The sequence below is a fragment of the Ambystoma mexicanum genome, chromosome 1q, assembly GCF_040938575.1.
Source record: "Ambystoma mexicanum isolate Mex_15411 chromosome 1q, UKY_AmexF1_1, whole genome shotgun sequence".
Classification (NCBI taxonomy): Eukaryota; Metazoa; Chordata; class Amphibia; order Caudata; family Ambystomatidae; genus Ambystoma; species Ambystoma mexicanum.
In genome coordinates this window covers 513,385,838-514,539,270 of record NC_090922.1, presented here as the reverse complement: position 1 = coordinate 514,539,270, position 1,153,433 = coordinate 513,385,838, and the positions used below count along the sequence as shown (strand labels likewise).

Here is a 1,153,433-nt window from a genome sequence, read left to right as displayed (position 1 = left end):
TTTTGATAGAGTTGTGCACTCAGTTAAAAAATGGTGTAAAGTTTCATGTTGATCTTGGTTGCAGCAAAACCTACAGAAGTTCTCACGCTCAGTAATTTGATGATGCTAAGCTTGAATTTCTTTGGTTTTACACAGGTTTAAGTGATATCGCAGTAAAATATTTCGAAATGTAGGATTTGGGAACTTAAGCAAATATGGTTCAACAGTTTGAAGCCTCTTTTCTATGAATGGGTTGTCTTAAATACCCGGTAGGTCTTGCACAGTTCTATAGTGTCCAATCGGATTGCCGTTGCCTAAACTTTGCCCTGGTCGGATTAGAGATTAGGAGGTCTTCTGTGATATCAGCTGCAACCATTACATGGTTCCTCCATTTTCGTGGATATTCATGATCGGAGCCAAACATATATTTTGATGTTTTAGTCACAAGCATGTTGGGCTGTGGCCCGTCAGGGATGAACGATCAGTGGGATGGCAGAATGGAAAAGTGAAGCTGCGATCACGAAGACTGAGGTGCTGTATAAACAATGACTGTGAGACTTGAATATAGACCCGCAAATGGCAGCGAGAAGAAGGGCAGTGTACACGGGCGGATAGGGCACAAAGAAGTATGAATGCGGGAGTCACAGAGGATCCAACTCGGACCCCATTAGATAGAATAGTTGGGTTGCCAGTAGTGTGGCAACCCCCTGCTGTGTTCCTAGCACCAGCATAACCAGGGTAGGACTAAATGCGGGATAGCCAGAGATCCAGGGATGGAGCTGGCCAACAGTTGGGGTTGGGGAGGGTGGGGGGTGAGAAGGAGTTGGGGAGTTTGCAGTGGAGTTTGCTAGGGAACAAGCTTATATTCACACGCTCCTGCGCATTAGTAGGACGACGAGAGAGGACAGAGGCGGGACGTGATATGGATGAGGGATGGGAGACCTTAAGATAGCAACCTGGAATGTCAGGGGACTCAATAGCTATTTGAAAAGAAACAAGATCGTGATGTACCTGAGGAGGTAGAAAATAGACATAGCCTTACTACAGGAAACCCACCTCACAAAAGAAAAACACAAGGTGATACGGAGAAAATGGAAGGGGACCACTATTGGTGCAACATACTCGGCATATGCCAGGGGGGTAATCACTTGGATCGTGCAACATGTACCCTTTCAGTTATTGCAGTCTACAGCGGAGTCGGATGGGAGAATGGTGGCGATACGGGGAATGTTGGAAAACAGGGAGCTGTGTATCATTAACACGTATGCCCCAAATCAGGATACAGTGGCCTACTTTAAGGCCCTGTACTGCAAAGTCAGCCCGTACCTGGGGGCTGCGGTCATATGGGGAGGAGACTTTAATTGCACGCTGGACCCCAGGATGGACAGATCAGACAAGAAACTAGACAAGCCTGCCCCCGCGGCCAAAACCCTGAAGACCCTGCTAGGCAACTTCCAGATGGAAGATATATGGAGACTGCCCCACCCACATGATGGACACTATTCACATTACTCAGCCCCACAAAATTCTGTGCACATGATTAGATTATATGTTCGCCAACCCGGAACTCACCGGGGAGATGGTGAGGTCGGAATACAAAGCAAGGGTCCTATCGGACCACTCACCCTTGATCTTAACGTGGCAACATCAGCCCCCCAGAGCCAAGATCCCAACGTGGTGGGTCAGAGCCGAAGCACTGAAAGATATAGAGTTCAGGGAGGACCTGAGGGAGGAAATAATAGAATATTTTGAAAATAACACTGGAAGCATAGCATCGGAAAGCACTCTGTGGGAGGCATTTAAGGTGGCGGTGAGGGGTGCAGCTTTATCAAAATCCAAAGGGCGCCAAGGGGACCTAATAAAAGAATTGCAAGAAACAGAAAGAAAACTAGAAGCAATCATGAATAAAGGGGACACCTCACAGGAGGATGGCGAAGCCATGAGCCAATTACGAGAATGTGGAGGGCATTGGGAGAGACTATGCAACTTAAACTATAAGAAATACATAGAAAGGCTACATGCAGGTGGAGATAAGCTGGGGAGGCTGTTGGTATGGCTATAAAAACATGAGGCGCCTAGACCAATGGTAAGAGAGATAAGGCGAGAGAATAGCCAAATATTGGATACCCAAGAGAGCGTAAACAGGGGATTTCTTAATTTCTACCAACCCCTATACGAAGACACTGGAGGGGCGGAGGAGAACGAGATGAGAGAGATATTAGAGGACATCGGGTTACCTAAACTGAGAGTAGAAGAGAAAGAGAACCTAGACGCACCTATTACATCAGATGAGTTAGAAATAGTGGTCAGACAATTACCCACTAGCAAAGCCCCAGGGGCGGACGGGCTCCTGTTATTGGCGATGTTAAATGAGGCCTTTGAGACAGGGAGACTACTGGAATCCCTGAGAGAGGCAATAATTATCCCGCTTCTCAAACCAAATAAGCCAAGCACAGATTGTGGGTCATATTACCCTCGGCCTCCTCTTCTCCTTCCCTCATCTCTGACTGTCTTTCTGCTATCCAGGAATGGTGTGCCGCCAACAACCTCTGCCTTAATGCCAGTAAGACTGAGATTCTACTCATCGGCACACCCACTCCCTCCTTCCATGCAGCTCTCTGGCCGGCCTCTCTTGGCCCTCTTCCTGCTCCTACCTGCAAGGCAAAAAACCTTGGGGTCATCTTCGACTCCACACTCTCCTTCTCTCCTCACATATCCGACGTCTCTAAGAAGTCACACTACCAACTACACCTCCTTAGGGGTATCCTTCCTTTCCTCTCCTTCCCCCAGAAGCTCACTGTCTCTAGAGCCCTGGTTCTCTCGAAGCTGGACTACTGTAACAGCCTCTACCTAAATCTGCCCGCCTCTACTCTCCGCCCTTTGCAACTCATCCATAATAGGACTGCGAGACTTGTCCTTGGCCTCAAGCCCAGGGACCGTATCTCTCCAGGACTGAAATCACTACACTGGCTCCCAGTGACTGCGAGGATCAAGTTCAAAACCCTTTGCATTGTCCACAAGGCCGTCTGGGGCCTTGGGCCAAAATACCTTCAACTCTCTCTTCCTAAATATCTCCCTTCTCGTGCTCTTCGCTCATCCGCCTCCAACTCTATCAGGGTCAGCCGCTTCTCCAAACAACGAGTCAGGGGAGATCTCTCCGCTGCAGGGGCCTCCCTCTGGAACAGCCTTCCTGCCTCCCTGAAACTTGAGAACCATCTCCGGTTCCGGAAGCACCTCAAAACCTTCCTCTTTGCCTCCGCTTTCTCTCCCCCTCTCCCCTGGTAAAATTACTGAAACTGCACTGAATCTGCAACTGGGCCACTCACCGTTCTCGGTCCTTGGCCCATCCACTCTCCCCTGCACTGCCTCCCTGGCAACTCCTGCACTGCGGGACTGTGTCTGTATCCCCACAGCCCCCCTTCCCAGCACTTGTCTGCACTTAACTCGCACTTGCCACCAGCTGGCCCTTGTTATTTATCCTGTATGCTATAACCCTGTACTGCACTTTTCCCTCTACCTTTCCCCCCTGCACTTTTCCCTTCCCCTCTACCCTTGCACTTGCGCGATCTGAATGACACCTGGCCTAGTAGGATCGTTGTCTGTCTCCCCTTGTTCCCCGCCCCGTCACGCCTTGAAACACTTGTGTATAGGCGCGTTACAAATGCCATATCATATCATATCCATGCTAAACCAGGATAGTAAGATACTCACAGCGGTGCTGGCAAACACACTTACAGGGTAATTCATAGAATTTCGCACAAAAGTGGCACACGCGGCTGGCGCACAGTGTGCGCGTGCGAATGTCTGCGCCAGCCGCGTGCGCTAAAATCGATTTCCGCGCACAGCGTATTCATGGATTTTAGCCTCCAAAACCAGCCGTGGTGCAGAGTGGCGCAGCGACCCTGCAGCAGCGCCAGTTACGCCCCCAAGAACGCCCTCGCGCAAGGAAAAGCCATCAAAATTCCCAATTCAGCGCAAAGGGCTGTGCTAACCCTGGACCAGTTTACAGGGCTGCCAAACAGCAAACGCCAAGTGGGGAACATGTATTACTGGGGTGCGCGTGAAGTTTCACACGTGAAAGGGCCTGTGCAAGTGGGGTACGTGTATTACAGGGGTTCACGGGAATTTTCACATGCGATTTCAGCAGGGTATGTGTATTACGGGGTTCGCGGGAACTTTCACACACGAAAGGGCCTGTGCGAGTGGGGTACATGTATTACGGGGGTGCGCGGGAAGTTTCACATGCGATTGGGCTGGGTACGTGTATTTCAGGGGTGCGCGGGAAGTTTCACATGCAAATGGCCTGGGTACGTGTATTTCAGTGGTGCGGGGGAAGTTTCCCACGCGATTGGCCTGTGTACGTGTATTTCAGGGGTGCGTGGGAAGTTTCACATGCGATTTCAGCAGGGTACGTGTATTACGGGGTTCGTGGGAACTTTCACACGCGAAAGGGCCTGTGCGAGTGGGGTACGTGTATTAAGGGGGTGCGCGGGAAGTTTCACATGCAATTGGGCTGGGTGCGTGTATCTCAGGGGTGCGCGGGAAGTTTCACACGCGAATGGCCTGGGTACGTGTATTTCAGGGGTGCGCAGGAAGTTTTACACGCGATTGGCCTGTGTACGTGTATTTCAGGGGTGTGCGGAAAGTTTTACATGCGATTGGGCCTGGGTACGTGTATTTCAGGGGTGCACGGGAAGTTTCACACGCGATTGGGCTTGGTGCATGTATTTCAGGGGTGCGCGGGAAGTTTCACACATGATTTTGCTTGGTACGTGTATTTCAGGGGTGCGCGGGAAGTTTCACACGCGATTGGGCTGGGTACGTGTATTTCAGGGGTGCGCGGGAAGTTTCACATGCGATTGGCCTGGGTACGTGTATTTCAGGGGTGCGCGGGAAGTTTCACACGCGATTAGCCTGGGTACGTGTATTTCAGGGGTGCGCGGGAAGTTTCACATGCGATTGGCCTGGGTACGTGTATTTCAGGGGTGCGCGGGAAGTTTCACACACGATTGGCCTGGGTATGTGTATTTCAGGGGTGCGCAGGAAGTTTCACACGCGATTGGCCTGGGTACGTGTATTTCAGGGGTGCGCGGGAAGTTTCACACGTGATTTTGCTGTCAGAGCGGGGAACGCGTATTTCGGGGGTGCACGGGGAGTCCTACACGTGAATTGGCAGTGTGGGTCCTCACAGGTGTCCCCTCTACCCCCTCCACGGCCCCTGCAGGCAGCCCACACCACAGGGGACTACCCCGCACCCCTGGTCATGTCCCACAGGCAGCACATCCACCATGGGCATGCCCCCCAGCCAAGCCACATGTCAAGTTTCAATATGATCACCAACTCATGTCTCCCAGCACCCCCACCCCCCAGCAGTGCAGGGCACCTGCCAGCAGGCCCCCACACATGTCCCACTCTTGTCCCCTTGCACCCCCACCCCCAGCAGTGCAGGGCACCTGCCAGCAGGCCCCCACTCATGTCCCACTCATGTCCCCCAGCACCCCCACCTCCCAGCAGTCAGAGGCACCTGCCAGCAGGCCCCCACACATGTCCCCTTGTACCCCCACCCACCAGCAGTGCAGGGCACCTGCCAGCAGGCCCCCACTCATGTCCCACTCATGTCCCCTTGCACCCCCACCCCCCAGCAGTTCAGGGCACCTGCCAGCAGACCCCCACTCATGTCCCCTTGCACCCCCACCCCCCAGCAGTGCAGGGCACTTGCCAGCAGGCCCCCACTCATGTCCCCTTGTACCCCCACCCCCCAGCAGCGCAGGCCACCTGCCAGCAGGCCCCCACTCATGTCCCACTCATGTCCCCTTGCACACCCACCCCCCAGCAGTGCAGGGCACCTGCCAGCAGGCCCCCACTCATGTCCCCTTGCACCCCCACCCCCCAGTAGTGCAGGGTACCTGCCAGCAGGCCCCCACTCATGTCTCACTCATGTCCCCTTGCACCCCCACCCCCCAGCAGTGCAGGGCACCTGCCAGCAGGCCCCCACACATGTCCCCCAGCACCCCCACCCCCCAGCAGTGCAGGGCACCTGCGAGCAGGCCCCCACACATGTCCCACTCATGTCCCCTTGCACCCACCACCCCCCCATCATTGACAGGCACCTGCCAGCAGGCCTTGACACATGTCCCCCAGCCAACACGTCATCACAATCCAGATCCCTGGCTCTTATGGCCACACAAATCCCACAGCACCCCGGTCCAAACAACCAACCAAGCTTTACATCCACTCCAAATTGAAATCCCCATTACATGATAGATCACAAATAAGCAGTATGCGCATGAGTACAAGTCTGTCCGACCCACACAATGGCAACACATGACTGAGAAAACCCACATTGTGACATGCATGAAACCAATGAGAGAAGACCACACATTGAAGTAAGAAACAAAAATGTAATCAAGTCAAAATGAAGGGAATGAAATAAAAATACACAATAATGCCAATAATAATGAAAATGCCACATTTCCCAAAAAATGATAAATAAAAAAAAAGAGAATCCAAATTAATCCAAATGAAAATGTGTCCAAAGTCACCGTCCAACAAAGCAAATCCAAAGGGAAAGAAAAGTGTAATATCCATTGCTCCATGGTGAAGAAAAATAAAGATGAAGGAGAAAATCCACTGTAAAACTATGTACAAATAGCAAATCCAGGGTCCATGAGCCCAACAACATAAATGAAACCTACAATGAAACCTACCAAATTACTAACTATATACAAAAATGTGGGGCATAGTCCATGCGCCCCAAATGAAATAAAAAAGAAATGAAACTTAACACTAATGAACTATATAAAATGGCGGCGGGCAAGTCCAATGGCTCACTTGTTAATGTCATGGGCCAGGGCATCATCGAACTCCTGTTCAATGTCTTGGAGGCGGGCCTGTTCTCTGGCCCCGAGGTCTCGCAGGGATAACGCCATGTCCACCTCCAACTCCCTGCGAATTCCCTCGAGGCACTCAGCCCGCCTCAGCGCCCTGCGCATGGAGTTCTCCGCCCTGACCATCGTGAGCCATGCCTCCTCCACCCGCCGCCGCTCCGCACCTATCTGCTGGCCCAACCGCTGCCACACGGAAGACACTCCCATTCCAGGGTCCTCCTGCCCTCCAGCCGATGCCTGCCCCTCTGATGTAGATTGCCCCGAGCCATGATGCCTCCCACGTTGAGCCTGCCGCTGCCTCCGATGCAACTGCCTCTGCCAGCACGACGGCATCCAGGCTGATGGAATCCACCGACGCCGTCCGTCGTGCACGTGCCCTGCTCGATGATGCCGGCACATCCTCCATCTGCTGGGGTCCAGTTGCTGTGGTGTCCACCCCTGCTGGACCTCCGACTCCTGACTGTGGCAGGGTTGGGATCCCCACCGAGCTGGCTGCGTTGGTCAGGGCAGGTCCACAGGGGGCCCTGGTGGCATCTAGGCCGGAAGACAGCATGGAGAACGACTGGCACATAGTCTCCACAGAGGAGGAGAGGGCCGCCAGAGTGGCCAACACATGTACAAAACCCCCAACCATGGACACTCCCAACTGGGCCACGTTGGCACGCGGCTCTTCGTGATGACGTGCGTGCTCCCCCCGGGAAGCACGCACGTCATCACGAATATCACGCGTGCGCAACGCAACACCAATCAGGACCTTCTCCATACAGCCAGGAGTCCCCTCGTCCACAGGTAGAGGAGTGTCAGATGACATGGACATCCCCCCCTACCTGCGAATGGGCCTGGGATGGGGCATCCCTGCTGGTTCATGGTGGTGCAGTCACAGGGTCAGGGACAGCGACATGCACAGGCCCCTCCGCGGTGACCTGTGCTGCCTCCAGCCCCTGGACTGCACCACTTGCACCAGTGGTACCACCCCCACCAGGCCCCATGTGCGGCTCAGTAGCGGCCTCCTCCTCCTCTGTGGAAACCACCAACCTGGATGGCTCCACACCGTCTTCCGCCGTTGCAAGCCCCTGTGGGGGCTCCCCCTCCCCTTCCGCTGCAGCCGTAGTGGCAGACGCAGCACCAGTCCCCTCACTCCCGGACGATGGTAAATTCTGGGAGGGTGACTGGGCCTTGCGTCGCCGGCCGGTGGGGACATCCCTGCCGCTTTGCTCCACAGCGCCGTCTCCGCCCTCTTCATCACTTGCCGCTGTGTAGAGGGAGACATAGAACACAAGCATCAGGGTACTGTACAATGGTCCCCTAGACATGAAGCAATAGCAGATGAGTGGCACTGTCAAACATCACTTCCATCATGTCCCTCCACAACACATGGGTCAGTGCAGGCAAAACACATGCAGTAACAGGCATGGCGCATGCTATGAACATTAGCATACATGTCCAAGGGACTCTTCAAACATACAATGCTGGTTTGAAACTCACATGCATCATGGGTCATGCCCATCACATGCACACACTTCACCCTAGTTTCATCCATCTGGCCTTGTACACCCCAGACACAGTGGATACAAGGATGAGTAGGCTGCATCAGTGAATCTGAACATTGTCACAGACATGTGTCATGCATCCATGGCATTTCCAAGTCACAGACATGCAAGTCAGACACACAGACATGGACACCATACATGTCCATGACAACAGCACCCATCTCTCACACCCCATCCATGTCCAATAACAGAGACAGCCATGCATTAATGTGTGCATTCCCCATGCTGCTCCGCATGTTGCATTGTAACACATGCATCAACCATGTGGTTCACACATTACTGGTCTCACATGCATGACCATGATGTCCCTGCACACACACATACGTACATGGCCTATGTCACACATACAGGCAAGTATCAGACAACCAGCACCCTGCAACATGCCCTGTCACACAGCAATGCTTGGCCACTTACCGCTCAACTCCGGACGGGTCTGCCTCCGAAGGATCTGGGCGTGGAGCGCTGGGCCTACGCGTTCCAGGACCCTCATCTGGATGGTACTCATGCTGCCCCGGCCCCCCTCCACGAGGCGCCGGGCCTTGTTGAGGGTCCTGGACCTAAAGTCCTCCCAGCGCTTCTTGACATGATGGAATTCGCGGACTGCCACGCCCTCTGCGTTGATGGCAGTCACGATGTCCGTCCAGATCCTGGTCCGTCCTTCCTTGTCGGCGCACGACCTTCTGAAGATGGCATCATAATGCCCCAGGACATGTTCCACCAGGACACCAACTTCGGTGGCAGTGAAGCTGGTGGCCCTCTGCCTCTCTGGCTGGGGGTTGCCAGTGCCGCCAGATGGTTTAGTGCTGGACATGGCAACCCCAGAGGCAGGAGTGGGTGGGCAACTGGGTCCTGGGGCTGGGCTGTGGAGCGATGGAATCCCAGTCGGGAGTCTTCGGTTCCAGCAGGGGTGGTCACAGCAACAGCACCCCTGGCTGACGTGCAGGCAGCAAATGGCAGGGCACGTGGGCAGCAGGCAATCAGGCAGCAGCAGATGGCAGGTGGGAGCGTGCTCGGGACTCTGGGGGGCAGTAATTCGGCCTTCTGGGCAGGAGCGTGGTCTTCTGTGTGTGAACGCGTGGCGAGCTTGATACGGAGTGATTTGGCACGTGAAAATCTTGCACGTCAGCGTGTAATTCGAGGAAAGGCCCTTAGCGCGTAAGCGCGTCAGCGCACGTACGCGATTTCATTGGACCAAAGGCCCTCAGCGCGTAAGCACGTCTGTGACGTGACGCGTGCAGGTGTTTCCCTCGTAGCACGTGATGACAGAGCACACGTGGAAAAGCTGCACGTCCGAGTGTCAGCACGTGTAATTGGAGGAAAGGGCGCGTACACGCGTATGTGACGTGTATGTGTGGGCCGGTTTAAAATGTACGTGTAGGATGCCATTTCCTTGTACGTGCTTTTTGTGGAGAGCGAGTGGGTGGATTCTGTACTTCTTGTCGGTTCACACGCGATTACTTCACAGCGTTTCAAGTTCGTACTCCCTGTTGCCTCTGACAGCTTTCATTTTTCTACTTTTTTTGGGCCTGTTTCCTCAAACAGTGTTCACTTCTCCTTTTGTCCTGTCTCCTCAGACAGCGTACAATTCTTCTTTTGGCGGGGGTGTTGCCAACGCGCACACATGCGTATTTTTCACATTCTTTTTCCAGGCAGATGGTGAGTTCCGCACGTACTTAGCAACTGCGCTTGCCCCGTGTGTCGCGTACCCCTTCAGAGGTCATTGTAGGCTGCGTGTATCACACGTACGCTTATTTTTGTGTTTCTGGGTGCCACAGCGTAGTGCGGGTCCACGCAGGTGGTCTATGAGGGGTTGCGTGCACGTTTATTTTTGTTTTTGGGCTGTCTGTGAGTTGCGTGACCCATCATCTTCCCCCAGGGGTCACAGACAGCCTTGTTAGAGCACTAGGGTACGAATTCCATCTAGTACCCTACCCCTTTGACCCCCAATTGCCCAGGACAATAGTTTACTGCTCCTCCCTTATGCACAACAACATCAGTGCCATGGTTGGGAGGCGACCAAGCGGTAAGGGAGGCAAAGGTGGCCGACCTTCAAAAGGTGGACGTGGTGGGCGCGGTAGGGGACGTGGCCAGGATTTGCAGGGTGCCCCTATACTCCCATGTGTGGCGGACCAATCAGGGACACCCATGACCCCCCCCATGGTTGAGGGAAACGTGGCTGAGACCATCCCAGCTCAGCCCTTGTTGGACCATCCCATTGTGGCACCTGACCTGGCACAGAATGACTCCCTGGCTGACTTCCAGGTCAGAAAGTCTAAGCCATGTGTGGCGGTACAAGTTGTCACCAAGCCATGTGGATCTGGGGCAGCTATGTCATCTGCTGCCCCAAGTATGCAGGGTGGTGAGGTTGCAGGGGCAGCTGCAGCTCCATCCGCCCCAGCTCTAACTCTCCCAGCCAGGACAGTGTCGGTCCTGGTCCATCATACTGATGTTCCCCCTGCCAACATCACACTTCAGACAATGCCTGCACCATGTCCTATGGTCAATGTGCATTCGCACACTCCAACAACCCAGACCACCGGTGATTCTGCCCCTAGTGACCAGAGCGGCGTTAGCCACTCTGGCTCCGATCGCCCTTCTAAAAAGAGGAAGAAGGGTGCTCTGGCACGACAGCTGAGACCCCAGGCACATCTACACACTCCGGTACCTCAAGGAAGCCTTGCTTCAATGATTCGGAACTTAATGCACTTGTGAGCTATGTGAAATGGTGGTGACTGCAGTGTCCAAGACCACACCTGGTCAACGTAAGGCACACTGGCAGACCATCGCCAACCACATAAGTGCCCTTGGATTTGTGAGGCGCTCAGCTGATGATTGCTACAAGCGGTGGAACGACCTGAAACGCAGAGCAAAGGACAAGCTGGCCTCAAGTCATGCCGCTACTCTGGTGACTGGCGGTGGGTCTCCACAAGAGGACAACGAACTCACTGAACATGAGTCTGTTGCTGGGACCTTCGTCACAGAGGAACAGATCCGAGGTGTGGGAGAACTACCCGATTATGACACATTGTCCGGTGAGTGCCCATGCGTGTGTGTGTAATGCATGTGTATGTTGTTTGGGTGACAGGTTCTGATTGAGTGCCAGGTGAGGGTGTGTGTGACTGAGTAGTATGGGTCACCCATGTGCTTCATCCAAAACATTCTGCGGCCTTGAAGTTGGGTGTGACACTATCTCTTCTGCCCACAGTAGTAATTTAGCGCAACATTACGGCAGTTGCCCTTGAGGTGGCATCATGCAACAACATTGTTTGTATTTTTCATTGTTCTTTCAGGCAGATTGTTTCAATTCTCCCACTTTTGCAACACATTCCTCAGCCCTATTGTGACATATGTGACATGCTTCTGTCATTGAAGAACCCTACATTGGCCCACATGTGTCACCTTGGTAGTTGAATGATTTGACCATTCAGGCTGAATGAGTATTGTCCTGATCACATGATGTATTTGGGCCTGTTTGAATGTGGAACATGCTGGTTGTTTCCTGTCCTGTTGAAGTGCACAACCATTGATGTGTACATGGCCCTGCAATCACTGTATTTTTGTACACTGGATGTGTTGCAGTGTGTGGCACATGGCGTATCTTTTCACACTATGTGGCATTTTTCATCTCTTCATGTCCATCTCACATGGATGGGTGACAGTACTCATTGACTGACATATGGATGTACTTGTGGAATGTACCATGGCTATGGTACATGCCATCTGTGTGATGGCATGTGTCATTTATGTGTATAGAACATGCCACTCACAGGCCAATGTGTGATGGCAGTGCTACCCAGCATGCAGCAAATGTGTTGCTCTTCCATCTTGGTGTCATCAGTGTCAGACTTTTGCCTCCCCTTCCAACTCTGTGACATTGCATGCATGGGAGGGTTATAGTCATGTGGGACATGTGTAAATCATGTACTGGTTCTGTAGCTTGTCAGGCCTATTTGTGTGCTATGGTGCTAATGCCTGTTTCCATTTTTTGTCTTTCATGTTTTTGCAGGGGATGACGCACTTGATGCTGTTGAGGTTGAGGAGATGATGCAGACCCAGGAGGAGCCTGAGGCACAACCGGCCACCAGTGGGGGACGTGGTGTGGTGGTGGGTGAGAACCCACTCTTGCTGCAGACGATTCTGTCCAGGGGTGTCTCTGGGTGCACCTCCCCAGACCTCTATTCAGGTGTTGATTCGGATGATGAGACCTATGTGGCATTGCAGCTAAGTGTTTCTGGAAGGGGTTCTGCTCTGTCCAACCCACCTGCACCAGGGGTAGAACCCTCTATGGGGATGTCAGTGTTGGTTAGTCAGCCTTTGGCGGTTACGGGTGCAGGGTCACACTCCACAACATCTGATCCTGTTCCTGGGCCAGCAGATCAGAGGGGGAATGCAGTCCTGCAGCCTCAGGCAGTGCCGGCACAGCAAGGCGCAGATCGCCTTGCCCCAAACAGGTGTGGTGCCCGCAGACGCAGTGGCCGTATGCCACCAGGCAATACCGCATGGGAACAATCCATTTACGGTATGGCAACCCAACAGGCAGCATCAGTTGAGATGATGGCTCAAGCAATGGACAGGGTGGCCACTTCCATTGTCCCCCCTGAAAGGCAGATGGAGCTACTACAGCAGGCAACAGACTCCATTTGCCAATCACACAGGGAAAGCATGTTGGCGTCCAACAGAGACAGATCCAACAGAGACAGACGGGCGGCACTGGAGACTCTACGCCAATCGATATCAATAGAGTCCCAGGGCCACAGGGAAGCCCTGAGGGTAGAACTCCATCACCTCAGGGAGACTCTTGTTGACCTTGAGACTTCCTCTAACTTGAGGACAGAACAGCAGCTGGAGCGGCTCACACGTTCGCTCTCAGCTGAGATGCAGGCAACTCGGGAGGAGATCCGGGCATCACGTCAGGTGCTGCATGGGGATCTCCGCACTATGATCCTCCAGAACGAGACCTTCCTCACCCGCATGCTTGCTGCCATGGAGGACCATACCAGGGCTTTGCGTGGGCTGCCTCCCATAGCACCACCACCTCCTGTGGCAGCAGCAGAGGTTAATGAGAGCAACAGCAGCAGTTCTCCCACATTGGCATAGCTGTGCAGGCCGTGAGCCCATGGAGGTGTTTTTTTTACCAACATACACACAGGCGGTTGTTGGCGCGCACCCTGTCCTCGGACCTCCTGGGTACCCCCCCAACCCGCCCGGCCCCCACATGGCCATTTTTGATTTTTGCTTTTTTGATTTTTGCTTTTTGATTATTTTTTAACAGTGTGTTGCCTTGTGTGGCTCCCGTGGGCATCCACTGTATTCCGTTGGGCAGATGCAGGCTTGTCCTGAGTTTGGGTTCGATGCTTGGGTTCGTGAGACACACACCCCTCCTGCTTCCCGTTTCCATGGGCTTGCAAAGGGTGTGACCAAGTGACAGTGATGTACACAGTGATGTTGGGCTCCCATGAGCTGTGTGGGCAGTCTGTAGTCAATACTGTGTAGACATTCCTTGTGTATATTGTTGTTGAATTGTACACTGCATGTTGGAATTATGTATGCTTCTGCTTCCATGTCTCCCTCTGAATTTGCAGGTTCATTCGTCATGTCTTCACAAGGCCGTCTACTTTGGAGATGGAGTTCATGTTGTATGCAGTACACAGACAAGTTTTGAAGTCTGCAAGACTACAGTTGGAAGGGGGCGATGTGGTGGCATATTCAGGTTGTAAGACTACGACTACTTTAATTTAGCACTGTCATGTTTTAGTTATGTTTGAGCTTGTGTGGCTGCATTGTATTGTTGCTAAGTATTTGGTCATGTGTGTTGTTAGTTCAACATTACTGGGAGCATATTGTGTGTGGCCAGTTTCCATTAGGGACACTGTACTTTGACACTTGTGTCAGGTTTTCGGGATTGCTTTGTTTGCTTGCTCTCACATAGCATGACATGCCATGGTGTGTTGGGTGGTGGTGCTGGGGAGGGGTTGGGTGACATGGCACTGTTCTCATGTTGTATTTTGCAAGGGGGTAATGCATTTAGCAGCATATGTGTCTTTTGATGACACAGCATTGGTGGTGTTTCTGTAGGTAGGGATTCACACATTGTGACACTTCCAGGTGACCAGTCTCAGGCTGTTATGGTTGTGACAGTTCACTGTCCCTTGTCTCATCATCGATTGTCAGCTGGTATGTGGCAGGGCTGTGTGCACTCCACAGGGGTGTGATTCTAAATGAAGTAATTAGCCACCAGCTGCATTTGGGCTTCCTCACCCCGTGCCCTTTCCCCTCCCATGCGCAGCGGACGTGCATGTGGTTGGGGATGTGGGGGTACCACCATGTCCACCGGCAGGCCCCGGCATGTTGCAATGTTGTGCAGGACACATGCTGCCACTATGATCCTGCACACTACTGGGGGAGCATATAACAGCTGCCTGCCAGAACGGTCAAGGGAGCGAAAGCGTGACTTGAGCACTCCGAATGTGCGCTCCACTATGCCCCGGGTTGCAATATGGGCTGTGTTGTATCTTACCTCGGGTGGCGTGGTGGGGTTCCGAATTGGCATAATCATGTGGGTGATCAGAGGGTAGGCACTGTCGCCTGGGGAGGCGGTGATGGGTATTATTAGTAGCGTTGTGACATTACTCAGCATCTGGCATGCATGCTTTTGCTGTGGCATTTATACTCACCGAGCAGCTATGTATCGCCATGCCGCCCAGCTTCTAGGTCCCGGTTTAGGGTTGACATTCTGTAAATGAAACTGTCGTGGGTGGACCCTGGATAGTTGGCATATACTGAGGTGATGATTCCCTTGGCATCACATACTACCTGGACGTTGATGGAATGCCAGTGCTTGCGGTTTCTATAGATGTGCTCTGATGCCCTGGGGGGACGTAGAGCCACATGGGTGCAATCAATGGCACCTAGGACTTTGGGGAATTGTGCCACCCCGTAGAAATCCTGGACGGCAGCCTGCCTTTCTGCAGCTGTTCTGGGCAGGTATATGTGCCTGCGGACTGATGGGCTTGCAGTCATGATGGCCAAGACCTGGTGTAGGCAGCATGACTGCGTGACCTGTGACATCCCCCCCACTATGGCACTTGTCCGCTGAAATGATCCGGTGGTCAAAAAGTGCAGTACATGGAGGACCTTCTCCAGGGGGCTGAGTGCTTGGGAGCAGAGGGTGGGTGATGTGAGGTCATCCTCCCACTCGCTGACCAGGTAGAGTATTATGTGAGGTGGAAACCTGTACCTCCCATACACCTGGTCATCAGGCATGCCAAAAGGCTGGTTCTGGGTGTGAAAATTCTGGGCCCGACTATCCTTCTCCTCCTGCGGTATCCCACGACCACTGCTGCTAGGAACGGTATGTTCATCCTGGCGGCTGAGCTTGCTTGTTGTTTGCACGCACTTTTATGCTGCACGGGTCCAAGTATGTCTGCTTCCTGCTGGTTTACTTGTTTCCGGATTAGCGCATCTTTTTTGGTGCCTGCGTGTGGGCATTCCACGCATTTGCCTCCTGTACTTCCCTGCCCACCCCCAGTAATACACGTACCCCGCTCGCCCAGGCCCAATCGCGTGTAAAACTTCCCGCGAGCCCCTGAAGTACACGTACCCTGCTCGCCCAGGCACAATCTCGTGTAAAACTTCCCGCGAGCCCCTGAAGTACACGTACCCCGCTCACCCAGGCACAATCGCGTGTAAAACTTCCCGCATGCCCCTGAAGTACACGTACCCCGCTCACCCAGGCACAATCGCGTGTAAAATTTCCCGCGTGCCCCTGAAGTACACGTACCCCGCTCGCCCAGGCACAAATCGCGTGTGAAACTTCCCGCGCACCCCCGAAATACATGCTATTTTTGACACAGCGGGTGTCCGTGTTTGTCGCGTACCCCTTTGCACGTCATTTGTCCTAGAGGGCCACAGTATGGGACATTTATCAGAGCTGTATATACAGGCTTTTTGTTAGCGCACATTTTTTAATGCGCAGGGACGCTACCGCCTGCCTTCGTGTGGCGGACATGTGTTGATGTACATAGTTGACTTTTGGTTTGTGTCATGAGATCGCCATTTCACTGCTGTGGGGTGGGTGTGTGTTAGGCAAAAACCTGTGCAGTTCCCTCTGGGACCACTGCAAAAGATTTAGGACTACAGGTGTTTGGCAGTAAACCCACTTGGTGCCAGTCTGTACCACACAGATTCACTTGGTAGCTGTGGCTGAGCAGTCAGACTTCCCTCAAGAAAAGTTAGGCAGTATGTGGAGTATACAAGATAGGGGAATTTACACAGTAGAACAAGAAGACACGCAACAGAGCTTGGGTGTAAAGATATATAGTTATTTATTTTAAAAACACATCTATGAAAAACACACTGGCACTAATACGGCAAACAACTTCAATTACAATTACTATAAGTATATGAATCCCCTAACACGTCTAGGTTCGACGGCACCACTTATTTGCAGACAGAGGTGAATGCTTTAACCTAGATGGCACTCTAATATTCGTTAGATCGGGAGAGAAAAAGCAGGGTATGAAACCAACTCGGTACCAACACTTTTACGAAGCAAATGCAAGACAAGTAAGGCAGGGTCTACTGTAGATCACAAAGTTCAGAGGCCAGGCCCACTCGGAGAGAGGCAAGGCGATATGTCCCAAAAAGTATCACAGTGGAAATACAATTCAAGTCTTCGTAGCAAATTGTCACAGAAAGGTTGGACCAGTTTAGAACAAAAAGTTAAGAAATTCTGGAGGCGACCCAATGGAAAGGTAAGGATTCAAGACACCTCACGCTAACCGTCACCAGGGAAGCCCGGCGGACACAGTACCTTGTAAGTGAAGAGACAGCTCCGGCGGGGGCAGTTGTTCCTGGTGGTGGATGCAAGTCGGGGCTTTGCTAAGAGATGAGATGATCTCGTCGTCGAAGGAAAGTTGAAGATCGTTGCACCACCAGGGAAGAGACCAGCCGCGGAGTGCTCCGTCACAAGGCACTACCTTTTGGTCGCGGTACGGGCTAGTGGCTATCCGGTTGCCAGGGTGCTCAGCACGGGCAATTCGACCACTACGCCCTGGAAGCGAAGAAAAAGCAAAGGGACTGGTTGTTCCCACCAGTCAGGGGAAGAAAACTCTCCAGCAGGGAGATCTCCTCTGTCGTTGGGAAGTGGTGAGTCGGTTCAGCAGGGCTCCACCGGAGGTGTCGTCGTTGCAGGTCGGCTCAGCTTTACCCTCGTCGGATTCTTAGGTCCTGTGGCGACTTCTGAAGATCCAGTCCCAAAAGCCCTGCTTTTATGCAGAAAACCCCCATTCATTCAGCCTAGCTGTCCATCAAAACACGCTAAGTGGTGAGCGGGGTGGCTCACCACTTGGGCCAATCACACCAGAGTGCGACTTGAGTTGGCAAGGCAACTCAGTCCAGGGTGCCTACACCCCCTCCCACGCCCCCTTTGTTACCCAGACAGAATGGCACCACTCTGGAGGGCTTCTGTGTAGAAGCCCGCCAAAAGTGGAACAAAGGGCTCAACCTTTGGTTCGGAGTTACAGAGGCGAACACGGATGCCATTTTAAAAACCGAGTTCTGGCAGAAAATACCACCCGGTGAGTTTATTTAAGATAAATAAACCGGCGGTATGTTAGAGACTAACGTGAAAAAGTATTAGCCTCCAACAATGGGAAGAATCCCATAGAAATATATTCAGGGCCGAATATAAAAAGTAGTTTCCACTGCCACCAGCCAAAACTCAACGAGGGGGGACGGGACAGTGCCCCCTCGACCAACAGACCCAGGGGTAGTCGAATTACCCCTACCAGTACGTCCACAATAGGATGGTTTGTACTGGTTCTGTTAGTAAATTGAGGTCTAGTAAAGCCAATGGTGACTTTATATGCCCTGGGAGACAGTAGTCAGTCCCAGGGTATGGAGTCTATGGTGGGGGTCACCTAGGACACCCTAGTGTTACGGCACTGAGGGTGCTGTGTAACACACATAGCAAAACACATGAGGCCCTATGGAGTAAAAGACCCCATAGCCCATCGAACACATTGACATTCAAAGAAATCTACCACAAATCATGTCCAAGAGTGGGAGAAAAGAGTCTCACTCTTGGCAGGATGAAAGAAACAAACTCCAGAAATCCAGCAAAGCTGCTGGGGAACTCACTAGGTTAGGAAATTCAGCCTAAACAGAGAATTCTCCCTAACACTCGCCCCCCCCCCCAGACTAAGGGACAGGAGGATTTAATCCACTCCTGGATCAATCTCATACCTCTAGTCGATGACATACATCCTAGAGAGACCATCAGCATTTTGGTGGTGACACCCTGACCTGTGCTCAATGGTGAAATCAAACCCTTGCAGGCAGATTGACCATCTCAGTAGTTTTGGGTTTTCCCCTTTCATTTGCATTAACCATCTCAAGGGTTGGTGGTCAGTCTGAATGACAAAAGTAGAACCATACAAGTATGGCCTAAACTTCTTCAGCGCCCACACGATAGCAAAGCATTCTCTTTCGATTGTTGCCCACCTTGTTTCAGGATCCTTCAGCTTGCGGCTGATGAAGCAGACGGGGTGCTCCCTACCTTTCCCATCCAGTTGACTGAGTACTGCACCTTTTCCTACATTTGAAGCATCTGTCTGCACAATGAAAGTTTGGTGGTAATCAGGAGCTCTGAGTACTGGGGCTTGGCAAAGAGCCTTTTTCAGGTTTTCAAAAGCCTGATTGCACTCCTCGTTCCATCTAATCTTTTTAGGGAATTTTGGAGAGGAGATGACATTCAGAGGAGAAGCTATAGTCCCATAGTTCTCAATGAAATTCCTGTAATACCCGGTGAGACCTAAGAAGGCTCTCACCTGGGTCTGAGTAGTAGGTGTTGTCCAATTTTGCACAGCTTCAATCTTACTGAGCAAAGGCCTTATTTCTCCACCTCCTACCTCATGTCCAAGATAGACTACCTTACGCTGTCCAATTTGGCATTTACTCGCCTTTATGGTCAGATTGGCTCGTCCAAGAGCCTGCAAAACATCTCTTAGGTGGGTTACATGTTCTTCCCAGGAATTGCTGAACACTGCTATGTCATCCAATGATGCCATGCAGAAGTCCTCCATCCCATTAAGAACCTGGTTTACCATCCGTTGAAATGTCGCAGGTGCATTTTTCAATCCGAAAGGCATTACCTTAAACTGGTATAAGCCAACTGGGGTAGAAAATACAGTTTTCTCCTTGGCATGGTCTGTCAGGGCTATTTGCCAATAGCCTGACGTCAAGTCAAATGTGCTGAGGAACTTGGCTGAACCAAGTCTATCCACCAACTCATCTGTTCTTGGCAAAGGGTGGGCATCAGTCTTGGTGGCTGCATTAAGAGCTCTATAGGCCACGCAGAATCTAAGTTCTTTAGATCCGACCTTTGGTACTAACACAACTGGGCTAGACCATGGACTAGTAGAGGGCTCTATTACCCCGAGATCAAGCATCTTGCTGACCTCACCTTTGATGTGGGTTCGTACATTTTCTGACATTCTGTATCCTCTGCTTTTGACTGGCAGACAGTCACCAGTGAGTATGTCATGCTGGCCCCAGGGGGTCAAGCCTGGTGAAAGTGAGAACAGAGAGGCAAACTGATTCAACATAGATTTGCACTCTTCTTGTTGCTCAGGTGTCAGATTTGAAGAGAGATTTACTCCTTCAATTTTTTCATCTAAAGGTAAGCCTCTGAGGAGATCAGGAAGAGCTTCACTCTCTTCTTCTTCCTCTGATGATGCTAGAAGCAACGCTCCTACATCAGGTCTCGAGACATACGCTTTGAGTCTGTTGGTGTGGAAGACGCTCCGATCCTCCTTGGGATTGCCCAAGTCCACCAGATAGTTGACCTCTCCGAGTTTACCCACAACTCTGAAGGGTCCCATCCATTTGTCTTGCAAGGCCCTCTGCCTTGTTGGGATCATAACGAGAACTAGCTGGTCTTGAGTGAACTCAACCATGTTAGCCTTTTGATCATGCCAGTGCTTGACCAATGCTTGTCCAGCTTTCAAGTTATCACTTGCTTCTGTCATCATGTGCGACATTCTCCTCCGGAGACCTATCACGTAGTCAGTCACTCTGACTGGCTTGGGGGAAGGAGCACTCTCCAACCCCTCCTTAATCAGGGCCAACGGACCTCTGACGGGATGACCATAGAGGAGCTCAAAGGGAGAATAACCTACTCCCTCCTGAGGGACTTCTCTATAAGCAAAGAGAAGGCATGGCAGTAGAAGGTCCCACTTCCGTTTAAGGGGTTCTTCTAAAGCACCTATCATGCTCTTCATGGTTCGGTTGAACCTTTCTACCAATCCATTGGTTTGTGGGTGATAAGCTGTTGAGAACTTGTAAGTAACTCCACAGGTTTTCCACATGGCTTTCATGTAGTGGGACATAAAGTTTGACCCCCTGTCAGAGATTACTTCCTTAGGAAACCCGACCCTGGTAAAAATACCAAGGAGGGCCTTAGCCACAGCCGGAGCCGTAACAGTCCTCATAGGAATTGCCTCAGGATACCTAGTAGCATGGTCTACTACAACAAGGATAAACCTGTTGCCTGAGGAGGTTGGAGGAACAAGGGGACCAACAATGTCAATCCCTACTCTCTCAAATGGGACTCCCACAACTGGGAGAGGCACTAAAGGTGCCACATTCTTGGAGCCGACCTTACCAGAGGTCTGGCAGGTGTGGCAGCTCCTGCAGTGTTTTTCTACTTCGGCCCCCATCTTCGGCCAATAAAAGTAGAGAGAGAGCTTTTCCTTAGTCTTCTTGAAACTCAAGTGACCAGCCAAAGGAATCTCGTGGGCTAACTGCAAGAACTGTTGTCTGTTCTCTTGGGGTACTACCAGTCGTTTGTAGTCTCCAGGTGCAGACTCGGTCGGTTCACTGTAGAAGAGGCCATGTTCCCAGTGCAACCTGTATTTCCCAGGCTTTTGCCCTTCAGCCTGAGCTTCTGCCTGGTGGGGAAGACCTTCCAGAGTTGGACATTCTCTCTGTCCCTTACTGAAGTCTGCCCTGTGGGGTCTACCTTCTGCCAGTAAAGACTGCAGCTCAGGATGGTCAACAGGATCCAGATCTCCAATGAGTTCCTGGCCTTCCATTAGCTCTTCCTCAGAGTCTAATTCTACCACACAGGGTTGTACCACCCTCTCAGCCTCAGTGGGAGAGGGAGTTACGGGTGTAACTTTGGACAACCGAGGGGAAGTCCTTGTTGGCTGCACTGAAATGCTGGCTTCTGGTTTCGGTATAGAAGTTTTAGGTTTCCCTTTCGCTTCTGATTTCTTTGAGACAGCAGCTGACAAGTCCAGTGGAGCAGGAGTGATATCTTTCTTCATCATCTCCTGGGGAGTACCTCTCATGGTTCTCTCCCTTGCAGGTCTGGTTAGCTCCTGTAACCGTTTACTAGGAGGTCTGGGGGTATGAGACACAACTCTGAGAGTTTTTAAATCGTTACCCAACAGAACTCGTCCTGGTGCCTCACTCTGTATGCTGACAGGCATCTTCACAGTCATGTCGTTACACTGGATGAGAACTGGTAATTGGGGAAGCATCTGCACAGGCCCTCCAGCTAACTTGGTGAGGCGTTTGGGTGCCTTAGCAACATCCTCAGCCTGAAAAAAAGATTTATCCACCACAGTTATGCTGGCCCCAGTGTCCCTAATGGCAGGAGTCTCCTGACCATTCACCTGGACACTGTCCTTATAATACTCTTTAGTATTATCTGGGATAGAATTATAGACATCTAAATTCTGTTGTTCCCACAAACTCAGAGACACTAAAGAAACACTGATTGAGACTCCAGTGGGTTCATCAGCCAGCAGTAGAAAGTTTCCACTTGCCATTTGGACTTCCTCATCTGGAGCGAAGGCTAAGGAGACAAGCTGGACCCCTGAAGGTTTACCCTTGCATCTGGGATCTCCTTTCACATGGTCAGTAGAGCCACAAACAAAGCATTTACGGAATGCTTTCTGGAATGGTGGCTTGTTCTGGCCTCCCTCTGGTTTGGCACCAGAAGGTACACTATTCTGCTGTGGTTTTCCTTGTGGCTTACCCTTCTGGTTTTGTTTGGGGCCCTCTTTGGAATGTGAGTCATTAGAATTCTCTTTTGAGTCTTTTTTAGGCTGTTTTCGCTCATCCTTTTTCTGAGTGTCCCCAGAATCCTTATGAGTAGCCCTGTTGGCAACCCACGAGTCAGCAGCCTTAGCTAGCTCCCTGGAATCCAATTCCTTTGAATCAGCCAAGTGCTGTCTGGGCTCAGGAGAACAGGCATCATAAATAGACTCCAACATAAAAAGATTCTTCATACCCTCATAAGTGTTCACTTTGTAACCCTTAATCCATCCCTCTAAGTTTTTCAACCCTTCACTCACTCAGGTAGCCCAAGAGGTACCATCATGCTTTTTGAGGGTTCTAAACCTCTTAAGATACTGGGAAGGGGTCTTCCCGAATCTAGCTATCAAAGCTAGTTTCACACTTTCGTAATCCTTCTTATCCACCTCCCCCAACTCCATTACCACATCAGTCGCAACAGGGGGAAGCCTAGAGAACAACCAGGGGAGTAACTCATTCCCTGTGATGTCCTGGAGCCCATGATTATATTCAAACAATTTCAACCAATCCAACACATCCAATCTAGGTTCATACATACCCACAAATTCCTTAGGCATCCGGGGTCTTTTGGGACTGGAACTTCTAGAGGAACTAGAGGAGAGAGAAGCATTTTCCACAGACAACTTTTTCATTTCCAACTCATGATTAAGTTCTATTTCTCTGAGTCTTAACTCAGCTTGCTTCTGCTCAGCTTGGGCATTCATTCTTCTTAACTCTAGCTCTTGGTTTCTTTAAGATTGGGCTAAAAAACTGTTGTACTCTAATTCTAGCTTCATTTTCTCAAGTTCAAAATAAGCAGGGTTACATGTGGGACCTGGTATGGGCCCCGTAGGTACAGTAGGTAAGGCAGACAGAGGCTCAGAGTGGCTAACTTCATTAGGTTCACTTTCCTCTTCTGACTCATTATCAAGACTTTGATTCAGATCAATACCATCACTGTTTTCTACATTTGCTGGAGAAGTTGGTTCCTCTGAACCAGTACCCAGACTTTGGTTTTCCAGCAATCTCGCTATCGGTTCTACTTTCTTGCCTCTTACAGAAAGATTCTTTTGTCTACAGAGAGCTCTCAAACTCTCCGTATTTTCGCCTAACAAGGACTCTTGGCTGTAAACTTCCATAGTAGACATGTTTTTGAAAGTTGCTTTTTTAGTGCTAAGCTTTGTGGTTAGTTATCCTAAAGTGTTGAAAAGCACTCTAAACTGTATACTCGATACAAATCCCACCGCTGTACACCAGTGTTAGGCAGAAACCTGTGCAGTTCCCTCTGGGACCACTGCAAAAGATTTAGGACTACAGGTGTTTGGCAGTAAACCCACTTGATGGCAGTCTGTACCACACAGATTCACTTGGTAGCTGTGGCTGAGCAGCCAGACGTCCCTCAAGAAAAGTTAGGCAGTATGTGGAGAATACAAGATAGGGCAATTTACACAGTAGAACAAGCAGACACGGAACAGAGCTTGGGTGTAAAGATATATAGTTATTTATTTTAAAAACACATCTATGAAAAACACACTGGCACTAATACGGCAAACAACTTCAATTACAATTACTATAAGTATATTAATTTCCTAACAATATTTCGACACGTCTAGGTTCGACGGCACCACTTATTTGCAGACAGAGGTGAATGCTTTAACCTAGATGGCACTCTAATATTCGTTAGAATCGGGAGAGAAAAGGCAGGGTATGAAACCAACTCGGTACCAACACTTTTACAAAGCAAATGCAAGACAAGTAAGGCAGGGTCTACTGTAGATCACAAAGTTCAGAGGCCAGGCCCACTCGGAGAGAGGCAAGGCGATATGTCCCAAAGAGTATCACAGTGGAAATACACGCTAGTCTTCGTAGCAAATTGTCACAGAAAGGTTGGACCAGTTTAGAACAAAAAGTTAAGAAGGTCTGGAGGCAACCCAATGGAAAGGTAAGGATTTAAGACACCTCACGCTAACCGTCACAAGGGAAGCCAGGCGGACACAGTACCTTGTAAGTGAAGAGACAGCTCCGGCGGGGGCAGTTGTTCCTGGTGGTGGATGCAAGTCGGGGCTTTGCTAAGAGATGAGATGGTCTCGTCGTCAAAGGAAAGTTGAAGATCGTTGCACCACCAGGGAAGAGACCAGCCGCGGAGTGCTCCGTCACAAGGCACTACCTTTTGGTCGCGGTACGGGCTAGTGGCTATCCGGTTGCCGGGGTGCTCAGCACGGGCAATTCGACCACTACGCCCTGGAAGCGAAGAAAAAGCAAAGGGACTGGTTGTTCCCACCAGTCAGGGGTAGAAGACTCTCCAGCAGGGAGATCTCCTCTGTCGTTGGGAAGTGGTGAGTCGGTTCAGCAGGGCTCCACCGGAGGTGTCGTCGTTGCAGGTCGGCTCAGCTTTACCCTCGTCGGATTCTTAGGTCCTGTGGCGACTTCTGAAGATCCAGTCCCAAAAGCCCTGCTTTTATGCAGAAAACCCCATTCATTCAGCCTAGCTGTCAATCAAAACACGCTAAGTGGTGAGTGGGGTGGCTCCCCACTTGGGCCAATCACACCAGAGTGCGACTTGAGTTGGCAAGGCAACTCAGTCCAGGGTGCCTAAACCCTCTCCCACACCCCCTGTGGTACCCAGACAGAATGGCACCACTCTGGAGGGCTTCTGTGTAGAAGAATCCCATAGAAATATATTCAGGGCCGAATATAAAAAGTAGTTTCCGCTGCCACCAGCCAAAACTCGACGAGGGGGGATGGGACAGTGCCCCCTCGACCAAAAGACCCAGGGGTAGTCGAATTACCCCAACCAGTACGTCCACAATAGGATGGTTTGTACTGGTTCTGTTAGTAAATTTAGGTCTAGTAAAGCCAATTGTGACTTTACATGCCCTGGGAGACAGTAGTCAGTCCCAGGGTATAGAGTCTATGGTGGGGGTCACCTAGGACACCCCAGTGTTACCGCACGGAGGGTGCTGTGTAACACACATAGCAAACCACATGAGGCCCTATGGCGTAAAAGACCCCATAGCCCATCGAACACATTGACATTGAAAGGAATTACCCATATTCATGTCCAAGAGAGGGTGAAAAGAGTCTCACTCTTGGCAGGATGAAAAAAACAAACTCCAGAAATCCAGCAAAGCTGCTGGGGGACTCACTAGTTTAGTAAATTCAGCCTAAACAGAGAATTCTCCCTAACAGTGTGCAAGGGGACATGAATGGGACATGAGTGGGGGCCTGCTGGCAGGTGCCCTGCACTGCTGGGGGGTGGGGGTGCAAGGGGACATGAATGGGGGCCTGCTGGCAGGTGCCCTGCACTGCTGGGGGTGGGGATGCAAGGGGACATGAATGGGGGCCTGCTGGCAGGTGCCCTGCACTGCTGGGGGTGCAAGGGGACATGAGTGGGGGCCTGCTGGCAGGTGCCCCTCAGTGCTGGGGGGTGGGGGTGCAAGGGGACATGACTGGGGGCCTGCTGGCAGGTGCCCTGCACTGCTGGGGGTGGGAGTGCAAGGGGACATGAGTGGGACATGATTGGGGGCCTGCTGGCAGGTGCCCTGCACTGCTGGGGGGGTGGGTGTGCAAGGGGACATGAGTGGGGGCCTGCTGTCAGGTGCCCTGTATTGCTGGGGGGTGGGTGTGCAGGGGGACATGAGTGGGGGCCTGCTGGCAGGTGCCCCTCAGTGCTGGGGGTGGGGTTGCAAGGGGACATGAGTGGGGGCCTGCTGGCAGGTGGACTGCACTGCTGTGGGGTGGGTGTGCAAGGGGACATGAGTGGGGGCCTGCTGGCAGGTGCCCTGCACTGCTGGGGGGCGGGGGTGTAAGGGGACATGAGTGGGGGCCTGCTGGCAGGTGCCCTGCACTGCTGGGGGTGGGGGTGCAAGGAGACATGAGTGGGACATGATTGGGGGCCTGCTGGCAGGTGCCCTGCACTGCTGGGGGTGGGGGTGCAAGGGGACATGAGTGGAGGCCTGCTGGCAGGTGCCCTACACTGCTGGGTGTTGGGGGTGGGGGTGCAAGGGGACATGAGTGGGGGCCTGCTGGCAGTTGCCCTGCACTGCTGGGCGGTGGGGGTGCAAGGGGACATGAGTGGGGGCCTGCTGGCAGGTGCCCCTCAGTGCTGGGGGGTGGGGGTGCAAGGGGACATGACTGGGGGCCTGCTGGCAGGTGCCCTGCACTGCTGGGGGTGGGGGTGCAAGGGGATATGAGTGGGACATGAGTGGGGGCCTGTTCGCAGGTGCCCCTCAGTGCTGGGGGTGCGGATGCAAGGGGACATGAGTGGGGGCCTGTTGGCAGCTGCCCCTCAGTGCTGGGGGTGCAATGGGACATGAGTGGGGGCCTGCTGGATGGTGCCCTGCACTGCTGGGGGGTGGGTGTGCAAGGGGACATGAGTGGGGGCCTGTTGGCTGGTGCCCCTCAGTGCTGGGGGTGCAAGGGGACATGAGTGGGGGCCTGCTGGCAGGTACCCTGCACTGCTGGGGGGTGGGGGTGCAAGGGGACATGAGTGGGACATGAGTGGGGGCCTGCTGGCAGGTGCCCTGCACTGCTGGGGGTTGGGGGTGAAAGGGGACATGAGTGGGACCTGAGTGGGGGCCTGCTGGCAGGTGCCCTTCACTGCTGGGGGGTAGGGGTGCAAGGGGACATTAGTGGGGGCCTGCTGGCAGGTGCCCTGCACTGCTGGGGGGTGGGGGTGCAAGGGGACATGAGTGGGGGCCTGCTGGCAGGTGCCCTGCACTGCTGGGGGTGGGGTGCAAGTGGACTTGAGTGGGACATGATTGGGGGCCTGCTGGCAGGTGCCCTGCACTGCTGGGGGTGGGGGTGCAAGGGGACATGAGTGGAGGCCTGCTGGCAGGTGCCCTACACTGCTGGGTGTTGGGGGTGGGGGTGCAAGGGGACATGAGTGGGGGCCTGCTGGCAGTTGCCCTGCACTGCTGGGCGGTGGGGGTGCAAGGGGACATGAGTGGGGGCCTGCTGGCAGGTGCCCCTCAGTGCTGGGGGGTGGGGGTGCAAGGGGACATGACTGGGGGCCTGCTGGCAGGTGCCCTGCACTGCTGGGGGTGGGGGTGCAAGGGGACATGAGTGGGACATGAGTGGGGGCCTGTTCGCAGGTGCCCCTCAGTGCTGGGGGTGCGGATGCAAGGGGACATGAGTGGGGGCCTGCTGCCAGGTGCCCTGCACTGCTGGGGGTGCAAGGGGACATGAGTGGGACATGAGTGGGGGCCTGTTGGCAGCTGCCCCTCAGTGCTGGGGGTGCAATGGGACATGAGTGGGGGCCTGCTGGATGGTGCCCTGCACTGCTGGGGGGTGGGTGTGCAAGGGGACATGAGTGGGGGCCTGTTGGCTGGTGCCCCTCAGTGCTGGGGGTGCAAGGGGACATGAGTGGGGGCCTGCTGGCAGGTACCCTGCACTGCTGGGGGGTGGGGGTGCAAGGGGACATGAGTGGGACATGAGTGGGGGCCTGCTGGCAGGTGCCCTGCACTGCTGGGGGTTGGGGGTGAAAGGGGACATGAGTGGGACCTGAGTGGGGGCCTGCTGGCAGGTGCCCTTCACTGCTGGGGGGTAGGGGTGCAAGGGGACATTAGTGGGGGCCTGCTGGCAGGTGCCCTGCACTGCTGGGGGGTGGGGGTGCAAGGGGACATGAGTGGGGGCCTGCTGGCAGGTGCCCTGCACTGCTGGGGGTGGGGTGCAAGTGGACTTGAGTGGGGGCCTGCTGGCAGGTGCCCTGCACTGCTGGGGGTTGGGGGTGAAAGGGGACATGAGTGGGACCTGAGTGGGGGCCTGCTGGCAGGTGCCCTTCACTGCTGGGGGGTAGGGGTGCAAGGGGACATTAGTGGGGGCCTGCTGGCAGGTGCCCTGCACTGCTGGGGGGTGGGGGTGCAAGGGGACATGAGTGGGGGCCTGCTGGCAGGTGCCCTGCACTGCTGGGGGTGGGGTGCAAGTGGACTTGAGTGGGGGCCTGCTGGCAGGTGCCCTGCACTGCTGGGGGATGGGGGTGCAAGGGGACATGAGTGAGGGCTGTTGGCAGGTGCCCCTCAGTGCTGGGGGGTGGGTGTGCAAGGGTACATGAGTGGGGGCCTGCTGGCAGGTGCCCCTCAGTGCTGGTGGGTGGGGGTGCAAGGGTACATGAGTGGGGGCCTGCTGGCAGGTGCCCTGCACTCCTGGGGGGTGGGGGTGCAAGGGGACATGAGTGGGGGCCTGCTGGCAGGTACCCTGCACTGCTGGGGGGTGGGGGTACAAGGGGACATGAGTGGGGGCCTGCTGGCAGGGGCCCTGCACTGCTGGGGGTGGGGGTGAAAGGGAACATGAGTGGGGCATGAGTGGGGGCCTGCTGGCAAGTGTCCTGCACTGCTGGGGGGTGGGGGTGGGGGTGCAAGGGGACATGAGTGGGGGCCTGCTGGCAGGTACCCTGCACTGCTGGGGGGTGGGGGTACAAGGGGACATGAGTGGGGGCCTGTTGGCAGGTGCCCCTCAGTGCTGGGGGGTAGGGGTGCAAGGGGACATGAGTGGGGGCCTGCTGGCAGGTGCCCTGCACCGCTGGGGGGTGGGGGTGCAAGGGGACATGAGTGGGACATGAGTGGGGGCCTGCTGGCAGGTGCCCCTCAGTGCCTGAGGGGTGGGTGTGCAAGGGGACATGAGTGGGGGCCTGCTGGCAGGTGCCCTGCACTGCTGGGGGTGCAAGGGGAAATGAGTGGGGGCCTGCTGGCAGGTGCCCTGCACTGCTGGGGGTGGGAGTGCAAGGGGACATGAGTGGGGGCCTGTTGGCAGGTGCCCCTCAGTGCTGGGGGGTGGGGGTGCAAGGGGACATGAGTGGGGGCCTGCTGGCAGGTGCCCTGCACTGCTGGGGGGTGGGGGTGCAAGGGGAAATGAGTGGGGGCCTGCTGGCAGGTGCCCTGCACTGCTGGGGGTGAGGGTGCAAGGGGACATGAGTGGGGGCCTGCTGGCAGGTGCCCTGCACTGCTGGGGGTGGGGGTGCAAGGGGACATGAGTGGGGGCCTGCTGGCAGGTGCCCTGCACTGCCGGGGGATGGGGGTGCAAGGGGACATGAGTGGGACATGAGTGAGGGCTGTTGGCAGGTGCCCCTCAGTGCTGGTGGGTGGGGGTGCAAGGGGACATGAGTGGGGGCCTGCTGGCAGGTGCCCTGCACTGCTGGGGGGTGCGGGTGCAAGGGGACATGAGTGGGGGCCTGCTGGCAGGTGCCCTGCTCTGCTGGGGGTGGGGGTGCAAGGGGACATGAGTGGGGGCCTGCTGGCAGGTGCCCTGCACTGCTGGGGGGTGGGTTGCAAGGGGACATGAGTGGGGGCCTGTTGGCAGGTGCCCCTCAGTGCTGGGGGGTGGGGGTGCAAGGGGACATGAGTGGGGGCCTGCTGGCAGGTGCCCCTCAGTGCTGGTGGGTGGGGGTGCAAGGGGACATGAGTGGGGGCCTGCTGGCAGGTGCCCTGCACTGCTGGGGGGTGCGGGTGCAAGGGGACATGAGTGGGGGCCTGCTGGCAGGTGCCCCTCAGTGCTGGGGGTGGGTGTGCAAGGGTACATGAGTGGGGGCCTGCTGGCAGGTGCCCCTCAGTGCTGGTGGGTGGGGGTGCAAGGGGACATGAGTGGGGGCCTGGTGGCAGGTGCCCTGCACTGCTGGGGGGTGGGGGTGCAAGGGGACATGAGCACTGCTGGGGGTGGGGGTGCAAGGGTACATGAGTGGGGGCCTGCTGGCAGGTGCCCTGCACTGCTGGGGGGTGGGGGTGCAAGAGGACATGAGTGGGGGCCTGATGGCAGGTGCCCTGCACTGCTGGGGGTGGGGGTGAAAGGGAACATGAGTGGGACATGAGTGGGGGCCTGTTGGCAGGTGCCCTGCACTGCTGGGGGGTGGGGGTGCAAGGGGACATGAGTGGGGCATGAGTGGGGGCCTGCTGGCAGGTGCCCTGCACTGCTGGGGGGTGGGGGTGCAAGGGGACATGAATGGGGGCCTGCTGGCAGGTGCCCTTCACTGCTGGGGGGGTGGGGATGCAAGGGGACATGAATGGGGGCCTGCTGGCAGGTGCCCTGCACTGCTGGGGGTGCAAGGGGACATGAGTGGGGGCCTGCTGGCAGGTGCCCCTCAGTGCTGGGGGGTGGGGGTGTAAGGGGACATGACTGGGGGCCTGCTGGCAGGTGCCCTGCACTGCTGGGGGTGGGGGTGCAAGGGGACATGAGTGGGACATGATTGGGGGCCTGCTGGCAGGTGCCCTGCACTGCTGGGGGGTGGGTGTGCAAGGGGACATGAGTGGGGGCCTGCTGTCAGGTGCCCTGCATTGCTGGGGGGTGGGTGTGCAGGGGGACATGAGTGGGGGCCTGCTGGCAGGTGCCCCTCAGTGCTGGGGGTGGGGTTGCAAGGGGACATGAGTGGGGGCCTGCTGGCAGGTGGACTGCACTGCTGTGGGGTGGGTGTGCAAGGGGACATGAGTGGGGGCCTGCTGGCAGGTGCCCTGCACTGCTGGGGGGCGGGGGTGTAAGGGGACATGAGTGGGGGCCTGCTGGCAGGTGCCCTGCACTGCTGGGGGTGGGGGTGCAAGGAGACATGAGTGGGACATGATTGGGGGCCTGCTGGCAGGTGCCCTGCACTGCTGGGGGTGGGGGTGCAAGGGGACATGAGTGGGGGCCTGCTGGCAGGTGCCCTACACTGCTGGGTGTTGGGGGTGGGGGTGCAAGGGGACATGAGTGGGGGCCTGCTGGCAGTTGCCCTGCACTGCTGGGCGGTGGGGGTGCAAGGGGACATGAGTGGGGGCCTGCTGGCAGGTGCCCCTCAGTGCTGGGGGGTGGGGGTGCAAGGGGACATGACTGGGGGCCTGCTGGCAGGTGCCCTGCACTGCTGGGGGTGGGGGTGCAAGGGGACATGAGTGGGACATGAGTGGGGGCCTGTTCGCAGGTGCCCCTCAGTGCTGGGGGTGCAAGGGGACATGAGTGGGGGCCTGCTGCCAGGTGCCCTGCACTGCTGGGGGTGCAAGGGGACATGAGTGGGGGCCTGTTGGCAGCTGCCCCTCAGTGCTGGGGGTGCAATGGGACATGAGTGGGGGCCTGCTGGCTGGTGCCCTGTACTGCTGGGGGGTGGTTGTGCAAGGGGACATGAGTGGGGGCCTGTTGGCTGGTGCCCCTCAGTGCTGGGGGTGCAAGGGGACATGAGTGGGGGCCTGCTGGCAGGTACCCTGCACTGCTGGGGGGTGGGGGTGCAAGGGGACATGAGTGGGACATGAGTGGGGGCCTGCTGGCAGGTGCCCTGCACTGCTGGGGGTTGGGGGTGAAAGGGGACATGAGTGGGACCTGAGTGGGGGCCTGCTGGCAGGTGCCCTTCACTGCTGGGGGGTAGGGGTGCAAGGGGACATTAGTGGGGGCCTGCTGGCAGGTGCCCTGCACTGCTGGGGGGTGGGGGTGCAAGGGGACATGAGTGGGGACCTGCTGGCAGGTGCCCTGCACTGCTGGGGGTGGGGTGCAAGTGGACTTGAGTGGGGGCCTGCTGGCAGGTGCCCTGCACTGCTGGGGGTTGGGGGTGAAAGGGGACATGAGTGGGACCTGAGTGGGGGCCTGCTGGCAGGTGCCCTTCACTGCTGGGGGGTAGGGGTGCAAGGGGACATTAGTGGGGGCCTGCTGGCAGGAGCCCTGCACTGCTGGGGGGTGGGGGTGCAAGGGGACATGAGTGGGGGCCTGCTGGCAGGTGCCCTGCACTGCTGGGGGTGGGGTGCAAGTGGACTTGAGTGGGGGCCTGCTGGCAGGTGCCCTGCACTGCTGGGGGATGGGGGTGCAAGGGGACATGAGTGAGGGCTGTTGGCAGGTGCCCCTCAGTGCTGGGGGGTGGGTGTGCAAGGGTACATGAGTGGGGGCCTGCTGGCAGGTGCCCCTCAGTGCTGGTGGGTGGGGGTGCAAGGGTACATGAGTGGGGGCCTGCTGGCAGGTGCCCTGCACTCCTGGGGCGTGGGGGTGCAAGGGGACATGAGTGGGGGCCTGCTGGCAGGTACCCTGCACTGCTGGGGGGTGGGGGTACAAGGGGACATGAGTGGGGGCCTGCTGGCAGGGGCCCTGCACTGCTGGGGGTGGGGGTGAAAGGGAACATGAGTGGGGCATGAGTGGGGGCCTGCTGGCAAGTGTCCTGCACTGCTGGGGGGTGGGGGTGGGGTGCAAGGGGACATGAGTGGGGGCCTGTTGGCAGGTGCCCCTCAGTGCTGGGGGGTAGGGGTGCAAGGGGACATGAGTGGGGGCCTGCTGGCAGGTGCCCTGCACCGCTGGGGGGTGGGGGTGCAAGGGGACATGAGTGGGACATGAGTGGGGGCCTGCTGGCAGGTGCCCCTCAGTGCCTGAGGGGTGGGGGTGCAAGGGGACATGAGTGGGGGCCTGCTGGCAGGTGCCCTGCACTGCTGGGGGTGCAAGGGGAAATGAGTGGGGGCCTGCTGGCAGGTGCCCTGCACTGCTGGGGGTGGGAGTGCAAGGGGACATGAGTGGGGGCCTGTTGGCAGGTGCCCCTCAGTGCTGGGGGGTGGGGGTGCAAGGGGACATGAGTGGGGGCCTGCTGGCAGGTGCCCTGCACTGCTGGGGGGTGGGGGTGCAAGGGGAAATGAGTGGGGGCCTGCTGGCAGGTGCCCTGCACTGCTGGGGGTGGGGGTGCAAGGGGACATGAGTGGGGGCCTGCTGGCAGGTGCCCTGCACTGCTGGGGGTGGGGGTGCAAGTGGACTTGAGTGGGGGCCTGCTGGCAGGTGCCCTGCACTGCCGGGGGATGGGGGTGCAAGGGGACATGAGTGGGACATGAGTGAGGGCTGTTGGCAGGTGCCCCTCAGTGCTGGTGGGTGGGGGTGCAAGGGGACATGAGTGGGGGCCTGCTGGCAGGTGCCCTGCACTGCTGGGGGGTGCGGGTGCAAGGGGACATGAGTGGGGGCCTGCTGGCAGGTGCCCTGCTCTGCTGGGGGTGGGGGGTGCAAGGGGACATGAGTGGGGGCCTGCTGGCAGGTGCCCTGCACTGCTGGGGGGTGGGTTGCAAGGGGACATGAGTGGGGTTGGCAGGTGCCCCTCAGTGCTGGGGGGTGGGGGTGCAAGGGGACATGAGTGGGGGCCTGCTGGCAGGTGCCCCTCAGTGCTGGTGGGTGGGGGGTGCAAGGGGACATGAGTGCGGGCCCGGCTGGCAGGTGCCCTGCACTGCTGGGGGGTGCGGGTGCAAGGGACATGAGTGGGGGCCTGCTGGCAGGTGCCCCTCAGTGCTGGGGGGTGGGTGTGCAAGGGTACATGAGTGGGGGCCTGCTGGCAGGTGCCCCTCAGTGCTGGTGGGGTGGGGGTGCAAGGGGACATGAGTGGGGGCCTGGTGGCAGGTGCCCTGCACTGCTGGGGGTGGGGGTGCAAGGGGACATGAGCACTGCTGGGGTGGGGTGCAAGGGTACATGAGTGGGGGCCTGCTGGCAGGTGCCCTGCACTGCTGGGGGGTGGGGGGTGCAAGAGGACATGAGTGGGGGCTGCTTGCAGGTGCCCTGCACTGCTGGGGGGTGGGTGTGCAAGGGGACATGAGCACTGCTGGGGGAGGGGGTGCAAGGGACCTGAGTGGGGGACTGCTGGCAGGTGCCCCTCAGTGCTGGGGTGTGGGGGTGCAAGGGGACATGAGTGGGGGCCTGATGGCAGGTGCCCTGCACTGCTGGGGGTGGGGGTGTGAAAGGGAACATGAGTGGGACATGAGTGGGGGCCTGTTGGCAGGTGCCCTGCACTGCTGGGCGCGTGGGGGTGCAAGGGGACATGAGTGGGGCATGAGTGGGGGCCTGCTGGCAAGTGCCCTGCACTGCTGGGGGGTGGGGGTGCAAGGGGACATGAGTGGGGGCCTGCTGGCAGGGGTCCTGCTGGGGGGTGGGGGTGCAAGGGGACATGAGTGGGACATGAGTGGGGGCCTGCTGGCAGGTGCCCTGCACTGCTGGGGTGAGGGTGCAAGGGGACATGAGTGGGGGCCTGCTGGAAGGTGCCCTGCACTGCTGGGGGTGGGGGTGCAAGGGGACATGAGTGGGGGCCTGCTGGCAGGTGCCCTGCACTGCTGGGGGTGGGTTGCAAGGGGACATGAGTGGGACATGAGTGGGGCCTGTTGGCAGGTGCCCCTCAGTGCTGGGGGTGGGGGTGCAAGGGGACATGAGTGGGGGCCTGCTGGCAGGTGCCCTGCACTGCTGGGGGTGCGGGTGCAAGGGGACCATGAGTGGGGGCTGCTGGCAGGTGCCCTGCACTGCTGGGGGGTGGGGGTGCAAGGGAACATGATTGGGGGCCTGCTGGCAGGTGCCCTGCACTGCTGGGCTGGGTGTTGGGGGTGGGGGTGCAAGGGGACATGAGTGGGAGCCTGCTGGTAGGTGCCCTGCACTGCTGGGGGGTGGGTGTGCAAAGGGACATGAGTGGGGGCCTGCTGGCAGGTGCCCCTGCACTGCTGGGTGGTGGGGGTGCAAGGGGACATGAGTGGGACATGAGTGGGGGTCTGCTGGCAGGTGTCCCTCAGTGCTGGGGGTGGGGGTGCAAGGGGACTGACTGGGGGCCTGCTGGCAGGTGCCCTGCACTGCTGGGTGGTTGGAGTGCAAGGACATGAGTGGGACATGAGTGGGGGCCTGCTCGCAGGTGCCCCTCAGTGCTGGGGGGGTGAGGAGTGCATGAGACATGAGTGGGGGCCTGCTGCCAGGTGCCCTGCACCGCTGGGGGATGGGGTGCAAGGGAACATAAGTGGGGGCCTGCTGGCAGGTGCCCTGCACTGCTGGGGGTGGGTGTGCAGGGGACATGAGTGGGGCCTGCTGGCAGGTGCCCCTCAGTGCGGGGGGGTGGGGGTGCAAGGGGACATGAGTGGGGGCCTGCTGGCAGGTGGCCCTGCACTGCTGGGGGGTGGGTGTGCAAGGGGACATGAGTGGGGGCCTGTTGGCAGGTGCCCTGCACTGCTGGGGGTGGGGGTGCCAAGGGGACATGAGTGGGGGCCTGCTGGCAGGTGCCCTGCACTGCTGGGGGGCGGGTGCAAGGGGACATGAGTGGGGGCCTGCTGGAAGGTGCCCTGCACTGCTGGGGGTGGGGGGTGCAAGGGGACATGAGTGGGACATGAGTGCGGGCATGCTGGCAGGTGGCCCCTCAGTGCTGGGGGTGAGGGTGCAAGGGGACATGAGTGAGGGCCTGCTGGCAGGTGCCCTGCACTGCTGGGTGGTTGGGAGGTGGGGGTGCAAGGGGACATGAGTGGGAGCCTGCTGCCAGGTGCCCTGCACTGCTGGAGGGTGGGTGTGCAAGGGGAATTGAGTGGGGGCCTCCTGGCAGGTGCCCTGCACTGCTGGGCGTTGGGGGTGCAAGGGGACATGAGTGGGACATGAGTGCGGGCATGCTGGCAGGTGGCCCCTCAGTGCTGGGGGTGGGGCTGCAAGGGGACTGAGTGGGGGCCTGCTGGCAGGTGCCCTGCACTGCTGGGTGTTGGGGGGTGTGGGGTGCAAGGGGACATGAGTGGGAGCCTGCTGGCAGGTGCCTGTACTGCTGGGGGTGGGTGTGCAAGGGGACATGAGTGGGGGCCTCCTGGCAGGTGCCCTGCACTGCTGGGCGTTGGGGGTGCAAGGAGACATGAGTGGGGGGCCTGCTGGCAGGTGCCCCTCGGTGCTGGGGGGTGGGGGTGCAAGGGGACATGACGGGGGCTGCTGGCAGGTGCCCTGCACTGCTGGGGGGTGGGGGTGCAAGGGGACATGAGTGGGGGCTGCTCGCAGGTGCCCCTCAGTGCTGGGGGATGCGGGGTGCAAGGGGACATGAGTGGGGGGCTGCTTGCCAGGTGCCCTGCACTGCCGGGGGGGTGGGGGTGCAAGGGGAAATAAGTGGGGCCTGCTGGCAGGTGCCCTGCACTGCTGGGGGGTGGGGGTGCAAGGGGACATGAGTGGGACATGAGTGGGGCCTGTTGGCAGCTGCCCCTCAGTGCTGGGTGTGCAATGGGACATCAGTGGGGGCCTGCTGGCAGGTGCCCTGCACTGCTGGGGGGTGGGGGTGCAAGGGGACATGAGTGGGGGCCTGTTGGCAGGTGCCCCTCAGTGCTGGGGGTGGGGGTGCAAGGGCACATGAGTGGGGGCCTGCTGGCAGGTACCCTGCACTGCTGTGGGGTGTGGGGGTGCAAGGGGATATGAGTGGGACATGAGTCGGAGCCTGCTGGCAGGTGCCCTGCACTGCTGGGGGGTAGGCGTGCAAGGGGACATGAGTGGGGGCCTGCTGGCAGGTGCCCTGCACTGCTGGGGGGTTGGGGTGCAACGGGACATGAGTGGGACATGAGTGGGGGCCTGCTGGCAGGTGACCTGCACTGCTGGGGGTGGGGGTGCAAGGGGACATGAGTGGGGCCTGTTGGCAGGTGCCCTGCACTGCTGGGGGGTGGGGGTGCAAGGGGACATGATTGGGGGCCTGCTGACAGGTGCCCTGCACTGCTGGGGGTGGGGGTGCAAGGGGACATGAGTGGGACATGAGTGCGGGTATGCTGGCAGGTGCCCCTCAGTGCTGGGGGTGGGGGTGCAAGGGCACATGAGTGGGGGCCTGCTGGCAGGTGCCCTTCAGTGCTGGGGGTGGGGGTGCAAGGGGACATGACTGGGGCCTGCTGGCAGGTGCCCTGCACTGCTGGGGGGTGGGGGTGCAAGGGGACATGAGTGGGACATGAGTGGGGGCCTGCTCGCAGGTGCCCCTCAGTGCTGGGGGTGCGGGTGCAAGGGGACATGAGTAGGGGCCTGCTGCCAGGTGCCCTGCACTGCTGGGGGTACAAGGGGACATAAGTGGGGGCCTGCTGGCAGGTGCCCTGCACTGCTGGGGGGTGGGTGTGCCAAGGGGACATGAGTGGGACATGAGTGGGGGGCCTGTTGGCAGCTGCCCCTCAGTGCTGGGGTGGTGGGTGTGCAAGGGGACATGAGTGGGACATGAGTGGGGGCCTGCTGGCAGGTACCCTGCACTGCTGGGGGGTAGGGGTGCAAGGGGACATTAGTGGGGACCTGCTGGCAGGTACCTGCACTGCTGGGGTGTGGGGGTGCAAGTGGACATGAGTGGGACATGAGTGGGGGCCTGCTGGCAGGTGCCCTGCACTGCTGGGGGGTGGGGGTGCAAGGGGGACCTGAGTGGGGGCCTGCTGGCAGGTGCCCTGCACTGCTGGGGGTGGGGGTGCAAGTGGACATGAGTGGGGGTCTGCTGGCAGGTGCCCTGCACTACTGGGGGTGCAAGGGGACATGAGTGGGGACATGAGCGGGGGCCTGCTGGCAGGTGCCCTGCACTGCTGGGGGTGGGGGTGGGGGTGCAAGGGGACATGAGTGAGGGCCTGTTGGCAGGTGCCCTTCAGTGCTGGGGGTGGGTGTGCAAGGGTACATGAGTGGGGGCCTGCTGGGAGGTGCCCCTCAGTGCTGGTGGGTGGGGGTGCAAGGGGACATGAGTGGGGTTCTGCTGGCAGGTGCCTGTACTGCTGGGGGGTGGGGGTGCAAGGGACATGAGTGGGGGCCTGCTGGCAGGTGCCCTGCACTGCTGGGGGGTGGGGGTGCAAGGGGACATGAGGTGGGGACTGCTGGCAGGTGCCCTGCACTGCTGGTGGGTGGGGGTGCAAGAGGACATGAGTGGGGGCCTGCTGGCAGGTGCCATGCACTGCTGGGGGGTGGGTGTGCAAGGGGACATGAGTGGGGGCCTGCTGGCAGGTGCCCTGCACTGCTGGGGGGTGGGGGTGCAGGGGACATAAGTGGGGGCCTGCTGGCAGGTGCCTCTCAGTGCTGGGGGGTGGGGGTGCAAGGGGACATGAGTGGGGGCCTGCTGGCAGGTGCCCTGCACTGCTGGGGGTGGGGTGAAAGGGAACATGAGTGGGACATGAGTGGGGGCCTGTTGGCAGGTGCCCTGCACTGCTGGGGGATGGGGGTGCAAGGGGACATGAGTGGGGCATGAGTGGGGGCCTGCTGGCAAGTGCCCTGCACTGCTGGGGGGTGGGGGTGGAAGGGGTCATGAGTGGGAGCCTGCTGGCAGGGGCCCTGCTGGGGGGTGGGGGTGCAAGGGGACATGAGTGGGACATGAGTGTTGGCCTGTTGGCTGGTGCCCCTCAGTGCTGGGGGTGGGGGTGCAAGGGGACATGAGTGGGGGCCTGCTGGCAGGTGCCCTGCACTGCTGGGGGGTGGGGGTGCAAGGGGACATGAGTGGGGGCCTGCTGGCAGGTGCCCTGCACTGCTGGGGGGTGGGTTGCAAGGGGACACGAGTGGGACATGAGTGGGGGCCTGTTGGCAGGTGCTCCTCAGTGCTGGGGGGTGGGGGTGCAGGGGGACATGAGTGGGGGCCTGCTGGCAGGTGACCCTCAGTGCTGGTGGGTGGGGGTGCAAGGGGACATGAGAGGGGGCCTGCTGGCATGTGCCCTGCACTACTGGGGGTGCGGGTGCAAGGGGACATGAGTGGGGGCCTGCTGGCAGGTGCCCTGCACTGCTGGGGGGTGGGGGTGCAAGGGGACATGATTGGGGGCCTGCTGGCAGCTGCCCGCCACTGCTGGCGGGTGGGTGTGCAAGGGGACATGAGTGGGGGCCTGCTGGCAGGTGGACTGCACTGCTGTGGGGTGGGTGTGCAAGGGGACATGAGTGGGGGCCTGCTGGCAGGTACCCTGCACTGCTGGGGAGCGGGGGTGCAAGGGGACATGAGTGGGGGCCTGCTGGCAGGTGCCCTGCACTGCTGGGGGTGGGGGTGCAAGGAGACATGAGTGGGACATGATTGGGGGCCTGCTGGCAGGTGCCCTGCACTGCTGGGGGTGGGGGTGCAAGGGGACATGAGTGGGGGCCTGCTGGCAGGTGCCCTACACTGCTGGGTGTTGGGGGGTGGGGGTGCAAGGGGACATGAGTGGGGGCCTGCTGGCAGTTGCCCTGCACTGCTGGGCGGTGGGGGTGCAAGGGGACATGAGTGGGGGCCTGCTGGCAGGTGCCCCTCAGTGCTGGGGGGTGGGGGTGCAAGGGGACATGACTGGGGGCCTGCTGGCAGGTGCCCTGCACTGCTGGGGGGTGGGGGTGCAAGGGGACATGAGTGGGACATGAGTGGGGGCCTGCTCGCAGGTGCCCCTCAGTGCTGGGGGTGCGGATGCAAGGGGACATGAGAGGGGGCCTGCTGCCAGGCGCCCTGCACTGCTGGGGGTGCAAGGGGACATGAGTGGGACATGAGTGGGGGCCTGTTGGCAGCTGCCCCTCAGTGCTGGTGGTGCAATGGGACATGAGTGGGGGCCTGCTGGCTGGTGCCCTGCACTGCAGGGGGGTGGGTGTGCAAGGGGACATGAGTGGGGGCCTGTTGGCTGGTGCCCCTCAGTGCTGGGGGTGCAAGGGGACATGAGTGGGGCCCTGCTGGCAGGTACCCTGCACTGCTGGGGGGTGGGGGTGCAAGGGGACATGAGTGGGACATGAGTGGGGGCCTGCTGGCAGGTGCCCTGCACTGCTGGGGGTTGGGGGTGAAAGGGGACATGAGTGGGACCTGAGTGGGGGCCTGCTGGCAGGTGCCCTTCACTGCTGGGGGGTAGGGGTGCAAGGGGACATTAGTGGGGGCCTGCTGGCAGGTGCCCTGCACTGCTGGGGGTGGGGGTGCAAGGGGACATGAGTGGGACATGAGTGGGGGCCTGCTGGCAGGTGCCCTGCACTGCTGGGGGTGGGGGTGCAAGGGGACATGAGTGGGGGCCTGCTGGCAGGTGCCCTGCACTGCTGGGGGTGGGGTGCAAGTGGACTTGAGTGGGGGCCTGCTGGCAGGTGCCCTGCACTGCTGGGGGATGGGGGTGCAAGGGGACATGAGTGAGGGCTGTTGGCAGGTGCCCCTCAGTGCTGGGGGGTGGGTGTGCAAGGGTACATGAGTGGGGGCCTGCTGGCAGGTGCCCCTCAGTGCTGGTGGGTGGGGGTGCAAGGGTACATGAGTGGGGGCCTGCTGGCAGGTGCCCTGCACTCCTGGGGGGTGGGGGTGCAAGGGGACATGAGTGGGGGCCTGCTGGCAGGTACCCTGCACTGCTGGGGGGTGGGGGTACAAGGGGACATGAGTGGGGGCCTGCTGGCAGGTGCCCTGCACTGCTGGGGGTGGGGGTGAAAGGGAACATGAGTGGGACATGAGTGGGGCCTGTTGGCAGGTGCCCTGCACTGGTGGGGGTGCAAGGGGACATGAGTGGGGCATGAGTGGGGGCCTGCTGGCAAGTGCCCTGCACTGCTGGGGGTGGGGGTGCAAGGGGACATGAGTGGGACATGAGTGGGGGCCTGTTGGCAGGTGCCCCTCAGTGCTGGGGGGTAGGGGTGCAAGGGGACATGAGTGGGGGCCTGCTGGCAGGTGCCCTGCACTGCTGGGGGGTGGGGGTGCAAGGGGACATGAGTGGGACATGAGTGGGGGCCTGCTGGCAGGTGCCCTGCACTGCTGGGGGTGCAAGGGGAAATGAGTGGGGGCCTGCTGGCAGGTGCCCTGCACTGCTGGGGGTGGGGGTGCAAGGGGACATGAGTGGGGGCCTGTTGGCAGGTGCCCCTCAGTGCTGGGGGGTGGGGGTGCAAGGGGACATGAGTGGGGGCCTGCTGGCAGGTGCCCTGCACTGCTGGGGGGTGGGGGTGCAAGGGGAAATGAGTGGGGGCCTGCTGGCAGGTGCCCTGCACTGCTGGGGGTGGGGGTGCAAGGGGACATGAGTGGGGGCCTGCTGGCAGGTGCACTGCACTGCTGGGGGTGGGGGTGCAAGGGGACATGAGTGGGGGCCTGCTGGCAGGTGCCCTGCACTGCTGGGGGTGGGGGTGCAAGTGGACTTGAGTGGGGGCCTGCTGGCAGGTGCCCTGCACTGCTGGGGGATGGGGGTGCAAGGGGACATGAGTGGGACATGAGTGAGGGCTGTTGGCAGGTGCCCCTCAGTGCTGGTGGGTGGGGGTGCAAGGGGACATGAGTGGGGGCCTGCTGGCAGGTGCCCTGCACTGCTGGGGGGTGCGGGTGCAAGGGGACATGAGTGGGGGCCTGCTGGCAGGTGCCCTGCACTGCTGGGGGTGGGGGTGCAAGGGGACATGAGTGGGGGCCTACTGGCAGGTGCCCTGCACTGCTGGGGGGTGGGTTGCAAGGGGACATGAGTGGGGGCCTGTTGGCAGGTGCCCCTCAGTGCTGAGGGGTGGGGGTGCAAGGGGACATGAGCGGGGGCCTGCTGGCAGGTGCCCCTCAGTGCTGGTGGGTGGGGGTGCAAGGGGACATGAGTGGGGGCCTGCTGGCAGGTGCCCTGCACTGCTGGGGGTGCGGGTGCAAGGGGACATGAGTGGGGGCCTGCTGGCAGGTGCCCCTCAGTGCTGGGGGTGGGGGTGCAAGGAGACATGAGTGGGACATGATTGGGGGCCTGCTGGCAGGTGCCCTGCACTGCTGGGGGTGGGGGTGCAAGGGGACATGAGTGGGGGCCTGCTGGCAGGTGCCCTACACTGCTGGGTGTTGGGGGTGGGGGTGCAAGGGGACATGAGTGGGGGCCTGCTGGCAGTTGCCCTGCACTGCTGGGCGGTGGGGGTGCAAGGGGACATGAGTGGGGGCCTGCTGGCAGGTGCCCCTCAGTGCTGGGGGGTGGGGGTGCAAGGGGACATGACTGGGGGCCTGCTGGCAGGTGCCCTGCACTGCTGGGGGTGGGGGTGCAAGGGGACATGAGTGGGACATGAGTGGGGGCCTGTTCGCAGGTGCCCCTCAGTGCTGGGGGTGCAAGGGGACATGAGTGGGGGCCTGCTGCCAGGTGCCCTGCACTGCTGGGGGTGCAAGGGGACATGAGTGGGGGCCTGTTGGCAGCTGCCCCTCAGTGCTGGGGGTGCAATGGGACATGAGTGGGGGCCTGCTGGCTGGTGCCCTGTACTGCTGGGGGGTGGGTGTGCAAGGGGACATGAGTGGGGGCCTGTTGGCTGGTGCCCCTCAGTGCTGGGGGTGCAAGGGGACATGAGTGGGGGCCTGCTGGCAGGTACCCTGCACTGCTGGGGGGTGGGGGTGCAAGGGGACATGAGTGGGACATGAGTGGGGGCCTGCTGGCAGGTGCCCTGCACTGCTGGGGGTTGGGGGTGAAAGGGGACATGAGTGGGACCTGAGTGGGGGCCTGCTGTCAGGTGCCCTTCACTGCTGGGGGGTAGGGGTGCAAGGGGACATTAGTGGGGGCCTGCTGGCAGGTGCCCTGCACTGCTGGGGGGTGGGGGTGCAAGGGGACATGAGTGGGGACCTGCTGGCAGGTGCCCTGCACTGCTGGGGGTGGGGTGCAAGTGGACTTGAGTGGGGGCCTGCTGGCAGGTGCCCTGCACTGCTGGGGGTTGGGGGTGAAAGGGGACATGAGTGGGACCTGAGTGGGGGCCTGCTGGCAGGTGCCCTTCACTGCTGGGGGGTAGGGGTGCAAGGGGACATTAGTGGGGGCCTGCTGGCAGGTGCCCTGCACTGCTGGGGGGTGGGGGTGCAAGGGGACATGAGTGGGGGCCTGCTGGCAGGTGCCCTGCACTGCTGGGGGTGGGGTGCAAGTGGACTTGAGTGGGGGCCTGCTGGCAGGTGCCCTGCACTGCTGGGGGATGGGGGTGCAAGGGGACATGAGTGAGGGCTGTTGGCAGGTGCCCCTCAGTGCTGGGGGGTGGGTGTTCAAGGGTACATGAGTGGGGGCCTGCTGGCAGGTGCCCCTCAGTGCTGGTGGGTGGGGGTGCAAGGGTACATGAGTGGGGGCCTGCTGGCAGGTGCCCTGCACTCCTGGGGCGTGGGGGTGCAAGGGGACATGAGTGGGGGCCTGCTGGCAGGTACCCTGCACTGCTGGGGGGTGGGGGTACAAGGGGACATGAGTGGGGGCCTGCTGGCAGGGGCCCTGCACTGCTGGGGGTGGGGGTGAAAGGGAACATGAGTGGGGCATGAGTGGGGGCCTGCTGGCAAGTGTCCTGCACTGCTGGGGGGTGGGGGTGGGGTGCAAGGGGACATGAGTGGGGGCCTGTTGGCAGGTGCCCCTCAGTGCTGGGGGGTAGGGGTGCAAGGGGACATGAGTGGGGGCCTGCTGGCAGGTGCCCTGCACCGCTGGGGGGTGGGGGTGCAAGGGGACATGAGTGGGACATGAGTGGGGGCCTGCTGGCAGGTGCCCCTCAGTGCCTGAGGGGTGGGGGTGCAAGGGGACATGAGTGGGGGCCTGCTGGCAGGTGCCCTGCACTGCTGGGGGTGCAAGGGGAAATGAGTGGGGGCCTGCTGGCAGGTGCCCTGCACTGCTGGGGGTGGGAGTGCAAGGGGACATGAGTGGGGGCCTGTTGGCAGGTGCCCCTCAGTGCTGGGGGGTGGGGGTGCAAGGGGACATGAGTGGGGGCCTGCTGGCAGGTGCCCTGCACTGCTGGGGGTGGGGGTGCAAGGGGACATGAGTGGGGGCCTGCTGGCAGGTGCCCTGCACTGCTGGGGGTGGGGGTGCAAGTGGACTTGAGTGGGGGCCTGCTGGCAGGTGCCCTGCACTGCCGGGGGATGGGGGTGCAAGGGGACATGAGTGGGACATGAGTGAGGGCTGTTGGCAGGTGCCCCTCAGTGCTGGTGGGTGGGGGTGCAAGGGGACATGAGTGGGGGCCTGCTGGCAGGTGCCCTGCACTGCTGGGGGGTGCGGGTGCAAGGGGACATGAGTGGGGGCCTGCTGGCAGGTGCCCTGCTCTGCTGGGGGTGGGGGTGCAAGGGGACATGAGTGGGGGCCTGCTGGCAGGTGCCCTGCACTGCTGGGGGGTGGGTTGCAAGGGGACATGAGTGGGGGCCTGTTGGCAGGTGCCCCTCAGTGCTGGGGGGTGGGGGTGCAAGGGGACATGAGTGGGGGCCTGCTGGCAGGTGCCCCTCAGTGCTGGTGGGTGGGGGTGCAAGGGGACATGAGTGCGGGCCGGCTGGCAGGTGCCCTGCACTGCTGGGGGGTGCGGGTGCAAGGGGACATGAGTGGGGGCCTGCTGGCAGGTGCCCCTCAGTGCTGGGGGTGGGTGTGCAAGGGTACATGAGTGGGGGCCTGCTGGCAGGTGCCCCTCAGTGCTGGTGGGTGGGGGTGCAAGGGGACATGAGTGGGGGCCTGGTGGCAGGTGCCCTGCACTGCTGGGGGGTGGGGGTGCAAGGGGACATGAGCACTGCTGGGGGTGGGGGTGCAAGGGTACATGAGTGGGGGCCTGCTGGCAGGTGCCCTGCACTGCTGGGGGGTGGGGGTGCAAGAGGACATGAGTGGGGGCCTGCTGGCAGGTGCCCTGCACTGCTGGGGGGTGGGTGTGCAAGGGGACATGAGCACTGCTGGGGGAGGGGGTGCAAGGGGACCTGAGTGGGGGACTGCTGGCAGGTGCCCCTCAGTGCTGGGGTGTGGGGGTGCAAGGGGACATGAGTGGGGGCCTGATGGCAGGTGCCCTGCACTGCTGGGGGTGGGGGTGAAAGGGAACATGAGTGGGACATGAGTGGGGGCCTGTTGGCAGGTGCCCTGCACTGCTGGGGCGTGGGGGTGCAAGGGGACATGAGTGGGGCATGAGTGGGGGCCTGCTGGCAAGTGCCCTGCACTGCTGGGGGGTGGGGGTGCAAGGGGACATGAGTGGGGGCCTGCTGGCAGGGGTCCTGCTGGGGGGTGGGGGTGCAAGGGGACATGAGTGGGACATGAGTGGGGGCCTGCTGGCAGGTGCCCTGCACTGCTGGGGGTGAGGGTGCAAGGGGACATGAGTGGGGGCCTGCTGGAAGGTGCCCTGCACTGCTGGGGGTGGGGGTGCAAGGGGACATGAGTGGGGGCCTGCTGGCAGGTGCCCTGCACTGCTGGGGGGTGGGTTGCAAGTGGACATGAGTGGGACATGAGTGGGGGCCTGTTGGCAGGTGCCCCTCAGTGCTGGGGGGTGGGGGTGCAAGGGGACATGAGTGGGGGCCTGCTGGCAGGTGCCCTGCACTGCTGGGGGTGCGGGTGCAAGGGGACATGAGTGGGGGCCTGCTGGCAGGTGCCCTGCACTGCTGGGGGTGGGGGTGCAAGGGAACATGATTGGGGGCCTGCTGGCAGGTGCCCTGCACTGCTGGGTGTTGGGGGTGGGGGTGCAAGGGGACATGAGTGGGAGCCTGCTGGTAGGTGCCCTGCACTGCTGGGGGGTGGGTGTGCAAAGGGACATGAGTGGGGGCCTGCTGGCAGGTGCCCTGCACTGCTGGGTGGTGGGGGTGCAAGGGGACATGAGTGGGACATGAGTGGGGGTCTGCTGGCAGGTGTCCCTCAGTGCTGGGGGGTGGGGGTGCAAGGGGACATGACTGGGGGCCTGCTGGCAGGTGCCCTGCACTGCTGGGTGGTGGGAGTGCAAGGGGACATGAGTGGGACATGAGTGGGGGCCTGCTCGCAGGTGCCCCTCAGTGCTGGGGGGTGCGGGTGCAAGGGGACATGAGTGGGGGCCTGCTGCCAGGTGCCCTGCACTGCTGGGGGGATGGGGTGCAAGGGAACATAAGTGGGGGCCTGCTGGCAGGTGCCCTGCACTGCTGGGGGGGTGGGTGTGCAGGGGGACATGAGTGGGGCCTGCTGGCAGGTGCCCCTCAGTGCGGGGGGTGGGGGTGCAAGGGGACATGAGTGGGGGCCTGCTGGCAGGTGGCCTGCACTGCTGGGGGGTGGGTGTGCAAGGGGACATGAGTGGGGGCCTGTTGGCAGGTGCCCTGCACTGCTGGGGGGTGGGGGTGCAAGGGGACATGAGTGGGGGCCTGCTGGCAGGTGCCCTGCACTGCTGGGGGGCGGGGGTGCAAGGGGACATGAGTGGGGGCCTGCTGGAAGGTGCCCTGCACTGCTGGGGGTGGGGGTGCAAGGGGACATGAGTGGGACATGAGTGCGGGCATGCTGGCAGGTGCCCCTCAGTGCTGGGGGTGAGGGTGCAAGGGGACATGAGTGAGGGCCTGCTGGCAGGTGCCCTGCACTGCTGGGTGTTGGGAGGTGGGGGTGCAAGGGGACATGAGTGGGAGCCTGCTGCCAGGTGCCCTGCACTGCTGGAGGGTGGGTGTGCAAGGGGACATGAGTGGGGGCCTCCTGGCAGGTGCCCTGCACTGCTGGGCGTTGGGGGTGCAAGGGGACATGAGTGGGACATGAGTGCGGGCATGCTGGCAGGTGCCCCTCAGTGCTGGGGGTGGGGCTGCAAGGGGACATGAGTGGGGGCCTGCTGGCAGGTGCCCTGCACTGCTGGGTGTTGGGGGGTGGGGGTGCAAGGGGACATGAGTGGGAGCCTGCTGGCAGGTGCCCTGTACTGCTGGGGGGTGGGTGTGCAAGGGGACATGAGTGGGGGCCTCCTGGCAGGTGCCCTGCACTGCTGGGCGTTGGGGGTGCAAGGAGACATGAGTGGGGGCCTGCTGGCAGGTGCCCCTCGGTGCTGGGGGGTGGGGGTGCAAGGGGACATGACGGGGGGCCTGCTGGCAGGTGCCCTGCACTGCTGGGGGGTGGGGGTGCAAGGGGACATGAGTGGGGGCCTGCTCGCAGGTGCCCCTCAGTGCTGGGGGGTGCGGGTGCAAGGGGACATGAGTGGGGGGCTGCTGCCAGGTGCCCTGCACTGCCGGGGGGGTGGGGGTGCAAGGGGAAATAAGTGGGGGCCTGCTGGCAGGTGCCCTGCACTGCTGGGGGGTGGGGGTGCAAGGGGACATGAGTGGGACATGAGTGGGGGCCTGTTGGCAGCTGCCCCTCAGTGCTGGGTGTGCAATGGGACATCAGTGGGGGCCTGCTGGCAGGTGCCCTGCACTGCTGGGGGGTGGGGGTGCAAGGGGACATGAGTGGGGGCCTGTTGGCAGGTGCCCCTCAGTGCTGGGGGGTGGGGGTGCAAGGGCACATGAGTGGGGGCCTGCTGGCAGGTACCCTGCACTGCTGGGGTGTGGGGGTGCAAGGGGATATGAGTGGGACATGAGTCGGAGCCTGCTGGCAGGTGCCCTGCACTGCTGGGGGGTAGGCGTGCAAGGGGACATGAGTGGGGGCCTGCTGGCAGGTGCCCTGCACTGCTGGGGGGTTGGGGTGCAACGGGACATGAGTGGGACATGAGTGGGGGCCTGCTGGCAGGTGCCCTGCACTGCTGGGGGTGGGGGTGCAAGGGGACATGAGTGGGGCCTGTTGGCAGGTGCCCTGCACTGCTGGGGGGTGGGGGTGCAAGGGGACATGAGTGGGGGCCTGCTGACAGGTGCCCTGCACTGCTGGGGGTGGGGGTGCAAGGGGACATGAGTGGGACATGAGTGCGGGTATGCTGGCAGGTGCCCCTCAGTGCTGGGGGTGGGGGTGCAAGGGCACATGAGTGGGGGCCTGCTGGCAGGTGCCCTTCAGTGCTGGGGGTGGGGGTGCAAGGGGACATGACTGGGGGCCTGCTGGCAGGTGCCCTGCACTGCTGGGGGGTGGGGGTGCAAGGGGACATGAGTGGGACATGAGTGGGGGCCTGCTCGCAGGTGCCCCTCAGTGCTGGGGGTGCGGGTGCAAGGGGACATGAGTAGGGGCCTGCTGCCAGGTGCCCTGCACTGCTGGGGGTACAAGGGGACATAAGTGGGGGCCTGCTGGCAGGTGCCCTGCACTGCTGGGGGGTGGGTGTGCAAGGGGACATGAGTGGGACATGAGTGGGGGGCCTGTTGGCAGCTGCCCCTCAGTGCTGGGGGGTGGGTGTGCAAGGGGACATGAGTGGGACATGAGTGGGGGCCTGCTGGCAGGTACCCTGCACTGCTGGGGGGTAGGGGTGCAAGGGGACATTAGTGGGGACCTGCTGGCAGGTACCCTGCACTGCTGGGGTGTGGGGGTGCAAGTGGACATGAGTGGGACATGAGTGGGGGCCTGCTGGCAGGTGCCCTGCACTGCTGGGGGTTGGGGGTGAAAGGGGACATGAGTGGGACATGAGTGGGGGCCTGCTGGCAGGTGCCCTGCACTGCTGGGGGGTGGGGGTGCAAGGGGACCTGAGTGGGACATGAGTGGGGGCCTGCCGGCAGGTGCCCTGCACTGCTGGGGGTGGGGGTGCAAGGGGACATGAGTGGGGGCCTGCTGGCAGGTGCCCTGCACTGCTGGGGGTGGGGGTGCAAGTGGACATGAGTGGGGGTCTGCTGGCAGGTGCCCTGCACTACTGGGGGTGCAAGGGGACATGAGTGGGACATGAGCGGGGGCCTGCTGGCAGGTGCCCTGCACTGCTGGGGGTGGGGGTGGGGGTGCAAGGGGACATGAGTGAGGGCCTGTTGGCAGGTGCCCTTCAGTGCTGGGGGTGGGTGTGCAAGGGTACATGAGTGGGGGCCTGCTGGGAGGTGCCCCTCAGTGCTGGTGGGTGGGGGTGCAAGGGGACATGAGTGGGGTTCTGCTGGCAGGTGCCCTGTACTGCTGGGGGGTGGGGGTGCAAGGGGACATGAGTGGGGGCCTGCTGGCAGGTGCCCTGCACTGCTGGGGGGTGGGGGTGCAAGGGGACATGAGGTGGGGACTGCTGGCAGGTGCCCTGCACTGCTGGTGGGTGGGGGTGCAAGAGGACATGAGTGGGGGCCTGCTGGCAGGTGCCATGCACTGCTGGGGGGTGGGTGTGCAAGGGGACATGAGTGGGGGCCTGCTGGCAGGTGCCCTGCACTGCTGGGGGGTGGGGGTGCAGGGGACATAAGTGGGGGCCTGCTGGCAGGTGCCTCTCAGTGCTGGGGGGTGGGGGTGCAAGGGGACATGAGTGGGGGCCTGCTGGCAGGTGCCCTGCACTGCTGGGGGTGGGGTGAAAGGGAACATGAGTGGGACATGAGTGGGGGCCTGTTGGCAGGTGCCCTGCACTGCTGGGGGATGGGGGTGCAAGGGGACATGAGTGGGGCATGAGTGGGGGCCTGCTGGCAAGTGCCCTGCACTGCTGGGGGGTGGGGGTGGAAGGGGTCATGAGTGGGAGCCTGCTGGCAGGGGCCCTGCTGGGGGGTGGGGGTGCAAGGGGACATGAGTGGGACATGAGTGTTGGCCTGTTGGCTGGTGCCCCTCAGTGCTGGGGGTGGGGGTGCAAGGGGACATGAGTGGGGGCCTGCTGGCAGGTGCCCTGCACTGCTGGGGGGTGGGGGTGCAAGGGGACATGAGTGGGGGCCTGCTGGCAGGTGCCCTGCACTGCTGGGGGGTGGGTTGCAAGGGGACACGAGTGGGACATGAGTGGGGGCCTGTTGGCAGGTGCCCCTCAGTGCTGGGGGGTGGGGGTGCAGGGGGACATGAGTGGGGGCCTGCTGGCAGGTGACCCTCAGTGCTGGTGGGTGGGGGTGCAAGGGGACATGAGAGGGGGCCTGCTGGCATGTGCCCTGCACTACTGGGGGTGCGGGTGCAAGGGGACATGAGTGGGGGCCTGCTGGCAGGTGCCCTGCACTGCTGGGGGGTGGGGGTGCAAGGGGACATGATTGGGGGCCTGCTGGCAGCTGCCCGCCACTGCTGGCGGGTGGGTGTGCAAGGGGACATGAGTGGGGGCCTGCTGGCAGGTGGACTGCACTGCTGTGGGGTGGGTGTGCAAGGGGACATGAGTGGGGGCCTGCTGGCAGGTACCCTGCACTGCTGGGGAGCGGGGGTGCAAGGGGACATGAGTGGGGGCCTGCTGGCAGGTGCCCTGCACTGCTGGGGGTGGGGGTGCAAGGAGACATGAGTGGGACATGATTGGGGGCCTGCTGGCAGGTGCCCTGCACTGCTGGGGGTGGGGGTGCAAGGGGACATGAGTGGGGGCCTGCTGGCAGGTGCCCTACACTGCTGGGTGTTGGGGGTGCAAGGGGACATGAGTGGGGGCCTGCTGGCAGTTGCCCTGCACTGCTGGGCGGTGGGGGTGCAAGGGGACATGAGTGGGGGCCTGCTGGCAGGTGCCCCTCAGTGCTGGGGGGTGGGGGTGCAAGGGGACATGACTGGGGGCCTGCTGGCAGGTGCCCTGCACTGCTGGGGGGTGGGGGTGCAAGGGGACATGAGTGGGACATGAGTGGGGGCCTGCTCGCAGGTGCCCCTCAGTGCTGGGGGTGCGGATGCAAGGGGACATGAGAGGGGGCCTGCTGCCAGGCGCCCTGCACTGCTGGGGGTGCAAGGGGACATGAGTGGGACATGAGTGGGGGCCTGTTGGCAGCTGCCCCTCAGTGCTGGTGGTGCAATGGGACATGAGTGGGGGCCTGCTGGCTGGTGCCCTGCACTGCAGGGGGGTGGGTGTGCAAGGGGACATGAGTGGGGGCCTGTTGGCTGGTGCCCCTCAGTGCTGGGGGTGCAAGGGGACATGAGTGGGGCCCTGCTGGCAGGTACCCTGCACTGCTGGGGGGTGGGGGTGCAAGGGGACATGAGTGGGACATGAGTGGGGGCCTGCTGGCAGGTGCCCTGCACTGCTGGGGGTTGGGGGTGAAAGGGGACATGAGTGGGACCTGAGTGGGGGCCTGCTGGCAGGTGCCCTTCACTGCTGGGGGGTAGGGGTGCAAGGGGACATTAGTGGGGGCCTGCTGGCAGGTGCCCTGCACTGCTGGGGGTGGGGGTGCAAGGGGACATGAGTGGGACATGAGTGGGGGCCTGCTGGCAGGTGCCCTGCACTGCTGGGGGTGGGGGTGCAAGGGGACATGAGTGGGGGCCTGCTGGCAGGTGCCCTGCACTGCTGGGGGTGGGGTGCAAGTGGACTTGAGTGGGGGCCTGCTGGCAGGTGCCCTGCACTGCTGGGGGATGGGGGTGCAAGGGGACATGAGTGAGGGCTGTTGGCAGGTGCCCCTCAGTGCTGGGGGGTGGGTGTGCAAGGGTACATGAGTGGGGGCCTGCTGGCAGGTGCCCCTCAGTGCTGGTGGGTGGGGGTGCAAGGGTACATGAGTGGGGGCCTGCTGGCAGGTGCCCTGCACTCCTGGGGGGTGGGGGTGCAAGGGGACATGAGTGGGGGCCTGCTGGCAGGTACCCTGCACTGCTGGGGGGTGGGGGTACAAGGGGACATGAGTGGGGGCCTGCTGGCAGGTGCCCTGCACTGCTGGGGGTGGGGGTGAAAGGGAACATGAGTGGGACATGAGTGGGGCCTGTTGGCAGGTGCCCTGCACTGGTGGGGGTGCAAGGGGACATGAGTGGGGCATGAGTGGGGGCCTGCTGGCAAGTGCCCTGCACTGCTGGGGGTGGGGGTGCAAGGGGACATGAGTGGGACATGAGTGGGGGCCTGTTGGCAGGTGCCCCTCAGTGCTGGGGGGTAGGGGTGCAAGGGGACATGAGTGGGGGCCTGCTGGCAGGTGCCCTGCACTGCTGGGGGGTGGGGGTGCAAGGGGACATGAGTGGGACATGAGTGGGGGCCTGCTGGCAGGTGCCCTGCACTGCTGGGGGTTGGGGGTGAAAGGGGACATGAGTGGGACCTGAGTGGGGGCCTGCTGGCAGGTGCCCTTCACTGCTGGGGGGTAGGGGTGCAAGGGGACATTAGTGGGGGCCTGCTGGCAGGTGCCCTGCACTGCTGGGGGTGGGGGTGCAAGGGGACATGAGTGGGACATGAGTGGGGGCCTGCTGGCAGGTGCCCTGCACTGCTGGGGGTGGGGGTGCAAGGGGACATGAGTGGGGGCCTGCTGGCAGGTGCCCTGCACTGCTGGGGGTGGGGTGCAAGTGGACTTGAGTGGGGGCCTGCTGGCAGGTGCCCTGCACTGCTGGGGGATGGGGGTGCAAGGGGACATGAGTGAGGGCTGTTGGCAGGTGCCCCTCAGTGCTGGGGGGTGGGTGTGCAAGGGTACATGAGTGGGGGCCTGCTGGCAGGTGCCCCTCAGTGCTGGTGGGTGGGGGTGCAAGGGTACATGAGTGGGGGCCTGCTGGCAGGTGCCCTGCACTCCTGGGGGGTGGGGGTGCAAGGGGACATGAGTGGGGGCCTGCTGGCAGGTACCCTGCACTGCTGGGGGGTGGGGGTACAAGGGGACATGAGTGGGGGCCTGCTGGCAGGTGCCCTGCACTGCTGGGGGTGGGGGTGAAAGGGAACATGAGTGGGACATGAGTGGGGCCTGTTGGCAGGTGCCCTGCACTGGTGGGGGTGCAAGGGGACATGAGTGGGGCATGAGTGGGGGCCTGCTGGCAAGTGCCCTGCACTGCTGGGGGTGGGGGTGCAAGGGGACATGAGTGGGGGCCTGTTGGCAGGTGCCCCTCAGTGCTGGGGGGTAGGGGTGCAAGGGGACATGAGTGGGGGCCTGCTGGCAGGTGCCCTGCACTGCTGGGGGGTGGGGGTGCAAGGGGACATGAGTGGGACATGAGTGGGGGCCTGCTGGCAGGTGCCCTGCACTGCTGGGGGTGCAAGGGGAAATGAGTGGGGGCCTGCTGGCAGGTGCCCTGCACTGCTGGGGGTGGGGGTGCAAGGGGACATGAGTGGGGGCCTGTTGGCAGGTGCCCCTCAGTGCTGGGGGGTGGGGGTGCAAGGGGACATGAGTGGGGGCCTGCTGGCAGGTGCCCTGCACTGCTGGGGGGTGGGGGTGCAAGGGGAAATGAGTGGGGGCCTGCTGGCAGGTGCCCTGCACTGCTGGGGGTGGGGGTGCAAGGGGACATGAGTGGGGGCCTGCTGGCAGGTGCACTGCACTGCTGGGGGTGGGGGTGCAAGGGGACATGAGTGGGGGCCTGCTGGCAGGTGCCCTGCACTGCTGGGGGTGGGGGTGCAAGTGGACTTGAGTGGGGGCCTGCTGGCAGGTGCCCTGCACTGCTGGGGGATGGGGGTGCAAGGGGACATGAGTGGGACATGAGTGAGGGCTGTTGGCAGGTGCCCCTCAGTGCTGGTGGGTGGGGGTGCAAGGGGACATGAGTGGGGGCCTGCTGGCAGGTGCCCTGCACTGCTGGGGGGTGCGGGTGCAAGGGGACATGAGTGGGGGCCTGCTGGCAGGTGCCCTGCACTGCTGGGGGTGGGGGTGCAAGGGGACATGAGTGGGGGCATACTGGCAGGTGCCCTGCACTGCTGGGGGGTGGGTTGCAAGGGGACATGAGTGGGGGCCTGTTGGCAGGTGCCCCTCAGTGCTGGGGGGTGGGGGTGCAAGGGGACATGAGCGGGGGCCTGCTGGCAGGTGCCCCTCAGTGCTGGTGGGTGGGGGTGCAAGGGGACATGAGTGGGGGCCTGCTGGCAGGTGCCCGGCACTGCTGGGGGTGCGGGTGCAAGGGGACATGAGTGGGGGCCTGCTGGCAGGTGCCCCTCAGTGCTGGGGGTGGGTGTGCAAGGGTACATGAGTGGGGGCCTGCTGGCAGGTGCCCCTCAGTGCTGGTGGGTGGGGGTGCAAGGGGACATGAGTGGGGGCCTGGTGGCAGGTGCCCTGCACTGCTGGGGGGTGGGGGTGCAAGGGGACATGAGCACTGCTGGGGGTGGGGGTGCAAGGGTACATGAGTGGGGGCCTGCTGGCAGGTGCCCTGCACTGCTGGGGGGTGGGGGTGCAAGAGGACATGAGTGGGGGCCTGCTGGCAGGTGCCCTGCACTGCTGGGGGGTGGGTGTGCAAGGGGACATGAGCACTGCTGGGGGTGGGGGTGCAAGGGGACATGAGTGGGGGACTGCTGGCAGGTGCCCCTCAGTGCTGGGGGGTGGGGGTGCAAGGGGACATGAGTGGGGGCCTGATGGCAGTTGCCCTGCACTGCTGGGGGTGGGGGTGAAAGGGAACATGAGTGGGACATGAGTGGGGGCCTGTTGGCAGGTGCCCTGCACTGCTGGGGGTGCAAGGGGACATGAGTGGGGCATGAGTGGGGGCCTGCTGGCAAGTACCCTGCACTGCTGGGGGGTGGGGGTGCAAGGGGACATGAGTGGGGGCCTGCTGGCAGGGGCCCTGCTGGGGGGTGGGGGTGCAAGGGGACATGAGTGGGACATGAGTGGGGGCCTGTTGGCAGGTGCCCCTCAGTGCTGGGGGGTGGGGTGCAAGGGGACATGAGTGGGGGCCTGCTGGCAGGTGCCCTGCACTGCTGGGGGTGAGGGTGCAAGGGGACATGAGTGGGGGCCTGCTGGAAGGTGCCCTGCACTGCTGGGGGTGGGGGTGCAAGGGGACATGAGTGGGGGCCTGCTGGCAGGTGCTCTGCACTGCTGGGGGGTGGGTTGCAAGGGGACATGAGTGGGACATGAGTGGGGGCCTGTTGGCAGGTGCCCCTCAGTGCTGGGGGGTGGGGGTGCAAGGGGACATGAGTGGGGGCCTGCTGGCAGGTGCACTGCACTGCTGGGGGTGCGGGTGCAAGGGGACATGAGTGGGGGCCTGCTGGCAGGTGCCCTGCACTGCTGGGGGTGGGGGTGCAAGGGAACATGATTGGGGGCCTGCTGGCAGGTGCCCTGCACTGCTGGGTGTTGGGGGTGGGGGTGCAAGGGGACATGAGTGGGAGCCTGCTGGCAGGTGCCCTGCACTGCTGGGTGGTGGGGGTGCAAGGGGACATGAGTGGGACATGAGTGGGGGCCTGCTGGCAGGTGCCCCTCAGTGCTGGGGGGTGGGGGTGCAAGGGGACATGACTGGGGGCCTGCTGGCAGGTGCCCTGCACTGCTGGGTGGTGGGAGTGCAAGGGGACATGAGTGGGACATGAGTGGGGGCCTGCTCGCAGGTGCCCCTCAGTGCTGGGGGGTGCGGGTGCAAGGGGACATGAGTGGGGGCCTGCTGCCAGGTGCCCTGCACTGCTGGGGGATGGGGGTGCAAGGGAACATAAGTGGGGCCTGCTGGCAGGTGCCTGCACTGCTGGGGGGGTGGGTGTGCAGGGGGACATGAGTGGGGGCCTGCTGGCAGGTGCCCCTCAGTGCGGGGGGTGGGGGTGCAAGGGGACATGAGTGGGGGCCTGCTGGCAGGTGGCCTGCACTGCTGGGGGGTGGGTGTGCAAGGGGACATGAGTGGGGGCCTGTTGGCAGGTGCCCTGCACTGCTGGGGGTGCAAGGGGACATGAGTGGGGGCCTGCTGGCAGGTGCCCTGCACTGCTGGGGGTGGGGGTGCAAGGGGACATGAGTGGGACATGAGTGCGGGCATGCTGGTAGGTGCCCCTCAGTGCTGGGGGTGAGGGTGCAAGGGGACATGAGTGGGGGCCTGCTGGCAGGTGCCCTGCACTGCTGGGTGTTGGGAGGTGGGGGTGCAAGGGGACATGAGTGGGAGCCTGCTGCCAGGTGCCCTGCACTGCTGGAGGGTTGGTGTGCAAGGGGACATGAGTGGGGGCCTCCTGGCAGGTGCCCTGCACTGTTGGGCGTTGGGGGTGCAAGGGGACATGAGTGGGGGCCTGCTGGCAGGTGCCCCTCAGTTCTTGGGGGTGGGGGTGCAAGGGGACATGACTGGGGGCCTGCTGGCAGGTGCCCTGCACTGCTGGGGGGTGGGGGTGCAAGGGGAAATAAGTGGGGGCCTGCTGGCAGGTGCCCTGCACTGCTGGGGGGTGGGGGTGCAAGGGGACATGAGTGGGGGCCTGTTGGCAGGTGCCCCTCAATGCTGGGGGTGGGGGTGCAAGGGGACATGAGTGGGGCCTGTTGGCAGGTGCCCTGCACTGCTGGGGGGTGGGGGTGCAAGGGGACATGAGTGGGGGCCTGCTGGCAGGTGCCCTGCACTGCTGGGGGGTGGGGGTGCAAGGGGACATGAGTGGGACATGAGTGTTGGCCTGTTGGCTGGTGCCCCTCAGTGCTGGGGGTGGGGGTGCAAGGGGACATGAGTGGGGGCCTGCTGGCAGGTGCCCTGCACTGCTGGGGGGTGGGGGTGCAAGGGGACATGAGTGGGGGCCTGCTGGCAGGTGCCCTGCACTGCTGGGGGGTGGGTTGCAAGGGGACACGAGTGGGACATGAGTGGGGGCCTGTTGGCAGGTGCCCCTCAGTGCTGGGGGGTGGGGGTGCAGGGGGACATGAGTGGGGGCCTGCTGGCAGGTGACCCTCAGTGCTGGTGGGTGGGGGTGCAAGGGGACATGAGAGGGGGCCTGCTGGCATGTGCCCTGCACTACTGGGGGTGCGGGTGCAAGGGGACATGAGTGGGGGCCTGCTGGCAGGTGCCCTGCACTGCTGGGGGGTGGGGGTGCAAGGGGACATGATTGGGGGCCTGCTGGCAGCTGCCCGCCACTGCTGGCGGGTGGGTGTGCAAGGGGACATGAGTGGGGGCCTGCTGGCAGGTGGACTGCACTGCTGTGGGGTGGGTGTGCAAGGGGACATGAGTGGGGGCCTGCTGGCAGGTACCCTGCACTGCTGGGGAGCGGGGGTGCAAGGGGACATGAGTGGGGGCCTGCTGGCAGGTGCCCTGCACTGCTGGGGGTGGGGGTGCAAGGAGACATGAGTGGGACATGATTGGGGGCCTGCTGGCAGGTGCCCTGCACTGCTGGGGGTGGGGGTGCAAGGGGACATGAGTGGGGGCCTGCTGGCAGGTGCCCTACACTGCTGGGTGTTGGGGGGTGGGGGTGCAAGGGGACATGAGTGGGGGCCTGCTGGCAGTTGCCCTGCACTGCTGGGCGGTGGGGGTGCAAGGGGACATGAGTGGGGGCCTGCTGGCAGGTGCCCCTCAGTGCTGGGGGGTGGGGGTGCAAGGGGACATGACTGGGGGCCTGCTGGCAGGTGCCCTGCACTGCTGGGGGGTGGGGGTGCAAGGGGACATGAGTGGGACATGAGTGGGGGCCTGCTCGCAGGTGCCCCTCAGTGCTGGGGGTGCGGATGCAAGGGGACATGAGAGGGGGCCTGCTGCCAGGCGCCCTGCACTGCTGGGGGTGCAAGGGGACATGAGTGGGACATGAGTGGGGGCCTGTTGGCAGCTGCCCCTCAGTGCTGGTGGTGCAATGGGACATGAGTGGGGGCCTGCTGGCTGGTGCCCTGCACTGCAGGGGGGTGGGTGTGCAAGGGGACATGAGTGGGGGCCTGTTGGCTGGTGCCCCTCAGTGCTGGGGGTGCAAGGGGACATGAGTGGGGCCCTGCTGGCAGGTACCCTGCACTGCTGGGGGGTGGGGGTGCAAGGGGACATGAGTGGGACATGAGTGGGGGCCTGCTGGCAGGTGCCCTGCACTGCTGGGGGTTGGGGGTGAAAGGGGACATGAGTGGGACCTGAGTGGGGGCCTGCTGGCAGGTGCCCTTCACTGCTGGGGGGTAGGGGTGCAAGGGGACATTAGTGGGGGCCTGCTGGCAGGTGCCCTGCACTGCTGGGGGTGGGGGTGCAAGGGGACATGAGTGGGACATGAGTGGGGGCCTGCTGGCAGGTGCCCTGCACTGCTGGGGGTGGGGGTGCAAGGGGACATGAGTGGGGGCCTGCTGGCAGGTGCCCTGCACTGCTGGGGGTGGGGTGCAAGTGGACTTGAGTGGGGGCCTGCTGGCAGGTGCCCTGCACTGCTGGGGGATGGGGGTGCAAGGGGACATGAGTGAGGGCTGTTGGCAGGTGCCCCTCAGTGCTGGGGGGTGGGTGTGCAAGGGTACATGAGTGGGGGCCTGCTGGCAGGTGCCCCTCAGTGCTGGTGGGTGGGGGTGCAAGGGTACATGAGTGGGGGCCTGCTGGCAGGTGCCCTGCACTCCTGGGGGGTGGGGGTGCAAGGGGACATGAGTGGGGGCCTGCTGGCAGGTACCCTGCACTGCTGGGGGGTGGGGGTACAAGGGGACATGAGTGGGGGCCTGCTGGCAGGTGCCCTGCACTGCTGGGGGTGGGGGTGAAAGGGAACATGAGTGGGACATGAGTGGGGCCTGTTGGCAGGTGCCCTGCACTGGTGGGGGTGCAAGGGGACATGAGTGGGGCATGAGTGGGGGCCTGCTGGCAAGTGCCTTGCACTGCTGGGGGTGGGGGTGCAAGGGGACATGAGTGGGACATGAGTGGGGGCCTGTTGGCAGGTGCCCCTCAGTGCTGGGGGGTAGGGGTGCAAGGGGACATGAGTGGGGGCCTGCTGGCAGGTGCCCTGCACTGCTGGGGGGTGGGGGTGCAAGGGGACATGAGTGGGACATGAGTGGGGGCCTGCTGGCAGGTGCCCTGCACTGCTGGGGGTGCAAGGGGAAATGAGTGGGGGCCTGCTGGCAGGTGCCCTGCACTGCTGGGGGTGGGGGTGCAAGGGGACATGAGTGGGGGCCTGTTGGCAGGTGCCCCTCAGTGCTGGGGGGTGGGGGTGCAAGGGGACATGAGTGGGGGCCTGCTGGCAGGTGCCCTGCACTGCTGGGGGGTGGGGGTGCAAGGGGAAATGAGTGGGGGCCTGCTGGCAGGTGCCCTGCACTGCTGGGGGTGGGGGTGCAAGGGGACATGAGTGGGGGCCTGCTGGCAGGTGCACTGCACTGCTGGGGGTGGGGGTGCAAGGGGACATGAGTGGGGGCCTGCTGGCAGGTGCCCTGCACTGCTGGGGGTGGGGGTGCAAGTGGACTTGAGTGGGGGCCTGCTGGCAGGTGCCCTGCACTGCTGGGGGATGGGGGTGCAAGGGGACATGAGTGGGACATGAGTGAGGGCTGTTGGCAGGTGCCCCTCAGTGCTGGTGGGTGGGGGTGCAAGGGGACATGAGTGGGGGCCTGCTGGCAGGTGCCCTGCACTGCTGGGGGGTGCGGGTGCAAGGGGACATGAGTGGGGGCCTGCTGGCAGGTGCCCTGCACTGCTGGGGGTGGGGGTGCAAGGGGACATGAGTGGGGGCCTACTGGCAGGTGCCCTGCACTGCTGGGGGTGGGTTGCAAGGGGACATGAGTGGGGGCCTGTTGGCAGGTGCCCCTCAGTGCTGGGGGGTGGGGGTGCAAGGGGACATGAGCGGGGGCCTGCTGGCAGGTGCCCCTCAGTGCTGGTGGGTGGGGGTGCAAGGGGACATGAGTGGGGGCCTGCTGGCAGGTGCCCTGCACTGCTGGGGGTGCGGGTGCAAGGGGACATGAGTGGGGGCCTGCTGGCAGGTGCCCCTCAGTGCTGGGGGTGGGTGTGCAAGGGTACATGAGTGGGGGCCTGCTGGCAGGTGCCCCTCAGTGCTGGTGGGTGGGGGTGCAAGGGGACATGAGTGGGGGCCTGGTGGCAGGTGCCCTGCACTGCTGGGGGGTGGGGGTGCAAGGGGACATGAGCACTGCTGGGGGTGGGGGTGCAAGGGTACATGAGTGGGGGCCTGCTGGCAGGTGCCCTGCACTGCTGGGGGGTGGGGGTGCAAGAGGACATGAGTGGGGGCCTGCTGGCAGGTGCCCTGCACTGCTGGGGGGTGGGTGTGCAAGGGGACATGAGCACTGCTGGGGGTGGGGGTGCAAGGGGACATGAGTGGGGGACTGCTGGCAGGTGCCCCTCAGTGCTGGGGGGTGGGGGTGCAAGGGGACATGAGTGGGGGCCTGATGGCAGGTGCCCTGCACTGCTGGGGGTGGGGGTGAAAGGGAACATGAGTGGGACATGAGTGGGGGCCTGTTGGCAGGTGCCCTGCACTGCTGGGGGTGCAAGGGGACATGAGTGGGGCATGAGTGGGGGCCTGCTGGCAAGTACCCTGCACTGCTGGGGGGTGGGGGTGCAAGGGGACATGAGTGGGGGCCTGCTGGCAGGGGCCCTGCTGGGGGGTGGGGGTGCAAGGGGACATGAGTGGGACATGAGTGGGGGCCTGTTGGCAGGTGCCCCTCAGTGCTGGGGGGTGGGGTGCAAGGGGACATGAGTGGGGGCCTGCTGGCAGGTGCCCTGCACTGCTGGGGGTGAGGGTGCAAGGGGACATGAGTGGGGGCCTGCTGGAAGGTGCCCTGCACTGCTGGGGGTGGGGGTGCAAGGGGGCATGAGTGGGGGCCTGCTGGCAGGTGCTCTGCACTGCTGGGGGGTGGGTTGCAAGGGGACATGAGTGGGACATGAGTGGGGGCCTGTTGGCAGGTGCCCCTCAGTGCTGGGGGGTGGGGGTGCAAGGGGACATGAGTGGGGGCCTGCTGGCAGGTGCACTGCACTGCTGGGGGTGCGGGTGCAAGGGGACATGAGTGGGGGCCTGCTGGCAGGTGCCCTGCACTGCTGGGGGTGGGGGTGCAAGGGAACATGATTGGGGGCCTGCTGGCAGGTGCCCTGCACTGCTGGGTGTTGGGGGTGGGGGTGCAAGGGGACATGAGTGGGAGCCTGCTGGCAGGTGCCCTGCACTGCTGGGTGGTGGGGGTGCAAGGGGACATGAGTGGGACATGAGTGGGGGCCTGCTGGCAGGTGCCCCTCAGTGCTGGGGGGTGGGGGTGCAAGGGGACATGACTGGGGGCCTGCTGGCAGGTGCCCTGCACTGCTGGGTGGTGGGAGTGCAAGGGGACATGAGTGGGACATGAGTGGGGGCCTGCTCGCAGGTGCCCCTCAGTGCTGGGGGGTGCGGGTGCAAGGGGACATGAGTGGGGGCCTGCTGCCAGGTGCCCTGCACTGCTGGGGGATGGGGGTGCAAGGGAACATAAGTGGGGCCTGCTGGCAGGTGCCTGCACTGCTGGGGGGGTGGGTGTGCAGGGGGACATGAGTGGGGGCCTGCTGGCAGGTGCCCCTCAGTGCGGGGGGTGGGGGTGCAAGGGGACATGAGTGGGGGCCTGCTGGCAGGTGGCCTGCACTGCTGGGGGGTGGGTGTGCAAGGGGACATGAGTGGGGGCCTGTTGGCAGGTGCCCTGCACTGCTGGGGGTGCAAGGGGACATGAGTGGGGGCCTGCTGGCAGGTGCCCTGCACTGCTGGGGGTGGGGGTGCAAGGGGACATGAGTGGGACATGAGTGCGGGCATGCTGGTAGGTGCCCCTCAGTGCTGGGGGTGAGGGTGCAAGGGGACATGAGTGGGGGCCTGCTGGCAGGTGCCCTGCACTGCTGGGTGTTGGGAGGTGGGGGTGCAAGGGGACATGAGTGGGAGCCTGCTGCCAGGTGCCCTGCACTGCTGGAGGGTTGGTGTGCAAGGGGACATGAGTGGGGGCCTCCTGGCAGGTGCCCTGCACTGTTGGGCGTTGGGGGTGCAAGGGGACATGAGTGGGGGCCTGCTGGCAGGTGCCCCTCAGTTCTTGGGGGTGGGGGTGCAAGGGGACATGACTGGGGGCCTGCTGGCAGGTGCCCTGCACTGCTGGGGGGTGGGGGTGCAAGGGGAAATAAGTGGGGGCCTGCTGGCAGGTGCCCTGCACTGCTGGGGGGTGGGGGTGCAAGGGGACATGAGTGGGGGCCTGTTGGCAGGTGCCCCTCAATGCTGGGGGGTGGGGGTGCAAGGGCACATGAGTGGGGGCCTGCTGGCAGGTACCCTGCACTGCTGGGGTGTGGGGGTACAAGGGGACATGAGTGGGGGCCTGCTGGCAGGTACCCTGCACTGCTGGGGGGTGGGGGTACAAGGGGACATGAGTGGGACATGAGTGGGGGCCTGCTGGCAGGTGCCCTGCACTGCTGGGGGTTGGGGGTGAAAGGGGACATGAGTGGGACATGAGTGGGGGCCTGCTGGCAGGTGCCCTGCACTGCTGGGGGGTAGGCGTGCAAGGGGACATGCGTGGGGGCCTGCTGGCAGGTGCCCTGCACTGCTGGGGGGTGGGGGTGCAAGGGGACATGAGTGGGACATGAGTGGGGGCCTGCTGACAGGTGCCCTGCACTGCTGGGGGTGGGGGTGCAAGGGGACATGAGTGGGACATGAGTGCGGGTATGCTGGCAGGTGCCCCTCAGTGCTGGGGGTGGGGGTGCAAGGGCACATGAGTGGGGGTCTGCTGGCAGGTGCCCTTCAGTGCTGGGGGGTGGGGGTGCAAGGGGACATAAGTGGGGGCCTGCTGGCAGGTGCCCTGCACTGCTGGGGGGTGGGGGTGCAAGGGGACATGAGTGGGACATGAGTGGGGGCCTGCTCGCAGGTGCCCCTCAGTGCTGGGGGTGCGGGTGCAAGGGGACATGAGTGGGGGCCTGCTGCCAGGTGCCCTGCACTGCTGGGGGTACAAGGGGACATAAGTGGGGGCCTGCTGGCAGGTGCCCTGCACTGCTGGGGGGTGGGTGTGCAAGGGGACATGAGTGGGACATGAGTGGGGGGGCCTGTTGGCAGCTGCCCCTCAGTGCTGGGGGGTGGGGGTGCAAGGGGACATGAGTGGGGGCCTGCTGGCAGGTACCCTGCACTGCTGGGGGGTAGGGGTGCAAGGGGACATTAGTGGGGACCTGCTGGCAGGTACCCTGCACTGCTGGGGGGTGGGGGTGCAAGTGGACATGAGTGGGACATGAGTGGGGGCCTGCTGGCAGGTGCCCTGCACTGCTGGGGGTTGGGGGTGAAAGGGGACATGAGTGGGGGCCTGCTGGCAGGTGCCCTGCACTGCTGGGGGTGGGGGTGCAAGGGGACCTGAGTGGGACATGAGTGGGGGCCTGCCGGCAGGTGCCCTGCACTGCTGGGGGTGGGGGTGCAAGGGGACATGAGTGGGGGCCTGCTGGCAGGTGCCCTGCACTGCTGGGGGTGGGGGTGCAAGTGGACATGAGTGGGGGTCTGCTGGCAGGTGCCCTGCACTACTGGGGGTGCAAGGGGACATGAGTGGGACATGAGCGGGGGCCTGCTGGCAGGTGCCCTGCACTGCTGGGGGTGGGGGTGGGGGTGCAAGGGGACATGAGTGAGGGCCTGTTGGCAGGTGCCCTTCAGTGCTGGGGGTGGGTGTGCAAGGGTACATGAGTGGGGGTTTGCTGGGAGGTGCCCCTCAGTGCTGGTGGGTGGGGGTGCAAGGGGACATGAGTGGGGTTCTGCTGGCAGGTGCCCTGTACTGCTGGGGGGTGGGGGTGCAAGGGGACATGAGTGGGGGCCTGCTGGCAGGTGCCCTGCACTGCTGGGGGGTGGGGGTGCAAGGGGACATGAGTGGGGGCCTGCTGGCAGGTGCCCTGCACTGCTGGTGGGTGGGGGTGCAAGAGGACATGAGTGGGGGCCAGCTGGCAGGTGCCATGCACTGCTGGGGGGTGGGTGTGCAAGGGGACATGAGTGGGGGCCTGCTGGCAGGTGCCCTGCACTGCTGGGGGGTGGGGGTGCAGGGGACATAAGTGGGGGCCTGCTGGCAGGTGCCTCTCAGTGCTGGGGGGTGGGGGTTCAAGGGGACATGAGTGGGGGCCTGCTGGCAGGTCCCCTGCACTGCTGGGGGTGGGGTGAAAGGGAACATGAGTGGGACATGAGTGGGGGCCTGTTGGCAGGTGCCCTGCACTGCTGGGGGGTGGGGGTGCAAGGGGACATGAGTGGGACATGAGTGGGGGCCTGCTGGCAAGTGCCCTGCACTGCTGGGGGGTGGGGGTGGAAGGGGTCATGAGTGGGGGCCTGCTGGGGGGTGGGGGTGCAAGGGGACATGAGTGGGACATGAGTGGGGGCCTGTTGGCTGGTGCCCCTCACTGCTGGGGGGTGGGGGTGCAAGGGGACATGAGTGGGGGCCTGCTGGCAGGTGCCCTGCACTGCTGGGGGGTGGGTTGCAAGGGGACACGAGTGGGACATGAGTGGGGGCCTGTTGGCAGGTGCCCCTCAGTGCTGGGTGGTGGGGGTGCAGGGGGACATGAGTGGGGGCCTGCTGGCAGGTGCCCCTCAGTGCTGGTGGGTGGGGGTGCAAGGGGACATGAGTGGGGGCCTGCTGGCATGTGCCCTGCACTGCTGGGGGGTGCGGGTGTAAGGGGACATGAGTAGCCTGCTGGCAGGTTCCCTGCACTGCTGGGGGGTGGGGGGTGCAAGGGGACATGATTGGGGCCCTGCCTGGCAGGTGCCCGCCACTGCTGGGGGGTAGGGGTGCAAGGGGACATGAGTGGGGGCCTGCTGGCCGGTGCCCTGCACTGCTGGGGGGTGGGTGTGCAGGGGGACATTGAGTGGGGGCCTGCTGGCAGGTGCCCCTCAGTGCTGGGGGTGGGGGTGCAAGGGATGAGTGGGGGCCTGTTGGCAGGTGCCCTGCACTGCTGGGGGTGGGGGTGCAAGGGGACATGAGTGGGACATGAGTGCGGGCATGCTGGCAGGTGCCCCTCAGTGCTGGGGGTGGGGGTGCAAGGGGACATGAGTGGGTGCCTGCTGGCAGGTGCCCTGCACTGCTGGGTGTTGGGGGGTGGCGGTGCAAGGGGACATGAGTGGGAGCCTGCTGGTAGGTGCCCTGCACTGCTGGGGGGTGGGTGTGCAAGGGGACATGAGTGGGGCCTGCTGGCAGGTGCCCTGCACTGCTGGGCGGTGGGGGTGCAAGGGGACATGAGTGGGACATGAGTGGGGGCCTGCTGGCAGGTGCCCCTCAGTGCTGGGGTGTGGGGGTGCAAGGGGACATGACTGGGGGCCTGCTGGCAGGTGCCCTACACTGCTGGGGGGTGGGGGTGCAAGGGGACATGTGTGGGGGCCTGCTCGCAGGTGCCCCTCAGTGCTGGGGGGTGCGGGTGCAAGGGGATATGAGTGGGGCCTGCTGCCAGGTGCCCTGCACTGCTGGGGGGTGGGGGTGCAAGGGGACATACGTGGGGGCCTGCTGGCAGGTGCCCTGCACTGCTGGGGGGTGGGGGTGCAAGGGGACATGAGTGGGACATGAGTGGGGGCCTGTTGGCAGCTGCCCTCAGTGCTGGGGGTGCAATGGGACATGAGTGGGGGCCTGCTGGCAGGTGCCCTGCACTGCTGGGGGGTGGGGGTGCAAGGGAACATGAGTGGGGGCCTGTTAGCAGGTGCCCCTCAGTGCTGGGGGGTGGGGGTACAAGGGGACATGAGTGGGGGCCTGCTGGCAGGTACCCTGCACTGCTGGGGGGGTGGGGGTGCAAGGGGACATGAGTGGGGGCCTGCGGGCAGGTACCCTGCACTGCTGGGGGGTGGGGGTGCAAGGGGACATGAGTGGGACATGAGTGGGGCCTGCTGGCAGGTGCCCTGCACTGCTGGGGGTTGGGGGTGAAAGGGGACATGAGTGGGACATGAGTGGGGGCCTGCTGGCAGGTGCCCTGCACTGCTGGGGGGGTAGGGGTGCAAGGTGACATGAGTGGGGGCCTGCTGGCAGGTGCCCTGCACTGCTGGGGGTGGGGATGCAAGGGGACATGAGTGGGACATGATTGGGGGCCTGCTGGCAGGTGCCATGCACTGCTGGGGGCGGGGGGTGCAAGGGGACATGAGTGGGGCCTGCTGGCAGGTGCCCTGCACTGCTGGGGGTGGGGGTGCAAGTGGACATGAGTGGGGGCCTGCTGGCAGGTGCCCTGCACTGCTGGGGGATGGGGGTGCAAGGGGACATGAGTGGGACATGAGTGAGGGCCTGTTGGCAGGTGCCCCTCAGTGCTGGGGGATGGGTGTGCAAGGGTACATGAGTGGGGGCCTGCTGGCAGGTGCCTTGCACTGCTGGGGGTGGGGGTGCAAGGGGACATGAGTGGGGGCCTGCTGGCAGGTGCCCTGCACTGCTGGGGGTGGGGTGCAAGGGGACATGAGTGGGGGCCTGCTGGCAGGTGCCCTGCACTGCTGGTGGGTGGGGGTGCAAGAGGACATGAGTGGGGGCCTGCTGGCAGGTGCCCTGCACTGCTGGGGGGTGGGGGTGCAAGGGGACATGAGTGGGGGCCTGCTGGCAGGTGCCCTGCACTGCTGGGGGTGGGGGTGCAAGTGGACATGAGTGGGGCCCTGCTGGCAGGTGCCCTGCACTGCTGGGGGGGATGGGGGTGCAAGGGGACATGAGTGGGACATGAGTGAGGGCCTGCTGGCAGGTGCCCCTCAGTGCTGGGGGGTGGGTGGGTGTGCAAGGGGACATGAGTGGGGGCCTGCTGGCAGGTGCCCTGCACTGCTGGGGGTGGGGGTGAAAGGGAACATGAGTGGGAACATGAGTGGGGGCCTGTTGGCAGGTGCCCTGCACTGCTGGGGGGTGGGGGTGCAAGGGGACATGAGTGGGGCATGAGTGGGAGCCAGCTGGCAAGTGCCCTGAACTGCTGGGGAGTGGGGGTGCAAGGGGACATGAGTGGGGGCCTGCTGGCAGGTACCCTGCACTGCTGGGGGGTGGGGTGCAAGGGGACATGAGTGGGACATGAGTGGGGGCCGGCTGGCAGGTGCCCTGCACTGCTGGGGGTGGGGGTGAAATGGGGACATGAGTGGGACATGAGTGGGGGCCTGCTGGCAGGTGCCCTGCACTGCTGGGGGGTAGGGGTGCAAGGTGACATGAGTGGGGGCCTGCCTGGCAGGTGCCCTGCACTGCTGGGGGGTGGGGCTGCAAGGGGACATGAGTGGGACATGAGGTGGGGGCCTGCTGGCAGGTGCCCTGCCCTACTGGGGGTGGGGGTGCAAGGGGACATGAGTAGGGGCCTGCTGGCAGGTGCCTGCACTGCTGGGGGTGGGGGTGCAAGTGGACATTAGTGGGGGCCTGCTGGCATGTGCCCTGCACTGCTGGGGGATGGGGGTGCAAGGGGACATGAGTGGGACATGAGTGAGGGCCTGTTGGCAGGTGCCCCTCAGTGCTGGGGGGTAGGTGTGCAGGGTACATGAGTGGGGCCTGCTTGCAGGTGCCCCTCAATGCTGGTGGGTGGGGGTGCAAGAGAACATGAGTGGGGGCCTGCTGGCAGGTGCCTTGCACTGCTGGGTGGTGGGGGTGCAAGGGGACATGAGTGGGGGCCTGCTGGCAGGTGCCCTGCACTGCTGGGGTGTGGGGGTGCTAGGGGACATGAGTGGGGGCTGCTGGCAGGTGCCCTGCACTGCTGGTGGGTGGGGGTGCAAGAGGACATGAGTGGGGGCCTGCTGGTAGGTGCCCTGCACTGCTGGGGGTGGTGGGGGTGCAAGGGACATGAGTGGGACATGAATGGGGGCCTGCTGGCAGGTGCCCTGCACTGCTGGGGGTGGGGGTGCAAGGGGACATGAGTGGGGGCCTGCTGGCAGGTGCCCTGCACTGCTGGGGTGGGGGTGAAAGGGAACATGAGTGGGACATGAGTGGGGGCCTGTTGGCAGGTGCCCTGCACTGCTAGGGGGTGGGGGTGCAAGGGGACATGAGTGGGGCATGAGTGGGGGCCTGCTGGCAAGTGCCCTGCACTGCTGGGTGGGTGGGGGTGCAAGGGGACATGAGTGGGACATGAGTGGGGGCCTGCTGGCAGGTGCCCCTCAGTGCTGGGGGCTGGGGGTGCAAGGGGACATGAGTGGGGGCCTGCTGGCAGGTGGCCTGCACTGCTGGGGGGTGGGGGTGCAAGGGGACATGAAGTGGGGCCTGCTGGCAGGTTCCCTCAGTGCCTGAGGGGTGGGGGTGCAAGGGGACATGAGTGGGGGCCTGCTGGCAGGGGCCCTGCTGGGGGGTGGGGGTGCAAGGGGACATGAGTGGGGGCCTGCTGGCAGGTGCCCTGCACTGCTGGGGGGTGGGGGTGCAAGGGGACATGAGTGGGGGCCTGCTGGCAGGTGCCCTGCACTGCTGGGGGGTGGGGGTGCAAGGGGACATGAGTGAGGGCCTGGTGGCAGGTGCCCTGCACTGCTGGTGGGGCGGGGGTGCAAGGGGACATGAGTGGGACATGAGTGCGGGCATGCTGGCAGGTGCCCCTCAGTGCTGGGGGGTGGGGGTGCAAGGGGACATGAGTGGGGAGCCTGCTGGTAGGGCCCTGCACTGCTGGGGGGTGGTTGTGCAGGGGACATGAGTGGGGGCCTGCTGGCAGGTGCCCTGCACTGCTGGGCGGTGGGGGTGCAAGGGGACATGAGTGGGACATGGTTGGGGGCCTGCTGGCAGGTGCCCCTAGGTGCTAGGGGGTGGGGGTGCAAGGGGACATGACTGTGGGCCTGCTGGCAGGTGCCCTGCACTGCTGGGGGGTGGGGGTACAAGGGGACATGAGTGGGGGCCTGCTCGCAGGTGCCCCTCAGTGCTGGGGGGTGTGGGTGCAAGGGGACATGAGTGGGGGCCTGCTGCCAGGTGCCCGGCACTGCTGGGGGGTGGGGGTGCAAGGGGACATAAGTGGGGGCCTGCTGGCAGGTGCCCTGCACTGCTGGGTGGTGGGGATGCAAGGGGACATGAGTGGGACATGAGTGGGGGCCTGTTGGCAGCAGCCCCTCAATTCTGGGGGTACAATGGCACATGAGTTGGGGCCTGCTGGCAGACGCCCTGCACTGCTGGGGGGTGGGGGTACAAGGGAACATGAGTGGGGGCCTGTTGGCAGGTGCCCCTCAGTGCTGGGGGGTGGGGGTGCAAGGGGACATGAGCGGGGGCCTGCTGGCAGGTACCCTGCACTGCTGGGGGTGGGGGTGCAAGGGGACATGAGTGGGGGCCTGCTGGCAGGTGCCCTGCACTGCTGGGGGTTGCGGGTGAAAGGGGACATGAGTGGGACATGAGTGGGGGCCTGCTGGCAGGTGCCCTGCACTGCTGGGGGGTAGGGGTGCAAGGAGACATGAGTGGGGGCCTGCTGGCAGGCGCCCTGCACTGCTGGGGGGTGGGGGTGCAAGGGGACATGAGTGGGACATGAGTGGGGCCTGCTGGCAGGTGCCCTGCACTGCTGGGGGATGGGGGTGCAAGGGACATGAGTGGGACATGAGTGAGGGCCTGTTGGCAGGTGCCCCTCAGTGCTGGGGGGTGGGTGTGCAAGGGGTACATGAGTGGGGGCCTGCTGGCAGGTGCCCCTCAGTGCTGGTGGGGTGGGGTGCAAGGGGACATGAGTGGGGGCCTTGCTGGCAGGTACCTTGCACTGCTGGGGGGTGGGTGTGCAAGGGTACATGAGTGGGGCCTGCTGGCAGGTGCCCCTCAGTGCTGGTGGGTGGGGGGTGCAAGGGGACATGAGTGGGGGCCTGCTGGCAGGTACCCTGCACTGCTGGGGGTGGGGGTGCAAGGGGACATGAGTGGGGTCCTGCAGGCAGGTGCCCCTCAGTGCTGGGGGGTGGGGGTGTAAGGGGACATGAGTGGGGGCCTGCTGGCAGGTGCCCTGCACTGCTGGGGGTGGGGGTGAAAGGGAACATGAGTGGGACATGAGTGGGGGCCTGTTGGCAGGTGCCCAGCACTGCTGGGGAGTGGGGGTGCAAGGGGACATGAGTGGGGCATGAGTGGGGGCCTGCTGGCAAGTGCCCTGCACTGCTGGGGGGTGGGGGTGCAAAGGGACATGAGTGGGACATGAGTGGGGGCCTGCTGGAAGGTGCCCCTCAGTGCTGGGGGGTGGGGGTGCAAGGGGACATGAGTGGGGGCCTGCTGGCAGGTGGCCTGCACTGCTGGGGGGTGGGGGTGCAAGGGACATGAGTGGGACATGAGTGGGGGCCTGCTGGCAGGTGCCCCTCAGTGCCTGAGGAGTGGGGGTGCAAGGGGACATGAGTGGGGGCCTGCTGGCAGGGGCCCTGCTGGGGGGTGGGGGTGCAATGGGACATGAGTGGGACATGAGTGGGGGCCTGCTGGCAGGTGCCCTGCACTGCTGGGGGGTGGGGGTGCAAGGGGACATGAGTGGAGGCCTGCTGGCAGGTGCCCTGCACTGCTGGGGGTGGGGGGTGCAAGGGGACATGAGTGGGGGCCTGCTGGCAGGTGCCCTGCACTGCTGGGGGGTGGGGGTGCAAGGGGACATGAGTGGGACATGAGTGGGGGCCTGTTGGCAGGTGCCCCTCAGTGCTGGGGGTGGGGGTGCAAGTGTACATGAGTGGGGGCCTGCTGGCAGGTGCCCTTCACTGCTGGGGGGTGGGGGTGCAAGGGGACATGAGTGGGGGCCTGCTGGCAGGTGCCCTGCACTGCTGAGGGTGGGGGGTGCAAGGGGACATGAGTGGGGGCCTGCTGGCAGGTGCCCTGCACTGCTGGGGGGGTGGGAGTGCAAGGGTACATGAGTGGGACATGAGTGGGGGCCTGTTGGCAGGTGCCCCTCAGTGCTGGTGGTTGGGGGTGCAAGGGGACATGAGTGGGGGCCTGCTGGCAGGTGCCCTGCACTGCTGGGGGGTGGGGGTGCAAGGGGACATAAGTGGGAGCTTGCTGGCAGGTGCCCTGCACTGCTGGGGGGTGGGGGTGCAAGGGGACATGAGTGGGGGCCTGCTGGCAGGTGCCCTGCACTGCTGGTGGGTGGGGGTGCAAGAGGACATGAGTGGGGGCCTGCTGGCAGGTGCCCTGCACTGCTGGTGGGTGGGGGTGCAAGAGGACATGAGTGGGGGCCTGCTGGCAGGTGCCCTGCACTGCTGGGGGGTGGGTGTGCAAGGGAACAAGAGTGGGGGCCTGCTGGCAGGTGCCCTGCACTGCTGGGGGTGGGGGTGAAAGGGAACATGAGTGGGACATAAGTGGGGGCCTGTTGGCAGGTGCCCTGCACTGCTGGAGGGTGGGGGTGCAAGGGGACATGAGTGGGGCCTGCTGGCAAGTACCCTGCACTGCTGGGGGGTGGGGGTGCAAGGGGACATGAGTGGGGCCTGCTGGCAGGTGCCCTCAGTGCTGGGGGGTGGGGGTGCAAGGGGACATGAGTGGGGGCCTGCTGGCAGGTGGCCTGCACTGCTGGGGGGTGGGGTGCAAGGGGACATGAGTGGGGGCCTGCTGGCAGGTGCCCCTCAGTGCCTGAGGGGTGGGGGTGCAAGGGGACATGAGTGGGGGCCTGCTGGCAGGGGCCTGCTGGGGGGTGGGGGTGCAAGGGGACATGAGTGGGGGCCTGTTGCAGGTGCCCCTCAGTGCTGGAGGGTGGGGTGCAAGGGGACATGAGTGGGGGCCTGCTGGCAGGTGCCCTGCACTGCCTAGGGGGTGGGGGTGCAAGGGGACATGAGTGGGGGCCTGCTGGCAGGTGCCCTGCACTGCTAGGGGTGGGGGGTGCAAGGGGATAGAAGTGTGTCCTGCTGGTAGGTGTCCTGCACTGCTGGGGGAGTGGGGGTGCAAGGGGACATGAGTGGGACATGAGTGGGGGCTTGTTGGCAGGTGCCCCTCAGTGCTGGGGTTGTGGGGGTGCAAGGAGACATGAGTGGGGGCCTGCTGGAAGGTGCCCCTCAGTGCTGGTGGGTGGGGGTGCAAGGGGACATGAGTGGGGGCCTGCTGGCAGGTGCCCTGCACTGCTGGGGGTGGGGGTGCAAGGGGACATGAGTGGGGTCCTGCAGGCAGGTGCCCCTCAGTGCTGGGGGGTGGGGGTGTAAGGAGACATGAGTGGGGGCCTGCTGGCAGGTGCCCTGCACTGCTGGGGGTGGGGGTGAAAGGGAACATGAGTGGGACATGAGTGGGGGCCTGTTGGCAGGTGCCCAGCACTGCTGGGGAGTGGGGGTGCAAGGGGACATGAGTGGGGCATGAGTGGGGGCCTGCTGGCAAGTGCCCTGCACTGCTGGGGGGTGGGGGTGCAAAGGGACATGAGTGGGACATGAGTGGGGGCCTGCTGGCAGGTGCCCCTCAGTGCTGGGGGGTGGGGGTGCAAGGGGACATGAGTGGGGGCCTGCTGGCAGGTGGCCTGCACTGCTGGGGGTGGGGGTGCAAGGGGACATGAGTGGGACATGAGTGGGGGCCTGCTGGCAGGTGCCCCTCAGTGCCTGAGGAGTGGGGGTGCAAGGGGACATGAGTGGGGGCCTGCTGGCAGGGGCCCTGCTGGGGGGTGGGGGTGCAATGGGACATGAGTGGGACATGAGTGGGGGCCTGCTGGCAGGTGCCCTGCACTGCTGGGGGGTGGGGGTGCAAGGGGACATGAGTGGAGGCCTGCTGGCAGGTGCCCTGCACTGCTGGGGGTGGGGGGTGCAAGGGGACATGAGTGGGGGCCTGCTGGCAGGTGCCCTGCACTGCTGGGGGGGTGGGGGTGCAAGGGGACATGAGTGGGACACGAGTGGGGGCCTGTTGGCAGGTGCCCCTCAGTGCTGGGGGGTGGGGGTGCAAGGGTACATGAGTGGGGGCCTGCTGGCAGGTGCCCTTCACTGCTGGGGGGTGGGGGTGCAAGGGGACATGAGTGGGGGCCTGCTGGCATGTGCCCTGCACTGCTGAGGGTGGGGGGTGCAAGGGGACATGAGTGGGGGCCTGCTGGCAGGTGCCCTGCACTGCTGGGGGGGTGGGAGTGCAAGGGGACATGAGTGGGACATGAGTGGGGGCCTGTTGGCAGGTGCCCCTCAGTGCTGGTGGTTGGGGGTGCAAGGGGACATGAGTGGGGGCCTGCTGGCAGGTGCCCTGCACTGCTGGGGGGTGGGGGTGCAAGGGGACATAAGTGAGGGCTTGCTGGCAGGTGCCCTGCACTGCTGGGAGGTGGGGGTGCAAGGGGACATGAGTGGGGGCCTGCTGGCAGGTGCCCTGCACTGCTGGTGGGTGGGGGTGCAAGAGGACATGAGTGGGGGCCTGCTGGCAGGTGCCCTGCACTGCTGGTGGGTGGGGGTGCAAGAGGACATGAGTGGGGGCCTGCTGGCAGGTGCCCTGCACTGCTGGGGGGTGGGTGTGCAAGGGAACATGAGTGGGGGCCTGCTGGCAGGTGCCCTGCACTGCTGGGGGTGGGGGTGAAAGGGAACATGAGTGGGACATAAGTGGGGGCCTGTTGGCAGGTGCCCTGCACTGCTGGAGGGTGGGGGTGCAAGGGGACATGAGTGGGGGCCTGCTGGCAAGTACCCTGCACTGCTGGGGGGTGGGGGTGCAAGGGGACATGAGTGGGGGCCTGCTGGCAGGTGCCCCTCAGTGCTGGGGGGTGGGGGTGCAAGGGGACATGAGTGGGGGCCTGCTGGCAGGTGGCCTGCACTGCTGGGGGGTGGGGTGCAAGGGGACATGAGTGGGGGCCTGCTGGCAGGTGCCCCTCAGTGCCTGAGGGGTGGGGGTGCAAGGGGACATGAGTGGGGGCCTGCTGGCAGGGGCCCTGCTGGGGGGTGGGGGTGCAAGGGGACATGAGTGGGGGCCTGTTGGCAGGTGCCCCTCAGTGCTGGAGGGTGGGGGTGCAAGGGGACATGAGTGGGGGCCTGCTGGCAGGTGCCCTGCACTGCTAGGGGGTGGGGGTGCAAGGGGACATGAGTGGGGGCCTGCTGGCAGGTGCCCTGCACTGCTAGGGGTGGGGGGTGCAAGGGGATATGAGTGGGGTCCTGCTGGTAGGTGCCCTGCACTGCTGGGGGAGTGGGGGTGCAAGGGGACATGAGTGGGACATGAGTGGGGGCTTGTTGGCAGGTGCCCCTCAGTGCTGGGGTTGTGGGGGTGCAAGGAGACATGAGTGGGGGCCTGCTGGAAGGTGCCCCTCAGTGCTGGTGGGTGGGGGTGCAAGGGGACATGAGTGGGGGCCTGCTGGCAGGTGCCCTGCACTGCTGGGGGGTGGGGGTGCAAGGGGACATGAGTGGGGGCCTGCTGGCAGGTGCCCTGCACTGCTGGTGGGTGGGGGTGCAAGAGGACATGAGTGGGGGCCTGCTGGCAGGTGCCCTGCACTGCTGGGGGGTGGGTGTGCAAGGGGACATTAGTGGGGACGTGCTGGCAGGTACCCTGCACTGCTGGGGGGTGGGGGTGCAAGTGGACATGAGTGGGGGCCTGCTGGCAGGTGCCCTGCACTGCTGGGGGTTGGGGGTGAAAGGGGACATGAGTGGGACATGAGTGGGGGCCTGCTGGCAGGTGCCCTGCACTGCTGGGGGTGGGGGTGCAAGGGGACCTGAGTGGGACATGAGTGGGGGCCTGCCGGCAGGTGCCCTGCACTGCTGGGTGTGGGGGCGCAAGGGGACATGAGTGGGGGCCTGCTGGCAGGTGCCCTGCACTGCTGGGGGTGGGGGTGCAAGTGGACATGAGTGGGGGTCTGCTGGCAGGTGCCCTGCACTACTGGGGGTGCAAGGGGACATGAGTGGGACATGAGCGGGGGCCTGCTGGCAGGTGCCCTGCACTGCTGGGGGTGGGGGTGCAAGGGGACATTAATGAGGGCCTGTTGGCAGGTGCCCTTCAGTGCTGGGGGTGGGTGTGCAAGGGTACATGAGTGGGGCCTGCTGGGAGGTGCCCCTCAGTGCTGGTGGGTGGGGGTGCAAGGGGACATGAGTGGGGTTCTGCTGGCAGGTGCCCTGTACTGCTGGGGGGTGGGGGTGCAAGGGGACATGAGTGGGGGCCTGCTGGCAGGTGCCCTGCACTGCTGGGGGGTGGGGGTGCAAGGGGACATGAGTGGGGGCCTGCTGGCAGGTGCCCTGCACTGCTGGTGGGTGGGGGTGCAAGAGGACATGAGTGGGGGCCAGCTGGCAGGTGCCATGCACTGCTGGGGGGTGGGTGTGCAAGGGGACATGAGTGGGGGCCTGCTGGCAGGTGCCCTGCACTGCTGGGGGGTGGGGGTGCAGGGGACATAAGTGGGGGCCTGCTGGCAGGTGCCTCTCAGTGCTGGGGGGTGGGGGTGCAAGGGGACATGAGTGGGGGCCTGCTGGCAGGTGCCCTGCACTGCTGGGGGTGGGGTGAAAGGCAACATGAGTGGGACATTAGTGGGGGCCTGTTGGCAGGTGCCCTGCACTGCTGGGGGATGGGGGTGCAAGGGGACATGAGTGGGGCATGAGTGGGGGCCTGCTGGCAAGTGCCCTGCACTGCTGGGGGGTGGGGGTGGAAGGGGTCATGAGTGGGGGCCTGCTGGCAGGGGCCCTGCTGGGGGGTGGGGGTGCAAGGGGACATGAGTGGGACATGAGTGGGGGCCTGTTGGCTGGTGCCCCTCAGTGCTGGGGGTGGGGGTGCAAGGGGACATGAGTGGGGGCCTGCTGGCAGGTGCCCTGCACTGCTGGGGGGTGGGGGTGCAAGGGGACATGAGTGGGGGCCTGCTGGCAGGTGCCCTGCACTGCTGGGGGGTGGGTTGCAAGGGGACACGAGTGGGACATGAGTGGGGGCCTGTTGGCAGGTGCCCCTCAGTGCTGGGGGGTGGGGGTGCAGGGGGACATGAGTGGGGGCCTGCTGGCAGGTGCCCCTCAGTGCTGGTGGGTGGGGGTGCAAGGCGACATGAGTGGGGGCCTGCTGGCAGGTGCCCTGCACTGCTGGGTGGTGGGGGTGCAAGGGGACATGAGTGGGACATGAGTGGGGGCCTGTTGGCAGCAGCCCCTCAATTCTGGGGGTACAATGGCACATGAGTTGGGGCCTGCTGGCAGACGCCCTGCACTGCTGGGGGGTGGGGGTACAAGGGAACATGAGTGGGGGCCTGTTGGCAGGTGCCCCTCAGTGCTGGGGGGTGGGGGTGCAAGGGGACATGAGCGGGGGCCTGCTGGCAGGTACCCTGCACTGCTGGGGGGTGGGGGTGCAAGGGGACATGAGTGGGGGCCTGCTGGCAGGTGCCCTGCACTGCTGGGGGTTGCGGGTGAAAGGGGACATGAGTGGGACATGAGTGGGGGCCTGCTGGCAGGTGCCCTGCACTGCTGGGGGGTAGGGGTGCAAGGAGACATGAGTGGGGGCCTGCTGGCAGGCGCCCTGCACTGCTGGGGGGTGGGGGTGCAAGGGGACATGAGTGGGACATGAGTGGGGGCCTGCTGGCAGGTGCCCTGCACTGCTGGGGGTGGGGGTGCAAGGGGACATGAGTGGGGGCCAGCTGGCAGGTGCCTTGCACTGCTGGGGGATGGGGGTGCAAGGGGACATGAGTGGGACATGAGTGAGGGCCTGTTGGCAGGTGCCCCTCAGTGCTGGGGGGTGGGTGTGCAAGGGTACATGAGTGGGGGCCTGCTGGCAGGTGCCCCTCAGTGCTGGTGGGTGGGGGTGCAAGGGGACATGAGTGGGGGCCTGCTGGCAGGTACCTTGCACTGCTGGGGGGTGGGTGTGCAAGGGTACATGAGTGGGGGCCTGCTGGCAGGTGCCCCTCAGTGCTGGTGGGTGGGGGTGCAAGGGGACATGAGTGGGGGCCTGCTGGCAGTTACCCTGCACTGCTGGGGGTGGGGGTGCAAGGGGACATGAGTGGGGTCCTGCAGGCAGGTGCCCCTCAGTGCTGGGGGGTGGGGGTGTAAGGGGACATGAGTGGGGGCCTGCTGGCAGGTGCCCTGCACTGCTGGGGGTGGGGGTGAAAGGGAACATGAGTGGGACATGAGTGGGGGCCTGTTGGCAGGTGCCCAGCACTGCTGGGGAGTGGGGGTGCAAGGGGACATGAGTGGGGCATGAGTGGGGGCCTGCTGGCAAGTGCCCTGCACTGCTGGGGGGTGGGGGTGCAAAGGGACATGAGTGGGACATGAGTGGGGGCCTGCTGGCAGGTGCCCCTCAGTGCTGGGGGGTGGGGGTGCAAGGGGACATGAGTGGGGGCCTGCTGGCAGGTGGCCTGCACTGCTGGGGGGTGGGGGTGCAAGGGGACATGAGTGGGACATGAGTGGGGGCCTGCTGGCAGGTGCCCCTCAGTGCCTGAGGAGTGGGGGTGCAAGGGGACATGAGTGGGGGCCTGCTGGCAGGGGCCCTGCTGGGGGGTGGGGGTGCAATGGGACATGAGTGGGACATGAGTGGGGGCCTGCTGGCAGGTGCCCTGCACTGCTGGGGGGTGGGGGTGCAAGGGGACATGAGTGGAGGCCTGCTGGCAGGTGCCCTGCACTGCTGGGGGTGGGGGGTGCAAGGGGACATGAGTGGGGGCCTGCTGGCAGGTGCCCTGCACTGCTGAGGGGGTGGGGGTGCAAGGGGACATGAGTGGGACATGAGTGGGGGCCTGTTGGCAGGTGCCCCTCAGTGCTGGGGGGTGGGGGTGCAAGTGTACATGAGTGGGGGCCTGCTGGCAGGTGCCCTTCACTGCTGGGGGGTGGGGGTGCAAGGGGACATGAGTGGGGGCCTGCTGGCAGGTGCCCTGCACTGCTGAGGGTGGGGGGTGCAAGGGGACATGAGTGGGGGGCCTGCTGGCAGGTGCCCTGCACTGCTGGGGGGGTGGGAGTGCAAGGGGACATGAGTGGGACATGAGTGGGGGCCTGTTGGCAGGTGCCCCTCAGTGCTGGTGGTTGGGGGTGCAAGGGGACATGAGTGGGGGCCTGCTGGCAGGTGCCCTGCACTGCTGGGGGGTGGGGGTGCAAGGGGACATAAGTGGGGGCTTGCTGGCAGGTGCCCTGCACTGCTGGGGGGTGGGGGTGCAAGGGGACATGAGTGGGGGCCTGCTGGCAGGTGCCCTGCACTGCTGGTGGGTGGGGGTGCAAGAGGACATGAGTGGGGGCCTGCTGGCAGGTGCCCTGCACTGCTGGTGGGTGGGGGTGCAAGAGGACATGAGTGGGGGCCTGCTGGCAGGTGCCCTGCACTGCTGGGGGGTGGGTGTGCAAGGGAACATGAGTGGGGGCCTGCTGGCAGGTGCCCTGCACTGCTGGGGGTGGGGGTGAAAGGGAACATGAGTGGGACATAAGTGGGGGCCTGTTGGCAGGTGCCCTGCACTGCTGGAGGGTGGGGGTGCAAGGGGACATGAGTGGGGGCCTGCTGGCAAGTACCCTGCACTGCTGGGGGGTGGGGGTGCAAGGGGACATGAGTGGGGGCCTGCTGGCAGGTGCCCCTCAGTGCTGGGGGGTGGGGGTGCAAGGGGACATGAGTGGGGGCCTGCTGGCAGGTGGCCTGCACTGCTGGGGGGTGGGGTGCAAGGGGACATGAGTGGGGGCCTGCTGGCAGGTGCCCCTCAGTGCCTGAGGGGTGGGGGTGCAAGGGGACATGAGTGGGGGCCTGCTGGCAGGGGCCCTGCTGGGGGGTGGGGGTGCAAGGGGACATGAGTGGGGGCCTGTTGGCAGGTGCCCCTCAGTGCTGGAGGGTGGGGGTGCAAGGGGACATGAGTGGGGGCCTGCTGGCAGGTGCCCTGCACTGCTAGGGGGTGGGGGTGCAAGGGGACATGAGTGGGGGCCTGCTGGCAGGTGCCCTGCACTGCTAGGGGTGGGGGGTGCAAGGGGATATGAGTGGGGTCCTGCTGGTAGGTGCCCTGCACTGCTGGGGGAGTGGGGGTGCAAGGGGACATGAGTGGGACATGAGTGGGGGCTTGTTGGCAGGTGCCCCTCAGTGCTGGGGTTGTGGGGGTGCAAGGAGACATGAGTGGGGGCCTGCTGGAAGGTGCCCCTCAGTGCTGGTGGGTGGGGGTGCAAGGGGACATGAGTGGGGGCCTGCTGGCAGGTGCCCTGCACTGCTGGGGGGTGGGGGTGCAAGGGGACATGAGTGGGGGCCTGCTGGCAGGTACCTTGCACTGCTGGGGGGTGGGTGTGCAAGGGTACATGAGTGGGGGCCTGCTGGCAGGTGCCCCTCAGTGCTGGTGGGTGGGGGTGCAAGGGGACATGAGTGGGGGCCTGCTGGCAGGTACCCTGCACTGCTGGGGGTGGGGGTGCAAGGGGACATGAGTGGGGTCCTGCAGGCAGGTGCCCCTCAGTGCTGGGGGGTGGGGGTGTAAGGAGACATGAGTGGGGGCCTGCTGGCAGGTGCCCTGCACTGCTGGGGGTGGGGGTGAAAGGGAACATGAGTGGGACATGAGTGGGGGCCTGTTGGCAGGTGCCCAGCACTGCTGGGGAGTGGGGGTGCAAGGGGACATGAGTGGGGCATGAGTGGGGGCCTGCTGGCAAGTGCCCTGCACTGCTGGGGGGTGGGGGTGCAAAGGGACATGAGTGGGACATGAGTGGGGGCCTGCTGGCAGGTGCCCCTCAGTGCTGGGGGGTGGGGGTGCAAGGGGACATGAGTGGGACATGAGTGGGGGCCTGCTGGCAGGTGCCCCTCAGTGCCTGAGGAGTGGGGGTGCAAGGGGACATGAGTGGGGGCCTGCTGGCAGGGGCCCTGCTGGGGGGTGGGGGTGCAATGGGACATGAGTGGGACATGAGTGGGGGCCTGCTGGCAGGTGCCCTGCACTGCTGGGGGGTGGGGGTGCAAGGGGACATGAGTGGAGGCCTGCTGGCAGGTGCCCTGCACTGCTGGGGGTGGGGGGTGCAAGGGGACATGAGTGGGGGCCTGCTGGCAGGTGCCCTGCACTGCTGGGGGGGTGGGGGTGCAAGGGGACATGAGTGGGACATGAGTGGGGGCCTGTTGGCAGGTGCCCCTCAGTGCTGGGGGGTGGGGGTGCAAGGGTACATGAGTGGGGGCCTGCTGGCAGGTGCCCTTCACTGCTGGGGGGTGGGGGTGCAAGGGGACATGAGTGGGGGCCTGCTGGCAGGTGCCCTGCACTGCTGAGGGTGGGGGGTGCAAGGGGACATGAGTGGGGGCCTGCTGGCAGGTGCCCTGCACTGCTGGGGGGGTGGGAGTGCAAGGGGACATGAGTGGGACATGAGTGGGGGCCTGTTGGCAGGTGCCCCTCAGTGCTGGTGGTTGGGGGTGCAAGGGGACATGAGTGGGGGCCTGCTGGCAGGTGCCCTGCACTGCTGGGGGGTGGGGGTGCAAGGGGACATAAGTGGGGGCTTGCTGGCAGGTGCCCTGCACTGCTGGGGGGTGGGGGTGCAAGGGGACATGAGTGGGGGCCTGCTGGCAGGTGCCCTGCACTGCTGGTGGGTGGGGGTGCAAGAGGACATGAGTGGGGGCCTGCTGGCAGGTGCCCTGCACTGCTGGTGGGTGGGGGTGCAAGAGGACATGAGTGGGGGCCTGCTGGCAGGTGCCCTGCACTGCTGGGGGGTGGGTGTGCAAGGGAACATGAGTGGGGGCCTGCTGGCAGGTGCCCTGCACTGCTGGGGGTGGGGGTGAAAGGGAACATGAGTGGGACATAAGTGGGGGCCTGTTGGCAGGTGCCCTGCACTGCTGGAGGGTGGGGGTGCAAGGGGACATGAGTGGGGGCCTGCTGGCAAGTACCCTGCACTGCTGGGGGGTGGGGGTGCAAGGGGACATGAGTGGGGGCCTGCTGGCAGGTGCCCCTCAGTGCTGGGGGGTGGGGGTGCAAGGGGACATGAGTGGGGGCCTGCTGGCAGGTGGCCTGCACTGCTGGGGGGTGGGGTGCAAGGGGACATGAGTGGGGGCCTGCTGGCAGGTGCCCCTCAGTGCCTGAGGGGTGGGGGTGCAAGGGGACATGAGTGGGGGCCTGCTGGCAGGGGCCCTGCTGGGGGGTGGGGGTGCAAGGGGACATGAGTGGGGGCCTGTTGGCAGGTGCCCCTCAGTGCTGGAGGGTGGGGGTGCAAGGGGACATGAGTGGGGGCCTGCTGGCAGGTGCCCTGCATTGCTAGGGGGTGGGGGTGCAAGGGGACATGAGTGGGGGCCTGCTGGCAGGTGCCCTGCACTGCTAGGGGTGGGGGGTGCAAGGGGATATGAGTGGGGTCCTGCTGGTAGGTGCCCTGCACTGCTGGGGGAGTGGGGGTGCAAGGGGACATGAGTGGGACATGAGTGGGGGCTTGTTGGCAGGTGCCCCTCAGTGCTGGGGTTGTGGGGGTGCAAGGAGACATGAGTGGGGGCCTGCTGGAAGGTGCCCCTCAGTGCTGGTGGGTGGGGGTGCAAGGGGACATGAGTGGGGGCCTGCTGGCAGGTGCCCTGCACTGCTGGGGGGTGGGGGTGCAAGGGGACATGAGTGGGGGCCTGCTGGCAGGTGCCCTGCACTGCTGGTGGGTGGGGGTGCAAGAGGACATGAGTGGGGGCCTGCTGGCAGGTGCCCTGCACTGCTGGGGGGTGGGTGTGCAAGGGGACATTAGTGGGGACGTGCTGGCAGGTACCCTGCACTGCTGGGGGGTGGGGGTGCAAGTGGACATGAGTGGGGGCCTGCTGGCAGGTGCCCTGCACTGCTGGGGGTTGGGGGTGAAAGGGGACATGAGTGGGACATGAGTGGGGGCCTGCTGGCAGGTGCCCTGCACTGCTGGGGGTGGGGGTGCAAGGGGACCTGAGTGGGACATGAGTGGGGGCCTGCCGGCAGGTGCCCTGCACTGCTGGGTGTGGGGGCGCAAGGGGACATGAGTGGGGGCCTGCTGGCAGGTGCCCTGCACTGCTGGGGGTGGGGGTGCAAGTGGACATGAGTGGGGGTCTGCTGGCAGGTGCCCTGCACTACTGGGGGTGCAAGGGGACATGAGTGGGACATGAGCGGGGGCCTGCTGGCAGGTGCCCTGCACTGCTGGGGGTGGGGGTGCAAGGGGACATTAATGAGGGCCTGTTGGCAGGTGCCCTTCAGTGCTGGGGGTGGGTGTGCAAGGGTACATGAGTGGGGCCTGCTGGGAGGTGCCCCTCAGTGCTGGTGGGTGGGGGTGCAAGGGGACATGAGTGGGGTTCTGCTGGCAGGTGCCCTGTACTGCTGGGGGGTGGGGGTGCAAGGGGACATGAGTGGGGGCCTGCTGGCAGGTGCCCTGCACTGCTGGGGGGTGGGGGTGCAAGGGGACATGAGTGGGGGCCTACTGGCAGGTGCCCTGCACTGCTGGTGGGTGGGGGTGCAAGAGGACATGAGTGGGGGCCAGCTGGCAGGTGCCATGCACTGCTGGGGGGTGGGTGTGCAAGGGGACATGAGTGGGGGCCTGCTGGCAGGTGCCCTGCACTGCTGGGGGGTGGGGGTGCAGGGGACATAAGTGGGGGCCTGCTGGCAGGTGCCTCTCAGTGCTGGGGGGTGGGGGTGCAAGGGGACATGAGTGGGGGCCTGCTGGCAGGTGCCCTGCACTGCTGGGGGTGGGGTGAAAGGCAACATGAGTGGGACATTAGTGGGGGCCTGTTGGCAGGTGCCCTGCACTGCTGGGGGATGGGGGTGCAAGGGGACATGAGTGGGGCATGAGTGGGGGCCTGCTGGCAAGTGCCCTGCACTGCTGGGGGGTGGGGGTGGAAGGGGTCATGAGTGGGGGCCTGCTGGCAGGGGCCCTGCTGGGGGGTGGGGGTGCAAGGGGACATGAGTGGGACATGAGTGGGGGCCTGTTGGCTGGTGCCCCTCAGTGCTGGGGGTGGGGGTGCAAGGGGACATGAGTGGGGGCCTGCTGGCAGGTGCCCTGCACTGCTGGGGGGTGGGGGTGCAAGGGGACATGAGTGGGGGCCTGCTGGCAGGTGCCCTGCACTGCTGGGGGGTGGGTTGCAAGGGGACACGAGTGGGACATGAGTGGGGGCCTGTTGGCAGGTGCCCCTCAGTGCTGGGGGGTGGGGGTGCAGGGGGACATGAGTGGGGGCCTGCTGGCAGGTGCCCCTCAGTGCTGGTGGGTGGGGGTGCAAGGCGACATGAGTGGGGGCCTGCTGGCATGTGCCCTGCACTGCTGGGGGGTGCGGGTTTAAGGGGACATGAGTGGGGGCCTGCTGGCAGGTGCCCTGCACTGCTGGGGGGTGGGGGTGCAAGGGGACATGATTGGGGCCTGCTGGCAGGTGCCCGCCACTGCTGGGGGGTGGGGGTGCAAGGGGACATGAGTGGGGGCCTGCTGGCAGGTGCCCTGCACTGCTGGGGGGTGGGTGTGCAGGGGGACATGAGTGGGGGCCTGCTGGCAGGTGCCCCTCAGTGCTGGGGGTGGGGGTGCAAGGGATGAGTGGGGGCCTGTTGGCAGGTGCCCTGCACTGCTGGGGGGTGGGAGTGCAAGGGGACATGAGTGGGGGCCTGCTGGCAGGTGCCCTGCACTGCTGGGGGTGGGGGTGCAAGGGGACATGAGTGGGACATGAGTGCGGGCATGCTGGCAGGTGCCCCTCAGTGCTGGGGGTGGGGGTGCAAGGGGACATGAGTGGGTGCATGCTGGCAGGTGCCCTGCACTGCTGGGTGTTGGGGGGTGGCGGTGCAAGGGGACATGAGTGGGAGCCTGCTGGTAGGTGCCCTGCACTGCTGGGGGGTGGGTGTGCAAGGGGACATGTGTGGGGGCCTGCTCGCAGGTGCCCCTCAGTGCTGGGGGTGCGGGTGCAAGGGGATATGAGTGGGGGCCTGCTGCCAGGTGCCCTGCACTGCTGGGGGGTGGGGGTGCAAGGGGACATACGTGGGGGCCTGCTGGCAGGTGCCCTGCACTGCTGGGGGGTGGGGGTGCAAGGGGACATGAGTGGGACATGAGTGGGGGCCTGTTGGCAGCTGCCCTCAGTGCTGGGGGTGCAATGGGACATGAGTGGGGGCCTGCTGGCAGGTGCCCTGCACCGCTGGGGGGTGGGGGTGCAAGGGAACATGAGTGGGGGCCTGTTAGCAGGTGCCCCTCAGTGCTGGGGGGTGGGGGTACAAGGGGACATGAGTGGGGGCCTGCTGGCAGGTACCCTGCACTGCTGGGGGGGTGGGGGTGCAAGGGGACATGAGTGGGGGCCTGCTGGCAGGTACCCTGCACTGCTGGGGGGTGGGGGTGCAAGGGGACATGAGTGGGACATGAGTGGGGGCCTGCTGGCAGGTGCCCTGCACTGCTGGGGGTTGGGGGTGAAAGTGGACATGAGTGGGACATGAGTGGGGGCCTGCTGGCAGGTGCCCTGCACTGCTGGGGGGTAGGGGTGCAAGGTGACATGAGTGGGGGCCTGCTGGCAGGTGCCCTGCACTGCTGGGGGGTGGGGATGCAAGGGGACATGAGTGGGACATGATTGGGGGCCTGCTGGCAGGTGCCATGCACTGCTGGGGCGGGGGGTGCAAGGGGACATGAGTGGGGGCCTGCTGGCAGGTGCCCTGCACTGCTGGGGGTGGGGGTGCAAGTGGACATGAGTGGGGGCCTGCTGGCAGGTGCCCTGCACTGCTGGGGGATGGGGGTGCAAGGGGACATGAGTGGGACATGAGTGAGGGCCTGTTGGCAGGTGCCCCTCAGTGCTGGGGGGTGGGTGTGCAAGGGTACATGAGTGGGGGCCTGCTTGCAGGTGCCCCTCAGTGCTGGTGGGTGGGGGTGCAAGGGGACATGAGTGGGGGCCTGCTGGCAGGTGCCTTGCACTGCTGGGGGGTGGGGGTGCAAGGGGACATGAGTGGGGGCCTGCTGGCAGGTGCCCTGCACTGCTGGGGGTGGGGTGCAAGGGGACATGAGTGGGGGCCTGCTGGCAGGTGCCCTGCACTGCTGGTGGGTGGGGGTGCAAGAGGACATGAGTGGGGGCCTGCTGGCAGGTGCCCTGCACTGCTGGGGGGTGGGGGTGCAAGGGGACATGAGTGGGACATGAGTGGGGGCCTGCTGGCAGGTGCCCTGCACTGCTGGGGGTGGGGGTGCAAGGGGACATGAGTGGGGGTCTGCTGGCAGGTGCCCTGCACTGCTGGGGGTGGGGGTGCAAGGGGACATGAGTGGGACATGAGTGAGGGCCTGTTGGCAGGTGCCCCTCAGTGCTGGGGGGTGGGTGTGCAAGGGTACATGAGTGGGGGCCTGCTGGCAGGTGCCCCTCAGTGCTGGTGGGTGGGGGTGCAAGGGGACATGAGTGGGGGCCTGCTGGCAGGTACCTTGCACTGCTGGGGGGTGGGTGTGCAAGGGTACATGAGTGGGGGCCTGCTGGCAGGTGCCCCTCAGTGCTGGTGGGTGGGGATGCAAGGGGACATGAGTGGGGGCCTGCTGGCAGGTGCCCTGCACTGCTGGGGGGTGGGGGTGCAAGGGGACATGAGTGGGGGCCTGCTGGCAGGTACCCTGCACTGCTGGGGGTGGGGGTGCAAGGGGAAATGAGTGGGGTCCTGCAGGCAGGTGCCCCTCAGTGCTGGGGGGTGGGGGTGTAAGGGGACATGAGTGGGGGCCTGCTGGCAGGTGCCCTGCACTGCTGGGGGTGGGGGTGAAAGGGAACATGAGTGGGACATGAGTGGGGGCCTGTTGGCAGGTGCCCAGCACTGCTGGGGGGTGGGGGTGCAAGGGGACATGAGTGGGGCATGAGTGGGGGCCTGCTGGCAAGTGCCCTGCACTGCTGGGGGGTGGGGGTGCAAAGGGACATGAGTGGGACATGAGTGGGGGCCTGCTGGCAGGTGCCCCTCAGTGCTGGGGGGTGGGGGTGCAAGGGGACATGAGTGGGGGCCTGCTGGCAGGTGGCCTGCACTGCTGGGGGGTGGGGGTGCAAGGGGACATGAGTGGGACATGAGTGGGGGCCTGCTGGCAGGTGCCCCTCAGTGCCTGAGGAGTGGGGGTGCAAGGGGACATGAGTGGGGGCCTGCTGGCAGGGGCCCTGCTGGGGGGTGGGGGTGCAATGGGACATGAGTAGGACATGAGTGGGGGCCTGCTGGCAGGTGCCCTGCACTGCTGGGGGGTGGGGGTGCAAGGGGACATGAGTGGAGGCCTGCTGGCAGGTGCCCTGCACTGCTGGGGGTGGGGGGTGCAAGGGGACATGAGTGGGGGCCTGCTGGCAGGTGCCCTGCACTGCTGGGGGGGTGGGGGTGCAAGGGGACATGAGTGGGACATGAGTGGGGGCCTGTTGGCAGGTGCCTCTCAGTGCTGGGGGGTGGGGGTGCAAGGGTACATGAGTGGGGGCCTGCTGGCAGGTGCCCTTCACTGCTGGGGGGTGGGGGTGCAAGGGGGCATGAGTGGGGGCCTGCTGGCAGGTGCCCTGCACTGCTGAGGGTGGGGGGTGCAAGGGGACATGAGTGGGGGCCTGCTGGCAGGTGCCCTGCACTGCTGGGGGGGTGGGAGTGCAAGGGGACATGAGTGGGACATGAGTGGGGGCCTGTTGGCAGGTGCCCCTCAGTGCTGGTGGTTGGGGGTGCAAGGGGACATGAGTGGGGGCCTGCTGGCAGGTGCCCTGCACTGCTGGGGGGTGGGGGTGCAAGGGGACATAAGTGGGGGCTTGCTGGCAGGTGCCCTGCACTGCTGGGGGGTGGGGGTGCAAGGGGACATGAGTGGGGGCCTTCTGGCAGGTGCCCTGCACTGCTGGTGGGTGGGGGTGCAAGAGGACATGAGTGGGGGCCTGCTGGCAGGTGCCCTGCACTGCTGGGGGGTGGGTGTGCAAGGGAACATGAGTGGGGGCCTGCTGGCAGGTGCCCTGCACTGCTGGTGGGTGGGGGTGCAAGAGGACATGAGTGGGGGCCTGCTGGCAGGTGCCCTGCACTGCTGGGGGGTGGGTGTGCAAGGGGACATGAGTGGGGGCCTGCTGGCAGGTGCCCCTCAGTGCTGGGGGGTGGGGGTGCAAGGGGACATGAGTGGGGGCCTGCTGGCAGGTGGCCTGCACTGCTGGGAGGGTGGGGTGCAAGGGGACATGAGTGGGGGCCTGCTGGCAGGTGCCCCTCAGTGCCTGAGGGGTGGGGGTGCAAGGGGACATGAGTGGGGGCCTGCTGGCAGGTGCCTTGCACTGCTGGGTGGTGGGGGTGCAAGGGGACATGAGTGGGGGCCTGCTGGCAGGTGCCCTGCACTGCTGGGGGGTGGGGGTGCTAGGGGACATGAGTGGGGGCCTGCTGGCAGGTGCCCTGCACTGCTGGTGGGTGGGGGTGCAAGAGGACATGAGTGGGGGCCTGCTGGTAGGTGCCCTGCACTGCTGGGGGGTGGGGGGGCAAGGGGACATGAGTGGGACATGAATGGGGGCCTGCTGGCAGGTGCCCTGCACTGCTGGGGGTGGGGGTGCAAGGGGACATGAGTGGGGGCCTGCTGGCAGGTGCCCTGCACTGCTGGGGGTGGGGGTGAAAGGGAACATGAGTGGGACATGAGTGGGGGCCTGTTGGCAGGTGCCCTGCACTGCTAGGGGGTGGGGGTGCAAGGGGACATGAGTGGGGCATGAGTGGGGGCCTGCTGGCAAGTGCCCTGCACTGCTGGGGGGGTGTGGGTGCAAGGGGACATGAGTGGGACATGAGTGGGGGCCTGCTGGCAGGTGCCCCTCAGTGCTGGGGGCTGGGGGTGCAAGGGGACTTGAGTGGGGGCCTGCTGGCAGGTGGCCTGCACTGCTGGGGGGTGGGGGTGCAAGGGTACATGAGTGGGGGCCTGCTGGCAGGTTCCCCTCAGTGCCTGAGGGGTGGGGGTGCAAGGGGACATGAGTGGGGGCCTGCTGGCAGGGGCCCTGCTGGGGGGTGGGGGTGCAAGGGGACATGAGTGGGGGCCTGCTGGCAGGTGCCCTGCACTGCTGGGGGGTGGGGGTGCAAGGGGACATGAGTGGGGGCCTGCTGGCAGGTGCCCTGCACTGCTGGGGGGTGGGGGTGCAAGGGGACATGAGTGGGGGCCTGGTGGCAGGTGCCCTGCACTGCTGGTGGGCGGGGGTGCAAGGGGACATGAGTGGGGGCCTGCTGGCAGGTACCCTGCACTGCTGGGGGTGGGGGTGCAAGGGGACATGAGTGGGACATGAGTGCGGGCATGCTGGCAGGTGCCCCTCAGTGCTGGGGGTGGGGGTGCAAGGGGACATGAGTGGGAGCCTGCTGGTAGGTGCCCTGCACTGCTGGGGGGTGGTTGTGCAAGGGGACATGAGTGGGACATGAGTGGGGGCCTGCTGGCAGGTGCCCCTCAGTGCCTGAGGAGTGGGGGTGCAAGGGGACATGAGTGGGGGCCTGCTGGCAGGGGCCCTGCTGGGGGGTGGGGGTGCAATGGGACATGAGTAGGACATGAGTGGGGGCCTGCTGGCAGGTGCCCTGCACTGCTGGGGGGTGGGGGTGCAAGGGGACATGAGTGGAGGCCTGCTGGCAGGTGCCCTGCACTGCTGGGGGTGGGGGGTGCAAGGGGACATGAGTGGGGGCCTGCTGGCAGGTGCCCTGCACTGCTGGGGGATGGGGGTGCAAGGGGACATGAGTGGGACATGAGTGAGGGCCTGTTGGCAGGTGCCCCTCAGTGCTGGGGGGTGGGTGTGCAAGGGTACATGAGTGGGGGCCTGCTTGCAGGTGCCCCTCAGTGCTGGTGGGTGGGGGTGCAAGGGGACATGAGTGGGGGCCTGCTGGCAGGTGCCTTGCACTGCTGGGGGGTGGGGGTGCAAGGGGACATGAGTGGGGGCCTGCTGGCAGGTGCCCTGCACTGCTGGGGGTGGGGTGCAAGGGGACATGAGTGGGGGCCTGCTGGCAGGTGCCCTGCACTGCTGGTGGGTGGGGGTGCAAGAGGACATGAGTGGGGGCCTGCTGGCAGGTGCCCTGCACTGCTGGGGGGTGGGGGTGCAAGGGGACATGAGTGGGACATGAGTGGGGGCCTGCTGGCAGGTGCCCTGCACTGCTGGGGGTGGGGGTGCAAGGGGACATGAGTGGGGGTCTGCTGGCAGGTGCCCTGCACTGCTGGGGGTGGGGGTGCAAGGGGACATGAGTGGGACATGAGTGAGGGCCTGTTGGCAGGTGCCCCTCAGTGCTGGGGGGTGGGTGTGCAAGGGTACATGAGTGGGGGCCTGCTGGCAGGTGCCCCTCAGTGCTGGTGGGTGGGGGTGCAAGGGGACATGAGTGGGGGCCTGCTGGCAGGTACCTTGCACTGCTGGGGGGTGGGTGTGCAAGGGTACATGAGTGGGGGCCTGCTGGCAGGTGCCCCTCAGTGCTGGTGGGTGGGGATGCAAGGGGACATGAGTGGGGGCCTGCTGGCAGGTGCCCTGCACTGCTGGGGGGTGGGGGTGCAAGGGGACATGAGTGGGGGCCTGCTGGCAGGTACCCTGCACTGCTTGGGGTGGGGGTGCAAGGGGAAATGAGTGGGGTCCTGCAGGCAGGTGCCCCTCAGTGCTGGGGGGTGGGGGTGTAAGGGGACATGAGTGGGGGCCTGCTGGCAGGTGCCCTGCACTGCTGGGGGTGGGGGTGAAAGGGAACATGAGTGGGACATGAGTGGGGGCCTGTTGGCAGGTGCCCAGCACTGCTGGGGGGTGGGGGTGCAAGGGGACATGAGTGGGGCATGAGTGGGGGCCTGCTGGCAAGTGCCCTGCACTGCTGGGGGGTGGGGGTGCAAAGGGACATGAGTGGGACATGAGTGGGGGCCTGCTGGCAGGTGCCCCTCAGTGCTGGGGGGTGGGGGTGCAAGGGGACATGAGTGGGGGCCTGCTGGCAGGTGGCCTGCACTGCTGGGGGGTGGGGGTGCAAGGGGACATGAGTGGGACATGAGTGGGGGCCTGCTGGCAGGTGCCCCTCAGTGCCTGAGGAGTGGGGGTGCAAGGGGACATGAGTGGGGGCCTGCTGGCAGGGGCCCTGCTGGGGGGTGGGGGTGCAATGGGACATGAGTAGGACATGAGTGGGGGCCTGCTGGCAGGTGCCCTGCACTGCTGGGGGGTGGGGGTGCAAGGGGACATGAGTGGAGGCCTGCTGGCAGGTGCCCTGCACTGCTGGGGGTGGGGGGTGCAAGGGGACATGAGTGAGGGCCTGCTGGCAGGTGCCCTGCACTGCTGGGGGGGTGGGGGTGCAAGGGGACATGAGTGGGACATGAGTGGGGGCCTGTTGGCAGGTGCCTCTCAGTGCTGGGGGGTGGGGGTGCAAGGGTACATGAGTGGGGGCCTGCTGGCAGGTGCCCTTCACTGCTGGGGGGTGGGGGTGCAAGGGGGCATGAGTGGGGGCCTGCTGGCAGGTGCCCTGCACTGCTGAGGGTGGGGGGTGCAAGGGGACATGAGTGGGGGCCTGCTGGCAGGTGCCCTGCACTGCTGGGGGGGTGGGAGTGCAAGGGGACATGAGTGGGACATGAGTGGGGGCCTGTTGGCAGGTGCCCCTCAGTGCTGGTGGTTGGGGGTGCAAGGGGACATGAGTGGGGGCCTGCTGGCAGGTGCCCTGCACTGCTGGGGGGTGGGGGTGCAAGGGGACATAAGTGGGGGCTTGCTGGCAGGTGCCCTGCACTGCTGGGGGGTGGGGGTGCAAGGGGACATGAGTGGGGGCCTTCTGGCAGGTGCCCTGCACTGCTGGTGGGTGGGGGTGCAAGAGGACATGAGTGGGGGCCTGCTGGCAGGTGCCCTGCACTGCTGGGGGGTGGGTGTGCAAGGGAACATGAGTGGGGGCCTGCTGGCAGGTGCCCTGCACTGCTGGTGGGTGGGGGTGCAAGAGGACATGAGTGGGGGCCTGCTGGCAGGTGCCCTGCACTGCTGGGGGGTGGGTGTGCAAGGGGACATGAGTGGGGGCCTGCTGGCAGGTGCCCCTCAGTGCTGGGGAGTGGGGGTGCAAGGGGACATGAGTGGGGGCCTGCTGGCAGGTGGCCTGCACTGCTGGGAGGGTGGGGTGCAAGGGGACATGAGTGGGGGCCTGCTGGCAGGTGCCCCTCAGTGCCTGAGGGGTGGGGGTGCAAGGGGACATGAGTGGGGGCCTGCTGGCAGGTGCCTTGCACTGCTGGGTGGTGGGGGTGCAAGGGGACATGAGTGGGGGCCTGCTGGCAGGTGCCCTGCACTGCTGGGGGGTGGGGGTGCTAGGGGACATGAGTGGGGGCCTGCTGGCAGGTGCCCTGCACTGCTGGTGGGTGGGGGTGCAAGAGGACATGAGTGGGGGCCTGCTGGTAGGTGCCCTGCACTGCTGGGGGGTGGGGGGGCAAGGGGACATGAGTGGGACATGAATGGGGGCCTGCTGGCAGGTGCCCTGCACTGCTGGGGGTGGGGGTGCAAGGGGACATGAGTGGGGGCCTGCTGGCAGGTGCCCTGCACTGCTGGGGGTGGGGGTGAAAGGGAACATGAGTGGGACATGAGTGGGGGCCTGTTGGCAGGTGCCCTGCACTGCTAGGGGGTGGGGGTGCAAGGGGACATGAGTGGGGCATGAGTGGGGGCCTGCTGGCAAGTGCCCTGCACTGCTGGGGGGTGTGGGTGCAAGGGGACATGAGTGGGACATGAGTGGGGGCCTGCTGGCAGGTGCCCCTCAGTGCTGGGGGCTGGGGGTGCAAGGGGACTTGAGTGGGGGCCTGCTGGCAGGTGGCCTGCACTGCTGGGGGGTGGGGGTGCAAGGGTACATGAGTGGGGGCCTGCTGGCAGGTTCCCCTCAGTGCCTGAGGGGTGGGGGTGCAAGGGGACATGAGTGGGGGCCTGCTGGCAGGGGCCCTGCTGGGGGGTGGGGGTGCAAGGGGACATGAGTGGGGGCCTGCTGGCAGGTGCCCTGCACTGCTGGGGGGTGGGGGTGCAAGGGGACATGAGTGGGGGCCTGCTGGCAGGTGCCCTGCACTGCTGGGGGGTGGGGGTGCAAGGGGACATGAGTGGGGGCCTGGTGGCAGGTGCCCTGCACTGCTGGTGGGCGGGGGTGCAAGGGGACATGAGTGGGGGCCTGCTGGCAGGTACCCTGCACTGCTGGGGGTGGGGGTGCAAGGGGACATGAGTGGGACATGAGTGCGGGCATGCTGGCAGGTGCCCCTCAGTGCTGGGGGTGGGGGTGCAAGGGGACATGAGTGGGAGCCTGCTGGTAGGTGCCCTGCACTGCTGGGGGGTGGTTGTGCAAGGGGACATGAGTGGGGGCCTGCTGGCAGGTGCCCTGCACTGCTGGGCGGTGGGGGTGCAAGGGGACATGAGTGGGACATGGTTGGGGGCCTGCTGGCAGGTGCCCCTAGGTGCTAGGGGGTGGGGGTGCAAGGGGACATGACTGTGGGCCTGCTGGCAGGTGCCCTGCACTGCTGGGGGGTGGGGGTACAAGGGGACATGAGTGGGGGCCTGCTCGCAGGTGCCCCTCAGTGCTGGGGGGTGCGGGTGCAAGGGGACATGAGTGGGGGCCTGCTGCCAGGTGCCCGGCACTGCTGGGGGGTGGGGGTGCAAGGGGACATAAGTGGGGGACTGCTGGCAGGTGCCCTGCACTGCTGGGTGGTGGGGGTGCAAGGGGACATGAGTGGGACATGAGTGGGGGCCTGTTGGCAGCAGCCCCTCAATGCTGGGGGTGCAATGGGACATGAGTTGGGGCCTGCTGGCAGACGCCCTGCACTGCTGGGGGGTGGGGGTACAAGGGAACATGAGTGGGGGCCTGTTGGCAGGTGCCCCTCAGTGCTGGGGGGTGGGGGTGCAAGGGGACATGAGCGGGGGCCTGCTGGCAGGTACCCTGCACTGCTGGGGGGTGGGGGTGCAAGGGGACATGAGTGGGGGCCTGCTGGCAGGTGCCCTGCACTGCTGGGGGTTGCGGGTGAAAGGGGACATGAGTGGGGGCCTGCTGGCAGGTGCCCTGCACTGCTGGGGGGTAGGGGTGCAAGGAGACATGAGTGGGGGCCTGCTGGCAGGTGCCCTGCACTGCTGGGGGGTGGGGGTGCAAGGGGACATGAGTGGGACATGAGTGGGGGCCTGCTGGCAGGTGCCCTGCACTGCTGGGGGTGGGGGTGCAAGGGGACATGAGTGGGGGCCAGCTGGCAGGTGCCTTGCACTGCTGGGGGATGGGGGTGCAAGGGGACATGAGTGGGACATGAGTGAGGGCCTGTTGGCAGGTGCCCCTCAGTGCTGGGGGGTGGGTGTGCAAGGGTACATGAGTGGGGGCCTGCTGGCAGGTGCCCCTCAGTGCTGGTGGGTGGGGGTGCAAGGGGACATGAGTGGGGGCCTGCTGGCAGGTACCTTGCACTGCTGGGGGGTGGGTGTGCAAGGGTACATGAGTGGGGGCCTGCTGGCAGGTGCCCCTCAGTGCTGGTGGGTGGGGGTGCAAGGGGACATGAGTGGGGGCCTGCTGGCAGGTGCCCTGCACTGCTGGGGGGTGGGGGTGCAAGGGGACATGAGTGGGGGCCTGCTGGCAGGTACCCTGCACTGCTGGGGGTGCAAGGGGACATGAGTGGGGTCCTGCAGGCAGGTGCCCCTCAGTGCCTGAGGAGTGGGGGTGCAAGGGGACATGAGTGGGGGCCTGCTGGCAGGGGCCCTGCTGGGGGGTGGGGGTGCAAAGGGACATGAGTGGGACATGAGTGGGGGCCTGCTGGCAGGTGCCCCTCAGTGCTGGGGGGTGGGGGTGCAAGGGGACATGAGTGGGGGCCTGCTGGCAGGTGGCCTGCACTGCTGGGGGGTGGGGGTGCAAGGGGACATGAGTGGGACATGAGTGGGGACCTGCTGGCAGGTGCCCCTCAGTGCCTGAGGAGTGGGGGTGCAAGGGGACATGAGTGGGGGCCTGCTGGCAGGGGCCCTGCTGGGGGGTGGGGGTGCAATGGGACATGAGTGGGACATGAGTGGGGGCCTGCTGGCAGGTGCCCTGCACTGCTGGGGGGTGGGGGTGCAAGGGGACATGAGTGGAGGCCTGCTGGCAGGTGCCCTGCACTGCTGGGGGTGGGGGGTGCAAGGGGACATGAGTGGGGGCCTGCTGGCAGGTGCCCTGCACTGCTGGGGGGTGGGGGTGCAAGGGGACATGAGTGGCACATGAGTGGGGGCCTGTTGGCAGGTGCCTCTCAGTGCTGGGGGGTGGGGTGCAAGGGTACATGAGTGGGGGCCTGCTGGCAGGTGCCCTTCACTGCTGGGGGGTGGGGGTGCAAGGGGACATGAGTGGGGGACTGCTGGCAGGTGCCCTGCACTGCTGAGGGTGGGGGTGCAAGGGGACATGAGTGGGGGCCTGCTGGCAGGTGCCCTGCACTGCTGGGGGGGTGGGAGTGCAAGGGGACATGAGTGGGACATGAGTGGGGGCCTGTTGGCAGGTGCCCCTCAGTGCTGGTGGTTGGGGGTGCAAGGGGACATGAGTGGGGGCCTGCTGGCAGGTGCCCTGCACTGCTGGGGGGTGGGGGTGCAAGGGGACATAAGTGGGGGCTTGCTGGCAGGTGCCCTGCACTGCTGGGGGGTGGGGGTGCAAGGGGACATGAGTGGGGGCCTGCTGGCAGGTGCCCTGCACTGCTGGTGGGTGGGGGTGCAAGAGGACATGAGTGGGGGCCTGCTGGCAGGTGCCCTGCACTGCTGGGGGGTGGGTGTGCAAGGGAACATGAGTGGGGGCCTGCTGGCAGGTGCCCTGCACTGCTGGTGGGTGGGGGTGCAAGAGGACATGAGTGGGGGCCTGCTGGCAGGTGCCCTGCACTGCTGGGGGGTGGGTGTGCAAGGGAACATGAGTGGGGGCCTGCTGGCAGGTGCCCTGCACTGCTGGGGGTGGGGGTGAAAGGGAACATGAGTGGGACATAAGTGGGGGCCTGTTGGCAGGTGCCCTGCACTGCTGGAGGGTGGGGGTGCAAGGGGACATGAGTGGGGGCCTGCTGGCAAGTACCCTGCACTGCTGGGGGGTGGGGGTGCAAGGGGACATGAGTGGGAGCCTGCTGGCAGGTGCCCCTCAGTGCTGGGGGGTGGGGGTGCAAGGGAACATGAGTGGGGGCCTGCTGGCAGGTGGCCTGCACTGCTGGGGGGGTGGGGTGCAAGGGGACATGAGTGGGGGCCTGCTGGCAGGTGCCCCTCAGTGCCTGAGGGGTGGGGGTGCAAGGGGACATGAGTGGGGGCCTGCTGGCAGGGGCCCTGCTGGGGGGTGGGGGTGCAAGGGGACATGAGTGGGGGCCTGTTGGCAGGTGCCCCTCAGTGCTGGAGGGTGGGGGTGCAAGGGGACATGAGTGGGGGCCTGCTGGCAGGTGCCCTGCACTGCTAGGGGGTGGGGGTGCAAGGGGACATGAGTGGGGGCCTGCTGGCAGGTGCCCTGCACTGCTAGGGGTGGGGGGTGCAAGGGGATATGAGTGGGGTCCTGCTGGTAGGTGCCCTGCACTGCTGGGGGAGTGGGGGTGCAAGGGGACATGAGTGGGACATGAGTGGGGGCTTGTTGGCAGGTGCCCCTCAGTGCTGGGGTTGTGGGGGTGCAAGGAGACATGAGTGGGGGCCTGCTGGAAGGTGCCCCTCAGTGCTGGTGGGTGGGGGTGCAAGGGGACATGAGTGGGGGCCTGCTGGCAGGTGCCCATCAGTGCTGGTGGGTGGGGGTGCAAGGAGACATGAGTGGGGGCCTGCTGGCAGGTGCCCTGCACTGCTGGGGGGTGGGGGTGCAAGGGGACATGAGTGGGGGCCTGCTGGCAGGTGCCCTGCACTGCTGGTGGGTGGGGGTGCAAGAGGACATGAGTGGGGGCCTGCTGGCAGGTGCCCTGCACTGCTGGGGGGTGGGTGTGCAAGGGGACATGAGTGGGGGCCTGCTGGCAGGTGCCCTGCACTGCTGGGGGGTGGGGGTGCAAGGGGACATGAGTGGGGGCCTGATGGCAGGTGCCCCTCAGTGCTGGGGGGTGGGGGTGCAAGGGGATATGAGTGGGGGCTTGCTGGCAGGTGCCCTGCACTGCTGGGGGTGGGGGTGAAAGGGAACATGAGTGGGACATGAGTGGGGGCCTGTTGGCAGGTGCCCTGCACTGCTGGGGGGTGGGGGTGCAAGGGGACATGAGCGGGGCATAAGTGGGGGCCTGCTGGCAAGTGCCCTGCACTTCTGGGGGGTGGGGGTGCAAGGGGACATGAGTGGGACATGAGTGGGGGCCTGCTGGCACGTGCCCCTCAGTGCTGGGGGGTGGGGGTGTAAGGGGACATGAGTGGGGGCCTGCTGGCAGGTGCCCTGCACTGCTGGGGGTGGGGGTGCAAGGGGACATGAGTGGGGGCCTGCTGGCAGGTGCCCTGCACTGCTGGGGGTGGGGGTGCAAGTGGACATTAGTGGGGGCCTGCTGGCATGTGCCCTGCACTGCTGGGGGTGCAAGGGGACATGAGTGGGACATGAGTGGGGGCCTGCTGGCAGGTGCCCTGCCCTGCTGGGGGTGGGGGTGCAAGGGGACATGAGTAGGGGCCTGCTGGCAGGTGCCCTGCACTGCTGGGGGTGGGGGTGCAAGTGGACATTAGTGGGGGCCTGCTGGCATGTGCCCTGCACTGCTGGGGGATGGGGGTGCAAGGGGACATGAGTGGGACATGAGTGAGGGCCTGTTGGCAGGTGCCCCTCAGTGCTGGGGGGTAGGTGTGCAAGGGTACATGAGTGGGGGCCTGCATGCAGGTGCCCCTCAATGCTGGTGGGTGGGGGTGCAAGGGAACATGAGTGGGGGCCTGCTGGCAGGTGCCTTGCACTGCTGGGTGGTGGGGGTGCAAGGGGACATGAGTGGGGGCCTGCTGGCAGGTGCCCTGCACTGCTGGTGGGTGGGGGTGCTAGGGGACATGAGTGGGGGCCTGCTGGCAGGTGCCCTGCACTGCTGGTGGGTGGGGGTGCAAGAGGACATGAGTGGGGGCCTGCTGGTAGGTGCCCTGCACTGCTGGGGGGTGGGGGTGCAAGGGGACATGAGTGGGACATGAATGGGGGCCTGCTGGCAGGTGCCCTGCACTGCTGGGGGTGGGGGTGCAAGGGGACATGAGTGGGGGCCTGCTGGCAGGTGCCCTGCACTGCTGGGGGTGGGGGTGAAAGGGAACATGAGTGGGACATGAGTGGGGGCCTGTTGGCAGGTGCCCTGCACTGCTAGGGGGTGGGGGTGCAAGGGGACATGAGTGGGGCATGAGTGGGGGCCTGCTGGCAAGTGCCCTGCACTGCTGGGGGGGTGGGGGTGCAAGGGGACATGAGTGGGACATGAGTGGGGGCCTGCTGGCAGGTGCCCCTCAGTGCTGGGGGCTGGGGGTGCAAGGGGACATGAGTGGGGGCCTGCTGGCAGGTGGCCTGCACTGCTGGGGGGTGGGGGTGCAAGGGGACATGAGTGGGGGCCTGCTGGCAGGTTCCCCTCAGTGCCTGAGGGGTGGGGGTGCAAGGGGACATGAGTGGGGGCCTGCTGGCAGGGGCCCTGCTGGGGGGTGGGGGTGCAAGGGGACATGAGTGGGGGCCTGCTGGCAGGTGCCCTGCACTGCTGGGGGGTGGGGGTGCAAGGGGACATGAGTGGGGGCCTGCTGGCAGGTGCCCTGCACTGCTGGGGGGTGGGGGTGCAAGGGGACATGAGTGGGGGCCTGGTGGCAGGTGCCCTGCACTGCTGGTGGGCGGGGGTGCAAGGGGACATGAGTGGGGGCCTGCTGGCAGGTACCCTGCACTGCTGGGGGTGGGGGTGCAAGGGGACATGAGTGGGACATGAGTGCGGGCATGCTGGCAGGTGCCCCTCAGTGCTGGGGGTGGGGGTGCAAGGGGACATGAGTGGGAGCCTGCTGGTAGGTGCCCTGCACTGCTGGGGGGTGGTTGTGCAAGGGGACATGAGTGGGGGCCTGCTGGCAGGTGCCCTGCACTGCTGGGCGGTGGGGGTGCAAGGGGACATGAGTGGGACATGGTTGGGGGCCTGCTGGCAGGTGCCCCTAGGTGCTAGGGGGTGGGGGTGCAAGGGGACATGACTGTGGGCCTGCTGGCAGGTGCCCTGCACTGCTGGGGGGTGGGGGTACAAGGGGACATGAGTGGGGGCCTGCTCGCAGGTGCCCCTCAGTGCTGGGGGGTGCGGGTGCAAGGGGACATGAGTGGGGGCCTGCTGCCAGGTGCCCGGCACTGCTGGGGGGTGGGGGTGCAAGGGGACATAAGTGGGGGCCTGCTGGCAGGTGCCCTGCACTGCTGGGTGGTGGGGGTGCAAGGGGACATGAGTGGGACATGAGTGGGGGCCTGTTGGCAGCAGCCCCTCAATGCTGGGGGTGCAATGGGACATGAGTTGGGGCCTGCTGGCAGACGCCCTGCACTGCTGGGGGGTGGGGGTACAAGGGAACATGAGTGGGGGCCTGTTGGCAGGTGCCCCTCAGTGCTGGGGGGTGGGGGTGCAAGGGGACATGAGCGGGGGCCTGCTGGCAGGTACCCTGCACTGCTGGGGGGTGGGGGTGCAAGGGGACATGAGTGGGGGCCTGCTGGCAGGTGCCCTGCACTGCTGGGGGTTGCGGGTGAAAGGGGACATGAGTGGGACATGAGTGGGGGCCTGCTGGCAGGTGCCCTGCACTGCTGGGGGGTAGGGGTGCAAGGAGACATGAGTGGGGGCCTGCTGGCAGGTGCCCTGCACTGCTGGGGGGTGGGGGTGCAAGGGGACATGAGTGGGACATGAGTGGGGGCCTGCTGGCAGGTGCCCTGCACTGCTGGGGGTGGGGGTGCAAGGGGACATGAGTGGGGGCCAGCTGGCAGGTGCCTTGCACTGCTGGGGGATGGGGGTGCAAGGGGACATGAGTGGGACATGAGTGAGGGCCTGTTGGCAGGTGCCCCTCAGTGCTGGGGGGTGGGTGTGCAAGGGTACATGAGTGGGGGCCTGCTGGCAGGTGCCCCTCAGTGCTGGTGGGTGTGGGTGCAAGGGGACATGAGTGGGGGCCTGCTGGCAGGTACCTTGCACTGCTGGGGGGTGGGTGTGCAAGGGTACATGAGTGGGGGCCTGCTGGCAGGTGCCCCTCAGTGCTGGTGGGTGGGGGTGCAAGGGGACATGAGTGGGGTCCTGCAGGCAGGTGCCCCTCAGTGCTGGGGGGTGGGGGTGTAAGGGGACATGAGTGGGGGCCTGCTGGCAGGTGCCCTGCACTGCTGGGGGTGGGGGTGAAAGGGAACATGAGTGGGACATGAGTGGGGGCCTGTTGGCAGGTGCCCAGCACTGCTGGGAGGTGGGGGTGCAAGGGGACATGAGTGGGGCATGAGTGGGGGCCTGCTGGCAAGTGCCCTGCACTGCTGGGGGGTGGGGGTGCAAAGGGACATGAGTGGGACATGAGTGGGGGCCTGCTGGCAGGTGCCCCTCAGTGCTGGGGGGTGGGGGTGCAAGGTGACATGAGTGGGGGCCTGCTGGCAGGTGGCCTGCACTGCTGGGGGGTGGGGGTGCAAGGGGACATGAGTGGGACATGAGTGGGGGCCTGCTGGCAGGTGCCCCTCAGTGCCTGAGGAGTGGGGGTGCAAGGGGACATGAGTGGGGGCCTGCTGGCAGGGGCCCTGCTGGGGGGTGGGGGTGCAATGGGACATGAGTGGGACATGAGTGGGGGCCTGCTGGCAGGTGCCCTGCACTGCTGGGGGGTGGGGGTGCAAGGGGACATGAGTGGAGGCCTGCTGGCAGGTGCCCTGCACTGCTGGGGGTGGGGGGTGCAAGGGGACATGAGTGGGGGCCTGCTGGCAGGTGCCCTGCACTGCTGGGGGGGTGGGGGTGCAAGGGGACATGAGTGGGACATGAGTGGGGGCCTGTTGGCAGGTGCCCCTCAGTGCTGGGGGGTGGGGGTGCAAGGGTACATGAGTGGGGGCCTGCTGGCAGGTGCCCTTCACTGCTGGGGGGTGGGGGTGCAAGGGGACATGAGTGGGGGCCTGCTGGCAGGTGCCCTGCACTGCTGAGGGTGGGGGTGCAAGGGGACATGAGTGGGACATGAGTGGGGGCCTGCTGGCAGGTGCCCTGCACTGCTGGGGGTGGGGGTGCAAGGGGACATGAGTGGGGGCCAGCTGGCAGGTGCCTTGCACTGCTGGGGGATGGGGGTGCAAGGGGACATGAGTGGGACATGAGTGAGGGCCTGTTGGCAGGTGCCCCTCAGTGCTGGGGGGTGGGTGTGCAAGGGTACATGAGTGGGGGCCTGCTGGCAGGTGCCCCTCAGTGCTGGTGGGTGGGGGTGCAAGGGGACATGAGTGGGGGCCTGCTGGCAGGTGCCCTGCACTGCTGGGGGGTGGGGGTGCAAGGGGACATGAGTGGGGGCCTGCTGGCAGGTACCTTGCACTGCTGGGGGGTGGGTGTGCAAGGGTACATGAGTGGGGGCCTGCTGGCAGGTGCCCCTCAGTGCTGGTGGGTGGGGGTGCAAGGGGACATGAGTGGGGGCCTGCTGGCAGGTACCCTGCACTGCTGGGGGTGGGGGTGCAAGGGGACATGAGTGGGGTCCTGCAGGCAGGTGCCCCTCAGTGCTGGGGGGTGGGGGTGTAAGGAGACATGAGTGGGGGCCTGCTGGCAGGTGCCCTGCACTGCTGGGGGTGGGGGTGAAAGGGAACATGAGTGGGACATGAGTGGGGGCCTGTTGGCAGGTGCCCAGCACTGCTGGGGAGTGGGGGTGCAAGGGGACATGAGTGGGGCATGAGTGGGGGCCTGCTGGCAAGTGCCCTGCACTGCTGGGGGGTGGGGGTGCAAAGGGACATGAGTGGGACATGAGTGGGGGCCTGCTGGCAGGTGCCCCTCAGTGCTGGGGGGTGGGGGTGCAAGGGGACATGAGTGGGGGCCTGCTGGCAGGTGGCCTGCACTGCTGGGGGGTGGGGGTGCAAGGGGACATGAGTGGGACATGAGTGGGGGCCTGCTGGCAGGTGCCCCTCAGTGCCTGAGGAGTGGGGGTGCAAGGGGACATGAGTGGGGGCCTGCTGGCAGGGGCCCTGCTGGGGGGTGGGGGTGCAATGGGACATGAGTGGGACATGAGTGGGGGCCTGCTGGCAGGTGCCCTGCACTGCTGGGGGGTGGGGGTGCAAGGGGACATGAGTGGAGGCCTGCTGGCAGGTGCCCTGCACTGCTGGGGGTGGGGGGTGCAAGGGGACATGAGTGGGGGCCTGCTGGCAGGTGCCCTGCACTGCTGGGGGGGTGGGGGTGCAAGGGGACATGAGTGGGACATGAGTTGGGGCCTGTTGGCAGGTGCCCCTCAGTGCTGGGGGGTGGGGGTGCAAGGGTACATGAGTGGGGGCCTGCTGGCAGGTGCCCTTCACTGCTGGGGGGTGGGGGTGCAAGGGGACATGAGTGGGGGCCTGCTGGCAGGTGCCCTGCACTGCTGAGGGTGGGGGGTGCAAGGGGACATGAGTGGGGGCCTGCTGGCAGGTGCCCTGCACTGCTGGGGGGGTGGGAGTGCAAGGGGACATGAGTGGGACATGAGTGGGGGCCTGTTGGCAGGTGCCCCTCAGTGCTGGTGGTTGGGGGTGCAAGGGGACATGAGTGGGGGCCTGCTGGCAGGTGCCCTGCACTGCTGGGGGGTGGGGGTGCAAGGGGACATAAGTGGGGGCTTGCTGGCAGGTGCCCTGCACTGCTGGGGGGTGGGGGTGCAAGGGGACATGAGTGGGGGCCTGCTGGCAGGTGCCCTGCACTGCTGGTGGGTGGGGGTGCAAGAGGACATGAGTGGGGGCCTGCTGGCAGGTGCCCTGCACTGCTGGTGGGTGGGGGTGCAAGAGGACATGAGTGGGGGCCTGCTGGCAGGTGCCCTGCACTGCTGGGGGGTGGGTGTGCAAGGGAACATGAGTGGGGGCCTGCTGGCAGGTGCCCTGCACTGCTGGGGGTGGGGGTGAAAGGGAACATGAGTGGGACATAAGTGGGGGCCTGTTGGCAGGTGCCCTGCACTGCTGGAGGGTGGGGGTGCAAGGGGACATGAGTGGGGGCCTGCTGGCAAGTACCCTGCACTGCTGGGGGGTGGGGGTGCAAGGGGACATGAGTGGGGGCCTGCTGGCAGGTGCCCCTCAGTGCTGGGGGGTGGGGGTGCAAGGGGACATGAGTGGGGGCCTGCTGGCAGGTGGCCTGCACTGCTGGGGGGTGGGGTGCAAGGGGACATGAGTGGGGGCCTGCTGGCAGGTGCCCCTCAGTGCCTGAGGGGTGGGGGTGCAAGGGGACATGAGTGGGGGCCTGCTGGCAGGGGCCCTGCTGGGGGGTGGGGGTGCAAGGGGACATGAGTGGGGGCCTGTTGGCAGGTGCCCCTCAGTGCTGGAGGGTGGGGGTGCAAGGGGACATGAGTGGGGGCCTGCTGGCAGGTGCCCTGCATTGCTAGGGGGTGGGGGTGCAAGGGGACATGAGTGGGGGCCTGCTGGCAGGTGCCCTGCACTGCTAGGGGTGGGGGGTGCAAGGGGATATGAGTGGGGTCCTGCTGGTAGGTGCCCTGCACTGCTGGGGGAGTGGGGGTGCAAGGGGACATGAGTGGGACATGAGTGGGGGCTTGTTGGCAGGTGCCCCTCAGTGCTGGGGTTGTGGGGGTGCAAGGAGACATGAGTGGGGGCCTGCTGGAAGGTGCCCCTCAGTGCTGGTGGGTGGGGGTGCAAGGGGACATGAGTGGGGGCCTGCTGGCAGGTGCCCTGCACTGCTGGGGGGTGGGGGTGCAAGGGGACATGAGTGGGGGCCTGCTGGCAGGTGCCCTGCACTGCTGGTGGGTGGGGGTGCAAGAGGACATGAGTGGGGGCCTGCTGGCAGGTGCCCTGCACTGCTGGGGGGTGGGTGTGCAAGGGGACATTAGTGGGGACGTGCTGGCAGGTACCCTGCACTGCTGGGGGGTGGGGGTGCAAGTGGACATGAGTGGGGGCCTGCTGGCAGGTGCCCTGCACTGCTGGGGGTTGGGGGTGAAAGGGGACATGAGTGGGACATGAGTGGGGGCCTGCTGGCAGGTGCCCTGCACTGCTGGGGGTGGGGGTGCAAGGGGACCTGAGTGGGACATGAGTGGGGGCCTGCCGGCAGGTGCCCTGCACTGCTGGGTGTGGGGGCGCAAGGGGACATGAGTGGGGGCCTGCTGGCAGGTGCCCTGCACTGCTGGGGGTGGGGGTGCAAGTGGACATGAGTGGGGGTCTGCTGGCAGGTGCCCTGCACTACTGGGGGTGCAAGGGGACATGAGTGGGACATGAGCGGGGGCCTGCTGGCAGGTGCCCTGCACTGCTGGGGGTGGGGGTGCAAGGGGACATTAATGAGGGCCTGTTCGCAGGTGCCCTTCAGTGCTGGGGGTGGGTGTGCAAGGGTACATGAGTGGGGCCTGCTGGGAGGTGCCCCTCAGTGCTGGTGGGTGGGGGTGCAAGGGGACATGAGTGGGGTTCTGCTGGCAGGTGCCCTGTACTGCTGGGGGGTGGGGGTGCAAGGGGACATGAGTGGGGGCCTGCTGGCAGGTGCCCTGCACTGCTGGGGGGTGGGGGTGCAAGGGGACATGAGTGGGGGCCTGCTGGCAGGTGCCCTGCACTGCTGGTGGGTGGGGGTGCAAGAGGACATGAGTGGGGGCCAGCTGGCAGGTGCCATGCACTGCTGGGGGGTGGGTGTGCAAGGGGACATGAGTGGGGGCCTGCTGGCAGGTGCCCTGCACTGCTGGGGGGTGGGGGTGCAGGGGACATAAGTGGGGGCCTGCTGGCAGGTGCCTCTCAGTGCTGGGGGGTGGGGGTGCAAGGGGACATGAGTGGGGGCCTGCTGGCAGGTGCCCTGCACTGCTGGGGGTGGGGTGAAAGGCAACATGAGTGGGACATTAGTGGGGGCCTGTTGGCAGGTGCCCTGCACTGCTGGGGGATGGGGGTGCAAGGGGACATGAGTGGGGCATGAGTGGGGGCCTGCTGGCAAGTGCCCTGCACTGCTGGGGGGTGGGGGTGGAAGGGGTCATGAGTGGGGGCCTGCTGGCAGGGGCCCTGCTGGGGGGTGGGGGTGCAAGGGGACATGAGTGGGACATGAGTGGGGGCCTGTTGGCTGGTGCCCCTCAGTGCTGGGGGTGGGGGTGCAAGGGGACATGAGTGGGGGCCTGCTGGCAGGTGCCCTGCACTGCTGGGGGGTGGGGGTGCAAGGGGACATGAGTGGGGGCCTGCTGGCAGGTGCCCTGCACTGCTGGGGGGTGGGTTGCAAGGGGACACGAGTGGGACATGAGTGGGGGCCTGTTGGCAGGTGCCCCTCAGTGCTGGGGGGTGGGGGTGCAGGGGGACATGAGTGGGGGCCTGCTGGCAGGTGCCCCTCAGTGCTGGTGGGTGGGGGTGCAAGGCGACATGAGTGGGGGCCTGCTGGCATGTGCCCTGCACTGCTGGGGGGTGCGGGTGTAAGGGGACATGAGTGGGGGCCTGCTGGCAGGTGCCCTGCACTGCTGGGGGGTGGGGGTGCAAGGGGACATGATTGGGGCCTGCTGGCAGGTGCCCGCCACTGCTGGGGGTGGGGGTGCAAGGGGACATGAGTGGGGGCCTGCTGGCAGGTGCCCTGCACTGCTGGGGGGTGGGTGTGCAGGGGGACATGAGTGGGGGCCTGCTGGCAGGTGCCCCTCAGTGCTGGGGGTGGGGGTGCAAGGGATGAGTGGGGGCCTGTTGGCAGGTGCCCTGCACTGCTGGGGGGTGGGAGTGCAAGGGGACATGAGTGGGGGCCTGCTGGCAGGTGCCCTGCACTGCTGGGGGTGGGGGTGCAAGGGGACATGAGTGGGACATGAGTGCGGGCATGCTGGCAGGTGCCCCTCAGTGCTGGGGGTGGGGGTGCAAGGGGACATGAGTGGGTGCATGCTGGCAGGTGCCCTGCACTGCTGGGTGTTGGGGGGTGGCGGTGCAAGGGGACATGAGTGGGAGCCTGCTGGTAGGTGCCCTGCACTGCTTGGGGGTGGGTGTGCAAGGGGACATGTGTGGGGGCCTGCTCGCAGGTGCCCCTCAGTGCTGGGGGTGCGGGTGCAAGGGGATATGAGTGGGGGCCTGCTGCCAGGTGCCCTGCACTGCTGGGGGGTGGGGGTGCAAGGGGACATACGTGGGGGCCTGCTGGCAGGTGCCCTGCACTGCTGGGGGGTGGGGGTGCAAGGGGACATGAGTGGGACATGAGTGGGGGCCTGTTGGCAGCTGCCCTCAGTGCTGGGGGTGCAATGGGACATGAGTGGGGGCCTGCTGGCAGGTGCCCTGCACCGCTGGGGGGTGGGGGTGCAAGGGAACATGAGTGGGGGCCTGTTAGCAGGTGCCCCTCAGTGCTGGGGGGTGGGGGTACAAGGGGACATGAGTGGGGGCCTGCTGGCAGGTACCCTGCACTGCTGGGGGGGTGGGGGTGCAAGGGGACATGAGTGGGGGCCTGCTGGCAGGTACCCTGCACTGCTGGGGGGTGGGGGTGCAAGGGGACATGAGTGGGACATGAGTGGGGGCCTGCTGGCAGGTGCCCTGCACTGCTGGGGGTTGGGGGTGAAAGTGGACATGAGTGGGACATGAGTGGGGGCCTGCTGGCAGGTGCCCTGCACTGCTGGGGGGGTAGGGGTGCAAGGTGACATGAGTGGGGGCCTGCTGGCAGGTGCCCTGCACTGCTGGGGGGTGGGGATGCAAGGGGACATGAGTGGGACATGATTGGGGGCCTGCTGGCAGGTGCCATGCACTGCTGGGGCGGGGGGTGCAAGGGGACATGAGTGGGGGCCTGCTGGCAGGTGCCCTGCACTGCTGGGGGTGGGGGTGCAAGTGGACATGAGTGGGGGCCTGCTGGCAGGTGCCCTGCACTGCTGGGGGATGGGGGTGCAAGGGGACATGAGTGGGACATGAGTGAGGGCCTGTTGGCAGGTGCCCCTCAGTGCTGGGGGGTGGGTGTGCAAGGGTACATGAGTGGGGGCCTGCTTGCAGGTGCCCCTCAGTGCTGGTGGGTGGGGGTGCAAGGGGACATGAGTGGGGGCCTGCTGGCAGGTGCCTTGCACTGCTGGGGGGTGGGGGTGCAAGGGGACATGAGTGGGGGCCTGCTGGCAGGTGCCCTGCACTGCTGGGGGTGGGGTGCAAGGGGACATGAGTGGGGGCCTGCTGGCAGGTGCCCTGCACTGCTGGTGGGTGGGGGTGCAAGAGGACATGAGTGGGGGCCTGCTGGCAGGTGCCCTGCACTGTTGGGGGGTGGGGGTGCAAGGGGACATGAGTGGGACATGAGTGGGGGCCTGCTGGCAGGTGCCCTGCACTGCTGGGGGTGGGGGTGCAAGGGGACATGAGTGGGGGTCTGCTGGCAGGTGCCCTGCACTGCTGGGGGTGGGGGTGCAAGGGGACATGAGTGGGACATGAGTGAGGGCCTGTTGGCAGGTGCCCCTCAGTGCTGGGGGGTGGGTGTGCAAGGGTACATGAGTGGGGGCCTGCTGGCAGGTGCCCCTCAGTGCTGGTGGGTGGGGGTGCAAGGGGACATGAGTGGGGGCCTGCTGGCAGGTACCTTGCACTGCTGGGGGGTGGGTGTGCAAGGGTACATGAGTGGGGGCCTGCTGGCAGGTGCCCCTCAGTGCTGGTGGGTGGGGATGCAAGGGGACATGAGTGGGGGCCTGCTGGCAGGTGCCCTGCACTGCTGGGGGGTGGGGGTGCAAGGGGACATGAGTGGGGGCCTGCTGGCAGGTACCCTGCACTGCTGGGGGTGGGGGTGCAAGGGGAAATGAGTGGGGTCCTGCAGGCAGGTGCCCCTCAGTGCTGGGGGGTGGGGGTGTAAGGGGACATGAGTGGGGGCCTGCTGGCAGGTGCCCTGCACTGCTGGGGGTGGGGGTGAAAGGGAACATGAGTGGGACATGAGTGGGGGCCTGTTGGCAGGTGCCCAGCACTGCTGGGGGGTGGGGGTGCAAGGGGACATGAGTGGGGCATGAGTGGGGGCCTGCTGGCAAGTGCCCTGCACTTCTGGGGGGTGGGGGTGCAAAGGGACATGAGTGGGACATGAGTGGGGGCCTGCTGGCAGGTGCCCCTCAGTGCTGGGGGGTGGGGGTGCAAGGGGACATGAGTGGGGGCCTGCTGGCAGGTGGCCTGCACTGCTGGGGGGTGGGGGTGCAAGGGGACATGAGTGGGACATGAGTGGGGGCCTGCTGGCAGGTGCCCCTCAGTGCCTGAGGAGTGGGGGTGCAAGGGGACATGAGTGGGGGCCTGCTGGCAGGGGCCCTGCTGGGGGGTGGGGGTGCAATGGGACATGAGTAGGACATGAGTGGGGGCCTGCTGGCAGGTGCCCTGCACTGCTGGGGGGTGGGGGTGCAAGGGGACATGAGTGGAGGCCTGCTGGCAGGTGCCCTGCACTGCTGGGGGTGGGGGGTGCAAGGGGACATGAGTGGGGGCCTGCTGGCAGGTGCCCTGCACTGCTGGGGGGGTGGGGGTGCAAGGGGACATGAGTGGGACATGAGTGGGGGCCTGTTGGCAGGTGCCTCTCAGTGCTGGGGGGTGGGGGTGCAAGGGTACATGAGTGGGGGCCTGCTGGCAGGTGCCCTTCACTGCTGGGGGGTGGGGGTGCAAGGGGGCATGAGTGGGGGCCTGCTGGCAGGTGCCCTGCACTGCTGAGGGTGGGGGGTGCAAGGGGACATGAGTGGGGGCCTGCTGGCAGGTGCCCTGCACTGCTGGGGGGGTGGGAGTGCAAGGGGACATGAGTGGGACATGAGTGGGGGCCTGTTGGCAGGTGCCCCTCAGTGCTGGTGGTTGGGGGTGCAAGGGGACATGAGTGGGGGCCTGCTGGCAGGTGCCCTGCACTGCTGGGGGGTGGGGGTGCAAGGGGACATAAGTGGGGGCTTGCTGGCAGGTGCCCTGCACTGCTGGGGGGTGGGGGTGCAAGGGGACATGAGTGGGGGCCTTCTGGCAGGTGCCCTGCACTGCTGGTGGGTGGGGGTGCAAGAGGACATGAGTGGGGGCCTGCTGGCAGGTGCCCTGCACTGCTGGGGGGTGGGTGTGCAAGGGAACATGAGTGGGGGCCTGCTGGCAGGTGCCCTGCACTGCTGGTGGGTGGGGGTGCAAGAGGACATGAGTGGGGGCCTGCTGGCAGGTGCCCTGCACTGCTGGGGGGTGGGTGTGCAAGGGGACATGAGTGGGGGCCTGCTGGCAGGTGCCCCTCAGTGCTGGGGGGTGGGGGTGCAAGGGGACATGAGTGGGGGCCTGCTGGCAGGTGGCCTGCACTGCTGGGAGGGTGGGGTGCAAGGGGACATGAGTGGGGGCCTGCTGGCAGGTGCCCCTCAGTGCCTGAGGGGTGGGGGTGCAAGGGGACATGAGTGGGGGCCTGCTGGCAGGTGCCTTGCACTGCTGGGTGGTGGGGGTGCAAGGGGACATGAGTGGGGGCCTGCTGGCAGGTGCCCTGCACTGCTGGGGGGTGGGGGTGCTAGGGGACATGAGTGGGGGCCTGCTGGCAGGTGCCCTGCACTGCTGGTGGGTGGGGGTGCAAGAGGACATGAGTGGGGGCCTGCTGGTAGGTGCCCTGCACTGCTGGGGGGTGGGGGGGCAAGGGGACATGAGTGGGACATGAATGGGGGCCTGCTGGCAGGTGCCCTGCACTGCTGGGGGTGGGGGTGCAAGGGGACATGAGTGGGGGCCTGCTGGCAGGTGCCCTGCACTGCTGGGGGTGGGGGTGAAAGGGAACATGAGTGGGACATGAGTGGGGGCCTGTTGGCAGGTGCCCTGCACTGCTAGGGGGTGGGGGTGCAAGGGGACATGAGTGGGGCATGAGTGGGGGCCTGCTGGCAAGTGCCCTGCACTGCTGGGGGGGTGTGGGTGCAAGGGGACATGAGTGGGACATGAGTGGGGGCCTGCTGGCAGGTGCCCCTCAGTGCTGGGGGCTGGGGGTGCAAGGGGACTTGAGTGGGGGCCTGCTGGCAGGTGGCCTGCACTGCTGGGGGGTGGGGGTGCAAGGGTACATGAGTGGGGGCCTGCTGGCAGGTTCCCCTCAGTGCCTGAGGGGTGGGGGTGCAAGGGGACATGAGTGGGGGCCTGCTGGCAGGGGCCCTGCTGGGGGGTGGGGGTGCAAGGGGACATGAGTGGGGGCCTGCTGGCAGGTGCCCTGCACTGCTGGGGGGTGGGGGTGCAAGGGGACATGAGTGGGGGCCTGCTGGCAGGTGCCCTGCACTGCTGGGGGGTGGGGGTGCAAGGGGACATGAGTGGGGGCCTGGTGGCAGGTGCCCTGCAGTGCTGGTGGGCGGGGGTGCAAGGGGACATGAGTGGGGGCCTGCTGGCAGGTACCCTGCACTGCTGGGGGTGGGGGTGCAAGGGGACATGAGTGGGACATGAGTGCGGGCATGCTGGCAGGTGCCCCTCAGGGCTGGGGGTGGGGGTGCAAGGGGACATGAGTGGGAGCCTGCTGGTAGGTGCCCTGCACTGCTGGGGGGTGGTTGTGCAAGGGGACATGAGTGGGACATGAGTGGGGGCCTGCTGGCAGGTGCCCCTCAGTGCCTGAGGAGTGGGGGTGCAAGGGGACATGAGTGGGGGCCTGCTGGCAGGGGCCCTGCTGGGGGGTGGGGGTGCAATGGGACATGAGTAGGACATGAGTGGGGGCCTGCTGGCAGGTGCCCTGCACTGCTGGGGGGTGGGGGTGCAAGGGGACATGAGTGGAGGCCTGCTGGCAGGTGCCCTGCACTGCTGGGGGTGGGGGGTGCAAGGGGACATGAGTGGGGGCCTGCTGGCAGGTGCCCTGCACTGCTGGGGGATGGGGGTGCAAGGGGACATGAGTGGGACATGAGTGAGGGCCTGTTGGCAGGTGCCCCTCAGTGCTGGGGGGTGGGTGTGCAAGGGTACATGAGTGGGGGCCTGCTTGCAGGTGCCCCTCAGTGCTGGTGGGTGGGGGTGCAAGGGGACATGAGTGGGGGCCTGCTGGCAGGTGCCTTGCACTGCTGGGGGGTGGGGGTGCAAGGGGACATGAGTGGGGGCCTGCTGGCAGGTGCCCTGCACTGCTGGGGGTGGGGTGCAAGGGGACATGAGTGGGGGCCTGCTGGCAGGTGCCCTGCACTGCTGGTGGGTGGGGGTGCAAGAGGACATGAGTGGGGGCCTGCTGGCAGGTGCCCTGCACTGCTGGGGGGTGGGGGTGCAAGGGGACATGAGTGGGACATGAGTGGGGGCCTGCTGGCAGGTGCCCTGCACTGCTGGGGGTGGGGGTGCAAGGGGACATGAGTGGGGGTCTGCTGGCAGGTGCCCTGCACTGCTGGGGGTGGGGGTGCAAGGGGACATGAGTGGGACATGAGTGAGGGCCTGTTGGCAGGTGCCCCTCAGTGCTGGGGGGTGGGTGTGCAAGGGTACATGAGTGGGGACCTGCTGGCAGGTGCCCCTCAGTGCTGGTGGGTGGGGGTGCAAGGGGACATGAGTGGGGGCCTGCTGGCAGGTACCTTGCACTGCTGGGGGGTGGGTGTGCAAGGGTACATGAGTGGGGGCCTGCTGGCAGGTGCCCCTCAGTGCTGGTGGGTGGGGATGCAAGGGGACATGAGTGGGGGCCTGCTGGCAGGTGCCCTGCACTGCTGGGGGGTGGGGGTGCAAGGGGACATGAGTGGGGGCCTGCTGGCAGGTACCCTGCACTGCTTGGGGTGGGGGTGCAAGGGGAAATGAGTGGGGTCCTGCAGGCAGGTGCCCCTCAGTGCTGGGGGGTGGGGGTGTAAGGGGACATGAGTGGGGGCCTGCTGGCAGGTGCCCTGCACTGCTGGGGGTGGGGGTGAAAGGGAACATGAGTGGGACATGAGTGGGGGCCTGTTGGCAGGTGCCCAGCACTGCTGGGGGGTGGGGGTGCAAGGGGACATGAGTGGGGCATGAGTGGGGGCCTGCTGGCAAGTGCCCTGCACTGCTGGGGGGTGGGGGTGCAAAGGGACATGAGTGGGACATGAGTGGGGGCCTGCTGGCAGGTGCCCCTCAGTGCTGGGGGGTGGGGGTGCAAGGGGACATGAGTGGGGGCCTGCTGGCAGGTGGCCTGCACTGCTGGGGGGTGGGGGTGCAAGGGGACATGAGTGGGACATGAGTGGGGGCCTGCTGGCAGGTGCCCCTCAGTGCCTGAGGAGTGGGGGTGCAAGGGGACATGAGTGGGGGCCTGCTGGCAGGGGCCCTGCTGGGGGGTGGGGGTGCAATGGGACATGAGTAGGACATGAGTGGGGGCCTGCTGGCAGGTGCCCTGCACTGCTGGGGGGTGGGGGTGCAAGGGGACATGAGTGGAGGCCTGCTGGCAGGTGCCCTGCACTGCTGGGGGTGGGGGGTGCAAGGGGACATGAGTGGGGGCCTGCTGGCAGGTGCCCTGCACTGCTGGGGGGGTGGGGGTGCAAGGGGACATGAGTGGGACATGAGTGGGGGCCTGTTGGCAGGTGCCTCTCAGTGCTGGGGGGTGGGGGTGCAAGGGTACATGAGTGGGGGCCTGCTGGCAGGTGCCCTTCACTGCTGGGGGGTGGGGGTGCAAGGGGGCATGAGTGGGGGCCTGCTGGCAGGTGCCCTGCACTGCTGAGGGTGGGGGTGCAAGGGGACATGAGTGGGGGCCTGCTGGCAGGTGCCCTGCACTGCTGGGGGGGTGGGAGTGCAAGGGGACATGAGTGGGACATGAGTGGGGGCCTGTTGGCAGGTGCCCCTCAGTGCTGGTGGTTGGGGGTGCAAGGGGACATGAGTGGGGGCCTGCTGGCAGGTGCCCTGCACTGCTGGGGGGTGGGGGTGCAAGGGGACATAAGTGGGGGCTTGCTGGCAGGTGCCCTGCACTGCTGGGGGGTGGGGGTGCAAGGGGACATGAGTGGGGGCCTTCTGGCAGGTGCCCTGCACTGCTGGTGGGTGGGGGTGCAAGAGGACATGAGTGGGGGCCTGCTGGCAGGTGCCCTGCACTGCTGGGGGGTGGGTGTGCAAGGGAACATGAGTGGGGGCCTGCTGGCAGGTGCCCTGCACTGCTGGTGGGTGGGGGTGCAAGAGGACATGAGTGGGGGCCTGCTGGCAGGTGCCCTGCACTGCTGGGGGGTGGGTGTGCAAGGGGACATGAGTGGGGGCCTGCTGGCAGGTGCCCCTCAGTGCTGGGGGGTGGGGGTGCAAGGGGACATGAGTGGGGGCCTGCTGGCAGGTGGCCTGCACTGCTGGGAGGGTGGGGTGCAAGGGGACATGAGTGGGGGCCTGCTGGCAGGTGCCCCTCAGTGCCTGAGGGGTGGGGGTGCAAGGGGACATGAGTGGGGGCCTGCTGGCAGGTGCCTTGCACTGCTGGGTGGTGGGGGTGCAAGGGGACATGAGTGGGGGCCTGCTGGCAGGTGCCCTGCACTGCTGGTGGGTGGGGGTGCAAGAGGACATGAGTGGGGGCCTGCTGGTAGGTGCCCTGCACTGCTGGGGGGTGGGGGGGCAAGGGGACATGAGTGGGACATGAATGGGGGCCTGCTGGCAGGTGCCCTGCACTGCTGGGGGTGGGGGTGCAAGGGGACATGAGTGGGGGCCTGCTGGCAGGTGCCCTGCACTGCTGGGGGTGGGGGTGAAAGGGAACATGAGTGGGACATGAGTGGGGGCCTGTTGGCAGGTGCCCTGCACTGCTAGGGGGTGGGGGTGCAAGGGGACATGAGTGGGGCATGAGTGGGGGCCTGCTGGCAAGTGCCCTGCACTGCTGGGGGGTGTGGGTGCAAGGGGACATGAGTGGGACATGAGTGGGGGCCTGCTGGCAGGTGCCCCTCAGTGCTGGGGGCTGGGGGTGCAAGGGGACTTGAGTGGGGGCCTGCTGGCAGGTGGCCTGCACTGCTGGGGGGTGGGGGTGCAAGGGTACATGAGTGGGGGCCTGCTGGCAGGTTCCCCTCAGTGCCTGAGGGGTGGGGGTGCAAGGGGACATGAGTGGGGGCCTGCTGGCAGGGGCCCTGCTGGGGGGTGGGGGTGCAAGGGGACATGAGTGGGGGCCTGCTGGCAGGTGCCCTGCACTGCTGGGGGGTGGGGGTGCAAGGGGACATGAGTGGGGGCCTGCTGGCAGGTGGCCTGCACTGCTGGGGGGTGGGGGTGCAAGGGGACATGAGTGGGGGCCTGGTGGCAGGTGCCCTGCACTGCTGGTGGGCGGGGGTGCAAGGGGACATGAGTGGGGGACTGCTGGCAGGTACCCTGCACTGCTGGGGGTGGGGGTGCAAGGGGACATGAGTGGGACATGAGTGCGGGCATGCTGGCAGGTGCCCCTCAGTGCTGGGGGTGGGGGTGCAAGGGGACATGAGTGGGAGCCTGCTGGTAGGTGCCCTGCACTGCTGGGGGGTGGTTGTGCAAGGGGACATGAGTGGGGGCCTGCTGGCAGGTGCCCTGCACTGCTGGGCGGTGGGGGTGCAAGGGGACATGAGTGGGACATGGTTGGGGGCCTGCTGGCAGGTGCCCCTAGGTGCTAGGGGGTGGGGGTGCAAGGGGACATGACTGTGGGCCTGCTGGCAGGTGCCCTGCACTGCTGGGGGGTGGGGGTACAAGGGGACATGAGTGGGGGCCTGCTCGCAGGTGCCCCTCAGTGCTGGGGGGTGCGGGTGCAAGGGGACATGAGTGGGGGCCTGCTGCCAGGTGCCCGGCACTGCTGGGGGGTGGGGGTGCAAGGGGACATAAGTGGGGGACTGCTGGCAGGTGCCCTGCACTGCTGGGTGGTGGGGGTGCAAGGGGACATGAGTGGGACATGAGTGGGGGCCTGTTGGCAGCAGCCCCTCAATGCTGGGGGTGCAATGGGACATGAGTTGGGGCCTGCTGGCAGACGCCCTGCACTGCTGGGGGGTGGGGGTACAAGGGAACATGAGTGGGGGCCTGTTGGCAGGTGCCCCTCAGTGCTGGGGGGTGGGGGTGCAAGGGGACATGAGCGGGGGCCTGCTGGCAGGTACCCTGCACTGCTGGGGGGTGGGGGTGCAAGGGGACATGAGTGGGGGCCTGCTGGCAGGTGCCCTGCACTGCTGGGGGTTGCGGGTGAAAGGGGACATGAGTGGGGGCCTGCTGGCAGGTGCCCTGCACTGCTGGGGGGTAGGGGTGCAAGGAGACATGAGTGGGGGCCTGCTGGCAGGTGCCCTGCACTGCTGGGGGGTGGGGGTGCAAGGGGACATGAGTGGGACATGAGTGGGGGCCTGCTGGCAGGTGCCCTGCACTGCTGGGGGTGGGGGTGCAAGGGGACATGAGTGGGGGCCAGCTGGCAGGTGCCTTGCACTGCTGGGGGATGGGGGTGCAAGGGGACATGAGTGGGACATGAGTGAGGGCCTGTTGGCAGGTGCCCCTCAGTGCTGGGGGGTGGGTGTGCAAGGGTACATGAGTGGGGGCCTGCTGGCAGGTGCCCCTCAGTGCTGGTGGGTGGGGGTGCAAGGGGACATGAGTGGGGGCCTGCTGGCAGGTACCTTGCACTGCTGGGGGGTGGGTGTGCAAGGGTACATGAGTGGGGGCCTGCTGGCAGGTGCCCCTCAGTGCTGGTGGGTGGGGGTGCAAGGGGACATGAGTGGGGGCCTGCTGGCAGGTGCCCTGCACTGCTGGGGGGTGGGGGTGCAAGGGGACATGAGTGGGGGCCTGCTGGCAGGTACCCTGCACTGCTGGGGGTGGGGGTGCAAGGGGACATGAGTGGGGTCCTGCAGGCAGGTGCCCCTCAGTGCCTGAGGAGTGGGGGTGCAAGGGGACATGAGTGGGGGCCTGCTGGCAGGGGCCCTGCTGGGGGGTGGGGGTGCAAAGGGACATGAGTGGGACATGAGTGGGGGCCTGCTGGCAGGTGCCCCTCAGTGCTGGGGGGTGGGGGTGCAAGGGGACATGAGTGGGGGCCTGCTGGCAGGTGGCCTGCACTGCTGGGGGGTGGGGGTGCAAGGGGACATGAGTGGGACATGAGTGGGGGCCTGCTGGCAGGTGCCCCTCAGTGCCTGAGGAGTGGGGGTGCAAGGGGACATGAGTGGGGGCCTGCTGGCAGGGGCCCTGCTGGGGGGTGGGGGTGCAATGGGACATGAGTGGGACATGAGTGGGGGCCTGCTGGCAGGTGCCCTGCACTGCTGGGGGGTGGGGGTGCAAGGGGACATGAGTGGAGGCCTGCTGGCAGGTGCCCTGCACTGCTGGGGGTGGGGGGTGCAAGGGGACATGAGTGGGGGCCTGCTGGCAGGTGCCCTGCACTGCTGGGGGGTGGGGGTGCAAGGGGACATGAGTGGCACATGAGTGGGGGCCTGTTGGCAGGTGCCTCTCAGTGCTGGGGGGTGGGGGTGCAAGGGTACATGAGTGGGGGCCTGCTGGCAGGTGCCCTTCACTGCTGGGGGGTGGGGGTGCAAGGGGACATGAGTGGGGGACTGCTGGCAGGTGCCCTGCACTGCTGAGGGTGGGGGTGCAAGGGGACATGAGTGGGGGCCTGCTGGCAGGTGCCCTGCACTGCTGGGGGGTGGGAGTGCAAGGGGACATGAGTGGGACATGAGTGGGGGCCTGTTGGCAGGTGCCCCTCAGTGCTGGTGGTTGGGGGTGCAAGGGGACATGAGTGGGGGCCTGCTGGCAGGTGCCCTGCACTGCTGGGGGGTGGGGGTGCAAGGGGACATAAGTGGGGGCTTGCTGGCAGGTGCCCTGCACTGCTGGGGGGTGGGGGTGCAAGGGGACATGAGTGGGGGCCTGCTGGCAGGTGCCCTGCACTGCTGGTGGGTGGGGGTGCAAGAGGACATGAGTGGGGGCCTGCTGGCAGGTGCCCTGCACTGCTGGGGGGTGGGTGTGCAAGGGAACATGAGTGGGGGCCTGCTGGCAGCTGCCCTGCACTGCTGGTGGGTGGGGGTGCAAGAGGACATGAGTGGGGGCCTGCTGGCAGGTGCCCTGCACTGCTGGGGGGTGGGTGTGCAAGGGAACATGAGTGGGGGCCTGCTGGCAGGTGCCCTGCACTGCTGGGGGTGGGGGTGAAAGGGAACATGAGTGGGACATAAGTGGGGGCCTGTTGGCAGGTGCCCTGCACTGCTGGAGGGTGGGGGTGCAAGGGGACATGAGTGGGGGCCTGCTGGCAAGTACCCTGCACTGCTGGGGGGTGGGGGTGCAAGGGGACATGAGTGGGAGCCTGCTGGCAGGTGCCCCTCAGTGCTGGGGGGTGGGGGTGCAAGGGGACATGAGTGGGGGCCTGCTGGCAGGTGGCCTGCACTGCTGGGGGGGTGGGGTGCAAGGGGACATGAGTGGGGGCCTGCTGGCAGGTGCCCCTCAGTGCCTGAGGGGTGGGGGTGCAAGGGGACATGAGTGGGGGCCTGCTGGCAGGGGCCCTGCTGGGGGGTGGGGGTGCAAGGGGACATGAGTGGGGGCCTGTTGGCAGGTGCCCCTCAGTGCTGGAGGGTGGGGGTGCAAGGGGACATGAGTGGGGGCCTGCTGGCAGGTGCCCTGCACTGCTAGGGGGTGGGGGTGCAAGGGGACATGAGTGGGGGCCTGCTGGCAGGTGCCCTGCACTGCTAGGGGTGGGGGGTGCAAGGGGATATGAGTGGGGTCCTGCTGGTAGGTGCCCTGCACTGCTGGGGGAGTGGGGGTGCAAGGGGACATGAGTGGGACATGAGTGGGGGCTTGTTGGCAGGTGCCCCTCAGTGCTGGGGTTGTGGGGGTGCAAGGAGACATGAGTGGGGGCCTGCTGGAAGGTGCCCCTCAGTGCTGGTGGGTGGGGGTGCAAGGGGACATGAGTGGGGGCCTGCTGGCAGGTGCCCCTCAGTGCTGGTGGGTGGGGGTGCAAGGAGACATGAGTGGGGGCCTGCTGGCAGGTGCCCTGCACTGCTGGGGGGTGGGGGTGCAAGGGGACATGAGTGGGGGCCTGCTGGCAGGTGCCCTGCACTGCTGGTGGGTGGGGGTGCAAGAGGACATGAGTGGGGGCCTGCTGGCAGGTGCCCTGCACTGCTGGGGGGTGGGTGTGCAAGGGGACATGAGTGGGGGCCTGCTGGCAGGTGCCCTGCACTGCTGGGGGGTGGGGGTGCAAGGGGACATGAGTGGGGGCCTGATGGCAGGTGCCCCTCAGTGCTGGGGGGTGGGGGTGCAAGGGGATATGAGTGGGGGCTTGCTGGCAGGTGCCCTGCACTGCTGGGGGTGGGGGTGAAAGGGAACATGAGTGGGACATGAGTGGGGGCCTGTTGGCAGGTGCCCTGCACTGCTGGGGGGTGGGGGTGCAAGGGGACATGAGCGGGGCATAAGTGGGGGCCTGCTGGCAAGTGCCCTGCACTTCTGGGGGGTGGGGGTGCAAGGGGACATGAGTGGGACATGAGTGGGGGCCTGCTGGCACGTGCCCCTCAGTGCTGGGGGGTGGGGGTGTAAGGGGACATGAGTGGGGGCCTGCTGGCAGGTGCCCTGCACTGCTGGGGGGTGGGGGTGCAAGGGGACATGAGTGGGGGCCTGCTGGCAGGTGCCCTGCACTGCTGGGGGTGGGGGTGCAAGTGGACATTAGTGGGGGCCTGCTGGCATGTGCCCTGCACTGCTGGGGGTGCAAGGGGACATGAGTGGGACATGAGTGGGGGCCTGCTGGCAGGTGCCCTGCCCTGCTGGGGGTGGGGGTGCAAGGGGACATGAGTAGGGGCCTGCTGGCAGGTGCCCTGCACTGCTGGGGGTGGGGGTGCAAGTGGACATTAGTGGGGGCCTGCTGGCATGTGCCCTGCACTGCTGGGGGATGGGGGTGCAAGGGGACATGAGTGGGACATGAGTGAGGGCCTGTTGGCAGGTGCCCCTCAGTGCTGGGGGGTAGGTGTGCAAGGGTACATGAGTGGGGGCCTGCTTGCAGGTGCCCCTCAATGCTGGTGGGTGGGGGTGCAAGGGAACATGAGTGGGGGCCTGCTGGCAGGTGCCTTGCACTGCTGGGTGGTGGGGGTGCAAGGGGACATGAGTGGGGGCCTGCTGGCAGGTGCCCTGCACTGCTGGTGGGTGGGGGTGCTAGGGGACATGAGTGGGGGCCTGCTGGCAGGTGCCCTGCACTGCTGGTGGGTGGGGGTGCAAGAGGACATGAGTGGGGGCCTGCTGGTAGGTGCCCTGCACTGCTGGGGGGTGGGGGTGCAAGGGGACATGAGTGGGACATGAATGGGGGCCTGCTGGCAGGTGCCCTGCACTGCTGGGGGTGGGGGTGGAAGGGGACATGAGTGGGGGCCTGCTGGCAGGTGCCCTGCACTGCTGGGGGTGGGGGTGAAAGGGAACATGAGTGGGACATGAGTGGGGGCCTGTTGGCAGGTGCCCTGCACTGCTAGGGGGTGGGGGTGCAAGGGGACATGAGTGGGGCATGAGTGGGGGCCTGCTGGCAAGTGCCCTGCACTGCTGGGGGGGTGGGGGTGCAAGGGGACATGAGTGGGACATGAGTGGGGGCCTGCTGGCAGGTGCCCCTCAGTGCTGGGGGCTGGGGGTGCAAGGGGACATGAGTGGGGGCCTGCTGGCAGGTGGCCTGCACTGCTGGGGGGTGGGGGTGCAAGGGGACATGAGTGGGGGCCTGCTGGCAGGTTCCCCTCAGTGCCTGAGGGGTGGGGGTGCAAGGGGACATGAGTGGGGGCCTGCTGGCAGGGGCCCTGCTGGGGGGTGGGGGTGCAAGGGGACATGAGTGGGGGCCTGCTGGCAGGTGCCCTGCACTGCTGGGGGGTGGGGGTGCAAGGGGACATGAGTGGGGGCCTGCTGGCAGGTGCCCTGCACTGCTGGGGGGTGGGGGTGCAAGGGGACATGAGTGGGGGCCTGGTGGCAGGTGCCCTGCACTGCTGGTGGGCGGGGGTGCAAGGGGACATGAGTGGGGGCCTGCTGGCAGGTACCCTGCACTGCTGGGGGTGGGGGTGCAAGGGGACATGAGTGGGACATGAGTGCGGGCATGCTGGCAGGTGCCCCTCAGTGCTGGGGGTGGGGGTGCAAGGGGACATGAGTGGGAGCCTGCTGGTAGGTGCCCTGCACTGCTGGGGGGTGGTTGTGCAAGGGGACATGAGTGGGACATGGTTGGGGGCCTGCTGGCAGGTGCCCCTAGGTGCTAGGGGGTGGGGGTGCAAGGGGACATGACTGTGGGCCTGCTGGCAGGTGCCCTGCACTGCTGGGGGGTGGGGGTACAAGGGGACATGAGTGGGGGCCTGCTCGCAGGTGCCCCTCAGTGCTGGGGGGTGCGGGTGCAAGGGGACATGAGTGGGGGCCTGCTGCCAGGTGCCCGGCACTGCTGGGGGGTGGGGGTGCAAGGGGACATAAGTGGGGGCCTGCTGGCAGGTGCCCTGCACTGCTGGGTGGTGGGGGTGCAAGGGGACATGAGTGGGACATGAGTGGGGGCCTGTTGGCAGCAGCCCCTCAATGCTGGGGGTGCAATGGGACATGAGTTGGGGCCTGCTGGCAGACGCCCTGCACTGCTGGGGGGTGGGGGTACAAGGGAACATGAGTGGGGGCCTGTTGGCAGGTGCCCCTCAGTGCTGGGGGGTGGGGGTGCAAGGGGACATGAGCGGGGGCCTGCTGGCAGGTACCCTGCACTGCTGGGGGGTGGGGGTGCAAGGGGACATGAGTGGGGGCCTGCTGGCAGGTGCCCTGCACTGCTGGGGGTTGCGGGTGAAAGGGGACATGAGTGGGACATGAGTGGGGGCCTGCTGGCAGGTGCCCTGCACTGCTGGGGGGTAGGGGTGCAAGGAGACATGAGTGGGGGCCTGCTGGCAGGTGCCCTGCACTGCTGGGGGGTGGGGGTGCAAGGGGACATGAGTGGGACATGAGTGGGGGCCTGCTGGCAGGTGCCCTGCACTGCTGGGGGTGGGGGTGCAAGGGGACATGAGTGGGGGCCTGCTGGCAGGTGCCTTGCACTGCTGGGGGATGGGGGTGCAAGGGGACATGAGTGGGACATGAGTGAGGGCCTGTTGGCAGGTGCCCCTCAGTGCTGGGGGGTGGGTGTGCAAGGGTACATGAGTGGGGGCCTGCTGGCAGGTGCCCCTCAGTGCTGGTGGGTGTGGGTGCAAGGGGACATGAGGGGGGCCTGCTGGCAGGTACCTTGCACTGCTGGGGGGTGGGTGTGCAAGGGTACATGAGTGGGGGCCTGCTGGCAGGTGCCCCTCAGTGCTGGTGGGTGGGGGTGCAAGGGGACATGAGTGGGGTCCTGCAGGCAGGTGCCCCTCAGTGCTGGGGGGTGGGGGTGTAAGGGGACATGAGTGGGGGCCTGCTGGCAGGTGCCCTGCACTGCTGGGGGTGGGGGTGAAAGGGAACATGAGTGGGACATGAGTGGGGGCCTGTTGGCAGGTGCCCAGCACTGCTGGGAGGTGGGGGTGCAAGGGGACATGAGTGGGGCATGAGTGGGGGCCTGCTGGCAAGTGCCCTGCACTGCTGGGGGGTGGGGGTGCAAAGGGACATGAGTGGGACATGAGTGGGGGCCTGCTGGCAGGTGCCCCTCAGTGCTGGGGGGTGGGGGTGCAAGGGGACATGAGTGGGGGCCTGCTGGCAGGTGGCCTGCACTGCTGGGGGGTGGGGGTGCAAGGGGACATGAGTGGGACATGAGTGGGGGCCTGCTGGCAGGTGCCCCTCAGTGCCTGAGGAGTGGGGGTGCAAGGGGACATGAGTGGGGGCCTGCTGGCAGGGGCCCTGCTGGGGGGTGGGGGTGCAATGGGACATGAGTGGGACATGAGTGGGGGCCTGCTGGCAGGTGCCCTGCACTGCTGGGGGGTGGGGGTGCAAGGGGACATGAGTGGAGGCCTGCTGGCAGGTGCCCTGCACTGCTGGGGGTGGGGGGTGCAAGGGGACATGAGTGGGGGCCTGCTGGCAGGTGCCCTGCACTGCTGGGGGGGTGGGGGTGCAAGGGGACATGAATGGGACATGAGTGGGGGCCTGTTGGCAGGTGCCCCTCAGTGCTGGGGGGTGGGGGTGCAAGGGTACATGAGTGGGGGCCTGCTGGCAGGTGCCCTTCACTGCTGGGGGGTGGGGGTGCAAGGGGACATGAGTGGGGGCCTGCTGGCAGGTGCCCTGCACTGCTGAGGGTGGGGGTGCAAGGGGACATGAGTGGGACATGAGTGGGGGCCTGCTGGCAGGTGCCCTGCACTGCTGGGGGTGGGGGTGCAAGGGGACATGAGTGGGGGCCAGCTGGCAGGTGCCTTGCACTGCTGGGGGATGGGGGTGCAAGGGGACATGAGTGGGACATGAGTGAGGGCCTGTTGGCAGGTGCCCCTCAGTGCTGGGGGGTGGGTGTGCAAGGGTACATGAGTGGGGGCCTGCTGGCAGGTGCCCCTCAGTGCTGGTGGGTGTGGGTGCAAGGGGACATGAGTGGGGGCCTGCTGGCAGGTACCTTGCACTGCTGGGGGGTGGGTGTGCAAGGGTACATAAGTGGGGGCCTGCTGGCAGGTGCCCCTCAGTGCTGGTGGGTGGGGGTGCAAGGGGACATGAGTGGGGGCCTGCTGGCAGGTGCCCTGCACTGCTGGGGGTGCAAGGGGACATGAGTGGGGGCCTGCTGGCAGGTACCCTGCACTGCTGGGGGTGGGGGTGCAAGGGGACATGAGTGGGGTCCTGCAGGCAGGTGCCCCTCAGTGCTGGGGGGTGGGGGTGTAAGGGGACATGAGTGGGGGCCTGCTGGCAGGTGCCCTGCACTGCTGGGGGTGGGGGTGAAAGGGAACATGAGTGGGACATGAGTGGGGGCCTGTTGGCAGGTGCCCAGCACTGCTGGGAGGTGGGGGTGCAAGGGGACATGAGTGGGGCATGAGTGGGGGCCTGCTGGCAAGTGCCCTGCACTGCTGGGGGGTGGGGGTGCAAAGGGACATGAGTGGGACATGAGTGGGGGCCTGCTGGCAGGTGCCCCTCAGTGCTGGGAGGTGGGGGTGCAAGGGGACATGAGTGGGGGCCTGCTGGCAGGTGGCCTGCACTGCTGGGGGGTGGGGGTGCAAGGGGACATGAGTGGGACATGAGTGGGGGCCTGCTGGCAGGTGCCCCTCAGTGCCTGAGGAGTGGGGGTGCAAGGGGACATGAGTGGGGGCCTGCTGGCAGGGGCCCTGCTGGGGGGTGGGGGTGCAATGGGACATGAGTGGGACATGAGTGGGGGCCTGCTGGCAGGTGCCCTGCACTGCTGGGGGGTGGGGGTGCAAGGGGACATGAGTGGAGGCCTGCTGGCAGGTGCCCTGCACTGCTGGGGGTGGGGGGTGCAAGGGGACATGAGTGGGGGCCTGCTGGCAGGTGCCCTGCACTGCTGGGGGCGTGGGGGTGCAAGGGGACATGAGTGGGACATGAGTGGGGGCCTGTTGGCAGGTGCCCCTCAGTGCTGGGGGGTGGGGGTGCAAGGGTACATGAGTGGGGGCCTGCTGGCAGGTGCCCTTCACTGCTGGGGGGTGGGGGTGCAAGGGGACATGAGTGGGGGCCTGCTGGCAGGTGCCCTGCACTGCTGAGGGTGGGGGGTGCAAGGGGACATGAGTGGGGGCCTGCTGGCAGGTGCCCTGCACTGCTGGGGGGGTGGGAGTGCAAGGGGACATGAGTGGGACATGAGTGGGGGCCTGTTGGCAGGTGCCCCTCAGTGCTGGTGGTTGGGGGTGCAAGGGGACATGAGTGGGGGCCTGCTGGCAGGTGCCCTGCACTGCTGGGGGGTGGGGGTGCAAGGGGACATAAGTGGGGGCTTGCTGGCAGGTGCCCTGCACTGCTGGGGGGTGGGGGTGCAAGGGGACATGAGTGGGGGCCTGCTGGCAGGTGCCCTGCACTGCTGGTGGGTGGGGGTGCAAGAGGACATGAGTGGGGGCCTGCTGGCAGGTGCCCTGCACTGCTGGGGGGTGGGTGTGCAAGGGAACATCAGTGGGGGCCTGCTGGCAGGTGCCCTGCACTGCTGGTGGGTGGGGGTGCAAGTGGACATGAGTGGGGGCCTGCTGGCAGGAGCCCTGCACTGCTGGGGGGCTGGGTGTGCAAGGGAACATGAGTGGGGGCCTGCTGGCAGGTGCCCTGCACTGCTGGGGGTGGGGGTGAAAGGGAACATGAGTGGGACATAAGTGGGGGCCTGTTGGCAGGTGCCCTGCACTGCTGGAGGGTGGGGGTGCAAGGGGACATGAGTGGGGGCCTGCTGGCAAGTACCCTGCACTGCTGGGGGGTGGGGGTGCAAGGGGACATGAGTGGGGGCCTGCTGGCAGGTGCCCCTCAATGCTGGGGGGTGGGGGTGCAAGGGGACATGAGTGGGGGCCTGCTGGCAGGTGGCCTGCACTGCTGGGGGGTGGGGTGCAAGGGGACATGAGTGGGGGCCTGCTGGCAGGTGCCCCTCAGTGCCTGAGGGGTGGGGGTGCAAGGGGACATGAGTGGGGGCCTGCTGGCAGGGGCCCTGCTGGGGGGTGGGGGTGCAAGGGGACATGAGTGGGGGCCTGTTGGCAGGTGCCCCTCAGTGCTGGAGGGTGGGGGTGCAAGGGGACATGAGTGGGGGCCTGCTGGCAGGTGCCCTGCACTGCTAGGGGGTGGGGGTGCAAGGGGACATGAGTGGGGGCCTGCTGGCAGGTGCCCTGCACTGCTAGGGGTGGGGGGTGCAAGGGGATATGAGTGGGGTCCTGCTGGTAGGTGCCCTGCACTGCTGGGGGAGTGGGGGTGCAAGGGGACATGAGTGGGACATGAGTGGGGGCTTGTTGGCAGGTGCCCCTCAGTGCTGGGGGGTGAGGGTGCAAGGAGACATGAGTGGGGGCCTGCTGGAAGGTGCCCCTCAGTGCTGGTGGGTGGGGGTGCAAGGGGACATGAGTGGGGGCCTGCTGGCAGGTGCCCTGCACTGCTGGGGGGTGGGGGTGCAAGGGGACATGAGTGGGGGCCTGCTGGCAGGTGCCCTGCACTGCTGGTGGGTGGGGGTGCAAGAGGACATGAGTGGGGGCCTGCTGGCAGGTGCCCTGCACTGCTGGGGGGTGGGTGTGCAAGGGGACATGAGTGGGGGCCTGCTGGCAGGTGCCCTGCACTGCTGGGGGGTGGGGGTGCAAGGGGACATGAGTGGGGGCCTGCTGGCAGGTGCCCTGCACTGCTGGTGGGTGGGGGTGCAAGAGGACATGAGTGGGGGCCTGCTGGCAGGTGCCCTGCACTGCTGGGGGGTGGGTGTGCAAGGGGACATGAGTGGGGGCCTGCTGGCAGGTGCCCCTCAGTGCTGGGGGGTGGGGGTGCAAGGGGATATGAGTGGGGGCTTGCTGGCAGGTGCCCTGCACTGCTGGGGGTGGGGGTGAAAGGGAACATGAGTGGGACATGAGTGGGGGCCTGTTGGCAGGTGCCCTGCACTGCTGGGGGGTGGGGGTGCAAGGGGACATGAGTGGGGCATAAATGGGGGCCTGCTGGCAAGTGCCCTGCACTTCTGGGGGGTGGGGGTGCAAGGGGACATGAGTGGGACATGAGTGGGGGCCTGCTGGCACGTGCTCCTCAGTGCTGGGGGGTGGGGGTGTAAGGGGACATGAGTGGGGGCCTGCTGGCAGGTGCCCTGCACTGCTGGGGGGTGGGGGTGCAAGGGGACATGAGTGGGGGCCTGCTGGCAGGTGCCCTGCACTGCTGGGGGTGGGGGTGCAAGGGGACATGAATGGGGGCCTGCTGGCAGGTGCCCTGCACTGCTGGGGGTGGGGGTGCAAGGGGACATGAGTGGGGGCCTGCTGGCAGGTGCCCTGCACTGCTGGAGGGTGGGGGTGCAAGGGGACATGAGTGGGGCATGAGTGGGGGCCTGCTGGCAGGTGCCCCTCAGTGCTGGGGGATGTGTGTGCAAGGGGACATGAGTGGGCGCCTGCTGGCAGGTGCCCTGCACTGCTGGGGGGTGGGGGTGCAAGGGGGCATGAGTGGGGGCCTGCTGGCAGGTGCCCTGCACTGCTGGGGGTGCAAGGCGACATGAGTGGGACATAAGTGGGGGCCTGCTGGCAAGTGCCCTGCACTTCTGGGGGGTGGGGGTGCAAGGGGACATGAGTGGGACATGAGTGGGGGCCTGCTGGCACGTGCCCCTCAGTGCTGGGGGGTGGGGGTGCAAGGTGACATGAGTGGGGGCCTGCTGGCATGTGCCCTGCACTACTGGGGGGTGGGGGTGCTAGGGGACATGAATGGGGGCCTTTTTGCAGGTGCCCTGCACTGCTGGGGGTGGGGGTGCAAGGGGACATGAGTGGGACATTTGTGTGGGCCTGCTGGCAGGTGCCCCTCAGTGCTGGGGGGTGGGGGTGCAAGGGGACATGAGTGGGGGCCTACTGGCAGGTGCCCTGCACTGCTGGGGGGTGGGGGTGCAAGGGGACATGAGTGGGACATTTGTGTGGGCCTGCTGGCATGTGCCCTGCACTGCTGTGGGGTGGGGGTGCAAGGGGACATGAATGGGGGCCTGCTGGCAGGTGTCCTGCAATGCTGGGGGGTGGGGGTGCAAGGGGACATGAGTGGGACATGAGTGGGGGCCTGCTGGCAGGTGCCCCTCAATTCTGGGGGGTGGGGGTGCAAGGGGACATGAGTGGGGGCCTGCTGGCAGGTGCCCTGCACTGCTGGGGGTGGGGGTGCACGGAGAGATGAATGGGACATGAGTGGGGCCCTGTTGGCAGGTGCCCCTCAGTGCTGGGGGGTGGGTGTGCAAGGGGACATGAGTGGGGGCCTGCTGGCAGGTGCCCTGCACTGCTGGGGGGTGGGGGTGCAAGGGGACATGAGTGGGACATGAGTGGGGGCCTGCTGGCAGGTCCCCTGCACTGCTGGGGGGTGGGGGTGGAGGGGGTCATGCATTGGTGATCAGTAGTGCAAGCGGACATGTGGCTTGGCTGGGGGGCATGCCCATGGTGGATGGGCTGCCTGCAGGACATGACCAGGGGTGCAGGGTAGTCCCCTGTGGTGTGGGCTGCCTGCAGGGGCCGTGGAGGGTGTAGAGGGAACACCTGGGAGGACCCACACTGCCAATTCACGTGTAGGACTCCCGTGCACCCCAGATATACACGTACCCCACTCACACAGGGCCTGTCGCGTGTGAAACTTCCCACGCACCCCCGAAATACACGTACCCCGCTCGCCCAACGCCAATCGCGTGTGAAACTTCCTGCGCACCCCAGATTTACACGTACCCAGGCCCATCGCGTGTGAAACTTCACGCGAACCCCAGGAATACACGCACCCCACTCGCACAGGGCCTATCGCGTGTGAAACTTCCCGCGAACCCCAGATTTACACGCACCCCGCTCGCCCAAGGCCAACCGCGTGTGAAACTTCCCACGCACCCCCGAAATACATGCACATGCTATTTTTGACACAGTGGGTGTTCGTGTTTGTCGCGTACCCTTTTGCATGACATTTGTCCAAGAGGGCCACCGTATGCGACAATCATCAGAGCTGTATATACATGTTTTTTGTTAGTGCACATTTTGGCGCACATTTTTTTCATGCGCTGGGAAGCTACCGCCTGCCTTCGTGTGGTGGACGTGTTTAGGCCTGTGCGCGACTTCGCCCGTGCGCTGGTTTGCCCTATTTGATTCCATGAATACGTGTTGTAGGCGAGCGTGTGGGCGTTCCGCGCACTTGCCTCCTGTACTTCCCCCCTGACGCCCACACTTTCATGCGGTGTTCCCCATTCCGCGTGTCACACCCCGTGTTACGCCTACTTTTGTTATGTGCGCCGCGCTATGTGCGCTTTCGCTGTGGCCGTAGCGCACGCCGTTAGATGACCTGTGCGCCGGCGTGCGCCATGCAGATTTTCAGCGCACATCCCAGATTTTACTCGTGCACAGACTTCCATGAATCGATGTGCGTGGGTTTTGCTGTGATTTTCGCACTTGCACTGCGATTCGCACGCTTGCGCGGGAATTTTCAGCGCACATTAATTCCATGAATCGGCCTGTTAGACTGGTCATAAGCAAACTCATACATCATGATCAGACTGGATATTTTCCGTGTAGAAGTATAGCCGATAACCATAGAAGGCTCCACCGCGTCATGGAATAGACAGAAGGAGACGCAAACAAAGTAGAAATTGTCTCATTAGACGCAGTGAAAGCCTTTGATTCTGTAAGGTGGCCCTGGCTGATGGCGATCCTGAAGGAATATGGAATGGGGCCTGGGTACTTGAGGTGGGTGAAACTGTTGTATAGCTCGCCGCTTGCCAGAGTCAAAACAGGAGCGATCATCTCAGACAAATGGCAGCTCAGTAGGGGTACCAGACAAGGCTGCCCGTGGTCTCCGATGCTGTATATCCTCGCACTGGAACCTCTAGCGATATATTTGAGGCAACAATATGAAGGGGTTGGGGTCCACACTAAGGAGGGGCCGCACCTAATATAACTCTATGCAGACGATATGCTGCTGTATCTGAGGTACCCAGAAGAAAACCTGCGTCATTCTCCGGCATAGCGGTTAACTCTAAGAAGTCGTACATATTTCCTCTAGGGAGATATAAAGGAATTGCGCAAGAAAACCTGCCAGTTCTACAAATACCCTGGGAGACTAGAACGTTTAGATACTTGGGGATCGCTATTTATCATGAGGTAGAAGATGAACACAAACATAACACAGAGAAAGCAGTAGCTAACATTGAAAACAGCATGAAGTTCTGGGCTAAACTCCCCCTGGCTATGATGGGAAGGGGGGCATTGTTGAAAATGGTTGTATTGCCTAGGCTGTTGCACTTTTTTGTGAATATCCCATATATGTTGCCCAAATGCTTCTTTGGTAAACTACAGAGCTTATGTAGAGGTTTTATCTAGCACAATACCAGGAATAGGATTGCCTTATGGAAGTTACAAAATGCGTATGAGAGAGGGGGCATGAAATTGCCTATCTTTGAGATATACCATCTGGCCGGGCAACTACAGTATGTGGCTAAATGGCAAACTGAAGACACAACACCAGAGGCCAGACTGCTGAGGTCTGAATGCGCACCGTTTTTTCTGAAAGAATTGATATGGCGGCCCAAAACGGAGTTAAAAGGGCAATCGAAGCTGGTAGAATTGGGATGGAAGACATGGCGCAAGGCATGTCAGGTCATGGAGAAGCCGACTATGTGCTCCCCCAAGTGCCGCTAGTGGCGTTGGGGATAGTGGACGAGCAACTAAGAAAGACGATACGTAGACACTGGGAACGGGTGGGCATAGCAACACTGGGAGATATGTGGCGTGATGGGAAGGCATTGGAATTTAACACACTAATGAAAGAAACTGGAGTTCCCGGGGCAATATATTACCTACACTAGACTGGTAAGGCAGATAAGAGCCTCATGGTCTCGAACAGAGCTAGAAGACCAACCAGACACGGCCATAGAGACAATATATGATATCTCGGAAGGATGGCATGAGGTATCCCAGATTTATGAACTGGTAATGACCAGGGTGGGAAAAGAGGTGACCCAGCTGAGACGGGAGTGAGAGGAGGACGCTGGGGAACCTATGCAAGACGGGCAATGGGAAAGAGCACAGAGGTACCAAAAGAAGGTGTCCAGGAACGCAAGACTACAACATATTCAGCTATATGTAACCCATAGGGCGTACATGAACCCTCAAAGGATTGCCCGTTTTAAGAGCACATAGACACAAACATGCCCCAAATGTGGGGAAGTGAACGCAGGGATGATACACATGTTTTGGGCATGCCTAGAGATTAGGAAATTCTGGGGGGGTTTACCCACCGCTTCACTGAGAAAGGTATTAAGCTAGATGTGTAATCGGTGTGGACATGCATGGTGGGAGGATTCGCTAGACCTCGTAATATGAAACATGTGTGCAAACTTAAGGACTTGGCTTACATTCTGGCCAAATGTAGAATAGCTATGGGGTGGAAAGTGTGCCAGAGACCCAGGATAGAGGTGTGGTGGCATGACCTAATGAAATGGGCTGAAGCGGAAACGGCAGCATGGTATGAAGCGGCTAACGGGGGAATGCTGATGGACTGGAGACCGCTAGTGGCCACATTATCTGAGTCCACCCAGGCCAGTCCAAGCGAACATGACACCTCTGGGAGCACGGAAGGAGGGGCACCCCTGGAGGAAACATAATTGAAGGTGCAATGGAGTAAGCTCGAGTTAAGGGGGTAGGGAAAGGGGATGGCAGTGGTAAATTCATGTTAATGCATATGATGTTTGGATGCTTATAACTTTCACTGTCGGGTGTGTTGTGGTGTTTGTAGACGGAAAATAATAAAAATTGTAAAAAAAAAAAAGCATGTTAGGCTCACTTGTCATGCAAAGCGTTCTATACAAAGCAAGAACTTTCCAAGTGTACATAGCAAATCGCGACAGAAGGCCTAATTCAAACCTTAGGAGGCACATGGGCTGACTCTTCAGGAGGCCCAGAACTTGCTTTCAATAGTAGCCCTCTATTTTTGTCCAGAACTGTTTGGTTCTTAATGGTGTGGTTTTAGTTCCATAGAAGATAATAGCAGTGACTTTTTGCATGTAAAATGTAATTACAGTGGAACAGGAGAATTTCCCAAACCTTGCTTGTATTATTAAAGCTTGAGACAACCTCATCACGACTTGGGCGGTAAATGTGGCAGATTATCCGCCGGACCTAAATAGCGCTAACGCCAAGGCACCCGGCGGATAATCCGCCAGATCACGAGTCATCGTGCATGCGCCCCAGTCCCTGGCGTTAGCGCAATTAGCGCGAACCCTTAAATCCGGCGCACCATGCGCTACCTCCACGTCGCGCTTATAGCGCGGGAAACGCGTCACCGCCGGAACGGGAAATAAAGCAGCGGCCATCTTGGAAATCACAATCCGTCGGATATCACAGCTACTGGAAGCCATCCACGCAATCCAAGGCTGGAAAATGAGTCAAGAGCGCGCACTAGGGGCAAGTATGCACTGGACAGGGTCAGGAAACCCAAGTTCAGTGACCAGGAGCTTGAGGTACGTGTGGAGGAGGCACTGACATACCATAATGAGCTGCAGCAGCGGAAAACCAGTGCCCATCGTAGAGGCCAAATATGGCGATCCGTCACCCAAAGGGTCAGTGCCGTGGGGCGCGTACCCCGGGATGGGGAGGACTGCCGCAAGCAGCTGAATGACCTGCGCGTGCGAGTGCTAGGCATCCTGTCCCAGCATAGGAGTGCAAGCAGGGCCACAGGAGGAGGGCCACCACCACCCCCACCCGACCTCACACCATGGGAGGAGAAATTGACGGGCCTGATCGACGTCGGAACCATCGAGGGCATTGGTGGAGCGGAGGCAGGGACTGGCATCGACCCAACGGCAGTTGAGTCCCATCCCCAAATACATGCATCTGAATGAGAGTGAAGACATCTGTCTGAGGCACTGCATACACCCGTAAGTGAGGCCCGCATCCCTAGAACGTTAGTGCTGCCTAGACGACCCCGTACGTGCAGTGCATGAATGACAGGGCAGGGGATAGACTCCCATAGCCATAGGACAGCTACGTAGAGTGGTACTGTGCATCAACACAACCACAAAAGCCTGAGCGCAGTCCACCCCAACCACGCGTTCCCATGCAGTGTACCTCCATGCACATCCACAACAAGCACCACATGGTGACTGAACAGAATGCAAGTTGAGTGCGTCATTGGTACTGTTTTCAATCACACTTGTTGGCATGACCTGCATCATACAAATGTATGTAGCATTGTACTCAAACCACCCCCTATGTACCCCACAGGCACACGTCGATCCTAACAGCACGGTGATGATGGGGATGAGGCCACACCGACAACGCAAGAACACAAGGGGAGTTGTCCTGACTTGAACAGTCAAAGCTAATTGCAATTTATTGGGATGCAAATAAAATTTGATATGTATCTGATACCCTGTTATATCTCTTATTTGTACATATCCAGGGGCAAGATGGGAGAGCACCAAGGAGAAAGAGTATACCACAAGTACTTAGTTAATATAAAACTGGGAGTATTTTTTATTTTCTTTCCTCAGTCAAATGTTCACTTTTAAACAAACAGAAATTGCATAGACCCATAAGTAGTACAGGGATTACGTTATACAATTCAAGACAACAAAAACAGATTGATGCATAAGTCTATCAACAGGTGACATTCTAAGAAAAAAAGCCTATATACACACAAATATCTTGTCATGTTTAGTACATTTCGTGTTCTTCTCATTAAGCACCTTAGATGAATAAAGGGTACGTGACACATGTACCTCTATCTAATAAGACCAACAGAACATTTTGTTGCTCTAACATAGAACCTTGGATAGGTCTAACAGAAGCCAGGCTAGAGGGTGACCAAAATGGATCGACGTCACTGACATAAATCAAAACCAATTGTAAAACGGGGACCTATAAACCCCTAAGTGGGGAAGGGACCCTAGACGTTTCGGCTAGACAGTGGATCACAGCCTTCTTCATAGATCCAAGGTTTGGAGGACCCCTGTAAAAGAGGAAGGGGTGCTATAGTTAAAACACCTTATGTGATGGTAGGGCATGGTATACAAACAGACTCCAAAAATACAATTAATAAAAATGCATACACTAGTATATAATGATAAAATAAGGACGCTCTGGTAGACTCATATTGGTGGTCAAGTACTGACCTTACACAGGACAAAGTCCTGGGTGATAGCCAACTGGCTAAAATGAAAATCCAGTGGATGACTAATGGAAGATGGTGATTGCTTCTGGAAAGGTGGAGCTGGAAAGCAAGGAAGCAAGTACAAAAGAAAGTAAGGCTCATGAGTGGGGAGGCCCCCTGTGGTGTAGTTACAGACAAAAGATAAGGGTGAGAAAGCAGGCAGACGGGGATAGTAACTTCGCAATTACCTGGAGTAGAAAATTATGACCCCGGCGCTTGGGCAATCAAAATATCGAGGGGCCCGAGTGGCCGGCTGAGGTAACTGGAGGACCACGGTGGACTGGGACCGCTCGAGTCTGTGAAATGAAGACCAAGATCAGCTTGAGTCTGTGACATAAATAAAAAATAAAAATAACAAGGCAAAACAACTGGCCTCCGATGGGTGGTAAGGAAAGCGTTGCACTCCTAGCTAGTGCAGAGGCAGTAAAGGAGGAACCCCAAATACCTGTAATATGTGAGCTGCGACAAACGCGTTCGATTTTGGGCTCGGCGGGGCACAGAATGAAGCTGTGTACACCGTGGAGACCCGCGCATGCTCAGATGTAACAGACTCCTAAGTCTCTGCGCATGCGCGTGGGGAGTGGTGCCCTTCCAACAATATGTTTACGTGGGGGCGGACAGTCCAGCTAATGCAAAGGCAGTAAAGGAGGAACCGTTGATATCTATACATTTCCGAGCTGCAGCATCCGCATACGATTGTGGGCTCGATGGGACATAGGAAGAAACTGTGTCTGACGTGCTGTCACGCGCATGCTCGGATGTCACGAACATACTATATCGCAGCGCATGCGCGTGGGAAGTAGTATCCCTGCAACAATGTGCTCGCATAAGGCCGAGCAGACCAGGGCCAGAATTGCCTCTGTGCGTATGACACAAGCGGCCCGCAGCGGAGGCGGGTCGGGAGACAAGGGGCTGCAGGTGTCGCCAGGGGCTGTCAGAGAGGTAATCTCTGTGGAGCCGGCGGGGGTCGCGGGGAAGGAGCGGGCTGTGCCCAAAAGGAATCCCATCTGGACCCCAAAGGCGGCAACAGCAAGTATTAAAAATGGTGATAGGGTTCTATTTCATTAAGTCCTGAGGTAATAGATTGAAGTTTGTATATCCACCAGCTTTCTTTAAAATTGAGAGAATTGGTAATGTTGCTGGTATTGTATACTTTATCTGCAACCCACCAAGTAAAGCTGTCTGGGCCATGTTGCAGTTCAAGGAAATGTGATACCAGAGGGGCCGCCACAGTTTTACAACGTATTCTCGAGCGGTGTTCCCCAATTCTTTTATGCACTGGTCTAGATGTTTGACCCACGTAGTGTAATTTGCAGGGGCATTCTATGATGTAAATTACATTGCAGGTCTTACAGTTGGAAAAGTGCTTGAGTTTCCATTCCTTATTGCCAATCATAAAGGAATTCATTTTCTTTGTCTGCTTGCATACAGTGCAGTTCCCACATGGGTAGTGGCCATTAATCTCTCTCAGGTTCCATAAGGTGGATCTAGTACAGCACCGTGCCTCCACCAGCACCAGCACCCCAAAAAGACGCCGCACCCAAGGGAGACAACCCAGGAGAACACCCACCTCACCCCAATGCAGCCCCGCCAGACAGCAGCAGCAGCCACATGGCCGCAGGGAGGCGACCGGCAGCTCACCCCAAGCCACCATCCACAGCCCCGATGCCGAGAGAGAGAGGTCTGAATTGGAGCCCGACGTGGGAGCAACACCTCCACGTGGGCATCATGCCGCCGCACTACGCTCTCACAGTAGTGGTGATGGAGAAGGGGTATCAACACCCCAGGGAAGCCCAAGCCCAGGCAGACAGCAGGCAGGGACTCGCCATGTGCCTGTGCGTCACTGCAGCACACCGCAGCCAGATGTGGACACACCGTCCTATGGGAGGCCAGAGGACCAGCAATCTGAGCCAGGCAGCCCAGTCCAGGCTGGTGGCTTCTCGCCATGCAGCCCTCCCCCCCCCGACAGCACCCAATTTGTGGTCCACCAAGTGACGCACCAGGGGAGCCCTTTGTCACTGGAGCAGCAGTCATGGGCCGACTGGACATCATCGAGGCCAAACAGGCCCGGGTTGAAGCCATGGCAAAGGTGCAGAGCAGGCACATAAAGGCTGTCAGTCATTCCATCAGACACGGGTGCAAATACGTGGCGTGGGACAATGCGCATACACGGCAAGTCGTACAACAATGCACCGCTGCCTTGACAGGCTTTGGGCAACGAGTCCGCGAGTTCACAGAGGCAGTGTCAGCACTTGCAGAACAGCAACGCGAGGCCAATAACCTCATGCGTCAGCACATGATGGCCAGCGCTTCTGTACCCTCTACTTCCACCACACCCACAGAGGATTCACTAGAGCCATCTCCGAGGTGCCGGTCCATGCGCCACCTGAGGGCACGCACACCGGAGGGGCCTGGGAGAGGGAACCGCCCGCGCCCATCCTAGTGGTGCATTGCATCATTGTTGTTGGCCTGATGAGGCAACTGCACAGTTGGGGGTTGTACACTGGGGGGAGGGGCATTCTTGGGTGTTCACTGGGGGGAGGGGGGATTGTGTGCTGGGTGTTTACTGGGGGAGGGAGGATTGTGTGCTGGGTGGTCACTGGGGGGAGGGGGGATTGTGTGCTGGGTGTTTACTGGGGGGAGGGGGGTTCGTTGTACGGAAAATAAATCACGTTACAAAAATCACAATGCATGGACAGTAGTGATTGTTACAAATGTAATTTAATGTTGAAGTGACATATTTACAATTTACCCATTACCCATTTCTAAAATAATCCATCAATCAATCCCTGTCTGGCCAACCTCCCCTCCCTCAGCCCAACGCTTTGTGCATGTGCAACACCTTCTGGCACTTCATCGCCCTCACTACCATCCTCAGGTGGCTGCACATGAGCATCAGTGGCACATTTCTGCGACAACAGATGTTGTGCAGCATTGCACATGTCAGTACAATTTTTCCAACTTTTTCTGGTGCATACATCATTGCCCCTCCCGTGCGGTCGAGGCACCGGAAGCGTGCCTTCAGCAGTCCAAATGCCCTCTCCACGCAGATCCGTGTACGGGCATGGCCAAGGTTGTATGCCCGCTCCGCCGCCGTGTGTAGGTGGGTGGCGCACAGGGGTCATGAGCCACGTGTACTGGGGATATCCAGAATCACCTGCAGGGGAGAGAAAGCCGGTATGGGGACAAGGTAAATCCATTGGGTGTACAGAACCCTGTCATCAGTGTGATTTAGCCATATTTGCCATTTGGCCTATCACATTGTGGAGTGTGCTGTCCTACGGGCACGATTGAATCAATGGGGTACTCTCCACTTGGTACGCCTATGTTTCTGTATGTAACAGTACTCATTCACTTGTCACAGGATAAGGGGGCCCTTCCATCTACGTCTGCTTGACAGAAGTGGCTGCCTCATGTGTCATTGCAAATCCATTTGGCTACAGTTGCATTTGCTGCTCTTCACTATTCTGTACTGTTCTCCATGCATTTCCATGGCCATTTTGGGGACAGTGTTTGTGGGATGTGCATTGTCATTACTTGGCCTACTTATGTGTGGAGCATTCGTGGATGTGCCCGCTCATGGTTTGGAATTTCATTACTGTCGGATGGGCCGGGTGGGATTTCTGTACTGTGTCAGTGTTGAGAGCCATGGTGCTACTCACACAGGATGCTTTGTTGTGGTGGGGCTTCCATATGTCACTGTGCCGCCACATGTCTTACATCCTGCATGGGTGTGTTCTGCTGTGTTGGACATGTCCAAGGTTCATCGTGCAAGGTGCTTGAATGCGTATGCTGCAGTGATGCTGCTGCCTATTGGGAATGATGGATTCTGTGACAGGCACCATCAGTTGTGGATTGACATGCTTTGTGGTATACATTTGTACTCGCCCAGTAGCCATGTGTTTTGGCCTCGGTGCCTTTCCATGTATGCTGGCAGGGTACTGTTGCGTAGGACCATGGAGTCGTGGGTGGATCCTGGGTAGCGGGCACAGCAGTGACTGAAGGTGAGGTCAGGACCACATGTCATCTGCACGTTGAGGGAATGGTACTGTTTACGGTTTCTGTAGGCAGCCTCATGTGCCTGGGGTGGTACAAGTGCCACATGAGTGCAGTCCAGGGCTGCTATTACATTCGGGACTTGGGCAATGGCATAGAATTGACCCTTAAACTGGTGCACCTGTGCCTGTGTGGCTGGCAATGCAATGTGTTCGTTCACATGATTCAACAGTGCATCAAGCACCTGTCCCAGCATGGCACTGAATGTGGACTGGGCCATTCCATGCATCATGGCAACGGTATGTTGGTAGCTGCCAGTCCCAGGAAATTGAAGCACAGACACGAGCTTCACAAGGGGAGGTACTGCCGTGCTGGTGGCTATGCGGCTGCATATGTCACCCTGGATTGTGTCCAGCAACTGGGTGATGGTTGCCCTGTCCAGCCGATATTCTGTCACCAAGTGACCATCGGTCGGGGCCCAGGGTGTTGGCCTGACCCTGGGGAAGACTGGCCGCCTTGCTGGTGCTGCTCTCGTCCTCCGTCTCCTCATCCCCACTGCCCCCCGCACTCCCAGGGCCCTGGCCTGGTTGACCGGCCTCTGTAGCTCCAGGCGCAGCAGGTAGAAGTCGACATCAAGGCTCCCGGCTCCAAATGGCAGCATGGTGTTGGGGTGGGTGTGTTGTGCATGGGTGGGTCCTTTGTAGGCCTCTGATTTGCATTGGTTCCACCTGGGCCCTCATTGCTGTCTCCTCCCTGCTCCTGCTGGTGTAATGGTGTTGGGAAGGGTGTGTTGTGCATGGGTGGGTCCTTTGTAGGCCTCTGATTTGCATTGGTTCCACCTGGGCCCTCATTGCTGTCTCCTCCCTGCTCCTGCTGGTGTAATGGTGTTGGGGAGGGTGTGTTGTGCATGGGTGGGTCCTTTGTAGGCCTCTGATTTGCATTGATCCCACCTGGGCCGTTATTGCTGTGGCCTGTGTTCTGTTACCTCCAGCTTTTTGCTGGAGGTATTTTCGGCAGATTATCCGCCGCTTTTCAGACACTAATATACGCCGGACTCGTGATTGCTGATGTTTTAGCGCTAATGGTTCCTGGCGCTGTTATGGCCGGCGCTTGTACAGCCGGCTGTCCTTGCGCCGGCTGCAATGGCGCCAGCGGTATTTGGAGTCGTGATCCGACCGACCCTTAAAATCGACGCTAACAGCGTTACCGCCGATTTTAAGGGTTACCGCCCAAGTCGTGATGAGGCCCAAGGTCAAACAAATCTTTGCTCGTAATTCCATTAAATATGGTTGAACAGCTGCATGGTTGCTGATATTGGGCCTCATTACGAGTATGGCTGCCTCCATACCGGGCTCCAATACCGGGTTCCTGCAATGAGGATTTACCGGGTCATTCCGACATAGGAGGACCTGGTAATTCCTCCTTGCAGGAACCCATCCCCATTCCCATTTGAGCCCCCATAAGGCTCAATGGGAATGGGGAGGGAGGTAATAACGGGCACATTACAAATGGCCCGTTATAAGCTCCCTCTTCCCCTCGCGGGACCCTGTAAGGACACCTAGTTTTACCAGGCGTCCAGGAACCCATCCCCATTTGAGCCCACATAGGGCTCAATAGGAATGTGGAGGGAGGTAATAACGGCACATTACAAATGTCCCGTTATTAGCTCCCTCTTCCCCTTGCGGGACCCTGTAAGGACGCCTAGTTTTACCAGGCGTCCAGGAACCCATCCCCATTTGAGCCCACATAGGGCTCAATAGGAATGGGGAGGGAGGTAACAACGGGCACATTACAAATGGCCCGTTATTAGCTCCCTCTTCCCCTCGCGGGACCCTGTAAGGATGCCTGGTTTTACCAGGCATCCTTACAGGGTCCTGCAAAGGGAACCTCGTAATTGCGCATCCCGTAATGAAGGATGCCGGTCCCGTATCGGCACCCTTCATTACGGGAGCGTAAGCCTCCTAATGAGGCCCATTGACTCCCAAATATTTATGTTCATCTATGACCTCTAAAGGTCTTCCGCCCAAAAGCCATTTGATACTAGATGTTTTTCCCAATTTTTTCGGGCGATAGCATAGAACTTTAGTTTTTCTCTACATTGATTTGTAGCAAGTTTTCCCCCGCATATTCCTCCATGGCAGATGGTAATCTCTGGATACCTCTGGGTGTCTTTGACAGTACAACGAGATTGTTTGCGTATAGCAGCCATGCTACCGATGATAAGCCTAGTCAGGGAGGGTCCCCTGGAATTGAGGCAAAAATGTATCCCATATCAGCTATAAAAAAGTTGAATAAAGTGGATGCATCCCTGTTTTAGCCCACGATAGAGGCCGAGAGTTTTCCTTGCATTGTCAATCTGACATGAACAGAGGTTTTTGAATGTTGTTGGGTGATCAGAGCTAAGAGAGATGGAGAACAGGCTGCATTGCTCAGTTTGGCCCGCAATAATGACCTACTATCAGAATCAAAGGCGGACTTAAAGTCCACATACGCCATATAAATGGGTTGATTAGAACTTTTGATTTGTTACTGAATTGCCATTATTATGGTTAAGTTGATTGCCGTGCCAATACCAGGAATGAAGCCCATCTGATGCGGATCATATAACTTATTCTGGATGATCCACTGATTGTGATCCCTCAACATCAGTCTAGAAAAAGCTTTCCCCGGAACATCTAGCAGTGCAATTGGACAGTAGCTGCCAGGAAGTTGACGATTACGCTTTTTTGAATATGGGAACTATCATGGGCGTGCGCCTGGAAGCTGGGATCTGTTGGGAGTCAATGTCCTTGCTAAAAATTAGATGTAATATCTGAACCCAAGATTCAGGATTGGCCTTAACGATGTGATTAACATGGCCATAGGGGCCCGGGGCTCTCAATCTACTTAATTTAGAGATGTAATATTCAATGTCTTTGCTGTCAAAATCAAGGGAAAGCTTAGTCAATGATGTACCAACAGCTTCTGCAGCAGCCTGGTCCTGGCAGCCATAGAGTTTTGAAAAGTGCTCAATCCAGGTTCAGTGACAGCATTTATTTGCAACGAGGGCTGGGACGTAAGTGTGGTCTGATTAAGTAGTTGCCATATGGCTCCTGAGTTCTTAGGTGCAAGTGCTCGTAGCATTTTCTCTCCATCTTGTTGGTACCGGTAGCATTTCCTAGACTTTAACCAATTTTTGAATTCTGACTTCAATCGTCTTATTCGTATTTACTGGTCTAGTGGGTGCAGGTTTTTTTATGCGCCTAATCGCTTAACAAAGGATGGTTTTTTTGTCATTGAAGATCTGTATCAAATAGATGTTTATGCTTGAACATCAGTTTGTTTGGTTTTACCTGAACCTCAGTAAAAAGTTGAAGAGCTGCTACATAAAGCCTGTCCGAAGCAGTCACTGCAGACTTCTCAGGTGCTTTGGATCTTAAACAGCAATACCGATCATGAAGTTTATCAGTAGACCACCGCAATCGATTGCGGCCACTAGTCATAATCACTTGAGTGCTCGGGCATTCATCTAGGTGAGGGAAGGTAGATACGTTCCAACACCAGGATAAGGATAATTGATCGTGATCACTGGCACATTGTTCTTTAATACTAAAGTTGTTGATAAGTGATAACTGTGTATATATAATCAATGGTGGCCTGCTGATTTTGGTGACGCAAGTAAATCCCCCTCTAATGCTCCATTAAGCATTAGTAATTGTCTGTTCGCCATGAGTTTGGACCACCTGTGAGTTAAAATCATGTCATGTTGATTTTTATTAGATAGGCAGTGTATGTTCAAGTCGCCGACAACAAAAATGGTTGTCACTGATGAATCAGAAGTAATTAGATCGAGCAACAATTCAATATCCGTAAAGAAGGCATCGTCATAGATGGCTGCAGGATTCATATTTACTAATGCTATGGAGATGGTTTGGTTCGGCCCATCTCGTCTATCTTAGGCCAGACGAGATTTTAGAAGCCACAAGTAGGCCTGCCATTGGTCTGCCCTTGGGTTGCTGTATTACTGGTATAGTTGGAATGCTATAATCATTCCAAACTGGAATGTCCACCAACCAAGTTTCCTGCAATGCTATGATGTCAAATTGACCAAGGTCATGAAATTTGTTGTTAATTTAATGGCTTTGGCCACGAGTGGTCCAGCTAATTAGTTTCATTTTACGAGAGCAATCAGTTTGTAATGGTTATGAGACAGAAATTAATCATCTGCAGTCATCTTGTCTGTTAGCAATGGAGTTAATTTAATAAGCAGGATTTAAAGTACAAGTTATTCTAGAGTCCAGCATTTGACCCACAAGATGGAAGTTTTTTGGGTATACAGTTTGTTTCTTCATATCAACATCCTTTTTCTGAAACGATTCGTAAGAGAGGATGAATCCCAGATCAAAGATAGATTGTCTAGCCTGCCGTATTAGATTAAGGACTACACCAGACTGAATCCACAATCTAGCGCAAGAGAGATTTGACTCATGGAGAAATTCTACTTGATCTATATCAGAGGATTATAAGTCCTCTAGGATGTCAGAAAAGATGTTAAGTATGGAAGTTCGGTTAAGATCGTAAACATCATAGGGTCCGGGTCTACATTGTATTATTAGTGTGTGTGAAAATGTTGGCCACAACTGGGTCCATTTATACCTTTAATAGCCTTATTCAACGCGTTGCGTTGGCCATTATCTTTGGTTGTTGATTGCAAAGATTGTATCTGTACTTGACTGGACTGCTGTGAAGTCAGTACAGATTGTAAACTAGACAATATATGGGCATGTGCAGTATTGAGAATATAATGATGCACTGACTTTTCTATTTCAATTATTCTCTTTTCCAAAGTGGAAAGTTCCTTCTCTCGAGGACGATTTGTTTGGAGGTGTGATTACGCACCACTATTTTCAAAGCATGTGTTTTTTTGCAAGTTCTGCGGTTTGAGCTTTTTGTCTTTCAATCTCATTTAGGACCTCATCTAAAGGCTCTTGTGTGGTTTGAGCGACGAGCAATTAGGTTTGAACCTGATTAGACAAAACATTGAGCCTAGCCATATCTGTGTACTTTTTGGTGATAGCAGCACTCATGTCAGTCACTTGGTTTTTTGTTTTAGTTAGGTGTTTTTAAAAAAACCTTTGGAAGCTGCTTGTTCTGATAAAGAAGTAGTCTTTATATTTTTACTTTTCTTTTCCTGTGGTGGAAGAGCTAAAGAGCTAGCAGGAGTTCTAATGGGCTTGCAGAAGATGGTAATGTCCACTCTGTCCTTATTTTGCATGTGCTTATTTTTCTTTTGGGCATCTCCTTAGACTTATTTACAGATTATGTTGAACCGGCCTTAGTAGGATTAAGTGCACCGGCTCCATCAGTAGCCGTGAAAATGGAACTCGCTACTAGTATAGGATCGATCACAACGCTGGGGGCTAGTGCATGGGCATCAGCGACCATCGATATACCAGGAGCAGAAGTCATCACCGAGTGATGAAGGCTCTCACAAGTGCATGTTTTAATTATAGGCTTTTCCAAAGTACACATTGCAGAAGTTACCGAAAGACACTGTGAGCCTTCACAGGGGAGCTTTGGGATCACCATACGTTGAATCACCAAGGAGAAAGTTATGTCAGTTTGGTGCCGGAGTATGTTTTCCAGTAAACTAGTTTGGGTGTTTAGTCTGGCGTCAAGAGTTTCATAAAGTTTAGAGAAAGAGGAAAGAGCCAAATTCATGGCTGTTAAAGTAGATTGAAGTAGAATAAATGAAGATGGTGAGGTGATAGGGGATAAGTGGGGGTTATCCTGACTTGGATCCTTCAAAGGTGAGGGTCGAGAAAAGGATATAGATAGAGCAGACAAATTATGTGCAGTATTTCCAAACATTATTGGAGACTGCAACAGATTCAAGTGGTGGGTTAAATTAGATTGTGCATGCCGGGATGCAGAAGGACTGTGTGCCAGTAAAGGGGGGGATGTACGCATCTGCATTGAAATGTTTGCAAAGTTTGAATTCTCAGCCAGGGGGTCAAAATGTTTTGCTTTGGCGGGTGAATCAATAATAATCAAGTCATCGTTGATAGGAGGGAACAAATACATTTTGTGCATCAAGGCAGTGGTTAGAGAACTTCATGATTGATGCGGCTCAGGGCCAGGTGTTCTTAAAAGTTCCTCTTCAGAACTTGTTTGTGGAAGACTTGCCGTTACAGGAATGGATTCCATAGTAGTGTCACTAGCAATTGGAATAGTCAGAATTGTGTTACCTGAAGTTTGAATGGGCAACGCACCGCAAGACATATCATTGACCTGCATGCTTTGACTGGGTCCAACAAACGTTTACCCGCTGACAGAGTGTGCTCTTGATTGGGTGGGGGGGTAATCTTTATGAAGCCGAGATTCTTGAGCAGCTTTAAAAGGAGTTTGTTTCAGCCGTTCAACAAGTTTTAAAATTTCCAGTTTCAACAGCATGGTCGTCTTTAGTGTGTACGAGATATGCTGAGGATTCTTCTGCATACATAGCAGCAGGGGAGCAATTAATCCAAAAGAATTCAAATAGTTAGAATCCTCGTGTTCAATGTGCAAAAACAATCAGGCTTTCGAGGCGGTACAACTTGAATTATCACGGAAGCTAAAAACAAAATAGACAAAAAAGCTTACCACAAGTGAAAAGAGAGTTTGGCCGACACCCGCCCACCTCAGCCCAAACAGCCACAACAGTTCTTGCCAAAGCTCTTACCCAAATGTGCAGGCACAAATGCTTGTGTGTTCTGATTAAATATAACGCTGGGTAATAGAGGCGGGGCTTGCTTTTAGCAAGTATAATGAAGCAAAATAACACCTATAAACAAAAAGAAAAGACCGTAATAAGTACTATGGTACAATAGTATATATATATATGTAGGATCAAGTCCATAAGCATACAACGCTTTTCTTTCTCCAGTCGTACCAATATTGTTGATCCTGTGCTCAGGGATCTGGATTCTCCCAGTCACAACAGCTCTTGCCAAAGCTCTTACCCAAATGCCCGCCTCTTGTACTTTCTTTGTTTCTCCCTCACCCTTATTATAATATCTTCAATGTCTATTCTCCTACAGTTCTTTGATGGTAACCATGGTGGCCTCAGCCTGTTAGATGCTACTCTCCCTCTCATCATGGTGATGGGTTCTTCTTCCGTTGTAGGATGAGGAGTCATCCTATACCATTTAGCACTTCCTTTAATGTATCTCTCCATGGTAACGAGTTGGCCACAGCCAGTTGTATTATACTCTTTACAAACCCATCCATACACTCCACTAATCCATTGGCCATGGGATGGTAGAGTGAGGTAACTCTGTGTTCAATTACTCTATCTTTTAAAAATTCTTGCATCCCTTCTGACATGAATTAAGCCCCGTTGTCGGATATTGTTCCTTGGGGATGTCCTTCTCTACTGAGTGCATCTTCCAAAAATCTCACAATTTTTCTTGTCGTAGTTGTGCCCTCCATTACTCCCCTTTCAACCCACTTTGAGGTGTAGTCCAATAACACGATTATATATATCTTTTCGGCATCCAATGTCTCGAAAGGCTGTGTAATATCTATAGCCAGTTTTTTCCACACCATGTGTGGCACATCGAATGTAATGGTGTAACCATTGTTTTCTTGCTCTTGTCACTTACTGCACACGCCTGGCAATTCCTTACCAACTCCTCAATTTCATTCCACGTCCTTGGCCACCAATAAAACTCCCTCACCATTCTTTTCGTAAGATTCCTTCCAAGATGACCTTCATGTGCCAAATCGATGATTTTTTCCCTTAATGTAACCAGTGGGATTATGCGATCACCCCTGAACACACACACACAGCATCCTCTGCTATTTCATTCCTAATTTGTGCATATTCTTTCAAAGTATGGTCAACTTTTGTCAATCCTTCCTGTACCACCTGGCACAGTAACCATTGCTCCATATCCTCTGCAGCTTCTTTGGCCCACTCCTCTTTTGTTCTTCCTGGTGCAGTATGTGCAATAATGCATCCCAAACCCTTCTCGTCAATATCATTTTCATTCAGATCTCCATCGTCCCAAGGCAGTCTAGAGAAACAATCTGCAAATATTGGTTTTACCAGGCATGTACACAACTCTCACATTGAACTGCATTATGTCAGGAATTCACCCTTCGAATCCTGGGAGATACTAAAAGTGGATTCTTGGAATTCAAGACCTGTATCAGCGGCTTGTGATCAGTTTTGAGAATTATTGGGAGGCCCCATATTAAACCTCTGAAGTGTTCAAGAATCCATCTCACTCAAAGGGCTTCCTTTTCTATAGTTGAGTAATTCAGGTCTGCTCCCTTCAGAACGCGTGAGGCAAAGGCAATTGGTACTGTACCCCTTTCCTGCACTTTTTCCAAAACAACACCCAACCCAATATTGCTGGCATCAACCGATATTATGTTACGGGCGGTACTGTTGAACATGCTCAAAGTTGGTGCATTGTTTATGCTTTCCTTAATGGTTTCCAGTTCTTCTCCTTCTTGACACGCTACAGACCACACAAACCTTGCTGACTTTTTCATGAGCTCTCTCATGTGCAGCATTTTGTCTGTAAAATGTGGTACAAACTTTGAATAGTATTCGACTAGTCCCAGGAAACTGCGCAATTGATCTTTATTTGAAGGTGCAGGCATGTTCGATATTGTTTCCACTAAATTCTTCTTTGGGCAGATTCCTTCAGAATTAATAATGTGCCCCAAATATGTCACTTCTCTCAATTTGATCTTGCATTTGCCAATCTTAAGAGTAAGATCTTTTTCCTGTATCACTTGCAGAACTCCTAACAATTTGGCGTTGTGTTCCTCTTCCGTCATGGTTGCAATCAGAATATCATCCCGGAAATAATATAGACCCTCAAGGCCCCCGAATAGTTGTTGCATCAGTCTCTGGAAAACTGCTGCGGCCGATGCTAGGCCGAAAAGGCAGACACCTACACCTGAAGGCTCCCAACAGGGTGACAAGTGAAGTTAAGTGCCTTGAGTCCTCATTTAGGACCACTTGATGGTATGCCGACGACAGATCGAGTGTTGTAAAATATTTTGCATGCCTCATGGTTGTCAGCATCTCTCCTATATCGGTAGGGGATGTCTATCAATCCAAATATTGGTATTGAGATCTCGATGTCGAAACACATCCTTATAGAATGATCCGGCTCGCGTACTATCACTATTGGAGATAGATACTCTGGAACACTCGACAGGCTCAGTTATCTTTCCTTTTGTATTTCTTTCCAAGGTCGCGTCTCACTTGGCTTAACTCACTAGGTTAGTGGTTAAGCCAAGAAAAAAACACACAGTAAGTATTCATAAAAATGGAAAAACCCTTTCGATCCCTTTGTAGACCTTTCTCAAATCAGGGCTAATTAAACTCTGATTCTTTAATGCCCCTTTTATTTAGCTTTAGCGGAAATAATCCGCTCTTCCAATGACGGGTTAGATCCCTGGGTCTGTCTGTTTCGTGTTTGTGTGCCGAGTGTGCGAAGGGGTGCACTGATTTGAGAAAGGTCTACAAAGGGACCGAAACATGTGTCATCTTAAAGGGCACCTCTACACATTAAACCTATTTTTTTCAAATCTAGGCGCAGTCTCAATCTGGGTTTTTCCATTTTTATGAATCCTTTTGTAGAGCCTCTCTAGTTCCCAGTGGAATGTTTCTCACTCTGTGTGCGATGGGCTTGGCACCTCTCTTCAGAACAATTCTATGTTTGAAGCTTTTGAGTATTCCGATGTTATCATTGAACACTAAAGGAAATCTTCTTGCCAGGCCTTCATTTGTATTATAATCATCGTTTGACACACATAATATGGGAATTGTTTCTTCAGGGTGTATCTTTATCCAAAGGGCTGCATGTTCTTCCCAACCTACTACTGACAAGCCTTTTTCTGCCACGTACAACTTCCAGTACGTTGCTCTACCTTCAAAATTGAGATGACCCCACTTATAGCCAATGATGTTGATGGGGCTCTTACCATATCCTGTGGTTTTGACATTGGTTGTCCTCAATTCTTCATAACACCCCTTCCAACTCATTGACAAATGCTGTGAGATCTACTATTGTGTACAGTGAGCCTGTGTCTACTATCACTTGCCTCAGTAACCTATTTACATACATGCACGCCCATGGACCTCTCCTTTCCCCTGAAGGGATTGTTCATATTTGTACTTCTTCGTGCTCTTCTCTGGGGCTCAAAATAAATAGCAAACTGCTTGGCCCCCATATTTCTTCCAATGCTTTGATGTTTACATTTACGGGACAGTTGTTTTCTTCATAAGTTCTGCTTGTTCAACCTATTCTCCCTCTTCCTCTTCCATTTCTGCAGACATTCCCAAACGCCCAATATTCCCACACCTGGAACATTCTGCAGTGTATGCTGGTCATTCTCTGTCACTAGTCAGGTGTCTGCACCAACCCCATTTGTGGCATTTCCCTTGCATCCTGTTAAATGTATCTCTTTCTCTCCTGGGTTTCTCAGCGGGTCTCATTTTGGCAGTGACCGTGGATATTTTCCTTATAAATGCTACTATAGCTTCTTCTCCAACCTCATCCTTTTCCGCTTGTACTCTTTTGATTTCTGTGGCATCTTGCTTGTTCTGTACTGCTCTCATACATCTGTCTCCTAACGCCATTGTCCTGGCGATTTCTACGGCCTGGTCCAGTGTGGGGTCTTTGGCCTGCCAAATTCTTTGTTGAATATGAGGGTCAGCAGTGTGAGGCACTAATTGATCTCTTAGATATTCTTCTGCTAAACCTGTGAACCTGCATGTTGCTATTAAACCTCTTAAAACTTCGATGTAGGTATCAACTTATTTTCCTTTATTTTGCTTATGGGAAAAGAAATGATACCTTTCAAGTACCATATTAGTTTTGTTCCCAAAATGTCTGGAGAGTTTGTGAAGAGCAGTTTCATAACGTCTGTTGCTACTAGCGCTCGTGGAGTCTTCTGACACATCATCAATATTGTTTTGATCAGGTAGAGTACGGAAAATCCTGAGTCCCTCAGCCCCTATGCAGTTTAACTTTTGCTCCTCCAATTACTCCCAGGTACACTTGGAATGTGGCCACTCATTGCTCCCAGGGAGTAGTGGGCTACCTGGATTTGCAAGGGATGGGAAAGGAGCAGGAGTGTTTTGCATAGCTTTATCCACCGTTGACTGTACTTTGTACACTGTGCATCTTTATTCCTTTGATGTATCTACCTTGTATTAATTGTATTATAACTGGCATGATGGGGTGTGTTTATCCTTTACACATCATACAATTTGTTACTGTTTGAAAGTTTGTGAGACTTGGTTAACTTGGTTACACAGTTATTGTCCAGTAGATACACAGTGTAGGCAAGCGTTTTTATTCCTGTGTTGATCCTTGCAGCAACATCGATGAGAAGGTCTGGGAATGACCATTATACCCTTATTGTGTTGCCATGGTGACGGACAACAGTATTCAGAAACAAAATGGCTGGCACATTCAGGGCATTTTGAAAGGTCCTTTTCTTTAAGGTGCAGGTCTTGCGTTGAAAAAATACTCTGTGCTGCACAGTGAGTTTCTGCATTTTATCTACTTATGATCACCCTTGCGGCCCAAACTTTTGCTGTCCCTCATGGATACCTGGCCTTGTGGAGCACTGACTATGTGGATGGCTTCGTAGCGTTACTTGTGTGTAGCACCTTTTCCGAACGGGTGTGGGTCTGCCCTCTTCTGGAGGCTCTCGCTCCTCGTCACCAATTGTTGGAGAGCGTACTTCAGAAAGTTAGGACTCCGAGATTGGTACTTAACTCTTATTTATTAAGAGAGCCCCCAGGTAGATGCGCTCCCCATGAAGACAAACTTCCACTCATTCCGACGTCGCTCTGAAACCCACATTGTTCAAGAACGGCATCAGAATCTACATCATAACAGGGGGGTGAATACCCCAAGCTGTAGTGTGGCGGAAACCACATGCCATTTCAAACTGAGTAGTGGGATGCTTGAAGTAAAGAGCTGTGGGTATGGGGCAAACTCCCAGGGGACCTGTAGCAGAGGAACTACTTGTGACTTTCTTTTTATGAGATATGTTGTGGAACCTTTTTATTGGTCATAAGATTTCGGACCTTTGTGTGTTAGTATAGCGGTAGTGTAGCCCCTGTTTCCCGGCCCTGGTCCATGTAAGGGTGTCCGTTTCCCTTCCCTGGGGCAGGAACAGTTCTCATGGGTACCACCATCCTCACTCCCTCAGCCCTCTGGGTAGGGAGGAGTGCTGCACTTGCTAAATAAAACTTCTGAGAACAGGAGATGGGCTACACCCTGGGTTCTTTGATCACTAAGGGACACAGACACCAGAGTGAATTTTCTAGGGATCCCAACAGGGACCCTTCTTTATTTAATAAAAAAAATTATACCTTTTATCTTTTCCCCTAGGATTCCTCTGGCGTAAGTTCCAACTGACCAGGGACTTGCTACATCAGCTCACCCTTCCTTGGAGGGGTCTTGGGGACCCTTAGGGTGAGTATGGCATGCCAGACAAGCTACCTAAACTCAGGTACCACCCACACGGAGTGTGAGGCTGAGGATGAACTCTGCAGGTGGTCGCATCTTGCTAGGTGGCCTCAGGCATGCCGCCACACTATCCCACTACCTAACACCAGAGTATCTCTCCTATACCCCCTATTTTAAATAATGGCCATCTATATATATTCTCCTACCCCTACTTAACATTAACCTCTACTGAACATTCCCTCTAATACTTACCCCAACTCTATACTTCTCCCCTACGTAACAATTACCCTACATAACATTACTTAAATAAATATATACATATAAATACACATACATATATAACTTACTACAGCTTTATAACATAAAACACTCACAATAAGGTGATTGCTGCAGTCAGTCACCCCTTCACTGTACCTTGCCGTCTGTCCCTGGTGACACTGGCTCTGTGCTGGCTGGTGCAGGGCTGGAGGCAAGGCTGAACGGTGGCCACCTGGTCCATGTGGCAATGCTGGATGGTAAGATGGTGGCTTTGCTGGTTGGGGGGCTTGTCCCCTTAGATGGATGATGGGGTTTGGTCTCTACTCTTTCTTAAGGGTGGCCAAGTTCACCACCTGATGCCACCCACAATCACTGTGCAGCAAGCGCTCTTCATAAGGTCCTATGCAGCCTCTTGGGTGAGTGGGGGCCTGCCCTCACTCACTGCCGCACCCCACGACCCTTCTTGGTATTCGGGGTTGTTCCCGTTGGCTGGGGCACCAACCCATGCTCACCACCACACCTGCACCCTCTGCTGCACCTGCAGCCTTGTTGAAATCTTCTGGGTGCACTCCGTCGGCTGGGGGCCCACCCAACATCAGCGCTGCACCTGTGGAACCATTTTGACTTCGGGCAGCGTCCCCGTTACCATGCGGACGCCGCAGCGTTCACTGCCATTTTGTTTATGGTGGCGTCCCCATGACTGCCGGAATGCCGCCGACTTCACAACCGCGCTCTGCGGCCTTACTGGGGCTTCGGGGCCTGCGCCCTCTGCAATGGGTCGTGAGACGCAGGGAGCGGCCCGCTGCCTTCGTCCAGGGCTTTCTTCACCTGGGCCACTCAACGGAGCAACCCGGGACATCTACCACCTCCTACTGTTCACCCGCGTTGGCAACGGCCAACCCTGGACTTCATGTTCACCGTTCCACCATCCTGGGTGGAGCCGACTTCACTGAGCTCTCATCACTTCACCTCCTGGGCTGCTGCTTGCATACGCAATCCAGGAGGACTTGACTGAAGGGCCCACCTCGTTGGCCACGAGGCGGGCTGTCAGGGGACACGGCTGGGCAGCCTGGTGTGGGCTGCCCCCCACACGTGGCCCAGGCCCAGTGTTCTTAGTTGCCCAGGCAGCACCTAGCACACTGCTTGAGCCATGGATTTCACTGGGCCCATCTGGTCTGGCCCCGTGGTCGCCTAGCTGCCCCTCGCATAGCAGCTCGGCCCCCTTCCATCAGTCTCTGGGGGGGCTCCTTATGCGCTTCCCAGCGCCATATTTGGGATTCAAATCCTAGGGGGCCGCTCGAGGCAGCGACTTCACCCCCCAGGTAAGTCTTTCTCTGCTTCTTCCTTCTTCCTCTTTCTCTCCAACTGTCTTTTTCTAACTGTTCTTCATTTCAAATCCTCTTTTGATTCTTTTCTCTACCCTGCCCAGCCCATTCCTGGGATTTCTATTCTATTGTTCCTTTCTTCTTTGCATTTTTCTTTCAACATTCCATCCAACCCTATGTTGGGCTGGATGGTTTAGTCCAAACGACACACACAGAGGACACATAATTAAAACACTCAATACACTTTTAATAAAACCTTTTTTCCCCTGGTGTCTGCGTCTTTATTTCTAGGTTTTCTCTCAGGGGACAAGCATGTAGCCACGCTAGCGAGGCCCCGTGGGGCCACAATCTAAGGTGGCCTGGAGCCAAGCAGCGTGATAAGATAGGTTGGAAAACATTTTTGGCCTTTGTTCAATCTTGTTTTGGATTAGAACAGGGCATCCCCAGCAGGACAAATACTTGTTAATATTAGAAATCTGTTTTCGTGTTATTCTCAAGAGGACACCCTCAGGTGTGAATGCTCTCGTACCCCTATCCGGGCACCTTTTTAAAAAAAATTAAAGTTGTTGCGAGTTGGCTTATTGCACATAGATCACACAGACTCTCACGTAGAAAATGAATCTTCTTTTATTAGTTACAACATAGATAGGATCAGATTTCAGGACACAGGCACATTGGGGAACATCCACCGGCCACCCTCTCGCTTAGCCAGCCTCTCACCAACTGTCATCCAAGGAACATCCAGCAGAAAACATGCATGTCACATTCTACTCCTAGAACACTCATGACATAACATCCATACTGAGCAGAGCCGATAGCAAAAAGGTACATCACAACAGTTTGTCTTTTACTATTTCTGGCTTGCACCACTAAGGGCCTGATTCTCATGTGGGTGGTAACTACCGAAAAGGTCAGGAAAAGCGTTAACCTTTTAGGTCATTAATACCTATTCTGAAGGTGGCGCATTCTTCTGAAGTCGGTATCAATGCGCCACTTTCGGAACATATGTGGCGGTTGCTAGGATGCGTGGGAAACCAATCTAACAACCGCCACATTCGTTACCTGCCATTTAAGACGGGTAGTCTTGTGGCATTCCTCCACTTTTAAATGTGCGTTAAAGTGGTGCACATATATGGTACCATTTTGGTGCCGGTATTGTGGCGGAGGACCACAGGAAGCCGTCGCAGTGCAGGTGGGTGGTGAAACATTAGTGTTTCGGGGTGTGGGATGGGTGGGGCACTGGTTGCATTGAACCCTGTCTCTCACCTGCATACTAGCACTACCTGAAATTTTTAAAAATTGTGCTGCACAAATACAGCACAGAGAAATGTCTCATTCCATGCAGCATTTTCGTTAAATAACGAATATGTCGTTATTTAAGGAAAGTGCTGCCGAGGCACTACGAGGACGCTCAGGCCCACTTGAGAATAGTGGTGGAGCCTGGGCGTCCAGATTTGGCTCCATGATTCGTGCTCTTTAGCGCGCTCAATGCGCCAACATCAGAATCGGGCCCTGAGTTATTTAGGTGTTATTGCACACTGACCCTCTTTATTAAATAAATGTAGTTAACAATACTGACCAATACCCAGCATCCCACAGAGAAAAGCCCAGCATGATCAAATTGCTGCATATGGCTTCCATGGGAAGACATCAGCAACTATTTCCATTTTCAAATGCTATATCTTAGTGTGGAGGATTATGGATGTCATAATAAAATGCTGTGACATCACAGCAGGGGATACAACATTTTCTCTGCCAAGTATTTTTGTTTCTTTAGGCTGATGTGGGTTGAGGGGTGAGGAAAGCTGGCACCTCATTAAAGGTTTGGAGGAATTTCATTTGTAAATATGGCCAAACTTGTTTACCATTTCCACCACTCAAAATTAGGGTAAATCTGCCAGATTACAAGTGGTTGAATGGCAGTGTTACTCCCCATTCCTGGAGTTCATAGGAATCCATTGGTGATTTGGACGATTTTTCGCTGGTGGCGAATCCGGCCATGGTAAAATCCCCCTTTTTTTCTTAAGGTATACCATAGGAAAAACCTACAGCAAGCACTGGAAGTGTTTCCTTCAGTTTACCCCCAACCTTGCCATTTAGTGGTGCAGAAAATTGGCAGCCATGAAATTACCACAACTTAAGTGCCATTTTTCCAGCATTGCCAAACTTGCAATGGGATCCCTGTACACCACTTTCAGTGATGGTCCATAACAGACAGTGCAGGGGTTGGATGGGCCCAGGAGCATCATATGCAACATACAATTGTAGATGAGAATGTTTCAACTACGGGGTGTATTTCACTCTGGGTTCTGAGTGACATAATAGACAACTCGAGCCGTGCTCTGTTTGTCTATCAGGTGTCACGTGGAACCCCTATCCCTGTAGTTGAAAGCTACCCATATAATTGTATATATATAATCATAACGATTTGGGGTGGTTGATTCATGAGGTAAAGTGATGATGTTTTTCAGATAACTCGAAACTCTTTCCCCAATTACAAATTCCACCCATCCAAAACCATGGTTTTGGGTAAACACAATAGCAATACAAGAGATGTAATCATTGGTCAAGGTGCAGTATAATACCGGACCGCCTTCAAAAGGGCTCGGCAGAGCTCGTCCTATGTCAGGATGCTTACGGGGGCCAGTATGTGTTAAGAAGAGTCGATCACATGTAACATTGGTGCTTCTGAGAGGGCAGTAGGATTGCGAAAGAGTCATTATCACCACGTCCCTCTTCTTTGTCTCAGTACTTACTTGTGTGGTCATCTACCTCTCCTCAGAAACCGTTCTTCTATTGTTATTCTCTCCTTCTTGTCCCACCCCTTCCTTAGGTTATAACCCCTCACCTACCCCACAAGTAAAAAAAAAATCTGCCGTTGGCAGGTACTTATAGCCTAAAATGACCTCTTCTCCCTCTCGTTGCAGGACTTTTAGGGGCAACGTTCAGATTACCTGTGGCCGGGATTGCCCTGCGGGCTTGGAGATACTTCCCTCGTTTCATGGCTCCTGGTGCCCCTGCCGGAAAGGGAATATTGGTTGAGGGTACCAGAAGCTACACTACTGCTTACCTACTGGTGTGGTCTTCTGACAGCATTCTGAAGCAGAGGCCATGCTGCAGCATAGCTTCTGGCGTGGTCCCACAATGAGGCGCTCACTGGCGGAGAAGACCGTAGGCGGCGGTCAGAACATAGGGGGTGCTCCAAGCACAGCTGGAGCACCGATCTGTCGCAAAGGGAACCCTGTACTCGGTCTGAGCTAATGGTAAGGAGTCAGGGGAGGATCAGCCTGACGTAATTCGGGAAAAGCTGCAGTGACATGCATGCGTCTGCATGGCAACAAGAGCTGTGTAAAGTAGAGCAGAAGGTGCACTCTTTTGTATTTTATATGCACCTTGTTTGGGGAAAGCTGTGCTAGACTGTGATCTGCCGGCGGCGATCATTGGGAAACACAAAGAGAAAAGGGTCATTTGGACACTTGTTCCTTTAGCTCCAAGTCCCCGGAGAGGACTAAGAAAAGGAGGCACTCTGGGGTGTCGGAAAGAAAGTTGTTTTTCAAATAGGCCATCAAAGAGGAGGGTGAAAAGAAGGAAACATTAAGCCCCCCCCCTCCTCTTCAGAATCCTCCTTGACCTCTTCATCCCACTCGTCTTTTTTGGATTCCTTGTTTTCCCAGGATGAAAATGAAAAAGGAAAATACCTCAACAAAGAGGCAGTGATCTCAGCAATAATCCAGGTGGCACAGTACATGGGGTTCACGGAGATGGACCCTCCACCGGTGAAAAATGCGACCAGAGTTCCAGCTCTGCAGTTTAAGCACACACTGAAAGCTGACCTTCACCTTCTGACGGAAGCAAAGGAGGATATTGTAATTGAATGGAGGAAACCTGCTAGAACTGCTGTACCCAGGCTTCTGGAAAAACTATGCACCTTACAGTGGGAGCAGAAATGCATGACTCAATTAGTACATGTGAACACTATCCTTCCCAGTCTAAGGGGCAGAACCTCTAGGGCTGCTAAAGAAGCCATCTCAGACACTACTGACAAAAAGGTGGCTGGGGCATTGAAAGAGGTGTATTGGAAGCACACCTCTCCTGCTGAGCAGCCACTTACTCATATTTTATGGCTGAAACAACGCTCAGAGTCCTGAAGTCATTGTCCAAAGCTCTTCAAGAGTAGTGCATATGGTTCCTGCTCTGCAATCGGTTAGAACTCATGTGGAATTCCTCTCAGTCAAAGCCTTTAATGGAGTCTAGGCCTCAGCATTAGCTATGGTTTCAACCATTGCAGTCTGCTTGCTGACGCATGCACATGAGGGACCGGGACAGCGAGTCAAATCATTGAGTAAGTACAAACTCTTTATATAGCTAAAGACTTTGAAACTCTCTGTAATTTCGCAGTGCCTCAAGATGGAGTTTCTCCAGAGCGTCATCCCTCTGATGCAAGACAAAGACTTCCTGACATCCCCTGGATCTTCAGGGTACTTAGATTCCCATCCCCATCCGACAGAAACAACAAATGTTCCTGAGATTCTCAGTGGAGGGGAACCACTTACAATTCAGAGCCCTTCCCTTTGGACTGAAGTCATCTCCCAGAGTCTTCATGAAAGTCATGGGACCAGGACCAGTGGTAGCTTATCTCCATCTGAAAGGAATTAAAGTATCCCCTTATCTAGATGACTGGCTGATAAAAGCATTATTGAGAGAATTGCTGATCCATCACATCACCAGACCTACAAGATCCTGGAGACAGTGGGATTCGTTATCATTAGAGAAGAATCACATTTGATTCCCTCACAAAATCTTCGGTTCATTGGAGCCAGATTCTGGACGGGATTGGGAGGGTCTTTCTCCTAGAGGAGAGAGAAACCAGGAGGCCTTCTGTCCTCATCCCAGGGGATAGAAAGTCAGTTCCCAGAGGTGCAGAGACACATGGCCTTGTGCATTTTACTAGTCATTAGGGCCTGCCTTCATATGAGACCTGTTTTATGTCATTTTCACAAGTTCTGGAAGGAGGAAGACCAAGGCTTCGAGGCTTTGCTTCAGGTGACCTCATCACTGTGACTCAATCTCCAGTGGTGGCTCCAGTTGGACAACCACTTGAAGGGTTTTCTCTTGAATCAGCCCTTCTCGGCCATTCTTACCACAGACGTTAGTATGGTGGGTTGTAAGTGGTTGTAGGAAATCAATCACAACAGGAGAAATTGTCAGTTTGGGAGGCATCTCGCTCCTTCAACTTTAGGGAATTGGCAGTGGAATATCGAGCCCTACAAGCTTTCTCTTCAACCCTAAATGGGAAGGCAGTGATGCTGCATGCAAACTATACCATGGCAGTCTCTTACATCAACATGAAAGGGGGGTCCTGCTCCAGGGCCTTGGCTCTTCTTGCAAATATCCTAGGGAAATGGGCAGAGAGGAACCTTCTATCCTTCAAGGTAGTTCACATGAGAGGGCTGGACAATGTAGTGGCAGACAGGCTAAGCAGGGGTTCTCCCACCAGTGGTGTGGGAGCTTCAGAGGGAGGTGTTCCTCAGCATTTGCAGGATATTTGGGACTCCCAGTGTTGATCTCTTTTCCTCACCCCAGAATTCAAAGACACCCAGGTTTTGTGCATGGTTCCCTTGCCAGGGGGAATAGAAACAATGGCCATTCTATTGCCCAGGGTCCTCTTTCATGCCTTCCATCCTCTCCCTATAATCCCGAAGGTGATCCTAAAGATCAAGAAATTAGAGGTAACAGTCAACCTGGTGGTCACTTTTTGATCTCGCAGGGGCCTCTTTCCCCTTCTCCTGGATCTCGCAATATCTCAATTTTTTCTTCTCTCGAAATATACAGTGCCCATCTTGCAGACTCAAAGCAAGAATGGTCCAGCATAGGGGGCATGAAAATTGAGCAGGAACAGTTGCAGTGGCAGGGTCTTTCCTGAGACTAGAGGGTGCATGGCCAGCTGCAATGTGAGGCGGATGTGATCTGAGAGAGCTCCCTGCTTGATCCGGCATATTGCGATCCTGTGTGAGACAGAGAGCTCTAGCTGAGGCGGAAAAGATCCCCGCAAATCCAGGAACTCCTGGGAAGTACATTGCCCTAATTTTTACTGCTGATGAAGGAGTATATGCAGAGAATTTGACCGTGATAGCAGACGAAGAGGAGCCCGCAAAATGGCGCCTGGGAATCCCGAGAAAAAGTGAAGACGTGGAGAGCTCCAACTCATAGCTGCAAGACCCTGCCAATCCTCGGGAAGGCCCGTAAGAGCCTGGAAGTGGCACAGCAGATGCGGAAATAAGTGGTAAGGACAGAACGTAGCAACCGCAGCTAGAGAGAAGTCCTTGTAGCGTGAAGGGCCGGTAACACACGGATGCACAGGGATAAGAGGGACGGAATACAACGCAGAAGGCCAGGCTCCCTGCGAGGCATAACGAAGAAGGACATATCGGTGGATGGGAGTCGGGTAACGACACCCGCCCCTGACACACACATTGGAATGGAGCTCGCCCAAGCAAAAGGGAATAAAAATACACGTAGCTCCATGATTGCCCTGTGGTGCATGGCGACCTGATACAGGGACAGCACCGTGGTGTAGAGGCTTCTCTGGCCCCCCCAAGTGCACACATAGTGAAGAAATAGCTCGGAGTATGCGCAGAGGACCCCCTCAAGATAACACACATTTAACTCAATGAAAGGCGGAAGAGGGACCCGGCGGACCACAGAGCCCCAGAACTTGCAGGCAAGGAAGAGAAAGAGAAACAGGCCAGGGGTTACTGAGGAAAAGACAGCCCAACAATGATAGCGAAATAAAGAAGCCAGAAAGCCGCACCGCCCAAAGAGAATCACACTATAGAGAGGAATAAACGCTGCGGCTACGGCAGAGTTATCAAACCCACTTATAGGAATACCAAACAGTGACAGCGCAGGTGAAAGTGCTTGCCTGAGGGACCCCAGGAGAGGGGAGGAAAAGAAAAAGCGAGAGGAACCAGCACCAGAGGATACACGAAACTGTAAGGATACTATGAAATGAATAATTGAAGAGACGCCTAGACCCAAGCCTACACTCAAATGGAGCGTAAGTGGGACAAGTTAACCCCAGCATCTCTCGAACCACCAGGAGCACAAGATATACCGCCAGCAGGAAGATAAGGAACATATCCAGTGAATGACCAGGCAAGAATAGAAACACGACAACCACAGAGCAAACACTAAAAGCTCGGATCCCTCTCATGAGAAGCAGCTGCTGGAACAAGAGAAACCAAGTGGCTCAGAGACCAAAGGGCACAGGCAACCAACCCAAATGTCAGAGGGGAGGAGGAAAACAGCAGCACAGCCCAAGCAGGCGACAATGGATACCTATGCAAGGAAAAATTAACCAAAGACAGATCCCACACATCCAGGAGAGCCAAGCAATGAATCGGAGGCCCAATATATGGCTGACGAAAATAAGATCCTGGAAGCGATTGCAGCCATGCGCACATCTATGGAGACCCACATAGGTGAGCTAAAATGTGATGTTTGTCTTCTACATCAGGATGTGCGTAATCTAGCCAGCAGAGAAGGAGAAACAGAGCAGAAGGTAGATGAGACAGCATCCATGACCAAAGAACTGCAAGCGACGGTCCAGAAACTAACAACAAAAATCAGAATGCTGCAGGAGAGAGCAGAAGATGCGGAAAGACGGGTGCAGAGGCGTAATATTGGAATCCTGGATTACCTGAGGGGGCAGAGGGTAGAGACCCTACACATTTTATTGAAAGCCTGCTCCTCCAAGAGATAGGGCCTGGGGCCCTGTCGCAAGGGTTCACAGTCGAAAGAGCCCACTGGGCCCTCACAAGGAATTCTCCCCCAGGGTCCCCCCTCCCCGAGACGAATTATAGCAAAAATTCTTAATTATTGTGACAAGGAGAAAATTCTGGCCCACTCAAGATCGGGTGGAGTGATCTGGAGGTACTCAGCAACTCTGGATATATATACCAAATTACACAATCCAGGTCCAAAGAAGGTGAGCTCAATATGTACCCACCAAAGAAAGGCTTAGGCGTCAAGGCATCAAATATATGCTCCTTTATCCTGCTAAATTGAAAATATTGTACAAAGGGAAATCACTTTTCTTCGAGACACCGGAATCAGTAAATGAATGGATGGATAAACAAAACCTGGGACAGACACCAGACACGCAAGAAGATACAACCCGCCACATCAAATGACACAATCAAACACAACGACCGTGAACATGACACTGTCGACACAACAGAATGGAGACAGCATAAGCAGGAACTATGCACCTCAAGTCTACAGCACTCACAAGTTAAAACCCCAGGCCAGCACAAGGACCATGAATAATACAAGAACCACATTCCACCTTTTTTGATTCCCCTGTTCAACTGGCCTGGGCACCCAGCCCCACATCCACTTTCAAATGGACTGAGAGTACTCTGTATTACTCAGCCACCAACTTCCTGAGATGCATTGGGAATCACTGGTGGTGTGGCCTCTACGGAACTACATTGGTGGGCTTCAAATTGAATGTTATGTTAGAGTTCAGTTGTTAACAACACAGTTCAGGAAATGCCACGACCGAAGCGGCTATAGAAGACGCATTTTACAAAAGTCCAAGGGTCAGTGTCACAATGGACGTCAAGTGGGAGGATCACAGAAAGACTAAGGGAAATGCAAAAAAAAGGAGAACAGAGAAGAATCCGAAAATTGCCAAGAGACCAGGAAAGTACACTGGAGAGAACAAATATGCCCAAACTAACGCAGAGACACAAACCGAACAGCACATCATCTAGGAATAAAGACATAGGGCCTCATTACGAGTCCGGCGGTAACCGAGGCAGTAAAACCGCCTGGTTACCGCCGGACTCGTATTACCATTCCGCCTCCGTGATTCCCGGAATTACCGGGGCATTACAACTCCGGTTTCCCGGGAATCACAGAGACGGAATGGTGTTAATCCCCATTCCCATTGAGTCCTATGGGACTCAATGGGAATGGGGATCATGGAAAAACCGGCAGCATCTCATAATGCTGCCGGTGTTTCCTCGTCCGCCTGCAGGCGGGCGGTGTTAAACCCGCCAGGTCAAACCTGGAGGGAACATCACCTCCCGCCTGCAAGAGTCGGGATCAGGCGGTCCAGAAACAACGGTGGCGGCGGGTTTACCGCCACCGTTATTTCCAGACCGCCTGATTTGTAATGAGGCCCATAGAACCAAGCATACACTACAGATGCCAGAAATCCTGAAAATGGCCGCGTGGAATGAACGTGGCCTGAACAACTATGTCAAAAGAATGGGATTGATGACATACTTACGCCGAAAAGCTATCCACACTGCCCTGCTCCAGGAAACACGACACCTGAGAAGCAGTCACGCATATTTAGCAAATGGAGAAGAAGAGGGTTCGGCTCAGCATATTCCAATTACGCCAGAGGAGTACTCATATGGATTGCCCCAGGAGTACCACTCCAAATACTAAACACACACTCAGACCTGGAGGGGAGAGTAATATTAATACACAGATTTGTAGATAAGGAAGAAATCTGCATAATCAATACCTATGCACCCAATCAGAACGCCGCAACATTCTACCGCTCATTGTACTCCATCCTGACTCCCTCCAATGGATCTGGGGGGGACTTTAATTGTGTACTAGATTCAACTCTAGATAGATCGGAGACCACACCCCGACCACTCCCCCCCATCCAGGGCGTTGAAAACATTAGTATGAGATCTGGAGCTCCAGGAATTATGGAGGTGATACACCAAGACAAACGCAAATTCTCGTTCTACTCAAGTGCACACAAGATATACACGAAAATTGATTGTCTTTACAGGGAAAGAACACCTGGGGAGTATAGTGGGGACCTATTATGAAGGTAGAACGTTATCTGACCACTCACCCATGATAGTTCAATGGACACTCGCGGATCATCCAGCACCTATTCCCACATGGAAACTAAGAGCAGAATCACTGCGAGAGAGTAGTTTTAGGGAAGAACTAAGACTCCAAACAGAACAATATTTTGGGCCCAACTTGGGAAGTGTTATAAATACACAAACAGTGTGGGAGGCTTTTAAAGTAGTTATACGCACGGCGGCCATAGATAGAGCAGGTGGAGTTTGAAAAGACTTAGAAAATCAAATATCAATAGTAGAAGATGAGATAGAGAAATTGGAGGGAGAGGAATCAATAGGAAAAGAAAAAGAAATTACCCTCATAGAGCTGAGGCAAAAGTGCATGAAACAATGGGAAAAGCTGGGCAACTTTAGCTTTGCAAAATATACATAAAAAAATACACGGGCAGGACGATACACTGGGGAGACTTCTGGCCTGGCTGGCCCAAGGCCAGAACACCAGGTAAGAGGCGGTGGAAATAGAAGACAAGTGCAGGAAGGTATGGAGATTGCAGTCAGAGATCAACAACACCTTTAAAGACTTCTGCAGTAGTCTGTACGAAGACAATACACAACCCAGAGAAACAAAAATAAGAGAAACCCTAGAAGACATAGGACTGCGTGTACTGACGGCAGAACAGATAGAGATGTTAGATACCCCCTTCACTATAGAAGAGATACAAGGCGTTATCACTACATTGCCCACAGGAAAAATTCCAGGAAGCGATAGACTTCCAGCTAAATTTTATAAAAAGTACACTGATTTAATAGCCCCGAAATTACTTTTAGTCCTTGAAGAGGCATATGAGATTGGTGCTATACCCGATACGATGGAACAGGCAGTGATACTCCCTACTCTAAAACCCGGAAAAGATAAAACCTGCGAATCCTATCGACCAATTGCGCTAATAAATCAGGACACCAACATTCTCACAGCAGTATTAGCGGAGAGGCTTAAAAAAGTTATCACCACACTAGTCCACCCTGACCAGACTGCTTATGTTCCAGGTAGAGCCACAACAGAAAACCTGATGCGTGTTCAGGCGGTCATAGACAGGACACAAGACAGATCAGAGGGCTGTTCAGTAGTGGCATTGGATGCCATCAAGGCAAATGATTCTGTGCAATGGGAATGGCTGTTTGCCACCCTGGAATAGTATGGGATAGGACACAGATTTAAGAGATGGATATGCATGCTCTATGCAACACCATCGGCAAGAGTCCACACAGGGAAACACATATCAGACCCGTTTCCGATCTGTAGAGGTACCAAGCAGGGCTGCCCTCTTGTCGCCCCTAATGTACATCTTTGCACTAGAATCCCTAGCGATATACATGAGGACATCATTTATAGACAATGGGCTACAAGTAGATGGAACCATGCATATAATATCCCTTTACGCAGATGACATGCTGTTATATATAAAACATCCGGAGGACAACTTGGAGACATATTTAGATGTACTGGAACATTTTGCACAGCTGTCAGGGATATCAGTTAGTAGGAACAAATCCTGCCTATTCCCCCAGGCAGGATGGGCAGGACTCCCCCCGTCTTGGCCTCCAATCGAATCCACATACATTTTGCTACTTGGGCATAAACATATGTCATGACATTAAAGATACTCATACCACAAACACGCTAAGGGCAAAAAAGAGTCTAGAGGCATCCATAACATTTTGGGAAAAACTGGCCCTGTCTGTGATGGGGAGAATCTCATTGGTGGAAATGATAGCTCTCCCCCGACTACTATATCACTTTATTACCTTACCGTACCTCATACCAAGGACATTTTTTAGAGACTTAAATTCAGCACTAAGTAGCTTTATATGGGGAAAAGGCCAGAAGAGAGTTACCGTGGATGTACTATGCAGATACTACTCGGAAGGATGCGTGCGCCTCCTGAACTTTGAGCTCTACTATCTAGCAGGACAACTCCAACACGTAGTGGTTTGGCTAGCAGACACAGAAACAATGGAACATGCCCTGTTGAGTGCTAACATAGCCCCTTACCTCCTTAAAGAAGTGCTATGGCTTGAGAAAGCGAGAATTGAATACCCTCCATCGCTCCTGCAGCTAGGTAAGCAGATATGGGATAGAACAAAGAGAATACTAAAGGTAGAAGAACCATCCCCCAGATACGATTGGCGGCCCTGCATGGAATCAATAGAGAACACCTCAAGCAAAGTAGAACATACTGGGAAGACAAAGGGCTGATCACAGTAGGAGATCTCACCCCCGTGGGGAAACTACTGTAGTTCCAAGACTTAGTTAAAAAGCATGAAGTACACCAGGCCCAATATATAACTTATGTGAGACTCATAAGACACTTGAAAGCCCGAAGGCCATCCCCTGCAGCTCTGGAAACCGAAAATCCTGTACCGGGGCTGTTGTATGATGTATCCGAAGGAAGTCGTATGGTCTCCAGAATATACCAGGCGCTTTTAGAAGAGAAACCCAAAGACCTACATAAAGGGAAGTGCCCATGGGAAGCAGAAATAGGAAGAGAAATCACAGAAAAGGAGTGGACCAAAGCAATGCTATACCCGAAAAGGGTGTCCAGAAACGCCAGGCTGAAACAGCTACAATTTGATATACTTCACAGATCATACATGACACCCAAAAAGATATCAAAATTCCCAGGAGCAAGTACACAGAATTGCCCAGACATGGGACATATGTTCTGGTCTTGCCCAAAGATCTGGGGATACTGGCGAGATATTGAACAGCGCCTGCGGAAGAATGGAAGAAAAGGCCAAGAATGGTCAACTGAGGCCTGCCTCCTAGGACTATATAAATACCCAGGGAAAGCCAGGGCAATGAGAAGAATGATAGAACTGGCATTGGCACTGGCCAAACAGCGAATAGCAATGATGTGGAAAACCAAAGAGGCACTAAATATAAAAATATGGTGGAAAGATTTGAAAAGATGGGCCGTGGCGCAGACAGCAGTGTGGTATGAAGCGCTAGGAATAGGAAGAAGAGAAGGTTCTGTAGGCATAACATAGTGAAATGTACTTGCACAAGAACTGTTCACCTCGCAAGACAACAAACCCCCCTGAATATGTCAATCTGTGAAAAGACATTGACAAAAGATCTAGAGAAAAATGACATGCTTAGCATCTGACACCCCACACCTACTTAAAGGATAGCTTGACCCAAGGAACTTGTAACCTCATACAAATATAGATCATGGACACAGTTACTGTTTGAGTTGGGATTAGGGAGGGTAATAAGTGGAGGGTGGGAAAGGGGATATGACAGTCGCTATATATCTGAACACTGATCAAACATGTTCAATTATACTCATGAAACTTCAATAAAAAATATATTTTGTAAAAAATTCCTGTCGCCTAGCCCAAGTTTATTGAGAATGTTTGAAAACCTTCTGCCTTGAAGGCCTATAATAGTCACTAGGGTATTTTTCAAGATAAGTGCACTTAGAAAGGAGTTTCCGTAGTCCTCTGATATGAGTTCCCAGCATCCTTTAGTTCCTTCAGGAGGGCTTTAATTTGGGTCTACCTTGAGGGCTCAGTGATCAGCAATCAGAGATGTTAGAGAATGGGTGGAGAAGTGCTTCTGAAGATTTGTACACTGGTGAACAGGCTTTTCAAAATGTTGTTTCTTGTTAGACAAGTGCTAGCTTAGGGGCTGCCCCCTTGGGATCTCATACTTGCATTGAAGGCATTGCAGTCAGCTCACTTTGAAGCTCTGGAAGAAATTCCTTTGAAATGCCTATCCTTAAAACTTTATTTCTGGTGGCCATAACTATGGATGGGAGATAGGGGGAAATGTGTGCAAACGTACAAAACTTCCTATCTAGTTATTCAGGAAGACGCCCCCCTTCCTAAGATGAGGCACGGCTTCACTTCCAAGTTTCATGTATCTCAGGGGGTGGTCTTTTTGTCCTTTATTTGCTAGTTCTATCTCCTGTAAGAGTTGGCTGGAGTCTACTGGGCATTCGCAGATCAGTTCTGATCTATTTATTATCTAGAATGGTTATAGGCATTTAGAAAGTCAGAGCCTTTTTGTGACTTTTGGAGGGGCACTTCTGGATCAGAACATCACAGTTCCCAAAGTCAGCCATTGGTGAGGGAAACCATTTCCATCACATACCAGTCATCAGGTTCTGACCCCCCCACCCTCTGAAAGTTCAGGGAAGGGCGCCGTAATAAATGCCTGTTTGGCTGTTTCATGGGCAGAAGCACAGGGAGTGCCTATTCAGGATATTTGCAGAGCTGTCAAACGGGCAGACCTGAATACTTTTATAAAGCACTCGCACTTACATTTGTACAGTTAGAGGGCAGGTGCTTTTGGAAGAAGGGGTTTGAGTGCAGGAATATTGTGAACGCTCATGTTTTAGAAGTGAAATGTTAATAAATTGTTGATGGATTGTGCGCATGGCATCAGTAGGTCATGTCTTGCCGTGGGCCCATTTACCACAAGTTGTATACCTCACAAGTAAGCACTGGGACGAGAAAGAGGGACATGGAAATAATGTGGGGGTTACTTATCGATAATCTTCATTACTCCTATTCCTTCTCTTCATCGTCACAATGACCCCCCCCCCTCGTGTCGACATGGCTGAAATGGGCAAATCATTGCTCATATTTAACTGATGGCTGTCAGGCCTGTGATAGGGTTATTACCGCAGGGAAGGGCAGAGAAAAGGGAAGAAAATAATAAAAACAGAAGTGGGGTTATTGAGGAGAGGTACATGACCTCAAAAGTAAGGACTGTGATGAGGCCGAGAAGGACTAGAGTAATGGAGATTACTGGCAAGTAATCCCCACATTCCTAAATTATGACACTGCCACATAGAGGACAGGGCTATAGAGGGTCCGATTCTGAGCTCAAAGCAAAATAGGAAAAGTATCATTCGATGATGCAATGACATTTTTCTTATATTTATATAAATATAGATTAACAAGAAAAGTGTTGGTTAATCGATGAATAACACTTTTCTTAATTTAAATCAGAATCAGGCCCAGAGTGTACAGCCAGCCCCGTCAGGCTGGGACCTCCGAAAGAACAGCCGGGCTGGTATGTAGGCTGTCACGCCGCTTGTTCTTCTTCTTGCTGATAGATTTTTATCCATCAGCGGTGATTTTTGGATACCGAGGCTTGAGCCTCATTACTCCATCTTCTCGGGTTGAGTATGTAGTCGTGGGTTTGTTTTCTTCTTGGTCTGTGTGGTCTTGTCACAGTAGAGCTGGTTTCACAGGGTCTTCGTTGTCACGCTTTGAGCGCATCTTGCTTTATTGCTACCGATGACGTGTAATGGCGCTTGTGAACTCACGTAGATTGACTGATTAAAAACATTAGAGCGTCACATCTACTCTGCACTGTGAACTTTGTCTCGATAACGTAACGCTAGAGTTTCCTTCCCACCAATGATGCTTGTTTCCTTCACATGCTCTTGTGCTATCTTAGTTTCTCTTCTAACCTAAATGAATGCCAGACCTGCAGTTTTGACAACCTTATCTCAGGTTATCAATTAGCTTGAAGTGTATGATTAACAGTTAAGACAATATCCCCGCAGCTGAACTCCGAGGGATTGTGGGGCAGGTACAAATGCCTTATAAATCACAAGTCAAATGCATTGCTGAACAGAGTTGCCTACAGCATCAAAGAGCACAGAAAAGTCATGATAAAAGGTAGTGATTCATCATTCTTACATCTTCACTTGCTCAAGATATTTGTTAAAAAGAAAAATAAGCGTTGGTTTGGGACTTAAACATCAAGGAGCGTTTGCTGCTTTTCTAGTTTCTACTAAATGGCGAGTGTGCTCGTGGTACAGCTATGTGAACAACCTAAATGCAGTGTTTCTTGAAAAAAAATCAAAATAAAACAGCATCCCGGTGAAATTACTAAGCACCCAGATTCACCTCCGGATCTTCTGACAACAACCTAAGGAAAAGGTGTCTGTGTGCGGGTCGGGTTTGGGTAGTTCAAGCTGCAGCCTGTTAGGCAGGATTTCATCTCACACAATCAACTCATGCAACCCCACTATATCCCAGGTGGGTCCTCCTCCTGGGTGGCTTTTTCTACAACACTAAGACCTGATTTTTTTTAAGAAGGCTATGTTTCCCTCCGCCCCACCCTTCGCTGAAAGTTTGCATTATTTCTCCTTTGCTGGAAAAGACCACATTAGACAGCACTCTTCCAGCCAATTCTAGACTGATCACTAACTTTATTGGGCTCTAATGCCTATTGGTCGTGCACACTAGAATTTATCGTAGGTATGGCAATGAACCAGCTTTGTTGCGTTTCTGGGACAACACCGGGAGATAATTGACGGGGGAAATGGAATCTTGTTGGTCATGGTTAATCTATCCAGACTATATAGCACTGTGGATCACAATATATTGTTTATCACCTTGGATCAAGTGATCCATGTCTGGCTCTGTTCAGAACTGGATCAAGTCTTTTTTGGAAGGATAAACACAATGTGTACAGATAGACCATTCCATTGTCTATTTCCCAGGACTTGTGAGGTGTCTTTGAAGACTAACCCTGCTTCCTCTGGTTCCTCTGTTCAATCTTCCATAAAGATTAAGTAAGTACGCAACTCTATGCCGAGGATATACACAGGCTAACATTCAAATTTAACGGAAGTACAGAGAATTTTACAGATTTATGGATTAGTTTAGATGCCACGCTAAACGGGATTAAGAATTGTAACTGTAACTGAATGCTCCAAAACAGAACTCAAATTATTCGGAGCCAAGAACCCGCAGAGTGTCAGAAGGATCTTTAGTCAACCTTTTCTTGCCCTCTTCGCCTCAGAGTACACTAGTTAAGAACTTTCTGTCCCGTTAAATGAGCAAGTGACCCCGTATAAATGCAGTGGTTAGCATCTGCTTCTGTCAACTCAGGATGCTGAGAAAGTTAACACTCCCAATATATGCTAAAAACTGGTCCTTGATTGTGGGCAAAGTTGCTAACCCCAGGCTAGATCATACTAATGTGCTCTCTGCCAGTCTTCTGGGTGGTTGATTGGTAAACTGCAAAAGACACAAAAGGAGTCAGTAATTCATACCATAAGAAAATTAGATCTTTGGGCTTACTGCACAAAGATACCCAGACTCGCTTTAAAGTGGAAAAAGTCGCTTTAATGTGACAGGCCAAAGCTAAAAAAAAACCGCTAACCTGGACCCTGGCCTTAGAGACTAACATAACCGTTTTTAAATAATTTTAAATTCCTCCCTTCCTATCCCATGCTCCCTTCCGTCTTCTTAAAATCCTTTCAACCTTCATTCCTGCTTTGTCACATCTTCTCCCCGAGGGCACGCCCCTCCTTCTTCATTACCTGCTCCCCCTCTTTGTACCCCCGGGGTAGCCCGTTCGTGCAAACAGCACCACCCCCTTCCTCTACCGCGCTAGTACCACATTGTGCTTCCCCCACCCCTCCTCCAAAGGGCCATGTCCCCGGCACCAGAAAAACCCTACTCTGAGGTGTTCTTTCTGCCCCACACCTAACCTAGGTTTTCTTCTATTTCAATGTTTTACTTATATCTTGCACTGCCAACATAGCAACCGCCAGGTAGTAGCTGTTTCCATACACCGCTAGATGCACCCTGTCCTCCCGAGAATCGAAAAATCTTCATAACTGTTTCCTTATACCCCCCGCTGCACTACCAAACTTTCCCCATTTCCCTGTTAATCTTCTTCATTGACATTTCCACTGCCCCTTCATTCACTGCCCCTCTCCAGATGTTCCTCGGCAATAAATTTGTCCAAACCAACCTTACCGTGGGCATACCTGCCTTAACCAGCTAAGGTCCCTTTTCATTTTCCTTAACAATGATAGTCATGTGTCTCTTACTAAGTTATTCTCGCCCGCGTGCACCATTCTTCCATCTGGAAATCCATGACGCTCCTTCAATCCGGCTAACATGGGCAGCAATCGGTCCCCCTTCAACGCCCCTGTCCCCGACCATCTCACTAGTGCAATATTGTAGCTGTAACCCAGTTGAGTCCCAAAAAATCCTTTTCTCCCCTTTTTCCCTGCCCACTTTACGATTGAATGTCCACAAATCCATATCTGCGGCAACTCACCACTCCTCCGTGCTACATCTGAAAAAGAACATTTGATGTGAGTTTCAAACCCCCCTCATCCCGCCCCCTGCGCTTTCCAACACTTCTAACCTGCCCCTCTCACAAACTCTCTGATGAACCCCTTGTACTTCCCCGACCTCCAGCGCCCCAAACTTTTAACCTTATTCTCTGATAGCCCCATCCTGCTACCCTCTAGTGCCGCCCCCCATCCTGACAGAATGAGTTGCAAAACCTCTGCTCTCTCCCCCATGGCCACCCAAGCCCTCTTCATGACCCGCAGAACTTGCGCTGCCGTTACTGCATCCCATCCTCTTGCTGCAAACCCCAACCCTTCTCTACCCTTACATGTCCCCCACCCAGAAAATCCTGTCCTCCCTGGGCACTGCTCCTTGCTACCTCTATCCAAAAGCACCCAACAGCCCTTTCCTTTCTGATCCCTCTTTGATTTGCAGAACTTCATCCACCTTTATTCTAAGAAATGAACCTCTCCCCACCTTAGACCTCCCTCCACTGCTATCCTGCTCCCTTCCCGTTCTCCCTTGCCCAACCTACCAGCACCTTACATCCATATCATCATGCTTCCCCCCACTGCACCAGGGGCCTTCCGTGCACCCGTGTCCATACAGTTCCATCTCAAACGGTGTACCACCCCCCTGGACCAGGGGCCAAACATGTGCCCCCGTCCATGCAGTTCCCTCTCCTTGCTGCTCCCCCCCCATTGCCCAGGGGACCAATCTTGTCCCACGTCCCTGCAGTCCACTCCCCATAACCAGCCACTTCACATAGCATCTCTGCACACTTATCCCTTTGTGTGCCGCTCTTCTTCTGCTCCTTCACCCAAGCACAAAACTCTGACATATCCCCTTTGTTCCCCAGTAGATACTTGAAAGACTCCTGGCCCGACTTAAATTCTCCCGGGCCCTTCTGCCGCCCTTGCCTCGTGATGTGGGTACTTAGCCCCCGCCGTATCCTGCACCATGTTTTCCACCCAATGGCGAACCAAGCCACTACCAGACCCTCGAAATGAGATACCCTCTTCACCTTTGTATGTCTCTCAGTATTATATTCCGGGTCGCTATCACCTCCTCAAGCAACCCTACAAGCCAGCTCACCTTGTCGTGCGGCAAGCGCGAGGACCCGGCCACCACATCCAACTGCCTCCCTAGAAAAGTCAACACCCCCACCGGTTCTTTAGTTATCCTACCACCCATGGCACTCCCCATTCCTGCATCAATGTCTGACAAGACCTCCACAACCTCCAAACTCGTGTCCCAACTGTTGCTTGCTCCCAAACCTTCCCTGCCCCCCTTTGTACTCCCTGAGGTGCTCTATGCGCAGACCTGCTCGCTGGCCTTTGCAGCGCCCAAAAACACCCCGGGGGGGAAACGCTTCGCACACACATAGGAAGAGGAAATGTGTGTGGAATGGCCTCACACATTTCCAGAGGCTGATCTCCCATCATTCATTTTCGTTTATCAAAAAAGCCCAGGCGAGCGCACACTTCCTGTGCGGATGGTCGAATTCCTCACAGCTACACAGAAAGGATTGTACCTCTTACAAACATTAGCCTGACAAGTAATAAGCTGATGAAGCGTTTTAAACAAAACCGTCTTCTAATGCATGGTAAAGGGTCCACAGTTCCTCAGCCACTACCTCCTCACTATTACGCAGGCCTCCGGGGTTATTTGGGCAAAAAAGAGCAGGCCTGTGCTTTATGTAACAGAGCTGGCATTAGCATTTCTTATTAGTGCTGGCCTGCAAATAGTGAAAATCATGGTGTGACAGTTTAGAAAGGGCGTTTGGCATAGTGGATGTACAATTTGAGGCAACTTCTTTGACTGCTTTTTGTGTTTAAGCGTGGGCACCGTATGGCATGCTTATTAGTGCCAAATACACAAAAGGTTAAAGTATGCTATTGTATGGACAACAATCAAAAACAGGCACATGTGCTGTTACATACGGGATCACCACATAGACGCCATTAACCAACAGTGTGGTGGCTTGTACACCGCACAAAACATTGCTGCACACATATCATTGCATTGATTTGCCATGGACTACTGTCTGCATGGTGACATACAATGAACTCTACTTTCCTAATCAAGGTGCCAAATGGCATTGAGTTGCCATCTGGTGTGTGCGGTAGGCAGTGGCTGGCGTGTTTAGACAATTAAAAGACCTTTGATGCTGATCGGGTGCATTAAACCATGTCCCAAAGCAGCCACTAGACCACTTAAGCAAGAAAGACAGTTAACCTTCCCAGGGTTGAGCCATATGTAACTAAAAAGTAATATACAAAAAAACGTTTTGGTATGTCAAATAACGAGTCTTGAAAATAAAGAAAATACTTTACAACTTCCTCTGTGTGGCATTTTTATTCTCTTTGAAGAATTCATATGCTTGGTCAGCTAACTGATACTTGTGCTGGTGAATACAAATGCCCCAGGTTCAGTTCTTAACACTGAAATGTTAAGCACATACTGTGTAAGAACAATGGCTTGTTAAATGAGCTATCACTTATAAATCGCCCCACTTGAAAGGTTGTCAACACAAAGAATGAAGGGCACAGGGTGTGGGACTCCAGAGCATCTCACACGCTGTGTTTGGAATATGCATTGCTTTGTTTGCATATTCCAAACGCATTGCCGTCATCCACAAGTCGGCAGAGAGGAGCAGTTGAACATCTCAGGAGCACCCTCCGGCACAGCGGGCTGCTTAATCTTTTGTCCGGCAAGGTCAGAGTAAGCTTTCTGGGTGGGCAACTTACTGTGCCCCCCCTGAGCTATTTCGCTCTGCACCCCAGGTAGTCTCCCGCTCTGCCGGGGCCAAGAAACAGGGCTGCCGGTAGATAATGTACAATGGCGCTTGTCAACAATGGTAGAAAAACCGTCAGAGCATCACATTTTCTATGCACTTTGAACTTTCTCTCGATAACATTGTTTTGGGGCATGGCCTGGCCACTGGAGCTGGCCCCATCAGTACTGGGCGGGCCAGCACCTCTCTTGGTTGCCTGGATAAGACCCTGGTAGGTTGTGCTGACATGGGCCTGGGGTTCCAGAGGCACTGTGGATTCCGGGAGCATCCGGATGTGTTGTGGCCTGGGCAGACCCAGGGCACCATGCTGGACATGCAGGTCCATGATCACATGGTGTGGGCCTGCAGGCCCATGAATGAGAGATGGACACAGGAGTTCCGTTGTTGGAATCCACAGCCGTTCTAAGGCATATGCGTGCAGGAGCTCCTTTGATTAGCATGGTGTCATGATGGCACCTCTTGGAAGGGCAATACACTTAGGAGGACCACACCACACTCCTCCTTTTCCATAGCAAACAAAACAAGTATCACTGAAGGGAGTGGATCAAGGGCGTGGGATGTTGAGGTCCAGCAGGTGCTCTCTGGTCATTTTCCTGCTTGCTTTGGGTTGTGCTATCCACACTTTCGCTACGCTCCCTGAGATACAAGAGGACCCACAACCCCCCACAGAGTGAAGCCTGCGGATCAAGGGCGTGGAGTGTTGAGCTCCCGCATGGGGTGTTGAGCGACTAAGGGGGTTGTCTACCCACTGTAATCCTCTGCAGCTGTTGACTGCTGATCGATTGGGATAAGAGGAGGAGTGTGGCAAGGGGGTTTGTTCGAACTGTTACTACTGTTGCTTTTGCCTCCGGTAGTCGCCCTCGTCACACATCTCCTTCCACTTTTTACCTGCCCTGTCACACCGATATGGAGGCTGTAACCCACACCCCCTCATCATCAGGCAGCCCTCCTGTAACAATCAAAAGCATTTGTGGTATGGGGATGCATAGACGACGGTTCCCGGTAGTTCCATACCGCATTGTATGGAAAAGAAAACTGACACACAGCTTGATTCTCCAAGAAAATTTCTCTGACGCTGGAATTGTCTTGAAGTGATCCTTTACCTGTCCCTGACAGGCAGCACTCACAAGTGAATGGGACTGGATTCAATCCCCACGCCCCCTGCCACAAATCACGAGCTTGCAACATACACAATTGTAATATCGAAATTGTCATTATGTCCTGAAGAAGGCTGGTGTATGTGACATAGACAGATTACCCAGCAGAAACTCCAGTAGACATGCTTGAAATTTCCATTGGACAATGAACGCTTGACAGCTTTATAAAAATGTAAAAGGCAAATTGTTATATCAAAAATGTATTGTTGATACATGCCAGTACCCCAAAATAAAAGTGCATTTATGTTTATTATAGTACTTTGCACTTAGGCCGATTCTTTCGACCTGTTTTTCTTAATGCAAATTCTTCTTTTTAATCAATTTGCACAGTATATATCAAATAGAATGTGAATGATTATTGGTTGGTTTGAGTAATTGGTGCTGAGGTTAGATGTGTGTTTGTGGGTGTGTGTGTGTGTATGCTCACTTTTTGGTAACTGTGGAGCTATTTTCTGCTATGTTTTTTATTAATGTTTTTGCATATCTACTGTGTCTTCCGATGCGTGAATAAAATTGAAAAATAAATGATGTTCAGATAACAATTGGGACTTGTTATTATCTGTAGGAGATTGTAATGTTAGATTATTTGTCAAATGCTATGAGAGGTGATATATACTTGGGGGCATATATAATTGCTTGTGTTCCAGCCTCCTTTGCCTTGCATAACCAAGAGGAAACTAATTGTAAAACGAAGGCGCCAGGATCCGCCATCTTAGCCACCGACCATGGTGACATTAAGACGGGGGCCTGCAACATGATGACGGGTGATGCCTATAATTTAAACAAGGAAATCAACTACTTCTTGGGAAGTACCTCGATGGTCAAGGGAAGTAATGCAAACGAGATAACCACGGAGGCGATAAGAGTGATGGAAGGAAAGGTGAAAGGGAAGATTTTGCAGCAGCAAAGATCGGTGCTGGAAAGGGCTGTTCAGTCCATTCGGCTGCTAGTCCTGGAAAAAGCGACACGCCTTTATTGGATTTGTTGAGCGATGGGGTGCTCAGTTGGGACAATAATCTTCTAGGTGTGTCCGAATTTATAAATATTACCCCCTTTTCAGTAACTGACTCTCCCCTTGTACTTATACCTGCACCCTTAAAGGCCTACCACGAGAATCAGACTAAGTCACAGGTGAACTGGATACATGATTTCACTATTGTGGCACCCATAACATCTCCAAACACAAACCTAGAAGGAACAAAGGTTGCTGTTCCTCAAATGAGATATACAGCTTCTCTGAGTATTACAGGGGGAGGAGGATGTCGCCGCTCAGGAAAACTCTGCCAATAATGTCAAAAGATGCTGCTTACCTTGCAGCTAACACAGGGGGTTTGACAATTGGGATATGATGGGTGATTTATTTGATATGATGGGTTATTTATAACACGCTCAATACCCAGAGGTTTCTAAGCACGGACCCTGGGGATCGAACCTGTGTTGCTCCGTGTCATTTTGCTTCCAAGGCGAGCACGTTGCCGCTGAGCTATCCTCCCGAGACAAAGCCTCCCGGGGAAGCCCCCCCCTGCGTAAACCTTCCAATCGCTGTGACCCGACCTGGATTGCCACTAAGTCCTGTCCCCACTCTTGTCCCTGTCGTCATTTCCAAGGACTCAGGGCTGCCAATGCTGTCTATTCCCCCAGGGGAGCACAATTTAAACTTTATTCACATGGGAGAACCGGAACTTCAACCACCGAACAATACCATTTATCAGCTACTGGCACCAAACACAGCATGCCGACAGACTGTGGGAGCACAGTTTGCATCCAACTGGGACCGCTTTAAGTATACAAATTGCATGCAGGCTCACAAAATCTAAATATGCGGGGCCGCAGTAAACCAGTTCACACTTGCACTAGTATCAGTTCAGGTTAGTCGATAGCACAGTTTAGCAGTTGGCAAAGCCACAGCAGGGACAGGGGGGCCACATCGGCTTAGTCCCTTGATGTTGGGGGAGGCAGTGAGACATTGGTAGCAGGGCGTCTAGGCTGTGCCTCGTTCCGGCTCCCCCCGGCGGGAATGACTCTGGATGTTGACAGGCAGGGGCGTTGCTAGGGGGGGGCTAAGGGGGCTATAGCCCCTGATCTTTTGGTTGTAGCCCCGGATAGAATCTCAGGAGCTACAGCCAAAAGGCTAGCTAGCCCCCAGTCCCAACAGTTCCGACATCAGCTTAGCCCCGGGTCTTTTCCAGACCTAGCAACTCCCCTGTTGACAGGGCATGGGGCAGCGTGTTACTCTCCCCCTCTCACAGCCGCACGAGCACCCTCTCAGTGGACGGTCACACCAAGGTCAGTGCTGGGATGATGGTAGGCCGTTTCAGAGAGGCCGCACGACGCAACAAGCAGGAGTTACAACCTTGCAGCATTGGGGTGTGTGGCAGCGAGACATAGTGGAATGGTGTGTGGGGGCCACACTCCTGCAGGCAGGAGTCATATATCTTCCCACAGCAGCAGGAGGACACCCACAGTCTCTCCCTCCCCCAGGTGGGAGATTTCTACTAACTCTCCCCCAGGCAGGAGTGCTTGCGGCCCTTTTCCTGACCTGGCCGCAGAAGCACTCTCTTGGGGTGAGCACCGCAGACCGGTGAGTGACTTGAAGGGCTTTGGCCACCCACTTGCCGGCAGGTGCTGCACCCCACCTTATTCCCTCACGCAGGAGTGCTCCTACTGTAAAGTTCACCTCACTAACTTTCTTTCAGACAGCTCCAGGAAGTGAACTTGCAGGAATCACTGAGTGTTCTCCAGTTTGGCACTGGAGTGTGCAAAGTGTCACTTGCTCTCTTATTTTCCTTCTCCTGGTTCTTCTTTAACTGGTTGTTGCTGACTCCAGCTATACACCTTCACCTGGTTCTTCTTTAACTGGTTGTTGCTGACTCCAGCTATACAGAGGCAACCTTCAGTGAAGACGGGCCAGAAGAGATAGTGACTTTCTAGTGATGGGTCCCTCTTTTGCTTTCTAAATAGTGACATAGATTGCAGCTGGAGGTGACCAAGAAACCGGAGAAACCGATCCGCTGCTTTCTTTGGCAAGACATCTTCAGTGGTGGTCTGGCTTTAGCCAGGGTCAACAGACGTGGGCAGGGCTGGGCTGCTGCCTTACAGGTTGGATCACCGGCCTCATGTGCATTAGAAGCAGCAGTGCCCCCCACCCCTCCATTATCTGAAGGATTTAGGGATGGATTTAGTATTGCTCTTCATAAAGGCAGCAAATGGGGACATTCATGCAGATAGAAGATGCAGGAACTAAGAGGGTCCGGAGCAAGTTTTTTCCCTTTATTGTCCTGGCCTTTTTACTGGGGTAGTTCAGGGCTTACTTTGCTGCCTTCATTATGTTGCTACTGCTGTTACATATGCTCCCAAGCACAGAGTACACAACGTTCACATGCTCTCCCCAGGCAGGAGCATACATCAATTAGAGGCTGCAGCATCTCTCTGTCGTTTGTGTTTCTTTTCCCAAATTCTGGACTCAGAGTGTTGCATTAATTCACAGTCAAGGCCGAGAACACAGTAGGATCTGGCATGCTCGTTGTACACAGGTGCGGGCAGCCACGCGACACCATTTCTTTCACCGCCGGTCGGCCCGGGATCTTCAGAGGGCCTTTTATATTTTATTTGCATCGTGCCGACATGGAACGGCCATGTTACACTGCTGATGCATGCCGGGGATCACGTTGGGGTGCTGCATTTAAATGTTCTTTTGAGCTCCTAACTTGGAGTGCAGGCAATTCACCCCCACTGGGCCAGGGAACATCGGGTTTGCGCGTATAGCCAAATAGAGCTCCTATGACAAGAGCGCAGAGCATACACCGCTGGTTGGTCTGGGATCTCCCTGGGAGCTTTGGCCATGAACCGCAGGTTGAAACTGCCGTCTGCGGGGTCCGCAGTGCTTAATTTGTGCCGGTGTTTGGCGGTGGCCAACACCGGCACTCTTTTTTTGGGGACCGAAACATTGGGCCGGCTGGCGCATGTGTAATTGCTTTGTTTGTTCATTCCAAGTTTCAACTTCCAACGTTCCAAGCTTCCAGTTCCATCATAAATCTTTCTGCTCTGCTTGCAGCCGGGCCTGGCTGGGCCTGGGAGTTCAGCACAACAAGGACAGCCAATGAAAACCAACATTCTGTTGATACTATGCAGTGTTTGATACATTCTGTATAGTAACACAGAATGTATAGTTTACATTGGCTGTTCTTGTGAGCCAGTGAAATGACATGGCGATGTGGGGCTGGGTGGTCACGTGGGTCTTTGTTGCAGAGCCAGCGGCGCCACCTCAGTACACTTGTTAAGGTGGGGGCGGCACTGCAGTCAACTCCGAGAGCCTCCCCTGCACGTGTGCAGCCTAGCCCTAGAGTTGCTGCAGCTGAACTTCCTCAGGGGCAGCCCGGGCAGGCCAGTCGCTGCTTGCTCTGCGGCACGCCGGCACCCAATGCGGTAGGTACGTTCTGATTAACTTCTTTTGTGATGTTGCATGTCGGCTAAGTTAGTAGCATTATTATTCAGGCGGGCAGCCGCCGTGGATGTTGTGACATCCATGGCGGCACCAGCGCCGTAATAATAATGTAAGTGTAAGACTAAGAGCTCTGCTCCCCTCCCTTTCCCCTCCCTTCCCTTTGACCGCAGTACTGTCACTGTGTGAGTGACCGTGTGGGTGCCGCCACGTGTCCCACTGCCTGCGGCCGCAGGCCAGGATGTGTCCCGACCCGAGCTGGGCAGTCACCAGGCAGGCTGCCAGGCAAATAGGCAATGCAAGTGTGTGTCACTCACATTATGATCCAAGTTGTGCCAGCTGCCTGCCAGGCCACTTACCTTACATGATTATTGCGGCGGGCCGCCGCCGTGGATATGCATATCCATGCTGGTGGCCCGCCGCAATAATCATGTAAGTTAAGAGTCCCCCCGGCTACCCCCACCCTTAGACCATGTGGTGTGCGTGTGACACTGACCGCAACCGTGGCCGCAGGCCGGGATGTGGTGGACCAAGCTTAGCTGGCTGGCTGACAGGCAGGCAGGCCGCGAGGGCTGAGGCAATGCGAGTGTCACTCGCACGATTCTTGCCAGGCCGCTGCTGCTTGCCAACATTATTATTGTGACATGCCGCCGCCGTGGATAGGATATCCACGGCAGCACCCCGCCGCAATAATAATGTAAGGTAAGAGTCCCCCTGTTACGCTCACCTGGTATCCACGGGACGCCACCCAGCCCTGGTTGGATGATTTGCACTCTCAAACCCTCTCCCGGTCCCTTGGTAAGGCCTCTGTTTAAAGATGGGTCTGCAATATAGGAGAGCTGGATTCAATACCAGATTGTCTTTATGTTTTCCCACCTCCCTTGGCCTCAGCTCCATCCTCCCCCTTGGGCCTTCTCCTCACCTTAATATTGTAAAAGGTGGATTCTCCATCCTGCTCCTCGTGGCAGGGGCGCGTAGATGTGGGGGGCGAGCAGCGAGCAAGTTACTTCACTGGTGCAAGCCCCAATGTAGGAATCAAGGCCTGCTGCGACTCCGTAGGTTTGCTGCTTTACAGTCTTTATATGTAGTTCTTATGTTCCTCTTAGTTCGAATAATAATGTCTTGCTTCTTTCCTTTTAGGTATGGAAAGTTATTTTGGTGTTGTCATGTTTGAAGATGAGCATGGGCCGGTAGGCAAAAGCGCGGTGTGCGCGATGCTGTCTGGTGAGTAATGCGCGATGCGGGCTGCTGTTTCGCCTTTTATATTGCTAACCTGTGTCTTTTCTCTCCTTGCAGGTTGTGATGTTCCTTGCCGAGCACCATAATGATCCAGCAATGATACTGACCAGGAGATGACTACCCAGGTAAGAATTGTGTGGCTTTCTTCATTCGGGAGGAAACGTGAGTAAACGCTTACTAATGCTATCTTTCTTTCTCCTCTTTCCAGGTTATGGTATTCCAGGATGCATGCGGTGCGGGATGATGGAGTTCGTACCTTCAGGTAAGTGGAACTGAAGTCAGCAATGGATTGAAGACATGATACTGTTCCAGGTAAGTTTCGTAGTGTTCTTTCTCTCTCTGCAGGTCCTTGGTTTCAGGTAAACTGGCATCAAAGAACTGGACACGGTGAGCTGCCCACAGCAGAATAACGCAAAGCATGTTCTGCTGTTTGGGTGTGGTTTAAATAGTCTCAGGTAAAGTAGTCCAGGTAAAATAGTCCCAGGCCTGCCACACCCAAAGTAGTCCAGGTAAAGTAGTCCCAGGCCTGCCACACCCAAAAGTCTAGACCGCATAGCTCAGTTCCTTGTAACTGAGCTATGTGTGTGCCTCTGTGTTGGCTGAACCCCCCCCAAGTTAAATAGTCCCAAGTAAATAGTGCCAATCTAATGTTGGTCTTCATGATGGTTATGAGCCTGGCACCAAAGGCACCAGGACTGACTCAAAGAGAGTCTTGGATGAGGTTTTAAGACCTTTGACCTGGCCCTAACTGGAAGGCTGACTTGCCAGTGAGGGCCAGGGGCAAGGGTCATGACACTCCCCTCCCTTTCACCGCAGTACTGTGGTGTGTCGTGGTGTGCTAGGCTAGCTAGTAAGCAGTTGAATGATGAGGTGCTTTTCAGATGTTTATAGTGTGTACCCATTGAATCAGGTGTGATGTGCACAACGTTCTTCCTGTGTTTCTGAACTCGCTTTGCCAAATCATGACGCACTTATAACATGTTATTCGGGGTGGTCCTTACAAGGTGGTTTAGTCGTTGTATGGCCAGTGAGTGGTGCGTAGATCAAAGCCTCCCGTATTTTGTCGACCTTCCTCCCAAAACATTTAAGTCGCATTCTACAGGTGACAGTTAAACACTGCATACCCCCATGCGCCTTATTGTCCGAAAGAATTCCAAACTGTTGAGGGATGTCAGCCCCCCTGCAGGGCTGAAATAGGTGCTCCGGGGTATTGCAGCTCTTGTTTGGATGCAGTGGTCTAGCTGAAGGCACTGCAGCCTCTGTCCACGCGACGGGCTGCAGTGACACCGCACAGTTTTCCCGAGCAATGGCTGTTTGGCGCGCGAGCCGCCGGGAGAGCTGTCCAGGGGTCCTGAACTCAAATCTCAGTTTATAAATAAATCTCTGCTGTTCCGGAGGGGTTCACTCGGTATAAGAACAGTCCAACAAATGACTGTGCCCCGAGAGTGCTCATCTTATGCTGGTAAAATAACTGACGCTGATGTGATGCCTTTAACTGTAGAGACCAGCAGATTTTTTTCTAAGGTAATGCATGTGACATGTATACAAAACGTGGTTGTGTAGTTTAAAAACATATTTAATCTATTTAATTTGTCTCAATTATTAGGACCACACCCTAGTACTGTGCTGTCGAAGCAACGAGTACTTGTAATGCAATAAACAGATGTTCACAGCTAATTTACACTTCTTAAAGCCTTGCAAATCCTGCGAGCTAAATAACAGTTTATTTTTCGACTGTTTTATACACTAGCCTAATGCCGGATTACACACCGGATGACATCATGTCTGCCTTTCTCGTCCCAGTGCCTACATTATGGGGTGAGTGTGTGGACAGGACCCTGCTGCCCTGTTCCAAGAATTAACTTATAAACTAGCCACATCTTACTGAGAGGTACTGGCCTTGTTACCAAGCACTGCTCCTATATACAAACCCTAGGCTCTTTCATCTTGATAAGTAAACTTTGGTTAGCAACGGGATTGTAGCTACCGCCTCCAGAATACTGTAGGTTGCAAATATTTTATCAAATGTATTATCACTTCGAAGACAGCAAGTATGGTCCAGACGTCTAACAAGTGTGGTCTAGAACTTGGAAGTGTGTCGAAATGCACTCTTTTGCCTCTGGGGTTGCTGGAATGCTGGAACCACTACACCTACCATAACAAGTTTTTCCAGCTTTAAAGCATTATACTTCCTCAACCCATGTGTGCCCTTCCCCATCCATCCCACTACTAGCCTGTGCCAGCAGATGCGTCAGCGCCAAACATGGAGCAGCAGCAGTGTGATGGGCTGGTGGTGGGGCGATCTAGGTCTAGCACTGAACTGGCCGGGGCCGCACGCCCAGCATTATGGGGCCGATATTTTTTGGGCGCTGGCACTTATTTTTTTTACAAATTAAGCACTGGCGGGGTGGGTGGGACCCAGGCAAGGCACTCACCCCAGTAGCTGCCTCCTTCACATTCGGCTCGCCCATGGAGTGAGCGATCACCTCCCTTTTTGACAGCTCTGATCATGGAGCACTTTCACTTCCATATACGTTTTTATGGGAGGGCAATATGGGCTCTTGCCCAGGGCCCTCACCTTGTAGGGGGCCCCACAAGGCAAGCTGATCTGAAGAAGATCCCATTGTTCACCAGTCTTAAATAGCACATGTCAGGATATTTTATGGGATGCTGCTGAGGCTCTAAACCCATTGCCTTTCTGTTTTGACAAATACATTCTGCCTTGATCAATTCATCATGTATTGCTTTCTGTGTTCACTGTGGTATACATAGTTTGTGTATTCCTTATGGCACAACTCTGTAGCATTATTTCCTTCCTGTGGTAATTATGTTGATCATGTGCAACAGGCAATGGTGAAATGCATATTGATAAATTGAGAGCCACAATGGTTCAGAAGTTAGCTCAGTGTGTGAAGCACCCATTGCAGAGATATGTGTTCATATGCAAAATTAGAACATCACATTCCAGCAAGGCTGGCTGAGCCTTTCCTATGTTTGAAGTTTATAAACCTGCCTGCATATGTACTTGGCTTTGCAGAACAACTCTGCTATTATCAGCAATGTGCCTGCACCAGATAGGGGTTGCTATATCATCCCTATGGTGAAGGTCTAGATATTGGTTTGTTCAAATGGGGTGTTTTGTTAAACCTAGGCAATCGCCTCCAACGATGGCATAAACTGTTAGTCCAAGAGGTGAATAAGTATCCACATTCAAGACTATGGAACGACAGCCTTCATGTTTGTATCCTGGATTTGCCAGCAGACGATACAGTGATCCTGGTCAAATCATCCAATATATCTTACATTACTGTGCTGTCTTCTGTGAGGTTTGCCTTCTTGCACGCTGCTGGTATCGTTTAGCCCATTACTTGATCTTTCTTCTTATGTAGGCTATTTGGGTGGAAGGCCTGGTAGACAGAAGAGAGGGGACCAGATGCTGCAGGTCTCAGGGAAGCATATTTTAAGGGCTGCTTGTTTGACACAAAAAACGGTTTGCTTTTTGGTAAAAGTCAAAGGTTTCTATGCACGTTTATACATGAAAATGTCACAAGCCATTGTTTTGGAAGTATTTAAAGCTTGAAAATACAAAAGACAAACCCAGATTAAATTTGGTAAATCACATTGATTGGTATGCTGGTTTTTATATACTTCCCTTGATTATGGAGAGAATTAAGCTAGAATCGTTCCCATTTTGCATAACACCCTTATATAATATTTTGTTTAAAAATGGTCATGTTTGGTAATGTGATTTGTGTACTTTCCAAGTCTGTTTTTTAATAAAATTAGACTGTTTTAGTTCATGGTAAGAAATGGAAAAGAAAGTGTTCAAATGTAGAAATTGCAGAGTTGGCACAAATACCAACTTCACCCTTTACCCCTTAACCAATGTGAGATCCTGGCATCTCATTTAATCTTGTATTGACTAACCTCTCAATATTGCCAGTCCCTATACCTTTCAACATTGTCAGCCCTTCCCACTTCTACTCTCAGTCTGTCTGGATAAAGACACCTTCCTGGTAGCTTCTAACCTGCTTCCACTATCCATGCTACGGTATGTGTAGCATTCTCCTTCCTTCCAATTGGTGGTCTCTAGCCATGCATGAGCACTTTTGCATTCTGTGAGGCAGCTAATGTGAGTTCTCTGTCTATTATGGGTTACATGTACCTTTTACACACGGTCCCGCATTAATACTACATCAACCTTCCTGGATGTTATTGATAAAACGTATCCTGTATGTACTAGAACAGTAACCCTTTGTAGACTGCTAATGTTGGTCTTCAAATGTTACTTGTTTATCTTTCTGATTAGAGCAAGAATGAAGAGGGCAAGGGGATTTATAGGAAGTAAACGTGCTTATTATGCTGAGAGACAGCATATCGACCTATAGGTTGTGAGCACGATGGGTGGGGGGCGTGACCAGTATTCTTGATCCCTTAATTCCTTTGGTTTGGTGGAGGGGGACCCCCAAAGATGTCTGTGCCCAGGGCCCCAAAAGTGCTTACGATGGCCCGGTTCACTTCTCTGCTTGGCTGCGCCACCCGCCACCACTTCTTCCCACCAGAAGATGGCGCTTGGGCTGTGGGCTTACCTTAACCCCAGCCGCACGACCACCCTCTTCACTGAGGGCCGCGGTCAGTGTGGAGTTACTGGCAGGGTGCTGGGGCTTCCACTCTCTCCTCTGCGGCAGTGGATGCTGCTTCATCTCTCTTCCCCCAGGCGACCGACCACACTGCAGGGGTTCTTCCACTCTTGGTTGCCATTGTTGTTGGGTATGGTGTGGCCACTGGAGCTCGCTCCATCAGTGCTGGGGTGCCAGCACCTCTCTTGGTTGCCAGGATCGCCCAGACTTAGAGTTGCAGGGAGGATCCTGCAAGGTAGTGCAGACACAGGCCTGGGGTGCTGGGAGCATCCGGATGGTGTAGTGGCCTGGCCGGATCCAGGCCACCATGCGGGCCCCGAGGGTCCCAGGTCAGCAGGACCTGTACAACTGTGATCACCCGGTATGGGCCTGCAGGCCAGGGCCACAGGACCATGAATGAGAGACAGACACAAGTGTTCCATTGTTGGAGTCTGCAGCCGTTCCAAGGCACATGCGTGCAGGAGCTCCATTTATTAGCATGATGTCATGACTGTCATGACACCTCTTTAAAGGGCAATACACTTAGGAGTGCCACATCACAAACATGACCCTAAAGCAGAGGTATTGACACTGTTTTATGCCACCCTCTTTCCCCATTGTAAACATTTTTTTTGTTTCTGGCCCCCCAGATGCCATATCTGCCAATATTTTTTAATTAAAAGTAGTCACCATACTCCCATTGTAAACAGCCTAACACCCATCCCCCACATATCCTGCGTGCCCCCTTACGAGGACAAGATCCACATTTTGATAGGGGTGCACTTGTATATGCCCATGTCTTCCTAAAACACACATTGTATTATACAAATGATACTACACCAATTTTGGATGGGGAAGGGCAGAAGGTGGGTGCCTTCCTGGCGAGGCTCCTCTGGGCAGAGCAGTGACCTGCTTAGGTAGATCATATAGTCAACTCCAGAAGGAAATCCATCTTTGAGCCACCCAACATTGGGAAGTCGTTCTGTGAATACTACAGCATGCTACATGCATCTAAGGGAGCACACTCAGAGGATGATATAAAGTGATAACTTCGGGGGGGGGGGGTGGCACTGTATTGGCCGTCACTGGAACAGAGGGAATACCTGGACAGGGAGGACTGTGGGACAAATCAGGGGGGTGATTAAAGAATTGCCTGGGTCCAAATTGCCATGCTTGGATGGCCTTACTGGCGAATTTGACAAAGCCTATAGTCATATAGTGGCCCCATATCTGTTCCAGGCATACCAGGAGGCAATGCAGCAGGGCACCCTCCCACCAACACTTCGGGAAGCCATTATAACGCTATTACACAGAGCGGGAACCTGGTGGACAACTGTGCCTCGTATTGGCCTATATATCTCATTAATCTAGACAATAAAATCCTGGCCAAGCTACTGGTGAATAGGCTCCTTCCCTTCATGCATGAACTGGTTTTAGCAGATCAATCGGGCTTCATACCAGGGAGGAACACCACCTACGGCATACAGCATTTTTCAGCCTTCTTGAAGGGGTGGACTTCTTGAAGGGGTGGACCGGGACGTCCTGGTGATTGCAGTCCTCTTAGATGACGAGAAGGCGTTCAACTTGATCGAATGGCCATTTATGTTTGCTACGCTTCGGCAAATGGGTTTGGGTCGCCAGTTCTTGGACTATGCAGTTTTGTTTTATGCCTCCCCCACAGCACGGGTAGCCATTAATGGTGAACGGTTGGCGCCCTACAACTTGTGAGAGGGACACGGCAAGTCTGCCCTCTCTCAACATAATTATTCACGCTCGCTATTGAGCCATTGGCTGTGGCGCTGAGAGAACGGCATTTGCATAGAGCTATTCAATTGTACTCCCATAAGGTGATTCTCTCATTATATGCAGATGATATTGCACTATTTCTGAAGAACCCAAGGGACAATATTAACCTGGTGATGAGACAGATTATACAGTTTGCAGAATTGTCCGGATTAAAAATCAACTATGACAAGTCAGTGATATTTCCCCTCACGGGCTGGTACCATTTGATGATGATTATGGGTTCAAATGGGAACTTGATAACACTAGATACCTGTGTGTGGAAATATCATGGAATCCAAAGGTGCTCTTCAGGGAAAACTACGGCAGGGGGTGGATAGACTGTAGGAGCAGTTGGGTAAATGGAAGGGTCTCCCCCTTTCCCTGATAGGGTGTGTGGCAGTTATCAAGATGGTGTTGTTGCCCAGGTTCCTTTATCTATTCCAGAATCTCCCCATAATTCTCCCCAAATGCTTCTTTAAGAGGCTACAAGAGATGCTGGTCAGATTTTTGTGGGTGGGAAAGGTCCTGGATACGTTGGGAGGTCCTCACGCAATCTTCTCAGAGAGGGAGGGGCCTAGTGTTTCCAGATTTTAAGCATTACTACTGGGTGGCGCAGGCCCACCTCCTATCATTCTGGTATGAAACGAGGCCCAGTAGGCCCCACGTCCAGATTGAGCGAGCGATAGCGTCCCTGCACCTACTGATGGCAGAGATTTTGGGAAAGCCAGACCAGAGGAAGGAAGGTACAGGGGTGGTTGCTAGCACATGTATGGCATGGAGGAAGATTGTGGACAAAATTGGGGTGGTAATTATGTACTCGTCAGCACTCCCGGTGCACCATATCCATGGCTTGGGGATCGCCAGTGAGCGAGTGTATTGCACCCTGCTGGATAAACTGTCAATAACGAAGCTAGGGGATTTGTATATAGACAATACTTTAAGCCTAGAGGACTTTAAAAGTAAGGGGGGGATGAGATCTCTAGATATATTCCTATATTACAGAATTATGAATGAATTCAAGCATTTTTCTCTTCGTTCCCACAGCAGCCACCCACCTTCCCTCTGCTGCACGAGGTGATGGAGGCACAGGGGAGGTGGAGGTGGATCTCCCAGATTTATGAGAAGTTGAGGGCTACCATGCCGCAGACAGGAGATAAAGCAAAGCAGAGGTGGGAGAGGGCACTGGGGATAGAGATTGGGAAGGAGACATGGAACTCCATCAAGGCCCGAACTCTGAGGGTGTCTAAATGCGCAGTATAAACACATAAACTTTAACTACGTCCCCAGACCTATGGTACTCCATCGAAATTGCATAACTACTACAGGGAGGTGTGTTGGGTGTGTTCCCATTGTGTGACGGCTGAGGCCGATTTTGTACATCTCACTTGTATATTTCCTCCTTTCATGCAAATTTGGGGGGAGCTGTTTGGCACCCTACCCACAATAATTAAGGAGGTAGTGGTAATGGATCCCCTATTGGCGTTGCCGGGCCTGCCCAGGAGCCTGGCTCGGCCGTATCAGCGTTTGGCAGGCTTGCTGCTGGTCCTAGTCTGGAGGAGGATAGCGATGGTAGGATGATGGGCCCGGGACTAAGGAGGGCACATTGGCTGGAGGATATCGCCTACTGTTACTATGTTGGGGGAGCCTATATTCTAACACTACCATTGCATGCCCGTCCTCCAGATGTGTGGGGCCGTATGTACAGTTCTTGCTGGCTGAGGGGGGAACTCAGGTTGCACTGGATTGTGGTGGCTGCACATGAACATGGATGATCAGGGCTCTCTCCCTCCTTATCTGGGTGTAATGGTGGTTTGGGGGCACTGAGATGGCGGGAGCCAGGGCATGGTAGAGGTGGCCTTACCAGACTGCTATAGGGACAATGGACAAGTTTATTTTGAGAAACCGGCAGCAGATGCGGACATGCATTTTTGTTATTTTTGCAGTAATGACACCCTTACATGTTTTGTTTGCTGTTGTTGGTATGCGTTTCTATACAAGCAATAAGGTTTATAAAACTTGACCCAGTTGTTCGCGTTTATGGAGGCGATAGCTGAGACACATGTATTTAATTTATGGTGCACATACATAAAAAAGCTGCTTAAAAGTGACCGGATATTCCTAAATATGACTAAATAAGGCCACAGGGCTCTGCCATTACTTTTCATTTGCGAAGTCGGTTCTACTGGTTCATTGTGTATGGGTTTATAGGGTAAGGAGAAATCATATTTCTTTACCCTGCTCTAGAAATTCGTATTTCATTTTGGCTCATTTTCACAATATCGTGAACGCCGGTGGAAGCTATGGAAGGTTGCAGCGTCAACGCCAGCACGCACTTTCGGTCAGGTGGCCTCGCAGTGCAGGAATTTATGTTTTGCTTTGAGACTCATGGCATCTGTTGTGATCCAGCCTCCGCGGCTCTGCGCGTGGGGAGACTGGATCTGCTGGAGCTAGGCCACGTGGCCTGCGTGTCGCAGCGATAGCCGGAGGAAAGAAGACACGCTGCACACACTGTCGTGGTTGGCTCGGAACTGCCTCCCATGCTCGGGGGCGGGGCTTTTATTATAACGCCCTGCGTCACCGCGTAGCGGGACGCAGGGCGGATGTAACATTCCTCCTTTATTTCAAACAAAGTTAACTATAACCAAACATGTGCCATAAACTTAAATTCAAACAAAAACTATTAAATGTTCATATACCAGGACCCTCCTTACTGCCAATCCGCCGGGGGCCGACTAACATACATAGTCTTTGAGCCTGGCGGGCGGTCTCGTAGCAGTTCTTAAACCATATCGCCCTCGGCTAGGGCTGACCCCCGCTGACCCATTGGGTGGCTCACCTTCTCTGTCCGGCTCTTCCCTGGCCGGCTCGCCCCACTGCTCCCATGTCCTGTCACCCGCTTCTGCCTCGTCCTTGAGGGGCGCGGGCTCTTCTTCGTTGGACTGAGATGCTTCATCATCCTGGTGTCCTTCGCCATCAGTCCACAAGTTGCATGGTACCGCCTTAAACCACGACGCATTTCGTGTCACCTGGCGGGATCCTCTCGTCACCGTCACCATGGTCCCATGCCTCGCACTGACGGTCCATGGGCGCTCTTCGTATCTGGTGTCCAGTTTGGACATTGTCGGATTTCGCAGCATGACCACCTGGTCGCCCACATGGTGGTCGGATGGTTTCGCCCTCCTTTTCGCACTCATGTGTGCATTGGCACTCGTTCTCCTTCTCTCCGTGCGTTCCTGATCGACCTCATCCGGTGTTTTGCTGGAGTGATGCGGGATCGATGACTTTATAACGGTGCCATACATGAGGTCGGCTGGCGGGACACCCGTCGTGCTGTGCGGGGTGACCCGGTAATTCCGCAGAAACCGGTCCAGGACAATTTTCCACGGGCTGGCGTTTGCCTTCGACACCCTTAGTACTTTGTTCAGGGTCCTCATGAAGCGTTCCACATCGCCATTCGCCTGGGGCCATCTCGGCATGATATGGTGGTACTTGATGTTTAGTTCTTGCAAATACTGTTTGAATTCCTCCCCTTGGAAAGGGGGGCCATTGTCGCTCTTGATGGTGGTTGGTAGACCATGGGTAGCAAACATTTTCTCGATGGCAGGGATGGCCACCTCTGCCGCTGTGGATTTCACTATCTTGACCTCGGGGTATCGTGAGTGGTCGTCGATAGCCACCAGGAGATATAGACCTTCTCGTAGTTTACAGAAATCGATGCTGATGGCATCCCACCGGCCACAGCCACGGTCCGCTGACTGAATGGGTTCCGGGTCAGGCGGGGCTCCGGTTATTTGGCAGGGTAGGCATGTGCTTATCAGATGTTCGACCTGTTCGTCAATCTGTGGGAACCACACCCGGTTCCTGATCCGAGCTTTTGTCTGCGCCATCCCTTGATGTCCTTCATGGGCCAGCGCCACAATTCTCCCTTGTAGGCTCGGCGGGATGACAATTCGATTTCCCCTGAGCAGCAGTCCGCTTTCGGTGATCGATAAGTCTTGTCTCACGGTGAACATCCTGGATAGAAAAACTTTCGCCTCGACTGTCCTGTTGTGGGTGTTCTTCATGAATGTCTTCCAGTCACCCGAAAGGATGGCGTCTTTCACGATGTCGCAGCAAGGGTCTTTGTGGGTTTCCGACTCAATGTCCTCAATGCTGACAGCCTTGGGCCTCATGGCTCGCACCACCTGGCATATGTGCTCCTCGGTCTCTTCAGCCACTTGGACTTCTTGTGAGGTTGCCGCTCGTGATTGCCTTGATAAAAGTCCGCCGGGTTTCCACTTCCCGGCTGGTAAGCCAGCTCGAAATTGTACTGCTGGAGGTGCAGCAACCATTTGGTGATCCGTGCCAGTGGACGTGACGACGTGCCCATGAAAATTGGCAGCAAAGGTTTGTGATCTGTGATCGCCGTGAATCTCCGTCCGTAGAGGTATAGATGGAAGTGGCGACACCTCCATAGCACGGCAATGGCCTCCTTCTCGATATGAGAGTACCACTGTTCTGTCATCGTGAGAGCTCTTGAGGCGTATGCGATAGGCCTTTCTCCCCCTCTCTGGTGACCTGCATGAGAATGGCCCCTAGCCCTACGGGGCTTGCGTCCACGAACAGTTCCGTCGGGAGCTCGGTGTCATAATACGCCATCTTCGTGTCGACGGACAGGGACTCTTTAATATTCTCGAAGGCCTCTTGGCACTCCTGCCCCCATTCCCACCTGGCGTTTAGTTTGGTCAGGTCATGTAGGGGCTCCGAGAGGGAGGCCAGATTTCGGATGAACCTACCGCAGTAGGTGGCCATTCCCAGGAAACTGCGCACTTCGGTGGGTGTCAGTGGTGGGCTTGCTGCTTGAATGTCCGCAACCTTCTGGGGGTCCGGGGAGATGCCGGTACTGCTGAATTTGTATCCAAAGAATGTGATTGCGATTTGAGAAACTCGCACTTCTCCTTATGTATGGTCAGTCCAGCGTCTTCCAACCTGCCCAGTAAGGCCTGGAGCCTTTTGAGGTGTTCTTCCCTGTCGTGGGAGTGAATCAAGATATCGTCGCTCATGTTGAGGACAGCAGGTATGTCCCGGATGACTTCTTGGATGGTTTGTTGAAAAACTTCAGTTGCAGACGAAATCCCGAAACTCAAGCGTTTGTACCTCCACAGCCCCAGATGTGTTGAGAAGGTTGTGATGTAGCGAGAGTCTCTGTGAAGTTTTAGCTGGTGGTATCCCGCTTTTAGGTCAACTTTGGAGAACACTCGCGACCCTGTAAGGTCGGCCACTATTTCGTCTAGCGTGGGTGTGATGTGGCGCTCCCGCTTGATGGCAGTGTTCGGGAGACGCATGTCTAAGCAGATCCGGACTTTTCCGGGCTTTTTGGGCTTTCTTGTCACTACCATCGGGGAGACCCATGGTGTCGGCCCAGTCACCTCCTCAATTATTCCGGCTTCTTCCAACGCTTTCAGTTCTTTTTCCACCTGTTCTCGCATGTGGAACGGTGTTCTCTTGTGTCTCACTGCCTTCGGCTGTACAGATTCATCAATGTGAAGCCTGATGGTCTTCCCTTTCAGGCACCCTATCCCCTTTTGCAGTTTGGGGTAGTGCTTCAAAATGTTCTCGACTTCTTGCACTTCATCGGCAGATGAATTTGACCAGACCCAGATCCTCTGCCGCGTCCCCACTCAAAAGTCATTCGATCCCTGCCTTCACGACGTAGATCTTTGACCATAGCTTGTTGTCGCCGTGGACTAGAGTGGTGCGGAATCTGCCGATGACTGGTAGGGGCCTCCTGCTGCCGTACGCAAACAACAGTGTATCTGTGTCCTTCAGATCCGGTTGGGGTCATAACGTCTGGAACATGCTTATGGGCATGACGTTGACGGAGGCTCCCATGTCGATGGTCATCCAAACCTGCTGATCTTGAATGTTCACCAAGCATTTTCGCCTTCGGAGGTTCTTTCTCTGTGGCGCCTGCCCCTGATCCAGCGCCGATACCAGGTAGACCTTCCGTCCTTTTCTCCCTTGTTCCTTGTGGGCTTCATGGTGTGAGCCTGGGACATCATCGCCCTCTTCCTCAGTAGAAGAGTTGGCCGTTTCGACTCATCTTGCGCTGGCCTGTTTCTTCTTTTTGTTTCTGCTCCTTTCCTGGGGACTCTGTGGGGGCTGTGCCGTGGTACCCACCGACCAGCATACCTTCGCATAGTGGTCCTTCCTACCACACGCCCCGCATATGGTGCCCTGCGTGGGGCAGTTCCGCCGCCCATGTCGCGGTCCCCCACACCATCCACACTCCGTGGGACCCGGGACACGTGGTTGCCACCTGTTTTGGCCAAAGCTACCACCAGACTCATCTCTCGTGAATTGTCTGTTGGTGACATGGGACACCATGGCTGTGGTGAGTGCGGGTTGCAGTTTGTGTAACGTTGCCCCCATGTTAGCAGCCCTGGTGTGTGCCAGTTCTCTTTGTCGACCCAATTCGAGAATCCGTTGGAGGGAGATTCCTTTCTCAGCAAGTACCATCCGCCTCAGCTTTTCTGACTGGATACCATTGATGATTTGCCTCCGGATTTCTTTTTCCACATTCGTGAACTCACAGGACATGGCTAGCTTCCTCAGCCATGTGTGGTAGGCGTCCAGTGTTTCTTCCTCTGCCTGTATGGTGGTGCAGAATATGAAAGTCTCATAGTCCGGGTTTAATTGGGGGAGGAAATGCGCCGTCAGGGCATCTTTCGCACTTGTGTATGCGTCCTGGCCATCGTCAACGTTCAGAGAGTTGAATATGCGCAGTACCTCATCCCCCACGTTTAACAGCAGATGGGACCTCATTTTCCTGGCAGTCGTTATGTCCTTGCATTCCATCGCCATTTCGAATTTCTGGATCCATAGCTGCCACCTGGGGCCAACTGACGACGGATCTGTGAAAGGGGGCGGGCCTGTGGTGATGACATCGTCAAGTTTGCTGCCAGTCTTGATGGTGTGCAGGGTCTTGGGGTGGACGTTCCGGTTGCCATAGTTGTGATTCGCTTGCCTCACCTCGGTGTCGTGGCCTGGGTGGCCCCTCCAAGAGCCCACCTGGGCCGCAGTGGTGAGGTACAGCGCACATGCCTTTCCCTGGACTTTCTGACCCCAGGAATGCGTCTGCAGAGTCTTGGCGCCACTCCGTCTGGGCAGGCCGCCGTATGTGGTTTGGGCCAGGTTCGGGGATGCTTTCCCCTGGATGCGCGGAGAAGAGAAGAAATTCTTTTTTTTTTTTTGTGGGTGGGGGTCACGTGCTTGTGCCCCCCACCGGGTGTCCAAAAATTGACTGGCGCTGGCCGTGGGCCATCCGTAGCTCGTTGAGCGCCAAGCGCGTGCGTGTTGAGTAGATTACCTCATCGCCATTGTTGTGATCCAGCCTCCGCGGCTCTGCGCGCAGGGAGACTGGATCTGCTGGAGCTAGGCTGCGCGGCCTGCGTGTCGCAGCGATAGCCGGAGGAAAGAAGACACGCTGCACACACTGTCGTGGTTGGCCCGAAACTGCCTCCCATGCTCGGAGGCGGGGCTTTTATTATAACGCCCTGCGTCACCGCGTAGCGGGACGCAGGGTGGATGTAACAGCATCAAAGTGTCAGATGCTCTTAAATCTAAAGTGCGACATTCATTTTCCTGAGGTCGAGGCGTAGGATCCCAGTGCACTGGGAGACTCTAAGCGTCAGTACTCTAAGACAGTATGCCCCTAGTACAGGGAACCAGCTCCAGAGCTAGAGGCCCTTGCATTCTAATAAACCGTGTCACTGCTAGTGCTATAACCCTGTGTGCTGCTATTAGTGTGGTTCATCTCCAGTACTATAGGCCTGAGTGACATTAGCAGAGTGGTTCTTATGAACTGGTGGCATCCTATTGCAGGGGGCATCCCTGGTGCTGGGGGCTGGCATGCTCGTATTACAATGGTTCATCTCCTATAGCATAAACCAATGGGCTCCTACTACAGTGGGTTATCCCTTATTAGGGTGGGTTATTCCTAGAGCTATACAGTGAGAAATATCAAGTGTTATAAAACAGTATGCTTCTATTCAAGTGGGATAGTGCTGTAAGCCACTATGTTCCTATAAGAGTGAGTTATCTCCAATGCTATGCACTAGTACGCCCCTATTAGGGTGTGCCCTCTTTATTGCGATAAACCATATGGTCCTAATAGAGAAAGTAATCTTCAGAGTGTTAAACCAATCTGATAATATTTCAGCAGGTCGATTCCATTTTTACAAACCACTGTGCTCCAATTAGAGTGGGTCATCTGCAGTGCTATAAACCACTATACTCCTTTTTGAAGGGGAGATCTACAGCTCTTTAAACCACCATGCTCCTACTAGAGTGGCACTTATACGGTGCTATACACTACTATGCTCCTTTTAGAGGGGGTCATCCCCTGTGCAATACACCAATATGCTTCTATTAGTATGGGTCATCTGCAGTGCTATTAACCACTATACTCCTATTAGAGGGGCTCCTCCCCTGTGCGATACACCACTATGCTCCCATTGGTGTGGGACATCTGCAGTGTTATAAATCACTATACTCTTTTTTTTTTTAACAGGACATCTACAGTTCTTTAAACCACCATGCTCCTATTAGAGTGGCACTTCTACAGTGTTATACACTACTATGCTTCTATTAGAGGCGGGTCATCCATCCCCTGTGCGATACACCACTATGCTCCTATTAGAGTGGGTCTCCTACCGTGCTATACAATACTCTGCTACTATTACAGGGTGTCATCCCCTGTGCGATACACCACTAGGCTCCTATTGGAGTGGTTCATCTGCAGTGCTATAAACCACCATGCTCTTATTAGAGTGGCACTTCTACAGTGCTATACACTACTATGCTCCTATCAGAGGGGGTCATCCCCTGTGCGATACACTTCTATGCTCCTATTGGTGTTTTTCATCTGCAGTGCTATAAACCACCATGCTCTTATTAGAGTGGGAGGAAGATTAAAAAGTTCAGCCCCTAATGGCGCCGCTCTTGTATGGCCATGGCGGCGCATCCATGACCGCTGCCCTAGAGTTTGCTAGAGAAACTGCTGGTTTACTTTCCGTGGTCTCATGCTATCTTACTTTCTCTGTGAATCTGAACTTGCCGGACCTAATGAGTCCTATCTGCAATTTGGATATCCATATTACAGGTTACCTTTGAAGTGCATGATTAAGAGTAAATATGGTATCCCAGCAACAGAGCTTCCCGAGTGATTCTGGGGAAGGTGCAAACACTATATAAATCCGAAGTCAATGGCATTGCTGAACAGAATTGCCTTCAACATAAAAAAACGAAAGAAAAATCATTAAGAAATGTGATTTTTTTTTCAACATATGTTGATCAAAAGGAAAATAAGTGCGGGTTGGGCTTAAACCCTCACAGAGCTATTTGGTGCTTTTCTAGTTGCAAAGCCACTAACGATTGTACACGTGGTAGAGCAATGTGTAAAACCTAAATGTATTTGTTCTTAGAAAAATATGCCACATAAAGTTGAATCTCATAAAGTCAACATCGGAAACCCAATAATTCTCAGTTGAAGTCCATTTCTGGGTGATATTTTCTGCAACATTGAGACCTCTTTGCAAAGGTCACTACCCTCAACCTAATGATCACCATCCTGCCTATACCGTATCGCAGCTTTCCAATCCTGCAAGAATGGTCAGAGCATCTGACCAGTCCCTCTGGCACTAGTCACACCATGTCAGTCAACCAAACCCATCAGACATCCAGCAAACAAGCCTTCAAAAATTTCCCAGTGGAGGCTATCACAAAAGACCTCACCAAACTCCACCTCTTGCCTGTCCCGAGCCTCATCACCAGCACACCAGCCCCTCGAAGGAGCAGGAGCTCCCAAACACTGCAGGAGCAGTGCCCCCCCCTCTGAGGAGACTCCCAAGCAAATTGCTGCTGTGACCGAAGCCCGAGGGCTTCACCCGACCGACAGCTGATTCACAGCTGTATCATCACTCACTCACAGCGGAATGCGCTAACATTGCCCGCGGCATCCTATCCAAATGCCAGGTTTGTTTTGTATTACTTGCTTTGTGCACCAGAGTGCATTTTGAGCATTGTCCACCATTAGCCGCCACGAGGAGTGAAACAGCCAAAGATGGCCGCTCCTGCCCACGAAGCAACACCGACATGCTAGTGAGCCCCAAGACCTGCATCCTGACCCATGGATTGGCCGCAGAGTGCATCAAATGAACCAATCAGCCACAGGCAGGTGGAAACTGGCCCACCCCTCAAAGGCTCACCATCTAAGGCTCTTGCCTGTCCCGAGCCTCATCCCCAGCACGCCAGCCCCTCTGAGGAGAAGGAGCTCCCAAACACTGCAGGAGCAGTGCCCCCCACTCTGAGGAGACTCCCAAGCTAATTGCTGCTGCGACCGTAGCCCGAGGGCTTCACCCGACCAACAGCTGATTCACAGCTGTATCATCACTCGCTCACAGCAGAATGCGCTAACATTGCAGTGGCATCCTATCCAAATGCCAGGTTTATTTTGTATTGCTTGTTTTGTGCACCAGAGTGCATTTTGAACATTTTCCACCATTAGCCATCACGAGGAGTGAAGCAGCCAAAGATGGCCGCTCCTGCCCACAAAGCAACACCGACATGCTAGTGAGCCCCAAGACCTGCATCGTGACCCGCGGATTGGCTGCCGAGTGCATCATATGTACCAATCAGCCACCGGCAGATGGAAACCGGACCACCCCTCAAAGGCTCACCATCTAAGGCTCTTGCCTGTCCCGAGCCTCATCCCCAGCACGCCAGCCCCTCTGAGGAGCAGGAGCTCCCAAACACTGCAGGAGCAGTGCCCCCCACTCTGAGGAGACTCCCAAGCAAATTCTTGCTGCGACCGTAGCCCGAGGGCTTCACCCGACCAACAGCTGATTCACAGCTGTATCATCACTCGCTCACAGCAGAATGCACTAACATTGCAGTGGCATCCTATCCAAATGCCAGGTTTATTTTGTATTGCTTGTTTTGTGCACCAGAGTGCATTTTGAACATTTTCCACCATTAGCCATCACGAGGAGTGAAGCAGCCAAAGATGGCCGCTCCTGCCCACAAAGCAACACCGACATGCTAGTGAGCCCCAAGACCTGCATCGTGACCCGCGGATTGGCCGCCGAGTGCATCATATGTACCAATCAGCCACCGGCAGATGGAAACCGGACCACCCCTCAAAGGCTCACCATCTAAGGCTCTTGCCTGTCCCGAGCCTCATCCCCAGCACGCCAGCCCCTCTGAGGAGCAGGAGCTCCCAAACACTGCAGGAGCAGTGCCCCCCACTCTGAGGAGACTCCCAAGCAAATTCCTGCTGCGACCGTAGCCCGAGGGCTTCACCCGACCAACAGCTGATTCACAGCTGTATCATCACTCGCTCACAGCAGAATGCACTAACATTGCAGTGGCATCCTATCCAAATGCCAGGTTTATTTTGTATTGCTTGTTTTGTGCACCAGAGTGCATTTTGAACATTTTCCACCATTAGCCATCACGAGGAGTGAAGCAGCCAAAGATGGCCGCTCCTGCCCACAAAGCAACACCGACATGCTAGTGAGCCCCAAGACCTGCATCCTGACCCGCGGATTGGCCGCCGAGTGCATCATATGTACCAATCAGCCACCGGCAGATGGAAACCGGACCACCCCTCAAAGGCTCACCATCTAAGGCTCTTGCCTGTCCCGAGCCTCATCCCCAGCACGCCAGCCCCTCGGAGGAGCTCCCAAACACTGCAGGAGCAGTGCCCCCCAATCTGAGGAGAATCCCAAGCAAATTGCTGCTGCGACCGAAGCCCGAGGGCTTCACCCGACCGACAGCTGATTCACAGCTGTATCATCACTCGCTCACAGCGGAATGCGCTAACATTGTTGCAGCATTCTATCCAAATGCCAGGCTTGTTTTGTATTGCTTGTTTTGTTCACTGGAGTGCATTTTGAGCATTGTCTACTATTAGCCGCCACGAGGAGTGAAACAGCCAAAGATGGCTGCTCCTGTCCACAAAGCAACAACGACATGCTAGTGAGCCCCAAGACCTGCATCCTGACCCGCAGATTGGCCGGTGAGTGCATCATATGCACCAATCAGCCACCGGCAGGTGGAAACAGGCCCACCCCTTTCAAAGGCTCACCATCTAAGGCTCTTGCCTGTCCCGAGCCTCATCCCCAGCACAACAGCCACTCGGAGGAGCAGGAGCTCTCAAACACTGCAAGAGCAGTGCACCCCACTCTGAGGAGACTCTCAAGCAAATTGCTGTAGCGAGCGAAGCCCGAGGGCTTCACCCGACCGACAGCTGATTCACAGCTGTATCATCACTCGCTCACAGCGGAATGCGCTAACATTGTTGCAGCATTCTATCCAAATGCCAGGCTTGTTTTGTATTGCTTGTTTTGTGCACCGGAGTGCATTTTGAGCATTGTCCACCATTAGCCACCACGTGGAGTGAAAAAGCCAAAGATGGCCGTCCCTGCCCACGAAGCAACACCGACATGCTAGTGAGACCCAAGACCTGCATCGTGACCCGCGGATTGGCCGCCGACTGTATCATATGCACCAATCAGCCACCGGCAGGTGGAAACTGGCCCACCCCTCAAAGGCTCACCATCTAAGGCTCTTGCATGCCCCGAGCCTGTCCAGAGCGGACAGAGCCCAGGGCCAGGACCGCTGCCTGTTCGTCCCCTCATCTATAGTGGACCTACTCCATCGCCATCGTCCGTCTCATATGTTCTGTTCGTCTTGTAGTACCGGTGTTTTATGTACAAGCGCCCTGATGCCCTCGGGCTACCGGCGCTATACAAAAACAAAATACAATACAATACAATTGCCTGGACACGTACTGCCTGGTAAGCCCCCTTTGGGTCGCTACTGTGTTATCCACATTGCATTGCTTAACCCTCCGGCTGATAACATTTCCGCTCTAATGTGCCCTCATGCCTTCTGCCCAGAGAGTATTCCATCCTATGAAGTTTCACCGCAGGTCACGTTGTAATTCATGGTTACTCCATTTGTGTCACCTCCGGTTTCACCCTTTAGCATGTTTTACCGTGCCCCCTCAATGCTTACATGCGACATCCTAACTGCATTTGAGTCCTTGCTTACCCCCCACTAGTCCCAATGCAGATATCATAATCTACCTATTGCTTCACCAGTCCCGCTGTTGAAATACTTGTTGAAATATCTCTCTTTATACTGCATTTTTAGTCCTGCAGTTGGAAATTAAACTAGCCTACTGCTACATTCTAGGCCCCATTGTTGAAATACTTTTTACACTGCATGTTTAGTCCTGCTGTTGGAAATCGAACCAGCCTACTGCTACATTCTAGGCCCCATTGTTGAAATACTTTTTTATACTGCATTTTTAGTCATGCTATTGGAAATCGAACCAGCCCACTGCTACATTCTAGGCCCAATTGTTGAAATACTTGTTCATACTGCATTTTTAGTCCTGCAGTTGGAAATTGAACTAGCCTACTGCTACATTCTAGGTCCCACTGTTGAAATATGTGTCCATATTCTGTATTTCGAGGCCTGTTGTTGGAATTTGTATTAGCCTAATTAGCTTACTGCTGTATCTTACTGTATCTCCAGTCCCCCGGCATATACTACAATGCCCACAGCCACCAGCAAACTCACTGCCCAGCACACCACATCACTTGCCCTTATTATCACACTAACTGCTCTCTCACTCTTCACCACACCCACAAACCCCAAATGAACACCACACAGCTCTGCCACCACACCCACACAACACAACCCCACAGAAACATATCGTTCCTTTACAAACATACGCTCCACTCCACCCTGCACCAATGTGCAGACTGGAAAGACTACGAGCACGCACACCGATTCCAGAACTCAGCACTCACCCCAGTCGCACAACTATCAGAAATTCCAGACTAGCCTCCCGCACCACGCACAAACACACTCATCAGGAGCACTCAAACACCAGCAACCAGTCATCGGCCATCCAAAACAGGCCCCACACAGCCACGACACACAATTCACCAGACCTCACCTACCCCATCACTAAAAAACCTCACACACCCAATAACATCAAATGCGCGCTCATCAATGGACGCTCCCTGCCAGCACATGCTACTGAAATCCACAACCTCATAACCGACAACAACATCGACTTATTAGCCATCAAAGAAACCTGGCTCCATGAAGTCTTTGGCCCCGCAGTCACACTTGCCCTACCACCAGGATTCACCATCCTCAGACAGGACAGAACATTACGGATAGGAGGCGGAGTAGCCATCAAATACAAAGAAAGCCTCCACCTTCGTCCTATCAGTCACCCTTGGACATGTAACTCTGACCTACTATCTGCTAAACTCACTCTGTCCTCCAACAGTACCATCAACATTCAAATATTGTACCGCCCCCCCAGTCCCCATTGACTTTCACAAACACCTCACCCACATACTGAGTAACAACATCAAAAGCTCTACAAAGACACTCTTATTAGGAGACCTCAATTTAGGATTTAATGATAAGAAAGACAAAAACGCAGATACCCTCACTAAAGAACTAAATGACCTGGGCTTCATCCAAAAGGTATTAAATCCCACTCACACGAAGGGCCGCATTCTAGATTGGATTGCAGACCATAATTGCCTCTCATCCATCACTGCCAACACCACCCTGCCGTGGACCGATCACAACTGTATCAAATTTACTATACCCATTACCAAATGCACGAAAACACTCACCCCGGCTACCACAGCACAAGTGAGAAGCTATAAAAAACTCACTGAGGATAACCTGCGCCCTTACCTAAACATCCCTCAACTAGCACCCCCCTTTGCCACAGATCCCATCACCCTAGCCAACATCTACAAGGACATTATCACCAAAGCAATTAACGAGATAGCACCCCTCGAAACCAAAAAGGAGAAGAAATCACTACACATAAATTCATGGTTCAATGAAGAACTCCAGTCACTGCGCACTTGCAAAAGAGCAGCTCTGAATAACTGGCAAACCAATCCTAGTGTCAACGCCAAAAATGAGTTCAACCGTATCTCTCATCAGTACAAAGCAGCCATCACATCAGCCAAAGCTAACGCTTTCAACACACGCATCTCCAATGCCAAATCGCACTCCAGAGAGATTGTCTCCATCTTCAAGGAGCTTATCGCCCCTCCCAACTCTCCCGGCGAAATAGTCAAAGATGAAGCATGGTGTATTAGCATCCAAGCTGCCATGTTACACAAAATTGACCTTCTCCAAAAGAAAATTGAAGACCACTGCAAAGCCCTACCTCTACAAACAGAGACGAAATCTACCATCTACCATACAATCAACTCTCGACTCAACCAACTCCATTAGACCTGTATTCTCAGTCAGGGATATCACCGAACAAGAAGTTCTAGACCTCCATAAAAATCTCAAACCCTCTGCCTGCAAAGGGGACATATGCCTTCCTAAGCTCATTAAAGACTAGACTGCGCTGACCGCCTCGCCCCACTTTTCATGGCCTTCATCAATGCATCTTTCAAAACTGGCATTATCCCAGCCAGCCTCAAAGAAGCCTGGGTCCGCCCACTCCTCAAAAAACCAACCCTCGACCCTCTTCAACCTAACAACTACAGACCAATAACCACAGTGCCATTCCTCCTGAAACTACTTGACAAAGCTGCTCACTGCCAAAGGCAACACTTTCTGAAAACCCACTCCATTTTAGGAACCAGACAATCTGGTTTCCGAAAAGGACATGGCACTGAAACAGCCCTGGTGGATCTAAAGAATCAGATCACCCAAATCATGGACAAAGGCAAGCCTGCCTTGCTGCTGCTCCTAGATCTCTCAGCCACATTCGACCTGGTTGACCACAAGACTCTCACTTCACACCTCACACACTCAGCTAACTTCTCCAAAGAAGCAGCTCTATGGATCACCTCTTTCCTCAAAGGAAGAGCCATGAAGGTTTTCTCTGATATAGCAAACGCTAAACCTACCACAATCCACTGCGGAGTCCCTGAAGGATCCTGCACAGCACCCACACTATACAACTTGTTCACGAAGCCCCTATTCAACAAGCTTGACTCTCTTGGTATCGCTTATAGTAATTACGCTGATGATACCCAAGTACTTCTTCCCCTCACTGGCTCATATCACGAAGATGCCAAGGCACTCCACTTGATCTACATCACCATCCAGGCTTGGATGGCGGTAAACGGCCTCTGCCTAAACAAGGAAAAGACGGAGATCATGATACTAGGCCAAAAAAACACGCTAACCAAGCTTGATAAACTATATGTCAACTTCTCCATTGACAACTCCACTATCCCGGTATCTACAGCAGTCAAAACACTGGGAGTATACCTAGACTCCTCACTAACCATGACCAGACAGGTTAGCGCCATGACCTCCTCTTCTGCACACACCACTAAACTAATAAACGCCATTAAACCATACCTATCCAAAACCAATTGCCTATCAATAGCCAGAGCAACCATTGGTGCTAAACTAGACTACTGTAATGCCCTTCTAGCAGGCAGATCCGAAAAAAATTAAACAGGCTACAAGTCACGCAAAACAATGCTCTCTGTGCTGCCCTAAGCATCCCTAGGAGGGAACACATCTCCCAGGCTAGACATTCAGCTCACTGGCTCCCGGTCAAAAAACGCATCACATTCAAAATACTCACCCTCACACACAAGTGCCTCTCACTATCCGCACCTTCACATCTATCTGAGAAGATCTGCAAACCCTCCTCCATACGCCCCACCAGGACACAATACTCTAACCAACTCCATGTCCCATGGATTAACAGAGCCAAAGCAGGTGGCCTAGGATTCCCATATATGGCTGCCAAAGTCTGGAATGCACTTCCCACAGACATCGGAGCAGAAAACTCACTTCTGGCTTTTCGTAGAAAACTGAAGACCCAACTCCTTGCGCAGTAAACCATAACCGCATCTGTAAATATGTTAACAACTGATGTAAATATGTAAAAACGACAGATATACTGTAACTTTATGCTCTTTATGTATATGGAAATAAGCTATGTATGTAACTAAGATATGTATGGAACAAGCGCCACGATGCCCAAGGGCTGATGTGCGCTCTACAAATCTGAATAAATAAATAAATGGGCTGATCTACCTCTGACAAATCAGGACTGCGACTCGCTTCACTAAGATGTCAACACCCTACCCTCACAACCAACATCAACTGCCATGCTCCAGTGAAACAATGCACCCTCAAGTCTAAACCTTCCTCACCCTGGTACACTCAAGAACTTCAACAAACGAACCATTATAAAACAAGAAAAAGGCTTGCCTAATTTCCTGCAGCACATCCGACCTTGCCCTGCTAAAGGAAATCTGTGTTAAACTCAGTCAACTGATCACCACTGCCAAGGCCAACTACTACAAAAACATCATAGGCAAGGCTAACAATGAAAGTCGAGTCCTCTTCAAAACCATGAAGCAATGTATCAACCCTCTGTCAGACCCAGCATTACAGCACTCCATCAAAAAATCCACTGCCATCAACTTTTTCTTCATCAACAAGATCAGCATGATCCGCTAGCACATAGACACCAATGCCACAACTGATATCACACTACACATCCCATCTCACAAAACCACAACTACCTGGATAACTTTCAAGACACTCACTATGGAACACCTCATTGAAACCGTAGTATCCCTCTAGGTCACATTGTACTTAGAGGACATGCCTCCTTGCTTCCGTACTCAAGAAACCTCTGACTGAAGCACTCCTGCCTTATCTGACAATCATCAATAGCTCCCTAACTCAAGGCCCCTTCCTCTCACTCCTCAAGACCAGACAAATCCTTCAGTTTCTCAAGAAACCAACACTGAACACTGATGATCTCAGCAGCTACTGCCCCATCACTCTTTTTCCCTTCCTAGGTGAGATCTTTGAGAAAGCAGTAGCCATGCAACTCCTCCACCACATTGAATCCAACAACCTTTTTAAGTCTTACCAGTATGGCTTCAAGCCGAGATCAGGCACAGAAACAGTTATGATGGCCTTAAAATCCTTGTTGATTACCATCCATGCCTCCTAGTTCTCCTTGACCTCTTAGCAGCATTCGACAAAGTAGAACACCAGACACTCACTGACTGTCATGATCCGCCCCTGGAAGCTATGGCACGATTGGAAAGCACTGCCACGGAGAACCTGACAGTAACGGCCTAGCCCTCAACCAATATGGCCGCCATCGCTATTTAAACCAGCCCCGCCTACTTACCTGCGCGTTGTATCTGTGATTTCCATCGATACGCTCGCTCGGCTACTCCTCCGAGTAGCCCCCCCCCCCCAGCCTCCTTCCGTACTCTACCTGCCCTGCACACCACTTGTCCAGCCTACGATTTACCTTGCTTCCTTCGTTCTCCGGCGTCTGCCGCTCTTCATTCCACTCTGTTTACTTACCTTCGGCGCCTCGCCGTTCCGACTCGCGGTATCCTCCGCCTCTCTCGCGCCTCCTTGCGTTCACCTCTATTAACTTCGGGGTACTGCCTATCCTTTGGGTTCGGGACTATCCATAGCTTTTAGTCTCTTCCTCTCTTTCTTATCGTTCTGCTTTCATCACTCTCTTCTGAATCATTTACGGATCCTTCTGTGACATCTCACATATGATTTATTATCCTGCCAGTTTGCTTCCTATGGGATCCTGAGAAGATAAGAGTCACCCCAGAACTTACCCGGTCTGCCTCTTGCAACTATACTCGACTCGAGTATCCTTCCTGGAACTGCCTGCAGGGTTTTTTGTGCCATCCATCAGCTTTTTCCCTGTCTTTTTGGGGCTTGGCTCCTCGGGGCCCCCCTCAAGACAGGTCCCATTCCCTGTCGAGGTGGCCTCCGAGGGAGCCAGGCCTTACTTGCATGACAGGAAGTCAAAGGAGAAACCATCTAAGGAACGTTCCAAGGTACTACGGAAGAAGTCATCCAGTGTCCCAGGATCTTCAGGTGAGGAGCAGGGGGCGGAAGGTGATCAACGTGACAGAATACAACGCCCGAACATAACCATGGCTTCTCTGGAACAGTACCAGGAGTTGGTTGCCGCCTTACAGAGTGTAACTCTAGAAGTACAAGCCCTGAAGACCGAGAACGCCGCTTTACGCCAACAAATGGTCTTCCGTAGAGATGACCAAGGGGATTTGCCGCCTATGCCTCTGACATTTGGAAAGTATGATGGTTATCCCGGCGGTCTAAAGGAATTCTTAGACGCCTGCCAAATTCACTTCACCTTTCGACCTTATGCCTTTGAAACTGCGAGAGCTAGGGTCGGTTTCCTTATCACCAACCTAACAGGGAATGCCTTGGCCTGGGCCACCCCTTTGGTGACCAGAAACGATCCCGCTGTGTCCAACTATGACCAATTTGTGGATCTCTTCAAGGGGAGATTCGATCGTCCTGAGGTCCTATACACCACTCTTGAGGCAATACTCGATGTGAAACAGGGGAACGCAGACGTGCAGACCTACATATCCCGATTTCTAAGACTAGCGGCGAAGACAGACTGGCCTGATTCGGCTAAGCAAACAATATTTAGGAGAGGTCTCCAGGACGAACTAAAGGACGGGTTGGCTAGGGTAGCTCGCCCACCGTCGTTCCAAGATCTAATGACACTGACCCTACAATTGGAATACCGGCTATCTGAACGCCGACAGGAAAGGAGGAGACCTCGGCTCAATCTACCATCACCTAGCCCTGCTCCACATCCCCCCAGAGACATGCCGACTTCAGAAGAACCGATGCAGATAGGAACAGCCCGAGGTCCTTTGACGGCTACCGAACGCAAGAGAAGGAGAGACTCCGGCCTCTGTTTATACTGCGGCTCCTCAAAGCATTTACTCAGGGACTGCCCGGAAGTCCCTCCACGAAGAAAGGAAAACTCCAACCCTCGGTCCTTTGCAAGGGAGGTCTCGGGGGAACAAGAAGCAGCCCTTGCAACCTTACCCGTCCCTCGGAACTAAGAGAAGACAACAGTCTAATGATCTTTCGAGTTCAACTATGGACTACAGAATCCTCCCCCATAGAAGTTCTAGCTATGCTGGACTGCGGAGCCGCAGGAAACTTTATGGATATCGAATGGGCTAAGGCACAACGAATCGCCATTAAACGCAAGGAGAAACCTATCCCTGTAGAAGGGGTAGACGGCGAGCCCTTGTCCTCAGGCCCCATAGATTCCGAGACTTTACACTTGCATTTGGTCTTAGGTGAACACCATGAATCTATGATATTTGACCTGATTCGAGCAGCACATTTTCCTTTGGTGATAGGGATTCCATGGCTCAGGCGGCACAACCCTCAGATTAATTGGACCACCAATGTTGTGCGTTTTGACTCTACTTATTGTAAGGATCACTGTACCATCAATCCCCCTACCCAGGGAGAGAACAGGGAGCACCAAGCACCCCAGTGTAAGGTGGTAGCTGCCATTCCCCTACGATACCAGGAATATGCTGAGGTTTTTCAGGACTCTGTACCCAAGCTCTTACCTCCCAATCGACCAGAAGACTGTGCCTTAGATCTCCTTCCAGGGTCCGTGGTTCCCTTTGGTAGAATGTATACTTTGTCTCCTTCCGAAAAACTAGCCTTACGGATCTACTTGGACGATAACCTTCAGAATGGACTCATTCAAGAATCCCGATCGTCCGGGGGAGCATCGTTATTTTTCATCCCCAAAAAAGACACCACCGAATTACGACCTTGTATTGATTACAGGGGTCTCAACCAAATCACTATGCGTGACCGCTATCCTATGCCTTTAATCAGAGACATTCTGGAAGCGGTCAGAGGGGCCTCTTATTTCACGAAACTAGACCTCAGGGGAGCCTATCATCTTCTCCGGATAAGGACAGGCGACGAATGGAAGACCGCATTTCGGACCCCATTCGGGTTATACGAATATCGTGTCATGCCCTTTGGTCTCGTGAATGCCCCTGCTGTTTTCCAAAGATTTATAGATAAGATCTTTTCTGACATGTTGTTTGTGTCAGTTGTCATTTATTTGGATGACATCCTTATCTACTCAGAAAGCCTTCAAGAACACCAAGACCATGTGAGACAGGTGTTACACCGACTCCTGTCTAACTGTCTTCTGGTCAAACCCGAGAAATGCCAGTTCGAAGTAACATCTGTTTCTTATCTAGGTTATATCCTATCCAAGGAAGGAATCCAGATGGAACCCGAGAAGATTAGAGCCATCATCGAATGGAAAGAACCTAGAGGTATAAAGGAGGTTCAAATATTCTTGGGTTTAGCTAATTTCTATCGCCAGTTCATCCCTAATTTTTCCGACCTGATGTTACCTATTACCAGTCTTCTCAAGAAAGGAGTTAAGTACGTTTTTGGTCCAGAACAGAAGAGGTCGTTTTTTCGCCTTAAGGAGTTATTTACTTCGGCTCCCATACTTGTACAACCTGATCAAACAAGACCCTTTATCGTGGAAACAGACGCGTCTGGAGGAGCACTGGGAGCCGTACTTCTACAAAGAACGGATGATGGCCTCAAACACCCAGTCGCATACTACTCAAGGACTCTGACGAAAAGCGAACGTAATTACTCAGTTCTGGAAAGAGAATTGCTTGCCATAAAATCAGCCTGTCAAGAGTGGAGGCACCTACTCTTGGGAGCAGCTTACCCGTTCCAAATACTTACAGATCATCGCAACCTCCGGGTATTGCAGCAGATGGAGTGTACCAATGCTCGACATGCCAGATGGGCCTATTACTTTTCCCAATTTGAGTTCACCATTTCATATGTACCGGGTACTGAAAACAAGATGGCAGACGCACTCTCCAGATGCCAAGGAGAGGAAGACAGCCTCCCACAAGAGCATGACCTCTTGTTCCCAAATCTGAAGATCATGGCTAGGGTCGTGCCATTTCTACAAGATCTGGTAACCCACTACAGTCATCTACCGGCCATACCCGCATCCATCACTCAGGCCAATGACGGTCTATTCTACCATGGTACTAAACTGTTTCTCCCTTCCAAAGAGCTTCAGGAACAGATACTTTCGTGGTGCCACGATACCCCCCTAGCGGGACACCCAGGTATCAAGAAAACACAGGAACTCATAGGTCGCAGATTCTGGTGGCCAGAACTACCCAAGGATGTAAAAAGATATGTAACTACCTGTCCCCTATGCGCCGCCAACAAGTACCAAACAGGCAAACCATTGGGCAAGTTGCAACAGCCTATCCTACCCACTAGACCCTGGGAACTGATTTCCATGGATTTTATTGTTGACCTACCGGAATCCGAAAATAAGACAGCAATTATGGTCAATGTAGACACCTGCAGCAAGATGGCTCATTTTTCTGCTCTTTCAGGTCTTCCGTCAGCTCCAGAGACGGCTTCGATCTTTCTCAGAGATGTTATTCGTCTCCATGGATTGCCTCGGACCATTATTTCGGACCGCGGAACCCAATTCACCTCCAAATTCTGGACATTACTATGTCACCAATTGGGTATCAGCCGAGCACTTTCCTCTGGTTTTCACCCCCAAACTAACGGACAAACCGAGAGACTCAATGCTGGGTTGGAACAATATTTAAGGTGTTTCTGTAGTCACAAACAAGAAAGATGGTCAGCCTTTCTCTCTCAGGCCGAATTCGCCTATAATAATAATTACCACACGTCCATTCTTATGAGTCCATTCTACTGCACTTACGGGTATCATCCACAACAAATACCCTGGACCGGAATGCAACCTACCCAATCTCCTGCCATAGACGACAGGTTGTCGGAACTCAAGGAGGTTCATAAAATGGCTAGAGAAGCACTGGAAGGCAGTCAGCTCACACAGAAAAGATGGGCGGATAGAAGTCGCCGATCCAACCCAGAATGGAAGCCAGGACAGAGAGTCTGGTTATCTACCAAACATCTTCCTAGATGGATACACACAGGCAAATTCGCACCTCGATACCTGGGTCCTTATCCCATCATCAGACAGATCAACCCTGTAGCTTATGAACTACGCTTACCTAAGGGTCTTCAAAGAGTACATCCAGTCTTCCACACCTCATTACTCAAGCAATACAAGGAGGATCCTTTTCACCGCAAGACTCAGAAGACTAAAACACCGAAGGTAAAGGAATCCCAAGAATACGAGGTGGAGTACTTAGTGGATTCACGTTACCACCGAGGGAGACTCCAATATCTGGTCCATTGGAAGGGATATTCCGAAGATGAAAGGACGTGGGAACCCAGATACCATCTTCACGCACCCAGACTCGTAAAAGGGTTTCATCGGAGGTATCCAGGAAAACCAGGGGGTTTCCGGGGAGAGAGAGGCCATACTGTCATGATCCGCCCCTGGAAGCTATGGCACGATTGGAAAGCACTGCCACGGAGAACCTGACAGTAACGGCCTAGCCCTCAACCAATATGGCCGCCATCGCTATTTAAACCAGCCCCGCCTACTTACCTGCGCGTTGTATCTGTGATTTCCATCGATACGCTCGCTCGGCTACTCCTCCGAGTAGCCCCCCCCCCAGCCTCCTTCCGTACTCTACCTGCCCTGCACACCACTTGTCCAGCCTACGATTTACCTTGCTTCCTTCGTTCTCCGGCGTCTGCCGCTCTTCATTCCACTCTGTTTACTTACCTTCGGCGCCTCGCCGTTCCGACTCGCGGTATCCTCCGCCTCTCTCGCGCCTCCTTGCGTTCACCTCTATTAACTTCGGGGTACTGCCTATCCTTTGGGTTCGGGACTATCCATAGCTTTTAGTCTCTTCCTCTCTTTCTTATCGTTCTGCTTTCATCACTCTCTTCTGAATCATTTACGGATCCTTCTGTGACATCTCACATATGATTTATTATCCTGCCAGTTTGCTTCCTATGGGATCCTGAGAAGATAAGAGTCACCCCAGAACTTACCCGGTCTGCCTCTTGCAACTATACTCGACTCGAGTATCCTTCCTGGAACTGCCTGCAGGGTTTTTTGTGCCATCCATCGGCTTTTTCCCTGTCTTTTTGGGGCTTGGCTCCTCGGGGCCCCCCTCAAGACAGGTCCCATTCCCTGTCGAGGTGGCCTCCGAGGGAGCCAGGCCTTACTTGCATGACAGGAAGTCAAAGGAGAAACCATCTAAGGAACGTTCCAAGGTACTACGGAAGAAGTCATCCAGTGTCCCAGGATCTTCAGGTGAGGAGCAGGGGGCGGAAGGTGATCAACGTGACACTGACAATCTACATCACTGCATGGGGATCAGTGAGTTTGTCCTCACCTTATTCAAAGCATACCTTGCAATCACCACCAGTGTGTACAAATAGATTCCTCCAGATCACCAACTTTATACATCAGCTGTTGAATCCTGCAAGGATCCCTCCTCTCCCCGTGATCTTCACTATTTACATGGAACCACTTGGAGCCTTCCTCACTCCACACAACATCCACATCCACCAATACGCAGATGACGCGCACTTCTTCCTCAAAATATCTTCCTTCAAAGACATCCACAGGATCAAAGTCTGCCTCACATTGATCTAGTCGAGGATGTCCAGTGGTTACCTGAAGCTAAACCCACACAAGACTGAATTCTTACTGCTGATCAACAACACCCTGACATCCAGAACTGTCTCTCTGCCATGAATCTCCAGGGCTTTACACCCCAGCTGGTCAGCTGTGCCAAGTCTTTTGGGTTTCACATCGACAAGAACCTCTCCTCCAACCAACAGATAGCAATAAAGACACAAACTGCTTGGTATTAACTTTCTTGCTTGTGGTAAATCCATCGCTTCATCCTAAAAACAGCTTCTGCTGTGCAAGCCTTGGCTCTCTACGACCTGGATGGTAGCAATGCCCTTTTGGAAGGCCTTCTGGTGACTACTCTGGCACCCTTACGATGTGTCCTGCATGCTGCAGCACAACTCAAAGGATGCTACAAATCTGCCCACATCACCCTGACCCTCATCAAACTGCAAGCCTGTATCATCTTTAAATCCGGCTGAATCATCTGCAGGCTGTCACCCTGAAGTTCCTGAGCTACCTCACTAAAAGACTCAGCATTGTCGGGGGCCTACGATCCACCAGAAGTAAGGATATGTGCAGACTTGGACTCTGCCAGTGCAGGAAGGAAGAAACGAGAAGACAGGCCTTCTCGATCTATGCCGCAAGATTTTGGAACCTCCTTCCAGTCAACATCAGACTCACCCACTCGCTTCTGCAGTTCCAGAAGGAGCTCAGGACCCTGCTCTTCAAGGAATGGCTCCTCCCTAACACCTAGGTCCACACACCCTCCACTCCCACCCTATCCGAGGCTGGGTGATCTGCTCCCCACTGTTATCTCCCCCAATTCTTTCTGGATCCCTTGCCACCAAACTGCCTGATTTCTCCCTTTTAATTCCCCACTCCTTTGTTTCTCTGCTTCCCTCAACATGTTCTTCCCCCTATGATTGTAAAGGAGTCAGTTGCTTGGTCTGAGCTCAATAAATACCCAAATAATAATAATCATAATATTAATAATAATAAGGATAATAATAAATACATATCCAATGAATCTTTGCTTTATTACAGGACATAGACAAAGCACCCATTATTTCCACTTTGCTGAAGAAACTCATCTTAGATGTTATTCTTCTAGCCAATGGCAGACCTATCACACACCTACCAAGTCTGTCCAAATTTAAGGAAAAAGTAGTTATGCTATCAGTGACAGTTTATGTGGGCTCTAGTGCATACATCTTCAGCACGCAATCCATATTTTATCCTAGGCATGGCACAGAAACAGCTTAGTTAGGTTGGGGACTATGCCCCAGCTATATTTGCCGGTGGCATTGAGATCTTATTGGCCATTCTAAACCCATCCACTGTGTTTGACACTGTGGATCACAATCTATTGCTACACACTCAGACCAAGTGATCCATGGCTGGCGCTATCCAAAACGGGATCATTTCTTTTTTTAAAGTAAGAACACAATGCATTCAGAAAGACCATTCAGTTGTCTAGTTCCAAAGACGTGTGTGTGAGGTGTCCCTCAAGGCTCACACCTTTCCCATATACGGTTTAATGTGAACCTGATCCCTTTATTCCATTTCTTAAGAGGGTTTCCGGTAAACATACACCTTAGGATGATGATGCTCATGTTGACATTCAGGTTTCACTGAAGGAAGCCACACTAAACAGGAACAATAATGGTTAGCTGAAACTCAGTTGCTACAAAACAGAGGTCATATTCATCAGAACCAAGGGCTCAGAAGGATCTGTATTCCTCCTTCCCTTGTTCTCTCTTTGCCCCAGAGTCCAGTGGTTAAGAACGTGGGTGTCCTATTCGATGAACATAGGATTTTAGGACTGCAGATAAAGGCAATAGTTAGCACCTGCTTCTATCAACTCAGGATGCTGAGAAAGAGAACGTCCGTACTTGATCCATAAAACCAGGCCCTGACTACAGGCACAGTCGTTGCATCTAGGCTCAATCCATCTAACACTCTATGTAAGTGTGCCAAGTGGGCTGATCAATAAACTGTATAGGGACAAAGTGAATCAGACTTGTTCATACCCTAAATTGTCGATAGGAGACACAATTCAGTTCAATATCTGTTTAAAAATGTCTTAACTTTGTTGCCCCTCCCTATGTTCCAAAATTTGACCTTGGAAGTGGGGATCCTGCTGCTGTCAGTTTCTCCTCCATTTAATCTGGTTTCGAAAGGAGGTCGCTGCTTTTCAGTGCTGTCAGCTACATTTTAGAATGGGCTTTGAAACAACCTGGGACACTACTCCTTATTCTTGCTGGGCTCATCTGAAATCCCTTCTTATTCTCTAGGCTGTGCAGTAAGCAGTGTCTAGAATCCCCAAGGAGTATGGGCGCACTATATTAAACATGCTAACCAACATAGGCCAGTGGCATGGATCTCGTGTGCCAATAACACTTCACAGGGTCAGTTAATGCCATCTTATGCCAGTGATATCCTCACACGTCAGGTATATTAATTATATGCTAAATAAAGTCCCACCTTACCAGGTCTTGCCATGTTATGCCAAGTATAATCTCACATATACAGACAATGCCATTGTTTGCCTGGTATTTCCTCAATTGTCAGGTATAGTTACAATATTTAAGGCACAGCTTGAGGTATTGATGAGCTGCCATCATAAGCTGCTCGCAGCCTTCAATTTCTCAAAAATGACATCTAATGAAAGTTAATGTCTAATATCTCTGGGATGGCCCCCATATTCTTTGTATATGAAGATACTGCCAAGTGCCGCTTTACAAGCCACAGAAATACACTCTCATGCAAATTGATACTCCCATTCATCATACAGCCACCATAAGCAAGCCGCAGCTTCCCATGTCCAAGTGCTACCATTGTATGCAAACTGTAGCCACCGAAATGCCATTCAATTCCAGTAAGTCCCTCATATATATTATAGATGCACCACTTGTAGTGCTACCATTTCTTTCAAAGTGCAGCCTCAGTGCTTTTGCCATGATGTCTAGTGCCAGCTGATGACTCAAATACCTGGTACATAGGCAAGACATCGGACCTCATTACGAGGTTTGCGGTAACCCTGTTTCCACGCCTGAGATTCCGGTGCCACTAGGACATTACAAGTCCAGGCGGCTGATTCGGGAAGTCCTCATTCCCGTTGAATGCCATGGGACTCCACGTGAATGGGTTCACAGAAGCACCAGCACTGTTTCTAACGGTGCTGGTGCTTCTGTGACAACTCTGCTTTCTGGGGCAGTTGTGCCTGGCAGGTCAAACCTGCTGGGCGCAAAGGCCCCGGAAAGCCGAGTTGTAGTCTGCCGGTCCGGAAATAAGGCTGCCGGTGGTGCAGATGTAGCCATTGTGTGCCAAGAACATCTTCAAATGCTGCAGTTATCATCTAATGTCATGTAATGCCTCACACACATGGCATCATCACCAAGAGTAAGGTGCAGCCTCATGTGCTGCCCTCTTATGCCAAGTGCAGTGTCAAATGCCCCATTAATATAATTTAACTCCAATTAACACCTCATAGACATGGTACAGTCAACTTAGGTATTGTGTCGTTTTGCATGTCTATGAATTGCCATAATCTACCAATCACAGCCTCTAATACCTTAGAAATGGTGCCAAATGCCAGTTAATGCCTCCTATTTTTATTTTTTTATTTAAAATGTTTTGTCGGTTATACTTTATGACCTTTAACACAAAATACAATCACTTTTATGATAGTGATAATGAATCTCCTAAACATCTTTGTCCATATGCTCCACCAGGTTCCCCCCTTTCATTCTGATCTGATGGGGGATCTGGATTCGTTGCTACCTACCAGCCAATATGATTGTCATTTATGGATAATCCTGGCAATAGTCCTCCCTGTGGTCTAGGGGAAACAACCTGGTTCATCCTCACAAGCAGATATTCGACGAACTTTAACAAATCCAGTGTTTTTCTTGAGGGGCAATCAATTTTCTTTGTAGTTTAACTTCATTGGTTAGTAGAATATTGAGTCTACAGCGCATCAAGAGGTCCCTATAATGGGATGATGAGAATTTCTTCAAGTAGAGTGGAGGCTCATTTACGATTTTACGTTCCCAAATAATGTTGTAACATAATTTGTTTCCTTGCTTTAGGCTACTTGTTTCGTCCCAATCGTTTTCCTGCAAGGTCTTTTTAGCTTTATTCAGATTTGTTCTCTTACGTTACATTGAGTTAGTACCATCTGACATTTTACTTTCCATGACTGCAAAATTTTGTCTCTCTCCTCCTGTTCCTCCAAAACTATCAAGGACCACATCGACTCCCTGGCTCCTGCCCTGGCTGACTTTTGCAACCACTCCTTCGCCTCTGGAGTCTTCCCATCCCCCCTTAAGCACTCCTTTGTGCACCCTCTTCTTAAGAAACCCTCTTCTGACGCCTCCTGCCCGGCTAACTATCGCCCAATATCCATCACTCCCTTCCTGGGCAAGCTCCTGGAGAAACTGGCCATCTCCCAGCTTAACCTCCATGCTGAATCTGTTGGCAGTCTTCATGATCATCAATCTGGCTTCAGAGCTGCCAGAAGCACGGAAACTGCTCTCCTGAACATCCGTGAGGACCTACTCTTGAACCTTGACTCCAACACTCCGTGTGTTCTCATTCTGCTCGATCTGGCCTGCCTTTGACACTGTCAACCATGCCATCCTGCTCAACCGTCTCCGTGATAACCTGGGTATCACTGGTCAGGCTCTGGCGTGGCTGACCTCTTTCCTCTCCAATCGACCCTCCCAGGTCCAACTGGGGTCCTTCCTCTCTGACAGCTTTTTCTCCACCTGTGGTGTCCCCCAGGGATCAAATCTCTCCTCTGGCTGTTCAACCAGTACCTGGCACTCCTTGCCCACCGCATCGCCGCTCTCTGCCCCAACTTTCAGTGCTATGCGGACGATACCCAGCTCATTTTCAGGCTACCCTCGGCCTCCTACTCTCCTTCCCTCATCTCTGACTGTCTGTCTGCTATCTAGGAATGGTGTGCCACCAATTACCTCTGCCTTAATGCCAGTAAGACTGAGATTCCACTCATCGGCACACCCACTCCCTCCTTCCCTGCAGCTCTCTAGCCGGCCTCTCTTGGCCCTCTTCCTGCTCCTACCTGCACGGCAAAAAACCTCGGGTTATCTTCGACTCCACACTCTCCTTCTCTCCTCATATATCTGACGTCTCTAAGAAGTCACACTACCAGCTGCACCTCCTCAGAGGTATTCTTCCCTTCCTCTCCTTCTCCCAGAAGCTCACTGTCTCACGAGCCCTGGTTCTCTCAAAGCTGGACTACTGTAACAGCCTCTATCTTAATCTGCCTGCCTCCACTCTCCGCCCTCTGCAACTCATCCAGAACAGAACTGCGAGACTTGTCCTTGGCCTCAAGCCCAGGGACCGTATCTCTCCAGGACTGAAGTCTCTACACTGGCTCCCAGTGGCTGCGAGGATAAAGTTCAAAACCCTCTGCATTGTCCACAAGGCCTTCTGGGGCCTGGGGCCTAAATACCTTCAACTCTCTCTTCCTAAATATCTTCCTTCCCGAGCCCTTCGCTCATCCGTCTCCAACTCCCTCAGGGTCAGCTGCTTCTCGAAGCAACGAGCTGGGGGTAGATCTCTCTCTGCGGCAGGGGCCTCCCTCTGGAACAGCCTTCCTGCCTCCCTGAAACTTGAGGAGAACCATCTCCGGTTCCGGAAGCACCTCAAAACCTTCCTCTTTGCTTCTGCTTTCTCTCTCCCTCTCCCCTGCTAATTCTTTGCTGAATCTGCACCGAATCTGCAACTGGGCCACTCTCGCCGACCTCGGTCCTGGACCCAGCCACTCTCCACTTGCACTGCCTCCCTGGCAACCCCTGCACTGCGGGACTGTCTCTGTATCCCTACACCCCTGTTCCCAGCACTTGTCTGCACTTACCTTGCACTTGCCACCAGCTGGCCCTTATTTATTTTATTCTACTTACCTTGTACTGCACTTCCCCCCTCCCCTCCCCTTGCACTTTCTCCCTTCCCCCTACCCCTGCACTTGCGCGATCTGAATGACATCTGGCCTAGTAGGATCGTTGTCTGTCTTCCCCTGTTCCCCCCTCCCTGCCTCGTCGCGCCTTGAAACACTTGAAACCCTTGTGTATAGGCGCGTTACAAATGCCATATCATATCATATCATATCATTGATGTTTTCGCCAAGATCTCAAATGGCGGCGGAGGGGGCTTCAAAATACATTTCCTATAAAAGGAAATAGTTTTCCACAAGACTATTGATCTTAGAGATTGGAGTCTTAACTCATGCCTGATCATCGAGACTGGCAAACAGCTTGGAAGTTTTAAGATCTTCCGCCAGAAAAAGCTTCTACGATATCCCAAGTTTCCCACTGCAGGTTTAACATAGATTCAGCACCATATGATAACATAGCCACCACTTTTTGTTTGTAGAAAGTTAATATTGGTGTTACTGAATACTTTCCGTATCTTCGATGTAAGGCTCTTCCCTGGTTTGTCAGTTTTAACAGTTTTACTCTAATGAGTAGGTATTGGCCATGCTAATTTATATTCTTGTTTATTCTTATTCCCAGGTATGTCATTGTCTCCACTGAGTCCAAACGTTGGTTATCTATAGACCAAACAAAGTTTTTTCTTTTTGGTTTCTTCCCTCTGAGTGACTTCCTTATTAAGATGACAGATTTCTTTATGTTTATCTTTATTTGGTTTCTATCCATATATTGTTTGAATTCAGTTATCTGTCGCTGAAGGCCTACGGCAGTTTGATCTATAAAGACCACATCATTCGCATACAATATCCTTGAAAGCTCCTCACCATTTATTTTCGGGGGAAAAACCCTGATCTTCTTCTGGGATTCCACCATGCCTGCCAGATATAGAATAAACAGAAATGGGGCTAAGGCACAGCCTTGTTTGATTCCTCTGGCTGTACACATTTTTTCCATGGTGGTTCCTCCTTTTGTTGTTATTATTTGTATTGATGTTCCTGTATATAATTCCTGAATTGCTTCCAAGAGATCACTTGGGCAGTTACAGCTCTTCAGTTTTGCTCATGGAAGATCTCTATTGACTCCATCGAAAGCTTGTTCCAGGTCTATAAAACCCAAATACAGACTTGTTTTATTTTCGAGGGTCCGAAGATTTAGTAAGTTCAGGATAAATAAGTTCAAGGTGGTACCCACCACACTCACAAAAGCTGTTTGTCGCTTATCTAATAAGCCTTCCTTCGTTGCCCAGATCTTGAGGTCTCTTAGGAGAATGGAAGCAAATATTTTTCCTATAGAGTCCAGGAGGGCGATAGGCCTATAATTTTTTGGATCTTCTCGATCTCCTTTTTTAAAAATAGGCACTACCAGAGCCTCCTTCCATGAGGACGGGATTTTTCTATTTTTCTTTATTTGCCCAAAAAGGCGTAGAATAAACTTTCCCCATTCTTCTCTGCTTTCTTTCAATAGTTGATTAGATACACCGTCTGGCCCGGCTGCTCGCGAAGAGCTAAGCTTATTGATAATACCCAAGATATCATTGTAATCACAGTCAATTTTCCAGGGTGATTCCCTCCTTTTCCTTTGGTGTATGCTAACATCTTCTCCAGGCATTGGGTTAAAAAGCTTAGTATAATGCTTTACCCAATTTTCTTTTGTAACCTGGCATATGGTCAGGGCTGATTGAAGATCCTCGCCTTTATTAATAATCTCCCATAAACTGCGTGTGTTTGTTTTTTGCAGAGCTGTTAACATTGTTTCTGCGTCGCATTGTGCACGCCATACTTTCGAATTAGACAGCACATTTTTGTATGATTGTTTACTTGCCGAATTGATTCCTCTTTGTTCGGTTCAATGCTTTGTTTTAGGCTTCTAAGTGCTGCAAGATGTTCCTTTCTCTTTGCCACCAGCTCTGCATTATATGCATGTTTTCTTGTTATGGTCAGATTATTTATACCCTTCTGTTGCACTTCAAATTCTTTGAGAAGCCATTTGTATTCGACCTCCTCGGTATACTTTTCGACATGATTTTTGTAACTGTCAGTCAGTTTGATTATTGTTGGTAACTTTATTCTCAGTCGATTTCTACCCCCTGTCACTTCAATTAGTGTTTGAGATGAGCCTCTGGGTGTCCCAGTGTCCCAATTGAGGTCGATTTCTAGAAGAGCATGGTCACTGGTTTTTTGCTTCAAGACTCTCAGCGAGGTTATCCAACTAAGGGTGTTCTCCGCTACAAAACAGTAGTCTAGGACAGCACTGCTAGAGCAATTAAACCATGTAGAGGCTCCTTGTAGGTCTCCTTTTGTCTGACCATTCAAGATTTTCATTTCTCGTATTTCCATTGCCTCCATCCATCTTTTCGCGTTCCCCTCCAGCTTGGATTTCGGTTTGATCTTTCCTGTTGAATCCAATAGTTTTAAGTTCAGATCACCACAGAGAAGAATGAGTTGATTTCTTTCCGTTATCATTGATTCATCAATTTCAGTCATGATATCGGAAAAGTAAGAGTCCGTTGGACAGTCCATTTGGCTACAGTACGTGTTCATTAACAAGATTCCCAGTTCCTGGGATTGCATCTTTTTCTTTAGCCTTAACACCTGGACATACAGATTGGGCGTATGATGACCTATTACGTTGAGGTCACTTTCATCTCTTATTAGTGTCAATAGGACAGCACGTGGCCTGCCTAGTGCTTCTTTCTTTGCTGGGTTCATGTATACCGCATAGCCTTCACAAATTGGGAGGTTTCTTATCCATGATTCCTGTAAACAGATGATATCATATTTTCCCAAAAAGGCACACACTCCTGAAAAGAGATTTGCAAAGCCCCTAGAGTTCCAAGAGGCTAGAAGGGACTTGCCCCTATCTGCCTCCTTCTTGTCCTATTGTCTCTTTTTTTTGGATTTGAGTTCACCATCTCCAGTTCGCTTCGGGGCTTGAACACTGCTTTTGTGTACTCTTTCTGTCGGTTTTGGTGTTTCCACCGTGGCCTTCTGTGTTGTTTTTGTTGACTTTGAATTGTCCACCGTGAATTTAATTTTTTCCCACTGGGAATCATTCCTGGGTCTGTGGTCCGCCATACTTCCAATCCCCTTCTCCAGAGGCACCTTTGCCCTTTGCCGTTGATAATCCCCATCAGGATACCTATTACGCTGAGTGCTCGTTGTATTTTTAGACGCTGGAGTCCATTCCTCGTCTTTCCCATAATCCAACTTTCCGTCTTTGTTGTTGTCCTCATGTCTCCGTTTCCTGTTGTCTCTTTCAGGTGTCTTATAGTCACCATTGCTAAATTCTTTTTGAGGTAATTTCGACCTGGAGATCTGATCTTCCTTTCCAGGGTATTCATGTGGATATCTTCTTGTACTTCTAGCCACTAGATCAATTTCTGATAATCTGAAGCCTGCTTCCGCTAGCCTTTCTTTCGCTTTCCAGATGGCCTCTTTTATCCTTTGTGAGGTAAGATGTAATATTATCACATCAGGTTTTTTTCCTCCAGAAATTTGATTATCAGGATGTCGTCTGTTGATATCTTCCTTAGGATAGTCAGTTGATTGAAGATGGACATCACATTTTTTCTATTCAGAATTATTCTTTTTGAATTCTTTGCCGCTCTTTCCAATTTGAGCATAAGTGACTCTTGAAGGGATTTTCTACTCCCTACCGCCTTTTGGTGCTGTTTATCTGTGTTGTTCCTTCTTTGCGGCTTCCCTTTGTCTCTAGAGTCAGCTTCCGAGGACCGTCTAGCTGCCCCCCGTCTCCAGTAGCGACGGTCTTCCAGTAGAGTCCAGAAATCCTCTTTAATACCTTGATTATTTACTTGAGCTTCTTCATTCCTTGAGCGTTTTCTTGCTTTCGCATTTTGCTGCCCTTTTCCTTTGCTTTCTTCTATTTTTCCTGTGGTTTCAGCTCTTGTTTTTTGGACTTTCTCATATTTTGTAACCCCTCTTGGGTATTTCCTTGCTTCTATAAACTTCCTTTCTTCCCTTTTTTCACTATTCCTTCTGTTACTTTCCATTTTTTTTAACTTTTTCCTCTTTTGCCTTTTTTTCCTGTTCATGATGGTATAACTGGTTATCAATCTGCTGCCATTCTGAGGGACTTATGTTTCGCCAGCGTTCGTCTTCTTGATGCTCTTCCATAACTTCAATCAAGTCGCTTAGATAGCCTTCAGTCTCTGATCCACTCGCTCTTTCCCCGATAGTGGGGCTATATAGAGTTTTCTTTTCACTGCAAAGGTCAATTATCTTCAATTCCAGCCTCGGTTTCTTTGCTTCGTTCCTTTGTGTATCTCTATCTGGCACTTTGATGTTTCTTAGGAAAGCTCTTGAGCCACACTCCTTTCTCTTCATTGCTTGGTTTTTCGGTTTCTTTCCCAGTTTATTATGTCGATCTTTTGCAGCTGTTTTTTCTCTTATTGTAGCTACTAGTTTATTTTCTTTTTGGGCTTCTTGAAACATTTCATAGCTTGGTTTAGAGCTTTCTTCGTTTGAGACCTTTTCTACCAGTTGTAAGGGGTTATTAGGAACCGAGGAGGATTTGTCTTCATGGACTATTATTGATTTTTTTAAGCCCTTCCCGAGGACAAGGGGTCCTCTTTTTACTGGCTTGCTAATAGTTTCCTGCACGGTGGCTATTGAAGGATCTTTTGGAGTACAAGTTTTTACTGGTTCCGCTCTGGGTTCGCCGGGCTTTGGATTGCTAGCCAGGGCTTGTTGAATGGATGGTATTAGCCACTTATGGGCTTCCAGTATTGCCTCCGTCAGTAGTTGCTTCTCCTGTGAATCACGGCGGGCTATATCACTTAGCCTATGCTGCCAATTATTGGACTTTTCTGCTTCCAAGTCCATTCTATGTTCAAGTCTTTTTAATGACCCGTCCATCTCCCGTATTTCTTCCCTTGTTTTGGTGTTTACTGCTAGGACCATTTGCAGAGAGTCATTTATATTTTGATATAGCTTAAGGTATGGTGCAATTGTGATATTCAAAGCCGCCATTGCTACGTTTTGTATGTGAGCAAAATCCTCCATTCTCCCTTTTTCACAGATCTCCTTAATTTTATCCAATGAGTGGTCATCAATCTTCATTTTCTAGTTTTCATAAGAGCCCCGGTTGGGAGATTCTTTGGTCATATTGTCATAATGATTTGCTTCAGTGATTATTACACTCTCTTTTGCTCTACGGGATCTCTGAGACCACGTCTCAATGGAAGCCTCCACGTCAAGTGCGTCTAATTTTTCTTTAATGAATGATAGACTTTGCCTTTTTTCCGACGTGATTTTTTCAGTCAGGATCGAAATGTCCTGTATGAGTTTTTCTGCCAGGCTTGAGTTGCTTTGTGGTACTTTCTCTCTGTAATTACGTTCCTCTCTTCCAGTTCCCGTTTATGTACCTGATGTGACCGCTGATCTTCCGCCAGCCCACTGGACGGTTTGATTTTTCTCACTTACAGAGGTTTCCTCTGGGTGTATTTTGTTTTTTCGACTCCCGGTAGATGAAGGTTTCCTGGAGTCTACCTTCTCTACCCAGAGGGATTCGTCCTGCCAGAGTTCTAGGTCCTTTGCACTGATTTCACCTATCCCAAATTTGTATGTAAACCTTTCCTGGGGCCGGGCGTGTGGATCCTCCAGAGCATTTCTCTCCTGCCTTGCCCGCCTTTTTTCTTGATTTAAAGAGATCTCCAAGGCATCAAGTTTTGTTGGAGTTTCTTGTGTGTCAGTGCTGATAGAAGTCTCTTTATTTACTGACTCTGATACTTCCACCTCTTTGATTAGAGTTTTGTTGTTAAGCCCTTGGTCTGGCTGTTTTATCCCAGGGATTTTTCCAACCCAAGGCAGGAGATCCTTTTCCCCATTATTCTCTACCTCAGAGGTTTTGTCAGGAATATGTTTATCCGCTTCGAATTGCTTAGGCAGATGTTGAACCTTCGGTGTAGATTCAAGTGTCAATTTTATTCCGCTTGCCATATTATTCATTAGCTGAGGCTCTTCTGGTAACTCGACCCCCCCACCCAGTTGAGCGGCTTGAGCCATCGGCCGATTAGTTGGGTTAGGTGAATCTGCAGTAGTGGGGTGAGCGGAATATTGCTCTGTTATAGTCTGATTGCTCTCTAAGTATGGACCAGATTCCTCTGGCAACGGTATTTCAAGGGGATTTTCTGTTTCTGTTTCAGGTATATTCCCTGTTGGCATTAGAGGGCTCTTTTCTAGTGTTGAAATAACCAGGTCTTGGTCCTGCGTGTTCCACTGTGCCTCCCTAGACTGTGTCTGCGGTCTTTCTTCCGCCGTACTGGGTGACACATATGGCATTATTGTGGGTTCCTGCGCTGATTCCGGGGAGTCTCCATCAATAAGTTGTCCCTCTCCTTTTGATATCTGAGCTTGTATTACCAAGTTTTGTTGCAGCTCTTGCGGGGGGTTTAATAGATCCCTATCTAGCATAGTCCTTTCCTTCATAAAAGGAAGTTTCGTCTACTTTAAGGTAGGTACTAGTCTCTCTTTCAGGGGGCGTTGTGGTGAGAGTTTGGGTGTGTTGCTGGATGTGAGGCCAGGCGCTTTCTTACCTGAAGCCTTGTTTTTACCACCAAATCCGTTCCCCCTTCCGCCGATTCACTAGTCAAGTGAACCATTTGGAAATTGTCGTGCAGCTCCTCTCGTGGCCCCGACGTCGCTACACGTCGATCCAGCAAACAGCCGAACAGCCAGGTAGATCTGGCATGGGCTTATCGCCGCAAGGGCGGCTGGGGGCTCCTTTTCTGCCCGCACTTCCTGGTGGGCGGGGCTTAGGTCCGCTGTGTTCGCCGCACCGGCGAGTGGAAAATAAAAAAAAAAATGTAAAAAAATTACACAGCTGCTGCTGCACTCCTGCGAACGCCGAACAGCCAGGTAGATCTGGCAAGCCCTTGTCTGGCAAGGGCTTATCGCTGCAAGCGCGGCTGGGGGCTCCTTTTCTGCCCGCACTTCCTGGTGGGCGGGCTTAGGTCCGCTGTGTTCGCCGCACCGGCGAATGGAAAATAATTTTTTTTTTTTTAAAAATTACACAGCTGCTGCTGCAATCCTCCTGCGAACGCCGAACAGCCAGGTAGATCTGGCACGGGCTTATCGCCGCAAGGGCGGCTGGGGGCTCCTTTTGTGCCCGCACTTCCTGGTGGGCGGGGCTTAGGTCCTCTGTCTTCGCCGCACCGGCGAGTGGAAAATAAAAACATTTTAAAAAAAATTACACAGCTGCTGCTGCACTCCTCTTGCGAACGCCGAACAGCCAGGTAGATCTGGCAAGCCCTTGTCTGGCACGGGCTTATGCCTCCTATACACAGAACAGTCACCATAAGTAAGATGTAGTCTCACATGTGCAGCTGTTGCCAACGTATGGTAAGCACATTGCCGCTGTAATTCCAATAATGACTCAAATGTCAGCTATAGTCACCATATGTAAGGTGCAGCCTCCCTCCTGGGATGCTGCTGCTAAAATCAAACTCTAGCCTCAGATGCCTGAATAATGTCATGTAAAGTCTCTTATGCCTAACACATACCTGTCAACCTTTTCAGTTGCCAAAGCGACTGAAAGAAGAATTTTGTTTTTGCAGATCAGAGCTCCATTGAGAGTAACACAAATCATTGATCCTTGTGTATATGGCTACCCACCTAGAAAGAGTGTTTCATATGGTCTTTGGAAAGAAAATATACCCTATGACAATAGGTAGTGTAAGTGTTGTTCACTATTGTTTAATTTTCTTTTAAATTGAAAAAACACATTATTGACAATAAAACATGAGTACCAAAACCAACAATAAACATTAGTGCCCTAACACAAGCGTGTACACACACTAAACATACAGAATTAAAAGAGAAGAAATCACAACAACCCTGTTGTACTGATTGTGATTGTAGCAGCTTGTAATGTCCAACACACCTACTGTCTTTGTTGTCTAAGAATGCTGTAGAGAGTTATTCTACAATATCCAACACCTTAGACTCGTAGTTGGCTGTGTCCTTTCATCAAACTCTACCCTACATGTTTCAACTATCTGTGTTGATATTGGGGTTTTTTTCAGGGACTTCTAAGTAGTAAAAGTGGTGCAGGCTTGGTATAGTTATCAGCAGAAATAAGGCACAACAAATTTGGTACGCGGTACCTCTTGAGAGCCAAAGTCTTTTTTTTTGTTTTTGTGGTTGCTAATGAATAGACATCAATTATTGAAAAGGCTATTTGTCCTTATTATTATGCTTCGGCTTGGCTTGGTATCGGAACAACAGATAGGTGCATTGGATTATGGCACTTTGAACACTTCGGGGTACACGTTGAAAATGAAAGGTACAGAGATCTTTATTTCCTCAGACATTTTCTGTAGCCTTTCGTGTAATTGCGAGCTGCTGCTACACATCGCTTCCAGGAAAGCCGTCAGTACTGGGGAGAGCTCCATTGACGTCTATGAACAGGAGAAGGGTGTTAGCGGGTGAGTGAACTGACTATGTGGGTCAAATGCGGGTGAGCTAACAGATATGCTGATAGCGTCACCTTATGTAAGGTACATCGTCATGCATGCAGGTGCTGCTAGATGCAATTTATTGCTTCATACGACTGGTAGTGTCATCTGTCACAAAAAAGGGATAATTATTCTAGGTCAAGAAATGTAGTTAATTGATTTATTTACAACAACAAAAAGTAGGTATTGTTGTCACTGAGGGCATAGTGTGGGTCTCACAACACAGAAGTGTGCACTCATAAATCTTTAATCGGAACCATGGTTATTGGGTTCGTGTCTCTCTCCTCAAAAATGTACCCACCCAGCAGTACAAAGTCATTCATGGTCTATGTGGTTTTAAGAGTCCTCACACTGTTTGCTTGGCTTTCTGTAAGCTGCTTCCTTGTCTTTCTGTCACTTGCCACAATGTTGTGAAGAACCTTCTAGCCTTCTGAAACACCTGTCACCACCACCCCTGGTAGCCTCAGTCATCGGCTTGTGGGTCAGGCATCAGATTCTTAATGCTGAGTTGGGGCCTGGGTTCTTGGGCTTCACCCTCATGCCGCTCTTCATTACCCTTGTAGCCTCCAAAGGTGGTTGACTCCTAACCAGACCACTTTCTGCCTTCCCTTCTGCCTTGGGATTTTCATTGGCCCACTAATTACGTCCCCTTTTCTCCTTTCAAGATTTTAACTACTTTCCTTCTCCTCCCTGGCTCACTTCCCCTGATCATCTTTTCTCTTTCTTCTTGTCACTCAACCGTGCTCATGTCTTCTCCACATCACCTCTTCTCTTCCTCTCTCTTTTGACCTTTTGAACCCTGTGCTTTTGGCAATTACTCCTTACCCTCTGCTTTCACTTTCCACTCCTCCTTTGCTCTCACACTTTCCTCATCCGTCTCTGCTCTCACTACTCACATCCGTCGGTCCTCCTTTGCGCACCAGCATGCACCACACTCCATCTCTCTCACCACACTCCTGCTTCCTTTTATTTGTTTGCCTGGTGAGCTATGATGCGCACATTTGATTACAGGATCTCCGCTGTGTGTAGCATGCAAACGGAGGCTATGATTGGGAGTGAGTCTCCAGGACTACAACGTCACACATTACGTGGCCCATCCTGCACCTCCACCATCCGAGTGTACTTTAACTCTGCCCTTTTACTTTCAGATTTGGGACTGCAGAGGCAATTGCTAAGTACTAGAGACACCTTCTCTTCTGATGGATAGCATTGTAAGAATACAGTTTCTGGGATACATGGAGGGCTAAGCAGGAAAGAATTTGTGGACAAGGTTTTCTACACAATTGACTTCTGCACCAGTTCTCTTCACATGTACAATGTTCCACTAACCATTTGATTTTTGTGCAATATGCTAATAGATTCTCTATGTTGCCAACATTGGCGCCTTGGGAAATCACCATATACCTCCTCTGCGGTCAAAATCACATAGCGTTTGGTAATCCCCAGTCCACTTGTCTAGCCACAAGCATGGGACTTCATGACAGAACTCTACCTCTCCAGCGAAGTGAACCCTGGGACTTTCAATGGGATGGTGACTCAGAAAGTCTACATTCACCTTGAGGCGACCTTCCTGGTGTTCAACAGTGAAGATGTGCAGCTGCAGGGCTAAGAACCATCTCATTGTACCTTTCAGATGATATTAAGTGGGGGATGGAAAGAAATATTAGACACCATGCTGGACAAATCCAGAATCACCAGATGCCTTACATCTCTGGCTAGGAAGGCCTTTCATAAACTGCTCCTTCTTATTTGATATATTTTATTGTTTAAAGCGTGGATCTAGCTCGAGAGCAGCGGAGTACTGTAAATAGTGTAATTGGCCAGCATTTGGACTGGCATCTTTTAACAGTAGCTCAGTAATGTGAGTTGCGGTCTGTGCATCCGTTTGTGAGCCCACTGGGATTAGTCCTTGGGTCAGATTGTGTTGAAAAAGCCACGTTTTGAGGGTTTTTGTGAAACTGCAGAATTGGGGGGCCATTCTGAGCTGAAACAAACTGGGATAGAGTTCCAGGGGATGGGTGCGTGACAAGAGAAGGATTGTTTTTGGGTCCTCAAGTTGTGATTCAAGCTGTTTGGTTGCTTTGCTGTGTGAGGAGCATGTGCCATCTGATGAATGGAGCTCAGCCGTCAGGTACACTGGTGTGCTACTCATGACTGCTTTGTAGATAATACATGCAGTCTTGATCAGTATCCTGGCCTAGAGAGGAAGCCAATGTAGTTCATGTAGGGTGAGGGGTCATTCAGTCAAATTTCCATGCAATCTTAATAAGGCATACTGCTCCGTATTGGACTACTTTAGGGGTGCAAAGTTAGCAGCTGTGAGCCCCGTCAAGAGAGTGTTTTCTGCATCAATGTGGGAGACAACAAGGGCCTGCACTACGGTCCAGGTGTCCTGTGATGGGATGAAGGGTATTATTTTGTGAAGGGTGGAGATTTGGAGCCAGGCAGTTTGGGCCTCTTGGCTATCTGTTTCTAGGAGGACAGGATGCTGTCAATGGTGAGGCCTAAGGATGTTGCTGAATCCCAGAGTTCAGGATAGGCACATATCATTACAACATTGTTGGACTCGTTTTTATTTAGTGGAGTGACCGATGTAGACACATTCTGTCTTGGGGGAGTTAAGTGTCTTTGATATTTGGAGACTCCTGCACTGCATAGTTCATGATTGCAAATTTCAGTCCCCTCAACAGCTCATGTTTTCAAAAGAAATTGATGCTATTTTGATTTCAAACCTTCAATTACGATTTACTGGATGCAACCATTTTGGCATGGCCTCTCTCTCTGGTTTCTCTACTGTCACAATTAGGCTAAAACACGTAGGCCTCACCAAACCCCTACTTGCTGGAAATATCATCCTAATTTATATAGATCTGAAGTGGAAATGGAACTGCTGAAGAACACTAGATTTGACTTTGTGACACTTAATGACGCCAGTGACACGACCCAACAAACACGTTGGTAAGCTGCAAAAGCAACGTTCAGGGGAGTAAAAGAAGGCTTCATGACCAAGAAACAAAAAGCGTGACTAGCAGCCATTGAAGCTTCCATCACATGGCTTGAGAAACAATATATAGAAATACCAGCAACACATCCAGTCATCTCTTGATAAAGTGAACACCGTTAAGACTAGATTTATTCACAAGAAATAATGGCGTTGCTTTTATGAAAATGGTAATAAAAGTGGGAAATTGTTGGCACACGTTACAAAAAACAGCTTTCAAAACACATCCCAGTGGTGAAACTGGAAGACAGCCATTTAGTGACCGACCAGTACAAATCTTTTTTTATCTTTCCTTAAATTCGACAAATCATACAGGGGGCATGATCATTTATTTCAAATGGCTTGTATTCCTAAATTGTCCTATTTGACACCTTTACCAGAGTTGCCCGATTTCAGAAATGGCAGTCTCTAAAACAATCTCTTCACTACACAATGGTGAGGACCCAGGACTAGACAGTTTCTCACCTGAATTCTTTAAGTTCACTCAAGAGACGATCCCGCCCCACTTGACTAAGCTACTTAACATATTCTGTCCACGTATCAAGTGTCAATTGTGTTTATCTGAAAATCAGGTAGGGGTTCCCTGTAAAGTCCTCTTACCACTTGTCACAAATCCTTAGATGTCGCCCCTTCTTCCATTAAGGGGGGCCCTTCCCATGGGGCCGCGTCGGTGCAGCCACAGTACAATAGTCCCCCTGGGGGTGGTGCATCGTAGGAGGCTTTCATGGGGAGGGGAACCCCTTATGAGACAGGGGATGCCCGGAGAAGGCTTTGCACTGTATAGCCGCAGCAGACCAGAAGACGATGCTGAGAGGTCGGGAAGCCACACAGCAGATCACAGGCTTCCTGAAAACCCCAGGAATACCTCGGACTGTGAGAGAAATATGCGGGTGGAAGGGCAGGTGCCGCAACCCAAAGCAAGTGGTGAAGAGGCGGGAAGAAACAAAGATGCCCAGATGTAAGGGTCTGGGACACGGATATAAACAAGAGAAATTTTGCAGAAGAACTTTCGCAGAGTGGCGAAGCATCTTCGTTGCTCCTCATAGTCACAGTACCTGGCAGGTACTGTGCATAGAGGAACTGTGCATAGGGATAGAAAGTGTGAGTCTGGGACCTGCACCCATAGAAGCAACCCAGTATTTTAATGTTGCTCTTCATATCTACAGTGCCTGGTAGAAAAGTAAGCCCAAGTGGACTGTGCCTAGAAAGCTGGGAAGTAAGAGAAACACCATAACTCTTCTTCACCACAGTACCTGGCGAGGAAGAGTGCCAGGTCGACCAACCGGGGTCTGGGACCAACAACTAAAGAAACAGAAGAAACCAGGGGGCGGGAGTCATCCTCGCTTGTGTTGTGGAACACTTGGAAGAAACTAGGGGGAGGGAGCCATCCCCTCTGGTGTTGTGGAACACTTGGAAGAAACTAGGGGGAGGGAGACATCCCCTCTAGTGTTGTGGAAAACTTGGAAGAAAGAAGGGAAGGGTGTGATCCCATCTGGCATTGCTGGACCATGAGAAACTGAGAAACTTGGTCAACACTTATTATTTTGGACTTTCTGACAGGTTCCTTTGTTTTTTAATGGAGGCAGGGACACCCCTCTTAGCATTAGGGATAGGTAGGGCTTTCCCTTTTCTTTTGGATACAATAAAAATGTATAGCAATCATCATGCCACGTTTGTGTGGATCTCTTACTTCTGCATCCTTCCACACCCGATCTCCTTATTAAACGAAGACCTAAACATTCTAACTGAAATACCATGTTACTTGTAACTTAAACTTAAAAAGGATATTATTCACTCAGGTCAAGTCGGATCTATTTACTCATCTGAACACAAACACAGCATGGGCCACATTAATGACATTGCAGACTCCATAGAGGGAAGGCCTACTCTAGTTTCTATCGATGCAGAAATGGGCCTATGATGGAGTCGAATTATTCTTCCTGACTAGACTCCCAAGAGAATTTTGAGTATATAAGGCCTTCATAGATTGGATGAATTCTTTATATGCAGCCTAATTGTAAATATTTGTGAAAGATTGTCCAATCTTGATTCCTTTTGCTTTAGCTCAGGGAACCAGGCAGGGTTGTCCTTGTCACTACTGTTCTATCCCTCACTTGCCGAATCAGGGATACACAAAGGCATTACACTCCGCAGAATGTAGAGCAAACCTCTAAAATGTGGATGATGTATCATTTGCACTAGCTCAAATAAATCGAAATAGACCTTCCTGAAAATTAAAACGGACTATGGAAATATTTCAATAAACTAGAATAGGACAGAGGTTCTTCCCATAGGGACTTGCTGACCACTTCTCGATCCCACCATTGCAGATCAAGTCCACTCTAATATAACATAGGGTTAAAATATGGAGAACATTTAGGCCCGTGGCAAAATCTACCTGTGATGTATTATGAGATTGATGGAGATTTAAAACACTGGGGAGGCCCTTTCTCTCTCATGGGTCCAAACTCCCTCTGTAAAATGTCTGCTTCCTGCAGATGTTTTACTTGTTTGATACGTTATTCACTGCAAAGATTCAAAAAGAATATCCAAATCACTTTCCACATGTTTGCGACAGGGAGGGAAAGCTAAAATGAGGTTACTTACAGTTTTCAGAGAAAGGAGCAAGGGTAGATTGAATGTCCCAAACAGAAAGCTGTTTTACCAGGCTTCAAAACATGCTCAATATTGAAGGTAGGGAAACACCTTTGTAGTCTCCTAAGGGGAACTTTCTCCTAAAACCTCTAGGGGTTGGGAATACATTATTTGAACCCGCCCTTTGACTAGAACTAATATGGTACAGCTCGATTCCAAGCAGATTTGGACAGCCATTCATAAAAGATAATATGACAAAACGGTCACCTTTTGATGGATAAAAACCCTAACTAGGATTCCATGGGGATTTGATACGTAAGTCATTGTTTCACAGTTGGGGTGCTTGACTCTTTCAGCACTTGCTCTCAAACCTTTAGCTTACCAAAAAGTGAGTTCTGGAAACACAACTCAGACATTGCTTATGGCCACTTTTGAATAATGAGCTGTGAGACGGGCATAGGCTTCTAAGTATCACACTTGTTTGACACGATTCACTACAGCTAAACACGTGACATCCATTGTTTACTCCATGCTTCAAGTAAGTCCACATGAGCTACTTCGATACTCAAATAAGCGTGGGAAAAATACCTACACATAAAAAACTACACATAAAAATTACGGATGAGCAATGGTCCAAAGGCAATCGACCTGTGGTCTCTGGGTTGTTGAGTTGGGAAACACCCATCAGATATCATATAAGTTAATGTATAGTGCATAGTGGCATTTTTCACATGCAAAGAATGTTAAACAGACGACGTCTGATCCATGTTGGAAGGCTGCCCTGAGATGGGCAGCTGTTTGCACATGATGTGGGCCTCTCCAGTTTTCAAGAAACTGGGGTTAGAGTCTCTAACCTTAAAGCACCTATCTCAAGGGCACCTCCACATGATTAGCCAAGTTTGGCCTTATGGGTCTCCCGACTCTGCAACTAAACGAATCTGCACGAAAAATCGATACAGTGAACATACAGAGAGTGATAATGAGATATTGGAAGGGGTTAAGAAATTATTCAAGAGCAGAATGGTTGGACCTCATCTCACATCTAGCAGCGCTTTTACGCCTCTTATTGAGAAGCAGAATTGCAGAGGAAGGAACTACCTTCTTGTGGGGCATTTTCTTGCAGTTGATCTGAGAGTGGGGGTGGGGGCTCTGTGTTGGCAGCATCAGACAAAGGAAGGAACTGGTGAGGGTTTATGCTCCATGCATATTTTGAATGCTTTTTTGAGCCATTTTGTTCATGTCCCATAGTTAGTTTTCTATTTTGGAAGATTTCATTTTGGTTTGCGTTAGGTTTTCTTTTAAAATACAAAAAAAGCTACTTTAAAACATGATTTCCATAATAGGGCTCACAATTCTCAGCAGTTCATGTTGGAAAATTGCACTGTTTAGCCTTTCGATCATACAGGCATCTTTGTTTGGCGCATTTGTTGATTCACCAAATCGTACATTAGCAGCATCCCTTATTTGGTCCTTGTACCCTTTTTATTTTCCCAGCTCTCCTGGCACATATGAGTACATCTGGGGGTATCTTCTACATACAAGCATAAAAGGGTGGAACCCAGTAGAAGATTATAGGGTCTTTCTAGGAGCAAACATCACGAATGGAATCAATTGATCCAATTTTCTTTCCATCTTCATCTACCAGTTTTCAAAGTAGGCTTTTGAATGTTTGGTTGGGGCAATAAGTAGGGGTACAGAGTGTTTAAATGTTTTGGAGGGCACTAACCTCTCCCATGACATGGGACATACATGTAGATCCTTGTTACAGAGATGTTGCTCTACACCAAAGCAATTGGCTGCAGATGTATCTTCCTGACTTAGGTAGTGTAATTGATTCCTTCAAGCTCACCATTGGCAGTGTGTCAGAACAATCCACACCTAACTTTCAGGCGGTGGAGTGGGGTGGTTAGCAGGTACAGTATACACTTTTCACAAACAACAGAATGAAAGAATGTCCACACATTATATTGTTATTAAAATATAATCTACATATGAGGAAAGTTAAGATATAAATGAATACGCTTACTGGCGATGCCATGATTTATCGCAAGTAAAACAGTTTCAGGAGTTTTCAGAATTCAGTGAGATTATTTACTAGAAGGGAAAAGCAGCAACGGGTAAGCAGCACACTTTTCTAATCTAGGTCAGACAGTTAGTGCAGATATGATACAGTTTCTGGCGGGAAAGCTACCCTCTGTGAAAGTTTCTCAAGTAGCAGTTTCTGGAGTTCCCGTGGAATAAAGCCAAAAGAAGACCCTTGGTGATGACGAAGGTGCTCAGAGATGAGAAAACAAAGAAAGAAAGGACTCTCCAGCAGCACCGGAGAGTCAAGAGAACAATACCCCCAGTCAGAAAGAGCATTTCTGCAAAAGCGATCTATTGGTTTCCAGAGGTGGTCTTTGTGCATGTTGTTTGGGTGGGGGGGCATTTTAGGCTCCAGCAATGCTATACCGGGGCTGGAGGCACCACAAGACCCCTGAGAAGGTGAGCTATTCATGATTTGGTGATTCCCAGGTCAAGTGACCGAGGCAAAGAAGCTGAAAGGTGGAAGCCATTGATGCAAGGTTCCCACATTGCTCTAGGGCAGAGGTTCCAGCTTCCAAGAATGAGGTCGGCTTGAAAAGAAAGACTCTAAGGAGGAACAAACAATGAAGTAAAGCTTGCAAAGTGACACCAGAGAGGCGCCAGCTATGGAAGAAGGACCAGTAGGAAAGTACAGCAACAAGGTTGCAAGACAGATGGCAGCACAGGCCCCTGGAGCTACCCAGAACCTGGAAATCGAACCTGAGTGTTTCCTGGTGTCATGGGATGAAGCATCTCTAGCCGATTCAGCATGGAGAGTCTTTAGAGTCCTGGTAGCGAAGAGGCACGCGCTTTTGAATCTGACAATGCAAGCTTGGTCAGGAGTTTCATGGAGACAAGGCTTTCGAGCAGGAGCTGTGATACAGTTGTTCCCAATGGATCAGGAATAATGGTAGAGTGTCAAATGATGCTGGTGCAGAGATATGGTCCTTCCTCAAGCAGCAGGGCCTTCGAGGCATGCAGGTAGGAGTAGGAGCAGGTATGAGTCTCAGCAGTAGATAAGGCAAGTGGGGAAGAGGGTCTGCTTTTATCCCGCTCGATGCGCAATGAGTGGGCATAGCACCCAATTACACACTGACAAACAGAGGGGTGGGCAGCCAATGACAGACCATCCCTCCAAACACTCTGGAACCATGCACTTTGGATGATCACTCACACAAAGGAAGTAAATCCACACTACCCCAAACAGGCATCTGCATATGTCAGGCTGGATTGGTGTCTGGCTGACCATAGACCACAGACCTGGGATCCATTAATCCAGTGGCCAAAGACGACCAGCTTCTCTCACATACACAAAAAGGGACAAGGGTTAGTCATTTCACCCCTAAGGTATTTGAAGCAAATAAAGACAACCTCCATTTTGTGGAATGGAGGAGGGGGTTAAGAAAAAGGGGGTTAAGTGCCCAGTTACCTCAAGGTTTGGTGCGTGATACAAATAATAAACAAAAACCCAGCCAGGTCAAATGGATTCCACTAGCCACTGTGTCAGATCAAGTAGAGGGTGCAGCAAGAATAAACTGTTATATTCTACATAAACATCACAGAAGCACACCACAAAAGTATGTCAAGAATGAAAAATCAGAATACATTATCTGCCACGAGAAAGGGAAACAAATTAAGTTCCTTTCTCCCCACCCTGTTCTCGCTGGCTGTACTGCCATTAGATGGGACATTCCTTGGCACCAAACTGGCAGCTGAGTTCAATAATCAGTGAAACCATTTGCAACTACATAATCAATTACTTCACTCTGTTTTAGCTGAAGCCATGTATGCAATGCTGGTCTCTCCTCTGCGACGCATCTGCAAGGAGAAAGGGGCAGATGTATGCAAAATAGACATTATATTCAATAAGCCTACCAACATGCCAAAAAAACCAAGAAATCTTCCTAATAATGCACAGGGGGGAGTTGTATGAACTCACCATCCTTGCATGTGGGGGACATGTATAGTGTGCTTAGCAACAGTTTACAAACCTTAAATGGATTAAAGCAAGGATGCGTGCTAGCAGCTATACTGTTCAATCTTGGATGATGCAGCAAGTTTTCATCTGCGTTTAGATCCAGAGGGAGGCAAAGACAACTATCTTACTTGGCCTAGAGTCATTGAGATCACGCAAGTGAAGGGTGGAGGGGAAAGTGCCAGGGGGAGGGGGGCGGGGCAAGTGCCAAACATTGGGATAAAACAAGTAGTGTTGCCAGCAAGTGGCAAGTGTGAGGGTTAAAGTGCAGACAGCAGGTGTCTAATAAGTGTAGGTAAAGGGACTGTGGGGTTACAGATACAGACCCAAGTGCAAGGATTGCCAGGAGGCAGTGCAGGGGTGCAACTCGGCGGGCAGGGACCTGGGCCCGAATTCAGAGGGTAACCAAGTGACCAGTGCAGTATCAGACAGGAGATTAGCAGGGGAGAGGAAGAGTGAAGGCAAAAGCAAAGAGGAAGGTCTTGAGGTGCTTCAGGAACTGGAGAAGGTTCTGCTCAAGTTTCAGAGAGGCAGGGAGGGTGCTCCAGAGGGAGGCGCCAGCCGAAGAAAGAGATCTGCCCCTAACTCATTGCTTGGAGAAGCGACTTACACTCAAGGAGTTGGAGGAGCGAAGAGCTCGAGTAGGAAGATACTTCCAAAGAGAGAGTTGGAGTTTTTGCGTTCCAAGGCCCCAGAAAGACTTGTGGACAATGCAGAGGGTCTTGAACGTGATCCTTGTAGCCACTGGGAGCCACTGGGGGCCAATGGAGAGATTTCAGGGCTGGAGAGATACGATCCCTGGGCTTGAGGCCAAGGACAAGTCTCACAGTCCTGTTCTGGATGAGTTATAGAGGACGGAGAGTCCTCTAGTTGGCTATGCAGTGGGCATATTTCTATATGATCACACTTCAAAGGCGGATTGCTGATATCCATAAATACTTTGATGTGCAATACCTGAAAAGTAAACGTGAAAAAACAAAAAATGATGATGTTCAACAACAAAGTTAGGAGTGGAAAACTTAAATGGCATATTGATGCCGGCCATATGGAGATCGGAAACTGGTACAAATACCTTGGGGTCCTATCAAAATGACTTACATTTTACTCACAACTACATGCATATCACTGAGAAGGCCATTTAGTATATGTCAGGATTATGGCAATGTTGTACTGCACTCTGTGATCGTATCTTAAGACTTGAGAAGCACACAAACTAAACATTTCTCTTACATATTATATTGGACTGAAGATTGGGCCTTTAAGAAACACTATTAGACAACATATTGAGGGAAAGTGCTGAGGACCACTATTAGTCCTATCTCCGGGCACTCCTGGGGAATTTATTTGGGGGTGATCATGGGCTTGCATGCATTGCAAAACATGCCCCAAGGGCGTGCTTAGACTCTGTACTTTAAAATATTGAACTCTGCGCCCCATACTCGTAAATCAGCTAGAAGAGAAGCCTGCCAAATGCAATGTTTGCTGTAAGTTGTGTCAACTGAGGATGCATAATTAATTATTATGAAACCTCTGCTCGATCAGTCACGTGATCTTGGTTCTATTTTCTATTTGCATAATCCTTCAGACAAATTCAGAACGAGCCTTAAAACTTTCTTTCCTTTGCAGCTCATAGGAAGGAACCTTGTTATAACAATTTATCAATATCAGTGTGGTGTGTGCAGTGCTCCATATCATATTTCTAAGTGGGAGCATTTTACTCCCTAATTTTTAAAGTTGGCAGTAAAACTATTTTTTAGGGAGTAAAAAAGTAAGTCACATTCCCAATGGGGGCATTTTATAAGCAATGTAAACATGTTTTAACTATAAAACAGAAATATTTTTGTAATGCATATTTCTTTACCTCCAATTATTCATTATTATTAAGAGATATAGGTTGACTTCCTCAGATCAGGCAGTAATAATAGCGGTTTCTTCCTGCAGCATTATGTGTGCTACTGTTCCAAAACTATCCATGGAGTTGTGTGGCTGAAAGCAGTGGGCCACGCTTCTATGTGTCACTTTTCATTTTTCTGTTGGGAGCATTTGTACTCACCATTTTTCTTTTTTGGGAGTATTTGCCAATTTTTAGGGAGTCAAAGTAGTCGAAACACCCCTTATCTGCAGGGCTGGTTCTGTCTTTCTGGTTTCCCTTTTTACCTGAACTCTGCATTGTTGAACGAAGACAGTAAAGCTGCTGAGGCAGCAGTTCTGTGTGAGGCACCAGAGTTGTCACATGGTACAGACATAATGGCAAGGAGAGAGTTTGGGCACAATGGAAAGCTATAGCCACTTGTCTTTGTTCATCTTTAGGTGGGGGCCTTCTAGCACGTTCGATGTGTGTGCTCAGCACAGCACAGGCATCTGCATTGACGACAGACTTATGCCAGACTTATGAACCCACTCGTTATGAACTGGACAGGGGAAGGGGCCATTTCCTTGGGACTGGTCAACGAGTTTTGATTCTCAAAGGTTCTCTGTCAGTTTGGTTGTGATCCTAGGTGCCTGGCCTACATTAGGTGAAGTCTGGTGGGTGGATCAGATGTTTTACAGCATCGTTCTGGAAGAGTGAACATGTAGCTTGGTAGACAGTACAGCTGTCCCTGTCTTTGCTACGAACTCAAAATGATGGTGTGGGCTTCATTTACCCGACACAGCCTAATGGGAAGACTAGATATTAGCTTTTGGGAAAGGGACAACTCTTGTGGCACAATAGCTGAGATTAAATCCAAATTCAGGATAAATTATCATTTTTGAACTTGTTTTATGGGCAGTCCATCAATCCAACTTGGTCTTTGCGTCTTATATAGAGTCTGTGAAGTATTCATATTATTCACATTGGGAAAACTATCTCCATGCTAGTTGTGGCACGGCTCATGGAGACACATCCTAGCACAACATACATTGGTTGGCATTGGAACTGCTGAAACTGCATCTTGAAACCTGGGTTCCTGGAGTGTCTCATGATCAGGACACTTAAACAATGATGGAGCATGATTTTGCAAGTAGGAAGCGTAAAGTTCCAGCACATGAGGAAAGAGGTGGCTGACCGTGGGTGGCCACCATGGACTTTCTAGGAGGTTGCGGGTCAGGTGATGGGTGTGATGGGCATATCTGCATCGACACACTACTAAAGGTATCAAAGAAGCTCAAGTTCTCCATAGCAGAGCGAGGCATCTTCCTAGGAGCTGACAAGGGCAGTATTTCATTTTCAGCTTGGGTTTTTCGGTGTTGCTTGCGACTCCTATATGCCTGAACTATTGCAATAAAATACAGTTAGGAAGAAATGGCATATGAGGAGGCACACACTGTCTATAAGTGTTGTTTGGTTATGAGCCCACCTATTCACTGTGCATGGCCATGCTAATCCCTGTGGCCATTCCACCTATCCCCACCCAAAACTCCTCCTCATGGTAACTCTTTGAGCACGCTTTAATCAAGCCTTGCCATCAGACTTTGCACTCGAAGTGCCTGCCAGGTTTTTTTTTTTAAAGCAGTCTTCTGAGAGTTTATGACTTAATTGGAGTTGTAAACACGCTGCTGGTGTAATAAAAACATCTTACCAGGCCTGCCTGATGTATAAGACATCTGCCTGTTGTTCACTGAAGTCCTGTTAAAAAGCCCAAACTAACAGAGCTGGACAAGCATCGGGCTCTATGGCATGTAAGTTCCACACGGATGCTCAGTTTCCATCACCCACTACCATTCTTCAAGCCATTCTTATATGTTGTGCAGGGGGAGGAGTGGAGCAAATAGAAAACGGTGGCTGGAGGGCCTCTTACCTACACCTGTGAAAACATGCCTGTACATGTTCATAATGAAAAGGCATTGTTCTGTGTAATTTTAGGATTTAAAATGCAAACAGGCACTTAGAAATGGTAAACACGTTTTTTGGGGCGCAGCAGTTTCAGTTGGGGAGTTTTTCTTAAAACCTAAGAGCACATATCTGATCAGAAAATCCATGTATCATAAGGAATGGGACGAGTGAATTCAGTGGAACCTAGGTAAAGGACTTCTGTTAGGCGAGGCAGCAGTAGGGTGCATAAATTATAATGGGAGAATGTGTTTCCTAATGCAAATTGAATGAGTGATATCCCTGGTTTTAGCTTGAAGGTTGGATAGCTTGATGAGTTCTACTGTGAACTTTATTAATTTCTCAGCATATTAGATACCCCACTCCAAAGATAGGTGAAACTTGTCTGTGATTACTGAACAGTGTTTGGAAAGGTCTGTATTTGGCCAACAGTGCACAATTAAAGTGCATCAGCCTTCAATTTGTGACGACTAATGTTTCTTCAGGGCATATGTGAATAACTTCCTCTCCACCCTGTGACCTCATCCTGTGGCAAACCCTAGATTCAGAAATATAGAGGATGTTAAAACTATAGATTATGACAGGACAAGTCTACTGGCCTCTGTATAGCAAAACAAAGAAAAGCAGCCAGCAAGGGAAGCTTTAACCCCACATGACTGCTCAAGAAAAGCTATGAAGCTTTCTTGTCAAATTCGAAGGGGGAGGGGGGGCACACATAGTAAAGTCCCATTCTAACTGAACAGCTTGAAAGGCCCTGATGGCAGGCCTGATTCTGAATCACCTTATTATCCCATTTTATAATCTTCAGACTTTGATTCCCAGAGTCTGGGAATTCATGATGCACAGACCCGGAATCCCTAGCCTTTCTCTGGATCAAGAGTCATGTCCCATTATCACCATGTGGGTAACCTCACCAGGCTGGTCGCTTGGTGATTGAGCATAACTGGTTTCTGAAAGTAACACAATTTTTTGGAGTACAGTAGTGGCTGTTGCGGGTGCAGACGAGTCTCTAGGAAGGGCCAGGCTTACCCCTTCCATAAAGCCTGTCCTCACCCACTTTACCATTCCCCTGCACTGAGTAACAGGAGGCCTGGCGCTGTGGACATGCCACACACAGAAACTGTATCCGTTACGGATTCTAGTCAGGTGAAATGTGTGCACATTGCCATGAATGCAGGATGAAGTTCGAGATTCGCACCCCAATTCCTCCTGCCAGGAACCTTCCTCATTTCATGTAAGTTTTGGCTTTCTTTCAGTAGCTAATGCGCTTTTTTTGCAAGGGTACACGTAAAGAATAAGGGTTGTCTTTTTAGGGCAGGCAGACTGGATGATCCATTTCAAAAGCTTCTTTTATAGAATTGACTGTTTTATCTTTTTATGGCCTATCATTTTGGGCATGCCAAAATACTCTATTATGATGCTACTGTGGTCTAGAGTTTTCCTAAAGCTGCAAGAATATCATTATATCACATGTTTATGCATGAACCCTCCCACTTCGAAGTGTGTAACAATGGTAAAATAACTACCAAATGTAATGGTGCTCAATTTATCAACATCAGAAAGATTAGGCGCTGCCAAGATTTGAACTTGGAAAGTGTAGGCAGGCCCATGTCACAGTTGAGCATTTAACTCACTGAGATATACACTTAGTGCAGATAAAAAGAAACATTTATCATATTTGCCTGCACCCTCTCCTGACCCCGTTCCTTCGAGTCCTTTTTCAATACAAAATATAACATTGATATTATCACATTTATAAGTGTGCCATGACATATTTGTCCTGCTTCTAAGCACTGTAATAAAAGGTGAAAAATTAGGTGTTATATGAAAAGAGAAATCTAATCCCCACAGTGAAAACCTTACCACAAGTTGCGGGTATGCACATGTGAGCAGAAATGTCTGAATGTTAGCATCAATAATTCCAAACAAAGGCTCAGAATGATGTCATGGTCTTAAATCAGTGTTGTCAGTGTTGATTTAAGCGTTACTGCTGTGATTCTTACTAAACTTCAAACATGCCCCTACAAAAATCATATTCCAAGCAGTTTCATTGCTTCTACAAGATCTGTAGTAATGTAATTAGTTTAGGCTATTCAGTGGCACTTGCATCACCTATAAATTGCAACTATTGCATTAGAGTACAAATAGGGAGAAGTGCATATGAGGAAGGACACACAACCTTGACTGCCCATGGACATGCTAAAAGGCCATTCCCACACAGTTCCTGCCCCTCCGCGCCCAAAACACCTCTTCTTGGGCCCTCTTTATGCTTGCTTTAATAAAGCCTTACCATCAAACTTTGCACGTGAAGTGCCTGCTAGTGTTTTTCCAAAAGCAGTCTTCTGAGAGTTAATGACTTAATTGGGGCTGTAAATACGCTACTGGTGTAATATAAATGTGATAACCAGGTCTGCCTTCAGCCACTCGATTTATAAGCACTGTGCATGTCCTTCACTGAAGTCCTGTTAAAAACGAGCATTGGCAAAGCCAACAGTTTTGGCTTGTGTATAGGTATTATACACATGCCAGGTATTGCTGTTAGATGCCCAGGTACCTGAACCATTTTGCACCTGCTACCATCAATGGCCAGTTAATATCACTATGGCAGTGACTGGGAAGTGCCCTTCCTAGGCCTACACACAAGCCCAAAAAGTTAGTATTGCCAGTGCTTGTTTAGCTTAGGTTCTGGTTTTAATTTGCCACTGTCGGGCATTCTAGTGGGGAGAGCCCACTCATTTTTGCTATTTTTTCCTGTGTCTTGGCCTATTTCTATCCCAGTTAAGCTTTTTTTTTTATTTTATTGTTTTTGGTTTATTCAGAAGAAAACCTTTACAAATTCAAGTAAGAAGGTAAAAAAAAGAATATATAAAACACATCAAAAATGAATAAAATTTGACAATTTCCTACTAAACTCTTTCAATCAAACAGACAATTCAATAAATACAATACAAATCAGAAAAAATACAATATTGATAATTAATAACACCATATCCAAAGCCTCTTTAGGGACTGTAACCCAATGTTGATATGCTATGTCTTTGTGGCCCTTATGAGGGCCAAAAATCACCCCAAACTGAATTTGTGTTGCCCCGCCATTATGTTGAGAGTTGGCAACAGCCATGTTTGTTCATGGGTAGGCTCAGGGCTCACACCCTAAATGGGGCGGGTGATTTCCCATCGCACTCTAACGCAGCATTTTGCACATATTATGGTGGGCAAGGGGGGGTCACGGACTCCAAATACTTTGCTAGATTTATTGGTTCTTCAGGACTTGGGAACTAGGCCATCATGCCTCGCTTGCTGGCACCAGACTGAAGTCTGCGCCTGGATCTCTGCTCCGCTCTGTAATCTTCCGCCCCGAGCCTGTTCATATACAGGCGTTCTTCTGTACCCATGTGGGGCGTCCCTCACCACCTCCAGTGACGCTTCCTACCTCTGCAGCGCCCCTGCAAAAGCAATTTTTCACGGTTCTCGCGTATTACGGTAGCTGCCTGTTTTTATCTCATTAACTGGTATAGACGAACCATTTCAACTTTTCAAAGCGCTTTAAAACTACAGAAACCTTACTTGTTAGGAATTGTTCTCCATTTTCTTCTATGGTGTCATGGTGTCCCTTGCGGGGTAATCTACTGTTTTATTTTTCTATTTCTTAAACAAAATAATTACCTTAGATATTTAGATTTATTCTTCTTGTACAACGTTTGAAAAAGGGAATATCATCAGTAAAATTATTGTTGCATGTCATCCCTCCTGGGACCATGGTAGCTCCTAGGATTTGTGTAATGGTCACATGGTGGCAACCATATGATCAAACTAATAAAAGCGGCGTGCCGTTTCCGGCTTGTCAGTCGACCAAGAACTGACTCCGGCGTATTCATTGTCCGCTCCATGCTGGTGCCACGCCGCGTGCCGAAGGCCTCCTGGCACGGCCCAGCATCCGGACAGTGCCCCTGCTGGGCAACACCATCGTCCCACAGTCTTTGGGGTGCCGTATGATAACGGCTATGGTTGCAGCTACGGCCTGGGTGCCCCTAGAGCCGAGGCTGCTGTATGCCCCCAGACACATTGTCCTGTTCTGGTGATCTGCAGTCCGTCCTCAGCATGATTGCAGAGCGGAGCAGTCGTCTGCTTGGTGACCCAGGCGCTTGGTGCGGCCCACCATGGTGACCATGTGGCGGGCCGCCGCAATAATGCATGGTAATTTCCATATTGTTTGCTTGTGCGTGTGTAAACTGCATTGTATTGCCACTCCGCCCCCTCCTAGGAGTGAAACCTGCCCAGCAACCAATTGGAGAGTCAAACTAGACTTAAACTCTTACCTAGAATCTGTTGTTCTTCCCATGTCGTTGCCAGGGGATTTATTTTTCCAGTAGTTTTTACATCGTATACAAAACAACGTAACAATTAAACAAAATTGGTATGTCGGCGACAGAATATATACTGATACATTGAATGCAATAAGTGGCATTCTATGGCCATACTATTCGCATGCCGTTTACAAACAGTAGTTGTCTGAAGGTTCACTTGCAACTGGCTCAGCAAGAGTTACATCAAAGTCCTGTATTCAGCCCTCACCGGCTTGATTAAAGAAAAGGAAAATTACAATAATACATTTAGAATAGGGGCACATTTAAATGCTCCCGTTCCTATTCACAGAAGAGGTAAAACAGACGAATAATCCCTGGGGTTGGAGCCATGTACGATTTCCTCTCTGCAGGTATCCTCTTGGGCAGTGCACCAGAGCAGGGCTCTGTACCATAAGGGTTCTATGTCCCTACATCGACAGTTCTTTTTTTGATAATTATTTTGTCGGGTTTTTTGTCAAAAAACCCATAGAACTCTGGGGTGTTCGCCCCCAATTCCCCTCGCCCATTATACACTCCCTATTCCCTTACTGCCCTTATATCTCCTTACCCACCCCATATTTTTTAAGAGTCTGTTTGGGAAAAATGTCATCGAAAAATGAACTGTTGATGTAACAACATCGTACCACCATGAGTGTGGGCTCAGAGTCCTCATATCCATTTATTTAATAGCAATTTGATGCTTTTAACCCCCCCCCCCACCCAGCACAAAAATCCACAGTCTTAATTAATGTATACACATCACCTAACAAGCACACCTGGTACTTCAGCTTCAATGTTTGCCAATAGCTCAGTGGCCATCTCCATTCAAAAGTGACAACAAGGCCAAGTGGATAAAATCAGCATGTCCTTCCACATGTAGGGCAGATATTTGATACAGCCGGGGCAAACAAACCCATTTTTGAAGGTGTGATGAACATTTGTTGCAGAAAAATGAACGGTATGAGCTTATGTCTATAGTTCATGAATATTTTCTTTGTCTGTTAACACACTCTAGAGTCTAGACCATACAGCATCAGCGATCTCCAAATTTAAATAGTTCCCATTTCACCTTAGCTAATGCACAATGACCTCTGCCTGACATCACTATTGCATAAATCGCAAATGCTTGGATGTGATTAGTCGACCACCAAGAAAGTTACTAAGGGATGTCCTACAGGGGCTACAATCTGTAGAGTAGTAATGTGTGTTGGCGAAGTATCTCCCATTTCTCTAAATTCCGCCAGGGTGAAAAATCTCGTCTCGGAATAGATTGTCCAATTTAACCAATCCAAATCTGGCCAGCTGCCTACATATGCCCCTATCAAAAGAACAATCCCTATGCCAGATCCTTTCAATAAATATTGAAGGGAAGTAGGACCGTGCTAGCTCATTGGCTACATGTGATTTTACGGAAAGAAAAAAATACCGAACACTTTTGTAACTAAAAATCTTTAATGAAACAAATAATTTCTTTTTAATTTGGGGGGACCCACCTAAGCCCCGTGTTTCCCTTCGTTTATAATTTCACCCAAACCCCTCCCCACCAGTTTTAACCCCTTGCCCCACCCCCATATATATATATATATTTATTTTAATCGATATTTTTTAAGAATAACTTTCCCATCTTTTGGGGCGTGGCTTGGACGGCCATGTAAAGGGTCGCACTCTGGAGGAGCTCCGTTGATCCTGTTTTGATCCTGATGGAAGGGTGCGTCCACGGGGGCCGGCCGACGCTGGAAATCGATGTCCAGGTGTGGGAATGCCACCACTACACCCGCTGAAAGTTTGTAATGTCTGGGAGACCCGGGAACCGAAATAAATGCGATTGACTGGGATGAGCCCCGAGTAGGCGGACAAGACAAAATGGCGGCGACACTTTGCGAACACCGAGGACCGTGAAGTCAGCGTCGCAATCACGAGTGCAGAACCCACGGGTCCCTTCGCTTGGGGACTAGTACACGTGAGCGCCGCCTAGGACGCACGGTGGCCCGGCGAGCAGGAGGGCCGAACGGATGTAGCTGTGACGACGGGACCGTGGGCCCGGTGGTTGGGGTGCTCTGGGCGTGTTGGATGCCCCATGGTGTGGTGGGCCAGGCTTTGTGCATTGAGTGGCGTGATTCCCCTTCGGTGCCTGGCGGGACGGGCCCCCGCCCGACTCATACAACAATATGACCACGAGAGGTGTGAAACCCAAGGCCAAACAGCCCACGATGGAGGCTTACGCCAAGTCCCCCTCAGGGGCGGAAGGAGGCAAGAACAAAGAGACCCCAGTGACGGTCGCAGAGTCGCCGGGCACGATACAGGAGGTGCTGGCGGCGATTGTGGACTTAAAAGTGTCATGGGAGACCAAGTTGGGCCTCGCCATGAAAGGGCTGCAGGAAGGCTTAAACCTTAAGATCGGTGCCGTCCAGGAGGAGGTGAATCTGCTAAGACTGGATGTGAGGGCGATCTTGGAGCGCACGGGGACCATTGAGAAGGAGACGGCCACGAACACGGAAGACTGCGCTGCTCATAAGAAGGAACTACACGCCCTTGTGCAACGGGTGGGCAACCTGGAGGACAGAGCGGAGCAGGCGGAGGGACGTGCCAGGCGCAACAATATTCGCATTGTGGGCCTACCTGAAGGAACGGAAGGACCAGACCCCACGGAATTTGTGGAATCCATGTTTTTGCAGGAGATTACCGGTGGGGTGCTGACCCAGGGGTTTGCAGTCGAGAGGGCGCATAGGGCCCTAACCAAGAGGCCGCCTCCTGGGGCCCCCCCGCGGCCGGTGATCGCGAAAATTCTGAAATACCGAGATCGCGAAAAGATTCTTGAATTCTTTCGAAAAGGGGGAACGATTGACAGAGGATCGGCCAAGATCACGGCCTACCCTGACTACACGCTACAAGTACAGCGGAGTCGGATGCACTTCGGGGCGGTGAAAAGGAGACTTCGTGAAGCTGGCCATCGCTACATGCTACTCTACCCGGCCAAATTGAAAGTTTTTTACAGAAACAGATCCCTGTTCTTTGAAACACCGACTGAAGCAATGGACTGGCTAGACGCGCTGGGCAGTCCTCAAGAACCGGGCATCCAGGCAGAGACTACGGAAGATAAGTAGCTTACGGCTGGGTCGCCTAGGGCAATGGGGCCGAGACATTGGGACTTGAATATAGTCATTTATACGGCATATGGTGCGTATGATGCAGTGCTGACTGGCTGGCCCATTGGGCGTGCCTACCCGTGGTTACTTGGTTGGGAGCTCCGAGAGGCTTCCTTTGTCCCCAGTAGTAACATATCTAGTTAGTTAGGTCGCTGTTAGATCGGCAACGCCCCGCGGGGTCCTACTCCTTGAATACGGGTAAGACCAGACGCGGGTGGGCCTGAGATCCAGGGATGGAGCTGGGCTTTTGTTGGGGTGGGATGGGTTGTTTGCTGTGGTGTGTAGTTGGGAAACAGGGAGGGGGGACGGGGATCAAGGATGGAAGAGCCGGCGGAGAGTTAGACCAAGGGAGCATTGGGGGGAGGGCGGGGCTAAGTATAGACCGAACTGATGGCATCGGATAATCTTTGCATAGCTACCTGGAATGTCCGAGGCCTCAATAGTTACCTCAAGCGGAACAAGGTAATGCTATACCTGAAGAGGATGCGGATAGATATAGCCCTGCTACAAGAGACCCACCTCACTAGGGAGAAATTGGAGGTGGTCAAGAGGAAGTGGAAGGGCAATGTGGTGGGTGCCACGTACTCGGCGTATGCTAGAGGGGTTATCACCTGGGTGGCGCCGCACGTGCCGTTCCGGGTGCTTGACTCGGTAGTGGACCCGGAGGGCAGAATGGTGGCGATAACAGGACTCCTGGAGAACAGGGAAGTACACATCCTCAACCTGTATGCCCCCAATCATGATACTGCAGCCTACTTTAGATCCCTCTATGGCAAACTAGGCCCCTTGGTAGGGGGTGCGATGGTGTGGGGTGGGGACTTCAACTGCGTCTTGGATCCAAAAATTGACCGGTCCGCTGATACCAAAGGGAAAATGTCGCCGCCGGCCAAGGCGCTCGGGACATTGCTGGGAGACCTGGGACTGGTAGATGTGTGGTGGAAACTCCACCCCACAGATAGGCAGTATTCGCACTATGCGGCGCCATACGATTCATACACGAGATTGGATTATGTGTTTGAAACTGCCGAGATAGCGGGTGAAATAGTGGGGGTGGAATACAAGGCCCGAGTATTGTCGGACCATTCGCCCCTGGTGGTAGAGTGGCGACACCAACCCCCTAGGCCTCGGGTCCCCACATGGAGGCTCCGGTCGGAGGCACTGCAGGATGAGGGATTCCGGGAGGACCTGAGGGTTGCCATCGGGGAATACTTTGAGATAAACACGGGTAGCGTGCGCTCTGTGGGAACTCTGTGGGAGGCCTTTAAGGTAGTGGTGCGCGGAGTGGCCATCTCTAAATCCAAAGGACTTCAAGGGGGTATCGAGAGGGAGCTTCAGGACACCGAAAGGGAACTGGAGAGCCTAGCTCGTCTCGAGAACGCCACTCAGGAAGACAAGACTAGGGCGAGGGACCTTCAGGTGGCGTGCAGTGCTCTTTGGGATCGACTATGCAGATTGAACCATAGGAAATACACCGAGAGGCTGCACGTGGGGGGCGACAAGCCAGGCAGACTGCTGGCCTGGCTGTACAAGAGCGAGTCCCCCCGGGTGGTTATTCATGAGATCTGTGGTGAGGACGGTTGTCTTCGCAACACTCAGGACGGGGTGAAAGAGGAATTCCTCAGGTTCTACAAACGTTTGTATGAGGACACTGGGGAGGACAGGAGTCAGGACATCCGGAACACACTGGAAGACATTGGTCTGCCCACCCTAGACGACCTGGAGCGGGAGGAACTGGACGCCCCTATCACTTCAGACGAGCTGGAGGTGGTGATCCGGGGCCTCCCCACGTGTAAGGCACCTGGAACGGATGGACTGCCTAGTGAGTTTTACAAGCTGTACGTGCAGGAGCTGCTCCAGCCGCTGCTGGCCTTGTTTAACGAGGCATACGAACAGGGAGAACTCCCGTTGTCCCTCCGTGAGGCCATGATTGTCCCATTACTGAAACCAGGCAAGCCGGCTGTTGAGTGTGGATCTTATAGACCTCTGTCCATGCTAAACCAGGACAGCAAAATACTCACGGCGGTGCTGGCCAACAGGTTGAAGAAGGTGATCGGCAAGCTGATCCACCCGGATCAAACGGGATATGTCCCAGGCAGAAATATCAGTGATAACCATAGGAGGCTGCACCATGTTATCGACCATACTAAGGACGACATGGGCGAGATGGCGGTAGTGTCGCTGGATGCGGTCAAGGCCTTCGATTCAGTGAGATGGCCTTGGCTGAAAGCGGCCCTGCAGGGATACGGCGTGGGCCCTGGGTATATCAGATGGGTCCAGTTGTTATATAGCAGCCCGGTGGCGAGGGTCAAGACAGGGGCCACAGTCTCGGATGCCTGGCAACTCAGCAGGGGGACCAGGCAGGGATGCCCTTGGTCACCCATGTTATATATACTCGCGCTGGAGCCACTGGCGATATGCCTGCGGCAACAATACGGAGAGGTGGGCATTAACACCGCCAGCGGCAGCCACTTAATATCTCTCTATGCGGACGATATGCTGCTTTACTTACGCTACCCGGAGGAGAACCTGCAGTACGTACTGGAGGTACTGGATCATTACGCTGTCCTCTCGGGCATATCAGTGAACCCCAAGAAGTCTAGCCTGTTCCCTCTGGGCGGGTACAGGGACGTCCCGCTAGAGAGGCTGCCTGTGTTGCCAATACCATGGCGGACCGACACGTTTAGGTACCTGGGGGTAAATATTTACCGCCGGACTGAGGCGGTACACAAGCATAACACAGAGAGAGCCATAGAGGGGGTCAGGAACAGCATGGCATTCTGGTCCAGATTGCCCCTGTCCATGATGGGGAGGGCGGCTTTGCTGAAAATGGTGGTCCTTCCCAGACTCCTGCATTTCTTCGTGAACGTCCCGTATTTGATCCCTAAGAGCCTATTTGTGCGGCTTCGTAGTATGTGTAGGGGCTTCGTGTGGGGTAACTCCAGGAATAGGGTGGCCCTGTGGAAGCTCCAGAACCCGCACGAGAAGGGGGGTATAGGCTTGCCCAACTTCGAACTATATTATCTGGCGGGGCAGCTGTTGTATGTGGCCAGGTGGTTGTCTGATGAAGATTCGGCGGAATCTAGGTTGCTGCGGGAGGATGCGGCCCCATACTTTCTGAGAGAGGTGGTGTGGCTACAAAGGAATAAACTGACGGGAAGAGGGCAGCTATTGAGGTTGGGATGGGAGGTCTGGCACAGAACGTGGAAATTGATGGGGGAGCCAGAACCGCTATCTCGGCAGGTCCCGCTGGTGGCCCTGTGCGAAAACGACTCCCAACTGTTTCAGTCTGTCCGTAGGCACTGGGAGCCGGTGGGCCTGGCCACGCTCGGGGACATATGGCGGGAGGGGGAGGCATTGGACTTCCAACAGTTGCAGGATGAGACGGGGGTGCACAGAGGCCAGTACATCACCTATGCCAGGGTAGTGAAACGAGTAAGAGAGAGATGGCCGGTGACGGCACTGGCAGATGACCCTGATGCCACCCTCGAAACTATGTATGATGTCTCAGAGGGCGGGCATGAAATATCACGGATATACGAACTCCTCAGAGCGAAGGCTGGGAAAGAGTTGCCCCAACTGAGGCATGAATGGGAGGAGGAGATGGGTGGACTCATGACGGAGCGTCAGTGGAAGAGGGTCCTGGGGTATCATAAAAAGGTGTCCCGAAATCCACGGCTCCAACAACTCCAGTTCTACATTACTCACAGGGCCTACCTGACTCCCCAGAAGATCGCACGGTTTGGAGGCTCGATCACTCAAAAATGCCCCAGGTGTGGGGAGGTGGACGCAGGGTTGCTACACATGTTTTGGGCCTGCCCGGAAGTGTATAGATTTTGGGAGGAGGTCAAGATGAAGCTCGCAGGTGGGGGAGTGGTGTTGGACGTGAGATCGGCCTGGTCGTGTATGCTTGGGATCTTCCCCAGGCCCAGACACTTTAGGCACCTGAGCAAGATGAGGGACCTGGCATATGTTCTGGCCAAACGCAGGATTGCCATGAACTGGAAATCGGCCAGCAGGCCGAGAGTGGAACTATGGTGGGCGGACCTCGTGAGGTGGGCGGAGGCGGAATCCGTGGTATGGTTTGAAGCGGTCACTAGAGGGGGCGAGGTGGAGATAGGGCCCTTGCTGGCCTGGCGACAATTGGTGGCCTCTATGACCAACCCACAACAGGGTTTGGACGAATCTGAGAATTCGGAAGACGGGCATACGGACAATGCTCCACCTGACGGTGCCCCGACTGAGGATACAAGGAAGCCGGCTCTGGCTTGATGGGGGTGGGGGGAGTTTTTTCGTATTTTCTTTTGTGTTTCTGTAAGTAATTAACAGTTGTATTGTGTTGTGTGTTGTTTGGTTTTCTAAAATATAAAATCAATAAAATATTAAAAAAAAAAAAAAACGTTCCCATCTTTGCTCCTTTCTCCCACTGCCCTCACTGGCATATCCCCAAATATCAATGCCAATTGTCCCATATATGAAAATGACTACATAGGTGGACATGCACCAAAGTGAAACAAGAGGCAACCCCAACAAATGGACACAAAATCCCATACAATTGCAAACTTGCTAGTTGGGGGTAAACGCAGCAGTCTTCATCACCAGCGCGATACATAGCATATTAAGGGATATCAGTTAATATCCCTTATATATCTTAAGATCCCTATTATAAGGCACCCAATTGTGCTTAGCCTACACATCTTCCCAAAAGTTACACTGAACACCTCTAGCAGTCAACATGGTGAGCTTTCACAGCTTTGGGAAAGAGGGCATCCAAGTAGGAGGTTGCATCAATAGCGATGGGGAAAACCAGCCTTACCTTGGGGAATTATTTTCCATCTGGAAGGAAACCGCATCTGGCATTGGATTCCCTTCTCACAGAGCCTCCTCTGGACGTTGTGGAAGGGATTCCTGGTCATCTGCACAGCTAGACTACTGTCAGGAAAGATGGAGATTGTGTCATTCTGCAATTTTAAACTTCCCCTTCTCTCATGCTGCTGTTAGAATCAAGTTGGGATTTCGATAGTAGAACATTCGGGCAAGAATAGGCCAAGAGAGCAGACCGGTGTCGGGGGTAGACCAGGTGCTCTATGGTCTAGCTCACTTAGAAAATTATAAGATAGCACTCAGTGACCTAAGATTTCAGGTACGTGCTTCTCAAGAATCATCTCTACACATCGCTGAATGGCTGTCTCCTCCACACACAGTTTTCTAATGTTACTGAGCCGCAATCGATTCTAAATCTTCAATTTTTGCCATTGCAGGAACCAGACATTGTTTTAGTGCAAATCAATTTGCGTTCAAGCTCCTGTGCTGCATCTTTAGCATCCCCCCCATGTGTTTTTCAGCTTCAGACATTCTCCAACAAAGTTAAGCAAGCTTCTTTTGGGATGCTTCCACCTTGTTGGTAAGAGTCAATTTTCAGGTCCAGCGACTGAAGTGTACCTTTTTTTTAATATCTTTATTATGGTTTTCATCGAAATACATATTCATCACACAGGTTCCAGTAAATAACAAACAAGAAACGATTGTAATCAATAATATCCTATAATATCAAAACAATAACATCATTTAACTATATCTCAAACCAACTTCTACTCACTATTTAAAACACCAGCATACTATCATCCTATGTGAATAATAGAAGAAAAGACATATACTATCTCACACATAACCATACAGTACATCACATGAAAGGCAGAGAAAGGGAAAAGAAAAAGAAATGAACAAAAAAAATAATTCTCACTCCCATCCCTCCCTTCCTCCACCATGCTAGTTTATCAGCCATATAATGCATTAAATGAGCCCCATAACGAAAGATAATCATCCTCCCTATCCTTGTCTGCCAACAAGATCTTTTCATACTCAGACAAAATCTGCCATTCCACCAATCAGTCTTCTACATTAGGTTTCTTCCAAGTCTCCCAGACCCTAAGAATCAACTTAATTGCTATCATCATAGCTTTATCAATCCATATATTATGCTTTCTAGTGTCCACACACCGTCCCTTATGTAGGAGCAAAATCACATTCGTGGCCGACCTCTGAATGATGAGACCAAAAGTCATGTCAATTTTATCAATGACTTCCTTCCAAAAGTCCTGTACTCTTGGGCAACTCCAAAGTAAATGTAAAAGGGTACCCCTACCTCTACACAACTCCAGCATTTCTCATCTGTCATCAGCTTCAACGTAAACATCTTCACAGGCATCCACTAGATCCTACCAACCACCTTTTGCCTCATTAAACACGCATTCATATCGATACCTGAATTCAGACCCACTCTAAGAATATCCCTCCATTCCTCCTCCGATATGACCACATTAATATCATTCGACCAGGCATCCCATAGCTTATCCATGCATCTGTATAACCTACTTCCATAGGCAAAAGTCCTGTACTCAGGGCCGGCCTTAAGGGCAACAGCGACCTGGGCGAATTGGCATCCCCCCTCAACCCCTGCGAGCCTCCCGCATGCCACTGGTTAACAGGGGGTGGGGCAGAAGGGGGCGGGGCCAGGATAGGCCACTCTTATTTTCCTCCTCCAGCGAGGAGGTTAAATACGGCGCTCAGCACCCCATTGTCATTGAATGAACCCGCTGCAGCAGGTGCATTCAATGACAATGCGGTGCTTGCCAGGCCTTCTGCCACTGCGCCAGCTCTTGGGAGCCCTTGAAAGACTGCCCCGAGCTGGCGTGGTGTGGGGATAATGTAGCTATTTCTTATGAAAAGTGCCCGCAGCGGAGGGGCGCATTTAAATGCACCCGCCACCACGGGCGCATTTTACAGGAAAAGGCTGCCTGCCGTGCCTTCTCCCACAACGCCAGCTCGGGGGAGCCCTTGAAAGACTTGCCTGTAACGCTCACCTGGCTCGCACGGAGGCGCTGGTCTGGTCTGGGTTGCTGTGGCCTCTTCAAGCGTGATGTGCAGAATTCGGACCACCAATTGAACAGGACCCCCAAATCTTGCTTGTCTGGCCCGTAGGAATATCCTTCTGCAGATGAGAAAGGGGATTAACTGTCTGCTGAATAGTGTGCTTGCTCCCTCCTTTCCCCGTTCGTTCTTCTCTGACTTCCTCCAAAACCCCCGGTTTAAGCTCACCTTATGGTTTGGAAGGATGAACTCTCCATCCTGCTTCTGGTGCAGGGGTGCGCATTCATCCAGTTACTTCACTGGTTTTCAGAATGGCGCTGGCAAATCCACTTGACTTTTCTGAGCGATACGCCGTAAGTATGAAGATGCAAAAGTTCAAGTGTGAGCCTCCTTTTATGTTGTTTTTCCTAACCTGTGATCTGTCCTTTATTTCAGGTGCAGAACAAAGGCGATGCTTTGAGGGGTTAAATTGCCGGTGGTAAAATCAGGTGAGTTGGTGCTGAGGGCGACCCCTCTAAATGACTTTATAATTCCCCAGTAATGTCTTTTGTCCTTTCCCCATAGGGGCCGGGGTGCGGTACCTGCCAAAGATGCGGCGCCGACCCGAGATGTGGAATGGTTCACCAAGAAAAGCCGGTAAGTAATATGGCTGAAAATTCGGCTTTCCTCTTGTGTTCCCTTGCTCACCTTTTGTCTCTTCTTCTCTCCCCTAGGTGCAGAGATGTGGCGACCGGTGCTGAGAGCCGCGATTGAGCCGGGCGGCGTCTCGGGAACAGATGAGTGAAGCGCGGCGCTGCAGCGAGCAACGCGGTGCTTTTAAATGGAAGTCTTCCTACAGGAATGCTGGCGTGAAGATTCCGGATGCAGGTAAGAAGGTTGAATAAGTTCTTGGTTTTCACCTTTCTCTTCTCTTCTTTCCTTACAGGTGTTCCAGGTTCGAGGCGGGCGTGGCTGGAGTCCAGGTGCAGGAGCAGACACAGTGAGCGTTCAGCTGCTGGGATGCAGAACAACACGAAGCACGTGTGGCTGTCCGGCCGTGGCTTAAATAGCCTTGGAAGAAGTTCCATGTGAGTGTTCTTCCACAGCCCCACCCAAGTAACAAAATAGTTCCTTCAGAAAAATAGTCCCTCCTAAGCCTCATTTGGCTTGGTTCTTCATGCAGCATGGTCTGCATCAGGTGAGTGTGCAGCATGGTCTGCTTCAGGTAAGTGCACCAAACACTTCCCCTTATGAGCCTGGCGCCCACGGCGCCAGGACAGAGTCCAAAGAGCCCCTATAAAGGGCTGCTGGGCTTTTACCCGGGGGCGTGATGCCTGCTCCCAGGGGTGCTGGGCCTGGCCTGGTGCTCTGGGGGTAGGCATCATGACATTGCCCGAGTTGGCGTGGCGGGGGCTAATGGTGCCCTGGGGGGCGTGGCACCCGGGGCAGTCGCCCGGCTCGCCCTCCCCCTAAGGCCGGCTCTGTATGTACGTACATTGTGTTCTTGCCCAATCAACAGCCTGCACATCTCTGGTCTCCCTTCCAGTGTATCATTCATCATACTCTCCTCTGATTAATTAATGAAATCAACTCTATATATTTACTCTGCTCTCTCCTCCCCAAGTTGAACTTAACTTGCAGTTCCTCAAAACTCAGCAGCCTGTCTCTTTCTAGTAAGTCACTTATTCTCAATATACCTTTCTTAATCCAGCTCTGCCAATGCAAACATGTTATTAAGTTGTAGCGTCTTATTAAGCCAAATAGATGTGTCACCACTGAAACCAAAACTTTGACCATGCTCTCTAAACCATGTCATTAAAGCCCGTCTAGTCGCTACTATTGATTGTATTTTTAACCGTTTATTCGACAATTTCCCCATTGTGTAATTATTATCTAAGTGGTAAGGAACACATACCTCCCTCTTCATATGTAACCAAATTGGGCCTTTGATATCCTCTCCTTCAAAATAGTGCAAACTTTTCTCGAGTAAAAAGGCCTTGTAATATTTCACCAGATCTGGGTAACCAAAACCACCCTCCTTAACATCTACATCTTGTAATAAAATATATTTCGGAATACGAGGTCTCTTACCTATTCCCCATAAAAAAGTTTGAAACACCTCATCAATCTTCTGAAATTGCTTCTTTGAAATCAGTAAAAGGTATTGACTGTAATGTATAATACCTTAGGTAAAAGTACAATTTTAATCGCGTCGATTTTCGCCCATAAATTCAAATTCAATCTTTTCCATTTTTTAAAAGTCGTCATAATTTTATCTATTACTTTATCAATATTATATTGGACAATTTTATTAAGATCACTAGTTATATGTATACCCAGATATTTGACTCCCTCAGGGGACCACTTTCAGTTCCAGGATCTCAAAACATTTCTGTCACACGTCTTAGATAAAGGAAAAATTTCAGTTTTATCCCAATTTACTTTTTGTACTGATAATTTACCAACTTCCTCAAACATTTGTTTCAATAATGATCACATACCTCTGCATTCTAAAGGAGAATAATCATATCATCCGCATAGGACAAAATCTTAACTTTTTTGTTCCCCACACAGAGTCCTCTAATCTCCCTACATTGCCTAATATATGCTGCTAATGGTTCCAAAGCCAAATTGAACAAAAACGGCGACAGTAGGCATCCCGGCCTAGTACCTTTAGGTAGTGGAAAAGATTTGGAGATCAATCCATTCACAAGTACTTTTGCCTTAAAATCATTATGGATACATGCAATCATCTGCATAAATACTGGACCAAACCCCATTTTCAACAATGTAAATTCGAGAAACTTCCAATTAACCCTATCAAAGTCTTGTTAAGCCTCAAAAAAACCCATGCCCCCACTTTTATTTCTACCATTAAGCACATCCATAATATCTAATACAGTCCTGATGTTATCATATCCAAACCTATCTGGTGTAAATCCTGCCTGCGATTCATCAATTAAATTCCCTATGCAGCACATCAACCTGTTTCCCATATTTTGGTAAAAATCTTTAAATCCACATTTAACAAAGAGATTGGTCTATAATTTCCAAATTCTTTATGGTCTTTGTCTGGTTTTGGAATCACAATAATCAAAGCATCCTTCTTTGACTCACACATTACTTGCCACAACAGAAAATCATTAAAAACTTTGCACAAAATTGGGGACAACTGAGCCACAATCATTTTGTAAAATTCCGAAACCAAACCATCCGGCCCGGTGACTTACCATCATTCATCTGCAAAATCGCATTATGAACTTCCGTGACATCAATCATCGATTTTAGCTTAATTTTCTTTTCAGTAGTTAACTTTGAGATGGTAATCTTATTAAAGAAGGCATTCATATCTTCACCACTAGGAGAAAGCTCTTCTCTATACAATTGCAAATAGAAATCACGAAAATACTCACAAATTTCTCCATTCTTGATCAAGGTATCACCTTCATCAGTTTGTATAGAAGTATTACACGTGTCAGTCATCGTCCCCTTAGGTCTATTGGCCAAAAGCTTACCATTTTATTACCAAATTCCCAGAATCTTTGTTTGGTATAAAACAATCCTTTGCCAGCCCGTGCTTGCACATGATTCTTCATCTCACCCTCCAGCTTTCTCAATTTCATTTTATTTGACTCTCTATCAACAATCGCACATGTCCTCTGTAGTTCCATAACCTCCTCTTCCATTCTTTTAATTATCTCTTTATTTTTACCTTGAACATGTGCCAACCTACTTATCAATTCTCCTCTTAACATTGCTTTAAAGCAGTCCCAAACAATTTTAACATCTACTGAGCCCTCATTTTCCCAAAAATAGTTCTTAATAAATGCCTTTAGTCCCGTGGTTACCGACAAATCTTTAAATACACCCGCCTGCATCCTCCATCGTTTCGATTTCTCCCTCGTACCCCTCATATAAAGTCGCATGTCAATCAATGCATGATCTGAAATACCCCTCTCCTTAATACTCGAGCCCACTGTCTGGCTGACCAATCTACTACTAATAAGGCAATAGTCAATCCTTGAGTACGAATTGTGGACTGGAGAATAGAAAGAGTATTACTCTTCTTATTGATGCATTTGCCGCCAAACATCCACTAATCCATTTGTAGATACAAAAGCATGAAACTCTTCACTAACCTTTTCATTACTATATCTACAATGTAATCTTCTGTCTAGTTTGCTATTCATGACCACATTAAAATCACCCCCAAAATCATATCTTCTCTCTCCATTTAATTGAGCAGATCACTCAACAAAGCAAAACATTGTGCAGTTGGCGAGCATGGAGCATACACTGTTCCAACTGTCACTTTCCTACGTCAATCAACAGTATACAACCTCATCATCCTTTATTGTTTTCTCTATTTTAATCGGTAACCCTTTCTTAAACAAAATGCTCAATCCTCTTGACTTAGAGTCGTAATAGTCAGAGACAACCTGTGGATATCTGGAAGTAGTCAAAAAGCATTCATACTGTTCATTCAAGTGAGTTTCTTGTAGGAGGACTATATCCCCCTTATTTCTCCAAATCCTTGCCAGTACCTTCCTTCGTTTAACAACACAACCTACACACTTCACATTCCACGAAACAATGGTCAACAGCTTCATACTTCTGTGTTCTACACTAACCTCCCTATATCACAATTCCAGCAAATAAACCATTTCAGATCTACCAAGCTAACCAACACTGCAATATGGAGAGTAAGAGGAGAGGAGGAAAGAAAACAAAGAAGATTAAAAAAACAAAGAACAACAAGACATTACAACATAAACCGACTAACTCTCAGAAACCAAGAAATATAACTCACATAATTCAAAATTTGACAACCATCAGACCATAAATGAGTTAAAATATACATACAAATGAAACATTTTCCGAACTATACTCACCAGTAGACCCATGCCCAAACAAATATAAAGTACAAGTAATGCTATTTTCCCCCAATTTACAGTCCCAATGTCTAAACCTCCCCCCCATTAATCACTATGAATCCATTTAAAGATAAGCAAAATCAGCTATTATCTCCAAATGAGTCAACTACCCTTCCCTAATAAATATATACAGAGTCGTTACCCAGACTAAAAAGATACATATCCACAGAAATCAATGAAGCCAATTCCCATTTTGAAATTCCAGCCTTTTAATGTCCTAAAAATAAAAACCATGTATTCCTATATCTACCACATATAACTTAGTTGTTACGTTCACCTGGTATCCACAGGGACGCCACCCAGCTGGGTTACTCGCTGGTATGCTTCTCAGCTTTGTCCTGATGTGGTCTGCGGGGAAGGTTCTGCCTGAAAATACAGGAGGACTGTGTTCAAGACTGACCGACTGGGGTAAGTATCCTCCCTCCACCCACGTATGCTTTCAGTCCCTCTGGCGCCCTCTCCTCACCTTGTGGTGGAATTAGGCGTGCTCTCCGTCCTGCCTTCTTTGCAGGGGCGCGTTGTCTTTCATGGGCGAGTGTTGTCCAGTTACTTCACTGACGCCGGCCCGTTTGATATTGTTCAGGTAGGTCTTATTGTTTGTTCTTTAGTTTTGTTGCTATCCTGCATGCCTTTCTTTGTTTAAAATGTCTCTTTTCTCCCTTAGGTATGCGGAGCTTCAGCATGGCGAACTGTCTTGGTTGAGCCCCGATGGTAAATGATGGTGCATTAAGAGCGCTGTGATGCGGTAAGTAAGCGCTATGCGCAGAGTTGCGAAGTCTTGCCTTTGCTAACCTGTGTTTTCCTTCCTTGTAGGTTGCGGTGTTCTTCAGCTCGAGTGGAATGTCCGGAGTGGTGCCAGCCGAGAGGCGACCAGCCAGGTAAGCCTTTTGAGCAGTTCGTAATTTGTAAATGTCTCTTGCCTCTAGCTTCCTCTTTCAGGTCGTTCTGTCCGGAAGGCGTGCAGATTCGAGGAAGCTGTTCTCAGTAGCTGCGAGTGTTTAAAGATGAAGACTGCAGGTAAGATGCTGCTGCTAATGATGTTCCTTTTGTCTCCTTGCAGGTTCTGCTTCTCCAAGGTTCGAGGGAATAGCTGGACACGGTGCGTGTCACGTTGCAAGCTGCAAAGTAACACGAAGCATGTTCTGCAGTCAGGGTTTGTTTTATATAGCCCAGGTAAAGTAGTACCAGGGAAAGTAGTTCCAGGCCTGCCACACCCAAAACACTAGACCGCATAGCTTGGTTCTTGGGAACCAAGCTATGTGGATGCCTCCATGTTGGCTGAAATAATAATAAAGTAGTTCCCAAGTACATTGTTGTTCATGGTGTATGAGCCTGGCGCCATAGGCGCCAGGACTGGCCCCATGAGGGCTTTTGAAGAGGATGCCAGGCTCTAGAGGCCCGGGTCCTGACTCCACCTGGCCATTGGGTTGCCAGAGGGGGTTTTGGGCGAGGGTTGTGACATTAGTATGACCATATTAACCCCTATATACTATTCCTCCTTACCAGTTCAGATATTATAACCACCTACGGTATACATGCATTTCGCCGACGGGAATCTCATCGTGGGACATTTCATCGCCAAAAACCATGGTTTTTAAAAAATATTTTAGGGGGAGGGGTTTTGTAGGGGTTGGGGTATTATTATTAAAGTAGGGAAGGGTCTGGGGGGGATTCCCCCCTGAAAATAAAAAAAAAAACAGGGTTTTTTGGCGATGCAAAATTCAGCGATGAAATGTCCCACGATGAGAATCCCGTCGGCGAAATAACGTAGAACCCCACCTACATGCCATAATCACTTCCCTTAACCTTAGTTGTTCTTATCACATCTCTTGAAGCTACACATTCTTCATATACTAAATAAATAAAACAATATAAAATATCTGAAATTGCCTCCTATCCCTACCTCACGCAATGAAATTGCCTTAATATCTGTATTATCACATATACAGCATTCCACAACCTCTCAAACAATCAACAAAATATAGAATTGCATCAAGACCCTTTCAACATCAGCAACACATGTAATGTCTTTTCGTAAGGGCAGACAACACTGCCCATCTTCTCTCTCTTGCAAGGAGACTTCCATCGAAGAAAATCACGTCACTCAGATAAGTAACATACTTGACTGCAGTACATTAAAAATAAGAGTAATTCACAGTTCATCCTTGCTTGGCCTCCCATGCCTCTTTGCAGATAGTCCAAAGAATTCCAATGAAGTATGTAAACCATAGTGTATTCTTTCAATGCCCCCCCTCTAACAAAGCAACTTTATAAGCTAGCAAAAAAAGAAGAAAAAAATAGAGAAAAAAGAAATTTGAGTGTGAATCCAACCAAAAGAGGCAGGAAGTGTACTTTTAATTTCCAGGGTGAGCGAGCCCACATCAGTTTCCAAGTGTTTCACCTGTGTTAACGTATTGTGTAGTGCAGTAGGATTATGCACATTATCAGGCTGGGGTCTAGCAACAGTTAAATTATCCAACTTGGATTGCAGCTTTCTTGGGGGTCTGTGGCATGTCCTATGAGTGGTCAGCCGAATCTGATCATATATTCTTGGGTAACTCCTCAACGGCAATTGCAATATAATTACAACTGTGTGCACAGGCCAACAATGGCGATTCTCAACCATCACTGATGTGTCAAGCGGGGGAGACAGGTGGTTGCCAAAATGAACAGCAGACAATTGGGGGGGCTTAAGATGCACCACGCACCGCAGTTAGGAAACAATTACTGCAGGCCTTTGAGCGTATACAAAGGAAAGTCGCTGTGAACCCACTGCAAGTGCTTCTTCACAGCCCGACCGCTCCACCAAGATCCTTACCGGCTTGCAAGAATCTGTCCTTCATCACGTTTAGCTTCTAGTTAAAAAGAAGCTGGAGCCCAGATGTGGCTGCCTCCGCTCTATGCAGCTGGGTGCTTGCACATGGGAATCGATCTACCCACCCATGCCTCAGCTCAGATACGCTTTCCGAGCCAGCATCCAGAACAGCTCAACTGGGCCAGTTCAGTCACAGCAGCCTTCTCCCAGAGTGCCTCTGCAACTCATTTCCAGCTCTTATTCAGGCTCAGACACAGGAGGAGACTTACGTATTTTAACGCTGCACCAGACCTCCAAGCTTAGGCAACCATCTTGGTCTCTGGCTGCTCGCATCACACCCTCCCCCTTTTGCCAGAGGACTTTTGAAAAGTCTTGACGTAGTTGTCACATTAATGGGATACACGTTGAAAGAACAATAGGAGTCAAAGACATTTTCCCCAAAGCTACTCCTTCACTGGATGTCGGTGTGGGGTTGCACATGGCCCGGGATGTTTCACTTTCCAAACTACCAATTTTAGTTTCTCCTGCTGACACCCAGGTAAACATATTCAGGTTAAGGCCAAATCACCCAAATGTATACCAAAAGTTCTCCAACTTCCTTCAAGTGTCAGGCTGGGTGGTTCAATTCAGTTTGGCTTCAGAGGTTACATAAGGCACATGCAGCTGCTGATCAGTACTCCAGGCCGTAGGTTACTAGAGTAGTTAAGGGGACAATAGAAATTGAAATACGATTTTTAGTTGGGTAAGTGAGAGGTAGAAACCAAAATAGGACTTAGGCGAGGTTGAAAATTGAAATAGGATAAATTATTGATTTTTTGGAAAATTCAAGACTTGGCTGGAGGCAGGCAGGAGTTTACCATTCAGGGAATGTAAATGACCATGCCATCTATGTGCGTCTACTCGAGAAGGAGAGAATCCCAGTAGCCATCTTGCATGACATACACACACACATGACATGTCTCATCAATGACTAGGGATGAGGAAATGACAGGGATTGTCATTTTGCGAGAATTACATACACTTCCATTTTTTATGTGGCTACTAAAGAGAGCACACTATGGAAGAGACAATCCCAGAAGTTATTTGAGGCAGACTATCACATCCAGTGACCTTGAAGGAGTGTGTGACACATGCCATCATGTTGTGGCTAGTAATAAGGAAACCAGTGACCACCTAGCATGACATAAACACATTTGATATTTCTGGTCATCGATTGGGCTGGAAAATCCAGGAATCGGTTGGAAGCATTCAGGATATTTTCATTCAGTGATTGGAACTGAGTATGCCATCGTTTTCCGACTACTGTTAGGGAGGAGAGAATTATGGACATGCTACTCATTAACTGGGGATGAGAGCATCACATAGTTTACCACTGATTCAGTGACCTCTTTGTATTATGTACATGCTTCTCATTGACTGGGGATATGAACATCACAGAGTTTACAGCTGAGTGGTGTAACTGAGTATGCCATTGTTTTGTGATTACCTAGGAGAGAACACTAGGGAAGAGAAAACCACAAATTTGGTTGGAGGCAGCGGGCGCCATTCAGTGGAGGTAAATGAGTGTGCAACATATACTATCTTCCTGTGGCTTCTTCTAGGGGGGGGGAGACTCTCAGCGACCACCTTGTTATGTTATGTATACTTGTAGAGCGCAGCATTCGCCCGAAGGCATCTTGGCGCTAGACCATCAGGCACTAACCAGAGCAGACAGAGACGAAATAGAATCTAAAACAGATGAGTCTTCAGCTGTCGACGAAAGGACAAATGGTTTTCAGTAGCCGGCAGCAGGAATGGGGGGGTTTTCCATGCCTTTGCTGCAGCCACCGAGAAAGCCTGCCCTCCTACAGGAGAGCACTTCACAAAAGGGACCCTTATAACGAGGGATTACTGAGAGCGGAGCACTTTACAAGGAACATAGGGGCAAAAAGTATCTTGGATATATTTGGCTCCTGTTTTATAGAAGGCTCTATGGACAATGCATAAAGATTTAAATAAGATACACTGGTCAATAGTAAGCCAGTGCAGCTGGCGAAGACATGTGGACATATCCGAGCTCAAGGGAGGATGTAACACCACCCTAACTGCCAAATTTTGTAGCAGCTGAAGGCGACGGATTAGATATGCAGGTTGTGCTAGATACAAAGAGTTGCAATAATCAGTACCAATCAAAATTAGAGAGGATACCACTCGAGCATGAAAATGTGCAGGGATGTAGGGAAGAATCTTACGACAAACCCGCAGCTTGAAATGTCCAGTTTGGCAAACAGTCGCTATCTGATCTTCCATCGATAGGAAGGCTGAGATTTTTACACCTAGATCTTTCACCACTGCTACCGGGGAAAGGCAAGGGCCAAGTGTGGACGGCCAGAAGTTAGGAGTCCAAAAAAGAGAGCTACAAGGAGAGCCTTCCACCAGAACCTCTGGTTTTTCTGCGTTCACCTTTAGCCAGTTGTTGGCCATCCATCCTCCCACGGCCTCAAGGCAACCTGTCAACCGGACAGCCATCTCAGAAGAAGAGAGATCGAGCCGCAGAATAATCTGCCTGTCGTCAGCATATAAGTAGTACATGACATCGTGGGAGAGGATAAGTCTCACAAGTGGCTGGATGTAGGCGTTGAACAAAATAGGGGATAATGTGGACCTTTGGGAGACTCCGCATGTCAGAGGAACAGGTTTTGAGCGGAAAGGTGAAAGATAAACGGATTGTGTGCTTCCTGCAAAAAAGGAGGAGAACCAGGCAAGCTTGTGTGTAAGAGAGAGAGAGAGAAAGAAAGGAGAACATCCCAGTGGTGGTTGGAGGCAGGCAGGATATTACACTTCAGCAACTGCCACAGAGTGTGCCATCTTTTCTGACTACTACTGTGGAGAAGGGAATCTCAGTGACCATGCATGAGATACACACGTGACATTTCCTGTCAGTGATTAGGTATTATATAATACCAGAGAATTACCATTCAGGGGACGTAAATGAGTGTGCCATATTTTTGCGGCCATCTAAAATACAAAAGAAAAACTAAAGAAGAAAATAATCCCATAGTAGGGCGCATATTACATTCCATGGCTGAATGAACATGCAAACCAAGTTGTATCTTCTTGTGGCAAGTTCTTGGGAGGAGACAGTCCCAGTGACCACCATTGCATAACAAACAGACATGTGACATTCCCTTTCCGAAACTACGGAGGAAACATTCAAATAATTGGTTGGAGGCAGGAATGAGATCATCATCCAGTGACTGCTCGAAGGTGTGCCATCCATCTTGGACTCCTTAGTAGAACATACGAAAAGTGCAATTCCTGAGCGCGTTAGGGGCAGGAGATTAAAGTGCATGGCAGTAATTGAATGTGCAACACATGCCATTTTTCTGTGGTTAGGGAGGAGAATTGGCCACCTTTAGTGCCAACATGTTTGAGAACCTGAATGTGTCAGTGGGAAGGGGCAGCATTCTGCTGGAGGGCGTTTTACACAACAGCCACATCAGGCAAAGGCATCAATCTCGCACTCAGCAACACTTTCTGCCACTCATCAATCTGCTGCACAAGATAATGAACTTGGTGTTCTGGCATTGCATTACCACCGGGGAGGGTGTTCAGTCCATTTTCTCTGTGGCAGAAAGAGAGCGAATAACAGATTGTATTTACTGGTGAGGTAGGAGAAACACAGTGTCGGAGCAGTAAAAGGGAATTTTCTGGTATCCGCCACGACCCACATCCTCTCAGTCATCAGACCCACCTTACAGCCTATGATTCTGGAAACCACTTAAGCAAAAGGAGAAGAACGATCTCATATGTAAAAATGCAAAGGAACCCTTGATGGAAAGACAAGCTACTCCTCTGAGGATGTAGTGTCTTTCAAACACAGCCTGGCAGATCTGAAAGTGTGAAACGTCAGCGGGGGGTGGGGGGGCAGCCACACCATTGCCTCCACCATCTTGAAGGCCAAATAAACATAGTAGGACTCGTCTTAGCCCTCCACGAAATTCCAAAATGTGGATTTTTCGTCAAACTAGACAAAGAATGACAACATCCCACTACCTCTACTCTACACAAGAAAGCTGTGCCGGTGGGAGGCTGAGACCCACTTGGGTACCACTTCTTTGTAGGACACACATGTAATCTGCTTTAGTACTACAGCTGGCCCTAAAGGTGTAACACGCAAAACTCTGCAAAAGCACAGTGTTTCAATTTTGTATTGATACAGACTGGTCCAGATTGGTTAAAAGCTCCTATTACAAATACAATAAGACCAATGAGGACAATATCGGAAAAGGCACCATGCCAGTCTCTGTCATGCCGAAATTAGTTTACATGTTTGCCTTGCAAGTACAAAAGCCTGGTACAAAAGCCAACATGTTTCACCTATAAGTGCTTTTTCAAGGGTTGAAAACAGTCTTAAAATGCAAATGTCAATCCTGCTCCATATATTCTTCTCTGGATACGCACCTGTATGATTTTTTTTTTGTAATTTGTTTTTTATTAATGTTTATAGAAGTAGATAACATGCTTTTCAACAGGTCTTAGCATTCATTAATAACGTATTGAACAATGCGTACCTTCATTAAAATATTTGTTCTTGTTACGTGAACATTGTAGAGCATTCAAAAAGACCTGATAAATTTTAATTGGAAGCAATGACAAGGACAACCTCTTGGTTGCCCATTCACATTAAACTTAGGTGAAGAGAAATATTAAGAAACTCACAAAAAGAAAAAGAGAAAACCATTTCCATAAACTGTTTGCATTCTTATTAATATTATGAAATTTATTTTTTAAAGGACAAAATGTTTTCCATAAAAACACATATGCATACAAAAATACAATTCAAAAACATTATGACCATATAAAACAATAAAAATAGAGCATGCCTAGCACACAGGTAAGAAACCAAAATAGGTTAAAACCAACCGTCAGTATTCTAGGATTCCAATAAGTATAGTAGTGCAATTGCAAAGCAATATGTAAGGCTTACATTTAAAATAAGCGTTGCTTTATTGACGCAGGGTGCTCGGAGGCGGATTCCGCGTGAATTGCGTCACTGTTGGTTGTGTGGAACGGACACTGTTGAGGGTTTAGAACACTTACAGGCCGATTCATGGAATAATTAGCGCGGCGCAAGTGGGCAAAAACGTGCGAATCGCAGTGGAATAGCGAAAATCGCAGTGCAAGTGCGAAAAACGCACGAAAAGCAGCGCACATCGATTCATGGAAGGCCGTGCGCGAGAAAACCAGCGGATGTGCGATAAAAAAGTGCGCGGCGCACGTTGGCGCACAGGCCATCTAACAGCGTGCGCCAGGTCACAGCGAAAATCGCACAGGCCACAGCGAAAATCGCACATAGCGCGGCGCACGCAACAAAAGTAGGCGGAACACGGGCGTAACACTCGGAATGGGGAACAACTTGCCAAAACGTGGGCGTCATGGGGGAAGTACAGGGCACAAGTGCGCGGAACGCCCACACGCTCGCCTACAACACGTATTCATGGAATAGAATAGGGCAAAAAAGCGCACGGTCAAACCAGCGCACAGGCACAAACACGACCGCCACAAGAAAGCAGGCGGTAGCGCCTCTGCGGCTGTAAGAAATGTGCGCCAAAAGGTGCGCCAACAAATAGCACCTATATACTGCCATGATGAATGTCCTATACTGTGGCCCTCCAGGACAAATGACGTGCAAAGGGGTACCCACAAACACGGACACCCGCTGACAAAAAATACATGTGCGTGTATCCCGGGGTGCGCGGGAAGTCTCACACACGATTTGGCCGGGTACGTGTATTTCAGGGGTGCGCGGGAAGTTCCACACGCGATTTCAGCAGGGTACGTGTATTTCAGGGGTGCGCAGGAAGTTCCACACGCGATTGGCCCAGTGCGAGCAGGGTACGTGTATTTCAGGTGTGCGCGGGAATTTCCCCACGCGATTTCAGCAAGGTATGTGTATTTCAGGGGTGTGCGGGAAGTTCCACACGCGATTGGCCCAGTGCGAGCAGGGTACGTGTATTTCAGGGGTACGCGGGAATTTCCAGACGCGATTTCAGCAAGGTATGTGTATTTCAGGGGTGCGCGGGAAGTTCCACACGCGATTTCATCAGGGTACGTGTATTGCAGGGGTGCGCGGGAAGTTCCACACGCGATTGGCCCAGTGCGAGCAGGGTACGTGTATTTCAGGGTGCGCGGGAAGTTCCACACGCGATAGTCCCAGTGCGAGCAGGGTACGTGTATTTCAGGGGTGCGCGGGAATTTCCACACGCGATTTCAGCAAGCTATGTGTATTTCAGGGGTGCGCGGGAAGTTCCACACACGATTACAGCAGGGTATGTGTATATCAGGGGTCCTGGGGAGTACCACACGTGAATTGGCCGTGTGGGCCCTCCCAGGTGTACGCTCCACAACCTCCACGGACCCTGCAGGCAGCCCACACCACGGGGGACTACCCTGCACCCATACTCATGTCCCGCAGGAAGCCCATCCACCATGGGCATGCCCCCCAGCCAACCCACATGTCACCTTGCACTACTGATAAACAATGCATGTCTCCCACCACCCCACCACCCCCCAGCCACCAGGGGCAGCCCCCACCAGGCCCCCACCCATGTCTCCCACCACCCCCACCCCCCTGCCACCATTGGCAGCCTCCACCAGGCCCCCACTCATGTCCCCCTGCACCCCCACCCCCCAGCATCCATGGTCACCCTCCACCAGGCCCCCACTCATATCTCCCACCACCCCCACCCCCCTGGACCATGGGCAGCCCCCACCAGGCCCCCACCCATGTCTCTCACCACCCCCACCCCCCAGCCACCAGGGGCAGCCTCCACCAGGCCCCCACATGTCTCCCACCACCCCCACCCCCCTGCCACCATGGGCAGCCCCCACCAGGCCCCCACCCATGTCTCCCACCACCCCCACCCCCCTGCCACCATGGGCAGCCTCCACCAGGCCCCCACTCATGTCTCCCACCACCCCCACCCCCCAGCCACCAGGGTCACCCTCCACCAGGCCCCCACTCATGTCTCCCACCACCCCCACCCCCCTGCCACCATGGGCAGCCCCCACCAGGCCCCCACCCATGTCTCCCACCACCCCCACCCCCCAGCAGTGCAGGGGCAGCCTCCACCAGGCCCCCACTCATGTCTACCACCACCCCCACCCCCCTGCCACCATGGCCACCCTCCACCAGGCCCCCACTCATGTCCCCCTGCACCCCCACCCCCCTGCCACCATGGGCAGCCCCCACCAGGCCCCCACTCATGTCTCCCACCACCCCCACCCCCCTGCCACCATGGGCAGCCCCCACCAGGCCCCCACCCATGTCTCCCACCACCCCCACCCCCCTGCCACCATGGGCAGCCTCCACCAGGCCCCCACTCATGTCTCCCACCACCCCCACCCTCCACCAGGCCCCCACTCATGTCTCCCACCACCCCCACCCCCCTGCCACCATGGGCAGCCCCCACCAGGCCCCCACCCATGTCTCCCACCACCCCCACCCCCAGCAGTGCAGGGGCAGCCTCCACCAGGCCCCCACTCATGTCTCCCACCACCCCCCAGCCACCAGGGTCACCCTCCACCAGGCCCCCACTCATGTCCCCCTGCACCCCCACCCCCCTGCCACCATGGGCAGCCCCCACCAGGCCCCCACTCATGTCTCCCACCACCCCCACCCCCCTGCCACCATGGGCAGCCCCCACCAGGCCCCCACTCATGTCCCCCTGCACCCCCAGCATCCAGGGTCACCCTCCACCAGGCCCCCACTCATGTCTCCCACCACCCCCACCCCCCTGCCACCATGGGCAGCCTCCACCAGGCCCCCACTCATGTCTCCCACCACCCCCACCCCCCAGCCACCATGGGCAGCCTCCACCAGGCCCCCACTCATGTCTCCCACCCCCCAGCCACCAGGGGCAGCCTCCACCAGGCCCCCACTCATGACTCCCACCACCCCCACCCCCTGCCACCATGGGCAGCCCCCACCAGGCCCCCACCCATGTCTCCCACCACCCCCACCCCCCTGCCACCATGGGCAGCCTCCACCAGGCCCCCACTCATGTCTCCCACCACCCCCACCCCCCAGCCACCAGGGTCACCCTCCACCAGGCCCCCCACTCATGTCTCCCACCACCCCCACCCCCCTGCCACCATGGGCAGCCCCCACCAGGCACCCACCCATGTCTCCCACCACCCCCACCCCCCAGCGGTGCAGGGGCAGCCTCCACCAGGCCCCCACTCATGTCTCCCACCACCCCCACTCCCCAGCCACCAGGGTCACCCTCCACCAGGCCCCCACTCATGTCTCCCACCACCCCCACCCCCCTGCCACCATGGGCAGCCCCAACCAGGCCCCCACTCATGTCTCCCACCACCCCCACCCCCCGGCAGTGCAGGTGCAGCCTCCACCAGGCCCCCACTCATGTCTCCCACCACCCCCACCCCCCTGCCACCATGGCCACCCTCCACCAGGCCCCCACTCATGTCCCCCTGCACCCCCACCCCCTGCCACCATGGGCAGCCCAAACCAGGCCCCCACTCATGTCCCCCTGCACCCCCACCCGCCAGCCACCAGGGGCAGCCTCCACCAGGCCCCCACTCATGTCTCCCACCACCCCCACCCCCCAGCCACCAGGGGCAGCCTCCACCAGGCCCCCACTCATGTCTCCCACCACCCCCACCCCCCAGCAGTGCAGGGGCAGCCTCCACCAGGCCCCCACTCATGTCTACCACCACCCCCACCCCCCTGCCACCATGGGCAGCCTCCACCAGGCCCCCACTCATGTCTCCCACCACCCCCAGCCACCAGGGGCAGCCTCCACCAGGCCCCCACTCATGTCTCCCACCACCCCCACCCCCCTGCCACCATGGGCAGCCCCCACCAGGCCCCCACCCATGTCTCCCACCACCCCCACCCCCCTGCCACCATGGGCAGCCTCCACCAGGCCCCCACTCATGTCTCCCACCACCCCCACCCCCCAGCCACCAGGGTCACCCTCCACCAGGCCCCCACTCATGTCTCCCACCACCCCCACCCCCCTGCCACCATGGGCAGCCCCCACCAGGCCCCCACCCATGTCTCCCACCACCCCCACCCCCCAGCAGTGCAGGGGCAGCCTCCACCAGGCCCCCATTCATGTCTCCCACCACCCCCACCCCCCAGCCACCAGGGTCACCCTCCACCAGGCCCCCACTCATGTCTCCCACCACCCCCACCCCCCTGCCACCATGGGCAGCCCCCACCAGGTCCTCACAATCCCCAATCATGTGCGTAATGGTCAGCCTCCACAGCCAAAAAGCCCTACCAAGTAACCCATTCACCCACATGGAAAAGGAAATCACATGTTACACCCCCAATGTTAATGAAGCTAATGAACCCATGTCCGTCACACACAATGGTTGCAATTGAATGGGAAAACACCCAACATGACATGCATGAAACCAATGAGATGATACCACACAGTGAAGTATGGAAACCGAAATTGTATTTAAACAAATAAAGAATGCAAAAGAAAGGAAACAAACTACAATGGGGATGAGAAAGAAAAAGCTGCATGTCTGTATAAAAAAAAAAATGCAAATCAGAATCCAAAAAAATGTCGTCCAAAGTCAAATGTAAAAAAATCTCCATGCAACAAAGAACTATGTAAGAAACTACCAAGGGTCCATGAGCCCAACTGAACAAAGGAAACCTACTAAAAAACCTACCTAAAAATCAACTATATACAAAAAGTGGAGCAGTGTCCGTCGACTCCAAATCATAATAAGAAAGAAAGGAAACCTAAAACTAAAGAACTATATACAAAGGCGGCGGGCAGGTCCAGCGGCTCACTCCGTGGTGTCCCGGGCCAGGGCATCATCGAACTCCTGTTCGATGTCCCGGAGGCGGTCCAGTTCCATGGCCCCGAGGGTCCGCAGGGACGACGCCGTGTCCTCCTCCAACCCCCTGCGGATTGCCTTGAGGCACTCGGCCCACCTCAGGGCCCTCCGCATGGAGTTCTCCGCCCTGAACATTGTGAGCCGCGCCTCTTCCGCCCGCCGCCGCTCCGCACCTATGGCGTGGCCCAACCGCTGCCACACGGAAGACACTCTCTGTCCTGGGTCCCCCTGCCCTCCGGCCGATGCCTGCCCCTCCGATGTCGAAAGCCCCGAGCCTTCATGTCTCCAACCATGTTGCTGCTGCTGCTGCTGCTCTGCCTCTGCCCGTGCACTGCCTCCTGCTGCCTGCACATCCTCCGCCGGCTGGGGTGCAGTTGTTGATGTGGCCACCCCTGCTGGACCTCCGACTCCCGACTGTGGCAGGGATGCCTCCTCCACCAGCCTGGCCGCACCGTCAGAGGCAGCTCCACAGGGCACCCAGGTGACTGATGGGTGGGAAGATGGCACAGAGGACGACTGGCGCGTAGGGGGTCCAGTTGAAGAGGGGGTCGGAGCAAGCCCCATCAGACGGAGGAATCCGGCCTGGGTGACCTGTCCCAGCAGGCTGACGTGGTCAACGAGCCATTCGAGATGACATGCAGTCTCTCCATGAAAAGACTGCAGGTCACCTCGCATGGCCCGTTGACGCAACGCCCCACCAGCCAGGACAGGCTCAACCCGGACCTGGATGGCCACGTCCGCAGGCAGAGGAAGGCCAGTTGACGTCAGCTCATCCCCTGCCTGAAAACGGGTCTGGACGTAGGCATGCCTGCTGGTGCAAGATGATGCAGGGACAGGATCGGGGACAGGATTGCACACAGGCACCTCCGCGGCGGCCTGTGCTGCCTCCTGTCCCTGGTCCTGTACTGCACCACTAGCACCAGTGGGATCCTCACCTCCAGACCCCGTCTCTGGTATTTGCACGGCCTCCTCCTCCACCAAACCCCCCACCAACCTGGATGACTCTGTGCCATCTTCCCCTGTTGGGCCCTGTGGGGTCCCAGCTGCCCCTTCTGCTGCCGAGGAGTCCAACTCCAACCTCCGCCTCTTGGACCTCCCCCCGGCAGCTGCGGCCTGGGACGCGGCACCGGACTCCTCACTCCGCAACGAGATGACAACACGGGAGGGGAGCCGGGCCTTGCGTCTCCGGCTGGCGGTCGGATCCCCGCCGTTGTGCTTCTCAGCACCTTCTCCGCCCTCTTCATCAGTTGACGCTGCAGACAGGGAGAAACAAAACACAGGCATCAGGGCACTGTACAATGGACACAAACACACATGACAGTTGCACATGAGTGGCATTGGCAAACCTCAGACATGGCATCACAATCCCCAACACACATGTCACTGCAACTCGCACACATGAGCCATACCACAGCCATATCGCAACTGCCACCACCATCCCTACACATACAACAGCAACAGCAGCCAAAGGGGAGCCAGACATCACATGCAACACAGGAAGTGCACCACACATGTACACACACCACCACACTTGCATGCATGTCTACACCTCTGCCAAGTGTCGCACTGTTCAGACGGGCATCCATGTCACATCTGCCAATCAGGCTTCCACATACCGCTGTCACATGCATCCATGTTGCATCACTGTTGCACCCTTGTCAAATACACACACATGCACATGTACACAGTGCTCATACATGCAGCCGAAAACAACATACATGCGTGACATCACGGACATGTCTACTTACATACACATTCATCCAAACATGTGTGCACGCACAACTGCATTTGCCATGCAAGCCCACACACACAAGCACCATCCATGTCTCACACATTACAGCCCTCGCATGTGTCAGCCCCACGGCCCTGTACACCCCCACCCATACTCGACCCCATACAAACAGATGTGCAACCTGCACACTACTGAATAATCACCACATGCACTGCTCACAATCAGGATGCATGTACACTCACCGCTCGACTCCAGACGTGTCTGCTTCTCTAGGACCTGGACGTGGAGCGCTGGGGATATGCGTTCCAGGACCCCCATCTGTTCTTCCGACAAGTGGCCCCGGCGCCCCTTGGCATCCGCTGCCTTCAAGAGGCGCCGGGCCTTGTTCAGGGTCCTGGACCTGAAGTCCTCCCAGCGCTTCCTGACATGTTGTAAGTCCCGGACTGCCACCCCCTCCGCGTTGATGGCAGTCACGATGTCAGTCCAGATCGGAGTCCGTCCTTCCTTGTCGGCGCGGGAACTTCCGAAGAGGGCATCATACTGCCCCAGGACTTGCTCCACCAGGACACCAACTTCGGTGGCACTGAAGCTGGTGCCCCTCTGCCTTTCTGGCCGGGGGTTGTCAGTGGTCACAGATGGTGTTTGCCCCGACATGACAACCCCAGAGGCAGGAGTGGGTGGGCAACTGGGTCCTGGGGCTGGGCTGTGGAGCGATGGAATTCCAGTCGGGAGTCTTCGGTTCCAGCAGGGGTGGTCACAGCAACAGCACCCCTGGCTGATGTGCAGGCAGCAAATGGCAGTGCACGTGGGCAGCAGGCAGTCAGGCAGCAGCAGATGGCAGGTGGGAGCGTGCTCGGGGCTCTGGGGGGCAGTAGTTCGGCCTTCTGGGCAGGAGCGTGGTCTTCCGTGTGCTTACGCATGGCCAGCTTGGTACGGAGTGATTTGGCATGTGAAAATCCTGCACGTCAGCGTGAAAATCGAGGAAAGGCCCTTAGCGCGTATGCGCGTCAGCACGCATACGCAAATCTATTGGACCAAAGGCCCTCAGCGCGTAAGCGCGTCTGTGACGTGACCCGCACGGGTGTTTCCCACACAGCACGTGATGACAGAGCACACGTGGAAAGACTGCACGTCAGAGTGTCATCGCTTGTAATTGGACAGCACGTCAGAGTCTAATCGCGTGTAATTGGACAGCACGTCAGAGTCTCATCGCGTGTCATTGGACAGCACGTCAGGGTGTCATCGCGTGTAATAGGACAAAAGTGCGCGTACACGCGATTGGCCTATGTACGTGTATATCAGGGGTGCGCGGAAATTTCCACACGCTATTGGACTGGGTACTGGATTTCAGGGGTGCGCGGGTCACACGCTCGCCTACAACACGCGCAACGCATTAATTTGCGCGCTAACAAAATAACAAGCTCAGACCCTGGATGAACATACCGTTCCTAGCAGCAGTGGGCGTGGCCTACCAAAGGAGGAGGAGGAGGATAGTCAGGGCCAGAATATTCACACCCAGAACCAGCCTTTTCGGGATGCCTGATGACCAGGTGCATGGGAGGTACAGGTTTCCACCACTCATCATACTGGACCTGGTGAGTGAGTGGGAGGATGACCTCACATCACCCACCCTGTGCTCCCAAGCACTCAGCCCCCTGGAGAAGGTCCTCAATGTACTGCACTTCTTAGCCACTGGATCATTTCAGCGGACAAGTGCCATTGTGGGTGGTGTATCACAAGCCACCCAGTCACGCTGCCTACACCAGGTCTTGAACATCATCACTGCACGCCCATCAGTCCGCAGGCACATATACCTGCCCAGAACCCCTGCAGAAAGGCATGCTGCCGCCCTGTATTTTTACGCTGTGGCACGATTCCCCAAAGTGCTAGGTGCCATCGACTGCACCCATGTGGCTCTACGTCCCCCCAGGGCATCTGAGCACATCTATAGGAACCGCAAGCACTGGCATTCCATCAACGTGCAGGTAGTATGTAATGCCAAGGGAATCATCACCTCAGTATATGCCAACTATCCGGGTCAACCCACGACAGCTTCATTTACCGAATGTCCACCCTAAACTGGGACCTAGAAGCTGGGCGGCATGGCGATACATGGCTGCTTGGTGAGTATGAATGCCACTGCACATGCATGCATGTCAGATACTGAGCAAGGTCACAACCCCACCAATGATACCAATCACCACCTCCACAGGGGACAGTGCCTACTCTCTCAGCCCCCACATGATGACGCCAATTCGGAACCCCACCACGCCACCCCAGGTAAGATATAACGCAGCCCACATTACAACCCGGGGCATAGTGGAGCGCACATTCGGAGTGCTGAAGTCACGCTTTCGCTCCCTTGACCGTTCTGGTGGGCAGCTGTTGTACGCTCCCCCAGTAGTGTGCAGGATCATAGTGGCAGCATGTGTCCTGCACAACGTTGCAACATGCCGGGGCCTGGCCGTGGACATGGTGGTGGCACCACATCCCCAACCACATGCACAGCCGCTGCGCATGGGAGCGGAAAGGGCACGGGGGGAGGCAGCCCGTACACAGCTAGTGGCTAATTACTTCACGTAGAAATCACACCCCTGTGGAGTGCACACTGGCCTGGCACATTCCATCTGACAATCAATGATGACTCAACCTGACACTGATCCTGAATGTCTGGAGAATGAACCGTCAAAACCATATCAGCCTGAGATTGTTCACCTGGAAGTGTCACAATGTGTGCATCCCTACCCACACAGACACCACCAATGCAGTTTTGTGAAGTTACACATTCAAGCAGCTAAAATGAATACCCACTTGCAAAATGCAACAAGAGGACAGTGCCATGTCAGCCAACCCAACCCCAGCACCGCCACACGACACACCGTGCCATGTCATGCTATTTGCAGGTAAACAAAGTAATCCCCACAACATGACACTAGTGTCACAATGTACAGTGTCCCTATTAGAAACTTGCAACACCTGAAATGCTCACAGTAATGCCGGACCAACAACAAACTTGAGCACGTACTACCATTAACATGACATCACAAATGTTAAATATTAGTAGTCTCACCACCTGGAAATGCCTGCACTCCCACCACTACCAACTGTGCAGTGTTGGCGCCATGTAGAGTTGTAGGTGCACTGCTGCCAACATGTACCCCATCTCCAGACTAGAGGTCCTTGTGTAGACATGAGGAAGGGACCTGCAAATTGGGAGGTAGACACAGAAGATGAGTTACACATCAATGCAACATGCAGTGTACAACACAACAGCAATATGCACTAGGAATGTATACACAGTATTGACTACAGACTGCCCACACAGCTCATGGGAGTCCAACGTCACTGTGTAATTCACTGTCACTTGGGCACACCCTTTGCAAGCCCATGGAAACGGGAAGCAGGAGGGGTGTGTGTGACTCAAACCCAAGCATCTGAACCAAATACATTACAAGCCTGCATGTGCCCAGCCACAATGCAGCGTATGCAAACACAGGAACCACGGAAGCCAACAAATCGTCCCAAAAAAATTGGGAATAAAATAAATAAAAATAAAAATAAAAAAAAAATAAAAAATGGCCATTGATGGGCCCGGGGGGGTTGGGGAGGCCACCCAGGAGGTCCGAGGACAGGATGCACACCAGAACCCACCTGCGTGGATCCTGGGAAAAAAAAACACCTCCATGGGCTCATGGCCCACACGGCTACCCTATTGTGGGAGTATCACTGCTGTCGCTATTATCACCCTGTGCAGCTGCATCCGGAGGTGGTTGCACTATGGGAGGCAGCCCACGCAAGGCCCTAGTCTGCTCCTCCATGGCTGCAAGCATGCGGGTGTGGTAGGTCTGGTTCTGGAGGATGAGTGTGCGGAGGTCCCCATGCAACAACTCACTGGATGCCCGGACCTCCGCCCTCGTTGCCTGCATCTCAGCTGAGAGCGTACGGGTGAGACGCTCCAGCTACTGTTCTGTCCTTTGGTGTGTTGAAGCCTCAAGCTCAACAAGAGTCGTCCTGAGGTGAAGGAGCTCCTGCCGCAGGGCTTCCCTGTGGCCCTGGGACTCAATGGAGATGGCCTCCTGCAGAGTCGCCAGTGCCGCCCGCCTGTCCCTGTTGGACCCCAACATGTCCTCCCTGTGTGACTGGCAGATGGAGTCGGTTGCCTGCTCTAGTCGCTCCATCAGCCTTTCAGGGGGGACAATGGAAGTGGCCACCTTATCCATGGCCTGAGCCATCATCTCGGATGATGCTGCCTGTTGGGTTGCCATACCGTAAATGGATTGCTCCCATGCCGTATTGCCAGGTGGCGTACGGCCACCACGTCGGCGGGCACCACACCTGTCTGGGGCAAGGCGAACTGCGCCTTGCTGTGCCGGCACTGCCTGAGGCTGCAGGACTGCATTCCCCCTCTGATCTGCTGGCCCAGGAACAGGATCAGATGTCGCGGAGTGTGACCCTGCATCCGTAACCACCAAAGGCGTAGCTGCCAACACTGACATCCCCATTGAGGGTTCTGACCCTGGTGCAGGTGGGTGGGACAGAACAGAATCCCTCCCTGGAACACTCACCTGCGACGGCACGTAGGTCTCATCCGAATCAACACCTGAGTACAGCTCGGGGGAGGTGCAGCCAGAGACACCCCTTGAGAGCACGACCTGCAGCACTTGTGGGTTCTCACCCACCACCACACCACGTCCCTCACTGGTGGTTGGTCGGCCCTCGGGCCCCTCCTGGGTCTGCACCATCTCCACAACCCCAGCAGTATCAGGTGCGTCTTCCCCTGCAAAGACATAAAAACAAAGAAATGGAAACAGGCATTAGCACCATGGCACACAATGAGGGCTGAGAAGCAAGAGAACCAGTACTTGTTTGACACATGTCCTACATGACTAAAACCCTCCCATGCATGCACCCTCACTGCGTATGAAGGGCAGGCAAATGGCACACACTGATGACACCAAGATGGAAGATGAACACATTTTCTGCATGCTGCCTGGCAGTGGCATCACACATTGGCCTGTGATTGCCAGGTGAAACACACATGCCATCACACAGATGGCATGTACCATTGCTATTGAGTGAAGATGTAGAGGAGGGCAGCACCTATTCATTCAGTCCAGTTCCCGCATGTAATAGCTTTTCTAATTCAAACAGGTCAGATTCTTCACCTGGAGCTGCCAGTCCAAAATGGTCCAATTGCACAGGGACATGTTTGAACAAATGATATCCAGGTAACAAAGTCACTCCACTTTACCATAGCCATGTCAGACATGTGACTAGAGGACTGCGACATGCCTAGTAAAAGTGGTGGAATGCAAACAATCTGACTAAATAAACAGTGAAAAATTAAGCAACAATGTTGTGGCAAGGTGACACTTCAAGGGCAACTGGCGTGCAGTTGGGCTAGATGTCTACTGTTGGCAGAAGGGATACTGCTATGGCCAAATGCAGCTGCGCAGGATGTATTGCATGAAGCACATGGCTGACCCATACGACTCAGGCGCACACACTCTCACCTGGCACACAAACAGAAGCCCTCACACACACCATGCACATGGATGACACACACATGCATGTGCACTCACCGGACAATGCCTCGTAATCAGCCAGATCTCCCACGCCTTGGATCTGTTCCTCCGTGACGTAGGTCCCAGCGACTGACTCATGTGGAGTGAGTTCCATGTCTACTACTGGAGACCCACCTCCAGTCACTAGAGTTGCGGCATGACTTGAGGCCAGCTTACTCTTTGCCCTGCGCTTTAGGTCATTCCAGCGCTTATAGCAATCATTGGCTGTGCGCCTCACGATTCCAAGGGCACTTACGATGTCCGCAACGTTCTGCCAGTGTGCCTGGCGTTGTGCAGGTGTGGTCTTGGATCCTGCAACAATGACCATCTCGTTGTCATGTGCGGACACATACTCGACAAGTGCATTCAGTTCGTCATCCGTGAAGCTGGGCTTCCTGGACGGGCCGGACTGTGTAGCCGTGTCTGGTGCATCAGCCTGTGCCGGACGAGCACTCTTCCTCCGCTTGGAAGGTGGTGGTGATCCTGAGTGTCCTGCGCCGCTCTGGACACTAGGGGCAGGAGCCCTGGTGGACTCTGTATCAGGAGTGTGGGATTGCACACTCAGCATGGGAGTTGGTGCAGGCATTGGCTCTAGTGTGATGGTGTCAGGGGGAATGTCAGCAGCATGGACTAGGACCGACACTGTCCGGGCTGGGTGTGTGAGGGCTGGGCTGGATGGAGCCGCAGCTGCCCCTGCAGCCTCTCCGCCCTGCCTACTTGGTGCAGCAGATGACCTTGCTGCCCCAGATGCACGTGGCATGGTGACATCAACGTGCACCAGCGCACGTGTCATAGGCCTGCTGACCTGGAAGTCAGCCATGGAGTCAGCCAGGTCTGGTGCCACAATGGGCTGGTCCAACAAGGGCTGAGCATGGATGGTGTCAGCCACATCAGCCTCAACGGGAGGGGGGGGGGGATTATGGGTGCCCTTGACTGGTCCTCCACACATGGGGGGACAGGCTCACCCTGCAAGTAACGACCACGTCCCCTACCGGATCCACCACGGCCACCACTTGTGGCTCTTCCACCTTTGCCACCCTTACGGAATCCTCGCCTCCCAGCCATGGCACTGATGTTAATGTGCGTATGGGAGTGGCTGGAAAATATTGTCCTGGGCAATTGGGGGTCAAAGGTGTTGGGTACCAGATGGTAATTGTACCCTAGTGCTCTTGCAAGGCTGATTGTAACCCCTGGGGAAAGATGACGGGTCACGCTACGCACAGGAGCCCCAAAAAAGGGAGATGACGTGCACGCAACCCCTCCTAGACCACGTGTGCAGAAAGAAAAACCTGCACTACGCTGTGGCACCCAGTAACACAAGAATGAATGTACGCGTGTCACACGCAGCCTAGAATGACCTCTGAAGGGGTAGGCTACACACGGGGCAAGCACAGATGTTAGATACGTGCGTGACTCACCGTCTGCCAGGAAAAAGAGCATGAAAAAGAAGCGCGTTTGGTTGGCAACACCCTCGCCAAAAGAAGATTTGTACGCTGTCTGAGGAGACAGGACAACAGTAGAAGGGAACACTGTTTGAGGGAACAGGCCCAGGTAAACCAGTAAAAGAGAAAAAAGAGAAAAAGCTTTCAGAGGTAACAGGGAATACAAACTTGAAACGCCGTGAAGGAAATCGCGTGTGAAACGACAAGAAGTACAGAATTCACCCACTCGCTCTCCACGAAAAGCACGTACAAGGAAATGGTGTCATACGCGTACCTTTTATACAGGCCCAAACGTCCAGCGTCACTTATGCGGCGTGTACGCGCTAGGGCCATTTCCACCAATTACACGCTTTGTCACTTCTGCGTGTAGGGCCATTTCCACCAATCACACGCGATGACACTCTGACGTGCAGTCTTTCCACGTGTGCTCTGTCATCACGTGCTGTGTGGGAAACACCTGTGCGGGTCACGTCACAGACGCGCTTACGCGCTGAGGGCCTTTGGTCCAATAGATTCGCGTATGCGTGCTGACGCGCTTACGCGCTAAGGGCCTTTCCTCGATTTTCACGCTGACGTGCAGGATTTTCACGTGCCAAATCACTCCGTACCAAGCTGGCCACGCGTAAGCACATGGAAGACCACGCTCCTGCCCAGAAGGCCGAACTACTGCCCCCCAGAGCCCCGAGCACGCTCCCACCTGCCATCTGCTGCTGCCCGACTGCCTGCTGCTCACGTGCACTGCCATTTGCTGCCTGCACATCAGCCAGGGGTGCTGTTGCTGTGACCACCCCTGCTGGAACCGAAGACTCCCGACTGGAATTCCATCGCTCCACAGCCCAGCCCCAGGACCCAGTTGCCCACCCACTCCTGCCTCTGGGGTTGTCATGTCGGGGCAAACACCATCTGTGACCACTGACAACCCCCGGCCAGAGAGGCAGAGGGGCACCAGCTTCAGTGCCACCGAAGTTGGTGTCCTGGTGGAGCAAGTCCTGGGGCAGTATGATGCCCTCTTCGGAAGTTCCCGCGCCGACAAGGAAGGACGGACTCGGATCTGGACTGACATCGTGACTGCCATCAACGCGGAGGGGGTGGCAGTCCGGGACTTACAACATGTCAGGAAGCGCTGGGAGGACTTCAGGTCCAGGACCCTGAACAAGGCCCGGCGCCTCTTGAAGGCAGCGGATGCCAAGGGGCGCCGGGGCCACTTGTCGGAAGAACAGATGGGGGTCCTGGAACGCATATCCCCAGCGCTCCACGTCCAGGTCCTAGAGAAGCAGACCCGTCTGGAGTCGAGCAGTGAGTGTACATGCATCCTGATTGTGAGCAGTGCGTGTGGTGATTATTCAGTAGTGTGCAGGTTGCACATCTGTTTGTATGGGGTCGAGTATGGGTGGGGGGGTACAGGGCCATGGGGCTGACACATGCAAGGGCTGTAATGTGTGAGACGTGGATGGTGCTTGTGTGTGTGGGCTTGCATGGCAAATGCAGTTGTGCGTGCACACATGTTTGGATGAATGTGTATGTAAGTGGACATGTCCGTGATGTCAGGCAGGTATGTTTTTTTCGGCTGCATGTATGAGCACTGTGTATATGTGCATGTGTGTGTATTTGACAAGGGTGCAACAGTGATGCAACATGGATGCATGTGACAGCGGTATGTGGAAGCCTGATTGGCAGATGTGACATGGATGCCCGTCTGAACAGTGCGACACTTGGCAGAGGTGTAGACATGCATGCAAGTGTGGTGGTGTGTGTACATGTGTGGTGCACTTCCTGTGTTGCATGTGATGTCTGGCTCCCCTTTGGCTGCTGATGCTGTTGTATGTGTAGGGATGGTGGTGGCAGTTGGGATATGGCTGTGGTATGGCTCATGTGTGCGAGTTGCAATGACATGTGTGTTGGGGATTGTGATGCCATGTCTGAGATTTGCCAATGCCACTCATGTGCAACTGTCATGTGTGTATGTGTCCATTGTACAGTGCCCTGATGCCTGTGTTTTGTTTCTCCCTGTCTCCAGCGTCAACTGATGAAGAGGGCGGAGAATGTGCTGTGGAGCACAGCGGCGGGGATCCGACCGCCAGCCGGAGACGCAAGGCCCGGCTCCCCTCCCGTGTTGTCATCTCGTCGGCGAGTGAGGAGTCTGGTGCCACGTCCCAGGCCGCAGCTGCCGGGGGGAGGTCCAAGAGGCGGAGGTTGCAGTTGGACTCCTCGGCAGCAGAAGGGGCAGCTGGGACCCCACAGGGCCCAACAGGGGAAGATGGCACGGAGTCATCCAGGTTGGTGGGGGGTTTGGTGGAGGAGGAGGCCGTGCAAGCACCAGAGACGGGGTCTGGAGGTGGGGATCCCACTGGTGCTAGTGGTGCAGTGCAGGACCAGGGACAGGAGGCAGCACAGGCCGCCGCGGAGGTGCCTGTGTGCAATCCTGTCCCCGATCCTGTCCCTGCATCATCTTGCACCAGCAGGGATGCCTACGTCCAGACCCGTTTTCAGGCAGGGGATGAGCTAACGTCAACTGGCCTTCCTCTGCCTGCGGACGTGGCCATCCAGGTCCGGGTTGAGCCTGTCCTGGCTGGTGTGGCGTTGCGTCAACGGGCCATGCGAGGTGACCTGCAGTCTTTTCATGGAGAGACTGCACGTCATCTCGAATGGCTCGTTGACCACGTCAGCCTGCTGGGACAGGTCACCCAGGCCGGATTCCGCTGTCTGATGGGGCTTGCTCCGACCCCCTCCTCAACTGGACCCCCTACGCGCCAGTCGTCCTCTGTGCCATCTTCCCACCCATCAGTCACCTGGGTGCCCTGTGGAGCTGCCTCTGACGGTGCGGCCAGGCTGGTGGAGGAGGCATCCCTGCCACAGTCGGGAGTCGGAGGTCCAGCAGGGGTGGCCACATCAACAACTGCACCCCAGCCGGCGGAGGATGTGCAGGCAGCAGGAGGCAGTGCACGGGCAGAGAAGCAGCAGCAGCAACATGGTGGGAGACATGAAGTCTCGGGGCTTTCGACATCGGAGGGGCAGGCATCGGCCGGAGGGCAGGGGGACCCAGGACAGAGACTGTCTTCCGTGTGGCAGCGGTTGGGCCACACCATAGGTGCGGAGCGGCGGCGGGCGGAAGAGGCGCGGCTCACAATGGTCAGGGCTGAGAACTCCATGCGAAGGGCCCTGAGGCGGGCCGAGTGCCTCGAGGCAATCCGCAGGGGGTTGGAGGAGGACACGGCGTCGTCCCTGCGGACCCTCGGGGCCATGGAACTGGACCGCCTCCGGGACATCGAACAGGAGTTCGATGATGCCCTAGCCCGGGACACCACGGAGTGAGCCGCTGGACTTGCCCGCCGCCTTTGTATATAGTTCTTTAGTTTTAGGTTTCCTTTCTTTCTTATTATGATTTGGAGTCGACGGACACTGCTCCACTTTTTGTATATAGTTGATTTTTAGGTAGGTTTTTTAGTAGGTTTCCTTTGTTCAGTTGGGCTCATGGACCCTTGGTAGTTTTTTACATAGTTATTTATTGCATGGAGATTTTTCTACATTTGACTTTGGACAAAATATTTTTTGGATTCTGATTTGCAGTTTTGTGTTTTTATACGGACATGCAGCTTTTTTTTTCTCATTCACATTGTAGTTTGTTTTCTTTCTTTATCATTCTTAATTTTTTTCAATACAATTTTGTTTCCATACTTCACTGTGTGGTATCATCTCATTGGTTTCATGCATGTCATGTTGGGTGTTTTCCCATTCAATTGCAACCATTGTGTGTGACGGACATGGGTTCATTAGCTTCATGAACATTGGGGGTGTAACATGTGATTTCCATTTCCATGTGGGTGAATGGGTTACTTGGTAGGGCTTTTTGTCTGTGGAGGCTGACCATTACGCACATGATTGGGGATTGTGAGGACCTGCTGGGGGCTGCCCATGGTGGCAGGGGGGTGGGGGTGGTGGGAGACATGAGTGGGGGCCTGGTGGAGGGTGACCCTGGTGGCTGGGGGGTGGGGGTGGTGGGAGACATGAGTGGGGGCCTGGTGGAGGCTGCCCCTGCAATGCTGGGGGTGGGGGTGGTGGGAGACATGAGTGGGGGCCCGGTGGAGGGTGGCCATGGTGGCAGGGGGGTGGGGGTGGTGGGAGACATGAGTGGGGGCCTGGTGGAGGCTGCCCCTGCCCTGCTGGGGGGTGGAGGTGGTGGGAGACATGGGTGGGGGCCTGGTGGAGGCTGCCCCTGGTGGCTGGGGGGTGGGGGTGCAGGGGGACATGAGTGGGGGCCTGGTGGAGGGTGGCCATGGTGGCAGGGGGGTGGGAGACATGAGTGGGGGCCTGGTGGAGGCTGCCCCTGCACTGCTGGGGGGTGGGGGTGCAGGGGGACATGAGTGGGGGCCTGGTGGAGGGTGGCCATGGTGGCAGGGGGGTGGGGGTGGTGGGAGACATGAGTGGGGGCCTGGTGGAGGCTGCCCCTGGATACTGGGGGGTGGGGGTGCAGGGGGACATGAGTGGGGGCCTGCTGGAGGCTGCCCCTGGTGGCTGGGGGGTGGGGGTGGTGGGAGACATGAGTGGGGGCCTGGTGGAGGCTGCCCCTGCACTGCTGGGGGGTGGGGGCGGTGGGAGACATGAGTGAGGGCCTGGTGGAGGGTGGCCATGGTGGCGGGGGGGTGGTGGGAGACATGAGTGGGGGCCTGGTGGAGGCTGCCCCTGCACTGCTGGGGGGTGGGGGTGCAGGGGGTCATGAGTGGGGGCCTGGTGGAGGGTGGCCATGGTGGCAAGGGGGTGGGGGTGGTGGGAGACATGAGTGGGGGCCTGGTGGAGGGTGACTCTGGATGCTGGGGGGTGGGGGTGCAGGGGGACATGAGTGGGGGCCTGGTGGAGGGTGGCCATGGTGGCAGGGTGGTGGGGGTGGTGGGAGACATGAGTGGGGGCCTGGTGGAGGCTGCCCCTGCACTGCTGGGGGGTGGGGGTGGTGGGAGACATGAGTGGGGGCCTGGTGGAGGCTGCCCCTGCACTGCTGGGGGGTGGGGGTGGTGGGAGACATGGGTGGGGGCCTGGTGGAGGCTGCCCCTGGGGGGTGGGGGTGGTGGGAGACATGAGTGGGGGCCTGGTGGAGGGTGACCCTGGATGCTGGGGGGTGGGGGTGCAGGGGGACATGAGTGGGGGCCTGGTGGAGGGTGGCCATGGTGGCAGGGGGGTGGGGGTGGTGGGAGACATGAGTGGGGGCCTGGTGGAGGCTGCCCCTGCACTGCTGGGGGGTGGGGGTGGTGGGAGACATGGGTGGGGGCCTGGTGGAGGCTGCCCCTGGTGGCTGGGGGGTGGGGGTGGTGGGAGACATGAGTGGGGGCCTGGTGGAGGGTGACCCTGGATGCTGGGGGGTGGGGGTGCAGGGGGACATGAGTGGGGGCCTGGTGGAGGGTGGCCATGGTGGCAGGGGGGTGGGGGTGGTGGGAGACATGAGTGGGGGCCTGGTGGAGGCTGCCCCTGCACTGCTGGGGGGTGGGGGTGGTGGGAGACATGGGTGGAGGCCTGGTGGAGGCTGCCCCTGGTGGCTGGGGGGTGGGGGTGGTGGGAGACATGAGTGGGGGCCTGGTGGAGGCTGCCCCTGCACTGCTGGGGGGTGGGGGTGGTGGGAGACATGGGTGGGGGCCTGGTGGAGGCTGCCCCTGGTGGCTGGGGGGTGGGGGTGGTGGGGGACATGAGTGGGGGCCTGGTGGAGGCTTCCCCTGGATGCTGGGGGGTGGGGGTGCAGGGAGACATGAGTGGGGGCCTGCTGGAGGCTGCCCCTGGTGGCTGGGGGGTGGGGGTGGTGGGAGACATGAGTGGGGGCCTGGTGGAGGCTGCCCCTGCACTGCTGGGGGGTGGAGGTGGTGGGAGACATGAGTGGGGGCCTGGTGGAGGCTGCCCCTCGATGCTGGGGGGTGGGGGTGCAGGGGGACATGAGTGGGGGCCTGCTGGAGGCTGCCCCTGGTGGCTGGGGGGTGGGGGTGGTGGGGGACATGAGTGGGGGCCTGGTGGAGGCTGCCCCTGCACTGCTGGGGGGTGGGGGTGGTGGGAGACATGAGTGGGGGCCTGGTGGAGGCTGCCCCTGCACTGCTGGGGGGTGGGGGTGGTGGGAGACATGGGTGGGGGCCTGGTGGAGGCTGCCCCTGGTGGCTGGGGGGTGGGGGTGGTGGGAGACATGAGTGGGGGCCTGGTGGAGGGTGACCCTGGATGCTGGGGGGTGGGGGTGCAGGGGGACATGAGTGGGGGCCTGGTGGAGGGTGGCAGGGGGGTGGGGGTGGTGGGAGACATGAGTGGGGGCCTGGTGGAGGCTGCCCCTGCACTGCTGGGGTGTGGGGGTGGTGGGAGACATGGGTGGGGGCCTGGTGGAGGCTGCCCCTGGTGGCTGGGGGGTGGGGGTGGTGGGAGACATGAGTGGGGGCCTGGTGGAGGCTGCCCCTGCACTGCCGGGGGGTGGGGGTGGTGGGAGACATGGGTGGGGGCCTGGTGGAGGCTGCCCCTGGTGGCTGGGGGGTGGGGGTGGTGGGGGACATGAGTGGGGGCCTGCTGGAGGCTGCCCCTGGTGGCTGGGGGGTGGGGGTGGTGGGAGACATGAGTGGGGGCCTGGTGGAGGCTGCCCCTGCACTGCTGGGGGGTGGGGGTGGTGGGAGACATGAGTGGGGGCCTGGTGGAGGCTGCCCCTGGATGCTGGGGGGTGGGGGTGCAGGGGGACATGAGTGGGGGCCTGCTGGAGGCTGCCCCTGGTGGCTGGGGGGTGGGGGTGGTTGGAGACATGAGTGGGGGCCTGGTGGAGGCTGCCCCTGCACTGCTGGGGGGTGGGGGTGGTGGGAGACATGAGTGGGGGCCTGGTGGAGGCTGCCCCTGCACTGCTGGGGGGTGGGGGTAGTGGGAGACATGGGTGGGGGCCTGGTGGAGGCTGCCCCTGGGGGTGGGGGTGGTGGGAGACATGAGTGGGGGCCTGGTGGAGGGTGACCCTGGATGCTGGGGGGTGGGGGTGCAGGGGGACATGAGTGGGGGCCTGGTGGAGGGTGGCCATGGTGGCAGGGGGGTGGGGGTGGTGGGAGACATGAGTGGGGGCCTGGTGGAGGCTGCCCCTGCACTGCTGGCGGGTGGGGGTGGTGGGAGACATGGGTGGGGGCCTGGTGGAGGCTACCCCTGGTGGCTGGGGGGTGGGGGTGGTGGGAGACATGAGTGGGGGCCTGGTGGAGGCTGCCCCTGCACTGCTGGGGGGTGGGGGTGGTGGGAGACATGGGTGGGGGCCTGGTGGAGGCTGCCCCTGGTGGCTGGGGGGTGGGGGTCATGAGTGGGGGCCTGGTGGAGGCTGCCCCTGGATGCTGGGGGGTGGGGCTGCAGGGGGACATGAGTGGGGGCCTGCTGGAGGCTGCCCCTGGTGGCTGGGGGGTGGGGGTGGTGGGAGACATGAGTGGGGGCCTGGTGGAGGCTGCCCCTGCACTGCTGGGGGGTGGGGGTGGTGGGAGAAATGGGTGGGGGCCTGGTGGAGGCTGCCCCTGGATGCTGGGGGGTGGGGGTGCATGGACATGAGTGGCGGCCTGGTGGAGGTTGCCCCTGGTGGCTGGTGGGTGGGGGTGGTGGGAGACATGAGTGGGGGCCTGGTGGAGGGTGACCCTGGATGCTGGGGGGTGGGGGTGCAGGGGGACATGAGTGGGGGCCTGGTGGAGGGTGGCCATGGTGGCAGGGGGGTGGGGGTGGTGGTAGACATGAGTGGGGGCCTGGTGGAGGCTGCCCCTGCACTGCTGGGGGGTGGGGGTGGTGGGAGACATGGGTGGGGGCCTGGTGGAGGCTGCCCCTGGTGGCTGGGGGGTGGGGGTGGTGGGGGACATGAGTGGGGGCCTGCTGGAGGCTGCCCCTGGTGGCTGGGGGATGGGGGTGGTGGGAGACATGAGTGGGGGCCTGGTGGAGGCTGCCCCTGCACTGCTGGGGGGTGGGGGTGGTGGGAGACATGAGTGGGGGCCTGGCTGGTGGAGGCTGCCCCTGGATGCTGGGGGGTGGGGGTGCAGGGGGACATGAGTGGGGGCCTGCTGGAGGCTGCCCCTGGTGGCTGGGGGGTGGGGGTGGTGGGAGACATGAGTGGGGGCCTGGTGGAGGCTGCCCCTGCACTGCTGGGGGGTGGGGGTGGTGGGAGACATGCATTGTTGATCAGTAGTGCAAGGTGACATGTGGGTTGGCTGGGGGGCATGCCGATGGTGGATGGGCTGCCTGCGGGACATGAGCAGGGGTGCAGGGTAGTCCCCCGTGGTGTGGGCTGCCTGCAGGGGCCGTGGAGGTTGTGGAGCGTACACCTGGGAGGGCCCACACAGCCAATTCACGTGTAGTACTCCCCAGAACCCCTGAAATACACATTCCCTGCTAAAATCGCGTGTGCAACTTCCCGCGCACCCCTGAAATACACGTACCCTGCTCGCACTGGGACAATCGCGTGTGGAACTTCCCGCGCACCCCTGAAATACATGTACCCTGCTCGCACTGGGACTATCGCGTGTGGAACTTCCCGCGCACCCTGAAATACACGTACCCTGCTCGCACTGGGCCAATCGCGTGTGGAACTTCCCGCGCACCCCTGAAATACACGTACCCTGATGAAATCGCGTGTGGAACTTCCCGCGCACCCATGGAATACACATACCCTGCTCGCACTGGCCCATTCGCGTGTGTAACTTCCCGTGCACCCCTGAAATACACGTACCCTGATGGAATCGCGTGTGGAACTTCCCGCGCACCCATGTAATACACGTACCCTGCTCGCACGGGGCCAGTCGCGTGTGGAACTTCCCGCGCACCCCTGCAATACACGTTCCCCGCTTGGCGTTTGCTGTTTGCCAGCCCGGTGAACTGGTCCAGGGTTAGCGCAGCCCTTTGCGATGATTTAGCGATTTTGATGGCTTTTCCTTGCGCGAGGGCGTTCTTGGGGGCGTTACTGGCGCTGCTGCAGGGTCGCTGCGATTCTCTGCGCCACGAATCCATGAATACGCTGTGCGCGGAAATCGGTTTTAGCGCACGTGCCTGGCGCAGTCAATCGCACGCGGACACTCTGCGCCAGCCGCTTGCGACACTTTTCTGCGAGATTCTATGAATTACCCTCTTAATGTTAGAATGTGAAAGTTTGCAGGAGCTACGTTGGAAATACTTTAAGGCATATAACAATTGTATAAATATGGCAGATCTCTCAATGATATGGCCAGCTTTTTTTTATGAATGCAACATTCATATGATATTTTACATTGTAAAATTTTATTGGAAATGTGCTGAAATTATACAGATATTGACATAAAATGTTTTAACAGATGAAATCGTTTTCAACGGTAATACGATTTTAAGTTGTGATAATTGATTAACTGTGTGGGACAATTGTAGAAGATGAAATGCATCTGTACATTTTAGTAATTTTTGATAAAAAATAATGATGTGTGTTTTCAATTGTGTATTATATAATGTTGTATATACAAGGCATTTTTTGCGATATGTTTATTAAATAAATAAGTATATCCTTATAGTCAAAGCATGCCCCAGAAATGATAAAAGTTCCCAGCCCATCAGAACGTGGAATGTGTACATTTGAAAGGAGAGAGGTTCGTGAAGGCTGGAGCTGCTGTATATTTGATGCTGAAATAGAGATGGTTTGTGTACTCACAGAGACTGTGTGCAGCTTAATACTGGCAGCGAGGACCTTGGGCGACCCAGGCCATCAGCTCCAGTCTCCCAGCATTCGCTTGTGTACATCACTGTGCGGAGCAAGCTGTCCTTGGAACATCGCTCTCCGCCGCTTAAGGGGCCAGCTCACCGACTCTCTGGCTCGAAGAAGGAGCCCTGATTTGCATGTGGGTGAATGATTAAGGATGGGCTATAAAAGAGGAATTAAAGGAATTATCAAATTGAATAATCAACTTTTAGTATTCTTTTAAGTGAATAATTGCATTGTTTTTCTGTTTTATTGTATTATGAACAATATGCAGTGTGAAGGTAGACAATGGTCATATTTTATGTTATTAGATCACTGAGCCTAGGAAGTAGTTCAATGATCGAATAATATTAGTGTTATGACAAGCACATTTTTGCATTGCTTTTCTGTTTTATTGTATTATTAACCATATGTAGTGTGAAAGGTTGGCAAGGTTCTTCCAAAAAACAAAGACGAGGAGCATGCGACACGTGCATGGTGCCGGCCAGCTCAGACGCATGTTTGTGGGCCCGCACGCTGTTGCCTAGCAAAGAGGCAGCATACTCGCCGGCAAGTAGCATAAGAAACTCTGAAGAGATTTTCACAGAGCTGGGAGGGACGATGGGAGAGGAGGTTTGTACAGTGAGATAAGGTGCAAAGAGACTTACACGAGAGGTAGGGGCTCCAAGAATATTAGAATTAAATTAAAAGGAAAACATTGATTTCCAAAGAACAAGAGGGAATGGGAGGGGACAATACATCGGAGCAGTTACTAGAGAGGCCTTCTCTGCCTTATAGATCAAGCAGGAGTAGAATATGTTGAATATACCTGGACCTCCATGGTTTCTTCAAACACTCGGGAACTGTAACGCTCACCTTGTATCCACAGAGACCCCACCCAACTTGGCTTGATCGCTTCTGACTTGGATTCACCTCCCCAGGGGACTCGCTCTGACGTGGATCTATTCTGCAAGACAGGAGTTCTGTTTTAGCCAGAATCTCCTTCTCTCGTGGCCCGCCTCCCAAGTGCCCCCCTAGCGATCCCCTTTAAGTCTTCCTCACCTTGTATTTCGATAAGGTGCGCTCTCTGTCCTGCTGTTCTGTGCAGGGGTGCGTCGTGGCTGGGCACCTTACAGCCAAGTTACTTCACTGGCGTGGGCCCGGTAGTCCAGTCCTGCTGCGACTCCGCTCTTGAGGTAAGTCTTTAGTTCTTAAAGAGTGAGTGTCTGTTATAGTAGTTGCCCAGTTAATCTCCTCCTTCTCTCGTAGGTGCAGAAGGGATGATGAAGACGTCGAGCTGATGGAGAGGGCGGTGCTCAAGAAGGTAAGTGAATGCGCGGAGCGTGGCGCTATGAGTGTCTTTTGAATCGGGCTAACTTATGCTATTCTTCCCTTGCAGGTCGCTGAGAAGTTCCTGGAAGAAGTGCGGCCAGATAGAAGTGGAACCTAGAGTCGAAGATGTCCGGACCGTTGTCGAATTCCAGGAGAGCTTCGGTAGGTAAGCGTGAGTCTGAAAGGCATTGGAATCGGAAGACGAACGCTTACTAAATTGTCCTCTTCTTTTTCGTCTCCCTAGGATGTTGCTTGCTGGTGGGGACGAGCTCCAGGGAAGACTCCGGAGCGATCGAGGAGCTGGATTGCTGAACGGGTAAGGAGGAATAATGGTGTTCTTATTCTTCTCTCCTTATAGATGTAGGCCTGGAATGCTGCGAGCAGGTCTCGGTGAACGTCACGCTGCAAGTGCAGAACGACGCAAAGCCTGCAGGTATCCCAGGTACCACCAGGGTGGACCACGCCCTAGATGCTAGACTGCATGGTTCAGTTCCGAACTCAACCTTGTGGGGGCAGCCATGTTGGCCCATTCCCCAATGGAAACTCCATCTGCCATACGAGCCTGGCGCCAAAGGTGCCAGGACTGGCTCCAGGACAGTCGAGGGGGGCATGATTGGGCCCTTGCAGGAACACTGTGGCGAGGGCCAGAGACCCCGAGTCCCAAAGCCAGGGGCTATGGTCGTGAAAGCAACCATGCATAAAGTGGCAGACTGGAAAGGAGGATTCCTACAGTGCTTATGGTGCAAACTTTGCCACAGATAGGAAGGACTCTCTACCATACCACTGTTTGGGACACGAGGGGCAAATTATATATAAAAGACTGCCTGAACCCCCAGATTCAGAACATGCAGAGTTAAATTAATTTGAGGTAAACTTACTTAGACATGACAAGGTTTTTATCATCAAGAAGAATCAAATCCTCACACGCTACCATTTTGCCACCTGGGATTGGAAAAGGAATAAATCCATAGAGGAGTTTGTGACTGATTTACATGGCTTGGCGATTAAGTGCACTTTTGTATACTGTAGTGAAGAGCACCTCAGGGATTAATTGATGATCAAGTGCAGCAGTCAGAAAATCTGTCAGGCACTATGGAGGAGAGGGGACATAATGTTGTAAAGGGCAATTGAGGTAGAGAAAAATCACAGAGCACACCGAAACCTGCATGAGAGAATTGGACCGTGAAGATGTTGTACCCCAGGGCATCAATGTAAATGTATTGGAGAGGTCAGAAAGGATAAAGGGAGTAACACAAATACCAACCCACTGCCTAGAAGGAGGGTGGAACAATGATCCACACAAGATTTGCAGTACACTGAGAAGTTATCATTGTGGTAGTACAGGGCATCTAGCCAGTGATAAGGAGCGCTTTGCTCTCCACATTGCTTGTCGAGAGTGTGCCAGGAAAGGCCACATCTCCAGTTGATGCAAGCAGTGGTCAAGTTTCTTAGGGAGTTTTACAAACGTCCACCTATGGTAGGACTAGAGGAGACTCACTCTTAGGTGTACAGCTTTCCAATTGTTAGCTTTGGCCTGAACTACCCAAAAGGTTTGGTAGCAATGGCTGAGAAGCCAGGCTTACTCTAGGAGGGAAGAGGCCGGTAGGTGGTACAAAGAACTTAGAGTAAACACATAGGCTGAACAAACACTGACACACTAAATGTTACAGGTTTCCCCCTTCTCACCTGTGTTGTTTATTGGAGTTCTTCGATGGAGTCTTCTTGCGCACAGTTCGGGTCTTGTATAAACCGGTGCGTACGTCCTCGGGTTCCAGCGTGCGTTCAGCGTTCCGACTCCTGGAACGTTCAGAATGTCCGGGAAGTCCTGGAAAAACGATGAAGAGGGCTACTCTGAAAACGGATACACGGAGATCCGGGATGCAAGAGGGGACAAAAAGGAAAGGAATGAATGAGGAGGAATAATAGGGGCCAGGAACCAGGAATCAAAGAAGTTACCAAGAGCAAACTACGGCAGCACACGTCTAGCCACTGCAAGCAGTAGTTTTGAGATGCCCAGGTCCGCGGGGGCGTGTCTTCTTTATAGAACGTGATGCGTCCGATGCGGAAGCTGGTAAACAGCGTTCCGTGTTTGAAGGCCATGTTGGGAGTACTGCTGAGTGCAAGCCCCTATGTGTCAGGGACCAGGAAGTCCAGAAGGGACTCATTCGATGGTTCATGACAGCATGCCTCCTCCGAAGGCCTGTTCCTCCGGGTTTGCCCGGGTATGTAAGATGATACCTTCTGAATAATCTTGGGGCATTTAGGTTTGAGATTGGGTCCCAGGTGTGTTCACTGGGAGAGTACCCTTTATACTCAACCAGATACTGTAGCTGACCACGTCTGTACCTGGAGTCACATATTCTGGACACTTCGTATTCCAGCTGGTCATCGACAATTACAGGGGTAGACCTTGGGGCAGTCCGGGAGGACTGGACGTATGGTTTCATTAGAGATGTGTGAAACACTGGATGGATCCTCTTCCAGGAGTCTGGTAGTTTGAGTCGGAAGGCCACTGGGTTTATGATTTTCTTTATGGAAAAGGGGCCGTAGTACCGGGGAGCCAACTTATTCGGTCGTAAATGTTGAGGCAGTAGTTTCGAGGATAGCCAGACCTTATCACCCACTGCATAGGAAGGCCCTGGTCTTCTTTTGAGTCTGCATAATGCTTGGTGTTAGTTCGGGCCCTTTCTAGGTGTTCTTTGGCTTCCTTGTGTACGTTGATGAGGGTTTCAATCCAGGAGTCGACTGTAGGTACTGGTGTAGGATGTGAGAGAATGGATGGCAGAACCGAAGGGTGGAATCCTTGGCTGCAAAAAAAAGGGATGGTCTTGACAGCAGAGTGATCCGAATTGTTGTAGGCGAATTCAGCCACAGGCATTAAGAGTGACCAATCGTCCTGGACCTTGGTGGTGAAACAACAAAGATATTGCTCTAGGGTTTGGTTCACACGTTCAGTATCTCCGTTAGTCTGTGGATCATAACCTGAGGAGAGGGGACGTTGGATTCCTAGTATACGGCATAAGTGTTTCCAAAATGGAGATATGTATTGAGGTCCTCTGTCTGATATGATTTTGGAAGGGAGTCCATGAAGTCGGAATATGTGTATCAGGAAGATCCCAGCGAGTTCCGAGGAAGATGGTAGTTTATACAATGGTGTAAAATGAGCCATGTGAGTGAATAAATCAATGGTGACCATGATAGTCTGTATCCCCTGGAAGGTGGCAATTCCACATTAAAGTCCGTAGCGATGAATTCCCAGGGCCTTGTTGGTAGCGTTGGTTGAAGTAGGAGACCCGCCGGTCTCTTGTTATCATACTTGTTTTGATTGCAGACTGCACAGGCTTGGATGTACAGTTGAATGTCAACTTTCATTTTTGGCTACCAAAATTGTCTTTGTATTAGACGGAAAGTGTTGGTGATGCCACGATGTCCTGAGTGAAGGGCATCGTGACAGAGGTTCATAATCCTTTGTCGTAGTCTCTGTGTGGGAATGACCAGGCCATTATCCTTGAACAAATACTCGTCCTTTGTTCTAAGATTCCATCGATTCTTCCCTGTATATTCCTTCCAGATCTCAGAGGACTGGGTTTGCATCCGAATGTTCCAGGAGGCTAATTGCTTGGGCTACAAAAATTGTGTGGGGAAACATCTTTGGGAAGGACCGATCTTCAAGAGTTTCCTAGTCGGGACGTCGGGATAAGGTGTCAGCAATTATGTTATGTGTTCCAGGTACATGATGGATCTGGAACTGGTACTGGGCGAAGAAGAAGGCCCAACGGGCTTGACAACTATTCCTACATTCCAGAGACTGTAAAACTTGAAGATTCCGATGGTCCGTACGGACCTGAACAGGATGTTTTACTACCAGGAGTAGATGACGCCACTCTGTGAAGGCTTGACGGATGGCTAACAATTCCTTTTCCAAAACAGAATAATGAGTCTCGCTGGGAGTTAGGGTTCGTGAAAGATAAGCGATGGGATGTTCTAAGTTGTCCTCTTATTCCTGCTTTAGAACTGCTCCGATGGCGTAGTTAGAGGCATCCATCTCCACTAGGAAAGGTCGATCGATGTCAGGTTGAGCCAGGATGGGGGCTTGTGTAAACTCCACCTTCAATCATTGGAACGCTTCATCTTGGGCTGCTGTCCAGAGAAAGGGAGTATCTTTTTTCAACAATGTCATGATCGGTTGAACTATCTCAGAAAAGGAAGGTATGAATTTCTGGTAAAAGCTGGCAAGCCCCAGGAAGGATTGAATCTGTTTCACAGTAGTTGGAACAGGCCAGGATAGTATGGCTTTTACTTTTGAATGGTCCATTCCAATTCCTTCTGGACTAAGGACAAATCCTAGATAGTGAACAGTAGAGACATGGAAAAGGCATTTCTCGTGTTTAGCCAGGAGCTTATGTTCACGTAGCCGCTGTAAGACTGACTTAACATGCTCTTCTTGCTTAAGATGGCCCTTGGAGTATATCCGAATATCGTCCAGGCAAACTATGACGAAGAGGAACAGCATATCGGAGAAAACCCGGTCCATGAAACGTTGGAAGACCGCTGGGGCATTGGCGAGTCCGAAGGGCATGACCAGGCATTCAAAGTGACCAAAAGGTGTTCTAAAGGCTATTTTACATTCGTCACCCTCCTTTATACAGATCAGATGGTAGGCACCTCTGAGATCCAATTTCGTGAAGACTACAGCTCCTCTCACTGCTTGCAGGATATCTGAGATTAAGGGCAATGAGTAGCAGTCCTTGAGGGTGCATTGATTTTAAACCACGATAATCAAGACAAGGCCTAAGCTCCTTAATATCTTTCTTGGGAACAAAGAACAAAGAAGCTCCCGCCGGAGATTTGGATGGTCGTATGGTGCCACTTTCAAGGTTGGTATCCAAGCATTCTCGGAGGGCCCTTTTCTCTGGTTTGGATAGAATGAACATCCTTCCAAAAGGAATCACTGCTGAGGGTTCAGTATCAATAGCGCAATCTTCAGGTCTGTGAGGGAGTAGGGCCTGAACTATTGCAGTTAAAAACACATCAGTGTAATCCTGATAGGCCCTGCGGACCTGGATAATATTTGAGACCGTGAATGGGCCTTGCTTGTCTGTCAGCGTACCTTCAGAAGATGTCGACGAGGAATCCAGGGATAGATAGTGAGACATACAATGCTCAGAACCAAGAAACAAGGATCCTGCTGCCCAGTTGATGTATGTGTTGTGCTTCTGTAACCAGGGCATACCCAGTACCATTGGATAATGGGCAGACTTTATGATGTCAAATTTGATCACCTCTCGATGATGGTTTATCGAGAGCTGGATCTCTTTGGTTTGTAGGGTTATGGGTCCTGAAGAGAGAGGTCTTCCATCGATAGCCTCTAGCTCCATATGGAATGTGGTGGGTAGTGAACCAATCTTGATCTATAAATATCCCCATGGCTCCACAATCCACCAATGCCAAAATGGGGTAGGTTTCTTTCTTGGATGGCGATAGAAAGGCCTGCAAGATCAGGTCCAGGAGAGTTCAAGGATTGAATGGATGTGGAGCAAACATCTCTCTCCTGAAGCTGTGCTCCATCTAGGATCGGGAGCTGGCGTTTCCCAAGCGCCGTGGAGGAGCTTAGGGACATTCTCTCACAAGATGTTTGTCTGAGGCACAATACATACACAGCCCAGAGTGAATCCGTCGCATTCTTTCTTGCGGGGAAATGGGTCCACGGAAGGCCCCCAGTTGCATGGGTTCTGGATCTGTAGTGGGGGCAGGAGTGGGCTCAGGTTTAGAGGAAGGTTCTATGGAGGTCTTTTGGTAAGGCACTTGAGTCTTCTTCTTTTCCGCCTTCCTTTCCTGGATACGGAAGTCTATCTGTAAAGAGAGGTCCATAAGAGCCTGGAAGGAATCAGGGCGAGCCACCCTGGCTAGCTCATCTTTTATTTCTTCATTCAGTCCTCTGCGAAAAAAAAGGGTAAAGCAGGCTTCTGAGGACCAATCTGCTTCTTTGGCCTAAAGCGTGTCACATATGTAAGCATATCCTGGGAACCTTGTTGGAAATCCAGTAGGCGTTCCTGGGCACTGTAGACTTGTTCTGGGCGGTCAAACATGGTCTTTAGAGCGTGTACGAACCCATCATAGTCATCCAGGAGGGCATCTCCAGAATTAACTAAGGGCGTAGCCCAAGTTAATGCATTACCGGAAAGATGCGAAATCATAAAGTCCACCTTTGCCCTGGGGGTAGAGAAGTAGTAGGGCTTAAAGGTAAAGTGGACTAAACACAAATCAAGGAATCCGCAAAGGGTTTTTGATGCGCCATCATATTTATCCACTACTCCGCCCAGCAATACGCTTTCCTTGGTCGCGGAATCACGTGACAGCACTAATTGTTTTAATGCAGCATTCTCGGCTTTAAGGTTCTGCACTTCTGTTGTTAACTCCTGCATGCCGCGCATGAGGTCTTGAACTGCCGCCTCCATGTCCGTATCAATTTCAGTTTGTTGGCGTCTCAATCTGTCACAGGTTTCCCCCCTTCTCACCTGTCTGTGTTGTTTATTGGAGTTCTTCGATGGTGTCTTCTTGCGCACAATTCGGGTCTTGTATAACCCTATGCGTACGTCCTCGTGTTCCAGCGTGCGTTCAGCGTTCTGACTCCTGGAACGTTCAGAATGTCCGGGAAGTCCTGGAAAAACGATGAAGAGTGTACTCAGAAAACGGGTACACGGAAATCCGGGATGCAAGAGGGGACAAAAAGGAAATTTATGAATGAGGAATAATAGGGGCCAGGAACCAGGAATCCAAGAAGTTACCAAGCCCGAACTGGGGCAGCACACGTCTAGCCACTGCAAGCGGTAGCATTGAGACGCGCAGGGCCGCAGGGGCATGTCTTCTTTATAGAACGTGATGCGTCCGACACGGAAGCTGGTAAACAGCGTTCCATGTTTGACAGCCATGTTGGGAGTACTGCTGAGTGCAAGCCCCTACGTGTCCGAGACCAGGAAGTCCAGAAGGGACGCGTCCAATGGTTCTTGACTCTAAAGTTATATAAATATTATGCTTTATTTTATATATACACTACAGTGAAGGTAAAAGGTAAGTATTGGAGCATTCAATTGGTAACTTTAGAAAAAAAAACTATTCATTATACACTAAGTAAATCACTTTGTAATACTAAGGATGTCAGAATGCAATTCAAAGGTCAGTAAAAGCTTTGTAAAAACTTTTCAGAATATCTGTTTCAGGTCGAAGTAAATGAAACTAAACCAACATAAGGTAAGTACATAATATACAATAATTTCACAGAGGTCAAGTCCATCCCTATCTAGTGACGAGTGTCTCAGATTGGAGGGTGAACGGCATAAAAAGGCATAGCTGTAGAAAGTTCAAAGGTTCCAGAGGAAGTCTTCTGTAGCAAGTAGGTAACAGGCTTTGTTGAAAAAGGGTCAGGTACTTCAGAGCAGTCTCCCTGTAGGCTCACAGGTGTTAGGCCTGGGCGACCGTGTATGGCCAAACTCCCAAACACACAAATCAGCACTCCGGCAGCAGAGCAACTCTAGGTACATTCTACCAGGAGTCTTACAGTACTTTAGGAGTAAAGACTTGGTTGCAGCACAATGCCCCCATGACGCAGCAGCAGCAGACCCGGTCACTGGATACTTGGTCAGGCAGACAAATGGAAGGATACTGAAATAGATCTCACAGCAGCAGTCGAGTGAAGAGGCTCTCAGCAACAGCTTATTCTCAGTTCTGTGATTTTGATGCCTTTTTTTTGCAAAGCACCAGTGAAGAACGATTACCGCCGAGTCCATCCTTCTCGCTTTCTCGATCCTGCATTCTGGTGAGGGGACGTCAAGGAGTGGAATCTTTTCTCTGGAGGTCCATTAGGAGTGCACCAAAGTTTCAGGAGGATTCGATCTATGGAAGATGATGCACTGCACAGTGGCCACAGGTCCCAGGGTATTGGCGGTTTGTAGCCTCTGAAGGTCACAGCTCATCGTGGGATGGCTAAAAATGCAGGTAGTCTCAAGAACGATGGGACCCACCAGTCTAAAGGAGAGAGACATCCTCTTTGGAGATCTGACGCTTGGAAGAAGTGGTCGAGCAGCAGTGATTGCACAGCAGGCATCTACGGTCTTCTGGAAGCGGTTGCAGACATCTCTCTTCTTCCTTCTCATCAATTCTTCTGTTCCACGGGTCAGCTTGTCTTCAACCATAGGATCCATGCCTAGAACTGGTACGAGGCAGGCACACTGGTTCGAGGAAGACAAAGAACAGCAGAGTTATGGAGTACTTCCCCGTTTCCTGTCCTCACAGAATCTTTTGGGGAGCCTTGGCGGCTTCCCAGAAGATTCCTGCCAAAGACAAAAGTGAAACCACAACCTCCCCAACCCAACAAAGCAGATGAAGGACCTAGAAGGGACAAACAAACAAGAAATGGTTGAAAAAGAACACAGTCACCATTTTGAGTCAATGGTGACCTTTCGGTGCACTACCGTGGCTGTGAGTGCAGCCTGGAAGTAAACATTGCACAAAAGTAAGTAGGATAACACCACTGCCACCAGCCATTCAGATTAGCTTGTCACTGTAACCAAAAGGTTACAGGAGCAGAGAGAACAGGGATACTAGGTAGCACCTCAGCACTCTACATAAAGTGGATCGTGCTGATCTCACAATAAGAAAGTTAGAAAGGATACTAAAAATCCCCCTGCTCTTGGGAATATTAGTTCTCAAATGGAAAATAACAAAAAATAAAAAAGGATGCCCAAGGGGCTCCCAGCCACATTGCACAGAGAGTTCTGTGTGTAGCAAAGGTCAATTACAGATGCCATGGACTTGGTGGAAAGCATTTCTCCAAGAAGTAGTTATAAAAAGAAATACAAAGTATCCCAACATCTAGGGTAAAAGAATGAGTGAGTGTGGAAAAAGTTTACAACTCACTCAGGGGAACAGACCAAAAATCCATAAATCCAGCAACAAGTACTGGGGGACTGGCATGTGGAGGAGATAATGCATACAATGAAAGTCTACCCTAACAAAGGTATTACAAGTAAATTCAGGTGGTTAGGTCTTCATTGAGTCTACAGGGATGAACCCAATGTGAAGAAGAGGTGGAAGTGAGGGTGGTTAATGCCATTGATGCACGCCTCAAGAGGTCAAAGCACTGCTCCATAATTAACGTGAACTGTGTTAGTGTTAAAATGTTGATTGATAGTGGGATGGATTATACTTTGATGGTTGTGGACGCATGGGCAGAGATATTGAATTGCTTTACTTTGCAAGAATCCACAATGTTCGCTCGTGCATATGGCGGGTCACCCATAGAAATTCTGGTGGCGTTTGATGCTGCCCTGCCATTTGAGAACAGAAAGGTGATGGGCTTTGTGTAAGTTACCGAATGAAGGGGTGATTTACTTTATATTGACATGTAAAAGCGGACTTGTGTTTAAACCAGTGTGGGCGGATGGATGCAAAGATGAGGGTGAAGGAGACTTACAGGAGATTGGGGCCTGGTACCCTGATGTGTTTAAAAGGCCCATGGGTTATTCTCAATGGGTTGGTATGTGCATGACATCAGGCCTAAAAATTGAGAAGTTTTGGTTAGGGCTAAAGTGCGCATATTCCCATGGCTCTCAGAGCATAGATAAAAGATGAGATCAAGAGATTAGAGAGTAAGGGGATAATAGAGGAGGCTAAGGTGGCTGAGTGGATACGCCCAATTGTGGCAGTGAGGAAGAGCAGTGGTGTGGTCTGGATGTGTGTAAATTTGAGAGCGCTGAATAAAAATGTGATCTCCAACAGGTTTCCACTTCCCAAGATTAACAAGCTGATTACGGAAGTTTCTGGGGCAAGAATTGTCTCAATATTAGACCTCAAGTCAGCTTAGCATCAAGTCAAATTGCATTCCCATTATGTGGAGCTGACCACATTTATAATACCATTTGGCTTACACTGTCAAACTGGAAACTATATCGTGCCTCCTATTGCTATGAATATATGTATATTTGGCCTACGCTAAGCTGCTAACAAGTTACTTGTGAAGAAATTCGTGTTGCAAGGTCCTGACCCTAGAATCAATGTAAACCGCCATTTTAGGTTCGCTCTCCCTGTAAAGTCACCCTGTGAGTTAAAATGGTGGACGATGTCATTCAGAATAGAACATGGTCGTCATGACCTCTGTGTACAGCTAATATGTTACTTGTCTGCAGGCCACTTGTTAGGGTCATGAACTGAGACCTTGTCCTTTGCTGACCTGTGTGTAATGAATTACCTGTGTCAATGAAGCTAATCCACGAACATATGTTAAACATGATGTATTCAAATACTGAACTGAGAACACTCGCTTGAACTGCATTGTATTAATGATTGAGAAAGACTCTATGTGGAATCCTAAAGTACATTGTTTCTGGGTAGACGTGTTGGCGAATGTATTAAAGGTAAAGCCCTAGGCATATAGTTGTATGAACCTGGCATGAACCCTAGATCAGTGATGTATTTATGGAATAGTTAACCCGAAGTAGGGCTGGACATCATGCTGAAAATTGTATAAAAGCCTGACTGTTTCAATGAATATTCGCACTCACTGAGCACACCGAACCACGCTGGAGTTCGCTGTGTTGTACTGAAGGCCGATAGCTATCTGATTTGTCTTTGACTTATTGTAACTGTTTAGCATAAAATAAAGACCTTTGTATGTTCCTTTTTAACCTGTGTTTGGTGTATTTCCTTTTGGGCTACCCAGCCTCATATTATTTCTTTGTTTTCACAGTTGGCACCCGAATAGGGACCCTCAAGATTGAGGCCGGATTGTTGAAGGTTGACACACGCTATTGGACTGGGATCGGACGGTGTGACATAAGGGGCCCCACTGAACGAGACGCGACACCTCAGCAGCGTTGCACGACCCGATCCCTGGACGATTAGCTTGTGGTCTGAGACGGCATCTTGACGATGGTCCATTTCTCGAGGCGGGCAGATTTGCCGAAATCACCAAACACAAGGTAATATTCGTTAGGTAAGTTCTTTGAAATCCAATCAGACCTTCTTAGGTTTGGTCAGGTGAGTCGTGAGCCGATTCTTAATTTAATCCTGACAATTTGAATTTGGCGCATTGTATCTGCAGACACAAATATTGACCAGGTAACACCAAGAATTTGATATGCCTGGGAAATTGTCTACCTGCTTTAGGGCATTATTCTGCAGTGATGGAAAATCTTTGGAATTTAGCGGTCCGGCACCACAGGAGGGGTCGCCGGCATGTACTATGTACTGTAAGCATGGCATTGGAAGTATAGTATTTAATGACATTTGACACAGACAAACTAGACATGTCTCTGAACTTCAGTGGCCAATCAATGGTAGTTTTGAGATCCCTCATATTGAATATTTGGAGTCAGTCTTGTTAAAGAAAAAGGCTAGACCTGCAGCATTTGATGTTTTGCAGAATTGGAAAAAAGAAGCGTTGCAACAGCTTAAGAGTAGGGAAAAACATGCGCGCCGTCATAAAATGAACGCTGAAAAAAGCGTTGTTATATGACCAGGACAAACAGTCTGAGTCGGTTAGGAATACAGACCGGGCTTTCTCACTCGGTATGCAGAAAATCTATCCTTCTAAAGAGCTTCATGTTTCTGATGAGTTTATTGACAAATTGCTAAATGAACGAAGGCCTGGTGCCTCTGCACCACCTCCGTATGTTCCTCTTCCCGCTGCTGTACCTCTTCCTGCTGTTATTCCTGCTCTTCCTGCTCAACCTGTTGTTCCTATTCCTCCGGTTGTTGTTCCTCCACCTGCTCCTCCGCCTCTTCCCATTGCACCGGTAATAGTACCTCCATTGAATTTGCCTGCACCCCCGCTCCCAAGTAGTCCTCTACCGCTTGTAGTTGATCAAGGTGCGGGGTCGAGGGTTGTAACTCGTAATACTGTTCCTACAGAAAAGAAACAGGATTTGTTTGCATGGGCTAAGCATTGTATAGAGAGGGATGATCAATCTAATGTTTTTGCCACACTTTCTAATATGGATAATTTTCCTGAGAAAAATGTTTTCATTGAAGGTTTAGGGATTCATTTGTGTGTAATGTGGGGAAGATTAAATAATGTAGATCTCCCACAAGGGTTAAGAGATTTAAACACTTTAGCATTTTCAAGAGACACTGTGGAGAAAGTAAATGAGCATGTTGAGAGGATATTTGAGTATAGAAAAGAGTTGGAAAGGTTACAGAATGAGGATGACGAAGGGGAAAGTATGTATGTACAGAAACGGTTTCTTCCGTGTTGTAAATCGATATCTGAGGAAACGCGAATTTGTACGAAAGACGCGATTAGATGTATTTCAGACATATCGATAACTCCAGTTGAGGTATATGACACATACAGTCAATATACGTTAGAAATGCAGAGGAAAGTGATACAGGTAATGGTAGAGTACCTGCAGGATGAGTGTGTAAAAAGGAAGATTAGTTGTCCCACAGAGTTATTGAGCATATATAAGAGAGCTTTTCACTTGACACTTCTTCGACTGCTTTAGCGCTCGACTTGGCTTTGTTGCTTAGTAAGCGTTCAGAGTTGCCTACATCTCAGTTCCCTATGAGAGGGGTTCCTCCGACATTTGTCCCGAAGGTTGAGATTGCAGCTGATCCTGCACATAATATAGTCACTGTGAACATTCCTGCACATTATGTATCACAGTTTGTTCATGTCCCGTTTTCAAGGCAGGAAGTGAACACCATTAGACAGTCTATTCCTGACATTAGGAAAAATCCGACAGGGTTCTATAAAGAGATCGAGTCCGTTTTGCAGTCCTCAGTATTCACCCTAGGCGATATTGATTTGTTATTCCCTGTACTCCTGCCCGTAGATTTGTGAAAACAGGTTAGAACTATAGACGACGTACCTGGGTTGGGAGATATGTGGGCTAACATAAATAGGCTTGATGGAGAAAGGCCAGCTGGTGAGAGACCGCCTCAGGTGATACTAACTTTGCCTGACAGAATCATTGCGAAATTAAAACCATAATTCCCGAAAAGAAAATTATTTGGGACAAGCTTACGGCCTGTGTCCAAGGGAAGTCTGAGGGTGCTACCGAGTTCTTTGATCGGTTCCAACAGGATTCTTGGATTTCAGTGGACAAGACTTAGGCACAGAGTCTGGGAAAAGATTATTTGTGGACAAATTTGTACGTGGATTGCTGCCTGACATCCAGTCATAAATGATGTCTTCCGAGAGCGCTTGGCAGGCGAAATCCCAATCAGAAGTACTGCACATGGCTCAGTACTTTGAGAACCGTGTCAATAATGAAAAAGATCGAGTCGAGAAGAGAAAAGGTGATTTAAAAACTAAAGTATTGTTACAAGAAATTGTCAGAGGCCCCAGAGGGGGTAGTTCACAGATTAGAGGTCAGTATGTTCCACAAGGGAATGTGCCCTCGGTTCCTGTGAACATTAATCAGTGTGCCTATTGTCGCCAGGAGGGTCATTGGCATGCACAATGCCCCGTCCTTCGACAGAGGTCGAATAACACATTTGGAAATATGGGTAGACGAGCCAGAGGTCGCCCGGGTGTAGGCGGCCCTGTAGAGGTCAGTTTTCACAGGATCCCCAGCAACCTTTTTCACAGGATAATCAGACTTCGAGTGTGGATACTAGAAACATATTTGATCATCCTTCTGCTGCATATCTATCTGAAGAGCTTCCTTTTGATGATATTTTGTTTCGTTAGGATTGCCCGAAGCAGGATTTGGAACCTACACCTATTCCCGTTAATCAGAAAGGTCCCTACGTTGAAATGGTAGTGGGAAATAGGAAACATCAGTTTTTGATAAGACACTGGAGCACAGAAGTGTTCCATTGATCATTCACGGGTTCCAAACATTTCACTGTCAGGGCAAACCAACGTTTCTGTAGGGTTTTCTGGCACACCAGTTGTTTGTCCGGTTTCTTCGCCGGTACCTATTTCTTTGGGTCCCTTTACGGACCACTGTCCATTTCTTTTGACTTCAAATTGTGGAGAGAATTTGTTGGGGTTGAATCTGTTGAAGGAATTAAATGCGGTAATTCATTGTTCTTCTGATGGAGTGCATTTGACGATTTCACCACAGCAACTTTCTGTTTCCCAATTCCTGACTAGACCTTTACCACCAGAATTCATTGATGTACCAGAGTGTTTATGGGCAATTGACGACAATGATGTCAGTGTTCTACAGATTGAGCCTGTTAAAATAGTCTTGAAACATGGAATTAAGCTGCCACGCATTCCACAGTATAAGATCTCAGTTGAGGGCGAGCGAGCTTTGAAATGCATTGTTTCCGATTTTGTGCATTGTGGGGTGATTGAGGAGATTGCAGGTAGTTTGTGCAATAGTCCAATTTTACCCATGTACAAGAAAGGCGATAGTGCAATTCCATTCCGTTTCATAATTGATTTACGTGCCATTAATAAAGTTGTTGCTCCGCAATTTCCAATTGTGCCTGATATGACAACAATATTAACCATGATTCCAGCTACAGCTACTTACTTTAGTGTTGTGGATCTGAAGAATGCTTTCTTTAGTATTCCTATACACAAGGATAGTAGATACTTGTTCGCGTTCACCTTAGGAGGACGCTCGTTCACATTTACTCGTGCACCTCAAGGCTACACAGAAAGTCCCAGCATCTACAGTAGGGTTTTGAAAGAACAGCTTGATACCCTTGAATTGCCCCCTACTTGTACATTGCTTCAGTATGTTGATGATTTGCTTTTAGCTGCAGACTCTGATAGCGCTTGTAAGGAGGGCACTTTGTTGGTGCTTATTCATCTAGCTAAGCATGGTCACAAAGCTTCACTTAAAAAGTTTCAATATTGTTGCCAGGAGGTCGCCTATTTAGGCTGTCTCCTGTCAAAGGAGGGAAGAAGATTGACACCTGAAAGTATAAAGTTAATTTCTGGCATGCCTGTCCCAAATACACAGAAGGAAGTTAGAGCCTTGATAGGTATGGCTTCTTACTGTAGGTTGTGGATCCCGAATTTCTCACTAGTGATAAAACCGATGTTGGCCTTGACAAAGAAGGGCATTTCTTCGCCATTGCCATGGAGCACAGAACACCAGCAATCATTTGAGTTGCTCAAGACTTCATTATGCTCGGCACCAGTTTTGGGCACACCAAATTACGAAAAGGCCTTTGTGTTGTTTGTGCATGAATGTTATGGATGTGCTTTGGCTGTATTAACGCAGGAACATGGAGGGAAGAATAGGCCATGCGGTTACTTTTCTTCCGCCCTTGAACCTGTAGCATGCGCTTTGCCAAGATGTTTGCGAGCTGTCGCTGCTGCTGCGTCTGTAAAGCAGAGTAAGGGAATGGTCCTAGGCCATGATCTAACCCTGATGGTGCCTCACTCTGTAGATGTTCTACTGAACAAAACCCAAACGCAACACCTCACTTCCACACGGTTGACGAGATATGAATTGATCTTGTTTGCCCCTCACATTCAAATTAAGAGGTGTTGTGTTCTTAATCCGGCTGAACTCCTACCTTTCCTGCAAAATACTGTTTGCGGTGACGAAGAGTCACATGACTGTCTGTATGCTACCGAACAAGAAACAAAGGGTAGAATTGATCTAAAGGACACTCCTTTGGATAATGCACAAGGGGAGCTGTTTTGTGATGGCTCCTGCTTCAAACTTCTGTATGGTACATCCACAGCTGCTTATGCAATCACTACATTGAGCACGGTTGTGGAGACCAAGAGAATTACGCATAACTCTGCGCAGGCCGCAGAGATTACAGCATTGACCCGAGCTTGTGAACTTTCCGAAGGGCTAACAGTAAACATATATACCGATAGTCAGTATGCCTTTGGAGTGGTTCACAACTTTGGGAGACTTTGTTCAGAAAGAGGGTTTTTAACTTCGCATGGCACCAAGATTCAACATGGCTCCCTAATAGTACAACTGCTCTCAGCGCTTGCACTCCCTACTCAGTTAGCAGTCGTAAAATGTGCAGCACATCGAAAGGTTATAGATGATATAGGAAAGGGGAATGTTTTCGATGATCAGATAGCTAGACAAACTGCCACTGATCTCTTCACGGAGATGTATGTTTCAAGGGAGACTGTAGATGTCTATGCAATGGATCAGGGCATTGGGTCTGTACGGGATATCAAGCTGATGCCACAGTAGAGGAATCTAAAAGGTGGGCTGAAGGCTTGGGAAAACTCGACGATGATGGGTGTTGGGTGGACATGGTTGAAGGGAAATGGCTACTTCCTGACGCTTACGTGATGATGATGGTCATCATGGCACACGGTCCTATGCATGTGTGTGCCCAACAGGTTACGAAAATGTTAGAGAAAGTTTGGGTAAATGACAAGATTTCGAAATTGCTCAGCGTTATGTTCAGAACTGCATGGTTTGCCTACAACATAATATGGGAAAGGGGACAGTAACTCCAAGGGGAAGTTTTGGGCCACCTTCTGTCCCCTTCGAAGTCATCCATTTTGATTTTATTGAAATGGAATGATGCAACAATGTAAAGTATGTCCTCGTGGTCATTTGTGCTTTCAGTAAGTGGGTTGAGGCTTTCCCTTTCAAGGATGTTACAGCAATGACCACTGTGAAAACCATGTTAAAAGAGTACTTCCGAGGTCGGCCACCAGGGGGCGCGCGGATGCAGACCTGGTCCGCGTGAGCTCCCGTTGCACGGTCCCCTAAATTGGTTTGAGCCCTCGTTTTTAGGGACCCCCCGGACTCAGAGCTGGCACAGAGGTGTCGGAAGGCCCCCCCCGCAACTCAGCGAAATCCTGTCCAAAATCGGACAAGTATTCCGGGAGAAAGAGACTTGGGCGCTTTGCGCCGAAAGCGAAACCAATCCTGCCCAGAACGGGCACCACGCAGCGGTGCTCAGAGACCTCGACAATCTTCGCGCGCTTCGACCCGCGGTGAGGAGGCACCACTCGGACACCCACGCACCCCACCTTCACAGGAACGACTCACTGGTGGAATCCGTGATCTCCAGCACCCAGCCGAGCCCCGCGCTGTGAACGCTCCCAAGAAACGTATGGCGCTGAGCACGTTAGCCGCCCTCCCCCAGCGACAAGGCAGAAGGCGGCCCTCCTCGCGACGCAGCTGCGGCGGACCCCACCGAGATACCAAGTAAGTGAGTGTACTTGCTGGCACTCCCCGCCTGCCCCCGCCTGACCCCAACGCGGTGAGCTGAGGCCCCACACGGAAACCCTGCTACGCCCGACTTCAACGGAATCCCCAACCACACAGACTTCCACGGGCAGGGCCCTGCTCTCCCAGGCCTACGGGTGGCACCCGCGACTTCCCTACGCTGCACGTGGTGGGAGGACCGTAGCCCCCGGACCCCGTGGACAGCTTTCTCCACGCATCCAAAACCAAAGAATACAAGCGCTGTCCACGGAGCCACAGAGAGAGGGACCCAGGAAGAAAAGCGGGACAAGCCCAAACACCTCCCGGGGAGGTCGGAAGGAGGGCGGGCTGCCGAGGACCCCCCGAAAGGTCCACGCGGCCCGTTGGTACTACCCGCAAGAAGTGGATGACCCCGAGACACGCATGCTGCACAGATCTACTGAACATTGCGACTTCGAGGCAATATAGAAAAGGAGTAGAACCCTCAATGCTTCACATTGCGAGCACTTTCTAGACTCAACTCTCCCCAAACTTACTGGAGATCCGCCTCGCTATACACCGCTGGGGGAATGGCCCCCTGACTCATCATTGTCCTCCCGGACACACCAACGACACCAAGAACGATACAGGGGCGTGTGCCTCCCCAGTGGTGTTTACGGTCCTGACGAGCGACCTCACCTACAAGTCTAGGATAGATTCTCACAAACGCATGAACCCCCAACAGAAGCTCGCCATTTACGCCTATAACGCAAATCCCGACCCCAGCGGCGACCTGAAGATGACGTCCCCGATGAACCCGACCCCGGACGGGGACACAGCGGCAACGAAAGGCGACATTGCGGGTTTGCTCGCAGAGATCAGGAACATAGGTGCCAACATTAGCGGAAAAATAGATAAACTTACACAGCGGATTGATAATATTGAGGACAGAGTTGAAGGGATAGAAAATAATCAGACCTCGATTGATACCCTCTAAACCCAGCTGTCTGTAAGGATAAGCGAGCTGGAGAAGAAGGAACAAGAGTGTAAGTTGAAGATGGATGATTTGGAGAACCGAGAAAGAAGGAATAATCTGCGTTTTTTCGGCATCCCAGAAAAAGAGGGGGAAACGGAAGAGGACCTGAAAACGACCATACACGATATCATAAAGCTCCTCGTTGCTGACGATAATATTGATGAACCCAAAACGGAACGCATCCACAGGGCGGGGGGACCATCCGGTGGACCCCGGTCCGTCCTCGCCCGATTCCATCATTATCAGGACAGATCGAGGGTGCTAGAAATGGCGAGGAACGGAGGCACCATCACCCTGAGCGGGGCACAAATAACGATCTATCAGGACCTCTCCTCTTTAACCCTCGGAATGAGGAAAATGTGCAAACCACTCACCACATGGCTTAAATCTCGGGACATAAAATACAGATGGGGATACCCCTTTTCTCTCTCCTTCGATCACGAAGGATCGAGAATCAGACTGAACTCGGAGAGAGAAATTAAGGACTGCATCCTTGACCTATTAGGTCACCAATCTCAAGAAGGATCGACTGACCACGCAACACGCGAAGACAGGGAATGGCGAATACAAGGCCCGAAGAGGAGGAAAGTCAAAGGCTCGAGAAAATACCGCAGAGGAAATGGCTCGCCAGAAGGACAGATTTGATCTCATCTCCTCGCAGCCCTACTCAACTAATTTACATGCCGGAAAATAAGACCGAAGGGCATCTCATAGGTAGGGTGTCTCGACCCTATCTGCGCACAATTAACTTGTACACCTGGAGGGGGGGTTCCAGGGGGCTCTAATGTTTATATTGATGTACATACTGCAAGGGGGCTGTGAAGTAACGGTCTCCACTGGTGGTTCGGTTATGGGCCGGTGCTCCCAACTCGGCTCAATCGAACGCCACCAAACACTTGGGGGGAGGGGGAGGGAGGGAAGGGGAAGGGGAATGGAAGCTGACTTCGCGTTAGCGATTTGGATGAGTAGCGTATACGGGGAGATGGGTTTGGGGTCCCCCGGTTATCACGGGGAAACAAGGGAAAGATCGGCGCGTCCTCATGACCTAAGACACCTCCGTCGTGATGACGGCTGAGGCATGCTCCGAGGGCATCATGAGGGTGGGTACATTGAATGTGAAAGGCCTGAACTCACCTACAAAAAGGTCCCTTGTCTATAGAGAGTTCAGGAGATCGAAACTTGATATCCTCCTCCTACAGGAGACCAAATTCCTGAGAGGCGAAGAAAGAACAATACTGGGGACGCGAACGGGGCTGGAGTTCTGGGGATCGGGCCCACTACGCAAAAGCGGGGTGGGGATCCTGATCAGGAAAGGAATAAACCTAATGGTCACGAAGGTGTGGTCGGATGTAGAGGGCAGAGCGCTACTTGTCAAAGGTACCATAGGTAAACTAGCTATCACGATAGCCACGATTTTTCCCCAAATGTAGGTCAGATCCGATACCTCTCCAAAACAATACCCAAAATCATGCTAGAAGCGACCGGCCATATGATACTAGGTGGGGATTTCAACATCTGGGCGGACCCCGATATGGATTGGCACCCCGGTAACCCCCAAACAAGAGACAAACCCACCGGGGACTACACCCAATTTAATAGGATGATGGAACTGTATGGCCTGACGGATGTGTGGTGCAGTATGCACCCCACAGATAAACGGTACACCTTCTTTTCAGCCCCACACAACACACACACCCGCATTGATTACCTCTTCTCCTCGAGAGACCTATGTGACACAGCCTCCTGTTCAGATATTGCTGCAATCTCATGGTCAGACCACGATATGGTACGAGCCGATTTGATGTGGGGCTCCCTCCCAACAGGGAGGGGTAGATGGCGGTGCAATGAATCACTTTGGAAAGATGCAGTTTTCAAACAAGAAATGCAAACCGCAATTGAGGACTACTTCCAACTAAATGATAACGGTGAGGTCTCCAAACAGGTTGTCTGGGAGGCGGCCAAAGCCACATGGAGAGGGGTCTTAATGAGGGAAGGGGCCAGTAAAAAAAGAGAGAGAGCTTTGATTGAAAATAGGCTCCGCAGGGAAATTACTCAACTAGAAACGGGAACGACCAAAAGTGGGGTTCCTGACTCTGAACAGGTCTTAGAAGCCCGGAAAAAAAGGGAGGAACTCCGTCTCCTAGAACATGACTTAATAGCCCGCAAACTTCTCCTTCTGAAGCAGAAGTTTTATGAGAAAGGGGACAAAGCGGACACGTTATTGGCAGCTAGATTACGGGCCCAGCAAGCCGACAGAAGGGTTCACGAACTAACTGATTCAGAAAACATCCCGAAAGGGGCCCAAACCACCATCCCAGAAAAATTTGCCGATTTCCTAGAAGCCTTGTATACCCCCGACGGAGATCCCGACACATCAGGCATCCAAACATATTTAAACGACATTGACATGCCCGAAATTACAGTCACAGAGGCGGAATCCCTTGACAGCCCCATAACGATTGTGGAGATCCATGAAGCCATAAAGAGACTTACACTAGGTAAATCCCCGGGGGAGGACGGGTATTCAGCGGGATTTTACAAAACATTCGCAACACAACTCGCTCCCTTCCTCACCAATCTCTTCAATCAGATCTTAGAGACGGGGAAACCCCCCCGACTCATTCACGAAGGCGATCATTGTGGTTATCCCAAAGGAGGGGAGAGACCCCACGAGATGCAGCTCATACTGCCCAATTTCCCTTCTAAACCTGGACGCGAAAATTTACGCTAGAGTCTTAGCTGCTAGGATCGAATCGTTCCTCCCCCGTCTCATCCACGCTGACCAAGTAGGATTCATAATAGGCCGCCAAGGCGCAGACACTATGCGCAAAACCCTCCACCTGATACACACCTCTCATAGCCTCCACACCAACCCTGCACTGCTTTCTATTGACGCCGAAAAAGCGTTCGATAGGGTAGAATGGGACTTCCTAATGAAGGTCCTTCAAAAAATAGGACTAGGCCCCAACATGCTAAAGGTATACAAGCGATTTACTCAGCTCCCTCGGCATCGGTCCATGTAAATGGAGAATACTCCAGGTGGTTCCGATTAACGCGTGGTACCAGGCAGGGATGCCCCCTCTCAGCTATTCTGTTCGCCCTGTCGCTAGAACCATTGGCATGCAAAATCAGAAAAGACCTTGGTGTAGAGGGCATATGTTTGGGAGGCGTGGAGTACAAGTTGGCACTATATGCAGACGACATACTACTGCACGTAGTCAACCCAGAGACCTCCATCCCTCAAGCCATCTTTCTACTCGAGGAATACGGCCGCCTGTCAGGGGTCAAGATTAACCGTGCTAAGTCTGTCCTATTCCCTCTGCAAGGCGACCCAACTACGAATGTGGAAAGATATTCCTCCCTGGGGCTAACGATCGAACACCACACATTACAATACCTAGGAATACAAATCACCAAAAATATTGACTCTCTCTACGAAGCAAATTTTCCCCAGCTTCTAACGAAACTCGGATCAGATCTCGCCAGGTGGGATAAACTCACGATCTCGTGGCTGGGCAGGCTCAATGCGATAAAAATGACATGCCTCCCGAGGTTCCTATACCCATTCCAGATGCTCCCAATCCGGATCCCACAGCAGTACTTCATAGAGGTCAAGAGGGAAATTCTAAAATTTCTCTGGCAGGGAAAGAAGCCCCGGATAGCTTATACCACCCTCACACTGCCCAAAGATAAGGGAGGGGTAGGACTACCTGACCTGAGAAAATACCATGCAGCAGCCCAGCTCCGTCTCCTTGTCCCCCACCTGCGCAACTACAGTGAACCACAATGGGTAGCAATGGACAACCACTACCTAGCGCCCGCAACACTTGGGGAATGGATGTGGGCACCACGGAAATGGGTAATGAGAAGAACGAGAGAACACCCACTATTCGTAGCCCTCTGGGAAATCTGGAGAGAGGGAGTAGATATGGTACGCATTACAACATGGCCGTCCCCACTGAGCCACTTATGGTCACCGGGTATCAACAATCATATCCCCAATGTAGAAAGATTCCAAACCTGGTACGAGGCGGGACTTGAGCGGGTAGGCCAACTTGTACGCAACGACTCCTTCATCACCTTGCCAGCTCTAACGGAGACCTTAAACATAGGAACCCTTTCCGCTTTTCACTACATCCAAATTAAAGGAGTCCTGACGAGAGATGTGTGGAAAGATAAACTGAGCAGAGACCTCACCCCATTTGAAAAAATGCTAGACTCCAAAACTGACAGGAAGGGGTTGATCTCTATAATGTATAAGTTGCTGTTGGAGGGCGGTACTGGGTCGACACACACTCTCCGAACACGATGGGAAAACAATATGGGGATTGAAATTGTAGACGAACTGTGGGACAAAATGTGCACCATGGCCACGCGCAACTCAATAGCAAACCAATACAAACTACACTCCATCAAACTCCTCCACCGTTGGCAATACGACCCATATAGACTGTCAAAGATGTACCAATCATCATCCCCCCCACTGCTGGCGCGAATGTGGTCAAACAGCCGATTATTGGCATATGTGGTAGGGCTGCCCTAAGGTTCAGATTTTCTGGGACGAGGTCCTTGGCTGGATAAGGCACACGGACGGGATCCAGAGAAATCCGACCCCGCAACTGGTGTTGTTTAGCCTTGAAGTGGAGGATGGCGAATGGGCGAAGGTCCAGGGAGTAGTCCCCCACCTATTACTTGCAGCGAGGGCACTAATAGCGGCCAAATGGAGATCATTGCTAACCCCGAATAAGAAAGAATGGATTAATGTCACCCTAAATCTCTGTACGATGGAAAAGATAACTGCATCACTCCATGGTAGAGCGTCACAATGTGAACTGTTATGGTCCGACTTCCTGAACGCATACACGTCCACTGCAGAACCAACCCAGTGTGAAAACAGGTCTCTGCCCTGAAGTGGGCCGGACCGGACCACCCCTCCTTTCACGAAACTATCCTCTCATCACCTTACCATACATCTCTCCCCACCCCGCTAGACGCAACCACCTCAGACAAACAACTACACCCCCCTCATCGACGCGCCCATAACTGAACTCCATTGACCAAACCCTGACCCACAACCTATACCTTGACCACGATGCCAAAAAATCTCCAAAAGATCAGTCTTCCATTCTAGGGGGGGAGGGGGGAGGGAATATTAATTCTAAAATTCTTGTGGGAAAAGGGAAGATATAGTTGTTTACACGGTTCGTCTCTCCATGTTCTTCTGATTATATATGCTCTTTAGTTGTATCTTCCAATCAACAGGAAGAACTTGACCTGAACAGGTACTCGTTGTTATTCCAAATGATATTCTCATTCTGTACTTCCTTGTTCATGTGAATGTTTACTTTGAAAACTCAAAAACAAATTTTAAAAAAAAAAAAAGAAAAAAAAAAAAAGAAAAAAAGAGTACTTCCCGGGGTTCTGGCTGCCAAGAGTCATCTGGTCAGACAATGGTCCACATTTTGTCACTGCTGTAATTCTGCAGATATGTGTGGCATTACATATTGACAAACGGTTCCATTCGGCCAGACACGCTCCGAGCGCTGGACTGGTAGAAAGACACAATGGTATCATCAAGAACAAGCTTGCAAAGACGTGTGTCGGCACCAAACTAAAATGGCCGGACGCCTTACCGATCGTGTTATTATCCATGCGTACAACCCCTCAAACTAAGACTGGGCTCTCTCCATTTGAGGTGGTAATGGGGAGACCTGCCAATACCTGGAACCTTCCAAAATGTCGTGCACTAAGAAATGTTGAAAATGTATTACTTTCAGATTATTGTAGCCAGTTGACTAAAAACCTGTATTTCATTTATCACCAGGTACATGAAGCTTTACCTGTGCGATACGAGGGCCCGGGCCACAGCATACGGCCAGGGGAGTGGGTGCTCGTGAAGTCCTTCGAGCACTCCTCCTGCCTTGCACCTCGGTGGCGGGGCCCATTCCAGGTCCTGCTGGTCACCCAGACAGCGGTGCGCGTCGCAGGCCGGAAGCATTGGATCCACGCGTCGCATGTCAAGAAACTTCCTCACCCAGTGCCACACATTACAGAAGAAACAGAGCCCCTCACTAACGCTGCAACCAATGATCCCAAAGCAGTAAAAAGCACTGAGAGTGTGTCAGAGAATCTCTCTGAGCCTGTGAGGCTTGGGGAAGCCACCATTTTGTCTCCACGCTCTCCAAAAGTTTTGCATACGGAAACTGCTGTCCCAAATCGGCATCTGCACTTGTCTCTGATACGTTGCTTCCAACAGGGAGTGATGACACATTGTTTCCGGATCAATCAATACCAGGAACAGCAATGTTCAATCTGCATCCAAGAAAATAGACATACGGCACGGTTTTGCTGTGCATCTGATAGACTTACGGCATGGTTTGGCTGTGCATTCAGAGAAGGAAAAGAGTCATTGAGGGCTTGTCTTTGCCCAAAATTTGAGGAAAGGGGATTCTGTTGGCTAGGGTTTTGGAAGGACTAAGAAGTCGCGCGGCCGGGAGGTCGCCAGCCAAAAACAATGGGGTCTTGTCGTTTGAAGATTGCAAAGCCTGCTACCGCCACCGCACGTATTGGACTTGTAAATGATCGTGTGACCAGCCAGGACAATGAACATAACATGTGGGCCCTGAAAACGTATTGCTGTGTTTTTATGATAATATTTGGTTTTATAATAGTCACTGTCTTAGGCCTATGGCACCTTGAGGAAACGTATCCTTTAGAATCTTTGCTACCGACTGAATATGTACCCACTGTTCCTACTCCTTTTGTATATTTGCATACCCTGTCTCTTAGAGACTCCCAGCATAGACAAAGGTACTATAATAATGCTTTGCTACTTATGAACGCTACGCATGCTATTTTTAATAGGTCTAACTGCTGGGTCTGCTCGCATTTACCGCAACATGGGGATAAGGGGCTAGGTTGGTATATTCATCCTTTACCAACTGCTTGTTATGCTTCTTTTAGAGCACTGTTCTTTGGCCGTTGGAACGATAGCATCTCGGGGAATTTTGATGGAACCAATTTGAATAGTTTCAAGAAACGTGTTCTGACTCCCCTGGGATGCTCGCTTTTCGTAAATAGGAGTAAGCTCAACATTGCTTCTATTAGGCCTTCTGATAGATTGTCTCATCCTTTCCAGTCTTTGATTTCCTTTAAAATGGCTCTGTTAGGCAATAAGGACGCCATGCCTCCTTCCTACACTGTTAACCATGGCCCCAATTCAGTTTCTTTTTGCATACAGAGGAATGGCACTCGGTCAATGGGGGGATTTTAAAGGTTGTGCCAACGTTGCGAATTTGACTGGGGAAGACAGACCTTTGTATGTAGGCGAACCTGTCTATTTCGTTTGCGGTAATGTAGCATTTCCATGGTTACCCAGGGATTGGCAGGGAACTTGTTATTTAGGGATCCTGTTACCTGGGGTGTTCATAGTTAGCACCATAGAAGTTTCAAAGGCTCGTCCACGGCGGGACGAGAACGGTGACACTCCAGCACAGGTCTTGGGAGATGTAGCAAAATCATTCCTTCCATTCTTTGGGCAGATAGCGAATTCCGCAGACATCAGGAGACTAGCGAGAGTACTGGAGAGAACCATCAACCGGACCACAGATATACTCTATAACATGACAGAGCAGAAAGCGATCAGATTGGTAGCACTTCAGAACCGGATGGCATTAGATGTCATTCTGGCTGAAAGTGGTGGAGTATGTAAATTAGTGGGGTCCGCTTGCTGTGTTTTCGTACCAGATTCCTCCTCAACTATTTTCAAGGCAATACAGAATCTTCACGTCCTTAGTTCAGAAGTGCATGTTCCCGAGGGAAACTGGGATCTTAGCGCTTGCTTCTGGGACTTCTTGTGATCTTGGGGTTGGAAAGTGCTTTCAGTCTTGCTGATTATTTTGGGAGTTCTGTTGTTCCTTTGTTGTTGTATCCAATGTCTACCTAGTATATGTTCGATGCTAGGGGGATGTTGCGCTCAGGTGTTAGGTACAATAGGACATAAAGACTATGCCCCAGATAAAACTTCAAAGGAATATGTACTGAAAGAGATTTTAGTAAACGATCTGATGGCAATAGATATTTCCGACAGCGATTCAAGGTGTATGGATGATGATGCATGGAGTTATTTGCAAGGAGATCAGATGTAGTTTAGCACTTGGCATAGGCCAAAAGGAGGGTTTGTCAAACTGGAAATTATATTGTGCCTCCTATTGCTATGAATATATGTATATTGGCCTACGCCAAGCTGCTAACAAGCTACTTGTGAAGAAATTCGTGTTGCAAGGTCCTGACCCTAGAATCAATGTAAACCGCCATTTTAGGTTCTCTCTCCCTGTAAAGTCACCCTGTGAGTTAAAATGGTGGACGATGTCATTCAGAATAGAACATGGTCGTCATGACCTCTGTGTACAGCTAATATGTAACTTGCCTGCAGGCCACTTGTTAGGGTCATGAACTGAGACCTTGTCCTTTGCTGACCTGTGTGTAATGAATTACCTGTGTCAATGAAGCTAATCCACGAACATATGTTAAACACAATGTATTCAAATACTGAACTGAGAACACTCACTTGAACTGCATTGTATTAATGATTGAGAAAGACTCAGTGTGGAATCCTAAAGTACATTGTTACCGGGTAGACGTGTTGGCGAATGTATTAAAGGTAAAGCCCTAGGCATATAGTTGTATGAACCTGGCATGAACCCTAGATCAGTGATGTATTTATGGAATAGTTAACCCGCAGTGGGGCTGGACATCATGCTGAAAATTGTATAAAAGCCTGACTGTTTCAATGAATATTCACACTCACTGAGCACACCGGACCACGCTGGAGTTCGCTATGTTGTACTGAGGGCCGATAGCTATCTGATTTGTCTTTGACTTTTTGTAACTGTTTAGCATAAAATAAAGATATTTGTATGTTCCTTTTTAACCTGTGTTTGGGTTATTTCCTTTTGGGCTACCCAGCCTCATATTATTTCTTCGTTTTCACAATACAGGTATAAGAGGATGCCATTTGGGCTTATTTCAACATACAGCATTTTTCAAAGGGCCATGGACAGCCTCATCTGAGGTTTGGTGGGTATTAAGTGCTATCAAGATGATATTTTGCTGTGGGGAAAGGCTATATCGGAACATAAGAACTTAAAGCAACACTGGACATTTTGGGTGAGGCAGATTCGGCGATGTCCATGGAAAAATGCAAAATCTGTACTAATAAAGGTAGATTATTTGGGGTACCAGCTGTCGGAGCAAGGGGTACGACCAAAGCATGATGCCATTGAGGCGTTTGCAAAGATGAAAACAGGATCATTCTTGGGGATGATGGAGCATTATGGAAAATTCATAAAGAACTTGGCTGATAAGACAAAGAGCTTGAGAAATGTAACAAAGAAAGGTGTTAGATTTCATTGGGATGAATGTTTTAACAATAAATTCAAGCTGATAAAGCAAAATCGGATGGATGCTCCAGTGTTGAAGACTATTTGTACACAGATGCCAGAGAGAATGGTATAGGCTGTGTTTTGATGCAACCAGAAGGATTGTAAATGAACATGGTGGAGTTTGCTTCTCTTAGTCTGAGGGATGCAGGTATTCAGTATTGGAAAGGGAGGTATTTGTGTGTGTATGAGCATTTGAGAAGTTCAAATAATATGGATGGGGTAGGTTATTCACTATTGTCACTGATCATAAGGCGCTGATATCAATATTTAGTAAAAGAGGACTTGATGGAAACTCCAGGAGAATGTTCGCTGGATAACTGGGATGCAGGATTGAATTTTGAGTATATAAAAGGGGAAAAGAATGTTGTGGCGGATGCATTATCAAGAAATGCAGTGGAAGGTACAAGTTGAGTCGACATGAGTGTAATGGCGTTCATGATGACAAGGAAGGTGAGGTTTTTGTGAACACTAAAGAAATTCATTAGAAGGTGTGGGCTAAGCTGTGAACCGGACAAGAATTACAAAAGGGTGGAGGAGTTTGTGTGTGGTGGTTGGCCTAGAGAAGAAACAAGTGAAGAGCTCAAAGGTTTCTGCAGAGTGAGGAATGAGTTAAGGATGAAAGGGAAGTTATTGGTTAGGGGCATCGAGTGGTTGTACCTGAGTGTATGACGGAAGGGATCCTGGAGGTAACGCATGAAGGTCACCTTTGACTCAGTAAGACAAAAGCTTTGATTAGGGAAGATTATTGGTAGCATGAAATGAATGCGGATATAGTAAGGAATTTGAGGGAATGTGAGAGTCGTAGTGTCAGCGATAAGGTTTTCCAGACAAGGGAACTGCCCATGAAGATAGCTCCAGTGCCTGACACAGTGTGGGACGTAGTGGCGGTTGACATTCTGGGTCTGTTGACTGTGAGAAGAGCTCAAGGGAGTTATATTGTATTAGTAGTGGATAGGTTGTCCAAATGGCCAAAGGTCTGTGTAATGACCTTAGTTGTGCAAGGAACATTATTCAGCTTCTGGAAGCTGTTATCTGGAGGGAAGGTTTCCCTAAATGGTTAATTACAGATAATGGTTCACAGTTCGTAGCCAAGGAGTTTCTTGAAGTAAATAGGATAAAACAACAATCTTGTATCATCCCAAAAGGAATGCTGTTGTAGAGCGGTTTAATAGGACCATAATGGATACAGTTAGAATTGCAACAGCCAATGGGGGTGATTGGGTACGTGCAGTGATGGAAAAGGTCTTGCAATATAGGCTGGCTCTGCATGACACCACAGGCATCTCGCAATTTGAGGGTCTGAGGAGACGGAAGCCAAATACATGATGGGGTCCTAAGTGATTGAACAGGGCAGGTGTGATGAACGTGGATGAAGAGGAGATGAGAACAATGAAACGAGGAGTGGCATCAAAAGAGTGGCATGGTATGCTGAAATGCATGCGCGACACAACCATGCCTATAGGTACTAGAAGAGTATTTCAACAGTCTCAAGTGCTGTGGTGGTCAAGGTAGAACTTAGGAATACAGTGAGGTTTGAAAACTGAGAACTATGGAACAAGGAAAGGGTGGCTTAAGTGCCATGGAATAGAAGGTTTAAGTTACTTAACTGTAACTATTGTTCTCAAGCATTGGTCTGGCATGGATTCACATGCTCATGAATATTCCCATTGTCAGGCTGGGAATCCTAGGTAAAAGAAAAAACAGTTTCACTTTAAAACTGTATTTCTCCTCTAAACCAATGATTGTCCTATGGATCATATATGCCCCATCCAATGACAGTCCTCTCCCTAGGTCCCGCCTCTAGCAGCCATCTTCAGATTTGGTAAGCACGTAAAGTGGCAGTATGACCAAGAAGAGCTACAGAGGGGACGGGGAGGAGGGAGGGTTCGCATGGGAATCTATGACAGACCACTGCTGGAGAACAATAGTTACAGGTAAGTAACTTAACCTTCTCCAGCATGGGGTCTGTCATGGATTCACATGCTCATGAAAACAGGTAACATCAAGGCTTGTTGATTTGGAATTCTGACAGAACCTTTGGCATGAAAGAGGGGTGCGTATGCAGCACCACCATTGATTCGTAGAAAGTCCGATATGGCTGCTTGCAGGACAGGGCCTGGATCTCACCCACTCATCTGGCTGAGGTGATGGCCACAAGGAATGCCGTCTTCCACAAGCTAAACTTGAGTGGGGCTTGATGCATAGCTTCAAAGGGTGCCCGCATATGTCTTGTCAGGACTACGTTGAATTCCCATGCCAGGGCAGGTGCCTTCACCGATGGGAAAGATCGAACAAGTCCCTTGAGAAACTCCTTTACGAGTCTGTGGGACCACAACAAGGATCTTCCTGGGGATCTGGTGTAGCATAAGATTGCCACCAGATGTACCTTGATGGACGCGTGAGCCGGACCAGCTTTTGCCAAGGAAAGCAAGTATGGAAGAATCTGCGGGGCCGTGACCCTCAGAGGGGTAATCTTCTGCAACCGGCACCACATAGAAAAAAAACACTTCCACTTATGGCCGTAGCACTTTAGGGTCGACAATGCCCTGGATTTGGCGAGGACCTCCCTGCAGTCCTCTGCCAGCTCATAGACCCCAAACTCTAAGGCTGCAGGAGCCATTTCTTCAGGTTCAGGTATCCTGGGTTGCGATGAAGGATTGTGCATTCTTGTGAGCAGATCCGGAAGTACCGGCAACTTGACTGGGGGCGACAATGAATGGGTGAGTAGGTCCTGATACCAAATCTGCCCCAGCCATGCAGGAGCGATAAGTATCATCCTCACTGACACTGTCTGGGTGTGTTGATCACACGTAGCAGGAGAGGAAACATGGGGGAAAAGCATAGAAACAGACCCTCCCAGGGGAAGGAGAATGCGTCCCTCAAGCTTCTCAGTTGGTGGAATCTACTGGCAAACTTCTAACATTTGGAGTTCGCCGCCGTGGCAAAAAGATCGATCGGGGGTCTGCCACATTTGATGAACAGTCGGTCCACCTGATCCTGACGAAGTTCCCACTTGTGGCAGGCAAGCAGTTACCTACTGAGGAAGTCTGCAATGGTGTTCTTGATGCCTGCCAGGTGGAGAGGGACGAGCAACTGTTAGGCTCACCTGGCTCCCACAGGGGCGTCAGTCGGACCCGGACAGCTGCAGTCTCCACCAACGTGATGCGTAGTGCAGAGATGACAGACTGGATTGTCCCTCCTAATCTCGTTTGCTTGACCCGTAGAAGTATTCTACTGCACCTGTGGATTCTAGCGATGACTCCCCGCTGTTCTCCCCACTAATCACCTCCAAAATTCCCTTTCAGTAATCTCACCTTATATTCTTGAAAGATGAGCTCTCCATCCTGCGTGGATTGCAGGGGCGCGTAGATACCAGTTACTTCACTGGTTCAAAGGCGTTGGGAGAGTTCCGGATGAGTATTGACTCTGAGGTTCCTGGCGAGGACCAGTAAGTATAAAGTTCATAGAGTTCAATATGTCCGATGTTCACTCTTGTCCCATTCCTATCTTATCTTGCAGCCGAGTCCGAGAGAAGGTGGTCTCATGGTAGCTGATGGCATGCAGGTAAGAGTCTGTATTACCCGACGCTGTCCGGTAAATGATGCATGTATTTAATGTGTTGTTTTCTCTCCGTTTACAGGTGCGGCGTATGAGGATGTGGAGAGTTAAAGAATAATGCCTCTGGTGGTAAATCAGGTAAGTCTATGGTGGTAGAAGAGATTGTATTTGTTGGCTCTCTCGGCTCACCTTGTTGTTTCTTTTTGTCCCGTAGGTGCCGGAATTCGGCGAAGAAATGATGGAGGCAGCGCCGAAGTGAAAGATGCTGTGAGGACTGGTGAGTATGGCGCGGCGCTGCAGCTGGCGATGCGACGCATGCTAAAATAACGTTCTTTCCAGGTTCGGAGACGTGATGGATCCGGAATCAGGTGAGGAACTGAAATAATGTTCGTTTTCTAATCATGCCTCTTTCCTCTTTTTCTAGGAGCTCCGGATTGAAGACGGGCGTGGCAGAAGACTGGATGCTGACTTGCAGGCACGGTGAGCGTTACACTGCTGAATGCAGAATAGCGCGAAGCGTGTGCTGCTGTTCGGGCATGGTTTAAATAGCCTTCAAAGTAGTTCCAGGTAAGAAGTTCCCCAGAACCACACCCGAGTAAAAAATAGTCCCTGTAGTAAAATAGTCCCATCCAGTCCTCACGTTGGCTTGGACTCATTTGCAGCATGGTCTGCATGAGGTAAGTAATGCCTATGGCGCTAGGACTGATTTCTATTATGAGCCTGGTGCCTAAGGCGCCAGGACTGAACCCAGACAGCCCCCAGCCGGGGCTGCTGGGGTTTTAATAAATATCTGGATGCCTGCTCTCGGGGCTGATGGGCTTGATCCGGATGCCCGGGGGTAGGCATCATGACAGCACTCCCCCTCAAGGCGCCTCCTAAAGTTGTTCTTCCCCTTGGTCCTGGTTTGTCTGGGAAGTTCCAATGGAATTTCTTCACCAACCGAGGTGCATGAACGTAGTCACTAGGCTCCCATGACCTTTCTTGTGGTCCGTAACCCTTCCAGTTGATTAAATAAAAAAGTCTTGATTTAACCATCTTAGAATCCAGGATATTTTTTACCTCAAATTCAGGTTCTCCATCTATTAGGATGGGGTCAGGTGGTTTGGTTAATCTTGTCCCGGGTTAAACTGGTTTTTAGAAGTGAAACATGAAAGACAGGATGAATCCGCATATTAGAGGGTAATTCCAATTTGACGGCCACCGGGTTGATAATGGCCTTAATGGTGTAAGGTCCCAAATATCTAGGATTGAAAGTCCAAGTTCCCTTTAGAGGTATGTGTTTTGTAGCCAGCCAAACTTGATCTCCAATCTGGTATTGTGGAGTTTCACTTCTATGTTGATCAGCATTTTTCTTGTATTTCTCTTTTGCTTGTTTCAAATGTTCTGTTGCCTCCTTAAAGGCTTGTGTAATAGAGTGCAGATGAGTCACTGCAGGCATTTCTAAGTGTTGAGGCGAATCGAGTTCTGAAGTTCGAGGATGATGTCCATATATGGTATAAAAGGGGCTTTGTCCGGTTCCTGAATGTACTGAGTTATTGTATGCGTATTCTGAAATCCATAAAATATCCTTCCAATCGCTTTCGGTTTGGTGTAGCATACAACGTAGGTATTGTTCAAGAGTCTGGTTGGTCCTCTCCGTCTGACCATCGGTTTGGGGATGGTGACTGGTTGATAACCTTACGTCGATTTGCACCAATTGACAACATTTCTTCCAAAATTGCGAAATGAATTGACTACTTCGGTCAGAGACCAATACGGAAGGAAATCCATTTATTCGAACAATGTTTTCGAGAAATTCCTTGGCCAAAATTGAAGCGGAAGGTAATCCTTTTAAAGGAATAAAGTGGGCCTACTTGGAAAAAAATCCACAATAACCAGAATGGTGTAAAATCCATTACATGGAGGTAGATCTGTAATAAAGTCTAAAGACAAGGTGTGCCATGGTGTAGGTGGAATATCCAAAGGTTATAAAAGGCCAGCTGGTTTTTTCCTTCTGACTTTTGTTTTGGGCGCAGATACCACAAGACATCACAAATGACTTTACGTCTTTTCGCCAGGTGGGCCACCAGAATTGTCTTTTAATTTTAGCTTCAGTTTTTGCGATATCTGGGTGTCCTTCCATGAGGGCGTCATGATAATCGGAGATGACTAGTTCTTGTAGTTCCTTGTGTGGTAGAAATAGACGTCCTTGATAGTAAGGTAGGTCATTGATGACTGAATAATCTTGGCCTTTCTTTACCCAGTCCTGCAGGGCTGCTGGATCGAAAAGTTGTTGGATTTTTAAATGAATATCTTCTAGAGTCTGTAGAGTAGTTATGCCAAGAATTCTTTGTTCTGAAATTATAGGCACTGGTTCCGGGTTCGAATATGCTTCTCCTATCCCTATTCGGGATAAGGCATCTGCCTTGCCATTTTTACAACCTGGTCGATAAGTGATCATGAAATCGAATTCGGCAAAGAATAATGCTCATCGAAGTTGATGCGATGATTGGGCCTTGGCTGTTTTTAAATACTGCAAATTCCTGTGATCGGTGATTACAGTAATGGTATGCCTGGCACCGAGAAGATAATGCCGCCAAGCCTTGAAGGCGGATTTGATGGCTAACAACTCTTTATTTAGTTTAACTTGGGTGCCGAGAACTTTCTGGACCAAAATGCTACTGGATGAAGTTGACCGGTTTCAGGATCCTTCTGGGACAGGAAAGCCCCCATGGCTAAACTGGATGCATCGGTTTCAACTATGTATGGAAGCTCGGGCGTGGATGCTTTAAGACAGGTGCTGACGTGAATTTCAATTTCAGCTCTTGGAAGGCTTTTTCAGCCTCTTCGGTCCACAAGAAACGTTTGTTTTTTCACAAAAGTGTTGTGATGGGATGTACAACATGTGAGAAGTCAGGAATAAATCTGCGGTAGAAATTAGCAAATCCAAGCATGCTTTCTACGCCTTTAACTGAACTGGGTGATGGCCATTTGAGAATTGCGTCCACCTTTCGAGAGTCCATTCGGACTCCTTTTGGAGTCAGGATAAATCCAAGGAATTCAACTTCTGTAGCATGAAAGACAAATTTTTCCAATTTTGCATATAACTTGTGCTGACGTAGTTTCTCAAGGATTGCACGAACGTGCTTAACATGGTCTGATTCTGAGGAGGAGTATAGAATATCGTCTATGTATACGACAACACAGACGTCAATGAGTTCTCGAAGGACATCGTTCATAAAATACTGGAAGGCTGCTGGTGCATTGCACAACCCGAAGGGCATCACCTGATATTCGAATAATCCGTACTTGGTGCAAAAGGCAGTCTTCCATTCGTCGCCTTTCTTTACACGTACCAGATGATATGCCCCTCGGAGATCTAATTTAGTGTAGATGCAAGCGTCCTTTACTTGGTCGAGTAATTCAGGGATCAGAGGCAATGGGTATCGGTTTTTTACCGTAATCTGATTTAATGAGCGGTAATCTAGGCACGTTCTAAGGTCACCTTCCTTTTTAGGCACGAAGAATAAAGCTGAGGATGCAGGAGACTTGGAGGGACGAATAAAGCCATTAGCAAGGTATTGGTCCAAGTATTGTCGTAGGTGAAGATTTTCGGGTTCCGTAAGGGCGTAGATTCTACTGCATGGGGGTTGTGCACCGGTTGATTTGACAATCGTATGATCTGTGAGGTGGTAATGTGTTTGCCTGTTCTTTTTGAAAAACATCCTGAAATTCTTGATATTCTTGAGGTAACTGCACGATTGGAGTAGTGACTGTGGCCAGGCCTTTGTTCAAGGTTTTTTCCGGGTAACAGGTGTGTGCACAATCCGGGAAGGTTATTCTCTTCTCTCGCCATTCAATACAAGGATTATGTGTTTCCAACCACGGGATCCCCTGTATTATTTGGAAATGCGGGGATTTGATTAAATCAAACACAATAGTCTCTCGATGCACATCTTGACCCAACAGTGTCATCTCTGTAGTGGAATGAGTTACAGGCCCAGAGTCAATTTCAGTTCCATAGACTGTGGTGATGACATCCGAAGTGGTCTTTTTGCAAAGAGGTAGATTCATCCTTGAAGCCAATTCATGGTCCATATAGTTTCCTACGACCCCGCTATCAATGTATGCCCTTACTGCGTGCATACGTGATGGCTGCCTTGGATCAATAAGGACCATTGGTATGATTAGGTGCGAGGTCTGAGTGTCCTTCTTTAAGCTCGGCAAGCGGACCTCTACGCTTGTCGGGTGTGGTCGTTTCCCGAATCAGGCTCTATTTGGCTTTTGTCAGCAACTCCGACCACTTTCTTGGGTGGTTTTATAGGGCATTCCCGTAGAAAATGTCCTGAGGTTCCACAGTACAGGCACAATTGCATCCGCCGTCTCCTTTCTCTTTCCTTTTGAGTTAAGGGTCCTTTAACCCCCCCGATCTGCATAGGTTCTGATGCATCTGTTCCTTTGGGGATAACGTTGGGTTTAACCAATACCCGATTCTCGAACTTAGCTCGATCAGCCTTTCTAATCTGAAGTCGGTGGTCTAACTGGACCACTAAGTTTATATATTCTGCGCATCCTGAGGTGGGTTCACAACTTGGGCCAAAACATCTTTGAGTTCTCCCCGAAGTCCACGATGAAATAATGTAATTCGTTTTACCTCTGGCCATCCGGTTTCAACCACCAACCTATTGAAGTTTGCGATATAGGTTAGCAGATCTTGGTTACCTTGTCATAGGGATAAAAGTTTGTTATCCAGGGCCTGTCCCTGTGAATGTCTGGCGAATAGTTTTTCCATGCTCAATTGAAAACCCTGAACATCCCGAAGAAGAGGGTCATCCTGGTTGACTAGTGGAATTGACCAATCAGCTGCACTGCCACTCAGATATGATAATACAAAGGCTACTTTGGCTTGGTCATTTGGAAAAGCTCCAGGTCTGCATAAAAAGTGCAAGCAGCATTGGTTCATAAACACGGCTTACCTCTTTGGGTCCCCAGCGAAGCGTTCCGGTGGAGCTAAAGGAATAGCCCCTGGTAAAACCACTTGCACAGGATTGCTCGATTAAACAGGAGTTGGATTCCCCCCGAGTCCAGGTAGGGGTGTTTGCCCAGCTTGGTTTTGCAGCAGTTGCCTAGCAAGATCATCAGTGCGCTCCTTTGAGACAATCAGTTCTCTCCTGAGGGCATTAGCCTCTTGACGAGCGGAGTGCACTTCCGCTCTAAGTTCCCCCAATAATTGGGCCAGTTGGTCGGTTTCTGAGGTTTCCATAACGCCCGGGTGGGGATTTGTAGAAAGGCTTTGCGTTCTGTTACACTCTCCTGGTTCTCACAGGGGCGTCGGTCGGACCCGGACAGCTGCGGTCTCCACCAACGTGATGCGTAGTGCAGAGATGACAGACTGGACTGGCCCTCCTAATCTCGTTTGCTTGACCCGTAGAAGTATTCTCCTGCAAGTGGAGAGAGGAGTTTAGCCACCCGTGGATTCTAGCAATGACTCCCCGCTGTTCTTCCCACTAATCACCTCCAAAATTCCCTTTCAGTAATCTCACCTTATATTCTTGAAAGATGAGCTCTCCATCCTGCGTGGATTGCAGGGGCGCGTAGATACCAGTTACTTCACTGGTTCGAAGGCGTTGGGAGAGTTCTGGATGAGTATTGACTCTGAGGTTCCTGGCGAGGACCAGTAAGTATAAAGTTCATAGAGTTCAATATGTCCGATGTTCGCTCTTGTCCCATTCCTAACTTATCTTGCAGCTGAGTCCAAGAGAAGGTGGTCTCGTGGCAGCTGATGGCGTGCAGGTAAGAGTCTGTATTACCTGACGCTGTCCGGTAAATAATGTATGTATTTAACGTGTTGTTTTCTCTTCGTTTACAGGTGCGGCGTATGAGGATGTGGAGTTAAAGAATAATGCCTCCGTTGGTAAATCAGGTAAGTCTATGGTGGTAGAAGAGATTGTATTTGTTGGCTCTCGCGGCTCACCTTGTTGTTTCTTTTTGTCCCCTAGGTGCCAGAGTTCGGCAAAGAAATGATGGAGGCAGCGCCGAAATGAAAGATGCCGTGAGGACTGGTGAGTATGGCGCGGCACTGCAGCTGGCGATGCGACACATGCTGAAATAACATTCATTCCAGGTTCGGAGGCGTGATGGATCCAGAATCGGGTGAGGAACTGAAATAATGTTCGTTTTCTAACCTTGCCTCTTCTTTCCTCTTCTTCTAGGAGCTCCGGATTCAAGACGGGCGTGGCAGAAGACTGGATGCTGACTTGCAGGCACGGTGAGCGTTACGCTGCTGAATGCAGAATAACGCGAAGCGTGTGCTGCTGTTCGGGCGTGGTTTAAATCGCCTTCAAAGTAGTTCCAGGTAAGAAGTTCCTCAGAACCACACCCGAGTAAAAAATAGTCCCTGTAGTAAAATAGTCCCATCCAGGCCTCACGTTGGCTTGGATTCATTTGCAGCATGGTCTGCATGAGGTAAGTAATGTCTATGAGCCTGGCGCCTCTGGCGCCAGGACTGATTTCTATTATGAGCCTGGTGCCTAAGGCACGAGGACTGAACCCAGACAGCCCCCTGCCGGGGCTGCTGGGGTTTTAATAAATATCTGGATGCCTGCTCCCGGGGCTGATGGGCTTGATCCGGATGTCCGGGGGTAGGCATCATGACAGCAACATCCCCTGCCTGAACAGTGCCACAATCCCTGAGCTTCCTTGCAAAGCACTGGAGATCGAGTGCCCCTTTGCTTCCTGATGTAGAACATGGTGGTGGTGTTGTCCGTGAAGATCCTCACCACCTTGCCCCTCAGAGACAGTAGAAAAGACTTGAGGGCCTAGAACACTGCACTTAGCTTTAAGATGTTTGATGTGCAGATCCTTCTCTTCTGGAAGCCACAGACCATTGGCGTGTAGATGTCTGTTATGAGCCCCCCAACCTTCCGGAGAGGCGTCCTTGGTGACGTATCCTGGTATGGCAGGATTTGAAATCCCATCCCCAGGGTGATGTGGGCATGCACTCCCCACCATTCTATCACCCGCCGGAACTCCACGTTGAGGGGATTCTTTTCCTCACAACTCCCGGACACGGGTATCCAACGTGCATCCAAGAATACCTGACGGACAAGGTAGATGGAGGATGACATCATGCCCAGCAACGACTTGGTGGCCCAAAACCGTGGCCATCCTCGCTGACGACAATCGATGCTCCTTCCCTTGAATGGCTGCTAGCCTCTCCTCTCGAGGCGATGCCAGGCAGGCCACTGTGTTGAGTCTGGCACCAAGGAACAGCACGTTCGGCATTCGCGTTAAGCAGAACTTGGGATAGTTTACAGAGAAAACAATCTTTGTCAGTAGCTGGACAGTCTCCTTTGTGTGCTCACTGGCCAGTTCCCGGGAGCGGGCACTTATCAACCAATCGTCCAAGTATGGGTATATGTGTATGCCCTGCAGATGCTGATGGGCCGCCAACGGGACCAGGTATTTTGTGAACACTCTTAGGGCTAACTTTTAGCCAAATGCTAGGGACTTGAACTGGTAGTGTTGGCCTTGTACCACGAACTGTAGGAACTTTCGATGCTTACTGCTGATGGGGACATGGAAGTATGCATCCTCTAGGTCCAATGATGTCAAGAAATCCCCTTCCTATAGTTGGCCGAGTACATGCTGCAACGTGACCATCCTGAGTTTTTTGGGGACTTCAAGTACTTGTTTATATGGCGTAGATCTAGGATGGGTCTCGAAACCCCCCTAACCCCCCTGTCTCCTGTCTGACCAGAAAGTATCTGGAATAGACTCCAGAGCCCTGGCACCGTTGGGGAACAAGCTTTATTGCCCCTTTCCATAACATGGCTCAAATTTCTTCCAGGGGCTGAGGGATGTGCTGCTCCCTACGGGGAACCAGTGGAATATGAGGACACCTGCTTTGGAACTCCATGGTGTGTCCCTGGGTGAGAGCGTCCGACACCCATCTGTCAGTGGTGATCTTCTTCCACTCGCTGAGGAACCCCGTCAGCGGGCCCCTCACCAGGGTGCACGAGTAGGGGCCTGACGTATTGGCCGGTTCAGGCTTGCTTGGGTGCGGACACCCTACCCTGTCATGGTGACGCTGACCTCCGCTACCATAGGCCTGAGAGTGACCCCTGTAGGCTTCCTGCATAGAGGATCGGGGAGGTTGTCTGTACAATGTGGAGTATTCCTTGGATGATCTGCTCGATTTCCCCCTGGAAAAAGCGAAAAGACGACAAGCGATGCTGCCGCAGAGTGCAAAGGGAATGCGCCATCTCCGTGTCCGTCTTCATGGCTTCAAGGGATTCGTCGACCGCCTTCCCAAACAGATTGTTTTTTTTAATGTAACTTTTTATTTGCATTTTTAAACACAAAAGTTCAAACATAGATGTGCCCCTCCTCCCCTCTCCCCGCTTCGGTCCGACGGTAGTCCGTAATCGAGGAGTGTTTCCTTGAAGCGGCCTGTTGCTCTGTGTCAGGGGTCCATACTTAGCCACAACCTTCTTGTCAGACCTTGGAAGTATCTCCCTCGCCTTGGCCCCCACAGGAGTTAGTCCACTATGCCCAAAAGGTGCATTCTCCTTGGGAACCATGATCTCCTCGCTCCCTCCTGCAGAAAATCCAGTAACCTCGATCAGTCTGTGCGAAACTTTGTGTTCCTCCTGGACGGAGTAGGTGAGCCACTCTAGGGCTGCCAAGTTCCAGATTTTCGCCACCCATTCATGTTCCAGTGGGGGATCTTTGAACTTCCATTTTTGCGCAAGCACAAATGTGCCCGCCATCATCATAATTACGTATAGCTTACGGTCCAGCTTCAAAGGAAGTTCCTTCAGGCACCAGTCGAAGCCCATCAGTGCCAAACCTCTATTTCCTCCACCCTTCACCCCCAGGACTTGCACTATTGCCTCATGTATGCCCCCCCCCAGTATCCGTCTATTTTGGGACACTCCCACCATATGCGGCTCCACCTTCCGTCCCCACTACATTCCCTCCAACAATGTTTCGGTTCCGCCGGGTACATTTTGTGAAGTCTTATAGGCGTTAAATGCCACTGGACAAGCATTTTTACCCAGATCTCCCGTACTTGGAGGGATCTCGCGAGTTTGGGAATGTAGGCCCATATTTTTGACCACTCCGTTTCCTCTATTGTGTGACGAGTGGATGCCTCCCATCTTTTCATGTGTGGCCTAGGGGGCGGATCTTCGCCCGCTTTTAGTTGCGCATATATGGACGCCACCACCCGTCTGTCCCCGGGATCCGTGTTCAGGTATTTTTCGAAGGGAGTTAGTTGGTGCGTCCCTGCTTGTTTCATTATGGGATGGAGTAGCCAGTGCCTCAATTGGACATAACGGTATCTCTCCCTATCCCCAGGGCGAAGTCTGATTTACATTGTTCGAATTGTTTGACCTGGTTCCCCTCAATCATGTCTCTAATTATTAGGCATCTTCCCTGCTGCCAGGATCTGAAAGCGGACATTTTGTGACACGGCGTGAATTGTGGGTTATCGAATATCGGGGTCAATGGAGATGGGTAGGAGGTGATGTGTGTGCGCTTCGCGGCCTCATCCCATGAGTATCCCACCAATGAGAGGATGGTGCTGCTGTACATTTGGGGTGATCTATCCACTTTGGGTTTCCAAAGGATCGCTTCCAAATTTTCCCCAGCTACTGCTCGGTCCATTGGCCTCCATATCTTTCCCCATTCCCGGATAACTCATCTGGGCTGCCAAATAGTAGACCCTAAAGTCAGTTTCCCCCAAGCCCACTCTAGAAGTGGGCAGTCTCATGAGTCTGGCGGCGTCTCTCAGAGCTCTGTTATTCCACACAAATTTACTCATAATTTTTTTCAATGGATCTGAATAGGGCAGGCGGTACGCAGACTGGGAGAACCGAGAAATCATTTCTAGGACATTTATGCGACCTAGCCATGTTATGGATATGGGGCCCCAGTCAATCAAATTAGTCTTGAGCTTCTCTAGAAGCGACGGATAGTTTGCTTGGTGCAGTTGCTCTACCGATTTGGCCAATTTGATGCCCAAGTATATTATAGAGTGTTCCACCCATTTGTAAGGAGAACCCCTTTTAAGGTCTTGAACTACTTCATTCGAGAGCATGAGATTCAGGACTTCCGACTTGTTCGCATTTATTTTTAGCCCGGCCACCGCCCTGAACATGTCGAGTTCCCTTTCTATTGCCCCCAGAGAGAGCTCAAAGCATATCATCTGCAAAAGCTGCTATTTTGGGAGTCTCACCTGCAAACTTAATTCCCACTATATCCTTATTGCAGCTAGGAAGGGTTCTAAGTGAACAGCATAGAGTATAGGAGACAGCGGGTACCCCTGCATGGTTCCCCGCTGGACTACACTTGGTCCGAGACTTGACCATTTATGGATAGCCGGAGAAGTGGGTGCTGATAGTTGGCCCTTACCCTGTTCATAAACTTGTTGCCAAATCCCATCTTGTCCATGGTTGCGAACAAGAATCCCATTCCACGCGGTCAAAGGCTTTCTCAGCATCTAAGGCCATGAGGAGAGCGGGGATTCCCTTCTTGTGTGTTTTTTCAATTAAGTGCACTATCCTCCTCACCTTGTCCCCAATAGTTCAGCCCCTAACGAAACCCGATTGATCTGGTTGGATCACCCGGGGGAGAATTTGGTCAAGCCTCGTTGCCAGGATTTTTGTGTGAATTTTGGCATCAACTTTGATTAGGGCGATTGGGGGGGATAGGATCCGCATTCTGTCTTTTTTGGGAATGAGGATCACCTTCGCCTCCTACATCGATTTGGTGATAGCCCTGTCTCGGCCGATCTGGTTGAACAGTTCGGTCAGATGGGGTATTAGCGTTTTCTCGTGGGTCTTATAAAACTCAGCGGAGAAGCTGTCTGGTCCTGGGGATTTATTAATTGGTAAGGTTTTAATTGCCAGTGGTGTCCTGCTGCAGGGCCTCCCTTTCCCCCCTGAGTTATTCTCACCAGATCAATCTTTTCTAGGTAGGATTCCTGTGATGATGGTAGCGGGTTGTCTGATCCGTATAGCCTGGAGTAAAATTGGACAAATTCTCTCTCCATGTCCTTGCTGTTGGTGCTATTCTTGCCCCCGTTAAGTTTAATTTTCAGGATATTTTTGTCCTTTTCTTCTCTCCTTAACAGTCAGGCCAATAAGTGGTCCGACTTGTTTGCTTTTATGTAGTATTTTTGTTTCAGGGATAATATGTTTTGTTTCGCCGTCCTTGTTTGTATTAAATTCTTGTTGGCCCTTAATGGCTCTGTACTCCCTTTTAGTGTCTGCGCTCAGAGAAGTCCCCATCGTGGACATTATCTCCTTCAGTTTGGCCTCTAGACGAGTCTCCTCTAACCTCAGTTCCCTATCTCTTCTTGCTTTCATCGCTATGATCTGTCCTCTTATCGTTGACTTGAAGGCATCCCATCTGGTCTGTGGGATTGTTTCTTTGGCCTTTTTAGACTCGAAGAAAGCTTCCATTTCTTCTGCAAGCTCTTGGACTAGTTTCTCATCTTTAAATAGGGGGCTTGGGTAACGCCACTTCCACAGGCCGGCTGTGGATCGGTTTCTCTATCAGATTTAGGGTCAAGGGCACGTGATCGGACAGTATGATCGTCCCGACTGAAATCGGGACCGCCCGCCCCTGCAGATAGCTCGAAAGCCACACAGTCTATCCTAGAATGCGTGCAATGGGTGTGTGAGTAGAAGGCATAGCCCTCCCTGTCCCCCTCTTGCTCCGTTCGGGCATCGACCAAGACCAAGTCTTGAATTTTCCCCCTGAGAGTCTCCTCTGTACCCCTAGCACTTTGTTGCTTCTCTCTTTTGTGGCGTCCCATGCTATAATAAAGTCCCCTGTTAGAATGATGGGGGTTTTCGCGAATTTTTTGAGTTTTGAGTCGGGTGAGAACTTTTTGGATGAATGCGTCTTGGCCTACATTTGGTACATATGGTGTCGCTACTGTGTAGGTTTCCCCATCTCCCTGACAGTGCTATTGCTAGGTATCTCCCTTGGTCATCAGTGTCTATCCCAATCAGGGCTAGATCCAGCCTGTCTTTCAGAGCCAGGAGAAACCCTCCCTTCTTGTTGGCTTGAGTGTCTTGGAAGTCTTGTGTACCCCCAGAACTTTATTCTTCTATCTTCTGTGTGAACGTGCGTTTCTTGTAAGGTTACTATGTCCGGGTGTTCCCTCCTAAGGTATCTCTCAATCCTTTTCCTTTTGGTTGGGGAATTTAGACCATTGACGTTAAGACATACGATCTTGAGTATAATACTGCTACCCATTGTCGCGTGTGTGTTTGCCTCTTAATTGTCTGAGTTTCAGGGCGAGTCTGAGGACGCGCCTTTGATTTCTCGGTTGTTCCCCTCTTGCCCCCATGACCTCAGTCCTGCCATCGTTCCAGACCTTCCCCCCCCTTTCCCTATCCTTCTGTCCCCCCTAAAATGGGTGAATTCAACTAGCCCCCCTCGAATCCTTGTCTCAAGAGTTGAATCCTTGAGTTGCCCCAGATTTCTCCCAAACCCATTCCAAGAGTCCCTATCCACTCCCCATCCCACAGGACCTCTGTAGGTCTTGTTTACTTAATCGTAACTTTACTTGACTTAGCTTGCGCCCTCCCCAGGAGCCCAGGTGATATGACACGAAGTAGGCTCCCTTGGTGCTTCGTATTCAGTCGGGAGTGTAGTTGGGTGGTTTGTTCCTGTTTTGGTACTTTTACTGTTGCCGGACCCCTGAGGAGTGGTTGGTGGTCCCCTTCGTGGGCCTTTTAGGCCTTACTGTGGTCCATTCCCAGGGTCTGCTGGTGTTTTGCTGAGGGACCGATGAGCGGGTTGGCGACTGGCCATCTTCTTCGATACGCAGGAGGGTGGCTCCTTGTTCATAGGATGTAATCCTTTGTTTCCAATGCCAGTCCCTCAGAAAGGATAGGATTGGGGCCATTCTCCTCCTCTTGATGGATTGTGGCAAGTCCTGGTAGAGGAATATTTGTGGTCCATTGTGTGTGATCTGCTTCGCTCTCCTGGCCTTGGCGAGCATTTTTTCCTTGGTGGTGTAGTCCTGAATGGCAGCCAGAACATCCCTCAGTCTCGCTCCTCGTTCCTGTCTGCGGGGGTAGAGTCTCTGGATCCTGTCGAATTTTATCTCCAGATCAGCGTTGGTTTCCAGGAGACCCATGAAGATGTTTTTAACCACGGTCAAGGTCTTGAGCTTGTGTGTCTTCTGGTAGGCATTTGATGCAGATATTGGACCTCCTGGACCTATTCTCCATGTCCATCACCTGTAATTCGAGGCTGTGGGTGTCCGCAGCCAGGGTTTCCAGCAGGGTGTCGGATTTCCTTGCATCTTCCATCAGTTTCTGGATCGATCTTTAGTTGGTGTATACCCTCTCTTCCATTTTATTAATGTCTCTTTATATCTCCTGCAATCGCTCTGCCAATTCGTCCCTCAGAACTTCCATTTGTTTCTGTACCGCAGAGGTGATCTTGTCTCCGAAGTCGTGGAAACATTGAGCATGGACTGCGTTACGGGTCGGCCCTGTTCTTCCTACGTAGGCCCTTCCCCTGATTCTTAGGGCCATTCTGCTATGTGGTGTCCTCCAGGGCGGGGGGACGGATTCTTTGGCCCATATCTTGGTGAGTGCGCATTCCTGGGGTTTTTTGGCACTTTTTGCTGCTATTGGGGGATCTTTTCCCATGATTTTCGACATTGTAAGTAAATGAGATATGTGCCAATGTCCTTGGGGTCCGCTTTGTTGGCTCTGGCTGGGCGCTTGTCGTGCTACGTTGGAGGATCGGCTCTGTACTTTGGGTTCACGGGTGCTCCCCTCTGTGCCGCGAGGGCCTCCTACAAGAACACTGTCTCCCTTCCTCTGGCTCTGGCGTGGATAGTCTGTTCGACGTTCCGTGGTTCTGCTACTCCTCAATGTTGTGCACCTCCTGGGTGATGTAATGTGTGCCAATGGTAGATGCACCTGGCTTTCTTACCACTCTGTTGCTGCAACTGGGCTGGGCAAATGAGACCTGGAAGCCCCCTGTTCCCAGCTTTGGCTGGATGCTATGGGTGACTACCCCGGCGGGCCCGGGTGCCATGATTCAGGTTGGGGCCAACACGCAGTGATAATCCGCTGCTTCTGTGTATCTGGTCAGTTGGCTCTGCTCTGAGGCTGCCCCTGTGATCCCCGGGCTGTCCTCACTCTCTGCACGTGCGGCTCGGTGTCGCTGTTGCCCTGGCGGTGCCTAGGGGCTGCACTCTTGTCTAGGCCAGATTCGAGTAAGCCGCGCCCAGGATCTTAATGTTTGGTCAGTAGGTCGGGTTGGTGGAGGTGCTGGCGAGGCCCCACCCTCCCAGCCGTGAATCTGCCTGCCTGGAGCGCAGGGATCGCGTGTGTTGGGTGCCCACTAGCGCTTACTGTCTCTTGAGGGCTGACAGGCTCGCCTCCAAGCCTCATCTCCTCCATGTCTCCCACAGCGGGCTGTCAGTGGCCTTAGCAGGAAGCTGTTCACTTTCCCCAAGTCGGATTGGGACTCCGGTGCTCCGGTCTTGGGTGTTGCCGTTTGTCTGGGCCTCCGGGTCCCCCAGATGGTTGGGTAGCACTCCACCCAGGTATAGTCCTAGGCGATGGGATGGGGCAACCGTGCTGCTGGATCCCTGCCTCGCCGTCACACTCGCCCCCCCCCATCCCTTTGCGGTAGATATTACTCCTTGGAAAGCAGGATGAGCTGGCAGGCTCTGCCGGTGGTCCGCCCGGAAGGGCGCTGCTACTGTCAGTGCTGGGCACGTGTGTGCTTCCTCCGTAGTGTCAGCAGAGGCAAATGATGTCAGAGGGGAGAGCCGGTAGTTTCTTTTTCTTGCCCCTATCCCCCGGTGTTGTCAGCACTGTTCCCTGGGCCTGGGGAGGGCTTACAAGTGCATTTCTGCTGCAATTGCGGCCCCGTGGGATTGGAGAGCGTTGGTTGCGGTGTTCCCAGCATCGCGGCCATCTTGGAATCCCCCATACACATTTTTGATGTCGAAAGGCATGTCCACCACCTTTGCATGATCGTCCTGGCGAAAGTTAGTAGCCTTCAACCATCCCTGCCAACAAAGGCAAACACGGTTTCCCATCTGCCAAAAGCCTGAGTCAGTGATGTCTAGTGCCACCTTAATGGCATAGTCGGACACCGCCTCCCCTTCCTGGAAGAGGGCGAGAGCCTTGGTTTTCTTGTCATTGCAAAACTCCCAGTCGTATCGGGACAAGATAGTCAGAGCATTAGCCGCTTTGATCGTGGATGCAGCTGTGTAGATGACTCTCTCCCCCACAGTGTCCATCTTCTTCCCCTCATTGTCTGGAGGGAGTGATGATTAGGATGCCCGGTTGGCTGAACGTTTGTGGCGGCCAACATTACCAAGTCCAGCGACGGTTATGACCTTAAACACTTGGGTGCAGAGTCCAGCACCCTGTATTTTTTCTCTAACCTGAACCGTTTGGTTGGAGACGTGCATGGGTTGTACACTGGGGCCATGTCTTCCTCTCAAATATCCAAAAAGGGTATAGCCATGATAGTCTTCCTCTTGCACTCCTCATGCTAATATAGGAAGCCCTCCTTTTTGGTTTCCTCGGGCACCAGCTGGAACAGCTCAGAGGTCGTGTGTGTATCCGGGTCTGCTGGTGGAGTCGGGTCCTGACGTGTTGGAGGAGGCTGATGAGGCGGCTGGGGGTGACACTTCCTCTTCTTGCATGGAGGCTGGTCAGGGGCCTGCGGAACAATAGGTGCCGGTGCTGGAGGCAGCCTCTGCTGGATCTCTATCACAAGGGTGTGGAGAGTTGACAGGGTGTCCATGGATATGCCTTTCGGAAGAAGAGGGAATGACGGAGTGCTAGGCCAGCCCCGACGTCATCCTCTTGTACTGCGTGGACAGACGCTTGGTTGTCGTCCGTGGAGATGTCTGCTGGCTGAATGTAAACCTTGGAGAGCTGATTTGGGGCCTCTCCACCCCCCACCCCTCCCTTTTCCCTCCTGAGGGCCATGTATCGGAACCAGAGCCTCTACGGCCGTGTCGTGCCTAGGAGGCAGAGATACTCTGCGCTGTAGGGACCACTCTAGTCGGGTCGGTACCACCCACCGCAGTGGTCGCCACATAGGATGTCGACAAAGCAGTTCACAGTCTTCGGCTGCGCCCGATGAGACTGTGAGGCCTTCTTCTCTTCTTCCGGCCTGTGTTTCTCTGATTTCTCTTGTAACTTGGCCAGGATGAAGGACTTCCTCTATGAGGAGGAAGCCGATGGCAGGCTCGCTAAGGAGGCAGACGGCGATGGCTCTTGGGGTCTATCCGACCTGGGATCCGTATTAGCGGCAAACCCAGCGGAATCGGTCTAGCGGTTCTTGGCCTTGTCTTGGACCCCCATAGACGGGGCATCCTCAAAGGACTTAGACCTCCTCCCGGAGGAAGACCACACCTCAGACTGATCAGTCCTGGGTGAGGTGTGACCCTGCTCGAAGCATGGGTCAGAGGCCTTGCTCGACTTGAGCCTTGCCGCAAGCCTTCAATACCTGTCTTTCATCTTCTTCGAGAAGCCCATGCATATCTCGCACCCATCCTCGTTGTGGTCCAGGTGCAGGCAGTATAGGCACGTCCTCCACGAAGACGTTCCTTAGTCTGCATTGGGTGCAGGGCCTGAAAAGTATCCTTCCTTCCTTTTTCTCCTCCATCATGGTTGGAGGACGCGAAGTAGGCCCAAGACGGCCTTCCAGAAACGTCGACGAACAATCGCCCTTGAGGGCGCGCAACTTCATCAACAACAGATTCCCGGTGCATGCCGATTAAGATAGCAGCACACGGGCTCAGATTGAACAAAAATAGCTCAGAGAGCAGCTTGAGGACTCCCAACACTGAAGCATGCATTAAAAATATGAAGATGGCCACTAGAGGCGGGGCTTAGGGAGAGGACTGTCATTTGATGGGCAAGTATTACCCAGAGGACAATGATTGGTTTAGAGGAGAGATACAGTTTTAAAGTGAAAGTGAAACTGTTTTTTCTTTTACCAAGGATTCCCAGCCTGACGACGGAATATTCATGAGCATGTGAATCCATGCCAGACCCCATTCTGGATAAAGGAGTATAACCTATCTATCAGATAGAGCTGCGCCAAGAGAGAATGGAGGGGATCGCCCACGAACAACCGGCCCACTCCAGGTGATGAAGGACGTGGTGCAGGGTGCCTCTAGGAGTAACAATCTGCGGTCCTGGACCATCGATGTAGGAGTGCCGCAGATGGCACAGCAAGCACGATGCCCATGAGCAACACGGTGCAGGAGTTGGACAAGCACATGTCAGCCACAAATGAGAACATCTCACAAGCCATTAGCCCTCACCCTACAGCACATCCGGGGTGGTGAACCACCCAGTTCTGTGTAGGACACCCCAACGAATATCTGTGGGTGAACACACCACCAAGGTGTTCTCAGCAGCACATCAGGCATCCAAGCACCCAGCCCAAAAAGGTGGCAAGTGGAGGAGATAGTGAACATGTACATATGACTGGCTGCAGTCCATGAGGGTATGGCGAGGGGATGTGTTGGGGATGAGGGTGTGGGGAGGCGATGGTGTTGGGGATAAGGGTGTGGGGAGGCGATAGTGCTGGGGATGAGGGTTTGGGTAGGGAATGGTGTTGGGGATGAGGGTGTGGGGAAGGGATGGTGTCGGGGATGAGGGTGTGGGGAGGGGATGGTGTTGAAGATGAGGGTGTGTACATATGGAATTAATCACTGTTGAGTCCAGTCAATGTATCCAGTGTTCATATACTTGAAGTGATGTATGTGCATTCAGTAAATGGTCACAGTTGTCCATCAGTTCCTGGCAGACAATGCATCCTTCTCTCGCCTACCCCCGTACATCCCTGGGTGCTTTGTTGTCACCTACAATTTCATCATCAGAGCCAGGTGGGGAATAGTCTTCATCTGGAGGCATCTGAATGTTCCGACATATGTACATGTTGTACAGCATTGCGCATATCATGAAGATTTTCCCAACTTGAGTGCACCAACTGTCAGGTGTGGGTACTTGAAACTTCCCTTTAGCAGTCCAAATGTGTGTTCAATTCATGTCTTGGTTCTCTTGTGTGCCTCATTATACGCTATCTCTTGCAGGGTACCAGGCATCCTCACAGGTTTATTCAATCAGAGTAACTGTGGATAGCCTGAGTCACCTGCAACACACTGAAAGGACAGTGTTGAACATGACCGTTTGTCTGTCGAAGTACATGTTTATTGTCCTATTGTGCTGGTGGCCTGTGTGTGCTGATCTGTGATTGTGGATGACGCACTGTACATCAATTGGGGTGGCGGAGCATTGGCTTTCAATGGGCACTTGCAGTAAGTCAGTGTGTATGGCATCATTGTTCATGTGTTTTGGTCTGTTTGGACATCACCTCTGAAGGTGACACTATGGAGATGGCTATAGGCCATTTACTGCCCTATTTTCATGCATTCATGTATTGGTAGGGAATGGCTTCTTGGTTTAGACAGGGGCCTTGATTGATGTGAATAATCGTATGCCTGCATTAATGCATACCAGGATGGCCTGTATAGTTTACTCAGGTCACTTTGTGGCCTGCGTAAAGTGGGTAATAGGCCATGGCCTATTCAATGCATTCCTGATTAGGTATTTTGGGACTTGTAGTTTGCGCACATTAGTCCTCATTCCTGTCTCCATGTGTGCCTCTGTGCCATATCATTGTGAGATTCACTATTTACACAAAATCCAGTTACACTGTTCTCTGTATGTGTTTATGTAAGCTGGTAGGGTGCTGTTCCTCAGAACCATGGCGTTGTGGGTGGCAGCTGGAAATTGCCCGAAGCAGTGGCTGATGATGAGATCGGCATTTCATGTTATTATATTGTTCATCAAATATTACTGTTTCCAGTTCGGATATGCCGGTTGCACTGCCTGGGGAGGCAGCAAGGTCACGTGTGCAAACTAGTGCTGCACTGATATTGGGGAACAGGGCGATGGCGTAGAAACGTGTCTTTGCAGCTTGCACCTGAGCCAGGGTGATGTGCTTATGGGCCTGCCTCATGAGAGCATCCAAGAATTGCTCCAGCACTTTTGAGAATGTTGGCTGGGACATACCATGCAACATCCCAACAGTGTGCTGGAATACACCCGTGACACAGAAGAGTAGGATGAATGCCGCTTTACCAGGGGTGGGGTGGTAGTTCTGATGGCGATGGTGCTCTGGAGATCAGCCTCAATCAGGGGCAGCAGGTCTGATATGGTGTGCCAGTCCAACTTAAAGAGTGTGACTAATTGTCTTTTTTTTCCCTTGTGATTTAGTTTACAGAAAACCTTAAACAACATTCAAGATCAAACAAATTGCATTCATCAAAAAATTAATTAATTTTCAAATTCATACATCTCGTACAATCAATAAAATTTAGAAAACAAACAAGTGCAATGAGGAGAGACACGTTCCCCCCCCCCCACATAAGTCTCGACCACAAGATCTCCTTTGAATGGCTTGAGCAAAAACGATCCCCTTCTTAGGAAATGAAGTCAATCTAATCACAGTTGACGAATGGCATTCTATGATCCAATGTTTTAATGTTTCCGTACTATTGTCGGAGCTACAAAAGTGACAGGCCATGGCCAGATCATCTACAGGAGAACAACTTTCCCAGTGTTTGATACATTCTTTGGACTTCATTTGGTTTAACCTGAAACGCAAATATGTCTCCGACATGGAAAACATTTAAGATATACATAAAGATTACCAAATGTTTGAGGGAACATTGCATACTCACGATAGGACAAATACAAATCCAAAGCTTCCATGGTCAGACTCCAGTCGTCCCTAAACAGTTTGGATTTTGCCGCTACAGGATTACCCAACAATTCCAACTCTGATGACCCAATTCTATCTAGCAGATTACCCATCGAACCTCTGAATAAGTTGACAGAGCATTTGACCATGATCCGATGGAAATCCACAAATAAGGAATTGTGTGGTGGAGACAAAAGAACATGCAAGATTGACAGCTGTTTAAAATGAAATCTGCCATTAAGTGAAATCAAGTTCAACTTTTGGTGAATAATTGCTTTGGGGATAGGACTTGAAAGCCCCAACACATTTCTCCAAAGGATGCCATGCATGGAATCCAGGCATGGGCTGAGAGTCACAGATACAATATCTAAATCATACAGTATCACTGGCTGGATCTTTCCCAGGTAGCATTTTATTGCCAGGAGACAGGAAAAATTGCATAGTTTCATAAAGATCCTCTTCATATGGTACTGTAAGGGCACCATTTTCTTTCTTAGCATGATACTCCACTCATTAATGGACAAAGAATGTGTTAAATTATAGCCCAAATAACAGAGTGAAGCCACCCTCTCAACCCTTCCAGGCCCCAAAGTCCACCACATAGTTTTAGGCTTCATGTTGGACGAGAAAACCACCCCCTTGGATTTTTATCCATTTGCCATAACATTATTTTTTAGGGTATACTGGTAAAAGACATTCAATTTCAATTGGAGGCCCGCAGAGTTTAATGCTATCATCCGCAAAGGCCAACCAGTGAAGTTTCAAATGGCCCAATTTTACCGGTATGATCTCATAATTTGCCCATAAATGCTCAATATCCCTTAGATAAAGATTGAAAAGTGTTCATGTGAGAGTACAGCCCCCAAGTTGGTAGAAATGAGCCTACATACAGCACCTTCCTTATTGAGGATCACCCTTTTTAAGCATAACGATAATGGTAGACTCAGCCCAAGAAGCAGGAAATATGTGAGATGCATACATTGCATGAAAATGGGGTTTGAAAAATGAGCCCAAGCAATGGGACCCTTTTTAATAAGAATGGTAGAAGCCCATCAGGGCCTGGGGCCCTAGATGGGTTAAATGTATTGATGGACCAGATTATATACTCGTCTTCCCAAGGACACAAATCATCTGTGGACGAATTCTCTAACCAGTTCGAAGTGTGGTAAGAATCCGCTGAGATGTTGAATTTCTTGGAATAGAAGGACACCCAAGCATCTTCTGGGATAACGTTCCCCATAATACCCTGCCTCAAACCTATTATTAATAAGAGACCAAAAGTCTCTAGAATAGGCGTTTAAGAGTCTTCAGCATAGCTTGGTTGTCTTTCAGCACGAGATCATACCTCAGAGATTTAACCAAGTTTTGATGTCGTTGATATCCCTGCTTCTTGAGTTTAAGAAAGTTGTTGATGTTTAGCTACCTTTTTTTCAACAACCTAATGGCACAATGTCTGGGGGTCTTGGAGATTTTTTATTTTAGAATTAATATAGTGAGGATATGTTTTTTTAGTACACGATTCAGAATCAAAAGAGATCTTTTGAATACACTCTTTGATAAGTGTGTCCGAAGGTTATCAACTAGTCAGGAGGTACTCTTACCCAGCGAAGAATCTTCCACCTTAGGAAACCAATCTTCCTGGAATAAATACCTTGCGAGTTTGACATACAACTTAGTGTCTCAATGGCAGGTTAGACCATGCCTATCCGATTTCACCAGAACTAGCATGGGACAGGCATTGTGGGCTTCGACAAATAAGTTCAACTTAAAATGAATTATCAAGTGATTACTGGCACCGGGATCATGGAAACCCATCTCACTACAATGGTGTATAATAGAAGTGGAAACAAAAAAGTAATCTATCCATGAATCCAGGTAACTCCTGTGCCAAGTGTAAATCGATTGACCATCTGTTGGCGTAACCTCCAGCTGGTGCAGGTCCCAATTGATCATGAAAGTGTCCCAGACCAGCCCCCTCATTAGATTTTTAGAAGAAAGAGGGGAGCAAGAGAGTGAATAATAATTATGACCATCAGCACAATTAGCATTACATTCTCCCCCGATGACCAGAGCATGCTGATGACCCTCTATCAACCAAGAATCAAACAGATCAGACAAACGTGAATGAAACCCCTGAATAGAAAACTTAGAAGGGTTCCAATAAACATTTACCAATCAGACCTGAGTAGCTGCGTCGGGGAGTATCACCTGCACCACCAAAATATCCTCTGCAGCATACCACAGCTTAGATGTAACATTTAACCTGTTGTCTATCGCTATGGCCATGCCTCCCCTAGGTCTACCCTTTAACCACAACATAGCAGAAACAAAAAAAGTACATACCCTGCCAGGGTTAGATTTCCCACCAACATAGCTTCCTGAAAAAAGAACACATTATAATAGCGTAAATCCAATACACCATGCCATATATGTAAAAACAATTCTCCAGCCAAACGCGTTCTAGAGTGTGACTAATTGTTCGTCAGTCAGTGTCCGACGGGCTGGGCGAACACGTGGTATTTGTAGCCTCCACAGCACACGTCTCCTCCATCTTTGTGGTGCCTGTCTCCTTCCCTGCTATGGCCTTGCATGCCGCAGTAGCTCAATAGCTACAGTAGCAGCTTGTGGATCCCATAGTTCATGTCTGGTTGTGGCTGCATGATGCTTGAAAGTGTGTTTGGGGTTATTATTTCTTCACCTGGATGCTTTTACCTCCACCATTTTGGTGGAGGTAACTGCACTGTGTTTTTGGCAGAATTACTGCCCATTTTTGGCGATATTACGGTGGTATTTCCACTTGAAATGTGGCTGAATTACAATTGTTTTTATAGTGCCAATTCCGCTGGTGGAATTAGCCCCAGCAGTAATTCCGTGGGTTTTCGGTGGTGATTCCACCAGTGGTAACAGTGGTAAATCCACAGGGACAAATTAGCACAAACCTCTAATGTGCGCTAAAAGTGGCTGTAATTCCATTACAACCACGTTTACAGTATTCTGCCGAACTCATACTGAGGTCCAATGTCATCTGTAAAAAGTGAGATCATATGGTGCCTCAAGGGAGTTTCAGATGTGAATTATCTTCATTGCCCCTATTTTTTGGGCAAAAGGTTCAATAACTTGGAAATGTGTAGAGATACTGGACACCCCTGTCTTTTCCGTCTTCGGGGCCAGTTCTGAGCTCATGATAAAACAAGTTTGGAGGTCCGACATTCTCCCCTCCAATTTCCAACACCACTATTCTGAAGTGGTTGGAAGTAGTGAAGGGGAGATGTCGTGCTTTCCAGCAGCAAAAGTTGCTCAAATCTTTTCTTGTGGCGGAAACATGTGCTCCAGTGCAATTGCAAGCATTTCTTAAAATGCTGCCACTTTTCTAATTTAAAAAAGTTTTCTTAACGTTCATTACACTAGAAAAGTGGTGCTGCTGTTGAAGAAATGCTATTTTTATAAAGGGAAAAGTGTGCAGTAGAGTTTAACAGCACTTCACAGGTGCCGTTTTTTCTTTAACTCCTTTTTTTTTTTTACACGTTCATCCAGTGCTGCTGGGAGGAGATCCCCTCCATGTGGCTGCCCTGCATTCCTGATGGTTGCTAGGGCTGTTGTCAAGCCATAAATCAGGCACATGCAAAAGCCGAGGCTTTCATGTCCCTGCACCACATTATCAGAATATGGGGTTTGTCAGGAAAGTGTTCCTCCTTCATGGAAGAAAACTTTCCTACGTTTGCATGCACCGCAGAATCGGCCCCCTAGTAAAACAATCTAGAGGATTCATATCAGGTTTTAATAGCAATGACATGTTGAGTTCAGGCCATCAACTGTGCGACCAGCCTTATTGTAGGGCGCTATTAAATAAAGTTGCTAAATGTTTAATCAAGATGTCTTTAAAAGTTTTATAACAATGGGGTAAAAACGCACCCAGCTCAGGAGCTTTCTTAATGAAGAACCAACTAGTCGGAGCTCCAACGTCTTCTGTAATGTGGGTTTTCAACGTTACTATATACTCTTTTGGGACACTAGGGAGGTCAAAATTGAGCAAATATTCATGAATACATTGACGTTCACCTAGGTCTTCAAAATATATATTTAGTGCACTATGCTTGAAAAAACAGTCATTTATCGGGTTGCATGAAATAGGCCTGCCCATCTTCAGTTTTAATTTTTGCAATGGAATTCCGACCTTGACTCGTTTTTAATGTATATGCAAGAAGTCGTTTGGCCTAGTTGCGTTCACAATAGTATACCTGTTTCAGGGCATGGAGATCTCTTTCAGCCCGATCAGTATGAAGTATGATATGATATGGCATTTGTAACGCGCCTATACACAAGTGTTTCAAGGCGCGACGAGGCAGGGGGGGGGGAGAACAAGGGGAGACAGACAACGATCCTACTAGGCCAGGTGTCATTCAGATCGTGCAATTGCAAGGGTAGAGGGAAAGGGAAAAGGGCATGGGGGAAAGGGAGAGGGGAAAGTGCAGTACATGGTTATTAGCATACAGCATACAGGATAAATAACAGGGGCCAGCTGGTGGCAAGTGCAGACAAGTGCTGGGAAGGGGGGCTGTAGGGATACAGACACAGTCCTGCAGTGCAGGGGTTGCTGGGGAGGCAGTGCAGGGGAGAGTGGCTGGGCCAAGGACCAAGAACGGTGAGTGGCCCATTTGCAGATTCAGTGCAGTTTCAGTAGTATTAGCTCCAACTGGCCTCTAACACATGAGGATTCTAGAAGAACTAGTCTGCTTATGATGTTTCATAATTATCTGGACCTCGTGCACATTTCATCCTGTTGTTGACCACATTTTATTTAGTTTTTTATTGTAGGTTTGTATTTGCTGCATGTACTTTTATGGCACTTTGTGGACCGAAATAAAGAAAGAAAGATGTTTCTTAAGATCAATAATTAGAGAGGTCAATCTCGTGATCGGACTTTGCGTTTTTAAGGGAAGCAGCTAAACTCATGAATTCCCCCAGTATAGCTGCTTTGCATGCATCTCAGATTACCTGAATTCTACAGTCTTCAGAAAAAAATATGAATGGATCTACAAATATTAATCCGAAGTAACGTGTCTTGCAGCAGAAATACATGCAACATCCATCTAAAATCTGGCTTAGTGGTTGGACTTTCAATCTTAGCTTTTAAGTGTAGTGGAGCATGGTCTGAGATTGTGTTGGGGAGTATCGATGCTTTTGACGCAAGCGTTAAAATAGCTTGCAATATTAAAAATGGTCTAGCCTAGTAGGACTATCGTAAAGGGGTTAACAGCTTTGCTCAGAATCGTCTAGCATCTTCAGACATGAGAGGAACAAAAACTACAAGTGTTGAACTAATGCAGATTTGCTCTTCATTAGTGTCACATCCATACTTTAGGGTGATCCAGTGGTGGATTCTAGAGAGTGTTAACGTCAGAAAGAATATCAACCCTCTGTGGATTCAGGAAGTCCCGGAAAAGTATCAGCAAAAACAAAGTAGACTTAAATCTAGCCAATTTGACTAGGTTATAGTCAATTCAGGTTTGATAACCACCAACCGCCCATCTGTATATTTCAGAACATCTCTCAATGGGAAATGAAATCCGAATTAACTTAACAAGGCTACTCTCCAACCTAGCAGATAGGTAATAATTTTTGCGGGGGATTTTCTTGTCGAAGAATAATGTCTACATTCAAATGGATCATGGCTGACTGTGACAGGGTCATTACACTGTAAGTTGTGTAAGAGGGAGATGGGGGACCTCCAGCCTCAGAGAGCATCCTCATGTGCCATGCATATGGATATTGGTGCCACTCTCTGCTGCAAAATGCCTCCCAGCACTTTTTCTGGACAGTGTTCCCTCTTTTCCAACCCCCACAGTGCAGCTTGGAGTAATCAAGTAAGCCTGGACTAGAGGCCAGTAGAACTGAACTAGGAACAGCCAGGAAATGAACTGGAAATGTCCCTGCATAACCAAACTGAACCACCAAACCCCTGATGGACTCAGGTGAACAAGGGGCCCCGCAGAACATGAACTGGGAGTGAGTTGTGATAATGCCAGTACTCTGGTTCTTGTCAAGTCGGGATGGGAGCTGTAAGGATGTCAACACAAAAGGTGGCATATTGGTTGCTATAAACTCATTTATAGTAAAAAAGAAAACCTCACTACCGCCATCTTCTAAGAGGGGTTTCCCTGCCTGAAACCAATACTAGAGGATCTGTCAAAATGTCCATCAAAATCAAACTCCACCATCCGGTGTCACAACACAATCTACTTCTATCCCTTACACTACAACTTAAGAATACTCCAACAGAAAGTTCTTTTTCCAGGAAAATGACTCCTTTCTCCTGGTATTCGAGTGGTGTTCCAAAAAATGATCTTTTGCAAAAGCATGCCAGGGGGAATGACTCCCTTTACCTGTCTTGTGGTTCCAACAAAACCTTTGTACAACTCAACCTTGGGGTCCAGGAGAATTACTCCCTTCTCCTGGTACTGGTCTACACACTCCTATATAGTTCACAACAAAACCAGGGGGAATGACTCCCTTCCCCTGGCATCTCTTGAGTATATTTAAAGGGCTTTGGATTCTTCACCAGGAGAATGACTCCCTTCTCCTGGTGCTTGAGAGGTCTTTTCCATATCTTTCAACGTGATGTTTATTTTGCCACTCTCTCGCGGTATTGGCAAAGTCCCAAATCCTTCTCTGGCTGCCAGTGGACTTATGCCTGCCACTGCAACAAGGATGCTTTTATGTGATGCTCAGTACACTTATGTTGAGGTCCTAGACCCTTCTCTTGCTGTCAGTGGACTTATGCCTACCACTGCGTCGAGGATGCTTTCCTCTGATGCTCAGTTCACTTATGCTGGGGTCCGAGACCCTTCTCTGGTTGGCAATGGACCTATCTCTGCCACTGCAACCAAATTCTCCTCCTAGTGTTAGGGTCGCCAACCCGTCTCATGTGATCAGTGGGATTATTGCTGCCACTGTGATAAGGAAGTTCTCCTTGGATGCTCACTCCACTCTTCCCAATAGTTTGGTTGTTACTACAGGACTAGGGAAGAGCTACTCACGCCTGCCTCTCTTTCATCTCTGTGTGCCCTCTCGGTCTCTTGTACCTCCCATTACCTTCTTTGGGACTTTGGTACGCCACCGGACTTCCTGGGACTGAGGTCTGCCTCTGCGGGATTCTCTCCTCTGCTTCCGCAACAGCGCAGCGGCTCTGCACTCTGCTGTACTACTCGGTTCTCTTTTCCTGCTTCGTGCTCGGATCCGCTCCAGCTGGACCCACAGGGAACTGCCTCAGTGATTCACTGGTGCCTTCCACTCTTCTGTATCTCTGATCAGCCGACAGGATTTGAAACTCCCACTCTGCATGGTTTCCACAACTGTTGCATCTCTCAGCTGGGCTTGACAAGTTCTTTAGCCCATCATCCCTTCTTATACATTGTTGCCAGTCCCGCCCTAGTGAATTGTCAAAGTCCTTTGTTTCTTTTGACACCTTTATCTTCATGCCTCCTCAGGGCCACCTTATCCCAGTACTAGCACAGGCAGTAATCGTCATGCCTTCTCTGCTCTTCTTCATCCAAATACTTTCTGTTTCGGCTGTATCCCATATACTACAGTAATACATGGGTCTACTCTCAAAGAAGTGATTTGGAATGGGGGCATTGGGGTGTGACATTGTTCAACAGGCTGTACCACTGTTGATTGTCCTTGTCCCCTGAGGGGAAGTCCCTCCCCATGATGTCCTCCCACATTAAACCACCCCTAGGGGAAAGATTGGGTAGTGGCCACACCTCCCTAGCATCATGGGAAAGGGTCACCCTTGGGCAGAAGTGATGATACATGGCAAATCATCACAGAGCCCCTTTCAGCCGGGGGTCAGAGACCTGCCAGGGAGAAATCCAGAGCCAGTTCTACCCCTGAGATGGACAGTAGCAGTTGGGAAGGCTCCAGTTCTTGTCCCTATGTGGCAGTGTATTTATGAGCTGTCCACCTTTGTCTCAAGCCATAGCCTCCTCGACAAGATGCTTGCCAGTATTTTTGTGTTTCTTCAAGTAACAACTCATCCAAACAAGAAACCAGCAAGAATCGTCAGTGTGAGAGCCATTAGCCAGCACCATATGCCAGCTGCAGGAAACACCAGGACCAGACCACCAACCAGACCACAAGCAATCAGCCCCCTAGGATTCTATGATTCCCCCACTGGCGAAGAAAGACCAGCGGAGAGTGGAGAGCTGCAGCCCCATCCATATGCAGCAGACGGGGAAGCTGCACAGTGCTGCCATTTAACAGCACACAAAGCCACTACCAAACACCCTAGATTACCAATAACAAATTCAGGGGATACAAACCCTCTCAACAACCCTCTTACCTTAGGGGCAACAGGACAAAGCCCCCTATCACGAACCTGAACATTCAAATTCCTGTGCTGCCATTACTATTCTGCAGCAGGCACGCGAAGATGAAGTGGACCAGGCTCAGCCCACTCCTTATAAACTTTGCTATCCACAACATGTCGCAGACAGGGAAGACCAGGCCTGATGGGCCATGGCCAGAAAACTAATCAAGGGGATTTCGGGGGTAGGTAAAAGAAGTCACTGGAAGCAGGGAGTGTGGATTACTCGGGTCAGGCTGTGGGGGGAAGGAGTTTGAAGGCCAAGAGGCCAGCAGGAAGGAGGTGGGAGCAGCGGAGTGTGGAGGCGATTTCCGGAGAAGGTGAAGTAGAGGCTAGTGAGTGAAAGTGATACTGCAGTGTGAGTGTGCGTCCAAGTGTGGCAAGTATTAGATACATTTGTGTAAGGAATGACTGAAGTGGGTGTAACTGCGTGAAAGGAGAATGACTGAGTAGAATGTTGGCAGAGTGGGAGTAGTTGTAGAGAAAAGGAGTAGTAGTGGTGCAGAGGAGGACGTTGTAGTGCAGAGGAGCATGGAGTTGTAGGGTGGTGCAGGGAGTTGTAGGGCAGAGCACGGAGTTGTGTGAAAGCAGGAGTAGGAATATATAGGAAGGAGTAATAAACATTGAATGGTGGAAGCACCGTCTAGACGGATAGAACATTGGAGGGACAAAGGAAAGGGACAAGACTAGTGGCAAGTAGCGATGTGGTAGGAGAGAGAGAGAAGAGAGTGAGCATGGTAGGAGGAGGACCGTATCTAACGGGGTGTCTACGAAGCACAATTCCCATATCCCAATACAACACAAACAACTGGATATTGTAAGGGTGGTTAGGAAGTGCATGGGGGAGTTTAGTGAGAAGGTATTCTGCCTTTAGGTCTTCACATCTAGTATAGGGCATAATTCGACAGTAGGGGTAAACCTTCTGAATCTACTAACCTGGGGTCAGGGATGCTTGGGTTAGGGAGGAGGTGATGAGAGAGTGAGAGTGAGAGACGGCCCTATGGCTGACAAGAAGTTCAATAAAAATCCTTGAACAGTCTGCGAGGCCTGGAGTAATTCTTGAGCCATCTGGGGAAAGGCTGCAGGGTGACAGGAGAGACAGACACCCTCCCCACACTGAATTTGGCAACACAACTCATGAACCTGTTCTTCGCCTCTACACTTTCCACTGCTTACTGTAAAATGTTGCTTCATTGTACAGCCTCGCAAGCACAGTAATTGGTCTGGCACTCCTACCGCTACTACTGTGTGCTGGCGATTCCCATCAGGGCCCAGCAGCATGGCCCAATATGCAACGAGCGCATTTCTGTAGTGCTGCCATTACATCTGCATAACTGACTGACGCTGCACTACAACCAAAACCAGCCTTCCTGTATGTAAATCAATACCTACAACCCCATTGCCTACCCAGGGGCTGGCCGAAGTTCTCACTCATCGTCAGCGATCATGTAACATTATGCCTTACGGAACCCTGCTGTAACGCCTGGCACAGCCGATGTGGCCTCCGGCATTACGGGGTAGGCTTTCCGGTTTGTGCAGGACGAACCACTGCTGCACTGTTTCACTTCTGGCTGGATCAACATGGACCCAGCTAGCGGGGTAGGTCACTAAATCTCTTCACTTGTAGACTAATCCAAGTAATTTGCACTCTACAACACTACTGAATTACCTACCTCTGTTACTGTCCCTGACTAATGCAACTTCTCAATCCTGTAACTGCTCTGTAATCTGCTGAGCATCATTTACCATGAGGCGAGGCTTGACCAATGTTGTGCTCCCACACTAATGCTCCTTTTATGCTCATTTTCACACCTGAAGAAGCCCCCAGTACCATGAGGCGAGGTTTTGCCCGATTGTGCACACATACCAATCTAGTCTTTATTCTCATTGGCACACCTGAAGTAGTCCCCCGAACCATGAGAGAGGCTTTCCAAGATTGTGCACACATACCAATTTTGTCTTTTATGTTCATTTGTACACCTGAAGTAGCCCCCTGTACCAGAGTGCACTTCTTCCATCTGCCATTATGCTGTAACCCTTATGCGCATTCTTGCACCTTGTTGACTGCACCATTGCACTTACTGTAACTAGCGCCTAGATGCCTCAGGGTTATGTGTCGCCATAAATGTAAAAATAAATAAACACCCGAGGAAAGCCACAGGGAGAATGAATAGCCTAAGCCCCTGGCTGCTACCACACCAGAAACCGCTTCCAAACCTGTGCTGGAAATTCAGACCGGCTTTGAGGGGCTTTTAAAGCGTCTCACCTGATTAACTCAGATCCTGGGGAAATTACAGGCAGATTGGTTCCTAGAGTCAGGTGAGTGCTGCAGCCAATGGAATGAGGTGAGGGGGAGGCAGAAACAGCAGGAACAGTATAAAAGGAGACAGAAGGAAAGGCAGAGTGTGGGTGCTTAGGTGAGGCCAGAGGAGGCAGACGAAGATACAAAGCAGAGTAAGGACAGTGAAGAGGTTTCATGAAGCTGGAGTATTCAAGCAACAAACAAGGTGAGGTATTTATGAAGGAGAGTGCTACCAGTTTGTGAAATTGAAGCAGTGAATGAGTGTTTATGAAGGCGAGGATAACAGTGAGGGAAGGGTTTGACATAGGAGTAGGGGAGTGAGGGTAGTAGGTGCAGTGATATGATATATTTTATTTATAACGCGCCTGTACACAAGTGTTTCTAGGTGCCACGAGACAAGGGAGGGGAGACAGATGGAAGACAATACAAACGATACTACTAGGCCTTGTGACATTCAGATTGTGCAAGTGCAACAGCGGGAAGTGCAGGGAGAGGGGAAAGTTCAGGGGAGAGGGTAAGTGCAGCTCAGCTCTGGGTAAGTGCAAGGAGGCAGCGGGCGGTGGGGGTTACAGTTACAGCCATTAAGTGTGCAGTAGGTCAGGCGGCAGTGCAAGGAGGACTGGTCATGGAGGAGCCTGGTACCCAGTGAGATCCAGAGGGTATCAAGCAACCAGCTGGCGCAGAAGAAAGGAAGTTAGCAAGGAAGTAAGAGAGAAGGAAGAGGAGAAAATTAAGGTCTTGAGCCACTTCCGGAACTTCAAGTGGTCTGGCTCAAGTCTGAGCGAGCAGGGAGGCCACTCCAGATGGAGGCACCTGCAGAGGAGAGAGTCCCCCGCTCTCTGCCTGGAGAAGCATCTGACCCGCAGAGAGTTAGAGGTAGCAGAGCAAAGGGATCTAGAAGTAAGGTTTTTAGACAGAGAGAGTTGGATATAGTGAGGGTCCTGGCCCCAGAAAGCCTTGTGGACTATGCAGAGGGTCTTGAACTTGATCCTTGCAGCCACCAGGAGCGAGTGGAGAGATTTCTGGGCTGGCGAGATGTGGTCCCTGGGTTTGAGTCCAAGGACAAGTCTTGCAGTCCTGTTCTAGATTAGTTGCAGGGGGTGAAGAGTACAGCTAGGCAGATTGAGAAAGAGTCTGTTGCAGTAGTCCAGTCTCGAGAGAACCAAGGCGCTGGGGACAGTGAGCTTCTGGGGGAAGGTGAGAAAAGGTAGCTTACCTCGGAGGAGGGGCAGCTAGAAGTGGGCTTTCTTGGTAAGGTCTGTGATGTGCGGAGAGAAGGAGAGAGTGGAGTCGCGGATGACACCAAGGATTTTTGCCTCACTGGAAGGTAAGGGGTCCAAGGAGGGTGGCCAGAGTGAGAGCGGGAAAGCCGGAGCAAGGGGTCCCAATGATAAGGATCTCAGTCTTACTGGCATTAAGGCAGAGATCATTGGAGGAGCACCAATCCTGAATCGTGGATAGAAGGTCAGGAATGAGCGAGGAAGGAGAGGAGGGCGAGGCAAGCCTGAAAGAGAGCTGAGTGTCATGTGCATAACACTGAAATTTAGAAGATGGGCCAAGGGGCCAGATAGACATTGAAGAGTCAGGGTGAGAGGATAGCGCCCTGGTGGACACCACATGTGGAGAGAGAGGTGGTAGAGAGAAAGGACACAAGTAGAACCTGGCAGGGTCTGTCCAGGAGGAGGGAGGTCATCCACGCCAGGACCTGATCCATGATGTCCAGGTTCTCATGGAGACCCCTAAAAAAAGCATCAGGGTGGCATGATTGCCCATATCAAAAGCAGGGGAAAGGTTAAGGAGAATAAGGACAGAGGGAGAGCTAGAATGAAGATTAGAAAGCAGATCTTCACAGGTGTTCAGCAGAGCAGTTACCGTGCCTCTGGCTGCTCTGAAGCCAGACTGATGGTCATGGAGACAACCAACAGATTCAGTGTGGAGAGTAAGCTGGGAGATGGCCAGCTTTTCCAGGAGTTTGCCCAGGAAAGGAGTGATGGAAATTGGGAGTTAGTTTTCCGGACAGGTAGGCTTGGGAGAAGTCTTTTTATTTAGGAGGGGTGCACAAGGGAGTGCATGAAGAGAGAGTGGAAAGATCCAGTGGCTAAAAAGTGATTACAGAAATCAGCCAAGGGTGGAGTAAAGGCGGCAATGTGGTCCTCAATAGTTCTGGACGAGCAGGGGAGCATGTGTTTGGATAATACTTTCATAGATCGGACTGGTCTAGAAACATCGTCAGGTGTTGTCAGCTAGAAGGAAGAAAAAGGAAGAGGAGAGAGAAAGGGTCTGTGAGAGACAGAGAGAGAGAGACAGAGAGAGAGCGAGACAAAAGCGAGGTAAGGATGTCATGAGTTTTAGTAGTGAAATTAGAAGTCTGAGCTGTAAAGAGGGTATGGGAGGAACAGGAGAGGTGGAGACTGCAGTAGGATTGGTCCGGTCCTTGCAGATTTTAAAGAGTTTGGCTGTGTTGTTTGAGGCCGAGACACAGCCTTGAATATGGACCCACTTCTTGGAGAAGACAGAGTCTGTATTGCCTTTGGAGCAGGTGGCAGGCCAATTTGTCAAAGGGTGCACCCAAGCCTTCCACCTCCTCTCAGCTACCTTGCTCTTGCGTTTCAGGACGGCGAGGTCAGAGTCATACCAAGAGTTGCTTGCATTTGGAGGTAGACTTCAGATGTATTCTCATGACAGGGGCAAGGATGTCCAAGGTGTTGGAGAGAGAAATTATAAGTTACTCACCGTAGTGACTAACGTACTCCTGGTCCATAGTCCCCTTTCCTCCATACTGCATGGGCGTCCCCTGCTAGGGATGGGAGACTGAACCTTTTCCACCAGAAAAAACCTTCTTCCCCTTTAAATTTAGAGGTGAGGCCCTGGCAGCATGCGGTTCCCTGACTCCGCCCCCCGGCACCACTCCTCAGTCCCCATTGATGCGTCGACAATATTACCATTGCCTAATGACACCAGTTTTTGTAGGGGGAGGGGGTGCATGGCGGGACGTATGGAGGAAAGAGGACTAGGAGTACGTTAGTCACTACGGTGAGTAACTTATAATTTCTTCTAAGTCACGTCCCCTTTCGTCCATACTGCATGGGCGATTATAACTGAATGTAGCTCTAGGGTGGATAGTGATCCTTCTTAAGCAAACAAGTTCCTTAGTACTGCCTGTCCGAAAGGTGCATCTGACCTAGAGCCGGCATCCAAACAGTAGTGCTTGCAGAATGCTGAAGGAGTGGACCACGTGGCTGCCCTACTGATGACCTGCCACAGGACATGTCTCTGGAATGCGAATGCCATGGCCTTGGCTCTGATAGCGTGGGCATACTTGCTCGCTCGAAGTGGCTTGTGCCGCCCCTCATAGGCCTCCTTGATAGCCGAAACCATTCACCTTGCTATAGACGCCTTGGAAGCCTGGTAACTCGGCCTTGACCTCCCCCACCCAAAGGTGAAAAAGAGAGCCTGCGACTTGCAGAAGCTCTTGGTCCTGTCCAGATCGAATTTCAGAGCGCACTTGCCATCTAGGTAGTGCAAGACCCTTTGAGCATCGTCCTTAAGGTCAGCAAAGAAAGTAGGTAACACTATCTCCTCTAAAGTGGAACGAAGATACTACTTTAGGTAAGAACGCGGGATGCCTTTTCAGGACCACCTTATCCCTGTGAAAAGTAGAGTAATGTTCTGATGTCACCAGTGTGTGGATTTCGCTAACCCTATGTGCAGATGTAAGACCCACCAAGAGAGCTGTTTTAATGGTGACCAGTCTGATGTCCGCGGACGCCATTTGTTAAAAAGGTTTCTGCACCCAACACTACGCTGAGGTCCCACACAGGGTGTGGTTTCTTGATAGGCGGGTGGAGCCTGGTGAGGCCCGGCCGATCAGATGTCGCTTAACCACCGGATTGGAGGAAGAGAAAACTTCCTCCACCAAGTTCTGGTAGACTCCTATGACCGTGTAGATGGGTACGGCATGTGCCTATTTGCACTCCAGAGTGTGAGAGGTGTACAGAGAAGGATAGCACATCGTCCAACGTGCAAGTAAGCGGGTCAACCTCCTTTGTTTCTGGCCAGTGCAAAACCTAGTCCATTTGCCTTTGCACCGGCTCCTAGTAGCATTGCTCCTAGTGCCCTGTATGATGTCTAGGTTAGCCTGTGACAGCCGCAGATGCTTTAGTGTGACCTTCTCAGGAACCACGCTGCGAGGGCTAACTTCTGCGGAGCGGGGTAGATGACCCAGCCCACCTGCTGTGATAGAAGATGGCCCGGGCCCAATTGAAGGTGAATGGGAGGCTTGTCCGAAAGGCTGAGCAGCTCCGAGAACCATGGTCTTGCAGGCCATCAAGGAGCTTATCAGAATGATGCTGAGGTGACTTAATTCTCTTATCTTGCAGATCACCCTGTGAACCAGGGGAGTGGAAGGAAATGTGTATGCGTTCATGCTGTTCCACTGTAACTGCAATGCGTCGCCCAGGGAGCCGGGGCCCTGCCCCTGCCAAGACGCAAACTGAGGGCCCTTCTTGTACCAGATGGCAAAAAGAACCACTTGAGGATGCCCCCATCTGCGTGAATGTCCCCTGAAGGACCCGATCATTCAATTGCCATTCGTAATTGTCCGCTCCCAGTCTGCTGAGCCTGTCCACCTCCAGGTTGGCCCACTCCCAAATGCTGACCGCTAAGCTGCACAGAGGAGGGGACCTGGTGCCATCCTGCTTGTTGATGTAGTAAATGCTGGCGGAATTGTCAGTTTGAATGAGAATCATCTTGCCGCTGATGTGGCAGAAAAGCTTTGAGAGCGAGCCAGATAATTCAGATCTAGCCAATTGATATGCGCTGCGGTTGTCCAGTGTAGTCCCACAGCCATCCAAGGAGGAATTTGTGGTAATGGTCACCTGTGGTGCTGCTTCCCGGAAGGGCCTGCCTGTCCGCAAGTTGCAGTCCGTGGACCACCAGAACCAGGTCCTGGTGGAGAAAGGGAGGAATGCTGGCAAGCTGCGCTTGGGTGCCCCGCTGCCGATTCCATGAGGCTGTGAAATGCAACTGCAACCTCCTCATTTTGAGCCTTGTGTGAGGAACGCTGCCATTATATGAGGTCACCTCTCTGCTGAGAAAATGACCTGTGGCCCTCTTGATGGCGGTGAACTTGTCCTCCGAGGGGAAAATTCTGTTGGAGCTCGTGTCCCAAATGAAACCCAGGAAAGTCATATTCTGCTTAGGTTGCAGCTGTGACATCTTGAGATTGATTGAAAATCCCAGTTCGTGGAGTGTGTTCATGAGGGCGGAGGAATTGTGCTGGACTGCCTCTGGGGATCTCGCACTGATGAGCCAGTCGTCCAAGTACGGGTAGACATGGTGACCATCGGCACTGAGAAGGGCTGCCACTGCATTCATCAGTCTGGTAAAGACCCTGGGGGCTGAGTTGAGGCCGAAGGGTAGAACCTTGTATTGGAAATGGAAGCCCATGATCCTGAACTGTAAAATGGACCAATGAGGCTGCCAAATTGGGATGTGTAGATACGTGTCCTTCAGATCCAGGGAGAAATCCAGTCTCCCCTGCACAGTGCCTCCACAATGAGAGTTGGTGTAACCATCTTGAATTTTTGAAGAGGGAGGCAGAAGTTCAGGGTGGAAAGGTCCAACACAACTCTCAGGCCAGCCTGGTTCTTCTTTTGTATGTCAGAAATCCTGGAATAGAAGAACTTCTTCCACTGCCTGGCTCTCTACGAGCGAACACATTTCTGCCAACAGAGTTGTTGTCCCAATCTGTGGGAGTGGAGGGGAGAGAGGAGAGGGCAGAACTGGTAGGCGGTTACCTGTGGACACTACAGATATGATCCAGGGGTCCACGAACCTCTGACGCCATGATTGCGCATGAAGGGCAACCTTGCCCCCACCGACGACAAGTGGATCTGAAGGGGTGCATCATGCCTTCTTTCCCTCTGAGGCTTAGGCTGAAGAGGTTGCCTGAAAGAAGCCCTTGCTCCCCCCCTTCTGCTGCTTGCACCGGTGCCGACTCAGAGAACCGTCTGGCTGTCTCGACCTCTGTTCCTGGAAGCCCCGGCAACCACCAAAGACCCGCCCCTTGTCGGAGCATTGATATGACTGGGTGTAGATCTTGGGCGTGGCCTTCGTGAGGATAGATAAGGACTTCACAGTTTGGGAATGGCTCTTTTTAGCGAGCTCCTCATCAATGGTGGAATGAAAGAGGTTGTCACCATCGAATGGAAGGTCCAACATGCGCTCCTGAACATGCGGGTTGATCTTGGAAGCCCGTAGCCAGGCAGTCCTTCTCATGTCTGTGGCGATGCAGATGGCACAGCATGAGTTGTCTATGTGCGCCACAGTGGACTCCATGATATCCTGGGCCGCCGTTTTGGCTTCTGCCAGCCCCGCCTTGAAACGTGCATGGCTTTGCACCGGAAGTTATGGAAGGAAGTCAACTATTTCCCGCCAAAGCCTCTGATTAACGGCTGCCAGCATGGCGTCTTCGTTGGATTGACGAAGGTGCAGTGAGGCATTGGAATAGACCTTCTTTCCATAAGCCTCTAAGATCTTCTGCGGCGATCACCAAAGAGTGTGGTTGAGGATGCACGGACAGCAAGAGTGGATCCCCTTCCAACTGCCTGTACTTGGCGTAGAGGTGCAGATGGATAGGCTGGGCCGAATGGGGTTTCAGCCATCCCTTTTTGCCCAAGGCGACAACGTCCTTCTGCATCAGGATGCCCGTTCTAGCCGCGGGGCGTAGAGTGAGGACCTCGGCCAGGACCCCCGCCTCCAGTTGTTCTACCTCAGGTTGTGGAAGCCCCAAGTATTCGGCCAAACCTGAGAGCCTTTCGTGAAAGGCCTTGGCTGAGGATGGCGTGTCGGGGTCCTCCTAATCGGTATCCACTAGGGTGTCCGTCTGGTCCAGCGCCGGTAGAGGAGTGCTGGGTGCCGAAGGCTGTGGTCTGAGAACCGGAGCCAGTGGCTGGTGTGGAACCATCTGAACTATGGGAGGCAGGGGAGCCAGCATCTAAGGACCCAGCATGGGCAGCAGGGGCTGCGCAGGGGCCTGAGGCATTGGAGCCATAGGAGGAATTACTATAGGCACCGGCAGTGGGACCGGCGGGAGCATGTCCCTGATTACATCCCGAAGGATGGCCCCCATCTGACGAGACCTCATGAGCGTGAGGAACTTTTCAAAAAACCTGTCCTCACAGGCTGGAGGGTGTAGGTGGTATTGACGGAGTAGCGGGCGGCTGCTGGGACCTGTGCATACTCTGCCTTGCTGTGTGGGGTAAATCTGCCCTGGGACACTGAAGGATAAGCTGTAGGCCACGTACCTGGTGAAGACCAGTCCCACCTCAAAACTTGTTCTCCCACCCGCTCCACACCAGGGGGTGGTATCAGACCAGCAGCCATTTTGTCCGGCGCAGCGGCCATTTTGTTGGGCTGCATGCCACATGCCTGCCTCGCTGGGACCGGCCTCCTTCAGGACTCTTGGCGGAAGAGCTTGAGGCCTACTCTGCGCCTCAGGACGAGGCCTGTTAGGCGTATTGCCCACAGCTGTGTCACCGGTAGTGCTGAGTACAGGCGCCCCCTCAGACATCTGTCCGGTACTAGCCCAGCCCCTCGGGTGGACACCCAGTAAAAAAACCTTGTGGTCCCTCAGCACTGTCTCCGGAAGGATCTAGCGACCCCTCGGCCTGGCGGCTGGTAGCTGAATCAGCCTCAGTACCACTGCAGGTACAAGAACCTGAACGGTCCCTTCTGCTCGGGCGTTTCCTTGGGAAGCAGTCACCGCTGTGGGGTGTGACGGAAAAAAGCAGCCCTATCTTGGGTCTTGATTTGTGTGGCCTTGACTTGTGTCTGACGAGGTTCTTCAAGTCCTCTGGAGGCGACTTCTCGAAGAGCTCCCTCCACCAAGCTAACCTGTTCTTCAGAGCGTGCAGTGTAAGCGCGTCACACGCGGTACAACCCTTGCAGCCATGATCAGGGCCAAGGCAGCGGAGGCAAAGAGCATGGGGTCAGACGTAGGGAAGAGCCCTTCGCAGGCTGGTAGCCCACTGACGTTGACATGCGCCCGTGAGGAGCGTGGTGCCAGAAGACCAAGTACCTGATTGAGACCAAAAAACAGAAGACAAAAGATGGAAGACAGTATTCGGGGAATAGCACGTGGAATTTCAAGGCAGAAGCCAAACCCAGAAGTGCTGTTGAAAGCGGTCCGTTTCAGTCGACGTGGAAAAGGGGTCTGGGGAGTGGCAACACTAAATTTAATTGGGAAGAAGGTTTTTTTCTGGTGAAAAAGGTTCCGTCTCCCATGAAGTATGGAGGAAAGGGGATGGGACATAGGAGTAAGATGCAGATTAGAGAGGGCTGTGTCAAAGTGGGAGTCAGCCACAGCAGTAGGAGGAACAGAGAAAGTTTAGGCAAAGGTGTCCACTGACTCTCGCTTCTTGGGCCGAATGACGACAATGAAGGTGGCAGTGGTGGGCTTCCTGGGGACAAGAAGTTTCAGGTGGGAGGAGCGCAGAAAGTGGTCAGTCCAAGAGGGAGGAGTGGTGATAGGGCTAGAGAGGGGGATGTCGGAGGAGGTGAGAACATCCAAGATGTGTCTGGCAGAGTGTGTCGGACCAAAGGGTAGAATGAAAAGAGAGAGAGAGAGTCACAAAGGTTGCGCAAGAGCCCAGAGGTGGGATTAGAAGCATCCACATTGATGTTGAGTTCTCTGAGGAGAAGTTGAGAGTAAGAGGCAAGGAGAGTGTGAGAAGGGAGGAGAGTAGTATAGCCCAATGCTGCGTAATGTAGGATGCACAGAAGGTGGAGGAGGGGAAATCACACAGTAGTGAACACAAGATGAAGCATTGCAGGTGACACATATATAATGACACCGCAGGGACAACAGAGATCAACACACAGGGGGACCAACTGAAACAACAGTAACCAGCAGTAGACGTGGGAAACTAGAGAGTGGGAGAGAGCCTAGTGGAACAACAGAGATATAATAACCAATGGAAACCAGAGCAGAGTAGGAGCCTAGAGGGGGAAACTGACCTAGAAATCACAGCAGTTAATTGTGAGGAGGCACAGCAGCCTTGGGAGACAGAAGAGGCTTCAAAAACACAAAGTACGGCTAACCACAAGGGGGGGGGGAAGGCCTAAGGGTGCCCAGAAGCCGAGCACTCCATGGGAATAGAGGAGGAGAGGGGGCAGTTGCACCAAATCACGGAAGCTCACTAAATGGCCTAGCAGCCAGGCATGCACAAAAGAGGTGTGCAATGGTAGACAGCAATGCACACATTTAGAAAGCACACCTAGCTTCGAATTTATAATTAAACACTAGAAAGCAGCACAAAATGGGGGATGCACAGATATAAAAGCACACCTAAATTCGAATTATAAGAAAACCCTAAGTACAGCAAAAAAAAGACCACAGTGCAGGATGTTGATTGCTTACTGGTGGGTGAAGGGAGGCGCCGCTGGAAGATGGCAGTCAGTACAGGGTAGGCGGCGGTGCCCTCACAGTCCTCACAGGCACGGACAGGACGAGACAGTGAGGGACTTGGCCCTTAGAGATGCTCCTTGAGGGGGCCTGCGCTCGCTTTCCGGCTCCTTCACCCTCTTGCAGGAAATGCTGTGGAGTAGCCAATCAGTGTGAGACTCATCCCTACAGAATCAGCTGAGGCAGATGCTGCGCGGGCGGCCATGTTTAAGAGAAGTCCTTCGCCGGGTCTCCAATGGTGCTGGGACCGCCAAGGTGCGATGAGGAGACAAAGACACCAAAGAGAAAGGAAGTGAAAGTGAGCGGGTGGTGAGATCGAGTAAGGATAGTAGAGAGAGGTGTAGGAGTGGGGTGTGACGAGAAGGCTGCAGGTGAGAAGTGAGAGGCGTGTGAACAGTGGGATTGAACAGGGCAGTATATATCTGGAAGGGTGAGCAGGGCACCATATCCCGGAGTAGGGGGTGTGAGAAGAGAGGTGCAGTGAGAGTTGAGAAGAGGGCTTTATTGGGTGTTGTGGGGACTGTAGTAGGGCTCTATGTGATTACTGTGCCGTGTTTAATGCACCACTCCTTGATCCCTTTTACACCCCCTATATATGCAGCGGGAGACCCCACAAAGCCACCTTACATGCATCATATATTCTACCTATTCCCTCACATATATATGGGGTGTAAAAGGGGACAAAGTAAAACAAAATAACACGGCACAGTAATTGTATAATCCCCTGTAGTATTAGTGTGGACGGGGGAGAGTAGTAGTGGTGTGGACAGGGAAGAGTAGTAAGGGTATGGAGAAGGGAGAGGAAGATCAGAGGGTGGAGTGAAGCAGAAGAGAGAAGGAAGTGCCAAGGAGTGCGAGGAGAGATGGTGGGTGAAGTCGTCGGGAGGAGATAAGGAGAGTGATAGAGACGTATAGAGCAAGGAACATCAGAGCGAGGTAGGAGAAGACCCAGTGGGGCTTGAGTCTCTGGAAGCACAAACCCTTATGTTACATGCGATTGGGGAAATTAGAGGAGGGATGACCTAGATTGTTATGAGAAAGATTTAGATGAAGAAGGCATTTGCAGTTACATCATCACAATGGGGTAAGACAGAATGTTAAACAGGAGAGTGTGTGAGAGAGAGAGAGAGAGAGAGAAAAAAAAAAGAGAGAGAGAGAGAGAGAGAGAGAGAGAGCCTGTCTTCATACCATTGATGAAGAGATCAGTCAAAACCCCTTACTCTGTTTTTTTGTTATAAAACCCTTGAATCTTTCTTGATACTCTGCAAGTTATTAAGTCCATCTGTCACACTAACCTAATGGCCCAGCGTTTTGTCAGTGGTAGTATTTGGACTTCAATTGTTGCAATATGATTTGGTCCTCACCCATGTGCCAGAAGGCCAAAATCACGCTACAATCACCAAGTCAAATAGAACTAAGTACAGATTTGGACTATTAGGCTGTTCGGTCTCCATTCACAGAATTCTAAAGTGGTGATGGAAAGACAGAAATGTGAGCCAATAGTAAACCTGCAACAAAACCCCTAGCTTCAACTTGTTTAAAGCCTCAAGTTTGAAAGGACTGAGGACATACCCTACCGAAAACATTTTGATTGGGGAAGAAGAATAATCTTTCACCATACCCCCACAATAGGGAAAGGTGGGCTAGTTTTGCTGGGGTGTTCTTAAAATGTATGCCAAGTGCACTTTAAGGTGCGCAGCGGTTGCTTCAATTGGTGGATGTCAGGAGCAAATCATTGGGCTAGGTCCTTCTTGCTGTAAAGTTTGGGTTTGTTGAGGTTGTAACCTGGTTGAAGGAGCAGAGAGGACGGTATGAAGGGAGGACAAGCTGGAAACGACAGGGATCAAAAGGCATGCTCGGGTCACTTTCAGACACGAGCGGATCTTGGGAGTGCGTAGAGACTTCCAGGCACTGGATGATATAACCAATGCTGGCCTTTGGGTGGGGGGGGGGGGGTAAGAAAACATGTGGCTGATGGGGACCATTTTGGGCCTCATTACAAGTTACGCAATGTAGTAAATTGTTGGGAGTTATTCCGTCACCACCACTTTAATTACTGCCAATATACTGCACCCCCGAATTCCGAGACCGAAAGCGAAGTAGCGGATTCCTCAGCAGCACAGGGCTAGAGGGGAAACCGCAGGAAATCCCTGGATTTGCTTCAGCAGAATTATTGCTTGTGATAAATCTACAGAAATTCCCATGTAGTTCTAAGGACTCCACAAATTTAGGTCAACTCTTCCTTATCACCACTTGGAATCTGGTGGCAAATCCAACAGACTGAGTGGCGGAAATAATCCATTTTTTTATTGATATAGCTGATATAAATCAACTTTGCAACATAGTATCTTAAAATTGAAAATAAATTAAACAAGTACATCATTAAATTCATACACTCTGGCAAACAGACAAGAATAAGCAAGAATCAAATCAGTTATCATAATTTTGTTTTGGACACTTTACACTGCACAACTGTCATGCCTGCCGGACATACCCCTGGACCAGGAACAACAACTCCATAAAAGATGAGATACGCCCACAGAACCAGTAGACCTTTTTACTCAAAATGGAGGTTGTTCGATACATTGCCCGGAAAACGACGTCTGCATTTTTCACGTCGTTAATTTTCACGTGATTTAGGTCCGTCATGTGTATCACGGCAGTGCGTACATAAGCAGCGTGGAAACTCCATTCGCTGCTTCTGATTAAGTCAATTTTGGCGTTTGTAGCTGAACCCCGGACCTGCGTTCTCGCATTCCTGTCAGCAAACCTCTTTGGCCTAATTTGAGCTTGTTTTCCTCCACACGCTAATTCCTGGGTTGCGTGTATCCTGTTCGCGTGCCAAATCTCCACGCGGACACTGTCTGCAAGCGCGGCTGTCCTGAGCTGCGTGAATCCTGTTCGCGTGCCAAATCTCCACGCGGACGCTGTCTGCAAGCGCGGCTGTCCTGAGCTGCGTGAATCCTGTTCGCGTGCCAAATCTACACGCGGACACTGTCTGCAAGCGCGGCTGTCCTGAGCTGCGTGAATCCTGTTCGCGTGCCAAATCCCCACGCGGACGCGGTCTGCAAGCGCGGCTGTCCTGAGCTGCGTGAATCCTGTTCGTGTGCCAAATCTACACGCGGACGCTGTCTGCAAGCGCGGCTGTCCTGAGCTGCGTGAATCCTGTTCGCGTGCCAAATTTCCACGCGGACGCTGTCTGCAAGCGCGGCTGTCCTGAGCTGCGGGAATCTTGTTCGCGTGCCAAATCTCCACGCGGACGCTGTCTGCAAGCGCGGCTGTCCTGAGCTGCGTGAATCCTGTTCGTGTGCCAAATCTACACGCGGACGCTGTCTGCAAGCGCGGCTGTCCAGAGCTGCGTGAATCCTGTTCGCGTGTCTGATTCTTCACGCGGAAACGCTGTCTACAGGCGCGGCTGGCTTGGCTGCGTGTATGCTGTCACGTGCAATCCTGTACGTGTTTTTCTGAACTCTTCAAACTTTTGGTACCTGTGACAATCAACAGGTGAGATTCTTATTTTGTTCTTTGTGGGAAAGGAAGTATTTCATGAACTATTGGAAAGGGAATGTGCACAGTACATTGGACGCTACCCTGTGGAGCACCAACCCGGTATCTAGCGAGAGCCTCGTGCCGTTCGGGATAAGTCTCCCTTACTAATCTTCCCCTTCCTTTGTCGTTTGTTCAATTCTTGGAACTCTTCAAGATATTGTCCTGGAATTCTTCAGTTAGCCTTAAGGTCAGTGTTTGGATTAATCCCAATTCTTTGTTTCTTAGTATTTAATTTGGGACAGTGTCTTATGATACTTATCTATTTTAGGCTTACTTCCTGTACAATTCCCACGCCCTTTCCAGTGATCCATCTCTCTGCCTGTTTTATTCAGTCAGAGAGTTGTATCATTTGGAAGGTCTAATTTGACCTGCCTTCAATCAAGTCGTGTGAAGATAGGATCCGGGAAAGCCCTACCAAAGTGTATCCTTTTTGGTTACTATATCCTTTTCAGTTGATACTTTGGTGATTTATGACAGAATCAGAAGCCATGGAGGGTACGGATCCTATAACCGTTTTGACTCAGTTAATTTCTGACTTGAGAAATGAAATGATTACGGCACAGGATATGCTACGGCATCGAATGGATGTTATGCAAGATGCCATGCAAGCCATTCCTCAGGGAGTACAGATTCCAGCAGCCATTGCATCTGGATCTGGGACTACGGCACCATCATTATCACAAGAACCTCTTAAAGTGGTTATGCCCACACAGTTTCCCTTGGCTCCTCCGGAAAGGTTCACAGGTGATCCTAAAACCTATAGAACCTTGGTTAATCAGTGCCGACTTCATTTCCTTTGCCGGCCTAATTCATTTCCTGATCTTACTACTAAAGCAGCATTCGTGCTTTCTCATTTGGGGGGTACAGCTGCTGCTTGGGCAAATCCTTTATTGGAGTCCAATAGCCCCTTGTTGTACGATTGCGATGATCTTCTGGCGGCTATGAATAAAGTCTTTGATACGCGCTATGCTACTCAAACCACAGATCTGGAGTTGTTGAATTTAAAACAAGGTACTCAACCTCTGTTGGCTTACATTGCGCGATTTAACCAATTAACGGCCGAAACCCGATGGCCGGAAGACAAGACGGCTGTTTTCTACAAAGGTCTTTCAGAAGAACTCAAGGACGCGTTGTCCACGGTTCCAGTGGTTCCTACAGGTTTTTCAGAATTTCTTGATTTAATTTTACAAATTGACGCCCGAAGAAATGCCCGAAAAGGAGAGAAAAAACCTTTTCTTCCGGCATCAGTTCGTTCTGATCCACCGGCACATTCTTCGAACGATCCTGAACCAATGCAAATTGGCGCAGTGAGAGGCCGGTTGTCTAAAGCCGAAAGAGAGAACCGAAAGAGAAATAACTTATGTATGTATTGCGGTTCCTCCGAGCATTTATTGGCGGCATGTCCTAAAAGATCAAATAAGCCTTCGGGAAACGCCAAAACTCGACAGTAGCAGGAGTCCCTGTGTCGGGTGTTACATCGGACTCCATTATAATTCCAGCACATGCACCGATAGCTGTTGAGATGATGTTACGTTTCAATGATTAAGACTTGGCTTCCAAGGCTATGGTTGACTCGGGAGCCACTAATAATTACATTGATATCACATATGCCAAGAAATGTTCTATACCCCTTATAGACAAGAACAAACCTAAAACTGTTAATAGAGTGGATGGATCAATCTTGATTTCCGGTATGGTAACTCAGGAGACTGTACCTATTCAGATGACTTTATCAAATGGTCATTCGGAGGAAATAGTCTTCGATGTCATTGCGGCTCCTCAATACCAAATTATACTAGGACTTAATTGGTTGACTCTTCATAATCCCGCAATAGACTGGGTTACGGGATTGATCCAATATCCTTCAGTTTTTGTAACGAACATTGCTTTACCAGCCAGGTGTTATCAAATAAATCCCATATGTTGGCCTCTATTGAGGGGATCTCTGCTATCAATGTGGTACATCAAAATGGTACGCATATACCAAGTGAATATGCAGATTTTGCTGATGTGTTTGACAAAGGTCAGGCAGAACAGCTTCCTCCAAATAGGCAATATGATTGTCCAATTGAATTAATTCCTGGAGCTAAAATTCCTACTGGTCGAGTTTATTCTTTAACTCTCAAAGAAGATGCTGTCTTGAAAGAATATATCGATAAAACTCTGGATATGGGATTCATAAGGCCATCTCAATCACCGGCTGCTTCTCCTTTATTCTTTGTTCCAAAGAAGGAAGGAGACCTAAGGCCTTGCATTGATTACAGGGCTATTAATGACATCACCATAAAGAATCAGTATCCGTTGCCTTTGATTAATGTCCTGTTAGACCAATTAGGAACTTCCAAGTACTTCTCTAAATTGGATTTGCGCGGCACTTACAATTTGGTTCGCATTTGTGAAGGAGACGAATGGAAGACCGCTGTCATGATCACTGCTTCCAAGGAGCCAGGACCAGCCCAACGTCCTTGGAAGCAGGCCCCTAACCCTAAGCCTAGGCCTAGGCACCAGCCGGTCCCCACTGGGACCTTTTGGACCTTGTCCTGGCGCCAGTGGCACCAGGCTCATTAAAGCCATCGGTCCCGGCACTGGAAGCGCCGGGCTCATAATATGTGTGAAGATGCTTGGGTGGACTTACCTGTGGCAGACCATGCTGCTTACTTACCAGCTACATAGGAATCCTCTGTAAACCGGAACTATTTTCTTACCTGGGTGGGGCAAGCTCCACGCCCTGGATACAACACTGGAACTCTTCTGGAACAGGAACTCTTTTCTTACCTAGGCGGGGCCGTGGAGGAAGACGCCTCATCACTCCTAGGCTATTTAAACCACACCTGATTGATGAAGCGTGCTTCGCGTTATTCTGCATCTGCAGCAGAACGCTCACCGAGTCTGTTCCAGCTTTTCTTCTTCCGATCCTGTACCTGCAAGAACAATACTTACCATTCCAGTATCCAGTCTTCAGCAGCGCCTGTAAAAGACAAGAAACAACAGGTTAGCACGGCGACTTCACATGCAACGCATTCCTTACCTGGTCCATCGGCAGCGACCATTTCTTCACGCTGCACCTCCGCCTGTGGAGACAAAAGCATAGTTATTACTTACCGGCAATCCGCGAATTCCGGATGTTTTCAACGCTGCAACCCAGCATCTGAAAGACAAAAGAAGAGACATTAGACAGGTATTTACTTACACCCATCGCGCTCGCCACAATAGAGCGCCTGCAACTACTCCGGCGTTTTCCAGCATCTCTTCAGCACGAACTCACAGCTGTAAAGAAAAGAGACAGTTAAAGCGCTTGCATTTACTTACGCATTTCCAAGCGCTTCTTTCCAAGGCTCTGGCTCCAGCTTTGCCTCTCTTCATTCCATCTTCTATCACAAGAGCCCTGCAAAACAAATAGAAGAAAGCATTATTCCGAGCCCTGTTCAATACTTACGTGTCCACGCACCTAAAGACTATATGGACTAAAAGGTGTCCGGAAACTCACCGCTCGTGCTGTTAACGGCGGTTGCGATCCTCTGATTGTAAGAGGCCTACGTTTCACCCAGTGAAGGAACTGGCAACGGCACCCTGCACCAGACGCAGATGGAGAGTCCAGCATTCACCTATCTAAGGTGAGCACGTTGACCTGGGGGCTCTACGGAGAAGCTTAGAAGAGAGAGAGAGAGAGAGAGAGAAGGACACTCAACTGCCCAGATCTTTAACCCCATATATTCTTTCACCTGCAGAAATCTCACCCTTCGAGTTCGACACACAGTGCGAAGAGGCTCAGCCCCAGAAGCCAATCGAGTCCTGCACATCACTTTTCGAGTCACAGACACCTTCCTGCCTAGACCAGCGCCTCCGTGGGAATCAGGTGAGCGTTACAGAACGCGAAGCCCACCACAAAACTCCTACCCAGGCGCAATGGAAACCTCGGACACAGACCAACTGGCCCAATTGCTTGGGGAACTAAGAGCAGAGGTACATGCAGCTCGTCAGGAAACAAACTCTTTGAGAAGAGAGCTGATAATATCCAAGGAGCGAACGGAGGACCTCGCTAGGCAATTACTACAAACGCAGGCAGGACAGACTCCTTTGCCCGCTCCAGGAGTAAGTTATCCTTCAGCATCCTCAAATCCAGTGCAAATCAATCTACCCGGTAATGTGCCTTTGGCTCCACCCGAACGCTTTTCTGGTGACCCAAAGAAATTTGCAGTGTTTATCAACCAGTGCCGCCTACACTTCTTATGTCGCCCAGCTGCCTTTCCAACAGACCAGACCAAGGTGGCTTTCGTGCTTTCTTATCTCAGTGGCAGTGCCGCAGATTGGTCGATCCCTTTGGTCACTCAGGATGATCCGGTCCTTCACGATTTTCAGGCCTTCCAGTCCAGCATGGAGAAACTGTTCGCAAGACATGCACAAGGGCAGGCCTTGGACAATGAACTCCTTTCGTTACGACAGGGTAATCAAGACCTCTTGACTTATATTGCCTCATTCAACAGACTTATAGTGGAAACTCAATGGCCGGAGGATAAAAGAATAACGCTTTTCTACAGAGGCCTGCGTGGAGAGCTCAAGGATGTGTTAGCTCAAATTGTGAATCCTCCACAAGAATGCTCAGACTATATTGACTTAGTTGTCCAATTGGACCACAGATTACAGAACAGGAAGGCTGATCGTTCCAAATGTGATACCCGAGTATTTTCTAAACCACAGATCTCTACTAGGGGAGCTGACACTGTGGAACCCATGCAAATAGGGGGCATGAAAGGACCTTTAACTCAAAAGGAGCAGGAAAGAAGAAGACAGCTGCAATTATGCCTCTATTGCGGAAACTCGGGGCACTTTCTTCGAGACTGCCCAGTGAAACCAGCTAAGAAGGTTGTAGCAGCCGCAGATACCTGTACCAAAAATTCTGAGCAGGGAAACGACCTAGCCCGACAAGTGTAGAGGTCCTCTTGCCGAGCGTTAAAATCTGTCCCGTGACCTCGCATTTCGTGGTGCCTATGGTCCTCATTAGCCCAGAACGTCTGGATCGTTTGCATGCAATTGAAGCTTACATCGACAGCGGAGCAATCGGTAATTATGTGGACCGTGAAATGGTATCAAGGATGAATCTACCTCTTGTCCCTAAGGCAGTAAAAGACGTCATTACTACAGTGGATGGCACGGAGATAGCCTCCGGACCAGTAACGCACGCCACCCAAGAAGTGACGTTAGTGAGCCAAGATGGACACCGGGAGAAAATCGTGTTCGATGTGATCAAGGCCCCTCAGTTCCAGATCATTCTGGGAATTCCTTGGTTAGAGAAGCACAATCCTCAGATCGATTGGCGAGCAAAGACGGTTCAGTTTCCAGAATGTTTTACCACTTGTTATCCTCGGCCTGATGTTCACTGGCAGCGATCTCTTCCGAGGTTCCCAAATTACCTCCCGAATACCAGGAATTCCAAGACGTCTTTCGGAAGGACCAAGCTAACACCCTGCCTCCTCATAGGTCCTACGACTGTCAAATAGATCTGATACCCGGAACAACTCCTCCTTGCAGTAGGATTTATGCCCTCACCGAGCCAGAGAATCTTCACCTCAGACAATATCTGGACCAATACCTAGCTAACGGGTTTATCCGTCCTTCAAAATCTCCAGCTTCCTCGGCTTTGTTCTTCGTTCTGAAAAAGGAAGGAGACCTTAGGACTTGCATAGATTACCGCGCCCTGAATCAAATCACCGTTAAAAACAGATACCCGTTACCTTTGATCCCTGAACTCCTGGACCAAGTCAAAGACGCATGTATTTATACAAAGTTGGATCTCAGAGGAGCCTACCACTTGGTACGAATAAAAGAGGGCGATGAATGGAAGACGGCCTTCCGCACCAAGTATGGGCTGTTCGAATATCAAGTGATGCCCTTTGGACTTTGTAACGCTCCTGCCGCTTTCCAGTATTTTATGAACGATGTCCTTAGAGAACTCATAGATGTGTGTGTTGTTGTCTACATTGATGACATCCTCGTCTATTCATCATCTGAAGAGGAACACCAGAGACACGTCAAAGAGGTTCTCGAGAGATTGCGTCAACATAACCTTTTTGCTAAGCTTGAAAAATGCGTTTTCAACGTAACTGAAGTTGAGTTCCTGGGATTCATATTGTCACCTAACGGAGTCCATATGGATTCAAAGAAAGTCGATGCAATCATCAAGTGGCCATCACCAACCTCTGTAAAAGGAGTTCAAAGCATGTTAGGCTTCGCTAAATTTTACCGCAGATTCATTCCTGAATTCTCTCGGATAGTCCAGCCCATCACCGCTCTGTTAAAGAAGAACAAACGTTTTGAGTGGTCTACTGAAGCAGAACAAGCTTTTCAGGACTTAAAAGCTAAATTCATTTCTGCACCTGTTCTAAAACATCCTCGCCCAGAACTCCCCTACATCGTGGAAACGGATGCTTCTAGTCTTGCTATGGGGGCAGTTTTATCACAAAGAGATCCGGTCACACACCAATTACATCCTGTAGCCTTTTGGTCCCGCAAATTCTCGGCTCCCGAGATCAACTATTCAATTACAGACAAGGAACTTTTAGCTATCAGATCGGCCTTTAAAGCCTGGCGGCATTATCTTTTGGGAGCCAGACACACAGTCACCGTAATGACTGATCACCGCAATTTACAATATCTGAAGACGGCCAAAGCTCAGTCTTCCAGACAGCTTCGCTGGGCTCTGTTTCTGGCTGAGTTTGACTTTATAATTACTTATCGACCAGGCAGTAAAAACGGAAAAGCAGATGCTCTCTCCCGGATGGGAGTAGATGAACATTTGACCAATCCAGAACCAATACCCATAATCCCAGAACAAAGGATTTTGGGTTTGGTCAGCGCTCAATCCTTTGAAGACATCAAGACTACAGTCAAATCACTCTTAACCCCGGCCGATTTGCAGGACTGGCAATTAAAGGGAAAAGAATTCTCAGTGGATCAAGACCGACCATATTTCCGAGGACGATTATACTTGCCCTGTGAGAAAATACAAAAACAAGTAATCTCCTGTTATCACGACTCTCTAATGGAGGGTCACCCTGGCATTACCAAAACCATGGAAAAGATCAAAAGACATTTCTGGTGGCCATCATGGAAGAAGGATATTAGAGACTTTGTAATCTCCTGCGGTGTGTGTGCCCAGAATAAAAGTCAGAAGGAGAAACCAGCCGGCCTATTACACCCATTAGACATCCCTCCCTGTCCATGGCATACCCTGTCCATGGATTTCATCACGGACTTACCTCCATGCTCAGGGTATAATACCATTTTAGTAGTCGTGGATCTATTCTCCAAGATGGCTCACTTCGTTCCCCTGAAGGGCCTACCTTCAGCTTCAGTATTGGCCCGAGAATTCTTAGAAAACATTGTTCGGTTACACGGTTTTCCCTCGGTTTTGGTCTCCGATAGGGGAAGTCAATTCATCTCCCACTTTTGGCGAAGTTGCTGTCGTCTAGCTCAAATTGATGTAAGACTTTCAACCAGTCACCATCCCCAAACTGACGGACAAACCGAGAGGACAAATCGGACTCTAGAGCAATATCTACGTTGCATGCTCCAACAAACTGAAAACCCTTGGAAGGATATTCTTTGGATCGCTGAATACGCTTACAACAATTCGACTCATTCTGGAACCGGGAAGACTCCCTTCTTCCTATTATACGGACACCATCCTAGAACCTCTAACCTGGATCCTCCCCAAGAATTCGAAACACCTGCTGTGGATCACTTGCACTCGGAGATCACTCGTGCTTTTAAGGAAGCCACTGCCCATCTGCAAAGAGCTAAAGCTCAATTCAAAAAAGGAGCAGATCGACACCGTAAAGAGGCCCCTCACTACGCAGTAGGAGACCAGGTCTGGTTATCCACTAAGCACCTGCCTCTAAAAGGACCCCGCACCTTCATCCCGAGATACCTTGGACCCTATCTCATCTCTGCCATAGTTAATCCGGTGGCTGTCAAATTGGAATTACCTGCGCATATGAAAATACATCCAGTATTTCATGTCTCCTTATTAAAACCAGTACAACCAGAAACCCGATTGACTGAACTCCCAGAACCTGTTTTGGTAGAAGGAGAACTTGAATTCGAAGTAAAGAACATCCTAGACTCCAAAATCTCCAAATCTAAATTATATTACCTGGTTGATTGGAAAGGATACGGCCCCCAGGAAAGGTCTTGGGAACCCTCAGAATATGTCCACGCACCTCGTCTGGTCAAGAAATTCCATCTGAATCACCCCGACAAGCCAAAACCCCCGGAAAAGACACGCTTAGGAGGGGCCTTGAGGGGGGGTGCTGTCATGATCACTGCTTCCAAGGAGCCAGGACCAGCCCAACGTCCTTGGAAGCAGGCCCCTAAGCCTAGGCACCAGCCGGTCCCCACTGGGACCTTTTGGACCTTGTCCGGGCGCCGGTGGCACCAGGCTCATCAAAGCCATCGTCCCGGCACTGGAAGCGCCGGGCTCATAATATGTGTGAAGATGCTTGGGTGGACTTACCTGCGGCAGACCATGCTGCTTACTTACCAGCTACATAGGAATCCTCTGTAAGCCGGAACTATTTTCTTACATGGGTGGGGCAAGCTCCACGCCCTGGATACAACACTGGAACTCTTCTGGAACAGGAACTCTTTTCTTACCTAGGCGGGGCCGTGGAGGAAGACTCCTAGGCTATTTAAACCACACCCGATTGATGAAGCGTGCTTCGCGTTATTCTGCATCTGCAGCAGAATGCTCACCGAGTCTGTTCCAGCTTTTCTTCTTCCGATCCTGTACCTGCAAGAACAATACTTACCATTCCAGTATCCAGTCTTCAGCAGCGCCTGTAAAAGACAAGAAACAACAGGTTAGCACGGCGACTTCACATGCAACGCATTCCTTACCTGGTCCATCGGCAGCGACCATTTCTTCACGCTGCACCTCCGCCTGTGGAGACAAAAGCATAGTTATTACTTACCGGCAATCCGCGAATTCCGGATGTTTTCAACGCTGCAACCCAGCATCTGAAAGACAAAAGAAGAGACATTAGACAGGTATTTACTTACGCCCATCGCGCTCGCCACAATAGAGCGCCTGCAACTACTCCGGCGTTTTCCAGCATCTCTTCAGCACAAACTCACAGCTGTAAAGGAAAGAGACAGTTAAAGCGCTTGCATTTACTTACGCATTTCCAAGCGCTTCTTGCCAAGGCTCTGGCTCCAGCTTTGGCTCTCTTCATTCCATCTTCTATCACAAGAGCCCTGCAAAACAAATAGAAGAAAGCATTATTCCGAGCCCTGTTCAATACTTACGTGTCCATGCACCTAAAGACTATATGAACTAAAAGGTGTCCGGAAACTCACCGCTCGTGCTGTTAACGGCGGTTGCGATCCTCTGATGGTAAGAGGCCTACGTTTCACCCAGTGAAGGAACTGGCAACGACACCCTGCACCAGACGCAGATGGAGAGTCCAGCATCACCTATCTAAGGTGAGCACGTTGACCTGGGGGCTCTACGGAGAAGCTTAGAAGAGAGAGAGAGAGAGAGAGAGAGAGAGAAGGACACTCAACTGCCCAGATCTTTAACCCCATATATTCTTTCACCTGCAGAAATCTCACCCTTCGAGTTCGACACACAGTGCGAAGAGGCTCAGCCCCAGAAGCCAATCGAGTCCTGCACATTACTTTTCGAGTCACAGACACCTTCCTGCCTAGACCAGCGCCTCCGTGGGAATCAGGTGAGCGTTACAACCGCTTTTAAGACGCGGTACGGACTTTATGAATATTTAGTGATGCCCTTTGGTCTTTGTAATGCGCCAGCCACATTTCAGTTCTTCATGAACGATATCTTCAAAGATATGATGGATCAATTCGTGGTGATTTACTTGGATGACATTTTGATATATTCATCATCCTTTCCAGAACATGTTAAACACGTCTCAGCTGTCTTACAAAGACTTAGAGAGAATAAACTTTTTGTTAAAGCCGAGAAATGTGTTTTTCATACACAAGAAGTGGAATTTCTGGGTTATGACATTACCAATCATGGTGTTCGAATGAGTCATTCTAAAGTGAAAGCTATATTGAATTGGCCTATCCCACACAATGTCAAGTCACTACAGTCATTTCTGGGATTTGCGAATTTCTATCGCAGATTTATTCGTTCTTTTTCCAAAACAGTGGCCCCATTGACAGCTTTAACTAGCTCTAAAATTCCATTCTGTTGGAACCAAAATGCCCAAGCTTCCTTTGAGAAGTTAAAAGAAGCATTTACAACCGCACCTGTACTTCAGCATCCTGATCCGGATGGTCAGTTTATCGTTGAAGCAGACGCATCCAGTGTCGCTACAGGAGCAGTACTCTCGTAGGTTTGTGCAGAAACTAAGGAGGAGCATCCAGTTGCTTTCTTTTCACGTAAACTTACCCCTTATGAACAGAACTATACTGTCACTGAGCGTGAATTACTTGCAATCAAAGATGCTTTCCGAGAGTGGAGACATCATCTTCTTGGGGCCAAACATCAGGTGATGGTGTATTCCGATCATAGAAACCTTCAGTCGTTTAAAACTATGAAATGTCTCACAGCTAGACAGGCCAGATGGCATGTGTTCTTTGCTCAATAAGATTTTCAAATTACTTATCGCCCTGCCAGACAACATGTCAAATCTGATGCTTTGTCTCGTATCGGTGAAGAGGTGAAAGAAGAATCATCGGTACAAAACAAGCTGTTGGCAGATCACGTGATATGTAGTTGTTCTGCACAACCGTCTCTAAAAAACGAATTACAGGAGTGGGTGAAACTAAATCCACAATTGATCCAAGAATTGAACATTGATTTATACAATGGTTTGCCTTTTAAAAAAGGAGTACTCTATCTACCAACTGATACCATTCAGAAAAAAGCCCTCAGTTGGGGTCATGATTATTTGATTGCCGCCCATGCTGGACAGAAGAAGACTCTAGAACTATGAAAAGATGGTATTGGTGGCCGTCTATAACACAAGATGTTATAAATTATGTTTCAACATGTTCAGTATGCAGTCAATGCAAGACTACTCCTGGCAAACCAGTGGGGTTACTCCAGTCTCTACCAGTTCCCAAAAAACCATGGGACATGACATCAATGGATTTTGTGGTTGAACTTCCAAGAAATAAAGGCTACGATACCATATGGGTGGTAGTGGACTACTTTACAAAATTGGCGCTTTTCATCCCCTGTATTGGGGTACCAACAGCTGCTGGTCTGGCTGATCTATTCATCCGGCATATATTCCGGTTTTTTGGTCTACCTTCAGTGATCATCACTGACAGGGGATCACAATTTGCGTCACGTTTTTGGAAGGCACTAAATTCGGCCTTATTAATTGATGACAGGTTGTCTAGTGCTTATCACCCTCAAACGGATGGACAGACAGAGAGTCAATAGCACTATGGAACAATATCTGCGATGTTTGTGCTTGCAGTTTCAGTCAGATTGGCTCAATGTGTTGCCGGCAGCAGAGTTCGCCTATAACAATTCCTATCATAGTGCTATAGGTACTTCACCTTTCTATGCTTTGTATGGGCAACACCCACGTTCCATTCCTTTTGACTCCAGTTTGTCTTTGGACACTCCTGCAGCAGGACGTACTTTTAGGGATCTTAAAAGTCTACAGAAAAAAGTTGAGCAGCAATTGGAACAAGCTAAAAAACGAGACAAGTACTATGCCGATGCTCATAGAATTCCTGCACCTGTCTACAAAGCAGGAATGAAGGTATGGCTGTCCACAAAAAACTTGAGAATACCCGGCAAAAGGAAATTGTTGCCTAAATACATTGGGCCATATGAAATTCTCCAAGTTATAAATCCGGCTGCTGTCCGTTTAGCTTTGCCACAACGGTGGCGAGTGCATCCCGTTTTCCACGTATCACTCATCAAACCGTGTTCGGATGCTACTAGATTACCTGTACGGCCTTTTGCTATTTCAGTGAAAGGGTCTGACGAATATGAAGTGCATGACATTCTGGACATGAGGTTGCGGTCTGGAAAACCATTTTATCTGGTAGATTGGAAAGGTTATGGTCCCGAGGATAGATCCTGGGAACCTCTGTTGAACATTCATGCTCCTGCTTTATTAAAGCGATTCCACTCGAAAAGGGGAGAAGCTGCTCCTTTGGGGGGGTGGCACTGTCATGCCTGCCGGACATACCCCTGGACCAGGAACAACTTCTCCATACAAGATGAGATACGCCCACAGAACCAGTAGACCTTTTTACTCAAAATGGAGGTTGTTCGATACATTGCCCGGAAAACGACGTCTGCATTTTTCACGTTGTTAATTTTCACGTGATTTAGGTCCGTCACGTGTATCACGGCAGTTCGTACATAAGCAGCGTGGAAACTCCATTCGCTGCTTCTGATTAAGTCAATTTTGGCATTTGTAGCTGAACCCCGGACCTGCGTTCTCGCATTCCTATCAGCAAACTTATTTCGCCTAATTTGAGCTTGTTTTCCTCCACACGCTAATTCCTGGGTTGCGTGTATCCTGTTCGCGTGCCAAATCTCCACGCGGACGCTGTCTGCAAGCGCGGCTGTCCTGAGCTGCGTGAATCCTGTTCGCGTGCCAAATCTCCACGCGGACGCTGTCTGCAAGCGCGGCTGTCCTGAGCTGCGTGAATCCAGTTCGCGTGCCAAATCTACACGCGGACGCTGTCTGCAAGCGCGGCTGTCCTGAGCTGCGTGAATCCTGTTCGCGTGCCAAATCTCCACGCGGACGCTGTCTGCAAGCGCGGCTGTCCTGAGCTGCGTGAATCCTGTTCGCGTGCCAAATTTCCACACGGATGCTGTCTGCAAGCGCGGCTGTCCTGAGCTGCGTGAATCTTGTTCGCATGCCAAATCTCCACGCGGACGCTGTCTGCAAGCGCGGCTGTCCTGAGCTGCGTGAATCCTGTTCGCGTGCCAAATCTACTGGCGGACGCTGTCTGCAAGCGCGGCTGTCCAGAGCTGCGTGAATCCTGTTCGCGTGTCTGATTCTTCACGCGGAAACGCTGTCTACAGGCGCGGCTGGCTTGGCTGCGTGTATGCTGTCGCGTGCAATCCTGTACGTGTTTTTCTGAACTCTTCGAACTTTTGGTACCTGTGACAATCAACAGGTGAGATTCTTATTTTGTTCTTTGTGGGAAAGGAAGTATTTCATGAACTATTGGAAAGGGAATGTGCACAGTACATTGGACGCTACCCTGTGGTGCACCAACCCGGTATCTAGCGAGAGCCTCGTGCCGTTCAGGATAAGTCTCCCTTACTAATCTTCCCCTTCCTTTGTCGTTTGTTGAACTCTTGGAACTCTTCGAGATATTGTCCTGGAATTCTTCAGTTAGCCTTAAGGTCAGTGTTTGGATTAATCCCAATTCTGTGTTTCTTAGTATTTAATTTGGGACAGTGTCTTATGATACTTATCTATTTTAGGCTTACTTCCTGTACAATTCCCACGCCCTTTCCAGTGATCCATCTCTCTGCCCGTTTTATTCAGTCAGAGAGTTGAATCATTTGGAAGGTCTAATTTGACCTGCCTTCAATCAAGTCGTGTGAAGATAGGATCCGGGAAAGCCCTACCAAAGTGTATCCTTTTTGGTTACTATATACTTTTCAGTTGATACTTTGGTGATTTATGACACAACAATTGTGAGAGTAAGCATGCTCTTCTATCTGTTCACTCTCTTCCAACATGATACATTATGTTTATGCATGAGTAGATAGCTGTTAATGTTCCTATATCATATTTGCATTACTCTTTTATTAAAAAATAATAAATACATTTGGCATTAAATCCACAGAAAAAAGAAAAAAAAAACCACAGAATTGCTGTCAAACTTGAAATTAGGCATATCGTGAAATGGAAGCAAAAGTGGCCAGACCAAGTAATTTATCTATTGGAGTGTGTGAGAGGTTGTTAACAAGGCAAAGGAGCCGGTTGAGCGCATCTCCTATGGAATGCGTACTGTTTGACGTCAAGAGCGTCCATGTTTTCAATGACAGTGTAGGCCACAGGACGGTTGGTGTTGTTGACCCAAATGTTAAAAACTCTCCAACGATAACCAAAATGGAGTAGGAGGTGAGAATTTGGGATGTTGTGTCTGCAAATACGGCACCAAAGCAGAGCAGGTAACTAAACACAAACCATACGTCCAAACAAATAAACACCACTGCAGTTTTACTTACAAGAAATACATTTTAACACATGAAAGTTCGGACAAGAAAATAATTTTACTTAAGCATGAAGCCATCATGGATTTTAAATATGTTACAGGTCAAAAGATTGTGTTAAACACTATGACGACTTATAACAAAATGTATGACCTACAAGGATAAGTAATGGCATATGTTGGGCTAAACATTTAAATTCTACAAAATTTTGCTAAGAAATCAGTACCTGGATTTCGGGACTGCAGGAAGACAAGGCATTTCTTAGTTTTTCAGTATGTGATCTCATAAAAATGGCAATTGCTTCATTTGGGGTGTTTAGAGCCGTGTGCGTGCATGCATTATGTATGTGTGCACAGAGACCAGAAAACCAGGCATCTCAAATTACCTGATTACAGGGGGAATACTACAAAAGAGTCCAAAACGTAATCATGTTATTCAGTATTATTATGTTTTTAATAAACACCATTTTGGAGAAAAAGAGGAGATTAGAGTGGCAAAAGCAGAAATGTTGTTCGGGTCCATCATACAGCTTACTCTACACTAACACGTATCTAGAATGCTCCATTGCAAGTCTACATACCAATCGCATAAAACACATATTTAAGGGAGTAGAATCCTTTCTGTATTCCGGCTCCGTATAACACAGGGACGGTGGCACGATTCTAGCTGCTGCTTTTTCTGAAATGTTTGGTGAAGGGACTGAATTTGGAGAAAGATAACTCCTTCCAGTGGAGGTTGCGAAGCAAAGAGACCCTGCTTCAATCACTTCCCGAGGATACTCCTTACTTTATTTTTTTAGGGCTTTTGAAGATGCGCACTATTTTGCAGGCATGCACTAGCCCTTCACCAACACTTCGCACAATACCCAGAATATGATCCTTTTTCTTACTCTCGTTGACCTCGCTCCTCAAGTTGGCTATCTCGTTCTGCATCATCGTTGCTTTATCTTGGAAGCCCTTTTCAATCAGCTCCTCTTGGAGCTTAAGCTTGCTTTCAAGCGCCTTCTCCGCCTCCTTCCTGATGTTTTCAGCCTCCTCTACCATCTTGGCCTGCATCTGCGCCATATTCTCCTGGTGGCTGCGCTCCTGATCCTTCAGCAGCTGCTCAGCCTGCAGGTTCCTCTCATCTGCTGCCTTTTTCTCTTGCTCCATCAGAGCTGCCCTCTCCTTTTCATCTGGGCATGAAACAGACAAGACAGGAGAAACTTAGTGGGAGGCTACAGTAAAATATTCAGAGCGATTCCAGTTACTCAGAGAAACGTTTGGCGTTGTTTGATACTCAAACTACAGAATATTAAAAGAAAAGAGGCGCATTATGGCAGTGCTTGTTCACACTTCACCAAAGAGCTGAGGCACAATTGCTTACTGAACGACATATTAAACAGTCTAACAGTGACAGTCTTTGCATTTTTCTAACACGGACAATGCAATGAGAGTAATAATAAAGACTATTGCCTTGAGTACTAATGAACAGTAATTTTTCATTCATTTATTTATTTTTCTATAAACTACCAACGTAAAATTAGTTCTTTTCACTGCCCATCGTGAAAGTGCAAATGCTCAATAAATGCCTCCAGGCCAGAGATACATGTCTAAGGGATAATATGATCTACAGTATGCATTGCTATGCTCACATAGTCCAGTTCATATTTTCAAACCGTCTGTAGGAACAGAAGAGAGAGTCTGACCGACATCTGATATCTCTCATAACAAAAGCAGAACCTTTTAGAGAAGACAAGCTGGTATTATTACCGAGGACATGCTCTTGCGTGCATTTTAGGCCTTACAAACTGCATATTTCTTACAGGAAGGTGTCAAGGAAAGTAAAAATCGTGGCCAGTCGTGGATTTTATCCAATAAATTATCTTCTAGCACAAGGTATTTTTGGATGCTAGTGCTTGTAAATGTAATATGTTCTTGACTATTTTTCCCATAGTGTTTCATTCTATGTTAATACTAAATTTCTGTGCATCAAATGCATTAAAAAGTCCTAACATGGGGGCACTGTGGAGCGGCGAGCGGATCAGGTTGTGAGCCTCTGTAGCTCTGCTCCAGCCGCGGACATCCTGCAATAAATATCCTGATTCCCCGGTGAGGGCAGAGTGGATACTGGCATCTACGGGTTGCGGAAGAGCCCCGCCGTGACTGGTGGGCTCTGTTGGTGAAACCGGAGCCGGGAAACCCACGTATTGCACTGTGAAAAGGCGGTGGCATGGTGGGCCAGATCCCATCTTAGAAACAGCAGCAAGTCACCACAAGGGTGACGGCATAGCGATGCAGGCTGCGGATCCCCAGACCACGGGGCTCCTTCGTAACTCTGCTGAGGGGAGAACAAGTAGGACCGGCAGGGGGTGCAGCGGTGCCTCCCGGGTGTCCACGCGGAGAACGGCTGACTCCTGTGGAAATAGCAGGGCCCAGGCCTTACCAAGGAACAGGTAGAGACAGGAGGCACTGGGGCCTCCAGGCCAGAGAAGACCGCTGCGACTGCGGGGACGGAGTGCCGCAGCGGGTGGAAAAAAGACCGTAGCCCATTGCGGTCTGGCTGTGCAGTGTCAGCAACCGGAGGAAAGGGAGCCGGGCCCGTGGCGGTTGCTGTTAGAAATCGGCAGAGAAGCCCGGGGCACACCGGCGCACAAAGCGGGTGTGGGCACGACAGGCACTGTTGTTAATGCTGCCCGGGCGGCGGCAGTGAAGTTTCTGTAGTAACAGTGCAGGACCCAGTGGAAGACTCATCATCTCCATTAATACGCAGCCTCAGTGTAAAGGGACTTAAACAGACTGCAGCGAGCTGGCTTGTGTGAAATGGGAGGTTTGGAATTGGCAGCAACAGGCGTATGACTGCCAAGAAAGACCCAAGTGTACAGCAAAGCTATTAGCCACACATCATCCCAATTGCTGCTACACACCCCGGGTGAAGGGAGGTTTTGGACGCGGTTTTCTCAGGGTGGCTAGACTATACATTGGCTGGGAAGGCTGGATGACAACAAGGATGAACGATGGTCGAAGAAGGTGCCCCGCCGGTGCCAGTGCACAGGCACATAGCAGCACTTGATAGATGAGGGTGTGCATATCTGGTGGGTAAGGCTCCCTGGAGCAAGGGGTGAAGTTCTTTGGCCAACAGACAGTGGGAGTGGAGAGATTTGTTTAACACCAGAGTGGGCCATTGGATGCAGTGCAAGATTAAACTGTGGTTCCAGAAAGGAGAGTGGTGCAAGGCGGCAAGCGACGCTGCAGATGGTACCTCCCAGATCCAGAAGAGGAGGACGACGGTGGGAGCCGCGAGCTGGGAGCACAGGTTGAGGGTTCATGGAGGGAAGAAGGTCTGTGCAGGCGGCTGGCCAAACTGGTAGCCATGGTTAAAGATAAACCCAGAAAAGTAGGGTTCAGGAACAAAATGGATCAATATACAGTGTCCTGTCCCCCCTCACCCCATCCTCTACACCCAACAGGTTTGCGGCGGGAGACAGGGCCCCAAGGACTCCCGGCTCTCTCTCAAGGCCATTGTGGGGGCCGTAGGGGAATCCAGGACCTCTATGGAAGAAAGAACTGAAAGCCTAGCGTTGGAAGTATCCTTTCTGAGGCAGGACCTGCGGAAGCTCGCCACAAGAGTTGCAGTGGCAGAAACCGTGTATTTCAGACTCGGAAGACGCTTTTAGACACCTGGAGAAGCAAATGGCTGCACTACACCAGAAACTCACTCACTTGGAGCAGAGGGCAGAAGACAGTGAGGGGAGATCACAGCGCAACAATCTATGCATTCTTGGGATGCTTGAGAAAAGGAGGGCCCTGGCATGGAACTGTTTCTGGAGCAGTGATTGGCAGACCTCTGTGCCCCGAAGAAGCTATCAAAGTTTTATTCCATCGAGAGAGCGCACAGGATCTCAACGGACCGCCCTGTCTGAGGGGTGCTTCTGAGCACTATTATTGCAAAGCTCCTAAATTATAGGGACATAGACACCTTATTGCAGATAGCGAGGGGCCCAAGCCCAATAACCTACAAAGGCACCAGGATCGGATTCTTCCCGGACTATACCAAGGAGGTTCAGAGAGCTGACCAGTCCTTCGATTCTGTCAAGAAAAATCTGGGGACTCTGGGGGTCAAGTACGCTCTCTTCTTCCCGGCGCAGCTGAAAGTGTACTACGAAGGGACAGTGCACCCGTTCAACAACCCGGTGGAAGCCTGGAACTGGATGGAAACTCAAATTCTTTCCGCCTCTGAAAAATGTGAGAAACCTGAAGGTGTCTCACTTACTAGTCCCCGGAGATCTGTCAGCCAGGTGGCCAGGACACGGGCATCGCTATTGGATACAGTTCCTGGAGTGGACTAGTGAGGGAGGATCACCAGGATGAGGGGTCCTCAGGGAGTGGAAGTGGGACATAGACGGGTGAAACGCGGTATCCTCTTCCTTACGACATCATTTCCCATCCAGCCCGGTAGGATACTCGGAAGCTCAACCCCCCCCCTTTTCTAACACAAACATTCTCCCACAGCATGAACGACAATGGACCAATACCCGAGCCATTTACCTGACATGTCCCAACACAAGGGTCAGGCACAGTCAGGCAATTACTGACAACTAAACACACCAGACCACCCTTTCCTTTCCTCATAGAGATAAAAGGCTGAGCACATGAGCACACTCCGAGCAAGGCCGAACGAATGAGGAAGCAGCCATTCCAGGTCAGCAGTTGAAACGCAGGAGAAAGGCGGCAAGACCTGAAAGGACGTCAAGGATGGAGTTGCCCTGGCCCTTTCCAATTCAGATCCGTGGAGCCTCCAATCAAAGATACGTAAGACTGGGAATCACAGCTGGCAGGAGGTGCGACGCATGTCAGCGGTACATGGCACCCTCCTGCACTGATCGCCAGGGCGGGGAAGACATGGTGGCCATCGAGGTACTGTCCTCGACTCCAGCGGGAAAAGGAACAGAGCAAGTTCAACACAGCTGGTGAGTCGGAAGCACCTGATAGTACACAGCTTGTGTTGGGTTCAAGGTTGCAGCAGCAACCATAAGAAGATAAAGTAGACAAGTCATTTGTGAACAAATAAAATCAGTACCATAGTCAGAGTGGTCCAGCGCCACGTGGGCGCTCAGTCGAAGGTCTCTGGCTGCTGCCCCTCTCCTGAACAAAGAGACTATGTTGAACATTACAAATAAAGGAAACTACAAGTACCAAGAGGCCACAGGGAAGGCTGGTATAAGGTGTTACGGTGGTCAGACAAGGGTCACGTTAAATCCTTTGTACAATTGAAAGTCCTTGACACATTGTAGACGTTTTGTTATTATAAAACTGGCGGTTGCACCCGACTGAGGGGAACACCGTGCAAACTGTGGCGATAGGCTAACAGAGTGACCCGGCGAGACGCGATCGCCCTTTGGAAGTCTTTTCATTAAGTTGACAAAAGTGTTATGTAGGTCTGAGCCCGGGTGACGGGACCTTATGTGAACATTGTGTGATTGTTTAAGAAGACATTAAGACTTACGATTATTATAGGAGAAGAAAGAAGCCAAACAAAGCGAACTGTATTACTGGGGCAAATGTGAATCTGGCTGAGGGATGCCTGCGAAAGCATAGTGATGATGGAACTGTGTTGAAGCCTGACTGGGGCTAAGAGAAAGCCTGACTGGGGGCTGGATGACCAAGGCAAGTGAATCCCGCATTAAGAGAAGTTTTAAGTGAACAGCGTTATTTTGGCAAATGTGAACCCAGCTGAGGGATGCCAGGAATTAGGGTGAAGAGTAATACACCAATGAACATTGTGACAAGTATGAACCCGACTGGGGGATTACCACAGTGAGTAACTGGTCTGAGCCCGACTGAAGGAGGCTAACATTGAGAGAAGGATCGGAGCCCGGCTGAGGGGGATCCAAGGGTGACAGGTATTCACCCACATAAAGATTACCAGAATGAACTTGGTTTTGTTGTTTTGGCATATCAGGACCTCTGAAGCAAGAGACTTTGCATACAAAGAGACTTGGACACAGAAGGCCCCGATACTGGAAAGAGGCTCTGATATCTCGTGCTGGAGAAGCCCAGGAGTGTGCAGTGCTCAGGAGTCCCGTCTTGTCCAGTGCTAGAAAATGTGGGGAAGGGAGACCTTGGCTATAACATCCCGACTCATTTTGTGAACACTTCTTTCTTTTCTTGCAAACACTATCCCACACTATTTTGCAACATAGCGGTAAGGATTGGCAATAGGTTGCTTAGTATAGGCCCTTTTTATTTGACTAGACACCACTTGGACTGTATTATTGTTTTGGTCATAGCTGGCTCCCATCTTAGATTTAGGTTTAGATTAGGCATTTATCTCACCCATTTTTACAGTTTAACGAACACCCTTGTACTGTGATCACTTGTGTCTGTCTTGCTTTGATACCATGCCTTCCTTACAAAATAGACTGCCAAACGGCAGGCCAAGGTCGGCCGCGATCGAGGGCCCATCCCCACCTTTGTTTGAAACACAGCCAGCAGAGCACTTAGAGGACGCTACCGCAGTGACAGATGGAGAAGTGGACTGAGCTGACTTCTGAGACATTTCCGGTTCAACCTAAATGTTTTTTCATGGGCTTCTACAAAATGAGGGCGTTTATTCACTGATGGCGGCTGGGAGGGGAGGCTCATAATGGCTGCCCAGATGCGCACCCCACCCATAAGGGGTTGTATTTCCTTGTGTCCAGTTGATGCAAGATCAGTGCGACAGGTGCTTCATGTTGGGGGCAGGGGGCGCGGGAGTATAGGGAGGGGTGTTTTTATGGTTTAAATCGGTTCTGTATGTCCCCCAGAATCATTCAAAAAGAGAATAAAAGGCCTAATGGTCAGATATGGCCATATTTCGGCTGTTCGAAAATACCGTGAGGGGGGATTGCGGTGGTCTCCCCCGCAGCCGGTCCGGAAAAATAAAAAGAAAGGAAATGACCCTGCTGCGCTGGTTCCTGATCACAGAAGTGAAAGGGAACAGGCGTTGCAGGGGCACAGCGAGTCTGCGGCACACAGTGAGGTGTGCTGCAGCAAAGTAAGTAGGAGGATGTGGGTGGGAGGGGCCAAGTCGGAAATGTTCAGGGGAGAAAGACCAAAGGTTATTTCAGAAAAAATATCTATGGTCTTTTCTCCCTCGAACATTTTCGTAAAAGGCTTTCAACCCCGATCCCTACCCGATTACTAGAGGAGGTAAGTCATGTTCTCCTGGGAGAGGTGTCAAAGCTTCACAACAGAGAACAAAAGAGCTTCTTGGGCAAGCCACCACATCTGTTTTGGGTGAAACTCTCAGGGTGTGACGCAAATACACAAATTGCTCTGCAGCTAATTTAATTACATGAGATTGGGTTGTGACAATGTTTATGCCACTATACCTAATTTGATGTAACTTTACATTTACATTGAACCAAAGTAATACCACCAGACAAATGAGGATATAAGGTTAAAAGGTATTTGGAACATGGGTGCCAGTACTTTTAAAGGTATATCCTGGTGTTGGAATTAATTTGATTCCAGCTGGCTATTTTAGGAAGGCAAGTGTGACTCTGACCTCCCCTGTTACTCAGTCCAAAGCTGTTAAGTGTCAAAATCACATTGCGGCTACTCGTGTGTCATTAGACCAGGCCCAGCAAAATACATGTGTGCACTATACTTTTCAGCGTGGAGCATTGGAAAGTGAGGCCCACTTAGCACAGCACACATTCTGGGAGGGGAACTGCCATTGTTTCTCATACCAAACAATCAAAAAGCTCAAAATTACACACCATCGCAGATGGCATTCTGTCACAGGCTCCAAGTATAGTAAATTAATTAATCATTGTAAATTTGCAATGTATTCAAGTTCTGCTACAGAGGAGAATTGAACATGTCTCTGGTTAGCGTTTTTGCCATTTCCTTAAACATGAGGGAAGGCAGTGGGGATAATTTTCTAAACCGAAAGATTGGTAATAGGTTGCAGGTAAAGTAGCCATTATAGTTACTGCCACTTTTACCAATCAGGGGGATTTTGAGGGATCTGCCAGGGGGATTGATCAGGCCAAGCAGACCAAGCATGTCTGCTGGTGTTACTCTTCGGTCTTGCAAATCCGACAGCCAACATGACTCAACGCAGCTAGTTCCACATTTAAAGGTAGGGCTCAGAATATGTGGGAACTCGATGTTGATTATTTAATACACTAGCTTGCCACTCTTGGTACCTTCAATATGTGGCATGATAGTCCATGTACCATGGATATGGAATGTCCCTCCCCTTTCCAGCCAGAATAAACACAAGGGTAGCTCTGCACCCCCAAAACCACAGCCCCGCCCTAAGAATTCTCTCTCACACACACAAACATTGCAGAATCCCTCAAAATATGCTTTCCATTGGCAGACCTTCATGGCAAAAAAATCCATCCTCCTAAAAACATCAGAATCATTCTTGAAGACGTTTGCTATTTATTCCTCCAACAACTTACCAGCAAGCTTTTTCTCTGCTTCACTCAGATTTTTATCTGCTTTTAGTATGGCATCAGCTTCCCCCCTTTTACTGACCAGGAACTCGTCAAGTGCCTCCTGAGCCTGTAGACAAAGCAAGACATGAGAGTTTTACAGGTACATTCTAATGGGAACAGGTGCCACGCACTACAGAGGAAGCCTCATTTATAAGGGGCTTGAGAACAAACCAAGATCAAAAGAACTTCATGTTCCTTGGATCCTATATTAATAACTGGCACTGTCAATCTTTCCACAATTGTGGACATTTTCTATATAAATGTTCTGGAGACATGGATTGCAGCGGACGGTCATCTGATGTTCTAGAATATTCACAAAGACAACATTAGAGCATTTTGGTACCTACCACAAGCCAAATATGTAACCTTGCCAAGTCTACACGAACATGGCCAATGACCCTTTCGTATATGGCCCTACCCCATCAATTTAATTTCGGAAAGACCCATTATTGTATGTGAAACCACAAAATCAGTGACATTTTGATACAATCATTAATGTTTACCCGTTAAATATAGGCCCACCCTCCCCGCCCCCTGTTGGTTGAAGAGACTATGAATGCATTGGTTCAGTGAGGGAGGCCTTGCTTTGATCTTGGGAAGGAACTCTTGTATTACAAACACACATGTAAATGCAGATAGATTATATAGCTTAATAGTCTGAGGTAGGGGTTGTTATTGATGAGAAATGATCCACCACCAAGTTATATGTTGGGGAAGGGTCATTATCCCAAGTGATAATGACCCCTCCTAAGGTCTATAATACTATAAGTGGTAGTACCAATACATGCTTTGGAGTTTTTGTGGCAGTTCAAAATTGTGCTTTAAGAGCGAGTAAAATAAACAGGGAAACTGAGTTGGTAAATTAAAAGGGGTTTTATTTTGTATTAGAACATGCAGATCGTTATTGACCTCTTAGCCAATCAGAATGTTTAGAGTGCAGTCCATAACTACTGGTATTGACTGCATTCTAAACATTCTGTTTTCAGAAGTAAACAGGGAAACAACAATGCAATTTCCATGAAGGATTTTTTTCCCACAAGACACTTCCTCTTTGGGAGACCCTTTTTTTTGCTTAGGATCAGGAGATATTGGAGTCAGACATGAAGTGCTTACAACAGTAACTATTTTGGAAAAGGGAACATCTAGGCCACAGTAACTTTAAAACAGTGAGTATTTTTGAACAAAGTGATAGGCCTCGGAAATATAAAACAAACAAGTTAACTCTAAATAAGTATCTCATTTGGAGCATCCACTTTGTCTGGCTTCTACAGACAAATACTACTCTTCAGTCTTGCCTTTGCTAATATGGCACCTTAAAGGAAATCAAACTTCACAGAGTGACTTCCAAAAATTAAGCAGGTTCTAAGAACCCACTTTATGTTTGTTTTCACACTCCAGTGGCAGCTGGTGCATTTTTTAATAGGTGGGGCATACACCTTTGCCTCAAGTTTGCAAGTATTTTGTATTTTGTATACCAGAAAAATTGCACTTGTCCATTAGGTTTGAGAATGTACTTTTAATGTACAATTTGAACACAAAGTTTGTGATAATCCTTTGAAAAGTGTGTCACAAGTATTAAGTACAAAATATGGAAAGCAACAGTTATCAATCTCATGCTCTGTTCATAACTGAACAATGTACATAGTATAAATCAAGAATTGCCACCACCGACTCATGTTTCGACCCGTCTGGGCCTTATCAAGGCTTAACATGGGCGAGTGGTTATTAAACAATAGTCTATAATTGCACATTTCATATCACCATCAAATAAGCACAGCGTTTGTTTTTAAATATATGCACAAGAGGAAAGGAGGGGTGTGGGAGGGTTTAGACAGACATCAAATGAAAATAAAAAATGAAAGAAATGGAAAAATATCTAAAAATAGTGATTAGTAAACAATTGGTTACAGAATCTCCATGCCAGTGTCACATGGAACTTCAATCAGTGCACTAGTTTAGCATAGTGACTTTGCATGCTTTATCTATGAGTTAAGCTGGACACCCACACTTCCAAGTAAGTGATGCGGCTGAATATGAAAGGTAAGTATTAATGCATGCACTACCATCATCTGGTTAGTACATTTTCAAAGTGTGCGTTTGTCTTATTCAATTCAATCCAATCCGTGTGTGTATATTCCAGTGTCTCTCATTATTCAACTTGGGTTGGACTCACCCTATTACATCAAGTTGCCTCCAGGTTGGAGTGGCTTATGCCTATTTAGGCCTGCTATCTTCAGTGATCATATTCTAAAGAATATATAAATAATAAAGTAAAATAGGTGCTATTGGAAATAGCGTGTGCCAGTAGCTCCAGTTATTGTGTCTATATTAGGGATCTTTGTTACTCACCACTACTCCTGGTGAAATATCTGAAGTTGAAATGGTAAGGGTAGTCGTGTTAAAAAAAATAGCTGTAATTATAAAAAGTGTTTGTCCCATTGCAGTTACATTTGCCCTAAAATACTTCTGTCTATCAGAGCAAAAGAAGTTTGTCCACGTTACAGTAAAGTGATTATAATGCTCACCTAGTTCCTGTATTTAGTACCAGTATATATGGGTGTCCTGTCTGGAATCATGCCGCCATCATTCGGCGTACTGCGTGCGTTTGTCATTTTGGTTATACTTTATAGCCAAGTTGTGACATCACGCGTACATGACATGCGACGTCCCACGCGTTGCGTCATGTTGATCAACACCGAGTTGTCCTCCACATTACCCGCAATTTGAATTTTTGATCATATCAATTGCATTATGTTGGTCCTGTATACGCGCATTATAACACTTATGGTGATATTAGCTTCCAAGTTGGTTGGATTGGGCAGGGTGTTCCTAGCATTTTCAAAATAATATGTTTAAAAATCCAGTGGTCCGTGTGTTTAGCTCCACTCCTCATCTCACTTTGACCAATTCCCAATACAATATGAGCATCCGAACTGTGACCCTGATTCACAGAGCTATTTCCAATGGGGTTTTGCATTATAAAATGCTTCTGTAAATTAGGCCCAGTGTCTCTTCGTATTGGTTTCTAACTAATACTCCAATTCAAAATTGAACATCTCATTCAACATTGGTACATTAGTGTGTAATGTAATCATGTGGTTGCTTATTAGCATCTAGTCAGCTTATCCTCAAAATTCTGCTAATCATACAATGTAAAGTTGAAAAGCAAAGTTTGTTCACAGATCATTCTACTAGCATACTTCAACATTATATAGGATATCAGTACCACATATAGTTAGTATAGGCCTATTGGGTTTATCTAGTCCTTGTTATCAGCCATGACTCTTATGCACACTCGCTATATGGCAGAAACCATAGTATTTGGTTCTAATCAAGGTTAAGATTCCTTCAATCTGATTAACATAAAATTGAGTTGTGTAACTTATGAGAAGTTTTATCAACCAAGTGGAGAATATCAAATCTGATCTTCACAAGAAAACATTAATTTCATGCTCTATTTTGAGACCAACAGTAGTACATCGCAGTTTACAAATTAGTCTTGATTCCAATTGTCTCAGCAACAATTTCTGGTCACCTCCTCTTCTGCCACATCTGGCCTTCTGGAGTCCAATGAATCTTATGTTTGCCTTGTCTCCCATCTGGTGATTCTCTTACCAATGATTGGTCAGTGGTAATCTCAAGTCCCGATTGTTCAAACTAGACATGTGTTCTCTTATACGAACACGTAATTCACAAACCGTACTCTCCACATACATTTTCGGACAAATATTAGCATATACTACGTATTTAGTACGACCATTTACGAAATATTGAATCCTCAATTCTATACCTCCATTACAGACAAAATTGAATTGTTAGGATGTGCATGTCTGCACATGCTATAGCTTCGACATTTGTGGAAGCCTTTATTCAAATGTTGCAACCATTTACTACAACTTCTTTCTTTCTCATCACTTGTTTTAAGAAATGATGGACTCAGCTTGTTCTTAATTGTGGGGGCCCTAGTGTATATAAATCTGGGCTAACACTCATCACGTTTGCTCCATCATAGAGGATTAGAAAATGCCATAGAAATATATTGTAGCTAGGCAGGCTGCACCAAAATGTAAGTCTAGTCATGTAATAACACTGATCATACCTGCTGTATCATAGAACCCCAGTAAAAAATGTCATGCCACAATAAGAAATGGCATGACTAATCGCATCAAAATGTCAGTGTAGTCATTCATGCTTGCTGTATCATGCTTTTAAAGAAAGCAGGATTAAGTGTTATTATGTGGCTAGACTGCCATTTTAGTGTACTAAGTCTAGTCATTTCTGACCATGGGATGACATTTTCTACTGGGCATCTATGATACAGTATCATGAATGCCCAGTGAAAATCTCTTCTCCTCCCCATCCTCCCTAGACAACACCATGCCCAAATCAGCCACCCAGGCTGGCAAAAACCCAACACAAGCTCACCCACATTCATTCACTCATTCAAACACACGTTCATGCAGCATTCACACAGCATTAATCTCAAAAAGCATTCACCTATCATTAATTGGCTCTTTCAAAACACATTCAAACAGCATTCACACAGCATTTACTCACTTATTCAAACACATATTCAAACAGCATTCACAGCACATACTTGCTCATTCCAACACACATTCACACATTGAAACAGCATTTATTTGCTCATTCAAACACACATTCATGCATCCAAACAGCATTTACTCACTTTTGCAAACACATATTCACGGATTCAAACAGCATTTTTACAGCACATACTCGCTCATTGACACACATTTACGCATTCAAACAGCATTTATTTATTTCTCCTGCATTGGATCTTTCATGGATTCACATGCTTAGAACATTCCCCGTCGTCAGGCCAGGAACCCTCGGTCTCTTTTTTAAAAGCGTTTTCCATTGGAAAACTCAACACTTGTGTCCTACCGACGTCCTTTTGGGACGCTTACGCATGAACCAATAGGACATAAGGTAGAAATAGACCTGCCCCCGTGGCTCCCTTCAGATTTCAACCATCTCCAAAGTAGTCTGGATCACCTCGTGTTTTCTACACTTGGTTAGGTTGTACTTTCTTTCCCAATGTCGGGGAAAGCGTTGTTCCGCTCATGTGCTATGTGTGGAATGAAGAAAGTTTATGAAGGGGACAGGCAGATGGACTGCCTATATTGTCTGTACCCTCATCACTCTGCGGACACTTGTGACATCTGCAAGGGGTTCTCGCAAAAAACGTTGAAGGACCGTAATCGGCGTCTGATATCGTGGCTGAACGAAGGGGCCTACCTGCCATCTGAGGTAGGATTGGTGCGCAGTCTGGCATCGAACAGACCTAAGTCCCCTGTAGTTCCTCGGCTGAGTCTCCAGCAAAGAAGCCACGGCCTAAGGAAAAAGAGTCATTCCTCTTCGGGGAAACATCTAGCGAAATGCGCTCCTTCATTGTCAAAGCATGGTAATTCGGACCAGGCCCCGGAAGCCAGAAAAATCTTTGCCTTCTTCTACTTCAAAAAAGGATGGAAAATACCGTTTGAGGCGCTCCTCCTCAGGTCTTCCTCGAGTAGGGAATCTTCGAAACACTGGTCTAGAGACTCGAAAAAGGTGGGATCGCCTAACAAGTCTGTGCCACAGCTGCCAGCACCGTCAACGGGAGTCCCGTCGTCGACGGCTTCACTACCGTCTGAACTGTCGATCCCGGCAGCGGTATCATCGACCCCAGTGATGGCGATCAACGAGGGAGGAGTGGAAGCTCCCAGGTTTTCATCGTCGACGGTTGATGCTCCAGAGTCTTGACAACCTGCGGTGTATGACGCAGTTCTACCAGACACCTTCTTGCAGCAGGAGTCCGCTTTTTCAGTGTTGTCGATGGAGGAGGAGCGAGAACCTGTGGTGCATCCAACAGATCTCAGTTTACAGGGCGTTGGCCCGTCAACAATGTCAGGGATTCAAAATGTTCCACCTACGGAGTCAGATCAAGGTCCTAGCGACTCCATCTCAGACATTTCATCGTCACTGTCGAGAGACCCTACGTGGGAATCTGATGAAGAAATAGAAGCTCCTAGGAGTCCGGCGCAACCGTCACCTCCGAATGACATCTGGGCCTTTCATGCAATGATGGCGAAAGCCTGTATTGAGTTTGGTCAGACCCCAGAGGAAGAACGGCACAAATGCTTCTTATTTGACCATATGGGGAAGAGAAGAAAGTCAATCTTCTCGGTTCCGATCCTGGACCACGTTTGGCAGGAAGGCTTACATACCATGCGCCATCCATTTTCAGAGCCTGCAATCAAGGGCAGGTTAGAGAAAAAAATGTAAGGCCCCGGACTCTACACCTAAGTGTTTGATCGCACAGCCCTCTCCTGAATCGGTGGTGTTGGCAGCGGCTAGCAGAAAAGCTAGATCACAACACAAAAGTGCACAACACCTCCGGACAGTTAAGTTAGAAGGCAGGACGACTTTGGAAAGACATTTTTAAAAGTGGGAGCGACGACCTTCAAGGCTGCTAACTCGTTAGCTATTATGGCACGCTACGACCGTGAAATGTGGCATCACCTGGCCCCCATCTTGGAGCATCTGCCCGAAGAACACCGAAAGACAGCCATGCTACAGGTGCATGAAGGTGAGGAAGCATCAAATCACAGAATCAACATTGCTGTAGATTTAGCGGAATCGGGGTTCAAGCAGATAAATAATGGGGTGGTGCTAAGGAGACTGGCCTGGTTAAAGTGTACAGACTTTAGGCCACAAGTCCATTACAAAGTGCTAGACATTCCCTGTGAAGGTGAACAGTTATTTGGGGAAAAGAAAGATGAAGCCCTCAAGGGCATGAAGGAGGATTCGGATACGGCAAGATCACTGGGGGCATTACAAAGTGGACAAGCGGAGCTTCGGGAAATTCTCAATTTGCCACATCCAGAGACCGGAACTTCAATAGATCGGCATACTCTTCACAAGGATACAGGCAAGCTGTTCAGGCGACACAGAGAAGCTGGAATTTTCAGACTTCTAGAAGGAGAGGACGACAGCCTTCGTCTCCCAAGAGTAAGCAATCGAAATCTCAGCAATGACAATCTTCAAGACGTCCTGGGAGGCAGAGTGGCCCAACGCGTTGATGAATGGGAGAGAATTACATCAGACCATTGGGTGTTGAACACGATGAGACTAGGCCACTCTTTACAATTCAAGGTCACGCCAACTCCAATTCCTCCCGTGTATTCAGCGCAACCCCATCTTCACATCTTACAGCAGGAGGTTGTGCTTATGCTGCAAAAAGGGGCAACGGTAAGTGGCGACCCATTCTGGACCTTCGAGCTCTCAACAAGACTCTGCAACGCCTGAAATTCAAGATGGTTACGCTTCAGGAGGTCATCCAGTCGATACAACTGGGGGATTTCTGGCATCGTTGGACTTGCAAGACACATATTTCCACATACCTATGTGTCGCCGACACAGAAAATTCCTGAGGTTTGTGGTGGGTCAGAGTCATTACCAATTCCGAGTGCTCCCATTCGGTCTAAAATCGTCTCCCAGGACGTTTACGAAAATGTTTGGCTCCGGTGGCGGCGTGGCCATGACGAGAAGGTTATCACATCTACCCTTACCTGGGCGACTGGGTAATACGGGGCTCATCGCCAGCATTGACGCAGGCAAGCCTCGACGTTACCATGCAGCTGCTGCAACGGTTGGGCTTCACAGTCAACTTCGAGAAATCCTTTCTGTCTCCCTCCAGGAGCTTGGTTTTTTTGGGCACGGAATTCCAGACTCAGTCGGGGCTGGTGAAACCTTCTGTTGAAAGAGTTCAAAAACTCAAGCAGAAAGCGGCAGAGTGGAGAGTTGGAACCAGAGGGTCAGTCAGAAGCTACATGTCGCTACTAGGAGCAATATATACAACAAAAGGGGTACTGGTAACGCAGGGGACGGCCCATGAAAACTCATAGGGAGTTAAGTCCTGTATGGGTCCTATTCCCGAAATAACCTCATTGGTTATGTAGAACACTACACCCATTTGTATATTTCAAAGTCATAACCTCACATAACAATTGAGTTTTGTGTAAGATAAAAAACATATTTAATACAAGATATTTGTACATACAATTAAGTCAAACATGTAATACACATACATAACAATAAGTGAAATCATTGAAATCATATATTAACTGGTTGAAGCCATATACTACACATGTATATAACAATAGGTGAAATCATTGAAGCCATATATTAACTGTCAAATCAACACTTTTAACCAAACAAGGCCAAAGGGCAAAAAAACAAAACAAAAAAAGAAAGGGGAAGATGCCGGACCAAAGCCGGACATAAGTAGGAGTTCTTAAATTGTTTTTAAGCTTACACTATTACTTAACAACAATAAGAGTTCCTAGAATACATATTCCTTTGAAAATGAAATCCCAGGTTGAAAATATTAGGAAGCTGGGATTGGGTCTGCCAACGCATCAGAGGGGAGTTTTCAGAACCCAAAGTAATAAATGCCATTGCTGCATGTCCTTAGCACATAAAGTACAAGGGGCAGGGTTCGAGACCCAAAATGGGTGAGGCGTGTTAGTTAAGAGCCTCCAATGTCCTCTGATCAAGAAAGTGCGTTTCGGCGGTGGTAACAGTGCGGAGAAAGTGGAATCTTCACAGTTGAAAGACTGTTCCGCCTTCGTCAGGGCAATGAGTAGCAAGACCCTGTTATAGTGAGATGAAGGAAAATAGAAAACAAGTGCATGAGGGTATAGAAGAAAAAAGAAAACGAATTGCTGTCAATAGAAATACAATGTAAAGAGGTTATGAAACAAACATACAAACTTGAGTTTCAAGTGTAGGGAAAATACGCAAATGTATGTGTGCAAGTATAAGACCATGGTCCTGTATGCACTGAACTGTTAAGGGCCATGTAAGGTTGAGCCTCTAATACAGGGAGTACTCTGACAAATTGCAGATGAATCCCTGTCTGGTAAAGTATGAATAATGGCCCCTGGTCCCTCCCAGGGGATCCTAAACCACCCAGGGCCCCGGCCCACCACATGTATCCCCGGGTGAGCCCCATGGTATGAGGGCACGGAGGGAGGCGGGAGAGGGGGAATATCCAATCATGTGGGGATCAAATAAAAGGGGGTGTAGCTTACCTAGAGTGGTACCAGGAGAACTCGCTGTAGATAAATCGGTCCTCATGTACTCAAATGAGAAGATGGGATGTGAGTCGAAACCAGCTGATAAGCTAAAGATAGCCGTTTAGAGAGAGCGCAAACCCTGATTGTGGGAAAACAGGAGGGACTGGACCTAAAGGAACCGACAAACATTTTTTTTATCATGAAAGGTAAGCACTCCTGTGCCAGAGGGGCAGGAAATACATAAGAGGTACCCCGATGCGCTGAAAGTGGAGGTTACCTTGAAATGGATCCTCTGCAGAAAGTGTTAGTGCGGGAGCTCGCTCCCCGCAAAGGGAGCGTCCGTGTCTTTCATAACATGGAAGCTGCGTCTCAAATCATGTAAGAGCACGTTCAGATGTGCTGGCTCTGAAGTGTGGAGAAAGAAAAAGGGAGAGTCTATGAGGCAGTGAAGAAAACGCATCTGCTGTAAGCTAAGTGCATCGCCGTCAAGGCCCGTGGAGGACCTGCAGTGAAACAAATATATATATATGTGTGAGAGAGGGTGAAATACCTGGGAGCGTGTTAGGAAGTAGCTCCGTGTCGTCTCGAGGGAACTGGAGCGGCTGTGAATGCCGTCGTGTCCCGTGCGCTGCGTTCGTGAAAATGCAGCTTCAGACTGCACTAAAAAAATGCGAGCTGACGGCGTCCGTTTCTGTGGCAACAACGTCACGTTCGGGAGGGCTCGCAAGACAGGGCCCGTATTGGTTGGTTGGAAAGGTATCCAATCCAAGGGCCCTATGGGGTTGCCAGGTCCGGGGGTGTGTTGTGGATAGCCAGTCAAAGTGCGGCACGTCCACATGTCGGAAGTGAGGCTTCAGAGGTGCCCTAAAGAAGAGGAACAGGGGGAGACATGAAGCCTGGATGAACCAGGAAATAAACGGCTTGGTTCTTCGTGAGTACCACATCGCAAAATCTAGAAGGGAAATGTGTATTCTATGAGCACTAAACTATATACACGTGAAAGTGCCTATGGGAAATACCGTCGCCCTCTACATCAGACAGTGTTCCTATACTCATACGTCTGGGGCGCGTCCCGCACATGATGACAGTGTTGGAACGGGTACCCCTAATTGGATGTAAAAAGTGACTGACATCGCGGGAGGGGAGTGTGGACCGCGTGTGTGAAAGGCGGACATCGCCCCCATCCACTATCGAAAGAAACCCCTGGGGGTGTCTCAAACGAAAAAATGGAGGGAAGGAGCCGAGACCACTGGTGTGTAGTTATGGATAAGTCAAAAGGCCCACAATCCCTGGTTAAAATGGAGATTGCTCGTTGAGACCATTATCCAACGAATCCAATCTGTAGATCCATCGCTTCTCTAGTTCCAAAAGTCTGTTGTGAATATTGGGACCTGTTTGTATCCTGTCCAGAACCCACCAAAAGATGTCATCAGGGGAATGTTGATGGGATAGATAGTGTGTGACTAGGGGAGGAAGTGTTGTTCTTGCATCGGATTCTAGAACGATGTTCTGATATTCGGGTGCCAACATTCCGCATGGTTTGGCCGACATAGCGCAGACCACATGGGCATTCAATGCAATATACCGCTTGGCTGCTTTTGCAATTGGATTGTTCAGCACCCATTGTCTATCACCAATCCTAAACGTTTGGATTTTCTTGGTAAACTTGCATACCGAGCAGGCCCCGCAGGGGTAGTGGCCGGTAACTTTACGCAGGTTCCAAAGACCTGTACGTGGTTGTATTCGTGTATATGAAGAGTGAACAAGGTGTTCCTTAATATTCCTTGTTCTTTTGAAGGCGAACCGAGGAATGGGTTCGTCCATGAGCTGTAGTTTTACAATAGGCCAATATTTTCGAATCACCTTTTTCAAATCAAAGGTGTTGGGGCCATGTGAAATCACACATGTAAGTCTTTCCTCATTGGATTCATTAGTGTCGGTTCTGGGTGTTAAAAGGAAATCTCGATTGGTAAAACGAGCCCTTTTGGTGGCATTATTAACCAATTTTTTGGGGTATCGACGACTTCGCAGGCGTACACACAATGAGTTTGCGTTGTCGTAAAAGTCATTGAGAGAAGTGCAATTCCTTCTAATTCTGAGTAATTGACCGTACGGAAGATTTTCTTTGATGTGTTGCGGGTGGTCGCTCTTATAATGTAGAAGTGTGTTGCGATCCGTGGTTTTTCGAAAAAGGTTACAAACTAGTTTATTATTAAGACCTGAAATTTCAAGATCTAAAAAGTGTATCTGTGTGGCGCTGGATTCCATAGTAAATTGAATATTGGTGTTCCGTGTGTTTAGCCAATCAAAGAATAATTGGAGAGATGTCTTGTCTCCGGACCAAATGAAAATGATATTGTCTATGTAGCGATGCCAATGGGATATCTTCGAGAGCCATAGGTTTGTTTGGCTGAAAACATGTTCTTCGAATGTGGCCATGAATAAAATTGCTAAACTGGGTGCAAAGGTAGCAACCATGGCAGTACCCTTGATCTGTAGATAAAATTGATTGTCAAACGTGAAAAAGTTTTTGCCTAAGGCAAAGGTTGCTAGTTCTATAATGAATTCTGGTGGCACCCGGGGTGAACCAGTGTGAATTGCCTCTTGTGTCAAATGCTCATATATACAGTCTATCGCTGCATCCTGTGGGACAGATGTATACAGGGCCTTGATGTCCATGGTTACTAACAGTTGTTCTGAGGAGTTGAAGTCCAACTGTTCGAATACTTGAATGGTATGCATTGTGTCCCGTAGGTACGACTTCGTTTTAATGCTTAGTGGTTTGAGAAAGTAATCGATAAATTGGCCTATTGGTTCTAAAATCGAGCCACAGCGGAGACGATTGGTCTCCCCGGTGGGTCCTCAGCATTTTTGTGTATCTTAGGGAGGGCATATAACAGGGTGTGCGACCCGAAGATGTGGTCAGGAAATTTGCCTCCTTGTCAGTGATCCAATCCCTTTCTCAGGCGTAGTTCACCATTTCAGAGATTTCTATTTGCATTTCTCTGGTGGGGTCCTTTCTAAGGGTTTGGTAACTGACACCATCTTGTAGTAGAGTCATGATCGTATGAGTGTATTGGTCAATGGTCATAAGCACAATCCCTTATCGGCTGGTTTAATTACCAGATTGCGATTACTCGATAACTCCTTCAGGGCTTTTCTTTCACCCGTGGTCAGATTCTGATGAATTTTGTTTTTGTGCTTCTTAAGCAATCTGATATCTCGCAAAACACACCTCTCGAAGGTGAGCAGGTCGTTAGGTACCCCTTTGTCTGAGGGTGTGAAAGAAGATTGTGGATGCAAACCTGTGTCTGGAATGATATCTTGACCATTATGATCCTGGAAAAAGACACGAAGTCTGAGACTATGCAGAAAACGGCGTATCTCCATTTCTGTTTTATACCAATCAGTGTCGCTAGTGGGTACAAAGGAAAGACCTTTAGTTAGAAGAGAGATTTGGCATGGAGAGAGATCAAATTTTGCCAGGTTGAAAATCGGTAGTTGATTGTTGTCCAAGGTCTGATTTATCGTCTGCGCGTCCTGGGGCGTCGTCGTTGTCCTTGATAAGGGGTGTTCCAAAATGGGGGACCCCATCCTCCTCCCTGTCCTCCTCTGCCTAAAAAAGGGAAAGATGGAGGGTAGGGGCCCTGAAAATGTGGTTGTCCGAAGTGTTGGGGCTGGTAGGGCGGGACGTTCTGGTATGGGCTTCCCCCTGAGGACCCAGAGCTACTTGATCCTGAGAAAGAGACTTTACCTCGTCTGCCTCTCGCTGGTGATTGGGGTGAATTCCCTTGTTTTTTTAAAGAATCAATGTAGCCGTCTACCGTATATGGATAGATAACTTCAGTCTTGAAATCTTTAAGGTCTTTGTTTAATTTGTTTGTTTTCTTGGTTAAGGTGTTAGTCTTAAATTGTTCAAATTGTTTATTAATGTTTGAGAGTTGTGTCTCAACTCAACTAGTTATGTCCGTGAGTAACGTATTATCCTTAAATTTTGTTTCTTCTAATGTTAAATTTCTCTGTAGTTCTATGCTGATACGTTGTGCAGTGTTAATAGTGAGGACCATCAGCTCCCGACTGCATTTGGTAGCAATGAAGCTGAAGTTGGAAGTGTACTCTTTATCTTCTAAGAATAACCTGGGTTCATTTCGCACTATGAGTCCGCTGGGTATAATGTTTTTTTTCAAATATTCCCTCAGGAAATGCCCATGGAGTTCAGTGCGAAAAGTCTTCTTTTTCAATTTCAATAAGTCCTCAGCTGTGCTAGATGAGGTGGAGGGCTGATTAGGGTCTGGTGGGTCAAATAGAGAGGGGCCGCGAGTTAACTCAAGGGTTTCCTCTTCTGAGTAGCTTAAGGTTGCATTCTCGGCCATATCCGTGTCTCCCGACCCTGGGGCTGCGAGCACACACAGGTGGAGGGGCCCAGGTGGAAGGAAAAACTGGTGGGGGACTGGAGTGGTCTAACTCTGGAGGGGTAAGGCAATGACAAGGAAGGAAATGCTTTACTTATAAGCCTGAGTGTGGCTATAGTATATAGGTCAGTGATGTCCCTGACCTGTGGGATACCCGACCACTGGAACAACCGTGGTTGTCTTGTAACATATGTTTCGAAGGGGGGGGGCACTCAGGGGTGGCAGTGGTCTGCCCTCTGGGTAGCGTACCAGTGAAGGGCTAGTAAGACTTATATATACAACAAAAGGGGTACTGGTAACGCAGGGGACGGCCCATGAAAACTCATAGGGAGTTAAGTCCTGTGTGGGTCCTATTCCCGAAATAACCTCATTGGTTATGTAGAACACTACACCCATTTGTATATTTCAAAGTCATAAACTCACATAACAATTGAGTTTTGTGTAAGATAAAAAACATATTTAATACAAGATATTTGTACATACAATTAAGTCAAACATGTAATACACATACATAACAATAAGTGAAATCATTGAAATCATATATTAACTGGTTGAAGCCATATACTACACATGTATATAACAATAGGTGAAATCATTGAAGCCATATATTAACTGTCAAATCAACACTTTTAACCAAACAAGGCCAAAGGGCAAAACTAGGAGCAATGGCATCATGTATCCCGTTAGTGAAGAACTGTCGTCTCTTCATGAGGCCAATACAAGAATTTCTAGTGGACCGGTGGACTCAAAGTCGCGGATTATGGTCCAACAAAGTGATAAACAGTGATTTACTAGAAGCGCTTTGGTGGTGGCAACTCTCAAGACAATCTGACACGAGGAATGCCTCTGCTAGAGCCGGAATTCCAATCTACAATTGTGACGGATGCCTCCCAAACAGGATGGGGAGCTCATCTGGGGTCCTTACAATTTCAGGGTCGATGGTCCCCAGGAGACTCAACCCTTCACATCAATGTGCTGGAACTAAGAGCGGTTCATTGGGCTCCGAAATCGTTTTTTGCCGCGCACACGAGGATCGGTTGTGAGAGTGTTGACGGACAATACAACCACAATGTTCTACCTCAGGAAGCAAGGGGGCACTCATTCCAGAACGCTCTCGAGCGAGGCTCAGGAACTATGGCATTGGGCCCTCAAACAAGACATCAACATCGTAACGTTTCACCTACAAGGGGTGATGAATGTACAGGCAGTCTCTCTCAGCAGAGAGATGAACCAACTCCACTAGTGGCAGGTAAACGATCAGCAGGTGTTGAGCATCTTCAGGAAATGGGGTCGTCCTTCGCTGGAACACGGGAGAACAAAAAGTGCAAGCAGATGGCCACAGCCCAATTCGCTGGGGGATGCGTTCTCCTTCCCGTTGACGGGCAGGTTCGCGTATGCGTTCCCTCAGTTTCCATTAATTCGGCGGACCCTCCAGTGGATTCAGAAATACCCATGCCGTTTGATTCGGATTGCCGCTCACTGGGCCAGGCAGCCGTGGTTTTCGGACCTGCTCAATCTATCCGTGGCAGAACAAGTGAGATTTCAATTGACGCCGGACCTTCTGTTTCAAGACAAGGGAGCAGTTTGGCATCACGACCCGGGCTTCCTCAGCCTGACGGCTTGGCTCCTGACTTCTCTGAGTTTGGTTTGCTGAACATTTCTAGAGACTGTCACCGCATTTTAGAGGCAGCGAGGGCTCCGTCCACGAATGTCTCATATGCATGCAAGTGGAAAAGGTTCTGTATGTGGTGTAAGGATCATCCGGGAGTAGACCCTTTAAACATTTCATCTGAACAAATTCTGCCTTATTTACTACACTTGGCTAGAAGAGGTTTGTCATTCTCTTCCAGAAAAGTTCACCTGGCGGCCATTTCTAAGTTTACTCGTAAAAGGCACTCGACTCCTTTTTTCAGCGATCGACTAGTGAAACATTTTCTCCAAGGTTTATTTCAGACTTTTCCTCCGGCCAAGAAATTCCCTCCTGGTTGGAGTCTCAATCTGGTGCTGTCAGGGCTAACTAATGAAGGCCCCGTTCGAGCCTATGTCGTCGACGCCCATGAAGTTTTTGTCATGGAAAATGGCTTTTTTGGTGGCCATTACATCAGCTACAAGAATGTCGGAGCTGCAAGCTCTGGTGATTGATCCTCCGTACTTATGTTTCTTCAAGGACAAGGTGGTGTTAGCGACTAACCCTCATTTTATTCCGAAAGTGCCAACTACATTCCATAAACACTCTTCTATTGGGCTACCAGCATTCTTCGCTTCAGCTTCCTCAGTGGCAGAGAGGGCTCTACATACGTTGGACGTCAAAAGAGCATTGAAGTTTGAGTCGTACTCAGGAATTCAGACGTACAAGACAGCTGTTTGTGGCTTATGGACCCTCAGTAAAGGGAAGAGCAATCTCCAAACAAGGACTGGGTTTCCTCAGCTATTGCCTTCTGTCACTCTAAGGCAGGGAAGCCTCTGGAAAGGCGTTCAAAGGCTCACTTGACAAGATCCACCGTGTCATCAGCGGCATTATGGTCGGGGATTCCGCTTGTGGACATCTGTCAGGCGGCCTCCTGGTCGGTGCTGCATACATTTACTCAGCATTATTGCCTGGAGCAACAGCATGGGGCAGATGTGCAGATGGGACGTGCAGTCCTGCAACACCTCTTTCAGTAAGGTAAGCCCCCCACAGAATGGGGAACCTGTTTTAATGTTACCATGGTTGATGCTTTCTTGCTGATTGTAGATTTGCGTTCCTAATGTATTGGTTTGCATTACACGCTACCATGTAAAGGGGTACTGCTTTGTAATCTATTCCAAGCATGTGAATCCATGAACGATCCAATGCTGGAGAAGGGAGTAGTTTCTTACCTGTAACTCCATTTCTCCAGCGTTGGTATCTTTCATTGATTCACATGCGCCCGCCGGCCTCCCTTGAATGCAAACGTGGTTATTGCCTCTATTTTGGAGGTTAAAATCTGAAAGGAGCCGCGGGGGTGGGCCTATTTATACCTTACGTCCTATTGGGTCACGCGTATGCGTCCCAAAAGGTTGTTGGTAGGACACAACGGAAAACGCTTTAAAAAAAAAAAGAGACCGAGGGTTTCCTGCCTGACGACGGGGAATATTCTAAGCATGTGAATCCATGAAAGATACCAACGCTGGAGAAATGGAGTTACAGGTAAGAAACTACTCCGTTATTGTTTATTTATATCGAGCTTATACACAGGTGAAGTGCTTCAAAGCACTTCAAGGTGGGACGGTAACAAGGGAATACAGTAATCATTCTTAGGCCTTGAAGTTCCGAATGATCTAAACAGTAAAACTAGCATACTAGACCTGACAACATTTCTTCTAGTGCAGTGCATGAAGTGGTACAGTTGAGACCAAGCTCGGGAGGGGGGGGGAGCACATGATGGGAGGGTAGTGGCGGGGGGACAGGACAGACGACTAACTGGACCTAGTACATTTAGGTCATGCATGCGTACAGACAGGAATCTATGTGATCACTGCGCCACCCGTAACTGAGCTGACGAAAATGTCGACGCCAACAACAGCACATTGATCAAATAGATCACTTTATGCACGTCCCCCTGCCTGCATTCCCTTACCCGACACCCGCACCCCACTTACATTTACGGCGGCACACTTCTGTGTGCCCCGCCGACTCCCCGCTATCCCTGCGGAGTCGGTTCCTCCCACTTACGTGGGTCGGAGCTGACGCCGAAGGGTGCTTTTTCTTGTTGTCGTTTACTTTGTCTCCCGCTTACCACAATGGTAAGCAGGGCACTCCCCCACAACCCCTGTTACTGCACCGAAGGAGAGTGGGGGGACACCCCAGCAACCCCTGCTCTGCTTGGGTGCAGTAATGGGAGTCAGTATTTTGTGCGCCACCAAAGTCGCAGTAACTGCGGGGGCGCACTACTGAGGGTGACATTTTTGTATATTTCCTAAAGTTAGAGGTGCAGAGACAAGGGTGGGGGCGGGGGGACAAAGAGCCCGGTCCAACAGGGCCCTGGGTTAAGTGCAGAGAGATGGCCCCGCTCAAGGAACGTAAGATGAAAGTGCAGTAATGTTGAACAAATTGCAGCGGCCCAGAGGCAAGTGCAAAAGACTGGCGGGGGAGCCTGGGACCTGCAGGCTCTGGAGGTGAACAATGCAACCAAACAGCAAAAAATGAACAGAGTTAGGGAGGAGAAGGAGGGTGGAAGGAAAAGAAAGGAGGTTAGCAGGGGACAGTGAGAGAGAATGAGGAAGAGAAAGGGAAGCACTTGAGGAATTTACGCAACTCAAGGTGCTCCGGCTCAAGACAGAGAGGCAAGGAGGCTGTTCCAGAGGGAGGCACCTGCAGAGGATAAAGATGTACCCCCACATCTCCGTTTGTGAAAGCGGCTCACGCGCAGAGAGTTGGAGAACAAGCAGAGGACTCTAGAGTGAGAGTATTTAAGAAGGAAGCGTTGTAGATAGTGCCGACTCATGCCCCAGAAAGACTTGTAGATTATGCAGAGGGTCTTGAACTCGATCCTTGCAGCCAAGGGGAGCCAGTGGAGGGATTTCAGCGCCGGGAGATGCAGTACCAGGGCTTGAGGCCAAGGATAAGTATTACGGTTCTGTTCTGGATGAGTTAAAGAGGACGGAGTGTAGGAGTAGGAAGATTGAGAAAGAGGCTGTTACAATATTCCAACCTAGAGAGAACCAGGGCTCTCGGGTGATGAACATCTGGGGGAAAGTGATAAAAGGTAGAATACCTCTGAGGAGGTGCAGTTGGTAGTTGGACTTTTTGGAGATGTGAGAGGAGAAGGCGAGAGTGGAGTTGAAGATGACCAAGATTTTTTGCCTCATTGGTAGGTGAGTGCGCAGGTCCAAGGGAGGCAGACCAGTGAGAAAGCAGGAGCATGGGTCCCAATGAGGACAATTTCTGTCTTACTGGCATTCAGGCACAGATCATTAGCAGCACACCAAGCCTGAATTGCGGATAGACAGTCAGGGATGAGCGAGGAGGAGCAGGCCGAGGTTAGCCTGAAAGAGAGCTGCATGTCATCTGCATAAAACTGAAAGTTAGAGGTAAAGGTGGAAATCCTGTGGGCAAAGGGGGCCATGCAGGTATTGAAGAACCAGGGGCAAAGGTTAGATCCCTGGGGGACACCACAAGTAGAGAGACTGTTTTAGCAGAGAAAGGGCCCAAGTTCTATCTGGGAGGGCCGGTCAGAGAAAAAGGAGGCGGGCCTCGCCAGGGCCTGATCTGTGATGCCCATGGTATCATGGAGACGGGTGATAAGGATGTTGTATTATACCATATCAAAAGCATAAGAGAGGCTGAGAAGAATGAGGACAGAGGGAGAGTTGGAGTCAAGATTCGAAAGCTGGTCTTCACGGATGTCCAGAAGAGCAGTTTCCATGCCTCTGGATGCTCTAAAGCCAGACTGATGGTCATGGAGACAACCAACAGATTCAGTATGGAGGGTAAATTGAGTGATAGCCAGCTTCTTCAGGAGTTTTCCCAGGAAAGGTGTGATGGATATCGGGTGATAGTTTGCCAGAATTGACGGGTCGGCAGAGGGTTTTTTTAGCAGAAGATGCACAAGAGAGTGCTTGAGAGGTGAGGGGAAAACTCCAGTGGCGAAAGAGGTTGCAGAGGTCGGCCAGGGCTGGAGCGAGAGGGTCAATATTGTCCTTGGTGGTTTTGGAACGGCAGGGGTCCATCTGTTTGGAGGAGGCTTTCATAGACCGGACTTGTCTAGAGACAGGTGTGACAGACGAGAAGGAGGAGAGGAGAGAAGAGGGGGAGTGGTGATGGAGCGCGAGGGGGGCCAAGAGATGTTGGTGCAGGGGGTGGATCAGAAGAGAAAGAGGACCGGATGTCCTGTGTTTTGGTGGTGAAGTTGAGTGATAGCCAGCAAAGGGCCTGGGTAGGTGTAGTAGAGGATGAGGCTGCAGTAGGGTTGGCCAGTTCCTTTCAGACTTTGAAGAGTTTGGCCTTGATGTTAGACACTGCGGAGATGCAGGCTTGAATGTAGACCCTTTTCTTGAAGCGGATGCAAAGTCTATATTGCCTTTAAAGAAGGCGGCGTGCCAGTTTGTACCTAAAGATCCCCATTTCCGTTCTGCTGCTCTGCACTTGCGTGTAAGGGCAGCCAGATCGGAGTCGTACCAAGAGTTTTACTTTTTGGCAGGCTTCAGTCGGACCCTCATGACAGGGGCAAGAATCTCAAGAGTGTTGGAGATGGAACAATGAAAGTTGGCGAGGGCTGTATCAGGGTGGGAGTCTGCCACAGGAGTAGAAGTAGGAGAGTAGGTGGAGGCAAAGGCAGCCGCTGACACTCTTTTCATGGGTCGGATGACCTTAAAGGCAGGAGGTGGTGTAGGTTGTGCTATTGCCAAAGGAGAATAGAGCTTCAAGTGAGAAGAGTCCATGAGAGTGAAGTAGTGAGAGGAATAGAGAGTGGGATGTCTGTGGTGATGAGAGCATCCAAGGAGTGGTCAGCAGTGTGCGTTGGACCAGAGGGTAGAATGGAAAGGAGTCACAGGTTTCGGAAATGTCCTGAAGAGTCAGGAGAGTCAAGATGGATCTTAAGATCCCCAGAAGGAGGAGTAGGGAAGAGGAGGAGAGGATAGAAGAGGCCAGGTCGGCCCATTCCGAGAGGAAGAGGGTGGACTGGCCCGGCGGCTGATAGAAGTTGGCCAGAGTAAGAGAGGCGACAGGTGAGAGAGAGCCTGCAGACCAGGCATTCAAAGGAGGAGTAGAACTGAGTGGGAATAATGGAAACATGGATCCACTCAAGAAAACAAATCAAGGCTTCTCCACCTCCTGGCCTGCTGGGCCTGCAGAGGATCGTGTAACCTTCAGGGAGGAGTGTCAAAACTCGTGACAGAGCTGTCCTTGAACCATGTCTCAGTAAGAGCAAGAACATCAAGGTCCAGGAGTTCCAGGTGGTTGCAGATGTCAGCGGAGTGCTTGACAGGAGAGTGAGAGTTTAGTGTGGCGACATGGAGCAGGTTGCCACTTTTGAAGGACTTACGTGGGGGATGCAGAGGACAGAGGTCCCCAATGCAAGTAGCATGAGTACCTGAGAGATAGAGGTAGTAGGAGGCAGAGGAGGCAAGGGAGCTCTAGATGCAGTGGCAGTGGGTGGCCAGGGCAGTGGGGGCTGACGAGGTTGTCAGTGTAGTGCGAGTAGGCAAGGGCGCCTGTACAGTTGAGAGCGACAATGGGGGAGTTCTGAGTTTGGTAGGAGGCAAGGTAGTCAGGGTGGGCATAGGTAGCAAGGGAGCCTGGGCGGCCGCAGAGGCTGGTGGCATGGGAGCCCGTGCAGAGGAAAGTTGAAAAGGCGAGGAAGGAGCCTATCAAAAAGTAAGAGGTTGGGTTGAGGCCCTTCTACTAGGATGGTACCGTTTTGATAGACATTTATGATGGCACTGAAGGTGGAAGAGGAGGCAACAAGGGCCTCCCAGCAGATGCCACCACTTGTGTGTGAGGAAGAGTAAGGAGAGAGCAAAGCGGCCATATGGGGAGTCCATAGGTCATGAGAAGGAACGACAAATAGAATGTTGGTGAGAGTCTCTGTGGTGGAAGCACTGACGTAGGCGTCAGCGATGGGAAGGCCTGGGTTGGAGGAAAGTATGTCCTTCTTGAGTTTCTTCCTGCCAGACCTAGTGAGAGGTGAAGGATAGGAGATGGAGAAACAGTTAGAGTAGATGGGAAAGACAGAAAGTGCCATAGTGAGGGGCACTGTGTGTGGTACACTTAACCAGGGAGAGCAATTGAGGTATGTGAGAGGAGGTAGGCAAGAAGGGAGTAAGCGCACAGGGAGACACAGACAGGATAGGGAAGATTCAATGGGAGATGACGAGGGTAAGGGAACAGATAGCAGACCAGAAACAGAACAGAGGGGGTACACACATTCTCATGAAAAGCAAATGTTACCACAGCTAAAAAGTATTTTGAACAGTAGCAAGACAATCGGGATGTGCACACAGCTACATTCGATTTTAAACAGCAGCAAGACAATCAGGATGTGCACAAAGCTGCATTTGAGTTTAAACAGCAGCAAGACAATCCGGATTTGCACACTGCTATATTCGATTTTAAACAGCAGCAAGACAATCAGGATGTGCAAAAACGATTTTCTTTTTAGGTCAAACAGGTATAGCAGCACTTCAGTACAGGGGTGTAGGCAGTGGAGGTGAAAGTCCAGGAAGGAAGTGGGTTTTAAGGTTTGGTGCTTTGAAACAAAAAGAGAAAGGAAAGTGCCTTCTGAAGATAGTTTATAGAGATTGTCAGGAGAGGCACGAAGGCCAGAGGATGATGCAGGGAGCATCATCTACACTGTACACAGCACATTCTCGTTCATTCAAATACACAAAGCCTTCATCTAAAAAATCATTCACACAGCATTTACCCGCTCATTCAAACACATATTCAAACAGCATTCACAGCACATACTCGCTTATTCAAACATACATTCACGTATTTAAACAGCGTTTATTTGCTCATTCAAACATATTCAGATTCAAACAGCATTTTTACAGCACATTCGCGTTCATTCAAACACACATTCACGCCTTCAAACAGCATTTATTTGCTCATTGAAACACATATTCGCGCATTCTAACAGCTTTTTCACAGCACATACTCGCTCATTCACACAGTCATAAATACATCCAACATACACAATTACATTTTCATTTCACTTACCTCAGATCAGCACCAGTCCAAATGCTGCTTCGGAGGTCCACTCTGCTCCCACGCACAAGAACAGAAACCAGGAAGCCGTTTCCTGGTTTCTGCACTTGCACGCAGGAGCCCTGCCTCTGCACTCCTTCAGCAGGAGTCGCAGAGGTAGTGGTCGCAGGGGAGTCGCAGAGGTAGTGGTCGCAGGGGAGTCACCAGGGGTCGCAAATGACATTCATGCCAACTAACCCCTAAACTAAATGTGTTGCCGACTGACTGGTGATAAGCACAATACAAGGCCAAGGGGTGGGAAGAAAAAGGAACCATAAACATACATGTATTAAGTCATAATCAAAGCCCAACATTCCATACATTGAAAGTCACAATATTCCCCTCACCTCTAGTACATAGTAACATGAATATTACAAATGTAGACCATAAATTACATACAACACCCAGAGGGAGGAAAAGGGGTTAACAGTTTAACAGCAAGTAAAAATATTATTACCAAATCCATAGTGTCTTATTCCACTCATAGAAAATACATCCAGTAATAACTACATAGTTAAATAATGTACCAGAGTGTAACACAGAAAAGAGGATTTAAAAAACATTTAAAATCAGCGGGACCAGCTAAAACTCCAATTCTTTGTAGGAATCTTCAGAGATAATGGGGGCCCAGGAAAAATATCAACATCCAGGTAAGTACCCATAAAGCTGTTAAAGTGGAGTTTTCTAAGGCGGTAAAGTTCCAAATAGGACATAATGGGACAAAGTCTTTAGCTGTGATGCATTACCATCTGGGAGGGTGTGGACCCGTTTTTTTAGTTTTAATAAAATGATATGGGTAATTCAGTTTCTCAAAGGGAGGTCTGTTAATCAGACCTCCTTTTCATTAAGGCTCCATGCCAAAATTACAGTGCCTTTGCTGACAGTGAGCATCAGCCATGCAGTGGCACAGGACAGGCTGCTGGAACACAGCTTTTGTGCAGGCAGGGATGGCTTTTTCATCTTCTGCACCTCTGTTTACAAACTTAACAATCGTGTTCACTAGTCAGTCTGGTGGCACATACATCTTTAAATATAAGCTATCCTTGGTTGTGGCATAGCAACTACTAAAACCAAACAATTAAAGAACCACAAAAATGTGATATCACACTAGTGTCACCTCTGAGCATGGCGCAGCTATGAGAGAACTGATGTGCATTGGTGTGTGGTCTGAATGTCTCTACAACTTCCATGTGGAACAATGGCCAGGATGCTGCCTCTTTGATCCAACAGAGGAAGGCTACCACCTTCCTCCAAGGGCACAGGACCATCCTTCAGGACGTCCCCTGGGAAACAGTGCTTCAGAGGCAGCACTGAAATAGCCACTCTCACACCAGGGTGCTCCTACCTCAAGGTGCTACCGGCAAGAGAACAATTTGAGAAGATATCAGAAGAAAATGTTCAGAAATGATCCCAGCCAGGGACATCTAGCCTATCCAGTGAAGAGGTCCGGACAAGGATGAAGGACAGCTCAGAAGGACACCCAAAAGACAAGGAACAAGTTACTTACCTGTAACTGTTGTTCTCCAGCATGGGTCTGGCATGGATTCACATGCTCATGAATATTCCCCGTCGTCAGGCTGGGAATCCTCGGTAAAGAAAAAATCAGTTTCAGTTTCGTTTCTGAACTGTCTTTCTCCTAATAACCAATCACTAGTCTCTTGGTCATAAATGTCCCCAACCACTGACTGCCCTCTACCTAAGCCCCTCCTCTGGCAGCCATCTTCAGATTTGATAGCACGTAAAGTGGCAGTAGGACCAAGTGAAGAGCCGCAGAGGGGTAGGAGGGAGGGTTCGCATGTGAATCCATGCCAGACCCATGCTGGAGAACAACAGTTACAGGTAAGTAACTTGTTCCTTCTCTAGCATGGGGTCTGGCATGGAGTCACATGCTCATGAATACAAGAATATATAGCAGTACACACATGCACAACCACAGGAGGTGGCAAGGCTCAACATTAAGCATTTCATCACTCAACATTAAGCATCTCTTACCTCCTCATCAGGCCCGCCTTCAGGCGAACAGGTTGCGCAGAACTGCCTGGCCGACTCTGGTCTCCTCCCTGGAATCCCAGTCGACGCAGTAGAATCTCGTGAAGGTGTGCGTTGACCTTCACATAGCAGTCCTGCAGATGTCCAGCAGGGGCACACCAGATAGGAACGCAGTGGTAGCAGCGATCACTCTGGTCGAATGGGCTCTCAGAAGGCCAGGCAACGGTCGGTTTGCCAACCGGTAACAGTGCATGATGCAGCCGGAGAGCCATCTGGAAATGGAAGCCTTCGATAGGGCCTTCCCTTGGTTCACAGGTCCAAAGTTCACAAACAGCTGTGATGTCATCTGAAAACTCTGTTCGGTCCACGTAGAACTTCAGCGCTCTAGCTACATCCAGCGAGTGCAAAGTCCTCTCAGCCGGCGACGAAGGTGATGGGAAGAAAACCGGTAACACCAAGGGCTCGTTGAGGTGGGAGTCCGACGGCACCTTGGGCATGAAGGAGGGATGCGTTCTCAGCACCACCCTCGTATCGTGAAAAGTCAAGTATGGAGGTTTACAGGAGAGGGCCTGGATCTCTCCCACTCTTCGTGCGGAGGTGATGGCCACAAGAAACGCTGTCTTCCACAACAGGATCTTCAACGGTGCTGAATGCAGTGGCTCGGCAGCCCCATGAGCCTGAACAGCACCACGCTGAGCTCCCACGCCGGGGCCGGAGCCTTCACCGGCGGGAATGACCGGAACAGTCCCATCATAAAGTCCTTCACCAGGCGATGGGACTAGAGAGATTATTGCCCCGGGGTCCTGGAATAGCGTGAAATCGCCGCTAGATGGATCTTGATGGACGCATGCGCCAGCCACGCCTTGGCCAGCGACAGTACGTACGGCAGCACCTGAGGGGCCTATCCGCAGAGGGTTAATCTTCTGTGCACGGCACCAGACAGAGAACCTCTTCCGTTTGTGTCAAGAGTCGAGGGCGCCCTGGCCTTTGCAAGCACCTCCTTGCAGTCCGCCGGGATATCGTACCCTCCAAACTCTAGCGCTTCAGGAGCCAGGCCTGCAAGTTCAGCGACGCCGGATCGTGGTGGAGGATGGCGCCTCCTTCTCTGATGAGGAGATCCGCGTCTGTCAGCATTTTGGCTGGGGGGGGGCGCTGACATGTCCAGAAGGCCCGGGAACCAGATCTGCCTCGGCCACGCCAGTGCGACAAGGATCATCCTGCAACGGGACCATTTGAGTTGGTTGTCGCAGCAGCAACGGCAACGGAGGGAACGCATACAGGAACAGGCCATCCCAGGGGAACAAGAAGGCATCGCCCATGCTCCCCGGCTGGGGAAACCTGCTGGCGAACCTCAGGCACTTGGTGTTCGCTGCCGTCGTGAACAGGTTGATCTGGGGATTGCCCCATCGTCAGAAGAGGATGTCCACTTGATCCTGCCGCAGTTCCCACTCGTGGCACGAGCGCAGCTCCCTGCTGAGTGCGTCGGCGATGGTGTTTTTTATTCCTGCTCGGTGGAAGGGTACCAGAAACATTCCTTGGGCTACGGCCCAATGCCACAGATCCTGGGCCTCCTTGGATGGGGCTGGGGATCTGGTGCCTCCCTGATTCCAGATGTAAAACATTGTCGTGGTGTTATCGGTGAAGATCCGAACCACCTTGCCCTTGAGGGACAGAAGGAACGACCTGAGGGCCCAGAACACGGCTCGGAGCTCCAGGACGCAGATGTGTAGTGACCTCTCCTCCGACAGCCAAAGGCCTCTTGCGTGGAGATCTCCAGAATGAGCTCCCCCCCATCCCTCCAGGGAGGCGTCCATCGTCACCGTCTCCTGATGGGACAGGGTCTGGAAGTCCATACACGCTGTCAGATGCGCGCGGGTGCCCCACCAACGGATCGCTCGTCGAAAGGTCTCGTTGAGTGAGATCCTGTCTTCGAAGTTGCCCGTTGTTTGCAACCAATGGGCGTCAAGGAACTCCTGCAGTGGTCGCATCCGTAGTCTGCAAAGGCGCACAAGGTAAATGCAGGAGGACATCATGCCGAGCAGGGACTTGACGGACCTCACCTTGGCCACGTCCATGGTCGACAGCCGTTGCACCTTGCCTAGGATGGCCTTTGTCCTCTCCTCCGACGGAGATGCTAGTCGTGCCACTGTGTCGAGCTTGGCTCCCAGGAACAGGGCGACTTGCAACGGTACCAGGTGGGATTTTGTGAAGTTGATCGAAAATCCTAAATCCGTGAGCAGTTGGACGGTCTTCCTTGTGTGTTCGACGGCGAGTTCCCTTGACTCTGCTCGGATGACCCAGTCGTCCAGGTATGGGTAGACGTGGATCCCCTTTAGGCGCAGCCACGCCGCCACTGGTGCCAGGCACTTGGCGAACACCCTGGGCAACGACTTCAGTCCGAAGGGAAGGGCCTTGAACTGGTAGTGCCGTCCTTGGACTACGAATCGCAGAAACCTTCGATGTTTTTTCAAGATGGGGATGTGAAAGTAGGCGTCCTCCAAGTCCAGCGACAATAGGAAGTCGCCTTCCTCCATTTGTTCCAGCACGTGCTGGAGGGTAACTATCCGGAACTTCTGGGACGTGATGTACTTGTTTAGACGATGAAGGTCCAGGATGGGTCGCCAACCGCCGGTCTTTTTCCTTACGAGGAAGTACCGTGAGTATACTCGGAGCCCCGGAGCCTCTTTGGGACGAGTTTGATGGCTCCCTTCTTAAACATTGCTCGTACCTCCAGTAGAAGTTATGGGATGTGGTTTTCCTTTTTGGCCACAGGTGGAATATGGGGACACTTTCTTAGAAATTCCAGTGTGTGCCCACGGGCCAGAGCATCCAGCACCCAACGGTCGGTGGAGATGGACTCCCATGTGCTGATGAAGTTCACCAGTCGGCCTCCCACCAGGGGTGCTCAGGTGGGGGCCCGACACTATGGCCGGTTCAATCCTGCTTGGCGGCGGCCTTGCCGCCCTGGCCTCCTTGGTGACGACGACGAGATCCTCCTTGCTTGCCGCGTCCCCTGTAGGCCTCCTGTGACGAGAGCGAGCCACCTGGTGGTATGTCGAGGAGCTGCTGTCAAATCCCTTGGAGGCACCCCGCTTGCCTCCGGAGCCCTGAAAGATTGTCCGTCGTTGCTGAAGAACGCCTAAGGCACGAGCCGTCTCCGTGTCGGCCTTGATGGCTTGCAGCGACTCATCCACTGCCTTGCCAAATAGGTTGTTCCCGTCGAAGGGCATGTTCAGGACCCTGGTCTGCACGTCTTGACAGAAATCGGTTGCCTTGAGCCAACCGCACCGGCAAAGGCAAACGCTGTTGCCCATCTGGTGGAAGCCGGTGTCGGCAATGTCCGTGGCCACCGTTATGGTGTTGTCCGACGCCACCTCTCCCTCCTGTAGGATCTCTAGGGCCTCAGCCCTCTTGTCGTCCGGGAGGAAATCCAGTAGGGGAATGATCTTAAACCATAGCTCCCTGTCGTAGCGGGCCACAATCGCGAGGGCGTTGGCCGCTTTAATGGTAGTCGCCGCCGACGAGATGACCCATCGTCCTATGGCGTCCAGTTTCTTCGCTTCGCCGTCTGGCGGAGATGTTGAAGTTGATACCGTTGCCCCCGCCGCTTTTTTCTTGGCTGCCGCAGAGGCAACAGAGTCCGGGGTAGGCTGTGCCCTAAGGCACATGGGGGCGGAATCCGGAACCCGGTACTTCTTCTCATATCGGTCTCTCTTGGCAGGGGCCTTGGATGGGTTCTTCAGGAGCAACAGGCCCTCGTACCAGATGTCGTCGAGTAACGGGACAGAGGATCGTCTTCCTTTTGGTCTCCCGTTGTTGATAGAGGAAACCTTCCTTCTTCTCTTCCACGGGGCAGAGCTGGAAGAGCTCGGATACCCTGGCGATCATGGCGTGGAAGGAGCCAATTTCGTCGGGCGGGGAGGCCCGAGCAGGTGGTGATGGAAGGTCCATCCCGTCGTCACCCGTCCCCGTCATGGCTGTCTCTGTTCCTGTATCATCCCCCGGCTCAGGAGATGGGGGAAGAAGGCTGTGCAGGCTGAGAAGACTGGAAAGGAGGGGGTGGATGAATTCTCCTCTGCTTGTTTGGAGGGCTTTCCGACGGTCCAGGCTCCGCTGGGTTGTTGGTTGGTGGTAAGGGCAACCTTGTCCTTATCTCCGTACACAAGGCCTGGATCGCCATCAAGATCGCCCCCGAGTTGTCTTGTGGCTCAGGGACCAGCTGCGACGGTTGGGGAGTGGAATCCTCCGCCTCCACATGTTCCTTGTCGCCACCGCTGTCGCTTGTGGGACCGGACCTCCTCGAACTTCTTGTTCAGGACCTTCACAACTCCAGCCAGTTCCTCTTCAGAGGCTGTATCTGTGTCCGTGATGGCCACCAAATTACGCCCTTGAGGGGTGTAGAAAAAATCCGAAACGGGTCCCCGTTGATTGGAAGTAGAAACGGTGGAGCTTAAGGCTCGATTGAAATCTCTTTGAAAATTCGCAAAATGCATAAAAGCTCGAGAGCTACAGCACGAGGACTCCCAACACTTGAACGTGCGGTAAAAATCTGAAGATGGGTGCCAGAGGAGGGGCTTAGGCAGATGTTCGAGAGAAAATTGTAGCTGCATACTCCTAGCAGAATTGAGGAAGGGGCAGGGTGTACCCTCAATATAACTCATGAGATGGCCAAAACCAGCCAGCCGTTCAATGACACAAATAGGCAGACACCGAAAGGTTTCGGTGATAGACCAATCGGTCTGGTTCTAGATACCACCAAACACACAGGTTCTCCCACATACTTTGTGTATTGGGCCGTCGACGGCTAGGGACCAGCCTACACCAGTCAAACCCACAATAGAATGTGCAGGGCTGGGCTCAGAGTGGGACCATGTTTGCAATGGCCGTTTTAGGCCTGGTGGGTGGTTTCTCCAAACAAAGGAAAGGCCAAAAAAAAACAAAATGGCCAAGAGTAGGACTGATGTGGTAAAATCCTCTGGAGGAACCAAAACTGAATTATAGCTATCAAAAGGTGGAGGGGCTGTGGTTGGTCAGAAGGAGACGGATAGAGGGTTGGCATTTTTACAAACAGATTTGTTTAAATAATAAATGAAACAGCCCATCTATCCCTAATCCCATGGTGTTTGCACTACCCAACACAATCTAACCAGGGTGCTCGTCGTCAGTGGGATTGTCCAAAAGCAATAATCTGTCCTCAGTTCAAAAATGACATTACTCTGTCCCAACCACTATTCAAAAAGATTTAAAGAAAATAGGGGTTCCAGGAGAATGACTCCCTTCTCCTGGACAGCCTTTTATAGCCTCATTAAGTCTGTCTTGGGATGGCTCTGATAATGTTCTGAATGAGTTCTTTCAATTCTTGAAAGGGGCTTCTATTCCTCCTTGGTTTACCCTTTTTCTTCTTGTTCGATTATAGTTTTTTGCAGCCGAAGAGCCTTGGCTCTCCTCAAAACCTATCAATGTCTCTCAGTTCCTGCCCATCTTCTGGAATACTTGGGGTCCTCTACTGGGCTAGGTATTTAGTCTCACACAAATCTTCTGTTATTTTGGGACAACTGGTCCCTTTCCACTTCTCTCTTTATCACAGACTTTCATACACTTGGTACCATACACAACTGTCTTCTTAGTCTTTTCCTCTCTCTTCCCAGTATTGACTGGTACTGGGAAGAGTATGATTAGTCTCTCGATGATCTTTATTAACTTGCCAACCTTTACTTCTACTAGGACGAGTATGCTTGGGCCCTTGATAATCTTTGTTAACCTCCCAACATTCATTTGTATTGGGACGAGTATGATTGGTCGCTTGGTAATCTTTGGCAATCTTCCAACAGTCACTTGTACTGGAACAAGTATGACTGGTCTCTTGGTAATCATTAGATTTGTGCCACTTCCCGCACCCAGGTCTCCCGCGGCTCCAGTTACCTCTTCCATAAAGGGTTGGTGTCACTGGTTCTTTCTGCAGGGTCAAGTTTGTCCGTCTGACACAACCTGTGTGACCTCCCGTTTCTACCTTGCGTGGCTCCGCAGAGTCCTTCCTGGTACAGTCTCTGTGTTGTTCACGGATCACTCTGTCCCCCCCTCTGGATCACACCACCGCCTCCGGGTCTTGTTCTGTCACTCAGTTCATCTTCCTGCTTCTGGAGTGCTTCTCTCTTCTCGACAACCGGACACTTTACATTCATCGACTTCTTTCCTTGCTCCTATTTGAACTCCCCATTCCTTGGTTTTTAGTTCATCATGTTTTATATTCTTTGTCTCTGTGGGGTTGGCTGCCAACCACTGAGTACTCTTCACGTTTCTTACATTCTTCTTTGTCACAGTATGTATGGTTGGTGAAGAAGGATTACTGCTGATATTACAGTAAGAAATAGTGACTGGTTTGCAGGGAATGTTTTGGTCCCTTGTTGTTAGGGTTACTTACTCAGGAAAGGTTATAGAAAGTTACTGTCCCCAAGAGAGGAGTCTCTCCCTGTGAGGTCCTGCTTGCTGCCACCCCTAGGGGGATTTTTGTATAGCGGGCTCTCCTCCCTAGCCTCACAGGGAAGGGCTCCCCTCTGGGGAGAAGGGACGAGATCGCGCAAATCATCACAGGTCCCATAAAAGGGGACAGCAGAAACCCTAATAATCGAATTCTACCATAAGAGATATTATGGCATTTTCAAACTAATACTACTCTCCAGACCAATGCAGGGATGATCAGCTAACCAATTTTATTGGCTAAATGTGTTTCAGTGGAGAGAAACATGGATGGTTCTAGGAGACTGACATGACTGCGGTAGAAAACTGGACTGAACCAGCAACAGGGTGCCATTTATTGTTCACTCCTCAATATAAAAGGATTATGCATTGACACTTGTGGTGTGTGCAGGGAGTGGGGGATGCCTTCAGAGACTGGAACAGAGATCCTGTGTCAGCTCTCTGGCTGCTGATTGGACCAATTCTAACAATATAAACATTAGGGGAGTCATGTATACAATATAATAATCTTTATGTTTTGCACTTTGTTTTTAAAGGTTCAACTTCTCCATTTTACACTTATCTTCATGGCTAGACAAATTCATTATTTTACATTTCTTACATTTTCATTATCAAGAATATATAAAGAATATATAAAATGTAATTTACAAGAGTGTAGGAACCCCTTTACTGAGGACAAACATGGTTCAAATAACCTGTTCTTTGGAATTTCAGCCACACAGGAGGGTATGCAACCACGTTTTAGCTCACTGCACCCTTCACAGAAGAGAAATAACCATTTGTATAGAAGTCTTGTGCCACCCACAAGGGCAGACCAGCACCGAAATGCTAGGCAATTGTCCTCAGAACAAGAGTACCATCAGCAACTCAAGACAAGTGTTTCAGCCTTGTTGGGCCTCCTCAGTGAGGTGAAGCGGACCACAATGAGCAAAATCAAAGTCACTTATTTTAATATGAAACATGTTAGGGAGATTTTTTAACAGCCTTCTGGTGAGGGCTTACCCTCTAACCTAAAGGTGAAACAATGTTACTCACCAAAAGGAAATAGTGGACTCTCTAATGGTAGTAACTTTAGCAGAGCAATCAGACGTAACTCAAGGATGGAGGAGAGCTGGCAGTGAAGTACAGTTAACCAAGGAAAACACCCACACAGGTAAAAATATTAACAATACACACATAATCTCTATCAGGTAAAATAAGTACTGGGTTAAACAAACAAATAAAAACAAAAATTGTCAGTTAAGGCCCAACCCACACGCCAAAATATAAGCGCCTTCGCTGATGAAACACACAGTAGATATAGGCTAATGGCAGGATAAAAAGGGGAACCCTAGATGATGATAAAAAAAGACAATAATAAAGTCATACTCAGGACCTCAGATATCAACACTTAACGAAGTCACAGTAATTTTTAAACCGCAAAGTATTCTAAATATTAAAAAAGCACACCAAATGTTAACAATAGTTGCTGGAGGAAAATGGGTTCAATACTTTTTTTTAAAATTTGTTTTACTTACTTATAGCAACTTATCAAATATTTTTAACACAATAATACTAATAATCATAAAATTACTAAATTAGAAAACACATTAAAAAGATGCAAATACATCAGATTCAATTTGCAAATTTACACTTATAACACACCAATAACTAATATTGCTACAATCATTTTTAAACGGTAAGAGCAATTAGAAAACCACAAAATACGTAAGGAGAGCAAGAGAGAGAAAAGAACAGTATTAATCAGCCAAACCTAACGCAGTTACCATAACTCCTAATTTAAGTGTTGTTTCCTCGCTTGAGATGGATTTTACATTTCCTTAACTTGTGGTAACACCATTTGTAAGAATTTCACTAGCACTATTTGCACCCTTACACGAGTGTTTGAAAACAACAATTGCCATATTTCATCGCTCTCCATGTCATTGTGTAATACAATCACTTTATCAAAACACATTTTTCTGACTCCACTTAAGGCTTTACATTCTACTATTAAATGTTGTAATGTTTCTCTTTGTTGGGGTACACAGCAATACCTACAATAATTTTGCAAAGGACATCTCGAGTGGTCCATAAGTTAAATCTGAACCTTAGATAATCCATAATGATCTTAGGCGATGGACATTTCACCAAATAGGACTCCATGATGCCAAATCTTTTCTACCAAAAACAAAGATATTAAAATCTTTATATTGTGTGCATCTTGTTTCATTCTCAGCCCAATCTACTAAATAGATTTTAACTTTTGCTCGATCCGGGTTTGATAGCAGCAACTCAATAGTCACATCCGCCTCCCCCAGCTTATCCATCACATGGTTCTGCCATGCCGTAGGAAATGCGCATCCGGATTTAAGCAAATTAAAGGCAGTTACCACCAGGATGCTAGCACTTTTTAAACCCAACAGACATTTACGAAAAAACGCACACTGTTTCCACAGCACCTGGGCATGTAAAGATAACAGCCCAAATTTGTGACGGATAATCGCTATCGGGACACTGTTTAGTAAATATAATATCTGTTTCCAATACAATGATTCCAGTGTGTCCCAGTACTCTCGTTTTTGTGGCAGCATTCCTTCCACTCCATATAATAGGCAGCACCTTCATTTTATAGAACAGCACCGTATGTTTCAAAGAAAATTTCCCATACTTGTTAATTAATATTCGCGACTGGAAGATTAAGTGCTGAAGTCTATTCCTAGCTGATACCCCATCCTCTCTCCTTACTAATTGCTACCCCTAGATGTTTATACTGGCTAACACTTAGTAATTTAGTGTCTTGTAACTTCCATGAGAGCGACTGACTCAGTGCACAGGACTGGGGTCGCACATTATTATTTGAGATTTCGCTGTGTTAAAATCACCAGATTGTTTACATGGACATAGTCCCCCAATTGCTGCAACATTTGTTGGAGGCCCTGCGGCGTTTGTGACAATAATACAAGGTCATCCGCGTATAGCAAATATGGGATTTTCTGATCTCCCAATCTCGGGGCATCCCCATTACAATTTACAAATTCTCTACCTAGATCTATGATAAAGAAGTTGAACAAGAAGGCTGCCAATGCGCAACCCTGTTTTAGGCCCCGTTTTGTCGCAATTTCTGGTGATAATTTACCATCTAGGGTTATACGAACTTTCATTGTTGTGTTCGTGTGAAAGAGGATGAGTGACATAAGCAAGTATGGACAGTCATACAGTTTTAACTTCTTATATAACAGGGATCTATCTACAGAGTCGAATGCGGCTTTGAAATCAATAAACCCCATATAAAGGGTCTGCCTTCGTTCAGCTTGCTGAGCTTTAATCATATTCAGTGTCAAGCTATTAGGGATAGTTCCCAGGCCTTTTACAAAGCCTGATTGCAGGGGGTCCGTTAGATTTTTACTCCTTACCCATAATTGTAACTTATCCAAGATTAAGCGACAGAACAGTTTTCTAGGCACATCTAGCAGCAAAATGGGCCTAAAGCTACTCGGATTCCCTCTGTCACCCTTTTTATAGTTATCACCCGAGACCATGACTTGGGTAGAATCTGCGTCACATTCACCAGTGAGAAGAATCGAGGCCCATAATTCAGGATGTTTTTTGAGTGCATAATTGGAAAGTCCATCTGGACCTCTTGCCTTTGAGTTACTCGCCGTACTGATAAGATGTAAAATATCAGATAGCGCAAACTCCAAATAAAAAGCAATCGGAATCGTCAGGTGCTCGAGAGTTTCATTGGGCTTCACTGAGGCATACAGTTTAGTGAAATAGGCAACCCACGTGTGCACTTGAACTTCAGTCCTCTGAAGAACGACTTGTGGTGCTATTACAGAGTGGTTTATGGCAGTCCACATTTTATTTTAGATATTTTTACTTGCTAGGATTTTCAGCATAGTAGCAGTATCTTCTTGAAACATTGCTGCGCAGTGACCCTTAATCCAGTTTCAATAGCGAGTTCTCAACCAACTGGATAATTGCTTTCTAGCGTCCCCAGGTTGTTTGCTCAGGATTCTCAAGTCAGCACGTAACTGGGCTTTCTTTTCTTTAACTACCATATCGTAGGTATGAAGATGACACTTAAAGCGGTTTATTTTAGGTTTTGGTTGCTGGAAAACCTGAAATAGGTCAGAATATACATATCTCATATTGTCTGACAGATTACCCTTATCGGATAGACCCATTCTTAACAGTCTCTCAAGTTGGATAACTTCCTTCTCCGACCATCATAATCGGTTCCCTCCAGCATTTACCACACATGAACCTTTCATGGAGATAAGAACAGGTCCGTCAGAAATTACACCAGACCCCCATTCCGCCATAAGCATGTTATGGTCACTCGCGTTAGATTCATTCACTCTAAAATTTGTCATTGCAGGCCACAAGATCTGATTCACGCATATATAGTCAATAACTGACGTACTTTTGCCTTTTTGCCAGGTCACTGCAAGAGGGATATCAGATCCGAAAGCCCCATTAAGCATAAGCAGGCCTCTGGCCTTCACTAAAGCGGACCATCTTCGATATCTTGCTTTATTTCGGTTGTCTAATTCCAGCAAACAATTTAGATTCAGATCATCCGCCACCATCAATGCCTAAATATTTTGGGCTTCCGCTACCAAATCTAGGATGGAATTTAGATCTTGAAAAAAAATGATCATCAGACATGGTGGCAATTGGGTTCCAGTATACGTTCAGTATTGCGAACCCTGCATTACCAATCATAACTTTGACCAGCAGCATGTATTTATTTGGCATGGCCCACAATTCAGATGACAAGCCTCTATCCATTTTAACCGTTGTTAAAATACCTGAGATCGGGCGGCCCACTGCGGGTTTAAGGCCTGGATTTAAATGTAATTCATAGTTATCCCAAATGGGTAACGTAGTAAGCCAAGTCTCTTGGAGCAATACTATATCCCATTTGCTCAGTTCACTTTTGTTGTTTTGATGCTTAAATCCCCTAGTGTTCCAGCTTACAAGAGACCCGGCTCCCCTCAGCCCTAACCTTGCATTAATTCTGTGTACACAGGCATCGACACACACCGAGCATCTGAGTGGGTTGTCTGTTCTGTGCTCTCTTACTTTCCACCAGTGTGCCATTCTGCTGAATCACCTGGTCATTAGGCAGATTAGGTAGAGGGCTGGGGCCTGACTCCACAATAAGGTCAAATCCCAATCTAAACAGTTAATCTTTCGCCTGCCAGATTAGATTTTGCACTACACGGGATTTCAACCATAGTCTTATCGAAGTTAACTGGTGTTTTACAGTAAATTCTACTAGTGCTATGTCAGAGGACACAATGTCCTTTAATTGGGGAACCTCAGAAAAGATGGTCATCGCTGCTCTTCCATTTAAATCATATTGCGTGGATGGTGGCTTCCTACAAGCCAAAACTAGGGAGAAGGCTGCTGGAGGTATCTTATATGGAGACTTTTGCTTTCTTACTTCACCTAGTTGTGTTGTATCGGACAGGGCTACTTGAGGTCTTTGCTGGTTATGTCCTTGCATCTTATTTAATGCACTCTCCATTAAACACATAATGGCATCAGACATCTCAGTTAATGCTCCATTATTTTCCTTTTGTGAAGGGTAACTTTGAGACCGTCTAGCGTCACCATGTACGAAATCGTTAGGCAACTCAGATTGCCTCAAGGGTACCTCAATCACCTTCGTCATTTGCCCTGTTACCTCCAATTTCTTATTTACCACCTCACCACTATTAAGTTCCTGTGATGCTTTAGTGTCTACTACACAGACGAGCGTCTGCTCGTGAGCTGTATAGCGCTGCTATTGGATTATTTTGTGTCGGGAGTATTGATAATGATGGACTAATTTTTGCCATATATGCATCTAGTTCTTTGCGAATTTCCATGCTCTGGGCAGCCAATACTGGGTCGTTTACGACTTTCTCTTGATTGAGCTGGCTGGGGGCCTCCTTAAGCAGCACACTCTCCTTGTTTATAACTTTCCCTTCTTCAATGTTTTTTGTACTTAATATCTCCATTAGATCAACCAACGGAGGATACTCCATTGCATGGAGAGTGGTAAAGTTAAGAGTTCCAGTTTTCCTAACTCACGCAAACTGCTGGTATTTTTGCTTTATGGCCTGAGATGCCATAGTAGTGTTACGTTTTGGTAGTGAGATAACTTTGAAAAACTGTTTCACCGAGGATTTCCCTATATTTTTTGGTAATGGTTGGTTTTTTGGTCGTTCTTTTAACCATTACTCACTTTTTTAAACTCTTGGCTCTCTGAAATGGAGGCCATGGACATATTTTTATCACACTCACGCACACCTTGTGCACCTGGGATTGTCTGGAGTTGTTTCTTTCGTTTTTGTCTTTACAGCTTCAACCACACTTTCCATTACCTCGTCATGAATTATGTATTTAATACATGGTACTGCTGACTTAGTGTCAAGCATTCAAAGAAGTATATGTACAGAGTACATATACTTCTTTGACTCATCAATGTTTACCCTTTTGTCTGCTAACCTCTCGGTTTGCGGGGCATTCAGCGATTGCCATAAAATGATTTTTTGCAGACTATCGCCATGAGCGAGCAATTTTTGCTCGCACATATTCAACGTTTTAGAAAGCGATAACATTGCTAAATTCATTGCCTGCAGCGACAGGTTATCCGACTGATGAATAATAAGGGATGTGTTGGTACTATGGTTGTTAGTAATCACTTTTATAGGAGATGGAGAGTCGTCAGAGAGGAGAAGGAGTCCCCACTGCTACTTTCCGAAAACATCACTGGGGAAGTTGATAGATGTTCAGTGGCAAAGATGGCTCTTGGAACTGAGGAGGAATGCTGCCAAGTAGATTCCGACAGCTCGATGGACAAAGAAAGCCATGCAACCACCAGAAAACGGTCCTACAATGAAAAATACAGCGGAGATGACCCAGGACGGCCCACAGGAAGAGGTATGATATTAGTGTCATAATACCTTTCTGGGCAACGGCAGCTTTTTTACACTAAGGTGGATGACCGAGCCAGTACAACGAGAAAACAGTCATGAAACAGCCCAGAAAAGGTGCCAGCACTGATGTCCCAACCCAGCCAAGGCGGGGGACATGGGGAGGAAAAAGGCATCCTAGAAAGGACATCCAGTGGCCAAAAATTCAAACAGGAGCTAAGGTAATGAGACATAAGCCCAGCTACTATGGCCAAACTTGGTCTAAAAATTGGAGCTGCAGTTTTTCAGCACCAAATCTTCCAGCAGGTAAGTAAACTTTGATAGGGGTCAGAAATGTGAGGCGGACACGTAAACAGAGTCTTCTCACAAGTTGCCATTTTATTGAAATAAAGAGTGAGATTAATGCCTATCTTGCCCTAACCTAACAAGGATTTCTCTGTCTAACAAACCAAGGCTAAAGGAAAATGACCTAATGTCCAAAATAGCTGTCCCTCAAACTAATACACAACAAAAGCATACAGGAATCACTTGGTGATTTAAACTTCACAAAATAACAAATTCAAACAAACGTTATAAACAGGCCTCCTTGTGACCAGGGTTGAATCCCCTTCCCCTGGATCAATTTAAGATGTTTCAACCAAAGGTTCAACATAGAAAAGGTATTTTCCAATGACAAGTGCCACTCCAGATATAACAAGGTTCATGTCATTCCAAAATTAATTCCCTTGACAGTCTTAGTTCAAAACAATATTTCTCTTTCTTCAAGACAATGGTTAAAGTTCCATAGACGTCTTGTAAACAAACGAAAAGGACTTTGATTTCACACACCAAGTCAATGATCAATATAATTGTTATTTTCTTTGCAGGTTAATCACTCTTCATCATATCACATTTCTTCTTCATACGAAACATCGTTTTATCAGGATGGTTTTACCAAGTTCATCACAAAATAGTAGTGGAATTGCCACTTTCTTTTCACCACAACCTTCTACCACATTCCATTACATCAAATCAACTTCTTCCTGGTCCAACCTCCTGCCAGGACTAACCTTTAAATGTCCCTTTCCTGCTAGAATCGCCTGCCAGGATAAATACTCCTAGTACTACTGCTTGTACTCAGTGGTGAGCCTTGCTTCAGACTTTCCACAATCAAATCTTCAAAGGAATAGTTACTATAACAACTGCTTCTCCTTTCCATGGTATACACGCCTACCAGGGTAAAAACTTACTACTACTACTACTGGTACTCAGTGATGAGGATTGCTTCACACTTTCCACATTTTAAATCTTCAAGGGGAAAGTTACTGTAACAACTGTTGCTTTGACTTTCAACAAAGAGGGGTATAACACTTCTTCCCCCAAAATATTAATAAATAGTAATAGTATAATAGTTGCTTGTTCTGTTCTTCTCTTTCTCCTTCATTCCAACCGCCTACTCTTGTTAAATTCCGAACACTACCTCAATTGCCGTCAGGCATAGTAATGTAGCCGCTTGTCTGTCTCATTCACCTCCCCTCCACATCACTGTTTTAGCACTTGCACTATCTGAAATGTCGCCAGGCTGATTATGATAGTTGATTTCTTTCACATTCTGAATGTATCACGGACTTGTAAGAATGTTCACTGTTTTTTGTCCCCATGTTCCCTCCCTTCCTTGAAGCGTTTTGAAACACATTGTCTATAGGCGCTATACAATTAAACTATCAATCAATCAAAACCAGGATACTGCATACATTGACACTAATTCTCAAATTCATTTGTTTGCCCTCGGAAATGCAGGTTACATCTCTCTCCCCCTTGATCCTTTCTACAAGGAGGGCTTTTCTCCTGCATTTTTTTTTCTCATCACCAATTAGCTATGGATAAAGTGTTTTACAATGTCTCCTTTTTAAGTATCCCTCTTTAGGAATGTTGTAGTCCCTTGAATTTGTGATTGCCCTTCTTTGGCTTAGGCAATACTGGTTACAATCTTCTCATCTGGTTACCATCCTGCTCAACCGCCTCTATGATAACCTGGGTATCACTTAACACTTCCTCTCAAAATTACCCTCCCAGGTCCAAATTGGGTCCTTCTCCTCAATCTCACGCTCCACTTGTGGTGTTCCCCAGGGGTCTAACCTCTCTGGCTGGCTTTTCAACCAAACCTGGCACCCCTCGCCCACCGCATTGTTGCTCTCTGCTCCAACTTTCAGTGCTATGCGGATGACACTGAGCTCGTTTTCAGGCTCCCCTCTGCCACCTCTTCTCCCTCTCTCATCTTTGACTGTCTACAATCCAGGAGTGGTGTGCTGCCAACAGCCTCTGCCTTAACGCCAATAAGACAGAGATCCTGCTAATCGGCCCTCTTCCTGCCCCCACTTGTGAGGCTAAGAACCTCTGGGTCATCTTCAACTCCACTCTTTCCTTTTCTCCACACATCTCTGACGTCTCTAAGAAGTCAAACTACCAACTGCACCTCCTCAGTGGAATTCTTTCTTTCCTCTCCTTCCCTCAGAGGCTCACTGTCTCTAGAGCTCTAGTTCTCTCTAGGCTGGACTACTGCAACAGCCTCTTTCTAAATCTGTCTGCCGCTACTCTCCGCCCTTTGCAACTCCTCCAGAACAGGACTGCTAGACTTGTCCTTGGCCTCAAGCCCAGAGATCATATCCCTCCAGCCATGAAATCTCTTCATTGGCTCCCAGTGGCTGAAAGGATTAAGTTCAAGACCCTCTACATAGTCCACAAGGCCTTCTGGGGCCTAGGTTTGCAATACCTTCAACTCTCCCTTCGGAAATACCTTCCTACGCTCTCCACCTCCAACTCCCTCAGGGTCAGTGGCTTCTCCAAGCAACGGTTTGGTGGTAGATCTCTTTCTTCGGCTGGGGCCACCCTCTGGAGCAGCCACCCTGCCTCTCTGAAACTTGAGGAGAACCATCTTCGGTTCCGGAAGCTCCTCAAGACCTTCCTCTTTGCTTCTGCCTTCTCTCTTCCTCTCCCTTGCTGATCTGCCTGTTTTTGCACTTGGCACCTGGCTACCCTCCGAATTCGGGCCCAGTTCCCTGCCCACCTGGCTGCATACCCACACTGCCTCCTGGCAACCCCTGCACTTGGGTCTGTATCTGCAACCCTACAGTCCACTTAACTGCACTTAACAGACACCCATTGTCTGCGCCTAATTGTTGCACTTGCCACCTGCAGGCCGCACTGTCTGTCGTTGTTTTGATCACTTGTTCAGCACTTTCCACTCTGCCCCTCCCCTTTGCACATTCCCCCTTCCCTCTCCCCTGCACTTGCGGGGTTCTCAATGTCACCGGGCCTAGTAAGATTGTTGTTTCGCCTCCCTTGTACCCCTCCCTTGCCTCGTCGCGCTCTGAAACACTTGTGTATGGGCACGGTATAAATAAAATATCATATTATGTGTTATGAGTAATCTTCTTATTTGTAAATTACATTCACTTTGTTTAAATATTGTTCCCTTGTGAGTCTGACAATACGGATTTCAATATTCTTCTACGTGTTCTCTCCCAATATTAGACTTATGTTTACTTTGTTTCAATTCAAAAGTTTGGTATTCTTAAGATTCACGCTGGGACAGCGGTCTGTTTCGGATTGCACCGCGGTTACCTTGCGAAGGCAAACTCACCCGTCTTTCCTTGCATCTCCGTTGGGCCTGCTGCTTCTTTCTATTCACTCATCGGGATTTCTCTGGCGCCTGAAAGGTCGGGTTATAGTCCCAGTGCTCGCGCTTCCTGTAAGCGGGGCTTTTAACACTGTACACCAAATCAGACTGCAGAAACTGGAGAGCTCTCTCCCTTGTGACAGCAAGTTTCAGTACCACTTCCCGCTGCACGTTCTCTGCATTTTACAGGATTCCCAACCTCTGCCACTTCCTCAGCACGGCGCCCCGCTTCCAACACAACAGCGGTCCCGTCTGATCTGACTTGCTTCTCACACTGCTTCTTCCACTGCTTCCCATCCACAACCTGCACCTCAATGACTTTTAAATGTTTAAACATCCCGCTTACATGTGGGTGATAACAACTAGACCGCTCACTACTCTGGATCCCTCTTCCTCATCTCAGTCCTAAGGGTATTATGGGACTTGAAGTACATAGTGTTCTTATACCGTTTAGATTATTTCATTCACTCTGAGTGATTTGTAAGATGTCTCTTTAGGGAGGGTTTTTAAAAGGACATAATGGTTCGTTCTTATGTTTATAATTAAAAAACAATGCAGAATGATAACTATTAGATGCAGTTGTCATAACTCTCTGACATATATATCTATATATATTGTATATATATCTATATGATACATTACTCACCGTAATCGTATTTCTGATGCTTGTATCTGCTTAGATTCACATGCTGTGCATAGGCCGACATCTAGTGGAAGCTGCGTAGTATTACAGTTTGTTTTTCGAAACTCGAAAATGGGCGTTGACCTAGGGCGTGCCAGTAATACTATTCCTAGTGTGACGTCCACTGTACCCATGGTCCCTCATGCGTGTAGGACCCTCAGATTGTATTTTTTCTGACATGAGGTAGCATGAGGAGTAGCGCGAGTACAGATTATCCAAGTAGATAGAAAGATAAGACTACAAGCATCCATGTGCCTTCTCTCAGAGGGGAGGAAGGGCGGGCGCATGTGAATCTAAGCAGATACAAGCATCAGAAATACGATTACAGTGAGTAATGTATCCCTTCTGAGGCTTGTGGAATCTGCTTAGATCACATGCTGTGCATAGATTAGCGAGCAGTGTTAGAAGAAGGAGTTGGGATGTGAGAAGGGTCATGAGCAAATAAATGTCTTAGAACCGCTTGTCCCACTTGAGTACCTGTCTTGGAATGAGTGTCAATGCAGTAGTGCTGAGTAAAGGTGTGAATAGAGCTCCATGTAGCTGCTTTGCAAATGGTGTCAAGGGGTACATTTGCAATGAAGGCCAGAGTGGCCCCAGTGCCTCTTGTAGAGTGGGCCCTTAGCGTAAAAGGCAGAGTTTTATCTGAAAGGGAGTAACACAGCTGGATACATTTGACTATCCATTTCGAGATGGGGCCTTTAGAGACGCGATCTCCTTCTCTGCCTGTAGCTACGGAGACGAACAGTTGATCTGTTTTTCTTAGTGGTCTGGTCTTGTCTACTTAGCTGAGGACCTCTCTTCGCACATCTAAAGTGTGTAGTTTCACCTCAGCAGAGCTCCTGGGTTCTTGGAAGAAGGCCGGTAGCTCAATGGACTGGTTAACATGGAATTTTGAAATGAACTTAGGTGAGAACCTAGGGTGAGTTTGTAGAACCAGTTTATCCTTATGAACAGTAAAGAAAGGATCCTGCACTGACAGAGCCTGAATCTCACTGACCCTTCTTATGGATGTAATGGCTACTAAGAAGGCAGTTTTATAGGTCAGGTGTTTGAGACTAGCTTTATGCATGGGTTCAAAGGGGGGCCCCATGAGTTTAGCAAGCACCACATTAAGGTCCTATCCGGTGGTGGGTTCGAAATTGGAGGGTGGAGTCTCTTTACCCCTTCCATAAAGGCCTTAACCACTGGTACTTTCCACCACAACACTGTTATGGGAGGTGGTGTAGGCTGGCAGCGCCGCCAGGTGTACCTTGAGTGAATTAAATACCAACCCTGCATCCAGCATGTGGAGCATGTACGTGACAATATTGGAAGGAGTGCAATCAACTGGGTTGATTTGTTTATTCTGGCACCAAATAACAAATCTCTTCCATTTATCAAAGAGACAGTGTCTTGTGTTTGGTTTCCTTGATTCCTTTAGGATATCCATGCATCTTTGTGGTAGTTTGAGATGGCCAAACTCTATGACTTCAGGAGCCATTCTGCCAAGTTCATCAAGCTGGGTTGAGAATGCACTGGTTGTCCGTCGTGCTGGGATAGTAGGTTGTGCCAGCACGGGTGTCTGATGGGTTCGCACACTGCCAGTTTGCGCAGGTGCAGGAACCACGGTTGTCTTGCCCACATGGGAGCAACTAGGATGAGCATCATCGATTCCCTGTGCATCTTGTTGACCACCTTCCTCATCAGAGGGGTTGGTGGAAAAGCGTAGGCAAACATCCCCGACCAGTTCATCCATAGAGCGTTCCCCATGGAGCCTGGCTGGGGGAACCTGGATGCGAATCCTGGGCATTGTCTGTTTTCGCCTGTGGCGAATAGGTCTATAGTGGGCAAACCCCACTGTGAGAAGAGGTCTCCTACGACTGCTTTGTGTAGACACCATTCGTGTTCTTCCGGGAGGGCATCTCTGCTCAAAGCGTCCGCTAGTGAATTGAGATCCCCTGGAACATGTTGAGATGACAGGTAAATGTTCCGTCTGAGTGCCCATGTCCACATTCTCTGGGCAAGCCTGGACAGATTTGGCGAACGAGTACCCACTTGTTTGTTTATGTAAAACATTGCAGTCACGCTGTCTGTTAAGATCTGCACCAACAGGTTCAACAGGTGGGGTTAGAACGCTCGAAGCGCTCTTAAGACTGCCAGACGTTCTAGCAGATTGATGTGGTTCTTGGCCACTCTGTGAGCCCAGAGACCCTGAGCTGTGTGGTGAAGGAGGTGTGCTCCCCACCCCGACAGGGACGCGTCCGTAGTGACTATCGCCTGTATCTCTGGATCGTAAAAGGGTTTCCCCTTTGACAGGTTCTCTCTTGTCCACTAGCGAAGACTTTTTACCAGTGTTGGCGAAACGACCACTAGATCGTCCCACTGACCACTTGCCCGAGACCACTGTTTCGCCAACCATTCCTGCATGGGTCGCATGCGCAGGCGTGCGTGGGGAACCAGGTAAATACATGACGCCATCATGCCTAGTAAACACATCACTTTACGCACCCTTATCTGGCGACCGGACTGATATTGAGGAATTTGCAGTAGTAGATTCCGAATTGTTTCCTCTGATGGAAAGGCTAACCCCTCTTGAGTGTTAGGACAGCTCCTATGAACTGTTTGGAGGTGCTTGGCACCAGGCTTGATTTTTTCTCGTTGATTGAGAAACCCAATTCGAGAGGAGGTTGATTGTTCTTTGGATGTTGGATCTGCAAATTACTGGGGTCTCCCCTGTGATGAGCCAGTCATCCAGGTAAGGGTCCAATGGGATTGCCTCCCTGCGTAGGTGTGCCGCCACCACCGCCAGTACCTTGGTGAATACCCCTGGAGCCGAGGCTATACCGAAGGGCAGCACCTTGCACTGGTAGTGCCGACTGTCCACCTTGAAGCGCAAGAATCTTCTGTGCGCTGGGAACATGGAAATATGAAAATAGGCATCTTTCATGGCCAATGTTGCCAAGTAATCTCATCTTTTTAGGAGGAGGATTACCTCTTGGAGTGTAGTCATGCGAAATTTTTGTGGCTTGACATACTTGTTTGCAGGGCGTAAGTCTAATACTGGGCGCGTTGTGAGATCTTTTTTGGCACAAGGAAGAAAGTTGACTAAATACCCTTGTTTACCTGGTTGCCCGGGACGAGTTCTATCGCGTCCTTTGCGAAAAGATTGACGATTTCCTCAAGGAGGATCTTTTGGTGGTCCAGGGAGTGTATTTTTTGTCTTGGAGGGTAGTTGCGGGGACGCTCCAACAGTTCGATGCAGTATCCCGTGGACACTGTGGACAGCACCCATCTGTCCTAGGTGATCCCTTCCCATGCCTTGGGGAAGGTGGAAATGCGCTCCCTTACTGGGGATGCATGGGAAGGGACCCTGAGCGGAGCGTCACTGTTTGCTCGGAGGTGTACCGCCTCTACCTGGGCTGCCTCTCCCGCTACTACGGCCCCTCTTGTTACCTCAGGCATAACTTTGGGTATTCTGTTAGTCCCCCCACCCCCACGATGTACCCTGCCCCTGTGAGTAATTAGAACCCCTCTGGGAATTTTGGCCTTGTGTGCAACGAAAATTATTATTCCCTCTTTGGTTGGTCGGTTTGTTAGTTAATTGTCCCAGGGACCTTAGGGTATCGTATTCTTCTTTGCCAGTTTTGAGTGCCTCCTCTACCGCTTTACCAAACAAGACATTCAGTTCCACTGGCATGTCGATAAGAGTAGCCTGGGTCTCGGGTTTGAACCCTGACTGTCTCAGCCAAGCGTGTCTCTTGACAGTGCTCTCTGCAATGAGCTGGCCTGCATTGTCTGCTGTGTCAAAAGTTGCTTTCAGAATGCATCCAGAAACCGATCTACCCTCCGACGCAATCTGGGCTAACTGGCCCTTTAGTGGTTCTGGTGAGGAGGCAATGAGGGCAGCTATTTGCTCCCATTGGTGACAATTATAACTTGCCAGCAGAGTGGTGGTATTCGCGATTCTTGCCTGGTAAGTGGAAGTGGAAGCCACTTTCCTTCCTAGACCATATATCCTCTTGCTCTCCTTGTCTGGGGGAGCTTCAGATGATGCTAGAGGTGTCCCTGCTCTTTTCCTGGTGGTAGTAATTACCAGTGAGTTGGGCTTAAGCTGACCCCTTATGTAAAGTGGGTCGGAAGGGGCGGCCCTGAATAATTTTTCAATTCTGGGGTTGACTGCCCAGGTGAGATTAGGGGTGAGGAGGGAGGGGTCAATTCTGCATTGGATAGACTTCAGAATTGGTATGGCTTGGGCAATGGACTTCTTGTCCCCCATGATTTCCTCTGCAAAGTCCCTCTCTTCTAGAGCCCCTTGAGTGTCTATCTGAAAGTGCTCTGCAGCTCTAGCTAAGACCTCATTCAGTAGTGGCTGATTATCCACAGGCGAGTCCTTGACCGGTGGATCTTTGGGGATAGGTGAATCTAGACTATAGGTCTCTGCCTCATCTCCCTCCTCCTCATCCTGGTCCTCGTCGTCTCAGTAATAACGACCCCTGCTTGGTCGTCCAGTATTTGTATGCCTGGATCTTCAGCATACTGATGGTAAGGTTGAACAGAGAGTGGGTCTGAAATCAGACCCTGTGCTGGAGTCTCATTCCGGGGTCTCTTACTAGGAGGCTGAGGGTCTTTAGATCCTGAAGGAGTAGAGGTGTTGTTACGCTCACCTGGTTCCTACAGGGGCGTCGATCGGACCCGGACAGCTGCGGTCTCCACCAACGTGATGCGTAGTGCAGAGATGACAATCTGGACTGGCCCGCCTAATCTTGTCTGCTGGACTCGTAGAAGTATTCTCCTGCAAGTGGAGAAAGGGATTTAGCCACCCGTGGACTTTAGTGATGGCCCCCCAACTGTTCTCGTTCTCCCCACTAATCACCTCCGATATCCCCTTTTGGTAACCTCACCTTATGTTTTTAAATGATGAGCTCTCCATCCTGCATGGCATGCAGGGGCGCGTAGATACCAGTTACTTCACTGGTTTGAAGGTACTGGAGGAGTTCCGGAGGAATATTGACTCCAGTGTCTATAAAGTTCAAAGAGTTCATTATGTCCCATGTTCACTCTTGTTCCATTCCCTCGTTAGGTTGCAGCTGGGTCCAAAAGAATATTGCCTGGAGGCAGCTGATGGCGTTCAGGAAAGAGTCTGTATTACCAAGCACTGTCTGGTAAAAGTTGCATGAGTTTAACTTGCTGTTTTTCTCTCCCTTTATAGGTGCGGCATAGGAAGATGCGGCGAATTAAAGGAGAATACCTCCGGTGGTAAAGCAGGTAAGCCTTTGGTGGCAAGAGATTGTCTTTGTCGGTTTTCTCGGCTCACCTTGTTATTCCTTTTGTTTTCCCCCCCAGGTGCTGGGTTTCAACGAAGAAAATGGAGGCAGCGCGGAGTCGAAAGATGCGGCGGGCTGGTGAGTATAACGTGGCGCTACTGCTGGTGAAGCAACGCGTGCTGAAATAATGTCCTTTCCAGGCTCGGAGATGTGCTGGGTCCGGAATCAAATAATGTCCGTGATCTAACCTCTTCTTCTTTCTTTTCCTTTTGTCTAGGAGCTCCGGATTCGAGGCGGGCGTGGCAGAAGACTGGATGCTGACTTGCAGACACAGTGAGCGTTACGCTGCTGGATGCAGAAAAACGCGAAGCATGGGCTGCTGTTCGGGCGTGGTTTAAATAGCCTGCAAAGTAGTCCCAGGTAAAAGGTTCCCCAGAACCACACTCGAGTGAAAAATAGTCCCTGTAATAAAATAGTCCCATCCAGGCCTTACGTTGGCTTGGACTCATTAGCAGCATGGTCTGCATAAGGTAAGTAAAGTCTATGAGCCTGGCGCCTAAGGCGCCAGGACTGAATCCAAACAGCTGTTGGGGTTTTAATAAGTATCTGGATGCCTGCTCCCGGGGCTGATGGACTCGATCCGGATGCCCGGGGGTAGGCATCATGACAGGTGTCCGGGGTATTCTGATAGCTCAGAAAATAGTCAGGGTTTTTCTCATAGAATTTAGCTATAAAAGACATTCTTCTCATCACCCTGTCGATGTCAACAGAGCTCCATTCCCTGGAACTAGGAATGAACACCTCTTGCTGAGGTTCTTCTTCTTTTCCCATATCGTGTGGAGTGGGAGAGACAACTTTGGGCCTAGTGACAGGGTCAGGGGTCTTCGATTTATCTTTATCCGAAGATGTATGTTGTCCTTCTGGACCTGGGGTACAGATGTCTTCTCTGATGACTTCTTCTGCTTTTTCTCCCCATGAGTAGAGGCATGTTTCCCTGAGCTTTTGGCCTTCTCTGAATCTTTCGACGCATGGTGCCGAGATTTGGGGGTGGTTTGCCTAGGTTCTGTAGCTTTCGAGGGTGTGCGTCGAGACTCGAAGGCAGACATGGAAAGGACTGCCGAAGCGGACTTTAAGCGTGCTGCTTGTGGGTAGAGGTCGGAATTGTCTTCCGACGACCATACCTCCGTAACTTTGGGGGGCGAGGCACCTTTGGAAATCGTGTAGGGTTGCCTTGTGTCGTGCAGCGATCTCGAACTGGAATGCCCAGAGGACAAAGTTTCTGTGGACTGCTCTCTTTGTGCTTCTTTCTTCTGATGACCCCACACGCGTGTTGAGTCTCGGCTGGGGTTAGTATGCTTAGGTGCTGTAGTGTGGGTAGCGCTCGTGTCGCCGGGTGTAGTGCCCATAACTGTTCCGCCGGACAATCCTCCGAGGCCGGGGACTTGCGCTTGGGTATCTTTCGACGACCCTGTGCCCTCGCCGTCCGAAACGTCGGCGTTGCTGCCATCACTGAAGGAACCCACCGCCTCCAGGGCCTCGAGCTGCCTGGTGTAATGGGCCCAACGTTTAGTGGAGCAGTCCTTTAGTGTTTTAGCTTTAAAGAGCTTACACACTCTGCAATTATCTTCGGGGTGATCCCTAGGCAGACAGAGATTACAAGTGTTATGCTTATCTACCCAAGGAAACTTACGGTTGCACTTGGGGCAGAATTTAAATGGAGCACTCTCCATATGTTACTTTATGGCAGCGGGCGAGTATATGTAGGAAATAAACGAGTGCGAGTGTGTCTGTGTGTGTCCACCCCCCACCCTCCCTACTTGCAGGGCCGAGGCCAGAGGCCTTCCGAGGCCCACGCCGAGGCAGGTGGCCTTCCGAGGCCCAAATCCGTCGTGCAGCCTCGACAGCTGTTCGTTCTTCAGACCGGCGTCGATCTTTGGAATCTCGACGTGGGACTTAAAGAACGGGGAATTTTAGATGAATTATGACAAAATGCCTGAAAGCCAGGGAACTCCGCAACTATGCTTCTGACCAGTATGGCAGAAAAAAAATATTTGAGGGTCCTACACGTGAGGTATCATGGGTACAGTGGACGTCACACTAAGGATAGTATTACTGGCACGCCCTAGTTTGACGCCCATTTTCGAGTTTCGAAAAACAAACTAATACTCTGTAGCTTCCACTAGATGTCGGCCTATGCACAGCATGTGATCTAAGCAGATTAAACAAGCCTCAGAAATATTATCTCATGTCCATGATTAGAAAGAGGGGTTTCATGCTTGACACCTTCATTGAGTCCGAGAAGGGAGGTCCTACTCTTACAACTTGCCATTAAGTATTCAGGCATTATGGATACCTCATCCTCAAAAGAGGATGAATACTGCGTCGCTCCTGATGGAGCCATCACATTCCCTGGATGGACTTCTCCTCCCATATGATCCTCCCATGTGATCCTCCCAACTAATACCACCCACAAGGTTAGGATCAGCTAGCGGCTGCCTTCCCCAGGCCAAATGGCAGGAGACTCTAGGCTGGGATCCGGTGATGGCTCTGCAGTATTCATCACAACTTGCAGAGTTCAACTGAATTCTAGCATAAACCAGACAGAACTGAGGCATGGTCACAGTCTCCCCTACATAACTCATACCACCATGGGATTGCCTAAACCAACCATAAAACCAGGGCACCTAAACAAAGGTTTTGCTGGCCATCCAATGAGGTTGTCCATAAAAAACAAAAATTAACGTGAAGCAACATCGGATATGTAATGGCCTGTCTGGGTTTAGGGGTTGGTCTAAACCAGGCCACACCACAATAGAGGATGTAGGGCTCGGCTCATTGGGAACCTATGCTTCTGCAATAGCAATTCTAGGCATTTCTCGTGGTTTTCCAAGATAAACAGATGGCCCAAAAACAAAATGGCCAGGAACAGGACTTAAAACATGTTAGTACTCCCACAGTGACTACCAATAATGTACATTAGGCTACCTATTCAGTGCATTGGTGTGCTCCCCTGGTGAAGCTAAAACTAAATTACAGCTACCACCAGCCTACTGTCTAAAACTAATGTAGGGTGATGTATTCACACCCTGACCAAAATGTGGAGCTTAAAAAGTACTCCAGTCCTAAGTGACATATCGGCTACCATAGAACCATATGCTAAAAAAGGGCTGCAGTGGCTGAGGGACTTCAGTAACAGTCCCTCTGACCACAAATACGGTCGGAGATCCTAAAAACCAAAGGGGAAAAAAGCAATTAAGTTGAGGGGTGCCCTAAAAGGGACAACAAAATCCCCAAAAATGTAATTCTTGCCTGGCAAAACATAAAAAATGCAAGTCGGTCAAGTCTTCTTTCTTACTTGACAAGCTATACATCTACAATTAATCCTGCCATACTCACAATATTCTAGTGGGTCATGATATATACAACTAAATATAGATATCACTCCAATAATCCCAATGCATTGATGGTGGTTTGCTGCCTACTGGAAGTATTTAATGCATTGAAGGACGGTTGGACAGATATATAGTATCACTTACTGCTATGGAACGGAGCAGTGGAGTGAGAGTTGCCCGTCCTTCAGATGATAGATTAAGGGGCTGATCCAGAACTTAGAAACCCAAACCATATCACAGTTCTCAGGAGCTGGCCCCTTTCAAAATACATGCATCTCACATGCCATGTATGGCCTCGGAACTACTACCAGGCTGCACTTGAAGTGTTCCCAGGGAGCATTTATTCCCAGAATGTGAACTTCGAAGGAAAGGACCCGTAGTGAGTAAGAGTAAGATTCTGATGCAAAGCAACCGATTTGACAGTCAAGGACATAGCAGGTAGATAGTATAAAGGTTGATATGGGTTGGGAGTTTTGTTAAGGTTTGCGATGGACTCAACATATGCTCTTACCATGTGATAATAGCAAAGAGCCACAGTTTCATGGAGGTGGTGCTGATGCTCTCACCTCAGTCTAAGGTGAACTAAACGTTCTAAGTGAACACACAACAAAATCCGAAAGAAAAGAGAAAAAGGAGACCTAATAGTATTGGATGCTTCGAAAAAATTATGAATGAATTGCCACATTTTGAGAAGTTACTGCTAAGTGAGGGTATCTATCAGAGCTTTTCCCATAGTGCAGGGGAAAATATTAAAGTGTAATGTGTGCATTATTGGATCTACAACATCTTGAATAAACAGTTTAGGCTGCATCCCGCACCCATCTAGATAATAGCTCCTTGAGTGTTGGAGCTTATGCACAAGGCAACATGTGGCAACGGAGGCAAAATGTCTACTCGGGTAACCGATTCGATTGTGGGTCAGTGACAAATCTACTAATGTTCTGGGAGCAGAACATGTTGTCAGTGGTAGTTATGTAGTTATGGAACTGCAGTATTGCTTGGATGACTAAGATCTCGAGGCAGCAGTTGCAGAGGTCGCACTCTCCTGCATGCAGATAACAGACTGCTACTTGAGGGTTGTAACTGGTCCGTAATGGGCCTCAGCTTAGGTCTTTTTAATTTACTGCCGCCATTCCCTTCGAGACAATGGGGGTCATTACGAGTTAGGAGGTAACCATGCCGCTATTAGCGGCATTGCTACCCCCTTACCGGGTACCGGGTCCCTTGAATGAGGAACTACCGGGCCATTCTGACCTTGGAGGGCCCGGTATTTCCTCATTCAAGGATCCCATCCCCATTCCCATTCGAGCCCCCAAAGGGCTCAATGGGAATGGGGAGGGTGCTAACAACGGGCCGTTAACAACTGGCCCGTTGTTAGCCCCCTGGTTTGCTTGCGGAACCTGCTAAGGGTGCCTGGTAAAACCAGGCGTCCTTAGCGGGTTCCCGCGAGCAGACTCGTAATGAGGCGGTAAGGGGTTGATGGCTCCGGCACCTCCGGCGCCGCTAACCCCTTACCGCCACACTCGTAATGACCCCCAATGTCCTAGCCTTGGCCCTTAAAAGGCAGGTACCATCAGGCTAGCATGCAGTGATTCATCTGCCAGTGCCTGCCTCAGTATGCGTCAAAAATGCTGGACCCTGCGGGCATCGACTAAAGAAGGGTAGGCAAATTAAATATAGTGCCCAATGTCTATCATTAAAATAACATGATGTTTCCCTCTTTAATGAAAAAACGGTGGTTAAAAAGGAACCTTATGGCCACATTTCCCTTCAAAACAATCATTTAAATTCAGTGAAAAAACTTCTTAAAGGGACGTTTTGGTTGTGACGCAAAGTAAAAAACACCTCCCTCCACAAAAATGTTGCCAGTTAGGATTTCTAAAGCACTGCACCACAACCATCGTGAAACCGCCATAATTGAAGACCCACATATGTAAACCCAAATGAGATGCACATAAGTAACCTTTGAATGGGACTTAAACAATGAAAAAGACCCAATTAAATGTTTTCATAATTTAGGCATAATTAATGGGTTACTTACATTTCATATGAGAGCCAATAAAGAAAAAGCATCTCACAAAGCTGATGCAAGAGAGGAATGGAACTTTTGGCTTTAGAGATGATTTTGAATAATATTTGTATCATTCCTAACCAGCAGTAAATGGGGTAGCATCATGGGATTTGTAGTCCAAAACATCTGGACCGCTGTAGGTTGCAGACAACCATCTCAGAAGAATCACCAGACAGAAGTCATCAACAGGGCCTGCAGGTGGCAGAATTTCAATGGTTTTAGGATCAAGGTGGACAGTTCAGGAATACAGGAAAAAATCTAGGGCACACTGTCCTCAGAATAATGTAATGTCATGAGCTATTTCGGTGACTTGTTGCGCATGGACCTGCAACAAAAGAGTGGGGTAGGGTTGTTAGTGGGATAGAGATGGAGGCCGTGTGGAACTAGAGGTGCTGAGTGCAGATTTGAGGTACCAGGGCCAACGTAGTTTGGAAGGGACACTCGGAAATGTGTTCTATGAGGAGGGAATAGTCCAATATCTGATAAATCACAAAGCTGCAAGGTCTGGTTAGAGGCAGGCTTTAAGGATGGAAGAGTGAATAATACAGCTACAGATGTGAGCTTGCTCATAGTTCCAGCAAGGTTAATGTTGTGTTGTTAAGTATGAAGTTGAAGTGGTCAGTGTGTAGCCCAATGCCCCCATTAGGGGCATATAAAGCACATTTTGTTTCATGATGGTACAGCCTGAATTCACCCTGGTCTGCACCTTGAGTTTAAGGGTACCCCTGTACGTGTGCCGCGGGGGACCCTTCAAATAAAAACATTACTGGAATTCAAAAGCGTGTGAGCTGGGCACCATTGGGACAGATAGAGATAGCCCGACCCTCACAAAAGAGGGCCAAGCCGGTGCTCCGCTCAGCGCCATCCAATATGAACACTTGGCTGACCCTGCATTGAATTTGTGGTGGCCCGCGGCCATGAGGGCACCATTCACTGTGCCTCACCACCACAGACCAGTCCCATTGCCAGGAGTGGTGCCACAGTTTTGTTCATCGGTGCAGCATATGCAGCCCAGCAACAAAGGACTTCAGGACTGCTGCTGCTCTAAAAGTACACCTAGAAACCCAGGAGTACTTTTAAGAGGACATCTGGAACCAAGTGCACCTTACAGCAGCACTGGCCAGTCTGTCTTCCAAGTAAGGACTCTTGTAAATATTTTTCAATTATACAGATTTACTTTTTAAGGACCATATATTTTATTGGAGGACCATTCTAACTTTTTTTTTTTAGATACTGTTGCTTAGGCTAAAGAACTGTTCATAGCAGGCAATGTGTTTACTCCCTTTTTTAAATAAAATTCTACTGGCGTTCTGGGACTGCTTCAATCCATATATACCATGTCTGATCACTAAACGACCAAACACCAGCATTCGTTTGTGCGCCTTTCCTTATGTTGTGCATTTAGCTTAACCTATTGTTTCTTTATGGGGGTTTTCTGTATCCCTTCACCTATTGCCTTTACTGACCCAGTCCTCACCCTAGTGTGGCACAACCAGGGTGATCTGGGCCCCTCGGGTAAGCAGGGAACGCTGAAGATAGGTAACAGGTGGAAGTACTAATAAGTCAGAAGAGTGTTTCACTGTGCCCGCCTAAACCGGTCTCCTGCAAAGTGTGATTAGAACCATCCCACCGCGACAAGTGTGTAAAGTAATCCAACCACCTTTCGATGTGCTTAAGGCACTGTCAGGTTTTAGTGCATTCGAAAAGATTAAGCATAAAAGAGGTCATACTTCTAGACAATCTCCACCATCCACCATTTTGGTAGTTTTTAAGGACATCGAAAGAAAAAAGGGGGTTAAATGACATATTCCAAATGCATTAAGAAGGATTTAAAACAGTTTAAAGCTTGGCCGTCCATGCTAATATAAGTGGTGAATATGTGGAGAAGAATGCAATAGCTAATGTCCCCAAGGAACTAGAGTGGATTAGCGTGACTAGTAAAAGGGGCTTTCCTCTGTCCATTAAGGAAAGAGGCTTCCTGTTGGGAAGAGCTGACAATCAGCAATTCCAAAGAAAATGTGTATTTACTCACATTCAAATTGACATGTCATTGATCAGATATCAAATGGGCTGATTAAGAGGAAGTAGAACGGGACGGACATTCAATGGAGGTTTATTGGTCAAGGAACTCTTTCTGGGCTGGTGAGCCTATCCACTCATCCCATGACACTTTTGGCAGTTTACAAGTAAAGAGCTGATACTAGCTCATTGAAGCTCAGCCCTTTCCAGATTTCAAAATGTAATTACTCTTTCAATGGTTTCTCCGCTTAGAGATGAAGTTCTACAAACGGCCAATGTTCCCTTGCCTGTGCTTTTTCTTTCACTGAAAGACTTATGGTATGTACGCCCCCAGAGCTCAGCTCACCTTAACACCTTTGTTCGGTTTCGACTGAAACAGATTCACCACTCTGCCGCGCTCCTGAACATATTTATCATACCCGCCAGGCTGGGCATAGACACCCTCTCTCAAATTCTCTTCAAGGGTGGCAGAGAGTTCACGGAGCAGCAAACGGCACTTCTCTAAAGAAACCTCTTCGTTCTTCTGTACCAGAACGCTGTAATATTTAGCCACTTCCTCCTGCACAAAAGATATAAACAAAAGTCAGGCAAGTTTTCCTAAAAAACACATCTTTAAGATCATATGGAATAGAACAGCACAGAGAATGTTTCACAAAAGTCATCAAGTTTAATTAGAGGTCTTGTGAACTGCAATCACCTAAAGCTCCATGTGCCTGCCAGCTAAAATCTCAACCTTGACTAGAATAAACACATTTTCAAGAGACCCCTCTCAATAAGGACAGCGTATGTGCTTCAAAAATGTCAAACAATGGATTCCAATGGGTTATCTGGGCATCATCGAGTCAGTAATGAATTACCCAAGGAACAAGGAGGCCTAAGTGGACAGTAACAGTAGACAGGTTCTCTCATGTACCCTGTCACCAATCAATCAAGGAAAGTGCCAACACTGTCCTTCACTTGTGGTCCGGCAACCACTCTAGCTGGATGATGGTTAAAGAAGTCTGATATTTTGAGACCATGGATTAGACCAGTAGGAGTCTGAAAATTCTAAAGATCATCAATCATTCAGTGGGAGATGGTATATTACTGACGATGAGTCCGCTTGAGATAGAGCAGTATTGTGGCATGCAAGCCATTGTCTGAAATAAAATACTTGAAAAACATTAAAAAGTAAGTGAAAAGAAGCTGGGAAGGAGTCCACGAAAATTAATAAAATTACAAAAGATTTAAGTATAACTAGCTTTTTAACCATTAGTGCAGTCCTGCACCTTTGTCACAGCGAATATGTTCCCCATGTGGTTTAAAACTATGTTTTTTAATTATCTATGCACAATTTACTGGTTTTATTTTGTTGGCCTAGGTTATCAATGAAGGGTTTGGTGTGGGCCAGGTTGTGTGTTGGACCAAAAGTCGAAGGTACAGCAGGCTATCATTGGCTGTGACGAAGTGCTCTGTTTGTCCAAGTTAGTGGATAGTGGGGTCGCAGAAAAACATCCTCAGAGATTAATGCTCACTTATATGGCGCGTTTAAGAAAATCTAGGAGCAGCGTTTCCATGGGGCTGGCAACGCTGGTTAACCAGTCTCCCATTGTGCAGGTGCTGAAGCTGCTGTGGAATCGATTTAAAGAACATGCAGGAGTTGGGGATTGCAATACGGCAGATGTGGTTCTTAAAGCTGCGGTCTAGATCCATTTAGGCCTAGAGAACGGGTTTACCCCAAAATAAAGGTAAACAAAGGTAGAATGCACAATTAGTGTGCATTCGGCCTGGAATAAAAGATCGAATACCATAATACCAAACAGGGTGTCCCCCACATACATTCGATGCCCAGCGGGGGACAAACAACCAAAATCCAAAAAGCTCAAATTACAAAAGTGGGCTTTACAATTTTGTAATTCTAGCTTTTTGAATTCAGTGTTTTAACATAGATCCCAGAGAACTACGATTCTCAGGTCCCTTGTGCAAAACTAGCACACATTATCCCCATTCCAATGAGGGTGGCTGAATGAGGGGCCAACGCCCTATTAAACCTCGAAGGCATAGTTAGTAGGTGATGACGGCAGGAGGAGAAAGGAAGGGCAGATGCTAGAGAAGGAGCTGGAGGAAGGAGACTGGAGCAGAGCCCATGGAGCATGGGGAGAGCTGGGGTGAAAGGGTGGAGGAGAAACCCAGAAGGCTGGGGTAAGAAGGAGACAGGAGGCTGTAGGGAGGGGAGGACCCAGAAGGATGATGAAAGTGGGAAATCAAGAGACCCAGTGGACTAGAAGGACCAAAACGCAGAAGGCTGTGTAGGAAAAGGTCGAGGGGTGGGGGAGAGACTGACCGAGAGGGATAGGAGAAGGAAGTACCAGAGGTGTGGAGGTGAGGAGGTACCCAAAGGGATGAAGAAGAAAGGGACAGCAGGGAACTGCAGAATCGGACTTGGTTTAAGCGTGAAGGAGAAAGCAAAAACAGGGAATTTGAAAGCCTGTATTGTTCTAGGGGATGTGCTCAAAGGGGTGAAGAGGTTAGGGAGGAGCACAGACAGCTGGTGTGAGAATATAGAGATGAGAGCTGGACAAGGAAAGGACAGGAAATAAAGTAAAGCAGAGTGGGTAGAGAAAGCGTTGAATGAGGTGAAGGAGTAGAGAAACATCTGGAAATGGAAGGGAAGACTGTCGGAAAGAAATAAGAGGGACATTTTGGATAACCTCATTGAAGAAGTTAGTGAAGAGTTAGAAAGGAAGACTAGTGAACTTGGGGAGAAGGTAGTACACAAGAGGTGTAAAGATTAATTTTGGCGAGGATAAAATAGTAGGCTTGAAAACAAAAAGAGCTTCCCATAAAAAGGTAGCTAATGAAGAAAAAAAGCTTTGTGGGAGTGAAACTTGAGGCGCGACACCAGGGAAGAGAGGGCTTGGACCAGGTGGCTGGTGGAGCCGAACCCTGACAAAGAGGAGGTAATGGGGAACCAGGTGGGAACCCTGTTCCGGCCTTAGTGCAGCCTCATCCCATCCTCTGGCTCCAATCCATCGAACAAGGTCAGCCTCTGAGGATCCTAATTATAGAACTTGAAAATAAGCTCCAAGTATGGCACTAAGGACCAAGGAGAAAAGAGTCTGAGAATTATAGGAAACAGGGTGCAGGAACCCTTAAACGCTAGACTGAGAATTCAAGAAGCGACACATCAAGAATAGCAGACAAAAGTGTGGAAAAACACTTAGAATCTGGGACTGTGAGCTCACAAATATTGTGTGGATTTGCTGGGGCACATCCAGGCCCTTGACTTATGGAGCACTGGCAGAACATTTGTTTGCACATTTTACTTTCACAAGAGACAACTTCTTCAGAAAGATTTTCCCACAGCACTACCCCGCGAAGGTTATGATCCATCCTGACAAATCACCATTTGTTTATTTTTACAAATTCTGTGCACTTTTAGTAATAACCCAATTCCCTGATCTGGCCTGTTTGTCAATCAATGCCTTCTGCATGACACAGCACAACAAGAAGCCATCCTAAGGTCGTGTAAAGGCTGTATCTAGATACAAAATACTATTGATAAATGTTTGGAGACTCAGGGGCACCACATATGAAGGATTTGCTGGCAGTCACAAAGTTTACAAAGGTGATTGGAAACGGTCTAGCATACAGACATTATTGAATCCAGGCATGATATGCCCGAGAACAATTCACCACAAAAAGATCAGTTTTATTGTTCGTTGAGGGCCACCGATTGGTCCAAAAGAACCAGGAGATGCAGTGTTTCCTACCTAAGAAACTGAAAAGATAACTCGTAGTAGGCAGCCGGGCCATCTTATTTCCACAGTCCAGTGACAAAAAACAAACTGGGAAAATCCCAAGTTGTTTTTGGAATCCAGATATGACTGCAGAAAGAAGGTGGTAAAGGAAGATTGGAAATGGACTGTAATGTGGCTGGGATTTGGACCTTCAGAGCATTTCTCTTTAACAATCAATCAGAAACTTAAGATCTTCAAAAACCAACTTTAGGCTTAATACACCAATGCTTTTTAACACAATACAATTATTTCCCACCGAAGGAGCTGAAGGTATTCTGTAAGCTCTTAATTTATAACCAGTTAAATAAACTCAAGCAATAAGGGGAACATTAGTGGAAGGGGGCATCACCATCACCTTTGCCAGACCCGCCCACAAGTTCTTCTAGTCTTTGTTAGCTGGTGGTCTTCTCATAACTTTGCTAGATGTTGTCCGATTCTGCTTGGGGTGGTGGTTCAAGTTCACTGGCGCTTTCCCTACTATTTTCTGGCTACAGAAGATTGTTTACCAAACACTAGTGAAGCGGGAAGGTCATGTCAAAAGGCTTGAGATGCATTGCACTGCAACCAGACAGCAACATCATTTGAACTTTATATTGGGACTGCAGTGTGAAGACTCCAACTCACATCAGCAGCTGAATAGGACATTGTAAAGTATATTTTGTCTCTCAAAAATGCTATTGCAGCCATAATACTTGCATCTGGTGGATTGTTACCCACACGTGTCCTTGATTAGCCTGTTTAAATTAAGAAATTGTTAAGAAACAGAACAAATAATTGAACGATTAATACAATAGATCAGCTGATGACATCACCATTAGCCTCTTTTGGTAATGGCCATCTTCATCCTTGAAGGAGCGATCCATGAAGATCTTTAGTGCTTCACCTTCACACTTCCCATGCAGGTCGGAGAGCTCTCGAACCTCTACCGGGAACTTGACCAGCTCGTTCAATTGGGTCATGTAATGCCCTAAGGCTTCCTTGACAGCTGCCTCGTTCTCAATTGTGGCCATCGAAAGCACTGCATTCTCCAGGCATGGCACAGCCCCACTCATGATTGTGTCCACGTAGCTCTTGACCAAGGTGCTGAACACTAAGAAGGAATTAACAACAAATGAATTAGGTGTGAGAACTTCACAATACCACAAAAGTAACTGTACCACTCCCCCATGCTCAAAAGACAACTTTACAGAGTGAAGGCTCAATGCAATTGTTTGGCCATTCAACTGTCAAGTAGTATTTTAGTTTATACGATGCTTCTCTCCTTTAGCAGACTTACTCCTCCCAGTGATCCGATGACCACCTTTCACCTTCTTTACCTCAGCCGTCTGAAAGACATGGTCACAGAACTTGTGAGTTTGCTGAATGAACTGAGGATCCAGTGCACTGTCAGGGAGCGATTCTATTTCGTTGAGCTCTTTCCCGGAAGCTGGACGGACAAAGACGAAGCAGTTTCGTGCTGGGAAGAAGTTCTGTATACACTGGCGGGGGAGGTTATATTCCATGACTTTCTTACTGACACCTAGAGCAACAAAAAAGAAGTGTTGATGGTGAGAAATGGTGGGTATGGAAAGGAAATAGCAAGCCTAGGTCTAAGGGAATCAGCACAGAACGTATTAATGAACTTCAGCCACAGATGTGTCCAAATGGCATTGCCACTGAAGGTAGTTTAGAGACGTTATTAACATTCGGCAATCATGACTGGTCCAGGAGCGAGAACAGAATGTCTACTAGAAGCTGCACTCACGACAGGTCCAATTTTATAAAACAAGAGAAAATGCGGTGACAAATCCTCCCTCTACTAAAGAAACCCACCCTGGATCATGGCAACATAGGTAACTATCTCCCGATCACCCATCTACCCTTTCTTCGAGAAAGCAGTAGCCGCACAACTGCAGCAACACATCGACACCAACAATCTCCTCCAAACCTATCAATCTGAGTTCATACCCAGATGCAACACAGAGACAGCAACCATACATGTGGTTGACGACGCCCCCAACATCCTTTCTGACGGCCACCCCTGCCTCCTGGATCTACTCAACCTCTCAGCCGCTTTTGACACAGTAGACCACGAGGCGCTTACGAACACCCTATATTGGCGCATTGGGATCAGCAACCTTGTCCTATGCTGGTTCAAGCAGGGGCGTAGGAGACACATAAAATCTGGGGGGAAATGGAACATCTTGGGGACTTTGCTACAGACACAAACCACTGATAAAAAAAGAACTGTCAATTTATTTGTAGTGAGTGATGATCTTACACGCGCTCTGTACACATGTTAAATTCTGTTGCTAGTGTTTTTATGTCAACCAGATCCATTATATCTTTGTGTATATTGCACACACAAACATGATTGAGTCTAATGTGTAATGTGAAAATTGGCGAGGTGGCTCAAGACAGACACCCAGTTCATCTGTGCAATTTCGGATGCAAGCGATACAAAAGACAGACAAATAAGAGTTTTAACATGATAATACCCACAGCATAAACACAGGTGTTTCGAGTGCCAGCGGTGTGTTTTTAATCAGAGCACATGTGAATTGCACATGGGATAAAGTATATTGCAGTCACCGACCGAGGAAAGCCATGACCACATACAGGAACAAAGCAGAAGCTCGAATCAAGGTCAAGAAACATACACTATACTATATTTTGTGTATCGTAGCAGAGTAACGATCGCTTAAAATGCATGGTCACCCCACTATCTGCTTTAATATTTGCAACCGAATTCGAATTGTGGCAGAGAATCTGGCAGAGAGAACCAGATCATATTGGGGGGGCTGTGGGGGGCAGATCTGTCCTGCCTTGTTTAGTCCAGTCTGCATGAACACCCAAAACTGTGAGAGTTAATATAGGAAGACAAAGGGAGAGCCTCAACAGGAATGCAGGGTAATCCACAGAGAGTGAATGTTACACAGCATGGGAACTTACCATTGTAGCCCCCAGAGGCGACTTCCGCACAAGGCACTCGGGTGAAAACCGTGCTTGTGAAAGAGGCTTAAATAAGAGCACCCAAAGCTGCTTCATGCCATTACAGGAAATAGGAGCGTGTAATTAATGAACTACTGCTTTCAAGCAAACACATGTTCTTTCAGCAGAGGTGACAAACCCAGCACATGCTGAACCCCAAAAGCAGAGGAATGCCAGTGTTCCAAGTATTGGCTCAGTCTGGGCTGGGTGTGGGTAGCATTGCAAGGGCACTCCTAGAATCTTCCATTCAGGCAAGGAATGGTTTAGTACCACTGCCAGGGATTTTCCCACAGAACAATTCCTTACTACTGTCGAGAAAGTGTGGCATAGCCTGGGAAAGCTTACATGCTACAGTGAAACATTGTCCTGTGTAGCGCAGTAAGCTTCGGATTAAGGGTGGCAGTTCTGCCAGGTTGCAGAACACACGTGCCTCTGTTCACTTTCCCCATTTAAGATACTTAAAAAGAGTTTCTAGTCCTAAAATGTATTATTTTCAACATCCTTCCAGATAGAAGGTCCCTTCCACAAATGTGCCTTGATTACAAAGGTGGGTAACCTTCAATTCTCTCCCAAATTTCCACCACTGCCGATTCCCATTGTTGTCCATTAATGGTTAGAACAAGAGACATGGGCGATTCTAAGCCTGGACATTTTCTAGGCCTCCTTTATGCACGCACATCAGTTAGGGGCTGGCAGCAGACTTTTGACAGGTGGTGCACGTGCACACCAAAGAATGTAAGGGGTGCAAATCAGTGGGCTGCTGTGAGATTACAGGCTGGCCTCTTTGCCTTGGCAGTTTCACGGGTGTTGAAAAGACAGAGCACCTCTTAAGCCAGTGGCCAGCGCTAAGCTTTTCAGTAATCATCCAAATGCCACACCTGCCCTAATGCCCGCACTGTGCTGCAGTTCCCCCATTGCGTTTCAGGGTAGCTGCAGGGTGACCGGGTCACCGTGACCCGGTCCCTGATGTGGCATGGGGCCAGGTTGGGTTACGGTACGAGTACGACTGTTCTCCTTTCACGCAGCCGACCCGACCCATCACCGCACCCATAAGCAGTAAGCACAGGGGCGTGAGAACAAAAGGCAGGATAGAAGAAAACTGGGACAGAGAAGGTCAGAAGACACATAGGCAAATGTGGAAGAAATAAAAAGTAGTTTCTATATTTTTAAAGGTGGATCAAAATTAAACACTTGTCCACCTATCAAATAAACAACCACTGACCTCTGCCCACACCCAAATCCCTGCTACAGGCATACCCCTGCCCACACCAGAATCCCTGCTGCAGGGCTCCCTCCGCCCACACCAGACAGCCCAGCAAGCAGCAAGTGAGACTGCAATGACTTGAATTTCGCTGGTTGCTGCTGCAAAAGCAAATAGGATGTGACCGTCCCTGCCCAGCCTGAGACTCAGCACGCGGCTTCGTTGCCTCAGTCAGCCTGTTCGCTCATGCTCCGTGCTCGCTTCGACAGCAGTAGTCAGCAGCACTGTGACTGGACTCCAGAGGCTCCGCAGCAGTAACTGCGCAGGGGCACATGCAGTTTGTTTCTCGCCCGGGACGTGCCTGGAGTCATGTGCGCAGGCGTGTGGCTCGGGCTGTGGCACGGCACGAGCAGAACTTTCGACTTTGCACGCAAGTGAAGTAAACATTTTTTGCACTGGGCTAACGGTGGCACCGCCGCAAACAGGAGACACGAGAAATCTCACCTTGAGTTTATGTGTAGGAACCCAAAGATGGGTAATTATTACAATTGCAAATCAACTACAGCAAAGTTAGATTTCTGTACTGAAGAAAGGTTTATGCCAGACTAACTTTTGTATCGTATGCATAAAGATATATAGGATGGTATGACGGCGTGTGGTGCGTCATACCAGCATTAAGGAGCATCCTGCCTCTGTGTGCACATTAAAACACACATCATAAACAGTGACAGATAGATGATGAAAAGTGGGGGCTGGCCAATTTCTGAACTGAAGAGGCTTAAATGTTTGCATCAATTATGCGGGATCAACAAAGCACAGTGTGGTAGACCAAACCAAACAAGGGGAGCTTGAGGGGTGTCTACACCCAAGAAAATGTTTGAAACATTGGGTTAAAATGATGCATTTTATGGCACTTTCTTTGCAAAATTGGGTAGAAATCCATACAGTTTGCAATTGGTTTTGTATGCAAGCACATGAAAAAACCCAATCGTTGCAAGTCACCAACCATGCACAGGAACATTTTCCAATACATGTCATGCCGTTTTTGCACACAACATATTCTAATATACAAATATATCCATGCTGGTTGTTACCATGTATGTCCATTCAGGCTGCACCAATATATGCCATTATTACCATATAAGGACTCCCAGCCAGTAAAAGAAAGTATGTTCAGGCTGACTATGCACCATAAATGTTATTACTGACTAGAGTGGCCTATATTTAATGTGCTTCAGTTTAGCCAAGTAGTATATTTGCTTTATCCTTGATGCATGGTCCTGTAAATCAAGGGCAATGCAAAACAAGCATTGGCAATGCTAACAATTTGGGCGTTTGTGTAGGCATGGGAAAGGCACTGCTGTATTGGTATTAACTGGGCGTTGATGGTAGCAGGTGCAAAATGGTTTGAGTACCTGAGAATCTAATAGCAGTGCCTGGCAAATGCATAATACTTATGCACAAGCCAAAACTGTTGGTTTTGCCATTGCTTGTTTTTAACAGGACTTCAGTGAAAGACACGTGGTGCTTTAAAATGAAGTGGCTGAAGGCAGACCTGGTCAAGACATTTTTATTACAGCAGTAGAGTGTTTACAACTTCAATTAGTCATTATTTCTCAGAAGACTCGTTTGAGAAACCACTCGCAGACACTTTGAGGGCAAAGTTTGATGGTAAGGCTTGATTGAAGTTAGCTCAAAGAGTTCCAATGAGGAGGTGTTTTGGGTGGGGGAAGGCATGAACTGGGTGGGAATTGCCATAGGAATTAGCATTGCCATGGGAAGTTTTCTGCACTGTGGAGCCCAGTGTGGGGGCAAGCTGGCTCCCCCACCTCTGGACACATTAGGGCATTTTTCAAAGGGTCTGTGCCTCTGAGAGGTCAGCAGGGTTGGGATAGACTCTGCCAGTCTCATATCAGGCTCTGATTAACCACTGACAAGACTCTGCAACAACCATATAAGTCTTACAGAGGTATTGGGCTGTTAATATATGTATTCTTAGGCCAGTTCATGTTTGATCTTTCTCAAGAGTGGATCACAGGGTGATATGCCTGGGAGGTTTGGAGTAGGCACATTTCACATTTTCAGATTTGCTGCAAAGGTGGAAGGCTATAGCTAATTTCAATATCAGTGTTCTTAATGCAACATGTGGATTCTTCCCTCTGTTTCAGAGTGGTAGGAGGCACCCCTTATTAGTTTTGGTTATTAGGTGGTGCCTAAGTGCCACCTATGAGCCAAAACTATTACACTGGATTACATATAGGAGAGATATAGGATATCAGGAGAGGCACACAGCTTGTGGGCGTTTGTTTATTGACTCACCCATTGACTACCCCATGCTAATAATCCCCATCGCCATACCAACCCACTACCAGCACCTTTCCAACCAAAACAAATCCTCATGAGAACTCTTTGAGCAATCTCTATCAAACAGTAACACCAAACTTTGTGCAGTAGAGGTCCTCATAGTGTTATTTCTAAGCAGTCTTCTGAGAGTTATTGGCTCAACTCCCCACCTATCCTGAGACTGGGGGATCTGTTCTCTCCTTTTTCATCCCCCGTTTGCTTGCATATCGATTGCTGCCAAACTGCCTAACCTCCCCACCCTCATTCTTCGCTCCCCAGTCCATTGAATCTCTGCTTTCCCCAGTGTGTACTTTCTCCTAAGACTTGTAAATCGCTTTGTTGCTTGCCGAAGCATGGCCTGTGCTCAATAAATACCCTAATAATAATAATAGAAATACAAATAATAATTGCAGCTGTAATTGTGTTACTGGTGTAATAAAATGTGTCTTAACCAAGTGTGCCTTCAGCCACTTGATTTATAAGTAGTGTGTGTGTCCTTGCATCTCTTCCTTGCACTGAAGTCAAATGAAAAACAAGCCTTCTCAAAGACAACAGTTTTGGATGGATTGTGTATAGGTATCATAGGCGTTTGCCTAGCACTGGTATCATTTGCCCAGGTGTTGACACCATTTTGCAGCCGCTGTCGTATCATGGTCAAGTATCACCATTCCGGCAATGCTTGCCAAATGCCTATCCCATGGCTACACAAAAGCCAAATCTGTTGGCTTTATCAATGCTCGTTTGTAGTGGTTTCATGCAGTACATATCACTCTTCCGTGTTATTGTGGGTTCATGCAGAGCATATCCTTTTTCCATGTTATAATGCATTCGAAGATGGAAAGTTTATATTTTACCCATTTCAAGTGTGCTTTATAAGAGGAGAATGTGCCTTAAAACCGAGTGTGGTTTGGAAGGTTGGCAAGAGTACATCCCAGCCTGTTAAGTGTTTTGGAAGGTCGGCAACACTAATTCTGAGCGTGGTGTGGAAGGCCAGCAGCAGGTACGTTTTTTTCTGGTTCTCTGGTTCTTTAGCTTAATAGGAGACACTGTTCGTTCTGAAAATGATGTTCCGTAATCGATTAGTAAAATCTACGCCATCCTGCGGGTCCAACTCCCACAGCGCAGGCGTGTGTATGTGTGTGTGTGTTATGTGTCACCTTAGTCACAGTATACAAGCTCTCAGAGTCTTTGACTTGCTACCACCCTAGTTATCAGGGATATAAAGCAGTCAAGCCAAAAGATGGGCCACTGTCCAATAGCGGCTAAGATCGCTCAGCATTGCCAGAGCTCCACGAGACTGCGTTCCATGGGCCTGTATAGGCGTGGAATGATGGTCTGTCGTTGAATGCGCTGCAAGCCCCCCCGCCCATCCTCAAGTGCGAGGCCTGGGGCAGTTTGTCCCTCCTGCAACCCCCACATGATGGCCCTGTGCCCGGCACTGGCAGCCATTCCTGGGTGAGCCAGGAAGTACGTGCAGCAGCAGCAGACAGTGGAAGTGCACTGTCTGTGCACAACAAGAGATTCTCGGGGGGTTGGAGGGTGAACATATGCCATTATATCCCCCCACTTAAAATTGTGGGGGGATTTGTTCCCCCTATTTCTCCCCCCCCCCCCCCATGTCCTACGCCCATGGGTTAAAGTCCTACTTCGCCAACCGCCAGCAGTTTGTTTAGATGGACTACTCTAGATCACCAATGCTACCAATCACCTGTGGAGTCCCGAAGGGTTTCATCCTCTCCCCAGTGATCTTTCATCTATACATGGAGCCGCTGGGAGTCATCCTAGCCACACACACAACATCCACCAATATGCTGACGACACACAGCTAAACCTCAAGATTGACAAGGGCATCCAGAGGCTCAAAACCTGCCCCTTGCCCATGCAGTATTGGATGTCCACTGCATACTTGAAGCTCAACCACTTCAACACCCAATACCTACTCCTCACTAAAAAACTGCACACCCAGACATACAGACCTTACTATCAACCATGAACTCTGAGGGATTCACACCTGAGCTCACCTCCTGCGCCAAGTCCCTCGGGTTCCACATCGACAAACACCTCTGCTTCAAGACACACATGGTTAAGAAAACGCAAGACAGCTTGATATCAGCTCTCCCTCATGCGAAGGTCAAGCCCTTCCTCCCTCCAGACAGCTTTAGATCCACCGTTCAAGCACTGGTCTTAACCCACCTGGATGGAGGCAATGCACTCCTCAAAGCCTCCCGTCATCCTCCCTTGTGCCCCTGCGAAGTGTCCTACACACGGCCGCATGCCTCATCAAGGGTCTAGGCAGATGCGCCCACATCTCCCCTGTCCTCATGGACCTTCACTGGCTCCCACAGCACACACGAATCACCTTCAAGTCTTTCTGCATCATCTATAAAGCAGTCACAATGAAGTCACCCAGCTACCTTGCTTAGAAACTCAGCATCTCTGACGGACCACACACCACCAGAAGCAAGGACACAGGCAGACTTGAAATCCACTGCTGGAAAAAGGAAAGGACCAGAAAACAAGCCTTCTCGGACTCCACCCCAAGACTATGGAACCACCTCCCGTCAGCACCTGACTCGCCCCCACACTGCTACAATTCAGAAAATAACTCAAGACCCACCTCTTCAAGGAATCTCTCTGCCTCAACACGTAGGCCATCACATAGCCCCTCGCGTCACCCGACTCACTAGACACCACCCAGCCTTCTCCTCTATGCCACCCCGTACAGCTGTAAACCTCCTCTGTGCCCCTCTATATCCCACCCCCTGCTGCATACCTGTTCTGTTGTTACCTCTTAAAAGCGCTCCGTTGCTTCTCGAAGTCAGGTATGCGCTCAATAAATACCATAATAATCATTATTATTAACCAATCTAATCAAAACATATTTGTCAAATAGTATATGACATAATTTTTACACATACATGTGATATTAATAGGCTTATATTGCACCAAGCCACTGCGGTAGTAGTTTCAGAGTGCCTAGGCTTGTCTGTGGCGTGGTGTATTATTCCCCGCCAGAGGTATCAAAGCCTTAGTATGCTGAAGGAAAGAAAACGAGCAAGGGAAAATAGGAGGGTGGGAAAGGGGGCGGGGGAATAGATTCCAGAAGCAAAGGGATGAAGGGAAGCAGTGGGGGAAGAATAGTGTGTGATAACAGGTGAGCATGTCAGTCCTCTTAGGTGAATCTAAGTTCTGTAAAAGAGAGGAGGAGGATGTCATTAAGTGTTGCGATAATTGGGTTGCTTCTCCAAGCCATTTTTCATTCATATCAATCGGTCTAGTGCCCCTTACACATTCAGACCATAAAACACAGCAGTGGGCTCTTTCTAACGAGTGTGCCAGTTTAACAATATATGTACCTCTCATAAGGATAGCTCATATTTTATTTATTTTCTTATTACTCTCTCACTTGGCTCTAGAGAAAAATGCACATCGTTTATCTAATTACTAGGGGTTTCTCAGCTGCCTCAAGAACCCTGCTAAAATATCCATGATTACAAGTAGGATATGCACATCGGAACCGCCAATCGAATTGAAAATCTATAAATAGAGTTAGAGTTGCCTTTTTTTGCTCAGATGATAGGAGGGGCCACTGCTTCAGAACTACAGATGGCTCCAAGACATTTTGTTTGAATTGGGACCGGGGACCCAGTCTTATGCCCCCTTGTTGGCCATCTTAATGTAATTAGGAAAGCCAGACTGCTTCCACAAGTTAATAGGGTGGCACTGGTCTGTCTGGGCATTACAAGATGGCCTTGCTCATGCCAACGAATAGGCCACATCCCCCCTCAGTCATCCTGCCATGTACCTCTGTCCTTCTAACCTTTTTCTTCTTTGTGGCACTGTGGGCCAACCACCCTTGCCTGATAATCTGTCGGAGAAGTTGGAAATATCACTGTTGCAAACTGAAATGTACAGGAGGAAGCCCAACCCAGCTTAAAAGGGTTCTACGTCATTTCGCCGAATGATTTTACATCGTGGGACTTTTCATCGCCAAAAACTCTTTTTTTTTATAATCATACCCCAAACCGCACCAAACACCCCCCATAACAAAGTAAAAAAAAAAAAAGTTTTTGGCAATGAAAAGTCCCACGATGTAAAATCATTCGACAAAATGCGTGTATACCCTTAAAAGATCATGTACACACAATTCTCCAGATCTGCTGTGGACACACAACCCAGTTACCACAACACTTTAGGACACATCCCTCTCCTGCCTTTTGCAGAATGATGGTCCTCCCAACAGGACTAACATGCAAGCAGGCTATCGCAAAACATTCTCTCCTCTATGCTTTTTCTTGCTCCATGTGCTTGAAGCATCTCTTTGCTGCTGTCGTATTCTCTTCCCCTCGCTCATTTTCTCGCCGGCAATATGCAAAGGCTGAGATACTTTTTATGGGGGCCATATTAAGCCAATGAACGGACAAGACTAGGTGCTTTGAAACTACTCGCTTGATGATATGGCACAGTACAAAAGCACATTACCATAACATAATTCTGAGAGGCAGATATATACGCCATCCATAGCTTTGCCCCTCTAACTGCCCAATATCGCACAGGTGAGAAACGATACGCATGAAGACAACCGTACTGCCCTTATCCCAGGCAGGTACACCAAGAGATGGACGCAATCTAAAGCTGAATCATGGCACGAGTAAACAAATCTAATGTTACTGCAATACATGTGTATGCACTAGACATGAAGCAAATATGCATTCAACATGAAGAACACAAACACTAGGTAACACATGCATTTATACATGAAATATATTAACATAGCATCCATAAGACATGAGCAATGTATGCAACATGAACCATACACAAATATAACGCGCTAAAATGGAAGCCACAATACCCTTCTAAGTAACTGAAAGACCTCAAGGCTTCACTAGAACTCAAAAAGGAGGAAAAAACAAAATACAGATGCGTGCAGAGCTCAGCCAGAAGCCGACAACCACAGCCAAGGTTACTGTGCATTAAGAGAGGGTCTGAACGCTGCAGTGAAAGCACGAGATAGCAATTTCCAGGACACAAGAAGGATACTCCCAACTTAAAGTTTTACGAGAGAACAACCAGCCTTTGTAACTAGGTTAAGGACAAGTAAAAGGCAAAAGACTCCATGGAGAATAAATCAAGAGTGTCCCCAGTGGCAAGAGAAACCATAACACTCACACAAATATTAGCTAAAGTACTAATAAATGTACAGTGAAATAATTCCAAACACAGTCCCGTCACACGTGACCCATAATTGGAGAACACGGTCTATTCATTAGTAGCGGACACAGATAAGTCACCAGCTTTACTCATTACACGTATCCCCAGAAACGAGATGCCACACAAGGCCAAATACAAAGGGATCACCCTGGCTCATGGCCTAGAAATGAGGGATGGTATCTTTAATTGAAAGGAAAGCAGTCCGTAGACCTCTCTCCCTCTACTCCTATCTAGCTTATGTCTTGACGACCTATCACTTGTCGAAGGTTGGGTAGTATGAAGCCAACCAATGACAACCCCTGATGTTATGCCAACCATTATGCATTATGTCAACCAATAGTTTATTGTAGAGATATCTTTTTACTGTTATCAATTTAGAGGTGGTCTCAGGAGGAGGCATCAGACAAGTGTCACGCAATCAGAACTTTAATCCTTATTTATTTATTTTATTATAGAGTGTATATTTAGTCATCATCATTAATCAAATCCCTGTACACCGCAGGTTTCTGTAATTAAGATTTCAGTATGATGTCAGCTATGACAAATATTGAGTATATAACCTGTTTTTGATAAACATGCCGAGAGAGATAACATTCTTTTGCTTTTATGCTATCCCTGCTTTATTTGGATGATAATAAAGCTGGGGTTTGCCTTGCACTTTGTCTATTTCCGTTATTGAGTCATGTTTGATCTGGCTCCAGAACCTCTGTGTAATTTGGGTTGTCCCAGGCCGTCTTAACAATAACATGCTCATTGTTTTTTTTAATAAAGTAGTTGATCACCTCTATGGATGTGTTGAGATATAGTTTATTGGACCACGTTTGCAAACTTTTGGAATAGCTATTGATGTCAAAATAATGGCACTCACTGGTTGTAAGATAACAGTAGCATGTTACCTTCCTTAAGTGTCACATTACAGCATGTAGACGAACACAGTTTATTTTCAACAATTGCCATTTTACAGATTGCAAAGCAATCTAATTGCAGATATTCAATCTCTTATGCGTTAATGCACGTTTTGAGTGTGAACGTTACTGGCTTTGACTAATGTGCGTCTACATTTCTTACATATTGTCCAGTTGATTTAACATAAAAATGTGCTAACTATGTGATTTATTAAGTGCAGTCCTAGCTATAGAGCAATGGAGCACTGTGCAAGTCAGACTGGATGAAAGTCATACTTATTGAACATAGAGTACTACTCATTATGTTATTGGAAAGAAGACTCTGTAGAAAGCATTGAACTGGGTGTAAAACTAAATATGGGATGGGTAGATGTGGTCTACTGGCTAAATTGCGAGGTATGGAGCCAGGACACCTATATTAAAATTGCCTTCTTCCCCACTTGAACAAATTGTGTGATAGTGGGCAAATCACCACTTCACTGTGGCTTACTTTGCCTCATAGCCACAACTCGGATTGCCTAGCATAATTCCTTTCTGCCTGGACTGTAAAGAGAAAATAAATAGCTGCATGCATACACGATTAATAGAATATAGTGTGGCACCATATACCATGTTATTTGTGATTTGCCATTATAAACTTGACCAATTATTTAGTTAACGCCACAAGCTCAATTGTTTGAGCCCATTCATGGCAACATCCTTTGTAACCCATGGCCCTCTCCACACAACACTTTGAATGTTCTCTTTATGTTTGAATAAAAGCTACTGCTAGTACCCAAACCAAGGCACCAGTATGAATGCCATTGGCAGACGACACATGTGTACTGGGATGGCCACCTTGATCATAGGTATTGGCACACCCCCTCATTGCATTATTGTGCCATGGGATCCTACTCGGCTTCAGTTGACTCTAGTCCGAGCCCATGTCACACTTCTGAGGAGGTAAGATATAAGTGGTGTGCATTCCTACAGAGATCCTGGTCTTTCTTGCTACAAGCCTTTGCAAAAACAGTTGGCTCCACCCCTGCTTTATCCCACAAAAGCAGTGCTCTTGGGAAGAAATGCTTTACATTACCACTCTTTAGTGCGAGCGAATGCTCCAGGTACTGCCTCTCAGACACAACCTGCCCATCGATCTTCAGCTCCAAGGTGAAGTCGCGTACCACCCACACAAAGTTCGGAAAGTAGCGAACAAACTGGCACTCATCCTCAATGTCGTCGTCCTCCTTTTGACTGCTGTTCGCCTTGGACTTGACTTTAATAAGCTCTGTGAGCTCGGACACGTAGCTGGTTACGGAGTTAGGGATGATATGAAGAAATACAATGGGTCAATGCGGAAGAACCACAGAGGTCTTCTCGGTAAGGGCGCTTTTCCCCTACTTTCCTCAGAGACATAATGTGTGTTATGAACAATTATTTCATCATTCTTCCTAATCCCTCAGTGCTTTGGGAACAAAGGGGCCTAGGCTGGAATCGTGTCTCGGACAGAACTCCTTGTTGTCTTAGTTAAGTTACTTTAACCCGTGCCCCTGGTAAATTGAAGGAGGAAGAGTGCTTGAATATGATAAGACATTCAGTGTCTTTATGGATAGAGCCCAAGGCTTGGCTATGGGTCTCCATGTCTGTATGTGCTCTGCCAGAGAAAGCGCTGGTTACACATACTGCAAGGACCCAGAAGCTATCCAATAAATATGAAGGAAAAAAAAACTGTCTCCCACAGAGTGGGTGCATAACGCACATGGACATTTGGTACAGGCAAAGATAAAACCACTCATGGGCCCTCATTCCGAGTTAGGAGGTAACCATGGAGTAAATAGCTCCATGGTTGCCTCCCAACTCGCCGGAAATCCGGCATGGTGAATGGAGTAATTACCGGTCCCATTCTAAGGTTGGAGGGACCGGTAATTCCCCATTCACCTTTTCCCTTCCCCATTCCCATTTCTGCCCCGTAGGGCTCAATGGGAATTGGGAAGGAGGTAATTACGGCACCGTAAATTATGGTACCGTAATTACCTCCGAGGTACCTTTGCGGGTCCCGTAATTTACTCCTGCTAAAAGCAGGAGGTAAAGAGGGACCCGCAAAGAGAACTCGGAATACAGAGGTAAGGGATTACCAGCGCCGGTAATCCCTTACCTCCAACCTCGGAATGACCCCCATGGTCACAAGGATTAATCACTTTGCTCCAATTGTTTTATAGGACAGGACAGACAATGAGCACAATCCATGATTAAAAGGGCACATTTAACAGAAGACAGAAAAATGCATGTTTGATTTTCATGGAGGCACAAGCTGATGAAGGTTGGAGCAGCTGTGCACCGGTAACACATCAGAGCAGTGTTAAACTAAGCCATTGTACAGCGAGTGGTTTGGCATCACCGGTCTCTTCACTTAGCATGTTGGGATTTGTAGGGCGATAATTAAAATGAGGAAGAGGAAAATACAAGTTTCAGCATGGAAAGTTAAAACCCTGGACTAGCTTAAGGTGTCGCGCATGGCATGGGCTGACTTGCCAGGTATGCTTTTTTACTTAACTGCAATTGGACGTGCCACAGCATCTCTCCAGTCGTTAGTGTCCCTCATCTTTTAGCACACGTAAATATGAAAAATATTTTTGGGAAGGAAGAGGGGCAGATGAAGATATTGTGGAATGTCTTATGGGAACAAACACTGAACAAGTGTGGTGGATAGAAAATCAGTTCTACGTTTGCATATGTTATACTAGTAGGCTTTTGTACTGCGTCAGTCACCACCATAGTGGACTGACAGTGCGGGGCATGCCAAAACGGGGCACATTGGACCACACCCAGGGTAACCAGACCATCTTGGGTAGAGTGGGATAAACACACAGAAGACACTTCTAAATATATGAGGGGAGTGAGGGAGTGGGTATATGAATGAGGCATTGGGGTTGTGTGGGAAACAAGTTGTAGTGGATAAGATCTATCTACCCATGTTGCCCACTAGTTGCTGTGTCTTTGGCTAGGAAACTTAGTTCTTGCCACCTCATCCAATCTGCACAGCCACCTCTGAGATGAAGAACACCTTTTCACAAAACATGCAAAAATAGTAAAACTTTCTACTTTTTTCAACTACATAAGAGGCTTTGTACTGAACTGTCATGTTTTAAGCAAATATGTATTTGTAGAAAGACAACTTTTTGGATGGACTGCACTCACTAGCTTCGGTGGTGTAAGGAAAATAATAACAAAACCTAAAACAGCCTGGCAGAGAAAGGAGCAAAGGAACAAAAATGTAATAAAACAAAGGTAAACTAAGAAGGCAATCAAGTCCCTCTGTGGTTACAGATCATGTGTATACAGATGGACCTGGCACAGTCAGCTTTCAGTTTCGCAACCTAGGTGTCCTTTCACCGCCCCCTCCCATCCCCCTCAAAACACACATTGACAGAAGGATACTGGAGCTGTTCCAGGGCGTACTGGTTGATGGTGCCCACACTGTTGTAGACAAAGGTGCTGCTCAGCAGAACAGCCAGGGCAAAGATCCAGGAGTCATTCTTGGCATCGCCCTAGAAAAATAACCAACATTCCAATTATTTGGGTAAGATGGAGAAAGGCAGATCGGATTTCCACGTGCAGCAGACCTACCCATCTACATGACTGTGGCCGATTTATTTTTTTATGAAGACAAACCTCAAGCTTTCCAGTGTTAATAACAAATCACACATCACTTTAACCTTTGGCTTTCCTGACGTCTACCCCAGCTTACCTTCTCCACATCACCTAGCCCTTCCGTGTCCAGCAGGACCAGGGTGTGTTTAGGTTTTTGGGGGTGAGGGACACACCACATCCATATTCCCTTGGTGTGAGACTGGATGGTGGATCCCAAGGAGAATCCTGAAAAAGAGAGCAGGATCTGTCATAGGAACCAACACAAAGAGCAAGAACTGAGCCCAGTGACAATCCTCGATGTTTACAAAAACAGGGATGATGACTCACCTTTTTTCTGCCCTGCCAATTTGTTCATTAGGTAGGACTTGCCCGTACGGTAGAGTCCAACAATGGATACCACTACCACATTTTGATTAATGCTCTGGAGGATATCTAAAGCGCGTGGATTAACCTGCAACTGCCCGTCTGCATGGTTATCAATGAGGCAGATGGGAGCATCCATGATCATCTTGAAGGCGCTTGTTCTTCAATGGGATGTTCCTGTGTCAAGACAAGTGCAATAAGAGTAAGGCCAACATTCAACCTCCTCGTGACTGATGCCTTACTAGATACAGCCAGAAGGAAACCATCAGTGATGGACAAGAAGAACAAAGTTGAAAGACTTTTCTGGGACAGGCATCTCTAGGCTACGGGACAGAACACTTGGTAAAAGAAGCATTGACTTGTTTTGATCAAGCTTTTTTTTTTTTTTTAACAGATGCTAGTGTTGATCTATGGATGGATAGAAGTCTAGATCAGTTTGATTCGGAGGGTGGACGAATGGGTTGTTGAGCATAATTGTGTAGATGGATGATGGGTGTTATTGTGGGAATTTATGCTATCGGTTGGATGCATGGTTTTATGTGCTGAAACATGACAGCTCCATCAGGCTTTGCTTCGGGTTGAACATGACGTACAGGTTTGCAGTGCAACTGGGGCAAGTTGAATATGGTTAGTGGGGTGGAGGGTACATGTCTCAGGGGATATATGTGAGCGCAGAGGGCTGGTGTCTGGAGCATACCACAAGTGATTGGCTTGAAAGGGATGGCCATGCTGCTGAGAGGTTTTCAAGAAAAATTGGGTAAAAAGCCATACAATCTACAATTGGTTCTTTAGGGGAACATATGAAATAATACAGTAGATACCATGCCACCAACAGTGCACAGGAGCATTTTACAAGATTTTCATGACGCCTGTGCCCAACAACATATATGCCAGTACATGATGTTCCACCCACAATACCCGACAGTTTAGGCGGACCATTCTTGGTCAATGTGCTGATGGTTTTGTAGCTGTGCTTTTGTTGAAGCCACCCATAGGAATGGTTAGACTAGAGATAAGTGTATGGGTTGGTATCCTAGTACAGTGCACTTTGACCACTCAAAGTTGAAGGGGATGGCAGGCTGCGTAACTCTTCCCCGAGGTCCACCGAACAGGGCCTTGATTAGATAGTGGTAGGCTATGGTAGGGGTTGGAGTATCCCGCGCTCTGCCTCTTTTGGTTTACATAGAAATTGATTCAAATGTTTCCTTAGCAAATTTTTCCAATACAAAGTTTATTCACAAAGTGGGTCACCCGACACGTTCGACCTTAGTCGTCCTCAAGGCCATTGTTCAACCAAATCGACATATTGATCATATCTGGCTCAAGCGCCCCGTAACAAGTATAATGTGCCAATTCACATGTGGATTGCAGGCAGGGTGCAGAATAGAGTATGATTTCTCTAACTGCATATGCACAACGGCTTTTGAAAAATAATGGCGCATGTTCAAAAGGACGTTCAATCCTCCGAATGCTCTGTGTTAATGCAGACACCAGGGGTATTTAGACCCATTACTGGATCACTGAAATGGTCATTTATCTGCATTGACACAGAGCATTCGGAGGATTTAACCTCCTTGAGGCCGACTAAGGTCAAAACACGTGTCGGCTGACCCACTTTGAGAATACATTTTGTATTGGAAGAATTATCTGAGGAAACATTTTCTATGTAAACCAATTAGTCTATCCATTTTTAAGAGGCAGAGCGTGGGATACTCCAACCCCTACCACAGCTTACCACCCAAACGAATGAGAGGGTAAATAATGTGTGCTCCCTTTTTATCCCCCAGAAAACCCCAAGGTGGAAAATCATTAAGCAACTCTTGCATTTTTCAGACATTTTTCTTTGCTAACCTCCTAATATAACCCAAAATGCAGCAAGTCCTTACACAGTACCCCCTACATTTTAAATGGCAGTGTTTACCAGCTTTAAACGTCAACTCTGAATTAGATTTTTTTTAGTTTTTTCCAGGTTTCCTCTCTTATACCCACTAACTTTGTTTTTCAAATTATGTAAGTAAGAAATAATTAGGAGAAAATATTGGCCCAATAAAGAAAGAAGGGCTGGCTTTTTCTTTTTTTGGGGTGGAGGGGGCGAGATCCACTACACAAACAAACTGGTGCTTAGTCGTTATGCTAAAATGGTGGCTAGTAGGCTGCCAGAGCTCAATGGGCAGGTCTAACACCAAAGTAGTAAGCCCATTGAAAGAGGACAAGCCAACGAGGGGCGGGGGGTCAATATGAAGAGATTAGCAACTTTCGGCAAATTTTTTTCTATCTCAACAGCTCCCTAGTGACCATAGTCCAATCCTTCTCCAACCACTCTTCTCTGCGTTTAGGCTTCACCCTCTGGCCTCTAACGCATCCACTTCACCAGCTCCCACCTCTCTTCCTCCTACTTCATCATTAAAAGAACATAAAGGGATGCTTCTATGGTCCCCTATTACAACAAAGTCAGGGCATGCCCCTTACCTCTGTCCCATTCTCATGCTATTGACTTTGCCTTTGCTAAATTCAGCAAAGCATTGGCAACCCCTCTCTCCCACCCCTTTGACCTACTCTATCCAGCATGCTCCTTCAATCCCTCTCCCAACCATCCAAAAACAAAGGGCAACAATGCATCTCAAATTATGCCACAAGCACAAACTCAGTCTCCTGCGCATCTCACAGTTTAGAGATTCCTGAATTACTTTTACCAATGCTTCCCCATCTTCTACATTTATCTATCATCTCTGTTTGCATCCAGGCTATGCATGCCCAACTAAACTAAGTTTCATATCCTCTTCCCTTGTCTGTGCCTACTGCTTCACCTCTACAATCACAGAAATATTGGAGCCCATGTTCACATATCTATCCCTCCTCAATCTCCACTCTACTCCCACCCCGTCTTAACTATAGCAGCTTCTGTCCTATCTCCCCTGCCTAGCCAATACCCAACCTCTGCTTAGATAATAAATCCTGCTCCGCATTTGCACATTTTACACCCCAAACACTTCGAGTTAACGCCCGTTACTCACTCTCACGTCTCCTCCCTCTTCAACCATTTGATGAGTTTGCATCTTCCGTGCCCATCAAAGGTTGCCATGGTCGTATCCATCTTGAAAAAAATCTACTCCTTGCACGAACAATCCCTCTTTCTACAGTCATGTCTCTATTTTGCCTCACCACTACAAAGTGCCTGTACCCGTTGTCTTAAACTGCATCATCAACTACCTTGACGTAAACGCTCTTGTCAACCTCCTCCCATTGCAGTTTCACAGCAAACACTCTGGAGATGCCTCCTAACCAACTCATGCCTCAATCCTTCTCCCTACTGCCCACCAGACACACCTGCCCTCCTTTGTGATGTATTATCCCTCCCCCTCTAAATTACACCCTCCTTGGATTTAAGGAAACCGTACTCCCACCTCCTACCCTACCCTCTCGCAGTGGGAAATGAAGCTTAGTCCTATGCCCCCTCCTTTTTCACTCTACTCTCTTTGTAAAAGAAATAAGGGCCAGGGTCCAAATACTTTCTAGCACTCATGTGACACTGCAGGTGGGCACCACTGCTGTCACCACCATAGATGCTCCCAACATTGTCAACATATTTGGGTTCTCACTACAGCTCGCACCTGCTCCTTTGGGTTGATGGATGCACTGCCTATCACCACATCATAATCTTAGACAGCAAATGTGCTGGGACTCAAATGTGTGCCAGGGCTCAGCACTGGGAAACACCCACACAAGTTAAGCACTGCTTCAGTGACCTGCTGGTACCTGAACAATATTGCAGTTCATTACTTTGCGGTGATGAAAGAGGGGGCAGTTGTGCTCTGGCCTGTACGGCCAGGAGAATATTCACACAGTGCCTGGCATTTCCTCACAGGGCGGATTTCACAACTGGTAGGAAAATAAATACAGCAGCCAGTACCTGTTTGAAGTGCTTTGGAGGCATCAGACAGCAGGTAGGACCTCAGAAGGGACGCCTAAGAAAGGTGGAAGCTCTTCAGAGCACGTGTCCTTCTATTTGGCCCGGAAGACTTGTTCACATACCAAGTAACATCATGGGGGGAAGTGTGGGGGATGGTAATGTGCAGCAAGCAAGATCTTGGATGTAAGAGGTGAGGACAGAGATTCGAAGCCATAACAATGGCAGTAGGGGCTATAATAAATATAAAACAAAACATAAACTGGTACATTTGAAAATATACAAAGAGTGAACACAGAAGCAACACTTGAATACATATGTTTCAAACACAATGGCCTAAGCCTACAAGTGAAAGCCAACCAAGCTCTTCCGGAAAAAAAGGTTAAGTTAATTTCCATGCCTTTGCTATCCCACCTTGGTGTTGATGCAGGTTTTAGTAACACCCTGACCAGGTCCTCTTTCAGAAAAGGACAAATAATTAAAGGCCCCTCAGAGGTATCAAGGGGGGTGGAAGGTAGCGATTTTCCTGGGATCAAACGCGCACGTTATCGTGTAATTGGGGGCTCCTGTGAACGGTAAGTGGTGTTGCGGTGTGTGGGGGATTTAAGTGACCTAGACCTGAACACATTTCAGTTCTAAATTATTTAATGTGAAGCTACTTTGCAGTCCATCCCCCCCGGGCAACTGGCTTCACTCAACTTATCTTGTCTATTGCCTTATTTCATCTAGAAGATATTTGTGGCAAGGAGCCTGAAAGTCCACACAGGGAATGTGCAAGAAAGCCAAGCAATTGGTGCTAAGAAGTAGCCATTTTTCGGGTGCATATGTCTGCCGTTATTCGGGCAGCCTGGGCCGAAAGTGGTGTGCGCGCACTGTGAAGCCTGATGCCCGCCTTATTCCAGGCTTACACGACATATGTGCCTAAAGGCGTGCAGAAAGCACAAGAGCATGGGATTGGCCCATATGTGTAGCATGGTGTGCACAAGGTGAGGGGGAGCAGGATGATGCGAAGTCGTCAGTGTAAACGACGCATGCGCGAGCCTCGTTTTGGGTCGCGCATGCACGTTTCGAATAAAGAACGTCCGTGCGCAGTTGCCGCCGGGACCCTGGAAAGCACGGACGTATGTGTCATGTCTCAGTGATTGTGTACGAGTACAGGGCGGCACGAGGCACGGGCTCGCCCATCACATTGGCGACGAGGCGGGAGCCAACGTAGTGAGCGGTTTGACACGCACCGATGTGTCAATTACCGGCATTTTCTTCTTTGTGCATCCCGAATCCGACGCGAGCGATGGCGATGACGTTATCTTCAGTGCGCAAGGCAATAGCAGCCCGCGAGGGTGCTTGTGCGCTGCCCAAGTTCTAAGGGGTAATAGAACACCTAATTTTTGGATCTTCTGCAGTTCTCCATCCCTAGAGGACTGCAGTGCAACCTGTAACCAGAGGATTCTTGGTGATAGGATGGCCATCTAAGCACAGAAGGCAGCCAGGCATTGGAACATCGTCGCAGCACTGTGTCACCTCTGCGCATTTGACCAGGTGCATCAACAATCTGTCCAAGTCAGGTTTGCAGGCCTCTAATTCTGTCTTGAGGTGCCTGTGCGACCTGTGAAGATGACGGACAGTGAAGGAGAAGAGACGGTGGCGCAGACATCAGGGTTCATTGTTACCTATGCAGGAATTTGACTTCGGGTCCACCTTCACAATTGGGCTCAAAATGGTTGCTGTGGATAAAAAAATTAGACATGTATTTCACAGCGACCAGAGAGACCAATGTCGATGCCAAGAGGGCGACACTGCTCTATTCAGCAGGGATGGACGTTCTCCGCATATATGAGTCTCTAAACCTGCAAGTACTGACATATGATGCCGTTAAAACGGCCCTCAAGAACCATTTTATTCCTTTATCTAACGTGGACTTCGACAGATTTCTATTCTGTGGCGAGAAACAGCGGGAGGAGGAATCACTTGACCAGTTCTGCGCACGTCTGCGGCAGATGGCTACCACTTGTAGGTGGGACAATGAAGAGGTTATGGTCCGCAACCAAGTGATCCAAGGGTGCAGTTAAGGCAAACTGCGCAGACAGGTACTGCGGGAGCCGGGTTTGTCTCTTGTCCAAATATTAGACAGTGGCAGAGTGTATGAGTTGGCTGAGACGAGAGGCGAAAAGATGGATGCAGCTGTGCGCCCGGGCAAGTCTGAAGAGGCATTTGCAGTGGGGAGGCAAGCATCGTCGAAAGCTTGATGGAGCCAGAAATGCCAGGATGCAGCTCCAGCGCATGGATCGGCGACTATTTGCCAGTACTGCGGGTATGATCTGCCCCACTCCGATGACTGTCCCGCCAAATCGAGAACCTGCGGCAGGTGCAATGGTCCTGGCCACTATGCCAGGATGTGACGAGCCCCTGCACTGGTTGCCACGCAAAGAGGACCGGCAAGGCCAAGTGGCGGTGGGTTTAGAAGACAACGCAGTATTGCGACACTGGAGCAAGACGGCCAAAGACTCAATATCGCAGAAGAAGACAAGGAGGAAGAAGAGTTTTTTTTATTTCGAATCTTGCGACAGGAGCACGGAAAAAGAGGCAGCCAAAGTGTGTGGTTGACATTCTAGGTGTTCCGACACAGGTACTGATAGATACAGGCGCCTCTGTCTGTGTGCTTGCCATCGACCACTATAAGGCAATCCCGGGGTCACCACCGTTGACTGTGTCAACGGCAAAGATTTTCACCTTTGGAGGTGACACTTCGCTACCCATTCAAGGGGTGTTTGTGGCACCTGTTACCAAGGGGGCCAAGACCATCAAGGCCCGGTTTTTCATCACAGACGTCAGCCCGCACTCGCTGCTCAGCTGCGCTGCGTCAGAGGCGTTGGACCTTGTGCACTTTGCCCTCAAGGTTTACCAGGTGGACATAGACCAACTGCTGGTCAAGTTTTCTGGTATCTTTCAGGGAGTGGGCAAGCTGAGGGGTCCCCCAGTGCGTCTTCACATTGATGACACCATCCGGCCCACTGCCCTCAAACATCGACGAATCCTGTTCCACCTCAGGGAGCAAGTGGAGAAGGAGCTTCAGCTTCTAGTCGAAATGGACATCATTGAGAGGGTGGAGGGGCCGACGCCCTGTGTCTCGCCCATCGTAGTGGTGCCTAAGCCGAAACAGCCGGGTGCGGAACGCATCTGCGTAGACATGCGCCTCCCGAATGCCACCATTAAACGAGAAAGACATTTAACACCGACCCTTGATGACATTGTGGGGGGAACTGCAAGGGGCCAGAGTATTCTCGAAGTTGGATTTGAGGTCGGGCTACCACCAGCTAGAGCTCCACCCAGATTCCAGATATATTTCAACATTTACCACACACGAGGGTCTCTATCAGTTTAAACACATTTCATCTGCAGCGGAAGTCTTTCAAAATGCCATCAGGGGAGCGCTAGCTGGCCTAAAAGGGGTACTCAATATGAGTGATGACATTTTGGTTTTTGCTGAGTCCAAGGCCGAACACATGAAGAGACTGGAGCATACTCTGTGAAGATTGAGCGAGTTGGGACTTACTTTGCACCGCGAAAAGTGTGAATTTTTCAAGGACAGGATTGTTTTTTTTGGTTTCATCTTCCATGCCAGCGGCGTCACCCCAGATCCTGAAAAGGTCAAGGACATCCGCGAAGCGGCGGCACCCCAGTCCCCCACAGAGGTACGTAGTTTCCTGGGGATGGTTAACTACTGCGGGCGATTCATTAAGGGGCTGGCGTCCCTGTCTAGGCCTCTCAGAGCACTGACCAAGAATGAGGCCACCTGGGTGTGGGACAGGAGAGAGCAGGAGGCGTTTCAGGAAATCAAAAGAGCACTGTCCGATCGAGTCACAATGGCGTACTTTGACGCCACTGCAGGATCGGAGATTGTCGTTGATGCCAGCCCGGTGGGACTGGGGGCTGTTCTTATGCAGGCTGATAACAGAGGCGACATACGCCCCATCGCATACGCGAGTAAAGCTCTCACGGACACGGAAAAACGCTACTCGCAGATCGAGTGGGAGGCGTTGGCCATTCTTTGGGGCTGCCGCCACTTTCATCTGTACATTCTGGGCAAGCCAGTTACGGTTGTGACCGACCACAAGCCGCTCCTGCCCATCCTAGCGGGCCTGTCGTCAAAGCCCACCCCCCAAACCCCCAAGGATAGAGCGCTGGATGCTTGCACTCATCGAGTACGGGGTCAAGCTAGTATACAGACCGGGGACTAATAATCCTCTCTGCGGGTTACCTCTAACGCCACCCAAACCACGAGCGGGCAGAAGGTCCCAGTGAGGTGTTGGATTGCCAAGAGTTGGTGTACCGCGTTGTGGAGAGCGCAATGCCCATGGCTCTGTCCAGGGTAGCCGTGGCCGAGGAGTTGTCGATGAACGAGGTGTTTCACATCGTCAAGGCTGCGGTGAGAAGTGGTGAATGGAAGGAGGTGCTCCAAAACAACTCCAGGCGGGAAGTGAGGGCTCAGAAGGACCTTCAGGTGCTCTGGAGGGTGAGGGACGAACTGTCGATATCTGAAGATGGCCTATGTCATTCCACAAGCCCTGAGGAACCGCGTCCTGGAACTGGCACATACGGGACATCAAGGAATCGCCAAGACAAAGGCGCGGCTCAGACCCAAGGTATGGTTCCCCGATCTGGAAAGCCTTGTGGAATTGTATGTGAAAAGGTGTTTGCGGTGCCAAGCGGCAAGTCCTGTTGAGAGGGCTCTGCCCATCAGTTCCATGGAAAGGAGTGAGAAGCCGTGGGGCACCGTCCATGCTGATTTTGGATCAACAGGAAGGGGCATGTACTTTTTGGCGGTGGTCGAGGTACCCGGAGGTGGAGGTGGTGCAATCAACAGCAACCGACCACACCACCAGGGCGTTGGACAGAATGTTTGTGACGCATGGCTTCCCTGAAATGTTGTGCTCGGACAATGGATCCCCATTCACGGGGAGCCAGTTTGCGCAGTACTTGAAAGAAAAAGGCATCCAACACCGGAAGGTCTCGCCCCTCTGGCCTCGAGCGAATGGGGAAGCTGAAAGAATGATGCGGACACTTAACAAAGTGTTCAGAATATCAGCCAATGGCGAGGATGACCTACAGCAGCAATTGGTCGAGATCCTAAGGGAATACAGAACCACGCCCCACCAGTCGACAGGGGTCGCCCCAGCCGAAGCGCTGTTTGGACGCTGCCCGAGAGGTTTGATACCAGAGAAGGAGGGCCAGGAACCCGGGGTTATCGACAACGAGAAAGTCCGGGAGGAGCGAGCTGCACGCAACGTGAAGGAGAGTGCGAGGAGGGGTTTGCAAGTGGTACTAGTTGCTCAGAATGAATGTACCAGAGGCTATCCAGTGCACAGAACACAAGAGTGTTCTGTTAGGATAGTGAGGACTTTGTAGTGTAGGACCGCTGTAATTGGTCAATGAAGCGACCATTATGTAATTTTTAGAGTAGTGTATAGTGATTAGCACCGCATGCATGAATGATGTGACTGGAATTTATTAGAGTCCATATTGGATCTGGTGGCACATAAGAGGGGCGAAGGATCAAGGATATTAATCTTAAAAAAAAAAGGCTCATATATCATCTTTCCTTAGAATTTTTGATTTGCCCCTGATGAAGAGTGTTGTACCACTCGAAACGCGTTGGGCCATACACAGTTTCAACATCAAGAATAAATATGAATTTTGGTTCTTGTGACCTACTTTGCCTGAATGTTGATTTCTTTAATAATTGACCTTTTTGAGCTTGGTTTAATGCAAAGGTTTCAAAAGATATTATTAGAAACACTGTTTAGAATACAAACTAATTGTTGGTCTGGTTTTCCAGACATTGGAAAGTGTGCAGGGGACGTGAGTTCCTTAATTGGGAACTTATCTTGTTTCTTATTACTTTGTGCAACCTAGGTGTCAAGGTTGCCTATCTCTCCTCTGCACCTCATATCTATTTCTATTTTCCTTAAATTTCCTACTTAGACAATAATCCAATACACTATTACCCACATTAATAGGGTGTGCCATATCCGTCCAATGTTCTCTTTTTTGTGTGTACTTTTCAAGCCATCTTTTATAAACATAGAAATATGTTATATATTTCTATGTTTATAAAAGATGGCTTGCATACTACACAAATCATAGTAAGGTACGCATACAAATATATAAATGCTTACATGCATTTATATATTTATTTGCGTGCCTTACTATGATTTGTGTACTTTGTTAGGCCACGGCCATCCCACAAGCCACGCCCCCAAATGAGGGCCCCCCCCCTCGAGTTCTTACCCCACTTAAAGCCCTGCTGACACTCATACTCTGCGGCAGGGATGTCACTGATGTTACAACAGAAGACTAGTGCATGTGTCCGAACCTGGCTGCTCAGATGCCTACCACCACACAAAGTGGGACACCACAGCCTGCCCAGCCACTTCTGTGGCCAAATATCAGTGCTTTTAGTGTTTGGAGGTGATCAGGCGCCGAACACTACACCACCGACTGTCCAAGCCCCTCCAGTTACACCAGGAGAGAGGAAGAGCTCTAGAATTTGTAGATCACTGCGCTTGTCCACAGTGCTTAGTGTTGCGTCCTGCAGCCGGTGAGCACTACCCGAAAAGACGGGGCCCTTCCATTTGAAGTTTAAATTGGGTATGTTGGGGGAGCTGCACTCGAATCAATCACTGCAACTGTAGGTATATGGTATATTATGATGAATGAGAGCCTAATCTTGCATAGTGGTTAGATTGTTAGTGGTCGAAGTGAGCGGGAGCAGTGCTCCAATACTTTTTAAAATTACCTTGTACAGCTCCTATACTTTTATTTTAAAAATAAACTGTTCCGGAATGGTTTTCTTGTAAAATAAAAGTGTAGGAAGAAGTTGAAACCTTCACTTTCAGTGCGCTGCACTGAACGTTCCATTAAACATCAGGTGCAAGTGTTTGGGGGTGGTGTATTGTGTGTGGGAGGGGTTGTGGCAATGGGGTTTGTGGGGAACAGGGGTGGGCCAGCAGGGAACATAGCTCCACTACTTCTTTTCATACACTTAGACCACTGTTGTTAGTGCTTTAATTAGACACTTGTGCCTTATATTCCAGGTGATTTTATTAAAACACTATAGCCGACATGTGTTTTGACCCAACAGGGGTCTTTTTCAAGGCGTGTATTAATTTTGCAGGAATAGTGAGCTCTGGATATTCATATTTTATTTCTATCGCGTTCATACACAAGTGTTTCAGAGCATGACAAGGCAAGGGGGGGCAGGGTAGAACAAAACAATGATCTTACTAGGCCCAGTGACATTGAGAACACGCAAGTGCATGGAAGAGGGGGAGGGGGGAAACGTGGAAAGTGCGGAGCAAAAGGAGAACAGAATAAATAATGAAAGCAACAAAAGTGGTAGTGCAGCCAGCAAGTGGCAAGTGCTGAGTTTAAGGCAGCATAGAGGGTAGGACAGATAAGTACAGGAACGAAATGGTGGGGGCTGTATGGGTACAGATACAGACCCCGGTACAAGGGGTGGCCCGGAGGCAGTGCGGGAGGGTGGCAAGGTGAGCAGGAACCTTGGCCCAGAGGACAGAGGGTGGCCAGGTGCACGGTGCCAAGAGAGACCAGATCAGCAGGGGACAAGGGGGGGGCGAAGGCAGAAGCAAAGAGGAAGGTCTTGAGGTGCTTTCTCAAGTTTTAGAGTGGCAGTGATGCTGTTACAGAGGGAAGCCCCTGCCAAAGACAGATCTACCCCATCAGATCTTTGAAAAACGACTAACCCTGAGGGAGTTGGAGGTAGAGGAGTGAAGAACTCGTTAGGGGAGGTATTTGGGGAGGGATAGGGATAGCTGAAGGTATTTTGGACCCAGGCCCCAGAAAGCCTTGTGGACAATGCAGAGGGTTTTGAATTTAATCCTTGCATCCACTGGGAGCCAATGGAGAGATTTCAGAGCTGGAGAGATACGATCCCAGGGCTTGAGGCCAAGGACAAGTCTTGCAGTCCTGTTCTGGATTAGTTGAAGAGGGCGGAGAGTGGCAGGTAGATTTAGAAAGAGGCCGTTACAATAGTCCAACCTAGAGAGAACCAGAGCTTGGGAGACCATGTACTTCTGGGGGAAGGAGAGGAAAGGCAGAGTACCTCTGAGGAGGTGCAGTGGGAAGTTTGACTTTTTAGAGACATCAGAGATGTGGGCGGAGAAGGAAAGTGTGGAATCAAAGATGACCCAGTGGTTCTTAGCCTCGCAGGTGGGGTTAGGAGGAGGGCCAAGGGAGGCCGGCCAAAGAGTGAGGGGAAAGGATGGAGAAGGTGCGCCGATGTGGAGGATCTCAGTCTTGCTGGAATTCAGACAAAGATCATTGGCAGAACACCAATCTCTAATGGCTGTAAGGCTATCATAGATTACTGAGGGAGAGGAGCCTGAAAATAAGTTGAGTGTCATCAGCGTAGCACTGGAAATTTGAGCAGAAAATGGCAATTCAGTGGGCGAGAGTTGCCAGGTATTGGTTGAAAAGCCAGGGCGAGAGGTTAGACCCCTGGGAACACCACAGGTAGCGAGCGAGATAGATGATAGGAAGGACCCCAGTATGACGTGGGAGGTTCGATCCACGAGGAAAGAGGCCAGCCAGGCCAGAGCCTGATTGCTGATACCCAGGTTAGCATGGAGACGATTGAGCAGGATGGTATGGTTGACTGTGTCAAAGGCAGAAGAGAGATCGAGTAGGATGAGGACAGTTGGAATGTTAGAGTCAAGGTTGGAGAGCAGATCTTCACGGATGTTCAGGAGAGCAGTTTCCGTGCTTCTGGCAGCTCTGATGCCAGACTGGTGGTCATGGAGACAGCCAACAGAGTCGGAGTGAAGGTTAAGCTGGAAGATGGCCAGCTTTTCCAGGAGTTTGCACAAAAAGGGAGCAATGGAAATTGGGCGATAGTTAGCCGGACAGGAAGGATCAGCTGTGGGTTTCTTGAGAGGAGGATGCACATGGGAGTGCCTCAGAGGGGAGGGGAAGGATCCTGAGGCAAAGCAGTGGCTGCAGAAATATCAGCAAGGGTGTCAATGTGGTCATTGATGGTTTTAGAGGAACAGGGATGAACCTGTTTTGATGAGGCTTTGATAGATCGGACTTGTCTAGTGCCCTCATCCGGAGAGAAAAGAGGAAAGGACGAGAAGGGATGTTGGGGGAGAAGGGTGGCTGAAGGAGGGTCAGCAAGCACAGATGGAGAGGGGAGCAGAGGGGAAGGGGAGGAGAGGCTGGACAGGATGTCCTGGGTTTTTGAGATAAAGTGAGAGGCAAAGGCATTGGAGAGAGCCTGGGAGGCAACAGGAGGGGTAGAGACCGCAGCAGGGTGGGTCAGCTCCTTGCAGAATTTAAAGAGCTCAGCCGAGTTATTAGATGCCGCCGAGACACAGGCTTGACTGTGGACTCTCTTCTTGGTAAGGACAGAGAGTCAGTATTGCCTTTGGAGCAGGCGACAGTCCAGTTTGTCAGAGGATGAGCAAGAAGCCCTCCATTTCTTCTGAGCCGCCCTACACTTACGTTTAAGTGTAGCTAAGTCGGAGTCATAGCTGAATTGTACTTGGCTTTGGACTTCAAACTGATCCTCATGACAGGGGCAAGTGCATCAAGAGTATCAGAACTAGAAGAGTAGAGAAGGGACAGGGCCGTGTCCGGGTGTGAATACGCAGCTAACCCGTTTCTTCAGCTGGAGACCACATCCAGCTGCGGAATCGAAAGATGCATTTCTACAGAAGTAGGGTCTGTGTTCCCTCTGTTCGCAATGATCGCGAGGACGACGGCTCAGGTCAGGAGACAGCAGGCAACCTTAATTCTGGTAACACCAGACTGGAATAGTCAGGCATGGTTCCCGGACCTTTTGGAATAGACGAACCACCGTTACTCCCACAATTCAGAGAGTTGATTTGGGATCCAGCGGGAGAGATTCATTCGCCGATTCAGGAAGGCAAGGCAACCTGAGATTGATCATGTGAGCAATTTCCGGACAACCTGGAAGAAGTCAGGACTTTCGGGGGATGCTAAGAAATTCCTTGAAGAGGCTTGTGCACCAGGTACCTGGAAAGCCGACAGGTTGGCTTGGGCACGGTGGAACAGCTGGTGTGTGGAACGGCACATATATCCCACTGGAGCGAATACAAATTCAGATAGCGCATTTTCTAGCGGCTTTGGAGACGCAAGGCAAAGCCTACAGAATAGTGAATACTTGTAGATCAGCCATTTCGGCTGGTCACCACAAGATAGAGAATGCACCAGTGGGCGAACACCCATTGGTATGCAAACTTCTCAGAGGGGTAAGACTTTTGAAACCACCGATGCCCAGGTATTCCCAGACTTGGGATGTTAATGCAGCAATGTATGTATTTACTAACTGGCCTGATAATGACCAGCTTTCAATGAAGGCACCATCAGCAAAGCTCACTACACTGCTTTGCCTTATATCTTGTAAGAGAGTGTCCGACGTTAAGGCACTCAAGGTGGACTGGAAGTCATCTGGCGCTTCAGGGGTCATGTTCCATGTTAACAAAAGGACTGAGACAGGGATTAAGACTGTTGCTTACTCAGCCTTTCCGGACCATCCCAGGTTATGTCCAATTTGTTGAGAATGCCACCAGTAGTGTAAGGCCGGCACAAAGGAAGCCATTCAAGGATGTTTCAGTGGCGACTCTAGCTAGATGGGTAAAATGGTGTATGCTACAAGCGGGCATTGACCTTGAGGCTTATGGGGCTCATTCGATTAGAGGGGCAATGGGATCATAAGCATATAACACACAGGAACCAGATTAGAAGACATTTTAAAAGTAGCCGACTGGTATAAAGAGTCAACATTCAAAGAATTTTACTTTAGGCCGATAGATCAAATGTCTACATTGGTGGCGAGTATGCTTTGAACTAGCATAATCCGAGCCTCCGGTCTTGAAACAGAATACTGATTTTCCATACTAACGTTATAGAGGGTGAAGATTCTGTTAAAGACACAGACGCAAAGGATTATCCCGCCCAGTCAATCGTCTTAAGTGTGAGTTGAATTTTGATGTAATGCATATGGAATAATCTGGCTGTGAGGAATCGTATTTTAATGATTGCCCACCCTATTGTAGCTAGCCTCAGCTTTGTTGTTTCATTATTTACTAGGAATGGAAGCTAAGGCAGCAGGATCCTGAGACAAGCAAGCAAAGACAACTTTATATTCAGCGTCTACTGGTTGGGATGAGTTAACAAGCGAGACAGACAAAGAAAGAGGAAGGACAAAGGAAGGAAGAGAAGGTTATGGACTAGCTGAGTGAGAGGATTGTTAAAACAATAAAAGTGGATTTATTATTGGTGTGATTTGTATTTTAAGATCTGAACTCCATGTAAGGTTTTACTTTAAAAAATGTATCACAATGGAAAATAAATAAATACATTTTTTTTAAAAAAATAGTCGGACCAGAAGGCCTCACTTGTTAATTTTTTCCCGGGCCAGGAAGTACTGAACATGGACCCTATAAAGCCTAGAGATTTGCAGGACAAATGGTCAAGACCGCACAGGGTTATATACTGACTAGGTGAGGCGAACAATTTAGTGGACCTGGAATGCCCCAAAGAGACTCTTGAAGTTTTCACATCAATAGATTCAGGGCGTTAATCCCTATAATGGAAATGGGAGCCTTGCTTTTGGCACCATAAGATCCCTTACTTGTTCCAAAGTGGCCCTTCAGATGGCTCCATTGATGGTGTCAAATTGCCCCCTCAACTGACCCGGCAACAGCAAGAAGAGATCTAAACTTTGCATATGCAATGTACCCCATTATTTCCACTGTCCCCAGGACTGACATCTTGGTGTCATAATGGCAGATGCTGGAGACAGTGTTCCTGCCAGGTCTAGGTGTTGCATGATGTCAAACAAATTGAGATCCCACATCCAGCCTGAGGTCAGGAATGTGTTTGAACTTGGGGCTAGTCCTTGATCCAACCCAGTGGTTTGGGTACCAAAGGCACGATTTGAGGTTCTACATGCCGTCATCAAGACAGATGCCCATCCCTTACCACAAACTAATGAGTTTGTGGACAAGCTTGGTGCTGCTGAGCACTTACGACTTTGCATGCTGGAGATCTCTATTCACCCCTGTAGAATTCTCTGTTTACAGTGTGGTTGGGACACATTCGGTCCACGACGAACTGGTGGCAGCAGATACTTTTCTACCATTTTTATTGTGTTGTATACTTTTACATTTTACGGCCTAATCTTTTTCGAGTACCATACTCCAAAATGGCAATGCCATGAGATTTTTGCAAGCCCTTTGGCTATCTTGTATTTCACAGGTGCGGATTTGCCATATACATCAAGCCCTTTCCCGGGGAAAGCGCCAGCTTTCCTGGGCAAATTGGCGGTCTGTGTGCGTGTGGCTGGTCTGGTCCCAGTCCACATCCATGCCAAATGGTGTCTGCTGCTGGGCAGATGTGGTGGCCAGAGGGTGTCCAGAATTGGACAGCCCCTGCAAGTATTAATGGTGCAGATCCTTCCCATTTGTACTCTCAGAGGCGACTCCAGCCCAAATCCTGGATAAAAGGGGGACTCCTGAAGCCATTGAACAGTTTGAAGTTGGAGCCAAGACCACAACGAAGAGGAGCACCCTGCTGAAGGTCCTGAACTAGATGTTGGAAGCCAGCCAGTATTGCTTTCTTCCCCAGTCCTGGAGAAACCCTGCTCCTTTGCTGATCTCCAAAAGGTCTTCATCAGTGCTTCAAACCCTGGACTGGTGGGAACAAACAGTCACAACCCCTGTTTAAGGATCCTGCTTGGAAGCCTTTGGAAGTGTTGTAGAACCATCCTGTTGGCTGACTAGTTTTTTTGTAGGCTTCCTTAGTGCATTGATCAGTGTTGAGCTGAGCCTTGGGACTTCTGCAGATCCTCGAAGAGTTGAGCCTTGGGACTTCTGCAAATACTCGACTTGTGAAACAAGAAGTCTCGCCTTGCAGTTGCAGCTCTCCAACACAAAGCGGAGCATTGTATGACCAGTTTCTTGGTTTCATCCACGAGTGTCAACTGCCGCCAGGGCATTGCCGGTTGCTACCTGCATAATTTCCTGGGGTCCTCTGAGCTCGTCCCCGGAGTGATATCTTCAGTCTAGTAGAGGCGTCCAGCTGTCCAGTATCCAAAACCAATCCATCGGAGTACGGAACTGCCATCTTGCAAGACTCAAAAACCGACACCGAAAGTGGCCTCTGCACAAAGATAGGAACAGTATCCCAACTAGTAGTACCGCATACTAAAGCCACTCTTCTAAAACTGAAATGTGAAAGTAGAAATCTTCAAGTTATTAAACAAAGAATAAAGCGTGAATATATATCTAAACTCTCACAGTTGATGTGTACCATGCAGGAAGTACCTGTGTTAGTGAGATTCCTGTCAAAGAGAGAAGACTTTGAACAATTGTCAGATGCTGTGGAAAGAGAGACCAAATGGTAAAGAGACTCTAGAGAACACAAACGGTGTCACCAAAAAGGATCCTCACAAGGAGGGAGCACTCACAAACACAGATCCACGGCCAACTAGTACGTAATAACCGTAGGAGAGAAAACTCCCCATGAACCATAAAGTTAACTAAATAACAAATACGGCCCCTGCATAACGTGATGATGTCATGAAAGGAACGCAATGGCATCACAGGAACGTGATGACGTAAATCATACCAAGAAACACAATGTAAAGAAAGGAAATGTGTCAATAAGACCATAGGGGTGCATCGAGGACCGATAAGTGTAACTAATTCAATTCATAAAGCAAATAATTGGTACAATAACTCCTAGATAACACATCAATGATCTCAATATAGTTAAAATACAAAAGAGAGCATCAATGCATTAGTAAACAATACATACATTTCAAATAGCATCAGGTGAGATGCGATATACGTAGAATACAACAGCTAGATGGAAGATTTTCACAGTAAGTTGGAGATCAATAGTTACCTAGAGGTCAATTAAAGAACATCATGGAAGAATAAAGGAAACAATGACACGACTAATTCGTCAAGTAGCATCAAAGTAAAGTCAGATGGTGGCGGTGCAGGGCCTTTCCGAACAGGTGGATACATGTCTGACCAAAATGTACGCCCCCAACCATGGGGCAGGAAAGTTTTTCCAGACTCTATACCCCAGGTTGGGCCCTTATAGGAGTAGGGGGAGGTGGCTTTAATTGTACGCTGATCCCTCTCTTGGACAGATCAGACACAAAATATATAAGGCCGGCTCCGCCTGCTAGGACCATAAATACGCTTTTGGATTCCTTCGCACTGGTAGATGCTTGGAGAGTTCTACATGCGGATACCAGGCACTACTCGTACTATTCGGCACCACATGCTGTGCAGACAAGAATAGATTACTTTTTCATAGGCTGCGAATCAGCTCACCTTATTACGAATGCACAGTACAAAGGTAGAGTGTTGTCGGATCATGCACCGCTTTGTTTGCAGAGGCAGTATGTGCCCCCAACAGCCCGGATCCCTACGTGGCGGCTCAGAAGTAAGTCACTGCAGGACCCCCCATTCTGTGATCGCCTCAAAGATGGCATCACTGATTATGTTTTGCATAATAAGGGCAGTGCCCCTAGTGAAGGGACCTTTTGGGAGGCACTGAAGGTAGGGATTAGAGGAATAGCCATAGCTGGGTCGAATGGTGTCCAAGCAAGCATAAGCAAGGATTTATCCTCCGCGGAGGAAGGCTTGAGACAGTTAGAACAATCCCAAGAGCAGCTACAGGATAAGAATGCGAGAGTCTTTGCGCTAAAACAGCAACGTATGGAATGTTGGGAGAGATTAGTTTTGCGAGATATTCTGAGAGGCAACATATAGAGGGGGCTAAACCTAGCCTCCTGCTGGCATGACTGTATAAAAAAGGAGGATAAACAGGGGCCCATACACTCCATATACACGAAACAAAGAGTTGTGTCATACCCAGAAGGGCGTCAATGAAACGTTTCAAGAATTTCATCAGAACCTTTATCAGAAGAGATCCCGGATATCAAGGACCCATATAGTGGAAGTGCTGGACAAGATAACTCTTCCAGTGCTTAGTCAGGAGGTGCAAGTCAGCTTAAAAGCACCCATCTTCCTCGAGGATACATTAAGCACGATTGTAACCCTGGCAACGGGAAAGACACTGGGGTCAGATGGGCACCCTAGTGAATTTGACAAGGAATATGCCCAAGAATTGGCCCGCACTTGCTTAGCATCTTTCATGATTCCTATGAGGCAGGGGTCCTCCCACTAAGCTTGAGGGAATCCATCATCATCCCACTTTTTAAACCCCACAAGCCTCCAGAAGAGTGCAGCTCTTATAGGCCTTTGTCAATGCTAAACCAAGACAGCAAGATACTTATATCGATATTAGCTAACCGGTTGAAAAAGGCGATACATAACCTAGTGCTGCCGGACCAAACGGGCTATATAACAGGACGAAGTATGTCCTGGAACTTGAGACGATTGCATCACGTGATAGATAGCACAGCATTCTGGGACACACTGTGCACCATAGCCACATTAGATGCAATTAAGGAGTTTGATTCATTTAGATGGGACTGGCTCTTTGCAACTTTGCGCAGCAGTATATCAAGTGGGTACAACTAGTGTATACTAGACCGATGGCTAGGGTTAAAATGGGGAAACATATTTCAGAGGCATGGAAACTTGAAAAAGGGACAAGATAGGGTTGCCCGTTGTCACCACTGCTTTATGTCCTGGCCATGGAACAGATTGCTCAGTATCTCAGGGTGGAATACACAGAGGCAGGTATTGAAATAGACGTGACTAGGCATCCGATATCCCTGTATGCGGTTGATACATTGTTGTATATTCAGAACCCTGCGGATAATTTGGAATTATTACTGGAAGCGTTGGCACTCTTCGCGAAATTGTCAGAAATTAGAATTAGCATGGACAAGTCAGCTTTATTTCCCTTGGCTGGTCTGCGCAGGTTAGACATAGGGGAGATACCAGTTCTAGCACTACTATGGGAAGTGAATACGTTCAGGTATTTGGGAGTCAATGTCTATCATGACCCTACGAAGGAGCATGCACCGAACACACTGAAGGCCTTGGAGGGTTTTAAGAGTACCATGAAGTTCTGGGCTAGACTGCCTCTCTCATTTATGGGGAGGTCTGCCCTGTTGAAGATGTTGGTACTGCCTAGGATGTTACACTTTTTTGTAAATGTCCCGTTCTACATACCTAACTTTTCTTTAAAAATTTGGACAGCATGTGTGGGTTCCTGTGGCAAAATGGACGGAATCGGATAGCGTTGTCTCTATTGCACAGGTCACGTGCTGAAGGAGGCATCAGGGTTCTGCAGTTTGAACTATACTATGTGGCGGGGCAGGTACAGTTTGTGGTGGACTGGCTGGCAGATGACCCCAGCCCGGACACTTTGATGCTGCAGCCCATAGGGTCGCAACACTACCTGAATGAATTGGTGTGGATTAGGAAACCCTGGGGAGGCCACTGGCCACATTAGTGTCCCTAGGAGTGAAACAGGTTGTTGGCGGCTATGAGGCTCACAGACCCAATCTCGGTGTAAATTCCACTGGTTTCAGAAGTGGCACCGTCAATGCAAAGCAGAAGGGGCATACGCACCAAATGGGAAACTTGCGGGGTGTCCACAATTGGAGACGTGTTGCAGGATTTGTCTTTTGAACCCTTCCAGAGCTGGCAGAGCGCACTGGGCTACATAAAGGCCAGTATCTGTTACATAGCACACTTAAGAGGGAGTGCGTAGATTGCCAACATACAGTGAACTGACAAGCAGTGGTAGATGTACTATATGATATAGTAGAACAAGGTGGTCCAGAAGGCCACTATGACCACCAGCGCTGATGCCAGTTAATACGATTGTAAATACGGCAGCGTTCAACTGAAAATTTGAGGGTGCCTAGACCAAGAACCCTCAGTGAGGAACAAGGTAAGTGTGATCAGTGAACTGCGCCAATTTTACAAATAATACATCAAACAATTGAATTATATTTTTAATTCCGTTCCACAACCTGACACGTGTTGAGAGCAAAGCTCTTCCTCTGAAGCTGTACATCAATTTACAATTAGAAAACATTTGCATGATCAACATTACATACATAGTATAACAATTGGACAAAAACATAGGGGTTGAAAGGGGATGGTAACCAGAATCATAAATGTGTAATGCATGACACCAGTGTTTGAATAAATTCGAATTTGCCATAACATTATGATCGGGTAACCATGAGAGATAGAGAAAAACATTTATTGAAAGTTGGTTAGATCAGTTACCGTTTCAGAATGACATCCATTCGATTCCGAAACCAAGAAAAGAAATAACAAAAAGCAACAAGAAAAAGAAAATAAGTGCGGTGCGGTGACTAGACAACCATGGATGAATTAATTGACTTATTCGCCAAAATTAAAATGTAGAATATCGAAGGATATATTTACCCAAAAACCTCGTCCAAGGTGAGTAATCTGTACAACAAGAATTAATGCCCAAAATCACAAATTGTTGCAGAAATCAATAATCATGTCATACAATAAATGTCACAAAAAACAAAAGTACCAATGTACTGCGCTTACCAATAGTGCGAATAATTCTAGGGAACAATTCCAGAACTAAATCAGAAATAAATTGAACATGACTTTAGTGTTGATACACATAACCCGGCCGAAAACAATTGTCAATGATAGGAGACACATTATATAATTGAATTGGAAGAAATTACCTTAATATTAATTGCAATTGACTAATTATGACAGCTGTTGATTTTGTTTTGTGACAAGATGTTGTTGGGAACATGTTAAAACCAATAAAATAAATAAAAAAACAAGATTAGTGTGAAGTCTACCTGCCGTCAGGAGCGTTTGTTTTAACCGGCGCTCATTCCAATGCGTGCTGTCACATTGAGAAAAGCAGCCGTGCATGCAAATCAGGAATTCTGATTACATAGTGAATGATGGACTTTTTTTTAAAGCATACTTAGTTCTGTTTCAATATGCATATACTAATGCTCCTTTGACATAAATATGGCAACACAAATGCGCATGTGCAATCGTGCACTTTAGCAACGAATGCTCAATTGGCCAGTAGTGTGCAGCGCTGTCACTTGCCTGATGAAGGCGCACTGCATGCACATGTTCCATTTTATTCTGAATGGCTCCTGCATGTAACATTCCATTTCCTCTGCTACCCCATTCCCACTTGCACTTCCCCTCCCTCTCCCCTCTTCATCCTCGGCGTTTTGAGACCGCCTTTTCAGAGGTGTAAAGCGCCATGTGTGGTAGCAATATGAGATCACATTTCAAAACAAACGACGCTGTTCGATTTTAATGGATTAACCTTTTTTTGTTCCTTAGACACGTTTCTTCATGTGGCACGGGAATGGCATTTTCCAACGAAAATAAAGAAATTGGTAATAGTCCGTTGAAAATTTGACAAACGCCACTGAGACATTTCAAAGTACTAATGTTATGGGTTTTTGCTTTTGGTCAAGAATAACTTCCTTAACAGAGCCTTCCACTTCAATCATCAGCAGGACCTCTGGGGCCCATGTTATGTTTTTGGCAGGAACATTCTTCTGGCCCTTACCCACAATTTCATTTCAGCCCTATATAAAGGCCGTTGTGAGGGGGCTAGGTTAGCGGATTGCATTCAGTATCAGGCCAAAAGGTTTTAGTCTATTCATCAAATAGAAAAATACCAATTTAGAAAGATTGTTCGGTCTTTCTAAATCAAACTCACGCCTCAGCCGCACATGACCCGACATGCATGCCAGGATCCGGAAGGGGAAGTTTTTGGCGCTGCACACGGCCAGCGAGTGGCCGTGGGGGGCAGAGCGCCTCCCCAGGGTATTTAAGGGGCCAGGGAAGGTTCGGGAGGCAGGCGACAGTTGGACTTGGTGATTGTCCCGCCCTCCCACCCTCTTCATTTTGGGTTAGGTCTGGTGTCTGGTTTTAGGAAAGTGGGATGGGGGACCATTGTACTTGGTTTCGGCGGGGGGGGTTTTACGTCCCAAGTCAAGGTCTTACTGGGTTTTTTGGTCTGTTAAGGGGCTACTATAGGGTACTTTTGTGTGACAGGTCGGGGCATCAGTGAAGTTGTAAGGTGCAATTTTATTGCTGATGTGGCAGGTCAGACTGGCTGCAAGTCATAGGCTGGGGGAGATTGGTGTAGAGTGGAATCTGAGGGGTATTGAAGTGGTCCTGGACTCCGGGGGCATGGCCCCTTTTGATGTGGGGGGAGGGAAGCACAATGGGGGAATGACACGGGAAAGGATGGGGTGGCGCTGTTTGCACAAGCGGGCCACCACGGGGGAACAGGTATTGAGCCTGGAGGGGCATGGCCCCGGGGAGAAAGCGGGACGCCTGGAAAAGGGGTAAGGAGACGGTAGGGTCCAAGGGATAGTTAGGGAGGAAATGGCTTTATTTAATTATTTAATTGTTGGGTAAAAAATGAGAATGTTTAATTATTTAATTGGTTGTTTAAAATATGTCTTTAGTTTGTAAGGCCATGGAGCCAGATAAGCGTTTAATTGTAAGCTTTGGCCTGTCACATTAAAGCGACCTTTTCCACTTTTAAATGTGTCTGGGTTTTTGTGCAGTAAGCCAAAAGAGTTGCCTGGGGAGAATAGGGGGTAGGGGGATTGTGTGGTGTGTGTGTGTGTGTGTGTGTGTGTCCGCCGTGTCCCGATTTTGGACAAATCGTGCCAGATAGGGTTGGGGGTAAGTACTGTAATTTTTCGCTTTCTTCTTTTAGACGCCTGACAAAAAGCGAAAATATGACATCGAACCTCTTGACGGTATTAGGTCAAAAGACTTTTCCTAAAGAAGAAAAAAAAAAAAAGAAGATCGATTTAGAAAGCCGCTCTGTGACTGCACAGAGCGGTCTTTCTAAATCAAACTGTGACGCTGCTTCTGCACACCAGTACGCGTAGGGGCAGAGAGGCGCGGGATCGCTGGGTAAGTGAATGTGGGGCCGTGTATGTCTGTATAGTAAGTAGTTCGGGGGGTTTAAACCCACCGATTTAGAAAAGAACTAGTGCGAGAGGGTGGGGATCACCTTGCAAGGGGGTGAGGGTGAATAGGTTATTTGCTAGCATTTTAAAGCTGACACAAAAACAGCTGTGGGGGAAAAAAGGAATAAATAAATGTCTACCTTTTTTTGTGTTTGGTGTTTAAAATGCAGAAATATGACACAGAACCCTGCATTCACATGGAGGTGGGTGTCACAAGCAAGAGTGGTTTCACCCTTTTCACTTTCAGCTCTAACCCATCTCGGAGTTGTAATGACAGCAGTGGAATGCGCTGCCCAGAATATGACAAGTTGCAAAATGGTCTTATTCTGGGCAGTGCTTTTGGGAGGGATCAACAGGAGTCCCTACCACGCACCATAGTTTGGAAAGTGCATTATTATACATCCAATATCCCTCGTAGAAGGTACCAAATAAACCTGTAGCATTGGGGACAGGCAGTCACGCAACGCTAGCCCCCAGAAAAAGAAGCCGAAATCTGCAATTTGGGTAAGTCACATAACGAAAACAACACAGAAGAAAACTGGTGTTCAGCCACAATCTCAGCCACTCACAGATCGACTCGCTTGGATACCAAGTGTGTAAGCACGACCCAAACTGCAACGTACAAATATATAATTGCGAACTGATTATCAATAAGATGCGCCTGAGACTCGGACAGTTACTCGCAGTATTACAGACGTGCTGCAGTATCCCCCTCCCCCCCAACCCTGACTCACCCTTGATTGGTTCGGGCTCACTCGCTTTGCTCAGTCACAATGGCATATCTAAGGGATATATTTAGGCCCCTCCACTTAAAAAAATTCACCAGCCTGTTAGGGAGAATTTTAATTTATGTGCCAATTCCCTCCAACCTTAGAGATCCCAGCTCTTTTGCTGTACTCAGGGCTTTTTAATTTTTACTCCTGAGTGAGTGGACCTTTACTCACTATGACTATGATTTCCTGTGTTCCTTGCTGTTTTATGGAGTCTGGTAAACTCCACAAGCATCTGCTTTTTGCATTGTGACAAACACCTTTTGTGCAGTGCCACTGAAAAGTCAGTTGGACTTCTCTTAATGTTTAACTATATTTTCGTGGGTGAACTACTGTTCCCAAGAATAGTAAGAGGACTCCTGTCTTACTTACCTTTACGGGTCCAGCACACACACCACCCTATGTGGAGTGCTGGGGGGGTTACATAGTAACACCTTTAACCCATCCCTCATGTAACATTTTGTTACACTAACTCACTTGAATGTCTGATGGCAGTGGTTTCTTTTTTACTACCTAGTGACATGTATCTGAAGTCTGATACCTGAGCTGCAGTGTTATGTTATATTACTTGGCATTTAGCGCTCTATATATCATTGGTATGACTTCAAAGCGCTTGTTGGTTGAATGCCCTAAGGAACCGTAGTTCTGGTCAGTAGAGAGAAATAGTGTCGTAAGGTACGTGGGTGCACCAGATATGTGTGCAGCCGATGTAATTGCCGGATGGTGGCTGCGTCCTAGCGTTAGGTGTGGTGCCGAAGAAATCAGTTGGATGTATGCAGTTAGGTGGTTGGACATCCAGACTGGGCTCTGGCTGTGTTAGGCGTGAAGGACGCATATGTGAGCAGCTAGGACGGAATGTGTTTGGCTAGCTGCATTTTATTAGGGTAATGAGGTGTTCATGGGGCCGTATTTGTATATGAACAGCTAGGCCAAATTAATCAGGGGTATAGCTGTGTTCTAGTTTAAAGATGGTGTATAGTAGAGAGTAAGCGTAGCAGTATGATATGATGGTTATAATTAAGGCGCATGAGATCAGGCACGTAAACAGGATGGCAGGGGGCAGAGCCGAGACACAGATACAGGGGGCTGGGCTTACAGTGACGGGAGGGGCGGGTACGGATACATAGCAACAGCATGGGGAACAGGAAAGCAGGGTACACAGTAATACATATGCTGCACCCAAGAGTGACCATTTTCTCAAAATGGCCCGGTCTATTTTTTCGCCATTTCTTGTTAGTTCGTTTCTTTTGAGCTTTTACTATGTTGTTTGCATCATGTTTGAGTCCTTTGTGTGTTTTACTTTGGCGGGCTTCAGCCCTGAAGCCTGGCCAGGCTCCAGTGTGTCTGGAAAGGCAGGAATTGTCAAAGGGTCCCGAAACATCCCTGTCCTTTGTCTCTAGGTGTGCCTGAGTGAAACCAGTTCTGATTGTACAGCCAGCCGCCCTGCTGTGTGATTACAGCCTAGGGCTGTGAATGAAAGGGAATTTGCATAAAAAGTGAGGTTTTTGGGACTAAAAGCAGAGTCGACCACTGGAGGACAAAATCTGAAGCAGAAGACGAGAGAAGACGCCAGCAGCACCCTCCTGGACCACGAAGTGCCTGGTGAAGCCCTGCAGCTGTGCTGACCCAGTTTTCTAATCAACAGGGAAGACCCGTGCAGGACGACTTCCTCCCTTAGGCTGGTGGCGCCAACTAGCCTCAAGACAAACTCTATTTTGGCACAACAGCCAACTTGCTGAGACTTTCCAAGGCTGCAGAAGCCCAATAGCTGGGGTACCTCAACCATCTTTGAGTGCATTGTCTTCCGAAGTGCAAATCTGGCCAAATCTTTGTGGCCATCCAGAGGACCCTAGAGAAGCAAGAAATATGCACCCAGTGTCCCCTCACCAGAGTCCAGGACCTAGGGATCAAGGAACATCTAATCATAGCTTTTAATTCTTATTTGGCGCTGAGAAAAAGGCACCAAAACTACAAAGAGCTGCTGAATTGAAGGAAATCCATTGCTGCCGAGTCCCTCTCTCTCTCTCTCTCTCTCTCGAGTGCTGCCGCAGGAACCTGCCAGACGTCCTCCCTTTGGTAACCACGACCAAGGAACAGGAACCAGGGTCTGCTGCATTGCACCCAGAAGAAATTCAGCTGGAACGACTACTTCATTTCGAAAGTACTGTAGGGCTTGAGGTATACTATCCTTTTGCCATTTGGGGTGCTTCCGACTGTTGGAAATGTGATTTATCCCTACACTGAGTTCATCTCAACTTACATGCAGTGGCCTTACAGCTTGTGCTTTATAAAGGGGACTCCTCTTGAGTTGCTGGGATTTCTCTTCTGAACACTGACTATTTAAAAACATTTTTCGAAGAAGAAGAGCATCAGAACTTTGACTTTGCCCATTGACTTTGGCTTTCCTGACTCCCTAAAGGCCGCCCTTCTGAACATATTGGCTTTGGCAGGGATTGTTCCCTTTCACGTTTTAAATGGTGAACACTTTAATGCTGGGATAATAGACCGCCTGCATTCCTTTGGGAGAATCTAACTGTTCTTACAGTCTGTTCCAATCTAACCCTAAACATTTTCTTCCTTAAATAATTAAATATTGCAAAGGTGATACCAATAAAAATGTTATACTGACCTCAACGGACGTCACCTCTGGGTGCTAGAAAATGTGCAACATATGAATTAATTACTCACCTGCTTTATTGTTCACTTTTTTAATTGAGTCCTAACTTGAGATTAATGTTACAACTAAGTGCTGCTTTTTAGAGAACGTGTGTTTACTTGGATTCCTGTATTTACTGATTTCATTGTACAGCTCTACAGATTACATTACCGCTTTTGAGATAAGCCTGGATGCTTAGTCACACAAACAACTTGTGTAGTACAATCATATTAAATGGTGGGTTACCTAATACTAAGAGATAGATCTTGTGTAGGCCCACACAAGTTGGACTGCACTAATTCTTACCTAACACAGCCGCCACTGACCCTGGGACTGTGCTGGGAGCAGGGTGGGGGGCAGGGAGGGTGCCTAGGGACTGCGGTAGGAGCAGGATGGTGGGGCATGGGATAGTGGGGAGAGCCCGGGGTCTGTAGTGGGGTGTGGAGAACCCAAGAACTGGGCTAGCAGTGGAATGAGGGAGTCCAGAGACTGTGATGGGAGCAGGTTGTTCAGGGTGCAGATATAGCGCGTGCAAGTTCATAGCCATTTTGACTTACTGTCCATTTGACATTTGGGGGTGGGGGAGCTCGCCCGGCCTGCCCACATTTTGCTCAGAGGGGCCTAAGTCAAAAAAGTTTGAAGACCACTCAAGTAAGGGAACTATGACAGATTTCCCCTAGAAGTAAGGGAACGTTGTACCCTTTAATTCCCTTCCACTTTGACCTCTGCTTTTAACCAATATTTTATGATTAAGTGTTACAAGAATACAACACTGGATTGCACGTATACACGAGCAAAAAGTCTGCAGGAGTGATCAAATCAGACTTTTTTTTAACTCATAAACAGCTACATAACTCGCACCCACCCCCTTTGTCATGAACTACATTTATTGCTCTATACATATTAATTATTCCGTGTTTTGCTTTCTCTTTGCTTACGTGCGCCCCTCGCTGTCTTCAGCCTTTGCCTTGCTTGCTCAGTAACTGTTCTTATGTATGTCCCCAGGACTTTTGCAACAGTTTACACAACTGCAGGCCTGGCCCCAGTCCCTCTTGAAGGGCGGAGGCGGGTAATCTCCCTCTATAAACTACAGACTGAATACACGGTCTAACTGGCCCCACCCAACAGTGTGTCGGTCCGCCCCACTCTTCCAACGGTTTCTGTAAGCCTTTTTTCCTCAACCCAATCTGCCCTCTATTTGAAGTTTGCATTTCCTCTTAAAACTATAAAACTACAAGCCCCAGAATACCAAGAAGACTCCGTTGACACGCCAGTCACTCTCTGCGAATAACATGTTCAGAGCTATTCACAAACGCTGGTATTTTTGTAACTGTTTAAATAAGAGCGAAAAAGATCCCCTGAGAACAACATAACTTATAACCACAAAACGTAACGGAAATAGTCGAATATATATCAAGAAAAATATGACACTGACCTGAATACAACACAGTCTCCTCGCGAACGAGAACTCGTCTGAAAGGACGGCTGCTGAACCGCCGCTCTGAACTCTCTCTGGTGCGCAGAAGCCCCTCCTTTCTCCGCATCTGATTAAGAATGAAACCGAAACCAAATACTTCCGAAGTGTCACTTTCGCTATTGAACGCTTGTGCAAGAAAACAGTGCCGCAGAGCTCCAAAAGCGCTCTCCGCTTCAGTAAACGAGACAGCCAGGGGAGTTTAAAGTGTATGCTTGCCCCATTTCTTTGACGAAAAAGAGGTAAGATTTTCACATTTCAAAATAGTAATGAGCATAATGCTGATAGATGATACATAATCTTTTTACATCTACCTACAATTTATTATTTTAAAAACACTCTACGGGCCATTCAAAAAAGAGCGTGGTTTACAGATGTGACCACTCCTGGGCTATCCTTTAATACCATAAACGTGGTAGGATGTGTTAAAGAAATCTGTATATGGTGAGGCGTCCTTAAAAGCAGCAGCCTGCTGCTGAATTCTGCAGGGTTGGCAAGTGTGCGACCGAGAGGGCATAACCAGCAGGCACAAAAAGGGGCATGACAGAGCAGAATCGCCTCTGAGGGAAGCTCTCACTTATATGCCATGCCCCCCAACCACCACCCTGGGCTAACAAGCTCGACCGTCTGGAAATCCATCCTGTGACGACCTCGGCCACTCTTTCAAATGTGAGGCTGACCCAACACCCGCCCTACCTTTTAGTGCATTTGAAATACATTGATAAAGTTTGGACATAGCTAAATACTTACAGGAAATCTTCATTATACGTAGCCCTACTCTTCCTCGTCACAGTATTTATTCTGTAGAGGCCATCCATTTTCTGGCAGAAACCTTTCCCAAATCTTTTTCTTTGGCTTGTCCCCCTCGCATCCCGGGGTATGAAGGACCTGACCTGTCCTATAATCCTCCTGGCTATACCAAAGGAACCAGGATGATCTTACTACCGGGGAGAGAGCTGGCTTTCCGACAAAGAAGCGTAGGACTAAGGGTAATGAAGATTAGGGGTAAGTAATCAGAGCATTACCTCCATGCCCTCCCTTCCTCGACCCAGTATTTACTCTATGAAGTATACCAAGAATCGACCGGCACATAATAGAAACGAAAACGTAATGACCTGCCCGCTGCACAGCGGGCACAGTAGCTATTCCCTGTAGAGTCACCAGCAAGTGGGAGACAAAAGGATGGGGGGAGGGTGAAGGACATCCTCATGTAGACCAACATCGGAGGGGTAAAGCCAAGCGCTATGGATAGATGCCCAGCAAGAAGGTTCAACAGGTCTACTTCAGGTCAGCCAATGGCCCCAGCCCTAAACAGCCACACCCCCTGGGATGTCCAGAGAATCACAGAAGTCCCAGGCAAAGACCAGGGAAGAAAGCAACCCTCAACTCGTGGGCCCCTAGGAATAACTGATCATGACAGGGGACAAGCATTCAATGTAGCATAAAAAGGTAACCACTGAAATGCTCTTCCCAGAGCTAGATGACTGGGAAGAGCCCTCCATAAAAGGCCTTGCACCAGAGAATAACTCCCAGAGTACTGCCCAGCGGAGGTCCAAGCGTGGGACTGCCCAATCAGTGGAAAAAAGGAGGACAAAGGGCTATAAAAAGCTTCCAGGGTCCTGGGGAGATGAGTGAGCACCAGTGCAGGTACTCTTCAAAGAGGCAAGAAAGGATGCTAGGGCTCCTAAACCCTGACCCCCACATAGGAACAAAGGCCACCAATGGGAGAAACTCACTGAACCGGGTGCAGGTGTCTCAAAAAGTCACCAACAATAAATCATGCCCTGCAGACTGCTGCCCCTTGAGACTCTTCTCAAGTGGGCTGAAAAATAACGCTCCAAATGCGGCAAGAACCAGGTGCCAAAGAGTGCCCAGATTAGAAGCTCTCCTCCCCCATCCCAGAGTATTGGGGTTCTGACAAGGAGACCCTTCTCAATGATGTTCCAATATTCTAAACATGTCACACTACCACACAACAATAACAGGACATATTCCTTCTGCAGGAAGAAGGTAGAAACCGAAAGAGAGTCGGCATTCCACCTGGAGGGGGAAGAGGCTTGGGATAACTCATAGACTCCACCTCACCTCTTGCAGTACTGTAAATCACTGAGGGTTACTGCCCACACCATTTGCCCACAATTTTAAGGATTCTACTAAGAACGGGCATCTATATCCACCCTCCCAGACAGCTTCAGTGGCACCATACCCAACGCACCTCACGAAAAGACCATTTTCAGGGCTCTGGAGCAATGCCATCACGAGCCACAGAGGTCTGACGCTGCTGTGGTAGAGGCGGAATGACTCAACTCTTAGGCCCTCCCCAACCTCTGAAAGCAGTGTAGGCCACTTTAAGGACACCCCTGGAGGAAAAGAAGACCAGGGCCAGGGAAGTCCTGAGAACAGGGTCCCTGTCCAGACAAGACAGAAACGGACAACGTCCTGACAGGGCTAAGTTCAGGAGGCTGCCAAATTAACAACCGAGCTACCTTACGTACAACCACGAGACACCCTATTTGATCCAGACAGGAGGAAACTTGTATCCCTGATACTCATCACCACCCAAACAAAGGAGGAGGGGAGCACCACCTCTCCCCCCAAGACTGGTCAGAAACTTGGGAAAGGTAGGAGGCGGATCCAGAAGCACTCACCCCCACCTGATGCAACCTACAACAATGCCAGGAAACCCAACCCGCTAGGGCAGCCATGGCACACCAAGCAACAAGGCATAGCCAGTAACTGAACACTATCCAGCGTGTTATAAATCCTCACAATGGCTGAACCACCCCGACCATAAAATCAGGAATACATCATAAAAAGCAGTTTGTGCATGTATCCCCTTAAAAAATGCTCAACACCAGTAATCTCCAACCCTCTGCCTTCCCAAGTAGATACTGCCTTTTTTATGAACCCGTGCCCTAAAGTCCCTTCCCACTTCTAGAGGGACTGCGGCCCTGTAGTGATGATGTCTCTGCAATCCTTTCATGATAAGCAGGTGCGAAATGCTGTGCATCGAAAATCTCTCAATATCGTTTTTTTTTTAGATGTAGCATGCCCACTTTTAAGAGTCGGCCCTGGGTGGGAACCAAACTCGCATCTGGGGGGCTCACAGTTCAATGCCTAACGCATTGTGTGATGCAGGTTCTACCGAAACAGTAGCCAAATAATGACATACATGGACAGTTCCCACCAATTCCAAATTAATTTTACAAACGTATTCCGCTGATAACAACACTTTTACTCCATAGCAATTCCTCCATTACATTCACTTTTTCCATTATAAATATTCAGAGCATGAAACTGACACAATCAGTTGGAGGTCAAATCGATTCCCGCAAGAAAAAAAGGTAACAAAACGGGTCTGGACAATCCATTCCAGAATGTGATCCATACTTGAGAGCTGCCTGGTACGCAATTACTTTCAGCTGTTGTGTTTGCAGTGTTAGCCTAGTAACCAGTGGGCAAACATTCGCAAGGAAAGGAAGAGCATCCCTGCCAACACAGAACCTCATTCCCCAGGCCTTGGTGCCTTGCAGAGAACCTCTACCATCTTCCCCTTGTTATCCAGAGTATTCATTCATCAGCAATTTGTTTTCTCGCAGCTTTTTTGCCGAAACATTTTGCTCGAAAAAACTCATCGAAAAATATTGAGGAGGGAGGGGGTTTAAGGGCATATAATGGATAGGTTGGAGTGGGGAATAGAGAATAAACAATAGGGGAGTAGGGGTTTGGGGGGACCTCCCAAATAAAGAAATTCAATTCATTTTTTCAGGCAAAAACGTTTGCCAAAAAGCACAGTGGAAAATAACTGGGGATGAATGAACATAGAACTGTTATCCAGATCAAACTCTGTCCGGCGGGTGGTAAAATAAACAACAACAAGCGAGTGAGTGAAGGCGGGAGATGGGGAAGCTTTCAGGTCTGCCCGCCTGCCAAATTTACCTTGAGGCAGCACTGAAAGCCTCTCTCCCACATTTCTTTTTCTTTTTTTGGAGGGTAGTGGGGGGAGGCGGTGTTGGAAGGCAGGACCCAGATTTGTATCTACTTGAAAAAAAACATGAAGCCCAGCAGAGCCTGCAAGAGGCCATGTCATTGAACTTAGGAATGGGGAACCACCAAACTCCATACACATTCTAGAGGCAACATATGAGATACGTAGAATAACACAGTGACAGCAGTCTTGACCTCCCAAATCACTATGACTTTAAGGCACCTTGGAGGAGCGTCTGCCACCCACACATTCCCATGCAATGCTCCTTCCTACCATTTCGGGGCGAGGGGCAGAGATAGGGCTCTCCCAGCAGCACCAGCATCCTGTCTACAGTGTTGTGGAAACATTTCCCAAAGTGTCGCTCAACCCCTATGCCATGCCTAAGTTGTCACTGCTGCAACCGGGGAAGAACCTGCAAGAAGCCTTGGCGGTGTTAAACCTGAGGTTAGGAAACATGGGGGACTGGACTCTAGGGAACTCTGCAGATTTCCCTGTGTGCCTTGGCACCCTGAAACTCTTTTATGTGGTCCTCATTTATGTGGGTACAGTGGTTTCTGGCACCTCTTACCCTGTATCCTGTGCAACCTGCCATCTTCCTTCTTTCTGTCCTAATTCCCCACATCAGCTTGAAGTAAAGAATCTGTTGTAAAACCTCGAGTGGTATTCCTCACTCTTAGCACATCTTCTATCTCAGTTCATTTTACATGTTTGCTGCTTTTTTAATCTCTAGCTAGCATAAATATGCTTTAAAATTCACTATTTTGACCCATTTTGTTCAATTTATCTTGTGGTAGAACCCTTAGAACCCCACTTATGGGGTTGGATTTGCTCGCAGAGTTTAATTTGGGGCCACTTTGAAAAACATTTCCAGGGCCACTTTTGATACCCAGTTGGCCCCTGAGTGGGGCACCATTAGACCCCATACACAGACTAGTGGCCACGTACATGAGATGTAGAGAATAACACCATGACCTCAGTCCCAGTCTCTCCTACTCACTGCGTCTGGCTCCTTGGAGAGGTGTCTGCAATCCACACATCCCCATGTAGCACTCCTGTCAATTTGGGATGGAACGGGAGATGGCCTGATCCCCCGTAGCACCACCCACCTGTCTACCGTGCTGAGAGGAGTCCCCAGAAATGTGTTCTCCTGCTAAGCCATGCTCAAGATGCCTCTGCTGCATTAGGGGCTGCACCACCAAGAGACTGGGAAGTCCAGCAGAACCTGCAAGAAGCTCTGTTGGTTGCAAAACCGAGATTGGGGAATCCACTAGCCCCCATACACAGAATAGTGGCCATGTACACAAAGACAATAAAACCATGACTGCAGCCTAATTCGCTTGTCACTGTGACCTCAAGGATCCTTGTCTACGAACCACACATTGTCGTGCAGCATTCCTTCCTCCAATGACCATGACTGCCCATTGTGTGCCCAGTAGAGCCTCCCAGGGTGCCCTATACTCCTCACACCTGGGATTGTCCTACCCTCGGGAAGCCCAAGTCCAGCAGGAACTGAGCGGCGAATCACAAAACAGCATTTATAGACTCGCAAAGCCCAGCAGGCGAGTCAAAATCTTCAGGAAAATAAAGGACCAGCCCAGCAGGCCTCTCCCAGGTTCAGTGTCTGGAAAGACAGAAAGGAAAAACAATAGGATTAAGGCATGGGTCAGGTGCCTTATGCTTCAGGCTATGAGTGGAGGAGGCCAAAGAAAGAGAAGATTTTTGGGAAAGGGTTCTGTTGGGAAAGCAGATGGCCTTTATCGAGTAAGTACTGTGATGAGGAAGAGAGGATGTCGAGGTATTGGCACAGCACGAACATTTGCACGAATGCCTGCAATGCACGAAGGCATGCACACAATTACCACATTGCCTTGCATACATCCATGTTTAATTCTAAATCAACCTTTCGCATGGTAACTGGGGCCATTCATAACATTTTTGGTGAACTGTTTATTTTCCATACAATGATCTCCCAAATTCCCTACTCTAATGAAAAAACGTCCTATTACGTGCATCATTGTTGTTCTGACCCAACCGGTTTCTCTCCTTCATTCTAATAATTCAAGGATGTTTTTCAGGGGAATTTCTTTTTTTTAATCAACATTCTATTCTCTTGTAAAACAAATAGATGTGTCCTCTTCTCTGTTTTGCTTTCTTAAAAGCCACCACCATGTTTGACACTGTGAATTAGGAACCAGAATGTTCAATATTTTTCTTCACCTACATAGCTTACACTGTTCCAGTTCTCTTTAATCTAGGACATTCATTTGGAAATCATTGATTTCACCTTTTATATAGGTTTACCTTCATGTAAGAAGTCAGCGGGTCCCATATCACTTGGCCTTTTAGATTAGAGCTTCTGTGATTAAACAATTGAGCTGGACCTGTTTTTTGAGTGCATACAGGTACTTTTTTGCAGTGAGATTTTATGTCAATGCACATATTTTATCTGCTATTTAAAGATCATTCCCTCCATGGCCCTCTCTTCTCGTCCCATCTGTGATATATGAAGACCCTCAGCCTTCCCCACAATCCATTGTTTGCATTGCTTTTAAAAGACAGGACGAATATCTGAGCAGTTGCCACTAAGTTCTAATAAAGAACTAGAGGGCCAGCATTCCACAGGAATCTGTGTCAGCCCTGGACGCCATGCTCTTAGTTACAGCTCTGTGTAAACCCAGGACGCCATGTTCGTGGTTACAGCAGCCTTGGAATCCTTCACTTTCTTGGGTACCCAGCAGCAGTTTGAAACAAAAATCTCCATCCTGTGTGCTGTCTTGCATTTTATGAGTAACAGGGGGACCTGCACAAATTAGATTTTATTTCACGTGTCAGTTTGGCACATTTAACGTATTTTCAGATCTGTATGTGTTTTTCTTACTGAACAATTCTTTAGAATTTCAGATGTTGATGCGTTTTACATTTGTTAACTGTCAATAGCATTGTTGTTTTTTCAATAGCACATATATTTGCAGTATTAAGCATTATCAATTGTATGTTTTATTATAGAATCTGTCCCTCTGCAGGTAAATGTGATATAAATGATATTGAACAGAAAATTGGGCATGTATGACAGGGGGCTTTCAACATTATTGAAAGAAACTTTTTGTGTGTATGTCCATGTAATCCGTGCTGAACAACAAAGTACAGCAACGTGCCAAGCTTTAGGTAAAATACATTTTAAAGTGAGTGCTACAAACAGCAAGACAACCATAACAGTATATTCATATCTCAACCATAATACCATCCAACATTTGGGAACAGTTAAGGGAGAGATTTTGCACCCAGCAGAGGGAGTGCTTCTCTCCACCCCCCATTGGTGGAAAGGACATCTTGCAGCACAACGTTGTATTTTCGTGGCCCATTTTTAATTTAGCTGAGAGTGCGAAGGAGTGCTTGGCAGGTTATGAGAGCAACAGCAATTGAAATGTAACACATCATTGCAAACATCAAATACTTGTTTTTATGGTGACTATGCATTGTCACTATTGTTATATACGGAGCAACACGAATAAAAGTGAGGCTTTTTTTTGGAATGGCATACACTGCTAAATGAATCCCTTCTAGGGCTCCCAGTTTTGCCAGATAAGTTACAATGTGATTAAGTGAGTTGTCCAAGATCACACACTTTGGTTAAGCGGGGAAGCTATGATTTTCTCCTACACTGAAATTCTGGCACTTGACCACATATCTTCCCAGCTAAAATTGGTACAAATATTTTTACATTTTTGGGCTTGAATACATAAAATAATGACTTTAAAAGTACTCAACTCACAAACCAACCTAACAATGTATATAAATCATGGTAGAAACATGTTGAACACAAAGAGTATGATTGTAGCTTTATAATCCTGATCCAGAATGAAAGCCTACAATTCCAGCATAAACAGTAATGTGAGCCTAAAAAACAATATCCTACAGACACCAACTGAAATAAAATGTATTTCAACGCCATTGATTCACACAGCCTGCAGATTGTTATGCACCACCCTGTCATTTCTAAGTACCCAATATTTTGATCTGGAAGTACTGGGAATTCCCTTCAAAGGCGAACCCACAGCAACCACCACTGGCAAAGTCAACAGGTCTGGCTTTGCACATGATGAAAGTATGATTTGTTTTGTCCACTGGTGTCTTTCCAAAGACATCCTATGTTCTTCATTACCAAAGTTACACCTACCGTCTTTGCTAATGTGTGGTTTCAAAGAAAACAGTGAGCCAGGTACCTTTCAGGGCGATTCAAGCAGCTATGTCATGTAACTCACATTGATTGTTAGGGTTCCGTGTATGCAGGCTGCTGGGTACGTTTCCATTGATACAGCTAGTACACACTTTACATTTTTCCTCACAAATACGTACATTCATTCTCACTCCACCCATGTTACCCTCTTACCTAGTGCTGCCAAGTCTGGGAAATTGCTTCAAGGGAAGTGTTTTCTATATTACTTATTACAGGTCTGTAAAGACTGGAGGAGGGTAATCTGTACTCCTGCCCTCTGTGGCAGAGTAGAAGCACAGAGCACCCCAGCCAAGGTTCTCTATATGGTAGCGAAGGAAGAGCAACCAAGGGGCAAGCTCTTGAAACACTTCTGTATAGGCGCGTTATAAATGCCTTATCAGATCATATCATATCGGGAGGTGATGCAGGCTGGTACTTAATTACAGTGTAGTCCCCAAGCCCCCACAAAGGAATGTCCCACACTGTTATGTGCTAACACAGTTCTTTTATATAAAAATAAGGTTCAATATATATGCATCAATTAATAACACACTTTGTACTCTGGCAAATCTAATATTGCAAATATATACAATATCTATGTGGTACCACTCTTAACTATTGACTCCTTTAAAATGAACCAACTGCTGACAGTTTCTAATGGCATACAAATCAAACAGTAATGTGTGTCAGCATAGGACATAGGAAGGAAGACACGTTAGGTTAAACAATGGCAGAATACTGACCCCCCTCTACCTAGAGGCAGTTCTGAGTGAGGATTCCCCCACCTGGGCAACTTGTAATAAAGTGTATTAACAAGCCCAGTCCATTAATGTTAAAATAGTCTTGTTTCCTGGTCAAAAATGTTCCACTAACCCAATGTACCTGAGTTAGCAGAGTTTCGTCGACGGATCCCTCGAGGGTGGACTCCCTTTAAAGCAGGAGCCACAGGGCATTGAGAGTCCTCGAAGAAATATGAACCTCGGCGCCGGGAGTCCTCGAGGAAGACAGTGCCGCAAAGAAGACTCAGTAAAGAATGTAGACCCGGCAGTGCAACATCGAGGATCGGCGTCTGATGTCGTTTGATCAGGACTCAACCATGGCTTGACTTTGGATCTTCACTTGTCAGCGTCTTTGTGGACTTCGGGTGGCGGGAAACCCACAGGGGGATTCGCCTCGGTCGTCAACAACCTCGACTTTCTCCGGTGGGACAAAGCGGTTGACGGTGATGGCAAGGCAGCCCTTTGGTTTAAATGTTCTTAGGCAAAGGTGGAGCATTGCGGCTCCGGTGGTCAAGCGGCACAGCATCAAGCTGTCCCCGCTTCTGTGCAACACGACTCGACTGGCTTCCAGCGGTTACGCAAATCCTCAGAATGACGGCAATGTACTTCGGGGGCCTCGATGTCCGGGTGCTTTACTTCAAGATTTCTCAGCGGACCCAGTCTCCGGTCGACAGTCTTTCGGGACTGGCTTCCAGGGTGCCTCGATGAAGATCAGCTTCCCTCGTAGCTCGAGGGAGAGGTCTCCTAGCAATGTCCTCTATCGGATCAGTCCTCGACAGACTCAACAGCTTTCAGATCGGGTCGAAGAAAAGCAGCAGCAATTCTTCTTCCAGCTGGGCTTCAAGGATAAGTAGCTTTAAGTTCCAACTTGAGCTTCTGAAACATGTTGGTAAGTGAGACGTCCCCAGATATACACATCTGTCCCCCATTCACACTGCTGAGCCAAGCTCAGTCAGTCAATCAGTTAGAAGGGCATTCATGCAGGCAGGCAGCCAATCAGGCTCACAGTGCATTCAGGCCATTCACTTCCACCAAGACACACAGCCTTTCAGCACACCACATTGCCTGCATGTCAGTTTCGGGCATGGCTGTCTCATTCTTTGTATCACACACACAGATACAGACATCCATAACATGGAATGCATATTGGTCACACACTCCATTCACCCAAGTCCCACCCCAATAGTGTACCCACAACATACAGTCACAGGGAAGGCTCCAGCCAGTCTGGCCTGGACTTCTCCACAATACCACATATGGTTCTTCCACCCAACAGCCAGTCAGGGGAAGGGACAGCGTCAGGGCCTCCCAGGACTTTGGGAAAACAAGGTAACAGGTAGTAGAAACCAAGAGGCCACAGGGGCCACCTTGTCTCCTATCAGGAATCCACTGATTCCTATGGCAGGGCCTGGGTATCCCAAAATGGAGGCTACTCAGAGCACCTGTCAATTCAGGATGGAGCTGCCACCAGCCCATAACCTGCTCTGTGGGCCACACACAGGTGCCCAAAAACAAACACTTGGGGTACAGGGTTGTACCCCCACCCATGGGTCCCACATGGACTCCTGTGCAGAAAACAACACAGAACACACACGATAAGGGAGTACAGAACAAGGACATGAGGCCCTGTCCGTCCAATGCATTTCCAGCATCACAAGATCCATGTCAGGGGGGAAATGGTCTGTGATTTTCAAATACATTTGAGCAATATGAAGACACAATACCAGTCGCTGTCCCAACAATTCAGTTTGACCCATGACTGACAACAAAAGGATAACAAGGTCAGGCCCATGCCCTTTCAAACCACAAGAAAAAAATATCAACATCTTCCAATTTACAGATCTGGAAAATTTGTTACGCATTAAGCGAAAGAAGAAGAAGAATGAAACAAGAATGAATATTGGTGTCTAGGGCCAGAAATGGAGAGGTTGGAGTACAGTGGGAAATCGTTGAGCATATTATTCCATCACAATTTATATTTGAGGCCACCTCTGACTGAAAAAACATACATGCACTGTATTTATTTTGAGAAACTGGGTTTTATTTGTATATTAACAAAGCTGTAAATGAAAAAAAAATGTTTGCAGCCTCCTCCATAGGAAATGCTGGGGATTCTCCTGCTTCTAGTCCACCAGCATGGCGTCCATGGCTGCCTCAGTTTGTGCTATCAATAGGCACAGAATGTTGGCCCTCTAGTTCTACGGAGTTGCTTAAAGACTTCCCAAACGTGGAGCTTTCTAGGAATTAAAAGGGAACAGACCTTTCTTTCTTCCTCATAGAAGACAAAGAAAGGTGGGAATACAGTTTTAGCCAACACAACAGAGCAGGTTGTCGTTTTGTTCTCGATTTCTAGCAGATACAAATATCGATTGTGTGCATATCGATTGTGTCAATCATTGTAGCCTATTTCTGTTCTCCCTATTTGTACAGCGCTCCATAGTTTCAGAGCTTGGTTTGCGTTTTATAAAACACAGCACATGCAGTTATAAAAGTAGCATAGGTTTGCTGATATTTACTTAGGCAAAAGATAAAAAGCACAACGTCTCTATTTACCTGGAAGTCATAGAAACAGCCCTTAGACAGTCTAGGGGTGGGACTTAGGGTTCTAGGTGATAGGCAGCCACCCTATCACCATCAGCTTAGTGCTGGCACTTGTAATCAGGGTGTGCACATTTTCCTCGAAAGCGCTTTTCATCAGGTCTGTTTTCTTGGGTCAGCGCTTCTGAGGTGTGCACTACTTTTTAAAGGAAAATATCAGGACATTTAAGTAGGTCGCCTTTTGTTTAAATGGAACCGTACCTGCAATTCTCTGGTTTGCAATTTAACTCCAGAAATAACACACAAAACTATTGAACACTAATTACTAGATTGCACAATGTTTATGAAGGAGGCGATTTGAAAGAATGATTTAGTGTCTGAATTTTATTGTGTCTGTCTCTCTCGTACCGCTCCCAATCCTTGGACCCACTTTGAGCATCTGTATGCTAGAGACTGAGTCCCTGTTGGGCTTACATGTTTAGTATCATCCGCCCTGCAGATCAGACCAAAGCGAACACAAAGGCAAACTCATTTCCATTATCTTCGCTCCGGGTCAACATTCCACAAAGATTAAAACTGTGGGGGTCGGGTCGCCACCAGGCATCATGGGTGAGAGAAGGGTTGTGCGGGTCCAGAGGTAAGTGAGCTGTCAGATGAAGGAGCGGCATTCCAGGCAGGTTGGGCTCAGGTTATGCTGCCATAGGAAACAAGTGGAGCCATTCCTCTCCAGTTTCATGTCCCCGACACCAAGAACAGTCCTACCTTGTGCAGATCAGTCCACACACCAAGGTGAAGATTCCAGGCAAAAGCGAGTGTTATCTTGACAATGTCTCTGCAGAATGATGTGCTTGCAGTGAAGTTCCTGCACTCTGAACTTTACTTTGCAGGAGCAACGCTGACATTAATTTGGACTATGAACTGGGACGCTTGACACTCCCTTTTGAAGAATTCTCAAGATTAATATGCACAGTACTTAACCATTCCCGAGGGCACGTGATTGCAGGGCCACAGTGACTATTGCGGTTTGGTGGCAATGAACTCCATGTAAGTGAGGGCAAGCATGTCCAGTGGAGGGGTGTGCAGAACTCTCTTAGCTTTGTCTGTTTAATCTTTCCCCACCCCTCCAGTAGCTGCATCATTGCCCCTACCCCAGGATATGAAATACCCTACTTTGTATGCATCAGCAGAGGGGTTGTACGCTTCTGTCCTTAGTGTATGCTTATGTCAAGGACACACACACACACCCTAACGCCCTCTATCCCTACTCCTACTTGATCACCGATTGTGCTGCTGCCAGGATCTCTGCCTCTTCATACAGCCTTCCTCCGCCCCCTGCAGCTGTATGGGATCATTAAAAGCCTCTATGGGCCGGTGGCCGTCTGTCATTGGCAGGTAGTGGGGCCGGCCTGTAAAGATCTGTCCAGGAGAGCAGTAATGCCCAAGTGCTGCATTTCTACTGCCTCTAGCCTGCAGCCGCTCCTTCTCACTCAGATGCATCTGGATGCTCTCCATCGTCCCCGAAGTTCAGACTGAAGAAAAATACATGGGCACAAATAGGCGGTCTGCCGGTAATTCCCCCAAAATACCAAACCCACACTGATTTTAAAAATATGCATTATATTTTCCTAACCAGCCCTCATTAATATTCTGCATTTTTCACAGAAACCTTTGTGTCACAGTTATGGACAGTGCCTTTGACTATACTTTCTAGCCTTGTTGTTTTCAGTTTGGCCTAGACTGGTCTAACGCGACAGATACTCTTTTTTGGAGTTGAAGGCATGTTCATTAGTCCCAAACAAAAGTTGGACTAGAAAAGAAATTGTGCTAAAAGATTAATTGTTACCTTAGTGGGTATAACATATTTTTAGATAAACTCAAAGCATGGTACTCTCGCAATTAACCAGAAATGTTTCAGGGCATGTTCTTTTGATGGCCATTGTGCGCATGTGGGCTCTTTATGAGCTATGCACCTTCTGTAGTGATTTGAGCTGGTGTAGACCAGCTTGTCACCCTTGGCCCTCCGTTTGAAATCCAATGGGTATGGTCTGGGGTTATTGGCAATTTTAAGATCCATGCAGATTTACCTATTTACTTTTTTTCTGTTGACTCCTATGGGGAACATTCTACTCTTAGGAAACTCATGCAGAACCAGTCCAGGGTCTCAGGGGCAAGGTGAGTCCTTGCCTCCGCCCTTCCCAACCTGGAAAACTTGTAGAGAGCACTTGCACGGTTCTATCCCCTCCAATGTGCAGGGTCCTGGGTACCAGGGCCTCAGTTGCATGGACTTTGCCCAGCTAGCTGGTCATCCCAACTAAGCCCTGGGGATGGTGAGGGATTAGAGTTTACCTCTTCCTTGGAGCTCCTTGTCATCACCTCTCTGGCAGAGGACTTTGGAATAGACTGTACTCCCAATCAGGTTCCAGTGAATCCTTCTTCAAGTACTGTCCAAAGATGAATCAATCAAGGGGAGGGCACCCCCCCTTATATAAGCAAAATGTCACAGTGGATTGGTCCATAACAAGGTAGAGAGTTAAAAACAGGGTTCTAGAAAGTGAACACTCCTGTGCTATGCTCTGCAAATAGTTCCCTTGGAATCATCTGTTTCTGCAAAGTCACAGGTTGGAAGAGGCAAACCCAATACCTCTTGAAGGGGAAGTTTCAGCAAAAGCGTCCTGGTTACCTTGCAAGGAAAGTATTCGGACCCTTGTTTATGAAAGGATCTCCCTCGTTTCTGCTGTGGTTATTACATGAGAGTTTTTATTTGCATTGAAATATGGTTTAGACACTTTGTCTATTAAGTGAAGGTCAGCCGACACGTGTTTGGGACGAGGTTGGGTAGAGATCTGATTGCAGCCCTAACCTCGTCCTGCGTGATTTCCCTTTCCAGCGCCTCTCTCTCTGCTTCAGATATGTGGGGAAGATTGACCCTGTCTAAGTAATTTAGTTGGAGCGTCTGTGATGGATTGTCGGCCGCACATACAGAGGAGTAAAAACGTGTGAATTCCCTTGCGATATCCTCATTCCTGGAACTAGTGCCCCCACCCGTCACCTTAATTTTCAATATTGTTTTCTCACTCAGTTCCCTTCTAAGCATTCTCGCCAAGAGATGATTCGCCTTATTGGCTTTAATGTAGAATTTTTGTCTAAGATATAGCAAGTTCCGTACCGCCGCTCGAGTCTGGATCAGGTCCAGTTGACCATGGATTGCCCTGTACGCTCTTTGGTAGCCGGGGTTTGATTTATTCCCAATTTAGCCATTATCCCTTTAAGTTCTTCTAGTCGTGCCTCTCCGAGTCTCAGCTCCCTGTCCCTTTTTGCTTTAATTGCTATTATTGTCCCCCTGAAGGTAGCTTTAAAGGCATTCCACCTAACTTGGAGTGTTGTATCCCCTACCGAATTATCTGTGAAGAAATGTTCTATTTCCTGGTCTACCTCCCGTGCCAATAATTGATCTTTAAAATGTGATGTTGGGTAGTCCCATTTCCACAAGCCTGGGGGTCTCCCCTTTGCTTTCAAGGTCATGGTTGGGGGAGCGTGGTCAGGGAGAACAGTGGTGCCTATGGAAATGTCTAGAGCCCTTCCCAGGAGAGTGGCTAAGAGCCAAATGTAGTCAATTCTTGAATGGGAGCAATGGGCATGTGAATAGAAGGTGTACCCCCCTTTCTCTCCTTGTATCTCCCTCCACGCATCCACTAAGGCCAAGTTACTGATTCTCCCTTTTAGTTCCTGGGTCGGTCTCCCCTGCAGGCCTGCCCCGCGCGCTCCTATCCTTGGCTTGGTTCCATGCTATATTGAAATCGCCGGTAAGGATGATAGGAAATTTGGCGAAGCTCTCAAGCTTTCCTAAAACCGTTTGAATAAAAGGGTTCCTGTGCTGTATTTGGGGCATGTAGAGTAGCTACCGTGGTCATCAGAGTCCTTCCCTGTAATATGTAGGTCTAACCCGTCCCTGAGAGCCAACAGGACCCCTACTTTCTTGTCAGATTGGGTGGCTTGGAGTGACCTGAAGTAAACCCATATTTTGACCCTCCCCCTGTCTATAGAGCCGATGTGGGTCTCCTGCAGTGTAACAATGTCGGGGCTTTTGAGGCCTGATGTAGCGCTCTAGTATCTTGCATTTGACCTGCGTCTTTAAGCCATTGACATTGAGGGAGAGGATCTTCATCACTCCAGTAGTAGCCATATCGTATGAGATAGAGCTGGCCTGATTTCGGACTCACACAATATAGTATCGTCGCCCTCTCTGGGGCTCCCTTGTTCCACCAGGGCTCTAAGTTCTGATTCACTTCTTCTGGCGCTCCGGGTCTCTCGAAACCCCCTTTCCACACCCCCTCTCCCTGGGCAGGGTGTAACGTCTGGCCTAAGGCACCCCTCGAATCGAAACCTCGAGAGTCATCCCTACGAAAGCCCCCCAACCAGTCCAATGCAGGATATCCCTATCCCATTCCAAGATATGAGTCTCCCTCCCCACGTCCCCCCAAGGCCCCTCTGTGTGCTTTAATAAAAACCTGTGGGCGTGACTATCCTGTGTTATGCTCTTGTGCCCTCCCCAGTCATCCTCTGCAGGAACTGTAGTGCTCTCGTCAGATCTGAGGTTCCTGTTCCTTCCTTGTCGGCGGTCCTCGTAGGTGTGGGTGGGCATCATTTTTCCTTGATTTTTTTATACCGGGCAGTAGACCACTCCCATGGTCCACAGCCCGTCCAATGGGTAGAGGATTGGGAGGGTGGCGGCGGGGCCTCCTCCTCCAGTCCCAGGAGGGCCAGGCCCTGTTCACATGTATTGATTTTCTGGGACTTTTCTTTCCAATCAAAAGTCAGGCCAAAGGGATGCAGCCATCTATACCGTATATCCTGAACCCTTAAGTAGGTCAGCACTGGTCCCATTTTTCTACGTTTGATTAAGGTTGCTTGGGCTAAGTACTGATATAATGATATCTCTGCTCCGTTGTACGTAATCTGGCCAGCCTTCCGTGCATTCGAGAGTATGTTCTCTTTCAGGACATAACTATGCATCGCCACCAGGACATCTCTTGGTCTTGCACCCGGTTCTGTCCTCTGGGTCCTACCCTGTGTATTCTGTCAAAGACCATATCTGAAGGCCCCTATGCGTCGAGAAGATCAGCGAAGATTCTGTTTACCACCTGGAGCAAATCCTGGGGGTCCTCTGGAAGAGCCTTAATTTGGATATTTGAGCGCCTAGACCAATTTTCCAAGTCTTCCACCTGGAGCTCCAGGTTGTATGTAGCTGTCGCCAATGTAACCAACAGGGATTTACACTTCCTCGGCCAGGACCTGGATCGCCCTCTCGTTCGCATCCACTCTTTCCTCTATCATGTTAATATCCCTCTTGATCTCCTGAAGGCCCTCTGCTAAATCCTCTCTGAGAGCATCCATTTGCTTTTGGTCAGCTGTTGTGATCTTCTCGACTATGTCCTCCAAAAGGTGCTTCAGCGTTGTTTGTGTAACCGGTTGTTCGATGTCCTCCTGTTCCGCCGGAGGATCCACCGCAGACCACTCACTGGGGCGTGCTCCCTGGAGATTCTTTGTCCTTGGCCCATATTTTGGCCAGTGCTCCCTCCTGTGCTCTCCTTGGCGGTCTGTGGGGGGGGCTGGGTGTCCTTGGACTTATTCTTGGACATGTCGCCGAAGTCTTGGGGCCCTACGGCAAGAGGATCACCCACTGTGGTCCCTCCGGATAGAAAATCTTCTGATTAGGCAATATTGTGGAGTGCCATTGTTGCTGTTCCGCTGGGCCCCCCAGCGCACGAAGCACCCGGGCGAGATGACAGGCAGTCGGTCACAGGGCCTCCCAGGCCCACGCTTGTCCTCTGTGGGGTCTGCTGATATTGCGTTGCCCGGTAGATGCTGCAGGCGACTCTGGTCCCACAGCAGCTGGAATCGTTGTTGTAGGTAGGTTCCAGGGTGCAGCCCCCCCCCCCTCGCAGGCCATGCCAACCTCCACCCCGGCCACCGCAGGTCCGGATTGCGGGATCCCACAGGCGGCCGGGCACCCTCAGGCACCGGGAAGAGCCGAGGCGGGAGGCTCTCAGGGGCCGGCGGCACATGTGGAATATCGGAGCAGAGGGCTGCTCAGGGGTCCAGATGATAGCTGCGGCCGCACCTCCAGGCCAGGTCCAGGCACCATGCACTCACTGGGAAGGGCCACCCAATGGGCTGCTGGTCTGCCCGCACTAAGTCTCCCCCGCCTTGGCGGGTAGTTGGAATGTCTGCTTTGTGGCCCTGCCACCGACCGAGGGCCAATGCACCCCGCTCTGATCGCCTGGGGAGGGCTAGTGATCAGTCAAGATGCTTGCAGGGCCTGGGGAGTCTGGAGCTCGGTGGTCGCGATGCCTAATGGCTCGCGGTCATCTTGGAAGTCTTTAAGCATCTTTTTAATGTATATGGCTATTGCTATATATAAGATACCCAATGGTATGGGATTGGCATAGATGTTGAGGGGTGTTAGTAAGCGGTCATTAAGGTTCGAATCAAGTTATTTAGGATGATTTCTTGGCACAGTCATGTGATTAGATGGTATAATCATGACTGCACAACTCTAATCTTTAAGTCATAAAATATTGAATTTAACGTTGTTGCTGTTACTAAAATGAGTGGATGAGACAAACCCCCACGATGATCAAAAGTTTTCAATCCTGCTCACAATCTTATGTTTATCATACATTTCCATATATGTACAAAGAAAATCAAATTCAACAACCTGTTTTGGTGCGAATGAATCAATTCACAGAAATACTCCCAGTTCCCAGGAATACTCCCAGATTGTATTCCTCGTTCATCTCATTGGTGCTAAACTGTTCAGTTCGTCCACCCAGAAGATCTCCCTTTGGTCCATATGTTTAGTCTGGTTGCCTCCCCTTTGGGATTTTTTGACCATTTCCAGCAATAATTCAATCCACTTTGGACAAAGCTTTGGAACATGATTGGATTTCATATAAAACACAAAAATATCTGACAAATGAACACCCTATAACATCAGTTTTCTATGGATTACCTAAAATTCATAAAACTTTAAAGGCACCACTGTTAAGACCTAAAGTTGAGGGAACAGAAAGCATTTTTAATCCACTGGCAATCTATGTGGATAAAGACTTACAACCGTTAGTACAAGCGACATCTACGTACTTAAAGGATACTACAGATTTTTTGAACAACCTAAAAACATTAACAAATATTCAAACCAATGATTTTCTTGTATCATTTGACGTACAGAGACCTCCAGTCATGATTATACCATCTAATCACATGACTGTCCCAAGAAAGTATCCTAAATAACTTGATTCGAACCTTAATGAACGCTTATTAACACCCCTCAACATCTATGCCTATCCCATACCATTGGTTATCTTATATATAGCAATACGCATATACATTAAAAGATGCTTAAAAAGATTTGCTTAGGACAAGCAAATTGATTTAAATTTTCAAAAACTCCAAATTGAAATCCATAAAACATTGGATAGATCATTCAGGAATATTTAAGATTGAGAAGAATTAACTAACAGACTTGCGGACAAAACCGCAAACGTTAAACTACAGAATGACGTCATCACATATTACGTGATGATGCGTATAAACAAAAAACAGCCAATTTGTTGGTACCACGCGAATCCAGTTTGTTTTGAAGATAAGTAGCGTGCACTAAACTCAAACAGGTAAGACAAGGAAAAAGACCATGAATTTTACCATATTTTGGGTAATTATTGATCTGGTTCTAAAAAGCTTATACCTGACATCCTATAGATCAAATCACTAAGGGGAACTACGGATGAATATTAAGATGGTGAAATTAGGGATGTTGTCCACCCCCTACTTCAATTGAGAGATTTAAGATCTTACTTAAAAGAACTGCAGAATTGCATACAACATATTCTTTGGGAGAAATTAGACACTTATAAGATACATATTCATACAATTCTTGACGAACCCCATTTTATTGCCAAATGAACAGGCATTCGTATCTTGAGGAAGAACTCCTTAGTATACTCTCCAGTGGTCATCTACAAATTATAAAGGTAAGAATTTAACCCTAACCTTAGACAATCTTATATTATACCTCAGGGAGAGGATTCTTAACCTCCTTGATGGGGATTTTAAGACATTATTTTATGTGTACAGATGGAGACTCTCTGTAAGAGTAACTAACAGAAAGTGTTGATGACATATAATTAAGTGAGGAACACTCACGAATCAACGGAATTGATAAAGGAAAGAACTCCTTGATTATTGATTAAAGTAAAATGCACTTGCCTCTAATAAAAACTCCACTGTGTGGGTGAATTAAGAGGGGGTAGAGAAGTATTGATTGCCCTTAACTATGGGTCAGAGAGGTTTTAACACCCTTTTTGGGTACTTTTTTTAGGGATAACCAACTAACTCCTGTGGCGATTGTAACAGATGATTCATAACAGTGGAATAGACATATGGATGAAACATATACAGGTGATTATATATAAAGTACATAATCAATGACAGAATACTAAAAGAAATATCAGTGTGAAATATTACTAAAACATCAATAATTGATTATTTGTTGTAGATATCAGGAAATTGAGTAGATAACTCCCGAAGAAGGGGGGGCAAGGACCCCGAAACCTATAGAGAAAATATTTAAGGATTGATTTTTTTCATCTCTACAAACACTCCTCTATGGAACCAAATACATAGGGGAATGGGTAGTACTCCTTGAAACATAAATTGTCTACCAAGATCACAAATTGTAATACAGTTGAAAAAGTTGAAAAATGTGTTATAATACTTTTGCTTGCGTTATAAACTCCATGTTGATAATAATTGGGAAAATCTTGTTATGAATAACATATAAGGTACTTCCCATAATTCATTTTTGTCTCTATAATCATACATAAAACTTTTTATGAAAAAAAATGTAAGTATGAAAAGTGTTAATTTGAAGTGAATACATGAATATTTGAAATTTTGGTTGTGATTACAACACAAATCGGGTGTGCAGGGGACGGGAGAGTCCCACAGGTGTGTGGACTCATGTTGTTTTCGTCATTTGTACATACAACCCAGTGTCAGGGTTGACTTTCTCCTCGACACCCCATTACTTGTCTTGAAAACATTAAAATATATTACTGAAAAGGTGTGCTCTAGGCTTCAAACAAGATTTAGGCTTCATACATTTCCCCTACTCTAACTTTACCCCATTCCTCTGTCTGCCTACATCAAAAGGACTCCAGTAATCAACACCCTGGTCTCAGGCAGCCATTGTACAGACATGGCGGTCTTTGAAGCACCAGTAAGTCATAGAGCATCTGTCATGACCCTTGCCCCTGGCCCTCACTGGCAAGTCAGCCCTCCGGTTAGGGCCAGGTCAAAGGCCTTAAAACCTCATCTAAGACTCTCTTGGAGTCAGTTCTGGCACCTTTGGCGCCAGGCTCTTGACCATCATGAAGACCAACATTAGAATGGGACTATTTACTTGGGACTATTTAACTTGGGGGTGTTCAGCCAACATGGAGGCACACACATAGCTCAGTTACAAGGAACTGAGCTATGTGGTCTAGTCTTTTGGGCGTGGCAGGCCTGGGACTACTTTATCTGGACTACTTTACCTGAGACTATTTAAACCACACCCAAACAGCAGAACATGCTTTGCGTTATTCTGCTGTGGGCAGCGTAACGCTCACTGTGTCCAGTTCTTCGATGCCAGCTTACTTGAAATCAAGGACCTGCAGAGAGAGAAAGAACACTACGAAACTTACCTGGAACAGTATCCTGTCTTCAATCCATCGCCGACTTCAGTTCCACTCACCTGAAGGTACGAACTCCATCATCCGGCACCGCATACGTCCTGGAATACCATAACCTGGAAAGAGGAGAAAGAAAGACAGCATTAGTAAGCGTTTACTCCCGTTTCCTTCTGCTTGAAGAAAGCCACACAATTCTTACCTGGGTAGTCATCTCCTTGTCAGTATCATTGCTGGAACATTACGGCGCTCGGCGAGGAACATCGCAACCTGTAAGGAGAGAAAAGACACAGGTTAGCAATATAAAAGGCGAAATAGCGCCACGCATCGCGCATTACTCACCGGACAGCATCGCGCATACCGTGCTTTCGCCTACCGGCCCATGCTCATCTTCAAACTGCATGACAACTCCAAAATACCTTTCCATACCTAAAAGGAAATAAGCAAGACATTATTATTCAAACTATGAGGAACATAAGAACTGCATATAAAGACTGTAAAGCAGCAAACCTACAGAGTCGCAGCAGGCCTGGATTTCCACAGAGGGGGGCTTGCACCAGTGAAGTAACTTGGTTGCTGCTCGTCCCCCACATCTACGCGTCCCTGCCACGAGGAGCAGGACAGAGAATCCACCTTCTACAACATTAAGGTGAGGGAAGGGCCCAAGGGGGAGAAAGGAGTTGAGGCCAAGGCAGGTGGGAAAACATAAAGACAATCTGGTATTGAATCCAGCTCTCCTACATTGCAGACCCATCTTTAACCAGAGGCCTTATCAAGGGACCGGGAGAGGGTACGAGAGTGCAAATCATCCAACCAGGGCTGGGTGGCGTCCCCGTGGATAGCAGGTGAGCGTAACACATCTCCCAGGGAGTGTCCCAGTTCCTTGAAGGAGGGGACAACTTTTCACAGGAGGATCAAAGATTTGGCTTCCTGGGTGGGACCCAATATGGCTGTTGTGGGTACACCCATCCCAGCCGGCTTTAATACACGTCAGACCCGATAATGAATGAGTCACTGCCCACCAAGTTGACAATAAAATGACATCAACGGCTTGTGGCTCTATAATTGTGTACTCTTCGAAGCCACCATGTACAAGCCAGACATGGCTTATATTTAGTATTTAACAACTGTCAATGGCTTTCGGAGGTACACAATTATGACAGTTTGAACCAGAGGTGCATACAGTTAACAAGCCACCTGTCTGAGGGAACTTTGGGTTTGAGCAGCTGTGCTCAGGAATGCACATGTGCCCTTTGAACGAGCCCTGATGTCACTGCAGGGCAGCTGCTGCGGATATCAGGAGACGATCACAGCAAGGTACGTGTGTGCATCATGCTTTTTGGCATTGAGCATTATGTCACCTGGGGTTGATTAGTAGATTCCACTTTAAGAAACGGAATTACCTGCATAATTTTATAAATTAATAATAATAGCTAAGGCTCTCGCTAGCTACATTCTCTTACAGTCCCTAATATCCCCCTGCTTCCTTTAACCCCTATCCCTCCCTCAACCTACCCTTTCACTCTGGTTGTCTACAAATCTCTCCTTTTTTCCGAGAGAGAGAGAGGGAGAGGTGTGTGTGTGTGTGTGTGTGTGTGTGTGTGTGTCACATTTTAGATCCTGATGTTATCATTTTTTTTAACCACATATCATACAGTAGTTTCTGAATACATTTCCAATAATTCAATTCAATGACAATCCAGATAGTTAAAGAGATGTTTCTTTATGTTTGTTGGTTTCAGGAAAATGCTGAAAATAATGCTTGAAATTACTTTGAAAACCAGAGAATTCCTAACCAATCCTTTTTTGATAATCCTGGTCTTTTATGCCTTGCCCAAGATTTATAAGCATGCCACGAAACCACTATTTAGACCAAATGTAGCTAGAACAGAAAATCTCTTTGACTCTCTATCCATCTATATAGACAAAGTTTTACAACCTCTTGCTCAGTCCACCGACACCTACTGTCAAGGATGGCTCTCTATTAAGAGTGGCACAGGACACCCAGGAAGGATTGGGTGGTTGTGCCAAAGTAAGAGGACAGAATAGTTCACACACAGCAGAAAGAAAGGAGAGCGAAGAGTAGACAAGTGTAGAAAAGGGAAAGGTACAGGATAGATTCCCTCTTGGGGTGTATGCAGTTATAGGAAAAGAGCATCCCACGAATCTTAGGAAAACTCTAACCTTCTGCACAGTTTGCTATAACAGAAGCCCACGATGTTTGCTCATGGCTTGGAACAACAGCTATGGGTGTCTGTAATGTAGAAACTTGACAAGGGAAGGGCAGAGGTTGCCTGACGGAAACCAACAGACAAGCTCTGTACAAGGGGTCTACAAACAGTACAAGAGAAGACACTAACCGATAAATCCAGGGAAAAGGAAGTCGAATAGCAAACTAGCAGAAGGAAATAAATGGGAAAGCCGTATAGTAGGATTGGATAGGAAGAAAGTACTGAGGGTTGAAAACAAGGAAGAGAGCAAGGGAGCAGCAGTCAGGGAAACAGAGGAACTGTAATATCTGAAAGTAAATAATGAATGTATACTGATTGGATAGGAGAGAACGGTAGGGTACAAGGTAGAAACTCTGAAAAGCAGGGAAAACAAGGGGCGAGCCCAAAAGGAGCAGGGCTGTAAGGAAAGAAGCCCCGAGGAATAAGGCTTAGGGCAGCGGAGTGAAACAGGCTGCACGGCAAGGAGCCCAGAAGGGCCGGGCAGCAAGGAGTGAGCCCTAATGGAGCAGGACTGTAAGGAAGGAAGTCCAGAGGGAATGGCGGAAGGAAGCAGCGGAGCGTGATCGGCTGCTTGTCTAGAGCTTGGAAGGCAATGGCGGAAGGTAGCAGCGGAGCATGATCGGCTGCTTGGCTGGAAGGCTATGGCGGAAGGTAGCAGCGGAGTGTGATCGGATCGGCTGCTTGGCTGGAAGGCTGGAAGGCAAGGACGGAAGGTAGCAGCAGAGCGTGATCAGATCGGCTGCTTGGCTGGAAGGCAAGGACGGAAGGTAGCAGCGGAGCGTGATCGGCTCGGCTGCTTGGCTGGAAGGCTGGAAGACAAGGACGGAAGGTAGCAGCGGAGCGTGATCAGCTGCAAGGCTGGATCCTGGAAGGCAATGGCGGAAGATAGCAGCGGACCGTGATCGACTGCAAGGCTGGATCCTGGAAGGCAATGGCGGAAGGTAGCAGCGGACCATGATCGGCTGCAAGGCTGGATCCTGGAAGGCAATGGCGGAAGGTAGCAGCGGACTGTGATCGGCTGCAAGGCTGGATCCTGGAAGGCAATGACGGAAGGTAGCAGCAGAGCGTGATCGGCTGCTATGCAGAGGAAACGCATACAAGGATACGAAGCTCGAAGCAAAAAGGAGCAGGAAGGACTCTTAATGCAAGAGCCTGAGCCCCTGCAGGCAGCAGCTTTTATACTGCCCAGCCCAGCACAGAGGCAGGCTCATTGGTTGCACCTGGCTAAGCACACCTGCAGACAATCGGCCACCTCCCTCTCTGTTCCTGAGCTGGTGGAAGCAGAGCAAACCCCTAAGGCTTCTGGGGATTGTAGTTCCGAAGATGACGAATAGGAAGGGCCAGGAATAGATGGTTGTAGTCAAGTGCATTGTGGTAAGTGTAGTTTCGCAAATGGGAAATAAAGTCCAAGAAGTGCATATCAGTTGATCCAAGAGTTTTCCACAGACAAATGAATACCAATTTGTCCATTTTGATCGCCAATGTATGCGCCCATGGCGCAGGCATGACACCTACCTGTAGGGGAGGCATGGTATCACAAGTATGACACTGACACAAAATATACCATTTGTAAAACCTTCATTAAAGTTTCATTGGGGTTGGAGAAACTCCTAATTTGCTCTATAGCTAGGATGGGAATAGTCTCGACCATCAAGTCCTAAACAAAACAGTCCTAGTTGTGTCCGTCAGATAAAATGGCCTATACTAACAAAAACCGTATGCCTGCCCTACAATTAGTACAAAAAGTGTGAAAAGGAAGTATGTATATAAAAGGAAAATCAGTGTTTGACAAAGAATACATTGGCTGGATTAGCTCTCCTCCCCACATGTAAACAGCACGGAAGAAGGCAGTCTCTACAGGCAGGGTGACACACACTGGTTCGGGTTTTAACATTGGAATCGTTGGAGCGTGGATTGAGGACCGCCACGTTAAAGGCTCTGGTTACAGTCTTTTCCCAAATAATGAAATAAAAGGTTCACATCGGTCCCCCTCTGCCGGGCTCCGACCTTCACAGTTCAACAATCACTTGCCGGGGCTCCCTTCCCAAGCCTTTTTACAGATCGGGTCTCCTTCAATCAGGCTCAGACTGCTTTGCAAATATCGAAGACTTAAGACTGTGTGGGGCTTCCTCTTCAGACCACTGCAGGACCACTTCAACTCTGAGTTTACTATTCAACTTTTTCTCTGACCTTCCCTCGGGGTTAACTTCATTCACTTTCGCTTTTAAAGTTCATTCACTTTTATCGCTTCAAACAATGTACCTTTCACAGAGACTTTGGAATGGGCTACTCCACTTCTCCGGACCCCTCCGTTACTTAGTATCACTGATTCTGCAGCCGTCTTCATCTTAAAGTTGATTCACAGGTCTGCCTTTCCTTATGTCTAATACAACACATGCATGCAGCCTTCACTTGAAATATATTGTTGCAAACTTCAATCTTTCTTAGCACACCAGTCTCTTAGATCGCTTGTCAACTCACCGGCTGTTTGCGGTTCTTTCTTTTCCAATTTCCAATTTGCAAGTCAAGGTTAGTACCCAACTCTGCTGTTCACCCGGGAGGGTCGCTGGTGTCCTAGGAACACAATGCAGCCTTCTGTTGTGGGATCTGGCCTTAACTTGTCTTTCACAGCCTTGTGGAGGCAACAACCTCCTGTAGGGAATTCTTGGGGTATTCGACATGCTGCTCTCACCCCTTGGCCCGTTGCTCTGCTCCACTAGGCTTGCCTTCGCCCGTGAAGTTCTGCTCGTACTTGTGTTCCACCTTGCTCAGAGTATGTCTTTAGGCTCCACCTTTTATCCGTGTGAGGAGAGCTAATTGGAATCAGGGGTATGTATTTGCAGTCAAGTGCTTGACCCGATTAGCGGGACATTACGATGTGCAAGAGTTAGCTTTGTTACTCTCCGTCGCCCTCTTCCTCGGCCTAGTGTTTATGCAGAAAGGGGGGTGGGTGGAGTTGGGTCTTCCCCAACATCCCTTTTAAATCGAAATAGATGCTTAGTAATGTTATAAAAAAGGCTATCCATTCTTTTATTGGGGACAATAGTAAATTTTCATTATCACTGGACATATCAGGTATTTTTCATAATCTGTCTAAATGCCATAATAATTAGAAAAAAGGTACAAATCATAATACAGAATAATATCACAATTAGTATTCCATGGAAACGCATACATTTTTTTGATGGCAATGCTCCTCTTAGATTCTGAGACCTCTCCATTTTATGTTCATTTTAATGTGCAACTCTATCATTTTTTATAGATCACACTTTTATCAGAAACTGCAACATAATTGCTATTATGACCCTAAAAAAAATGATTGTTCTTAGGATTGCTGAGAAATGTCACTATATTTACGTATCTTCTTCTTAAAGCTGGGTAAGACTGTATGTAATAGGTAGGAAAAAACAACATATCAGAGTGTGTATTGTTTCTACAATAGGTATCATGAAATATAAACTGTGCTTCTTTTCTTCTTGCTCCGATTCTTTTTTTCCCATTGTTCCTTTAGCCTGTCTAAAAAAGTTCCAGAATAACTGCAAGTCTATTCACTCCTTATCAAATTCGGAAAATATTGCTCCTTTGTCTTTTGTGCTCTTCATTTTCCTTATTCTTGCTAATCAAATGGTACCAATATTCCTTGCTTCATTAAAGCGGAAATAGTTTCTAAAATACCTTCATCCGCTTCTCTGGACATAGGGTATTGCTTTGCTTGTGGCAAACGAGCTCCTAGTTTAAGCTTGATTTTGACAGCTTCTACTCCTTTTATCTTTTAATAGACCCACATCACATGCACTTGTGATCCATAAAATATGTGGTACCTTCTGTGAGAAACTGGAGGGTGTTCTCCCATATAGACCCCGAGAATCCCCTATTCAGGTGTCTAGGGAAGGGCCTTTGCTTTCGGATCCCAATCATGGGGGGTGGACGAGCGAGGGAGGATCCCCTGGGTAGGAGACCCTGGGGTTGCACTCATGGGAAGACCCCAGATGAGACTCGCTATCCAAACGGGCCAGTAGGCGAAAAGGTTGAAGTCCCTGAGGCCTTCATGGGCTATTTGCATTCAGGGCCCATTCCCCCCAATGGGTTCATCGAGAAAGGGGAAGTCCAAACCCCTAGAATACCTAGGGAGGCGAACACCAACATTTAGGGATTACTATTACTACAACACCTCGAATAATAGCAATAGGAACATGCCAAACCTTTCTTTTGTTAAGTCCTGATGAAGCCCCACATCAAGTAGCAAGACCGAATATTCCCCTTTTTTACATTTTACCCTAAACCTCTCTCCCTCGACTTGCAGGAGATTTTTCCAATTTCACTCCTTCTCCCCCTCCCCATTTCCAACAAACACTGGGAAGAAGTAGAGGCGACTGAGAGCACTGAGGATTGCCTCTGGGGAACACCTTAAGGAACAGAGGGAAGACGGTTTCCAACCACCACTAGGTTGTCCCACTAATAGGGTCAGACAGGGCTAGGCAACTACTCCCACCTGACTCCAATTGACTTTCCCACCAAGTATAAAAGGTGGAGCCACAAGCCAAACTTTGAGCGAGCTGGGGATGCTGGAGGGAAGGTGGAAGCTAGGAGGAAGAAGCGGCAGCTGGGAGAAGAACGGAGTGTCTGGAAGAGGACGGAGTGCCAAGACACTGACCTTGTATTTAAAGGGGAGGGAGGGCTGCAGTGTGGCGAGGGAGCCGTGTGTCCAAGGAGGCAGAACAGGGTCAGCTGCAGTTTGCTGGCAGTGCCCAAGCAGGTGCTTGTTTCCTGGGTGAGTTACAGAATGCCATATGGCTGAGGGGCAGGTGGTGAGATCATGACCTCAGTCTGATCCCATTGAAGGACCTGCCAGCACTGTGCTACTCTGGGTTAGAAGGAGACACCCAGTGATGTGTGGGTGGCTGAAGCGGGATAACCTCTTTTGACAAGAAGAGCATCACAAAGGGAAACTCCCAAAATCGCTCTAGCGGAAAAGATGCTGCTGCAAGAAGCTTGCAAAGTGGGAGCAAAACGAAACTGATGCATTTTGTGACTTGTAGTTTGAAAATTTAAAACAAGAAGAAGCCAAAGAAACATTAAAAGTGTGTGCAGGCGAGAGCGGGGTAAGCAAGTTGAACGGCAAAGCAGAGGAACAGTTGAGCGGGAGATGTTAACTACGCAACGTAGAGCGGGAAGTCGAGACGCTGACAGGCTGAAGCAGTAAGTTTGTGGCGAGGGAGCTGTGTCTCCAAGGAGCTGGAGAGGTTAGATGAAGGGTGCCAAGCGGCATGCTGGACCCTTCCTTCCGAAGACCAGAGAAGTGCTTGTTACAACGCTGAGGCTGCGAGATTGCCTTTGAGCACCTGAGGGGCAGGTGTGCAAGACTCTGACCTCAACAAAGCTGAAATCGAAGAGCATGCTAAAGTATTCACAGTCGGTGAGTTCTGAGAAGGAGAGAACCTGGTATGTTATACGTGTGATTGTGAGGAGTTGGTGTCGCACGTGAGGCTATTCGTCGGAGTAAAGACGTTGGAAGTAAAAAGGCTTGATTGTGTTAACCGGCGAAGGTGTCGTGAGATAAGGCACGTTGTGGAAAATATGAAAATGAGATATTTAGTAAGAACATTTCAGGAATAATGCACAGAGGAAAGAATATGTGCAGCAATCCTGAAAGGCTAAAAGTAATACTCAAAATGTGTTTGCTGTTTTGATCGAGTGGCCGTGGGCCCTTCTTAGTGAACTTTTACTTTAATAGGAAACGAACATTGAAAAAGAAGACCCTTTTGTCAGAGTGGACGCGCAGAGGAGTGAGAATACTGTGTGGTTTTGAAGGTCTCTGTCAAGGCAATACTTAAAGAACCCTGCTGTGATAGTGATCACTCATGGGGGTGAAAATACTATGCGGTTTCGAAACTTTCGGACAGGTGAACATTGTGAAGTATAAAAGTTGGGGAAGGGAAGTCTCCCCAAGCTCTACCAGGAGGAGCTGGTTTTGAACATTGTGTATGTAAAGTACCAAAGGTTGGTGAAGGGTGTTCTCCCCAAGCTCTACGAGGTGGAGCTGTGCATCTGGAAAAGTGTTTTGGCTATCTGAAACGGTTTGAAGTCAGGCAAGGGCAGCTTGAGCAAGTAATTGAAAAGGAACTTTCAAATGAAGTGTGTGCTTGAAAGGTGCAAACCTGGGGTAGGGAATCTCAGGAGAATCCCTTAAGGAAGAACAGTGAAATATATTGAACATATCACATAGGGAAGGGAAGCCTATGAGACTTAAGATATATACTGCCATTATAGAGTTAGGGCCAGATAGGAAGTCTCCAACCTCAGTTAGGTTTAATAAAGGTTTTCAAAACGTGTGCCTTTGTGTCTGTGTCTTCACTTTCTCGAAATCTTCCTGAAAAAAGGACTGTTTCTTTTCTACCAGTACCATTCCCTGCAGTATTTGTTTATTTTATACTTTAATCCAGTAAGTGAGAGTTATAAAACATACTAACTCATCATCTGTGTGCTCATGTCAAATCTGTCAACCTGTATAATTCACTGAGGCTACCACTGTTCTCCATCCTCCTCCCTCATCATCTGTCTCATAAAGAACCATCATTTCTTCTCTGACCACTACTCCTTTTAACTCCAAGGGGATAATGTGCCCTTCCTCATCATCCACAGAGATTTCTGGTCTAAACAAAAACTCATCACGTATTTTTAAAGTTTACCGATCAGTTTGGGTAACCACAATAATAAAACAGTCACTCCATACAAAAATACTTGCGGGTCTAAAGGAACTTCTCATCATGTCTTCTGGCCTTTAAAGGCTAATATAAACTCTTTCACATTTATATAATGTTTCCCTCGAATAGAACACACTATTCTTTCGTCATGCCCTAATATATTAACTGGCGTCTGCCTAGAGTACAATAATGGCATTGTCATATTATGCTCTCCTATAGAGATTGGTAATTCATCTGTAAAAAGAACTTAACTCATCGCCCCAGAGAATCCCTGTGCATTCATGGCAATGCCTGACATTGGGTACACATTGGGTACACAATTGGGTACTCTCGGACACAAAAACAAGCCGCTCGAGTGTCTACAAGAAATGAAAATGTCTTTCCTCCTATCATCACCTTCACCCTTTGTTCCCCTTGGGGGTCCGGTGTCACAGATTGTACTGAACACATCAGGTTGCTCTGTGGGTTGTCCTATTGTGGATATAAATTCATCCTTGTACCTGTGAAAGGATTCCCTCCTACCGCACTTTGGGTGTGGGTGATTGCTGTGCTACTGTAGCCATATTCCATTGTGGTACCATGGCCTGTTGTGTCATGATGCCTACCTCCAAGGAGCCAGGTCCGACCCAGCAACCCCAGAGGCAGGCATCATTTCCCCCAGGGGAGTGCCAGCGGGCCCAAGCTGGGGCCCTTTGGACTCAGTCCTGGCGCCTTAGGCGCCAGGCTCATGTTGGACCTCTGTCCTGGCGCCTTAGGCGCCAGGCTCATAAAGCTCGACATGTGTTCAAGTGTTTTAATGTGCACTTACCTGATGCAGACCATGCTGCCACATCCAGGCCCTCTTGAGGCCTGAATAGGAACTACTTTACCTGTGGGACTACTTTCCACCCGGGTGTGGTCGGGGAAGGATACATACCTGATCGGAGGAAGGATACACACTTGGAACCTCTTCCAAAGCTATTTAAACCACACCCGATCAGCAACTCACGCTTCGCGTTGTTCTGCTCCTCGCAGCTGGACGCTCACCGTGTCAGCTCCTGCATCTGGACTTCAGCCACGCCTGTCAGCATCCTGGGTCACCTGCAAAGGGAGACAAGAGACCTACCAGCTAATCTGCACCACGGAGACATCACCGACGATCCTGAAAGGGAAGACATCATTTTTAAAAGCATTTCGTTACGATCGCTGCAGCGCTGCATTTCACTCACCTTTCCTGGGTTCCTCCATCTTCAGCAGCGATCATCCGGATACACAGCCACTTCCCAGAGCCTAGAGAAAAAGACAAGAATAAGAGGTGAGAGAAGGAAGGGAGTAGGAAAAGCTCAGTTTCCTTCTAAGACTTACCTGTTGGGTCATTCCCATTTCATTTCGGGTCTTGCTGCTTCCAAGCAGGACCCCGGCCCCTATGGGGAAAAAAGACAAAGACATTAGATGAGCGAATGCAAAAACATTACCTGAGCGCTCATCTAGGACTTACCAGATCTTTACTGGAACTGCACGTTTCACTTCGGGTCGGCGCCATATCTCCGGCATTCCGAACCCCGGCCCCTATGGGGAAAAGACATCAACATCAGCGCTTTGTTGCAAGAAGTCTCCAAAGGAATCTTCATTCATCACCTGAAAAAAGACAATGAACATTATTATTTAAAGCTTGAACTTTTGAACTTGCAACAGAACTTGTACAGCGCCTTACCAGTATAATCAAGCTTACCTGAACTCCCATCCAACCTCAATCCAGTGAAGTAACTGGGTTCAACGCGCCCCTGCGTCAGAAGCAGGATGGAGAGCTCGTCCTTTCAGACCCTACGGTGAGACTTCACGGGGAATCGTGGAAGGGTATCGTGGAGGGTTGGAAGAGAGTGGGAGGCTTGAGCATAACTCAGTCAGTAGGTAATACTCCCTTTTCACGCACAGGGGAATATTCCTGCGAGCCGGAGAAGCCAGAGTAGAGGGCCCTTCCTGTCCATCTTCAGAGTCCTGCGCTTCACCATTGAAGAAGCATCAGCACTTGAAGCCAGACCTGCGCCTCCGTGGGAATCAGGTGAGCGTTACAGAACGCGAAGCCTACCCACAATTTCCCACCTGGGCGCTATGGAGACTTCCGAGACTGACCAGCTGGCCCAGCTTTTGGGGGAATTATGGGCAGAGGTGCACTCAGCCCGCCAGGAGACTAACGCTCTCAAAAGAGAACTGTTCTTATCTAAGGAAAGAACTGATGACCTAGCCAAAAGGTTATTACAGGCCCAGGCAGGGCACACTCCTTTACCTAATTCCGGAGACATTTCCACATCAATGGGTTTGAGTAACCCGGTACAAATTAATCTACCTGGACACATGCCTTTGGCCCCGCCTGAACGTTTTGAGGAGGATCCCAAGAAATATGACGTCTTTATGAACCAATGTCGTTTACACTTTCTATGCAGACCCGGAGCCTTCCCTAACGACCAGACCAAGGTAGCCTTTATACTATCTTACCTCAATGGCAGTGCTGCCGATTGGTCTATTCCATTGGTAAATCAGGATGATCCCATTCTCCAGAATTTTCAGGGCTTCCAGGCCAGCATGGAAAGATTGTTCGCGCGACACTCTCAAGGACAGGCCCTTGATAACAAACCGCTATCCTTACGACAAGTTAATCAGGATCTTCTGTCCTACATAGCCACCTTTAACAGACTGGTTGTGGAAACTGGATGGCCAGAAAGCAAAAAGATCACATTGTTTCATCGAGGCCTGCGCGGAGAGCTTAAGGATGTTCTAGCTCAGATAGTAAACCCACCCCAGGTCTGCGCAGACTACATTGACTTGGTGGTTCAACTTGATCACAGACTTCAAAATAGAAAAGCAGATCGGTTCAAGTATGAAAACCGAGCACCGATCAAAACCCACGCTACCTCCAAGAGTACCGACGTATCTGAACCTATGCAAATCGGTGGTGTTAAAGGATCTTTAACGCAGAAAGAACGAGAGAGAAGGCGGCAAATGCAACTTTGTCTGTATTGCGGGACTTCCGGTCACTTTCTTCGAAATTGTCCAGTTAAACCACTTAAGAAGGTGGTTGGAGCTACTGATAATGAATTAGAGACACCTGATTCGGGAAACGACCTAGCCCGGCAAGCGTAGGGGTCCGCTTGCCGAGCTTGAAAACTAACTCTTGACCTCGCATTTCGTCATGCCAATGGTGCTCGTGGACCCAAAACAGCCTCAGCAGTTGCATGCTATAAAAGCATACATCGACAGTGGAGCTATTGGAAATTACAGACCGTGAATTGGCTTCCAGGATTAAGCTTCCTCTCCGCCCGAAAGTAACCCAAGATGTCATTACTACAGTAAATGGAACCGAAATAGCCTCAGGGCCTGTAACGCATTCCACTGTTGAAGTGACACTGGTGGGTCAGGATGGACATCGGGAAGCAATCGTGTTTGATGTGATCAAGGCCCCACAATTTCAAGTAATTCTTGGAATTCCTTGGTTAGAAACACATAATCCCAGAATTGACTGGCGAGCAAAGAAGATAAGTTTTCCTGATTGTGAACCAACTTGTTATCCAAGAAATCCAGCTATGGGTCTAGCCACAGCAACTTCCACCCTGTACAGCTACCGTCAGAATACCAAGAATTCCAAGAGGTTTTTCAGAAAGAACAGGCTAACACGTTACCTCCCCATCGGTTTTATGATTGCCAGATCGATCTGGTACCCAATGCTCAACTACCTTGTAGTAGGATTTATGCTCTTACGGAACCTGAGAACCTGCATTTGCGTCAGTATTTAGATCAGTACCTAGCCAATGGTTTTATTCGCCCGTCCAAGTCTCCTGTCTCTTCAGCTCTGTTCTTCGTGCCAAAAAAAGAAGGCGACCTTAGAACGTGTATAGACTATCGCGCCCTAAATCAAATAACGATTAAGAATCGTTATCCTCTGCCCTTGATCCCTGAGCTTATCGACCAGGTGAAAGACGCTTGTGTGTACACCAAGTTAGATCTCCGAGGAGCTTATCACCTGGTGCGCATAAAAGAAGGCGACGAATGGAAGACTGGATTCCGCACCAAATTTGGGCTCTTCGAATATCAGGTGATGCCCTTCGGTTTGTGCAATGCACCTGCCGCCTTTCAGTACTTTATGAATGATGTTCTTCGGGAACTTATCGATGTCTGCGTCATTGTTTACATTGACGACATCCTGGTGTACTCTTCTTCAGAATCTGATCACAGAAAACATGTTAGGGCAGTTCTTGAGAAACTGCGCCAGCACAGACTATTTGCAAAACTCGAAAAATGCGTTTTTCATACCACAGAAGTTGAGTTTCTCTGATTCATCCTGACACCTCAAGGAGTCCGAATGGACTCGCGAAAGGTGGACGCCATCCTCAAATGGCCATCTCCAAGCTCGGTGAAGGGAGTTCAGAGCATGCTCGGCTTTGCCAATTTCTATCGAAGATTCATCCCGGAATTTTCCCGAACAGTCCAACCCATCACCGCTCTCCTAAAGAAAAACAAACGCTTCGAATGGACTCTTGAGGCCGAACAAGCCTTCCAGGACCTGAAAACCAAATTCACTTCTGCACCTGTATTGAAGCACCCGCACCCAGATCTCCCGTACATAGTGGAAACTGATGCTTCCAGTTCGGCCATGGGAGCTGTCCTGTCGCAAAGAGCCCCAAAAACTAACCAACTACACGCAGTGGCCTTTTGGTCCACAAACTTTTCTCCTCCTGAAATCAACTACGCAATTACCGATAAAGAGTTACTGGCCATCAAATCTGCTTTCAAGGCTTGGCGTCACTACCTTCTCGGGGCAAGACACACCATCACCGTAATTACGGACCACAGAAACTTACAGTATTTAAAGACGGCCAAAGCTCGATCTTCACGACAACTCCGATGGGCTCTATTCTTTGCAGAATTTGATTTTGTAATTACCTATCGCCCTGGCTGCAAGAATGGAAAAGCAGACGCCTTATCCCGGATTGGCATGGAAGAACCTAATTCGAGCTTAGAACCTGTGCCCTTCATACCTGAGCAAAGAATCTTAGGCTTAACTTCATTGCAATCTATTGAGGATATCCAAATGCAAGTAAAACAACTTCTAGACTCTTCAACCTTACTGGAATGGAGTCGAAAGGGTCCTCATTACACCGTTAAGGATGACTTACCCTACTTCCAGGAGCGGTTGTTCCTGCCAAGTAAAGAATTGCAAGAACTTGTTATTGCCCATCATCATGAATCTTTAATGGAAGGACACCCTGGTATCGCTAAAACGGAGGAAAAAATCAAACGCCACTTCTGGTGGCCTTCTTGGAGAAAAGACATAAAGTCTTTTGTACTGTCTTGTGGAATTTGCGCCCAAAACAAGGCTCAAAAGAAAAGGCCAGCCGGCCTACTTCAACCCTTGGATATTCCACCGGCACCATGGCACACCCTGTCAATGGACTTTATAACGGATCTGCCTCCTTGTGCTGGTTACAACACAATCCTTGTAATTGTGGACCTATTCTCCAAAATGGCCCACTTTATCCCTTTAAAGGGTTTGCCTTCAGCTTCCACCTTGGCCAAGGAATTCCTGGAGAATATAGTTCGCATACATGGTTTCCCTTCCATTTTAATCTCGGATCGTGGAAGTCAATTTATCTCACATTTTTGGAAGAAGTGTTGCCAACTAGCACAAATAGATGTGTGGTTATCCACCAGCCACCACCCCCAGACCGACGGACAAACCGAGAGAACCAATCAGACTCTCGAGCAATATCTTCGGTGCATGTTACACCAATCCGAGTTAAATTGGAAAGACATCCTTTGGATCGCAGAATATGCATACAACAATTCAGTGCATTCTGGAACCGGACAAACCCCCTTTTATACTTTGTATGGTCACCATCCTCGGACCTCTGATCTAGATCCACCTCTGACCCTGGAAATGCCCGCAGTAAATCATCTGCATTCCACAATAACCCGAGCCTTCAAAGAAGCTGCAACTCATTTACAGCAACCCAAGAAAAAGTATAAAGAAAACGCTGATTTGCACCAAAGTAAAACTCCTCCTTACCAAGTAGGAGACCAGGTATGGCTAGCAACTAAACATTTACCCCTCAAGGGCCCGCGAACCTTCAATCCCAGATTCATAGGACCTTATCCCATCAAAGTTATAATCAACCCAGTGGCCTTTAAACTGGATCTACCGTCCAACATGCGTATTCATCCAGTTTTTCATGCATCACTTTTGAAGCCAATACAACCAGGAACCTGATTGTCCAAGCCTCCAGATCCAGTTCAAATTGAAGGGGAATTAGAATTCGAAGTTAAAGACATTTTAGACTCCAAGGTGGTAAAGTCGAAACTCTTCTATCTTGTTGACTGGAAGGGATATGGGCCTCAGGAGAGATCGTGGGAGCCTAGTAACCATGTCCACGCACCTCGATTAGTACAAAGGTTTCACCGGAGATTTCCGAACAAGCCCAAACCCCCGGAGGGAAGAACCTTGGGAGGGGCCTTGAGGGGGGGTACTGTCATGATGCCTACCTCCAAGGAGCCAGGTCCGACCCAGCAACCCCAGAGGCAGGCTTCATTTCCCCCAGGGGAGTGCCAGCGGGCCCAAGCTGGGGCCCTTTGGACTCAGTCCTGGCGCCTTAGGCGCCAGGCTCATGTTGAAACTCTGTCCTGGCGCCTTAGGCGCCAGGCTCATAAAGCTCGACATGTGTTCAAGTGTTTTAATGTGCACTTACCTGATGCAGACCATGCTGCCACATCCAGGCCCTCTTGAGGCCTGAATAGGAACTATTTTACCTATGGGACTACTTTCCACCCGGGTGTGGTCGGGGAAGGATACATACCTGATCGGAGGAAGGATACACATTTGGAACTTCTTCCAAAGCTATTTAAACCACACCCGATCAGCAACTCACGCTTCGCGTTGTTCTGCTCCTCGCAGCTGGACGCTCACCGTGTCAGCTCCTGCATCTGGACTTCATCCACACCTGTCAGCATCCTGGGTCACCTGCAAAGGGAGACAAGAGACCTACCAGCTAACCTGCACCACGGAGACATCACCGACGATCCTGAAAGGGAAGACATCATTTTTAAAAGCATTTCGTTACGATCGCTGCAGCGCTGCATTTCACTCACCTTTCCTGGGTTCCTCCATCTTCAGCAGCGATCATCCGGATACACAGCCACTTCCCAGAGCCTAGAGAAAAAGACAAGAATAAGAGGTGAGAGAAGGAAGGGAATAGGAAAAGCTCAGTTTCCTTCTAAGACTTACCTGTTGGGTCATTCCCATTTCATTTCGGGTCTTGCTGCTTCCAAGCAGGACCCCGGCCCCTATGGGGAAAAAAGACAAAGACATTAGATGAGCGAATGCAAAAACATTACCTGAGCGCACATCTAGGACTTACCAGATCTTTACTGGAACTGCACGTTTCACTTCGGGTCGGCGCCATATCTCCGGCATTCCGAACCCCGACCCCTATGGGGAAAAGACATCAACATCAGCGCTTTGTTGCAAGAAGTCTCCAAAGGAATCTTCATTCATCACCTGAAAAAAGACAATGAACATTATTATTTAAAGCTTGAACTTTTGAACTTGCAACAGAACTTTTACAGCGCCTTACCAGTATAATCAAGCTTACCTGAACTCCCATCCAACCTCAATCCAGTGAAGTAACTGGGTTCAACGCGCCCCTGCGTCAGAAGCAGGATGGAGAGCTCGTCCTTTCAGACCCTACGGTGAGACTTCACGGGGAATCGTGGAAGGGTATCGTGGAGGGTTGGAAGAGAGTGGGAGGCTTGAGCATAACTCAGTCAGTAGGTAATACTCCCTTTTCACGCACAGGGGAATATTCCTGCGAGCCGGAGAAGCCAGAGTAGAGGGCCCTTCCTGTCCATCTTCAGAGTCCTGCGCTTCACCATTGAAGAAGCATCAGCACTTGAAGCCAGACCTGCGCCTCTGTGGGAATCAGGTGAGCGTTACAGTTGTGTCTACACTTGCTGGGTTTGTGTTTGTTGTATAGGTACTTGTGATTGCATTTGTAATGGCAATTGCTGTGTTTGCTGTGCATATATCTGAGTCTGCATGTGATCTTGGGCATAATGCTCCTGCGGTTCTGTATTATATTACGGAACATAGCCAATCCCTCCTCTTGGAGCTTGCCAGTTTTGCTGCATGCCTCGTCTGCTTCTACATGTTCTGGCTATGTGTCCTATTTTCCTGCAATTCAAGCTTTGTTGCAGCTGTCTGCCATTAAATCCTCCTCTTACATGAGGGTTCTGAAATCTACCTCGTCCTCCTTATCTAGACCGACAGCTTTTTCTGCCCTAACTTTGCCTCCTCCTGCTTCCAACTCTCGGCTTTCTTCTTATTGTTCTCCTGCAATAATTGACAGTGATGCACAATCGTCCATTGTATTTCTGGCTATGGCTTTGCTTCCATTCCCACCTGTTTCTTCATTTGCCGTTGCACTGGCTCAGGCAGTCCCTGACACAAAATGTGGTAAAATAATGCTACCACTTTATCCCACGGTTCACGCGTCTCAAGACGGCATCTCTATTGAATATCTTGAATAAAAGCAACATGGTCTTCATCCTCCCCCATTTTCCTAGTCATAATCGCACCCATATCTGATGTATCGTTATATTGTACTCCAAATGCTGTCAGCTCTCTCCCCTAAAATAGCTAACAAGCCTTTCATGTCACCTATAGCTAACATCATGATTGATATCTTCCTCTCTAATTCATAGATCCCTTTTCCCGCATCAGAAGTTAAACTCAGTAAGTTACATTTTAAATTGTCTTTATCCTTTTGTGGCCATGGTAAATATTGTGGTCGTCCTCCCCCTTTCTCTAATAATGGAAATTGTGAAAGTCCTGGTCCATAATCACACCTGCCTACACTAGCCCAGCCCGTTTGTTTTCGTCCTGGCAGTACCCTCAATCTGCTTACTTAAGGCAGGGATAAATCCCATGCACTGCGTGATCATGCTTGTGATCGGTCCGTGTATAGTGTTGATTCTGGTGTTCTCGCTTTGGGGGTCCTCTAGATTTGACCATTTCATCCCCTTTTCTACATTCAATTCTGACATCATTATGCCCCAGCTTGTATAACTGTTATCCTTTTCCACATCATCAAGATCTTATCTGCTTGAAGACCGCATTAGATGCTTGTTTGTTATGACGTCATCTGACCTACCTCCTGTTTCCCTTGATAGAAATCCTTCTATATTCTCTTGGGTTTTATACCCTTCTTTATCCCACATTTGCCTAAATCCCCAATTATTTCCCCTACGTTTTCTGTGTCTCGCTCATCAGCCTTTGTTGATATTCCTGGTATTCCTTGCAGCTCCTTGCAGGGCTTTTGTGACCCTCTCCCTCAAATCATTCAATGGGCACTATGCTTCTATGACATAGATACCCTATCCCGTCATCTTTTAATCCCCTACTTCTGTTAATTTCTTCCTCTCTTTTCCTCATCTACCTCAATTCATCTTTCTCTCGCCTTCTTTGCAACCTACATACTTTCTTCATTCTTTGTGCTTCTGTCTCCTCTCGATTCTTCTCTTCTAAGTCTCACCTTCTCATTCCTTGCTTCATATCGTCTTTGTTCTTACCTTGGATTGCTTTCTTTCTTTCTCTTCTTTATATGATCTCTTCTTCTTTCTCTTTCTTTTCCTGCTCTTCTCTTTCTCGAACCCATCAATGTCTTTATCATACAGCTTAAGTAGTATTTGTCCTCCCATCCATTCATTCTGTACTATTGTTACTCCCTTAGCTTTATCCTTTATTTTGTTCTGTGTCTTTGCCTCTTCTTCTTTCTCCAACTATCTTACCTGTCCTTTCTATCATCACGCCATTTACTTTCATCGCATATCGATGTATATTTGCGTTCTCTGCTTCTGCTCTCTTCTGCATTATCCTCACTGTTATAAGCGGGGGGCTCATATGTCGGATTAAGGCACCACGCCGCTACTTTTAATTCCCTTCCCCTCTGTATCTTTACTCTTGTTTTCAGGAGGAGAAAGTGGAGCTGAAGCCGTTACATCCTCCCTCTTTGTGCTGATTTAAGAATCCACTCCTTCTCGGCTGGATCTTCTTTCTCACTCTGATATGTCTTCCATAACTCTAAAACAGCAAACCTTTTTTGGAACTTCTTTCCCTTATATGTGACATGCAAATATGGCATGTGTCGCAGTACTGTTTTTGACAACAATCCCTCTTGAGACCACGCCATAGTTGTTTTATTAGTTGTGCCTTGAACCCATTCCAAATGATATCTTTATCTTGGCTGAATATATTGGCAATGTCCTACATACATGTTAAAGAGGAGTGTCCCCCGTGATGACAAGTCAAATTCGACTGTCAATACTTAGCAGATCTTTTATTCTTCCATTTACTTTATCAAATATACCACACTGATCAATTTGAGCAGGCACCATCAATCGCCGCTTTTTATCAAAAAATCCAAATATTTTAACCAGTCTTTTTAAATCTATGCACCAATATTCTTTTTGTTTCTTCATTTAGACTTTCTATCAGTGTTTTGTATGTCGTTGTTTCTCATTGATATTTTAAGACTCTCTTCTTCATGTATTTCCTTTGATTTTTATCCTCCTAATTGATGTCAATCTCTTAATTAAAAAATATAAATTAAAAAATATAAAAAACACCTTAATTTTTTACTATCCTTTTATATCTACTAATCTAAATACAACATTTTATACTGACAGATGTATAGCCCTATACACAGGTGTGCTTTAATTTTCTGCGTACACCTTCCTTTACTATCTTTAGTAAATGTATCTCGTCTCATCTTTTACTACCATCTGATTGGCCTTGCCTCAGGAATCCTTAACACCCCTATTTAGAGTCTTTTTAGCACCTACCCTTCTGCACCTCTTGGAACCAGGAATCAAGGTATCTACTGCTTCTCTTTATAATCCCCCATAAATCCTGTTACTTGTATACATATTATTTACAACACAGTTCCTCCCCCTATTTTTGCCATCTTCGATGTTCTACTTACATCCGTGGCTCAGCTCGAGTCCCTCGGCATTGACTCTCCCTCAACCCCTGTGCGGGGACCGGACAGGAATTTCATCAAAGGGGACTTTTCAAACGTATCTTCTTACACGTTTGTTTGCGCGCCATTCTCCACAGGAAGCTCTGCGGTCATCTGGCTAATGGCGGGAGTAGTCGAGCATCCAGAGGTCTGGATATGGGGCTAGGTCGATTTAGACCTGAACCATTCCCACCATTACCAAATGTGCTCAAGCACCTTGGAGTGTCTCTTGAGCTAGATGGAATTACCAACAAAGACTATGGCAAAATGCTACTTTATTCTCAGTTAGCAAAGAAGGGCAAACTGGCAAACATCGGACTGATGTTAGCACGCACACACATACAAACTTGATTATACAGAGGTTATATACCTCAATATACGCCATCAGTGATATCATTCTACGTGGCAAACCATTAAACATATAGAGGGGAGGGATTGGTTAAGGGAACATATGTACCTATGGGATACATAGAGATTAGTGCATCATTGGCTGTCCCTTATCTGTATAGCATGCCTCGAACTAACTCTAAATATGTATAATACTGATTATAGCGGACAAAATGGCCATGGATTGGTATATGCAACATTGTATGGTAGACCACCCCATAGAACCTCTAATTGGTTGGTATTCTCACCCAACCTTGCACTTTCAACTCGTTAGCAGCACGTAGGCAAAAACGAAACCCAGGAATTTGAGTCATGCCAGACTACTCCCCACTTTCCAAATTAATCCATCATCTCGCGTCAGTCCGGCCATAAGCCAAAGTTTCCCGTCTGTAGTTGACCTTGTAGCCTGCTCTCTGTTCTGGACATTTGAGGGAGTGCAAGCACATCACTATCTTCATCCGAGGCTTAATGAATAGCCCTTGTTTTTAGACTTCTGAATCGCGTGTGTGGAGACCATACATTTTTCCATTTCGACCTTCCATTTACTGCTATTTGATTTAATTATACTGGGTGCTATTGCTCCTCTTGGCCCCTGGAGACTTGCTTACTCATCTTGTATTGACTTCATATACTTAATTGTCCAATACTGGGCACTTGCAGATGTTCTCTTTTTCTTTAATCTAAGGGAAATATGTCTTGCACATTGCTTATCCGCCTGCTCCCCTTGTGTTTTACACTTATTTCTTGAAATCGCATCCTTGACCCAGGCCAACATAGACATCTCTTTCTTTTGCACACAAGCCTGTCCTCTAGCGTCTCCTGGTTCTGCAACCTGGGTCTGTCTCTGAGGTAGCTGAAGCTTAACACAAGCCGTCATCAATCTTCCTATTATGCCTGTCCTAGCCACGTTATGTTTTCCCTTATAGCAAGTTTCTATATATATCATCTACCTTGCATTAATACTTATTTACGCTTATTGATCAGAAAGTAAGATCATCTTCTTTGTATATATGATTACTTTATCTTTAAGTACCTGTTTCTCTTGTTGCTTCAGTTACATCGTCACTTTTAAGTATTTGCATATAATTTCAGCATAGGTTTGTATATCTTCTTCAAGACATCACTCTGCTTTTGTCAGGTTTCACTTAACGCTCTATGAGGTCCATTGGTGCGTGTTGGAATCCTTCTATGCGGCCTCCATCTACCATTTCAGTTTGAGGATACATTTGGTATGGCTGCCGCAGTGCTTATCATCTCTCAAACACTCAATGCGGTACAGGGTCAGTACAGACCATTCATTGCTTTTCATCTACTGTTCCAATATGGCGGCGACCAGGGGACGGGAGTTAGGAAAATTGTGTCCACCAGCTTGTCTACACTGCCTAAACTCCCATATAGCAGTAGTGCGAACGAGCATCCAGCATTGATGCCTGGGGCTTTCTCAATATTATGTGAGGGCTTTGTGCCCTTGAACCCCCTGCCCCAGCTAGCACCATCCCTTGTCCTGCTGCTAAGTAACACTGGCGTAGCTGATGAAAAAGTGCTAGTCATGGCCATCTCCTACTTTGGTGACTTGGTGTGTTCCTCTCACTAATGACAATGGTCATGTGGCAGACATGAGACGTAGCCCTTGCATTGAGCAGCTATGTTAATGCTCCTCGCCAGTAGTCCGGTTCATTCTGGTAAATTGTGGTGAATCTGTTATTTTTCCATCTTTCATCGACGCTTCCGTTTTTTAACTGCATGCTGTACCATTGCTAGTGCAATGTGTGAAAAACCAGAAGGTGTTTCACAACCCAGTCCCCGTGGATCCCGTACTCAGGGGGCCAGGGAAGGGCCATCGCTTTTGGATCCCAATCCTGGGGGTGGACAAGCAAGGGAGAATCACCTGGGTAGGGGGTCATCAGGGAGTGTGGGAGAAGCACCCAATGGTCAGACACGGAATCCCCCTTGTCCAACCATTCTGGAAACCCCTGTTCCTACCTACTTCATTGATAACTACAACTCCCATCATTCCTTCCCACTGCATTTTTCCAAAACCACTGAGCTGAGGAAGAAGAGGAATGAGACTGTAAAGATTACCTCTAAGGTTTACCAGAACCATGTCACATTAATGAGGTCAGATAAAGTCAGGCACGTAAACCTAATGCCACACACCTGACATTTGTTAACACTCAGTATCGGGATAAAAGGTGGCAGGCACAAGCACACTCTGAGCGATCCTGGAGGCGAGAGATTGCAACTCTTCCTGAATTGCCACAGAGCAGGTTGATATTTAGGAATAGCCAAAAGGCTGTTCAGCCACTTACAGAGGTCAGAAAAGATGCTGGCGTGAAGCCTGCTTCACTGTATGGAACTGGTGACTGTGAGCACTCTGAGTCGGGACTCGGAAGAGGAGGAGGAGGGGCATACCTGCCAGGTGCTCCATGATTCCGGGCTGGGCGAAGAGCGAGTTCGAGTGATGACGTGCAGGGGAGTCTGAGGCGATGGCCTTGGACATAGTGAGACGGCGTTGCGGAAAGAAGGTTGAGCGAACACGACCGGTATGTGATGAAAGCCTTAGAAAGGGCCGGTCTGTGTTCAAAGGAAGCAAACCGAAGATAGTGCACATCGAATGTTACGCTGGTAAGCGCGTAACGTGAAAGACTATTACTGAGTGTAAAGACTAAACGGCTTTGACAAGTGGTCCAGCAAGGGGAAGTCGTCCATTCGAAAGACTGTGAAACAATGAATGTAAAATGCCAAAGCGGCAAAGTGAAGAAACACTGAGTGTGTGGGAATTTGAACAGAACCTAAAGAAAATCTGCCAGTACCACAATGCATCACTGCTAGATGCTATCTAGGTGTTGGGGAAGTCAAGCACTGTAACAAGGGGCAAGTCGAAATGGTCGACAGCCAGAGATCTTTTTATAGCATTTTTTCCGAATGGAATAGAAACTTGGGGAAGGGAATTCAAGGAGAAGTGAAATTGTGACAGGCTCGAGCCCTACAGAGGCAAACCTGTGTGGAACTGTGAATTGGTTACAAATTGGGAAGTGAACTGTTCATTGAGGCTCCGACATAGAGAGACTGAAAGACTTGTTGAACAGTCAAGTGGTCCCAGCAAGCCACAGTGTGCCAAACCTGATAGAACTGTGCCAGCCGCCTATTCATATGAACTCTCAAAACCTTTGTGCTATTGAACGTGGGGAAAAAAAACAATATTCAAGCCATTCTGGCATTTCATTTGCAAACACAATTCTTTCTTGACTTTCTTATACACATTTGTTATTAAAGAAGGAGGGCTAGGTTAGGTTTCTTTAGCATAGGCCTTTTTATTTTGGCAAAGACTGACAGTGACTGTTTTTTCTTTTTTTTCATGGTTGAGATTACTCCAATGTTAGAGTTGGGGCCAGTTAGGAATTACTCCAACCCTGCTGAATACCGAATAAATGTTTTGAAACTTGCATCTTTTGTCTTGGATATTTACTGTTGATGCCCTGCCTTCCTTACATATGTCTCATCTGCTTTGCCATTTCAGTATGTATTTGCGTTCAAATTTTTCTGCTCTTGAAGTCTGAAACTAGTTTGTCCGCAGAAAGCCTTTACGTTTTAAGAGTCAGACTGGCGCACTGTAAGGAATTTGAACATCCACACGGGGAGTGTGCGCTCACCTGGGCTTTTTTGATTTTTTTTTTTAAATGAATGATGGGTGATCAACCTTCAAAAATGTATGGGGCTAATCCTCACACATTTTGTCTAACGCTCGCCGCACAACAAACACATAGTCCAGTGTACTCTGGGGAACACAGCCGACAAGCGCAGTCCTCCCTGTCACATTTATTTGACAGGTGACAGAGAGGGGTGCATGAAAACATCCCGAGGAGAAAGGCAACACCTTCTTCCCCCATGGCCAGCCTCATTAAATATAAAAGGCTCCATGGAACCGCCCTGTGCTATTGTCTAGGTTCTGTGTGGTGGCAGCACATACTGATGAGAGTTAATTGAAGCAGGCCTACAAATAGGCCTGATCACAGAACTTAACAATGGGCAGGAAAACTAACACATGTTTGATATGCAATGTGTCACCTTGAAGCTAGCTCCCACCCCTCTGTATGAAGGACAGTGAATGACATGTCTGGGTCCACTATTTACCCTAGGCAAGCCCTGCAGAGCGGAGCCCTTTCAGAGGGACGAAGTATGTAATTTGAGGGAGACAGAAGTCTGCTCTCACCACAAACCTCAAGGAAAATCTTGCGCTTTGATCAAGAGCCACCGAGGGCTCAGTTAACCAGAGAGATACTTTGATCTACAACAGACAGGAAGATGGGTGGGACTTAGGAGTACATGTTGTCATCTCTTATCCTCCCTGTTGCAAAGCACTCTGGTCTTGACCTCACGCATAACAGAAGAATGTTGGTGGGGACCTCGGATTGGTTCTTTAAGGTAGACTTAGCCTGCACCAATCACTGGGGCCTATTTGGCTTTAAAAGAGGGCTGAGCCCCTCCCTTAGCAGATCATTTGACGACTTCGAAAGGAGTAAGAAGAAGGACGCATTTGAACCCTGGCTGAAGGTACAGTCTGCCTTACAGCTTCCACCAGTGAAGGAATGCCAGGATTTCCAAGAGGGAAACAAGATCACTCTCCTAAAAATCTCCCAGGGAACCGAGGGAAATACCAGACTCAGAGGACCCATCCAGCAGCTCCAGAACCGGTACCCAGCCAGCACACAGCGTGCCCTGCTAGGTTCTGCCAGCAAGCTTCCTAGGACTTGAATCCTTACCTCAACGAAGAACCATTACAGTGCCATCCAGCTGATTTAACTCTGATCACCGTTTGAAAGCAAGCCTGATTTTAAAATGCCTGACGCACTAGCGTTCCATCCACTCCGAGGCTGTTTACTGGTTGCCTAGAACAGGTATATCATATCAGCCTATTGTATCCGCCGGCAGGCAGAAGCCGGCCCAACGAGCAAGGCCCTAGAAAAAGGCCCAGTCTGCCCCTCAAGTCCCCACATTTCATCTGGAGGGGGCAGGAGCCCACCCTCCCTCTTCAACACACTGCAGGAGCAGCAAGTAGCAGCCTTGCCGCAGACTACCTTCACTGCGTTCTTCTACAGAGATCGGATGTACCTGCACTGAGACACTCCCAGGTGCAATCCAACATGAAGCCTTTCTTCAGCTAAGAACCATTATAGTGCCATCCAGCTGATTCAGCCCTGCTAACGTGTGCGATCCGCACTCTGATTACCGTTTGAAAGCAAGCCTTATTTTAAAATGGCCAGCGCAACACTAGCGCTCCGTCCACTCCGAGGCTCTTTACTGGTTGCCTAGCAACAGGTATACCATATTAGCCTATTGTAGCCGCTGGCAGGCAGAAGCCAGCCCATCGAGCAAGGCCCTAGAAAAAGGCCCTGTCTGCCCCTGTCTGACCCTTCGGACCCAAGGAGCCAGTCACCATACCCGTCTTACAGCAGAAATCATTGCAGTTCTTTAGTTTGCATTTGGCTACCACCCGGAAACCAACATCTACATGGGACAATCTAACGTGGAGCCGCTATCACTGATCACCGTATACATTGCTACGGTAAGCACGGCCTGCACCTTGTATTCTTTTAATGGCACGAGTTCACAGCAATCCTGCTCACTACCGCGAAATAACACTTTGTGATTTTCCTATAGTTACACCACTTCCTGGTGACTGCTTAGACAGCACCGCACGCTTACCGTAGATTATTCCTTGTCATGTTACAGATATTCCATTGGATGATAGTGTGCATGATGTTTGCTTGTATCTATTCATAGATTCTTTTTATTATGCTATTGGATTGACTCTAAGTACACCACAAGATTGTCTCTAATTATAACAATTGACTGTTAATAACGCCTGCACTGCTACTTCTGGACATAGCCACAATTGATTACGCCCATAGAGGTTTTGCCCGGTGATGTATATTTAGCTAACAAGCATACTGTGCCTGCTTGCCAACTTCACTGTTGGTCCTCACTGCTGTATGGTGGCTGCGCCCCACAAAATCTTGCCAACTAATTTTATTGCCCGCCTACTAGCTCACTTGGTAGGTCCTACTGCTGCAGCATACTGCCAATTCAACGGCCCTTTGATACCACCAGCACAGCCCTTCATTCATGGGCAGCCCTTGCAATAGCCTGCTATGTCATTTCCTTATTGTCATAGGATAGAACCCAGTGCTGCTCACACACTGACAGACATGGCTATCTTACGCAAAATAACTTTAAAGATGGCTACCATTGTACCTTTATTAAATAGTATAGCACCCACCAGATTCCTCCCCGCTCTCAAGCCCAACCCCCCACGCCTAGTCTTAATGCTGGAACTGTTGAAAGTGACCAATACCTCATTACTCCACAACAATGGATCAATCTTTATGCATCCAGACCAACACCTAACCAACCCTGCCCACTCAGCATCAGAAATGCTAGACTAGGATCTCGCCTGAAACATACAAGGACAGTCATTCCAACCTGTGCGTCCCGTCCTAAGCGTAAACATCTTTCCACCATCGATAAAGCACCCGTGGATCACAACAACCACCTCATCAACACCTTGAAACCACTATACACAATGAATGTAGACCTCCCAACACCTACCTATGATGGACCTCACATCATAGGGGCTCTCATAAATGCAAGGTCACTATCAGCTCACGCCTTAGACATAGCTCATCTTATAATTTCTAATCATCTCGATTTTTTTGGCAATTACTGGAACGTGGCGGCGCTAAGCCGCGGGACCGTCCCTATCCCTAGCTATCCCAGATAACTACACCATTATCAGAGCTGATAGAGAATCAAGCAGAGGCGGTGGAGTTGCAGCCATTGCTAAAAATCAATTAGGCCTTAGAAACATCACTAAAGAAACCTTCCCCTGAGGGGAACTTCTCTCTGCCAAAATCCCGCTTCATCTCCTATACAGACCCCCCAGCCCCTTATCCTCCTTCGAGGAGGACATCACCTTCCTCCTCACGTGCAACACCAAACCAAGCTCACAAATTGTACTACTGGGAGACCTCAACCTAGGCCTACGTGATATAAACGACACTAATGCAACAGCCATTGAGAATACACTCTCACACCTCGGCTTTGAACACCGGGTAAGTGGACCCACACACATCAAGGGTTGAACCCTGAACTGGTTGGCAGACCTTAACTGCACCACTAGAATCTTGGCTAACTCACCATGTGCCTGGTCTGACCGCCACTGCATCTCTTTCACCGTACAGGACAGCCTGTGCCCTAACCCAGGCGCCACTCTAGCCTCATAGGTCGTCTCAAGAAATAATCGCAACATTACAGTTGATAACCTACTTCCCTTACTAGATCCTATCACTAAGCCTTCCATTGGTTCAGACAAGGATCCTTCACTCCTACTGGACCTATACAACCAAACCCTACTACAGGCTATAAACAAAATTGCCCCCTTAAAAACAAGAAAAGCAAAACCAATAGCTGATCTAAACAAATGGTTCTCTGCAGTCCGAAAAACCCTACGCAACCTCAAAATAACTACATGGAAAAAAACACCTACTGACCTTAGGAAAAGTTCACAACTGCTGCGACTACGTACAAAGCACCCATAATACAAACCAAAAGAGAGATTTACAACGACAGAATACAAAATGCTGAATCTGGATCAAAAGTGCTCTTCACCATACTCAGGGAGCTGGAGACTCCTAACCGTCCCTTAGATTCCTGCACCAAAAATGCATCCTGGTGTGCTGATAACCAAAATGCCCTTCTGGACAGAATAGCTTTTCTATTTTAGATTGTAGCAGCCAAAAAGCAGAGCTTTACCTCAAGTACATACCTCAGTAAGCCGCTCAACCTGTCTCCCTTACAGTGTTGACCATTCCACTTCTCCCCAGTCTCTATCAAAGAGATAGAAGAAATCATAACTAGCCTAAAACCTTCTAGATGTCAGGGGGACATCTGTCCAGCCGCCACCATAAAAGGAGCAAAAGAACTAGCACCTTTCATCACCTCCCTTATCAATGCATCTTTTGAAACTTGCAGAGTCCCAAACAACCTCAAAGAAGCTTGGGTCATTCCACTCCTCAAAAAGCCGAACCTTGATCCAAACACCCCATTCAATTATAGACCTATAACTACAGTGCCATTGTTTTTGAAAATCCTTGATAGAGCAGCATGTATCCAAATTCAAAAACACTTAGAAGACAATAATCTCCTTGCCCTCCGTCAATCAGGATTCAGGCCTAGACATGGCACTAAGACAGCCCTCCTCGATTTTAAAAATCCACATGGACAAATCAAAAGACAAAGGCAACCTATCTATCCTCCTGCTGCTAGATCTATCAGCAGCTTTTGATTTAGTTGACCACAACATCCTCACCAAACATCTAAACACAGCAGCATCCTTCTCCCCGAAAGCTGCAGCCTGCATTCAATCCTTTTTAGCTGATAGGTCCATGAGGGTCTTCGCACCATCCGCCTCAGCTGAGCCAGTCCCAATCCTCCGTGGTGTGCCCCAGGGTTCCTGCGTTTCTCCCACTTTGTACAATATCTTTACGAAGCTCCTGTTTGACAATTAAGACGATTTGGGTGTCACGTATACTAATTATGCAGATGACACCCAAGTCCTCATAACTCTTACAGGATGCTATGAGAAAGACTTAAACGCTGAACGAAATCTATCTTCACATTCAGGCGTGGATGGCTGCCCATGGTCTCTGCCTGAATGATGATAAGACGGAGTTGCTGCTTATTGGCTTGCATCCTCTCCTAAACAAGCTCGATTCCCAATACAAATCTTTTAACATTGACGGAAACATCATCAAAGTCTCTAGCGAGGTCAAAACCCTAGGCATCTACTTAGATTCCACCTTATCCCTCACCATGCAAGTTAATGAAACAGCCTCAGCAACTGCATATACTACCAAGTTGATTAATGCCTGCAAACCCTTTCTCTCAACCATCAGTTGCATCACCTTAGCCAGAGCCCTGATTTTATTCAAATTAGAGTACCGTAATACCTTATACTTGGCTCCAATAATCGCAATCTGAACAAATTACAAGTGCTCCAAAATAACGCACTTACGCTTTGAACATCCCACACACTAACCACATCTCAGCAAACAGATGTGACACACAATGGCTACCAGTGTCAAACAGAATCCCACTCTGAACTTTGGCAATAACGTACAAATGCCTTTCGAATATGGCACCTGATCGACAAATTTAGCAGGAACCACTCCACTAGACCTACGAGAGCAAATCACCTGCACTGCCTTACGATTCCTAAGTAAAAACTACAAAAAGCTGGCAGGTCTAGTTTCCCAGTACTAGCTGCCAAGCTTTGGAACTCCCTGCTCATGGTACTCAAAGCTGTACCTTCTTTCTCGACTTTCAAAAGAAAAGTAAAAGACTGGCTTTTCGCCCAGCAAAACTAGAAACTGACCTTTGTTGTGCCTGACGATACTATTCCCGATGATACTATTCCCCACTAATGCCTATATCTGTATGCTATTTTTGTCCTAACTGCACTTCCTCAACTGTACCTCCATTCTACTTTGTAACCACTGCACTTGCTTGGCATGTTTACTTGATATGTAACACAAGTCAACTGCTCTATGTATTGTATTTAACCACTGCTCCCTTGCTCAAGCTAAAGCGCCCAGATACCTCAGGGTTCGGCGCGCTCTATAAATAAATAAACTAAACTAAACTTGAGTCTCTGAACAAAGTACAAAGCCGTTGCCTGCAAACACTCTCCTCAGCTTTGGGCCGTCTGCCTTAAAGGACGACACGAGCCTTGCGAAGGAGCTCGGAGGAGTGCCACAACAAGTATCAAACAGCGTCCATCTTTTGAGGATATTTTCGAGGCAGTCAAGCCGTCGAACCGCAACCGGCTGAGCCACTGACTGCTGTCATCCTGCAGTCACTAAAGCCTTCCAAGATGCCTCGACCAGTGTTCCAGATCCGCCAACCAGCACAGAGACAACAATTCCTGACCCCGAGCTGCCGTGTAGGCCAGCCTGCAGCCGTCCGTCCAGCCTCGCTTGCCGAAATGCCTGCTGTCTGATACCGGCAGCTGTCTTCCATCTTGAACTCTGTCGCAGGAGCTGCAAAGTATCCTGGAACCAACTCTACGCTGTCAAGCATCAAGATCATCTCAAGCACCAGGTACATTGTGGTTCTGTTCCCCGATCCTTCTCCGAAGGCCCCTAGTGACATTTACGACCCCTTGCTACCTTGGTGCTGAAAGCAAATAATCTTGAACAGTTAAGACTGATTGCTTTAGCGACTACCCTCCTGTCAGTATCCAGAGTGCATCCCTTTCCTTTGTGAAACTATCTCTCATCTGTGTTCCTTTACAGGGTGGGTTATATTTTGTAGTGTGCTAGAACTGTCTGTTGTAATAATAATGAAGTAGATATTTGTATACAACCTTGACTGGACAGTCCCTTTTATCATTGGTTAATAATTGTATTTTGGCTGTGTTACAACTAACCAACGATCCACGACCTTGTGGAGATAAGCCTGCTGTTTCTTCCTCGTTACCAAAAATTGGCAAGGAGGTTTATAATTTACTTGTGTTCCAATCTGTTCGGATGCCTTCTGGTGTACTAGAGGCCTAGGTCTGATTAATGGTTTAGAAACCGATATTCATCCCTGGACCACTAGTGCCCTGGAAGTTGATTCGTCACTGAGGCCTAGGGCTGATTAATGGTTTAGAAACCGATATTCATCCCTGGACCACTGGTGCCCCGGAAGATGATTCGTCACAGGCACCAATGAAAAAGTGGCTCACAGTTGCAAATGGCAATTCATTCCTTTTGTGACAGACTGAGTAGTACCCAAGGGTGTCGTTTTTGATAAAATGTGATGCAAATTGTGCATTTTAAAGAATATTGATACAGTAACTACTAGCCACATGGTGAAGTAACTTATCAAACTGGCCCACATGGGCCAAAAAAAGTGGCCTACTTTGACCAAATGAAACTGGCCCACACTAGCATTTGTGTTTTGGTTCGGGCATTGCCCTATTGCCCTAAAGGACTGTTCGAGCTTGTCTGTTTCCCTTTCACATTTACTCGCCCCTTTGGACGTCTCTTATCTGAGCAATTCAGCCAGTGCAAACATGACAGTTTGAACTTTGAAAGGGCTTTTTTTTACGCTGAAACAGGAACATTCATTTCAAGTGTTGCTAGAAAAGTTTTTTGCAACCGAAGTGAGGTCAAAGATCCGAGCAGGCCCCACTGGTCTCAGGACCTGAACCAGTAAGAGTGAGATTCAAGACGGCTCTGAACTTGCCAACCAGCCTATGAAGGAGAAGGTGAAACACGCGCGCATGTAAGTTTCCTCTCATGGCACCAAATTCAGTGAACCAAAAGGTTCATGCCTCCCAGAACCCTTAGCTCTTTAGGTTCACATAGCATCCGCGTGATACTCTCCTCTTTGCCATATGCCCTCTCCACCAACCCCTGAGACACTTGACAGGTTCTCGGCTTCCCCCCACAATGAATGCGGTGTGCAATATTCCATGCTACTCTTCCCCAAAGGATAATGTTCTGCGTGTATGTTTGAACATGTTAAATGTAAATGTTTTGGAGTTTGATCCGGTCAATGAGTTAAACATTTTTATCAAGGGTTGATACGCTGGTTTTCAGATGGACAATCCCATTGAAGTCAATGGAAGGAATCGAGCTGCTTAGGAGGGTGACATCAGTGCAAGATAGGGGAAAACCTCCCAACGAAGGTGAATTGACAGGTCAGCCCCTTAATCCCATCAGTCAATATTGAAAAGCACCCAGCGTTCAGATGGCTATCCTCATTCTTTGTCCAATATGTGTATAGTCCAGGCTCTTAGGTGGCACAAAGCCAAAACTATTGCATTAAAGTACAGATAGGGAGAAATGGCATATTAGGGGGGGGCACAAAACTCGTAGGTGTTGTTTGGTTATTTGCCCAACCATTGACTGCCCCTGACCATGCTAATCCTTATGGCCATTCCCACAAAGTTCCTGCCAATCACGGCCCAAAACACCCTTGAGCTTGCTTTAATGACGCCTTACCATCAAACTTTCCACTCAAAGTGGCCTATTGTTTTTTCACAGCAGTCTTCTGAGAGTTAATTACTTAATTGGAGCAGAAAACACGCTACTTGTGTAATAAAAATGTCTTAACCAGGTCTGCCTTCAGCCACGCCATGTAGAAGCACTCTAGGTGTCCTTCACTGAAGTCCTGTTAAAAATAAGCCTGGAAGTGTTTTTGTGCTGGGGAGTGGCATGCGGGTGACGGGTGTCATGGATGACAAGTGTGACATGACAGGCAATACAGTAACGACAGTTGCAGGAATGAGGAGACTGAAAACCAGGATGTGAGGTGGAAAAAACTTTGGCCACAAGCTTTATTTTAGTACCAGCCATGGTGCAAAAGAGAAACCAGCCATAACATCACATAAGGATAACAATACTATATTTTGGGGACAGAGGGAACAGGTGAGCGGGGGGCCCTAATCCCAATTAGGGGCCGCTCGAGGCTGATCCCTGCCGCCATTCATATGAAAGCTTGTGACAATTGTTTGGCCCCAGAGTGTGAGCTGTGACATGTTCATAAATTGCTTGTCTTTTGGAGCAGGTTCTGCCTGAGGTGGGGAGGTGTGCGCTTATGTGCCTTTTATTGCTGTCCAACCTGACCAGGTTTAGCACTTGCGCCCTCTCTCGCTCACAGGGTGATTTTCGCTGAAGTTATGGCTCTTGATCCACATTTCTTGATAAAACAAAACCCCCCGTTGTGAAGCCTTTCACTTGATACTCCTCGGGATGTGTTCTTAGAGCCATTTTGATTTTTTGATCATGTGTTTTGTAGTTTTCCATGGATGGAGGCGTTTTAGCCTCTTGGTCTACTCTTTGGAGATGAATTTGGCACTTTCTACACACATGATCCATGAGTTTTTGAAGCCCCCACGCTCCGTTTGTGGGCTAGTTATTTCCTCGGGGGTGGGTTCTAGGAGCCTTACTAGGGTCTTCCCTGCTCCTGATCCACTTGTGCTATGAGACCCCTTCCGCGCATTAGGCTGCTTGTTTTTACAGCCGGGGTGGGTTCAAAGAGCCTTACTAGGTTTTTACCCTGCTCCCGATCCACTTGCATTGTGAGACCCCCTCAGCGCTTAAAGCTGCTTGTTTTTACAGCCGGGGTGGGTTCAAAGAGCCGTACTAGGTTTTTACCCTGCTCCCGATCCACTTGCGTTGTGAGACCCCCTCAGCGCTTAAGGCTGCTTGTTTTTACAGCTGGAGTGGGTTTAAAAAGAGAGCCTTACTAGAATTTTCCCTGCTCCCGATCCACTTGTGTTGTGAAACCCCTTCAGTGCTTGTGTTGTACTATTTCGCTGCTGGGGTGGGTTCTAAGGGCTTAGCTGGGAACTTCCCCTGCCCACGATCCACTTGCGTACCCCAGTGCGCTTATCTTGGATAAAAAATGCGAGGGGGTGGGTTCCGGAGCCTTACTAGGAACTTACCCTGCTCCTGATCCACTTGTGGTGAGACCCCCCCTTCTGCATGCATGGAGGTGGATACTTGAGGCTTACTAGGACATGTTTCTGCTCAAGTTCCTCTCTCCTTTTCAGTTTTGTAAGACCCCTAGAGCTCCCACCTGTATTGATGTTATCTGGTGGATTCTGAGCGCCTGGGTCTTCTATAACTGTATTTTCCTAGAAGATTAACTAATAGACAAAAGACCCCCCGGTATTTTTTAAAGCCCTTCTTGGAGTTGAATTTTTATGTTTATTTTTAAAGTGAGGCGTTTTAGCCTCCCCTAATATTATGATTGTGTTCCATATTCTACCTGGCCCTCTCTATAGCTTTTCCTTACTGTTATTTGCAGGGTGGGAGGGATGGCTTTTTAGACCTGCAGCCGTCCTGCTGCTGTTCGTGGCTGACGGGGAGTAAGCATGAGAAGGGCCACCTTGCCCCCGCCAGATAAAGGCAAAATTCGTCCTGGGGGCAAGGCGGCCCTTTCTTTGAACTTCAAAAGGCCCCCGCCCTGCATCCGACAGGATGGGAACGGGGGCCTTTGAAGTATGGAGGGCAAGGTGACAGGGGGCCGCGACTACCGGTTGTCACCTGCCCCTCTCACCTCACCCTCCTGTGCGGGAGACGCGCTGTCTGGGTTCCTATTGTTAAGGGACCCAGCAGCCTCTCCCCCACCATGTGCATGCTAATTGGGGCAGCGCCAAAAGGCACTGCCCCACCGGACTTAGCACAAACCCCCCACCTCCCAGCTTACGGCCCCGGGCCTCCCATCCGGGTGGGCCCGGGTGTATAAGCCTGGAAGTGTTTTTGTGCTGGGGAGTGGCATGCGGGTGACGGGTGTCATGGATGACAAGTGTGACATGACAGGCAATACAGTAATGACAGTTGCAGGAATGAGGAGACTGAAAACCAGGATGTGAGGTGGAAAAAACTTTGGCCACAAGCTTTATTTTAGTACCAGCCATGGTGCAAAAGAAAAACCAGCCATAACATCACATAAGGATAACAATACTATATTTTGGGGACAGAGGGAACAGGTGAACGGGGGGCCCTAATCCCAATTAGGGGCCGCTCGAGGCTGATCCCCGCCGCCACCCTGAGGGGATGCTGACCGGCATCTCCCAGGTCCCCCCAAAATAGGAGATTATGAATTAAGTACAGCCTCTGGCTGCCAGGGTCCAGAAAATATTCCTGGTGAAGATGTCCATGCCTTCAATGGACAGGTGAACCCCGTCACTGCAGAACATGGCCTGGTTGTGTACCGAGATCCCATGTTTAATAAATTTGAGGCCTGAGAAAAGGCAGAACGTGGCCACAGCTTTGTTCAGTTTGCGCCTAGAAATCTCCATGGCTTTGTTGCACTCTGCCCCATGCCAGTGTTGGCGCAGGATGATTTCTGTCATCATCACTTCTGTTCGAAGTCTTAGCATGTGGGCCAGGGATCTGAGGGAGGTGCAGATTTCAGCCAGAAGAAGCTTCCTGCCCAGCTGAGGCAAGTCATTGCCCCCGAGGTGGATGATGAGATACTCGGGGGGGGGGGGGAAGCTGGCCCCCAGTAGGCCAGCCAATTTGTCGTGTAGGTCTCCCCAGCGCATGCCCGGCTTGCCCCACCAGTAGGTGATGGTGTCCTGGAAATGCATGCCGTCCTGGGTTTCCTCCAGCCATCTGCTGGCCCTGGTGATGAAAGAGTGACCCACGATCCACGCCGTCTGAGACGGGGGGTAGCCTGTGGTTAGAAGAAATGGGGGGGAGGATACTATTAGATCAAGGCTTTCCTGATGTATCTTTTGTAAGCCCCCCGATTTCCAACCCCCAATCCCTTTTATGGCTTTCTCTTGCAACCACCCCCATTTTTGTGTGTGAATAATTGCCCCCCCCCCCCGGCTGGGGCGCTTGTTCATGAAGGCCCTGGTGGTGCAGATGGGGCAATATCCTGTTTCCTCAATGCAGTACAGGTTGATGATCCTCCCTTTTCCTAATTGGTCAGTTTTGGACCTACACAGTTTCACAGCCATGGAGTCCTTCCCCAGGTGGATGTCGCCTATATCCAGCCCTTCCTCTGATCCTGTGTTTTTGGAGGCTATCTCGCTGATCCTGAACACCCCAAAGTAGTTGAGTGTGAAGGCAGCTCTAAATAGTGAGGTCTCATAGGCATTGTTGCATACTGCAGGGAGGGTGTCTAGCAGAATTTTTAATTTAGCAAAATTGAGGGGGCGCCTGGTGTCTGTCTTGACCCCTTCCATTTTGGACCAACCCTTGAGAGCATATCTGGTTAGTGCGCCGTGGGTGGGGTCGGGTGCCCCCGCTAATCTAGTGTAATATGAAACTGCTGCCAGATGGGATGAAGCCCATGCCTTCTTTTTGCTTTGTTTGAAAGCCCACTCCATAAAGTCATTGACATGGCTCTCCTGTATATCCCTGATGTTGGTGACTTTTGTGATGTTTCCAAAATCAGTCAAGCACTTATTGTACATTTTGGCAGTTTTCTGTGCAAGCGCCTTTTTGGCCAGTTCCCCTAGGACACCTTTAGGCTCACCTGTAGGAGTGTGGTGCCGGGAAAGGCAACCCCCTTTGCCCGGGCCCGGAGGGGAGGGTAGAGCTGGGAGCGGGCATCTCATGGAAGAGCTGTGACCGGCTGGCTGGAGGGGGCTGCCTTGGATGTGTCCGTGATGGCCCAAACCTCTTCTGGAACTGCTGTCCTCCTGGCTTCTGCCTGTGGGTTTAGTGCCTTGAAAGTGGAGAACTGAAAACGGGACAGAGCGTCAGCGGCCTTATTATCTTTGCCTGCAATGTGCCGCTCAATTATTAGAATGTTATTTTCCAGGTTGACTTTTGTCATTTCTCTCAACACTTTTAGCACCAGAGGGCAGGAGGCAGCACCCTTGTTTAAAATGTGTACAACCGCCATGTTGTCTGACCATGTGACCAGTTCTGTGTTGGCCAACAGGTCCCACCATAGGTAGAGTGCCAGCCATATGGGGAATATCTCTAGCAATGTGATGTTCCTGGTCCAGCCCCTCTGCTGCCAGCAGGGCGGCCAGTGGCCGGCGCACCACTTGTTACCAAAACATACCCCAAAGCCTCTGCTGCCAGCCGCATCCGTGAACAGGGACCTTTTGTTTGCCCCATTCATGGGTTTGCGCCATATCACTTGGCCATTGAAATTGTTAAGAAATGATTCCCACATGGCCAGGTCTTGTGTTATCTCCTTGCCCAATGTGATGTGGTGGTGTGGCTTTGTAACCCCCCTCATTTTTAGTTCCAGGCTCCTGTGAAAGGCCCGGCCTTGGGGCATGATTCTGGTAGCAAAGTTGAGCTTCCCAGCAAGGGACTGTATTTCCCGCAGCGTCGCCTTGTCCCTGCCTGTCATCCGCCTTATTGTCTGTAGAAGGTCCTCTATTTTGTCCCTGGGCAGGCGGCACTCCCCCATGGAAGAGTCAATCTCTATTCCTAGAAATGACAGGGTGGTGGTGGGTCCTACTGTCTTCTCGGGTGCCAGTGGAACCCCTAATTCCTGCATGGTTTCACTGAATGTTTTTATGGATGAGCTGCATAGGGGAGACCCTGCTGGGCCAGTGAAGAAGAAATCATCCAGATAGTGTACCGTTCTGGCTCTGGGCATGGCCTGTTGGAACGCCCACTGTAGGAAAGAACTGAACTGTTCAAAATAGGCACATGCGATGGCGCAGCCCATGGGAAGGCATTTGTCAAAGTAGAATTTATTGTCAAAATGGAAGCACAGCCACTGGTAAGTGCTCTTGTGCACGGGCAGCAGCCTTAAAGCTGACTTAATGTCCGCTTTTGCCATGAGAGCGTGTCTACCTGACAGTTTTACTAGGTCGACAGCATCTTGCACGCAGCTGTAAGAGACAGCAGCCTCCGTGGCAGGGATGCCGTCGTTGAAAGAGCTACCGGGTGGGTGTGATAAATGATGGATCATCCTGAATTCCCCCGGCTCTTTTTTGGGCACAATGCCCAGGGGGGAGCATAAAAACTCAGTGAAGGGGGGGTGTTGGAAGGGGCCCTCAATCCTTTGTAGCTCTTTATCTATTTTTTCGCTTATTATGGTAGCTAGGGATGAGGCAGATTGTAGGTTCTTGGGTATGGTGGGAGATCCCTGGCCCTTGAATGGGATCTGGAAGCCATCTTTGAAAACCTGAGCCAAGAATGCTCTAGCTGCTGGGTCAGGGTAGTTCTCTAACATTTTTAGCAGTTGGTCAATTTTTATTGGTGAGGCCCCTATTCTATAGCTAGTGCATGTTTTTGCCCTCAGTGACTTTTGGGCTGGGCCTGGAAGGAGAGGCTTTTGTGCAGTTGTTGCTGCTGTGGCCACCATTGCATGTGCTGCATTGGTGCTTGTATATGCACTCAGTGCCCTTGTTACATGACCCTCTGTTGAAGTACCAGCAGGTCCCTGGTGTGCTTCCTTTGGCCCCCCGGTGCTGTGGTTGCCAGACTGCCCCTGATTATGGCCTGTTTTTTGCCCCCCTGGGGGCGGTCTTCGAAAGGGGGGGTTTGTTTTTGTTAGTATTTATACTGTCTTGTTGAGGCCTGCGCTGGTTATGTTGCCTGTTTCTACCCCTTCTATTATACTGATGCTCATGGTCTTTGCTGCTCTGGGTGCTCCTAGCTAAGTTTTCTTTTAATACATGAAAAAGATACAATTTAGGGTCTTCCTCCTCCCAGCCCAGGTCAGGGAATCTCTGCATCTCCTTCCTGAACTCTCTATCATAGTTCAGCCAAGACTCCCCCCCTCTCCCCCAAAGGTATTGTGAATCTCCAAAATTCTGTGGTGGTAGGCAATCAGTGCAGTGCCCTCTTCTGGGAATTTTTCTAGAATTATTGTGGATAGGATTTGAAAAGAGGCCTCCCAATTCTGAATATTCTTCTCCAGTGTGGGCCTCTTTGCTCTCTCTTTTTCTTCCTCTTTCTTATCCCTTTTTGAAATGCCAAAACCTAATTCTTCATATTCCAATAGGTAAAAAATGTCAATAAATTGCTTTTTCCAAATCTTTCTCTTAATTTTCCGCTCAATGTGCCATGCAATGGTCTTTTTTAGGCTTCTATTTACACTTTTGCCGGCAGTGCGCCTCCCATATTTAGTCATATGTGGGATTGGAGACAGTACATCATTGCTAGGCCCAACCCATGCTTTAAGGTGGCCCTGGTCATCCTCGCCCCCAGATTCCGACTCTGTGTCTGTGCTGTCACTCTCGCTGCTGGAGCTGCTCGAGTCATCCCTGTGCCTCTTCTTTTTCCCAGCACCCGCACCCTTGTGCCATTTTAAAAATTGTTCTAGCATAGGCCCCAAATCATTGCTTTTCACAGTACCTGATTTAGCTTTTCTTTTGGTGCCTAGGTGGGTGTCTGAAGCGGCGGGCATGCTGCGGACGTCAAGGCGCTGCTTCTTCCTGGCCGGCTGCTCCCTTTCTGCTGGCACCTCCTCGCTGTCTACCTCCTCTTCCAGGGCGCCTGCGTCATCCTCGTTGAGGCTGGTGGATGCGAGCTCTGCCATTCTTTCCTGCACCACGTCCATGCCATGGACTGCTTCCGCTGCTTTGGCCCATTCCAGGAGTAATGATTCTTTCAGGGATAAGGCGTTGGCCATCTCTTGCCTGTTTGGGTCTCTGCGTGCTGGTTTGTAATGGGCTGTCCTTGTGTTTCCCAACTTGCTGTGTGGGTCAGGGTACTCTTTCCCCTCCCTATTGTAGTTCCCAGGCGAAGAGTACTGGGGTTCTGTGTCGTCCTGCTTCCAATGCAGGAGGACAGAAATGCACGCTGCCGCACTGGATTCTGGTGACCCCGCTGCCTTCTGGCCAGCAGTGAGTGCTGGGGCTCGGTGTCTTCCTGCCTCCGATGCAGGTCTGCCGAAATGTGTGCCTCAGAAAATTATGGTGTTCCGGTTGCCCACTGTCCAGCTGTGACTATTGGGGCTCTGTGGTGTCCTGCGTCTAGTGCAGGAGTTAAGAAATGCAAGTCGCACAAGATTCTGGTAACCCGGCTGCCCTCTGCCCAACTGTAAGTGCTGGGGCTCTGTGTCTGCCTCCTTCCAATGCAGGTCTGCCGAAATGTGCGCCTCGGAATTCCGGCTGTCCTCTGTCCAGCTGTTAAAGCCGGCAATCTGTGTAGTCCTGCTTCCCAAGCTGAAACACAGAAATGCATGGCCACCGCGAATTCTGCTCTGCTCCTTAGCTGCACGTTGCTTGTGACCTTTGACTCGGTCAGGTTTGGAATGCTGTGGCCTTTCTGTGTCAGCCTGCAGTCCCCCGCTGTATCCCCAAGAAGGTATTTTTAATTTATCTTCGCTGTCGTAGCACGATGTCAGATTAGGACAGGTCTCATACAGCAGTTGTCCAGCTGCATCTTGTCCTATGCATGTGTAGCGTTGATTTCCTCGCAAAACACTGGCATCAGCACCCACTGTTGAAACAATCACCTGGCTGCAGCTGGGCTCTTCCCTCGAAGAAATTCGCTCTGAGTGCAACAGTGTAGCGCAGGGTTAGTTTCTTTAAAAATCGCACTTCGATCGGAGGTGCAGGAGGGGCTGGGGAGCTTTCAGCCTTCTCTCCTAGGAAAGAACAGCAGCAGTGTGCCTCTCTGTCTTGTTGAAGCCTGCGGGGCTGGGGAGACCCACGCACCGACGGACCTTCACTGCTGCAAATATGTCCATGTCCGCTTTTTCTCCGCTGCCAGGAAAAAATGTCAGCTGGTCCCAGCAAACGGTGCTCCGTCTCGTCCTGGTGCTCCGTGTCGTCCTGCTCTTCCAGAGACTTGCAGCCGTCCTGCTGCTGTTCGTGGCTGACGGGGAGGAAGCATGAGAAGGGCCACCTTGCCTCCTCCAGATAAAGGCAAAATTCGGCCTGGGGGCAAGGCGGCCCTTTCTTTGAACTTCAAAAGGCCCCCGCCCTGCATCAGACAGGATGGGAAGGGGGGGCCTTTGAAGTATGGAGGGCAAGGTGACAGGGGGCCGCGACTACCGGTTGCCACCTGCCCCTCTCACCTCACCCTCCTGTGCGGGAGACGCGCTGTCTGGGTTCCTATTGTTAAGGGACCCAGCAGCCCGTCCCCCACCAGGTGCATGCTAAGTGGGGCAGCGCCAAAAGGCACTGCCCCACCGGACTTAGCACAAACCCCCCACCTCCCAGTTTACGGCGCCGGGCCTCCCATCTGGGTGGGCCTGGGTGTACAAGCATTGGCAAAGCCAACAGTTCTGGCTTGTGTATAAGTATTAGGCATTTGCCAGGCACTGCTTTTAGATGCCCATGTACTCGCAGCAGCAAACACCAATGACAGGCAGTTAATACCACTAGGACAGTGTCTGGCAAGTGCCTTTCCCATGTCTACACAAAAGCCCAAACTGTTGGCATTGCCAATGCTTGTTTGTTGGCGAAACACCTCTGGCTGTCATTAATAAAATGCAAAAATAGAATTAGTAAAATGTTATCAGACAAAGTGCATTCCCAGACTTGGAATTCGCATCTACCCTTTCAGTTAGGACTGCAAGCCCCAACATGCAGTGGGGTGCTATTGCATGAAGCACGGGCTGACAGATTGCCGGTATTACGAGCCGGTGGATTTCACATTGCGGTGGCGTGGGGGAGGGAATTCCCTCGCTTTTGGAGTTCACTGCTTTCCCCAGCTCGTGCCTGGCTGGGAGTGACTTGGCCTGCCACTTCCTGCCTTTTGTCGCAACATGTTTTTTTCCTCTAAACTGTGTGCTTTCACTTTCGGGTTGATTCTGGTTATTTCCGAGAAAGGCAGCCAGCTAGCGTGGAAGGAAACAGAGGAGAGCCGATTGACAGGCACATGCACCCCACAACCGCAGAGGCACCAAGCAGTGCAGTATTTTGCAAGGCGGAGCAGGTGAGTTTCTACTCTCTCTACTTAGACAAACATAATCTCGTGTGTCATTATGAAAATAGATTTATATAGCGAGGACCTTTGCAAAAGGGGAGTTGTAACCCATCACTCGTTTTTAGGACACAGGGAGTGCACTGTTATTCAGAGTAATACTTTTCGTCACTGTCCAAACGGCTACATAGCGCTTCTCCATGCGAGTGAAAAATGACACAGTTTGCCTCACCAATCCCACATGCCCGCAACAATCCTGGCTGCAGTATAGCCACAGGGCGGGAATGCATGATCCTTCTAAACGGACGGGGCGTGTTATGCTCGTGGTCACACTGCCGGTCTGGGCTGTGGGTACGCAGCGCACTGTTGTCTTGGCGTGATCACACGGCAGGAACCAACGCCGGGGGCACCCGGACTTATCATTGTGGACATGGTCACACGGCTGTACAGTTGCTTGGGGGCACCCAGGCTCAGCCTGCAGATTCGTTGCACACAATAAATGAGCCGGGCACAGTTTGCCATTCGTGGAGTCTGCCGCTGTACCCACGTGCCGGCTGCAGTAGGGGTCGGAGCCGAATATGGCATGCGAAACGTGTCAGTGGATGGATGCCACTACTACAAGTGCCACTGGCAGGTTCACATACCATGACAAAAGTCACAATTGAGGGAAAAAAACTCAGCTGCGCATGTCGCTACATGCCAAACAATGTAATAAAATTAAAAAAAACCTTCGATCTTTTCGTTTTAAAATGGATATGAAAAGTCATTGTTGGGACTCGAGTTGAAGATTTCCCTCTTTTGTGCGCTGTCATGTGCTGCTTCAACATTAGTCCTTTTTCTGTTTTAAGTCAAATCCTATTCTATAATACTCAATTTAAAAAACAGTTTCATACAAAACCTTTTACTGTCTAATGCTTACAATGTCTAATTGTATTGTTTACATGTTTTCCAAAACAGTATGCTAACAACAGTGAAGTGTGTGTTTGTGTGTAGATAATTTCATACTTTTCACACTTGACTGTATGAAGTGTGATAAATGCATTACAACTATATTTTACTGATAACATTTATAACATATTGCTGGGCATATGCAGATTCATGAAAACGTTTTCATTTACAAATGTTGCTAAATCTTCAGATTTAGGTTAAACAGTACATTCTGTCTTTCCCTATGGACGTTTTCAGAAGCTCTGCAAGGTAATGTCATTTTTCATTTGTATAGTACCTTTTCCTATTGGTATGGTCTCAAAGTGCTGTAGGATAAGGCTTTTGGGGGACTAAAGTCCATGGAATGCGTGTGTGAATTGTGGTCTCCTTTATGGTGCAAAGTCTGGGTGCGTCATTGCGCCGTGTCAATAAATACAGCTTTGTGTCAGCACGGAGGGCAGGTCACGAGCGGGGATTGAAGACCATACACGCTGTGTTTGTGTCTCTGTTCGGGGCGGGGAGGTCATCCGTGTACCCAGGCCCGCGGTCCCATCAGGACACCACATGAATTTTGGTTGATGCAAAGGAGGGCAGGGGTGGGCAAGTCTCTACTAGCTACCCATATCGAGCTGACATGTGGATGGCTGCTGTAGGATCGTCTCGATGGTATGCGCATGCAGGAAGTTGATTATATGTCCAGCTAGACTGAATTTTTGTCATTGGGGAGAGCTTCATTCTTATTGCAGAGGTGCTGTCCGATGTGTCGAGTGGTGTGTGGTGGCAGATGCATGTGGGTGGGCGGCCTTGCCGTAGTTTATTTTTCATGAGCATGGAGTTTGATATGTACCTGCATGCTCTGACTTGTTTCCTGGTTTCGTAGATGTGGCATGCATTCTGTCCTATTTTCTGCTGGAGTTTATTTTCTCTGGCCTCCAAGGCATAAATTAGTTTTCAACAATTGATTAGCAGAGTTTCCGAATAAAATGTTTCTTGATTAGCAAACGGACCCATTTGAATAGCAATGTTGTACTAATATTTGTAATGCAACCACAAGTTATTTGTACCCAATACATAAAGGGCATGATTCACAGAAGTGTTTTATAATGGTGTATTCCCATTGGAAAACGCTCTGTGAATCAGGCCCAATATGAGCAACAATGCATCATGTTTGTGTATCGCTGAAGATATTAGTGAGTGGAGTCAGGCTTTGCAAATTCTTTAAACTTCCATTAGACCTGCATCTTGTGTAACTTAGTTTACTTATTCAACCTAAGAGAAATTCACTCAACCCATGGCAACAGATGACACAAAATGTAAATGTGCTTTCTGTACAATGGTGCCTGTTGCCACAAACCAACGTTGTTTGGCACACTGCTGCTACACAGAGGCCAGCCATGCATATTGAAACTTTTATTTCACATTTACTGCAAAGTAAATGCTAAATAAAAGTTTAAAACATCCCATCTAAATGGTACTTGCCTCGACTATGTGAGTTGGTGAGCTCTGGATGAGTGTCTGTAAAATGTAAAAGGTTAGCTGCATGAATGGAAACAAATAAATAGATGGGTATGATAAGAAGGCTCTGTAAACAGTTTAGCCATCTCTCTCCTACAGGAACCAATATGTAATACAATAATAATCATAGAGTAAAGGGAGCTCTGGACGTGAACTACAGTGTATGGAAATGCAGTAGATCTGTAGATGTACAGACTGGATGGAACTGTTTATCACTACTTTGCGTAAACATCTAGTTGGCTTTGTATATTTGTTATGCAACAGGGAAGAAAATAAGAGACTAAGCAGAGTGGATGGTAGCAGGCAGAGAACTGGGCAAACTAGGTGGACTATTGTAGTTTGCGGCCATCTCACTTTCAGGGTAGCTGGTATGAAGCAACAGGCTGTTGCGAGAGAATGTCAAGGAGCATGGGATCAGCTCGGGTTGAGCACCAGTTTCGTAGATGGATGCAACCTACAGGTCACAGAACTAGGTATGCCATCAAAACCATTTGGCAGTGTGATCATGTACATTTTAAAGAGTGTTTGTTCATCAATATGATGCATCTTTCCCACAAAATGAAACATAGTTGGCGCTATGATATTTAGATACAGTAACCTAAACTTTACTGTAAACATTGAGTCAATTCTGTGTTTTACAGTATCAATACTGTAATTATGCATTATGTTCCAACTTACCTTTTTAGGAATGGAATTACATGACTGTCTCTTTAAAGAAAGCTAACACATACCAGTCTTTGCAAGATAGGATATAGTTACCTTAATAAAAGTATCATCCTGATTACTTCTAGTTTGCAATTACTTGAAGAAGAAAACAAATGTGACCTAGCACTCCCACACAGGACTTTGGCACTTAAAAGTGGGTAGATGATTACTGCTGCACTTTCTCACGAATAGCCCATTTGAACTTGCAGTGAACAAAGAACAGAGGGTGGAGCAAGGAAAGCGGGTGAGCTGTGCTTTCATTGAACAGGGTAAATTAAATAGCTAGCTTTGCTATGCAAGAGTACATTTAATTAGCAAAACTTCAGAATTGCATAGCAAATTGCTAGGCAACACTGCTTATTTTATGCCTTGGGTCTCGGTACATTTTCTTTGCAGGTTCATTGCTGCCCCGGCCTACCTGAGAGGTGTTATGAATATGAATGTGAATAACCCAATGTGAGGCATGGGTTTGGTGCCTAATCGAAGGTTTCAGTTGGGTTGGTAATGGTGTAGTTTCTGTTGGAGGTATTCCAGGCCTGTCTTGTGGAGGGCCCGGTGGGTGATGCACATGGCTTTGAAAGTGGCCCGTCGCCCGTCAGGGAACCACTGGAGGACACGGTGGGTGGGTGTTATGTGCTCTCTGAAGCCAAGGTTCAGGAAGAGCCTAGCAGCTGTGTTTTGGACCGGTTGGAGCTTTCTGAGTTGATATGCGGGGCACCAGGTAACAGGAATTGGCATAGTCAAGGCGGAAGAGGACGATGGTCATGATTGCAGTGACGCTGTGAGGGTATGAGGGGTAAGAGAAGATACGTCTGAGAATGCAGAGGTGTAGATAGCAAGATTTGGGCACAGAGTTAATGTGGTGAGAGAGTGTCAGTTCAGTGTCCATGATGCATCCCCGGTTCTTTACTACATTGGATGCGACACAGGGAGGACCTAGGGAGGATGGTCAAAGGGTGGCTTGGGGAAGAGCCATCTTCCCGCAGATCATGATTTCTGTTTTTACGGAGTTTAGGAGGCGGTAGTTGCCGGGAGGTCTGTAGTTGAGGAGAAAGCAGTGGGTAAGAGATGGGTTTTTGAGAAAATCACAAGGAGGTATTTGCAGTCTGCGTTGCAGGCTTGTTGCTCAGAGTGTGAGATGGAGAGGTGTGATTTGTGGAGGATGTCGATTCCGCCTGCTCTGCAAGTTCTGTTGTGGGCGATGAGTCTGTAGCCTGGGGGGAATGCCTTGTGTGCGATGGGTCGGAAGTCATCAGAGAACCAGGTTTCTGTGATAAAAGGGATATCTGGACTTTCAGAGGAAATGAGGTCGTATATGTTGTGTCGCTTTTTGGTTACAGATCTGGTGTTAATGAGGATGCATGAAAGTAAGGAGTGGGGGCAGGTGTGGTGGAGGGCAGGGAAGGGATCCTGTGGTGGGGCCCCATTGTGCAGTGTGAATATGGGAGAAGGTAGGGAGTGCAGGGAGTGGTACAGAGGGTAGAAGGGAAGAGGTAGTTAGGTGAGGGTGACCTGTCTCTGATGTCAAGGTGGGACGGGGAGGCTCTGAGCATTCTTTGAAGGTGAGAAAGGAGGGCTCGTGATGTACGGTTCCAAGGGAGGAGGATTGGAGTAGGGGAAGGGTTAAAGGGAGAGCGTGAGAGGGGATTGCAGGTATGGAGTCAGGAAGGTAGGGGGGCAGGAGAAGGTGCAGGTGGTAAATGGGGTCGCTGAGGGGGGTTGTTGATGAAAGGGGTTTGGAAGAAAGGAAGGGTGTAAGGTCTTACATGAAGCTGGTTTGCTGATTTCCAGGGGAATGTGGAGAGGGCTGAAGGGGGTTAGTGCTGAGGGAGTTTGAGGAAGTGTTGAAGATGGATTTCACTGTGTTGGGAGAGGTGACAGAATTCGTAATGGTGTAGGTGAGGGGTGCATGCATGGAACTGGGGGAGAGATGGGGAGAGGTGTGCAGAGATGAGAGGGTCCTGGTGTTTCAAATTCTATGTTTGAGGGAGTTCTTTGGCACCTGTGGCGTGTCTGGGAAGGATGGCGGCCGGCCCAGGAGTGGGTGTTGGTAAGGGAAGCATGAGCGGTGCTAAGGGATGCAGAGGGAGGTGTCTGAGGGGGGCAGTTCTCCCTCAAGGGCTGGATGTGTGGAGGGTGAAGGGGGATGGTCCGCAGAGCAGTTGGCCATATTTCTAGTGCGCCAAAGTGCCTCTCTGATCTGGGAGTTGGTTTTCATGGTGGATAACATGTTGCGTCTGCTCTGGTGGCTAGAAAGGCCAATGAGGTGGGAGGGGCCCTGCCCCATTATTGGGGTACTCCAAGGAGGCTAGATAAGGGAAGGAGGCAACGCTTGAGGCGCTGCTGTAATCAAGTTTATGGCTACAGGGGGATTCAATGCAATGGCTATTCTCAGAATGCAACTGGATTTAACACAGTAGTGACGTCCAAAGCGCTGCTAGCGTGGAAGCGTTGGAGAAGTTCAATTACAGCTAGAGTTAAACAGTGACTTCCATCAGAATGCAGCCAGGTTCAATGCAGCTCAGTGGCAAAGGATTAACACAGTGCCATGGTTTAAGCACCGATATAAATGAAACAGATGCTACCCTCAAATTACAGCTAACTTCAGTGCAGGGGCTATACTGAAAGACACCTAGAAATAACACAGTGGCAGATTCAAAGTGCAACTGAATTCAATGCAGCTAATTTCAACACAGTGGCTATACTAAAAGAAATCAGTTACTTTTTTTTATACAGTGGCTATTGTAAGGGTGCAGAAGTAGACTCAGGACACAAAGGTGGCATGCTTGCTGGTATAGACTTATATTGGACTGAACATAAGCAAGAACCCTACCTGTCCCTATGACTAAGAGGGGTTTGTTTCCCTGCCTCAACCAAAACTAAGGATAATGTCAGAATGTCTGCCAAAAGTATAAAGTGCACTGTCCTGTGTCTTAAACCTATTTACGTCACTTACGCTTCAATAGAAAACCTATAACTAAACTACACCTTGCTTAAAACAGGATGACACTTTCTTCTGGATGCTTTAGGCAATTCAAAGTTCCAAGTTCCAAAACAATATTGGGAAGGCGTCTCCCTCCCCGAGCTTCTCTTTAGGTTCTGTCTTCTGCCAAAGCATATGACTCCCTTCCTCTGGTCTTCTCGTGATTTGTACCAAAAGGGTCTTTCTTCCCCCCCCTTGGGCTTCCCGTGACTTTTGCCAAAGAGTCTCTCCCCTTGGACTTCTCGCAACTTGTGCCAAAGGTTCTTTGCTCCTGGTCTTCTCATAACTTATGCCAAAGGTTTTCTTCACCTGGACTTCTTGTGCTTTGTGCCAAAGGTTCTTTTCCTCTGGACGTCTCGTGGTTTATGCCAAAAGTTCTCTTCCCCTGGTCTTCTCATCTCGTTCTGTGAGACCAGATGCTTTTTTCAACTTTTTAAACATTTTTTTTTCTAACAATTTGTATTCGTTTTTACAACAAATCAACAAAAACAAACCCAACAGTGCATGTCAAATAACTTCATGCATCATATACAGTATCGTAAAACGTCTACTGCCTTCCCATTACCCTCCCCCTTAACTGGAGCCTACTCCAATCCGCCCTCTGCCGTTATTTCCTGTGGGGGTATCTCCCCCTCCGTAATGCCAGAGGAATCATGTTCACTTATGCAGGCCTGGGTGGACCCAGAGAGTGTGGCCACTAAGTGTCTCCAGGCCATCAGGCTTTCCGCTTCCTCAACCCCCTTCCCTATTGGCTGCTTCATTCCATACCGCCGTTTCCGCTTTTGCCCATTTCTGGAGATCGTGCCACCAGACCTCTACCCTTGGCCTGTTGTTTGCTTTCCACCCCATGGCAATTCTGCGCTTGGCAAGTATGTATGCCAAGTCCTTGAGTTTACTCACGTGTTGCAATTTGCGCGGTCTAGCGAAACCCCCTACTATGCATGCCCACACAGATTCCACATCTAACGTGATCCCCTTCTCGGTTAAACAGTGCGCTACTTCTCCCCAGAATTTTCCAATTTCCGGGCATGCCCAGAACATATGTATCATTCCTGCGTTCACTTCCCCACATTTGGGACATGTTTGTATTTCTGCGCTCTTGAATCGAGCAATCCTCTGGGGGGGTCATGTTCGCTCTGTGGGTAACATATAGCTTGATCTGTTGCAGCCTCGCGTTCCTAGATACTTTTTTATGGTATCTCTGGACACTCTCCCACAACCCATAATTCATGGGTTCCCCGGCTTCATCTTCCCAGTCCTGTCTCAGCTGGGTCACTTCCTTACCCAAACAAAAGGGGTGATGGCTGGAAGGTTTAGAATGAATCTTAACCTCTGGCATCGCTCTGGGCAACCCTCCAGACCATCACCTGCCAAGCCATTACAAAAGGGGAAAGACTGTATGCAAATCAGGCTTGGTCCCACCCCCAAAGGGGTATTCCAGCCCAAACTGCTAGGTCACTTACCTTCTGCACGAGACCACAAGCATCCCCAGACATGTTTCAGCCTTGTTGGGCGTCATCCGTGAGGAGTAGGTTGGGTCTCTAGGCCCAGCAGGCACGAGACCCACGTCTGGGCATACCCGCCCCACTCGGGGTGATGATAGCAAAACAAAAGGGGTGATGGCTGGAAGGTTTAGAATGAATCCTAACCTCTGGCATCGCTCTGGGCAACCCTCCAGACCAAGCTGCACCTCAGTGAGGAGGCCCAACAAGGCTGAAACATGTCTGGGGTTGCTTGTGTTTCCGTGCAGAGGGGACCTGGCCTAGCAGTTCGGGCTGGGCTGCTACCATTGGTGGCAGTACCAGACTGATTTGCCTATGGCTGGACCCCTTTTTGCAATGGCGCAGGCGGGATAAAAAACAGTGGTGTGGAAGGTTGCCCAGAGCAACGCCAGTGGTACAGATTCATTCGAAACCTTCCACCCATCACTTTTGTGGTCCCACTTCCTTACCCACCCTGGACATTTGCAGTTCATAGATTCGAGAGACCTCGTGCCCCTCCCTCTGAGATATCATAAATTGTTTCTATGGCTGTGTCGGGTTGGTCTTCCAGCACTATTTCGGACCATGTCTCTTTCACCCGCCGTACCAGTCTGGTGTAGGTAATATACTGCCCTAAGTGTAGCCCTGTTTCTTCTACCACTACGTTAAATTCCATTACCTTCCCCTCTTGCCATTCATCTCCCAGCGTTGCAGTGCCCACCGGTTCCCTATGCGTGCGAATCGCCTTCCTCAGTTGCTCGTCCACTCCGGTCAATGCCACTAGTGGCACTTGCGGAGAACACAGGGTCGGGTTCTCCATGACCTGACAAGCCTTACGCCACATCTTCCATCCCAGTTCCAACATCCTCGTGCACCCTTTTAGCTCTGGTTTTGGCAGCCATATCCATTCTTTCAAAAAGAACGGAGCACATTCAGACCGCAATAATCTGGACTCCGATGTTGAGTCTTCCGTTAACCACTTATCCACGTATTGTAATTGGCTGGCCAGATAATAAACCTCAAAGTTGGGCAATTTTATGCCCCCTTTATCATACATATTCTGCAGTTTCCACAGGGCTATTCTATTCCTGGAATTGTGCCACATGAACCCTCTACATATGCTCTGAAGTTTAACATGCTCTGAGCCCCATAGGGCTCAATGGGAATGGGGAGGGAGGTAATAACGGTCCCTCTTCCCCTTGCGGGACCTGGAAAAGACGTCTGGTTTTACCAGACGTCTGATCCGGGTCCCGCAGGGGAACCTCGTAATCGGCGTTCCCGTAATGAAGGGGGCCGGTCCCGTACCGGCCTCCTTCATTCTGGGAGCACCAGGGTCGTAATGAGGCCCTGTGTCTTTCAATGCTTCGTCTCTAAATCGTCACGTTGGGATCCTAGCTCTAGGAGGCGAGTATTGCCACGTTAAGATCAGTGGCGAGTGGTCTGAGAGGACCCTCGCTTTGTATTCCGACCGCACTAGCTCCCCCGTCAGCTCTGGAGTAGCAAACATATAATCTAGCCGTGTGTACAAGTTTTGTGGGGCTGAGTAATGAGAATAATATATTTCATGTGGATGGTGTAGCCTCCATATATCTTCCAGATGAAAGTCTCCCAACAGGGTTGTCAAGGTTTTAGCTGCAGGGATAGGTTTTTCTAACTTCCTGTCTGTCTGTCTACCCTGCGGTCCAGCGTGCAATTAAAGTCACCTCCCCATATCACCACTCCTCCAAGGTACGAGCTAACTTTACTATATAAGGTCTTGGAATAGGCCACAGTATCTTGGTTCGGGGCAAATGTATTGATGACACACAGCTCTCTATTTTCTGCCAATCCCCGTATCGCCACCATCCTCCCATCTGATTCCACAGTGGACTGGAATAACTGAAAGGGGACATGTTGTGCTATCCAAGTAATCACCTCTCAGGCGTATGCAGAATACGTTGCCCCTATGATAGTCCCCTTCCATTTCCTCATGATCACATCCTGTTTTTCTTTTGTGAGGTGTGTTCCTTGCGATAGGGCGATATCTATCCTCTGCCTCTTTAGATACGTCATGATCGTATTCCTCTTCAAGTAACTATTGAGTCCCCTGACATTCCAGGTTGCTATCTTAAGGTCTTCCATCTCTCATCCATATCCCGTCCTGCCTCTGTCCTCCCTTGTCTTCCGCACCATGCGCAGTAGCGTGTGGGCGTAAGCTTGTTCCCTGTCCCTAACTTCCCTCCCCCAATATAGCACTCCCAACTCCCCAACTCCCATCCCACTCCCAACCTGACTCAGCCAAAACCCAAACTCCCCAAATTCCACCCCCCCTAACCCCAACTGATGCCCAGCTCCATCCCTGGATCTCGGGCTACCCCGCATCTAGCCCTTTCCTGGAACCAGTACTCGGGACACAGCAGGGAGATATCACCCTACTGGTGATTCAACTACTCCAACTACTGGGGGTAGGCCGTGCCTCTTCCGTACCTCCTGAATTCCTGCTACAGTATGTCACACACTCCCAGCCCACATCTGGCATTACTCACATGTATATTCCAGTCCAACAAGTCCACATGACGTGAGTGCCCAATACTTAGTAACTACATCCCGATGATTTGCCCGTACACCACTTTGGGTCAGTACTACTATAATAACATCTAACTAAGCAAGCAGTAGCGTAGCGTTAGTTCACTTATCCTGATTCCCTCGCTCAGTTCCGTCTGCATCTTCAGGGCAGCCTTGGGCGTCCATCCAGCTCGTTGCCTCCTCTGGTGCTTCAAAGAAGAGTGCCCCACCCTTGTGGAAGACTTTAAGCTTCACAGGATACAAAAGTATGTATTTGAAGCCAGCCACTCTCTTTCGCCTTTTCACCGCCACGTAGCTGAGACGTTGCCTCTGTACCAGCATGGTGCAATCCAGGTACACAGTAGCTGTTGCCGATGCACGATTTATCGTTCCGCCCTTATGAAAATATTCTCTATCCCTGTAGTTTAAAATGTTGGTGATAATTGCTCGGGGAGGAGCTCCAGGTTGAGGCTTCCTTGTCTGGGCCCTATGCGCCCTTTCAACTGCAAACCCTTGGGAGAGCTTGCAGACACCGATTTCTTGGATCAGCATGTTCTCCACGCAGTCCGTTGGATCCGAGCCCTCTTCCCCTTCAGGTACTCCAATCACGCGGATGTTGTTGCATCTGGCTCTCCCCTCCGCCTCCTTCGCTTGATTTTCTGAGTGGTGCACCTGTTGTTTCAATATGTGTATTTCCTTGGCATTGGCGGTGCGGACCTCTGTATTAGTTTTTACTGTGCTTTCCAAGCCACTCGTGCGTTCCGCCAGCGTCCTTACATCCTGTCGTAAGAGGTTGACATCAACACCAACCGCGTCAATCTTGAATTCCACCGCCACTTTCAGCTCTGCTATAGCTGTGTCCAGTCTGATCCTCCATGAGGATTTCAGCTCCGTTATGGCATCCAGGATCAAGTGGTCATTCCGTGGCGAGGCCGCTGTCTCCTGTACCGTGTCCTTGGCCAATGTGGTCAAGTTCAGGGACTGCAGTGGCTTGATAAAGGTGTCCATAGTGGGCTGTTTCCCTTTAACCTGCCGCTTTTGAGCGCCATTGTTCCCGTCGTCCACCGGCTAGGCGTGCCTGCCTCACAAGGCCACGCAACACTTATGCAGAGTATGTTTCTAGGCCGAACACTGGCTCCCACCCAGCAAGAGCTGAGCCTAAAGTCGGTACAGTCTCACACGTGCTTCTGTCCATCAGTGGGCAGTTCCATCATGGGTAGGGTACTCTCATCTCTTATCTGCATGCTTCATTGACCATGCGTGGTCACCGTTTCCCTAGTGGGGGTCCTGAGTTCCTCTGCCTGCCAATCACTGCCCTCTATTCTATTGTTGCTGGGGCAATCCACCAGCACCCTCTACTGCGTGAATGAATATACAAGCAGTCCTGCCTGTTCAGCTCAGTTTATTCTGACTATTGACCATCATTGGTCCCACTCATTGAGGCACTCCTGTACCCCCGTTATGCCCACAGCACTTCATCTGGTCAGTGGCCGGGCGCCATTTTAAGTGCACGGCCCAGGATTCATGGAGCAGTCTGGCCCCACAGTCATCCGACTCCTTTATGGTTTGCTGGTATTAATTGCACACTGTGCACTTCTCCCCACAGTCCAATTTAAGCTCTTCACATCTGCGCTCGATCACAACCCTGCACTCTGCCTCTGCCCTTGTCCTTGTCGACCATCTTGTAACCTGGTCTACCACACGTATTGTTGTTATTTCACAGTCTGTATTGTATATTTTTGCCATGTTGTAACTGTATCTATGGCTCCGGCGCCCAGTTACCCCAGGGTTCGGCGCGCGGTACAAATAAACAAACTAAACTAAACTCTGCGTGCGAGCTGGTCGCTTTTCGGTCTGGACCCAATAGGGGCCTATCCCTTTGATTGTCCAGTGCGTAGAAGATGCCCCTCGCGCCTGGCGCAATGCACGAGGGGACCAGCTTGCCCGCAGCCCGCTCCGGCGCGTCTCTGTACATCATATAAATGTAGTCAGGGCTGTGATCACATTGGGAGCCCTTTCGTTGTCCCATGCAGGTCTCGGACTGCTTTCCACTTCATGTGCACTCCGGTGGTTCACAGTATATGTGTCTGCCCCTACACAGCTGTCCAAGCCGCGGCTGCCACAATTGGTTATAGGGCCTCGGTTTTTTACGTTCTATCTCAGCACGCCGTGGCTGCCTCCAGGTCTCGGATTCAGCGCGAGGCGCACACCATACAGGGCGCTGACACAAAGTATCTAGTCTGTGCGTGCTGATCTCTTTGTCCACCTTCAGGTCTCACAAAGCGACGTGCCTGCATCTCGGGCTCCTCATTAATAGATATTCCTGTGCACCACCCGGGCTCCTCTGCTTCCAACCGCGCCCTTCACTGCCAAAAGCTCGGTGCTGGGGGTCTATTCTCCGGTCAGCTTCTTTGTCTCATGCGGTCTGCCATTTTGGGATCGCCGCCCCCAACTTCGCTCGGAGTACTTTTTGCAGCTTACTCCCGAACCGCGTCAGCATAACACTTCATGGGCTGTTACGTGTAGTTTCCTCCTTCTAGGATCTTTACATGCCGGCTTATATCCAGGATTAATAACGGATCATCAGGAGCACACAGAGATACGCATCCGTTCACATGGCTGCCAGGCCACGTCCCCACGCTTTTCAACTCTGTAATGTATCTTACATAGGCCCGGTTCACTAACCTGTCAAGCGTCTTTCAGTCTCTCTGGGGTGCTCTTTCACCCCCCCCTCCCTTCTCAACTCGCCTCTGTTGATGTTTGGGTCCTTGATCCTTCTTACAGCTTTGCAATCTCTTTCAACTGGGCCATCTTCACTATCCTCCAAGACCTCTCTTTCAGTCTCTGTGGGCTCTCTTTCCCCCGTCGGTTCTCAACTTTTGTCTCTCTTCGGTCCCACTGGGACGAGGAAGATTTCTCTGCACTTCCTCCCAACCACAGCCTCTGGGTATGCCTGTGCCTTCCCAGTCCCCCTCTGCATACCTTTGTACTTGATCTGCGAGGGTTCCGTTCCTTGGCAACACCAGACAGCTTCCCCTGAGCTCTCGCGGTCTTCGTACAGTTTTCGGCGGCTGTACCATGCTGGTTTCTCTATCTATGTGCGTCGGGTCTTGCCTGGACCACTCGAGAGACTTTGCTTCTGCCACCATCCCCCGGATCCCACAGCCATGTAAGTCGTGGTGCTTCTCCGCCTTGCGGTTCTCTGCCTCTCTGTTCCAGGCAGTCGGGTCTGCCAAGGGACCTGTCCTCGGCAGTCGGCTCCCCGGCGGGAAGCTTCTCTGGGTTAGGACAGACTGCATGAGGGACTCTTGTGAGTGTTTATTTTCCTGAGTGCTTTCTAACTTCCAGTAGCTAGCATGCTCGTATCGGATCCGCATAGGGCTCTGCATCGCCCTGCTCTTCCTCGTGACACTACTTGTGAAATTATCCATATTTACTCTTCCCTCACTCTTCCTCGCATTGTGTTATTTGCCTGATAAACACAATTACTATGTATAAGGAAATTAGTGGAAGGTAGAGAAGAAAGAGAGGATGGCGGTATCTGAGTCCTACACATAGAGCTGGATACCTCATGTCTAACAACATGATGGTGTGTATACCGCATTCTCCCTCGACGGTCTTCACTCCTCCCAGAGAGGGGGTCCCCACCCATGGGATCCTACCACTGAGTACCACCCCCAGGGGGAATATCGGGAAGCAGCCTCACCTCCCCATACCCCATGGGAAGGGTCCCCCTCCCGGGGAGATGTGACAACCTTGAGGGATTTGTCGCACTATACACAGAGATGCAGCTACATCCATTGGCTATACTTAAAAATGCATCTGATATTTATAAAGTGGCTGTACTCAGAGATATGGTTAAATTCAACACAGTGGCTATACCCAGAAAATCATTTAAAATTGTAAACAGGGGCAATAAGTCCTGAGCAGTGCCTATAATAAAAAAATGCAGCTAAATTCAACAGAGGCTATACTAACGAATGCAGCTAAATTCAAAGCAGTGGGCATACTTTTAAAAAAAGCAGCTATATTCATCACAATGGCTATACTCAAGATGCCTTAGTTCAACACAGTGGCTATACTCAAAGGTGCGGCTAGATTCAAAAACAGTGACTATACTCAAAATATTAAGCTAAATTTGATACAATGGCAAAATCATAAGTGCAGCCGGGGTTAGGGAAACTACTGTGGTAATAAAATACTTAGGTTAGATACAAGACCATGCCAATCATTAAAAATGCTGCACTGGCTATGCAACCAAAATATTCCTTTCTTACCTGGAGTTGTCTGCGGACAGCTTTTGGGGGCCTGGCTTGGGCGCCCATGGTGAACAGGCAAACAGGTGATGGAGGTGCCCCACAGAGGTGCCCTTTCCCGTGGCCCTAAGCTGGCTGCCCGGGCAAGGCTGCCCTTGGTAGTCTCTGAAGTTAGACTTTTCTGGTCATGTGGGTAATGCACTGGGCAATCTACAGCAATGTGGGACGCAAGTGGATGAGGGGCACTGGGGAGAGGAGGGTCATGGGAAGGAGCTGTGTGCTGGGCGCACCAAGCTAAAAATGGCACTCGAGTACAGGGAAGGCAAAACAAGATACCAGCAATGGAGCATACCTTCTGGAAGATGCAGCACCATCAGGAGCGGCGAACAAATGGGCCAAATAGAGTCTGGTGCAAGGAGAGGGTATTTCCATTACTCTGAGTGTTCTGGTCACGTAGGTAGTGCACCGACCTCCACAGTACATAATGTATTATGTGCATTGTGCTTTTCTTTTCATTAACAAGGGGGTGCTTGCAAATCGGGAAGCTCGGAACGTGAGCTGTATTCTCTGGTTCAAGCCCAGGTTCCTAGCAGCCAGTTTGCTGCTAGCCATCACTTCCTACCTTCCCTGCTCCTCCTATATAATTCAGCGCCCCCTCAACTCTTAGCTCCCATGTAGTTCCCTACGCGGGTGCGAAGAGTGTGTAATAAAAAAAAACAAAGAAACTTATCTTGCTGTGTGGCCGGCGCTGCACAATAGTTTCCCAAGTTCATTTTATTGTTGATGACATCACAGTTAGCGAGAATGAGGGCAGTGATGGCAGTCATCTAAAACACAGCAGCAGTAAGCACACTGTAAGGACTACTGACTAGGAGAGTAAATGAAGCACATACAAAATGTCATAAAGCCAAAGTCAATAATACAGGGGCTTCATTATATACATGGATTTTGTTCATGTAGTCAGGAGCTGGTATTTCTTCATTTACAGCCATTGGCAGTTCCATGTGTGGTAGATGTGTGACTAGGTGGACCTCACTAAAAGAGAGATTGTTTTCCATGGGAGCATTAAGCATCTGTAGATAAAATTGGGATGATAAATCACTCAGTAAGCAAGAATGAAATCCGACAAGACGATGTAAATGCATGGCTTTTGACTCCAATCAGGCTCACCTACATAGAGAGCAGTAGACCGTGTTCCAAGAGACTATTAAGTCTCTGGACGTGAAATCGGGATCAGAGTTCCCTGGGTGGGTTAAAATTAAATGACACTACAATTGAGATGGACAAACTAAAACTGGGAGCTCAATGTTATGGGATTCAATATATGGTCGAGCAGTATTGTGGCATGGAGTGGTCTAGGTTACATTTCTTAAGGTGAGTTTTGCATAAGGTTTAGTCATTAGTGTTTAAATTAAAATGTGATCATGCACAAGGCTGCAATTGTGCTTTAGTGAGTACAGGGGACACACAGGACTGATCTGGGGACTCAATGTGGCACTGTGTGGCAGATTATCATTTGGGAAGTGTGTAAAAGCCCTTCCTTTTTAGATTTGTATTACTTAATAAAATGATGCAGGTAATTCAATCTGCTGATTGAGTTCAACACTAAAAGCACTGTGTGTATCTGTGCCTTGCTGCATCAGTATCTTGATCTGCAGTGCTTGCTCTACCAGTAGGAGTGAGCATGTTCAGACTTCGCAGGTTCCGATTTGACAGCTGCGGAGGCAGCCAAGTATATTCAGCACAGGGGATGAATTTAAGATATTCACCCCTGTACCAAAACTATGTTGATAAAAGTAGCCCAGGCTGGGGGCATGGCAAACTCTAAAGATAAGCTATGCATAGGTTAAGGCATGCTACTACTCATGATCATTGCAGCCACATTCAACTTGATATCGGATGTGTGTCAGCTCCTGTGAGCCAGCTCAGCTATGTAAGGTGATGTGTATTCTGACCAGACAGGTTGCACGTGCCAACTGACCGGACAGAAACCTGATTGGCCATAACTCTTCTTTGATCTCTTGTTGAGGGTAGGAGATAGCTGCCCCACAGTCAGCTATGCTGGACCCACCCATTCAAAGGGAGTATCATCACAACAGGTTGCTTCCTTTCTAAAGGTCTTTTCATCCTAGTGAGAATGAAGAGGGTGGGGTTAGAGTAAACAGGAGGGCTGTGTATAGTGGAGGAAGACTTAGATCCATCTTGTTTTTCTCTCCCTCTCTCCTTCCTGTCCCCTCCTCTTCTTCAAGAGCAAAGCACTTTGGGTTTGATGTCAGAAGGGCAAAGTCAACTGATTTCACAAACAGTGATTGGACCACTAAGGCAGGCTAGCTTTAGTCCGATCACCTGCATATGTTTACCTTTAAGAGAAAGGGTTTCCCGCCACTTCTTTGATTCTCTCCTGAACATAAACCTGAGGAGGAATTCATTTGATCTCTGTTGGTAGAGTTCATCTCTCCAAAGTACTCTGCCAGTGAGGAGAAGATTGAGCATCCAATGCAGAGGTGAGCGCTGCCATCGAACCATAAATAAGAACCATTAAGGATGGCATGCTGCTGGGATAAGACCTGCCTCTCTTCCAGCCAAGACCATACCCATGACCTCACCGCATTGTAGGACTCCTGGAGTTTTTGACCAGTATCTCCAAGTGCTTGGGAGAACAAAAATAAGGTCCAAATGTTCTCCCTGAGACCATAGACTCAAAGCAACCAGAGGAACAAGACAGCTAGGAAACCTGCGTTCATAACGTGGAACCAATAAGAGCTGTGATTCGAGAGTGTTCTATGTCCTCAAACCCACATGACCCATCAAGCTGCTGTTGGCACTCTGTCAATGAACCACTGTCCTGCATATTTGAATCTATTCCCCGCCACACCACGTTAGCCAATTGTGTTGTTGCCTCTGCACGAACTGCTTGCTCATAATTGCATCTGCCGCCTTTGAACCGCCGATCAAACTGTGATCTTCTTTGCTGCCAACACCATGGACCCAACCCTGGTGGCTCATCGAGCCCTGCCGATCGTACACTGCAGAGAGTCGCTCGAACACCACTGTGTATCCAGGCTCCAGCATCTTCGCCGTCAAACCAGCCATCAAACTGACCCTGATGGCCCTTACCATCCACAGCTCCTTAAGTGGTTTATCAAACTGATACAGCAGAAATGCAGATCCAGTCCCCAGCATCTTTGCAGTAGAACAAACTGTTGAACCTAACCTTGTGGCACTTCTGATTCGCCCTTCTCAAGCATTGTGTTTGAAATGCAGAGAGCCCCTGTTCAAACCCAGCTGAACACCCCTCCTTGCTATAGAACAACGTGATTGCTGCTCCCGAACCTCTGAACTGCATCCTCGAACCTGGATCCCCCTCTTCTGGGCATAGTCCCCTCAAAAGTCGTATTCAACAAATTAACCAGTTCCTTTCTCAGCAAACTTTGGGTGAGGACTTTCCACCCCTGGATCTCCATCAGCCGGGCTCAGACCCCATATGACAAGGGGGACACCCCACTTTCCCTTGTCTTGTAATGCTTCTTGCTTTCACAAATCTTGATTTCTTTTCAAACAATGCAGTGTGAATTTACCTCGATTAGGTTCCCTCTTGCCAACCCTCGTAACACACTGTTTACGCACTCATTTCACCAAGTGGGATTAATTTCCCTCAAATTCCCAATCATCAGTCGGTCAAAGACTTTAAACGGTACAGAGGATTTTACAAGACCCCTGTATGACCACTTTGACCTCTTCTCGCCTTTTCCCAAGGCTTTCTGGTTACGACAGTTACTACCATCGGGTAATCGGCCAGAGTTTCCTGTGTGAGCACCCACGTGGTGTCAGACTCCTCTGTTGCTGGTTTTCCCTCGTTTGTTAATAGTGTCTTTTGCTTTTCAAAGTTCAATTTAGCCGTTGGCTATTTTTCGTTCAACACAGTTCAGTTTCTTATCAACACTCCCCACGACTCACCGCTTGGCTTTCTTTCTTCTTTCAAGCGTTCCTCCCTGGCTTCGTAATCAGCGGTGGAGGGTCTCGTGCACCATTGACATCTGCCACAACACACGCTGGCTATTGTTCGCGGACGTATGTTTCCGTCTGCATAGGTTTCACAGGCCTTGGTCGGAAAGGGCAAGGGCGATTATCTCCTTGTCACCCTCTCAGTCTGCGCCGTCTTTCTCCTCCTCTTGAACTGCCGTGCTGAGTTAGCTCTCAGGTCGTGCAATCTGCCTTGCTCATCCTGTGCTCTTGTGATCCACCTTTTATCCCTGTGGGGAAGGGAAAGGGCAGTCAGGTGTGTGTGATTCTGGTCAATTTCCTGAATTTGCCCGACCCTTGCATTGGGACATGTCAGGTAAACAGCTTTGGTGTTACCCTGTTGTCTTCCGTGTTGTGTGAAAGTGTTCATGTGGAAAAAGGGGGGACAGTGTTTTGGAATATCCTACGTGGTAGGATGGGGAAAAGGTGTCAAAAGAAGGGGGATACAGCGTCTTGCCTGTCAGTATCCCCCCATCCAGGTGATCCTGCCTCACTGGTACAGCCCAGGAACTTGATTCAATAGTGATGGCCATGTCCTGGCCACCTGGATGACAGATCCCCGGGGACTAGCTAGGGAGACACCTTCAGGTTTCTCAAAGCGTCCAGCGTGAATTTGCCCGAATTTGTTATAGGCCTTCACTGCATATTGATGTCAGGTGTTGAGGCGTAGTCTGGTATAAGTAGGCGTGACAATTATGTGACCAGCGAGACCAAATTTGTTGTAGTCATTGCTGTATTCTGATGTGTGCGGGTGGCCATGCCTGCGGCCAGTGTCCGCTGGAGTGGTGCATTATATGTACCTAGTTGTTCAGGTGGAGAATTGTTGTATGTGCGCCCAGTCAGGTAGTAGCTTCGATTTCTGCAGCTGCGATAAAACGGTTAGCGACAGTCTATGGCTCACAAATTGTGCTAGAGGAGCACATGCTATACTTACAGGCTCTTCCAGGAGGCGCGCATGGCGAATCTGGCCAGATATAGCGCACACATTAAACCTTCACAATTCTTACCTTGTCATGGGTGGCCAGCCTTCTAGTTCATCGAGGCGCATTACCCACCCCTCCCTCCAGTCTTTCCAGTGCTATTGCGGACTAGTTCTGGATTGCCTTCCCGGAGTAGTGCACGAAAACCCCTCACTTGGCCTTCTGGTGCGAGACGTGGCCATGACACACAACATTTCTTCACATAATGGTAGTGTGTGAACCAGGTCATGAATGGCGTTTGGTATTGTGTGAGGTCGAGGTGCCAGAGTGTTGCATTGTGCTATATTTGCTTATTCTCTGTTCTTTTATCAGGGTTGGGTTTTGCGTAGTGTTTGTCTATTTTTTTCATTTTGTAGATGGTGTGTTTTATTAAAGTATATCTATTTTTCATGCAACCTTGATTGGACATTCCCTTTATTTTGGACTGTTATTGTTTGCTGTTTGAGTCGCTACTGAAACACATCACACCCTCTTGAAAGGTTATTACCATCCTTGGTCAAAAAACATTTGACCTTTTACTTTTGACCACATTATTTTGCGAGTTTGTTTGGTCGAAATTCAGTCAAATGTAATTATATATATATATATATATATATATATATATATATATATATATATATATATATGATGGGGTAAGGGAATAGGGGTGGTTGCGGGGGGTCTCCCCCCTGCATTTTTTTTTAATAATATATTTTTATTGGTTTTCTCAACAACAAAGAGCTCTGAAAAGAGATTACATTATGGCACATGCCCCTATCAACTTCAAACAAAGACCGTAACTCTCCACTGTGTTCACCCTCCCCCCCACCCCATCCCCCTCCCCTCCAAATCCCCCGTCTTGGGGCACAGGTTCCACGATTCCGTGGATAACTTCTTCGGGCGGCGCCGACCGGGCAAATAAACAGACGCAATGAGTCAGCTTTCCTTAGAAGCATAAAATAAGTTCAATCCTGAAACTGGTTTCGGGCCGGGTGGAGTGGCCGTATCACCTTTCTGGCTCTCAGTTTGTGCTGGCAAACACCTCTATGAATTGTAACCAGTTGGCCTCGAGTTGCGAGCTTGAGCCATGAAGTGCTGCTGTTAGTTTATCCATAAAATAAATATCCTTGGCCACTGTCACCCATTCTCTCCTCGAGGGGAGCGCTGCTCTCTTCCATGTCCTGGCCCGTGCAGCCCTAGCTGCTAGGAGTAAGGAGTGTGTCAAGTCCGGGAGCTTCTCCCAGTGCTCATCCTTTTATTGTAGCCCAAATAATAGTGTGAGTGGCTCCAATGGATAGACCCATTCTCCCGCATCCTTAAGCCATCTGAGCACCTCCGACCAATAGACTTGGACCTTCTCGCAGGACCACCACATGTGCCAATAATTGGTCCTCTCACCGCAACCGTGCCAACACAATGGGACAACGTCTGGGAACATCCTGGAGAGGGTGATCGGGTCATATTGCCACCTATGAAGAGGTTTGATGGCATGTGTCTTGTACTGGCAGGAAATAGATGTCTTGAATGCCCTGCTACATAATTTCCACCAGAGCCCATCCCCAATGTCCCGGCCCATGTCCCTTTCCCATTTCCCTCTAAGACTTTTAATCGATCCATCACGGGGGATTAAGAGAGCCCCGTACAGGAGAGAGATAAGGCCTTTCATTTCCGTGTGGGAGTCTAGGATTTTCTCGACTGGGGTGAGCTGCCTTTGTATGCAGGGCTTTAGCTTTGGTTTCATGAGAATTCCCTTAAGGCGAAGGTATAGAAGTGGGGAGAGCCTGCCAATTCCCAGAGCCTCCTCGAGCTCCTGGATGCTTATGAAGGTGTCCTCCCTCACCAGTTGGCCGACCCTGCAGAGGCCTGCGTCAAACCATGACTGATAGTGTTCGTGGCCTGGGATCTCCTCTAGCACTGGAGTGGACCAGATATGGCTCAGGGGCGAGGGCCATGTTGTGACTTTCTCTCTATTTCCCTTCCCCGCTAGCGCTTTCCACATTGTACCCAGTATCGGGTGATCCCTGATTCTTTTGGGGAGCTTTTTTAAGGGAACCCATAGCCATTCGCCTACAGTGACTGGGTGCAGGTAGTGATTTTCGGTGTATACCCATTGTTTATTGGGGTCCTCTCTAAGATGTGGGGCCAAGGCCCTGAGCTGGACTGCCCTATGGTAGACTGTCAGATCCGGCAAGGCGACCCCCCCTCTCTCTTTGGGGAGGGTGAGGGTCTCATACCCAATTCTGTGTCTCCTGCCCTGCCATCTAAACTTCATTATGCGCCTCTTGGCTTCTCTGAGGTATGTGTCTGGGGCTTCCAAGGGGAGCATCTGGAAGACATACAGCACCCTGGGGAGCAGGTTCATTTTTATAGCATTTATCCTTCCCATCCAGGAGATCTGTCCCTTCCCCCAACTCTCCATTTCTCTGAACAGTTTATCAAATAGTGGGGGGTAGTTGGCCTGGTTAAGATCCTCCCCGGGGCGTACTATGTTAATCCCCAGGTATTTTATCCCTTCTGTACAGATCTGCAGGCGTAGCGGGATAAGCTCAGTAACATTTCTATCCGTGTCAGAGGCAAACGGGAAAATCATGGACTTGCTAATATTCACCTTAAAGCCTGAAAATCGCCCATACCGTTCAATTTCCTGCAGGGCTGTCGGGACTGACCTTGTCGGCTCCCGGAGGTGGAGCAAGATATCATCTGCGTAAAGACCCAGTTTAAAGGTACGTTCCCCCACCTCAATACCCTGAACCTCTGGGGAGCCCCTGACATACTCTGCTAATACTTCCATTGTCATGGCGAAGAGGAGTGGGGAAAGAGGGCAGCCCTGCCTCGTACCTCTTTGGAGGTGGAAGACTCGTGACAGACGCCCATTGACTGTGACTCTGGCGGTTGGTGACACATATAAGGCTTTGATCGCTCGTATGATCCCAGTTCCCAGCCCCAGTTTCTTGAGTACCCCTTGGAGGAATCCCCAGTCGACCCGGTCGAACGCCTTCTCTGCGTCGATAGAGACCAGAACCGGGTTTCCACCCCTTGTCGCTGCCTCCCTCATCAGATGTAAGGTCTTCCGCATTGTGTCAGCCCCCTGCCTACCCTGTATAAAACCCACCTGATCGGGATGAATTAGCCTCGGCATATGACCGTCCAGCCTAGTAGCAATAATCCTGGTGAATAGCTTTGCATCCACATTCAAGAGGGAAATGGGTCTATAGGAGCGGCTGTCCGCCGGGTCCTTCCCCTCCTTCGGGATTACCGTGATTAGCGCTTTGCCAAAGGATGTGGGCGCTCTGCCTGTCTCCATTATGTGCGAGAAGAGACCTGCCAGGAACCCTGCCAGGAGGCCCGAGAAGGCCTTCTAAAAGCCTGCCGTGAACCCATCCTCTCCTGGGGCCCTACCCCTCTTCAGGCCCGCTATGGCTCTTAGTACCTCCTCCTCCGTTATCGGGGCATCGAGGATTGATGCTTCTAGGGGTTCAAGAGCCGGGAGGGTGACCCCCTTGAGATATTCATCCAAGGCTTCCTTCTCCGTCTCCCCCTCTCTCCCGTACAGAGCCTCATAGAAGGACGCAAATTTCTCTGCAATCTCTTCCGGGTCGGATACGTCCCCTTCTTCCCCACTACTTAACCTTGCCACCCATCTATCCGCCCTCTGGCCTCGAAGTTTTGCTGCCAGCATGGCATCCGCCTTGTCCCCTTTTTCATAGTATTTTTGGCGTAAATGTTGGAGTCCCGCTACAATTTTTCCCCATCTTCATTTCCCGCAATTCTTGTCTCTTTTCCCTAGCGATGCCCAGGTCCCTCTCTCTCTCCGTCTCCATCTTCCCCTCCGACCTTTCTAACATAATTATCTCTGATCTCAATCTGTGGGTCAGGAGGGTCCTAACCGTTTTTTTGGAGGCCCCTTCACTGATTAGTCTACCTCTCCAGGTTGCCTTTGCCGCCTCCCACACAATCTCCTTGTTGACTTCCCCCGTGTCATTTACCTCAAAAAATTCCCTGATCGCTGTTGCCATTTCTTCCTTAAAGACCGTGTCTCTCAACAGGAAATCGTTGCATTTCCATAGAGATTCCCTGGGTTTCAGGCCTGCCATACAGACGTCTGACCAGACCAGTGGGCCGCTGAGTGGAAAGTGTATCCCTTGCGCCTCGGGTGCAGCTCCCGCCATATGTCTACCAGCCCCTGCTCCCACATTATTTCCCGCAACGCCCCGTGAGGCGTTCCCCCACTGCTGTTCAGAGGGCCTGCGTTTCCACTATGGTCCAGCTCTCGGTCCGCCCACATATTAAAGTCCTCCCCCAGGAGCAAAAGGCCATCTGCTTTAGCCATCACCTCCCCCAGGGCCTCTTGGACGAATTCCCTCTGACCCGTATTGGGGCAATATATTGTTGCAAGGGTGACTCTGGTATTATGTAACTTACCGGACACTACCAGGGCCCTCCCATCCTCCCTCTCCCAAGTGGACACTTCCATTAATTTCTGATTCCTATGGAGCAGGATACCGACTCCTCCTTTCTTTATGTGGCCGGATGCCCAGAAGGTCTGACCCACGTGTGGTCCAGGGATGGCCCTCTCCTCCCCCCTCGCCGTCCTGGTTTCTTGTACAAACATAATATCCACTCTCCCGTTTCCCATTTCCTTTCCTAGGAGGGAGCGCTTCGTTGGGGAGTTAAGCCCCTTGACGTTGAGGGAGCCCATCCTAAGCGACTCGACCCGGCCCCTTTCTTCATTGTCTGCCATTGCTTCTCTCTGATGGATTATTTGTTTTCCCGGTCCTATAAGAGCCGCCCCGCTTCTTTACCACACTGGATATGACCTGTGCCCCAAGGACTTTGTCACCCCTCCCCTCGCCCCCCCCTCCCTTTTCTCTCCCTCTTACATGACGCCTGCCAACGGGCAAGCCACCAGGGTGTGAACATGTTCCTGCACCGCAGTTCTCTTGATGAAACTCGCGTCCCCGGCCGGGGTTGCTAATAAAACAATCTTGGTCTCCACGTTGGTTTGTCTTACTCCACCTGGTCCCCTTCGGCCTCCGATGTCGGGGTGTTTGGTTTCCTGAATTTCCTTCTGCCCTTTGTCTTCTTCTTCGTGGCCCAAGGGCCAACCGGTTCTCTCCTGGTGTCACCCGATGCTTGGGTGCCCACCTCGTCTTCCTCACCCAGGGCAACCCCCTGGATCACTTGCAGTACTTGCGAGGCCTCCTTGCCACTGGTCACTCTGTAGTCCACCCCAGCGCGTTCAAAGGACAGGGCGAAGGGGAAGGACCATCTGTATCTTATGTCTTGAGCAGTTAGCCACTGGGTGAGCGGACGACATTCTCTTCTGCGGGTGAGCGTAAGATACGATAAGTCCTGGTAGATCTTAATTGTGTCGCCTTCAAAAATAAAGCTCCCCAGCCTCTTTGCCTTCTCCAGGACCTCCATTTTCTCCCTATAGCGGAGGAACCTCACCACGATGGACTTCGGGCCTCCACCCGCACCCCCTCCACCTCGATGCGCTCTCTCCAGCTGGACCTCTTTGCCCCCCTCTAACGTGAAGAGCTGGTTTATCAGGCCCTGGACCTTCCTCCCCACATCCGCCGCTGTCTCCCCTCTCTCCTGCGACACACCCATGATACGCAGGTTGTTCCGGCGCTCTCTGTTTTCCAGATCGTCTATCTTCAGGGTTATGTCCTCATCTCTTATCTCTAGGTCCGTTAGCCTCGCCTCATATTTCATGTCCAGGAGGTCCGTCTGGAGGTGGTTGTTTTCCATCCCCTCCATTTTCTCCTCTAAGGTGTCCACCCTCCCCTTGAGATCCACTATGGGCGCTTGTATATCTGTCCGGATTGCCTTGATCTCGTGGAGGATGTCCGTGAGATCCTCCCTCGTGAGTGGTGCGGGGGGGGTTCGCCGCCTGAGGGCATGGTGTCTCTGTGGGCCTCCCTCGTGGCTGAGTGGGGCCCCAATGTCGGCGTGCTCTCCAGGGTCTGGGTGTCTTGACGCATCCAGGGGTGGTGCCTCCGTCTGGGGGGGCGCCTCGTGTGGGGGGGGGGCTTTTTCGTGTTGACAGGTGGGACCCTCGGGGAGAAGGGTGTCCGATCCCCGGCCCCTTCGGTGCCTCCGACCTACTCCCCAACTAGGTGGGGAGCGGGGGCGCCGCAATGGAAAGGTTGCGCGGGAGGGGAGCCCGCTTTCACTGCATCCAGACTGTCTCTTCCTGCCCACGCTCTCCTCACCTCCTCACTTCCCAGTCACTGTGGGGGGTCCAGGGCCGACGGTTTGGCTCGGGCTGCGGTGGATTGGGCTCTGGGTGGGCTATCTCCGGCGTGCTGACTGGCGCTCAACTGCTCCTCTCCGTAGCCAGTGGGGGCCCGCACCACGTCCCCCAGGGGCCGCGACACCCGTCCGGTACCCCGTGTCGGCAGGGATCACGTGTGGAGGGTCCTCGCCCCGTGTCTCCCTCTGTGGTGCTCTGGTCCAGTATCCTGGGTTGGCCGTTTCCTCCTGCGGGGGCGGCCGTCTGCGGGTCCTCGTATGGGAATCCGTGTTTCCACGGGAACTCGGGAGGGGCCCTGGGTCTCCCAGGGACGAGGAAGCGCTTCTCCAGAGCCCGCGGCCCTCTATCTCTTCTGTCGCCGCGCCTCCTCCGGGACCCGACTGTCCGACACAGGTCGTGAGCGCAGGGTGGGGGCGAGCGGCTCCACTAGTCCTCGTCGCGGTGCCGCGGGGTCGGCCGCCCTCGGTGTCTGGGGCCTCTGGCGTCTCCGGTGAACACTAGCCTCCGGTGCTGGGAAGCGCTCTGTGGGCCTTTCTTGGGGCTCCGCTTCCCGGTCTCACCCCGGAAGGTCTTCACTGCGGGTCTCGGGGTGGGGCCCGCTGCATTCAGAGGGGCACCCCACTGGCTGGGCTCGGTAATCCAGGCCGGGGACTGGTAGTATCCACTAGGCCCTGCGGTGCATTCAGGAGCGCAGGACTTACACGTCCAGCATGTTCCGCGCCCCCTGGTGGTCTCCCCCCCTGCATTTATAACTAAAATAAGACCAAACTAAATTCTGTCAATAGTGAAAAGGTCAAATATTTTCGACCAAGTAGACCCAAACCCTTGAGAGTATAGCCTTCCCTCTACCAGAAAAGGAGAAAGAGGTATATCTTTCATTTAAGAGATAGCTGCTGCTTTTTGTGGAGGCCCAGGCTGTAGCTTGGCTGGCCCACCATCAAGAAATTAGGCCTTCTCTCTACTGGCAGAAATCGGGACACAGTAGGGGGTTCCACCCAAGTAGAAGACAAAAACTAATGTTTACTTGTCTATTTGTTAACACTATGTTGTACATATTCACTAAAAAAGTTAATAAGTACAAAATATTTCCGATTTATTCACTACTGTCTGTTTTATTTAAGAAAGGGAAATAGAAAAAATAGGTCTGTGTTGTTAACTGGTCATCAGTAAAACTGAGTAAAGCCATGAAAGCTTTTGTTCAAAATGTCATTTTTGAATATTTTAATTAGTGATGATATATATGAGCAATATTTGGGATGATCCAAATCGTATATTAACGAAGGTGGGGTTTGAGAGTGCCTAATTGTAGAGCGGGTTGATTCAAGTGACCGAAGAAGGTTGAAAGTGTGTTTAAACTGCAGTGCTCCGAAGTGGTATGAGGACAGAGAGGATTTGAGGGGCTCAAAGGAGTGATTGAGGAGGGTCTGCAGGCAGGCAGCATAGGTTTTCGGGCTAAACAGCAAAAAAGTGATACGTGAGTTTACAATGGGAATAAACAGACTGTGTTACAATGATACAACACAAGGGACGTTTATTAAGTTGGAATGGGAATTAAATCACTGACAGAGTTGAAAGAGGCATAATATGAGAGATATGAGGATAGGGAGAGAAGGTCTCATGAGCTCAAAGGATGAATAATCATGGGTACACTGAAGATAAAGAGATGGCTAAATGAAGAACAGATAAAAATGGCATTTCAGTGCTAAAAGCAGTAGCTTAGATAGTGGGTAGAAGGTGGGCAACTGCCATGCACCAATCTCATCAATATGCACCTAATCCTGCATCACTACCGCTGAAGTTTCGCTTGATGCAACTGCTACTGTAGAACAAGGAAGTGAGGCTGATATAACATGTATCACCACATCTATGCATGTTACTGTGCTCATTTAATACAATAATGACCCCTTTGGTAGCTTGGATTGGAGCCAGTGCAGACCTGCATCTTCAACAGAGGGAAGTGCATCCGAAGGGTGGAGGCATCTCACTCCCCACAACACTGATAATAAACTGCATAGAGAAATACAGAGCAACATCCTTAATATTACTCTTTTAGAGCACCACGTTATCCTCACTAATCGCACAGTGCCATACTTGAATAACTGTCCATTTTATAGTTTAATACATTTGATGACTGTATTCATTGCTAGTGGGTTTGGAGGATCTACCTGAAGCCACCTAATTTGCCGAGGCTAAATGCAACCACAGAAACTGCTCACACAATGATCACGAGATACCTTTCAGCCAACCAGCTTGTTTCGCCAAACGAATTCTGGATCGTAAAGAAGTGACGCCATCAAGGATCTTCATTCACAGCCTCAGCTATTCCAGAGTGCACATGCTGTGGTGCATACTTCCTTGCTGCTCATGAAGGAAGCTTCTGGCAGAAGTTATAAGAGGAATATCTGACGAACCCGTGCTGCGATAAGTTGCATAATGGTAGAGCCTAGTGTTAGATGTACAGGGCACAGCCTTAGGACTCAAACGGTGGAGGTGCTGGCTGCAACTGGCAACATCTTCCTGCGGAGTGTGTGCCTCTTTATTCTCCGTTCATGTCACGTACACAGTCCGTCACCTCACGTGAGGGCAGGCACTAAGTTACAACATCCCTCCATCATAAACATTAAGCAACAAATACAAACACTTACTAGCACCCCCACAAGCCATCAATATAAAATTATAATGAAACACCCCATTGTTTTGATAGCATCAATCTCCCTCTTCTGTCACATAGTCGTTAATGTTCACAGGCATTCACCTAGCGGTCCTTGATGGGTATCTCTGTTCCAAACCCAGGCCTTCTTTATTTTGGATGGGCAACACCATCGGGGACTGTGGCGGACTCCTTACCTCCATGCCATGGTTGGTCCAGGGAAGGTAGTTCTCAGCCGTTGATCTGGCATCTGGCCTCTACATCTAACAGCGAGTTGCCATTGTTGCATTGTGAGCTGCCATGACCATGGAACCTTTTCGGCTAATAATTGCCCATGGTGAATACTCATGTGGCATAAACAATGTATGAATGGGCTTCCAGTTTCATACAAGAGCAGCATTCCCTGATTGTGTTTGGGATGATAACATTTTCCTCCAGGATGATTGCCTGTGGTTGTTGATCACCTGTTTCACATGGACTAATGTCGGATCAATTTCCTATGACTGTCCGTAATCATGCTCAGGCACCAGTGAGCAGACTTTCCTCTTCAAAAACACCTTGGCCGCAGACAAGCTTGTGGCTGTGTGCAGAGTTGTCCTGTAAGACATCAAGAACATGGTTGGTGCTGTCTATATTGGTGTGCCGTTTGCATACGCAATACAGAAAGCCTTGTTTAAAGTTTTCATGAACCACTCCATGTCAGCATTAGCTCTTGCACTGCACAGCATATTGTGGTGCTGCAGAATGTCATAGAAAGACAGGAATTTTGCAAAATATGCACCTTGAAATGGGGGGCTATCATATGTTCTCATCGTCTGTGGGAGCCTTTGATCTACAAAAATGTCCTCTATTCCCAGCAGGATATCAGGAGAGCTTGTCTACCACAACTGCTGGTTCTGCTGTATAGTTCTGAAGTCCATGCTCATGGCTTGCCATGGCATAGATGGCTGCATGGGCGATTCAATTGGGGGGGCCTCTGAATTTTACCAGTCTCCTGCATCACTGGCAGTTGGCCAACGGGGCACACAGTTCCTTCTGAAGTTCAGGGAAACAGACTTAGTGTTTCAGCCACTTGGTGCCCTGTGTGTGCAATGCTGATTATTGTTTGAATTGGGGATGGGGGATAGGGGGGCAATTCTGTAGGACAACCTCAAAGTCCATAGACAATTCAGTTTGGACCCTCCAAAGGCCATGCATGAATACCTGCGTATCTTCTGTATTGTGACTTATATCCACTAATAAGGATTTTCACTAACCCCTAAGATGTTCCATGGCCTTCTGCATGCCTCGATGCTGGCGGGTGGCTTCTGCAACGTCTTGCAAAGGCATACATTTCATAGCAGTCATCCATCTGATCATGCTCACCAGAGCTTTTGCCTCAACTTCCACTGCCTCCAGTGTCGACGCCTGAAGACCTGGATGACGCAGCAGGTAGTTCACGGGGTTACAAGCCGCTGCTTCAAATTGGACAGTGACCCCATAATCTGACAGCTGCAACATCCAGTGATCTAATGGGAGCAGTGTGCGAAGCAATGACCCTTGGAGAATTGGCAGTAGGGGTTTATGGTCCAACACGATCGTGATTGGATGATCAAAAATGCAAAGATGGACATGACGACACCACCGCAGAACAAGGAATCCCTCACACTCTATTTGTGAATGCCTCATTTCTGTTGGTATCAATTCTTTGGGAGCAAATGCCATGGGGCGTCTCACCCTGTCATTGTCCATTTGAGCTAGCATAGCCCTTATGCCCACAATACTACCATATACATATATAACAGACTGATTAAGATGGTTGGAAAATGCAATTGTGGTTTATTCTGCTACATTTGCTTTGGAGTCTTTAAATGCTTTGTTTGTGACAACACTCATTAGTGAAGGGGAGGCATGGTATCACATGTTTGACACTGACACAAAAGATACAATTTGTAAAACCTTTATTTAAGTTACTGGGTTTGGAAAAACTCCTACATCGCCCTGTAATAAGGATGGGAGTAGTCTTGATCATCAGGATAAACAAAACAGTCCTAGTGGAGTCCGTCAAATCAAAATGGCCTATGCTAAAAAAATAAAAATAAATGCCTGCCCTATCTCTTGTACAAAAAGTATATAAAGGAGATATGTATGTAAAGGAAAATCATTTTATTTATTTAATTTTTTATTATTTGGTTGAGAAAATGTTAACCTTTAATAAAGAACTAAAAGTATAGTAAAAGAATGTAACATACAGCGCATTTACAGTTAAAATCAGCGATACAATGATTCATTTTTCAATTATCAATCATACAGTGCTAAAACATATATCAAAACTGTGAAACATGCTATGACTCCTATAGATTGAGCGCTTTAATAAAAGATGGTATTCCAATTACTATGGAAGTGGTTCGCCCTGCCAAGCATATGTTCCAAGAAACATTTAGATCGGAGTGAGAGGTGGCTAATTGAAACAATTTACCCAAGTAAAGACTACGTGTATCTTGCAAAACCTACACCCTCCATAGTTTGGCGAGATAGTCTTATATCTTACCAAGATTTCTTTAGTTTTTAGCATACTCCAGTGGAAACGTGCAAAGATGACCCGGGTCAGTTTATCTGGGTAAATGCTCAGAAACCAGGCCAGTAGACCCATCGTTTGTAGTTTTCCCTCAGGTCTAGTAGGGAAGGATAAGAGTGAAATTGGTCCATAGTCGTGGCCCAGTCATAACGGGATTAAAGGGATTCAACTGCGCTAGGATACCAAAGAGCAATCTATCTTTTCCAGAACCAAAGTGCAAAGTGCTTTAAGGGCTCTCATTCTGGGGCAACTATCAGTCAAATAAAGTGCTCTAATGTCAACACATAGCTAGTTCTCAGCTGGGATTAAAACTTTTCTTAAGAGGGATTGAATTCTCCACTCAGCACATGATTTAAGAGAAAGTAAGCCCAAGTCATAACGAACCGCTGCTCCAGGAAAGCTCAGTGGTATGCTTAATATTCTCTTCCAGATTTTTGCCTCAACCACATGCAGGTGTTCCAGTATAGGGAATCGATGCGTCTCGATACCATAAAGCAGCTTTGGAATCAGCTTAGCTTCATAGTATTTTATCACTGGTTTAAGGGAAAATCTTAAAAATGTTGTCAATCATTTTTAACTGCGGTATCCGTTTTTCCAAAACTTCTTTCAGCCAGATGACACGGCTAGTCAGTGAAGATCTACAGTAGACCGGGAAACCTAAGTAAACCAGGGAGTCTACACATGGAATTATTGAATTACCAACGGACCACCTGTGAGGTCACTTCTTATTTCTGTTTAAAAATCGAATTATTTTGGATTTGCAAGGGTTCACTATCAGTGAGTGATCTTTCTTGAATTTCACAAATGCTGTGATGAAAGGCTGAAAGCAGATCTTACTTACGTCAAATAGAAAATAAACGTCCGCATAAGTAAGCCAATGGAAGCAAAACAGAGACAATTTCGGGGTAATCAAAGAGGTGTCCTGAAAGGCCTCCATAATGTCTGCCAAGTATAGATTGAATATACAAGCGGCAGCAATGCATTTTTGTCTTGCCCCTCCGAAAGTCGAGATTTTACTTGACAGTGACCCTGAGTTATTTAAGCGGACCTGATTTTCAGTTCTTAAATTAAGGGCCGTGAGCAGACTTAAACCCGCAGGAATTCCCCAGCTAGCTTCTTCCACAAGAGCTCTCGATCCAGTGAATCGAAAGGCAGCTGTTAAATCCAGTGAGACTCCATAAACAGCTTTGTATTTTCTGCTCCATGGCAGATGTTGTATGCTATTAATCACCAGGCCATTCAGTGTGGTCCCCATCTGTCTCCGAAAACCTGTCTGCCATTTCAAAAGTCTGCCCGTCCCAGCCGCCCAAACCTCTAGATGGTGTAGTACAATAGCAGCAAAGATCTTACTGTCTGCATCGAGGAGGGCGATCGGCTGGTAGCGGGCTGGATTTGTTCTATCTCCTCTTTTAAAAATAGGAACACTAAAGCATTGGACCGCGAGGGCGGGAAGACTCCAGATGCCAGAATGTTTGCAAATAGAATAGATCGGGTCCTAGACCAGACAATCCTGTCTCATTGTAGTACGCAGTTGGCCAGACCATTAGGGTGTCCTAAAGGAGCTAATAGAGTTGATTACTCTTAGACATGCATCCTCAGCAAAATTCATGTGAGTGATTACATTAGGGTCCCAAACTAAGGGAATCACGTTCCTAATAGAACCGTCACTATCTCCATAGACACTTCCAAAATACGAAACCCAGTCTTACTCCGACACTCCATTTATTTGGAGCAGCGATTGGGGAGCAACACTAGAGTTAAATATTTGCCAGAAGGCTTTGGAATTCTTGTCCTTCAGACACCATAGCATCGCCTCCCCATCCCTTTGGACTCTAACTGCATTAGACTGTTTGACCCAATTCTGATGGACCTGCCTTATTTTCCTAATGCTGGCAAGTGTTTCAGCAGCTGAGCCCTTGCCCCTTTTTTTAACTGGGCTTTATTCTTACGCATCAGTCTCTTACGAGCGGCCACCTCTTTATTGTTAACGTGCTTGTGCTGCACCCTAGATACCCTCCCGGCTCCTGTCTACACTGCCTCGCCCTCCTTAAGAAGGCGCCGTATTAAGCTACCAAATTCATTTGGGATAAGGGTGTTACATTTCCAGGAGAGATCAGTGGATTTCAGGTAAGAATCTAAGAGGGTATTCACCCTCGACACTTTACCCAAATTCCAGTGAATCTGAACTCCCCGAAGAGCTCACCAACAGGTCCGGGGCACATTCAGAGTGGGACATAATTCCACCCTGGGTTATAGTTTGGCTTTGAAAAATTTCAAAGTCCGCCTTTACCAAGGTAGCTAAACTGCGTAAAATTCATGGTCAACAAAGAAAGATGTGATCCAATGTTGAACTTAGTGCACCAAATTTCCAAGTCGTACAGGCTGGGGCATTATTGGATACAGCTTCATTAAGTGACCAGAGCCCAAAGCGTTCCATAGTCGAAAGCCACCTGGAACCATTCCTCCTTTTTGGAGGTAAATGGGGGACCCGAGCCAATGCAATCAGAATTTAAATCTCCAGCCAGCACAGTGTGACCACCCAGAGCGTGCCATTTTAAAGTAGATAAAGCAATAGCGCTGAGGAAATTCTCCAGGCACCCAATACCTTTGTGCCAATAAACATTCACCACCAGGAACTGCCCCTTGATTGGGCCCCCCCCAGTATTAAATGTGTAGCTAAAGCTCCATTGGCAATATTAAAGGATTCCTTTACTGTAATTGCTCCTGAGGAGCTGATTAGTGTTAAAAGACCCCCCGATTGGCGCCCCCTAAAATCCTAGGTTGCTAGCTAACTAGTAACCACAAAGCCATCCAGAACCGGTTACTGCGTCAATCATGTTTCCTGAAGGGTGATTGTAAGGCCCATCTTTAGCTTGATCCCTAGGGCAGGTTTTGAAAACAAGTGTCAATGCCCACTGGTATTCCAGGGTATAAGTGTGAACGGGTTGTCCCCCCGCCCCGGGTCCCAACCGCGACACCCTCGCCTTTCCCACATCAGGCACCAAGTAGCCACGCCCAATTATTGGTTTCCTCAGAGTGTTGCATCTTTTGCTTCAGCTCTGCAATCTCCTCCCGCAGCATGGGCATAGCCTCCACTATGTCATCACCCTGTCATGTCCCTCTGTGAACAGAGGGACATCAAATCCCAAAATTTGCAGATTATCAGTTTCTTTTAAAATAGACTCAAAAACAAATTTGGAATTAAAGACTACCATGGCTCTATCCATTTGACCATGATGAAGAAAGACTAGCCTTTTTAGGTCGCTTGAGAAAATCCTGCTTAGGTTTGGTACCTCTGCAAACAATTGAAGTATCGTAGATCGTCTCATGATCATGTCCTTATTCTCAGCTAGGATGCTTTCAAGTAATAGTATCGGACTTAAGTCTCTTTCCTCTTTGTGGAGGGAGTTAGACGATTTTCTGACGCTAGTGTTTCTCTGCAGATTGTTGGTTTTCGACCCATTACAAAAGGAGGGGTCCTTTGGAAACCTGTTTGGGTGTTCACCTGTCAACAGGCCCCTATCTCCCCCCAAAGAATAAGTACTCAAATCTTTGCCTGGCCCATTCCTTCCCAGCGAAGCAGGCCCGCCCATCTGAACCCTACATATCATTGGCTGTACCTTGCCCCCAGTCATAGAGCGTGCCCATGAGCATGCCTCCTTCCCGTTAGGAGCAAGAGTGGACGGCAGATCGGAGAGACCCAGAGAGTTATTCCATGTCCCCTGAACCCCGCTAGAAATTGTGACCTGTTTTTTCCCCCTCTCCCGGTTCCGGTTCTGCCTTCCCCATCTATCCCCCTCGGGCTCTCTAGGGTGAGTCTAGAGTTGCACTAATGGGGTTCAAGTGGGACGGTGTAGTTCCCTTACCTCCACCCCTGGTTGCCCTAAATCCCTGGTTACAAGTGAGGGATGGGGGATCAATGAGAGCTCTCCTGGGAGCTTCTTATGAGAGTCCCTCTATTCAGTAGCCTTGCGCTCTTCTGCACTAGCTGTCTTGGGGGATGTTCTAACAGAGCTTGCTTCTTTGGTGGAAGTTTTTCCTCTGAGCTTACCGGATAGTACATCCCTCACAAGTGGTTGCTTAAAACAAGTGTTCAGGAACTGTTTAGTCTGTGCGGAATGGTTTTTTGTACCTTATTTCCCTTCCCCTTAGGCACCAATTCAGGATTATTCTTTTCTTTCTTTACCTTGTGAGCAGGAATCGTAGTAACAATTAAAGGGAGGGTGCAGTTCCCATCTTATGTTTTTGGGCTTCTTCCACAGTTGGCCCAAACTCTGGAGGGACTGATGGTAGCCATTCTTTAACACATATTACATCATCCTGGTTTCCCCCTGCCCCCTTCAGTATTACGGGTATTGTCTTGGATTTTACTACCACAGTGAGCCCCATAGCAGTGTTTCCCACATTTGTTGACATACTTGAAGCCAGGGTAGCGGGAATCACATTATCTACCCCCCTCAAATTACTCTGGTTTGTTTTCTGCCTCGTGGTCGATGTGTCTTCTAGTTTACCCATTATCAAATGCAAAAGGGATGCATTCGCATTTACATCAGCTTTAAAACCTTCATATAATTTAACTATGATGCACAGTACTTGGTTAATTTCTAACAAAGTGTCATCTGATGCAATCTTCCAGCGCAGATTATTTCCTGATGTAGACAGGGAAGGTCTGCAAAGCGAGTCCAGAGTAGGGGGAGAAGCACAGAAAAAAGAGCAGTTTGATTCTCGTTTTAGCATGTCAGATTGGTCCATCGTTATATCATGGGTGGTGAAATTAAAAAGATCTGTGGACTCACACAGAGACAAATGATCGTCTTTATCCAACGAGACAGAGAGTTCTAGACTAGCAGTTTTCACATTACAATTTACGTGCTCCTCGAGAGTAAAGGAGTTTTTCAAAGACTCTGTTGACCTTAATGGATTCCTTTTGGGAAAAATGTAGTGATTAATTTACTCCTGGGTTCTTTTTTCTTTAAAAAACCCTTAGGGTTGCCCCGTAATATTGACTTTTTTGTTCCACCCTCCCCGTTCTTATATGGTGGCTCTGCCCCTGCCTCGGTTGTTGGCGGTGTGTGTTTAGGGGAGAACAGCAATGGGAGATTCACCCTCTTCAGCATTTCCTTGTCCGTAATATTTGGGCAGGGATTGATCTTTCTGCTAAAGAGATTGCCACTATGCAGAAGCATCTGCAAGTTAGAACAGTCAAAGGCACAATTTAAGCATAGTAATGGGACCGAAGCACAAAGCCTACAATCCCCAATAACCTAAAAGAAAGCACAGAATACAAAATGTATACAGTTCAAAGCAGTGCTAGCAATTAAGGGCCTGATTCATGGAATGTTTTGCTATGGGAATGCGCCATTATAAAACACTTCCATGAATCAGGCCCTAAGTGTCTCTACGACGGCTCCCAGGCTGTAAACTTGCAGTTACCGTCAGGCACTTAACTGGGAAGCGAAAACAGTTTAAAATGTTATAAAAATGTTGCTCCGAAATAGATAAGTGTCGGGAGGTTCCAAGGCACCCGAGCCGCAGTCGCCACCCCGCGCTTCAGTTAAAAAATCAAAGGGGGCACGATTCCTTTTCCTGGTTGGTCTAGGTGATCACAGTGCAAAGAGAAATGTAGCAGAAGCGCCCCAGGTTCACCGGCAGAGCTGGATGCTATCAATGCTAATACGCCTGGGGAACACAGGAGCCGGTATGCACAGACTACTTCAAGCAATGACAGCGACACAGCAGTAAGCAACTTTGAGTTTGTTGATGGTTCATTCTAGTGCATCGTAGTCAGCCGATTTCCAACCATATAGCTGTGCAGACGGCGTTGCAGAGTGCCCGCTTCCGCCTCGCCACCGAACACCAAACACTCGGCTCACTGCCACGCTCCGCTGGTGGTGAGCTGTTGGAAGCCTGAAGGCACTCATTCCTCATTCATGGAAATGGAGAACAGACTCCACGAACACAACACTGAGAGCACAGTGAAATATATTATTAAAATGCCGCTTGCACCAAACACTCAGGTCACTAAAGTAAAATCAGTGTTCAAACATAAAGAATAAATGTGGCTGAATCAGCTCTCCTCCCCACATCAGACAGCACGGAATCGGGCAGTCCCTGTGAGCAGGATGACACACTGGTTTGGGGTGTCAACACATAAACAGTTCAAAATGTGGATCGAGGCCCGCCTGGCCTCTCTTTCCAGCCTTTCAAACAACATTCAACAAAATGTTCATGCTGGTCCCCCTCTGTCAGGCTCAGACCTCTTCAAAACAAAGGTTCGGGCTGGTCCTCCTCTGTTGGACTCCGACCTCAAAAGTTCACATTGGTCACCCTCTGTTGGGCTTAGACCTCAAAATGTTCACCCCAGTCTGCCTCTGTCGGGCTCAAACCTTTCACAACAAGAAGTTCATCATTCTTGCAGGGGCTCCCTTCCCCAAGCTTATTACACTTCGGGTCCCCCCCCAGTCGGGCTCAGACCGTTTTCGGATGTCGAAGACTTTCGAATGTGCGTGGCTTTCTTTACAGACATCCGCAGGACCAATTCAAAGCAATGTTCAACGTTCAGCTTTTTAATTTTGATTACTACAATTTCACAGTTCATTCACTTTATCGCTCCAACAATGTACTTTTCACTGAGACTTTCGAGTGGGCTACTTCCTTCCGCCGGACCACTCTGTTACTCCGTATCGCTGATCTCACTGCTGTCCGTACTTCAAAGTTCATTCATGGGACTGCCTTTCCTCGCATCTCATCCACACGCGTGCAACCTTCTCTTGCGATATAATGTTGCAACTTCAATCTTTCCTTAACACACACTGGTCTCTCAGGTACTTTGCCAACTCGCTGGCTGTGTGCGATTCTTTCTTTTCTTTCCAATTTTCCAATTCACGAGTCAAGGCCAGTACCACAGGCTTGGCCTCGCCTCCCCAACTCTGCCGTTCACCCGACAGGGTCGCTGGCGTCCTTGAAACACAATGCAGCTTTGGGATTTGTCCTTCTCCACAAATCTTTTGCAGCCTTTTGGAGGCAACAACCTCCTGTAAGGGGACGCCTGGAGTTCTTGACCCGCTGCTCTCGTCCCTTGGTCCGTCACTCTGCTCCAGTAGATTTGCCGTCACCCCCGAAGTTCTGCTCTTACTCGTGTTCCACCTTGCTCAGAGTGTGTCTATAGGTTCTGCCTTTTTATCCGTGTGAGGGGAGCTAATTGGTTTTGCGTATATGCACTTAAAGTCAAGTGCCTGACTTTGCCTGACCTGATTATTGGGACATCTCCAGTGCGATGCAAAAGCGTTATTCTTGTTACTCTCAGTCGTCCTCTTCTTCGGCCGAGTGTTTGTGTAGGGGTGGGGGAGTTGGGACCTCGGATAATCCTGAAAAATAGAATGGGTTAGGTGTACAACAAAGTGGGGAATACTGCGTCCCACCATCAGCTGCCTAACCCCAACTCTCCGAAGACCCCTCACCTAGGTGATCCTCCCGCACTGGTCCACCCCCTGAAACTGGATCCAAAAGTGATGGCCGTGTCCTGGCCACCTGGATGACAAGTCCCAGAGGACTATCGGGTGAGACACCTTTTGGTTTCTCACAATAGCCATTTGATGTTTTTGGAAATATGATGACGAGTGGCTGCATTATTTTGGGCAAGTTCGAGCTAGAGATACCACAGAAATGTATTTACACTAGGAAACTGTGTACTTCAGAAGGAGATCTGGGATATGCAAAGTCATTGATGTCCACCACCTTCTGAGGATCAGCTAAGAAGACTGTGCCTTGGAATACAAAATCAAAGAATTGTAACTTGGACGGTATGAAAGGGCATTTCGTTTTGTGTAATATAAGTCCATTCTGATGTAATCAACTGAACCTCACTCGAAGTGTCTTCAGATTTTTTTTTCAGTTGTTCAATATATATAAGGACATCATCACTCCAATTAACAACAGGATCTAGGCAAGGTAGCAACCCTTTCAGCATATGTTGAAAAACCGCGGTTGCTGATGAGACCCCGAAAATGAGTGGCTTATATCTAAATGAACCTAATTGGGAGGAAAACTCACTATCGGGCATTAGTCTTTGTGTAAAGGCACCTGATAAATAGGCAGACAGCAAATCAATTGAAGAAAATATTTTTGTGTCTTTTAGATGAGCCATGATACCATCCAGTGCCGGCTGGGTAACTGCGTGTCCACAGCGATGCATACCTCACTGTGCTGTTTAGGTTTTGTCTAGCTCTTTCAGGTTCATCTTTCACTTTTTCTCTAAGATGAAATGAAATACGGCAATGCTGCAACGCCACTGACTGAATCATGTGCAGCTGCAATGTTTGACTTTGCAGGTACGCTACCCTTTAAAATAGGTTTTGAAACTAACCTCTAAACACTGGAATAAATCTGTTTTGTATTCATTAAGTGCTAAGTGGATAATTCAAGGATCCTCAGCCGTGTTTCAACTGAGCAAGGTGTCTTTTTACGCACTTGTAGCTTAAAATGTGGTGGAAGTGGAAGCTCTGTAGTGCAGGATGTGCGTTGGAACACTCCTTCCAGTGGTAGGGGTTGTTTTATCCCTGGGTGCTTGCTTTGGATGCAAGATGACACGGAGCAACACAGGTTCAATCCCTGGGTCCGCCCTTAGAAACCTCTGGGTATTAAGCGCGTTATAAATAACCTTTCATATCATATCATATCAAGCAGCACTGGAAGACTTGCTGATAGGATAGTAAACACACACTAGCGCGATAGCAACCACCTAGCAGAAAATGCAAAAATACACATTACTTGAAAGAACTATGAGAGAAAAATCATAACAGAACTTAGCACTAATAGCACTCTGACGGAGTATTGAGCTATTGTAGTGCAGGGTGCTAATACACAGACCGCTTTTTTGTTATTGTAATATAAATGGACTTTAAAAGAATCCTATTCAAGAATAAATGTAAAGTTTATTTGTATTTTCTGCAAGTCTTGAAATGAAAATAACATTTGCAAATCTCAGCAGAACAAGAGTCCAGGTTTAAGTGATTTATACCATGCAATTGCTGAATGTTATGTAATGTAAGACAAGAGGATAAAAGGAGAGATGTGTGTACAACTCGTTAAAGCAAACAGAAGGCTGATTTCAAGGTGATATGCACAGAGATACCAAGGGCAAGGCTGGGATCTGCTGGAGGTTTTGCACCTCACAACCACCCACCACGCCCCCATGGAACAATCATGACTTTAAAGGTATATTTTTTTGCCAGTTGTGGCACCCCAGTTTCCCATTGCCCTTTTGGTGCTATTTCCCCTTCCGGCAGCCCGATCTACTGATGTACTTCCTCGTCTCATAGTGAAAGTGCCTCCTGCAACCCTGTGTCCTTTGTCTAATGCATTATGGGACTCAGTTCCCTTGCTCCGAGCCATCACTCTCTGCAGTCCCTATTTCCAGGGTAAAGGGCTTTCATTCTTTCCTTCTGTAGATCCTGGAAAGCCTGGTCCATTCAGTGTGCCAGGGGACCATAGGCTCCATCTAGCCCATGTATCCCTGGACATATTGTTTTTCACTAAACCCTGTCGCTCTTTTCGTCTATTCTGTGACCCACTCCTGACATCCCTCACATCAACATGTGAAATGGGACTCGCAAGCAATAGGCCTCCCAAAAAGAAAGGCTTATCAAAATGCAACACTTCACTGCAAGAAATCAGCTGCCTACAGAAGGACAAACATAAAATACATAGATTTTAAGACCGAGATATATTTAACATGGGCCCGCAGTATAAGAATATTGTTACTCTCTTGCCAACATGGACTGGACTAGGGGAAAAGCCATAGAATTGCTGCCATTGCTTCCATAAAGCTGTGGTCCTGAGGGCAGTTGGCCATGTCACGCATGCCTTTGAAGGACAATAGAGGTTGGGCAGAGTGTGAGACATACCAGCTACAGGGGCCTTCAGAGAAACCAGTCTCTTGGGAAGTGCCTGAATTTTCCTAGTGATGAGGCTTATGGGAAGTGGACATTACAGTGAAGTAGTGCCTCCGTAAAGCCTAGCCTTTGACGTTGACTGGGGTCCACAACCCTGACCTAGTAGTGATGAACTTGATGTAACATTAAGAGGCGAGCTTGCTTGCTGTTGACTTACATACACCAGTGCCTTCGAAATCATTGCAAAGTAGATAAAGGTGTAGTTTCTACATGGACCCAATTGCTGTAAGAAGGTGTCCATGGCTGCCGTCTCCAAATCCCGCCTCCAGCTGAAGAACCATTCTAGTTGGCGGTTGAACCTGGACGCAAAGAGGTCTGTCGGGCAAAGGACCTATCCTCCGCATCAGCTCACGGAAAACTGAGCTGTTCAGCTTCCAGTCGCTGGGATCCCTGAGGTGTCTGGAGTTCCAGACCACCACTTGGTTGCTGACTCTGCCATGACACTCACTTTCCTCCAGGCAGACATGCCATAAATCCTTGTCAATCTACTCTAACCACTTGGAGTTCGTCCCTCCAAGATGATAGATGTATTGTACGCTGAGACAGTGTCCATTTTCAGTAATATGCAGCATTGCACACTGTCCCAGGTTAAACATTTGATTGCGAAGGAGCCTGCTAACAGCTCATCGCAGTGCTGATGCTAGGCCGAAACAAAGACACGTAAACTCCCACCTCTGGCCTCACCAGAGGAATTCGAAGAATCGCTGGTGCGTCTCGTGAATGGGGAGGCATCCCTCAAATCTATGCGGGCTAACCAATGGCCTTAGTGCAAAATGTCCCTGAAGAGATGTATTAAGTGTCGGTACACGAGAAAGGCGTTCAATTGTCTGAGATTGATCAACAGCCTGACCTTTTACTTCCATTTCACTTGGAGGACATTGCTTAGGAAGCTTTGCGCCACCTGCTGCACTGGTGGTATCACCCTTTTCTTTAGAAGCTCTCCTACTTGTCCAGGAGGCTTTGTTCCTCCTCTAACACTGCGAAAGCTTGTGGCGGTCTCGCATGCCTGGGCTCTTGAAAAAATTCTAGACAAAACCCCTGCCTCTTAGACCCAAGAGTCCACAGTAAGCTCCTGCCAAGCGCTTAGGTGCACCACAAGCCTGCCACCTATTGCAGGAATTACGTTGCTTGCTGGTGCACTGTGTGCATGCAACTGTACTCTCACCTGTGTTGGTGGCTTGTGTCCTGTTTCCACTGCGCAAGTCCCGGCCCCTGCCTCTTCCACAGGAGGGGAACAAAGGATTCGGCCTTCTGTCTTCCTGCTGTCACCAGTTGTTTCCTCTATAGGGCCTCTGGCCTCCTCAGCGGGTGACGGATGCGGACCCAGCTTCTGTCAGCCCTGGCAAATACCCGGGGTGCGAACACTCTTTTTAACGATGTCTGGCCTTTGTCCAGAGCTGCAAAGGTGCTAACAAATCGGGACATGTCTTTGACAAAATCTTCTCCAACAAAAGCCCTTTAATTGCTGCAGCAACCTCAGAGAATGCCAACTCCCTGAGTTTCAGGTCGATCTTTACTGAAATTGATCATCTGCACTCCGCTGTTATCGCACAGTTGGTGTTACCTATAAGACAAACCGCTCTTTGTGCCCAACCAGCCAGAATATGCACATCAATAGGTGTGCCCTCTTTGGCCTCTTCCACCATTTGTAAGTTCTTGGCCAATGGACCTACAGAATTGAGGCGGGCGTCCTGGCACGCTATCCATGAGTGGTCAATGCTCTTTTTCAGGTCCTTGGTGTACTTCGCCATAAATGTAAACATACGGGGGTCCACCTCCGGAGTGTCTGCTACTTTGGTGTAAAGTGCTATATAAACTAAATAAATACAAATACTTTATCCTGCAGAGAAGGTCTGGGACATTCTGCCTTCAATTTGTTCCTCGCCTCCTTATTTAGAGGCATACGTAGTCACTTGCTCAAGTATCTTCCGACCTTCGCCATGGGCTCCTACACCAAGGTTCTCAGGTGGAGTAGTAGGTCTGGATGGAAGGGGTCGTCCGGGGAACAATTTGTATTTCTTAACACTCTTATTGCGCCTTTTGCGCGGTTCTCCTTCCTGAGGAGTGGCCGAGCTCATGGAAAATGGAGAACTCTCAGTGCTGCTGGAATGCCCTTCAGTTCCCTCTTGGTCTTCCTCTGGGCTAGAGGGTATGTCGCCATCCCACCCCGTAGCGGCTTTAGGATGAGGCGAGCCCCATTGGAAGAAGAAGTATAATAGACCGCGGGGAAGGCGTTCTAAAGGTCCCCACACAATCATTATATTGTACACAATTTAGACATTTATACATAGTGTGCGTATATAAACAGATGCCATTTTGAAGATATTAGGTAGCCATAGTCGAAGCATAGGGCCTGCACAGCGTGCAGTATTTAGTGTGTTAGACACAGGCAGTGAGCCTGAAGGGGGTAATCTTAATAGGGCCAAGCGCTGACGAGAGAGGCATTTACAGAAACTTGTCTTTTTTTCTACAATTGTGGCTAATATGTGTGTTCTAGAAAGAATGTGTCCTGCAAGCCCATGAGACAGCACCGGGTGCCTTGGTGTACGTGTTATCACACACAGGCCAGAGCCGGCATCCGACCCCCAGACAACTAGAGCCCTGAATACTGAGGTACCAGGTGACTCCAGACCACCAACCATAAACCAATCCACCATAAAAGATCTAAGAGCATGGTTGTCCCACCTTTATTTCATAGGGACATGATTTGTAAGGCAAGGTACAGGGAGGGATAAATTATAGATCAAAAGCGCGGGTGGAAGCCTTGGAAGCCAAAAGACGCGATCGAGATGAGTGAAGGATGTGTGAGTTAGTGTCATCTCGAGACTCCCCCTGTGCCAGTCTTTGAGCATACCAGGTGCGTTGTATAATGATAGAGTACCACTGTACCGCAAATGTAGCTAATTGCTTCTTTGGCCTTGGTTCCCTATATACGATGAGCCCAGAAGATCCCACGTGATGGAAGATGGACAGACTGGGCTGGGACCAATGGCCTGGCATCCCCTGTGGTGTAGGCCGACCATGTTATAGGGTCGCACCAACCAGCCATGCGGGTTTCCACTGTATACAAACAACATAATCTATGACGCTGTGTCCCCTTTTAAGCTTCTGTTTACACCCTTTTTGGCCAGAACGTTCCATGGCAGCAGAATTATTTGCTGATGGACCTATTTTTGTAGAAATAAAACTTGTTAACCATGCAAGAGTTTCTTTGGCCTCTTTCCCTAGCGGGTTGTATTTTTTTCTGGTGTGAGCGTTTAGGGGCGTGCCTTCACATTCCACAGTGTCTTTCCCTTAGCACTCTTCTCTTTTGTGTGTCCTTTGCATGATGCGGACAATGGTTCGTGTAAGGAAGGCATGGTTTCAAGCAGTAAGACAGACACACTTGATCAGAGTACATGGGTGTTTATTAAACTTCAGTTGAGTTTGAAAAACGCCTATCTAATCCTAAATCGGAAGATGGGAGCAAACTACGACCATCAAAAAATAATAATGCAGTCCTAGTCGAGTCTGCCAAAATAAAAGGGCTATACTAATAAAACTATTGCCAATCCTTACTTCTAAATACAAATAGTGTGGGAAACAATGTTATACAAAAGAAAGGTGTTCAAGAAATGATATATCAGGATATTCAAGCCATTGGCTTCTCTTACCCGCTTTTTTCAGCACAGGACAAGGTGGCACACTTGAGCTTAGCACAGTCTCTGGCTTCTCTAGCACGAGGATGCAGTTCAAAACTTCACCATCATGGCCTTTTGTGCCAAAGTCTCTTTGCCATTCAGTCTCTTCTTTCACAGGGCCTGATGCAACAAGACAAACATCAGAGTTCCTTTCTTCTTAGAAGTCACATGTACAAATTCTCTGGTGATTTTTTTTTGCTCACCGCAGGTCCCCCTCTGCCGGGCTCAGACCCACTTTAACACAAAGCTTTCCATTGATCTCCCTCTGCCGGGCTCGAGCCAACTGTATCTACTTTGCCAAGCTTTCTTTCCTTCAAAAACCGAAGCCTTTCCACTGTGCTCAGGATTTTGCTCAACCTATCGCAGAGCCACTTCGATTCACAATTCTTTACAACTCGTTAACTTTCACATCTGCCACTTCGTAGCTGGATACCTTGCAGAGACCTTCGATTGACCACACACGCGGTGCCGGACCACTCTGTCAAAGGTATTGTTTCTTGGTTTCAAAGATCAATCACTCATCAGCAGTTCAACTTTACTTGCGTCTTTTATCACACACGTTTTAATAATGTTTGTTCCAGCGCTCACCATACAGTTTTGTTGCTTGCAACCTTGGCTTCAACACAGACTGATCTTGTATCGGTCTCCCCAACTCACTGGCTGTGTTGATTTCACTGATGCTGCTTTGTTCTTGGAGCCAAGATCAGTCCCATGGTGGCAGGTTCTTCTCCCGCCTTGATTATTGATGCGGGAGGGCCCTCGGTATCTCCGACACACAATGCAGGAATAGTCAGCCTGGTTTCCTCGTCTTATGCTTTCTAATCTCGAGGTTTCTTGAAAGTAACAGTTTTTTGTTGGAAGGATCAAGGGAACTTCCCTCCTTGCGATCGCCTCCTGTTTTGCCGTCTTTCTGCTCTGGTTCAGCTGGCATCTCGAAACTGCTGTTTCCTTGTGTGCTTTGCCTCGCTCAGAGTGTGTTCTCCTGCTCCGCCTTTTATCCGTGTGGGAAAGCTTTATTTATTTATTTAGATTTATAAAGCGCCCAGCGGCCCACAGGCCTATATATACAGTATATTCACTTAGATACAACTTAAGACAAATACTTCAAAAAGGCAGAATTACTTGTTCAAAGACAATGTTGTGAAGGTGTTCCATGGTTACAGAGGAACAACCTTAGAAACAATCAGGTACAGTCTCGTTGAATAGCTTGGTTTTTAGCGCCTTTCTAAACGTCGTGAGAGAGTCTTCATTTTTAAGGCTGGGTGGGAGGGCGCTCCAGGCTTTTGGGGCTAGCACTTCAAAGCTGGTGACGCCGGCTTTGGCTCTAATTGAATGCCGGGAGAGTATTGATCTTGTTTTGGTCTGTAGAACCTGATGGAACCTGATGTATTCGTTCAGCTAGGTAGGATGGGGCGGTCTGAGAGAGGCATCTGTGTGTGATCGTGAGGGCCTTGAATATTGTGCGCTCTTTGACCGGGAGCCAGTGGGCATCTTTTCTCGCCTGAGGGATGTGCTCCCTCCTAGGGATACTTAGGGCCGCTCTAGGGGCGTTGTTTTGCGTGGTTTGCAGTTTGTTGATGTTATTTGGCCGATGTGCCTAGGAGTAGGATGTTACAGTAGTCCAGTTTAGCACCAATGGTAGCTCTCGCAATGTTGAGGCAGTTTTTTGCCGATAGGTGGGGTTTCACTGCGTTGATGATTTTTGTCGTGAGGGCAGCAGATGATGAAATGGCAATGACTTGTCTTTCCATTGATAAGGTGGAGTCCAAGTATACACCAGGGGTTTTTGCTGCAGCAGAGACTGTAATAACAGTGTTCTCAATACTGAAGGAGCTGTATTTGTTGTCTAGTTTTTTTAGGGACTCTTTGGGGCCTACCAGTAGAATTTCTGTTTTTTCCCTGTTTAGACATAGGCCATTAGCTGCCATCCAGGCCTGGATGCGAGCATATGTCTTCTGGAGAGTGTTGAGGTCTTGCTCATAGTCACCTGATAAAGGGAGAAGTATTTGTGTGTCGTCGGCATAGTTGGTGAAGGCTATGCCAAACTCTTCTAGGTCGCTGAACAGGGTGAAGGGATTATAGAGAGTGGGGGGGGGGTGGGTGCATGATCCTTGTGGGACTCCACACCCAATGGGGGATGGAGTGGCTGATGCTTGGTCAGAAAAACCTCTCATGGTTCGGCCCTCTAAGAAGGATGTAATCTAGGTGGTTGCTTCTTGGGAGAAATGTGCAGTGTCCGAGAGGCGTTTACACATGATCTTTTGGACTACCAGTTCAAAGGCAGCCGAGAAGTCCAGGAGTAGGAGGAGTGAGGGTTTGTCTAAGTCCATGGCTTCAAGTAGCTGATTCTTAAGATCAAGCAGGGCTGATTCTGTGCCGTGTCGAGGACGGAGGCCAGATTGTCTTTTACCGAGAATGTCATGTGCTTCCAGGTAGGACTGGATTTGCAGAAAGGCAGCTTTGTCCAGAATTTTTAGCAAGTATGGAATGGTGGTAATTGGACTGAAGTTGTTGGGGGGAGTCAGGGTCAAGGGTGGGTTTCATTAGCAGCGGCCGAACCCAGGCTTCCTTAAGGGTGGGTTGGACGGTACTCGCAGCGAAGGAGGCATTAATAACGGTAGTGACAAATGGGCTAGAGCTGCTGCACAGTCTTTAACTAGACTAGCTGGGCATATGTCACCTTTACAGAGCAAAGGTTTAATATTCTCAGTAGGACTTCAGGTATTGTTACTTCCCTAAAGGCAAAAGGTTTAGGTGTGTTTATGCCTTGGGGCTGGCAAGGTGGCAGAGGGCAATGATATAGGTGAGGCAACCTTAGGCAAGTTGTTGAATCGTGTATTAATTTTTTTCCGGAGTGTTTTAATTTTGTCTAACATGGCATGTTGAATGTTGTTACACCATTTTGTTTTTCTCGGTTGGTTGTGTGGAGGTGGGGGGGATAGTCGGCTCATTATAAATGGCGAACAACTCTTTGGATTGGGAGTTGGCTTTCTCAATTCTAGTGTTGTAGGCAGACACTTTGGATGTGGAAATAGCTTTTTTGTATAGTTTTGCGGCTGCCAAGTAGGTATCTCGTGTAGACATGGAAGGGCTTTTTTGCCATGCGGTCAGTGCTACCCGTTTGGCGGTACGTAAATCTAGAAGCTCTTGGGTGAACCATGAGTTGGCATGAAGTATATTCTTGGCTCTTTTCTTTTCCAGTGGGGCTACAGCGTCTACTACCTCTTTAAGTGTGGCATTGTATAGTTTTACTAGTTCTGTAGGGTTATTTGATGTAGGATGTGCTAGGGCTGAGGTTTCAAGGAGAGGGTGAATTCTGTCCATGGTGACTAGTTTTTTAGACCTTGCCATGGTAGCTGGCACAGGTGGGCTAAAATTACCTCCTATTTTAGAGGGTATGAGGAAGTGCAGTAGATGGTGGTCGGTCCAGGGGCGTGGAGTGTTGGAGCTGATGTCCGCAGTACAATTGTGATTCGCTATCCGGTCTAATATGCAACCTTTGGTCTGGGTCAGGCTGTTGACTAGTTGGGTGAAGCCTAGACCTAGGACGGCTTTGGCGAGAGCTTTACCTTTCTTGTCTTTTGGGTCTTTGAAGCCAAGATTTAGGTCTCCTAGGAGAATGGTTATTGTGTTAGTTTTAAGGTTGTCACCTAAGATGTGTGATGTTGGATTGGAAATCGAGAGGGGGCCTGGAGGGCAGTAGACAATGTGTAGAGTTATAGTGTCATTTGGCGAGAGAGATATTTTTACTGATAAAGTGTCAAAGTTGTCTGCCTTAGCAGTTTTTATTTCCCTGGAGTTGAGGGTTTCCTTAAGAATTATTGTGACACCACCTCCTTTACTGGAGGTTCTATCTTGGCGGAAAATTATGTAGCCTGGTGGTAAGGTTTGGCAGATAGCTGGTCTAGAGGCTTTATGTAACCAGGTCTCTGTAATGGCTAGGATATCTAGATCCGGATCTGTAATCAGGTCATGAATCTCTGTGGCATAAGCTGGCAAGGACCGTGCATTGATGAGTGCACATTGGATTTGGGTAGTAGGGCTGTTACCTAATTTAGTTTTCGTGGAGATGTTGTTATTATTGGAAAAGGTGCTGAGGGTGTTTGGCATAGGAGTGGAGGCCGATGAGGACGAGTGGTGAGGTTGCTTTCCTGTTTTTTGGGAGTGGCTGAGATGTGGGCAGAGCGGGTACCTAGCCTTAGATTTCTCAGAGTGGCATGGGGTGAGTAAGGGCTTGCGCATCCTGAGGTGATTTGGGCATAGTGGTGGAGTGGCTAGGTGCGGGAGCTGGAGTGGCAATCTTTGCACTTGGGTTAGGGGTGCATATAAGAAGTGCAGGTAGGAAGGGTGTAGGTGATATATCGTAGGAACATGGCAGTGTGGGCGACATGTTGTGAGAAGGTGCTAGTGAAATGATACACAAGCAGTTCTAAATCAATTACAGTGGGCTAATGCTAATATGCACTGTAGCAGCGCAGGGCAGATACAGTGGCCTAGTACTGACAAGAATTGAGATAATACAAACTATTCTGAAGGGCTAATGCTAAGCAAGAAAGAGGAGCAGAGCCAGCCAAATACGTTAGGCTGGTGCTGGGCAGGACTTGGTGGTGATACATTCAAGTAAGGTGGGCTAGTGCTGGACGGCCCGTGCAATGTGTAGATGATGGACAACAATTGAGGCGATCAAGCACATTGGGCTAGTGTTAAACAGGTCTAGGGCAATACAATCAAAAACAGTGGCTGGTGTTAGGCAGCACAGCTGTGGCAGTACAGTTAAATGCAGAAGTCTAATGCTGAACAGATATGAGATATTGCAGTAAAATATTTAGGCTAGTGCTAGACAAGATTGAGGCGATCCGGTACATTGGGCTAGTGTTAAACAGGACTAGGGCAATACAATCAAAAACACTGGCTGATGTTAGGCGGCACAGTTGTGGCAGTACAGCCAAATGCAGCATTCTAATGCTGAACAGATATGAGGTATTCCAGTAAAATATTTAGACTAATGCTAGACAAAATTGGGCAGTCAAGTACATTGGGCTGGTGCTATGCAGGGACTTGAGCCAGTGCAGTTCAAGGCAATAGGCTAGAGTTAGTTAAGATATGATGCAACGAATACATTGGATGTGCTGTTTATGCAGAGGTCAAAGGCTAGCATACATATTCAGCACGTTTACACGAGACTTGGATATAACGGATATGTGTATATCGTATGGATGTCTTTGCAGGGTATACGGTTAGAGATATATTCATGGTGCAGCATAAGTTAAGGGTTCTGCTTCCTTGGAGAATGCGCTGTGTAGTAGCGTAGTCTGGGGATGCCTTAGCAACAGTGGCAATGCGGTAAACGGCAATGGCGCTTTAAGCATGGCTAGGAGACACAGCTCAGGAAGTGGGCACAGGTGGTAGGCGAGGTGGTGAGTGGGGGTTTGGGTATTGTAGATAGGAGCAGATACTCACGGGCTAAGGGAGGTAGTTGAGCCAGAGTTTCCTGTCGACAGTCTGGAAGGCAACAGACAGGCACAGACAGGCCGGGCCTTATGTAGGGGTGCCTTCTGTTGGGAGGCCGGCTCACGCCTTCCGGCTGAGCTACGTGCAGTATAAACAAACGGGCCAATGGTAGCGCGGCTCGGGCAGTGCAGTTGCTAGGCAACCTTAAACAGGAAAAGGCAGCGGCCATTTTCCGGGACTCCTCCTCGTGTGTGGACACTGTGGCGGGGTAGGGCTGCTTCAGACTTCATAGATGTGGGTTGGACATCCGAACTCTACAGCAGTAGTAGATATAAGATGGAGCAGGATTCACCTTACCCAGCGAGGAGGCGCATATGCATTCGGGAGATGTGTGAAGTACGAGGCAGCACGAAGGAGTAGAGCTTGGCGGTGCGGGCTGGGCTCCTGCCCACCCCAAGTTCGCGAAGTTAATAGAAGTCGGGTGTGTATGATGGTCAGTAATTGCCTGACCTCGCCTGACCATTGTATTGGGACAAGTCAAGGATTATGGCTCGTGTTAGTCTGTTTTCTCTCATAGTGGGCTGTCCATGAAAGAGTGTGTGTGTGTTGTAAAAGGGGTGAGGGTGGCTGAGTTCCTAAATATCCTACCCGGTAGTATGGGGTAAAGGTGTTAAAGGAAGGGGATACTGCATCTCGCCATCTGGTGTCCCACTCCCCGAAGACCCCTCACCCAGGTGATCCTCCCGCACTGGTCCACCCCCAGGAACTGGATCCAAAAGCGATGGCCGTGTCCTGGCCACCTGGATGACAGATCCCCGGGGACTAGTGTGTGAGACACCTTCTGGTTTCTCACATTCACCACTGGCCTGAAGTTCCTCCTGCCATTGCCTCTTGTGGGCTCTGGGCCTCAATGCTCTGGGGCCTTGCGCAAAGGCGACCCAGTCCAGGAGAAAGGCCACCTTATGGGACAACGGCCCTAGGCCTGCCCACGCTGCTTTCTCCATCAGCTGTCCCAGAGAGGGGTCCTTCAGAATGTTCGAAGGCCCTTCTCTGCTTTACTTGCTGTCGGAGGAGTTTCCTTCCGCCCAGGCCATATTGCGTGATGCACAGGAGACAGACAGCTAGCTGCCGCAAGGTGACTCACAGGCTTAGTTGGGCCTGTAGCTGTGCAGCAGTTGGTCTGGGCTTCCACCTATATTAATATCATATATTATAGGCATGTGTTGAGCAGTGCTTGTGTGCTGTACCAACCTCAGGAATTATTGGGTATGCCCTGTTCTACTTAGTGAGGCACTCTCTCACTGTTCACTACAGGCAGACCCCCATGCACCACTTACTGCATGGAGTGCTGTAAGTACACTCAGGACTGCCTGTCAATCACCTCAGCGCGATCAGAACTGCCAGAGCGGTATGTTTTTGCAGCCACTAGGTGGCATTGTCACAGGGACGCGGAGTTCCCTTTCATCACGGCTGTTGCAGAATACCCTCAAGGCCGATGGTCCGCCGTACGGAGCGATCAACCGGCTTCGTTACTGAATGCGGGAAGACAAAACTGTGACGTCTGGAACTGTCAAGATTTCCGAGCGCATAACCAGTTTGCTTCAATGTCAGTCGTTGTTCCACAGCTATGTGCTGCCTCCTGTAAACAAACCATTAACCAAGAACAAGAAGAGATACTCTGCAAACCTAACTACGTGTACCCTGCGCTCTAAAGTAACACTGTAGGCTAGTCAGTCAGTCAGTCACACATAAGACAATCAAAATAGTACTTATCTGCTGCTCGAGCAGAAACTAAAGGGTAAATGGGAAGGAGGAATTGTGAGGTGATAGGACCGTAACATCATTATTGGTGGACTAGGACACGTGTCATGCCTGAGGGCAATAGTTTCAAACTGCAAAGACTACATTGTCACAGAAAATTGTGTTTTTTTTTAGTTGTGATTAATGTTTTTTTCTTTGTTTATATCACTGCTCGAGTTTTAGAGAAGAAGAGTAAGCATAACACGAGCCTCCGGTGTTGACCTAGAATCTAGGGCTATGATACACTAGGTTCAGAGTTCAAGTGCACCGCCAGAATTTTCATTTTTTTTTTAAAATGTAATTTATTTTACCCCACAATGATTCAGATGGTGCTTTTAACTTGTTTAATGTCTCTGAAGTTAGTTAAACAGTACATTTTACATCAGCTAGTCCAGAGATCATGCCCCAAGATATAATTTTTGAAATATTCCTGCTCTTCTGCAGCTGCACAACGCACCCTCTTTTACTCTTGTGACGGCTGCGGCGTCTAAAATTGGTATTGGCCGCGACCACTGGCCTTCCTGACAGCATGGTATTGTGTTATTACACTGTGATAGTTCTTCTCGGTAGTTTGCAGAGAGGATTTGTGCATTTTATAGTGAGTCACTTTGCATTGCAAATTCAGACATGCTCTCTGCTATATACTATTGACGATGCAGAGACACAGAGTGGCATCTGATTCTTGGGCACAAGGGGCCGCAAATCATCAAATATTGACTGAAAGTGCCCCACTGAAGAAGGTGACTCCGATTGACACTTCCCCAGCCCTACTGGCCTTTTACTGGCTCAATTCATTCAGGGCATTTCCCAATAGCTGTGTAACCTAGTCTACCACTTGTGCTAATGAGTTTTGACAGCTTGCCCTGATGTTGGTAAATGTAATCTGTCAGGCTGATCTGGTGACTCCAAGTGACTGGGGTTGCTGTATTTCTAGATGTGTATGTATTATTTTCCAAACAATTGGGAATTGGCATTTTAGTCCACTTGATGTTATTGATGTGAAGGGGTACGCAATCCGCAAATCCCATAAGTCATGCTGTTGCAACAAACTTCTGTACCAAAGCTTTGTGATCCTGGTTGCAAGGTGTGATTTGGCTACCTAATCCTCTGCCAGGTTTGTTCTAGGGTTACCTTCCCGTGGCTGGTTTTGGACCACCCTCTCCCCTTCCCCAGGCATGCTACCGCTCTCATCACCCTGCCCCTCTCCCCCCACGGGCTGGCTCTGCGCTCCCCATCAACCCCCGAGACCCGCTGGTTCTTGGCAAAAGGACTTGCGCCGAAATGAATGCGGCCTGACTTTCCTGTAAACCCAACTCAACCCGAAAGTGGAAGCAAAAAATATATCTTGCGGCAAAAGGCAGTACGTGACAGGACAGGTTACTGCCAGCTTCGACCTCGAGAGGGGAAGCAACTGCGTGCTTTCGCTTTCGGATTGAGTCTGCTCATTTCCAGGAAAGCCAGCGGCGGCTGCGAGCGGAGACGGGAGAGCCTGCGCCACTGGCCATCCTGGTAGCCAATGATTGCCCAGCTGCCACTCAGCGTAGGGTGCAGTTGTTGTAAGGGTTCAGAACGCCGATTTTCTTCCAGGAATCACCTCTGGGGTTGACTTCTCAAGAGAAAGAATGCAGATACACACAGGAGGCGTTTGAAACTGCACATTTACAGCAGGCTTGTGGAAGACTTCCTAATTTGAATCGAAGGAGGTAAGCAAGCCCCATCCCATAATCCCGTCTTTTAAGGGGAATTTCTGTTTAAGATGCAGAAATGGTGATTCCCATTTTTAGTTTTGTCCTTTTAAAGTAAATTCCAGTTAGGTAATTGTAACGGAGAACAAGAGCATGTTAGTAACAAGGGGGTAGTGCTTTGGCCGTAGTGATGCATGGAGGCTTGTAATGGTATTATTGGTATTGCTAAATGTTTTTGTATTTCACCGCCTGCAGATAAAACCACTTAAGATCGAGTGAGGGGGCACAATGGGCAGTGGCGGCTCATTATTTTGGGCGATGTTGCGCCAATCCGCCCATTGGCCATTATGGAGGTGCCGAAGCCAGCTGAGGGAAAGCACTCCCAAGCACTCCTGGGGTTGACTTCAACTGTCAAATGAATGCGTGATTTCCCTTTGACAGTTTAAGTTCCCCAGTGTGCATGCCCAATGGGCAGTGCACAGTTGCAGGTGTTTTAGCTTTGCACAGCCCATTAGGGATGCAGGCGGGGAAAACTGGCCTCGTTGGCCCTTCCACGCCGTCCAACGCATTTAGGCCTCCCTTGGTGGCATTCGGGAGATACAGCGGTCTCCCACCCATGCCCCCAGGAAGCAGCTACCTGATCCTGTTAATGCTGTGTGCGAGTTGGAGAACATCAGTGAAGACAGTGTCGGGACCAGGGAAGCAGGTAAGAAATATGTGCGTGTAAGAATGTGTATTTGCGTGAGTGAATGAGAGTGTCAGTTGAACGAGAGTGTCAGTTGAATGCGTGCGTGGGTGTGCCCTAGACACACCGAGCCTGCCTCTGATTGTGCACGGAGAAGGGAGGGGGTCATCTGCCTGCCTCTGTGCACGCATGCACACAAGTAGAGTAACGTTGGGGTAGGGGTGTGTGGCTGTCATGTCTTGTGCTGATAAACCCCTCCGCCCCCATCACCCTCACTGTGAGGGTATGTGTTAGGGAGAATTCTCTGTTTAGGCTGAATTTCCTAACCTAGTGAGTCCCCCAGCAGCTTTGCTGGATTTCTGGAGTTTGTTTTTTTCCATTCTGCCAAGAGTGAGACTCTTTTTCTCCCACTCTTGGACATGAATATGGGTAATTCCTTTCAATGTCAATGTGTTCTATGGGCTATGGGGTCTTTTACTCCATAGGGTCTCATATGTTTCACTATGTGTGTTACACCGCACCCTCCGTGCCGTAACACTGGGGTGTCCTAGAGGATCCCCACCATAGACTCCATACCCTGGGACTGACTACTGTCTCCCAGGGCATGTAAAGTGACATTGGCTTTACTAGACCTAAATTTACTAACAGAACTAGTACAAACCATCCTATTGTGGATGTACTAGTAGGGGTAATTCGATTACTCCTGGGTCTGTTATTCGAGGGGGCACTGTCCCGTCCCCCCTCGTCGAGTTTTGGCTGGTGGCAGTGGAAACTACTCATTATATTTGACCCTGAATATAACTCTATGGGATTCTTCCCATTGTTGGAGGTTATACTCTTTCTCGTTAATCTTTAACATACCACCGGTTTATTTATCTTAAATAAATCTATCGGTTGGTATTTTCTGCCAGAACTCGGTTTTTAAAATGGCGTCTGTGTTCATCTCTGTGACTCCTAAACCAAAGGTTGAGCCCTTTGTTCCACTTTTGGCAGGCTTCTGCACAGAGGCCCTCCAAAGTGGTGCCATTCTGTCTGGGTACCACAGGGGGTGACGGAGGGGGTTTAGGCACCCTGGACTGAGTTGCCTTGCCAACTCAAGTCGCACTCTGGTGTGATTGGCCCAAGTGGTGAGCCACCCCGCTCACCACTTAGCGTGTTTTGATTGACAGCTAGGCTGAATGAATGGGGGTTTTCTGCATAAAAGCAGGGCTTTTGGGACTGGATCTTCAGAAGTCGCGACAGGACCTAAGAATCCGACGAGGGTAAAGCTGAGCCGACCTGCAACGACGACACCTCTGGTGGAGCCCTGCTGAACCGACTCACCACTTCCCAACGACAGAGGAGATCTCCCGTCTGGAGAGTCTCCTTCCCATGACTGGTGGGAACAACCAGTCCCCTTTGCTTTTTCTTCGCTCCAGGGCGTAGTGGTCGAATTGCCCGTGCTGAGCACCCCGGCAACCGGATAGCCACTAACCCGTACCGCGACCAAAAGGTGGTGCCTTGTGGCGGAGCCCTCTGCGGCTGGTCTCTTCCCTGGTGGTGCAACGATCTTCAACTTTCCTTCGACGACGAGAGCATCTCTTCTCTTGGCAAAGCCCCGACGTGCATCCACCACCAGGAACAACTGCCCCCGCCGGAACTGTCTCTCCACATACAAGGTACCGAGTCCGCCTGGCTTCCCTTTTTGACGGTTAGCGTGAAGTGTCTTAATCCTCGCCTCTCCATTGGGTCGCCTCCAAGCCTTCTTAACTTTCTGTTCTAAACTGGTCCAATCTTTCTATAACAATTTGCGACAAAGACTCGAAGTGCATTTCCACTGTGATACTTTTTGGGACATATCGCCTTGCCTCTCTCCGAGTGGGCCTGGCCTCTGAACTTTGCGATCTACAGTAGACCCTGCCTTACTTGCCTTGCATTGGTTCGTAAAAGTGTTGGTACCGAGTTGATTTCCCGTCCTAACGAATACTAGAGTGCCATCTAGGTTAAAGCATTCACCTCTGTCTGCAAATAAGTGGTGCCATTGAACCTAGACTTGTCGAACTATTGTTAGGGGGATTGATTTACTTATAGTAATTGTGATTGAAGAAGTTTGCCATATTAGTGCCAGTGTGTTTTTCATAGATGTGTCTTTATAAATAAATAACTATATATCTTTACACCGAAGCTCTGTTCCGTGTTTGCTTTTTCTACTGTGTAAATTGCCCTATTTTGTATACTCCACATGCTGCCTAACTCTTCTTGAGGGAAGTCTGACTGCTCAGCCACAGCTACCAAGTGAATCTGTGTGGTACAGACTGCTACCAAGTGGGTTTACTGCCAAACACCTGTAGTCCTAAATCTTTTTCAGTGGTCCCAGAGGGAACTGCACAGGTTTCCGCCTAACAGTATGGTAGGCCAGGGCATGACATTGCAAGTATTAATGGGCGTCATGAGTAAAGAACATATGAATTATATTTACTTTACTCTTGATGCTCATTTTGTTATGTGGCAAGAGTGGCCTACGTTGGTGGGCAGTTTGCATCATTATATCCAGACTGGCCCACCAACGAAGGCAAGTCTTGCTACATAAAAACAAAATGGTCATCAGTAGTAAAGCAAACATAAATGTTGTTGGCTTTTTATTGCTTTATTCTTGATGCCCATTAAAGCATGCCAGTGGCCATCAAGAGTAAAGCAAACATGATTCAGGTTCGCTTTACCCTTGATGTCCATTTTGTTATTACGTGGCAAGACTGGCCTATGTTGGTGGGCCAGGCCAGTCTGTAAATATTTGTATATATTCTTTACTGCATGTTAGGTAAGAATTGGTGCAGTCACACTGTGTGAGACTACACAACACTTATCTGCTTGGTATTAGGTAACCCACCTTTTGGTACAGGTCTGTACTAAACAAGTTGGTAGTGTGACTGAGCAGCCAGGCCTATCTCAAGAAGGGAAATTGTGAGCAGTAGAGCTGTACAAATGAAATTCGTCAATACAAGTAACCAAGTAACACTTAAACTCAAGGCTTCAGTTATAAATAGTTATTTATTTAATTAACATCAACTTTTAAATAAGCATTCTTTAAAAAGACAATTTGTTGTAACAATGTGAATAGGCTTTACAATTACTTTTCAGGATCAAAGCAAGTCAGTGGATAATCTTTGGATAGGCTTCTTACACAAATTCCTACACCCTGAGGTGACTTCAGTTACAAGGACAGTAATGGCATTTATATATTACACTAGTAAACTTTGCAGATTCTGAGGTTGTAGAAAGGCCTAGATTGGGGAAGGAGAAAGGTTAGAACCGTTTCTCTGTAAATGTGAGGACAACTAAGTCTTCCAATGAAATCTAGATAGGCCTTTCCCAGTAGTATCAGTACACAACAAGCTACCACCTATGAGGGAAAAACAATATCAAAGCCAATGGAGTTAGAAGAGTCTTCAGGGAACCAGGACATCCTTTAGGACACAGTCTATGGATCTGATGCACTTCTTAGATCAAAGTCTTGCACAAAGTTGGAGCGGTTCTGTAAAATCACTGTAGGGGTTACAAGCTGTGAACTTGTGAGAAGGGAGTTGGAATCAACTTGAAAAGAAGGTAAGCCAATGCATTTGAGAAAAGCGCGGCTACAGGCAGTGAGGTAAGTACCCCAAGCCTAACCAGTACCTCTGGTTAGAAGAGGAGTGGTCCAGCTGGATTCTGTCTTGCTACAGCGCTGCAGACTCTTGTCCCTGAACCTAATTTGTGGGGACAAGAGGGGGGATATCTGGAGGGCACCTGTGGAGGTACTTGGAGGTCGTCGGCAGCTACGGGTGCTTTTCGGTTCAGCAGCACTTCTCAGTTTCAGCGCTTAGCAAACAGCAACGATGCAGATCACGAATACCGGTTGGACTTTCTTCACTTCTTCGGTCCTGCACTCTGGCGAAGGGACTCTGAATCTGGAGGTCCTTCTAGCTGGATTCGTTACAGCTGCAGACATTTCACTCGACTACGGACACTCAACCACTGGTATTGGGCTTCCGAAGCAATGGAGAGGCACAGTCAGTCGGGGATGGTGGTCCAGTGGAGTTTGTCTCTGGGTTAGTTGCTCCCACTAACCGAAGGGGAGATGTTTTTCCATCCGGAGCTTCTCTGTCGAGGTGAAAAAGGAGTTCAGCACTGCGGCAGGGCTTCACCTGGCAAGTCAAAGGTCCAGGAGGTTGCATCAAGCTTTGTTCATGGTTTCTTCGTTGGGTGTTTCTCCCAGTGGTCGACTCTGCGTGTAGTCCCAAATCCTTCGCCTTTTAAGCACGTTTCTTCCATTAATGCACAGCCTAGGCTGTCAATCACACATCTGGGGGCTGTCCCTTCAGGACAGGCAGCCAGCCAATCAGGACTGGTTTCGTTCAGGCACTCCTAGAGACAAAGGACAGTGGAGTTTGGTATCCTCCCTCACATCCTGTTCTTCCAGACACACTGGAGCCAGGGCTTAAGCCCACCAAAGGCAAGACAAACAAAGGGTTCACACCTGTCTCAACGCACAGAGTAAAACCCAAGAAAGACCTCACAAAGAGAAAATGGCGAAAAAAGAAGACGGTCCGTGGGTGCCGCACTGCAGCTGAGGGTTCAGCATGCAGAATAAAAACACACTGGTAGGAAAAAGTAAACCACTGCCACCAGCCATTGAACGTAGTGAGGGTCATAAACATTTTACATGAGAATGTAGGATAAGGGGCTACTAGGCAACCCCCCCAACACTCCACATAAGATGGTGTGTGCTGGACCTACAAAGAGAAAATGTAAGTAAAGTCAATTTCACTTTACTATTCTTGGGAACTGCAGTTCACCCAAGAAAAGCTATTTAAACCTTTTGAGAAATCTAAAGGATTTCTCATTGACACTGCACTGAAGGTGCTGTGTTGTCACCATACAAAAGCAGATGCCTATGGAGTTTGTCAGACTCCAAAAACAGTGAAAACACAAAATCCAAATCAAGTAAAAACACACAAGAGAGTGTGAGAAAGGTCCCACTCAGGAGTTAAAATTAAAAAGTCCTAAATCCAGCAAAAGGGCTGGGAGTCTCTAAGGTGGGAGGAATTAAGCACCAAAATGAAATTCTCCCTAACACTGCACAGTACAAAATATATCCAACTGTAACCACCTTCTTAAGTAAAAGCACCTATATGCCTCTGGGTTTTGTGCGCTATATAAATTACTAAATAAATAAATATCCAGATTGGCCCACCAATGTAGGCCAATCTTGCCACATCACCGCAAAATGGGCATCAAGAGTAAAGCAATAAATAGGGGAGGGTAATTGCCCACCAGGTAAGTGATGTTGCTTTGAGTGACAGATCTATGGCTGATAAAGCTGATCTAAGACAAAAAAAAACAAAGAACCGGAACAATGTATCAAAAAAATGCTCTAAGGATTCACGTAAATGTTTGCGTCAACTTAACGGGCACTCCCCTGTAAGTAATGGGCCACTAGAGTAGGGGTCGAGTGGGAGAGAAAACGATTTGCCCCTTAATGACCCCACCTATAATTACAAGTTGGTTAAAAAAGAGGACCCTGCAGAAGTAAGAAATGTTGAGAGGAAGCATAAGAAAAAGGGTATTAAGGTTAAGTCCAATATATCGATATAGGACAAGGGTACTATCACTCAATCTTTAAAGCCTGTAAAAAACCTGGATAAGACAATTGGAAATTAGTATTTTGACAGTCCGCTCCGATACAGATACAGAGATAGAGATGGCTCCCAAAGGAGTTGGTGGGTCTCGGGACACAGGCCCCACCAATTCTTTGGAGGAAAGAGTTTGAAATACACAGGTTCTATATCCGGGGGTATCTTAAACACCTACGGCTCGTGAATTTATACCTAGAAATATGTACAAAAGCGAAAATGATGATATATGGGTGGCTTTGCCAGAAGATACATTTATACCTAAAGGCCCTCTAGTTTTAGAGAGAAAAGTTGTGTGATCAAATGATGTTATGACTTCTAAAGAGGTTCCCTCAAAAGGGGCTGAGAAGATTTTCCCAGTATTTTTCTCATTGGAAGAGCGTAGGAAAAAGGTGTATGAGAAAATCAGTAATGTTGTACCAAAAGTGGAAAATAAAATCGGTAAAACATTCACGCTGCCTAAAAGAGGGGACATACATTCTGTTCAAGATTCCGATTATGGTAAGGGTAAAGGTACAGTACCAGTGAAAAATTACATTTCCTAGAAGTTGAAAGGAAGTTTAAAGGTCAAGAATGTTTCCTCTTAAATAGGCGATATGTGTTGGCTCTATTCTATTGAATCCTGCATCTAGATTGTGTGCCTAACAACACTGAGTGCCCTAATAGCGTCACAGTGGTCGCAATACCACTTTAACATCTGGTCCTGAGTTATGGTTTCACATATTATTGGAATTATTTGAAATTGTTATACAATTGAAGATAATTCCTCCTACATGGAGAGAAGCAACAGTAGTACTTATTTATAAGTCAGGTGATAGATCGGAATCTCCCAATTACCGGCCCATCTCTTTATTGGATGGAACTTATAAAATCTTTACATCGCTGGTTCTGAAATATTTACTTAAAGAAACAAAAAGTACCTCTGTGTAGTGATATATTCCAATCAGGATTTAAGAAGGGTGTACATATCTCCCTGAACTGCTTCATTATATCACTCTTGACGAGTCAAGTGCAGAATGCAGGGAGACAAATATTTGTGGCCTTCCTCGACTTAAGAAAGTCCTTTGACTGTGTGAACTGGGACCTCTTGTGGATAAAGGTAAAATATCAGGGATGTCCACCTGCCCTGTTGGATATATTGAGGGCTCTACACCATGACACACGATTAAAGGTGATGTTGGATGGCAGTGAGAACTCCTCAGACAGGATACAGGCTGAGAGGAGTTTACGCCAAGGATGCACTTTGCCCACTTTCCTTTTTAATGCCTATATAGTGGAGGTGGGGACAGCCCTCCAAGGAGGGAGTCCTTACCCTCCTAAATTAGGAAACCTATTCATTCCTTATCTTCTATATGTAGATGATTTAGTGGTATTGGATTACATGCAAGTAGGTCTCTAGAGAGCACCAGTTGCAATTAATGAGTATTTTAGAGGTGTAGGCTTAGAAATTAGTGGTGCAAAATCCCAAATTCTTGTCCTAAATAAACTGAAAAAGAAGGAAACAAAGAAATTTCAGTCAGTGATGTAAGGAAGGCATGAGGCATGGCATCAAAGTAAGAAAGACACAAGTGATCGCAGTTGAAGGGTGTTTATCAAACTGTAAAATGGGTGTGATAAACACCTAATCTAAACCTAAATCTAAAATGGGAGCAAGCTACGCCCATCAAATAATAATAATAATATAGTCCTAGTGGAGTCTTGTCAAATAAAAGGGTGTATACTAAGAAAACCTATTGCCAATCCTTGCGCTTTGCTACAAAAGAGTGTGGGATCATTTTCCCAAGAAAAGAAAGAAGTGTTCACAAAAGGATAAATGCAAATGTTATGGCAGGGTCTCCCTTCCCCATGTTTTTAGCACAGGGCAAGGTGGGTCTCTTGAGCACAGCACACTCTGGCACGAGGTTACAGTTCATTTTCACTCATATCAGGACCTTCTGTGTCTAAGTCTCTTTCATGCAAAGTCTCTTGCTTCAGAGGGCCTGATGTATCATAAGCAACAAAACAAAAGTTCCTTCTATTTATCTTCACCTCTGGTGATTATTCTTCACTCTTGGATCCCTCAGCCGGGCTCAGGTCCTTCTCTCAACATTAGCCTTCTTCAGTCGGGCTCAGACCAACCACTCAGGTTCACACTTTCATCACAATGCTCACCGGTGTACTACTGCTCACCCAAATTTGCAGGCATCCCTCAGCCGGGTTCACATTTGCCTCCAAAACGTGCCAAATACTTTTTGAATGTAGAAGGGGTTTGGCTTGACCCTCGTGTGACCACTTTGACACCATACGCCGGCCTCTGCTTAGGCCTCTTGGTACTTGTAGTTTTTACAACAACTGAAGACTTTCGACAATGCACAGGATTCAACATAACCCGGTGCAGGACGACTTCGATTTATTTCCCAGTTGAACACATTGTCCTTGTTCAGGAGCAGGGCATCAGTTACAGTCCTTCGAATGAGTCCCCACGTGGCGCCGGACTTCTCTAACTCTGATACCAATTTTACTCACAAAGTTCACAAGGGTCCCCCTCTGCCGGGCTCAGACCCCTCTTAGGTTTCAAAAGGGCCTCCCTGTTCTGGGCTTGGACCCTTCATAAAAAGTTCACAAGGGTCTCCCTCTGCCGGGCTCAGACCCATCTCCAAGGTTCACATAGGGCCTCCCTCTTCTGGGCTGGGACCCTTCTCAAAAGTTAACAAAGGGTCTCCCTCTACCAGGCTCGGACCCCTCTCAAGACTCCAAAGTTCCTAAAGAAGACTTCCCTCTGCCAGGCTCTTCACAGTTTTCAAAAATATGTTTTTGGCTTCCAGTCCCAGAGTGCAAGGTCAGGATTTTGCTCACACTTCTCAGCTCCCCAAAACGGCATTTCCTGGCATTGGGAGCTGCAGGAGCCACACGGATAATGTTATGAGCTCAGGGTCTCTTCTGCTGACTCTGAGACCTGAGTTCGCCTGACTGGCCCAGCGAAGGAGACTTGTTGTGGGTACTGCCAGGCAACCCCAGATACCCCTGGTCTTGCCTTCTGGAGGTACAGCTCTCTCTCCACAATGCAGTCTCTCCTGGACTCAAAGGTCCAGTGTCAGGGCGGGTTTATCTTCCTCCAGGTCTCACAGGGTCTCTGCAGCTCTTCTGGCCTTCTTCTTCATGCACCTTCCAGCATCCCCAACTTGCTCAAAGTGTGCTCTCTTGCTCCGCCTTTTATACTTTCTGGGAGTAGTGATTGGATTCAGGTGTGCATAGGTGTGAAGGGAGGTCTGACTGTGCCTGGCCTCATTAGTGGGATAGTATGATCCAGAAAGGAGGGGGGGGTCTTCGTGTCCATGGTTCTCTGTCGGTAATCCTCCTCGTCCCAATCTCTCTCCTCCTCGTCCCAGTGGTTTTAGGGAAAAACCGTGTGGAGGGATTATGAGAGCTGTGGTTTTTCTGATGAATACTGCAAAAACCATGTGGGTTTTCGTCAGGGTGAAGGGAGTAACTGTAGTGTTGTGCACAAATGGGTTGTTGTAGGGCACGGGGTGACATATGCACTTTCCTTCTCCCGGTTCCCGTATGCTTCGCTTCCGAGTAGGGAGGTGTAAATCCATTGTTGCTCACAGTGAGTTGTCCGTGAGAAAGTGTCCGTGCCGGGAAAGGGAGGGGGTCAGGGTGGGTTGAGTTTCTAACCCTACTCGGTAGGATGGGGAAAAGGTGTCATAAGGAAGGGTGTACCGAGTCTAGCCATCGGGTGTCGCTATCCTACTCCCCAAGGTCCCCTTACTCAGGTGATCATCCCGCACTCATCCACCCATAGGGACTGGATCCAAGGGCGATGGCCGTTCCCTGGCCACCTGAGAAAGGGAGTCCCAGGGTTCCGACAGTGAGACACCATCGGGTTTCTCACAATGATTAATGACCAGAGATTAGAACAAGTACCACACTTTAAATATTTAGAAAATTGATTTTGCAGTAATAACCTATATAAAAAATGGGCTGTGGGTAAAGCTGATGTGATGCAGTTGAGACTATTGGACAAGAAATGTGGATGCTTCCCCCTTCGTCGCTTATTGACATTTTATTGCCAGAAGATTATCTTATGAGTAATCCATGGCTCAGAAGTGGATACTAATGTGGGGCTTTGGCCGCAGTTTGGGGGTAAGAACTGGCGTAAGGTGCTTTCTTACCACAGGGTACCACACTGTCAGCAATAAGACACATAACTTTGCAATTATATAAAAATTTATTAGAACCTCCATGCGGTTCCCTGTTTATAGAATTGCAATGTATATTGGGCCTAGGCATTTGTAAACCACTTTCTTTATGGGTTGAAAACTGTACTAAGATCATGGTTCACGAGGGATATCAGAGGAAAGTCTTTTATCTAGACCCAATACAGCAAAGAAACGCCTATTTGAAGTGGATTGGGTTGAGAATAGGACTGTGTGATCAATGTATAGAGTGTTTGAACACTTTGTTTATGAGATAAGGCCTGTTGGATCAATGAATGAGACATTGCACAAATATCGTAAAAAGTGTAGGAGAGGCTGGCTCTACTTGAAGCTGAACTTGTTATCAACACATATAGTGAAGGGGGCTAGAGAAAGCATTCCTCGAGCGGAGCAATTGTGTCGGTTCTGCCACAGGGAAATGGAATCCTTGTCTCATTTGGTAATTATATGCCCTCTACTTTGTAGAATGTGTGATAATATATTGGAGAAACATTTGTGCTCTACAAGACTTGGAGGGACTGATAGAATTTGGTACTTTGCTGGTGAATGCTGCTATGAGATTTTTAGACTCCATCTTCCCGGATCAATTGTGTTAACATATTAGATTGTGTGAGAAAGAAGGATTTTTAAGTGATAGGAATGTAGGATTTTTAGTTGTGATTAATTGTCTTTTATATCCGGTTAATAAGGAATTGTAATGTTCTTTTATTGGATTAATGGTGATGAATTATTGTGATGTTTTATTGCTCTTTTATTGCTGTTCTTTGCTTTTTATGAATTGTTTGGTTCTATGTCTATCATTGTCAGTAATGTTTATTACGACTGGTGTTTTTACGAACACATTTTGATGAAAAAAGTCATTGACCTTTTTATGTTATTATTTTGGGGGGTTCCCCCCAACAAGCACGCCCAGCCCCACCGATTTTCAACTGTTCCCAAACCCCCCAACCCCTTATCTTTCCTTTGCCACCCCCCAAAATTTAAGTGGGTTTTTTCGGCAAAGTATATTCATAAAAAAACAGTTGTAAAAACTTTTGTCAATGAAACAGCGCTATACCAATTGTTTGTTACACGTCCTGTGTGAAAAGTTTATTTTTGATGTACACTATAACACACCATAAATAAATAAAAAATAAAAAGCAAAAATGATTCATGTTTGCTTTACTCTTGGTACCCATTGTGTTCTTATACGCCAAGACTGGCCTACTTTGGTGGGCCAGTCAGATATATTTTTTACTGTGGCAGAGTTAAAAATTCTCCTGTGTGTTCGAAACTTGAATCTAATTGATTTTTTTCATGACTAACCCAACAAAAGCGATTTCAAATTACTTGGCTTTTAACTTTTCAAAAAGTGTACTGTAAAAATGATCATATGAACCCATTATTTAAAAAAAAAGTTTGAGTGTAGAACCGACCAACTCCAGTGAGAGAAGTGTACCAAAAAGTAGTGGAAGTGGGGCACAGAGTAGGAAGGAAGGGAGCAACATGCAACACATGTTTCAAGGGTTGCAGTAATGCTGATTGACAGCCAGGTGAGTTGAAACAGATTTCAGTTTAGCTGTAACTGATATCCGGTGGTAAAGCGGAGAACTTCACAAGGAACAACTCCGGAATGGTGAAAATGGTTGCAAAAAGTAGTGCAGCTGTTAACAGTAAGAAAATGAAAGTAGTGGAACACCGCTCCCAACTGTTCCCCCTCACGTTCGACTCCCCTCTTTGCCAGGCTCCCTCGCTATGCTCAAGTCGCTCACACATATTGGGGGAAGCATTTATGACCATCCAATTTAAAAATTCTCCAGCCACAACTGGAGATAGGAGTGGTTGGGAAAGGAGGCAAGACAACCTTGGGGGCAAATGGGAACAGGGAAAGTGGAGACATATTTGGCACCATGACGGATTAATGAAGTCTGCTAATAGGGGTCAGCTACTGGAAGGGTTCTATGTAACCAGTGGACCCATATTCAGGCAGAAATCTACATAGTTACAATGGGGTGACTGACTGCTGTTTTCCTCCCACCCCAGTAACACACCACACATTGCTTTTGTGTTGGCAAATAAAAGGCCATGGAATTTCATTTGTACAGATATGATCATAACAAGAACATAATCATAATCGCATATCATATTATACAGTACTTTTTTGCACCGGGTCCTGAGGTTTACCCCTCTGGCCGGTGCTGCCTTATTTGTCCCACGACTTGTGTGGTCCCCGTAAGGTGTCCTGTCTTCTCTTCTCCTTGTTATCTCCCTTTTTCTAGAGTGGGAGGGTTCTTGCAGAGAAGAAAAAGGATGAGACTCTGCATTTGTAGTGCACTCGTTTGTTTGGGACACCGTGCAGGGTCCCAAACTGATTTGTGCTTTGCTGCAGAATGGCAGCTCCTTATATTGGACCCAGGGGCTGGCCCTGCGTCTTTGATGTGCATGTGTGGGGGTTGTGGTGCCAGCCACCAGGCCGGCAGACGCCGATTGTCTCAGCACCCGGGGGGGTACTTCTTTGTTGTGGCCCTGCTTCCCACGTATCCTGGGTGCTTGGCACCTATTTTGGAAGGAAGGGCGAGGTGTTGTTTCACACCTCGCCCTTCTTTCTAGTCATCCCGGTCAGCTACTGCGTGTCGCCTTGTGGCAGTGGTGGGGGAACAGGGGGAGCACGGCCCCGTTTGTCAGGCTGCTGCTTACCAGGACTCGCTTTGTGCCTGGCAGCATTGCCCAGCACCTGGGGATGGGGACTGGGAGAGGTATATTTAGGCACAGAGCATGCACAATGGGCTGGTAATGGAGATGTGGGGATGCATGGAATTGACTGCCCACATTTGGAAAACTAAAGAGAAAGATATTAATAGGTTTGTAGGCAAAAGGAGAATTGTATTTGTCCACTGATTTTCTGTGGAGTAGGGGATTTCTCGTGGTGGAGGTAAAACATGAAGAACAAAGTACTGTTTTCGGATAAAATAATAGTTTACCTCCTAAATGAGGGTTTGGCATGCATGGCAATGAGACTAGTAATGGGGATGTTGCTTTTGAGGAACAGGGCACAGCGACTGGTAGTAAGGAACGGGTCCTGGGGCATGGAGGCTGGGAATAGAGGTGCAGGTAGGTTGATGGTGGGTGGGAATGGCGTCTGAGGTTCAGTCACCGGATAAATCCAAGTGCCTGAATCAATGCAGTCTGGGAGCTGCAGTCTTGGCTTGCATTAGTTTAATCAGTTGGCCTCACACAAGTGAGTGTGGAAGCACAGCGTCCTGGAAGGATGGAGCTGGTAAGTTATGGTATTGGGGTGGTGAGGTTGAATGGAGGCTTGTAATAGCAAGGAAGGGAAGGGGTACATGGAGACTGGTAATTGGGCTTGGTGCAAGACCATGCTAATGGACCATGATTATGCTGTGGTGGGGAGGGGGGTAATAATGCATCACACTATAGTGCTGGGAGGTCCATTATGAGGACTTTTCTAAAATGATGATGTAATAGGGATCATTGTAATGGGGAGCGAGCAGTTGGGGCATAAACTGTGCAAGAGCCACACTGTCATCCTAGCCCAATAATGGGAGTTCCCTAGCCTCTTTGTCCTCCTCTGAGGCCTTGCAGAGATGCAAATAAAACAATCATGTATTTAGTTAGGGACTTTGGGAATATCATGCCTAAGAAATGACTACACTGGCTTCACTAAAGCTAACACTATTGGCGATGTAAGAGATTATTTTTTTCACCTTCTATGTCTGGTTCTTTTTTTCACCTTCTGTGTCTGGTACTTCCCATTTGTGTCCTGACACTTCTTCTGGATCTGTAGATGAGTTCAGAGCCCTGCATTGTTGTTTGCCCTTCTAAATGCCCTGCAGGGACCCCCCCCACTATGCAGCGCCGCATCTCTTCCTGCGTCCTGTGGCTCCTTGTTCTTGTTAGTGTTGGCGGTCTCTCGTGTTTCTGATCGACATATTATGCTGCTGCTCCTAATGCTACACAAACCTGTGGGTTTGTCTTTTTGTGTGTCTTTAATCTACACAACCCTCCGTTATGCACAGTATGTGTGGTGGCCCACTCCCGGACCACCGCAGCGTGCTCCATCTGATGTCGGGGTCACCCGACAGTAACCCCAGGGCTGCGCTCACGCAGCCGACACAAAACAGGGATCACCCTGCATTCTCCGGATCACCGAGGTAACCAAGTGGGCTGGGGGCACCCAGCTCACAGCAGCCCCAGCTCTGGGGGCACCCAGGCCGGGGTTGCCCAGCCAGCCATGATTGCATAGCCAGGACACACAAGGGGGACGGTGTTGCCCAGCAGGGGCGCCGTCCTCGTGCAGGGCCCCGTCCTTGAACCTCCTACATGCGGTGTGGCACCAGCATGGAACGACACAGGAGTCAGTTTAGGATCGACTGACAAGCCAGAAACGGCTCCTCCATTTTATTTACTTGGTCACATTCTTCTTCTTCTTCTTCTTCTTCTTCTTAATTATCGGGTGCGTGGGCGGACCCACGCAGGCGCTTTCCCATCCTAAAGGATGATGTGCACCAGACCCACCAATCAATACTTGACTCACATAAACGCACAACTCCTCCCACCGCCCCGTCTGCCTTACAAAATCCAACATCACACTGTTCCTCCTCCTGCCTCTCCCCCCGTCACCTCCCAGCAAAGCCTTCCCACTCATCTCAGCCACACCCAGCGCAGACAACCAAACCCTCATCAATTCTCTCTCCACAACATGTCTCTCACACCTAAGCAAAAAATGTCCCTCAGTCTCAGGCACCCCATGTGACCATGAAACAACAACTGGGAGGTACCATGTCCCCAGAAGGGGTGACGTGCAACACTATGGAACTGAAAATATAAACCCTGAAATGGTCATAAAGGCTGTGGCTTTGCCATCTCAGACTAACCCTCAAATGCACTGTGGGAGAAGGCATGTGCAAAAAAGCCAGTTAAATTGCAAGGAATCCCGAAAGTAATTGGCATTACTTAAAAGGAACTCCCTTGCAGGTAAGCAGTTATTCTTATTCCGCTTCTGACAAGAAACGTGTTTTTAATCTCACATTTAGTTCTTGTATCAGGATCTAAAACTTTAGTAAAGCAGCCAGACATTGCCAAGAGCCTGCACAATGAAGTTTCGCAAAGTGATGACATTTTCATGAAGTAGGACTCCATTGCACATGGGGTCAGTGGAGGGAGAGAGGGAGGAAAGCAGGGATGGGAGTAATAGGGCCAGGAGGTGCAGCTATGGAATGGAGTGGTTAGCGTGTTGCTCCAGTCCCGGTGTGCCTGATGGTGGCATGTCAAGGTCTAACACAACCTAATGAGATGAAGACTAAACAGGAAGGAAGCAGCCAGCCAAAGTGCTGTATCCTTGTATGGATACAGAAACATTATGCTACAATGTTATTTTTGCCTCCAAGGTGACTTTTCAGCCAGAACTGAAAAGGGCTGCATAGTGTGGAAGTTGTTGCAAACAGCCCAGAAACTGGAACTATTCATTTGGCACTTGCCAGGTGTGAGCGCTCATGCATTCTTGGAGTTGTAGTCCTTGGTTTTTAATGTCGAAAGCAAACCTCCAAGTACTGGAAGTCATATAACATGTCAGCTGGGTAAGGGACATTACACGCACACATCACATGGGGCAACTGGCTTGTTCTGCCATTGTTGGCAGCTCTAACAGTGAAACCAAGCTTTAAATGCATCTGGAGTCTGAAGTGGCTTTTTACTGGGTGTTCACTGGCAGATAGGTTCATCTACTGTATATTACAAGATATTAGCACACCCTACCAATCTCTTGTCACATTTAGAAGAAGCTAAAGACAGAAGAGTTGTACTTCAAGAAAAGAACAGGAGGCTGCTCGGTTTAGCAACCTCCCAAACAATCGCTGAGCAACACAATTACCCATTTTTACTTGTTGGAAATATGCGTTTTTCTTTGTTATCTGTAAAATGTATTTATGTCTGTATCTTGTTGTATATACAAAGTCATGTGGCTATTCATATATTAATAAAAACCTAAACCTACCCAGGTTATCCAGAATGTATTTTCCTCCCTTGCATCTGACTCTCCTTTGAGAACGTACCTATTCTGATAAAATGGTCTGCACGTTTTGGGTAATGGGTTCTAACTCTCTCCTTCTGCTGCAGGTCCCACTGTTGTTCCTGATCCACGCTTTCCACACCACCAGTCGAAGTGACAATGCCTGAGTTTGACATGCCGGCACCCGTGTGCTTCATTGAGAACACCCCAGAGGGAGAACTGAGGGTGAGACAGGAGGCTCTGGAGATCCTGTCCAACATCACTCAGCCTGTCGTAGTGGTGGCCGTCGTGGGGCTCTACCGCACTGGCAAGTCCTTCCTCATGAACAAGCTTGCGGGCAAGAGGACAGGTGAGTGAGCAAGGGGTTATACCCCAAAGCCACCCTAATCTATGCGGATGCCCCCAATGTCAGCATTCTGCTGTGATCATGGAACTATTTTGTATTCCTTATTAGGCTATTGCAGACTTCAAATTTACTTGCAATTCAAGCAGTATGTATACAAATACGTTTTGCAATAGCATAAAAACACATTCACTTAAAAATGAACGCACATAAAATGCAAACATTGATTATCTTGAATCAATTTTTCCACAATTTACAGCAATACATAGATAAATATCTTAATTCTTCAAATAACTCTTTGCATATTGGAATCTTGGTTTAAAAAAAAAAACAATCTGCCTTCCTGTATGTTGTAATTGTAAGCCACTCATCCAGTACTGAATCATATGAGAATTGTGAGAGCATCTCTACTTGACATTACCTACCTTTAACACCATAAAGGTAAGACATGTTTTTCTGTGTTCATCTAATCGTGGGCAAGAGGAGAGAAAATAAATATCTTCATAAGCCATGGAGTCATAATAGCATATCCTTGCAGCTTCTGTTATACCAAGCCATGCGCCCCCAATATTCCAGTGTCGAATTCTGAACAGAGTGACATTAGTGACATTTTAGCACTTGTTTCCTTGCCTTTAGGGACTCTATTCTATATAGGACAAATTCACAGTGGCCAGTGTTCTTAAATGCTTCATAATTATGCTAGAAGCAATTCTACCAGTGGTGATCTAATCTCAGGCCCAATCTTAGCATCAGGGGTCGATGGAAGCAGAGGTTCAATGCTGTACACAAGCTTATGACTTCACAGGATGTTAATAGATGTTAGCTTTTCATTTATTTATATTGGCCGCATCATAAATGCATAGACTAAGACTTTTAGGATTTTTGCTAGATAATTAGTATGTAGAAGGCAGATGGATAAACCCCCCCACCCATAGATTTTATTGAAGAGGCAAAAAAACCCTCCCTCCTGGACCGTGGCGTACCTGCATGCCTACAGCCGTGACTTTGCGGATGGGCGCCCGCTGTCCTGACCCTCCTCTACCGGCATGGTTCTCCCACAGTGGATCCTGTACTTGCCCTTCCCATCTGCATCATTCTACTGGTCACGTGATACACAGCTTTTTTCTTATTTAATATCTGTTCCTTGGGGGTCTTCCTTCAAAGGCTATGTACGTATTAGGGAATTACAATATCTTGTTTACTCCTGTATACGACTGATTGTGACCATCTTGTGATCACATCTACACTTGTGCTACTGTTTTCCATGATGCAGTCCTTTAGCTCATTCTCAGCAGTGCCTTCCTGGCCGCAACCCTCCTAATGACATTAAGGCTTGTGCACCTTTTCCCTCTCTTGACGAGGGATATAAATTAGATTACCTAGATTATGTCAGTGGCGGGCGGTCCTAGCATTACGAGTGGTTCAGTGTCATGGAATAGTGGCAGGCATAGCAAAGGGAAAAGAAGGTAGAGCTGTAAAAACTGAAATGCGGGTAAGAGAAAGTATGTAAGGCAGCTTCCTTACTTTCTCTAAGCGCATTTCAGTTTTTACAGATCTACTCTCTTTTCTCTTTGCTATGCCTGCAATTATTTCATCACACTGAACCACTCATAATGCTAGGTCCTCCCCCCACTCACATAATCTAGATAATCGAATTTCTATCCCTAGTCTTTATTTGCTGTCTCCTGATCCCTCCTCTTCTACTATCCATATTGGGCTCCCAAATGCCTCCACAGTCTGTAATGCATCTCATCTTAGATATTCAGTTTACTTTTCATTTTCATAACTGAAACTTGTATTCCTCCCTCTGATATATCTACTGCACTTCTTTTACAAGTTCCCTCTCTAACGTCTTTCACTCTCCATACCACTCCATGATTTAACCACTCTTCCTACACTGCAGGCCCTACATTACTCCAGTCCCTACATTCCTCTTACTTACTTCTCCTTCTTTTGAATATCATTTCATTACTTGTTCCAAATCCCATCCCTTTACCTTTCTGGTGATCCGTAGTACCCCAGGCCCTCTCTCCTCTTTCTGTATTAATCTTGATTGTTTCCTCTCCTTCCTTCTTCCCTCCACCTTCCCTTTCTTCCTTGTCAGTGATTAAATTCTTTATGGTGCATCTTCTCCTTTCCTTCCATTGCTTGACTATTATGCTCTTATCCAGTACTGCTCCCCATACTCTCATCACCTCTGGATCTACATTTTGATCTAATTTTCTCCTATCTCCCCTCTACTTCATCTGTGTAAGCTACTCCATTCTTTGTCTCTCATGTGATAAATCTGATGTGCTCATCACTGTTTTCCCGGTGGTGACCTCCTCCCTTGTAGCAAGGGGACGGCAGCCACTACCTGATCCCAACCCTGGGTTGGCTGTGTGATGGAGGATCACAGGGGGGAGACAACCTCTGGGGAGATATCTGACTTCATCAGATGAGGTCCGGTAACCCCCACTTTCCGATGAATATCCCCTGTCTGATCCCTTGTCAGCCAATACCCCAATGGATGATTGCCATGCATCTGTTCCCAACACCCTTTAGGCCAAACTCACATCCATGACCTGATGAGTAAAAGCTCCAAGAAAACCCTTTTCAGTTCTAGTTTTCCTTCACATATAACTAATCTTCCCTATGGAATCATTTAGAAATACTCTCCAAGTATTCTGCATCAGAAACCATCAATGGACTTAAATTCCCACAATCGTCTAAGTAATGAGATGAGGAGAATGAAGGAATTGATACCGAGCGGCGGGAGCGTCAAGCTTAATGAGCGTGCTAATTGGTACCTGGCCTGTGAGATAGAGCTCAGGAGAAGACGTGGCATCTCCATTGAAGGCGGATGGAAGCTGGAGGCACGAGCCAGTGTGTGGAAGCTGGAGGCACGAGCCGGTGTGCGGGAGCTGGAGGCGCGAGCCAGTGTTGCGGAGCAAAGTAGCTCGCCAGCAGAGAAGGAAAGCAGCGTTGTGTGAGCAAGGCGTGCCGTGGAGATGCCAGGAACCGCAAGAGTATTCCTGGACAGTCGGGAGAAGCAGCGCTGTCCTTACCGGCAGCCGAAGGGAAACCAGCATGCAGGAACGGAGTTGCGAGAGAAACTGGAGAGACGTCAGAGCCTCCTAGAGCGGGAAGCAAGCGGAAAAGGTATGCTGCATAAGCGCGAGCAAGCAGAAGACACTACACAGAGACGGTGAGTCAGCCCAAGCAGAGTGTGGACCTTGGGGCATTTCGGTGACCGCGCCAAAGAGAATTTTAACATTGTGAAGTTACAGAAAGTGAAATGATAACAAGATTGTTTGTGAATCGAGAGAGGCAGAGTGCCAACCCGAATCCCAATAAGAAGTGCCTACAAATGTGGGGAAAACTTAAAAGAATTGTGAAACAAGCAGATAATACCATACTAAGAAAGGTATATGCTACTTGGATGTAAAGAGGAACTATACAATATGAGAAGTCCTGGCAAGCATACAACAGCTAGTTGAAACTACAAGAAGAGAAGTCCTGGCACAGGAGTACACCAGGCAGCTGTGAGTGCAAGAGAAGTCCTGTCAGGAGAGTACACCAATCAGTTGGAAGTGCATAAAGAGTCCTGGCAGGGGAGTATACCAGGCAAATTGCAAACCTACAAGCAGTGTCCAGCAGAAACAGTGTTTGTTAAACAAAGAAGGAACTTGTGTTAAAAGAAGGAACTTTTTTAAAAGAAGAACTTATAAGGCTGAACAGTTTCTGTCTAAAAGGATTGTTGTGGGCCAAGAAAGATACCAAGAACATTTAGAGCCAGAGACATGTGTGATACCAGAGAAGAATCCAGGGGAATCATCCTCTGGAACTAAGGTCTTTTCCATTTTGGAGAACATTTACATTGGAGCTGTTCTATTTCTATTTAAGAACACTTTTTGCAGATACAGGTTAAAGACATTTCCCTTTTCACTATATTATTTTGTTTGTAGTGTGAGGGTCAGGATAGAGCATTTGGACACAAGGGCGGCTTTTGATTGATGACATCCTGACAAAGACAGATCCTTAATTTCTGGTTTTAGGTAGGAAAACTCCTCTTTAGAATAGGGTCAGAGAGTTATTTTCCCAACTCACTTAAATGAAATAAAAGTCTTTGACCAAAAGCATGACAACTTTGTGTCCGGCTTTCATTTCTGACCCCTTACACTAACCATCTTCTATTATCATTCTCTACCTCTGCCTCCACTCACTCTGCTTCAATTATTCCTTCGCTCTGCTCTACCCTTTGTAATCGTAGATCCTTTGATGCTCCTACCTTTATCACTTCCTTTTTCTCCTCCCTCCCTTCCAGATTTGTCTCTCCTCTCTGCTAACTCTTCTCTATCTTGCCTCAATTCTAGTTTTACTGCAACCATTGACTTTCTCCACCCTTCTCGTCCCTTTCGTCCTTTCCGAAAACCGCTACTGCCTTAACTTACTCCTGACCTTCTCTCACTCTGATCCTCGATACGTCGCTCTGAAAGGCAGTGGGAAAAGTCACTCTCTTCTGGCGACTTAAATTACAAAACATTTTGCATCAATAACTATTCATCTGAAGGAGTCAGGATATTTCTCATTCTTTTCCTTATACAGTCGATCAAAAATTGAACCCTAGGATTGGGGATCTGCTAACAATGTAATACCCCCAAAACAGGTCCACATGTACTTGCCCACCAATTCAAGTCAGACTTTTAGACACTAGCTTGGACACCATAAGGGCTATGTTAGCAGCTTATTATTATTCTGCCACTTGTCCCGGCAAAGACATTAATTATGTTCTCCTTCAAACAACTTGCATCCAAATCCATGCTTAAGGGGAGCTGCATCCTACCCTCAGTAAACAAGTATGAGTCTACTCAAGGGCGGTGGGCATAAGAGTGCTCAAATGTTGGCCATAAATTTCTTCCACATATGAGAGAAGTATCTGTCTTACAAGAACCTATCAATTCACAGTGCCTCCTGTTCCATACAAACCCATGTATGAAGGCACTTTGTATTGAACTGCCAAGGGAATCCTTTTTGTGTAAATAACAATGAGAACACCTTGCTTTATTTGAGACCCCTGAAGGTGCATAAAGGTCACACCTGGCCTATGTAGAACGTGTGTTGCATTTCTGTAATACTGCACCTCTAAGGGTACAGATTAGCAACGTGATAACTTGCAGCCAGCAATTCCACACATGTTCTTAAATGTAATGCTGCCAGGACAGTATTTCTAGTCACAGAAATGTTTGTCATTGGTAGGGGTGTACCGAATAGTCGATGTAAGTATTCACCTGAATACCGAATAGTTCGATAAGTATTCGGCCAGAGCCGAATAGTTGCCTTTTTAATAAATAAAGTTATGCAGACAAGAAAAACACTTTGTAAATGAAAAACACACTTCAAAATATGTGCATCCATTTTTTATTGCCTTTCTCTTTGTTGCTAAAGAATATGTTTGTGTAAACCATGAAAGGAATACATTATCAGAAAATAAACCGTTCAAAAACAGCAGTTTCTATTTTTGTGAATTCATGGGTGTCGCTTATTGGCAGGACCCAAGTAACTAAGATTAGCCCAAAAGTCTAGCATGTATGTATACACACACTGTTAGAGGAGGCTTGGATGTGTCTACTTGTACTTTCAAATGTTTCATTTCGTGCCTTCTCCTTCTTTAGTCTTCTGGCTCCAGCAAGGCACTGAAATACAAAAGGGGTGATTACATCAATTAGCACCCTGCTGATCACTAAGGTGCTACTGAATACAAACCTCTGTGATGCTAAAGCCATGCTTTCTATCTGTGGTACTGAGTGGTCAGGAGGCATTTGAAAAATGTCTTTTCATGTATTGATAGTATTTTTCTTTGTTTTTCGGGTGTGGTATGTGTGTGGGGTTTTGGGCATGGTAAAAGACACCAGCTAAATATATAGGGCATGTTGAGTCCTGCATGGTTCTCAGGGGCAGTGCTGATTTCCAGATCCTTAAATGACATGTGCATGCTTAATTTACTTATTTGCTTCATTTGTACATCCATTTGTTCCAATGTTTCTGTAAACTTGCATCTCCTCGTCAGTTATATTAGTCTGCTTAGTTATTTTATTTGGATGAGAATTGGTAGATTGGAACCTGTAACTTCTCACAGAGGTCATCAGCAAATCAATAAGCCCCGAAAGAAAATACCCTTTTCCAGTAGTGACTTTGTAAACTATTGTTCCAGCTGAATGGTTTTCAACTGCAAAATACAAGGAGACAAGAGACATCTCATTGCACATTCAAAATATTGAAAGTTTTGCTTCAGCTCACCCCTCGCCAGCACATAGCGCCAGATTAAAGTCTATCTGTCCAGCACACAAAGGGCTCATACTTTGTTTGCACTTTGCACCCCTACTCTGTCTGCAGTCAATCAAACAAAGTGACAGCAGCATTTGTTTAATGAACCTTTTAAACGATTAACATGACATGCCTCAATGTTTCCAGGCACAGTCAAAGCAGTACTTAATGTATTTGGTATGGGGAACTATTCGGTTTCGAGGGTAAACTAATTAAGTATTCGGCTGAAGCCGAATATCTAATTCTAATTTTCATCCGGATATCGGCCGAATACGTACTCTAAACCGAATTTCGGTACACCCCTAGTCATTGATAACTGGAACTCCTAATTCTTCTTTATCTTTTGGTAGTTCCCATAAACTCATCCTATCCAGCTGCTTAGACTATTGCAGTTGTCCTAACCATGGTTTCTTGGCCATTCTTGACCTACTCACTTCAATATGTGCAGAATGCAGCTTCACACCTCCATGCCTGGGTATTTACCAACTCAATATTGGTAAATCAAGGGATCTTTGATAACACATACTCCCAGGAAAGAGCAATGGTTTTCACTACTCCGGCTATCTCAGTTTCAGGTTACAAACCACAATAATCAAAGTTAGTTTAGTAATCAGTATGGACTAAGAGTACAGTAGTTACTACGGTAAGCAACTATCTTTATCGTGCCCCCACCAAAGCCTAGAATTGGCAGAGGTGTTCATACAGTTTAGCGAGAAGTGGAAGTTAATGGAGTGGTATTGGGAGGAGTACACCCATTGAAAGATGGGAAAACATAAGTTTAAAAATGTTTAAGTCGGTATACTCCAATTGGTAAGCAATGTGATTGTTGGAAATGTGCATTTGTGTTTTGTACCCTTCTTTATTGTTCAGATTTCGGGGTGTTTTTTTATGATGGGTTTGCTCCTCCTGGCCTTTTTTGTGGGAAAGAGACTCTCCTATCCACCACCCCATCTTTTTCCACTGCCCCCTCTCCTTCCATATGTGATTAATCTGCAATGATTACCCCAGAAAACCTGCCGTGGGTCCCTTCTCATGTGGCCAGGGAATGCAGATACTTTCTGATCAAGACCCTGGGGGTGGTGTTCGGTCGGAGTATCGAATGAGGGGTGAAGCAGGTCGGGAGGATTGGGAAACCCTAATTTTGTCAGTAGGGACTTCAAGTCCCATAATCCTGGGACTGGGACGAGGAAGATGACTGAAGAGGTGCAGTATTATAGGAGTGGTTAGTAAATTAATGCAGATTTACCACACCCGAGGGAGACTAAGAGGCTTACAAGGCACTTTCAGGTGCAGACAAGTAATTGTAGTGGGAGAGAAGGAACAAGCAGCAGCAGGAAGCAGAAGCAGTGTCGTGTATGCAGACTGGCCAAACTACTGGAGGACAGAGAAGACGCTGGGACCATTGGGTGGCAGAGAGCAACTGTCGGTCCTGAGAGGGTCGGTGCCTCTCAAATCCTAGATTGCAGAGATTGCGCATCAGGAAGCGTTCGAGAGGGAAGATTGCCCTCTGACGATCAGGTCTGCAGAGGCTGCTCAGCAGGAAGTGAAGACAAAGGAGATTTTCCCTTCCCTGAGGCTGTCTCAGGCAGCTGGCGTGCACCAGAGAACCACAGCAACACGAGGGCTCCATTCCGAAGTGGCGTTTGCGGCAGCAAGCTAGAAGAAGGTTTCTGCATCAAACGAAGCCGAAAGAAACAGAATCCTGCAAGCGGCGAGATGATGTGACGAGCACGTCTTACCCAGTGAGTTCACAGCCTGTGTTTGGCCACGGAGCGCTCCTTCCCAGCCTGCGTAGGCAAGTAAAGTGTACAGTGAGTGAAAGACACTTGTGTGTGATTGAAAGTGACTGAAAAATCACTTTTGAGACTTGCGCTACCAAACCAAAGCAGAAGAGAAAGGGCAACGTGGTTAAAAGAGAAACCATACATTAATTGCCCAAACCAAGTGAGATTTAAACCAAAATAACAGATATTGATCGCCATGGAAAATGGTTATTGAAAGATTCCGTTTTCCGAGGTATATCTTGCTACATAAAGTACAAGAGGGTGGATTTAGATATCCAGTTCGTTTTAAATATTATAAAGGGTTTCTTATAAAGAAAGGCTTACACTATTTTGGTATTTTGGATGGGAATGGTCCAATTTGGTTGAAAAATGAAAGGGGGGTCTGCAAACCCTATACTCTGGATAATATATATATATATATATATATATATATATATATATATATATATATTGGAAAATATTTCAAGGAAAAGCATTAAGTTTCAACCAATTGTAGCAACTAGAAATTACTTGGTGACTTGGTTTAAGGAAAATAGTCATTATTTTGGGTTTAGTCATGAGGCATCCATATGGCATAATCAGGCCCTACAATTGCAAAACAAGTGTCTACAGTGGCAGAGCTGGATTAGGAGAGGGATCCTTAAGGTTGGGGATGTATAAAGGGGGACTAGGATGCTTAGCTTTGAGGAATTAAGAAGCAAATAGAATTTATCTAGGAGGGAATTTAATCGCTATACGGAGTTGAGTTCTCTTATAATTCAAGCAGTGACTATAATTGATACAGATATTGAGGACAGACAAGAGATTTGTAAGCTGTTCGATGGACCGGAGTATGGTGTATCAACTTATATTCAATTTATGAGCATGGCCGTAGAATTTGTAGATTTATGGTCAAGATTGAATGAAGTCTGGTCGGATGATTTAGGCCTAGAAATAACTGAGAAGGAATGGGAGCATCTACTTAAAGTGGGAGCTGAAGCAAAAACGTACATTACTTTGAGACTCATAAGGCACAAAATTATTGGGAGATTGTACTGGACCCCAGAAAGAATGCATAAACTTAAATTACTGGATGAGGATGTGTTGGAGTTGTGGTAGGAACAGAGGAACATTGCTGCATTTATTTTGGGATTGCTCGAGAGTGCAAACTTTTTGGAAGGAAGTTTTAGATAGGATAGATATCACCCTTATTATAACTATTCCCAGGTCGGCTGTGAGTATGATTTTACTACTGCGTGATTTTACTACTGCGTAGGGGAAGATGTACAATTGCAAGAAAGTTTGATACATGGGTTGACAAAGCTTTGATGGTCTGAGGAGTCATTGAAATTTTTAATAAGCATCTACTTTTGGAATTGAATAAGGAAAGTGTGGGTGACAGTCCAAACTAAATCATATATAGTGATACGATGCAGCTCATCCAAAACGACTCAACAGGATATCGGAGCAAAAAAAAATGAACATTCTAGGTTACAGGTCTATAATCGTGATGTGAAATTGAGAAAAACATACATATACATATATATATATATATATATATATATATATATATATATATATATATATATATATAGCACTTTTTGCGGCTTGTAACTCCACTTATAACTCCGCTTGCAAAAAAAAATATATGGCCCACTCTGAATGTTTTCGCAAAGTTTGGTGAGATTTGGTCCAGGGGGGGGAAGTTGTAGGGGAGGGGGCCCCAAAACATCTTTTTTTCCCATAGACTGAAAGGGGGAAAAACTTTGCGCACAGCTACAATTCAAACCGCTGGATGGATTTTCACCAAATTTGCGGCAGTTGCAGGGGCTTGGTCTAGAAAGCGTGCTTTTGTAAATCTGGTGACCTTCCGTGCAGTACTTTTCATTAAAATGACCAAAAAGTAGGTCTGAAAAAATTAGTGATATCTATGTCTGCTTCGCGGTTAGACTTCCCTGTTCAGTCCACGGACAAGACACCGATTGCCTAAGGGGCTGGCGTCATGACCGCAGACACGCAAAGTCTCTGCCGATTGGCTGCAGCGAGACGTGTTCTGCGTCAGATTGTTTGGGTGCGCCCGACATCTTGGATTTGCCGATAGCGGAGCGGCAACCAGCGGAAACATGCTATATTTATAAAACTCTTTTGCTGTGTCATAGAGCGTTGGGAAAGGTTCAGACAGTAAGACTTGGTTGATGAAAGTGTTTGTTTTGGCCGTTGGTCTTCATGATGTATTTTCTATGGCCACCTTGTACGCACAGAAAATGAGGGGTCTAATAGCAGTAGTATTTCAGTCCGTGCAGTGCACAGGGAACTTGTATTTGTTGTACGGACACACGTGGTGTTAGCGAACATTGAAATTGACAACATGCCGAAATTGAATGACTTTTTCCTACGGATATTGCATTCGTTAGTACGCTATGATGTATTTTCTATGGCCACCTTGTACGCACAGAATATGAGGGGTCTAATAACGGTAGTATTTCAGTCCATGCAGTGCACAGGGAACTTGTATTTGTTGTACGGACACGCGTGGTGTTTGTGAACATTGAAATTGACAACATGCCGTAATTGCATAACTTTTTCCTACGGATGTTGAATTCATAAGTACGCCGCCATGGGTGTGACATGCTACGGTGGTTGTGGCCAGGGTCTAAAGTCTTGGATGCATGGCCGTCGGCCAAAGGCTTTACTTCCAAGATTGTAGGCCCTGGCCACAACCACCGCAGCATGTTACACCCATGGATACACCCGTAGTATTGCGTATCGATTGGCTGGTTGTGGGGAGTGTGTACATCATGAAGAGGTTATAACTTTGTTGTTGGGCCATGTACCCAAGAACAAAGTTATAAGCACTGGACGTCCAAGCCACTGCACACCCATCATATGTAATATCTATGGACATACAGCTAGGAGTGCAGTCTCTGGCCAGAAGAGCGGCAACCAGCGGAAACATGCTATATTTATAAAACTCTTTTGCTGTGTCATAGAGTGTTGGGAAAGGTTCAGACAGTAAGTCTTGGGTGATGAAGGGGGGGCGTGGCTAAATGGCCACGTAGGAGGACGTGTCCGTGGAGAGCTCCCGGGATCCGACAATGATCCTTGCAGAAACTGTAGTTTCCAATGGACCTTGCACGCCAGCGACACAGCCAAGCGCTTATGAACATCTGATGAGCGTCTCGAGCGCGGAAGCGGTGTGATTGAAAGCCGAGACGGGAAGCCTCGGCCAAAAAAGAAGAGCGGGGTACCCGCGGCTGAGACGCGAACAAGATGGCGGCCCAGGACAAAGGGCCATAAAAGTGACCGCAGCGTTCGTTGGCGCCGAATATGGGAGCCTGGCGCTGTGACCCGTTGCCTCCGGTGGGAACGAAGGTTCGGCGCTGGATGGGTGAAGGCACCTTTTGGAGCAGCTGAGAGGAGTGGACTGGCCGGTAATACAAGCCCGGCGGCCCTGCAGCAAGATCGAGATGTCTAGGAAGCTTGCGGCTGGCTCGTGGCTCTTGAGTGGAGGCGCGACCCCCGTGAGAGAAGCGGGGAAGACGGGCTCGAGCCAGCAGCGAAGCAGCAGGAAGAGTCGGGGCATCCTTGGCGTGGCCGCGGCGGGCTCCGGCGGGCTTAGGCAAGCCCGAGCCCAGACAGTGAGGTGGGTTCCGACATTCGGCGGGTCATATGAGCCGCTGCCTGGAGTCCACCAGCGAGCGCACGGCCAAAGTACAGGAAGCCGGGGAGTCCGGACCCGGCGACAAACCCAGAGCGTCCCGAGGCCGGTGGAGCTACGAGCGGTGCACAGAAAGGTACTGCAGTGCACGGCCAAGACCGATATGGGCCTGAGCCCCTACACAAGGGGAATCCAGCAGTCCCACGGGCCACCACGACACGGTTCTGGTAAGGAAACTCTGGGGCACCAGATAGACTTTCGAGTGGACAGAGCACGGGCCGGAGGGGCCGCACTGGCACCGGAAGACAGGTCAGGGCCGGAGCCTGGACCCTGTGAATGAAGGCTGCAGACGCAAGCGTGCGTGGGTGGATATAGCCCACACTGGTGTTGCGCTGGGCCAACGGGATACCCGGGGAACGGTTGGGCCTGGCCGTGGCAATTTCGGGGGAACTTAGTGCGCCTAAAAGAAGACTGCATGCGGTGTGGTGGGCCCTCACGATCCCAGTGCACCAAGATGTCTAATAAACCCCCCAGACTTAGAGTCAAACAACCCACACTAGATGACTTTGCCAGAACACCAACAAGTGTGGAAGAGGCCAGGAAGATAGAAAAGTCCCCCAAAATGGGCCCTAGCCCCACAGGCAACCAAGAAGTACTAGAGGCAATTGCAGATCTGAAGGAGGCCTGGGAGACCAAACTGGGCCTAGCAATGGATAAACTGGAAGCTGCACTTCAGCTCAAGGTAGGAGCAGTGCAAGAAGACGTGAAGCTGCTCCGGCAGGATGTGCGGTCTCTGGCTGAGCGCACAGGTGCCCTAGAAAAAGAAGTGGCCCCAAATACGGCGGCCTGTGCGGCCCATCGTTCAGAACTTCATGCCTTGGTGCAGAGGGTTGGCAATCTGGAGAACAGGGCAGAGGAGGCGGAGGGGCGTGCCCGAAGGAACAACATCCGCATTGTTGGATTGCCGGAAGGTGCTGAAGGAACTAACCCCACCGAGTTTATCGAGTCCATGCTACAACAGGAGATACCCGGGGGAGCCCTATCCCAGGGGTTCGCCGTAGAAAGAGCGCACAGGGCCCTGATAAGGAAGCCTCCGCCGGGGAATCCCCCTAGGCCGGTGATTGCTAAGATCTTAAACTACCAAGACCGTGAAAAAATCCTGGAACACTTTCGAAAGGAGGCACGATACAGAGGGGGGCCATGCTCATAACAGCATACCCCGACTACACCTTGCAAGTACAGCGGGGCCGTATGAATTTTGGGTCGGTGAAGAGGAGATTGCGGGAAGCCGGCCACAAATACATGGTGCTCTACCCGGCTAAACTGAAGGTATTCCGCGGGAGCAGAGTCCTGTTCTTTCACACTCCAGAGGATGCTATGGGATGGCTGGACTTGCAGAGCTGCCCCCAGGAACCGGACATCCAGGAGAATGTTGGCAAAGATAAATAGCGTGTGGTTGGGGCTCCCTGAGCGCTATATCGAGTGACATTGGGACCTGAATATAGCTTCGAATATAAATGGCTGGTGTATACGCCTGGCGCAACAGTTATACTTAAGATCCGGGGATACCGGGAAATTTGCATATTGGTAGTGGAGCAACACGGAGCCCGACCTACTCACCCCCACCTAGTAGTTTAGGTAGGCCACTGGTAGTCCAGTGACACCCTGCTGGGCTCTGGGCCTGGGATCCCAGGGCAGAGCCAAACGTGGGAGGGCCTGAGATCCAGGGATGGAGCTGGGCATTTGTGGGGGTTGGGGCCAAAGTTGGGGAGCGAGGGGGGAGGATTGTAAGGGTGTCCAGTGGTTTGTAGTTGGGCATTTGGGAGCTGGGCGTTGGGTTAGAGGGAAGTTGGGCGAGAGGGAAGGGGTATCGAGCCAAAGAGCCGGAAAACGGATTAACAAGGGGAGCATTAAGGGTAGGGTTAGGATGGGAACAGTCCGAACAGATGGCATCGGGTAACCTCGAAATTGTGACCTGGAATGTACGGGGCCTTAACAGCTATTTGAAACGAAATAAAGTGATGCTGTACTTGAAGAGAATGCGTATAGACATAGCCCTGCTGCAGGAGACCCATCTCACTAGGGAGAATCTGGAGGTGGTCAGGAGGAAATGGAAGGGCAATGTTGTGGGTGCTGCGTACTCGGCGTACGCTAGAGGGGTTATCACTTGGGTGACACCGCATGTGCCGTTCCAGGTGCTTGGCTCTACGACAGACCCGGAGAGCAGAATGGTGGTGGTAACGGGTCTCCTGGAAAACAGGGAAGTGCACATTATAAATTTGTACGCCCCCAATAACGACACAGCGGCTTATTTTAGGACCCTTTACAGCAAACTTGGCCCCCTGGCAGGGGGTACGGTGGTGTGGGGGGGGGACTTTAACTGTACCCTGAATGGATAGGTCAGTAGACAAGGCAGGGAAAACGTCACCGGTGGCTAAAGCGCTGGGGACTTTACTAAAAGACCTAGGCTTAGAGGATGTGTGGAGAAGGTTGCACGCTATGGATAGGCAATATTCACACTACGCAGCGCCACATGATTTGTACACGAGGCTAGATTATGTGTTTGTAGCGGACGAGATAGTGGGAGCGGAATATAAGGCCCGAGTATTATCTGACCACTCGCCCTTGGTAGTAGAGTGGAGACACCAGCCCCCAAGATCGTGGATCCCAACATGGAGACTCAGGACCGAGGCTCTGCAGGATGAGGGGTTCCGGGAGGGTCTGAGGGATGCCATCGAGGAATATTTCAATATAAATACGGGTAGCGTACGCTCTGTGGGAACACTGTGGAAAGCGTTTAAGGTGGTGGTGCGGGGGGTAGCCATTTCCAAATCTAAAGGGCTCTAGGGGAGAAACAGAAAGGGAGCTGGAGGGACTCACATGTTGCGAGAACACTGCCCATGATAACAGAACCAAGATAAAAGATCTACAGTTCTTCAGCATGGGGTCTGGCATGGATTCACATGCTCATGAATATTCCCCGTCGTCAGGCTGGGAATCCTCGGTAAAGAAAAAATCAGTATCAGTTTCGTTTCTGATCTCTTTCGTAGTAGTAACCAATCACTGATCTCTGCGTCATACAGACCACAGCCAATGACTGCCATCTCCCTAAGCCCCGCCTCTGGCAGCCATCTTCAGATTTTTACCGCACGTTCAAGTGTTGGGAGTCCTGGTGCTTAGCTCTCGAGCTTTTGCCGCGTGTTTCGCGCTTTTTCAGGTGAATTTTCACATTTTTCCGGTTAATCGAGCCTCAAGCTCCACCGTTTCAACTCCCGTTAACGGGTACCTGTTGCGGGAATTTCCTACGCCCCTCAAGGGTGAAGATTTCGTCGAATCAACCTCTTGGAGGATTCCAGAAGATTCGCGGCCTACTTCGAGATGGCCCAGGACGCGAGTTTGTCACCCGGACCCAAGCTGTTTCGCAGCTGCCCTGGATGCGGGCTGCAGAATGTGTTTAAGGAGGACGAACATTCGCGATGCCTCTACTGTCTTCATGGGGACAAGACTCATGTAGAGAAGGACTGCCAGTTGTGCAAGAACTTGTCGGAGCGGACCATGAGGGACCGTCGATCCTGTCTCGCCAGCTGGTTGGAGAAGGGCTCAACGGGTGAGAAGAAGAAGAAGAAGGGATCCGAGCGGGCTTCTAAGTCCTGTGCGGGCGCCCCGGCGACGGGGGCCCAACACCAGGCCAAGCGCTGCGAGTCCGCTGGCTCTGGGAGCGCCGAAAGGTCGGGCTCTTCGGTCGCCAGGCAGGGCGCACCTTCCCCGGCACCGTCAACCACGAGCCAGCGCTCCAGTTCGGGGAAGAGGAAGTCCGAGACCCCGGCTAAGCTTTGGGAGAAGCCCCGTCCGATCTCAGGAGAGGGGGAGCAAGGCGTCGCCCCTCCCCCTAAAGAGAAGGCCCAGGACGCACCTAAGGTGGTGAAGGCCCCTACCCAGCAGGCAAAGGCCTCTATCGAGGCGATCGCAGAGACTCTGGCCAAGCCGGCAGAGACCCCGCCAGTGGAGACTGCCTCCGGGACTAGAGTTTCCCTGCCGCCAAGGAGGGAATCCTCTTTTCAGCCCATCATCATGGCCCCCGTGATGGAAAAAGGGGGGGGGCACGGTAGCCTCCTCGAGTCAGCCTCGGAGGGGGAACTGACCGAGGTCGCGATGAATCTCGAAGTACAATTCGAGAAGGTTCGGTCCCGCAAGGAAGATCCTCGGGAGATAACTGAGGAAGACGACGATGGCGAGGAAGAGCAGCCTTCCCTTCCGGCACAGCCGGAACCTAGGCCTCAGGATAGCTCGGCGGCCATTTTGTTTGCGATCCAGTCCTTATGCTCTGAGATAAGGACGAGATTACCACGGCCCAGGCCAGAGGACCCGGAACCTGGCCCGTCGGGAAGTCCTCAGAATAAACGACAGAGGACCCAACCCTCTCCTCCGCTCGCCCCCGTAAGGCCTGCAGTTCCCTCCTCATCCTCCCACGAGTCGGGAGATGATGGTGCAGTGGGCTCGACGACGGGTTCTGAGGGCGACGGCGACGACGACGGAACGGGTCTCCCGTCGCATGGGCATCTCCGCCCGACGAGATTGGCTCATTCCATGCCATGATCGCCAGGGCGTCTGAATTGTTCCAGCTCTGCCCGGAGGAGCAGAAAAAGGAAGGTTTCCTCTATCAGCGCCGCGAGGCCAAGAGGAAGACTGTCATTGCGGTGCCTCTAATCGATGACATCTGGGAGGAGGGCCTGTTGGTACTCAAGAACCCCTCCATGGCACCAGCCAAACGGGACCGGTACGAGAAGAAGTACCGGGTCCCCGAGACCGCTCCCCTGTGCCTCAGGGCCCAGCCAACGCCAGACTCGGTCGTCTTGGCGGCGGCGAAGAAGAAAGCGGCGGGGTCAGGAGCATCAACGTCGAATTCCCCTCCGGACGGCGAGGGAAAGAAGTTGGACGCCATGGGGTGACGGGTCATTTCGTCGGTGGCGACGAGGATCAAAGCGGCCAACGCCCTGGCGATCGTGGCCCGTTACGACAGGGAGCTCTGGTTTAAGCTGGCCCCCATTTTGGACTTCCTACCAGACGACAAGAGGTCCGAGGCCCTGGAAATACTTCAAGAAGGCGAGGTGGCGTTGGACCACGCCATAACGGTGGCAACCGATATTGCCGATACCGGGTTCCGCCAGCTGGGCAACAGAATTTGCCTATGACGACGGGGTTGGCTCCGGGCGACGGACTTCCGTCAGGACGTCCAGACCAGGGTTTTGGACATGCCGCTCGACGGCAGCAACTTGTTCGGGAAGGCGGTGGACGAATCCCTCCAAGCCATAAAGACGGACACGGAGACGGCCCGCACCCTAGGAGCCCTTCAGCAATGACAGCCCTTTCGGAGCTCTGGAGGCAGACAGGGGGCCTCCAAGGGATCCAGCGGTGGCTCGTCGTCCTACCGCCAGGCGGCACGCTCCTCGTCTCAGGAGGCCTACAGGGGTCACAGCAAGCAGGGAGCGCCTCGCCGCCGTCGGCAAGGTGGCCAGGGCGGCAAGGCCACCACCTCCAAGCAGGACTGAACCAGCCGTGGCCTCGGGCCCCCACCGAAGCACCCCGGTGGGAGGCCGGCTGACGAAGTTCGTCTGCGTGTGGAAGTCTATCTCCACCGATAGTTGGGTGCTAGATACCCTGGCAAGAGGACACTCTATCGAATTCCTGAAGAAGTGCCCTCACGTTCCACCTGTGGCCAGGAAGGAAAATCACATCCCGCAACTGCTGTTGGAAGTACGGGCGATGCTCAGGAAAGGCGCCATCGAGCCCGTCCCGAAGAGGCTCCGGGGCTCCGGGGTGTACTCAAGGTACTTCCTCGTCAGGAAGAAGACGGGCGGCTGTCGCCCCATCCTGGACCTTCGTCGTTTGAACAAATACATCAGGTCACAAAAGTTCAGGATGGTCACCCTCCAGCACGTGCTGGGACAGCTGGAGGAAGGCGATTTTCTATCGTCGCTGGACCTGGAGGATGCATACTTCCACGTTCCCATCCTCAGAAGTCGCCGAAAGTTCCTCTGGTTCGTCGTCCAGGGATGCCACTACCAATTCAGAGCACTGCCGTTCAGATTGTAGTCGGCCCCCAGGGTCTTTACCAAGTGCCTAGCACCTGTGACAGCGCGGCTGCGCCTGCAGGGGATTCACGTCTACCCCTACCTGGACGACTGGCTCATCCGCTCAAGGACGAGGGAACCCGCCGTCGAACACACTGCGAGGACCGTCCAGCTACTCAAAGACCTGGGATTCGCCATAAATTACCCAAAGTCCCACCTGGCGCCGTCGCAGGTGGCCCTATTTCTGGGAGCGAAGCTCGATACAGTGAGGCGCCTGGCGGCACCGTCGGAAGGACAGACAAAGACCATTCTGGGCAAAGTGCTGCGCCTGCTAGCCACGGACGTGGCCAGGGTGAGGTCCATCAAGTCCCTCCTGGGGATGATGTCCTCTTGCATCTACCTGGTGCACCTATGCAGACTACGGATGCGCCCTCTTCAAGAATTTCTCGACGCCCGTTGGATGCAGGCGACAGGCACCTTCGAAGACAGGGTCCCTCTCAACGAGGTGTTCCGGGGGGTGATTCAGTGGTGGGGCAATCGAGCGCACCTCACGGCGGGCAAGGACTTTCAGACGCCGGCGTACCAGGAGACGGTGACGACGGACGCTTCCCTGGAAGGTTGGCGCGCCCACACCAGAGATCTCCACGCAAGAGGCCTCTGGCTCCCGGAGGAGAAGCTCCTGCACATCAACATCCTGGAACTCCGAGCCGTGTTCTGGGCTCTCAAATCGTTCCTCCCGTCGCTCAAGGGCAAGGTGGTGCGGATCTTCACGGACAACACCACGACAATGTTTTACATACGGAAGCAGGGAGGTACCAGATCCCCCAGCCTTATCCAAGGAGGCACAGGATCTGTGGCACTGGGCGGCCGCCCAGGGGATGTTCCTGGTTCCCTTCCGCCTGGCAGGAGAAAGAAACATCATTGCCGACTCGCTCAGCAGGGAGCTGCGCGCGTGTCACGAGTGGGAGCTGCGCCAGGATCAGTTGGATCAACTCTTCCGACGATGGGGTAAACCCCAAATCGACCTGTTCGCAACAGCGACAAACTCGAAGTGCCAGAGGTTCACCAGCAGGTTTCCCCAGCCGAGAAGCATGGGCGATGCGTTCTCGTTCCCCTGGGACGGCCTATACCTGTATGCGTTCCCTCCGTTGCCGTTGCTGCTTCGACTCATCAACCAGCTCAAGAGGTCCCAGTGCAGGATGATCCTCGCCGCAACGGCGTGGCCGAGGCAGATCTGGTTCCCGGACCTTCTGGACTTGTCTCCAGAGAAGGAGGCGCCATCTTCCACCACGACCCGGCGTCGCTGAACCTGCAGGCTTGGCTTCAGCAGCGCTAGAGTTTGGAGGGTACGATATACCGGCCGACTGCAGAGAGGTTCTTGCAAAGGTCAGGGTGTCCTCGACTCTCAAATGCTGCGGTCACAAGTGGAAGAGGTTCTCTATCTGGTGCCGAGCACAGAAGATCAACCCCCTACGGATTACGGCCCCTCAAGTGCTGCCGTACCTGCTATCGCTGGCAAAGGCTGGGCTAGCCCATGCCTCCATTAAGATTCATCTGGCGGCGATCTCCAGATATACCAGAACCACAGGACGGACGTCCCTCTGGTCTCATCGACTGGTGAAAGAGTTTATGAAAGGACTGTTCCGGTCGTTCCCGCCGGTGAAGGCCCCGGCGTGGGAACTTAACATGGTGCTGACTAGGCTTATGGGGCCCCCATTCGAGCCGATGCACTCCGCACCGATGAAGTTTGTGTCGTGGAAGACTGCATTCCTGGTGGCCATTACCTCCGCACAACGAGTGGGAGAGATCCAGGCCCTATCCTGCAAAGCACCGTACTTGACTTTCCATGCCTCGAGGGTGGTGCTTAGGACGCACTCCTCCTTTATGCCCAAGGTGCCGTCGTGCTTCCATCTTAACGAGCCCCTGGTGTTACCTGTTTTCTTCCGTCTCCTTCGTCGCCGGCCGAGAGGACTTTGCACTCGCTGGATGTGGGTAGAGCGCTGAAGTTCTACGTGGACCACACGAAGAGTTTCCGGAGGACATCACAGCTGTTTGTGAACTTTGGACCTGTGAATCAAGGGAAGGCTCTCTCGAAGTCTTCTATTTCCAGATGGCTCTCCGGCTGCATCATGCACGGCCACCGGTTGGCTAACCGACCGCTGCAGGGCCGTCCGAGAGACCATTCGACCAGAGCGATCGCTGCTACTACGGTGTTCCTATCTGGTGTGCCCCAGCTGGACATCTGCAGGGCTGCTACGTGGAGGCCGACGCACACCTTCACGAGATTCTACTGCGTCGATCGGGATTCCAGGGAGGAGTCCAGGGTCGGCCAAGCAGTGCAGCGCAACCTGTTCGCTTAAGGTGAGCCTGGTGAGGAGGTAAGAGATACTTAATGTTGAGTTGTTGTATTGCTTAATGTTGAGCCTTTTGCCACCTCCCATGGTTGTGCATGTGTGTACTGCTATGCATTCTTATATTCATGAGCATGTGAATCCATGCCAGACCCCATGCTGGAGAAGGAACAAGTTACTTACCTGTAACTGTTGTTCTCCAGCATGGGTCTGGCATGGATTCACATGGGAACCCTCCCGCCTAACCCTCTGCGGCTCTTCACTTGGTCATACTGCCACTTCACGTGCTACCAAATCTGAAGATGGCTGCCAGAGGCGGGGCATAGGGAGATGGCAGTCATTGGCTGTGGTCAGTATGACGCAGAGATCAGTGATTGGTTACTACTACGAAAGACAGATCAGAAACGAAACTGATACTGATTTTTTCTTTACCGAGGATTCCCAGCCTGACGACGGGGAATATTCATGAGCATGTGAATCCATGCCAGACCCATGCTGGAGAACAACAGTTACAGGTAAGTAACTTGTTCCTTGTCCTGCAGTGCACTCTGGGAATAGGCTGTGTAGACTCAATTACAGGAAATACACAGCGAGGATCCACACAGGGGGCGACAAGCCGGGCAGATTGCTGGCCTGGTTGTATAAGAGTGAGACCCCCCGCTCAGTGATCAGTGAGATTAGGGGTGAGGGAGGCTGCATCTGCAACACCCAAGAGGGGGTAAACGAGGAGTTCCTTAAGTTTTACAGACAATTGTATGAGGACACGGGAGGATATGTGTCAAGACATACGAGACACATTAGAGGACATGGAGCTGCCCACCCTGGACGACCTAGAACGCGCGGAGTTAGACGCACCTGTCACCTCGGATGAGCTGGAGTTGGTGATTCAGAATCTGCCCACATGCAAAGCGCCCGGTGCAGACGGGTTGCCCAGTGAGTTTTACAAGACATACAGGCAGGTGTTGCTTCAGCCACTACTGGCATGTTCAATGAGGCCTGTGAGCAGGGGGAACTTCCATTGTCCCTCTGCGAGGCTGTGATCATCCCACTCTTAAAACCAGGTAGGCCGGCCGTGGAGTGCGGGTCTTACAGACCGTTGTCCATGATCAACCAGGACAGCAAAATACTTACGGCGGTGCTGGCTAATAGGCTGAAGAGGGTGATTGGGAAGCTGATCCACCCAGATCAGACAGGCTATGTCCCAGGCAGGAATATCACGGATAACCATAGGAGGCTACACCACATTATTGACCAAACTGAGGAAGATATGGGCGAGTTGGCCATAGTGTCACTAGACGCGGTCAAAGCCTTTGACTCGGTACGGTGGCCTTGGCTGAAAGCGGTCCTGAGAGGATACGGAATGGGACCAGGATACCTCAGGTGGGTCCAGTTGTTTTACAGCACCCCGATGGCGAGAGTCAAAACGGGGTCCACAGTCTCAGATACTTGGCAACTCAGCAGGGGGACCAGACAGGGATGCCCCTGGTCGCCCATGTTGTACATACTAGCATTAGAGCCGTTGGCAATATGCCTGCGGCAACAATATGGGGAGGTGGGCATTAGCACAGAAGGTGGTAGGCACCTGGTATCACTATATGCGGATGACATGCTCCTCTATTTGCGTTATCCGGAACAAAACCTGCAGTATGTGTTGGAGGTGATGGAACGGTACGCTACCCTCTCGGGCATATCGGTGAACCCTAGAAAGTCTAGTCTGTTTCCCTTGGGCAGGTACAGGAATGTCCCGTTACAGAGGCTGCCTATCCTGCCAATACCATGGCAGATTGAGAGATTTAGGTATCTGGGAGTAAATATTTACCACAAGATTGAGGCGGAGCACAAACATAATACGGAGAAAGCAATAGAGGGGATCAAGAACAGCATGGTGTTCTGGTCTAGATTGCCCCTGACTATGATGGGGAGGGCTGCCTTGCTCAAGATGGTGGTCCTGCCCAAACTCTTGCATGTTTTCGTGAATGTCCCGTTTTTGATACCTAGGAGCCTATTTGTGAAACTCCATAGCGTGTGTAGGGGTTTCGTATGGGGTAACTCCAGGAACAGGGTGGCCCTGTGGAAGCTTCAGAACCCGTGTGACAAGGGGGGTATAGGCCTGCCAAATTTTGAACTCTATTATCTGGCGGGGCAGCTGCTGTATGTGGCCAGGTGGCTTTCGGATAAAGACTCGGCAGAAGCCAGGCTTCTGCGAGGAGACTCAGCCCCATACTTTCTGAGGGAAGTGGTGTGGTTGCGTAGGGACATACTGGTGGGAAGGGGGCGGCTACTGCGGCTGGGCTGGGAGGTCTGGCACAGAACATGGAGGATGATGAGGAATTTGGAGCCGTACTCCCAGCAGGCCCCATTGGTGGCGCTGTGTGGGAACGACTCTCAAATACTTGAATCGCTACGTAGATACTGGGAACCGGTAGGCTTGGCCACCCTCGGGGACATATGGCAGGAAGGGGGGGCATTGGACTTTCAGAGGTTGCAAGAAGATACAGGGGTGCACGTAGGCCAATATATAACCTACGCTAGGCTTGTGAAAAAGGTTAGAGACAGATGGCCCGAGACAGTGCTAGCTGAGGATCCTGATGCCTCCCTGGAAACTATGTACGATGTTTCGGAGGGTGGGCACGAAGTATCGAGGATATACGAGCTCCTGCGAGCAACGGCAGGGAAGGAGCTGCTCCAATTGAAGCAGGATTGGGAGGAGGAGGTAGGAGGACCCATGACAGACGGGCAATGGGAGAGGGCCCAGAAGTACCATAAAAAGGTGTCCCGGAATGCGAGATTCCAACAACTTCAATTGTATGTTACCCACAGGGCTTATCTGACTCCCGGGAAAATTGCAAGGTTTTGGGGATTGGCTACGCAGCAATGCCCCAGGCTTGCCCGGAGGTGCACAGGTTTTGGGATGAGGTTAAAACAAAACTGGCTGGTGGGGGAGTGGTGTTGGACGTGGAATCGGCCTGGTCATGCATGCTCGGAATTTTCCCTAGACCCCGACATTTAAAACACATAAGCAAGATGAAGGACTTGGCCTACGTCCTGGCCAAGCGCAGGATTGCTATGGGCTGGAAGGCGGCCCACAGACCCAGGGTGGAGTTATGGTGGGCGGACCTCCTAAAATGGGCAGAAGCTGAATCTGTAGTTTGGTTTGAAGCGGCCACCAGGGGGGGGCGAGGAGGAAGTAGGGCCCCTGCTGGCCTGGCGGCAATTGGTGGCCTCTATGGCAAACCCTCACCAGAGTAATAACGAAACAGAGGATTCGGATGATGAGCGCTTAAGTATTGCGCTACCTGATAATGCTCCTGTAGACGACACGAGAGAGCCGGCTCTAGTTTGAGGGGGAGGGAGGTTGGGGAGTTATAATTGAAAATGTGATGGTTTAACAATGCTTTTTACGTATTGAAACAGTTGTAATGTGTGTTTTGGTTGGTTTTGAAAATAAAATAAATAAAAAAATCAAATAAAAATAAAAGTCTTAGGTGATGAATGCATTTGTTCTGGCGGTCAGTCTTCATGATGTATTTTCTATGGCCACCTTGTACGCACAGAAAATGAGGGGTCTAATAGCGGTAGTATTTCAATCCATGCAGTGCACAGGGAACTTGTAACTGTTGTAAGGATACGTGTGGTGTTTGCGAACATTGAAATTGACAACATGCCGTAACTGCATAATTTTTTCCTACGGATGTTGAATTCATTAGTACGCTGCCATCGGTGTGACATGCTATGGTGGTTGTGGCCAGGGCCTAGAGTCTTGGATGCATGGCCGTCGGCCAAAGGCCTTACTTCCAAGACTTTAGGGCCTGGCCACAACCACCGCAGCATGTTACAACCATGGATACACCCGTAGTATTGTCTATCGATTGGCTGGTTGTGGGGAGTGTGTACATCATGAAGAGGTTATAACTTTGTTGTTGGGCCATGTACCCAAGAACAAAGTTATAAGCACTGGACGTCCATGCCACTGCACACCCATCATATGTAATATCTATGTACATACAGCTAGGAGTGCAGTCTCTGGCCAGAAGAGCGGCAACCAGCAGAAACATGCTATATTTATAAAACTCTTTTGCTGTGTCATAGAGTGTTGGGAAAGGTTCAGACAGTAAGTCTTGGGTGATGAATGCATTTGTTCTGGCGGTCAGTCTTCATGATGTATTTTCTATGGCCACCTTTTACGCACAGAAAATGAGGGGTCTAATAGCGGTAGTATTTCAATCCATGCAGTGTACAGGGAACTTGTAACTGTTGTACGGACACGCGTGGTGTTAGCGAACATTGAAATTGACAACATGCCGAAATTGCATTACTTTTTCCTACGGATATTGCATTCATTAGTACGCCATGATGTATTTTCCATGGACACCTTGTAGGCACAGAATATGAGGGGTCTAATAACGGTAGTATTTCAGTCCATGCAGTGCACAGGGAACTTGTAACTTTTGTACGGACACGCGTGGTGTTTGCGAACATTGAAATTGACAACATGCCGTGATTGCATTATTTTTTCCTATGGATATTGAATTCATTAGTACGCCGCCATGGGTGTGACATGCTACGGTGGTTGTGGCCAGGGCCTAGAGTCTTGGATGCATGGCCGTCGGACGAAGGCCGAAGGCCTTACTTCCAAGACTGTAGGCCCTGGCCACAACCACCGTAGCATGTCACACCCATGGATACGCCCGTAGTATTGCGTATCGATTGGCTGGTTGTGGGGAGTGTGTACATCATGAAGAGGTTATAACTTTGTTTTTGGGCCATGCACCCAAGAACAAAGTTATAAGCACTGGACGTCCAAGCCACTGCACACCCATCACATGTAATATCTATGGACATACAGCTAGGAGTGCAGCCACTGGCCAGAAGCACTGACGGATACCACACATATAGAAAAACGCCAACTACCACACATCACTGAGGTGGTTGTGGGGAGACCCTGCACTCATGGGTGCATGGCCAAAGGCCATGCACCCAACAACAAAGTTATAACCTCTTCATGATGTATTTTCTGTGGCCCCCTTGTACGCACAGGGGTGTCATAAGGGTAGCATTTCAGTCTGTGCAGTGCACAGGGAACTTTTAACTGTTGTAAGGACAAATTGACAACATGCCATAATTGCATTACTTTTTCCTACGGGTATTGTATTCATTAGTACGCCGCCATGGGTGTGACATGCTACGGTGCTTGTGGCCAGGGCCTAGAGTGTTGGATGCATGGCCGTCGGCCAAAGGCCTTACTTCCAAGACTGTAGGCCCTGGCGACAACCACCGCAGCATGGTGCACCCATGGATACACCCGTAGTAATCCGTATCGATTGCCTGGTTGTGGGGAGTGTGTGCAGTCTTGGGTGCATGGTCGAAGGCCATGCCCCCAAAAGCACATTTGTACGTAGTGTAGTTATATGCCCCAATGGATGTCATATGGTGTGGTAGTTAGTGGGCAGGATGTTGAGTATTTGAACACAACAATAAGCACTGCAGTTGTAAGCAAGTATGGATTTTATATACTGTATACCCATACATTGATAAATCTGTGGCCTCACAGTCACGTCTGTAGCCTGTGGCTAAACTACTGCAGCATAGCACAGCTATACGTACACTTGTACTATGCAACATCATTAAGATGGTTGTGGGAGTTTGTATGTAGTGAAATTACAAGGCAGAATGGTTCCGATATGCTGTGGTTTTTCTGCCCAGGACCCAGAGTCTTGCCTGCATGCCCAAAGGCCATGCACCCAAGACTGAAGTCATAAGCAGTGGGATTATAAGTGAATATGGGTGTGGTGTAATGCGGTAGTTGTGTGCACGTCCTAGCGTCTTGGCTGCATGGTTGCAGATGATGGTCCCAAAAGTTAATTTATAAGTAGTTAATTTACAAGGACCATGGTTTTGATATGCAGCGATGGTTGTGGGTAGGAACTATACTGTTTGTACCTTGGGCATAAGGCATAGGTGGTAGGGTACACAACCAAGATGCAAGGGCCAGCCTACAGCCACTGCAGCATATTAGTACCATAGATTAGACGTGTAGGTTCACATGTGTACAAAATGACTGCCAAAATACTTACTCCTTACTTTGTTCAGAATCCATATATGTTTTAAATGACATTAGTACTTGGCAGAAGTATCCTTTTTTAATTTCTGTGATAAAAGGAAAAAGTATGTTAGTCTTTGCATTTTATGAAAACTTACTACATTGCATAATAGACGGTTTACTTTTTTTTTACCTCATATTTAGTTTACAAACCAGTGTACTGTGCATTCTGCTCAGTTTCTGTGTTTGCTTTTCTAATCCTTGGGTCTGGGAAAAAAAAATCCATGTCGGATTAAAAAAAAACCTTAATTTGCTATGATACTAACTACTTCCTTGTTTCCTTTGAGTATTTCCTTCATCTTTCTGAATAATGTTATGTTTGTTGCCTTGCTGGCGATTTGTAACAACAGTTAGATACCTCTAGGCGTATTCTAACTGTGCATTTTTTCTTATAGTTCTGTGATATTCATGTATTTGTGTCGTCGTTATATCCTCTTGGGCAGTTAGATACCTGTTGGCGTATTCTAACTGTTTGTAGTCTTTTCCATATTTTTTTGGTAGTCTTGAAGTACACATTATTTATTACATTTTGGCTTTAAGAAGATTAAATACGCATTTGTAAGATTAGCTGGCAATCTCTGCTTCAGAGTAATCGTGCTATCATTACATTCGAACCATCCACATTTCTTTTTAATGTATGGAGTGTAGTGACCTGCATTGATTGTAGCTCCTGCATGGTAGATTATACCTACTGTTGTAAAGGTTTTCTTTCCAAGTGACACTTGACTGTGTGTGGATCCAGTCAGTTTGTAGTTTTTGGTACCATCTGCATTATAACATAGAAGCATAAGTATTATGTAGGCACTATGCGATTGTATCAGTAAGGTGGAGCGATTGTCTGAATTACAAATAGTACATAATCTGCCATGGTTTGCATTCTGTACAAGTTGCTGAAATGGAATGGATTCACAATTAGGTATGGAAACATACACAAATCGCTCATTTGGGATTTGTTCCTGTATCACATTGTTACAGAGAGTGCATGTATGTTTCCACGTGCACAATATCTGAAAGATTTCATTTACAGGTATGCTTTTGTTTTCCATTACTTGTAGTAAGTACATTAGAAATTCTTGTGGATTTTCTTGTGACGTCATAGTGAATCTTGCCATTCCAGCACAGTAGTCCAATTCTTGCCTTATTCCATGAACACTGTATGTGTTGTCAGGATGGTTTGTTGCATTTCTATGAAGCACTAACATTTGCAAACACAATTGGTCTGTACTGTGTAAGTAAATATTGTTAACAATTGGTGGCAATTGAAATAGAATATTCATTGCTACATTTGCATAGCAACTTACCCCAGTTTCATTTGCAAATTTGAATGGACCAGCTAGTTCTCTATCTGAGGGCATTTTCCGGAGTTTCTGTTCCTTCTTTGAAAACGTACCTGGTTTACATTCCCTAGTAGGTTCTTCTATGTTTGTGGTAAATGAAGCTTTAGCCTCTTTTGTTTTCTTTGAGAGATTTGCTGTTGGATTCTGTTGCATTTCTGTTTGATTTAGTTTTCTTTTACCAGGTTTCACTTTATCTGGAACAGGATATTTTTTCAGATGGGGTGTACAATGACCGCAGTCTATTTTACTCTAGAATGCAAGGAATATCAGCTTCGACTTTACTTGCATCAAGGTTCATTAGCAATAGACAAGTGTATGTAAGCGTGATAATGCTACGTAGCTCATACCTTCTTTAAAGACTGGTTTTCCTATATCTATCAATGCTTTGTATAGTTTAAGACCTTGGGATTTATGAATGGTAACTGCATATGCAAGAGTTAGAGAAAATTGCTCTCTACGTACATACATGTCTTTGAAGAGAAGGAATCGAGCAATTGAGCGTCCTATCCTTTTCACTTCTGAAAGTTTATCAAAGCTAATATTGACAAACTGAATGTTGCTGTCATGTGGGTATGATTGAAAGCCAACAACTGTGTCCAGTGCTCCATTAACTAGCCCTTGCTCGACTTCAAGGTTACGTTTAAGCATTACTCTACAATTTAAGGATAATTTTAAGATTTTTTCCAACCCAGCTGTGTTGGAGATTGAATTTTCTAAACTATTTAGTCTTGTTGTGGCTTGCTCACGCATGGGGACTGCCATACCATGTACGTGTAGTTTGTCTGTGGCGCTAATTTCAATTATTGGTTGCATTTCTTTATTTAACATTGTTTCATTAAATTTGAAATAGCTTGCAAGAGTTGCCATTAAGGTCATACAATTGACAGTTTTGTGAGCAATTTGTTCCATAACATCAGTTGCACATGCATTATCGCTATAAAGTTCATGAATGTGCCGGTTTCTCAATACTGCTTGTGCTTCTTGCGATAGTACACCAATTCTAATACTTTTTAAGATGTTGGCATAAGTGATATCTGCAGATTGCCACATGTTCTCTGTTAATTCTCTGTATTGGAAATGTTGCCAAAGGTTGACATTTCCTATGCTGCCAACAGTTTTACGGCACAGTTTGTGGCCTAAGGTTTTAAAAATAGGCTCACCTTTCACTGATGTCAATTGTAGAAGATCTCTGAAAACGATAATGTGTTTCCCTGCAAAGAGTTCTTCTTTGTTACTTTTAAGTACTTTTTGCAATCTGAGATGAATCAAAGCCAACATAGGTTGGAGACCATGCTCACTTCATCTATTAGTAGCATTTTCATTTGTTTTAATACCCTGCGTACTTCCATTGCAGCTTCTGCAGAAAGTTTGTAATAGTCTAATTTATTTTGATGCTCTACTGGAAGCAGTAGTAATCGGTGTAAAGTGACACCGCCTATGTTGTAGGCAGCGAAACCTGTGGGGGCCGTTACAACAGCTGACAGTTTGTTGTTTGTCAGTTGTTGAAGGATCTTGCTCATGATTTTGATTAAGAATGTTTTTCCTGATCCAGCTTCACCACTCATGTACAGCAGTATAGGTTTGTAATTTTGGCAGGTGCATTCTTTATTTTCGTGTTGAACACCATGTACAATTTCTTTTGTTACGTCTTCAAAAATGGTGCTCTGATCTTTGTTAAGTTTTGCTTGTTGTACAGTTAAGTCTTCTGTATCTTCTTGATACTGATACATGGTGTTTTCTACTTCTGCCATAGCTACTTCTGCCTCATTTGCTATTAGTGGTTGTCCTAGTGGTTCTTGACTTCCTGTTACAGAAGGTTGACTACTGTCGGAAGAGTACTTATCTAGTTGGGCCTGAAGTTCCTCTTCATGTTGCTGCTCATTGTATAATATTGTTTTGTACTGCGTAAGGTTCACACCGGTGATAGCGCTTTCATTCGCTTTAAACGCATCTTCATAGCAGTCATAGGTATCTAGTATGTCTGCCTCTTTTCTCCATGGTTTAAAAATTTGTAACAGACATGTAATAAAGTTCGTTCTGTTGAGGCGTTTTTAATGATAGTTTTACATGATTAATTAAGCTTTGTTTGGTAAGTTTCACTAAGCTCCTTCATAATCGGTCACTCTATATCTACCTTTGCTTTCATCGGGTTTTATATTATTTTTGTAAGCAAAGTTTTGAGCTATGTGGTATAGGCACATGCTTTCCAAAGTGCTATTCCTGTTCAGATAGTATGTGTCCAGTAAATTGTGTTTTAGAATGTCTTGGCTGTTGGGCTCATTTCTGGCAGTTGTTTCTATGTCCGCCTATGATTTCAGAACTCTTTTTCTAGATTTAGCAGGACCAAGACTTAGCCATACCATGTTGTCTGATTTTTCCATACAAAGCAGTACCGGTTAAACGATCTGCTACTTCATAGGCGCCACATTCTCTGAGAGAGCATTTTTATGCCTATCCTGTACAATGTCTGTGATAGTGTTTTGTCTGATGCCAGGTAATCCAAGAGGTCTTGAAGGTCTGTTTTTTTCTGCTTTTGTGAAGTAGGCTGTAACATATCGTGCAACAGCAGTAGAATTGCTGCAATGTACTGCACATCTATGTTTGCATTCCATAAGAGGGCAATAATTGCATTGTAATCATTGATATATTTTGATTCTTCTGTTTTTTTAATGTAATACGTGTTTTTAGGTGATTTACCTTTAACACTATGTCAAACTGAAGGCATCAAGTTGTTTACTTCACCTGTTTCTTTAACTGGTCTAGGGAAACCAAAGCAGCATTTGGTGTAGTATTACCTTTGTTTTTGTATTTGCGGCAACAATATTTGCCACATTTGTGTCTTTGAAATTGTAAAATCTGCCCATGCAGCTCACTATGTGACTGTTGTGAAGGGATTTCACAAGTAAAATATTTTTGGAAAAACTGCAAAACAGTGTTATCACTGTCGTGACCAAATTTAGGTGCACCTTTGATCCATAACAGCATGCACTTCTCCAAGGGGAGGAACAGTTTTATTGCAAATAAAGTGTAGCATGGCAATGAAACGATGATGGAAATATCTTGCACATTAACTGGATCGAGAGAGCAAAGTTCTCCAGGTGTTAATATATCTATGTTGATTTGTTGCTGTTTGCTATGCGTAGGAACTCATGTAAATCTTCCCATACGTACTCTGCACAACTTAGTGTAACAAACCAAGTCGGTGGTCCAAGGTCTCTGATCATACAACGCATGTCTCTGTGCCGTCGGAACCAGTATTCCTTTGTACCACCCATGTTTGCAAACAAATTTGTTATACTTGACTGTAAAACCTCATCTTTTTCCTGTACTTTTTGTATTAACTGTGTAGCTGACATATTTTGAAAGTGAGTTCCAGATTTCAAAATGTGTGCAACTCCGTAACATAGCGTTGCTAATTCACTTTCATACAGTAGGTGGAATATGTATTCCAAATACATTCGTAATGAGCGGTATTCTGATGTCCCAATCTGAGTGGGTCTATCATTGTATCTTCCACCTTTGCCAGTAGGAAATAGCAGTGGAAAAGCATGTGCTTCTATACTTTTTTCCCATATACTCATTGGTGAACCTTTGGTTTGCCGGATTTGGTAAGTTTCTAGTGCATCATCTATGCTTTCATTGGAATGCAATGGATGAATTGTGTACTGGTCCAAAAGAGTGGATACTGTAGCAGGATCCAGAAGTTCAAATTGTCCAGTTTCTGATGGCTCTTGAATTATTTCCATTGTTTCCCTTACGCTTTCTTCAATATTTATTTCCTTGTAGTACTCGTTATTGTCTTTTAGATATTGCAATGCTTGTCTAACTTTATGTAAATCCACCATTTGTTGCCAAATTTGTTTGTCTTTTGTTGGTACACAATTTACCAAGACTATTAAAGAATGCTCTATTGAATGATGCCCTCCTAGAGTGTTTACATTTTCAGTTAGATCTAATGGCAAATAAACTACTTTGCCACAAATGCCTTTCGCCAATTCACAGGGAGGTAATTTTGCTGCTTTTGGACGAAGGCATATAATTGCTTTAAATGGGTGAACTGTTTGAATTATGATGCTCTCATACAAATTGAGTTGTTGCAGGATTTTTGGTAGTGGGAACAATTCCAAATTATTGGTAATAGCACGTGAAGGAGTGTGGTTGTTGTCTAATTTTGTAGTAGAGTAACTGCAACATATTAGGCGTTCAGTTAGTTCATATTTGTTTTCTGCTAAAAGGTAGAGTGCTAATTCAAACCATTTGGAATCTTCATTGTCTTCTATTTTGTATGCTATGTCCACATTTTTTGTGTTCCTTTTGTAAAACGTTCTGCGGCAACACACAAACACATGGTTTGGTACTTCAGCCGATGCCCTTTTAAATTTTAGTATTTCTTTTCTGTATGTGTGTAATAGAAGGTTGCTATGTGCAGATTTGTTGCTACTCTGCTGTAATATTTTGTAAGTGGCTTTCACTTCCAAAATACTTTCTCTGAATACGGTCAATTTCTTCTTGTAAGTATTTGGGTGTACCATGCAGAAGAGTGTTATTTAAATTGCCAATTCTGAAGCTGGACTTTTTGCATAGTATATTTTATACACTAGATTTTTAACATTTGAATGATGTAGTGATATCCTTTTGATATCATGGAAGGTGTTCTTGCAAATAGGCCCAGAAATGCAGGCTAATGAATGTCCTTGTAATTCTGTGTATTTGCACACTGGAAAAATATCCATATTTTGCAGCACTTTCATTTTACTTTTGTCTTTCCCTTTTACATACAGATTGAGGAACTGATGTAAGGATTTGAAAGCTTTGTTTGGAATGGCACACATTGATGTCCACAGCCATTTGTATACTGGACGGTGTGGTTCTGTCGAATCGCGAAGTAATTCTGAGTTCTCAGGGGATACTTTTGTAAGCAGTGTTTCTTGTTCCATGATGGTACTATTGATTTTCTAATACCCTCGTCCACTGCTATGGATGGCAATTGTGTTTGTTTGATTTTGTTTGTATGCTTCCTCATTAGAATGGTTCTGTGGTTGTCGTGTGCCTCCATTAACCTCCACAAACATTTAAGAAATTCTTTTTGTTCACATTCCGTTTATTGCTGAGTTTCTTTTGTAGTTTGGTACTTAGTTTTGTTAGTTATTTCATCCTACTTAACACTAATATAAACAACTTCCTTTTGAGAAGGATTGCACTGTCCACGAGAGCATGTTAGATTAACTTTCTACGGTAGGTTTTAAGGGGTGAGAATGATTTTGGTCCTCTTCTGAGTAGATTCTGAAGCACTCTGTGACGAAACATTTTTGCTAAAATACTTTTTTTACTATGGGTTCTTGTGACTATATCAGGATTATTAGGAGCATTTTTAGCTGTACTGGTAGCCAATTTTTTTGCGACGCTTTTTGTGTTTTGTGACACATTTTGATGGAGGAGGTAAAGTTTCGGTAGTTGAAGCTTCCTTTGTTTTGCTAAACGACTGCATTAGCTGGTTTGTTCTAACATTCTCTACAAGCTCCACTACAGATGGATGCTTACATTGAGCACTTTTATTTTTATTTGCTCTAGTTCTGCGTTCCTTTCTACGAAGTTGCTTTTTGGTAGGCATTCTTTGGTGTTTAAAAAAAGAAGGCATGCTTTGGTATGTTGTTCAATATATGTGTGCTGTGTGTTTGCGTGAATGAGTCTCATGGGGAAGCTCTTTGTCATGGTGTGTCAATGTGCATTGGCCTCTTACAATGATTTGGGAAGGCTATTTTACTGTTTGTATACTATTACAATGAGCTTCAGATGAGAGTACAAAGTGGCCTAGTGGTGACGAGAAGCATTATTAGTAAACGAAATGCCATAAACTTGAAACAGAAACTTCTTTTCTAGAACTACCATTCTAATCATTCTGTATGTTATTTTAGTTCCAAACACACAGGGATTTGTGAGCCATTCTGCCTGTTATTCTCTGTTTAATAAATGGGTATTTGTATGTAGAATGGTTCAGAAATCAATGTTTGCTTTGGTGTACAAATTAAATAAATAACCCACGCAGCCTCTTTGAGGAATAGTTACAATGTAAAGTTAGTACTGTGCTTACTTTTTTTTGCGAAATGACCAGGAGTCTTCAGATATGTCGTTTGCAGTGTAGATGCTGTTGATTCTCAGGAGAATAGTCTTCACTACGATTGAAAAAAAAAAAGAATTACTTTGTGTGTTTACAGCAGTGATGATACTGCACACATTAATTGTGCATCTTTCGTCAGAAAATTCTCCTTTCATATTTCAACCCAGTGCACGTGTGCACTTCACTCTGTGCAGCTTTTGTATGTTACTTGCAATATGTTACTTTCAAGTCCTTCTGAATTGAGAACAATTTTAAGGTTATGGTAATGCCTTGTTTTTTAAAAGGTATACTACCTATAGGGGAGAGGTTTGTATGTGATAGGGCATAATGGTAGATGTGAACAAATGTTCTACTTCCAAATTATAAGCACGATGCCGACACATCGGAAGACCCTCAGAGGGAGATGTCACCACAGCAATCGGGAGTGCTTATTTTTCTCATACCATCACATTACAAGTACCATTACTGTAGGCCGTACACAGTACACAACTCTGACATTTTCGAATGCAAAATCCAGTTTCACCCTAAATAGGCATGCTTGTAACGTATGTATAGGTTATGCGGAAGACAGTAAGAAGTTGTGCGGTTTGTCAATGATAAATCGGACATCTTGCACCTAAAAGGGCAGCGCTGGTATGTATTGCGTATGCACATTTAGCGGCATTAATTTATTTAAATTACATCATAAGGGTTGCACATGTTCTCTTATTAAAATATGCATACCTGTACTCTATACTCACGCATGTGGGCATGCATGGAGCTGCACATAGAAATCTGCAACACTTGCACAGTAGTTTGTGAAGTAGGTGCTTTGCAATGATATGCGACTTCCAGTCAGGGTCATTGACAGTACATTTGAAGTGCGCAATGTTGATGACGGAGTTAGATTTAGCGATGTTGAATGTGATTGATGGATGGTTGTGTGACTTCTTAGTTGTGTCCAATGAGGGACTCGATTTGCTACCGATGTGGAAAGGGTAGAAGGACTGGGTAAGAGCTACGTGCCGCATGTAGGCAACGCTTGTCCGCGCTTGGGGCGTGTCACATACGGGTTTCTACCGCAAATCCTGCATCGAAAGGGGACTGTAGACATCAGCCAATCAGATGTTCACATTACTCTTTTGTGTCGAAAGACGGTGCGTATACTGAAGATGGCAGAGGTGGAGAGCTTCAGGGTTTTGGTGCTTGGAGACATTTTTGTCCATGGCTTACAACACTATGCCGAGAGTAGGCATGTGGCACACCATTTCGATGTGAGAGGAGTTTAGGTGGTGTGGAGCGCTGACACTGATGCCAATGCTGCAGCAATTCTGCAAGTTTGCAGAGACATGCGTACGATGACCACTCCTCATGTGGTAATTTTGCACTACGGTGCTTGCCATTTGGGCTACGTGAATTCAGGTACTTTGTTGGCAGATTTGGGACAGTTGGCTGAAGCACTCATGAACATCTTCCCAACAACGAAAGTCATTTTTTCTGGTTTACTCCCTAGAGTAAAATGGGACAACAATTCTGTTTTCTGTCAGATGAAAGTATTGGGAGGTGTATCATCAATCGCGGCATGCGTGCTTTCATGTTACGTGCTGGTATGTTTTTCTGCAGCCACGATAACATTGTTCCAAGTAATGCGGATTATTTTGAGGCAGATGATGTTGCGCTATCTTATTTGGGAAATGCCATGTTCTTTTGGAATGTAAGGCTTGCTTTAGAGAAGGTTCTGTAATGGTTGTCGGAGTATAGTAAGCACAAAAAATACAAAAAAATAAACAAAATAACAGATGTCTGTAAGGCATCTGCCCAAAAACAAACAAAAAAACAGCTCTTTTCAGAGCCCGCCTTAAAGGGGAAAAAGGGGAATAATACTTTAATGTACCATCGTCATGCTCTGATCCCATACATGTCCACGGATATGGCGGTAGTTTGCAGGCTGCGCATATCTCAAACGGGGATTCTGGGGTGGAGACGCATGCAAATGAGAATGAGCGGAGCTAGGGATTGGTCAATAAAGTTCAGTAGGTGTGTTCTGAACAGCGAGATTCAGTAAGACCGTCTTCTCCCTGACAGGAGACCACACAGACATGGCTCTGCGTACTCGAAAACAGATTATTTGGATTTTGGGAGACTCATGGATACATTGGTTGAAGGTGCATGCAGAAAGCTGCCGTCTATCTGCAGATCTCAGATTTCCTCATGTGGAAGTGCACTGGCATGGCGTGCGTGGAATGAGGTGGCTGGACTTGGTACATCTCTGTGTTACTTTACTGACAGAGTATCCTCCAGATATACTTATCATTCATTGCGGAGGCAACAGTTTAGGCCATGTCTCTGGAATTTCTTTGCAATTTGCAATGAAGGAAGGACTTGCGAAGGTCATGGACATGTTTCCAAATTGTCAAATACTTTTTTCCCGTATTGCACAAAGACAAATATGGCGATGTTCTTCTGCATTTGGTCCACAAATGGAGAAAGCGAGACACAATGTGAATAAGGCTGTTTGTGCTTTTCTAAGAGATGTTGGCACGTCCTCATTCCACAATGAAAACATTTTGTTTCGCAGCTCTTTCATTTTTCGCAGAGATGGAGTCCATCTCACATATGCTGCCAATCAGATTTTTCTTTGCAATATACAAAATGCTTTGCAACCTCTTTTGCATTCACAGTAACCTATGTGACAATCCGTTTTCTCCAATCCACAGTTTTTGACCCACAAAACACACCACCGAAAGGCTCTTTTCAGAGCCACCACTTACTCCCAGCATCCACTTCATTGGGTTTGCTCCGCTTGCACCCTCCTTTTTTGTGTGTCATCTTTGATGTCCTGGGTGTTAGTGTTAGCAATGCACGTAGGTTGTGTGAGTTATGTTTGCATAGCTTACCATAATTGGGGAATGCGCAGGGTTTTTTGGTTTCACAGTGATGTGTAACATCCCTTTAACAAAGTTTTTTTTACTGAATGTACATATATGTAAATGGCAGTGAACGTAAACAAAGGGCCTAAACATGTGATGTCGTCGGTGATATCAGCAATGACATTTGAGAGGCCATCTTTCATGTTCTGGGTGTTCATGTTAGCAGTGCATAGTGGTGATGGCAGGTATGGCGCTTACTCTACCATAACTGGTGAATTTCAGGGGTTTTACGGTTTAACCTTGACGCATAATGGGGAGGTTGAAAAGTTTTTTGTAGTGAAGTGCACAGGTTTTTGGTAGGGCAACTTAACCATAACGTCCCCTAGTTTTTTTGTAGTGAATATATATGTATATACATACACATTACAAAAACGTGAGGCCTTAAGACTTCCAATGACTATTAGAGCATCCGCCTTAGCGAGTATTAAAACTAAATACAAAAATTGGTTGCGAGCTAAACGAGTGGAATTATACCAGAAGGATGGGTCACACATGTTGAAAGTGTTACAAACCAAAAATATAGCCAAAACATGGGCCATCGTGAATCAAGCCACTCAAGGCTCTCAAATTGTTATCCAAGCCAATGGAGTCACAGAGCAAAATTGGATAAAACATTTTATGGACCTCTATTCTCCTCCTGTGGGATGTGCATGTCTTGAATCTATCGAAGCACCCACTTAATTTTTCATTAAATTTGATTGGGATGATCTTTAATATTGTATAAAGAAAGCGAGCCAATCTAGGGCTTGTGGCCCAGATGGTTTATCCAATCAGACTCTGAAAAACATCCAGAACTTTGACCAAATATACTGTTTAACATGTTCACCTCTATAAATAATACCCAGTCTTTACCTCCAACCTGGCGGCACTCCATCATCGTGCCGATTTAAAAAGAGGGATCGGCTACTTCAAGTAGATATAGACCGATTGCACTCCTAGATGCCCCTGGAAAGATTTTTTGTCAAATATTGTTAAAAGAATTCAATGAATGGAGTCTAAGATCACAACTAAGGGATCCATTCCAATCTGGCTTTGTGGCAGGTCTAGGCACTACCCCTAATATTATTACTATGAATATGATCAAATCAAATTCTGCTACCCCGAATCAACCGCTCTATTTAGCATTTGTTGATTTCCGGGTTGCTTTCGATTCTATTGATCTTTTAATATTATATAAAAAAATAGTCTTGTTTAAGTGTCTGCAATCTCTACTTGCCTTGATTATGCTTCTGCATACTAAAACATCTATGCAAGTTAAACTGACCTTGGAAGGACAATTGTCTTCCTAATTTTCCACCCAGCGTGGCCTCAAGCGGGGATGCATTTTGGCATCCACTGTATTTAACATGTTTATACTAGACATGGTAGAAGCATTTAAAGATCTGATAACTGATCCTCCAAAAGGGGAAGTCAAAAGATCAACTATTATATGGAGAGGACCTTGTGCTTTTATCTCAGACACCTGTTGGATTACAAAATATGTTAAATCAACTTGATACTTATGTAAAGCAAAATAATCTTGTGATAAATACAGACAAAACTCAAATCGTGGTCTGTAGAGACAATGTTAGATCTAAAAAAATCTAAAAAGAGGTCATACAAATGGAAGCTGGAAAAAACAGAACTTGTTGACGTCCTCCGATATAAATATTTGGGAGTACTTATATCTGGTACAACGAACAATGTGATATATGAGCAAGATCTGAAATGCAAATTACAGACTTTAATTTTCCATGCTAAAATAGTAATTTGAAAATATGCAAAATATTCACTTAAGCATGTTGCCCTTTTTTACCAACAAAAAGTGATTCAGTATTAATTTATGGTTCAGAAACTAAAATTCCCAAAAATTCTAAGTGGTGGGATAAGTTCAAATCTCGATTTTGGAAGCAAGTTCTGTGTCTCCCTAATTCCACACCACTTCCGTTGATGCGATTTGAGCTGGGACAGTTGTCACTATACTCCCCAAACTGTTTGGAAAATGTGTACTATGTTAAGGAAATGTCTTTTTGGTTTATCTACGATCAATCTTTTAGGTGTAGTGGCGCAATACATGCTTTCTGCAAAGTCTTTGTTTCCTAGAGTCAGGTGTAAACATGCTTTAAGTGCATTAGCTGATGCCTCGTTAACATTAGGATTACTGCTACAAAATCCAGCTTGTGCCAAAATAAAAATCTACCAATTTGATTGGATTAGCAATCAGAGAAGATGTTTAGCTTATAAGGACTTTGATGCTCATTTGTTCGGGTATAAAAACAACTGTAAGAACAATGCAGACTATCTGATCAAATGCCCATCCCCAAACATCCCTGTACACACGCAAACAATATTTGCGATTTAGATTACATTTGTGGCACACCCAAGATGTGATGGCTAGGAGGAAGCTAATTCCACAGGAGCAACATTTTTGCCGATTTTGTAAAGATAGATCACAAAAAGAGACACTTCAGCACTGCATAGTAGTGTGCCCTATGTTAAATCACAAACGACAAACATTAAAAAAAAAATGTAATCACTTTATATTGCCCAATGGATTCATATCAGATTTGACAGCACATTTTTAGTCAAAATACAAAATTGGCAGTGAGAGTTGCAATAGTCAAGTATCTAGATTCAATTTTTCCACAACCAGAAAGCTAATTTTGAAAGAATAATACATCTGTGTTAGCCATTCCCCTGTTTCCTCATAAGTAGATGAGGAAACTATTAAATTGAATCCAAGTGGGAAATATGATCTGAAAAATGTTAATATGTAAAAGGTATTGTAAGATGTATATGTGATGTGTTTTTACAATGTATTTTAAATGAAACAAATAGTTATTTGTCTTTTTGGTTTTGGGTTTGATATTTGAATGGTTGATTTTATCAACTAACCAAATAAAAAATAAAAAAGCTTGATGGTTGCTGTCAAGTTGATTCTTGGAGTGTGGAAAAGTAGGAAAAAGCCTGTAGTGGAGGATTGATTGGTTGAAATGCAGATACTGTCCAAATCTGAGATGGTATCATTTGAAAATAAAGATTATACGGAAATATATCTTTCATGATGGGGTCCTTTTAATAGCCTATATGATTAGTTCTTTTAAAATGGTTGTGGTTATTTGGTGTTGTGTTGTATTGTCTGTAGTGTGGTTTATAGTGTGGTAGTGTGGTTTATCATGCTCGGCTTTACATTGGATTTTATATGAGAATAATGTTATTGGGGTTGTGGGTTCATTATTCGTGATTATAAAGTGCATTTGAAGTTGTTATGATTTTATTTTAAATGTTTGCCATGCTTATATGGTTTAATAGTCTGCTGCCTATGAATGTATTTGGATTCCATATGTGATTTATATATATTGTTAAAATCAATAAACAGATTATAAAAAAAAGATTCCTAATCTGTTGCCATTGTGGCTCATATGTTATACAACCTGTGTTGAACATTGGTATGAACTCACGTTATCCAAGTCAAAGGAAGATGATTAAAAGTCCCTTTACATATCAGTCATTGGTCACTTATGTAGTGGGTAAAAAAGAGTGTCACAATACAGAGCACTACTATAAATATTGTTGGCCTTGAGTTGTCTGAAGTTGAGAAGCTGCAATTGGTTGAACAATTGAAAGTTATAGTGAAACATATTTCAAATAATATTTAACCCCCAAAGCACTTGTGACTGTGAATTGCCTATTCGGGCAGGGGAGTATACCTGAACTGCAATCTGGTGAAGAAGTGGGCCTGGTGTGAGAATATACAAGGTGGAAATTGAAGAAGTGCTTGTAAGGGTGTACTAATGGATATCATTTATGTTGAAGGTGATACTAAATCTATTTGTGGCAAAAATAGTCCTGACCAAGACAATTATTGTTGTTATTGATAAACTGAAGAACTTTCCAAGGAAGGAAAGAAACTTTCTATTTTCTGAGTTGAAACTTTCTGTTGGCAAATTGAAGTTATACCAAGTGGAGTTGGAACTTTTGTTGACAAAGTGGAACTACATCAAAATAATTTGGAACTCTGCACTGACAAATTGAGGTGGAAAAACTGTGGTTGAACATTATTGCAAATCAGGATTTCGTTGTTCTCTTTTCTTTTCTGGGGAATTCTCCCAAGTTACAGAGAGAGACTGTGGTGGCATTTCAAATCCAATCGTTATTGTTTGTTGAGAAATGCTATACATTTCCTTGTTTAATGTCTGTATGTATACGTGTGAGGGACAGATATCCTTTGTTAGAGTATGTCCTTTAGTTTATTTTAGGCAGGGAAATCCTTGTCAGGGTAGGGATAGTGAGGCATTCATCCAACCTTATCTTTTAATAAAATGGGTTTTGTTGAGAAAATGTTACAAAGTTGTCTGCCTCCCATTTCTGACCTCTCACACCATACTCCCCCCACTTCCTAACTGTTACCATTTTTTTCAGATAAACTGGGTATAAGCCCAAAAACCTCTAGACCGTCTTACCTGTACAAATTGTAGAAGTCGCATCACATTTCTCTGAAGACCATCCACTGACTCCCTGTACATGATCAGCTGAAGATGAAGACCCTTTGCATTTTGTACTGGCCTACTGTGGTCATGAATCACAATTCCTTTCCATCATGTTCAACCACTAAGTCCAATCGCATAGTCTTTGCTGGTTCTCTTCCTGCACCATGAAGGTTTCCTGCTTCTACTGGATCAGCAGTGGCTGCTTTGGTCTATCTGTGTAGAAACACTCATAAGGAAATGTATCCCAAACTGCCAGATCTATTATCTTCCAAGGATTTCTCAAGACCTAGTTGTTAGCGCCAACAAATTCAAATTTCTCGCCATTTGTCAGACTGTAGCATAGCATCTTGACGTAGAGGTCTCCCTGGGACAGGGTTGACACTAGTCACAAAATTACACAATTAAATATACATATTTCACTGAAAATGCTTGCATACATGGAAGTTTCAGTCTCAAAATGTGGAAAGTTCTGAAACTCGCCAGGGAAGGAACCTATGCAATGTTTTTTCCATCCCCAATAGTTGAGTGATGTGCAGGTAGTTGCTGCTTGACGTGCTTCAGTGTGGTGGACATGAGAATGATTCAGGTTGCTTTCACATCTTCATTGCTGAATTTTAGGATTATGTAACTTTAACTTCTTTGCGTGTAATCTTGCAGCATGAATCTGGTCTTCCCTCTTGTTGCTGAGTTTGGAATTGTCTCTGAGATTGAGCAGGCATACATTGTCGCCATCTATAACCACCAACAAACCTGTGACTTCTAAGACATCTGTGATTGCAAGTCCACTCCATCAGTCAGTGCAATTGAAACATGTATTCACAGATATTGATTTAGGCTAACCCCTGTGTGAACTCAGTGGGCCATGCCTGGACTGCTATTGTTCTTTAGTTTGAGGCAGAAATCTGGATCCTTGACTATAGTGTAATCAATCAGTGCGTCTTCAAGGGGAGATTTTGGATTTAATGTATCCTTCTCTTGAAAGGCTTGCCTTCGGCTGCGGTTGAGCTTGACATTGACCGTTGGATTTTGTTCGGATGTGAAGTGCACCAGTGGGATATGGGATACAACTCTCTGCAGCCAAAACATACCATCCAGCAAATAATGAGTGGGACTGATGGCATCTATATTTCAGCTCGCAGTTACAAAGGAAGTTTAGGTGTTGGGCAGCAGAAATATGAACAGAGACAGGCAATCTATCCCCGAACCAATAGCTACATCGTTGATAGCAATGTTATCAAAACCCATGAATTAAACACAAAGCTTTTTGAGACTTTTGGCCATAAATGATGAGACATCTTATCTCTTTTATTTAATTCCCCACATCATATGTGAAATCTCTCAAATACTCGGGCAAGATGACTAGATTGCTGGCAGTCTTCAAGTGCTCTGCTTCAGTGGAAAAAGGAATGCAGCCATAGATCAAGCATGCACATGTTATCTGAAAGGAAAGGGTACCAAAAAGGCACGAGACCTTAGAAAGACCATGACTACTATACTTTTGTACGTTTCCTCTTCCATCCTGACTACAGTATTCCAGTCATTTCAAGACTAAGGAGCTCATTTTGAGCTTGCCATACCGTAAACAAAATGCACAAAAGCCTTACGTAAGGCTTTTATGCATTTCGTTTACGGTACGGCTCATTTACACATGCTTGTATGGCGAAGAGGAGGGGTGGTATGCAACTTAGTTTCTGCCGCTCCCTTCCTCTATGCCATACACATGCTCCGGCGTTTGCACCAGCATGGAATTTCATACTGGCGCAAATGCTGGGGATTTGTATAGATTCTGCTGGCTTTGTGCACCAGCAAAAATCCGGCAGACTCCATAGGAATCCATTGTAAATGCTGACTTCTATGTGTACATGGCAGGCAGAGTTTACTCAGTTTGAATGGCGGAGTGCAAAAGGGTGGCATGCAAGCGTGTATGCTCCCTTTTTCACTCTCTTTTTGCGCTCCGCTGTGCAAATGAGGAAAATCTGATGGCGGGAACCTGTATACATGAAAGTGTAAGCAAAACGGTTCACCACAGCTGATTCATGGGGAACACAAAAATGAGCCCCTAAGGGTTTTATGACCGTGAAAGAACAATTAATTGATTGAAACGTTAGTCCTTAGTAATTGCGTTCAGTTTGACAAAACACCCAAACGTGTACCTCCAAAGTAACATAAAAAATATCACTCCCCTTTATTAGATGAAGTGCAACCAATGCTTCGGAGAGGAGCAATTCAAGAAGTTGCAGGATTGGCGGAGAGACCAAAGGATCTACACAGCATAATTGGCAACATGATGCATTCAATTCTGTAGGTGCTTATCCAGCCCTGTTTTTTTTTCTTTGCCTTCTGGGATTTGTAGTTCCACTTTTCAATTATAAAACTGACTACAAGAGTTAGAATGCAAAGAAAAAACTAGGACTGGATAGGTCTGCACCTACAGATTGAAATGGATCATGTTGGCAACTATGCTAACGGTCACTGTACTATTCTTATTTTCTGTTTGAATGCTTTTATGGAGCGAATTTTGACCAAAAAATCTCCTTCTGCTATTACTGAGTGGAAGATATTTTGGGTGCTATTTAAGGAGGTTTAGGGAAGCGTTAATTCTTATGAGTAATCCAAATGTGAGATGTGGTTTAAGAGGAATGAGGATTTCACAGGCCAGGAGCTCAACCGGTACCGCTTGGCTGTAAAGGATTCTCCTATGCTGTATTTTTGTTTTATTCAAATAAGGTTTTTTTTATCTAACATTCACTGTGCACCCTGAAAAGTAGTCCATATCAGAATGTATCACCCTGATAAAGTGTGCAGCCAAGGAGGTGGCTCACAGTTCCTACTAGTTAAAAGCCTGCAGTTCAAACCCAAATATCAGCTTCAAGTGCTGACCACCACCCATCTCATTCAACTTTGTCCTCTGCGCGTCTTCCACTGTCTCCCACTGCCCCGGCTGCCCTCAATATACTTGACTGTCTCGCCAATGTAAATGCAGCTTGCCTTTCTCCTCAGCATTTTCAGCTGTCAGTGGAAATGAAGAAGGGACTTTGTGTATTTCCCTCCACTATTTCCAGGGCGGCCATCTTTTTAATGCATTTCTTTTTATTTAAGACATGGTCAGCCCACTCTGCACTCGCCTCTATAAAAGACACCACTGTTAATACCTTAGATGTTATGCAAGGATACTAATAACTTTAATAGGGTTGCAGGAAAGCGTTCCCATGCAGTAACAGTTCCAGAAACTGCTTTTGCTCACTCCTGCCTTTATGTTGGTCACCATGCTGTTACCACTCATGAAAGCGCGCCTGCGTGGTGATTACTCCCTATGCATTGGGTTACTCCTCATGTTAGCACGAATCACAGGGCCATCATAAATAAATGTAAACCAGAGATGGGTTGACAATGTCAGAATTAATTGTAATGAGAATTTGTTGACAAAAGTAACCTCATTGATTAGTCGTAATAGAGCTCAAACAAATGTTAACATGCAATTTAGACTGTATACATTCGAACGTCTGTTTAAGGTTACGTTGCACACCAGAAAAATAAATGTGCGACACAAAATGGCCAAGTGAGGACAAATACTGCAAATGGCTGAATGCAAAGAGATGATACAATCATTTGCTGTTACATTGTTTCTGGGTGGAGTCATTGTTTGCTGAGGTTATATGGGGAATTAACATTGTATCATGGCTAAAATTCAAGAACAACGTATCTGTTCTGTTAATTGATTTTTCAAATCAAGATGAATTCTTTTTGTACATAGTTATTTGGTTAAAAAAGGCTCTTGAAATGTTGTTTAAATAGAAAATGCATGGACTAGAGGAATAACAAGGACTGAGAAAGCTGGTCACGATGGAGAAAATCCGGTTAAAAGCATGAAAAAGACACTCCAACGGAGGATATCGGAAAACAACACAGGTCAATCAGACCTCTAAATTGGGATCTATGTGATATTAACGAAAATGATAACACTGAATCACATCGAAACTGATTCCATATCATTTTTAAAGGCTCTAAACACCCTCCCCAACATATTTTAGGACTGGTGCAATTATATAATCAAACCTCAGTCCTAGTATATTTGGGGAAAGTGTTGGATCGTGCCCTTAAAAGAAAATATGGAATCACTTTCGATGTGATTCAGTGTTTTTGTTTTCGTTAATATCACTGGATACCGTAAATTGAGCTTGTAGTACTGTATGAATCAATACAAAAAGACTGTTACTAAAAATAATAGATTTTAATGAACGAACCGAGAAAATCTAGTTATGAAAAGTGTTTACCATTACTTTGGTCTTCACACATTTGAAGAACTTAAAATGTATAAATGTTTCTAAACTTTATTACAAAGAAAGATTTTTTTTCCAGGGTTAAAGCATCTGTTGCGCCTCGCCTGGATTTCAGAGGCGTGTTTTAACTCCACTTGGACCTTTTCCAAATTCTTCTATTTGAAATGTCTGCAGCTCCCTGAGGCGTTTACTGAAGCCTTTCGCTTAGGTGTTGAGAGGCTGAGTCATCAGAACATAGTCATCATGCCAGTCATGTGGTGATTTGGCATCCGGCTGTTAGGGGAGATTTTCATTTGTATGCACAATCTACTTCACATGTGAGTCCCCAAACAATTTTTTTCTGGACATATGGATTTTCGGTCTGTTCCCCCGAGTGAGTGAGAACCTTTTTCCATACTCACTAATTCTTTTACCCTATCTTTTGGGATACTTTGTATTTCTTTTTATACATTGTTCTTGGAGCAGTGTTGCTGGGATCCCCTTGGGCTTTCCTTTTTATTTTCTGTTATAGGGAGATATTTGTATCTTTCCTTTCTTTTCCTATTGTGCAATCAGCACACCCCACTTTATGTGTAGTGCTGAGGGGACACATAGTATCCCCTTTCTCACTGCTCCTGGAATGTTTTGGTTAGAGTGGCAAGGTAACCAGAATGGCTGATGGCAATGGTTTTATCCTACCTACTTTAGTGCAATTTTTACTTCCAGGCTGTGCTCACTGCTGCGGTAGTGCACAGAAAGGTCACCATTGACCCAAAATGGTGGCTGTATTCTTTTTTTCGCCATTTCTTGTTTGCTTGTCCCTTCTACTGTGCTGCGTGAGGGAGGTCCTCGTTTGACTTTTGTCTTCGGCGGGAATCCTTTGTGAAGCATGCCAAGACTGGAGTTTGTCTGTGAGGACAGGAAACTGGGAGGAGGATTCATAAATTCTACTGTTCTTTGTCTTCTGGTGTGCCTGCCTGGAACCAGTTCCAACTGGGGGCTAGCTGTCCTGAAAGGACAACCACCACCCATAGTTTGAATGGTGCATGGATGCTGATTGGCTGGGATCCTGCATAAAAGGCATGGATCCTGAGCCTGACTACAAGTCGACCCCTGAAACAGAAGAATCAATGAGGAAGAAAAGGAGAGATGTCCACTGCCACTTTCAGATGACCGGAGATGCCTTCTGTGCAATCGCTTCTGCTCAAGCCCTTATTCCAAGCATCAGGAGAACTCAGAAGATGAGGACACTCCCCTTTAGGCTGGTGGGAGCAATCAGTCTTGGGATGATCTGCATTTCGAGCCATCCCACAGTGAGCTGTGACCTTTACTTGCTGCAAACTGCCAGTAGCCTGGGACCTGGGCCCACTGTGCAGAGCATCATCTTGCGAAGATCAAATCCTCCCAAAACATTGGTGGACTCCTGCCAGACCTCCACAGGCAAGATTCCACTCCTTGAATTCCCCTCAACAGAGTGCTGGACCGAGAAAGTGAGATGAATCGACTGGATGGTAATTGTTTTTCACTGGTGCTTCCCAATAGGCACGAAAATCACAGAATCCCAAGGAATCCTTTGCTGGAAGCCTGTTCACCCGACTGCTGCTGCGAGATCCAATACAGCGTCCCTTTTTCCATCTGCTTGATCAAGAATCTGATGACAGTCTGCTGCTGCAACAAGGGGGCATCGTGCTGTAGCTTCTTCTTCACTCCTAAGGTACTGTGAGACTCTTGATAGAACTTACCTAGAGCTGAATCGTTGCTCCTGTGTTGCTGGAGTGCTGATTCGTGTGTTTGGGAGTTTGCCCATGCATACCTTCGCCCAGGCCTAACACCTTTGTGCCTACAGAGAGACTTCTCTGAAGTCCCTGACCCTTTTTCAAACAAAGATTGTTACCTACCTGTTACAGAAGCACTCCTGGAACTTTCAGACTTTCTACAGCTGTGCCTTACCTGTTTTTCCCTCCAATCTGATTCTGGGACTCTCACATCTAGATATGGATGGACTTATTGCAAAGTATTTTATTTATCTTTTTTTGGTTTTGTTTCATTTATTTGTACCTGAAACAGATATTCTGAAAAGTTTAACTTACCTTTGAATTGCATACTGCCTTTCTGAAAAGTATTACAAAGTGGTTTACTAACTGTGAATAATGTATTGGTTTTTCAAATTACTCATTGCGTGTTCTAGTACTTATCTTTTACCTTAGTGTATATATACAATGAACCATTATTTGTATATACCTTTAGTGTGTCAGTGTTTCTTGGCTTCTTTGTACTGCCTACAGCCCTTTCATCCTCCTAAAATAATCATGGCTGCTTAGCCATTGCGACCAAAAAAACCTGTGTGGTTCAGGCCTATAATAAGATTTGGAGCCCTGTGTCCCAAGTTTGAGTCTTAACAAGTCCAACCATTGGTGTACTTTTGTAAAACTCCCTAACACAGGCGAACCACAAATGCTCCTTAAACTATAGGTCAACGCATTAACCATGTCAAACTGGAGACATTATTAAATAATACACTATTTTATTTTTTATGACTGGCTATTCCCTAATTTATTATGAAACACAAACCTGAGCTGTAAAATACAACATACCATGGAGGTAACCTAGGGTTTGGGGCTTATGATGCAGTCTTGCGGTTCTCTCAGGCATTTGTAATCCATATATCATCGCCTTGTGGTTTATTAATTCACCAGGATCCATTGATGGCAGCATAGGACTTTACTACACAATTAAGTTATGCTTTCTGGCCCCAGTTCAAGTAGATTTGGAGGGCATAATTCATGAGACAAGGTGGCTTTCTCCATGCAAAAGAAATCCAGAGCCAATCCCTCCACCCATGCCTTAGTGTTGGGCGTGTTCCCTACACCTAGGTATGCATTGACAGACTGGTCCCATTGGCCCACCCGATGCTAGGTTAATATGTGATGCAGTGATGCTTTAAGGACATTTTTGTTCAAATGCTATTTTAATATTTTCACTGCGGTTTCATGGGTGAAAAATGAGAAGTGGTTGTTCCAAGGATGGGTATTTCTTTGTGGTGCATCATCAATGCTGCCTGCGGTTTGGGCAGACCCCTGACAGCATTCTGCTTTCCCTTGCTCCTGGTTTTCATGATGGGAGACTAGTTACAGGGAAATAGCTTTATATCTGGCACTGATCAAAACACATCTCTTTGTGAGTCAGGGATGCCCTTTAATCTGCTCCAGCCCTTCCTTCCGTCATGCACCCTGCTCTCATTCTTTGGATAAGCTGCTTTACTGTGGTAAATCTGCAAACACAGTGACATTTGCATGTGCAAATTAACTTCAGTGAATCTGCCCACTTGCTGAACATTAGTTTGTTTCCTTCACTTGTGTAAGCGCTGGGAGCACAAAAGTAGAGACAACATTCTGTTTTGAGGAGGCTGCTGGTCACTTGACCAGGTCCTGCCACTTAGTTACTCTGCCCAGCACCAGTTTTCTCGCTTTCCAGACAGATACGTAAGGACTCCAGGCTAGCTCTAGACAGACCGCATGGAGGAGGCTACTGGTCATGTGAATTGGCCTTGCACTTAGTTGCTACGCCCTCCACCTATTTCACCAGTCCACCTATTTCACAAGCCCTCCTTAGATGTCCTCATCGACAAAGACATGGACCTCCTCTGTTTGTGCTTGTTCGGGCCTGGTAGGGTCAAGGTGCAGACGCGTTACGCTGTATTTCACTTACAAAGTAGTCACAACTACTACTGCACGCATTACAATGTGTCTAGCCCCCCACTCTCAAGAGTTTGAATTGTCAAGCACCCTGGGCAGCCCCAGCAAGCTACCCTAGCAAACCTCATCAATATTGACCATGCTCCCATCCAACACCCACTGCCCACATGCATCCACCCCCTCATGCTGATCAATGCTTACTTAGCTTTCGCTCATGCTGCTGCTAACCTCATCTTGTACAACAAACTTTATGCCCTGTTCCTCACTGAAACATGGTTTACCACATCCTGTCCCAAAGTTTTCGACATGCTACTTCCCACAGGCAACTGCATCCAACATGCCGACCAGCTACGAAAGGCAGGAGGTGAAGTGGCAATAATTCATAAGAGCGATTGGCCATGTTGCATCATCCCCTCCCCCAGGACAAGCTTGTTCGATCACTCGCCTGCCAGTTCCCTTTTATCAAGGAAACTGAGAGGATATGGTCTTCCCATACACAATATTTGGAACACACTCATGATTTCCGGATGTATTATTTTCAATGAAAGGTGGCTACAACCAAGTTAGCCTGAAAAATGAATGAACCTCGCCATAGTCCTGAAAATTCAAGTCCATTGGCAAGGTAGTGCCACATCAATCAAGTTGCACTCCACTATCACATATATATGAACCATTCCACATGTGTTAGTATGAAACAGCGGTTGGCTAAGTGGCCCCTTATTTATTTGCTATATTATCAAATGACTTCTGGCGAATTAATCTACAATTGACATTGATAAAGCATATTAGCAGGAGAGTACACATTTTACAATGTTAAGTGCATTCTCGGACAGTAAACATATAGATATACATACAGTGCAGAGAGACCTCTGTATTAAACAGACATGGTTTACAAAGAAATTCAAAATCAAGCAGTTAGTGCATACATACATTTGTAACAAGTGAGCAACCTATAAACTAAGAGCCTAATGTGGTCAGAACAACAGTGTCCGTGTTGTTGACTGTCATGAGTAGAGTCATTGGCTCTAGACCAGTCCATGTAATGTGCCCTGGATTCAAGCGTGTCCAGTTCATAGTCACAATGGGTGCGTAAAGAGCAAAACCACATCCTCTCCCCGTGTTTTCTATGTCCTTCTTCCCACAAGCAACTGCATCCAACATGCCGACCAGCTACGAAAGGCAGGAGGTGAAGTGGCAATAATTCACAAGGCGATTGGCCATGTTCCATCATCGCCACTCCTAGGGCAAGCTTGTTCGATCACTCGCCTGCCAGTTCCCTTTTATCTGACATGCAATTCACCACATTCCACCTCATCTTCAGACCACCTCACAGGAGTGACTCTTTCATTGCCGACATCTCCAACTTGCTCTCCTCTGCCAAATTAGCACATGTTAATAGTCTTTCACAGAGATTTTAAGTCCCTGAGTCTTATGCTGACAAACATACTCGAAGCACGCTTTTCCCAATGACTGGATCCATGGTCTTTAAACAAATTGTGCTCTCCTTCACGTACAATAAAGGCAAACGGCCGAGACTTAGGGCCTCATTCCGAGTCCGGCGTTAACCAATGGCGGTAGTAGCGCCTTGGTCGGCACCGGACCCGTACCGGCACCGCCCTGGTGGAATGGGAAATTACCGCCCTATTCCGAGTGGACCAGGGCGGTAATTTCCCATTCCCCAGGGCTCTTCCCCATTCCCAAATGAGCCCCCATAGGACTCAATGGGAATGGGGAAATTGCAAATAACGGTGACTGTACTTTACGGTCACCGTTATTGGCTAAAAAGCCCCTTTGCGCCCTCGTCCCTAACGCCTGCTAAAAGTTAAGGACGACGGCGCAAAGGGAACTCGGAATGTGGCGGTAAGGGATTACCAGCACCGGTCTCGTTAACGGTGTCCGGTATCCCTTACCGCCATACTCGGAATGAGGCCCTTAGTCTTTACATTACACCCCTTATTACCTCCTTAGACCCTACCCCACTTGGCTAGTCTGACCAATGTTTGGCAGGTCAGAAGAAGGACACAGAGTCTGACTGGTCATCTTACTGCTTTTTTTCATTAAACTATAGGGCTGAACTCCTAACTTACCCTATGCTAAGGGTGTTCCCTAACTAACAAAACTAAATAAGGTGCTTGTCAGTTGTCGGCGAGAGTCCAAATCTCAAACAGTCCACTGTCCCAACAAACCTATTCTGGCCCTACCACTATTATAACAACATAAATTAGAACAATGACTCCCTTCTCCTGTAGTTTCGTTTGTTTCCAAATTCAGGATTTTTTAATAGTTCTTGGTAATTTTATTTATTCAGTCCCCCAATTCTGACACTGGGTTTTTAGGCTATCAGCCATGACCGTTATTTGATTATTCTTTCTTTCTGATAGGATGACTTCACACGCCTTTTTGGACTTCCTTCTTGGCTTCCTGAATTCTTTGTTTTTATATCACAGTCTCTGGGGTTCCTTTGGGTTCTGTAAGGAAGGCCTGGTATCAACAGTAGAAAATGCAAGACAATGGATGCAAGTTTGAAAAACCTTTATTAAATAATCAGTGGGGTTGGAGCAATTCCTAACTGGCCCTAAACCTAACATGGGAGTAGTCTCGACCATGAAACAAAAGAAAAACCAGTCCCTTTCAGTCTTATTCAAAGCAAAATGGCCTATACTAAAGAAACCTAAGCTAGCCCTCCTTCTCAAACAGCAAATGTGTATAGGAAAGTAAAGAAAAGAAATGTGTTTGCAAAAGAAATGTCAGAATGGCTTAAATAATGGTTTCCTTCCCCACATTTCTACCGGGGGGTGTTAGGAGTTCAGCTGGACAAGTGGCTGTCCCAGTATTTCCAAGTTTAAAACACTCTAGCTTACTGGGACCTTTGAATGGTTCAACAGTTCCTTTAGGCGCTCTTCGCCACGCCATCAAATTCACAATGTTCAAAGTTCAGTTGCTTTCATCAAAGGTTCCATATATATTTTAGGTTCATCACAGTTCAATTCACTCACCACAGGGCACCACAGACTTCCCTCTGCTGGGCTCAAGCCTGTCCACTTCACAGTTCAAATCACCCTTACCATAGGGCACCGCAGGCTTCCCTCTGCTGGGCTCAAGCCTGTCCATTTAAGCAGACCTTGAGGTTCCCTTCCACAAGTCTTTAACACACTTGTATCATTCTCTGTTCTATAGGGCACAACAATCAGACTTTCGAGACTGCAAGCATTTGGCTTTGACCTTTGCATGACCACTTCGACTTTCCTTAGAACAGATTTCCAACTTTACATAAAGTTCCATAAATGCTTTGTACACTTTTCTTCTTTAGGCCGCACAATGTTCATAAACTTCTGCTGCAGCCTTTTCGCCAGGCTTAACGTTACAAGTATGTGCTTTTTTTCTTATTCACTTTCAATTTCAAAATGTCATTTTCAGGCTGCTTACGAAGTCTTTCGAGTGCACAGTCTCAACCCGCAGGATCACTTCCATATGCCACCTGCTTAATGGCTTCAAAATGATGGCTTCACTCCGCTAGGCGGTTAGCCCTCAACGTTTGATACTTTGTTTTGTAAAACACGACCGGCTCTCTCATCACTCACTGGTCGTTTTATCGAGGTCTTCACTCTCAACACCTTGCCGTTGCTTGCCTCTGCCGGTTGCCTTCCTGACCTTGCTCGATGATCAGGCGCCAGGGTGCGGGTGTGTCCCTTCTTCCGACACGCCTACTAGCACAGTAAGCTTGCAGTAAAGGGACAGCATGGGCTCATTCTCAGGATCCCGGCCACTCGGGATCTCTGCCTGTCAGTCATGTGGGTTTCCTATGTGGTTTCTCCTCGCTACAACAGCTCTGCAGAAATGAATCTGTTTGGCCTCCAGCCACGCTCAAAGTGTGCTTTCGACAGCCACCTTTTATTGCTGTACATTGAGTTGATAAATGTCAGGTGTGTGAAAGTAGAAAGGTGTGCCAGACCCTGCTTGACCTCAATAACGGGACATGGCTTTTGGGAAGCCATATAGGTAATCTGTACCTTCTCATCCCTCCTCTTCCTCATCTCAGTGGATTGATGAAAGGGCAGTGGGTAGGAATTGTGCGAGCTGTAGTCACCTGTTTTATAAGTAAGGATTGGGGTAGGTGAATGCGGGGAATACTGTCTCTCACCCTGGGGTGCTTCTCCCCCACTCCCCGAGCTTAGCCTTAGTTATAGGATGCTCTGCATCTGGTTTCTTATCTGTGTTCACCTGTTTGTGGATTTGTATGTCACGGGTCCTCTCTCTCCGCTCGGCCTCCTGATGCGGTGTGCGTCTGGTGTCTCCCTCTCACTGTGAACTCTGCATTTCTCCTTTATGACGTAGCTGTGGGATTTCCCTAGCTTGGGTTCACAGGTCTTCCTCTCTGTTTGCTGGACCCTCTGTAATCTTCCATAATTGTCTTTCATCCACTCAGTATAAGGCAATTTTTCTCTCAAAGTGTTTATCAAGATTTCCTGTTGACGATAACACATTTTTGTATGCTCTTCCGGCTTTTCCTTGCGGAATGTTTTTGAAGGTTTATTGATGGTGTGTTTCAGAAGTTTCTCATAGGAACTGGAGTCTGTCCCCAAAGGGGGAGACTCTCCCGGCAAGGTCCCGTTTGCCTCTACCCCTAGGAAGGGTATTGCGCCGCAGGTTCACCTCCCTTGCCTCACAGGGAAAGGCTTTGGGCAAGTGATTCCCATGTATCGTTACAAATTCCATCCGACTATTGATCACCCAATCGACTTCAGACAACAAAGATTAGGCTACAAACTGCACTCATTCAAAACCTTCCTAGTCAATGAGCTAGAAGCAAACTTTGCAGACCTCCCCACCACAGGGGAGGTATTGGTTCTCCTAGAATTATTGAACTATGAAACTGGTGGACACATATGCCCTTCTAAAAAAAAGCTAAGATGATAACATCAGCCCCTTAGTACACCCCTGAGTTTACCTCTAACAAAAGCTCATTCTGAGCCCTAGAGAAACAGTGGCACAAAAACCATAACCCTGGAGATCTCACCCAACTCAAATCTCCCTTCACCAACTGTAGGATTCTGATTACGGAGGCCAAAGCTGCTTGTTACTACACTCCCATTGCAGCAGCCTCTAACAGGAGCAAATCCCTCTTTATAGTAGTAAAGCATTGTACCAAACCCTCACCCCGGGTACTAGAATCTTGGGTAAGAATGTGACTGAATCAACAAATGTTTTATCAAGATAATTGAGAAAATCCAACAGATCATTGGATTACCCCTCACAGCACTAGCCCCTTTGCCCCCCTACCCCTTGCTGCAGCTGGACATGCAAAATGCCTCTCTGGATTTAATTATCTCCTCTCTCTTCCCCAGACTTTCTAAAAACAGTCGCCTTCCTCAAACCTACTTCCTACTTTGACGATATGATCCCAACCTCCATCATTAAACAATTGATTAGCCTGGGGCTCAACTCACTCCTCCGCATCATTAATGCCTTCCTCACAGGAGAGCAATTCCTGGACGCCCTCAAGATTGGTCTTAAGTGACTGCTTTTGAAAAAACCGACCCTAGACCCAGACGACCTGGCCAACTACCAGCCCATTGCGAAACTCCTGTTGACTGGCTCCTACCTCTTCGAGCAGACACCAAGCCATCCCAATGTACACGTTGCTTTCTAAATGACTCCCAGTCTTGTGTGGCGTCCTCTAAGGCGCCATCCTCTCACCAGTTTCAACCATTTAAATGGAGCCTCTGGCAACAATCCTGAAAGATCCTGATATATAGCCATTCACAAATAGGCGGTTGATACTCAGTTGTACATGAGAGTAAAAAGATCACTGGGCATCCGTTGTCTCCACGGTTATCTGGCCATCATCCAATCTTTGATGTTGACTGCCTACCTCAGACTTAACCCATCCAAGAATGAATTCATGCTTATCGGTTCTGCCTGCTAAACAACAACTTGTCCAAAAATGGATGGAAGCATTTGATCTAAAACTCTCGGATTCAGCAAAATCCTTAGGCTTCACCATTGACGGCAGCCTTGCCTTCCAGAAACACATAGCCAAGAAGGCCCACACACCCTGGCTCCCTTCGCATAATCAAAGCCTTCATCCCACTGCAGGACTTTCGGTCTTGCACTTCAATGTGGGAATCGCCCTCCTGATGGGGTTCCCAGCTGCTCACTCAGCTCCCCTAAAAGCAGTCCACCACGTCTTACTATGGGTGGGTAGAGATTTCAGTGACTCGCCCCGTCCTTCGCAAACTATATTGGTTTCCTCTCTAAGCCGGGATATGGTTCAAGACTGCGTTTATCATCTACAAGGCAGTCATGGGTAGCACACCAGTGTACCAGGCAGCTAAGCTCCACATATCTGGTGGCACATGCTTCTCAACTAACTGATTGGAATCAAAACTTGCCCGCAAAGAAAGGACCTGCAAACAATCCTTCTCTTCTCTTGCACCCACCTCTGGCTTTTTCAACAACACCTGGCCAAAGACTAATCCCAATGGATGCACAGCTATCCATAACTCACAGTACTGCGCTACTGCTAAATGATCCAGACCAAATGCTGGCTACACACACCCTGTACAGTGCTGCACTGCTCTTAAGCTAGGTCTGCGCTTTAAAAAATAAAATAACATTTAAAATGTCTGTTGGTATGACCCTTCTGTTCCTGAATCGCTTTATCTCTTGCCACTTTCTTTCCAGGACTATATCTCCCTCTCCTCTGTCTACCCATCGCTACATGCCTCTGTTTTTGTCTCTCTCTTTGTGTCTCGATCTTTCTCTCTCTTGTTCCCATCATTCATTCTCACTCCCCATCATGAATGATTTGTCAGTTTCTTTAGCGTCTACTTACTGGGGAATTACCGTCAGCCAACACTCTCAATGCTTAGCTTTCATTAACCAATTGGAATGTGCAACACTGTTCCTACTGTTAGACCAACATCTCGCATGGCTCCAGCCTGATATCTCCCATTCGATAATCTGCAAACAATCCTCATGGGTTTCTATGCTTCTTCTCACTACTAGTTGGTGTCATTCTCTCCTTTCCAACAAGTGACTTCTTGTCTAGCATTAAATTAAGTTATTTGAGAGTGTAGTTTCCAAGAGCACTGTATACGGAATGCCATCTGGTGAGGGTGGGTTAGCCTGACCTTTTTTTTATTTCATAAAATTATGTGGGTAATTGTGTTTCTGAAAAGGTCTGCTAATCAGATCCACACTTTCATAAATGCTCCATGCCAAAATTGTAGTGCACACATGTGCCTTTGCTGAGACAGTGGCACCGTGAAGGTTCAAAGGTCCCATTGCTTTCCTGACAGCTGCTGGAACACAAAGTGACAACTGGCAGAGGTGGCTTTTTTTATTTTCTGTACCTCTGTTTCCAAACTTAATAATTGTTTGCCTTAGTCAGTCTGGTGGTACGCACATCTTTAAATGTAAGCCATGCCTAGTTGGGGCATGTTGAGTATTAAGATAACAGAATTATACAGCCACAGCAATTTCATATCGTTCTAGTGCCAGCTCTGTGAGTAGGGTTCAGCTATAATGGGACTGGTATGTATTACAGTCTTGTCTGACTGCCACCACAGCTGTCCTGTGGGACAATAGCTAGGCTGCTGCCTTTTTATCCTACTGCAGGAACGGCAACACCTTCCTCTCAGCGCACATGGACCCTCACCAGGAGATCTCCGGAGGATTGGTACTTTAAAGGCAGCATAATCATAACAAAGCCATTCTCAAACCTGGATGCTGGTGTGAAAAACCCAAGGGCTTTTCCATAAAACCCCCCTTGGTATCCTCTTCTGGGGTAGCTCGGGAGGGGCCATTGCTGTTGGGTCTGGACCCGGTGAATGGGCCAGAGAAGGAGGAGGAGTCACAAGGTGAGACATGGTATCCCCTTTTTTCTTAACATCTCCATACCCGACATTTCCTCCACAGTAATAAACCTTTGTGAATCCTATACCAAGATCAAACGGAGGCTTAGGTGAACCAGAAAAAGGAGAGCACATATATCACCCCTTCCCCTAACAGCATTTTTTATAATGTTCCTACCATCACTAGTAAACATTGTAGTAAACATTACAACTCCCATAATTCCTCCCCACTGTTTTTTCCCAAACCACTGAGACAAAGAAGAGGCAAGTTGGAGCCATGAAGATACCCCATAGGAAAGAATTGATCATGTATTCCTATCGGCAGTCTCCATGTTGTCCCGTTATCAAGGTCAGGCAGAGTCAGGCAGGGCTGGGCAACCACTCACACCAGACTCCTTTTAATTCTCCCAGCAAGTATAAAACCTGGCGCACACAGGCACACTCTGAGCGAGGCTGGAGACCGGATAGAGCTGTTACTGTAGAGCCAAAGTAGCGAGGAGAAACCGAGTGGAAACGCCAGACAATTGAGCTGCAGATATCCCAAGTGGCTTAGGCATTGCTGGGGGGGGCTGAGGGGGCTGTAGCCCCGGGTCTTTTGGCTGTAGCCCCGGATAGATGCTCAGGTGTGACAACCAAAATGCTACCTAGCCCTGAGGCCCGCCAGTCCTGACATTAACTTAGCCCCTGATCTTTTCCAGACCTGGCAACACCCCTGCCACGCAGTCCGGATTCCGAGAGAGAGAGCCGAGTGCAGGTTGTCCCTTCCCGGAAGTCTTTGCAAGCTGGCTGGCGTGTCGGAGAGAGGGGCACACCTTCGCCCAGGTGTTCAAGGAGCAGGCCGCTCCCCCCCCGACTGCAGAGCGAGGTCAGGGAGGCAACTGGCAGAGGCAGCTACGGCCTCCGGGGAAGACGGGAGGCGCTGCTGGCAAGAACTTTGCACGCACGACCTGTGAGTGATGAAAGAGCCGGTCGTGTGTTGAATGAGGAGAAAGTCGTCAAATTTAAGATTACCCGCCTAACAGAAATGTCCATTTTGGCAGTGTTTAAACAAACAGCATAATGAAGTGGTCTTGCGGTTGAGACCATGAACCGACACAGAAATTACATTTTACAAGGGGAACGTTGCCAAAGAATAAAGGTCTGTGAGCAAGCAGTTTAACGGAAACAAACAGAAAAAAGCACATGTACCTTGTAATGGTAAGCCTCGGGAAAGGCTGCAGCAGGAGTTTGCAAACATAGTGAGTAACAAACATTGTGAAAGGGCCAAGGGGGCCCAACAGGAAAGTTGAACAAAGCATTTTTCAGAATTTTATGAGGAATTGGAAATCTGTTCTGGGAAACATCAAAGTGGTCATGTAAAGGTCTGAGTTAAATCCTTGCAGTCTTGAATGTCTTCGATCAGTATGTTCTAAAGAACAGAGAATGATATAAATGTGTTGAAAGCTTGAGGACGGGAACCCCAAGTTGTGCTTAAGAAGGAAGCATTGCAGCCCTGAGCCCCACTGAGGATAGCCTGTGTGAACTTGTGGTTAAGAGGGAAGCATTGCAGGCCCGAGCCCTACTGAGGGAAGCCTTTGTGAACTGATGGCGAGAAAACCCTATTGCAAGCTCGAGCCCGACAGAGGGAAGCCTGTATGAACTTGTGTTTAAAGACAATTCTAGAGAAGAACTGTTCATTGGTGCTATGTCCTAGGAAGCTTGAAAGACTGATGGAAGTATTCAGCTGTTCCAGTAAACCAGAGTGTGTTGAATTTGATGAAACTGTGCCAGCCACTGGCCCATTTGAACTCTCATTACCACTGGTGTTATTAAACGTGGGGATGGGAACTATTATTTAAGGCATTCTGAAAATTCTTTTGCAAACACTTTTCTTTCTTTATTTTCCTATACACATTTGTTGTTTAAGAAGCAGGGCAAGGTTAGGTTTATTTAGTATAGGCCATTTTGTTTTGTCTAAGACTCACAGGGACTGGCTTTTGTTTTGTTTCATGGTCGAGACTGTTCCCATGTTAGGTTTAGGGCAGTTAGGAATTGCTCCAACCCCATCCTTTATTTAATAAAGCTTTTTGAACTTGCATCCATTGTCTTTTATTCTGTACTGTTGATGCTATGCCTTCCTTACATAGACTTCTGGAGTTGGTTTGAAGTCAACAGGGATAGTAAGGGGGCAGAGTAAGAATAGCCAGAAGGGAAAGGTGGGTTGAGAGAAGGGTTCCACCATCTTTGTTTCTGTTAGGGCTCCCAAACGCTTCATTCTCTATTTTTTGCGGGACAAGGGCCTGGGCATGATGTTAGAAAGCAAATGGCACTTGATGCAACAGCCTGGATTGGACCCTTTACAGCAGACTTGCTTTGGACCAATCCCCTGTGAAGACATTTTGCCTTTATAAGGATAAGGATCCGTTAATTCATCTTCGGACCATCAAGACCATAAGTAGTCGTCCCTGGTCCTTGGTTGGTAATACAGTCCATTCCAACGTCCCTCCAAAAATGAGGTAAAGACAGAAGGCATCCAAGGCAGAGGCAAGCTCTGTCCCCTAACCATCCCCAGGGAGCAGTGAAGTTGAACTTATGTGGACCAATGCCTCTCGGCTGGCTTTGGAGCTAGAACTAGTATCCTTCACTGGTTGTAGTTGCCAGCCACCTTCCTAGAATGGAAGTGCAGAACTGACTGACTCACCGTGTCCTAGAAACCCTGGATTGGGCCTCCAAGAAGTCCAGAAGCAGCTTAGGCTCATGTTTCATTCCATCAAGAGGTCTGTGAGTCAGCTCCACCCTGCTCAATGCACTTCGAGCTACAACAGGATCAATAGTGCTGCTTTTGGCACTGTAGGCAAATTTTGAACTGTTTGCTGCACTTTGAGCCATCCAGACGTTTGCTGGCCCCATGGCCGTGGATTGCCTCGATCAACTCGATCGCAGGTTCAACATAGTGGGAGCAAGTGCCGACTCCACTGTTGAAAGCCACCAACCTTTGCATCTCACACAGCGACTCAACTCAGCAGAACCATCATTTCACTGCCAACTCTCCTGCCGTTCCAAACCATTGGAAGCCCTTGTGTCACCGTCTAGCATGCAGGCTTGACCCATCAGGAGCCCGCACCCGCAAACTGGCCCACCACTACTGAGATGACATTAACTGGAATGTCTAGTCATCAGTTTGACCACAGTTAAAGCACCTACAAACCCAGCTCAAAAAATGTCTAGTGCCAAAGACAAGAATAAAGGTACTGTGAAGTGGCCCTGTCCCTATAGTCCACTTTCTGGAACCATGGTCACTTTTAAGCTCACCTTCTCTGCTATGTACCAATAGACTTTTCTTTTACTGACTCCCATAAGCAGCTAAGCAATGCTGTGTGTAGACAATGGGTTAAAAATCCCTTCTGCAGTACTCACAATCCTTAGGTATGTACAATAAAAATCCAAGATGGTGGCCAGCTTCTTTCAAGGCTTGGGCCATAGGTCCACACAGGGAGTGTTGCGGTCACAGAGCCAAATGTTAGACACAACGTTTAACCAATACACTTCCAAGCCCAGGACATAATAAACCCTGGTTAAGTGAGGACACTCTCTGGAGGCAGTGCCAGCCCACTATATAAACAATTTGTCTTTTTGTACTGGTTGTCTGGAGTTCGAGGAGGATATTTGGAGAGAGTTGGAGGCGCAAACAGCAGGGGACTGAGGTAGAACTGGGGTAAGGAAGCTGGAGAAAGGTGGCCAGAAGGAAAGGAGAGAAGGTATTGGAGATGTGTAATACGATTGTGGGGAGGATCATCTGAAGTAGTGAGAAGTTGGTGAAGCACAGGAAAGAGGTGGTGAGGACAAACCTAAGAAGTGAAGAGGAAGTGGTGCAAAAAAAGTTGGGGTGGGAAGGATAATTACGACCAGTGAGGAACAGAGGTCTCTATCATGGTGGAGATTGGAAGGGGAATAAAGGAGGAAGAGGATGAGGGAAGCTGGAGGAGACGATAAAATGAAAGTAAAGGAAAATATGTTGTGTGTGTGTGTGTGTGTAGGTGTGTGTGTAGGTGTGTGTGTAGGTGTGTGTGTGTAGGAGAGGGAAAAGGAGCAAATAGCTCAGGATGTGGAAGATCCCCTTTGGCACAAGACAGTTGTGACTTGTCGAGGAGGACGAGAATAGGGTGTTGTGGACTAGATTCAAGACCATAAGACAGGGCAGTAAAGCAGACACCCTGATCCAACCTATAGAGGAGCATTTGTGGGCAGCCTCTTGGTGGAAGCTTTGGGCATACTTCCGATCTCAACAGCCTGAATCTCTGCCACTGCCCAGGCTTAAACTACAAGGACATGCAGGGCCCTAAGCCTTAAGTGAACTCTTCTCCCAGTAGTCGAGGACAAGAACCATAATCCCAGAATTTATTGGAAGAAGAGCCAAAAAAGAAGTGAAGTCCCCTTTCTTTTCTCTTGAGGTGATGGCTGGGGTGGACAAGGGATGGCCACTCGTGCCATGATGGTGGCCCTGGGGGTGGAGTGGGGACTCACCTTTACTCACCTTTAATACCCGGCTTGCCGCAGTATGTTGCAATGTGGCAATGTACTTGTTATCACCTTCGAGATATCCCCACGTTCCAACCCCCAACAACCATTACATGGTGACCCTTGTACATCAAAATAGGCAAGCAACACGAAAATACAGTCTCCATGGAGACTAGTAAGATGCAATGCAGACTGTGGGGGAATACTGACTGAGATTCAGACACCTGCGCTTTGGGGATCCCTAGCTGGCATCCCAAACAGAGAAGAGCAAATGGATCCACAGAGTACATTGATTGGACTAGCTCCACACTCACATAAGGTGCGCACAAATCAATACCAAGATGACGGTGCAGGTCTTCATTGACCTGTGCCATGCAAAATGGTGGTATGGCCCAGGGTTTCATGGGGTGGTTGTGCAGACGGCAAATCGCTTTGCAAGTGGCATGCTGAATCGCACCTGAAACCTGTTAGATTGGAGATGACGGGGATGCAGGATGTGACCTGTATAAAAGGGAAAGGTTTTTAAGTTGCAGTGTAGGTGTTTGGAAAAGGAGTGTATTTGAATGAGGCTGGCAGAGGGAGCAGTTTGAACGACAGTCAGAGGCTAGGAGGAAAGAAAAGAAACGTGAGAGGAGTAGTGAAGGCATATCAAATGGGAAGTCAAGGAGAAACATCTATTGGGGGAGAGGAGAAGGGTGAAAACAGAGTAGGAGAAGAGAAATCCCAGGGGGGTAGATCAGGAGAGTGAAGTCAGAGGACAGGACAGAGGATATTAGAGGGAGCAGGTGGTTGGGGGAAAGGCACATTTGGCTCACAGAGGACCAATGCGATGTCCTGTAATCTGGTGAACCCAAAGCCTACAGAAGTTGAGCCGGGGGCGAGTGGAGGAATGAGCGTGTGGTGAATTGGCGAGGAGGTGCAGGTGAAGCACAAACACAAAAAAAAGGAAAGGATAAAGAGGGCCTAGAGAAGGTTTCCTTAGTTTAGACACACTTGGCGAGGAATTGAGGAGAGGGAGTGTAGGCTGATGGATAGCAGAGCCAAGATTTCCTAGACGGGGAGGGGGCAAGAGTCTTGGAGGGAAGCGAGTAAAAAACATCCTAGGGGCCTCCAGTTTTCTTGGGAATATCAACCCTTCTGAAAGGTGGGCTCAAGTCTGATTTCTTAGGGAGTCCTCGCTGGCAATTACCACTGCAGGCCTGGGTCAATAGGAGGCTTTCTCCCCACTGTACGTGAGTGCAAAAGACCCACCTAAGATTGTATAAATACCCATAAAGGTAGTTCACACAAACACTGTGAATGATCGGGGAGAGATCCCAAGAAACTGGTAGTTCTTGTTGCAAAGCCAAGGCATCCAGAATTTCTAACTCAAATTCTTTGCTAACATTGTAAATATCCACAATAGACTGTCTGAACTACGATTTTACTGTTGTGCCTTTTGTGGAGTCCATTCGGCTTTGTGACAGGACCCTCAAATTCCTCTCACACTGTGAGTTCACTGAGAAGGGAGAATGTATTTCGTGAGAGCAGCCCGTGATTGAAGATTACGTCATCCATTTTGTTGAACCCAGAGACTTCTGTTAAACCCATAGATGGCCCTGTTTGAATCCCTGGACAACGACCTCACACTGTTGAGCTATGCGTTCCTTGGTTGACCTATCTCAGCTTGGGAGAGTGACAAAGCATTGGCACTTGCTGCTTACGGAAACACCATCCTGGGATTTTGTCACAGACTTTATGTGAAGGAGAGACTATTCCATTCTCCAGCATGGGGTCTGGCATGGATTCACATGCTCATGAATATTCCCCGTCGTCAGGCTGGGAATCCTCGGTAAAGAAAAAAATCAGTATCAGTTTCGTTTCTGATCTGTCTTTCGTAGTAGTAACCAATCACTGATCTCTGCGTCATACTGACCACAGCCAATGACTGCCCTCTACCTAAGCCCCGCCTCTGGCAGCCATCTTCAGATTTTTACTGCACGTTCAAGTGTTGGGATCCTCGTGCTATTGCTCTCGAGCGTTAGTGCTATTTTTCACGTTTTTTCTCAAAAATGTCTCTTTTTCGGTCAAAAGAGCCTCAAGCTCCACCGTTTCTTCATCCGATCAACGGGGACCCGTGTCGGATTCGTCTACGCCCCTCAAGGGTGAAGATTTCGTCGAGCCACGCTTTTGGAGGACTCCAGAAGTTTCTCAGGCCCATCTCGGGCATGGCCCAGGAGAAGGGAAGCTTGACGCCCGCGAAAGCTGTTCAGGGCCTGCCCTGGATGCCAGCTGAAGAATGTCTTTAAGGAGGACGAACACTCCCTTTGTCTTTACTGCCTACATGAGGACAAGACGCACGTGGAGAAGGACTGTGCGTTTTGCGGCAATATGTCGGAGCGGACCATGAAGGACCGCCGTCAACGTCACGCCAACTGGCTGCAAGGGAAGAGCCCGTCAGGCGAGAAGAAGAAGAAGAAGTCCGAGCGGTCTTCTAAGACCTTTGAGGACGCCCCGGCGACGGGGGTCCAACAGAAGGCCAAGCACTGCGAGTCCGCTGGCACCGGGAGCGCCGAACGGTCGGGCTCTACAGGCGCCAGGCAGGGCGCATCCTCCCCGGCGCCATCAACCACGAGCCAACGCTCTGGCTCGGGTAAGAGGAAGGCCGAGCACCCGGCGAAGCTCCTGGAGAGACCCCGGGCGAGCTCGAAGGCCCCATCGGAGGGGGAGCGAGGCGGTGACCCTCCCCCCAAGGAGAAGGCGCTGAGTGCACCTAGGGTGGTGAAAGCCTTAATCCATCCGGCTAAGGCCTCTATCAAGACAGTCGCGGCGGCCCTGGCTCAGCCGGTGGAGGCTACACCAGTGGTGGCGACCTCGGGGCTCAGAGTCTCCCTGCCACCGCGGAGGGAGTCCTCTTTCATGCCCATCGACAGGACCCCCGTGAAACCTCTGACGGAGAAGAAAAAGGGGGGGCAGGAGGTCGTCGTGGATTCGGCCTCAACCTCTGAGGAAGAGGTGATCGAAGTCTTAAGCCACGGCGTTGGCGTGGAAGAAGACCAGCCCGTCGGGAGGGACCCCGACGTAGGAGACGACGAGAACGTCAAGGGTGCCGACGGGGCTCCTGACCGCCCGTCGGACTCCCCTCAACCAGTGCCGCAAGACAACTCGGCGGCCATTTTGTTGGCTAGACAGTTCTTATGCTCGGAGATAAGGACAAGACTGCCGTTACCACCAGCCGAGGAACCGCTCCCGACGGGGGACCCGGAGCCAGGCCCTTCTGGGAGCCCTCCCCCTAAGAGAAGAAGGATTCATCCTCCACCTCCTTTTCAGCCATCGCGCCCTGTTCAGCCCTCCTCCCCGTCCACGACACGTGGGGATGATACGGGGACTGACACGGCTGCGATGGGTACAGGCGAAAAGGTTTACGACGAGGATCTCCCGTTGTCACCTCCCACCCGGGCTTCCCCGCCCGACGAGATTGGATCGGTTCACTCCATGATCGCCAGGGCATCCGAGCTTTTCCAGCTCTGCCCGGAAGAGAAGAAGAAGGAAGGTTTCCTTTATCAACGGTGCGAGGCCAAGAGGAAGACGGTCCTCTCTGTACCTCTACTGGACGATATTTGGGATGAGGGCCTCGCCCTCCTCAAGAACCCATCCACGACGCCGGCTAGAAGGGATCGGTACGAGAAGAAGTACCGGGTCCCGGACGTGGCCCCCTTGTGCCTTCGGGCACAGCCGACCCCGGACTCGGTCGTCTCCAGGAAGAAAGAAGGGGGGGGGGCGCGGACTCTACGTCGACCTCCCCGCCGGACGGCGAGGGAAAGAAATTAGACACGATGGGACGCAGAGTCATCTCGTCTGCAGCGACGACGATTAAGGCGGCCAACGCCTTGGCTATCGTAGCCCGCTACGACAGGGAGTTGCGGTTCAAACTGGCCCCCTGCTGGACTTCCTACCAGACGACAAGAGGGCGGAAGCCCTAGAGATCTTGCAGGAAGGAGAGGTGGCGTCGGACCACGCCATTACGATTGCGACGGACATCGCCGACACTGGATTTCGCCAGTTGGGCAACGGCGTGTGCCTTAGGCGGCGTGGATGGCTCAAGGCTACTGACTTCTGTCAGGACGTGCAGACCAGAGTCTTGGACATGCCGTTCGACGGAAACAACCTGTTTGGGAAAACAGTGGACGATTCCCTACAAGCCATCAAGACGGACACGGAGACGGCCCGTGCTCTTGGTGTTCTCCAGCAACGACGGCTGCCCTTTCGGAGCGGCGGAGGCAAACAGGGTGCCTCCAAAGGTTCCAGCGGCGGATTTTCCACCTACCGTCAAGCGGCCCGTTCGTCGTCACAGGAAGCTTACAGGGGACGAGGCAAGTCAGGCGGACCCCGTCGTCGTCGCCAAGGAGGACAAGGCGGCAAAGCCTCGTCGAAGCAGGACTGAACCGGCCGTGGGGTCGGGCCCCCACCGAAGCGCCCCGGTGGGAGGCCGGCTGGCGAGCTTCGTCAACGTGTGGGAGTCCATCTCCACCGACCGTTGGGTGCTGGACGCCCTAGCTCAGGGTCACGCGCTCGAGTTTCTAAAGAGGTGCCCGCGCGTCCCCCCTGTGGCCAGGAAAGAACATCACGTCCCTCAACTTCTCTTGGAGGTAAAGGCGGTGCTCAAGAAAGGCGCCATCAAGCTCGTCCCAAAGAGGCTTCGGGGCTCTGGAGTTTACTCAAGATACTTCCTCGTGAAGAAGAAGACGGGAGGATGGCGTCCTGGACCTACGACGACTGAACAAATTCATCAAGGCACAGAAGTTCCGGATGATCACCCTCCAACATGTCCTGGGTCAGCTGGAGGAGGGCGATTTCCTGTCGTCGTTGGATTTGGAGGATGCCTACTTCCATATTCCCATCCTAAAGGGACACCGAAGGTTTCTCAGGTTCGTGGTCCAAGGGCGTCGCTACCAGTTCAGAGCCCTTCCCTTCGGATTGAGGTCGGCACCCAGGGTGTTCACCAAGTGCCTCGCACCGGTGGCGGCGCAGCTGCGCCGAGAGGGGATCCACGTCTACCCCTACCTGGACGACTGGCTCATCCGAGCGAAGACGAAGGAGCTCGCCGTGGAGCACATGGCAAGGACCGTCCAACTACTCACGGACCTGGGATTCTCCATAAACTACGCCAAGTCCCACCTGGTGCCCACGCAAGACGCACTGTTTCTGGGAGCGAAGCTCGACAGTGTCGCTTCTGGCCTCTTTGTCGGAGGAAAGGACGAGGGCCATCTTGGGCAAGGTGCAGCGGATGCTGGTCGCGGACGCGGCCAGGGTGAGGTCCATCAAGTCCCTCCTCGGAATGATGTCTTCTTGCATTTACCTCATCCGCCTGTGCAGGCTCTGGATGCGCCCGTTGTAGGAGTTCCTGGACGGGCGCTCGATCCAGACGGCGGGCAGCTTCGAGGAGAGGATCACACTCAACGAGAGTTTCCGACGAGCGATCCGGTGGTGGGGCACCCGCGCGCATCTGACGGCTGGCATGGACTTCCAGACCCCCGGCCACAAGGAGACAGTGACCACGGATGCCTCCCTGGAAGGGTGGGGAGCGCACACCGAAAATCTGCACGCGAGAGGCCTTTGGCTTCCGACAGAGAAGTCCCTCCATATCAACGTCCTGGAGCTCCGTGCAGTGTTTTGGGCCCTCAGGTCCTTTCTTCCGTCCCTCAAGGGCAAGGTGGTGAGGATCTTCACCGAAAACATCACCACCATGTTCTACATCAGGAAGCAGGGCGGAACCAGGTCCCCAGCCCTGTCCAAGGAGGCGCAGGATCTGTGGCATTGGGCCGTTGCCCAAGGGATGTTTCTGGTGCCGTTTCATCTGGCAGGGATAAAAAACACCATCGCTGACTCGCTCAGCAGAGAGCTGCGCTCGTGCCACGAGTGGGAACTATGACAGGATCTAGTGGACCGCCTCTTCCGATGGTGGGGCACACCCCAGATCGATCTGTTCGCGACGGCGACGAACTCCAAGTGCTGGAGGTTCGCCTTTAGGTTTTCTCAGCCGAGGAGCATGGGCGATGCTTTCTCGTTCCCCTGGGAGGGCCTGTTTCTATACGCGTTCCCTCCATTGCCGTTGCTGATACGGCTCATCAACCAGCTCAAGAGGTCACGGTGCAGGATGATCCTCGTCGCACCTGCGTGGCCGAGGCAGATATGGTTCCCGGACCTTCTGGACTTGTGAGCGTCCCCGTCAATCAAGCTGCCAGTGGACGCGGATCTTCTCTCCAGGGAAGGAGGCGCCATCCTCCATCACGACCCGAAGTCGCTGAACTTGCAGGCCTGGCTCCTGCAGCGTTAGAGTTTGGAGGATACGACATACCGGCCGACTGCAGAGAGGTTCTTGCAAAGGCCAGGGCGTCCTCCACTCTTAAATGCTATGGACACAAATGGAAGAGGTTCTCTGTCTGATGCCACACACAGAAGATTAACTCTCTACGGATTACGGCTCTCCAGGTACTGCCGTACCTTCTGACGCTGGCCAAGGCTGGACTGGCGCACGCGTCCATCAAGATTCATCTTGCTGCGATCTCCCGATACACCAGAACCATGGGGCGGACGTCTTTGTGGTCTCATCGTCTGGTGAAAGAATTCATGAAGGGACTGTTCAGATCGTTCCCGCCGGTGAAGGCTCCGGCCCCGGCATGGGAGCTCAACGTGGTGCTGACCAAGCTCATGGGACCTCTTTTCGGGCCTCTGCACTCGGCTCCGTTGAAGTTCTTGTCGTGGAAAACAGCGTTTCTTGTGGCCATCACCTCCGCACGAAGAGTGGGAGGGATCCAGGCCCTTTCCTGCAAGCCCCCATACTTGACTTTTCACGACACGAGGGTAGTGCTCAGGACGCACCCCTCCTTCATGCCCAAGGTGCCGTCGGACTTTCACCTCAACGAACCCTTGGTGTTGCCTGTTTTCTTCCCGTCGCCTTCGTTGCCGGCCGAAAGGACTTTGCACTCGCTGGATGTGGCTAGAGCGCTGAAGTTTTACGTGGACCGCACAAAGTGTTTTCGGAAGACGTCACAACTTTTTGTGAACTTTGGACCTGTCAATCAGGGGAAGGCTCTCTCAAAGGCTTCCATTTCCAGATGGCTCTCCGGCTGTATCATGTGCTGTCATCGGTTGGCAAACCGACCGCTGCTTGGCCGTCCGAGATCCCATTCCACCAGAGCGATCGCAGCTACCACAGCGTTCCTATCTGGTGTGCCCTTGCTGGACATCTGCAGGGCTGCTACGTGGAGGTCGACGCACACCTTCACGAAATTCTACTGCGTCGACTGGGATTCCAGGGAGGAGTCCACGGTCGGCCAAGCAGTGCTGCGCAATCTGTTCGCCTAAGGTGAGCCTGGTGAGGAGGTAAGAATTGCTTAATGTTGAGTTTGATGTAATGCTTAATGTTGAGCCTTTGCCACCTCCCGTGGTTGTGCATGTGTGTACTGCTATGTATTCTTTATTCATGAGCATGTGAATCCATGCCAGACCCCATGCTGGAGAAGGAACAAGTTACTTACCTGTAACTGTTGTTCTCCAGCATGGGTCTGGCATGGATTCACATGCCAACCCTCCCGCCTACCCCTCTGCGGCTCTTCACTTGGTCATACTGCCACTTCACGTGCTACCAAATCTGAAGATGGCTGCCAGAGGCGGGGCTTAGGTAGAGGGCAGTCATTGGCTGTGGTCAGTATGACGCAGAGATCAGTGATTGGTTACTACTACGAAAGACAGATCAGAAAGGAAACTGATACTGATTTTTTCTTTGCCTGACGACGGGGAATATTCATGAGCATGTGAATCCATGCCAGACCCATGCTGGAGAACAACAGTTACAGGTAAGTAACTTGTTCCTTGGTTCACATGGCTAGCCTCTTCAGAGGAACCTGGAATGTGTACTATTATCCTCCCAAACCTTTAACTACCCTTAATAAACCAATAACTAATGTAAATTTGGGTTTGGGGTTGACACGCTAGTCTTCATGACACATATCACACCAAACAAGTGTTTCTGGGCTCGAAAGGATGTATGCGAACATTTTACTGATATGTTTCCACAGTGTAACTGTGTCACACACTCAGTTCTGTTATTATGGATAGTTAAATACATTCTGTAAGAGTATTTATTGGGTGATGCGTTTATTCTGTGTCAATAAACTATGGTTATCATTTTTACGTATCTAAGATAAAGCCCCACCTTGTTTACATTTTGATTGGCAGCGGTCCTGGTGCCGTCCTTTGCCATATAGGGTGCAGCATTTGATGTCTTGCTATCATGAATGCGTGTGTGTTTTGTAGTGGGAGCTCTCAGTCTGTCCAAAATCAAAAGGCCCCGTAAAGTGCATGCTCCTACGTATGTTTCCTGTGAATGGTGTTTGTGTCTGCGATTTAAAAACCTTTCTCTTTGTAGGATTCTCCCTGGGATCCACCATTCAGTCTGAAACTAAGGGGATCTGGATGTGGTGCGTACCCCACCCGAAGAAACCCAACCACACCCTTGTGTTGCTGGACACAGAGGGCCTGGGAGACGTGGAAAAGGTGAGTGCTCTGGCTGGGGTAAGGGACTCGGCAGGCGCCGGCTTCTGAGGTTAATCTTCAGGATGTGATTTAAATTGATTGCACCTCTTGCACATGTTCTTCGATCCTGCGATGTAGCTACGTGTTTAATGATCTCATGGACTGGTTGCTCTAATATGACAAATAGTCAAACAGTGAATATCAAACCCAGTCTCTGTTTAAGAAAGTTGATCAAAGATTCTGTTCTCCTCACTAGGGCGATTCCAAAAACGACTCTTGGATCTTCGCCCTTTCTGTGCTGCTAAGCAGTGCCTTTGTGTATAACAGCATGGGCACCATCGATCAGAGGGCACTGGAGCAGCTGCAGTATCCTTTCTGGGAGTGTTTAAAGGGAACCACTTTGTCATTTGCACCGGCTCCATTCCCATTAGCTGGAAATGGAAAGGAATCTCGCCAGTCAGAATACAGTTCTGAAAGAAATGTACATGATCTGTCTCTTATTAATGAAATTAAATGACACAACTGTTTTTCTGCTGTGCTTTTCAAAGTGGAAGAACGTTTTCTTGTGTCACATTCCCGTGTCCACCTCTGTGCCTGAGGGAGGATGGAGATCTGAGAGTTTGTGAGCTTACACTATCCTTTTTGCTCCCTCACTCTCAAGATGCATTTTCCATTTCTTTCTCAGGATTTCTCTGCTTCTTCCCTGTCTCCCACTCACTAACCACTCTCTGCCTTTTTGTTTTCTCGCTAAAGGTTTTTCCACCCTACTCCCTATGTTCCTATCTATAACTCCTTTCCTTTTCCCTCCATATTTAGAACTTTTTCTTTCTGGCTCTCATTTGCCTTGAAGGTGACTTTGTGTTCTACTAATACACCAGTTATGCAAGGGTTATGACTGTTTATTTCTCCTCCCTAAGAAGCAGATCAGGGTAAGTGAACTTGGGGTTTGAAAGCAGCATGTGTAAATGTGGATAATAACTTTCTATTCTTTTTCTATTTCTGGACATCCGTTATGGGACTTCTTCCTCCTCATTAACCCTCCTGACCTCCCATCCATTTCTTTAATTTTCTCAAACTGACCCAAAACGGTTTACTGACATTTTATCGAAGCCTTTTTTTTACCGAGGTCAGTTTTACTGAAAATAAAAAAAAATACTGAATTCTTTTTTTAAACCCCTTCCTTATTTACACCTATGTTTTAAATCCCACCCTAAACCCCTCCCCAGCCCTTTTAATCCCATACCCTCCCCCCATATGTAATTGAATTTCGGTATTTTTTCAGTAAAAATGTACCTCAGTCAAACTTTTTCAGTAAAATGACTGGGTACCCCCAAAAGTAGTATCATACTGGGGGACCTGTTCCACGTGCCAGTGGATGACTCCTGGCTTGAGTTTTGGGAGATTACCCATACTGAGAGACACATTTGAGCCAAAATGTCTGTACTGAATTCCTTTCATGCTCTCTCATTCAGTTCATTGACATTTCAGGAAGGTTCCTCAGATTTGTCCCCAACCTCATCTTTAAAGGTTTGATGACTCACTCCATCCCATAATGTTAGATGGTAGACATGCCGCCTCATCATTTTCTGTTGCATACAAAATGTGCCTCTATTTTAATGTACCATGCTCATGCTGTTTAACCCTGCTTTTAAATTCACTGTTTGAGCTTAAATCTGATAATGTTGATAGGTCTTGACCTAGGCTTCTCAATTTCAGTCCTGTCTGTTTCTTTTTGAGCGTAATGCATTTCCTCCTCTCCATGCTGTTTCAGTAACACCATCACGATGTTAGGCAGACAAACTGGTATCTATTGGCATTCTTTGTAGAGTGTCATGGTAATGACTTAGCGGGGAGATCCCCATTGGACACCCCCACCTCCTTAGGTCATTATCATAACACAATGAAATGAATAAATGAATACACAGACAACTGTATTAAAGTTCTTTGGAAAAAACACAAGGTCACAGTTTATTTTGGAGCAAGACAACTTGGGACGGTCCCAGCCACATTACAAACAGTCAGATACGGGTGAACCATGTCACCACTTTAGCCACTGGACAAACTGACAAAACTGCTGGTTATTCCAGCTATACTGGCACAGCCAGCAGGAACCAGGGGCACTGACCAGGATGATTGTTGGCCTAAAGCCCTAAGGAAGGGAGTCAGTGCCCGTCGAGGGATCGGCTCGAGCCCGGCCAATCCTGAGCCGCTGCAGCTGCAGCGTGAAGTACCTCATTGGCTAGGACCGCCCCGATACTCCGCCACGCTTTGATGGTGGCTGACGCTGCCATCAATGCCCCCAAACCCTAGGACCTTGCTTCTCCTTCAAATTTACTAGACAATTACAGCTTACCATACTCACCATTGAATTCATCTGCAACCTGTCCTCTTTAGCTCGCCCAATAAAGCCGTTAGGAAAACATTGTTGCCTTTATCAGATAGGTGGACCCCATCCGCTTCAAAATGGGAAGGCAAGGAGCTCAAACAGCAGTGCCCTACGTACCCCAGGCCCTCTGCCTTGGTGAATTTCGCAACACTTCTGTTGAGGTGCTTTCTGGATTTCTCCATGCCGGCTACAGAAATGGCGTCTCTCCATACTTGCCTTTGCACAACTTCTGACCAGAATATTTCTGTGCCTGGCAACTCGTGCGCCATTATAGGCAAAGTAACCTGTATTTGTGTGAGCAAGCGTCCGCGACCCAACTTGGCCAGATCGTTGCCCCCCCAAATGAATCAATAACCACCTTGGTGCCCGCGCCACTGGAGTCGCCAGTGAATTGCCGGCAGCAAGGAATGCCACCTCATGCCAGGAGTGCCCAGCCACACACACTCGGTACCCTTGAAACCCAGGTTGTGGCCGATCGTCCATTGCCTGGCCCTTTTTTCAGCGCGTGTCACAAATGAGTGGCCGATCAGCCATACTGCATCATCTAAGGGGAAAAAACATACCATACCATAAATTCTTTGATCCGCCCGGATCCAACACACACACTACTCCGCCCCGCCCTTGAGTGCCCTCTGTATCTAGTATTATTCAGGGGATGCATTATGCTGGGGGCGGACATACAATCGATAACGGCCCGACTCCCACCTCCCCACCTTCATGATTGCCCGGGGAGACATTCCCTGCTGAAAGGCAGTGGTAGCTGCGCCTATCCTGAAACTATGGGTGGACCATCCCTCCCCCTGAATTCCCAAGGCCTTCAAGGCCATTGTCAGCACCTTGCGAAATTGAAATACAGAGAGGGAGGAAGTGTCGGCGTGGGTTAGCAGGGGGCCAGCGCTTGTAGCTCTTATTTGTATAAACCTCTTGAAAAGGTGCACAGGGCAGCAATCCGCCAGGGGGGCCCCATGTAGGCATATGTGAAAACCTTTTCCCTGCTGATCCGTCTTGCTTTTCCTCAACCATATACTGACCCCTTCACCTGAGTCTTTGTGGAACAGGGATACATCACCCAAAGCAACGGCCCTCCCAGATGTGTCTTTCTTGGATGCAGAAACTAGCTCACTAATCCTAAAGGCCCCAAAAAAGGCCCATGCGAACGCCAACCTGAATAGCGCTGTTTCGTATTCACTAAAGCATATGCTAGGTAATGTGGCCAACAACCTCACCAATAACCCAAAGTCAATTGGTTTGCGCACATCCTCAGACCTTGGCTCCGAACGGGCACAGCCTTTCAATGCCGAGCGCACCAAAAACCCCTTTGTGGGATCACCTCTCCCCACCAATTTGGAGTGGAAGGCAACCGCCGCCAGATGCGACGCCGCCCAACTCTTTGACAATCCTTCTGAGTGTGCCCAAACCACAAAAGTGCGTACCTGTTCCTCCGCGGTCTGTTTTTCGCACTGTAGATAAGAAATCACGCTCTTGAACTTACCATAACCTTGCTGGTATCTGCATCTTACTCCGGGCGTGAGTGAGCGCTCACTCAACTCTGCGAGTGCCCTGTCCACATCACCAACTGCCACCATTCCTTTTTGAACTGTGCTCCCTCCAGCTTGCCCTCCGGGTGGGCATTCCGGAACTTGGATCACTGAAAGCGAGAAAGAGCGTCAGCAGCAACATTTGCAGTGCCCGGCACATGTCGAGCCCTAAATTCAATGTTATGATATAAACACACTTCCACTAGTTTTCTGAGCAAGCTCAACATTGCTGGGCAAGAAGCAGACTGTAAGTTAATGGCTTGTACTACCGCATTGTTGTCGGACCAAAAAAAGTACCCTCTTTGTTGGCCAGAATCCTAGGCCATAACAACAATGCGACTACAATGGGGAACATCTCTAGGACCATTATGTTTTTTGTTCTGCCCTTCTTGTGCCACTGCTGCGGCCACTTCTGAGCACACCACTCAGGCCCTAGGATCACACCGAAACCTTCGCTTCCTGCAGCATCCGAAAACATCTGTAGCTCAGCGCTGGTTTCCCACGGGGTTCGCCACATCTGAACCCCATTGAAGCTATCTAAGAATCTGCACCACATCTTTAAGTCCTCTTTGAGGGCAGCGCTTAATCTAATGTGGTGTTGCTTCTGAGCCACACCAGCCCGCTATGTAGGCTGTCCCGCTAGCGCCCCCTGCGTGGGCCGGTCAGCGTTTAGCTTTTACTGCAGCCACTCCTTCCCGAAGATTGTAAAATAGCTCAGCTGACCCCTGAGGGCCGCCTCCACCTATGCCATTCTGGCCAGGTTTCCTGTTCGAAATAACATTCTCAGCATTCAAGGGCAAGGTTCCATTAGAGAAGCAGCTCTCAAGTTAAATGGATATTTCATTCCTGGTTCACATGTTGATGTTTCAGTGCTGGCAGCAAAAAAGCTGGCCGTGGGTAATACATTTTACATCTATACAATGAGTAAGAAGTAGGGGTAAACAAAGCTAGCGGTAATCGGTTCCAGGGTGGTACCACCAAACCTTTAAATGAACATTGAGAATGCCTTGGTTGGTGTTTTGTCGCCATAACAAAATGCATGTGCACGTAGTAACTGTTACTTTAATGCCTCTCCACTGATCTTCCCTTACCATCAACTCAAGCATAATGAAACTTAATTTCTTCCCCTAAAATCAACCTCCCTTTTTGGTCTCCTGGCACATACCCCCTTAACCAAAACTCTGTATATTTCTCTATGTGCTGTGGGGGAACCATAAGAAGGAATCAGACTAGGATTAAGCATGCTCATAAGGTTTAATTTAAATTAAAAAAAACGTCCGTACAACCCTATCGCTATGAGGTTATTTCCCTAGCTAACAAACTAAACAAAGGGCTGCTTGTCAAATGTCCAAATTAATATAGTCCTCTGTCTGCCCAAAACCTACTTTTTATATGGCCCTCCCACTTAGAAAAAACACAACAAAAAATAGACCGTAGCAATAGCCCCTCCACTCAGGCTTTGCTTCGTCAAACTTCCTGGGTTTCCTCCCAACGAAATGTTCATAAATACAGATCTCCAGCCTCTTTGCAGGTTTTTCATGGAAAGTTGTACGTCTTCATACACATCCAATACCTTCCGTTCTTTGAAGTGAAGAAGGATTTTCTTAGTGCAATTGCACCACTTTTGATCTTCTATTTTATAGTGTTCTTGTTTAGGGTTTGGGTAATGGAACCCTGTATTGTCTATATATCTAGGGTTCCCCGAAGACCACTTGCCCGTTGACGTGCTTACTTCAAGGGTCTTGACTGGGCGTCTGCCCATATCCAGCGTTTGGAGTTCTCAGGCTCCCGTACCCTTTTGGCTTCCCCAGCCTTGTAAGTCAAAGTCAGTTAGTTCTTTAGAGATCCCCAAAGCCCTCTGCCCCCCTGATATATTTAATGCAGCTGGGACTTCTGTTTGGTGTTAGCACGTGTTCAGCATTCAGGTTTCTTGGTCTCCTGTAACCCTTTAGCTTCTCCAGCCTTGGAGTTCAATGTCACTTAGTTCTCTTGGGCTCCCCAAAGCCCTCTGGCTCTCTGGTTTATTTAATGGAGCGGGGTCTCGGTTGGCCATAAGCCTGTGTTCATCGTTAAGGTTTTCCAGGCTTCCGTAACCCGTTTGGTTTCTCCAACACTCGGGACACAGCAGGTCACCCCTCTCCTGGGTGTTCCCTTCTTGGGAACATGTGCTTCCTTGTTATGCCCGGCTAAGCAGTCAGTACGCTTCTCTTTCGGATGTCAGGGATGTGATCCCTCTGTGGCAGTCTGGTCGCTGCATCGGTTAACTGGCCCCAGGCCCACAACAGCTCTGGTGTGTTCGTGCCACCAGGTTAGACGGTCTATATACCGCCTCTGTCTCGTTCTCAGCTTCGGCTTCAATGCCATTTGCGACGCCAGCCTTCTGGTGTCTTACTAGCAATCCGCTCGCTCTCCACCGCTACCGCCAGCCCCGCAGTATAGCATAACTCCCCCATCCAGGACATCTTCCCATCAGAGGCTGGCCTCTGTGTAGGAGTCTCTCCTCCATTCCAGGTTCCTCGTCTTTTTATCTTTGTTACCAATAACGAAAGGTGTGTGTTGTTCCTCTTTGACTGTTGGGGTCACAGGGAATCCAGCATTACCTGAAGCCAAAGAGCTTAAAGTCCTGTCACGGCTATTTGAATTCAAAACAGAAGTAAGATCAGTCCTTTTGATTCCCATATATGCAGACAATGTATTCTTGATAGGGAGCTCCTTACAGGGATGGGACTCACTGTCCCCTAGAAGGGAGTCACTCCCAGTGAGATCCCACTTTCCCAGACCCTAGGGAGGGTCTTACTTAGCGTCTCACCTTCCTAGCCCCAACGAGGTGGCTCCCCTGTGGGGAGAAGGGACGAATAGTCTAGATTCGTCACAGTGCATACTGTACCCTTTCTTTCCGAACATGAAACATGAGCTCCTAGCCTCATCCTGTCTACACAAGACAAATGCTAGCTTCCATCCCTGCTCCCCTTCTTCCTCCAGCAAGTGCAACGAGCAGACCAACTATTGATAACTCAACCCCATGCCAACATTTCTGGCATACCAGTCCACTAATGAGTAAACAATGCATTTCCTTTGGCCCGTTTAAAAAAAGTCACTGTTCTCAAATGCCACCTTATCCTTTCCACCTCAAAAAACAGAAGGTTTCTACACCACCCACAACCAGCACCCCCACCTCCAGAACCCTCAATTTGTGGCATAGCTTGGAGGCGTTTTATGGTTTGACTAAGCCAACACCCCACAAACCAGGGGATGGAAAGCAGAGGCCGCTTCATCCCTGCACCCCTTTGGACACTATGTCACAACGAACCACAGACACCAGGGTTCTGTGAAACTGGTTGTTTTAATGCAACTGGCCTAACTTCACAATACATTGCCTTTACCTGTCTTGCTGCACATAAGGATAACTTTCTCCGGATCTGGGTCATTTTACTATGTGCCTCTCTTTCGCAGGCCAGGTTCCTGCCATTGGTCTCCTGCTCACCTCCCTCTGGACCTTTGGCTCGATCTCAAAGTTCTGACCACTCCTGGGCACACCATTTCTTTGAATTTGATTTTCCCATCCCTTCTTTCCCCCCATTACTGCTGCCACCCTTCCACCCTCTAGTTTGCCTAGCCCCATTCACATTTACATGAATGGTGCCACAGTAAAGACGTTCCGCTCTGTTGCAGCTGCAACACATTGACCCCCCATCCTTGCATCTTCCTCCTTTCCATTAGCTGTAAAAGAAAAACTGTTAGCAAGGATCTGCGTGAAATGACCGAGTTTAAAAGTCCGACCACCAAAAGTCTGATTCTTTTTCTTTTTTCCCCATTTGTTCGCATATATATATATATATGTGGTGGGAGAGCCCCCAAAGCCCCCCCACCTTACGCCTATACATTTTATATTACCTTTACCCCCCCACCCACATATATCTATGCGAACAAATGGGGGTCAGACATTTGGTGCTCAGACCTTTTAACCTCAGTCATTTTGGCCTAACCCGTTAGCAACCCTTACCCCAACTCCTTGGCAACATTCGTGGCCCCCAGAAGTTAACTTCTCTAGCACTGTTGTTTCTCTAAAGCCATGCTATGCCTCCATGTGCCCTCAGGTTTTCCCACGATTTCTTTAGGTAGTACCTAGTAGATGTAATTCCCTTTAATAAATAAATGTACCCCATCCTGTCGAAAACAATCAGACTTTCCTACCTAACACCCCCCAAACCAACCACTGTACACCCACTTTTCTCCAAAACGTGCTCCTCTCGCTGGTGATTTGTTTCCTTACCAGTATGGATCGCTAGGGGCTTAAGCTCACCGCTCTAAACCCTTCTGTGGTTGAGTTCTTCCCAGCTAGCTGCTCCCTTATATGACGGATGTATTTATTAATTCCTTTTATCATGGCGACCCACTGTGTCCTGGACTAAGCCATTCTTTGAAGTTGTAAAACCAACATATTTCCCATTCTAATTATACATTTCAAACAAGATGGGCAACAACTGCCTTGATTCCACACCATGGGTCTCCCGTTGTCGCATCCTAGCAGCTTCCCGCATGACCTGTTCTGCAGTTGCACTCCATCCCTGTTGGGGAGAATTCTCTGTTTAGGCTTTATTTCCTAACCTAGTGAGTCCCCCAGCAGCTTTGCTGGATTTATGGGGTTTATTTTTTTCTCCTGCCAAGAGTGAGACTCTTTTACCCTCACTCTTGGGCATGATTTGAGTGTGTTTCTTTGAATCTAGATGTGTTTAATGGGCTATGGGGTCTTTTACTCCATAGGGCTTCATGTGTTTTTGTGATGTGTGTTACACAGCACCCTCAGTGCAGTGACATAGGGTTGTCATAGTGACCCCCCAGTATAGACTCCATACCCTGGGACTGACTACTGTCTCCCAGGGCATGTAAAGTCACCATTGACTTTACTAGTCTTAAATTCTGAACAGAACCAGTACAAACCATCATATTGTGGACGTACTGGCTGGGGCAATTCGATTGCCCCAGGGTCTGTTAGTCGAGGGGGCACTTCTCCGTCCCCCCTGATCGAGTTTTGGCTGGTGGCAGTGGATACTACTTTTTATATTCAACCGCGAATATTTTCCTATGGGATTTCCCATTGTTTTGGGCTACTATCTTTATTTAATTATTTACGGTAGCCTCAAACATACCGCCGGTTTATTTAATTAATATTAATTCTCCGGTTGGTATTTTTTGCCAAAACTTGATTCTGAAATGGCATTTGTGTTCTCTTCTGTGTCTCCAACCCAAGTCGAGCCCTTTGTTCCACTTTTTGGCGCGCTTCTCCACAGAAGCCCTCCAAAGTGGTGCCACTATGTCTGGGGTGCTTAGGAGGGGTGGAGGGGTGGAGGGGAATTTAGGCACCCTGGACTGAGTTGCCTAGGCAACTCATGTCGCACTCCATCCTGATTGGCCCAAGTGGTGAGCCGGCCGGCTCACCACTTAGCATGTTTGAGTGACAGCTAGGCTGAGTGAATGGGGGTTTGCTGCATAAAAGCAGGGCTTTGGGGACTGGAACTTCAGAAGTCGCCACAGGACCTAAGAATCCGACGAGGGAGAAGCTGAGCCGACCTGCCATGACACCACGACACTGCTGGACTGCCTCACCACTTTTCCCAACGACAGAGGAGATCTCCCGCCGGAGAGTCTCCTTCCTTTGACTGGTGGGGATAACCAGTTTCACCGTCTTTTCGCTTTCCCGACGTACCTCGTGGCCGCCTTGCCCGTGCCAAGCACCCCAGCTACCGGGATACCACGTTTTACCACGACCGCGAAACCAAGGTACCACCTTTAACCAGAAAACTCTGTGGCTGGTTTCTTCCCTGGTAGTGCAACAACCTTCATCTTTCCTCCAAGTCGAGATCTTATCTTCCCCTGGACGACGACGCAACTTGCACCCACTACCAGGAACAACTGCCACCGCTGGAGGATCCTTCCCACTTAAGGTACCGTGTCCTGCCTGGCTTCCCTTGCTACCGACTGTACGGGGTAGATTTAGCCCCCGGCTTTCGAACCTGGGTTAGCCTGGGACACCTTGGCTAAACTTTTCTAAGCCTCTCTAAACTCTTCTTAAACCCTCTGCAAGACTTTCTAAGCCTAGTGTAACTGTGTGATCTTGGGCGCATTTGTGCTCTGCTCTCTCTAAGAGTGGGCCCAGCCTTTGGACTTTGGCTCACCAGTGACTTTTTGCTTTCTGCCTTGCTAACAGTGTTCCTGAATCATAGAGTGGTGTACCTCTTCATATTCTGTCTTTTTCCCTCCCTTTCTCACAAACTTATTAGAGTGCAATCTAGTTAAGCGCTCACCTCTGTATGAAAATAAGTGGTGTTTTACTGTGATTTGTCTAATAGGGAAAAAGGGGTGTATATATCTTATTAGTATATGTGTTTAGGATAAGTTTACAATAAGAGTGCTGGAGTGTTTCAACTGTGTGTTTTTAAATAAATAATTATATACTTTGATACCAAAGCTCTGGTCAGTGTTTGCTTGCATTATTGTATCTGAGTGCCTATTGAGTATACTTTGCATACTGCCTAACTCTTCTTGAGGGAAGTCTGACTGCTCAGCCACAGCTACCAGGTAAGTCTGGGTGGTACAGACTGCTACCAAGTGGGTTTACTGCCAACACCTGTAGTCTTAAATCTTTTGCAGTGTTCCCTAAGGGAACTGCACAGGTTTCTGCCTAACAATCCCACACGATGATCTAATGGCAACATAACCAGATCTCCACAGAGTTTACTTTATCGCCACCATTTATAGTGGACAGAGACATGCCACATTCTGTAATTTGCTGAATTAACACTGTAGTATTTTCAGTGCACCGAATCCTTGTCTGAGGCATATTATGCACCCAGCCAGGGTCACCAGACTTAGTCTGCTGGGAAGAGTAGTATGACGAAGGGTGAAGTAAGATGGAGGGAAAAGTGGGAAAGGAGTTTGAAGACACGGAGGAAGTTGGTCAGGGCTAAAATCTTGTCTTATTATTGATGTGGACTCTAAATGTGGGCTATCAACCTGTCGAGCTATCTACCATAGTAATAAATAACCATATTCCAATCTCCAACCTGCCTTATTCTAATTCTTTGGGGTGGCCAGCACTGGTCAGAACAAAGTGACCATAGTCCAAGATCACAAACAATAATAATGAAGAAATTACCCCTTGTGCCTCACCACACTTATGCTATGTGAGTAAATATAGACAGTCACATTGATTATGAATAGATAAATCAGTCTGTTTCCAAAATACTGTATTAACTTTACCGAATAGCCAATGTGTGTTTGGACCTTATACAAAAGGTCTTCCTCAGGGTGCTTGTTGACACAGACGAGAACCAAAGCACAAACCCCAAAGAACACCAGAGGCACCGGCACTGTGCATCATAGTGAGAGAGGATACTGAGCTATACGCAACCACACAGTGAGTCTGGCAGAGTTGTCGCTGTGAGCCTGCAAGGCCCCACAAGAGCATGAAAGCCCCCATGACCACCAGGGAACAGAAAGCAAGCCAAACCCACCCTCCTTAGAGAGATTTATTGGTGAGCCCCACCATATGAGGTGCCGGAGCACAAATTTGAACGCTGGACGGCCCATGCCTCCATTGTTAGTACACGGCGGAATTGTGTGGAAAAAGTGGGTGGGGCCTTGAGCACAAACATGTTATGGGTGGGAAAAGAGGGCTAGATTGACCAGGGTTAGGTGGCCAATCCCTAGTCAGGGAGGGAGATTTAAGCAGGGGACAGGAAACTGGAAGTGTGACTTTTATTTTTCGTGTAAGGTCAGAGGTGGATGATGAGCAAGAGAGCAGCAGGAGGAACGAGGGAGCAGCAGCTTGTGGAGGAGATTTGTGGAGCAGATGAGTTATTGGCTGAGTGAAAGTGGTTCTGCAGTATGAATATTTGTGTTGCGAGTGTGTTGAAAAGCTTCTGTTAGGACTGGGTGTGAAGTGAATGATAGATTGAAAGGAGGTTGTATGAATAGTTTGGGGGGTGGAAGGGAGTAGCAGTAGAGGAGGGGAGTAGTGGTGTGTAGGAGGGGTGTAGTGGTGAGGAGGGAGTAGTGGCATGAGGGAGTGGAGTAGTGGCATGGAGGAGGGAGTAGTGGCATGGAGGAGAGGGGTGGAGGAGTTGGGAGTAGGGGGGTGGAGGAGGGGCGTAGTTGGATGGAGGGGAAGTAGGAGTGTAGAAAAGGGGCCTAGCGGTGTAGAGGAGGGGGGAGAAGTGACGAATAACCCATTAGAAAATGTACCCTTGGATACAATTGGGACAGTTAGGAAGTCTCTTTGGGAGTTTATATAGCCAGCACATGGGTAACCACCTGTAGAGGAAGAGAGCGATTAGACAGAAGGGGTCAACATCCGATAAGAAGATGCACATGCCTGGGTTAGGGAGGAGGGTCAATACAAGACGAGAGAGAGAGAGAGAGAGATAGAGAGAATCCCTTCAGCCATCTCTAGGACTCTGAGTGATTTCTCTGCCATCTCTGACAGCCTCCAAGCCTACACCAGAGGATAAGCTCTTCATACCAAGGTGCTAAAACCTGTCCTTGACGACCAAAGGAGAGCAATTGAGAAGCTAATTTGCACTGCTAAGGTGAGGATGTCTAACTGTCGATGTGCCCTGAGGCCGCAGGTTTAACATTCCAGGGGGAGGAGGAGTAGGAAGGTCTTCACTGAAACGCAGAATGGAGGCACATCCAGTTATGATATTGGTTACTTGCACAGCGCCTAGAATATTTTAGGCTGTGTCAAAGCACTGAAGGAGACTGAAGGAAATGCAAACCAGTCAGTGTTGAGGGTGTTTTCTATGCTATATTATGTTAAAACGTTGGTTTATTTTCTTGCTGCGCCAGTCGCCTCTGAAATGGTCTTACAGTGCCAAGGCAATGTGCTCTATAATTTAGAACTCAGGTGCATGACAGTACATATATCCCACACGCGCACCTACGTTTAAAGGTGGTGTATGTGTTCTATGGTGTAACACTCAGAATCACAGAATAGTACAGTACAAATATTCAACAATCACCCCTAGGTATGAAGCTCCTGTATGTGCAGTATGGTGTAGCACATTTAAGCACAGCACAAGGCAGTACCGATACCCCACAATCATCCATAAGTGTGTAGTTTCCCTATGTTCTCTGTGGTGTAGTACTCTGAGGCACAAAGGCAGTACAAAAAACTCCACACTCTCCTTTAACTGAACAGCGGCCGTGTGTGCCCTCTGTGACCAGAATTCTACAATGCTAAACCAGCTGAGAACATTAAAGTAGAGATGTGCAATAAAAAGACTCTGAAGAATGAGCAAAACTGCTTCTGAGCAAATAGGATTTGCCATTTTGTAAAGGCCTGTGCTACTGTGTACAGTGGGGCTAGAGTTGTGGAATTGTGCCTGTGAGAGATTCTTTATAACTGTCTGACCAGGTTATAGTAAGTTCCGCAAGGATGTTGGCATTGACCTCCTGGGCAACTGAGAAGGCTATCCAAGGATGGGGATACCTAGGTCCTCAGCATTTAAAGGGTTCACTTAATGGTGAACACTGCAAGAACAGTCTTCCTCACCAGGGCCCTCCCATCCTGAATTTGTTACAACTGTCCATCCCTGACATCTTTATAGCAACCAACTCTGTCAGGGCTACACAAAGGAAATGCTGTTTTCCCCTTCCTCTTCCCCATATTCGCAGTCATTCCTTATTCTTGCACACTTGCATTTCTCAAGCAAAACCTGGGATTTCCCACCGTCCCATCGAGACAACATTGGGTAGGCTGCCGGTCACATGACCAGGCCCTGCCACTCAGTGGCTCAGCCAACCTCATGTTTTCGCGCCTTACACACCTCTACTTAAGGACTGCAGGCCACCTACGGGCAGACAGCATTGAGTAGGCTGCTGTTCACGTGACCAGGCGCTGCCACTCAGTTTCTCCGCCAACCACCTATTTAATCAGTCCTCAGGTGTACTCATCACCGGCGTTCTCAGCAAAGGACGTGGGAAGACAAGAACCTCACCTGTTTGTGCCTGATCGGGCCTGATAGGGCCAAAGGCCTGACCCGCTCCTGCATTTCACCTACAAGCTAATTGCTACTACTGCTACTCCCTCCACACTCTCACTAGGGCTCAAATGGCCAAGTGCCCTGGGCAGTTCCGGCAAGCTACCCTAGCGAACTTCATCAATATTGCCCTTACCCCCATCCAACACCCATGGACCACATGCACACGCCCTCTCATGTTGGATCAGTGCTCGCTCAGCAGTCGCTCACGCTGCTGAGATCGCTGACCTCATCTCGTACAATAAACTTGATGACCTTTTCATCACTGAAACATGGTTAATCCCATCCTCTCCACATGTTTCGACGGCCTCCTACCCCAAGGCTACTGCATCCAACATGCTGACCGGCCAGGAAGGGAAGGAGGCGGAGTGGCAATCATTCGCAGGAGTGATCGACCATGCTCCATCACCCCCTCTCCCAGCACAAGCTCATTTGAATTAATCGCCTGCCGGTTCCCCCTATCGCACAAGGAATCCATCACCTTCCACCTCATCTACAGACCACCTTGCAAGATTGACTCTTTCATTGCAGACATCTCCTCTGCCAAATTAGCACATTCAAATAATGTCTTTCTCTGTGATTTTAACGTCCCATAGTCACAGGCAGACAACCACACTCGAAGCACACTTTTCACACTGACGGCCTCCATGGACCTTAAGGAAATTGTGCTCTCCCTGTTGGGCTAAGTTTGAATGCAGTACCCTCTGGGAACACTACAGACAACTATGACTACAGATATAGGCACCCAACCTTTGGTATACGCTTGTACTACACAGTTTTGGTAACGTGTTGAGCAGCTAGGCTTATCTCAAGAGGAGAAATGTGAGCTGTAGTGGAGTTACACAAAGATTCACAGTTACTTGTATTCAAATAAACTCTTACACTCAAGGTTTCTTGCATAAACAATGAATAATGTATTTATCAGTCAGTTATAAAGCCTTCTTTAGAAGGGAGCAATAGAATAGTAACACCCCAATATACTTCAATACTGTACACTCTGAGTTTCTGGATCAGACACGGCCCTTTTGGGATGGCTCACAGACACAACCTACACCCACAGGTGACTTCAGTAACAAGGGTGCTGGGGACAGTAATACCTTACTGTTGGTATACAGAATACTCTCAATAGTTTGTAAAAGGCAAAGGTTATTAGAACACAAGAAATTACAAATGTTCTTAAGCGGGGCAAATACTTTCAGATAACAAGAGACAAGTCATTCAATTCAATAGGCTAAGCCAAAGTCAATGGGCCAAAGTCTTTGTATAGGATGCAGCACTTTAGGTAAGTAAATGGGAAAGTCTTTGCACAAGTTCTTAGGAGTCTTTGATAAAAAAAAGTACCAAATGTAGGGCCACAAGCTGATTAGACTTGTGAGTTGCAGAAGTTTCAAGTACTTCCCCAGTAAGAGGTAACTTCTCTTAGGCTAGTTTTACAGTATCTTAGTAAAGAAGCAAAAGATGCAGCTGAAGACTTCTGTTCCTGTACAGTTCTGTAGATCTCACTGTTCCTGTGCCTCAGTTGTGGCGACAAGAGGGAGGATGTCGGGGGACTCCTGCACTGTACTGGCTCCATCAAAGCTGGCAACCGGCAAACTTTACTTTCAGTGGCTGTTTCATGTTTCAGCTCATTGCGGTACAGCAAATAGCAATAAGCGTGGTTGCTGGCTGTCAAGGTGGACTTTCCTCACATCTGAGGTTCCGCACTCAACTGAGGGGGGGTTAGGCTTGGTCAGTCCTGCTTCGTGGCAGTTTGGAGGATCTTCCAAAAGCTTTTTGGCCAGTTTACAAGCAACACCCACAATCTGGTGTCCCTCTTCCTGGCTCTACGTTTTCCTGCAGCACTCTGAGGAAATGCAACCAGCTCTGAGATGGGTGTCCAGGTGGCTTACTTGGGAGTTGATTGGTCCCACCAACTCAAGGGGAGAAGTCGTCCTTGCAGGGCTTCTCTGTCAGTACGAACTTGGTGATTCGGACCTGCAGCAGGGCCTCACCGGGCAAACCAATGGTCCAGGAGTTGCAGCAGCTGTCCTCTTCAAGCTCTTGTTTGGTTCCTTCGTCCAGTGGTCGACTCTGCCTTCTAAGCCAAGAGACTCTTCTTTTATTCAGTTCTCTCCCATTCATTCCAGCCTAGCTGCCACTCACCCAGCAGGGTGGCTGACCTTGCCGGACAGTCAGCCAACCAATCATCACAGAGTGCATTTGGGTCTCCTAGGAGACTAAGCAAAGGGAGTTTTGGGCACCTCCCTCACTTCCTGCCTACCCCAGACACTCTGCAGCCAGAGGTGAATTTCACTCCTGAAGCCCGCCAAAGGCGAATGAACAAAGAGACCAAACCTGGTTTGGCGCGCAGAGAAAAACTCAAGAAGGACCTTTCCACAAAGAAATGGTGAAAAAAGACCAGGGACCATCTTAACAAAGGAGTCTCAGGTGCCATTTTGAAAAACATGGCTCCCGCGATTTAACGTTACCGGAGCTGCAAACAGTTCGCGGTCGGGGTAAATCATGGTAGTTCATTGCAAAACCACTGCCACCAGCCATTCTGAGAGGAAAGGGTAACATATGAATGCTACATGAGTAACTAGACATAGGGGATACTAAGTAACCCCTCCAGCACTATATTGTTAGATGGGGTGTGCTGAGTCTAGAATTTTATAGGACTAAGTGAAGTCAATTTCACTCCACTGCCCTGGGAAACAGTAGTTGATCCCAGAGAAGGTATTGAAACCTTGAGAAATCTGAAATACTTCCCTGTGGTACTTCACTGAAGGTGCTGTGTGACACAATTGTAAAAGATGATGCCTATGGAGTTGATTAGACTACATAACCAAAAATAAACACAGTGCATAAAATCACATTAAAATACATGATAAAGTGGGAAAAAGGGACTCACTCTCTCCAGGTAAAAAAAAATCAAGTCCTCAAAATCCAGCAAAGTTGCTGGGAGTCTCTAAGGTAGAGGGAATTAGCACATTTTTGAGAATTCTCCCTAACACTCCCCCAAGCACAACAAAGGCAACACCCTATACTTAGTCGTCAGATCATCCTCCTGCATCACCTGTGCAGACCCTATCCCACTTGAATGGTCTGACCACGCTGCCATCCCATTTTCAGTCACCTACTCGACTATGGCTACAAAGGCCAGGCGAAACGCCCCGTCACTGAACTCTGCTCATTCAAAACTTTCCCAGGCAATGAGCTAGAAGCAAACTTTGCAGACTTCCTGAACCACATGGAATGCCTCGGGCCGCCTTGAATTATTCAGCAACTCTGCTATGAAACTGGTGGACACTCCTGCCCCCTCAAATCCAGCCAGGCTAAGACCAAACCATCCGCCCCATGGTACAACCCCAAGTTAGCCTCCAACAAACGCTCAATCACAGCCCTAGAGAAACAGTGGTGCAAAAACCATAACTCGGTAGACCTCACTAACCTCAAATCTCTCTGCGCAAACCATAGGATTCCGATTACCAAGGCCAAAGCTGCAGACTACTCCCCGACCATTGCGGCAGTCTCTAACGGGAGCAAAGCCCTCATTGAAGCAGTAAAGCATTGTACCAAACCCTCACCCGACCCCGAGGTACCAGTAACTCAGAAAAAATGCAACAGAATCAACACATTTTTTATTGAAAAAATAAGACGATCTGAGAGACCACTGAATCAACCTCTCACAGCATTAGCATCCCCTTTATCCTGGCATGCACACTGCCACTCTGGACTGAATTCTCTCCTCTCTTTCCCCCAGATCTCCTAAAATGTATTGCCTTCCTCAAACCTACTTCTTACTGTGATGATATAAGTACGGCCTCATCATTAAACAATTGACGGGTCCGGCGCTTAATGTGCACCTCAGCATCCTCAATGGCTCCCCCGCAGAAGGATCATTCCCGGACACCCTCAAGACTGGTCTCCTAGACCTCTTTTGAAAAAACAATCCTAGATCCAGATGACCTCGGTCACAACAGGCCCATTACGAACGTAACGTTTATTGGCAAAGTCTTGGAAAAAGTAGTTGCTACACAACTGCTCACCAGAATCTAACGACTCCCCCTCCTAAATGACTATCAGTAAGAGTTCCACCAGTGAGTAGCATCAAGACAGCCACCTTCCAGGTGGTGTATGATGCTCTCCAAATCATGGATAAAGGCGACTCTTGCCTCCTCGGTCTCCTTGACCTCTCGGCTGCATTCAACACTATCGACCACACTCATGGTTCCAGTAAGTAGAGAATGGCAGTATAGAGTCGGAGTGAGTGCGTCCGAGGCGGCCGTCAGGCGGTGCAGCTTGATGTGCCCCTCCTTGTGTAGGGTGCCTTTCTCTGATTTCCACGTTGGCAGCAGTCACGGAAGCGAAGGTTGCAGCCGCAGCGAAGACCGCAGCTACGCATGGAGCCCAACTGCGAGGATAACTGCGTTTACCACGCTGTCCGGATCTTTTCTCACTGCTGCCTGCAGACCTAGCACCAGCCCACTGTATGTGAATCACCCAGCACTGCAGTGCTTTCCGCCGACGTTCGCCCTCGTTTGGCGGCCAACGGCTGACAGTCTGTAACTGGGTTTGAACGTAGATAACCAAGCACTTCCCGAGCATATTCTCAGCTTTCTGCAAAAGTGTTCATCTGACGCGGCGCCAGACTTGTGAGTAAGCAGCAAATGCCAGTTGTGGTATTTACTGGTGCCCATTTATGGCTCGTGGCTTTTTGCCGCCTTCCTTGAATCATGCCTGTTACCAGGCTGCAGTTTGGGGCAGGCATGAACACGGGAAAAGACTTGCCTATTGGAGGGGATACCGGCTCGATCCTAGGACTGGGTATTTCCAGTCCCTCTCCCTTCGCTTTGGGTAGGGAGGTACCCCTGCTACAATCACCACTACTGACATCTCTCAGGAATAATAATTGTTTATCTGACGTTCTAGCCAGGAGTGCCAAGCGCAGATTGAAGCTGCAACAAGAACAGCTTGCCTGCTCTGAACTTTTGATCATTAGCAAAGAGCTCCAGAACAAGCTCAATTTCGAGGATCATGTTGTTGACCCTCTGATATTAATGTCCAGGCTTGCACAGCCTACGGCAGCCAATCCCTTAGTCACTAAAGAAGGGATAAATGGGTCTGACGTCAAGATTAAGAAAGTGGATGACTCAGAGGGACACTCGGGAGCCCATTCAGTGCAAATGCTGCTGAAATCAATGGGGGATCAACTAGGACAAAATGCAGTGTTAAATAAGGACAGGGGGGGTGGCAGACCCCAAGATTCCAGAGCCTTGGCGACTTCATCAAGAACATTTGTTGCGGGATCTTGTGGCTTGTTCAAATATTAGGGATTTTCAGAGATGGGTGACATTCGTAGGTTCTAACACCCTCACCACATATCTGCCTAACCCCGAGAAGCTCAGTTCTCTGAAAGGGTGAGAATGGAAAACTCCATACAAACCTCCCCTTCTTCTAAGATCAGCCATCAACAGGGCTGTCAAACAGACCCTATAGAGTCCTGCCACGCAGGTGTGTCTCTTCAGGCAAAGATCGTCACCCTCGCATTTGGTCGGGGGGACAACACACCACGAGTGGTCACCATGCTGCTTACTAAGTCATTTTCTCTGGCTGCCCCTTTACCCTGTATGGACTTTCGACAAAGGAAATCTAAAATGGCCAGCATTGCAGACCCTAGCCTAAGGAGCTTTGCCATGGATCCAAGGAACTGTATCATCACGAATGTGGCCAAGCCAAATCAATTCGAATCTAGGGAGGCCCTAAAAAATAAAATCTTGGCCTGGTTCAATTCCAGATTGGGGACTAATTGTGTGAGAAAGCAAGACCTAAAAGTGCTCCGTAGAATTCAAATTGTTAAAGGGGGTCCTACCGACAATACTGACTGCATTATTGTGGCAGTTTACCGATGTATCTGAATAGAATTTCACTCTCACAGCACATATGCTCCTCCACTACCCTGAGAATGGTTTTGAATGAATTTAGTTAATTGTTATAATTTTGTTTTCTCCCTTAGTTGCATTGTTCTTTTTTCCCACTTTTTCTCAGTAACAGGCCCGTTTCAACCATGTTATTTTTTTTTTATTGTTAAGTTGTGTTTTGGTCCTGCTCAAGTTGTTTGTTTTTGTGTTTTATGACTGGACTGTCTCCTATATGATTTCTATTATGCACCCTGATGCCTACTGGCTTTCGGCGCTTTGTAAACATACAAATAATAATAATAATAATCCTTCTCTCCCCCCCTTGCTGACAGGACGGAATTCTCTGGCACTGTCCTGAATTTGTTTACCTCCAAACTCACAGGCAGATACTGGGCTGTCCAGCTGAACTTGTTGCGTTCTAACCAACTCAAGGTCCCCCAAGGCTCCATCTTCTCACCAATCCTTTTTAACCTGTACATGGAGCCTCTCGATACTCTCCTCAATGATTCCAATATAGCCATCCACCAATACGCAGATGATACTCAGTTGTACATGAGAGTAACTAGCGCACAGGACATCATTCGTCTTCACGATTACGCAGCCATCATCCAGTCCTGGATACCAACTGCCTAGCTCAAACTAAACCCATCCAAGAATGAATTTGTCCTCATCGGTCTTCCTGCTAAGAAACAACGTGCCCAACAATGGCTCAGTGATATGCGTCTAGAAGGATTTGATCCACAACTGTGAGACTCAGCAAAAACCTTAAGCTTCACCATTGACTGCAATCTGTCCTTCCAGAAACAGAGGCAAGAAGGCCCAAATAGCCTTGCTCAGAATCGTTAAGCTTGAAAAATTCAAACCCTTCATCCTGCCGCAGGACTTCCGGACCGTAGTGCACGCCCTTGTGGTCTCGCACATCGATGGGGGATATGCTCTCCTAACAGGGCTCCCAGCTGCTTACTTGGCTCCCCTAAAAGCAGTCCACCACCCTGCAGCACCTCTTATTACAGGAGTATGGGAATTTTACCGAATTACCCCCTCCTACGTGAACTAAATTGGCTTCCACTTCAAGCCAGGATACTGTTCAAGACTGCATGTATCATCTACAAAGAATTCACAAGTTGCACACCAGCATACCTGGTGTCTTAAGCTCCACATATCTGGTGCCACACTCTCCTCGTGCAGCAAATCGACCAAGCGGGTTGAATCACAACTCGTCAACAAAGAGAGGACCCACATACAATCCTTCTCTTGTCATGCACCCACCCTCTGGAACTCGATTCTGGTGTCTGCTTGGAATGCCCCCACAATTATCCAATTTCATTAATGCCAGCCGAAATCCAGGTTATCCACACTCTGTACAATGCTCTGTTGCTCTCGAACTAGGTCCGCGCTTTAAACAATAAAATCAATAAATTCAGACACCTTGAATGCCACAATGTTACCCACTAAAACACAACTTAAAAAACACCAATCTCTCATTACAGTGGCACACCTTGGACAGAGCTGCCAATATTCCACTAAAACAAAACACCCATATTGTCTTTCTGATCCTCTCCTTCTTGCCCCACTCTCTGGTCCATCCCCCAAGATTATATTTCATTTTAATGTAGGCTGTGGCCCCACCCCAAAAGCACTTCACATGAAATGCAATTCCAGCCAGCTTTCTGGTTATCGTCACTGCTGACAAACCTTTCAGTCAAATGCATCTGAAAATGTTTTTGCTTCAGGTATTGAAGCCATCGTCAACCTGTACCGGTCGCCTGAAGAAATGAAAAACACACTCTCTTGTATACCTTGTAGGTGGTAAAGTGACCTTTGACCAGCTCCCATACTCTGTTTCATATTGACCATAGTTCCTCTGGCATCTCCGTTAGGTATGCATCTGTTCCTAGGGCCAACCCATAAATCTTCCCTCAATATGAAAGAGCCTTAGCATCTTGTATATTATTTTTTACCAGTAGAATTAGTATGGCTATAAACAGGATATTATAACTTCCATATTGCCCACTGCCTCATTGTCATCCTTAAAGGTTGCTTTTCTGTGCATTGTAGCCAGACCCCATAATGCCAGAAACACTTCTAAGCAGAAGATTTGTAATAACAGTCTTCCTCCTGTCTTTCTTGAACACTTCTGGCCACTCCTCTGCACACTGATGGCCTCCACCAAAGCTCCACATTCTGCTGACAGTAATGCATCTGAAATAACCTGCACCATCATTTGTGCTGGGTTTCCCGCCACCCACATTGATGTACAACCTAATGACTTCTAAAGTCCAGACATGCTCTAAAGTCTGACCTTACTGCTCCAGGTGTGCATATGGTAGGGTGGGGCTTCTCTACCCCAGACACTTCTGTAGCCATGGGCATACAAAATCAGTGCCCTGGTTCTGCTACTGTTCACATGTATTTAGAGATTTGTGGCCCTGGCACTGCACCCTTCTCAAGTAACTCAGTTAATACATTTACCTTGCCCCTCAGCAGCCTCAACGGCATGGTCATAATTCCAATTTGGTGCCAAGAAATGTGATCTTTGACGCTGATGCCCTCTTGATTTTCCTGTTGCTGGTGGACCCCCGCTTACCAGCTTAAGCAACAAGCAGGCAGGAAATCTGCTCAATAATATAGCACACGGTGCAAGCTTGTGCTTAAATTGAACACCCAGATGTCTCCTGCAGAAGGGATGTGACCTTGCAATTTGGGCTGGTCTCCCCCCTTTTGGAATGAGACAAAGGCCAATTGCATTTGGGGGTGTCCGGAGAGGAATGCCAGATGTTACGATTCAATTGAACCACTCGAGAAGGGTACTTTATCCTCTAGAAAAGTGGCCAAGACAATCGGAATAACCATGTCCACATAGAGGTGCCTCTCAAATTGCAACGGTACTAAACCAAATCCCTGAGTATTTAAAGGCAGTAGGTAAAAAATCTGTTTGCCACAATTTTGCAGTATTGCTCTTTCCCTGCATCCTTTCAACATGTTAATTGCATGGTAAATAGTAGTAGAGTGAACCACCTCACAAACCTCCTGTTATGGATAGTCTTTTTCCAACTCTTATTCTGACAGGCCATGAATTAATCCAAACTCGCTATCCACCTTCTTTCACACCATGCCCCTTTTTGTATTTGCTGCTTGCACAAAGGATCCACTACTCTTCCTTCTGTCACTGCTTTGCCCAATTTTGTTCTATACCCTATTGTGTTGATTTTTTTACTCCCTACAAATTCTCCGTCACCTCTGTACTTGGAACACAGTGTATACAAACACCTATTTTAGATCACGATACCCCGCCCCCACAATCCTGTTTCTTCCGCTTCCTGAAGGAATACTGGGGCAGCCAAAAATGGTGGGCTTTCTATAATCTGGAGTAGGCGCTTTTCTGATAGTCGCTTCCTGCCAGTTCCCTCTCTTCTGGTTGTGAAAACTGTTAAGGAGAATGAGAATGTCACTAAAGAGTCCCTTGGAATACTCTTTCTTTAACTACATTTTCTTGTGAGAACTACAGTTCCCAAGAATAGTAGGATAACTTTTATCTTACTTACCTTTTCTTTTGTGAGTCCAGCACACACAACCATAAGCGGGTTACATTGTAACTCCTTTTTCAACTTCTCATGTAACCTTTTGTTACACTGACTAACTAAAATGGCTTGTGGCAGTGGTTACTTTTTATTACCTTTTGTGTGGGTTACTAGGAGGCTGATTTCTCAGCTGCGAACAGCACCCATGGGTGAAAACATTTTCAAAATGGCCCAAGTCTTCTTTTTTCAGCATTTTTCGTTTGTCAGTTTCTTCTGGGCTTTTACTCTATCCTTTAGAATAGGTTTGAGTCCTTTGTGAGATTTGCCTGCCCAGGCTCCAGTGTCTCTGGGAAGGCAGGAAGTGAGGGAGGAGCCTGAAAAATCACTGTCCTTTGGCTGTAGGTATGCCTGGCTAAAACCAGTTCTAATTGTGCTGCTGGCTGTCCTTGAGGATAGCCAACCCGCGGGTGATTGACAGCTCCGTGAGCGTGAATGAATGGGATCCCGCAGAAAAAGGCAGGGAATTTGGGACTACAGACAGATTCGACCACTGGAACAAGAAATCCGAAGCAGAAGACGAGCAGAGACGCGAGCAGCACCTTCCAGGACCGCAGATACACTGGTGAAGCCCTGCAGCTGTACTGACCCTATTTTTAAATCAACAGGGAAGATCTGCCAAGGATGACTTCCGGCCTTAGTCTCGTGGGACCAACTAGACTCAGGACCTTCTTCTTTTTGGGCCATCCCCTGATGTCCTGTGACCTTCCTGGACTACAGAACCCCAATACCTTGGGTACCTGAAGTACTATTGTGTGCATCATCTTCCGAAGATCGAATCCGGCTGAAACTTTGCAGGCATCCGTGTGGACCTCCAGAGGCATGAATTCTTCACCAAAAGTCCCCTCGCCAGAGTTCAGGACCAGGTAATCAAAGAGAATCCAATCAGCAATATTCATTTGTTCTTGGTGCTGAGAAAAAGACGCCAAAACCACAAACAGCCGCTGAAGTGAGCTGAGCACCATGCGGTCGACCCCTTCTCCCGAGTGCTGCTTCAGAAGCCCGCCAGAGGTCCCCCTCTTTCGTCATCACAACCAAGGAACAGGAATCCGGGTCTGCATCGCTGCACCTAGTAGGAAGCCATCTACAATTCCTTCCTCATCTTCAAGGTACATTTCTGGTGCTTCCCGGTTTCGGAAGTGCTGTTTTCTTCATTTGATATTTGACCTCAATTCCCCTGTGCAGGCCTTGCAGCTTGTGCACTATCAGGTAGGCTCCCCTTGAGCTCCTGTGTGTCTTCAAGAACCTCTGACTGGTTAACTAACTTTTCCTCTGAAGATCTTTATCAGAACTGTAACTGTCCATTTGACTTTGGCTGTCCTGGTTTCCCAAAGGTCCATCTTCTTGATTCCATTGACTTTGGCAATGCTGGTTCCTCCATAGGTTTTAATTGGGAACACTTTTATTGCTAGAAAACAGACTGCCTATATCCCTCTGGGAGAGTGTACTTGTTATTTACACTTGCTCGTTGTGTTCTGACTAACTCTGATACTTTTCCCTCCCATCTCAATTTTGCAAAAGTGGTACATAAGTGCTGATACTGAACTCGATTCATAGCACTGTGCTGGATATGTAAAGCATAGAAAAAGTGACTCACCTGCATTATTGGAATCTATGTGATCAGTGCGCCGGCCGTAACTGCCCTGATGAAAGTCAACGCCAATTACAGCACAGTGCAGTGATCACATAGATCACTTTAGCCACCTCCCCAAACCCGACCCCCACACCCCACTTACCTTCACGGCGGCACACTTCTGTGTGCGCCACCGACAGCCCGCTATCCCTGCAGCGTCGGTTCCTCCCACTTGCGTGGGTTGCAGCTGACTCTGCAAGTGCTTCTATTTTATTTAACTTTCTGCAAACCCCACACTGTTGGGGGGCAGTAATGGGAGTCTGTATTTTGTGCGCCCTCCAAGTTGCAGTGACTGCGGGGGCGCACAAATGAGGGCAACATTATGGTACATTACCGCATCATTGTTTCTTATCTAAAGTAATTCCATTTCACATTGAATGTTATTGTTAGTGGCTGCATTTTAGATGTTTTTGTGTATATCTAAATAAATATATTTTAATATAACTTTAAGTGAGTAAGTGTTTACTTGGATACTTGTAGGAATTGATTTATTTGTACTGCTCTACAGCTCACATAACCCCTCCTAAGATAGCCTGGCTGCTCAGCCACTCTACCGTCTTGTGTAGTGCAGGCATATTAAGAGTTGGGTCCCTAATACCAAGAGATGAGTCTTATGAAGTCCCACACCAGTTGGACTTTAGAAAAACGTACCTAACAAAAACCATCTTTCCCCAATTGGCTAAAACACTCTAGGTGAACACAGTGAGTCTATCCTTGCCCAGTATGAATGAACCTGGATAGTCATTGAAAGGAGTAGTAGGAAAGAGGCAAACTACACACCACTTGGGGGTGATAACAGTTTTGGTACTTTCCATTGGGGCCACAGATTGCATCCACTCCTTCTATGCCACATTTTGTTTGTGCCCCATTCTGGCTTCTATTTCTTCATCATACTGCAACCAGTGCAAACCCGGAAGCTCACCCGAGTATTAAGTGCATGTAATTACATGAAAGCAATACACCCCTCTGTGTCATTCGCAAACACTCGCCAACACTCGCCATGAGCACTGTTGGTGTACTATGCAACTCCTGCTCTTCCTCGTTCTATCCCCCTTTCATTGCACATTGTGGTGCAGAAGTATAAACCTTTCAGCATACTCCTTCGCCAATGATCACCACAAGGACCTTTCCAAAGACAACATGCCGGCGTCCTATACAGCCAGCACAGACACAAAAGAGAAAACACTTTTCTCTTTTAGGGAAGTAACTGAGACAGAGGTATTGGACGTCATCCGGAAAATCAGACCGTCCAAATATAAAGGCGATGCTTGCCCAGCCAATCTTGTCAAAGAGTTTGCGGACACCTTAGCCCCATTCTTGAAAACTTTCATTAATAACTCCTTCAATTCCAACACAGTCCCTGCATGCCTTAAAGAGGCGTGGGTTCGCCCACTTCTATAAAAAAAACCTACACTGTAGCCGGAAACAGCCAACAACTACAGACCTATCACCACAGTCCCATTCCTGCTGAAAATTCTGGACAAAGTTGCTTATACTTGAATCCAGCAGATTTTGGAAGCAAATGGCATCCTGGGCAAGAGGCAATCAGGCTTCCGCCCGGGCCATGGGACAGAGTCTGCCCTGCTTGATCTCAAGAGTCAACTCTGTGACATAATGGACAAAGGCATGCCAGCACTTCTCCTCCTACTAGATCTATCGGCTGCGTTTGATCTCGTTAACCATGATACCCTATGTAAACAACTCAAAAATGCTGCCCACTTCTCCCCTGAAGCCACAGCTTGGATCTCCTCTTTCCTTAAAGGGAGACTTATGCGGGCCTTCCCGTACCTTACATTCGCAGCAGCCACCACCATACATTGTGGTGTCCCGCAAGGATCCTGCACCACACTCACTCTATACAACATTTTTACCTTACCTCTCTTCAATGACTTGGATGATCGCGGCATAGCCTACACGAACTATGCTGTCGACACCCAAGTCCTACTCCCTTTCACCGGCTCCTATGAACAGGATGCAGCTGCCCTATCCAACATATACGCAGCCATTCAGACGTGGATGGCAGCGAATGGTCTATGTCTCAATGGAGATAAAACTGATATCCTCTTGGTAGGCACCAAAGACACGCTCAACAAACTCGACCCCCAATACAGGACTTTCAACATTGACAATACGCCTAGTCACTGTATCACTAGGTTTCTAGGGGTTTTCTTTGACTCTTCTTTGACCATGATGTGCCAATTGAGTGCCATTGCCTCCTCTGCAGCACTCACCACAAAAATCATCAATGCAGTCAAACCCTACTTGTCAACTCAAAACTGCCTTGCAATAGCCAGGGCTACAGTTGGGGCCAAACTCGACTACTGTAATGCCCTTCTCCTGGGAACTTCCTCTAAAAACCTCAACAGGTTACAAGTCACTCAAAACAATGCCCTCAGAGCTGCATTGAGCAAACCTAAAATGGAACACCTCTCGCAGGTGTGAAGAGATGTGTTCTGGCTGCCAGTCAAAGAGTGCATTCGATTCAAAACCATGGCCATCACACACAAGTGCCTCTCCCGCACTGCCCCCCCATCTATCTGAAAAGATTACCCCTACCACATCTGACAGACCCATTAGAACGCACCACTCCAACCAGATCTACGTCCGCACCTTCAAAAGAGCTAAAGCGGGAGGCTCCAGCTTCCAACATCTAGCACCCAAAAACTGGAATGCCCTGCCCACAGCACTCAGAAATTAAGCATCATATACAGTCTTCCGTAAAGCGCTTAAAAGGAAACTCTTCAATTAATTCATGTTTGGTAGACCTCGGGGCACTCCTCTGTAATGGTATGCAGCTCATTCCTAAGAACTGCCCCTGCGGCTGGCTTGGCTCTCTGTAACCACGGACCCATCATGTGATCTTGTTCCACTGTAACCAAGGAACACATTGCCAACCACACCATGTAACCTGACATTATTCTTGTTTCTTGCTCTCATTATTGTCTGCATTGTCATTACTCTGTACCCCTCTTGCAACTAAGTAAGCCTACTGTAACAGTGCAACGATGCCCTGGGGCCGTTTTGTGCCCTTTATAAATGTAAACCAATAAATAAATATTTCTTTACCGTATCCTTGCTTTTTGGTAAATTGTCGATTAAGGGCGTCTTCTTCCCTTTCAATTCTACAGTGCCACCTAAGCCCGAACCACCAACCCACACACGCTTTTGCCTTTTGTCTTATGTCTTCACGCTACTATCACTGGCCCAAATCCCTTCTCCGCTGTCTCTCTGTCACCTTGTTTATTTCCCCCATGTCCTACCATACCCACCCTTTTGTCCACTTTACCTCCACTCAATTCATCTCCACTATCCCCACGTCCTAATTTTTCTTCTATCGTGAAGACCATCACCAATGGCAACCCCCATACCTGTTTGACTGTCTGCACCTGCCTCCTGTTCTTTTTACCTGTACAGGACATCTTCTTCCCTGTTATTCCCACTGTACTGGGGTTTCGGGATGCACGTCTACCATAACACACACCTCTTTCTAGCACCAGTAGCCTTTTACAATCTTTTCTCTCTGTTAGAGAGATTTTTCAGTGTTCTGCTTAATCCCGCCTCCTAGTGAGACCCCCAGGACTTTTTGCTGAACTTCTGGAACTTATTCTTTTTTTATCCTGAATGAGGGGACACTTTTCTTCCTCATTCATTCTTTTCTGCTTTAATCATGGGAACCCTGTTCTGTATGTTTTACTTTCTTTTATGGAGTCTTGCTTTCCTCCATACCTTTTAGAGGCATCCGTGTTTCACTTTTGTAGCACACAGCACCCTATGTGCAGTGTTGCTGGGAGCCTTTTGGGCTCTCCTTTTTATATTCTTTTATTTTACTTAAAAACTACTATTCTCAAGGATAGAGGGATACTTTTTATCCTTCCAATTTGAGAGATGAGACACACCACCGTATTTGGAGTTCTGAGGGGATACCTAGTATCCCCCTTCTCTCTCACCCTGTAATGTTTTAGTTACAGTAGCAACCCTATAGTTATGGCTGGTGGCAGTGGATGTGTTCTACTGACTTTTGTGCAATTTTCCACCGCAGGCTGTATTCCCAGCTGTGGCTATGCACAAGAGGGTTACCTATGTTTCAACATGGTGGCTCCTTTCTTTTTTTCCATTTCTTGTGTGGTTTTTCTTTCTTGACCCTTCTTCTGTTGGCCTGGTAGGGGGCGGTCTTTATGTTAATTTTGTCTTCGGCAGGAACACTTTGTGTAGTTCGCCGAGACTCCAGTGTGTATGCTAGGACAAGAAGCATGGGAGGATCCCGAATCTCTGATATCCTTTGTCTGCTGGTGTGCCTGAAAGGGACCAGTGCCCACTGGGGGGCTGGCTGTCCTGATTGGACAGCCATCCGCCCCTTTCTGCAAATTGTAGGGAGAGTTTGCAGAGGATGAATGGGAAATCCTGATAAAAGGTGAGGTTCCCGAGGCAGAAGGAAAGTCGACCACTGGTTCAGAAGATCCGAAGTAGAAGACCAGAGACGCTGGCAGACCCTTCCAGTAACCGCAAAGAGACCACTGCTGTTCTGACCCCGTTTGTTTTCAAATCCTTCACTTTGTCTGGTCGGACCAACTAGCCATAAAACGACCTGCAGAACGAGCCATCCCTCGACGTGCTGTGACATTCCACAGCTGCAAACAGCCAATACCAGGGGACCTCTGACCAAATTGCAGTGCATTGTCTTCCCATGAACGAATCTTCCCAGAACTTTGTTGAGCTCTGGTTTGACCTGCAATTGTCAAACATGTGTCGCATGCATGACCCAGTGATTGGAAGTACCTCAGACTTGCTCCAGTTGACCCTATTCCCGGAGACTTCAGAGAAGACCCGGATGTCATCCATCAGGTAAGCCATGCTCGACTCAGGATCACGTACAACCACCAGATCATCCACATTAAGCCAGATATTGCCAGAACACTCCCCTCTTCACGGATATTTCCATTAGGTTCAGCATTATAGCCAACGGCTCCATCGCTAGAATAAACAATAAAGGGGAAAGCGGGCACCCTTGTCTTGCCCCCCCCTCTTCAGTTGAAATGATCAGAAACAAGGCCATTAGTGAGCACATAGATAGTGGGGCTTGCATACAGTAGCCCTACCAAATGCAGAAAAGTAGGTCCAAATCTCATCCTCTTCAGGCTTTCAAATAGGTAAGGCCACTCGATCCTATTGAAAGCCTTCTCTGCATCAAGGGAGCTTGCCACCACTGGAGCCTCTGTCTTACTTACTTCTTTGGTCAAAAGTAGCTTCTGCATGTTATCCGCCACATCATTCCCAGTTACAAAACCAACCTGGTTCTCGTGCACTAGTGATGGCACAAATGTCTCCAACCTTTTTGCCAATATTTTCACCAACAATTTAGAATCAGTATTTAGCAGGCTAATTGGCCTATAAATTCTTAAATGCTAGGTATATGAGAATAGTCTCTCAAATGCGCCAGCTCCTTAGATCATCAAGTGATGGTTAATTGTTCAGTGAGTCAAAGTGAATGAGTCAAATTAAATGTATTGACATAGTGTTATTTTCACACTAATACATCTGTAGTTATGACTCTTGTTTTCAAAAATTCACTCTGGTCAAGAAATAAATGTTGTTGTTTATACAGTTACAAATGTCTCAACACGTGTTTCCCCATTGCTAGTTGCAATGGTTCTTCAGGAGAAAAATAAGTGGTATTCAGTCTGTGAAAGGAAAAAATAGAAAAAGGAAAACAGGTTTAAGATTAGTGTTTCCCTTATCTGCAATTATATCATAAGTGTAACCATTTGCTTGTGGTTTTCTTAAATAAACATCTTAGATCAGAAATGTGTAGGCTTATCCCTGCTGTTATATCAGGCTTCACTATTATGTCCTTAACATTAAGCTGCAGGGAAGAGAAAAAGGAAAGGGAAAAAAGGGGGGGGGGGGAAGAAAAAAAGTATTCAAAAATGTTTTCCTTTAGAGTTTTGGCTTGAAGGAGAAAAATTAGCATGATGCAGCTGAAGTTTAGGCGGCTATTGGTAACTAAAAGTTGATTCAGATAGAGCTTACCATAGTTCAAGTTGATTCTTTCTCAAATCCGTTGGATGTAGTCTTGATAAACCTCCTCGGGTACTTTTGCGATGCTACATAGTTAGAATGCGCTATTTATAGTATGCAGGCTGGCGTAATGACGTCCTCCCACCGCGCGTAACGTAAAAATGCGTAATGTGATGATGTCATCCCGCCGAGCCGTCCGCCAAAGTACCGGCGGCCATTTTGGAGCATCCGGCATCCTTTATCGAGCCCAAGTTGCGCCTTGCCATCAACTATGCTTATAAGTAAAAAAATGGCAAAAATTAAAGTGTAAAGACTCCATGCAATGAAGTCAATGACTGCTGGTATGAGTTTTCAGTAAAGTCATTTACTAATGTAAGTTTTCAGTGTTATTTTTTAAATGGATTTATTTTTTTCTTTTCCTATGTTGGGTTCTCGCTAGTTAGTCTAAGGGAAAATCAAAGTTGATTTTTTAAGATAGTAGTTGGCTTTAATTGGCCTATAACCTGTACACTGCATTGGAGACTTATCCTTTTTCAACAAGACCGTCACCAGAGCACGTCTGATAGAGACTGGTAATATCCCTTTGTCGAATGATGCAGAGTACACATCACAACAGTTGAAACGCACATTTAAGCAGAATCCGATAAAACTCAGCCGGGAGCCCATCCACACCAGTCTTGTTACCCCTTAAATTTGAGATTGCAGAACGGATGTCCTCCAGTGAGATTGGTGCTTCTAACGGAGCAGCAAGATCTTCCGATAGCCGAGGAACTTGAGTGTGATTTAGAAAAGATGCAATTGTGTCGGGCCCACTTCCTGATTCAGATTCATATAAATGTTCATAAAACTCCTTGAACACTATATTAAAGTCCTTGTGTGCTAGCAGTAGGTTATTAGAGGAGTCCCTCACCACCGTAATAGTCCACCCACCTTCAACCTATGTGCAAGCAGCCTCCCAGCTTTTTCCCCATATTCAAAATAATTAATTTTACACCTGAACAATGCATAATCCCCCATGTCAGAGATGATCTTATTCAGTTCATACTTCTTCTTTCTGAGCTCAGATCGCACCTCCTGGTCCTGGCTAGCAACATAGCGCTGCACAAGAGTCTTTGCTTCCTTAGAAAGCTTCTTTATCTCCTTCTCTTTCTCCTTCCTAAAACGTCCAGTCCTTGACATCAGAAACCCCCGCACATAGCACTTCATTGACTCCCAAACCGAAGAAATGGAGACTTCATCAGTTCTGTTTATCGCAATGACACTTTCAAATTCATTCACAGACTCATCCTTTATTTGCTCGTTCTGCAAGACAGAAACATTCATCCGACACATGACCGTCTTAGTCAGTGTTATCGCCGTGAGAGGCGCATTGTCACTGGTTTATGGTCAGTAATCCCAATAAATGTCCAATGTCCAAGTCATAGCAACTTTGTGTCACACGACCAGATGTAAAAACATAATAAATTTGTGAGTAGACATCATTGCTAGCAGAATGAAAGCTGTAATCCCTTTCCGTCGGGTGCTCCAGGCGCTATGTCTCACAGGTGAAGCTCATCAATCAAGTTGTCAAGTGATCGTTTATTCCTTGTTGGCATTCTGAACTTGGCACCATTGGAGCGGTCAAGCATTGGATCCATTACAAGATTAAAGTCCCCCTCCACCGCCAAGATGACAGAGTCCACAGTGCTATCTTGAATGTGTTGAGCCAGCTCATGAAAAAAGAGTGGATCATCCAAATTACGGGCATACAAAAAGCACAGCAGAATTACAGTCTCTTGCATCTTAACCTTAACAGAGACAATCCTACCACCTGAATTAGAGCTGTTGGAGAGGACTTTTAATGGCAAGTTCTTATTGAACAATATGAACACTCTGCTCCTACTCGATGTGAATGCGGAAAAATATGTCTGTCCCACCCAGCTTCGCCTAGGTTTGCCAGCTTCAGCGTCATTGGGATGGGTCTCCTGAAGCATGGCAACATCGCAAGACATAGATTTCAGGCAGGATAATACTTTGGCACGTTTTACAGGGCTGTTCATACCATTAACGTTCCATGATATTTTCAAGTGTCCCACTATCGTGGTTTTCAAAGATGACAAATTTACAGAATGTGTTGAGAGAAAAATAAAAAATAAAAATAAAAAGAACAAACCCCAATCCAAATAAGGCATGGGTGAACAGGGAAAAACCTGTTAGAAGTCACATGTGGACAAACCGCTGAAAGGCAATACAACAATGCAAGAAACAGGAAAAAACAGAACAATGTAATACATTTTTGAAATATGTACACACCACCCTTTAGGTACTATGTACTGCAAATACAAATAACTTAGAAGACACCCTAAGAAAGAGCACAATGGAATCCTTAAAAGCATTCCAGAACTAGGTGTATCAAACCACTTCCACTGCTAATAATACCAAAATAATACAGCGCCCCCCAGGTTCAACACTTAAAAACTAACCAACACATCACCCCACCTCCGTACCTGCCCCACAGCTCAATATTGGAGCACATGCAAAATCAACAGATTGATCCGAGCAATCAATCCACGCTGTGAAGTGTCACATATAAGCCAACCAGTCAAGACCATGCACTGTCAAGTCATTACGGGGAGCCAGTATAAAACTCCATACACCACTCTGCACACAACTATAGATCCATAGCACATAGATGACTACTCTCAGGGAGGTGTGTTCCATCTGTTAGGGACAAGCTCTTAACCAGTGTGGGCATTAAGATGGGCTCTGGAAGGGCATCAATATATATTCAGTACCTCTAACCTCCACCCACCAGAAGCAACAAGAATAAAAAGCATAAGCACCTTATATGTCCAATGAAATAAGCTTTCCAAATCTGAAATGATGCAGAAAGTTTGGCAGCAAGTCTACCGCTCTGTGCACATCAAACAAAATCCTACAGGTTTTAGACCATAGGCAATCGGAATAAAGGGACAGGGACTAACAAACAATGTAATGTGACACAGCTTACCCACCAATCAACTACACAGCAGGAGCGCCAGAACTCAAACATACACACTCAGTCTAATGCAGTTAACACTCACCTTTGACATTGCCAGTTGTTTCCTTCGTATAATCAGTCTAGTGATGGGAAAACCGAGGCTCATGACGAAAACTGGTGGAATAACTTGTGATGATTGTGTCTGCTTTTACACACACATCGTGAGTAGTGGTACCTTTAAGTAGTCTTTTTTGCCTTGGTGTCTGGATATGTGCTCATACTGGTATTTTCATCGATGAGTTCTGAGAATGTATACTTGTACTGCAATTAATTGTTTTGCTTGAGTATGAACAGTTTGCATTTGTCCATGAATTGGTTATATTTATGAACAACTGTGTCCATTTCTATCTGTCTGTGCTATTCACTGCTTGGTTTAACCTGGAAGTTTAACATACCAGGGTTTCCTCAGCATATGAAATGAAGAACAGACTATCATGGACAAAGCTCCTCTTGGTTGGCGAAATGTGTAAGATATTGTATGGACTATTCTCAAAAAGCAACAGTGTGGTGGATTAATCCCTAAATGTTGCTTCACCTGCATCACTCCCATTTTAATCAGGAATATAACTGATGTTCTAATGACCCAGCTGCCTCAGTGGTTCAGTACAACAATGCCCTGATGCAGGCGATAAACACTGTAGCACCCCTTAAACTTTGGAAACATAAAACGGCCTCACAAATTGTTTCTCTCCCCACCTCAAAGCACTTCGACTGCTCAAACGTAAAGCAGAAACTAAATTGAACAACCCAACTGCTTTAAACAAAGCTACTTTCACCCTCGCCTCCAGCAAATACAAAAAGGCCATGCTACTAGATAAAAGTCCGACCTGCAATGCCAGAATCATGAATGCTAAATCAAGGGCTAGGGAACTCTTTTCCATATTACAGGAACTCGAGTCCCCTGCACCGCTCCCCACAAACTGTACACAGGATCTCACATGGTGTGTAAACATTCAAAATGCCTTACTGCTCAAAATTGAATCACTACAAAAAAAGATCAGCATCAAGAGAGACTCATTAAACACTACCGCCACCTCACCACACATACCTTTGCTCCAAATGAGTCCACATAATCTTCAAATTTAATCTGGTCACCGAAACTGATGTAAATCAAATCATTAAGGGCCTAAAACTGTTGCACTGCCAGTTATCTGCCCTGCAGCAGTGATCAAGGAATGTGCCGCCCCACTGGCACCTTTCATTGCCTCCCTCATTAATGCCTGCTTCTCCTCTTGTTCTGTACCCACCAGCCTCAAGGATGCCTAAGTCCAGGCTCTACTGAAAAAGAAAAAAGCATCCTTGACCCAGCTATCCCAACTAACTACTGACCCATCACCACCGTCCCCTTCCTACATAAAATCCTGGACTGCGCAGCATACTTACAGATTCAACGCTAACTGGAAACTAACAATTTCTTGGGCATACAGTAATCTGGTTTCCGGCCTGGATACGGTAAAGAATCTGCTTTGCTCGATCTCAACAACCAATTGGATGAAATCAAAGACTCTGGTAACTCAGCCCTCCTCCTCCTATTGGACTTATCGGCTCCCTTCGACTTGGTCGATCATCATATCCTTTGCCCTCACCTGGAGTTGGCTGCACACTTTTCACCAGACGCCCTCTAGTGGATCAATTCCTTCCTCTCGGAGAGAAGCATGAGTGTTCTCAACCGCATCAGCCCCCTTGGCCCTTGTCACATGCAGTGTCCCTCAAGGGTCGTGTCTCCCTCACCTTGTACAATATATTCACAAAACCTCTCTTTGACTTACTAGACGCTAAAGCAACAACTTACACCAACTAAGTAGACGACACGCAAATTCTACTACACCTCACTGGAAACTCCGGAATTGACACTAAGAACTTACACTCAGTCTACCCCTGTCTAGACTTGGATGACCTTCCACCTTCTTTGTCTTAATGATGAGAAGACTGAGATCCTTTTGGTCAGCTCTCTAAGCACACTTAACAAGTTGGACTCATCCTATAAATCCTTCATCATAGGGTAACGCCATCTATGCCTCCAACAACGTCAAAACCTTGGGCGTTTACCTTGACTCCACTCTGTCCCTCACACAGCAGGTCAACGTGATTACCTCCTCTGCAGCCTATACATCCAAGTTGATCAATGCATGTAGACCATTCCTTAACACCGAAAGCTGACTACTACTTCTAGGGCCCTCATCGGCTCTAGATTGGACCATTTTAATGCCCTATTTGCAGGCACCTCCTCTCGCAACGTCAACAAACTACAACTTATTCAAAACAATGCCCTCAGGGCGGCCCTCCACACACTGAGGCGTGACCATATCCTCAGCTGCAAGAAAAAGTGTTCACTGGCTACCTGTGCGAGAGCGTATCATATTTAAAACTCTCATTATGCATGAATTCCTGTCTAACACTGCCCCGAAAAACCTGACACACAAATTTGTCAAAACACAATCTTCAAGACGGACCCGCACCTCATACACCCACCTACTCTCCATTCTGCGCTTCCAGCTTCCCAGTTATAGCTGCAAAAAACGGGAACAACTTGCCACTTTACCTAAGAGCTGAACAATCATACTGGGCATTCTGGAAACAGCGCAGGACCTTAGTGTTCTCAGACAACAAGTTCCTTGTCTAACCAAAATCTCACCTGTATAAGTCTTTTTTTCTGTGATACCACCTTTGTAACTGGCGCCTTAATGCCCCAGGGTTTCGTGCGCTTAATAAATATAAAAAAAAATATCAAAATAAATATCAAAATAAATAAATGCCTGGCTGAACGATTCTGAGTGCTTATTGATGATCAGGATTGGAAGTATCGATGAGTTCAACAGCTGGAGATTATTTGGAGGGAGTGAGGTGGGTGTATTAGTTCATGAGATCTTGTCTATACCGAGAGAGATGTAGTATACAGTTTGGAAATGGCCAAGATTTCTATGACAATGGTTATCGGACAATGTGCATAGTTTAACAGCTAAATCGAAACTAATTAAATTAAAAGAAAGTTCAAAAGTAAAAATACAATGAAAATAAAATGTTATACCCCAGAAAGGAAAGTCAAAAAATAAAAATATAAAGCAGCTGAATGCATTTAAACCAAGATACAAAACAGCAGTTATAGAATCCAAATTGCAGCGAAAGCGAGTTAAGATAAAAAAATAGGGTTAATAATGATGTTACAGTGCGTTTACCTTAACGCCTAACGGAAGACGAGGGCCCTGAAGCATTTGTTCAAGCAAAGTAGTGATATGACATGGTGATTGAAATTCCTTGTACTCAGTGGAATTGAATATATTAATTTTGAGAATCTACCACAGCAATTATATTAAAGTACAAATAAAAGAAGATGGGTCACAATCCTCTTCCATAATAATGTACTTGAAGGATCTGCATTTTGACCAGCAGGATCTACTTAAGATGGTGTGCTGATGTTTTGGGGACATTCAGAATATGCTAGTATTAATGTATGTCCCATATTCAGGGTAGGAAGTCTTCCTCGTACAGTGAGTACTTTGCCTAAAGTGACACATTCATGGAATATGAATGCTTTAAGGTGAACATGGATGTAGGTGAAGACAAATTGATGAGCAAAGAAATATCATCCAATGTTGTTTGTAGAGAATTTAAGGAGATGCTCTCATAAATGCCAGCAGTGAATATCTGGATTGAAATGCTCAAGGGATTTAAAGACCTCACTTTTTATTTGCATGCACTTCATCCCTGTTCTTGGATTAATTACTTTGTGTTAGTCGTCGTTTGAATTTGGAGATAGACCAGACTAACTTTGGAATAGATACCAATCAGACCATGCAACTATGTTGATCACAGTATCTGTCCCTCCAAAGGAAAAGTGCCAAACCACGGGTGTGGAGGTGGGGAGGCCCCTATTTGAAAGAACTTGTGTTAATTCAAGGAAAGTGGGATGAGGTCAATGACTCTTATTAGACCAAGAAACCTGGCAACTGGTAATTTCCAGGGTTATAGGGACAAATACCATTTGTTAACATCAGTGGGGGCTGAAATATATATCTTTCTAGAGATAAATCTGGCACTGTCAATGGAAAACACCGTATCATGAGAGATACCTGTAACAAGACTAGTTACTGTACTTTATATTTAGTACAAAGGGCACATGAAACCATATCCCAGAGATAAGCAACCTGTGGGTAGTAGAGGGTAGCAGAGTTGTAGTCATTTGCTGCTGAACAGTGACATAAAGAATGTGGTGTCACTTTTCTGGAAGGAGTTATGCTGTCATCACCAATGGATCAATATCAACAAAGGTGGCAGCCTGGATACTCTCTGATTCTGTAATCATCAGTGAAATGAAGGTGATATTCCCTGCAAACAGGCCCTGTGACGTCCCTCGAAAAGCAAGGGTCTGATGCTTGTTAATCTGCTTAGAATCACATGCTGTGCATATGGTCCGACATCCAGTGGTAACCGAGTATTGCATCTTGTCTTTCGGCGACCGAAAGGGGACATCGGCATAGGCGTGTCTGTAACACTATCCCTATCGTGACGTGTGTAGTACCCAAAATCCCTCATGCGCCGAGGTCCTTCAGATTGTTTTTTTCCGCCCAGATAACTGGTCGCCCTATAGTGGAGCTCTTACTAGAGACATTGTTTATCTTTACCGAATTGTCAGTTTATTCCCTGTTAAGTCACTTCGCCCAACAAGCACATCTTCGACGAAGACTACGGGGGCCTAAGATCCGGCGGCTGGATTTTCCACGTGGTCGGGCCCTCTGGCTGACCTATACAGTAGGGAGAGCGGGGTCGGGGTGGCCATATTGTTTAGTATGTCTTTCCTCCTTTCCCTTCTTTTCCCTGTTGGTCTGTTCATCCTTCCCTTTTGATATGGAAAGGACTCCTTTTAGATTCTGCCCTAAGTGTAGGGTCAGATATCCTTTGAAGGACGAACACAGGACGTGTAACGCCCGTCTCCCCCTAGAGCACGACGAGAAGCGGTGTGTGGCGTGCAAACTCCTTTGGCCCAAGACCCTTAAGGAGCGCTGTGTAAAGCAGTGGGCCGCGTACGGTATGTCACGCTTGGAGCCCCCTTCCCCCACCACCACGCCAGCTGAAAGTGACAGGGGTACTTCGGATGACCAAACGTCCAATGCTGATTTTATAGACCTTGAGGTGGACGCTTCTAGGTCCTCCATGCCCGTCACCGACCCTTCCAGGCTCGACTCTTGTCTTGCTACAGGGACTACACCCGGCGACAGAGGCGTACAAGCGCATTTCACTAAGCACACAACCCCTACGCCAATTTCAACGTCTTTGTCGAAAAGGGTGAAAGTGCCAAAGAGGCTGCCGAAAACTTCACTGGTTCCCTCGGATCGTTCAGATCCAAAGCCTTCCCCGCATCCGCAGCAGCGTTTTGCGACTGGGCAATCTAAACAAACTAAGGGTGCTACTCCGAAACTTACACGTGTCGAAGTGCGGGAGCCCAACGCTTCGACGTTTTCCAAGGCCTCAGTAGGCCCGAAAACTACAGCTAGGCCGCTACCCGGAAAACTGACCGCTAGACCCCCTAGTGCCGTGGACGGTATTACAACTGCCGACAAATCATCTGAGCCTTTGTCTCATGACGATTCGGCGACTATCGAAAGTAGCATCGGAAGAATCACAGCGGCGGTTGGCCTTACTCCGGTTCCGCCTAAGGTTATTGGCCAAACCGCAGAAGTTTTTTCGGCGGATTGGGTTCCCGATTCCGTTGAGACTTACGAAGATAGTCGAGAGCCTCTTTCCGACACCCCGAGAGGTTCCTTTCAACGCCTCAGTGCGGAGAACGTCGTTTCTCCTCGCGTAGGCCCGTTTTGGTCCTCTAAATGGACTACAGAAATATTTGAGGGTTGTATGGGTCGGCTGGAGCAGATTATCAGTTCTTCGGATCATCCTCCCCCAGAAAAGGGCTCGGATAGACCCTAACCTCCAAATTCAGGAAGATCCGTCTCATGTTTTCCAACAAGAAGACGTGGTCCAGATGGACACTTATAGAGACATCTATAATGAAGAAGAAGCTTCTTTTCTCGAAAACTATGAGGAAGATCAACAGGATACTAAAGACAACTGGGAGGAAACCCAGCAGGAAGGTCAAGACCCTTGGACACAGCAAGATCAGGACACTGATGTTTTGTGCCTAGACTCTCCTCCGTCCACCCCGGCTCGCCAGGCCTCCCCTGTGGATGACCAAATGGCATTCAACTCCATGTTGAAGAAAGCAGCTGAAAATACCTGAGCAGGATTTCGTGGAGGATATTATTAAGGAAAAACCTCTGGCGAGTCAATCCATCCGCCTCCTGAACTCTGTTAAGAGACGGGTAGCTCCCTCATTGGTCTCACCTGCTCAACACGGGCAGTGAACCCGAGAGTCGAAAAATGATTTCGACCGTCTCCTTCCGACCCTCTATATATCAAAGGGCACCCCATTCCAGACTCGCTGGTAGTGACTACCACTCGAAAGAGGGCAGGGGTATCCCTTGCCACGGGAGAATCACCACCGGAGTCTAAGCAGCTGTATGCCCTGGGCAAACGTGTCACGTCAGCAGCTGCATACACCTTTCGGGTTACTAATAATACTACTCTATTAGCAAGCTATGCTGATGCCCAATGGAATTTTCTCCAGGAAGGCCTCCAAGAGGTTCCTGAACCCGCCAGATCAAAGCTTCTCGCCATTGTTTCGGAGGGAAGACTGGTTAACCAGAATGTGGTGAAGAACACACTGGACACTGCGGAAACTGCAGGCAGGTCTCTTGCACAAGGGACTCTAGTGAAAAGACAGGCATGGCTGCGTACATCAGGATTTAGACCTGAGACTCGGGCCTCCCTCATTAATAAACCCATTGAGGAGACTAACCTCTTCGGGAAAGCAGTGGGTGAAGCGCTGGAGACAGCCAAGAAGGAGCATGAGACTATACGGTCTCTGCACCAAATTACACAGAAACCCTCCTCCCAGAGGGGTAATAACTATCGGCAGTCCTTTCGAGGGTAAGCCCGTGCTGGTCAAAACAACTACGGCACGGGTAACTTCAACAGAAGTCAAAAATCTGGAAGCCCATCTTACGACCCCTCAAGGGGTCAGAAATGCGGCAACGGTAGAGGCACAGCCTATGGTCAGAAATGACCACCAAGTCAAGGTCCCCTCCCATGTCACCCCAGTCGGGGGGCGATTAAAATCTTTCCTCAAGGCATGGGAGGGGATAACTTCCGACCAGTGGGTCTTAAAGATGGTCACCCACGGTTATTGCATGGAATTCACCCGACCTCCGCAGTTCAGACCGCCGCGCTCACGGTGCCTTTCACCGGACCATCTGGAGATCCTTATCGAAGAGGTGGAAGCACCGCTGGGAAAGGACGCCATAGAAGCCGTCCCTATTCTTCAGGTAAATGAGGGTATTTATTCAGTGTACTTCCTTGTACCCAAAAAGGATCTCGCCATGCGTCCTGTTCTAGATCTGCGCCCAGCGAACAAGTTTATAACACCCCAGAAGTTTTGCATGGTAACACTGCAGGAGGTGATCCCATTGCTGAAACAAGGGGACTTCATGGCAACGTTGGACATGAAAGGTGCATACTTTCATATTTCAATGTTGCCAGCACACAGGAAATATCTAAGGTTCATGATCCAGGACAGGCACTACCAATTCAAGATACTCCCCTTCGGCATCGGCTTAGCACCAAGGGTGTTTACCAAAGTCCTGGCAGTGGCAGCAGCACACCTGCGCAGTCTATCAGTCCCAGTTTACCCTTACCTCGACGACTGGCTCATTACGGGGGACTTGTTCGACGCTTGTTTTTCGAACACTCAAAAAACAGTAGATCTCTTCAGCCTGGGTTTTTCAATCAATGAAAAGAAATCCAGCTTAGCCCCAGCCAAGTAAAACAATTTCTGGGAGCGCTAATTCGGACGGAAGACGGGAGGGTTCAGAACATGCTCTCTCAGATTCTCAATATGTAGCCAGTCGGGAGGTGACGGTACGCAATGCCATGCGTTTGCTAGGGATGATGGCGTCATGTATATACTTGGTTTCCCGTGCGCGGCTGCGCATGCGTCCCATGCAACAGTGGCTCAACAGCCAGTGGTGTCGGGCCAGGGGACAATGGGAAGATCTGTTAGTTGTCTCGCCACCCCTCATTCTCTCGCTGCAGTGGTGGTCAAGAGAAAACCTCTTGAAGGGAAAGACCTTCACCACCCCTGCAGTGGAAGCCACTCTAACGACAGACGCATCTCTCACGGGGTGGGTGGCTCACCTGCTTCAGCAAACAGCGCACAGTGTGTGGTCCCCTCAAGTAGCGGCCAATCATATAAACTTGCTGGAGCTATTAGCGGTGTTCAAAGCATTGAAAGCCTTTCAGATGCAACTGCAAGGGAAGACAGTGCTGATCCTAACCGACAGCACTACAGCAATGTATTACCTGAACAAACAGGGCGGCACTCACTTTCCAGGGCTATCCAAGCTGTCCCAAAATATTTGGATATGGGCTCTCAAACACAAGATGTTTTTGTTGTCCCAACATGTTGCAGGGGAACTCAATCTTCTGGCAGACGTACTCAGCAGAGATTTTCCTCTGCCAGAAGAATACAAATGGCGACTGCACAAAGACATTGGGCCTCATTACGACCCAGGCGGTCCGGAAATAACGGTGCCGGTAAACCCGCCGCCACCGTTGTTTCCGGACCGCCTGAGTCCGACCCCTGCAGGCGGACGAGGAAACACCGCCGGCATTACGAGATGCTGTCAGGTACCCCCAGAACCGGTCCAAGGGGAACCGTCTCTGGATAACTTGGTCAGGGAAATTTGTCTACGCTTTTCCCCCTGACTCCCCTTCTCAACAAGATAGTGCACAAGATGCACCAGGAACAAGTTACCATGATACTGGTGGCCCCCATGTGGGCCCGCCAACCCTTGTTCACCCACCTGATGTAAATGTCCCTCTCCCCAGCAGTCAAGCTACCCTGCACGTACAACATGTTGTCTCAGGACAGGGGGGAGACCCTGCACCCATGCCCACAAACTCTGAATTTAGCAGCTTGGCTCCTGAGGTCATAGAGTTTGGACACCTGCAACTCCCTCAGAGGTGCATGGACATACTCAGGGAAGCGAGGAAACCTAATACACGTTATTGCTATGCCAGCAAGTGGAAACGTTTTGTCATCTGGTGCAATTCACAAGGGTGTCAATCCCATTCGATTGCTCACCCTCACACACTGTGCTGTATCTAACCCACCTGTTGGACACTGGGTTAGTCTTCAATTCCCTAAAGGTTCATCTGGCTGCTCTGTCAGCCTACACCACATCACAACAAAAGGCATTGTGGTGAAAAATACTGGTGATTAAAGCCTTTATGGAAGGGGTTAAGAGGATTTATCCTCCCATCTCTCACCTAGCCCCTGGAAGGGGGTCTGAATGTGGTTTTGACCAGGCTCATGGGAGCTCCCTTTGAGCCTACGCATAAAGCAAGTCTGAAAGACTCAACTTATAAAACAGCCTTCCTAGTGGCTATCACTTCTATCAGAAGGGTTAGCGAACTACAGGCTCTTTCTGTTTTAGACCGCTTTGTTACAGTCCACAAAGATAAGGTAGTTCTGCGCACACATCCCAGGTTTGTGCCTAAATACATCTCGAAGTTCCATGTGAACCAATCAATTCGAACTACCCACTTTCTTCCAGAACCCTACTAACATGGCCAAAAGAAGCCTTCACACACTAGACGTGCGCAGGGCAGTCCTGTTTTACCTGGAAAGAACTAAACCACTAAGGAAGACTAAACAATTCTTCGTTTCAGTGGCAGCTGGTAAAGAAGGGGATCCTGTCTCTAAATCAGCTATCTCAAGGTGGATTGTCAAATGCATCACACTATGTTACACTCTTGCTAAGAGAGAACTGCCCTTCAAGCCTAAAGCTCACTCTACTCGAGGCACTGGGGCATCCATAGCATTCATTGTAAATGTTCCTCTTGAGTCCATTTGCAAAGCGGCAACCTGGAGTTCTGTACACACCTTTACAAAACATTATTGCCTAGACACTCATTCTAGGTCTGATTCTCAGGTGGGACAAGCAGTACTAAGACATCTTTTCTCTACTGTTCCTTCTCACAACCCACCTCCAGCTCCGGGTACTGCTCGCTAGTCTATGCACAGCATGTGATTCTAAGCAGATTAACAAGCATCAGAAGACATGCATTACTTACCGTAATAGCATTTCTGATGATTGTTTCTGCTTAGATTCACATGCGTCCTCCCTACCTCCCCGCTTGGGGTGGAAGGAACATAGACATCTTATTACTTTCTCTCTTTATGTACTCACTCACTATAGCCTTGGGCTCCCTCTATCAGAAAAAATACAATCGGAGGGACCTTGGCGCGTGAAGGATTTTGGGTACACCACACGTCACGATAGGGATAGTGTTACAGACACGCCTATGCTGACGTCCCCTTTCTGTCCCCGAAAGATAAGATGCAATACTCTGCGGTTACTACTGGATGTCGGACCATATGCACAGCATGTGAATCTAAGCAGATACAATCATCAGAAATGCTATTACGGTAAGTAATGCATGTCTTACGGGGATGGTGGGAGGCCCAGCAGGGAACACACAGTAAAGAATACTGTCTGCCTATTCATCACAGTGAGTGGCCCGAAGTTAAGAAGAGTGACACACACTTCCGGGCTCAGCATTCTCGTCCCAGTGAGTGGTCTAAAGCTAAGAAGAGTGATAAATACTCTGGAACTCAGCCTAAGCGTCTTGGTGAGATAAGAACTGGAGAAGAGAATTGCTATGGGTCTGCAATAAGAATAGCAAGGAGGAAAACAGAGAGTCAGAAGAAAGGGAATATGAGGTCAACTGTCTTATGCACAAAGAGTTGAAGAACTGTAGCAACAGAGAGAATAAGAACATAAAAAGAGTCACTCTGTCTCCCTAGTGGAGCGAGGAAGAGAAAGACTTTTAGAGACACAGAAGAGAGATCTTTTTCCAGGATTTTCAAAGCTAACAAAGCCGAGGAGGTGCGGCCTGCCAAGGAAACAAGCATGGGAAACCAGGACTGGGAAAAGTCCCCTACAAGAACTAAAGAAATTGCTTCACGAGATAGCCAAGCAATATCAAGATTGCATACAATCGAGGAGAAGGGAGTCATTCTTCTAGTCTTTTGTTGTTTTCGATTGATGGTATGGCTTAGAGTTGGATGGAGGGCAGACGGTTTACTTTTGGACTTCACAACAGACGAGCACCTTAGTTAGTTTGGTTAGGGAGGGAAACCCATAGACTAGGGATAGCAATGCATTTGTCTTTTATTATTTAAATCAAGAATCTTGAAATTACAAAAACTGGTCTGCCTCCTCCTTCCTTCTGCCCTAGCGCACACTCCTCAACCACATTCTTATGTATACAGGGTAACGGTAAACAGAAGATGTCTTCATGCCTGTACTTCTTTATGGAACTCAACCCTTTCAGATCAGAATCCTGGAAAATTGTGTTTTGTTCCAGAGAAATTGAGAACCCATCCTTTCACCAAGCAATAATCTGATTTCCAAGTGTGCAGTTCTCTAGTTCCGGCCAAGGCAGCCTCCTGCTGCCACTATTGTACTTTACAAATGCCTGTAATGTATTCACGTAACATTCCCCTCTCAGCCCATATATTTTCATTATTAGCACAAGAAACAAAAGCAGTTGGTTGATGTAGAGCATGAATGTGCCAACGTGCTACTTCTGGGTCTATAATATGAGTTTTGGTCTGAGATTTGCAGCAACAGCGTTTCTTTTTTTCCTGTGGGTCATTTTTGGGCAATGAAAATGTACCATATTATCAGTTGCCTCACGATTCCCCTCTAACCACAATGCCATCCTCTGTACTTTGTTTTCCTGACCCTTAACGCCCAGCTATGTGACAGAGCTGACAGAACGTATTAAAGTAAAGTCCAAACCTGCGAGCCGCACGGACACTGATGAGACTGCAGACTTTATGAGTTTCTTCCCCACTTTCATCTGGACAGTGCGGGACTTCACCCTAGAGCTGAAGCTGGACGGGCATCCTATCACGGAGGACGAGTACCTGGAGAATGCCCTGCTGCTTAAGAAAGGTACGTGTTTGTCTCTGTGTCTGTTTGTGGATTACTTAGCCTCCCCAAATTGGCTACATAGTTCAGGTGAGATTGGCCATCCCTGTTTGATTTCCTTAAGACCAAAGGATTTCAGTATTATTGGCAAGTACAAAAAGTGGGCAAGCACCATCCAGTGCAAAATGTTATATGATTCAAAACACTGCTGTATTGCGGCTCAGCCTCTCTTGGTTTGTGCTATAACCAATTATGCAACCCTATGTCACTCGTTCTTTTACCCTTTCTGCCTCTTGTCCTTGGTAGAAACTGAATGCTGAGGAATTGCTCTGTCCTTACACCCCCCTCTCTCCTCCAGTGGGGGACCCAGAAGATGCTCTGCTTACTTACAACCTCCCAATCACTTACGCTCTTGACTCTCTCATCCTCTCTAGCTATGCTATTCATCATTTCTGTTTCCATGCCAGATATCTCACTCACATGTACGCCCTTTAAACTGTCTCTAAGAGGGCTGACCTCCGATAGCATTGGTTATATGATCAGACAGCCAAAGAGCCTTACCTTTGTCAGCTTCCCCCGGTATAAGAAGGACACTGTCATTGCTAAATGCATTTTCTAAACCTCATGGCCATAACACTCACAAAGGTCTGCTCACCATTCTCAATAAATCTCTTTTTCCTTCAAACTCTGCCCCTCTAGATAACTCGTGAACTCTATGAGCATTTGCCTTTGTTTTTTTTCTGAGAAAGTTAGCACTATCCATTCAGATATTGAAGTTAAATCACACTTTTCTTCTATTCCTAATAAAATTTCTCTAAGAAGTGCCATTCTTTTGGCATTTCCGATACCACCTATCTTTCTCAGACCCTTACTTTTAAACTTAAATCTGACTCCTATTCTGCCTCTTACCGAGTTAAAGCTCTTTAATATCAGGCATTGGTCCATCTTTATTGTAATAGGCCATTGTCACTCCCCTACTTGAGCGTTCTTTGGATCTGTGTTTTCTAGCAAATTTCCAACCTACCTTTCTTTCCTGCCCCCACTAAACTTCTTGTTTCTGCTATCGTGAGCTAGTGTCAAGCCTTTATGTCCTTTCAGCGTCTAAATCTTTTCTTGGAGCGGCTTCCGCCCTGGTCGCAGAACAGAATCCTCCCCATTTTAGCTTGCCAGACATGGACGATCTGCATGATGAACCTTCTTGGCAGTGTTGTTGCCCGTGCTATGTTGAACCTGTTTGTGGCTTTTTATACCCTGAACCATGCCACCCTTTTTAGCTGCCTTCGCACTTGGCAGTATTGGGGCTTCAGCTTTTTCATGGACCTCATCCTTCCTTACTCCCCATTTCCAATCTGTTATAATTTACCATCTTTGTGCTTGTGTCTGCTCACCTGTGGTGTTTCTCAGCATGTATGTCTTGCTCTATCCTTTTTAATGTTTACGTTCAGCTTTTCGTAGCCTTAGTCTCACTATTCGAATTCACCTTTTACACCTTTGAAAACGCTAGTCCTGCTGCACTAAGCACTGGATTACACTGCATCTCTGTTTGTCAGCCATATGCTACTGGCTAAGTGCTAAGTTGATTAGGCAAGGCAGACATGGTAAGGGTAGTCTTTGTATGTCATCCTAGTTTGTGGGGTACTCGGTTCTGGCCACTATTTCATACCCAGTTTGTGTTAGAAATGTAAGCTTTATTTTTGATGAGCACCTACCTTGGCTAAACAAGGTCTCCTCTTGCAGTTATGTGCATCTTCTGCACCAAATCTTTGATTTTTCCTGTACTCTGGGTGCATTTCAGTGGCTTCGGCTATTGTACCGTTTCGCTTATATCCTTCCAACTTTCTGAGCCTAGGCATTCCCGCCTACAGTCTGAAATTTCAGTTCTGATGCTTGTTAATCTGCTTAGAATCACATGCTGTGCATATAGTCCGACATCCAGTGGTAACCGCAGAGTATTGCATCTTGTCTTTTGGGGACCGAAAGGGGACATCGGCATAGGCGCGTCTGTAACACTATCCCTATCGTGATGTGTAGTGTACCCAAAATCCCTCACGCCCCGAGGTCCCTCAGATTGTTTTTTTCCGCCCAGATAACTAGTCGCCCTATAGCGGAGATCTTACAAAAGAGACATTTTATACCGACTTGTCGGTTATTCCCTGTTAAGTCACTTCGGTCACAAGAACATCTTCGACGAAGACTGCGGGGTATTAGTCTACGGCTGTGGATTTCGGCGCCTAAGATCCGGCGGCAGGATTTTCCACGTGGTCGGGCCCTCTGGCCCTCCTGTACAGTAGGGAGAGTGGGGTCGGGTTGGCCATATTGTCGGTATGTCTTTCCTCCTTTCCCCTCTTTACCCTTTTGGTTTGGTCATCTTTCCCTTTAGCTATGGAAAGGAGTACTTTTAGATTCTGCCGTAAGTGTAGGGTCAGATATCCTTGGAAGGACAAACACAGGACGTGCAATGCCTGTCTCCCCCTAGAGCACGACGAAAAGCAGTGTGCGGCCTGCAAACTCTTTCGGCCTGAGAACCTTAAGGAACGCCGTGTAAAGCGGTGGTCTGCGTACAGCATGTCGCGGGTGGATCCCCCTTTGCCCACACCACACCCACTGAGAGTGACGGGGGCACCGCGGATGACCAAACATCCATTGTGGATGTTATAGGCCTCGAGGCAGACATTTCTAGGTCCACCACGCCCGTCCCCGACCCTTTAAGGCCTGACTCTGGTCTCGCTACAGGGACAACACCCGGCGACAGGGGCGTACAAACGCATCACACTAAGAAGATAACCCCTACACCGTTTTCAACGTCTTCGTCGAAAAAGGTGAAAGCGCCAACAGGGCTGCCGAAAATTTCGACGGTTTCCTCAGATCGCTCAGATCAAAAGCCTTCCCCGAAGCAGCGTCTTGCGACTGGGCAACCAAAATTAAGTAAGGGCACTACTCCTAAAATTTCACACGTCGAAATGTGGAAATCTGACGCTGCGACGGTCCCAAAGGTCGCGGTAGGCCCGAAAACTATGACTAGGCCTCTACCTGAGAAACCAACCATTAGGCCCTCTAGCGCCGCGGAAGGTAATATACCTACCGATAGACCATCGGAGCAACTGTCTCACACCGATTCGGCGATTATCGAAGACAGCATCGAAAGAATTACGGCGACGGTGGGTCTTACCCCGGTTCCACCTAAAGTCATGGGACAAGCCGGGGAAAAATCTTCAGATGCGGTTTGGGATCCCGATTCTTGTGATACGTATGAAGATAGTTAAGAGACTCTTTTTCGGCGCCGTAGGACGGAAAACCATGTTTTTCCCCCCGTAGGCCCGCTTGGGTCCTCTAAATGGACTAGAAATTCGGAGGGTGTATGGATCGGCTGGAGAAGATTATCGTTTTTTCTGATCATCCATCCCCAAAAAGGTCTCGGGTAGAGCCTAACCTCCATTTTCCGTCGCATTTTCAAGAAGATCAGTCTTCTGTTCCCATCCAGCAGGAAGACACTGTCCACATGGACACATTATAGGGACATTTATAATGAAGAGGAAGAAGCTTAATTTCTGCAGAATTCTGAGGAAGAACAGCAGGGTACCACAGACAACTGGGAAGAAACTCAGCAGGAAGGAACAGACCCATGGACACAGCAAGATCAGGACACTGATGTTTTGTGCCTAGATTCTCCTCCGTCCACTCCGGCTCGCCAGGCCTCACCTGTAGATGACCAAATGGCCTTCAACTCCATGTTGAAAAAAGCAGCTGAACACTTTCAAATCTCCACTCAAGAGGCTGTGCCTGAGCAGGATTATGTAGAGGATATCCTTAAGGAGAATCCTCCATCTAGCCAAGCCATCCCCCTCCTTAATTCTATCAAGAGAAGGTTGGCCCCCTCATTGGTATCACCAGCTCAAACTCGGGCAGTGAACCCAAGAGTGGAAAAACTATTTCGCCCTTCCCCTTCTGACCCTCCATACATCAGAGGGCATGCCATCCCAGATTCATTGGTAGTGACTACCACCCGGAAAAGGGCAGGAATATCCCTTGCCACGGGGGAAGCACCTCCGGACAAGGAATCCAAAAGACTGTATGCTCTAGGCAAACGAGTCACTTCAGCTGCCGCATACACTACGCAGATTGCTAATAATACCACACTATTGGAAAGCTATGCTGACGCTCAGTGAAACCTGCCTCAGGAAAGCCTCCAAGAGGTTCCTGAACGCGCCAAATCCAAGCTTCTCTAAATTGTAATCGAGGGAAGACAAGTTAACCAGCATGTGATCAAAAACACCCTGGACACTGCGGAAACAGCAGGCGGGTCTCTGGCCCAATGGACACTGCTGAAAAGACACGCGTGGCTGTGTACTTCCGGTTTTAAACCGGAAACACAAGCCTCCCTCATCAATAAGCCCATTGAGGAATCTAACCTTTTCCGGAAAGGGGTGGATGAGGCCTTGGAAACGGCTAAGAAAGAGCATGAGATTCTTAAGTCTCTGCAACAGATCACCCAGAAACCTTCCCCCCAGAGAGGTAATAACTTTCGGTGGTCTATTCGAGGGCAAGCCCCTGCTGGTCAAAACAACTATGGCACAGGGAACTTCAACACAGGACAAAATTCGGGAATCCCCGCATACTATCCTTCAAGGGATCATAAAAGCAGCAAAGGCAGAGGTAGAGGCCCCAATTACAGAGGAGCCACAGCCTCTGGTGAGAAATGATCACCAGATCCAGGTCGCCTCCCATGTCACCCCGGTCGGGGCGCGATTAACATCTTTCCTCATGGCATGGGAGGGGATAACTTCAGACCAGTGGGTCATAAAAACGGTCGCCCACAGGTACTGTGTGGAATTTGCCCGACCTACACAATTCAGACCGCCGCGCTCACGGCCTTTCACCGGACCATCTGGAGATCCTGAATCAAGAGGTGGAAGCACTGCCGGGAAAGGACGCCATAGAAGCCGTCCCTATTCTTCAGGTAAACAAGGGTATTTATTCAGTGTACTTCCTTGTACCCAAAAAGGACCTCACCATGCGCCCTGTTCTAGACCTGCGCCCAGCGAACAAGTTAATAAAACCCCAGAAGTTTTGCATGGTAACACTACAGGAGGTGATCCCACTGCTGAAACAAGGGGACTACATGGCAACATTGGACATGAAAGATGCATACTTTCATATTTCAATGTTGCCAGCGCACAGAAAATATCTAAGGTTCATGATAGAGGACAGGCATTACCAATTCAAGGTACTCCCCTTCGGCATCGCCTCAGCGCCAAGGGTGTTTACCAAAGTCCTGGCAGTGGCCACAGCAAACCTGCGCAGACTGTCGGTCCCAGTTTACCCATACCTCGACGACTGGCTCATCACGGGGGACTCATTCGACACATGTTTTTCGAACACCCAAAAAACAGTAGATCTTCTCTTCAGTCTGGGTTTCGCAATCAACCGAAAGAAATCCAGTCTAGTCCCCAGTCAAACAAAACAATTTCTGTGAGCTCTAATTCGGTCAGAAGACGGTCTCGTCTTCCCCTCCAATGAGAGGGTTCAGAACATGCTTTTTCAGATCCCTCAATATGTGGCCAGTCGGGAGGTGACGGTGCGCAAGGCCATGCGCTTGCTAGGAATGATGGCGTCATGCATATACTCCACGCGCGGCTGCGCATGCGTTCCTTGCAAGAGTGGCTCAACAGCCAGTGGTGTCAGGCCAGCGGACAATGGGAAGATCTGGTAGTTGTCTCGCCAGCCCTCGTTCTCTCTCTGCAGTGGTGGTCAAGACCTTCAACACCCCTGCAGAGGAAACCACTCTAACTACAGGCGCATCTGTCACGGGGTAGGGGGCTCACCTGCTTCAGCAGACAGCGCACGGAGTGTGGTCCCCTCAGGTAACGTACAACCATATAAACTTACTGGAGCTATTAGCAGTGTTCAAGGCCTTGAAGGCCTTTCAGGTGCAACTACAAGGGAAGACAGTGCTGATTCTAACGAACAGCACTACAGCCATGCATTACCTGAACAAACAGGGGGGCACTCACTCTGCAGGGCTATCCAAGCTGTCCCAAAACATTTGGATATGGGCTCTCAAACACAAGATGTTTCTGTTGTCCCAACATGTTCCAGGGGAACTCAATCTTCTGGCAGACGTGCTCAGCAGAGATTTCCCTCTGCGCGAAGAATAGCGGCTACACAAAGACATTGTGTCCAACGTCTTCGCAGAATGGGGTTTCCCAGAGATCTACCTGTTCGCTACTCAGGAGAACGCCCAATGCCAAGAGTATGCCTCCAGGTACCCCCAGAACTGATCCAAGGGGAACGGTCTCTGGATAACCTGGTCAGGGAAATATGTCTACGCTTTTCCCCCGAACCCTTTCTCAACAAGATAGTGCACAAGATGCACCAGGAACCAGTTAACATGATACTGGTGGCTCCCATGTGGGCCCGCCAACCCTGGTTCGCTCACCTGATGTAAATGTCCTTCTCCCCACCAGTGAAACTACCCTGTCCGTACAACATGTTGTCTCAGGACAGGCGGGAGACCCTAGTCCCATGCCCACAAACTCTGAATTTAGCAGCTTGGCCCCTGAGGTCATAGAGTTTGGACACCTACAGCTCCCTCAGAGGTGCATGGACATACTCAGGGAAGCTAGGAAACCGAACACACGTTATTGCTATGCCAGAAAATGGAAACGTTTTGTCATCTGGTGCAACTCCAAGGGCGTCAATCCCATCGATTGCTCACCCACACACATTGTGCTGTACCAAACCCATCTGTTGGACACTGGGTTAGTCTTCAATTCCCTAAAGGTTCATCTGGCTGCTCTGTCAGCCTACACTGCATCACAAGAAAAAGTGTTGTGGTGGAAGATACCAGTGATTAAAGCCTTTATGGAAGGGGTTAAGAGGATTTATCCTACCATTTCTCACCCAGCTCTTGGATGGGACCTAAATGTGGTTTTGACCAGGCTCATGGGAGATCCCTTTGAACCTATGCATAAAGCAAGTCTGAAAGACCTGACCTATAAAACGGCCTTCCTAGTGGCTATCGCTTCTATTAGAAGGGTTAGCGAACTGCAGGCACTTTCTGTTATAGACCCCTTTGTTACAGTCCACAGGGATAAGGTAGTTCTGCGCACTCACCCCAGATTTGCGCCTAAATTCACCTTGAAGTTCCATGTGAACCAATCGATTGAACTACCTACCTTTTTCCAGAATCCCTCTAGCATGGCCGAAAGAAGCCTACACGCACTAGATGAGCGCAGGGCAGTCATGTTCTACCTAGAAAGAACTAAACCACTGAGGAAAACGAACCAATTTTTCAGTGGCAGCTGGTAGAGAAGGGGATCCTGTCTCTAAATCATCCATCTCAAGGTGGATTGTCAAATGCATTACACTATGTTACACTCTTGCTAAGCGAGAACTGCCCTTCAAGCCTAGAGCACATTCTACTCGGGGCACTGGGGAATCCATAGCATTCATTGCAAATGTTCCTCTTGAGTCCATTTGCAAAGCGGCAGCCTGGAGTTCTGTACACACTTTTACAAAACACCATTGCCTAGACACTCTTTCTAGGTCTGATTCTCAGTTGGGACAAGCAGTACTAAGACATCTTTTCTCTACTGTTCCTTCTCACAACCCACCTCCAACTCCGGGTACTGCTTGCTAGTCTATGCAGAGCATGTGATTCTAAGCAGATTAACAAGCATCAGAAGACATGCATTACTTACCGTAATAGCATTTCTGATGATTGTATCTGCTTAGATTCACATGCGCCCTCCCTACCTCCCCGCTCGGAGTGGAAGGAACATAGACGTCTTACTACTTTCTCACTTTATGTACTCAAACACTATAGCCTTGGGCTCCCTCATGGCAGAAAAATACAATCGGAGGTACCTCGGTGCGTGAGGGATTTTGGGTACACTACACGTCACGATAGGGATAGTGTTACAGACACGCCAATGCAGACGTCCCCTTTCGGTCCCCGAAAGACCAGATGCAATAATCTGCGGTTACCACTGGATGTCGGACTATATGCACAGCATGCGAATCTAAGCAGATACAATCATCAGAAATGCTATTACGGTAAGTAATGCATGTCATTCTGCAAAGGTCAGTGGCTCGTCTTCCATTTGGTCTGTGCCATTCTACCCACATTTCTTTCTTATTGGGTAAACTTCCTTAGTTACCTGTTAAATAAAGGGTCCAGTTTAAGATCCTCTGTATTGTTTTCATATGTCTTTAAAAATGTGTCCCTAGCTCATTCCATTCTAAAATGTCCTTGCACTGTTTGTTGGGGTGACTTTGCTCTTCCAGTCTTGCCCGTCTTACTGTACCAGTATTCAATCAAGTCTGTGGGGAGAAGGATACTGCCTTTTCAGTACAGGCCTGTGCTCTCTGAAACCCTCTGACAATGGACATTTGTTCTGTCACTTCTTGACCTGTTTTCCTTTGGAAGCTTAAACTTGGCTTTACTCTGATGCCTTTCAGCTAACTCAGGCTTTCATCATTTTTGATGTTGATTAATTGGACACTATTACATTGGCTAAAAGTAAAGTTGCATATGTAGCAAGCGTATTTGTCATGCTAAGTATTTTATAGAGCACCTGTGCACCCAAAGGTTCTGCTGAGGTAGTGTCTAATCTAAAAAGAGAGGAGAAGGAAGATCATGCAAAAGAGATCAGAACATGATAATGAAAAAATATGGAGTGTTGTTCAAGGGAACAAAGATGAAGTGTTTGTTTGTTTTATTTATTTCTATAGCGCACCTTAACCCGGGGGTATCTGGGCCCATTCGAAAGTTGCAGATGTTACAGACATACATATATAATATAAAGCAGATTTACAGAGGCAAGATCATAGTTACATAATTACATTATTACAGCATGAACGATATGGAAGATATTACGTTATTCGGGTTTTGCTACTGTAGGTTCGGGATGAGGTAGGTAATACTACTCGGTTAGCCATTTGATGGAATTGCTTCTGAAGTTAGCAAATGACTTGGATCTTTTTAGGAATAGTGGGGGCGAGTTCCACAGCTGAGCAGCCATGCCAAGGAAACTAATTCCACCATATTTTTGTAATTTGTATCTTGGGACTATTAAGCCGAGTGTATTAGTTGACCCAGTGGCTCGGTTGGATGGATTTAACATAAACGTTTCTGTTAGATACCTGTGGGCCGTCTGATTCAGTGCTTTATATGTGATGTATATAGTTTTAAGTTCAATCTTGTCTTTGATAGCCATTTATGTTGTCTACTTGTTGCAGATATGTGAGCTCTTCTTGAGATACTCAGAGCTGATCTGAGAGCATTGTTTTGCAGGGTTTGTAGTTTATTGAGCACACATTTGCTGGCTCCTAAGTAGAGTCCATTGCAATAATTCAACTTGGACAGTATTAATGCAAACCCCAGAGTAAGGGTTTGCATGCCCTGGTTAATTTCCCGGCGAATGCTGTGGCTGAGGCCGTGGCGTTCACCTTTTCATGTAGGTTTAAGGTGGCCTAGAGTTGTTACCTCTTTGGCCACTGGGATCTTGTTTCCGTTGAAGGAGGTGTAGTCTGAGCTCAGTTTTTTTAGGTTGGCTGGAGAGCCTACAATCAGTAATTCCGTTTTGTCATCATTCAGGCAGAACCTGACCACAAAAATGATGGGTGGAAGGTTTCGAATGAATCTAAACCACTGGCAATTGCTCTGGGCCAACCTTCCACACCACCGTTTTTTAGCCCGTCTGCGCCATTGCAAAAGGGGTCCAGCCATGTGCAAATCAGTCAGCAGCTGCCGCCACCGAAGGTAGCAGCCCAGCCCGAACTGCTAGGCCAGGTCCCCTCTGCACAGAAAACCAAGCAACCCCAGACATGTTTCGGCCTTGTTGGACCTCCTCAGTGAGGTGCAGCCTGGTTCCCTGTGGTGCAGCGAGCAAGGGACCCACGTCTGGGCATACCCTCTCTCACAAGGAGAAACAAACTGACCACAAAAGTGATGGGTGGAAGGTTTCGAATGAATCTAAACCACTGGCAATTGCTCTGGGCCAACCTTCCACACCACCGTTTTTTAGCCCGTCTGCGCCATTGCAAAAGGGGACCAGCCATGTGCAAATCAGTCAGCAGCTGCCGCCACCGAAGGTAGCAGCCCAGCCCGAACTGCTAGGCCAGGTCCCCTCTGCCCAGAAAACCAAGCAACCCCAGACATGTTTCGGCCTTGTGGGACCTCCTCAGTGAGGTGCAGCCTGGTTCCCTGTGGCGCAGCGAGCAAGGGACCCACGTCTGGGCATACCCTCTCTCACAAGGAGAAACAAACTGACCACAAAAGTGATGGGTGGAAGGTTTCGAATGAATCTAAACCACTGGCAATTGCTCTGGGCCAACCTTCCACACCACAGTTTTTTAGGCCGTCTGCGCCATTGCAATAATTCAACTTGGACAGTATTAATGCAAACCCCAGAGTAAGGGTTTGCATGCCCTGGTTAATTTCCTGGCGAATGCTGTGGCTGAGGCCGTGGCGTTCACCTTTTCATGTAGGTTTAAGGTGGCCTAGAGTTGTTACCTCTTTGGCCACTGAGATCTTGTTTCCGTTGATGGAGGTGTAGTCTGAGCTCAGTTTTTTTAGGTTGGCTGGAGAGCCTACAATCAGTAATTCCGTTTTGTCATCATTCAGGCAGAAGCTGTGTGTGGCCATCCATGCCTGAATGATGAGATGGATTTTGTTAATTAATGCTACCAGGTACGTCATTTCACCAAAATGGCAGGGGTAGCGGAAGTGACATCACATGACCCCTGACCTCTGATGACATCAACGAAAGTGATGTCATTTGACCCTACCCCGAATGACATCACAGTAAGCGATGGAACATGACCGTTTACCCCTTGACAAAACAGGAAGTGGCATCACATAGCATTGATTCTAAGTACACTATGAACAATATGGTTACAATATCACTGTAATGTGATATACATTTCATACAAGAATGGATCACCATATGTATCGGCAGACAAAAACATGCTATAACTGCATCTTGCAACAAGCAAAATACATAGGGTCTCATTATAACCCAGACGGGACGGGGTTAACGGCGCTGTTAAAGGTGCCGGAGCCGTCAACTCCGTCCTGCCTGATTACGAGGTCCCCTCGCGGGACCCGCTCTGCACGTCTGGTAAAACCAGACGTGCAGAGCGGGTCCCGCGAGGGGGAGGGGGAGGGGGAGGGGAGGGAGAGGAGGAGAGGAGGAGAGGAGGAGGGAGCAAACAACGGGCCGTTCGTAATCGGCCGTTGTTTGCTCCCTCGCCCATTCCCATTCAGCCCTATGGGGGCTGAAATGGGAATGGGAACGGGGAAGGTCCGGGTCCGGGTTCCTAGAAGGAGGAATTACCGGGCCCTCCGAACTTGGAATGGCCCGGTAATTCCTCATTCTGGGAACCCGGATGCGATTTCGGCGGCAGCCATGCCACCAATAGCGGCATGGCTACCGCCGAGATCGTAATGAGGCCCATAGTCTGTAATGGATGCTTATTCTACTCTAAATGCTTTTGGAGGATTTTGTCTGCATTGTGAATTGGAGGTGTTTAAGAACAGACTAAATCGGTGACTCACCCCATGAAGTGTGCCTGAAATAAACCTTTAATGGGTCTAGCAATTATTGCATTGGATTTCAGAAAGACAAATAGCTCAAATAGCCACATGGCATTGGCCACAGCCCAGGAGCTTCAATTTGTAACAAAAAAACACAAAAAAGGAAAATGTTTTTTTTTTTTTTTTTTTAGGGGTAGCAAGGGAGACCACAGGAGTAGCAAGGGAGACATCGGGGGTCGCCACTGCGACCCCTGGCGACCCCTAAATGACGTCCCTGAATGCTACATCATCTTCATAAGTACCCGACAGCGGAAGGAGGATCTGGGTGTCGTCGGCGTAGTTGGTGTAGGTGACACCCAGACGATCCAGTTTATCGAATAAGGGCTTCATGAAGATGTTGTACATAGTAGGTGATACACAGGAGCCTTGGGGTACTCCACATGTGATGGGAATAGGGTTGGCTGCTGCTGATGGGGAGAAGACTCTCATAGTCCTATTATTTAAAAAAAGATTGTATCCAGGTAATGGCACTGTGGGAGAAGTGGGCTGCAGAAGCAAAGTGGTTGCATAGTACCTTATGGTCAACCAGATCGGACGCTGCAGACAAGTCCAGTAGTAGAAGTATGGCCATTTTCCCTTTGTCCTTTAGTTCATCAATCTGAGCTTTAAGTTCAGTGAGCATCGTCTTAGTCCCATTTTGAGGTCTAAATCCCGATTGGCGAGTTCCTAGGAGGTGGTTAATCTTTAGATATTCTTGGATCTGTAGATAGCTACTCTGTCCAGAATCTTTAATAAGAAAGGGACTGTTGTAATTGGCCTATAATTTGTGGGGATGGTCGGGTCCAGAGATTGTTTTTAAGTAGGGGTATGACCCAGGATTCCTTTAGGTTACTGGGTACCATGCCCAAAGTAAATGAGGCGTTGATTAGTTTGGATGTGAAGGGTGCTAGGTTTCTAGCAGCATCTTTAATTATTTGCGTCGGGCAGCTATCGCCTTGGCATCGTGTGAGTTTGAAGGAGGCAATGATTTTTTGTACCTCCAAGGCAGTGATTTTGGAGAATTTGAAGTCCTGAAGTGGATTGGTATTTGGTTTTGTGTCATGGTGGATGTTGCTTATGTTTTGTAAGTTTTTTTTATTTTTTCAGAGATTTTAGATTGCAGAGTGGCTATTTTATTGGTGAGAGCATTCTGAATGTTCGTGCACCAGAGTTGGTCCTTTACGCATGTATCCACTGGGGTGATGGGCGTCTCCATCTCTTTAAGGATCACAAATAGCTCTTTGGTGCTAGAAGTGGCCTGATTAATTCTATTTTTGATTAATCCCCTTATAGTGCTCAGTATTTCTTTCGTCTACTCAGTAGATATATTTCTTAGGTTTGTTTTGATTTGTAGCGGAGGTGGTGAGCTTCCAAATAGATTCTAGCTTTCTTTTTTCCACCCGCAGATTTTTTTATTCAGGAGTGAACCCGGAGTTCAAATGCGCTCTTGGTTTACCTTTGCAAAGTTTGAGAGGGGCAATGATATCCAAAGCTTTGATCATAGAGGTATTGTATATCTCTACTAGTTTGTTAGGGTCAGAGATTGTCCCCGTTGTCTGCGAGCTTTGCAGCCCAAATTGAGACATTTAATTTTTGGCGGAAGGTCAGGGAAAGTATAAAGTACCACAGGAGTTGAGTTAAAAGTGAGATTTATTGTTTGTTTGTTTGTTTTATTATTTGCAATACGCAAGCCTCCCCTCCGTTAACAGTGCGCAGCATTTACATTTACATGAGATGAGACATGAGAAAAATATATACATACACATATGTGAGGTGAATAGAGAGAATTCAAAGATGACACCCAGCTTGTTCGCCACCCATGATGGTGAATGTAGGGGTTAGGTTTACAGGTACACTGTACAATAACATTTATTTACAAAAACACAATCGTATTGCAATTATTTAAACCGGGATTTGTACTTCACAATCAGCTGTGCTTCGGGTGGGCATGGCACAGTCGCAATGTTCGGTGGCAATGGATCACTGCTCTGCACTGAAACGTCCAAAATTCCATATCTGTGCTTCTCTAACACAGCAACAATAAGGCCTTTCACAAAGTCAAACTGCATTTCATCATAGACTGGTTTGATCACCCATTGCTTACTTCGTTTTGAAAACACCTTAGTGTAGCGAGGCATCCTTACTTTACCCCTAGTCCTAGATTGTTCACGTCCGACATTGCTGTTATGGGCCAAGACCGCTAGTAGAGTGCGATGTTTCATGCCCCGAAAGCTAAAATGCAAGAGCTTTGGCCTGTACTTTAGGCACATATTGTAGAACACCTCCAAATCTCCTGTGTGACAGAATTCTGTCAGTCCTCTCAAATCTCTTGATATTGTTTTGTCGAAAACAATCTTCTCAATGGCTTTGTGTGTCGGTGAAGATGGAATCAACCACTTCTTCTTCCGTGCCTCCTCTGGGGACAAAGGGCCATGTTCACATTGGTGGAAATGTTCATTTGCTGTCCAGCGTTGAACGTTGGTACAGTAGTGCATCAGTGACCGCCATTTTTCAAGTAGTATTTCCACTGACCCCTCACAAGTTTTTGAGCTCCACCAAAGATGGTTGGTGATAGAATGTGACCACTGCAAAATACTTTCAAAACCTTTTTTTTTCCCTGCAGCCGAGATTTTGTTATTGATTGATTTAGCAAGATGCCATACGTCAAATTGATGTTTAATATGTGGGAACTGCTCTCTCATTGTCTTGGCAATTGAAACGTGTCTATCTGTGGCTATGAGGTCGATGTGCATTCCCCTCGATTGTAGATATTCCACTGATTTTATAAAACCTAGTTTCTCCATGGCCACTGAGGATGTACATTGTGTTACCTGCACGACCACCGAACTCACAATTTTCTTACTATCCATGTCCTGAAAGTGGTAGGTGCAGTACTTGGCAGAAAATCCAGGGCTGTCGCACTGTCCATCGCCGGCTAGCCTGAATCGTTTGCCTTCGAATGTACTTGCTAGAGACAATTGTTCAATTTTCCAAGCATCACTAATGGCCGGAAACAGATAATCACATTGGTATGTGTAGTACAGCGCTTTAGAAATTAAATGGAGTCCCACAAACTGAAAGAAGGCCTCTAACTTTCTAAAACTGGAGCCACTAAAAAGTGATGCAGCTGCACACAGTAGATTGCCTGCTGGCAGTTTCCCCAGCATCGGTTGTGCAGACCATGAGAACCTATGATTTAATCTATAGGCGGCATTTATTTTGACGTTACTGCCTTTTATTTGACGAGTCACATTAATCAATGGCTTCCCACATACTTTCCCTCTAAGGGAATGCACACATTTCAGCATACTTATAATTTCCATCAAACAACTGTCGAATACAATGTATTTGCTCTCTTTCATTAGACTGTCATCCTGCGTCAACGTTGTTTCGGCCTTTGACGTTGTGGAGATTTCAACACATTGGAAAGTAATATCGCTGATATCAAGTTCTGATGCGTCTATGGATGCTGCGGCTGGTTTATTCTCTGTCATTTCAACATCTATTACTTCAACATTGATGGGAGAACACAACAATGTCGACAGGTTTTTTGGTGGCAAATTTTTGGCGGGTGTAGATTGTGTAAATTGATCTGCAACTACTTCAGAGCTATCTTCCATACATTCAATAACATCTTCTTGTGGTGGTGCGGTCGCACTGTAGCTATGGTCCAATGCAACTTTGCTATAGTCTCCAAACACAATTAATTCATGTTATGGCCATTGGACATGAGCATCTCGAGCCTGAACAAGCCTCGCCTCAATTAATAGTTCCTCCATAGTGTACACGGTCTGGCAAGGCACATCTCTCATTCGCTTCACTGTCTGTGTGTGTATAGTTCTGACACCCACGGGTAACTGGAGGAGAGATTGGAAAAGGGATGTTCAGTTTAAACACAAGATGGAGTGTAGTAGAATTGACTGGAAAAAAACATAAAATAGTCCCCAGCACAAACATTTTTTTAAATTTATGAACTGTTTGTAACTAACCTTTTTTTGTTTTTTTTTCTTTGCAACTTTTTTGACTCGACCTTCAACATCTGAATGCCGTAGCTCAGATTTGTTTCCGCATGTCCTCCCTTCCTCTTGCGCTGCAACGACTATATTTTCTGTATCCGCATAGACAGCACGGAATGAGGCTCCATCGTCTCCCTGAAACATAGTACTTTCATTACTATGTATCAAAATATTGTTAGCATAAAACACACGTGAGGACGAACACACAGGTGCATCTCAATAGCCAAATATGATTTAAACATTGTGTGCAACAATCAAATGACAAGTATTCGACCAGTGATGATCTATTTCGATGGAACTGTCAGTATCCATACCTCTGGCTCTGCATGGACTGCCATGAATGGTTGTATTGGAGAGGAGGCATCCGCATCTCCCTGAAACACAGTACTTGCATTAGTATGCTTTTCAATATTGGAAACACAACACACACTTGGGGTCGACGGCACAGGTACATATAAAGAGATAACCGCAAAAGATGCATTGTCCAAAAGAATCAAGGAAAATCCAAATATGATCACATTTCATCGACTTATTTCAATGATTCCTTTACATCTGCATCATCTAAATGAGATGTTGTGATTGTGGTGGAAGCTTTGTCGTCTCCCTGAAACACAGCACTTGCGTTAATAGGGAAGAAAGTATAGCAAATGGAATCATGTTATATGATCACGCATGATGGAGCTGTCATTATCCATACCTCGTGCTGCTGAAGAATATCTATGGATGTTGCAAATGTAGTGCGCACTTCCGAAAGCTGTTGCGCCGATTCGTATACTTGAATGTCAGGCTCTGCATCAAGTGCAGGGGTTGATGCTCCATCAACTGCCTGAAACATAGTACTTGCATTATTGAGGATTACAATTGTGAAAACATAACACACACCTGGGGTCGACAGCACAGGTACATATTAACGGCTAACCACGAATGAAACATTGTGTAGAACAATCAAACGACAAGAATTCCAGCTCTGATGTTGATGCTCGATGGAGCTGTCAGTATCCATACCTCCTGATGTTGAAAACATCTAGAAATGTTGTAGATGTGGCAGACGCTTCAGCATCTCCCTGAAAGACAGTACTTGCATTAGTATGGGTAACACTAATTATAACTGAAAACAAACACCAGTGGACGATAACTAAGGTGTATATCAATTGGAAAGCAGTAACCAAACATTCGGTAAAATAATTACACGATAGAATAAAACTATTACTTGACATGCATAAAACAAGTATGTAACGGATTAGCCTAGTAAGATTACCTGATACGCGCTAGAAGTGGTTGATAACTGCGACCACGTCAAGGATGTAGAATGTTCTTGCTTCAGATTTAAGGGATAGTCAAGAAGTTGTAAAGGTCAATTAATGATTGATAATGAAATGCCAATATTAAAAATAGCCATGTAAGCCGACAGAATACTTGAAAAATGCTCAATACAGCACAGTTCCCTGTCCCCATATATATATATATACATGGCGTTTGTGGGTTATGAAATCAAAAAAGAATATATTGATAAATGTCATTATTCAAAAAACTATACACTCATATCAATATCGAAATTATTATAAGGGATAGAACACCTACAATATCAATTAATCCATTCGGCTACACACTACCGCAAGGCCGAAAGCTAAATCCGGACACTTGACTCACCGGTGGCGGAATGTGGACGAATAGAGTGGGAATAGCGTTTTCGCGCAATTTCCGTGTTGTTCGCCGTTTATTCTTCTTTGTTACCCAAGAAGTTGTGTACATGTCCAAGGAAAAGTGCCGGCTGCAGATGCGGTATCGATCACCCCTCTTGTCATCTAAGACTTGTTGGACTCTACTTTCCAGCTCATCCAGTGGATATCCGCAATGTCTGACCCATTCTCTTATTCGATCATTTTTCGGGAATACATGCATTGTAGTTCCTTCAGATTTCGCATGGGTCTTCGAAGGGCAACCGCTAATCGAACAGGCAGGCATTGTTGATAAATCTGAAAAGTAAATATCGACATTATTATACAATCTTCAAGAGTAAAGATTTGATACAAAAGTAAATGAATCATACAATGATCAGTGCAAGGTTTGTTTTGGTCGCAGGAACTATACCAGTTCATTATGTGCTGCTTAGTATTTGCATAAGTTGCAGAAATGTATAATTGATGTGACTGAAATCTGAACATGTGACTCGTCCCTTGGATGTTCTGTCTTGCACGAGAAGGAAACATGCTTACATTATAGACTGGACCCCCGAAGGATGCAATTCAATGACAATAGACACAGATGAAAATAAATAGATCTATTGATAGCATAGCAATGGAAACTCAAGTCAATAGCAATGAGACCAATGAACATAGCACTATTGTGTACTCTACTCGAAAATAGATAGAAATTTAAAAATCTGTGAAATATGACCAGGATACATGGCCTTACCTTGACCAACAAACAGTTGGATTCAGCAAGCAGAGCAGTATGTTGCGGGAGAATAGGTGGATGAATAGGTGGATGGCCACAGGTAGCGCACTGATGGGTATGCTCGAAGCGGTCACAGAAGTTCACGGATAGCACGACGACGAGCAGATTAGCATAGATCTCAGTGGTTCCCAGGTAGCACGTTCAGGAGTTGACTTGCAAAGCACAAAGATGTTCTCATGAGACATATCGAGTGGTTTTTATAGTATTAGAAACTGGGGTGTGTTTGTGAATGAATGACGTATGTATGTCGTGGTATTAGGGGGGCGGCCTGCTTGAAGGGGAGGCCTGCCTGGAGACACGGGGTCTGAAGAGGCCATGTGACAGATGGCCCCTTGGCGTGGGACACCTTTTGAAGTGTACATGCAGTTTGGCACATTGGCCTTTCTCGCCCCTGACAGCCCCCCATGCCAGCGCTCATCCCCGGGTGTGAACCGCCTTTGATAGAGGGGGGTGGGATGGATGGGCCAAGGGCGTGCAGATAAGGCACAGGAAGACTGCTGAATGGAGACACACTTATGTGTATTGCAGGGGGGCGGCCTGCCTCAGCGGAGGCCTGCCTGGAGACACGGGGTCTGAGGAGACCATGTGAACAATGGCCCCTTGGCGTGGTCTCCCTTTTGAAGTGTACATGCAGTTTGGCACCTTGGCCTTTTGCGCCCCTGACAGCCCCCCATGCCAGCGCTCATCCACCGGCGCGAACCGCCTTTATATCAATATACAGTATATCGCCTTTATATCAATGATAGTATATCGTTGCTTATCAATAACAAATGCCACATACCGGAGATTCTTGTGAGCACAGACCCACACTTCAACCGGTGTATTATAGTGGTCAAGACTGTATAATCCAATGGTAAATGTTGGTGTAGATATATGTGTGACTTTTATAGAGACATAACCTACTGAAAGACTTTGAACAAGTGTGTTTTAGTGCATGCATTATCGAGAATATGTTATGTTAGCTTAGATAGATAGTGACCACCCTGCTTCACAGCAACCAGACCTTCACCCATTCGGAGCACAGATGTCTGACTTCCATCCTTGAATGGAGACACACTTGATTCATTTAAAAAAATCGAGACAACCGTTGTTAAAATATATGTGGTGTTTTATTTTTATTTTCATGACACAAAAATACAAGACTTTAAAGATTATACAGGTCAGGTTGCAGCACAGCGAGAGAAAATCCCCGGTACTGACCGCTGTCACTCGGGAACGTTTCTCTAATGGCACGAACGGCACAGGCGGGTATCACTCTTCGAACGCGGTGTCCAAGCCTCCCGTGAAGCCACCATGTAAAGGAACGATAGGCCACCAGCCTGTACCACCTGTGAAAAGGAATGAAACAAACTGTTTTTAAATGACCAAGATAAGTTTAATAAACGTTTGTTGTCAATGACAATTCTTGTAACTAATGGCATTTTACACGGACAAATGCTATCTAGACAATGTGCACTATTCAGCGACTTACATGCGTTACAATGATATGTAGATGTAATTTTGGATATAATAGAAGACCATGAAAGAGGAGTGGCATGACAAGCAGAGTATACTTACTCGTTACTCGGATTACGAGGACGAACAGTTGCTCGAAGTTCGTGCATAAGCACCATCATTATTCTCAACACGGCCCGTGTGAGGCAGGCTGCCCTGAAGTCTGGCAGCTCGGTGATGCATTGCGGTCGTGGCTCGCCTTCCAAAATGTAGGCCAGGCATCCCGAGTTTTCTCGGCAGCAGCAGTTCTCGTCCTCAGTTGGCATTAGCTCGCACCGATTTCATGTGCACCAGGTGGAGACGCCGTCCATGCGACTAGGCCCAGGCTCTTCATCTGTTGATTTGTCCTGCCAACTGCCGTCCGAATCCCCATCGTTTTCGCGTGCTTCCCTTTCCAGTAGTTCCTCCTCGGTATACTCGGCTCGTACATGTAGGGCATTATTGTAGCCATTGTGTGTTAAACAAACTAAAATAATTTATAGCTGTGGTACTGGTATCTGTTTGCACGGGCTACAAGCAGCGAAGGTAGCTGACCAGAGCACAGAAATGAGTCACAGAATACTCAAAGTAACACAGAGAGAGGAATGGAATCGAAAATCTGCTGCTGTCTGTTGTGAAACGGTCTGTTTATACTTATTGAGGAAAGAGGCGTCCTGCCATTTCTATGGTGACACGTCATTAGCTGAAGCGCAGCGAATGTTGACACGAGACGTGCTTTGGCGTTGTGAAATGGGCGGTACACGTCTGCTGATGACAGGCTCAGGGGCGGGGGATATGATTTAGTGCCACAAAAGCAGGTCAGCCAGGGCGATCGGGGAAAAGATAGGATTATCAGAAAATGGCGGCTCCCTGGTGCTTGTTTTCGCTTGCGTTTAATGGACGAAAACTCGGGTAAGGTCCGTAGGAAAGTTTTCTAAAATCGAGCCACTTAGGCTAAAAAAAACATGGCCGACCCGTAGGGATAATAAACATTTTTACTAGACCATGCCTTTAAGGCTTTTACACCACGCAAAGAGAAATACACCGACACCGGCTTGTAAAGATTCCCAGAATCTTTATTACAAAACTGAACAGTTACAAAACAAAGTACACAAATAGCTATTTGGCCGTCAATACATCACAGAGACCACCAGCAGGGTTCAATGAGAGCAGTGATCAGGATTTGCTAGCTGGACATCAGCGTATTTATACATTTTCGTTATAACGATGTCCAGCCTCTTTCAAGTTAATCATGTACTGGGCTAGGGTCACGCCAGGTTCGTTATTAATTTACATATCTCTTGCATGCGGTTTACTTTTTAATACATTTACTAACAAACATTATTGTTCTCCAAGTTTTACTTTACACTTTTTACACATTGCTTTAATACAGGTCAAACAAATGTCTCGCATGTCGTATTTGGATAGCGTTATTGTTCTTGTATACTTGTAGGTTAACATCGCCAATTCAAGTAATCCCCTGATCCCGAGGTCAACAAAGGACAAGGTCTACATGACCCTAACATGTAGCCTGAAGGCAGGTTGGACATTAACTCTCCTTTGGAGGTTGAAGAGGTTAAAGCAAGAACAAGAGAACACAAGACGGGCATTTTAGGCCACAGGGTGACTTTGTCCAATTAACTAAAATAGCGGCTCTAACCTAAAATGGAGGCTTGATTCACTTGAGGTCACGACCTTGTAATACGGATTTCCTCGCAAAGCGACTGGGCATAGGCCAACATATACAATGAGGACGAAACAATATTATATCAGTTCTAACAAACCCTCCTTTTGTCCCATGCCAAGCGCTAAACTACTTTCAATCATTTTGCGATTAACTCCACATTTCAACGTCTATATACCCCGAATCAGTGTCAGACATATCTATTGCCATTAGATCAGACACTAGAGTTTCTTTCAACACATACTCTTTGGAAACCTTATCTGGGGTGTATTTTTTATGCCCTTATACATTTGTTGCTTGCGCGCAACACCCCCTAATACTGAACATATACCAGGAAGACACTGTATACAACAACAAAGGAATAGAAAACTTCCCAAGATAATCAGCAGGGCCGAAAACAACTTCCATCCCCACGACCGTTGGAGGTCCCAAAACCATGCACTAAGTTCCCAGTTTCCCTCAGGAACATGCACTTCTGAACTAAGAACATGTAGATTTTGGATAGCCCTAAAGATCTTTGGAGAGGAGTCTGGTACGTAAACACAGCAAGCTGACCCCACTAATTTACATACTCCTCCACACTCAGCCAGAATGACATCTAATGCCATCCGGTTCTGAAGAGCCACTAATCATCGCTTTCTGTTCTAACCTCATATTATAGAGTTTGTCAGTGGTCCGGTTGATGGTTCTCTCCAATACTCTCGCTAGTCCCCTGATATCTTCTGAATTCGTAATTTGCCCAAAAAATGGCACAAAGGATTTCATGATGTCTCCTAGAGTTTGCGCTGGAGTATCCCCTTTCACACCTCGTTGTGGACGAGTTTTCGAAATTTCTTCAGTACTGGCAATAAATACCCCAGGTAATAGAATCCCTAAATAGCAGGTTCCTTGCCAATCCCTGGGCAACCATGGAAATGCCACGTTACCGCAAACAAAATAGACAGGTTCGCCTACGTACAGAGGTCTGTTCTCACTAGTCAAATTCGCAACGTTGGCGCATTTTCTAAAATTACCCATTGACCGTGTTCCATTCCTCTGTATGCAGAAGGAAAGAGATTAAAGACTGAAAAGGACGAGACAATCTATCAGAGGGCCTAACAGAAGCAACGTTTGGTTTACTCCTATTTGCAAAAAGCGAGCATCCCAGGGGCATTAAAACACGTTTTTCAAAACTATTCAGATTTGTACCATCAAAGTTCCCTAAGATGCTGTCATTCCATCGGCCAAAGAATAGTGCTCTAAGAGAAGCATAACAAGCAGTTGTCAAAGGTAGAGGATGAATATACCAACCTAGCCCCTTATCCCCATGTTGCAGTAGATGTGAACAGATCCAGCAATTGGTTCTATTTAAAATTGCATGAGTGGCATTCATGATTAACAAAAGGGTATTATTCTGATAGTTCCGTCTATGCGAAGAATCTCTAGGCGATAAAGTATGCAATTGCACGGAAGGAGTGGGGATAAGAGATACATTTTCAATAGGTAAAAAGTCCTCTAGCGGATATGCTTCCTCCAGATACCATAACCCAAAACCAACAGTTACTAAAAATCCAGTTATTATTACAAAAAGGCAACAATACCCTTTGGAGGTCCCATTGCATGCTTGATCATTGTCTCTGCTAGTCACATATTTATCTGAAAGTTCGGTACAAGCGGTAGCGGGTGCAGGCATTGTAGTCTTCAATCAAAAAACACCAATTGTTCGTTTGCTGGCGACTCCAGTCACACGTCTTCTTAATGTCTTTCCCACAACCCTTAGCCAACAGAATCCTTCCGTACAGTCGGGCCAAAAGGCAAGCCCTCAAATGATTTCCGCAATCGCACAGTCAAACCGTGCTGTACGTCTATTTCCTTGGACGTAAATTATATTTCACAATTTCTGGTGCTGAAGGATCAGAAAACAAAGTGTCGTCACTTCCTACTGGAGGTGACGAGTAAACGGAAATGGGATCAGAAAAGGATTGATCCGGAAGTTCCACTGTTGGAGAGTGCGGAGACAAGATGGCCGTTTTGTCTGGCCTTGCGAATTCTGGAACGGTCTCTGATACTTTCTTGTCGGTTGTTGCTGTTTCAGGCACGTTGGTTACAGCAGTGGGAAGGGATTCTGTGTCTTCTGTATCGTATGGCATGGGCTGCGGGATCCGTTTGGTGTGCGTCGCATGGATCCAGTTCTTACGACCCGCTACCCGCACAGCAGTCTGGGTGACTAGCAGGACTTGGTAGGGACCCCTCCACCGAGGTGCAAGGCAAGACGACCTCTCAAAAAATTTTGTGAGGATCCAGTCCCCCGGTCATAGACTGTGACCAGGACCCTCGTATCGTACAGGTAATGCCTCTCGCATCTGGTGATAAATTGAAAACAGATTTTTAGTCAACTTGTTACAGTAATCTGAAAGAAGCACATTCTCTACATCCCGCAACTAGCTACTTTTTGGCATACCCCAAATATTAGCAGGTCTCCCCATTACCACCTGAAAAGGAGAGAGCCCAGTCTTAGTTTGAGGGGTTGTTCTCATCGACAGCAACACGATCGGTAAGGCGTCCGGCCATTTTAACTTGGTGCCAGCACACTTCTTAGCGAGCTTGTTCTTTATAATGCCGTTATGCCTTTCTACTAATCCGGCACTTTGGGCATGTCTGGCCGAATGGAACCGTTAATCAATCTGTAATCCTTTGCATATTTGTAGGATTACAGCAGCGATAAAGTGTGGCCCATTATCCGACCAGATGACTCTCGGCAGCCCGAACCTAGGAAAAAACTCTTTCAACAGAGTTTTTTGCCGTGGTTATGGCCGTTGCATCTCTAACAGGGTAGGCCTCAACACACTTGCTAAAAGCACAAATAACAACCAACACATATTTAAGATTATTGCAACGTTCCATTTCAATAAAATCAAAATGAATAACCTCAAACGGAACAGAAGGTGGAGCGAAACTTCCTCTAGGAGTCGAGGTACCTTTTCCTACATTATGCTGCAAGCAGACCATGCACCCTTGGACAAAGCGCTCCACAGTTTTGAAAATCTTATCATTGGCCCATACACTGTGTAGCATTTTAGTCAATTTACGCGCACAAACATGTGTCGGACCATGAGCCATAATAACCATCATTGTAATGTAGGCGTCAGGGAGTAACCATTTTCCTTCAACATTGTCCACCCAACACAGTTTCTCTTAAAGCATACATTTCTGAACTAAAATCAGTGGCAGTTTGCTTAGCTATCTGATCAGCGAAAGCATTCCCTTTTCCTATATCATCTGTAACTTTTTGATGTGCTGCACATTTTATGATAGCTAGCTGAACAGGGAGTGTGAGTGCTGAAAGTAATCACGCTATTAAAGTGCCATGCTGAATTTTCGTGCCATGCGAGGTCAAGAAACCTTGTTCTTTCCAAAGTCTACCGAAGTTGAGAACCACCCCAAAAGCATACTGACTATCGGTATATATATTTACTGTAAGCCCTTCAGAAAGTTCACAAGCTCGAGTTAACGCTATAATTTCTGCGGCCTGCGCGGAATTATGCATAATTCTTTTGGTTTCCACAATCGTGCTTAAAGTAGTAACGGCAAAAGCAGCTGTGGATGTACCATTCGGAAGTTTAAAACAAGAGCCATCACAAAATAGCTCTTCTTGTGGGCTATTCAAAGGCGTGTCTTTCAGATCGATTCTACCTTTAGGGCCTCATTACACGGACGGCGGTGGACCAAGGTGCTATTAGCCCCTTGGTCCATGCCGGTAAAATACCGGCACCGCCTTGGTGGAAAGGGGAATTACCGCCCTATTCCAAGGTTGGTGGGGCGGTAATTCCCCCTTCCCCCATTGCCCTTACCCATTCCCATTTTTGCCCCATAGGGCATAATGGGAATGGGGAAGGTGCTAATTACGGCACCGCAAATTGCGGTACCGTAATTAGCTCCCTGGTCCCTTTGCGGGTTGGTTTTTAACGCCTGCAAAAAGCAGGCGTTAAATTCTCCAACCCGCAAAGGGACCTCGTAGTAAGGCGGTAAGGTTTTACCAGTACCGGTAAAATACCGGTACCGGTAAACCCTTACCGCCGTCCGTGTAATGAGGCCCTTAGTCTCTTGTTCTGTCGCATAAAGGCAATCGTGTGACGTTTCATCACCATCAACAGTATCTTGCGGAACAGGTAAAAGTTCAGCCGGATTTAATACACAACACCTCTGAATTTGAATGTAGGGGGCAAACAAGATCAGTTCATATCTTGTCAATCGTGCGGAAGTGAGGTGTTGTGTTTGAGTTCTATTCAATAAAATATCTACAGAGTGAGGTACCATTAGGGTTAACGCATGACGCAGGACCATTCCCTCACTCTGTTTTACAGACGCAGCAGCAGCAGCAGCAACAGCTCTCAAACATCTCGGCAAAGCGCATGCAACAGGATCAAGGGCGGATGAGAAATAGCCGCACGGCCTATTCTTCCCTCCATGTTCCTGCGTTAACACAGCCAAAGCACATCCATCACGTTCATGCACATACAACACAAAGGCCTTGTCGTAATTCGCAGTTCCTAAAACCGGCGCTGAACACAGCACGGATTTGAGCAAATCAAATGCTGTCTGGTGTTCCAAAGTCCATGGCAATGGCAAAGAAATGCCCTTCTTTGTCAAAGCCAGCATTGGTTTAATCGTTAACGAAAAGTTAGGGATCCACAATCTACAGTAAGAAGCCATACCTATCGGGGCTCTAACTTCCTTCTGCGTATTTGGGACAGACATGCCAGAAATAGTCTTTATTCGTTCAGGTGTCAACCGTCTTCCCTCCTTTGACAGGGGATAACCTAAATAGGTGACCTATTGACAACAATATTGGAATTTTTTGAGTGAAGCTTTGTGGCCATGTTTCGCTAGATGACAAAGCAACAAGACTGTGCCTTCTTTACAGGCACTCTCAGAATCAGCAGCCTAGAGGAGATCATCTACATAGTTTAGTAACGTGCAAGTAGTAGGCAACTCGAGAGCATTGAGCTGCTCTTTTAATGCCCTACTATAAATACTTGGACTCTCAGTGTACCCTTGTGGTGCACGAGTGAATGTGAACGAGCGTCTACCTAGGGTAAAAGCGAACAAATACCTACTATCTTTGTGTATGGGAATACTGAAAAACGCGTTTTTAAGGTCAACAACGCCAAAATGAGTGGCAGAAGCCAGAATCATGGTTAGTATCGTTGTAACATCAGGTACAATAGGAAATTGAGGAGCCACAATTTTGTTAATAGCACATAAATCGATTATAAACCGAAAGGGACTCGCATTATCACCTTTTTTTGTATACTGGCAAAATGGGGCTGTTACATTGGCTACCCGTAATTTCCTCAATTACTCCACGATGTACAAAATCAGAGACTATACATTTCAAAGCCTGCTCGCCTTCAACTGAGATCTTATATTGTGGGATGCGAGGCAATTTTACTCCATGTTTCAGAATAATTTTAACAGGTTCAATTTGAAGATGCCCACATCATTATCATCAATTGCCCATAAGCATTCCGGAACATTACTGAATTCTGGCGGTAAAGGTCGAGTCAAAAACTGAGAGGCGAGTGATTGCTGAGGTGAAATTGTTAACCGAACTCCGTCCGGAGAACAATGTATTACTGCATGCAATTCCTTCAACAAATTTAACCCCAGCAAGTTCTCCCCACAGTTTATGGTAAGTAGAAATGGACACTGCTCCGTGAAGGGACCCAGTGTTTTCGGGACCGGCAAAGAGACCGGACAAACTACAGGTGTGCCTGAAAACCCTACGGAAACGTTGGAACTGCCCTGACAGGGGAATATTTGGAACCCGTGAATGGTCAATGGAACATTTCTGTGCTCCCGTATCTACTAAAAATAGATGGTTCCTATTTCCCACCGCCATCTCAACGTAGGGGCCTTTCTGATGAACGGGAATAGGCGTTGGTTCCAAATCCTGCTTCGGGCAATCCTAGCGAAACAGAATATTATCAAAAGGAAGCTCTTCAGAGAGGTACGCGGCAGAAGGGTGATCAAAAATGTTTCTGTTATCCACATTCGAAACTTGCTTATCTTGTGAAAGAGGTTGCTGTGATTCTGGTGCAAACTGACCTCTGCCAGGGCCCCCTACACCTGGGTGACCTCTGGATCATCTACCCATGTTCCCAAATGGCCTTTGCTGCAAGGTCGAACATTGTGCGCGCCAGTGGCCTTCCTGTCGACAATGGGCACACTGGTTAATGGTTACCGGAGCCAGGGGCGTACTTCCCTGTGGAATGTACTGACCTCTAAATTGATTACCCCCTCTAGGGTTTCTAACAATCTGTTGTAATAGGACTTTTGTTTTTAGGTCACCTTTTTTTCTCAAGTTTTTCCTTTTCATTATTCACACGATTTTCATAGTACTGAGCCATATGCAGTACTTCTGATTGACACTTCGCTTGCCAAGCGCTTTCGGAAGACATAATCTGTAACTGGATGTCAGGCAGCAATCCACGTACAAATTTGTCGACAACCAGCCTTTTCCCTGACTCTGTGCCTAAGTCTTTTCCACTGAAATCTGAAAATACCTGTTCAAACCGATTGAAGAAATCGGTAGAACCCTCAGACTTTCCTTGGACACAGGCCGTAAGCTTGTCCCGCATGATTCTTTTTTCAGGAACTATAGTTTTCAATTTTACAATAATCCTATCAGGCAAGGTTAATATCACTTGAGGCGGTCGCTCGCCAGCTGGTCTTTCTCTATCTAGCCTAACCATGTATCTCCTAACCCAGGTACATCATCTACAGTCATAATCCGTTTCCACAAATCAACTGGCAGGAGTACGGGAAATAATAAATCAATATCACTTAAGGTGAATACCGATGACTGTAAGACCGACTCTATTTCTTTATAGAACCCGGTCGGATTCTTTCTTACATCGGGAATAGATTGCTTTATGGTGTTTACTTCCTGTCTTGAAAATGGGACGTGAACGAACTGCAATACGTAATGTGCAGGGATGTCCACCGTGAGTATTCCTCGCGCAGCATCGGCCACAGTCTCAACTTTCGGGACAAATGTCGGAGGGACATCTCTCATAGGCAACTGAGGAGTAGGCAGCTCCAAGCGCTTACTAAGCAACAGAGCCAAGTCAAGCCCTAAGACAGTCGAAGAAGTATAAATCGAAAAGGCTCTCTTATAAACACTCAACAATTCTGCAGGACAACAAATCTTTCTTTTTACACACTCATTCTGCAGGTATTCTAACATAACCTGTATCACTTTCTTTTGCATTTCTAACGTATACTGACTATATGTGTCATATACTTCATCTGGAGTTATCGACATATCCGAAATCCATCTTATCACATCCTTGGTACAAATTCGTGTTTCCTCACCTTTTAATTCACTGCAAGGAGAAAACCGTTTCTGTAAGAACATAATACCTAAACTATCACCTTCTGCTTCCACATTCTGTAACTCTTCCAACTCCTTCCTATACCCAAAAATCCTCTCAACATGCTCATATACCTTCTCCGCAGTATCTCTGGACAACGCTAAGGCTTTCAAATCCCGTAACCCTTGTGGGAAATCTACATCGTTTAATCTATTCCACATTATACTCAAATGAGTCCCTAATCCTTCAATAAAAACATTTTTCTCAGGAATACCTTTTAAATTTTCGAGTGTGGAAAAAACATCAGCTTGCTCACCCTTCTCCATACAATGTTTAGCCCAAGCGATCAATTCATTCTTTTTTTCTGGGGACACAGTATTACGAGTCACAACCCTTGATCTCGCTCCCTGGTCTACTACAAGCGATGCAGAATCACTTGGAAGAGGAAGAGTAGGCACATTCTGAATATCAACAGGTGGAGGCAAGGGGGCAGGCAAAGGAGCGACGGCTGGAAGAACAGGAAGAACAGCAGGGAGGACCGGAGGAACTATAGGAGGGGGAATAACAACGGGAAGGGGCAAAGTGCCAGGAGGAGGGACGTACGGAGGTGGCGCGGAGGCACCTGGCCTTCGTTCATGCAAAAGTTTATTAATCAATTCATCTGACGTATGAAAATCTTTTGAAGGGTACATTTTCTGTAATTGAAACGGCCTGTCCGTGTTCCTAACTGACTCCAATTGTTTATTTTGATCCTATAACCGTGCCTTTTCAACACTTGTCATATGTCTACGCATATGTTTCTCTCTACTCTTTTGTTGCTGCAAAGCTTCTGTTTTCCAACTATGCAATGCGTCAAATGCTACAGGTCTAGCCTTTTTGTTTACTAATACAGACTCTAGATATTCTATACAAGGGATTTCAAAGCTACCATTGGTTGGCCACCGAAGATTAGAATTATGTCTGGTCTGTCTGTGCCAAATGTCATTAAATGCTATACTACCAAAGCCTTTCTTACAGTACATAGTACATGCCGGCGACCCCTCCTGTGGTGCGGGACGGCTATCTTCCAAAGATTGTCACTGCGGAATAATGCCCTAAAGCAGGCAGACAATTTCCCAGGCACATCAAAGTTCTGGTGTTACCTGGTCAAGTAATTGTGCTCACAAGTACAATGCGCCAAGTTCAAATTGTCAGGGTTAAATTAAGAATCGGGTCATGATTCACCTGACCAAAGGACTGGGAGGCCCGATCGGGTTACTAAGGACAATGCTAAGGACCCACGTGTCTGGCGATTTCGGCAAATTTACCCACCTCGATATATGGACCCTCGTCAAGACGTCGTCTCGGGCTACAGCTCACCGTTCAGGGATCGGATCGTGCAGTACTGTCGAGGAATTCACTTCTTGTCTAGAGGGGCCGCTTCTGTTGGCACCGTCCGATCCCGGTCCGGTAGCCGAGCCAACCTTCAACGAGACGAAGTCGATCTTGAGGGTCCCTATTCGGGCGCCATCTGTGGAATCAGAAAAATACAATATTAAGGCTTTTACACCAAGCAAAGAGAAATACACCGACATGGGCTTGTAAAGATTCCCAGAATCTTTATTACAAAACTGAACAGTTACAAAACAAAGTACACAAATAGCTATTTGGTCGTCAATACATCAGAGACCACCAGCAGGGTTCAATGTGAGCAATGAGCAGGATTTGCTAGCTGGACATCAGCGTATTTATACATTTTCGTTATAACGATGTCCAGCCTCTTTCACGTTAATCATGTACTGGGCTAGGGTCACGCCAGGTTTGTTCCTAATTTACATATCTCGTGCATGCGGTTTACTTTTTAATACATTTACTAACAAACATTAATATTCTCTAAGTTTTACTTTACACTTTTTACATATTGCTTTAATACAGGTCAAACAAATGTCTCGCATGTCGTATTTGGATAGCGTTATTGTTCTTGTATACTTGTAGGTTAACATCGCCAATTCAAGTAATCCCCTGATCCCAAGGTCAACAAAGGACAAGGTCTACATGACCCTAACATGTAGCCTGAAGGCAGGTTGGACATTTACTCTCCTTCGGAGGTTGAAGAGGTTAAAGCAAGAACAAGAGAACACAAGACGGCCATTTTAGGCCACAGGGTGACTTTGTCCAATTAACTAAAATGGCGGCTCTAACCTAAAATGGAGGCTTGATTCACTTAAGGTCACAACCTTGTAATACGGATTTCTTCGCAAAGCGACTGGGCATAGGCCAACATATACAATGAGGATGAAACAATATTATATCAGTTCTAACAAGATATCCTCTGATGCATTTAGCATAGGATCACAAGTGGTAGGATAGTCTACACCGTGATTTTGCGTTTGTTCCTAGTCTGACATGGTGGTGCTGTTAGGTTTAGATGGTTTTTTGAAGGTTTATTGGGAGGGTAAATGACAGAAGATAGTGATCTGTCCAGTATTGGGGAGTGGTGGCAGTAATTAAGGTGTCACAATTAAGGTTGGCTACCCATTCCACAGCCCTTCCTTTGTTATGGGTGGGTTGGCTAACTTTTAGGCTGAAGCCTTGTTCTGTCATTGTGTTGGCTAATATTAGTGCTTGGGAGTCGCTGGGGTAGTTCAATCCCAGATTACCCAGTATTAGGATATAGGATGATGTTTTGACACTGTCTGTCATTAGTAGCATCAGATCGTCCTCAAAGGTGCCTAACGGCCCGGGGGTTCTGTATACAAGCTAGATTGTTATGGTGTGGGAGTTGTCCATTGGTATTTTGGCAGTCAATAGTTCGCAGGATGAGAGTTTGTGCGAAGTGGCTAGTCTAAAGTTTAGGTTGGATTTTGCTATGATGGCGATTACACCGCCTCTACTCTTTTAACATTGTGTAATTATCTGGCACAGCGAGTAGATTTGATGGTCCTGCTGCAGCATGCAACCAAGATACTATGATGGCCAGAAAGTCTAGATTATCAGCAGTAATTATATCAGCAATGTCTGTCGCATGTGCTACCAGCGATCTGCCATTAATTAAGCCACCCTTAATGGACTGTGTGCCGATTTGCGTTAGGATGGTTTTATTAGGGTTGGTTGTATTTTTAGTTGAGACTTTCCTGGGTACGATGGTACCTTTTGTGGGGATGATTGGTGACAAGTTGTTGCTGGGTATGTTTGGCGAAGTTAGGAGTCTGGTTCCTAGTCTCTTGTTTCTGCCTTGAGTTGGGCAGGGATGGCTTGAGGCTTTAGCGTTGGTATAGGTTCCTTTATCATGATATAATAATTGGGTTCTGTCACCAAGTCTGAGGTTTCTAATGGGTGTCAGGCAAGGATGACTTAGTGGCCCTAGCTTGATTTGGGATCTATTTGCATGCCTGAAGGTTAATGTTGAGGCTTGAAACTCATTTCTCAAAGGTTACACATTTTTGATAGTTGAGGTTAGAGTTTAATTTCCGTAGGAAGGGTGTGGGCCTGATGGTTGAATTCAGAGCATTAAGATTTAAGGCAGGTAGGAATGGTGTTGCCTTAATGTCCTTCCAGTCGCAGTGCATTGTTGGACAAGGCTGGTGCACAGATCAAGCACTGTGTGCGATGGAGAGGAGCTGGTTTAGAACAGTAAATACGCTTACCAATGATAGAAACACAGCGTGCATGATATTTAAGGATGGCAAGGTTCAGGGAAGAAGGTTGGTGTTAGGTCTAAGGTTAGGTTAGAGTTCTAAGGTGGGGCAGCAGGCCTAACAACAGGGTACATAGGCTATTTCAGAGTAAAAGCAGCAGGCCTAGCAACAGGGTACATAGGCTATATCAGAGTAAAGGCAGCAGGCCTAGCAATAGGGTACCAAGGCTATTTCGGAATTAGGGCTTATGAGTATTCTCAGGGTAAGTCAATGCAGAGCATTGTAAAGTATTCTGGCATAGTATAAGGCAATTAGTAAATGAATCACTGAGACTCTTGACAAATTGCAATCTTAACAATGCATATCAATCCTACTCACAGGCATCATGCTGGGCAGGCTGGGCAGCCTGTGTATGAATCTCTCAGTGTGAGTTTAGCGGGAACAGTACCATTAAACTGTTCTATAATGCTATAAAGCATAACTTAAGGCGGAGACTAATGTTGTGGAAGTGGGCATATCTAGCGTGATGCAGTGTGGGCTAATACTGCAGTGGGTATGTGTAAAGCACAGCATGGTTTTGTATGATAGTCAATAGCGAGGTATGCGAGGCAACTAAACAGGTTGCAAAGTACCAGACTCTTTACTTTACGAAGAGATGAGAGAATCGTGGGACATGTGTGTGGAGGGGTGTTGCAGGCAGCACGCTTACTGGTTGTTGGATTTGTGATCGTGAGTTCTTGTGGATAGTTCATCTGGATCGTCCTCGTGTTGGCAGTAGTCCTGCGGGGTGTCTGGACCACGATAGGTGTAGCTGGTTGATTGCTAAATAGTTTCAGCCAGCAAAAGCTCTCCTTTGGCGCCTGCTTTTGTTACTTTTTGCAAAAGTCTAGGGTTAGAATGATGTAAAGAAAAATGCACAAGGTTTTCAACATGAGTAATTCTCAAGCACTGTGTGGCTGCTACACAGATACATTGTGAGTAAAAAAGATTTTTGAGAAAAATTTACTCCAATGCGCCAACCTAATTTCTAATAGTATTCAAAGGTAAGTCAATGAAACAACCAATTAGCACTGTTTAGTTAAAGTTTGATTCAAAAAGTTATTTTGAAAGAATCCAGTTCAGTGGTGATAGTGTTCTCAAAAATGTTCTTTATTTTTGTTATTTAGTTTGAAAAACAAATCATATCTAGCATGGTGTTATCATGACACCTTATGATCTTCAAGTCAGTTGTCATACACACATCCTTATTATGGTTCAGTTAATATAGCCTTAACTCGACACGTGTTTCCCCATTGAGTCTGTCAATGGTTCATCAGGAGAAGGAAATGATTTCTGACAAGAAAAAGAACCAAAAGTAAAGTTGTCAAAATCAGAAAAGAAAAATTGGTTTTGCAAATCATGTTAATTTATAATCTGAAAATGCGCCTTTGTAAATAAACATAACGTTTGACTCACCCTATTTGTCATTCAGTTTTAAAGATGTAACTTTCATCCAATTAATGTTTCAAGTGGCTTCTGGTCAATGACATATATTTATAGGGGGTCAGGTCCGGTCTGACTGAATGGGGATTTACCGGGTCATTCCGACCTTGGAGGACCCGGTAAATCCCCATCCAGTAAACCATTCCCATTTGAGCCCCCATAGGCTATATGGGAATGGGAAAGGCGCTAATAACGGGCCCGCAAATTGCGGGCCCATTATTAGCTCCAAGATCCCTTAACGGGACCCGCATAGAACGAGTGGTCAGACCAGCCGTTCCTGCTGGGACCCGCTAAGGGACCTCGGAATAGGGCTGAAGTTCATTTTATTAGGATCCAAAAAGATCAGAATTTCTACAGTGAAGAGAAAAGTACAAATAACCACTGTTTAAAAAAAAAGGGGGGGGGGGGTAAAAGTTACTTTCAAGCTTGGCATTTAAATCTATAGTTGCTTACCTAATAGTTACACAGTTCCAAACAAAGAAGGTGTATCAGCCATGATAAGCTGTGAAGAAAAGGCTGGGCCGGATGCACAGTGCAAGTGTTTGTGCGCGCGCTTTTTATATTATCAGCGTGACGCGCGGTGATGTTATCACGCCACGCTCAACGTTATCTAGCGTGATGACGTCATCTCGCATTGAAACGTTTTAGTCGCCCATTTTACAATGGGAAAAGCAGAGTTTCTGATTGAAATTTAAGGCAGATTTGTTTAAAAGATATTTTAGCATGAGATGGCTATTCAACCTTACTGATACATAGATTTATGCATCAATAAGTGAGCGTATGTATACGTTTAGAGTTTTTTTATAGAAAAGGAGTTATTAAGCTCAACATTATCTAGCTTAATGACATCACTGCGCATAGAAGCGTTTCTGTTGGCCATTTAACAATGAAAAAAACAGTTTCAGGTTGAAGGTTATTTTGGCAGATTTGTTTAATAAATATTGACACGTGTTAGCCTAAAATGGCTATTTTTACTTGCTGATACATTGATTTAGGCGTCAATAATTGAGTACATGTTTATATTTGGAATTTTTCAAAATTAGGAGTTATTAAGCAAGAGTTAAATGTTTATCCTGTCCTATTGGGAATTTCAATTTTAGTGATTGATAAATGGCAGGATATTAAAAGTGGTGTGGCATTCAAAACATGCAGACATATCTCATTGCATGAAACATATTAACATAGAAGTAGATGTCAAGAGAGAATGTTGCAAGCAGGTTCAATTAATACACAGTGTGATGTTAAGAAAAAGTATTTGAGTTCAGGTGGTTAGAAATACTATAGATACTTAATACATATCTAGAAGGAATAAAGAGAAGAAAAATAAGAATAATATCTACAACCAGTTATACATTTCAGTATCGCAATTCAGACCTGATACGCATGTGTCCATAATACAAATCCATTTGCATTCCTGTTTGCGTAACAGTTCTTCATTGTTTCCTCCAATGGGGGAGAGCATTACTTTCTCCAAGCCAAAGATTTTCAGGTTTGCGATTTCAAAAGTTGGGTGGTTTGTAATGATATGGACCGAAATGGGAGATCTGAGATCTTTGTTGCGAATAGCTCGTATATGTTCAAATATCCTCACCTTCAATTTTCTTATTGTACTCCCAATATAAAGTTTCCCACAGATGCATTCCATACCGTATACAACAAATGTTGAGTTACAGTTGATCATTTGATTAATTGGTTTCGTTTTTCTATTCGGAAGACCGATTTCCTTTTTCCTTGGTATAGAAATGGGCATAACTTGCAATGTCTACATTTGTAAGTGCCTTTAGTGGTAGACTGGAAAAATATCTTTGTTTTACTTGTGATTGGGCTAAGAAAGCTTGGTCTAATCACATTTTTTTACAGTTGGTGCTCTCCGGAAGCAAATACTTGGAAAGTTGTCTAGATGTTTTTGTAAGCTTGAATCTGTGAGAAGAATATTCCAGTGGCCGGATAGTATACGTTTGATTTTTGTTTAGCTTCTGTACTATATGTAGTGATGAACTGAGTTTTGGGTCTCGATGTGTCAGTTTTCGGTTTATCTATGAGTAGAGATTCTCTTGAGACTTGCTCTGCTTTGTTGATGGCAGTTTTGATGTTCCTAGATCCATAGCCTCTCTGTTGGAATTTATGGTAAATTTGTTGAAGATTTTCTTGAAAGGTGAGAGGTGTACTGCAATTCCTTTTGATTCTGAGGATCTCCCCATATGGGATATTGTTGATAGTGTATCTGGGGTGATGTGATGTAGCAAAAAGGACACTATTTCCAGCCAACGGTTTTTCCACAAATAGTTTCAGATTCAAAAATGCAATGTTTGTTGCACTGACTGATTTTGTAAAAGATAGATTATATGAGTTGCTGTTAAAATGGTTGATTGCTTGGGCAGCGTTGCTGGGCCCGAGGGCTCATTAGGCCCAGACAGGCACAGACAGGTTTAGCCCTTAAGTGGTGTCCTTTGGTGGTGTACCGGCTCACGCCGTCCGGTGGCGACATAGCGAGGAAGTAGAGAGGTTCAGCCAATCCACAGCTCCCACGTTGCCTAACAACGCGTAACATGCGAATAGCCGCCATTTTAGTAGGGATCCTCGTGTGCTGCTGGGCTGGTTCGGATGGTGGGGATCACAGCTGGGCAGGTACACTGCACACAGTCTTTGCAGAGCATCTGAAACAATCTCTGGGTGCTGTTGAAGCTGCGCTTACCCAGGCTAAATGGGGAGATTGGCTTGGCTGCTTATCTGGAATGTCGCGCTTCTCCTGAAGCCAATGCTGGTGTGGCAGGACGGGCTGCTGCCCTCCGGGGCTGCTGCTGAAGTGTGAGACAGGTCCATTCATGGGCATCCAAGAATGAGACAGACCAGCCTACAAAAGGGGAGGGACGAAAGCTGGAACACCAGAAAAGAAAATGAGGATATGAGAGAAAGAAAGAATATTTAAAAAAACGGACCACTCAAAAAGCCAGGTGCAAGGTTGCGATAGCATTATTGAGCAAAGCAGAAGGCCTTCACAAGAAGTGTATCCTTGAAAGGCAGCCAGTTAAGGGAAAGAAGAGTGGCATGAGAGTATTTGAGAGAGTTGATGAACAGTCGGGCAGCAATATTCTTAGTAATTGCTAGATGTGAGAAGGAAGCTCGTATTAAAGAGCCTTGCCATAGACTAAACAGGTTTGAAGACTGACATAAGAGATATGAGCAGCGAGAGTGATAAAATCGATGATCTGATTAAGAAAGCACACTGGTAATAGCATGGGGATGCACTTTGATTTGAGGAACAAGCGGGAGAGAAGCCTAGTTTTAAGTAAGTTTATAGCATTCACTATATAAAAAATATCTAATAATTATTAGCATTTTTGTATTGTATTGTATTTTATTTATTCAGCGCACCGAGCCCTGAGGCAACTGGGCACATTTCTTAGGTACAGACAGATATGCAAATATACAATTACAGGAATAAGAAACAAGTATTTTTAGGTAAGGATGGTAAGCAGAATGCATTGCGCGTATTTACAGAGAATTTACATATGTAGCATAGAGCGCGGAAGTATTTTCACAGAGTGCATGGGGTACGGATCTATGGATCTGTCTATGGATAGATGGTAAATGTTTGGGGTTAGTTTTCATTCAGAGTGATCCACGATTTGGCCCCTGTGCGGGATTTATGAATGGAGGTTTCAAACCTGATGTTGTGTGGTAATGTGTTCCAAATTTTGGCACCGAGGACTGGGAAGCTTCTGCCTCCTGCTTTTTCCAATTTGTATCTTGGTACGGTAAGGAGGTTCGAGTGGGCGGATCTGGTTTTTCTGACTGGAGGGTTGAGTTTGAATTTGTCAGATAGGTATTTAGGTGCTTGGTTCTGTATACATTTATGTACAAGGGAGAGCGTCATGAGTTTAATTCTTTGGTTTATAGATAGCCAGTGGACATTACGTCTCAGATCTAAGATGTGTAGTTTTCTAGGGAAGTTGATGGCTGCTCTGAGCGCATTATTTTGATATATTTGTAGTTTGTGTAGATTATGCTGACTAGTGCCTAAGTATAGCGCATTGCAGTAGTCCAGTTTGCTAAGTACCAAAGCTCTGGCCAGGGTGATGCAGTTGTCTGTCGTCAGGAAAGGTCTGCAGGCGTTAATGAGCTTGCATGTGTAGGCCGTAGTAGATGCAGTGGTGTTGATTTGTTTTCCATGCGAGAGGGTGGCATCAATGTGCATACCTAATGTTTTGACGTCTTTAGAAACTTTGATGCCATTGCCATCAATATTAAAGGAGTTACATTTGTTGTCCAATTTGTTGAGTCTAGCTTGGGTTCCTACTAGGAGAAGTTCAGTCTTGTCGTTGAGGCAGAGACCGTTTTGTGCTATCCAAGCTTGTATGATAAGGTAGATATTGTTGAGTCGTCGTGAGTCAGAGTCGTGGTTGCCTGTGATGTGTATGAGAATTTGTGTGTTGTCGGCGTAATTAGTGTAGGATATGCCCAGTTGGTCGAGTTTGTCGAAGAGTAGTTTGGTGGATATGTTGTAGAGTGTGGGAGAGATACATGAGACTTGTGGGACTCCGCATGTGGCAGTCGATGGGGGGGGTGCAGAGGCTGATGTTACAAACACTCTGGTTGTTCTGTCGTTAAGAAATGATTGGAACCATGTGATGGCGTCGTTGGAGAGGTGGGCTGCGGAGGAAAGTTGTTTGCAGAGAGTTTTGTGGTCGACTAGGTCAAACGCCGCTGATAAGTCTAGTAAGAGAAGGATGGCAAGGATTTTCAAAGTTGAAACATACCATAGTCGGTTCGTAACGTGTTAATGGGTCAAATTTAGAACAAATCTTATATCAAAAAGCACATAATATGCCATAATAGAAGTTTGTGGTGGTTTTGAAATAAGACATAGTTTATGGGTTAAAAAACAGCTGGGGGTCACCTACACAAACACTGTCTCCGCTCTGTGCACTTGGGTGTCCTGGTCAAAAGCTACTGCACAGTTATTCTATCTGGTGACCCTTCTAGGCTTCAGGGATGTTGAGGAATGGGACTCCTGCATTTCTTCACCTCTATAGATGGGGGACATTGAGTTGTCAACATCCCCAACAAGAAACATCAAATTGATGTGTTCTCACTCCATTAATAGCAGGATCCAATGAGAGTGGCTTGCTAAAAAAGTGTTCACCCTCTTTTACTGTTATTTCCAGAGGTCTCGGCTCACAGTGAAGTCACTTTGGGCTAAGTAAAGTATGTAGAGAGAATCAAAGATGGTGCAATTTATTTTTCATAAGTTAGTTCTTCCAGGCTCCCATAGCTCTACCCATGTCCAGCCTTCTAGGGAATGTATTTCCTTTACCTGTAGTTACTCCCCCCAGGCTTGTTAAATCTTTTTAAAGTAGGCTCCACTAGTCGGTTTATTTTCTCAAGCTAGCATTTAGAAATCACCCTGTTAGGGTGTACAAGACTCACTTGAGACACGATAAAGGGCTTCCTAGGCGGGCCTAAAATCGGATGCTAGCTGATCAGAGTGGGTACATTTTTCGCTGCAGCTACTGGTGTTCTCTGATCAGCCAAGCGGAGAAAGGCAAGGTTTTGAGCTTATAATCAGAACTGGTTATAACTCAATTTCTCTGCACATCACAATAGTCTCCTTTGGCAGAATATTGCTTCATCTTTAGTTCTGCATAGCATCCAATTTGTAGTGCCACCAGCCATGACAGTGCATTGAAAATGCAAATGAAATTTAACATGAGACGTTAAGAAATTAAGACCTGGTGTTGCTTGTAAATGTAGGCTTTAACCGACTATATTATTTAATAATCTACTTTTCAACGATATCATTTAGTATTCATAGGGCTAGAGGTGCCAATAGATATCTGAATGAGAAGTGTAGGGTAGGCATGGTATCACAAGTATGACACTGACACAATGGGTATACTTTATAAAACCTTTATTGAAATTGTTGGGGTTGGAGAAACTCCTAATCTGCCCTATAGCTAAGATGGGAGTAGTCTGGATCATCAAATAATAGATAACGCAGTCCTAGTGGAGTCTGTCAAATCAAAATGGCCTATGCTAAAAAAACCTAATGCCTGCCCTATCTCTTGTACAAAAAGTGTAAAAGGGAGAAATGTATGCAAAAGAAAAGATCAGTGTTCAAATAAATAAATATGCTTGAACCAGCTCTCACGTTAGACCTCACGAAGTAAGGCTATCCCTGCAGGCATGACGACACACTGTGGCTCGGCTTCCACCACAATAAACAGTTCCAACACGTGTATCGAGGCCCACATGGCCTTCCACGTTTAAGTCCGTTTTTCTTTAGCTTCAAAAATAATGTCTCATCAAAACAGTTCACAAAGGTCCCCCTCTCTTGGGCTTAGACCTCTCAAAAAATAAAGTTCAACACAAACTTGTAAGGGGGTTCCCTTCCCCAAGCTTATTTCACTCCGGGTACCCCTCGGTCGTGCTCGGACCCCTTTAGGATGTAATTCAACATGAACTTGCAAGGGAGCTTCCTTCCCCAAGCTTATCTCACTTCGAGTCTCCCTCTGTTGGGCTCGGACCCTTTTCGGATGGCAATGACTTTCGAAGTGCGTGGTTTACTTTACGGACCACTGCAGGACCACTTCGACTCAAAAATGTATAGTTCAACTTTTAGTTTCCCCTTTCTCAGAGTTACACAGTTCCATATCACTTTGCTGTATATTCGCTTTCTTACTTTGAGCAATTCACCTTTCACAGAGACTTTCGAGTGGGCTACTTCCTTTCGCTGGACCACTCCGTTACTTCGTATCCCTGAACTCGCAGCAGCCTTTTTACTTCAAAGTTCATTCACAGGTCTGCCCTTCCTCACGTCTCATTCACACACGTGCAGCCTTCAACTGTGATAACATGTTGCTATTTCAAACTTTAACACACACCGGTCTTTCAGGTTGCTTGCCAACTCACCGGCTCTATGCGATTCTTCTTTTCTTTACAACTTCCAATTCACGAGTCAAGCTTAGTACCACAGGCTTGGCCTCGCCTCTCTGCTGTTCACCCGGGAGAGTCATTGGCATCCTTGAAACACAACGCAGTTTTCACTTGCGGGATCTGGCCTCCTCCATGCTTCTCTCACGGCCTGTCAGAGGCAACAACCTCCATTAGGGAACTTGGGGGCGGCGGGGTTTCCGACCTGCTGCTCTCGCCCCTTGGCCGTCGCTCTGCTTCAATAGGTTTGCCTTCGTCCCAGAAGCCCTGCTCGTTCTCATGTTCCACCTTGCTCAGAGCGTGTCTTTGGTGTCTGCCTTATATTTGTGTCAGGATAGCTAACTGGTAACAGGTGTATTCACTTAGAATTAAGTGGTTGACTTTGCCTGACCCGAATAGCGGGACATGGCCGGTACGAGTCAATGTTGTTACTCTCATTCACCCTCTTCCTCGGCCCAGTGTTTGTGTAAAAAGGGGGATAGAAGTTGTGACTTCAGAGCATCCTAAAACAAAGGATGGGTTGGATAAACAAAATAGGGGGAGATGCCGTGTCTCACCATCGGTTGCCTCACACCCACTCCCCAAAGACCCCTCACCTAAGTGACCCTCTCGCACTGGTCCAGCCCCAGGGTCTGGATCCAAAGGCGATGGCCGTGCCCTGGCGTCCTGAGAGATCGATCCCAGGGGAGTAGCGGGTGAGACACCCTCTGGTTTCTCACAGAAGAGATAATACTCATCAGGCCATTAGCGCCTTTAAGGAAGCTGTCACAAAACTTTCTTCAAGTAATTTTATGTACTGTCTCCGGGATTATCCTTGAACTAAGAAGCATACCAGGACCGTGCGCTAAGTTTCAACACTTATTTGGGGTTTGTTACAAGAAGGGCTAGCTGAAATGCCAACTTCTCCAGCATGGGGTCTGGCATGGATTCACATGCTCATGAATATTTCCCGTCGTCGGGCTCGGTAAAGAAAAAATCAGTATCAGTTTCGTTTCTGATCTGTCTTTCTTAGTAGTAACCAATCACTGATCTCTGGGTCATACTGCCCCCAGCCAATGACTGCCCTCTCCCTAAGCCCCGCTTCCGGCAGCCATCCTCAGATGTTTACCGCACGCTCAAGTGTTGGGAGTCCTCGTGTTTAGCTCTCGAGTTTTTATTTGCTGCGTTTTCACGCTTTTTTCAGGAGATTTCTCATTTTTTCGGTTTAATTGAGCCTCAAGCTCCACCGTTTCCACTTTCCACAACGGGGACCCGTTTTGGAAGTCTTCTACACCCCTCAAGGGTGAAGTTTTTGTCGAGTTTCCACTTCTTGGAGGATTCCGGAAGATCTGCCGCCTACCTCAACGGCATGGCCCAGGACAAGGGAAGCTCGATGCCCGGATCCAAGCTGTTCAGGTGCTGCCCTGGATGCGGATTACAGAACGTTTTCAAGGAGGACGAGCATTCGCGATGTCTCTACTGCCTTCATGAGGACAAGACGCACGTGGAGAAAGACTGTGCGTTCTGCAAGAACCTTTCGGAACGGACCAAACAAGATTGTTGTTCCCGCCTCGCCGCCTGGCTGGAGAAGGGCACAGCAGGTGAGAAGGCGAAGAAGAAGTCTGAGCGTGCTTCTAAGTCCTGTGTGGGCGCCCCGACGATGGGGGCCCAACAGAAGGCCAAACACCGCAAGTCCGCGGGAACTGGGAGCGCCGAAAGGTCGGGCTCTTCGGCTGCCAAGCAGGGCGCTACTTCCCCGGCACGTTCGACCAGGAGCCAGCGCTCTGGTTCGGGGAAGAGGAAGTCCGAGAACCCGGGTGGCCGCTGGAGCGGACCCGGTCGATCTCGAAGGGGGAGCGAGGCGCTGACCCTCCCCTCAAGGCGAAGGCCCAGGACGCACCTAAGGTGGTGAGGGCCTTGATCCACCCGGCAAAGGCCACTACGGAAGTGGTCGCTGCGACCTTGGCGAAGCCGGCTGAGACTACGCCTGTGGAAACGCCCTTTGGGCCCAGAGTATCCCTGCCACCGCGGAGGGAATCCTCTTTCCAGCCCACCGTTAAGACCCCCCGTGAAGTCCCCGGCGGAAAAAAAGGGGGGGCGGTGGCCATTACAGACTCAGAGTCAGCCTCTAAGGAAGAACTGGTGGAAACCGAGAAGGGCCTCAATGAGAGGTCCATAGGCCTCAACGAAAGGTCCATAGGCCTCAACGAAAGGTCCATAGGCCTCAACGAGAGGTCCGTAGGCCTCAACGAGAGGTTCATAGGCCTCAACGAGAGATTTGAGAAGGTTCGATCCTAGGGGGCGGTCCCTGCTAATGTGATCGAAGATAACGACGATGACGACGAACAGGGCCCAGTGGAGCGGCCATCCCGTCCGTCGCAGCCATTGCCCGAGCCCCAGGATAGCTCGGCGGCCATTTTGTTGGCAATCCAATCCTTATGCACCGAGATAAGGACGAGGTTACCATGACCCCGACGGAGGATCCAGAACCAGGCCCGTCGGGAAGCCCTCCGAAAAAGCGGAGGAGAGTCCACCCCGCTCCGCCCTTCGTGCCGGCAAGACCGGTGGACCCCTCGCCAGACCCTAGAGAGGATATGGCGACGGATACAGCGACGGGGACGGACGATGACGGTGGCGATGACACAGCGGACATCCCGTCGTCACCCCCCCGCGGTCGTCTCCAGCCGACGAAATTGGCTCTTTCCACCCCATGATAACCAGGGCATCCGAGCTCTTACAGCTCTGCCCTGAAGAACAGAAAAAGGAGGGGTTTCTGTACCAACGACGAGAGGCCAAGAGGAAGACAGTCCTCGCCGTGCCTTTACTCAACGACATCTGGGACGAGGGGCTTGCTGTCCTCAAGAACCCTTCCACGACACCAGCCAAGAGGGACAGGTACGAGAAGAAGTACCGAGTCCCTGATGCCGCCCCCTTGTGCCTCAGGGCCCAGCCCACGCCGGACTCTGTCGTCTCGGCAGCGGCTAAGAAGAAGGCAGCGGGTGCGGCGGCTTCAACTTCCACTTCCCCGCCGGACAGCGAGGGCAAGAAGTTGGATTCTATGGGACGACGAGTCATCTCTTCGGCGGGGACGACGATTAAGGCAGCCAATGCCTTCGCGATCGTGGCCCGCTACGACAGGGAGCTCTGGTTCAAGATAGCTCCCCTGCTAGACTTCCAACCTGATGACAAAAGGGCGGAGGCCCTAGAAATTCTGCGAGGTGGTGTCGGATCACGCCATACCGGTGGTAACAGACATTGCCGATACAGGATTCCGCCAACTGGGCAACAGAGTTTGCCTCCGACGACAAGGATGGCTCAAGGCGACAGACTTTCGCCAGGACGTCCAGATCAGAGTTTTGGACATGCCGTTCGACGGCAACAACCTTTTTGGTAAGGCGGTGGACGAGTCCCTACAGGCCATCAAGACCGACTCGGAGACGGCTCGGGCCCTTGGGGTGCTTCAACAGCGATGGCCCTTTCAGAGCTCCGGAGGCAGACAGGGTGCCTCCAAAGGATCCAGCGGTAGCTCCTCCACTTACCGCCAGGCGGCCCGCTCCTCTTCCCAGGAGGCCTACAGAGGTTGCGGCAAGCAAGGGGGATCCCGCCGTCGTCGCCAAGGAGGCCAAGGCGGCAAGGCCGCCTCCAAGCAAGACTGACCCGGCCAGGTTGTCGGGGCCCCCACCAAAGCACCCCGGTGGGAGGCCGGCTGACGAAGTTCGTCAGCTTGTGGCAGTCCATCTCCACCGATCGTTGGGTGTTGGACACCCTGGCCAACGGGCACTCGCTGGAATTCCAAAAGAAGTGCCCTCGCATTCCTCCCGTGGCCAGGAAGGAGAATCCCGTCCCTCAACTGCAGTTGGAGGTAAAAGCGATGCTCAAGAAAGGTGCCATCGAGCTCGTCCCCAGGAGGCTCCGGGGCTCCGGAGTGTACTCAAGGTACTTCCTCGTCAGAAAGAAGACAGGCGGCTTGCGCCCCATCCTGGACCTGTGTCGGCTAAACAGGTACATCAAGGTGCAGAAATTCAGGATGGGTCACCCTCCAGCACGTGCTGGGACAGCTGGAGGAAGGCGACTTCCTATCGTCGTTGGACCTGGAGGATGCTTACTTCCACATCCCCATTCTAAAAAGGCACAGGAAGTTCCTCAGGTTCGTGGTTCAGGGACGTCACTACCAATTCAGAGCCCTACCATTCGGATTAAAGTCGGCACCCAGGGTTTGCACCAAGTGCCTGGCACCAGTGGTGGCGCGGCTGCGTCTGCAGGGGATCCATGTCTACCCCTACCTGGACGACTGGCTAATCCGGGCACGGACAAGAGAACTCGCCGTCGAACACACAGCGAGGACCGTCGGGCTGCTCACGGAACTGAGATTCACCATCAACTACCCCAAATCCCACCTGGTTCCGTCGCAAGTAGCACTGTTTCTGGGAGCGAAGCTTGATACAGTGGGGCAATTGGCCTCCCTGTCTGAGGAGAACACGAAGGCCATTCTGGGCAAGGTGTGACACCTTCTAGCCATGGACGTGGGCAGGGCGAGGTCCATCAAGTCCCTCCTTGGGATGATGTCCTCGTGCATCTATCTTGTACCCCTTTGCATACTTCGGATGCGTCCGCTACAGGAGTTCCTCGACGACCGCTGGTTTCAGGCGACAAGCTGCTTTGAAGACCGGATCCCTCTCGACGAGGAGTTCCGTCGGGCGATCCTATGGTGGGGTACACGTGCGCACCTCTCTACAGGCACAGACTTTCAGACCCCGGCGTTTCAGGAGACGGTGACGACGGACGCCTCTCTGGAGGGTTGGGGGGCCCACACCGGAGATCTCCACGCAAGAGGCCTTTGGCTACCGGAGGAGAGGTCCCTCCACATCAACATTCTGGAGCTCCGAGCAGTGTTCTGGGCGCTCAAGTCGTTCCTTCCGTCCCTCAAGGACAAAGTGGTGAGGATCTTCACCGACAACACCACCACGATGTTCTACATACGGAAGCAGGGAGGCACCAGATCCCCAGCCCTATCCAAGGAGGCCCAGGATCTGTGGCACTGGGCCGTCGCCCAGGGGATGTTTCCGGTTCCCTTCCACTTGGCAGGAATAAAAAACACCATTGCCGACTCACTCAGCAGGGAGCTGCGCTCGTGCCACGAGTGGGAACTACGTCAAGACTAGGTGGATCGGCTCTTTCGACGATGGGGTAAGCCCGGATCGGCCTTTTCGCGACGGCGACGAACTCCAAGTGCCAGAGGTTCGCCAGCAGGTTCCCGCAGCCGAGGAGCATGGGCGATGCTTTCTCGTTCCCTTGGGACGGCCTGTTTCTATACGTGTTCCCTCCGTTGCCGTTGCTGCTCTGCCTCATCAACCAACTCAAGAAGTCCAGGTGCAGAATGATCCTCGTCGCACCGGCGTGGCCGAGGCAGATCTGGTTCCCGGACCTTCTGGACTTGTCAACGTCCCCACCAGTCAAGCTGCCGGCGGACGCAGAGCTTCTCTCCAGAGAAGGAGGCGCCATTCTTCATCACGACCAGGAGTCGCTGAACTTGCAGGCCTGGCTCCTGCAGCACTAGAGTTTGGAGGGTACGATATCCCGGCTGACTGCAGAGAGGTTCTTGCAAAAGCCAGGGCGTCCTCAGCTCTCAAGTGTTACGGTCATAAGTGGAAGAGGTTCTCTGTCTGGTGCCGTGCACAGAAGATTAACCCTCTGCGGATTACGGCCCCTCAAGTACTGCCATACCTACTGTCGCTGGCCAAAGCTGGACTGGCTCACGCCTCCATCAAAATAGATCTGGCTGCTATCTCCCGATATACCAGGACTATGGGACGGGTGTCCTTGTGGTCTCATCGCCTGGTGAAGGAATTTATGAAGGGACTATTCCGATCGTTCCCGCCGGTGAAGGCTACTGCCCCGGCGTGGGAGCTTAATGTGGTGCTGACCAGGCTCATGGGGGCCCCATTCGAGCCTATGCATTCGGCGCCTTTGAAGTTCCTGTCATGGAAGACAGCGTTCCTCCTGGCCATCACCTCCACACGACGAGTGGGAGCGATCCAGGCCCTATCTTGCAAGCCTCCATACTTGACTTTTCATGACACGAGGGTGGTGCTGAGGAAGCAACCCTCCTTCATGCCCAAGGTGCCGCCAGACTTCCACCACAAAGAGCCCTTGGTGTTACCAGTTTTCTTCCCGTCGCCTTTAACGCCGGCCGAGAGGACTTCGCACTCGCTGGATGTAGCTAGAGCGCTGAAGTTCTACGTGGACCGCGCGAAGAGTTTTCGGAAGACGTCACAGCTGTTTGTGAACTTTGGGTCTGTGAATCAAGGGAAGGCTCTCTCGAAGACTTCCATTTCCAGATGGCTCTCCGGCTGCATCATGCACTAGCACCGGTTGGCAAACCGACCGCTGCCCGGCCGTCCGAGAGCCCATTCGACCAGAGCGATCGCTGCTACCACGGCGTTCCTGTCTGGTGTGCCCCTGCTGGACATCTGCAGGGCTGCTACGTGGAGGTCGACGCACACCTTCACAAGATTCTACTGCGTCGATCTGAACTCCAGGGAGGAGTCCAGGGTCGGCCAAGCATTGCTGCGCAACCTGTTTGCCTAAGGTGAGCCTGGTGAGGAGGTAAGAATTGCTTAATGTTGAGTTTTGGATGTAATGCTTAATGTTGAGCCTTTGCCACCTCCCGTGGTTGTGCATGTGTATACTGCTATGTATTCTTTTATTCATGAGCATGTGAATCCATGCCAGACCCCATGCTGGAGAAGGAACAATTTACTTACCTGTAACTGTTGTTCTCCAGCATGGGTCTGGCATAGATTCACATGCGGACCCTCCCGCCTACCCCTCTGCGGCTCTTCACTTGGTCATACTGCCACTTTGCGTGCTACCAAATCTGAGGATGGCTGCCAGAGGCGGGGCTTAGGGAGAGGGCAGTCATTGGCTGGGGGCAGTATGACCCAGAGATCAGTGATTGGTTACTACTAAGAAAGATAGATCAGAAACCAAACTGATACCGATTTTTTCTTTACCGAGGATTCCCAGCCTGACGACGGGGAATATTCATGAGCATGTGAATCCATGCCAGACCCATGCTGGAGAACAACAGTTACAGTTAAGTAACTTGTTCCATAACCTCCCTGGCACGTTCCTCCTCCTACTGTCTTGTCCTTCCTAGGGCTGACTGAGCCCACCAGGACCTTCCTTATCTAAGGGACTATTCTACACATTTTCCTCAGTCCCTCCTTGGCTACCTGCAGTTTCCACATCTTCTTCCTCTGTACCTTCATCAACTGGGGATGTTATCCCATCCATACCCTCTGATGGTCATCCCCTGTCTGTTCCAACTTCACCGTATGTTGTTACCACCTCCGACTCTCCTGGTCTTTGTGTTATCTTGTCTGGGCCACTACCTTTTTTCCTTGGTGTTGTAACCTCCACCTTCTCTCTGCCACTTCGCCTGTTGATGTTTCTGCTACCACCTCCTCCTCCGCACTACTTGCACCACATGATAGATATTACCTCCTGTGACATTTTCTGGCCCTGAGGTTATGACATCCTCCTCTTCTTTGGTTTTGCCACCTCCTCTGTGCCCTTGGTTTTACCACCTTTACTCTCCATTGTACCACCTCCTCCTGATTGCCATCTTCACTTCCCGATGTTACCGCCTCCTCCTTCAGTCTCATAGCTGTTGCTACCCACACCTGCTCTTCTCTGCTGCCAGTTCTCCAACCTCCTTTGGCACGCCAGCACCTGCTCTCTTCAAGATTCCCCAATCTCCAGCCACCAGCGATCTTGAGCTTTCTCCAACTCACACACCCTAACTGCGGTCTCTGTGTTTTATTCTCTTTCCTTATCTTCCTGGTTGGGACTTGTAGTAAGGGACTGTACCTGCGGTCTTTAATTAGGACAGATCTTTGATTGGTTAATATTTATATAAGCCGGTCAAGTGGCACAGCGAGTAGAGCGCCCGCTTTGACACCCGTGCAGAGCCTGTTAACGCAGGTTCGAATCCCGGCGGGGCCAAACTCAGCCTTTCATCCTTCCGAGGTCGATAAATGAGCTCCACACACCGTGGGTAATAATAAGCAGCGCTCAGATACCTGAGGGTTTGTAGCGCTATATAAAAGCCTAATTATTATTATTATTATTATTATTATTATATGTAGCCCGTAGCCCTATTAAGAATTATGTACTTGTCCCCTAAGGGAACACCTAGAAATAAAAACACAGACAACAGGGTTATAAAAGTATGTTTATTAAATGTGTAGTGAGTTTCTTTTTTTATGTGTGCGCTGTGTGTGTTTGGATTAAACCAACCGGCCCAACATGGGGTTGGATGGAATGTTTACAGGAAAGAAAAGAAGAGAACAATAAAACAGAACCCCCATGTCCACGAATGGGATGGACAGTGGAGAAAAGAATCTGGAGAGGATTTTGAAAGGAAAAGCCATTAAAGAAGACTGAAAAAGGTTAAAAAGTAAGAGAGAGAAAAGAGACTGCAGAGAAGAAGAAAAAGACTTACCTGGCAGGGTTGCTGCCTTGAGAGGCCTCCCCAGGGCTTAATTACACAAATGGCATCGGGCGGCACATGTGGAAGCCCTCAGAGAGTGATCCAGATGATGCTAGGGGCTGTAGTGGGTGTAGGCCAGCCTGAGGACAGACCGGACAACCCCAAAAGTTTCAAGGGCCCAGGCAGAATGCAGGGTGCTGCAAGGGCCAGAAAAGAACAGCTTAGGACTATAGACGAGGCTGCCCAGCTGTGCCCCTTAACAGCCCGCCTCACAGCCAGCGAGACAGGCCCATTATAAAAGTCTTCCCAGACTGCATATGCCAGGTACAGCCCGGCAGGTGAAGGGTGGCAAAGTCTGCTCCACCCACGAGGGTGGAGAGATGAATAGAATTCCTGGGCTGGCTGGTCAAGAGGAGGAGGGAAGGAAGTCATGAGATGCTCCATTGGGCAGCCAGGTGAAGGAAGGCCCTGGCTACTCGGCGGAGCAGCCTGGGTGAAGATCAGAGGCCTGCGGTGTGAGGCGGTGACTAGTAGTAGTAATCATTTGTATATCTCCATTATCCCATTAATACGGCCTAAACATGCCTGTGGTGGGAAAACTCTCGGGCGACCGAAGTCCAAGGTGCTGGAAGTAGTGTGAAGGCTAGAATGCTTGTGTGCCAAGGGGATGCAGCTTGATGCTGATATGACTGCGGGTGCGGCAGTGAGAGCGGCTGTGTCCCCACGGCACATGGGACGCTGCCTGAAGCAAAGATGGCAGCGTGGGTCGCATGGTGATGGGGGCAGCCCCCACACCAACAAGGCAGCCCCGAAGATGTTAAACAATGCGACAGGTGCAGCCAACGGGGCCCACCCAGAAGAGTAACGAAGTGCCGTGGGTGCGGCATTGAGCGCAGGTTGTCCCATGTGTTGGACGGGGCTACCCAGAAGAATGAATGGTGGGGTCAGGCCCCAGTCACACCAGGAGGCAAAGCTCCAGCTAGCCTGCAAATAGCAGCACGTTCCAGCCCTGCAACAGCCAGCCATCAGTGTGCTAACGCCATCAAGGAGAGACCCATGAAGGTACTGTGAAGGGGGTGATTGACTGCAGCAGTCACCCCAATGTGACATTGGGCCTCATCACGAATTGGGCTGTTTCCCAACGTTAAATCCACCGGGATACTGTCCAACGCAAGTTGCGTTCCTGCAACTCGGTCCGGTGCTACTAGCGCCAGATCCCCAATTGCCGGTCGGGGGGGGGAGTGGGGGTGGGCGGTAAGTCTCCATTCGCATTTGGTCCAATGGGGCATTTACCATGGTGTTATTAGCGCAGAATATGTGCGGAAAGTGGCCAGATTTACCTCCAGCCCAAAGCTGGAGGTAAATCTCCCACTTTCTGCCCAAACTCGGGATTGGGCAGAGCAGTAATGCACAGTAATATCATTACCGCTGCATTTTTACATCTCCGCTCAACCCGAGATGAGGCCCATAGTGTTTTGTGTTGTATGTAAAGATATATTTCTGATACTTGTGAATTTGCTTAGAATCACATGCTGTGCATATAGTCTGACATCTAGTGGTAATTGCAGTGTATTGATTTTTTTTTCTCGAAGATTGAATAGGGATGTTGACCTGGGCGTGCTGTAACACTATCCCTATCGTGACGTGTAGTGTACCCATGATACTCACGTGTTGAAATCCCACAGATTGTTTTTTCCTGCCATTCTGGTTGGTCGCTTTCATGCAGAGCTCGTATTAACGAGATTTATTGCTGTTCCACATGTCTTCACCACATCCTTAGATGGATTCTTTGATGACTTCCCATTTGCCGTCCTTCGATTGACTTTCAAGGGCTTCCGTCAGCCTTTGCCTTCAGGCTGCAGCCTTTACAGTAGGGAGAGTGGGGACCCTTATTCTTGACATTTATCATTAGAGAATGCCTTTTCTTTCCTTCCTCTTCCTTCACTTGTTTGGCTGCTCTTTTTCCACTTTACGATGGAGAGAACTCCATTTAAATGTTAGCCTTCCTGTAACAGGAGGTTTCCGTGGAAGGACTCTCATAGGGAGTGTAATAACTGATTACCTTGGGACCATGACCATTGGCATTGCAAAGCCTGTCGACTCTTTAAGTCCAAGCCGCTTAAAGAAAGGTGCACAAAGCATTGGGCAACCTACGCCATGCAGGCCGAGTCACATTCTCCCGCTGGTGCCGTTGCCTCAGACGAGGATTTCTCTAGCAGCCACAGCTCCAGTTCAGAGGCCGAAGACATTGTTGTGGAGTCGGCTGACTCCCACGTGCCTGTCCACAGCATGCTGAATACACTGCTATTGGGAAACCACCCTCTGGTGACAAGGGCATACATTCTCATACCAAGGCCAAACACACAACCCCACTGCCTTCTTCGACGTTCTCAGCGAAAAAGCCTCCGGAACCTGCAGGCCTGTCGAAGTTTTGGCGGAACCTGGTGAACCTGCGGGTTCAGGGCACGCTGTGCCTTCGCCGTCGCGGTTGGCACATGGTACTAAGTCTTCCCCTTCCCAGGGTGCCTCCCATAAAGTTATGATGCATGTTTCTGATGCATCGAAAGACATGCTGAAACGCGCTTCTTTAGGCAAATCGGACCCTAAATTGAAAGAAGAGCATCCTTAGGCCCTTTCACATGGTTCTGGTCCCCATAAACCCCCTTCTCTGCCCTCAGGTTATGCACAGGCCTCCTCCCCTTTGTCCCAGTCCCTACAGTGGCTCAAAAGCACTGCTCAGGCTGAATGAGCTTTTCCACTTCCAGATACCCTAGCCACTACTTCCTAGACTAGGGAAAGGTTTGAACAGTGCATGGACGAGGTATATGAATTTATTGGATTTTCAGATTAATTTGATGAAATTCTCAAAAGGTCCCGTTCCTTTGAGGAGGGTGATAGGCCCTGCAAGTCTCCTATGCTTCAGTCCCCTCTGGCTGACCCTGCTTCCCTTGAACTGAAAATGCCTGATTTTGTAATTTTTCAGGATGATCAGTATGATCAGGGTAATAACGTATCCTATGTTCCTGATTGTGATGATGGCGCCCAAGACCCCATTTCCCATGACCCAGATGCTTGGCTTACTACAGATGACCAGGGGAATTGGCCTACTAGCCCTGCTAATGAGGATGAGCCAGATAATATCTTGTTGGACACCCCTCCGCTCTCACAACCCAGAGAGGCTTCCTCTATTGATAACCAGCTGCTTTTCAGCAACATTCTTCGGAAAACAGCGGACCATTTCAAAATTGTCACTCAGGAGGCAGTACCTGACTCCAACTTTGTGGAATATATCCTCGAAGAAAAAGTTCCTTTCAGTCAGGATATCCCACTTCTTAACTCGATTAAGAAACGTATTGCCCCCTCTTTACTTACGCCCTCCCTTACTCTGACAGTGAATCCGTATGTTGAAAAGATGTTTGGACCCGCGTCCTCTGATCCACTTTATATTCAGGGATAATCCATCCCGGACTCCTTGGTGTTCACCACGACTAGAAAACGCACAGGTATTCCCCTGTCTTCAGCCGATTCTCCCCCTGATAAAGACTGTAAGAAGCTGTATGCCCTGGGCAAGTGAATTACGTCTTCTGCGGCCTACAGTACCTGCATTGCAAACAATAACATTCTGCTTGCTAGTTGCAGTGATGTCCAATGGGGCCTGGTACAGGAGGGTCTCCAGAATGTTCCTGAACCAACTAATTTGCGACTACTTGAGATTGTGCAAGAGGGAAGTCGCACACAAAACATCTTTAAAAAACAAACTTGACGCTGCGGAAACGGCGGGCTGGATGTTGGCAGAGGGAACTCTTCTGAAATACCATGCGTGGTTTAAGAACTCCGGGTTCAAACCTGAGATGCAGGCCTTGCTCATCAAGAAACCCATTGAGAAGAGAGCCGTTGCACTAGTGGCAAAGCAGTAAACAACGCTCTATAGAAGGAAAAGAAAGAGCATGAGACATTGAAATCTCTCAACCAAATCTCTAGCAGGCTGTATGTGCAACGCGGGGTATAAAATACCTGCTGCTCCTTCCGTTGGCAATCCTTCTACTGCATCGCTCAGGGTTCCTATGGTACAAGTGGATCACCCTGGTATTCTGGCCAAAGAATGTCCAGCGCTTATCAAAGCCCTCAACAACAGGGATTTCGGTGTGCAAAGGAAGGGGTAGAAATGCAGCAGACAGAGGCTCCTCTGGCAGCAAATGACTTTACCATTCGGGTTCCCTCCCATGCCTCTCCAGTAGGAGGTCGGATGACCTGCTTCACCCACGCATGGGAGGGGATCAATTCAGACAAGTGGGTGCTCAAGACTGTAGGCGACGGTTATTGCATTGAGATTTTTCAAACAACTTGATACCATCCACCAAAGAACAGACGGCTGTCTCCAGACCATCTCCTCATCCTTCAAGAAGAAGTGGAAGCCCTGCTGCAAAGTGGAGCGATTGAACTCGTCCCAGATAATCGGGTAGACAGGGGTGTTTATTCAATATACTTCCTTGTCCCCAAAAAGGATCTAACGATGCACCCTGGATTAGACCTGCGACCTGCAAACAAGTATGTCAAGCCTCAAAGGTTCAGGATGACAACTCTGCAGAAAGTAATTCCATTGCTGAAGCTAAGAGATTTCATGGCCGCCTTGGATATGAAAGATGCATACTTTTATAATTCAATGTTGCCAGTACACATGAAGTACCTAAGGCTCAAGATAGAGAACACTCCCTTTCAATTCAAAGTACTCTTCGGCATTGCCTCAGCCCCAGAAGGTTTTTACCAAGGTACTGGCAGAGGCAGCATCTCACCTGTGCAGACAGGCCGTTTGGTGTACCCTTATGTAGAGGACTGTTTGATAACTGGAGATACGCATCATGACTGTCTGGAGAACACCCAAAAGATTATAGACCTTCTGATCCAACTGGGGCTCTCCATCAACAAGTCGTGTCCCCAGCCAAGTGAAACCATTTCTGGGGGCACTAATTTGGACAGAAAACACACTTGTGTTCCCCTCCAACAAGAGGGTCCAAAACGTTGTTCCAGATCCCTCTTTGTATGTAGCCGGTTGTCAGATAACCGTATGGAAAGTCATGCGCCTATTAGGAATGATGGAATTCAGCATTTTCCTGGTTCCACACGCCCCTTTTCACATTCGTCCTATGCAGGAGTGGCTCACGGGCCAATAGTGTCAGGCAAGCGGTCAGTGGGATGATCTAGTGGTTGTCTCGAAAGCTGTCGTTCTGTCCCTGCTATGGTGGTCGAAGGTTAACCTTCTGAAGGGCACATGCTTCACCACCCCCGCGCTGGAGGCCACCACGGATGCATCCCTATCAGGATGGGAAGCTCGCCTTCTACACAAGACAGACAGCGCACGGCATGTGGTCACAATCAGTAGTGAACAAACATATCAATCTGTTAGAGCTACTTGCTGTATTCAAAGCCCTGAAAACCTTTCACACACAACTACAAGGGAAAACCGTTCTAGTGCTTACAGACAGCACCAGAGCCATATATTACTTGAACAAACCGGGAGGCACTCCCTCTCCAGGGATGTCCAAACAGTTTCAGAGCATTTGGAAATGGGCACTCAAACACAATATGTTCCTCCTGTCATAACATGTTCCAGGGGAACACAATCTTCTGGCAGACATGCTCAACAGAGATGTATAGCTACCCATAGAACATGAGAGGTGCTTGCAGACCAAATTTTGCACAACGTCTTTGCAGAATGGGAACATCCAGACATCGACCTCTTTGCAACACTGGAGAACGCACAATGCCCAGACTACACCCCCAGGCATCCCCAAAGGATGTCCAAGGGCAACGGTCTATGGATCACATGGTCAGGGAGATTTGCCTACGCTTTTCCCCCAGTTCCTCTCCTCAACAGGATAATTCACAAGATGCACCAGGAACAAGTTACGATAATCTTGATAGCACCAATGTGGGCTTTCCTGGTTCTCGCATCTCATGAGAATGTCCCTTTGCCTTCCGGTGAAGCTGCCTTGCCCCTACAACATGCTATCCCAAGATCAGGGGCCAGCTCTACACCCATGGCCTTAAACTCTCAATTTAGCAGCACGGCTACTGAAGTCATAGAGTTTGAGCATCTCCAGCTGCCTCAAAGCTGTATGGACATCCTTAGAGAGGCACGGAAACCTAATACCAGGCACTGTTATTGCAGTAAGTGGAAGCGCTTTGTCATTTGGTGCAGTACTCGTAACATCAACCCAATTGACTGTTCACCCACACACATAGTCCTTTATCTAACTCACCTCTTAAGAGTCAGGACTACTTTTTAACTCACTGAAGGTCCACCTTGCTGCCCTTTCTGCTTACACCACCTCTCAAATCAAGGTTTCCTGGCGGAAAGTGCATGTAATCGGGGCTTTCATGGAAGGGATAAAAAAACTTCATAAACAAGAGACAGGTAGAGTTGCTTTGCAGTAATTCTGTGAGGGTTGTGGCCTAGCAATGTTTTGTAGCACAAAGACTTCAGCCTTCTAATTTCTAATCAATCTCCAGGATCGGACTTAATGTTGTCCTTACTGAACCTATGGGCCCTCCTTTTAAGTCAATGCACAAGGCTAGTCTTAAGGCTGAGGTCTCTAAAAAGTAAAATTTCCGACTGCACCTCCTCAGAGGTATTCTGCCTTTCCTCTCCTTCCCACAGAAGCTAATGGTAGCCCAAGCTCTGGTTCTCTCTAGCTTGGACTATTGTAACAGCCTCTTTCTAAATCTACCTGCCTCTACTCTCCGCTCTCTGCAACTAATCCAGAACAGGACTTCAAGACTTGTCCTTGGCCTCAAGCCCTGGGATCGTATCTCTCCAGCTCTGAAATCTCTCCACTGGCTCCCAGTGGATGCAGGGATTCCATTCAAAACCCTCTGCATTGTCCACAGGGCTTTCTGGGGCCTGGTTCCAAAATACCTTCAGCTATCCCTCCGCAAATACCTTCCCTCTCGAGATCTTCGCTCCTCTACCTGCAACTCCCTCAGGGTCAGTCGTTTTTCAAAGAAACGAGCTGGGGGTAGATCTGTCTTCGGCTGGGGCCTCCCTCTGGAATAGCCTCCCTGCCACTCTAAAACTTGAGGAGAACCATCTCTGGTTCTGAAAGCACCTCAAGACCTTTTTCTTTTCTTCTGCCTTCGCTCCCCCTCTCCCTTACTGATCTGTTCTCTCTTGGCACTGTGCACCTGGCCACCCTCTGTCCTTCAGGCCCAGGTACCTGCTCACCCTGCCACCCTCCCGCACTGAGGTCTCTAAAAAGTCAAATTTCCGACTGCACCTCCTCAGAGGTGTTCTGCCTTTCCTCTCCTTCCCCCAGAAGCTCATGGTATCCCAAGCTCTGGTTCTCTCTAGCTTGGACTATTGTAACAGCCTCTTTCTAAATCTACCTGCATCTACTCTCCCCCCTCTGCAACTAATCCAGAACAGGACTGCAAGACTTGTCCTTGGCCTCATGCCCTGGGATTGTATCTCTCCAGCTCTGAAATCTCTCCACTGGCTCCCAGTGGATGCAAGGATTAAATTGAAAACCCTCTGCATTGTCCACAAGGCTTTCTGGGGCTTGGGTCCAAAATACCTTCAGCTATCCCTCTGCAAATAAATCCCCTCTCAAGCTCTTCGCTCCTCTACCTCCAACTCCCTCAGGGTCAGTCGTTTTTCAAAGAAACGAGCTGGGGGTAGATCTGTCTTCGGCTGGGGCCTCCCTCTGGAATAGCCTCCCTGCCACTCTAAAACTTGAGGAGAACCATCTCCAGTTCCGGAAGCACCTCAAGACCTTCCTCTTTTCTTCTGCCTTCGCTCCCCCTCTCCCTTGCTGATCTGTTCTCTCTTGGCACTGTGCACCTGGCCACCCTCTGTCCTTCGGGCCCAGGTACCTGCTCACCCTGCCACCCTCCCGCACTGCCTCCGGGCCACCCCTTGCACTGGGGTCTGTATCTGTACCCATACAGCCCCCACCTTTTTCTTCCTGCACTTATCAGACCTACCCTGTCTGCTGCCTTAAACCTAGCACTTGTAAATTGCTGGCTGCATTACCACTGTTTGTTGCCTTTAATATTTATTTATTGTTATTTATCTGTTTCTCCTCTGCTCCGCACTTTCCACTTCTCCCTCCTTTCATGCACTTTTCCCCTCACCCTCTCCCATGCACTTGCTTATTCTCAATTTCACTGGGCCTAGTAAGATCGCTGTATTTGTTCTCCCCTGTTCCCTTCCCTTGCCTTGTCGCACTCTGAAACACTTGTGTACGAGCGCAATAGAAATAAAATATCAATCAATCAAAAAAGGCTCTCACCTATAAGACTGCTTTTCTTGTGGCTATTACCTCTATTAGGAGAGTTAGTGAACTGCAGGCTCTCTCAGTTCAAGAACCATTTATTACTATTCATAAGGACAGCGTGGTTCTGCGCACACACCCACGCTTTACGCCTACATTAATATCCAAGTTCCATGAAAACCAGTCCATTGAACTTCCAACTTTCTTTCAACATCCCACTAACTCGGCTGAAAAGAAGCCTCCATGCACTGGATGTTAGGAGAGCAGTGGTGTGTTACCTTGGTAAAACAAAACCACTTTGAAAGACGGAAGGACGAGCGGAGGGGATCCTTCGGCGCTACCGAACACGTGGCCTGGCCTCGCCAGCCATACACAGTAGGGAGAGTGGAGTTTTGTGGTCTTTCTTTTTTCTCTTTAAGAATGCCTTTCACTTTCCCCTCCCTCTCTTTCGAGGTTGTAGTCACACTTGTTACCCTCAGCTATGGAGAGGACGCCATTTAGGTTTTGCCCGCTTTGCAAGGGTAAATATACCTGGAAGGATAAGCACAAACGGTGCAACCGTTGCTTACCCCTCGATCACCAGGAGGACGGCTGTGCGGCCTGTAAATTACTAAAGCCCAAAACTCTAAAAGACCGCAGAGTCAAAAGGTGGGCGGCCTACGCCATGTCTAGGCCTGACTCCTCGGCCCGCTGCCGCCGAGTGTGACGAGGACAGTGACTGCACGGCCCCCGTAAAGGAGGCTGTAGACCTCTCAAAGGAGCGTTCACGCTCCTCGTCGTCCGTCCCCGGCCCCGACCCCGACAAGCCCGGCTCACGCCCAGCTTATGGGGATGAACACCCCGGCGACAAGGACGCACATGGAAAAACACCAAAGCACATACTCCACGGCACGCATTCGTCGAAGACGAAGGCAGCCATAGCGCCAACGGGGACGCCGGGCCCACCGGCGTCTTCCACCGACCGTAAAGGTCGTCAGCCCTCCCCGCCACCGCTTCCGTGACAGGCGACTGGGCATTCTAAAAATAAGGGCGCTAACACCAAAACCTCCGGCGACGCGCATTGCAAGAGCGCTCACGTTGCCAACAAGGACTCGATGACCAAGGACTCGACGGGCAAGGACTCGACGAGCAAAGGCTCGACGTTACATAGCGCGACGGCGACCGATCCCTCGGAAGAGAGAATGATCGCCGAAAGCCTCGCGCGCATAGCATCTAAGGACGGCCAGAGACGTACGACGAGTGAGACGCCGAAAACCGCGCACAAGGCCAAAGATACGCCGAAAGCGCCGGAAAACAGATCAGGCCAGTTCCTGACGCCGACAGAAGGCCCTAGCCAGCAAGAAGGCTACTCAGAAGGCGAAGGCTCACTTTCTTCGATGTTATGGGACAGAACCAAACAATTACAGGAGGAAGAAACTCCTTTTTCTTTCCCAGACCGTCCTGGCCGACCTCAGTGGACCTTTGAAAGGTTCCAAACCTGTATGGACAAACTAGACAGGTTCATGTCCATCCCAGAAGACAGGGCACCCAAGAGACCAAGGGAGGCACCCCTGGAGAGTCCAAGGGCTAAATACCAGAAGTTTTATAACCCCATACAGGAGGACATATACTCTTACAATCCCACTGAGGAAGACACCTTCTTCCAGGAGGAAGATGAGTTCACCTATGTTGAAGACCAACAAGAAGAGGAAGGTTTCCACGAGGAAACTAACCTATGTGAGGAGGGATTCCAGGAAGACACAGGCGAGGGCGAACCAAATCCCTGGCAGTCACCGGCTAGGTCGACTGACACAGGCAGTAGCAGTATAGTCATCAGGTCTACTGAAACTACACCAGTCAGGAACCCTTTGCCTGTCGATGATCAACCCACCTTCAATGCACTGCTGAAGAAGGCAGCAGCACATTTCGAAATCGAAACTGGGGAGGTCGCCTCAGACACCGATTTTGTGGAGAGGATTATCAAAGAAAACCCCCCCACTAGCCAAATTATACCCATCCTCGCCTCAGTTAAGAGACGTATTACACCTTCTCTTTCCACTCCTGCATTGGTGAGAGGGGTCAATCCGAGGATTGAGAAACTGTTCTCTCCCTCTCAATCAGACCCATTATATATTAAGGGTCACTCAATCCCGGACTTCCTGGTCGTGACCAACACCAGGAAAAGGGCAGGAGTCCCACTATCTACCAGCGAGGCACCCCCAGATAAAGAGGGGAAGAAGCTGTATGCCCCAGCCAAGAGAATCACCACCTCTGCAGCATTCTCTACCAGAATCGCCAATAATAATACCCTATTGGCAAGCTACGCCGATGCTCAATGGGCTAAGCTCAAACAGGACATCGAAGAAGTTCCCGAACCCCTAAGGACTTGTTTACTGGCTACAGTTAACGAGGGCTCTCTGGTCAATCAAAGCATCATCAAGAATACCCTCGATGCAGCTGAGACGGCTGGCCGCACTTTGGTACAAGGAATTTTACTGAAGCGTCACGTCTGGCTTCGCAATTCCGGATTTAAGGCGGAAACACAAGCGTCCCTTATTTATAAACCCATAGAGGAGTCCAACCTCTTTGGGAGAGCAGTGGATGACGCGCTGGAGAACGCGAAGAAAGAATTTGATACAATAAAGACCTTAGACCAAATTTCAAAACCCCCTAACAGACGGGGATTTGGTAATAAGCGCTTTTTTTGTGGACAACGCCAGCAACAAAACCAACAACAACAGTATTCTGCCAGCAACTACCAGGGTAATAGCGGCCAGTACAATCAGAGGGGTCAACGCCGTGGCAAGGGAAGAGGCCGGGGTTCCACCCCCAGAGGCTCCCAAGCCAACAACACCACCAAGTGACGTGAAGATTTGCGTCCCCTCCCATGCAACGCCGGTCGGGGGCCGGTTAACATCCTTTCTTCCAGCATGGGAGGGAATAACATCTGACCGCTGGGTACTTTCCACCATACCCCGCGGCTACTGTATAGAGTTCAACAGTTCCCCAACATACAGACCCCCGAGGGGACGCCGCATGACGCCAGAACACCTCGCCATCCTTCTCCAAGAAGTGGACCAACTGCTGGAAAAACGAGTCATAGAGGTCGTGCCTCTATCTCAGGTAATGGAAGGTATTTATTCAGTGTACTTCCTTGTACCCAAAAAGGATCTAACCATGCGCCCTGTATTAGATCTGCGCCCAGCGAACAAGTTTGTCAAACCCCAAAATATTCGTATGGTGACCTTACAGGAAGTGATCCCACTGCTATCACAGGGAGATTACATGACAACACTGGACATGAAAGTTGCATACTTTCATATTTTAATGTTGCCAGCGCACAGAAAATACCTCAGGTTCATGATAGAGGGCAAACACTACCAGTTCAGAGTGCTACCCTTCGGTATAGCATCTGCACCAAGGGTATTCACGAAAGTACTGGTAGTGGCAGCGGCCCACCTGCGCAGGTTATCCATCCCAGTATACTCTTACCTCGACGACTGGCTCATAACAGGGGATTCTTACGAGACATGCTTCTCAAACACCCAAAAGACTGTAGACCTTTTGTTCCAACTGGGCTTCTCCATCAACGAGAAGAAGTCCAGCTTAAACCCCAGCCAAGTCAAACAATTCCTAGGGGCTCTAATTCAAACAAAGGACGGCCTCATCTTCCCCTCCAACCAGAGGGTCCAAAACATGCTGTTTCAGATCCCCCAATATGTGGCAGGTCGAGAGGTGACGGTGCGCAAAGCGATGCGCTTGCTAGGAATGATGGCGTTGTGTATTTATTTGGTACCTCACGCGCACCTGCGCATGCGCCCAATGCAAGAGTGGCTCAACAGCCAGTGGTGTCAGGCCAGCGGACAATGGGACGATCTAGTGGTGGTCTCGCAGGCCTTGGTTCTCTCGCTACGGTGGTGGACAAAGGAAAACCTGATAATAGGAAAGCCCTTTGCCACACCCGCGGTGGAGGCCACTCTAACCACGGACGCATCCCTCACAGGATGGGGGGCTCACCTATCCCATCAGACTGCTCACGGAGTGTGGACTCCGAGCGTAGCATCCAAGCACATAAACCTACTGGAGCTACTGGCGGTGTTCAAAGCACTAAAAGCCTTCCAGGAACACCTACAAGGGAAGACAGTGATGGTCCTTACAGACAGCACCACAGCCATGTACTACATCAACAAGCAGGGGGGCACCCACTGTCCAGGACTGTCCAAGCTGTCCCAGAATATATGGAAGTGGGCTCTCAAACACAACATGTTCCTACTGTCACAACACGTACCAGGGGAACTCAATCTGCTAGCAGACGAACTCAGCAGAGACTTCCCCCTGCCCGAAGAGTACGAATGGCGATTGCACGAAGACATCGTCTTAGACGTCTTCACGCAATGGGGATTCCCGGAAATAGACCTGTTCGCAACTCACAATGCCAAAGTTACGCCTCCAGGTACCCCCAGAACCAGTCCAAGGGGAACGGTCTGTCGATTCAATGGTCAGGGAAATTTGTTTACGCCTTTCCCCCGAGTCCCCTTCTCAACAAAGTTGTGCACAAGATGCACCAGGAAGAAGTTACCATGATACTAGTGGCCCCAACGTGGGCCCGGAAGCCATGGTTCGCTCACTTGATGGAGATGTCCCTATCTCCCCAAGTGAAACTTCCCTGCCCGTACAACATGCTGTCACAGGACAAGGGCAGGACACTGCATCCATGCCCTCAGACCATGAATTTAGCAGCCTGGCTCCTGAGATCATAGAATTTGGACGACATCCTCAGGGAAGCCAGAAAACCTAATATTGCTATTCTAGCAAGTGGAGAAGATTTGTCATCTGGTGTAGAGGTAAGAGCATCAACCCGGTTGACTGCTCTCCCACACACATTGTTCTGTACTTGACCCAATTACTGGATTCAGGTCTAGTGTTCAATTCCATTAAAGTCCACCTGGTGGCACTTTCTGCATACACCACTTCCCAACTTAGTGTTGTGGTGGAAGATACCAGTTATCAAGGCCTTCATGGAGGGGGTAAAGAGAATACACCCTCCGATAGCTAACCCAGCTCCCGGATGGGACTTAAATGTGGTACTTTCCAGACTCATGGGCTCGCCATTTGAACCCATGCACAAGGCAACTCTTAAAGACCTCACTCTTAAGACTGCTTTCCTAATAGCTATCACCTCCATTAGGAGAGTAAGTGAACTACAGGCTCTTTCTGTTCTAGACCCCTTCGTAACAGTTCACAAGGATAAGGTGGTTCTACGCACACACCCAAGGTTTGCACCGAAATTCATCTCGAAATTCCATGTAAACCAGTCAATAGAACTACCAACGTTCTTTCAAAACCCTTCCAACTTGGGAGAAAAAAGTCTGCATACACTGGATGTACGCAGAGCTGTCATGTTCTACATGGAAAGAACCAGGCCACTGAGAAAGACTAATCAGTTCTTTGTCTCGTTGGCAGCAGGAAGAGAAGGAGATGCAGTCTCAAAGTCCACTATATCTAGATGGATTGTTCAATGCATCACTCTCTGTTACACTCTTGCTAAGAGAGAACTACCCTTCAAGCCAAGAACACATTCTACTCGAGGCACTGGGGCTTCCATAGCGTTCATTGCAAATGTTCCCCTTGAGTCCATCTGCAAAGCGGCTACCTGGAGTTTTGTGCACACCTTTACAAAACACTACTGTCTAGCTGCACACTCTAGATCTGACTCCCAGGTGGGACAGGCAGTATTAAGACATCTTTTCTCTACTGTTCCTTCTCATAACCCACCGCCAACTCAAGGTACTGCTCACTAGTCTATGACCAGCATGTGATTCTAAGCAGATTAACAAACATCAGAAGACAATGCATTACTTACCGTAAAAGCATTTCTGATGGTTGTATCTGCTTAGATTCACATGCGCCCACCCTTCCTCCCCGCTCGGATGGAAGGAACATAGACACCTTTCTACATCTCTCTCTCTTTTCTGTACTCACTCACGTATAGAAGGCTCCCTCAGGGCAGAAAAAATACAAACATAGGGACCTCGACGCTTGAGGGATTGTGGGTACAACACACGTCACTATAGGGATAGTGTTACAGACACGCCTTGTCGACGTCCCCTTTTCGACTACGAAAAACAAAATGCAATACTCCGCAGTGACCACTGGATGTCGGACCTATGCACAGCATGTTAATCTAAGCAGATACAACCATCAGCAATGCTTTTACGGTAAGTAATGCATTGTCATATTCAAGGAAAATCTTTAGTTGCAGGGACATAACGGTGAGAACCTAACACAACAAAAAGCCACCTTAGCTTTGCGTCCCCTGTTGTGCAGCCTATGACCAAAATATTTTCACAGATGACATACCTGATGGCTTCACTGGTGACATCACTGTTTACATGATATATAACACTGCTGATTACATCTGTGATGGCATCAGACATAATATCATTTATGACTTAGCTAATAAAAGCTTTGATTAAATAAATAACATTTTGTTTTTAAAAACTCTACCAGACAAGTAGCCATGGCCAGTGGGCCCGCCCATTGACCGTACCCACTCTATATTTTAAAACACTTGCAACCCATCACTCAAAGACGTTTCATCAGTCACAGACTGATTTTAACCTGTTTTGACAGTGGTATTGTTAGGTATGAAAGATTGCACGCTTTGAGAGCTCACAATTCTTTTAGGCAATGCGCAGTGAGATTACAGTATTTGCCAAGGATCACACACTTTGGCTAAGCAGCGTGCTACAAGCCCCTTGTTTTATGGCAACGGTTGTGATACATTGCACAACCCCATCTAACCCCATGTAAGCAGCACAGAAAAGGGAAAAAAAAGATCGGCTGCAAGAATAACATATGCCCAGGTACTTTTTCCTCTATATGGAAAAACAAAATCTGGCACCCATGAATAAGCAAGTGAACATATATCTTAAAGTGAAATATACAAATGTAGTTCAATTGACCCTCCCCATAGAAGAAAGCACGCAAGACAGAATAGCATTGGACTTTAAAAAAAAGTAATCAACACCAGAAAAATAACCTGAAAGAGGAAATGCTCCAATAAATATGCTGGCAAAGTATAAAAGGTGCTCACCTTTTAAACACAGTAATCTGTAGTGAAATATTCCCAGGAAAACAAAATCCCAATACGAAACAAGTGCTTGTGATTTTATGGGTAAGTGTCATGATCTCTGCTTCCAAAAGGTCAGGGTTTTCCCAACTCCCTTGGAAGCAGATCCATAACCCAGGTTCCAAGTGCCAACCAGTCCCAATTGGGACCTTTTGGACCCAGTCCTGGCGCCAGTGGCACCAGGCTCATAAATATGCCCAGTCCCAGCGCTGGAAGCGCCGGGCTCATAATGCTTGGGTGAACTTACCTTCAGCAGACCATGCTGCTTACTTGCCTGCCAGTTGAGCCTCTGATCCTCTTCTGTTTGGAACTACTTTTCCTGTTGGGTGGGGCTGGAGCCACTCCCTAGATTCAGAACACTGGAACTCTTCTGGAAGGCAGGAACTCTTTTCTTACTTAGGCGTGGCTGTGGAAGGAGACACCTAAGCACTACAGGGGGCTATTTAAACCACACCCGGTGGATGAATCTTGCTTTGCGTTATTCTGCAACCTCTGCAGCAGAACGCTCATCGTGTCTTCTGCATCCGGTCCTGGGCCTAAGGAAAAAGGCTTACCATCCTGAATCCAGTCTTCAGCAACACCTATAAAGACAAGAAAGAACAGGTTAGCATTCCGGCATCTGAAAGGCAAAGGCTTACCATCCTGAATCCAGTGTTCAGCAACACCTAACAAGAAAGAACAGGTTAGCATTCCGGCATCTGAAAGGCAAAGGCTTACCATCCTGAATCCAGTCTTCAGCAACACCTATAAAGACAAGAAAGAACGGGTTAGCATTCCGGCATCTGAAAGGCAAAATCTTACCAACTCTTCGCACGCTCCGGAGGCCTTCGGCGCTGCATCCCGCATCTGAAAGACAAAACAAGGTGCGTTTAAAGACATTGGGGAACTTTAATACTCACGTGCCATTACTCCTTTCCACATCTAATCCAGTGGGTATTCCGGCACCCTGCAGCCGCTCCGAACTCGTACCTGCAAAATAAAAAGACAGTTAGAGCGCATCGTGAAGCAGGCAACAAGCGCTTACTTACGTGCTTCCAGGCGCTTCTATTCATCACACAGGCTCCATCTTCAACTCACTTCAGCCTGTCATCCGCCATCGCCGGAACCCTGCAAAACAAGAGACATCATTACTAAAGACTTTAAAGACATTTGAATGACTCGAAACTTACCGTTCGTGCAGTAAACGGCGGACAGCAGTCCTCTGAAGTCAAGAGGCCTGCGCTACCTATCCAGTGAAGAAACTGGTTACAGCACCCTGCCCCGAGGCAGATGGAGAGCTCGGCATTCACTTACCTAAGGTGAGAGCGTTAACCTTTGGGGGTCTACAGGAGAGGAGAAGAGGAAAGAGATAGGGACACCCCAATAACCCCAGTTCATTAACCCCATATTTTCTATCTGCAGACATCTTACTCTACACGTCAGGCATACAGTGCACAGAGGTCCAGCCCAAAGAGCCAACCGGGTGCTACACATCACCTTTGAAGATACGGTAGTCGCCCAGTCAAGACCGGCGCCTCTGCGAGAATCAGGTGTGCGTTACAGAACGCAAAGCCTACCGCAAAACTCTCGCCCAGGCGCTATGGAAATCTCGGATTCTGACCCCCTAGCCCGGTTACTTGGGGAATTAAGGGCAGAAGTGCATGCAGCTCGTCAGGAAACGAATGCTCTAAGAAGGGAACTAATTATTTCCAAGGAGAGAACAGACAATCTTGCTAGACAAGTGCTACAGTCACAAGCCGGACAGACCCAGTTACCCGCATCAGGGGCAAATCTTCCTTCAACATCCTCTATGAATCCAGTGCAGATCAACCTACCTGGGAATGTACCTCTGGCTCCGCCCGAACGATTTTCTGGTGACCCAAAGAGGTTTGCAGTATTTATCAATCAGTGCCGGTTGCACTTCTTATGCCGGCCAGCAGCCTTTCCAACTGATCAAGCAAAAGTAGCTTTTGTACTTTCGTACCTTAGTGGCAATGCGGCAGACTGGTCGATCCCTCTAGTTAATCAAGATGATCCGGTTCTCCATGATTTTCAAGCCTTTCAGCTTAGTATGGAAAAACTGTTCGCAAGACATTCACAGGGGCAGGCCTTGGACAATGAGCTTCTTTCGTTGCGACAGGGTAATCAAGACCTTTTGGCTTATATTGCATCTTTCAATAGACTAATAGTGGAAACTCAATGGCCTGAGGACAAAAGGATTACGCTGTTTTATAGAGGTCTACGTGGAGAGCTCAAAGACGTTTTAGCCCAAGTAGTGAATCCCCCACAAGACTGTTCGGATTATATAGACTTGGTTGTTCAAATAGATCACAGGCTGCAGAACAGGAAGGCCGATCGTTCCAAGTTTGATGCTCGAGTATTTTCCAAACCGCCAACTCCTTCCAAAGGAGTAGACTCCGGGGAACCCATGCAAATAGGGGGTCTGAAAGGTCCTCTAACACAAAGGGAGCGGGAAAGGAGGAAACAGTTGCAATTATGCCTATATTGCGGAAACTCAGGGCACTTTCTTCGAGACTGTCCGGTGAAACCTGCCAAGAAGGCAGTAGGAGCTGCAGTTACCAAAGTTACAAACTCTGAGCAGGGAAACGACCTCGCCCGACAAGAATAGAGGTCCTCTTGCCGAGCGTGAAAACCAGTTCCGTGACCTCGCATTTCGTGATACCTATGGTCCTCATTAGCCCTGATAATCCGGATCGATTACATGCAATTGAAGCTTACGTCGACAGCGGTGCCATCGGCAATTATGTGGATCATGAAATGGTTTTGAGGATGAATCTAACTCTTTGTCCCAAGGCTGTAAAGGACGTCATTACTACGGTGGATGGTACGGAGATAGCCCCCGGGCCAGTAACGCATACCACTCAAGAGGTGACGCTAGTAAGTCAAGATGGACACCATGAGAAGATCGTGTTCGATGTGATCAAGGCCCCTCAGTTTCAGATTATTCTAGGAATACCTTGGTTAGAGAAACACAATCCTCTGATCGATTGGCGAGCAAGAACGGTCCAGTTTCCAGAATGTGTCTCTACTTGTCACCCTCCACCTGGTGTTGCACTGGCCGCAATTTCTTCAGAGACTCCCCAGTTACCTCCCGAATACCTAGAATACCAAGATGTTTTCCGGAAGGATCAGGCTAACTCTCTACCTCCTCATAGGTCTTATGACTGCCAGATAGACCTGATACCTGGATCTACTCCTCCTTGTAGTAGAATTTATGCCCTCACCGAGCCTGAGAACCTTCACCTTCGACAATACCTGGATCAATACCTGGCAAATGGGTTTATTCGTCCTTCCAAGTCCCCTGCTTCTTCAGCTTTGTTCTTCGTTCCAAAAAAGGAAGGAGACCTTAGAACTTGTATCGATTATCGCTCCCTGAACCAGATCACCGTTAAGAATAGATATCCGTTACCTTTGATCCCTGAACTCCTGGACCAAGTCAGAAAAGCATGCATATATACAAAGCTGGATCTTAGAGGAGCTTACCACTTGGTACGAGTAAAAGAGGGCGATGAATGGAAGACGGCCTTCCGCACCAAGTATGGGCTATTTGAATATCAGGTCATGCCCTTCGGACTTTGCAATGCCCCGGCCGCCTTTCAATATTTTATGAACGATGTCCTCAGAGAGCTCATAGATGTATGTGTTGTTGTTTACATCGACGACATCCTCGTTTATTCTTCATCGGAATCTGAACATCGGAAACACGTGAAAATGGTCCTCGAAAGATTGCGTCAACACAAACTTTTCGCTAAGTTGGAAAAATGTGTTTTCAACGTGACTGAAGTTGAATTCTTGGGATTCATATTATCACCTGGCGGAGTGCGTATGGATTCAAAGAAGGTCGATGCAGTTCTCAAATGGCCATCACCATCCTCCGTAAAAGGTGTGCAAAGCATGTTAGGCTTCGCTAACTTTTACCGCAGGTTTATCCCCGAATTCTCTCGAATAGTCCAGCCCATCACTGCCTTGTTAAAGAAAAACAAACGTTTTGAATGGTCTACCGAGGCGGAACAAGCTTTCCAGGATTTGAAGACTAAATTTATCTCTGCACCAATCTTAAAACACCCTTGCCCCGAACTCCCCTACATCGTGGAAACTGATGCTTCAAGCCTTGCCATGGGGGCAGTTCTATCACAAAAGGACCCGGTAACCAATCAGTTGCATCCCGTGGCATTTTGGTCCCGCAAATTCTCGCCTCCTGAAATCAATTACACGATTACTGACAAGGAACTTCTGGCTATCAAGTCTGCCTTTAAGGCTTGGCGGCATTATCTGCTGGGGGCCCGACACACCGTTACTGTGATTACGGATCACCGAAACCTGCAATATTTGAAGACCGCAAAAGCCCAATCCTCTAGACAACTCCGTTGGGCATTATTCTTTGCCGAGTTTGACTTCATAATTACCTATCGACCTGGTACAAAGAACGGTAAAGCCGATGCCCTTTCTCGGATGAGAGTGGAAGAACACTTGGTCAACCCTAAACCTGTACCAATCATTCCCGGACAAAGAATTCTGGGTGTAATCGCCACAGAATCCATAGAGGAAGTTAAGGATAAAGCCAGGCAACTTGTAACTCCAGCAGACATACAGAATTGGCATCTGCAGGGAAAGGACTTTGCAGTAAAGGACAACTTATTGTATTTCCAAGAACGATTATACCTACCCAGCACAGATTTACAGAAAAATGTAATCTCTTGTTACCACGACTCTTTAATGGAAGGTCATCCCGGTATAGCCAAGACCTCAGAAAAGATCAAGCGCTACTTCTGGTGGCCGTCTTGGAAAAAAGATATCAGAGACTTTATAATGTCCTGTGGAGTATGCGCCCAAAACAAGAGTCAAAAGGAAAGACCAGCAGGCCTCTTACGCCCTATTGACATCCCACCTCGCCCTTGGCATACGCTTTCTATGGACTTCATCACCGATCTACCTCCATGCTCCGGATACAATACGATTCTAGTAATCGTGGACTTATTCTCCAAGATGGCGCATTTCATTCCGCTCAAAGGCTTGCCAACAGCAGCAACTCTGGCCCGAGAATTTCTCGAAAACATCGTCCGACTGCACGGTTTTCCTTCGGTTCTAATTTCGGATCGAGGTAGTCAATTTATTTCTCATTTTTGGCGAAGTTGCTGTCGGTCGGCTCAAATTGATGTGAGACTATCGACCAGTCACCACCCTCAGACCGACGGACAAACCGAGAGGACCAATCAAACTCTGGAACAGTATTTACGCTGCATGCTGCAACAAACTGAAAAAACTTGGAAAGATATCCTTTGGATAGCCGAGTATGCCTACAATAACTCTGTCCATTCGGGAACTGGGAAAACCCCGTTTTTTCTTTTGTACGGCAGTCACCCTCGAACCTCGGAGTTGGATCCCCTCCAAGATCTTGAAACACCAGCAGTAGACTACCTGCATTCTACAATCACCCAAGCCTTTAAGGAAGCTGTTTTTCACCTTCAAAGGGCTAAAGAACAATACAAGAAAGGAGCAGATCAACATCGGAAGGAAGCCCCTCACTATCAAGTAGGGGATCAAGTCTGGTTATCCACCAAATATCTATCTCTAAAAGGGCCACGCACATTCAACCCAAGATACCTTGGTCCCTATTCCATCACTACCATAGTAAACCCAGTAGCGGTCAAGTTGGACTTGCCCCCGCACATGAAGATACATCCGGTCTTCCATGTCTCTCTATTAAAACCCGTGCAACCTCAAACCAGACTAACCAAATCTCCAAAACCTATCCTAGTGGATGGAGAACTCGAGTTTGAAGTCAAAAGCATTCTGGACTCCAAGATCTCCAAATCTAAACTATTCTACCTAATTGACTGGAAAGGCTACGGCCCCCAAGAGAGATCCTGGGAACCTGCTGAATATGTCCACGCTCCTCGCCTAATCAAAAGATTTCACCGAACATTTCCTGACAAGCCAAAACCCCCGGAGAAGCCCGGTTTGGGAGGGGCCTTGAGGGGGGGTACTGTCATGATCTCTGCTTCCAAAAGGTCAGGGTTTTCCCAACTCCCTTGGAAGCAGATCCATAACCCAGGTTCCAAGTGCCAACCAGTCCCAATTGGGACCTTTTGGACCCAGTCCTGGCGCCAGTGGCACCAGGCTCATAAATATGCCCAGTCCCAGCGCTGGAAGCGCCGGGCTCATAATGCTTGGGTGGACTTACCTTCAGCAGACCATGCTGCTTACTTGCCTGCCAGTTGAGCCTCTGATCCTCTTCTGTTTGGAACTACTTTTCCTGTTGGGTGGGGCTGGAGCCACTCCCTAGATTCAGAACACTGGAACTCTTCTGGAAGGCAGGAACTCTTTTCTTACTTAGGCGTGGCTGTGGAAGGAGACACCTAAGCACTACAGGAGGCTATTTAAACCACACCCGGTGGATGAATCTTGCTTTGCGTTATTCTGCAACCTCTGCAGCAGAACGCTCATCGTGTCTTCTGCATCCGGTCCTGGGCCTAAGGAAAAAGGCTTACCATCCTGAATCCAGTCTTCAGCAACACCTATAAAGACAAGAAAGAACAGGTTAGCATTCCGGCATCTGAAAGGCAAAGGCTTACCATCCTGAATCCAGTCTTCAGCAACACCTATAAAGACAAGAAAGAACAGGTTAGCATTCCGGCATCTGAAAGGCAAAGGCTTACCATCCTGAATCCAGTCTTCAGCAACACCTATAAAGACAAGAAAGAACAGGTTAGCATTCCGGCATCTGAAAGGCAAAATCTTACCAACTCTTTGCACGCTCCGGAGGCCTTCGGCGCTGCATCCCGCATCTGAAAGACAAAACAAGGTGCGTTTAAAGACATTGGGGAACTTTAATACTCACGTGCCATTACTCCTTTCCACATCTAATCCAGTGGGTATTCCGGCACCCTGCAGCCGCTCCGAACTCGTACCTGCAAAATAAAAAGACAGTTAGAGCGCATCGTGAAGCAGGCAACAAGCGCTTACTTACGTGCTTCCAGGTGCTTCTGTTCATCACACAGGCTCCATCTTCAACTCACTTCAGCCTGTCATCCGCCATCGCCGGAACCCTGCAAAACAAGAGACATCATTACTAAAGACTTTAAAGACATTTGAATGACTCGAAACTTACCGTTCGTGCAGTAAACGACGGACAGCAGTCCTCTGAAGTCAAGAGGCCTGCGCTACCTATCCAGTGAAGAAACTGGTTACAGCACCCGGCCCCGAGGCAGATGGAGAGCTCGGCATTCACTTACCTAAGGTGAGAGCGTTAACCTTTGGGGGTCTACAGGAGAGGAGAAGAGGAAAGAGATAGGGACACCCCAATAACCCCAGTTCATTAACCCCATATTTTCTATCTGCAGACATCTTACTCTACACGTCAGGCATACAGTGCACAGAGGTCCAGCCCAAAGAGCCAACCGGGTGCTACACATCACCTTTGAAGATACGGTAGTCGCCCAGTCAAGACCGGCGCCTCTGCGAGAATCAGGTGAGCGTTACAGTAAGCGTCTGCACTGGGAACTAGAACTCAAATACTTAAGCCAACTTGACAACCTCAAAAAAACCCAAGGGGTTGCGTCCGTCCTCTGAAAAAATGTTACATTGTCCACCCACGTGTCCCTTACTTGTGCCCTGAAAAGAAGCCACAATTGCATAATTACATGCACTATTCATAGATTAAATACCCAAAACATAATGCAAAAACTTAAAAGCTAAAAATGTAAAAGCCCCTTGACGGTGTCATTCAAATATTAATAAACCATCCAGGGAAATAAGCTTCCTTACATACACAAACTCAAGTTAAACCGATAGTTTTTAATTTGAAACCATACCCGGTATAAGGCTATCTGAGAAGAAATGGAATCAGTGTTAAGGCACTAATCCCAAAACTCTTTTGTTCTAATTGCCTCATAGTTATGCACTAGGCCACCCAAATTACACATGTATAGTGGACCAAGTTTTGCACACTCCGTAAAAACATGTCTTGCTGTTTTTATCTTTTGAGGAATTCTGCAAATACGACAGAACCGTGCCTCGGGTACTATATTTAACTGAGGGCCACATACAGCTAATAAGGGCAGTGGATTGGTACGGAGCAGAAGTATCAAGCGTCTGACTGCCGGGTCAGGACATAGGGACAGGTAGGGCTGGATTTTTCAATGGGGGAAAAACACACCGGCCACCGCCTCATAACTCTTTAATTTGGACAAGTGAGAATAGTTGTTATACCAGTCCCACCTGTTAAATCTCTTTTGAAAAGCTGCATGCAATACAGGATAGGACTTCTCAAGTGTAAAGTTTGGGTGTCAATCTATCATTTCAAAAACGTCGTTATTCAAGGCTAAATAATGACTGCCCATCTGTGCTACTTCTTGGTCACAGTGTTCTCCAAGACTTGCCAATAACTGACATGAAGGGCTTGTTCTGGATTTTATATACAGCATGCCTCCTGCCCTAAGGGCTATTCCCCTGAAGGAAGTCAGACCTAACTCTAGTCGTATAAATTCCACTGGGCAAGATGGAGACATACCCAACAATTTACACCAGAAGATGCCCTCAATCCTATTCAGCCATGTTAAGTCTTGCATGGCTAATGCCTCAAGTCAATATAATATAGCAGGGCAAAAGCACTGCTTATATAAAGAGACTATGCCTGCAAATGAGAAGCCTGCATATTTCTTAGTGAATTTCCAGATCTGAAAAGTATGTTATTTTGCCTTTCTAATCTTTGTCCCAATCATGCAGTTGTAATTAGAAGATATACATAACTCGACTCCCACGTAAGAACAACTTGTGGTATAATTAATTGTGCCTAACGAGGTACCCATCTTGACTTTGTTTACCTTCTTGCCTGATATTAGCATTGAGTGTGTCTTATCTAAATTACTCATCAAACTCTACTCAACTGGACATTTTGATAACTCGTTCAACATAGTCCTCATTCCAGTAAATTTCAGATCGAAAATAACCAGTTTGTCTGCATATAGCATGGTAACAAAAAAACCAATGCCAAGCTTCGGCGGCCAATTCGATTTCTGCAGCAAACTTTGGGGCAAATCCGCTATATAAAATTGAACAACAAGGGAGCCAAAACACATCTGTGTTTGACTCCCCTGTTGATCTGCACCAAGGATGTCACTGTTCCCTTGTTGTCCAGTCGAACACACACCCAGTTATTACTGTGTAATTCAATGAGAATTTGAAGTAACCACCCAGGGCAGCCAAGTTTACTGAATTTTGACCACAAGGTTGCCCTATTCACCTGATCAAAAGCAGATTTGAAATCTGAAATCTGCAAAAGTGACATATAGCAATGGACCACCACTACTATGAGCACCATGCACTAGAGAATCTAATGCTCTGACATTGTGGACAGTGGCTGTTCCTGGTCGGAAACCCATGTGGAATGGGTGTAAAATGTTATCAGCATCCACACATTTTGCAACTTCTTTAATACTAGCAAAGAGCTTACCGGCAACGCCCAACATCGACAGCAGTCTGTAATTATCTCATCGATAGCAGTCTGTAATTATCTGCACTCCTCCGATCACCTTTTTTATGTAGAGGGATCAATATAGACTGAGGATGAGGATGGTGCCTTTTACACAGGCCCAATTCCCTGGGTCGTTCTTAAGAACCGTGTTAGCCAAGCCATTAGGGCCAGGCAATCTTGAGTTCTTCAATTTGATGATTGCAGCTTCAATCACTTCCCAACTAAAGTCCAAAGGCCATGTTGAACATTTTCTACATATGACACTGTTGAGTCATCAAAAAATGTTGACCAAGTGTGAGCTCTCAAGGTTGCACCAGAAATGGGGTTTACCCAGTGGTTGAAGTGTAGAAAAAGAAGTAGTGGAACTATGTTCCCTACTGGACTTCACCTACTCCCCACAAACCACATCGCCACACCCCTCCCACACACAATACAAGCCCCCAAACACATGCACGTGCTGTTTAAGGAAACGTGCAGTGCAGTGCATTGCAGTGAAAGTGCAAGTTTAAACTTCTTCCTACACTTTTATTTTAAAATGAAACCATTCCGGAATGGTTTCTTTTTAAAATAGAAGTATAGGAACGGTAAAACTTGATTTAGAAAAGTAGAGGAGCACTGCTCCCTCACGCTCCCGCTCACTTCGACCACTGGGTTTACCAGTTTTTAAACTCTGTCCCTTGTCCATAGAGAGCATTTTCCAGATGGCATCAGTATTGCAATACAGCTCTTTCACGATTGACAACATTCCAATCCCTGTATCGCAAGCTGTTAAGACCTTGGGAGTCTAACTGGACTCCGACCTCTCTATGAACAGGCAGGTCAATGCTATTGCAGCTACCTCAGCCTACCACTCTAAATTGCTTAACGCAGCTAGACCCTTTCTGTTAGAACAGAACTGTCTCACTATTGTGAGAGGAATAATTGGATCTCGGCTGGATTATTGCAATGCATTCTTTGTAGGGATGTCTGAAAAAAACATCACCAAACTCCAAACTGTCCAGAATAATGCCCTTTGGGCTGCCACCGTATTTCAAAGAGGGAACATATCTCTGAAACCAGGAAGCGGTTCACAGGCTCCGCATTAAAGAGCGGATAGTCTCACAAATGCGTCCATAACTTGGCACTGCTGTACCTTGCTCAAAGAGTCAAGTCTATAACAGCCAGACCCACAAGAATTGCCTGTACCAACAGGATCTTCATTCCTAAGACCCAGAGAATGTGTGCAGGAGGTTCCATTTTCCCAGTCATGGCATCGACCCACTGGAACACACTACCCCTTTACATTAGAAGTATTGAGTCACATTAAGCCTTCAGGAAAGCAATACAAACTATGTTGTTTGTTAAATAAGTATCTCTGGTGCCATTGTCCCATGTAGACTGCACGTTCCATTCTATCTAGATGTAACTTTCATTGTAACTGTATGACAAACCAAAACTGTAACCACCTCTGTATGTGTTCCTTGACGTGGTATCATTGTTAGGTTACACACTCACTGTAACCATGAGCTAAGTAACCCTCTTGTAACTAAGATAATTTCATGCAACAGCACCGCAATGCCCTTGGGCTGCTAGTGCGCTTTACAAATGCAAATAAATAAATAGATATTCTGCTTTTTAAAAACAAATACAAACCGCTCCCACTCTGTCCTGGCAATAGTTGTCTTATAACATTTTAGCCAGGCCTGATGAACCTGTTTTTAACACTTTTTATTTCCCCAGCTACAACTGATGACAAACCTTATAATAGCCCTACATTTTTCATGCTTTGTATTTAGAATATTAATGTCAAAAGCATTAATACACTGCTTTTTAATTACCACATTTAGTTTCCTTTCCTGCATCCCCGTTCTATGTGCAATCTGTTTGAGCCATTCTTCAATCTCATTTGCACTTTTTCCATTTAACTTGTCCCAATCAAACTTGCCCTGTTAAACAAACATACAAACGTTCTCAATTTCAGCCTTAGTGCAACATCGATTTCCTGCACTATTCGAGACCAGATCGCCACACTTAGGAGTATCTAACTTTCTTGCCTTCAGGTTGATGTTTTTTTTTTTATTTGCTTTTAAGTTTTCAACATAACATATATAGCATCATACAGTTGCAATTGGACAAATGCTTGTCAAGCAAAGAGATGAAAGTCTACAAACCTTCCTTCTCATAAACCCTATAACCGTATCTCAAAACAACTTTCCCCTCTTCCCTCCCACCACCCCGCACAGCAATGTTATGCTCAAAATGATTCCCTCATTAGGTCTTTGTTCCCGAACTACCACATATATTCAGATTTGTGTTCCATATATTACTATAGGTTAATGAACAGCAAGCAACGAAGTTCAAGGATACCCTCCAGAGCACTATCTCAATTATTCCAGTTATACCCACCTTTTCCCATCATGCTGCCCCCCCGCCCCCTTCTCATATATGTTGCAACATTTCACTGCTGGGAATCCGCTCCACAATTTGATTTAGGTCCTGGAGACATATTTATCAATGAAGTCCTTCCATAGTGTCTCATATTGTGTGCATCCCGTGCAAAGCCATAGTGATCCTCTCCATCACACAAATGCTAGTGGCAACAGTGTCCCACTCCTTCTTACTCGGGGCCCCAACTGCTTTCCACTTTATTACTATACATGCTTTAGCCGCTAGGAGTAGGGGGACGATTACCCCTGTCACCCTCACATACACCTCCTCGTCCCTCTCCAATGCAACCAGCACCAGAAGAGGCGTTCTCGCACGTTGGATCCCTTCTATATCCTTGATCCAACCGAGAACTTCATCCCAGACACTCTCACCCTGGGACACCCCCACCACATGTGCCAATAACTTGCGCTCTGACCCCATTGACGCCAACAAAGGGGGCTCACTGTTTGAAACATCCTGGACAGCCTACGGGTGTCATATTGCCATCTGTGGAGGAGTTTGGTGGCGTGCAATTTATACTGGGAGGCAATAGATAACCTAGAGGTACCCTTGCACATCTTGGACCATAGGTCCGAATCAATTTCCATATTCATGTCCGTCTCCCATCTCTGTCTAAGTTTGTCTGTGGATCTCTTTCCAGCGTCTATCAGGGTTCCCTACATGATCGAGATCAATCCTTTGGTGTCAGTGAGAGTATCAAGGAGTACCTCAAATGGGGTGAGATCCCTTTGTATTTTTCCCTTACATGGTTCTCTCAGGAGTGTACCTTTAAGTTGAGGAAAGTGGAAAACCAACAGCTCGGGGTGGTTTCTGGCCCCCTGCTTTGCCTGGCAAAGAGGAATTCATACAATGATCGTATTGCCAATTCTAATTCAAGTATGAAGGAACTCTTCTCCATACTGAAGGAACTTGAATCACCCATTGCCATACTAGACACCTGCATTAAGTACCAGACCTGGTGCACAGATATCCAACACGCTCTAGCTAATAAAATAAACACCCTCCAAAGTAAAATTCAACTGAAAAAAGACTTGCTTAACCTTTCTAATCTGCCTAAGCCACCACCTAATGCCACCCACAATCCCCAGTCTACTAAATTCTCCTTCACCAAAACCACTACACTAGAGGTAGAGAAAATCATCCTCACCCTCAAACCATCTAATTGCAAAGAGGACATCTGCCCAGCACAGTTAATAAAAGACGCTGCCAGAGATTTATCACCTTTTATCTCCAAACTTGTCAATGCGTCCTTCTCCACAGGCATCATCCCTGCTAACTTAAAACAATCTTGGGTGCTCCCGCTGCTCAAAAAGCAAACACTAGACCCTCTTATCCCCACTAATTACCGTCCAATTACCACAGTTCCATTTCTTTTGAAGATTCTGGACAAAGTGGCCTATACACTGATTCAAAAACACCTTGAATTGCATAAGTTGCTAGGTGCTAGACAATCTGGCTTCCACCCACTACACGGAACGGAAACAGCCCATATCGATTTAAAGACCCAAATAGACGAACTGAGAGATCAAGGCAAGACAGCTCTCCTCCTCTTACTAGATCTTTCAGCTGCCTTTGACCTTGTGGAGCACAAGGTCCTCTGCAGACATTTGGATTCTGCCGCTCACTTCTCCACCAAAGCCATCAGATGGATAGAATCCTTTCGGAGTGAGAGAACTAAGAGTTTTTTCCCCATCGGCAGCAGCAGACCCTACACCTATCACATGTGGAGTCCCTCAGGGATCCTGCGTCTCCCCTACTCTATACAATATTTTCACCAAACCTCTGTTCGATGATCTGGACAATCTAGGCATCACCTACACTAACTATGCAGATGATACACAGATTCTCCTCCCGCTTTCTGGGGATCATAGCAAGGACAGGGATTTGGTGAACAGAGTGTATTTTATCATTCAGGCATGGATGGCAACTCATGGTCTTTGCATGAATGATGATAAAACAGAGTTGATTATTCCGGGCACACAAGCCAACATCAACAGATGGGTCCCGGACTACTCAGCTTTCAGCATAGATGGAAATGTTATCAAAGTCTCGAGCGAAGTAAAAACACTTGGTTTTTACCTTGATTGTACCATGTCTTTCACCAAACAGGTCAATTCCCTAGCTTCCACCACAGCCTACACCTGTAAATTGATAAGTGCAGGCAAGAACTTCCTATCCAATACTAGTTGTCTGATCCTGGCGAGAGCCTTAATAGACTTCACTATTGTAATGCCCTCTACAGTGGTGCCAACAAAGCCACTACCCAAAGACTTCAAACTTTACAAAATAATGCTCTTAGAGCTGCACTTGGCATAAAGAAAAGGGAGCACATCTTCTCTATTAGGCGGCAACACAAATGTCTCTCTACTGACAACAAAATCCACCTAAAAATGATCTCCTTGACCCATAAGGCTCTTAATAATGCTGCTCCTAGTTACCTGACGGACAAAATAAAAAGAAAAACATCCAATAGACCTATGAACTCGCCAACTCCAACTGCCTGGTAGTACCCAGATTTAGACTTGCCAAAATTGGTGCCAGTAGCTTCCCTGTGAGAGCAGCCAACTTGTGGAACGCTCTGCCACCCAACCTAAGAGTAGACCAACCTTTCTCACAAGGAACTTCATTAAACACATTAATGCTAACATTGCCTAGATACCTGTAAATGACTCCTCCGCATGTTTAGTCCCACTCAATTGTACATAGTTACTATTAGCTACCTTCCATTATGTTTATAACTGCTAATATTGTATGTATACTCCTGCACATTACTTAGTTTCTACTGGTAATCTCTCTAAATATATTGTAAGTATGCAATTGTACATTCATGTAATATTGTAATATTGTAAATGTATTCATGTAACATTGTAAGTTTTGCATAAACTTTCTGCTGCGTCCGGTAACCTTTGGGTCTGGAGCGCATTATAAATAAATAAACAAACAAACAAACCTGCTTGGGGGTCCAATTGAACCATGTTTGGGATTGTATCATATAGATTGCCACTGGCTCCTTTCTGGTTTGACTTTTTGGTAAGGTTGGGCTTTCTGCTTTGTCTGTGTCTGATAGAAAATCCCCGGGGCAATCCTGATACCTGTGGTGGTTTAACCAGCCAACCGAGTAGATGTTTCTCCAGGCCAGCTGACACTTTTACTTGGGCCATCTTGTACCACCAATCAAAATGTGGCAATTCAGTGCCAAGCATTGCTTCCTCGGCTAAACTGGGAAACACTGTCATCTCTGTCTTTCCGTGTTCTTGCCCCAGATCGAATTTCAGTCAGGTCTTCAAGATCCCCAAGTCGCCGCCCGCCCCCGAACCATCCCAGCACCCTGTCCTGTCCGGCCTGACCTTGCCACACTCCCTAGGAGCCCCACCCGCAGCATCCACCTCTGTAAACAATCTTGGATGCACGCTGGACTCTGACTTATCACTCTCCCAACACATCAACACTGTGTCCAGAACGTGCCACTTCCACCTACGCATCCTCGGGTCAATCTTACCTTACCTTGCCTACCCACACTGAGTCTCTGCAATCCTTTCCATCATCCTCTCCCGCTTAGACTATGCCAACTCTCTCTATCTAAACACCCTAGAGCTCTCAGCTCAGGAAACTCCAACAAATCCAAAACTCTGCATCCAGACTCCTCCTTGCATTCTCACCCAGAGAACACATCACCCCAGCCCTTCAAGTACTACAGCGGCTTCCTATCAGCCGACGGGCATCCATTAAGGCCATATGCATCACACACCATGCCGTCCATAATACTGACCCAGAATTCCTCCAGGACAATCTCACATACTACCAACCCACCAGAAACCTTGGCTCTGGTTCTGCAGTCCTCCTTGTGATTCCCCCTTACAACTCCACCAGAATGGGAAGATCTGCCTTCTCTGTCCAAGCCCCCACCATCTGGACCTCCCTTTGATTACAAATCCACTGCAGTGAAGACTACCTCTCCTTCAGAAAGGCCCTCAAAACGTGGTTATTCCCTGTGACAACCTGAAGTGTCTTCCCTCCCTCATCTCTCACTCTTCACGGCACCATACGCCTCTGTCTGTCACAGTTTCGTTTACATCCAGAACATTTCCCTCTGCAAGGTACAGTACAACTCTCAGAACAGTCAGGACAACTCGTAGTCGCTCAGCAACACCAAAAGCAAAGCGATGAGCGAGGCATCGAGGTACATAGTCAAACACCACTAGGGCGACACTGGCCAGAGGCACGGCAAACAACCCACACGCACTCGCAACCATACCCCACTCAATACACAAAGCACAACAGCCAGCAGACTGTAGCTACAACCTATGGCAAAAGTTTGTCTAGCTGGACACATAACGAATCTCCAGCACTAGAATGCAGCTTCGACCTTACGACAAATTTCTGAATCATGGTTTTGATGAAATAAAGCCTTCTGTCCAGAAGTGAGTATGAAGAAATCCATAGTTTATAACATCTGTGTGGTCGCATAGAATTTGTTCTAAAATATTTCATAAGCAATGTCAGGGCGGTATCCGCTCCTAGTTAATAAGGGATACTCATATTAATATTGTGTAGTTGACATAATATTGTGTAGTTGATTAAACTGTTGAAATTAACTCTGATTTGCGTTCAACGTACCTTTTTGGAAGTTATTGATGTTGCCAATGCCCCAGTCGGTGTGTAACCCACAGGAAATGCGAGTTAGAGCATTCATTTAATGCTTGTAAAGGCCAACAAAAGCAAGTAAAACGTGATCTCACCACGCATGGCATTGAACGGACTTGGGCTAGAGATTGTGGTGTAATTAAGTGCAGACCTAGATTCGGGAAGCAACAGAGCACTTTACAGTCATAGGGGTAAGAACAAGAGTATGGAATTAACCCCTGTTGGTTTCCTTTGAAGTTTTATTTCTACCCCGCTTATATCGGTTAAGGAATTCTAAGTCCAGAAAATTGATCTCTGATTGGCTGCTGTGACAGGATAGCTTAATCACATACTCTTTCTTGTTGAGGAAAATGATATGTGTTTGCAGGTCTTCCTCTTCTCCTTGCTATATTACCAGTGTGTCATCTATAGGTCGTATCCATGACACAAAGGGCCTCATTATGAGTTTGGTGGTAATTCTGCCGAAATACAGCCAAACTCGATTACAGTTACCGCCATTTGGTCCCGTGGGGTTACCACGGGATTACAAGTAGTGGTAATTCCCAATCTTCGGAGTCCATACGACTGCACTGGGATTTTTGGAAGATTTACCTGCTGGCTGAATTACTGTGCAGTAAACCCACAGATTTTTTTTTTAACAAGCTAGTGGTGAATCTGCCACTTTTCCTCCAAAAATCAGCAGATTAACCACGCAATAATTCCTCCAGCGGTAGATCCAACAAAAATGATAATTTGGCAGTGTGGGATAAACTGTGGTATTTCCGTAACAGGCAAGAAAAAGTTGGAGCTGCTTTTTTCCTGCCCCGCCAAACTTGTGGTGAGTCCCGAAAGTGTATTCACCAAATGTAGAACCAGCCTCTCTGATTATCCACTGGAGTTTATGTGATGTGGGGCGTCCTGGCCATCCAATGAAGGTTAATGCCCTGTAGAAAACCGGATCCTTGCGGGACACTAGAGAGGCGACCTAGATGTCACCATCACTTGGTGGCCTCACCTGAACCTCCAACAAAGGATCCAGATGGCCTGTTGGGGTTTCTCTGTGGTTTCAATGATACATATTAAAAATTGACATGTAATTTGTTATGTTTTTTGTGTTAGTCGTTAATTTGACCATCAATAGTTAACCTACAAAAGGACCGATTTTTCGCCACTGTTAGTTTGCTATAGATGCCATTATCAGGGGTTCTGGACACTGATTGAATGCAAGGGAGGTGAAGCATGTAACACACACACACGCACGCACGCTCTCCAGGTGTTAATGGGTAATTAATCAGATTAACTGTCAGATCAAAATAGACAAAGCTAGGTGTATTATCTTCGCTGTTGAAGTCTACTGGTCCTGTATTTACTCACGAGTCGTTTCCAAAAACAGTCGCGCAATCAGATGTGCTCCAATAAACCCTGCTATTCTATATAAGCCCCCCTCCTTTAACAGTTCCCCCTTGAAGTCCAAAATTGGAACAAAGCCACTAGCGCCGCTTCCAGCCCCGCCCAAACAGGTCTCAATCTCCACACCCCACCTTACGTTACAAATTGGGGAAAAGTCCCCAAACCTCTGTAGACATCCACACACTCGGCTCACACAACATGAATCTTCGCAATGGATTCGCTACATTGGTTTGTGCAGAGTGCTCGAGGGGTTGTGGGCGGAATTTCCGGTTCAGCCTGCCAACGATTCTATGCTTGAGTTTATCATGGATGCGCATGGTACCCAGGGCATAGGGCCTCATTACGATTTTGACGGTAGCCGTGTCTGTTTTACGGGCACGGCTACCGGCAAACCCGCTACCGGCGCCGCCACCCGGATTGGGCAATAACCGGCCCATTACGAGTTGAATGGGCCGGTAATTGCCCATTTGCGGGTGGCGGTATTGCCGGGCTCCCGATTCTGGGTTGGGGAGCATGGTTGCACCAGCACCGTTGATAACGGTGCCAGTGCAATCACGAGTTCTGCTCGCAGGTGCCCGACCTGGCGGGTTGTCGCGCACCCACGAGCAGAACTCGTAATTTGGCGGTACGGTATGAACGGTGCCGGTGCCTTACCCCGTAACCGCCAACATTATAATGAGGCCCATTGTCTCTACACTGTATAGCCTAGCCCAGGGCCACGCTCGGTGGCGACTCGGGCGGAACATGTATTTAGATATCACTGATGAGATCTGGGCGATATGTACGCGCAAACCGGTGAGGTCTCGAAGTACTACACAGGTATCAGTACACCCCGGCTCAATTGAAACACTTTTCTCAGACAACCGCACGCTGCTGCCCTAGGTGCAAGGGCAGACGATGCTGGTTACTTTCATCTGGTGTGGGGTTGTTGAAAGCCTGATGGGTATTCAAACAATGGGTCTGCTGCTTTTCTGATATGGTTGGCAACAGACTGGAGGCTATTCCCATCCAATGCCGTTTTCGTGTATTTGAAGAGCTAACGGGGCATGTAAACTTGCCAGTCTTTGCTTGTTACTGGCCATACGCTTCATACTGCTGCATAGGCTAACACCCGCCATACGTCGACTGCGCACTGGCAACGTGCAATTGCTTTGGCCAGCGATACTGAAGACCATTGGGCTTCTATGCAGCTGGTTGGGAAGCGACCGATGGACATATGGCAGCCCTTCAAATCCTACTTATTACGCACACAGCAGAACTCCCTCATTGTGAGACTATTATTTGTTCCCTTGCCACATTGACTCTAGCCCTTGTTTGGCTCCACCTGTGTTAACAACTTTCTCGTGCATGCTTATGTCTCCTTAAGTTCTGTGTCTGCTGTCAAACTGCCCCCTTGATTTAATTGGCGGCATCCATGCCAGTTGTATTTGTTTGTATAAAATGTGATATCAAGTGATTTAATAAAGAAAGTCAGAATAAAAATTAGACACCCACACCCTCTTCCCCCCCTTATGCTGTCTCCTGCCCACGTTTCCAAATTCGCTTTTGCCTTCCATATTAAGGCCCTTTGCCCAACTGTCACACTCCCCCAACACACCCGCCTTTCCATCTACTTCATGCCTACACCCCTATCTACAGAGTCCTCGAGGAATAACAGTACATTTGGGAATTCTAATTGTTGGCAATGATTCAAAGAATGGACAGTACGAAATACAAGTGCTTCTAAACAAGCTGAGCATTAAATAAAAAACGTTCCAAATAACCGAAGAGCAAAGGCAAGACACTGCTGCCACCTACAGGCCATCTAAAAATTAAGTCCTTATAGTGTTATAACGATTCCTACAGGTAGAGAAAAATAACTGTTTCAAGTCGACAATTAGGCAGGTTAACATTTCAGTAAATGTAACATAACAGGAAACCATATTGCTGAGGTTGGTGAAAACTAGATACCGAGAATCCAGACTAAACACGTGGCCTCACGGAGCCAGAGACGCATACAGAGAAGGGACAAAAAGGCATTTTTTTTTCAAATAAGTAAATGAAGCCGCCATTAACAGACTTGATGCTGCCTCCAACTTGATTTTGTCGACTCTCTAAGCAATCCTGCTTTCCCACCGTTCCACTTTCTGAGAAGCTCAGTGAACAATTGAACTATGTTTTTTCTTGCGAAAAAAATGAACAGGGGTAGTAATCTGGTCTTGAAAGCTAAATGCCGCTACATGCCCCCTTTTGACGAAGTCCCCCGCTTGGCTATCTGAGTAGAGGGTTGGGTGGCCAAGGGGGTGAGCTCTCTTCTCCTGCCACATGGGCATGGAATGGCTCAACCCCGTGAAGTTGTAGCTGAACCCTTAGACCCAACCACTTCCTACTATATCAGTTTAGCCATGTATCCTAACAATGCAAATCCCCACCACTGTGGGGCTGACATAATGAACCGTATGTAACTCGTTTTCACAATATAGAATCGCCATGAATAAAGTATCAATTTTCCTATACATTCCTTTATGACCACAGCTCATCTTCCACTCCCCCCGTTTCCGACTAGCTGTTCTCATCACTAAGAGCCGAAAGATATCGACGAGAGTCCTGACTGCTCCTTCTCGTAGGATAGATTGTAATTGGCTGAGCCCCAGTGACTGTCTCTTTTCGCTGCTCTTTCTCCCCTCTCAGGCAGCAGCCCGAAGCTCGCCTTGTATAACCTCCCCAGAGAATGCATCCGACTGTTTTTCCCAACGCGCAAGTGTTTCGTCTTCGACCGTCCAGCCTCCAAGCAAGGCCTGCAACGAATCGAGGAACTCCGGGACAGCGAACTGGAACCGGACTTTGTGGCCCAGGCGAAAAAGTTCTGTCAATACATCTTTGAGAAATGCAGAGTGAAGACTCTGAAAGGCGGTTACATCGTGACTGGAAAGTGTAAGTATGAAGCAAATGAGTGAGTGAATACAATACAGCATTGGCTAAAACAGTCTCTAAATCAGGGGTCTGCAACCTTTGCTTCTCAAGATGGTTTGGACTATAACTACCATCAGCCTCCGCCAGCACAGTCCATGGTGAGGGTTCATGGAAGTCGTAGTTCAAAATATCTGGAGAGCCGCAGGTTGCAGACCCAGACTATCATTTCTGTCTGATATACAGAGACTAATGCAGTATGTATAAACAGAAGGCTCTTGGGCCAATCATCTGTTTTAAAATGGTCAGCTCAGGATACTTGTCAATTTAGAATTCGATCTTTTGTCTTTCATTTTATTTAATATTGTGTATAGTATTCTTTGTAGAAGTAGTAAAATAATCCCATTAGACCCAAAGTCAGTATGGGGAGTGAGCTGCCAGCCCGCACCGCCTGAGTAGAGTACCAGACTGATATGACTGAGAAAGACCTTGGGTTTCCCAATGAAGGCTGATTTTAGGCTCCTAGAGTGATAGCACAGTCTGGCACTCTACTGCAGGCTGTGACATCACTGTGGTTATGGAAAATCCAACTGTGATTTCAATTCAAGAGCCCAAGGTCAGAATGTGACACGACTGCACCATGGAGGCTATCACCGAAATCTGGATTCCCGCATGATGCGGCCACCCTGGCAGCTCGCCCTTCATCAGTGGCGTAACACAAAATGTGGGGGCCCCCCTGCGAGCCATGCTGAGGGCCCCCCCCCCCCAACTCATCAACAAGTCATGGATCGCGCCACCCTCTGGGCCGGCGTAGATTATCAAGTTTGCGCAATACGCACAAATGTGCTGTTGAAGGGGTATGCCACACACTGCACTAGGAGAAATATATAAAGATGTGTTTTAATGCAATATACAGCACACTTTCAGAGAAAAATAGGCTAAAAAGCCAGAGTGTTTGCAATGGTTTTGTACGGTAATACCAACCCAATACATGCAAGTCACCAACAGTGCACAGGAACATTCACTCTTTGGCATTAAAAATGCCATGCCACAATGAAAACATGTCCAACTAGCTGCACAATGTAGACCAGTGTAGAAACGTAATAACATTACAGTAAAGCATGCCAGGCCACATTTGGACATACCTAGACTGGTTGCACCAAAAGGTCAGTCGAAGCAATAACACTCATCAAGAAGAGAACACACATTCAAGCCCGCGTCTCTGTGACCTGCAATAACACGGCCAAACTCTTTACAATCTGCAAGAAACTGGTCATTCCTGTTGCGGTCTTTACCTCTCCTACTACATCCCAGGCCCTCTGTATGGCTCTGTTCTCTCACTTCTCTGCTAAAACACAGGACATCCTGTCCGCCATCTCCTCTTCCTCTCCCTCTTCCTCTCTTGCCCCCCCTTTGGCCATCTCTACTTCTCTTCCTCCTTTCTCCTCTTTCTCTCTGACAATACCTGATGAGGTTTCTAGACAAGTGAGATCTATGAAAGTGTTGTCCAAACAGGTGCTCCCCTGCTCCTCTAGAACAATCAAGGACCATATTGACACCCTCGCGCCAGCCTTGGCCGATTTCTGTAATCACTCTTTCATCACTGGAATGTTCCCCTCTCCCTTTAAGCGTTCCCTTGGGCACCCACTCAAGAAGCCGTCTGCTTTTCCTGCCTGCCCGGTAAACGGTCGCCCGATAGCCATCACCCCTTTCCTGGGCAAACTGTTGGAAAAAAAACTGCCCATCTCCCTGCTTACTCTCCACACTGAATTTGTTGGTTGTCTCCTTGACCATCAGTCTGGCTTCAGAGCTGCCAGAGGCACAGAAACTGCTCTCCTGAACACCCGTGAAGATCTGCTCTCTAACCTTGATTCCTGCATTCCTTCTGTCCTCATCTTCCTTGACATTTCCTCTGCTTTCGACACAGTTAATCACGCCATCCTGATCAATCGACTCCATCAGAATATGGGCATCACAGATCAGGCCCTTGAGTGGCTGACCTTCTTCCTCTTCGACCGCCCTTCCCAGGTGCAACTTGGTCCCTTTCTCTCCGCCACATCTCTCTACACCTGTGGTTTTCCCCAGGGCTCCATCCTCTCAGCCTGGTTTTTCAACCCCTCCTTGGCCACTTTGGGCCACCTGACCTCTACCTTCTCCTCTTATGCGGTTGACACTCAGCTTTCCTTCAGGCTTCCCTCAGACTCCTCTCCTCTCTCTCTCATTCCTGACTGTCTAGCCGTGATTCAGGATTGGTGCGCCTCCAACGATCTCTTCCTTAATGCCAGTAAGATGGGGATCCTTCTCAGTCGGAACCCTGCCCATGCTTTCCATCTTGCACTCTGGCCTCCCGCCTTGGGCCCTCTTCCTTCGCCTTCCTGCGAGGCAAAAAACGTTGTCATGTTTGACTCCGCTCTCTCTTTCTCTCCTCACATCTTGGACGTCCCCAGGTGTCCCACTACCAGCTGCGCCTCCTCAAAGGGACTCTTCCCTTTCTCACTTTCCCTCAGAAGCTCACTGTCCCCAGAGCCCTGGTTCTTTCTAGGCTGGACTACTGCAAAAGCCTCTTTCTCAACCTGCCTTCCTCTACTCGCTGCAACTAATCCAGAACAGGACTGCGAGACTTATCCTTGGCCTCAAGCCCATGGATCATATCTCTCCAGCCCTGAAATTTCTCCACTGGCTCCCGCTTGCTGCAAGGATCAAGTTTAAGACCTGGTGTTTCAATCGGTTGGATTTATTGGCGTTGGGACTCACTGTCCCCTGCACACCTCCTCTTAGTGTTGCTGGTTCAGCCTGCAGTCTGGATCATGGTTTGTCTGGGGACCAACTCCGAGGTTCCCAGGTATTTAGATGCTTGTTGGGGTGACAAACCTTTGAATGCTTGTGGGCGCTGACTGGATTCGATTGTCCAAAATTGTGGCAGTTCTGCCTATTGTTTGTTGTTAAGTCATGGCCCAGTCTTTCAGTTGTTAGTGCATGTGGTTTTTTATTAAATATTGGTATACCTTAACCAAAAAAGAGACAGTGTGGCAATTTGTGCCAGTTGCAAACAGCCGACGTGCGTTTCAACCTAAGTCTTTCTCAAGGCAGAGTTGGGTTGGTAGAAGTCTCTTGATAGAGTGGTGGCTGGTCCTCCCAAGTCCGGGTGCCAGGTTAAGGCTGAATAGATCAAGACTCGCAGGCAGCCATTTCACTTCCTGACTGAGGATAACTTGGATGCATCGAAGATCATGGCATCAGACCAGGCTATTCAGCCTTAACCTGGCACCCGGACTTGGGAGGACCAGCCATAATTCCCCATGATTAGCTGAATCATAAAATATGTATATTATTGCAGTTATTAGTAAAATTATGAGGTTTTTCCACATATCTATTATTTGCCAAAAATTTGACATGAGAACAAATGGGGCTTGTAAATTAAGCTGTCCTATGTTTGCTCCAGACTTTTAAACAAATCCGTAGAGAGGGGCTGGACTGGGGAGGGGAGAGAAGGGTAACTGTCCAATCCTAGTTGAGAGAACTCTGGCAGGGTACTTCCCCAAGATTGTTAAATTGGTGCCGTCCTTGCTGCTATAAAAGGGGGGCTGCACTAGGAGGAAGGGACAGGGCTGCTGAAATGTACCATCAAAAGAGTGCTACTGCAACCTACAATCTGACAGCTGCAAGGAAACACCAGAGTAGATTGCTGAGAGTGCATCTGGGTGGAGCTCTATTGCTAGGAAGGCCTAAATGCTGACTAGGTCCTATGGCGGAGAGCGGGAGGCCATCCTTGAGAGTGGAGTGACCAGACCCCTGCCTGATCTTTCCAGAGGGTCCTCACATGCAGCTGGCTGTCCTGAACTTCAAATAGAGAACTGAGCCCTGGGAAACCAAAAGGTGGGAAATCTGCTGGCCTTAAATCCTTTCCCTTTATAGTGGATGGGGGACAAAACTTGTAGATCCTAAGCCTAGTTAACTATAAAGATTCATTTAATTAATTCCCCATTTGGCGGAATACTACAGTGTGATTTTTGTTAAAATTCAAAATGAACAAAGCTCACTTCCCAGTGTGCGCTGAAAAACTGTAGCCTAAAATAATTGGATAATTATTTTTGTCCTGTTGACTGCTTTAAGGAAGAGGGGAGTCTTTGTTCTTAAATGAATCCAATCTTTTTGTCCAACTTTACGCTAACACAGGCCTTTCAGTGGAGGGGGGGTCTGAAATCTAAAATTCCCCAAATCATTCCACTTGTTCTGTCTGACTTCCCCAACACAGACCAAAGTAGGGGGCGGGGGAGGTTCTGAAAAACAAACCGCTAAATCACCCTGTGTTTACATTAAACCAAAAGTGTGGGTGAAATCATAATTGCCACATGTATGTGTACCAATCTTGAAACCCTACTGCTAGCCTTTTAAGCCACAGGAAAATCAAAATTGCACAACAGTACATTTATCATTGTTTTGGTTGTTGATCAGTATAATTATTTATTGTAGTGAAATTTGTAGAAAGCAAAGAATTGTGATTTGTGTTTTTCAACTAATTTGTGTAATTGATTTGAGTAACAAGAAGTTAACGGTGAGCCACAAAGAAGGTGGCACGTGTAGTTCAGTGTGATTTCCATTACTTTTAATTGAAATAAATACAAATATATTTCCTGTAGATCGGCCTGGTCCTTGGCTCATTGTTAGCTCAGGGGAGGCGGATCAAAGGGGCATGATATGTGTCTGAAGTAGTTTGTTGCATCACACCTCGAGTGGGGAGGGAAGGAACTCCCCATGTTGAGGGTGGCTTCTCAATAAACAGTTAAAAATTGGGGGCTCATGGCCAGGATTTAGCTAGCTATTTCCAACTCATGACAAAGTGCAGTGGGACAGACTTTTCATTTTGATGCAATTGCATTAAGGTGGAGGGAACGTCATCTTTGTTTTGTTAAAGTGCTGGGAGGACTGGACACCTGAGTTCCAGGGAGGTCTATAGGAGAACAATTAAGATTGTGTAAGAATTGATTCATATGTGAGGAAATCAAGCAGAAACTGTGTGATTGTGCCCCTGAATAAAGTTTTGCTAAGGTGAAAAAAGTAATTGTGAAAATGACTACTGTGCAAATTGGTGAAGCCAGGAAGCATCTCCTAGCTAAATTATTTCTTAAAGGAGAATGGGTTGAGGGCGAATCTGCAAACTGGAAAACCGGAATTGTGCGGGAGGTTACCTCAGTAAGCAATTATTTTTGTCTTGAAGGTGGAATATTGCACAAAGTACTAGAGGCATTTTACATGGCCCAGAATGCTTGTGAAGAACAGATATAAATGGCTTAGGTAACTGCTCAGTTATATTTTAATTTGCTTTTAGTGGAAAAGCGATTTGTAAAATAGTGATGCTAGTAGGATGAATCAGGCTGGTGACCTGTCACAGGCCCAGGATCTTGTTCCATAACTCAAAAATTAGCTGAAGTCACAAAAGCAAACCATTGCAGAGAGAGAGATAGAGTTCACTGCACAGCATAATGCCTGCACTGAGGGTGCAGATACTGTAAGCCGCCTTCAAGGCCAATTGAATGACCTAACAACCCTCTATTATGACCAATAGAGGGTTGTTAGATGACATTGTGGCCCTCAAGCAACATATCAAGCCCTTGAAAATGATCAGCTCATTATTAAAGAGATGGACCTATAAAAAGAGTTTGATGAAATGCACAAAGGTATAAGTACTCTGAAACAACAGAGGACGCAGCTGATTCAGGAAAAAGACCTCTTGAATCAGGATAACAACGTCCTATTAAAGAGGATAAATCAGTTGGAAATGTAGGTAGAAACGGAACAGTTAGGTTCTCAGAAACTAACCAGAATTAGAGGAGAAAGGGATGAGCTAGAAAAGCTTGTGAGACAAATAGAAGCGGAACTATCAGAGGCAGCGAATTATACGGATGAGCAAGAGAAAGAAATTAGTCTCCTGAAGGAAAAGCGGCTTGAACATGCACACAGCATACGTGGCTCACAGAGGGAGAATGAATCCCTTCAGCATGAGGTGCAGCAAAGGATTGGTTGGCTCTCAGAGCAGGGTGCATGAGATAAATCATGCCTTAGTGTCAGAATTAAAAAGCCAGCTCTCTGAAAACCAACAGGAAATAAGGACAGAGAGAAGCAGGTGTGAGGGTCTCACAAACGAAAATTGAGAATTACAAGCAGGCTCTGAAGCTTCCTGGCCAATCAGGATGTGGGATAACGCCCACTGATCAAGGTAAGATTCCAATCCCATTGGGGGCATCAGGCCCGCAATTTACAACCTCCCAGGTACAAATGTGAACTGACCTCATGTATACCACCGACAAAGAATAGGGGAACATGAGGCAGTTGAACTTACCCAGGTTTAGCCTGACTGATCCAGAAGGCCAGTTCTTGTCTGATACGGATGAATATTCATCTATACTACGCAGAAGGGAAAGGGGCCGGACCAGTGTGTCCTGGGAAGGAAGTTATAATACTGTAAATACTTCAGACCATGAAAATTCTTATGAAGAGAAATTCAGGGGGCTAGATTGGCTCCAGATGCAAGTACAAAGATACCACCTTGCCTGCTTTGCTGAAGGAGAAAAGCCAAACCCTCAGCATAGGAAGGGCATTCTAAAAACCTCTGTATCGTCCAGGGAAGGGGGGAATTCCCCATGCTCCTTGGTAGGAGGGATGAGGAAACTGGGTTCTATCCTAGGCCTGAAAGGAAATCCAGGGAGATTGACCTGAGAGTTCACTTTGGTCCAGGCGAGAGGGGTCTAGACCCTGTGGTTCTGGGAGATATTCCCAGTCTCATAGAGATAGGGGATGCTTAGAAGACAGGGAAGGGCGGACCAGTAGCAGCTGTGAGTCAGAAGATGAATGGACTCAGGTGCAGAAGAAGAAAAAGACAGGGAAATAGAAGAAGGGTTTTGTTAAAGACCTGATTCAACAGATAAAGGCCATATAGTCCCTTTTGCTCCCTACAATAAGAATGCAAAATATTCGGTATGGGAGCACCTAGAGCTTTATGAGCAAATGATGGCCTCATTCCAGATCAGATATTATGTGAATTGTATAGCATTTGCTAAATGGACTTTCTCACTCGAGTACTCCAGTTTCTTTGCAGGACTGGAGGACCAGGATCACTATAAATGGTCCACCTATAATAACGGCCATATTGAAACATTTTTCAACACATAGGAACTCAGAACAGGTCCGCAAGGCTGCATATAATTTGTAATGTGGGGAGGATCCGGCGCCTAGGGAGTTTGTGCAGGATTTAAAGCGGGCATTTGCTCAGAGTTCCCGGTGGGTGAACACCAATAGTAGGGAGTTCATAAGTACATATTTCCATGCGCTCCCCAAATACATAATGACTCAGTTGCTGAGTGATTTTCACGAGCATTGGACCCTGGATTGGGTGATTGAACAGGCCACCAGGATCTATGAGGTCCAAAAGCCTGCTGAGAGTAAAAATGCTGCCAAAACCCCAAAACCATTTAACAACCCTGCTGCTGTGAAGGAGGAGGAGGTAAAAACTACCCCTCAATTGGATCTGGAGTTGGGGGCCTAAACATAACCCTTCTGCCAACAAGCAAAATTGAAGGCAGTATGGATCCCCCAACCCAGCCCAATCGAATGGTAGACAGGGGCGCAGAACAATGATCTCTCTGACCCTGCCACCTATATAATTCATAGGTACATGGGTACTAAACCAATCCTGGGGTATGTATACACTCCCCCGGCCAAGGGGGGAACCAATCCGGTAAATATTGCCTGGGAAGCTTCCCTCAGGAGAGAAGTATCACTCCACCTCCCAGATATCCCCCAAACCAGAACTTCCAGAACAATCCTCTCTCTCTCCGGTTCCAGGACAATAGATCCCTGAACCCGGGAGAAAGGAGATTCAGGATGGAAAATTATGGGGGGAAATTTCCAGTACCCAAGCTACTCCGAGGAGAAGGGACAGTTAACCATTTCGGGAGCAGCAGAGGTATACTTGAGACCCCCATTCCACCCAGACAAGGTCTTGCAACTGGAGTGACGGGTCCAACAACTGACCGATGATCTGGGGCGCATGCTGAGGGCTTAGTCCAACTCTCAACCTAACACTGCTTCCCAGAATTCCCCAGCACCCAGTCTGAGGAGTGGGCCCGGGTGGAGGGGAGATGCCAAGCCCTAGAGGAAGCTTCCTTTCTCAATCAAACAGAACCCCTAAACATCTCTGAGCTTGAAAGTGTCTCTTCTACCCCCAAAAAGTTAGAACCCAAAGAGCAAAGGGTAAGTATTAGAGGCCAAAGAAGAACCCACTTTGTGGAGGAACCCCAGATTATCGCCTTTGAAAGAGAAGAATCACCGGAGGATTCAGGTAACCAGACCTTCTCTTTAAAAAAAGGGAGGGAGATGGTTCCCTCCCAAAGAACAATGGGTCACAATAGACCCTGAGTGGGACAGTGTAAGTATGGAGACTGACTCAGAACCAGAAACTATTCAACCCCAAACATGTGAGCCAGAGAGAATTGAAACAGAGGGGGTGTCCTTTCTCCAACTGTTGCCAGGTAAAGGGAGAAAGTCAAGGAGTCGGGGGGGGGGGGGTGAAGGAGGATTCCCCAACAACTCCTATTGCGAGTTGCAACATTCTTTTTACAGATTCCCAAACTCTGATACAGAAAATTGCCCAAGATCACACAGTGTCAGAGTTCAATATTAAGAAAATGACCACCAGGTTGCAAATAACTCACACTTTCTTTGCACCTTGGAGGAGAAAGAAGGCCGATTTTATGCACCGGTCAAGGTGCAGGGTCATTGTGAATTATCAGCTTTGGTGGATACTGAATCCCAAGCCACCCTCCTGTCCAAAAAGGCCTTTGACCAACTAAACTCAGGACGGGGGGAGGGCCACCAAATTCCCCTCACACCACTTCCCGAACAACTGCAACATTTCAATGGGAATATTTCTGTGGAAGAGACTGCGGATCTGGAAATATAAAATTGGACAGCATATGCTGAAACATCCGATGATAGTTATGACTCCAGAGGGTACACCTTGTTTACTGGGGAGCAATCTCCTGAGGAGGTTATCACCGCTTATCAACTGTGTAGACAAGGTCCTCTGGACTCAGACTAACCGCCCTATAAAATTAAAAATGAGTACCAATTATGTAAGCCTGAATGTTATGTTATGTTATTAGTTCTTGTAAAGCGCACGGTCGCCCAAAAGGCATCATGGCGCTGGGAGAGAGGGAGACAGCCTCATAATAATTAAAATAGGAACGTTTTGACCTGTTTTCTGAACTCCAAATAGTTAGGAGTTTTCTTTATGTTAAGTGGAAGATATTCCACAGAACTGCTGCAACAATAGAGAAGGCCCGGCCGCCAACCCGGTCTTTGTTGTGCTTTTGAACAACCAATTGTTCAGAGGTGGCTGAGCGCAGATGACAAGTGGGGCAATAACGCATGAATTTAGCTTGAAGGTATTCTGCACCCTGACCTCTGTACAATACACAAGGTCTTAAATTCAACCCTTTGAGCCACAGGGAGCCAATGCAGGTTCCGTAATACGGCAGAGATGTGCGCTCCACAAGGGGAGCCAGTGGCGACCCTAGCGGACAGATTTTGCAACTGCTGCAACCGTTTAATCAGGCCCTTTAGTTGGGCCAGGTACAGCGAGTTGCAATAATCTATACGTGATAAAACCATAGCGGCAACCACGGGAGGGTGTAGCGAGGCTGGGATCAGAGGTAATGCTCTTCTCAAAATCTTCAACTGAAAATGACCAGCCTGACAGACCGCAGAGACTTGAATGGTACTTGTCACGTAATTGATGAATGCTCTAGAATAACCAAGTCCCAGACATCACTGTCATCTCTGTAGCAGAGCAAACCGGTGATGGGAACCCTTCTCCATTCTTGAAACCTTCCTCCCAGTTGTAAGATGCAATCCACACTGAAAGGGAATATCCTAACATTTTACAACAGTCCAAAATCTGAAGAAGCACTGAGTTCCGTGAACCCAGACAAAGGAGAACCCACTCAAAGTCTGACAGACATTCAGGAAAAGGGCAAGCAGTTGTTTTTTTCCCATTCAGTGAGGGTGAGGATCCGGTGCTCGCCTGAGTATGCCTGAATAATGGAAGGAGCTTCATCAGTGAAGAATTATTCGGGAAACTCCCAAAAGATCAGACCATTCCCACATTTAAATTGATTGACAAATTGGAAGTAGGTCTGGAAACCCCAATTTCTAAACATCTCCTGCCTAGCAGGTGTATGCTAAAGATGTCCATTGTCAAAAAAAGCATAGAACTTAATTGTTGGGTTGTGAGAGAGGTACCTTGCATCTTTTATCTAGGGAGCAACATTCTCAAACGATTCACAATCAATTTGGACCTTATTAATAATAAAGCCTGGTCCTGACTGGGGGGTAACCCCATTGTCTTTGACAACACAGACAAAGCATTTTGGTAGGCTCAATTGCTGCCTTATGCAGTTGAAGTTCCAGTGCGAGAAGAGGTTACCATCCCAGGGCAGGTGCGACAATTTACTCTCCCCCTCAAAATTAAGCGTGGACAAAACTTCAAACATCCGGACGCCTATATGAATCTAAATTCCCATCTCCAACAACAAGGTATGTATTTAAATCCAACATCTCTAGTAGACCTACAACACAACACCATTCAAATATTGGTAGATAACAACGACCCTCAAAGTATCACTTTGGGCGCAGACACCTTTATTGGAATGGCGGTTGATGCCCAACATTATTGTACTGATTTAGGAAATGAAATCATGGGACCAATCCTAAATGACTGTTTCAACTTCAGCAACGGTATTCCTCCAGAAAAGATTTTTACTAGGCATGGGGGGAATTTCATGGTGTACTCTTCCTGCCCCTACGTTGTGGAAGAGGTGACCTGTGAGATTTCGATGAAGGAGGTAGTGTTCAGAGTCAAGGACCGCTACCTTGAATCCCCTGTCCAGGTCAACACCATCAAAAGAGATCTCTCCACCCAACTGGAGGATGCCGCTGAAATTGCCTATCCCGAGTTCTTCCCAGGTTTCAAGCAAATGGTAAGGTTCAATCTTGCTGATGCCTGTAAAACAGAGGAGCAAAGACAAAAGCTAAAACATGTATTTTTGTAATTCCAAGATATCTTTTCAGTGGACTCATACCGATCTATGTGATTTGACCGTGGCAGAATTGTTTGCGGTGGAATTAACCATGGTCAATTTCACTGTGAATACAATTTTTCTGCTGCCAAATCTGGCAATACCTAGACTCACCCACCCTGATATATACCCCCCACACTTACCCATTGCTTCTTTGCTTCCTTCTGACCCTGCAGCGTAGGTTCGGTCCCTCGTACGTGGGTCGGATCCGATGCCGCAGGTCCCCTTTTAGATCTTTTTAAAAAGAAATCTGCCCCCACCTCCATTCCTCAGGAAGTGAGGGACACCCCCGCCACCCCACATGGCAGTCGCTACCAATCATGGGGATCGGGCCTCAACCCTGCAACACCTGCTACCCATCTTCGGTATTGATTACCAAATTTGTTTGAATTTAATCGAACAAATGGTACTGGCCGAATTCGGCCAAAACTACCATACAATCAATTAAATCTGAACAAATTGGGCAATACCGACTGATACGACTGTGGACGCACATTCATTCTTTCAACCACCATTCCCACAGACCCTGAGATGCTCCAGTATTTGTGAAACAATACCGGTTACTTTTTGCGTACATGAACTCACTCACAGAGATTATGAAGAATTTAGAATCCCGTGGGATAATTCGTCCTATCCAGAGTAACTTTAATAACCCTGTACTGGCGATACTAAAACCAAACAGCCACTGGAGACTATGTGCAAACCTGAGGGAGTTGAACAAACGAGTCCACATGTCAAGATGGCCCCTCTCCTACATCAATCAGGGACTGGCTCTGATCCAAGGGTCAAAGGTGTACATGCCATTGACCTGACCAATGGTTACTGGACAGTACCTGTGAGTAGGGAAGACCAGTACAAGCTTGCCTTTATCTTTGGGGGGCAGCAGTACACATAACCTGAACCGCCTTTGGATACATAAACTCTGGCAATGAGTTCAACATCTTCCTACATAAGGCCATGCCCAATTTGGGCAAAAGGGGAAACCTGGCCTATGTGGATGATGTTTTGATCAAGAGCTCAACTGTGGAGGCACATTTAGCAGAAATCCGCTATGTTCTAACCCAGTTGCAGAAAGACAGAGCAAAACTGTCCTTTCAGAAGGCACAGTGGTGTAAGGCCCGAGTGAACTTCTTAGGGCACGAGATCATCCCTGAGGGTCTTAATCCCCAGGCGAAGAAGGTGGAAGCCTTAGTGAAATTAAAAGAAGCTACCGCTCTGTGGGAATTAAAAAGCCTTCTTGGACTCACCAATTATAGTCGGAAGTTCATTGAAGGGCTACACAAAGGTAACTCGACCCTTGGTCCATTTATTAAAGGCCAGAGCAAAGTGGGAGTGGGGTCCGGAACAATCCAAGGGAGTTAAACAGCTGAAAAGAAGCCTTTTCCAGGCTCTATGTTTGGCTTACCCCGTAAAGAACAAGGAGTTCTTCTTGGAGATGGGAGTCTCAGCTACTTGCCTAACGGCGGAATTGTATCAAAAGCATGACAAGGTTAACCAAGTCATGTCATAGGCGAGCAAGACTTTGTCCTCTATGGAGGAAAAATTCAATGACTGCAAGAAGGTACTCCTGGCAATGGTGTGGGCTGTAAGGAACTCATGGTGGTGACAGTAAAGACAGACACAAGTGATCATAGTTCTCCAGCATTCGGTCTGGCATGGATTCACATGCTCATGAATATGGATTCACATGCTAATGAATATTCCCCGTTGTGAGGTTGGGAATCCTCGGTAAAGATAAAATCAGTATCAGTTTCGTTTCTGATCTGTCTTTCTTAGTATTAACCAATCACTGGTCTCTGGGTCATACTGCCCCCAGCCAATGACTGCCCTCTCCCTAAGCCCCGCCCCTGGCAGCCATCCTCAGATTTTTACCGCACGTTCAAGTGTTGGGAGTCCTCGTGCTATAGCTCTCGAGCGTTTACTGCGTTTTGTGTTTTTTTTTTTCAAGAGATTTATCTCACTTTTTTCGGTCAATCGAGCCTCAAGCTCCACCGTTTATACTTCCGGGACCCGTTTCAGAATTTTCTACGCCCCTCAAGGGTGAAGTTTTCGTCGAGTTACGCTTCTTGGAGGATTCCAGAAGTTTCTGAGGCCTACCTTGTGGACATGGCCCAGGAGAAAGGAAGCTCGACACCCGGATCCAAGCTGTTTCGGAACTGCCCTGAATGCGGATTACAGAATGTGTTCAAAGAGGATGAGCATTCGAGATGCCTCTACTGCCTTCACGGAGACAAAACGCACGTGGAGAAGGACTGTGCGTTTTGCATGAACATGACGGATCGGACTATGAGGGATCGTCGGACCCATCTCGCCAGCTGGCTGGAAGGAAAGAGCCCAGCAGGTGAGAAGAAGAAGAAGTCTGCAGGGTCTTCTAAGTCCTGTGAGGGCGCTCTGGCGACAGGGGCCCAACAGCAGGCAAAGCACCGCGAGTCTGCGGGCACCGGGAGCGCCGAACGGTCAGGATCCTCGGCTGCCAGGTAGGGTGCACCTTCACCGGCGCTATCAACCACGAGCCAACACTCTAGCTTGGGGAAGAAAAAGTCTGAGAACCCGGCTAAGCTTCTGGAGAGGACCCGGTCGATCTTGAAGGAACCAGCCGAGGGGGAGCGAGGCAGTGACCCGCACCCCAAGGTGAAGGCCTCAAGCGCACCCAAGGTGGTGAAGGCCTTGATTCACCCGGCTAAGGCCTCTACCGAGGGAGTCGCAACGGCCCTGGCAAGCCTGTGGAGGCTACCCCAGTGGAGGCGACCTCGGGGCCCAGAGTTTCCCTGCCACCACAGAGGGAATCTTCTTTTCAGCCCATCGAGAAGACCCCCGTGAAGACCCTGGTGGAAAAAGAGGGGGGTGGGCGGTGGCCGTTATGGACACAGCCTCCGAGGAGGAGTTGGTGGAAGTTGTGGAGGGCCTCAACAGGAAGTTTGGGTAGGCCCCGTCCCACGGGAGGAATCCCAACGAGGGGGACGAAGAAAGTGACAGTGGCACCGACGAGGCTCCCGTGGAGGAGGAGCAACCATTGCGCCCATCGCAACCCGAGCCACAGGACAACTCGGTGGCCATTTTGATGGCAATCCAAACCTTATGCACGGAGATAAGGACGAGATCTCCCCTACCCCCACCGGACGACCCCGCGGAACCGGGCCCGTCGGGAAGCCCTCCTAACAAGAGGAGGAGAGCTCATCCATCCCTGCCCTTCCAGCCCTCACTGCCTTCTCAGCCATTGTCTCCTTCTCCTTCCCCTATCCCTGGGGATGACACAGGAACAGATACGGCCACGACGGGGATGGATGACACGGACCACCCACTACCACCTCCTCGGGCCTCCCCACCTGACAAAATTGGCTCCTTCCACGCCATGATTGCCAGGGCATCCGAGCTTTTCCAGCTCTGCCCCAGAGTACAAAAGAAGGAAGGATTCCTCTACCAACGGCGCAAGGCCAAAAGGAAGACGGTCCTCGCAGTGCCGTTGCTGGATGACATCTGGGACGAGGGACTTGTTCTTCTGAAGAACCCATCCACGGCACCTGCCAAGACGGACCGGTACGAAAAGAAGTACTGGGTCCCCGAGGTCGCCCCTTTGTGCCTTAGGGCACAACCGACCCCGGATTTGGTCGTCTCGGCGGCAGCCAAGAAGAAAGCAGGGGGGCGTCGGCCTCAACTTCGATTTCCCCACCAGACGGCGAAGGAAAGAAACTGGACGCCATGGCACGACGAGTCATCTCGGCGGCGACGACTATTAAGGCGGCCAACGCCCTAGCTATTGTGGCCCGCTACGACAGGGAGTTGTGGTATAAGATCGCCCCCCTGTTGGACTTACTACCAGACGACAAGAGGGCGGAGGCCCTGGCGATCCTACAGGAAGGTGAGGTGGCATCGGACCACGCCATAACAGTAGCCACGGACATTGCCAGCACCGGTTTCCGGCAGTTGGGCAACAGCTTTTGCCTTCGACGGCACGGGTGGCTCAAGGCGTCAAATTTCCTCCAAGACGTGCAAGCCAAGGTTTTGGACATGCCCTTCAACGGGACCAATCTGTTTGGCAAGACAGTGGATGTGTCACTGCAGGCATCAAGACCAACACAGAGACGGCTCGGGCCTTGGGAGTTCTGCAGCAACGACGGCCTCCCTTTCGGAACTCCAGAGGCAAGCAAGGTGCCACCAAATTATTCGGCGGCGGCTCCTCGACATACCATCAGGCGGCACACTCCTTGTCGCAGGAAGCCTACAGGGGACGAGGCAAGTCATTTGTATCTCGCCGTCGTCGCTAGGGAGGCCAAGGCGGCAAGGCCGCTGCCAAGCGAGATTGAACCGGCCGTTGTGTCGGGCCCCCACTGGAGCACCGCGGTGGGAGGCCGGCTGACGAAGTTCGTCAGCGCGTGGGAGTCCATCTCCACCGACCATTGGGTGCTGGATGCCCTGGCCCACGGGCACACTCTCGAATTTCAGAAGAAGTGCCCCCGCATTCCTCCCGTGGCCAGGAAGGAAAACTATGTCCCTCAACTGCTGTTAGAGGTAAGGACGATGCTGAAGAAAGGAGCCATCAAGCTCATCCCAAAGAGGCTCTGGTGCTCCGGAGTATACTAAAGATACTTCCTCGTCAGAAAGAAGACAGGAGGATGGCGTCCCATCCTGGACCTGCGTCGACTAAACAAATACATCAAGGCACAGAAGTTCCGGATGGTCACCCTCCAGCACGTGCTGGGCCAGCTGGAGGAAGGCGACTTCCTATCGTCGTTGGATTTGGAGGATGCGTACTTTCGGTGTCCTTTTAGAATGGGGATGTGAACGTTTCTCAGGTTCGTAGTCCAAGGACGGCACTACCATTCAAGGCCCTCCCATTCGGATTGAAGTCGGCGCCCAGGGCATTCACCAAGTGCCTAGCACCGGTGGTGGCACGGCTGCGCCTGCAGGGGATCCACATCTACCCCTACCTGGAAGATTGGCTCATCCGAGCAAGGACAAGGGAACTCGCCGTCGAACACACAGCGAAGACCGTCCGGCTGCTCACGGACCTGGGATTCTCCATCAACTTCCCCAAATCCCACCTGGTCCCGTTGCTGGTCGCACTGTTTCTGGGAGCCAAGCTCGACACAGTAGCGTGATTGGCCTCGCCGTCGGAGGAAAGGACGAAGGCCATCCTGGGCAAGGTGCAGCATCTGCTGGCCACGGACGTGGCCAGGGTGAGGTCCATCAAGTTCCTTCTCGGGATGATGTCCCGGTGCATCTATCTGGTGCGCCTGTGCAGGCTGCGGATGCGTCCCCTACAGGAGTTCCCCGACGTCCGTTGGATGCAAACGGTGGGCAGCTTCCAGGACAGGAGCTCGCTCAACAAGGCTTTCCGCCAAGCAATTCGGTGGTGGGGCACCCGCACGCATCTCGTGGCAGGCACAGACTTTCAAACCCCAGCACACCAGGTGACGATGGATGCCTCCCTGGAGGGGTGGGGAGCACACACCAGAGATCTTCACGCGAGAGGCCTTTGGCTCCCGGAGGAGAGGCCGCTCCATATCAACATACTGGAGCTCCGAGCAGTGTTCTGGGCCCTCAGGTCGTACCTCCCGTCCCTCAAGGACAAGGTGGTGAGGATCTTCACCGACAACACCACCACGATGTTCTACATCCGGAAGCAGGGAGGAACCAGATCCCCAGCCCTATCCAAGGAAGCCCAGGATCTGTGGCATTGGGCCGTTGCGCAGGGGATGTTTCTGGTGCCCTTTCATCTAGCAGGGATAAAAAACACCATCACCGACTCACTCAGCAGGGAGCTGCGCTCGTGCCACGAGTGGGAACTACGCCAGGATCAAGTGGATCTACTCTTCCAGCGATGGGGCAAACCCCAGATTGACCTGTTTGCGACGGCGACGATCTGTGTGATCCGAGTGCCAGAGGTTTGCCAGCAGGTTTCCCCAGCCGAGGAGCATGGGCGATGCTTTCTCGTTCCCCTGGGACGGCCTGTTCCTGTATGCGTTCCCTCTGTTGCCGCTCCGACTCGTCAACCAACTCAAGAGGTCCTGGTGCAGGACGATCCTCGTCGCACCGGCGTGGCCGAGACAGATCTGGTTCCCGGACCTTCTGGACTTGTCAGCGTCCCCACCAGTCAAATTGTCGACGGACGCAGATCTTCTCTCCAGAGAGGGAGGCACCATCCTTCATCACGACCCGGAGTCGCTGAATTTGCAGGCCTGGCTCCTGCAGCACTAGAGTTTGGAGGGTACAATATCCCGGCGGACTGCAAGGAGGTTCTTGCAAAGGCCAGGGCGTCCTCAACTCTCAAGTGCTACGGACACAAGTGTAAGAGGCTCTCTGTCTGGTGCCGTGCACAGAAGATGAACCCTCTACGGAGTATGGCCCCTCAGGTGCTACCGTACATACTGTCGCTGGCCAAGGCGGGACTAGCGCATGCTTCCATCAAGATACACCTGGCAGCGATTTCCCGATACACCAGAACTACAGGACGGCCATCCCTGTGGTTTCATCGCCTGGTGAAGGGATTTATGAAAGGACTGTTGTGTTCGTTCCCGCCGGTGAAGGCTCCGGCCCCGTTGTGGGAGCTCAACGTGGGGCTGACCAGGCTCATGGGGCCGCCATTCGAGCCTCTGCATTTGGCACCGTTGAAGTTCCTGTCGTGGAAGACAGCATTTCTTTTGGCCATCACCTCCGCACAACGAGTGGGAGAGATCCAGGCCCTATCCTGCAAGACTCCATACTTGACTTTTCAAGAGACGAGAGTAGTGCTGAGGACGCACCCCTCCTTCATGTCCAAGGTGCCGTCAGACTTCCATCTCAACGAGCCCTTGGTGTTACCAGTTTTCTTCCCGTCGCCTTCGTCGCCGGCCGAGAGGACTTTGTACTCGCTGGATGTAGCTAGAGCGCTGAAGTTCTACGTGGACCGCACAAAGAGTTTTTGGAAGACGTCACAGCTGTTTGTGAACTTTGGACCTGTGAACCAAGGGAAGGCCCTCTTGAAGGCTTCCATTTCCAGATGGCTCTCCGGCTGCATCATGCACTGTCGCCGGTTGGCAAACCGACCGTTGCCCGGCTGTCTGAGAGCTCATTTGACCAGAGCGATCGCTGCTACCACGGCGTTCGTGTCTGGTGTGCCTCTGCTGGACATCTCCAGGGCTGCTACGTGGAGGTCGACGCACACCTTCACAAGATTCTACTGTGTCGACCGGGATTCCAGAGAGGAGTCCAGAGTCGGCCAAGCAGTGCTGCGCAACCTGTTCGCCTGAAGGTGGGCCTGGTGAGGAGGTAAGAGTTGCTTAATGTTGAGTTTATGTGATGCTTAATATTGAGCCTTTGCCACCTCCCGTGGTTGTGCATGTGGGTACTGCTATGTATTCTTATATTCATGAGCATGTGAATCCATGCCAGACTCCATGCTGGAGAAGGAACAAGTTACTTACCTGTAACTGTTGTTCTCCAGCATGGGTCTGTCATGGATTCACATGCGAGCCCTCCCTCCTAACCCTCTGCGGCTCTTCACTTGGTCATACTGCCACTTTACATGCTTCCAAATCTGAGGATGGCTGCCAGGGGTGGGGCTTAGGGAGAGGGCAGTCATTGGCTGCGGGCAGTATGACCCAGAGACCAGTGATTGGTTATTACTAAGAAAGACAGATCAGAAACGAAACTGATACTGATTTTATCTTTACCGAGGATTCCCAGCCTGACGACGGAATATTCATGAGCATGTGAATCCATGCCAGACCCATGCTGGAGAACAACAGTTACAGGTAAGTAACTTGTTCCTTCAAGGGTGTTTATTGAACTGTATAAATGGGTGAGAAAAATGCCTAATCTAAACTAAATCTAAGATGGGAACAAGCTATGACCATCAAATAATAATAAGGCATTCCTAGTGGCGTCTTGTCAATTAAAAAGGGCCTATACTAAAAAAAGATTATTGCCAATCCTTACCGCTAAGTTACAAAATAGTTAGTGTGGGATAATGTTCACCAGAAAAGAAAGAAGGGTTCACAAAATAAGTCAGGATGGTATAACTGGGTCTCCCGTCCCCACGTTTTTAGCACGGGACAAGGCGGGACTATCAAGCACAGCACACTCCTGGACTTCTCCAGCACTATTCTACAGCTTGTTTCCAAATATCAGGGACTTCTGTGGGCAAGTCTCTTTTACACCAAGCCTCTTGCCTCAGAGGACCTGATGCACTATAAACAAAAAACAAAGTTCCTTTTAGTAATCTTCTCATCGGGTGATTTCCTTTCACCTGTGGATCCCCCTCAACAGGGCTCTGATCCTTTTTCCAACATTTTCTTCCTTCAGTCGGGTTCACATTTGCCAGTTTCACACAGTTCACTTATTCGTAATACTTTGCAGGATTCACTTCCCTTAGCTTTTTCTAGCCCCCAATCAGGCTTTCTCTTAGCCCCCAGTCAGGCTTTCTCTTTGCCCTCCTTCAGGCTTCACATTAGCCCTCAGTCAGGCTTTTCCTTAGCCCCCAGTCAGGCTTCACACATTCACCGTTTGCATAGCGTTTCCCTAAGCCGGGCGCATGCGCCTGTTTCACAATGTCAAAACTTTGATAACAGGTTAAAGACTTTCGATTGTACAAGGGATTTTGTCTCGACCCTTGTATGACCACCTTAACTTTTTTTGTCGGCCTTTCCTAGGGCCTCTTATTACTATAACGTTCACAAGAAAAGGTCTTTTGAATGGATGCCCATGTGGCGCCAGACCACTCTGCATCTGGTCTCTCCCTGGGCTTTAAAAGTTCACTAGCACACAAGTTCTTTGTTCATAAAAGTTTGCCGTTTGCAACCTTCACTCAACACCGTCCGGTTTACTATCGGTTCGCCCTCCGACTCACTAGCTCTGCTGTCCTCCTGGTTGTTTCTTGTCTCTGGAGTCACGGACAGCACCACGGTTATAAGCACCTCTCTCCGCCTCGGTTATCAGTGTGGGAGGGTCCTGTGCACTGTTGAAATCTGTTACACCACATGTCAGCTGTAGTTCCCGGTCTTATGATTCCTTTCACAGAGGCCTTGCTGGTTTGGGTTTAAAAGGGCAAGGGCACTTACCTCCTTGTTGTCCAGGTATCCACCCCCACTGGTCCACCCCCAGGAACTGGAGCCAATAGCGATGGCTGAGTCCTGGCCACCTGGATGAGCGATATCCGGGGACTAGCATGTGAGACACCTTCAGGTTTCTCAGAGGGCATTGAAAAATGACTGCCCATTCATACAGGGGGAGCACATCATCATCATCATTGTCAAGACTCCTCACCAACCTTTGCAATATCTACAAAGTGACAGAATCCGGGTGGGGAATGTTAGTAATTCCAGAATTACTTCCTGGATTCTGTCCATGCAAGGATTTCCTGTGGCGGTCAGATATGGCGAAAACTAGAAGAGTCCCTTAGGGCAAGGGTTGGCAGACTTGCATGATTGTGCTCAAGAAAACTGTCTCAAGGACGCAAATCTAATGACCAAAAACAACATGGAGGCGTAATTAACTTCCCAACACAAGGTCTATGAAGAAGACACGTGTTGAGATACCCATAGTTTACTTGTATGGGTGCTCCTACCATGTTGATAGCACCAGGGAAAAGGAATTGGTGGCTGGAATTGGGAATGCCTGGGAGAATGAGACCCCAGATTCCCCTGCTGGTTATAAAATAGGACCCCAAAGTAGTCGGGTTGCAGAGTTGCTGGCCGTTTATCAAGCCATCCTCGCTGCAGTGCACCACCAACTCAATGAACTGGCCATAATCACTGAGTTTGATTATTTCAGGAATGGGTTTGTAGAGCGCCTGATTAACTGGAAGAATCGAGGCATGCTTTGTGCCAACAACAAACCCCTAGAGCATGCCAAACTGATCCAGCCAATTGACGATCTGGTGACCTGCAATGAGATGTTCATCTATTGGAAGAAGATAAGAGGTCGTTCCAAGATATAGGGGCCAGATAAGACTGGGAATGACCTGGCTGACCAGCTGGCTAAAACCAGAGCTCTGCAAAGGGATTTCATAGAAACAGAATGCCTGCCTGGGAAATCCAAATTGCTGCTGTCACCAGGTCACAAACTTGTGCAATCAGCGAACTCTCGACTGCCCAGTGGAGTAAAGATACCCCAGATGCAGATTTGATCACTGCACAGAAAGAGGACCCAATCATTGGGAAAGTTTATTGACACATTGAAGAAACCATGTGCTTTCCTCTAACAGATTGAGATTATACCGGCAAAGAAGATCTCAGGGTGTTGATGAAGTTTCCAAAATGTTCCGGATCCAAGACGGTTTGTTAGTAAGGAGAGCCCTATCTGGCTGTGACCCGTGGGCGGTACCTATCATATTCCGAAGCCTGATGTTGAATCACACCCATGACACTGCCACTTGCGGTCAGAGGGGTCTTCACGCGACATTAGAAATCTTGCGCCAGGTTTCTTCCTGGCCACACATGGGCCAGGACCTCGACACTTGCCTAAAGAGGTTTTTTGTGTCTGCTCAACTCCAAGCCAGTCACTCACACATAGAGCTCCCCTACAAAAAAGGAGAAAGACACTGCCTTGGTCAGATTTCCAAGTCGATTTCATCGGGCCAGTGCTTCGCTCCCCTATTGGAAACAAGTACATGTCGACTGTGACATGCTTGTTCAGGAAGTGGGTAGAATATCTTCCAGCCCCAAATTGTAAGGCAAAGACAGCTGCTGCACTGATGATCAGTTACATCTTCTCTTGTTTCAGCCTCCCACAAAAGATTGAGTTGGACCGAGGAAGCCATTTTGCCAGTGAGATGATGCCAAACATGTAGGAGATTCTAGGGGTAAAAAGAAAACTCCACATTGCCTACCGCTTGGCCTCAAGCGAGGTGTAGAGCGATACAACAAAACAATTGTGAGTATCTTAAAGAAGTTTGTGGCAGACTCTGGACCCAGTTGGAGCATCCAATTACCGCTTGTCCTAATGGCTATTAGGTCCATGCCATCTTCTGCAATAAAGATGTCTCCATTTTAACTCATGACCGGACAAAAAATGGTGTTACCGAAGCATCTGCTCTATAGGACTCAGGAGCAGACACTGATAAATGTGTCCACTACTCATGAGCACATTGAACATTTATGGAAGCACCTCCAGCATGCTTTGTGTATGCTCAGCCCAATTTATTAAAATCAGCTCTAGGAATGAAGACTTATTATGATCTAAAGACCACCAAAAAAGAATATGAAGTAGGGGATAAGGTTTACTTGTACAATTTTCAAAGGAATCAGGCCAAGGAGCGGAAATTCCTACCATCTTGGCGTGGTGCCTTTGAAATTGTAGATACAATATCAGCTGTTGCCTACAAGGTCTGCATACCAAACGGAGAACAGACCAAAGAAAAATTGGTCCACATAAATCAGTTGAAAAGCAGTCAACCCAGACATGCTTTACTACTGATTGAGGAGTCAAATAAAAGTCGAGCAGAGGAACCCTCTGAAGAAAGAAAAGGAAGGATGAAAAAATCAGATGGCAACTAAAATATATATGCATAACGGGGAGTGATTTACTTGGTGCTCATGGTGAAAAAGGAAATAAATTAAATATGTGTTGTGAAATGGTGAACATTTCTTTTTATACTTGTAGGCTATTGTTGTCAGTTCTATGTAAAGCTTCCGGGGAAATGTGTGTAAAAAGTACTGAACCTGTTTTTCTTTCTATTATTAGAGAACTATGAGAAACCATAAGGTGTCTCACCCATTAGTCCCCAGGTATCTGTCATCCAGGTGACCAGGAGATGGCCATCACTTTTGGATCCAGTTCCTGGGGGTGGACCAGTGCGGGAGGATCACCTGGGTGAGGGGTCTTCGGGGAGTGGGGATACCGGATGGTGAGACGCAGTCTCCCCTTCCCTGTAACACCTTTACCCCATTCTACCAGGTAGGATATTTAGGAACTCTACCCCCTGCCCCTTTTACAACACAAACACTTTCACACGGACAGCCCGCTATGTGAGAAAACAGACCAACACCCGAGCAGTATACCTGACGTGTCCCAATACAATGGTCAGGTCAGGCAATTACTGACAATCACGCACACCTGACTTCCATTAAGCTTCCCCACATGGATAAAAGGCGGAGCATGAGAGCACACTCTGAACAAGGCAAAGCACACGGGGAACAGCAGTTTCAAGACGGTAGATGAATGAGAGGAGAAACACAGCAAAATAGAAGGGGATCACTTAAAAGGAAATTCCCTTGACTTTTTTGACAAGGAACCGTTACTTTCCAGAATCCTCGAGAATAAAAAAATGTAAGACCAGGAAACCAGGATGAGGAATCCTGCATTTTGTGTTGGAGACACCCAGGGGTATCCCCTGTCAATAATCAAGGCGGGGAGAAGCATCAGCCGCTGTGATGCCGTCCTTGGCTCAAAGAACAAAGCAGCATCAGTGAAATCATCACAGTCGGTAAGTTGGGGAGACCGATCCAAGACCGGTCTGTGTTGAATCCAAGGTTGCAAGCAGCAACATTGTATGACGAGCACTGGAAAGAACATAGTTAAAACGCATGTGATAAGAGACACAAGTAAAGCTGAACTGCTGATATGGCAAAGAGACTTTGGCACAGAGGGCCCTGATGTTGAGATTTTGAACTGCATCCTCGTGCTAGAGAAGCCAGAGAGTGTGCTAAGCTCGAGTGTGCAACCTTGTTATATGCTTGAATAGCTTGACAAATCATTTCCTGAACACTTTTCTTTTGCATAACATTTTTTCCCCACATTATTTGTATTTAGAGATAAGGATTGGCAATAGGTTTATTAGTATAGGCCCTTTTATTTTGTCACTCATCTAGGACTGCGTTATTATGTGATGGTCATAGCTTGCTCCCATCTTTTGATTTCGTATTAGATATGTGTTTTTCAAACCCAATTGAAGTTCAATAAACACCCTTGAACTGTGATCACTTGTGTTTGTTTTACTGTTTGATACCATGCCTTCCTTACAGAACTAACCACCCTCATGTTCACCCTGGAGGCAAGAGGGGAGTCCAGTGGGAGCCCCAGGGACCCCGAAAAAGAAGGAAGAAAAGGGAGGTGCCATGTCACACCCTCCAACCCAAATTGGGAAGGGGAGTCTGGAGTGCCCACTCCGCAACCACTCCCCAATGAAGGAAATTGCACCTAATGAAACCCTAATCTGCCCTGCTCTTCCCCACCAAAGATTCATGGAAGAACAGGGGGGGGGCATGTGGGTGGATTCAAAGGCCCCAACCTGAAATCCCTTTCACATGAAAAGCAGGAATTTTCAACACTGACACAAAAACGGCTTTGCAGTTTAAATGTGAAAATGTACCACTGCTAACAGAAAAATGTCAGTGAAAAGACATGGTGTGTGCTGACAAAAAGTAATGTAAATTATGTTTTGCATGTAAAATACAGGCAGACATTTGAAAGGAAAAGCCACTCTGTTTTCATGAAAAAGTGTTTCTAAGCCAAAGGCAAAACCTTTTGCTGGCTGTGGGACACTTCACAAAGAAATCCCCTACTACCAGTTTGGATTTTACATCCCGCAGCTAATTACAAACTTCAATAAAGTGTCCTGCTAAAGGTGTGGAAAACCCAGTGTTCCCCAGACTTGCTGGCTCTGAAGGCAGTGATGAAAAAAGGAAGGGTTCCCAATATTGGGAACTTGGGTCCCCTGCGCACTGCCTAGAAGACCAAATGGTATAATCAAAAACACATTTAGACTTCCAATTCAATGTTACACAACTTGTGTTTTAATTTTCAGATAAAAAGCATCTGAACCCAGGGCATTTCAAGAAACATTTCTCTTTTTCACGGGTGTCGAATGTCTACAAATTCTGAAAATAATCATAAAGAGCCATTAAGAATAATGTCCCCTCAAAATTATTAATATCTAATATACACTTTCCAAGGTTATAAAATAATGACGTAAGCTTGGTCAATCACCTCTTGCCTTCAGTAACTTGATTCAAATGTTGCAAGTAGCTCAGTATACTGAGTATCCTCAGTAATCTGCCTCTGGATAGAGGATGGAGGGATAGTGGAGTTGAGTTCCTGTAGGTGAATCGGAGATTAGAAGGAGTCTAAATTCTGTCAATACTATCGGTCATTCCTCAAAGTGTCCTAATTTGTGTAGGTACATCATCCCAGTGGTATTAATAGTGTAAGGTAGGCACTCCCTAAAAAGTAGAAGTTTCCAATGTTAAGTCACCAAAAAGGGCCATCAGTAATCACAAGTGATCTGACATGTATTAAAACCTAAATGCTATAAGATGCTGGTTATTCCTCACAGGATGTGTAACCAAAAGGTCTGTAAATGCATCTTACCTCTACTGAATAATTCTCCCCAAGCGGATACCAGGAGTCTCCGGGTGTGGTCCTCACCAGCATATGGAGGCAATGTATAAAAGGAATGCCCTATTAGTTCGCATGTGCTTCATATTTTGTATAATATCCAACAGCTAGGTAGTCTTCTTACCTGCAAGGCCATGTCAAAGCATGTAAATGTTAGTTTGCGTCAAAAATTGCTGCAAACTGGCCGCTGTAATATGCGGCACATCGTGTGCGACGTGATGACTTGACGCGTAACATGACGCAGTTATGTCATCATGTCACGCACACCGTGCCACTATCGCAAAATTCCCCATATGCCAGGCTGATAGCAAAGGTAGTAATATAGCAGGACAGTTGCCCTTGGCTGGAGCATGACTAAAACGTGTCTAGACTGGGGGCTACAACTTCAAGCAGGCAACCAACTTCAAAGAGCAAGCTGCAAACACAAAGAAATAAAAAAGAATAATAATATTTTTGATGCTTGTTAATCTGCTTAAAATCACATGCTGTGCATATGGTCCGACATCCAGTGGTAACCGCAGAGTATTGCATCTTGTCTTTCGGGGACCGAAAGGGGATGTCCGAATAGGCGTGTCTATAACACTATCCCTATCGTGACGTGTAGTGTACCCAAAATCCCTCACGCGCCGAGGTCCCTCAGATTGTTTTTTCCGTCCAGATAACTGGTTGCCCTATAACAGAGCTCTTCATAAGAGACATTGTTTATCTTTATACCGACTTTGTCTGTTATTTCCCCATAACCACTTTGACTGCAATGCAAGCAACTTCGGCGAAGACTGCAGGAAGTTTCTACGGCGGTGGATTTCGGGGTCTAAGATCCGACGGCTGAGCCATCCACGTGGCCGGGCCCTCTGGCCGGCCTACACAGTAGGGAGAGAAGGGTCAGGGTGGCCATATCTTTCGTTATGTCTCTCCTCTTTCCCCCTCTTTGACCTCTAGGTCTGGTCATCTTTGTCTATACCTTTCACTATGGAAAGGACACCATTTAAGTTCTGCCCTAAGTGTAGGGTCAGATACCCGTGGAAGGATGAACACAGTACGTGTAATTCTTGTCTACCTCTAGATCACAACTAGAATCTTCGGCCTAAGACCCTTAAGGAGCGCTGTGTAAAGCGGTTGGCCGCGTACGACATGTCACCAGCAGAATCCTCTTCTCCCACTGCCGCCGAAAGTGACGGGGGCACAGATGATGGCCAGACATCCGTGTCGGATGTCATTGACCTTGAGGCGGACGCTTCTAAGTCTGCCATGCCTGTCTCCGACCCCTCTAGGCCTGACATAAGTCTCGCTTTGGGGACAATACCTGGCGACAGGGGCATACAGAAACCACACACTAAGCACACAACCCCATCACCGATTTCGACGGTTCCGCCGACAAAGGTGAAAGCGCCAACAGGACCGCCGAAGATTTCGACGGAATCCTCTGATCTGGTAGATCAGCAGCCTTCCCCGCATCCGCAGCAGCGTCTTGCGACTGGGCAGTCCAAAGTTAAGGGCGCTACCTCTAAATCAGATTTGGAAGCTGAAGCGCGATCATCCGATGCTCCGGCACCCCCTAAGGCCCCGGTGGGCCCGAAACGTACTCATATGCCTCCTAGCCTTTCCGCAAGTGAAAAATCTACCGCTAGGCCCTCTGGCGCCAGGGTAGGCGGTAAATCTACTCCTGACCCGTTGACTCACGCCGATTCGACAGAGATTGAGGAAAGTCTTGCGAGGATTACTTTGGCGGTTGGGCTGATGCCTAAGAAACCGTCAAAACACATGGAGCGTACCGCAGACAGGTCTAAAGACATGCCATGGCACCCAGTACTCGCGAAACCTACAAGGACAGTCAGGAGCCTCTGTCCACCACTCTTGGCCAAATTTTGAAAACGAGAGGAAGGCAGCATTTTTCCACCTTTTGCCCCTTCTGGTTCGTCTAAGTGGACCAGGGAAAAATTCGTAGGGTGCATGGACCGCCTAGAAGGGATTGTCTCGCGTTCAGAGCATCCTTCCCCTAAGAGATCTCGTGAAGACCCTCTTTTGGTGTCGGCTTCACGTTTCCCTGAAAATCTTGACTCTCAAGACACTTCTGCTTCTGTCCACCATGAACATGTGGTCCAGATGGACACTTACCTAGACATCTATGATGAGGAAGAAGACCCTTCCTTCCTACAAGACTACACTGATGACCAGGCGGATGCCATGGGCAACTTGGAGGAGAGCCAGCAAGTGGAGACGGGCGCTGCCTACGCAAGATCAGGACACTGATGTCCTATGCCTGGATTCCCCTCCTACCACTCTGCCCGCCCGGCCTTGCTTGTGGACGATCAAATGGCTTTCAATGCCATTTTAAGGAAGGCAGCAAAGCACTTTAAGATCACCACCCAGGAGGCAGTAAACAAACAAGACTTCATGGAGGTAATTCTCAAAGAGAAACCCCCCTCAAGCCAAGCCATTCCTTGCCTGAACTCTGTTAAAAGAAGGTTGGCCACTGCCCTGGTCACGCCAGCACAGACCCGGGCAGTGAATCCAAGAGTGGAGAAACTATTTCGGCCTTCTCCTACTGACCCTCAATATAGTAAAGGCCACGCCACCCCGACCCCTTGGTAGTCACTACCACCTGGAAACAGGCAGGGGTACCCCTTGCTACGGGGGCGGCCCTTCCAGATAAGGAGTCTAAAAGGTTGTACGCCTTAGGTAAACGTGTTACCCGGGCAGCTGTGTTCACCACACGCATTGCAAATAACACCACGTTGCTGCTAGTTATGCAGACGCACAATGGAACCTTGTACAAGTAGGTCTCCAGGAGTTTCCTGAACCCGCTAGGTCCAGACTACTCACCATCATGGCGGAGGGCAGGCAGGTGAATCAGAATATAATTAAAAACACTCTGGATACTGCGGAGACGGCAGGCAGGTCCCTGGCCCAGGGCACACTACTCAAGCTTGGCTCCGCAACTCGGGGTTCAAGCCTGAAACACAGGCTGCTCTTAGTAACAAACCCAAATAAGAGACGAATCTCTTCGGTAAATCTCCGGAGATGGCCAAGAAAGAGCACGATACTCTTAAGTCGCTACAACAAATAACACAGAAACCTTCCCCCCAAAGGGGAGGCGGTTCTCGTCGGTCCTTTCGAGGCCAATCCCGTGCAGGTCAAAACAACTACAATATGGGAAACTGGAATTGTGGACAAGCATCCGGAAGCCCTGCCAACTACCCACCTAGGGGTCAATGACGTGGCAAAGGCAGAGGCCCCAACCCCAGAGGAGCCGCAGCCTCTGGTCAGAAATGACCAACGGATCCAGGTCCCCTCCCATGTCACTATGTTCAGGGGGCGCTTAACATATTTCCTTGCGGCATGGGAGGGGATACATTGAGACCAGTGTGTCATAAAGATGGTCGCCCACGGGTTCTGCATGGAATTGCCCGACCACCACAGTTCAGACCGCCACGATCATGAAGCCTCACGCCGGACCATCTACAGATCCTGATTCAAGAGGTGGAAATGCTTCTGGGAAAGGACGCCGTAGAAGCCATCCTTATTCTTCAGGTAAACAAGGGTATTTATTCAGTGTACTTCCTTGTACCCAAAAAGGACCTCATCATGCGCCCTGTTCTAGACTTGCGCCCAGCGAACACATTTATAAAACCTCAAAAGTTTCGTATGGTAACGCTACAGGGAGTGATCCTACTGTTGAAACAGGGGCAGCACATGGCAACACTGGACATGAAAGATGCATACTTTCATATTTCAATGTTGCCAGAGCACAGGAAATATCTAAGGTTCATGATAGAGGACAGGAACTACCAATGCAAGGTGCTCCCCTTCGGCATTGCCTCGGCGCCAAGGGTGTTTACAAAGGTCCTGGCAGTAGTGGCAGCACACCTGCGCAGACTATCCGTCCCGGTTTACCCTTACCTCGACGATTGGCTCATAACAGGGAACTCTTACGGCACATGCTTTTTGAACACCCAGAACACTGTAGACCTTCTGTTCAGTCTGGGATTCTCTCTCAACGAAAAGAGGTCCAGTCTAGTCCCCAGTCAAGTAAAACAATTTCTGGGGGCTCTAATACGGACAAAGGACAGCCTCGTCTTCCCCTCCAATGAGAGAGTTCAGAACATGCTTTTTCAGATCCCTCAATATGTGGCCAGTCGAGAGGTGACGGTACGCAAGGCCATACGGCTGCTAGGTATGATGGCGTCATGCATATACTTGGTTGCCCACGCGCGGCTGCACATGTCTCACATGCAAGAGTGGCTCAACAGCCAGTGGTGTCAGGCCAGCGGACAATGGCAAGATCTGGTAGTTGTCTCACCAGCCCTCGTTCTCTCTCTGCAGTGGTGGTCGAGGGAAAACCTTTTGAAGGGGGAAGTCCTTCACCACCCCTGCAGTTGAAGCCACTCTCACAACAGACGCATCTCTCACTGGGTGGGGGGCTCACCTGCTTCAGCAGACGAGCGCATGGAGTGTGGTCCCAACAAGTAGCATCCAACCATATAAATCTGCTAGAGTTATTAGCAGTGTTCAAGGCACTAAAAGCTTTTCAGACTCGACTACAAGGTAAGACAGTTCTGGTCCTGACAGACAGCACCACAGCCATTATTACCTAAACAAACAAGGGGGCACACACTCTCCAGGGCTATCCAAGCTGTCCCAAAACATTTGGATGTGGGCTCTCAAACACAAGATGTTTCTGTTGTCCCAACAAGTTCCAGGGGAACTCAATCTTCTGGCAGACGTGCTCAGCAGAGAGTTCCCACTGCCCTTAGAATACGAATGACGTCTACACGAAGACATCATCTCCAACGTCTTTGCAGACTGGGGCATCCCAGAGATAGATCTGTTTGCTACTCAGGAGAACGCCCGATGCCAAGACTATGCCTCCAGGTATCCCCAGAACCACACCAAGGGGAACGGACTCTGGATAACATGGTCAGGGAAATTTGTTTACGCTTTTCCCCCCCGACTCCCCTTCTCAACAAGATAGTGCACAGGATGCACTAGTAACCAGTTTCTATGATACTGGTGGCTCCCATGTGGGCCCGCCAACCCTGGTTCGCTCATCTAATGGAAATGTTCCTCTCCCCATCAGTAAAACTAACCTGCCCATGTAACATGTTGTCTCAGGACGGGGGGGGGCATACACCCATGCCCCTAAACTCTGAACTTAGCAGCCTGGCTCCTGAGGTCATAGAGTTTGGACACCTACAGCTCCCTCAGAGATGCATGGACATACTCAGGGAAGCTAGGAAACCTAACACACGCTATTGCTATTCCAGTAAATGGAAACGCTTTGTCATCTGGTGTAATACCAAGGGTCTCGATCCCATCGATTGCTCACCCACACACATTGTGCTGTACCTAACCCATTTGTTAGACTCAGGACTGGTCTTCAATTCCCTAAAGGTTCATCTTGCTGCTCTCTCAGCCTACACCACATCACAACAAAAAGTGTAATGGTGGAAAATACCGGTTATTAAGGCCTTTATGGACGGGGTTAAGGGAATCCATCCCCCCATTTCTCACCCAGCTCCTGGATGGGATCTAAATGTGGTTTTAACCAGACTCATGGGATCTCCCTTTGAGCCAATGCATAAAGCAAGTCTAAAAGACCTTACTTAAAAAACAGCCTTCCTAGTGGCTATCACTTCTATAAGAAGAGTTAGCGAACTATAGGCCCTTTCTGTTCTAGACCCTTTTTTTACAGTCCACAGGAATAAGGTGGTTCTGCGCACTCATCCCAGATTTGCGTCGAAGTTCCATGTGAATCAATCAATCGAACTACCCACTTTCTTCCAGAAACCCACTAGCATGGCCGAACGAAGCCTACACACACTAGATGTGCGCAGGGCAGTCATGTTCTACCTGGAAAGAATGAAACCACTGGGGTAAACAAACCAGTTTTTCGTTTCAGTGGCACCTGGCAGAGAATGGGATCCAGTCTATAAATCTGCTATCTCAAGGTGGATTGTCGAATGCATCATACTGTGTTACACTCTTGCTAAGAGAGAACTGCCCTTCAAGCCTAGAGCACACTCTACTCGGGGCACTGGGGCTTCCATAGCATTCATTGCAAATGTTCCCCTCGAGTCCATTTGCAAAGCGGCAACCTGAAGTTGTGTACACACCTTTACAAAACACTATTGCCTAGACACTCATTCTAGAACAGACTCTCAGGTAGGACAAGCAGTATTAAGACATCTTTGTTCTACTGTTCCTTCTCATAACCCACCTCCAACTCCGGGTACTGCTCGCTAGTCTATGCACAGCATGTGATTCTAAGCAGATTAACCAGCATCAGAAGACATGCATTACTCACCGTAATAGCATCTCTGATGATTGTTTCTGCTTAGATTCACATGCGTCCTCCCTGCCTCCCCGCTCGGGGTGGAAGGAACATAGACGTCTTACTACTGTCTCTCTTCATGTACTCACTCACAATAGCCTGGGGCTCCCACATAGCAGAAAAAATACAATCGGAGGGACCTCGGCGCGTGAGGGATTTTGGGTACACTGCACATCACGATAGGGATAGTGTTACAGACAGGCCTATGCCGACGTCCCCTTTCGGTCCCCAAAAGAGAAGATGCAATACTCTGCTGTTCGACGGACCATATGCACAGCATGTGAATCTAAGCAGATACAATCATCAGAAATGCTATTACGGTGAGTAATGCATGTCCTCTGGTTACAGGCGAGCCCAGTGAGACAATATGGCCTGTAGGCAGGGGAATTGCCATTTGCCCCACATGAAGATTTATTATTAATTTAAAAGGACTATTATCATTTAGACCTTTTTTCTTGCGACCATACAGTGGATTTTCTTCATTTATGTACCATTTTTTAGGTAATTTCCAGGTGATTTTGGAGACATAAAATTCATCCACCTGCGACTCAGGGAACAGTAATGGCCATCTAATATATGTTTCTGGTTGATCTGAAAATTATCCAAATGTAAGGGTTAGTGAACGAGTGGAGGATAATATTAGGAATATGGCTAATAAATTACATATTCATAACTGTTATGCTTTTTACAGAAATGCCAGAAAACTTCCACATGGCCGTGCAGCATGTTGCAGACCTGCCTGTCATCTTATTTAATTCCCCATGATTAGCTGAATCATAAAATATGTATATTATGGCAGTTATTAGTACAATTATGAAGTTTTGCCACATGACTAGTTTTTGCCAAAAATTTGTCATGAGAACAAATGGGACTTGTAAATTAAGCCAAATGTCTGCTCCAGACTCTTAAACAAATCTGTAGAGAGGGGCTGGAGTGGGGAGGAGAGAGAAGGATAACTGTCCAATACTAATTGCGAGAACTCTGGCAGGGTACTTCCTCAATATTGTAAATGTGGTGTATCCACCCTACTATATGAGGGGGACTGCACTAGGAGGAAGGCACAGGCCTGTTGAAATTTGCTATCAAAAGTGTGCTGCTGCAACTTACGATCTGACTACTGCAAGGATACACAACAGGGGGTTGCTGAGAGTGCATCTGGGTGGAACTCCATTGCTAGGAAGGCCTAAACGCTGACTGGGTCCTATGATGCAGAGCGGGAAGCCATCCTTGAGAGTGGAGTGACCAGGCCTCTGCCCTATCTTTCCAGAGGGTCTTGATATGCAGCTGGCTGTCCTGAACTTTAAACAGAGGCTTTCTATGTAAGCAGAACTTTGCCTTGGGAACCAAAAGGTGGGGAATCTGCTGGCATTAAATCCTTTCCCTTCATAGTCGGCGGGTTGGAAAAACTGTGTTGATCCTAGGCCATATTTAACTAAAAAGATGAATTTAATTAATTCCCATTTTGTGGAACACTACGGGGTGATTTTTGTTAAAATTTGAAATTAACAAAGCTCACTTCCCAGTATGCGCTGAAAAACTATAGCCTATAATTTAATTGGGTAATTCTTTTTGTCCTGTTGACTCCGACTTCTTTAAGGAAGATGGGAGTCTTTGTTCTTAAATCAGTCCAATCATTTTGTCCAACTTTCTCCTAACACAGGGCTTTCAGTGGAGGGTGGAGGGGGTCTGAAATCCAAAATTCCCCAAATCATTCCAATTGTTCTGTCTGACTTTCCCAACACATCCCAAAGTGGGTGGGGGCGTCTGAAAAACAAACTGCTAAATCACCCTGTGTTTATTTTAAATCAAAAGTGTGGGTGAAATCATAATTCCCATATGTATTTGTACCCATCTTGAAACCCTATTGCTAGCCTTTTAAGCCTGCAGGAAAATCAAAATTGCACAACACTACATTTATAATTTTTTGGGTTATTGATCATTTTAATTATTTATTGAACTTATATTTCTAACACCTCGAGTGGGGGAGGGAAGGAACACCCTGTTTTGAGGGTGGCTTTTCAATAAAATTTTACATTAAACTGTTGTCTAAGTCTAATCCTCTCATTACAATGATGAGCTCTTTTGGTTTGCGAACTCTAGGGGATAGTGAGGGATTTGTTTTGAGCTTGTACGACTTGTTGGTTATCTCACTAATCGCTGCTTTGGTTATTTGTAGAGTGTTGACAGCCTCAAGGCGTCTGCATCCTCTGACCTTTTCCTCTCTATGGGATACCCGCTGTGTCCAAATGGGCACCTGGTACAAACAGGCGATAGTACTCTTTATCTACCTTTCACTTGGAACCTTGAAAGACCTATTAAATTGAGCCTGTTGGTTCCTATTTGAAAACCTTTGGAAACTTTGAAAATTCCACTAAAATGACTTGACCTGCTACTTACCTGATCTTTGCATTCTTACCTGATCCCCCTTGGGGCTGTGGGGTTTCAAGGACAATCAATAGAATGTTAAGAGTGTGTTGGTGATTTTATATCTCTTTTTAGAATGTTCAATCACTGCAGGTTACTCACTGTGTATATCCTATGGTAGCTAACTTGTATGTATTTGTTGCCACAGGATTTTGTGGGATCGCTTAGTCCTTTTAGACCCAGTGCTGCATATCTCTAATGTACTTGGCACATTTGTGACTGTTATAAACCGCTTTAACTCTTTTTACTCCTTCATGTGACAACTTGTATAGTGTGTACTACTTCCCTGTTAAGGTTTGTCTTTTTCTACTAAGGTTTGTAGTAAGTAGGGATCATTTTTACCCATTATTGTATTTATATGCATTGTGTAATTGTGTATTTCCTCATAGTACGTATTTGACTTATCTGAAGAAGCATGCCCTATACTCCAGGGATGAACATATGGGTTATCCCTCCATAAAGTCCAGTGTAGGGTCCTCCAAATGTGTGTTCTGAGTCAGCCCTAGAGAGTAATGTTGCATTATGATGTTTGCTTCGCTTAGTGGGCCCGGGGAGAATGGAGATTACACAGGGGCTTGAGCCCGGGTCCGCATACTTGCGGATTAAAATACCCAATAAGCATTGTGTGTTCACCTTGTATGCGCATTATTAGAATGTACTGCAACCCTGATTGGTGCTCCACAAAAAAGATTCTGCCCATTTCGAGGCACATCATCTTTGGAGTATACACTTGTTTACCTTGCCTTCTGGACCGAATCTCCTCCTGTTTAATTATGTCTACCTGAGCCCATCCTTTACTTTACCACCCTTGTGTCTTTGGCCAATTCCGTTTCTGTATTTTCGTCAGGCACGTCTATGGTACTGGACACCTCTCAAAGTTTGCATTTCTACATGCCCGTTTTGTTTGCTTTGTTGTGTTATTTGCTTCTATAGTGCCTTACCCCCAAGGTGCTTTACAAAATTAATTAAATTATGCAATATAATGATATGGTGATGGTCAATATACAGACAACAGATCGAAACACCTCAAAAAAGGACTAGACAGCATAGAAAGTGGAAATAGTAAAATTGAAGGTCAATCAACAAAATGAAAAATGCACGGCAAAAGCAAGCCTCCTCCCAGACAGGAACACTGTTAGAGAGACGCCAATGAAAAAGGCCAAAATAAGCCAAAGCCAACATAACAAAGTTTGAGCAACCACACTTAACCTGAGCATGAGGGTCACTCTTTAGTTGTTCCTTCCTCCAGGGACGTAGAACTTTGGTTTTCCCAAAAGGGGGACGGAGGGTAGGCAGAAAAAAAATCTGGTGGTCTAGAGAAGCCTGTCAGGGTGTGCCCAGCAGACAGGTTGGGAAAGAAGAAAGTGAAGGCGCTCACTGTTGCTCAAACCCATCTATACAGGTGTGAGGCTACAAGACACCCGCCATGTCGACGGACGAGTCCATGGTTTCCCTGGTCTCCATGACAGCCGCCATGTTTTCACCAGCAACGCCCACCCGCACTGAAGAGCGTCAGGAGCACGTGCAGCTGCATGGCATGCCGCCTTTTGACATTACGGACACCAGCAGTTTAGGGCCTCGATGGGCCAGATGGCTGAAAGACTTCTATGTTTACGTCGATGTCACAGGGTTGCGAGAATAAAGATACCTACAAGGTATTCTGATGCACTTGCTCGGTCCCAAAGTGGGGCATTTGGTGTACGAGATGCCGGAGGATGCAACAGACACATACACAGGGGTAATTGACTCACTTAACGCTTATTTTGCCCCACTTAGAAACGTGGACTATGAACGCCACATGTTCACACCACCAACCAAGAGAAGGATGAAACGCTGGATATGTTTATTATGCGGCTGAGGAAAAGAGTGAAGTATTGTGACTGATAATTACTCAGTAGCTGAAGCTCTTTGGTCGCAAGTGATCGCTGGATGTGCATCGGACGAGTTTCGCAAAAAGTTACTTCAGAAACATTGGTTTTTAGAGGAGATTCTAATGTTAGCGCACATGGCCTGGTGCCATTAGAATACAAGCTGAATCCCTAGGTAAATTAACGATATCTCAGGCTGTTCCAGCTCCAGTAGCACTAAAATGCTATAGATGTGGATATGATTTTCCTCATGAAGGAACTTGCCCCGCGATGGGACCCTGATGTGACACACGTGACGAGGAAAATCACTTTCGATCCATGTGTAAGTCTGTGAAACATAGTCAATACCCCTCAGAAAGACGATACTCCGGCCGAAGATCAGAATGCCGGCTGAGTCCTAATCAAAGGTCTCACAGTTATTGGAGAAAATGATAGAGACAGGTATGTCCCGTCACCTCAGAGTTCCAAATGTCCAGCAGGGGCGAAGGAGGGCCACCACACACAAAGAGCAGCAGCGGAAATGAAGGCGTCAGAAGATTCAATATCAGCCAGAGTCTGATACGTCGTTTAGCAGAGAGGGGTTATGTCCACGCTATTGGTAATAAGACAGCCTTTGGGTACAGCCCCACCTTGCTGCAAAATATTGAGGGGAGCATGCAAGAATACCTCATAGATACAGGGGCCACAGTGAATGTGATGAGTTAAGAGACATATGCTAGTCTCAGAAATGCCACCAAATTGAGGACACCCGACATGGATATATATTCATATGGATCAAGCACACTACTTCCCTGCCAAGGAATGTTTGAATCTGTCTGCTCATATAAAGACAAATCCAAAATGCTGACAATTTACATAATCCAAGGGGAGGTCTGGGGAGGGAGAATACTAAGCTTTAAGTCAGCCATAAAAATGGACCTGGTGCACATCATGTACCAGTTGATTTATTTGTACGACGAGTGCCAAGGACATGGTGGCAAAGCTGTTTCCCTCGTTGTTTAAAGGGTTAGGGAACCTAAAGGGCAAACAAATAAAGCTTCACATCAACAAAGATGTCAAACCGTTGGCCCAACATTACAGAGGCATTTGTCTCAACATTCGGGCTCAGGTGGAAGAGGAGTTACAGTCTCTGCTTAATCAAGACATTATTGAATCTATGAAGGGGCCAACCCCATGGGTGTCTCCAATTGTGCCTGTAACCAAAAAGGAAAATGGGGGGTAAATACCCTTGTGCGTTGATATGCGGGTGCCGAATGAGGCCATTGAGAGAGAGCGACACTTATCCCCCAGGATGACAGATATGATGCACCTGCTGCATGGTGAAAAGGTGCTTTCAAAGCTGGACCTTAATAAAGGATATCGGCTCAAGCTGCATCCAGACAGTCGCTATATCACCACGTTCACTACCCACATAGGGTTGTTTAGATATAAAAGACTGAGTGTCGGCGTCTCATCGGTGGAAGACATTTTCCAGAATGCAATACATCAAATAATTCAGCACATTCCCCACTGCTTGAATTATAGCGATGACATTTTAATATTTGGGGCCGATCAGGAGTTGCACAACGACACGCTATGCTGTGGGGCGTCAGAATGGAGTTAGAGGAGGTGAATCTGACGCTCAACATTAACAAATGTGAGTTTAGCAAGTCTAAGCTAAAATTCTTTGGTCACATCATTTCCAGTGAAGGCCTCCAGCCGTATCCTATGTAGGATCATGACACCTAGGCTAGCATCTATCTCAGCTGCCTGGTCATTCCTGGGAATGGCCAGCTACTGTACCAGCTACGTTAAAGATTTTGTATCAGTCAGCACGCCCTTGAGATTACTCACAGGACAAGGGCAATAATTCCACTGGTCACGAGAATGCAAGGCCGCCTTCAGTGAAATCAAAGCATGTATTTCGTCGGCTGAGTGCATGGCCTACTACGATCCTGACCTTGAAGCAGAGGTGACGGTGAATGCGAGCCCCGTCAGATATGGGGTAATTTTGGCGCAGTACAAGCAGGGCTCTGACTCGCACAGACGCATCATGGCGTATGCCAGTCGTAACCTGCCTTCTACTGAGTGTGCTTAGTAACAGCCAGAAAAAGAACGTTTGGCTGGTGTGTGGCCATGTGAACATTACCATCTGTTTCTCTACGGGAAAAGATTCAAGATTGTGACTGATCAAGTGCTTAGCACCATATATGGGAAACCTAGCACCAAAATGGTACCCCGCATTGCTCGTTGGGGTCTCCATCTGCAGGAGTACAGTTTTGATATCATACACAACCCAGGGAAGGACCACAATCCTGCTGACTTCGATTCCCAATGCCAGCCAAGGGAGACTCCCAGACGTGGGAAGCGAATTAATACGCTAACTACATCATCTGCAATGCGCTTCCAAAGGCGCTGACCCTGCAGGAGTTACCTCAAGAAGTGGAGAGTGATGTCCTGCTGTCTCAGGTCAAAGAGAAGGTGCTGACGGAGAGGTGGCGACATTCGAGTAGATCGACCCTGGGCTTGTCGGAAGAACAACTGAAGGCGATGCAGATGTTCGCCCTCATGAAGGATGAACTGTCTATGTCCTCGCAAGGCCTTTTGCTAGAGGACCATAGGATAGTCATCCCTGTGTCGTTACAGGATTGTGTCATCGATTTTGCGCATGGTGGGCACAGGGGCATAGTATCCACCAAAGGGTAACTGAGGACAAATGTGTGGTTTCCCAAGATGGATGCCAGGATACAAAAGATGTTAGATAGCTGTGTAGTGTGCAAGTCTGTAGCGTCCTGCGCGTCCTATGAAAATTACAGCAATGCCTTCAAATGTGCGGGAGGAAGTTGTGGTAGATTTGTTTGGCCCCCTGGCGAATGCCAAGTATTTGCTAGTCGCCATTGATGAAATGCCACGGTGCCCCGATGTTCATCTGGTGTACTCCACAGGTGCTCATGCTGTGATTCCTGTGCTTGACAAAATGTTCACGCCACACGGGGTTCCGGGAACAGTGAAGTCTGACAATGCATCTCCATTCAGTGGACAGGACTTTGCCCGATTTGCTGAACATCTGGGTTTTCAACATAGAAAAATCATGCCTCTATGGCAACAGTTAGTGATTATATTATATAATAAAAAGACGTGTCTCACACAGCTCCTCCGTGTGCCTAGTCCCTTGTGGCGAATACCGTGGATGACACAACAGGGTTGCCCAGTGCATATATAACGGGGGGCTTGGAGAACCCGATTGAAGCCGAAATTACATCATCAGGGATCCATCTACTTTGGGCTATCTCCTGTGCTAGGTGGTTCAGCGCATCTGAGCATTGTGTTTTTTATTTCTTCGGCTTTCCTTTCTGAGGCTAGTAAATATGCTTAGATGCACATACTTTGCAGAAGCGCCATCTTGTGGTTGCTTTGGGGTATTGCATTGTTTTTTCAAACTCGAAAAGAGGGCATTGACGGGCATTCCTGTCACACTATCCCTATCCTACATGCAGTTCTTAATTTGTAAAGAAATAAGTGCCAGGGACCAATGATTTTGTAGCACCCCTGTTTCGCATTCAGGCAGGCAGTTGCCAGCCCACCGTTGCTACCACCCACGACTATTCTCCATCGTGTCAGCATATTTGGATTTAAAGCTGCAACCATGTAAGGTGATGGATGCTGTACCAAAGTGATATGTGCGATTTACAGACACTAATCAACATAACATAAAATAGCATAACATACTAGTTGTGTCTTGAAATAATAAACATATATACATGCTTCTTTAACACATCATCATTAACATGTGGCTCTGATTCTTTAGTTGGGAAGTAGAATATGTTGACCATGTATCAACAGACAAAAGAGCAACATGCTTACCTCCTCTAGTAAACAGATTGAATAATTCAGGAAAAGTCATTACTGAATTGGTTAACTTGCCTGTCAAAAAGTGCAGCAAGATCTTCTTGTTCAGGTTGGCACTAATGACAGCCACTCCTTTTCAGCGGTGGTCTTTTGCCTGGTGTTGCCTCTGTTTTGGTGCTGTTGGATGGTGACTACCGAGTTGATGTCAACTCAGACGGCTGTGGTGGTGCTGCTGGTTATTACACTGTTGGAGCCGCACGAATATCATGCAGGCTGACGGGAGCACTTTGTGAGCATGGCCAGCACAATCACCCGTCCTTGATTGCTGTCTTCCAACTCATGTTTATCAATGAAAATTGATATCTAGCACTGCCCTGCCCACCTGGGTCAACCGTTTCATGAATAACAATGAGCTGGTTCAAGATGCAGAGACCCTGGCCAGTGCACACTGCTGTTGCTTGTTGTGCGACTCTGACTGACTCACATTTATAATAATGAAGTTGCAAAAACACTACATCATAATGCAATTGAGTCTGAGACAATAAGTACCGGGCTCAGAAATAAGTGACAGGGCCGAGCCCTAGCAACACCTCTACACATTAAGGACTGCCTGCATGTGTGGGTGTCTATGATCTCTTGCATATCGACGTCCTCACTGTTTTTTTCCCGACATCGGTTGGTCGCATGTGAGTGGAGTTGAGAAAAATCCACACACTCAATGGCGTTATTCGGTGCCTCTTCATTACTGAAACCGGTGCAACGTCCACTTTGAGGAGATTGAGGCTGAATCCAATCATCTATGACACTCGATGAACCCAACCGCTGATGAGGCGCACTGTAGGGAGCCTGGGGTAATGGTAGTTATTAGTTTGCACTAGATTGGCTCTAAAACCCATTCACCTAATACTTACAGCTGCAATTAGTTCTCCAACTACCCATAGGGAACACTCCATTTAAGTTTTGCATCAACTATAACATGATATTTCCTTGAAAGGATGCAATGCACACAGAGTGTGTAAAAGCTGCTGTCCAAGGCAACACAGTGTCTGGCGTGCAAGCGCTTCAAGCTGAAGGTGCATAAGGAGCTCTGTGTCAAGCACTGGGCAGCCATCAACATTTAGGTCGATTGGCCCAGAGGAAACCTCTGCCTCCAGCGAGGTTATCGAGGTCAAGCAGTCAAATGCTGAAGTTGATATTTTTATTTTTAATTTCCTTTTAAAACAATTTTATTTTATTTTGCTTACAGTTGTTGGTATACCAAGATCCTGACAACCATCTGTTACATGTGTGTCATACCATTATTACTGTCTGTATATATCCCAAACATCACTCCCCTCCCAACGAATAACTGTTAACTGTCTGCGCGACTTCTTCCCAATTTTTTTAATCATTATTTTGTATTGTGCCTTCAGCCTTAAAACCAGTTAAAACCTTGCACAAATGTATCACATCAAAATAAAAGAAAAAGACAGTACAGACAAATCACCTTCAACTAAAGTTAACTTACATATAACCAACTTCGTCATTATCGCACAGTTGCATAAAATTACTTTTAAAAACAGCATAAATTAGTTATATTAAAATACAATTAGAACAATTTATCAAATGTTAATTTCTCAGAGGACAAATCTAGCGGATCCTTCTATGCCATCAACCCGATTAACAGCACATGGTCCAGACAACCTGTCCGGTATTACTTCCATAGCGGTCTATACATTTTTTAAAACATATAAGGCGTTGTGCATTTAATGCTTCACAGTGCAAAAATAAGTGCTGTATCGATTAATTAGGGGCAGAACAAAATCTGCAACAGTCCAGGGAACCATCTATTTTTTTCCACTTCGGCCAGTATGCCTTGGTCGGTAGGATATCCAATCTGAATCTCATCGGAGTATAGCCCACTTTCCACGGAGGATATTTGCATAAGTAGTGCACACAAGTTCCCAGTTTCGTATGATCTAAAGTATTATTCTGATATCTGCTGTATTTCCCCATTGAATCACAAGTTCTGCACCAGTGTATACGCCACAGCCTTTGTTTAAATATACCTTGAGGCGATTTTAGTAGAGATCCTTCCAACCCCCATGCTTCCAATGTTTGTTCTGTCCCTTCTATAAGACTGTTTCTCAGACAACCTTCCCCCTCTTTAAATTCTGCAAACATTGTTTTTGCTGGGGTTATAATACATGTATAGCATAATAAAGCTCTCTTCCATAATTCATGTCTGATTATACTAATAGGTAAGGGCTGAGGGAGTCTTAATACTTTCCTCCAGACTAGGCCTTCTAAATGGCAAAACTCTTCTTTCAGAAGGCTGTGATGAATCTCTGCACCATACTATTTTTGCTTTATAAAATGTCAAAAGGGGTATTATGGAAAATTACCATATTTAGTGAAAGTTCCTCATCTGGGCCCCAGCTTTTGTTGCCTTTAGGTAGAAACCTTCCATTATTGCTAATAGTTGATAATGAAGGTACGCCCATGCACGCTCGCACAAGAAAAAATACACCCCGCTAGGGAAAAAGCCCAAGACACTCTTGCAAAGGTAACAAGTATTTATTTCTACAAAATAGAGGTGCATCAGCAAAGCACTCTGCTGCTGCCGAACGTTCTGAGCTCCGTCGGGATGTGCAGCACATTACAATAACAAACAACGTCACTAATGACGCAATCATATATCGTACAATTCTACAATTATAACTGGATGAGCTCTATACATCTAGGGCCTGCTCCATATGGGATTGCAGGCCATTGGTCAATCTTTATCTGTCCATCTCTATCCACGTGGGTGCGGCTGAACTCATCATCCGGGGCGAAGCTAACATAACAATTAATTGGCTACTAACACAAACAATGTTATTTTATCACTGTAACAAGCACCTGGCAGATACAGGGATGGTCTCGTGGGGAGAGCCGAGGTCACACTAACTCGCATGCCTCATTCGCTCTCCGACAGATCAGCAACTCCCAAGGTCCTTCACCTTAGTTGTTTGGCTATTATTTGTCGCTGCCATGCACCTCGCTGCACAAATCACGTGACCACTTCTGAAGGCGCAATAGCCTTGTCTTCTGATCTTAGTGATGTATCGAGGGGTGTAAAAGTTTTATGGCCGGTGATCCGGGCTTGGATGATACTGTGGTATGGGGGGGCCTCAGGATGAAAGCATGGTAAAGCTGCATTTCTTGTGTCCTAGGCTCATTGGGGACAGGGAGGCCTTGCTATCTGTCCAGCGGAGGGTACTGGCGAGAAGCGCGCTGCTGTCTTCTCATGACCTTGCAGGGCGCATTCCTCCCTGGGCATTGGGGCTTATAACTTTCTGAACAATGAAGGAGGTTTGTGGGTATCACACAAAAATGCTGTTTGCTGCACTTGGGCCTAAATTATAAGGTAGCTGCTGCCTGCCAAGATGGTGTCTACACTCACACCTACTAAAATGCTCCTACTTCATGCACTATGGTGACCATACACTCTTTTCTGTGGGTCTCCTCTTCCCCCCTGTACCCTGGGCATGCTCTGTAGTGTTTACGTCTCATTCGATATCGCTTAGGGGGGTGGGAAGACCCTCTCTCCTTCCCAACAATACCAACCTTGGGCAGCCACAGAAAGAGGGACCCAAGAATAGAACCTTGCAGTTGGCCTCGTTTCCAAAGGACCAGCATCAAGCCTCTCTATGGAGAAGACTAATGGTAACCACAACACTGCTTCAATTATCAAGCCCCCACTCAGTCTAAAGCCAGGAAGCACACACTCTAAGGAGAGTGGTCGAAGATCAGGGTTGATCCCCAAAGTTTCGGCGACTGACTGGGTAAAGACGTTCAGCCTATCAAGCGCCTAAACGTCGAAGCAGGAACACGAATACCTTTCCAAAATAAATCATGGAATGGCCAAAACAAGTACAGTTAGCAAGGGGGTCCACATAGTGCAGTTGTCTTCAAACTGTGGGTATGGCCCCAATGCGGTGCACAAAGGATGCCCAGGGGGAGGCGTGGAGCTCTTCAGAAAGGGATTAGTGACTGCTTATAATAGAAAATATAGCCGCATCTGGGTGGGGCCAGACACAATATTTCTACTCAAGGGTGTGCTCAGCATAAACAGGTTTGAGTACCACTGCCATAGTGGGTCTTCCCTTACAAAAACTCAAACACGCACATCTCCACACCCCCCCCCCCCCCCCCACACACACACTAGCACATATACTCCTTCCCACGATGCAGCATGAGCGCTGCTTTCAGTTCTCTTCGTGGGCTGAAGAAAAGGGAACGGCAGGCGGAAAGGAAAACCAAGATCACAAATAACACTCTGTCACGCAAATATGTGTGATTCAGACGCCTTAACCAAGAGTGACGCTTTCTTGCAGAAGGCGGAACAAAGCGTGAGAAAATATTGAAATAAAAAAGAAACACGAGGACACCGCGTTAGATTCTGACACCCTAGAAGGTCACAGGACTGTGATTAGGCGCTTGATGAGCAGGGGGAGGAACGCCCACTGGAAGGGGAGGATATGGAACACACTTCAGGATACCGAATAGACTCTAGAGAAGGCACAGAGCCCCCATCCCAGCCTCCCCCACAGAGGATCATTACAGATACACTGTGCTACTGACAAGGGCTGCGGGTAGTGTTGGAATCAAGGCCCAAGTGTCGGACAGAGGATATTCTGGAGGAAAAGAAATCCGCTAAACGCCTGGCACCCTCCCTGATAAAACCAGCAGCAACGAAGGCCGTTAATCCCCAAATTGAAAACATACAAGCTTTCTCCATCTGACCCCATGTATATTCAGGGACTACCAACACCTGGTCACTACCACCCTTAAGAGTGGTAATTCCCCACTGTCAACCGCAGATCACTCACCAGAAAAGGAAAGGGAAAATATGTGCTCTCTGGGCTGCATAAAAGCCACTTCTGCTACATATAGCGTTCACACTGCCGATGCAACAGCCTCACTGGCATCCTGTAATAGGACTCAATAGCATGAGCTGAATTCATTCAAGAAGCGCCAGACTCCTTACATACAGCCTTCCAAAAAATCACGCCGGAAGGGAAAAAGACTACTAATGCAGTCATTAAAAATGCTAGATGCAGCCGAGACTTCAGGCCGCCGAGTTGCCTAGCTACAGTCATAAAACACCACGCATGGCTGGTGAGCACACGTTTTAAACCCGAAATGTAGGCATGCCTTTTTGATAAACAACTACATAACTCACTTGCCTTCGGAAAGGCCATTGGTTAGGCCTTATAAAAAGCCAAAACCGTGTATAAGACTCTGAAAACATTATGTCAAATCTGGGGAAAAGAACAAACCAACATAGGAGTTTACCCCCAATGAACACTTTTAATGGAAAAACGTATGCACAGTCAACTGCAGAAAACAAGACCGGACATGGGTGCAAGTTTGCAATGCTTCCCTTACTCTTGTAAGTGTGCATGGCTGTGTGCAGAGGCGTTGCTAGGAGGGGGTAAGGGACTATAGCCCCTGATATTTTGGTTGTAGCCCCAGATAGAATCTCAGGAGCTATAACCAAAAGGCTAGCTAGCCCCCAGTCCCGACACTTCCTACATCAACGTAGCCCCTGGTCTTTTCCAGACCTAGCAACACCCCTGGCTGTGTGGCAAGTGTGGTTAGAATGTTGACTGTAGGAAGTGACTGTGAAGATGGCGATACTGAATAAAAGGCGGTTTTTGGGGTAGTTAGAGGGAGGAGTAGTAGTAATGTGGAAGAGGTGGTAGTAGTTGTGAGGATGGACTGAGAAATCGAGTAGTAGAAAGGGGAGCGACATAAAAGGGTGGAATCAAAATTTAGAAGTGAGAGACATTGCAGGGGTAGAAGATTGGAGGGAGGAGGGAGGCGACGTTGCTAAGAAGAAAGAGTAGAAAAGGGAGAAGTGAGAGTGAGCATGGAAGACAGAGGACTGCATCCAACAGGGTATTAGTAAGGTACCCTTCCCAACGCCCCTTAGAAAGCTAAAAACTGTATAGAGTAGGGAGAGTTAGGAAGTCCCTCAGGGAGGGACATTCAGCTGTTAGGTCTTCCCACCTAGCCAAAGGCAGAACTAGACGCTAGGGGTCAGTCGTCTGTATCTACTAACCTGGGGACCAGGGATGCCCGTTGTAAGGAACTCATGGTGGCAACATAAAGACAGACACAAGTGGTCCCAGTTCAAGGATGTTTATTAAACTGTATAGGTAGGTTGGGAAAACGCCTAATCTAAACCTAAATCTAAGATGGGAGCAAGCTTCGACCATCAAACATTATTAATGCAGTCCGAGTAGCGTCTTGTTAAATAAAAGAGCCTATACTAAAAACCTATTCTCAATCCTTATGCTAAATACAAAATGAAGTGTGGGATAATGTTCATGAGAAAGAAGGAATTGTTCACAAATAATAAGTCGATGCGGTAGTCTGAGTCTTCCTTGCCCACGTTTTAAGCACGGGACAAGGCATTATTATGGAGCACAGCACACGCTCGAGCTTTCCCAGCACGTGTCAACAGTTCCGCTTGCAGCAATCGGGGCCTTCGGTGGTCAAGTATCTTTTTAACACCTGATGTGTTTGAAAATAATAAACAAAATATATTTTCCGTATACACAGTGGGTGATGACCTTTCACCCCTGAATCCGTCTCTTCCGGGCTCAGATCTACAAAAACTTTGCAATGATATGAAGACGTTTGGTAGTTACGTTTTTTTCTCGTTTCCGAGGGCCTGATAGGTTCGACAGACCAAAACAAAAGTTCAACAAAAGTTATTTTCTGGTTGCACTTTGGGTGACGCTTCCTCACCCTGGGATCCCCCTCTTCCAGACTCAGACCACCCTCGAATGTCAGCCTCCCTCCGTCATGTTTATTATGGCTTGGTGATGGTTTTCCACTCCTGGGTCCCCCTCGGGTTCACTACGGCTTTACAAAACAACAAAAAGTTCCTTTCTGCTTGTACGATGGGTGTTGCCTTTTCACCCCTGGGTCCTCCTCTACCGGGTTCAGACCCTGCTCGAATGTTAACTTCCCTCCATCGGGTTCACTACTGCTTTCAACACAATTTCCTCTGTGACCTTCACAAATCTTAATGTCCTACCAAACAGTTCACAATGGACATCCCTCTGCTGGGTTCACTCTTGTCAACACACTGTGCATCAGGACTTAATACTTCACCCCTATTTATCAGCATCCCTCCTTCGGGTTCACTCTTGCCAACTTTGTCAATTGCACATTTTCTCAATCAGTTCTTACAATGCGGGATTCACTTCTCTTAGCTCAACAATCATCTATCGGTCAATGTCTTTCGACTGTACAGAGGATTTTACTGGACCCCTCTATGACTACTTTGACCCCTTTCCCAAGGCCTTCTAGTAATGGTAGTTTCAACAATTGGCTAATGGCCCAGAGTTTCCTGAGTGCGCACCCACGTAGTGTCTGACCTTTGTTGCTGGTTTCCCCCTTTTGGTGTCAAAAGTTATTTGTACTTTCGAAGTTCAATTAGCCGTTTGCTACTTTCGTTCAACAAAGTTCGGTTTCTTTTCAGCTCTCCCCTCGACTCACCGGCTGTGATGAACTGCTTGGCTTTTCTTCTCTCTAGAGTCAAGGTTGGTACCACGGAGACAAGCGTCTCTCCCCGGCTTGGTTATCAGCAGAGGAGGGTACTGTGTACCGTTGACATCTGCTGCAATACACACTGGCTATTGTTCGCAGTCTTACGATTACTTCTGCAGAGGTTTCACAGGCCTTGGTCGGATAGGGCAAGGTAGCTTCTCTCCTTGTCAACCTCTTGGTTCTTTGCCATCTTTCTCCTCCTCTTGAACTGCTGTGCTGAGGTAGCTCTCTCGTCGTGTGGTCTGCCTTGCTCGTATTGTGCTCTCGTGCTCCACCTTTTATCTCTGTGGGGAAGAGAAAGGGCCATCAGGTGTGTGTGATTCTGGTCAATTGCCTGACTTTGCCTGAACCTTGGGTTGGGACATGTCAGGTAAACAGTTTTGATATTAGTCCGTTGTTTTTCGTGGGGTGAGACAGTGTTCGTGTTGGAAAGGGACTGTGTGTCTCATTGTCCTACATGGTAGGATTGGGAAAAGGTGTTTTATGGAATTACAACCCTCGTATCAGGGGGGCTAATAAACTCAGAGGGATGAGATTGGTAGATTTTGGGAAACAAACGTGGGGGATTGTGGGAATGGTAGTGTTTTGTTACAGTAGACTGGGTGTTCGGAAAGAATAGGCAGAGGGACGTGGAGAAGAACGATTGCGAGTATTTGGGTAGGAAACAGGAAAACAGGGAGTCTGGGAGAGAGAGTTTCTGGGTGCAACAGGGTTTGGGACCCTAGAGAATTTGTTATATACGGAGGTGTTATGGGATTTGGGCAAGTGAGATTTATAGGGAAGAAAGGAAGACAGATGTGATACAACCTACAAAGGACTCAGAGATCTCGTCGTCCTCTCCTCCTTCTCTGGTATAATACTGCGTCTCACCTGGGGTATTTCCCCGAGCACAACCTTGTGCTCCCCTACCCAGGTGATTCTCCCTCGCTCGTCCACCCCCAGGGTTGGGATCTTAGAGCACCAGCCTTCCCCTGGCCACCTGAATAAGGGATTCTCAAGGTCTACTTGGGAGAATAGCCTGAGTTTTCTCACACTGGCTTAGGGGAGAACGTTTGATACAAGACGAGAGAGAGAGAGGGACGACACTATGGCCCACTAAATATTCAATCAAAAGCCTTAAACCACCTCTGAGATTTGAATTCATTCTTGTGCCATCTGTTACACGGATAAATGAGTTACAGGCTGTTTCAGTGGTTGAACCTTTTGTCACCATCCACAAACATAAGAGATCTTTAGAATACATCCAATTTTCTCACCCAAATACATCACTAAATCTCATGTCAACCACGCAATAGAACTGCCTGCCTTCGTGCCAAATCCACATAGCATAGAGACGAAAGCAATGCACACACGTATCTTCATAGAGCAGTTATATTTTACTTAGATAAAACCAAAGAACTGCAAAGGAGCTTTGCTCCTTTGCAACAGGAAGAGAAGGTCCCCCAGTCACAAAATCCACCATCGCTAGCTGTATTTTTTTGTTGTATTCAACTTTGTTATTCATTAGCTCACAAACCTCTTCCTTTTATTCCAAGGCACTCTTCAAAGAGTCCTGGAGCAACTCTAGCATTTATTACAAATATACATTTAGATGCTGTTTGCAAAGTGGCAACATAGAGTTCTTTTCACACATTCAGGTCTAGACATGCAAGTAAGAGCTGATTCACAGGTGGGCTATGCAATACTAAAACATTGATTCGAGGGGATTGGGTCCTCCGACGTATTCCATATCTATGACAGTAATCACCACAGCTGTGCTGCTTTGGAAAATCTTTCGGCGTCTGCGTCCTGCGTCGATGACGTTGATACGCCGCCCTCGAGGACCTCCTCCGACGGCCGACGTCACTGGGTGTTATAAGTAGGACGCACGACGCTCGTAGCCTCAGTGTTCGCTTCGGCGATCTCGGCGCGCCTCAACTCTTTGGAGTTTCTGTTCTTTATTGGTTCTTCGAACCTGTTAGTTTGTGAAGTTATCCTTCGTGATGTCTACCTCGTCTTCTGCCCCGCGTCCGGGCTTCAAGAAGTGCAGGGACTGCGGGTCCAAGATGTCGGCTGTCAGTCGCTTACGTCCAAAGCCTTGCGGGAGCACAAGAAGAAACTGTCGGTAGCTAAGGTGTCCAAGCCACGGAAGTCGAGGTCTGCAGGGCTTTCGACGGACGATTCGAGGGGTGACTCTCTGCATCGTCGTCGGAAGTCCAGTGGGTCTCGGTCCTGGAGTAGGTCCCGCCACTCCTCTGCCTCTTCGAGACACATCGGTCGCCTTCCCCGTCCTCATCCGAGGACTCAGCCCGTCGGCGGGTCGCTTATCCCACCAAGCATGCGATGCCAGAGGAATGGGCTTCCTTCAGGAAGAAAATGCTAGCGATTCTCGAATCGCAGGGCACTGGTCCGTCCGCGCCTCCAAGTGGGGTCGGTCATGATCGGTCGAGAGACGCCGCTCGTATGCCGTCGGGCTCGGGTGGTCAGCACGATTCGCGAGAAAGGTCCCGCTCGGACAAGGGGAATCGTTCTCGTCATGCCCTTTCCAGGTCCCGGTCCTCGACGCGCTCGAGACCGTGTGCACCTGGGATGTCTTCGAGGAAGACGTCGACACCTGTGGCGCCGAGGTCGTCGAAGGACTCTTTCGAGGCTCCACTTCCGAAGAAGACTTCGACGCAATCGGCGCCCAGGCTGTCGAGGGACACGCTAGGGGCTCCGCCCTCGAGGCCTGTGTCAACGCCGTCGATGCTGTCGGCGCCGTGTTCGGCGTCGACGCCGATTCACTCAACGCCCTTGACTCTGTTCGAGGCTGTTTCGACGGGGGTACCCTGGGGCATGGAGGAACCCCCTAGAAAGGCTCTGGCCAAGGTCAGGCATGGCTTTGTTCCACATTCGGTGCCCTCTTACCGCCATCTTGAGTACATTTCGGAGGTGGAGGAGGGCTCTGATGATTGCATGGTTCCTGATACGGTGCCAGATGAGATTCTCTCGGGCCATAGCCAAATTGAGGATCTGCGTCAGTCCCTGCACGACGCCAGTGGTCTGGACACCTCTCCGGAGGTGGAGTTTTGTAGGCCTGAGCCTGGCACTCATGCCGACTCCTCGTTCCGGCACCTTATGTCTAGGTCACCGAGTACTTGGGGTGGTCTGCTCACACAGGGGATTTTCTTCAGGATGACCTTACGGATATTCTCGACCAAGGTCCACCAACTGACCCGGTACTGCCGTTCCATATGGCTCTACAGAGGAGGGTGGCGGTGGCTTGGACTGCTCAGGCGAGTCTCCCGGCAGTGGGCAAGTCTTTGCCGCGAAAATACCGCCCAGCCGCGACCCCTGCTATTTGACCAAGCACCCCACTCCGGAGAGTTTGGTGCAGGCGGCTACGGCCCCGGCAAAGCAGGCGCCATATCCTACCATCCCTCCTGATAGGGACGACAAGCGTTTTGAAAGTTGGGCGAAGAAAGTGTTTTCTTCAGGGGTATGGCGCTTCAGGCGGCCAACTCCGTATGTGCCTTGTCGTGTTTCACGCACACTCTGTGGAACTGTGTTTCCTTAGCGGCTGGACATATTCCCGAAGGGGACGAACGGGTTGGTTTTCTTGCTATGGTCCAGGATGGCAAGGATGCCATGTGTGAGGCCGTTCAGTCGGGTTTGGACATGGCAGATTGCGTCAGCCGGTCCATGGCGGCGAGCACCATAATACACAGGTTTGCGTGGTTGCGGAAGTCGGGGTTTGCTCCTGATGTACAGGCCCGGCTCCTCAACATGCCCTTTGACGGGGAACATCTTTTTGGCAGCAAGGCTGACGAGAGCCTTGAGAGGTTGCAGACCTCCAAAGCTGCAGCAAAGGCGTTGGGCGCTGCAGCTCGCCAACCTCCGCCTATTCGTCCTAGGGGACAGCAATGGAGGGGAGGTTCCTTTCGTTATTACTCATCCTTTGGTAAAGCAAGAGGGGGGCCACCGTAGGAGTGCCAGAGGTGGAAAACAAGGTAGTCGAGGTGCCAAGGCCGCTCGGGCAGTTGCCTCTTTGCCCTCGGGCAACGCCGCAGCCGCTTCAGCTCAGTAATGAGGCCATGTCCCATGGTTCGCCGGTTGGGGAAAGGCTGGCACAGCATCTTGTAGAGTGGCGCGCCATTACTTCAGATGTGTGGGTTCTGGAAATCATAGCCCACGGCTACTGTCTTCCTTTCCGGCAGAGGCCTCACGACAATCCACCAGGGAATCTCTCTTTGAAGAGTCTGGATCCGCTCCTTGCGCAGGAAATTCAATCCCTGCTGGAGAAAGGCGCCATAGAACTGGTGCCTGTAGCGGAGAGGAACAAGGGATGGTATTCCCCTTATTTTTTGATTTCCAAGAAAGACGGGGGATTGAGACCCATCATGGACTTCCGCGGGCTGAACAAACTCCTCAGGAAGGACAAGTTCAAGATGGTTACTCTCTCTCAAGTCCTCCAGGCCCTTCAACTTCAGGACTGGTTGGTGTCTCTCGACCTCAAGGATGCTTATTTTCATGTGCCGATCCAAAGCATCCGAAGAAATACCTGAGGTTCGCGGTTGGTGACTCGGACTTTCAGTTTCGGGTCCTGCCATTCGGATTGTCCTCCGCCCCAAGGGTTTTCACCAAGCTCATGGTCTTGGTGGCAGCGCATCTCAGGAACGGGGGGATTCACGTTTACCCCTACCTGGACGATTGGTTGGTCAGGGCACGCTATCCCGAGCAAGTCCTGGATCATCTGTCCGTCACCTGCCACTCCCTCCACAAGCTGGGCTTCTCCCTCAACTTAAAGAAGTCCCACTTGACGCCAACTCATCGGCTCCAGTACATCGGAGCAGTGCTCGACACGTCCCTGGGGCAGTGTTTTCCTCCCCAGGTGAGGGCTGAACACATTCAGCAGATGGTGCAGAAGTTTCAGCTTGCCCAGAGTCTCCCAGCGTTCGAGTTTTTGAGATTGCTAGGCCTCATGGCATCCTGCATTCCTCTGGTGCCAGAGGCCAGGTTGCGGATGAGATCTTTGCAATGGGCACTCAAGCTCCAGTGGTCTCAGTCCTCCGGCAGGATGTCGGACCCTGTTCACGTACCGCCGTCGGTCACCCAGGACCTTCTGTGGTGGGCTGTCGAAGGCAATCTGATGAAGGGGGCTTCATTTTGGCTACCCTGGCCGGAGGTGACGATCGTGACGGACGTATCCCTCACGGGATGGGGAGCTCATGCCAACGAGTTGACAGTCAGCGGTCGTTGGTCTCCGTCGGAATCCAGACTCCATATCAATTTGTTGGAGCTGAGGGCCATCAGGCTAGCCCTGAAGGCTTTTCTGCCGACTGTACGAGGGAAGAATGTCCTGATCCTGACGGACAACACAGTGGCCATGCACTACCTCAACAAAAAGGGGGGTGCAGGGTCACTTCCTCTGTGCAGGGAGGCGATGCAGGTCTGGTTCTGGGCAATCCAGCAGGAAGTTTCGATCTCGGCAGTTCATCTGGCCGTAGATGAAAACGAGACGGCGGACGCTCTAAGCAGGCAGAGCGCGATCTCTCACGAGTGGGAGTTGGCTCAGGAGATTCTCCTGGAGATCTTCGCCCTTTGGGGGACCTATCAAGTGGATCTCTTCGCCACCAGTGTCAACCGGAAGTGCGAAAGGTTCTGCTCGCGGAATTTCCTCCAAGAGGAGCCTTAGGAGACGTGCTCGTGGTGGAGTGGTCATTCCCATTGCTGTATGCGTTTCCTCCAGTCCCCGTCATCCCGCAAGTACTGCGGAGGTTCGGTTCCCGGATGATCCTCATTGCTCCGGCATGGGCCCGGAGGTCGTGGTACCCGGACCTTCTCGACTTGTCCATCTGCCCTCCACATCGTCGTCCCTACCGAGACGATCTGCTCTCACGGGAGGGGGGGTCACGTTCTCCATCCAGTGGTCAGATCCCTCAACCTTCACGCTTGGTTTCTGAAAGGTTGAGATATAAGGATTGGGACCTCCCTTAAGACGTGATGGAGGTGTTGCTTTCAGCCAGAAGGCCCGCAACGAAGTCCCTGTACCGTTGCCGTTGGTGAAAGTTCTGCGACTGGTGCAGGGTTAAGAATGTGGATCCTTTTGCATGTGACATTCCCATGGTTCTGTTTTTTTTGCTTTCTTTAGCCCATGGGGGCTTGCAAGTGGGTACCGTTAAAGGTTACCTGGCGGCGCTGTCCATATTTAAGCGCTCGTCTGAAGAGTGTTCTTATTTTAAAATTCCTTTAATTTCTCAGTTTCTGAAAAGGCTCATAATGTGTTCCCTCCGTCACCTTTCCAGGTGCCCGGTTAGGATTTGAACCTTGTTCTCAAGTTTCTGATGGGTGCTCCATTTGAGCCTTTGCATTCATGCCCTTTGAGACTGTTAACTCTTAAAACTGTATTTTTGGTTGCGGTCACTTCCGCTCGCATATTGAGTGAGTGTTAGGGAGAATTCTCTCTTTAGGCTGAATTTCCTAACCTAGTGAGTCCCCCAGCAGCTTTGCTGGATTTCTGGAGTTTGGGGTCTGTTAGTCGAGGGGGCACGTCTCCGTCCCCCCTGATCGAGTTTTGGCTGGTGGCAATGGAAACTACTTTTTATATTCGACCGCGAATATTTTCCTATGGGATTTTCCCATTGTTCGAGGCTACCAACTTTAATTATTTAATTCTCATAGCCTCGAACATACCGCCGGTTTATTTAATTAATATTAATTCTCCGGTTGGTATTTTTTGCCAAGACTCGATTCTAAAATGGCGTTTGTGTTCTCTTCTGTGACTCCAACCCAAGTCGAGCCCTTTGTTCCACTTTTTGGCGTGCTTCTCCACAGAAGCCTCCAAAAGTGGTGCCACTCTTTCTGGGTACCACAGTGGGCGTGGGAGGGGGTTTAGGCACCCTGGACTGAGTTACCTTGGTAACTCAAGTCGCACTCTTGTGTGATTGGCCCAAGTGGTGATCCGGCCGGCTCACCACTTAGCATGTTTGAGTGACAGCTAGGCTTAGTGAATGGGGGTTTTCTGCATAAAAGCAGGGCTTTGGGGACTGGAACTTCAGAAGTCGCCACAGGACCTGAGAATCCGACGAGGGAGAAGCTGAGCCGACCTACCAAGATGACACCACCGGTGGAGCCCTGCAGAACCGACTCACCACTTCCCGATGACAGAGAAGATCTCCCGGCTGGAGAGGCTTCTTCCCCTGACTGGTGGGCACAACCAGTTTACCTTTCTTTCTTCGCACCCCAGCCCGGTTTGTGGTCGAACTGGCCGTGCCAAGCACCCCGGCAGCCGGATAGCCACTCACCACTGAACCGCGATTCACCGGACCGCTCCTTGTACCTGAGAAACTCCACGGCTGGTTTCTTCCCTGCCAGTGCAACGGACTCCTGTCTTCCTCCACGACGATATCCTCTCTTCCCCCGGACGAAACACCAACTTGCATCCGCTGCCAGGAACAACTGCCCCCGCTGGAGCGTTCTCACCACTTTAAGGTACCATGTCCGCCAGGCCTCCCTTTCTAAAGATTGCTACAAGGTAATAATAACCCCTTAACCTTCTGGGCTAGCCGCCTTGACCCTCTAACTGGTCCCTTTCTTTGGTCCAACTCCTTTTTGAACCTTTACAAGACTTTTGTGCACTGCAACCGTGTGTCCTTGGACACATTTCGTTTGGATCCTCTGAAAGTGGATCCGGGCTCTTGAACTCTAACTTCACAGTTTTACTTTGCCTTCCTCTCTTGTTATGTTCTGATAAGTGTTGGGATCTGTTTCAACTTGTTCTCTGCTCTTCACTCCCTTTTTAAAACGAATTATGCCATCTACGTTAAGCGCTCACCGCTGTCTGAAAATAAGTGGGGCTTTACTTAAGACTTTTTTTTTTTTTTTTTTTTTTGCGAGAGAGGGGCGCCCGCTACCTTTGTAAAACTATTTGTTAAGGAACCTGGGATTGGTAACCCTAGGTCTCCTGGGGGCAACCAGACGTGGTCTCCCTCTCACTGTGCTTAGAGAGGCATCAGCTTCACCTCACTGATGATCCCCAACAAGGGTGAAACACGTGTATGGGGTTGCTGGTGGTACTCTCGTTCAGATTGGAATTGCCATTGTATTTCGGTGCTGGACTGCCCCTGGGCAGGACAAAGACTGATATGCAAATGGATATTTCCCATCTGTGAAAGGCACAGTGAGTAAAAGCAGTGGCTGCGAACTCTCAAGTGGTTAATAACCACTGAACAGGTTATCATGTCTGTTCTTGCGAGAGAGGGGCGCCCGCTACCTTTGTAAAACTATTTGTTAAGGAACCTGGGATTGGTAACCCTAGGTCTCCTGGGGGCAACCAGACGTGGTCTCCCTCTCACTGTGCTTAGAGAGGCATCAGCTTCACCTCACTGATGATCCCCAACAAGGGTGAAACACGTGTATGGGGTTGCTGGTGGTACTCTCGTTCAGATTGGAATTGCCATTGTATTTCGGTGCTGGACTGCCCCTGGGCAGGACAAAGACTGATATGCAAATGGATATTTCCCATCTGTGAAAGGCACAGTGAGTAAAAGCAGTGGCTGCGAACTCTCAAGTGGTTAATAACCACTGAACAGGTTATCATGTCTGTTCTTGCGAGAGAGGGGCGCCCGCTACCTTTGTAAAACTATTTGTTAAGGAACCTGGGATTGGTAACCCTAGGTCTCCTGGGGGCAACCAGACGTGGTCTCCCTCTCACTGTGCTTAGAGAGGCATCAGCTTCACCTCACTGATGATCCCCAACAAGGGTGAAACACGTGTATGGGGTTGCTGGTGGTACTCTCGTTCAGATTGGAATTGCCATTGTATTTCGGTGCTGGACTGCCCCTGGGCAGGACAAAGACTGATATGCAAATGGATATTTCCCATCTGTGAAAGGCACAGTGAGTAAAAGCAGTGGCTGCGAACTCTCAAGTGGTTAATAACCACTGAACAGGTTATCATGTCTGTTCTTGCGAGAGAGGGGCGCCCGCTACCTTTGTAAAACTATTTACTTAAGACTTGTCTAATATTCTTTTAAGGGAGTGTATATCTTTTAGTGACCGTGTTTTTGAATTGCTTACTATTAGTGCCTATGTGTTTTTCTAGATGTGGTTTTAAATAAATAATGATATCTCTTTTACACCAAGCCCTGGTCAGTGTTTACTTGTTCTACTGTGTGCTCTTGACCTATTGTGAATACTCTGTATACTGCCTAACTCTTCTTGACTGAAGTCTGACTGCTCAGCCACAGCTACCAAGTGAATCTGTGTGGTACAGACTGCTACCAAGTGGGTTTACTGCCAAACACCTATAGTCCTAAATCTTTTGCAGTGGTCCCAGAGGGAACTGCACAGGTTTCTGCCTAACAGTGAGTTACAGGCACTTTCAGTTAAGCCACCCTTCACTGTATTTCATAAGGACAGGGTTGTCCTTAGAGTGCGTCCTTCCTTTCTTCCGAAGGTGGTGTCGGAATTTCATTTAGGCCAGAAGGTTGTTCTTCCGGCGTTTTATCCCCCTCCACATCCTGGTAAGGAAGAGGAGAGGCTCCATAGGCTTGATCCTAGGAGAGCTTTAAGCTTTTATATTTCACGCATGTCCCGGGTCAGAGTGGACGATCAACTCTTCATTGGTTACACTGGAAAGCGTTTGGGACAAGCTGTGACTAAGCAGACTTTGTCTTGCTGGATTATTCTGGTTATTTCTGAGTGTTACCGCTTGGCGGGTAAGGACCCACCGGTCGGCTTGCAGGCCCATTCTACCAGGGGTATGGCTGCCTCTACTGCCCTACAAAGGGGTGTTCCTATTCGTAACATCTGTGATGCAGCCACCTGGGCTTCGGTCCATACTTTTTACGTCACTACTCCCTCTTTTCCATCCGTGGGCAGGATCTGGCCTTTGGCAAGGCGGTCCTTTACTCCGCAATTCGATTGGGCATTCTAAATTTCTGTATTCTAAATTCTTTTCCCACCTCCTTGCATTTGTACTGCTTTGGGAGTCTGTCATAGATATGGAATATGTCGGAGGACACAATCCCCTCGAAGAACAAGTTACTCTCTTACCTGGTAACGTTCTTTCGATGGGATGTTCCGACAACGTATTCCATATCGCTCCCTCCCTGCCTTCCCCGCTACAGAATTTCTTATGCGATTGCAGCTTACGTTTCCGCAAGGCTTTGTGTGGTTAGACTGGCAGAAGACCGGTGCCACACGTTCTGGGAAAAAAAATACAACTGAGGCTACGGGCGTTGTGCGTCCTACTTATAACATCCAGTGACGTCGGCCGTCGGTGGAGGTTCTCGAGGGCGACGTATCGACGTCATTGACGCAGGACGCAGACGCCGAAAGATTTTCCGAAGCAGCACAGCTGTGGTGATTACTGTCATAGATATGGAATCGGACCATCCCATCGAAAGAACGTTACCAGGTAAGAGAGTTACTTGTTCTTTACCATTGTTCCTTCAGCTCACCCGCCATCCTCATCAGGTACTGCTAGCAGGTCTATGCAAAAATGTGAATCCAAGCAAATTCAAAAGCCTCAGAAGGCAACCATTATTTATCCACTAAGCAACTTTCTTTGGCTTGTATCTGCATAGTCAAATGTGCCCACACAGCCATTCCCACATGGAAGCTGAAACACTGGGTGCTCTGCAATACGTCAAATGTCCCGACAGGAAAACAAACTATTTAAATTGACGCGTGAGGGATCATGGATACTTAATCTCAAAGAATAGGGATAGTATGACAGAAACACCACGTCAGTGCCCCGTTTTTCTTTTTACTGACTCCGACTCTGAGCTCAGATACATAATACAGAAAGACGAATACCAGGTAAGTAGTGCTCAATATTCACCTGTTCTATTTTGAGATTGATCAACATCTAACCTGTGCTTTACTTCTTTTGCAGCTGTGGGCATGTGATTCCAGGACCTTTGTTTTCCTCCCCACCTTTTTGTTGCCCCAGGAAGGTTGGAACATATTTTATTGTAATCCTGCTCTTTGTGGACTTGGAGGACTGTGAGGGCTTTCCTCGGACCAGGCACAGTTCCTGACTCTATGCATTGTTCCTTCGAGAGAGAGAGAGAGAGAGAGAGAGAGAGAGAGAGAGAGAGAGAAAGAGTGTGTGTGTGTAAAATACATCCATATCTGTGGCTATAAATGACTTTGACAACTAAGGTGCTTTAGTGATGCAGAGGGCAAGACCAGATGAGATCAATTTGAATGGATGCCCAGATTTAAGATTGAATACCCACCTGGAGAGAAATCTGCAAAATGTGAATGGCAGCCTCCACTAATTTTCAACAAATTTGAATGAATGCGCCCCTGTGTTTCACATTTGGGGTCTGTACTCACACCCCATTTGCCCATAAAAGGGAAACTTACTGAACTCGACATTCCAAACTTAATCATGTATAGACAAGAACTGCAGCACCAGAATGCTCTAGCAGCTAAGGGAGCTTGAATACCTTTAGCTGAAGTACCCACTCATTATTCAGATAAGTGTCTCTTTATCTTTGCCATCATTGTTGAGGTTCCCAATCGCCTCTCTGCCGATGTAGTTGTGTCTCCACTGGACCATAATGCTCTGCCATGTACCCCAGCTTCTGTGAAACTGTTCTGTGGCCCCCAATTGCTAGGTAGGTGTGACGGAACAACCAGCAGCTGAACTAAAATAAAAGAAATGGTGGGACTTTCATAATTAGAATCCTGCAGCCCTTAACCCTGAACCAAGCATGTAATAGATCTGGTTGCTCAAAACCCTCAACCACATAGGGACCCGCGTGTTGGACAGAACTTCAGGTAGGGCACTAGTACTTTGATCACAAGGTCCCATTCCCTCGACATCAACCATGCAGCATCAGAACCACCTCTTGCTCAGTCAAAGGACCTCCTCGCTTTCCCACTATTTCCTAAGGGAGCCTAGGCCACGGTTCAGAAGAACGTAGTCCATTGTCTTCGTAGGGTAATGTTGCAGGCCAGAAGAAGGACTCAGACCAGAGGACATGTTTGATGGTGGCATATTGAAAATCAAACGCCTCACTGACTCTACTTCTAAAAGGGAGGTCCCTTCCTACAAAATTAAACTTAAGTTGCTCATCTATAGTTTAAAAAATATATAGTTCTCTCTCCAAACCTATCCGCTAATTTGGCCCTACCACTTAGTGAAACATAAAACAAATCGTTTGACTGCGCTTCACTCTTGATTCTTCACAAAGGTATCTTCGTCTGTCTCAGGAATCCCTCCTGGGTCTGGATCCAATGGTTAGAAGTAAACAAAGGTTCCACTCAAAGAAAAAGTTCTTGCCAGTCTATCAAAAGTCCCTCAAAATCCCCAAAGTTGGAACAACGTCTTAAGTTCCTGAAAAAAAGTTAAACATTTCTTTAGGTTGAGGGATATTTCCCTGATCCCTCTCCGCCAAACTTAGTCGATCTTCCCACACTTCGACCAACTCTCGGGTGTCTCTGTGCTCCCCTGATGCAGGCTTTCCCCTCTGCTTATTGTGAATTTGTGGCTCCTTTGGGGTCCCCTGACCCAATATGTAATTTAGTTATTTAAGGTTCCCATGAACCCTCTCTGCTTCTGGTCCTTGTAGTTTTCTTGGGTCCCTGTGACCCTTCTCAAAACGCTGCTGTGGTGTCTCGGGTTCCCGTAACCCTTTTGCTTGTCATGTTGTTATGTTATGTTATTTTTCTTATACCACGCCAAAGCCCGTGGGCATCCAGGCGCAGAGAGACAGAAGACAGAAGACGACAGAAGTCTTGCTCTCTCTCTTCCCTGTCCGGTCCCTGTTACCCTTGGATGGGGTTAGGGTAGTCCTTCCCTCTTTCCCGCTCATTCTCTTTCTGTTTTTCTCCCCCCGACTTGCGCAGCCCACGTACCTACTGTCTTGTGGTATTTGCTCCAGTCAGTCTCATAAGTGACGGCAGCGTTCTCTGCGGCTTGCCGTTCTTCCAATTTGGAGGCTAGCAGTCTTTGCTGCTCAATTCTCTCCCTCTCGATCTCTCTCATTGGCTCTCAGTCAGAGTGTGGAGTACCCACACCTCCCTTCGTCCCTGGACTTAGTGTTTGTTTGCAGACTCTGGACCCACTACCTCCATTACATGGTCATGCCTCCAGGTCCAGTTTGCTCTGCCTCTACGGCCTTGCACGCTTTCTCGTTTGGTGTGCAGCCATCTCTCTCTCTCTCTCTCTCTCTCTCTCTCTCTCTCTCTCTCTCTCTCTCTCTCTCTCTCTCGCTCTGGCGTCTGCCTCCTTCCGTGAAACAGCCGGCTCCACTGGCCTCCGTGGCTCCTCCCCTTGCCGATGTTCTCATGTCTGAGACTCGCCTCAGCATTGGGTGTCTACTCCTCCATTCAAAGGTTGTCTGCCCTTAATTCCGGTAGTCAGAAGGAGCATACTATTCAGCACAGGTTGTCAAGCATGTGGAAAGTTCAGCATTACCTTGAGCCAAACAGATAGTTTTATTGTCAGTCTTTCTTACTCCCATGGAGGCAGATTGTACCTTGGGTATAAAGAGTTCCCATGGGAATGGGAGCCCTTGTCCTCTAAGCGAGAGTTCCTCCCAGTGAGGTCCCACTTGCCCAAACCCCTAGGGAGGGTTTTGCTGAGCATGCTCACCTCTCTAACCTCAAAGGGGTTGACTCCCCCTAGGGAAGAAGGTACACAGTCTCCAGATCCGTCACAGTACCCTTTCATCACCCAAGAACTAGATCACGACCCATTCCCTTTAGAGAACATGAAGAGTTCTAGCTAAATAATTGGGACTTTCTACCAAGGCCTTGCCTTTTACTGTACATCGGTTTACCTCTCTTTTAAAGAGATAGAGTAATTAAGATATAATAGTGTGTGGATAATCTTGCATTTTAAGTGATCATTTGTTAACCTGGATCTTGTCTGCCTTATTCTCCTCCTGAGAGCTTGGAATTCATCGCTCGACCACTGCAAGCAATCAGTAACCCTTAGAAGCCCTGTGCTGCATATATGGGGCATATTGTCGGAAAAACAACAATTGCGGTATGGGGAAAACCTCATATTACAAGTAGAGACAAAGAGGGGACAGACCGAGCAGGGGTCAAGATAGCCAGTGCATGGTTGGACCCAAGAATTGTTTTCAGAGTTACTGGAACAAATGGAACACAGTTAGTTCTGCTGCCTGATGTCAGTGTAGCTCCTGTTGCGCTGAATCTGGAGTTTGGCGTCACACTCTCCTTGCTGCTTGAAAAAAACTATGCAGGCAAGGTGCCCTGCAAAGGCACTGCCAAGAAGGGATATACTCCCAGTGATTGAGCGCTATGGTGAGGTGCAAACAGGCAACTGTGATATTGGAGCCTGGATGCTGGAGTTTAGGGGGATGTGGCGGGTCAGAAGAAGGATGCAGACTCTGATAAGCCATTTCACTCTTATAATTGAAATGCATATGTCTCTCTATGCTATAAGGCGTTACTAACTAACAAAACTAGCTACGGTGCTCGTCAGTCATCAGTGAATGTCTTAACATAATCCGTTCACCGTCCAAACTAACTCTAACTGACCCTACCACTAAGATAACAACTAAAAACAGGGGAATTACTCCCTTCACCTCGGGTTTTCACTTCTTCACAACTTCTGTTTAATACGTGATTTTCAGGTAGACTGTTTTAATCAGTTTGTAAAGTTTGTTCAATACTTTATTGGGTTTCTGTTTCTTTTCTCTTGTATTAATGTTCTCTTTTGGTTTGTTGCCTCTTCTTGGTTCTCTCTACAGAGAATCATTTTTCTCTCTTCCAATGGTGAAGTTCTCCAATATTTATAACTCTCTCCTTTTTGTTTCTTTTATATTCACAATTTTTGATCCCTTTCTGATCACTGTCTTTGGACATATATTCTAATCCAGTCTTATCCTCCGCCTTTTCTCTTATTGCTTTAGTCTCTTCTTGGATTATTCTTTCTTTGTGACATGTATGAACACTCCAATAATGATTCTCATTTACTCCTCTGGGTTTCAACGTTATACTCTTTCTCCAGCATGGGGTCTGGCATGGATTCACATGCTCATGAATATTCCCCGTCGTCAGGCTGGGAATCCTCGGTAAAAGAAAAAATCAGTTTCAGTTTCATTTCTGAACTGTCTTTCTCCTAATACCCAACCACTGGTCTCTGGGCCATACTGCCGCCAGCCAATGACTGCCCTCTACCTAAGCCCTTCCTCAGGCAGCCATATTCAGATTTTTACTGCACGTTCAAGTGTTGGGAGTCCTCGTGCTTAGCTCTCGAGCTTTTACTGTGTATTCAGTTTTTTCTAAGAGTTTACTCTTATTTTTCGGTCGAATCGAGCCTCGAGCTCCACCGATTCATCTTCTGATCAACTGTGACCCGTTTCGGAAATCTCTACGCCCCTCAAGGGCGCATTTTCGTCGAATTTCACTTCTTGGAGGATTCCAGAAGATCTTTGAGGCCTATCCCGCGTGGACATGGCTGAACACAAAGGAGACTCGACGCCCACTGGATCCAAGCTGTTTAGGATCTGCCCAGGATGTGGACTACAGAACGTCTTCAAGGAGGATGAGCATTCCCGGTGCCTCTACTGCCTGCACTCTTGACAAGTCGCACGTGGAGGAGGAATGTGCGTTCTGAAAGGACATGTCTGCTTGTACCATGAAGGACCGGCGCAAACGTCTAGCTGACTGGCTGGAGGCGAAAAAGCCCAGCAACAGGTGAGCACAAGAAGAAGTCTTGAGCGGTCTTCTAAGGCCTTTGAGGACGCTCCGGCAACGGGGGCCAAACATAAGGCAAAGCACTGCGAGTCCGCAGGCACCGGGAGCGCTGTTGGTACGGGCTCCTTGGCTGCCAGGCTGGGCGCAGCATCACTGACACCGTCAACCACGAGCCAACGCTCCGGCTCGATGAAGAGGAAGTCGGAAAACCTGTGTAAGCTTCGGGAGAAGCCCCGGGTGACCCCGATGGAGAAAGCCAAGGGGGAGCGAGGCAGTGACCCTCCCCCCACGGTGAAGGCCTCAGACGTGCCGAAGGTCGCAAAGGCCCAGATTCACCTAGCTAAGGCTTCAATTGATGAAGTGGCAACGTCCCTGGCGAAACCTGCAGATGCGGCCCAAGTGGCGACAAACTCAAAGCCAGGAGTTTCCCTGCCCTCCCAGAGGGAATCTTCTTTTGTGCCCATCGAAAAGACCCCTGTGAAACCCCTGGCCGAGAAGAAGGGGGGGGGTGCAATAGTCCTACCGGACTCAGATATCTCCTCCGAGGATGAACTGGCAGGCCTCAAGTCAGTCTTGGACAAGAGATTCGTCAAGGTCAGGTCCTACGTGAAGGACCCCGACAAGGCGGACGTGGGGAGTGGCGGGGGAGCCGACGAGGACACCACGCCGCTGCCAACGCTCCCGTCGCAACCGCTGCAACCAACGACGGACAGATCGGAGGACATCTTGCTTGCCCAGCACACCCTGTGTTCAGAAATAAGAACAAGGATGCCTTTGCCTCCGGCGGACGATCCAGCAGTGCCCGGACCGTCAGGGAGCCCTCCACTCAAGCGGAGACAGGTCCATCCACCCCTGCCCTTTCATCCTTCACCTCCATCCCCTCCTCCGAAGGACGAGACTGAGACGGTGACAACGGGGATGGACGACGGTGGCGATGACGGAACAGATCTCCCGTTACCCCCACCCCGGGCTTCTCCTCCCGGCGAAATTGGCTTGTTCCACACATGATCGCTAGGGCCTCAGAGCTTTTTCAGCTATGCCCCGAGGAGCAGAAGAAGGGATTCCTTTATCAGCGACAAGAGGCCAAGAGGAAGACCGCGCTCTCGGTCCCGCTATTGGACGTCATCTGGGACGAGGGGCTGGCCCTCCTGAAGAACCCAGCCTCGGCCCCGGCGAAGAGAGACGGTACGAAAAGAAGTACTGGTTCCCAGACTCGGCACCGATGTGCCTCAGAGCTCAGCCGTCTCAGGACTCGGTGGTCTCTGCGGCTGCCAAGAAGAAATCTGCTGGGACGACGGCGTCAACCTCCACTTCTCCGCCGGACGGCGAGGGAAAGAAGCTGCATACCATGGGACGTCGGGTCATTTCGTCAGCGTCGATGACCATTAAGGTGGCCAACACTCTTGCTATTGTGGCCCGCTACGAAAGGGAGCTGTGGCTTAAAATCGACCCCCTCCTGGACTTCCTCCCAGACAAGAGGGCAGAGGCCCTTGAAATCTTGCAAGAAGGTGTGGTGGCGTCGGACCACGCCATTACGGTGGCCACGGACATCGCTGACACCGCCTTGGCTGGCTCAGGGCCACCGACTTCCGTCAAGACGTTCAGATGAGGGTACTGGACATGCCCTTTGACGGGAACAACTTGTTCAGCAAGGCAGTAGACGAGTCTCTGCAGGCCATCAAGACAGACACCGAGATGGCCCGTGCCTTGGGCCTGCTCCATCAACGACGGCCGTCCTTTCGGCCTTCCGGAGGCAAGTCAGGTTCCTCCAAAGGATTCAGCGGCAGCTCTTTCTCTTGGTGTCAGGCAGCCCTTTCTTTGTCGCAGGAAGTTTAGAGAGGCCGCAACAAGGCCGCAATTGCTCTTAGGGATAATGTCACCTGGGCATATACTCGCTTGCGGCCGGTTCTCTCTTCCGCCAGCCTGGCCTCTCTTGTTCCGTCAATGATTCTTCCTTTTTGCTGTTGTTTAGGATGGTCACACAGTATTTCCAGTGCTGTTAGGTTCTGCATCTTCAATCGTGGAATGGTTTTGGCGTTGTTTATGGGACCACTGGTCCACCACAAGCTTTTGTAGTCACGCCACTGTTTTCCGACTCTCTCTCTCTCTCCCTCTCCCTCTCCCTCTCCCTCTCCCTCTCCCTCTCCCTCTCCCTCTCCCTCTCTCTGTCTCTGTCTCTGTCTCTGTCTCTCTCTCTCTCTCTCTCTCTCTCTGTCTCTCGCTCTCTCTCTGAGTTTCAGGACGCTGTGTGTCCGACTTCGCTTTGCTCCATCTCTCGATTTCGTGACGCAGTAGGTCTCCTTCTGCTTATCCTTCCTCATTGGTTATAGGACGCTGCGTATCCAGCTTCACCAATGAACCAGCAGGCGAGCAGTTTTGTAACTCATGGGTTTTCCCTCTCCTCCAGTCTCCTCCCTTCTCATAAATGACATAGCTGTGGGACTTTCCCAGCGTACATCAGCATCTCTCTGTCTCTGGCGGCTTCTCTTCTCATCCCCATGTCATCCTACTCACCCAAGTTAAATGGGCTTTTTCATTTAAAGAAACATTTTCAGTTTCCTGTTGACAATAGTATATACTTGTTCTTTCTTCATACAAGTTCTCATCAGATATATTCAGAGAGGTATTGTTGGGATGTTTTCTAGGGAGTTCCTCACAGGAACAGGGGTCCTTGTCCCCAAAAGGGGGTTCTACCGATGAGGTCCCACTTGCCTCAACCCATAGGTAGGATGCTGTGGAGCAGGCTCACCTCCTTAGCCTTGGGGAGAAGGGATGAACTCCTGCGATTCGTCACGAGTATAACAACAACAGATGTTTGGGCGTACACAGTTACTGGCACTTGGGAAGGCGTTAACTATGGCACCAAGAGGTTGCATAGGGAGTGAAGAAACCAGTGCATTGCAGGCACTCCAGGGGAGAAACTTGCACCAATACACGGAAGCACACAAACAAATGACTCTCTGAGGTCAAGCCGTAAGCAGGCAGTTCCTGGTGGGGCTGTTGCAGGAAGGTGATTCCCATAAGCGTCATGGATAAGAGTGAGGCTCCACCCCAGGAGGTGTTGTGTGCCAGTAGAGAGCAGGATGGACTTCAGCGATAATCCTATTTGAAGGTTAAAGCAGCATCATGAACTCTGCCAACAGTTGTCTTCAGAAGTCTGATGCTCTAGAGGCAACAGTGGCTTCCATGGAGGCCAGCCAGGCCTCCAGAATCTCAACAGGTAAGGGGCCTTTGTGAGGAAGATATCCACCCTGGGTGGGTCCTCCAAAGGGGAGGTGGATGCTCAGGCAGTCTTCACAACCCTGCAGGAGTGTGCTGCTGCAGTAATTTGCCAGCTGGACAACAAAGTAGAGACACTGGAGAATAAAGCATGCACTGGGATCATTGGAGTCTTACAATTCCCCTTAAGTGAGCAATGGGGAATTGCAGAGTGTTGTCCAGGGTATCCTCAACCCAGATTGGGGGGGGGGGCTTGTAACACCTGCAGAAGTCACAAGAGACTTCTAGCTACCACCTAGAGCATTGAGCAGATCTACTGGGTCAGTAAGACATTCCTAGCAATTCTCAAGCACCCTGAAAAGAAGCAGATTTCTTATGACAAATGAGGAGTGCTGCTTTTTTATCACCTATAGTATGAAAGCAGATGAAGAGCATGCTGACGGTTAGGGAAGTGTAACTTATTGTGGAGATAGAATTGAGTTTTTTATTGGACTAGTCCATAAAATAAAGGTTTGGTCCTACAGCAAAGCAGTCAGTGCAGGATTTCCTGGGCAATGGAATCTCCAATGCCAGATCCAACTCCAAAGAACTCTTTATCATCCTACGAGAGCTAGAAAACCCAACCCCCTCAACAGCCCCAACCCTCGCTGATAAAGCATGGTACTCCACCATTCAAGCTGCTCTCTCTAACAAAATCAGCCTACTAAGGGTGAAAATATCGACTAAAAATGCACTTATCGCTGCCAAACCCCCACCTTTACGAAACTGGAGTGACTACTGGCGCTCAAACAGTCTCTGCCCCCATTATTCTCTTTTGCAGAAATCACACGAGAAGATTCTAGAAACTTTACATACCTTAAAACCCTTCAACTGCCAGGGCGACACTGTGCAGCACATATAGTCAAACTCTGTGACCCACTTTGACACAGATTTCGTGCATGCCTCCTTCACCTCCAGTGAGGCCCCCACCAGCATAAAATCCGCTTGGGTCACCCCACTTGTAAAGAAACCATCACTCAACCCCTATATCCCCACCAACTATCGCCCAATCACCACGGTACCCTTCCTACTCAGAATTCTAGACCGGGTAACCAACTCCCAAAAACAGTTTTACCTAGAACAACACCACCTGTTGGGTACTAGACAATATGGCTTCAGACCGAAACATTGCACTGAAACTGCACTGCCTGACTTAAAAATCCAAATGGATAAGATCTGTGATCCATGGAATCTAGCTATTCTCCGCCTCTTAGATCTCTCTGCAGCATTTGACCTCGTGGATCATGACCCTCTGCCAGCACCTCAGCGTTCATTACCACTTCTCATCTGAGGCCACAACCTGGATTAAATCCTTCCTTAGTGACCACACTTCAAGGGTTTTCATTGGTGAGACGGCTGCTGATCACTTGCTGGTACCTTTTGGCATCCCCTAAGGCTCCTCCAAGCCTCTCTCTCCCACCCTCTACAATACATACACTAAGCCACTCTTTGATCTGCTTGATTCCCTCTCAATCATCTACACTAACTTTGCAGATGACACACAAATCCTCATTCCCATCTCAGGCAATCACACCTTTGACTATTACTATAAACAGTACATACAGTATAATCCAAAACAGAATGGCCTCCCATAATCTCTGTCTTAACGATGACAAAACAAAGCTGCTCATTGTAGTTTCACCTTTCCGTCTAAAAAACCTTAAGAGGACCCCCTCGACTTTCTGCATTGATGGCTTTGACATAACGGTCCTAACGCATGTTAAAACCCTGGGTATACTCCTTGCAGCAGAGCTGTCCATGACCAGACATATTAATGCACTAGCGTCAATCACAGCCCATACCTCCAAACTCATATCCCTGAGCAGATCATTTCTCTCTCCCAGCAATTGTCTTACACTCGCCAGAACTCCCATCCTGAGCAAACTAGACTATTGCAACGTTTGACTGGTGGTTACTACTGCATCTAACTTGACTAAGCTCCAACTGCTGCAGAACAAAGCTCTGTGCACTGCTCTGGGCTCAAACAGATCAGACCACATCTCTGCTACCAGACGAGAAGTTCACTGGCTACCCATTAAAGCCGGTATCGACTTTAAAACTCTGACTATTGATCACCACTGCATTTACAAAGATGCCCCCGAATACCTCAACACCACCATCGCCACGAAACATCATGTGCACTCACTGAGATCAGCATCCAGTACCGCAATATGCATCCCTCGCTACAGAAAGAAGTGCAGGTGACGTCAGTTTCTGTGTCACAGCACCCACCGTTTACACCTCTTTACCACTGCTTATTAAAAATGAACAGTCCTACACAACCTTAAAAAAACAGTTAAAAACCTGGTTGTTAAACAAATATGACTAAGCCTGTGTGACCTTTCCTACTTGCCAATTCTCAGTTCCAATGCCGTGATACCCCCTGGTCTGGACATTACATTTAATGTAGTTAATAAATAAATGTGAAAAGGAACCAAACCGGAGAGAAATATGTGGAAGTAGACATGTGGCTACCAGAAGTGGTATGACCTACGGTTTTCATTTGTTCATTACATGTAGACAACATTTGGTAGCGATACGTGACCTATGTTTATGTAGATGTGTGAGGATTGACTTTAGAAGGCGTGCTGGATGGTTTCTTGTTCCTGGTATTTAGGAACTGTGGAATTGGTGAAGACTACCTACTGTTATTTGGGGTTTGCTAGAGCGAGGTTCACGAACGTGCACGTTTCTACACCTTTCCTCCTCTTGCCCCTACATTCTCTTTGCATGCACTTAATTTGTTAGGGGTGAAAACCTTGCAGGTGTTTTAAGTGGAGTATGTCAGATTAAAAACAAATTATGTGTTATGGAGGTTGGAGTGATCAGCTATTTCTTCATGATGAAACGTATCGACGTACAATTGTTGTTGTGTTTAGTCTACTGGCTGTTCAATAAAAAGATTTGAAAAATAAATAGTAACATAGAAGCTTGAAACAATCAATAACAGACCATCTCACCCAAAGGTAGGTCAGGTGGACGTTTTCAGTGTACTCTCTATGAACCACCCCCATGGGCCAATGCCTCGAGCCGAGTGATCTGCTTGTTGGGCTAAGACAGACTCAGCCCTTCCAGCAGCGCATTCCAAGGGATTGGGCCATGGGCAAGCAGGCTGGTAGCGGCTGCTGGTTGCAGGCTTCTTATCACTAGAAAAAATGGAGAGGGTACCTTGTACAACTTTTGGGATCTCCTCACCTCAAAGAGGATTGCAACATGCTGTGACAAAAACTCACTTGAGTAAGGTGATTAACAATGCTTGTGCATTATTAACCTCTGTCACCCAGAGTTCAATTTTGCATAGGGATTAAGTGGTAAATGAAGTTGTGGACACCCATCAGTGATTTGATTCTCCCTATTAGAAGCATGAACCCACTTCAAACAGGGCACATCAGGGGACACCTTGGAGTAGCACCCCTATACACTGCTAGCATATCTCTGAAGTCCTTACATCACTTCATACTTAAGGGCCTTGGATTGCCTAAGAGATGAAGTCTGGTAGTGTTGGTGAAGTTGGGAGCTGTAGATGGGTGGGGGGGACATGGAGGGTCACCCCTCATGAACTACAATGGTGTCCCTTCTCTACCAGATTCAGGCCTCTGTTTATGATCGACCTTGTCCCCTCTAAGGGAGCAAATAACAGATTTAGGCCGGAGGAGATTTGAGCCAAGGGATCCAAGCTTTCATGGTAATCAGAAGCCTTAGATGGACTGGCTCTTAATTGCGTATGCACCTTCTAGCTCTGTTAGCTGGCATGTCAACCCCATGGACACTTGCGTGAGCAGATGCATTGAAAACACAGGAGTAAGCTGGAGAGCAGATAGGCGAACACAATCCCACAGGGGGAAGAATGTACCAACATAAAATACACATTGGGCCTCTTTACAAGGTTGGCGGTCCGGTAATAACGATACCGGTAAGGCAATACCGGCATCGTTTACTGGACCGGGCCATCACAACCTGCAATGCCGGTTGTACCGGCATCGACACGGACCCGCTGTAACCGTGCCCCTCCGTACCCGACTCTGTGCGGACACATGGCTGCCGTGCCACTAACACCGGCATGCCGGAAGGAAGAGGACATTACGAGTCGCACGGACATGCGCTTACCGGCATCCAGAAGGCAGTAAGAAGGGTCACCATGATGCCGATAACACCAGCATCGCGGGACAGGCATTAAAGGCAATCTGCTGTGCTCAAACCTGCCACAGGTGCACACAATCAGCACAGGTGGAGGCATTGGTGTCTGGCCCAGCACAAAAGGTGCACACCCACACCCCTTCCAAGACCAAAATGAATCCACTAGCTGTTGCGATACAAGGGCTGGATGACATGCCTGCACTGCTACTCCTTGAGCAGGCAGTACACCAGGGATTACAGAGGAGACGCAGGAGGAGGAGGAGGAGGGTGAGACAGGCCCAGCTAATGCCACCAGTTCAGGCAGTGGTTCCCGGCAGGCAGCCACCAATCCCCCTCATAAGGGCCAGTCCATTCGACTTAACCCCTGCACAGATCCACACCCTGTACCGCCTGGACAGGGACACCATCACCACCATCGTGGACCTCCTACATGATGACCTGGTCAGCCTGATCAACATCCGCACTGCCATCCCCCCTGTGCTGAAGGTAGTGAGTGTGCTCCACTTCCTGGCTACAGGCATCTACCAGCACACAGTGGGGCAGCTGCATGGCATCTCACAGCCATGTTTTTCTGATGTGCTGTACCAGGTGCTGGATGCACTCCTAAAGCATGTAAGTGCCTACATATCCCTACGACGGACTACACAGGAGGTGAATGACACCAAAATTGCATTCCATGCACTGGCAGGCATGCCTAACGTAATTGGTGCCCTCAACTGCACCCACGTGGAGTTGGTAGTCCGGCATGCTGTGGAGGAGGTGTACCACAATCGGAAGCAATACCACTCCATCAATGTCCAGATGGTGTGTAATGCAAGCTTGATGATAACACATTGCTGTGCCAGATACCCAGGATCCACACATGATGCAATGGTGCTGTGGAACTCCACGCTCGCCCTCTATATGGAACGACATGCTGCACAACGTGCTTGGCTGCGGGGTAAGTCTGACCATGGGGTTCATTTGGGGGGGGGGCATCACGTGCATATGCAACCGGTCTGCTTCCTTGGCCATGGGGTTAATATGGGGGGGTAGTACCAGCGTCCCAGTTGATACCCTGCATCATAAAAGGGACGTATCCCTACACTGGCGGACCATACCACCAATCACATTGTGCCATGGTTACATGGGTGGAGGTTTTGAGGGACATGTGCATGGCGTCATCAATTTCTTTAAAGCATGATATTCAAACCCCCCTGTATCATGTTTTACATCAGCCAAATGCATCACACAGTGCTCAAAATGTATTTGGTTTCATTCCTGGCCACACACCCCTCACATGTGAGTACATCATTGACCTTCACACTTCATCTGGGTGAGTGGTGTCAAGGTTCCTAAATTGTGTACGTCACCCATGCCCCCCACCATGGCTTGCCGAGTAGTACACAGGCCTGATATATGCGCAGATGTGAAGGCAATGGCTGACAATTTACAAGTAGTGTAAATGGACATGAACAATGTACAGGCAGTGCACACATGGAATGGCATGAATACTCACAATCACACTTAATTTTGCTCCCATGCAGGTGATGCTAGCTATCCTCTGAAGCCGTGGCTCCTCACCCCTGTTAGGCATCCACTGAACCGGCACGAAGAGGACTACAATTGTGCACATACTCCACTTGTGTGGTGATAGAGCAGACCTTTGGGCTGTTGAAGGCACGGTTTTAATGCCTCAGCAGGTCGGGTGGGGCACTCATTTATGGGCCCGAGAAGGTGAGCAACATTCCAGTTGCATGTGCCATGCTGCACAACATGTGCATCCTACGCAACGTACCTCTGCCACCTAACATGGATCAGACACCACCGGGTGAAGATGATGATGATGAATAAGATGCTGCAGGACGTACTGTACGGCAATCATTGATAGCACAATATTTTTGATGCACTGGGTCACAGAAGGTGCCGGTTAAGTGTGACACTGGGCACTGGGATTGGGGGACTCTGGGCACTGGTCACTTTTGAACAATAAATGGACAAACGCTCAATAAGCAATGTCCAGTAAAGTAACTTTTATTCACACAACAGGTGTATTAATGAAATTGAACTGTGTACATGTATTAACCCTCCACCAACATCACACTATAGACTACTCACCCCCTACCGGCCAACACCCCCGCACACCCATGCCCCCCATTCCCCAACACCCACGCACACCCACGCCCCCACACCCCAACACCCTCGCACACACACGCCCCCAAACCCCAATACTCCCGCACACCCCCGCCCCCACCCACCCAGGCCCCCTCAGCCCAAATTGAGACCAACAGGACTGCCACATTACATGTCCCAGTGTCCCTGGCTGTTGTCACCCCCTTTTTGATGGAGGGGTTTGTAGTTCTGTGCGGCGCACACTACGCAGGGACCTGCGCACAGGGCTCGTCTGCGTCGAGCTTGCAGGGGTGTGCTCAACGATGGTGGTTGTGGCTCAGCCAGGGCTGAAGGTTGTTGCGCCATGTTGCCAGCCATATGGTCGACAACCTGTGTCAAGGCCAAGATGCCCTCATGTACCCGCCTTGCCACACGCTTCACTGCACAGGTGATTGCCTGTGTGTTCTCCCTGGTTGCCCTGCGTGTGGCCTCCCCTTCGGCCAAGTGCTCATTGACCATGTCATGCATGGCTTGCTGTCTGGCCTCCATTCGGCTCAGCCGTCCCACGATCTCCCGTATGGGCGTGCTTCCAGATGGTTGTACGGGAGGTGGTGATATGCTCCTCATGGGGCTGAAGCCATGTTCAGCCATCTCCTCCTCCAGTGCTGTGGGCACCAGCCACATGTTCAGGGGAGCACTGTGGTGTGTCCTGCAACATCGTAGGCCCTCCAGTGAGTTCATCTCCAGGCCCATCGTCCTTCTCAGCGCTATGTTGTGCTGAGGCTGCCACCTCACCCATGGAACTTGTGGCCGTAGAATGTGTACCCTCCACATCACTGGCCACTGTGGTTGGATCATCGTCAGCAATAGGTGTCTGCTGGGGGGCCAGTTTCCTCATTGGTGCAACCTTTCTGGCCGCTGCATCTTTATGCAAGTGGGCCTTGATGGCACATGTGTCTCCGGCATGGTGCTCCTGTGTGACTGTTGCAGGTGGCTGCTCCTCCTGGTCTTGGGGGTGTCCACCCTGTTGGGCCCTGGTGCGTGATTTAGGTGTGCCTGTCTTACGCGTTGCAGCCCTAGAGGTTGATGGCCTGGTGGCGTCATCCTCACCCCTGCCCATGCTTGCAGGTGTCTTCCATGTTGATGTGGCGTGTTCCCCGTCGCTGTCTGGATCCGTGCCTGTGGGGGATGGAGAGGCAGGGCAGCAGTCATGGGAGAACTTACATCCTGCATGCATCGATGTTGGTACAATTTGGGTCATGTGCATCGTGGTTTGCATGTTTGAGGGGCACACATGGTGCCTGCAGGATTGGGGGGGCAATTGTATTAGCACTCTTCTGGTGCTGCCATGATGCCCATGGTGTCTGTGGGGTGGCCTACAGGTGTGTTGTGGCTTCCATGCTGTAGCCATGGCTCAGGGGCTGTGTGCCATGTGCTGTTGGTTGTGTATCAAGTGTGTATTCGGTAGTGGAGAGGCATGCTGCATCCAATTTAATGGCAGCATCACAACAGGGATGTGTGTGTGTGCATGCATGTGTTGTTTGTGTGTGCAATTGTGGGGTCGTTTTGTTTGTGGCATTGGGTTTGCTTGTGTGTTTTTGTGACAGGGATGAGGTGTTTGGTTTAGGGATGTGTTTAGGTGGGGCTGATGGGCCATGTATTTGCTCTCATCTACTTCCCTTTTGGAGTACAACTTTGTACTTGGGATATCAAGTGTGTGTGGTGGCTTCTGTATTGCGCAAAGGGTCACTCACCGTCATCGTTCGACGATGGGACTCCCGTCTCCGCATGGCCAACTCCTTCACTTGCCTCCATATCCATCACAGAGCTACACGTCTCCTCCCACCGTGCCAACTTCATGGGTGAGGTAGGTCCACCACCTGTCACCTGCCCCTGGCTTCGGTTGGCAGACAGGATGTTTCTGACTCACAGCCGCAGGTCATCCCATCTCTTCCGACAGTCCTTCATACTGCGTGGGGTTGTCCCCACGGCAGATACCTTCCTGGCCACCTCCTCCCATTTGTTTCTTTTCCTAATTTGCTCTGCACGGCACAGGTCAGTGCAAAACACAATGTCGGAATGCTTGACGAGTGTATCTGCGAGCATGTTCAGTTCATCATCGCTGAACCTGGGTTTTTTGCAGGTGAGGGGTACCTTTTTTGGTTGCCTTAAACATGATCTGGCAGGCAGGGTTGTGTGTTTTCTGAAATAGGTCCTGTCTGCAGTGGATGGCAATGGATTGTGTTTTCAAAGATGGCCGCCGGCACATTTCCCGTTCCGGCACGATGCTGTTACTTCCGGTGGCTGTAATACCGGTATCAGCGGTATCAGCGGTACCAGTGTGAATGGTGCCGTTCTTAGCGGAATCCTGCATTCAATGATGCCGCTATCGGGCGGTAAGGACCTTACAGATATGGCGGGGCTTCCGTTACCGGCATGCCGGTATGCGCGTGCACGCGGACTCGTAATCACCCGTTGAGCAGCTGTAGAATTCCACACTTGCTCCTGCTTCTTATTTACCTCTGGTGTGAGTTCTATGTTCTAAGGGGATCAGTTGAGTCTTGTTGTGTAGAAGGGAGGATCATCCTTGGTGCTGCTGTGCTCAGGCTTGGTTACCAATAAAGATACTCTACTTACCTCCAGTGTGTAGCCTCTCCTTACACTGGCGACGAGGGTAACCAGCCTGCTGAACCCACGTTGCCTTTCCAGCAGCCCAGCAGTTGCCGCCTCCTCTCCAACGTCCGTGTTCCAGCGACGAGCACCCTGTAGCCGAGCTGTTCCGTTGTCCTCTTGGCAGCCGGAAACCAGGCGGAGTTCCTTCAAGGAGGGGGAGTGCACACGACGAGGGACACCCTTCTGTCAACGCTGTCTGCGTTGGTTTATCACCGGTGGAGGCAGCCGTTGGGAGAGTGCGCGCAAGGAGGGGCGCTCTTCCGTCAATCCCGTCCCTGTTGAGCATCCACCTGTGGAAGTCCCCATCTCCGGTGCGCTGCGGGCCGCCACTGGAAGGGAGAAGGGCCTTGGCACCGCTGTCGACGTGCCGGCAAGCCTGCGCTCCCCAACGGGGTCGAGCGCGGGCCACCATATCCGCTGCCTGGATTTTTCAGAGCACCCAGGTGAGAGGGCAAGGCTCCCCACGTCCCGCTACGCACTGTGGCCCCGGAAAGAGGGCAGGGAGACCTGAAGCAGGCAGCCTTCTGCAGACTGTGGCTGCAAGCGTGTTCTCATCAACCCAGCCACCGGTAGGAGTTTGTCGGACACTCCTCATCCAATCCCTGCACGTTTCGTCGTGGGGGCGTTCCCTTCAACCAATCTTGTGAAGTTAACCCCTTGTGAACTTGTTGTGGATTTCTAGAATCAGAGAAGGTCCCTGTGCACCGAGTTGCGGGCAGGGGGGGGCACCTACTATCCACTACGACCTTGAACGGTGATTATTGGCTCGTGCTTTTTGTTTCCTCCCCAGCACAGTGATCATTGTAACAGTTACTAGTTAACCTCCTCTGTACCTTGTTGGGTTTGCGACATTACCATGCAGCACAGCAATGCACGCCCACCTCCTGCATTTCTTCCCAGTCCCAATGAGCCGGCAATTGCATGGGACTTGTGGGTTGACTCATTCAAGGTGTACCTCAGAGCGGCAGGAGGTGCAAGGTTTTCGGATGACGAGAAGGAGGGCGCTTTGCTGAATTGCTTAGGGACTGAAAGGCTCAGAGTCTTCAGGCATCTTCCCGGTGCCAATGTACATGCTCCACGTGCGGAGGGTACCGGAGATGGTGAGGCCGTACAAGAGGTGGTACTTGCTTATGAAACGGCTTTGAGCAAGTTGGAGGCGCGATTTGGCAAGAGGGCCAATGTTGTACTTGAAAGGTATCACTTCTTCTCGAGGGCTCAAGGGGCTAGTGAAGGTATTGATGCCTACGTCACAGCACTACGCACCCTCATAGCAACGTGCAAGTTCACTGGCGTCATTGATGAGTACATTCGGGACCAGGTTATGATGCAGACATGCGATGCACGCGTCAGGGAGAGACTGTGGATAGAGAAGGATCCACCCCTGGAGAAGGTCATTGAGATTTCTCGTGCCATTGAAGAGTCCAGGAAAAGCGTGAGAGAAATGGCAGACAAGGGGGAAGCGGTGCATGCGGTGGTTCCCCACAGGGCTATTGACTCCAGGGGGAGGAATAAGGATGGCAAGGGAGTGCCCGCGCCTAAAGAGCCGTGTAGAAGGTGTGGTTGGCGTGGGCATGTGGCAGGGGCAAAAGAATGTCCTGCTGGAAATGTAGAGTGTAGGAGATGTAACACTAAGGGACATTTTGCGCGCATGTGCAGGAGTGGTGTACCCAGCAGAGAAACGGTGAGAATGGTGAATACCAACGATGAGGAGGAGGAAGTGACTGTGGTGGGGTACATGGGTTTTTCGGGCAAGGATAGTGCTGGTGCAGCTGAGGGAGCGTTGTTGAGTGTAGGGTGCAGCAGGAAGAGAGCTTGGGCAACGCTCATGGTCAATGGCACCCCTATAGACATGATGGTGGACACTGGTTCCCTGTACACAATGATATCTCCGGAACTGTATGTGTCCAAATTTCAAAAGAACGTGTCTGACTTGTCTCCCTCTGATATAAGCCTGTGTGCCTATGGGCGTGTACCTATCAAGGTTTAGGGGTTTAAGTGGGTCTATATAGGGTTTGGAGATCGGACGGCCAAGGGAAAACTGTATGTGGCTTACAAGGGTGACCCGGTTGTAGGGTGGGATGAGCAAGCTGCCCTGGAATTGGAAATAAGACTGGGGAAGGCAGTTCCTGTGTTGGTCGTGAGTGAAGTGAATGGGGTTTCCAGGTTACCCATGGTAGTCACAGCGGGGGTCCTTGAAAGCAAATATCCCTCGGTTTTCACTTTCAAGTTGGGAAAGTTGAAGGGGTTTGTGCACAAGGTAGTCCTCAAGAGAGGTTCTGTCCCTAGTGTCCACAAGGTCAGGAGGGTTCCTATAATGGCTAGGGAAACCTTGAGGGACGAACTGGCCAAATTTATGGAGTCTGGGGTCATTGAGGAAGTGGAGAGTTCGGAATGGTTGGCCACAGTTGTTTTGGCACGCAAGAATGATGGGAGCATGAGAATGTGCGTTGACCTCAGGGACCTGAATTCAAGTATATGGGTGGACAGACACCCCCTGCCTAATATCAATGAGATGCTCTCTTTAGTAAGTGGTGCCTGCTGTTTCTCCACCTTCGACCTTTCGTCTGCCTATCATCAGATAGAGTTACATGATGAGTCCCGCCCCCTCACATCTTTTGTTACCCCTTTTGGGACATTCTGTTTTTGTAGGATGCCATTTGGATTAGAGTCCGCCTCAGCTGTATTCCAGAGGGTAATGCAGAAACTTTTTGCTGGCGTGCGTGGGGTGGAGTGTTTTCAGGATGATATTCTGGTGTGGGGAGGATCTCGGGAGGAACACGATCGTAGAGTACTGGAGGTGATGGATGTCTTGAAGGCTAGTGGTCTCACTGTCAAACTTAGCAAATGTAAGGTGGGTGTTCCCTGTGTGTCGTATTTGGGTCATACTCTGAATATCAAGGGTATTCATCCAAAGGGTGAGTTGGTGAAGGCGTTGAGCGATGCACCTGCACCTGCGAACAAAGACCAATTGAGGTTGTTCATGGGTCTGGCTGAGTACTACAGCAGGTTTGTGCCTTCCTATGCGGATAAGACTGTCTGCATGAGGTCATTGCTTAGGAAGGGTGTGCATTTTTCTTGGTCTGATCAGTGCCAAACGGAATTTCTCAGGTTGAAGGGAGAAATTGAGGGAGCCCCATCCTTGAGTTCCTTTTCTCCGGTTAGGAAGACATTTCTCACAGTTGGCCCAAGTGAATATGGCATAGGTGCTGTGTTGGAGCAAAGAGGGGATGGTGGACTTCAGCCCATTGCCTTTGCGTCTAGGGCGCTTAGAGATGCTGAAATGAAATACGCAGTCATAGAGAGGGAGGCTCTCACTGTGGTGTGGGCTTCAAAACATTTTAGGACATTTCTGTGGGGGATTGAGTACACTCTTCGTAGCAACCATAAGCCGTTAGTACATTTGTTAACAACAAAGGGTTTGTCTCACGCATCTTCAAGAGTCATGCGGTGGATGGCCGAAATGGCAGAGTTTAATTTCAAGGTTGAATATGTCCCAGGCGTGAAGAATGCGGTGGCTGATTGCCTGTTGCGTTTCCCGAGTACCGATTGTGGTGGAGAAAGTCAAGAAATGACTGCGGATGATTGTACCTTGGTTGCCACTGTGTTACCTGCGGTGTCTGAACAAGTATGGAGTGCGGAGTGTGCGCGTGATCCTGTGTTGAGATCAGGGCGGCACTCAAGAGTGGTCTCATGAGTGCAGAGTTGTCCAACCAGTATGGTCATGTCTGGCAAGAGTTGTCTGAGGGTCCTTGGGGTGTGGCCAGGGGTCTCAGATTAGTTCCCCCTGGTTCCCTTAAAGGAAAGCTGGTAGAGTTGGCCCATGAGGGGCATTTAGGCAGGTCCATGACCAAGAGGAGGCTAAGGGAGGAATATTGGTGGCCCAGGATGGATATGGATGTGGAGCAGGTGGTCAAGGATTGTGCGGCTTGTTCGGCCAGTGACAAGAGCAAGGCTCCCACTCCTCAGCCTGTTTACCCGGTAGAAGTGCCCCGCGAGGTGTGGTCCAAGGTGGCCCTTGATGTAATGGGGCCCATAGATTCTTTGGGGGGAGGTTTAAGATTCATTGTTGTCATGGTGGATTATACGTCTAGATGAGTTGAGGCCACTGCCTTGTCCACTGTGACGGCCGAGAAGATAGTGGAATTTCTTTCTGCGGTGTTTGATAGGGAAGGAGTACCTGCTGATTTAGTGACCGATAATGGGTCTCAGTTTGTGTCAGAACACATGCAGAAATTTCTTGAGTGATCTAGGTATACGCCATCATAAAGTTGCGTTGTATAATCCTCAAGCCAACGGTCTTGTGGAACGCATGAACCGTTTTGTGAAGGGAGCCATTCAGTTGGCTCTCGCCAATGGTCTTCCGTGGGGCAGCGTGGTGTCTGAGTCGCTCAAAGCTTACAGGCTGACCCCTTCTCTTGCTACGGGTTGTTCCCCATTCAAATTGATGCAGGTGAGGAAGCCTGGCACCAAATTGAGAATTCCCGCACTTGGTGGTGGTATCCAATCTCGAGTTGACATGCAGGGAGTTTTAGATTGTGTGCGAGTTAGGCAGGAACGTTTCTTACAAGAACAACTTGCCCGGAGGAAGCCCTTACCAGTGAAGATAGGTGATGTGGTACAGATTAGGAATCCTAGGTTCGTTCCAAAGGGGCACAGCAAATTTATGCGAACAAGAGTGGTCGTCAAGTGTGGTTGTGGCTATGTGAAGCTCGACGACGGGTCCAGTTGGAGCCTCAGGCGTGTTGTTGTGGTGGATAAGGTCAGGGTGTCCCAGGGTGATGGTGAGTCCGTGGTGCCCGGGGTTGGTGAGTCGGTGGGGCCCGCGGGCAGTGGAGGTGATGCTGGGGCAGTGTTTGGATGGCCGTTGGGACGTCTTTCTGCTGGTGAAACCAGTGATTCATGTGTTGACTTGCAGCCTACGAGCAGCAGGGTGTCTTCGGAGGGCCAGGATAGTGAGATTGGTGCTACTTCTGTTTCCAGTCCTGTTTCCGTTCCGTTCCTTGATACCACCGGTTGTGCAGTGGCGGAATGTGGTAAGGGGTTGTCCACTGTGGTTGCAGACCCTGTCGAGTGTACTGCTCGTTCTGTTAGGCAGAGGAGGTTTCCCTCCAAGTACCAGGATTATGTGTTTGGGGCTGTAGTTCAATAGCTCCATGGGTACAAGTAGTTCTTCCTTAAATTCTTTAGCATTTTCTCCATACCTTCTATCCCTCTCTTCTTCTTTTCCTATGGGGTTGTTGTGAGTGGTGTGTGCGTGTGTATTTCTGTGTGGTGTGTCTTGTGTGAACGTGTGCTTGTAGATGGATGCTGTTTCTTATTGCTGAGTAAGGGGGGGAAGAAGTGTTGTATCTTGTGTTATCTAGTGTGGAATTCTACTGTTGTAGAATTCCACACTTGCTCCTGCTTCTTATTTACCTCTGGTGTGAGTTCTATGTTCTAAGGGGTTCAGTTGAGTCTTGTTGTGCAGAAGGGAGGATCATCCTTGGTGCTGCTGGGCTCAGGCTTGGTTACCAATAAAGATACTCTACTTGCCTCCAGTGTGTAGCCTCTCCTTACATACCGCATGCTGGTAATTGCTGTTTCTTACCACCATACTCGTAATGAGGCCCATTGTATACATTATTTTCATTGTCACAACCCTGTGGGCTGTTATTGGTTGGACGTTCAGACTTAAAATTAGCTAAATGAAATCAGGGGCTTAACATGCTTGCAGACTATCATATTGTGTCCTGAGAGCTAATAACAGTTTTACAAGTTCCAAAACAGCAAAATATCTGGGCAGGCAAATGCAAAGCATCCTGTTTTGCTTTGATATCTCTGTACCCATGTAAGTGATTGAAAGCATTGCAAACTCTGTAGTAGATAGATCATTTTATTCCTAAAATGTTTATTTCAGTTAGCCAGATTTAATTGGGTTTCTTTCAAGGGCAGGGAATATCCAGAACATAAATGCATCTTTCTATTTTAGTTCTAGGAAACCTGGCAGTGACATACTTGGATGCCATTAGAAGTGGTGCTGTGCCATGTATGGAGAATGCAGTGCTAGCCTTGGCACAAATTGAGAACTCGGCAGCCGTCATGGAGGCTGGAGTACACTATCAGCAGGAAATGACCAAACAAGTGAAGTTCCCCACTGCGACACTGAAGGAATTCCTAGATGTGCACGCCATTTGTGAGAAAGGCGCCATCCAGCTCTTCATGGACCGGTCCTTTAAAGATGACAACCGGGAATTCCAGGGCCAGCTCATGGTACGGTCATTGCAGAAGAAAAGATTGATTTCTTTCATTGTATGTATGTTTGTATGTGATTATGCAGTATAAATCTAGCTGTACAAAGGGGGATGTACACAGGGGATTACAGTTGTGGGTATTGTGTATCAGGGGTACCCGGATGGGTAGGCTTTGCAAGGACTGGGGTAAGCTGTAGGATGGCAGGCGTAAGGTTGAGTGTAGTGATCAGTGATTTACGAGTTGTTCTTGGAAGGGAGGGGTCTTCAGATACTTCCTTAAGGGAAGGACGTAGGGGGTAATTTTGTATAATGCTGTGGTGAGAGTCGAGCGATGTGCAAGTGAAAACAATTAGTTTGTGATTTAGGCATGATATTTTATTGACATGATTGTTATGTTAGGTGTTGGACCAAACAACTATAGGTGCTTGGGGAGTTTCTACAACTGAATTGGGACTTCTCCATTATGGGGTCTGGCATGGATTCATATGCTCATGAATATTTCCCTGTCGCCAGGCTGGGAATCCTCTGTAAAAAAGAAAAGCAGATTCACATTAGCCTGAAAATGCTTGTCCTTCCTATAACCAATCACTGTCCTTTGGGTCATTTGCCCCCATCCAATGGCAGACGTCTCCCTAGGCTCCACCCCCGGTGGCCATCTTCAGATTTTTCCTGCACGTTTCAGTGTTGGGAGTCCTCTCTTCTTGCTCTTCGAGTTTTGCTTGTTTTTTTTAGATACATTTTTTTCTCCATTTGTGTTCCACCGCCAATCAGTGATTGACTACCGGCAGCAGGGATGCGTTATCTGCGAAGATCTGCTCCATGGCTAGTTGTTCAAGTTTTGGAAGCCAAGCTTTGCGCCTTCTGCTAGGGGTGTCACAGTATTAGTTTTATGGCAGTATGATAACCTTCTTGCCAAATGACGGTATATCATGGTTATCGCGGTATAGCAGTTGGAGTTAACTAATCTTAACAAATATTTTCTTAAAAGGTCATAAATTGTGAGATTTATCATCACAAACAAAACCAGGCATCCAGGGCCAGAATTGGGCTTTTCAACATACTTTCCACTGAAATGCCACCCCTTGCTTCCACCAAACACCACAAACACACATGTGGAGAGGGGGGGCTGCTGCGACTGGCAAAGCAAGCTTAATAGCTTTTCTTAAGTGGTCATTTAGGCTTTTAGCTCCCCCACTGGCTACTGGTGAAGATGAACATGTACTTGATAATCTGCATGCCACAGATCAATGTAGGCTGATGGTAGTAGGCGCATACACACATGCACACACACTCTCTCTTTACGTTACAGCCTTTGGTTTACTTGCGGGCCAAAAGGTGTTCAGTAATCACGGACATGTTACCCTTTGGTATGGCAGCAGGGACTACCCACAGAGATGAGTGAATTTCGCAGTGTGACTTATTATTTGTAAATTCAATGATAGTACCAGGGAAATCCCCCATCGTCATATGTGTAGAAAACCTTTATAAATATATAAACTCCAAAGCCGCCAGCCCAAAGTAAATCTTTTTCCTTCTTGGCACTGTATTTATTATTCCTATAGCTAATATACTGATTTTGTGTCAGGCACGTGTGGTTTACGGAATGGCATTAAGAACTGCTCCAACTGAAACTACTTGTACCAAAAAAAAGAACATTTTTTTACATTGCCTTTTTGCATTTGAAGTTCTTTAACTTACCATTAAGTCAATGCTTTTTAGTTAACTTACGAATACGCAGGCAGGAATTTCCAGCTGTAGCAAGGTAGCATTTTGAAACTTGTCTTCGCACATTGCACATGTTTAGCTGATCCTCCAGAAATCTAAGGCGGCTGCAGAATTGGTCTTTCATGGCGCTCACTCGTTGATCACCTTGAATGAAAGAGTGACTAGTGGTAGTGTTTTAATGCACATTTTGAGCAATGAGCTTGCTGCTCAAGGACAGGTCATCCCTTTGAAAATTGGCCTCAACTTGTATTTTTTTGGAACCACCTGGCATGGGCATCATGACCCCTCCCTGCGACACAAAGTTTGTTTTGGCAACTCTTTATCCCATTAAAGGGAGAAAAGTCACTCGTGCGGTCTGAAAGCCCATGTCATTGTGTTTCTTTTGTCAAACACAGACTCACCAAAAGGGTGCATAGTGATCTAATCACTATAGCTTGTTTACCTTCTGCCTGGTGTATTATGAAGGTCTGATATAGGAGTCACCACTGACCATGTAATCCTAAAGGGACAGCGTTCAGTGGGCGCTGTTGATTTCGTTCTTGATTCTTGCAATACATGTTCATTTACCTTCTTAAAGACAGTGGCAAAAAAAGAACTTTGAAAATGGCAAAGTTAAAATACATGGCAAAGTTAAAATACATGCTGGCACAAATATGGCCTAGGCCACCACCTCACCAATGCCTCATCATTGCCGTTTTCCCCAGGTCTGAGTGCATTAGGACCCTTGTGATGCGAGTTCAGAAGGAGGAATGCTTTCATGGCTGGTGTCACAAATTGAGAATAGACATAAGAAATATTTCACCTCCATTGCTCTGGCTACTTCAAATTAAATGTAGAATCTGTCCTGCCTGCTTGAGTCCAGTGCAACATGCAGAAGGCAGGTAGGTGAAGGGTCAAGCGAAGCAATAACTCTAGTGCCAATGTGCAAATCTACACAGAGGACAGTGGGGGGGGGGCAGTTTATTTACTAGCAGAAAGCACTTATAGGCCCAGTGTTCACACAGTCTACAGCAGGGTCGGACTGGGGCATACATTTGTCTTGGTCACCAACATAAAAGCGGCACACAGTTGCAAATGGGCATTCATTCCTTTTGGAACACTGTTTGAATAGTAACCAAGGGGGAGATATTGGATAAAATGTGATACAAATTGTACTTTTAAAAGAATATTTAGTCGGCAGCATTGGTCAAAACTATTAGCCGCATAGTGAAGTCACTCATCAAACTGGCCCACTTTGGCCAAAAATGGGCCCCACTTTGACCCAAAAAACGGACACACAAGCATTTCCCGTTTTTGGTTCGGCCATGGCCTATTGCCCTAAAGGCCAGTCCATGCCAGGTCTACAGAGCTAAAGTTGTTTGTGGACATGCATCAGAAGGGCATCCAGTTCATTCCACCCTTTGAATTCTGGGATGTGTAGTTCCCCATCTTTCAAATTTGTGGAAAAACTACAAATCTCACAATTCTAAGCTAAAACAGAACTGGATGGCTATCCGATCCATGAACATGAGAAACTTAAGTCCCTTGAATCTAAACCTTGGGGAGAGTAATTAGATATGCATGACTTCACTGGCCGTCCATTTTTTTACAATGTGTACAGCCAGAGCAAGAGCTGTTCCAATGTGTGTTTGCTCATTTCAGTAGGACCTTAACTTACTGAACTAATGGCATATGATGCCGGGCCAGGCCGAATCGATACATGTCTGCTCCTGCTGGCTGAGTGGTTGCTAAGCCAAGTGCTCCTGGCTCCACTGTTTTGCAAGTCACTGAATGTTTTATTACATTTGTTTATATACGAACAAAGGGAAAAATATAATGCTCACTTTCAGTTCAGGCCCTCAGCTCACCCTCGTGATGTCCCTGTGGTCTTGCTAATTACAAATTGAAAATCGGGACAATAACCATAAAAGATCTGACCTGTAGCGCGGAGTAGCATGACTTTGTGAAAAAGTTTAAAATATGTATACTGCCTTTCAAATAAATAATGCCTGAAACAAAATAACTTTGTTCTAGTTTGTCCATGAAATCCAGGTCTGGCAGAGTCTATGAACTGAAGTCTCCGGTATGCTTATAGAGCCAGTCAGTCCGCTCATCATTACCATCTTTGCATGGGGTACACAAAGGTCCAGGCACTGGGAAGCTTTCAACACAATTTGCGCAAAGTCGGCTGATCTTTGACCCGACTCTACTGATTACAGAGAAAGAGCGGTCACAACAGCAAAGCTTCGTTTACTAATGTGGCCTCACTTTCCCTATGCTTTTGTCTGGCAAACAAGGCCCCCTTGGCAGACGGCAGATCCAACAGTGCAAGACCAGGACTGCGCAACACTTGCTTACTGCAGCCTTTTCAAATCAGATTGAAAAGCACACTTAACGGTATAAACAGTATACCGGTATAAACAATGTGACGGTTATTATTGTTCAATTAAGTTGTTCACAGTATCTTTAATGGTATACCGTTATACCATTACATCCCTACCTTCTACGGGATTTGAGGAGAAGAGGAGTCTTTTCAAGTTATGCGCGACTACGGAATGTTTATGTTGAGGATCGGCACCTCAAGTGCTTGTTTTGCCTGCTTAGGCACCACGATGAGGAAGGATGCAAGTTTTGCTGTGGAATTTCGAGGAAGACAAAGAAGGACTGTTAATGCAGATTAACGGCAGGGTTCAAGTTGGGGAAGGGCTCTGATGCGGCTGCTGGGCATGGTCATGCCTCAACCAAGCGTGCTCCCTCTGACAAGAGGTTGAGGTCCTTTGAGGATGCCCCTTGTCCGTGCGTCGAAAAGAATGCTAAACTCCACGCTACGGAACCAGCTGGGGTTGACGCGGCTGCAGGACCTGGTTCGGGAAGGACTCGTTCCCTATCTACGTCTGTGTCCATGGCGAGTCTACCAGTTAGGGGTGCACCTTCCAAGAGGAAGTATTTGACCCTGTTAAAACATAGATTGTTTTCCTCAGACAAGGCTACAAAGGAGAAGTCTTTGTGCGACCCTTCTCATGCACCATCGATGAGACCATCGTCAACCAAGACCACAACTTCGTCAATGACTACTTTGTCTTCCAGAACACCCGTCCCGTCAACGACCACAACCTCGTTGAAGACCATGGTCCCGTCGACGACGTCGCATTCATCCACCTCGTCGACGATCCCGTTGTCGACCATCACTACTTCGTCGAAAGGGGGCCTTGCAACTACCGTGCTCTCTACGGTCAAGACGCCCACGACCCCACGGGTGGCCTTGCATATATGGCCTATGGCTGCCACGGCCACTCCGCCGATTACTGCTGCTGACGCACCGGGTAAGGTGGTGGTCCCCATCGTTGCCTCATTCCCAAAAGATTTGGGTAAGACTAAGGAGCTGCTACCTCCGAAGGAGTTCCTCCCCAGGCAGGGAAGGATGCCTGCGACAGGACCAAGGGATCCTCCAAAGGGTCTGCGCACATCTACACAAGCTCCGACGATGACCATCTGCCCAATGATTACTACTCATATCAAAAAGGGGGCCACGGAGGCAGGTTCTGGGATGGTTTTCCACAGGGCGAGCCTGTTCCTTTTACACCTCAGCCAGTGCCCAGGGACGTGTTGTGGGACATCCTTAAAACCCTCCACATTTGGTATCGGAGATAAAGCGAAGACTGCCTGCTACTCCTGTACCTGGCCCGAGCCAGAGTCCTCCTAGGCAGCCGGTCAGAAGCTCTACCAAGCCCTAAGCATAATCCAATCCCATCTGGGCTGTGGGGCCCTTCAGGCCTTTGACATCAGTCGACACCACTGCTACACAGGCCTTTGACCCCTGTGGCAGAATATCCACCATGCACCGACACTGGCACAGACACGGACACTACTGCGACTCCATAACGACAAGTATGATGACTATGTCCCAGCAGATAGGGAGCCGCTGAGTGCCGAGAAGCTCGCCAGTCCCCCGCCACTGGATGAGGTTGGTTCTTTTCATGCCATGATATTGAGGGCCTCTACTCTCTTCAATTTGGTGCCAGTGGGGAAGAGGAAGAAAGGGTTTCTCTTCCAACACTGGGAGTCCAACCGGAAGACCGGTATGTCGATCCCTCTGCTGGATGATGTCTGGGGGGAAGGTTTTGCCTGGATGAAGACACGAAGGACCACTCCCTCCAAGAGAGACAGATTGGAGAAAAAGTACAGGGTCCTGGACTCGTCCCCCAAATGCTTGAGATCGCAGCCCTCTCCGGACTTGGTGGTGTCTGTCGCTGCCAGGAAGCGCTCTTCGAACCCATCGTCCTCATCCATGAAGCCTCCGGACCCGGAGGGAAAGGAGCTTCATGCTGTGGGAAAGCGCATCATTTACACTGCTGCCTCCTCCGTCAAAGCCGCTAACACCCTGGCCATTTTATCCCGCTAGGATGGGGAGCTCTGGTATAAGCTTGGGCCCATTTGGACTTCCTGCCAGAGGACAAGAAGGTTGAGGCCCTGGCCCTGTTCCAGTAGGGGGAAGTGGCCTTGGATCACGCTGTCACTGTGACCCTGGATATCGCAGATTCTGGTTTCCGCCAGATGGGCAATTGGGTTGCCCTCCGACACCAATGTTGGCTGAAGGCCACTAACATCAGGGCTGATATCCAGTCCAGGTAGTGGACATGACCCATGATGGGGACAATCTGTTTGGTAAGAATGTGGACGAGTCTCTCTAAACGATTAAGACAGATACAGATACAGAGACAGTGCGCTCGCTGGGTACACTGTAGCAGGGGAGGTTGCTGTCCTTTCAGTCCTCAAGAGGAAGTCCGGCAGATCCTCCAAGGGGTATGGCGCCACTTATCGTCAATCCTCTTGCTCCACGACCCAGGATGCTTACAGAGGTCGTTCTCAAGCCTACAGCAGCAGAGGACAATGTCGTCCTCAGGCCAGGACATAGACGCCCAAGCAAGCCTCAACCGGCTGTGGATCAGGGCCCCCACTTTCGCACCCGAGTGGGCTGCCAGCTAGTGAATTTTGTCTACAAGTGGAAGACCATCTCCACAGACAAATGGGTGCTGGATGTTCTTCATCAGGGGCACGCCTTGGAATTCCAACACAGGTGTCCTTGCATTCCTCCTGTAGCACACCAAGAACTACACATGGCTCAACTGCTGCAGGAGGGTCAAGCCATTTTAAGGAAGAGGGCGATAGAACCCGTCCTCCAGCACCTCTGTACTTTATGGAACAGAAAAGTCAGGTGGGTGGCGGCCAATCCTAGACTCAAGACGCCTTAACAAGTACTTGAAATTCAGGATGGTCACGTTGCAGCATGTGCAATAACCATCTGGAGTCGGGGGACTTACTGGTGACCTCAGATCTAGAAGACGCTTACTTTCACCTCCCCATCCACCCAAAACATTGCAAGTTTCTACGTTTTGTGGTCCAAAGTTGGCACTATCAGTTCAAGGTGTTGCCCTTCAGCCTGAAATCGGCCCCAAAGGTATTCACAAAGTGCTTGTCCCCGGTGGTGGCGCATCTAAGTCTCGAGGGAGTCCACGTCTACCCCTATCTGGATGACTGGCTCATCCGCTCCCGCGCTCACGCGCTGGAAAACCAGCACATGGAAGAGACCATATGCCTTCTGAGAGAACTTGGATTCTCCATCAATTATCCAAAGTCCTGCATGGAGCGATCGCAAAACGCTCTGTTCCTGGGTGCCCGTCTCAATACGGTTGCTTGCCTGGCTACCCCCTCGGAGGAGAGGGTGCAGCTATCCTGCGGAAGGTGCAGCGCCTGTCGTCAGCACACTCTGCAACATTCTGGGCTATCAAGTCGCTGTTGGGCATGATGTCCTCATGCATCCACCTTGTCCCATTTTCCGGCTCCAGATGAAGACTCTTCCAGAGTTTCTGGATGCACAGTGGCTGCAGGTCACGGGCGTGTGGACGGACAAGATTGCCCTCACCCATGAATTCTGGCAGGCTCTACGATGGTGGGGAGTACGCCCACACCTTACGGAAGTTGCCCCCTTCCAGACCCCACCATACCAGGCCACGTCACCACGGATGCCTACTTGGAAGGATGAGGGGTCCTCACTGGACAGTCGCACGCCAGAGGCCTCTGGCTCCCAGTGGAGAAGGACCTACACATGAACATCCTGGAGCTCCGGGGTGGTCTTCTGGGCACTCAAACCATTCCAGCCACAACTACGAGCGAAGGTGGTGTGGATGTTAACAGACAACACCACCACCATGTTCTACATTCGGAAGCAGGGCGGGACGCGCTATCACACGCTTTCTCTGGAAGCCCAGTCCCTGTGGCACTGGGCCAGTCTTCAGGACCAGTTCCTTATGCTCTTTCACCTGGCGGGCACTACGAACACCATCACAGACTCACTCAGCAGAGAGCTATTGTCCTGTCACGAGTGGGAGCTTCATCAGGATCAAGTATCCTGTCTCTTCTGCAAGGGGGGTCAACTCCAGATTGACCTCTTTGCGATGGTGGCCAACTCCAAATGCCAGAGGTTCGCCAGCAGGTTTCCTCAGCCGAGGAGCTTAGGGGATGCCTTCTTGTTCCCGTGGGAGGGTCTCTCCCTGTACGCTTTTTCTCTGATTCCACTCCTGCTACATGTGATCAGCACACTCAGACGTTGCCATTGCAGAGTGATACTCATTCCACCACTGTGGCCACGGCAGATAAGGTACCCAGACCTGCTCTGTCTGTCAGTGGCCCCATACATGCAGCAGTCTCAACTTCGCAATCTTCTCTGCAGAGAAAGCAGAACAATACTGCACCACAACCCGGCGTCACTGAGCCTCACGGCCTGACTCCCGCAGCGCTAGAGTTTGGGCATTATTCCCTGCCGCTGGAATGCAGGAAGGCCAGAGCTTCCTCTACGATGTCATGCTAAGGCCACAAATGGAAACGTTTCACAATGTGGTGCAGGACTCAAGAGGATTACGCTGCTGCAAATCACAGCACTGCAGCTCCTTCCGTATCTGCTTTCCCTGGCCAAGCCTCTATCAAGGTGCATCTGGCTGCCATTTCTCGCTACGCCAGGGCGCTTGGTAAACCCTGCCTGTGGTTGCACTCGTTCATCAAGGAGTTCCTTAAAGGCTTTTTCAGGACTTTTCCACCGGTGAAGGCTCATGCTCCAGCTTGGGAGGTCAATGTGGTTTTGAGTAAGCTCATGGGGGCTCCCTTTGAACTGATGAATCAAGCCCCTTGGAAGATGGCTATCCTGGTGCCTTCACCTTGGCCAGGCAGGTCAGGGAGATCCAGGCCCTCCTGCAAGCAGCCGTACTTGTCTTTCAATGCTAAAAAGGTGGTGGTGCGGACCCACCCCACCTTTATGCCAAAGGTTCCTTCAGAATTCCACCTAAACAAACCTTTGTTTCTGCCAGTCTTCTTCTCGAGCCCTTTTATGCCGGCGGAAAGGACATTGCATTCGCTGGACATACTAAGGCGTTTCGGAAGACATCTAAAGTCTTTGTGAATTTTGGACCTGTGGGACATGAGAACGCCCTATCTAAGGCTTCCATCTCCAGGTGGCTCTCTGGCTGCATCATGCACTATCATCATCTTCCAGGCCGGCCAAGAGCCCATTACACCAGAGCCATCACTGCAACAACAGCATTTCTCTCTGGTGTTCCCCTGCTCGACATCTGCAGGGCTGCTACGTGAAAGTCCACTCACACCTTCACAAGGTTCTACTGCATCGACAGATATACCAGGGAGGAGTCCTGGGTCGGTCAGTTGGTGTTACGCAACCTGTTTGTGTGTTTGTTTGAGGTGAGTCTGTTCCAGGGGTAAGTGTGTTACATCTGTTGAGCCTTGCCACTTCCTGTGGTTGTGTGTATGTATTGATGTGTAATTGTATTCATCAACATGTGAATCCATGCCAGACCCCATGCTGGAGAAGGATCGCTTACCTGTAACTCCTGCTCTCCAGCATAGGTCTGGCATGGATTCACATGTGAACCCTCCCTCCTTCCCCTCTGTGGCTCTCCTTGGTTCATACTGCCACTTTATGTGCTCTACCAAATCTGAAGATGTCCACCAGGAGTGGAACTTAGGAAGACGCTGTCATTGGATTGGGGCAGACAGTGATTGGTTATAGGAGAGACAAGCAGTTTTCAGGCTAAAGTGTTTATTTTTTACTGAGAATTCCCAGCCTCACAGCCAGGAATATTCATGAGCATGTGAAGCCATGCTAGACCCATGCTGGAAAACAGGAACTACAGGTAAGTAACTTGTTCCATATAAATACAAACCATGTCAGGAAAGGGCCAGTGTAAAGTGAAGTATTCTTCCAGTGTCCACCAGCTCCTATGGTATAAGTTCAAATCAGGTTCAAGCTATTCTAATGTGTTTTTCCCCTCCTGGGACATACAACACTGAATCAGAAAGATGTGACCAACAGGCAGTTCAAACCTTATACTTTGTAAGTGCTTAGCCTCCTGGCTACCCTAAGCTGTAACAACATTTTCCAAGGTGTGGCCAAAATAGTCTACTCTTAAATGTACCACCGTAGTCTAACACAACATAACAAAAAAGTCTCCTGTGAAGGCTCTTTCAGGGTCTCCCACAGTCTGAACAAGTCTACAATCTTTTTGTGATGCCTCTTAAAAGCTCTCTCACGTTTTTCTTTTCATGCTTCACCTCAACCTCTGGTACTTGACTTTCTTACAGCATTCCTTGCCACACTTCATGGGTAAACACCCCAACCTCTCAGACCTCGGGTTAATATGCTCCACTTTGACTAATTCAGGCCTCTTCCAAGCCTTGGTTTTTGAAGCATTCATTTGTGGGTCTCTCTCTAATCTTGGGTTTCTTAGCATTCACTTTGGGTCTCTCCCAGAGCTTGCTTATAGAAGCATTCACTTTCGGTCACTGGCCAACCTTGACTTTCTCAATATTCACTTACTGAAATTGGGCTTCTCAATGTTCTCTTGTGGCTCTCTCCCTGCCATGTGTGCTCTCAATATTCAGTTCCAGCAACAAAGAGCATTTCTTCCCCTTCTCACCCATTGACAGTTCTTTTTAGATGCACGTTATTCACAATCCAGCCAGGAGTCTACCTTCTTAGAAGTCTCAAGAAAGTCTCTTGCCTTCAGGCTTCCCTCTGCTTTCACAGTTCTGGGACTTCGCTCTAGGTTTAGTCTTCCTCTTGTTGGTAGGGTCTCTAACGCACCGTTTTCCATAGTAACTGCTATACTACTGCTAAAACATGTTCTACCGTGTCCCAGGAGTGGGTTGCCTGTGTGTCCAGTACACTTCGGTAAGTCTGTCTGCTTCCTTTCACTCTTTTGCTCTTATTTGGATTTACCCATTCCATGTTATAGTCGTCCCTCAAGTTTTTGGGTAATAGGGTTGTCCTTTGGGATTGGCTGGGACTGCTTTTAGTTTGTTTTCAGTTTTGTATTGGTATCTGCTTTGTGTTTCTCTTAAAAGATATTTAGATGCATCTCAAAGAGTCTCTCTGCATTGGGTAAATAGGCAGTTCTTCTGATCCGTTTGTGTCGTGTCTCTATACGGCTTGTTATCTTGCGCTATCTTGGAATTCTTTCTGGGAGTGTGTGTCTTCTTGCAGTGTTCCCCCACTGCAGGACAGTGATATTGCTGTCTCCCTGCATCTCCTTCCAACCACAGGGTGTGCGGTTGCTCCATTCCCATGTTCGGTGAGTTTGGGATTTGTTTTCCTCTGCTGCTTCCTCAGTCTTCACGCTTGTATTGACAAACACTTTGTCAGTGCCTTATGAGCGTGTGACCCGGCAAGGTCTTTCTTTCAGGGGGCTTGTAGTACAGTATTATCCGAATACACTCCGGGTATTGGGGATTTACTATCCTTGTTTGAGGATACAAAGGAGGCTTATAAAGGTATTTTTTGTAACCCCTGATAAGGGAATGTTAAAAGGTTTACCTCTCACTGATGGCCTGTTTCTGGTTCTCTTTGTTTGAGGGTTCCTTGTCACCTGTGAAGATCAAATTTCATGCCTTGGCAGGAGTGGAAAGCCTTTGGGATCCAACTCCTTCCACCCTTTGGGAGGCACAGTCAGTGGCAACCAGCCCCTAGTGGCTCACCCTGCTCACACGACAAGATGGGGGAGACCATTCAACCTACCACAGTGCCTAAGATGTTGCAAGGGCTACCAGGAACATGGAAACCTTAGGTCACCAGTAAAATAAGTTACTTTTTTTCTTCTGCATCAGACGATCAGCCTTGGATTCACATTCATACACATGGACCAATATAGGCAGCCTGCATGAAAATAAGGAACTTCTGTAGGAAAAAGTGTCATTGAAAATAGGAAAATTAAACAAGTTGCAAACTGTGGAACCTTTACCATCCAAAAACACTTATCCCACAAGAAGCAAGGTAGTATCGGCAGGTAAATATTTAATTAACAGCAGGGTCATACAGAATGATTAGCATGTTAGTCTAGCTAAGACTTACAAATAGCCACAAGTATTATAAAAACAGAAGTGCATCTAAAAGGGATACATGACAAAACATGAAGCAGCGCCAAATACTTTTTACAGGCAAGTAAAATGCATTTGGCATTTTAAGAGAATTTAAAGGTTTTAGAAAGTTTATACAAGTAAGCAAGTCCTTGAACAGTCAAAGGTAAGTATTTAATAATCTTGGCTGTGTCCCTAAAAATCCCAAAACCCTATCTAAACAGTTATGCAGTACCATTTCACTGATGAGTAAAATTATACGGTATTCAGACCTAGTTAAAAGATTGTTTGTAGACTTGTATGGGACAAAGTAAGTAGACAACTTACTGTTAAACTGGTACAAGCCAGGGTATCTCACTACGGAGCAGGAAGGTTCCAAGAAGCATCAACAATGCGTGAGATTGGCCTGGTGATGAGAGGTAGATACAGACACAAGGAATCCGTTTTGAAAACCTTTATTCAAGATAAGGGGTTGGGATGAATGCCTAACTTGCCCTATTGTAATGAGAGTAGTCTCGACCACAAAAGAAAAAGAATAATAGTCCCAAGTCTGTTAGTCAAAACCAAAAGAACATCTGTGTCTAACCTATGTTTGCCCTCACTTTCTAGAAAGATACTATGTAGGGGTTTGTACAACATCAAAAAGGGTATAGCAAATAATATCAGGATAGCACGGCAGGTTTTCTACAGCATTCTTCTCAATGTTCATCAAACGATGTTGGAACTGTCCCACAGCTTCCTTCCCCAAGCTTCAACGACTTGGGATCAACAAAGTTCCATAGATTCAGAACAGTTCTCATCAAAATCGTCCTTTCAGGCTTCTCCGGGCTTTCCTTTTCCCCAGACTCAAAAGCCCTCTTGAATACTGTTTATATTCCCGTTCAAAGTTCACCTTACAACATTTCTCAAATGCTTTCTGTCTTGAACCACAATTTCACAAAGTTCCCTTTGTAGGCTGTGCACAAGATTATCTTGCTCTTAATTCAACAGGGGTACCCTTCCCCAACAATTCCACAACTTTAACACTTAGCTAATTCTTTATATCGGAGACTTTCAAATGCGCACAATTTAGTTTGCTCTATTGGAGACATGGCTCCCTCACCACGCTTTCTCTAGCCTTCTCAAAACACGGGCTCTCAGCATCTCGGCTCTCCATTCTACGACAGCAGATCTTGTTATGCAGTGATAAAATCGCTACAAAAATGACGCCTTTACAAAAAATTGCAGCAAAAATGCTGTGGTTTGCCGCATTAAAGGTGTACCCCATTACACCATTTAAGGGGAGCAGGAGTTGCGGGGGTGTCCCCCGCTGCCCTTAAATGGTATAATGGGTCTGGGGGTTGCAGAGGTGTCCCCCGCATCCTTAACATGGATTGCGGTGGCAAAACCACAGCCTATTTGCCGCGATATTTTGTGTTCACAACCATTTTTGCCGCGATTTTAACACATGGAACCCAGATCTCTGGGTACGTAGGATTTCCCAGTTGCCTGCTAGCTCGGTCTTTGACTCAGGTTCCTTCTCAGGCTCCAACTCGTTCCTCTTGTCTCATACGGCTACTCCTTTTATACACCTGAGGAGTCTTAACAGGCTTCAGGTGGATACAATGTTTGTTCAGTGCCTGACTTCGCCTGACCTTGTTAACGGGACATTCATGAAAATAGTAGAGTGTCTCTGAATGTAGGTTCTCCATCCTAATGGTACCGTGGCATTTTAAACAAGGAGAGTACAAGGGAAAACAGGTGTCTGGCACACAATATGCCATATAGGCTGAGGGAATGTCGAGTAGAGGGGTGTTCAGAAAGGGGGGAATACCATGTCTCGCCTTTGGATAATCCCTCCCCAATCCCAGAGAAGCCTCCACCCAGGTGATCCTCCCTCACTAGTCCGCCCCCAGTGTCGGAATACAATAGCGATGGCCCACCTGGCCACGTATTTAGAGGATCCCCGGGAGTGGGAAGGGAAAACACTCAGGTTTTTCACAAATGTCACTTGCATTCCAACAGGCAGCAGGGGCTCTCACTTGAGGTCCGGTGAGTATCGGTGGTACAGGAATCCTCAGAAAAGCACACAGTGCTACCGACCTATGGAAGAACAGAAAGAGCCTGAATAAGGGTTCCTCTGCATTGAGTTTTAAAATATCACCATCCGTAGGATCAGAAATCCGCAGCACAGCCAGCCTCAAGGATTTTCAAGGGTTTTCTCTAAAGCATCATTCTGTTCCTTGTATGATGGTCAGGAAGGTTTGCTCTCAAATGGCATGGGGCTCGATAGTTATACACACAAAGGGATGGTGGTTAACCTAGTGCTCCAATCATTATCCGTACACCTTTCAAGGTTTTAGCCCCATCCATTCAGGACTGGCCAGCCAAACTCCACATTTTGTGGGCATATAAACAGGGCTGTGGGTTGAGGTGTCTGATGCACCATGATTCAGCCTAAACCAGATTCCAGATTTTGCAAAGCCCAAACTGGCTGTTCCTCATGTTAAAAAACCCCACAAAGAAGGACCACAAAGAAAACGGCGGGGGCATATGATGTTTAAATACTGTGGTAGTCCTTTTGCTCCGATTCAGGAAGCAAGTGGCTAACAATGCGACAAAAAGACTTGATTGGTTGTAGCCAAAAGTAAAATGCACAGATGCCAGCAGCCGAAAACCCAACACAATTCCAGGGTGAATAAACTCTCCTATGCACAAAATGGGTAATTTAGGAGTACCCTTGCCCAGGTCGCCATATGGGCTTCTGATAGAAATGCACCAAAATTTAGTTAGTTTTTGGGGAGTCTTCAGATGTAGTCTGTCAGTAAAAACAAGGCAGGAATCCAGAAAGCCAGCAACACTTTAGGGGATTTCCAAAGTTAGCAAAAAAAGCATGAAAAAAAGGTATTTTAAAGAAAATGTTTTGTATCCCTTGCAGCCAATATGACATGTTTTGTTATGTGGGATTTATAAGGCACACCTCTGCAATTTGCATGTCCTACTGCCAGAAATCTATAAGAAAGCTCCTCCTGCTAAATACAAATCCACAATATTTGTATTGGGCCCAATACCGTGTGAAGGGTCCTCTATCCTCTTCAGCTCTATACCTCCTTGGTATACAAAACAATTAATGTTTTACGGATCCACCTATTACTTAATTACTGGAGGTGCCAGGGCCTATTCATCAAAAATGTAATGTTATATATATTTTGCACACAAGGGGGGTGAGGGGCGTACTCTGGTTCCCAGCACATTCAGCCACTTACAGCCCAGTTAGTGTTCTCCTCCAAGCGCTTTCATTCCTCTTGCATTCATCAGGGAGGCAGCCAAATAGGGAGTTGCTGGTTAATTCAAGTGTGTAGTTTAAGGATTCCTGGTAGCTGTAATTCATGAAGGCAGCAAGGAATCAACTCTCCCTCATGTTGCATAATGTAAGACCCATAGTCAGGGGAGAGGAGAAAACCAATAGTGTGGCTCTCATCAGTAAGGGATGTGTTGCCACGACTGCCCCTCTGGAGTCTGGAGCTCCCAAATATTTTTTGCACACGAGGGGGTTTAGGGGCATGCTTGATTGCATGAAGAAATTACAAGATGTGTTTACTGGATAAATGGCTTATAGAGTGGTCACTTCTTGTCATAGTAACAATTAGATCTCTGAATACAAAGATTTACTGTTATGACAGTCCTATATAATTACATAATTATATATAATGTATTATATATTATGTAATTTAGTATTAAAACCTAATGTTATTTCCTTTGTCTTCGCTTTGAGGGTTAGGTTTAGAGTTCTGGCCTTGTAAAGCTAAAATTTACTGTGAACTTTGAAATACACACCCGGGGAAGGGCGCTCAGCCAATCAGGTGGCTGGAAGAGCGGAGGAGAATACACTGTGTACCGCCTGCTCTTTCCAGCCATCTGAGGCCCTTCTCCCAGGTGGTCCCATCTTGATTGGAGCCTCGCTCTATTGCCTCCCCCACATACCCACACACCCCCAATGACATTCGAAACCTTTCCCCACCACCCTCCCTCCCCACTTACTTCCTGGACCCGAGCTTTGTGCTGCGTTCCCGGCGCTGCTCCTGTCTGCGGCTGACGAAATGGAAATGGAAAAGGGACTAAGCTTGTTTGCCTGTGGCAGCAGCCATCTTGTTTTTTTACAGGAGAGTGGGTTCGCACAATATACTAGCGTAGCCCATCTCCCGTTAAAAAAAATGAAAATAAACCATTCGCATCCCGGATGAGCCCGGGGTGAGATTGGCTATCACCCCCTTGTTGGGGGGCAGACATGCCTGTTAACAGGCCACAGCCCTTGCAGAGGCCCTTGCTTCGCTCGGCCTGCCTAGGTTCAGGCTGGCGGGATGTTACCGGCAAGGTCTGCGCATCGACTCTGGGGTGATTGACATAGTCAATGCAACATCAGCTTTGTTCTTAGACTCTCATTGCCCAATTTGAAAGAGGTGAAGTGAGGAAGGAGATATTGGGAAAAGGCCTGCATTCTATTTTGAAGATTGAAACATGTCTAGCTTTAAAGGCAAAGCACCACTTTGCATAAGATAAGTGAATGAATAAAACCAGTTTAGGTGAATATTATTTGTAAGTTTGATCAGGAATGTGGGTCTGGAATAGGAAAAGTCCAATTGGCTGTCGGGAAATCAGTTGATTTCCCGACATGCTGGTCCCTCTGAAAGAAAACAATTATTGGCAAGTCCCATTCATAGCTTTTTAGAGGGACATTCTTACATGTGACTCCCTGATCTCACTTCCTGAACAAGACACTGGTGCTTAAAGAAATTAGTCAGTTTATTTCTCTGGGTCTAGGCGCTGACCAGTAACCATCAGATATATGGTGTTCTGGTATCTAAAATCCTCCCTATCCTTCTCCAAATCCCACAGCATGGTTGCCACTGCTTTGCCTTTACCTGTTTTTTTTTTTGATTGAATGTTGGCATTACTGTTAAATACGTCTATTAATTATTTGCTGTTCTCTTCTAGGGTGACTTGGAAATGAAAAAGGAGGCGTTCCTCCGGAGAAATGAGCAGGAGTCGTCCGCCCGGTGCCAAGCAATGATTCAAGATTTCTTTCAGCCCATACAAGCAGGGCTTTCAGCAGGGACGTACTCCAGGCCTGGGGGATACCAGCAGTTCATGGTGGACCAGCAGGACGCAGTGAGAAAATATAACCAGGCCCCAAGAAAAGGCATTCAGGTGAGATAGAAAGAGGAGCACGAGAGGCTGGATTTGTTTCAGCCTTGCATTTCTGGACATCTTCTTATGATACCGTTGAGCTTTCTCCCACAACCCGTCATTCATACATTCCCCCACTTCCTCTTCCCACTCCTGTTTTAGCTGGGTTACCTCTTTACCCACCCTGCTCATCAATAGTTCATAAATTCGGGAAACCTCGTGCCCTCCCTCTGTGATGTCATAGATTGTTTCAATGGTTGTATCTGGCTGGTCTTCCAGCACTATTTCAGACCATGTTACTTTCACTCGTCGCACCATGTGATATGTTGCCCTTGATGTAGGCCCGTTTCCTCTACCAATGCGTTAAACTCCCAATATCTTCCCATCTTGCCATATGTCTCCCATTGTTGCAATGCCCACCGATTCTGATTCATGGCCAGTAGCAGGGGAAGCACTCCTGTCTTATGTTTTATAGAACTTGCTAGGAAGTCCATCCGAGCCGGGGCTTTGCAAGTGGGCAATTCTTTGATCACTGCTTCTAGTTCCTCTAGTGTGACAGGGGCGTCTAAGTTCTCTCTCTCTCTTCAGCACTCAATTTTGGTAGGCTAATGTCTTCCAGTATTTCCACTATCTCGCTGTCTTTCCCTTCATCTGTATCTCCATACAATAATTTATAAAACTCAAAGAACCCTTCATTCACTCCCTCCTGGGTATCAAGAATCTGTCCTCCTTCCCCTTGTATTGCTCTAACCAGCGGTCTCGGTGTTTCGCTTTTGTACAACCATGCTAACAGCCGTCCCGGTTTGTCTCCGCCGGCGTGCTGCCTCTCTATGTATTTCTTATAATTTAAGTTGCATAGCCTCTCCCAGTGTCTTTTGCATGATTGCTGTAAATGGTTTATAGTATTCGCCTTGTCTAGGGAGTCAACTCCACTGCGTGTAGCTGCCTCAAGTTCCTCCTCTTCCCCTTACCACCACTTTGAATGCCTCCCATAGGGTGCCTACGGATTTTACGCTTCCAGTATTGTTTTCAAAATATTCAACAATCTCCTTTCTCAGGTCCTCTCTAAACACTGTGTCTTTTAATGCTTTGGTGCTCAGCCGCCACATAGGAATTCTAGCTCTGGGGGCTTTATACTGCCATGTTAAGACCAGTGGTGAGTGGTCTGAAAGGATTCTCGCTCTATATACGGTCTGCACTATCTCTCCTATCATTTCCGGGGAGGCAAACAGGTAATCTAACCGTGTATACAAATTATGTGGGGCTGAGTAGTGCGGGTAATGTCTATCAACTGGGTGGTGTAACCTCCACGTCTTTTAGCTTAGTCTTTCAACAAGGTCTGCAAGGTTCTGGCTTTCGGGTGGGTTTGTCCAATTTCCCATCTGACCTGTCCATCCTGGGATTTAGTATACAGTTGAAATCGCCCCCCCCCCCCATATAACTGTGCCCCCCAAGTATGGGGTTATTTTACTGTATAGGGTCTTGAAGTAGGCCACGGTATCTTGGTTCGGGGCGTAAGTATTAATAATGCACACCTCTCTGTTTTCTATTAGACCCCATACCGTCACCATCCTCCCATCTGGCTCTACCGCAGATTGTAGCGGCTGAAAAGGGACATGCAGTGCCACCCAGGTGATTACCCCTCTAGCATATGCAGAGTATGTTGCCCCCACAGTGGTCCCTTTCCATTTCTTCCATTTCTTCCCTATTACCTAGTAAAGCAATATCTATTTTCTGCCTCCTCAGGTACATCATAATTTTGTTTCTCTTGAGATAACTATTTAGCCCCCTGACATTCCAGGTAACTATCTTGAGGTCCCCCATCATTATCCGTACCCAGTTCCACTCTTCTCCCTTTTCACGCTCTGTATCTTGCGCTTCAGCGCATGGATGTAAGCTTGTTCTTTTGTTAAAACCACAGCACGCCCTCAAACTCCCTTTCCACCCTTCCCGTTCCCAACTGTTGCCCAGCTCCATCCCTGGATCTCAGGCCTACCCGCATTTAGTACCTATTCAGCGGTGCTGATGCTAGGGACACAGCAGGGGGTTACCACACTACCGGAGCCCAACTATCCTATCTATAGGGGTATAAGAGTGAGTCCATCATGTCTCCTGTTATTATGCCACATTATGTTATGCTCATTCAATACTGCATGCTCAGCCCTTAGCCCATTACTTCCAAGTCTACCCTGCCCTATCTTATATTCAAGTCCCAATGTCACAGTTTATACAGCACCTCGGCTTCAGGATCACCCCTCACTTATCCATTCCGTCCTCTTTCTGGCTGTGCTCCCGACTGGCATTTTTGCCCATCCAACCACTCTGTCGCGTCTCCCGGGGTCTTAAAGAACAGGGCCTTGTTTTTATGAAACACTTTCAGTTTTGCCGTGTACATCAACATATATCTGTAACCTGCTTCACACAGTCTCTTCTTCACGGTCCCATAGTTCAATCGCCGTCCCTGCACCAGAATTGTGTAGTCTGGATACGCTGTGATGGACGCGGATGCTCTTTGTATTGTGCCTCCTTTTCGGAAGTGTTCCAGGATCTTCTCTCTGTCTCGGTAATTAAGTATCTTGGCAATTATTGGCCTCGGGGGCCCCAGGGGTGTGTCTCCTTGTGAGGGCTCTGTGTGCTCTCTCCACTGCAAACCCTTGGGTGAGCGCCCCTCCTCCTATTGCCTGAAGCAGCATGGTCTCAATGTAGTCCGTTGAGTTAGGGCCTTCCTTGCCCTCCGGAAGACCCACTATGCGTATATTGTTGCTCCGGGCGTGCCCTTCGGCTTCCTCTGCTTTGTTTTCCTGGTTGCTTACTTGCTGTTTCAGTATGTGAATCTCAAGGCATGGGATGCGCGAGTTGCCGTATTTGTGGCCACTTGTTGCTCCAGCTCGTCTGTGCGCTCCGCTATTGTTCATACGTCTTGTCTGAGTAGGTTGACCTCCTCCTGTACTGCGCCCACTTTAAGCTCCAGCGCAGCCTTGAGTTCGGCTGTGGCTGCCTCCAGTTTGGTTTCCCATGTCGCCATCAGGTCCGCGATCACATCCAGGATCTGCTGATCATTGCGCGTTGGGGTTGGGTCTATTTGTGGGTTCCTGTCTTTAATCCTGGCGCCCTCCATTGGCTGTGGGGTCTTCGTAAATTCCTCCAGTGTGGATTGCTTCCCTTTGGTCTTGGGAAGTTTAGATGCCACCCTGTTACCTCAGTTTGTTCCAGTTCTAGATGGCTGGGGTCCAATTTCTGTCAAGTGCACAATGGAGCTCCGCCGGTCTCATGAACTATAGATTCAGACCGGGAGGGTTAGGATGTGCTTCTCCGTGTTGTGGGCGCTCTGATGTTGTGATTAAGCCATGTCTCTCCCCTTCTTGACCCGTGGCACTTCTGGGCCCCTTTCCGGGGAGCAAGGGATCACTTGTTTCCTTTAGTCTACCTCAGGGGTAGCTCCGTAGTTTTGAGCGCAGGGCACTTGGGGGCTACTCAGGGTTTTGTTTGGTGCGAGCAGTCTTGCCCCTATTCTGCACTGCAGAGTTATATCACTAGCCCTTCATCCCCAGGTCTGCTGTCTTGTTCTCCTTCTCCACCCGGTGTTGTGTATATGTAAAGCGCCTGTGCTCTTCTGATTCCTCTCTAACTGTGGCTTCGTCAGTTTCCTTCGCCTTTGATGCTCAGGCTACTTCGCTTCACAATTGTCTCTGTTGCTTCCTGATAGAGACTTTGTATCCCCTGCCAGCGTTGAGTGGCTAAGGATTCTTCTGCATCCACCCATTAGGGGCGTGAATGCTGATATTAATTTTATTGTGAGCATCTCCAATGGCCCTCCTATCCCGACACTCTGATGTCTGTCCGAGCTTGTGATGTGCTTTGCACTTGATTCAGCCTTGGTTCTGCACCTTAATCGTGATAACAGCTCGACGGATAATTATATCACTTCGGGCTTGCAGTGACGGGTCTTTCTCGGTGCCCCATTATTCAGGGCACGGGTGCCGTGCTGTCACACCTGCTATTCTGGCAGCTATGGGCACTTTGTCCAGCTGTAACTGTTACACTGGCCTTCGTGTTGGGCCAAGCTACATCTGGTTTTTCCGAGGCTCGCCCGTCTCCAGCTCCATTAAAGCAGCAGCTCCTCTTCTCGGCGGCACAGAACACTGGTGCGCTCCAAGCCGCGCTCTGGGTTTCGTAACTGTATTGCCTCTGCTGGGCGCGCTTTGGCCGTTCCTACGCCCGTTTGATGTTTTGTTCCGTTATGGACCTCTGTGTTCTTGGTTCTCACATATGAACGGCCGCAGGTGTTTGGATTGCTTCTCCGCACTCGGGGCAGGGAGCTCCGTTCTATTTGCAATCGCGTCTCGTAGGTAGGGGACGCTGCTATTTTTGTAACATCCCACGCCAGCAATGTTTTTCCATTCCGGGTCCTTGAGATTGTGTCCCTTCCCATCAGTAGTTGTTTCATGGTAAGAGCCGACGGCTATTATCTCAGTCTCATAACCCTCCCGCTCCTTTTCTCCTTCGCCTCACGGCTTTGTTCTTTGTCTCGGAGCGGATGCCATTTTCCTCCATGCAATTCGGGATCACTCTGAGGCTCCTGTTAGCCGTGGTTGTGTCTCTGAGCCTCGGATCTTCACGAAGTTGCGATCATTATGTTCCCAGCATATTCTCACATCGGTAATGTCATTTTGCTTTGCAGATGTACCAGTATTGTTATGCTTGTGCAGCAGGATAATGCAGGATCCGCATGAGACACCCCGGGACACAACTTATCTCATGGCTTCCTAGCCAAGCCCTGCCTGAAAGTATAGTTAGCCCGTGGGACTTATGGACAGATTGCAGCAAAGCGGCTATGGATGTTGTGGCCAGAGTTGTAGATGAAGATTACTGTGGCATAGTTAAGGTTTAGCCATTCAACCATGGCATTGACATGTTTATAGCGCAGGAAGGGAATCTTATTGCCCAATTAGTGTGTTAAATACTTTTCAAGCCATGAATTGGCCATCTCAGAGGAGAGGAGGATTTGGGTCCCATCCTAAGGATGGAATGTCTGAACTTTTAACACTCTGCACCAGATATAGCTTTCTATTTTGGCAATATTGGTGTATTTCAGGCAGCAATTTTCATATGACAGCCAAAATCTTGTTTGTTCTATGGGACCTTTAAAAAAATAATATAACTCTCTAAATGTATAGTGCCAATGACAAACTGATTGGCTTTACCAATGTTTGTTTAGATTTGCATTTACTTTTTCAGGACATATTGGGCTACTGAGGCTGATATCTGCCACTTGGCACTGCTCTGAGCAGTTACCTTTTTAAAAACATGTTCCCATTGTGGTGGCTTAGCCTTTGAGCTAATAATTAACTCATTTGAAAGTGGAGGGTTCTGCTGAAGGATGAAGCACATGTTTGCTCTTTCCCTTTTTGGGATGGGACCGAAATAACTTTGAAATAGAATCTGCTTCTGGGCATAGCTGTCACAAAGCCAGGAGGGATCAACAAGAAGCAGACAATGAGGACCGAAAGAGAAAAGAGAAAAAGGTCTTATTTGGAGTAAATTACAAAGTTGTGTTTAGAATTATGTCAAGTAACTTAAAAACAAATCAATATTTCCAGGATGACTTCTCAGAATAAACCGTACTTGATTGCAGGTTTTTCCAAGTCAAACCACGTTCCTCTCTGGGGTTTTGCATGTCTCCTGCACTTCATTCTTGACTCTTATCTTTAGCAGTTCAGTTTATTGCTTTCCCTCTGTTAGGAAAGATTTTCTTTTTGCTGCTTTCCTCCCATAGACTTATGTGGGACACCCTTACTTTTTGCTTTGTTTTGACTTCTGACCCGACTTTTGGAGTTATGTAAAGCCTTCTGCTTTGATTTACTTCCTTTGCCCTTTTGCTCGTTCTTGTGATTATAGTCAGTAAGACATTCAGTACTCAGAGACTATGGACCTCATTACAAGTCCGGTGGTAACCCTGCTGGTGCCCCCAGCGGTTTGCCGCCGGACTTGCAATATTTAACAGCACCTGGCTTGCCGGTAACATCGGGGGATTACAACCCCAGCGTTCTTGGAAGTCAGGTGCTGGTAATTGTAAATCCCCATTCCCATTTGAGTTCCATAGCACTCAAATGGGAATGGGGACCACGGAAGCACCGGCACTGTTAACAACGGTGCCACTGCTTCCATGAAACTCTGCGGTAGGGTGCCGGTCCGCCCACCAGGTCTGACCCTGGCGGGTAGGACGGCACATGCCCTCAGAGTCTTACTGTGCTGGTCCGGTAACAGTGCTGTTAGGCTTACCGGCACTGCTGTTACCGGACCAGCATAGTTATAATGAGGCCCTATGATTTCCTTGGGGAATTTCCTGGATGTTTTAAACTTCACACAACACCCTAAAGTGAAGTGCGGTTAGGATAATTGGTATCCCTTCTTTTGTGGCGTTTTGGTTACATTTACAATGTGTCTAGGATGGGCTTGTGGCAGCGTATGTTTCTCTATTGTGTATTGAAATTTTCACTCGTGCACCTTTGCAATTACTGCAAATGGCTAGTAGGAGCGGCTAGCACTCTAAAAGGGCCATGCCACAAGGTTTCTGCCTGTCCTTTGGCCATATTGTTCTTTGGCCTTCTTCCGGCACTCTAAGGTTCAGAATTGCCATATATGGGTAGCCCTTTGCCGGTGAAAGCTGCTTCTTTCCCAGGAAAAGTGCTGGTCTCTTTGCAAGCCCGGATGTGGGGCTGGGATTGTCTGGTCCACATCAACATCCAGGTGCCTGAATGTCTGTTGCTGGGCAGCTGTTATAGCCAGTGCCATCAAGTCCAAATCTTGGAGAAAATGATGACTCCTGTAGCCATTCAGCAGATCTTCATAGGGGTCTTGGCTCCAACGATGAAGTGCAGCCACTGAAGACCTGAGGATAACCATTGCACCTCAACAGCACCAACTACAGTGCAGTCCCATTGAAGTTCTGCTCCTCTGCCTAATGTCAAGGAGACCCGCATTGGTGCTTCAACCCCAGGACCGGTGGGAACAACCAGTTTCCACCCCTGTTGGAAGATCTGCACCTTCTGAGCCTTTGAAAGTGTCCCTGGACCATCCGGTGGACTGACCAGCTCTTTCCTTGGCTACCTCACTGCAGCGTCTGAGTGTATTCTTGTAACTTGGAGGATCTTCAGATTACACTACAAGAGACCTGCTCCTGCATTTTTAGTCTTCTAGTCTAAATGGAAAATGTACTGGGCATTCTCCTTTGTTCGTCCATTGAAGATAGTCTGTTGCTCTCTGAGCGTGATGAATCCAGTTGCTATCTCTCTTTTTCGCTATTCTGGAGTCTCCTACTCCACAGAAGTCTTCCTCCTTTCTTTGTAAGGGTGTTCAGCTGGATAGTGCCTGGACCCGAGGATTGAGTATTGCGAACAACCAAAACTAAATCCTGTATAAGAAAGTGACCTCTGTACCCGTGACCACGGGTCCTCCATCGACTAAGCCAAGTACGAAAGAATGTGTCCTCATCGGAATCCAGAACCTTAGTATTGGCCTCTGTAGAAATATGAGTAAGGGGGATAAATTAACACATCTGTTTCTTTACACCCATGTAACTCTGGAGGAGAGGGAGGAAAGTCCTGTCCCTTTCTCTCTCTTTCCTAACGTATATACGTGGTGATGTTGTCAAGGATCCCCTTCTGGGACTACCTTAGTAAACTGGGATTGAGAGAGCTACTTACCTGAACTTTCCTTAACTTTTTGGAACCCATAGCATCGTCCAATCACGTAATAAGAGTACCTGAAAGTATATCTTTTTAGAAATGATGACCTTAGGGCACTAAGCCTCAAACCATCTCAGGGGTGGACTTATTCAGTAATAGGGAACTGTTTTACTATTGCTGTAAACTGTTTTTACTGTGATTTCTGCATCTGACTATTTACCTGTACTGCACTGGTTTTGAATCGCATGATTTTCTATCTTCTCACAAGAGTGAATGTATATGTATTTTACAATAAGTGTGTGAAAATACTTTCATAGGGGTTTCATTCCTTAGTATGTACTTAAATGGCCTCCTAAATCATTGTATGGTATTGTGCCTACCTGTCTAACTGGAATTATTGTGTTGCTCTGTGTGGACTCATTGTAGCTCTAGACCACTCTCATACCCCTCCTGAGTCTAGGCCTTGCTGCTCTGCTACCTACCTTGACTGGGTTTGGCTAGACTTTGGTGCCTTTCTAATTCACTAAACTAGGTTGGACACACCAGGGTTAAATGTGGAAATCTATCATACAACTCTAATTTGTCTGGAGAAACCATCTTGGTCCCACAGGCTCATGCATACATATAAATTAAAACCTTCTAGAGCGACAGGCCCTGATGGGCTGGCTAACATAGTGTTCATAAAGGACCCTAAGTATTGGGCTCAGATTATTCATACAATCTTTAGATCCATTTTTCTATCTGGGGAGATTCTCATTAGCTGGTCCAGGTCGATCCTGATTCCTATTTTTAAAAAGGGTAATTGTGAGGAACCTGGAAATTGTCAGCTTTTGGCAATGAATGATACCGTGGCTAGGATATTTTGTGTCTTTCTATTAGAGAAAGTTAATCCCTAGATTGGGGAGATGGAAATACTTGGTATACAACAGATGGGTTTTAGGAAGGGCTTAGGCACTTTGTTTAACCTCTGGACTACCATTTATTTGATTCGTAACTCCCTTCTCTCCAAGGATACACGATGTACATCTGTTACGTTGATTACAGCAGTTCTTTTGACACTGTCAATACAGATATTTTATGGACTAAACTGACAAGATTGGGATTGCATTAAATGATAATTTATTTTATTAAATCTCTATATACTAATACCACAGTACAGATAAGGATAAATCAAGACTGTGCACTGAGCCCTGGATTGAGTACAAATCGCAGATTAAAACAGGAGTGCACCATGACCCCAGTCCTGTTTAATTTATATTTGGCTAATATGGGGGAAGCTCTGGCCAAATGCAATAATTGTCCTCCTAGCATAGGAACCCATCCTTTGGCGGGGCTCGCCTACGCTGATGACATTGTGCTGTTTGACCACACCAAGGTTGATCTTCAGCGCAGACTTATAACTTTCAGCCAAAATGCAGAGGAAAATGGGCTAGTGATTAATCATGCCAAAACTAAAATTATGACTATTAACACGAGCAGAAAGAAAAGCCTTGGTTTGAAATAGAAACAGAATGAGGATCCCATTGATACTGTTGTGAGTTATACATTTTTGGGTGTCCCAATTACAAATGCTTTAAGCACTGATTTATTAGCGGCAACAGCGATGGGAAAGATTTAGAAAAAAATGTTCTACATTAAAAAGGGTTATTTCCCATCGGGGTGAACATTCTATAGAAGGACTCATAACAGTATATAATCTAGTGTTGTACCGAGTGCGCTTTACGGCTCGACATTTTTACTAATAAACAGACCATATAGTTTGTGAAGCTAGTAGGTAAAATCTGGTCGACCAGCTCTGGGTTTATCCCTGGCCATGCCTATTGAGGTGATTCAGTGTGAACTGGGATTGTCCTCTATGACGGTACAAAGAAAAATTGCGGCTGGTATTCTTATGCTGAAAATGTTATCTACACAGGAGAAAGAGCCTTCCACATGCTTGATTTTTAGTGAACTAATGATGAAGCCTATTCCTCCTAAAGCTATACATTTATGGATAAAAGAAGTGAGAAAGTTCTTTGAAGATATCGACTTTGAGATGAGTGAACCTAGAAATGTAGGGATTGATATCAGGGAATTAAAAGATAAGACCCTGGTATGTGACATGGATAATAATAACATTTTGCTGTTGGGCCTAAAGATTACCATGAGCAGTTATGTTCGACGAGGCTTCAGAATGAATGCACCTTGTATTAATTTAATTAAAAATAATAATGTTACCACCAGAAGATTCATATTACAACTCAACCTTGAACAACTCCCTACTATGGCTCGTTAAGGTTCATGGGGATAACTTCCTCTATGTCAAAGATTATGCAGGATCTATAAGAGGGAGGTTGAGACCTCTCGTCATTTGTTAACAGCATCTCTGATCCTGGAGGAAGTATACATGAAATGTTATGCAGATTATCTGAATATTGATAGTCTGGAGTTTGACCAGACATGGTTTTATATATACTCGGGAGAATGTGGTTTTGTGTTTTAGAGTTTATTATGTGTATCAATATTTGATGCGGGTTATACAAAGACTTGCGATGTTATTTGAAGAAGGAAGAATGATGAAATTATGTTTGAAATAATGAAATTAAATTTTATGGTATAATTCCCATTTTAGATGAGGAATGAGTTTAATCTATTTTAGTATGTTAATATTATATTTATGGAACTGTGTAATCTATTGTAATGAGTTTTATTGTATTCTTTGTGGTGTCAAAAGGTTTTATTTAACCATGATAACACTTTAATGAAAAATAAAATTACAAATAAATCTGTATGCCCAGCCTCCAGCACTAGTTTAGTGAATAAGGTGTCTGACTCTGTGCTTCAGTGTCAGGGTTGTCCCACACATGCACCTGAGGGCTTACTTAGGGCAGGTGTAGATCGCATCCGCTTTTCGCTAGCAGAACAGACTTTTCACCAGCCTCGTCTTCATTCTACTTGGGTGCCCATTTCCTGCTTGTATTTTTACTATTACAGTATTTATTGAGCATGGACCTAGCTTGGGGAAGCAATGGAGCACTTAACATCCATAGCGGAAAGAACATGGATGAGAAGCAGAGAAACCAGGGAGTGAGGTATAACAACAGGAGAGGGTGGACAATTTGTCAGCAAGGCATTTACAAGCAACCAGGGGAGGGGACAGTGGGGATCAGATCACCCAGCCTCGGGTAGGGTGGGAGTAGAGGGTGTGTGGACCTAGGTGTTAGGGAGGTGCCATTACTTGAAGAGGAGGGCCTTGAGCACCTTCCTGGACTGTAGAAGCTAGGTGGGGAGACTGATTCTGATTGTAAAGAGGTTCCAGAGTCTTGGGGTGTAGAGAGAGAAGGCCTGTCTTCTGGTTCTTTACTTCCTGCACCAACAGAGTTCAAGTCTGCAGATGTCCTTACTTCTGGTGGATCATAGGCCTTTTGGAGATGCTGCGGTTCTTGGTAAGGTAGTTTGGGGACTGCAGGGTGACAGCTTTGTAGATAATGCAGCAGGTTTGGAAGATGATACGGGCTGCAGCTGGAGCCTGTGCATTCCGATGAGGGACAGGGCAATGTAGTTGAATTTGAAGAGTCCTTTGAGTGGTGCTGGAGCAGGCAGGACACATCGGATGGGTGCCACAGTAATCACCACCAGAAGGCTTTCCAAATGGACATTGCTACCATCCAGGTGGGAAACGACTAAGGCTTGGACAGAGATCTGAAGTTGTTTTCTGGGATGAATGGCTTCATTTTCCGCAGATGTGGAAATTGGTAGCAAGACATTTCCTTGCAACATGCTGTTTGAAGGAGAGGTGTCTTTCGATGCCAAGCGCAAGGGTGCATAGCAGAGAGCCAGGTCTGGATGTCTGGGTGGTCGGTATTGTTGGTCATCGGTAGAAATTCAGTTTTGGAGGGGTTGAGCTGGACATTCACGACTTGATCAACCAAAGGCAGGCATTTAGCATGTGGATGTCATCAATAGAGGATAGTTGGAGGTAGATCTGCGTGTCGTCTGCGTATTGGTGGATGTGGATATTGTGTGGAGCAAGGAGGGTTCTAAGCCATTCCATGTAAGGATTAAAGATCACAGAGAAGGCCATGGATCCTTGTAGGATTCCACAAGTGATAGGTAGAGTTAGTGATCTAGAGAAATCCATTTGCACAAACTGGTGGCGATTAGCAAGGTACGATTTAAACCAGATGAGGATCTGATCCCCCATGCAGCGATGTAAATTGTTTTGGGGACCTACTGCTGTTTACCAAACATCCATCCTAGTCTACCTCTGCAACAGTCTCACAGCAAAGGGGCTCTGCTGTTTACTTCCTCTCTCTTCCTGACTTCACTCTGTCTTTTGTGGCCTTGTGGACCCGTAGCCACATGCTGGTATTTCCATCCCTCCCAAGCTCGTCCTTGCAAGACTTCTTTGTCTTCCTCCTTAATGTGACCTCCAACTTCCTTTTTGATGTTCCTCCCAACCTCTCTTTACACTTTCTCCTACTTCCTTCTTAGCCCCTTCCCTGACCTTATCTCTGGTGTTCCTTTCAACTTTCTCCTTAACACTCTCTCCTCCATATACCTTTACAACTTCTATAATATCAATGAAGAACTTTTATTCAGGTGATCCCCATAACCTAATGCTGCAACAACAGTGACTCCCTGCCCAAAAGTTGTCTTAATCTTCTCCATCCCCATTTTTAAACCGAAACTGGATAAATGGATCGCTCTGCTTGTATGACATATTTGGGGAAGAGAGACTCCTAGTGCAAATGGCACAGGGTATCCCTTCTCTCATACTAGTCATTGTGTGCCATCTAACCCTGGGAGTTTCCCTTCCACCCAAAGAAAAGTGTTACAACAGCTTGTTTAGTTCTTTAAAGAAGGCCATAGACGTGCAAGTGGGATGGTCTGAAAAAATAAACATTTGTCAGCTTGGCAAGGCCATCATAAGCATTCCTAGGTAGTGACAATTGAACCCCTGACCCCAATTGGTGATCCCCCTCATTTGGGGGCCTGCCCCACCTGGAAAAGAACACTTTCCAGGAGTCTTAAAAGTGCTCCTTTGACCAACAGTCAATCACATGTTTATAGTTCCGTTGTTTGCTAAGCATGTTCTTTCTTCTGGCATGAACCAGACACCACGGGAGTTGATGGGCAATGAACATCGTTGGCGTGGAGGCCATCTAAGTTAAAAGAAAGCTTCCCACATGCTGGAAACTATATTGTTTTCATACAAACAAAAAAAGACATTTATAAAGTGAAACCTGCTTCTTAACCTTAAAACCACTTTTCTTAAAATTGTGGTTTTGTTTGTCTACCTCTCCAGATACCCTGCATTTTGTGTGCCCCTTCCTTTGTGTTTTATCATAGGATATACCTCTAAAGATGTCATTTGCTTGTCAAACACTTCATTCAGAAGAAAAGATTTCTATTGTGCTGACTGTAATTAGAAAACTGAGCTGTGGGATTTGCACTACGGGCGGCAGAAATTCCCCCACACTTGCCCTGAATATGAGCAAGTGGCCAGACACATGTGACAGCATGTATTTGTTTTAACATCTGTTTATTAAGTTTCACCAACAGAACAGAAACTGTTCCCCAAGGTTATTGCAGCAGAGAACCCCAATATTTCATAAATTATATAACAGAGGGGTGCACACCAACAGCTTTGTTCCGTCTTAATAGCGTGGTGTCTCCCTTCACCTGCGATGGCCCTGACAAACAAAAAGCGGATACACATGTAATACAGTGTTATAACCGACTGCTTCCAGGTCATCTTGGAGGTAGGTAATCTGGGGAGGTTTGCAAGTCCGCCAGGAGAATGCCCCACTGTAATTCCAGATCATTGGAGTCCTCGTCTGTCCTTTGCTCGTGTAGTGTAGTTGTTTCTGCAGCCGCCCATCGAAGGATGTCTTTGGCCCATTAGGAGGCCCTTGGGGCTCTTCCAAGCGATAGCCATGCGCTGCCATTGCCAGAATGAGCAGGAAGGACGCTATCTTATTGGAGTACTTGCTCTTTTTATCTCCTGGTAATGGTCCCAACAGAGAGATCCGGGGTGTACATTCTAGCTGTCTACCCAGTAGGACATTGACACTATGGATTATGCACTACCAGAAACGCGCTATTATGGGGCATTATTCCCACACCATGTGCCAGAAACCCGCCGAACCCCCCTTGCATCTCGGGCACTCGTGTGTGATCTTTGAGTTTATTATGTGTAATTTCTGGGGAGTGATGCATACATGATGCACAATGTGCCTTTATGGCAACAAGACGGAGATGATGATCTTTGGCACCCATCAGGCCCGTGCCAAACTAGGGACGACTACGAGGCCTTCCAAATTCAGGACACTCGGATACAGGTCTCGGGAATGATGAAAACTCTCGGGTTTGTCCTGGAAGCCTCACTGGGTGCTGACACGCAGGTTCAACATCGTCATAAGAGCAACCTATACCATCTACGCCTACTTAGAGCCATCCAACCCTTCCTGAGTGAGGGTAACTGTGCTACGATTGTGAGGGCCACCATTCTGTCCCGCTTAGATTATGGAAACGCACTCATGCTTGGGGCTAGTAAAAGCTGCGTGGCGAAAAGCTCCTCACCTTTTTTGGTAGTTTATCTTAGATAGTTTGGATTGTCTGTATCTTTTCTTTTATTATTCTTTCATGTTGTAATCACATTTCATGTTTTATGCTCCCCGATGCCCACTGGCTTTCAGTGCTTTATAAGCGCATAAATAAAAATAAATTAAATAAATGTTACTGTATAAGCTAAAAGCGTGCATTGCGTGACACCTTGCTGATTCCCGGACAAACCTTGGACCATGCTATCCCTGACTCCGGTTCTGTTCCCATTTCTCCTTTACTTTAAAGTGGCGGTGACGTCCTGCTATCCTGCAGTGCCATATACAGCCTCGAAATTGCACGGTGTTGTGTGCCTATGGTCAGCTGCGCTTGAAGGACTAGGATGGTGGGGGGCTGCTCTGGTATTGAGGCCCATTTGTTTGCTAATGTTTTGGTTAGTTGTGCAAAATTTAAAAACTATCCCCATGGCATCTCGAACTTTGCCACCCATTCCTCAAAGGGTATTAAGGTTCCCTCCTCAACCAGATCCCTCATCATGTGTAGGCCTACTCACGTGCATCTATCTGTTCCTATGTCCATAAGAATTTTCGCTGTCCTGCAGTCTGCACTTGGGGGCACCAACAGACAATACCCCTCCCCTATATTCAACCTACTGCGTGTCTGCTTCCACATCTTTTGGACCACGCTCGTGAAGCTTGTTATCGGGGACCCCTGCTTGGCTCCCAAAAGGAACTCTGTGCCAGCATAATGCTTTGGGACCTTACCTAGTAGTGGCCTATCCGCTTCCTCATCTCCTGAGACGCCCAATAATACAGTTCAAAGTCTGGGAGAGTGAGTCCGCCCTCCTCGTGTCTCCTGCGCAGCGTTGCAAGTGCCACTCTCGGACGCCCTCCCGCCCATAAAAGTTCCAACAGATAGCCGTTCAATGTCCTGAAAAAGGGGGCCCATATCAGATACAGGATGTTAGCAAATAAATATAAAAATCTGGGTAAAATAACCATTTTACAGATCGCTATCATCCCTATAAGGGAAAGGGGGAGCCTCTTCCAAAACTGTATCCTATCCCTATGGTTTGAGAGAGCCTGCCTACATTCTGTTGAAACGTGTCCGCTGCATCATGATGCACCTGGATCCCTAGTTATCGGAAGGAGTCAGTTTCCTACTGTATGTCATGATCCCTACCCCTAACCCTCATAGGCAAGTCAGCCTCCCAACTGTAGTCAGGTTACGGCCTTCCACTGTGGCCTCAAAGGCCTTGACATCTCGGCAAAGACTCTCTTGGAGTCTGTAGTGGCGCCTTTGGCACCAGGCTCATACTTAATGTGAAGATAACATTAGGGTTTGGACTTCTTAATAGACTTTTATTCAACATGGAGGCACCCACATAGCTTAGTTCCAAGAACTGTGCTATGCGGTCTAGTGTTTTGGGTGTGGTCGGGCATTGAGATACCTGGGGCTATATAAGCCACGCCCAAGCAGAGGAACACGCTTTGCGTTATTCTGCGGTTTGCAGCGTGACGCTCACCGTGTCCAGCTCAGTCTCCAGAGTTCCTTGTTGCCTGCCTTATCCTGAAACCGCGCACCTGAAAGAAGAAGAACATCTTAATATAGCACTTACCTGTGAGTAGCATCCTGTCTTCGATCCATCGCAAGCTGCAGTTCCACCCACTTGAGTATACTCGCAGAGAACACCAGCATCTTCGCGCCGCATCCTTCTACGGAACTCCACAACCTGGAAAGAAGTGAGCGAGATAGTATTAGTGAGCGCTTACTCACTCCTACTCAAGAACAACAAAAACCACTAGACTCTTACCTGGTTCAGTCATCCCTAGGTCAGCATCCATTCCGGAACATCACAGCGGCCTACAAGAAAAGGGAAAGACACAGGTTAGCAAAATAAAAGACAAGATAGCGCTGCGCACTGCGCATTTACTTACGGAATAGCGACATGCACCGCGCATTCACTTACCGACTCGTGCTCATCTCCAATCAGCACGGCAACGCCTAAATCTCTTTCCACACCTATAGGAAAGATGCAGAGACATTGGTAACAAACAAAGGGGGACAAGAAAGAAAGAAAGAGCAGAATATCAAGACTGTAAGGCAGCAAAACCTACCTTTTCAGAGTCAGAGTCACAGCAGGTCTGGACTAGAACAGGGCCCGCACCAGTGAAGCAACTAGGTTGCAGCATGCCCGCACCAGCTACGCGCCCCTGCACCGAGAAGCAGGCCGGAGAGCGCACCGTACAAAGAATTAAGGCCCAATCCTCATCTGAAACATTACCAAGGGACCAAAGGAGAGGGTTCGAGAGTGCAAGTTTTCCAGCCAGGGCTGAGTAGCGTCCCCGTGGAAACCAGGTGAGCGTAACACTGTATGCCTATATCAGGCAAGTCCCTGCTCTACCTCCCCTTGAGAGCTTGCGTGTTGACGCGATAACCTGATTGTGCGCCTATATCGGCGATCATATCTAGCATGTAAGGGGCGTTATCCCAGCTAAAATCTAAATCTAAAATAGATCAATTTTCCAATAAAATTTGCAAATCTGTAGCTGCCTACCTCAAAACCAAAAAAGAAAGAAGTAGAATTACAGTAAGGACTCGAATGGTAATAGAACCAGATATTGTTAATGTATTCGGTAAATTCTATCATCAATTATATTCCTCTGACTCTACACCCAATAATCCAAACATTGCTGACTTCCTACAAAATATTACACATTCAAGTTATCACACTGTGGATGTTGACTCACTTAATTCATCAATACCACAAAATGAAATTATTAAGGCTATACATGGGCTTAAAAAAGGCAAGCCGCCGGGACCCAATGGATTTTCCATTGACTTCTATGCCCATTTTAAATCATTTCTTACCCCTAAATTACATGAACTTTTTTCTCACTTTATCTCAAACTCAAAATCTGAAGGTACCTTTGCTGAAGCTATCCTTCTGGTATTCCCTGAACCTAATAAATATCCTGAACTACCACAAAGCTATAGACCAATTTCTCTAATCAATACAGATTGCAAAGTTTTCACCAAAATCTTAACAAATAGACGTCTCCCTTTTTTGCCTGAATTAAACAAGACCAGGTTGGGTATGTCAAAAGAAGACTCTCGACATCCAATATCAGAATTATTTTGGATGCTTTGAATTTCACAGCCCTCTCAAGTGACCCCTTTGCAGCTGACACCTTAGATGCTGAAAAAACATTAGAGTTGAATGGGACTACTTGTTTTATGCGTTGCGATGGCATGATCATCATGAAATTTATCCATGATTAGAGTTCTTTATTCTAATCCCAAAACCACTATATTTATGAATGGTCAGATGTCACCCTTTTTTCCTCTTAAGTAGAGCTACACGACAAGGATGCCCTCTTTCTCCTCTGTTATTTATCTTAGCCCATGAACCATTTCTAGAAACTATTAGATTACATCCTGATATCCAGGGAATAACGTTTGGTGATGTGCGTGCTAAATTAGCAGTTTATGCTGATGATATTCTTCTATTCCTTAAGAATCCTGAAAAAAGTTTAGACAATATGCTTGATACTGTTTCACGTTTTTCATTAGCTTCAGGATATAAATTAAACATGAACAAAATGGAAATTCTTTCTCTGAATATTCATTGTGCTAAACATCTGGTCCAACCCTATGGCATGAGGTGGTGTCCTAAGAAAATTAAATATCTAGGCATGCAAAGGTTTTCTTCAGCCAAAGATATAATTAAAGAAAACACTAATATCGTATTAACCAAAAAGAAAAGTATTTTAGATTCCTGATCCCCCGCTGTATATATCCTGGTGGGGTCGCCTCCAATCGATTAAAATGTTGATTTTCCTTATTATTTTGGACATTTTATTTATGCCTCCTGTACCGATTCCCAGTACAATTTTTAAAGATGCCTCGCCAAATTTTTGTAGGACAGGAAAAAACAGGCTCTCATTTAATAGACTAAAACGGAAAGTTATCTGTGGGGGCGGAGGGGCAAGTTTTGGGGGGTGTGGGATTCCCTGACTTTATTAAATATCATTCTGCCTTTATACTTAAGCAAGCACAGTACTGGTTTTGTCAAGTTGAACACTTTTTCACCCCTACATGGGTTAGTGTGGAAAGTATTATGGTTTGGCCGTTTTCTCTAAATGATTTATTAAGTGTAATAATGTTCATTTTACAGCTAAAAGGATTATAACGTATTTCATCTCTACAAACCCCTCTAAGTTTATATCACATTTCATTTGGTTTAATTATCTTATTCAGATTAATGGTAGAGTCTTTTTTGGAAAAGTTGGATACTAAAAGGAATTAATCAAGGTATACTGCTAACTTTCAATGAATTCAGGGCGAAACGCCAAAGTTTTTTTTTCATAAATACTCACTACTAATTCATGCTTATAGACAATTTGCAGCTTCTGATGGAATCATCTGTGCAAACTAGTGTTGTTACACAAAATTATATGTACAATCGCCAGTTTTCAGCTTTCCTTTTCTATAACGAGCTTACTGATGATTTGGTTGAGAATCCCTATTCGAAATCACAGCAAGAATGGCAACAAGATTGTTCAGTCACTTTAGAAAATAATGGTTGGCCGTCTTTTTCGAGAAAACAACCTCAACCATAACTGTTTCGCCTAATCTAACCCAAACAATGTTGCTATGCTTTTTAAGTGTAAGATATCTTTAGATAACAAATGTTGGAATTGTCATGATGGTGAAGGATCATTCAAACATGTTTTTGGAATATAAATATATTGAACGTTTTTGGGATAATGTATGGCGCTTTATAAAATGTATTTTTAAGTTAGATGAACCCTTTCCTTCTAAGATTTTATTTTTGGGCAGTGCTCCTTTTCAACATCATTTAGACTCCCACACATCTTATTTATTTGATATTTTTATTCTAATTGCTGTCCAGGTTATCACAACTAATTGGAAGAAATTTTACCTGATTAATAACCAAAATATGGTGGAACGCCATATGTAACATACATAGAATGGAAGGTTGCATTGCTTCAACCCTGATACTGTATCAGAAGTATAACTTGAAATGGAGAATGTTTTTGATTTCCTTACCTCAATTGATTATTCTATTTAAAATAATATCATTATTTTCATTTAATGATTGTCCTTTCCCTTTTCCCCTTATCTCCCCACTTCCTCACGGTCTTGTCTGTAATGTATGTTATACGTTTCCCCTCCCCGTTATTTTGAAAGTTTTTGGTCTTTCTAACTCATACATATTCTTTCTCCAATGCTTCAAGTTTTGTTTAACATTTGAAGATCCCTAAAATAGTCCATTATACACGATGTTCCAAGTTTTTATAGTTTTCTATACTATGTTGTACAAGCATTGTTATGAGCCTTCAATAAAATAGATTAACAAAAAAAAAAAGAGGCGGGTATTCCCCACGTAGAGTGAGATGACATGAGTTTGGCCGTCCACCATTATTCCAGCGTCTCGGAATTGATCTCTAAAGATGTTCGTCAATGGTTTTAATGATAGTGCGAAGAGGATTGGGGACAGAGAACAGTCCTGCCGGGTGCCTGTGCCCAACTTCCACCTTAGGGAGACATCCCTTCCCATTTGTACCCTCAGAAGGGGCTCTTGATACATTAGGCAAATCCATTTCCTCATGTTTGGACCTATCCCGAACTCTAGCAAACCTTGTGTGAGCCAGCTATATTCTACCACGTGAAGGCTTTGACAGCGTCTAAGGAGACAACTGCTAGTTCCTCCTACGCATTCGAGATTGACACTCTTATTTCCCGCTGCGTTACCGGACCTTTTATTTCCTATGCTGCTGCAGTTGGCAGCTTTTGCAGACCCGCTTGCGCCAATATATCCGTTATGTCTTCTATATCTGATGAGCCCTCGCTAGTGCATAGCACTTTATAATAATCATGGAAGGCCCTGTTGATCCACCCCCCCCACCCTCCCAACACCCGGGGTCCTGATCACCTCCCCTCCGTCTGTGACCATTTGTGTGATGATCTCCTGCGGCTACTCCTTTCTGAGGAGCCAGGCCAGTAATCGGGCTGCCTTGTCTCCGTCCCCTTCGTTTTTCTTAGTGTATTGGGTGTAATCATGCTTCCCCCAGTCGCTCCTGAGCTTGAGCCCTGACTAACTGTTCCCGTAATAACTTCGCCCCACAGGCAACTCTTTCAACTATTTCCCTTTCCAATTTCGTTATGCAGCCTTCTGAAAAGCGAGATTGTAGCTCAGACCGTATACCACAAGAAGTAGAAAGGCTATGTCCCCTAATCGTGACTTTGAATGCGTTGCATACTATCCTGTGGTGGTTTGGTAGACATTGAAGAACTGCACCATGTTCATGTGCCATGAAGATAACCCCAGGGTCACTACATCCGTGCAGTAAAAGGATACAAAACACGGGATGATGAATAACTTCTGCACACTTTCATGCACAAATGCGGTGATGCCCCATGCCTGAAGATAGATGAAAATGCAAAAACACAAGTGTATTGGCTGTTTACAGCCCTTCTTTAAGCACATTTGAAGAGGGAAAACATTTCTGAAATGGGAAACTACTCTAGTCATGACTGTAAAGGGAAAACCAAATCAGCTGGAATCTGTAAATGAAAAATCTATGCTAACCCATTGTGCAAAGAGAACCCCAACAGCCACAGATCATGCAAGCGGAAACTCCACACTAGCCAAGTCAAAGGGCATCTCGTGCTTAGCCACATCCACGTAAATAAACCCCTTACCAAATAATTATCTGTTAGAAAGTCTTATTGGACCTAGTCTATACAGGGAAGACCAGTTCTACCAAAGTCGATTAGGGAATCCCAGTCATAGGTTATGCTACACAAGAAAGCACAACCATCTAGCATTCCATGAAGGGTGATGTCCCCGTTGCAGTATATGGGTAAACAAAACTGAGACCACTCCAGAACACCATAGGGGAGAATAAGGTGTTGGACGATGCCAGTCATTGTAAAGGTTGGTGCCTGTGAACAGTGTAATGAGCCCCTTAGAGGCCTGTTTTGCCCCTGATGTCTCTCTTTCCATCATCTGCTTCTCTTTTGACCTTGCTTAGTTATTCCCCTTTCAATTATTTTGCAGGCTGATGAGGAACTCAGGGGTTTCTTGATGAAACAGGAGACAATAGCCTCTACAATACTGCAAACGGACCAGGCCCTGACAGCAGGCCAGAAGGCTATTGAAGGTGAGATATCATTGAGGTGGGCAAAAGTGTATGTACAGCACCACGACAAAGCATGTAACCCTGCTGTCTGCACAAGCCCTTTGTGCCTCTACTCTGCTTGTTACAAACCTTAACACATTTTCTGAATGATGTAGGCCCTCAGCTGTATTGCTGAGTACATCCCCACTTAAAGAGCTAGCTATTCATTGTGTCGAGTAAACACTCTCATCAGACCATGAACTTCAGTAAACCTTTCCCAAACTGAAAACGTCACATGTACCCAAGAGCACACATGTCAGTTAGGATCCAGAGTGTCACTTTATGACTGGGAGATCTGTGGCATCTTCAATAGCTTCCTGATACATTAGCAAACTGATCTCACCACAAACAGTATGGTTTATTATGATGTGAAGCTGCCTGCCTATTTCATCTTGATTTTTAAACTTGGCAGAAGATAACCCAACGCGTCCACCCACTCTGCCGAGACATCAACTAATGCTCTAGTCTTCAAGCTGGAATACAGAATCCGCCTCAGCCAAGGGTTACCAATTTTGCCACCAATACCCCTTTCCACTTTCCCAGGTCCACCACCCCATATTGATGCAAGGCAGTTGTACTTGCAGTAAATGAAAATCTGCTCCCCGTCGTCCCTTCTCCCCTAGGGGGACCCCTTTCCCTTGAGGCCAGGGTGGTCAGGCCGCTACCGGAAAGGCCCCCTTGGGGTGGTACACAGCAGGGGGATCTCATGGGGTGGAACAGCATAGAGTGGGCCCCCTTGGGGTGGTACACAGCAGGGGGATCTCATGGGGTGGAACAGCATAGAGTGGGATGCTTACCCGCAGGCAGAGGCATCCCTGACAGAGGTCTGCTTTGGACGGACCGGCGAAGGAGAGGAGGCGACGGGCACCAGCAGATGCAAGAAGCTGGTATGCGCGGTCAGCTGGAGATGTGCAGTGCGGGGAACAAGGGAAAACTGCAGAGCTGCCACAGACCCTGCTGAAGTCGGAAAAAACCTGAACAGGAAGGTAAAGAAGCCCACAAGCAACTGCAGGATGCCGGTAAACACCCTTCAGAGCTCTGAGCATCTAGGATGGTTGGTGGGACTCCCGAAGGGGGTGACAATTGAATAAAACGGGTCTGGCACCCGCACCCAATAACGATCAGCCTCCTGTGCCATCCTCTTCGTGGCAGTACCTAGCAGGGTTGTGAACCAGATCTGACAAAGCCCTGAGAAGAGGAAATACGGGCTCAAACCCGCACCCAAAGAAGAGGGATCTTTCCAAGTCATCCTCTTTGTCACAGTACCTGGCAGGGTAGTGAACCAGGTCTGCCCAAAGCAGAGAGAGAGGGAAACACTGGTCTGGGATCCGCACCCACAGAACTGAGAAAACAAGTGGGGTTTCAAACCCAAAGGAGAAGCCAGGGGAAGGTAGTCATTTGCCCTGGTTATTTTGAACAGTAAACGTGGAACTACCTGGAGAAGGGAGTCATTACCAGGTAGTCTTAGAAAGGCCAGGGTAAGGGAGACATTCCCCTGGTGTTTTGTGAACTGCCAAACAAGCCTGTGAAAGGCTTGGGGATGGGAGTCATTCCACTTGGTGTTGTGTGAACTGTAAAATAAGCCTGAGAAAAGCCTGTTGAAGGGAGACATTCCCCCTGGTGTTGTGTGGACTGTGTGAAGCCAAGAGAAAGACCAAGGGGAATGGAACCACTTTCCTTGGTTACATGGTCGAAACTCAAAAAGGGATATCGACAGGGCGTGCCAGTAACAATATCCCCACTGTACCCATGGTCTTTCACACGTTGAGGTCCCTCAGATTGTTTTTTTCCGTCATCATTGTCAGACACTGAAAGCGGAGTTCCTTTCTGGCTAACACCATTTATTATCAAAAATTTGAGCTACTTACTCTTTATGTCCTGTATTAGTCATTCCCTTACAACAACTTCGGCAACGGCTTTGAGGACGACCTTTGTTGGCAGCAGAACTTACCTCGACAAACTTCCAACCGGCCTCGGAAGACTGCTCCGGGCCTTGGCTTTCACAGTAGGGAGAGTGGGGGTGGTACATATCTTAGCTGAACTAAAAGAATGCATATTTCCCCGTCTTCTCACTTTATTCGCCAAGCTGCTCTTCCAATTAAAAATGGAAAATACACCTTTTAAATGTTCTCTTTCATGTAATAAAAAATTCCCTGGAAAGACTTGCACAGAGTGTGCAACCTCTGTCTTCCAAGAGATCACAACGAGGGCCACTGCAAAGCTTGCAAGCTCTTCAAGCCCAAAACCTTGAAAGACTGCAAAACAAAGCACTGGGCCCACCACGCCATGCAGGCCGGGGCTGCCATAGACGTGGAGGGTGCTTCTAGTGACACCAGCATCAGCGTCTTCAGTGACAACAACGGCGAAAGGGATCCTTTGGATTCCCACGTGCAAGCCCCCGACCCCACCAGAAAGGCCGGCGGCTATGTTACGGGGACGACACCCAGCGGCTCCAGCACAGACAAGGGTTCCCACGCTAAGCACACAACCCAAGGCCATAAATCGCCATCAATGCCGACTACAAGGCCATACACAGCGTCGAGGGGAAGGTCCACCAGTTCCCTGGCCTCTGGGCAATCGCATTCGCCTCACGAGAGGCCCCCGAAGTCGAAAGAAAGATCTGATTCGGACGTGTGCCCAAAACTACCACCGAAAACCGAACATCGAAAGACGCGGCACTGGCCCGATCACTCACTGATAAACGAAAGTGGACAGACACGTCGAAATTGGCAAAATCCCCTCAAACCTCGAAATTTTCACATCGCGTTAAAAAACATGTCCCAGGGACACTTTTGAAGGGGCGGACTACAAAACAACACACATCGAAGACCCACAAATTCCAAAGGAAGAAGGAGACTGTTACCCAAGAGGAGGGAACAATGTCAGAGGCTATGAGGCACAAGAAGCAGCCTATACCTGATCTACCTCCCACACCTTCCACTATCTTAAGTTTGTCGCAGTGGTCGGCTGAAGAAATAGACAGGGTCATGAGACGCATGTCCTCTCTGGCCATCTTTTTTCGACAGCCACCCTCAGGTTCTAGAAAACCTCCAGAACATGTCACCAGCTACTGGGGCAGCAGTGTCGCAACCTCCCGCCAAAAGAGCCTCGGCAGACACCCTTCAAACAGCCGCCCTTCAGCAGGACCCAGACCCGCTTGAACACTGACCCCAACCAAAGCTTCCAGGAGACTGGAGCATATATGGATTCCGAGAATCAGGGGCTCATAGGGGAGGTGGTCCACTATTATGATGAAGACGAGGAACACGTTTACATCATATCGTCACCAGACCATGTAGACCCACCAGTGGCAGACTCAACGGTAGATAACCAGATCCAGTTCAATTACATGCTCCTAAAGGCAGCTGAACACTTCCAAATTCAGACACATAAGTAGACAAAGATTTTGTCGAAGACATATTGGGAGACAAGAAAGCAGCAACCCAATTCATCCTCTTACTACAATCTTTGCGAAGGCGAATACAACCATCTTTGCTAATCCCTAACCTAATGTGGGCAGCGGGACGATCTAGTGGTCGTTTCGCCAACACTAGTACAAGCTCTACGCTGGTGAACAAAGGAGAATCTGTTGAACGGAAAACCCTTCTACGACCCGGCGGTGCAAGTAATGGTTACAAAAGACGCATCCCTCACCGGGTGGGGGGGCCCATCACCTTCATCTCACAGCGCATGGTATGTGGACTCAAATCACAGCACAAAACCGCATAAACCTGCTGGAACTTCTAGCAGTGCTAAAAGGCTCTTCAAGCCTTCAAAGCACATCTGACAAATCAGTCGCTACAAATTCTCACAAACAGCACCACTGCAATGTTCTATATCAACAAGAAGGGGGGCACACATTCTCGAAATGTGTCCAGGTTAGCACAGAAAATATGAAAATGGGCACTCAGAGGATATTCCCAACATGTTCCAGTGGAACTCACACCATAGCGGACCCGCTAAGCAGAGATCCTCTACCAGAAGACCACGAGTGGCAACTCGACAAAAATGTTGTAGATCACATCTTCACACAGTGGGTCTACCCCACACTAGACTTGTTCGCTACAAGAGAAAACAAGCAATGCCCAAACTTCACATCCAGATTTCCCCAACCAGACTCCAAGGGGAACGGCCTATAGATGAGTTGGTCAGGGAAATGTACCTACGCTTTTCCCCCAACCCCACTAATGAGCAAAGTGGTGAACAAGATTCACACGGAACAGATGACATTAATCCTAGTTGCTCCCATGTGGGCAAGACAACCTTGGTATCCACATCTGCGCAAACTGACGATGTGCGACCTGATCAAGCTTCCGTGCCCGGACAACTTGCTTTCCCAGCACGGGGGGACAACATTACACCCTCAACCTCACACACTGAACTTGGCAGCATGGCTCCTGAGGTCATAGAATTTGGACATCTTAATTTACATTAAAGCTGTATGGATATCCTCAAGGAGGTCCGTAAACCAAACACCAGACACTGTTATTTTGACAAGTGGAGAAGATTTGTAATTTGGTGCCAGTCAAAACAAATGAACCCAATAGAATGTACTCCAACTCACATTCTGCATTACATGCTCTACTTATTAGACTCAGGGTTAGTCTTTAACTCTATAAAGGTTCACTTGACGGCTCTATCCGCATACACCACCTCTCACAGTAAAGTATTGTGGTGGAAGGTTCCTGTCATTAAGGTATTCATGGAGGGAGCAAAAAAACTGCACCCTCCTATATCAAACCCACCGCCAGGCTGGGACCTCAATGTAGTACTTGAAAAACTCATGGGACCCCCCCTTTGATCCTATGCATAAGTCAAGCCTTAAACACCTCACGTATAGAACGGCTTTCTTGGTGGCTATCACCTCCATAAGGAGAGTCAGTGAACTTCAAGCATTGTCAGTGCAAGACCCTTTCTTTGTAATCCACAAAGACAAATTGGTATTAAGAACGCACCCTAGGTTTTCACCTGAGTTCATTTAAAAATTCCACGTAAACCAATCCATCGAGCTACCGGCCTTCTTTCAGAACCCAACAAGCTGAACTGAGAATAATGTCCATACACTAGATGTAAGGAGGCTGGTCCTTTACTATGTAAACAAAACCAGAGCAATGTCATGACCCTTGCCCCTGGCCCTCACTGGCAAGTCAACCTTCCAGTTAGGGCCAGGTCAAAGGCCTTAAAACCTCATCCAAGACTCTCTTGGAGTCGGTCCTGGCGCCTTTGGCGCCAGGCTCATAACCATCATGAAGACCAACATTAGAATGGGACTATTTAACTTGGGGGGGGGGGTTCAGCCAACATGAGGCACACACATAGCTCAGTTACAAGGAACTGAGCAATGCGGTCTAGTCTTTTGGGTGTGGCAGGCCTGGGACTACTTTACCTGGACTACTTTGGGTGTGGCAGGTCTGGGACTATTTTACCTGGACTACTTTACCTGAGACTATTTAAACCGCACCCAAACAGCAGAACATGCTTTGCCTTATTCTGCTGTGGGCAGCGTAACGTTCACCGTGTCCAGTTCTTTGATGCCAGCTTACCTGAAACCAAGGACCTGCAGAGAGAGAAAGAACACTACGAAACTTACCTGGAACAGTATCCTGTCTTCAATCCATCGCTGACTTCAGTTCCACTCACCTGAAGGTACGAACTCCATCATCCGGCACTGCATGCATCCTGGAATTTCATAACGTGGAAAGAGGAGAAAGAAAGACAGCATTAGTAAGCGTTTACTCCCGTTTCCTCCCGAATGAAGAAAGCCACACAATTCTTATCTGGGTAGTCATCTCCTGGTCAGTGTCATTGCTGGAACATTACTGCACTCGGCGAGGAACATCGCAACCTGCAAGGAGAGAAAACACACAGGTTAGCAATATAAAAGGCTAAATAGCGCTGCGCATCGCGCATTACTCACCAGACAGCATCGCCGCGCACACTGCGCTTTCGCCTACCGGCCAATGCTCATCTTCAAACTGCATGACAACACCTAAATACCTTTCCACACCTAAAAGGAAAGAAGCAAGACATTATTATTTGAACTAAGAGGAACATAAGAACTGCATATAAAGACTGTAAAGCAGCAAACCTACGAAGTCGCAGCAGGCCTGGATTCCCACAGGGGGGGCTTGCACCAGTGAAGTACTTGGTCGCTGCACGCCCCCCACATCTACGCACCCCTGCCATGAGGAGCAGGACGGAGAATCCACCTTTTACAATATTAAGGTAAGGAGAAGGCCCAAGGGGGAGGAAGGAGTTGAGGCCAAGGGAGGTGGGAAAACATAAAGACAATCTGGTATTGAATACAGCTCTGCTATATTGCAGACCCATCTTTAACAAGCGGCCTTACCAAGGGACCGGGAGAGGGTTCGAGATTGCAAATCATCCAACCAGGGCTGGTTGGCGTCCCCGTGGATACCAGGTGAGCGTAACAAGCACTCAGAAAAACAGACCAACTGTTTGGGCCTCATTACGAGTCTGGCAGTAGCCGTGCCGGAAAACCTGGCAGGCTGCCGCCGTACCAGTAATACCATTCCACCTCTGTGATTGCTGGAATCACCGGGGCATTACAACCCCGGTGACCCGGTAATTCCGGAGGCGGAATTCTGTAAATCCCCATTCCCATGGAGTCCCATAGGACTCCTTGGGGATGGGGACCATGGAAACACTGGTTCCGTCTATGACAGAGACGGTGTTTCCATGTCTGCCTTCAGGTGGGTGGTGTTAATTCCGCCAGGTCAGACCTAGCGGGAGTGACACCTCCCACCTGCAGGACTCGGAATCAGCCGGTCTGGAAACAATGGTGGCGGCAGATTTACCGCCACCATTGTTTCCGGACCGGCTGACTGATAATGAGTCTCTGTAGCACTAGGCAGAGAAGGAGACCGCATTTCCAAAAATGCCATCTCCAGATGGATAGTCAGATGCATACAGCTCTGCTACTCTTTATCAAGCAAAACACTGCCTTTCACACCAAGAGCTCACGCCACAAGGGGTACAGGAGCTACTCTGGCTTTTATCGCAAACTTTCCGCTGGAAGCCATTTGCAAAGCAGCTACATGGAGCTCAGTGCATACTTTCACTCAGCACTACTGCATTGACACACACTCTAAAGCAGATTGCCAGATGGGACAAACGGTTCTAAAACATCTGTTTGCCGCTGTACCTTCTCACAAGCCACCACCTTCTCCAAACACTGCTCGCTAATCGATGCATAGGATGTAATCTAAGCAGATTCCACAAGCCTCAGAAGGGATACATTACTCACCGTAATCGTATTTCTGATGCTTGTATCTGCTTAGATTCACATACGCCCACCCTTGCTCCCCTTGGACTAGAAGGTACATAGATGTTTTTTCTGGGCTTTATCTGATACATAATCTGTTTTAATATACCTGTACTCATGCTACACTTCATGCAACCTCATGTCAGAAACAAAACAATCTGAGGGACCTCGACGCTTGAAGGACCATGGGTACAGTGGACGTCACTCTAGGGATAGTATTACTGGCATGCCCTGTGAATGTCCGTTTTTGAGTTTCGAAAACAACAACTGTAATACTCTGCAGCTTCCACTAGATGTCGGCCTATGCATAGCATAGCATGTGAATCTAAGCAGATACAAGCATCAGAAATACGATTACGGTGAGTATGTATCCCATATATAACAGGGTCTGTGGTAGCGACCCTGTAGTTATGGTTAACGTGCTCAACCCATAGGAAGAGCACTTTTTGGGCGGCTTATAACTTTACCTCCCCTGGACGAATCCTTACCATACCGCAAAAAATGTATATGGCCTCGTCAGATCGATTCTCCGAAGCTTAGTGAGGTTTCCTCAAGGGGGGTCAAAGTTATAGGGGGCGTACCCAAAATTTCTGTTTTTTCCATAGACGCAATGGGAAAAAAATTTGCTCACGTCTACAGCCCACGGATTTTCACCAAATTTGTGGCAGGAGTGGGGTGGGGGCTTTGTCCCGAAGGCGTGCTTTTGTAAATTTGGTGTAAATCCATCCAGTAGTTTTTTTTTAAAACAGCCCAAAAGTAGGTCAAAAGAATGAGTGATATCTGGGTTCGGTCTGCGGACTCACGTCCCTGTTCAGTCTGGCATCCAATTTGCCTAAAGGGTGACGTGATGTCTGCGGACATCGGACGCGCCCACTCATTGGATGTGAAAAGCGTGAAGTGCATCAGATTTTTGGAAACGCCCGCCATGTTGGATTCGCAGACAGCCGCCGTTGTCCGCGAACATCGCAGTAAAAACATATTAAAAAACACAACATTGCACTTGTCAAACTTATCAAACAATCTCTGGGGAGCTGAAGGGTGATGAGGATGGGATTGAATATGGCCATAAAATGCCAAAAAACTGGTGTTTTTCATCCTTGAAGTCTGTGAACAGTCTGCATGTTCAGGTACAGTCCTGTGAAGTTCACGAACACTTCAGATGTTCGGGGACATTTATGCCTAGTTCTGCATTACAGGGTTGGTGGAAAGCAGTTTTTGGATGGCTTATAACTTTGCCACCACTCAAAGAAACTGCATGAAAATTTGGAATTGTATTCTAGACCTGATTCTGAAGGGTGTGGAGCTGTTTTGTCAAGCGACAACAAAATTAGAGGGGAGGGTCCCAAAATATTGTAAAGGCTTATAAATGTGGTGCCATTTGACAAATCTGCATGCAAGTCTGCAAAATTATTTTAAATCTAGATATCAATGTTTTTGCCACAGGTGTCCCTGTGTAGGATGAAAAATCCTTGTTTCTTTTTAGCACAACAGGTTACAGCTTTGGTAACCAGGGGTGCTAATGGCCTTCATTCCCCATTGCAGGTGCTGGAATGGGGGATAACGGTCCGGAGCCCTCGTTATCCACCCTCGCTTCGCTTGGGCCGATATCTTGGGCTACCGGGCTGTTATCCCCCGTTCCAGTGCCTGGAAAGGGGATGAACGGCACATTATTGCCATTAGCATAACACAAAATGCTAAATGTTAGAAAATCTTATTGAGTCGATGTACTTTACTACTGAGAAATGTAAAGTAGATGGAGACTATAAGATTTTCATTTTTAGTTCTACTTTTGAACTGTGAATGGTGGTACAGGAACCTTTCTTTTGTTGTTTTTTGATGTATTTCTTATTTTTTTGCAGGAGAGGTTAGAAAGTAGGGTGGGAAATGAGGGAAGAGGCACCAAACACAAAAATGGAGGGACAGGTGGACAGGGGCGCGTGTGTTACTTCTAAGGTCAAGGGCAGTTTCATGATCCTTGATTACAGCTTCAAAAGCACTTCAAAATTGCTTCCCCTTGCAGAGTGGTTTGTTGCAGTATATACAGAGGACTGATGTCTTCTAAAGACATGGATTAACAGCCTCCTTTATTGCTCGCAAGGTAGCTGGTGGAATTTTGTGTCCCACCGAGGTAGGCTGCGTGGTTACAGTATTGGTTGAGGAAGATGAGGTGGAGGAAGACAGCCTACTACTTGCTGAGAATGGAACAACCTTTCTGAGAGCATTGCGGTAGTTGGATTTGGTGTGGCGGCGCATGGAGGTGGTCCCGTAGGAGTTACTGTCCAGGTAGTCCGCGACTGTGTGCACTCCGTGCATTTCACTTTGGTAGCTTTAGCCTTTGCTACATTCCCAACAGTAGTAATGAACTGCCACACACATGATTCTCTCTGGGTGCTAGAGGTAGGCACTTCCTCTACCTCATCTTCTTGGTCCTCTTCATTGTCTTTGGAAGTACTGCACTTTTTTTGTTGTCTAGGTCCTCCAGCTGGTGTTGGTGGCTCTTGGGGAGGAGGGATGGCAATAGGAGATGTCATTTCTAAGATAAATAGCAGTTTTGCTAATATTCTTGCAAGTGTCTGTGTTGTACTAGATTGTTAATGGATAATGAGTAAGAATAGGTGTAGGAGCTGTGCAAGGGTACATTTTGAGCTTGAAAGTCCCTAGATCAGTAGAAAATGTCCTCGAAGCAGAGATCTGATCGCGAAGTGCATACACGTCCGCGGACACGTCATCATGCCACGCGCAAGCGCATGGTCACGTGGCACTCTCTAGAAGGTCAGCAATGATGTCCGACGTTCGCGGATGTCGACAGATGCAAAAACAGTGGAAAAAGTTGCAAAAAGTGTATAGAAGTGTTAAAAATGATGCTAGAAGGTGGGAAATGGCAGAGTTTTAAAGTGAAATTTAGTGAATTGGCCAAAAATGTTGCTATATTGGGGTAAGTATGAAATTACTAAGTTGTAGGAAAATAGCATGCACTGGTAAAAACCCATGAAATTCACTGAAAAAACTTTGTTAAAGAGACATTATGGTTACAAGTAAAACCGAAAAACCTCTGAAATTCACCAGTTATGGTAAGCTAAGCAACCATAACTCGCGCCACCACGTGCACTGATAAGACTAACACCCAAACATCACCACAGACAAATGGGTGCTGGACATTCTGCGCAAAGGGCACATGCTGGAATTCGAATGCAAGTGCCCTCGTATTCCACCTGCAGTGAGGAAGGAACCACACACTGCCCATCTGCTCCAGAAAGTGTGATCCATGCTAGCAAAGGGCTCAATAGAACCCTTCCCGCTGTGACTCTAGTGCTCCGGAACATACTCCAGATACTTTTTAGTCTGAAAGAAGTTGGGGGCGGGGTTGCCCAATCTGGACTTATGACGCCTCAACATACCTAAGGTTCCAAAAGTTCAGAATGGTCACTTTGCAGCAAGTGCTCAGTCAACTGGAGGAAGGAGACTTCATAACAACCCTCGAGCTGGAAGATGTCTACTTTCACGTCCCCATACATCCAAAACATTGGAAATTCCTTTGTTTCATAGTTCTGGGGAATCACTACCAATTCAAGGCACTGCCCCATGGCCTGAAGTCAGCACCAACAGTGTTCACGATGTGTTTGGCCCCCGGTGGCAGCCTCAAGGGCATACACGTCTACCCGTACCTAGACTGGCTCATCCGGTCACGTTCTCGGCACCTGGCAGTGCAACACACACAGGAACCATACACCTGCTAACGGAGCTCGGATTCTCTATCAGCTCTCTGAAATCCTGCACAACGCCATCCGAGGATGTTCTATTTCTTGAGGCACGTCTCGACACATTAGCATCTCTAGCGTTCCCTGAGCTTTATAGCACTTTGGGTAACACGCATGCAGTGGATGGGATGCAGAATAACTCCAACACCAAATAATCGAACCAACTCTGAAAGATGGCAAAGTATTTCTGTTTTAATATCAAATGTTTAAAACAGGGAGTTACAACAGACATCAACAGACATTGCATTAGCTCTCAAACATTTTACATAAAAAATACACATATACAAAAAATGTGTCATACGTGACGTCATACTACGTGGCAAATAAGAAAAACCTAAGAGGAATTGTGATACGTTCAAGGGGAACATCCAAGTATACTTTCTATAAGGGGATGGGTTGTGATTGGATATCTGTTGTCAGGTGGACAACTTATGCCCACCTCTAGTGCAAGTCATCTTCAATACTATTAAGTACACAGTATCCTTTTGGCTTTCAAACTATAAGGCCCTTTGTTATATGGCCCTCTACAATTGGTTGGCACGCTCGTGCCTGCCTGGAACATTTTGTTCACTAAGCAACACATAAGCTCATACCCAGGGGCTAGGAGGTGGACATGACTTTGCCTCCCCACCCAATTAGCCCAACGTCTCTCAACACCGATGCCTTCTGCAATGAAGATTGTCTTTGAACTTGGCCTTGCAGTGTATTCTCATCTCTGGGAATCTAAGGGAGTGTGAGCACGCGCTATCATAGTTCTAGAACTGCGTGCCCACCTCTATTTTCATCCTTGGCTAACGTGACAGGAGACCACAATTTGGTCCATTTTGCAGTAATTAAATGTCTTAAATGAATAAAAATAGGCACAGATGGTGTTCTTTATTTGCATCTTAACAAGGCATGATTCAACTTCTCAGGTTTTGCTGCCTTGAGAATAGATAACCGGCCTTGTCTTGCTTCAACTTTGATACCAGGCCAGACAGCTTCACCATTCAAGTCCGCAATCTCAGCTAATTCCTTGCTGCAACACAGCTCTCGATCCTTCTTTCTCTGTGAGTCTGAGTTTACTAATCCATGACACTGATGTCCAGCTTCTACAAAATGGCGGCTCCGCCTGCAGTTTATTCACTACGTAGAGCCAGCTTCTAAGATTGCTTAGTCTACTTGCATTGCTGCATCTGTACATTCATTGAACGGCTTGTATTGTCTGCAATCGTTTTCACACGTACAATCTTCTTTTCGCATATCAAAGTTTACTCGATTCTGTACTTCGTCATCAGTTTATATAAGGTCCATATGTTTTTCTTCCTCAGCCAGTCTTCTCTGGGCATCCCGTTCATTTCTTGTGACATCACTAACTCCTCTTTCGGTCTTTCTTATATTCCTTCAGGGAGTTCCCCCCTCAGATTGTCATCTCTTCGGGCATACATCGGGTATGGTTTTCTCAGTGGATACCTTTTCTCGAATATTCGCTGTGGTATGGTCACAACTGCTGGTGTCAAGCATGGCACAATCTCAGACTCCCAACATACTGCAAGGAGGGGGGCGGGACTTCCTGGAGAGGCATTCAGCTGCTCCTCTACAAAGCCATCCAATGGTGGGTGGTGCGCTCGCACCTTACGCTGGGTTTCACATTCGGGACCACTCCCTTTCAGGTAACAGTCACCACAGATGCTTTGCTGGATGGATGAGGGGCCCACACCGGGCAGTCCCACACCAGAGGCCTTTGGCTGCCGAAGGAAAAGGATCCACACATCAATGTGCTGGAACTTTGGTCCGTTTTCTGGGCCCTCAAATTGTTCTCGACGCTACTGATGGGTCGAGTGGTGACGATTTTCATGAACATCACCACCACGATGTTCTTCCTCAGGAAGCAGGGTGGGACCTGATCCCCTGCCCTGTCGTTGGAGGCGCAAACCCTATGGCACTGCGCGATCCTTCAGAACATGTTCATCGAACCCTTTCACCTAGCAGGTATACAGAAAACCATAGGGGATGCCCTCAGCAGGGAGCTTCGATTTGATCATGAATGGGAGTTGCAGCAGGACTAAGTGACCCTTCTGTTCCGCCAATGGGTTTGTTCAGAGATCGATCTATTTGCCACTGCAGCAAACTCCCAATGCAAGCAGTTTGCCAGCAGGTTCCCTCAACCAGGGAGCTTGGGGGACGCCTTCTCATTTAGATGGGAGCTTCAATTCCTGTATGCTTTTCCTCTGATCCCCCTCCTACTGCGAGTCATCAACAAATTGAAGCAATGCCTCTGTAAGATGATACCCATCGCTCCAGCGTGGCCCCATCAAATATGGTACCCAGACCTGCTCCGCCTATCAGTAGCACCTCTTCCCAACCTGCTCTCCAGAGAAAGCAGAACCATCCTACATTACGATCCAGCATCAGTGAACCTCACACCCTGGTTCCTGCAGCCTTAGAGTTTGGCCACTATGACCTTCCGGTGCAATGTATGGCTGTTCTTGCCAAGGCCAGACCGCCCTCTACTCTATCATGCTACAGTCATAAATGGAAACGCTTCACAGTGTGGTGCAGGATGCAGGGCATGACGCTGCTGCGTGTCTCTGCTCCTCAGCTCTTGCCGTACCTGCTCTCGCTGGCCAAGTCTGGTTTGGCCCACACCTCAATCAAGGTACATCTGGCGGCCATTTCACGATACACCCGTTCACCTACAAAGCCATTGTTATGGTCTCAGACTGGTCAAGGAATTCATGAAAGGTCTCTTTACGTCTTGCCCTCCAGTGAATGTTGTCCTCATGAAGCTCATGGGATCTCCATTTGAGCCTTTACATCGTGCGCCTCTCAAGTTTCTTTCATGGAAGGCTGTATTCCTAGTAGCGATCACTTTGGCCAAGCGGATCAGGGAAATTCAGGCTCTTTCCTGCAAAGCTCCCTACTTATCATTGCAACCTAATAGGGTGGTGCTCCGCATTCACCCCGCCTTCATGCCGAAAGTTCTGTCTGAGTTCCACCTTAACAAACCTTTGGTACTTTCAGTCTTCCCGAATCCTGTTCCGGCTGCTGAACGGTCACTGCATACCCTGGACGTTGCTCGTGCCTTAAGTTCTATGTGGCCCGCTCGAAAGATTTCTGGAAGACTTCTCAGCTCTTTGTGACCTATGGTCCTGTATGCCACCTCTCATGGTTGTGTATGTGTTACTGCTGTATAATGGTATTCTTGAACATGTGACTCCATGCCAGACCCATGCTGGAGAAAAACAGTAAGTAGCTTGTTCCATGTTGGAGAAGGATCAAGTTACTTACCTGTAACTGTTGTTCTCCCGCATGAGTCTGGCATGGATTCACATGCGAACCCTCCCTCCGTCCCTGCCGTGCTCTCCTCGGTTAATTCTGGCACCTCACGTACTTCCAATCTGAAGATGGCCGCCGGGACTCAGGGAGACGACCGTCATTGGATGGGTGCATTATGACCCGGTCTTCAATGATTGGATATCAGGCGAAAGGCAGTATTCAAGCATGTGAATCCATGCCAGACCCATGCTGGAGAACAACAGTAAGTAACTTGTTCCATCTTTCCAGTTGGGAAAACGGTGCTGTTCTTTACCCTACTCCGGCAATGATTGGAATCTCAAAACCCAGAGCAGCACGCAAAGTGTACGAAGTGCAGGATTAAGTGTGGCAGTCAGTAGCAGTGATATCTTTTTGAAGCTTTCCAGTTGGGAAAAGAGTGGCATTCTTGGTATATGGTAAATAAATATGACACATCGGGCCAATGTGTTAAGTGGCTCTTCCGGTGAGATGATACTGGTGGTTTATAACCTTTACCTTTCATTTTGGCACAAAATCAAATAAATGGATCCATATATGATGCTGTGGTTGCTGAGCGTAAGTGAGCTCTTCGACACCCAATACAATATTGTACCAAAAATAAAACTCTTGGAGCCTTGATGCGTGAATCATGCATACGTTAAGCCAGAACAAGCTTCATAACTTGGCTCTGCTGTCATGATTTGTCCACTAAGACTGCCCATTGGCAGCTAATGCTTAGAGTTTTAAAGTCCAACTACTCCAAAAAAATTCAGGCAAATTGCCAAGAAATTTAGAGGAGATGTAAAAGTGAAAATAACTCTTATATTGAGAACACTTGGATACCAGCCAGGATCTGCCACAGTTCACAGTATTATAGTTTTGCAATTTCTTGTCTAACGAAATAAGCATAGATAAACAAGTGTTTCAAGGCGCAACGAGGCAAGGGAGGGGGAACAGGGAGAAGACAGACAACGATCACACTAGGCCAGGTGACATTGAGATCGCGCAAGTGCAGCGGCGGGGGGGAGGGAAAAGTGCGGGGGGAAGAGGTAGGGGGAGTGCAGTATATAGGATAACGGTAAAATAAATAAGAAAATAAATAAAAAGTGCGGCCAGCTGGTGGCAAGTGCAAGTGCAAGGGTAAGTGCAGATTTCTGGTGTCAAGTGCTGGTAGGGGGCTGTAGGGATACAGAAACAGTCCCTGAGTGCAAGGCTTGCCAGGGGGGCAGTGGAGGTGTGCAACTGGCGGGCAGGGGACCTGGGCCCGAGATCATAGGGTAGCCAGGTAACCAGTGCAGTTTCAGTTTTAGCCAGGAGATCAGCAGGGGCGAGTAGGAAAGAAAGCAGAAGCAAAGAGGAAGGTCTTGAAGTGCTTCCGGAACCGCAGATGGTTCTCCTCAAGTTTCAGAGAGGCAGGGAGGCTGTTCCGGAGGGAGGCCCCAGCAGAAGAAAGAGATCTACCACCAACTCGTTGCTTGGAGAAGCGACTGACCCTGAGGGAGTTGGAGGCGGATGAGCGAAGAGCTCGAGAAGGAAAATATTTAGGAAGAGAGAATTGAAGGTATTGAGGCCCCAGGCCCCAGAAGGCCTTGTGGACAATGCAGAGGGTTTTGAACGTAATCCTTGGCGCCACTGGGAGCCAGTGCAGAGATTTCAGTCCTGGAGAGATACGATCCCTGGGCTTGAGGCCAAGGCCAAGTCTTGCAGTCCTGTTTTGGATGAGTTGCAGAGGGGGGATAGTAGAGGCAGGCAGATTTAGAAAGAGGCTGTTGCAGTAGTCCAGCCTAGAGAGAAGCAGAGCTCTGGAGTCAGTGAGCTTCTGGGGGAAGGAGAGGAAAGGAAGAATACCTCTGAGAAGGTGCAGCTGGTAGTGTGACTTCTTAGAGACGTCATAGATGTGAGGAGAGAAAGAAAGTGTGGAGTCGAAGATGACCCTGAGGATTTCAGCATCACAGGTGGGAGCAGGAAGAAGGCCAAGAGAGGCCGGCCAGAGAGTGACAGGAAAGGAGAAGCACATCAAATAAAACTTGGCATATCCAAGAAACCAGTATACAGCAAGTTAAGAAGTTTAAATGCTTGTGGTGATGATCAGTAATACTAAAGCCCAGTCAAATTTGCAGGAAAATGTACTTGTAAAAGCTACCACTACATGTTATCTTGTTAAAAGCTTTAGAAGCCACACAGGTGGTTTTTCTTTTGGAAGTCTATAAATCTAGCATTATATCAGGTATAATGTATAGTTTAGAGAGACGCATACAATTTAAGACAGAATGGATTAATAGATTGGAGGGTAAATTGTGGCGCTTCATGTTGGAATTACCACAATGTACCCCTATGCAAGCCATTCGCTTGCATATGCGATTAGTCTCACTGACCACTACACTGCAACTGAGGCATAGCTTGCTCTATGCAAAGAAGATCATAACGGAAGATGATATCATGATGGGGTTATTTGGCACATTGCTAAGTAACGATATCCTACAACCATTCATTCATTCATTCCTGCACTGCATTTCACAATAGATTTGAATGGGCTGCACACTGGTCGTTAGGTTACCCGATCTTAAAAGAGCAACTCAGACAAAAGGCACAAAGATGGAACTGGTGTAATAATTTAAACTGCTTTGCTGGAAAAAACGTGCACCCAACAGGGCAAAAGCCTTTTGGTTCACAAATGAACTTGCAGATGATGTGGGTGGCCTTGGCTACAGAAAACATGCACATCTCCTAACCCAGTGTCCCGCCCTCTACTAGCAGTACGACAAATGACTAGGGAGATTCACCCACAGATCTTAAGTAATTGTTGCGCCTCGGTAAGTCAGTGCATCTGTCCATGGATCTGTCTAATGCATTGTATGTTCTATGGAGTTATATGATATTATTGCTTGTTATCTAACTGAGGCATGCGCTAATTACAAGAATTCTTGCCTTGTTTATTATTCGATTGATTACATTTTTTATGTATTTTAAAATCATACATTGTATCTTGACACGCAATGTAAATACTCTTGAAATATCTAATCAAGGTAATTCAAGATTGTTTTTAATGTCCATCATATTTATTAATTTGATTTCAGCAACTATGTTCATCATAGTGTGTAAAGTTGACATGGTTTTAACTGAGTCACACTTAATGGTTTTTTTTAAAATTAAGTTCCGCTTCCTTGATCTTGCATTTTTTCATCTTCAAACCTAAGAGGGCATGTGCCTCAGAGGTGGAGATAGAAAGGCTGGGGGAAGAGAAAGCCACTGAGGGGAGAAATACAGAAATATAATCACTGGGTCCTCACCCTCAGCAGTAGACCAACATTTCCAGATTCTTGGTGATCCACTAGTCTCTAAATTAACTCACTTCAACCTTTCATGAGTTTTCAACCGATCCACTTTGTTCTTGGCCAGGGATTCAGCAGCCTATACTTTAATTTCTATAGTTTTATGAAATATATAATATCTCAAGTTTTAGTGCAATAAATCTATGTGTAGCCTAGAAGTTAGCTACCCTGTAAGCCTTCACAGAGTCCTAGGCACATGTATCCAAACGCCTGTCACCAATTGCGAGGAAGGATTTTCAGAACCAGTCATGAGAAGGATGCCCCGAGACCAACCCAGGTGATGGGCAAGGGCTTTTCCGCGCGTGGTCTTCACAAACTCCCTTAAGGTAGTGTAGGATAAGCAGTAAGGCAGACTTAGGTGATCAAGGACTGGTATGTGAGTCCAGTTGACAACACATGGAGATAGTCAAGTAATAGAATTCCTCAGAGAAATCTAATAATATACTATTTATTAGGCCTTAAATGCACTTGCAGGTCAAAATTACTCCCATATCTACACATATATACACACAGTCTGTAACCTCAAAATGAGATCACACAATACTTTACGCTCCAAAACAAAATGGTTAAAGGCCGGCACCTAACTTAAGCAGTCCTTCCCTATCACGATAGTTCCACAGTCTCCAGAGTTCAAGATACAGGTGAAGTCCAGAAAAGGGGGGATTAGGAAGATTGAAAGTTCCCCTGCACAAGTTTTGCCTCAGCCAACAGGTAGATAACATTCAGTTTAAAAGTACACTTTTTGGTTATAAGGTCATACGACAAAATTAGGGGTACATTTCCAATTCCACCACATCAGTGGCTACCCAAAGGGCTTTATCTCAAGCGATCACAGCGAGGTAACTGGAGTATTAGGCAGTGGAATTTATGCCCAGGCAATACCTTTGGGACGAGGAAGGCACAAAGAGTAGTAGGCACAATTGCACCCCGAACTCCCAATTTTTCCAAGCAACCACCAGTGGGGTACTCAATCCCCCCTTCTGTCTTTGGCCCCATTGGTGGAGTTGCAGTGGCTGAAGCAGATGTCACGTTTGGGACCAGCTAGGCAGCAGTTCTTATCTCTAGTTTTGGGACAGCTCCAGCAGGCTTGCAGCAGGATGGGCCAGGCACCACGGAACAGCTTGCACGATGAGGACGGACCTCCAGGACACAGCAGTTGAAGAGTGGCGGTGAAGGATCCTCAGTCAGGGGTCAGCAGGCTTTGTTCGTTGTGGCAGCAAAAAACAGGCACAATACATGCCCCTCTTTATGTAGGGAAGCAGGTGACACTTCCTGGGCACACGTCAGTGACCTGCAGAGTCCCAGGTTTCAGCTTGGGAAGGCGACTGTTGCAGCAGAGACGCCTGATCAATGGTCAGCGCGCAGGCACATCCCAGGGCACTTCCAAAATCCACTGATAGCAGGATACGGTTGGAGAATACAGGGATGACTGACACACCAGTCCAGGGGATGAAGGCACTGTCAAGATTCTTCCCTGGTCACAGGTGAGCCAGCAGGGGTTCACCGCTGGATGGCTTGGGCAATGCTGGTTCCCGTCAGCAGTAGCCCTCTGGCGGGTCTCCAGTCCAGTCTTCATGTCCTCGGATTCTTGGTTCCAGTGGGTGACCTTCAGAATGGCTCCAGAGCTCAGCTTATCAAAAATCCAGACCCGGGGGTTGCTCACGCCCACCATTGGAAAGGAGCTGCACCACTCAGTTGAGGGGTAGCCAGTCATGGATAGCCACTGCTCCCACATCTGTAGAGCAAACAGCATCCCCTGGAATAAGTGCGGATTGGGACCAGACAGTCCCAAGCCCAGTTTCATCTACTTCTGTTTCACAAAGCACTTGCCCCGAACGCCGGCGGCAGGACCCCGCAAATGTGCATGACTTTATATAGGAGATTCTGACCCGAGAAGGCAGGAAGATGACCAAAAAGCAAGACCACTAAAAGGCAGGAAATGAAACACATGGGATGTGATTTCGTGTATATGGTACTGCAGTAGACAATATGTGGTAAACAATGGTGCATGATAACAAATTCAAAATATAGCACGAAGCATTAGAGGACCCAATATACTCACTAGAAGGTTCAAGTAACCTCCTTCTAGTGGAGGAGCCCACTCTAATCACTTATGGAATATGATTCACACTGAGCCGACGCACCTTCAACCAGCCTTTGTTGTTTCCTAAGGCCCTGAGAGTAGCTCGACAAAGTGGAATCAGCCGATTGTTTGAGGCTCCTATGATGGAGCAGACATTCTGCCACGCCTGGAGTTGAGATCGACCATTGCTGCTGAAAGTGAAAAGTAATGTACAGCCTCTAGCTGTATCCCTTTCTTTGGCTCAAAGGATTTACACTTTGAGAGTGTTGGTAGGGGATAGATCTTAAAAGAGCTTGATATCGTCTCTGAAAAGAATTTCGGTCGAATTCTGGGCAGCTAACAAGATGTCCTCTTTAATCTGAAAAAAGTGAATCTTTGTCAAAAAAGCCTGGAAGGAGATTTTTCTGGTGTTGTATGGGAGAATGGATACAGTGGGCTCTGTCGAATTTTATTTCTTTTTCGTCGTATAGCCAGAGAATATGATTAAATAAATCCTGCCTGATGCATTCCAAATCTGAATACAGGATATGTAACCAAACTCCTGGAACTCAAATGTTGTTGCATCTAGACCTGTTCTTCGCATGCTCTGGTTTCAGTTTGAGCATCAGACATTACATTTCCAAACCTTCCACCTTGTTTGATAATTTCAAGAGTTTACATTATTGCCTTCATGCAAAGTTTCAACTTAATCCGTTTTTCCGCTTACGAGACCAGTTGATCCAATGCATTGATTGTTTGTACCATTTCTGCCACACTGCCACCCAAAAGTAGCACCAGGTCACTTTTAGTTGCTGGTTCCTCCTTCTCGATAAGTGAGGCTTATTCTGTGTGCATTCGGTCTGGCATTGTGGTTTCCTTTTCAAGCTTTTTAACTTTCTCATAGGCACTGCAGAGGAAAGTAATGTCCCCACCTCCCATTGGGGGGCCTTTGAAACTCGGCCTGTATTTTCACATTTCGCTGGGCGCCTAGGTGTAGTGGTCATGTTGGCCTTAAGAATATAGTCCTTCGAAACTTAAAAATAATAATTTCTCACTGCTAATTTTATACGTGTAGCCCAACATCCAAAGAAGATCCAATCCCCACTCGCAGGTCTCTGGTCCCATAAAATTGATTGCATGAATTTTGGCAGTGAGGACTGCCAGGGGAATTTGCCCTTGAGATCAACGCCACTATCAGCAGCTTCTGGGTGTGTACCGTAGAATCCGGAGTCAGCCCTGCAATTTATGCCACGTAAGGAGAGGATCTCACTCATCCAGTGCACCGCAAGACCCAGCTGCCAGTCCATCTCCAATGCACCTTCCAACAGTCCTGGCGCAGCTCTATATTTATCCCATCACCACAAGAACTGTCTCAGTTTGTGCTATGGGACAGAACCAGGAAAAGATATGAGTGGACAGGTGCCGAAGTAGCTAACAGGCCCAAGGCGCCTCCTCTCCTTCCAAAGAAACCTCTTCTGGTGCGCTCAGTTGGGTGCCTCCATGCACTTTGCAATCAGGGGCATTGTGATGAAGCCGTTTGGCTTCCTGGGTCCTCAGTGCAATGTAAAATACAATCAAGTGAAGGCATCTAAATGGCAGCCGGCCTTCCCTTCTGGTGCATCATGGACACTAATATTTGCACAAGTTTTGGGTCTGTTGAAGTTCCCCTCATTAGCACTGCAGGTCCACTGAAGTCCCACAGCCAGCAAAGCTAGGGAAGCACATGTTTTAGACGGTGTCCCGCTAGGCCACACAATGCACTTTAAAGTGTAAAGGAAAGGAGTGGCCAGAAAGCACCTTTTGTATAGACAGACAAAAGTGACAGCTTCTCCCCCTGTAATAGTCCCCAGGCAACCATTATTTATTAGCACATGGAGATCGTTATTGACCTCCTCTCAGCCCATTGGAATGTTCAGCGTACAGTCAATAACTACTGGTATTCATTTCATTATGAACATTATGACTTCAAAAGCAGACAGCGAAATAACAATACAATTAACAGTCAAGATGGTTTTCCTTAAGACACTTCCTCTCTGGGAGGATCATTTTTTGGCTACAACATCCAAATCCTCTCACTGTAGAGAAAGCTAAAGCATAAGAAAATGCTTTCGTTTCCTTATAGAGAAACTGTTTTGTTTATGTGAACCCTAATGCATGCTCATGATGAACCTGCTCCAGTTTAACCAAGTTTACAATTAAAATACTTAACTTGTGAAGACAACCTTGTTATTTAAATACTACAACATGAAATCACATTTAATGTACTAATACTAGCTCATTTTGCGTATTTACTCACTATTAAAGTAGCGTTTTTTACTTCACCGTCAAGACATCTACTGCTACTTTCACTAGCTGCTAATAGACCTCGGGAGGGGTTATTATCGCTTGGGATAAAGACCTTTACCCAACTTATGGCCCTCGGCTACGTCTCAAGACATAACTTCATGGCAAGTCATTATCCCACAACGATGACCACTTCCTCAGTGTACAAGGCTATATTATGTTTTTATTTTATTTGTGTATTGGTTATTTATAAGGTGCATACCGCAGGCACAGCTTTTTTGTAGTGCCACAAAAGAAGCAAAGGGGGAAAAGGATGTCTGATCTTTCACAGGCTTTGGGGGCATGATCGTTTCTGCAGGATTTAGGGTAACGGAGAAGAGCATCTCGGATGTAAGTGTGTGGGATAAATAAGTGCTGAAGTACAACATCAGCTCCGTTAGTAAGTGCAGCATGATTATGGTAGTGGGATTTTACAGAGATGGCAGACAGTGAGACTCCAATCTCGTGGTGTTGTGCTTTGACCCAGAATGCAGACCATAAGAAACAGTTGCAGATAGTAGTATGGACGCCAGGAGATTGTGGCTGATGGACCTTTAAGGAGGTGTCTGATGAAAGGAGTGGAAGACTTTTGAAAAACATGGGCTTTATTTACTCCACTCTCTTTTACACATAATGACTTTGCAACTTGATTTCTGGCTCACTTTCTCCCCTTTTCTTGATCAGAGGAGCGGCTCCGGGCTGACGCAGCTGAGCGGGAGCGATTGGTGGTGGAGGAGAAGCACGCCGAGATGCAGCAGAAACTGGAGGACCAGAAGCGCAGCTATGAGGAGCATGTGCAACAGCTGATGGTAAAGATGGAGGAGGACAGGAAGAAGTTGGTGGAGGAGAATGAAAGGGTTCTCACCAGCAAGCTCAAGGTAAGGCCAAGTCTGCTTCTTTGGCTGCGGGGTAAAAGTGGTTTATTAAACAGCCTCCCATTTACCAGCCACCCCTCTAATGCTAGAACTCCACCAACCTCAGTAGCGATGCTAGTGTACGGACTGGGGGCGAGTGGCTGCCACCCCCCTCCACTCCAGGACCATATTCTTATCCTGAAGTGCCCCACTCCCCACAGAGTGATGTTATTAACCCTGTGGCCTCCTAGGGCAATACATCTCCCTCCAGCACTGACCAACCTAATCCTTTAACAGCCAGCATTTAAGTACATAGAGCTCACCTGTCATTTATCCAGCCATCGTTTTAAGGCCCAGAACACACAAGCTGTTACTCTAATGCCTAGACATCCTCTCTGCCCATCCAGCTGTCCAGTGCCCTTGTAATTTGTAAAGCCATAACTCTAGGTTGACTGAAAAGTCACTTTTCATTATTCAGACATTTAATTCTGTGAAATGTGGCTTTTCAAATGTGTTCCTAGTAATGTAATTGTCTCTACATTCCATAGAGTGATATTTTGCATGTGGGTGAACTGCTGTTGTGTTTTTGCAATGGTTATTTACAGGCCGCTTTTGCCCACCCTCCGCAGTCTTTATTGTCTCGTTTAGGAGCCTGGCTCATTGGTTTTAATTCTCCTCCCTTTAGGAACAAGAGAATATGCTGCGAGAAGGCTTCCAGGAGCAGGCCAACTCTCTGCAATCCCAGATCCAAGACCTGTGCGGCCAGCTGGATAAGGCCAACAACAAATCCTCCTGGTTTTCCGATGTTCTTGATGGCATTGGGACGGTTGGCACTTTGGTGTTGCCCGGCATTGGCGGAAAGTTGTTGGGTGTAGGAACCCGCATTTTAAGTCGATTCTTTTGAGTTTAACCTCCTGTGCGCAGCGATTGTGTGACAAGGATATGCCCCTTTGTCGAGAGTCTCTTGTTTCTGCTGTGAGTGTTCTGGTCACCTTGGCAAGAAGTAGCACATTATACATACAGGGGATAAAGATCCCTTAATTCACATCACAGGAGATTTGAAACACCAGGAAGCTGTACAGGTCTTGGGGTCCAGACACAAGCAGAATTGAAGATTTCAGGTTAATGTGGATTTGAGACGGAGCCCCAAGTCCAAACAGAATTTTTAAGCGTATCTTCATATCAGACTTTTTGAAATGAGATTAAATAACAATAGTGTTAGAACTTCCTGATGAATTGTACAGGTGTATTTTGTGCATTCCCAGGATGTCCAAGCAAGGCACGGAATGCTGCTGTGTCAGATCACTGCTTTTGAATGTGTTTGTGTGCCAGTTGTTGATAATGAGTTGCAAGTTGTGGAACTTGTTCTAGAGCAAGAATCCTCAACGTCCCAGATTGTTTCATGATGGTGCTATACTATTAGAGGTTCAAATAGTGGAGAGAGCCTGAAAGGAAGTGCTTAATTTTGTGCCAGGTGATCTGCTCAAGGAATTATTTTGAAACGGGGAACGAGCGCCAGCATTTCTGGCAGTGCTGCTTGTTCTGCTGCTAGCAGTGCTGACTCCATCCCAGCTCACCTCTGCAAACCAGCTACCTTTTCCTCTCAGGTCATTTTATGGAAATATTTGTGTTGGACCGCTCTGTCTAGAAGCTTCTCTCCCAATTTAGTAGGTCCCAATTCATCGAACTCGGAAGGATGAGTTAATGGCAGTATTTTGATGAGAAGGTAGCTTCTTCTAGTTGGACAAACATGTTCAATGTGAGATAGTGCATGTAAAGCATAAATGTGGATGAAGTCTGCTGTCCTTTTGTTTTTCTGCTTAGATTTTGGCTTTCGTGGGGCAGCATCTTTTTTTGATGAAAAGGCTCCAGAGGGCACCACCGTTCACAGCTGGATACTGAGAGCTGAAGGGCAGGGCACACGCAACCACACACACATGGTTTGAGCTGAGTAGCAGGACACACACACCTACACACATTCCTATACACACACACCTACACACACACATCCCTACACAGGCACACCTATGCATAGTTAAAACAGCCCTGCAATATGTCTTCATTTTGTAGCTTACTCATACAATCTCCCGATTTAGTAATACATTGGAGAAACTGTTGAGCCAGGCAGAGATGGGATTGCAGAGCGAGTTTGAAAAGAAAGGTCAAGCCATGTGCACCTTTACCTGTGTACATAACCTTGCATCTTCCAAGCACTTGTACATCCCTATGCTGTTTCTAGTTATATTTGTGTTGTGTAAATATCATCAAAGTACATGTATACATTGCGACATACAGAAATGTGGTCCTATGTGATCATTTCGAATATTAAAGGCTGCATGCAAAAATGACCGATTTTTTTCCGGCTGATTTGGTGCAGCTGTTAATATTCACATTACATCACTATTCAGCCCTCCACCCCCCAGAAAAACAATCTCCTGCTTAAAATCGTCACGTTTCTCCCCCCGAACTCCTCTTAAATTCTGCACCCCGTCTCCACCATAACCATGCCTGCCCGCCCCCTCAGAGACAGATAAATGCACACTCTCAACACACACAAACACACGCACGCCGAAACACACAACATACACACAGGCACGCAGACAAACACCTCACAGCCTACTTCTGTCTTCTCTTGGCCGTCCCTGCCGTATCTGTCAGCCTCTGCATGCACTCGTTTTTGCGGCAAGGGCGCAACAGTTAGATTTAGAAAGACTGCTCTGAGCGGTCTCAGATCGGTCTTTGTAAATCCTCTGTGTAATTTTCAATAAAATTAAATAGACCATTTCACATAATACCAAAGCTACAAAAAATAAGTACTACTGATGCAGGGCCTTTTGGTTTTATTGTAGTGTATCACCGTGTAAAGTATCTAAAATTGTTCTCAGGATTATTATGAATAAACTTGACCAATGTCCTGCATTATTTATTTGTCATTTAATAGGAGTCAATTTGTGTTATGCCTTGCCATGAAGTAGAGTAGCATCAACACAAGGCAGGGACTAAGAAGTGTAGTTGAACAAGGGTTTTTTGGGTATGGTTACAGAGATGGACCAAAATAACTAAAAGGCAATGCAAAAGGTTCAGCGCCAACCACAGGATGGCTTCTGCTTCAGTTCCACAGTTCTTAGTTTTGGAAGTCTCAAACCAGGTTCCTTTCCTGGAGAAAGTGATCGGTTCACAATGATTTGCAGTCCTGGAGTTTTTAAGTGTCCCTACGCTTCTTTCTTCTCTTCTGGTTCTGCATGGTCCTGTCCTCTGTTTCTTGTCCTCGATACAGCAGACGCTTCCTTTCAGGGATCCCCAGGCCTAGGTGTGCCTGCATGTTAGCCCTCTCAATAGAAAAATGGGGCTCAGTAAACGCTGGCAAAACCCTTAAGTTTCCCCCAGGAGACTGGTAACCTGGCCTCCTCTAATTTATATTCCTCGCCACCTCCCTGTCTCAGGAACTCCAACCTAGTCTTCCTCCTTGATGATTACCAATGGTCTTCTTCCTAAGGGGGCCTCTTCAAATCCTCTCCACTCTAATGTTTCTGCTCCACTACCTCCTGGATGCCACTTCACACGCTTTCACCTCCAACCCACCTAGGTTTGTAGTTTTCAGGCTTCAGGATTGCCTCCTCCTAATTCTGCACCACTTCAACCTCGCTTTCAATGTGTCTCCCAAGGTTCTCCTTGATCTACTGTGCACCTCCTGTCTGATGTTTCCCCCAACCTTCTCTCTAAAGCTGTCTTCGCCCTTCGAACTGTTTAAGGAAACTCCCTCTAGCCTTCCTTCCAATACTCTCATCATTCCTCTCCATTTTTACATCTATACTTCTCTAGACAGGCTTAAGCGGTAGCTTGTTAACTGCACGTGGTGCACTACAGATCTATAATAATTTAATACATGAGTCTATTTGCTAGTGAGCATTCCCTTTCACGTGTATGACATACATGCATATGTACTGTAACGAGATCCCTGATCTTAGGCTAAAAGATGAGACTGGGAAGGCCATAGGGCCCAGGGACTGCCACACACTGCACGAAGTAGACCCTGGAGGAGGTAAATGGTGGATCGCCCAAGGCTCCCCTACGGTTCTGTTTCAGTATCCGCAAGTGTACCGGCAGTGTTTAATTTGTAATAAAATAATTGCCAGGGCTAAAATATTATAATCAGGCCAGTGACACATCAGGACGGGCACCTCCATGCCCACTGTTGCCACCACCAATGGCTTCTCCTGAAAGTGACAACATATATGGGGTTAACACCAACTCCAACCGGCTCATTAGGGTAGAGGGATGTACTGAGTATGGCAGATGTTTGATTTACAAATGCAAATGAACATATCATGAAATAACATACCCATTGGGCCTCATTATGAGTTTGGAGGTAGCCATGCCATTTTTACCGGCATGGCTACCCCCAAACTCGGGTCCCGGTCCCGAAAAATGTGAATTACCAGGCCATTCCGACCTTTGCGGGCCCGGTAATTCCCATTCAGGTTCCCGGACCCAGTACGTCCCCATTCCCATTTGAACCCCCATAGGGCTCAATGGGAATGGGGAGGATGCTAACAACGGTCCCGTTAACAACGGGACCGTTGTTAGCATGCTGTGCTGCTAGAGGGTGCCGCTCTGGACGTCTGGTCTGATCAGGCGTCCAGAGCGGCACCCGCGAGCAAACTTAGAATGTTGCGGTGAGGTAACAACGGCACCTGTAGCACTACCGGCGCCATTGTTGCCTTACCGCAACACTCGTAATGAGGTCCATTGTGTCTTGATATGAGACAAATGTTTAAGTATGTCTTTGAACACAGTCATTGTTAATGAACATACATTTTACTCTGTTTCTACAGGTGTGTCTTATGTGACTAACAATAATAAAATGAATAAACTTACGAAAACGCCACATCATTATTAAACTGAGTCTGAAACAATAAGTGCCAGGGCTCAGAAATAAGTGGCAGGGCTGAGTCCTGGCAAACAAAGCCACAAATAAATCACTGTGCCCGGGATTCCCTGTGTAGGCCTGGTTAAAGGCCATTATCCTAGGGCAGGAAATCCCTTTTAGGTTTGGTGAAGTCCTTGAAGTAAAGGTACAGACCCACTTATGCGCCTATAAATCGCTACCTGGAACACAAATGAAAACGCACACGCTTCTTGGATGCCGGAGTGGGAGCCTCTGTCAAGGACTACAGAAAAACAAATCGAAGATGGTGGCTGCCCTTATTAAAGGCCACAGGCCCAGGCTTACACATTGAGCTTAAACAAATACAGCTGTAGGCCAATCAGATAGCTTGTGCACAATGAATCCCCAGCTGAAGGTAATCGTCTAATTACCAAGTAAGAAGGCTCGACTATTAAAAAAAGGGGTACACAGGAGAAATGTAGGAGTTGAGAGTTGGAGGCAGTTTAAGTGAGAGTGTATGTCAACGTGGTGAGTAGGAGAGAAGGAAGGAGGGGGACCCAAAGCACGAGAGAGGAAAGGACACATTAGTTGTTCAGAACATTGGAGAGAGGAGGATATGACAAAGGAGAAAAAGAGTGAAGGAGAGGTGATGAGGGGAGCATTAAAGAATGGAGGAGACAATAGATATACAGAAGAACATTGAAGAAGTGATGAAGAATAGTAGAGGAGAGGGGAGAGGTGGAAGAAAGAGGAGGAGCAGGCAAGAGTGGAGTGAAAAAAGCCAGACCTGGGTATGCTGAAATGCTAGAATGTCAAGGATTTAAGTGGGAGAGAGTCAAAAGGAGAGAGACAATAGATATCGAGGAAGATGGTAAGAGAGAAGTAGAAAGAAGAGTGGATTGGCCTTGTGCTGGATTTCTGGGGAGACTCCTGACATGATGGATAAGATGGAGTCCAGACCAACTCGGGCAGTCCTCGCAAGGGATATGCACAATAACCCCTTGGTGCCCTGGATCATTAAGTGTCGGACGACTGTCCTGACTCGACTATGCAAAACCCAGTGGTGGTTTGCCAAAGGTATCTAGGATGAGAAGTAAACTAGCAGCACTCTCACAAGAGAGAGATGCATCTCAGCCAAAAAGAGGTGTGGGGCACCTAACACCCAGTAGTCTGAGAGTCACTCATAGATTACTATCACATGGGTGGAAGTACTGCAAGCAACGGTCCTAGAATAAAGTTTGCCTTGCTTTTTCTTGCTCCCATTGAGTTTTGTCAAGTCCCATTCCTTAGATTTCTAGTGTTATAAGAAACACCTGTGGTACTTGCCCTCTTCATGTCATCAGTTGATCCTGATGACTGTGCAAGTAGCAATGAAAGTACATGTCTTGAGAGCTGCCTTCTTAACACAACGTTTGCTGGCTGCAAAGATCACCGTGGTGCGCACTTGGAAGTCTGCTGAGGGCCCCCTGATGATTCTTTGGTGGCTAAAACTTTGGGACATTCTGATAGCAGAGAAAATTACTGCAGCCAACGCTGGCCTTCTTCACCGCAACACTTGGGCGCCTTTCCTAGACTATGACCAGAACTTCCCGGCACTAACTTACAAACCGTGGCTGGTCGCAACGGCCCTTCAGCCGGATTGCGAATGGCTGGCGCCGACCCATGCTCTGCCGGATCCCGCCGACAGATGGGGGGGTTGAGCAGTGGGCATGATTGTATGTTGAACTGGAGGCAATATGTTGTCTGTTGTCTGCTAATTTAATTGTCATCTGTGTGCTGGTTTAAAATAAACAAGTTAAAAAAAAGTACATGTCTTGATCCACTGTCGCTTCTGTACCTTTGTGTAGCTCCTGTTTCCCGGTCCCAACCCAAGCCAGGGAGCTTCTTAGATCACTAATGGACACAGACACCAGAGAGAATTCCCCCTTTATTTATAATAAACCTTTATACGTTTAACTCTATTCCTTGGGATTCCCCGGGCGTGAGCACCAACTAGATGTCAACCTGCTACGTCAGATGACCCTTCCTTGGAGGGATCTCTATGACCCTTAGGGTGAGTCTAACGCAACAGAGCCCTTCTCCAGCATGGGGTCTGGCATGGATTCACATGCTCATGAATATTCCCCGTCGTCAGGCTGGGAATCCTCGGTAAAGAAAAAATCAGTATTGGTTTCGTTTCTGATCTGTCTTTCTTAGTAGTAACCAATCACTGATCTCTGGGTCATACTGCCCCCAGCCAATGACTGCCCTCTCCCTAAGCCCCTCCCCTGGCAGCCATCCTCAGATTTTTACCGCACGTTCAAGTGTTGGGAGTCCTCGTGCTTTAGCTCTCGAGCTTTTACTGCGTTTTTGCGCTTTTTCAGGAGATTTTCTCATTTTTTCGGTTTAATCGAGCCTCAAGCTCCACCGTTTCCACTTCCGAGAACGGGGACCCGTTTCGGAATTCTTCTACGCCCCTCAAGGGTGAAGTTTTCATCGAGTTACGCTTCTTGGAGGTTCCAGAAGATCTGAGGCCTACATCAACGGACATGGCCCAGGACAGGGGAAGCTCAACTCCCGGATCCAAGCTGTTCAGGAGCTGCCCGGGATGCGGACTGCAAAATGTTTTCAAGGACGAGCATTCGAGATGTCTCTACTGCCTTCATGAGGACAAGACGCACGTGGAAAAGGACTGTGCGTTCTGCAAGAACCTGTCCGAACGGACCTAGCAAGATCGTCGTTCCCGCCTCGCCGCCTGGCTGGAGAAGGGCACAGCAGGTGAGAAGACGAAGAAAAAGTCTGAGCGGTCTTCTAAGTCCTGTGAGGGTGCCCCGATAACAGGGGCCCAACAGAAGGCGAAGCACCATGAGTCCGCAGGCACCGGGAGCTCCGAAAGGTCAGGCTCTTCGGCTGCCAAGCAGGGCGCAACTTCCCCGGCACGATCAACCGCGAGCCAGCGCTCTGGTTCGGGGAAGAGGAAGTCCGAGAACCCGGGTAAGCTTCTGGAGAGGCCCCGGTCGATATCGAAGGGAGCCGAGGGGGAGCGCTGCGATGACACTCCCCCCAAAGCAAAGGCTGAGGACGCACCTAAGGTGGTGAGGGCCTTGATCCACCCGGCAAAGGCCTCTATCGAGGTTGTCGCAGCGGCCCTGGCAAAGCCAGCACAGACTACGCCAGTGGAGGCGGCCTCTGGGTCTGGAGTTTCCCTGCCACCGCAGAGGGAATCCTCTTTCCAGCCCATCGTTAAGAGCCCCGTGAAGACCCCGGTGGAAAAAGAGGGGGGGGGGCCGGTGGCCATTATGGACTCGGATTCAGCCTCTGAGGAGGATCTGGTGGAAACCGTGAAAAGCCTCAACGAGAGGTTCGAAGGCCTCAACAAGAGGTTTGAGAAGGTTCGATCCCAGGGGAAGGATCCTGCTGATGTGATCGAAGACAGCGGCGATGGCGACGACAAGGGCCCAGTGGAGCAGCCATCCTGCCCGTCGCAGCTATTGCCCGAGCCCCTGGATAGCTCGGTGGCCATTTTGTTGGCGATCCAATCCTTATGTACTGAGATAAGGACGAGGTTACTGTGGACCCCGACGGAGGATCCAGAACCTGGACCGTCGGGAAGCCCTCCGAACAAGCGGAGGAGAGTCCACCCCGCACCGCCCTTCGTGCCCACAAAGCCTGTGGACCCCTCATCCCCCTCGCTGGACCCTCGGGATGATACGGCGACGGATACAGCGACGGGGACGGACGACGACGGTGGCGATGATACAACGGACATTCCTTCATCAACCCCTCCCCCCCGGGCCTCTCCGCCCGACGAAATTGGCTCTTTCCACGCCATGATAGCCAGGACATCCGAGCTCTTCCAGCTCTGCCCTGAGGAACAGAAAAAGGAAGGCTTTGATTTACCAACGACGGGAGGCCAAGTGAAAGACGGTCCTCGCGGTACCGTTGCTCGATGACATCTGGGACGAAGGGCTGGCTATCCTGAAGAACCCTTCCACGACACCCGCCAAGAGGGACAGGTACGAGAAGAAATACCGGGTCCCCGACGCCGCTCCCTTGTGCCTCAGGGCCCAGCCTACACCGGATTTGGTCGTCTCGGCAGCAGCCAAGAAGAAAGCGGCGGGTGCGGCGGCTTCAACTTCCACTTCCCCGCCGGAGTGTGAGGGCAAGAAGTTGGACTCCATGGGACGACAAGTCATCTCGTCGGCGGTGACGACGATTAAGGTGGCCAATGCCTTAGCGATTGTGGCCCGTTACGACAGGGAGGTCTGGTTCAAGATAGCTCCCCTGCTAGACTTCCTACCGGATGACAAGAGGGCAGAGGCCCTACAGATTCTGCAGGAAGGTGAGGTGGCATCGGATCATGCCATTACAGTGGCAACGGACATTGCCGATACCGGATTTCGCCAGCTGGGCAACGGGGTTTGCCTTTGACGACGAGGATGGCTCATGGCTAAGGACTTTCACCAGGACGTCCAGACCAGAGTGTTGTATATGCCGTTCGACGGCAACAACCTGTTTGGGAAGACGGTGGATGAGTCCCTCCAGGCCATCAAGACCGACACAGAGACAGCCCGAGCCCTAGGAGTCCTTCAGCAACGGCGGCCCTTTCGGAGCTCTGGAGGCAGACAGGGAGCCTCCAAGGGATCCAGCGGTGGCTCTTCTTCGTACCGCCAGGCGGACTGCTCCTCGTCCCAGGAGGCCTACAGAGGCCGCGGAAAGCAAGGAGGGTCTTGCCGCCGTTGTCAAGGAGGCCAAGGCGGCAAGGCCTCTTCCAAGCAGGACTGAACCGGCCGTAGCGTCGTGCCCCCACCGAAGCACCCCGTTGGGAGGCCGGCTGACGAAGTTCGTCAGCGTGTGGGAGTCCATCTCTGCCGACCGTTGGGTGCTGGATACCCTGGCCCGCGGACACTCGCTAGAATTTCAAAAGAAGTGTCCTCGCATTCCTCCCGTGGCCATGAAGGAGAATCACGTCCCTCAACTGCTGTTGGAGGTAAGGGCGATGCTCAAGAAAGGTGCCATCGAGCTCGTCCCCAAGAGGCTCCGGAGTATACTCAAGCTACTTCCTCGTCAGAAAGAAGACAGGCGGTTGGCGCCCCATCCTGGACCGGCGTCGGTTAAACAAGTACATCAAGGCACAGAAATTCAGGATGGTCACCCTCCAGCACATTCTGGGACAGCTGGAGGAGGGCGACTTCCTATCATCGTTGGACCTGGAGGATGCTTACTTCCACATCCCCATTCTAAAAGGACACAGAAAGTTCCTCAGATTTGTAGTCCAGGGGTGTCACTACCAATTCAGAGCCCTGCCGTTCGGATTAAAGTCGGCACCCAGGGTGTTCACCAAGTGCCTTGCTCCAGTGGCGGCGCGCCTGCGCCTGCAGGGGATCCACATCTACCCCTACCTGGACGACTGGCTAATCTGTGCAAGGTCAAGAGAACTCGCCGTCGAACACACAGAAAGGACCGTCCGCCTGCTCACGGAACTGGGATTCGCCATCAACTACCCCAAATCCCACCTGGTTCCGTCGCAGGTAGCACTGTTTCTGGGAGCGAAGCTCCATACAATGGAGCGATTGGCATCTCCGTCGGAAGAAAGGACGAAGGCCATTTTGGGCAAGGTGCAGCGCCTGTTAGCCGCGGATGTGGCCAGGGTGAGGTCCACCAAGTCCCTCCTCGGGATGATGTACTCATGCATCTACCTTGTGCCCCTCTACAGAATTCGGATGCATCCGCTACAAGAGTTCCTCGACGCCCGCTGGATTCAAGCGGCGGGCAGCTTCGAAGACAGGATCCCGTTCGAGAAGGAGTTCCTTCGGGCGATTCTATGGTGGGGTACCCGTGCGCACCTCACGGCAGGCACGGACTTTCAGACCCCTGCGTAACAGGAGACGTGACGACGGACGCCTCCCTGGAGGGATGGGGGGCCCACACCGGAGATCTCCACGCAAGAGGCCTCTGGCTCCCGGAGGAGAGGTCTCTCCACATCAACATCCTGAAGCTACGAGCCGTGTTCTGGGCGCTCAAATCGTTCCTTCCGTCCCTCAAGGACAAAGTGGTGAGGATATTCACCGACAACACCACCACGATGTTCTACATCCGGAAGCAGGGAGGCACCAGATCCCTAGCCCTAGCCAAGGATGCCCAGGATCTGTGGCACTGGGCCGTCGCCCAGGGGATGTTTCTGGTTCCCTTCCACTTGGCAGGAATAAAAAACACCATCGCCGACTCACTCAGCAGGGAGCTGCGCTCGTGCCACGAGTGGGAATTACGCCAGAACCAGGTGGATCTGCTCTTTCAACAATGGGGCAAACCCCAGATCGACCTATTCGCGACGGCAACGAACTCCAAGTGCCAGAGGTTCGCCAGCAGGTTCACACAGCCGAGGAGCATGGGCGATGCTTTCTCGTTCCTTTCGGACGGCCTGCTCCTGTAGGCGTTCCCTCCGTTGCCGTTGCTGCTCCGTCTCATCAACCAGCTCAAGAGGTCCAGGTGCAGGATGATCCTCGTCGCACCGGCGTGGCCGAGACAGATCTGGTTCCCAGACCTTCTGGAATTGTCAACGTCCCCACCTATCAAGCTGGCGACGGACGCAGATCTTCTCTCCAGAGAAGGAGGCGCCATTCTTCATCACAACTGAATTTGCAGGCTTGGCTCCTGCAGCACTAGAGTTTGGAGGATACGATATCCCGGCTGACTGCAGAGAGGTTCTTGCAAAAGCCAGGGCGTTCTCAACTCTCTCAAGTGCTATGGACATAAGTGGAAGAGGTTCTCTGTCTGGTGCCGTGCACAGAAGATTAATGCGGATTATGGCAATCTTCCCCTCAAGTATTGCCGTACCTACTGTCGCTGGCCAAAGCTGGACTGGCTCACGCCTCCATCAAGATACATCTGGCTGCCATCTCCCGATACACCAGAACTACAGGACGGGCGTCCTTGTGGTCTCATCGCCTGGTGAAGGAATTTATGATGGGACTATTCCGATCGTTCCCGCCGGTGAAGGCCCCTGCCCCGGCGTGGGAGCTCAACGTGGTGCTGACCAGACTCCTGGGGGCCCCATTCGAGCCTATGCATTCGGTGCCGTTGAAGTTCCTGTCGTGGAAAACAGCATTTCTCGTGGCCATCACCTCCGCACGACGAGTGGGAGAGATCCAGGCCTTATCTTGCAAGCCTCCATACTTGACTTTTCACGACACAAGGGTGGTGCCGTCGGACTTCCACCTCAATGAGCCCTTGGTGTTGCCAGTTTTCTTCCCGTCGCCCTCATCGCAGGCCGAGAGGACTCTGTACTCGCTGGATGTAGCTAGAGCGCTGAAGTTCTACGTGGACCGCACAAAGAGTTTTCGGAAGGCATCACAGCTGTTTGTGAACTTTGGACCTGTGAATCAAGGGAAGGCTCTCTCGAAGGCTTCCATTTCCAGATGGCTCTCCGGCTGCATCATGCACTGTCACCGGTTGGCAAACCGACTGCTGCCTGGCCGTCCGAGAGCCCATTCGACCAGAGCGATCGCTGCTACCACGGCGTTCCTGTCTGGTGTGCCCCTGCTGGACATCTGCAGGGCTGCTACGTGGAGGTTGACGCACACCTTCACAAGATTCTACTGCGTCGATCGGGACTCAAGGGAGGAGTCCAGGGTCGGCCAAGCAGTGCTGCGCAACCTGTTCGCTTAAGGTGAGCCTGGTGAGGAGGTAAGAGATGCTTAATGTTGAGCCTGTTGCCACCTCCCATGGTTGTGCATGTGTATACTGCTATGTATTCTTATATTCATGAGCATGTGAATCCATGCCAGACCCCATGCTGGAGAAGGAACAAGTTACTTACCTGTAACTGTTGTTCTCCAGCATGGTCTGGCAAGGATTCAAATGCAAACCCTCCCTCCTTCCCCTCTGCGGCTCTTCACTTGGTCATACTGCCACTTTACGTGCTACCAAATCTGAGGATGGCTGCCAGGGGAGGGGCTTAGGGAGAGGGCAGTCATTGGCTGGGGGCAGTATGACCCAGAAATCAGTGATTGGTTACTACTACGAAAGACAGATCAGAAACTAAACTGATACTGATTTTTCTTTACCGAGGATTCCCAGCCTGACGACGGGGAATATTCATGAGCATGTGAATCCATGCCAGACCCATGCTGGAGAACAACAGTTACAGGTAAGTAACTTGTTCCTTACCTATACTCGGGTACCACACACATGAGTGTGATGCCAGAGGATGGCCTCTCTGGGTGGTCCCATCAAGCTAGGTGGCCTCAGGCAGACCGCCACTCTATCCTCCCACCCACGATAGGGTACCTCCCCTCTACCCCCTTCATCTACTTAACATCTATATAAAGTTTTAACATCTTAACCTACTTAACTCTTAACCCTACTTGGCATTCCCCCTAACACTTACCCCAAATGCTACGCTTCCCCCTACTTAACAATTACCCTACATAATAGTAATTAAATAAATGCATATAACTATACATAGACACATTTCTGAGGCTTGTGGAATCTGCTTAGATCACATGCTGTGCATAGGCCGACATCTAGTGGAAGCTGTAGAGTATTGGTTTGTTTTTCAAAACTCGAAAATGGGCGCCGAACTAGGGCGTGCCAGTAATACTATCCCTAGTGTGACGTCCCCTGTACCCATGATCCCTCACACGTGTAGGTCCCTCAGATTGTCAGCATGTTGCGGAGTTCCCTTGGCTTTAGCCAATTATACTAAAATTCTTGTTCAAAAACATCCCCGTTCTCTTCCACCCTACGCCGAAGATCGAGGAAACCAGCCATCGAGAACTCCACAACAGACTTTGGGGCTTGGAAGGCCTCTGGCCTCGGCCCTGTACAAGTAGGGAGAGTTGTGGGTGGTCATACAGGCTTTTCCCACATTTATTTCCTACATATACCCGCCTGCTGCCAATTTGAGACATATGGAGAGTACTCCTTTCAAATTCTGCCCTAAGTGTAACAGGAAGTTTCCCTGGGTAGAAAAACACAATACCTGCAACCTGTGTCTCCCACGAGACCATCCCGAGGCTACTTGTCGAGCTTACAAGCTCTTCAAGCCAAAGACCCTTAAGGACCGATTGACCAGGCGCTGGGCCCACTATGCCAGGCAACTAGAGGCCATGGATGTCGAAGGGGCATTCAGCGATGGCAGCAACGCCGCCGGGACAGCGAGGGCAAAGGGGTGACTTCGGACACCCACGCGCAGGGCCCCCAAACCCAAAGGACTGGCCGGCGGCCACATTGTGGGGACAAAACCTTGTGGGAAGACTGCGACACATACCACCCCCACTAAACACACCAGCCCCGGCCATGACTCGACACGCGTGTCGAGCGATCGGCAAGGAAAGACACCAAGAGAGCGGTCGACCGAATCTGTCCTCTGGGCGTTCCCGTTCACGCTCGCCTCATGACAAAGACCAACCGTCCGCAGTTGAAAGAGGTGTCACACTTCCAATAGACCCTGAGGCCCAATCGTCAGAAGACGATTCCGACCTCTATCCTCAGTCAAGACGCTTAGCGTCTACTCCCGAGATTCAACGTCCTTCCTCGAATACCACCTACAAATCTCGTACCATCTCCGAATCTCGACGCCAGGCGTAAAATCCCTCAGAGGCCCCTAAAAACACTGGAAAACATTCCTCTAGTCATGGAAAGGGGGATAAACAACAGAAAAGGTCTTCAGAACACCATGTTCATAAGGGCCCTAAACCAATAGGAAAGTCCAAGGTCCCTGACCCTACTACTAAAAGTAAACTTATTCCTCCCACTGCTCAAGATATGGGCATGGAGGAGGAACCAGAACATGTTATTCCTAGCTCCAGAGAATGGAATTCTGCTGATATTGATAGTGTCATGAGAAAGATGTAATTTATGGTGGAATTCTGTGAAAAAAACCTAATTACTTTCATAGCTAAACCAATACCCCAGCTACCTCTGCCCCTTCGCGGTCTAAGGACTCACAGCCCCCTGCTAAAAAAAAACCCGCTCTGATGCCCCAGCGCAGAGTTTGGTCTCAGACCCTTTCGTAATTGAATCTTACCACCCTGATGTATATTGTGAGGAAACTGAACCACAATCGGTGGAAGACCAGACAGGGGTCTCTTATTATTCGGACCAGGAGGAGGAGGAGGAAGATAAGGCTGAAGCCTACAATCTCGACCCCCCCCATTCCCAAGGACACCCAGGTACATGACTCACCGGTAGATAATCAACCCCTCCTCAATGAGGTATAAGCTAAAGCAGCAGCCCATTTTCATATTGACACGCAGGGTGTCCAAGAAGATATGGATTTCGCTGAAGAGATCCTAGGAGACAGGAGAGCCATTACTCAAGCCATCCCTATAGTAAAATCCATCCAGCGTAGGATTGATCCCTCGCTCGTAACCCCAAATGTCACTTGTGCGGTTAATCCGCGAGTCGAGAAACTACACTGTGCCGCACTCTCCGACCCCCTGTACATTAGGGGCCAATTAAAACCGGATTCCTGGTTGTAGCAACCACCAGAAAGAGGGCAGGTACACTGCTTGCTTCTTCTGAAGCACCTCCTGATAAGGAGAGTAAAAGACTATACGCTATGGGTAGGAAAGTTGCCTCCACCTCTGCCTATCAGGCACATATTGCCAACAGTGCCACTCTTTTGGCAAGCTTCAATTGCCACCAGTGGGAAGAAGTAGCTGCTTTCGTATGCTCCGCACCTGAACCCTTAAAGAGTCGACTCAATTGGCAGCAGATGGAAGGTCTGTATCAGGGTGCATACTAAAAACAAACTTTGATGCAGCAGATAATGCAGGAAGATTAATTGCCGAAGGCACGGTTATAAAGCTTCACGCTTGGCTGAGGCAGTCAGGGTTCAAACCTGAGACCCAAGCCACTCTCGTAGATATGCCCGTAGCGCCGAACGTACTATTCAGCAAGGCGGTGGAGTAAGCTCTAAAGACAGCTAAAGACTAATACGAGGCCCTAAAATCTCTTGGTCAGCTCACCAATAAACCCTCGGGTCAGAGGGGAAATAACAATTTTCGCCACTTTCGAGGCCAAAGTTCCCAAAGGGGTTCTAACTACTACCAAAATCAAGGAACCTCATGGGGCAACAATCGGTTCCAGTCATCACAAGGCTTCCCCAGAGGGCAGCGCAGGGGACACACTAGGGGTAGAGGCAGCCCCGCCAGAGATGGTACGCCACCGAGTAAACAGTGACGTTCTGCTTCGGGTCCCCTCCCATGCATCCCCTCTAGGGGGGCACATTTCCACCTTCACCCACGCATGGGAGGGGATCACTTTGGATAGATGGGTGCTGTCCACAGTGTCCGCAGGATACTGTATAGAGTTACTAGGGCGCCCCCACGACCATCCTCTGCGACAGAAGGTACACTAGTTGGAACACCAGAAAATCCTCCTCGAGGAGATCGCCATTCTGCTTGCAAAGGACGCCATAGAAGTCGTCCCGGGCAGCCAGGTAAACAGGGGTATTTATTCAACCTACTTCCTTGTGCCAAAAAAAATGTAACAATGGGCCCAGTATTAGATTTGCATCCTGCAAACAAGTATGTCAAGCCACAAAAATTCCGCATGACTACACTACAAGAGGTAATCCCCCTACTAAAAAATGGGGATTACATGGCAACATTGGATATGAAAGATGCCTATTTTCATGTTCCCAGCGCACAGAAGATTATTGCGTTTCAAAATAGACAACCAGCACTACCAATTCAAAGTGCTGCCCTTCGGAATAGCATCGGCTCCAAGGGTATTCACCAAGGTACTGGCGGTGGTGGCGGTGCACCTATGCAGGGAGGCAATCCCAGTGTACCCTTATCTGGACGACTGGCTCATTACAGGAGAGTCACCCCTAATTTGCAGACTAAACATCCAAAGAACAATCAACCTCCACTTCCAATTGGGCTTCTCAATCAACGAGAAAAAATCAAGCCTGGTGCCAAGCACCTCAAAACAGTTGCTAGGAGCTGTCCTAAACACCCAAGAGAGGTTGGCCTTTCCATCAGAGGAAAGAATTTGAAATATGTTGCTGCAAATTCCTCAATATCAGGCTGGTCGCCAAATAAGGGTGCGCAACGCGATGTGTTTGCTAGGCATGATGGCATCTTGCATTTACCTGGTTCCCCACACGCGCCTGTGCATGCGACCCATGCAGGATTGGTTGGCGAAACAGTGGTCTCAAGCAAGTGGTCAGTGGGACGATCTAGTGGTCGTTTCGTCCAAACACTAGTACAGAGTCTTCGCTGGTGGACAAGAGAGAATCTTATGGAAGGGGAAACCCTTCTACGATCCAGAGATACAGGCCGTTGTCACAACAGATGCCTCCCTAGCAGGGTGGGGAGCCCTCTAGCTTCACCATACAGCTCAGGGTCTCTGGTCTCACACAGTGGCTCAGAACCACATCAGTCTGCTAGAACTTCTGGCAGTCTTCAGAGCTCTTCGGGCATTCAACCCCCTCCTATCCAGCCAGTAAGTGCAGATCCTAACCGACAGCACGACTGAAATGTTTTACTTAAACAAACAAGGGGGCACTCGATCTCCCAATCTGTCCAGGCTTGCCCAGAAAATTTGGAAATGGGCACTCAAACGGAAGATTTACTGGTCATCCCAACATGTTCCAGGGGAACTCAACTCGCTAGCAGATGCTCTGAACAGAGATCCCCTCCCAGAGGAACACGAGTGGCGACTACACAAAGAAGTCGTAGGAGACCTCTTCTCTCAGTGGGGTTTCCCCACTATAGACCTATTCGCCACAAGCAGAAACAGACAATGCCCAGACTTTGCATCCAGGTTCCCCCAGCCAGGCTCCAAGGGGGAACACCCTATGGATGAATTGGTCTGGGATGTTTGCCTATGCTTTTCCAGCAACCCCTCTGATGAGGAAAGTGGTGAACAAGATCCACAGGGAACCGATGACACTCATCCTGGTTGCTCCTATGTGAGCGAGACAACCATGGTATCCAGACCTACGCAAACTGGTGGTGTGCGACCCCATCAAACTCTTGTGCCGGTACAACCTACTCTACCAGCACGAGGGGCTAACAGTGCATCCTCAGCCCAACTCGATGAACTTGGCAGCATGGCTCCTGACGTCATAGAGTTCGGACATATCAAATTACCTAAGAGATGTATGGATATCTTGAAAGAGTCAAGAAAACTGAACATGAGGCACTGTTACTATGATAAATGGAAACAATTCGTTATTTGGTGCCAGAATAAACAAATCAGACCTGTTGATTGTACTCCTTCTAATGTGGTCACCTATATGCTCCACCTACTGGATGCAGGGTTAGTGTTTAACTCACTAAAAGTGCACCTGGCAGCTTTATCAGCCTACACCACTTCCCATGGTAAGGTGTCATGGTGGATAGTGCCAGTCGTCAAAGCATTTATGGAAGGGGTAAAGAGACTCCACCCTCCAATTTCTAACCCACCTCCAGGTTGGGACCTTAATGTGGTACGTGCTAAGCTCATGGGTCCTCCCTTTGAACCCATGCACACATCTAGTCTCAAACACCTGACTTATAAAACTGCCTTCTTAGTAGCCATCACCTCCATAAGAAGGGTCAGTGAAATTCAAGCTCTGTCAGTGCAGGATCCTTTCTTTATTATTCAGAAGGATAAACTGGTTTTACACACTCACCCTAGGTTCTCACCTAAGTTCATTTCCAAATTCCATGTTAACCAGTCTATTGAGCTACTGGCCTTCTTCCAAGAACCCAAGAGCTCTGCTGAGGTGAAACTACACACACTAGATGTGAGGAGGGCTGTCCTCTACTACGTAGATAAGACCAGACCACTAAGAAAGACAGATCAGCTGTTCAGCTCCATAGCTCCAGGCAGAGAAGGAGATCACATCTCTAAAAATGCCATCTCTAGGTGGATAGTCAGATGTATCCAACTGTGCTATTCCCTTTCAAATAAAACACTGCCTTTTTACGCCAAGGGCCCACTCTACAAGAGGTACCGGAGCCACTCTGGCTTTCATTGCAAATGTACCGCTTGACAGTATTTGCAAAGCAGCTACATGGAGCTCTATTCACACCTTTACTCAGCACTACTGCATTGACACTCATTCCAAGACAGATACTCAAGTGGGCCAAGCGGTTCCAAGACATCTGTTCGCTCATGAACCTTCTCACATCCCACCTCCTTCTTCTAACACTGCTCGCTAATCTATGCACAGCATGTGATCTAAGCAGATTCCACAAGCCTAAGAAGGGCTACATTACTCAACGTAATTGTATTTCTGATGCTTGTATCTGCTTAGATTCACATGCGCCCGCCCTTCCTCCCCTCTGCGAGAAGGCGCATGGATGCTTGTAGTCTTATCTATCTTATCTGCTTGGATACTCTGTACTCACGCTACTCCTCATGCTACCTCATGTCAGAATAAAAATACAATCTGAGGGTCCTACACACGTGAGGGATCATGGGTACAGGGGACGTCACACTAGGGACTGGCACGCCCTAGTTCGAAGCCCATTTTCGAGTTTCGAAAAACAAACTGTAATACTCTGCAGCTTCCACTAGATGTCGGCCTATGCACAGCATGTGAATCTAAGCAGATACAAGCATCAGAAATACGATTACGGTGAGTAGCGTATCCCATATATTTACATACAACATATAACACACATAAAAGACTATGTCACAAAGGGGTGATGGCTGCAGTCAGTCACCCCCTTTACAGTACCTTCCTGGGTCTATCCTTGGTGGCTGTCTGCATACTCATGCTGACAACTGATGCCTGACCCCTCTTCTTTCTTCAAGGTGGCCCGGTCCACCAAATGGAGCCACCTTCACTCACTGTGCAGCCCGCACTCTTTAAAATGTTCCTGGGCAGACCCTGTGCGCTTAGGGGTCTGGCCTTTGTCACCGCTGCTACCTCTGCTTTTTTGGCTCTTCTGGGGGGCCACCCGCATTCACTGCCAAACACGCGGCATACTTTAAAATCTTCATGGTGGGGCATTAGCACAAGGGCTGCCCCATCACTGTGCAGCCCATGTCAACATCTTTGCTCCAGGTGGCATTCCTGTTGTCATGGGGATGCCCCCACGCTCACCGCCACACTCTGGCGGCTATTTTGATTTCAGGCAGTGTCTCCATTGGGATGCTGGCCTTCACTTGGACTGCTCCACTGGGCGGTCCGGGGCTTTCCTTCCCCTGGGCTGGTCGACTGAGCAGTCTGGGACTTCCTTGCTCCCTTCTTTTTCCCTGTGCTGGCCAGCACGGGACTTCTATTCATCGCTCCATCCTCCTGGATGGAGTGGACTTAGCCGGTCTTCACCTTCTGGTCTACGCCTGGCATACCCAGCTCAGCAGAACTTTAATGAAGGGCCAGCGAGGCGGGCTGTTAGGGGCATTGTCGGGCAATCTAGTCCGGGCCACCCCCACATGTGGCCCTGGCCGGGCTGTTCTTTCTTGGCCCACGCTGCACCTTGCATGCTGCCTGGGCCCTTGATACTGCTTGGCTTGTCAGGTCTGGCCCCGGGTCAGCCGACACCAGCCTTGACCCCTTATCGGCAGAGCTGCCCCTGGCATCAGCAGCTCAGCCCCCTGTTTTAGTCTCTGGGGGCTCCCCCACGCAGCACCTGATGCCACCTTTGCATTATGGCCCAGGGAGGTCGCTCGAGGCAGAGACACTCCCCTCTATTCCCCCAGGTAAGTCTTTTTACTTCCTTTCTTTGCTTCTCTCCCCTTAAACTGTCTTTACTGAGCTTTTCTTTACAATACTCCTCAGGATTCTTTTCTCACCTGCCCAGCCCATTCTTGGGCAGAGTAGTTCTGTTCTATTGTTCGTTTTTTTTTTCTTTAAACATTCCATTGAGCCACACGGTGTGCTGGATGGTTTAATCCAAGCATACACACATAACTAAAACACTACACATTAAATAAAATGCTTTCATTACTCTGATGTCTGTGTCTTTATTTCCACAGGCTACATTAGTCTCTCACACACTTTAGTGTTCCTAAAAATAAACTATTTTATAAAAACATTTGTTTGGTTATAATGGTTTTTGTAGGAGCATTTTGGAGGAAAGAAAGGTACAGGGGTTTCATATTGGGAAGTCTCCACTTTTTCAAATTCCCATTGTTCTTCCGTTTTTTTAAATGTCTTTAGTGTCGATCCCCTGTTGACAGCCTGCACTGGATTTATTGTACTTTCTCCAACAGTGTGCCCGTCAGGTAAGAGCTGCTCTCTCAGAGGAGAGGAAAAGAGAGCTGACCCGACTCTACCAGCTAACTTTCGCCGTCTCTCTCCTTCTGCACTATTGTAAAGCACTTGAAAGTGTTGTGTGCAACCGTTTTATCAATTTCTTAGACATTCACAACCTTAGAGACCCCCTACAAGCAGGATTCTGCTCCTGTCACTCAACGGAAACTGCTCTCATGAATGTGTCCAACTTCATAGCCTCTGCTAAGCACTCAAACCTACCCTCTGTCCTAATTCTCCTTGACCTGTCTGCTGCCTTTGACACTGTCAATCACTATGTTCTCCTTAATACCCTTTCTTCTTGGGATTCACGATCAAACCCTTGCCTGGATTGAATCCTACCTTGCACCTTGCCAATTCCCTATCCCCTGGAGCAACACCACCTCTCAACTCACTCCTCTAACTGTTGGTGTTCCACAAGGCTCTGTCTTGGGTCCGCTCCTCTTTTCACTCTACACTTCTGCTCTTGGGGCACTAATCTCATCCTTTGGGTTCTAGTTTCAACTCTTCGCGGATGACACCAAAATCATCTCTTTTCCTGAACTCTCCAATGATATCTCAATCAAAATGCCCAACTGTCTCTCTGCCATTAAATACTGGAGGGCTTCGCACTCTGATGTTCAACACTACCAAAACAGAAGTACTCTTCTTCCCTGCCAAAAGCTCCATCTCATCTCTTCCTCTGCCTTTCCAGTTCCCACTTGACACTCTCCCCTACTCTTCTTCATCTAGAATTTTTTGCATCATCTATGACCCTTCTCACACCTTTGCTACTTTCATCTCCAAAACTGGAACAGCTGCTCGCCTCAGCCTCCGAAATATTAGGAATATCAGGAACCTCCTTCCTTTCAAGATCACCAAGCATCTCTGAACCACTCTTCTCTTCTCTAAACTGGACTACTGTGCCAGCATCCTGTTTGGTCTCCCCAACTATGCTTTCTGTCCTCTCGACAAGATCATTAATTCGCTACCAGGACTCTCTTTGAACTCCCTCACTTCACACCTACTTCCTTGTACCGTCACAAGGCTGGACGGCTGATGATGCAAAACAGGGTCAGATTTACATTTCTTCTTCTGGTTCACAAATCTATCCACGATACGGCACCATTATCTCCTGAATCCAACTCTACAAGCCTTCTCGTTATCTGCGCTCTGCATCCTCGACAACCCTTGTGGCGCCCCGCCTTCCCTGTGCTTCCTGTTGCTCTTTCTCTTTTCTTGCCCAACTTGCATGGAATTCTCTACCCCTGGACATTCGAAAACCAGTCCACACGGATTTATTCAAAACCAAACTGAAAGCCTACCTCCTCGTTTCTGAGTTAACCTCTTAAACTACCTGTCATCGGCCTGTTAGCTAACAGTTTTTCCTCGCCGCTAACCTGCCTCTGTCGCTCACTTCCTCTGCCTCCATTACCGAGGACAGCTGGCCAGACCTCCTACCATCACTTAAAAATTTCCAATTTTGGTTGTCCTTAATCTGTGTCCACTTATGTATTGTCCCCAGTGACTTCCCTTTACTCCCCCCACAACCTGGTCAGAATGTCCCTTAAACTCACACCATTGTAAGTAGCTCTCTGCTGCCCCTCGAATCTGATTTCTTATCTAGTGTACGTTCTTTTGTGAACAAAAGAGCATTGTTGTTCCTGTACATATGTATGTATATATATATATATGTAAGTAAAACTGCAGAATGGGAGGGGAGAAGCTGTTTTATGAGGTAAGACTACAGTTTGAAGGTGTTTTATGTATCTAAAAGGATCCTGCTTGTAAAAACCTCACCATGCTAATCCTGCTGCTCTACACGTGATGATATTTAGAATGGCAACTCAACATAGAATGCAAATGTCTGGTCGTTCTTAATTCTGTCAATGAAAATGTAACCCCTCGCCCAGTTTAATTGGGGGTTACATATAAGTCAAAAGCTATGTGTAAAACACAAATAAACACACATATTTTGTAGGTTTCATTATTAAAGTTTAATTAATTAATTGTGATTTTTACTATGGGACTTGGCTATCCAGGTGACCGAAACAGAATGTTGCAACTGCTGGGACACATGGAACCTCAGGAGGCCCAGGACAATGAGCAGGATTCCCCTGCCCCGGGCAATGGATGGAATGGCCATTGAGGACAGAAAGAACTATAAAAAACGCTGGACGGATAAGAGGTTATGGGAGGACTGACAACATTCTGCATGGGGGGCTGCCCCCTTGAGCAGTCTTCCTGGGCCTGTGAGACATCACTAAACTGGGCCGAACCGCGAACATGAGCCATATATGCCACGTGTCAAGGGCAACCCAGTGCCACACGGCTTGAGGCCAGTCGGTGCAGCCCCAGAATATCAATCTGAGTCCCCCAAGGGTCATGTGTCTCTCCAACGTTCTACAATGTCTTCACCAAACCACTGTTTGATGTGCTTGACTATCTGGGTGTCACCTACACTAATTATGCCGATGACACCCAGATACTCATTCCCATCACTGGTGACTACATTGTTGACTCCAAAGCCCTTAATGACATCTACCTTGTCATCCAAGCCTGGATGGCCCAGCACGAGCTGTGCCTCAACAATGACAAGACAGAGCTTCTCATCTTAGGTACGCAACAGAGACTAAGCAAATTGAGTTCATTGTTCGGCTCCTTTAATATTGACGGTAATCTCATCAAAGTCTCCAAGGATACTAAAACATTAGGTATCTACCTTGACTCCTCTCTTACTCTCACTAGACAAACTAATGCAGTGGCCGCTGCGTTTGCTTACACCTGCCAATTGATCACAGCTTGTCGCCCATTCCTCACCACCCAGAACTGCATCACCTTGGCCAGGACCTTGGTTATGTCCAAACTGGACTATTGCAATGCAATGTACCAAGGCACTAACCAGGGTAATCTCAAAAAACTTCAGACTACCAAAAATAATGCCATTAGAGCTGCCCTCAATATCCCGCGATCTGCCCACATCTCAGAAACTAGGAAGAACCTCAATTGGCTCTCAATCGCCCAAAGGATCTCGCTGAAAGCACTGACCCTCACATACAAATGTGTAAACAATCAGGCCCTATATATCTAGCCTCGCAATTTGCTCAGGACATACCATCGCGAGTTCTTAGATCTACACAATCCCAAGGCCTTGTGTTCCCTAGATTCAAGCTCCAAACTGCTGGCGGCGCCAGCTTCCCAGTCCTGGCAGCCAAGCTTTGGAACACCGTACCACTTTGCATCAGAATTCTACCTTCATTCAGTCTATTCAAACACAAAGCTAAGCTCTGGTTAGCTACCTCACACTAACAACCATACTCTTGATCCTGTGCGGGCCTGCTGGGACCCTGTTCTGCTTTGCTCCCGCACTCTGCTGCTTTGTCGCTGTCTTGATTTATGTAACGTCAACTGTAAACTTTGTTACATCTGTTGGGACTACTGTGAATGTACATGTCATTGTTGTAACGTTCTGCTAAGATATGCGCCTGGTTGCCCTCGGGCCTTGTTTGCGCTATACAAATAAAATACAAAAATACAAATACAAAATCCATCTGGGCCATATGTGTATTGTGGCCCAGGTAGAAGGCAGCACCTTGGCTGCCTGTGCCGTGCCACCTGGGGAGCGAAAAGGTGGTCTGGCAGTGTCTGCCTGTCCCAGAGCCAGATGGGCCAGGTCCAGAAGATAACTTTCCACGCCCTGGATTGTGACCTGTGGGGGAAGACAGCCAGATGTGGTGGGCTATGAAGTTTGGAAGAATCCTGCCAGCCTGGACTGAGTGTGCGGGCTCACAATGCCGACGAGGTGGCCTTGGAGGCCTCCACCCATCCTAGAGTTAGTCTGAGCAGATGGTGTAGCCGTAGCTGGGGCCGCCTGTGGCCATGAGGCGGGACATGGAGACCCCAGCTGCCTAGTCCTGGGAGAGCAGGAGGAGTGTTTTGCATCTGCCAGTGCCCCCTCCGCCCCCAGGTGGGTGGAGCGTGGGCAGGGACCAAGAGGATACTCAGTAACCAGGGTCTGCCCTCGGTGGGTGGGCATTGCCTCAGTAGGAGCACAGGCTTCTTACAGTTACACTGCCATGGAGGAAGTTGTTAAATCACAACGCCAAGGAGGGAAAGGTGGCTAGATTGTACATAGACAAAGTAAATTACAGAAAGGTGCCTGTCAAGATGGATAATCAGCCTGATGGCCAGATTCTGAGAGGCCTCCCTATTCTGGTGAACATGTATAGACCCTAATGTGTAGTGTGAGAAACCTGAAGGCGTCTCCCTGACTAGTCCCCGGGGGTCTGTCAGCCAGGTGGCCAGGACACGGCCATCGCTACTGGATCCAGTTCCTGGGGGTGGACCAGTGAGCGAGGATCACCTGGATAGGGAGTCCTCGGGAGTGGAAGTGAGACACTGACGGGTGAGACACGGTATCCCCCTTCTGATAACACCTTTTCCCCAACCTACCACGTAGAATACTAAAACACTGTACCCCCCTTTTTCTGCCGCGAACACTTTCACATATCACGAAGGACGACGGACTAACACCCGAACCATTTACCTGACATGTCCCAACACATTTGTCAGGTAAAGTCAGGCAATTGACCAGCACACACCTGACGGCCCTTTCCCTTGCCCACAGGGATAAAGGGTGGAGCACGAGAGCACAATACGAGCAAGGCAGACCGCACAACGAGAGAGCAAACTCAGCACGGCAGTTCAAGAGGAGGAGAAAGACGGCGCAAACCGAGAGGGTGACAAGGAGAGAAGTGACCTTGCCCTTTCCGACCAAGGCCCGTGAAACCTCTGCAGAAGGAATCGTAAGACCGCGTACAATAGCCAGCATGTGTTGCAGCAGATGTCAACGGTAGACAGGGCCCTCCTCTGCTGATAACCAAACCAGGGAGAGACACTTGACTCCGTGGTACCAACCTTGACTCCGGAGAGAGGAAAAGCCAAGCGGTTCATCCCAGCCGGGGAGTCGAGGGGAGAGCCGATAAGAAACCAAACTATGTTGAACAAAAGTACAACCGGCTAATTGAACTGTGAAAGAGTACAAAGAACTGTTGATACCATAAGGGGGGAAAACCAGCAACAGAGGAGTCAGGCACCACGTGGGTGCTCACTCAGAAAACTCTGGGCGATTACCTGTTTGTTGAAACTACCGTTACCAGAAAGCCTTGGGAAAGGTGAGAAAGCAGTTAAAGTGGTCATTCATACAGGGTCCAGTAAAATCCTTTGTAAAGTCGAAAGTCTTTGACCGACAGATGATTGTGAAGCTAAGGGAAGTGAATCCTGCATCGTAAGAACTGAAAATATGCGATTGACGAAGCTAACATTCGAGAAGGGTCTGAGCCCGGATGAGGGGTAGCCGGGAGTGAAAAGGCATCACCCCTCGTACAAGCAGAAAGGAACTTGTGTTTATTATTTTTAAACACATCAGGCCTCGGATGCAAGAGACTTTTGTTAGAAAAGAGACTTAACCACCGAAAGCCCTGATTGCTGAAAGTGGAACTGTTGGTTCGTGCTTGGAAAGCTCAAGTGTGTGCTGTGCTCCAGAATTCTACCTTGTCCCGTGCTTAAAACGTGGGGAAGGGAGACCCCGACAACTGCATCCTGACTTATTATTTGTGAACACTTCCTTCTTTCTTATGGACTTTATACCACACTTTTTTGTAATTGGCACATGGATTGGCAATCGTTTTTTTTAGTATAGGCCCTTTTATTTGACAAGACGCCACTCGGACTGCCTTATTATTGCTGGATGGTCGAAGCTTGCTCCCATCTTAGATTTAGGTTTAGATTAGGCATTTTTCCAACCTACCTTTACAGTTTAATAAACACCCTTGAACTGTGATTACTTGTGTCCGTCTTTACTGCTTCCACCATGAGTTCCTGTAGTCAAACTCTATCTGGGTATTTTGACTGACCAGCAAAGCTTAGCCTTAGAAAGTGTGAGAATGGTGAAGAGTTTAGTTAAGCACACACAGAGCACTCTTAATAATACCAGTTAGGCAAAACGTTTGAAAATGCAGTTATTTATTTAGGCCTTAGACAAACTCTTGTCAATGAAAAACCACAGGAATGTAGCACACTAAAACATTCACTACTATTATATACACATTCATTTTGGTGTTCTCTAAGAGCACCAACACGTTATGTTTAGAATACAGTTGAGATCCATTTTAGAGTACTGAGGATAGCAAAGCAAGTGAATAAAAAGAAACCAATAAGTAACCATTAGTTAGAGAACTGATGTGTAAAATAAATAAGTTAGAAACACCATGCAAAACCTTAAAGTATACGTGTCTTTATGGCAACGATGGAGGAGGATTGGGTAGGTCACTTTTGGCTCTCCCAAGATGGTGCTGTGGAGAAGGAGCAGTGTTCCAGACACCAGCAGTGCTTCTCGTCGGCGGGCTCTGCCTCCGTTGTCAAGGATCAGTTATCTAGCAGCAGAGACAGAGCAACGTTGCGGTCCTACGCTTTCCTTGGCTACACTCCGTGCGTTTTCGTGCTCTCTGCATTCCCTTCTATTCTCTCCCTGTCTCCGCACTGTGCTAACCCTGTTTCTTTCTTTCCGTCAGCCTCTGCTCTTAGTAACGGCGACCTTGCCTCCCGTGATGGCTTTAAATCCTTTACTTACCATCCGTCCTCAAATCTTCCACATGTACGTAGGTCACTGAGGTATACAGTTAGGGGGGAACGTTATTTCGTCTTTCGTATTTATGACACAAGTGTAATCCTTATTCCGCCTTGTGTTTTCAGTGGCCCACGACCGACTCCATTCGGTGCTCAAGGCAACCACTCTCTCGTTCTGCTGACCAGGAAGTCTGCGAATGCTCAGCTGTCAGCACAGCCTCGCCACAAAACTCTGCCTTTGTGGATACTGGTAGGGAAACGCTCTTGCTATCTGCACGCACTATAGACTTAACATCTTTCTGGTTATTCTTATTCATACTGCTTCTTTTGTACCCCAAAAGCTCATTTCAGCCTCTCAGTGTGCCACATCGCATGACTTCATTCTGCAAATACGTCTCCATTACCTGCTGCACTGTGGGTAAGCGAGATTCCAATCACTCTGGGCATCAAGCATAGATTTTAGTTCTTAATCCTAATACTTGTATTAACAGAACCTGAAGGACTGCATGGTGCAACTTCCCTCTACTGAGAAGCCTACAGCTCTTCCTACAGGACGGTCTTCCAGCAGAAGTACTGCAAGGGGGTGACATCCAATTTCCACTGATGAAAGGGTTTTCTTACCCAGAGGGTTTCCCTGGAAACCCACTTCCTACTTGCTAGTATCCACTACAAGTGGATTGGGCGACCAGGATAATTCTACTATCAACGCCAACGGTAGCTTCTGACTGAGGAATGTGGCTTCCTTTCATACTTAAGACCTGGAAGTGGGAATTTACTGCTTGTTTAAGATTTAACATAACAATACAGTACTTTAACTTAAATGTCCTCCTCTAGCTAGAAAAGAGGGGTGCTAGAGTCACAGGTCCCAATACAGTTCTCTTCAGAAGACTATGAGTCTTTTTAAGATTCTGCAAAGCCAACATGCAGTTTGTAAGGGTCTCAAAGTTGGAAAACAATTGAAGAGAAGTTCTTAGCGGACCCTTTCCCAATCCAACTACCTTGGGAGAAGCCATGGGGAGGATCCTTGACCAGAACTCCACTGATTACTGTCAGGCAAGGGGAGAGGTAAATAAGGACTTTATTCATGTCAAGCTCTGTGGAGCTATGGGCCTTGGCGGTAGAAACACATGTTTACTCACCCCCTGCCCTTTGATTCACTCTGGGACCACTGCAATTCCTGAAGTGCTAGGCCCCCTTTTCGTGTGCCTTGTTTCCTGTGAAGGGAGTCCAGGAGTCTTGGGTGCACAGGTCACTTTTGGCGGCAGGTTTTGGGTCTGGCTAGTTGGTGGTTCTTAGCTCCAGATACTGGAAAACTCTACTGGACTGAAGAAAGAACAACATCAGAGGGTCCCCCAGAACACGTGCTAATCAGTGATGGTCACTCTGAAGAAATAGCGGAAGTCAACCCTTGTGGCAGAAACAAAAAAACTGGTCCTGCCAGGCCTCTTCACAATGGAGAGCTGCAATTGCAGGGGGAGGCTTCTTGTGTCATAATTTGAGGATCTGCAGAGTCCCAAGGCTCAACTTAGGGTGATGATTGATGCAGCAAGGTAGCTCATGAAGAAGCTAGTCAGTCCAAAGGATGGTTCTGGGACACTTCCGAAGACTTCAAAGGGCAGAGCCCTCAAGTCGAGGTTGCGGATGATTGTTCCCACCAGTCCAGAAGTTGAGGCATCAGTTAATGCCTTCTGGAGATCAGTTATGGAGCAGGACTACACTGGGACAGTTGAAGAAAGCAATGCTGGCTTGTTTCCATAAACGAGACCCGGGTCTTGAGCAGGATGCTCCTCTTCTTAGGGTTCTTGACTTCAATGACGATCTGTCGAATAGCTGCAGGAGCCTCCCTTTTATCCAGGATTCGAGCTGGAGTCGCCCCAGAGCCACCTAATGGTAAGGATCTGCACCATTCAAATTGGCAGAGGCTGTCCAATCCTGGACCGCCTGTGGTCAACACATCTGCTCAGCAACAGACACACTTTGGCATGGATGTGCACTGGGAGCAGACAGTCTCAGACCCCACATCGGGCCACAAACACATACCACTGCTTTGGTTGTTGGAGTTATCCCTGAGAAAGGGCTTACCATATATGGCAATTCAGGCCGTGTGAGGGTAGGAAAACAAGATGATGGCCAAAGCACAGGCAGAAATCTCATGGCACGGCTGTTTTAGTGCATATGGTATTCTATTTGGCATTACGTGGTAAAAACGAAAAGTGCACAAGACAATAAAAACAAAAACAAAGGTTTCTGTTATCACCAGCCTGCCCTGGACACACCATGCTATTAACCACAAAGTTACAAATAACAAAGTTGTAGGGACACAACAGGAAAAAAATAAAGAGACTTTTACAATTGAGTTCTCCTGCACTGATAGTTAGAAAGGTAAGTAGAGTAAAAAGGCTTCACTTGCCTCCAAAAGTCAGAACAGGTTACAGACAATACTAAAATGTTGGAGTGTCCCATTGATGTCTATGGATGGAAAGCAGAAAAAAGGACATGGAACAAATAAAGGGTGAGGTAGAATGTAGCTGCCAGTAGTATGTTCAAGGGGCCCTGTTCTGTATTTAAGGATGGCAGGAGGTAGTTACTAAAGTGGAGTCCGGAAACCTGGAATGCGTAGGTTTGGGCCTTTCTCCGACGCCTGCCAGGAAGATGGGGCTGCCTAATGGGGTTCTCCCTTAACACCATTTTCAAGGGGAAGCCAGAGCACAGTATATGTCGAGGGTGAGGCTGAAAGGGGATACTGCATGTTTTGTTAATGTTTTTTTAATATGATTGCCTGCTAGTGCTTAAACACTCCCTCCCCGTTGTTTGGTGCGCATTATTGAGAGGTTGGAACGCTGATGGCAGCCATCACCTGTAGCAATGTCATCTACTGAAGCAGGTTGTATAACACACTGCTTCTTTTGCAGCGAGACTGGGGGAGAAGGGTTGATATTCAGCAGTAGTTCCTCACTGGCCTGGTGGGTCAGGATCCACACCACAAGGGCATGGCACAAACACTAGGGCACAAAGGCATATGTTCATTCCATTTTTGTTGGCTCCAATTATGGATTCGAGGGGATTGTGTCCTCCGACGTATTCCACATCTATGACAGTAATGACCACAACTGTGCTACTTCGGAAAAATTTTCGGCGTAGGCACCGGATTTGTTATATATAGGACGCACCGCGCCCATAGCCTCAGTTCAGTTTTTTCCACAAAGTGTTCGCTTCGGAATCTCGGCGCGCTCGGTTCTTCTACTTTGATTGCGAAAATGTCTTCATCTTCTTCTACCCCGAAGTCGGGCTTTAAAAAGTGTTGGGACTGCAGTTCCAAAATGTCCATCACGGACCCGCATTACGTCTGCCTCTGGTGTCTCGGTAAAAGCCACGCCACTGACGACTGCGATGATTGCCAGTCCCTGACATCAAAGGCCTTGCGGAAATCTGCTGGGCCTTCGACCGACGACTCGAGGGGCGACTCTCCGCGTCGGTGTAAGTCTAAGGGGTCTCGGTCTCGGAGTGGTTCCCGCCATTCCTCTGCCTCTTTTAGGCATTTTCGGAAGTGCCGTCACCGGTCGCCTTCCCCGTCCTTGTCGGAGGACTATGCCGGACGGCGGGTGACTTGTCCCACCAAGTATTCATCGCCGGCCGAATGGGACACATTCTGCCAGCAGATGATGGCGATTTTCGAATCATAAGGCACCGTTCCATTCGCGCCTTCGAGAGAAGCCGGAAAGGAACGAGCTAGAGCTACTGCTCGCACGCCTTCGGGCTTGGGTGGTCGGCGCGATCATCGGGAGCCGTCAAGGTCCCGATCGGACAAGGTTGATCGCCATAGCCGTGCCAGATCCAGGTCCCAGTCCTTGACGCCCTTGAGACCGTCGGAACCTGTGAGGCCTTCCTAGAAGGCATCGACGCCATCAGCGCTGTGTCAGTCGAGGCACTCTCTCGAGGCTCCGGCTCCGAAGAAGTCATCGGCGCCGAGGCTGTCGAAGGACACTCTCGGGGCTCTGGCCGCGAAGCGGTTGTCGAAGTCATCGGCACCTCGGTTGACGTCGACGCCGATTCCATCAGTGCCCTCGACGCCTTTTAAAGGAGAATTTGCCAGAGGTGCCCCGGAGGGCTGTGGAAACTCTTAGGAAGGCGCTCAGTAAGTCTGTGAGGCCTGTTTTTGAGGCCTTTTCTGTTCCTCCAACCAGGCTGGATATATTCCAACCTTTGGATTACATTTCGGAGGTGGAAGAAGGGTCTGAGGAGAAGAGGGTTGTGCCCCCTGAGGTTCCGGATGACCTGTTGTCTGGTCACAGTGAAATGGAAGACCTCCGTCAGTCCTTACATGACGCCAGTGGTCTTGACACCTCTCCGACGGTTGAGTTTGGCAGGCCTGAGCCTGGCACGCATGGCAAATCCTCGTATAGGCATCTCATGTCGAGGATGACTGAGTACTTGGGGTGGTCTGCTCCATCGGTTGATTTTCTTCAGGATGATCCGACGGATATCCTAGACCAAGGTCCACCCACTGACCCGGTGTTGCCATTTCATACGCCTTTGCAAAGAAGGGTGGCGGCAGCTTTGACTGCTCCGGAGAGTGTATAAGTGACTTCCGAAAAAATACCGTCCAGCCAGTGGTGACCCCTGCTACTTGTCAATGCACCCCACTCCGGAGAGTTTGGTGGTGCAGGTGGCTATGGGCCAAGAAAAGCAGGCTGCGTACCCTACCATCCCTCCTGACTTGTCGTCACAAGTGCTTTGATGGTTGGGCGAAGAAGGTATTTTCTTCTGGGGGTATGGCTTTAAAGGCAGCCAACTCCGTTTGTGCCTTGGCAAGATTCACTCACACTCTGTGGAATTGTGCATCTTTGGCGCATGAGAATATTCCCGAAGGGGAAGAATGGGATGGTTTTCTAGCCCTCGTGCAAGATGGCAAGGAGGCCATGTGTGAATTCGGTTCAGTCGGGTCTGGACATGGCAGACTGTGTCAGCCGGTCCATTGCGGCGAGCACCGTGATACGCAGGTTTGCGTGGTTGCGGAAGTCGGGGTTTGCTCCTGATGTGCAATCCCGGCTTCTCAACACGCCCTTTGATGGTGTCCATCTTTTTGGCAGCAAGGCTGACGAGAGCCTTGAGAGGTTGCAGACCTCCAAAGCTGCAGCAAAGTCTTTGAGCGCTGCAGTACGTCAACCTCTGCCTTTTCGTCCTAGGGGACAGCATTGGAGGGGAGGTTCCTTTTGGTACTACTCTTCCTTTGGTAGATCGAGAGGAGCTGCCAGTCAAAGGGGCCACCGTAGGAGTACCAGAGGTGGAAAGCAAGGTACTCGAGGTGCCAAGGCCGCTCGGGCAGTTGCCTCTTTGCCCTCAAGCGCAGCCGCGTCCGCTCAGTCATGAGGCCATGTCCCATGGTTCGCCGGTTGGAGGCAGACTGGCGCAGCATCTGGGAGAATGGCGTGATATTACTTCAGATGTGTGGGTTCTGGAGATCATAACCCACGGCTACTGTCTCCCCTTTCGGCAGAGGCCTTGCGACAACTCACCGGGGAAGCTCTCTTTGAAGCGTCCGGATCCGCTCCTTGCGCAGGAAGTCCTATCCCTGCTGGAGAAAGGTGCCATAGAACTGGTGCCTGTAGCGGAGAGGAACAAGGGATGGTATTCCCCTTATTTTTTTTTCTGAAAAAAGACTGGGGATTGAGACCCATCATGGACTTGCAGGGGCTGAACAAGCTCCTCAGGAAGGACAAGTTCAAGATGGTAACTCTTTCTCAAGTCCTCCAGGCCCTTCAACTGCAAGATTGGTTGGTGTCTCTAGACCTCAAAGATGCTTACTTTCATGTGCCGATTCATCCGAAGCACAGGAAGTACCTGAGGTTCGCGGTTGGCGACTCGCATTTTCAGTTTCGGGTCCTGCCGTTTGGATTGACCTCCGCCCTGAGGGTCTTCACCAAGCTGATGGTGGTGGTGGCAGCGTATCTCAGGAAAGGGGGGATTCACGTCTACCCCTACCTGGACGATTGGTTGATCAGGGCGCGTTCTCCCAAGCAAGCCCTGGATCATCTGTCCGTCACCTGCCACTCCCTTCACAAGTTGGGCTTCTCCCTCAATTTAAAGAAGTCCCATTTGACACCTACCCAGCGGCTCCAGTACAACGGAGCAGTGCTCGACACATCCCTGGGGCAGTGTTCGCCTCCCCAGGTGAGTGCTCATCACATTCTGCAGATGGTGGACAAGTTTCAACGTGCCTAGAGTCTCACAGCGCTCGCGTTCTTGAGGTTGCTCGGCCTCGTGGCATCCTGCATTTTTCTGGTGCCAGAGGCCAGGCTGCGGATGAGATCTCTGCAGTGGGCTCTCAAGATGCAGTGGTCGCAGTTCTGCGGCAGGATGTCGGATCACGTTCAGATTCCGCCCTCGGTTGCACAGGATCTTCTGTGGTGGGCCGTCAAAGGAAATCTGCTGAAGGGTGCTCCGTTTTGGCAACTGTTGCCGGAGGTGACGATCGTGACGGGACACATCCCTCACGGGTTGGGGAGCTCATGCAAACGAGCTGACAGCCAGCGGCCGTTGGTCTCCGTCGGAGTCCAGACTCCACATCAATCTGTTAGAGCTGCAGACTGTCAGGCTAGCCCTGAAGGCTTTTCTGCCATCTGTGCGTGGGAAGAATGTCCTGATTATGACGGACAATACAGTGGCCATGCACTACCTCAACAAAAAGGGGGGGCAGGGTCACCCCCGTTGTGCAGGGAGGCGATGCAGCTCTGGTTCTGGGCCATCCAGCAGGAGATTTCGATCTCGGCAGTTCATCTGGCCAGAGACGAAAATGCGGCGGCGGACGCTCTGAGCAGGCAGAGCACGGTCTCTCACGAGACGGAGCTGGCTCAGGAAGTTCTTTTGGAGATGTTCGCCCTTTGGGGAACCCCACAAGTGGATCTATTTGCCACCAGTGTGAACCGGAAGTGCGAAAGATTCTGCTGGCAGGAATTTCCTCCAAGAGGAGCCTTAGGCGACGCGTTCGTAGTGGAGTGGTCCTTCCCACTGCTGTACGCGTTTCCTCCAGTCCCCGTCATTCCGCAAGTGTTGAGTAGGTTACGGAGGTTGATTCTCATTGTTCCGGCATGGTCCAGGAGAGCGTGGTACCCGGACCTTCTAGACATGTCCATCTGCCCTCCATGTCATCTTCCCTACCGAGACGATCTGCTCTCATGGGGGGGGGGGGTCGGGTTCTCCATCCAGAGGTCAAGTCTCTCAGCCTTCATGCTTGGTATCTGAAAGGTTGAGGTATAAGGATTGGGACCTCCCCGAATACGTGATGGAGGTGTTGCTTTCAGCCAGAAGGCCCGCAACGAAATCCCTGTACCACTGCCGTTGGAGAAAGTTCTGTGGCTGGTGCAGGGTACAGAATGTGGATCCTTTCCAATGTTCCATTCCTTTGGTTTTGTCTTTTTTGCTTTCTTTAGCCCACAAGGGCCTGCAAGTAGGTACCATTAAGGGGTACCTGGCTGCGCTGTACATATTAAAGCGCTCGCCTGACGAATGTTCTTATTTTAAGATCCCTTTGATTTCTTAGTTTCTAAAAGGGCTAACTAATGTGTTTCCACTATCGCCATTCCAGGTGCTGGGATGGGATTTGAATTTGGTTTTAAAGTTCCTAATGGGAGCTCCGTTTGAGCCCTTACATTCTTGCCCGCTGAGACTGTTGTCATTTAAGACTGTATTTTTAGTTGCGGTTACTCCCGCACGCAGAGTGAGTGAGTTGCAGGCACTTTCCACCAAGCCACCTTTCACGGTGTTCCATAAGGACAGGCTTGTCCTTAGGGTTCGTCCTTCTTTTCTTCCGAAGGTTGTGTCGGAATTTCATTTAAGCCAGAAGGTGATTCTTCCGGCGTTTTATCCTCCTGCGCATCCTGGTAAGGAAGAGGAGAGGCTCCATAGGTTGAATCCTAGGAGAGCTTTGAGTTTATCTCTCACGGATGTCCCGGGTCAGAGTTACGATCAGCTCTTTGTTGGTTATGCTGGAAGGCGTTTAGGTCAGGCTGTTTCCAAGCAGACCTTGTCCAGATGGATCATTTTGATGATCTCTGAGTGTTATCGTTTGGCGGGTAAGGAACCTCTAGTTGGCTTACGGGCTCACTCTACTAGGGGTGTGGCTGCTTCCACGTCTCTACAGAGGGCCGTTCCAATTCGCAGTATTTGCGAAGCAGCCACATGGGCTTCTGTCCATATCTTTGTGAGACACTATTCCCTGGACTCCATCCATGGGCAGGATTTGGCCTTTAGTAAGGCAGTCCTGTATTCAGCAATTTGATTGGGCATTCTAAAATTCTAAATTTGTAAAAATGTTTCCCACCTCCATATGTTGGTACTGCTTTGGGAGTCTGTCATAGATGTGGAATACGTCAGAGGACACAATCCCCTCGAAGAACAAGTTACTTATCTTACCTGGTAACGTTCTTTCGATGGGATGTTCCTCTGACGTATTCCACATAGAACCCTCCCAGTCTGCCCCTCTACAGAATTTCTTATGCGATTGCAGCTTATGTTTACGCAAGGCTTTCTGTAGTCATACTGGCAGGAGATTGGTGCCACACGTTCTGGGAAAAAACTACAACTGAGGCTACGGGCACCGTGCGTCCTATATATAACATCCTGTGACGTCGACCCTCGACGGAGGCCCTTGAGGGACAGCGTATCGACGTCATTGACGCAGGACGCCTACGCCAAAAAAAATTCCGAAGCAGCACAGCTGTGGTCATTACTGTCATAGATGTGGAATACGTCAGAGGAACATCCCATGGAAAGAACGTTACCAGGTAAGATAAGTAACTTGTTCTCCTCTCTTTTAGTAATTTTTCAGCACTAATAAAAATAGACTAATTCAAACAAAGTGGCACATTATGTCACTGACACCCATTTACAAGTGCAACATAGACATCATGAAACTTATGTATTCAGTCAAAATGCACAAATTGAGCCTTATGGAAAACTATGTATATTTGGGACTTTATAGAAACCTCGGGAGGTGGACGGAGGTGTTCTACGGTACCTGCGCTATAGTCTTTTTACACCTCCTACTGTTTGGAAGGCGTGTTTCCAGTGCTTGAGTTCTCCTGCTGCAGAGGTTAAAAAAAAAACCCCCGCCCCCTGTGGAACGCGGAGAGGAGGGTGGACGAAGGTGTTCTACGGTGTTCATCGGGGCTCAAGGGTGCCAGCACAAGCAGTTTTAAAACCAAGATCAGTTTAACCCCTCCTCGAACATTTATTTGCATCCCGAGGGATCGGCATGCCTTTTAGTACGCACTCCGAGGCGTTCTCGGACCTAACCATCAGCGTACCCAAGTACAGCGATGAAGGAGAGGGCCATCGGCTAAGAAGCCGCCGGACCCCATCTAACAACACTTCCCCGGTGGGTGGAGCTAAGCGGCCGTCAGCGATGCCTCCTGCAGCTCTCAAAAGTACTGGAAGGCGCCTGCCGGCTGGCCCGATAAAACGTTTGGTCAACATGTTGACGCCAGGAGGCAATAACACTTCACGCCCAGCCAGGGACAAGGAGCCTGACATAGAAAGCTATGATGCACCAGACTGCCTTCTGAATGAGGCTGCTCCCGCTTTGACTTCAAAAGAGCTATCACCGCTATCCTTGCTCTGCAACATAAACAGCAAAAAGCATGGTCTTTTGAGGGAGGACAGGTCACCCCCAGAAGTTGAAGCGTACCTACCTAGTGGCGTGACACTGAGCACAGGGGGCATCTGCAACTTTCCCCTCACATAGTTGACCTCCCTCCTCGAAGGCCCATTGCCAAAATCCGAAGGAGGTTGGGAAAACGGACAAAGGCGATCCCAGTCTGAATGACAACCATTAGTCTCAGTGTTGTAAAGTCCCATGGGAAGGATCACCGGGGTCCTCGGTCCCGCCCCTTCTTCCAGAACCTTTAAACCCTCTGTCCCCAACGATTGGAGATGATCCGGTGACTGATTGCTCTCAGGCACTAGCTCTGTATCTGGGTCCAAGATCGACTATTGAAGCTATGGTCCACCCAGTGCCGCGAGACCCTGTCACCTTGGTGCACGAGGTGCCTCCGGTCTCAGCATACTAACCAACAGATGACTCCAACGAGGCCCTCCATCAGGCAACCTCTGAACATAGCGCTCTACCGGAGGGAGTCTTCTCACCTCAATCGCCAAAAATGAAAAGTCAGCCCTGGAGGGTCCCGGGCAATGGAGCTCGTTCCCAGGGTGTGAAACAAAGCTACACCAGAAAACAGCTTTTGAAAGTTACCGTCCTCAAAAAAGCAAAAGAGAAAACGCTTCGCCAAGCACCAGCTGCGAAAGAAGGTACAACCAGCAGACCTGAGGTGGCCATAAAAGACCCCCCCCCCCCCCCCCGGACAAATCCAGGCCCAAAGAAGAGGGCTGTGACTAGCATGAAGGCCCTTCCAATTCCAATGCTCCCTAATGCATTAAAGGACTTTTTCAAAAAGCAATGCAAAAGAAAACTTGACCTATCAACTGAGCTATCTGACGCAGAAGCCGTCCAAGCACTAACATTGAACTAAGCTTGTAAAATACAGCAGCTTGGGACGAACAAAGTCCTTGTACCACCATTGGTACAACATCCTTGCTCTCCACCGACGGGTTCGGTCCTACTAAATAGCCCGATTGAATCCCCCAAAATGCCCATTGAAGTGACAGATGACAAAGAGGCATTACACGAACAAGACAGGATGCGAGCAGGGCTTCTAACGAAGGACCCACTGTTAAATCCTCTTCGGCAAGTGCACCATCACCTGACCAAACCCTCAAAATTCTATGGCAGGGCCTGAAGGTCGAGAGACTAGACACGTGGACAATTGCTGTGCTACAGAACCCCCAATGGAAGTCGTACGGTCAGACTTCCTGGGACAATTGGCCCCCCAGATGAGGCGAGCCCACGAATTGAGAAAGAAGCAAAATCTACCTTAAGCGCTAGATCGGAAAACCCCTCGCCATTACCAAGAAACTCACTTAAGGCCTTACCTCGATTATCAGAATCGACACAGCCTAAAATCCCTGTTCTGGGCTCTCATTCATCAGAAGAAAAAACACCTGAGAACTCGCAAGAGACTCGGCCAAGCCCAGTCTTAAGAGAAAAAGTGCCTTCAGAAGTGCTACCGACGGTTGACAGGCAAAAAGCTTGTGATTTGCTAAGCTCAATCCCCAGTCCGATCGATCGATGAAATTCGAGGGCCAGTAGCCCTGCCAACAAACGGAGACTGAGTTATTTTCCTAGTTTAGCTTCTAGAGACACCCCTTCAAAGAAACTGGACCTTATGACCATCATGTCCACAGTGACTACTGCCCTGGCCCCCTTCACTAAACTGTACGAGGCAGTAAATGACTTCATGAAGGATCAAACCACCATCATAGCAATGATGCACTCAAAACTTATTTTCCTAGAAGGTTACATCACGGCCCCGGAGCAACGAAGGGAGGGCTATCGGGTTCATCTAGAAAACAAACATCAGCATCTGCAACAAGAACAGACTGTTAACCTCTGCGCTCTTGCCAAAGAACAAAACAAACCAGAGAGTGAAGAAGACCATCCGACGGCACAAACAAAGTCTAGACCGCACTCTGTCAACCAGCCTTCAGCGTCTAGAGGAGTGCAATGCAATCTGATTCCAGGAGTCCAAATACCTAAAGTTCCTGGAATTGTCACCATAACGAAAGCCGAAAAGTCCCCGAGTAGGCCCTCGACTGCTGAGAAGCAAGCAAATTTCAGGCCTCTTATCACCCAGAGCCACGAAGAAATCCAACACTCGGCACCCAAGGCTGGGCCGAAACTGGCAGTGTATCCGATCTTAGACTACTCAATTTTCGAAAATTTGAAAACAAAAGCAAAAATAACAGACCTTGAAAGAAGACACGTACTGCTATCTTTAGCAACAGATGACATACAGGAACTGGATGAACCCAAGCAGCACAAAAGGACCAGGAGACTGGTTGCTGATGAGGTGCATGCTCGAACTCAAAACCTGGTGGAAAAACCCAACGAAGAAGGTGAAGTGGTGGACCTGGTGAAATCCCCGACCACTGTCGAGGATTTCATGGATGAGAAAGTAATTATGGATTTATCAACACATTTGGACCTGGAACAAGATCCTGTAGCTGTTTCACCTTCAACACCAGAGAAGAGAGCCGTAATTGCCCTCGACCAGTCTGCTCCAGCATCCCGCACAAAAACTAATACACAAAAAAGATCATATCCTGACCTTAGGCGCACTTTGGATGCAGAGAAACGGAAATCCTCGAGCACTGACGACAACTGCTCAGGAAATCCGGACGTGACAAAATCAAGAAACGATCAGAGGCAGGTGGCATTAGATCAAACTGACGGCAGAAGCTGTAGGGCTGTCCAACATCACGACAAACACTCAGACAAGAGCTCTAATTACCGAAACCTGAAAATTGACCACAGTCCACCAGGATCTACGAGAACTTTCAAACTGGACAAAATCTTGGACGCAAAAGAAGACTTTGTTCTGAACAGACAACTGTTTTGCACATCTCATCGACCATAAGTAAACTAAGAACATTAAAAATCGGTGACTTTACTTTGATAGAACCCTACCACTGGCAGCATAGAGCCAAGGCCTACCTTCATATCAAAGCTGGGGCGGTCCAACCCCTGTCGGCAGAAGTGTACAACGACCTGGAGAAAGAGTTTTTGGCTTACTGAAATCGAGCCACCAAAACAAAGCCAACTGTCTGTCTCGTCCGCGAATGTCTCCGCTTTCCGGAAAAAAATCGCTTCACGTCAAGAACAGAAGACCTATACAAAGATCTGCGACGGGGAAGACACCCCCGTTCGCCAACGCGCCAACAAGGAGGTCCGCAAACTTATAAACTTAGTGACTCCTCGTACCGCCATTACGCTGATTCTTCGAAGAGTACCCCGCTACGATCAACTCCTCCGAGGAACATTGTACAAGGCTCTGTAGTCCAGGAGACTGACCTATCAATCAAAGACAAGCCGGCAAACGTCCGGCAAGCTCTGTGGGCCTAGCTACCAAAAGCCCTGGAACTGAACACAAGGAAGTAGCAACAACAGAACATCTCATCAAGTTTCAGGGGTATAACCTTGAACGCAACACCCAAGGTCCGTTATTCCCCATTGATATTGGGTTCCTGGAATACTAGAGGCCATTACCACCTCACTCGCCCAAGTGAAACAAACCTGGGTGCCTTTGATATCCTTTGTCTACAGGAGACTTCGTTGGAGGAGCAACCGGTCCTTGATGGTTTCACAGTGATTATTTCTCCTGCCACTAAAGGCTTGTTAGGTCGATCTTCATCCGGCCTCCTCTTGGCGGTCCGAGCCGATTCCGGAATCAACATCTTGAAAAAAATCTCTGAAGCATATGGTCACCTGGCGGTTCTTCTATCTTGGGAACAGGGAGACGTTCAGAGTCCCAAGACCGTAAGGTCCCAACTGGCAATTGTGACGTTATATTGGAACCCCCAGGGTACCACGATTACTAGCTTTTGTACATCGGTAGCAGACCTGATCAACGAGCTTCTCGTGGACTACCAGCAGTCTAACATAATCACATGTGGAGATCTGAATGCAAAGTGCGAGCCAACGGTAAAATCTTCCACACTAACTATGCAAAGAACAGGCGCCGAAGATAGAGGAGCGGCGTGGCTGGACGTGATGAACTCCCATAACTTCCATAACGCTGCTATGATCTTGGACAATGGGCCCTTTATCCCGACTTGGGAACGGGATGCCTGATCGGCGACATTGGACTCCATTTTCGTGTCGCACAACATGATACCTTAAATTATGAATTTTGGGGTCCAAAAAACTGAAGCAAGCGACCACAACTTGCTATCTGTTTTATGGAGCGCTAGGTGTGTACAAAAACCCCTTTGGAACGTGAACGTCGATTTGAACCAACAGCAAATCCGTTTAAGACTCTCAGCGAAGGATGTACTTGACCTTATTAGAAAGTACAATCAACAAACAAGCTCCATCAACCCGGGAGTCCCGATACCCAAAGTGAACTACCAGCCTCTGCTTCTGAAATACAAAGTGCACAGAAATGCAAGACCAAAAATGATACTCCCGACGAACCATGTCTACAACAAAACGCTTGTGGCCAAGAGGCGTTATCTAAGACATCTGCAAAGGGCCGCAGTGAAACACAGCACGTGGGAAACAAGATCCATCTTGGCTGTTGAAACCAGATCCTATAAAGCCTGGTTAAGAGGCTTCCGCGCTATGTTATACCAGCAAGACGCGGAAAATATGCTCAAAATCTTGAGCAGTAAGACCATCAGAGAATTTTGGAACCTGATTCGCACATCAATCAACCAGACGAACAATGCCCTGACAAATTCAGTCACGGAAACAAAATGGGTAACCCTTTTTACGGCACTCTTCAAAACTCTGAGTGGCTCTAATCGAACAGACCATAATCCCAATACCATTTCGTGAGTAGACCTGTCCGATAAAGACGATATTTGCAATACCATCAAGAAGTTAAAATCGTCTAGAGCACCGGGCCCAGATGGGTTGACGAACATAGATTTGAAACGCTACCCGGTGGAATGGGCTGTGCTAGTGAGCCAGATATTCAGCTGCTGTAACGAGGGAAAATCAATCCCACTGTCCTGGACCACGGCAGTGATCGTACCAATTTTACAAGAAAGGCGTGCGAGTCGACCCTACCAACTATCGGCCGATAGCCCTTTTGGATATTATTGGCAAGATCTATGCGACACTTCTCTGAAGATTCCAGGCCTGTGACGGATCTGCACCATGCACAGACCCTTTTCAAGCAGGTTTCTTGAAGAACATGAGCACCTCGGTCAACATAATGGTACTAAACATCATCAAGAGTAAGATAATGATAGGTGCCCCGAGAGTGTACCTGGCTTTCATCGACCTTACCCAGGCCTTTGACCGGGTTGATCGAGCGAAGCTATGGAAGAAATTACAAGCCTGGAACTGTCTACCATCAATACTGGGCCCCCTTATCGCTCTTCACTCAGGCACGAGTATGAGAGTTTGGCATGAGAGTTCGGCTTAATCGCCAAGCTACCCTTTCAGCGGAAATTCCCTCGAACCTAGGAGTGAAGCAGGGCTGCCCGCTGGCTCCAGCACTGTTTATTGCATATCTGGGCGACTATCAAGAGTCTGCCTCAACGGTACGAGCTTTCCCTCCTAAACTTGGGAACACCGAAGTCTCACGCCTACTCTACGCAGATGATCTTATTCTTTTGGACCAGACCCCCGTGGGTCTTCAGAGGCAGTTAAACAACCTGGTCCAGTACATTGAACAGAACAGCTTATAAATAAAGACAAAACCAAAATCTTGACCTTGGTAAAAGCGTCAAAGAAAACTATGAAGCCCAGCTGGTTCTTGGAAGGTTCCAAAATTTAACAAGTTTCCCACTTCAAATATCTTGGGGTTACGATTGACTGTTCAAAAGTCGACGCACGAATGCAGCAGGTTCTCTGGGACAAAGCTTGCAACTTAACAGCACAAACTTGACTAATTGACAAAAGATTCAGAAGATTTTCATTGGTGCCTGCAATCCAATATTACAAATCTAAAGCCATCCCAGCGATCATATATGGAATGGATGTAAGCCCGGCTATTCCTACGACAATATGGAACAAGCTAGAAGGTTTACTCTGGCGGTTGGTACTGAACCTACCCAAATCTGCTCCCATTGAAACAATCAGACATAGAGTTAGGGCTGCTCTCATTATCAGTAATGGTAGACCACATCAGTATGCAGCTTTATAGGAAGATGCTGATGCCGGAAAGTCCTAAAGTCTACAGACTGATGGCCAAAGAAATTTCAAAAGGCACTTGCTGTATGTTAAATACCTGGGTGAAGGGGAAAGAATCTCTTCTTGAAACGATCACATGTTCAGAAGAAGTACTGATAACAAATCCAATGAGAGTCAAACAAAAGCTCGAAGACCAGGATTGGATAACGACTCAGGATAAAACAGCAAACAGCAAATTCCTGGTCCACCTGCCCTCTACAACTAGGAAACGCAAAGTGCTGTTGGAGTACATCAAAACATTTCCTGATAAAAAACTATGAGGAACATTTATGAGAGCGCGGCTCAATCTCCTCCCGACCCGGGAAATTTTGAAAAGAAGATCCCAGTCCGACTCAAACAAATGCAGACTGTACCCGGAGGCTCATCAATTGGAATCCATAAGACACTTGATGATGTCATGCCCAGCAACGCGAGGAGCGAGAAGTGAATATCTTCTACCTTTGTTTTCTGAAAATGAGCTATGTGAAGAAGATGTTTGGTGGGCCCGCCTCATCTCTGGAGAAAACACTAGATGGACAATTGCAGGGGTAAAGATTTTAAACGACGCTTTCGAGAAAAAAAAAACTCTGTGAAGTTGGTGTGCAGGCGACGTGAACATCCACCAAATTCAAAACCTACTCTCGAGGCCACAAATACAAAAGCTACTTTTGAACTCACAACTCCAGATCTTGTAAAAGCCCTAGGTTGGCTAAACACAAGTAAATAAGAAAATAAATAAAAAAAGAAACCTCTTCATATTGGGGCATACAGAAAATTGCATACTTTTGTCATTATGCAATCTGGCTATATATGCTAGCTGGGTCTAGCACATATGTGGTGTTTAGCTCTGTTTGCCGCAGTATTATAGAACCAGACGATGTTCTTCCTGGGCATTTTGGAACCAGGCTATATGTGCTAAGGCCAGCCAGCCCTAACCTGAAGGATGATATAATGGTAGGGGTCCTAATATATTCATCTAACCCCAAAGGTCACGGATCTTGCAAGTGGATAGCAGAGAAACAAACTAGGGCATAACCTCATCGAGAGGTCCCTACTTGAGCGCTGTTTTAAATGCAAGCTAGATTCACCTCACACCCACCTTCCTGCAGTTTGCCTGTGGAAAGGAAGGAGGGTCTAAGGTTTGTGAAATCAGCTGAGTAGGACGCTGGGAAGTATGTGGCAAACAGAGAGTTGTGCTATACACATAGAGGACAATTGGCACAGAGAGAAAAAGATGCAGAAACTGATGTGGCATTGTATAGAGATTGGCTAAGAGATAATGAGACACTGCAACACAGAAGTAGGGAGAGAAACAGGAACATTGAGTGGGGTAAATAAAGAAAGCTGGATTGATGATGGGGAAGGGAAACTGGGGCAGATAAGAATGTGATGTGAAAAGACTGAAATGGAGGGAGACTGAAAAAGAAGGCATGGCAGATAGTGAGGAGAAAAGGTGAAATTGAGAAAGAAAGCGTCTAGGCCTAGACTGACTGATCAGTTGGATTGGGAGATGGACATGGAGAAGGGTGGTGGAGAGTGTTAGACATACATTCTGTTCACAGTAACTAATTGGCAAGTATTAAATGGAACAGTAACGCGGGCAATTAGTCTGTGAACATTAACTAATGGGTAGGCCTTCGGTAACATCCGACATGGTAGACAGGACTCCTGTGGCATTCACAGTAACTGTGATGGACAAGCTTTGTGTGACACATTGACTAATGGGGAAACCCTACTGTATAATTTGCAGACTTTCTGTGGCACAGTAGTTGGCAGATCTTTATGTTGTGCAAATTAACTGAGGTACCAACGTTATGTGATACAGCAACTACTGTGCCTATTAATTTAGTAACAGTATTGGGGATAATATATTTGCATAATAATAATATCAGCCATTGCTTAAAAAGGTCTTACCATGAGCTTAGTAGCTTCAATCGTAGTTGTCGTAATCTGTTGCACAGGAATTATGATGAATGCATTTTTATGACACATTAATTCTGATCATATGTTATTAGGGTTTGGACTGCGCACCATTGCCATTTACATGATCTCCAGGTGCTCTGCCGGATCTGCAAGTGGATGGGTTTGGTTAGTTGGGTGAAGAAGGAAAGGCAAGGCAGAGCTTTGTGTTGAGGATGCAGATCGGAAGTCCCCTGAGCTCTGCCCGCTTATACGCTTTCTAGGTGAGAAATTTAGGAGGCATTGAAAGCTATGTGTCCAGAGGGTCGGCCTTGTGCCTGTAGCGTGGCAATTTATTTGCCAGGAGCTGGGCATGTTGGTTGTAGTTACAGGTGTAAGTTTGTGGTGGATATTGTAAGGAAGGCATGGTATCAAAGAGGTTTTCTTCCTCTGAAAAGGCTGCCTTTCTCCTCGTATTAAACATCTCGGAACTGCTGCTTCCTCTGGTGTTTTGCCTCACTCAGTTCGTGCTCTGCCTTTTATCCGTGTGGGGAAGTGTGATGGGAGTCAGGTGTGTAATTATCAGTAATTGCCTGACTCTGCCTGACCCTTGTGTTGGGACATGTCAGGTATGTGGGAAGGGGATACCGCATCTCACCTTCTGGTGTCCCACTTCCAATCCCTGAGGACCCCTCACCCAGGTGATCCCGCACTGGTCCTCCCCCAGGAACTGGATCCAAAAGTGATGGCCGTGTCTTGGCCACCTGGATGACAGATCCCGGGGACTTGCAGGGAGGTGCAGCTGGTAGTTTGACTTCTTAGAGACATCAGAGATGTGAGGAGAGAAGGAGAGTGTGGAGTCAAAGATGGCCCTGAGGGTCTTAGCCCCGCAGGTGGGAGCAGGAAGAGGAACAAGGGAGGCCAGCCAGAGAGTGAGGGGAAAGAGGGGTGCAGGTGTGCCAATGAGGAGGATCTCCGTCTTGCTGGCCTGCAGGCAGAGGTCCAGTGGTGTCCAATGATAACCATCACAATTCTTGAAAAAGGGACTTCTATGATTGGCAAAGGAGTCAAAGGGGCATGCAATGGGATGTGAGCAATGTTTTTTTGACATATTTCACACTTCTGAATAAAGGTTTTTATATCCACATGGATACCCGGCCAGTAAGACTTCCCGCTGTTGTGTACTCTGTGACTAAGCTTCTGGAACTGTAGGGTTTCCCAATTTGTTTAAATTGAGTCACATCCCACTTCTAACACCATATGTAAGGAAGGCATGGTATCAAAGTAAGACAGACACAAATGACCACAGTTGAAGGGTGTTTATTGAACCTTATCAAGGGTTTGATAAAAGCCTATCTACACCTAAATCTAAGATGGGACCAAGCTACGACCAACAAATAATATTGCAGTCCTAGTGGAATCTTGTCAAAATATAAAAAGGGTAATCCTTACAGCTAATTTACAAATAGTGTGGGGGGAAAATGTTCATGAAAAAGAAAGAAGTGTTCACCAAATGATAAGTCAGGATGTTCAGGCCATTGGCCTCCCTGCTCCACATTTTCAGCAGGGGACAAGGCGGTTCACTCGAGCATAGCACATCTTGGGCTTCTTTGGCACGAGGACACAGTTCTATAACAAGCATCAGGGCCTTCTACGACCAAGTCTCTTAAGTTATCAAAGTCTCTTGATCCAGAGGGCCTGATGTATCAAACAAATGAAAGAGTTCCTTTGCAATAATTCAAGTAGGGCTATTCACTTGTTACCCTGGATCCCCCTCAGCCGGGCTCAGATCCCCTTTTGTACCACAATCTTTTCTTAGGTGACTCACGGTTCACCCCGGATCCCCTAAGTCTGGCTCAGATTCCCTTTTCACAATTAGTCTCCCTCAGCCAGGCTCAGACAAACAATAGTTCTTATTTACTATCAAAGACTTTTGAATGTGCACAGGGTTTAGCTTGACCCGTTGAAGGATCACTTCGATTTCACAGTTTACAGTTTTTACACTCTCAGTTGGATACCATACAGAGACCTTCGAATGAGCACCCACGTGGTGCCGGACCACTCTGTATATGGCATCTATTTTCATTTCAAAAGTTCACTCACTCCTTCGACATTCAATTATATTTGCATTGTGGCAGATTTCTTCATACAATGTTGCGGCTTGCAACCTTGGTTCTAACACCGACCGGTCCTGCTATCAGTCTGCCCGAGTCACCGGCTGTGCTGACTTTACTGGAGCGGCTTTGTTGTCATAGCCAAGGACAGTACCACAGCGGCAATCGCTCCTTCCCACCTCGGCCGTCGATGCGGGAAAGTCCCGGGTACCTTCGACACACAATGCACCTTTCTTCAGCTTTCATTCCTGGTTTTATGTATCTTATCTTTGAGGGCTCATGAAAGTAACAGTGTTCATCCTCTGGAAAGGCCGAGGGCAATTCCCTCCTTTCTGGTCTCATCATCTATCTCCTCGTATTAAACTGCCATCTCAGAACTGCTGCTTCCTCGGGTGTTTTGCCTTGCTCAGAGTGTGCTTTCATGCTCCGCCTTTTATCCGTGTGGGTAAGTGTGATGGAAGTCAGGTGTGTGTAATTATCAGTAGTTGCCTGACTCTGCCTGACCCTTGTGTTGGGACATGTCAGGTATACGGCTCTGGTGTTAGTCCGTTGTCGCTCACAGTGGACTGTCCGTGAGAACGTGTTTGTGTCGGGAAAGTGGTGGGGGTTGAGTTCCTAGTTATCCTACCTGGTAGGATTGGGAAAAGGTGTTACAAGGAAGGGAATTCCACGTCTCACTTCCACTCCCAGAGGACCCCTCATCCAGGTGATCCTCCCGCACTGGTCCATCCCCAGGAACTGGATCCAAAAGCAATGGCCGTGTCCTGGCCATCTGGGTGACGGATTTCCGGGGACTAGCGGGTGAGACACCTTCAGGTTTCTCACAGCACACTGTAACGAAGGCATGGTATCAAAGTAAGACAGACACAAAATATCACAGTTCAAGGGTGTTTATTAAACTGTAAAATGGGTGAGATAACGCAAAATCTGAACCTAAATCTAAAATGGGAGCAAGCTACGATCATCAAATAATAATAATACCATCCTAGTAGAGTCTAATCAAATTAAAAGGGCCTATACTAAATATTGCCAATCTTGGACGCTATGCTACAAAATAGTGTGGGATAATGTTCACAAAAGAATAAGTGAGGAAGTTATGGCTGGGATCTCCCTTCCCCATGTTTTTAGCATGGGAAAAGGCTCCGGCACAAGGTCACAGTTCCTTTTCTCAATATCAGACCTTTCTGTGTCCAAGTCTCTTTCATGCATAGTCTCTTGCTTCAGGGGGGCTGATATGCCATTAACAACAAAACAAAAGCTCTTTCTGCTAATCTTCACGTCGGGTGATTCTCCTTTGGATCCCCCTCAGTCGGGCTCCGATCCCTTTTCTCAGTCATTAGCCTCCCTCAGTCGGGCTCAGACAAATCACACACTGTGGACATCCCTCTGTCGTGTTCACACTTGTCACAATGTTCACAGGTGTGTAACTGCTCAGCCTAGTTCGCAGGTATCCCTCAGCCGGGTTCACATTTACCAAAATACACAGTTCAAAAGAAAGTTATTGTATACCCCTTAGGTTCTCCCCTTACCCAAGTCCGGGTTTCAGCCCCCAGTCAGGCTTTACACAGTTCTATCATCGCAATGAATTTGCCGGCATCCCTCAGTCGGGTTCACATTTGCCAATTTAACAGAGTTCACTTTGGTTCCACAACGTGTCAAAGACTTTTGACTGTACAAGGGATTTGGCTTGACCCTCGTATGACCACTTTGACACCTCACGTCGGTCTCCCCTAATGCCTCTTGGTATTTGTAGCTTCAACAATCTCAGTTCAATACTTTCATTGTTCAGGAGAGGGGCACCAGCCAGAGACCTTCGAATGAGTGCCCACATGGCGCTGGACCACTCTGTCTCTGGTGCCCATTTCACTCACAAAGTTCACAAGGGTCTCCCTCTGTGGGCTCGGACCCCTCTCAGGGTTTACAAAGGGCCTCTCTCTTACGGGCTCGGACCCTGCTCCCAAATGTTCTCTCTCTAAAAGTCCACAAGGGGTCTCACTCAGCCGGGCTTGGACCCCTCTGCCAATGTTCATAAAGGGTCTCCCTCTGCCAGGCTCGGACCTTCCTCCAAAGCTCACAAGGGTCTCCCTCTGCTGGGCTCAGACCCTCCTCCAAGACTTCAAAGTGCACAAATAAGACTTCCTCTGCCGGGCTCGAGTCTCCTCTCACAATTCACAAAAAAGGGTATTTGGGACTTCTAGTCCCAGGATGCACTGTCAGGATTTAGCTCCCACTTTTCAGCTCTCCAAAACGGCATTTGTGACATTGGGAAATGCAGGGGCTAAAAGGGGATAACGTTCTGGGGTCAGGGTCTCTTCTGCTGACCCTCAGATGCCTGGATTCGCCTGACTGGCCGAGGGGAGGAGTCTTGCTGTGGGTACTGCCACGCAACCCCAGCTGCCCCTGATTTTTCCTTCTGGAGGTACCGCTCCCTCTCCACAGGGCACGCTCCTCTGAACTCACAGGGCCAGTGTCAGGGCAGTTTTCACCCTCCTCCACGGTCTGTGCAGCTCTTCTGGTCTTCCTCCAGCTTCCTGCACCTTCAAGCATCCCCAGCTCAAAGTGCTTTCCTGCCCCGCCTTTTATTCTTCCAGGGAGTGGTGATTTGGTTCAGGTGTTCATGGTTGTAAGGGAATGCCTGGCTTTGCCTGTCCTCGTTAGCAGGACCAAATACAATATGGCAGTCGTACATAGGAGTCAATGGTCCAGGGATTCCTAGGGGTAATCCTCCTTCCTCCTTGTTGTTTCCTCTTCTTCGCAGTATTTGAAGGACAGGGTGAATGAAGGGAATTCTGGGAAATGCAGTGAATTGCAGATTTTGGGAGAAAGTCGGCTGAATAATTATTAAAAGGCTTGTCAACAAGAAAACAGGGATTATGGGGTTTGTAGTGGTCCACTGAAGAGGAGGAAAGGTTTTTGTCAGAGTGGTGGGAACAGGTGGGTCATTGTGGATAAATGTATTTTCTACTGCCTTTTTTTAAAGGGAAGTTCTAGGGTAGGATGGGACTGTGGTGGCAATATCCCATAAAGACAGAGGGGTTGTTGGGTGGGGGTCTATCGCAGAAAAGGAGATACTGCGTCTCGCCCGAGGGCGTTCCTTCTGTGGTCCACAAGGGCCCCTTCTCCATGTGATCCTCCCTCGCTTGTCCGCCCCCCAGAGTTGGACTCCAAGCACGATGGCCCTCCCTGGCCACCTGAACAAATTATCTCCGGTGGCCAACTAGTGAGAACACCCTCAGGTTTCTCACAATACACTATTGGATTTTTCATGTGAACACTGTGTCTTAGATTTTATTTCACTAAGCAGCTGCAAGAGGTATGGGGCCAGATTACAGAAATGTTGCACTGGTCCATGTGCAAAGAAGCCTGGTATTAGCACTAGGGCAAAGTTTGGACTTTTTTTAATTTAAACAAATGTATTTATTAATTGAGGCCTTATACAGTTACATTAATGTAAAAGACATTGCAAAGTTAGTCATTTACAAAACATGTTTATCTGTCTGTTGACTTTGCCACTTTCTGCAGTAGTTCAGTTGCCCCCAATGTTTTGTCGTACGTTCTTAAATGGGCCCCCTGCCCCATATCCCTCTCCCCTCCCTCCCAGTTCCCCAACTTGTATGGCCCCTCTTTACACGATTTCCTTCCGGTTTGAGCATGGAGGCTCTCATTCCTATTCAACCTGTCAACAGACATGAATGTATTTGAGGATTTGCAGTTTGTGGAAATAGGCTTCTCTGTCCTTTACGAAGTCCTGGAAGGGTCTTGGATCGCCAGGAACTTTAGGTATTTACCCGCCTTCAGGGCACATATTTTTTCCATTGCCATAATCCCCCAGACCTTGACCCATCACCAGGCCGTAGTTGGGCCCACTTTATCCTTCCATCTTTGTGCCACTGTCATCCTTGCTGCCATAAGTAGGTGCATGATCGGGGTGGCCTTGTGCCCTGATGCTACATATTTGCCTTCTGATACTGCTTCAAGCAGGACTATGTTTGGTGTTATCAGCAACTCTTCCCCTGTTAGCTCCTTTATGTGCCCCAGAACTTCTTTCCAGTATGTTGCCGCTCTCGGGCATGAGCACCAAATATGATACAGATCTCCCCTTGCCCCACATTGTCTCCAACAGTCAGAGGGGTATTTAGCGTTGATTTTAGGAAGACGCTGTGGGGGACATATACCATCTATAACATAGTTTGTACGTTGACTCCTTGATCGCCCTGCATTTAGACGATTTGTGCGTTCTTGACCATCTCTGACCCTATTTTTCATCCAGAATCGTTTCCCCTATATCTTTTTCCCAGTTTTCCTTATATGAGAGATTGGCATCCGTTTCCACATTACTCAACAATCTATACAGCCTGGATATCCCACCTGTGGTTGAGCACTCTTGCATAGTCATTTCCAGCCTGATCGGGGTCCTAACACCTGCCCTTTTCACAGCTGGATGGGAGATCCAATTTCTGATTTGTGTGTATTTGTATCTGTTATTTTCCCCAATTCCATATTTCTGTTTACAATCTATAAAGGACAGCAGGATTCTTTCTTGATACATGTCTTTTAGGGTCAGTGTGTCGCCCCCATCCAGCCCTCCTAGAATTTCTGTTGCAGCCTGGTGTGAAAGCTGCGTTATGTGCTAGGGGAGAGAATGGACACAACCCCAGCCAGGTTTTCTTCATACCCAAAGCTTTGTCCCAGCTGCATAGTGACACTCTGGTGGCCTCCAACAGGGTGCCCGCCCTCTCACGTGCTCTGGTGTTAAGGTGCCCGTAGCAGGATCGTGGTCTCTGTTTGATCTATCCCACTCCATCCATTCAGGTTATCCGGTCCCTCCCAGTTAAGCATCAGAGCCAGCTGGGCCGCAATGATGTATCTCCCAATGTTCGGACCCCCCATACCCCCTACGAGCAGAGGGCGCATCAAGATTCGCCTTTGGATCCTGGGTGTCTTGTTTTGCCAGATAAATGTGAATATTGCTTTTTGTAGTTCTTTAATCAAGCGGGGCGGGATGTTCGTGGGCACCGAGTTTACCACGTATAGCAAGCAGGGGAGAAGGGTCATTTTTACTGCTGCGATTCTTGCCAACCATGACAGCTTTTGGGTTTCCCACCTTTGTAGATCATCTTGCAATTATTTCCACAGGGGTTTTACGTTTGTTCTAATCAGGTTCCGTGTGTCCGTTGTTAATTGTATTCCCAGGTATTCCAGTGTTCCCAGATTAAAGGATATGCGTTCGCCAGGTCCAAGACCTCCTCCTCGCCTTCCGATATGATTATTGCTTTGGACTTGGAGTAGTTTATTGCGAAGCCTGATATGATAGCAAACTCCTGCAGTTTCCATATGACCCCTGGCAGTGTGTTCTTGGTGTCTTTCATAAAGAGCATCACATCATCTGCGTATAGCACGATTTTATGATTGGTCCCCCCACATGTCACCTCTCTAATCTCTGGATCCTGTCTGAACTGTGCTGCAAAGGGTCCCATTGCCATCGTGAAGATCAGCGGGGAGATGGAACACCCCTGTCGTGTGCCCCTCCTTATGTCGATCTGTTCCGAGCTGAGACGGCTGACTATAAAGTGCGTGGAAGGGCGTTGGAAGTTTGCTAGCACCATCTTTACAAATGTCACCCGCACCCAAACCCTTCCCGCACTAGCCTCAGGTATTCCCAGTCCAGGCTATCAAAGGCCCTCCTAGCGTCTAGAGCAGCTATCGAGAACCATTGTTTCGTTCTTCTTCCCATGTCGATAATGGCAATGGCCCGTCTAACATTGTCTTGTGTGTGCCTTCCTCTAATTAATCCTGCCTGGTCTGTATGTATGATATCTGGGAGAATGTTCCTCAGTCTGGCAGCCAATATCTTGGCGTAGAGTTTTGCCTCAGTGTTTAATAATGCAATAGGGCGGTAGTTGATGCATTCTGAGGGATCCTTTCAGGCTTTAGGGTTAGTATAGTCGTGGATTTCCCCATGTCAGTTGTGACCGACCCTTTCTATCTAATGATGTTGAAGAGGCGTGTAAGTGGCGCCAGCAATTGCGAGTGGAATGTTTTATAGTAGCCATTTCCCAGGCCGTCCGGTCCGGGGGTTTTGTTAGTTGGTAGTGCTGATATTGCGTCACTGATTTCCTGGGCTGTTATCGGACCCTCTAGTATGTTCCTATCATGTTCAGTGATTTGGGGTCAGGGCGTTACCAACATGTAGGCCTTCTGTTTTGCAAGATCAAGGTTTTCCCCCCGTAGCAGTTCCTCGTGGAACTGTGCCATTATTTCTAGTTTCTCCCTTTCTGCAGTGTGTGATACCCCCTGCCTGTTTTTGAGGCGTGCAATCTAGTTGCGTGTTTTTTGTTTCTTTAGTTTAGCTGCGAGGAATTTGTTCACCTTCCCTCCATGTATATAGTATGATTGTTTAGTGTTCAATAATGTCTGCGTCACTCAGTCGGTGGTGTGGTTTTCTAGCTGGGCTCTAACCTTTCTCAGTTACCGTAGTGACTTTTGTGTTGTCGGGTCCTATGAAGTTTCTCAGCGTCTCGTAGTGTCACTTCCAGCTTTTGCGTTATGAGGGCCCTTTCTCTGTAGTATGCTGACGCATGTGAAATAAATTCTCCACATACTACCGCTTTCATCGCGTCCCAGATCACCCTCCAGTCTGTCTCCCCACTATCGTTTTCTCTAAAGTAGTTATTTATAGTACTCTCCGTGTGTGCTCTAAGTGCTATGTCCTTTAGTATCATCTTGTTTAGTCTCCAATGAGGTCGGGGTCTGCTCCCTGCTCCCCCTACTTCAATATTGACCAACACTGGTGCATGGTCTGATGGGTATTTCATCCCTATTTCCACTTTCGTTACTTGGGGTATCAGGGAGGGTGAGACCAGCACCATCTCTTTCCTGGTGTACCCTTTATGAACTGCCACGTTTCGATTACCCCCATTTCCCTAAATAATTTGCCCAGAGCTTGTCTATTTTTCTGGTCAGCTGCCGTGGGTGGAAGTGTTTTGTCAAGTGTTGGGTCCATAACACAGTTAAACTCCCCACCTATGATTAGATGACCTCCACACCAACCTCCCAATTTCTGTAGTATCCCGGTAATATATGTGTCTTGTTTTTCGTTGGGAACGTATAGTGCTAGTATCGTGTAGATTTGCCCTCTTATTATGCCTTTGATTCCCAGGTACCTCCCTTCAGTATCTCTGATAAGATGTGATATCTTGAATCCCAGGTCACGATTAATCAGTATGGCTACTCCCCACTAGAGGCAAAATATTGCTGAGGGAATGCTTTGCATACCATTCCATTTTCATCCTTTGGAAGATAGGTCTCCTGCAGGAGCCCTATCGCCGCTTGCATTGTCGCCAGTCTACCCAAGATTGCGCTGCATTTAATGGGAGAGTTCAGCCCCTGCGCGTTATGGGAAATTACCGTCATTTCCGCCATTGTATTGCAGTCCAGTATTTTTGCCTTCGCATTTCATTCAGTTTCTTCCTTTGGTCTCCCGCCACCATCACCCCCCTTCTTCCCCTCCCCTCTTGATCTCTAGGCCAGTACTTATTTCCAGTGTCATACTCCTTCCCCCCCCCCTACCCCTTCCCACCCAGGTCCCCCCTTCTGCCCCCTCTTTTCCCCTTTTCCCCCTGAGGCCAGGATTCCCAAGCATCCCCCTGGTGTGCTACCCGGGTGTTGGGCCACGTATTTCCCCAGTGTTTACAATACGCCAGGATATTCCCATATCCTGATGTGGATTCCCAGATGTGATACCCTCCTACCTCCGTACGGGCTCACATATGTCATACTTGCTGAGTGTATTCGGAAGTCTGGTACTTTTAGGACATTTGTCTTCTTTGGAGGTTGCTATTTGTGTTCTGCCTGTACGCCAGTCATTCAAGCTGTTTGGGAGGGCCTGTTAATTTAGCTTCTCTTCCAATTCTCCTTTTCCTCTGTGTCGACCATTCCCATGGATTTTCCGGGCTATTAGAGGAGTTTGGATACGGTCTGCTTTCCGTCTGGTTCTGGTCTGTCTCCATTTGTAGCAGTGAGAGCCCCTCCTCGCAGGTGCTGATTCTCCTTGGTTTTCCTTCCCAGGTGAAGGATAGCCCGAATGGGGAGGCCCATCTGTATGATATATGTTTTGCTTGTAGGGCTTTTGTGACAGGTTGCATCAGCCTTCTTTTGTGGAGTGTCACGAGGGCCAGATCCTGATAAAGCTGTATACGGCATGCGTTGATTCTTAGGTCTGTGTGTGTTCTCACGGCTCTCATGATGTCCTCCTTCCGGCAGTAGGATGCAAGGGCGATCAGCACATCCCTCGGTCTCAGCCCTGGTTTGTTCCTTTTAGGACCTACCCTATTTACCCTGTCGAATCCGATCTTTTCTGGTTGGGTGTCGTTCAACAGACTACTGAAGCATTGCTGCATGGTGTCTCTCAGGTCACTGTCCGTTACCGATTGAGCCAGACCTTTGACCCTGATGTTGAATCTACGTGATCGATTTTCTAGGTCCTCGGCTTGAAGCTCCAGGTTGTTCGTTGCTCTGGCCACTTGGTCCAAGAGGATACTGGATTGCTTTGACTCTTCCGCCATACATGATAGTCCATTCTCCACTACATCCACCCTTTCCACCAGGTCATCCATTTCTTTTCTCACCTCCTGTAAGGTGGATTTCCATTCTTCCCTCATTTGGCCCAATTGGGTTTGGAAGGTGCTCGTTAGCCTAGCTTCCATCCCTTTTAAGCAGTTCAACAGTTCTTCTTTATCCGTGCCCATTGTGGACGGGGATTCAGTTTCCTCTTGGGCCGTTGGATCTTGTGGTGATATGGGTGGTGCGGTATCGCCCTGTTGCTTTGGCTTCCAGCACTTTTCCAGCAGCCCTTCTTGGCACCTGGCTGGTGTCTTGGCTCTCGCTGTGGCGTTTCTCGGTCTGGCCCCAGGCAGCAGGGTTCTCCCGGACCGAGTCGGGGGAGAGGTTGCAACGGTATCTCCTACGTGGGCCCAGTAGTTTGCAGGGTGTCATTTTTATATTAGATAGTAGTGGTTCTACCTTTTCTGGGGGCTCCTCACCTCTCTGCAATGTCTAATTTCTTCTTTTTATCAACCTGCTTCCCTTCAAGCTTTTGTAAATTCAAGGTGCAATTCCGATCCACGATGAAGGGGTGCAACGATCTCCACCCTGTGGTGTGGGGGTGCATGGATCTCTGTGTTTGGAGGGGTCCGCCGAGACCCGCCTCTCCGTTACTCACGAGGGGCCGCCCATTGAAGTTGGAGCCCCAGGATCCAGACCGCACCTTTGGGGCTTATTACTTTTCCCCTAGTTTCTGGAGTTGCTGTGAAGGAGTATGTCACGGGTGGCACTCTATAAAGAGTGGCACAGGACACCCAGGAAGGGTTTTGGGTGGTTGTGCCGAAGTAAGGAGGACAGATAAGTACACACACAGCTGAAAGTAATGAGAACGAAGAGTGGGCAAGAGTAGCAAGGAAATAAGGTACAACAGAATGGATTCCCTCTAGGGGTGTAGGCAGATATAGGAAAAGAGTATTCCACGGACCTTAGGAAAAATTCTAGCCTTCTGCACAGTTTCGCTATAACAGAGGCCCACGCTGATTGCTCATGCTTGGAACAACAGCTATGGGTGTCTGTAACACAGAAATGAGACAAGGGAAAGGGCAGAGGTTGCCTGACGGAAACCAACAGACAAGCTCTGTACAAGGGGTCTACAAACAGAACAAGAGAAGACACTAACAGACAAATCCAGGAAAAAGGAAGTTGATGGCAAACTAGCAGAAGGAAATGAAGGGAAAGTCGTATAACAGGATTGGATTGGGATAAAGAACAGAAGGTTGAAAACAAGTAAGAAAGCAAGGGAGCAGCAGTCAGGAAACAGGGGGACTGCAATAACAAAGTAAATAATGTTGGTAAACTGTTGTGGATTGCAGAGGACTGTAGGGTACAAGGTTGAGAGCTCAGAGGAGCAGGAAAGCAATGATCAAGCCCAAAGGAGCAGGGCTGTAAGGAAGGGAGCCCAGAGCGAAAGGGCTTCGGGCAGCGGAGAGAAGCAGGCTGCGCGGCAAAGAGCCAGAAGGACCGGGCAGCAAGGAGTAAGCTCAGAGGAGTAGGGTTGCTGACTGTAGAAGGCTGCAGAGTACTGTAGAAGGCTGCTAGGCTGAAAACCCAACGGACAAAGGCTGTAGGTAGCAAGCAGCAGAGCGTGATCAACTGCAAGGTCGGAAGCCCCGAGTACAAGGGCTGTTGGCATCGGAGAGAAGCAGGCTGCGCGGCAAGGAGCCAGAAGGACCGGGCATCAAGGAGTAAGCTCAGAGGAGCAGGACCGCTGACTGTAGAAGGCTGCAGAGTACTGTAGAGGGCTGCTAGGCTGAGAACCCAGCGGACGAAGGCTGTAGGTTGAAGGCAGCGGAGCGTGATCGGCTGCAAGGCAGGAGCCTGGAAGACAATGGCGGAAGGTAGCAGCGGAGCGTGATCGGCTGCAAGGCAGATGCCCGGAAGGGCAAAGGCAGAGGCTGGAAAGCAGCAGAGCGTGATCGGCTGCAAGGCAGGAGCCTGGAAGAGAAATGCGAAAGGTAGCAGCGGAGCGTGATCGGCTGCAAGGCAGATGCCCAGAAGGGCAAAGGCGGAGGCTGGGAAGCAGCAGAGCGTGATCGGCTGCAAGGCAGGAGCCTGGAAGACCAGGACAGAAGGTAGCAGCGGAGCGTGATCGGCTGCAAGGCAGAAGCCCCGAAGGGCAAAGGCGGAGACTGGGAAGCAGAAGAGCGTGATAGGCTGCAAAGCAGAGCCCGGCAGGGCACTGGATCCAAAGCAGGAGTAAGGAGGAACTGCATACAAAGATCCGTAGCTCGAAGCAAAAAGGTGCCAGAAGGACTCTAAATGCAAGAGACTGAGCCCCTGCAGGCAGCAGCTTTTATACCGCCCAGCCCAGCACAGAGGCAGGCTAATTGGTCGCACCTGGATCAGCACACCTGCATACAATCTGCCTCCTCCCTCTCTGTTCCTGAGCTGGTGGAAGCAGAGCTGATCCCTAGGGCTTCTGGGGATTGTAGTTCCGAAGATGACAAATAGGAATGGCCAGAAATAGATAGTTATAGCCAAGTGCATTGCGGTAAGTGTAGTTTTTTGGAAAAAATAGAAAAGCACCAAAGTCTCGCAAATGGGAAACAAGGTCCAAAAAGTGAACAACAGTTGATCCAAGAGTTCTCCGCAGATAAATTAATAATAATTAGTCCATATTGATCGCCAATGAATGCGCCCATGGCGCAGGCATGACAGAGTAGCTATGCTGTGGTAATCGTGGAAGTGGTCCACCTGTTGGGTTGGGCCCAGAGGTGACCTCCACGCCTTTGTGGACTGGACCGCTCTGGTGCTGCAGTTCTGTGCAGGCACATTTCTCAGAGCCAGCTTGTGTGTTACCACTCAAAATGCATGGTCATCTGGGGGTGCTGGTCAAGTGTCACCCTCTCTCTGGATTCTGGCTTCTCCTAGGGCTCTGCACTTTCTGGGTGCTTGGGAATCTGGATTGTGCTGTTCTGTGCTGGCCCTTCGGGCTGCTGTAGCAGTTTTCACCCCCACTGAGGCTCAGTAGAGAGTATGGACGGGTGTGCTAGTTTCTGCTGCACACCGCTTCAGCTTTCAGAGTGGCAGGTGCCCCCTTTGCTTTGTTAGACCGCTAATTTTATTATATCCCTCCTGTGGGGGGAGTTGGCTTTCTCATGGGTTCTTCCTCCGGGTCGAGGGATGTTGGCTCTGGTGTTAGGTTCGACAGCCCTGTCCCTTTTGTAGTCTACTGTGTGTTGATGCTGTTCGAGTGGACGGTATCTACACCCTCGCACTACCGCCACTTGTGGGTGCAGATTTAATTTTACTGTACGGGGTCCCTTTGTTCTGTAAGCATTGTGTTCAAGTTTGCTCTGGCCCTCGGCGTATCTACCACTATACTCGGGTATGTGGCTCGCTCTCCTGCCTTTCCTACCTTGTTGCTGATTAGTATTGTGTCCCCTGCCAGACCCGGCGTATCTTCCGTGGGCTGCCCTTCTTCAGGCGTGCACCTCTGACGTATCTCTAACCTGCATATGCAGGACCTCCCGTGCCCTTGTTAATACGAATTCAGTTGGGCTATGTGTGTGGTTAGCCAACGCCTCCCTTCTGCAATCCTGGGTCAGGGCACAGTATGCGGGTGTGCACAGATAGCGTTTGTTGGCTTTAGGTCCTGTTGGGGCTCTGGGCGATGTCTGGGGACTCCTTACCGCTGTAGGTGGCCCCGCTGCAGCTCTTTGCTCGTTTCCAACGGGCGGGGGCTATTGCGGTCCTCACCACTTGTGTCGAGAGTTAGAACTCCTGTGCGGTCCACCTTATACTCCCTCCGGGGCTGTCTGGTGTCCAGTAGGGAGTGGATGGGATATTCCGAGCAGTGCCGGTTCAGTTCGGGCTCGTTCGTCTGGCCCTGATGGTGTGCGCCCACCGAGTCTGCTCGTTGGGTCACAGCTCCAGAGACTGATGCTACTCTCTCTGCGGGGTTTCAACCTTCCTCCTTCCGGTGTTGTAGCAGGTAGTGGGACCGGACCACTCCAACCCCACTTCTCCACCCCTCGCCGAGAGCTCCGGGGGCCGGCTGGTTACGGTCTCCTTCCGCTCCGGTGGTGCTACGCGCTATGTTACTCGGCGTGTTCACATAGCTCTCACCTCACCCGCCTTCAAAGCAGACGAATCACCCGCCAAGTCCCTCATACGCCCATTCACTTCAATGGGCCTCTCACCCGCCAAAAAGAAAATCGGGTGTTTTCACCCGCCTAGGTGACAAAAAAGGTTGGGAGCTATGGTGTTCAGGCCCCTCGTTGTGCTCCAGAAGGTACCGTCGTAATGTGCTAGTTGTTTCACCGTGTTCCTTAGGTGAAAGCAACTCGGGTATACTTATTTTAATGCCGATTTTGCATTTTCAAGCTGCTTTTGACTCCCTTTTTCTTCCCGCCCGCACGGAGGACCAGAAGTGTGCGTCCTCACGGTCCGTCGGCCATGGAATCAAGTTTGGCCTATTTTTAAAATCACTGAGAAATATCTGAAAACTATTGCGCCATGACAAGTGCAGTTTGGCATGGTGTAAGCACACATTCAAAAATTGCCCTAGGGCAAAAAAGATACATTCTCACTGCAGTTTTGCACCAGGGCAAAGTTTGCCCTGGTGCAAACATGTACCTTTTTCGCACTAGGGCAATTTTTGAACAGGTGCTTACACCATGCCAAACTGCACTTCTGATGGTGCAATGCTTTTCAAAATTTTCTGCCAGTGTTTTTAAAAAGTGCAAACCTTGCCCTAGTGCTAATACTGTGCACCTTTGCACTTGCACCAGTGAAAGAGTTCTGTAATCTGGCACATGATTGGCAATCTTATCCTGCAGCATCATTATTTCCCCTGTAACTTGGCTGTATCCCTGGCCATAAGCCTATGGTGCTCTGCGCATGAATAACTGAACATAAGTCTGTTTATATTGAGCAGAGAATGCTTCCAATGTGTAGATGAATTTTAATATTTTTGCACTCCGTGGGATTACACGGTTTCTGACTACTGCAGCACACTGTAAGGTATTATATTCTATGTCAAGACCGGAGGCGAGCATTATGCTTAAACTTCTTTATTACTAGTCTTCAGCAGTTTCAACCAAAACAGAAATAACTGAAAATGTTCTCTTAAACACATTTTCTCCTTTATTGTCTACTGGTCTTTGAACTACATTTCCCTCTGCCCATGCTACTCCTGTAGTCCTTGATCCTGCTGTCCTGTCCATATGTCACTTCCTGCCCTCCCTTCCTCCTCTTCTTTGGATGCTATAAACTGATGCTCAACAGGAACTGTAACCAAAAAACAGTTCCAACGATAACCCGACGTCCCCATTTCTTGGAGCGAGATGCTAGCTCACTTCACGTAAACGTTCTCGTCATGCTGCGTAGCTACCTCTTCTCTCCTCTTTGCTCAGCCTGTCTTCTGGTCATCACCTGTGGGGCAGAGAAGGACAATTATCAGTGGGGGCAATTGCACTGTTCATTACATCACCTTTTACATTCTTTGTGATTTGTTATAGTGCATGCGCAGGGTGGAAATTAATGCTCGCCTCTGTGTCTTTAATAGAATCAAGACTCCCTGTGCAACATGCAGGGGTAATCTTCATTCTATGTCAAGACCTGAGTCGAACATTATGCTTGTTCAAAGCTCCCCACTATTGCTGTTGCCAATGATTTAATCGGCTTAAAGTAGAAAGTCTTAAATGCACTATCGCTGGCCCAGTCTGTTGCTTGTGAGATATCTTGTAGCGCCACTCCGGCTGCAAAGGCCTTAGATGCCAAGGCCCCTCTTACTGAATGCACCCCAAACTTCCTCAAGTCAATCCCTGCTAGTTGCATGATCTTGCATACCCACCTGGCAATGGTGGCTACTGCCACCGCTTTGTATGGCTTCCTACGCGCTAACAGGAGCTGATAAATGCCTGCCGGACGCATTTCCACTGTCCTATTCTCATTCTCTTTTATACCAGCTGGTACACACCATTTTGGGTGGTCTGGTAGATGAGAATAAGAAATGGATGCAGAGGTAGTCTTTGTCTTCCTAGTCAGTGTGAAAGTAACTCCGTCCGGCCCAAATACTTTCTTGTTCACATCTACGGCCTTGACGTGCGACACTCGTCTACACGATACTAGGCATAACAGCATAGCTAGTTTGCCTGATAACTGTTTTAAGGATAGGTACTTGTTGATAGGCCAGTTCGCTCAGAAACGCAACACTACCGTGACGTCCCATAACTGTAAATATTTTCTCTCTGGAGGAGCTCCAAATCATGCTCCTTTTATGCATGTTACTACTGCCTGGTTTTCTCCTACGGGTATACCATCCACGGGCAAGTGCCCCACTGAGATCGCTAATCTAAAGAGATCTATGGTCCTGAAGGCTATCCTGTCTTGTAACAGATAGACCAAATAATTGAGGACTGCTACTACAGGAGCAGAAATGGGATAAAAAATTCTTCTTCTGCACCAACTCATCCACTTATTCCAAGCTGCGTCGTAGCTCCTCCATGTTGATGGTGCCCATGACTCTGCGATGAGCTTTGCAGCTTGCTTTGAAATTCCCAGCAGTGCTCAACGTCTCCCGATATCCTGCACACCGTCAGTGGGAGAGTCCCTTTCAATCTCAGAGGATGAAACCATCCAGCTGGGTCCGTAAAATGGCCTTCTCCTGACTGGAGAATCTGTGATAATCTGTGGCCAGCTTCATTAGAGTCAGGAACCACACTTGCGATTTCCACACTGGGGTCACTAGGATCAGAGTCGTCCCCTCCCGGCACATCTTAGCCAGCACCCTGCTCAGCATTATGAAAGAGGGAAAGGCTTAATGCAGTTAAGAAAAGCATCTTCTCCCGGGCTGTGGGATCTAATCTCCGGCTGTAGTAGCTACTCTTTTGTGCGTTTATCCTGGACGCGAACAGGTCTGTGTGCACCCGCCCCCATAGCCGTTCCAGCTAATGAAACACTTTTTTTCCATTTCCAGTCACTGGAGTCTGCTAGGTACTGGGAATTCCAGTGTGCTACTACATTGAGTGAGCCTGGGAGATACTCTGCTGTCTAACGTCCCTGACTGTAGGCAGTAATGCCAAAAGTCCTTCGGCAGCTCCACCAGGAGTTTGGTTTTCGTTCCCCCTAGGTGATTGATGTATTTGACTGTTGAAATGTTGTTTTGCAGCAATTTCATGCACCAAGAGCGAGATGGGTTTGGCCATTTTAACCACCAGGTTCACCTGCTCCTCTGCCTCGGCCGCCTCCTTGCGCCCACTCGCATCTCTGTCTGCAGGGTGTCTTGATAGGTAGTCCGCTGCATTGTGCGAACCTGGGCAGTTTACCAGCTGGGCTCCATATTCCAATAGTGCCAATATCCATCTCTCAGTGCGCAGGGGTGGTTTTGATGACGACCCTGCCAGCATGGGCAGCAGGGGTTTGTGATCTGTGCTCACCGTGACCGGTCTCCCGAGAATGTAGGTCCAGAAATAGCGCCACCCCCACAGAACTGCCAGCACCTCCCTCTCAAATTGGGAGTACAGCTGCTCGGTGTCGGACAAGGCCTTAGGTATGCTACCGGCCTTAGGTTGTCTTTGGGGTCATCTTGGGCTAGCACTGCTCCCAGGCCAAAAGGGCTGGCATCAGCCTTTATCTCTGACTCCAGGCCACGGTTGAAAAATGCTGTGGTTCCCTCCTCCGTAAGTGCTTCTTTGATTTTCTCAAAAGCTTCCTGCTCCAGCGGAGTCCATTTCCATACGGTGTCCTTTTTCGTCAGATGTCTCTCCGACAGTGTAGCCAGATTGGGAATGAAATGCCCACAATAGGTTACCATCCTGAGGAAACAATGTATTTCTGACACGTTTCCCGGAGGTCTAACGCCTTGTATGTCTTGTATTTTCCTGGGGTCCAGTGACATTCCGCCCTCATGAAACACAAATCCCAAAATTTCAATCCGATCCCGTAGAAACTCATATTTTTCCCTGTGAAGTGTTCATCCTAGCTGTATGATTCTCTCTAGCGTCTTCTCCAATCTCGACACGTGTTCAACTTCTGAGGCCGCAAACACTAGAATATCATTGCTGATATTTAACACTCCTTGCAGTCCTGCTAGCGACCGCCTGATGACATTTTGAAATACTTCCGCTGCGGGCAAAACCCCAAAACTCACCCATTTGTATTGGTATAAGCCTCTGTGTGTAGTAAAGGTTGTGATGTATATGGATTCGGGATGGAGGACTAACTGGTGATCTCCGGCCCTCAAGTATAGTTTAGAAAACACCCTTGCACCTTGAAGTTCTCCCACTACATCATCCACTGTGGGGGTAAGGTGTCTTTCCCGTTTGATGGCCTGATTTGGCAGCCTCATGTCCACGCATATGCGCACCGTCTCTGGCTGTTTTGGCTTTCGTGCTAACACAATCAGGAACACCCAGGGGGTGGGACCCTCCACCTTTTCAATTATGTCGAGATTCATGAGGTGGTCTATCTCCTTGCCTATGAGCTCACTTAGGTGGAAAGGTATTCATCAGTGTTTTAGTGCAACCGGATGGACCAATCCATCTATGTGTAGCCTTATCGGCTCTCTTAGCATCCTTTCAAACACCCCCTTGAATCATTCCATCAGCGTGTTGATGTCTTCTGCATACACCCCATACATGAAATTCATGATCCCTAGTGCTTCCGCCGCTGCATAACTGAGCAGGGTGTCCTTGCAGATGTCATTTACAAAGATTCTGGCCTTTATAGACCGTCCATCGTGTGCAACTCTTGAGACGAATGGCCCTTTCAATAGTATGAGGATCATCCCTCCAAATATTAAAATCTTTGCCTTTGCTGCTATCTGCACTGGTGGCCCCCGTAGTGCCTCGTAGTGTCCCTGCAGCATCGCATTCACTGAGGCGCCAGTGTCGACGAGTCCTGGGGTGTCGGCCCCATTCACACTACCTATACATCTTGGTTCTCCTCTCCTCCCTTTATGGGTAACGTTTATGCTGGAAATCAAGATCTTGTCTTCCTCCGTGACATCTTGACCTCTTTGGTCCATCTCTGGGTCCACCTGAGCTACCATCTGGGGGTGCCTCTGGATGCTGGAGCTGGGCTTTCCCAGGGCCTCTAGGAATCACGACTGGTGTAGGGGCCTTGCACATGCAGTCCAAATGGCCAAGAACTCCACACCGACCCCACATTCTCCCTTTCGCTGGGCAGTCCCCTGTATGAGGACGGTCATATCCGCACCTCGGGCACAGCATGGGAGGTGCAGGTGACTGTCTCCTGGGGGTCCAGGTCTTCTTCACATACCCAGTGGCCTGTTTTCATCCCACTGCACACACTTCATCTATATTCAATGTGCGATTGGCCACATCCGTCTTAGAAGCCCTGACCTCCGCCACCTCGTATGATTGTCACATTTCAAGGATGCGAGCTAAGGACAGGCCTGGCACCCTCAGCACTTGTCTTCTCAGTTTACCAGATGTGCACCCCTGGATCAACTGTTGCCGCATGTCAGAGCCTCCCATGGAAGTTGTCTAGTGACTCCTCTTCTTTCTGCTTTGCTGTGCACATTACAAACCTTTCGTAGTCGAGGTTTGCAAGGTCATGAAATGCCTCTTCAAACAGTATTTTACCACCTGGTATGAGTTGTCAGCCGGAACCAGAGTAATGAAGAGTTTGTGTACTGCCGGGCCCGCTGCGCAGGTTAGGGTTGCCTTTATGGCATCATCATTGGTCTCCAGCCGTGACCCTGAAATACATTTCTAGTCTATTTATCCATAGATTCCATCAGGGTCCCAAACTCGATGGTGCTCCAGATGTGTCAAACTCAGGCATGGGAGCCAGAGAGCCTTGCTGTCTTAGGTATTGTACCACCACACCAACCTCAACAGCGGCTGGAGCCTGGCCTGCTGCCGCTGCGTGAGCATTTTCCTGGTTGTTAAACATGTCGATGCTTCAGACGACTCTATCTGAGTGCACAGGCACCCTTACCAAGTCAGGGCTGCAACTCAAAGGACACAGGACAGTGGGGCTGAGCGCACAGGCACCTCCACCAGGTTTCAGATCGGAGGCCGCAACTCAGGGGATAGACAGTGTTAATAAAGTTTCACTACCACCCAGGTATTGCCTGGGGTCGTACCACTGCTGCATACCAATGGCTTCCTTAGTGAAAAGTGCCATTTAGATTTTATTTCCCTCCTCATTTCTTTTCCTTATTTTTTTGTTATTGTATGAATCGTACCAGATTGCTTGATCTGCACTCCCCATTGCTTCCAAAAGTTCACCCATGTGGCGCACAAGCACTCTCTAAAAGAGCTGCTGCCACCGGGATAACATTTGATTGAAGTGGGCCATACCGCAAACGTTTGTGCTGAGCAGGCACGCAAGGGATGTCTGCTGTCTCCTATCCACATGGAGAGGACTGCCTTCCCTCTCCCTGCTTGGGGTCCTACGTTGGATCATGTGGGTCCCTCGTCGCCAATGTTGTATGCTACTATGTACCGGCCCGGTCCTGTGGTAACACCTCCCCGAACGCCTGTGAAAGTGAACAAGTACACAACACTTAAGCGCTGCGGTGCGCCTTGCCGAATGCAGGCACGGCAATTCCCCTTAATTGAGTTACGCGACAGAGTTGCATCACTCCGGTGCATGGCGCTCACATGACCCACTACACTACCTGCACCAGCAAGCCAATTGAGTGGTTATTTGGTATTCTGAAGAACTGCTTCATGTGCCTTTACTCTACAGTTGGGGCCTTCATGTACAGGCTAAGGAATGTGTGGCTATGTGTTGCATGCTGCGTCGAGGTCTGATGAAGAAGTGGGTGGCAATAGTTAAGATGAAGCTGTACAAGGGTATCACTAAAACAGTGAAAATACATTAAATCAAATGAGATCTAGAACTCTGAAACAAATCAGCTTTTGTTTGAACTGGAGAGGTGGGGGGATGGTGCTGCAGCACTATAGGTGGTTGTGGGAAAAATGTGTTGGGGTGTGGGTTGAATTAAATGTGTGGTCTAAGGGGAATGGGGTCTGAATCATCAAATTCAGGGTCAAAGGTAGTTAAGAGCAAACCCAGTGTCCTTAGGTGATCCAGGATTAAAGGCGGTGCAAAGCAAATCCACAGTGGCAAAAATCCAACATGAAAAGAAGTTCCTGCTTAGAGGAGGCGAAAGCAAATGTCATTTAAAGAAAAAGGTGCAATGCAAGTGAGGGGATCACTTCTTCCTCTGTGACAGGCTTGACTTGACCTGTGGGACTTTGGGGGTAGCGGAGGTCAAGCAGCCAGCGGCAGAAGGGAGGATGAAGGAATGGCTTGCTGTGCAGAGGAAGCAGTGGATGGGAGTGGAGGCAGAGGGTGTGGAATTCCTCCCCACAAACCCCTGCACATGAGATAGAGACTGCTCCTGGCTGCTCAGCAACCCAGTAAAGGCAGTATGGGACTGTGTGTGGCGCGGTCTGGCCTTCACCATCTGGCAGCTGAGGGACAGGGTGGAGGGGCATATTTACAGCTCCGCTTCTGAGGAGATATACCCGGTGTGCATAGGCTGCTGGTTCTATCTTGTAAACTGCTCTCAGGCCAGGTGATAATATTCCCTAGCCTGAGCGTAGACCCCACTGCTGCTGCAGCAGCAACTGCACTGGACTGCCTAAGTGAATCTCATATCGTCTCAATCAACTCCTTCATCAGCGAGTTTGCAGCCCGCAACTCTTACTCCACTCTCTCTTGGTGCTTATGGACCTCTCCCAGGATCTTCCCAAACCAGTCCCCTCCTGTTCCCCTTTACCCATTCCTGGACTGCCTTCATGGCTGACAGTCTCTCTGCGATGCTCTCTATGATACTGTCAGCAATGGGGGCAGGAGCCTTGTGAAAAGATAGATCTTAGTGGGCCTGGAGGGCCTGCAACCTCCCTACACGTTGGGGGAGGCAACAGCTTCATGTGAGGTATGGTGTCCTCCATGACATTTGCAGCCCCCGACCTCCATTTTGCTCTGCCGACCCCCCCCTTCCCACCGCATCCCTCCCCGAGCGTGTCCCTGCTCCCTCCCGCCTCCCAACCCGCCAACCGCCCGTGATTGGTTACTGGGCTTCCGGGCCCAGGGTCTAGCGACCCGCGCTGCAGGCGCCCACTGCCTCCTAAAAAATCATCGGCAGGTGAGTGCTTGCAGCCCCTGACCTCCATTTTGCCCTGCCGACCCCCACTTCCCACCGCATCCCTCCCCGAGCGTGTCCCTGCTCCCTCTCGCCTCCCAACCCGCCCACCGCCCGTGATTGGTTACTGGGCTTCCGGGCCCAGGGTCTAGCGACCCGCGCTGCAGGCGCCCACTGCCTTTCACCAACCAAAGCCCGCCTCTCCTCCTCTCCCAGCACCGTTCTCATTGGTCCCTCCAGCCTTTATCACCGGTCCCCCCAGGGCAGCCCTCTGCCCGGCAGCCCCAGCGGCTAAGGGCCCCGAGGCCAAGGGCGACCCCAACAGAGGCGACTCCAGGAAGTGTCAGCAGGTGTCCGCAGGGGAAGCCACCCCAATGGCCAGCCGTCAACCAGCGACTACAAGGACCAGGAAGGGTAGGAGGGCCGGGGTTGGGAGACGTACAGCTTTACACTAGAGACCTAACCTCGTTGCCCCAAACTGCATTGATAGAGGGGCCGCCGTGCCCAAACTACATTGTCTGTTCTCCAAACTGCACTGATAGGCTTTTTTCCCGCTATACAGGTGTCTCAAACTTAGCAGGGCCGCCGTGCCCAAAGTGTATTGTCTGTTCTCCAAACTGCACTAATAGGCCACTCCCACACTGTACAGGTGTCTCAAACCTAGCAGGGCCGCCGTGCCCAAATTGCATTGTCTGTTCTCCAAACTGCATTGATAGGCCTCTCTCCCACTATACAGGTGTCTCTCAAACGTAGCAGATAGAAGGGCCGCCATGCCCAAATTGCATTGTCTGTTCTCCAAACTGCACTGATAGGCCTCTCTCCCTCTATACAGTTGTCTCAAATTTAGCTGGGCCGCCGTGCCCAAACTGCATTGTCTATTGTCCAGACTGCTTTGACAGGCCTCTCTCCCACTATACAGGTGTCTCAAACCTAGCAGGGCCGCCGTGCCCAAATTTGCATTGTCGCTAAGGGAGACGGAGACTAAAGAGAGCCACTGTTAGAACCCAACTATATAACTATACAACCCTTAACTCCACCCTTACACCCCGACCAAGACAACAACTAGACTAAAACAACTCGGAATCGTACAATGCCGCGCAAACGACCCACCCAGAGGGAAAGAAGAGAAGAAAGAACAAACACCCCGAAACTTCAACTAAGAACCCCAACAACAGAACACACCCCCACAGACAGGTTCAAAGATCGGACCAACACTGAAAGAAGAGACAAATCCCTTTACCTAACTCCATACCTCACTGAGACCTACTCACCATATCGAACCAACGCGACGCCAAAACCAACTACACGGAACAACCTACCAACATCACGAAGAAGGACAAACCCCACCAGATACAACAAGCACACAACTGAAGCAATAACACCATACATCACCAAAGCAAGAAGAACCCCCAACCATGTCCCCTGGAAGACGAACCAGATGAAAACAAAAACCCTAGGCTAAACCTAGAAGTACTACTCGAGAACGCCGACAACCTGAAACCTGCTCCTGAACAAGATCAGAAAACGAACCTAACAAAAAAAGGCAAACCAAGCTACACTTCTAAACTCCACTGCAATCTAATAAATGCAAGATCCATGTCAAAACACTCTACAGAGATCTTCGACCTACTCGACAACAACGGCATCAACATCCTCTTCATCACAGAAACTTGGCTGGACGACAACTACAAAATCACACTCCAAAGCTGCCTTCCAGCAAACTTTAAATGCCTTCTCTTCATCACAGAAACTTGGCTGGACGACAACTACAAAATCACACTCCAAAGCTGCCTTCCAGCAAACTTTAAATGCCTTCAAATAAACAGGAAAAACAAAAAAGGAGGAGGCATCGCAATAGCATTTAAAGAGCAGCTGAAAATAAGAACAGACGAACCACTCAACATCCCCAACTGCGAGTCCATGGTCATACACCTAACAACTAGCCCAAAAACCAACATCACATTCATCCTGGTGTACAGACCCCCAACTTATGATGCATCCTTCGTCGACAACTTCATAGAAGCCATAACCAACATAGCCATCAACCACGAACACCTAATCATACTGGGGGATTTCAACATCTGGTTCGAAGACAGTCATGCCAACTCCCAAAACTCACTGATTGAACAACTCGCCACCATGAAACTACGACAACTAGTAAAAGGGGCAACTGACTCGGCAGGACACACCTTGGACGCAATATTCGCAGAGGAAAAAGTCATCACCATGGCACCGCCGATACAAATACTGTGGAGTGACCATCTCATCATCCCATTCGTAATCACTCTGCCTACTCAAGTCTACATCCAACCTCCCAAACTCACAGCCACCACAAAAAGAAACTGGAAAGATTCAAAAAAGGCAACCTATTCGAACAACTGGAGTTAACCAAGCCCTCAACAACAGAACTAGACCGAGCTGACCTAGATGGGAAAGCGGAGATACTACACAAATGGATTGCAGATACAATCGACAAGATGGCCCCAGAAAAACCATTCACACCATCAAAAAAAAGAGCAATGGCAAAATGGTTTACCCCACTACTAAGCACCATGAAAAAAGAAAACAAAAAGATGGAAACGGAATGGAGGAAAGATTACAATCCAGACAAAAAAACAATGTTCCAGAAGCACATTCGCGCATACAAGAAGGAAATTCAAAAGGCAAAGAGAAAGCATTATGATGACAGAATCACAAATGCCACCAACACACAAAAAGAAATGTTCCGTATCATTAAAGAAATAAGAAACCCACCAGGCTGTGACAACACCCCAACCCCCTCGGAGAAACTATGCAACAACCTTGCAGACCACTTCAAAAAGAAAATCAATGACATCCGACAAACCATCCAACAGAGACCAACCAGCAGCGACTTACAACCAAACAAACCTAATTCAGAACCGCAGCACAAACTCAATAACTACCCTCAAATATCAGCAGAGGCATTCGCAATGCTGATCAAACACAGCAAGAAAGCAGGCTCACCGATGGATCCCTGCCCCCCGGACATCTACAAATCAATCCTCAGACAAGGAACACCAGCAGAATACTTCAGAAACCTTCTAAATCTATCACTGGCAACAGGAACAGTACCAAGGATCTTCAAATCGGCTTACATCAAACCACTTCTGAAAAACACAAGCGGGGACGTAGATGACCTCTCCAACTACAGACCAATCTCCAACATCCCCTACCCAGCCAAACTCCTCGAAACCTACGTATACAAACTAACCCAAGAATACGTTGAAGAACACCACCTGCTAGACCAAGCTCAAGTCGGCTTCAGACCCACAAGAGGTACAGAAACAGCACTACTATCCATCTGGGATGACCTAAAAACAAACGCAGACTCCAACACAACATCTGCCCTTATCCTGCTCGATCTCTCTGCAGCCTTCGACACAGTTAGCCATGACACCCTAACCAAAAGACTAGAAGACATAGGCATAACAGACAGCGCTACGCTGGACTAAATCATTCCTAGCAGACAGAACTGAAACCGTCTGGATCAAACCCTTCAAATCCACCCCACGAGTCAACGACTGTGGAGTACCACAAGGATCCTCACTATCTCCACTGTACTTCAACATCTACCAAACCCCAGTAATCAGAATCTTCAAGAAACACAACATCAAATGCTACAACTATGCAGACGACACTCAAATCATCTACAAGATCGAAGACACCCAAGCCGATCATTCAAACTTAACCGACTGTCTAAAAGAAGTCTTCAACTGGATGAATGCCAACAACCTGAAAATCAATCCAGGAAAAACCGAAATCATGATCATATCCAAAGACCAAGAGAAGGAAACCGCCATCCCGTGGCCAACGGAAATGGGATCTACACCATCACGATCTAAGGTAGTAAAAAATCTGGGAGTCCTGATGGACAACACCCTAACCTTAGAACCGCAAATAAACGCAACAGTCAAGAAATGCTTCTTCCTCCTCCACACGGCAAGAAAAATACTACCTTTCCTCTCCTTCACACACAAAACACTCACCATCGTCGGCCTCATCATGTCAAATATCGACTATGCAAACAGCCTCTACCTCGGTATACCGGAATACCTACTGAAGAAGCTACAACGGATCCAAAACACTGCAGCCAGACTACTCCTCAAACTATCCAGAAGAGACCACATCACCCCGGCCCTAAAAACACTACACTGGCTCCCAGTAAAACAGCGTATCATCTTCAAAACATTGTGCATAACGCACAGGGCAATCAGCGGACAAGGAGCAGAATTCCTACAAAAAAAAATAACAATCTACAAGCCAACGAGACCGCTCAGGTCAACCAACGAAATCCGACTGGAACAAAAACCTTACATCAAGAAGAAACTCGGAGGCACCGCTTTCTACCACTTAGCCGCGAAAACCTGGAACAACATCCCAAAAGTAATAAGGAACACCAAAGACCACCTTAAATTCAGAAAATTACTAAAAACCTGCCTCTTCAACACCGGAGACTAAAACCGAAACATCAATAAGACAAACGACTCATCAAAAAAGGACATTGACAAACCCCTAGAACCGACAGAAGTACCCTGGGCACCAGTAGGGCTGACACTGGACACAGGGGTCCACCCGCGAGACCCAGAGAAATGGATACAACTACTCCAGCCAACCCTTACCATCCCCCACCGCCCGTACAGCCACAACTAGGTTCCACGAGGCTGTGAAACGAACAAGATACCACCAATCACCACACAACCGGGTGTATGGACACTAGCAGCGGCGCTAGTCATGTGGAGGGGGTGAGGAGCATGCAAGGTTATTAAGGGAGCGGGCGGAGGGGACAGCTAGATCCTCAAACGGCCTTGAATGGAAAAACGGGCACGTACCTCCTGAGGCTCAGGGTGTACAAGCATCCCGTCGGGTAAGATTACACGAGCCCAACCGGTTCAGTCCAGGATAGAGATGACTAACGAATACCATTAACAATTTCCTTCTCTGCATACCCCTCTCAAACTCCAAACAAAACACAACCGCAAACCTCTAGCGCAGCAAACCGCACGAACTTCACTACACTGCAAAAACAAAACAAAAAAACACATAGACTCGCACATCAGCACACGACGACTACCGGCCACATACACCCCAGGCCCAGCCGACGGAACCACCGGGCTGAGGCTGCCAACAGCACATCACTGCAATCTTGCACTTTTCCAGCCTCTACCCACTAACCCACCCTCCCCCCCTCTTTCAGAGCCGCCAGGGGACCACTCCGGTGGTGATAGTGCGCGGTACAAATGACCTTTAACATTAACATCTGCAGGGTGTCCCTTGCCCTCAGCTGGTGGAGGATGGGAGTGATGACATCTGTAGCCAAGATGGTTGTATTGGTGTAACCAAGGTTGAACAACTAGCAGTCTTTGCTGGTGGAGGGTAGGGGCCGGATGGGGGTAGGAGCTGCTGGCTCGTGGAGCAGCTATCTCCTTCTCGTTGTGTTGGGCAGGCTTGCTTGCCCACTCCATGTGATCTTTATCATTGCCATGCTCCTCATATTTCCAGCACTTAGATCAGAGTCACATCAGCAAAGGGGGATATAAGCAGACAGCAGGAAGTGTGGGTTAGTCTGGTCAGGTCAGAGGTAGAGGAGGTGGACGACCAAACGAACAGCCGGAGGAAGGAAGGAGTGGCGAAGGGTGGAGGTTTGCTGTGTGGAGAATGTGAGATCTTGGATAAGGAGTGGAAGTGGTACTGCAGTGTGGGAGTGTGTCAACTGTGGTTAGGTGAGTAAGAAGTGCTTGAGAAGAGTATAATACTGTGTGAAAGGATGGCGACTGGGTAGTAGTAGTGTGGAGGAGAAAGTAGTAGTGCAGAGTAGGGATCAGAGGTGTGGAGGAGGGAGAAGTGATGTGGAGGAGGTAGTGGTAAGAGTAAGGAGCGATATCAAGGAGGAGAGAGGAGTAACATCAAAGGGTGGAGGAAGGTCTAGAAGGAGTGAACGATATCTGAGGGATAGTTTAGTAGTAGGAGGAGAGAGGCGTCAGAAACCCTACCTGAATCACTGGGAGATCTTATGTCTGCGGGTCTGGCTCTTTCCTCTCTGGGACTGGATCTTATCAAGGATCTGAGTTTATTGCTTCTGTCAGGATCCTTGCTCTTTTAGAGATAGGATCTGCCTCTATGGGAGGCCAGTCTGGGGCTGAATAGATTCCCAGACCCTTGATGGGCCTGTCCCATATGACAACCCAAGACAAAATGGGAAAAACACTTTTTGGGAAGAAAACCCCAACAAATGCTTGCCTCTCGTAGAGAAGACAGAGAGTAGAATTGATAATCCAATATAGCAATCTTTTTTTTTTTGTTTTTTTTATTTACTTGATTATAACCAATATAAAAAGAATTGATTTTTACAAGATGAAAATGAAGTGTCACGTTAGTAAAGTATGGCAACGTGGGTTGTTAGTCCTCCTGAGATCAGCCTAAAATGAGTTTGATTTCAGACTCAGTGGCCTTTTTTAAAGCCGCGTCGAGCATCTTGACTGTGACTAGGGCCCATTTTGTATTTTCGACTGCAATCAGTCTTTACCACCATGTAAGTTCTTCTCTCAGAGGTGCATCGTGGAAAGGTGGTAGTAAGAAGGCTTTGCGCAAGTAGTAAGTTTTAAGACATTTCAAGAGCAGATGTCTTGTTGTTTCTACCATTTCCGAGTTTAAACAAAGTCTGCAGGTTTTAATTGTGGTTCGGGTTCGAATAGCCCAAATTTCTTGGGTTGGCATCAGGTTTAATCTTGTTCTCATAAAGAGTTTTTGCAGAGTCTTGTTTGGGAATTTGATACAATAGCCCAACGGAAGGTTCAGTTTATTTGTAGTAGGTGGTAGTTGGCCGAGAAGTTTGTTTGCAGTTGCCAAATTGCACATGTTGATCCAATCTTCTTGCGCCACTTTGGTTTTGATTTTTCCAGGGTTTTGTATTAGATCCTCTTGGGTGCAGGCCAGATCTTTCAGTTTCGTCATGAGTTTCTGTTCCCAAGAGATCAGAGCTTTTCAGCGGCCAAGGCAGAGTTCTTCCTGGATCATTTTATAGACGGGAAGTGTATCTGGGTTTATGATTTTCCTCAGTGTTCTCATTTGACTTTGTTCTATTGAGGCCGTCAGCGAAAGTAAGCCGAGTTCGCGTCTTATAGCTGAGATGGACAAAGATTTGGGCAGGCCCAGGACCGCTTTCCAAAGGTAACCTTCCAGTTTCGGCCATATTGAATCTTGGATGTTGAGAACCACGTCAATTCCATAAATTAGTGAAGGGACCACCTTTTGTCTGTAAAACTGGATCGCCGGTATAAGGGAGAATTTTCCATATTTGCGGTCGATTAGTCTTGTTTGTGTGGTCAGCGTTTTTATTCAGGTCCAAAGGGCCAGGTACGTTGATTTGTCAGATCTTAGTTCATCAATCATTATGCCCAAGTTATTATGTTTGTAAGTGTCTCGATCTTTGCATTGTTTAAGAGCCAGGTACCGCACGGTCTGGATTTCGAGCGCTTGTTTTCCAGGATCAAGATTTTGGATTTCTCAGTGTTTATTTCCAAATAATTTGAAGATATATATTTAGCCAGGTTTGTCAGCTGACGCTGAAGACCTATTTGTGTTTGGTCCATCAAAATCACGTTGTCTAGGCGGAAATGCTCTAACCGATGGTTGAGTGTACTGGATATAGCAATCTACAAACGAGGAATTCAGAATACCCAAGGTAGAAGTCAGGACAAAGTGTTCAACACAAAAGCAGAAGGATACATTAGCAGCAAGATGAGAAGCAGAGGACAGAAGATGAAGAATGTCAGGGAGTCAGTCAGAACAAAACTAATATGAGGAGGGATTCTGGAAAGGAAGACATTTGGAGGAGCGAGGACAGATGCTGTAAATAGGATGTTCGGAAGAGCAAAGGCTGGACACAGGGCGCTCGGAAGAGCGAAGGTAAAGGCTGATAGCAGACCGCTCGGGAGGGTAAAGCCTGGAAGCAGAGCGCTCGGAAGAGCAAATGTAAAGAGGCACAGGTAAAGTGGAGACAATGCCTCAAGCGCCATGCGCAATCGTAACAAACCCTATCATGGGGTTGCTGTCTGGTTCAACAGAGAAATATATCTCTAACCCGGCTAACAGAAGACCAAAAGGAGAAACTAGAGGCTCTAATCAAGGAAGTAGAAATGATCAAGGCAATTGAGAAACTAAAAACCAACAAATGCATATTTGCCTCATTCTACAAAATGATGGCTACACTGATAGTGAAGCCCCTCTTGGAACTATCTAACGCTATTAGAACATGAGCTGAGATACCTGAGCCCATGACGGAGGCTAGAATAGTCTTGATCGCCAAACCAGTTAAGGACCCCAAATGATGCCAATCCCATAGACCAATATCGTTCCTCAACTTGGATACTTGCAGACTGGATAGATACATTTCTTCAATGTCTGATTGATCAAGAACAGTCTGGATTTATTACCCTTAATGACAAAAAATTACAAAGATCCACCATTTAATATTCAAAGCTGGGCAATCCCAAATCCCACCCAACTTGGCCACAATAGAAGCCGAAAAGGCGTTTGACAGGGTGGACTGGACATTTCTGGAAGAAACTTCGAGTAGATATAATTTCGGACTCAATGCGATGAGGATGACTAACACATAACAAAGCCCCTTGGGCAAGAGTAGCAGTAAATGTCATGCTTTCCAGACTAATACCCCAGACAACGAGTACGAGGCAGGAATGCCCTCTATGTCCTCTGCTCTTTGCCCTGACAATGGAACACTTGACTTAGAGCATAAAGACAAACTAGTTGATCAAGGGGATAACAATAGGTAAAACCCAGCACAGAGTCACGTTGTTCACGGAGGATGTGATTTTGTCACTTTCTGACCTGGAAACATCAATTCCAAACCTCCCAGAAGAACTGAAATCCTTCTAAGCTTGAATATTAAAAAAGACAATCTTCAGAAATTCTAAAGATTATTGCATTTCAGTTTGGCAGAGAAATCTATAAAATACTTAGTTGTGAATACCCCCCCTCCGCCAGCCCCCCAGCTCTGTCTTCAGTAGAAGGAAAATTAGCCAGAATTGTTTAAGGCAATTAAGAAAGATATCAAGAAATGGTCAGGGCTGTGTTTTTCATGGTTGTTGTATTTTGACATTTATATAGCACACCGAACCCTGAGGCATCTGGGAGCGTTAGCTTAAGAAGGTGGTTACAGAGATTACAAAGTGCAGTAATATCCAGGTACACACATTGGAAAAGCCTAACCTCAAGTTGCAAGGCGGCTACGTCAGGTATGCAGTTACATATGATCAAGTCCAGGTGCATGAAATGGGCAAGCCAGGCATCATGTTGCAAGGCGGCTACATCAGAACATGCAGTTATATATGGTCAAGTGCAGGTACTTGAAATGGGAAAGCCTGGCCTCATGTTGCGAGGTGGCTGCACCAGAACATGTAGCAATAAATAAACACAGTTCGAGAAGAAGGGGGAAACAGATAGTGCCATGGGTTAGTAGGGAGAAGGGGAAACAGATAGTGCCATAGGTTAGTAGGGAGAAGGGGTGATCAGGGAGATGGGAAGAGGAGGATCCGGATAGGGGCAGGAGAGTGGAGTGGCACAGTGCAGTCATTGGGCCAGCCAAGTTTGCGAGCAGGAGCAAACAGTACAGCCGAAGCAAGCAGCAACATTTGAATTAGTGACGGCAGTTTACAACAGGCTTAGTTCGAAATGGCAGCAACAGCAACAAACAGGTTACATTTGAAATTGGCATCAGTAATTTAAGGCAAGCTACAGGGGCGTAGGAGACCCATAAAATCTGGGGGGGGGACAGGGGACACCTTGGGGACTTTGCTTTTTTAAATTTATTTATTGTTTTTTAGTCCAAGAACTCGACTTTTCAAAACATTAAAATAGCAGTACTTATTAAATTACATATATCATCACTGTATAAAACAAGAGAAAAGAAGAAAAGAAAACAGAAGAACATTAAGAAAAAGAAAAGCAGTTCAGAGTATAGAATCCTCCCAGCGATGGACATTTAGAGAGATCTTTTATAATACTCTCACCTGCGCTTTAAGTGCAGATGCTTTATGGAGTTTGGCCAACCCATCCTATCCTATTCCACATGTACCTTCAATGATGGAACATGAGTGTGCCCTATTACAGCACTGTATGGGCTGCAATCATACCTCGGCACCAGGGTATTCACTGGATTTACATGGTTAGCGGAACAAGGGCTGTTGTAAATCTCTAGGCTCTGCTTTATTTTTTTCTGGGTCACCCAGATGGCTTATGGTGGCCTCTATTAAAACTTGTCTACAACTCATTATTCAGCTGGTGGTGGGTACCAAAAATGCAGTTGCATCCCTGTTTTAAAACAAGCGTTGGCAACGCCAACCATTTGGGCTTTAATGTAGGTATGGAAAAGGCACTTGCCAAGCACCGCAATAGTGGTATTAGGTACCCACTGATGGTGGCAGCTGTAAAATGGTGCAAGTACTTGGACATTTAATAGAAGTGCCTGGCAAATGCCCAATAGATATACACAAGCAAACGCTTACCATTGCTGGTGTTTAGCAGGACTTCAGTGAAGGAAATGCATAGTGCTAATAGAGTGGCTGAAGGCATCCCTGGATAAGACATTTGTATTACACCAGTGGTATGTTCCCAGCTCCAATTAAGTTATTAACTACACAAGGCTTTGTAGTAAACATCCCTAAATCAGTGGCTTTATCTAAACCAGAACTGGCACTTTACGTGCCGTTTATAGATCATTCTAGTGTTTTTTTTAAAGGAATAGGTTATGGCGTAAAATGGGGCCTGTGGGGCATCCATCCACCAAAAATCCATGAAGGTTGCTAAGATAGCCCAGATAACATGATGCTGTGTCACAAGGCAAGATGCCATGCACCCTGGTACCAGCTCCCACTACAGGACAGGTCAGAGGTGAATATATACCTCATTTGAGGTTAGTCCTGACTTCAGACCTAGGATGCAGGTAGGATTGAGTGAAAAGGGAGTTGATGCAGGAACAGCCTAGAGAGGAACCAGACAGGGGTGCAGATGACACTGGGGCAGTGGAAGAGCACCGAGCCCGAGCTCCCACGTTCCCTCTAATAAATCCTCCCTATGCCGGCCTGCACCTGGAAGAGGGGGGCCACTGTGTGTATTATCAGGCCCAATCAATGCACAGACAGATATGGTGTAGTGTATATATCTGCAATTATTTCAACAAAGGACTTCTAATCGTCCTCGTGCAGGCCTCGTGAGCATGGATCAAGCATTAGACTGCACCCTTTATCTGGGAAAATGAGGCGAGCCACCATTCTTCCTTGTACAAATCTCCCCTCTGTACCTTTCTCTACTCCACATTCTTGTCTGCTGTACACCCTTTTCTCCCAAGTCCCTTCCCTGCACCCCACACCAAGTCACTCCTCTGACACACTGGCCTCTGCACTTTCTCACTTGTCTGTACTTCTATCTCATTTGCAAAACACGAAGCACCTCCTATGCCATTCCTGCCCATTGATACCTGCAAGCATTAACTCTTAAGAAATAGTCAGGAGCATGGATATTTGGAAGGAGGGACAGACACAGAAGTCACTAAATCCACGTACTGCCGAGGTACAACCCCAAAAATCTGATCGCACTGCAACCACTCAAGTACGCTGATAGAAACAGCCAGGCTGAATAAAACAGGGTGAAGCTTAGCCAATACCTAAAGAAGATAAGTGCTTGATTTCTTTTGAGATGCGCAGGATGGGCACCAACAAATGGTTTATTTTGGAAAGGGACAGAGGTCAGGTCTGTGCTGGTAATAGTTTGTTTTATTGAATATAACACTTTGGTCATAGCGCTTCATGCTAGATGCTTTCAGCTTCTAGGCAATGTAATAGCAGGTATTATTACCCTCATTTGAACGGTACTGAATTTACGAAAGGTTAAAACTGGACCCGGCTGCTGCTGGGTTTGAACTAGCGAAATGCAGGTAGCCCTCATGTCAGAGACCAAGTTTTAGGTGTGGTACCATCCACACCTCAAGCATGTGTGAGTTGGTGGGAAGCGGTGGAGGGGTGTGCTTTAAGTCCTACTGATTATGTATACTCTATTAAGTGTTTTCCCTTGCCTACCTTAGACACTACTATGGAAAAGAGCACACATCCCACGTAGAAGCCCTTCTTGAGATTGGTTCATCCTCATTTTACTTAATATGGTTTCATGAGGATTTCGTATACAATGTCAGGCTGATATCTCAGGCAGTGTCTGCACTTTGCAAGCCAGGCCTGGGGTACAATGACATCTTGGAGAAAATCCAGTCTTTGCCAGATTGTGTGATCCTGGGCGAATCATGTGACCCCGCACTGTGCATTATTTTCTCTATAGGTTTACTTGGGATCACCTAGAAGTGACTCAGTTGGCAGTGTTCACTATAACGAAATGCCTCAATCGTAAATGTTCTAACAGAGTTTCTTGTTGCTCCATGTGTGCTAAACATGTTGAGTGAGTGCAAAGAGGGCAAAAGACAGCAATAGATGTCACCTCCAGCTGGGGGACCGGGTCTCATTTTGGGAAGCAGTCATAGATACATTCATAGAATTTGTAATGTTTTTTTGCAGAGAAACATGTCGGGTGCAGTCACCGTGATCCAACTCTAAGGAAATAAACTAGGAACAATCTCAAAGTAACCTGACAGTTTAGGGGCACTAGTGTAAACAGCAAATATAATAATCACACATAATATAGGCAATACATAATATATTAAACGGTGTTGTGCCTGGCATTTGTATAGAAACTGCATGTACATGTCAATACTATTATGTGTACCACCAACTTTTTGCTGCTGTTTAAACACCATAGTCTGACTTGTTGCAACTTTTCTGCAACATGTAACAAGTGCACAATGTACCTTCCAGTACAGTGCACTTGGGTCTCTTAGTCATTTCCATAGGCCCTAGATACTCTCAAAGGATTTTTTAGATGTGCCGATGTGTCACGGACAGGGCTGGTGGCGGCTTATCTTTTCATATCATTTTAACCCTTTCCTGCCAGGTAAACCGCGATTAACGCGTTTGGCACGAATAGGTGGCCTGGCTCCAAAATGGCCATGCCACGAGGTTCTTTGCCCTGTCCTTTGGCCATCTTGCCCCTTCCCCAGGTTGATCCAACCCTGGTCAGTCCTTGTTTGGGCATGCATTTTCCTGCAAAATGCCAAGCTTTTGCAGGCTTCTGCATGCCTTGTGTGTGTGTGCCGCCATGATGTCGGCTGGGGTGTCTGTCCCCAATACATATCCTGGGTGCTGTGAATGCCTGGGACCACCGTGGTCCGTGATTGGTCCACGTATGGTATGCCTGAATGTGAGCAGATCTCCCATTCGGTCCTCTTCGTTTTGGCGCAAAGGAGATTCTGGATAAGAGAAGCCTCCAAACAGCCATACCATGTCGATCTTTGGAGTTCTCACTGAACGAAGGATAGGATCCTAGTATCCTGAAGCTAATAAACTGAGTCGAGGAACCGCTGGTGACCCGCTGGAAGGTTTGGCACCCTAAGCCTACTGTCGTCCCGTGGGACCCCTTTGCATCTGGTCGTCCTAGAAGGTCTGCGAAGATGCTTCGACTCATTGGAATAGTGGGACCAACTATTCTCTGCACCTTCACCAAAACCTGCAAGTAAGCCTTTTCGGAAGTGTTCCTGGGCCAATCAGTGGGCTCACCAGCTTACGCAGGACCTTTGCTCTGTCTCCGCTGCCGTTTCCAGGAGGCCCTGGAAACTTGGTATACTGCTAGCTCTGTGTTCACGGCACCCACACACCGAATTTCGTACACTTGGAGTTCCCAGGTCTGAAGTGAGACGAATGCGCCAGAACCGGAGCATACGCGGTTACTGTGTTGCCCAGCTGTAGTGACGATCTTTGCAGGTGTGCTGCATTTGTATCCCTCTCGCCCCTGAAGCCTGCGCCAGTGAAACTGGCCTGATCCATCCATCAAGAGCGAAGAAATCGCCACTGTCCTGTTTGGGAATCATCGCTGTATCTTCATCGCTGAAAGCCGCAGAGCTGCCAAATTGCCGCACTTGAACCTGCAACGGAAGTGGACTCGACTGCCGAAATTTGGTCCGGAGTGCACCGGGGGTCGGTGAGTAATCGCAACCCTAACCGGTAGGTCCTCGCACTTCCATCCATTTTTATGGACGAGTGTCCCCCGGGAGCCGCTCGCCTTTCCACTGCTAGTGCGAACTAGCAAACTATTACCAACTCTTGGAATCGACTTTGCCCTCAAGTGGAGACCCTCCTCGAATAGTGGGAACCTATTCTTCATCGCCTCACCCACCTTCCTGAGCTGCTAGAGACCCCTGAAGAGACCCCGTTTTGCCCATTGGAACTACGCGCTTGCATTACCTGTACCTTTGAGCATTAGGCTCCTCTCTTCTTAGGGATCGGACTGCATCTTAGTTAGGAGTGTGTTGGATATAGAAGGGGCTAAAGACTATTTGCACTGCCTGTTTCCTTCCCCTTTAGGTTGTAGACCCATTCCGTGCTTTAACCCTTTAGGCCCCATTGGTCTTGTATATATGTATTTTGATAGTATTGTGTTGGTCTAAATAGTATTACTGTGATTTGATTGTGTGTTTGAAACTCAAAGGCCTTGAAATACATGCATATGTATTTTTAATATATCTACACCTGACTGGGAGTGATTTGTAGGTGTCCTTTACTCTGTGTGCTAATTGAGGTCTTTCAGTCATGCTCACCCCTCCTGAGACCTAGTCTTGACCGCCGCCAAGCTACCTTGATTGGTCTGGCTTGTCCAGAAGGTTACCCTGTTCAAGAAACTAGGTTGGCCTCCTGAACCTCTGCCCACCAGGCCAGAGTTCAGAAATCCATCTTAACAAATACCAGCTCCCATTGTGCACCCGTGATCCTCCGCTGTATCAGTGAATGTCCTCCGTATTTTGTTTGTGTGGCCAATGCTTGGAGCTTAAATGTGAGCCCTGGCTGCCCAACAGTAAGGAACGAACAAAGTGCTGTTCCAATGTGATGTTCCTCTTTGGCAGGGACACCCTTTCATGAATGGAAACACCTCAGGGAGGCAGGGCCTCAGGTTTTTCAATTCATGAAAGTGTGCCAATGTCAGATATACAGTTTCTAAACACGCGCGGTGCGTTGCAAACTGATCAGGGAATCCTGGCCTCTTAAAGTTTCATCATGAAACATTAAGAGGCCAGGATTCCCATCAGTTTTGCAACACGCTGCACGTGTTTACTGTATATCTGCCATTGGCAGTGGCACATTCCCTTTAATACATCCTCCCCATGCCACCCTGCACCTGAGATAGGGGGGGGGCCACACCACTTGACTTACCTTACGGTAGCTGAGGTCTCAGGTGGAGGTCGAGTCGCAGTCAGACTCGGAGTCTGTCTCACTCTGTCTCCGTCGATAACACAGACTGTCCCAGAGTCACTGGAGCACGGGTTGCTGCATGGCTTCTCCTTCATTCCGGAAAAATGAAGGCTGAGGCTGCGCAGCATAGCACTGCGCAGGCAGGGCACGTGTAGTTTGTTCCCCGGCCTGGGCACGTTCATTATGCGCAGGCGCGGGGCACCGCAGCAGAAGTTGCAGACAGTCTACTTTTAACTTTTACAAGCTGACATCGTATTTTACACGCTACAGATTCTTGCCTGGTGTTCCAGGGCCAGCTAAACCACCTGTCACTTCAAGATGGCCGAATTCAGATATTGGTAGTGGTGATCATGTTAAAAGCAAATTAGATCACATATATTCTGGCCGTAATGAGGGATTACTAGTCCGCCCACCCCGTTCTAGATTATGAAAAACCTCTGGCTTTTCGTGAGGGTGAAGCTGATCCCAAGGAGGGTGCCGGTGGCTCCCGTCAAACAAGGTTGATTTGAGAGGTGTGGTGCTTCCATTTTGCGCTTTGCGTAAACACATTTTGGAGAAATCTTTATTATATTTTGACCAGTTTGTCAGGGGCGCAATGAAGCCATTCTAGTCTGCACCATTTGAGAATGGCCTTAAGTACTACCTTGTAGGAAGCCTGCACATGTTAATCTTCCCCATTTCAATGTCTCTCATTTTACTGTTCTAAGCGAGAGAAAGGGCTCCGTTGGGCACATGTGACGTGATTGACTCCTCCTCTTCTCTACTGGTCTTTAAGAGGGACCTGTGTTTAATAATGGCCACCTGGGTGCATCGCCTATGTACAGGGGCTGCTCTCCACATAGATTTATGCTTTATAAAACCCATGCATTCATACATAACACAATTCCGTGGCAGACATTTGATGGCTGTCAGAAGAACAGAAGGTTATGTAGGCACACCGAACATGTAACTGCCCCAGCCCTACGACAGTATCGGAAGTATCAGCATCTATAATACGTCTGGAATATTATAAATCAGTTTTTCTTTTACTGCCCGCAGAAAGATACATGGACGCACCCGACCCACATGACCTGACAAGCGACTGCCTCTACTCCCCCAGGTGCGCCTTTCAACGACAGCATAAGAAATGCACGCATTTCAATATTATGCTACCCCCCTCCACCTATCAGTGCTGTGCTGCAGTTCCATTATCTCCTCCCCCTTCGCTCTCCCGGCCGTGTATCGCCCCCTGTTTGTACTTTGAAGCGTATGCTGGTTCGGCAAATATTGGACTATCTGAGTATTGTATAGTGCCAGGAATATACAAAAGCACTACAATATCGCCACAAGGGGAACAATTTGTCTTTTGGGGACTAGGCTCGTCTTTCAAGGTGAATAATTTGTTATCAAAATGCTTCCAAAAATCTCTCACAGCAGGTGACACAGTGTGTCGGCATGGCAACTGATGTGGCCACGAAGGGACAGCAATGCTGACACAGCGGCCTGGCAACAAAGCACACCCTGGCATTGACCAGCCGAGGGAGTGGGGGCATCCGTGGCAGTGGCATGCGCAGCTCTCCATGCAGTGGCGATGGAGTGCCCAGGGAGGGCCAAGGGTGGCACCAATGGAAGGGTGATGGAGGGCACATAGTTGCCGCTGTGGCACTGCATACTGCGGGGAGCGGTGGGTGAGGCACCTTGTGTGGCAGTGCATGCATTGTGGCCAAGGGGTGAAGGGAGGAGGCAGGTCCGGCAATGGGGCATTGCCGCTTTAGTGTGAAAGGATTCAGAGGGGTGTGTGTTCTGGCATTACATGCGCTTGATGGGCGAGAGAAAGGGTGTGTCTTCACACAGTGCGTGTAGTGGGGGGTGAAATAGATGGGCTATGTTTTGTCATTGTATTCAAGTGTTAAAGGTAGCTAGGGTGCGTGTGTTCTGGGGGTGCTTTCTTTAGGCGTTGCATGCATTATGTTGGAGAGTGCGGGTGATCTAACAATTCATGCATTGGGGGGAAGAACTTTATATGGTGTGTGTGCTGCCACTGCATGATTGTGGAAAGAAAGGTGGGTTTTGTTGGGCCACTGAATGCAGTGGTAAAAATATGGTGTGGTCTGCCACTGCATGCGAGCAAGGAAGATAGAGCTGGATAGAGCTATTGTGAATGGGGCAGTCAGCAATGCAATGCGCCCCCCTTCCTCACCACAGCCCTTAACCGAGGACTACAGTGACAAAGACACTGGATGAAAAGGTGTGCGTGCTCTGGCACTGTGTGTACTGGGCAGCAGGGAGAACACCTGGCGTGCTCTGTCACTGCAGGCGAAAGACGGGGGATTTTTGGTCCTGGACCCAATGAGGTGTTTTATGGCACCGCAGGACAGGATCAGACTGGGACAAGAAATAGGCCCGGACAGAAAAAAAAATGTGGGCCATCCCTCGCCTCAAAAAAGTGTTCCACCCCTCGCCTCACGACCCTTAACCTCTGATGACATCACCAGAAGTGATGTCATTTGACCCCACCCCAAAGTGACATCCCGGAAAGCGATGAAACCCGACCTTTCACCCCTTGACAAAACAGGAAGTGGCATCAAATAGCATTGTTCTTAAGTACACTACGAAAAACATGGTTATGATTTACATGGTTGAGATATACATTTCATACAAGAACGGATCACCATATGTATCATTAATATCTGTGTGTATAGATCCATATTGTCAAATTACTGTGAAAGCAAGCAGACGTCCAAGGCCAAATGATAATATGTTATTGTATAACATTTACGCTTAAGATCTCTTTTTTGTAGAACAAATTTGCATACAATATTACCCAACCTGTGTTGGTACTCATTTATCGACCTAAGAAGGATGAAAGGCTGAGATGGCCTTGCTGGGATTCGCACCTGCAGATCACACACACATCTCAGCAGAGAGCACTCAACCCACTGAGCTATCATATCGGCTATAGTAAAATGAGCAATTATTCTGTAGTGGATACCATGGTAACTGAGATTTAACAGCAGACCAGTTAAGTTCATCTGCAAAATAATTGTTTTTTTCAAACCTTTTAATAAAAAAAAAAAAATTCAAACAGGCCCAGGCAGAAACTGGCCTCCACTCCCCAGGGACGATTTCGGCCCAGCCACGGGCCAAGAGGCTGAGGGGCCAATCCAACCCTGCCGCAGGAATGAAACACACAGACGGGGGCATTGAAGTTAAGGCACTAGAGACACACATTCTGAGGGGGATAAAAACTATTATATCGCCCCCACTTAAAATTGTGAGGGGGTTTGTCCCTCCCATCCCCCTCCATGTTCTACACCCATGGCAGGCTAAGTTTAAAGCTGGCAATCGCAGTTCAAAACACGCTGAATACGAAAAGGCAGCAGCAGCTGAAAACAGACTACATAAGAGATGGCAGGCGCAGTTCAAAGCAAGCCAAATTTACACTGGCAGCAAAACGTATGAGACACAGTGCAGTTACGAGCTGTGGAGTGATCATTACAGGTGGGTAGGGATCAAATGAGGCACATGTCATAGGTGAACTGGTCGTGGGACATTGCAGTACGGTTTTAAGGCAGCCAGCACAAGAATAGGTGGCGTTAGGTGTAACCAGCACAGTGAGCGTATGGGGGCATCTTCAGGAAAGTACAGGTAAGGGTGTAACATTTGAACATTAACATGGTATAGGTGTGATAGAGTTGGAGCAAAATACAGGTGGTAACATTTTGCAGTGGTGGAAAGGCAATAGTAGAATAGGCAAAAGTCACAATAGAGGAAGGATTTTGTGGCAACAATGTTGCCGATAGGTATGAAGGCCTTATTTTAGTTAATGAATAGCGAGTGTCAGGGGAGCGGTGCCAGGACTGGGAAAGTCGCTGAGGTCATCTGAAAGGTTGGCTTCTATAGTCAATAACTCCCGTAGCAGTGAGCAAGGAAAAATGTAGTGTTTTGAAATACAGATCATAGCACAGGGCACGTCCTGGTATGGACAGGGACAGACGGGGCCTTCGATACGGGGCTTAGACGAAACTGTTAAACTGAACATATTACCAAGGCTGCTGTATCTCTTTCAAGCAGTCCCTATAGAAAATTAGAGGAGAGCTTAAAAAATGTCAGGAGCAGATATTACAGTTCATATGGAGAGGCAAAAAAGCAAAGCGCAGATATACAAAAAAGATTCTACTAACTCCCAAAAGGTTGAGGGGAGGGGGTATGTTGCCCATATATTTACAAGTATTACTTGGTAGTGCAACTCTGTGGCATCCCAGAGTAGATGCACGTACATTCTGGAAAAGAAATGGTATTTCAAGAACAAAACATAGCTAGAAAATAAATATATATATTGGCCCAACCATGGTTGTCAAAATCTCATTGAGACCCAAATCTATACATATACATACACTAAAGCCACGCTTGTGGAATGAGAACTAGTGAACAAAGAGGGAGGGCATACTACGTATCCATCACCTTTCACTCCAGTAAAGGGAAACCCTAAGTTTAGACCAGGACTACCGAAAAAGGTATTTGGCATTTGACACAAAGGGGGGTTTCACCAAAGCAGGGAATTTATTCAAGAAAGAATCCAGTAATATATTCTTCAAAGGTAAGTTGGATTACTGTATCTGAGAAAGCAAAATATTTCAGTACTGCTAATTAAGGCATAAATTACTCTACCCCTCAATAAAACTGAGATTTACCAGACCCTTTAACCAGTTAGAAATCTTTTTCAAAGGGCTTGATCCACTAAGGATTTGATATTTAGGACGTATGTATTATTAAAAGTGCTTTTTTGAGGACATTTCACGTTTACTTAGTGAAATGCATGGTGAGACGGTTATTTTAGGGGGGGATTTTAATTGCGTTACAGATTATAAAATTGACCGAACTAGTCAATGTAGGTACACTAATTTTGGTGTTTGTAAGGAATTTGATTTCTTCTTGCAGAAGTTTGGTTTAGTGGACATCTAGAGGGAAGTTCATCCTTCTTCAAGGGAATTTACATTCTATTCTCCAGTGCATGAGACGTTTTCTAGGATAGATTACATTTTGGTGTCTGATACATTGTTGGATAAAACGATTGCTGTGAACATTAGGGAAAGAGAGATCTCAGACCATGCTTATATGGACTTGCAGGTGGTTATCGATCGGGAGGTTCCCACATTTATTAGGTGGCGTCTTAAAGTAGGGGTTTTGGACGATAGGGAGGTTTGTGAAAGCATCCAGACGTTTATGGAAAGGTATTTTGAAGAGAATGAAGGGTCGACAGACTTCAGGATGGTGTCGGATGGTTTTAAGGCTGTATTAAGAGGGGAATTTATAAGTAAAATTGCGCACTTGAAGATTAAGCATTTGAATGAATTGAAATGTATGGAAAATAGGCTTTCTAATTTGCAACGAATATATGTGCAATCAGGTATGGTTCAGGATAAAGAGGAGATGTTACAGGCTCGGAGGTTGTTGGCTAGTAAGAATGACCTATTGACTGAGATGGGTATTTTTTATACGAAACAGACATTTTGGGAATGTGGAGATAAGAGTGGGAAGATGCTTGCTAGTAGGTTGAAGGGTATGACGGAGAAACCTTTTGTTCAGTCTTGTTGATGAGCATGGTGATGTGGTAATGAAAAATATCGATATTTGTAAATGTTTTAAGGGATTTTATGAGAAATTGTATTCAGAGGATGTGTTCCCGTCTCAGGTGGAATTGGAAAATTTCTTTGTGAATTTGGATCTTCCTAGGTTGTCGTTGGAGGAAAGCAGGGATTTAGAAACGGATATTGAGGTGGATGATATTTTACTGGCTACTAAGCAGCTAGGAGTGGGTAAATCTCCAGGAACGGATGGTATTCCTGTGGAATTTTACAGGAAATTTGAGACTTATTTGGCTCCTATCTTATGTAGGTTGTTTAATCTGTTTATACATGAAGGTGATCTGTGCCAGTCGATGTGTGAAGCAATGATTACCTTGATACCGAAAGAGGGGAAGGATTGGAAGAATTGTAGCAATTATCGTCCCATTTCATTACTGAATGTGGATGTGAAGTTATTTGCTAAGATCATGGCTAATAGATTGGAAAATGTATGGGGAAATTGATTCATACATCCCAAGTGGGGTTTTTGTGGGACAGATTTGGTTATGATAATATCAGAACTTTGATTGATATAATGAGTTTGAAACAGGAAGATCTGTCGGATGCGGCATTGGTTTTTATGGATGCGGAGAAAGCGTTTGATAGAGTGAGTTGGAGGTTTTTGCAGTTTACAATGAGGTGGGTGGGATTTGGGAATGGATTTCTAGGGATAATCAGTTGTCTTCAGAGTGGTGCCAAGGCTAGGATTTGGGTAAATGGTGTTTTGTCTGAAGCTTTTGGGTTGACTAGAGGAACTAGGCAGGGTTGCCCGTTATCACCCTACTTGTTCAATCTTGCTTTGGAGCAATTGTTGGCATATATACGTGGAGAACGAGGTATTAGGGGCCTGGAATTTGGTCATGTGGAAGTTAAAGTCCTTTCATATGCAGATGACATGGTGGTGGTTCTTGCGGATCCTGAGCGAGGTAGTGTAGTACTGAAAAATATCTTTGATAGGGTGAGAGAGTTGTCGGGGCATAAAATTAATTGGGACAAAACAGATCTTTCCAATCGCTAGTACTTGTGTGCGTGGTTATATTTTGGATTGGCATTGTAAATGGACTATGTCCCATGTGAAATATTTGGGTGTTTATCTGACTAAGGATGTCAAAAAAGTGGTGGAATTTAATGTAGGAAAATTGGTGGCTGCCTTGAGTAAAGATATTAGAAGATGGGAACGATTACCGATGGGGATTTGGGCTAAAGCCAACGCTATTAAGATGACTCTTTTGCCAAAGATACTTTATGTTGTGCAATCTTTGCCTCTGAAATTTTTGAAAAAGATGCTGGCTAGTATAGATCGTGTTCTTCAGAACTTTCTGTGGGGGGGATAAAAAGACCTAAGATTCCTAAGTTTATTTTGACTAACAATTGAGGTTTTGGGTACCCAGATTTGGAACGCTACTATAGAGGTTTTCTTTTTAAAAAGGCTGCATATTATTTTTCAGTGGGGAGTGGACCAGAACCCTTGTGGGTGCTTATTGAAAGGTATAAATTGAATGGTTTTCCGTTGCATGCCGTTACATCGATGGGATGTCTGCCTGGGAGGTGTAGTAGGCTTCCGACTATTGCGGTGACTAAAGAGGTTTTGGTGTGGTGGTTGAGTCTCTTTCAAGGGAACTTGTACTTACACTATGGAGCATCTATTTGGCTTAATCCGAGTTTACTATTTGGCAATAAATCCTTTTGTTGGAGAAGTTGGGTCTCGAAAGGGATTTTATGTATCAGAGATGTGGTGCGTGATGGCCGTATATTATCATTCGAGGAGTTGCAGAGGACGTTTCATTTGGCAGTGAGGGAACTGAATAGGTTTGTGAAGTTGAAAGCTCTATTGAGTGAAAGATTGGCAATGTTGTCAGGACCGTTGGAGGTGGTATTGGCGGGTGGTCAAATTCTTATGTCATCGCCACGAATAGTGCGCACTTATACTAGCTTGATGCCGATATGTTCTAAGGATGTTGATGCTGATAGGAGAGCATTGGAGAGGTGGAAACAGGAGTTGGGCTGTAATATTACGGAAAAGGAGTGGGAATTTATGTGGAATATAGGTTATAGAAGTAGGTTGGATCTCAGGTTGAGATTGATTCATTTGAAAGTGTTAGGGCGTCTGTATTGGACTCTATCGCGTATGTATAAGTTAGGATTGACTGATGATGACCTGTGTTGGGGGTGTGGGAAGGAGAAGGAACGTTGATTCATATGTTATGGTATTGTCCTCAGGTGTTAGAATTTTGGATAGGAATGTTAGATAGGCTGGAGGCGATCTTGTCCATACGTTTTCCCAGGATGCCTATGCAGGTGTTGCTGTTGTCGGGTAAGGGGCATTGTGCGGTTGCTCGTCAGTATGGACAATTGGTTGATAAAGCACTTGTGGTTGCAGTGAAACAAATACTGATGGTGTGGAAGATGAGGAAGAAGCCCAGAGTGGAGAATTGGACCAATGATTTGTTGGTATTGTCAAACTTTGAGCGGGTGATGTTTGTGAGATCTTTGGAAACCATTTACAGATTTATATGGTGACTGTGTATCTGAAGATTAGTTCTTTCTATTGGATCCGACTATCCAATATTATTTATGTGCATTAGTTGAGGATTCCCCCCTGTTTTGTTTGTGTTCTGTTTTATGTAGTCTGTGTGTGGTCTTTATGTTTTTGTACTGTTCTGTGGTGCAATTTTTTATGAAGTTATTTTGGGATTAGGTGTTTTATTCTGAAAATGGTACAATATTTGTCTTGTATTATCTGAAATGTTTCAATATTTATACATGCTTTGGACTTCTTTTGCTTCCGTACCTATGTAAAACTGAGTGTTACATTTTATACTCTGTTTGAACTTTTGGTGATGTATATTTTGTTTATTGAAAATCTTGAAAATAAATTAATAAAAAAAATAATAATAACAATATTAAAGACACAGACTCCAAAAAAAAAAAGTGCAGTAAATAGAAAACAACTGGTGATACAAAGAAAATTGGCAAACGGAATGAAACATTCAATTTGAAGGAGTTTGCAAAGAAACACTCAAAGATGCTTGGAGGGTTTCTCCAAGCCTGCAAATAGCAGACACCCAATTGAAAACTCTATAACGGTGGTGCCAGACATGAACCGTCTTGCCCATTTCAATAACAATTTAGACCCCCTATGGAGGAAATGTGGACAGCAGGGTACCATGCTGCATATTTTCTGGGCATGTCACAAGTTAAAACACGTCTGGCTAGAAGTATGTTCTAAGCCTAAGATTATACATGGGAAGGAGATCCCAGAAGACCCATTCTATGCACTGCTCAGGTGAAAGCGGAGAAACCTAGCGAGATAGGTCCTATTAGAATCCCTACTACTGATAGCTGCAAAACAGTCCATTACATTGAAATTGAGACAAACAGAACCCCCTTCTGTGGCACTTTGGACAACACAAATCTGGCATTTCATGGCAATGGAGAAAATCATGTCAACCGTACACAACATAGCCAAAACATGTATTAGGGAATGAACGCAATTCCTGAGATACCCCAGTGACGAAATTGGCATTCTAACATGCGCAACAAGACTAAGAGCACCAAACCTGTTTGATATGACAGGCGAGACTCCTTCGGTTTGGGGGAGGGTAATGTGAGGAGCCAGGAAAGAGACGCAGACACAGAGGACTCATAGTTTTGGTTAAAGACTTATTCAACTCAAAAGGGGTTGGAAAAGGCCTCACTATCACTAATCTAGGAGGAATTTCCCTACCTCAACCAAAACTAAGGGGTCTGTCCTTCGTCAAGATTTCCAGAGTAAAATGTGTCTAGTGTCCGAAATTCTATTTTGGCCCTCACACTATATACCAACTCTAAGGTGCAAAGGACATTGGGCCTCATTACAAGTAATGTGCACAAATTCTGGTGTTATCGTGATGGCGGTCCCACCGGTTCCGACAACGTGCACCACCAGAAACAAGGTTGCATTATGCCTTGACGGTCGTGCGCCTCACGGATTTGCAGTACCGGTGGGACACCTGCATAGACAGCTGCACCACCACCAAGGTGGGCGGTGCATCCGCTTCTGCTGCGTGCATGCCGGACGTAGCAGCACCACAGAAACACTGGAAATTCTGTGATCGCCGGAACCGGAAAGAGGAAAATCACAATCCATCTTAATCTGCCTGTTCTGGAAGCCATCCACCCCTACTGAGTTCTGGAACCTAGTGAGCAAGGTGATATTACGCATCCCACAAACCCGCCAGTGCAAGCCACGCTTCGGAGAGGTGGACCTGAACATGCCTGCCGACTGCATAGTTGAGCATGCCGGGGACCTCTTCTCGCCAGACCAGTGCCGCAGCACACAGCTGAGGAGAAAGGCCATATGGAAGGAAGTGGCACGGAAGGTGACTGCCATGGGTACGACCCCACGTAGTGTGAAGGACTGCCACAAGCGGTCGGACGACCTCCGCTTGAGGATACGTAACATCATGGCAGCACACCGTAGACACTGCACGTCCACAGGCGGCGGACCATCCTCCCCCCTGAAGCTGCTGCCCTGAAAGAAGTGCAGCAGTGTGCTGCATATGGAGGGGATAGAAGGAGTCGGTGCAGCAGAGACCGGAGCCTGGACACCTGTCGAGGCCGGTGAGTACACAAAGCAGCCCTATTTAAACCACACATCTGCCCCCCTGCCCCTACCCCTTGTACCACCACTGCACTGAAATGGCCATTGCACTGGCCACATCACCCAGATCCGAGCCAGCACTAGCATTGCCCCCCCCACCAATTTGAACTGGTGCAAAGCAGGTCACATGCCCTGCCTCCCATGCATGCCCGATAACCAACCACATGACAAGGCGCCACACAGTGGCGCACATCCTGAGTGTGGCAGTCCCGAAACAAGGTTGGCTGTAAGGTCACAGGCACACATGTCACTGAACCGGCACACTCATCATGAGGAGCCATCACACTGGCTGCCAGGGCCGCTGAAGTGGCATGGAAGCACTGGCACCGCTAGGAAACTTGCTGGTGTCTCAAACTCACCATTCCCATGGAGTCCCATGGGATAACCCAAGTCTGCCACCTGAACACCTGCGTTGCCGTGACTACCAATGACACTGTTGCACAGGGAAGTCAGGCGGCAGATCCAGTCATGTGGACAGCCACACCCCGCCCGATGGACCAGCAGAATACGGCCAACCACTCAATGAGGCGCAGTGTCACCTGCACACTGCATCACACACACACACACACCCTGCAGGCACCCACATACACACCTGCTGGTCCATGTATTCGCAAAGAATAAATCATAGCGAAACATGAACATGTCAAAATGTAAATGCCGAAACAATGTACGAAAAAGCACCAAACACCACCCCACCCCAGATTCTATGACTGGGGTGATAATATATTCAAACTCCAGCCCTAGTATATGTGGGCAATGTACTGGATAGTGCATTTAAATAAGTCATTGTTGTATAAGTGTCGCCATATAAATGTTTTGTAAGAAAATGTACAACATGTACACTGTATACCCACACCTACATGGTCACCATGTTGCATGTAACTGTCCAATTGGTAACCATGCTGGTCACTGACATCATGCCTTTCATTAACCCACAGGCTCATCATATGACACCGACGGTGGACAACCGGACACGTCGAGGGGCACCAGACGTGCAATGCGCACAAGACTGCGTCCATCTACATCCTGGGACACGTCCACTGCCAATGTGACTGCCAAAGCTGCCACAGTCCAACAGGCAGCTCCCATGGAGGACACCCCAGCTGCCACAGTCCAGCTGCCACAGTCCAACAGCCAGCTCCCGTGGGTGACACCCCAGCTGCCACAGTTGCACAGGTAGCTCCTGTGGAGGACACCCCAGTTGCCACAGTCCAACAGGCAGCTCCTGTGGAGGACACCCCAGCTGACAGAGTCCAAGAGGCAGTGGGCACTGTACAAAGATTTTCCATAAGGGCAATTGCAGGGGGGGGCAGTCACAACCCCCACCCCAGCAGCCCATCTACCATGTCACTGACTCCAGTGATGGGGTGCAGCAAGAGATGCCGGTGTCGACATGGGGGACGACAGACCACACCCGGATGTGCCAGATGCATTCAGCTCCATTAGAATATCCAGCCCCCAGCGCTCACCCTACCACTGCATCAGGAAAATGGACGGGCGTCTGAGACGCATGGGGGAACTGCAGGACACCCTCACTGCCCTGGTGCAGCAGCACCTAGAGGAGGCCCGCCTCATGAGGGTGAGCACACAGGCCACAGGACGGCGCACTGCACATGGCCGTACAACTGTTGCCATAGTTTGGTTAGCCAGGAGGGTCAGTGAGGGGAACAGCGTGATGTACACAATAGCGGAGACAATGGCAATGGCCCTCCAGGTGTTCATGGACAGACTGGGCAGCAGGCAGACACTGTCGGCCTCCACCAACACCACGCCCGCGAGCTCGCAACAGGGCTCCCCAAGGAGGCGATCCATGCGCCCGTCAGGCACGACACCCAGTTCGGATCATGTTGCCAGGCGTGGCCGCAAGAAGGGCTACCTGATCCAGATGGCATGGATGTCACATGGCCAGGGAACTATTGGACTATATGTGACTAGTTGGGGAGGGGGGAGGGGTGAGCGATGAGGAATAGTGGGGGTGGGGGAGGAGGGAGGGATAGTTGGGGAGGGTGTTTTTGGGCCACCTGCAGTTACTTTACTTGAGTTTAAATGCACTTTGTTGCATATAAATCATGACTAGACATTCTTTATTATGTGAGTATAAAGTGTTTAATTTCATGTGTGCTGCAGTTTGTGTCACCAGTCCTGCACCATATGGCTGTGAGAAGTGTTCAAAATTAGTGATGGATGAGTGCATCAGGTCCATCATGGCCATCCATGCCCTCCCGGCGAGGTCGCAATTATCGTTGTCATCGCCATCATCCTCCTCAGCACGGTCCATATCTGGGGACAGTGGAATGTTGCGTTTTATACACATGTTGTGCAACATTACACAGCCAAGGACGATTTTTCCAACCTTAATGGGGCTGAACATAAGGGCACCACCCGATCGGCTGAGGCAGCAGAACCTCGCCTTAAGTAACCCAAATGTCCGCTCAATAGTCCCTGTGTCCATATATGTGCACGGTTGTAAGCCTCTTCGTGCATGTCCTGTGGTCGTCCGACGGGTGTCATCAGCCATGGCATGAGGGGGTATCCGGCATCATCTGCATGGGAGGGACAGAAGAGGAATACAATCATTGTGGTGCCACTGTCATGTCAGTGAAGTGTGCATCGACTCATTTCACAAATGCCAAGGCCCAAGATGTAGCAAATGGCACAGATGACCCTAGTGACTAGTGCAATGTCATACGTAATGGCATATCACAATTCAAATGGTTGGTCAGTCATTTGATATGAGACTGATGTGCAGGCTCACTGTCTGCAGTGATACAAGGGAATGGTCTTGAATGCTATGTGTACCTATGTTGGTATGGATAGAAGGGTGCGCAGCTGCCTACCAGGAGCCTTGTATCTGGTACGGATCAGGCTGCCCCAGCCGCAGCGCCAGAGAGGTTTGACCCTGCTGGGCGCTGTGGCCCCACTAGGGAGTGTGCTCACAGGAGCACCAGCCACGTTACCAACTGTGCTGATCCTCCCGTGTCCACATTTCTATTGCATACTCTGGGACTCCATGGTAAGGGGGGTTTACGTTTTTTCGGCACCTTGCTTCCTGGGCCCCGGAAATATAATGATCCAGTGGCACCGAGAAGCAAGGTGCCGGAAAGACAATAAGAGCCCGGTGGCAACCTGCAGGGTACACGGGCAGGGTTACCGCCGGGCGCGTAGTGGGGTCAATTGTGATGTGCATTTTTTTGGGATATGGGTACATGCGTGCAGTGATACATTTCTCGTTGATCCTCATGATGCAGCATGGGTGTGATTGTCAATATTAGGTACTGTTTGAGGTGGGTGTATGCACTGTAATGTGCATTTGGGGCTTGCTGTACAGTTGTGTAGGGGATGGCGGGATGTTGATTGGCATGGCAACAATTGCCTTGGTCCCTATGCAGTGTTGTTGACTCGGTGGTTTGGAGTCACTTTTCCATCACTGATTCACACATGCCTAGGCCTTCTGACTCTCCTATGCCTATGTTTAAAATGTTTTATGATTGTCTGACTGCAAGCGCTCGGTACCGAATAATATTTTAACAAGCTGTCTGTAACCTCGCCGTGATACCCAAAGGTTTGGGCGTGTAACAAATGTAACAAATAAATAAATAAAATAAATAAAATTGCAGGGATTTGTGAAAATGGTATGATGCATTCTGGTACATGTACTTTTGAGAGGACTCTCTGGCTTTACAATGATTGAGATTGGGTGTGATCCGTCTGCCCATGTGATACATGCGCACCATGTCATTCAACTCAAGGATGCTATTTGTGTGTATTAGGTTGCATTAAGCACATACTCGGGTGCCTGTGCATGCACCACCCACTACACCGAGCCCATGCATTGCTCAGTCTACTCACGCAACAGCCAGGTGTGCTCTCCGGTGTACCGTGCCATGTACCCTGTCAGCGTGGAGCTCCTCAGTACCATTGAATCATGGGTAGATCCCGGAACCCGAGCACAACAATGGGTGATGAGGTGTTCAGCATCAAAGAACATCTGCACATTTAGGGAGTGGTATAGTTTACGGTTTTGGTACACTATCTCAATGGCCTGTCTGGCCACTAGCTCCACATGGATGCAATCCAACGCACCAATTACGTCGGGCATGCCTGCCAGGGTATGGAAGGTGACTTTGGTGGCATTCACCTGGTAAAGGTTCGGGGTAGTACAATGTGGTCTGCCACATGGCGTAGGAGTGCATCCAGGACCTGGAACAGGACCCTTGAGAAACAGGGTTGGGACAGCCCATGCAGCTCACTCACAGTAGGTTGGTAGGTGCTGGTTGCCAGGAAATGCAGTACCAACACTACCTTCAGCAAGGCAGGGAGTGTAGTCTGCATGTTTATCAGGCTGGCTAAGTCATCATGTATCAGGTTGACAATTGAGGTTATGGTCTCCCTGTGAAGCCGGAGTAGTGCGTGTACCTGGCCTAGGGTCAGGTTCCAGGGTGTGGCCCTGATACGGGTATTGGTGGCTGCATGCAGGGGGTTGCCTGATGGCCATTGATGTTCTGTATGGCTCTCTGGTTCCTCGTTTGCCTCCTACTCTGCCTCTCTGCTGCTTCCTCTTCTATCCCTCATTGCAGGGCCCCCATCCCAATTGCTGCTACTGCAACTGCCAGCATGGTTGTGTTGGGAGGGGGTTTGGGTGTGGTCCTTTTCTACATTCCCAGTGGTCAATGGTGTGCAGCTGGGTTGATTTTGTGCCCCTGGGGCCTGTTGCTGCACACCTGGCACGGTTTATGCCTGGTCCACGGTGCCAGTATTACAGGCACAGTCTTCACGGTGCTAATGCCATTTTTATGGCGATGTTTCCATGTACTCGGAATGTGCCCGTATTATCACTGTGCCAGTGCTTCAGGCACGTACAGCGGCACATTCCGCTGTTTACTTTTACGGTGCTGCTGGATGCGGTAGCACCGTGGTTGTGGGTTTGCAGTAATGGTGTTTCCACCATTGCGACTCATGATGTGCCGGTCCGATAAACGGTGCCTGTATGGTGCTACCGGCACCGCTCTTTCGGGACCGGCATGCTTGTAATGAGGCTCATTGTCTCTATTTTACAAAGTGCAGACATTTTCAAATTCACCAAGAAAGGTGTAAATCAAACCAAGAAGTTCCAAATGGACAGAGTTCACAGCTCCATGGAATGTCTCCCTTCCCCAGAGACCTTTTACCAATATTCAAAAGTTCAAACAAATAATAAACAAAGTTCCTTGTGACCAAAGAGTGCAACTCTCTCCTCTTGGTGTGTTTCACAACTCCAAGTAATGGCTCTCTTTCCCAGGTTCTTCTTTATCTCAAAATCCCAAGGGCAGATGTTCTCCTTGGGCTTCTCTTTCCACTGTATTGTCATTTTGGGTTCGGGTCTCAGATTCACAGGTCACCTGGTATACTCCCCTGCCAAGTGTCCTTCCAATCTCAATGGCATAGTTTGCCCTTGAGATTCGCTTTTACTTTCTTTCAACATTTAACTTTGCCTAGTATACTCTTCTGCCAGGTCTTGTCTCTTTCCTTTTGCCCACCAAGTGATATTTGACCAATGCTGGCCTATCAGCTGTTGTTTAGCAAAGTTTGTTTCAATATTCTCTCTTGTATTTATTTGGTTTTCTCTTTTTAACCATGGGTCCAGCGACCTGTTTGTGCCACGGTTCAAAAATATGTTAAAACCTTTACAAGCTTCACTTTGCGGTTCTCCTTTTCTTTCTATGGAGCAGCATACATTTTTAGGCAACTCGGTAACCCGTTAGTCTTCCCTGTGCTTACCCATAGCTCTCAGCTCACACGCTTTTGACGGGTGTCACCCGCCTTGTAAAGGGCTGACTCACCCGCCAAGCCTCCTGCACGCCCATTAATTTCAATGGGCGTCTCACCCGCCAAAAACAAAATCGAGTGATTTCACCCGCCTTTGCAACACAAATGGTTGAGAGCTATGGCTTACCGGGTACTTCAAATGTCCCTTGCACCTTTTCACTTCTTCTCCATTCAGTTTGCTGGCTCAGTGTGCGTCCTGTGAGCCGCTGTCGCCTTGCTGTGTCCTGTTCCACCGTGCGCAGTTCCGCTACCTCTTACTCGCAGGCCCTCTGCCATCTGCAGTCTCCTTACGCCGCTGGGACTCGCCTCTGCACTGCTTTCCCCGGCGTGCTGTCACATAGCGTCTTCACTTGATTCTTTCCAGCTTGCTGCTTCATCCGGCTTCTGCACTTCTACCTTTACTTTGTGTCTGTCAGCTGCAGCAGATTTAAACTTCCCGGCAGGCTTGAGCAATTGCCAAATACTACACCATTGTGTTGGCTTACTGCTCTTAGTCCTCTTCATTGCTCCATTCATCTTTCTCATCTCAGTTGTTGCCCTGGTGTTTCTAGTGTGACATTGAGGAAGCTGATATTGAATCTCACTGGGAGTGCTCATTACTGCTCCCTGCTTCTTCCTCATCTCAGTTGTCATCATACTATTCCCTGTGTGATATTGGGGAATATTTTAAGACGACCCGAGAAGGGTTTGAGGGAAAGGGTTACATTATGCCATCAAGGCATGAGGAAGAGGGAAAATTCTAGTAGGGAATGGGGGTATGCGATTTTACCTAACAATGTTGTGTCCTCCCCCTGAAGGTCGCCTCTCCCCATGGACCTCCCTCATATTGCCACCCCAAGGGTCAGGATCAGGTAGCGGCTGCCGTCCCCTGGCTACATGGCGAGAAGCTATCCCAGGGAAAGGAATGATGGCATCATCAGATTCATCACATACGCTTCCCCTAATGCTGCTGGTTCTCTCAGCATCTATAGGGAAAGGAAGTCTACGTTTCCCTGGTCTCTTCCTTTTCGGTGCTCTACTGTGAAACAATAGGGCTCCATATCTAGGAACCAGCGCATGACTCGTGCATTGGTGTCTTTACATAGCCTCATTCATGTTTGTGGCAAATGATGAGCGAACAGCCTAATCCTTCTGCCACTAAGGTGGTACTTTAAGTATGACACTGCCCACTGTATGGCTAGGGCCTCAAGTTAAATTGTGGCATCGTTTTTTCTCTAGGGTATAATTTCCGAGTAATATAAAGCATTGGGTGTTTGATGCCCTCATAATCTTGGGATAGAACAGCCCCTAGTCCAACATGTGAGTCATCTGTTTGTAAGATAAATTCTCTATTAAAGTCTGCCACTTTGACTACTGGCTTGCTACATAGGATTTTTTAAGTTTGTCAAAGCAAGCTTGATTTTCAGGATTCCATTCTATCCTCTGCGGCTCTGCATTTTTAAGCTAATCAGTGAGGTAGGAGGTAATAGAGGAATAGCTGGGAATTAACCCTCTATATTACCCCACTAACCCTAGGAAGGTTCTTTCTTTGTCTTGGGTACTGGATTCTTTTGTACAGCCTTTACCTTTTCACTTTGGGGTTGAACAAGTCCATTCCCCACAAAGAAACCGAGATACTTGACTGCTGACTGTGCCAAGTGACATTTTTCTGGGTGTGCAGCAAGGCCGGCTTTCCTTAAGGATCTGCTATGGATAATGATGTCATCCATATAAGCTCCACAAAAGAAAATATAGTCAAAGGACCTGGTCCATTAGCCTTCGAAATGTGGTTGGTGCCCCGTGGAGTTCAAAGGGTAACCCCTTGAATAGGAAAAGTCCAACCGGGGTAGAGAAGGCTGTTTTCTACTTGTCTTTCGGATTGACAATAATCTTTAGTCAGATAGATCATGGAGAGGAAAACTGTTTTCCAGTGGGTCAATTAGATAATCTACCCTTCTAACTATCAAATTGGGACACTGCATTCACTTTACTGAAATCGATACACAATATCCACATCTGATCTGGCTTGGCAATGAGTACAATCGGAGAGGACCAAGAACTCTGAAACGGTTTGATTATATAATCCGCTTTCTGTGTGACTACTCCTTTTCTTGCTTCAGGGATCTGATATGGTTTTAAATGGACAACCAACTTTCCCTGGGGGTGTGTAAAACCCCTTTTACTCGTCTTGGTTGGTGGCAGAGGTCCTCAGGGTCTTAATGCGTAGGATCTATTTTACTTCTGTCATTAACTGACTCATGAAGGTAGTTCCTTGAAACCAACTGGTCAATTAAATGGGATTAGGGGTGTCAAAATCTGTTGGGATGTGTTGTTACGTGAGGGTAAGGAGTCTGGGTATTGAGTAGTGTAATCTGCAATTACTAAGATGTAACGATTCCCTAACCTGGATGTCTCAAGGGGCACCACTATATCCATACCTATACGAGACAAGGGCACATCAATGATAGGCAAAGGTTGGAGCAGAGCGGGAGGGGTATTTGGGAACTAGTCTTTTGACACAGGGCACAGGTAAGTACAACGATCTTCATATCAGAATAGATTCCAGGCCAAAAAAAAATCGGTTTAGGATTTGTCCCTGGTTCTTAGCTGTCCCTAAGTGACCACCAGTTAAATCGGAATGGGCAATTTCCAAGGCCATTCTCTTATGACTTTTAGGACCATAATCTGGGACCTAGGAATCCCCTCGGAACCGAGATCACCTCTTTAAAGTAGCTCATATTCTTGAAAGAAGAATTACCGCCTTCTAACCTTCCTTCTTCAGATACTATATGTAGAAAAGCCTCTGCTAACAAGGGGTAATTCCTTTGAGCAAAGACTAAATCAGGGATGATCTCGACTTCCTGCCCAAGGGTTTTACCTTTTTCCGTCTCAGATGGTACCGGGGGACATCTGCCTCTCCAAAGCCTTTTCCCCCTCTCTTGGTCTTATCCGTCTCCTTGACTTCTTCCATTTTGGGGAACAAAGCTCTTTCTAGGATTCCTGCAACTATTTTCTCTCTGTCCTTTACTTGATATGCTTCTTTGCCACTGTTGTGGAGTAGGACCTTTACATCACCTCCACAGTCGGGATCTATAATACCTCTTATGAGGTCTAGGCCATATCGCCAAGCCAGGCGCCATTTAGAGGTTATCCTAATATAAGTGCCAGGTTGGGGTACTAGAACCAAGTCAGTGGGTATTAACATTCTCTCTCCAGTTTGTATCAGTTCTTCCCTGCTAATGCAAAGGTCAAAGCCAGTAGATCTTTCTTTAGCTACTGATGGATCGGAAACATCTATAATACCCCACTAACCCTAGGAAGGTTTGCAGTATTTTTCTTGGGTTCTGGGGTCTCTTGTACAGCCTTTATCTTTTCACTTTGAGGTTGGACAAATCAATTTCCCACAAATAACTTGTTACTTGACTGCTGACTTGGCCAAGTGACATTTTTTGGGGTTTGCAGTATGGCCGGCTCCTTTAGGCTCTGATGACTAAATGAAGGTGGTACATATGTTCTTTCCATGATCTACTATGGGTAATGTTGTCTTCAATATAAGCTCCACAAAAAGAGGAATAGGGTCGAAAGCTTCTTCCTTGTCTCATCATACTATTCCCTGTGTGATGTTGGGGACTATTTGAACTAGGCCTGACAATGGCTTGAGGGAAAGGATTACAATATGCCATTAGGGCATGAGGAAAAGAGAGAACATCCCGAGTCGGGAATGGGGATATGTGATTTTACCTAACGATTTTGTGTCCTCCTCCTGAAGCTCGCCGATCCCATGTAGTCCTCCCTCATATAGCCACCCCATGGTCAAGATCAGGTAGTCGCTGCCGTCCTCTGGCCACACGGGGAGAGGTTATCCCAGGAAAAGGAGTGATGACATCATCAGATTTGTCACAGTAAACATTCAATTATAGTTCTATAAATGGTTCGACTACAAAGGCTTGTTGATTGTAATAGCTTGACTTTACAAAGTGTTACTGTCTATACCAATAAAATGTCTTGGAAAAAAAGAGGAATTCTGAAAAAAACCATACCATTCTAGTGGGGTGAGTGGGAGAGAGCTTGTCCTTTTGCATCCTCAAAAAATGATACAATTTAACATGACCATTGAAAACTCTAATATCACAGACAGCACAGAAACCACTCTGAGTCGCAAGGACAATTCAAGGGTTTATGTTGATTTGTTTGTGGGGCTTGAGGCCACCCCTCTATCTCTCGTCTTACCTGGGCTTCCAACCCTAGCCCAGGTGTCTGTAACTCCAGGTTAGAGCTATTGAACGGTAATCTCTCTTATTTAAGTTCTTGTTCTTATGCTAGAAATGGTTTCCATAAATGCAGGCTCACTGACTCCCTCAGGGACTTTCGAACTTTCCCTACTCTTTATACAAGTTAGTTTTCTATTGTGAATGGGGAACAGTGCCTTTAGTTTCTCTCTAGGAGTCGTCCATTCCACTTAACCAGTCTCACCTTTCCCTTTTACTTCACATGCTCCTTCTCCCGTTGCTCCTCCCCACCGGTCTGCTTTCTCTCTGATGTTTCACTCCTGTCTCTTGCTTGCACCCTTTGATGTCACTTCTCTACTTGCCTCTTCTTCTTACCACAACCAGTCCTTCCATACTACAACTCCCATGCTAATACTAATACTCTCCTACCACCACTACTACTCTCCTCCAAACACTACTACTCTTCTCCAACCACAACTGCGCTCCTCTAATCTCTACTACTCTTCTCCCACCAGTACTACTCAAGCACTCTCCTTTTATGTTATGTTATTTTGCATTTATATAGCGCTTTATGTACCCTTGGTATGATCTCAAGGCGCTGGTAGGTTGAACGCCCTCAGGAACCGAAGTTCAAGTCAGTAGAGAGAGAGAGTCATAAGGTGTGTGTGAGCACCAGATATGTGTGCAGTAGGTGTGGCATTCGTGTGATAGCTGCTTCTTAGCGGTAGGTGTAGTGGTTGGGAGATCAGGAGTATGTGTTCGTTCTGGCAGGTTGTTATCCAGACCGATTCTGGCTGCGTTAGGCCTGAGGAGAACACCTAGGCTGGAGGGTGTGTTATCAGCTGTGTTTAGTTAGGATGATGGGGAGTATGAGGCAAGTGATGGTATGAGAACAGCCATACCGAATGGTGTCATAGTATCGCTGTGTTCTAGTTGAGTGGTGGTGTAAGGAAGAGAGTAAGCGTGGAGATGAGATATGGTGGTTTACCTTGGGTGCTTGAGATCGAGCACACTCCAATAGTTCCATGCATTCCAACCGTTCAATGTACACTGACCGTTCCATGCATTCCGACCGTTATACCCACTTCACCCGTTTCGTCCACACACTTTATTCGTTTTATCCACTTCACCCGTTCCACCCACTCCACCCGTTCCACCCAGTTCATCCGTTCCACCCACATACTTGCCGGTTCCAACCCCATACTTCGTCCGTTCCATCCACATACTTCACCCGTTCCATCCACATACTTCACCCGTTCCATCCACATACTTCACCCGTTCCATTCATCCATTTCCTCGGTTCATCCTCATATTTCACTCGTCCTTCCACATACTTCATCCATTCCTTCCATCTGCATACTTCACCCGATCCATCCACATACTCCACCCGTTCTATACACCCACTTTCTCTGTTCCATGTACCTACTTCAACCATTCCTTCTACAAACTTCCCTTGTTCCATTCACCCATTTTCTCCATTCCTTTCACATATTTCATCCGTTCCGTCCACATGCTTCACCTGTTCCATCCATATACTTCACCCGTTCCATACACCCACACTCTCCGTTCCATCTACCTACTTCACTCTTTCCTTCCACATACTTCACCTGTTCCATTCATCCACTTCCCCCGATTCCATCCACCCATTTCGCCCGATCCATCCACATACTTCATCCTTTCCATATACCCACTTCATCCTTTCGTTCCACCCACTTCATCCTTTCCATCCACCCACTTCATCCTTTCGTTCCACCCACTTCATCCTTTCGTTCCACCCACTTCATCCTTTCGTTCCACCCACTTCATCCTTTCGTTCCACCCACTTCATCCTTTCGTTCCACCCTGTTCATCCGTTCCACCCTGTTCATCCGTTCCACCCTGTTCATCCGTTCCACCCTGTTCATCCGTTCCACTCACATACTTCACCTGTTCCATTCATCCATTTCCTCGGTTCATCCTCATATTTCACCCGTCCATCCATCCACTTCACCCGTTCCATCCATCCACTTCACCCGTTCCAACCCCATACTTCGTCCGTTCCATCCACATACTTCACCCGTTCCATCCACATACTTCACCCGTTCCATCCACATACTTCACCCGTTCCATCCACATACTTCACCCGTTCCATTCATCCATTTCCTCGGTTCATCCTCATATTTCACTCGTCCTTCCACATACTTCATCCATTCCTTCCATCTGCATACTTCACCCGATCCATCCACATACTCCACCCGTTCTATACACCCACTTTCTCTGTTCCATGTACCTACTTCAACCATTCCTTCTACAAACTTCCCTTGTTCCATTCACCCATTTTCTCCATTCCTTTCACATATTTCATCCGTTCCGTCCACATGCTTCACCTGTTCCATCCATATACTTCACCCGTTCCATACACCCACACTCTCCGTTCCATCTACCTACTTCACTCTTTCCTTCCACATACTTCACCTGTTCCATTCATCCACTTCCCCCGATTCCATCCACCCATTTCGCCCGATCCATCCACATACTTCATCCTTTCCATATACCCACTTCATCCTTTCGTTCCACCCACTTCATCCTTTCCATCCACCCACTTCATCCTTTCGTTCCACCCACTTCATCCTTTCGTTCCACCCACTTCATCCTTTCGTTCCACCCACTTCATCCTTTCGTTCCACCCTGTTCATCCGTTCCACCCTGTTCATCCGTTCCACCCTGTTCATCCGTTCCACTCACATACTCCACCTGTTCCATTCATCCATTTCCTCGGTTCATCCTCATATTTCACCCGTCCATCCATCCACTTCACCCGTTCCATCCATCCACTTCACCCGTTCCATCCACATACTTCACCCGTTCCATCCACATACTTCACCCGTTCCATCCACATACTTCACCCGTTCCATCCACATACTTCACCCGTTCCATCCACATACTTCACCCGTTCCATCCACACACTTCACCCGTTCCATCCACACACTTCACCCGTTCCATCCACACACTTCACCCGTTCGTTCCAACCAGTTCATCCGTTCCAACCAGTTCATCCGTTCCAACCAGTTCATCCGTTCCAACCAGTTCATCCGTTCCAACCAGTTCATCCGTTCCACTCACATACTTCACCCGTTCCAACCCCATACTTCGTCCATTCCAAGCACATACTTCACTTGTTCCATCCACTTCACCCGTTTGATCTACATACTTCACCCGTTCCATCCACATATTTCACCTGTTCCATCCACATATTTCACCTGTTCCATCCACATATTTCACCTGTTCTGTCCACATACATCACCCGTTCCTTCCAGATACATCACCCGTTCCTTCCAGATACATCACCCGTTCCTTCCAGATACATCACCCGTTCCTTCCAGATACATCACCCGTTCCTTCCAGATACATCACCCGTTCCTTCCACCTACTTCACCTGTTCCATCCATATATATCACCTGTTCGCTCCACATTCTACACCCGCTCCACACTCTACATCCGTTCCATTTAACATACTTGAGCCGTTCCGTCTACCTACATCACTCGTTCCTTCCACCTACATCACTCGTTCCTTCCACCTACATCACTCGTTCCTTCCACCTACATCACCCATTCCGTCACATACATCATCCGTCCGCTCCACACTCTACACCCGCTCCACACTCTACACCCGCTCCACACTCTACACCCGCTCCACACTCTACACCCGCTCCACACTCTACACCCGCTCCACACTCTACACCTGCTCAGACCCTACATCCATTCCGCACCCTAAATCCGCTCAACACCCTACATCCGCTCCACGCCATCATCCACTCCACACCCCACATCTGCATTACACCCTACATCCGCTCTACGCTCTCATCTGCTCCACACTCTCATTCATTCTGCACTCTCATCCGCTTTACGCTCTCATCCGCTCTATGCTCTCATCCACTCTACCCCCTCATCCGCACTATGCACTTTATCCTCTCCACTGACTTTCATCCGCTCCACCGACTTCAACTGCTCCACCGACATTATTTGCTCCACTCACTTCATCCATTCATCATGCATTATCGGTTCAACTCATGTCACTTGTCGCACGCACTCGGCCTGTCCCATGTTCTCCATCTGTCCTATGCACTACGCTTGTCTCATGCACTTGAAACGTCTATTCTATTAGTTCCATTTATGTCATGCACCCTTACATTCCATGCCATCTATCTGTTTCATGCACTCTACCAGTTCTGTGTACTCTGTGCACTCATCCGTATCATGTATTCATCTTTCCATCCTCTCCACTTTATTCATTTCCTCTATTTTGTTCTTCTCGTCCATTACATCTATTTCATCCATTACATTAATTTCATCCACTTTACTGCATTCTTACAATTTATTCTTGTTATCCACTTCACTGTTTTGATCCACTTTACTCGTTCTATTCTGTTTGTCCTTTTTAGTTTACATTAGTGGTTATTAGTTTCGATTTCTCGCTTGGATCTTGATGTTGGATTGTTATTTATGTTATTGTTATTTATGATCTGGTAGTTTGGGCTAGTTGAATTGCTGTTCTCCACTTTGAACCTCATGTGCATTACATTTATTTCATTGATTTAATTAATTTCAACAACTTTACTGCTCTCATATAACTTATTCATGTTATCCACTTCAGTGCTTTGATCCTCTTTACTCATTCTATTTTGTTTGTCCATTTTAGTTTACCGTAGAGGTTATTAGTTTTCGATTTCTTGCTCGGATCATGATGCTGGATTGTTATTTATGATCTAGCATTTTGGGCTAATGTCATTGAGTTGCTGTTATCTAGTTTGAGTTAGGGGTCGGTTTTAGGGGAAGAGCCATGTTTTCAGTAATTTGCGGAAAGACATGAGGTCCTCGGTGAGTCGGATGTGGGGTGGGAGTGCGTTCCACAGAGTGGGGGCTAAGGCTGAGAATGATGATCCACCTAACCTGACTGAGTTTGTTTTTGGTATAACTAGGAGGCCGGCTGAGCTTGATTTTAGGGTACGTGCAGGGTGATAGGGTTTTAGTTTGTCTTGAAGATATTGAGGTCCGGTTTTATGCAGTGCTCGGTGAGAAATGCATAAGGTTTTGAAGGTCACCCTTCGGGCAACCGGAAGCCAGTGCAGAGTTTTGAGGGCTGGGGAGATGTGGTCTCTTGGGCCAAGCGCTAGTAGCAGTTTGGCAGCAGCGTTTTGTGCTCTTTGTAGTTTAGTCAGTTGGTATGCGTGCACTCCGAGGTAGAGTGGGTTAGCATAGTCCAGTCTTGATATAACAATTGATTGGACCGCAGAGAGTCTGTTGGGAAAGGAGAGGTATGGAAAAATGCGCTTAAGAGTTTTAAGGTGGACTTTGAGACGTTGTTGACTTGGCGCGAGAGGGTTAGGTCTGTGTCTAGGGTGCATCCCCAAGGTTTTTTACTGAATTAGAGGGTATCAGTGAGTTGCCCAGGGTAGATGGCCAGGGTAGTGGGTGTGGAAGAAGTTCGGTGTTGCCACATATCATGATTTCGGTTTTGGAGGGGTTTAGCAATAGGTGGTTTGTGGTCATCCAGAGATCTATGTCGGGGAGGCAAGAAACGAGGTCAGGTCGGCAGTTGGGTTTTGAGCTCAGGAGTTTTACAGTGTCATAGGAGTAGTTGTAGCACAGGTTGTTGTGCGAACAAATTATTCGTGGGAGGGTGGCCATGTAGACGTTAAACAGGAGGGCTGATAGGCATGCTCCTTGTGGAACTCCAGTGTCGACTGGTCGGGCTTGGGAGGAATAGGTGGAGAGTAGGGTTATTTGGTTCCTATTATTGAGGAAGGAAGCTATCCATTTGAGAGCGGTTCCACGAATTCCCAGGGAGTGGAGGCGGTCAAGGAGGATTGAGTGGTTGATTGTGATGAAGGCGACGGATAGGTCAAGAAGGATTCATGCGGTGCATCCCGCAGAATCTGCCGTGTTTTTAAGGTTATCCCAGATTGAGGTTAGGGTGGTTTCGGTTCCGTGTCGGGCTCTGATTGAGTGGGGTCTAGGAGATTGTTGGCTTCGACAAAGGTATTTAGTTGGGAGTAGGCGGTTCGGTTAATGAGTTTGGCAAGGAATCTGGTGTTTGAGATGGGGCGGTAGTTTTTGGGCTCGAGAGGGTCGAGGTTAGCTTTTTTTATAAGAGGTTTGACATGAACCGTTTTGAATGCGTCGGGAAAAATTCCGGAGGAAAGGGAGACATTTATGATGGCTCTTGCATGTTCTCCTGTGCAGGTAGATGCGAACATTTCTTTGAGGGTTGTGGCTGGACAAGGGTCCAGCGGAGAGCCGGATGGTTTGCGGGCAGAGAGAAGTTTTAGAAATTGGTCGGGTGATACTGGACTGAGTCGAACGTTGGTTGGGTAGTGTTTGCAGGCGGTGGGTTGGCTGGTATGGAGGGTGGATTGCCTGGTGGGTGTAGGAGAGCTAGTTTGTTGGTTAGAGCGTTTGTTCTTTCGAGGGCTGTGGTGTAAAATTGGAGAGAGAGTGAGTCGCAGATCGATTGTGAGGGGGTCGGAAGGGTGGTGATGCATGATGGTTTGGTGAATCCGGTGATGATTTTGTGAAGTTCTTAGCTGGGGTTTTTACAGTTTAGGATTCGGGAGTTATAATGGGCTTTTTTTGCTTTCCAGATTTCAGCCTTGTACTGATGAAGGTGCTGGGCCAAAGTCGATCTGCTCAGGGGGGGTTTTGTCTTTCCGCCATTTGCGTTCTAGGGATTTATATAGTTGTTTAGTGTTCTTCAGTTCAGGTGTGTACCATCTAGGGAATAGGCCACGGCGGGCTGATGGTTTGCAAGAGGGTGTGAGCCGCATTAGTGAGGTGTTGAGCCGTGCATCAAAGACGTAGGGGGTTAGTTGTTCATTGAGTAGGTTGGTAAGGGGAGGAGACTGAAGGAGTGCATCGGCTAGGTCAGGAAGGATTATTAGTTTCTTCCAGCATTTGCGTAGATTCGGAGGTTCAGGTTCAGTTAAGGGGAGCGGGTTGGGTGAGCGAATGGCGAAAGAAACAATGAAGTGATCGGACCAGATGATAAGGATGGGGGGGGCGGTTTAAATGTATCAGGTTGTGGGAGCTGAAGATGGCATGAAGTGTGTGTCCTTTATAGTGAGTCGGGCTGTTTATGTGGGGTTGGAGGTTAATTGCGTCTAGGTCGTCAACAAGAGAGTGTGTCATAGGGTTGGTGGGAATGTCCAGCCATATGATGAAATCTCCTAGAAGGGTGAGGTTGGGATGGTTTAGTTAGAGGGTGGCAATAGAGTCGCAGAGGTTGTTTGAGAATTGTCTATCGTAGCCAGGGGGTCTGTAGATTATTAGGAAGCTGTGGGAGAACGAAGGAAGGAGGGAGAGTTTTACGAGGAGTGATTTGCAGGAAGGAATGGATGGCTGGTCGTCGACAATTGAGGCGTATAAGTGAGACTTGAAGGCGATTGCTATTCCTCCTCCTCTGGAGGGACGGTTCAGTGGGATGAGGGAGTAGTCTGGGGGGAAGGCTTTGTTGGCGATTGGGGGGAAGTCGTCAGAGAACCAGGTTTCCGTGATAAAGACCAGGTCCGGTTTGTCAGAGGAGAGGAGGTCAAAGATGCTATGTCTGTTTTTTGCTACAGATCGGGCATTAAAAAGGATGCAATTTACTTCACTACAGGAGGGTGGTGAGGGAGTTGCAGAGGAGCGGGGTCAGGGGAAGGGGTTGGAAAATCAGGAGCTAGGGGGGGGGTGCATGGTGGTCGATGGGAAGAGTAGGCAGGCGGTTGAGTTGGTGGGTTTGCGGGTGGAGCGGTTGGATCGGTGTGTCCGGTTGACTGGATTTGGGTCGGAGGATTTGAGGGTGGGGTGTGAGTGGTTAGGCGATTTGGTTGTGGTCGGTGAAAATTTGAGGGAGAGGGGTTTCAGGTAGGGTGAGGCAAGGCGGGGGTGGTGATGATCGAGATTAGGAGGATGAAGAGGTGGGTCTAGACAGGAGTGGCGATGAGTACTGAGAGATTGAGGGAGACCAAGTACGTTTTCCCTTCAGTGTTTTTGTTGTGGTTGGAGTGTGAGAGAGGGTAAGGGGTTGGAGGGGGAAAGGGAAGCGGCTACTGTTCTTGTTAGGGCGAGGCGTGCAATTTTTAGGGAGGGGAAGGAGTGGGCTCGGGGGGGGGGATGATGGTGGAGGTTGATGAGGGGAGAGGGGGGTGGATGGTAGTGGGGATGGGAGTGCTTGGGAGGTTAGGCTGGCTGTTGGTCGGGGGGTGGGGGGACCGGGTATGATGATAGTAGGCGGGTGGGAGGCGGGGATGGGAGGAGGAGTGGTTTTAGGATGCTTTGCTCGCCATCTGGCTCGGTGTTTGGATAGGGGATGGGTAGGGGATGTGGTGGAGGGCAGGATGGGTTGGTGAAGGGGGGCATGGGAGGTAGGGCGGGCGGGAAGGGAGGCGGGCACGAGGTGAACATTTTCGGCAGACTTTGGTGGGTTGGGAGGACGCATGCTTTTGGTTAGTTTGAGCTGTGTTATAGTTGCTGTTGGATGGTTTCGTTCACACCTTCCCACTACAACTATACCACCGGATGTTAGTTGTACACACTCTGTGATTAGTTGTACTACCGCTGTACCACAGCGATAATTCGTACTTTCTAAATTCAACTATACCACCGGGTGAGATTATTAACAGTTTCTAAGTTTGACTAAACCACAGGGTGATATTATTCACATATTCTAAGCTCAACTATACCATAGGGTGATATTATTCACCTTTCTAAGTTCAGCTATGCCATAGGGTGAGATTAGTCACAGTTTTAGATTCAACTATACTATAGGGTGAGATTATTCACAGTTTCTAAATTCGACTATACAAGAGGGTCGGATTGTTCACAGTTTCTCAATTCACCTATAATATAGGGTGAGACTATTCACAGTTTCTAACTTCAACTATATCACAGGGTTACTTCAACTATGCCACAGGGTGAGATTATTCACAGTTTCTAAGTTCAACTATAACACAGGGTTATATTATTCTCAGTTTCTAGATACAACTATACCACAGAATGGGATTATTCACTTCTTCTACATACAACTATATCACAGTTTCTATTTAGATTTTCCCGAAAGCAACCTGACCACAGATATGTTAATAGGTCGATTTACTAAATGCAATTACACAGTGGATATCCTATTAGGCAGACTTCCATGTGGAACTAATCCACGGATATGCTATTAAGCAGATTTTCTGAGAGTAACTAGACCACCGCTATGCTATTAGTAGACTTTCTGAATGTAACTAGACCACAGATATGCTAATGGGTAGACTTACTGCATGCAACTAAACCTTTGATGTGCTTTTAGGTAGGTAGATTTTCTAAAAGTGACTAGAACATAGATATGCTATTAGGGACATTTTCTAAATGTAGACTACACCACAGATATGCTATTGGGACTTTCTAAATGCAGTTATACCACAGATATGCTATTAGGCAGACTTCTAAATGTACTTATACCACAGATATGCCGTTAGGGACATTTCTAAATGTAGACTACACCACAGATAAGTTATTAGGGGGACTTTCTAAATGCAATTATACCACAGATTTGCTATTAGGCACACATTCTAAACCCAATTATACCACACATTTGCTATTAGGGACAGTTTTTTAAATGCAATCAGACCTCAGATATGCTATTACGCGGACTTTCTAAAAGTAGACTACAGCACAGGTATGCTATTAGGCACACTTTCTAAATGCAATTATACCACAGAATGCTGATAGGGACACTTTCTAAGTGTAGGCTACATCACAGATATGCTATTAGGCCAGCTTTCTAATAGTAGACTACACCACAGATATGCTATTGGGCGGACTTTCTTAGATGTAGACTACACCATAGATATGCGGTTGGGAGGACTTTCTAAATGCAATTATACCACAAATATGCTATTAGATAGATTTTCTGGATGCAGTTATACTACAGATATGCTACTAGGTGGATTTTCTAAATGCAACCACAACACAGATGTGCTATTAGGCAGACTTTCTAAATGTAGACAACACCCCGGATATGCAATTAGGTGGACTTTCTAAATGCAATTATACCACAGAATACTGATAGGGACACTTTCTAAGTGTAGGCTACACCACAGATATGCTATTAGGGCGACTTTCAAAAAGTAGATTACACCATAGATCTGCTGTTGGGCGGACTTTCTAAATGCAATTATAGCACAGATTTGCTATTAGATAGATTTTCTGGATGCAATTATACCACAGACATGCAATTAGGTGGACTTTCTAGATGCAGTTATGCCACAGGTATGCTATTAGATAGATTTTCTAAATGCAATTATACCACTGAATGCTATTAGGGACACTTTCTAAGTGTAGGCTACACCACATATATGCTATTGGGACTTTCTAAATGCAGTTATACCACAGATATGCTATTAGACAGACTTTCTGAATACAGTTACATCACAGATATGCTATCAGGGGCCCTTTCTAAATGCAGTTATACCACAGATATGCTTTTAGGCAGACTTCTAAATGTACTTATACCACAGATATGCCGTTGGGGACATTTCTAAATGTAGACTACACCACAGATAAGTTATTAGGGGGACTTTCTAAATGCAATTATACCACAGATTTGCTATTAGGCACACATTCTAAATGCAATTATACCACACATATGCTATTAGGGACAGTTTTTAAATGCAATCAGACCACAGATATGCTATTAGGCGAACTTTCTAAAAGTAGACTACACCACAGGTATGCTATTAGGCTCACTTTCTAAATGCAATTATACCACAGATTTGCTATTAGATAGATTTTCTTAATGCAATTATACCACAGAATGCTATTAGGGACACTTTCTAAGTGTAGGCTACACCACAGATGGACAAAGTAGTTTCTAGGGGTGGAGTGGTAGGGTAGTATGGCGTGAAGTAGTTTATTCTGTCCCTGCCCTTGCCACACTTACTTATTGTTGGCTTCTTGCTTCTCCTGCTGATACCTGCAGATACGATCTGGAGCCGCCTCTGTGGGAGTCGCCCTTTGTCTTGGGCCCCTCGGCACAGGGCTGCACGGGCAGAGGGCTGCCCTGCAAAGGGCAGTAATGGCCTGGGTAACAGAGTCTATAGGGCCAATCAGGGGGCAGTGGGCAGGATGGGAGGCGGGAAGGAGAAGGAGACCCGGAAGGGGAGAGGAGGTAGGAGAGGGGCAAAATGGAATCACAGGGCAATTTGGCCAGTTAAATTACACAAAATGGAGGTCGGATGGCAGCAATGGGGTTGCACACTCACCTTTCTTCACGTAGTGAAAGAGGGGACCGGGGCCTGCACGAGTTACTAGACTCTGGAATCACTGGTGAAGCAGTCAATCAGGGTGCGGTGGGCAGGATGGGAGGCGGGAGGGAGAAGGAGACCAGGAAGGGGAGCGTAGGTAGGAGAGGGGCAAAATGGAATCACAGGGCAATTTGGCCAGTTAAATTACACAAAATGGAGGTCGGATGGCAGCAATGGGCTTGCACACTCACCTTTCTTCACATAGTGAAAGAGGGTACCGGGGCCTGCACGAGTTACTAGACTCTGGAATCACTGGTGAAGCCGCTAATCAGGGCGCGGTGGGTGGGATGGGAGGTGGGAGGGAGAAGGAGACCAGGAAGGGGAGCGGAGGTAGGAGAGGGGCAAAATGGAATCACAGGGCAATTTGGCCAGTTAAATTACACAAAATGGAGGTCGAATGGCAGCAATGGGCTTGCACAATCACCTTTCTTTACGTAGTAAAAAGGGGACCGGGGCCTGCACTAGTTACTAGACTCTGGAATCACTGGTGAAGTAGCCAATCAGCAGCCAATCAGGGTGCGGTGGGCGGGATGGGAGGCGGGAGGGAGAAGGAGACCAGGAAGGGGAGCAGAGGTAGGAGTACCAGCCTTCTAACAGTCATACCTTGCTCTATCCTCACCGCACACTTGTCTCACCCTCACACACTCACACTGCAAAACCATGACCACTCCTGAACCAATACCTTTTCCAACCATCTCTTCCACAATCTGCCACTCCCTCCTTCCTCCTGCTGGTCTATTGGTCGTCATCCACCTCCATTGCTGACATCCCCCAGTACACCCACAACTTCCTGTTTTCTTTCTCCATTTAAGTGCTGCTCCTCTCTCAGGGATTAGTTCTCTTCCCTTAGCCAATCTGATTCACTCTTCCCCACCTCAAGACGTGTGTGTGCAGAGGGAATCTTTTAAGAGGAGCTTAAGCACCACCCACTGGTTTCACTGGCACTCGCCGCTTAATCGCGGGTGTATCGATTCTCTGGAAATTGTTTGTATCATGCGGGAACATATCCCCAATGTTGTTACGTCTCTGTTTTTGTCCCTAGTGGTTTAGTGGGGTTATGCAGGAGCCCTCACTGGTGTGTCTAACCAGGACCATGACATTTGTTTGTGATTGTTACATCCACTCGCAGCTTCTCCTTGCGTCTTTCTCCCTTTCTTGTTCTCTGGGTGGCTCTGCACTGATTCTAGTTCACATGTGCATTGCTTGGTAGGAATTGCAGTTCTCTTCGGGGCGTGGGTTGTGTACTACTGCTCGGTCAGTCTGATAGTCTGGGTTTGCAATGGATCTACAAGAAGAGAAACACTGGTGATCAACTGAGTTCAGAGGCATGGTAGGCGATAAGGGTCTGTATACAAGCATTCAGACACAAGGGGGAAAAAACAGGAATTTGGGTGGGCCCTCTCTGTTGTTACCAGAGATAGAACTAGTTCAGGGTCCCCTCACTCCCCCATTCCGACACGGTCAGGTCCTTAGCTCATCACATGAATGACATTGCGCAGAAGAGAGAGGACCCTGTGTTAGGTAGACTCAAATTGTAAAGTAGGATTGGGGATTAGTTTCTATCCCTTCAGAAAAATATATTTTAAGTCTGCATGAATTAAAAACAAACCAATATTTTGAATACTCTAAATTGAGAGCACAGTTAACCGAGTCGGTAAATGCTTAATGCAACCCACCATAGTTTGTGTTTTAGATACACTAGGAATCAACTGCAACATATACATATACAATGCATAAAATAACCGGTATCGCATTGCAGTTCTCTAGACAAGAATGATGAATTGCTTTTCATTTTATAAATCATGTTGCACTAACTGCGATGTAATTTCAGAGAAGGTGAGCACTGTTTATTATTTTTACCAAGCTCCAGGACAGTACTGGCCTATACAAAGGAAAGCAGAGATAGATTTAGGCTGCAGGCTGACCCCAAAGTTCACTTTTAATGAGCACTTTGGCTGATGGAAACTGCAGTGACTGTGTGGGAGCTTGTCTGTCTTCCACTGTCTTCCACTGTAAATAATGGGAGGGCTGCAGGATGGCACTTAACAAGTTAGCCCTTTCTCTCTGATCTGTCATTGCTTCCACCTCTGTTCTCCAGCATTTTTCCATTTCATAATTTGTTTGCTCACTTTTGCACCCTTAAAAGGTCTACCCCTTTTTTTTGTTCACTTTGCTCTCATGTGTACACCAACCCTATAACTTTCTCTCTTGCCCATCTCCCCTCATCACTTCTGAGAGGCTCTTCTTTCATCCATTTCTTTCTCACACATCTTGCTTCCTAAATCAATTGTCTAATTCCCCTCTCTTCGCTGTCCACCTTTGCTGAGCTCTATATTCCACTGAGACTGCAATGGCCTTAAATATGGTAGCCTTTTATGTGCGCATGCAAAAGGCTATTGTGTCATGCCTCTGAAACGATGTGAAAGGCTAAGTGTGCACATGTGCATTTTTGGTATGCACGCATGTGAAAGGCTACAGTTATTTGTGCCTGAAAAGCTATGCTGCATATGAAAGGCTGGGTGTGCACATGTAAGGCTGCGGTCTGTGCGCATGTGAAAGTCTGCATTGCTCATGCAAAGCTGCGCTGCCATGGTATGTGTTGCTGTGGGTATTGTACGTGTTACCATTTGGACACCATCCTAATTCAATGACTGCACCAAAAGTTAAGATTATAGTTAACCCATCTATTGCCAGGTTCTATAGTCCGAACCAAGCATGCGAAGCATAGGCTAGTCTTTTTTAATTAATGCACATGCATTTGATGGGAACTTGACATGCATGCTAGCATTAAACTCATGACAAATGTGAACTTTGCTTTCCACTGAAAGTTGTCAGGTTATAATTTAAGTGGCTGTGCAATACATGAAGCCTCCCCTAATATGCATATGTATTGACATCGCTGGACGCGATACCACAGAAAATTAGCTCATATGTAGCCTTGGATACTAAATGCGATTATGGTAAGTTACATTACAAAACGTTTTTATTAGTAAGCCAAGAGACAAATAACTTTGCTGTGCAGATTAAGTGGCATTATCATTATTATGTACGAAGCAGTACCTTGAGTGAGCTTTTTTGTGTAGCATACACATGTCAAGTGAATGGCTTGTGGGCACTTCTGTGGGATCAAAAGATTTGCCAAGGATCACACACTTTAGTTAATTGTGAAGCTGGGATCTAACCAAATATCTTCCCAGCTTTAGTTGGTAGAAATAGTACTTTGGTTTTAAATAACACTGTTTTGTAGAGATGTTTTGAAACTTACAAAAAAAATCAACATCCAAGCTGAAAAATATATAAATCCATGTTGAGAACACACAACATGGCCGTAGCTTTATTTATTAATTCTTGAATGGAAAATTACAAGAACGCAAAGTAATGTTAAGCTAAAAAACATCCTATGAGTTTGGTAAATCTACGTTTTTGTAAGTGATTTCAATCCGGCACTTCACCCAAGTCAACGCCTAGCGTGTAATGCACAACTGAAATCCATTTTTATTTATTTGTGTCTGAAAGTTCTTTCATTCTGAACGATGTACCACTTATTTCACGTCCCTCTCTTGAAACCCCCCACCGCTCCTCCCCGATCACACTGAACCAGGAAACAGGCTGGATTGCAAAGTTAAAATATTTATTTATATATTCACAAGATAATCACACTATGTTTAAAGGGTATACAATAATCACCAATGGGGTGATGTAATACTAAGCAATCTCTTTAATCACCAGGAGTAATAGTGAGCAAAACAATTCAGCACAGAAATAATACTTTTGTGGGTGTGTGCTCAAATCAATAGCAAAGTGGTTACTATTTTCCCCTGCACACCCCTCAAACCCCCAATATGCAAAGTAAAGAGATAGGAGGAGAGAGAGCAGGTTTCAGGAATGCAGAATTCAAGCAAATGTCAATCCCAATTTCCCCTCAGCAAACACAAGAGAGAAACAGAATTGATTGGCAAACTGTCAAAATGGTTTTAAAGTTGTCTTTGGAATGGGTAAAACACTAAATATGGGCTAAATTACTGAAATTGTTTAAATTCTAATGGGAGCCGCTTTAGATAGTTGCAGACAAACAATAGCAATGATTTGACACTCATAATCAATGTGAAAACTTAAATTTGAGGTCGGATGCAATCAAAAGCTGTTTTACACGTGTAATATTTTACCTAAAACAAAATTTGCAGCAAACTTTCACGTGCGCGGTTATCGCGATTTGCGGGAAAACTATATGGATTTGAGATGCGGTTTTTGGTTCTATGGAAAGCTGTGGATGTTAGCTACAGGCAGACGTTTAAATTTTGTTTCTAGCAAATTTGAAGAAGTTATGGACGTTTTCGTGGAGGTTGTTTTTTTCAAATAGGCGTAAAATTGGAAAACAGGGATACGCTTTCAAAAGACAAACAGGATTTCTTTACACTAGGGGATGACTATGAAGAAGCAAATACAGAAAGCAGAGGATTCAGTCTAGGAATCCTCCCATCCCCTGCACACTTTCAAATGTGTGGACTGGGTCCACTACTAAATTTAGGTATTAATATCAAGAAAGAATATAAACCAGAGGATGCAGTTCTGTAAGATAAACTAAGAATTTATATCATAAATATATAGTCAATGTTCATTCACAAAGAAACATAAAGTAAAGAAGCAGAAAGTGCATCAATAAGTCACAGCAAATTTGAAGAAATGGTGGAATCCAATTCAAGTGGCGACGTGTTTCGAGGATACTTTCCTCTTCTTCATAAGGCCAAAATTGAATTCTTAATGCATAAAGAAAAAAAGGGAAATTTGTACAAAATTGGCATTGTTACCTAAACATAGGCTATAATGCATGTGCTGTACATTCAAGTGTCATCAGTTAACATATCTATGTCATTTTTGTATGTCATATATTAGACAAAAGAACATCAATTTAGTTTACCCTGTACTGTGTGGGCACATTGACTCATGATTCAAGGTTAAGTGGTGCTGGTTAGATTTTATAACGTTAATCTATTTATGTCCACAATGGGGATTCGCTCAAGAGGACGATTTGACAGACAAGCAACATGAGCACCCAGTGACTAGAAGAGTTTCAAGGTGAGTGTGTCTGTCCTAAAGATCCATATAGCCCACAATAAGGACAGTAAAGGATAGTTATGGAAAAGTCTAATTACCAACAAAGGCAGTGTATTCCAAACTCAAGGTGCAGAAAAGATCGAGAATGGTGATTCAGGTAGTGTGATTAACCTCTGCGGGTAAGATCCTCCAACAGGAGAGCATTTAATTACTGTAGCGACAGGAGACATAAAAGACAATAGATGGTATGTAAGTAGGAACAAGATGATGAACAGTAGAAGTAGAACGGCTAGTGCATATCCAAAAAGTATACCTGAAGAATGAATGTAGACAGTGGATTGATCCCTAATAACGGGAATAGTGAGAGACGGACAGTCTCACATTCAGGCATTCGCAAGTCAGCGGTGCTTCAGAAGAACAGCCTGTTATAAGTAGACTGGTCTGCAAGTACAAAAAATATCACGGACGTACCTTAATAACCTTATATATAAAGTACAACGATAATCTGAGATAATAACTTCTGGAAGTCGGTAAATAAAACACCTTGTGAATATGTCCTCAAAAAAATGATGTAGCACGGACTGTCACGCTCCACGAGCTGAGTATAAAGATGTTCGGTCAGGCGGTCCGGCGGCTGTAAATGCGCCGATCAGATTATGTGCACATTCGGATGTTAAGCAGCTAAGTGAGACAACTCACGATATGCCCATATGCACATATTAAACCCTGCAAGAATGAAACAATAGGTTAACCCTGCTAACGGGTCAGATCTGTGATGGATGTACTATCCCAGGGAGGGGATAGTGTAGTACTGCTAGCGCTTACCTTCATCGAGGGGGACCGATCTGAACAGCAGCTGCTGTAAGGTTAAGCGTCTTTCCTTTGCAGCTATGGAGACAGCGCGAGTTCTAAGATGTCTGATAACAGATATGGCGATAGAAAAGGGACTGTAGGAGTCTCATCGGAGTTCGGCCATCTTTAACCGGTCTAGTAACATTAGAAAGCGGCCATCTTAGAGTGGTCTATAACAACGTCATAGACTGATCTAGTAACGATATAAACTGGCTATTTTAGGAAGGTCTAGAGCGGTATAAAGCAAGATGTTTGCAAATGCAAATGTGATAAAATAGAGAAGTAAAAGTATGAAAAGAGAACAAGGGATGGTACGTAGTATGGGTACCAGGGTAAAGATCAGATGAAGATATATGAATTTCTACACAAGATGGAATGAATGACTGAAAATAAGAATGGGATTAGATCAATATATGTCAATGCTGTCAAATCGTCGGGGTGAGGAATTCTCCAACCTCTGTGGGGCTAACAAGAATTTGTTTTGAACAACTCAGAGGGTCATCTATTTGGTGCAAGAAATGCAAAGATTCACCAGCATAGACATGGATCTAGTGCATATAATTTAAAGCAACATGTCAGAATAATTTTACACAATTTAACCATAAGTAAGACATATCTTGAGAGGATATCAGGGTAAATCAAAGATTACAGTACAAAGTTACTTATTGACACAAAGTTCACAGTGGAATGGTATGCACATAGTTTGATCATCCCAAAAACCATAGGTCTAACACTGGTAGTCTAGTGTTTCCTGTTTACAGGAAACAATTTAAAGTAAAGTCTTCATTGAGGCCCCATGGTTGTAGAAAGCCCATTTTGTCGATCCAATAAGCCTCTCTTTGTAGTAGAAGGGACTGGTAATCCCCACCCCTTGTTGGTCGTTTGACGACTTCAAGTATCTGAAATTTGATTTGTGCAATTGAATGTTTCTCAGAATTAAAGTGGCGTGCTACTGGCGAGTATTGGTTATTGCATCGTATGTTTGATTTATGTTCAGTTAGTCTTAGTTTAATGGGTCTTTTCGTCTGGTCAATGCAGACTTTCCCACCCAGACATTTCAGCAGATATATCACTCCTGATGACAAGCAGGTAGTGTAATCTCTAAGCTTAATCTTTTGGCCGCTTCTTGGGTGTGTTACCACGTCACCTTTAATAACGTTGTTGCAGTGTGCATCCCAGGCAGGGGAAAGTACCCAGCTTCTTGGTGGTTAGGAAGAGTTGCCTCTCCTTAGGTATTTTTTCAGCCTTAACTAACCTCTCTCTGATGTTTCTGCCCCTTTTATAGCACATCATTGGTGGAGTTGGGAATGCACACACTGCAACAACGTTGGCGATTCCCATCTGGTGGGCCAAATGCTGGCCATCCACAACGGAAACAGGAGCACATTTTACAGAGCCTGGGCTCCCTTCCTAGACTACACAGACCAATTTCCGGCAGTCTCCCGGAAACCTCCATCCCTCTGTTGGCTGGCAAAATTGGACTGAAAGGCAGAGCTGCTTACCTGTTGTAACTCCAGAGGTACCAGACACTATAGACTGCCGTTCACCCATATGCTGAGCAACAATGCAAATGTGTACAACTACTTTGTCTCTTCACCCAACTCCCCCTTGTTCCCCTTCTCTTTATTTTCTCTCTCGCTGGGGTCCCGTTCCCCTTCCCGTCTTGTTCATCTATTTATTGTTGAAAATCTCAATAAAAAGATTTGTTGAAAAATAAAGAAAACTGTCTCTTGGTGCAAACATTTCTATCCCTCCAGGATTGCTTGGAAATAAACACTTTCAGCTTCGAGTTGTTGGGACTCTTTCAAAGTCCTGAAATCCTCATCCTCAGATAGGTTTTCTTTCACTCAAGTTTGTCACATAGGTCGGCTTTCCACCCTGGCCTATCAAACTTGTATTGCTTCGATGGTTTGCTTCAATGGTTTTCTCAGCTGTAATTCAAAGTGTTCATGTCCTTTTTCTTTTCCCCTTACACAGGGTATTTTTGCACTCAGGTTTCTCAGCCTCCCGTAACTTTGGTAGCGCTTACAGACATTATTCACAATGTTCATATTCCTCTCAATTCCCTTTTCAGAGGGTGTTTGTACATTCGGGTTTCTCAGGCTACCATAACCTGGATAGCTTTCATAGCCGTCACTCACAATGTTCATACCTTGTAGCGGGATCCCGTAAGCTTGTCGGCAACCCCCTCCCCCTGCTACTTGGCTTAGTAGCTACGGTCCAACGTGTGTGGAGCTCGAGGACTCGGGCTCCCTCACATGTTCTGGTGTCAGTGTCCAATAATAGTTTCTATTGGAACTGAACTTCAATAGACCAGAGGGATCCAAGGAACTGGAAATCGCCTTCCCTTACCTGTCTGGCTTAGACAATTCACTAGCGTATGAGGCATCCCCTGCTTCCTGGAAGCTTTGCTGCCCTGCCCCTGTGCAGATTCGACATGGCTGACATAGGCACTACACCTCAAAAACTATGATAGTAGCAAAGGCAGAGGCATTCCGTTGATATCCAATGAAAGGCCACCAAAGAGCATTTAAAGATACAAAAAGCAAATGACTGAACCTGAGAAGTCATGGCCTAATTCACTGGCACCAATATATAAACTTCAGAAAACATGCCCAGTTCAACAGTTCCACTCCCACTCAGAACAGCTGACTCACCAGTGGCTCCCCAATAATCTTTTTTGCCTGGATATCCTCTTAGTCGCCAGTACTGCCTTGGTGACCGCTCAGCTTGTATGAAAAAAAGTGCTGCGAGTCAGTGGTCAAAAACAGCTGAAGATTCCTAAACTGCAAGATTCCCAGTGCTCGGATTGCCTTCTGAAAAGCATGCAAAGCCAAGAACGTTGGGCCCCATCTGTAACATTAGGTCCTGTACTCACCAAGACCAATCTGCTGCTCAATCAGAAGCTGGTTCATCCATCCCATTTTTGAATAAAATATTTATTTCCTGGTCAGACTAATAAAGTGCACAAATGTGTCTGTGTTACACGCTGTTAAACTTTGCATCTATAGGCCATTGCTGACATAGGAATTTGTGGTTGCCCTTAGAAATAGGCTTATGTTTTACAGAACGCTCCTGGAGACTTTTTTGGAGGGCCATTGTTTACCTGTAACTATTACCAAGCCTGTTACTGATTTTTAACTAGATATATAATGTACTTTCATAATAAGCTCGGCCTTGCTAACTCCAGTCTTGATAAGCATTTACTCTATCTAACTCTGAATTCCTATTTACAACTAAACTTGACTGCTCGACCACTGCTAACTTTAGGTGAGCCAAGGAAAACTTAAGGAACATCTGTCTAAAATTAGAAAAGCAACCTCTGACCGACCCTAAAAAAAAAGGCCAGGAAATCCTGGGTAGCACCAGTGCAATCCCTAGAATTCCCACATTCACTGTGGTGTATAGCCAGCCGCTCAAGGAAGGGGCGGCAGATCTCCCAGGGATCTTCTAGGCCATGAGGGGTGGGCAGATGGGGGAGGGACCTGCTATCTCCTGGTCTTACGGTGGCAGGCAGTTTTATCCAGCTAATACAGGTAGCCCTGAATCGGTAGATGGCTAAAATGGTTTTCAGGATGGTGGTAATTATACCCGCCATGCTGCAGTCTGCCACAGTCCATATACTTTTTTTAAAAACAATTTTTATTGATTTTCTTCAAACAAACATACAATCAACTTGCAGTACATGTCACAATGCTCCAAGTATCACATGAGTCAATGAATGTCAATTACATCCCCTTTCCCTCCCCCCTTACGAGCTTACTCTACCTCGCGCTCTGCAACTGCTTCATGCGCAGGGGATTCCTTATCTATATTTTCATCTGAGTACTGGTCACTTGACCAGTCATGGGCGGGCCCATACAGTGTAGCCACCAACTGTTTCCAGGCCATCAGGGTTCCCACTTCCTCCTCCCCTCCTGTATTACCAGCATCTTGCCACACCGCTGTTTCAGCTTCTGTCCATTTCTGGAGGTCTTTCCACCAGACCTCTATCCTTGGTCTGTGGCATGCCTTCCACCCCATGGCAATTCTGCACTTTGCAAGTATATACGCCAAATCCTTTAATTTGCTTACATGTTTTAATTTGCGTTGTCTGGAGAACCCTCCCAACATGCATGCCCACGCTGTCTCAATATTTATCGTAACCCCTTTCTCATCTAATCTATGGGCTACTTCTTCCCAGAATTTACCAATCTCTGGGCATGGCCAGAACATTTGCGTCATCCCAGCATTTTCTTCGCCACATTTAGGACACGTCTGTCTTCCCACGTTCTTAAATTTGGCTATCATTTGGGGAGTCATATATGCCCTATGAGTTATGTGTAACTGTATTTGCTGTAACCTTGCATTCCTCGACACTTTCTTGTGGTATCCTTGGGCCCGTTCCCATATCGCATCACTCATAGGAGCACCCAAGTCTTCTTCCCAGTCCTGTCTTAGTTGTATCACTTCCTTACCCGCTTTGGACATCAATATCTCATATATTCTAGATATCTTGTGCCCTCCTTCTGCTATGTCATATATTGTTTCTATTTGAAACAAAAGAGATGGCGTCCTACCACTTGCTTTTGGTCCCTTTACATATACATTTTTGTAAAGGCTGGATTATTCAGCATGCTTGGTATGACAGAAGCCATTTCATTAAGCTAACTCTCATACGTAACCAAGAAGACGAGCAGTTAAGCCCTTAAAGGTCACACTGTAGCTTTTTATTTAGCCAGTGTTTGTAGGTGCAGAGAAAGGTTTTCTACATTCAGTTTAACATGATACGTTTTAGTTTTTTTATGCACATATAAATCAAAACACATTCATCTCGTTTAACAAATGCATCAAGGAAAGGTAGCAAATGCTTAAAGAAAATTAACAGACAAAACATACAAATACATAATCATTAGTGGTTTGCCTAAATGTGCAATGTATGCAAAGAAACATAGTGTAGTGTTTTAACACAAGGCAACCAACTGTGTAAAGTGCATGGAGTCAAAATCATGATTCAAAGAAAGGACATTTTTTCCTTCCTGACATTGAATATATTGTTATTGACTCCTAGGAAAAAAGGGGACCTAGTCGTTGGTCCCCTTTTTTCCTAGGAGTCAAATGTCCTTTCTTTGATTCATGTTGTTGACTCCATGCACTTTACACAGTTGGTTGCCTTGTGCTAAAACACTACACTATGTTTCTTTGCATACCTTGCACATTTAGGCAATAATCCAGCCTTTACAAAAATGTATATGTAAAGTGACCAAAGCAAGTGGTAGGACGCCATCTCTTTTATTTCAAGTATTATTAGCTCTTAAATACTCCCACTTTTCCATGAGCTGACCCTCCAGTTACCTATATATTGTTTCTATGGCGGCGTCCGGTAGCTCCTCTAGTATTATTTCTGACCATGTCTGTTGGATCTTCTTCCTCATTCTAGTATATATAATGTATTGCCCGTTATGCAACCCCGTATGCTCCACCAACATCCCAAATTCCTTGATCCTCCCTTCTTGTATTACATCTACCGTTGCTATCCCCACCCACTTGCTCCCAGTGTTTCCTAACCGTCATCATTAGCTGGCCATCTTTTCTCGTCAGTGCAACTAGTGGCGCTTGCGGGGAGCACAGGGTTGGGTTTTCCATGACCTGGCAGGCTCTACGCCACACCTTCCATCCCAATGTCAACATCTCTGGCCGGTCTCTCATCTCCTCTTTGGGAAGCCATATCACCTCCCTCAGGAAGAACGGGGTACATTCTTGTCTCAATAATCTGGATTCTGCGGTTGGATATTCTGATAGCCATTTAGCCACATATTGTAGTTGGCTAGCGAGGTAGTATAACTCATAGTTTGGCAATTTGATGCCCTCTCTCTCATTTGTATTTTGTAGCTTCCAGAGGGCTATTCTGTCTCTCGTCCCATGCCAGAGGAAGTCCCTGCAAATGCTATGTAGTTTGACAAAAAATCGTTTTGGTATCAAGTGTGGTACGTTCCCAAAGTAGTGTAATAATCTCGGCAGGACCACCATTTTAAGCATCGCTCCCCTCCCCATCATTGCCAGGGGGAGTTTCTCCCAGAACCTCATGCTATTTTCTATGTTCCTTACCGCCTTCTCTGTATTGTGGTGATGTTCTGCCTCCACCGTATGGTAAATGTCTATCCCTAGGTATCTAAACGTGTTTGTCACCCATGGTATTTGTAGGATTGGTAGCTGATCGCGTGGGGTCCCTACATACCTGCCCAGTGGAAATATACATGACTTCTTGGGGTTCACTGCTATACCCGATAGCGACGCAAATCGCTCCATTACCTCCAGGAGATACTGGAGGTTCTCTTCAGGGTATCGTAAGTAGAGCAGCATAGCATGTCATCTGCGTACAATGAGATTAGGTGCGGCTCCCCTTTGATGTTGATCCCTATTATGTCGTATTGCTGCCTCAAGTATATCGCCAGGGGTTCCAGCGCCAGGATATATAACATTGGGGACCACGGACATCCCTGTCTAGTGCCCCTGCTGAATTGCCACCTCTCCGATATTATCGCTCCCGTCTTAACTCTGACCAGTGGTGCACTATATAGCAATCTGACCCACCCAAGGTACCCTGGACCTATCCCGTAGTTGGCCAGAGCAGCCATCAGCCAAGGCCATTTAACTGAGTCAAATGCTTTTATTGCATCTAGTGATACTATCGCCATCTCCCCCGAATCCTCTTTTGTATGTTCTATAACTCGATGCAGTCGCCTAAGGTTATCAGATATGTTCCTGTAAGGGACATGGGCAGTCTGATCTGGGTGTATGAGTTTATTAATAATCCCTTTCATTCTATTGGCCAGCACCGCCGTAAGTATTTTACTATCTTGGTTGAGCATCGACAGAGGCCTATATGAACCACAATCTTTGCCCAACTTGTTGGGTTTGGGGAGAGGAACTATGATCGCCTCTCTTAGGGATTCTGGCAATCGTCCTATGTCATATGACTCGTTCAACATTTCCAGGAGTGGGGGGGGGGGGGAGTACCTCCTCGCTATACGCTTTATAAAATTCGCTAGGGAGTACGTCGGCCCCGGGGGTCTTGCTAGTGGGCAGCTGCCGTACCACCGCTTCCAGTTACTCTAAAGTTATAGGGGCATCCAATATATCTCGCTCTTCTGTGCAAATTCTCGGCATGCTTATGTCTTCTAAGACCTCCTGTATTTTCCTGCGGTCGCTTCGCTCTACGTCCCCATATAATTGCTGGTAATATCCCAGAAACTCCCGGTTCACGCCCTCCTGGGTGTCCTCTATTTGCCCATCTTCTCTTGCGATCTCTCGAATTGTGGTTCTGGGGGTGTCGCTTTGTATAGCCATGCTAATATCCTCCCTGGTTTATCCCCTCCTGCGTGCTGTCTTTCTACATATATTTTATAGTTCAGGTTGCATAGTCTCTCCCAATGCCCCATGCATTTCTGTTGCAGTTTAGGTACGGTTTCCGCATCTTCTTTGGTGCCCCCCTCTCTACTTAGGACCCCTTCTAACTCCCCCTCAGTTTCCTGCAGTTCCTGTAAGATCCCTCCTTGCAATCCTTTGGACTTGGCTATGGTTATCCCTCTTACTACTACCTTAAAGGCTTCCCAGAGCATACCAGCAGACTCAACACTCCCAGTATTAATATCAAAGTAGTTTGTAATTTCTTTTCTCAGGTCCTCCCTAAATGTCACATCTTTCAGTGCCTCGGCTCTGAGTCGCCATGTTGGAATCCTAGCTCTTGGGGGTCGATAGAGCCACCTCAGGATCAATGGCGAGTGGTCTTTATATTCAGTCTGTGCAATTTCCACCAACAGCTCCTGTCTGGCAAACATATAGTCAAGAATAGTGTGCAGGTTTTGCAGGGTAGAGTAGTGAGAGTACTGTCTATCCTGTGGGTGGTGCACTCTCCATACGTCGGCCAGCCCAAAATCCGTCAATATTGACTTGAGGGCCCTAGCGACGGGAGTTGGTCTTTCTATATTTTTGTCTGATCTGTCTATTTTCGGGTTCAATGTGCAGTTGAAATCCCCTCCCCAAATCATCGCCCCCCCTAGGTATATGCTCATTTTACCGTATAGTGTCTTGAAATATGCCACTGTTTCCTGGTTCGGGGCATACGTGTTTATAATATATATTACTTTATTTTCCACCAGCCCCTTTATTGCCACCATCCTCCCATCTGCATCTGCAGTGGACCGTAGCACCTGGAATGTCACATGCGGTGCCACCCAGGTGATCACCCCCCTAGCACAGGCAGAGTATGTAGCTCCCACCATAGGCCCCCTCCATTTCTTCCGGACTACTTCTAGTTTTTCTTTCGTGAGGTGGGTCTCTTGTATCAAGGCTATATCTATCTTCTGTCTGCGCAAGTACATCATAACCTTGTTTCTTTTTATATAGCTATTGAGCCCCCTCACATTCCAGGTGATTACTTTAAGGTCCCCCATAGCCTCTTCGTATCCCGTCCCTGTCTTTGTCTATCTCCAAGCGCTGCTCGGAGACCATTGCTCGTATGTAGGCTCGCCCCCCATCCTGCCCCAACTTTTCCCAACGCCCCTTACCCCTGCTTCCGTATCTCCCCCCACCCTTCCCATCCCCAACACAACACTCAACACCCCACCCCCCCTTCCCCTCCCAACTGTTGCCCAGCTCCATCCATGGATCTCAGGCTCCCCCACATCTAGCCCCTTTCTTGGCGCTGCCCATACTCGGGACTCAGCGGGGATATGCTGCCCTATTGGCGCACCTACTACTTCTACTAGTGGGGATAGAGCGCATGCGTCCTGTGGTTCCGATTTATATCTATAAGTCGCTGCGCTGTGCATCACTTGTCTAAGCTACTTGTCACTATATTCCAGTCCACAATGTTCTTTTGGTAAGTGTATATGGCAGGTGGTCTCAGCCTTACTACCAGCCAATTATAACAATCACTGCCCCTTTACCCCTACACAATACTACTCCCTTCTCTTTAGCCCCCGTGTCATCGGATCACTTAGCTCCTCCGTCTCGATCCTGGTCCCCCTCTGGCTCTGAGCATCCATGCGTGTCCAGCCAGCTTGTCGCTTCCTTCAGGGCCTCAAAAAAGTGGGCTTTGCCCTTGTGCAAGACCTTTAGCTTTGCAGGGTATAGGAGCATGTATTTCATCCCAGCAGTGCGTAATCACCTCGACTGCCACAAAGCTGTATCATTGACTCTGCACTAGCATAGTGTAGTCCGGGTAGGCCGTGATCGTTGCTGAAGCTCGAGGTATTGTGCCACCGTTCCGGAAAAATTCCAGGATCTTTTCTCAATCTCTATGGTTCAAAATTTGAGCAGTGATAGCTCTGGGCGGTGCTCCTAGTTGAGGCCTTCTCGTCTGGGCTCGGTGTGCCTGCTCAACCGCGAACCCTGGGATATCATGTTCTCAACACAGTCCGTGGGGTCCGTGCCTTCTTCCCCTTCCGGTAGGCCCACCACTCGTATGTTACTACGTCTCGCGCGCCCTTCCGCTTCTTCTGCCCGGTTTTCCAGGTTAGCCACTTGTTGTTTCAGCATGTGTACCTCTCTCGCGTTAGCGGCACTTAGTTCTTCATTCGTCTTTACGGCACTCTCCAAACCACTAGTATGGTCCGCTTCAGTAAGTTAACATCTATACCCACTGCGTCTATTTTCTTTTCCAGCGTCTCTTTGAGCTCGGCCATTGCCGTTCCCCACAAGGATTTCATTTCCGTGATGGCTGCAATTATTCGTTGGTCATCTCTCGGCGTGTTCTCAGTCTCTTGCACCGTAGTCCCGGGCTGTGTTAGCGGGGTTATGGGCTGCTGCACTTTAGTGAATATATTCATGGTCAGCTGCTTCGCCTTTTCATTTGCCTCCCTTTTGGGACATTCTGTGGGCGTCCCCTTGTGCATTGGCGGCTCACTTCTTGTGGTGGTGCGCTGCTTCGCCACTTTGTTCACCCCTCCTTGGGCTCTCGGCAACGGTGCTCCTCACTTCGCTTCTTGTTCGTGGCGTGGGTCCGCCCCTCCCGGGAAGAAGTATTATGCTTTATGCGTTTGGTGTCTGTTGGGCACACTTCTCTCTTTTTGCATGAGCCCTTCCAGCGGCCAGTTCTTAGTTGCCGTTCTTTGCCTTTGTGGACTCAAGCCTCCGTGGCCTCTGTGCAACCTCGCCGTGGGTCGCCGTGCCTGCCAGTCCTTTGCATGTGACTCTTCTCGTCGTGCAAACCTTCCACAGTCGTCCCTACTTGAAGGGCCTGTCTCAGGTTTGGTGTCTCATGGCAGTGCGTGGGGCTGCCTACGAATCGCTGCTGTGCTGCCCACTGCGGACTCCACCATGCCTCCTCCGGTCTGTGCTCAGTCACTTGGGGTTTGGCTCACGGGCTTTTCTATTGCAGTCACAGTGTTGCCAGCCTTTTGTTACGTGCTGTGGTGTATATTTACATTGCACGCACATTTGATCCCACTTGCCCTGTGTTGTATGTGTTGCGGGTTATTTTGCTCTCCCGCCGCCTCCGTATTATGCTGTCCTTGCAGCTGTCTTAGTGCTGTCCATGCGGTACACCTTGTGGATGCTGCTACCTGGGGCTGCCTTCCACCTCTCTGTAGCCCTGCGCAACAGGCTATCTTCTGCCTGCCCTGCGTGCCCAGGTTACATCTGGCAGCGGTGTTTTATAATGTTCCTTGGGGCCCCCAACCGCCCCGTGCCCCCAGAGCTGCCCGCTCCTCGTTATGGATAAATGCGCCGCAACATGCTGCTTATGGGCTGGCAGCAGTCCTTTATTTATGCTCTATTGTCACGCCCGGACCACAGGGTTTTGGCTCGCAGCTGTTTTCTAACTGAGCTGAGCAGCGAACTCCCTTACGGCAGCGTCCCTCTAGTTGTTCTCGTGGGGGCTCCCGGCCGTCCCCCGCCACCGGAACTGCTCGCTCTATGTAATTAGTGAATTTGCAGCCTGCACTGCGTGTGACCATTACCTCCAGCGGCGGCATCCTCTTTTGCGCTCCTCGGGCACCTGATTGTCTCGTGATTTCAGAGTTGCCCGCTCAGCGTTATGAGTAGCATTGCCGCCTGCGCTGCATTTTGTAGTTAAAGCAGCGGCTGTCCTTTGTTGTGCTCCCTGGGGGCTCTCAGCCTTCCCGAATCACCGGAGCTGCACGCTCCAAGCCATAAGTTGTATCGCTGCTCAGCTCTTTGTCACAGTTGCCAGCCTCTGGCAAGCCAGCTTCTTCCTCGGGACGCGCCCCTCGGATGTTCTTTGTGTCAGACCGCCGCCATCTTGATGTCTATTTCACGACCTGGGTCTGAGACACAAAGTAGCTTAACTGTTGCTACATTGCCGCGAGCACTCCGCCGGCACGTTTATTCTCTTTCCGGCATGTTCATACACGTTTAGTGTAACTTTGGGGCTGAAATCAGCTGTCCAGCTGCACGCACTTCCACGGATCAGTGTAACGGATCACGGAGCTCTCAGGAATTGCAGCCTACTCCATGGCTGTCTAGCCACGCCCCCCCCCACAGTCCATATACTTCATTAATATATCGAAGATCCCACCACCGCATGTAGTGGAGAAATTTGGAAGGAGGTGAGGTCTCAAACTAAAGTTAACATTGCTATCTTTACCCTCTAAGACTCCACAGCATTGTGGTATGGCTTTGGTGTTTTTACTGCCATAATTTAACATTTGTTTCTGTATTTGGTGACTTATTTTATTTGTGCTATAGATGTTCGCTTCGTATTTGTGTCGGCTGTATGGAGCAGTGTTTAATTTTCCTTCTGTGTTGTATTTTTTAACACAACAACACTCGGTAATAAAGCAATTCTTTATCAAAAGTATAGGCAGTTACATTTACTTCGGTAAGTGCACACTTATGCCAGTCTACTTCCGTGAGGGAAATGAGAGCTGCAACAGGATCTTACGTTTCTGTACGCTGGATAATCTACATATCCTTAAAATTCTGAAGTAAAGAGAATTGTCGAATAATGTTTGCAGGGGATTCTGGGTCAAACACCAAACAGTCAATCTAGTAAATTACTCAACCGTTATGACCGCAATGGGTGCACTACCAGCAACCATTAAATAAATGAACAAACGTTGTTATGATGTAGAATGGAATTTTAGGGAAACGTACATGCAATACTGATACTCCTAAATAGGTGGTGCAGAGGGAGGTTCATCTGAAGGTGCTGATAAACAAAAAGTGCGGCAGCCCTCTATCCTAGAAACTGAGCGCCTTTTTTAATTAATGCAAAATCTCAATGTGTTTTCGTTCTACCCCACATACAATCTCAATGAAAAATGACAATGCAGCTGCCATGTAGTGAGGATTTAAAAGTTAGAAGAATTAATGCAAGTCACTGACAACATGTGTCAAAGAAAGAATGAGAACATTTACCGATTTCGACATTGTGTGCGGTTGTGTCTCAGCCAGGTGGTCCACTGTATCCAAAATTGACCATGCTTGCAGGAATTGTAAATATAAAATGGAGTTGTTCAACAAATAGGACTTACTTCCTCCTTGTCCCGGGCTAGAACTCCTGGTCTGCAAAGGTGAGTGATGAAATCTTCAGGGACAGTTAGAGAATGGTTTGTAGTAGCTGAAAGGCTTGCATGTTGTTTACTTCATGGTATAAAAGCATGATGGACAGCACATACATGGGCAGCAAGAAGTCAAGAGAATACAAATGAAAATGAAAAAAGCACAACAGAATAGATGCATTATGAAAATGGTACAGATTAAGCAACTGTTAAAAGAAGCCAAAGATGCTAAAACAGAGGGTCAGACCAAAGCTAACCGAGTGATTCTGTAACACTGAGGTTGACGCCCATCACAGCCAGCACTGCACTGAAACCAATATTAAGCTGGTTAAAAGAAATAACAAAGGAAGAGCACCTATGAGCTGATGTCCCTGTAAAGAGAGGGGGCTCACACTTAGAAGGAAGGCTATGATCTGAAGGCAGAAATATCAGCACTCAGCCCTAAGTGAGTTTGCTACATCTAGACCCTTAACCTGGGGTCCACATATTTTGAAGCCCTCAGTTCGATGTTACCACTTGCTCAAGCGCCCAATCCAAGGTTAAAAAACCATTCTCATGAATTGAAGCTAAACTGAGAAGAAGCTAGAGATCCACATTCACAGTGGTCAAGGAGCCACAGGCCCAAACCCCAACCCACCGGAGCTGATTAAGTAATGGCAATTGAGAAAGGACCGCCATTTCAGGAAGTAGTCCCAAAACCACTGAGAACGCAAAGTGCTACATGTCAAAGAGTCAAGTACCGAAAGCTACCAAGCAATAGAGAAGTCCAACCGAGACCATACTCAAACCTGCCCTATATATACCTGCCATCATTCCCACTATCACAAAGACTGCAAGCCCCACACATGGGACCCCGACCCCCTGTCAGAGCAGAAAGCCAGTACTGCACACTATTGGTCCCGAGGCATCAGCACGTAATTGTAAAACATCTATTGTATGTTCCCTTTCTCGATAGAGAGGATGCCACACTGCAACCCAAGCCCACACTGTCCGCCTGGGTAGTGGGGGGTTGACTGGGTACAAAAGGGAGGCACAATATTTTATAGGTGAAGCGTGTCCTCGCTGGCTCTACCATAGAGACATCACTGTGTAAGAGAGTACATTGTGAACTGCTACTATTGTATTAAACTAACAGTAGACATTGGCCCTCATTACGACCCTGGCGTTATAGGGTTAACGGCGCTGTAAAAGGTGTCTGCGCCGTTAAACCCTTAACGCCTGATTACGAGGTCCCTTTGCGGCTCCTGACCTTAACGGCTGGTCTGGACCAGCCGTTAAAGTAGGGACCCGCAAAGGGACTTTCGAGGTAATTATGGTACCGCAATTTGCGGCACCGTAATTACTACCTTTCCCAGTCCCATTGATCCCTATGGGACAAAAATGGGAATGGGGAAGGGCCAATGGTAAATGGGGAATTACCGCCCTGCCAACCTTGGAACAGGGTGGTAATTCCCCATTTACCATTGGCGGAATCGGTAAGTTACCGGCGTTAACCATGGCGCTATTAGCGCCACAGTTAACGCCGGAGTCGTAATGAGGGCCATTGTATTGAATTCTCTTTGGTAGTATAGGACACTGTATTAATTGGATTAAAACAATTATTCGGTTTTATTATTACAAGATATTCGTTATTCTTTTTACACAAATTGAATTTGACTGGTTAAATAAGTAATAATCTATTTGCATTGTAAAAGTGGCTGACCTGATGTAACGCCAGAACACTCTCCCACGTGTACATGTAGTCTTGTTTGATCAAATAATAATAAAACATGATTTAAGAATGCATATATTGAAAGTTAATATTATGTGCTTGTGAATGCTAAAAATATTTTCTTATTATTTATGTCGCAGTCACAATTGAAATAGGAACATCATATTTTTCATTTCTATGGTAAAAACAAAAAAACGAAAGCTACGGCGCATCTTGGGAATTTAACCACAAAATGAGCAGGCTCTTTGTAAGTTGTCCCTGAATCCCTCTTAATAAAAATTCCAAGAATACAATATAGCAAGTAAGCTTGAAGAATAGATGAGATGGATTTGAAAGAAACAGAAGGGGCAAAAATCAAGTTTCTATACATAATGGCTGTCAAACGAGAATGAGCCGCATTTTGCATTGCTAAAATGAAAAAGTCAACAAATCATGCAAGTAAAGTTTTCGGTATTACTATAATATTTATGCAAAAGTGTGCTTGACGAGAAACGATGTGCCACACTGATGTTCAAGTTGACGCAAAAACAGCCAAATTCTTTAATTTAAATATAAGGTGTACAGAAAAAGCTATTTTTTATTGAAATGTAGTGAATTGTGTTACTTATTTTGATAATGGGTACCAAAATATATATTTACTTTCTCAAATTTACATAGTATGTACTAAAGATGTGCTTATGCCATGGCAATCATCTGCCCGTCAATGGGTTGTTCAACCAGAATTGGAGTTTCGCCATCACAAACACAACAATCATTACCATCTTCTGGGACGCCCGAACCAACATGCCAACCTTTATGTAATGAAGACACGCACGTAGCCAAGTTTTGTTGTCGATGTTTAAGGAAACCTTTTTTTCTCCCAAATTGAACTCCATGTGCTTCGAAAATAGATAATGGAACCATAATGGAACCATATTTTACTGCACAGAACGTTGACTTGCACAATTCAAATACTGGGATTAAAACATAGATGAATGGAATCAGAAAGATAGCATGGAATGTCTCTGTTGGATGTATTAAACTGTTTTTTTTATGTTGAATTAAGAAATATAACAACTTTCCCGACTAGGAATATTTATTGAAAAGTGTACATTGTTTGCTTATTTTTGTGAAAAGCGAGTAAACTTCAGCTGTGTGTATGTGTGTTCATCTTCTGGGTTTTGCGCTAGGTAACGTGATGATGCAGTCGATGACAGCGTACGTGTGGCTACGCTGTGCACCAACGTCATGAGAAGAGGTGTAGCATATCGGTTTGACATGTCGATGTCAACTTGAGGGGTGGGTGTTCTGATTTACTGCTTTTAGCTCAACCAATAAGATTATCACATATCACAAAATGGCGGTTCACAACCTGTGAGGTCCGCATGTCTAAATGCAGGGATCGAATTTCAGGGGCGCTGGGTGCCAATTAGCCAACTAGTACATTTCGCCTGGTAACATGGTGCACAAAGGTTTGCAGTTCCCCATTCAATTGACTGCTGACTCCACTAGGTGGCAGCAGAGCAACAGGTAAAGAAAGCCAGCATATCCGAGAACCGGGCCTATGAGAAACTGATGCGTTTAGTCTGTCTTAATCTGCTCTGCGCAGACTCCAATCTACACGCGAGGTACAACGAACACACCATGCCTCTAGTCTACACACAAGGTACAACAAACATACCATGCCGGCATGGTTCTTGGCCTGACACATAGCCCTGCATTTGAACACTAGGTATTGTGTCATAGCACTCCTTGGCCCATGCAAAGGATACCTGATGAAAAGTATGAACATTATATGTTTGGACAATCACATGTTAAGGATTTAAATCAGGCGACACACACCTTGGTCTCAGCCAAGGATGTAGCGCTCAATTGATATGCCTGTCTCTTTATTTTATGCAAATTCAATTTGAGATGGTACACCACTCATATCACACACCCTTTTTCAAATAACCCGGGTCACAATGGACCATAAACCAGGCCGGTTGGTAAAAATACAATATTTATTTATTTTTAAAATTCAAAGGAAGTGATACCATTTTTAATATGGGGCAGCAATCACCAAAAGGGTGATAATTACAATATAAATGTAAGCAATACACTTAATTAACCTTTTCCCAGAACATATACACTTCACAATTGAATAGGAGCACTTTTTGATTTTAGGAAAAACAGAATCACAATCTAACTTTCCCTCACAGAATAAGAGGCAAAAACAGACTTTAAACCCTTAGCAAAGGCCTAAAATAACACTCGAATTTTACAAAATAATTAAATAATGTGTGGTTAAATTATAATATACATATGTTTTATCACAATAGCAGGTATGTTATATCACTGGCAATCACAAGGCAACGGATCAGCAAAAGGCATACAATTCGAAAATGAATGGAAAGTTTAGAGCATGCTGCAGCCAAATGACACATTGGAAAACGTGCAATTTTCTCAATTCCCGCTTTAAATTACCCAAACGTTTTTTTAATAAAAACAGGTGAAATACTCTGATTTGGCCGACCGATGAATCCCACTTTCCCCTACTCTCCCTCGACAAGGAAACTCAGAAGAGTCGGTGGGTGGGGTGGGGGGAATTTGTCGGATATATTGACCCAACTCAGCTGTACTTCCTCACATCACCACGCTGCATTTCAGCAGAAACAACAAAATGGCAGTAAGCACCATTGCTAAGGGCTTATAATTTACACCAGACAAAATTGAAAAGAGATGACGCTAGCACTTAAACATTAAGGACAGGATGTGAGGATAATTCTAACAGTTTCAACAAGTTACCAGGGTATACATATGACTACTTAGAGAGTGGGATAAGGACAAAGGCAAGACAAGATAGGCTATGTGTTTCTATAGGGTGCGGATTATACTCACACCACTTTTTAGTTTTGGGATTTTTGGATAGTCAACAGGTTCTGGTCACCACACGGCAGCGCACCTGGCAAAAGTCAGCTGGGCAAGGTCTGGTCACCGGGTAGCAAACAGCTGGGCAATTCAGTTCACTAGATGCAGTGGGCAAGCAGTTAGTGGGCAGCAAACCGGTCTGATTTCAGGATGCAAAAGGTACCACAGCTTTCCCCTTTTTAATGGGAGATTAGTGGGTTGATTCTGGATCACTGGCCTTGCTGGGATAGGAATTAGCTATGCTGAGTCAGGGGTGCTATCCCACTGGATTGTCCAGGGGTGCTAGTCCCTGCCTCGCTCTCAGCTGGTTGGATTTCAAGGGCAGGATGTCAGATTTATGATGTGTTTTACAATGTTAAAAAACCTCCCACAGTTACTTTATCTAAAATCCGATTTTGCCACAAATGGTACATTTACACAGTTGAAGTCTCTTAGCAAATTACATAAACAGGTTACATATTTTATGCAGAGTATTGCAGTCCAACTCTGCAATCTGTGAGACATTGTTTTGTACATTTAATAATCTTTGGTCATTTTCAGTGTGAAATGTTCGGCCTAAAATTCTGTCACTTTGCACGTGCGTACATACTATCATGGGGCCTATTTCTGTACATTTTTAACATTCCATCATGTGTCCTTTCCCCATGATTCACATTCTTCTGGCGTTCGTGTCCCAAACATGCTATTGACAGCCAAGACCTCTTATTTGAAAGCTGCAAAAATCACATTTAAACTACTAATTCTTTACATTTTTGCAAAGTCCTGTTGCAAAGATAACCGTCCTCAAAGTTTCTTAATAAAATAGTCTTTTGAAAGAAATGGGCATCCTTTGTCCTACACTGGCCCATTTTTTTCCTTTTCAGCTACCACCAACTGTCACTTCCCCCAGAGGGACGATGGGGTTTTCCCAGCTGGATTGAAGGTTTATTGCCCCTTATCTACTTCGCACATCCGTGTGCTGGAAGTAACATTGTCAGAGGGTTCAGCCCAGACCCGATTCTGTGCAACCTAGTAATTATTACAGGGGTGTTAGTATCTACTGAGAGGGCCCCTTTTGTATCTGACATCCTCTCAGCAGAAACCTGTCTTGGGCTGATTCATCCCCCCCCCCATGCAGCCACTGAAGTTTGATTTAATTGTATTTATTTTTGCTCTGAATTGGAAGAAAACCTGCTGAATAGAGCCATTTCCTACATTGTATTTTCTCAGTACAATCCCCTTTCACATTGCTAGGCAAGAAGAAGTTTTAGTTCAACCTAGTACTCTCAAACAAGCATTTTTCTCCTTTAGTTTGCCAAACCCATGTTTACACATGTGGTGCAAGCTGTTAGCATTTTGCTTTCAAATTCGGTTTTTGTCTTTCCATCTGAATTCCCACACTGTTTTGCAGCTATAGTTATTTTCCTTTAGGCAGTAGTTTAATTGAACCGCCTATGCACTGAAATTGACATAGCCCTGAGCTGGAGTTCCTTTGAATTACTGATCCTTGACACTTTGTAACTATAAAAGTGAAGCTTTTTCCCGTGCAGCGGAAAATGAAGTCTCTTTGTTGATTTTTCTCAGATTTGGTTTGACAGAGCCTGTCACTTAGGGGTCATGCTTGGTTTTGCTGAAGCACAATGGGGATATGAATGGGCATGGCAGGGCCTTATTACTAACAGTAGTTTAAGGAAGAACAGATCAACATAGCGTCAGAGAAGCATCGTTTTAAGGTAAAATATCCCCTTTTCAATGGGGACTTTGGGCTGACAGCAAAACAGCGCTGCTTTTTTCCTCCCCTTCATTCCTACGGCCAGTCAGGCACTTGTAGTTGGAGCTTTGGTCCTCAGCATTCTGGACTACTGCAACTCACTATATCTGGCCCAACCCAGTTATCTCATCGGGCGTTTGCAGCTACTCCAGAATGCCACTGCTCGCTCCATTATCCGTCCACCTTTTGGAGCTCATATGACACCCATACTGAGACAACTCTACTGGCTTCCTGTTACCCAACAGATCTTGTTCAAGTCTATGTGCATGGTCCACCAAGCCTTCTATGGAAGGGGAGCAGAATATTTGCAAAGCAAATTCACTCCCTATCAATCCACCTGCACCCTTTGTTCTCTCACCGCCCGCCGGCTGACTGTTCCTCGGTTCAGGTTAGCCCGTAGGGGTGGCTGTGCCTTCTCTGTTGCCGCTGCTGAAGCATGGAATCGCCTTCCTATCTCACTGCGAGATATTTCTGATCTTCTGGCCTTTCGTCGAAGATTGAAAACTCTGCTTTTTTAGTGGCCCTATTAGCTCCTTGCTTCACCTTCCTCAGCGCCAAGATGCCTTCGGGTGTACGTGCGCTTACATAAATGCTTTTAACATAACATAACCCAAAGGTGGATCGGGGGGTGAGAAAGTGGCGGTGAGAGCCTCATCTGACACACGCTTCATGGGTCAGATAATCGAGAAGGTAGGTGGCAGTGCTGGAGTTGGCTTAGCCTGTATGGAACATGACAGCAGGAATTAATGGGCAGCAAGGGCACAAAGCATTCCTGATTCCTTCCGTTTATTATATATCACATATAAACACTGTATAATAAGGACATTGTCAAAATTCTTCCTCATTTCATTGGAACCCCTCCCACCGACGTGTTATGCATAACCTAATAAAGCGTCTGCTGTTGCTGCTTTAGAAATAGAGGACACTGTTGCCAAAAAGCTTTTCATTTAAAGATCACATTTCTCCAGGAGTTTACTTGATAACAACTGTGTTTTTATCTTACACTGTGCACTTTAATGGCCGCTTGCAGTGTGATCTCTGGAGCAGGGGGGCCAAAAGGCCAAGATACCTTAGTTCGAGCCCTGTATCAGCTGCAATTAGAAACTTTGCTGACATATTAATTCTGATAGTCTAGCGTGGAGCACCTGGCACAGATACACAAAGGCAGTGCCATCAGGCCATGTCTAAAAGCCATCCATGGCAGATGTCTCATGTCTCACATTCATCATGCAAGCTGTCCTCATTTAAGCTAGAATGCACATCGGTGGATTCAAAATCATTACAGGTTGTTAGGCAATAATTGATGTAGCAACCCTATGCGAGACTACACAACACTTGTCCTCTTGGTATTAGGTAGCCCACCTTTTGGTTATAGGCCTGTACTACACAAGTTGATAGTGTGACTGAGCAGCCAGGCTTATCTCAAGAGGGATACATGTGAGCTGTAGAGCTGTAGCAATGAAATCCACCAATACAAGTAACCCTTACACTCAAGGTTTTTGTTATAAATAATTATTTATTTAACAGTAGTTTTTAAATAAGCATTCTTTAAAAAGGGCAATTCGTGTAACAATCAAATATACTTTAAACTACTTTTTCAGAATCAACACAAAGCTAGTAGATACACTTCAGAAATGCTTCTTAGACACTTCCTAAACCCTGCGGTGACTTCACTAACTAGGACAGTAATGGCATTTATATATCACTAGTACACTTTGTAGATTCTGAGGTTTGTAGAAAGGAAAGGTTATGGAAAGGAAAATGTTTAAACAGGTTCTCAGAGCATGTGAGCACTTACATCTTCTAATGAAGTCTAGATACAAACCTTTCTCATCAATGATAGTTAAAAACCAAGTAAGGGGTTTGTGGTTAGACCAAAAACTATCGAATGGTACTAATATAATGCTGTCTTTTCATATGATTAATTAGATTCTATGTCAAGACCGCAGGCTCGGATTATGCTCTTCTTTCTTTGCTTTAAACTCGAGCAGCATTATGACATCAACAATATATTAAAAACTCAACACAAGAACTACATTTCCCAAGAAGTTGTCCTTTTTCTAGTTAATTTTGATATGTTAACTTGAAACGCGTGATGAACCTAGCCAATCCTCTCTCTCTGCTAATCTATAACTTTCTCTTCCTTCCTTTGTCGTTCATCTTTCTTTGCTGCTCCGGCAGCAGTTAAGTACTCATTTCATTCTCCTTATATTTAAAGGCAGATGTGTGAGATTATATTGTTTGTTTGTTTGTTTGTTTATTTATTTGGTATAGCGCAAAACAAAACCCAAAGGGTAGCTGGGCGCAGACATTACAAGGATACTTGAGAACTTGGTTACAGGAAATTACAGTTATGCAGTTCAATTAGAAGCAGAGTACATGTACAAAACTGAGTACGAGGATACAGTTAAAGCTAGTTGACCAGAAACCAATTGGCATAGTTACAATCATCAGGGGTCTCTGGAGCGGGTGACAAGGCGAGGGATCCTAGTAAGGGGAGGAGGTTGAGCTACATGTCATTGGATCGTATCCAGGTAAGGACCTTCCGCCTGAAGCTGGGGTAATGTTGGTCCATTCTGAGATCTAGAGGGAGTTTGTTCCAAGTTTGTGCAGCTATGACCGGAAAGCTGGAGCCGCCAGCTGTGCTCTTTTTGTATCTGGGCACCACTAAGGTGTAAGCATTAGTCATTCTTGTGGGGCGGTTTGAGATTCTCTTGTTGACTCTATTTACCAGGTAGGGGGAGCTATGTTGTTGAGACATTTGGAAGTGAGAGGATTTTGAGGGCAATCCTGTGTTTAATTTTTAGCCAATGGATATTTTTTCTGGAGGTGGAGATATGAGCTCTATTAGGAATATTTAGAGCTACTCTAATAGTGTTATTTTGGAGTGTTTGGAGTTTATCAAGAATTTACTTGTTAGATCCTGCATATAGAGCATTACAGTAATCCAACCTGGATATGATGAGTGCGTTGGCTAGTGTGATGCAGCTAGTCTCAGTTAGGAATGGTCTACATGCTCGGATCAGTTTACAAGTATATGCAGTGGAAGATGCTAAGGAATTAGTTTGTTTCTTAAAGGTGAGCGCTGAGTCGAGATAGACCCCGAGGGTTTTGACTGCAGGCATCACTTTGATGACATTGTTGTCAATGTTGAATGAGGTATAGTTCGGGTCAAGTTTTTTGATCGCCATCTCTGAGCCAAGGATCAGTAACTCAGTTTTGTCGTCATTCAGGCAGAGGCCGTGAGATGCCATCCATGTCTGAATGAGGAGATATATCTTGTTTACTAAAGTCGTGTCTTCCAAGAAGTTGCCCGAAAGGGGGATGAGGATCTGAGTGTCATCTGCGTAGTTGGTGTAGATGACACCCAGTCTGTCCAACTTGTCAAACAAAGGTTTAGTAAAGATGTTGTACATCGTAGGAGATACACATGATCCTTGAGGGACACCGCAGGAAACTTGTGTGGGATCAGCGGCTGCTAAAGGGGAGAAGACTCTCATTGTCCGGTTTTCAAGGAAGGATTGTACCCAGGTTATGGCATCACTTGAAAAATAAGCGGCGGAGCTAAGGTGATTGCATAAGACTGCATGATCTACCAGGTCGAAGGCCGCAGATAGGTCAAGGAGGAGTAGCATAGCCGACTTGCCATTGTCCTTCAACTCGTCAATTTGGGTTTTAAGGTCAATCAGGGCTGTTTCAGTGCCATGAAAGGGACGGAAGCCAGATTGACGTGAGCCTAGTAAGTTGTTGGTTTCTAAGTAGTCCTGAATTTGCAGGTAAGCTACTCTGTCAATGATTTTAAGTAGAAATGGGATGGTGGTGATGGGTCTGTAGTTTGTCAGTATTGCGGGGTCAAGTGTCTGTTTTTTTAGCAGGGGAAGCACCCAAGATTGTTTTAGGTTATTAGGCACTAGGTTGGACTTAAAGGATGCATTGATGAGAGAGGAAGGGAGCTAGGTCTCTAGCGGCATCTTTTATGATTTGGGCAGAGCAATTGTCTCCTTTACAATTAGAAGGCTTTAGAGCAGTGGTATTCAAACTGTGGGTCGCGACCCCCTAGGGGTCCGCGGGTGCATCCCAGGGGGGCCCTGAGAGCTCAGCATGAAAAAAGATTATTTTTTTTTTTTTTTTTTTTTAGATTGGAAGAAATGGGCAGGGGTGGCCCACATGGGCGGGCTGAAGCATGAAACTGTCTCAGGCAACAATGAAAAAGTGGCCCACAGTTGTAAATGGATATTCATTCCTTTAGTCACAGACTGGGCCTCATTACTACTATGGCGGACCAGTAACAACGGTGCTGGTAAGCTACCGGCACCGTTGCTACCGTTCCGCCATAGTAAGAGTTGTGCTCGTGGGTGCTTGACAGCCCCCGCCAGGTCTGACCTCAGCTCGTCGGATGCACCGGCACCGTTATTAACGGTGCCGGTGCATCCGAGCTCCCCCTTCCCATTTGAGCCATATGGGGCTCAAATGGGAATGGGGATCTACCGGCACCTTCGAAAGGGCAATTATCATGTCCGCCTAACTCGGCATGACCTAGTAATTGCCCATTCGCGGGTGCCAGACCCGGATGCAACTCCAGTGGCAGCCGTGCCGGTTTTACCGGCACAGCTACCGCCAGAGTAGTTATGAAGCCCACTGTTTCAATAGTACCCAAAGGGGTGCTTTGTGTTAAAATGTAAGTAAATTGTGATATATTCAGCAACAATGGTCAACATTACTAACTGCATAGTGGCCCCTCACCCATTATGGAGGAGCTAAGGAGCCAGCCCAGTGAAACAGTGAGCACTCCCTCAGCTGCTTTATCCAGCTAATGGAGTGCTCCTGGGCTGGCTGAACTGTCAAAGGGAAACACTGTTTCCCTTTGACAGTTCAGTTTAGTTCCCCAGCCGCACATGCTCACTGAGCCATGCAAGTGCTGGGGCGTTTTGCTTCGCCAGCATTGCATAGCTCATTGGAAATGCTGGCTGGGGCACTGCATGTCTGTATGTCCGAGGGGGAGCTCCTGCGCCTCCTCGCACATACGGACAGAGCAGCTGGAGCAGCACCCACACACAGGCCAATGCAGAAGGTACGTTTATGTTCATTGTTTTTATTTAAACATGTGTATGGATGCGTTATGAGTGAGTGTATGGTGATGGATGCTCATGTGAATGATAGAGTGATTGCTGTATGAATATGCAGCGCCTTGCATATACACATAATCATGTTCATTGTGTTAGGACCAGTGGGGCCCAGGGGACAGGGATGGTATCTTTTTACCGGACATCTATCATTCAAAACCCTCTGCCTTGTCCACAAGGCTTTCTGGGGCCTCGGTCCAAAATACCTTCAGCTATTCCTCCGCAAATACCTCCCCTCTCGAGCTCTTCACTCCTCTACCTCCAACTCCCTCAGGGTCAGTCGTTTATCAAAGAAACGAGCTGGGGGTAGATCTCCGTCTTCGGCTGGGGCCTCCCTCTGGAACAGCGCCCTGCCACTCTAAAACTTGAGGAGAACCATCTTTCTTCCTGCACTTATCAGACCTACCCTGTCTGCTGCCTTAAACGTAGCACTTGCAAATTGCTGGCTGCACTACCACTGTTTGTTGCCTTTATTATTTATTTATTGTTATTTATCTGTTTCTCCTCTGCTTCGCACTTTCCACTTCTCCCCCCTTCCATGCACTTTTCCCCTCACACTTGCGCGTTCTCAATGTCACTGGGCCTAGTAAGATCGCTGTTTTATTCTCCTCTGTTCCCCTCCCTTGCCTTGTCACGCTCTGAAACACTTGTGTACGAGCGCGATAGAAATAAAATATCAATGCCTGCCCCCTGGACTCCCAGCAACAATTGCAAACTGTTTGGCTATTTACCCATTTTTTGTTAAAAGTATGCTCTACAATGCAACATTTTAACCTATTATTTAAAAAAAAATTCACAGGGGGAAACCCCCCCGAACCTCCCCTTAATGCCCCTCCACTTAAAAAAGATTCACCAGCCGCCACTGGCCCTCAGACTGTGTTGGGAACGGGATGGGGGAACCGAGGGACTATGGTGGGAGCACAATGGGCGGGAACCATGGGATAGTGATGGGAGCAGAGTGGGGAGAGCCCTGGGTGTGTGATGGGGTGGGGAGAGACCAGCGACTGGGTAGGAGTGGGATGAGGGAGCCCAGCGACTTTGATGGGAGCAGGTGACGGCGCGCAATATATACTGTCCATTTGGCATTTCTGGGGGGTCCCGACCTGCCCAAATTTTGCTCAGGGGGGCCCTGGCCAAAAAAGTTTGAAGACCACTGCTTTAGAGAGAGTATGATTTTTTCTGTCTCTAATATGGTTATTTGTTTGAAACTAAAGGTGTGAGGAGTGTTGTTAGGCTGGTTTAGAGGAAGCTGTGACCAAGGTGTAGGCTCCGTTGGCAGGAGCAGGGAAGCTTTTTTATTGGCAATTTTAGTTTGGAGCAAGCTAATTTTACCCACCAGGGCATTTTGTATATTAGTGCAGCAGAGCTTATTTTTAGGAATGTTATCAGTCGGGGGTATGGGTGATTCCATTTCACGGAGGATAGAGAATAGTTCCTTGGTATCTGATTTAGCCTTGGATATTCTATCATTAAAGGTATTGTTTTTAGTGCTTATGATTTCCTTTTTGTGCTGTTTGGCGAGAGTGGCTAATTTAATTTTGTTCTCCTTGGTCGGCGAATGTCGCCAAATTGACTGCAACTTTCTTTTTTGAATTCTGAGGTCTTTCAACTGTGGTGTGAACCAATTGTTCAGATGAGAGAGTTGTTTGCTTTTACGGATTTTGGTAGGGGCAATCAAGTCAAGTGCCTTAATCATCGTGTTGTAGGCTTCCACAAATGATGTCGGGTCTGTGATAGTGTCTAGGTTGTCGAGAGTTGGGAGGAGGTGGTGTAAGAATTCTGCTCTGATATCTTTTTTACTTCTGGTGGGGAGTGGCGGGGCCATAAGTATTGGTTTGGGTCGGATAAGGTCAAGTGAGGCAGAGAATACAATTAAATAGTGGTCAGTCCAAGATTGCGGCATTATATTGGTGATGCTAATCTTGCAATTCCGATCGGCAACCCAGTCTAAGGTCCTACCTTTAGAATGAGTAGGGGTGGAGACTTTTTGTGTCAGGCCATAATCATTCAGTAATGAAGCAACAGATAGGGCGTGTTTGTCATTACAGTCATTAAAGCCAAGGTTAAAGTCTCCCAGTAGTAGAATTTGTATTATCGGTTAGGATACTAGTTAGGTCGTCTTCAAAGGATCCTAGTGGTCCAGGTGGTCTGTAGATGACATACATGGTAAGGGTACGGTTACAAGAAAGGTAGAGTTTAGCAGTAAGGCGTTCACATGATTGGAATAGCAGGGTAGTAGCTAATCTAATGGGTAAGGTGGATTTGTGAATGATGGCTAGGCCACCTCCTCTGGTATTGGGTCTGTCGACTCTTAGTAGTTGGTAGCCATCAGGTATTGCTAGCATGATGGCAGGGCCAGCCGCCTCATGAAGCCAGGTTTCGATTATGACCAATAGGTCTAGGTTCTCATTGGTTCAAGTGTCAGAGATCTCTGTAGCGTGGGCTACCATGGATCTAGCATTGACGAGTGACCCAGTTAGTGATAGGGTGCTAGTTGGTATGGTAGTGGGGAGTTGTTTATTTTTAGTTAGGGTGACTCTTTGTGATGGTGACTGGTTAGTTGCTGTGAGGACAGGGAGCAGAGGGGTAGACTTGAGGTATTGTGAGCATTTGTTTGCTAGATCGACAAAGCCTCTATAGGTGTGGTAGGATGATGGTTCATGGAGACGGGACAGTCTTACCCTCAGTCTCATGTTTCTATCCTTAGGAGGGTATGAGGCAGCGGATGCAAGTGCCATGGTGGTGAGGAGGCTCAGTACAAGGTGTAATGTCTGGTATTGAGTGATTTTCATTATGGTCGTGGGCAGGGAGGTGCTGGTGATTGGTGAATCCAAGTTCGGGCTATAGGTGTGGACTGGTGCCGTGTGCAAAGGTGTGTAGCTATATTTTAGTTATGGCAATTCAGGTAGTAGGGAAGTCTGAGCAATGTAGTTAGAAAACGTATACTAGTAGTTAGGTCTGAGCAATGTAGTTAGAAAACGTATATTAGTAGTTAGGCAAACTAGGGAAGTACAAGTGGGCTGGGACCTAGGTAGGCAGGCATAGACATGTACAAATAGTGGCAATATGCTAGTAGGTAGGCAGACTAGGCAAGTACAACTGGGCTAGGAGCTAGGTAGGCAGACATAGACATGTACAAGTAGTGGCAGTATAGTAGTAGTTAGGCAAACTAGGCCAGTACAATGTGGGTTAGAAGCGATATTGGCATAGGCAAATGCAGACAGTGCAATATAATAGTATATTGGAATTAGCAGAGTCAAGGCAGATACGTTGGACTAAACCTGGGTGAGTATATCTTTGGGAGTCATATAGTTAATAAGGCGGTGTAAGGTGGCTACACGGAATGAGGTCATAGCGTTCAGTGTTAGTGTAAATATACAATATATCACGTAGCATGAGGTACATATACAGTTTCAGGTCCACATTACAGTAGCCATTGCAGTGCACAAGGCGAATATATGGCTGGTGTCAGGCAAAGTTACAATAAGCGGCTATGTAGATCGATCACGTTATAAAAAAATAAATAAAAAAACATGCACAGTAAGCGGGACAGATTTACAGCAAGCAATTCAGGTTGCAACAAACGGATATGCAGTACGTAATGGGCAGGCACAAATGACAACTTAAACGAAGAGGGCGGCACAATGGCTAATGATGCATGGTAAGACAGGTGGTGCCTAGTGCCGGCTGCAGAAGCACGCTTCTAGCAGAAGGCGCTAGGTTGTATAGTCAAACTTCAGCTCGCAAAAGAGCGCGATGGTTTAGGGCCGTGGGTGAGAATAGTCCCAGGGGAGGAGGATTGGAGTGGATTCAGGCACAGATACGGTGAGGCAGTGCCTTAGTTGCGGTAGTACTGGGCATAGAAGAGAGAAGTACTTTGAATGGGCTTACCCTGCAGGGCTGTGGAGGCGGCGTTACAAGCAGGCTCGTGGGTGGATGTCAGAGCGGGTATAGTCAGGTGACCTGCGGCCACGGGTCTTCACGGACAGGCAAGTGCCTTTAATAGAGTGCCTTCAGTGGGAGAGCCGGCTTGCGCCTTCCGGTGGGGCCGGTCTCCTGAAATGCAGAGGCGCGCCAATGAGGAGCGTGCAGGTTGCTAGGCAACCTGTAAACAATAACTGGCGGCGGCCATTTTGGGCTGATCTGCGTGGTTCTCCGTGTGGGTAATGGCGAGCAATGGCGAACAGATCATACCTGCCTAACCTCTGGAATTTTTCTGGAGACTCCGGAATTTCAAGCATTTCTCCGGGTCTCCGGAAAAGTTCCTTGAATCTCAGGCATTTTGAGATTCTTTCCGGTCCCGTCATATTCTCCACCTGATTGGCTGCCGCCGGTAGCCAATCAGGTGGCGAATATGAGGACCCGGCGCGTAATGTTCGTGTCCACTGCCTGCACCACTATAATAATAGTGCTTTCAATCCATATCATTGGATTGAAAGCACTATTATTACGGCGGCGGTGCCACGTTCATTTTGCTTACCATAGCACTGAAAATAATTCATTCAATGCTATATAGTAAGCAAAATGAAGTCGGCGCAGCAGCTGAAATAATGCTGCTTTCAATCCATGTAATTGGATTGAAAGCAGCATTATTTCTGCTGCGCCGCCTTCATTTTGCTTACTATAGCATTGAATGAATTATTTTCAGTGCTATTTTAAGCAAAACGAAGGCGGCGGCGCTGTCGGGATTATGCTGCTTTCGATGCAATGACATGGATTGAAAGCACTATTATTTCGGCAGCGGCGCCGCCTTCATTTTGCTTACTATAGCATTGAATTAATTATTTTCAATGCTATAGTAAGCAAACTGAAGGCTACCTGCTCTTGAACCTCGACTCCAACACTCCGTGTGTTCTCATTCTGCTCGATCTCTCTTCTGCCTTTGACACTGTCAACCATGCCATCCTGCTCAACCGTCTCCATGTCAACCTGGGTATCACTGGTCAGGCTCTGGCATGGCTGAGCTCTTTCCTTTCCAATCGACCCTCCTAGGTCCAACTGGGGTCCTTCCTCTCTGACATCTTTTTCTCCCCCAGGGATCTAATCTCTCTCCCTGGCTGTTGAACCAGTATCACTGCATCGCCGCTCTCTGCCCCAACTTTCAGTGCTATGCGGACGATACCCAGCTCATTTTCAGGCTACCCTCGGCCTCCTCCTCTCCTTCCCTCATCTCTGACTGTCTGTCTGCTATCCAGGAATGGTGTGCCGCCAATGACCTCTGCCTTAATGCCAGTAAGACTGAGATTCTACTCATCGGCTCACCCACTGCCTCCTTCCCTGCAGCTCTCTGGCCAGCCTCTCTTGGCCCTCTTCCTGCTGCTACCTGCAAGGCAAAAAACCTCGGGGTCATCTTCGACTCCACACTCTCCTTCTCTCCTCATATATCAGACGTCTCTAAGAAGTCACACTACCAGCTGCACCTCCTCAGAGGTATTCTTCCCTTCCTCTCCTTCCCCCAGAAGCTCACTGTCTCCCGGGCCCTGGTTCTCTCGAAGCTGGACTACTGTAACAGCCTCTATCTTAATCTGCCTGCCTCCACTCTCCGCCCTCTGCAACTCATCCAGAACAGAACTGCGAGACTTGTCATTGGCCTCAAGCCCAGGGACCGTATCTCTCCAGGACTGAAATCTCTACACTGGCTCCCAGTGGCTGCGAGGATTAAGTTCAAAACCCTCTGCATTGTCCACAAGGCCTTCTGGGGCCTGGGGCCTAAATACCTTCAACTCTCTCTTCCTAAATATCTTCCTTCCCGAGCCCTTCGCTCATCCATCTCCAACTTCCTCAGGGTCAGCCGCTTCTTGAAGCAACGAGCTGGGGGTAGATCTCTCTCCGCGGCAGGGGCCTCCCTCTGGAACAGCCTTCCTGCCTCCCTGAAACTTGAGGAGAACCATCTCCGGTTCTGGAAGCACCTCAAAACCTTCCTCTTTGCTTCTGCTTTCTCTCTCCCTCTCCCCTGCTAAATTCTTCACTGAAACTGCACTGAATCTGCAACTGGGCCACTCTCACCGACCTCGGTCCTGGGCCCAGCCACTCTCCACTTGCACTGCCTCCCTGGCAACCCCTGCACTGCAGGACTGTCTCTGTATCCCTACAGCCCCCCCTTCCCAGCACTTGCCTGCACTTACCTTGCACTTGCCACCAGCTGGCCCTATTTATTTATTTTGTTCTTCTTACCTTGTACTGCACTTCCCCCCTCCCCTTCCCCTTGCACTTTTTCCCTTCCCCCTACCCCTGCACTTGCGCGATCTAAATGACATCTGGCCTAGTAGGATCGTTGTCTGTCTTCCCCTTGTTTCCCCCTCCCTGCCTCGTCGCGCCTTGAAACACTTGTGTATAGGCGCGTTACAAATGCCATATCATATCATATCATACAACAACCGAGTTGACCTTTTTGACAGGTGGGTGGGGTGTGTGGGCGGAGCCGTGTGCAAATGGGCGGAGTCTTGTGTGGCTGTGGCGGGGCATAAATCTCAGGAATTTTGATCTTCAAATGTAGGCAGGTATGGAACAGATGCAGATTTTGGCAATCACTGCCTAAGGAATGAGGATGTGGGCATGGATGGCTTCCCTGCTGTAAGGAGCAGTGTGGAGCCACATAGCAGGATGAATATGCGCTCAGCTCTTCTTATCCAGATCACGGCAATGACGAGGTCGTCTCATGCAGCAGCTGTTGGTGTTGGTGGTGGGGTTGGGCCCCTGCCCACCCGACGATCGAAGTAGGAAGATGCATTTGCAGGGCTCAAGTCGAGGGTACACGCGGGGGACGAAGTCCACCCACTTTATTCACAGGGAGGACTGAGTCCCCCCAGCTAAAAGAGGAACATTGGAGATCCTCTCTGAATTTATGAATTAAAGCCGACCTCGGATCAAACCGCAATCATCAGGTTTGTAGGCCGGACACTTCACCACTGCACTACATAACCTGATGAAACATAACAAACTAAAAACTAAAGGTGAAATATCTCATTTCGGTACTGCAAGACCCAGAGAAAACATTTGTATTGGTTCTTGGAGTTTAAAACATGCACACCTTTTAACGTTTTCAAAAACACTATTAGCAGAAAATATCCTGTATTAGTTTTGTGTGTGCGTTCATTTTATGAAAGGCAAATGCCATTTGTCGTGTTCAATTTGGGTGGTTACGCAAAGCCAATGTAATGAAATGTGCATATTTCACCTTGATATGCCAATTTCTTGCGACATCCCATTGTGTTTTTTGATGAGTCCCCCCACTTCATTTTTTAGGACTTGACCCCTGTGCATTTGTTGTGACACGGTTTGGACATAAGGAGCGCGAGCGCACGTGATTCCGGCACTGGTGTGTTGTCATTTATGTACGGACAGCGCCCCAGAGTACATAATAGTGACAGAGCTCCCAGACAGAACAAGCGGAGCAGGCAATACATTGCTGGTAAAATAAACCCAGCTACTTACCAGAAGGTGCAGACGGCGGTGCCGGAAGCACTCCGTTGCAGAACAGGGGGAGACCAGCTGATCAGCACGCGCAGCGGTGAAGTGAGCTCGCGTTGAAACAGCTAGCGCCAACGAGTGGCAAATACTAATAAGTCATTCACAGAATGAATTAACTGCATTAAGAGCAGGGAACTAACAGCAGAAGGTAAGAAGTACAAAGCACAGCAGACAGGCACAGACTCAAGACAAACTGAGCCTGAAAGGCAGACCCCAGACCCACATAAAGATGCACATTGATGGGAACAGGCCCAAAAATCCTGTGGTGACCCACCAGAGTGTTAAAGATGCACAGCCCCAGCAAGGAATACGAGAAGCCCCATGTCAGCAGAAAATGGGCAGGGCTCGGCAGGGGACAGGCAGTACAAAGGGCACTGATCGCAGGCCGGGGTTCTTTGGCCCAAGGCAGGAGCTTGGTGGAGGACTTAATATCACTCTCCCAGGGGATGCAAGTCCTGAGAAGAGAAGCTACTGAGAGATATGAGGGGAAAGGGGGAAGAAAGAAAGCCGAAAGGCAAGCAGCAGCCAGACCCCGGGCACACCACTCAGAAAGAAGGATGGTGAACAAAGAGGGAGGTCATGGAGAAGGAGAGGCAGAGGGATGAGGAATCCTATTCCGAGGAACTGGATGATGAAGAACGGGATGAAACGTCTGGACAAAGCTCTGAGGAGTGAGAATCCTCATCCCGAGCCCTCCTAGAAAGCATAAAGCTGCCAAGAAAAGAGAAAGGCAAAAGGAGGAGGAAGAGATGCGCAAAGGTATTAGACCCAGACACTCTCATCTACCCGAGATCGGCTGAGTGGGAGCCTCCCACCAGATTGTCAACTATATTCAGAGGAGGATTCGTAAACCTCTAGCTAAAGAACCCAGAAGCAAAATCCGGGTGGAATGCCCCAGACCACAGGTGCCAGACAGTGCGGCAAAAAGGGCAGAGAGCGACACATTTTTTTTATCCTTCATGGGAAGGTAGGGAAGAGACATCAAGAAGGGCATTGATACGTCCTGGCGTTCATGCCAGGATAAAGTATTAGATATTCTAGGCCCTCTGACAAAAATCTGGCAGATGGCAGAGGAGGCGAAAGAGACGGAGCAAGAAGTAGACCCTGAAATACTAGCCGGATGGGCACAGAGGGCGATATGCCTGCTAGGCAATGCCAACAGCGCCCTAACTACAGAAAAGTGCAGATCTATCTTGGGCAAGATAGACATCAAGATGAGTGAACGGGCCACCCCAGAGTCAGCATCAAACAGCAAAGGGATGCTGTTCGCGGATGGTTTCATTAAAGAGATGGCGAAATTCATCAATACTTATGCCGCTATCGACAAGGCCGAGGCGGCATTAAAGAGAGTGTTTGGGCATACGGTTTTTGGTAGGGCTGGCAGAGGAAGGGGCCAATCTGCCAGCCGCTATTCATCACACAGGTCTAATTACAATAACATGGGAAACTGGAGGGACCAGGAAGAGTGCAAACCCAACCCTTTCTTTCAATCGAGGGGTAGAGGCAGAAGCTGGAGAGGCAGCAACAGGGGCCAACAGCTAAACACAGGTTAGCATAAACTCAATAGCGCTAAATTGTTCAGCGAGACCACAAACCCCAGTGATTGCGGGGGAGAATGGCACTGTTCTTGGAAAAGTGGAGAGAGTTATCAGGAGATAAATGGGTAGAACGGACAGTACAGGGATTCCATTTAGAATTCTATCAGGAACCAGTACAAACAGTCTACCGAGACCTATAAAGTTCAACAAAGACAAATCTTTATTAGACAAAGAGATTTTAGAACTAGAAAGGAAGAGGGCCATCACACAAGCGGCCAAGTCCTCGATAGGGTTCATATACAACATGGTCTTGGTAAAAAGGTAAAAGGAAAAAGGAAACAGAGGCCATTGACAAACCTCAGAGGTTTAAACGTGTTCATCATATACAGGCATTTCAAGATGGAGGGAATACATCATTTGAGAGACATACTACAGGCAGGGGATTGGCTGGTGAAGATAGACCTCAAAGATGCCTACTTAATGATCCCAATTGCAAGGGAACATCACGTGCCCCCCTTTCGGGCTAGCGTAGGCACCATGGGCCTTTACAAAACTGATGAGGACAGCGGTCAGTCACCTGCGAGAACAGAGCATCAGATTGATAGTATACTTAGACATCTTCTGTTTGATGGGTCAGGACAAAGGGAGGTTGGAACAACATGCAGAAGTAACAATCCTACTGCTACAGAGCTTGGGGTTTTTAATAAACTGGGAGAAGTCCGAATTGAAACCCACTCAATCGCTAGAATTCCTGGCCTTCGTGATAGACACAAAAGCAGCCAGGCTCAGATTACCAATAGCAAAAGTGAATCTGATCAAGAAGGAGATCAGGACTATGCTAGCGAGGGAAGAGTCATAATTGAGGGAACTAGGTAGATTGGTAGGGAGACTAGTACCCTCCATTCAAGCGATCTTCCCACGGCCCCTACACTACCGTGCCTAAAAATCCAGCACCTAAGGAAAGGATTATCGTACGAACAGAAAGTACTGATATCCAGCAAAGCGAGGACAGAACTATGGTGTTTGTTCAGACACATGGACGCCTGGAAAGGGAGAGCAATATCTGGCTCATCCCCGGACCTCATCATAGAGTCAGGATGCCAGCCACTGGGGCTGGGGAGCCTGTTGTGGAGGGATGACAACGGGAGGCAGATGGTCAGGGATTGTCTAGAGCTGATTGTAGGGTCCTTTGCGGTGAGGTCTTGGACCCAGGACAGAACCAACTGTAGCGTGTTACTAAAAATGTACAACTTCTCTGCAATACGCTACATTAACAGATTGGGCGGGACGAAATCTAGAATGCTAGCGGAACTGGCAAAAGACTTCTGGCACATGCACCTTCAGAACAGAATCAGCGTGGCAGCAGAATATATCCCACGTCTACAAAACGAAATAGCAAACTGTCATTTGAGACATTTGGGGGATGCCAGCGATTGGCAACTAGAAAGAACAGTATTTCAGACCCTAAGGGAAACGAGGGGACCATGCAAGACAGACCTATTTGCATCCAGGCTGAATACGCAGCTAACCCGTTTCTTCAGCTGGAGACCAGATCCAGCTGCAGAAAAGACGGACGCATTTCTATAGAAGTAGGGTCCGTAGAAAGTACGCGTTCCCTCCGTTCTCAATGGTCACGAGAACGACAGCTCGGGTCAGGAGGCAGCAGGCAACCTTAATTCTGATAACACCAGACTGGAAGAGTCAGGCGTGGTTCTGGAATAGACAAACCACTGTTACTCCCACAGTTCAGAGAGTTGATTCGGGATCCAGCGGGAGAGATTCATTCACCGATTCAGGAAGGCAAACTGAGATTGATCACGTGGGCAATTTGCGGACGACCTGGCAGAAGTCAGGACTTTCGGGAGATGCTGAGAAATTCATCGAAGAGGCTTGTGCACCAGGTACAAGGAAAACCTACAGGTCGGCTTGGGCACAGTGGAACAGCTGGTGTGTGGAACGGCACATACATCTCACTGGAGCGAATACAAATTCAGAATTTTCTAGCAGCTTTGGCGGCTCAAGGCAAAGCCAACAGAATAGTGAATACTTGTAGATCAGCCATTTCAGCCGGTCACCCCAAGATAGAGAATGCACCATTGGGCAAACACCCATTAGTATGCAAACTTCTCAGAGGGGTAAGACCTTTGAAATCACTGATGCCCAAGTATTCCGAGATTTGGGATGTTAATACAGCATTGAATTTATTTACTAACTGGCCAGATTATGACCAGGTTTCAAGGAAGGCACCATCAGCAAAGCTCACTACACTGCTTTGCCTTATATCTTGTAAGAGAGTGTCTGACGTTAAGGCCCACAAGGTGGACCGGAAGTCATTTGGCACTTCAGGGGTCACGTTCCATGTTAACAAAAGGACTAAGACAGGGATTAAGACCGTTGCTTACTCTGCCTTTCCGGACCATCCCAGGTTATGTCCAATTTGTTGAGAATGCCACCAGTAGTCTAGGGCCGGCACAAAGGAAGCCATTCAAGGCTGTTTCTGTGGCGACCCTAGCTAGATGGGTAAAATGGGGTATGCTACAAGCGGGCATTGACATTGAGGTTTATGGGGCTCATTCGATTAGAGGGGCTATGGCATCATAAGCATATAACACAGGAACCAGATTAGAAGACATTTTAAATGTAGCCGACTGGTCAAAAGAGCCAACGTTCAAAGAATTTTACTTTAGGCCGATAGAGAAAATGTCTACATTGGTGGTGAGTAAGCTTTGAACTAGCATAATCCGAGCCCCCGGTCTTGAAATAGAAGACTGATTTTCCATACAAACGTTATAGAAAGTGAAGATTCTGTTAAAGACACAGACGCAAAGGATTATCCCGCCCAGTCAATCGTCTTAAGTGCGAGTTGAATACTGATGCAATGCCTATGGAATAATCTGGTTGTGATGAATCGTATTTTAACAATTGCCCACCCTATTGTAGCTAGCCTCAGCTTTGTTGTTTCATTGTTTCCTAGGAAAGGAAGCTAAGGCCACAGGATCCTGAGACAAGCAAGCAAAGGCAACTTTATATTCAGCGTCTACAGTTGGGATGAGTTAACAGACGAGGCAGACAAAGAAAGAGGAAGGACAAAGGAAGGAAAAGAAGGTTATGGACTAGCGAAGTGAGAGGATTGGCTAGGTTTATCACGTGTTTCAATTTAACATAAAAAATGGACTACAAAAAAAGGACAATTTCTTGGGCAATGTAGTTCTTTTGGTGTGTTGAATTTTGTATATATTGTCGATGTTATAATGCTGTTCGAGTTTTAAGTAAGGAAAGAAGAGCATAATCCTTCGCCTCGGTGTCTTTAATAGAATTTTGACTTTCTATAACGTTAGTATGGAAAATCAGTATTTTTCTTTAACTTTTGTCAATACAATAAAAGTAGATGAATTATTGGTGTGAATTGTATTTTAAGATCTGAACTCCATGTAAGGTTTTACTTTAAATAATGTATCACAATAGAAAATAAATAAATACTTTTTTTTTAAATAGTCTGACCAGAAGGCCTCACTTGTTAATTTTTCCCCTGGCCAGGAAGTACTCACAATGGACCCTATAAAGCCTAGAGATTTGCAGGACAAATGGTTAAGACCGCACAGGGTTATATACTGACTAGGTGAGGCAAACAATTTAGTGGACCTGGAATGCCCCAAAGAGGCTCCTGACGTTTTCACATCAATAGATTCAAGGCGATCATCCCTATAATGGAAATGGGAGCCTTGCTTTTGGCACCATAAAATCCCTTACTTGATCCAAAGTAGCCCTTCAGATGGCTCCATTGATGGTGTCAAAGTGCCCCCTCAACTGACCCTGCAACAGCAAGAAGAGATCTAAACTTTGCATATGCAATGTACCCCCTTTTTTCCACTGTCCCCAGGACTGGCATCTTGGTTTCAGAATGGCAGATACTGGAGACAGTGTTCCTGCCAAGTCTAGGTGTTGCATGATGTCAAACAAATTGAGATCCCCCATCCAGCCTGAGGTCAGGAAGGTGTTTGAACTTGGGCTAGTCCTTGGTCCAACCCAGTGGTCTGGGTACCAAAGGCAGGTCCCTCTGGTTTGAGGTTCTACATGCCCTCATCAAGACAGATGCCCATCCCTTACCACAAATTAATGAGTTTGTGGACAAGCTTGGTGCTGCAAAGTCCCTGAGCGCTTTTGACCTTGCATGCAGGAGAGTTCTATTCGCCCCTGTAGAATTCTCTGTTTATAGTGTGGTAAGGACACATTCGGTCCACGACGGACTGGTGGCAGCGGATACTTTTCTACCATTTTTATTGTCTTGTGCACTTTTACATTTTACGGCTTCATCTTTTTTGAGTACCATACTCCAAAATGGCATTGCCATGAGATTTCTGCAAGCCCTTTGGCTATCCTGTATTTCACAGGTGTGCTATATACATCAAGCCCTTTCCCGGGGAAAGCTCCAGCTTTCCTGGGAAAATTGGCGGTCTGTGTGTGTGTGGCTGGTCTGGTCCCAGTCCACATCCATGGCAAATGGTGTCTGCTGCTGGGCAGATGTGGTGGCCAGAGGGTGTCCAGAATTGGACAGCTCCTGCAAGTATTAATGGTGCAGATCCTTCCCATTTGTGCTCTCAGAGGTGACTCCAGCCCAAATCCTGGATGAAATGGGGACTCCTGAAGCCATTCAACAGTTTGAAGTTGGAGCCAAGACCTCAACAAAGAGGAGCACCCTGCTGAAGGCCCGGAACTAGATGTTGGAAGCCAGCCAGTATTGCTTCTTCACCAGTCCTGGAGAAACCCTGCTCCTTTGCTGATCTTCAAAAGGCCTTCATCAGTGCTTCAACCCCTGGACTGGTGGGAACAATCAGTCTCGACCCCTGCTTAAGGATCCTGCTTGGAAGCCTTTGGAAGTGTCGTAGAACCATCCTGTTGACTGACTAGCTTCTTTGTAGGCTTCCTTACTGAATCGATCAGTGTTGAGTTGAGCTTTGGTACTTCTGCAGATCCTCGACTTGTGAAATAAGAGGTCTCCCCTTGCAATTACAGCTCTCCAACACAAAGCGTAGCATTGCATGACCAGTTTCTTGGTTTCATCCAGAAGTGTCAACTGCCGCCTTTTCTTCAGAGTGGGCATTGCTGATCGCTACCTGCATCATTTACTGGGGTCCTCCAAGGTCATCCTCGGACTGATGGTCTTATCTTCAGTCTAGTAGAGGCGTCCAGCTTTCCAGTATCCAAAACCAATCCATCGGAGAACGGAACTGCTGTGTTGCAAGACTCAAAAACCGACACTGAAAGTAGCCTCTGCACAAAGATAGAAACAGTATCCCAACTAGTAGTACCACATACTAAGGCCACTCTTGGAAAATTTAAATGTGAAAGTAGAACTCTTCAAGTTATTAAACAAAGAGTAAAGCGCGAGTATATATCCAAACGCTCACGGTAGTCGAGTACCATGCAGGAAGTACCTGTGTCAGTGAGATTCCTGTCAAAGAGAGAAGACTTTGAACAATTTTCAGATTCTGTGGAAAGAGATACCAAATGGTAAAGAGACTCTCTAGAGAACACAAACAGTGTCACCAAAAAGGATCCTCACAAGGAGGGAGCACTCACAAACATGGATCTAATGGACCAACCCGTACGTAATAACCGTAGGAGAGAAAACTCCCCATGAACCATGAAGTGAACTAAATAACAAATATGGTCCCCACGTAACGTGATGACGCCATGACGTGAATGCAATGGCATCACAGAAACGTGATGACGTAATCATACCAAGAAACAAAATGTAAAGAAAGGAAATGTGTCAATAAGCCCAGAGGGGTGCATAGAGGACCGATTGGTGTAACTAATTCAATTCATAAAGCAAAAAATTGGTAAAATAACTCCTAGATAACACATCAATGATCTCTATATAGTTAAAATACAAAAGAGAGCATCAATACATTAGTAAACAGTACATACATTTCAAATAGCATCACTGGAGATGTGATATATGTAGAATACAATATATTTTACATAAACAGCTAGATGGAAGATTTTCACATTAAGTTGGAGATCAACGGTTACCTAGAGGTCAGTTAAAGAACATCATGGAAGAATAAAGGAAACAATGACATGACTAATTGGTCAAGTAGCATCAAAGTAAAGTCAGATAAAGGTCAACTCTTATCGATCTATCATAAAAATTAGAAACACAATATTGTGATGATTTCAAACAGATCTTGTGTGAGGTCAAATGTTGTCAATAGTACAAAGAAACAGACTGATTCCAGCATTCTGGGGCTCTGCAGAGCGCCCAAGATTAAGCCAGTGGACTGCGGAACTAGACTGCTGTTTGGCCTTGTAAAGGAGAGTCTATAGAGCTAGGGGCTGTCCAGGGAAATTCATGAAGATATGGGGCTGTCCAGGGAAATTCATGAAGATATGGGGGGAAGTGGGAAGGAGATGGCTGAAGGGCCTGACAGTATTGACCGCCCCAGCCCTGAACCGTCTTGCTGACAATGTACCTTGCTAGCATCCTATGTTAGTTGCGCTCCCATGTCAATACTAATAATACTAAATGGAATCTACTGTACTATGCTTAAGTCGTACATATGCTTGTGTTTGTTCTGTTCATTTATGAAAATAATAAACAGATTGATAAAAAAGAAAATAGTACAAAGAAACAATAAATAAATGTACAAAAAGCATGCAAACAAACTGAAAGATCACAAATAACACTGTAGGGTAAATTCTTTGTTCATTCCTTCAGGGAAGACTGTATCCAGACGGTCTATTTAGTAGATCTCCCTTTGTAGCAATCGTTTCTGTTTTTGACCTCTTGTGGAAATTCTCACAATTTCTAACATGGAAAATCGAATCTGTGAAATGTTATGTCGTTTATCCAAAAAGTGCCTAGTTACAGCTGATTCCGTATTGTGGGTACCTATGTTGGATTTATGTTCCAAACATCTCTCTCGGGACTCCTAGATGTTTCTCCCACATATAACAGGCCACAAGGACCTTTAATAACATAGACCACACAGGATGTGTAGCAGGTGGCAATGTTACGTAATACAATTATCTGCCCAGTATGAGGGTGCAGTTACCCTTCATCACATTATTGCAATTACTGCAGTTTATGCCAGGGTATGTGCCATTCCTACGTATCCTAAATCTCTGCTGTAAATCGACAGACTTTTTTTCAGCCTGCATCAACCGGTCTCTAAAATTCTGCCCTCTCCTTTAAGCCATCATGGGGGGGGTTTAGGAAACAACTTGAGCAGTTGGGGGCCAAAGTGTAGGTACTTCCAGTTGTTCTTAATCACTCTAGAGATATACATACTCTGTCTGGAGTACTCTGAAATGTAAGGTATTGGTATACCACAATCATTAATAGTTAGTCTGAGCAAAGTCTCACTTTCAATTGAAACAATCTTGTTTTTTACGTCTCTAATAAACTACTCAGGATAACTTCTAGACCTGAATCTTGCGTGTAAAGTCGAACTCCCCGACACATGCTCCGACTCTTAAGAGAGCTGCGAGGCGTGCTGGTGTGGACCTCCGGCGGTGCCTTTGTGCAACATGGTGGCCATACAGACGGAGTGAAAGTGGTCGTACGACAGTAGCCTTGGGGCTGCGTTGTGCCCGAGATTCATGACAGGTGCAGAGGCAGGTCAGAAGAGGAGCGATTGCTGAGGGGAGCAGCGGTGGCTCCCAAGTGGAAGTAGACGGTCATCCAATGGTTGAAGCGACCGGAAGAGAGCGGAAGAGAGCTGCGAAGCGCTGTTGGACCCCCGCTGGCACCGGAGAATGCACCCGACATCCCAGGCAAGTGCATGCTGGGACCTTAGTGACCCCAGCTCCCTAAGCGGGGAGCGCGAAGTGAGAGGACGTACATAGCCGGCTCGGACCGCGCAGCAGTGTGGAGAACATTAGTAACTAAAGCCCCAGAGCTAATAGCACTGCTGTGGGGGTCCTGCAGCCACAAGTTTCATTGCGCTCCGGTGCACTCACGTTAAGAGGACCGGATGCGTGCCTGGGAAAGGAGGACCCGGACCACAGGGTGAAACGGCATTTTCTCTGGTCCCTCACATGCAGATGACCGAGCGCAAGCCTTGATCACTAAGACCCGGGCCACAGGGGGAAACTTTGCAATATTGCGTGGCATGCCGGCTCTCTCACGGGCAGCGGTCGGGAAGTTTGCCCTGCATAAAAGGGATCTGGGCCACTCTGAACGCAGAAAGCAGCCATCAGGATCCCCAGGCCACAGGGAATCTGCAGGCTGATGGGGCAGAAGGAGTGTTTGGTGCACAGGACCCGGGCCGATAGGTGAATACAACAGGCAGCCTTTGGGATTCCCATACAACGAGGGATTGCACACAGGCAGCATCCCATCTTTGCCAGCTGCAGCACTAGCAGCAACATCCAGCTAGCCCTTGTAGCCACAGTAGCGGATTCAGGGACAACAGCCATACTTGGCGTGTGGCCAAGAAGGATACAGAAAAGTATCCCAGGTGTGCATACTTGCTGTGGCGCACCACAGCGGATACGGCTGTTGGGTGGCTAATGCTCATGGGACATAAATAACGACAGTGGTGGCATGAAAGCCCCAGCAGCTGTTACACACAAGTGGAGCCCTGGTGGGAGCCCAGCTACAATTGTTACACAACTACAAAATAGGGGCTAAGGGCAGAACGAGGACAAGGCTGAGCACCAGGAATCCAGCAGGCTCGATGCCTCCCAAGTCGGCTAAGCTGAATCCAAGTCAACCCATGCTGGATGGTTTTGCCAAAGCTAAGCAACAGACCCTTGATGGCGATATGGAACCTAAGCAGGAGAAAGGATGCAAGACTATAGAGCTGCATAAACCGGTTATGCAGTCGATAGCAGACTTGAAAGCCTCCCTGGGCACGCAGATCGCGGCAGTACAAGTAGACATCGGACTGCTGTGCCAAGACTTGCGGAATCTAGCAGAGTGCACTGGCACCCTAGAGACCCAAAGGAAAACACAGAAGTGCTCTGCAAGACTCAGACAGATGTCCAAATACTACTGCAGAAGGTCAGCTTTCTGGAAAATAGAGCGGAAGGACGGGCCAGGAGAAATAATATTTGTATAGCATGCTTGCCTGAAGGGGAAGAGGGTGCTGACCCCACGTCCTATATTGAGAACATGCTACTTCAAGAGATTGTGCCTGGAAACCTCACGCAAGCTTTCACAATTCAGAGGGCACACAGAGCATTGACCAGACTCACCCCTCAAGGAGCACCTCCGAGGCCGATCATCGCTAAGGTCCTGAATTATAAGGACAGAGAGAAAATATTAGCATACTCCAGGCAAGGGGGCAAATTGAGAAGGGAAGTCTAGGCTAGGTTCCGAATGGCAGGCCTGAAGTATATGCTGATCCATCATGCGTGACTCAAAATTATACATGAAAACAAGTCCTGGTTCTTTGATCTTCCAGAAGACGCGCAGGCATGGATGGACAGAGAGAAGATAGGCCCTGGCGGAAAAGAGAGAGACGATGCTGAGGAAAGAAGTAAAGGAAGCTCTATGCAACCAGTGGCCAGGAGCATCTAGAGTGTTGGATTGGATTGAAGCGAGAGGCAGCGCTCAAGTAATACAGACGCTGAGCGGACACTTTGAGGCAAGAGCTCTTTTGCTGGGAGCGCGAGTATCCATGGACAGACTTTCTGCACTTGCTAACTCTTTTACTTTTTTGGTACATGGAGGGGTTTTCGCAAAGTATAGCATGCCATGGAAGAACGTATTCGAGGCTGCTGCCGCCACACCCCCCCGCACCAGTTTTCTTCCTAGGGTACTTGTTTATGTGCCTATCTGCTGTGCACTAGCCTCAAGCGGGACGGCTTGGGGGCGAATGCGAGAAGCAGACATGGCTGAGCAATGGGAATGTAGCTGGGTATTTGGTTATGGTTGACGACGTTGGGACGTTTTCTTTGGCAAAGGGGTTGCCTGCACGTATGTCAATTGAGACTAGTAGCGTATTGTCTTTGTTTGGAACACCTCATAAGAGGAAAGCAGAGATAGATGTGAAATGGGGGCGGTTTAGCCCGGGAGCACGAGTGAAAGGCCAATGGCTGGATCTGAAAATGTCCTCACGTGGAATTTGAGGGGTTTGAACGCTTATGTGAAAAGGAACAGGGTCTATTCGTACCTTAGGAGATGCAAAGTGGACATAGCGATGCTGCAAGAAACACACATTACTGCCGAGAAGCAAGAAATGTTGGTAAGGAAATGGAGGGGGTCGCTCCTGGGCTCTACATACTCAGCGTATGTGCATGGAGTCCTAAAATGGATTGCACCCTCAGTGCCCTTTAAGGTAACCCATGTTAAAACGGATAATGAGGGACGGACGGTGGTGGTGCAGGGCCTTCCCAAACAGGAGGATACATGTCAATGGGGCAGACAAGTTTTTCAGACCCTATACCCCAGGTTGGGCCCTTATAGGAGTAGTAACATAATATGGGGAGGTGACTTTAATTGTATGCTGAACCCTCTCCTGAACAGATCAGACACGGAATATATAAAGCCGGCTCGGCCTGCTAGGACCCTACAGACGCTTTTGGATTCCTTTGCTCTGGTAGATGCTTGGAGAGGTCTACATACGGATACCAGGCACTACTCCTACTATTCGGCACCACATGCTGTGCAGAGAAGAATAGATTACTTTTTCATAGGCTGCGAATAAGCTCACCTAATTACGAATGCACAGTACAAAGGTAGAGTGTTGTCGGATCATGCACCGCTTAGTTTACAGTGGCAGTATGTGCCCCCGAGAGCACCGATCCCTACGTGGCAGTTCAGAAGTGAGTCACTGCACGACCCCCTATTCCGTGATCGCATCAAGTGTGAGCCTTTTTTCCCACTCTTACACGTGTTTTACTGTGTGTGTTTTCACTTTTTGTGTGATCTTGAGCACTGGAGCCTCACCTACTCCATGGCCTCATATGTTTATGTGTGTTACACAGCACCTTCAGTGCAGGGACACAGGGTTGTCTTTGAAACTTCCCACCGACTCCATTTTCTGGGGCTTACTACTGTCCCCCAGAAAAGGGTAAAGTTACCATTAACTTTACCTTAGTCACTTTAAACCACAGACCCAGTACACCCCATCTTACATGAAGTATTGGAAAGGGTTAACTCATCCCTTTTTGTCTGTGCCTTTTGGAGCATTGTTTCACTCCCTTTACATCAAGACTTGGCTGGTGGCAGTGGTATCTACCCTAACCTTTCTACCGCGATTATCTTATATAATCGTGGTAATGTTTTAGACTATTATATTAGCCTCGAACATAAACCTGCTTGACCAAATACATTTTATTTTGGCTCCGGCTGGGTTTATTCGCCATTTCTCTTTGTTAAAGTCTTTCTCGTGTTTTTCTCTGCGCGCCAAACCAGGGATGATTCCTTTGTTTGCTGTCTTTTTGCGGGCTCACAGAAGCCCTCCTCAAGGCGCCTGAAAGTCTAGGTAGGCAGGATGTGAGGGAGGGATCTTCGGACCCCTGCCATGGGTTCCCTTGTTAACCGAAGTCGCACTCCTGTTTGATTGACTAAGGGGACTGTCCTTGCCAGGACAGCCACCCTGCTGTGTGATTGACAGCCAGGCTGTATGAATGGGGGAAAACTGCATAAAAAGCATGTCTCCGGGACTGGAAAGGCAGAGTCGCCACTGGAACGAAAGAACCAACGAGGAACTGGCAGAAGAGGACCCCTACAATGACTGAACCGCCCGGTGAAGCCCTGCTGCAGGTCAGAATCTCCAGAATCCGCCGACAGAGAAGATCCTCCAGGAAACTTCTTCCCTTGAGCTGGTGGGACCAACCAGTTCACCCAAACTGCAAGCCAGGGCCCCTCCTCTGGTTGAATTCGCTGTACAGAGCTACAGTGGGCCGGATAACCAGGAAGGTCGGACCCTGCTTGGGTTTTAAGGAGCGCACCTTTTATTTGTTGCTTTGCTCTGCTGCTGGTTTCTTCCCTGGGTAGTGCAGGACCCTCGAGTCTTCCTACTTCTTGTCATTCCGACAGTCGCTTCAGGAACCGTGAGCCTGCTGGAACTACCAGAAACGTCTGCCTCAGCTACAGCTCCCTCTCCGATTTAAGGTACTGTGCAATTCCAGTTGAGCGTTTCGTTCAACCGCGGTGAAAGTGTTTGAAATCTTTCTCCAATTCAAGGGCTTGTCCTTCTCTTCTCTTCGAACTAACTTTTGTATCAACCAACCTTGTCTGGTAACCGTGCCACAAACGTTACTGCAAACTACCCTGAACTGTGTGATCTTGAGCAAAAGACTTTTGACCCATTGACTTTGGCCCTAAGCCTTTTCTATCTGATCTCCTCACTGAAGTTCCTCTTGTTCAACTGCCATGAGTACTTACCTGTTGGTTTGATCTAATTTCTAATAACTTTTGTCTTTCCCTCCCTTTTAAATTGCTGGAGTGCCATTTTGCTCCCACTTCATTTTGTGAGCTTAACTTGTCTGGAATTTAAGGGAAGTGGTGTGGTGTATTAAGATTGTGATTTTTGACATGCTTATAATAGTGTAATGTTATACAACTGAAGAGAGAAATAAATGTATATGTTTTTACTTGAAAACCTTGAGTCAGTGTTTGCCTGAATCATAGTAATTGCTGTCCTTTGTGTAACTATCTTCTACTGCTCACTTACTCTTGAGATAAGTGTGGCTGCTCCGCTACTGCTACCACTTTAACTGTGTAGTACAGGCTTGTACCAAAGGTGAAATTATACTGTCACTTGTAGTCTTAATTGTGTGTGGTGTTCCCAAAGGGTACTACATATAATTCTGCCTAACACAGCTACAGGAAAAGAATGCAGGGTCTTTGCGCTAAAACAGAATGGAATGTTGGGAGGGATTCGTTTTGCGAGATATACTGAGAGGCAACATATAGAGGGGGATAAACCTAGCCACCTGCTGGCATGGCTGTATAAGAAGGAGGATAAACAAGGGCCCATTCACTCCATACACACAAAACAAAGAGAGTTGTGTCATACCCAGAAGGGTGTCAATTAAGCGTTTCTACAATTTTATCAGAACCTTTATCAGGAAAGATCCTGGATATCAAGGGCCCATATAGTTGAAGTGCTGGACGAGATAACTCTTGCAGTGCTGAGTTAGGAGGTGCGAGACAGCTTAGAAGCACCCATCTTCCTTGAGAATACATTAAGCACGATTGTAACCCTGCCAACGAGAAAAACACTGGGGTCAGATGGGCACCCTAGTGAACTTTATAAGGAATATGCCCAATAATTGGCCCTGCACTTGCTTAGCATCTTTCATGGTTCCTATGAGTCAGGGGGTCCTCCCACTAAGCTTGAGGGAATCCATTATCTTCCCGCTTATCATAGCACGTATTAAACTCAACAAGCCTCCAGAAGAGTGCATCTCTTATAGGTCTCTGTCAATGCTCAACCAAGACAGCAAGATACTTACATCGATACTAGCTAACCGGTTGAAAAAGGTGATACATAATCTAGTGCTGACAGACCAAATAGGCTATATAGCAGGGCGAAGTATGTCCTGGAACTTGAGACGATTGCATCACATGATAGATAGCACAGCATTCTGGGACACACTGTGCACCATAGCCACATTAGATGCAATTAAGGCATTTGATTCATTTAGATGGGACTGGCCCTATGCAACTTTGCGCAGCAGTACATCAAGTGGGTACAACTAGTGTATACTAGACCGATGGCTAGGGTTAAAACGGGGAAACATATCTCAGAGGCATGGGAACTCAAGAAAGGGACAAGACAGGGTCGCCCGTTGTCACCACTGCTTTATGTCCTGGCCATGGAACCTATTGTTCAGTCTCTCAGGGCGGAATGTACAGAGGCAGGTATTGAAATAGATGGGACTAGGCATCTGATATCCCTGTATGTGGATGATACGTTGTATATTCCGAACCCTGAGGATAATTTGGAATTGTTACTGGAAGCATTGGCACTCTTCGTGAAATTGTCAAGAATTACAATTAGCATGGACAAGTCAGCCTTATTTCCCTTGGCTGGTATGCGCAGGTTAGACATAGAGGAGCTACCGGTTCTAGCACTACGATGGGAAGTGAATACGTTTAGGTATTTGGGAGTCAATGTCTATCAACACGCTGAAGGCATTGGAGGGTGTTTAGAGTTCCAAGAAGTTCTGGGCTAGACTGCCTCTCTCATTGATGGGGAAGGCTGCCCTGTTGAAGATGGTGGTACTGCCTAGAAATTTTGTAAATGTCCCGTTCAACATACCTAGACTATTCTTTAAAAACTTTGGACAGCATGTGCAGAGGGTTCCCGTGGCAAAAATCGGATAGTGCTGTCTCTATTGCACAGGCCACATGCTGAGGGAGGCATCAGGGTTCCGCAGTTTGAACTATACTATGTGGCAGGGCAGGTACTGTTTGTGGTGGACTGGCTGGCAGATGACCCCATCCTGGACACTTTGATGCTGCAGCCCATAGGGTCACAGCACTACCTGAAAGAATTGGTGTGGTTTAGGAAACCACAGAGAGGCCACTGGCCACATCTAGTGTCCCTAGAAGTAAAAATGTGGGACAGGGCCTTGACGCCTATGGGGCTCACGGACCAATCTCGGTGCAAATTACGCTGGTTTCAGAAGTGGCACCGTCAATGCAAGGCAGAAGGGGCATACGCACCAAATGGGAAACTTGTGGTGTCCACAATTGGGGACCCGTTACAGGATTTGTCTTTTATACCCTTCTCAGAACTGGCAGAGTGCACTGAGCTATATAAAGGCCAATATCTGTTACATAGCACAATGAACTGATGGGAAGACATGCAGTGGTAGATGTACTATACGATATAGCGGAAGGAGGACACACTATATCTCGGCTACATGTTCTCCTACTGACTAACGGGCCACCTTCCCCTTTAGCGACATGGGGTAAATGGGAGGAATATTTGGGAGTAGACTTTACTGATGTACAATGGGGGCAGGTGCTTGGATATCACAAAAGTGTGTAGAGGAACAAAAGACTGCAGCTCATACAGCCGATGGTGACGCATAGAGCATACACCTGACCCCCTCAGAGGATCTCACGGTTCCCAGGTGCTGTACTACAGGGGTGTCCCAGATGCAAGGCGGAGGACGCAGGCATGTTGCATATGTTTTGAGCATGCCCTGTAGTGGGACTATATTGGCAGGGTGTGGCAGGCAGATTGCACAAAGGGGGAGAAGGGGTTAAACCTGGATGTGCTTTTTCCGCGAGTATGTTTGCTGGGCCGCTTTCCATGCCCTAAGGGCACAAAGAATGCCCAGAAGATGAAGGATCTGGCGTGTATCCTTGCCAAACGTAGAATAGCCATGGCATGGAAATGTACTCGGAGTCCGGCAGTGTAAGATTGGTGGCGGGACCTGAGGCGGAAGGCGATGGCTGAAACAGTAGCATGGAAAAGGGCGGTATGGGGCAGCCAAGGCAAGGCCACGGTGGGCATCGCAGCATGAGAGGCCTTGCTAGGTGCTCTTTTTGTGGGGATGCAATAGAGGGTGGGGCAGTGGACTAAGCCTAGTAGTGGTATGGGAAGTTCCATATGATACGAGTTTTCGGGATTTTTTTGTTTTTCCTCTCTTTTGCCAGTGGTTATACCAGTGCTTAAGGCAGAAGTTGGTGGGGAACGAGGGAGGGGGGGAGTGGAGGGGGTTAGGCGGGTAAGTTTACGAAATGTCAATCCGACAGCTATCGATTTTGTTTTGTGACAAGATGTTGTCGGGAACATGTAAAACCAATAAAATACAATTAAAAAAAATCAAGGTTAGTGTCAACTCTACCTGCCGTCAGGAGCGTTTGTTTTAACCGGCGCTCATTCCAATGCGTGCTGTCACATTGAGAAAAGCAGCCGTGCATGCAAATCAGGAATTCTGATTACATAGTGAATGATGGACTTTTTTTAAAGCATACTTTAGTTCTGTTTAAATATGTATATACAAATGTTCCCTTAAACATACATATGGCAACACATATGCACATGTGCAATCGTGCACTTTAGCAACGAATGCTCAATTGGCCAGCAGTGTGCTGCCTGTCACTTGCCTGATGAAGGCGCACTGCATGCACATGTTACATTTTATATTGAAAGGCTCCTGCATGTAACATTCCATTTCCATTTTGGTCAAGAATAACTTCCTTAAACAGAGCCTTCCACTTGAATCATCAGCAGGACCTCTGGGGCCCATGTTATGTTTTTGGCAGTAACATTCTTCTGAGCCTTAACCACAATTTCAATTCAGCCCTATCTAAAGGCCATTATGTGGGGGCTAGGTGAGCAGACTGCATTCAGTACCAGGTCAAAGTTATTAGTCTATCGAATAGAAAAAAGACTGATTTAGAAAGATCGTTCTGTGACCACACAGAGCGGTCTTTCTAAATCAAACTCACGCATCTGCCGCACACGATTGCGTGCAGGGGCCGACAGCCATGCCAGGACCGGAAGCGTTGTCATGGGAGAATGGGTTAGTGTTTGTGTGTGTGTGTTGCGTATATGTGTGTATTTGGGTTTGTGTGTGTCTTGTGTCAAGAAGAAGGCGGGAGGGGATGAGGGACGACGGTTTGGGGGATCAAAGGTCCCGATTTTGAACAAATCCCGCCACAGAGGGTGGGGGCCAAAGCAATGTAATTTTTTGCTTTTTGTGTTAGGCGACGTACAAAAAGTGAAAATATGACATAGAACCTCTAGACGGTATTAGGTCAAAAGACCTTTTTCTAAAATAAAATAAAAGGTCTATTTAGAAAGACCGCTCTGTCACCACAGATCGGTCTTTCTAAATCGAACTGTGACACAGCTGCTGCACACCAGTGCGCACAGGGGCAGACAGGCACGGGAGTGTCAGGTAAGTGAATGTGGGGCTGTGTGTGTGTGTGTGTCCTGGAGGACAGCCACCCTGCTGTATGATTACAGTCTAGGGCTGTGAATTAATGGGAATTTGCGTAAAAAGCAAGGTTTTTGGGACTAAAAGCAGAGTCGACCACTGGAAGACAACATCCAAAGCAGAAGACGCCTGCAGCACCCTCCTGGACCGTGTAGTGCCTGGTGAAGCCCTGCAGCTGTGCTGACCCAGATTTCTAATCGACAGGGAATACCCGTGCGGGATGACTTCCTCCCTTAGGCTGGTGGCAACAAGTAGCCTCAAGACAAACTCTATTTTGGCGCAACACCGACTTGCTGAGGCTTTCCAAGGCAGCAGAAGACCCAACACCTAGCATACCTTAACCATCTGTGAGTGCATTGTCTTCCGAAGTGCGAATCTGGCCAAATCTTCGTGGGCATCCAGAGGACCCCACAGAAGCAAGAAATCTGCATTCAGAGCCCCCTCACCAGAGTCCAGGACTGAGGGATCAAGGAACATCTAACCGTAGCTTTTCATTCTTCTTTGGTGCTGAGAAAAAGGCGCCAAAACCTCAAAGAGCCACTGAATCAACGGAAATTCATTGCTGCCGAGTCCCTCTCTCTCTCTCGAGTGCTGCCGCAGGAACCTGCCAGATGTCCTCAGTTTCGTCACCACGACCAAGGAACAGTAACCTAGGTCTGCTGCATTGCATCCAGCTTGAACGACAACTTCATTTCAAAGGTACTGTGGGGTTTGGGGTATACTATCCTTTTGCCATTTGGGACACTTCCTACCTTTGTAAATGCGATTTATCCCTACACTGAGTTGACCTCAAATTACATGCCGTGGCCTTACAGCTTGTGCTTTCTAATGGGGACTCCTCTTGAGTTGCTGTGATTTCTTTTTTGAACACTGACTATTTAAGAACATTTTTCTAAGAAAAAGAGCATCAGAACTTTGACTTTGCCCATTGACTTTGGCTGTCCTGGCTCCCTAAAGGCCGCCTTCTGAACCTAATGGCTTCGGCAGTGCTTGTTCCCTTATACGTTTTAAATGTTGAACACTTTAATGCTGGGATAATAGACTGTCTGACTCCCTTTGGGAGAATCTAACTGTTCTTACAGTCTGTTCCGATCTAACCCTAAACCTTTCTTTCCTTAAATAACTAAATATTGCAAAGGTGATACCAATATAAATGTTATAGTGACCTAAACGGACGTCACCTCTGGGTGCTGGAAAATGTGTAACATATGAATGAACTATTCACCTGCTTTATAGATTTTAATTGAATCCTAATTTGGGATTAATGTTACAACTAAGTGCTGCTTTTTAAAGAATGCTTTAAATATCTGTGTGTATAAATAAATAAATAATGTATTATATAACTTTAAGTGTGTGTTTACTCGGATACCTGTATTTACTGATTTCATTGTACAGCTCTACAGCTCACATTACCCCTCTTGAGAAAAGCCTGGCTGCTTAGTCACACTACCAACATGTGTAGTACAGGCCTAGATTAAAAGGTGGGTTACCTAATACCAAGAGATAAATCTTGTGTAGTCCCACGCCAGTTGGACTGCACTAATTCTTACCTAACACAGCCGCCACTGACTCTGGAACTGTGCTGGGAGCCCAGGGACTGTGGTAGGAGCAGGATGGGGGGCCATGGGATAGTGGTGGGAGCAAAGTGAGGAGAGCCCAGTGTCGTAGTCTGGCACGCGTGGAATGTTGTTACGCTTTGTGGAGCAACATTCCAGGCGTGTCAGTTGATTTGTTTGCTGAAGCATGGCCGGCTGCTGCTGCTGTTTTGGGGTCCAGAATAAAGCTATTACTTCACTACTGTCTACCTTGGATTTTATGACTTCTGGACCCTGCTCCTCTCTGCCACACGTACAGGGAAATCCGCACTGGGGAGGTGTCGGCGTCGCCCGGTGAGCCCAGGCCCCCACCATCCGCCTTTCGTCAGCAGCTCCCGGCACATGGCTTGTGCCTGCTGCGGTAGGGCGCACCTCTTCCTCCTTCGGCTGGGGGCGGCAAGGGGCAATGCTGCAACGTGTCCTAGCAGCGCTCGTAACTGATGGCGGAGAGGAAGCGTGGGCAGGCGTACCAATACGCTCTCCGATTGGTTATCCGGCGCTTCAGCAGTTCCTGGACGGCATACTCTTCGACCCATTCGGTAGGAGGTGTGGGCGTGGCCTTGATTCATATGTGCCCCTATTGGTTATCCGAGGCCCAGCAGTTCGGGACAGCGTACCGCACTGCAGCGATTTGGAAGAAGGTGGGTGTGGTTTTACGTGGGTCTTCAGAATTCGACGGACCATTACGGGGCCTGCATCAACACAGCTGCAGCTGGCGTGTGTTTTATCTCGTCACAGCTGTCGCCTGGTGTGCGCCTCGTTACAGCGGAGAGGTGCACTGGGCACGCGGGACTGCAAGCTGCGCTACATGGCAGGTACTGTTTTAATGTCCCCGCACTACGCATCAGTAGTGTTGGCAAGCTGAAGTGGTACGGCCCAGGGTGCTTAGGGGCAAATTGTTTATTGGCGCTACGATCTGAAGCGCTGGTACAGCCGAGTGGTGCACTGGCTCGCGGGGATTACAAGCTGCGCTGCATGGCGAGTACTGTTTTGGTTTTAAACTAAGCGCATCCCCGCGCCACGTGTCAGGAGTGTTGGCAATCGGAAGTGGCACTTTCCCATGGTGCTTAGGGGCAATTGCTTGTTGGCGCTAAGATCCGAAGCACTGATACTGCATAAAGTGGGGTGGCACTCACACAGGACAGTTTTTGTGTTCGTTATCTATTCATTATTTTTGCTGCCATGCTGCACACTGCTGCCAGGCCCCCACCTGCTTTCTTGCCTTCACCCGGTGAACCTGCATCTCCATGGGATCAATGGATTGATGCTTTTAAAGTATACTTAGAGCTGCTGGGGATGGAAATGTTAGCGACGATGAGAAGGTGGCTGCGCTTCTAAATTGCATTGGTATGGAGGGCCTGCGCATATTCCGTCATTTACCAGGTGAAGATGTGTATATTCCCGGAGGTGCGGAAGGAGACAGAGTAGTCAGCGGTTACGAGACTGCTTTAAAAAAACTGGAGGGGCGATTTGGCAGAAGGATCAATGTGGTGTTGGAGCAGTATCAGTTCTTTTCAAGAGCACAAGGTGTAGGAGAGTCCATTGATTCTTACGTTACAGCATTACGAACATTAATGGCTACATGCAACTTTACTGGTATCCTGGATGAATACATACGGGATCAGGTCATGATGAAAACCAGCAGCCAAAAAATTAGAGAGAGACTCTGGATTGAGAGCGATCCACCTTTAGACAAAGTTGTGGAGATTGCTAGGGCTATTGAAGCGTCGAGGGCCAGTGTGCAAATCGTCACGGAGAAGGAATGCCCAAAGGATACGGTAGAAACGGTATTACCCCAATATAGGAGGGGCAGTGCAGATGTGAAAAAGAGACCTGAAAAAGGGGACCGCCAGGGTTGGAGATTGTCTAAGGGTAGAGAACCGTGCAAGATGTGGTTGGTTCAGTCATCAGACTGGCGCAAAAGTGTCCAGCTATTAGTATTGAGTGCAGGCAAAGCAAATAAAAGGGACACTACGCACGCATGTGCAAGGTTAATAGTGATGTGCAGTCTAAAGGCGTAGTGAGTATGGTAGCGTCTGATGGTAGTGTGGTGTGCCATGATGCCGGAGCATTTCATAAACTCAATCAAGGCGTAATATTACATGTGGATGGCAAAGTACGAAAGGGGCCGTGGGAGACTGTGTTGGTCAATGGTCAACCTTTGGAGATGTTGGTGGATTCAGGTTCACCATATACTATGGTATCACCCGAGACATGCATGGAGAAATTTGAAAAGGAGCTGTCAAGTTTGTGTCCCTCCGACATAAGCCCCAGCGCTTATGGCCAAGCCCCCATTAAAGTATTAGGTTATGAGCAGGCTTGCATTGAATTCAAAGGGCGGCACACTGTTGGGAAGCTTTACGTAGTGCTCAAAGGGGCAGTGTTTTAGGTTGGGATGAGCGAGCGGCTCTCAATATTGTGATTCAACCGAGCAAGGAGGAGCCTGTGTTGAGTATTCAGGAGGATCCATGTGAAGAGGGGGGGTGGGCTAACTGCTGAGTCTTTGCGGGACACATATCCAGATGTATTCTCAGATAAACTGGGGAAACTCAAAGGTTTTGCTCACCGCATTGTCCTTAAGACATGGGCCTCCAAACATTTTAGAACATTCTTTTTTTTTTTTTTTAAATTGTTTTTATTGACAATATTCACATTCGGTTAGGCCAAATGGCCAATTTGACCAGCAACAACTGTTGGTTAAATCACATTGTCAGTAACGTTTTCTTTTTTCCATTGTCTAAACTCCCTTCCCATTCCCCCCCCCCTCCCCACCCTCCCTAACAATAAACATGCCAGGTTTTTAGAAGAAATGCAAATAATTACAGTTTATGGGAGAACACTTGCATACCACTCGATTGTCCAGTGCATTCCTTGAATCAGTGGGGTACTACCGGAATACCATTAAGCACGGGTAGGGCCAGGTCTTTGAGGGATGTAAGGATATGTGTTATGTTTGCTTCTAGTCTGTCTCCACTCTACAAGCGCATGGAAACACAATCATCGTGCAATAGGACAGCTGTCCATTCTTGTATAAAATCAGTTATGGTATCATTTGCTATTGCACTCAATTTTTCATAAGTAAAAATTGCCCTAAGTTTGCAAAGCCACTCCTCTTTTGTGGGGGCCAAGGTACTCTTCCATTTTTGGGCTAGTGCCAACCTCCCCGCTCGCAACATAGCCCTGATGACCCTGGGATAGCCATTTACTTCCGAGTCTGCCGTGGGGATGCCCAGAAGGATTTCCAGCGGGTGTAGTGCCGGACAAAACCCCTCGATGTCCTTGATCCAGCTAAGCAATTCCGCCCAGTAAACCTGTATGGCCTGACAATCCCACCACATGTGAAACCAGGTTCCCCGCTGGTGGCATCCCCTAGGACAAAAAGGGGAAACATCCCGAAACATCCTTGACAACAGGGCTGGGGGGCGATGCCAGAGGGGAGGACCTTGAAGCTATGTTCCATGGCAGCTGTGTACAGGGAACCTGTGAAAATGCACTTAAAAACAGCCCTCCAGGTGTGATCGTCGAGGGACATCCCCAACCTTTCTTCCCAAATGCGCTTGAAGGGCTGTCTACCCTCTAGGTCAGACGTTATTAGTACACTATAGAGCTTGGACAGTGAACCCTTTCGTGATGTGCTTTTAGCCAGTATAAGTTCAAACGGGGTGAGGGGGCGACCAAGCTGCTCGGACCACTGGGTTTGGGTCAAGGTCCCTTTCAGCCGCAAGTAATCAAAGACCGTGGGGGGCCTATCTACCAAGGCATCGGCCAGGTCTTCATACTCTATAAAGCCCTCTTCCCGTGAGAGCTGGGAGACTCTTTCCAGGCCCATATCAGACCAGGCCTGCGTGTCCCTAAAACCCCTTGTGCCCAGGTCTATGGGCAGGCCCCAAAGCGAGGACAACGGAGAGGGCCAAGATGACAGCAGCTTATTTGCCTTACTGGGTTTCCATGACGCCCACAGGGCTGCCAGGGTGGGATGCGTCTTGAGCTGGGATGGGAGGGTCCTAGGAGCGGTCCAAAGAAAATCCCTAACCTTCCTCGGGTGAGCGTGGATGTCTTCGATATACGTCCAATACGTTCGCATTTCGTCCCGCATATGTTCCAGCATCACCCTGAGCTGAGTAGCTTTGTAATAGAGCCTGAAGTCGGGAAGTCCGAAGCCCCCGTGAGTCTTTGGGAGGGTCAAGGTGGATGTTTTAACCCTCGGTCTTTTACCGTTCCAGATGAAATATAGGATACGGGACTGGAGAACCTCAAAAAAGGATTCGGGTATTACAGCGGGAAGAGCTGTGAAGAGATAGAGAAGGCGTGGTAGGATATTCATCTTCACCGAGACCATGCGTCCGAGCCAGGAAAGCGTGAGGGGTGCCCATCTTTTAAGGTCACTACTGACCTGAGCGAGGATTTCCGGGAAGTTGCACTGGTATAGTTGCGATAGATCTCTGGGGATGACGGTGCCCAGGTATCTAGTGGATTCTCGTTCGATTCTAACCCCCATAATATCGGCATTATTCCCGATGTCATGATCCCCCGGACCCATGGGCATGATACTCGATTTAGAGGTGTTTATTTTTAGCCCCGAGAAGGAGCCAAAGTATTGTATGAGCTCAAGCAATCTCGGTAGGGATTTTTGAATATTGGTTAGGTAGCTAAGTATATCATCTGCAAATAGGGAGAGCTTGAATTCACACTCACTGCACCGTATTCCTGTGATTTCCGAGTCAATCCGTGGATAAGGTCAAGGGTTTTTCTTATATTATCAGACCCCTGGCGCCCCGGGATGAAGCCCACTTGATCCCCATGTACCAAGGTAGGGAGGAGTTTTGCCAATCTGTTCGCCAGGAGTTTGGCCAATATTTTTACATCGGTATTAAGAAGTGATATGGGGCGATAGGACTGGCAATAGGCGGGGTCTTTGCCCTCCTTAGGCAGGACTACAATTAAAGCCGACATCAACGTGGGAGGGAGAGAACCCTGTTCCAGTGCAGCATTGAACAGCCTAGCCAAGAATGGGGCGAGCGTAGACCTATAGGTCTTATAGAACTTAACTGTGAAACCGTCATCTCCCGGGGCAGTGCCACTCTTCAATGAGGATATGGTATCAATTACTTCTTCAGGGGAAATGGGATTTTCCAGTGTCTCGGCTTTGTCCGGGAGAAGGCCCGGGACAGGGAGGGGGTCCAAGAACCTGTCGACGTCTTCCCCATCCCCCTTATATTCGGTGCAATACAATTTCTCGTAATATAACCTAAACTGTTCCGCTATTCTGGAGTCCCTTGCCGTAGAGTTCCCCTCCACGGTGCGGACTGAGTTCACCCTCCTGCTTTGCCTGAGCTCACGGAGTCTCCAGGCTAGTATCCTATCCGCCTTTTCCCCTTTTTCCATGTATTTTTGTTTCAGAAAAGAGAGCTTCCTCTCCATTTGTCCCACCTGTAGGTCGGCCAATTTGGCTCGCAGCCTCTGCAATTCCTCCCACTTCCCCGGGAACATCTGTGTTTTCAACTTCCCTCCTGGTTGGATAGCTTCTATCTTTTCCTTCAACACCTTCTCTTCCCGGTCCCTCTCCCTCTTTTTCCCCGACCCAATACCAATAAGGGTGCCTCTAATAGTTGCCTTAAATGCCTCCCACACCCCCATGGTGTTGACCTCCCCGTTGTCGTTGAGGGTGAAGTAATCCTCTATGGCCATCAGGAGGGTTTGGCGTATCTCCTTGTCGTGTAAGAGGAGGTCGTTGCAACTCCACCGGGATCCGGCTGCCGGGGCAGGGGGGAGGCCAATCCTAACCTTTACCATGTCATGATCTGTCCAGGGGACAGTTTCTACCCCTGAGCTCGAGACCACTCCCTGTAGTGCTGTGTCTACCAGTATGTAGTCTATACGAGAAAAAAACGCGTGTGGTTTAGAATAAAAAGTGTAGTCCGGGTTCAGGTCTTTCTCAGGTGAGCACGTATCACTGAGCCCCAGTGCCCCATTCACTTTTAGAAAGGCCGACGCCAATTTTTTGTGGTAGCGGATGTTGGGGCAGGGGTTCACAGATTTCCTGTCCCTCTCGGGACAGAGCACCATATTGAAGTCCCCCCCCACCAGGAGGGTGCCCTCAGCGAACGCCATTATTATCCCTTTCATACCCTCCCAAAAGGTGTCCTGTGCCTCATTTGGCGCGTATATGCAAACCAAGGTGAACAAACGTCCTCGCACATCCCCTTTCACCATGAGATACCGACCCTCCGGGTCCACCCTTAAAGCTTTAAACTCAAAATGGGCCCCGGGTGATACCAGCAAAGCTACTCCCCTCTTCTTTGCCTGGGTAGAAGCCATGTACACCTGATCTATGGTTTTAGCCTTAAGTTTAGGCTCCTTCCCACGAACCCAGTGAGTTTCCTGCACGAATAGGAAATGTGACCTTGACCTAGCAAATTCCCTCATAAGTAGCGACCTCTTCGTTGGCGAGTTAAGCCCGCGGACATTCAGAGACCCCACTGTCAAGGATTGAAGCGAATCATCCATTAAGGCTTTGGTCGTCGCTCATGACTCCTTTTTCAAAAACGCAAGCGTCGTTGCTCCCATGTTGCTTTAGCAACCCACGGTGGGCTCAAAGCCGCCTCCGGGGTGCAAGATAGTCCCAAAAACTTGGCTTTCTATAACTGTCCCCCCACCAACCCAACTCCCCCCCTCCTCCTCTCCATCCCCCCTCCCCCCTGATCGCCTGGTTGTGTTGTGGCATCATCCCAAGAACTCACACCAGGCCACCAATGTCTCCCCCCCTCCGGGCTCATAAACTCTCCGTAAACCCCAACTCGAGCCCCCCCCCCCCGGGATCTATGCAAATCATGAGTTACAACAACCCCTCCATCCAACAGCAACAATTATTGAGTTATTCGTTGATCTCCGTTAGCCCGCTTCAGCCATTCTGGGAGCCCGGTGACACTGGGGCAACTCTCCTGAATTTCCTCTGGCCTCGGACTCTGCGCCTTTCCTTGGAAGCTTTATTCTCTTTCGGACCTGTCGGGAAACGCCCCGGGTCTTGGTTCCCTGGCCCCCCACTTGGGCTATCCAGGAGTTCGCCTGAAACTCTCTGGATGTCGTCTTCAGTGACCAAGGCGTATTTATAGCCCTCGAGTTCAAAAGAGAGTGAAAATGGATACCCCCACCTGTATCGGACTCCCCTGGATTGGAGCATTTTTGTCAGCGGGGAGCAAAGGCGCCGTCTCGCAAGGGTGAGGGCCGAAAGGTCTTGATACACCGAGATCTGGGCCCCCTCCCAATCCACTGGGCCCTTCTTGCGTGCCAGTTCGAGGATCCTGCTTTTCTCAGAAAAGTAATGAAATCGGACTAGGATGGATCTGGGGCCCCTGGAGGAAGACCCTGCTCTTTGGGCCCTGTCGATGGTGGGTTCATTGGTGTTGGCCCCCTCAAACAACACTCCTACAACTGCGTTAACGGCCTTGACGATGTCTGCCTGTGTTTCCCCGTCGCGCTCCGGGAAGCCCAGGAAGCGTAGGTTACAGCGCCGTTTCCTATTTTCCAAATCGTCCATTTTTAAAGAGCATTTCTCTTCTCTTCTTTCAAGTTCCGATAGGCGCATGTCAAATTGTGTCTCAAGGATATCGCTCGAGGCTGTATTATTCTCCAATGCCTGGACCCTGTCATCTATATTGTCCACCTTTTTGTCTAGGGTGTCCAGCCGTAGGGCAATATCCGCTCGGAAGCCTCTGATTTCTTCCAGCAGGGCCGCCATCCCCTTAGAGACCGTGCTTGCATCAGCGGATTCCTGCTGCGTCTGGGCCGCCATTTCAGGGGCTATCATGGGTTCGGGAGGTGAGCGTGAGCGGCGAAACTTCTGTAGGGACTCTCTCCAGGTCATAGGCCCTCCCCGAGCTCTCCTGTTCCCTTGGGGTTATCTTCAAACGTTTGTAGTGACTGTGGTCTGCTTCTCACCCCAGCTCCTTGGGGGGAGGGGGCCACTGTCAGCCTTGGGGGCTGGGGGTGGCAATTTCGTCCTTCGACCCGCACCGTTCCCAAGAATGGGGGTCCAGGCGCCACAGTGCTCCCCCAACGTCTCTCGCCCCTATCAGAGCCGTGTTACAGTATGGTGCTTCAGAGGCAGGGCGTGCTGTGAAGGGGTCTTGAGGTCCTCTGCCTGTCCCACAGTGGAGCCTTGGGGAGGTAGTCCCCCTCTGCCGGGCCCCGTGTGCTCCTCAAGTCCAGAGAACTGCGCAGGGGGCCCCTCGCTGTCCCCGGCCCCCCCAGGGTTCGTATGCTCGCCTAGGGCAGTTTTGGCCTCCCTCTTCCTTCTCCCTCGGTTATATAGACTCCCCCGGCGGTCGCCCAGGCCCAGGCCGAATCCCCTTACCTCAGAGGCTTGGCTGTGCAACCCGGCCTGTGAGCAGTTCTCGTGCGTAAGCCCCGTCCGGGGCCGCAGGGGTCCTCTCGCTCTCAGGGGTGCACCTCCGCTCCCGTCTCCTGGATTGCAGAGCTATCCTCGTCCTGGGCCCCCGTCTTGTGGTGCCTCCCCTACGCACCTCCAGGGCAGCCGCGACTGCCTCCAGGCTTGTCTCTCCGGCCTCCGGCGATGCCCGGTGGGGGCGGGGGCCGCCTGCCTGGGTTGTCTGGGCCTCTACAGGCCTCGCTCGGGCCCGGGCTCAACGCCGATCTCCGCAGAGCCGCAGGGCCGGCAGGGGGAGGGGCCTCTGTCGCTCGTAGCTCGCAGGTTCAGAACTCCGGTTCCGTTCCACCCCGGGAACTCAGACTTGGGCCAAGGGTGCCCCGCACCTTCGTGTTGGCGGGGGTGGTGTCGGCTCTTCACTCCGGGAGTGTCGGGGGGGGCTCGGGTCCCACGATCAGCGCCCTGCTGGGGAGACTAGCCGAGATGCGTCAGAACATCTCTGCGCCCCCTGGTGGATCTTTAGAACATTCTTATAGGGTATTCCCTATGTTATTAGGACGGACCACAAACCGTTGATACATGTATTTTCCACCTGGAGCACTACATCAGTTACTCCGAGAATAACCAGATGGGTAGTGGAGTTACAAGAGTACAATTTTACCATGGAGTATGTGCCCGGAAGAAAGAATGTAGTGGCCGACTGCTTATCTTGTTTACCGGCAGCAGTGTCCAATAGTGAACAGGAATTTTGTGAAGTGGGTGTGCAGGTTGCAAGTATTCTTTCCGCTGTGGACAAAGATGAGTGGATGGTGGAAAGTGATAAGGATGCCAAGTTGTGTTGGATCAATGAGGGTTTGCTTAAGGGATGGGATGCTGTCAGAGGTAGGGCAGAAGGGAAGGGTTACGCCCAGGTGTTGGATGAGTTAGCTGTCGGGCCATTGGGTTTGTCTAGGGGCGAGAGATTAATTCCGCCTGTGAGTGTAAGGAGTAAGTTGTTGGCGTTGGCACATGAAGGTCATTTAGGTCGTTCATTAACCAAGAGAAGGTTGCAGGAGGAATACTGGTGGCCATCCATGGATCGGGAGGTGGAGATTATTGTCAAAGACTGCGGCGCGTGTGCACTTAGTGATAAAAGCAAAGTGGTGCATTCGCAGCCAATTTATCCAGTGGTGTTTCCCAGAGAAGTCTGGTCGAAGGTGGCACTGGACATTGTGGGTCCGTTTGAGTGTTTACAACCCGAGTATAGGTTTTTGCCTTTCTTAAAACAAATTTTGACAGAGAGGGTGTGCCTGCTAGTATAGTGACGCATAATGGTGTTCAATTTGTTTTGAAACAAATAAGGGCATTTTTAGAGCGGTTTGGTGTGGAGCACCATCGCACCGCGTTGTACAACCCGAGCGCAAATGGTCTAGTAGAAAGAGTAAATGGTGTAATCAAGAGTGCCATCCAGCTTGCACTAGCCAATGGTCTAGACTGGCAAGAAGTGGTCACGGAATATTTGTCTGCGTATCGGAGGATGTGGTCCTCCCATCAAGTTCAGAGATTATGTGTGTTAACTTGTATTGTAGGGGTCTCATTGCTTTTAATGTCATCAACTGTTATGTTATTTACCTTTCTGCGAGAAACCATGTTGTTTGTGTGTTATTGTACTTGCTATTTTCTTTTACCTCAACCCCAGTTGTTCTACAAGTTATGTTATGTTGTTTTACAAAGTTGTGTTATGTTGTGTTGGGGTTTAAGGGGGAAATATGTGTCGTAGTCGGGCACGCGTGGAATGTTGTTCCGCTTTGTAGAGCAACATTCCAGGCGTGTCAGTTGATTTGTTTGCTGAAGCCTGGCCGGCTGCTGCTGTGTCGGGGTCCAGAATAAAGCTATTACTTCACTGCTGTCTACCTTGGATGTTATCACCCAGGGTCTGTGGTGGGGTGCGGAGAACCCAGGGACTGGGGTAGGAGTGGGATGAGGGAGTCCAGAGACTGTGATGGGAGCAGGTGGGTGAGCCCAGGGACTATACTGGGAGCAGGGTTCAGCAGTGGCGCGCGACAGTTCATAGCCATTTGGATTTACCGTCCATTTGACATTTGGGGGGGGGGTGGCTCGGCCTGCCCACATTTTGCTCAGAGGGGCCCAAGTCAAAAAAGTGTGAAGACCACTGAAGTAAGGGAACTGTGACAGATTTCCCTGAGAAGTAACCGAACGTTGTACCTTTTAATTCCCTCTCACTTTGACCTCTGGTTTTAACCAATAATGTATGATTAAGTGTTACAAGAATACAACACTGGAATGCACGTATACACGAGCAAAATGTCTGGAGGAGTGATCAAATCAGACTTTTTTTTACCTTATAAAACAGCTACATAACTTGCACCCACACACTTTGTCACGAACTATACTTATTGCTCTATACACATATATTCTGTGTTTTGCTTTCTCTTTGTTTACATGCGCCCCTCACTGTCTTCAGCCTTTGCCTTGCTTGCTCCGTAACTGATCTTATGTACGTCCGCAGGACTTTTGAATCAGTCAGTTTACACAACAGCAGGTCTGGCCCCAGTCCTTGTGATGCTGCCCTTTAAGGGCTGCACGCACGCGGCGGAGTGACGTTGCACTCCGCTGCGTGCAGTATCAATAAAGGGGGCGTTCCCGGCCGCGCAGAGCGACTGGGGAGCCAGAACCACACAGATGTGTCCGAGTGAGGTCTGTGGTGGGAGGGGGCTCATGAACACCGCTGAGGTGTGGGAAAAACCACAACAGTGGCGACGAAGCGGGACTGCATCCCGGGATTGGTGGTGACATCAGCAGTGATTTTTTTGTTTGTTTTCATAACATCTTCACCGTCTGAACATGCCGAAGGGGAGGGTGCAGACCACGCGGTCGGTGGCCATTTTGTGACCGGGCCTAGGAAGGTCGCGGCTTCAATTTTGAATTACCTGTAAGCCATCCAGGGCCAATTTTTGGAACGCTTAGCAGCAGAAGGCTGCTTATACAACATGATTTGGTTTTGATGAGGATTCTGCATATTTTCATCGTGTTTTCACCGAGTGAATGGTGGATCCAGGGGATGCCTGCTAGGTTTGTGGGATACACTCTGGGCCCACCCGGCTCAATTTTTGGGACTCTCACCCACATGGGTGTGGAACTGACACTGTGTAGTTGGTGATGATTTCCTGGTGACAAATCTTGGACATTCTCTTGGATTCAACTGGTCAAGGGGTTGGTGGCTTCCATCCAGCCTGCAAGGAAAGTGGCATGAGTTGCGGCCTTTGTGTGCTAAGGCAAGGGTGCTTGTGCGCTCAGTGCCATTGATGATGATGGACAGGCGGCACCTCAACAGGAAGTAGTCCAGTGATACCCTCCTGCTCAAGGTCAGCCTCAGGCGCAAGCTCCCCCATTACCAGTCCAACCTCCAGCGCAGCTCCCTGAATTGCTGGCCCAACCTCCAGCACAACCCCCTGCAGTGGCTGTTCAACCTCCAGCGCAGCCCCCTGCAGTGCCTGCTCTACCTCAAGCGCAACCTCCTGTGCCACCAGTCCAGCCTCCAGCGCAGCCCCCTGCAATGGCTGCACAACAACAACCCGGGGCAAGACCCCCAGGTGCGCTACCACCAATGCCTGAGTTTGATATCTCAGGTGCACCCTTGAGCCTGGCGCCATGCTAGAAGATGTGGATGGATAGACTAGAAATGTATTTCAGGGCCACGATGGAGACTAATGATGACAGCAAGTTGGCCAACTTGCTGTACTGTGCCGGGCCGGCGGTGCACAAGGTATTTTTGTCTCTTCAACCACGTGACGCCACCTATGCGTCTCTTCAACCACGTGACGCCAAAGTCGCTCTCCATTACTATTTTCTCCCCCTTGCAAATGCAGATTATGAGAGGTTCCTCATGGGGGCAGCACGCCAGAAAGATGGTGAGACATTAGACACTTTTATGGGAGGTTGAGGAGCCTGGCGGTGCAAGGTGCATGGGTTGACCGAGACTATGATCAGTGACCAACTAATCCAGGGGTGCACATCCGGGAAATTGCGCAGACAAGTCCTGAGGGAGCCGGGCATCACCCTGCGAAGCATCCTGGAGCTGGGGCGGTACCAGGAGGTTTCTAATCTGCATGCGTCCCGCATGCAGGATGGGGTTCGTCCCAACAAAACTGAAGATGTTTGTGCGGTGGGCCGTGGCAGAGGAGCCAGATGCTGGGCAATGAATCAATGAGAGAAGTGGTCGGCACCAGTCAACTCATGCTCCAGGTGTGGGCATGATTTACCTCATCCTGCGGAGTGCCCAGTGGCGGGAAAGACGTGTGGCAGGTGTGGGGGTGCTGACCACTATGTAAGAATGTGCAGAGCCACTATTCCAGTAGTGGTCCCTCGAGGCCCGGTGAGGGCGGGGTTCTTCCGGCAGCAGTGCCCATCCAATATTGCTCAAGTTGATCAAGCCGAAGACAACCCAGCCCAGGAGGATGAAGAGGAGGAGGAGGAAGAAAATGTCTTCTTTGTCTCCAGCGTGGGAGTGTCGAAGGCGAAAACAAGGAGACAACCTCGATGTCAGGTGCTCGTGAAGGATTCCTCCATCCCCGTCCTGGTGGACACTGGTACATCGGTGAATGACATGGCCCGAGATCACTACGACGCCATGGTGTGTCCACCCAGCCTGACCATGCTCAAGGCGCGCATATTCACCTTTGGAGGCGCATATCCTATTCCGCTGGACGAAGCGTTCATTGCCGATGTGAAACATGGTGGGTCAGCAATAAGGGCCGATTCTACGTGACTCCAGTCAGCAGCAACACCTTGCTGAGGTGTGTAGCGGCAGAGGCACTGGGCATTGTCACCTTCGCTTATCCTGGATACGTTGATGACATTCAGGTACTCCCGGAGAAATATGCAGCTCTCTTTGAGGGGATTGGGGGAATGGCTGCTGAGCCGGTGAAGTTGCATATAGATTACTCGGTTCAGCCCATTGCCCTCAAACACAGACGGGTCCCGTTTCACCTCAGAGAACTGGTGGACAAGGAGCTGGACAATTTGGACAGGCTGGACATAATCGAGAAGGTGGAGGGCCCGACACCATGAGAGTCTCCGATTGTGGTATCCCGGAAGCCGAAACAACCTGACTCTGTTCGCATCTGTGTTGACATGCGCCTGCCCAACAAGGCCATCAAGAGGGAGCAACACCTGACTCCCACGATTGATGACATCATTACAGAACTCCAGGGTGCCCGTTTCTTCTCGAAGCTTGACCTCTGTGCCAGATATCATCAGGTGGTGCTACACCCCGAATACAGGTATATAACAACCTTTACCACCCATCGGGGCCTCTACAGATATAAAAGGCTGAGCTTCGGAGTGTCATCGGCGGCCAAAGTATTTCAGAACATCATTTGTGGGGCGCTGGCAGACCTAGACGGTGTACTAAACATCAGCGATGACATTCTCGTGTTTGGCAAGTCGGAATCGGAACACCTTAGCAAGCTAGCTAAGACTTTTTTTTATAAGCATATTTTATTGGTTTTGTAAACATGATATCGGTTAACATCTTACAAACATACAAAAACATCAATCGCATAACTGCGTAAGTCTCTGGTCGCAGGTCTGTTACAGTATATAGGTTTCACAAAACCACTCGATCCAGTACATTTTATTATGTTTTAAAACGATTGGTTCGTGAGCTCGTTCGCCCAATAGCAGTAATGGTTCTTTTGATTCTCTAGTTTTCCTCCCACCTTTGCCAAATCTTCCGCGCCTTACTGGGGCATCCTCTGGCCGTATATACTCTATTCTCCATTGTAATGCACACATCCACATCTGCCACCCATTGATCACATTGCGGAGAAATGTTTGAGCCCAAGAGTTGTGCTATGTTCCTCTTAGCAAGACCCATGGCAGTTGAGAACATTATTTTTTCGTATCGCGACATTTCACCTTCCTCCTCCACTCCAAGTATTAGCAATTTCGGGTCTCTGGGAATCGTTCGGCCCATAACCAGCGAAATTCTGTCACAGCATTTTTGCTAGAACGTCTGTATTTGTGGGCATTCCCATAGGATATGAATAAAAGTTCCTTCCTCCTGTCGGCATCTCAGACAATTTAGCTATGCTGTTTTGCCCCATTGGTACAATGCTAGTCTCGGGTAGTATATCCTATGTAGTATTTTAAATTGTACTAGTCTAATTCTGGCAGAGATGGCCACTTCCCTGGAGTACATGAGGGCTATGGTCCAGTCCTCAGGCTGTAGCGGACCGACGTCTCTCTCCCATTTAGCTTTCAGGCTACAGAGGGTTGGGGTTGCGAATGAGGAGATTACATTATACATTACAGAAGTTGTTTTAACATCCACTCGATCAAGAACACTGTTTCTTTCGATTGGCGTGCATTCAGGCATTTCAGCTATTTCTTTTTTTTCTTCTTTTTTTTTTTTTGCATTTCAGCTATTTCTGGTAGGTGTTTTCTTAATGCATGGGACATTTGCCTATAGCGGAAGTGTTCTGTCAAGGGCAGACCAAATTTGCTTGCTAGGTTCTCAAAGGATATTATTTTGCCTTCCTGTATTATATCCCTCACCCTGGTTATGCCAGCCCTCGTCCATTTGGGGAACCTATTGAGTTCCAGTAGGTGCCTGGTTCACCACAGTGGCTGAGCCAGAGTTAATTTCCCCTCCCAACCCATGTGCCTGTGTGCTTCCATCCACATCTGTGTTCTGTGTGCTACCATTGTGCATGGGGATGGGCGTGTCATGGTCTGGTAAAGACTTTCCAGCGGGGAGACTCCTTGTATTGCGCTTGTGTCTGCACGTGTACGCGGGAGTTCGGCATTGCCGTGTAGTATGTCATTTACGATTGCCATCTGGGAGGCCCAGTAGTATGTTTGTAGGTGCGGGAGTCCAATGCCACCTTCCCAGATGGAACATTGGAGGGTGCGTAGGGCTATACGTGGGTGTCCCCCTCCCCATAGTAGTCTCCTAAGTGTCCTGTCTATTTTGCGAAACTCTAATGTAGAGATGTGTAGTGGTGCATTCTGTAGAATATAAAGGAATCGTTGGAGTGCCAGCATCTTGAACAGTGCCACTCTTCCCAGTAGGGTGAGGGGTAGTGTCATCCAGTGTCTTACGTCATTTTCAAATCTATCAACTATGGGATGGAGGTTCTTTTGAGTGTACTTCTTCAGATTGGCCGTAATTTGTACCCCTAGATACCGAAACTGTTTCACCTATAGCGATATGGGATGTCTTCTGGAGTCATGTCAGTTATCCCTTTTAGTGGAAACAGTGTTGATTTAGCCCAATTTACTTTCAGCCCATTGAACAACCCGTATTTTGTCAGCAGTTGTGTAACCGCGGGGCAGGACTCCGTTGGATTACTTAAGTAGATCAGTAGATCATCAGCATACAGGGATACCCTGTCCTCCCAGTCCTGAGCCCAGCAGAAGCCCGTCCATGCCCGTGCGTTCCGCAGCAACGCCACTAGAGGTTCTATCACCAATGCGAATAACATTGCTGACAAGGGGCATCCTGGTCTTGTCCCTTTTCCCAGATTGATGTTACGTGAAGACCAGCCATTCACCCTGATCTCCGCTGTCGGGGAGTTATATAGAAGTTTAACCCAGCTTATAAACTGGTCTCCAAAGCCCATTTTGTTCATCGTTGCCCATAATGCTTCCCAATAGACTGAGTCGAATGCCTTCTCAAAATCTATTGAGAGGAGTGCTAGTGGCTCCTGTAGCACTGGTGCCTTCTCAATGGCTACGTGAAGCCTGTGTATGTTCATCCTTGTGGACCTTTTAGGCATAAAGCCACATTGGTCCGGGTGAATCAGAGTTGTTATCACTTCCTGTAGTCTATTGGCAAGGATTTTCACAAACATTTTTGCCTCACTGTTTATAAGGGAAATCGGCCTATAGGAGCTGCACTTATCCAGGGGCTTATTCTCTTTGGGGATCACCACAATGCTGGCCTTTCTCAGGTCCGGGGGGAGAATTTCTAGCTCTTTTGAGTGGCGGAACATGTT

The 1,153,433-nt window shown here is 49.2% G+C and overlaps 2 protein-coding genes across 10 annotated transcripts; one reads left to right on the top strand and one right to left on the bottom strand.

The window, feature by feature from the left end:
• Positions 1-374,542: 374,542 nt before the first annotated feature.
• Positions 374,543-486,929, bottom strand: LOC138530346 (guanylate-binding protein 1-like). Of its 6 annotated transcripts, XM_069640902.1 has the most exons (13): positions 486,794-486,902; positions 479,498-479,533; positions 479,363-479,389; positions 478,939-478,974; positions 457,982-458,194; positions 457,752-457,879; positions 457,442-457,551; positions 455,100-455,311; positions 442,671-442,913; positions 442,207-442,484; positions 437,962-438,174; positions 382,936-383,038; positions 374,543-375,675 (listed from the first exon to the last, which is right to left on the bottom strand). In XM_069640902.1, the coding sequence occupies exons 5-13, from the start codon at positions 458,160-458,162 to the stop codon at positions 375,284-375,286; spliced, it is 1,860 nt and encodes a 619-aa protein (XP_069497003.1). In that variant the 5' UTR covers positions 458,163-458,194; positions 478,939-478,974; positions 479,363-479,389; positions 479,498-479,533; positions 486,794-486,902; the 3' UTR covers positions 374,543-375,283. The 6 variants fall into 6 exon arrangements, with proteins under 6 accessions (XP_069497003.1, XP_069497001.1, XP_069497005.1 ...); XM_069640900.1 differs by lacking the exon at positions 478,939-478,974; XM_069640904.1 differs by lacking the exons at positions 478,939-478,974; positions 479,363-479,389 and having other exon boundaries at positions 486,794-486,903.
• A 19-nt stretch (positions 486,930-486,948) lies between these two features.
• On the top strand, positions 486,949-965,826 carry LOC138530300 (guanylate-binding protein 1-like). Of its 4 annotated transcripts, XM_069640899.1 has the most exons (12): positions 487,057-487,074; positions 506,734-506,813; positions 619,882-620,123; positions 689,917-690,044; positions 690,280-690,389; positions 736,007-736,206; positions 821,237-821,479; positions 902,713-902,993; positions 920,072-920,284; positions 941,585-941,687; positions 964,425-964,618; positions 965,280-965,631. In XM_069640899.1, exons 3-12 carry the CDS (start codon positions 619,934-619,936, stop codon positions 965,496-965,498), a joined length of 1,881 nt encoding a protein of 626 aa, XP_069497000.1. In that variant the 5' UTR covers positions 487,057-487,074; positions 506,734-506,813; positions 619,882-619,933; the 3' UTR covers positions 965,499-965,631. The 4 variants fall into 4 exon arrangements, with proteins under 4 accessions (XP_069496999.1, XP_069497000.1, XP_069496998.1 ...); XM_069640898.1 differs by lacking the exon at positions 506,734-506,813 and having other exon boundaries at positions 486,949-487,074; XM_069640897.1 differs by lacking the exons at positions 487,057-487,074; positions 506,734-506,813 and adding an exon at positions 549,684-549,819 and having other exon boundaries at positions 965,280-965,826.
• Positions 965,827-1,153,433: the final 187,607 nt, after the last annotated feature.

What these genes read in the sequence shown, in the direction of transcription:
- LOC138530346 (XM_069640901.1), bottom strand. Translation starts at nt 458,162, where the DNA reads ATGATCATGGATGCTCCCATCTGCCTCATTGATAACCATGCAGACGGG. An exon ending in ATTGGCAGGGCAGAAAAAAG is followed by an intron (nt 457,880 to 457,981) that starts GTGAGTCATCAT and finishes TCTCTTTTTCAG; the next exon opens with GATTCTCCTTGGGATCCACC. An exon ending in TCATCGGATCACTGGGAGGA is followed by an intron (nt 442,485 to 442,670) that starts GTAAGTCTGCTA and finishes ATTCCTTCTTAG; the next exon opens with TGTTCAGCACCTTGGTCAAG.
- LOC138530300 (XM_069640897.1), top strand. Translation starts at nt 619,934, where the DNA reads ATGCCTGAGTTTGACATGCCGGCACCCGTGTGCTTCATTGAGAACACC. An exon ending in GCTTGCGGGCAAGAGGACAG is followed by an intron (nt 620,124 to 689,916) that starts GTGAGTGAGCAA and finishes TTCTCTTTGTAG; the next exon opens with GATTCTCCCTGGGATCCACC. An exon ending in AATTCCAGGGCCAGCTCATG is followed by an intron (nt 902,994 to 920,071) that starts GTACGGTCATTG and finishes GTTCTCTTCTAG; the next exon opens with GGTGACTTGGAAATGAAAAA.